This window comes from Eulemur rufifrons, chromosome 8, assembly GCF_041146395.1.
Source record: "Eulemur rufifrons isolate Redbay chromosome 8, OSU_ERuf_1, whole genome shotgun sequence".
Taxonomy (NCBI): domain Eukaryota; kingdom Metazoa; phylum Chordata; class Mammalia; order Primates; family Lemuridae; genus Eulemur; species Eulemur rufifrons.
In genome coordinates this window covers 45455328-46578292 of record NC_090990.1, presented here as the reverse complement: position 1 = coordinate 46578292, position 1122965 = coordinate 45455328, and the positions used below count along the sequence as shown (strand labels likewise).

General features: G+C 39.4%; 1 protein-coding gene, 1 non-coding gene and 3 pseudogenes across 5 annotated transcripts; 1 reads left to right on the top strand and 4 right to left on the bottom strand.

Annotated features, from left to right (window-relative positions):
• Positions 1-193494: 193494 nt before the first annotated feature.
• On the bottom strand, positions 193495-738236 carry NFIA (nuclear factor I A). Of its 3 annotated transcripts, none has more exons than XM_069480076.1 (11): positions 738141-738236; positions 536561-537092; positions 363125-363190; positions 312231-312305; positions 295085-295202; positions 288688-288815; positions 267238-267366; positions 246502-246680; positions 243931-244096; positions 226328-226419; positions 196789-196864 (listed from the first exon to the last, which is right to left on the bottom strand). In XM_069480076.1, the coding sequence occupies exons 1-11, from the start codon at positions 738234-738236 to the stop codon at positions 196847-196849; spliced, it is 1599 nt and encodes a 532-aa protein (XP_069336177.1). In that variant the 3' UTR covers positions 196789-196846. The 3 variants fall into 3 exon arrangements, with proteins under 3 accessions (XP_069336179.1, XP_069336177.1, XP_069336178.1); XM_069480077.1 differs by lacking the exon at positions 738141-738236 and adding an exon at positions 547760-547810; XM_069480078.1 differs by lacking the exons at positions 226328-226419; positions 738141-738236 and adding an exon at positions 542537-542900 and having other exon boundaries at positions 193495-196864.
• A 147688-nt stretch (positions 738237-885924) lies between these two features.
• LOC138390290 (tigger transposable element-derived protein 1-like) lies at positions 885925-887831 on the bottom strand (annotated as a pseudogene).
• A 114698-nt stretch (positions 887832-1002529) lies between these two features.
• LOC138390974 (U4 spliceosomal RNA) lies at positions 1002530-1002669 on the bottom strand. The gene has a single exon (XR_011234626.1). It is a non-coding gene; the product is annotated as a U4 spliceosomal RNA (small nuclear RNA).
• A 41525-nt stretch (positions 1002670-1044194) lies between these two features.
• LOC138390289 (60 kDa heat shock protein, mitochondrial pseudogene) lies at positions 1044195-1045166 on the bottom strand (annotated as a pseudogene).
• Positions 1045167-1045170: 4 nt separating this feature from the next.
• Positions 1045171-1046092, top strand: LOC138390288 (60 kDa heat shock protein, mitochondrial pseudogene; annotated as a pseudogene). Its single transcript, XR_011234537.1, has one exon. The product of XR_011234537.1 is annotated as a 60 kDa heat shock protein, mitochondrial pseudogene (transcript).
• Positions 1046093-1122965: the final 76873 nt, after the last annotated feature.

Below are 1122965 nucleotides of genomic sequence, written 5' to 3'. Positions count from 1 at the left end.
ACGATCCGCCCACCTCGGCCTCCCAGAGTGCTAGGATTACAGGCGTGAGCCACCGCGCCCGGCCAAGAATTATCATTCTTGAAAAGGAATCATATTGTAAAGTTTTGATACAAATGTACAGTCTTAGTTAACCAGAGTAATGGAGAAGGAATGAAGTCAAATAGCCTAAACCCAAGTTCAAACAAAACCTTGGTCAACTCCCAATTATCCTGGTGCAGATTAACTGTGGATAAGACACTGGAGGGACCTGAAACTACCCCTTGCTCTGTGATTACGTCCCTGCTTATTAGTGCTGATTGCTGCTTCTCACATCCCAGGGCCTGGGGGTGAAGAGCAAAACTTTGAGACTAGGATAGCTGCTGGAGAGAGGGTGCTGGTTATGAGTATTGGGGAAAGATAGCAAATCTCTTTGGTACACAATGTCAGATAGTTGTCTATATTATCAAATTGTCTTCCAGAAGTCTTCAAGGTAGGAAGGAGAAGCATTTTAAGAAGGTGTAAGTAGGAAGCTCATTCATAATGGTCTTTTCTCCCCAGCTGAAAGGGAAAGGGATGTGGATAAATTTGGAAAATGAGTAAAGTTACTAATTAGGAATGAATAAAAGAATTCTGAACAGCACTGAGTACCCAAATTAGGCCTGGAATAATGCATTTATAGTTGAGCTAATCAGCATAAGAGTTATTCGTTTCTATATCTTTTAGTTAATTATTAATAATTTATTTTTTGAGACAGAGTCTCACTCTGTCACCCAGGCTAGAGTGCCATGGTGTCAGCCTAGCTCACAGCAACCTCAAACTCTTGGGCTCAAGCGATCCTCCTGCCTCAGCCTCCTGGGTAGCTAGGACTACAGGCATGCACCACCATGCTTGGCTCATTTTTTCTATTTTTAGCAGAGACAGGGTCTTGCTTTTGCTCAGGCTAGTCTCGAACTCCTGACATCAAGTGATCCTCTCACCTCTGCCTCCCAGCATGCTAGGATTACAGGTGTGAGCCCTCATGCCCAGCTTCTGTATCCTTTTAAATAGAACCTAATATCTTAATGCTTAGTAAGTATAGCAATGCTCTTAAAGGTAAGTCATTGTCTGATGAAAGAAGAATGTTATTTACTTTTCTAGAAAATAGGTATTTTAAAGAAAAATATTTGTAAGAAATACTAAGGCTTACATATCTTATAATTTCAAGATTTTAACTTGTTAAAATTTGCCCTCCATGTGCAAGACATTGTGCTAAGCTCATAATATACTTTAAATGACTTAATCTTCACAACATATACAGAGCATCTTCCTGAGGAGTCATTAACCCCATTTCATAGAGTCTCACACAGGTTGAATGCCTTGCCTACGGTCATGAACTTAGTGGTGAGGCCAGGATTTAAGCCCAGATCTACTAAGTTGAAATCCTGTATTCTTGAGAGAGACCTCCATTATCCTGCCTGCAATACGATGTTTACAACCATTTAATTATATACTGCTAATGATTGTATAATAAGAGACTTCTTAATACGTTGTTTAATGTTTTCAGTAAGGATGGAATTATCTGCCTATACTGAGCACTTTTGCTTAATAGATACTTTGCTGGTTAAAGAAAAAAAACTTTTCAAACTTCTCAACTTTACATAATGTAAATGCCAAAATGTTTTATGAATATCAAGATGAGACTAAGCTAGAGCAATGATAATTGCCAAAAATCCAAAGATTTTTTTGATGCCTGCTTCCTCATCTGACATTTGCAGCAGTTTCTGGACCAAAAGTCAGGCCAAGGCTGCTTTGAGAACTGTGTTTGTTTGACAAGAGGGATGTTGTACCATCATGCTCTGCTTAGTCTTACTGAGGTCAGATAAAGCTAGAGACATCTGTAGGTGGCGGGATTACAGGTGATTTTTCTTTTGGCTTATCTGAATTTTTCTAATTTCTCCACAATCATTATTTGCATGCATTTATTTGACACAAATAACAGCATGTGTAAAGTGGAACAAGGAACCCAAGAAAATCTTTTCTTCCCTTTCCCCTTTTCTCCTCAAAATACACTTAACCTTGACTTCTGCCATGATCCTGATACATTTATAAGCAGAAGGTAGGATTAACACATGATACTTGGGGGTTTGGCATCCAAGCAGCATGATGGGAAAAGCACAGACTCTGGAATCCAACAGACCTGGGTTTGCATTTGGTTTCTTGTCACTTATTTTGTGACTGAGCACATAACCATTCTGACACCTCTGTTTTCATGTAAATAGAGTTAATGACATGAAAAAGGTAATGTTGAGAGATTAAATGACATAGATAATAGTTGCCATTTATTGCATACCTTTTTAAGGGATAGAATGATGGCATCAGGCACTGGTGAGGCCCATCTGGAATATGGAAAAGGTTACACACCTTGTGCTACAGTGTGGTTATATCCTGAGTCAAATGCCAGTGGGCTCAAAAGTCCCTTTTACATAAGTAAGATAAAGTGCTTTCTTTGGACATTGTTTACCTGTTTTTCTTATTTCCATTATTGTTATCCATATCTGCAGCTGCTTGGTGTAATATATTTCAAAAATGTTTCTTCTTAAGAATTAGTCTTATTGGTACTTTCACTCCTTTAAGACTTTCCTTGTGTAAGGGAAGGCTGGCATGTTGCAGATTTTGTTTTTGTTGCTTTTAAATCTGAAGTTCTCTGGAGATATTTATCTAATAAGTTTAGAAATTTTGCTGTGAGGTAGCTGATCAGTCTACTTTTAGCCTAAATTATGGTTAATTGCAAGCAATCACTATGCATACAACAAAGTGTTGCTTTTAACCTGTCAATGTTATCAGAGTATGCCAAGCATGTGGAGATTAAAACTTGAAAAATGATTAAGGTTAGAGCTATTTGGACTGCATATGCCAAAGAAAAACATTGTTTTACCAGAACACTTTAGAAAGTGTGGTGTTTGGAACTTTTAATCATGTGAGCTAATTTTATATTTAAGAGGGAATGATTATAAAGCCTCAAGGTTCTATTTTTAATTTTCAGAGAAACGTTAAAATTTGACTAACATAAGATTATGAAATTTCTTTATTATTGCAACATAAGAAACATTACGAAGAATGGCATGCCTTCTCTATGTGATTTGTGATTGAGGCAAACTGTTGGAGTGAATGGTCTGAGACATGGCACAAAATGATTTTAATAGGTATATCAAGGCCGGGGCAGTGGCTTATGCCTGTAATCCTAGCACTTTGGGAGGCTGAGGCAGGAGGATCGCTCGAGCTCAGGAGTTCAAGGCCAGCCTGAGAAAGAGCAAAACCCAGTCTCTACTAAAAATAGAAAAATTAGCCAGGCGTTGTGTCATGAGCCTATAGTCTCAGCTACTCGGGAGGCTGAGGCAGGAGGATCGCTCAAGCCCAGGAGTTTGAGGTTGCAGTGAGCTATGACGATGCTACTACAGTCCACCCAAGGCGACAGAGCAAGACTATGTCTCAAAAAAAAAAAAAAAAAAAAAAAAAGGTGTATCAAGACTTTAGAAAGATACTCCAAAGAAATGAATTTATTGTTTATTAATTATCAAATACGTATTGACCTACTATGTACCTCTTCTGCTCTTGCTTTCCTACAATACAATCTCCACAGCAGCCAAAGTGATAAAAATTAAATGAGAACTTGTCACTTTTCTGCCAATTCTCCAGTGGCTTCCTGTTATGTTTCAAACATGCCAAATTGTTCCTGTCTCAAGGCTTTTGTACTTGCTCTTTCTTTTGCCTGGAGTGTCCTTCCCCAGGTTTTTACGTGGCTTGCCTTCTCACTCATTCATGTCTGTGCTCATGTCTGCCCTCATCATCCTTTCTAACATACTACCCCAGTCCTCCACTCTCAGAATCCCTATACTGCTTTATTTCTCTTTATAGCATTTACTGCTACCAGAAATTGTGTGTGTTTATTTATTTTCGCTTTGTCTGCCCTACTAGAATGTAAGCTTGATGTGGACAGGGACTTTGTCTTTGGATAGTGCTGTATCTTCAGTGCTTAGAACAGTGCCTCAAACATAATTGCTGAAAAAATATTTTTTTAAATTAATGCTAATGCTAGAATGGGTTAATAGGAATATGATTAATCTGAGATTAAATAGCCTTCTTTGGATACTGTAGTTTAGGAGTTGGCATCCAAGCATGGTTCCGACCCTAGTTCTTATCTATAGGGAGTGGGTGAGGAAGTGAGCCTATGCTGATTCATTCAAGTCCTTGATGGTGTCAGTGCTCAGAACAGTGTCTAGTACAGCATAAGAATTTTATGAGCATTGAATTTTTTTTACCTGGTAATGGGTGATTGATTGCTTAGAAGTGGTTCTTTTTTTTTTTTTTTTTTTTTGGAGACAGAGTCTTGCTCTGTTGCCCTGGCTAGAGTGCCATGGCATCAGCCTAGCTCACAGCAACCTCAAACTCCTGGGCTCAAGCAATCCTCCTGCCTTGGCCTCCCAAAGTGCTGGGATTACAGGCTTGAGCAACTGCACCTGGCCTATCTGAGATATCTTTATTGCCTTTTCATTTCTGAAGCACAGTGTCGTTAGATATAGGATGCGTGATTGAAAGTTCTTTTCTTTCAACACTTGAAAAGTATGTGTAGAAACAGAGGTCAGAGTGATATGATTACTGCTTTGAAGATGGAAGGGAGCCACAAGCCAAGGAATGCACATGGCCTCTAGAAGGAAGCTGGAAAAGACCAGGAAACGGATTCTCTCCTAGAGCCTTGAGAAGGACACAGCCCTGCTAACACTATTTTTTTTTTTCTTTTACATCAGCCTCAAGAGTTAGGACTTGCTAACATTTTACTTTAGCTCAGTGAGATTTATTTTGAACTGCTAGAACAAAAGATAATAAATTTGTATTGTTTTAAGACACTAAATTCGTGGTAATCTGGTGCAGCAATAATATGAAACACATATAGGCCTTGAAACCTCATTCCACATGTGGCTACCCATATGGGCACAGGAGTCAAACTTCCTACATTCAAATTCTATCCTCTGCCACTTAATGTGCTATGTGACCTTGGACAAGATACTTCATCTCTCTAAGACTGTTTCCTTATCTATAAATCAGGGATGAAGTAATAATACTCAACTACCCATTAAAACATTTCTGCTTATATTTCTTTAGGACCTATATGTAACATTTTCTAAATTGTTATCTTTTTTCCTTAAATAATACTTTATTTTTTTAGAGCAGTTTTAGGTTCACAGAAAAATTTAATAGAAAGTACAGAGCTTTTCCCTACCCCACATATGCATAGTCTCCCCTATTATCAACATCCCCCACTAGAGCAGTACATCTTTTACAATCAATAAGCCTACACTGAGACATCATTGTCACCTAAGGTCCATAGTTTACATTAGGGTTCACTCTCGGTGTTACAACATTCTATGGATTTGGACAAATGTATAATGACATGTAGCCACCATTATGGTATCATTCAGAGTAATTTCACTACTCTAAAATCTTCTGTGCTCTGCTCATTCATCCCTCCTCACCCCCACCCTGGCAACCTCTGATCTTTTTACTGTCTCCATAATATTTGCTTTTTCCTGAATGCCACATAGTTGGAATCATATAGTATGTAGCCTTTTCAAATTGGCTCCTTTCACTTAGTAATATGCATTTAAGTTTCCTTCATGTCTTTTCATGGCTTGATACCTCAGTTCTTTTTATCACTGAATAATATTCCATTGACTGGATGTACCACAGTTTATCCATTCACCTACTGAAGGACATCTTGGTTGTTTCTAAGTTTTGGCAATTATGAATAAAGCTGCTATAAACATCCATATGTAGGCTTTTGGGTGGACATAAGTCTTTGACTCCTTTGGGTAAATACCAAGGAGTGTGATTGCTGAATCACATGGTAAGAGAATGTTTAATTTTGTAAGAAACTGTCAAGCTGTCTTCCAAAGTGTCTGTACCATTTGCATTCCCACCCATTTTGCAATCAGTGAGAGTTCCTGTTGCTCCACATGCTTGTCAGCATTTGGTGCTATCAGTATTCTGGATTTTGGCCATTCTAATAGATGCGTAATAGTATCTTGTTTTAATTTGCATTTCCCTGATGACATATGATGTGGAACGTCTTTTCATATACTTATTTGCCATCTGTGTACTTCTTTAGTAGGGTGTCTATTACAGTCTTTGGCCTATTTTTTAATTGGATCATTTGTTTTCTTATTGTTGAATTTTAAGAGTTCTTTATTTTGGATAACAGTTTTTTTATTAGATATGTCTTTTGCAAACATTTTTTCCCAGTCTGTGGTTTATGTTCTCATTCTCTTGACACTATCCTTTGCAGAGCAGAAATTTTAATTTTAATGATGTCCAGCTTGTCAATTCTTTCTTTCATGAATCATGCCTTTGGTGCTGTATCCAAAAAGTTGTTGCCAAACCCAAATCATCTAGATTTTCTCCTATGTTATCTTCTAGGAGTTTTATAGTTTTGTATTTTACATTTAGGCCTGTGATTCATTTTGAGTTAATTTTTGTGAAGAGTTTAAGGTCTGCATGTAGATTTGTTTTTTGTATGTGGATGTCCAGTTATTCCAGCACCATTTGTTGAAAACTCATCTTTATTTTTAAACTTATTCCTCCCTCATTCCTTATGGCAGGGGAAATAGCAGCATGTCTACCAAGAAAGAAACCCCAAAGTTGTCTTTCACGCCATTTTCTCCCTACATTCAATAGATCATCAAACTTTTAAATTCCACCTCATATATACTTTGAAATCATTTCTTCATCCTCACTGCAACTCTGCTATTTCAGGCCCTTGACTATCTCTCATCTAGGATCCTGTGATAAACTCCTGCCTTGGCTACCTGGCCAGAGTCCCACCTTCCTCTCATTCATCTTTCCTGCTCTTACCAAAATGATCTTTCTGGAAAGCAAATCTGATCATTTCTATCTCTTGCTTAAAACCCTCCAGAAGTTACTTATTTCATTTAAGATAAAATGAAGAGGAGTATTGCCACAGACACTCAGCACTGAGATTAAGTATGTTAGTAAATTGCCATATTTGTTTCAGATTTCTCTTATTTCTCTGAAGAAATAACAGGTTATAAACATAAGTGTTCCCTAGCAAACAGAAAAAAAAAAGGACACAAGTAAAGCTCCACTCCCTCCCAAACCTTCTTCCAGTAAACACTAACCTGAAGTTGGTGCGGAAAAGTCTTTTTATTCATTTGTCTTGCTCACTAAACAGCCAGTGCCTTAAGGTGTACTTTTGTTGTTATTTCTCTGTTTCTGGGGTGTGTAGCACAGGGCTTGCCAATAAATGCTTGCTGAACACCTGGTTGAATAAACCAGCCTCAGCTCAAGTGACTTTAACGAGCCACCGTCTAGAGCAGCTCTTTCCATTTTTCAGACAGCTCTGCCTGTCACTCGTACTTTAATGGAAATGTGGTCCTTCTCTGAGAAGGGCTGAGATTATTGTGGGGGCAGAAAAAAAACAAAGGACAGAACAAATTTTGGAATCAAACTTACTAGATATGTGCCTTTCAGCAATTACTTAATCTCCCCGGATGTTTAATTTTCTCTTTTATAAAAATGAGGCTAATAATACTCATTTAGCAGGGGTTTTCTGAGGATTAAATTAAATAACAAATGGGAACGTGCCCTTTATGGTGGAATAGGTGCTCAATAAATGTTACCATTCCCATAAAAATAATTAAGTATTTTATCTTCTTGTTTTTCTTTCTCAGACTTTTCCCCTGGCAGGCTTTGCTGATTACTCTCTTTCCCCATTTCCGTGTTCATTTGCACCAAATGTCCTCGCACTCACTGCATGTCCCCAGCCTGGAAGGGAGCTCCACCACGCACTGCCTGTCCTTAACCCAAATACCCTTCCGAGGTCTGGCTCCGTCCAGTCCTAACTATTCCAGCTTTCTCATCCTCTTTTCCTCGTTAAACATAGATCAGACATCATGTAGCATCTGTGATAGACTCGCTGTAATATGTTAGCGTTGTCTTTGCCATTCTGTTTGTTCCTTGAAGGCCAGGGCTGTCTTACGGTTCTGTTATTTTCCACACTTCTCGGCACTAGCATGGGAGACAGAGTGACATGGACATGGATTGCCTTGTTCATGTCCTTGTTCTGCCACTCGCTAACAACGTGATCTCGATCAAGTAATTTAACTTTTCTAAACCTTGGTTTCCTTAGCTGTCAAGTGGGAGTCATAATACGACCTACCTTATGGCCTAGTTCTGAGAAGTAGGAGTAACAAGGCATTTCTGTGAAGCGTCCTGTACTGCACTTTCCCCCAAGTGTTCAATAAATGCTAGCCACCATTTTGATTATTATCCATTAAGAGTGACTTGTTATGTGGCTTATTAATGTTAGTGCTACTTTTATTCTTTTCCTATTGCTGTTGTAACAAATGACCACAAACTTCCCTGGCTTAAAACAATCCAAAGTTACTATTTTATTAAAGTTTGGAGGTCAGAAATCTAAACTGGGTCCTATTGGGCTAAAATGAAAGTATTCACAGGGCTGTGCCCTTTGGAGGCACCCGGGAAGAATCTGATTTTTCCTCGTCTCTTTCGACTTCCAGAGGCTGCCCATGTTCCTTGGTTCATGGCCACACTGGGACCTCTGCTTCCATTGTCACATCTCTTTCTCTGAGTCTCACATTCCTGCCTCTGTCTTTCACTTGTAAGAACCCTTATGATTACCTTGGGCCTACCCAGGTAAAGCAGGGTAATCTTCCCACCCAAGAATCTTAATTTAATCACAGCTGCAAAGTCCCTTTTGCCATGTGCGGTACTATATTCAACAGTTCTGGGAATTAGGACGTAGACATCTCTGGGGAGCATTTATTCTACCTACCAATACTGATCAAGCCAAACTCATTCATTTATTCCACAACCGTTGACTTATCACCTACTCCGTGTCAGGCCTTGCTTTTGTCTGTGGGCTTGCAAGCACAAATAAAAATAATACCTGGGCCTCACATTGCCCTCATTCTAGTGGAGAAACTGTTGGCAGTGGATCTATCTTATAATAGGATTTCCAAAAATGTTGAGGGACAAGGAGAATATCTCATGTTTAACGGTTACCCAAGACTTAATGCTCTTTTGATCGATGGAGAAGCAGAAAATGGATGTAGCATAGTTCTTGTTAGGTTGTGCTTACCCCAGACTTGGGTGTGTGAGTACATGCCAATTAAGTCGAGGTATTCTTAAAATTTCTCTCCCAATGAGAAACCAGACATAAAATTTTAAAGTGGGAAAGGGAACATGGAAAGACAACATTGCTTTTCATTTCTGTTTAGCATGCAGGTTACACGTGTATATTGCAAAGATTAGGGAGAATGGTTTACTTTAAGCATCATCTACCCAATGGGAATCTTATCCATTTACCTTCTACCCAGTAGAACAAACACACAGATTTTTGGTCTTTATTTTTCCGACATCCATGCTTTCCATTATCTGAGGCACCATCACATGCTATTTGCAGGAATAGGAAATGAGAGAGTGAACACAGGAATGGGAAGTACTTGCAGAATTCTTAGTTAAATGGGCCTTGGTTGTGGAGGCAAAATTCAGGAAGAGAGAACAAACCAAAAACAATATTTCCAAGTGTTAAATCAATCATGTCTCTAATCATGTTCCTTTCTCAGAAATGAACAAAAATTATCCTTCTCTAGATAATTTCCTATCTAATAAGTTTATCCAACTCCTTTGAACCCAAACTTTCCCTCCAAGCTTTTTTTATCCTCCATAGTCTTCCTCCCATATGACTGCTAAGAAGTGGGCTAATAACATTAGAAGGACAAAAGCTAAAAAGGTTTTCCCTCTTTCCCAGTACTTGGCAACATGTCATATTGTTGTGGTTGTGGTTGTTGGTTGGGTCCTGGACTTGTTTATACTTTGCCTTCTTCAGTTCAGAAAGGACCATTAATGGCTGGAATGGCCTTAAAATGCAAGAGGGTCACTCTAGCTGCCCTTTTGCTTATTCATTACTTTAAAGGTTGGGATCTTTGTTGAGTCACTTTGGTTCATAGAGATTACCTGGCTCATTTTGTGAAGATTACACTGACATTCTCTCATTCAACAAATATTTATTGGGTACCTTCTTTGAGAAAGAGGCACCGTAGGGTGGGAAGTAGGGAAGGAAAGTAACATCTACTAAGTTTCAGTATGTACATGGATTGTGGCCATTTATGCTTATTTAATTTTCCTAAGAAGTATACTATATTTCCTAAGAACCTCTATTATACCTAGAGGTTTTCAGTATGGAAAACTGATTTCTTCATCCATGCCAGCTCCAACTGCCTGTCCTGTCACTGCGTTCAGAAGGATTGTAAGGCTGAGCTCAAGTGTGAGGGGAACGAGAGGTAGGAGCAATACATACTGTCTGCTATAAGTGTGAGAGAGGAAAATGGTGACACACATGGTGTGTAAACGTTCATTTCTTCATTAAACTCTTCCTGAATACTAACCATGTACTTATAGCCATGAGGACACGTGTGGATGTAAATGCAACACAGGACGATATGAGGCTAACGCCAACAGAGGACCACAAACACACTGTACAAAAGAAGTGTAGAGTAACTGCTCTGGAATAGTCAGCAAAGGCATCAAGGAACAGTTGTTACGTAAACTGAGCCTGCTGTATCAGTCAAGGTGTGATCAGGGAAGCAGAACCACATGAGAGTTATAGAACGAGGAATTTATTATAGCAATTAGAATTACATAGTTGTGGGAGGATCTGGGGAAGTAAAGTCCAGAAAGGAAAGGAGGAATATCAGAAATAAAATCGCTAACTAACCGCCATCCCCCTCCCCCGAACCACTGGCACTAGTGGATACATGGGAGGAGCTTGCAAGGGAAATCTGACAAGCCTGGGTTACCCAGCTGCTGGCTGGGACCACCAAGGGGAACTCTTGGAGAAGCTGTTGGAGGCGGTTGACTCTGCATCTGGTGGTTGGCTGGAAGAGTTGGTGGCCATCAGGACCAGCAGTTGGGAAGAAGATGTTGGGGGGAGTAAAGACGAGTTTGAACCTCTTAGCACCTCCGCTTTTGTCTCTCTCATTTTTTTTTTTTTTTTTTTTTTTTTTTTTTGTTGAGACAGAGTCTCACTTTGTTGCCCAGGCTAGAGTGAGTGCCGTGGCGTCAGCTTAGCTCACAGCAACCTCAGACTCCTCGGCTTAAGCGATCCTACTGCCTCAGCCTCCCGAGTAGCTGGGACTACAGGCATGCGCCACTATGCCCGGCTAATTTTTTCTATATAGATTTTTAGTTGTCCATATAATGTCGTTCTATTTTTAGTAGAGACGGGGTCTCGCTCAGGCTGGTCTCGAACTCCTGACCTTGAGCAATCCACCCGCCTCGGCCTCCCAGAGTGCTAGGATTACAGGCGTGAGCCACTGCGCCCGGCCTTCTCATTTTTTAATTTCAGAATATTACAGGGGTACAAACATTTTGGTTACATAAATTGCTTTTGTACCATTTGAGTCAATGTTATAAGTGTGCCCAGCACCCAGATAGTATGCATTGTACCTGTTAGGTGTGAATTTGCTTTTGTCTCTTGCCACATCTAATCAAGACGTTAACTTTCCAGAACTCTCACAAATTTCTCTTTTGGTCAACTCAAACCTGGACTCACACAGGAAAAGAGATCCTGGAAAATGTGGTTCCAGCTTAGCCAAGTTGACACTGAAACCATCACACCTTGAAAAGTGGGACAAATTTGCACAAGAGAAGAAGGAGTGAATATAGCATGTGGGGAAGTCTTGTGAGCTAAGGCTTGGGGGTAGAATGAGTACATTATTGTTTAGGAAACCATGGGCACAGTGAAGGGCTCATGCTGGAAGATAGTGGAAGATAAGGTTGGAAGCAAAGGTTGGAGTCATTACTTAATTAACTTATTCATTATTTATTAATTGAGCACATATTATCTACCAGACACTGTTGAATATGCTAGGGGTATAGTGATGAATAAAAGAGACAGATTTTGGAAGGTTTTGATAAACGCTGAACTAAAATCTTTGTTCAGTTTTTGATCTATCTATTGAGATCCGTCTAACTATAGTAGACTCTTCCATTTGGAACAACTGGTCAGTTGAATTTCTGCCCTTAATTCAATCCAACCAACATGTAAGCTCCTTCTCTGTACAAACTCCTCGCAGGCACACTAATGTTGTCCTCTCAAACTGTGAGACACGGCTGCACCAGATAATATTGGTTAGAGTAGAAATACTGAGTCATTTCCTTTCCTGCCAATTTTCTAGAATGGTTTGTGCCTACATTTTTTTATACCCTATTTTTACTATATGTGCCCACATTTTATTTTGTACCATGATGTTTTCATTCCAAAACAAAATTCCTCCATTAGGCACTCAAGTGAGCCAAACTATTATAACTATAAATTAATACATGCAGATGAGATTGCCCAAACCCCCCAATTTTGTTGAACCAATTGTTATTTCAGTATTCTATGAAAACGTTGATGCATAATTCCTATCAGTTTATCTTGAGGAATATGTGAGCTCTGTGCTAGGAAACTGTAGCACAGCTTAGCATTGTGCCTCCTGCTATGCATATGTGATCTCATTTAACCCTCACAAAAGCCCTAGAAGGTGGGTACTATTATTGGCCCCATTTTGCAGGAAAAGGAAAACGAGACTTAATGAGATTAAGTAATTTTGCCAGTATCATATAACTAGTAAGAAGCTGAACTAGGAATCAACTCTTCTTAACCACTCCACCGACAATAAAGGAGCAGCCAACTTGGCATCTAGTGCCTTAAGGACTCCTCCAGGTGATTCAGGAGGAATATTTTCTAGGCAGAGAAGGTGTCTAAAAAATATCACTCATAGTCTTAATAGATACAGTTTGAGAATAAAGCATCTGTAGAAGGAAATCTGCAAAGCAAAGGGAGAACTTGGAAGTCTTTAGGCTGCACTACAGCGGTGAAAATTGGCATCCAAGCATGTCCTCTAGACTTCAAGATGCAGACACCTGGGTGTCAACTCCTCCTTGTGACACTGGGACATCCTTGAGCATTGTGTGGTGGGTACTTTTTTCTTCAAAACTAACCCCTAAGCTTGCTGTTGGATAATGTGGATATGCTGCCATTCCTGCTAAATAAGGAATGTATTGAGGCTCTTGTGGCATGGTGTGTGTGTGTGTGTATATGAGAAAGAACAGCAAATCTTCACAGAAGAAGAACTGAACTGAAACCAAGAACAACATCTAACCTTGGAAGGGTTTGCCATGGGGTCAGTAGCATTTCCCTTGTTTCATTTCTGTTTTACCATGTCCTGCGCCCAGATCCTTACTGAGGTGTTTCTATCAGCTTGACAGACTCTGTATTCCTTGATATAGGACACAGTGTCCTCACTCTGCTGCATCTAGTAATAGATTTTTACATTAATTTTTAGGTTACCAAGCAGCATCACATTTTCCACAGCTTAGTGAGCTAGGCAATTGGTGGTGTTGCGGGGGAGAGAGGGTACAGGTCTGTGACTAAAGCGCAAGGTCTACCACCAATGGGCTGCCTTCTTTACAGCACACACTATCCAAACCAAATGTGACAAATGGGTAGAATCTCATAAGTATTCCAGCTCTTCACTTCCCTAGTTTGATTACATTGTGCTGGCTGGCATTTGGAACTTGGTTCAGGGTGCATATAGTTGAATTATGCAATTTGCTGACATGCAATTAACTGGAGTAGCAACACATTCAATCTAATGGGGGCCAGACAGAGACTGCATAATTCTTGGGAGCACAAGCTGATTATGCAGTTAAGTGATATGCACTTAAGAGAAGTGCACCACATCTATCTGATCCCATTTCTTCCAATAGATTCCACATGGCACTTTACCCCAGTCTTTCTGCTTTTATGGTCAAACATATTCTAACCTGTGTCTACTTGAAATGAGAACCTTACAATTCATATGTAGATTTGGGATTCATTTCTTTTAAAAATCAATCTTTTAAAATCATAACTCTCAGATACACAAATGGGTAGGGAAATTGGAAAGGAAAGGGGGCAATTCTGGAGTTTGAAATGTCTGGGTCTTGGGGTTAGAGAACAACACCTGAACTGTACAATTTAGGATGCTTTGTTTTAGTTTCTTTGGGGGTGGGAGGGTGATGGTTAGGAAGTTGTGTTTCAATTGCAAACGTGAAGTGCATGAAAAGATTTCTTTTTAAAAGCAAAGGCGTTTGTACTCCAGTTTTTTTAACTCGAAAGTGGATATTGTAGAAAGGGGGCCCTTTTACGAGAAACTCCAATTAAATGACATTCATTGAGTATAGCCAGTTTTAAGTTACTCTGATGATGATGGATTGTTAATTTAATTTGGCAGGTTTTACTGTTTGGCTGTATGCTTGCTGCATGCCCTGGATTGACCTGAATCCTTTGGGGAACCCCAAGAAATATAAAATAGGGCTGCCTGTCCTCAGCCTCCTTGGGAGGTCATGACCCAGGCATACACAGTAATCGAGGAACAATGAAACACAGCATATGTTTAGGTGTCAAAAGTGGCTGTTAAAGAGAGTAAGGGGTAAAAGAAATCAGAGAAGTGGATAATGAAATGGCTAGAGTTTTTCATCACTAGAGGGCGACAGAGGGAGAAGCAAGCATCAATGCTTTACACATACTAGATCAATCAAACAACTCTGGAAAGGCATTACTATCCCCAATTTACAGATGAGGAAACTGAGGTTTAAGGATGTTAAGGAACTTGCCTATTCTCCACACGTAGTAGGAAACAGTCAGGATTTAGAAGGCCTGTCTGTCTCCACGATTCCTCCTTGGTGGTGTTCAAGCAAGAGGCCATGGCAGATGGGCTGTGGAGATTCTGACATCTGCTGGGAGAATTAACTGCAGGGACCATCATGATCTCGCCCAATCCTGGGGTCCTGTGGTCTGGAAAGATTTCGAGGAGCAAGTGGCAGCTGTGGTCTCAGTTTTGGGGGGAAACTCCTTTTTACCTAGCAGAAGAGATACCAGCCTTATAGATGCAGCTTTTCCTGAGCTGAATAACTTTCTGCAAGTTCAGCAAAACCAAACGTGGTGACTGAGCAACGAACAGAGTAACTCAGCATTTAGGACTGGCATTGTGGGCCAGGAAGAAAGAATGACAAAGATTCACAGAGTCACATAATCATCAAATTCTTTTTCCCTAAAGGAGAACCCGCTTATGGCCTGCCAGGAATAGGGAGCCAGATATGATTGGGACCAGCTGAGACTGAACTGGTCCCCATCTTACATTTGTATAAAAGCACTTTAGGGCTTCCTGTTAACTCAGTAACTTACTCCCCAACTGTATTAGTTTTCTACTGTTGCACAACAAATAATCACAAACTTAGAAGCTTAAAATAACACCCATTCACCATCTCATGGTTTCTGGGGATCTGTATATGCATGGCTTAGCTGTTCCCCTGCTCAGAATCTCAGAAAACTGCACTCAGGTGCCAGCCAGGACTGCATTCTCACCTGGGGGAGACTACTTCCAAGCCCATGCAGAAGGTGAGCAGAATTCAGTTTCTTACAGCTGTAGGACTCCAGGTGTCTTCTTTCTTAGGTGTCAGTGTGCTTTTGGAGAGCATTTTATAGTTTGCATATGCTTTCCCAGTCTAAAGTTAGCCACAGACATGCTCCTCCTACTCTTAGCTAAGGATTCCACCATCAAACAGTTGCCCAGGCTGGGCGTGGTGGCTCAGGCCTATAATCCCAGCACTTTGGGAGGCCAAGGCAGGAGGTCACTTGAGGCCAGGAGTTTGAGACCAGCCTGAGCAACACAGCAAGACCTCATCTCTACAAAAAGTTAGCTGGGTGTGGTGGCACGTGCGGATAGTTCCAGCTACTCGGGAGGCTGAGGCAGGAGGATCACCTTAGCCCAGTAGTTTGAGGTTGCAGTGAGCTATAACACCACTGCATTGTAGCCCAAGTGACAGAACGAGACCCTGTCTCAAAACAAAAACAAAAACAAAATATAGTTGCCCAAACCAAAATCCTGAAAGTCACTCTTGATTCCTTTTGATTCCTCAACGAATTTGCAAATCTTATGGGCCACACCTCCAAAATAAATCCTGACTCCACTCACTAGTTTCCATTTCATAGTCTGGCCAAGCCACCATCATCTCTTACCCAGACTCCTGCAACAACCTTCTTACTGCCCTTCCCACTTTCCCTCTAGTCCTCCCCAAACCCATTCTCCACAGAGTAGCCGGGGAAGTGAAAGATCATATCACTCATTCCCTTACTCAAAATCTTCCCATGGCTTCTCATTGTATTTACGATAAAATCCAAACTCAAATGCCCACATTATCTGGTCCCTGTTACTTCTCTGATTTTGTCTCCTACCACTCTTCCCCTTGGTCATCATGTTTTGGCCACGCTGGCTTCCTTCCGTTCCTCAAATGTAACATGACCTTGTTTGCCCATAGTCTTTGCACTTACTTTTCCCTCCATCTGGAATTCACTGTCCCTAGGCTTCCGCATGCCTGGCCACTTTCATCATTCAGGTCTCAGGTTAATGTCATCACTTTACAGAGAACATCCCTGACTACTTCTTCAAAGTAACAACCACCTCTCAACCAAAAATCACCCTTCATTCCATTACTCAATTTCCTTTTTCTTGTATCACTTACTACTGTCCAAAAATATCTTCTTCCTTCCTTCCCTGTCCTTTCTTCCTTTCCTCCCTTTCCTTCTCCTCCTTCTTCCTCTCTCTCTCTTTCATTCATTCATTCATTCATTCATTCATTTTCTGTCTCTCTCCTTACTAATGTGTCTGCTTTATACATGATTATTGCCTTCTCTTCTTTCTAGAATGTAAGCTCCATGAGGGACTTTCAGCACTGTGCCTGGCATATAATAGATGTTGAATAAGAATATGTGGGATAAATAAATGAACCTTGTAAAGAGTGCATTAAAAGGATTAATAATTCCCATTTTAATTAGCAATATTAGGTCACTTTCCAAAAGTAAAAATTTTGTCCAGTGTTTACCCATGAAATCTCCATGTTTTATACATTTTTGTTGTCCCAGCAGTCACTGGTATATGGTCCCAAGGAACAGGATAGAGAAATGGTTAGTGAGTCGGAATCCTGACTCTGCTCTACAGTGTGTGACCTTGGGCAGTTATTTCACCACCTTGAGGCGCAATTTCCTCATATGTAAAATGGGGACAAAAATAATACTTGCCTTATGAGGTGATGAAAATCACATCAATCAATATAGGTAAAGACTGTAGCTCAATGGTTGACATATATCAAAGGCAATAGATTTTCTTCATTTTTCTTCTTTTACTTTGGACTCCTTTTTCTAGATATTCAATTAATACTTGAGCTAAATTATGGACCTTTCTATAGTTTTCAAACTGTTTTAACAAGTCATCTTATTTCTTTTCAGTTCCTTTGGTCCCAAGCAGGGCTTCTTTCTTGACTTCAAGCACAAATGTGAGCGGCATTCACTCCCCAGTGATGGCGACCTTGCCTCACTGAAAGGTGCTTACGTTCTCCCTTCTAGCCTTCGGTGAGCTCCCTGGTCTTGGGCTAAGTCCCTGAGGAGGGGGATGGAGCTGCCAAGCCTGGCTGAGGTTTTGTCTTCAGTGGTGAGCAGAAATGTTTCAGGTCTTAGGCCGTTTCCAGAGAGTCCTGCCCCTTGCTAGATTGTGAGAATTCTTCTTACTGTGCTTTCTTTCTGTTGGAAAGAGCGCCCCCTTTCTCCTCTTTTACCCTCTTTCTTACTTCCTTTCTCTTTCTTCTCTTTTCCCAGTCACTGCTGTCTTCCCTCTTCAGGTCCCCCTCTACCTCAGCATGCTCCCTCTAATTGAAATCCTTCTGCCTCTGACTCTCTTTGTAAACAGCAATGGAAGCAGGGCTGCTGACTGGCAAACAGGAGTCAGGCAGGCCCATGTTCACATTTTTCGTTTTGCTGTTTACTAGCTTTGGGACTTTGAGCAAATTCCTTCATTCTTGGTGCCTCTGTTTCCTCATTGGTAAAATAAGAATAATACAATATTAATAGTGTCTACCTCACAGTTTAGTGTTCCTGTGAAGATTTAAGAGACAATCTATGCATATTGATGAATATTTAAGTAGGTACCTAAAAAATACTAGTTTTATCTCCCATCTCCATGTCCCAACCAAATGGCCAGATTTGAATTTCACTTCAAAAATAAGAGTCGAACTGATGCTCATAGCAGCTCTATTCATAATAGTCGAAGACGAGAAGCAACCAACATGTCCAGCAACAGGAGAATGGATAAACTGTGGTCATAGCCTCGCCACACAGTGGAACACGACTCAGCCATAGAAAGGAATGGAATGAACTATCAAAGACTCTCAAAGACGTGCTGAGTGAAAGAGGTTACACACAAAAGAGTTCATACTGTACGATTCCATTTATATGAAACATGAGAAAAGAAAAATCTTATCTATAGTGGTAGAAAGAGAGCAGACCACTGGTTGCCTGGGTATAGGGACGGGAATTGACTGATACAGATGAATGTTTTTGAATGATGGAAATGTTCTGTACCTTGGTTATGGTGGTGGTTACATGGGTATATGACTTTGTCAAAGCTCATAGATATATACGATTAAAATGAGTGCATTTCATTGTATGTAAACTATACCTCAATGAAGTTGATTTAGAGAAATAAGAATCAAGAGAAAATGACAATTTGGGTAACCCACACTTGAGAGTGCCTGGTAATGGTGATTTTTCCTTTATTACTATCATCTAAGGAAACAGAGAAAAAAAAAAACCAACTTCTGTTGTACAGATATTCCAGTAAGAGGTATTGGCCACTCCTTGGAGTGAAGGGGAGTTTTGAGTTATACTTCCACGGTTTGGGAAGGAGAGGGTCTGTTGTGTCCCACCAGCTTTGATCTTTTGTTCCCAGAGCGTATAGGGTGTGTTATATTACTTTATAAAGCCTTCTTGAGTTCTGCCCATCTTCTTTCACTACCCCACTTTCCCCTTTCATTGTCTTCCTTCCTTTGTAATCCTCTGCCTGCCAAGTTCTGTGAGGTTCTGAATCACAGAAAAACAGATCACCTCACATTAATCTGAAAAGCCAGGTTCAAACAGGAAAAGTAAGCAGGAAAATTTCAGGCAATTGTCTTGAGATAATCCAAACTAAATTTCTGCTTTTTACCTTGTTCTCATAGTAATCTGGGTTCCTTGTCTGTGCCAGGGGAGAAACATAGTGAACTCCTGAGTGTTTGGAGTTTATAGGTCAGAAAAAAAGTTTACAAAATATATAAATACTTTGGAATCAGTTCTAATAAACAAATTTTAAAAGAAATTATAAACATTTTATAATAAAAGATTAAAACAATGTGGAACTACATAGAGTAAAATATAATATGCTTTTTTCAATTTACCAATATGCTTAAAAATCTTTTCATATTTGTACATATATTAAGGTGAATCATATGAAATTGCTATTTCTTTAGTTCAATAGCAGTAAAGAATTGGCAGTTTCATATGTTTAACCTAACATATCTACTCCAATATTAATGGCTACATAGTATTGCATTGTATAGTTATACCATAATTTTTTTAACCATTCCCCTATTGATGGACATTTAGATTGTTTTCACTTTATTTTGCTAATACAAACAGAGCTGTACTAAAATAAAAATAATATTAGTGTATAATTTATGTATATATCTTTGCATACATATGTATATATCGTTGTGTGTGTGTATATCTTTGTATCTATCTATCTTTGTATATATGTATCAGTATTTCTGTAGAATAGATTTAATAGATTCCTAGACATATAACTGGGGGTCAAGGGGTTTATATATTTTACGTTTTGATAATTAGTGCCAAAGTGTCCTCTAAAATGACTCTAACAGTTCATACCCTTACAGTGTCCTTTCCCCTCAAAACTCTCAATAATCTGATGGGTAAATTGGTTTTTGAAACATTTTGAAATTAGTTATTTTATTCAGCAAAAGACGCAAGAAAGACCTACGTATGCCCAACTCCGTGCTCAGCCTGGGAAGTAAACGTGTGTATCTAATGTGGTCACTGCCTTCACAGTGTGTATATTCTGATTGGTGAGACAAGACTAATACACACACACACACCCACACACACACCCAGTGGCAATGATTTCTGTGTCATAATTACTAATCATCTCCTGCAAGATTAACTGAAAATACACTGTCTATACTGAAGGTCCATTGGAGTCAGACAGAACTGAGTGGCCTTGCCAGTTGCTCCACTGACTGTGTGCTTGACCTCAGGTTTCTCTATATGTAAAATAGGGGTAATAATAGGAGTTTCTTAATGGGGTGGTTGTGAAGACTAAAGGTACAGTGCCTGGCACCAAGGAAGAGCTCCATGAATGTTAGCTACTGCCATTGCCTTCATTCCAAGAGCACGTGCCAGCGTCAGGTGCCTATTGTCATCCTTCTTATGATGTGGCATCAAGCACTGAATACAGAATGTTTCTCATGTGGCATGTCTAAGCCTCCTCATTTTGGACATTGCATTTCTATTAGTACAACCTGGTTGCTAGGATTTCTGCTCTAAAGTCATTTTATTCTAAGAACTTTAAACATTCTCCAATAAAAGGATTGCTCATTACTTTTTCACAAAACCCCAATTCTTGACTGAAGAAGGGCCATTTCAATTACCACCAATGTATTTTAGAAAGAAGATGGAAAGGGGAAACACTGTAGATATTTTTAGCCAAAAATAGAATGGTGCAAAGTTAAGCCAAGGAGATGTTTACCCATAACAGACAAATTTGCTGCATTTATTAGTAATGTTTCAGAAAATACTGTTTTCTTCCAGGTATGTAAATTTTGTGTTCACTGTGGTAGCATAAGCAGGTGGGTGGAAAAGTGTCTGGTCCGTTATGCATGACCATGAACGTACTGTAGTCCATAAACATACATCTTCCTACTCCAGTACATTTATTAAATCTGTTCCAATTAATTGCCCATTCGGTGCTCAGGTGGCTGTAGCAACTATTGCTCAACAGAAACTGTGAAGAAAGATCAGAGAAACGTAAACAATTGACATTCTAACAAGAGGGCATTGTCCCCACAGGAAACTCATTAAGAAGAAGGACTTTGGTGCATATAAATTGCCATTGGAAGGAGGCATCTCCACTGGCTGCTGAGGAGACCCTGACAACGTGGACAGGTCTGGATTGACAGGAAGCAGCAAGGAAATGCTAAAATGCCACTTAGAGGCAGTACTGAAACCATTGCCGCTCCCTCAGACCCAAAGTTTTCTGTGTTAGGAGTCCATTGGCATAATTATTTGTATCAGTAAGTGATTCGTAGGCTACTTGGAACAGGCTAACTTTTCTCCCCCAGAGGGTCTTAACCTATTTAGGGTCAGTGGATTCCTTTGACTATCTGATGAAAGAAAGTTCTAGTTCCTTTCTCCAGAAAAAGAGCCCTGCTCATATACACTTAGGATTTTGCATATAATCTCTAGGGCCGCATAGATGCCTCAGAAGTACTAGGTTTAAGAACGCTGCTTTGTGCTCATGTTCTGTTTTCTTCATCCTTCACTCCTAATAGTGTCACTGGTAGTTTTTCCTTCCCATGATGGATGTCTACTGAGCTTCCCTACAACCCACAGATTTGACCCTTTCTTCAAGTCTGGTTCATGTTCACACTCTTAGAGTTCTTAGTGCTCTGAACTCCTAGGGCACTTGTAGTTGGTAACACTCAACTTAGTACCCAATTATATCTAAGTCATCCTGTGCCTATCACTAGCATAGCGTGCATATATTCATTTATTCAACATATCTTTATTGAGTGCCTATGATGTGCCGGGCACTGTTCCCAGACACTATGATACTGTATTATAATCAGTATCATATAGTCAACTTCCTGACTTCCCCCATAGACTGTGTCTTCTGAGGCAGGGATCAGATCGCCCACCTTGCCATATCTCTTTCTCTTTCCTTATTGCTAAGGTCTGATACATAGCACAGAGCCTGGCAGTGGCAAAACTCAGTAAATATCTGTTGAATATCTGTTTTCTCTCACTTCCATGCCTTCAAACATGCTGTGAAATACTCTTCTTTCTTTTACTGTTTGCAAACAAATTCTTATCAATCTAAACATCACTTCCTCAATAAAGTGTTTGTTTTTTGTTTTGTTTTGTTTTGTTTTTCCTTTAGAGACAGGGTCTTGCTCTGTTGCCCAGGCTGGAGTGCAGTAGCCGATCATAGCTTATTGTGAGCTCTAACTCCTGGGCTCAAGCGATCCCCCCACCTCAGCATCATGAGTAGCCAGCACTACAGGCATGTACTACCATGTCAGGTTAATTTTTTTTTTTTTTTAAATTTAAAAACAAGGTCTTAGCTATGTTGCCCAGGCTGGTCTCCAACTCTTGGCCTCAAGCGATCCTCCCACTTCAGCCTCCCACAGTGTTAGAATTACAGGTGTGAGCCACTGCACCTGGCCAGGAAAGTTATTTTTTATCCTTAGGTGAAGTTAAGTGCCCTCACGCAATGTTTTCAAAATGACTTTGGACATCCCCTAACACCGTACTTTATCGTACAGTCGTCTCTCAGTATCCTCAGGGGATTGGTTCCAGGAACCCCTTGATATCAAAATTCTCAGATGCTCAAGTTCCTTATATAAAATGGTGTAGTATTTGCATATCACTATGCACCTATATACTTCAAATCATCTCTAGATTATTTATAATACCTAATAAAATGTCAATTCTACGTAAATAGTTGTTATACTATGTGTTTTATTTGTATCATTTTTTATTGCTGTAGTGTTATTTTTTTATTGTTTTTTTCCTCCCCCCAAATATTTTCCATCTGTGGTTGGTTGAATCCATGGCTGCAGAACCTGCAGATACAGAGGGCCAACTGTAATTCCTTATTTAATATTTGTATTCATTGTGAGAATATGAGCTTCAGTAGGACAGGGGCCAGGGCCCCTGTATTCACCTCTGTATAGCCAGGGACTAGGACACTGTATAGATCTTTACTACGCAAAGTGTGCTCATGGACCCACAGCATCGGCATCCCCTGAGAACTTGCTGGAATGTAGAATCTCAGGCTCCAACCCAGGCCTCCTGAATAAGAATCCCCAGGTGACTTACAGACACATTAAGGTTTGAGAAGCAGTGGTCTAGTCCAAATGCATTCCATAAATACATGCCACGTGAATAGTAAGTGTCAAGCTGAACAGCACAGGGCCTCGCTCACGGTACACACTCAGTAGTATTTGAGGAAGGAATATTGTCTTCCACTGCTCTGCAATCCCTGTGTTTTCTTCAACTAGCTTATAAGCCAAACTTTGGGGGTCAGGGTCATAATTTGGCTTTTGTTCTAATCTCTATGACTTGTAACTCAGCACGGAATGCACAATAGGTATTCAATAAAGACTCAAAGCCAACCTGGTACTTCCATGTTAGGTAATGTATTATCCACCATACTGCATTCAAGCAAAATAGTTTGAAGCGTGGTGTGCGTGTGAAGTGATCAGGGATATTTCCAGTTGTCTGGAGACTCTCAAGTCTTGATAGCTTTGCTTTTAGCCTCAAGCTTCATTTCCGAAAGGAATATCCCATGTAGGGCAACAAAACAGAGAGGCCAGATTGGTGAGAACTTTGATTTCTGGTTTTCACTCTTAGGACACTGTTTGGTTTGAAGAGGCCTAATTATGCCACTTACACAAGCAAAAACAGCGAAGCAGATCCTTCTGAGTCATATGTTGTAGTATAATTGCCTCTTCCATATTTTCTCAAGAAGAAAACATTTGCTTTTTGGCATTTGGTCTTAGTATTAGGACAACTTACAGACTGTGGGCAAAGGCTTTGTGAAAATAGGCATATTGATGCAAAAAGTTGGTTTTTCTTTTTTAATAGGTGAAAATAAAATTTGGATTCAAAAATTATATTAATGCATTTAGTGAATACTCTTGATATTTTGGGCAAATGATGCACTCAGTTAAACCCAGCAGACACTTCTTGAGTACCTCCTGAGCTTGGTGCCGCAGATTCAATCTTTGACCTTGAGGAACTCAAGTCTAGAGAGGGAGATTGTAGCCCGATTTTTTTTTTTAAATGTGTGTTTATTAGAATGTCAAAAATCTAAGAGGTGTGGCAAGAATCTATGGTTCTTTAAAGTTGTGAGATTTTAGAAAGAAGAATTGGAATCTTGGAATCTTGCAACCTTTGACCTTTAGATTATAGATCACAGACTTTCCAAAATAGTTTAAAGATTGTCCTTCGTTGCAAAGAGTCACATAGAATAGCAAAGATGACCATGAAACAGTGTCTCTCTGACCCTACCCAGCCTACTCTGTGAGCACGTCCACCGTCTCAATTCCTTGCTGATAGTTCTGGAAGAGCTCAAGGAGGTTCTCACCTGTACTCTACCTGCTGGTCCTTGGCTTCTCGGTGGTAGCCAACATTTTGGTCCTTTCCTTCTCGGTGGTAGCCAACATTTTGGTCCTTTCCTTCTCTTGTTCCTTGCAATGAATCTTCTTTGGAGACGAAAGCTGGTGTCCTGGGTCACCAAAGATACTCTAGTTACAGGCCCACCAAGGGCCTGTCACTGTTGCTGGTGCCAGCAGGCATGTGTGGCCATGCCTTTATCAGTGCCTTCACCAATTCCAGTGCTGCCACCCACTCTGTCCACAGATATGGTTGACACCTTTTCTTTCCTTTCCTTCCTTGCCTGTGGCCAAATATCTCTAAAACAAAAACCAGAGCACACACCTGAACCTCGTTAGCAATCTGTTCAGGAGCCAAGTAAACAAGGAATTTCTGAGTCACAGCCTTTCTTTTCTGCACTTTAGATCTTCTGCTTGCAACCCCATCAGGCAAGAAAGGCCGGACACAAGAAGCCTAATCTTTGGTTCAGGTATCCCAGACTGTGCCCTATTTTGGTCTCATTCACCACCCTCCTGGGAGGAATCGACTTAACTCAAAATAAATGTAGAAAAATGTATTGTGATAGGGTGTATGCCTATGTTCCCCTTTCCCCAAAATTAGCCCTGAGAAACACTCCTTTTATCCCTACAGTCAGCTCCAGCCTGCCAAGGAGCAGATTTCCTGAGTCTGTTTGTTCTAAACTATCTCATTCCCAGCAGGGGTCTGAGCTGTTTGGTTTTACTGCTCACCTTAGAAATGAGAACAGCCTGGTTTGGTCAAGAGGTTAAAAATCCCAGCCGTGTGCCCAGAACACAAAGCAGTTAGTAAAAAAGTCTCTGGTCCTCAGAGCTGGACTCCAAACCTGACTCTGCCACTTTCTATCTACTCTAAGACCCTGCTCCCTTATCTAAAAATGGGGACATCCTGGTGATAGTGGGGAACATTAAGTCAGATTATGTATACTGTGTTTAACTTAGGTCCCAAATCACGATAATCACTCAATTATTGTCTGCTGTTAATAATAACAAGAATAGCTAAGTGACTTTTAAAACAGCAAAATATATAGCAATAGTGTTGTAACACTTTTCTGTCTACAGCTTCTTATTTACTCTCTGCAATCCATTTTCATTCAGTTGCTACATTCATCTCCCCAGAACATTTTGATCACATTACTCCCCTATGTGAAAATGCTAGGTGGCTTTTCATTCCTTACACATAATGTCCAAAGTCCTTCCCTTTGATCTGGCCCCAGCAAAACATTACCCCTGTTTCTCCACTACTCCCCTTCACACCTCCTCCACTCCAATTAAAATAAACCAACATTCGTCATGTACACCCACATCCTGCGCATTGTTTGTTCTTTTATCCGGAGTCCAGATCTTATCTCTTCTTTGATGCCTGGCTCAAGTGCCACCTCCTCCACTGAGACTTCCCCAGCCCACATAGATACCTGCCTGATGGACCTTGGGGTACTTACCCCTGTCATCAAGCAGGTGTTTATATAAAATTTATACATACATTTCTTCCATCAGATGATTGATGATGATATCTGTCTAATTCATCTTTATATTTCTAAACCAGAGTTTTTCAACTTCAGAGCTAATGACATTTTCAACCAAATAATTCTTTCTTGGGGTAGGCTGTCATGTGCATTTTAAGACATTTGGTATCATCCCTGGTCTTTACTCATTAGATGCCAGTAGTACCCCCCACCCTCAGTTGTGGCCATCAAAAATGTCTCCAGACATCGTCAAATGTCCCCTGGATTGCAAAAATCACCCCTAGTCGAGAGCCACTGCTCTAGATTCCAAACCATGGAGGTTTGCACATGAATGGTTCTCAGCAAATGCTTATGAAAGGAAAAAAAGAGTTTGGCTTAAGCCCTTTCCAGCTTGAGACAATAGTGGAATGTACAATTAATGATATTACTTCAGTATTTGGGGATAAAAGGACAGAGTTCTCTTGAGAGCTCAGAACTAGAGGTTGAGATTTGAACGCCACCAGCATAGAATCAACTAATAGGTATTTACTGTATTAATGTTTAGAAGTCTAGAGTCAGATAGGAGTACACTGGCCCATCGCTGTAAACTGTAACCCTAGGTGAGTATTTTAACTTCTCTGTGCTTCAGTTCTCTCATGACGTAAAATGGGGAGAAGAATTGTAACTCACATGGGGTTGTTGTGAGGATAAATTAGTGCATGTAAAGTGGTTAGCAGAGAGCCTGGAATGTAGTAAGCACTTAATAATAGTTCAAAGTTATTATTAATATTGTGATTAATGATAATGATTCATTTTTAATCCATTCAGAGATCATGAAAGTGTTATTTCCATTTTATAGATGGGTTGTGGTTAGAATCTGGATCTTCTAATCCCCAACTTTTACTAGATCATATTCATCTGACATGATGCTAATGGAGTCTCATTTACCAGAAGGATCTTCACCTTTTTATTTGGAAATGGAGTGCTAACTGCCTACAGCAAAAATTCCATTTCAATCGGTAAATACCATCTTCATCTATAACTATCATTGGGTATCTCAATAACTGCTTATTAAGTGCTTTGGGTAAGTAGATGTAGTAGATATTGGATATAAGACACCTGTGTTGCTAAAACAAAGCACCTGCCTGTTTATAGCTTACTAACTCACAAGCTCAAAGATTCTGTCCCTTAGGCTTTTAAGAAAGGAATTCATAAGTTTAGCAACCAGTTGGCATCAGCTCCAGGCAGCATTTGATTTTTTGGAGAAAGAAGCATGAGCAGCTGCCTTGGCCCAGAGCAGAATCTGGGACAGAAGCTCAGGGACAGGACAACAGGTAGGTGGGGAAACCGCCTTCCTCCTTTGAGAGCCAGTCCGCTGAGAGTTTCCACGCAGGCCAATGCACAGCAAGGCAAAATGCTTCTCTTGCCTTGGAAAATAAACACGAGAGAGGTCAGGAAGATTTAGCCCCAAACCAGTTCTATCACCAACAAACTGGCTGACCTGGGAAAAAGACATTTCACGTTTTCCAGTTCTGTTTACTCATCTGCAAAACGAGGGCATGGGATGACATTGATGGTTCTCGATTAGTGCTATATGCACATTGGAGGTGGACACCGGACTAGTCTACACGGTGCAGGATTTTTGTAGCAATTACTAGCCAGCAAAAAATGCCTCACAACTCATAAGTATACCTGAAAAAAAGGGGGATGGTTTTTTTTTTTTTTTTTTTTTTATCACATTAGGTCTCTGTTGTTTGACAGGGGGATTATTCAGTGGGCTAGATTCATCTGTTCATTTATTCATTCATTCAGTAGTATTGGCCGAGCACATGCAATGTGCTGGGTCTGTACTGGGACCAGATACTGCCTTTGCCCTCCAATGGGGTTTACATTCAACCAGTTAAATCAATTCCTAGATCGGAGGAGGTGGCATGGTATCTTTTCTCCTCTAAACATGAATCACTGTGCTGAATGTGACGCCTCTCCTGACCTGGTGACGGAAATCCCTCCTTGCCAGTCCTTACCACTCTCTGCCTCCATTCCTGTTCGCTAGGAGATGGTAGGGCTAGTTGTCAAGGTGCCCCCAGCCCCCACCCGGTTTCTGCCGGCGCGGAGGTGTCTGGTCCCTTTGCCTGCGGATTCCTGTAGGTGGAGCCAAACCCCCTGGCTGCGAGGCCTGGGCCTGCTCTCCCGGGCGGCCGCCGGGCGGTAGCTTTTCTCTCTCCAGCTCTTTTCCCCTTTCTCCCTCTGCCTTGTGCGGTCTCCCTCAACATCCAAACCAACCGAGTGCGTCTGAGGTGAAATCGTGCCAGACTTGGAGACGGCTGCCAGGTTTCTCTCAAGTCTTGGCTTAACAAAAGAAAGCAAATTACAAAAATGGAAATTTTCAAACCAGCGTTTCAGTGGTATTCAAATTGACGTTTGGGTAGCACGCAGGCACAGACCGCATTCGTGCTATTTTGTGATTAAAATGATACCAAAAATACCTCCTTGCTTTGGTTTTCATCTTCTAAAACGACTTCTTTCCCTCTTCTAATTTCCCCCTTACTTTTGGGAGCGGCAAACCCCTGACCACTGTAGAATTGCTAACATTTGGACCAGCGTCTGTTGAAATCTTGCCTCTGTTGACTTTTTTTTTTTTTTTTTTTTTTTTTAAAGAGTTGAACTTTAAAAATGTGTGCACTTTGCAGCCTGGGGAAATACAGATAAAGAAGTTTCTAGGCACTTTACCAGGAAGTTCTGTGTTTTGTGTAAAGAACTACAAGTTCTATGACAGTGCATAAATCGTCCTTACGTTTCATCTTGAGACAAGGAGAAAACCTGAACGTGCGCCTTGCCAGGATGCGTGGTGTTACCTTGTTCTCCTCTGAGCTTGAATTGTGTACTCTTGTCTCATCCTTTTAAAAAATGGTTTGAAAGTGGCCATTGAGTTGGGTCTTGGATGATTTTACTTAACGTGAAGTCTGACCGTGTCCTTCCCACTTATCTTTGTGGTTGCTAGACAGGCCCTGTCCCGACGGCGGCTTGTGAGAAAGGTGCCACCATTCCCGCCCCCATCCCCACCCCCAAGACCGCACCATTTCTTTCCTTGGAAGCAGTCACTGTCTCCTTCTTGCACAGCTGTGTTTGCAGCGCCTGGAGACAGGTGGGGGAGCCTTGGAGGTCGAAACTGCCAACTCCCTCTCTAAGGACTGTCTGAGTAGCCATTAAAATTTAAAGATAACATACGTACGTACACACACACACACACACACACTTTTTTTTGTTTGCTTTTTTTGGTGGTGGTCACTCACTATGCCTTACTGTTTGTTGTACAAGGGCAGCTATACCAGTTTGCTGGACTGAGATTAAATGTCACTATTCTCCTATCGTCTGCATTCTGCAGCCCACATAAGCAGTACCTTGGGCCACTGCCACGTCTTTCCAGGCACCTGAGAAAGCTGGGTCCTATAGGCCTGGCCACGTCGTGGGACTGCTTATGAATCTTGGGAAAGAGGACCTCCCGTCTCAGTCCGCAAACCGGAAGCTCACATGAACACGGGCAATGTTCAGGCAGCAGTCACATCAAGAGGTCCTTGTTGGTTTGGACCCATACCAATTAGAATTCTCTACCTGGGACAAGTGATTGCAGATAAATCAGGCTGGTAATGTTTTTCAGATTTCATAATAGAAGGAAACATTTCTAATCTGGAATCCGACACCCTAATATTTCATTCACCCTTAGGGCTTTAGCCCGAAACACCCAGAGCTCTTTGAGACCCTTGTGACTCTGCTTGTGCTATTTCCTCCTCTTGAAATTTCTCCCCCATCCTCTTCTCTGCTTAGCAAACTCTTGTCTGTCTTTCAAAGCTTGTCTCAAATAGAACCTCTCTGAAGTCTTTCATAGCCATGTGCATGTACCCATCCTCCCTGTAGGATGAACAATCCTGTCATCTATTAAATCTGACTCTCTTGATTGATCTATGTAACACGCTACACCGTGTTATGCACATCTTTGTTACACCGCTTTCTCCCCCCATAGAATATACTCTTTGCCCAGGCAGGGAGCACATCTTATTTACCTCATACTTCTTACTAAAGATGCTCAGTAAAATCTGTTCAGTGAGCAAAGAAACATGTTATTTAAATAATGTCAAAGGGGAAATTTGTTTACTTTTGGGTTCTCCTAGCTCAATTGCCAGACATCTACAATCATGTCTGCAGAGCTGAGAGTAAAATTTTAAAGTTTATGTTCAAGTCTAATTTTCATAGCTCAGCGACGTTCTTCTGGCTTATGGTATAGGAAAATTTGATGAGCACGTTGGTGGAAAATTTCTGTGTCCCCAGCACCTGATTAATGACTTTGTTCCTGCAGAATCCAATGAGAACAGAACAGCACCGCTGGCCTGAGAGCTTGTGAGAGATAAGTGGCTCTCTTACTGCTTTGGTGTAGTCCTAAGAGTTATACTAACAAGTTGTTATTCATTAGACTTCATTCATGAAGTCATTCAAGATAGAAACCTGGAAATGTCCTTGGAACCTCCTGCGCCCTCACTTCCCACTCCGGTTATCACCAAGTGAATTCTTCTCCAAAATATCTCTCAGATTTGCCGGCTGTGCTCCATCCGGGCTCTTGCTCTGTTCCAAGCCATTATCACTTCCCACCTGGACAAGTGCCAAAGCCTTCTAGCTAGACTTTCTGCTCCTAGTCTTGCCTGCCTTCCCGCATGTCACCCCTGGCTCACCACCTTCCAATAGCTGCACTCAGCATGATCCTTTACATGGCCTGGTGTGGTCTTGTCCCCGCCTGTCTTTTTAGCTCTTTCTTGCTGAATATACTCATCTTCAGGCTCTTGAACTTGCCAGACTCTTGCCTACATCAAGGCTTATCCATGTGCTTACTTCTCCTGGGAATACTTTCTCTCAGCGTCCACTCTCTTGGGTCACTTCTCATCTTTCAGAAATCAGTTTAAATGGCTCTTATTTGGAGATGGGTCTCATACTTCTCTCCACTCCATCCCTTCTGGATAAATCACCTCTCCGTTATTGTCACTCCTGATGCCCTGTTTTTCCTTCATGTTACTTATCACAGGTTGCAATTCTACAAAATATTGATGTTTTGATATACTTTATGTCTGTTTCTCCATCCACGCTAGATCACATGAAGGCAGAGATCATGTCTATGTTCAAAAGACTTTACCTGTATACCCAGTGCCTAACATACGGTAGGTTGTCAAGAAATACTTTTTAGCTAGTGCTGTAATGAGAAATGCTAGCAGGTCGTGTGTAACAGGGCCTGTGACATGAAAATAGTTTCATACACATACATAAAATACTAATCTGAAAAGAGACTCAAAGATGTTTATGCACAAGGAGCAAGCGAGGGGAAGACTTGAGTTATGATACGATATCCCATGGCCTTTCCCCACTGCTGTTTGAAAAATAAGAAGAGAACAAGAACAAAAATATTTGTTTTACAGCTCTACCAAGATTCAGCCCTCCCCTTTCTCTCCCCCTTGCATCAAGTACATCCTGTACTTTTGGCAACATGTTGACTGGATATTTAAAAGCTGTGAACTGTTCTGAAAATTTCACATACTGGGTTATGGGCCATGTGTGTTTGATCAAAATTCAATTACTACACTGTACCATACTTGGAAACCTATCATCCCAAGTTATGAAGTATGACGAAATAGGCGAACCTAATTGGTTCAGTATGGGAACAGTATCAACCAAGCTTGTTATGATAAATAGCTTCCTGTGTTAAAGGTTCTCTAGAGCTTATAAGCATCTTGGCTCACCTCTTTCAGTGGAATAGGAATATTGCTCCCAGGGACCCCCTAGATCATTGTCCCTCCAATGCAACTGCACTTCAGCGTTTTCTTCAACTTACTACCCCTGAAAAAGAAAAATGCAGTGCAATTTTCTCGGTTCCTTTTCATTTCTTCATTTAGAATTTGAGCACCTGGTAACTTCTTTAGCTTTGTTTTTTCTTAGAAAAACGATTTTAAAAGTTCTAAAGCATTCCAAACACAGAAAAACAGAAAACGACAGACATCTTTGTACCCACCACTCAGAATTAACACATTATCATTTTTTCCTATTTCCATCAGATCTTCTTCTTTTTTTTTTTTTTAAATGGATCCTTTCTTCTGCTTCTTGGGGCTGAAGTTGGATCACAGTATTTATGATATTTATAGGTTAAGTCCTGAGATACTTTAACACACTTGAACCAAGAGGAAGTATATCTCCTTACAGAGAAGTACCTTAAGTCGTAAGTCTTTTCAGCTGTTGATGAACTCAGCAAGAATTTCTGGTCTATACAGTAGATGAGCTTACAAGAATCCATGGAGCAGGATTGAGGGGATGTAGGGAGAGAGGAAGAAATTGACTTAACTACTTGGAAAGGATAAAAAATAAATAAAACAAAATATTTCCATGCTTTGTGGTTATTATGGGCATATGTACATAATTTTTCTTTAGAAGTGACATTTTTGGGCTGGGTTAGGAGTATTTCCTTCTAGTGATCCCAGTAAAGGGCAAAACAATAGTGTGCTTGCCATTTTAACTTCTGAAAAATAATCAGTAGCCCTGGCATTTTCCTCTGAAGACAGCTTTAGGGTCAGCACAATTTGCCTATATTTACCCTTAATTCAAGTCTACCACTTGCGGTTGCTTTCCCAATTTGCTCTCATTTTATTCACCATTTGTATTAGACCATCCTGTTATGCCTGTTAACAAAAACACATAATTCTAAATTTGCATTTTTCCCCATGGAAAAATTTTGTGTTTCATAACGAGTTGTTTGTCCTTGACAATAATTCATCAATCATGAGTGCAGCAATATATTATATAACCAAGGAACAGGGAAAGATCAAGGTGAAGGTAAACATGCAGGCCCACACAAAGGAAAAGTAAATACACCATGTGGGCTAGCAATTTGATTAGATTAGAGCTGTTCTTGTTTTCTGCAGTACCATTAGGTTTACTTTCAAAATTGCAATTAGCTTAAAAGTTGTGATTTCTAAAATGGCCTTTCTTGTTTTCCTCTATCAGGTGGATGCTAGCATCGTAATCCTTCCATAATTTTTAAATAGAACTTCCAACAAGAAGTGCTCCCTGAGAGCTGTAAACTTCAAAAAATAGAATGTGACTGTAGGCACTTGTGCTAATCTCCCTTTTGGCAAATCAGCTTTTTTTGTATTGAATCTTGCCTGATTGAATAGCATGGGAACTGCCAGAATAAATGCCATTATCTATGTACAGTAATTAAGGAAATAGTCCTTGTCAGTCTAATAGGGACCAGGCTCTGCTTGCCTGTAATAAAGTTAAATGATAAAGAATTTCTGGAGTGTAGAGAAAAATAAAAGGAAGTCAGTTACTAGCATGTGGTTCCACCAGATGAATAGCAGAGAAATGGAGTGATGTATTTTACAGAGATTGATGAAGAAGTTAAATTAAAAAATATATTCACTTTTTACATTTAATGAAATAATTGTTTCAGGAGAAAGAACTCTTCAATTTCTGTCTTTGGGAAGAGTTGATGGTTCCTTCAACGTATTATTTAATAACATAGCTTCACAAATACAGATCAAGCCCTATTACAGTAAATACCAGTTTAAGACAATTCTCTCAGTAATCACAATAAACATTTTACTGTAATAAAAATCGTTGCAATTTTATAATTTTGAATTGATGCTGATAGAAGGAAAATTTCCCTTATGGATTCAGTGTGCCACAGTGTGGTGTCCTGTGTTTTCCTCTGATGTTCTCTCTCGCTCTCTTTCCTCTCTCTGTGTGCATCTCTCTATCTTTGCTACTATATATCTCATTGTTTCAAACATGGCAAAGAGGAGCCTAAGGAAACTGCAAGTTTTGGGATAAACCTCACTCTAAAGCCATCAAATATAAGAAAAAAAGTTGCTTTTCTCTAGAAGAAATTGAAGTGAAGGAATGATGTTCTGCAAAAGAAGGAAGCAGCGCTATATGAACCATCTTCTTAAAATTTCCTGTGCTCTGTACTTTGGAAGATCTGGTTCAGGGGTCAGCAAACTTTTTCTGTAAAGGAAACATGTTCTGCTTTGCAGGCCATATGATCTCTGTCACCACTACCCAACTCTGCTGTCGTAGTGCAAAAGCACCAGAGACAACATGTAAACGAGTGAGCGTGGCTTTACTCCAATAAAACTTTATTTATGGACACTGAAATTTGTTATTCACATGATTTTTATGTGTTATGAAATATTATTCTTCTTTTGATTTTTTTCAACCCTTTAAAAATGTAAAAACCATTCTTCACTCATACAAAAACAGGGATCTGGCTGGATTGGGCCCATGGGCTGCAGTTTGCTAACTCCTGATCTAGTTGATCATAATTTTTTTTCACTTAACAGGTGTTGTTAAACAACTGCATAGACCAAAATATTTTTAAGCATTATGATAAATATTAAAATATGTAAGACATTCAACAGATATGTAACACATATCTATTGAGCTCTGCTACGTCCCTGGCACAGCACTAGGCGTGCTGGGAGACACGACGGAGAACAGCGGAGACACTGTGCCTGCTCTCATGAGTCTCCGTTATCATGGTGCATGAGCAGCTCAACAGCAGGGGGATTACAGGGATTGTAGCAGCACCTGGCAGATATAACTTAACTTTGAGTAGACTTTATTTTTTTTAATGGTGTTTTGTATTTGATCTTCCTGTCTCTAATGCCTCCCCTATATGCCACTATCTGATTCTTCTTCTTAAGGTAGAGGAAGATCATGATACTTCTCTGCAGTCATGGAAGGTAAATCCATACCTAGAATGAATTACTATTCCTCTGAGGACAAAATGTTGCCCTTTTGTTATGGAAATGATCCAATTAACCTGCCACCAGGTGGCTATCTGATCCCCCCAGGGTATGGTGTCAAGGGGCTAACCTTGAGTCTCGCTGTGGGAAGAGTGACCCCCAGCAGCAGTGGTATCACATCCAACATGGTGCAGGGAGAAATCTTTCTATGTTATGGAACCCATAAATAACAGCCTTCTCTGCCACTGTGGCCACATTACTCGTGAGCACAGTGAGCAAGTTCTGATATTAGTAGGAAAGATGCTGACTGACACAGATCAGATCATCCTTTTCCTACTGTGATGGATATCCTCTGCAGTGGGTGCCCTTTGGGAAGCACCCACACAGAACACAGATATTCTCACACTCTGGGGCCATGCTGTGCAGTCCATTCTAACAAACTCTCTCCCATTCATCCTTGTTACCCACCGTCCAATCTTGTTTCTCGTCAGTCTTTAACCATCTATTAATCGCTAACACATTCAGCACTAGCCACACGTTGCTGCAGATCTGTACCTCTCTGTTTCCTTCCAGGCAAAGGGGGCAATTGTACGTACAGCTTGAGGTTCTGCCTGCTGAAAGAATTGCCTTTCCCTACTGTCCTTCAGGACCACCCTTAAGTAGGGCATAAAGCTTCTGTGGTCCATTTTCAACTGGTGCATATTGCTGCAGATTTTTTTCTTCCTCAGGTCACTTCCTAGCTTATTCCCTACAAAGCTATTAGAATGAGTTAAAGAAGTGGCAGTCCTACTGAAGTAGGCACACTGAGAGTGTGTCACCTGCCCATGCGTCTCACCATTGCCTTTACCACCTGCTTTAGTACAATCTCATATTCCACACTTCTACTTAATTTTGGGGTGTTACTATGCATGCCCAATTTTATGGCTTAATGGATAGAAAATACTAGTTAATAATGGGCAGCTCAGGTCACATAGTCTCTTAGCGTCATATAGCCAAACATTCTCTTTCTATCAGCTTGGAGTAGTTTCTCAAAAAGAGATGAGGTCTTTGTGGAAGAGTGGTTGAGTTATTGATCTAGTTAATCATACTTTTGCTTTGGCTTTGCTCCAAACCCTAGGACCTTGTATTTTGATTCTCCTGTTGAAGCTCTGTCCAGTATCCTCATCAGTCATATGCACTTTGAGTGCCATGATTTTGCTAGATGCTCTGCATCCTGGACCAGCTGGAGAATCGTCACTTGCTCTGGGACCTAAACAAAACTGACACCGGTAGGTGTTATTTGGTAAATGAGCCCAGCAGCTTATCCAACTGTGGCACGAGTTGCCTCCAAAATCCTAAGATGGCTTCTCAGCATCTCTGGACTTAGGTGGCAGAGCCCTGGACTTTTGTGAGAGTTATCTCACACCCTTTCATATACATGCATTTCATCAAGGCGTCTAGGATTGCAGCTGCTTCTTATTTACGATGTCTTAAGAATACGATATCATCAATGTACTGAACTACCATGATGTCTCGTGGGATGGCAAGGCGATCAATGTCCTGTTGATTAAATTTTGACAGAGAGCCAGAGTTGCTACAGTCCTGCCCGTGAACTTCTTTCCTGCCAGAGGAAAGCAACTCTTCCAGTATTTCCTGCTCATTGTGATAGAGAACAAAGCATTTATCAGATCAATAACTGCATTCCAAGTGCCAAGGTCTGTGTTGATTTGCTCCGGTAAAGAGATTCTATTTGAAAAAGTAATTGCAGTTGAAGTGCTCCCCCATAGCTAAATTTAAGACAATCCATTGTCGTTCTCCAAAACCTGCACATCGTTAGCAATGGCCATAGTGGTGAATTAAATGGGGCTATGACAAAAATCACACTCCAGCATCTTTGAAATCTTACTTTTTAATAGCTTAATGAATTACTTTAGGGTGAACATCTTTATAACCAACACATGAGTCAAGAAATACAAGTTGACTAGCCAGCCCAGAAGCCTCTACATATGCCTCACCCCAATCACAGCCCTCTCTTTCCCTTCAAAAGTTACAACAATCCTAACTTCTGTGACTAGATCACTTCCTTGCATTTTAAAAACAATCACCTAAGTGCATCCTTAAATCTTATAGTTTAATCATGCCTATTTTAAAGTTTATATGTTTAAGTCACTTTTAACCTAGGGCTCTCTCCCCATGCCTCTTTTTTTTTTTTTTTTTTTTCAATTTATCCCAGCCCATTTGAACTGTAGAGTTTCCCAAAATCTGGATTTTTAAATTGCATACTCAGGGAGCAATTCAATGTGTTTCTCTACCCTTAGATTTCCTGTGGATTGGCAGCTGGATCTAGAGGCTTGATTGGACTCAAGTTCAATTCTCTTGGCAATACTATATGTGGTATTGTGTTCTTTTATCAGGAGGCATAAAATATCTAATTTTTGCTCTTTTAATGATTTTAGCAGCTAGTGATGCTCAAGACCAATTTATTTGAGGTTTCAAAGTTGTGATATTCTATTATTTTGTTTTTATATTAGCTGAAATAATTTTATAAAGAGATGCTCTTCCTTACCTGGGATCCTACTTTTTCATAGGCAAAGAGCACTTTGTTCCAGCCCACAGACATGACCAAATCAATCCCCAAATTCAATCTTTGAGATCTTTGAGGTTTTGTATCCTAGGACTACTCCTGGTAAAAATTTCTGTATCAGTCATTGTCCAGTCAGGAGACAGAAATCATACGTATAGTTAGAATGGAGAGAATTTATTATAAAAGGGAGATAATAATTTTATAAATGGCATGATCATTTTAAATATCTTTTCTTAGGCACACGGTGTGCTATTTCAATATGTAATTTCAAATACTGTGGGTTTTTTTTTTAATTTCAGAAAAGATTGTAATATTTGGTCTCTTTGTCTGTTTTGAGTTTCTTCAGGTACTCCTATTATCCATATGTTGGATTTTATTTGCCCACCTTCAATATTTGTCACTTTTTCTTGACTTTTTATTTTTCCTCATTAATTTTTGATTGTAAAGTTTCCCCTTCTTTTTACCCTCCATTATTTAAGGCATTACCTGTTGTATTTATTTTGCTTTGATTTTCCTCCTACTGCAATCTTGACTTTAATAAAAAATTTTCTCCTTTTATTGGTAATTTTCCTTGAGTTCTGTCATGTCATTGCTGAATTTTTCTAATTCTGATTTATTTTATTGTTATTGTATTATTTTCTTAATATCTTTCAGCTCATTTAAAAATAGTATGCTACAGTTTTGATTTGTTTCTGGGCATGTCTTTCAGATGTGTTTTCACTGTCTATAGGGATATTATTCTGCTCCTTTTTTCCTTTCTCTTCTCTTCCTCCTCCTCTTCCATCTTCTCCTCCTTCTTTTAATAGTAACCTTGTATGGGAGGATTTGGGTATTTATTTGCTTTTTACCCATTTTAATGTAAATTTAGTTTACTTTTAAAAGGAGACTTGTTTGAGCTAGATTTTCTCACTTTACAGATATCTCTCTCTCTCTCTCTCTCTTTTCTCTGAGATTTCCTGGCTCTTTTTCCCTCCCACCTTCTTTTGATCTGGACCTTCTCTTTCATTTACCTCTGTTGCTCGTAGTCTGGTCCTGTTCTATCCTACTCCCAGTAGTTTCTCCTGCGGAGTTGTGTCCTGGAAAGGAGCCCTGATGGGTCTGTTTCAGGATTTCAGAGGGATTGGACTGCTCCAGCCCCTTGTACGCTTTACTCCTGGCCACTTACACTCACCCACTATTGGGGTTTCTGCTGCTCTTCTCAAATGGCCTGCTGCACACTTTTAGTCATTGTCTGTTGCCTCTTTGTGGTGTTCTCAGTCCATCAGTTGCATCAGCCCATCAATTGTTATAATGGAATATAAAGATATTGTATATGTTGTTGTTTTCCTCTGATTTGTCTGACACAGGTGCTGATGACATGTAAATCTTATTACTGTTGGTGTATTTTCCCACCCATCTGTATGTTGGGGTTTGTGGGATACCTTGTCACTTAGCTTTGTTGTAAATATTGGTCATGTTAGGTAGATAGTGAGGGATTCTGAGTCTCCTAGGGATGAAAGTGGGTGCCATTGTGGTTCACCCCCACCTTGGGCTTTCAGAGAAGTTCAGGGGAAATCCGCATGCACAGTAAGACTCAGGTCATATAACTCCCAACTGTCCAATCAAAGTGGTTCCACGGTGACATCTGAGCCATGAGGGAGTTCCCAATTAGTATGCTATAAAACAAGACTCAGACCATAACCAAACTCTTTTTTTCTCTCTTTCAGTATGACAATGGGTCTGATCATAATATGTGGCATATGTATCTCACTCTGTAAACCAATATCTTGCTGCTGCTCTATAATTCTATCTTTCTCTCCTCATTTTCGTGCTTGCCTTACTTTGGTGTGTCTGGTCATTCTTCCGCCAGGAACGTGCCAAGAACCGACATTTCGCACTGTGACCCGACAGGTCATATTTGGTTTTATATCAATTTACTGTATGTTTTTATGGAAAGTTTCAGCAAGACCCAAAACTATGCTGTCCCTGTTGCCACTGTCTTCTCCTTTTAAGTCTTTGATGGTGGTATTAATATGTAATCCCCCAGAGATGTGATGTTTTTGATTCACTTGTCCTTTCTCTCCATGACGAAGGAATCAATGTGGAGATTCTACCACTTGCCAAAATGGTATTCCAACTTTGTGTTCTGGAATGGGAAAATAACCACAGAATGGGTTCATGAACTTTCTTGGCCTATTGCAAGATGGAGTCTGGCCAAAACTGCATGTATCTCCTGACCCTCCTAAGTCCTTACTCTTACTAATGGATCACAGTTGCCTTTTGTGTCCCTAAGGATTAATGCTGTCTAAGAATCACTGTCTAGCAATACCCCCAAAGTCCAGCTATTTCCCTTTTCCCAGTGCACAGTTACCCTGGCAAATGGCTTCAGTTTCTTTAAGGAGACAAAAAACAAGTTTACAATTCATATTTGGAATGTTGCCATAGGGTCCTTCCTCATGGATATCTGCCTTCTTTATTCAATGGGTTCAAACTGTGAATTGGATCAGTGTCTGGGAACTGGGTAAGGAAATCTGATTTTCCGTTGAGACAACTCAGATGAGTCCTCCATTTTCTACATTTTTTTCCTTGACTTTTTGGCTGCCCATCTGTTTCAATCCTAGGAAGCCCATAATAAATAACTTCATTCTTGAGGATCAAACCTTTCTGATTACCATTGTATGCCTGCCATCTATATGGGAACCAGTTAGTGCTACCACTTGGCCTCTGCCATTTCGGAATCCTATCATCACAACTGAACTCAGGGAGCCTATTTCAATAGCAGACTCTCTTATATAAAATAGCCACTGTAGTGTTCTAAAGGATATTGGTGCTTGAACCACAGATGTATTTCTCTGTATCTTAGTGAAGGGAACATTGTTTGGGCTATTCTGGCAAACACAGTTAAATGGTGAATCATACATAGTATTTCCATTCAACATTATTAACTCCCTAAGTCTTTGGGTTTTCCCCTCTACATTATATTAAGGATTTAAAAAATTTTTTTAATTTTAATTTTTTAGAGATGAGGTCACTCTCTGTCACCCAGGCTAGAGTGTAATGGCCTGATCATAGCTCACTGTAACCTCGAATTCCTGAGCTCAAGCAATCCTCCTGCCTCAGCCTTCTGAGTAGGTGGAACTACAGGTGCATACCACCATGCCTGGCTAATTAAAAAAAATTTTTTGTAGAGATGGGATTTCACTATGTTGCCTGGGCTGGTCTCAAACTCCTGGCCTCAACTGATCTTCCTCTCTTGGCCTCCCAAATTGCTGAAATTACAGGCATGAGCCACCATGCCTGGTCTATCAGAGAATTCTTGGCATTTCAATCTCACTTGGGGTAGGACTCTTTGAAAGTAGAAATCAGTTGATCAACTGAGCAAACAGATACACTCTCTTGAATTAGATCACTGAATTCAAAAACTCTAGCAAATGCATCCAGGTTGATAATTCCTTCTCTTTGATCTAGCCCTTCTCCCACATGAATCTATTATCACACATATTCCCTAGGCTTCTATAGATATAAATAGGCAGGAAATTGCAAATATTTACAAAGGTAAACTTTCTTTACTTGTCTCCCAGAGAAATGATGGGATTTGACTTGTTTTAATAGGTCAAGAAATAATGAAAATTGTTATGGTGGAACATAAAGATACTTGGCATCCTCTTGAAAGTTAAATACCTCAAGTAAGGTCAATGTAGGGTCCCCACACAAGGCAGAGCTAGGATGGGGAAGGACTGCTTCTGCAGTAAATGAGACTCAGTGGTTGCTGAGGGCTCCAGAGACTCATATTTATCTGAATTTACCCAGATGTTCTTATCTTAGTGCTCAGAGTTCCACTCTTTTCTAACCAAAGTATAACTTGAACATAGAAGACCTGGTGTGTCTGTGAATTCAATCTAATTTTTAATTTAAAACTCACACGATCAGCCTTGGCATCTTACTTTTGGACATCATCCCATTCACTTTAAGAGATTAGAGATTGTTTGATGGCAGTACAGAAACTCTCCAATCCTCTAATTTTGCCTAGAGCTTAGATTTAAAGAAATTTAAAGGCCTGCGCTTATGGTTCCTTATTTTAAGCTCTCCAGAGCTTCAGAATTGTTTGCCTGCCCCATAGTCCCTGCTTGCCCCCTTCCTACCATACTGATCCACCAAAAGGCTTTCTTTCAACAGGCACTTCATTTAAGCCCACCAAAAATGTGATAATTTAAGTAACTATTTGCAACTGTGCCATGGACTGCCAGTTCGCCATTTTTCAGTGGGAATTGAATCATCCCTGTCTCCAAACCCAGCCAAATCAGATAACCACTCCCAAATCCCCACGTCTGTTATCCACAACCACTTCCAGTTTTACAAACTGTATTAGTCAGGGCTCAGTATAGGAGATAGAAAACACTTTAGGTATTGAAAGCAATAATATAGGAAGTGAGGTGCTTTAAAAAATGGTTGCAAATGGGCTGGGCAATGGTTGCTCACACCTGTAATCCTAGCACTCTGGGAGGCCAAGGCAGAAGAATCTCTTGAGCTCAGGAGTTTGAGACCAGCCTGAGCAAGAGTGAGACCCCGTCTCTACTAAAAATAGAAAATTAGCTGGGCATGGTGGCCCATGCCTGTAGTCCCAGCTACTCAGGAGGCTGAGGCAAGAGGATTGCTTGAGCCCAGAAGTTTCAGGTTGCAGTGAGATATGATGATGCCACTGCACTACTCTAGCCTGAGCATCAGAGGAGTGAGACTATGTCTCAAAAAAAAAAAAAAAAAAAAAAAAAAAGGTTGGAAATGTTAGAGTAGCATGAATCAGGAGACGACCAGTGGAACTATTCGGTTCAGTGCTCATCATGATAGAGGCTATTCAGAAATCAGGGAGTTGGGGTTAGAAAGCCCCTTCCTCTGTCACCATTGAAATTTCTTGACACTCATAATGTTGTTAACCAGGCACTGAGTCTGGTCATCACTGCCCCACAGCTGCTTTTTGATGCTCATATTTTCATGGGCTTGCTTGTTAGCAGAAATGGCAACAGGACAATAGCCTGTGTTTCTTAGGTCTTCCAAAACTTTTGTAAGTGCAATAATGGGCAGAACCAAATTTGTATACAGAACTCTAACTGCAAGAGAGTCTGGAGATATAGTTTTTAACTTTCTAGGCTCTCCAAGGAGGTTAGAATGGGTGCTACCCAGTATACTGAAAAACTAAATGCCTTTTTGGGGGCTTATGTTAGTGAGTTTCTATTGCTTGATGCAAAACGGGAGATAAAATGTAGTGAGATGAAGGGTTAATGGAAATGAGGCTATATAAACAGCAAAAATAGTATACTCTTTTAAAGAAGTTTATATGTGAAGAAGAGAGAGATGAGATGGTAATTAGTGAGAGACCACAGAGCAAAGGGATGGTTTCCATTTAGATGTAAGAGATTTAAACATTGTTATAGGCTGAGGGGGAGGACAGAGTTGAAAGCAGACAGTGGTTGAGGATTTAGGATAGGACACTAGGGGCAATTGATGGAACAAGGTCTAGAGGCAGTGGGAGGGCAGGAATCAAGGTTACAGGCATCAGGGCTGGCCCCAGGCAGAAAAGCAAGAGGAGAAGCTTTTCTCTAAGGAGAGCCAGGCATCTGCCAGGACCTTGAACTTGCAAGGCTTTAAGGACCCTGCTTGATGTGAGAAACCAGAGAGCATGATCATAGGTGAAAATGTGTCTGCTTCAGTCATACCAGAACAGTTTGTGTAAAATAGATGACTGGATGTGCATGTAGTTTCCATGTTTTTAAGTGAAGAACTTCTTTTGGGGCATCTCATCTTTCAAATACTTTGAATTTATTTGTGTCAGATATTTATGTAGGGCAGATAACACTCAACCTGTATTGTGTAAAATATGAACACTGTTCCACAGCCACTCTGAAAGAAGAGTTCTTCACTCTTAGAACTGTGTGAAACTGACCAACACTGAATCAGTGGTTTAGTCAAGGCTCAACACAACTCTACACAAGCTTCCTTCTTACACAGAGTCCTCCATTTCTGCCAGCCATCAGATCTGAGTAACTTAACTCTAGCCATGGGTGATGTGGCCCTTTGTATGACCCTGAGAAGTAAGTTATCTTCTGTTGGGAAAAGTAATATAACAACAAGGTTATACTCAATATAAAAAATGTCTACCCTTAGGGGTGAATATTATCAGAACAGAAGTTTTGAAACAGATTCTGCAAAAAGACTGAAAGTAGGTGACTAGGGCAGAATGCAACCTGCCTTTACATCTGTCCTCTGCTAGGGCTGCTAAGTTCACAGTGCCTGGGCAGAGGGCTTTCCATGTCAGGGAACGTGGAAAGCAGCGCGTCAGTTCTCTTGCTCTAGTTGATGAGGCTGGGTTGGGATACTGTGCATGTGAGCAGAGGGGTGAAGTCTGAGCAGACTTATTGAGGAGAGTGGTGATGTGGAAGGAGCTTTCCCACAAAAAGGAAGAGGATTTTCAGTCTTCCTCTTCCTTTTTGGTCAGGCTTGGTGTCAAGGGGTCACTTGGGTCTGCCTTACACCATCCCATATATCTCACGCTTACTCCCCATGCACATCCACCATCCTGCAATACAAATAAAAATAGTCTGTGCAAATGTAATGCAAACATACCCTCAAGACAGGTCCCTGAGAAAAATTTTCAGCCAGACAGATGCCCCAAGTCCTTCCCGTAGAGGTAAGTCTGGAGCTGTTACAGTCTTTGATCACATTACATGTTCTAATGCTTTATTCTACAAGCAAAGTGGTTCTTATTTCTTCCTGATACATCCCCCAGCAGCCCAATGCCTTTCATTGCCTCTATTTGCCAAGATCTCCTATTCTCTTACCTACCCCAAATCTAGGGTACTTCCCCCATCATTTGAGATGAATTTTACCTGTGTCCTTTTTTCTCAGGGCTCTGCAAGGTGACTGGCTAACTAATTTAATTAACTAATGCACAATAAAGTCCCATTGGCTTCATGCATCACCCTTTGAGGATAACATTTACATTTTAAATGAAGCTTCTTAGACTGTCAAGCTTGACAAGTAGCTTATAGATCATCAGGACAAATGCACTAATTTTATAGAAGAGACCATTGAGGCTCTGAGGCCTCTTAGGACTTGCTGGAGGTCTCAGGGCTGGTAAGGGGCAGAGCCAGAACTGGAACCAGTTTGGAGTCGAGTGCACCTTGCGCCGTTACACACAAGCTCTCATGACATGATTAGTTAATAGAAGAACTTGGTACTAAGGAGGTACTAAGGTACTAAGGAAAAAAAATAAATATTTTTAAATGTGCATTTATTTAATATTCAACATATATTTACGTACCAAGTTATCATCCCTCCTTACCTACCATTCCTGTTCTCACCAGTATGTATCTCTGTGGTATGCTTAATACAGTGTATTGCAATTGTTTCTTATTTATGTGCGTCCCCAGCTGGACCCTGAGCACCCAAGGACAATGACTGTGCTTTGTTTGTCATTGTATTCAGCAGGCAGGTCTAGGTAGGGCACAGTGGGTGTTCTGCATACGTCACTGAAAGAATGAATGAACAAATGAATGATCATCAGGCGGAGGGGATAGAATCGTAGGTATCACACCTTCATAGTTCTGAACAAAGTTATCGTATTGGTGAGGCATCTTCCCTAACATTCTTCAAATCATACCATATACTTACCTTCCTTCTCTATTTCCTCTCAGGGATGGTTTCTGGTTTTAAATAATTTTTTACTTTTGTGTCATTGACAGCATACAGTGATGTTATCTCGCTAGTTTCCTCTACTCCCTAAGATTTCTTTTCCTCATACAGTTATCACTTTCCTTTTGCAAGATTGGGAAATGACATACTTAAAGAATACCAGATTAATCTGTTCTGATTTTTTTTTTCTCAGCTGGGATAAAAAAAGAGCCTTTTGAAGAGCCTTCAAATCAACAGTAATTTCAAATTTTCACAACATAAAGAGGCAGAGCGCAAAGTGAATTTGACACTTTGAAAAATGCTGTAAGCCTCCCAGTAGACGGATGAACATGTTTCCACTTCATGAAAGCTTGTTTCATAAGTATTCCATAAATATCGATGTCAGGGTTGTTAAGTAATTAATATTAACCTATTGAGAAAGCGTTTCTTTTCTACGTGGTTGATTTCCAGTGGGGAGACTAATTAAATATTAAAGACCTTGTGAGATGTTTTCTATAATTACAGTTTCTAGCTGTATTTACAAATGATGTGCCTACATGCAGAGTGAAATAATAATATGGTATTACTACATTTTTATTCCTGTACAGAATATATATAGATTTTTTCCAATCTGAACCTCCTCTGTCCAAGCCTGTCTATAATTATTTATTACTCTTCACAATTTCCCTCAGACACTTTTTCCGATTTCCACCATGATTTGAAAGGCTACCATGCCACATTGCACACCAGCCTCTCTGGTGGTTTTTTTTTTTTCTGTTGTGTTTTGTTTTATTTTAATCACAAAAGGCCTCCCTGTGTGTGGTAAATTAAAATTTAGTGAGATAAATGGGAGATACAGCAACATAGACAGCTTAAAATAAAACTTAGAGTAGAATTTAAGTGTTCTCATCACAAATAAATGATGAGTATGTGAGATAAGGCATATATTAATCAGCTTGATCTAGCCATTCCACAATGTATACATATTTGAAAACATCATGTTGTACACCATAAGTATATACAATTTTTATTTGTCAATTAAAAACAATAAATAAAAACAACGTAGACCTCTTCTTACAAGTTCTTTGTCTGGTCCTCCATCTGCCTGTCCATGGTTTCTTTCTTCCCCTTCCTTCTCTTCTCTCTATTCCCTTCTTAGGAATAAAAAGTCTTCCTCAAATTCTTCCCAATGTCCACACAGCAAAATAACCCCTTCACCCTATTCCAAGCCCCTACAATCCCTGGATTTTCTTTGTAACTGCAAGAACTCTGTTAAAACTTCAAAGTCCCTGTAAGACCCCATGCCACTACTTCCTTTGACAGTCCTCCCTCTCTTTCTCTGCAGGGTCCTGCCTGGTTTTGGCTCTTTCATTACACTTAATTCTCAAACAGAAATCATCATTTACTCTTAGATGTTCTTAGCCGCTCAAGAGCACATAAACAGGCCAGTTCTAATTTTTGCTTTTATTTTGCTCTGTATTGTTATTTTTGCTGTAAAAATACACCACACTTTCAGCGATTTTTAGATTATTGGCCTTAAGAAATAACTGAAAGAAACATTTTAGAAGCATCTTTGCTGACCTTGCTAAATATTTTTATAAGTTACATGGATTCAAGTGGAATTGTTTCTGATGCAGAGAACCTGGGATTGTTTTTAGAACATAAAATGCTATGACTTTCATGTGTGTGTTGAAAGAAGATTAGATTTGCTGTGTTTAAAAAGAGAGAAATAACTTTGAATGGCACATTTACCCCATATAGAGAAAAACATTTTGAAATCAAATAAAATTTGCTCATTAAAAAAACCCTACCTTTTATTCTCCAAAAACCAAGGAAGGGGATTAACCTACCAATGGTTTGGAAGCTCTGTCTCCTTCCATTTGAGGCAGTCCTCAGTAGCTACACACTTGAGAACTTACCCAATTGATACCTGCAAGAAGGAAAATCATTGCTCACACTCTTTCACCCACAGCCACCAGGCTCAAGCACACTTAAGCCAAGGCTTGTTTTCCGAAGACTAATGTCAGATGGAGAGCTCCTTAATCTTTTTGTTCAGTGAATTGGACCAGGCGTGATGGCTTTTCTGATAAGAGCTTTCCTAACTTTAGGTTCATTTAGCACTTTAAACTAGGAAACTAAGAATACAAACCGGAGTTTTTCCAAGTGTTTACAGATTAATAGGTATTTCAGGCACTTGCGAACTAGGCAGATATTGTTTAAGGAGGAAAAAAACACATGTAGACACAGGTGGTGTGGCCTCTCTATGTCAAGATTCAAGAAGTGGGTGCATTGTTGATGAAAAGCAGACACCAAGCAGTTTTGGGGGTAGAAGGAATTCACTTTACACATAGGAAACTCCCAAACCTTTTGTTAAGTTATTCATTCATTCATTTAACATTTTATTGAGTCCTCGGTGTCAGTCACTGTGATTCAGAATATGCATTCTGCAGGTGTATTAGTCAGGATCCTTGGTTGCAAATATCACAATGGAACTCCACTGCTTTGAGCACAAAAAAGAATTTTTTGGCTTATATAACTGGGAAATACAGAAGTGCTTCCTTCTCATATGCTAGATCTAGAGGCTAAATCATGTTATTTAGGCTCTATTTTGTATATTCTAACTGTGCTTCCTTCGCTAGGGTTAGCTTAAATCCATGGACATGCTCTTTTCATGAAGATTAGAGAGATGTCTATTGGTGGTCCAAGGCCTCTATCATTATTCATTTCAAAAGGAAAACAGGGATCTTCTCTTTTCCTGATCCACAGATTAATATCATGGAAGATGCTGTCCAATCACATGCCTGTGTTTAGATCAGCCATTGTTGTCAGGTACCATGATTGGCCAGGCCTGGGTCACATGCCCAAGTCTGCTGTAAGCAGGTAGACAGGGCACTGTGATGACCATAATAAAAGACTTAGTCCCTTCCTTAAGAAACTCTCAGTATGGTGAGGGAGATGAACAATTAAATAGTTTTAGCAGCTAAATGAATACTAATGCAGGAAAGATGATTACAGGTAAGTAGAGCGTACTATGTGAACACAGAGTGGAGACTTATAACTCAGTCTTGGGGGATTAGTGATAATTTCCTGGATAATACACCCCTTAGTTGAGACTTGGTGGAGAAATAGATAGGGGTTAGCAACTGAATGGGGAAGTGCAGAATATAATTTTTGGCAGTAGAAGCAGGACAGCTAAAAGCAGGGAGATATCAGAGGGTAAGAGCTGTTTGAGAAACTCTAAATAGTTTGAAATGGATGGAATGCAGCAGTTTCCCAGGAAATGTCAGGAAAAAAGGCTGAAGAAGTACACAGGACTAAACCATGAAGGGTGTTCGTGACTCATAAGAGATCTAAAGTATTTAGAGTAGGTGAGCTATTTGATCAAGCTGTGTTGATGGCAGCATGAATTAGAAGGGACGTGGACTTGGTTGGAAGACCCACCACAGTAATTCAAGTGAGCAACGAGGAAGACCTAAACTTGAGGAATGCAACTGAGGAGATATTATTGGCAGGACTTGAAGGCTGATCGGATGTTGTTGGTGAGAGAAAGGGAGGATCCTGACATGGTTATTAGTTTTCAGTGTATGTTGCCATACTTCACCAATACAGAGAAGCAGGAGAAGTTTTTGGTGGAAAATCATGAATTTAGGTTTGAACAATCATCTTTATGATGCAAATCTGACATGTTCCCAGAAGCTGGATGGTCTCCTCAGAGATATCGCAGAAGACATTCCTGTCTGCAGTAGAGAGAGGGATGAGATGACTTCTCGTGACTTCTGCTTTATGCCTCATCCCAATAAAAAGTCCATCTCTAATTACTTTTAGCCGTATTTACCTTCCTGCCATCTGAAGCTCCTGTGATTTCTGTTATGTCTGACACAGCTTTGGTAGAGAGTGCTCCTATCTCTGGGGATCTTGTACAGAAAGAGGGCATTTCCATACTTATGCTTTATTGACTTAGTCTTCATGATTTAGAGATAGCAGCCCTGTGATATAAAAAGTGGAGTGGTGCTTAATCATTTCCTCCACAAACAGGGTAGGGACAAAGATGAAATCAAAGGCTATCTTTATTTATTTTTTAGTAGGCAATTGCTACATTCATAGTTTTCCTTCATCATAATCACCTTAGGCACTTCAAAGCATACAAGATAGAATCCAAACTCCCTTGTCTGACTTAGAAAGCCATGAGCAACCTGGTTCAATCCATCTTTCCAGGCCCATTTCCTACTGCTCCTTAGCATAGTCACTCAACTGTGATCAAGGTGGTCTGAACTTCATGTGGCAGATTGCGACACAGTGCCTGGCACATATCAACACATAATAGTCACTGAATTTTTGAAAGAAAAATTAGAGGAAATCAAGTGCTTCTCCTTCCTTCTTTTTAAAAGATTAGAGTTTTTTGTTTTTTGGGTTTTTTTTGGTTAAATAATGTTTTTATGGTAAAAATTAAAACAGATATATAAAGAATAAAGTAAAAATTACTGATAATTTCCTCACCTAGGGTTAACCATTGATAATCTTTAGGTTAATTTCTTTCTAATTTTTTATGTATGTAGAAGCTCATATGTAGGAGTCTGTGTGTGTGTATACATATATATATATGTGCACACACGAATCTCATTATATGAAATGTTGAAGTTTGCATTCTGTTTAACATTTATCCTAAATTTTCCCCATAGCATTGATTACTCACAGATAATATGTTTTTTAATTGTCTATATAAATATCTATTACTTGGGTATATAGCTTACTTAACATCTCTTATAATTAGATATTTGGAATATTTCTAGTTTTTATAAATTATAAATATCCTATAATAAATAGCCTTGTAAGCAAATATTATCAGCATTTCTGATTATTCCTTTAGACACATTTTTAAAAGTAAAATTCTAGATCAAAATATATGAACATTTAAAGCAATCCTTGATTCATATAGCCAAACTGTTTTCTAGAATAATTTTATTAATTTATATTCTTATTAGATTGTATAAAATTATTTTTTTTTGATATTTGGGCATCTATCAGGTTAACTGTGCTGGTGCGGTTTTGCTTTGTAACTTTATTAAACGTATAAATAAGTTGGGGAATAATATATATTTTTACGGTATATAACCTTCCAATAGACTGTGTCTCTCCTCTTATTCCAGGACTCTTCTTGGTCCTTTAAATTTTCAAAGTTTTCTTTATCTGTAGGTATAGGTAGGTTCTACACTTTTCTTGTTGAGTTCATTCCTAGGTATTTATAATTTCTATTGATATTGAGAATGGGATATTTTCCCATTGTATTTTCTAATTAGTTATCTCAGCTACATAAGAAAGCTATTGATTTTTAAACATTTTTTTAAATCCCCTTCCCATGTTGTAAAGGAAAGAAAAAAGGAGATGTTTTGACTATCTTCCAAACATGACTTGCAATTTATTCTCCTTTAAATTTTGTTCATATGGTCTGGATGCCCTAGAAAGCCCTTCTAATGCCTTTCTCCCTAGGAAAATCATAACAATGAGGAAGAAACTGTTGAGTCTGCCTGAACCCTCTAGGTAGAGAAAGCAGGTTCTGGAAGCGCAAAGAGGGCTAGCCAGACGTGCTCAGGACCATCGCCAATGCTGTGTTGTGTCTGCCATCAGGCTCTGTGGCATCTCTGCAGATGCCAGCATCCGTCAACAAAGAGGAAAGGGAACACCTGGTCATACCTCACACCTGCCGGGCTCTCTGTGGGGCACAAACACCTACACCTGTTGGCCCTAGAGTTGCAGTGCACCAGCCTCTTTGTTTGCAGGCAAAAATATATGCTTCTCCAGTCATCTCATTTCTGTGATACATTTGTGGTGTTTATTTACAGCCTTAGTTTATTTGGGCTGCTATAACAAAATACCATAAATTTATGGTAGCTTATAAGCAACAGAAATTTGTTTCTCATAGTTTTGGAGGCTGGGAAGTCCAAGAGCAAGGTGCTGGCAGATTTGGTGTCTGGTGAGGCCTCACTTTCTGGTTCATAGATGATGCCTTCTCACTGTGTCCTCACATGGAAAAAGGGGTGAAGGATCTCTCTGGGTCCTCTTTTATAAGGGCACTAATCCCATTCATAAGGGCTCCACCCTCATGACCTAATCACCTCCCAAATACCTCCTAATACCATCAACTTGGGGGTTCGAATTTCAAAATGTGGATTTTGAAGGGACACAAACATTCAGATCATAGCGTTTACCTCTTGTCTTTCAGTTCCCAAACCACTCCTCTATGCTCTGCTCTGCAATGCTGGGACCAAGGTCTATAAACTCTATTTCCCAAAGACTCTTGCCAATTGGCTTTCTATTGGTCAATGAGAAGAATTGGATGGAGACTGAAAGATGGAAGGAAGAGGAAGGACTTTTTCTGTTTCTAGCATTGGCATCACTGCAGTAAAAACAGCAGCAAAGTGCAGCCTTGGCTTCAGCCCCCAGCTTCATTTGGCACTCCCCAAACCAGCGTTACTCTGAAATACCAGTGCCAGCCAGCCACGCCCCTCTGAGGTCCAAGCACCAGCCTGTAGATGGGAGCCCTTCTCTGGCCTAGGGTTTAGATCTCTTCTCTTTTGTTCCCCTAACCTTTAGCTAACAGCTGATTTCTGCAGTTATGAATATTTAGCTACCCGCTTGCCCTTTTTTGCCCTCTCAGCCTTTTGTCATCTTTGTAGCCAGTTTTCTGTATAAATTCCCCTCTGTTTGTAACACTTAGTTTGGTTTCCCTTTTCTCGAATGGACTCTCTCTGATACAGCAGCCGTCCTCGTCAGGCTGAGGAAGAGTCTGTGGTTATTTTGTTTGAACACAGCCAACCCAGACCTGGCTACCCAGATACCATGAAGCCTCCTCCTACCATGAGGATGGTTCTGCTTGCTATTTCATCAAGAAAATTGAGGATATCAGGCATAAGTTCCATATATTTTCCATTCCTCCACAATTAATGTAACTGGAAGAGGAAAACATCCTCTCTCCTGCATCAGCTGCTAAGGTTTGCACATCGTATTCCAACTGCCTGGAGCTCTTTTCTTCCCTGTCCTCTCTTCTCTCCTCCCCATTGCCACATGTAATACATATTTGTTAAATGAATGACAGAATGATTTGGCTACAATTGCCATTTCTAAGGCCATTAGTGATAAACTACCCACAAAATTCAATGGACACCTTCAGACCTTGCTATATTTCTCTGCTGGTATTAATGCTTCAATCCCTTGCTTTTTGTGGCTCCACTCTCTCCTGGTTCTTTTCCTACCTCTTTTGCAGTTACTTTTTAGCTTGGTAGCCTCCTCATGGAGGTCTTATGATATCTCTTAGCCACTCCAGCCCCTGAGTACACCAGACAGATACTGGATGATGACAATAGATCATTCAACTAATTTTTGCCATCCCTCTGGGATATGATACTGTTTCTGATTTACTCTTTTGACTGGGGTGGAGGCATTTTCTACTTGGTCTTACCCACTATGGTAGCTTTTATCCTACAGGTCAAAGACCCACTATGCGAGTGGCATCAATTCCCAAATACATCAAACTAGTTATACATACAGGGACCACTGGGTGGGTTTATGGATCCAGTGAACACATTGCAAACTGGACCTTGACCAGGATTTCACCCGTTACCTATAGTAATGGATACTCCTGTAGTCTCCTACTCCAAGAGAAAGGGCATGCTGGTGGTTCCAATTGCTGAGTATTCATGCCAACTTTGTCCAATAGTCCTTGAAATGTTTGGGTATTCCTTTTCCTCAGTGTGTAGTGGCCATAGGTCCTTTCAGGGGAAGGAGTGGAGAAATGTACACTTGCTGCGGGTGTTACAGGATCCTTCCTCCTGGAGAACTGGCCTCAAGTCCAATTAGTGAGTCTGGGTCTGAAAACAGATTCAAGTCCAAAAATTGGACAAGAGAATGTGACTTTTTAAGGGTGTCATCCTTCAGCCTCCTGGTTATCCATTCTTGATTTGCTTGTAGAGACACACTGATTAGGAGCCGAGTTGGCTGCCCATCTATTTTGCCTTGAGGAACATCGTGTTCTATTAGGTATCTCAACAAATGTCCACAGGTCAGGCCCTCTTGGCTGCCACCAAAACCATGCTTTCAGTATGACAATTGTGTACTTGGCTTCTGGTACCTCCACTTGACCTCCACTGCTTTGGGAGTCCTATCATACCCATTGCTTTGTAAGTCTACTTCTGAAATGACCTCTCCTACAAATAGCCCTGGACTACTGAGCAGGGCTCTGGAACATTTCGATGATGCCTAAAAGAAGAGAGAGTCATTAAAGAGTTTTTAAGCAGGGGGTCATAGGTCAAACTTGTGTTTCAGAAAGGTTACTTTGGCAGCTTTTTGCCATTCTCACCAGCACATTCCTTCTGGTTTTGGTAAATAGTGCATCTTCTTGGCCTTCTCACAAGACATAATCATTTGTTGAGTCTTCTGATCTTACTTAATATGTCCACTCCAGCATGCTCACTTCTCTGAACCTTTTAATCACTTTCTCAGCCATCTGGCACAGCAATTACAACATTTTTATTTCATTTAATGTGGTCCATTGCTTTTTCCATACTGTTAGGAGCTATCCTAGAAGATAGTTCACGTCATCTCCTGGGAGTCTTGCCAAGGGGTTAAATCTTGTATTTTGTCAGATTTGCTCCCAAATCAATACTCATCCCATCCAAGCTTATGGTCCCACCCCCTTGATCAAGCATGCTCAGGATATAGCCTTGCACTTACTCCAGCTTCTGCTGGTACCTACTGGCTATGTCTTGCACTATTTGGGGAATAGTCCCTTCCCAGGCCCTGTACAGTATATGGATTATGTTGTGACCTAATCCCAGTTATAGGCCTACTGGTAAGGAGGGAAAGTGGACAAAGGTCCTGAGGTGGCACATGTCATCTTTCAGGGCAGAGGCTTCTGCATTGTCTTCAAGAAGGGGGAAGTTCTTGCTTTAATAAGGAGGATTGGGCCATTTCTCAGGCAGAGAGAATTCAGAGGAGTCTAGGAGTTCAGAATTTGGAGGGACGTTCAGCCAGATAATCCTAAGTGTCGGGTCCCGTTTTTTCCCAACCAGGGCCCTGACCCTGCATAACAGATATGCTTCAGTTGGTCATTTAAACTTTTCTGGAATTTATCCACTTTGACCTCAACTTTCTCTGTCCTCTCACCTGCAGAAGATGAGAGCCTCATTTAAGCTACTACGGAGCTGTTCTAGCTTTCATGTTTGGATTTTGGATTTTTTTTTTTTTTTTTTTTTTTTAGAGACAGGTTCTTGCTCTGTTACCTAGGTTAGAGGACAGTGACACAATGATAGCTCACCATAACCTCGAATTCCTAGGTTCAAGTGATCTTCCTGCCTCAGTCTCCTGAGTAACTAGGACCACAGGCATGTGCCACCACACCTGGCTAATTTTTAAATATTTTTTTGTAGAGACAGCATCTCCCTATGTTGCCTAGGCTGATCTCGAACTCCTGGCCTCAAGGGATTTCCCTGCCTTGATTTCCCAAAGTGCTGGGATATACAGGTGTGAGCCATTATGCCTGGCCTCACATTTGGTTTTTCACTTGGCTGTTGATCTCCTATTGCTTTTCATTATCTTTTTTTAGAGTATCAATGCCATATCCACAGGCATTCAATCCAATTTTCCTTATAATTAATAATTACCCCATACTTCCTAAATGCCTGATCCATTACACCATCTAGTACAATCCCTTCCCCTGATGCATCATTCCAATTCACCATCCAGGATAGTGTTATCAACTGGCTCACCACCTGCTGTCATGGGCTCCCTGTATTCTACCTGTGACCAGTGATGGAGTCCTTCTTGTCAGCCAGCCGATGAGCAATCCAGCTCCCAACTCCCAAATGATAACCTGTTCTTTTGGATCACTTTTGATACCAGCTATCGTAGGTATCAAAGAAGCAGACACTGAGACAGAATGACATGCAGGATGTTTATGAGGGACCAACACCTGTGGGAGGCAGGGGAAGAACCAGGATTGAACAGAGAGAAAGAAGTCCACCTGTGATCCAGGCCTCAGAAAGCCTCAGACACTGCACAGGGATCTCTACAGTATATATGATGTTAGGGTTGCCCCAAAGTGGGACACTGTAGCTGGGCCTTTATAACCTCATGGGATCATGCACTGAATAAGGGCTGCCCCAGGAAGGGGGATGACCCCAGGGAGGCAGCTCTCTGCAGTTGAGGCAAATCTTGAAGGGACTGATATCTAGAGACTGTCTATGGATAGTGCTCCCAGAGATGGAGCAAACAGTCCTCCCCAGAAGCAGGATCTGGACAGTGCATCTCCACAACCACCACAGCATTCAATGATGAACTCAACACCTATCCGCTTTGTTCCTCCCTCACCCTTTTTTCTTCCATGTTCTTCATCATTGGGGTGGAAATGCTACTTACCCAAGCAGCTGGAAGTCATTCTGTTTCTCATCTCTCACAATTATCTTATTGCCACATTTTAGTAATTTTATATCTTGAATATTTCTCCAATCAATCCTTTCCTCTCCATACCTATTCCCAGAGCTCAGAGCCTCAGCGTCTATTCCCTGGGATATTGCAGTTGCCTTCTAACTTGTCTCCTGACCTTCAGTCCCCACACCCAATCCATCCTTCACTAAGCTGCTCGAGTAAGGCTTCTGAAACATGAACCTGACCTCATTGCTTGCAAACTCTTTAATCACTCCTCATTCATTCATTCGTTCATTCACTCAGTCAAGATTTGCTCAGGTAAAAAACTTTGTAGTTAGAAGACTCTTCTTCTTCCCATATCCATCAAGTCTTATGGGTGCCAATGTCAAAACATATTCTGAATTCTGTCACTTCTCAACCCTTTTACTGCTGTTACCCTGGTCCAAGGCATTGTTATAGGAAATAACTGTGCTTCTAGTGTTACCGTTTTCTCTATTGTCTCTCTGCTGTCATTTCTCTACTGGGTATATACATATATACTTTAAATGTAAATCACAACATATTTCTATAGAAAATGAAATGTGCCAACAATTTGATGATCTAGAGGAAGCATATTCCAGACAGAGGGAACAGCAGATACAGAGGCTATATGTTGGGAGTAAATTTGGAGTGTCTGAGTCACAGGGGAGAGGTGGAATGGCTGTGTTATGGTGAGAAAGGGGGACAGTGGACAGGATGGGGTCTGGGAGGCTTTGCACACTTCTTCCCCCCACCCCCGGCTTGCTTTCCAGTTTCTGACTCTTACAGAGTGTGAGCAAGGGAGGGGAGGAGAGATGAATGTCAGGAAAAGCATTATTTGAATGGTTCTATCATAGGCTGGCCCCGTGCTCTCTGGGTCCGGCAGATGTTTCAAACTGTCCCTTTCTCCAGTGGAGTGCATTCCAGGGCTCTCCTGGTGGTTCCTAATTGGGCCTTCCAATTGCAATTCCAGTGTACATTTTCCCTTAGCCTGATGATTCTCCTTCCTGCAGACCCTGGCTCAAAAGGGGCTGCTTCCCATGGGCTCACAATAGTAGAGTCCCCTCCCTCAGCAGGTTCAACTGGACAGAACTTAAAAGGTCTGCAGCTCAGCTCTCTCTTCATCATTGCCTGTGTCTGGTCCATGGGAAATTCCCATCTCTTGTTGTCTTAGCCCACTTGGGCCACTATAACAAAATACCATACGCTGGGTGGCTTATAAATAGCAGAAACTTAATGCTCACAGTTCTGGAGGCTGGGAATCCAAGAGCAAGATGCTGGCAGATTCAGTGTCTGGTGGGAGCCCACTTCTGGGTTGCAGACTGCCTACTTCTTGGTATATCCTCACATGGCAGGACTGAGGGATCTCTCTGGGGTCTCTTTTATACGGACAATAATCCCACTCATGAGGGCTCCATTCTCATGACCTAATCACCTCCCAAGGCCTCATCTCCTAATACCATCAACTTGGGGGTTAGAATTTCAACATATGAATTTTGGAGGAACAAAAACATTCAATCTATTGCACTTGTTCCTTCAAACTAAAGGTGTGTAGGACTTTCCTCAACTCAGCAGCCCTCTCCTAACTCTATCATTATAATGGCTGGTTATCCCTTTGCTCAGCTTCTAGATTTCCCAGGTTGGGTGTCAGAATACAGGCCATGGTGGTATCTGCCAACATGCCACTCTCCCCATGTGGCCCAATGGAAAACCTCCTAAAGGGGATCAAGTTTAAGTAAACTTGACCTGAAATGAATTTGATAGATCCCTCCATTGTCAATTCCCCATCTTTTGCCAACTCACACACACACACCCCTTTATAGGGAGATACAGGAGCTCAAAGCACTGTCCAAAGAGTTCTAGATTTTATACATGCCAACTAGAAAAGGAAAAGGCTGTCAATTTTAGTCACTGGGTATACTTTGTACTTAGTTGTTTCAAAGTCAGAAAGACTCACTTATCCAATTAGTGGGGACATGAGACAATGATGCCTCTTTCCTAAAATAGACAGAAAGGATGATGCTGGGAAAAGAATTCTGGCCCTAATTTAAGAAAGGTGCTATTAAAATGATGAGTAAGTATTTCAAATGACACAGCTAAGGAGATCTTCTAGCCAGTCATACAGTTTTTGTTCCTAAGAGTGAGACCTTCTTAACATAGACTTTGAGGAAGAGTGAAATGCAAGAGTGAAGACTTCCCTTGCCCACCATCACCTCTCTTTTAGGACTTTTATACTCATCAGGGAAATTTCTTTGTTGGAAAGTGTTACATGGAAAAATAGTAAAGGTTACTCAGGCAGTAGGTTTTTTTTTTTTTCTGTATAAATAAAGAACATTTATTTACTCAACAAATTTTTGAGCAGCCCCATTCATGTGTTAGGAGGTGAAAAGAGAATAGTAAAGAAGATCCTAAAAGGGGGCTTACAGTCTAGTAGTAGAAAAGAGTCTCGATTTTAGTGTTGTCTGGCTATTTGAATAATCCAAAAGAAAAGGCTTAAAGAAACCTGGAGTATCATCTATAGTACTTTTTGGCGAATTTTACCTTGAGGAACAGTGATTTTGTATTTTACCTCTCAATATACAGGCTACCAGATATTCTAAATTCAAAAGTCAGTGAAAAATTACGGAAAAAAAATAGAAAGAAATAGATAGGAATCTGCAAAAAATATAAGTCTGTAGTAATAATGCCATAAATTGTAATGGTTATAATAATTTTATAGGCAATATTTATTGAGCACTTACTACATGCCAAGCACTTCTATGGATCATTTTATCTAATTTTCATAACAATACTTTTAGGTAAGTATGTATATATTTTCACTTTATAGATGTGGGATTTGCGGCACAGTCATAGGTGGCAGAGCCAGATTCGAAAACAGCCGTCTGGTTCTTAACCACTGCTCCTTGCAGTCTGGACGTGAAAATGCGCCACACACATTCCCTCAGCTGTAAATTATCCACTGGAGTCAGTTGTAAATGGAATCTGTCCTCGGGGGATGATTGCAGATAGCCCAAGTTTTCTTGGTTACAAGAGAAAGGCTCTTGGCGCTCAGCTTGATTTTGTGCTTTGTCATGTGTGTAAATGATAAGAATCTACTAGATTTCCTTCTAGAGCATATTTGTTCCATTAACATTATCACCCTTGCCTGCTTTATGTTTGAAAATCATTCACATCCTGTTGTAAGCTTTCATCTTACTTGCCTCAGATGAAATTGTCCTCAAAGAAGTAAGGCATTTGGAAGCAATGAGCTTCAGCGAATTGTCTAGGCATCCGGGAATATCAAAACTTCATGAAGTATTCTCATTGCCCGTGGGATATGAGAGCCCAAAATGCATCGCACGCTTTACAAGGGAGTCTCTCTTTTGCTAAGCAGAACCGAGATCTGCTCTAAGAACACTTCCTTGACTCAAACTATCTCCCACTGGTGCTCTATTTGTGGTTCCGAAACCTCCTCTTTCAGAAGCAGAAAGAAGCCCATGGTTCCAAGGTGAGGTGCCAAGTACCCACTGCTATGCACTTGACCACATGGAGTTGAATTTCAGAAATATCTGCTAGAAAAGAAGAATGAGACCTCATGCAGAGAGAAAAAGTCTCCCAAGTTGACTTGGCTCTCTGGAAAACAACTGGATATGGTATTGCTCTTTATTACAGTTTCCCAGACTGAAAAAATTGTTTATAAAACAAAGGCAGCATACAATTTGGTATGGTAACATTTTTTAGAACTTTGTTTTTGCAAAGCGGAAACCAGGGCCGATGCGGTCATGGTGGAAATTGAGCCAGTTCTGTTACCCCAAAGCACCTCTCCTAAAACACTCATCTGAGTAAGCCAGGCCCGACTTTGCCAGGAACAGCCAGCAAGGCTCTTTGGAGAGACTTCCGGGACGAAATGCTCCAAACAGCCACAGCAAAGCCCCACACCGTGCAGCAACTTGCACGCGGCACACCCAGGCTCTGATGGCTCACGGTTTTAGGAGTGGAAGAAATCCTACCAGTTCCTCTCCTTTCTCCCAATCCGTTGAGAGTTAATCACAGTGACTGTTTGCTGGACAATATCTTGGTAGACACGGTTCTCGCCTGTTCTCTACCACTAAGACATCTTAGGCAAATGGAGACATCTCTCTTGTTTGCAGTTCTTCAGTTCTCAATGAAGGATGCCAAGTGAAACATCCGAGTTTCCTGATCTATGCTTTAAGCCAGATCATGTGAAAACTAAGGAACACCCATGTTTGCTAGAGTTGAGAGGTAACCGACCACTTTTTAATCACAAAGGAAGTGAGGTACAAAAGGATCAGATTCATGGTGAGAAAGACAGACTATGGTAGGATGAAATCTATTGAAATTTGGGGGTTGGGAGAACTGCTCCTGGTTGTATCTTCACTTTCCATGTGACTAGAATAATTTATTTTACCTCTTCCTATATTATGAAATTAAATTCAGTACTGCAGGCAAAGAATTTTTGGAAAAGGACTTATATTTTGGAGGCTGCCATCTCTTAGAAACTATTTAGATAGTTTTTACACCTATATTTTCCTAGGAAAATGAAAAACTGATATTTCATTTGTCTGATTCATTTAGTGGCATGATGACTCAGGGCTGAGCAAGAACAGACAAGGCTCCTGCCCTCAGCAGCTTGCATATGATAAGGGGGGAAATAGAAAATAAACTTGTAAATTTAGAAATATATAATTTAATTTCTGATGGTGATAATTATTTGGGGAAAAATAAAACACTATATTAAAGTAAGGAGATAGAAAGTGAATAGGCAAGCTGGTTAGAGAAAGCCTCTTGTAGGAGAAGATATTTAAGCAAAAGGACTGTAAAAAGTGAGCCACACATTGTTCTACAGGAAGGGCATTCTAGGCAAGGCCAGTGGCTCAAGCTGAGTATGGGAGAGAAAGCCATGGTAGTTGAGATTAGAAAAGTAGATAGAAGTCAAGGCCCATAGGTTCCTGTTTACTGTGATAAGGACTTTAGCTTTTATTCGGAGTGTCATGGGAAGCCTTTGGCAGATTTTGTTTATTGTTGACTTATTCTCTACTCAGGTCCAAAAAGAGGTAGAAAGGATTTCATTTATTTATTCAACAGTTAATTATTGAGTACTAACAGCTGGGTTCAGTGCTAAAAAAGTTGTGACCTCTGTAATCAAATGAGGGAATAAGAAAATAACATGAACAATCAGAAAAAAGTAGAATGAAGAAAGCTCCTGAAGAGAGCAAAAAATACTACTACTAATAATAATGTAATAAGAACATGAATTATAAATATTAATGGGTATTTGCTGTGCATTGGTACTATTTATGTTTTATCTCACAATGACTCAGTGTCTTATGTACTATTATTCTTATTCCTTGAGGTCAGAAAAGCAAAATAATATCATAGGTCATAGAGGGAATAAGCCAAGAAGCCAGGATTCGAATCCAGGTTTGCCCATTTCCAAAACCGCAAAGTTTACCAACTCAGAGGAAGGAGCTAACAAGACAAGCAATTGTGTTCTCCACTATTTCCTAGAAATAACAGTGATCCTGAATTTAGGTAACTCAATATGGATAGCTGCTGCTTGTGGGAATAAAATATTTTATCTACTGAATGTGGACCTGATTGGTTTCAGATATATATCCTAAAACAAGTATGGCATTACAAAAATGAGTATTTAGCTATTTAAAACACAATTCCAAAACAGTGCAAGGGAAACAACCCCGAACTCTTATTTTTCCTTTATACAACATGTTATAATCTGTAATAATTTTGTCCTATTTGTTCATTCCTCAATTTTTCCTTTCTCCCACACTGCATTATAGTCACCATCAGGGCAACACCCAGGTCTCTCTGTTCACCATTGTATCTGCAGAGCCTAGCACAGTGCCTCAAACACAGGAGGGACTCAACTAATACTTGCTGAATGCATGAAAGAATCAAACCTCATTTCCTCTCTTTGCAAGATCTCCTTTACTGCCGTGGACCACTCCAGACAGCATGCAGAGATGGCAGAGAGTATAATAAACATCTGAGGTATTTTCCAATTCAGGGCTGATCCTTTATTTAATTAAATCTTTCACTTGTGAATGAATCATTTCTTCCATTAATTAAAATAGGATACACATATGTCTCTGTAAAGTATGTGTCAAAAGAAAGCATTCCACCTAAAATATACAGGAGGCACTGACCACCACGGCGAGCTATCCATCATAATCTGCTGAAAAGATGGGCTCTGGAATTAGAACTAGCACAATCATGTCTTACACCCTCAAAAATGTTAGTTGCAGCTTTTCAAGCAATCCGTCAGCTCCTGTGTTAATATAAGGAGGAACGCCTAGAACCATTTATTTTGGAGGGCAGAGCGTGTGGGACCTGCACTCCAGGAACGCCACAGTCTCTAATACTTGCTGCGGGACTGCGCTCTCCGGCGACTTGAATCTTGACGACTAGAGCTGGAAGGCAGCAGGGATCGCACAGTTGCAAGACTCACCACTTGCTCCTTCAAAGGACCTGAAGTCAAAGTGATAGCAGCAAAAACTGATGGTGCTGTTGAAGTGACAAAATCAAGTTTGTGTTCCATTCCCCTTATGGTCTTTCCCTGCAAGAAATGGGATGCCAATATCTTTGCAATCTTTAGCCCCAGGAAACAGTATGTGTATCTAGCCATCTTGCAAAATATTTTGCCTCAGTGTAAACTCTCCACTGCCCAAACTCCGAAGGCCTCAATTAGTACCTTAACATGTTTAAAATCACCATGGGGAATTCTCCAGGCAAGATGAAAAGGGAGGAGGGATAAGGGCATTGGGTGACGGAGCTTCAAGTGCCTCAGGTCCTTTAAGACAAGTTTTAAACATCCTGCAAGATTTCAAATGCAGCAATTTTTGAAAAGGTAAGAAATTGCAAAGCCTGTTTTCTCAGTGAAGTGTCAGGCTCCATAGGAGCGGGCATGAGAAACACTCCGCTTTGCATATTCAGGAGGTTGTTTCAGAGGAGGCTAAGTGATTGCTAAACCAGTTGTGGCAACTGAATGTATTTTATTACTATACTTTTATGTTGAATACTAACTGCTCTTTTATTTTTCCTTGAAATGAATCCTGCAAGACAGGCACAAGAACACTGAAGGAATGATAAGAACCTTTGAGATCACTGGGGCTATTTCCAATGTTGCAATGGAGGCTCTGAAAAGTAAAGTGACTTGTCCCAGGCCATGTGGCAGGCTAACGGCAGAGCCAGGACTGCCAAGTCTGTCTCCTGTTTCAGAGTTCTGGGCTCTTTCCCCGGGAAAGATGTATGATGTATTCCCCCAGCACAATGCTAGGTACACTGCCAGTGGATTGATTAATGCATTGATTCCAGTAGAGTAATAGATTCAAAATTACCTGATGAATCAGTATACGGAAAAAAAATCAATAGCTTTTCTTAGACTTCAAGTCCAAGTTATTTGAATTATTACAGAGGGCTCAGTCACTATTATTTTTATTTATATTTCTTGGTACTTTTCTCTTTCCTTCAATACTTATCTAATACTCATTGAGTATTCTTCTGGGTCAAGATATATACACAGATGTATATATATATATACACACACACATGTATACACACACATAAATAATATAACTGAAAAGCCAAGGTATATATATAGGAGATTTAACATATAATAGAGAGGGACAAGAACATTGGAGAATTAATTGTGCATGTGGTGTAGAATAGTGATTAAGAGCATAAACTCTTGAGTCAAGTTGCCCTGGGTCCAAATGCCATCTTTGACACTTGAAAATGTGTAGTCTAACATCACTGATCTTGGGCTTTTTAAATCACTGAGCCTCAGTTTTCTCCTCCATAAAATAGGAATGACAGTACCTACTTTACAGGATTGTTACAAGGATAAATTTAAAAATCTTGAGGTTAGTCTTGGAGGTCTCATTTGTGTGTATGATTTAATGACATGTACACATGTGCAAGCAATAATATTAGAACATGAGCAATGAAATAATTAATCTAATGAATATGCTTTGAGTCGATGGAAGGTTTTCGAGAGAACATCCTTGTGCTGTGATGATGCCATTTCCTTCTCTCTTTGCCCCACCCCAAGCCACCCCAGTTTAAGTGCTGCTGTCCCTTGTCTGTGCAGTTGCAATAGCCTCCTCTCTGCTCTCCTTCCTCTTTCTCTTTTCTCTACCTTCAATCTAGTTCTTCTTGAGTAACATTTTAAAAGCACATACTTGTCTATATGGTTTCTTGCTTAAAAGACTTCAGTAAGTCCTATAGCTTATAGGATAAAGCAGTACAATCTGATCTCAACTCACTATCATACAGCCTTGTTGCTACCAGCACCATCTCCACACCCTGTGTTCTAACCAAACAGAACTGCTCACCACTCCTGCACACACCTCTGTGCCTTTGCTCTTGACGTGCTCTCGCCTGAAATCTGCTTTCCCCACTTCATCACCTACTAAATTCCTAGTCATCCATCAAGGCCCAGCTGCAATTTCACCTCTTCAATTATGTCTTTTCCTTATTCCACTCCCCTCCTGGAAAAATTAATTAGCTCCTTTCTCTGTGCCATGATGCTACTTTGTTCTTATCTCACAAGTAGCATTTACTATGTTAAACTATATATTGTTGTATATGTGTCTGTCCCCAGCTACACCTAGTTTAGCAAACGTTCAAAGTCATTCCTTCTTTCCATGTCTATGGCTCTTTTTCCCACTGAGTTCAAATACTGCCTAGAATTATTTTTAACCAGTGTTCTGGGCAGCCACTCTGAATCCATCAGAGTTGATACTAGAGTGAGACATATTTGCCAATCAGTAGCTAACCTATGAGAGCCATGAGTGTCATGTCTCATTTTACTGTCTACTTCTAGCACCTAATGAATGCTATGCCTAGTACTTAAAAAATATTTGTTAAGTACATGAATAGCAAAGTATGACAGCACTGAACTATTAAATGTAAACTCTAAGGAACAATTTTGGATGCTGAGTGTATTGAGTCAGAGACCTAGACTGTAAATACTTGGCGCCATACTTCATATCCTAGACTCTGGGATGTGGAAATATAAATTCTGGTGGTAAGAGGAACTCAGGTTTGGGAAATTGTTGCAAAGTACTTGTCTTAGTCTGTGTGGGCTGCTCTAACAAAATACCATCAACTGTGTGGCTTATACATCTTTTTCCTCACAGTTCTGGAGGCTGGGAAATCCAAGATCAAGGCACTGGCAGATTCATTGACTGATGAGGCCCTGCTTCCTGAAGGGTCAAATTAGCTCCCTTGGTCTTTTTTATAAGGACACTAATCTCAAAGGCCCGACCTCAAAATACCACTCCTTGGGGATTAGGATTTCAACATATGAATTTTAGGGGATACATTCAGATCATAACAGTACTTAAAAGTGTTTTACACACAGTCACACACACACACACAGACTTGCTTGGTAGAAAATAAAATTCCCATACACAGGAAACTTTTGAAATTATATGGAATTTATCATACATGTAGAATTTTTATCTTCTTTGCCAAATATTTCTAAATAAGTTTTATATCTAGAGGTTTTCCCCCATTTTTTAAAATTGTGGCAAAATATATCATAAAATTTACCATCTTAATGGTTTTTTGTTTTTTGTTTTCAGGCAGAGTCTCTCTCTGTCACCCAGGCTAGAATGCAGTGGCATCATCATAGCTCACTGTAACCTCAAACTCATGGGCTCAGGCAATCCTCCTGTCTCAGCCTCCTGAATAGCCGGTACTACAGGTGTGCTCCATGATGTCCAGCTAATTTTTCTGTTTTTAGTAAAGATGGGGTCTCACTCTTGTTCAGGCTGGTCTTAGACTCCAGAGCTCAAGCAATCCTCCCCCTTTGGCTTCCCAGAGTGTTAGGATTATAGGAGTGAGCCAGTGTGCCTGGCCTAGAGTTATTTTTTTATATACAGTGTTAAGTAAGGATATAACTATTCTTTTCCATGTAAATATCTAGTCTTCCTAGCACTGTTTGTTGAAAAGACTATCCTTTTACCATTGAATGGTCTTGGCACCCTTGTCAAAACTCCTTTAACCATATATGCAAGAGTATTGCTAAACTTTCTATTTTATTCCATTGGTCTATATTTCTGTCTTTATGCCAGCACCTCACTGTTCTGATTACTATGGCTTTGTAGCAAGTTTTGAAATCAGGAAATGTGAGTCCTCCAGATTTGTTCTTCTTTTCCAAGATTGTTTTGGCTATTTGGAGTCCTATGAGATTCCATATGAATTTTTACAATTGGGTTTTTCTATTTCTGCAAAAATCATCATTGGGATTTTGATAGGGATTGCATAGAATCTGCAGATTGCTTTGGGTAGTATTGAAATCTTAACAATATTAAGTTTTATAATACATGAACATGAGATGTGTTTCCATTCATTTATGTCTTCTTTCAGCAACATTTTATAGTTTTCATTGTACAATTTCTTCACCTCCTTGGTTAAGTTAATTCCTAAGTATTTTATTCTTTGATGCTATTGTAAATAGAATTGTTCTCTTAATTTCATTTTCAGCTTGTTCATTGGTAGGATATTGAAATGCATCTGATTTTTGTGAGTTGACTTTGTATTAGCTACTTTGCCAAATCCATTCGTTAATTCTAACATTTTTTTTTTGAATCTTTAGGGTTTTCTACACATAAGACCATATCATCAACCAATAGAGATAAGGAGATAATTTTACTTCTTTCTTTCTAATTTGGATGCCTTTTTTTCCTCCTTGCCTAATTGCTGTGGTTAGAACACCCAGTATTATGTTGAATGAAGTGGTGAAAGCAGACATTCTTACAGGAAAAGCTTTCAGTCTTTCACCATTGAGTGCGATATTTGCTGTGGGTTCTTCATATATGGCTTTTATTATGTTGCAGTATTAATGGCTTCATTCTATTCCTAGTTTGTTGAGTGTTTTTTTTATCATGAATGGGTATTGAATTTTGTCAAATGTTTTTTCTGCAGCAATTGAGATACTCATGTTTTTTTTCCTTTAATTCTGTTAGTGTGGTGAATTGCATTGATTGGTTTTCATATGTTGAGCCACCCTTCTATTTCAGGAATAAATCCCACTTGCCATGGTGTTCAATCCTTTCATTATGCTGCTGAATTTGGTTTCCAAGTATTTTGTTGAGGATTTTTGCATCAATGTTCATAAGGGCTATTGGTCCTTAGTTTTCTTTTCTTATAGTGTCTTTCATTTTGGTGTTGGGTGATGCTGGCCTCACAGAATGAGTTAGGAAATAGTCCCTCCTCTTCAAATTTTTGGAAAAGTTTGTGAAGGATTGGTGTAAATTCTTCTATAAATGTTTGGTAGAATTCACCAGTGAAGCCATCAGATTGAGGGCTTTTCTTTTTTGGGAGATTTTTGAATACTGATTCAGTCTCCTTTCTAGTTATAGGTATATTCAGATTTTTGATATCTTCATGATTTAGTCCTGGTAGGTTTTGTGATCTTAGAAATTTGCCCATTTCATCTAGGTTATCTAGTTTGTTGGTGTGCATAGTATTAAAATCCTTTTTATTTCTGTAGAATCAGTAGTAATATCCTACTTTCATTTCTGATTTTAGTAATTTGAATCTTCTCTCCTTTTTTCCCTAGTCTATCTAGCTAGAGGTTTGTCAATTTTGTTGGTTTTTTTTTTCAAACAACCAACTTTTGGTTGCATTGATTTTTTCCTATAGTTTTTCTATATTTTGTTTATCTCTGCTCTAATCTTTATTATTTCCTCCCTCTGCTAGCTTTTTGTCATTTTTGTAGTTCCTTAAGTTGTAAAGTTAGGTTGTTTATTTGAAATCTTTCTTCTTGTTAGATGCGAGTATCTGTATTAGGTTATTAAGTATGAAATGTCCGATTTCCTTAAGTACTAAGTTTGACAACTGATATCTCTGACATTTCATTTTGACACTTCTTGTTTTATTTTTATTGTGAAGATACATCCTCATTATTTCAAATGCATGATTTGGCTTGTGTTTATCTTTCAAAAATTTTTAAAGCAATTTTTTGTGAAACCATACATAAATCAAAAATTCACGTCATTTTCAAATATGAGTTCCGCTGTGGAACCAATGCAGTGCAGACTGCTCAAAATGTCAATGAAGTGTTTGGGAAGGATGAGGCTAATGAATGCACAGTATGTCGATGGTTTGAGAAGTTCTATTCTGGTGATTTTAATCTTGAAAATGAGCCACGTGGGTGACCTGAGACCAAAGTGGATAATGATGAGCTGAAAGCTGTAGTGGAAGTGAATCCATCCCAACCTACGTGTGAAATAGATTCTTTTTGACAATCACAAGTGTTTGGCACAATGGTTGGATAACGATGAAGTGCCAGAACACAGCCCAAAACTGAATATTCATTAAAAAAAGCTAATGGTGTCTGTTTGGTGGTCCAGCACTGGTATTATCCACTATAGCTTCATGAAACCTGGTTAATTGATGACAGCGGATGTCTACTGCAACCAATTGGACGAAATGATGAGGATGCTTGTAATTAAGCAGCTGAGATTGGTCAATAGAGACAGGCTGATCCTCTTTCAAGGCAACACTTGACCACATGTTGCACAAACAATTCTGCTCAAACTACAGAGGCTGGACTTGGAAACTCTCTGTCATTAACTGTATTCACCAGACCTTGAACCAACTGACTAGCACTTCTTCCAGGCTTTGGACCACTTCTTACAAGGAAAAACATTCAGTTCTCAACAAGCTGTGGAAAGCTATTTCATTGCTACTTGCTCTCCAGGCTTCTTTGCTGCTGGCATAAACAAGCTACTGTTACGAAGGCAAAACTGTTTAGGTGCATACTTTCATTAATTATACTGCTTCTTGTTTGAGATACAATAAACTACATTTTTGATTCAAAATTTGACATTTCATATGTAATGACCTAAATAATTACTTCAAAACTCAGTGGCTTAAACAACAAGCATTTATTTTCATGATCAAAGATTTGCTGATCAACTGTGATTTGGCTGAGTTTGGCTGAGCTCAGCTGGGAGGTTCTCTGTTTATATTTGCCCCCTATTTGTTTATTTTGTGGTTGGCTAAAGAGATAGTAGCTACCCATGTGCATCTCAAGGCAGGTCACCAGTGCACAAGATTGAAGCTAAACCAAGCAAGCACACTTAAAACTTACGTCATGTCCACAAACATTTTATTGGTCAAAGCAAATTGCATGGTTGCACCCAGCGTCAATGGAGAAGGCCCATAGTGGGAGGAGAAAGGGAGCAATTATTTGCTGAATAATAATATGGAGTATCACATAGTCCTTTATTTGTTTACTTTAAAGTCTAGGAAACTTAATCCTTTTCATTCATGCAGGTATCATTTCATTTCTTTTCCTATGCAAAGTCATAAAATTCCAAAACTGCTACTACAGATTTCAGCCCTTCTAGCTCTGATGCAGTTCTATGCTGAGTATTAAAATACTGGCTATTGAACTCTTGAGAATGGTGCCATTGTTGGCAGATCTCAAATCTACAGTATTCTCCACTTGATTCCCTATCAAGTTCATAAAGGTGTTTATATTTTTAAAAAACCCTGCAATAAAATTTTGATTTCCTCAAGAGCAATGTATTTTCAGAAAATCAGAAGTTTTTGTGAACTTTTTATAAAGAATCATAGAATAAGGTCATACAGTTTTAGAGCAGCCTTTCGAGGGCACTTAGTTCAACCTTCTCATTTTATAGATGAGGAAACAAATAGTTTCAGTTTTACACTTTCAATTATTGCGTATAATGGGAAACGCTTTTTCTCTCATGTAAAAAAAGCAATGAGAAAAAAAATCTGGAGTGACCTTTCCATGTCTTATGACAACTGTAATCTTGCAACAGAAACCTCTGTTTAGTTTATTTTATGAGAATCCTCATATGACCTGCTAACTTCATCACTCCAACCAGTTTCCCCGATTGCCTATGAAAAACAAAAATTAAGTCTTTCCATTTTTCCTTATAATCATGGGGGTTTTATAAAAGCATCTCTGCTTTTAGAGCGAGCAGAATAAGCCGAGAGACATTTGATCGCCTCCTCCAATGTCCTGAAGACAGTCTAGGACTGTTTTCCACAGGGAAGAGAGAGAGGCACCAAGCCTCATTTTCCAGAAAAAGAATTATAAGCATCTTTCCAGGCCAAAAACTCTTAATATTTAGGTAATATTTTCCCCTATTAGAACTATAGAGTTAGAATGGAGCGTATGCTGGGAGTAAGAGTGGGAGCAAAGATTGGAATAATCTAAGGTAAAAAGTATAATTCACTAAATCAACACCTATTGAATACCTCCTATGATATGCCAGGCACTGAAGTTATGATGTGAACAAGACAAAAAAACCACTGTGCTCGTGATGCTTCCAGTCTAGCCTGGACACGTAACTAAAGTGCTCTCAAAGCAAGAGTGTGGGTGTCCTGGCAGTGTGTAATGTGGGATTTTACCTAGTGCACATGGAAGCCGAGGGAAGAGAGCTTTCAGACAGAGAACAGAGCATGTGCAAGAGCCTAACAGGGCTGAGGAAGGCCAAGAAGCCAAAGCCAAGCACAAGAGGAGGACACTAACATGAGGCCGGACGGGTGGCCAGGGCCCAGACTGTGGGAGGGGACTTACAGGACGAGAACAGAGTTTTGGACTTTACCCTTTACTCACGTAAAGTCCAAAGGGACGATGAGAAGACATTAAAGGCTCTGAAGTAGGGGAAGAACATACAATTACTGGATTTGCATTTTAAAAGGGGCACTTTGGCTGTACTGTCAAGAATAAATTGGAGAGGAGGAAAAGCAAGAATTGGGGATATCTAAGAGAATTACACGGAGAACAAAATAAGTATCCGGCTGGTGAATCCAAGTATTCAGCCCAGATTAACTATAAATTATGCAGAGAAGATGGCTGGGGTGAGTGTTGGTATTTGTGTGTGTGAACATGTGTGCATATGTTCATATAATAAACAAAGCATATTAAAAGCCTTCTCTTTGTTATTATATATATTTTAAGGTATAAAACATGATGTTTTGATATATATAGTGAAATGATTACCATAATTAAGCAAATTAATATATCCATTTCCTCATATAGCTACCTTTTTTGTGGGGAAGGGGTTGTGAGAGCACCTGAAATCTCTCTTAGCAAATTTCCAGTGCACAATATACAGTATTATTAATTGTAGCTCTCAGGCTCTATATTAGCTCCCTAGACTTATCGTACATAACTGCATGTTTGTACCCTTTGACCTGTATCTCCCCATTTCCTCCTGCTCTCCACCCCCAGTAAGCACCATTCTAGTCTCTGTTTCTATGCAAGTGACTCTTTTAGATCCCACACATAAGTGAGATTGTGCAGCATTTTTCTTTTTGTGTCTGGCTAGTTTCACTCATGTCCTCCGGGTTCAGCCATGTTGTCACAAATGGCTGTATCTCTGAAGGGCTTTCCTATCCCTAAACTCACCCACAACATCCAGATAGCCTGGGACTAGGGTGACTCCTTGGAGTTTGAGAATGTCTCCAGGACAGGTTGCTTAAAAACAAAAATGGCTTTAGAGGTAAAGCTGGAAAATTGGACGCATACGTTGAGCTCTCTTTCTTCCTAAAAGCTGCTAACACAAAAACAAGAGAATGAGAAAGGAGAAAACGGCAAAACCCTGGAAGTTGAAGCGGGCAAGACTGGCGGCTGGCCTGCCAGACCCAGTAAAGCCGCACACCGAACCTGCCGTGGGGAAACTCCAAAAGTGACCTGGTTTACATTTGGAGCAGTGAAGAAGCTCAGGGACTTGTGGCACCTGGTACCTCTAGAGGTGAGAGTGAAGGTGGGGCTGAAATAAGAGAGTTGGGGGAAAGAGTTTTAGAAGCAGTTAGATCCCTACCCCTCCCCCAGGCCATGTAGCCATGTGACTCCTTCTCCACTGCAGTAAATGATAGGAAGGATTTATCTTCCGGAGACAGTAACCAAGGGATTTCTGAACTGGAGATGCCAGGGAGAGTTGAGGTATAGGAGGTTGTTGTACTGAAAACAGAGGGATTAAAGGAACATTAATGGGCTGACCGAATATTTGGGTCCCAGTGTCTTTCTCACACTCGGCTCCCAGAACACAGCTGCCGTGCATACACTCTTCAAGTAGCCAATGGAAGAGTCTTCCCTGGGCATCTGATCAACCCAAGAGGAAACGCCTAAACTGAGGGTTCCCTAGAAGACAATCATGTCACCCTCAGTACCAGGCTAGATAGAGCAGGTCAGAGGGCTCTGGGAGGGATCTCAATGAGATGGAATCAATGGCAACTAGTGTGTTTGGATATATTGAGAGACTGACACACCTGGGGCAGAATTTGAGTTTGATTAGTACATTAAAAAACCAAGCAAGTGAAAAACAAGCCAATTATTCACTCCAGGTGGGGAAAATATCATGCAGGAAAGAAAAAGTATTCTTGGTATTCCACACGACTTAGCCATTTACAGCATTTGCATAGTCATGGTGATGTAAACATTAGATATTGATCTAACCAAATCATAATACAATATGGGGCAGATGGAATACCAGAAGTGTGTGTGTGTGTGTGTGTGTGTGTGTGTTTAGGTAGAGGTGGATTGGGACCTACAGAGAGCCCAGTCCCCATCTTCTATGTTGGGAAGCCAATAAACAATGTCTATAATTGAAAGCTCATGTAGCAACATCAAACTATTATTTGGAAATTTACAGTTACATATTAACAGAATCAGAGGAGTTGAAAGAGGTTGCATTAGAGGGCATGTAGTGGGGGCGCTACATGGCAGGTATACTATTTTCATAATATGCCTTGTAAAACTATTGACTCTTTCGTAAATGTGCATATACGGTGTTAATGAAAACAAGCATTACATTTTAAAAGAAAAAAAGTAGTTATGTTACCAAGGCCATATATCCTGTCATTGGATATTTTTTTTGTACTCCCTTCTGCGTGCTAGCACAGCACCAAGGGCACATAGCCGTTGCTTTATGTGGTGTTATGTGTTGGATTGTGTCCCTCAAACAATGTTGAAGACCTAACCCAAAGTACTTCAGAATGTGACCTTATCTGGTGACAGGGTCTTCACCGAGCTAATCAAGTTAAAATGAGGTCATTAGGGTGGGCCCTAGTCCAATAGGACTGGTGTCCTTATAAAAAGAGGACATTTGGACACAGAGACAGACACACACACAGGGAGAACACCATGGGGACATGAAGGCAGAGATCAGGGTGATGCATTTACAAATCAAGAAACATCAAAAATTGTCAGCAAACCACAGAAGCTAAGAGAGCCATGGAACAGAGTGTCCGTCATAGCCCTCAGAAGGAACTAACCCTGCCGACACTTTGGCCTTGGATTCTAGCATCTGGAGCTGTGAGACAACACACCTCTCTGGCCTAAGCCACCCACACTGTGGCACTTTATGACGGCAGCTCTAGCAAACTAACAATACACATGGTGTGTGGTGGCTCAGTTCCATGCACTCCATAAAGCTGTCTCTACATCTTCCTCTGAAGGGACAAGGCAAGGAAGGGAGGAAGGAAAAGAAGAAGGGAAGGAAAAAAAGTGGACCAAAATATGCTTATGCCTACTTGACCCCAGCTGGAAAAATCTGTCTTTGAGCAAGAGGAGTTATACTTCTGTATTTAATTCTTTTATAATCAGATTAGATTTATGTATAACATTAGCAGTTGAAAAATAAACAAACACATATACATACCAAAGAAAAACAGAAAAGAAAATTCTTCCTCAATCCTTCCAAATCTCCAAATGAAAGAGTAACTGATTGGTCATGTTGAGATTAATATAGGATTAATAAAGGCTGTTGAAGTTAATAAAAGATTACAAATATTGTATTTTCATTTGTTTGCTCTGACTTTTCTTTCCTAACGAAGTAAGATGATTGCTTTGGGGCAGGCCCGGCTCTGTCTTACTTCCCTGGAACTCACAGAGTTAGGCAGACACGGACGGAGGGCCTCCTTCCTGGATTTGCTTGGGAACATTTAGAAAATGTTCCAAAGATCGGCCCTAGATGGATGGAGGCAGTAAGGTAACAGCCAGCACTTCCACTTAGTTGTCCAGGCTCTAGTACACCATACATAAACCACACGCAGCCTCACTGTGGTTCAGAAGGTTAAAAGTTATTAACTGAAATCAATTGAAATAAAAAGAGCCACATCTGCCTCGGTACACAATTCACTTCTCCAGACGGCTTTGGCCTGCACTGCGGGGGACTCACACACACACACACACACACACACACAGGCACGCACACATTCTCACTCAGTAACCCTGGGGGAGAGCAGAGGCAGCTGCAGAAGCCAAAACCCTCCCCAGTCCTAATTAAACCCTCAAAGTTTCCAGGCAACACAGCCAAGGAAAAAATCATTTCCAAGCTGAAGACCCCCAGCCCCCAGCCCCAGCAAAGGAAACGGGTCGTTTGGTTTAATCAGCCCATGTGCACATTCCCTCTCCCCAGGTTGCCAAGACGGGTCTGTACCTAGCAGAGGTATTTGTGTAATCAAAGCTTCTGGAACTTTCCCTGCCAAGGCTACCAATGTGAATAGGCTCCTGAGGTAAAAATGTTCTCCCCGCTGGGGACGGCGCCCTTGAAGTCTACATCAAAATCAAGCCAGGGTCACAGCTGTTGCGGCACCCCACAGTGGAAAACTTGCAAGAAATCCCAGCCTGAACTACTGCTTTGCCTCAGGTCTGCAGGAAACAGGCCCTAGTTGCCTGAGAGGGGGGAAGAGAGAGAGAGAGAGAGAGACAGAATGAATATGCTTTCAAAAAAGCCAACCCTTCTAACTAGTCCTCTGGGGCAGGAAGACAAAGCCACTCCAGAACCTTGCCCCCTTCACCCAGGCACCCTACTCCCACCCCAGTCACCCTCATCTGTCTAACGTGAGCCGTGAGCCGGGGGTCCCCGTAGGTTGGCCAAGAGCCACTAGGTGGCAGCAGATTAACTCTTCAAATGCCAGAATGGGCTGGGAGCTGTTGGGAGTTGGGTCTGCAAACTTTGCATCTGGTCACTTCCTTCAAAGGAAAAAAATAAATAAATCATTTTTCCTGTACCTTAAAGATCTTATCTTTGGCTTGCAGGGTAGATGTTGGAGAAAAATCTACGAGGGGAAGATTGCTTCTGGTCACCCATTTTTATGGTGGCTTGAATCAGGGTAAAATGCAATTGTGTATGCTCCAGATTTCATGATTTTGATTTGGTTTACACTTGGTGCAAGGAGCTAAAAGATCCTTTGAGAAATTTATGCTCACATTCAAATTCACTTCAACAAATCCCCAATACAATAATAAATGAGTGCATTCCATTTTCCAGGGGCAGGGCCGATGGTCAACTGGATGGCCAGGACCCCAGCCCTCTAAGAGTTAGCGAGGAAGACAGGCGTTAGAAACAAATAGCATTCTTGTGGTTGACCACCTTGGATGCATAAAGGAATCTGAACTTAAATTTGCTATGCATAAAAGGGAAAGCCAGTCATTTACATTAAGCTTCTGTAATATGGGAAGCCTTATATTTTTAGGGTGAGCAGTGGCCAAAAGTATGGGAGCCACCAGGAAGAAACTTTGCCAGCTTCACTCTCCTTAGAGGCTAAAAGTGTTTGCTGTTCAGATGACAAAGAAAACAAATCTTTCTCCTGGGTATTTTAGCCTCTGCAAAACACCCCCTCATTCTGCCTATTAAACCTCTGCCACAAATATAAAAATAATGTGGTGTTGATTGGAGTAGGGGGCCAGAAATGTGAAATTGATTTACTTTAGAAAGGGGAGAGAGAGCTACCAGTCACAGGAGGAATAAATCCAGAAAAGGGGGGAGGGAGCTGGGGTGAAAAGACAAGTGTTCTTGTAGTTGGGCTTAAGAGAGTTTGGGAGGAATATAGAAAGAGAGAGGAAAGAAATTAGGTGGAGGGAGCGATAAATGTGTGATATATATTTATCTAGAGAGAGAGAGGGAAGGCAATTCTAAGATGTTTTGCTGTGCATTTGGGATTCCCTCTGATGTGCTTCAAGAGAGTTCAGTAAAGATTAAAATTGCCCTACAATTATTTTTATTTCTCGGACTGGAAGTCTGCCTAAGACACAAGCAAGCACCATTGGTAGAACCAACCCTCTTCCCTTTCCTGTCTATCTAGGTGGTAAGGCAGTTCCCAGATCATGATTTCTTTCAGGAAAAGCTGTCCCAGGATCTCCAGTAGGTTACACAAAATGTAATTATTATGCTAACCACAATATATAATTTCTCTTTCTAAATATGCAGCCTCAGTCTAAATTTTATTCTACAAGTTCACCAAAAAGGCAGGAAGCATCACAGTAAGACAACTCTCTGATCATCAAGAGATTTGGGATGGTGGCACCATGCTGTTTTCTTGTGTCATCCCCCATACTTCTGCTGGGCACATGGTAGGGCTAATAAGCAGCTGAGGGTATTGGGGCTCCTCATGGCCTACTAGCCCAGCTTCTTATTTGGGACAAGAACGGTTATATGACTTTAATCCTGGGGTCCTGACAATCCCAACCACCAGCCAGTTCATGCTTCCATGCTTTTATGCACACTTTTCCCTCTGGTGGACTTCCTTACCCTTAACCACCTCTTTAGCTCCCAACCACGTCTGGTCTGCTTAGAAAATTCCTACTCTCTTTAGAGAAATGTCCTGGCCTCTGTGAAACCTGCCCTGGCCACTCACCCTCACCCTCTTGTACATAACTAAACCCCTTAGTATAGCAATATTGTTTTCCTATCTATCTTCCTAACCGCAGTGAAGACAAAATTGATCTTTGTATTTTTGGTGCCTAGCATGGTGTCTGACACACAGGTGATGCTCAATCTATGATTGGACAAAGAACTGTCATATATCTTGTCATTCCATGTTGAGGAAGCCCAGCTCTTAAAAAGTCATTACTCTCCAAGCGCTTAACCTAGAATTCAAACTAAAGTAGGTGCTAGGGAATTCAATCAATTACTCATCCTTCTAGTTATAATCAGTATTTCCCATTCTTCAACTGGCAGTCTCAGACGAATGCTCACTCAAATTCACAGAACATGGAGGAAAATATCTCAATACAATGACTTTCTGATCATTAGAGCTACAGGAGTATGTTTCCCAAAGCCTCCAGTCATAGAAGTTTCTGTGTCTATACTTCTGTTTCTGCCATGAATTATTCTTTAAAAAATTTTTTTAGAATATAAAGGTATTCCATGCTCATTAAAGAAAATTTGCAAAATAGAGAAAAGCAGAAAATAACAAACTAGTTTTCAATCAGTCTCACTATGTAAATTTACACAGTGAGAATGTAACATTCTGGAGTATGAATTACTCTCTTACTTATGGAATTTAATAAAAACCAGATGACAGCTTGTGCTGTCTGCTAAAATCGGAGCCAGATTCCATAGACAATGCATAGGTGGATTTCACAGTCGGTTCCTGCAGCCACACGTAGGGAGCGCCTGTAGGCACACCTTGGCAGGCAGCCGCTGGGTGGGGGAGATGAGTTCCCGGAAAGGGTGAATTAGCACGGTTGGATGCCTCTGCATGATCCTTATGGAGCTTTGTACTGTGCCAACCCCTGAAGTCATGACAAGCCTCAGACCACAGTTTCCAGATTCCATTCATACAATTACTGGTCAATCCTCCAGGCTGCAGCGATGAACACAAGGCCCTTCCTAAAAATCAGAAGGCCTCCCCGGCAGCCTCATGAGCTTCATTGCTCGTTTCCTTGACTGAACTTGCCTTGCACTTCCATTATACTTGAACTCTATCTTTTCATAGCATCCGGCACGGCACTCTTTCTTGGACCCTTAGTAGTAACCCCAGCACTATCACTTGGTAATGTAATGGGACAAACAGCTCACCAGAATGGAAAAACTATGGCAGAAAGATGAAACCTCGTTGAGGTAAATAAACGGATCAAGGCAGCTTTTAGGCTGAGGAGAGCAGACCCCCAGGATGTCTTGCCAGGGGGCTGACACTCCCTCCTCTGCATGCAATGACCAGCCCGAGAAAAGCATACACTGACTTCTCCACACCAGAAGGGATTTGTGTGTGTGCATATATATTTTGTTTTATTCAATGTAAAAAGTATTTCAGAGCCCAGAGTCATGAATCAGCACTGTAACTAAACAGGGTTTTGCTATACCCTGTTCTGTGCGAGTTGTTGGGGACACAAGGATGCACATGACAGTCCAGCCAGAGAGACAGCCACATACCTATGTAGAGGGAAAGGAATTTAATAATTATTGAATGCTCACTCTCTGCCAGGCATTGTGCTAGGTGCTTTGTAAAACTAGCACATTTAATCTTCTCAACAAAGTGTGAATTAGATGATAGTATTTGTTCTTATTTTACAAAAGAAGAAACTGAGGCTCAGAGAGCTATTTACCTTCCTAACTCACACTGCTGGAATTTGTAACAAAAACTCAAAACCCACGTCCAGGTCAGTTTGATAGAGTGACAGTGAGAAGCGTTGTAGTGCAGATGGGCAGGGTTTGAGGTGCCTCGTTGCTGTCCGCTTTGCCTGGCATTATCATCAGCTATGGCTCAGGAGTGACACTGTCATCGGAGAGCTATTCAGGTCAACTGTGGCAGGGCCACACTGCCAGGTAGGACTATTCCTCTGCTTGTAGAACTCTAGTTTTGGAAGAAACATTTAAATTTTGTCTGTCCTTTAAGCTAAACTTCAGTCTTAACCTCCTCCTTCCCCAACAATGGAAAGGAGGGAATCTTGGAATGAATTTGATCTGTAGACTCAGATAGACTTGTGCTACCTATCAGTTGTGTGGCTGCCAGTACATGTCTTGATATTTTTGAGCTCTGATTTCTTATCTTTGCAACTGGCACAATGGCCACCTCACAGGGTTATGATTATGTATCTTTCTTTCTTTTCAGAGACAGGGTCTTGCTCTGTGACCTAGGCTGGAGTGCGGTGGTGCAATCATAGCTCACGGCAACTTTGAACCCTTGGGCTCAAGTGGACCTCCCACTTTAGCCTCCCAAGTTGCTAGGACTACAGGTGTGCACCACCATGCCTGGCTAATTTTTAAAAAAATTTTTTGTATAGACAGTCTCACTATGTTGCCCAGACTGGTCTCTTATTTTTGGCTCATCAAGTGATTCTCCCACCTTGGCCTCCCAATGTGCTAGGATTACAGGCATGAGCCACCACACCCAGCCAATGATGTTTCTTGAAATATAAGAAGTAGTGGGTCAGACAGCACCTGGAACATTTTAACACTAGGTAAACGTTAGCTCTTCTCCCTTCACTGCTTTCCAAGTTCCACTAACACAAACTTCTATACTCAGCTCTGTTCCATGTCTTAAAATATTCTATTTTTTCTATGTGTATTGATTTCTACCCCTCTCATCTCTCTCACTCCAATCAGCCTTAAGTTATTTGAGGGAAAAGACCATTTCACATATTAGACAATTAACATATTAACACCATTCAGAATGTGGGACCCATAACAAACATACGCACACACACAAAAAACCAAGCAATTGCTTGATTGATTTTGTCTTGTTGATCAAGGCACCACATTCTGACTGCTAAGTGACAAGCCAGCAGTGGTGTGCTGGAGCTGCCTCATACTGGCTTGTAGGAGCTGTGTTAAATTTTCAAGAAATTTGTGAGCTGGTTATTAAAGTGTGGGTAGCTTAAAATTTGCCATGATAGGAGTATTTACACCACAGAAATTGGCAAATATTACAAATCAGGGCTTTGCTTTCTCCCCTCCCCACCCCCCAAAACACATGCACAGAGCCAGTTGTGTGCTACATTTTGGTGCATCATAATTTGCTATTAAGCTTCCAATAATATTTAGCTTGATTTTACTACAGTAGAAGCTGGCAGTGTATCTTTAGACTTCCAATACCGATAACAAGATTTCTAGCCTTAGAATTGGAAATGTAAATATTTCACTGTATTTAACTTCCCTTCCAAAGGAGAAGTCTCTTCTGTGAAGTTTTTGGTGACTGCCTGTCTGGCCTCTACGAAACACTCAAGAGAGGGAACTCATTCATTATCTTCTAAGGCAGTCTTCTCATGGAGAGCTCCAAGATTATTAAAAAATTCTTTGTCATAATGATCTGTTTCTACCTTTCCTATAACTTCTCCCAGTTGTTCTTGGATCTGCCTGTTTTTGTAGCAAAGCAGAATGTCTACACTCTCCAAGTAATAGCACTGAACATAGCTATCAGGCTGTTCTCAGAGCCCTTCTCTGGTAGGCTGCATGGCCTGTGTTTTTGAACTGTCGAGGCCCCCTCACCACTGTGGTTATCCAAGAACTGAACAAAATATTCTAGATTTAGCCAGTACAGTGCAAAAGTGAGACAACTACCTCCTATATTTTTTCACAAGCATATCACACATTTAGTTTGTATTATACTTTAGAAAAAAAATGAATTTTTTTCATAGACATTGTTTTCAAGCTTGGCCAACTTACACAATTCATTTTATGAACTCAGCACTTTATATTTATGGTGGTTAAATGTCATATTTTTGTTATTGATGCATTATTGAGTACCAATTTTGATATCTATTATATTTAATTAATTTTCTAGTTTTGTGGCCTCTTCCATAGGCCATCCTATAAATAGATTTTCAAGACCATCTATAATATTTACATATATTCAACAAGTTATGGTTTTACCTACTTACTTTTATCCAATATAAATTTCTGAAACTTGGCCACAAGGATGCCATGAGAGGGCTTATCCAACAGTTTGCTGAAATCAGACATGTTTCTATAATTTCTTAGATTTGTCAGTCTAGTCACTTAATCAAAAATGGTAATGAATTTAATGTGGTATGCATTGTTTTTAGTGACCTCAGCCAGTTCCTTATGACCATCTACTTGTTTCCTCTTTTGCTTATAAATGTTATATTTAGTAATTGAGTCTAGAATTTTGTCCTGAAAAAAAAAAAAAACTTACCAATTAGTAGTTTCTGATGCCTTTTCCTGTGTGTTGAGATTCAGGGTGACATTTTCTTTTGATATCTCTCCTGTACACTTTAATGTCACCTGGATTCCCAGTTATAGGAATCTTATAAGTCCTAGTCATACCCAGTTAAATAATTTGTCTGGTCCTTCAGTGCACTGCTGTCCAATGAAAAGCACAAATGTGAGCTGCTCATGTCATTTTAAATTTTTAAATAGCCACATTAAAAAAGTGAGATGGGTTAAAATTAATCTTAATAATATATTTTATTTAAGCTAATATCTCCAGATTATTATCATTTCAACAATCAATATAAAAATTATTAATGAGATATTTTACATTTTTTATACTAAGTCTTTGAAATCCAGTGTATGTTTTACACTTATAGTAGATCTTAATATGGACTTGCCACATTTCAAATGCTCAAAGCCACATAAAGCTAGTGGTTAGAGTTTATTCATTTCAAGTGCCTGTACTTACTATGATGATGATGTTTTATTTTATCTTGTACTTCAATCCCATTTTCATGATATTTGTTATTTCTTTTTCAGCATGAAAGTTTTGGTTATAGTCAAGCTCTTGCTAAACATGGGTGGACAGGCCTTGCTTTTTCTTTGTCTATTAATATTAATGAGGGTACTTTTTACAGTTAAACATCATAAAGAAAGCTCGTTAAGGGCAACAACATCCCCTAGCATACAACTCTCCCTAGAACCACAAAATGGGTATGTTACAGAGGCCTGGGAGCTAATTCTCTCCAGATGTTTGCAAAGCAAGCAAGACCAAAAGGTGGAAACTGAAATTACTAAACACTTAATAAGGAGCTGATGGAACCAAGGCCCCAGGGTTGGCTCAGCAATAAGTGAAACACAGAGACCCTGTTTGTTCAGAGGAACTTCAAAGCCCCCTATAAACTCCCAGGAAAGGTGAGAGGCAAAAAGACTACAGAGAATCCAGCATTCCTGCAAAGTCAAACTGGAGACTAACTTGAGATGCTTCCCTTGGTGCTTAAGAAGAAGACTTAGGGGCAGGTCTGGTGAGCAGATGTTTGACTTTTGTTTATGCCCATTATTACATACAGTGTGTGCACGTCGGTTATAGCCATTTCTCTAGCTAGACCAAAGGGGACAAACCAATTAAACATTCAGTTTAAAAAAATAGAGAGAGAAAATGGTTTTTCTATACTAAGTATCACTCTACACCAAAACCATAAAATTGTTAATGAGACTAGCAGATCCAAATAAAATAAAAGTGGTTATATTTATCTTCATTTTTCCTTCTTTCTCTCCCTTTAACAGTGGGACAAACAGCATGGAGTTTTGGCTAAGATCACAATTAAAGAGGAAGGAAGATCAATTAATCAAGTGTGGTATCAGTTGAAAGTCTGATAAGTTATCTCTTTGGTCACAGTCACCTGGCAGGAGAAAGGCTTCCAAGATCCAACCTTGCAGTTTTTTTTTTCTTTCTTTCTTTTTTTTGTTCTCATAGCTAATCACTATGACCTGCCAGGTATGTACTGTTTGCCTTTTATATCTTTTTTTAGGGTAAACAATGAAACAATGGCAGCCATAAAGGAAGACAAGAAAAGTGAGCCAAAGTGACCCATTTTCTAAGCTGCCATAGATGAAAGTGGAAAGTAACTCTCATTACATAGTTACCAACAGAGAGAAAAGCAGACACCCCTGTGTTGTTAGAAACTGAGGAAAGATCCCATCTTTTTGGACTTAGATATACCAAGGTTGGATTCCCAGCCCAGCCACTTACGAGGTATGTAGATTTTTAGGTTGCTTAACCTCTATTGGGTTTCAGTTTCCTCATCTATAAACAGGATATGAAAATAGTACTTCTTTCCTAGGACTGTGGTGAGGATTAAATAAGGCAATGTGTGCAAAATGCTTACCTTTTTAGCCCAGTCCCTGGCACAAGGTAAGGGACAACCAATGATACCCAGGTGACAGCCTATTTATTATGCACCATCCCGGGTTTCTGTTTAGCTCTCTTCCTGCAGGAAGACACTCTGGGTAATCATAGCCTCTGGTAGGTTCTGTGATTTGCAGGCAGATCTGTTTCCTCCCTAACCTCCAAAGGGTGGGTTCATAAAACTTGCTTCCTGTGCTAGTTCTCTTCACATAGAAAAGGGACAGTCTCACTGGGTCACACATTTGGTATATGTCTTAACTCTGGGCATCAGCTGGGTGTGTGGCTTCCAGAAATGGTTTTCTGAGATGGATTATTGGCTGAGGAGCCATGTGTCGCCCTGTCCCCAGGCTTCCCTCAGCTCCCCTTCTTAGCACTTTTGTGCAAATGATCAGTCACCATAATAAAGCATTTTATAAAGTCATGATTTGACAAGAAAAAGATAAATGTAAACACTACACAGACAGCCCACTGTGAGGAGAAACATCTGGATGTCCACTGCTTGTTTCCTGTTCAGAGAGTTTGGGAACTTGGGGATTTTAACAGTTGGACAGGGCTAATTTTGGAAAGTATTTCATATTTGTACAAAAAAGCAAAGCACACATTTATTACACTTCACTCATCAGATGAGAGAGATTGGTGGTCAACTTCCCAGGCCTCTCCGGGAACAAAAGGGACTGAGTTAGAAATGGAGCCTGGGGGCTTTCTTTCCTTTCCACTCTCACTTTTAGGGTGCCCCTTCTCCCTCTTCAGGACTTTGGCTCCCTTGATTTTCTTCTTTTCCTTCTTACATTCAGTTCCCTCTTAGGCTCTAGAAATCTCAACTTTGAATTCTGGCTTGGCCACTGACTGGCTAGCTGCTCTTTGGCAAATCCCTTAATTTCTCTAAGCCTTGGTTTCCTCTTTTGAAAATAAAATTAACAATAACAATAATAAGTACACACTCCCAAATTTCACAGGATTGTATAGATTCGGTCTCCACACTCCCCTCTTCCCAGGTTCCCAGAGCATTTAATGTTCTTTCTTGCTTCTATGTCTTTCAATATGAGGTTTCCCTCTTCCTCTCCCTGGAAAACTGTGACTCACCCTTTTAGAACCAGCTTAAATATTATTGATGCTGTGAGAGATCCTTGGCCTCCCTCTCACAGCTATTAATAATAACATTTCAAAGCTCATTTAATAGCATGGGAAATTTTATGACACATCCTTAAGTTTAATTAGTGATCAACACTCACATGTACATATGGAAGTAAAACTCAACAGAAATCAAGCAGGTGGGATGGGGGAGGAGGAGATGGGTGAAATCACATCTAACGGGTGCAGTGCACACTATCTGGTGATGGGCACACTTATAAGGTTTACTCAAACTGTACAAAAGCAATTCATGTAGGCAAAACATTTGTACTCCTGTAATATTCTAAAATTTAAAAAATGAGTGAGTTATAAAATAACATGATCCAAATTTGATAACGTATGTGTATATATATATTAATTTATTTGATAAATAGGACTCGTCTTGAACTCTAGGCTACAGGTGTAAAACTGAAAGTAACTGCTGATGGTTCCTTCAAATTCTGGAGAGGAGACGGTAGGTATACACCTGCAGATGCTATTAAAATGTGGACCAGATAATCTTGCCCACAGCCCCAATCAACCTACATAAGAAAACATAAGAAACTCAAATTCCGTTTGCTAAAGTAGGAACTCCACACTAATGAGTTGTTGGTTAACTGGAGATTAATGTGTCACCTCTCCTGCCTTCCCCACAAGTTCCTCACCTCTCAGGCAGAATGGGAGTAGCTCTAAGCAAACCATTCCAAGAAGTCGAGGCTGCCTGCAAGAAGGACAGCCTGGCTTCTCTCTCTTGGCTAGATGCTGGCTGAGTTGTAGGCACTCCCAGGGTCATGCAAATGCTATTTCTCAAGCAGAGCAGAGTGAGAAAATTCTTAGGACCCTGATACGTGCCCCCTTCCCTGGAGGTGGGGGCACATGGGCACACAGAGAGCCATGGCTGCTTCCTGTGTGAAACACTCTGCAGGTGGGAGGCTGGATGAGCACTTTGCAAAAGCAGGGCAAGGAGAAAAAGCAGTTTGACTCTGCCATTCGGCGTGGAAGGGATGTCTGGGTTTTCCAAGGACCAAGGGGATATTGCAGGAGGTAATTGTGTTTAAAGCTCCTTGAAGGTCACCCCAGCAGAAAATGGCAGTAGCGAACATGCAAAAGCTGGGAATGGAAGACTGCAAGACATCAGCTGGCATGTGTGTTGCTCACACTAATGTCAGGGAGCTGCTTGGCATTTAGGTCCTTGGGGTGCCTCCAAGGAATCCACACATCTAACCATACAAAGATCTAGGGTATGGAAACCTCCAATTGGAGACAGACAGTGTCAGCCAAGGGAGACTTAAAACAGAAACAGAAGGAGCTAAAAACGATGTTTCCCTATCTTCCTCTTTCTTTCCCTTCCATCCCAAATCTAGTCAACCAGAAGAAGGAAGACAACAAACCCAGAACCTACACCCTCCACGCCCTCGTCCCCACCAAAGATTTCTGATCATGACTCAAGTTCTATATCGAAGACTGAAACTTCGATTTCGACTCAATAGAACTTGTCATTATAATTGAAGGTGACATTGTCCTCAAAGATCCATTTTGATCTCAAGATCCCATTGGAGGGAGAAAACTTCAGACTTGCTAATGAAAGGTAATCCCATCTCTTTAGGTTTAAAATGGTCTCAGATAAATATTCGGTGGATTCTGTTAAAAGACTATCAGGACTGCTTCTTCCTCCTGAAGGTGTTTCCTCTCCTCTTTCTTATTTCTGATATGATGTCTGAGTTTAGGCAGAAGCTTACATATCCTCTTCACAGTGGGAGAAGTCTCTAATCTACATACCATCGCCTTCATCTTACAGATGAGAAAACAGAGGTTATGTAGCCCATAAGGGCTCATAGTTAGTGAGTGCAGCATTACCTTTCCGTGCGTGAGCAAAGGTTGGTATACATGAATGATAGATCCCAGGTGAATGGATTAGGCGATTGAGATGTCATACTAGAAAAGTGAGGAGCATGCTGGCTGGGTTGGGTAGTTGAGGTGCCAGATCTTGACACACTTATCAGGACACTCTTAGACTCATATAAAACACACCAGTCTAAAACAATTGAGTCTCTTATATTTCTGGAAGATAGACATGGTCCTGTAAAGGACCTAGGACTTCATATGGTTCCAAGTAGGATTGGTGCTATTTGTTCCATTTGCTTAGTTTTCATTCATTTATTGCGTATCTATTTTACATACATGATAATGTCCTAGGCACTAGGGATAAAGAACGTAAATAAGACATACAGTCCCTGCACTTACAGAGCTTTCATTCTAAAAAGAAGAGAGATATTAAAAACTGCACAATTCATGTCTTAGTTACAATTTTTGATACAGTCTATGATGGAGAAATTTAGGGTCCCATGAGACCATAAAACAAGGATATGACCTATTTTGGTGGGTCAGAGAATTTTCCCTTGAGGAAATGGCATTTGAGCTAAGCTATAAAAAAAAATGAATTGATTTGCATTTCCCTGATGATTAGAGATGTTGAGCATTTTTTCATATGTTTGTTGGCTATTAGTCTATCTTCTTTTGAAAAGTTTCTGTTCATGTCTTTGTTCACTTTTTAATGGGGTTGCTTGATTTTTTGTTGCTGATTTGCTTGAGTTCTTTATAGATTCTAGTTATCAGCCCTTTATTTGTTGTATAGAATGCAGATATTTTCTCCCATTCTGTAGGTTGTCTATTCTCTCTAATGATTGTTTTCTTGGCTGTGCAGAAGTTTTTTAATTTGATCAGGTCCCATTTATTTATTTTTGTTGTTGCTGTGGTTGCTTTTGGGGTCTTTTTCATAAATCCTTTGCCTAGGCCTATGTCTATAAGAGTTTTTCCAACATTTTCTTCTAGCATTCTTATGGTTTCATGCCTTAGGTTTAAGTCTGTTATCCATATCATAAGTTGACTTTTATGAGTGGTGAGAAGTGCAGATCCTGTTTCAGTCTTCCAGATGAGACTAATTTTCCCAGCACCATTGTTGAATAGGGATTCTTTCCCCCAGTGTATGTTTTTGTCTGCTTTGTCAAAGATCAGATGGCAATATGAGGATGGTTTTATATCTGGGTTCTCTGTTCTTGGAGAGATAGGAACATTCATACACTGCTGGTGGGATGGTAAACTAGTACAAGCTCTATGGAAAGTAGTATGGAGATACCGCAAAGAACTAAAAGTAGAACTACCATTTGATCCAGCAATCCCATTACTGGGTATTTACCCAAAGGAAAAAAAGACATTTTATAAAAATGACACCTGCACTTGAATGTTTATAGCAGCACAATTCACAATTGCCAAGATGTGGCAACAACCCAAGTGCCCATCAATATATAAGTGGATTAATAAAATGTTATATATGTATACCATGGAGTACTACTTAGCTATAAAAAATGGTGAACTAATACCTCTTGTATAACCTGGATAGAACTGGAGATCATTCTTCTAAGATGATGTATCACAAGAATGGAAAAATAAACACCATGTGTACTCACCATTAAATTGAAACTAATCGGTCAACACTTATGTGCATAAATGAAAATAACATTCATTGGAAATCAAGCAGGTGGTAGGGAGGAGGAGGAGGGTAAATTCATACCTAATGGGTACAATGCACATTATCTGGGGGATGGGCACACTTATAACTTTGACTCAAACAGTACAAAAGCAATTTATGTAACCCAATGTTTGTATCCCCATAATATTCTGAAATTAAAAAAAATGAATAGAAGCTAGCCAAGGGGAAGGGAAGAGTTATAAGATTGTTCCAGACTATAGATGGTATATTCCTGTTGAGACAGAGCATGGCTCAGACACAGACATGAGAAAGAGCTGCATGGCTGGACAGCCATGATATCAGTTGTACAAGATTTTAGATTAAGTAGATACTGGATTCAGTCCTTGATCCACCATAGATCAGTATGTGGGGCAATACCCATGATCTTACTGGGGGTGTACTGGAAGAATCCAGGAATTAGAGGAAGTAGCCCAAATGTAGCTGTATCGTTTTGGCATATTTACATTAGCATAATGTTAGCCACGTTATGTAACAGAAGACCCAACTAACAGTACTGAAAACTGGGATTAGCAAACTTTATGAGGGCTGGATAGTAAATATTTTAGATTTTGAGGCCATGCTGTTTCTGCTGTAGCTACTCAACCCTGCCAGTGTAGCATGACGGGAGCCATAGACATACATAAATAAGTAAGCATGGCTGTGTTCCAATAAAACTTTATTTATTGGCCCATAGGCTCTAGTTGGTCAATCCCTGGCATAAAATATAAGGATATTTATGGTTTATTTAGCAAGAAGGCTAGCAGTGGATGGTTTAAAGGTTGATTCAACAACATCATGAAGTTAGGAAGCAGGAAAATCATCTCTGTGGTTCCCTTATGGTTACGTGAGCAAATAAAATGAAGACACCAGAGTTTTGTTGTTTTTGTTTTTAGAAAAATACAATTTATTAAATTAATAGTAGAGGGAACATGTATCAGTGAAGGAATGCACTGAGAAGTTTCTTGAAAGGAAAAAGACAGGGATTTTTCAGTGCTACATGAGAAGGAGTGGTTTATGGTGGTTAGGATAACAAAGGCTTACAAACTAGTACTCTGGATAGAGCAGAATAAGTCTATAAGCCTCCCTGAGACTGGTTAAAACCAGTCTCATTGCTCACTGCTCAGCAAAGAGTCTTCAGTTAGGTCCAGTAAGTATCTGGAGTTCAAGGCCCTTCATCAAGTACTGCTGCTTAGAACCAGTTGAATGAAACACAATAGTAAGTTTTGATATCCTCTGGGCAAGTGTTGATATAAGCGGGAATTCTATCTTTTACAGTTTTAAAGTAGCTACTGAACTCCAAGCATCCTTGTTCAAAGGACAACATCCCAGCAGGAAGGAGGGCATAGCCCAAGGAACTTCTCCTCACAACACTCCCTCTCGTATCTGGTAGAAATTCTTTCCCAGAAGCCTGCTGTCCACCACTACAGTCTTATCTCTATGTTTCACTGGCTCAAACTAGGTCACATTTCCACCTCTACACCTACCAATCAATAGTGAAGAACAATGGGATAATCACAGCTCTTCCCTGGGCTGCCTGTCTGAACAAAACTGGGAATCTGTTTGCAAAGAGAAAGGGCTTTAATGGCTACTGAGAAGACCACCAACTGTGTCCCTCAGAACTGACTTTCCTCCTTATTAAAAGAAAATGCAGAAACAATGGGAGACAGACACTGCTGTAGAAAGTGTAGCCAGAGAATTTAAAACAGCTCTGCACGAATTAGATGGATCTTCACCGTGCAGCCGCTGATAGTGGGCTGGGTGCCCTGATTGGAGCTTCAACAGTGCTGGCTACTAACGAGAATAATCAGATCTTATCTATTTGGGGATTTGGATTTTGGTTTTCATTAGTTTAAAGGGAAACACCCCTCCATGCAGTCCCTCTTCCCTAGGGGCACACGGAACTAATCTAAAGGAAAAGAAGGGCAGGAATCTTCAGTTTATCTATAAAACAAACATACTTATGGTTTAAATAATCAGCCATAGGTTATCGGATTTCTTCTATTTATACTCTAATTTTATGAGAAACTGGCAAAGTATATATACACATGCCAACGTCAGGGATTTAGTAAGAAAAGCCATTTCCAGGATGTGTTATAATTAAAGTCATACTAATTCAGCCCAATCCTTAAACACCTACTCCTCCTCAGTCTGTACTGTGGGCTAATGACATAATTACAGCCCTGGGGAACTGCAGGACATGGGAGGAAGAATGAACTCTTCTTTTCAAGTTTTATGTTAATTGCATGTTACTGTTGTCTAATTATTTGTCAGGGAAAAGCAATGAAGAATGATGAGAAAAGCATGGGTTTTTGTAGTTGGCAGACTTGGGATCAAATCCCAGCTCTGCCACTTAGTAACTGTCTGCTTCGGTTTCCTCATCTATGCTGATAAGACTTTTTTGGTACCCTCCAGGCCAGTTTAAGTGCACAGACAGATTAATTCGAGGCTTAGTTTGGTTTTTAAAATTAATATTCTTTCATAAAAGTTAGAAATTCAAAACTCGGAGTAAATTCAGCATTAAATCTTACTGATCCATTGATAAGTCCAGCATATTTTAAAAATCACTTTTAAGGGGGCCTATGACTAATGTTTGGTTTCATTTGCAAACTTGGTTAATTAAACATCTTCAAATATTTTAAAGTGCATTTATACATTTCATATATTTTATTCCTTTCTTAAGGGTTTCAGTTGTCTGACTTAATAAATAAAACGTTTGTAAGTATTAAAAAAAACATTATAAGTCTAAAAACTTAAACTTGTAAATGTGGGAAACTGTAGTTCTCATAAATGTTCTGATACAGTACATAAACTTAGTGAGCCTTCAAATTAAAACCACAAATCTAAATCAAATTATGTAATTTGATTACACAATTTAAATTAGAGTTCTAAGACTGTCACTCTATTGGCCAAATTCATGCAAATGTTAGAAATATGTAATACTTGAATAGATTCCTTAGTGTGAAATATTAATATTTAAAAATTCTATACTTGTCTATACAAATGTTATTGAAAGTCACTGAGGTTACTTTCAACTAAGAGGCCTGGCGCTACAGCCCAGGTGCTGTGGCTCATGCCTGTGATTCCAGTACTTTGGGAGGCTGAGGAGGGAGGATTGCTTGAGGCATCAGTATGGTGACCTCTTGGGAGCGGGCACCTGATTAGCATAGCGTATTATAGCTTAGAACTCTGGAACTCAAGGAACGCTCCTGCCTCAACCTCCGGAGTGGCTGAGACTACGGGCACATGCCACCATGTGGGGCCTGTTTTATTTTGTTTTGTTTCTTCTACTATCCCATTGGGAGCTCTTTCTCAGTATATATGCTGTTTCTCCTCTTCTCCCTGATCTCTTAACATTCATTTAAGAAATTCAATCCTTAGACTTTTCTCTGTATACTTTTCCCCTTGGTGCTGTCATTGAGTTTAATGATTTCAAATACTATCTATACACTAATGGCTCCCAAATTTATGTCTCCATCATGGACCTCTTGTATACTCAATGTCTCCGTCTGGAAATCTTCATGAGCATCCTAAACTTAACACTGTCCAAAACTCAGGTCCTGAGCTTCCCCTAACAAACCAGTTCCTCCCACAGTCTCCTCCATTTCAATAACTAGCAGCTCTATAGTTCCATTTACTTAAAGCAAAAACCTTGGCATCATCCTTGAGTCCAGTCTTTTTCTTCCAACCTGCTAAGGTTTAAGTTTGTGTCCCTCCCAAAGCCATGTTGAAACTTGATCCCCAATGCAACAGTATTAAGAGGTGGGGCTTTAGAAGGCTCTGCCATCATGTATGAGAGTAGTGACTTATGAAAGGGCTGAAGGGAACAAGCTGGAACCCTTTGCCCTTCCATCTCTTCTGCCCTGTGAGAACACAGTGTCCCAAGAGGAAGACATAGCAAGAAGGTGCCATCTTAGAAGCAGAGAGCAGCCCTCACCAGACACTGAACCTGCTGGCACCTTGGACTTCCAGCCTCCAGAACTGTGAGAAATAAACTTCTGTTTTTTATAAATTACTCAGCTTCAGGTATTTTGTTATAGCAGCAGGGACAGACCAAGACACAACCCATGTCTGATCTATCAGCAAATCCTATTGGCTTTACATAAAAGTATATATCCAGAATCCAACCATTTCATACCACCTCCACTGCAACTAGCCGGGTTCAAGCAACTCTCAACTCTCACCTGGATTTATAGAAATAGCCTCCTTATTGTTCTCTCTGCTCTTATCTTGCCCTTATCTCAGTTTATTCTCAACCCAACGACCAACGTATTTTTAAAAATTTAGCTCAGATCATGTTAGTCCTCTTTGAATGACTTCATATCCCACTTAGAGAAAAAGTCAAAGCCCTTATTACAATGGTACACAAGATCCTACACGATCTGGAAGTTTCATCACTTCTCAGACTGCATCTTCTACTACTGTTTTCCTCATTCATTTGACTCTAAAATGCCAAGCAGACTCTCACGTTGAGGCCTTTGCACTTACCATTACCCCTACTGGGAGTATTCCTCCCTGGATAGCCACATTTCTACTTTCCCACTTACTGCATGTCTCCAGTTAATTGTCATTGCAGTCCATTCAGACAGGATGGCCTGGGTTATGCTGCAGTAACAAGCAACTCCCAAATCTCAGTAGTTTAGAATAATTCATAATCATGTTCATTTTTTTTTCTGCTCCATGGTGTTCTCACGTCAGGTGCCAAGCTGACAGAACATTGCTGTGGCTGAGAGAAAGAAAAAGTATGATGATCATATACCAGCTCTTAAAGCTTCCATGCCAAAGCAGCAAACATCACTTCTACTCATATTTCATCAGCCAAAGCAAGTCACAGGGCATCTCTCCTTCCAATGCAGGGAGAAAATATAATCCTATCATGTATCCAGAAGAACCAGAAATATTGATGAGGGTACTATAATGTTAATGGTTACCATCTGAGACCTTCCCCAGTCATGCTATCAAAAATTACAAGTCTTCTTGACCACTTTCCAATCCTTTTATTTCCCTTACCTACTTTATTTATATTTTTAGCATCTAACATGGTCTATATATGGTACTTATGTTGGTTATTTTATATCATCCCTCATTAGAATATAAACTCCAAGGGAACAGAGGGGTTTTTTTTATTTTTTGCCTGTTTTATTCACTGCTGTGTTCCCAGTGCCTAGAACAGTAACTGCTATATGGAGGCTCCAGATAAAAATTTGTTGAATAAATGAATGAATAACAAGAAGAATACAAACTAGTGATCCATGTAAAATATACAATGATTTTCAGTTGATTAGACTTGGGATTTGGCTGAAATCAGAGTTGGTACTATTTATTCATTCAACATATTTGTATGTACCTAACTTATGCAAGGAGAACATCCCCATCCTTAAACATACTGGAAACATGGGAATTTATTCTATATTATTTCTGCCAATGAAGGAACAGGACCTACTTGGCTTTCATGGAAACAAAAGTCATGATCTTCGTTTTTCGACTAAGATCTGGCTGAAACCAAGGTTTCTTGTTCGGAAATATACTAGAAAGTCTCATGTGTGACGAGCACATTTCCTAATTTCTCTTTCCTGACCCATTTGCATTTCATCACCCATTTGCAGCCTTCCCCCCACCCCCCGATGATGAGGCTTCTCATTATGTTAGTTTGAAAAGTTTTCATCAGCTTGAAGTCAGCGTCTTTGCATTGTGGTCTTCTTTAATGAATCAAATAATGCATTTTCTCACTTGTAATTAAATAATACCTTAAAAGGCTTTGCTGCCTTCAAAAGACTCATGTGGAATTCATATTCACTCAGGGATAATTACATTCAGCACTGAGGGTAGACACTGTGGTGAGGGCTGTGGATATTCACCAGCTCCTTGAAGGCAAACCATAAAGGAACTAAGTACAGAAGCTAAACAAAAGGTCTTAGCCAGTGGAAAACAAATTAAGACATAAATATCTAATCCAAGATTAGTTGGCTTCCCCACTTACAGATACCTTTGCTGAGTCAATTATCTGTACCGAGAATTTTTTCTTAAGAATCTTAAGGACAATCAATGGATTTTTGTTTATTAAAGACCACATCTAGGTGTGTAAAATATTTGAGGGAGCAATAAGTATATTTGCATATGATATACATATAATTTGCATAGGAAACACACCATCTTTAGGAAAATTCTTGGTTAAAATGAGGGATGTTTTTTCGCATATCTGTATTATGCTTTCCTTAACTTGTGTACCTCAGTCTTCATGGCTCTCCACTGCTTACAGGAAAAAATGCATGTCCTCTGCCTGATGTTTCCCTGTCTGATCCCAATCCACCTGTTCTGCCATCATCTCTCCTCCTGTTCCTACTTTATCTCAATGCACCGGTCACACAGAATTACACACTGTTGTCTAACATACCAGAAGGAGCTGCTATTGGTTGACTGCTCATTAGCCACTTTCTCACTTTCTTTCTTCCTAACAGAACCATGATCTTTCTTCCTTTGGGCACTTGTATATCATATGCTTTGGAGTCCCCACAAAGCTGTAGTGTTTAGGTTTTGATTAGTCCTCAGCCAACCTATAGATGTATCCCCTGCAAGTGGTTCATTTAGGCATGGGTATGTGACGCAATCCTGACCAATGAGAACTAAAGGGAAGCCTGCTAGGGGACTTCTTGGAAAGTTGCCTGAGTCTTAAAAGGTGACACAAAAAATGAGAGACTCACCTATTTTCTGCTTCTGGATAGGGCTATGGAATGAGGTGATACCTAGAGCAGCATCAACATCACATATCCATGACAGCTGTTGGCACACCTGAGATGGCAGAGCAGAAAGATGGCAGGAACTAGGATATTGAGGAAGCCATTGTGCCCCTGGCTTAGCAATCATAATAATAATTATAAATTTTAACTTAAGTGTCAGGCACTATTATGAGTATTTTATACATGTTAATGCATTTAATCCTCACAACTATCTTATGAGGTGGGCGTTATTATTCTCATTTTGCAATTGAGCAAACTGAAGCAGAGAGTGTCTAATGGCCAAGGTCACTGTCCTTATCTATTTGTTTGTTTTCTCAGGTTTTTATTGTAGACAATTTAAAGGATAGTTTATTAGAAAATAATGTAGTAAATCCCCATGTACCCCTCAATTATTTGGTTTAAACAATTAGCAACTCATGGCCAGTCTTGGCTCATTTATGCCTCTGTCCACTTACTTTTCCTCTGTCACACATTGTTTCGAAGCTAATCCCAGACCTCCTATCATTTGATTCTGGAAAACTTTGCATGTGACAAAAACTACAAGCTACTTTTATGTAGCTCTGTTACAACCAAAACTGGTTGCTAAGTTTTTCTTCATAAAAATTGAAAATGTAGAAAAGCTGAAGGCAAAATATAAAAATCACCTATGATATGATCTCCTAGAAATAACAGCTGCTAGGGATTGAATTTTTGTCCCCCCTGCCCAAGTTCATACATTGAAAATCTTCAAAGTGGTGGTATTTGGAGGTGGAGGCTTTGGGAGGTGATAGGTCAAGGGTAGGGGACATTTTCATGTTGGAAGTCCACATTAATTTAGCTGTAATCAAATAAGGCTGCATTCAAGAAACTTCAATTAAGTATACTTAAAAATATACATCATTTTGTAAAAATCTAACTACTATGTACCTAATAATTTCAAAAAATGAAAACTATTTGTTAATTTTAAAGTTAACTAACCTTTGTTAAGAGTTTGTTGTGTCTGCTTTTTCTTGGAAAGCATTTGAATATTTGGTTACAGCATGGAGGTCCACAGTTTCAGTTGATCCTCTAGATGGGTATCAGTCATTTGTCACCTTAAAGGCGTCCTGATTTTGGTTAGGTAGGAGAATATAGATTCGCAGCAATAAGTGATTGAAAAGCAATAAAGCATTTTTTTCAGGCATGTTGCTAGGGTGTGGGTATTCTACTGTATTTTTCCATATTGCAATTGGATCTTTCTTAGCCTCAGACAATGAGTTTAAAATGTCATCTACTGAGAGCTCAATCAATTCCTTCTGTAGTTCTTTAGGTGATATCAACTAGTTGAGGCTGAAATGCTAATTTGAGTGTGATGTCGTGATTCTCCAAGTCAGTGAACCTTTCATTGTATTCTCTAATTAATAGGTCTATAACAGCTGCGTATTCTTCAAATGATTCACATTTATCATCCTGCTCAACAATGACCTTTGCTAACTGGGGAAAATGTTCATCCAAAATTTCCTTTTGAAGAAGAGTGTTTTGAAAATAGATAGCTTTTTTCCAAAATGCTTGAATTTTGGGCCACATATCATATATAGACTTAGTTTTACCTTGCAAAGAAATATTCAAGTCATTTTGATTTAACATGATATCACACAGAAATGCTGTATTCCTATAGAAATCTTCTTTCAATAATTCACATTGCTGATTCTGTTCTTCATAAGATCTCTGTTCTTGCAGAGATAAGTTTTCAGCTAATACTTGTCTCTCTGATAGCCAACACATTTTATTAATAGAAGGATACAGCAAATTCACACTGAATACCTCATTGTTCAACGTTAGCCTGTTACAAAACTGATGATGTTATGTTCCATTTGCACAAATATAGTTAACAATACTTATAACTTATTGTAAAGTGTCACTTCCAATAGTAGCTTTAGCACAGAGATTTTGCTGATGGGGATGGGCATGCTTGTAGCTCTGGCTTGGGTGATGCAAAGGCAATATATGTACCCAAAATGTTTGTACCGCATAATATTCTGAAATTTTAAAAAGGAAAAAAATAAATCAAAAAGCAAAACAAAACAAAACAAAGATACAATGAAAAGAAATGAGAGCAACTGGATCTGTTAATACATTTTTTTATCTGTGCAATAAACCCTTAGTGTTTTCCTGTCGTGGAAGGTGCACCATCTGTACATACACTCACTAAATTTACCAAATGTAGCACTAGCTCACACACTTATCTTGAAGGTTGTTGAAGATATCTATTCCCTGTGTTCTGTGTGCCAGAGTGCCCAAAGCAAGTAACTCTTCATAGCAAAGAAAATCTTTTGTTATGACCTAAGTGAAGTATAAAACCTGTACCAAGTCAGTAGTATCAGTTGATTCATTCAAAATGATTGAATAATATATATTTTCCTGTTGAAATATTGTATGATGTTCTGTTAAGTTGAAGGCTAATTCATGCTGCCGATCAGTTATATTAATAGTTCTTCTTGAAAGAGGCAGTTGTTTGTACTTTGAAACATTGTCAGGGTCTAAACAGCCTACAACTTCAACAATGCATTCTTTCACAATTTCTATATCACCAAATGGTTTCCCTTTTTTCCCTGAGTATACAAACTACTTTATAAGTAACTTCAGTGGCATTATTTCTGGGCCTTATTGCTGCTTGAGAGAACTGTCTTTGCTTTTGCTTTTCACCTTTTAATTTTTGCAATATAACGTTTTGCACCTCTCCCTCTAATTTAAAATATTTGTGGTCCTTATCAGTGTCATAATGACGATGAGCATTTGGATTTCTTTAATGTTAATATTGCAGTATCACAAAGCAAGCAAATCATCTTATCTTTAGCAGAAACAAGATAATATTGCAATTCCCAATCCTCATTAAAAAATGTTTTCTTTCTTCAGCATTCTCTTGGTCTTTTTTGACATGATGGGCTGTTAAGCAGATGGAATTAAAAAATACTGTTGAGCTGTTCATCTATTCACAAATTCCACTTCAAACAGAAACACAGTGCACCATAGTCAGAAGCTGATAACAGACTGGCATACTTGACTCCCATTAACTCTCCCAACCAGCCTCGTGTGGTAGTGGCACCAGTCAGGTGGAAGACGTTAGAACTAAATCATGAGCGTAGCAGCCATTAACTTAGACCTTATTGCTTACTAATTATGCCAGTCAATCTGGGAGTATTATTTCATTGAAACTTATTTTATTCTTTGGTATTTTAAATATGTTCATTTTAAAAATAAAATAAAAATATAAAAGACAAAGAAGTATTAATAAAAATAAAAGGATTTGTTCTGTAAAATTTGGATTCAGTCAAATGGCTGCCCTTAAGGACCTAGAAGGTCACATGTGGCCTTAAGGCTGCAGATTCCCCACCCCTGTGATAATTCAGGCAGATGAGATTAGCACCGTTGCCCCTTCTACCATGTGAGGTTACAATGAGAAGATGGCATCTATGAATTAGGAAGCCATCCCTCATTAGATACCAAATCTGCTGGTACCTTGATCTTGGACTTCCCAGCCTTGGAACTGTGAGAAATAAATTTCTATTGTCTATAAGCCACTCGCTATATGGTATTCTGTTATAGCAACCCAAATTGACAAAGGCAACAACTAATAATAGTAGTGTACTTCCTTTTGGCATTTTGTATAAGTTTGTTCTAAATATGAGATTGTACTTTTTTGCTTATTATGACCTGAGCATTTTCCATCCTCATTCCAGCCCCTGTGATCTTGGATGCTGGGCTCCTTCCATCCTTTCTTCTTCTAGGAATGTTGATGCACCCTTGAAGACCTGCCTCTGCATCATTGCTTTGCCCCATCTGGGCTCCTTTTGCACTTTGTACAACACCTCCATGATGGTACTTTAATAGCATGTGGCAATTATTTGTTTATCTGTGTCCCTGACTAGACCCAGGGCACAGTGAGTCCAGGAGCTGTTTTTGAGGGTTTTCTTTTTTGAGACAGAGTCTTGCTCTGTTGCCCAAGTTTGAGTGCCATGGCATCAGCCTAGCTCACAGCAACCTCAAACTCCTGGGCTCAAGCTATCCTCCTGCCTCAGCCTCCTGTGTAGCTGGGACTACAGGTACGCACCACCACGCCCAGATAATTCTTCTATTTTTAATAGAGATGGAGTCTCACTCTTGCTCAGGCTGGTCTCGAACTCCTGAGCTCAAGTGATTCTTTGGCCTCGGCCTCTCAGAATGCTAAGATTACAAGCGTGAGCCATGGCCCCCAGCCCTGAGTTTTTTTTTTGTATCTCTGGTGCCTATATTGTTTTAAGAAACAATCTGGGAAAACACTTTACTGTAGGGATAGTGCCTACATCATGCAGTGTTCCCTTTAGAAGGATCTAGTGGAGAAATCATCCTCCAGTTCCAGGAACAGGTAAAATCATCTTGCTCTTGAAAAACAGATGTGTTTTCTTTAGTAGATGCCATAAACAGTTGTAATATTTTTGGTTTGCGTGTCCATTTTTGCTTTGGTCACTAGATAGATCAGAGCTAAAGTTATAGTCTGAACTTTGGAAAATGTTTACAGTTTTCAAAGCATTAACTTTCTGGCTAGTTTTAAATTTTATGTCCTTCACCATGAATTCTTTACATTCATGGTCCTTCACCATGAATTCTTTACATATGAAAAAGATCATGATATCTGAACAAGACCATTTCTGATATGTTAATTTTTCAGTTTTTTTCAGCTTCAATGAAAATAGCTTGTAGACTCTGAGCTGTCTTGCTTCAGGGCTTATGAAATTATCGTTGACTTCCTTTTCTAGGTTTGTTTAGAAACATCTAAAACCTTTAAGGAGGTGGAGCTAATATTCTTGGATGGAGAAAAAGGACTTCTGAGAGAAACTTGAAAAGAGGGGAATTTCCCCCAGATTGACAAGGGATTCCCAGAGTCTCTTTGGATTTAGAGAGAGCAAAGGGAGGCAGAGCTCTAGCAAAGTCTCAAGAACCCAGGCAGGATGGTGGCAAGCTCATACGCTGGCTGAGGACACTGAAAAGCGAGCATGACTTGGCATCAGCAGAGCAATCAGTGCTATGGGGACTGGCACAATCTCCTTATGACCAGGTCACTGAGCATCAAAGGTCTCCTCCATGCCTTGGGGCTATGTAGAATCCTGGAGCTTTTGTATTAATGTGAAGGTGGGAACCCCCCAAATGGCTGAGGCTGAATTTCCTACCTACCCAGTAGGAGTAGGCTTGGATTAGAAATTAAGTTTGATTTATAGAAAAGGAAAGAAATATAATATTTCTTGCATACCTGAATGTTTAGACTGGGATTCATATTCACCATAGTACTTACTGAATTTGTGAAAGTCATCGCTTATCCTTTTTGGAATGAGACAATATATAAACAGTCAAACAGAGAAGAAAATGATCATTATCATGGAAAGAATATGTGGGCTTTGGAGGCAGAGCTGTCATGATTTTATTTCAGGCCCTTAATTTTTTCCTTGGATTTCTCCAATTGCCTCCCACCTGTCCCAGCAGCAGCCAGTCTTGCCTGCTTCAGTGCACCCTTCACCCAGCTGCTAGAGTTGTCTTTTGCTAATACAGGTTGATTTGGGTCATTTTCTTGCTTAAAGTTCTCCATTAAATTCCATTCAGCATCAGTATAAAGTCCAAGTCTGCAAAGGCTTCCATCATTTGCTTCTTGTCTACCTCCATAGCTTCATATTCTGAAAACATCCCCTACTCCCACCCTAACTTGACTCTCAAGCAATAACGTCCTATTTGTTGCTCTGGGAATGCATCCTCCTCCTCTTCTCTCCTAGTTCTTGCATATACTCTTCTTGTTGCTCATAATGCCTTTCCGTGGACTAACTCCTCCTCTTTCAGAACTCTTTTCAGGCATCACTGGCATGCAGGAGCCTTTCCCAACTCTGCCCTCTCCACGTGGGTTAAATGTGGTATCCCTGCTATGCACTTCCCAGGCATCTCAAGGTTACCCACATGTCACTTCTCACAGTGATTTGAACTGCATGCCTCAGAGTAGGAAAGAACATGGAAACTTGTTTCCAGATGGGGTTCAGTATCTGCAGGCATGTTTGACGGATGGTAAAATGGGAGCAGGAAGACATTGCAGGGCGGGTCATTGGGAATCTAGAGGAAATGAGGAAGAAGTCTGGCACTGTGGTCCACACTTGACAACAGGGTCTGAGGGCAACGTGGTTTGGAGTACAGTGTGAGGATGTTCTCAAATATACCTGAGGCAGAGACTGCTAAACTCTCCCTCAATATCCATTCTCCTTGTTTCCATTTTAGTAATAAAAAGACTTTCAACATTTCAGCCAGGTCACATGGCCACAGAACCAAAGATTACATTTTCTCAGCCTCCCTTGCAGCTAGGTATGGTCATGTGACTAAGTTCAGCCCAATAGGTTGTAAGTGGAAGTGACCTGTAAAAACTTCCAACTCATCTCCTTAAAGACAAACCTTCTAACTCTAACTTCCTCTTTCCCCTTCTTGTAGGCTGAAATGCAGATGTATGTAGATGAGGAAAACTGGATCCCTGAATGATCCTGTGGCTTGAGAGCTCATCTCACTCAATTCTGTTATGTGAGAATGAAGAAAACTTCTGTTACCTTTGGTTAAGGTGATCATATGAGTCTTAAACTGTTTTCCAGGTATTCCACCCAGAAAGATGCTAAGGGATCTACCACTGAGAATGTGAACTCAGGGTGGTGTGGGGGATTAAACGAAATCATGCTGCAAGGGCATGTCCCACAGCTGCTACTGTGCAGTGTAAGGACCTTGCAGGATCCCATTAAGAACTCACTTTGAGCCCATGAGAGGCTCTTCATTTAGACTTTTGCCATGCATGACCACTGACTACCAAGGAAGGAAGGCCCAAATAGCATCATTTAAATAGAAGAATTTGTTTCCCTCTTCCCCACCTGTTTTTAAGGCCCCAAAGAACTGGACAAGAAAGGGGAAACCAGGAGAGGGAGGAAGAAAAGTGAAAGAGAAAAGCACATTCCCTTCCATGATGGACAATAAGTCTCCTGAATTAGGAGGAAGAGAATTAAGTTGGATCTGAGTTTGAAGCTTTAAACTGGATCAATTGTATTATACTGGATATTTTTATATCTGAAAATGACCATGAAGTTTTACCTAAAATATCATTTAGGAAAGGGAAAGTAAGATTCACCAGAGGTTTTTTAGGGGCAGTCACTGGAAGATATAATATTTTTTACATTTTAACTCTAATGAGTTTATATCATTCAATAGACTGGCTACAAACTGAAAAAAAAAACAAACAAAAACAAAATATTTCAGCTAGAATTGTAACTCTAGCCTTCCTTATGCCCTGATTTCACTGTGGCCCTCTGCCTTACGAAAAGAAGAGTATATGAAAAGGAGAAGGAGAGAGGGGTGAACCGGTCAGAGAGAGAGGTGAGTATTGGAGATCTAGACTCAAGAAATCCCAGTGGCATAAGATGTCAAGGGCAGATCAGCAGGACCATGTTGGGGCCACTCAGAAAAGCACTGTAGGACATTGGAAGGTAAATGCTTTTCCATCACTCTTGATGTTCCTGATTTTGTGGGATGAGCTACATAAGAGTAACACTCCTGGCCTCTGCTCTTTTATTCACTCTCTGCCAAGAGAGTTGGAAAGACTTAACTGATTGGCAAATTTTGGTGGAATAAACTGGGCATAGTCAGGTCAATTTCTTCCTTATTGCCTCTGAGGAATAAGCTTCCCCAAGGGCCATAGGCTCTATTCCACTTCTCCACGCCACAAGTGGCATGGGAAGCTGATCCCACATGGGGAGATCTGCAGGGGGTGTTCGGTGCTTCCTGAGACTGGGTGGCCAAGTCGGCCTGACTCAAACAGTAGGAGGTGCACTAACTAGCCCCCGGAAGAAAGCCATGTCCTTCAACTTAGCTTTTCTCAGTAATGAGGGTGATATTTTGGCCTCCTTCCATGTTAGTCCTTTGTCTTATTTCTCAGCAGGTTCAGAACTTGCATGGAGGAAAGGGTTAACACAACTGAGCCCTCTCAACCCAACCCAGAGGGCATTAATATGGCTGAGCAGAACAATAGAACACTCTAGACAACAGAAACAACAGCCAGAAGATTGGGAAGGGAGAGATGATTGGGAAGCAGCTCAAATTATATTTGAGACATTCCAACCCCACCTTGGAACTCCTGGAGAAATGCAAATAAGAAAGTGGTCTGAATATGCCATGTGGCAAATAAGGACTAGTAACAGAATATATTTTGGGACAAACTCTCAAAGTGACTTCATCTCAGCTCCATCAGCTAAGGGAAAAGTCAGCCTGCAATAATCAAGTAATACTTGAAGACTTCCTGATAGGTAAATAATACCATCTCAGGTGTTTTATAGGACTTAAGGGAGAGGTAGTCTAACACCCAATAAGTTTATTGTCTAATACAATTTAATGACATGGCAACTTTGTGGTTTCTATGTCAACTTCTTCCTGCCATGGAAACCACAGTTTCCTCATAGATTTCCACTCAAATTCTTTTCAGTTTTACCTTTCCTTGTTTTATTGATTCTGCAGCCTGGTGGAAAAGGTATGAGATAGGTTTGTTTAAAAGAACCAACCAATGAAATCCAACTCAAATTCCATCAAAGTTCTGAAGGTTCTCAGGGATGCACGGTTTCAAAGATGCTCACAAATCAATTTAAAGAAATAGAGGGGTAGATATGTGTCACTATTACTAATTTATTTTTTTCCTCTAGGATCAGAGAAGTCTGAATTCAGCATAATTATTGTCTTAAATAAGTGTTTCATAATGATATTAGTACAAGTTCTCATTTACAACATAGCTAACAAGAGCCAGATTGGTCATGGTTGAGTTATATTTGCTATTTTGTATGCTACATCTTTGTAAATAGGCCAGATCGTGGCCTTAATTGTGGTCATTTGGTGGGTTTGGGTGGTACAGCAGGTCACTCTCCTTCATTCCTGTGGTTCTTCATTAGTCATTTTATATACCAAAGCACAGGAAGCATAAAGAGGCTAGATCACATATTTGCTTCAGGAGAATGGCAGGCTTCCAAAGCATGCAATGCTGTAGATGATTCAGGGTGTCAAAACAATTTTTCCCAAACTTGCTGCAGTTCTCTCAGAAGTAGGGAGTCATGGTAGGTTAGCATGGAGGAAAGAGAACCAGTTTTGGAATCAGGCAGCTCTATGTCTGAAGTGTGCCCCTGCCACTCTCTTGCCACAACTTTAGATAAGCTCCTTAACATTTCTGAGTCTCAGGTTTCTCATCTGCAAAATGGGATAAGAATACTTCAACCACAGGATTAATGCTAGCATTAACAAGATTGCATATGTACAAACCTAATGCGTATTACACACTCAAGAACAATAGAAAAATAACTTTCATATCAGAGACAAATAAGAGACAATCCACAGTGATTTGCTAAATAAAAGCAAGAGGAAATGAGCACTTCAGAAAAATACATAGTTTTGTATTTTGGTGGTGTTAGTCAAGCAGAGAAATTAGGAAGAAATTAATGGAACAAAAGCATAAACTATACATCCCACCTTGTCCTGAATGCTGTGGAGATTTAGGAAGACATGGCCTCTTCCATTGCAGTGCACTTGATACTGCTGGGTATGAGTGTTAGATACACATGAACCTGAAATAGTCAGTTTACAACACATATCAACAAGCAACAAAGCAGGGGCTGCCAGCACCTGCCTCCTCCCTGCCCCCAGTCCACACCCCACCCCTCACCCCGTGCTCACTCATAGCGTGGGATGCCATTCTGGTAGAAGCAGGTTCCTGTGCCTGGCTCTAGAGCAGTGGCATAGGGGTTCTGCCCAGGACAAACGCAGGTCATAAGAACTGAAGAGCTCTGCTGCTGTGCCTAAGGGGACTGACTTCATTTAGAACAGTGAGGAGAACTTCACACAGAAAGCCATTGTTGAAAACAATGGTGGCCTTGGTGGAGAGCAATCAAGTGAAGGCTGGTAGCTCCATTATACATACAAGAAAAATGAAAGAGCAGAAGTTTAATAGAGAGAACCAGAGAAAGAGACAATCAGGCAGAGCCCTCCTGGTATCACAGTCCATTCTGGGGTCAAGAAGGATGTGCCCATGTGCTAGGCTGGGCCTACTCAACAGGAGTCAGTCAGAGCAGGATGTGGGGCTGACTTGAAAGGATCTCCCAAGCTGCACACAGAGCTATTGGCACAGGGCAGGCAACTCACTAGCACAAAGGGCCAAACACTGACTGAGCAATAAGCCTCTCTGGCCCAGGGGTAGCTCCTAGGAAGCCAGGTTTAAAAATAAAATCACATTCATCTCTGGTCATGTAGAAGGATATATGAGTGCCTAAGGCTGTGCCCTCTCAGGAGTGATCATAGAAGGAAACTCCAAGCTACTAGTCCCTCTCTGTGGGGAAAAAAACCAAAAAACCAACAAAAAAAACTCCTCCCTGAATTGTGATAGAAGCCTCCAGCCACTCACACATTCATTGGTAAAGGGTACAACAATTTAACTAGTTAATGAGGTTAAGCACAACTTTGGGGCAATAAGTGGATTATTCCAACCCAGGGACAACCTTTAGGTAGTCAAACTAAAAGATGGAAACAAAGGAGAAAAAATCTGAGCAGAGGCGTCAGAGGCTGTGCACTGCAGTGGAAACAGATTTATCACTAAATAAACAAGCACACAACAATTTTTGGGAGGAAGATTAGTATTGAGAGTTGTTATAATATGTTGTCTAAAATGCCCAGTTTTCAATAAAAAATTATGAGACATGCAAAACACAAAAAAAAAAACTTCCTTTGAAGGGTTGTCTATGGTGGACTTAGCAGACAAAGACTTCAAAATAGTTATTAGAAAAAGGTTTAGAAGAAAACATAAAGGTAAATCTGTATGACTTTGAGTTAGACAATAGTTTCTTAAATTTGACATCCAAAGCACAAGCAACAAAATAATAGATACTTTGAACTACATCAAAATTAAAAACTTTTGTGCTATGATCAACACCATTACAAAAGTGAAAGACAACACACAGAATGAGAGATAATATTTACAAATCATATATCTGATAAGGGACCTGTATTCAGAATGTATAAAGAACTCTTTCAACTCAGTAATAATAAAAAGACAAATGACCCGACTTTTTACATGGGCAAAGAATTTGAATAGACATTTCTCCAAAGAAGATACACAAATGCCCCACAAGCACATGAAAAGATACTCAACATCATTAGTCATTAGGGGAATGCAAATCAAAACCACATCACACTCACTAGGATGCCTATAATACAATAAAAAAATTAAACAAGTGTTGGAGAGAATATGGAGAAAGTGCAAGACTCATGCATTGCTGGTGGGAATGTAAAATGGTGCAGCTGCTTTGGAAAGCCTTTTGGCAATTCTTTGAAATGTTAAATATAGAATTACCATATGACCCAGTGATTCTACTCCAAGGTATATACTCAAGAGAAATGAAAACATATGTCCGTACAAAAACTTGCATGTGAATGTTTATAGCAGCATTATTCATAATAACCAAAAAGTGGGGAAAATCTAAATACCCATCAACAGATGAATGGATAATTAAAATATGGAATATCCTTACAATGGAATATTACTTGGTTACAACGGTGAACAAAATACTAATACATGCTACAACGTAGATAAACCTTGAAAACACTATACTAAGTGAAAGAAGCCAGTCAAAGAAGACCACCTACTTTATGATTCCATTTATGTGAAATATTTGGAATAGGCAAATCTGCAGAGATAGAAAGAAGATTGGTGGTTGCCTAGGGCCAGGGCTTGAGAGAAAATGGATATGTGGTTTCTTTTGGGGGTAATGAAATGTTCTAAAATTGATAATGGTAATGGTTACACAACTCTGTGAACATACTAAAAAAACTTCGAACTGTACATTTTAAATGGGTAAATCATATGGTATGTTAACTGTATCTCAAAAAAGCTCTTAAAAATAATAAGATTGTGCATTACTAATACAAATTCCTCTATTGCGCAGGAAAGGAAACAATAGAAGCCGACAGTAGTGGGCAGTGTTTCAGGGAAGAAATCAAAGTTGAGTTATGCCTTGCAGGTGCATGTTTGTCTGTATTGAGGATTCAGTCTAGATAAATATGAATGTCGTGTAGGGCAATGCTCTTTCTAGAAGAAAGAGTGATCTTTGTCTGATAAGCAATAGGAAGTCACAGGATATTTGTAAACAAAAGACTTGGGTTGCCCTTGTTTTGAGGAATATCATTCTAGTGGAAAGAATGAGAGAGAAGGTGGGAGTCAGAGATCAGGCTGCTAAAGGAAATGAAGGCCTGACTTAGGCTGGTTGATCTGGGAATGGAGAGAAAAGGATTGCTAGGAGATAAGGTGCTAGAACTTTGTGAACTATAAAGTGAGCTACACAAAAACACAATATTGTTTATTACTTTTACTTTTTTCTTGGACATAAGACTATCATGGCGTTTGCTAGCTTTTGGGTTCCCTGACCTCAAAAAAACAAACAAAAAAAAGACGAAATTTCCATTTTCTGTCATATGGAAGGCCCTATTTTCTTAATGAAAACAAAATATGCTAAATAAAAAATCTTTTAAATCTTCTGGAAAGCATCTAAGAGCTGGTAGAGTAAGAAGGAATTATCCAGTCACATTCTGAGAGGAAGCCAGAAAGGAAAGGAAAGTTCAGAGAAAGCTTTTGTCCTAAGAGCATTTACTGAATTTTGTTCTCTTAAGCTTTGTTTTCCACTGCCTATGGGGTACAGGGAATAGAAGACAAAGCCCAGGTCTCTCTCGGTGAGGATTCTAATGGGAGACCCTTCCCCATGAAACTGGCTCCCTCCCAGAGCATCACAACCTCAGTATAAAGGGTGACCTATAACTGAACTCCCCTGTCCTGTTACTCCTGGCCTCTGAGCAGAAATAGTGAGGCGTTGTGACCATAAGCCAGCTCATGCTTGGATTTAGATTTATAGTCATGTTCCATGAGAATTCCAAAAACTTCAAGCTTAAAGTTATTAACTTTAAAGTTGTTCCAGATTGGTAGTTCTCCCACGTCCCTGGTAGAAGCAAACACAAATTCTCTCTGAGAAATATACCTTTGTCCTAGGTCTCAAAGAATCCACACAAATAATTTTTCAAGGAAAATTAGCAGTTCAAAGTAAAAAAATCAATGAGTACACAATGAAGGCACCAGAAGCAAGAACTAGCAGAAACAACTAACAGGAGAGACAGACCAACAAAGACCTTAGGTATTATCCTATCAGACATAGAAGAACTGCATTTATTATTATTTTTTTTTGTAATTTTTTATTTTTATTTTTATTTTATTTTATCTTGTTATGGGGGATACAGAATTGCAGGTTACATATGTTGCCCATGTACCACCTTTCCCCCCAAGTCAGAGCTCCAGGCATGTCTGTTCCCCAGGTCGTGCGCATTGCACCCATCATGAGGTATATATCCCTCCCTTCCCCACCCCCCCTTCCCGAGTCAGCACCTTCAAGTGTTACCACTCCCCAAACGGTGCGCAATGCACTCATTGTGTAGGCATACCCCCATCCCCTCCCCCACCCCCCACCTCAGTCTGATATCCAATTGGTGTCGTTCCCAGATTTGTATTTAGGTGATGATCAGGGAAACCAATTTTCTGGTGAGTACATGTGATGCTTGTTTTTCCATTCTTGGGATACTTCACTTAATAGAATGGGCTCCAACTCTCTCCAGGAGAACCATAGAGATGTCGTATCTTCATCATTCCTTATAGCTGAGTAATATTCCATGGTATACATATACCACAGTTTACTAATCCAATCATGTATTGATGGGCATTTGAGTTGTTTCCACATCTTTGCTATTGTGAATTGTGCTGCTATAAACATTCGGGTACATGTGTCTTTGTTAAAGAATGACCTTTTTTCCTTTGGGTATATGCCCAGTAATGGGATTGCTGGGTCAAATGGCAGGTCTACTTGAATCTGTTTAAGATACCTCCATAATTCTTTCCACAGGGGTTGCACTAGTTTGCAGTCCCACCAGCAGTGTATGAGTGTTCCTGTCTCTCCACACCCACGCCAACATGTGTTGTTTTGGGTTTTTTTGATAAAGGCCATTCTCATTGGAGTTAAGTGATATCTCATTGTGGTTTTGATTTGCATTTCTCTGATGATTAGGGATGTTGAGCATTTTTTCATATGTTTGTTAGCCATTCTTATATCTTCTTTTGAGAAGTTTCTGTTCATGTCATTTGCCCACTTTTTGATAGGGTTGCTTGATTTTTTCTAGCTGATTTTCTTGAGTTCTAAATAGATTCTTGTTATCAGTCCTTTATCTGATGTGTAGTATGCAAAAATTTTTTCCCATTCTGTAGGTGGTCTGTTTATTCTCTTGACTGTTTCTTTGGCTGTGCAGAAGCTTTTTAATTTAATCATGTCCCATTCATTTATTTTTGTTGCTGCTGTGATTGCCTTGGGGGTCTTCTTCATAAATTCTTTGCCTAGGCCAATGTCTGTAAGAGTCTTTCCTACATTTTCTTCTAGAATTCTGATTGTATCACGCCTAAGGTTTAAGTCTGTTATCCACCGTGATTTGATTTTTGTGAGAGGTGAAAGCTGTGGGTCCTGTTTCAGTCTTCTACAAGTGGCTAACCAGTTCTCCCAGCACCATTTATTGAATAGGGATTCTTGTCCCCAGAATATATTCTTTCCCGCTTTGTCAAAAATTAGGTGACTATATGAGGATGGTTCTATATTTGGATTTTCTGTTCTGTTCCACTGGTCTGTGTCCCTGCACTTGTGCCAATACCAGGCTGTTTTAAGAACCATGGCCTTGTAGTATAGTTTGAGGTCTGGCAAATTAATACCTCCCATTTTGTTTTTGTTGCTTAAAATTGCTTTTGCTATATGGGGTCTTCTTTGATTCCATACAAAGTGTATAATTATTTTCTCTATGTCTGTAAAGAATGATGTTGGTAATTTAATAGGGATTGCATTGAATCTGTAGATCACTTTGGGTAGTATAGACATTTTAACAATGTTGATTCTTCCGATCCACGAGCATGGTATATTTTTCCATCTATTTGCAAGTTCTGCTATTTCTTTTCTCAGTGTTTCATAGTTTTCCTTATAGAGGTCCTTTACCTCTTTAGTTAGATATATACCTAGATATTTTATTTTCTTTGTTGCTATTTTGAAGGGTATTGAGTCTTTAATTTGGTTTTCTGATTGACTGTTATTGGCATATATAAATGCCTCTGATTTGTGTACATTAATTTTGTAGCCTGAGACTTTGCTATATTCGTTAATCAATTCCAGGAGTCTCATGGTTGAATCCTGGGGGTTTTCCAGATATAACATCATATCATCAGCAAAAAGTGAGAGTTTGATCTCTTCCTTCCCTATTTGGACTCCCTTGATTCTGCTCTCTTGCCTGATAGCTCTCGCAAGGACTTCCAATACTATGTTGAAAAGTAATGGAGACAGTGGGCAGCCTTGTCTGGTTCCAGTTCTAAGTGGGAGTGCTTTCAGTTTTTCCCCATTCAGTATGATGTTGGCTGTGGGTTTGTCATATATGGCTTGTATCATTTTCAGGTAGGTTCCATCAATGCCTATTTTGTTAAGCGTTTTTATCATAAAAGGGTGTTGAATTTTGTCAAATGCTTTTTCTGCATCTAATGAGAGTATCATATGGTTTTTGTTTTTGCTTCTATTTATGTGGTGAATTACATTTATAGATTTACATATGTTGAACCACCCCTGCATCTCTGGGATGAAGCCCACTTGGTCGTGGTGGATTACTTTTTTGATAAGTACTTGGATTCGATTTGCTAGTATTTTATTGAAAATTTTTGCATCTATATTCATGAGGGAAATTGGTCTGTAATTCTCTATTTTTGTTGCGTCCTTTCCAGGTTTTTGTATCAATGTTATATTGGCTTGGTAGAACGTGTTGGGGAGAATTCCATCCTTCTCAATATTGGAGAATAGTTTATGTAGGATGGGCACCAGTTCTTCTTTGTATGTATGGTAAAATTCAGGTGTGAACCCATCTGGACCAGGGCTTTTCTTTTTGGGAAGGTTTTTTATTGCTGTTTCGATTTCAGTTCTTGATATTGGTCTGTTCAGGTACTCTATTTCTTCCTGGTTGAGCCTGGGAAGACTGTTTCTAAAAATTTGTCCATTTCCTCCACGTTCTCCAGTTCGTGTGCATAAAGATTTTTGTAGAATTCATAGATGATATCTTGTATCTCTGTAGCATCGGTTGTGATTTCTCCTTTCATGTTCCTAATGGAGGTTATTAGAGATTTTAGTTTTGTGTTCCTGGTTAGTCTAGCCAGGGGTGTGTCTATTTTGTTTATCTTTTCAAAGAACCAACTTTTTGTTTTATTAATTTCCCTTATAGTTTCTTTGTTGTCCTTTTCATTTAATTCTGATTTGATCTTAGTAATTTCTCGCCTTCTGCTGGGTTTGGGATCGTTCTGTTCTTCTTTCTCCAGCTCTTTGAGTCTATTCGTTAGGTTGTCTATTTGCATGTTTTCTGTCTTTTTGATATAGGGATTTATGGATATGAATTTTCCTCTCAGGACTGCTTTAGCTGCATCCCATAGATTTTGATAAGTTGTATCTCCATTGTCATTTAATTCAAAGAAATTTTTGATTTCCATCTTGATTTCTTCTTTTATAGAATAATTATTCAGGAGAAAGTTATTTAGCTTCCATGACTTTGAGTAAGAGTGAGGGTTTCTGTTTGTGATCATTGTTACTTTTATTCCGCTGTGATCTGAGAAGATGCATGGTATAATTTCTATTTTTTTTAATTTTTTAAGACATGCTTTATGTCCTAGGACATGGTCAATCTTAGAGAATGTCCCGTGAGCTGATGAGAAGAATGTATATTCTGTGGACTTTGGGTAGAATGTCCTATAGATGTCAGCCATGCCCATTTGTTCTAGCATTCTATTTAGGTCCATTATGTCTTTGTTTATTTTCTGTTTAGAGGATCTATCCTGTACTGTCAGTGGGGTGTTAAAGTCTCCAGCTATTATAGTATTGTTATCTATCATTTGGTTGAGATCTAGTAGGGTTTGCTTTATGAATCTAGGTGCACCTAGGTTGGGTGCATATATATTAAGTATAGTCATGGCTTCTTGATGAATTGTGCCTTTAATCAGTATGTAGTAGCCATCTTTGTCTTTTATTATTTTTGTTGGTTTGAAAGCTAAGTTATTGGAAATTAAGATTGCCACACCAGCTTTCTTTTGGTTACCATTTGCTTGAAATATCGATTTCCATCCTTTTATTTTCAGTCTAAATGCATCTTTGCAGGTTAGGTGAGTTTCTTGAAGACAGCAGATACTTGGATTGTGTTTTTTAATCCATTGGGCCAGTCTATGTCTCTTGAGCAGGGAGTTCAAGCCATTCACATTTATTGAGAAAACTGATAAGTGAGACAGTTTTTTTGTTCAGCTTGTTGGGTAGAACTTCATTGTGATGTTTTCTCTCCTGGGCCATTGTGGTATCTGGAATTTGATCTTTAGCTCTTGAGTAGTTTTACATTCGTGGATCTTTCTTGTGCTGATCCGTGTGTAATTCTCTTTGGAATACTTCTTGGAGGGCTGGTCTTGTCTTGGTGAATTCTCTCAACCTTTGTTTATCTGAGAATGTCTTGATTTCTCCTTCGTATAGAAAACTTAGCTTAGCTGGGTACAAGATTCTAGGCTGGGCATTATTCTGTTTCAGAAGTGTGAAAATGGGGCCCCAACCTCTTCTTGCTTGTAAGGTTTCAGCTGAGAAATCTGGCGTAATTCTGATGGGTTTTCCTTTGTAAGTTATTTGTTTCTTTCTCCTTACAGCTCAGAGAAGGGACTCTTTAGTGGATATTTTGGTCAGCCTGATGACTACGTGGCGTGGTGTTTTCCTATTTGCTATGAATCTCCCAGGGGTCCTTTGAGCTTCTTGAATCTGTATGTCTAGAGTATTGGCAAGGCCTGGAAAATTTTCCTCGATTATGTCTTCAAATAGCTTGTCCAACCCTTGCTTATTATCTTCTTCACCCTCAGGAATGCCAATAACTCTCAAGTTAGGTTTCTTCACATAATCCCACATTTCTTGAAGACTCAGATCATTTCTCTTACTTTTTCGATCTATCTCTGTGACTGACTTATTTAGTTGGAAGGAGTTATCTTCAATTTCTAAGATTCTTTCCTCTGTTTGATCTACCTTGCTCTTGAGACTTTCCACAGTGTTTTGTAGCTCTCTGAGTGAATTCTTCACTTCTAGGAGTTCAGTTTGGTTTTTCTCCAATATTTCAATTTCTTTAGTGAATTTTTCCTCCAAATCCTGTATTTTTTGTGTGTTTTCCTTGTGTTGTTTATCCATTGATTCTTGTATATTATTCAGCTTGTTTATAATCCATAATTGGAATTCTTCCTGTGACATGTTGGTGTTTTGAGTATGGTTTGTGTCAAATGGTTGGGAGCTGGTATTTCTCTTTGGGGATGAGCTTTCCATTTGATTCTTTGTGCTCTCCGTGTTTTTTTGCTGGGCCCTTCCCATCTAGATTTATCGTTGGATCTTTACTTATAGATTTAGTCTGGTTAACAGCACTCTTTGTGCTCTATTCTTAGGCTGTGAAGCGGTCTAGGTATGTTGCTTCTTTTGGCAAGAGGGGGAGACTGTTGTGTATTGTTTAGAGATTTTTCTGTTTCCGTTGGGGGACTGCTTCCGATGGGTCCAATCCTAGAGGATTGGAGTGATCCAAGACCGCTTTGGTGAGTTAGGACACTGTGTTGTGGTCTTTCAGAAGGCAGGCAGGGTCCACACTAATAGTAGACCAAAATTCTCTTTGTCTGTTTGTTTGTTTGTTTCCCTTTGGTTCTTCCTCTATGGGGAGGTTTCTGTCTCTATCTGCAGGCAAGATACTAGCTATGGGGAGAGGACGGTGACCTCGCTTGCTCAGCGCCCCGATTGCTGTAGCTCCCACGGGCAAAAGTCTGCCTTGGCCCAATGTCCCCAGAGATCAGGTCCACACTCTTGCTTCTGGAGAAGTATTCAGTGTTTACATATGGGCGGGGACCCTATATAAGGTCCGTGGACCAGGGGAGAGGGCCGTCCAGGGAGCCTCTTGGTACCCTATTGCTCCACAGTGACTTGGCTGTGGGCCCTAGAATGGCGATTGCATGCCCGCAGATCGCCAGCACTGGGGGTGACTGCTCAGGATCCGGTATGTACCAGAGCCAGGGACCTGGCCCATTCTGAAGCTCACCGTGGGTCCCCAGTTAGAAGGCGAAAAGAGAGAAGAAAGAAAAAAAAAAAAGAAAAAAGAAAAGAAAGAAAAGAAAGAGGAGAAAATGAAAGAGAAAAGAAAAAAAAGATGAAAAAGAAAGAAAAAAAAAGAAAAAGAAAAAAAAAGAAAAGAAACGCAAAAAGCCAAACCAAAAAACTCCAAAAACACCAACAAAGATGAACAAAAACAAACTACATAGCACCTCACCACACCGCAAGGCAGAAAGATACACAAATCTGAAGTATATAATTCAGCGACTCAATGTTTTTTTGTTTGTTTGTTTGTTTTACGCCTTAGCACAGCTCCGCCCCTTCACTTCCGCTCGGCTGGGTCCGGAGCGGCCGTTAAATGTTTTTGTTTTTACGCCTTAGCACAGCTCTGCCCCTTCACGCCCGCCCGGCTGGGTCCCGGGCGGTTTTGCAGTGGATTTCAAGATGGCGTCTGCGCGCCCGCACAGCTCCGAGGGTGGTGGGGATCCAACCTCTGCGCTCAAAAAGGCGCGGCAGCCAGAGGCCTGGAGGGCAAAGGTGCCCGCCGAGGCTTTCCGGCTCGTGAGCCGCCGGAAAAAAAGAAAAAGAAAAAGAAGAAAAAGGAAAAGAAAAAGAAAAAGAAAGAAAAAGAAAACAAAACAAAAACAAACACAAACAAACAAAACCCAGAAAAAATTTACCAAGAATAAAATATACAGTTCGGCGAGCCTATTCTTCCTGTTCGTTTTTTTTTTTTGTTTTTTTTTTTGCCTTAGCGCAGCTCTGCCCCTTCACTCCGAGCGCGGCCCCGGCATATCCCGCACTCCTGGCGTTGGTTCAGAGACCAGCAGAGGGCGCCGGGCAGAGAGAGCCGCTCGGCACTTTATGGCTCCCGAGCGGTTTCGCCCTTGCTTTCAAGATGGCGCCTGCAGAGCTCCGGGGCTGGAGACCGGCTCCCCAGCAGGCAGAGACCGCCACTGCCCGGGGGCTGGAGAGCAAGGACACGCACCGGGGGTGACCGGCTGGAGAACCCCCGAAAAAGGCAGCACGGGCAGAAAGCCGCTGGGCACTTTTTGGCTCCCTAGCGGTTTCGGTTTCGCCTTCGCTTTCAAGATGGCCCCTGCCGAGCTCCGGGGCTGGAGGGGGACCGGCTCCCCGGCAGGCAGAGACCGTCACTGCCCGGGGGCTGGCGAGCAAGGACGTGCACCGGGGGTCACCGGCTGGAGAACCCCCGAAAAAGGCAGCACGGGCAGAAAGAGCCGCTGGGCACTTTATGGCTCCCCAGCGGTTTCGCCTTCGCTTTCAAGATGGCGCCTGCAGAGCTCCGGGGTTCGAGGGGACCGGCTCCCTGGCAGGCAGAGACCGCCACTGCCCGGGGGCTGGCCAGCAAGGACACGCACCGGGGGTGATCGGCTGGAGAACTGCCGAAAAAGGCAGCACGGGGTACAACGCTATTTGCTGTCTGGGAATCTTTTGTGTTTTTCCGCCCTGGTGCAGATCCGTCCCTCCTCGCCAAGCACTGTCTCAGCTGAGATCCCCCAGGTTCTAAGGTAATTTCACAAAAAAGCCTCTTGTCTGCAATGCGCCACGTATCCCTCAGTGATTCTGTGCTGGCCTGGGTCAGGGCTCTGTTCAATTGGGAGCGGAGGGCAAGCCGCTTTCCCGAGAGGCTGCACCCACCCCGGCTGGGGGCGGGTGTATCCGACCCGCGCTCCGCTGGCTAGTGTCTGTCCCGCGTTCCTAATTTTCGTTCACCTCAGACCTCACTCGCTCTGTTTGTCCCACGCTGATTCTCCGTGGATTCACACCGCTGTTCCTGTGTGGGAGCAGTCCTCTAGCGTTGTGGCAGGTCCGGATCGATGCTTTCCTTCCCGGGAGCGCAGATCCAGGCCGTCACCACCATTCCGCCATCTTTCTCCATTTATTATTTTTAAAGAAGTAAAAGATAAGCTTACAAATGTCTGCGAGAAAGAGACAACTAAAAATAACCTATTAGATTTGGAAAACAATCAACTAGAACTAGAAATAGAAATTATAAAAATTACAATAAAAACTCTTGGGTTTTTAACAACAGATTAGAGATTGCTAAAGAGAAAATTAGTAATCTGGAAATTAGAATTTATCCAGAATGAAACACAGTCACAGAGAAGGAATGTTAGACTGGATTTACTATGTAAGACCTGAGAAACTTCCACCTGTCCCTGTTCCTCAAGAGTGCCTAAGGACATCCCTTCCCTAAGGTTAGAAGACACGCACTGGTGAAGTGGGCTCTGACACCTCTGAGAAACACTGCAGCTCAGGGTTGACACATGTAGGTGGGTGGGAATCTACCACGGAAGTGAGCTCCCAAATCTCAATGGATATAATGGAATTTACAAATGGACAAGACCAAGTCTTGGCACTTAATAGTCAGAGGCAAAGTGTAGTTAATTACCATAACAGGCAGCAAGGCAAAGTAGCAATCAGGGTCCCTAGACCCGTAGAAATCTGTGATGATGGTGGATAGATGATGCTGTTCCTAGGAGAAAGGTAGATGGACAGATGATTAAAGCATTTCTTGTTTTGTAAAATTTAAACTAACCAACAACTAAATAACCAAATGAATGAATACAATCATGCACTGTATAACCATGTTGCAGTTAAGGACGGACTGCATATACCATGGTGGTCACATAAGGTTATAATACTGTTTTGTTACTCCCTTTTCTGTGTTTATATATATTTAGATACACAAATACTTACAAATATGTTACAATTGTCTACATATTCAGTACAGTAACATGCTGTACAGGTTTGTAACCCAGGAGCAATAGATAAATCTAAGTGTGTAGCAGGCTATACCATCTAGGTTTGTGTAAGTACACTCTGATGTTTGCACAATAGAAACATCACCTAACGATGCATTTCTCAGAATGTATCCCCATCGTTAAGTGATGCATGACTATAAATAACTTGAGAGCTTATAAGCATATATAAATATTAGTTGTCACAATGCAAAATCAGATTTCCTTACCCATTTTTCAATCTCAATTCATAGGTCCAGAGCCCCCTTTCTCACCCCTTTTTGTTTTTTGAGACAGAGTCTCCTGTCATCCAGGCTGCAGAGCAGTAGTGTGATCATAGCTCACTGCAGCCTTGAACTCCTGGCCTCAAGTGATCCTCCTGCCTCAGTCTCCCAAGTAGCTGGGACTACGAGTATGCACTAGCATCCCCATATGACTTTCTTTAAGCTATGGGGTCTTGTTATGTTGCCCAGGCTGGTCGCCAACTCCTGGACTCAAGCGATCCTCCCGCCTCAGCCTCCCAACGTGCTGGGATTACAGGTGTGAGCCATCATGCCCAGCCACCAGCCTTTTGATTAAGGGGATGTTGGGTGTCCTTGAAGTGGACCTGCAATGCCCTTGTCAATATACAGAATAAATATCTCCCAATCCTTCCTCAAATTTAGGTGCTTTATTTGACAGAAACTGTGTACTAAGTGGGGGCTGAGGCTGGAGGTGGCAGAATAGACAGGCTTTCTGAGGACTGTAAGTATGAGACTGCACTGACATACCAGGTGTCTGTAGTCTGTTCTGTTCTGTTATAACAGAATACCACAGATTGGGTAATTTATAATAAACACAAATTTATTGGCTCACAGTTCTGGAGGCCAGGGAAGTCCAAGATCAAGGGGCTGGTACCTGGTGAGGGACTTCTTGATGCATCATCCTGTGGCAGAGGCAAAGAGAGGGTGAGAGAGAGACTCAAGGTGGCCGAACTCATCCTTTTATAAGGAACTCACTCCTGTGATGACTCACCCACTCTGGAGGTAATAGCATTAACCCACTCATGGGATCAGAGCCCCATGGCCTAATTACTCTTTTTTTTTTTTTTTGAGACAGAGTCTTGCTCTGTCACCCAGGCTAGAGTGTATCACCATAGCTCACTGCAACTTCAAACTCCTGGACTCAAGTGATCCTCCTGCCTCAACCTCCCAAGTAGCTGGGACTACAGGCACGTACCACCATGCCTGGCTAATTTTTTTCTATTTTTGGTAGAAACAGGGTCTCGTTCTTGCTCCGGCTGCTCTTGAACTCCTGAGCTCAAGAGATCCTCCTGCCTCGGACTCCCAGAGTGCTAGGATTACAAGCGTGAACCACCTCACCTGGCCATAATCACTTCTTAATACTGTTATGATGGCAATTAAATTCAATGAGTTTGGAAGGGAACAAACATTGAAATTATAGCACCAGTGTACCTCAGATGTCATCATAGCTCTATTTAGGTTGAAACTTATGGCAGCCAGGAGAAAAATAGAGTCCTGCCCAAGGCTGTCTCATTATGGGTCCAGTGTACTTGAGGACCCACCCTATGGTTATTTATCTAGTCCTTTCATCTGTAATTGGGATAGATTTACTTAGCAGCTGCCAGAATCCTTTCATTGGCTCCCTGACCTATGGAATGAGGCCACGGTGGCAGGAAGGACCAAGCAGATGCTCTTGTAACTTGCCTCCTCGCATTCTGGTATTATAGAGATTCATTCTATACTCAAAGGACTTCAAGGTCGCAAGGGTGGTAGTCTCCATCACAGACTCATTTAAGTTACCTGTCTGGTCTCTGGGAAAAAAAAAAAAGATAGATCATGGCAGATGATAATGAATTACTTTAACTTGAACCAGGTGTTAGCCCCAATTGCAGCTTCTTTGCTGAATTTGAATCTTCACTGGAGGAGATCATCACTGTTTCTGGCCTTTAGTGAGTGGTTATTGATCTGGCAAATGTGTCCTTCTTGATCCACTCAGTAGAAAGATTCAAAGCCAGTTGGACTTAGCATGGCAGCATACCACAGTGCCCCGGCACACATCCACATTGCACCAGGGCTATGTTAGCTTCTCATAATATTTTCTATAGGGACTTCGTTCTAAGTGGGCCTGGTAAGTGGGTGTCTTAGGTGTCCTAGCAAGGCACATGCAGGCCAGAGGGCAAGCACAGGATCTCTAATCACTCACTCTATGTAGAGGTCTGCTCCATTCTTCTCCATCGTTGCAGGTTGGCACCCTCTGTGTCTGTATGCACACACAGCCAACTAGGGCTGCTACACAGCATTAAAGCTAATGTCCTCAGTTCAGGTGACCAGCATAGACTAATTAGAATCTCTAAGATCCAATTACAAATCCTTGGGAGAGAGAGCCTGACTGGCTGGGCTGTGTGACTACACATTGCTGGATTGGGCCAGGAACTAGCAGGGTCTCTCTTCTGGAAATCTGGAACTCAGACTTAGCTCATCAGTCTCTGTTGATCTCTGCTGGTCACTTGGAACAAGGATGTGTAGCTCATGACTGTGGGAGAGAGTGAAGTCACGCAGTAGAAATGGAGCTTTCAGAAACCATCGAGAGAACAGGGAATGAATTGATGTCATAGCCAGAAAAGGGACCCTGGGGATGTGGCCATATACTTAAAATATATTGTATCAATTGTGAGGATTCAGTGAAATCACATATATAATGTAAATGCTAGAGCACTCTAACACTTAACACATTATTTCTTTCCTTTAGTTTCCTTTATTTTAATGACACACCCATAGACTTTGGAACCAGATAAAATTTGGTTCAAATCCACAGAAGCACTGTTTTGAAGTCTAAATACTAACCATAAAATGTTTGAAAACCCTACTACCTTGCCTAACACATAGTAAGCAATCATATGTGTAGCAGATATGAATCTTAATCTATAGACTAAGAAAGCAAGAAATACCACATCTTTTCAGTTTTTTAAATAAACTTAAATCAAACTCTGAGCAGCTCCCATCCCTTTCATGTTAGGAGGAATTCAGTCTCGGTCTTGGACCATTCCAGTCTGTGGACAAGTTCCTGGATGCTTTTGCAGGGCCAGAGACCTCTCTGTCACTGCTGAGATGCCCACTGGCCCCTCCCAAGGTCTCATTAGGTCCAGGTGCTCTGCCTGGGACCCTGGTGAGATGGGAGGTTCTGCTCCTTGTATCTTGTATTCCTAGGGGCTCCCCAAAACAACGTATCTCCTCTGAGCTCTTACTGCCTCTGTGGGCCATTGTTGGACAGCCTGGGACTTGTCGACCTGCTATGCCTTTTCCTGTCTCTGTACACCTCCCTCCCCTTGCCCTCAAAATTTCTTCCTTCCTCCCCAGAGATGTCTGGCATAATTTCTTCAATAAATTTATATCCTCTCCCCACTCTGCCCACCACCACCAAATAATAAGACTGAAGTGCTAAGTGCTAAAAAGAATAAATGCAACTTCTGCTTTTTGCCCTGCAAAACTCCAAATATCCACAGGAACACAACAATTAACATCTCAAGGAAGTATCCTGTCAGAAATGTTCCTTTTTCCTTCCTGCCTCCTAAATCTAGAAAGCAGAGACTTGAGTACTCCTGGTTAACTAGAATTTTTAGCTAACCAGTGCCGCATGGTGCTGTAGCATGCCAGGTGGCCCAGCTTTCACCGTGCAATGGAATTTGTTATACACAGCGTAACAGGGCCTTAGTAGCACACAACCAGTGGCACTCGGGAAAGCAGCAATATTCCAGGGCCTGCCTGTAGGCACATCTCACAGAGGTAAGGGGTGCTAGACCTGCAGGGCTGCCACCCAGTGTGTCTGAGGAGGGTGCTGGTCGAGGGGTCCAAGGTCATATGTGGATCTGCCAAACGTCAGGCCTGAGAGACAAAGCAGGTGAGGCTGCAAATAATTAGGGCAGATGCTAAGAGGACAACACGATTTATCATTTGTGCAAAAGGTTGCAAGAAGTGACTATGTGACTGAAGCCTGGCTTCGTGCTGGAAATAGTTCAGTGTGGTGGTTTTGAGTACACAGCATGGAGTCTGTCGGCTTGGATTCAAAATCCATTGCCACCATTTGTTTGCTGTATAACCTTGGAAAAGTTATTGAACTTCTCTGTATCGTAATTTTCTCATCTATAAAAACGGGGGCAAAATGACAGTGCCTATTTCATAGAGTTGAGATACTTAAATGAGAAATTGCATGCAAAGTGTTTGGCATTGTTCCTGGCCCATGTGCACAATACAGGTTGAGCACCCCTAGTCTGAAAATCCGAAATCTGAAATGCTCCAAACTCTGAAACTTTTTGACTCTTGACATGATGCCACAAGTAGAAAATTCCACACCTGACCTCATGTGATGGATCACAGTTAAAACTTTGTTTCATACACAAAAGTATTAAAAATATTGTATAAAATTGCCGGCAGTCTATGTGTATAAAGTATATATGAAACATAAATGAATTTCATGTTTAGATTTGGGTCTCATTCCGAAGATATCTTATTATGTATATGCAAATATTCCAAAACCTGAAAAAATATGAAATTCAAAACACGTCTGGTCCCAAGCATTTCAGATAAGGGATATTGAATTTGTATAATCACAGTAGCTAACATTTACCGGCATGTACAAAATTCCAGGAGCTACTCTAAGTGCATTACATACAACAAATTCATGAAGTGGGTCTATTATCAATTCCTTCATTTTACAGAAGAAGAAAACAAGGATCAGAGCAGTGGCCCAGCCAGGAATCAGACCCAGGCTGTTTGGCCGCAGGGCCAGTGCTCTGACCCTACATTTTGGGTTATTGTTGTTGCTACCGTTTGATACTGACTTCCTGGTGTGCAGGCAGGCCTGAGGGCTGATGTGGCCTCTAGAAGGCCATACACAAATAGGCACCAGATTAATCCTCCATCCAAGCTGTGGCATCAGAGAAGAGGCAGCGTGATTAAGCCTGGAACTCAGTGGGAGGCACTCAGTGGGGGCAGGTGCTAATTTCAAGTGATTCGTCTTTGACCTGAAGACCATTCTTACTGCTGAACTTCCAGTTGCTCTTAATACTACAGGTGAAGCTGCAGACACTTTCCTAAGGGGCTCACGCATTTCCATGTCAGTGCTTCAGAGCACAGAGGCCCAGGAGTGGAGCTGTCAAGGCATTGGCATTAGGCAGACCTGGGTCTGACCCTGGGTCTACCGTGGTATGTTGTAAGGATTAAATGAGACAACACAGGTAAAGACTTTAGCAGGTACTAAAAAATGAGAGCTATTACTATTATTAATGATTCTAGCTTCACTTTGTGCTTACCATTCAAACTTGGTTATTGTAGTGTCTATGATTTCTAGTCCAGTGCTTTGTACCTTGCTCCCTGTCGCTTCTCTCGGCCACCCCTTTGGATCAAGGTTTTATTGGGCCTTTGCCCTTGGCCACTGTCATTGGGCTCTCCCTGGGCTTCAGTCTCTGTAGGCAATGGGCCAGCTCCACTCTCTCCGTGAGCTTAGACATGAGGATAGGCCCCAGGCATCACCTTCCCAGTGATGGTGCCAGGCTTGGAAGGGGCCTGCATGGCTGGAAACTCCTCCTCTCCAAGTCATGCTTCCTTGTGATGAGGGAGAGGGAGCTTATCTTGGAGGTCCCTTGGGTTGGGATGGCAGTGATCATCTTAGTTTGAAGTTTTCAATCACCAGGAATGGGTGATGGGAATGGAGACAAGTCAGGAGAGAGGCCAAAGAAAAATAGGACCATCACAGTGCCCAAACCTTCTCTAGAATGCCTCTGAGGGTTAATTGCTGTCAGAGCCAAGCTACCAGGAGCAGAACATAGAGGAAACTGATGTCATAGTTGTCTCTGAAGTTGCAGGACTCTGTAAACTCAAACGTGGTGATATGCTTAGTGAGAAATGCCTCGTTTCCCTGTGGTGTGCGGCTGTGCCCAAGGAGGGGATAGGCAGGGATGGGGCAGCATTACTTGGGCTATAAGACAATTCTAATATGTATGGCTAATTTCATCTTTCAGCTAATAACAGACTAGAAGCCAAAGAAGCAAAAAAAAAAAAAAAAAGAGAGAGAGAGAGTGAGAGGTGGAGGACCATCAGAGGTAGACACACTGAAAGCAGCACAAAATGACATCTTACATCTAGACAGTGAGGAAGTTACCAGGAAAACTAAAGAGTTCATTCATTCAACAAGTTTTTTGACCACCTACTATATGCTATCCTCTATTCTGGGTATCTGGGATATATCAGTGAACAAATCAGATCTCTGCCTTTGGCCCGGCGCGGTGGCTCACGCCTGTAATCCTAGCATTCTGGGAGGCTGAGACAGGAGGCTCACTTGAGCTCAGGAGTTTGAGACCAGCCTGAGCAAGAGTGAGACTCCATCTCTACTGAAAAAATAGAAAGAAATTATCTGGACAACTAAAAATATATAGAAAAAATTAGCTGGGTGTGGTGGCACATGCCTGTAGTCCCAGCTACTCGGGAGGCTAAGGCAGGAGGATTGCTTGAGCCCAGGAGTTTGAGGTTGCTGTGAGCTAGGCTGACACCATGGCACTCACTCTAGCCTGGGCGACAGAGTGAGACTCTGTCTCAAAAAAAAAAAAAAAAAAGAAAAGAAAAGAAAAGAAGAGAAAAAGAAAAAGATCTCTGCCTTCATAAAGCTTACATTCTAGTAAGTTTCTAGTTGCTACAGAAAAATCCACGGGTGCATTTAGAATAAGAGCACATGTCTTGCAGACTTCAGTAGTTACTTTGGGCTTCATTATATCATAGCTCCTTTGCCACAATCATGATGATGATGGTGAATAGCTCTTCCGTGCATACCTATTCCATGCATACCATATGCTGGACACTGTTCACCTGCTTTCTGTACATTGGCTTCTTTAACCATCACCTAAACCCTAGAGCTATTTTTTTTCTTGAGCCAGTCAGTGTGGCCAAGTAGCATGGTGTGTTCTGATTGGTCAGGCCTGCTGTCTGGGGCCATCTGTTCTTTCCGTTCTCCCTATCTTGGGCCCCTCAGCCTTTCAGAGCCACATGGTTTGAGCAAGCTAACTGGAATGAGGGGAGGGTTGGCTCCCCAAAGGGCAGACAAGCATACATCTACCAAGTTACAAAACAGACCATTCTAGAAAGGCAATGGCTTCAGCATTCAAAGTCCAAAATGCATGCATGGTGTGACTGGACAAAGCAGAGATAGTGCTATTATTCACCCCACTTTATAAATGAGAAAGCCAAGGCACAGCGAGGGGATGTGATGTGCACAGGTTCACACACCTGATGAATGGTGGAGACAGGATTTTGTTTTATCTCCAGAGCCCAACCCTTAATCACTGCACTATTCTGATAAAGTCATAAAGATAATTTTAGTTACCATATTTCAGGGATTCTAAGAGCCTGTCTTTCCCATTTTAACATCTCTGCAATTGGGATGTGTCATATAATAGATGTGATAAGAATATGTAGTATAAGTTTAATCGGCAGCATTTTTTCTTCTTTATTGGTATATAAAATAATAGTGCACCTCGCAAAAAAGTCATGTTAGAGTTAATGAAGTACTGTATTCTTTCCACAAATATTTATCATGCTCCTGCTCTATGCCAGGCAGCTGTGCTGGGCTCACCATGCAGTGGGCTGAGAGACACACACAGGTAATCAGCCATTACCCACAATGCAACGGGAAGTGTGCAGTGCAAGAGCCACGCACAGGAGGGCACGGGACCACAGAAGAGAGAGCCAGAGGAGGAGTCAGGAAGCCTTCTCAGAGGGGTGGAGTGCAGGTGGGTGGGGAAAAGGGGAAGTATGTTGAGGACAACAGCAGCTCCACCTTGAAGGAGGATGGAATATGAGGCAGGGAGTGGTTCAAGACGAAGCTGGAGGTGTTTAGCATCGTTTGATGTAATGATGCTCAATTCATTTGGACCTTGAATGTCATGCTTTGTACACTGCAAGCAATGAGGATTCATTTAAAGGACTGAAGTGAATAGGCCATGGCCAGACTCCCTTTTGGAAAGTTCTCTCTGGGAGCTGGGTGCATGCTGGGCTAAATCAGAGGCTGGTTCAGGGACTGTGGCCGCCATACAGAAGCGCAAGGCCAAGGGCTTGAACTCCATGAGTTGCTGCCAGGATGGAGGAGGTAGACTTGATGCCACTTTTAAGGATGAAGTTGGAATGGCTTGGTGATTGGTATGAGGGTGATGGAGAGATACAAGAATCAGAGATGATTTCCAGATTCTGGGCTTAGACCACTGGCTGGGTGATGATGCTACCAATTAAGGCAGACAACAAAGAAAAAAGAACAGGGGGAGAAAGAGGGTGTGTATGATCTCGTACATGTGGAGTGTGGGAGTTCTGTAAGAGAAGGAGGTGGCATGTGTAACTAAGTGGAGTGTTCGGATTTAGTAGTTAGTAACATTGGGAGTTAGTTAAAACTGTCAGTGTCCTGAGGTCAGGGACCCTGTTTTTCTGTTTACCACCTCTTCTCAGTGCCTAATATGGTAACTGGCACATAATCAATACTCAATAAACATTTGCCATCAGGCAAGTATAATATTGGTAATAAGCCTTGTGTGTGTGTAAGAATGTACGTGACTGTGTATCTGCATATTAATGTATGTGTGTGGTTATAATGCTTATATAGTAGGCACTGTTCTAAGATCTTTGCAAGCATTAACTCTCATTTATTTCTTACAATAATATATGAGGTATGTACTATTACTGCCCCCATTTTTAAGATTAGGATTTTGAGACTCAGAGAAGTCAAATAACTTGTCTAAGTTTTCAGATCTAGGAAGTGGTATAGCAGGGATGTAGAACCAGGTAGTCTGGCTTTAGGGTTTGTTCTCTATGCCTCTGCTATCATTTTTTATTTTGTTTTGTTTTGCTTTTTATCTTAAATAAAATTTTCCTTATTTTAAGGTGCATCACACAAAAGGTTAAGTTCCAGTTGTTTGGAAATTTTATTTTATTTTTTTACTTAGCAAATGCAGATTCCTATGACAAGAGTCCACCTAAATGTCACTATCTTTGTGAAACTTTCCTTGGCCTCATGCCTTTTTTTCTAATGTTCAGCCTTATCTTCCTCTGGGTTCCCCTAGTATACTTAGAATGCTGCTATTAGAATACTTACCACTTTGTGTTGAACCTTTTTTTTTTTTTTTTGTAAACTGTGGATCCTTCTTAAGGGCAGAGACTTTGCGTTATGCCTTTCTGTATTCTCAAATAGCTAACATCATGCACAGCATACAGTAAGTTCTTAATGAATGTTTGCTAATTGAATGAATGAATGTAAAAAAAATCCTTATTTTACTAACATTTGACAGATAAGAGGTTACTGCAGATAACATGCTTCCTGCTCTCTCCAAGTCTCCACTCCAGCTGCATAGACAATCACAGAAGGTCCATCTTCCCATTGCGTGAAGAACCTTGCGCTAAGATGTGCTAACCACACAGGTCATTCCGTCATTGTGCCCTCCCCATGGCAACAGGAAAGCCTAGCTCCCCACTGCTTCTGCATCACCCCAGTTTTGAGGAACACATGCAGAGGGAGTTCTCTGGCCATACCTGCAGAGGAGCATTCCACGTGCTTCCCCCAAAGCTGGAACACAACATGAAAATCATGTTCTGGCTTTCTGAACCCATGCCAACGTTGGAAATCCCTTGGGAATTCCTTTAATATTTACTATCTCAATTTCTTCTTTTTGATGTAATGGGATCTGCTCACACCATCTCCTTCAAACCGTATTTTCTGAAGGCCTATTTATATTGGTCCTTGCTATGTATTTATTTAGAAATAACATCAACATTTGGAATCATTGCAGCATATGGTTAGTGTTTGCTGCAGGGGTGGGGTATTCATTTCTCCATCATGTGGCAAAAGTGCAGCAGCTGTAATATCTCATTACAGGGATTCACTTTATTTAATAAAAAAATAGTATTTCTCTACTTAACAAAATTATCCTCATCCTCCACCCAGCCACCCCCAAAAAAACCCTGATCTGTGGTTTCACTGCCTCTTGCCATAATAGCTTTAGATGGTTTGCATGTGATATTAGTTAGCTCCAGAATCTGCTTTCAATTCACTTGCTTCAGATTGTATTTTCACTGTGAGCCATTAGTCACCAAATGTTGACAAGCATTTGTAAGGATGCCATCTCCCCCTTTGTTTATATGCAAGTGCAGCAACTAAAATGATTTATTTATGCTTTAATTAAAATTTGTGGATAGACCAGTGATTTTTAGCAGTGACTTTTCTAATTTGTGGGCTCCAGAAAGAACAAAAATCAATAACCTGATACCATTTATGTTTTTATAGTTACCCCAGGCATTTGTAATGCAGACCTGCCACTCACCTGCAGTCTCACTACGGGGAGAGTGATCCTCGCCACATAAATCTTCCCCAGAGGCCGAGAGGGTCTATATTTCAGAGTCACTTCCCTTCTGTGTCAGCTGTGAGATGTTACATGCTTTCCATCCTCATGGTTTTCATGGCAAGGCAAAGGCTAAAATTAATATTGAAAGTAAATTGATGAACTGTAAGTTTTATAATACTTGACCCAATCCGTAACGACTGCTTAGAATTTTAATAATTTAAGCGCATTGATTTTGGTTCCTGTGTATTGCTCTCCACATTGAAAATGCACCCTATAGGGCCTTGGGAAAGAACATACCCAAAATGCCAAGCTTTTATGGGAACTTAATATATTCGATATTGCAGGTGCATAAATCTCCATGAAATTGCACCGAGTTAATGCATTTACTGGTGCACACAATTCAGTAACTACTTTGTAAAAGTCCAAATAAAGATAGATAAGACAGGTAGATATGGAGAAATAATGAGTAAATGTTCCAATGTATATTAACACGATGAGTTTATTGCCTTCGCGAGGCTAACAGCTTAACTGGAAAAGAATTAATTAATTTTCAAGGTGTTTGGGATGGTTTTAATTGCTGTTTTTCAAAGTCTTAGGAAAATGAACTGTGTTTATATTTTCTGCCAAACTCAAATTATCCTCTCTCCAACAGTCGGGGTTGGAGGCGGGGAGTGATGACGCAGAGAAATGCTCAGTTTTGCTCATCATTTTGCCCCCTCAACTACAGGCACAAGTGACAAGGAGAAGCTTGCTTTAATTCAGAAAGTCCTCTTAAGAAGACTCTGATTTGAATTTCTGCAGCTTTCCTTCTTTCAGAAAACGTATTTTCCAAGGTCCCTGAAAACACTCATACTCACGTATTTGTATTTGACTTTTCCCCTTTCTCTCTTTCCTCCTCCTTCTTTTCTTTAGTTTTTGCAATTCAGCTCTGGGAACATTCAAGTCTAGTTTTTATTACAGCATGTTGGAAACATCTGGCCATATTCTACCAAGAAGACCCCACCCTTGCTTACCTTTGAAGGATGGAGTTTGGGAGCTGTTCTGGGAGCAGATTTTTGAGTTTATGAAGATAATAGTTTATTTCTTGGGAACTATCTATCTCAAATACATACACACATACACAAATAGTAGCAGAACCCTTTCTTCAGATGAAATCTTATGCAGAAGTTTATTTTATAAATGAGGTAAGTGTGAAAATGTTCTGGTTGCAGTGGTGGTTTTAAAATAGATGATGAAAGAGATGGTCTTGCTCTGCCTCCCACCTTCCATCTTAACCACAGGCATCTCTACAGAACTCCTGGGCTACTTTTTGCAGAAGTGGAAAATCACTAAACTACTATTACTTCAATATTGGTCACAATCTCAATATCTATTAGTTTTAAGTGAGCAAGAAATGAAAAAACCACTCAAATGAATCTTAATGTGGCCTTCCTCCTCCATCGGCAGGCCTCCTCTTACTCTCTGGGCTACATCTCCTGCCTATGTCAGATATACTGGATGGTTTTCAATTCCTGGAGCACTGATAGCTCTCTCTTCTACCTCTATGCCTTTGAACATGCTCTTTATTCCGCTTGGAATATGCTATATCCCCTACCCATGTCAATGTCAACTAATGTATTCTTACTAGCCCTTTAACTAAGGTTCTCTTCCTATGTGAATCCTTCCCTGACTTTCAGACACTAGGTTAAATATCCGCAGTGTAAGTTCTCCTATAATACCTGTCCTTTTATAGTCATTCACACATAGCACTCTGAATTGAAAGTCTCATTTAGTATTTTTTCCCCATAAACATAGATGCAAAATTCTCATGTGAAATATAACAATGCCAAGTTGGGTTTATTCCAGGAAAAGTGTTAATAAAATCCTATACCCATTTATGAAAGCAAATGGAAAAAAAAAAAACTTAAGAAACTATAAGAATATCCTTAATAAGATAAAAGTTTCTTAAAAACAGAACAAAACAACTTAAAGGAGATAACATACTTAATGGTGAAATATTAAAAGGTTCCTGCTGAAAATGGGAATAAAATGCCTGCTATGAAGAATTTTATTCAACATCATGCTGGAGGTCCTAGTCATTGCAATAAAACAAGAGTATAAAAGGATAAAGTTTGTAAAACAAGAAAACTGTCATTACTCACAGACAACCTGACGTACACATAGAAAGTCCAATACAATTTGATGAACATAATTAATAAATTAATTTAGCTGGATGTGTTAGCTCACACCTGTAATCCCAGTTACTTGGGAGGCTGAGGTGGAAGAATGGCTTGAGCCCAGGAGTTCAAGGCTTTAAGGAGCTATGATCGCACCACTGAACTCTGACCTGGGTGACAGCAGAGACACCATCTCTTAAAAAAAGATAGAAAGAAAGAAAGAAACTAACTTGGATACAAAGTCAATATACAAATATCAGTAACCTTTTTTTATACCAGGAACAACAAATTGGGAGATCATATTTCTAAAAGATATTATTGATAATATTTAGGAATGAGTATAAAGAAGTGCAACACCACTATAACATAAAACTTGATTAGAGAAATTAAAGAAGATCTAAATAAATGGATATTGCATGTGCTTGAATTGAAAGAATCCATATAAAATATATATGGTATGAATAAAGATGTGTAAGATTATCCTTAATAAGAGAAAGATTTTCTTAAAAATAAAACAAAATAACTTAAAGATGAAATATGATAACTTCCTCCTGAAAATGGGAATAAAATGCCTGCTATCAAGAATTTTATATATAACACATTGTCATTTTTTAAGAATAAGAGTAAGATGACATTACATATGTATATATTATAATGTATGTCAGCTCTCCCCAAAATAATCCAGAGATTTAATGCAACCCTATTCAGAATCTCAGCTAGCTTTTTTTGGAAATTGACAAGGTGATTCTTATATTTATACAAAAATGTAAATAAACAAAATTAGCTAAAAAAATTTGAAGAAGGACAAACTTCGAGGACTTACATTATTGTACATGAAAACTCATTATAAAATTTCAAAGTGCTATTGACAAATATGTGTATTCTAAACAGACCACCTACAGAATGGGAAAAAATTTTTGCATACTGCACATCAGATAAAGGACTGATAACAAGAATCTATTTAGAACTCAGGAAAGTCAGCAAGAAAAAATCTAACAACCCTATCAAAAAGTGGGCAAATGACATGAATAGAAACTTCTCAAAAGAAGATATAAGAATGGCTAACAAACATATGAAAAAATGCTCAACATCCCTAATCATCAGAGAAATGCAAATCAAAACCACAATGAGATATCACTTAACCCCAGTGAGAATGGCCTTTATCAAAAAATCCCAAAACAACACATGTTGGCATGGATGTGGAGAGACAGGAACACTCATACACTGCTGGTGGGACTGCAAACTAGTGCAACCCCTGTGGAAAGAATTATGGAGGTATCTTAAACAGATTCAAGCAGACCTGCCATTTGACCCAGCAATCCCATTATTGGGCATATACCCAAAGGAAAAAAGGTCATTCTGTAACAAAGACACATGTACCCGAATGTTTATAGCAGCACAATTCACAAGAGCAAAGATGTGGAAACAACCCAAATGCCCATCAACACATGATTGGATTAGTAAGCTGTGGTATATGTATACCATGGAGTATTACTCAGCTATAAGGAATAATGAAGATACGACATCTCTATGGTTCTCCTGGAGAGAGTTGGAACCCATTATATTAAGTGAAGTATCCCAAGAATGGAAAAACAAGCATCACATGTACTCACCAGAAAATTGGTTTCCCTGATCATCACCTAAATACACATCTGGGAACGTCACCAATCGGATATCAGACTGAGGTGGGGGGTGGGGGAGGGGATGGGTGTATGCCTACGCAATGAGTGCATTGGGCACCCTTTGGGGAATGGTAACGCTTGAAGATGCTGACTCGGGAAGGGGGGGTGGGGAAGGGAGGGATATATACCTACATGATGGGTGCAACGCGCACTATCTGGGGAACAGATACTCCTGGAGCTCTGACTTGGGAGGAAAGGCGGTACATGGGCAACGTATGTAACCTGCAATTCTGTATCCCCCATAACAATAAGATGAAATAAGAAAAAGAAAAATATGTGTATTCTGTAATTGTTTATTATAATGCTCCATATATATTTATTAGATTAATTTTTAATCATGTAATCCATATTTTAAATATTTTTTAAATATTATTTTTGGTCTGACTATTCTATCAGTTACTGAGAAGGTATGTTAAAATCTTCCACTATGAAATAAATTTAACAAAAGAACTATAAGACTTGTATACTGAAAACTACAAAACATAATTAAAAGAAATTTAAAAAGATCTAAATAAATGAAAAGGCATCCTCTGTTCATGGATTGGAAAATAAATATTGTTAAAATAGCAATACTCCCTCAAATGATCTATAGATTCAACACAATTCCTATCAAAATCTGAGATGGATTTTCCTCCTGGAAATCAACATGCTATTCCTAAAATTCACATGAAAATGCAAGGATGTCAAATAGACAAAACAGTCTTGAAAAAGAAATACAAAGTTGGAGGACTCACATATCCTGATTTCAAAACTTACTACAAAACTACAGTAACTAAGACAGCATAGTATTGGAAAAAAGATAGGCGTGTAGATCAATGGAATAGAATTAAAAGTCCAGAAATAAACTCTTACATTTACAGTCCATTGGTTGTCAACAATGGGGCCAAGACAATTCAATTGGGAAAGATAGTCTTTCAACAAATGGTGCTTATACAACTGGATATCCACATAAATAAATGAAATTAGATTCTTCTACCTCATACCATACATAAAAACTAACTCGAAATGCTTTATTGAGCTAAATGTAGGAGCTAAAACTAAAACACTATTAGGAGAAAACAGAAGTAAAGTGCTGGACCTTGGATTAGGCAATGGTTTGTTAGATATGAGAACAAAAGTACAAGTGATAACAGTAAAAACAGTTAAATCAAAATTAAATAAATTTTACATAGATTCATCAAAATAAAAGATTTTGGACCTCAAAGGATATCATCACAAAAGTTAAACTGAAAATCATACATCTGTTAAGGAACTTGCATGCAGAATGTATAAAGAACTCGTACAACTCAATAATAAAAAGACAAAAAACTAATTTAAAAATGGGCAAAGTATTTGAATAGACATATTTCCAAAGAAGATATAATAGAAATGGCCAACAGCACATGAAAAGATTTGTAACATCATTAGTCATTAGGGAAATGCAAATGAATACCACAATGAGATGTCACTTTATACCTACTAGGATGGCTATGATTTAAAAAAAAAACCCAGAAAATATTAAGCGTTATGGAGGATGTGGAGAAATTGGAAACCTCATACATTGCTGGTGGGCATGCAAAATGGTAAAGCTGCTATGGAAAGCAGTTTGCTGGCTCTTCCAAAAGCTAAACATAGAATTGCCATATGTCCCAGCAATTCCACTCCTCAGTATATACCCAAAGGAATCAAAAACAGGGACTCCAACAGACATTTGTATGCCAGTGTTCATTGTGGAATTATTAAAAAAAAAAAAAATAGCCAAAAGGTGGAAACAATGCAAGTATCCATCAACAAACAAATGAATAAACAAAATGTTGTATATTTGTACGATGAAATATTCAGCCATAAAAGGAAATGAAGTTCTAATACATGCTACAACATGGATGAACCTTAAAAACATCATGCCAAGTGAAGTAAATCAGACACAGAAAAACAAATATTGTATAATTCCACTTGTATGAAATATCTAGAATAGGCAAATTCATAGACACAGAAAGAAGATTTGAGGTTACCAGGGGCTGGGGGATTTGAAGTTATTGCTTAATAGTTCCAGAGTTTCTACAGGGAGTGAGGAAAGTTTTGGAAATAGTGGTGGTGTTTACACAACATTGTGATTGTAATTAATGCACTAAATTGTACACTTAAAATTGGTTTAAAATGGCAAATCTTGTTATTTTACAATTTAAAAAAATTAATAATCTAATGCTATAAAAATCATTGAATTTTACACTTTAAATGATAAATTATATGGTATGAAAATTGTATCTCAATAAAGCTGTTTAAAAAATGAGCAAAGGCAGGGCCCAATAGCCCCTGCATCTCCACACCCCTGGATCCCCATTGACATTCACCACCACTGCCACCAGGGTGGCTTAGGTGGGAGCCAACAGCAACAATCCTGCCACCCTACCCCTGCCAGAGGAGCAGCCACAAATTTTCATGTGCCCCAAGGACAAATTCCACTTCCCACTTTCAGGGCAGCTGCTACCCCTGCATACAGCACCCACGGCTGCTTGCCTACAGCTGCTCACACTGAAAGCAACCGCATCCTCCCCAGTAGCAGGGCTGCAGCACAGCTGCTGCTGCTGCTCCCACCTGAGCATTCTGCCAGTGGCCTGGGAATTAGCCTGTCCTGGTGCTTCAAGGCAGGTCTTTTGAAACAATCCAGTCAGACAAAAATAAAGAAAAAAGCAGAAAAAAGAATGAGCAAAGCCTGCGTGACATATAGGACACTATAAAGCGAACAAATATTCCAATTATCAGGGTTCCAGAAGGCAGAGAGAAAACCTATTTAACAAAGAATAGATGAAAACTTTCCAAGTCTAGCAAGAGATTTAGACATCCAGATACAGAAGTCTCAGGGACTCCCAAATAGATACAATTCAAAAAGGTCTTCTCCATGGATCATTATTGTCAAACACTCAAAAGGCAAAGGCAAAGAGAGAATTCTAAAAACAGCAAGAAAAAAGCCTCCAGACACTTACTTGTAAAGGAACACCCATCAAACTAACAGAAGATTTCTCAGCAGAAACCTTACAGGCCAGGAGAGAATGGGATGATATATGCTAAGTTGTGATAGAAAAAACCTTCCAGCCAAGGATACTATACTTAGAAAATTTATTTTTCATAAATGAAGAAGAAAGTAAGTCTTTCCCATATAAGCAAAAACTGAGGAAATTCATCACCAATAAAGCTGGCCTTATAAGAAATGCTTAGAGGAGTTCTAGACCTAGAAGCAAAAGAATTATATCTAATATCATGAAAACATATGAAAATATAAAAAACACTGGTAGAGCAAACACACAAAAAAGGAATAGAAAAGACTCAAATGTTACCACTATAGAAAGCCACAATGATAAACAATAAGGAAGAAAGAAAAAAACAAAGATTATACAAACAACCAGAAATCAATTAATAAAATGATGGGAATAAACCCTCTCATATCAAGAATGACCTTGAATGTAAATTGATTAAATTTTCCACTTGAAAGATATGGACTGGCTTAGTGGATAAATAAACATGATGCAATTATATGCTACCTACAAGAAACACATCTCACCTGTAAAGACACATATAGACTGAAAGTAAAACGATGGAAAAAGATATTTCACACAAACAGAAACCAAAAGCAAGCAGGAGTAGCTATACTTATATCAGATAAAACAGAATTTAAGTCAAAAACAGTAAAAAGAGACAAAGATTACTACATAATGATAAAGGTATTGGTTCAACAAGAGAATATAACAATTCTAAACATATATGTATCCAATACCAGTGCACCCCAATATACAAAGCAAATATTATTAGATCTAAAGGGAGAGATAGACAGCAATATGATAATAATTGGGGATATCAACACTCCACTCTCAGCATTAGAAAGACAGGTCATCTAGACAGAACATAAATGAAGAAACATTGGATTTAAACTAACTTTAACCCAAATAGACCTAACAGACATTTGTAGAACATTTCATCCAACAGCTACAGAATACACATTCTTCTCTTTAGCACATGGAACATTCTCCAGGATAGACCATACATTAGGACAAAAAAAACAGTCTCAACAAATGTTAAAAGTTTGTAATCATATCAAGTATCTTCTCAGACCATGATGGAATAAAAATAGAAATCAATAACAAGAGGACTTTGGAATCTGTATAAATACATGTAAATTAAATGACATACTCCTCAATGACCATTTAGTCAAGGAAGAAATTAAGGAGCAAATTAAAAAATTTCTTTAAAAAATGAAAGTCAAACATGTTGTACTAAAAACCTATGGGATATAGCAAAAGCAGTGCTAAGAGGGAAGTTTATAGCAATAAATACCTACATCAAAAAAGTAGAAGAATTTCAAAATAAACACTCTAATTATGTACCTCCAGAACTAGAAAAGGAAGAACAAATCAAATCCAAAATTAGTAAAAAGAAAGAAATAATAAAACAATCAGAGCAGAACTAAACAAAATAGAGACTAAAAAAATACAAAAGATTAACAAAATGAAAAATTGGTTTTTTTAAAAGATAAACAAAATCAATAGGCCAATTGCTAGATTAACCAAGAAAAAAGAAAGAAGACCCAAATTAAAAAATTGGAAATGAAAAGGAAGATACTACAACTGATACCACAGATATACAAAAGATCATCAGAAACTATTATGAATAAGTATACACTAACAAACTTGAAAACCTAGAGGAAATAGGTAAGTTCCTGGACATACTCAACCTACCAAGGCTGAATCAGGAAGAAATAGAAAACCTGAAGAGACCAATAATGAGTAATGAAGTTAAATCAGTAATAAAAAGTCTCCCAAGAAAGAAAAGCCCAGGACCAGATGGCTTCACTGCCAAACTCTACCAAACTTTCAAAGAAGAACTAACACCAATTCTCCTCAAAGTATTACAAAAAATTAAAGAGGAGGGAATTCTTCCTAATTCATTCTATGAGGCTAACATTACCCTGATACCAAAACCAGATAATGACAGTGGCAGGGGAGCAGAGGGAAGAAAACTATAGGCCAATATCCCTGATGAACATAGATGTAAAAATTATCAATAAAAATACTAGCAAACTGAATCCATTAGCACATCAAAAAATAATACACCATGATCAAGTGGGATTTATCCCAGGGATGCAAGGATGGTTCAACATACGCAAACTAATAAATGTGGTACATCACATCAACAGAATGAAAGATAAAAACCATACTCTCATCTCAGTGGCTACTGAAAAGGCATTTGATAAAATTCCACACCTCTTCAAGATAAAAATTCTCAACAAACTCGGCATACCTTAAAATAATAAAAGCATATATGACAAACACACAGCCAACATCATACTGAATAGGGAAAAGTTGAAATCATTTGCCAGAAGAACTGGAACAAGACAAGGATGCCCACTTTCACTACTCCTATTTGTCATAATAATGGAAATCCTAGCCAAAGCAATCAGGCAAGAGAAAAATAAATAAATAAATAAATAAAAGGCAGCCACATTGGAAAAGAGGAAGTCAAATTATTCCTCTTTGCAGATGATATGATCTTATATCTATAAAAACCTAAAGACTGCATCAAAAAACTCTTTGATCTGATAAATAAATTCAATGAAGTTGCAGTGTAAAAAAATCACATACTAAGCTCATTTACTTGACTGCTTTCTAGCCTGGAGACTGCAGGCGGCTGGGCTCCCTCAATCCCCAGCTCCTCCGGCCCCTGCCAGACCCTGAACATACACCCCCAGTGCCAGCAATCTGCGGACGGGCAGTTGCCATTGTCGGGGTCCACAGCCTAGTCACTGCAGAGCGATTGGGTACTGGGTGACTCCCTGGGCAGCTCCCTCCCCTAGTCCGTGGACCCCCACTAGGAGCTCCGCCTTTGCGTGAACACTGAGTGCTTCCTCAGTCGCGAGAGAGTGGAGCGCAGACCTTGCGGACATTGGGGCAGGGCAGACCATCGCCTGCGGGAGCTGCAGCAGCTGGGGCACTGGGCGAGCGAGGGCACCGCCCCCTCCCCCTAGCTGCTGTCTTTCACACAGAGACAGGCAGAAACCACCTCTGGAGAGGAAGAGGCAAGAAAAAGACGCTCTCCGTCTGCAACCAGCACAGCCCAGTGACTTGACTCTCAAACCGGTTTGGGGTCAAATTAATTCTCTGGGGCTGGACCCAACAGGAGCAGCCCCCCAGGTGAGGTAGCAAAACCCTGAACAACACGTGATGGGCTCCGCCTAGTGACAGAGAGGCAGCTCACCTGGGCTGCTACATGGCCTAAGAACAGCACACACGGCATGCCTCTATCCAGATTAAAGCTGAAAGAAGGGATCTAATGATTGATCCAGATGGGAAGGGCTCAGTGAAAGAACTCTGGAAGTATAAAGAATCAAACTGAAATCTTGCCCCCAAAGAGGAATACCAGCTCTCTACCCATTGACACAAACCAGATTCAAAATAGCAACATGTCACAGGAAGAATGTCAAACATGGATCATAAATAAGCTGAATAAAATGGATAACCAACACAAAGAAACCACAAAAAACATCCAGGACTTGGAAGAAAAATTCACTAAAGAAATCGAAATATTGAAGAAAAATCAAACTGAACTCCTGGAAATGAAGAATTTATTCAGGGAGCTACAAAACACAGTGGAAAGTCTCAAAAGCAAGGTAGATCAAACAGAAGAAAGAATCTCAGAGATCAAAGATAACACTTTCCAATTAAATAAGTCAGTCACAGAGATAGAGCAAAGAAATAAGAGAAAAGACCAGAGTCTACAAGAAATGTGGGATTATGTGAAGAAGCCTAACGTGAGAGTTATTGGCATTCCTGAGGGTGAAGAAGACAATAAGCAAGGGTTGGATAAGCTATTTGAAGATAAAATTGAGGAAAATTTCCCAGGCCTTGCCAAAACTCAAGATATACAGGTTCAAGAAGTTCAAAGAACCCCTGGGAGATTCATACCAAATAGGAAGACACCACGTCATGCAGTCATCAGACCAAAATATCCACTAAAGAGGCCCTTCTTCGAGCTGTAAGGAGAAAGAAACAAGTAACATACAAAGGAAAGCCCGTCCGAATTACGCCAGATTTCTCAACTGAAACCTTACAAGCAAGAAGAGATTGAGGCCCCATTCTTACTCTTCTGAAACAGAATAATTCCCAGCCTAGAATCTTGTACCCAGCTAAGCTAAGTTTTATATATGAAGGAGAAATTAAGACATTCTCCTCAAATAAACAAAAACTCAGAGAATTCACCAAGACAAGACCAGGTCTCCAAGAAGTACTCAAAACCGAGTTACACACAGACCAGCACAAGAAAGACCCACGAATGTAAAACTACTCAAGAGATAAAGATCAAAACCCAGTTATCACAATGGCTCAAGAGAGAAAACATAACAATGAAGTTCCACCCAACAAGATAAACAAAAATCCGTCTCACTTATCAGTTCTCTCATTAAATGTGAATGGTTTGAATTTCCCACTCAAGAGACATAGACTGGCCCAATGGATAAAAAAATACAAGCCAAGTATCTGCTATCTTCAGGAAACTCATCTAACCTGTAAGGATGCATTTAGACTGAAAATAAAAGGGTGGAAATTGATATTTCAAGCAAATGGAAGCCAAAAGAAAGCTGGCATGGCAGTTTTAATCTCCAATAACTTAGTTTTTAAATCAACAAAAGTAATGAAAGACAAAGATGGTTATTATATACTGGTGAAGGGTACAATTCAATAAGAAGACATAACTATACTTAATATATATGCACCCAACTTAGGTGCACCCAGATTCATAAAGCAAATCCTTCTTGATCTGAACCAAGCGATAGATAACAATACTATAATAGCCGGAGACTTTAACATGCCACTGACAGTACAGGACAGATCCTCCAAACAGAAAATAAACAAAGAAATAATGGACTTAAATAGAATGCTAGAACAAATGGGCCTGACTGACACCTACAGGACATTCTACCCAAAATCCACTGAATATACTTTCTTCTCATCAACTCATGGGACATTCTCCAAGATTGACCATATCCTAGGACATAAAGCATGTCTCAAAAAATTTAAAAAAATAGAAATTATACCATGCATCTTCTCAGATCACAGTGGAATAAAAGTAATAATGAACCCTAATAGAAATTTTCATTCCTGCTCAAAGTCATAGAAGCTAAACAACCATCTCCTGAATGATTGTTTTATAAATGAAGAAATCAAGACAGAAATCAAAAGATTCTTTGAATTAAATGACAAAGGAGACAAAACTTATCAAAATCTGTGGGACACAGCTAAAGCAGTCCTGAGAGGAAAATTTATTTCCATAAATGCCTTTATCAAATAGACAGAAAACTTACAAATAGACAACCTAATGAATAGACTCAAAGAGCTGGAGAAAGAAGAACAGACCGATCCCAAACCCAGCAGAAGGAGAGAAATTATTAAGATTGAATCAGAACTAAATGAAAAGGACAACAAAAAAACCATAACAGAGATTAATAAAACAAAAAGTTGGTTCTTTGAAAAGATAAACAAAATGGACACACCTCTGGCTAGACTAACCAAGAGCAGAAAAGAAAAATCTCTAATAACCTCCATCAGGAACATGAAAGGAGAAATCACGACCAATGCCACAGAGATACATGATATCATCTATGAATTCTACAAAAATCTTTATGCACACAAACTGGAAAATGTGGAAGAAATGGACAAATTTTTAGAAACACACAGCCTTCCCAGGCTCAACCAGGAAGAAATAGAATTCCTGAATAGACCAATATCTAGATCTGAAATCGAAACAGCAATAAAAAACCTTCCCAAAAAGAAAAGCCCTGGACCAGATGGGTTCACACCTGAATTTTACCATACCTACAAAGAAGAACTGGTGCCCATCTTACATAAACTATTCTCCAACATCGAGAAGGATGGAATTCTCCCCAACACATTTTACCAAGCCAACATAATTTTGATACCAAAACCAGGAATGGATGCAACAAAGAAAGAAAACTACAGACCAATATCCCCCATGAATATAGATGCAAAAATTCTCAATAAAATCCTAGCAAATCAAATCCAAGTGCTTATCAAAAAAATAATCCATCACGACCAAGTGAGCTTCATCCCAGAGATGTAGGGATGGTTTAACATATGCAAATCTATAAATGTAATTCACCACATAAATTGAAGCAAAAATAAAGACCATGTGATCCTCTCGATAGATGCAGAAAAAGCATTTGACAAAATTCAACACCCTTTTATGATAAGAACGCTTAACAAAATAGGCATAGACGGGGCCTATCTAAAAATGATACAAGCCATGTATGACAAACCCACAGCCAACATCATACTGAATGGGGAAAAATTGAAAGCATTCCCACTTCGAACTAGAACCAGACAAGGCTGCCCATTGTCCCCATTACTTTTCAACATAGTATTGGAAGTCCTTGCGAGAGCTATCAGGCAAGAGAGCAGAATCAAGGGAGTCCAAATAGGGAAAGAAGAGATCAAACTCTCACTCTTTGCTGATGATATGATGTTATATCTAGAAAACCCCAAGGATTCAACCAAGAGACTCCTGGAATTGATCAATGAATTCAGTAAAGTCTCAGGATACAAAATCAATACACACAAATCAGAGGCATTCATATGTGCCAATAACAGTCAAACAGAGAACCAAGTTAAGGACTCAATACCCTTCAAAATAGCAACAAAGAAAATAAAATACCTAGGAATATATTTAACTAAGGAGGTAAAGGACCTCTATAGGGAAAACTACAAAACACTGAGGAAGGAAATCGCAGAGCATGTAAATAGGTGGAAAACCATACCATGCTCATGGATCGGTAGAATCAACATTGTTACAATGTCTATACTGCCCAAAGTGATCTACAGATTCAATGCAATCCCTATTAAATTACCAACATCATTTTTCACAGATATAGAAAAAATAATTTTACGTTTTGTATGGAACCAGAGAAGACCCCATTTAGCAAAGGCAATTTCAAGCAACAAAAACAAAATGGGAGGTATAAATTTGCCAGACTTCAAACTATACTAGAAGGCTGTGATTATTAAAACTGCTTGGTATTGGCACAAGTGCAGGGACACAGACCAGTGGAACACAACAGAAAATCCAAATATAAAACCATCCTCATATAGCCATATAATCTTTGACAAAGCAGACAAAAACATACTCTGGGGAAAAGATTCCTTATTCAATAAATGGTGTTGGGAAAACTGGATAGCCACATGTAGAAAACTAAAACAGGACCCACAGCTTTCACCTCTCACAAAAATCAAATCATGGTGGATAACAGACTTAAACCTTAGGTGTGAAACTATTAGAATTCTAGAAGAAAATGTAGGAAAGACTCTTACAGACATTGGCCTAGACAAAGAATTTATGGAGAAGACCCCTAAGACAATCACAGCAACAACAAAAATAAATAAATGGGACCTGATTAAATTAAAAAGCTTCTGCACAGCCAAAGAAACAGTCCCAAGAGTAAACAGACAACCTACAGAATGGGAAAAAAATTTTGCATATTACACATCAGATAAAGGAACAAGAATTCTACTTAGAACTCAGGAAAATCAGTAAGAAGAAATCGAACAACCCTATCAAAAAGTGGGCAAAGGGCATGAATAGAAATTTTTCAAAAGAAGATATAAGAATGGCTAACAAACATATGAAAAAATGTTCAACATCTCTAATCATCAGGGAAATGCAAATCAAAACCACAATGAGATATCACTTAACTCCAGTGAGAATGGCCTTTACCAAAAAGTCCCCAAACAATACATGTTGGTGTGGATGCGGAGAGACAGGAACACTCATACACTGCTGGTGGGACTGTAAACTAGTACAAGCCCTGTGGAAAGCAATATAGAGATACCTTAAATAGATTCAAGTAGACCTACCATTCGATCCAGCAATCCCATTATTGGGCATCTACCCAGAAGAACAAAAGTCATTCTATAAAAAAGACACCTGCACCCGAATATTTATAGCAGCACAATTCACAATTGCAAAGATGTGGAAACAACCCAAATGCCCATCAATTAATGAATGGATTAGTAAAATGTGGTATATGTATACCATGGAGTATTACTCAGCTATAAGAAATAACGGTGATATGGCATCTCTTTGGTTCTCCTGGAGAGAGTTGGAGCCCATTCTATTAAGTGAAGTATCCCAAGAATGGAAAAATAAGCACCACATGTACTCACCAGCAAATTGGTTTCCCTGATCATCACCTAAGTGCACATTTGGAAATAACACCAATTGGGTATCAGACAGAGATGGGGGTGAGGGGAGGGGATGGGTGTATACCTACATGATGAGTGCAATGTGCACTGTCTGGGGAATGGACACACTTGAAGCTTAGACTCAGGGGGTTGGGGGGGCATGGGCAATATATATAACCTGAACTTTTGTACCCCCATAATAAGCTGAAATTAAAAAAAAATCACATACTAAAATCAGTAGCATTTCTATAATCCAAAAAAGAAGTAACTGAGACAGAAATCAAGAATACAATGCCATTTACAATTGCTACAAAAAAGTAAAATACCTAGGAATAAATTTAACCAAGAAGGTGAAAGATCTCTACGAGGAAAAATACATAACACTGATGGAAGAAATTGAAGGGGACACAAACAAATGGAAAGACATCCTATGCTTGTGGCATACGATGTTAATTGGAAGAATTAATATCATTACAATGACCAGAATACCCAAAGCAATCTTCATTTTCAGTGCAATCCCAATCAACATACAAATGTCATTTTTTACAGAAATAGAAAAAAAAAATCCTAAAATTCATATGGAACCAAAAAAGAACCTAAATAGCCAAAGCAATCCTGAGCAAAGAGAACAAAATTGGAGACATCACATTACCTGACTTCAAATTATACTACAAGGCTATAGTAAGCAAAAGAGCATGGTACAGGCATGAAAATAGACATGTAGATCAATGGAATAGAATAGAGAACCCAGAAATAAAGTCACACGACTACAGCCAACTAATCTTTGACAAAGTAGACAGAAACATACACTACGGATACGACATCCTATTCAATAAATGGTGCTGAGAAACTGAACAGCTATATGCAGAAGAATAAAACTGGACCTTTCTCTCACACCATACACAAAAATTCATTCAGGATGGATTAAAGACTTAAATGTAAGACCTGAAACTATAAAAGTCCTATAAGAAAGCCTAGGAAAAACTGTTCTGGACATTGGCCTAAGCAAAGAATTTATGACTAAGACCACAAAAGCAAATGCAGCAAATGCAAAAATAGACAAATGGGACTGAATTAAACTAAAAATCTTCTGAACAGCAAAGAAATAATCAGAAGATTAAACAGACAACCTACAGAATGGGAGAGAATATTCCCAAACTATGTCTCTGACAATGAACTAATATCCAGACTCTACAACGAACTCAAACAACTCAGAAAGAATAAAACAAATAACCCCATTAAAAAGTGGGCAAATGCCATGAACAGGTATTTTTTCAAAAGAAGATATACAAATGAAAAAAATGTTCAACATCACTAATCACCAGAGAAATGCAAATTAAAACCACGATGACATACCATCGCATTCCAGTTAGAATGGTCATAATTAAAAAGTAAAAAAACTATAAATGTTGACACAGATGTGGCAAAAAACTATCAGTTATGCACTGTTGATGAGAATGTAAATTAGTATAACCTCTAAGGAGATTAGTATGGAGATTTCTCAAAGAACGAAAAGTAGATTTACCGTTCAATCCTGCAATCCCACTACTGGGTATCTACCCAAAGGAAAAATACCATTATAACAAAGAGATACCTGTACTCATATGTTTATCACAGCACAATTCATAATTGCCAAGGATATGGAATCAACCTAAGTGCCCATCAACCAATGAGTGGGTAAAGAGAATGTAGTATACATATACTCAGCCATAAGCATGAAATAATGTCTTTTGCACCAACTTGGATGGAACTGAAGGCCATTATCCTAAGTAAAATAACTCAGATCAGAAAAATAGATGCCACATGTTCTGCCTTATAAGTGGGAACTGAACTATGGCTACACAAGGGCACATAGAGTGGTATGATGGACACTGGAGACTTAAAAAAGGAGAGAGTGGGAGGGGGAGAGGGATGAAAAATTACCTCTGCTGTACAGTGTACACTATTTGGGTAATGGATACAAAAGCCCAGATTTCACCATTATGCAGTGTATACATGTAACAGAATTCAACTTGTCCCCCCTAAAGCTATTAAAAATTTTAAAAAGGAAAATGAAAAAGAAAAACACTATTGTAGAATGTGCCCCTGATCATCCAGCTATTCCAAGCCAGCCTGAGAAATCAAGTGGTTGTCATGGTGAAGAATCTCCATCAAGCTTGCCAAACACTAACCACTCCAACAGAGAAGACCTTTGGAATAGTCACTTAGTCTTCAGCTTCCCGGCCTCCATGGGCTGGGTCTGAGCCAACTTTGTGTTATAGGAAAGTTTTTACCCACTAAAGGAACCAGAAATCAGGATACTCATGCTGCTGCTCCAACCACAGGATTAAAAAGATCTACAGCAAGCCCTCTGTATCCAAGGTTTTCCCCTGTGGATCAAAAATATTGGGAAAAAATAGCAATATAACAACAAAAAATAACACAAATAAAAAACTAAAACAGTATAACTATTAATATTTACACAGCATTTATAAGTATTAGGAATTATCAGTAATCTAGAGATGATTTAAATTACACAGGAGGATGTGCATAGGTTAGATGCAAATACTACATCATTTTATATCAGGGACTTGAGCATCCACAAATTTTGGTATCTGTGTAGGTCCTGGAACCATTCCCCCATGGATACCGAGGGATGACTGTATATTAAATCTCTTTCAACTTGCAAAATCACTGAGCAACTTTAGCTCACAGAACTTGAGTAGAACCAGCTGGAGGCTGGGTGAAGCAACTATAAAATTGAGATTTACCCATACTTTAAGCATTCATTGAGTGCCTACTTCATGCCATTTGTTTCCATAACTTACAGGACTCCCATCAAAGGACCTGGCACTTCTTTGACCCTAACAGACCTCTTTCTTTCCTGTGCATCGTTAGGTGAGCACTACCAACTTTTGCTTCCACACTCTCCTATTCTTCCATTGTCCACCAGTTACCCAAGCCATGTTCTGTATGACCCCATGCATTCTCATTACTCTAATACTCTCAGTCAGGTCGGAGTCAAGTGTCTGGATTTGGGAGCCATTTTGCTTTTCAACAAATAATTGTGTGTTTATTACATGTCAGGTACAGTTCTAGGTTCTGGAGGTATAGGTCCTAACATTCTAGAACCCTGTGAAATAAGAAAGACAGATAACAAATAAATATCTAATCTTCTGTCAAGCAGTAGTAAGGCTATGAAGTAAGAACATGAACCATGCAAAAACTTGATGGGCAAACACTTTCATACAGAGAACAGCTAAAACGAAAATCCTGCAGTTGGATCATGCTTGGTCCATTCAAAGAAGAGCAGAGACCAGTGTGGCTGAAACACAGTGAGCAGCAGGGGGGCTGTTAGGAAATTGGGTCAGATGGGTAGTCAGGAGCCAGAGCTTGGTGTCGAGTGTCATTTCTATGTCTTTAATGTAATTTTAGTAAGTGGATTGCTAATTTAATGACTGTGACTAAATGTTTATCTTTCTTTTATGTAACTAATATATAGTTTTATTTCTCTAGGGTTTCTTCATCATTAGTTTAAAAGTCTGAACAGAAACAAATTTAATCCAAACCACAGCCCTAGGAATAGCATGGGTGTTAGGGTCAAATAGGCTTAACTTTTGGATCCATCTGTAAAACGAGGATAACTTGCTCTGTCCCATCTGGTTGCTATGAAGATTAAATGACACAATATGTAAAGCAAAAGCATTCAGCACGGTGCCTAGCACTCAGATGACACTCAGTGTTTAGTTTTGTATTACCAGAGCAAAAGACAGGGGAAGGCAGGAGATGAGGCTCCCCAGGGGAGACCAGATTAGCTCACATCAGGCACTGGCTAGTAAAGTAAATAGATGATAAGATTTTATACTGATGGTGAGGCCCTTTGAAGGTTTTGAGAAGGAAAGGAGGAGATGACTCAGTGAAAGATGGATTTGGGAGGGTGGTGGCAGTGGTGGGAAAGGTTATGGAAAGTGCAGGAGACACAGTACCAGAAGTCCACTGCAGTATTCTCAGTAAGAAATGATGAGAGCCTGTATGGTGTGCAAATATTTTCTCCCATTCTGTTGTCTGTCTTTTCACTCTGTAGATTGTTTCCTTGGCTGCACAGAAGCTTTTTAGTTTGATATAATTCCATTTGTCTATTTTTGCTTTTGTTGCTTGTGCTTTTGGTTCATATCCAAAAATTATTGCTCAGAACAATGTCATGGAGATTTTCCCCTATATTTTCTTCTAGTAGGTTTACAGTTTCAGGTCTTGCATTTAAATCTTTACTCCATTTTGAGTTTGTTCTTGTGTAAGGTGTGAGATAGGGGTCTAGTTTCATTTTCCTGCATGTGGATGTCCAGTTGTCCCATCATCATTTATTGAAGGGACTGCTCACTCCCTATTGTGTGTTCTTGGCACCATTGTTGAAAATCAATTGACTGTAAATGTGTGTATTTATTTCTGGGCTCTCCATTCTGTTGCATTTGTCTATGTGTCTGTTTTTATGCCAGTACAATGCTGATAAGGAGCTAATATCCAAAATATATAAGGAACTCAAACAACTCAGTAGTAAGAAAACAAATAATCCTATTTGAAAATGGACAGAGGATCCGAATAGACATTTCTCAAAAGAAGACATACAAATGGCCAATGGGTATAAGAAAAAATGCTGAAAATCACTAATCATTAGAGAAATACAAACTAAAACCACAATGAGATATCACCTCACACCTGTTAGGATGGCTATAATCAAAAAGGCAAAAGTTAACAAGCATTGGAGAAGATGTGGAGGAAAGGAAACCATTGCACACTGTTTGTGTATATCCACTATGACGGACAGTATGGAGGTTCCTCAGAAAAACCAAAAATAGAACTGCCATATGATCCAGCAATCCCACTATGGGGTATATATTCAAAGGATATGAAATCAGCACGTAAAAGAGATATCTGCCCCATGTTCATTGCAGCATTATTCACAATAGCCAAGATATGAAATCAACCTAAGTGTCCATCAACAGATAAATGGATAAAAAAATTGTATCAATAACATATATACACAATGGAATACTCTTCAGCCTTAGAATAGAAGGAAATTCTGTCATTTGCAACAACATGAATGAGCCTGGAGGACATTATGCTAAATGAAATAAGCCAGGCACAGAGAGACAAACACCGCATGATCTCACTCATATGAGGAATCTAAAAAAGTCAAACTCATAGAAGTAGAATGGTGGTTACATGGGGCAGGGGGAGGGAATTGGGAAAATGTTAAAAGAAAAAATGATGAGAGCCTGACCTTGTTCCTGGGGGGTAGGCATGGGGGAAATAGATTTAAGAGTTGCTCATAGTTTCCAAAGCTGTTCATGTGTTGGTACTGTCAAGAGAAACCTGCCCTCTGCCTAGATTCCCTTTCTCCTGCTGCACCTGCCTGTCTCCTCCTCTTCCTCCCCCTTATCTTGAGAATCTTCAGCTCAGGGAAGCCCTGGGTTGCTCTCAAGCAGGTTTTAGATGCTTTCCATATGGCTCTCTCCATTGCTTACTGGCTTTCCTGGAAAGATGCTTTTCTGTGTCTGTCCCTCACCTCCCTTCTTGGGAGGACAGCAGGGACCACAGTCATTTTTCTATGTTGCAGAGTGCTCAGCCAACCTTAGTTGTTCACATTCACTCTGGTGTTGTGATTTCCAAATGGAAGTGGGTTAAGCCCTGGGAGCTTCTGTGTTCACTAAGAGTCATTCATCCCCTGTAATTACAAAGTCCCAGGTTTTAAGACCAATCCACATTCTTTTAATGTCAGAACAGCGTGTGCCCTATAACAAGAATATGTCTCACTGCCCAAGCTTATTGTTTCAGGATTACGGTTTCTAAGAGGAAGCTGGCTTTGGTACCCAGTAACCAGGCTGCTGTTGTTTGGCCTCCCCCCTGAAAACTTGTAATTTATTGATTTTGATATACACGTTGTGCCCCATCATGAGATATGCAGTTAACAGAGGCAAGCCTGAGATTAAGAATGGCCTGGAGAATGATCCTAATAATTAAACCAGCTCCTTGGGTAGCACAACAGGCCCATTCACCCTGTGAGTCTATTGTGTATACAATATACTTGAACAAATTACATCCCTCATCAGGCCAGGACGCCCCAAACAGGAGCACCTTTCAGGTTGCTCCAAGAAGACAATTACTGCAAAACCAGTGACTCGGGGGGAAGATGGTCTATCAAACCTGAAACAAAGAAAACTGTGAAGGCAAGCAAAGAGGCACCCTGTCAGCAGAACTGGCACAGCTGTCCCTTTTCTTAGATATGCAAGGCTTTCTGCTCAAGTTCTGGCACTCTGGGAGCACGGTGGACTGAGAGAATAGCAGAAAGAGGATACGCATGTGAGGAACATAGTGGACACAGCACACACAGGCTCTGGAATCAGAAAGCTCAGTATTAATACCATTACTACTACTGCTACTCTCAGCAAGAACAATGATAATAGCAAACACTTACATAGGGCTTACTGTTTGCCAGACATTGTTCTAAATACTTTACATATATTATTAATAGCTCATTTCATTCTCACACCACCCCTATGAGATAGGCGCTATTCCCATTTTACAGAGGAGAAAACTGAGGCAAAGAGAGATTAAGTAACTTGCCCATAGGTAGTGAGTGGTGAAGGCAGCCTCCAAAGTTAATTTTCTTAACTACTCTGCTTGTCAGCTATTCTCCTTGGGCAATTCTTTTAAGGTCCTTGAGTTAAAGTTATATCAACTATAAAATGGAGATCATGGTACCAACATGGCAGGGTTATTTGGAATGGCCAAATAGTCGGCACTCAATCAATAGTAAAATGGTGTCATGAAAGAATCCGAGACAGAAATATCTCTGAACAGTCTTTGGTTGTAAGAAACAGAAACTGACTGACTCACCCAGGCAAGTTTGTACTCTTTGACCAACATCTCTCCGTTTTTCCCACCCCTAGCCCCTAGTAACCACCATTGTACTCTCTGTTTCTGAGTTCAACTTTTTAAGATTCCACATATAAGTAAGATCACACAGTATTTGTCCTTCTCCGTCTGATTTGTTTCACTTAGCATAATGCCCTCAAGCTTCATCCATGTTGTCCCAAATGGCAAGATTTCCTCCTTCTCTTACAGCTGAATTATATATATATATATATATATATATGTATATATATATATATATACACACACACACAGATTATATATTTCTTTATCCATTCATCCATCAACAGACACTTAGGCAGTTTTTATGTTTTAGCTATTGTGGAAAATGCTTCAATTAACATAGGAGTACAGATATCTCTTTGAGATACCAATTTTGTTTCCTTCAGAAAATATACCCAGAAGTGGGACTGCTGGATCATATGGTAGTTCTATTGAGGAGCCTTCAAACTGTTTTATAATGGTTGCCCCAATTTACATTCCCACCAGTAGTGTACAAGCGTTCCTTTTTCTTCACAACCTCACCAACATTTGTTATCTCTTGTCTTTTTAAAAAAAGAAAATTTTTGTCTTGAGACAGGGTCTCACTCTATTGCATCATCATAGCTCACAGCAACCTCAAATGCCTGGGCTTAAGCCATCCTCCTGCCTCAGCCTCCCTAGTAGCTGGGACTACAGGCATGTGCCACCATGCCCAGCTAATTTTTCTATTTTTGTAGAGATGGGGTCTTGCTGTGTTGCCCAGGGTGGTCTACAAACTCCTGGCCTCAAGCGATACTGCCACTTAAGCCTCTCAAAGTGCTAGGATTACAGGCATGAGCCACCACACCTGGCCTTGTCTTTTTGATAATAGCCATCCTAACAAGTGTGAGGTGACGTTTTGTTGTGGTTTTGATATGCGTTTTCCTGATGATTAGTGATGGTGAGCACCTTTTCATGTACCTGTTGGTCATTTGCATGTCTTCATTGGAAAAATGTCTATTCAGGTCTTTTCCTCATTTTAATACTGAGTTATTTGTTTGTTTGCTATTGAGTTGTATGAGTTCCTTATATATTTTGAATATTAAACCCTTAACAGATACATGGTTTACAAATATTTTCTACCATTGTATATGTTGTCTTTTCATTTTGTTGATAGTTTCCTTTGATGTGCAGAAGCTCTTTAGTTTGATATAGTCCTACTTGTTTATTTTTGCTTTTGCTCATGATTTTGCTGCTGTATCCAAAAAAATCATTGCCAAGACCAATGTCAAGGAGATTTTTCCCATGTTTTCTTCTAGGAGTTTTATAATTTCTGGTCTTACACTTAAGTTTTTGATTCATTTCTAGTTAATTTTTGTGAGTAGTGTAAGGTAGAGATCCAATTTCATTCTTTTGCACGTGGATATTCAATTTTCCCAACACCATTTATTGAAGAAATTATCCTTTCCCCATTGTGTATTCTTGTCAAATATTAGTGGACCATATATGCCTGGGTTCATTTCTGGGTTTTGTGTGTGTTTCATGTGATGAATGCATTCTTCCTGCCCAGTTTTGTCATTCAAATTGGTACCTCCTTTCCTGTCTACACATCTGCTTTTCCTTAACTGAAGCCGTGGCTACAGAGTTGGGGAGGCAGTTAATCTCAGAATCTTTCCCACATGCAAATCCAAACCAACTGTCTACTTCTCAGATGAGGCCTGTGGCCCAGGATGAGCTGGTATGTATGTGTGCGTGTTGGTTTTTAGTTTGATAATTAGTTAGCAGTCTTTCCTAGGTTTTGTAACGAATTTTTAGTTCTTGCAACATTTATTGAAAGCATGTTAAGTACAATGGGTTATATCAGCTGCTTTTATGGAAATTATCTTATGATTATCACCATTTCCACATGAGAAAAAAAGAGGCTCAGAGAAGGTGTATAACTTTCCCAAGGCCACACAGCTAGTAACTGTCAGAGCCAACATCAGCACCAAGACTTTTTAAGTTTAATTTAAATATTCTTTGTCCTACTATGGGCAACCAACCAAGCCAGGAGCCTCTGCCTGGGCTGTGTGACACTCTTAGGGAAAGATGTGGTTTTTGAGTCCACCAAGTAGAGGTACCAGATGCCTAAATTAAAAGACACCTGATCTTTAACCAAAATTTGAGATATTGACAACTGTCATAGAATAATAGAACAATATCTTGTGTTTATTAATGCATATAGTTGATTTAATGTAAAGAACAATTTTCTCATGTCCCCAAAAGTTGTAAACATTTTTTTATTTTGATGATACTACCCAGATGTCTTCAAGCCTGCTCCTGAATTCGGGGCTAATGTTTAGCTGGCATGCACCAGAATAGCTGTGTCAATTGTTAAATATTGAAACAATTCTGTAGTTGGCAGAATGCTCTTGTCCTGAATTCTCAGAATGCCTTGACTCAGCATTCCTATATTCTCATCTGGGACTCCTCACCCACCCGGGACTCCTCCCACCTCCCCATGATCCAGCAACTAAAGGGTTAACAACTGCCCCAGCAGGGCCTCCGGCACTTAGTTCCAGCACTCCCATGGGGGCACTCACTGTTGGGTCTCATCCTCTGTCTTAGTCTGTTCATGATACTATAACCAAATACCACAGCCTGGGCAATCTAGAAATAATAGAGTTTTATTTCTCATATTTCTGGAAGCTAGGAAGTCCAAGATCAAGGTATTGGCAGGTTCAGTGTCTGGTGATAGTCTGGTCTCTGCTTCCAAGACAGCACCTTCAAGGGCAAAAAAGGGCCTAGGGCGCTCCCTTCAACCTCTTTGAAAAGGTCACTAATCCCATCCATGGAAGCTCTACCCTCAGGACTTAATCATACCCCAAAGGCTCCACCTCTTAATGCTATCCCATTGTTGATTAAATTTCACCTTATGAATTTTGGGAGACACATTCAGACCATACCACCCTCCAAGTACTAATATTTCCCTACCATTATCCTTCTCTGCTCAATAAACTTGGCACTTTAAAAAGACGTCTGATGGGGCTGAGTTGAGGGTGCACTGGAGGTGGCACAGACTGGTGGAAGGGGAATTCTGTGTCCTGGATTTTCCCCGTCCTTTACCATGACCCTCGGCATCTACCTGTCCTTTGTCCTATCCACTTGGGGCTTCTGCTCTGTTTCCATGAGGGGAGGACCTGTCCCTTACAGAACACGAGTCTACTGAAATGTCCTCTGAATATAATAAAAAGGCTCCCTCACCGTGTGAGTTGGTGAATGCTGCACACCCTGTCCTCCCTTGTGCAGCTTCACAGATTTACAGGGTCCAAGCTCTGAAAAGACCTGAAATAAAGAAAACCACTTAACTTTGTTTAACCCAGCATTTCCCACTCATTCCTGGAACCCATTCCCCTCCCCCTCCCCCATTCCGCCTATTAAATTTCTACTTTCCCAGGTGACAGGCTGGGGCTGTACAAAAGCCTTAGGAGGGAGAATGAGGAAAGGAAGGAAAGTGCTGCTTACTGTGTACCTGTTGACAAGGTAGGGACAGGAAGCGAGGTGGGAAGGGGAGGTAGGGCTCATTTGCGCCTTGGTCACTGCCCCACCAAGTCCTGGGCAAGCACAGAGGGCCAGCCTGCAGCTGGGGCTCTCCCCGGAAATCTGGAAGACCTTGGGCAGATACCATCTGCTGGTTAAGAACTGTGTTCAGGCTCCAGCTCTGTAAATTTTTCTGCAGTGTAACTTTGAGTGTGTTACTGAATTCCCTGGGCCTCTCTTCCTCCAGCTCCATAGATTAAATTAGATCATTTATGTAGCTGATCTCAAACTTGAATGAGTCACCTGGAGGACTTGTTAAGACATGATTGCTGGGCCCCACCCCCAGGGTTTGATTCATTAGGTCTGGAGTGGGCTCGTAATTTGCTTCTGACTAGTTTCTGGGCAGTGCTGCTGCTGCTGCTTGTGGGGACCACACTTTGAGTAGCACTGATGTAAGTAAAGTGCAAATCTGTAATTTGTAAAGTTTGTGTCTTAATTAATTCAAATTATTTAATCTGTTCTGTGTTAAAATAACTATGTGTTTCTGGGATAAGGTTTCCCTTTTACCACCTGTGTATGCTTGGGGTGAAATGTTTTTCTTTCTGTGCCGGAGGACTGATTCCCATAGTGGACCTTTCAGGAAAGTACCTGGGGCCTGGGCAGCCTCTATCACACTGCATGGCAGACACCTGCTCCAGCTGCAGGTGTCCGTCCCCCAGACATGTCCTTGAGAGAGTAGAGGTCATCTGCCATCTGCAGTGATCACAAGAGATTGTATCCCCTTGGGTAGGTTCTGTTTCCTCTTTGAGTTTCACAATGTCTATCAACACACACGGGCTCTGAGAAGTCCTGCAGGAAAAAAGCCTATTTCATTTTCCTATGGCGTATGTAGTGGTTAGAGGTACAGGGTCTAAACCTGTGCTGCCCAATACAGTTGCCACTGGCCACATGTGGGTATTTAAATTACTTAAATTCATATAAAATTGAAAATTCAGTTCCTCAGTCCCATTGAAAGTACTCAATGACCATATGTAGCTAACGCTACAACTTAGGCAGCACAAATAGAATATATTTCTTTCACTACAGAAAGTTTCATTAACCCAGGGCTTCAAAACCCAATTCTACCAACTTACTAGCCATGTGAACTCAGACAGTTTCCTTAAACTTTTGGTGCCTCAGTTTTCTGAGCTATAAAGTGGGGCTAATAAATAGTACATACCTCAAAGGGTTAGTGTGAGAATTAAACAAGTTAATATATGTAAAACACTTAGAACTGTGTCTGGCATGTAGCAAGGGGCTGATAAATGGTGCCCATTATTATATATGTGTGTGTGTTTAAATGTAGGTTTTATTTTTATCGAGGTATGGTGAAACCAACAGATCAGGAGGTGGTTGCCATTGGAAAAATAGTTTATTACAGTCCCCAAGAGGAGAGGGCATTCCAAGCCACACAGGGCCACACGGGGAAGCACCAGGGTTGGTCACGAGTCAGGAGTGAGGAGAAGCATGAGCAGGAGTCGTTATTTTTATTTCATTAATGAAACAGAATCAAGAAACTTTTTTTAGATAAAGAAATTGGGATTCGGAGATATGAAGGAAAGTGTTCAGGTTCACAGAATGAGAAAGCGAGGGAGCTAGAACTGAAATCCAGGTCCGTCTGCCTCTGAAAATCTTGCTCTTTTAACCACCCTATAGTCAGGGACACAACCAGACCCACCCAAACCTCCGAAAGGGGCAGCCATAATTCAGAGATGGCACGTTACTTTTTCGTTTCACTTCAGGGGCTCTTATTGCACAAACCCTCTTTAAAAGGAATAATGGAGACGCGGGTTCTGAGTGCCTGCAATGAATGCTGCGGAACCTACCGTGTGAGCTATAATTAATAGAGATGCCAACTGCCAACTAACCAGAAAAACTCCGGCATCGTAAATCTGTCCCCTGGCTTCTCATGAGAACTGATGGATGAGGAATTCAGCTTAAATATTTAACAATCAATAATTCAAATATCTATCCAACCATTTGCAAGTTGACATGTTTATAAATATAAGGGCTGCACTTTCTTGCATTTCGCATGAAACTTACTTAGCGTTGAATGGAGGGGGTAGAAATACCACATATTCTATGGGGAAGAATCTGAGGGAGTAAATGGAAATATCCTCCCAGTCTTGGCTCAACTGGAGTCTGCTAAACTTCCAGCTTTGATCACGTACCATTGTTCATGCCCTCGTGTTGCTGGTGAGCAAATCAACCACAAATAATGTGTTGGAAGGCCCAGTTGTGCAGCTGGGGTAAGACGCCAGAGCCTCTTCTCCTTTGCACCAGCAGCTCCAGGGAGGAAACCTAACACACAGCCAAACAGGACAATGAATTATTCACTTTGAGCTTCCGCAATCTCTCTGTCACTAGAATGGGTCAGTGCTCAGGCTGTAATTCAACCTCCTTCCTCTGTCTTCACTTCCCAACAGGCAGCTAGAAATGAGGTCCCACTGTGGGGGACATTCTAGCCCAGTGCCTGGGGGCCATGAGCTGTGTGTGTCCAGTTGCTGGGTAGACATAGCGCTGTTTGAATCTAAGTGTTTTGAAAGAATAAAGTCTAAAGTCAGCATTGACAGCAGTGATTTATCTGCACTTCACAATTATTGAATTTAGAGGCTCCATCCACTTGCTGATTTATTAAACTGCTCTCTCCTCCGAGGGAGAATCAAAGCTCCTCCTTTGGCCCTAATGGATAGACACTTTGGAAGCACTTAAAGAAGCCATTGTTGATAAGACTTACACCTAAAAGAGAACCCTGTCTCACGTTGTCTTTGCATGGAAATAACCTCCATTATTTGTGTTTCCTTTACAGTCGGTAACTCACCCTTTCCAGAGGAAGGTGGAGTTGTTGGCATATGCCTATGATGCTTTTGGGGGTTGAAGTGTCAGGCCTGGGCAATGAGCTGCCTGCCCCATCTACCGCCCTTCGCCTACACCTTCTGGCTGAGTCTCCTCCAGCTGCAGAGCCTGAGGGTCCCCAGGTTGAAGGGAGACCCACAGCTCTAGCCATCAGCTGCCCGTACTCCCTATTCACAGGCTCTACCTCCCTGCGGCTGCCTATAGAAAAAATGCCAGCAAAGACCTTGACCATTATCCTCTTCACAAAACAATGCAGATTCTGAGCCCCTTCCCCCCCACCCCCCCATGAAGATGGAGAGGAGGAAGGGGCCATGCTGCTGAAATGAACCCAGGGCTGGTATGCCCACCACCCTCGTGGTTGGAGAAAGGTTGTGAGTTCTCTCTGCCAACAGTAATTGACGATTCCAATTGGCAGATGGCCTGTTAGTGAGAAGATTACCAGGCAGAGCATATCTAGTAAGGAATTTTGGCTCCACTCTGGGAAAACAAAACTGGCTGGTGGGGGAACAAAGGACAGAGCAATGAAAGCTAAGTCTACTTGCTGGGGCACCAGCTATATAGGTCTGTCTTGGATTTAGGTTTCAAAAGCTAAAGAGGAATAGATGAGGTGTAGGTCAGTCACAAAGGAGGAATGAAACAGATCGAAGCCAATGATAAATGAATGTCAGAAGGTGTGATACATGGAATTTCTGGAAACATGTATGAAACACAGCAATAGTAACTAATGCACACAGTTTGTGATAATTTCAAGGCATATTCACAGTCATTTTCATTGAGTCGGGTCATACAGATCAGAAGGAGAATTTGGAAAGGGACGTTTATGGGAGGAGGGAAAGACAGCATTTAGTTATTAGAAACAAAGTAAGTTATTAATACATTTAGGAGAAACCAGACTAGTGGGTAAGGTCTTATGGAGAACATCTGGGGTACTGAGGCCCTGTGGTTTCTCTCACTGACAGGAAGAAGTCAGTATAGGTCATAATGCTTGCAGCTGCAGATGCAAGTTTTCTGTCTGCTTTACCCATTGGTGTTGCTGCCCAAAGGAGCCTCAGGCTCTCTCCTCCCCTGCCTGCATTGACTTGGGCTGAGCAATTGCCATGGTCGCCCCCTTCGTGCCCAGGAAGCTTGGTTCTGATTGCAGCAGAATGACTAAGTAAAACAAGAAGCCAGAATTTTCATTTAGACTCCTAATCACTCTGGGAAGTAGATACCATGGGTTATATCTTTAAAATAAGCAGACAGAGGCACAGAGGGCTTGAGTACCCTGCTCAAAGTCACACAGACATGTTGTTTCTTGCAGAGCTGAGATTTTTAGCCTCTGGGCCCCTAGCTCTTTCCTTCTGCTCTACAAAGAAGTGGAACATGAGCCCTGGGGAACAGAAGGCCAAGTAGCTGGGACCTGGGGCTTCTGTCCCTCTCAACTGGAGAACTCTCCTCTCTTTCACATGGTATATTTTAAAGTACAATCTTTTTTTTTTCTTTTTTTTTTTTATTCATCTTATTGTTATGGGGGATACAGAATTGCAGGCTACATACGTTGCCCATGTACCACCTTTCCCCCCAAAAAGTACAATCTTCAAGTACAATGAAAAACATTTGAAGACCACTATAATAGGCAAGCCAATTTTCCTTTCAGATATGAAGATGAAATGAAAAATGTGAATGTTATTTGAAGACCTGGTTCTTATATATTAAGCCGATTCCCACATAAACAATCACTTCCCTAACCAATTCTAACATAAACTGGAACCTCAGGCTCAGACTTACCATCTTGTAAGATGGTAAGCTCTTCAGAAATATTGGTTGGATTAAATTGAGAGCCTCAAATACACTGGCAACTAACTGTAGTCTGCGTGTAAAGTCCTGATCGTCTCTCTCTGGGCCAGAAAAGGCCAGATGCTTTTTTGCAATTCAGTACGAGGCCAGACGGGGCCAGACTTACATAGTTACTTCTTGAAGGACAGAAACCTTTCAGCATTTTGGCAATTATTACTGAAAAACTACCCAGGGAGAAGGTAGTTTTAAACACAATTAGGATTCTATTTTAAGGAGAAATCATAAACTGCCCATTTAACGTGCTAATGTTTGATCTACTGTGAAGCAGAGAAGGCAGAAGCTATTACAAATTTGCTAATACCATCAAAACTTATAAAGTGATAAAATGAGGCTACAAGAAGAAAAGGCAGTCATCCCAAGCATTAGCCATGCTAATAGCTGTGAATATATACGAGAGCAGAGACCTACGCTGAGAATCAGTGAGACAGATCAGACTGTTTTATCTGCACTGTGCACAGGCACCCTCGGCTGCTCCTGATTCTCAGCCCATCAGAATGATCCCAAAGCAGGGACACACACCCCATGGAACTAGCACCATGATGAGACCTTCTATTGCATTTATTTTTATTTCTTCTATTAAAAATGCCTATGTTGTGTGATTTTTATAATGTCATAATATTTCAGTACAGGAATACACAAATATAATTTTAAATAAATATAGAGCTATCCTTGCTACCCAAACTGAAGAACTGAATCAATTCAGATGTATTTTAAGATGAATTCTTTGCTATCCAAACTCTGACTGCTTGATGTCAGGAGCTCAGGGACCAAATAGATTTGGCTAACCTGATACTCCTCCCTATCTGAAGGTACTATCCCAACACAGGAACTGATATATTCAGATAGTGAAGGATAGTTGTGTGTAATTACGGAGATGCCAGGTTTGTGGTTGTTGTTGCTTTAACTGATAAAATGACTATTAAAAAACCTGAGGAGGCCTGGCGGGGTGCAGTGGTTCACACCCATAATCCTAATACTTTGGGAGGCCAAGGCGGGACAATTGCTTGAGGCCAGGAGTTGAAGACCAGTCTGGGCAACATAGTGAGACCCCGTCTCTACAAAAATACAAAAATCAGCTGGGTGCAGTTCCATGTGCCTGTAGTCTCAGCTACTTGGGAGGCTGAGGCAGGAGGATCTCTTGAGCCCAGGAGTTGGAGGTTGCAGTGAGCTACGATGATGCCACTGCACTCCAGCCTGGGCAGCAGATAGAGACTCTTACCAAAAAAAAAAAAAGAACTGAGGAGACCACAGCTGCAGATGACCATGACAATGACTCTGAGTCACACGGGTCACAGGCAGACAGCGCTTACAAAAGCTGGGACAGAGTGAAATGCTCTTTCCGTGCTTCTGTGTAAGGTGAAATTGTATCTTCTTGGAGATTAGGTTCTGCCCTCATTGTATAAAGTGAAAATTTTATATGGGTGAAATTTCCCTTGAAAATTCCTTAGGAAAATAGGAGTTTGGAGGTTAAGCTTTTCCTTCAGTTCGAGAAAAGATCACTATTTCTTAATCAAACCCTAATGAAAATAATGAGTTGCACTTTGGAGCCATGTGGTACCAGAAATATGTATCTTTAAATATTAGAATCAAACTCAGTGCATTGATACCCTTTATAAGTGGGTGTGAAGGAGAGAGATGCCCTGCGGAAGAGCCAGGTCCAGTGTCCCCTTCTCATGCTCCCCCAGGCTGTACTTGTTGAGTGTGGTGCTGGTTGCACAACTCTGCGAATATACTGAAAACCATTGCATTTATACACTTTAAATGTGGGAATTGTATCGTATGTTAATTATATCTCAATGAAGCTGTTATTAAAAAATAAAATGGATAGCCCTAGGCACTCATTTTCTAAAGGACGTGTTTCCAAGAGATGAAATCAGTACCAGTCTTAGATCCAGGCAACTGGGGCTCCTCTCTGGGGTCTCATATTTTAAAGGGTCCTTTCTTTGACCTTCCTGTAGTTGTACCCTCCCCACAGGCTGAGATGTCCATGGGGCCACTGGGATGTGACCAGCCTTTACAGGCCATGCTACTGGTTCCAGGTATCCTGAAGTTCCTGGCCAAATTGTCCCAACTTGCTTTCATGGCTTGCAGAGTCCTTTACCTGTGTATCTCCCATGGCAATGGCAAGCTTTGCCACAGGTGTATAGACGCCTAATTGCAAGGCGTAGTCTTTGCACTGGGGGTAGAGGGAATAGACGGGCCTTGGAATACAGTTTGGGATGTCCAAGCATGTGCACAAAGCCCCTCGCAGTGCAGGACTGAGTTGGGGGTAGGAAGAGAAGGGGTTAGCCATGAGCCAACACCCCTATCTGTACTCTTGTTCCAGGTCCCTCATATATTGAAACTTACAAGCCATGATGGAGCAAGGTCTAAAACCAGAATGTACCTCAACCTAGCATGGTACTTTTCCAGTATGCATTCCTTCTTTCTCAGAAATCCAAATGTAGTGATGGCTAATGTTTTCAATGCGTTAGGTTTTCTTTTATGCGTTGAACGTATATTATCTCGTTTATTTCTTACAGTGAGGTGGGTAATGTTATCACCCCAACTTTCCTAATGAGAACACTGAAGCTTGGAGAGGTTAAGTAAATAATTGAGTCAGGATTTGGTCATAGGACAATCTGACAAAAATCCCACCAGCCATACTACTCCCTAGGAATGCCTGGCTCCTAGATAAGATTGTGTTAGCAAGAAACAGTCCTCTTTTTATCTTCTAACAGTTCTGAGAGTGATACAATATGAAAAAAAAAAAAATTGTACCCTCCAACAGAATAGTTGACTAAGTTCCTTTCATTTGAACAAGACTGGATAGCGCAGAACATGCATAAGTATTGTAATATGAATCACATTTGTAGGGGACATTTTCATTTTCTCTGCAGCCTGAGGCAATAGGTTGTCAGTTATTCCTTCCAAGATTAATCTTTCTGCATCAGAGATATGGAGATTAAGGGTTCAGGGCATGATGACTTATGCACAGATGAATTTGATTTTCTATATGTTACTAAAAATTTGGTTCACAAAGCATTCCTTCCATCTGAAATCTCAGCAGCATGGTTACTCAAAACTTATTGATGTGCCTAGGGTGGTTTTCTTAAGGTTGCAAACTAGATCTTCACATTTACCAGCTCAAACTGTTTTTTTAACAGCTGACTCAATTCTAGCATGGTTCAGCTAAAAATAATTTATAATAAATAAATATTTGTCGGCATGTTCCATTATTAGGTGACATCCCCATTTGATAGATGGGGAAACCAAGGCTCAGAGTCTGATAGGGCCAGAAATCAAATCAGTCTTCTGATGGTACTTTACGTGTCAGTGTCTGGCATTTTCCAGGTATAGGGCACTGTCATTTTCCCAATCTCATGTGACTTTTAGGTTAACCTAGTGAGTTGTGTAGGGAGATGGACCACTTGGTGGATGATTCCCCAGCTTCCATTTCTCCTTCTCTTTCTCCCAGAAAAAGCACCCAGGTCATCATTTGGAGGGGAGTCCCTTCCTAGGCTTTGCTTTCGTCTCTGGATGGGATGGCCTCTACCTTGCCTCCAGAGGAAGTTCTGGTTGGTTTCAGTTGTTCAGCTCCACCACTCCGGGCCACAAGGCCATGTGACCTAGTCTGGCTAATGAGGTGTGAGGAGACACTTGCTGCCATTTCCAGGAAAGAAGTTTCCTCTTTCATCTGTGGTAACTACTGGAAGAGACCAGTCTTCTTCCTTTGGAGGGTGCAGTGTGTGGAGGAGAGGCCTGAAAACGCTGCTGTTGTTTTTGCTAACACATGGGGAGGCAGCCAGGAGGGACTGGGCCAGGTGGAGGGGAAGGGAGCTGACCCACAGAGAAGGACCGGGTGGAGAGAATGGCAGGGAAATGGAGATGGAGCCTTGACACTGTGACTTCAGGATCAAATCATACCCGGACTCATTGTTTTTGCTTAATTTTGATTGCACCGATACAATAGGGACTATCTCTCTTTGCATATAAGAAACTGAAGCTCAGAGAGATTAAATAACTTCTCAGCTTCCCATAGCTAGAAAGAACCATGTCTAAGGCTGAAATACATGTTCCTTTACTTCAAGTCCACTGCTTCTTTAGTCTTTTTCAAGATGCTTTCTCCAAACTTGGGTAAGAGCAATGCTTTTTCCTCTTCACCCGGGAAACATAAGCAAACACCCACTCCATAGAAGATTTATAGGGCAAAGGCCAGAAGAAACTGAAAAGAACAATAAAGCCATTGTAACAGAAAGAGTTGTGCCAAAGCCAATAGAACCAACAGAATTAGAAATGGCCAATCTTGGGCATTCAGAACAAGTTCTATTAAAAATGTTGACTGATTTATTGGAAACCAGGGAGGCCATTTTAAATTTTTATAATTACTAGGGACCTCAGAATATTCCCATTACGATGCCAAAATCTGTGGAGCAAAGAAAAAATGTAATAAAAAATAAAGAATGAAATATTAACTTTAGAATAGACCTTTAAACATCATCTCATCCTACCTCCCACCAGTGGAGAAGTTCCATTTACTACATCCTTAATAGATAGCCATTCTGCCTCTGTTTGAATACCTTCATTGATGGAGATCTCACTACCTCATTAAGTAACTGCTTTTGGTTTTTTGGTTTTTACACTACACCCTAATCTGATTTAGTTACTAAAAACATTTAAAATATACACAAGCAAAAGCAGTAATGTTGCAGGATAATATTTTTATATTAACTTTTTGTTGTTTTTGCTTCTCAGTATTTCCTGTTATCCTATAATAAACCTTCCTCTGATTTGATGAATGGCTTCTGTGTTCTATGCCTTCTTCCTCAGAAGAGGGATGGCAAGAAGGATGCAGAAAACAAAGGGTCAATTGCATGGCTTCTGAGTTTCAAAAGCCTAAGCCGGGGCATGAGCAGTAGATTTGGAGATATAGATGTCAAGCCAGACTGTCCTGCCTTCAGAACAAAACAGCAGCAGCAGCAAAAAAAAAGATTCTCCAGACTGGGAAAGGTAAAATATCAGAGGGGAAGCAAGGTGCACTCAGACATAGGGGGTACCTGGAAATGTACCTGCATCTGCCCCACCTTAGGTCAAGCCTTGGGTGAGAGGGGAGAGCAGAAAGTCCAAACAGGCTAGAGGAAGTCAAGAGAGAGTCTGTGTAAAGCCAGAATAGGCCAGAGTAGAAATGGCCACATGGACTGTCTAGGAAAACAGACATGTGTTGGCCTACAGGCTTCCCAGCCCAGAGTGGTGGGTGGAGGAAGGAGAGAGGGAGGATGTGGCATGTTGCTCTTGTGGTTGGGAGGAGCTGGAGTCCATGGTGACCTGCATGGGCTCACCACACTCAAGAGGCAACATCTCAGAGAGACAAAGATGAAGACTGACCAAGGTCAGGTTCCCCCAAAGCCCCTGCCAACATTATGGTACTATGTAACACCCCAAAACAAAACGCACTCCCACAATACTGATCATTTGCCACTTTTTGGCTTCCCCAAACCTCTTTCTGGGATTGCTTAGGGAAATTCTTTTCCTCTGTCCATTGCCCCCTCCCCTGCTACAGGGAGGGCATGTGACCAATGGTCACTAATTGACTCTTGAGTGAGTGAAGTAAACACAAAGGGATGATGAGACCAGCCTGGCAGCTATGGTGACAGTGGTCTTGCCTGATGGGTATGTTTGTTACTGGCTGTGGTTACATCCTGGCCAATTTTTCCTGCTGCTTCACCTTCCTTGGTTCCTGACAATTTTCCAAACCTGTGAGCTACCCAGTACCTTCCAATGAATTCCTCTTTTACGCAAGTTAGTCAGAACCTGTTTCTGTTCCCTGCTGCTGACGGATACAGAAATTTGTGCCAAGGAGTATGCCACAGGCTCTTCCGGTCAGAGGGCTTCATGGTAGAAATCTGGAGTTGATCAAATTGCTGCAGTGGGGACTTGAGGATAGCAATTATCCTTTTAGGATTCAGAGACAGGAATCTGGAAGCCCATGGTCCATGGTAGCAGAACGTCTAAATTATCACCTGTGGTCATTTGGATGAAGTGCTCATGGAAGGCAAGGAAGGCTCAGGGCGGCACAAAACCCCCATCCCGGGACAGTATAAAAGACAGGAGTTGTTCAAAGACTGCAGAAGAATGGCTGCTTCCAATGGCCCTGGATAGCTTATTAAAAGAGAATGACAAATTTAAAACCTAAAATTCTCAATTTAAGGCAGGCATCAACACCCTGGAACTTTCTAGGGAAGCACTAAATGAGTTTTCAACCTCTAAAGGCCACATAGCTGAGAGAATAGAAAACAAATTCAAACTTGGACTCTGAGGTTTGTAAAATTACATCAGTTGAATTCTCAGCCTTGTCATGCCTCTTTGGAGAAAGCTAAGGCGCTGATAGGATAAGATTTGGAATGAGGGGGGGTACGGGAAGACTCAGCTCTCTGACCCTCCCATGCCAGCCAGGGCAACCCTCTGCATTTGACTGCTGGCTCTCTTTGCTTTTTGCTCAGAGATTCTGTGACTCTCCTACCTGAAGGAGTTACAGTGAAACAGGCGTCTGGTCTCTTTCCGCACGGCAGCATCCCTTCCTTGTCTCTGGGATCTGACCTAGAATACCTGTGGGGGAGGTGGGAGGAAAAAGTCGAACCTGGGAGCAGAGGCATATGTAACCAATGATTTGTGAGACGTTGCTAATTTACACCTTCAAAGACCTGGGGAATATGTACAGGAATGAATTCTGTAGGCTTTGACTAAGGGCAGAGGAACATAATTTTAGACCAAGTTGAAGTACTTGATACGGATGCTCTTAGTAGAGGCTCTGGATTCTGTTGCTAGCTAGCTCAGAGCAGCTGGGAGTAGACACCGTTGTTCGTTCAGTTGGTTGACAGAAATCTGGACTCAGTGGTGGCCAACATTAAACAGAGTTGAGATGTCATAAATTCCTTGATATCAAGTAAAGGAAAGAATCCAAAGACTGAGAGATAGGAATGCTGGAGTGAATTTATCATGTGCAACTTTCCCTCTCACTCCCTAACTACGTCTCCCCGGAGAGCTCAGAGGACACCCCCTTTGCCAAAGTCTTGAGAAATACCTTGATGAGGGGAACACCAGCAACTGCCCTCTGGAGGCTGGGGACACTGATGGGATGTGAGGTGGACATGGGCTCCCTGGATTCAGCGGGGAGGGAGGGTCCCAGGGCCAGCAGCAGCTCTTCAATGGCAGAGGTGGCGGCTGAAAGGGAGATCCGCCCTGTCTCCCCTCTGGGGACAAGTGGCTTTAATTCAGCCACTGAGATTTTTCAAGACAGACTTCTGAATCCTGAGCAAGTAAAACAAAGATGACAAATGATAAGATTGTGTCAGAGGACCTTGGGATAAAGACCCAACTATTCAACCCTGTTTAATTTGAGTTTTGATGTCTTACAAAGCTAAACACAATCAAACCCTCACTTAGCCCACCAATTTCATCTTGCTCCACTCTCCCCCTCATCTGCTAGGATCCAACTACCTTGCCCTTGTTTCAGTTCCTTAACCTTGCCCGGACTCTCCCTCCTCACGGCTTTTGCAGATGCTGTTTACTCTGCTTAGATTATTCTTCTCCCAGATCTGGGCTGGCTAACTCTACTCATTCTTCAGGTTTCAGAAAAAATAGCTGTTTCTTATGAGGCCTTTCCTACTATACTCTATTTATTTTCCTCTATAGATCTTATCAGAATGTTAATTGTGTTTTGATTTGTATATATTTTCTGCAATGTCTGTCTCTAGGTTCTCTGAGGTGAGAGGCCACTTGTGCTTTGTTCCTTGTGGTCTCTGCTGCTGCTGACTGACTTCTAACAGTGGGCCTCACAGAGAGATGGTGATCAAAAATGATTTGCTAGCTGGATGCTGTATATATGCTGCTTTGATTATTTTTCCTCACTTGTGTAATGAGAACAGCTTTTTGCACTGATAAATATAAATCTGTAAAGACATTTTTAACAGCACCATAGTATTCTATGATAGGGATGATGACAATATTCTAACAGTGGTCTTTATTTAAACATTATTGTCTCCAAGGCCTTGTGGTAAGTGCTGCCCATGTATAACTTATTTAATCTTCCCAAACCTTATAGGGTATAGACATTTGTATTCCCATTTTACACATGTGGCAAGTGAGACATAAAAAAAATTAAGTAACCTTTCTCAGAGTTTCTTAGACATCATCACATGCAGCCAAGATTTGCACCTGGGCATTTTGATTTCAGAACTTGTGCTTTAATCTCAATGTTACATTGTACACAAAATTCTACTTCATTTATCCAATACCTGATTGATATACATTTACGTTGTTTCTTACTTTGGGCCATTGTAAACACTGGAATTAACTCCCTTATCTTTACAAAATTATCTGATTATATTTGAAAATATTTTGCCAAATTTCCCACCAGGTTGAACATTTTCCATAAGCAATGTGAGAATGCTCTTTTCCACACCCTTTATGCTTTTAAATATTTTCACATTTAACAGGAGAAATAGGGCTGGCAGATTGGGCAAATAAAAACACAGGGTGCCCAGTTAAATTTACATTTCAGTTAAGTAACATTTTTTTTAGAATAAGTAGATCCCAGGCAATACTTGAGACACATTTCTGCTTAGTATCAGTATGTCCCATGCAACATTTGGAACATATTTATATTAAAAAATTATTTATTGGGTTTATCTGAAATTCAAATTTGAATTCAAATTCCAATTTAACTGGGTGCCCTGTGTTTATCTGGTAATCCTAAGGAGAAAAGGAGTACTTCATTTAAATTTGTCTGCCTATCTTTCCTTAACTAGTCATTGCAAAATGATTGATGAAGCAGTCACTAGGTGCTAGCAACTGTGACTATAAAAAGGAATACATAGTCCCTGACATCAACTAGAGCACTGGCTAGTGAGGAAAAGGGACACAGTCAAATCTAACAGAAGGTGGCCAAGGACAGTGATTGAGACAGGCACAGGGGTTCCAATGAGGGGCATCTAATGCCAGATGGGGAAGGCAGAGAGGGATTCCTAAAAGACTCTTAAAGGATGAATGGAATTTAGCTATGCTAAGGGATGGAGGGGTATTTTGGCAGACAGGAACCATGTAATCAAAAATCCACAAGCAACATGGACGCGTAGGCAACCAAAGCAGTTGATGTTACTGTAGCCCAAAGTGTGAGGCAGAGAGTGATGAGAATGAGCCTGGGGGTTGAAGTAGGCGCTGCATCATGAATGTGGTTCATCTTTGATGCCATCCGTGTACTGAATAGAAGAAGATTTTAAGCAGGACTGTGTCAGGGACATCCTCTCTCTAGTCCTGAGCAGCTACCACTTGTCTTAGGAGCTTCTTCTCAGGGCCATTCTGGGACCCTGAGCTTGTTTTGTCAAAACACTGACCACTTTGTGTCAGAAATGCCTGTTTACTCTCTCCTCTGCTAGTCTTCCGGAGGGCAGGGATAATTTCTTTGGCACCTCTGTATTTGCAGCTCCCAATTCCCTTCTGGTTTTCCTGAATCCCAGATATTTGCACTGGCGGGTGCTATATCGGTGATGTCCAGCCAGACCGCATTCTCTGCACTAGTAAATCGCATTCTGACTCTACAGAACACTAGACGGTCTCCAGCGCCCAGTCCTACTGTCAGTAGCTTCCCTAGTGCTCAGTTAATTCCAAGGCCTGGAAATGATCTTCCTTTCCTAGAATCTTATCTTGGCACTCCAGCAGTCTTCACCCCAGGAAACTACTTGGGGTGTCCCATGCCCAGCAACTTGGACTCTCTGTTATCCCCTATTTTCCTTCCAGAGTTTCTGACATATATTAATTGGCTAGATGTTTGGACTTGCTCAGATTTAAGCTGGGGCTGCTGCTGTATATAGTTTAGCTCCCAGGGGCCAATCTTACTTCCCTCATTTGCTTGGGGAGTACTTTTCCATCATTTCTGTATGGCAAGTATATTATCAGTTCATCTTCAAGTCTGCCTGGCTGCTGACCTTGCTATGACCTTCCCCAGCAGGGATAACTCTGCTCTGTCTTCACCCCTCTACAATCCAAGCCCTATATTGCACCCCGGTGGGTCCCACTCCTAGCTCCCTGCTTAGCTTCTCGGCAGCTCTGGATTTGGCATTCTGTCTTGGCCTGTGTCTCTCCAGGGTCATGATTTTCTAGGGTTTAGTCAAAAGTAATATGGACTCTGAAAAACCTGATTTGGAATCCCAGCTCCTTTTATTTAAGATTTCCATATTATTATTTGTTGTAACCTACCCAAGTATCATGTGATGACTGCATGATCACCTTTTGTTGACAGATTTAAAAAAAAAGACACTGTGGGCCTGGAAAGGTTAAATGATTTTTTTTTTTTTCAAAATTGCCCAATTAGTGAGAGGGGTACCTGGGATTCAAATTCTGGTTTCTGTGATTCCATAACCCACATTCTCCCTGCCGCATGGTCTCCCCGCAAACACAGTGCATGGGCCCAAGGCAAGCCACTTCAATTCTATGAGTTTTAGCTTCGTCCTCTCTAAAGCATAATAGGTTAGTAAAAGCTGCTCTCAAGATTGTTGTGGAGATTAAATGAAATTATGTAAATCAGGCACCTAGCCCCAAGCCTGACAATAACTGTGCAAGAAATACTTCCTTCCCTCTTTGCTGTGTCCATCTGGGTAGACTTTTCTATAGCTTTAGCTCAGTTGTGTCAGCTGGCCAGGGAGGAGCTACTTTTCTGAAGTGCAGGTGAACGAGGGCTCTTTCCCCAACCATCAGGATGAAATGGGCATGGTCCTGGCAGCACCCTGGAAATGTCTTCACCCAGCAGGACGGCCTGGGACCTGCCCCTGGTGCTTGGGAGGGCAGGTCTGCATGACCCTGTGGTATCCCGGAAAGAGTTGCCTGCTAATGGGCCCAGCAACTCTTTGGGAGAAAATATCTTTTGGATAAATCTCCCTTTTGGTATTCCTTAGCTCCCCACCCCATCTAAGTATGCCCATGGCCTGCCTCTGAGTTATGAGGACATAAATCTCCATCACAAATTTATTGCCATAATTTATCAGCTCCTATTGCTCAATGGCCAAGTAGTTAATTTTAAAATGAAGTGGGGCTGTTTTCATTAATACCCCTGCGCTAACTACCTATCAAAACACTCAAAGACAATTAATACTGTGTTGGTGAAGTACTGAACCAATAAATATCTCCAGTCTTGTCTTGTCTCTGGCAGATAAAAGACATTAGACTCATCCTCTGTTTTAATAATATTCTCCCATTCTCTTCCTGTGCATAGCATCAGAAACATTTACTTTTCAGGACTAGATTAAATAGCTGGACCAGCCCATAACATGAATTTCAAAGGCTGCTGTTTCATGACATCTATGTAATGCCTTCAGGATATTGTGGTAACGACAATATGCCCGAAAAGTAGATGGAACATTTCTGAAGATGATACATCATCAATCCCAAAGCTTTTTGGCTTCAAGGGCTTTCTGGAAAGCAAATGCCTTTCATCTGATGAGTGCTGGAGTTTAAGTTGATCCAGTGCAGCCTGAGCAGTGGATGGGAGTTGGAATTCACATTTCTCACAGGCTCAAATCTTTACAGAAAGAACATTCTAGATTTTGGCACCTATGGAGCCACATCAGGGATTCATGGCAAGTGGTAATTTGCTATTTTACAAAGGCAGGACTTTACACCTCATATAGAGGCTGCTGTGAGCCAGTCTTTTACTTTAAGGGAAATCTAGTAACCTCCTTGCCCACAGCACCTCATTCAATCATTTCTCCCTCAACTGTTTACTGTGGCCCTACTGTGTGCTAAATGTTGCCCTAGGCCCTGGGGGGTGGAGCGGGGCACCCCTCTGCCATCTCAGCCTAGGGAGAGCATATTCATATCTCCTTTATTATTTTCCACGTGCCAGTGTCATTTACACAACTCTTAGGAGGTCATAAAAATTGGTTTCTTTATGGAAAATAGCCTTGAAAAGAAATCCAGGTGGTACATTAAAAAAGTTTTTTTTATTGCTTTTTCCCCTCTTGCTTAAATAATACGTTCACTGAGGCCAAATTTAGAAACTATAGGTAAGCAAAAAGAAAATGATTAGCTCCCGTAATCCCACCACCCAGAGATCAGCACAGTAAACCTTTGCCTCCCACACACAGGGGCTCTCTTTCCTCTTGTACCTATAGCCACTGCCATTTTTTTTTTTTATAAAGCATGATTATTCTTTGTATAATTGTATGCCCCTGTTTCCTTATATAAGGCTGTATGGTGCCACCATTTCATCTTAATAAGCACACTTCTGCGATTAATGGCTGCATACACTCCCAGGGCCCCACCGACTCTAGTATGTGACATCGTGGGAACATGTAGTAGTTTGTTGAGCCACGCCTCCATTTTTGTACATTGAAGTTCTTTTCTACCCGTTTATATTATACAGAAAACTACGGTTTTGCTTGTCTAGCCATCATTATGACTGGATTCCAGTGCACACCCCTAATTATTTTCTTGGGATAAATTAATTGAAGTGGAATTTCTAGGTCAAATCACATATACATTTTTAAGGTTTTGACATACGAGGCCCAACTGCCCTCAAAATGGCTCCATTTTATGCTCCTGGACACCCTGTCCCTCTGTCCTATGAAGACGCGCCAGCTTCCCACCCTCAGATCACAGAGAAGTCGACTGCGCCTCCCCCACCCCAACAGCGCTGCGAAGGCATTGACTGTGCCTGTGCCCCGTCCCTGCAGCAGCCGCCTCCCCCTTCCCACCGAGGCCTCACTTTCCCCCGGGCTCTGCATTCACCTCGGCCCCAGCTTTTCCTCCATTCTTTGTCCTCTCTCTCTTCTCTTTCTCTGTGGGCTCTTTCCACTACATTTAAAAATGCTTATCTCTTGCATATGAAAAGAAAAAGAATTTCCTTGCTCTCTGTTGTGGGCTGAATTGCCCCCACCCCATTCCTGTGTTGAAGCCCTAACCCCCCAGCACCTCACAATGTGACCGTATTTGGAGATGGGGCCTTTAAAGAGGTGGTTAATTTAAAGTAAGCCTGTTAGAGTGGGCCCTAATCCAATCTGACTGCTATCCTTATAAGAAGAGGAAGTTTGGGCACACAGAGAGAAACCAGGGATGTGGGTGCACAGAGGAAGGACCATGTGAGGGGCGCTGATGAGAAGGCGGCCATCTGCAAGCCACGGAGAGTGATCTCAGAAGAAACCAAATCTGCTGACACCTTGGTCTTGGACTTCCAGCCTCTAGAACTGCAAGAAAAGCAATTTCTGTTGTTGAAGCCACCCAGTCTGTGGTATTTTGCTATGACAGCCCTAGCAAACCAATACACCCTCCTTACACAAAATCTTTGCTACAACTGCCCTCACACAAGCAAACTTCTTGAAAAACGGCTCTTGAACAAGTTTGCTCTCACACGCTTCCCTCCCTTGCTCCATTTCACTGCCACCCACTGCAATCTGGCTCCTACCCCCACTTTGGGACACAGCTCCTGCCAAGGTGACAAGCAACCTCCATAATACCAACCCATTGGTGTGGTCCCTGGCATGTAGAGGCACTGAACTCATGTCAAAGTAGTTGCTGTTGCTTTTCTAATTATTTGAGTAAAAGGTGCTGTTAGAACCGGTTCCCCTCGGCCCCAGGAACAGAGGCAGAGTCACCGAGGCTGCAAAAGGCAAAAGAGTTTATTGTCTAGCTTGAGCTAGGGTCTAAGTCCCAGAGCACCAACGCAGTGGCCTCTCCACGAACCAGGACCCTGCCCTAGGGTAAAAACTAAGCTTTTATACTTTTCAGTAGGTTACATGTACTGGGCACACCATCCCCCTCCCTCCCTTAGTTCATTTGCTCCTTCAAAAGTGGCTGATCGTGTTGGCTCCTGATTGGTTGGCTCCAAGTCCCGGGACCTTTTAGTTGTTATCAGTGGTATTTCGGGGAAGGGGAGGACCCGCGTCGGGAAACCGAAACTTAGGCCTATTCCAGGAGGTTCAGCCTGTCGTGGAGTCACTCCTGCTCTCCTTCCTGTTCTACAGTGCCAGCTCAGTCTTCCAAATTAGGGTCCAAGATAATAAAAACATTCATATTATTCTTTACAAAAATTGTATTGGTATTTTTTTAAGATATATGTAGAAGGGACATACATATTTTAGACTTATTTATACCATAGGATAGGCATACACATTATATAAGTTATTTGGAAAATACAGTATGATATTTGGTCACTTTACTCCAGGTCTTTTCTTTTTTTTTTCTGTTTGCTGAGGTTGCTGCATGCTATAGTCCGCAGCATTTTCTCTGTATGATTATTTTGCACCCATCTGTCTCCCTTTTTAGGTAACACTATGAGCATGCTTCCTCTACTACTAATATAGTCAGGCAATTCAAAAGGAGCATGTGGCTCACTGATCTTCTCGATTCTCTGTTCAGCTTCAAAAAGGACTCTATTTGGGAGCTCAGCTTCTGGTGGTGCCTTGGCCTTTATGAGGACCAAGGCCAGCAGGTCAAGAAGTGCTCCCAGGACTGTGAACCTGGTGCCCCACTATGCCCCGCTTCATTCCTCTACCCCCAAATGTCCCAGGTGTGGCCACTGAGAGCTCCTCAGGAGTTGGCAAGGATGTAAAATGCCATTCAGAAAGAAGGGTGAGTCAGGCAATGGCTCTTGCAGCAAGCACCTGGAGCAGGTAAGCACTTTGGATGAAGTGGGTTGTTCCTTTCATCAGCTGGGTGTTTTTTTCTCCTTTTGGAAGGCAGGACTTTCCATGACCTTTCACAGATCCAGGGAGAGGTGGCTCAAGGCATTTGAAATTAGATTTATGAACTCAAGATGCAGAGTCTTCCTGACTTGCTCAAACAGAGTCTACACAGCTCTGATGACAAAAGAGGAAGGAATTTGGATCCTATTTTAGGGCGTGGGTTGTTCGTATCATATCCCCATGGGCACATGGGGCCAAGGTGCAGCAGGGTGGGGGTGGTGGAGGGATTTTCCTAGCCAATCCAGAAACCAAACTGTACCTCCTGAGAGCCACATGTCAGATCCTGGAAGGAAGAGGGCAGTCTTGGACCCAAGTAGCACCAACCTCCTCTCTGAAGTCTATGTTCTCAATGTCACTCCTTCCTCCGCTGCTTCCCAGGTGCCTCCTTAGAAAACCATCTCTATCTTTTCCAACACATCCTGCCCACTTTCCCAGGCTCCCAGCATGTCTATTGTCTGAGCACATTCTTTCTTGGCTTCCTGCTGCTTAACAAAATCACCAACAGTTCAATAAGCTTGTTTTTGGTGTATCTTTTTTGTACCCTGCAAGGAGGATACAGAAATGTGCCCTGCCTCAGGGAAAGGGGAAAGACAGATATACAAGGGAAAGTCAGATATATAAGAAGAAAGTGCCAATATTAATGAAGAAAGTGCTGCAGTAGAGGAAATCACAGACTGCTAAGGGAGTTCAAGCCCCTGAAGACAGCCTTGAAACTCGACCACTATGCCAGATTCCCAATTTCTAGTTTACGTTTTTTCCCCTGAGCCTCAGACGTTTAACAATGACTTCCCTACTTGACTTCAATGTCTCCTGTGCATCTATGGCTTAAAATGCCCACAGTTCAGTCTTAATCTCCCATACACTCTAACCGGGCACAGGCGTAACACCCAGCCCCTGTCACTTGCTAGGGGCTCTGCAGGCCACCCCTGTGTGGAGTTGCTGCAGCATCCCTCTCAGGTGCTTCCCCTATGTTCTCAGTGTCTACCATCCTTCTAGAACCTGAGGGTTCTTCTTCCTTGCAAGCTCAGCTACATAACTAAGTGTTTAAAATTGTATATTGTCCAGGTCTGTGGTGATAAAAGGTATGTGAATTTCAGAGTAGCCTGCTCTGCCCTAAGTGCCTTCACTATATCATTTTGTTAAAATTGTGAAATATAACACATATATAACTAGGTACACAATGTAAAAGTCTACAGTTGATGATTTATCACATGCAAATATTCTCTTTTATCCTGTCGATATGGTGAATAACTTTAATTTTTAAATGCTAAATTAAATTAGCATTATTGGAATAAAACCAACCTGGTTGTGTTGTACGTCCATTTACTATAAAGCTGGATTTGGTGTTAACATTTTGTTAAGGATTTTTGCATCTATGTTAGTGAATGAGATTAGGCTGTAATTTTTATTTCCCGTAATGTCCTTTTCAGGTTTCGGTATCAAGGTAAAATAATTAGAGAGGTTTCCCTTTTTTTATTCTCTAAAAGAGTTATGAATTATTAGCATCACTTCTTTATCTAGTGTTTGGTAAGAGTGACTGTTGAAGATTTTAGGGCCTAGAGGTTTTCTGGGTGGGAAAGTTTTTAATTTCTTTCCTTGTGATAGGACAGTTCAGATTTTCTATTTCATCTAATGTCAGGATTTTTAAGAAATTTGTCCATTTGGCCAATATTTTCTAGTTTGTTGGATGAAATTAGTTCATAAACTTCTCTTACTATCTTATTTTTAGTGACTACAGCATCTATAGTCTGTCCCTCTTTTCATTCCAGACATTGCTTTTTTGTGCATTTAAACACCTTAATGGATCATTCCCCTTAGGGAGTATTCAATTTTATTGTTTTTTTTAAATACCAATTTATGGCTTTGTTAATCTCTATTTTCTGTTTGTTTTGTCTTTCATTTTTTTTTTTTTATCTTTTCTCTCTTTTAGTTTCCTTGGGCATAATTCAGTGGTTTTTAAATTTCTTTTTGAGTTGGATCCTTAATGCAACGATGTCATCCTTTGTTATTTGCTAACATATATGCATTCTAAGCTATAAAATGTTATCTAAGCATGGTTTAGCTAAATCTCTTAAATATTTATAATTCTATTGTAGATTTACATACAGTAAAAATGACTCTTCTTCTTTGATAAAGTGTTTCTTCCAATCTTTTGCTTATTTTTAATTGGGTGTTTATTTTTTTTATGGTTGAGATTTCAGTGTTCTGTATATATTTTAGATACAAGTTCCTTGTTGGATATATGCTTTGAAAATATTTTTTCAGTCTATGATTTAACAGTGTCTTTGACAAGCAAAAGACTTGAATTTTAATAAAAGCAAAGGGATCATTTAAAAAATATATCATGCTTTTGCTCTTGTATCTAAGAACTCTTTGATACAACAAAGAGTTCAAAGTCACAACAATTTTTTTAGGGTGTTTAATTGTAGAAATTTTGTAATTTTAGGTTTTATGTTTAGTTCTATGATCCATTTTGAGTTAAGTTTTGTGCAAAGTGTGAAGTAGAACAGAAGTTGTTCTCCTCCTCCTCCTCCTCCTCTTCCTCTTCTCTGTTTTCTTTTCACATGTAGATGTGCAGTTTTCTAGCACCATGTGTTGAAAAGACTGTATTTTCTCCATTGAATTTGTTAAGTAGATAGTGAAGGATTCAGGGTCTCCTAGGGATGAAAGTGAGTGATGTTGCCCCCATCTTGGTCCTGCCAAACCCTGATTCTCCATACCTGAGGGAGGAGGGAATACTCTACGAATCTGCCACTCAGAACTTGGTGCACAAGCTGCAAAAGAATGCAGAGCACTCTCTAGCCCACAGACCAAGCAGCATGGGTCCCATAAAGTTCAGAAAGTGACCTAGAACCCACATACGTAGTTAAGGCTCAAGTCATGTGACTCCCAACTGTCCAATCAAAGTAGTTCTATGGTGACCGCTGAGCCATGAGGGAGGTCCCTATCCAGGCACTATAAAATAAGATGCTGACCATAGCCGAGCTCTCTCTTTGCCCTTCCTTTTTCTTGCCCTGCTGTGACAGTGGGTCCGGTCATCATCTGTGGCATATGTAGCATGCTCTGTAAACCTATATCTTGCTCTTGCCCTATAATCCTATCTTTCTCTCCTCAATAAACCTCATTTTCGTGCTTGCCTAACTTTAGTATGTCTGGTCATTCTTCGGCCATGACAGTGCCAAGAACTGACATTTCAGACTGAAACCTGACAAATTGACTTTGCACCTTAGTTAAAAGTCAGCTGACTGTATTTGTGTGGATATATTTCTGGACTCTATTCTGTTCCATTGATTCATGTATCTATTCTTTTGCCAATACAACATGTCTTGATTCTTGTAGCTTTATAGTAAGTCTTGAAATCAGATAGTATGAGACCTCCAACTTTGTTCCTCTCTTTCAAAAGTCTTTTGATTATTCTAATGCTGTTCTCAAAATATAAATTTGGAAATCAGATTGTTGATATCTATAAAAAAATTGTGCTGCAATTTTTATGAAGATCGCATTGACTCAGCAGATCAATTTCTAGAGAATTGACATCTTAACAATATTGACTTTTCTATCCAAGAATATGGTGTATCTCTCCACGTATTTAGGTCTTATTTGATTTCTTTCAGCAATGTTTTGTAGTTTTCAGCATACAGATCCTGAACATATTTTATAAGATTTATACCTAAGTATTTTTGAGGGTGTGCTAGTGTAAATGGTACTTTAAAAATTAAATACTAATTGTTCATTACCATTACATAGAAATATAATTGATGTTTGTATGTAAACCATGTTGCTGTTATGGATTGAATGTTTACATCCTTCTGAATTTGTATGTTGAAATTCTAACCCCAGTGTACTAGTATTTGGAGATGGGGCCTTTAGAGGTAATTAAGGTTAAATGAAGTCATGAGCATGAGGCCCTTATGATGGAATTAGTGCCCTTATAAGAAAAGACATCAGAGAGCTTTCTCTCTCTCTGTCAATTGTGCATACAAAGAAGAGGTCGAGAGAAGAGGCCTCACAATGAAACCTACCTTGTTAGCACCTTGATCTTGAACTTCCTAGCCTTCAGAACTGCAAGAAATAAGTTTCTGTTGTTTAGGACACCCAGTCTATGGTATTTTGTTATGGTACCTGAAGCAGCTAATGTATTTGCTACTCTCACTTATAGTTCTAGGAACTTTTTTGTAGATTCTTTGGATTTTCTTCATAGACAATCATACAGCCTGTGAGGAAAGACAGCCTTGTTTCTTCTTTTCAAGATGAGCAACAGTGACATGCTGAGCCATATTGAAGCTTGAGACAAAAGTAAAAATCAGTAATACTGAGCCTGTCTTTATTTAAAATTTTGATATTTTGTTTGTTATGCATACTTTCCCATTAATTTTTATTAAAAAACATTTGCATTAAAATATTTATCTTTATTACTGAGTTTCTTGGCATCTCCCTCCCCCTTAAATTTTATATCCTAGACAAGTGCCTCACTGGCTATGCCCTAATCCTGGCCCTTGGTCCCCTCTGTTGCTACCAGGAAGCAGAGTTCAGGGGTCCTGTTTGTCAGAAGCGCAAGGTAAGGAGACGGGCAGCCCCCATGTTATAAATCTTATACCTTCGTGCAACTGACCCCATCCGTGACCTTTTCTCTTCATCTTAGCTGATATGGACTCTGAGCTACAGGGGTTACCAGGAAAGAACAATTGGATGGCACAGTCCTCCCTCACTCCACCCTAAATCATATTGAACAACCTCTCTGTTGTGATGCAGGGAATATTTTCATTGGTTTAAATAAAATAACATTTGTAAGTGATGTACCTAGCAAAATAACCGGCACATGGATCTCAATTTTGGTAGCAATTGTTCCTGTTTTATTATTTTTACATGACATTTTTTCTTCCTCCATCCCAGGAAGGGAATCAACCTTTGTGTTCCAGGTCAGGGCTCCCTTGACTCATGGTTAGTAGCAGCTGGGGAGGGTCTGTAATCTCACAGTCATCATCTGGGTGTGTAAAAAATACAACTTTCTTCACTTCTAAAACTGACTTTAATTTTTGATTCTAAGCTCCTAAGCTGTCTTTTGGCAGGTGACTCAACTAGACACTCTTGGGTAAATTCAGGCCCATTAGTGATTTTTGTCCAGTGTACAATTATCAGGTCCAAGTTCAGTTCAAGATCATTTCCAATGCTGGGGGACTGAAGGACCCACACCTGGGCAGCACTGAGGAAAGGGGATGGTGCACAGCCAGGCACCCCTGCTTCTTGTGTTGTCAGAGATGCTACTGTCCTCACAGTCTGGCCTCTTGGCATAAACAATGCCTGAGGGTCCCTCTGTCCAGGGGCACCTTCAGCTGCTGGGCAGTCCTGGGCATGAGCTCTCCCTCCCTCACTCCCATGTGCCCATTTGTGGGCATCTCTTTGTTGTGCACCCCTCTACCCCACCAGGTGGCCTTTGGTGGATGGCCGCCCACACCCAATGGCCACATCTCCACGTGGTCAGCATGGAGTTGCTGCTTTCCAATTGTGCTCACCTCTTCCCTCAGCACTTTCTTGTATTTATTTCCCTTCCTTCCCTCACCTTCCTCCCTCAACCCTCCTTCCAGGACAAAGGGAGAAAACAAGATGGGTAAATTCTCAGCACCACTTCTCTCTCTTTTAAAGTTCTTTCCATCTCTCCCTTCCCAGAGCCCATTTGTGATTTCTCCCCTAGATGAGGGAGGAAGACAGTTTGGTCTCTTCAGAAGTCTGTGCACATTGGTTAAGTTGGACAGTAGGAGCAGTGCTCTTTGAGCTTACTGTGTAAGAGACCAGATCTAGGCCTTGGTGATGGGCTCAGATCACAGCACTCAATTCACTTGTAGCTTGATTTATGGATGTTTCTTTTGGGGGGGAGGGTAGGGAGCTGGTGACAAGCAATGGGAAGCCCCAAGGGAGCACATGGGAGCACATGTCATTAATATTTCTGTGGCATCTCTGTTAGGTTGTACAGAGTATTCTATTATCTTTAATTCGAATGAGAGAATATTTGCAAAGAAAGCATTTAGCCCAGTGTGTGGCACTTGGTCTTCATGAATGCGGGGCAATTTATCGTGATAACAATTCAAGGTTTGCATTCATTATTATAATAAATCCAGAAAAAAAAAAAAGAAGTTATTTTTGATTCTCCCATTCCAAGAAGCTAGCAGAGTCTCCATGTCCTGAGTTGTCTTGCCTTAGGGAGTCATTAACATTTTTTGTGTTTCAAGGCCAAGAAATGGAGTTGCTATGCACCCAGAAAAGAAACCCTCCACCCAACTAATTTGTTGGAAATCAAAGCCTCAATAAGATGGGTTAAGGCAGGAAGTTGAAGAGGTAGAAGAGGCCAAAGTGACCCTTCGAGAGCACCTAAGAAAACAGAAGTTTATTACACTCAGACCACTTGTACAGACTCACTAAGTTGGAGAAATGCTGCCTGCAGAGCAGGGGAGGTTGACCTTTAGAAGTCACAGCTTCTAAGTCTTGGTGAAAGAGCCCCAGTCCCAGCTTGGCCTGGAGGGAATGGAGCTGCCACTTTCTGATGAGACAAGCTGGGTCTGGCCTTCTAATTACAGTAGAAGTAAGCCAGATGCACCAAAGACCAGAGCACCCTCTCATGTGTTTTCTGGACTGACAAAGTTGTGTCATTTGATTGCAGGGATAGAGAATGAGTATACCGATGACTTCTTTCCACTGGGCAGGAGTAGACGCAGGTACACCATTTCTTTTCTCCACTTTTCTCAGCCCTTACATTCCATCATCAACCTTTTCGTGGCCTTCCTTTGTTTACTAAGGACTTTTCTCACCCTGGGAGAATACTATTTTACTGAAGAGGAGTGCTCAGGTTTAGAGGTAAAATGGTCAAGATGAATCAGCCTGTGTAAGTGTCAGAAGAGAAACCTAAATCTGGGCCTGCAGACCCAGTTAGCAATGCACCTGCAGGTCCGCTTTTCGAAGTTCTGTTACTCATGGTCAACTGAGATATGAAAATATTAAATGGAAAATTCCAGAAATAAACAATTCCTAAGTTTTAAATTGTGTGCTGTCCTGAGTAGTGTGATGAAATCTCAAGCTGCCCTGCTCCATCCTGCCTGGGATGTGAATCATCCCTTTACCCTGTGTATTCACCTTGTCTACACTACCCACCCATTACTGTACAGGGAAAAACATGGAATATTTAAGGGTCAGCACTATCTTCAGTTTCAGGTATCCACTGGGGTCTTGGAATGCATCCCCCATGGATAAGGAGGGACTGCTGTGTTACCTCTGTGGTAGTTAATTTTGTTTGTCAACTTGACTGGATCACAGGATGCTCAGATATCTTGCTAAGCATGATTTCTAAGTGTGCCTGGGAGGGTGTTTCCAGAAGAGATTAGCATTTGAATTGGTGGATTGAACAAAACAGATGGCCTTCCTCAATGTGGGTGGGTCTCATCCAATCCATGGAGGGTCTGAATAGCACAAGAAGTCAGAGGAAGGTTGAATTCGCTGTCTGCCTGACTACTGGAGCTGGGACATCCAGCTGATGTCCATGCTCCTCTGGTTCTCAGACCTGCAGACTTGGACTGGAGTCTACACCCTCACCCCTCTGGCTCTCAGGCCTTTGAACTACACCACTGGTTTTCCTGGGCCTCTGCTTGCAGGGAGCAGATGGTGGGACTTCTCAGCCTCTATAATCGTATGAGCCAATACCTTATAATAAATCTCTCTCTAGATATAGATGTACCTGCACATATAGATATACATGTACATACAGCTATAGATACAGGTATAGAGATCTAGCCTCTTGGTTCTGTTTCTCTGGAGAACCCTGACTAATACAATCTCTCATCTCCAAACTGGACCATGACCAATACCACTGCTAAGTCCAGATGCTGTGTGTTTTCCATCACAGGTTATTAGGCTCAGGACACTCAAGGGGACAAGGGGCTGGAGAGTGTGAACCTCTGACTTCCTCTTGCTGTGCCACTGTCAAACACCTGCAATGGCTGAGGATTTGCCCTGACCTACCCAGCAGGGAGCTCTTGAAGGATGAGGACTCTCCCCCTCCCCACCATGTGATAGGCACGGCTCTGTGTCCTCAGCAGTCACGTTCCTTACTCAAGTCACTGAATGCCCCACAGTCCTTGTACATGGCGCTCAGGGTAACCAACAGGTCACTTGATGGTTCATGTGCTGGCCACCCACTAGCAAAGGACAAAAATTTCTTTAAAAGTTTAGCACACTCAAGGGATGTTAAAATTATTCAGAGCTTTGCTTCCTTAAAGCACTTAAGGATTGTGAAGTGCCTACAAGTCCTAATTATGAGCACTTTTGGGATGTAAATAGGGAATAGTATTAGTTGATAGTACTTCTTTTTGTCTAAATAAATTTTTCTTAGCTTTTGGGGCTCTGAGGTAAGCCTTTGTGGTTCACCTTTCTAGCTGAGTGACTTTAATCTTTCTGCATGTTATAGTTTCTTCACTTATTAAATGGGACTAATAGTATCCACCCTGATGGATTACTGGGAGGATTAAATGAGGTGACCCAATGACACAGCAAAGCACCTACTATAGTGCTGACTCTTGGCTTTCATGGCTGGGCGTCTAAGTGACGTAGGAGTGAGTAGGGGCTGAAAGATCAGACTACATTATGTTTTTCGTGGTAATGAGCCAAAATCCTTGTGCAAATATGTTCACCAATCTAGGAGTGAGAATAAAACAAAGGGTATGTGATTAGAGAACACCTTAAAGATTTACGTAGATGATTTAAGATATATAATTGGGATTGTGTGTGTGTGTGTGTGTGTGTGTGCGCACGCGTGTACCTTAGGATTTAGGGGAGAAACTTTTGAATTTCACTACAATTTATTTTAGAGTAGTGGTCTATGGGCTACAATGTTTACCAGATCCTAGATTTTATTGCTGTTTATAGCTTGTTCAATTCCATTGAAACCCCAGAGATTGCTTAACGGAAGAAGCAGAGTGTGACAGGCTGAATCATGTCCCCCCAGAATTCACATGTTGAAGCCCTAACCCCCAGCACTTCCGAGTGTATTTGTACCTCAAAGTGTATTTGGAGACAGGACACATAGAGAGGTGATTAAGTTAAAATGAGGCCGTTAAGGTGGGCTCTAATCCCACTGGTGTCCTTATAAGAAAAGGACATTTGGACACACAGAAGGACACCAGAAATACTAGGGATGTACCGGCACAGAAAAGGACCATGTGAGGACTCAGCAAGAAAGCAGCATGTGTAAGCCAAGGAGAGAGGCCACAGAAGAAACCAAATCTACCAACACCTTGCTCTTGGACTTCTAGCCTCCAGAACTGTGAAAAAATAAATTTGTGTTATTTAAGCCACCCAGTCCATGGTATTTGGTTACGACAGCCCTAGCAGACCTAGACAGAGAGGCCTGAAGGCAGAGCTGAGGTAAACTGCCGGCAGATTTCTGTCTACAGAGCAGCAGCCTTTGTCAGGGCCAGAAAATATCAGCAAACCAGACCCTTTCAGGGTCAGGATAACAGGCAGAGGATAAACGGCCAAGTAGATGAAAGTAAATCAAAGGAGAAGAATTCGCCATCACTTCTGTGAGGAACCCAGGCAGCCTTTTTTCTGTGGAGATTCGGGCTCCATCTTTCCCTCCCTCCTCTGACAAACCTTTCAAACCCACACTTGAGAATGTGCGTTGCAGTGTAGGTTCTCCTAGAATGTCCAGGCTGATTACTTGAGACTAGATGTGCAGATTATCTGCCTTCATTGATTTGCGCTTCAGAGCTAGAGAAGGGTAAGGATGATTTAATGCCTATTTTCAAAGAATGAAGGATCTTTTTTCAGCTCTTGCCAAGGAGCAGACAAAGGAAACGGGCTTCACCTGTAACACAAGGGGTTCGTATTAGACAGGGGGAGATTTATCAGGCAAGGAGACTGAAGACACTTGAGTGAGTTATGGTATCCCCTTACCTGGAGATCTTCAAAGTAAGATATACTTCCCTCTGACAGGAGCAGTCAGGGGCGGGAGTGGGGGTGGGGTTCCTAGCAGGAGGCAGAGAAATGGACTTCAGTGACCTTTGAAGGTTGAATCCAGCCTTCTGAGTCTAGGATAAACTAAGATGGGAAAATTTATGGTTTTGACATCTATCATGTGAATAAATCTAAGCCTCTTCTGGAGTTTCAGAAAGAAGATTCCGGAAGTCTGCTCTGGCTTGATCGCTCTATCAGTCAGGGTTCCAGCAGGAAACAGATGGCAGATTCAATTTAAGATGATTTGAGAGGGGTTTAATAAAGAGATTATTTACAAAGATGTGGGCAAGATGTAGGGAGATAACAAAGGTTAGAACAGAACCCCAAAGCTCTTACTACCCCATGCCTAAAGGAATAAAGGGAGGGAGCAGTTATTAGAAACTGTGAAGAGAAATTCAGGCACAGAGAGCCATCTTGAGAGGCACTGAGACCATTTGTTGAGTAGTGCCAGCAGCCAGAGGAGAACCAGGGAAAGACTCAGGGAAACACAAGGGTCTTCCAAAAGTGTGTCGAAAATGCCTATTATGAAAAAACTATACATGGATTTCAAAATTTTTTTTTGCACCAAAATAAACTCACACTAACTTGTTATGTCTGAAAGGATCTAGTTTGAGGTACTAAGAAGGATAAAGCATCAATTTGAAAAGAGCCCCTATCAGAGCAACATGATTTCTGCTAAAATTGAAACAAGAACAAACATCAAATTTATGGTGAAACTTGGAAGAATGATGAAATCATTGATGTTTTTAAGAAAAGTTTATGGGAACAATGTCCCAAAGAAATCAGCAGTTTACAGATGGATAACTCTTTTGAAAAAGGGATGAGATGATGAGGAAGATGAAACCCTCAGTGGCAAACCAGCTACATCAATTTGTGGGGGAGAAATTCATCTTGTTTGTATTTTAACTGAAGAGGACTGATGATTAACAGCACAAACAATAGCCACCATATCTCAATTGGTTCAGCTTACACAGTTCTGACCAAAAAATTAAAGTTGAGCAAACTTTACACTTGGTGGGTGCCAAAACTGTTATGCCCAGATCAACTGCAGACAAGAGCAGAGCTTTCAGTGTCAATTTTAAACAAGTGCAATTGAGATTCTGAAGCATTTCTTTGAAGAATTGTAACAGAAGATAAAGCACAGCTTTACCAGTACAGCCCTGAAGACAAAGCACAATCAAAGCAATGGCTACCGAGAGGTGGGAGTGGTCCAGTCAAAACAAAAGTGGACTTCAAGAGCAAAGGTCAAGACAACAGTTTTTTTGGGATGCTGAAGGCATTTTTCTTATTGACTTTGCGAAGGGCCAAAGAACAATAACACCTACTTATTATGAGAGTGTTTTGAGAAAGTTAGCCAAAGCTTTAGCAGAAAAACACCCAGGAAAGTATTACGAGAGTCCTCCACCACAACAAGGCTCATTCCTCTCATCAAACAAGGGCAATTTTTCAAGAGTTTCCATGGGAAATCATTAGGCACCCACCTTACAGTCCTGATTTGATTCCTTCTACTTTTCGTTTCCTATTCTTAAAAAAATCTATAAAGGGCCTCCATTTTTCTTCAGTTAATAATATTAAAAAAATTCATTGCCATTGTTAAATTCCCAGGACCCTCAGTTCTTTAGGGATAGACTAAAGGGCTAGTATCGTTGCCTACAAAAGTGCCTTGAACTTGATGGAGCTTATGTTGAGAAATAAAGTTTATATGTTTTGTTTTTATCTTTTAATTCCATTTTTCCATGAACTTTGTGAAGTGCCCTTATAAATACCCTGGCATCACTCTCCTTCCTCCCACTCATTTACTGTCAGGGCTTCCCATCCACTGATACGAACTGAAAGCTCCAGGTCAAGGAAGCCCACCGACATGGTCCACAGGTCAGTCTCTGGAGAAGAGAGCAGTTTGGAAAAGGGTAAAGAGTAGGTCTGGAGGGGCTAAAAGAATGCTTGTCCCTTCATAGTATGCAGTGCCTTTTACATGCCGAACACTGTTCTGAGCACTGGGGAGAGGGTGGAGAACCAGACCTCCATTGGAACTAATTGAAATTTACACATGTACTCCACCCCTTAAGACTTTGAGTGTTTGCACTTTAAGGTCATACACACATAGTTATTAAGACAAGTAAGGCAGGAAAGTTACTGAGGCTCTTCGCTTCAGTATTCTCATCTATAAAACAAGGCTAATATTGGTATCTTTCATAGGGTTAGATTATATGTGTGAGTGCATGGAAAGCACTTAGAACAACACGTGGCATGAAGTCAGGGCTCACTCAGTGCATGTTGGCTGTGATTACCATTATTATTATGAATATGAATATATTCTAGCCAGTCTCTTGACTTCTTCCTGATCCTTGAAGACCTAGATTGTGCAACTACTCCCCGGGGCTCGCCCTCCCTCTTCCTTCTCCCTAGGGCATAGTTGGTTCCCAGATTACCTGATGTCACATGGTGTCTTCTTGGTTCTTACAAGGCCATAGTGTGATTATTTGGTTTGTGTGTCTGTTTCCTCTGCTAGACTCTGCACTCTTCTGGGATGATCTCGGATTCATCTCTTTTACCAGCCCCAAGTTCTGGTACATGAGAGGTATTTAATAATGTTTGTTGAGCTTGTTTTGAATGACTTTACATACTGAGCTTTTGTAGTTTTATAAAAAAGTATGTGACTTAGGCCAGTATTCAGAACCCATGATGGTGGAGGTATAACTAGCAAGTGAGCTAGATGAAGTGATCTTAGGGCCTCCCAGAATCCAGCATCACTGCTTCCATAGGAGCCTGGCCAGAGTATTCCTTCTCCTCTGCCTGGCACCTGATTTCCAGTCCCCAGGAGCACACGTTCTCAAAGGAAAGAGGATGCCTGTTGAACAAGAAAGCACAAACATCTGAGTTTTCAACCAGAATTATTCATCTTGTCCCCCTTTAAGGTGGAAGCTGGCTTTTTAATTTTATTTTTGGTCAGCGGAAAGTGGCAAAGGAAGACAGAGCTCTCGGTCACTCAGTAGGCTTCCCCTTAGCCTCCAGGCTCCCTGTGAGAGAAAAAAAAAAACTATCTAGGGTAAGAGGTGACAGGGAACAGCTCTGAAGCAACTTTGTCTTTGGCCCAGTTGTTTTGCTCACATTTTCCAGAAAGTCAGGGCACAAACACAAGGTAGACTCCCTTGATCCGTCCCATGAACAATGCGTGAGTCAGCCTTGGGATCACATCGCATGGGATCAACTTCCAAGGTCAGGAGTATGCTTTGCTGGTAGAACATGTTGAACTACACCACAGGGATGCAATACACAAAATTCTATGAAAAACCCTTCAGGACAAATGACCCAGTTTCTTCTGTAGATCATTGCAAGGAAAATACAAGATACGGAGGAAAGGGGACTCGATAGATGTAAAGGCTTAAGACAACATACAAACCATTTAGTGAATGGACCTTATTTGGACAAACCATTAAACAAATTATAAGACACTTGGGAGTATTATTTGATGATATTAAAGAAGTATTGTTAATATTTTGAGGTGTAGAAAATGGTATGTTGAATGTTTTATGAAAGAGTTATTATCTTTGAGAGATATGTTCTGAAAATTTATGGATAAATGATACGATATCTGAGATTTCCTTCAAAACAATTTGGGAGTGGGCAGGAAGTGGACGGGGCCTACACAGGGGGTAGCAGTTGATTATAAGCATTGGTTGGTGGGTACATAAGAGTTCATTCATCAATTTTTTCTAATTTGTACATGCATAGTGGTTTTCCCTGATCAAAAAATTTAATGTGATAGTAGAAATATATGTGCTTTTTTTTTTTTTTTTTTGCTTTACCAGGGGTCCCTGTAATAGGACTTAAATCCATGCTGAACGTGCCAGGTGGAAAGCAAATGTACAAAGGGCTTGTGTGTTTCAGAGATGAACCAGAAGTGATTTTATTCCTCATGAGTCAGGGGAGCCCTGGTTCTCCCTAAGGCCAGTGGGACTGTCACTATTGAGCCATGTTCTTTTTTCCAAGAGCCAGAATGCAAAGGGTTAGAATGATGACTAGTACCAGTCTCTTGGCCTTGTTCCTTGCCTGATAAGAGTGGATTTTTCTGGCAGTCAACATTGTTGAGAGAAATAGAAACCAGAGCCACGTGGGGCCGTCTGGCTGAGTTCTGTTCAATCTAGTCCAGTGCCCGGTGCTGGAACTGTGCTTTCTAGCATATTCTCATCCATGTTCATTGAGCCACTGGGGCTTCTCCCTTGAGGGAGGAAGAGATTACTGGATTCATGTTGCAGGTGAGGAAATGAAGACTCAGAGAGGTTTAATAATATGCTTAATATCATATGGCCAATAAATGGTGGAAGTGAGACTCACATCCCTGGCCTCCAATTTCAAGCCCAACTTCTTTCCACTATACAACACTCCCCTCCAGGGTGTCGGGCTTCTCTCCCTGGGGATGTGCCAAATAATATTAGCTGTTATGTGGCTGATACTGTGCTGGAATTTCTATTTGAATTAACTTCACTTAACCCTTTTAATGACCTTATAATGTAGATGTATCCTGATTCCCACTTTACAGATGGGGAAATTGAGGCCCCTAATGTTGCAGAACTAATAAAATGAGAAACCAAGGTTTAAACCCAAGTTCATCTGGCCTCCAATCCTGGACTCATTTTTTTTCCTTTTATATTTCTATTGACTCTTTTTTTTTTTTTTTAAAGCTTTTCTTCCTTTTTAAAAATTTTATTTATTTATTTATTTTTTTAATCTGTCTCACTCTGTTGCCTGGGCTAGAGTGCCGTGGCATCGGCCTAGCTCACAGCAATCTCAAACTCCTGGGCTTAAGTGATCCTCCTGCCTCAGCCTCTCAAGTAGCTGGGACTACAGGCATGCACCACCATGCCTGGCTAATTTTTTCTATATATGTTTTTAGCTGTCCATACAATTTCTTTCTATTTTTAGTAGAGACGGGGGTCTCGCTCTTGCTCAGGCTGGTCTCGAACTCCTGAGCTCAAACAATCCACCTGCCTCGGCCTCCCAGAGTGCTAGGATTACAGGCATGAGCCACCACACCCGGCCTTTTTTAAAATTTTAAATTGATGCATAATAATTGTACATATTTATGGAGTGAATATGCTACTTTGATACATGTATACAATGTGTAATGATCAAATCAGGGTAAGTGGGATAACCATCACTTCAAACATTTATCATTTATTTGTGTTGGGAGCAATCAAAATCCTCTCTATTAGTTATTTTGATATAGACAATAAATTATTGTTAACTATAGCCACCCCATTGTGCTATAAGAAAACTAGAACTTATTCCTCCTATTTAATCATAATTTTGTACCCATTAACCAACCCCGCCCCCTACACCCCTATCCTTCCCAGCCTCTGGTAATCACTACTCTATCCTCTACTTCTATGAGATTAACTTTTTTAGCTCCTACATATGCATGAGAACATGCAGAATTTGCCTTTTGGGGCTTTGCTTATTTCACTTAACATAATGTCCTCCAGGGTCATCTGTGTTGCCAGGAATGACAGGATTTCATTTTTTTTTTTATGGCTGAATAATATTCCATTGTGTACATACATGTCACATTTTTTAAACCCATTCTTGGACTCATTTTTTGTGCTACTTTTTCACTTAGTTGAAGCAGGTGTTAGATGAAAGTTTTCAGACTTCACCCAAATAGAGGCCTGGAAATGACCAGGAAGAAGGCTTATGTCATTAGTGCATGGAAAGAATGCCTGATGTGTGCATTCTGGAATCATTTTAGTTAATTGCAGCATTCACATAGCATTTACAATGCACCAGGCCACTGCTAACCACTTTACAAATTTTAACTCATAGAATATCTACACCAGCACTGTGAGGTAGTTAGATGCTGTTATAATTATTCCCATCTCACCAGTGGGGAAATTGAGGCAGTTGCCAACACCGTAGAGCTCATAAAACAGAGAGCCAGGATTCAGCCCAGGCAGTCTGGTGCCTGAGTCCATGGGTTTGATCACTACATTGCCTTCCCCCGAGCCCTGTACCCACATACCATGTGTCGTAGAGTATGTCAATAAAGGGGTGGTGTTGGCTGACTTTAATTTCAATTTCTTAACCCCAAATAATAAAAACTAAAATAAGGTAGTGACTGATTTGGTCTAACTTAAACTCTAAGGCACGTATGTGCAAAATTGCTCTATTTACTTGAGTCAGCAATGTGTTTTGAGGACTGACCATACTTTTTTGAGAGCTACAATGAGAAGAGAGAACATTGTAAATTTAATGGGATAAATCACCTATAGTGCTTGGCACATGAAGGAGCTCAATACACAGTAGCTATTAATATCTTTATTAATCTCCCTAATCTGTCCACTTCTCTTCCATTCCATCACCGAACCGCAGCCCAGCATGCGTCATCTCTGCGATTACTGCAGTAGCTTTTTCTCAGGTCCTCTCTACTTAGCCCAGTCTCCACCTGGCACAAATTCTCCCCAAACTAGTCTGCAATAATGTTCTATAGCCTTCTAGGGGGAGGATTATCCTTCCTGGTCCTTTTGAACCCACGCATGGCCGTGTGCCTTGTCCTGGCCAGTGAAATGTGAGCAGAGTGGTGTGTGTCAATTCCAGTGGGATTTGTTAAAAGCCAGCATGTGCCTTTCTAACATATCCGGCAATGGTCCAGGTGGCAGCTGTTTTTTTTACCCTGGGTTCTGGAATAAAAGGTGTAGAGGGCCCAGGCAACCGTTGATAGACATGTGAAATAAGATGTAAACCTTTATTGTTGTGAGCCGCTGAGATTCTGGACTTGTTTGTCCAACAGCATCTATCTAGCCTAATCTGACTGCTACATGTTTTAGAAAGCTCTTAGGGGTAGGACAAAAGTCCCTCATATGCCTACAAGGCCCTGCAATGTCTGACCTAAATATCGAGCTTCATTTGGCATCCTATTTTCTATCCTTTTCTCCTCTTCATTCAAACAGGCCTTCTTTCAGTCGCTCATAGGTGCCGAACTCCCTTCAACTCAGGCTTTTTGTACATGTTGTTTTTTTTTCTTCCCAGAACATTCTTTCTTCCTCCTGTTACCTACTTAATTTCTACCTATCATACTAGTCTCATTTGGCTTTCACAGCAACGTATCTCCTTTACAGGTATAGCACTCACCACAACTACAACGCTTACCTTTGCTGCTGTGTTTATTTGAATAATGCATATTAGGCCCACTAGACTGTATACTTCATAAGAATAGATACCCAGTCTTTTTTTAATATAATTTTTTTTTTTTTTTTTTTTTTTACAGAGTCTCACTCTGTTGCCCGGACTACAGTGCCATGGCATCAGCCTAGCTCACAGCAACCTCAAACTCCTGGGCTCAAGCAATCCTCCTGCCTCATCCTCCTGAGTAGCTGGGACTACAGGCATGCACCACCATGCCCGGCTAATTTTTTCCTATGTATATTTTTAGCTGTCCATATAATTTCTTTCTATTTTTAGTAGAGACGGGGGGTCTCGCTCTTGCTCAGGCTGGTCTCGAACTCCTGAGCTCAAACAATCCACCCGCCTCAGCCTCCCAGAGTGCTAGGATTACAAGTGTGAGCCACCGCGCCTGGCCGATATCCAGTCTTTATTTACTTATCCGTAGCCCCTGGCATTGTCTCCGGCACACAGTAGGCACTCAGTTACTATTTACTGAATAATTAATAGACTCAATACATTATAGTGATTATAGGATGGAGATTAGAGCCAGACTTCTTGATTCAAATCCCACTCTGCCAATTATTCATTGTATGACTTTGGGTAAATTATTTCATCTCTCTGTGCCTCAGTTTCCTCATCTGAAACAGGGAGATAAAAACAGTACCTGTTGTATACGATGTCTGTGAGGTTTGAACGGTTAAGCCACGTGTGCTGCTTATTTACTTATCGTCTGGTCTCCAAGCTCACCCTCCTGTCCTCTGCTCCGTGAGGCTGGGGCTGGTATTTTTCTCATTGCATTTTCCGGACTCCCTTGCCAGATGGCTGCTGTTGGGTCCAGCCAATGAGAGACACTGGCAGGAGCCTAGGCGGAGGAGGGAGGGGGGGAATGGACTTCTTTCTGGTTTCAGTTCCTGTGCACAGGGCCACAGCAGCAGAGGACAGCTGCACCATCAGCCTCCCGCTCCTTCCGACCCCACCCTGCACCAGCCCCGCCCCGCCTCCGTGTGAGCTTCATCCCCCTCGGTCGTGCCAGCACCAGTGCCCCATGTCCTCTTAGCGGTCTGAGTATCAGCCATGTGGTGGCCCCACCCTCAAGGTGACCCCCCTCAAAAGAGATCAAATGTCAGCTGTGTGGTGTCCCTCCCCGTGCACCTAAATTCTGGTCACCCAAACTTTCCCGTTGACTTCCCCAGCTCCAGGGGTGGTGGCTGCCTCCCACAGTGAGCAGGATCTAGGCTACTTTAGAGCCCCCTGTTGGAAAACCTATCGGTTTTCCTGGTTGGGCCCCACCTGATTGGGTATAGCAGGCACTTAGAGCAGCGTCAGGCACATAGTAAGCACAACTGAGTGTTAAGTCTTAGGTTTGTTCAAGCAGGTGAAAAAAACACCACCACCCATCGGAACACTGCGAAGGACGCTCCGTGCCTGACAGCGCATGGAGCAAAAAAGACCACCATCCGGGGGACCCTCCAATCCACAGCCGTAACTGTCGCTCAACCACCTGGGCATGATGTAAAGCAAATGACGACACAGCCTCCGTAGCATTAGCAATTTTTTTATTTTTCCTTTTTTGTTGCATAGGAAATGCAGTACTTGCTTCCAGTAATTGTATTGTAATGTGAGAAGGTGGTAGCACTAATGGTTGAATACAAGAGTTAAACTAATCCACACCAGCTCAAAAAACCTGTGGAGATTTAGTTGAATAAGAATGGACGCCCACAGTGATTCTCAACCAATTACAAATTTTCACAGAACACAGTAAAACTAAAAGGGTAACTATGAGAGTCAATACAAGTATACTAGAGGCACAGGGGGCCCGGCTCATAAAAACAAATTTCAGACCAAGTTATTAACACGGGGGGTGTTTAGTCTCACAACAGATCTCTCACCCTCACTGGGAGTGTTGATTCCCCTGCCCCACAATTTGAAATGGAAAACGGAGGTATTCTGAGTGGACAGATTTCCATGTGTGGTGGGAAAAGTCCCCAGGAACTTTGTTCTGGTGAGAGGTCAGGGCGGAGGGCTGGGCGGGGGGAACACGTGTTTGCCTTTGGGAGTCTTCCTAAAGGACCTTCTAGAACCTGATAAAGCTCCTAGTCTAGGTCTAGTTAGTATCTCAGTGGTGAGGCTACTAAATGCCTTTGCAGTGCAGAGAGGATGGTCTGAGACCAGGGAGGAGGAACGGAGCCGGCAGCTCTCGCACACCCCCATCCCAGCGCAGCTAGCAGCCTTGTGACCTTAGGTTGAAGTGTCAAAAAAACAAACGAACAAAAAAAAAACAAACAAAAAAAAAACCCCAAAATCCCCCCAAAAACCAAAAACCCAAAAGGCTAATTTACAGACTATTACCAAAAAATAATAATAAAAATAAAAACAGAAACTTAAAAAATAAGAATCAAGTCAAAGGAAAAAGAAAGCTTTTGCCATTTTGAGAAGTTGAGTACAAAACAGCAGGAAAAATGGCCCAATACATTGGACGTTATTCGTCCTTGCAACCACTGGAGAGATACGAAAGTTCACATTGTACAGCCTGGTGGGTGCTTTCCACCATGAAGGTGCTCTGGTTAGATTAGAGGTAGCACTGCCACTGTATACTCTTGTGGTTCAGACACATTTTGGAAGTTTTGTTTTTTGAATCAAATTGCAGAATGAGTCCACATGTGAAACTCGGGGTGCCTGGCACACAGGTGAGTCCCACCCCGTGCTGCCTCCCTGCTCTCAGGCCCAGCTGCGGGTGGTCCCCTTATTTTTCTGAGCACCTCCAGTATCTGCTCCTCACATCCCACCCTCCGAATCTGGGTAATGTGACCCTTTCAGGAATAAAAGGCAGACAGGTGCTGACTTAGGGGGAAAAAAAAATGTGATGAAATTTATTTAATTTGGGAAGCAAGTAGTTTCAAATTTAGACCAAAAAGAGTATACTAAAAAAAATCCCGTGTTAATAGCAAACTTCTTTTTCTTATGAATCGGGCCCAAAGTTTGTACAGAGTTTTATTTTTGAAGAAAATATTGCAACTGTGCATGAAACTAAATAGCCAGGTGATTTCTTAGTTTTTTTTGTTTTTTTTCCTTTTTAATATGAGGAGGTCTGGTGTGAAGACGGATCAAGCATGGGTACCTGGCTGAACATTGTCCATTAAGAAAATGGTTCAGGATCAGCATAGCTTCAGTCGAGGGTCAAGGAAAACATCCCTCACTTAGAAATGTTCTCAGAGTATCTTCGTAACAGAGTTCTTGAAATTCAAATGGTAGTTTTGAGACAAAAAAATCTCGCCAGGTCCTGATTTCTGAAATCAAACACCCATGCTTGTCCCCTAGGAAAAAGAAAACAAAAAACAAAAACAAAAACAAAACACAAGTAATACTGAATTTAAGTAAATGTATACCTCCAAAATACTGAAAACAGCTGAAATCAAGAAAAGACAGAATTTGCGTTCTCAGTGAAATACCTTTAAACCTAGCTGACAAGAACCAAGTCAGAAAAAAAGACTAACATAACTTTGAGTAATATTCATACAGTTCACTAAGCATTATGGAATAGCATGCATTAATATTGTACGGTTATTTTACATCACCTATACCAGAAGGTCCTGACAGACAGCGAAGGCTACCGGTGTAGAAAAATCTTACTTCCGAAGAGCAATATAATACAGATTTCACAGGCACTACATTTTAATATATCAGGTATTATGCTGGTTTTCTTATAATTCTTTCTGTCCTAAAGCTGGCATTATAACAATGACCAAAAAGGCAAGGATTGAAGTAAACGGAAAGTAGATACCAAAGTTGATATAGTTTTTTTTTTCTTCAGATAGATTAGTGCATAGTTCTCATGCAGATAAACACTGCTATGCATTTACACTGTTGGAAAGCAGAGTGAATTGAGCCCAAGTTGTCACATTTGTGTAAATCATTTTGTCAGCCTGTAATAGCACCATGTAATGGATTTGCATTAAACATTAAATTGATTTCAAAATTGGTGACACAGTATTCACTACAGTTAAGTGCTATGGAATAGCTTCAATGTTACCTGCTATATATCAAAGCAATTTTCATCCCACTGCTTTTTTATTGGAAAAAATAAAAGGAAAACATACACGACACTAATTAGACGAATGCACAGCCTTGGACGTGGAGAAGGCAGAGCGGGTTTACTGTCAAACAGTAAATACATGCATTGACTTCAAGACAGACTTGGCCTTGGAAGCCTATTTGAATGAAAGCCGTGCCGGTGGGCAGTGCAGCTTTCGGAGACCGTCTCATGACAGATCTCTGAGGGTGGGTTGTGAGGTGCCACTGAAGCTCTCCTTACATTACCATGCCGGTTGTGTTTTAGATTTGTTCTATGGAGGCCTGCTACTTAAAAAAAAAAAAAAAAAGAAAGAAAAAGAATGAAAGAGAGAAAGAAAAAGCAAACAAAGAATAGCAAGAGAGCAAAAGAGAGAGAGAGAGAGAGAGAGAGAGAGAGAGACCACCACCACTATGGACAAAGATATTTCCAGAGATGGGATGCACGGTACATTAAATGACATTCTTAGAAACCATTTCCCCCCAAAAAACAAATCCCAGGGAAAAAATGTTTTTCTTAATCCAGGTTTTGTAAATAGTTTATGACACTGTAACTATAGAATTCAAAGCATATGGGGATAAGGACTTGAAAACATGAAAGACAAACTTTTTGAGATGGGCTTTGCATATTCCTGTGGGCTGACTGAATATCGTGGCTCTGGAAAGTCTGAGTTCCTTTATACTTTCGACTGTCAAAAAAACACAAGCTTCGGGAAGTGTAAGCTTGTCGGCCTGCCTAGAGCCCACACCTGATGGTGGGGAGGGGGCTGGGGAGTAAAGTGACAATAAATGACTGTCATGCCAGGGGGTGAAGAAACAAAAACATTAGTTCAAACCTCAGAGGAAAGAAAAAGGCTCTCTAGGATGGAGAGAGTGGCATTAGGGTGAGGGCCTGTGATTGTGAATGATCAGAAAAGGGGTGTTTTGGTGGCAGGGAGAAGGGTCAGTAGGAAAAGCAGATAGAAAAATGGTAAGATTTAGTGTTCGTGCCTCTGACTTCAGTTCCCAAAGAAAAAACACGTTTTGAGTTATTTGACGGATTTATCTTTGCCAATCTTGTTAATGCCATTTGATGGGCGAGAAAAAATTCAAATGTGTTTCAGAATCAAGGGCTGGGCCTTCAAATGCTGATAGCTCTGTCTGTCTGTCTACACACCCCAGGTAGCAAAGTCTTCCTCAAACATCTTTGCTAGGCTTTTAATCTAAAAAGCAAAACACTCATTGTTGGTGTTTCTTTTTTCCTGCTTGATCACAACTGAACTACAGTTTCCTGCTGCTTTCTGGACAATGAAACATGAACAAAAATGTAACTTAGTGTATTTAATACTTAACCCCTGTTCGTTATCACCCTAGACTGCCTCCCTAATGTTTTAAAGCCTTTAAAACATTTTTTTTTCCTGCAAATCTGTTCTGAGTTCCCTAATTTTTAGCTTCATCAAACTTAATACAACAAAATACCTTCAAAAATACAGCATACCTGTAACGTCCATTTACAATGGTTTTTCAGTAGACCTATACTTCTCAAGCATAGGAATATGCTATACCATTGAGAGAAAAAAATAACTGTATTTAAATACTTACAAAAAAAAAAAAGGAAACAGGAAAGTTTTAAACTTAAATCCAGTTCCCAAGGGGGGTAGGGGGAGAAAGAAAAGCAATTCTATGAACGCTGCCTTTATAATGAACAATCAGAAATTTCACTAGGCTAATTTGACAGAAATTTTTCCTCATTTAAACAACATTACAAAAGTCCTGCATTATAAAATAGGGTAGAATAAATCAGTGTAATCAATAAAACTATACAACAATACAAATTACATATCTTCTGCGTGGGCAGTTTATTCTCTCTTTGCAGTCTTGACTACAACATGCTCACTAAAAACAACTAAAACTGCCCAAACTATTGCTTAGTTTGTTTTGTTTAAAAAAGGGTGCAATTTTATTGTATATACAACCAATTTACTGGTAATACCTTGGCTTATTGCAAGGTTCTGACAAAATGTTTGTCTAGGCTTTTTTCCCTTCACTGTGAAGCACTGAAAGCTGCTATTTTTTCTTTTTTTTTTCTTTTTTTTTTATTTTAGTGCACATATGTCATAATAAAGTAATGCCCAGCTAAGTGCTATAGGGGAAGGCAAAGTATGCTGGCTGGCTATAGGAAGTGACACGTACACTGACAATCACACCATACAACAGCGCCAAACGACTATTCAACCACTTATCAGACACATATGAAAATCCAAAATGTTTTATTTTATTTTTTTTTCCTTAAATAGAGATAACCAGTAAACAATTTTCAGAACTTGGAAGTTTAAAAACGTGCATATAAAAATGGGCATTATATACTTTTTATTGAATGTGGATTGACTGCAGTCTGCTAAGAAAAATGGGGTGTGGGAGCTGAAGAAAAAGGAAGTTGTCTTTTTTTTTTTTTTAAGGCTTGCTTGTGAAAGGAACAGTTGTAAAAACAAAATTGCTTGAAGCAGGGTCAGCTTAGTGCTTCACAGTTTGACTGCTTCTCTAAGAGGAGCCCTTCCTGCGCACGTGCATTCAAAAATCACAAAAAAGTACAAAGACAAACACCTAAAACACACTGCGTCAAGTGCAGCACCGACTTTGGTCAAATAAAAAAAAAATAAAAGAAAAATTAATAATTGCTAAGCTTTTCTACATGATATAAGCAGGTATTGCATATTTTCATATATCTGGGGGGAAAATAAAGGAAGACTCCAAATAAATTGTAAAATGCAGCAACATCCAAAATACTGATATTCTAAGCATCTACAGATCTCAGAATAGCACTGCCACCGACCATACAGGACAATAAAGACTACTCCTATCTGCGGAACAACTAACTTTCTATTTAGTTCTAGATGTTGAAACTGACGATGGCTGACATAAAAGTCACATTTACAAAAAGTGTCTCCAAATGCTTGACTAGGGAAAAACCCCTTTCAATAGAGGAGCATGTGCAACAATTCCACAAATAATCGCTATCCAGGGCAAGGCACATTGATATGGAATTTTTGTTTTCGTGCAAATTAAGGAAAAAAAACAAAACAAAACAACATTGTTTCGGGGGAAAGATGAGGAGCAAAGTGTCTTCCCAAGAATTTCAGTTACTTGATTGTATAGGACAGTAGTAGAACCCTTCTGAAGGGCTGAAAAACATAGTTTAAAGGCAAGTGCCTAGAGTAGGGATTACAATATTGTGTCTTAATGCACTCTACTTTATCCTACATTAACTATATAAAAATTAGTTACTAACACTAGAACATGCAGAGACTTTCTCTGATCAGCAGGGCTTGCCAACCAGAACATATATATATGTATAGTATAGGAAACCTTCTTGAAGTTGCATGGGAAGCAAAGGGGTGCTTCGCTGTCTGGTAGAAAAATCACTTGCACTTTTTTTTTGTTTTTGTTTCTGTGTTTTTTTGTTTTTTGTTTTTTTTTTTGTTGTTGTTTTTTTACATAAGATACAGGACATTTGGGGGTGCAAACTTTTTTTTTTTTTTCCCTAACAAGTACCCTTGATCTGAATGGGCACCAGCATTTATGTCAGTATTGGTTTTATTATTGTTATTATTATTTGTTTTTTTCCCATAGCCCAGTTCAGGGACGCAAAGGTCTTTAAAACTTCTGGACAATCTCTGGTACAATGAGGTGTCTGATAACTGATAAATCCTATGTTGCCAGATACATGTGAAAATTTTCAGAATTGGCATAATCCGTTATAGTGACTTCTAGCTTATAAAATTAACAGATACCATGATTTCATTTTAGTTATGTGCTTTGATAACAGAAAATAATTAATTAGCATTTAATGTAGTTAACATATTGTGGTAAAAGCACCATTAGATTTGTTTTTTTGTTTTTTTTTTTAAATTTTCCTTCAGTTTTTAAAGGGATACAAGTTTAACAATAAAAAACATAAAAAGCAAAAATAGCTCCCCTTTTTCTTGCAAGGCTGTTTTTTTACCCCAATAATTTAGAGTCCTGGGGTGAAAGGACTTGAAAAACAAAAATAGAATTTTCAACAATCTCTATCTTACAAAGATATTTAGCTATCCAATGAAATTGCACTTTACTCAATTCAAAATTCGATTGTTTTGATTGATTCCTGTCAGTTTCTGTCAAAACAGACCATCTTCCCCATTTCCATGTGAATTTTTGTGTCATTGTTGAAATTGTTGAAAAAATGGTTGTTTTTTTTTAATGTAAGTGCAGCATTTCAAAACTTTTAAAAAACTGAATAGTAGTAGTAGTAGTTTGCCATTTTCAGAATTGTTCTGCAATGTGAGTGGATTCATTGTCCTTGCGGGCCATGTTATATACTTAACTGCTGACTGCTGAACCAAACCAAACTAAAAGAAAAAATAAAAAAGGAACATAACTGCATTTTCTTTTTCCAATATGTTACAGAAAAACATTGCCCTTTGACTGTCCCGTAAGTTATATATTGCAGATCTCAGCTACTACAAAAGATTTAGTTCTCCATGTGTCCCCTGAATGGCCAAGGAGGACCACACCTGTGTGGGTAAATTCATGAAATACTGTGAAACAGCCGGGCTCCGTAAGGAAAGTGTTACAACAGGAAGTCAGTGAGCAAGGGTAGTCTTCTGCTAGCCAAGTCACCTAATGCTCACGCTACCATGGAAAACACTTCAAATGTTACAAAGCCCAACCATTTCCAGCACCATATGAGAAATTACAACAGTCCCTAAAGTATTTAAAAAAAAAAAATCCCAAAAGGTTATGGCCTTTGCTGTTTGACCATAATGCTCGCTGTTTCCATGTACAAGTTGATTTGAATCGGTATTTCTCCCCTTCCACTGACAGTGAAGTTGTAACCGCGCTGGGTTGAGGTTGCGTCCATGTTACAGAGTTGAGAAGGGGTCAGGTGGTCTGTCTGGTGGATGGTGGGACGCTGCAACTTTTATCCCAGGTACCAGGACTGGAAAACAAAGGGAAAAGTATAATTAGAAGTCCAATTTGTAAAACAGCATATTTTAGAAGTTGCCTTTCTGATTACGACATTGGGATCTACAGTAGGGATGAGCCAGAAAAAGTAAAGGAATGACAGACAATAGCAGATCCTGAGCACTGAAACTGATCTTACTCCTCTGAAATTAAAATTCATTGTCTAGAGGGTTTGCCAGCATGCTGAGTACGTTTTACAAAATGAAGTATTTCTGTCCTCTTAAAATACAAATACAGGTTTTGTAGCCTGGTGGGGGTAGGTGTAGGAGGGTATGACATCTGGTTTATCGCTCAGTCCTCAGTGCCTGAGCCGGTGCCTGGAATACAGAATGTTCCCAAGGAGGAAGAGCTGCATGAATGGAGAATGGGTGAAGGGAGAGGTCTCACATGGCATGGAATGGTGCCACATGAGGGCCAGGCACTGCAGGCGTGATCATAACCCTCTTTTAACAGCCACAGTTGGTCAGCAGTGATACAAAAATAAGAGCCGGCAGAGTGGGAAAAGTGCTGTTCCAGGCCTTCTGGACAATTCTGGGCAAGTCACAGCATTTCCCTTGCACCCCATTTCCTTATATGTGTAAGATTTTTACAATGTAAAATGTTCCTTTTGGTTCAATATTTCTAAAATAATATTTTCAAAAATGACACGTAATACTCGAGTACTATTAAAATTTTACCCTATTGACTACCGTGTTGTTTGAAGCAAAAATGAGGCCCCTGCATATTCCTCATTCATGCTTTTGTTCATTCAACATCTATTTAAAGCCTTCTGTGTGCCTGCTGGGCCCAGTTACTGGTTACCTTCTCCTTTCGTAAATCCTTAGGTGATTAGCTTTGAGCCAGTGTCTGGTGATATCTCACTCTAGCTGCTGGCATTTCTTTTTCTGTTACTTAAACAAACTGACCAATTATGGAGTAATATCAGAGTTTCTCCAGTGAAATAAAAAAGTACCTGGCTTTTGCCAACTTTTCTCTAGAGACACCCTGAAAAATTCACTACATTTATCATTATTCACAGAAAAATCATTGATGTCTAGCAAAAGTGAGTGCTTCTGAGTTCTCTCAGTTGACAGCGTCAGAAAGGGTTACATTTGGGTTGATTCAGTCAGGTGAAGTCTCGCCCCTATCCAAGAGATTCAATTAGGTAAAGTAAGGACGCATGTGATCCTCATGGAGAAATGGCTAAATGATAGGTACATAGAGGTTGGTATAAGATTTCCTGGTCACACAAGCTACCTTTGATTTCCAGAGGAGTTAAAAAAACCCAAGCCTAAACCAAAAAGCTACTCATCTTGTATACTTTTCCATGTTATTCTTTGACCACATGCTTTGAGGAATACAATAAAGTCTCTTGTGTCCTGAAAGGAAATCATCCTGGCAAATACACACGGCCTAAATCTAACCGGACAAAAGAAAGAAGAGGGAGAAAGAAAGGAGAGAGAAGGTAACTCCAGAGCGTGTTTTTTGTAGGCCTCTCCTAATAGCTGACTCTGATCCACGTTAGAGCTGCTTCCTCTTTCACAGAACTTCGGGTGCGGGGAATAATGCTTACAATGTCTGTTTTCGCACTTTCTAAGTCAAGTGTAAAATTCCAGACTTCTTCAATTGGACGCTACGGTAGTTCTTGACGCAAAGGCCTGGGACCCAGTGAGTCAGCAGGGGGAGCAGTTCTCCACACCACAGTTTCTGGATGCGACCTCAGGGCACTACAAAAATCTGCAGTGCCTCTGCACTTCTCTTAAACAGCAAAGCAAAAAAAAAAAAAAAAAAAAAAGTTTCTTCACACATCTTACTATTCAGTATGTGCCTTGCCGACAAGGTTACCCCAGAGCAGCTCTGTAATCCTTCACTGAAATAGGCTTTATTGATTGCTCTGGTCTATTGTTCTCTTTTCAAGTCCCCCAAGTTCAAGTTCATCCTGGTGTTACATCATGTCTGGTTGCTAAGAGCAACCAGACAGACCCAGACGTGACTATCATTAGCAAGAAACCCTCTGCTCTCCTCCCACCAACCTTCCAGTGGTTCTGACGTAGCAGGCCCACTGCAAACACATTGAAGTATTTATTCTGCCTAATTTATGACCTACACAGCAAGCGAGACCCCCACTCCAAAAACCAACACTGTTGTATATTTAATTAATCTGTCTTTCTCTAGCACTTGGGAAAGTTAGACAAAGGACTAATTATTGTGTTTCACTCTCCACACTTTTGGGGGGTGAATATTTGCATGGGAAAGAAGACTACAGGCCCAGCATCAGGGGCCCCCCTCCTCTTTTTCTTTTTGCCCTATTGACATTTCATGAAATACTTTAGCTGCTTAAGGGAATTAGAAAAAAAAATGCGATGTGAATGTTACTCCTTCTGAGTTGGTATTTAGTAACACAAATCAACTCATGACATGTTTAAATTTAAATGCTAACCACACACTCTCAGAGTTACTTTAAAGGTTAGTTTTTAATCAATAGAAGTTGCTGACTCCGGGTTTTTGAGCTGCGCACTGCAACTCTTGGGCTTTTGTCTAACGTTAAAGCTTTCAAACTTTTTTTTTTCCTTGAGATGATTTTAGCAATGATTTGCAGACACAGAAGGCTATTGTGCTCTGACCAGCAACATGTCAATAGAAGAGCAGAGCTGCCCTGTGGTGGGGTGTCAATATGACTCCTGAAGGCAGAGGTTGGGGGTCTTTAATAACCCGTGAAAAAACCTTAATTAACCCTTTCAGGCCCAAACCAAAACCTATTCTTACACTTTTTCACTCCTATAATTTGACCATTAGTACTTATTTCAACATCACACTAATCTTCATGACAATTAACCCGGCTACTTGACCAAGGGTTTCCAGAATGGGAAGTTGGTTAGGGGAACCACACGGGGAATTTTTTTTTTTTTTGAATGAAGTCTCTGTGATTAAATCATTTGTTTGCTGAGATGCCAGATAAACAGTTCTGATAATAATAATTTTTTTAAAAAATCATCCATTTCACTAAATTTTCTCATGATCAGTTTGTAATTGAAGATGCTCATAATCCCATTATGATGAGTGTGATAATCACACATGTAGTAGCCAATCGATTTCTATAAACTTCCAGGAACTGCTAATAACACCAGATGGACAAGATAATATTTGGAAAAGCCCATTTTTCTCTTGTGATGTTTTCTCATAATTTCTATCATGTAAGCAAGCACAAGTTTCAAAACATTAATGGAAGAAGGATTCTGCATATTTTCTTCTTGGGCCATACAGGAAAAACATAAAAGAAATCTGAGTCTATGAAATTGTTGGGGTTGAATAGCAAATCACTGGGGAAATGTTGACACATTAAACAAAATCTATTTATGGACAGTCAAAAAACCGTCTTCAGACATTTACTGACATAAGCTTAGGTTTCATATGGTTTCTGCCTTCATACTTTATAGCCCCTTAACCTAACCTACTTACTGTATCCAAATGGACTACAAAGGAATCTCTGTCCCTTATCTGCAGTGAGTGGCACTATTACAATACAATATAGGATGATGTTATCTTGATACATTTACATTAAGGAAGTAAACACAAAGCTTTGATCTATTTTTTTGCTCAGGAACTTTCAGCTACAGTTGTTTTGGAGGTCCATAAATCCACACTCCTACAAAGGCTCCAGTTGCGTAAAATTAGTCAGTTATATTCACAATGTCCAAAGTTTGGGATGTGCTGAGGGGGAGGGGAGAGGGAACGGGGGTAATTGTCCTCTTTCATTGTTCAAGGTGAAACATCAAAAGAAATCTGCAGTCCAGGACAAGAGCTCAGCTTTCCTTTTCTCCAGTCAAATGAAGAAGTAATCTCATCAGGTTGGAAAGTGCTGACTAAGGATTTAATAAAGTGCCTGCAGATGTGGCGTCTCTAAGGTATTCAACTCATGTAATGCAAAACAGCTCCACACTGAATGTGCTTATAAAATTTCATTTAACCATTGCAACGCGACTTTTTTTTTTTCTCTCACAGTTCTCTAAGGAGTTTTATCACACTTCCCACCCCTTAATTTACAGCTCCATGAAAGTTCGAAACCCATTCTGCTGGGATTCGGGAATACTCACAGTAGTCAGGTTTTATGAACCATAAACAATATCTATCTGACTGCATCCTAAACAGGAAGCCTGAAATGGCAGGAGGTACCTTTGATGGTGCCAATCTGTTCTGTTTCTTATGCCTCATGGAAAGTACTCAGAAAACAGAGACCATCTTCCAAAATCTGGTCATGAGGCTGCCGAAGACAATGGCCGATGAAGGCAATGGACCCAAGTCCATAGCTCACAACGATCATTCTAATATGTATAACAAGTTTCTAAAGAGCCTGTTATATTCTCTTTTCACTAAGAAGGCAGGATGCACATATTAGAGACAGAAAGAAAAATGTCTGTTTGAGACAGTTATATTTTACTTTAATCAAAAAAAAAAAAAAAAGGAGGACAGGGTTCTGGGGGTGGGTGGCAGGGAGGGCAGGACAGACTGACGCAGCAGAATCTGTTTTTCAAATTAAAAAGTTAAACAAAAGGCCTCAAGGGCAAAGTTTAACACTGCGGAAGGAGGTTGTTAATGTGGAATCCAGAACTGGGTGTGACACTTGGCTTTCTTCTCCAGGCCAGGTGGGTTACTTAAGGACACTCACACACAGAAAATGGAAACATGCAAATACAGGGACACCTCCCACCCCTCACAGTCAACTCCTCAGCTGCCCCCAAAGAGGACTCGGCCAACCCAGGAACCAATACCGACCGCGTGAGCTGCTGTCACCGTTTCGCATTCTTTCTTGAGGAGATGTTGCTGGGTCACACTAATCCAGTTAGTCATTTTTGGCTTCCTGCTCTTGTTTAGATGAATTAAAGCCCACTGTTTGGCCAAAATGAATTGTCCTCGGCAAATCAGCCCGAAGCCTGGTAGCCCCTTTCCCCATTCCTATACAATGGAAGCGGGCAGGGCTCTGAGTGTACCTCTAGTTTCACACATTAGTGAAAACCATTTGGGAGCATTTATTCACTTATTCAACAAGCACTAAGGGTGCTAGGTGCTACGTATGCTAGGTTCTGGGTAGATAATGAATAAAATAAATAATGTCCCTGCCCTTACGGACTTTATTTTCTAGCAGGAAGAAGGGGCTGGATTTTAGACTTCTATACCCTTCATGGTACTGGGTACCTTACTTTTCTCAAAGTAGGATCGAGTCCTGCTTTTTCCGTTGACTAGTTGTGTGACTACAAGTAAGCCAGTCCCTGTCCTTGGGACCACAGAGGATTGTCAGGACCATTCTGCATTACATGAGAGGAAAGCAGTGATTTATACCGGTTTCTTCTTGTTAGTTACTGGTATTTCCAGCCTTGGGCTTTGATCTCTGTAATCATTTTTCTTGTCTGATTTTATTTTGTTAATTAAAGAAAGCCTGTTTTCAATAACTCTAAACCAAGACTTGTTTATTGTACAGGAAACTATTAAAACAGTAATGGGCCGTGATTGGTCCCGCTTACCTTTGTAGCCTTATCTTTTCACCACTTGTACTCAACACTTGTGCTATGTTAAACTTCTTCCAGATCCCCCAACGCCAAATGCCTTCTCCCTGCTGGGACTTGGCACAGGCTGGTCCTCTCTCCTTGGGTTTGCTAACACTTGCTAGTCTTTGGGTTCTAAGATTAGATGTCCCTTCTCCTGAGGAGCCTTTCTCGGGGCCTTTCCCCCAGGGTTCACCTCCACCACAGTCACTGAACTGTAATTACCTGCTGTCTTCCCAAGAAAACTATTTTCTCAGGTGTGGCATCCCCAATGGCTTGCCCAGTGGCCAAAAGAGTAGGTACTTTATTAAATACTGTTAAATAAAGTAAGGAAGGAAGAACAAGCTGTATGCAAGTTTCCCAAAGCTTGGAGTCAGAGCAAGGCACCTAGATGGATGACTTCTAGCACGCTCATGCCACATGTCCATGTCTCCCAAAATGACAGACACTTTCCCTCGAGGGACACAAGTCTCCACAAGTTGCTCCAGGCAGTTCCAACTCAAGAGCTGTTGCAACGGGGCCAACTGCGGCCAACTGCGTCAGTAGCATGTGCAATAGTTTTGTAACGTGGACGGCTGCCTACTTACTACAAGCACAGTGGAGTTGTCCAAACCACCGATCCCTGGAGAATGACTGTGCTGCTCCCGGCCAAGACCTCCGTTTTGGTTCAAACCTCAAGATGGGAAAACACTAATCTTTTTACCCAGTAAGCCATCCAGTACCTCCAAACCTTGAGAGTACATTCACAATCCAATTATTCTGACTATTGTTCCAAAGTCTGAATATTTCACCAGATTTCAGCTTGCCCTAGTGTCTCTCTTACCATCAAGTGAATTTTTTTTTTTTTGGTCTCCTTTTATATTTTCATCAAGTAATCTTTTACCTCATGCAATCAAAGACTTCTGGATTAAAAATTGCACTCTGGCCCACTTGCATTTGCTCTGAAGACTTCCTGGAGGGCTGCGTGCATAGTGGTAAGACCCAGGGCTCTGGAGATCGAATGACAAAAATCCTGGCACAGCTGTATACTAGTCAAATGATCTTAGGTAAGTTAACACCTCTGAGTCTCAGTTTTAGACTCCAGGAAATGGGAATAATTTTTATCAGTTTTTGTGGGGATTAAGTGCCTGGCTAGGGGCAAGTACAGAAAGAAAGCCAGGAAGGCAGGGTAGATGGATTCACTAACTAAAAAGGTGTTCGGGGCCTTATGATCCACGTGAGACCTAGAGTTCCCCAGAAAAACAACTGCTCTACAAGGCAGCTTTCTCTTATTTAATGATATAATTTCTTACTTAAAAGTAGCAGCTGTGTCAGTTCCATTTCCCCAGTTGCAAGAGAAAGTTCTTGAGAAAATAAAAATCTGTCTTTAATTGCAGTATTAAAATCAGAGCGGCGAAACCAACAACACAAAAGGAATTGGCTCAAGTTTGTGAAAGGCATTTGGGCCCTTGCCTTGCAAGGCTAAACTGCACGCCTTGGAGGTTGGGGGTGAGGGGGGAAGGGGAGGAAGGGAGGGAGTAGTCAGGCAACCAAGGGGGACAGAAACAATCCTATTTTGGTTTTTGTTAGCGAATGGCATACTACATAGATCAGAGACTTCTTATAAAATACAAACCCCCACTGTACACAAAGCACAGGAAAATGTGAGGAAAAAAGGGAAAAACTAAAAGCAGCTTAGGGTGTGTTAACGCTGCTATTCTGTCAGCTTAAAGAGTATTTTATGCTTGATCAACAGCTCTTTTTTATTGTGCTTTTCTTTCATTCATTCAAGACATCAAAGCCGGGCACCACCAGCGTACCTGCCCTTCTGGAGCCGCTTATGAGGGGGTTCTAATGAAGCACGACTCTGGGAGCCGGAGACCCCCGTGGACACGGCAGTTCAAAGGGAATATTTCAACAATGATTACATTTTGTAAATCTTTTTATGAAAGAGACAGCTTATTTCCTGCTTTTTCATGAAAAATAGATTCTATCCATTAAAGTGAGTCCGCGCCACGGAAGCTGCTTAAGATCTGAGGTGCGGTGTGGAGATTAAGGGGACAATGACCCAATGAAATTGTCCAGAGTTCCTATCTATGTGGTCATGATGGCACTGCCGGATCTTCTGGGCGGAGTCCAGACGGTGCGCTGGAAATGCAGTGACGATGGTGTTTGGCGGCTTTATTTTTCAACTCGGGCCTTGTGTGTATTATCTGTTCTTTTGTATTATTGATGCTACAAAGTCCAACAAATATCAGAAGACAGGCCACCCCTTCTACCGCACAAGAGCAAGATGAAAGATTTAAGTTACAAATTCATTAAATGCTGTATTTTAATGCCCTGAAACGGGACAAACCCTTTTCCATATGGGAAGTTAGCCATAAAAAAAGCTGGCTCTGGTCTGAAGACACAATACGGGCTTTTATTATTGGCTAATGTCTGCCCCAAAGGCAAAAAAATAAAGAAACAGCATAGCTTTTTGTAATTTTTGATTTTCATGTTAAAATAATCTTTTCCCTAGCCTTTTTTTTTTTTTTTTTTTTTTTTGTGGCTGGGGGGAATTGAGGAGAGAGGGGAAGGAAGGGAATATGATTTCCTGGGGAGCTATGAGATGAAAAAAAATGTATGTTTTCTACACATCAGATTCCAATTTTAATTAAATGCCTGTTGTCTAACAAGTACAGACAGTCACACTTGGGGTTGGCCCAATGGTGGCCCAGGGAGGTAACCTTTCTTGTTTAAAAAGAGAGGCGTGGGAGTGGAGGTCGGAGCTCAGCAGAGCGTGGCCACATTATAATAATCATTCCACCACGTGCTTCCTCCCTCTCGCTCTTCCCAAACATGACTCAGGTTCACAGCCAATCGATCAGAGAGATTTTACCATTTGGATTGTGCAGGTAGATAAAGTCCAGTAAGGGGGAAAATAACATTAAAGTAAAAAGTCTAGTTATTTCAAAAATTCTCCCAGACACAGCCTGCAATAGAATGCCAGAAGGTCTGGCCCTTTGCCAGGAACTAATTCCCAAACTAACCTTTCCAGCCAAGAAGCCCTTCAGACGCTGGATAGCATCTGCCACCTTTGGACTTCTCCCCCACAGCGGGTGCCTCCCTGCATGCCCTGAGCACAGGTCCGCTTCTTACCTCTTCAGTCCTCGTCTGTTCACTGTTCTCAGTCCTTCCTCCTTTCCTTTCTAGTCCCATTCCCCACCTCCTCCCACCCGTCAGGTCAGTGTCTCCCTCCCTCTCCATCTGTGTCCCCCCACTCAAGGAATCAGGGTAGACCCTATTCTGTCAAAGGCTGTGCAGACCAATGCTTCCTACTCCACTCGCCAGATTATGCAAGAAGTAAGGAAGGAGGCGCTGAGCTGCAAACCACAACCGCCCTGCTTAGCAGCTGGAATTGAAGGCTTCTGAAGTGAGCCAAAGAAATGAGGCGTAGAGACAGAATTTGGACAGAATGCAGAGGAAGTTGTAGCATCTGAGTTTTCAGATTCATGAGAAAAGAGAGTGAGAGTACAGGGAGATGCCACTGAGCACTGGACTGTGAGTCAGGGGCCCTGGTGTATGTCCCAGCTCAATCACTGACTGGCTATGGGACCTGGGCACCTCACAAGACCTCTCTGATGCTACTACAAGAGCCTGTTCTTATACCTTTGTGTAGCGTCCAGGAACACCTGCTTCTAGATGTTGCTGGTTCCAGGAGTCATCTTTTTCTCATTCACAGTATAGATGTGATATTGGCAGAGGTAAAATTGTTCCTATCGCTGAGTGAGGTCAGAGCGAGCTTGACCATGGAAAAAGTCAGATCATGGAGTCAGAGACCTACACCCTAGCCTGTGTGACATCAGGGGTCCACCTTAGCTTTTCTGCAAAACAGGCCTCAGTGTACCAGTTATCACAGCATTAGGGGGAGGAAATAAAGACACAAAATGATTTTGAAACACTGGCCTAAAATATAAGCAGCAACATTATGGAAGGCACTGATGTGATCTAGATGGGGGGTTTGTGTGTGCGTGTGCGTGTGTGTGTGTGTGTGTGTGTGTGTGTCAGGTTTTCATCTGAGCCAACAACCCTGGATAAAAATGGAATGGTTTCCCGAGTGCAGTCAAAGCTCTATGTGACATTCCCAAAAGCCCAAACCGGGAACCAGTGAACAATGCTTTCCTCCTCCTTCTGAGAATGTGGTAGGATTTAGGGTTTTATGACAACAAAACTTGTCTTTGTTAAGACGTGACTTGCAAAACAAACCCACATGGGGGAGTTTGCAGTTTCAAATGACAGTATTTTTTTTTTTTTATGCTGAAACAGCAAATGCTTTTTATGTTCAGATTTATTTCCTTCTAAATTTGTATATTAAATTTACAACTGAGCAATATTCATTGCTACAAACAATTAGATTCTTCCTGAATATTTCCAGGGGAGGTGAGTAGGAAGTTTCTTGATAGAGTGGGGTTGGGAACTGGTGCAAGGTGACGATCCCGCAGCACTGACGGTCTATGTGAAGGACCTTATCAATAATTTGGACGTGTACGTAACCTGTGTGATTGGCAGAGCTACTTGCCTTCCCTGTGGGGGATCTATCATTGGAGAGGTAATATCATCCTAGCACAGAAAATTTAATTTATTTTTACCTCTTTAGTAATGACTTTCGAGATAGAGGATATCTCATAAGCAAAGATTGTTGAAGACTGATTCAAGAATGTGTTTTATAAAATCAAGCATGCAAACAAAATCATTCTCATTTTGTTTTCTGAAAAATTCCATTTGGTAGTTCTCTATTGGTAATTGAGATTTAGGAACCAACTCAGAACACACACACACACACACACACACACATATGCACATAGTTTGGAACACTCATATATTAATACCTCTGCTATCAGTTGGTTATCAATTAATAAAACCAATTACAGATTGCATGACTGTTATATGTTTATTGGCTCCTTAAATATCCTTTTCTCTTGTTAAACCGCCATATGGATAGGAGATCCCATTATTTATTTTGCAAGAATGGTGGTAAGTTCAAATGATAGACATTCACTTCCATTCTCATTCTGCAATCACAAAAATCTTGCAGACATGCCAATTTGTGCCATTCTAGAAGACGGTTCAATTAAAAAATACTTTAAGATTTTTCTTTCTTTTTAAGAAGTGAATTGTCTGGGCTAAAATATGACTTCCTGTTTACTGCATCAGTCTTTCTGTATTGTTCTCCAGGAACACGTTTATGAGTTCAAGTTCAGGTTTAAACTAAATAAAACACTCCTCAGGAGTTTATAACTGAGCCTCATTTACATGTGCTCCCTCTGAACTCTGCCGGCCTCAGTATGCTAGTTTCCAAGGCTTGGTGAAGGAATGTTTTACAGTTGGAATCTGTACTGCTTTCTCAGGCATTTCAGACTCAGAGGCTGGGCAGCACCAAGCTTTAGTTAGTATTAAAAGTTTCCTTAGATCTACTGTAGAGGCAAGGAAAGAGAGAAAGAAAGGCAGAGCAGGAGCCAAGAGACCTGGATCTACTTAATTTCCCCATAGGGCGTTCAGGTTCACATTACAGTTCAAAGGTGAGGAATGGATTCTAGATGTATATTCCAGGATGTCATAGCCATGACTTCAAATTTCTCTGCAATTATTTTCAGCTTTTTGTGGAAATGGTCAACGCACATTTGCTCTTTTCAAATATAAAAAACTAGGGTTTGCTTAAATTGTTTTTCTGCCTTGAAAATGAAGTTAAAAAAGCATTATGAAGAGAAATGTCCCCAACTCAAAAGAGATCCCATATTATGTTTATCAAAAACCTAAGGTTTTTGAGGTCAAAAAGATCTCTGGAATTTTCCAGCCAATAAAACACCAGAGGGGAAGAAATGGTTATTTCTGGGTTAGAACCAGGAAGAGCTGAAGTAGGGATTCCGAGATGCTCAGAGAAAATCATTCTGGAGAGAGCTGATTTCCTGGCTCACTGAAGTTAAGACTCAGTCTTGCTGCTGAGCAAGGGTGCCAGAGTTCGGAGAAAGCAGCCATCGCCTTTACGGACAGAAATGGAAAGGGAGAGGGAGAAAGAGGTCCAGAGACTCTGCCTCTCAACTCCTCTCTGAGTTTATCAAGCAAGAAAGTGGGTATAGCAGTAATAAGTCAATGATGCTAATGGTAATTGTTACCACTGGGCAATGCCCAAGAGTTACTTTGTAACATGTTCTTATACTGGAGCAGTTCTTCCCTGATAGGTGAGCACACCCACCAAAATTGTAGGTCATGGCATTCCCAGTACCCCAGGTTCAGCAGCTCCTATCCTGCAGAGTGGTGTGTGATGAGTCAGATAAATATTAATAGTTCAAGCGTTAAGCACTGCTCTGGGGGGTTCACAGAAGCAGCTCCACGGCAGAGGGTTGATAGACTAGGAGTCTGGGGTGAATCTGGACTCAGTTTATACTTGTGTTAAGAATGGAGTATGTCCACCTTCCTAGCATCGTGGCTATGAGGATGAAATGAACTTACATGAAAGCGTTTTGTCTCCTAACTGGACTGTAATTATAGTTTCAGGAGGGCAGAGCTGATGCTCTTTTTTGGAGTTAGGGCGGGGGGATTCCTTTCTGTCTTGGGAAGACAGAAACCTCATCCTTATGTGCTAGCTCATGGTCTTTTCTTGGCCTAGTGCAGTAATGGGCAGTTACTTTTCTTGGATAAGTACAATAACAGCACTAGGACACTGCCCATAAGCTAGGCTTCTACTCTTTTCTCTCAATCCCCTGAACTCAGCCTAGTCAACGCTGAAAAACATTAAGGGCGTTCTAAAACCAAATTAAATGTGAATATGCTTCCAAATAAAACCCTTTGCTATGAAAATTAGAAGTTTCTTTTACTGGATGAGAACCTGAATAAAAGGGAAATCCACCTAGATGATTTCATGCAGAAATGGATGGTAAAATTGGTTTCTTTGGGGGTAGCAGTTACTTATGTGATTATATGGAATCGGGGATCACCACTCTTTTTTTTTTTTTTTTTTTTGAGACAGAGTCTCACTCTGTTGCCCAGGCTAGAGTGAGTGCCGTGGCGTCAGCCTAGCTCACAGCAACCTCAAACTCCTGAGCTCAAGGGATCCTCCTGTCTCAGCCTCCCGAGTAGCTGGGACTACAGGCATGCGCCACCATGCCCGGCTAATTTTTTCTATATATATTTTTAGCTGTCCATATAATTTCTTTCTATTTTTAGTAGAGATGGGGTCTCGCTCTTGCTCAGGCTGGTCTCGAACTCCTGAGCTCAAACGATCCGCCCACCTCGGCCTCCCAGAGTGCTAGGATTACAGGCGTGAGCCACCGCGCCCGGCCGGGGATCACCACTCTTAAGAGTTCCCCAGCCTTTGACCAGGACTGATTAGCCAATTCGCAGAAAGATGATAATTTGCATATGAAATAATCTCCACATTGGTCAGTCAACCCCAAATGACTGAGAATAATATGTTCTTTCCTAGTTCTTGTTTCTCTTCCTTCTTTTTCAAAAATATCGTTCAAATTTTGGTTCATTCCCCACTGCCCTTTGGCCCCCTGCCAATAAGGGTTGCTATAGGAAACCTATTAAACATAACTGCCAATTTTTTTTAAAAGCAATTCTGGCAAAATGGTGAATGGGGGGGAATCCAAAACTCAAAATTGTTTGCAGATTTTCCTGAGGATTTAATTTATCCATGTGGATCCTAATTGTTTTGAAGACAAAATAATTTGATAGCTGGTTTAGTAGTTGGTAGTTCAAAAAGTTTTACATTTGTTAATATGTGGGTAGGTAGATTCAGATCTAATATTATTTGATTTATGCTGATGCTTCTGGTAAAACAGTAGTTTCATCCTTCTGTAATTTTTTTTCAGAAACAGAGGGCACTAAATTTGGAAACATGTTCCCTTGATCAAACCGTATGGAAGGCATGGGATGAAGAGGGCAAGCTGTTTCCCAGAAGCACATCAGGCACGTGGAGGAGCAGCCTCCTCTCTCATACTCCCTTAGTGTTAGTTATTCAGTGTTTGGGATTCCTCATCTTACTTACGCACCTGAATTCTGTGCCTGGTTCCTCCTCAAGGCAAGCAGCCAGGAAGGGGTATGAGGGACAGTCCCGATTGGACAGTGTTGACCCCAGGGCTGAGAAGCATTAGTGAATTCCATAAGGAGTTTCATCTCGCAGCTCTTGGTTTACAAAGGTCACTGTGCTGCAAGGCCCAGGGGATGAACCAAGCCAACAAGCCTTCCTGGAAGACGGCGGGGGTGGGGGACCAGGGAACAATGATGCTATGAGGACGGTGGTGTGAAGAGAGTTTGGTACATCTTTAGACTTTGACAGGAAAAAATATTTGGGAAAAGGCCAACTACGAGATACTGCATGGCCCCAGCCGAATGGTAATGATGTAACCAAGAGCGACTCTCTGCACCATCCAGACACCACAGAGAATTGGCAGGTACTAAAATCATTAGAAGACGTGAAATTATACCTCTGACTGCTTCATTATCACTATATTTCATAATATTTGTCTAGAAAGGCACACAAAGCCTATCAGGTTCAATTAATCCTAATGACCAATTTTAGTTTTATTCTAATTAAACAATTTCAATTTAATTAATGCAAGCACAGAAATTAGTCAAAATTACAAATGTAAATGTTGAACTTTAAATCAAAGGTCCTCCCTACTCCCTGCCTCATGTAGGAGCACTTTAAAGTGTTTGCCTGTAAAGGTAGATGGGAATTTTGACCTTTGTCTGTACTGTGAAGGAGAGAAGATAGAAACATGTACAACAAAAGGCTACCCAGGAGCACAGACAGAAGCATGGGTTTTACACACACACACACACACACACACACACACACACACAGCCCCTGCTGCGTGGGAGTCTATGAAGGTAAATTCTGCAAGGTGAACTTTTGAATTACATGCTTTTGTTCCTCCGCATTCCAATGTATTTGGATCTTTCTAATGGATATTGGGCTTTTATAAAACACCTTTGTAAAATAGAAACCATGTACCCATTTCCTAAGCCACATACTAAACCACCTGTCCCTTCTCTCCCTGGTGTCAGATACCTACATTTCAGTCCTGCTCTGCCTCTGATTAGCTTTGTGGCCTTGCAAGCTGTTTCACCTCCCTGGGCTTTGGCCCCCTTATTTGGAGGTGCTACTTTATTAAGATGACATGCACTGTATTCCAAAATACACTTAAAGTCATATGTGAAAACAGTGGGGTCTAGAGTAGATAATCTCTAAGGAAATCACCAGCTTCAGTGTTTCATATTTCTATAACTTTCAGAAATACTGGCATCTTAAAATGGATTTGAAAATGGTACAGGGCACATGTGTCTGAGTCATCTTAGAAAGACATTTAAATAGCCTTTCTTCCCTCTTCATAAAAATCCAAAGTAGATGGAATCCAGAGCTCTAAAAATTTGAGGAAAAAAAAGAACCTGGCAAAATGGACTTTTTGTTCTTAAAAACAAGGGGGGTAGGTGCAAAACTCTGAAATAGAAAAAAAAAAAAACAACACACAATAAAGAGAAATAGGTGCTCATTTTTTTGTATTTAAAAACTTGTACTGGTGAATCATACTTAATAACAGGTCTGCAGGGCCACTGACTCTTGGTCTTAGAAGAGTGTTCCATGTTACCACTCTTATCCATAAGACAGCCTCAACTTCTTTTCCCAAAAGGAGGCCTTCATCCATTATCCTCCATCTTGACTTGTTTTCAACTATAGATGAGAATTATCTGATAGCAATCAATTCACTATGACTGTTTGGGGACATTATAGAACAGCAGAGCAATTTAATAATATAGTTGATTAGTGTAATAATCATTATTAAATTTAATAATGATAGTGGGATTCCCCTTACCTTGGTTAATGATCATGGACAATTCATTTCTTGACTGCCAGTGGTAGAAATGGTTTTTGAAATATTAACTTCTGCCCCATGGGAATGACACTTAGCCCATCACATTTAATTTTTGACCTTCACTGAACAGCACGATCCTAATCCCTTGATTTTATAATCTTAACTAGGAAACATTAAAATATGGATTGACTCCAGTTGGCAGGAATCTTTATGTTCTTTTCACTAAAAAAGCTATAAATTCAATGGTTGACCTTTTATTTCCAGGTCACAAATGACACCCACTCAGGTTTTGTCCGTTCACATAGGATTTATGTTAGGGTCTACAGGTATAAGCCATGAAAGTTGAACTTTAATGAAATGTCTTTCAAAGATGTGCACTTAACCAAAAATTTCTCACAAAAAATTAGCAGGTGGCCTTTTAAAAACAGCCATTATATCCTCAAGTTCATTGCTGGCCTCCACTAAATCTATTTTTCACTTGTAGTAAGTTTCTTCTAATATCATTTTTCAGGGGGTACAAATGATGCTTGTGTTTGGGAAGACAATAATACCATAGTTCCCAATATAGGTTTCTAAACTGAAAGATTTCTGAAATGTTCTCTTTACCATCACCACAATCCATGTGTCTCCAGTTGAAAAATGTTCCTTGTCCTTTTTCACAAAATCAATTGTATTGATGGGCAGCATTCTGTGTTGTCAATCAGGGAAATGTGATTTGATGGGACCCCAAAGCAGTGAGATAAGGAAAGGAATACCAAACCTGCTCAGGTCCACACCATCGGAGTGAGATCAATGCTTCCCATAATACTCATCCTGTCATGGAGCACCCTAACTGTCACAATTAATAATGTAGAAGGAGCTGATTAACTTAAGTAAAGTGCTCTCTGCTGTGTAAACACATAAAGATCTATGAGGCAAAAAAAGTGGAGGGGGGCGGTGCGCACCAGGAAAGAACAAAACGTCATTTTTATTTTTCACGTGTACACGTTCTCACTTTCCATTCTTCTCTTGTAACAATTACTGTACCAGCCACTCTGACAGAGTCAATGAATTGATCTGGATGTTGACGCAGCAGCAAGGCAGACTAATCTGATACACCGTTATCTGCAATGGAGAGTGTGGGGGTTTGGGGGTGCACTTAGGTAACAGAGGGCAAAGGGGAAGAAGTCAATAAAGGCAAGCAGGCATTGCTCCAGATAGGTAATTAATGCTGTATGTGCTGCTGCTGGGACAGACAGTTGCATATGTGGCAGGTGTGTGTGTGTGTGTGTGTGTGTGTACGCTGAGAAGAGACAGAGAAAACGAAGCCTTCACCTTGGCTAAAGGATGCAGCCTAAGTAATACCGTATGCACCACTTATTTAAGTCCCTGCGGTATTTCAGTCACTCACACCAATCTGCAATTCAATGAGGATCACCACCCCATTAGAACTAATCATGTCAGCTGTGTATCTGACAAAATAAACATTCAGAAACTGTGCTCCTAGGTTCAGAACTTGTTTCTGCACTGAGATTTTTCTCCCCTTCCTTCCCTCATCCAGCATAAAGTTTAATTGTTTTTTAATATGGAATTCCAAGATACGTAGAGATTCTCCATATGAATTCCTCGCTGTATTTTTCTTTACAATCAAGAAATGGCTGCTGTTAGCTGAGCTTTCATTTGCTCCTTGGGAGCATGCTAAGTATGTTCTTAATAAATAAATATCATTCTACTGGCTAATGAGAGAATTAATGGCACAACTTATGGAAAATGGACGTGGGAGGATGGGGCGAGAAGAGACTCAGTTCAGGGAGAAAATTACTGGATTATCTCTGGGGTTCTTGCCTATTAATATTTCTACATTTCTTCTTCACAATCACAGGTCCCTCGCCCTAAAGATAAATGAGATGCACTCTGCCTTAACGCCAGCGCTCACAGAGGTTCGATCCTGAGGGGTGCGGAAGCAGCGGCACACGTTGGCTTTCCAGGTGCCAGGGCAGGATGCTGGGGGCTTTTATCCTAACCAAACTGAATCTTTCTAAGTGGAAGGCAGGAATTAATTTATACTTTTGTAAATGTGACATCTGGGGGTCAAAAAGGCTAAAAATTACCCCAAGGTCACATGCTGAGATAAACTCAGGACTCTCTGGCTCCAAAGCTTGTATTTTTTCCACTCTATCATACTGTCTAGGAGAGGAGGGTACCTCATGACCATAGGTCTTAATTTTACTACTGCCCGTAAAATCCTGTACCTAATGAGTATTAAACCAGGTGAGGCTGAGGTTTCTTCACATACAGAGATCCCACTGTGGCTGTCACTCGCTTCCCATCTCCCATAGAATCAAGTCCAAGTGCCTGATTCCTGGATAAAGGCATGCATTTATTCATGACTGGACCCTAGTCTCACCTCCCAGCCTCATTCTCAACATTGTCTGCCATTTCCTTTATACTGACAGATGTACCAGGTGGAACAGAGTTGTCCAAACACACACCGCTGTTCCTTTGCATGCGCTGTTCCCCCTGCCTGGAATGGAGCCTTCTCTCCAAGTATGGCTTTCTCCTTCAAAACCAGCTCATATGCCTTCTCCTTTAGCATATCTTCCATGATCTCTGTGCTTCTCACCAGAGTTAATTACCTACTCTTCTCATAAAAGATACACATTTCAATTGTTTCACTTACCACACTTTAGTGTAATTTGTTTACTCTTCTCCCTAGAAGTCTGGGAGCAATGTATGGCAGGGTTTGGATCATATATATGTGTAGCTCCCCTTCCAGGTTAGTACGGTGCCAGGAACATAGCAAGTGTTCAATAAATTCTGGCTCTTTCCCCTCGCTAAAATCAATCCCCCTGGCAAGTGGAATCGATGAGCTAGGAATCCAGGTATTTTGACTCCTAGTCAGTGTTTCTTCGACTGTACCACAATGCACAGGTCCCTGCTAAGGTCAAGTTCCCTGATGGACCTGTCTATTGTACTGCCCTCCCGTCCCGCCAGTACCACGCCCTCCCCATAACACACAGACACATGCCCAGGACCAGCTGAAGAGAGATTATGCTTGCGAGGGGCAGAAACTGTATGCTACCAGGGCTGTCCTTAAATCTCCCTCAACTATTCAAGCCAACAGGGCGATATGCATTATATCCTACCTACCTTGGAGGGCAGCACTGGGTACTTAGACATCATTAAGGCAGCGCTGGGACAGCCTGAGGTCACAGCCTGGGCTGCATGCCCATTATCCCGACACATTCAGACTCCAGGGAAGGAGGGAAGGAGGGCGTGAGAGTGAGGAACATAGGGCCAGGACAGCCTGTCCTTCCCCAGTGTCCCTGCTCCGACACAGGGATCCAGCTTATCACAAGCTCATGTGATTCATTAGTTAATGTGTAAAGCATTTGTAAAGTAAAAAGCCAATTAGAAGTGCTAAGTTATTTCATCTCTGCTGTAAAGTAAGCAAAGTGAAGCCTTAGGAAAAATTCTCATGCAAATATTTTGGGGAGGTGTGTGCTGTGGAATGTAATTCAATGAATAGACTCCATTGAACGTCTATATCCCCCAAAAAGAAAGCACCAATAAAAGAATGTGCCTAAGTCCTCAATAAACAAACAGGAAAGTAAAAAGATGGGTGTGAGAAAAGTGGACAGGAAGATTCATTGAGGACTCACATGAGATCTTCCATGAAGCTCACCTTAGACAACAGGCTCTGGCCTTGAAACCAGAGTGTGTCAGTGGAACCTTCAAAGTCTTCGACTCATCAGAAGCCCTGGGAAAGTCTGTGTCTGAAAGGAACCCTGATACGGAATCCTTCCCTCATGTGAACAGTCATTGTTTAGAGCGCAGAAACTTTTGGTGAAGCAAATTTCTCGGGCATGGGATTGTCACGTGCAAGGGCTTTGTGGAAGGTGAGAACACCACCTGCATCGCGTTCTCGCCTCAGAGTGCAGGCAGCAGGGCCAATCAGCTCACTTTCCTGTTCTCTGAACTCTGTTGACTCAAGCTCAGCAAAACCAGGCTCTTTTCTTTTGCAAAGGAAGCATCTGGTTCCAAGTCATAAAAGAGAAACCCAGAACCTGTTGCTGACTCTCTGATAAGCCCCTGGGAGGGCACACAGGGGGCACTGTTTCACAGAGTGCCTCTGCAATCACAAAGGCACGTGTCCTCCAAATTGGCCTTTTCAGAGTCCAAGTTTACCCCGGGAAGGTTGGCCCAGTCCCAAGGGAGCTGGTCTGCACAAAACTCCAGCACTTCTGCCCAAATCCTAGACCTCAGACAGAAGGCTGAAAAGAGATGATCAATACACATTCATATGCCCACAGCCTATATGTCTCCTGGACACATGCGGAGTGTGTGGAAGAAATGCACGGTAAGAAGACAAGCACTAAGAGAGAAGGGAGTGCAACTACAGGAGTTGAAAAGTGCATGAAACCTATCGGGGGATGGGAAAAAGGAAGATGACATCTACTGTTAACAGCCTAACCACTATCTATTGCCCTTCCTTCCTTGGGGCAATTTTGTTTAGTGAGCAAATGTGACCTGTCCTGGGTATGAGTCATGATTTGAACCAATCAAGATAATCCTATGCTGGCTGGCTTTCCCAGCACCCTTTGCAGCTAAAGATTAAAACGTGACCCAGTTTTAGCCACAGTGAGACCTAAGTAGAAATTTTCTAGCAGGGTACAGGGGAGAAGTATAGCACGGCCTTTTCCCTGATATTAGAAGAATCATGGAGTATGATATGGGTATGATGTCTGGAGCTGCAGCAGCCATTTTACAATCAGAGGCACCAAGTGTGAGGATGAAAAGGCACCAGGGGAAGGATGGAAGAGCAGCATGTTAGAAAGAGCCTGGGCTCCTGCTGGCATCATGCAGCAGCTGAAACAATGCCAACAACCACTAGCTTACAGATTTCTTGTTATGTGAGAAAAATAACCCTGACTGGCTTAAACCAGATTAAGAAAACTTAATTGGGTTTTCTTCTAGGAGGTAGGTACTATTATTGCCTTCATTTCATACATGAGGAAACTAAATTTTAATGTGTAACATACCCAAAATCAGACAGACAAATGGCACACCCAGGCTGTGAAAACAGGTCTATTTTCTCTTGTTCCCCCAAAGAAGTCAGCCGATTACCAACTATATTTTCCTTAGTACCCTGGAACTTCCACTGATCAGAGGCATCACTATCAAGGCCCATGTAAGGGCTAGACATTTTGATGGCGTTTCTGCAGCTGACACTGTGGTTTTCTGACTTCCCTGCCAGGCTATCATCACACTGTGATCTGGCTCCTGTCAGTTCTCCACACCAACTCACAGCTTCTTTTTTCAACCTTCCCCCCGCTCCCTTTCCTTTTCTGTCCCCTTTTTCCCACAATCCCACGGGCTAATTTAATGGATACCAGATTTTTAGTCTTTTCCCTTCTTCCTCCATGAAATTCTAAAATATCCTGTGAACTCTCTCTCTTATCTTCCCCTTCTCCATTGCCACCTTTCTCATGTTAATACTGGGGGGAAAAAAAGGAAGCAAGACAAGCAGCAATATGTACCAAGCACCTCCCGTGTCGCAGATACCACGGCAGGCACCTTAGTTCTTACAACAATCATTGATTCACTTCAACTAAGAAGCTTCCTCAAATCTTTTTGGAGCAAGGCAAAACCCAAACAAAAAGGGCTAAAACAAAACCCAAACACATGTTTTAAAGGTGACGGAATTACTGAAGAATAAGAACTGAGAGAGAAAAAGGAGACCAGTATCTAGAACTGAGGGCTCTAACTTTGCCCAGAAGTGAAGTTTGTGGCCTAGGATGTCTAAAACGTGCTGCCAAATTAAAACTTGAAAGACAAAGACTCTGTTTATTGAAAAATTTATTTTAAGAGTGTCTCATAGCCTGTCAGTGAGTCAGCCGCCAAGTGTATGTGAAGAGAATGTGTCAAGAATTTGCAGGTTGGTGTGGGAGCTGGGGAGCTGGGCGGATTCAGTCCTCCCCGCAGCAGTGTGGAGGGAGGGGCAGCAGATTGCATGAGTAACTCGCCCCTGCGAAGTGTTGCTTACTATCCAACACCTGCTACTGGAGCTGAGAACAGAAGAGAAAAAATGACCAGGCACCACATTGATTTAGGGACCTCCTTTGCCTTTAGTTCTGAGGGGTACATTCACTTCCTGCCAGTCCACACTACTCTCAGAGATCAGTCTCTCCCCTTCGGATGTCTCTTCTTCCCAGGGGCACGGTTTAGCTTAAGGGGAGAAAGGGTGCACTCAGGCTGCTGAAGAATAGACGTGCCCAATTTATTCAGGCTTTTGGGGTACTTTTAGAGCTGATGCTCAGTGAAATCCACAGGGTTACGATTTTGGGGAGTGTGCGTCCTACTTTGCTAGATGGTCGCTTCAGATGGAGCTCTTGGCACGTAGGTTCTGCCCACAGAGTAGCACTTGCTGAAAGGCTCACACAAGTCCTTCCTTGACAGGACACATGGAATCAGAAGTGGGTGAGTGTTGTCCTGGCCCTTCCGTCTCCTAGCTGTGTGGTTCTAGGAAAGTCACTTCCCTTTTGGAACCCTTAGTTTAGCCTTTTATATGGATAATGGGGATGATGATAACAATAGCTCTGCCTACTTCAAAAGGCTACTCCTAAAATCAAATGAGAAAATACTTTGTAATCCAGAAAATAAGAGTTTAGTTTTCAACCAAATAATGACAGCTATCATTCGTTGGGTGTTTACTAGATGTTAAACACTTACTTTTTCTTTTCTTTTCTTTTTTTTTTTTTTTTAGATGGAGTCTCACTCTGTTTCCTGGACTAGAGTGCTGTGGCGTCAGCCTAGCTCACAGTAACCTCAACCTCCTGGGCTCAAGCAATCCTCCTGCCTCAGCCTCCCAAGTAGCTGGGACTACAGGCATGCGCCACCATGCCTGGCTAACTTTTCTGTATATATTTTTAGTTGTCTAGCTAGTTTCTTTCTATTTTTAGTAGAGATGGGGTCTCGCTCTTGCTCAGGCTGGTCTCGAACTCCTGCCCTCAAACGACCCACCCACCCTCGGCCTCCCAGGGTGCTAGGATTACAGGCGTGAGCCACCTGCGTTGCCCAGCCAACACTTACTTTTTCTATACTAACAGAATTTAAAACTCAAGACAATCATATGGGGACCGTGTGCGTATGTATATATCTCTCACTATTTTATGGTTAAAAAAAAAAAAATCAAGCTAGAAAAATTGAATTACCAAGAAAAAAAAGGAAGAAAGAAAAAAGAAACCAACAAAAAACAAATAAAACACACTTCTTCTATGTGATGGAATAAAGCTTCAACCAAGATCTGAAAATAAAGGCAGTGATTTTAGCTGCTCTGCTATCTGGTCTCCAGACGGAGGCTAGCTGTTCTCACAGATGCAGGCTAATATCATTAGTAAAGGACTTCTTCCCAGGCAGGATGAGAGAATGAGTTCAGTCTTACTTTTATAGACACATGAACTAATAAGAAACTGGCGCAAGTCTTCAGAAGAAACAAGTTCAGCACAGTCCCACTGGACCCAGGGAGCACTGGGCCCACTTTCAAGGCTTCTGATTCCTTGATGTACGAGTGTGGGTCAATCTGAGACCACCTTAAAGAGAAAATGGTCAGTAAACTTCCACTATAAACAATTAGGGATGTGGATGGTATTTGGGAGAAAGAGGAGTTTTGAAGATGGACTGGTTCAAGTTTACTCTTCTGAAACTTCAGTTTTCTCATCTGTGAAATGGGGACAATAGCACCAATGTTAGAGGGCTCTGGAGTATTGTATCAAGTGTAGCCACAGAACCTAGCATGTGTGGGTGCTACACAATACTAATTTGGCCAGTAAGACTTTTAACTTTTCTCAAAGTCAGGAGAAAATGGAATTTTACCTGCCATTTCTCTCCAACCATGGGAGTTTTCAGCTGTGTGGGCTTGATGCGGAAATGCTCAAATCCAATTCTAACTAGAAGTGGAGGGGATGGGCAGGAAGACACGTTTTATTTCTCTAAGGAAATCTGAGTTTCTTGCCTTTGTAACTCTCCAGCTGCTCCTTGAAATCTTGTGTGGTATCTAACCTTCTACAAGCAGGCAGCTTGTGTCAGGGTGGGCAAGAGGGAGAGAAAGTCTTCAGCTAATTGAAATGCAATCTCTTTCTTTTTTTATTATTTTTTATTAGTACAGACAGGGGTCTTGCTCTTGCTCAGGCTGGTCTCGACCTTCTGAGCTCAAGGGATCCTCCCGCCTCGGCCTTCCAGAGTGCTAGGATTACAGGCGTGAGCCACCACACCCGGCCCGAAATGCAATCTCAAGTGAGCGAGGTGTGGTGGGTAAAGACGTTACACCAGGAGGAGGCATTTCTTGGAAATGAGGGGTGAAGGGGTTACTGGCTGATCTGTCTGCAGCAGGAAAGGATTCTAATTTTATCTGCTTGGTCCAGAGAAGATAGAACTGAACATCTCTCTTATTAGGATAGGCTAAAATTTTATCTACTATCTGATTGGCAAAAAGCTATAATGTACAAGAACCGTATCATCAGACCAGAGTTAGACATGGACAGAAAAACTATCTAGCCTTTTCTGCCCTTTCTACTCTTTGAAAAACTCTTACCCCCAACTCTGTGGTCTTAAAGCCTCTTAGGCAAATCCTTATAGTACTGGTATCGCACTTCATTATTAATGCTGTTGTCATCAGTGCTATTATTTCTTTACATGTTTCCCCTTCTAGACTTTGAACAATTTGAGGAGAGTTGTCATTCCCTGCATTTTGTAGACGTTGAGGCTATATTAAGCAATTAAGCAAACATTAAATGACTGAGGAAGGGAACTTATGAAGAGTTTTGCAGATTGCCTAAGCTTTGGTTTCTTAGGCAGAGCTTCAGGAATATGACACATAGAATGGCAACAGATCAAAATGCTCTCCCACGTTCCTTGTGCACCCCCACCCAAGGCAGACAATGAGTGCCATGCCCATAATTTAGCTATGCAGGGACCTCTCCAGATCAGCTGGCTCCCAGCACAGTGAAGTGTGTGGCTTGTGCATATATTTGTAAATTTCATGAGGCAAAGGCAATCACACTGCTTCCAAGTCAGGCAGCTAAATGATTTATTAAGCAAAGGTTACAGCACCTGTGCCTTTTTGTCAACAAATCAGGCCCATGCCATACCAAGCGATTCTTCTAATAGCCCAAATGGTAATTTGGTTTTAAATAGCATTTCAGATACCACAATTCTGTTGATGCAGAACAGTGATAGATTTGGGTGGTAGGGAGGAAATGCCTGTTTTTAATATTGTTTGCCCTCATTTTTCATTTTAAAGAATTAGTCTTCATTGGAGTTCTGCAGGTTAAGCATTTTATTTGAGCCTTCTGATTAAACTACAACCTGAACCAAAATGAGTCCTTTGCTCAATCCTCCTGTGTGGGAATTGGTATTTCTATTTATTACCTGATGATGAAATATTAACATTTTTCTTTAAATGAATGCCTCCTCTTAATGGCTCTCGTTTTCAGGGCTCAGATTAAGTTATGGGATGCAATTGGAGTGGCCATGGGTGTTCTGCTATTTGAGACAATGGCGTGTTCCCTATTATTACATTATATCATTTGGTGGGCGTGCAGGGCACGTTAATAGTGTTTAAAGTGAAGTAAATACACTATGCCCCAGAGACTTTTCTATATGTTAATATCAGCTGTCATGGGATAATACTGAAAAATAAGAGATTCAGGGTGGAACGAGTGGTCATAGTTTCCCGGCATAGATGGGTGTTCTAAGGGCTACGGGAGGTGGCCACCTCTCATGTTAATGATCAGTTACAATATGGAGAAGGAGGAGGAAATTAGAGGCAAATGATAGCAGCACAGGTAGCAGAGAAGTGAGGTAGAAGAACAGGACAGAAAACTCAGCAGCAACGTCTGAACAAAGCCAAAAGCGAGGGTGAGATATACAGTGCAATTGGAAGGCAGTTTGAAAGAAAACTAGCTCCAGGCACGGCTAAAGAGAAGGCAATTCTGCCTCAGCGAAGGGAGGAATTCTCTGGAGAAAAAAAATAACTGGAAGGGAAGGAGGAGGAAAAATGGCTTTCAATTATCCATGTTATCTTTCCCTACTAATCATTACAGATGATGAATAGGTGCAATAAAAGCCAATATTCAATTTTTCCAATTTACATGGAAAGAAGGCCGTAATATATTGTTAAGGGGAAGAAACAGCAGGCTACCAAACAGTGTATGTAATATGATCTCATTTTTTGCAATATATTTATATGCATAGAAACGGTGTGGATGGATTTATACAGAAATGTTAACAGTAGGACTACAAGTGATTTTTATTATTTTTCTCATCTGTATTTCCACAATTAACATGTATCATGAATGTAGTAAGAAAAAGTCATCATTTTTAAGCTTCATTTTGCATCACTTAGATTCAATCAATGTGTACAGAGTACCCACTATGTGCTGGGCATGAGAATTAGTGCTTTTCTCAGCAGTCAGCACATAATTGCAGTGGATTTTGTCCACAAGCAGTCTACTTTTACAGGATTTTAGACTCCTAGAGGTGAAAGGACCTTTAGAGCTTATTAAGTGATTATATTTTAAAATTTTTGGTAAAATACACATAGCACAAAATTTACTATCTTAACCATTTTTAAATGTACGGTTCAGCGGTATTCAATACATCTACACTGTTGTGCAAACATCACCACAGTCCATCTCCAGAATTCTTTTCATTTAGCAAAACTGAACTCTATACCCATTAAACACCAGCTCCCCGTTCCTCCCTACCCCCCAGCCCCTGGCAACCACCATTCTACCTTCTGTTTCTATGAATTTGACTACTTTAGGTACCTCACACAAGTAGAATTATACAGTATTTATTTTGTTGTGACTGGCTTATTTCACTTAGCATAATATCTTCAAGATTCATCCACATTGTGGCATATGTCAGAATTTTCTTCCTTTTTAAGGATGAATAATATTCCATTATTGCACATTTTGTTTATCCATTCATCTGTCAATGGACACTTGAGTTGCTTCTACCTTTTGGCTATTGTGGAGAATGCTGTTACAAACATGAATATACAAATATCTCTCTGTGACTTGCTTTTAATTCTTTTGGGTATATAATAATGATTAGATTTTAATACAGTGTCAGGGATAAACACAGGGAATACACCAGTAGTGTTCCTGAGAACTGAGCGTCAGTCTCTGAATATCTCCAGAGAAAAGTGCTCACCAGCTTATGAGGCAGCACAGCATGCTGGTTAGAGAGCACTGGCCTTGGAGTCAGACAGAACTGGGTGCAAATTCTTGCTCCACTCCTTATTTTTGTATGGCCTTGGGAAAATCGACAATTTCCTTAGGTCTCAGCTTCCACTTCCACACAGTGGAGATCTATCCTATCGGGTGGCCGTAAAGATTAGCTGGATAACACACCTAACATACTTACTACATAGGAAATGCTCAGTAGAGCCTTCATACAATCGAATAACTCTTTTTCTTAAAAAAAGACTTATGATAAGCCAAAAGCTGCCTACTTATAACGTCTATGCATTAGTTCAATTTCCAATTGCTAGAAAAAATCGAGACCGTGTCTATTCTGTTTTCTGTACGATGGTGTTGAGGCATCTTAAGAGATTTCCATTGGAAATTGATCTTTGGTAGAAAGGAAGTCCATTTTATTTTGCATTTGTTTATGGATTTATGTGCAAGATAATGCTTCTGCATTTAGAAAGCTTAAATATCTGCTTGGGTGACTTTTCGACTTTTATTTCTCCAGAGGCAGAAAGCAAAATTTTGTTTTCCCAGGAAACTTTTCCTACAATTCAATTTATATAAATTTCATGCCTTATAACAAAGGTACCAATACAGAAAAATGCAAGTTTGCCTAGGAAATTACTGATCTGCAGATGAGGTGTAAATTATGTTTTTAAAAAATTCCTGTTCTGAACTAATGTCCTCTTGAAAGGTAGCTTATTTTTTAAGGTATTTTTTTTATTATTTATGTCTCTGTATATCTACGACTTTAAATGGTTCCAGAAAGTAGTTCCTTTTTTAAAGAAAGAGTTAATATATACATTTTAAAATTAAAATATTTAGAGCATATAATTTTTACATCAGGATATCTTTTTTTGGGGGGAATGACAACTCTATTAGCACAGTTTCTCATAAGACAATTGGGAATGGCTTTCCTCAAGCCAAATGTGGCAGGTGCCACTGTGGCAAGAAACATTTAAGCTGTTGTCCCCATGATGCCAAATATTTAACGGAAACCAAAAAAATTCAGTTCCAGATGCCAATATTGGGTCTACATGACATCATTCGTCCAGATGCGTGGAAAATCTGGATTTTTAAGAATTGAATTTTTGTGGTCAGCAGCATGAAGGCTCAGTTTCTGGGTTAAACAAGGCATTTGTGTGACAAAGCCATATTGGAATACAATACATTTTGATTACAGAGAAATAAATTGAATGGAACACAGGGCAAAATTTCAGTGCCGTGAACCACAGCTTCTATAAAAATACTATGTAAAATACAAACAGGACATTTCAAAGCTGCACAGTTAAGGTTCTTAAAGAAGCAACTTGAGCACATCAGTGCTTTGGGGAAAGCAATCATCCCAATATACAGGCACAGTTCCCAGCTATCCCCTCTCATTGAACTTGAACACTTAAGCCAAATGTACAAAATTAAATCATGTTCTGTTTTAATGCTTTCAAGGTAATTATGCAACTTCAAATTCACTAGGAAAGTATTTGAACATTTGAAGGTATGAGGAGATAAGCAAATATCTGGAAGAATTTTATAGGAGGTACTGAATAGGAGATTTTAATCCCAGACCCCATGTGCAAGCCAGGTTATGAAGAAACCAGCAGAGGTGGGAAATTCAAGAGTTAACCTGCTCCCTCCCCCTTCCGCTCCCCCTCTCCTCCCAGCTGCCTCCTCCACTGATGCTGTACTTTCTGTGACCCTGCTTCAGTGTAAGGAAGGCTTCAGATGCAATGCAGTTTAACCTGTGCTGTCGACATAGCAATAAACTAAAGCCCTTCACAGAGGGAGCAAATGGACCCAGGAAGGCAAATCCATCCCATTCATAAGCACCTGGCCACAGTTTTACAAACAGAGAAGAATAGTTACAAATCAGGCATCTGGAGATTACACACCTATGCACATGCACAAAATTGCTCAGAGAATTTTTTCAAACATCATGCTAAGAACCTTACAGAGAAAATACTTTCCTTATTTCAATTATGATAAAATATGTTCATGTTCTAATTAGGAAATAAGAGAGTTTCTTTCAAAACTTGAATCTAATTCTATCTCACAAACCTCTAAATACCTCTCCACATACTCCCTTTGAACTCAACAGTCTTTCATTGTTTTTCAATGTACAGTGGCCATTCCAAAACTTTTCAAAGAGGTTTCTTCCTGACTTAGACTAGCACAAAACACAACTGTCTATGGACAGACAAGCTCTAGATGTCCTGACATTGCTCTTCTCTCAATCACCTACCTCAAATATGACATTATATCCACACACACCCCTCCCACCCACTGCACCTTGCTTCCCCGGGGGCAGCAGTAACCATCAACAAACACCTCCTATTTCTGGACAAAATACTAGCAACTTAAGAGGGCACATAAACTCTTTTTTCTCTCTTGTTTTAAGAAAGCTTGCCAGGTTCCTGGGGACTCTATAACAAACACAGAGGAGTGGCTGGTCACCCCATTCCCAGCATATACTGTGATGTCACTGGCCATCAGATACTACTTTCCAGCTTCTGTAGGGGCCCACTTCTGTCTGCTCGCACTAGAAGGGGCGTGAATTCCTAGAAGAGGGAACACACTATCTAACATTGGGAAACTCTTCTTGCCATAGCAAAAGCAGTTCCAGCACAGAAGCCCTCTTTCTTCTACTCCTCAGTACAAGAAGCAAAAATTGCAGACAACGTTTTCTATGATTTCTGAGAACACATGAGAGTGTGGTTGGTGAGGTCAGGAGGAAAGGGGACTGGACAGGGGCTGGGAAATGCGGCCTTTCGTGCCAAAAGACAAGTTAAAATGCACCTGATGAATAATACAAGCTGCACCACATACAGAAAAGATGAGAGCGGCCCACCTGTGTCTGTTGAGGGATATTTACAAAGCTTGGATCCCGTGGTCCAACACTGACGAATCGGTTTGCGGGGGAGGTGCTGGGTGTCGAGTAGGCTGTGAAGGGAAGGGACACATGCGTTCAGGAAGCGGCACGAGATTGCACACACAAACAACACCAAAACACACAGTCTCCGAGCCTATGCAGCTGATTAACAGGGAAATGTGCAAACACTGTAGCTAGCAAAGGGGTCTGGCTAGCAAGGGCATTTTAGACAGTCAAGAGAAGGGCATGGGATTGGCTTCCAAAGACCGTAGGGATAAAACAATGTCAAACCAGTGCTCAGATGAGCTATTTTCTCCTTCCATCATACAAATTAGAACATGCAGGACATTTGCAAAGTATACTTTCTGAGTTAAACATGAGCTCTGGGGTCAGAAAGAGATATCCTAGTCTTTAGAGCACAGGGAGAGAGAAATTAGGTAGGAAGGGGAAGAAAGCAGATCATTTTACAACCTTGCTTTGCACATTGTTACACTCCTAAAAATCATGAAACAATCCTGAGCCTCCATACCTAGAGAGCGAAGAGTCTTTATAGAAGGAATTAATGGGTTCTCCAGGAAGAAGGTGGAAAACTGTTTAGGACAAGCTGTCTTTGCAGGCCCTGTAGAGTGTCTAGAATATTTATGATGAACAAAATATGCTTAAAATATTCACATTTGTCGTCCCCACATTCTAGAACCTTTCTGTTCAGGCACAAACTATCAAGACCCTGTGTAAACCAAGATATCACAGGTCCCACACTTAGGCTTACTATCCTTTTCACAGTACATGGAAATTTTGTTGTCGGTTTTTCTGTTTGTATTTAAGAACTTCACTCTACTTTAGTGAGAAAAAATTCAGTGGCTTTGGTGTTTCGTTGGCTCACAAATCCAAATGTACATTCTGTTTTTTTGGCATCCTGCAATTCACTTCTTTACCTCAAACTCCCAGGGTTTATTCACATTCTCTCTTTGTACTAGAATCTTCAGATTGTTGCTTAAAATAATGTCTAATTTCTTAACAATTACAAAAGGCCTAAGTTTTTTGAACTAACTCTAGACATACACCATCTAAAAGACAAAAAGGATTTCCAATTTTTAAAAACATATTAATTGAGGGAACTATACAAATCCTGCCAGATTTTTTTTTTTTTTCCTTATTGACATCATCTGTTCCTCTTCCTTTGATTTTCTGTTTTACAGAAAACTGCTCATACTTCTTGCTTCCCTTGTTAAACACATCTAGGGATAAAATTTCCACCATCTGGCCCAAGTCCTGTTGGTTGTCTTTGGTAAGAGCTAAGCCACCCAAACAGATCTGTGCCGGTCACGTGGATGTGAAACCAGCACTGAACAAAAATGCACACGAGGGTCTCTGATGTATTTTAAATAGGAAACTTTTTATTGGAATTGTATTTGTTGTAGGAAGATTTATCCGGTAATGACTTTATCTTAAAATGATCTAAAACAGCATGAGGTATGGTACCATCTAGTAACGTGAATCTACTGATTTCACCCCTGCCTTATCCTATGTCAGACTAATTTGAAGAGATTTGAGAACCACCTCTGCATTTAGCCATTCTATATGTACCTCCCACTCACTGGTATGGTGGAAACTGATTTTTTTAAAAGCTTGGTATAAAACACTCTCTATTAGTTGTTTCATTCAACCTATGCCTTGCCTTTGCTGTGCTTTAAGAAATATCAGCATAAAGTTATATAGTGAAAATGTTGGACTATAATTACCTGGAAGTGTCCAAAGAGGGTGTGGAGGGATGAGAGGAGGGTAGTAGGCGAATGAACCTATTGAACCTGTTAGCGGTGAGGGAGAAAAGTGTTCTTTCACACATAAATAGGTAGGTAGGTTGAGAAGGAACAAAAAGGAATGAAGGGTATGTTAAGGTCCTGAGGCTGAGTGACGACAGACAATGCCACGTGAGCTCATGGTTTGATGGTCCTAGTAGGACAGCGTGCACTGGCCTGCTGCTCGTCACAGACACGTAACGTAGCAGGATTTCCTACGACATTTTGACCATACCGATGACATCATAAATAGGCATGCTGACTGATCCGAGCACACGAGCCATTTCGGGGGGAACATTTTTTTTTTTTTTTGTGAAGATAGCTCTCCGTTGACTATAGCAAACTTACTACATCTGGAAAAGTATTTCTATTACACTGCGTTATCTATTTTTGCTTGACCTAAATTTTGCCATATTGAAGAAGATTTAGCAGACCAATAACTTAGCTACTCCAAATTACCATAAGGCTAATAATCGGATATTTTCTTTTTTTCAGTCATGGGATAAAATTTGCAGTCTTACTTTCAGAACATCCCCCAAAGCCTTTAATGCTCTTAAGGGCTATTAAAACTTTTCCAAGGTTTATTCTGCTTTTAAAAAAAGAGAACAATAGTGAGAGAGGTGGTAGCGTGTTTACATTTAAAAGAATATATTACAACTACAAAAGTCTGGGAATCTTTGAGTACCCAAGTCATAGAATGGGACAAATGGTGCCCAGGGAAATTTATTCTATAGAAAGTTAGCTTCTGGGAAAAGTCAAGGACACAGGAAAAACAAGGGAAGGAAGAAAAAAATTCTGACTCATATTCCATTATTATAGTAGGATAATCACCTGTAACAGGATGTATTTCCAGAAATGAAGAATGACACAAATTGAATTTGATTTTCCCAAAGAAACAGTGGAATAAGTGAGTTATACTGTTGAACAAAACCTCAATTGAAACTTTTTATTAAAACAACCACATATACCATAGTGAATCAACCATACATGCACAGTTAAGAGCTTTCAACATGAATATAAAATCAGGTAAAGGGGCAATGTGATAATTAATTATAAATAACTGTTTACTATGATATTACATCACATGCATATCTTTCTTAATTATAATTCTTGCCTTATTTACAATAGCAATAATCAAAGGCTGTAAGAAGAGCTATGGGAAATCATATAATCCAGGAAGTAGTTTTCTGGAGAGAATATTGTAGACATTTTTGAGAATTCTGGAGGGGAGATTCAGGGGTGTTTGATGACTTTTTGATAAATTCAACAGGGAAATCAATTTGGCTATATAATCTCATTGCAAAATCCTTATGGTAAACATGAGTGTTAAAAATCAAATTATTGATTATTAGTCTGCTTCTGAAATAGAAAGTGTTTGCTTTTAGCAGCCATTTTACCTACATTAGCAGTATCACTATAGACCATTTTTCTAACATTATGGAAGAACATTCCTAGAAGGAGCTTCTACCAGTTCTTATTTGCACTAATCTGACTATATTTTTCCTCTCTCTAATGTATTTCTTCACATTATCCAAGCATCTTAGTGTGGCCTTCACCATGGCAGCGAGTATCGAAATCCCAAGCCAGAATTTGATCCCATATCCAGAACATCATATTCTTCTGTGTTACCCCCACGTCATATGCATTGCTAATTCTATAATCCTTCGCTGAGGCAATGTGAATCTTGCGTCTGTAAGATCGGTTGGGGGAATGGTTCAAGAACAGTTCTCTTTTTATAAACAATAGTTTTGAAGAGCCTCTGAGGGTGCTGGAATCTATGTCTAGCGGCACTGTGGGGTGGAGAGGGAGAGCAGGGCGATCGCCCATCAGCACTGCTCTTTACAATGCTGCAGGTGTCCTTGGGAGGACGCAGTAGCCTCTGTGTCCTTGAAATGGGTGCAGGTGACTGCCTGCTAGCCAAACAGAATTCTAGTTTTTGTTGCTCCTAGAGTGGGTGTCGGTTTCTTGTTTTCTTTTTCTGAACAGGAAGGAAAGGATAAGGGATATATCGGGATAAAGGAATCATGGCATTTCCAGATGAATTAGTTTTGAGTCTGTAACAGTCTTCACTCAGCAATTACGCCCGAGCATGGTGTAAAGAATGTGGTCAAACTTTTGAATGAAGATGCTTAGTGGTTTCCTGTCTTTGGGAAAAATACGACTGAAGAAGATATTAAAATATTTGTACCAATGTCAGTTGACTGTTTCTTTAAACTATATTAATAAAATCACCGGGATCTGACATACTAGAAGATATGAGTCTATACTGTTTGTTTTGAAAGCAGGCGGATAGTTTCAAGGTTTGGTTCAAATTTAGCAACCACTGAAATACGTATAATCACAAAAAGGCAGAAAAGGAAGAAAACCAGACAGTTTTCTGTGAAGACAGCGAATGTGTAGGGAGAGCTGTTCTTTGAACGAAGACCCCTCCATGTGTCCACCTGGTGCCCGGAGGCAGGTCAAGAGGCCTGTTTCACTCGGGGCCTACCTGAGTGACGGCCACTCCTCTGGCCATGGCTAGGGGGAAAATGAGCACGGTGAGGCACCTTGGCGGAAAAGATAAGGTAAGAGACCAGGTAAGCTTTGAGGTTCTCAATTTACTTCCAGACATAAGAAGTGATGAAGTCCCCTAAACCCTGGCAGCGTGGTCTACAAACTGCTGCAAAGTATGAAGAGAAATTTGTCTTTTGTTTTATCAAAGACCCCAACTATATGAAAGTAGCAAACATTCACCCCTTTCTTTATTCCCAAACTCTCCCAAGTCAAGCCTCTGGAATGCACCAAAGAAAGATATTTTAATATATTCATATTCTTCCCCCCGCCAAAGATACTCATTTCAGCACTTGCTATATGCTGGGCTCCATACTGAACACTGTAGAGGAGAGTGGACACACTGCTATCCTCAAAATGTTGGCATCTTACAGAGAGAGATGCATATAGAAAATGAAAATATGAGTGCCTAAAAGTAATATAAATAAAAATTTGTGTAGTATTAAAGGGTAGGAAAGTGACCTTGGCAGTAGGAACAGGAAAAGCTTTACAGAGGAGGTGCAGATGGTTTTGGGGATGGGCTGTGTGGGCTGACAGGTTCCAATGGGCTGGGGTCACAGAGGAAGTGGCACAAGGGAGAACAGAGGCAGGGAATGGAGCCACCAACTGCTGAGGGAAAGGAGAAAAAGGGAACTTGCAAATTACATTTTGCTAGACAGGAAGGGAAAATAAAATTTTAAGGATCGGAGACCTGCATGGTTGAAAATGGAGGGGAAGAAGACTGTTGAATTTCTTTTAGGAGGAAGAAATAACTTATAAAATAAACAAGGATACCAAATTTCAGTTCTAAACACCATTAATACAACTAGACATCCTCACACAATAAACTTTTCCCTTCTTATCTCAAGCCTTGTTTTCATAAACTCAGACATATTTACATGTGGGGGTTTCCCTCAAAAAAATCACTAGTCAAAAATTCATTTTCATTCAAAATAGACTTATTGTGATTCTACTACCTGTTCAGAATGTGCTCGTTATTAGACAAAAGTAATCAAAACAAAACACAGACTTAAACTGAACCCTGGGTATTCAAATTGCAATGTTATTAAATGTTTATCAGTGACACCTGACAGTGAAGGAAATGTGTATTCACAGTTGCAAACTGAAACAGTGAGATGACTAAATACTTAAATCGAAATAATTTCCTGGATCTTGTAACTGCGTTATCGTGTTATTTCCAAAAAGAAAACAAAAACCAAAAAAAAAAAAAAAAAAAAATGAAAAACACCAAACAAACAAATTAAAAAAAAAAAAAAAAAAAAAACAAGAAAAAAGCCCTGGGAGAAAACTTTCACTTTTAAAAAAATACAGAAACTGTTAGAAAGCAGATTGGCTAATTTCTAAGTGAAACCATTACAACTGAACTCCTTTTGGAATTTGAACAGCACTTTTTCTTGCAAGGTCACAAAAGAAATGCTGGAGAATACTGGAGTTTTTCTCCTTCAAAGGAATCAATCGGTATCGACAAGTTTACAGGGCCCGAGTTAGTATTATTAATATCATTATACAGCTAGGGAAACACATAGCCCTTTTAAAGCCTTTTAAAAACAAACAGCCTTTGCTTACACATGATCCATTATTCAGAGATTTAGAAATCCCCACACGATGAAATGGATGTTGTAGTTTTCATCTAGAGGTTTAGAATATAACCACACTGAATTTCTATTGTTTTGATCACATCTGTACAGTTACCTCATTCTATTATCTCTGCAAATCTTTTGTCTTTACAAACAAGTTACCAACAACAACAAAAACCCACAGCCCTCAGGGCATGAAATTAAAGCCTCCTTATCGCTAGTAAATTATTACAGAACAACATACCCACAAGCTTCCTTCCTGAAAAGCTAATGAATTCTAACTTTAATATATTAGCGTTACTTAATATGCATGCTAACAATTTGCATGACATGTCTAATGTGCCAATAGTTCACAAAAAACACAAAAAGAATCAACTTGTCCAGATGGCTTTGCTCTGTTGGTATTTCTATTTGTACCTCCGGGAGGTAAGGGCTCAAGCTGTATCAGAATTTGGGGTAAAACATGTAGAAAGGACAAGACAATTCACATGCACACAGAGAGAAGGAGACTTAGACTGGAGATGCTTTGACATTATGTTACCAAAATCTGTGCAGTAAAGAGGCACTTTATAATGTGTTTCCTACACACATTGCCTAAGACATTCTTTTTTCCTAATAGTTTTTTAAAGGATAAGAACACAGCTTTGTTTCAGCTCATTTAAATTTGTTTCTGATGGCTGACCCAAATTCTATGATGGCCATTTATTTTTATGTGTATGCTGTGTTCTTCAATTGATAGAACATATTTATTGATCAGAAGCAACCACGTAGACTGGTAGGCACAGGTGAAAGTTATATTAAATAGCTAGAGGGAATAAACCCTGGATTCAGCTGGGGTTTGCTAAAAAAAGAAACTTAGATCAATATATTGGATTGCTCCCTCTTAAGGCTTCTGCAGCCTCTCAAAAGGCAGTGTAACTCTGGAAATCTGCTTCTGGGAATTTATCCTCCACAAATACTAAAAATACAGATAAAGATTTATGTTCCAAGATGTTCATTACATCATTACTTATAAGAGCAACAAATTGGAACCAATGTATAAATTAATGCTTTATCCACACACTGGAATATTCTGCAGCCATTAATAATGTTTAAAAATAATAGTTAATGATATCACATGTTTATAATATGAAATAAAATGAAGATCAGTTTACAAAACTATATATATCTACACACACATACACATATAATGATCAATTATGATTAAAATATGCACATAAAATGGAAAATATGTGTTTGCCAAAATAAGCACAAACATAACATGAAAATTCCAAATAATACTTTTTTTGAGGCAGTGCAATATAGTTAATAGAAAATGAATTTAAAAAAACAGAAAATCCTGGATTGAATCTATTTAATCTCTTACTATTACTAGAAATGTGATCTTGGAAAACCAGTTAATCTACCCGAAATTCTCTACATAAAAGAGTCCAGCTTAATAAACATTATTTGCTCCAATTCCCCTAGCCCTTCCCTAAGGCTTTACCCCTCTGTGAATGTCCACCAGGCTACGCTCACCACAGCAACAGTCCAAAGAGTGATCCCTATGGAGAAGCTTCTAGAACAAGATGGAAATCCCCAGAATTCCACAGGCTTTATATTAAAACCATCGAAGAAAAATGCTAAAATTATCTAATCAGAGACTATTGATTCTAAAATCGGATTGGGGGCATTATGCCCCCAAGACATCTGCTTTCCACCAATTAAAAGAGATAATACTCAATTCTCTCAAGGGTTAATGTTATGGTCAGACTCATAAGCCATTTTTAAGGGTGTCAATTGGCACAATCTTTCTGAAAAGCAATTTGGTAAAGTGTATCAGGAGAATGTTCACACTGTTTGTATTAGTAATTCCAATGCTAGAAATCCATCCTAAGGAAATTACTAGACTTGGGAACAGAAATAAACACCTAAGGCTATACTTGAGTATATTCCATAGATTGGGACAAAAGTGAATGCCCTCTAGTAGGGAAATAGGTAAAAATTATTCAAAATCATATTTCCTAATTTTTTAATGAATAAAGGGTATAAAATGCTAATGAAGAAAATAGCATACTAAATATTATATTCAGTATGGTCACAATCACCTTGTGTGTGTGTGTGTATATATACATACACACAAATATACACATACACTAGAAAACAAGATGGGGAAATAAGACCAAATGTTAATAGTCAATTATGGGAGAATATAATTTTCTTTTTTATACTTTTCTATATTTTCCAAATTTCCTACAATGCCATAGATTACTTTTATAAAGAAAGTCTTCAAACTCATCTGTCATCTGAAATAGTAAAAAACTGAGGCTAATACAATTCATGACTGGGTTAGGATAAACCAAATGAATTGACTCATCTAATGTTCTGTTCTCTTTTGTCACCTCTTTGCAATGCTCATCTCTTACTCTCTTTTTTCCTGCTCTGTTTTCTGTGTTTTTCATCTAATTCAATGTACCCAGGAAGGTGTTATTCTTGAAATAGTATAAATATTTTTAGGGAGTGTTTTAGAAAGGAGAGCTGTATGATATTACACCTGTAGACATAAAACACGTCCTGGTAGAGTAGAAAGCACTGGGCTTTGGAGTCCAACAGACCTGGGTTTGAACCTCGGCTCAGTTTCATCTTCCTTAAGAGAGCTAACAATTCCGATTTTGCAGATTTATAATAACAAATGCAACTAAGGTAATGCTTATGAAAATACCTATCGAAATGCCTGACTTTCAATCATTCTTTTTCTTTTCACTTTGCAGATTTAAGGAGTAAAAAATTAGACTGTACACAAATAAAAATGCTCTAAAAAGTATTTATAACAAATTATGATACAAGATAGTACATGCACATTTGTATTCAATGGGTTCCTAAAGCAGAACCTGTGACCAAATAATGGCTACTGGAAATGAAAATGCTAATCTTGCGTTGAACTCCATGTTCTCTGTCAGGGGAAAAGAATATTATTCTCTACCAGAAAGAGCACACATTTTGTCTGTGACACCAACAGTTCTGGATAGTATAGCTAAAAGCTTAGATGTATAAAAATTGCCAAGGATTTTATGAATACCCCTATGTGCATGTGGCTTTGGTCACTGTTGTGACTGAAGTGTAAACCAAGTTGTTAGACAAATGTTTTAAAAAAATAAAGAAATCATTATATTTAATATAAAAGGAGAATTTAAAATTTAATGATATCTTTCATTGTCATTAAATAAGGCACCAAAGAGTTGTTCCCCAATAATCTTGTCCTCGTCCCTGGGGTAACCACTATCAGGAGTTTCTATCCTTCACATACAGTCAAATGTGTACATGCATCCCCCCTCCCTGGGAGCATTCTATGCACGTTTCTTAGCACTCTCCTTTGCTGACTTAATATAACTTAACATAGCTCAAAGATTATTCTGTGAATTCATATAGACCTGTCTCTTTGTATTTTTAAAGGGTTCCTAATGTATTTAGATTATTGCTAATCTTTTATTATAATTAATGTTGCAATGAATACTTTATGTACAGCTTTGTTCATATGTCCAATTATATGCATGACTTACATTCAAAATTTATATATTTTACATATGTATAAAATTTAAAGATAAACATTTAATATTTATATATTGTAAAAGTTATTATATACATTTAAATTATATGCATAAAAAACTAAATTGTCCTCTGAAGAGGTTGAACTGATTTACAGTCCTCTAATAGTATAGGAGAGTGCCTGTTCCCCACATGTTTACCAATATTGTGTTAAGATACTTTTTGATCTTTGCTAATCTAAGAGATAAAAATATTCCAGTTTTAATTTGTATGAGATGTCTTTCAAATATTTTCCTTCCCCCCCTCTATTTCTATCCTTTTCTTGTCCTTTTATTGGATTTTTTTCTTACTGACTTTTAAAAACTATATATTAGATAATTTAGCTTTGTCACGTGTTGCCAATTTTTTTCCCCACTTTATCTTTTGTTTTTGACTTTGTTTACTGTTTTTTTTTTTTCCATGAATAAATTTTGGCTACTTTTAGCATAGTCTTTCCTTTCACGGATGCTGGTTTTTTTTTTTTTTTTTATTATTATTTAGAAAGGCCTCCTTTGCTCCAATATTATTAAGAAATTAGCCCTACATTTTCTTGTGGTATTTTATGGCTTAACATTTTTATGTTCTATTTTTTGTTCCAGCTGAATTTTATTGTGATGTAAGAAATTTTATGTTTCCAGACTTCTAATCTGTTGTCCCAACTTACTTTATGGACTAATCCCTTTCCTTCCTTTAATATGAAATGCCACCATTATCACAGACTGAAATGTATTTGGGTCTCTTTCATAATCCCCTAATTCAAAATTAAATACATATCAAAAATTAAAATATAATGGGTTGATGGAGGAATTAAAATCAATGTGGAACTAGAGAAAAGTAAAATAAATTCCCTGGCACTAAGTGACATCAGACATTAACTTCAGAGTAGGTAGGAATGATGAGGGAGTCCTTTGGAATTGTTCTGTATCCTGTCTGTGGCGTTGGTTGCAAGAATCTGTTATAAAACTTAAAGAACTATATACCAAAGAGTGAATTTTATTCAATGTAAAAGTTAAAAAACAGTTAAAAATTTTAAAAAGAAAATAATAGAATAGTCTAAGCATCAGTAATGAAAAAATATTTTGTGAAAGGAAGCCACTAACTCATTTTTCTTCATTCTGTAAGAATGAATAGTGGACTATAGGGAAATGCAGTCCTTATATCTTCCCCCAAATCTTCTGGTCTCTTCCCTTCCTTGCTGTTAAGACATACTCTCAGGAAAAGAAACAAATTCATACTAAAGTATAATTGACTAGTAACATCTTCATCTCTATTTCTCCCATAGGGGTTTCACTGCAAAAAAATGGAAGCTTCGGGCTAAACCAAAGATACTCATGCTACAGCCAAGCCTACGAACTCTTAGGTTCAAGGTGGCTGCGTGTGAATCATGATTATACTACACCTGGCTGAGTGACCTTGAATAAGTGACCTTCTCTCCCCAGGTCTTGTCTTTCTCAATTAGGGTAACATAAAATTTACTTCATAGGATTATAGTGAGGATGAAATGAAATAATAGATAAAAAATTTTTTTTAAATGTGCCTGTACTTTGTTATTGTTAATTTCAGACAGAGGCAGGCAGTTGCAGCTTCCCCAGAATCAGAAATCCGGTCACATTGTTTTGTAATTTGTTCAGTTACAGTATGAGGTGGTAGAAAGGGCACAGGAAGGTCTGTGTTTGAGTCCTTACCAAATTTACTCTGGAAGTATAATCTTAGGGAAAGTAACCTTCACTTTCTAATCTCAGTTTCCTTGTCTATAAAATCCTGACCTCACAGGAGTCTTGGGAAGATGGAATGAGATCATGTATATGTATAAAGAGCTGTGCTAACCAAAAAGCATTCAACATAAGTTAATTATTACACTAGAGATTTTTCATCCCAGTCATAGATTATTGTTATGTTCTTGGTTAACAAGTTCATATTCATTCATATAATGAATATATACAAGATTCATCGAAGATATAAAAATAAATAATGAAAATAAATTATGATTGCATGCTTCTATTTTAATAGAATTCTAGTTTTAAAAAATCAAAAGTCATAGTAAAGAAGGCATGGAGAAAAATGTTTATGAGTCTTTTATGCATTTGTAAATTGAGTTTTTGTGTTCCTAATTAATTAAAAAGGAAAATATGCATGTTTTATCTTCCATCATAATTCAAAAGTGTTTTTTTTTTTTGTTTCAATTATATTTCTAGGCTATGATGCCAATCTTCATTTTTTTTTTTCTGGAAAAGTCCATTTTTATAGTATGAGCTTGGTCCCAAACCACTACATAAAAAATTGGATCTTATAATACAATTAACAAAAAGAATAGTGTATTTTTAATTACCATAGTACAAATAGATCCAAACATGATGAAAGATTTCTCCTATGCTTGGGTTGCCATCCCCAGGACTCTTAGGTCTGCTCATTCATTGTATTACATGTTTGAAAAGGAGTCCCTTCCCAAGTAATGAGATGATGCCCATGGAAAACCCAGTATCCTCCAAAGAGCTCCAATAGGCAGGATGTCGTTATGATTGGTCTCAGCGGTAAGATGTCTGCTAGGCATCTCAAACATAATCTGGTCAAACCAAACTTCTGACCTCTGCCCCTCACCCAGAACTGCTCCTCCTGTGGTCTTCCCATCTCAGCTGATGGCAACTCCAACTTCTAGCTGCTCAGGTCAAAAACTCAGGAGTCATCATTGATTCCTCTCATTTTTTTCTCAACCCACATCTAATGTGTTAGCTCTACCTTTCAAATACATCTGGTACCCACCTACTTCTCACCACCCCTATTGCCCTCAGGTTGGTGCGGGTCACTAACAACTCTCGTCTAGATGGCTGCAATAGCGACCCCCAGCCCCACCCCTGACCAACCCCATTTGTTTTACTGGTCCCTAACTTGCTAATTTACTTACAATCTGATTATTGTTTGTCCCCTCCCACCAGAATGCAGAGGGCAGGGGATTTTTGTCTGTTTTGTTCACTTTTGTATCCCTTGTAGCCAGAATAGCAGCTGGCATGCAGAAGACATTCATTTTATCTATGGATAGAAACAGCTTCTTAACTGGTCTCTCTGCTTTAATTCTTTAATGCTTTAATTCTTGCTTCCAATCTATTTCCAACAAAGCCTTTAGAGTATTTCTGTTAAAATCTAGGTGGTATCGTTCTTCTGCTCCCCATCTCATTCAGAGTAAATGCCAAAGTCCTTACAATGGCCTATTGGAACCTATATGATTTGTCTCCCACCCAGCCCCCAAACACATCCTCATTTCTTCTCTGACCTCACCTCCTACTTTCATTCACTCTCTATTCTCACCATACCAGCCTGCCTTTCTACTGGCTGTCCCTTCTGCTTGGAAAGCTCTCCCCATACAGTATCCTGGCTCACCCTGCCACCTCTTTCAGGGCTTTGCTCAAACTTCTCCTTCTCAGACAGCCCTAACCTGACCATCCTGCTTAGAGTCTATCCTAACCCCTCTTTACCTCTTCTCCCTGGGTAGCAGTCACACTTCACCATCTCACATCCCACCTACCTTCCCTACTTACTATTTTATTCATTGTCCTTCTTCCCTCTCTGGAATAAAAGCTCCATAAGGCCAGGGATTTTTATCTCTTTTATTCCCTGTTGAATCCCAGCACCTACAAGCGTGCTTGTACACAGACGATGCTCAGTAAATACTGAATAGATGGAAGAAGTGGTGTTCTCTCACTGAGTATGGAAACCCACAAAGGTTAGTCCATGGGAATGGAGCACATGTGCTGTGAACGGCTCTCACAGGTCATGCCTTCCATTTGTCAGGGTACCTAAAGAGATCTGGCACAGCTTGTCAATCTTGCCCCAAACAAACCAACAGTATAAAAGTTCTCCCCGAGAGAGAGCAGAACTGCTATCCCTACCCCCACTTCCCTGTTTTTTAGGGCATTAGTAAGGATTTTTCCCATTAAAATGTATTCATTTCATAGGCAAATTTTTTTCCAGATATGCCTTCCCTCTGTTTTTCTGGCCACAGCTGCAAAGTTTAGTATTAGTGCCAGAGGCAACTGATTAGTTAAAAAATACATACTCTGCTCTAGGCAGGCATCCATTTGTATTTCATTATAAAAGCATATTAAAAATGATGGCTTGGACTTTTAACTGTCTACAGCACAGCGTATCTGTCACCCCTGTTTGTCTTGACAATCTGCCTATGAGAGTGGGTAGAGCAGTTAGTGTTATTCCCATTAACAGATAAGGGAGTTGAGGCCCAGAAAAGTTGGTAATATAGAAGACCCTTGGCACGATCGCCTATGTTTATTTTTTAAAGTCTTATTTTATTGCAAATCATTTCAAACCCCTAAATAGAAAAGGCTGCCCAAGGTAATACAATTAGCATTTTTTTTAAAGCCCCAATGTTGGACATACTGTTGGGATGCTGAGCATCTGTACTTAATACCCTGTTATGATGTTTCTTGCTGAAGTTGAGCTCTAATAAACTGACAGAGATAAACAGGATCCACCCATGCTGTGGTTTTAATTTCTAAGAAAGCACACGATTTAAGAAACTGCAGTTTTCCCTTAAATTTTTATCCACTGGCAATCCAACTTTAGACCCCCCCAGCTGGTTTCTGAAGACAAGTTCTACCTTTTCTTAAAATACCAGAAGGTTATTCCTACCAAATAGCTTAGATGTCAACCCCTCTAAAAAATCTTTACCCGAAGCCCTCTATGTCTCCTAGTAGCACCTATGCACACGTTTTCCTGGTGCTGTCCTGTGTAAACTGCCTGTCGATCAGCTGTATCCCTCAGTTAATCTCTATTTTTTTAGAGCAGGGATTAATCGTCTCTGAATTCCACGCTGCTAACACAGCCTTGGCACCTGCTGGGTGCTCAATATACGACAGCTGAATAAGCGAGTGAAGGGAGGCAGTCATCAAAGACGAATGTTAAGGGAGGGGGAAGCTACTTATTCCCTTCCAAACACCCTTGGCTTCTCTCCACCCCCTCACTTACTCTTCTCTAGGTTGTAGAGCTTCGAAGTAGAAACTGGACATGATTAGTCTTGCCCAGTCCTCGCCTGTTTCTCGTTGGGAGACAGGTGCTGGCGGGAAGCACACGGCCATCTGCACGTCTGTGCCCTCAGCTCCGCAGGGGAGGGCAGACCCTATGTGGGAAGGCCTGTGGAGGTCCAGCAATGCCAGTGACTGGGTAGATATGTCGGTGCAATTGCAGGGAGGTGGGGGTCAGTATTAGGAAGCACATTTGCCCACAGTTGTAAACTAAATACTCTAATGGCAAAGGTGGTATTCTGTCTTCCATCTGAGTTTTTCTTGCATTTTATTTATTAATTGACTTAGAAATCAGGGCATGGGAGAGAACTCTTTTTTTGATGGGGGGCCCTTAAATCCCTTCCCAATGGAGACCAGTGGGCTTTGAAGTTTTTAATTTGAAAGACTTTTCCTGTGCTATAAAATGACAGCTCTCCCAGCCTGTCACTGCCTTATTAATAAAGCAGAAAATGATAAACAATACAATGCTGTGAAATAACATATTACACCCTAGAAAAGCCCAGCAACAAGGGCTAAAAGATATGATGATAAAAACTTTCCTGTGCCAGCAGTAGAACATTTTGTTTTGTCTACATTCCTAGAATCCCATGATTCAAGAAATATCAAATTACCTATACCAAATTTTAGGATTCTCTCTCCCAAACTTTAAACACTGCTCTAATTGACTTGTGACCACGAGTTGGATCTGCCACAATTCTTTCTACCGTTCTTCCCATGGTGCTGACAAGATGCCTGAGGCCGGACACAAGAGGATGACAGATACCTTCTTACACAAGCATTTGGTTCAATCCATGGAGTGCAGTCCAGAACTGTGGACCCAAAGGCATCAACCTGATTTAGGGGGTGAATAGTGTCTCCATGTCCTGCAGACATATTTCATTATTACCTAAGCCTAGAGAATCCCACTAGGAGGGAGTTTTGGCAGGTAATAAAACGCTCCAATTATCAGAGCTGATCTCACACAACCCTGCCATGTAGGTATTATCATCCACGTTTTACAGGTGAGGAAATTGATTCAAAGAGAAACACAGCTAGTCGAAAGGTGAGCATTTAGGCCCCTGTCCTTTAGACTCAATAGCTGTACATTGCTGTTTCCACGCTTCTACGGTGCCTCTGCTGAGCCTCATCCCTGTTACTGAAAATCTCACTATGGGGCATGAAACGCCGCGAGCAGAGGTGAGGGTATGTCCCCACAGAACAGGTGGTGTATTACTACACAGCTTTTGAAGGACTGTGGCAACGTCCTGTACAGACAGAGAGAAGAGGAGCAGAGACATGGTCTGCAGAGGCCTGCACAGGGCACATTAAGCATGTGGCTGTCACTCTGTAAGCCAGCATCCTCAGAGAGTAGACATAAGCAGAGTTTGGGGACGGTTATTTCTCTGCCCCGTTCAAAGATGCTACATAAATACACAATAAGCAGGGCACTCCCATGAGCCTCTGCTTCTCAGAAGCTGTTTTTCTAAGCGGAGCTTCCAAGATCCATAGGCCAAGCCCTGCTTGCTTCCTGTGCCGTCGGACACTCGGGGTTTTCTCCTTTTGTTGACAAGTGTTGAACTACTTCTAACCAAGACAAGCAGATCTCCCCAAAATTGCTCCTGGACCCTCAATCTTTTTGCTATAGATACAGAATCCACATACAACACTGCTCACTTGTGCATGCATTATCCAAATGTATTAATACTAGATAGTCCAAAGCTCATTTCTGATACGTGCCCAGGAGGGACTCTAGCCCGTTTGGATTCAGTGTCCCCAGAACCAAATTCAATGAACATGGTATGAACAGAGGCTCACTTCTCCTCTTTGTCCCTTTCCCTCTTGTATCCATTATCATTAGATTCCAAAACTGAATGTAAGGAAGCTGACAGGCCCAGAATCTTCTCTCACTATACTCATCTAGATATTGCCCAATCCCAAAACTTATGTCTACAACCCCCTCCTCCACCCCATGCTCTCTTCTATTCAGCTCCTATTAACATTATTGTGGTTCAAATTCTTGACCTTAATGCTCCTTTCCTGGTCGGCTCTTACATCTTTTCCTCAGTAGATTCCTTGCCTCCAGTCTCAGCTCCTTTGACGACCCCCTTGAAGGCTCACTGCCACAGTTCCTATCCGTTCCTACACTTTGATGCCTCTCTGCAGCTTCAGAGAAGGAGCTCATCACACCGTCTATCAAGGCTGGGCCATCCATCCCCTGGGAATTCCAGCCATCACTCTTTTTGTCATGATTCCAGGCATTAATAAAAGCCACATTTGTGTGTTCAAGCTATTTCTATCCCCTTGCCATCTCTAAAACATCAGGAAATATCTGGAGAATTGTTCTCTCTCTAGTTCAAGTAATCATTCCCATCATCTAAAAAGGTTTTGAAATCCTATATTCTCTGATCAAATGTTCCCAGACTGTTCAGAGAAGAGCTAAGAGTTATTTTCTCTTTCGATCCAATTCCACCCTCTGTCTCCCTCCCCCACCCCCGCCCACCCACCAAGCCCAGCCACGCAATCGCCAGGGCTACTGGCTCTGATCTTCTGCCAGACTCTTACTCTTGGCGAATGTTCAATGTACACACCTTTGAATTGATACTTTGATCTAGATTTTTTAAATTTAATGTATGAGATATATAATTTTTATATCTCAACAAGTGCATTTCTCTTGGACTGCAAGTTCCTGGAAGGCAGGGCTATCCAGAAGAATGAGGAACTTTTTGCTAATCAGAATCTATGCAAGTAGATGCTGTCAGATGATCATGGAGAAAGCATTCAAAGCCACTCAAACAATATGCAAAATGGAATAGCTTGTATCTTGATTTTGGTCTTGTGCATGTAGTTACACCATGTCATCCACCCAAACGCCCAGGCATTTCCACATCTGGTGTAGCTGACAGCACTCCAGAGTAGTGTTCACTGTGATTCTGGCCTCAGCTCTGCAAACTCATGCTACAACCATCACTAGGGATCTGTGCTTCTCTCTAGAGCCTATACAATGAGGGACAAAGCTTAGGTGGAGATTCAAGTGCATACAGCTTTAGAAGTTACCGGCGTCTTGTCTCAGCCATACTTACTTGGTGAGGTTGGGGAGGCTGCACCTCCTTCTGTTGATGTGGTTGGAGGCTTTGTGTCTGGCACCGGCAGAGGCACAGGCCTGGCCATCGGTGGTGGCGGCGGTGGTGGCAACATTGGGGTGGGAAGGAATGGGTTGTGCACCTTGCCTTGGCTACTCCCATTGGGCTGTAAGGGTGGGGGAAAAAAAACACATACAGGAAAAGAAGAAAGAGACATCAACCATTAGCTACTTCTGAAAGCAAAAGATTCATCAGGTACCTTTTATGTAAATTCTTAAGTATTCTAGATGCTTGAATTCTTCCATAAGTCCATACAAACAAATAATTGTTGAGTTCTGTTCTTAAAGCATTCCACAGAAGTATATCACAGCACACATGCTCAATACATCCTAAACTTATCTGTTGAACCCCACTGTCCTTCTTTGCAACTGGTTTCATACAATCACCTGCCAATGATCCCTCTGGATTTGTCACCTGAGTAATCAAATTTTGCTTGGAATGTTTTGGTTCTATATTAACTGGTGCCTTCATCATCATGCTCATGATTATTCAATATTTATTTTTTTACTTGTATAAATTCGTGGGGTGCAAGTATAATTCTGTTACATTGCTGTATTGCATTGTGCTGAAGTCAGGGTTTTTAGTGTATTTATCACTAAATATTTCTTTAATATCAAAGTGTTTTATGGAGTATGGTATTATTCTACTATGTTTATTTACCTAGACATAATGAAGTTTCCTAAATATGCATTTGAAATAAAAAATAATATGTTATTTTCATTCTCCCAAATTGATATTATATAACGTTTAATAAATGTGTTAAGTGAACACAAAAAATTTCTTTCACATATTGTAATAACATCAGGCACAAAAACTTTAGAATTCAGCTGTCAGAATTCTGCTAGGGAAAAATATCACTTCTAATTTTGATTTAAATTATATAAGCATATGCCATAAGAGTCATATTTATTTGGCTGCCTGATATTAAAACAACCAGTAACAGCCCTTTAACAAAAAAAAGCTTTCCTCTAAAGAGAGCAATAAAATCTATTTTATTTTCAAGTTTTTCAAAACAGTTCCATGAGGAGACTTGCCTTAAGCCCTATAAAATTTTGATCAAAATGCAAAACTGGGCATTTGACAGTTATATAGGTCAATGTCAAGACTATTTTTGTAAAAAAGTTAAAAATTTAGAAGTCAGATGCTGGTGATCAGCTCAGTTTTTTCAGCGGTTCCCAAGTGGCCTTTCTGAGTTTCCAGACTCAGTGACACCATTCAACCAACAGTAACAGCTCCTATTCAGGGTGCCGTCCCCAGTCAAAATTTGGTTGAAGGAGATCCTGCTGTCCCAGGCTTTTACGTTTAAGCATAATGATTCTGCAGAGGCAGTCTCACGCCCCCATCAACATTCACTTATATATTTAGTATTATTCCTCAATGACTACCTCGTCTGACAATCAGAATGTTGTGCTTTCTTGCCAGCAAACTTGCCTGTGTGTTATTTCTGAGTGGGCTGAAAGTCCATAAGTGAATGCTTTAGAATAAGCCAAGCATATGAATGTACAAGCAAGAAGAAAAAAGGCACCATATTGATTTGTTGTCTAGACAGAAATGTATCTGCTAACACATCACCAGACATTAGTCAAAGCTGCCTGTTCTGGCACAGATATGCAGAATCAGGTATTTCTGCAAGGGAAGAAAATCAGTGACAGGACAGGGTGACATATATCCTGAATTAGGCAGTAATAATTATAGCTAATCTGTGGCTTCCTGTGCAGTTATTAGGAGAAAAGGAAAACCAAATTGGGCTTTATCCTAGTGATTACTTATTATTATTATTGGACTTGGGATACAGCTATCCACTGTAAATGTTTAGTTCTGTATTTGAAATAAAATTTCTGATTTTTAAAAATCACTTTTACATTTGGAATGTTATTCCAAGTTGTGATTATTTGGTTTAATTGAGGAAAAACAAAAACATTCATTTGGAGCTATTGCATATTGTTTAGTTTTATACAAAGATAAGTGGGAAAGATAATTACTTGCAGAAATAACAAACCATAATAAACTGTACTTCTAGCATCTTGAGTTCAAGTACTGGTCAACTTGATCTAAAGTGTTAGAAGGCTGTATTTTTTAAAAATATCAACTTAGTTGATCTGAAACATCTGTCCCCTTCATCTCCCTACCTCTTTCTACCACCCCAAATCATTATTTAAAATTATTTGGTCTTTCTACTTTGTTAACTGGAGGAGCCCTAGGGTTAGAATGCATGAGGTGGAATTATCAGCTCCCAGAACTTAGAAGGTTATACAGTTCACCCTGGAGCTGATTTATATCCATAAACTTGACAGTTGCAAACTTAACACAAACACTGTTTTTAAACCCTGACCAATCACTCTTAGAGCAAGTTAACTTTCCCACAATCTAGAATAAATATGACATTTGCCTGCAGTTAGTCAGCACAACATTAGAGCACAATGTCACATGGTCATAAGGTCTCCCCTTGTTATTTTTATATTCGGCTAACGTTTCTAAAGAAATTGGAAAAAAAAAAAGAGGTTTCCTTACATTGAGGAACCCCACCTGTCCAGCCTGCTGACCAGCATCAGGGCAGACAAGTTGGACAAACTCTTTCAGCGTCTCCTGAGGGTGATAGCGGATGGCCGGGTGTGAGAAGTAAGGCCCAGGCTGCTGGATAATGGGTGACGTCGGGAAATGAAGAGTCGATGGTGTTGCATGTGGACTTGCTGTGGGAAAAGAAAACAGCAGGGTTATGAAGAGAACGACTTGATTTGCCACAGCTGAGCTCGATTCAACTTCCCTTTTAATGTCTTCTGGCCCCATCCATAGTCTCGCTCATGCGACTGAATTTAACACTAGATTGGTCTGATAGATTTTCTTCCTTAAGGCTCTAAGACAAACATGGAGGCTAGATTAGGGTAGAGTTTCAAGCTGTCTTTCTATATTCAGTGGACATGAGTTATAAAGGCATTAATAATCTTTGGTGAAGCTGAGGATTATTCATTACCTTAAGAGCCTTTTTAATGAAGCAAGCAATAAAAAATGTATTTGGTAGATTAGACCTGATTTAACTGACATTACATATGACAAATTCTGGTTTGCACATATGGATCCGCTTTCGCGCTGAGCTATCCATAGACAATAATTCATTGTTAAAGCTCTTATACCCCTTTCAAGGAAATTTCTAGGGACTCATTCAGGATGAAATTTTTTTGAAGTATGTAGTAAATGATCACTTAATGAACCCGTGCAATTTGGGTGCCTCACTTTACATGGAAGGTTTATGTCGCCTTTAGATGCCATTTCAAAGCCAAACTCAGAAATGCACAGAGCAGGGGGGCCCGCGGGGTAAGCAGGCAATGACCCCTGCTAAAATGTTGGCCCTCTGCCCATAAAAGCTGATAAAAGACTCAGACAACTACTACTCCCTAATATTTGAACCCTGATAAATTCCATTTGTACAAGAAGATTACATTAGATTAAAAAAAACTTATGTGAAGTGCTTAATAATTTTTCTAAGAGAACTTTTGCCCTTGAATTGGAAGGATGATTGATCAAACCAGCCGGAGGATAAAAGCAACACATGGAAAAGGTTGAAGATACTCAAACCAAGTCAAGCCAAGATAGCAGCTCTTGCTTCTTATCAAGGGGCCAGAGAAACCTCTCCCAAACCAAACAGACGAGATTATTTATCTTTCCTTTACTTTTTCCAGTTTAAATCCTTAAACTCAAGGAGCCGCTGAAAACAGAAAATACAAGAATGCCCAAATTTTTGGAAAAATAAGCCTTTCTCACTACCAAGAATGACTCATAATACTGAAGAGAAGCCCAGTAAGACAGGCCACCTCTTCTGTCACTAACCCACTAGCATGGCTAAGGGCTATAAAAAAGCATATATCCCCATTAGCCGCTGGGCAGGGGTTCCTTGTTCTCTACTGGGATCTTCTGGGCATTTGCTGACTAATGATTGAGATAGCTAGTGCTGTGTGGTTCAGAGTGGCAGCTATAATTTTTAAAGAGTGGAATGGGGGTTTGGAGTGGAAGCAACAATCCAGTCCACATCTTGCAGATGACCTTATGGAACCCTTTCACCCTTGCAACTTTTAATCTATCCAATAAATGTTCATGAGTTCCTACTATGGGTTTGTGAGACAAAGTTGAGTCCAAACAGATTAAGCTTTGTTTGTACGGTTGAGGGCATGTAGAATACAACCTATTTGAAGTGGAATTTTCATCACCTTCCCTTCTCAAATTTACGCTTCTCCTAGGCTTTCCCATCTTAGTAAACAGCTTTCCCATCTCCACTGTCAAATCCCCAGACCTGAGTCTGGTACTCAACTCACATTTGTTCAGTGTAACGGAATGATTGAATGGGTGGTACGGAAATTAATAAAATAACCATACAAATAAATATAGAATAAAACTTGCAAAAAACAAAACTTGATTTTTCCACCTGGCAGAGAGCCAGGGAGCTTGCAGAAAAATTGGTAAAACTTAAAGACTTCACAAAATGAATGATAAATCTTGGGATGCACGCTCACCACCGAATTAAAACCCACAAGCTAAAAAGTTAAATGGCTTTAGTCATCTCTTACTCTGGAAATTGTGCTATTGGCTTTAAAGAGCCAAAGGATTTTTTCCTCTAATATGGTACAGTCATCCTTGCTGGTAGCAAGAAACTGACCCAGTACCCTGATAGAATAGCTTCTAGTTAAGGACAGATAGAACGTGCTATTTGCCAAGCTAGCCTGGGAATATACTGAGCCTAACAAAATGATATGCTCGACTTTTGCAGCCTGTCAAACACAAAAGTGGCAACTTCACTGTCAAGAGCCCTTGGGAGGCTGATCTTGATGACAAAGTGGCATTCCCTCAGGTGCTCAACGAAAGTGATGAGCAATTGTTAGATTATGAAATCATGCTGGCCAGAGACTGTTGCCCAGGAAAACATTCACTTGAGCAAAGATCAGGCAGATAAAAGTTAAGGAAATGTGATAAAATTCAACAGGACCGTGGCATTTCTTTATTAATTGTTAAGAAACATCCTTGCCCTTATTTTGCTATCGTTGTTAAATATGTAAAAGAAAATCATGAGCAACTTAAACTGAGACCTTAGTTTATTATATTTTACTAAAAACAATTTATTCACCTTTTCCTTGTGGCATACAGTTTATTTTAACACAAACCTAGGAACATACGGTACTCTACGGAATTAATTCTACAATGATGGATTTATAAGGATCAATTAATTCTTAATTAATACCAGGAAATCATTTAGCCTGTAGTTTTAAATTAGACAATCGCTGAGTCTGCACCCTAAAGGGTCACCCTTCACAACCCCTGTTTTCTTACGCTTAGGAATTTCTGGTTCCGTCATCAGTTCGCTGCGGAACTGGGTACAAATCATTCAAGATCCTGAGCTTTAATTTCTTCAAACAGAAAATAGTTGTGTTACAGACATCACAAAGCTCTGTTAATTATTATTAAATATATGCTATTTCTCTGGATAACCTGCTATTCCTCTTCTACTGGACAATGCTACTCACTGAAACTCAAGAGTTAACATTTCATCAATGCCTAACTGTTTTTCTTCTTTCCTCTCTATTTCTTATTTTCTCTCTTTGTCTTGGATTCGATATTTTTAATGTACCTAAGTTTTTTTTTTTTTTATTTTAGTTGTCTCAAGTTATCTTAGAAAGAGTCACTGAGGTTAAATCAATCAAACAGTAAAATTCATTAAATGTACTTTGAGATGGCCAGACCGGGCCCCACAGAAGAGAGAAACTACCATTATGAATCTGGCATGATGCTAATGGAATACACAAAGAATGGTATGAGTCTAGATTTTTGACGAAGAAAAACATGTCTTATGGATGTGTGTGTGAGTAGTTGACACAATAAAAAATTATAGCACATTATGTAAATGCATATTTAGATCCTTTAAAATGTGCATTATTTACTTGAGAGTCAATAAAGGCTTTTCTCAAGTGGTTACAGTTTATTGCAGTGCATCCATCTGTATCCATGTTGATGTTAATACAATTTTGTGTATTAAAAGACACTACAAAATTGGCTGCTTCCGGCATCTAATACTCTTAGTACCCTAGGCCAGGAGCAGCAGAGAGTGTCAGAAAACACTTCACTGTGGATGGATCTCACTCCTAGTTTACACTTTAACGAACGGCCAGACTTGTTTAGAACAACTGCTTGGGCTTTTCACAAAGAATACAAATAAGATGGGAAAGAAGGAAATTTGATCAGGTTTCTTTGGCTGGAATGGCACTGCCTACACATTCTGAACAAAGTAGCCACGATTAAAGAAACAGAAAGCCAGAATTTCCCAAAAGGTAGATAGTGCTCAGTTATTTATTCCAAAATGATCATATTACTGAATACTTTAAGAAGAAGAAAGCAGACCAGGCAGGTTGGTTTGCTTGTTCACTTCCCTCCTCACCACCCGAGTACCCACCAATGCTTTAAAATACTCTCTTGGTTTTAGTTGGAAGGAGAAAAAGTTAAAAATTCAAACAATTGAATACATATATGTTTTTTAACCTAAAAATGCATCCTTCTTTTAACACAGGATTGATAAAGACTGGGAAGGAGAAGGTCAAGCTCATTACTCTATTCTTGCGTATGCTGGGAGACCTAGATAATCCAACAGGTTATTCTCAGTCTGCGAATCCGCCATAGGGAAGAGGTCTTGTAGACACATGTCTCAGAAGAGTGCTTGCAAGGGGGACCAGAACCAGTTAGATCATCTAAGGTAGGCCACATAAAAGATGACAGTATCAGGTCTGGCCAGACAGGCTTGGAATCCTGTGTTTTTATGCTTTTACAAGTCTTAGGGAAGAAGAGGAGAGAGAAGAAAGTCCTCTCTTCTTACCATTTCCAGTGGTTTTTCTCAAGCCCAACCTCCAAGAATCCTAATAACCCTCCCACATTTTCCCTCAAACCAAAATTTCATGGGTTGAAATATGTTCTTCTGTATAACCCTGACATTGCCTTAATTGCTTTATTCCTTGTCCATGAACCGTTGCAGATTCTCACAGATTGGACAGAGACTTGGATTCACGTTAGCTTTTGCTTTCTGGCACCAGTCTTTAAATCCTAGTCTCTCTTCTGTGGGAGGATCCAAAGAAAAGCTGTCAAGAGAGCCACAAAAACAATAAAATCTATCTTCCTTCAGGTGCAGTGTGCTCTTAAGACAGCATTATACACAAGCTTTTTCCCTCATTAGAACAAATGATCACTCCCCAGCCCTGACATCTGCAAAACTTCACAGTCTTACTGTGAATACTAAGTCAGTGGCAACAGGTGAGATTCCAAACTGTTTCTCTCCGTTAGCACCGTTTTAAGAAAAAACTACTCATCTGTCTTCAGAAGTAAGATGTTCTCTAGACGAAAATAACCATTTCCATAGAGTAAAGGGTGGCATTAAGAACCCTTGACTGCTCATATTTAGAAGTAAAGATTTTTAACAGGGTAAAGCTCCAAAAGGGGAAGAAAATGGAATGAAAAAAAACCCACTTAAAAAAAAGAAAAGCCTTCCATAAGGGCAAATGGAACTTGAATGGCTTGGGTTGTCAGCTACTATGTATTTTGCTTCTTCAGAAATTCAAAACCACATTATATAACACCACTATAACCTACCTAAAGCTGAGAAATCTATCTTAATGGTCTGCAGCTTTAATTTATAAATCATGCATGAATCAGGCCTGCCATTTATGAAAGCCAAGAAGTTTGGGGTTGATTTATTTTAACAGAGACACAAGGAAAGAGGAATTGGCAATGGTTGTCAAACCTTTGGGAGGTGGAGCCTTTTCTAAATAACAAAGCCTTTGACTTAAGGTGAGGCAAGGTTTTCCAAACAGTTTAGTACATATCTTTAACATCACTGAGAAACATGTGAAAGGACCTGAATATGTCAATTGAGAGAAATACACGAGATTGCATGATGGCTTGCAAAACACGAGTGTTTTTATATTACTGCTACCAGATGAAATAACTTTCTGCTACAGGTTTCCAAGACAGCTGATATATTTTATTCCATTTGAATTAAGGGGATCTTTTGCCTGGAGATCAAATTCCAATGTCTTTTGGAAAAACATCCCTGCACCTCCACAAAAAAAGAGAGGCCAAGGTCTTTTCAAATTTTTATCTAAGTCCATTTTAGCTATTTAAAGTTCTCTGTTGCTCAAAGGCCCTGGTTAAGCCAGGGGTTCGCAAATACTTTCTGTAAAGACCAGATATTAAATAGTTGAAGATTTGATGGTCGTATGGTCTCTGTTGCGATTTCTCAACTCTGCTGCCACGGTGCAGAAGCACTCATAGGCATTACATAAACAAATGAGTGTGGCTGTGTTCCAATACAACTTTATTTTCAAAAACACATAGAAGACAGGATTTGACATGCAGGTTATAGTTTTCCAGTTCCTGCTGTAGACCCACAGAATTCCTGTTCACTCTCCAAACACCTGCAGTGTTCTGTGAATCAGGCCCCAGACAATCACCGCTCCTTCTACCTCTTCTCTACCAAACCATGCCCCGTACCGGATCAGCCTTTCTGCTGAAGCCTCAGCTTTCTGAAGCTTTCCAATCCAATCCGATTGCCTTTGATACCCCCTGTAGTCCTTTGATTGTTCCTCTTCACCATTATTTAACGTGCCTTGGTCTGTGCTAGTTGACCACATCCGTGTGTGTATATCATTCTACATTAAATCAGTCAGAAAAGTAGTGTGGTATAGTATAAGGACTGTGGGTTTTGGAGTCAGATGTGAGTTTAAACTCTAGGCTCTATCACTTACCATCTATGCTTCAAGTTTCTCAGCTTCTCCATGACTCGGTTTTGCCATCTGCATCATGGGGCTAATAATACCTCGTACATTTGTTGTGAAGACTAAATGAGACAAATGTATGTAAGGCACATGGGATAGTTTCTGACCACACAGTATAGTGATGGATAAATAGCGTCCTTTCGTGGTACCACAGTACTATTATAGGTAAGAATGGGGATGGGCAATGAGTAAATTGCAATTTGTTCCTGAATGCTAGCACCTGTCTTGATTCTAGAATACATTGGGGGAAAGGAGTGGTGGAGTAAGTGGTACCTGTTGCCTGCCTGTCCCTTGGACAAATGAGTGTATAAATTTTGATAAACAATATATGCTATCTGATATGACATGAGCATCTAGAAAATAATTCCACAAACAACAAAATGAAAAATGAAAAAGCAACAATAGCAGTAGAAATGGCCTTGACCTAATAGTCACAGACACCATAGATACCTATATTAAAGATAAAGGTTCTTTAAAGGCCTCAAATATACTTTCAATCCCTACATTTGCTTACATCTCAGACTAGAATTATGGGGCCATCTCCTTCTAAACGCTATTTTTCACTTGGACCTACAATTTTTTTATATCCATTCTGAGCGTCCACACTGATCTCCCTCTTCACCATGGACCCCCTGCCACCCAGGCACACTTCTGACCTAACCAGATTCTAAGCGTGTCCTCCCCAAACATGGACACAATGGAAATCTCTCTCATTTCCCTTCAAAGGCCCACCGTGTTAGTTATTGGGAATTTGCTTATCAGAGATCTGGCACTAACTGGCAGATTATAATTATGGGCAACTTCTCTCTCCCTTAGGTCTCTCATCTCAAAATAAGGAATTTGAGCCAAATAATCTCTGAAGCTCATCTAGCTTTAAATTCCAGTGGACATATGAAAGTCAGTCTCTGGAATTACATTTACAAATAACTCAGTACAATTAATCCATGATAATAAAATTAGAATCTAAAAATTTTAAACCAGGGAGCATGTGCCTTTTAAAAGAAATTATTTTTTAAAATGTTTATGAGACGTTAAGTTATAGGGGGTATCTAGACTCAGTCTTTAAGATACCTTGGCTTTGGGAAGACTGTAATATATAGAGTTTTAAAAACCCTGAGTATGCTATTTAGTAGTTCAGGCTCTCTGAGACAGAGCCCAAACTTTGTCCTGACAGGGCCTCTTAAAATTGACCGTGCTCATGCACTAATTGCCTAAGCTGCCATCATGGCCAATGTGAAATGCGTTCAAACACCACATAACAGCTGTGATTATTGGAAACATGACGAGTGATGATTTAATGGGCAAAGTTGACAAGAATCCAGTTCCATGAAGGGAATGTAAACTTTTACATAACATGCAAGTGATACCATGAGATGAGATGAAGAAAGAAAAATCAAAACAATTATTTGAGAATAAAAACCAACCACCATAGATTAGATGATTACAGAGGTTAACAGAAATGGAAAGGGAATCCTCTAATGATCTGTTGGAAGTGAAATGGAATTACAAACTGCAGTCCTGCAAAAGAACTTCAAAAATAAAATCCATGCAGCTGCTATTATATAGCCTCTTGGAGAATGATCAACTGCTGAGACCCATGCTGTTTGCAAGTCTTTCCCTGCATTAAAAAAAGGGCAAAAAACAAGAAAATAAACAACCAAAATCTCACAATAAACATACAGCCATGGGCTGTTTTGCAGCATTTCCCTTCACCAAATTGTCAGGTTTATATCAATGTTTTAGCCCCTATTTCTGAGCAACATGATTACTAAAGCATAGGCTGCTTTGAAAGTATCCTCCTGAATTCAAAGTATCTTCAAGGGCTGAAATCTACTACTGGTAGATTTCACACAAGGAGAAGCAGCAGCATGAGAAGAATCAGTCTGGTGTTTGAAGTCAGGGGACCAAGTTTTACTCCTAATGTGGGTATCATCCAGCTCTGTTCCTTAGTTTCCTCTCCTGGAAAATGGAAATCATACTTTTCATATGGTTTTTAGAGCTCAACTATTCTGGGTTTAAAATCATTCACTCCCTATGTTAATTTTGGCAAAGTTATTTAACATTTCTGAACCTATATTTCCTTATCTGTAAATTGGGTATAAAAGCATCAATTCAAAAGGTTTTTCTGAGGATTAGAATTAATGTACATAGGTGCCTAGTATATAGTAGGCTCATTAATTCAACAAGGGTTTTGAGAATCCACTATGTGCCAAAGAGTATGCTAGACTCTGGGTTATTTATGTTCTCAGGATTGTTTTTAGAATAAATTAAGATATATGGAAAGTAATCAGGATCACGCAATGCAATGATGCAACACCAGATAATTGAGAATCAAGAGTCAAACTGTTTTCAAGTTACCCTGGAGGTCCGTGGCACGAGCTAATAGTGATTTTCTGAGGCCTGGGTTTTACTTGTGCTCTGCAAGCACTAATGGCAGGAACCAGTCACAGCTAGTGAGTTAGCTGAGCCCGCTGCCCAGTGCTCAGGACGGCTCTGCTGCAGTCTCCTGCAGCGGATGGCTATTATTTTTGCCTGCCCAGCAGTCTTTCACCTTTTCGTCTGGAAACAGAGCTCTAATGTTTCTTTGGGGAACTCTCTTTCCGTCAGCCTCAGTGTGCGTGGTTAGGGTGGGTTTCACCCTGCCCTCTGGCTCCATGGGTGGGCATGCAACCCAGCCTGCACCAGGGAGGAACCCTATTATCTTTTAAACATGAAGATTGTTTTAAAAGTGAGCAAATGACCCAAACCAGGGCAATCACAGTCATAAGCATCCAGGAGTAGGCCCTTTGCTAGAACTATTGTAAAAAAGCTGCCTTATTTCCCCCCTTGGGATTATTAAATTGGTGGGAATTAAGCCTGGAGCTGCTCGTACCATCTGTGCCACAATCTGAGATTTAGCCTAAGAATGAGGCTCACAAAGAGGACAGCAGAACTGAGAAAGAGATAGACAGAGAAAGGGAAGGAGAGGTGGGGGAAGGTATTTCTGAAGGTCGTACCTGAACAGCTGGATCCATCTCTACCTGAAGCCATACATTGCTAGATTCTTCAGTCATATAAACTCACCCATTATTTTCTTTTGGGGGAGTGGAGGGGTGGTCAAACAATTTGGTTGGATTTTTTTCACTTATGAGAATCTTTTGCTTGAAAGAGTCCGTGTTAATCTATCTCCTGTTCATTACCCAGTTTGCAACAATTTGACGACTCTTATTATGACACTCAGGAATTTGGGGATTCAGGAAGATCTAGAGATATCCCTCAGGGATACCAAGGTTTTTAAAATTCATATTGCGTGCCAACAGAAGGATCCACACAACCTGGCCTAAGTAAATTCAAATCTCCACAAATACTTCAAATACTTGTGCTATAGTATCCCTCAGTCTTCTTTAAGTCCCCTCTCATTAATCTGGAGTAATCATTTGTTTAAAGCCTGTCTGTTCTGCTAGATTGGAAGGGCAGGACCGGCTTGTCTAGCTTGTTCATTAGGGCCTAGCATAGTGCGTGGCAGATGACAAGTGCCCAAGATTATCTGCTGAATTGACTCTTACAAATAACAGACTCTTGTAAACAACAAAGGGGCTTGTCCCTTTAGCGAGAGCCATGCCTGAACGAAGGCAGGTCAGAGTGATGCCTCCACCGTGGCCAAAGGGCTCCCCGTCACGGGAGAGGGACCACTCGCTTCACTGGGGAGGTTCCCCTGTTCTTGCAACAAGAGAGCTGGGATGGGGTAAGTGGGTTTGCTCCCTTTCCTGAGACCACATCTCTTCTAGGCATGCGTGGCTCCTCCCCGAGAGGAGAAACACATTCTTCCCTCTACACCAACACGAGCAGGTAGAAGGAGAGAACTGGGGATGCAGAGTGAGGAAAGAAAGAAGTGAGACTCATCGCAAGAGAACCACATACAAGGAAAGCAAATAACAATGTAGGGACAGGGGAGTCTGAGAGATGATGGACATTTATTGGATACTTACTGCATACCAAGCCCTTTATATATATCATCTCACTTCCTCTTCCATTAACACTTTCCAGTTTGGGACAGATGGAAAAACCAAGACCAGCAGAGGACGAGTGACTTGCACAAGCTGACACAGATCTCTGCGGCTGGTTGGGATTTGAATTCTATCCTGGCTGACTCAAAGCCCACACTCTTTCACTGAACTCTGCTGCTCCCATTTATTTTCCAGAGGGCAAATGGTTTATTTTCTTTCAGAAATTTTCATGCATAGGCTCCTTATATTATAATAGAACCCGGCAACTTTGATGATCTTCACGTGTGTTTAATGTAAGAAAAGGAAATTGTGCTGGGTGTGGTGGCTTGTGCCTGTAGTCCCAGCTACTCAGGAAGCTGAGGCAGGAGGATTGCTTGAGGCCAGGAGTTTGAGACCACCCTGGGCAACATAGCAAGACTCTGTCTTCAAAAAAAAAAAAAGGAATTGTTTGGGGAAAAAAGCAGCCACCATTTTATAGGAAGAAATGGCAAATGTAAATTTACTGCAAAAATATAAAGTTTAAAAAAGATTTCATACACATGGGTGATTAAATGTGCTCGTTTCAACAACACAAAGGATGCAGCCTGGAAGGGGTGACTCTCAGTGATATTGCAACCACATTAATAGGACCGCACATTCCCATTTTGAGTATCAGCACTCGCCCCACTTTTCCTACATGGATGATAAGCTGATACTACATAAACATTGTTAAAGCTACAGTTCCATGCTACAGTAATTCACTTAACTTTAACATGATTTATGATTCTGTCAATAGGAAGGTTGAAAACCTTGCACTGAAGCTTAAATGTGAGCTTCATATTTAAAACAGTAATTGTGTGTGTGCGTGTGTGTGTGTGTGTGTGTGTGTGATAGAAGAAACCATTCCACATAAAGAGGAGATACAAGTTCAATCTTGAATTTTTTATTCTACGCTGATAAAACGAAAATAATGAGTCTAAACATGGAATCAACATTAGATTAAGCTAAACCAGAAGGAAAGAACTACTAGCAACTTATCTGATTCTGCGAGTTACAGTCCAACTGGATGATACCCGAAGTCCTATCAATGAAGGGATTTCTAAGAAACCTTGCTCAGAACCAGCGTGTTCACTGTGGATGCACATGTTGGTCTATGATGTGTGTGTGTGTGTGTGTGTGTGTGCACACGCATCAGGGGGGCACGTGGGCCTGTGTGTGAGTGAAAGAGAGATTGCGAGAAACGGGCAACGAATTCCAAGGGAAAGCAGCTCTCTTTGTCAAGATGAGTTGAAATCTAGGTCCACTTGGTTAATCACTCTATTCTCTCCAGCACTCACCCTGGGGGCCTTTTTGCCTCTTTAAGAGATTAAGGAGCCAAGTGGTCTCACTGCTCTAACCTGTCCTCCCTGGGACAACATATTAACATGATTCCACTACGGAAGAGCTCTCTTTAGAAGTTTGCTGCAGGGATGACAAATTAACCCAGCAGGGTGTCCCACACATCTATCACAGTACAAATTATTAGTGTAATAGAGCTTTTAGTTATGCATTTATCTAGTAATTATTGAACATTACACAAAACCAAGCTGAGCAGCCATGGCCCTTTATGAGGTTGGCTCGGTGGGTGGCCTTACAGTTAATTTAGGATAGTTCTCCACTAGGCAGTTCACTTGCAGACAAATTAGCTAAACAGCCTTCTCCTTTAAATATTTTCCATGTCACAGTGAAACCCTTTACAATACAATAAAGGTACAGTTTTAATTACACGCTTCCTGACTTTTGTTTAGTTGTAGTTTTAAAACATTTGCTGGCTCTCTGTTTTCCTTTGGCTGGGCAGTAATAGCTGGTTGTAAGTATCTGGCTAATGAATTTAATAATTTCCTGAACTGGGACTTAAAGAGCCTTTGCTAAAAAGCTGTTTTTCCTCTTTACTGTCTAGCTACTTCAAATCCCTTCGACGTTTCCCATTAGGCTGGGCACTGGCACTTGAGCTAACCTTGACCGACACTCACAAGCCCTCCTGTTTCTTCTCTGTTCCATGCTCCTCAAAGGTGGTACTTGTTAGGTCTGTGATGCCTGCGTTTGAAAATCAATTGTGGCAATTCTTCCTGGAGAATGACAACGTAATGTTTGCTCAAATGACACACTCCAATAATAAATAAACACCTTGCGTCTGCTGGCAGATTATTTCAGCTCCTTGTTAGCAACAGGTACTTAATTGCTTCTCATTTTCCTGAGATGATTCAATTGCACTAAACCAGGAGAGACAAATTAGATTCAGTTGAGCACCAGCATGTTCTGCAACTAAGTTAAAAGCTTTCCTAAGAGGCAGAGAAGTTTGCGGATATGCTAGGAGAAAGCTGAACAAACCTAGCACTTGAGGGCCTATGCCAGGGGGCGGGGGGTGCTGTGGATATGCTAAGAGTGAAGCATCAGGGATGGATATTCCTTCTGGAGGACCCTTAGTTGGGACAGAAATATTTTAATGCCACAGATAATATTCTATAATTTTGAGCTCATTTCTCTTAATGCCTATCAAGGTAGAAGCTCTTAATTAAAACCAAACAAATATATCTTGAGCACTTAAACATGCTATATGCCTTCCTACATGCTGCCAGATATATGCACTTGAATATTATATTATTATTACACAAGGGAAACAGAAAAAAAAACTCCCTATTATTCCCAAACTTTGTTTGCCTTCAATCAAATCCATGCATTCATTCATTTCTTCAACAAATATTTATTGAGTGCTTTCCTTATGCCAGGCACGAGGCTGAGGGATTCAGAGATGAGTAGTAAAGACGTGATCCCTGCCCTAACGGGCCCTGCCCTACATGTAGGGGTAACTGCAGCCTTCGTACTTTGCCTCTTTTTCCCTGCTCATCTATTATTGTCTACGCACATTATGAATCCACACTCCTCCAACCTTTCCTGGTGACCCCAACTTCCCAAAAGGTGATCTTAATTCTCATATTTCTCTGCAGTATATTTTTCTTGGCTGAACTGGGAGATATTGTTGACTTCAGACCCTCAGATGTTTCATCACTAAGAGTGGGATCCCTGTTGGGCCAGGAGGATCATGGACTTAGAGAGGTTTATAGAGCATATAAACTTCTGACTGCCTCTCCAAACAGAAACTGCAATGATTCTTTGAAAGCTGCATAATAAATCTTTGGTTTATATGGCTATTGTTTTTGTGTATCTTATGCATATTTTCAGAATCAGGGCAATTTTATTCCTAAACTCCCTATGGGTTTTCTTTTTCCTTGACTTATAAAGAAGTGGGGGTTAACCTCGTGTTCGCATTTTGTATGTCAATTCCTCGCTACTTAGTTATCTAATCGCATGACGTGTTTGCTGTTGCTGTGTTTTGCATGCTTACACTGAGAAGGCAAACTGTTTGAGAATGGGGTGCAGTGCCAAACACCATGCAGTTCTCCATCAGGACGCTCTTCCCCTTGTCTCCCGCAGCACCCTGTGCTTGTCCTAGCAAAGTAACACAACTGCTGGTTTTCTCATGCACCAGGAGGTTAAGCACTCTGAGGACAGAATGCATGCTTCTCTTGTTCACTCTATTCAACAAGCTAGTAGAGCACCTTGTATAAGTGCTTGATAAATATTTGTGGAAAAAGTTAATGGGTCCCCAGATGGTAATGAGAATCTGCAAGCTAATTTCAATATTGAAAAAAGCCAAACTCACCTTGAAAAGTGTTTTCGAAGTGACTTAACTCCTAACAGAAACCCTGCATTTACCAGTAGCAAGGATTCACGGGCTAATAAAAAAAGGCTAAGTGATTTGTTTATGGGTGCTATTAAAAAAACTCAGTGTGATAACACAGGTTAGGTCATGACAATCAAAAGATCTAAACGGCTATGTTATGTCTTTGACTAATAAAAAATGTGAAAACAAACTAATTGTTTAAATAAATGCAGTTTTTTTTTTTTTTCTCCCCATGGGGAAGAAAAAGGTAGAAACTACTGGTATGGTGGAAAAGGCACTGAACTGGAGACTTGATTTCTAGTTCTGGTTCTGGCCAGCATTTATTCCATATCTGTAAAAATAACGTGGAATATGTTGCTAACTACTGGCCAGCATATTTCTCTCCTATTTACCCTCTTATGAAACCCTAATTTTATATAGGGTGGCAATATGCTCAGCCAAAACTTTAGAGTTTCCAGCCTCCCTTGCAGCTAGAGGTGATCATGTGACATAGTTCTGACCACACTGTGCAAGACTCTATAAACGGTGGCCGAATGTGGTAGCCGGTACTTTTCCTCCTCACCCTTTCCCTTCTTTCTGCTTGGCACGCAGATGCAAGGCAGGAGTGTGGTGCCCATACAGTGACTCAGCACAAAGATAAAAACAACCCACTGAAGCATGGCTAGGAGAGGAAATCTCCAACTTTGATGGCACCGTGGTAGCATCACAATAGCCTTGAATCACAAACTTGCTTTTATATGAGAAATATATGACTCCTAATTTTCTTAAGTCACTGTTCAGTCAGATTTTCTGTTCCTTTCAGCCAAACACATTCTTTGTTGACACAAGGAACACATTAGACCAGAAGATTCCCAGACCATAATTCTTTCCAGTCTGCCTCCCAATGTGTATAGTGCAGGCTCCTCCTTCTTTATAAATCTCTAAAGCAGAGTTATTTTACTTAGTGCAGAGTATTTAAATAAGTATTATTCATTATCTTCTTGTTTTTGAAAATAGCAAAGACTTTCAGCAGAAAGATAAGTTTCCAGAAGACTTAAACTTTCAAGAAACTTTAAAATATCAATGATGATTACTCCAAATAATTCTCAAAAAGAGTTAGACCCTTTAGTCCAGGCGCTATGGCTCACACCTGCAAACCTGACCCTTTGGGAGGCCAAGGCAGAAGGATCACTTAAGACCAGGAGTTTGAATAGGACTTTGAAACCAGCCTGGGTAATACAGTGAGACCCTGTCTCTATAAAAAACAATTTCCTAGGTGTGATGGTACATGCCTGTAGTCCCAGCTACTCGGGAGGCTCCTGGGAGTTTGAGATTGCAGTGAGCTGTGATCATGCCACTGCACTCTAGCCCAGAAGACAGAGCAAAACTCTGTCCAAAACCAAAACAAAATAAAACAAAAGCAAAACAACAAAACAGAGTTAGACCCTTTATCAGTGGTCCCCAACCTTTTTGGCAGCAGGGATGAGTGAGCAATGGGGAGCAGCTGTAAATACAGATGAAGCTTTGCTCGCCCACTGCTTGCCTCCTGCTGTGCAGCCTGGTTCCTAACAGGCCAAGGACCAGAACCGGTCCACAGCCCAGCGGTTGGAGACCACAGCTTTAGATTATCAGGCAAACTTACAACTCCTGAAAAGGCAAAGGGGAGAACAAAGTTTTTTTTTTTTTTTCTCCAGTTATCATGCATATGATAAATTGTCATAATTAAATACTTTATTATGGTTACAATTTTAAGTAGTGGTACAAAAAAGTCTTTGAAAGCCCAATCTCTCAGTTTAAAGTGCACAGTAACTGTAATAATGTATAATGATGTACAAATGCCTTTACTGAAATTTAATATCTTCCCCCACCTGCAGGATATTTCAAAATAGTTTAACCTCTTTACCTACTCTTAACCACATAGAGAAACAGGTGGCAAAATATTATCCCCATGGTACAGATGGCCAAACTGAGGCCACAAGGTTAAGTGATTTATCAAAGCCACAAAGAGAGCCAGTGCCAGAGAGGGGATTCATTTTCAGAAACCACATGTCTCTATCATTACAATGTAAACAGGGAAGTGGTTGGAACAGCACAAACTAAGAAAAATCATAGCTTTTAATATCGAATCTTTATTTAGATAATCTTGTACAAGTTTTCTTTGGATGAAAGGCCATCGCACTTTCTTATCTCTGCCATTCCTTATAAAGCAGTACCGTGTAAGCTATCAAACATTTCTCACCCTTGGCTCTTCCCAAGCAGTAAGAACCTACCAGGGTCAGGGAGGGGACGAATGTCTTTTGTGTGCATTTATATGCAACTTGACTACTTTTCATTCATTCAACCAATATTTGAGCATAAAACCCACTGTGTGAGGCACAATGAAGATAGCGAAATATATGTTACATATATAAGTTCCTTTTGGAGGTTTCACTCTAGGAGGGCAATGAAACATGTACATTAACTAACAAAGCCAGACACAGTTGGTGGAGTCGATGTGCAGACAGGAAAGGCTGCAGGAGTTTAAGGAGTGTGAGATGATGGCAAGCTGGGTGGAGCAGGGGAAATTTCATGTCAAAAGTGGTACTTGAGGCCGGGCGCGGTGGCTCACGCCTGTAATCCTAGCACTCTGGGAGGCCGAGGCGGGTGGATCGCTCAAGGTCAGGAGTTCGAGACCAGCCTGAGCAAGAGCGAGACCCCGTCTCTACTAAAAATAGAAAGAAATTATATGGACAACTAAAATATATATAGAAAAAATTAGCCGGGCATGGTGGCGCATGCCTGTAGTCCCAGCTACTCGGGAGGCTGAGGCAGTAGGATCGCTTAAGCCTAGGAGTTTGAGGTTGCTGTGAGCTAGGCTGACGCCACGGCACTCACTCTAGCCAGGGCAACAAAGTGACACTCTGTCTCAAAAAAAAAAAAAAAAAAAAGTGGTACTTGAGCTGGTCTTGGGGATGGGAAAAGTGTTTATAGGCGAAGGCAGTATGGACAGTAGGGGATTTTCAAAGCCTGGATGAAAATGGATTACGTTTCTAGGCACTATATGAATGACTACAAATACATGATTTCATTAGCTCCTTGTGTAATACTTACAATTCTTTCAATATAGAGATTATGATCTCCAATTTAGAGATGAGAAACCTACAGTTCAGAGAGGTACAGTAACATACCAAGTGGAGGACAATGATTTCAAACACTGGTCCATGTGACTCCCTGAGCTTTTGTGTTTTTACACTACTATAGACTAAATGTTTGTATTCTCCCTAAGTCCCTATGTTGAAATCCTAACCCCCATGTGATGGTATTAGGTAGGGAGGCCTTTACAAGGTCATGAGGGTAGACCCCTCATGAATGGGATTAGTGCCTTTATAAAAGAGATCCCAGAGAGCTCCCTGGCCCCTTCTGCCATGTGTGGACATAGCAAGAAGACAGCATTCTATGACCCTCGCCAGACATGGAATCTGCCAGAGCCTTGATCTTGGACTTCCCAGCCTCTAGAACTGTGAACAGTAAGTTTCTTCTGTTTATAAGCCACCCAGTCCATGGTATTTTGTTCCCCAACCAGACAAAGACAACAGCTATGCTATGCTGCCTCACTCTAAGGCCCTACTTTTTTGCCTTTGCTTTGCAATCTTCCAAGAGAAGATTTCTTTGTAAAATTTGGCCACTGAATTTCCAAATATAGCTTATGTTTACAGTCAAAAATAGGGCACTTTTTTTTTTTTTTTTTTACTGAGTTTACCTTGCTTTGCTATAACTCTGTTAAAATATCTCCTCTGTCCTGAGCACTGAGATGTGTTAAAGAGTTATTGCTTACTAACTGGTGCTTGGTGCTTGTGTGGTTGAGGCTTTCCCATGAGAAATGTTAGGGAAGGCAGCAGAAGGCTTGTAACCTGGTGCTAACCAGAGGTGAACACACCAGGGGATTCTGAGCAAGAGAACAGTAAATGGCCTTCCCTGAGCCCCACCCCCATCTCCTAAAGACCTAATAAAGGAAACACATTTCTTCAAAGCCCTTTTAAAGTTTGATTTTCTAATGATTTCCCATTTGGGGTTGTGACAGCTCCATGCAATAAAAGAAGCATCAGAGGTTGCATTCTCCTTAATGTGCTCATGTCACATCTATGCCATACTGACTTCCCGTTCCCCTGTCCTTCCTCAACTTTGGCCTCATTGTCCTAAAACACCAAGTCTTAGTCTCAAATGTGATATCATTCCAAGCACTAGCTTTCCAGCTAGTTCAGAGAAGAATGAAAGGGAATACAGTACCTGTAGCAAATACTTCTTAAATAATGAGAGGCTGAATTCCAACCTTTTAAAAATATCTTAGCAAAAAAAAAAAAAAAAAAAGTCTTATGTTAGCCTGTCTCAACTCTATGATTCTTACCACAAAGATGCAACTGAAGAGTTTCATCACAACTATTCCAATTCCCTTCACCAGACCACCAAGCGGGGGTGGGGTGCAATAAGAATGGGTACCTGAGCAGACTTTCCAGAAAGGAGAACCGAGGATGCTGGGAACCATCTTGAATTCTGGTGAAAACAAAGAATCTTTGGTATTCCATAATTCTCACACTAGGCATCTTTCTCTTTTCCTCATATACAGTTTTATGACTATGAACAGGAGATCAAAACTGATTGTGCTGTGGGCTAAGGAGGTCCATTCTGGTTCAAACCAGCATGGACCATTTTAGCAAATGTGCTTAGTTGTCTAGCATGAAGCAGCTCCCAATCATGTACCCATGAGTAAGTGCTGTTACGATACTTTCTAGAATTAGAGTTTTAAGGCAAGGTACATATTAGGCACTCTCACTATTTATTGACTAAATGATAATGTACACATATGATTTATGCTCTTCATAAGTCCTCACAAATTTTTTTATTGTAGTTCCTGTAGAAGAATATAAGACTGAGAGGAAAGGTTCATTCAAAAGTAGTATTGTACCCATTCTAATGAAGACATTAAAAACCCACAGGCAAAGAGGTAGTTTACCCAACTCTCCTGATTGCTAGCATACTGTCCTTCCCAGTTCTTATTACAATAACTCGCTACACCATGACTCTTCCTTTGTTTGGAATGCTCTCCATTCGTATAAGCATCTTTTAAGATTGGACTTCAACATTACGTACACATTGAATTCTCTTTATTTAATACAAAGTGATAAGTAATAGCACATTCCACATCATCTTCCAATTACTTATTTCCTTGTGTGTCTCTCTCCTGCACTAGGTGTACGCTCTGTGAGGACAGGAACCACTGGCCCCGGTGTCTACACAGGCACTCGGTAAATCCTTGTCTAATGAATGAACGAATCTCCACAGTTCCCTCTCTGTGCTCCTGCAGAAACTGTTACTTTGAACATTCATTTAGCATTTAGAATATGTTAACCTGGCCATAAAAAGATGAGAGACAACACAAGCCTTATCTCCCTGAGACCATAAATATTCCGACCAAAAGGGCTTCATATCTCTGCTTCCCCACTACAGTTTAGATGCTCAATGAACATTAACTATAAATACAATATCATATTTGTATCTAAAAAGACTTATTTTGGGACCTTATAATCCAATTCAGATGCAGGTTTTTGAATTAAAAAATCAATCTATCTATCTATATAGAGAGAAAGCCTCTCTGATTATACCACACACAAAGATGAAATAATAAGGGATCTTGCTACCAATGATCACAAGATGTTTAAGGATGAAGTAAGTAAGTTTTCATGATTGTGGATATAGAAATTGCTTCACATCATAGTCAGAATGCTTATTTTCGTCAGTGTGACTTCCATGTGTGCACTGGACAGCCCTCTTACCTGCCATATTTCCCTGAGACGCACACAGAGTATTTATAAAGGGATTCAGATTTGTGGGACTAACACTGAGATTGATGCAAGAAATATCAGTTTCCCCAGGCGTATGTCAAAGCAGACAAGAGACCATAACTTTCTAGGATGTTTTATGATACCAGCTGGTAGATCACAGACCTACCTAAACGGAAATCTGATGGAAGAAAGCAAACGTGGTTACAATTATTCATACGCCTACTGTGGGAGTTTCATAAACAAAATAATAAATATTTTCATCGTGCAATAAGATCAAGTTAAGTGATTTGCTGACATTCTCTTGAGGTTTAAAGCTTGACTTTAATGTGAAATACAAATCATATTTCTGTGGGCACATTTTAATAATAAACTTAAAAGCCTATGAGATAAAAATAATGAAAACTTTGCAATGAGAACCAAACAAACTATCTACCACTTTAAAAGGAGTGAATGAAGACTGCTCGTTAACACCCTGATGCAAACAGCCTCAACACAAAATGCTACATATTGAAATAAGGTTTCATGAAAGAGAATTAGCAGGGATTAGAGAATGAAAAAAACCTATTACTTGAAAACAGGTAACTGACCACATGGAAATAAACTCAACTAACACATGCACATGTGTGTACACACACACACGCACACACACCCTCTCACATAACTCGTAGAACAGATTTGATTTAATTCATGTTACTTCCCAACTCTTTGGAAAAATCCCCCTGGCAAAAAACGTTTTGGTTTAATGCCTTTTTGCTTTAGGAAAGGACCAAAGATTTGATGTCACACCTCTTTGGTCTCTAAAATTCCAAGGCTGTTCCTATCCTTATTAAGGATAAGAAATTGGAACACTCACTGCCCTTAGGAGCATTCTGGGGGAGTCCTCATTGTCTCTCATTTTGCTACTCTGGTTTGAAGGCCGTGATATAAGCACAACCCAGGGTCCCTGCGGAGGAGCTCACCTCTGGGTCCTGTGATGACAGGTCGGTGATGCTGTGTGAATGCCGTTCCCAGGGAGGAGGTCTGCGAAGGGGAGGGGCTGCTGAAACCAGACTTCTCCGACTTCTTCAGTGTGGTTGGAGATGGCATTCCTGGCAAGAAGGATCAGTTGATAAGTATACTTTAATGCATGGAACAGTGGCTTGTGCAACCTAAAAGATAATACTTCAAGAATTACAAAAAAAAAAAAAAAAGGAATCCACCTGTGAATAGAAAATTTGTTTTGAATTGCTTTGCATTTGTCACAGGAACAAAAAAAGGACAGTATGGTCCCCTGATAAGTTGGTCTATAATTGATTTCAATTTATTCTACTAAATCACAGACCATTTGGGGTTATTGAATCTTCTCTAATAACACAGGTTGAACTTTTCCAGTGTTGTGTGTGACTGTGACCTCTGGGACCTTAAAAAGAAGACCACCTACGCACACATGGAGACCTCACAGGCAGTCACTTCATCTTGCCAGTTACCTTACTTCAGCACCAAAGTACTTCTTCCATATTTTACATAATTTAGCTACCTTAACATAAAACACCCTCAGCAATGGCAATTCAGTTGTTTATTCAATGAATTATTTAAAATAGAAGAAAAGAAAAAATAAAAGTAAAAACATCTTAAATGCCCAACAATTGGTGACTGGTTAAATACACATGGCACAACCAATGCAAACAATACTGCAAAAGAGTAATGACATGGAAGGATATTCATAATATAATGTTAACTGAAAAAATCAATTACCAAATGGGATGTTTACTGTGACACCATTTAAAAAGGTATTTCTATGCACAGAGAAAGAACTGGAAGGAAATCGAATAAACTGTAACAGTAGTTTTCTCTCTGTGTTGGATTGGGGTGATTTGCGTTGCTTTCTTTTTGCTTATTTGTCTTTTCTACGATGAACATACATTACTTTTATGTTAAGAAAATGCAATAAAAGCTTGTTTTTAAAAATAGTATTTTTACTATATAGTCTAAGTTTTTCACAGCATTTCCAACATAGGAAATGCTTTGGGAAGAAAATAATGGGAAAACAATCCCTTGTAATTACTGGATTTGTAATGTTCTCAGCAACCATGCTGACATACACAACTGGAGGCATCTATCAGTTTGGTAGGGTGCCAATTAAAACAATGAAAATTGAGACATAAAAATAAAGGAAATGACTCCTCATCTCCACACAAGAGGACAACTTTGGGCTCTTTTAAGTTTGCAGCATAAAATCGGTCTGCAATGATGTCAGAAGAAACAAATTCCATTTTACTTATACATGTTTACCTGTGTTGTGTTCTGCGTATGACTAGAGAATTATTTGGGTGAACTGGAAAAATAAGTAACAAAAATAATAATGATATTAGCATGTAACTGTTACTGAGTAATTCCTAGGTACCATGGTATAGATATGTCCAGAAATTTAGTTAGTTTGGCCTACATCTAAGTACAGCTTTGTTATTTCTGACTGCAGATTTCCTTAATGCGATTCTACAACATGACTTTTCAAGTGTGACTACAGATCCTATGAGGACAGAGACCATGTCTGCTTTGCCTCCCTCTATGTTTAAGACATCTATCAAAAGCTCTGGAACATACCAAGGTCTGAAAAGGTATTTAAACTACTTGTACAGTTCTTAGTTTTATCTGTGGCTTTACTAACAGATGCTTGGACATAACAAAACTTGGGGTTTTGACTCCAAAGAAAGAAACAAATTGCAAATTGGTAAGCACATTTGCATAGTCAGACATGAATACAGTATGAATACAATGATATCTTATTAATTTGACAAACGTGAATCAGATCCTTTCTAGATCAATATCCATTTGTGATCTGAATTAAAAACAAAGTCACTAAGTCGAGTGACTTTAGTTGTATTTGCTTGCTTGTTGAATCAGTAACCAGTCATACCATATCAATGTTCCAACATGGGATGCATTGAGGTTTTGGATGAACGTTCACTGCAACTAACCTAAGCTGTGGTTATCATCATGTAATTACATTAGGGAAGAGATTTCAAATAAAAAAAATTAAAGAAATAAAGCTACAAAAATGTAAATAAATCTCCTAAGTCACCCAAACCTCTCTTGTGCAAACCAGTTTTTAGGTTGTCAACCAGTCTACTGATTTAAATTCAGTCAAATGCCTGGACTATGTGTCATGAAACAGAAATAGAATAGAAAATGAAAAATGTCCAAACTTGAAGATGGCAGATTTTTTTTTTTTTTTTGGACAATGGAATCACTGAGGAAATACAGTTATCTGAACTAATGTTATTAAAGATAGCAAATGTTTGGACTCAAGAAGAAGTTATTACTTCTTTGAAAAGTTCATGCTTTCCAATCCATGTCATTTTAAATACTGCAGAAATATTGACATGATTTAAATCCACTGTTTATCCTTTCAAAAGAGGAATTATAAGTAAAATCTAGGCCATAACAAGTATCAAGAATGATCAAGTTGGTATATGAATTTAAAAAACAGTAAAAGTTAAATCCTTTTTGAAAGGGTTAAAGAGGAAAGAAATACTGTCAGCATGCAAGAACAAGCCAAACCATGTATAATCTTCTAAATTTATCATAGTCGAGTAATATGAACCCTAAGGCTATCATGAATCTCAAAATTACTTTGTGTTTTCAATTTTTAAAGACTCGTATTGAGCACATTTCCTTATTATATACTTTAATATTTTCTCTACATGCATAATGTATGTTTTGGTTAATTTGCTTCGTATACTTAATTGACCAGACAAAATTTCAAAATGCTAGTAAACTGCTCTATGTTAAAAGTTAGAGAACATTAATCTTGGCTTTTATTTTTGAAATCAAACTTGGTTCTGTACATGACTTTAAAAATAAACTCCTCATTAAAATCTCTTTTGGCAATTATCTATGCACAACTGTTACACAATTACTGTACAGATTAGTGACTGGCTTTCTCCTAATGAATCAAAACTTTGATTTCAATGTATTTTCAAGGAGTATCAGATTTTTTTTTTAAAAAAGATAAAGTAATGCTACCCCTTTTCTGAAGCAAACAAAATATTACTTCAAAGTTCAATACAGAAAAATAAAGAATTTTACAGCAGGAGAAGCAAACATGTAGCATGTTTTGTTTCAATGGGACACTTCATCCTTTTGATTGGTATAAAAAACCCAGTGGTGGTAAACGGAACTGGAGATAGATTTCAAGAAACATTTTTGGCTTGTCATTGGTTTTCTAAACATCCAGACTTTCTGAATTTTTCTCCATTGTGCCATTTTTCTAAGCCACCTGAGTCATTCCCAATTGCGTTCAGTAGACAAAGGCAAACATACATGGAATTCTAGTCATTTAGTGGCTCTGATCCCTGGAGGCACTTGTAAGTGTGAAGCCCAACAAGAAAACCTTGAAAATATAGGCCAAATACAGTATTCGCAAAGATTCCTTTAGATTCATCATTGATATTTGTGGTAGTCAGAATTCTAAGATGGTTCCACGGTTTGTGGCCCCTGGTGTACATACCCTCACCTTGCATGTGGTCGGTACTTGTGAATATGATGGCTGTCACTATTGTGATAAGGTTTTGTTATACTGCAAAGGCAAAGGGACTTTTGCAGCTATATTAATAATAAGGCTCCTAATCATGTGACTTTGAGTTAAGGAAAGGAATATTATCCCCGGTGGCCCTTACCTAATCAGGTGAGCCCTGTAAAAGAGGAACTAGAAGTCAGAGAGATTCTCCTTCAGGCTTTGAAGAAGTCGGCTGCCACGTTGTGAGAGGGCCATATGGCAAGGAACTACAGTCACCTCTAGGAGCTGAATGGGGCTCCTGGCTGACAGTCAGCTTTCAGAAATTTGGGACCTTAGACCTAAAGCCACAAGGAACTGAATTCTGTCAACAATCACGAGAATTTGTAAGAGGACCTCAAGCTCCAGAAAGGAAGGCAGCCTGGACAAAATTTTAATTGCAGCCTTATGAGACCCAAGCAGAGGGCCCAGTTAAGCTGTGCCCAGATTCCTGACCCAGGGAAACTGTGAGATAATAAATAAATGTGAGTTGTTTCAAGTTGCAGAATTTATGACAATTTGTTATGCAGCAATAGAAAACTAACATATTCAAATATGACTATTGCCAATGCAACAAATGTGTATATTAAAGTGCATGCTAATTAGTCTCTAGAATTCCAGATGTTTCCATTATTTTCACCTAATCCACCCTAGATTGTGAGATTTTTTTTTTTTTCATTAGCCTACACTAACCCAGAGAAAATGGTAAGACATCTTTTTAGAAAAGGGGCTAGGAAGTTGTTATTTCTAAGGGCATAAACACTTTTGAAATTTTTATTTCTCCCTGATTCTTTCAAGCAATATCAATAATAAATCAGATTAAATGATATGAAAACTCAAAATTAATTCTCGGGGTCTCATAAGAAATCAAGGTTCATCTTAGGTAATTTTTCATTGCAACCTGGTATTATAAAAAATAAAAAGAAGAAACAGGGAAAAATCTTAATTAATTTCACCTCTCCTCCACCCCCAAATTATGAGATTTACCAAACACTTTGTCATGAATTCTATAGTGACAATGGTAAAGGACATACTATAGGACTGATTAGAAAGTACAGGTCTATTCTTTGCTTGAGAAAACTGCTTAAAGGGAGTATTTTTAGGATTCAAAGGAGCTACAATATTAAAATATTAATGGGAATTGGGGAGAAGGAAAGTATCACCATAAACTATGATCATTCCAATGACCACGGAATAATATGCTGGATTTTTTAAAAGGAAAACTGTAACAAGTCAGTGTTAGTGCTTACTTTGTTAGAGCACTTATTTAAAAATTCATTCTATCAGAATGCTGCTAAGGATAATAGGACCTTATCTAGTCTGTTGCAGGAGTTTGGGAGATGTAATTCAAGTTGTCAGAGAAGATTTAACTGGTATATGTTCCTTTCTTCAAAGTGTCAAAGTCAAGAACAAGAACAGAAAGTTTAGTTTCAATAATGTTATAGTCATGAACTATTTGAGAAAAACTCTGAAAATATGCAACCTCTGCACTTCAGTTTTTAAATAAAATACATAAGCAGGTTGGAGAAGATCCCAAAATACTGTAAGTTTGGTTGCTCATGACAGGGATATTCTCCCGTCCACTGTCATCATCTAATTCCCAATGACCCATCTTTATAACTGTTATTACCAAGACAACTATTATACCAAACCTAAAGGCTACGGGAAAACTTCACCCATCAAGTGGCCTCGAGAGCCAGGAGGCAGCTAAAGAGATAACATCTTTGCATATTGACCATTTCTAAATACTAGACTCAAAATAATAAAAGCCACAAATTATGGAGTATCTACTACGTGCCATGCACTTGCAAATATCTCAAATCCCTATGTTTTCATCTCAGATAGTTAGGGACTATTATCCTACCTACCCATACCTTAATGTTGCAGAAATTAGATACCAAGAGATGTTAAACAATTTGTCCAAGGTCATACAGCTATTCAGTGGTATTTCAGACCCAGGTTTCTCTGGTTCTAAAGCTTGTACATTTTATAAAACATCATACTACCTCATGTAGTTTCCCTAGTACACTATAAAAACAGTGTCCTATTTAAGTCAATAAAGTACATTGATAGTTGAAGTTTCTAATGTGGTTATCCAAAGGAAAAAAAATCAAAGAAAGGTTATATCAGATACAAAAGAGTATGCAAAATATAGAAGCCACTCTGAAGTATACTAAGAATCATTTATCTTATGTACTGAAGCTTTTTCTTGGTGTTAGTAGGGATCAGTTAGGATTTTATTAAACACACTGAATTTCTTATCAGTGATTCTAACTAACACAGAACCTTCACAAAATAAATATCACAGATTTAGAAGAAGGTAATGACCCAAGATGTTAAGTTGTAAAAGAGTATATATACATTTAGTATTTACAAAAGGCCTCTTGCCTATTCAACAAGTTGCTTGTCTATAAAGCCTCCTGTAAACCATATTATATCTCTATTTATGACCAGAAAGGATGAGAATTCTCTTCTTAAGACTCATTGATATTTTCCAAGCCTAAACTATATATTTTGATGCAATAATAGCTCACTTAACCAGAGGCCATAATGCTCATAGTTATTTAGAATTCAGTAGTCTTGAAAGCAAGAAAGGCCTCTGAGTGTCTAAAGTCAGCTTCAAAACAGGCAACTAAGTTGAGGCATTTAACTCATAGGAAAGTGTGATTTTACAGGAACTAAGAAAAGTGTTTCAAGGAGAACGCTGCCACTGAGTTGAATGCTATTGAGAGATCAAGTATAATGAGGATAGAAAAGGGTCCACTAGATTTGGCAACATGGATGTTTCTGATAATCTAGGAGAGTGAGGCATATGGAAGAAAGGACAGAAGGGTTTATCAAACCAACGGGAAGTGAAGAAGCAGAGAAAATGGGTATAGTCAACTTCTTCATGAAATCAGCCTGCAGAGGAGAGCAGAAATATAAGGCAGGAGCTATGGGGAGATGGAGGGAAGCAAGGGAGAGCTTCCTGAAGATGGGAGAGTCCAGCATCTTATCTGCTGATGGGAATGGCCCAGCAGACAGGCAGAACACAATGACTCTGAGGAGAGAGGATGACTAGGGAGAGAAGTCCCTAAGAAGGGGAGAGGCTACACAAATAGTAAGTAGAGAAGTCAGGATTTGAATCCAAGGAGCCTTTCAGTGTACCGCTCTACCAAGATGCCTATTTCTGGGGAAAAAATAAGTACTATTTATCTATTTTATTGGTATCAACCTATCATGAAGTGGTTTAAATTTGAGCTTATTAAAGACACTTAAACATTTTTCTTCTTGCAAACAGTCTAAGCCTAAAAATGATGCTAACTGCTATTGTGACTGTTCTTTTTACATTCAGGCATTCAGATTCCCTTGTACCTCCAGGTCTCAGTGTGGGGAACAGATAGCCTAGTCATGTCTGTCAGACTAATGGTATCAGCATAAATTTCAGTGACATTTCCCAAGCTCAGGATGAAAGTTGAGTACCAGTACCATATTTTGCATGTCACCTACTACCAGCAGATTTATGCTCAGACACATCTCTTCCAGATGCAGAGCTATACTGTGCTCTAGCAATTATCCCAAAGGCAAGAACAAAACCTTCCTAGAATGATTTCAGCTACACCTTGTGATTAGATCATCTCTAACCAGGATGTTAAATAAAGGCTGTGACTGGAGAGATTAATCTCACAGTTAAGGGACCATTCTGTTCTTGTGGGTATAAACATACGCTTGTGATGTGAGGAGGTAGTTGAAGATACTGTACTTTTCACAGATTTGTGTCCTAATGATAAAATCCATTAGGGTTCATTTTAGTGTAATTTATTATGATTAACATACTCAACAATAAAAAAGGTAAAACATTCAGACTATTCTGACTTTTAGCCTTTTTCAGTGAATAAAAATGTTTTAAAATCATTTTTATGATGGAGAGGATAAATGAAAGTTAATATAGCTTCTGAGGTTTATCCTTTTTACTCTATATGCAACCATTTAAAATGAGCTGAAAGGACCCCCCCAAAGAATTATCACATCATAAAGAAGTACAGGTAATTTAAATGGCTTGGTGACACAAGTGATTTCTTCAATTTTTAAAAAATGGGAGCATGGAGTAAAAATTATATGGATTATTCAGGAGAAAAGAAACGATGAGTTCTCTAATATATTCCAAATGTTCATTTGCGAGTGAAAATTTACAACCAGAGAGAGTAAAGAATAGACACAAAGAAAATGTCATATAAAAATCTGGTTGCTGGGCCAAAAGCAAAGTCTCTTAACTCATTAGGGGGTTTCCTCCCTTTTTAAGGTAAACACAGACACCCCAGTGACAGGACTAAAATTAAAAAAAATATTTTACATGCTCCATACATGTACAAGAGGTTGGAGATTCCCTACCTGTTCCATTTGCCCCCTAACTAACCCATCCCTTCATGTGTCAAGGGAAGGACTGATTTTGGCACAACACAGCAAACATACATATTCACAGGAGGACTAAGGATAAAAAAGAAATATCTGAAAAAACCAAATTATTTCTTTGCATAAACAGTAACTATATGATAATATAGTTACTGTTTTATTCATTCTGCTTAGATATCCAGCTGAATAGTAAAAAAACTCAATCATACATATGTTTGGTTTATATCTGCCCTGGCCAATATGGTAGCTACCAGCCACATGTAGCTACTTAAGTTTAAATTAATTCAAATTAAATGAATTTAAAAATTCAGTTGCTCAGCATAGCCACATTTCAAGTGCTCAATAGACATGTGGCTAATGGTTACAATATTATACAATACAGATACAGAACATTTCCATCATTGCAGAAAGTTTTTTTGGACAGCTCTGGTCTATATGATACCAAATAACTTGCTACTCTTTTGGTCATGCTGTACAACATTAGGTGAACCTTACTTTTATATTTTTTTTAGCACATTGTGTCCTTTTTTATGTTCCCAAAGCAAACCATATGCCCTATACAAATACAAAATTGCACAAAGGGAAAAACATGAAAGTCATTTCCTCTCTATCTCCAATGAGCTGGAGGTAACCCAGCACTCAAGGTATCTGTAAATACCCTTACAGATACTTTTCTTGGCATATAATATTAGCCTTGATGATGTGAACTTAAGTGTTTACTAAAATGTTCAGTTCTGTCAGCTAAAACATGATCGAAAGCTTGGAGCTTAAGCATCCTACTGGCAAAATTTAATTTGAAAAAGATGTGTAGCCTGTGATGTCCTGTGTTTGGGATACGCCCGCACTAGGCTCCATTAGCTCCAACGTTCCTTGGATACAAGCAGAGCACCCATCACTTTATCTAAAGTAAAAATGTGAAACTGATTGAAACATTTCATAAGGGGAAAAGAAATAAAATTTTAGGTCTCTTCAAATTGCTTGAACTGTGAAATCAAGTAATAAACACTAGAAAAGGTTCTGTCAGCTAGAATCTAGGCTTGATGTAGTCAGCATTTTCTTGCTAAACCTTATTATGGCAAAGCATTTGCTTTTTCATCTCTGTACTCTGTTCATCCCCACAAATAAACTACTTTGACCTCCACCTGTTAGTTAGTGAAATCTGCCTGCCATCCTTCAATAAACCTATTCTTTGCATGCGAAGGCCTTTGAGTCACCGAGAAAGTGGGAAGATAGAGTTGTGCAATGAATCGAGCTGATATCACTTTATAACTATTCAGTAGTTCATAGTTCAAGCTAGAAGCTACAAAGCAGAAGAAAATAGATTTTTTTTTTAAAAAGGTATTGCCTGCAGATGCTGGAAGAGGGTAATACATTTCATCACTTTAACCTCAAATTTTTCATAGAAAGAGGTTCTCTCTTGACTACTCTAATTTAATGCAGAAAACTTCTAGTCCATTCCTTATAAGAAAACCTCTCTCTAAAAGAGTTAATTTTTAGATAGATGAGCCAAAAGGTTAAAAACACTTCATTTCAAAGCTTAAAAATACTTCACGTTCAATTATGTTTATTATACTGATATTTTGCAAAACCACTAACCTCAAATGCAGCTTTATGGATGCAAAAAGACCACCTATTATTAAATACTATTTAAACAAACAAACAAAAACAACAGAAAGGGAAATAACTGTATTTATGTAACTCACATACTACATGAGTCATTTTCTGAAGCATAGTATCTGACAAAATAGTTTGCTTCTTTAACAATGACATAGCAGAAAGAAGTGCTCTGTGTAAAGTTGCACTTCTAATGATTAATGCTACATTCAACAGAAGAGATGATGTCTAATTATGTTAAATACTTATCTAAGAAGGATTAGCAGGATGTTTCTGCTCACTGTCATTCTTTGTGACAATGTAATGATAGATCCATTTACTTATGAGTGCAATTATTAAAAACCGTGCTGTTTTCTTAACTGTCTTCATATCTTGGAAATATTTTATTAAAAATTACTTATTTGACACTAAGGGTAAATGCTTGGCAGAGTTCTGCATATCAATTAAGTAAATGAGTTAGTTTCATTTAGTCAGTCTTTGTTGAGTGTCTTATTCAAGTTAGGTGAAACTTGATCATCATAATGCTTTTATATTGGAGTTAATGATTCACCCTTTTTTATCCTTGTCTTATTTGTCCAAATCCTAAAGTTTGGTTTTCACTTAAACTAAAAACTGCTCATGGCCGACATTTTCCCTGGAGTCATGATTTAACACTTCTTCTTCATATTCACACCTTTTTTTGGAACGTAACACAAGGATCCAATTTTATACAGACAACTCCCTACAGGCCAATCAGAATGGGTTGCTAGCTATATACCATATTTTGCGGCTTTTTCTACTCATGCGATGAACTTTATCCAGCACTTGTGAGCAAAAGGTCTTTATACAAGATAAAAACAAGAAAGCAAACTAAGTTGGGCACTACCACTAGGGCTGGCTAACCCCAAACCAAAAGACTGTTTCCATGTATGTCTACATAGACAGAGCTAGGTTCCTCTCTGTTTCTGTCCTTCCACTTACCAATTCTCAAATCACAATTGCCACCAACTCTGCCCTTGAACATGAAAGACAACCAAATATGGGTATTGGATGTAAGTTATTTACGGGACTGTTCCCACAAGGAAGAATTTATCTATGTTTATGGCTTTCGTCAACTGAAGGCAACTATCAAGTAGGCCAAGTGGCAGATAATGGCATTTATAATAAATTATAGCTCCGCAAAAGTCTTCAAATGTGTGGCTAGGGCAAAAACTATGTGACCTAATATAATGAGTATTTATTACAAAGATTTTTTTTCTAAACTAAAGTCATGTTAAGGCTTCAGTGCTGATGAACAAACTCATAAAAATATCAAGCACATCAAAAGGAGAAAAATTACTAGTTAAGTCTTTTGAGGATAAGATTTCTGAGAAAAAAAAAAAATCACCCACTGGAAGAAAGAACTCTTAAAATTAGAAGCAGGTGTCACCATCATGAAGTGATAAATATCAAAGAATAACTGGCCCTGTAAAGCATTCTTAAGCATCTCATGCTACTTTTAATCCTTACACGTGTATTTTGACATGAGAACAAGAAGTGCTGCTTATATAAGTCTCTGAAGAGTGTTAAAACGTGAGAGATGTTGCACAGCCATTTTGATAAACCCTCGCTTCGGCTCGGTTCATGAAATGGCTGAATGGCAGATGGCAAATTCTGACTGGCATTAAGTCGTAAGTAATCACGATATCCTAGAATTCATTAATCTTGGAAGCTAATCATAGTGAAGTGATTTCTGAGTTGGGTTAGCTAACATGGCAGAATAATCTGGTACTACAGATGACACTTCAGATTAGAAATGGATATTGGGTTGCCATTCCTTGAATGACTTGAGTACATTTCCAGCTACGCAAATGAAAACTTTATGTATACAAAGTGGAAGATCTCTGGAGATTGGAATGTTTCTTCAAAATGAAGGACAATAAAATGCTCAGACCACATTAAAACGCTGAAGTGCAGGAGTATTATCTGGATGAACACTGAACATTCACAGCTGTCTGTAAAGCCGGTTTTCCACAGTGGGCTGAACACACTGGACCAGAGGCAGAGTTCCTCACTCCAAATGGACCAGAGAATCAAGAACGAATTTAAAAATCCAAAGGTTTCGAAGGGTTTTTAATTATTAAGAAAGGGAGGTCGGTAATACTTTACTCTGAAAAGGCAAGCCATTAACTGTGTTTAATCAGCTTTCTCATTATACTCCGTTTAATTTTTCAAGTTTAAGAGATACTTTGAAATAACGTGACTTTTTTATCCCAGAAGTTTTCTCCCGTTTGAGAGACATACTTTGTGAATCAGCGCTGGACAAAGTCCTCTGCATTTTAGTACGTGGTGTGTTGTTCAGGCATCCATCAGGAAACAGTCCCTGATTTACTATGTCAACACGAGCATTTCTCGTAATCTTCTAGGATGTAATTCACCCAGCATCTCAAAATGGGTGCCATGTCTCTGATTAATTGATGAGTTTATGATGTATCTAAAATCCTTGGATGGATAGAGTTGGATAAATAGGCATTATTGTAATCCTCTGCTGAGCAGGAAAGCAATTGGGATGTGCACAGCCCCATTAGAAACTGCTACACAGCACAGGCCGAAAAGCTATTGACTCCTGGGATCTGCATCTGCCAGAGGACTTCTTTCTTCTCCCTTTCTCTCATTTCCCATGTAAAACCCTCTTATTCTGGAGTATGAAAAAAAACTACTTTATTTAAAACACTGATAGCCAAAAAAGACAGAACTTTATTTCCATATAAACTTACGGTGTTATACTTGCTTATTTAACATTAAATAGAATCATCAGTAGGTAGGAAAAATATAAAAACATATGCGAGAGGGAAATAGGTCTGCAAATAGTAGTACTGGTGATCTATATCACTTTTTTAGAAATTAAATGAATATATGTACATGCACATATACATATATTTATGTATAGCTTAGAGCAATGTATGGCCCATACTAAGTACTCAATAAACATTAGCTATTACTATTAGTTATAAAACACTTACATATTTAAAATTTCAGCAGCAGTGACAAAATACAAGCAAACATATCTTTATTGTTAATCAAATTGTGGTATCAATTGAGTCTATGGAATAGCTACATTGTGTTCATAAAATAGAACAGAGGAAGTAAGATCACTAAAGAAATGTTTTGTTCTCTTTATATCAGAGGTTAAAATTACCTTCTATTTGAGTTCTACACATATTCCAATATTTATTAGATGCAGGAAAACACCGCAGTAAACTCTTAGGTGTATGATCTATTTATCTATACATTTATCTGTCTTTTTTTATCTTTCATTTCTCTTCTTCCAACTATACTTTCTGGTTATTTTATCCTTTGGTGAATTTAATCTCTATTCAGAATAATTTTATTGCTTCTAAGCAAATATTTCCTTAAATTCTGCCCAATCTATTACCTGTAAATCAGAAAACTGTTTCAGGCAGGGGAGATTTGGGTCCATGAGTGCAGAACGATCTACTGTATCTTTTGCTGGATCAGGATGGCACTGCCTCGTGTGTGCACTTCCTGAGGACTGCTAGTAGGTCAGCTCTCTACGTGCTTCTTAGAGATACAGTGAGATTAGACTCTGATATGATGCAGGGAAGGAAACAGGGGCCAGTATTCACTGCCGCTCCTTTAATAGTGGAATGGCTGATGCATTAGTTCTTTCAAACAGATAACAGATTGTGGTCTAGGCCATTGAATAAACTCCTTACTTACATGATGCTCATCATACTCACATCTTACATTACAGCTACTGGGTACCTGTTTAACCAGCTACCCTGTCTTCCTTCACTGGGCTGTAAGCTCTTTGAAGGCAAGTTCAGTCTTTCTTATTTTTATAATTCTTCTATCATCCTGCATAGTGCTTTGCATATAATATACACAGACGTACAATATATCTTTAATTAAATTCCTTAGTATCATAAAATCATATAGCACTTTAGAGTTTTCAAGGTATTTACCCCCATAATTATATAATATTTCTTTAAAGCTTTAGGATTTATTAAGTATACTTTGATTATATTAAACAATACTCTATGTATAGTCCCATGTACAGTACTTTGCACACAGCTGGGGATTAATAAATGACTGCTCTTGTTTTTAGGATCTCATTTGATCTTCTCAAAGCTATGAGTTAGGAAGGCAGGGCTGTTTTATTGTCCTCAGTGGTTTACATATGAGGAGATGAAAATTCCGAGTAGTCTGCTAAAAATCTCAGGCTTGCTCATGGCAGAATACAAGAACTGTAGACTTTATTAATCTTAATTTGTACTTTTTCCTCTTTATAATACACTCTATTTCTTACTGTCTCCCTCCCTAGCAAGCCTATGAAGATTTTTATTGGAATAAACTTTTCTCTAAAGTTCCTCCTTACAACATGCTAAATCAAGCCACATAATGAGCCTGCACTTTGCTACCTAAGCCACTGGGGCTGTGAGGAGGATGGTGACAGGCACAGGGCAGGGAGGAAGATTTCAGATACACACCTAGTGGATAAGCTACATCTCTTTCTTCCTCGCCTTCTAGGATATTTACACAGCTTCATTTTCAAACATGAAATTAAAAATTTAGAGATTTGGGTAATTTATTTATTCAGACAAGACCAGCTGAAATACAGCATCTGCTTTCCTGGGAGCTTCTGCATTCACAAAATTGCGCATCTGGGTTCTTTGAGGCAAGTGGAGCTACACTCATTCATTCAACCAATGTACGCGGCACTCTGCCTTCTGAGCACTTCATCCTCCTAAAAGGATGAGATAAGACATGTGTGGTCTGTATCTTATGATTTATTTATTTATTCAACAAATATTGATTGAATGACTACCATGTTGCCAGGTACTATAATAGGCTTCAGGAATAAAAACAGTAATTTTTTGGATCATGCTGTATCATATATATGTGGATGACACACACACAGTACAGGTATGCGTATATGAGAAGAATATGTCTCTTCTTCTAGTAGGTAACCTTTCAGACTCCAATTGCAAGGGGTTGTTTTAGGCCCTTTTGTGACATAAAACAAACAAACAAACAAACCAAAAAACCCCAACAGCCTTGATAAAGAAGGTAAGGGCATTTTTGAAGGATGGTTTGAGTGTTCATTTTGTAAGACAGCTTTCCTGTGATAACCTCTTAATTTGGGTGAAATTTCTCTGATAAAGAAGGGTCACTAAAGGACAGACCCCCTTGTTACAGTACCAATGCCCCTCATACACCAGTCTCTAATAAGCAGGTGCCAGTACAAAAAGAGATAATGGAAGAGAATCTTGTCACAGAATGATGCCTTCCTACTGCTCCATAAATGTAGAAGAAAAGCCAAGACATTGATCCCATGGCAATGTTCTGTAACAGTGACTATTCCTACTACAGCGGGAGATTGTGGGAGATGCAATCATTTTCCCTAATGTCTGCTAGTGCAGCAGAGAGCCCATGATCAGTGTACCATTGTTACCAGTCTGCTGCCTTTTTCCTGGCACTGATAATGGGCCTCCTATGTGTCTCAGCTAGAAGCGTAAGTTGGTAGATTTCCTCTACTCTTGTGATTGATGAATGACTGTCGGCAGTCAAATTAGGGCAAGGCAGACTTGGGAATCCAAGTGAACCTAATATGTGATATTTGAAATTAACAATGAACTAACATAAGTCTGCAAAATTCAAGTAGGCTGCCAGTAGTGGTGACACTGAAACCTAGTTCTAAGTGCCCTGGGTCACTGGTTGACCAGAGGTTTACCAAAATATCTTGTTTAAAGACAGATGCTTTTAAACAAGTTTTTAAAAACGTGTTTCTTAGTAATTGTGATAGGAACAGAGGGCATGCTATTAAAGCACTTAATTTTGACCTTCAAAAATGAGAACAACTTACTCTTTGGAAGAAGTTTATCTCTGAAAGTATTTAAGAAAATAACTAAATTTACTATTTATCAAATTTGACTTCAAAACTTTCATGGAACTGCTTGGAACTTCCAACAGTTTGGCTGATGTAGTTGTGTCTGTTAATTGTTTTGTAATCCCAATATAATTGAAGGCATATTAGAATTTTGAATATTTTGCTATTGGAGAAAATTTAAATAGCCTCTTATGCCCATATTCTAACACAGTACTAAATTTCACTGAAAATACTACAATTTTATTTTTTTTTTTTACAATAAAAAATGAGCTCTACACCAGGTCTGCTGAGATTGACTGATATGTATGTGCTCAATGCAGGTGTGGTCTGAAATTTACAGTGGTTCAACCCAGTAATCTGTGAAGCCCAGTGGATCCCTGGTTGGAGTACTCAATTTTGGAGACACAAAGAACCCGAAAAAGGTTTACAGACTACCTGCAGAGCTGCCATGCAACTTAGGAAGAAAGATGTATGAAGAAGACTTAAATTTATACACACTAACCATTTAACAACTAAGAGACATAAAGTCTCACTTTCAAGTGAGACGTGAATGTTTCTCAGCTGGATTCCAATCTAAACCCAGTTTAATTGGCACCTTTTAAGGAAATCGTCCGTAATTCTCCAGTCAGATTTAACAGTTCTCTTCTTTTACTCCTACAACACTTAACCCTGTCTGCTTCCAACTACCGTCAGCTGGGTAAGGCCCGGCTCCCTCAATAATCCTAACAATTATATTTCACGTGACTAGAGAACATTAACTTTTACAAAGGACTTCGGCCTTGGTTACCTCATTTGTCATAACTTTATGACAGAGAGGGAGCAGAAGTAACAGTTCCCATCTTACAGGTAGTGACTGACACTTGAGGCAACTCAGAGGTCTGACCTTGAAGATAGGAACCTGGTGGAGCCCTCTTTGTACCTACTCTAGTACACTGCATAGAGTTAGCACCGAGTGAAGATTCAGTGACTAGGCTCAGCTTTAATTATAATGATTAGATAACCAGCCATTCTTCTTCATGCAGCAGGTCCTTAAGCTGGAGAAATATGAGAAACAGATATAAGAGAATTTTCTTTCTCGTAAAGAGGGATCTGGAGTCACTCAGAGTATAATCTTCTCTGATCCGTTTGAAAATAGGTTAGATTTCTACCTACTTAGAATAGTTTAAAGACATTGTTACTCAACATAGGGAGAAAGGTTGGGGAACACAACACAATATTTAAAGGTAAGGTGGTGGGGAACACAACATTTAAAGTTAAGGTGGCTTCCAGACGAGTATTGAGTGGTGAGAGCCCAACTAAAGGAACAAAGGGGCAACCTAAATCATCACTTTTCATACCCTCCCATGCATAGGCATCACCTGGAGAGCTTGTTAAAATTCCGTCTGTCTGGGTGGGGCCTGAGATTTTGTATTTCTAATGAGCTCCCAGGCAATGCCATGTTGCAGGTCTTCAGATCACTTTGAGTAGCAAGGGTCTGAAGCGTCTCACATGGTTGCTTCTTACCCTTGTATAAGAGAAAATTTGATACGAAAATCTGAAATTTTTCACAGGTAAATCAGGGAGGTTGTCTAAACACACAAAATGTTCTACAAAGGATTCATTGTTGGAATTCTTACTATAGAGCTCATAATAAAGAATTATCTTTAAAAGTAACAAAGAATTAATTTTTAAAAAAGGTTTCAGTCATTTAAAGGAACACCCTTTCAGGTGAGGGATACTTGCAATCAAGTTTGGTACACAACTACTTGTCAATGGGGCTCCTGGCTGAGCCTTGGCGATCGTTTTGCTTACTACTTGCTACTAATTGGATTTGACTGAAAGCCTCCAAATTGAAAATATAGTAAACGCCAAGTCTGAGAGGATTATGGGTAGCAAATTCTGCTTTCAAGTTTATTGAGAACACCCAAAACTCTCTGCTCCATGGCTTCACTCATTCAATCAATCAATACCTATTGAGTATCTATTACATGCTAGACAGTTATGGATGCTAGGGACACAGTAGTGGGAAAGATGGACTAAGTCCCGCTGTTCGTGGAGTGTATGTCCTAGAGGGAGAAAAGAGACAAAAACAGCAGAAAGAGGTATGAAGAATGGAAAGCAGGGTTATGAATTATAGGATGACAGAGAGAGAGCCAGCAGCTACTTTAGATCACTGAGGGTCTCCCTGATGAAGTATTATTTGAACAAAGATGACCTGAATGTCAATGACTATTATGATTTTATGGGTGAAAATGACAGACATTTCACTTTGTTAACAGTTAATACTCTTTGTTTCCATATTGTGTCCTATGTGTATTTAATAACCCACAGTCTTTCCCTGGACTGGGCTGTATGACAAGGGTTTAGGAGAAGGAGAATAGGGGATTTTCAGCTGTTTCTGATGAGTTATTTACTGTTCTTCATTATTATTTTTTACCGTAAGTACAAGTCTAGGACGTGAGACCCTAAAATGCAAGTATAAACATTGATAGTAAAAGAGATTATTGAGTATAGAAGACAAAATTTATGCTCTGAAGTCAGATTTGGTTTGAACCAAATTTTGCAGATCCACAGATTTACTATCTGTGTGGGTTTGGGCAACTCATTTAACCTTTTATGATTCTTTCATCTCTGTAGAGGTAGAATTATTATATATTGTATATTTTAAGGGAGGTTAATTTTTTTAAAAACTTGGTACCCCGTAGGGTACTCAGTTGTAACTAGAATTTTTACCACATATATGAAACAAACATGCAGGGTTTGACCCAATGTAGGCACCTGCCTGTTGGTTTCTTTCCTATTGATTTGCATTATCAGTTTCTCTTCAACTTTTCATTTGTAGAGATAAATAAGAGTTGATGGTATATGCATTTTTGCTTGATAGAATTTCATAGACTCATTTCATCAGTTCATGATTAGCTTCAAAGCTTAGACTCTAACCCAGTTTTTAGATAACTGGGAAATGAAACTAAGTGGAAGAAACAAATGCAGCATTGTAAGAGAAGCAAAAGTCAGCCTGAGGTTGTCTGATGTTTTTAAACTAACATCATCTTTAATCTCCTGTGCCCTTCTTTCCAGATAATAAGAGCTGTGCACTGAAAGTGCTGAGATAACTAATGGGGAACAGGATACTACAAAAGACATCTGAAAGAGCCCATGTAATTTACTGCATGTCTGGTTTGTTTTACTTTCCAAAGTCTTCCTGTTGCTCTAGGAAATTTGTCTCTTCTGGCAACCTTCAGCCCTCTTTTGGCCAGGGAGTCCTGAAAAAGCATTTGAGGGCAGGTAAACAGATGCAAAGCTCTCTGAGCGGGGAGTAAGTACAGGTCTTACTTCCTGTGTGACATCTGAGGCATAAACAAAGTATCCTTAGTACTCGTTTGAGAGAATTATCCCAAATGTAGGCAACCAAGAAGCTGCCGGTGCATTCAGATATACATAACTCCCAACATATTTCTGAAGGTAATTTACATGAGAGAACCACTAAAAGCCTCCTACTCAATTAACTGTACCCCTGGGGAAAAGCTATGCAGGCCTGGATAAGTGTGGGAACAACATAAAGGTGTTCTCTGTGCCAAAAAGGGGATTGGGCTTGATGGAAAATCCCCAAAAAGGACCATCTCGCAGCATAAATTATCCATTTAAAATGGCTGGTGTGAGTTAATGACACCAAAGTCACCATGAACATGTGCAACATCCTTCAGTTGAGTTTTAATGTCCCCTCAGGCCCTGTTTCAATTATGACTTTCTATGCTGAATATGGCCAAGTGTAAATTTATCCACTGTCCTCTCCCACCTCCCACAAACATATACCATGAAACTGCATTTTTTTTTTTTAATGAAATGGGGATACAGAATGGAGAATCAGTCGAGGAATATAATCGTGGGGGATTCTTTAAGAAGAAAATACATACATACACACACATCTCCTAAAAAGGATTCAGCCACTAAACTTTAGTTATTTAATGACTACAAAAGACATAAGCATTCAGATGTTAAAATTTATGATTATTTGCATAATGTACAGAGAGGAATAGGAATTACTCTGAATAAAATATTCACTAGGTTGAAGTACTCTATATTAAACCAAACTCCACTACCCCCAAATATACCGAAAAGAAGTCCACATAAGGACCACAGCCTCATGGAGGAGCAGCTTCTTGTACATCCACCTAATAGAGCAGCTGCAATATGCACAAAAATGCATGCATACAATAATCAAGCACAAATGTATATTTGATTCTGATTTGCACTGAAGCAGGTAAATTGGCTAGGACTCTAATTAGCCTTTCAGAAAGGGTTCAAAGAAGTTTTACATCTTATAATTTTTTAATAGCACATAAACTTTTCATCTGCACTACACTGAGGTCATGCTGACGATGCGGTTAATGGCAAGGAGTAGTCAGCGTTTTCATGCTCATTTAGGCCTGGGTTTATTTCTTAGCCACTTTAGGCAAACTCCACAAGTGTGGAGTACAGCTGATGTGTGACCTTCATTGAAGATCCACCACACCTTGAGTGCTGTGTTGGTAATAATTAGAAAAAGAAGGCACCGGAGGCTAATATCAGCATCTCTGCACTTCCTATACCACTGGATAATGATCTGTTTATGTGTTTGTTTCCCACCCTGGCTTGTGAATTCCTTGAAAGCTGGGGCCATAACCTTCGCATGCATCCCTAAGTTCCCAGAACCTGGCATAATGCCTCATACAGAGAAAGTTCCCAGTTGAGTGAGTGAATGAATGAACGAGGGAGAGGATCAGGTGTTAAATAGAAGCAAGGCAGAGAGAAATGTTTGCATTTTAATAAAGGGAGCAAGATAAAAGACCCAGCCAGTGGGGCTTGAGGTGTTTCGTTTTGTTTTGTTTCGTTTTTAATTATGATCCAGTAAAACTAACTGGGGGTGAGGGGGAAAGGTATATACTTCTGTGAATGTCAACATTTGTATAGATTACTGTGACCACCACTACAATCAGGATGAAGAACTATCACCTCCCAAATCTCCCTTGTGTCATACCTTTATAGTCAGTCACACTGTCTGAGGGTTGGCTTTTGAAAAAATAAGGAGGAGAGAAGGGAGCTGAGATTTGCAGAGGAAGGGTTGGGTTCAGAGATTTTCTTGGTGCTTGTCTGTTCTTGCAGGGAATTACTCTGAGGCAGCAGTGGGGAAGGTTGGCCAGAGAACATTTTTATCATTCTTACTCTATGCTAGGTATAATTCTTAGATGGGTTGTGAATGCTACCTTATTTAATCCTCAAGAACATTGAAATAGCTATTGCTACTGTCAGATTATAAAAATGGAGACACTGGCTCAGAGAGATTAGGTGATTTGTCCACAGTCACACAGCCAGCAGGAGTTGACGCCAGGATTACACTCTGTCTTCCCATTCCAGAGCCCACACTCTATCCTCTGTATCCACTGGGCTTGTCATATTTGGGAAGGCATTGGAGAAGATTCCCTCTTACCCACATGGATTAGATATTGATAAAAGTTCCATAAAGCTTTTGCTATCAAGACTCCAGACCCACACAACTAGACTACCCCAGGAGGTTAGAACCAGCAGTCATCATTTGCTTAGTCTAGTACAGCTGGGCATAAAGACAATTGTCCCATTTAAATAGAAAAACAATCATGATGATATCCAGTAATAGGAAAAAATATTGCAAAGTATCCTTATTATATAAAAATCTGAGTATAAACTGTAGCACAAGGAACCCATTTACCTTTTTAACGTTATCAATTCAGCTGAAAAAGTTGATAGATTTTTATTATGATTACTAAAAGATAATTCAAAAAACTAAAGCAAAAATTCTCCCGTGGTTCATCTCAGTTGAATCACTGCTTTGCAGACCACCCTTCTGTCAATGTGGCCATAGGATCACAATGCAAACGAGTGTTCATCTTGAAAAAGTCAACGACCCTAAGCTTTCTTTCTTCACTCTCATGCATCGCATGGGACCCCCCTCCCCACATTTCTGCTTTCCCAGCGTTGGCCACGTGCCACCCCTGCCTGGCTTACCTGGCTCCACTTCATGCCATCCGCTCGACTGACTGCCACTTCCCGGGGAGCGTCCTTGGCCTGTGTAAAATGGCTCTTCACCAGGACTGTCCATTTCATCCTCCACAGACTTGAGGCGCTTTGTGGAGCTGAAACAAGAAATGGGTCCATGTTGAAGAGCAATACAAACCACCTTTCGCTCGGACGCGGCACCTCTGGTTGAAAGAAAGCCAAGGGAGGAAGTAATTGGGCAACTCTGTAGTTCTAGGGCTCTTTTTAGGCTCTTGTTCAGGTTGGTGAGTCACTGGATGTAGAAAAAAGTCTTGGGTCTGCGTTGTTCCAAGTGTCTGGGTTTGATTTTTATTGTCACTCAAGTTGCTGCCGCTGCCACATCCTGTTCCTTTTTCCTTTTGAGGAACTGGTGGCTGGCTCCCACTCCTGTCTCCACCTGGAAGTGTTGGTAGTGAGCCCACGTATTTCCTGTCTCCACAGGCAGTGGCTGGGGCCTGGCCATCAGCAATGTACCTAGACGTCAAGCTAATCCCTGCTGGAACCTTAGCAAGGATAAAAAGCAGGGCTCACGACCCTTCAGGAAAAGACTGGATTGCCTCTTTTTCTCCCGCCACATTTGCCCATCTTCCATTTGGAGTATTCATTCAAAAAAATATTTACTGCACAGCTAGTCCAGGTCTTGCTCTACACACTAGTGATAAAACAGTGAACAAAACAGATAAAAATAGGAGGAAGGAGGGCATTGCCCTGTGGGAATGAGGGACATGGAAAAAGCATGGCCCAATGACTCCTATGCGTTTCCTCTATACAGAGATACCACAGTGAAGTTTTATCCCACCAGGGTAGGGATGTTTGTTTTTTGGAGAGAGTTTTGGAGAAACTTCCAGAATGTATCTCATTTCCTCCAGTTGAAGGACTGAATTTTTCTCTCAAATTGAGGCTTCAGGGGTGAAAGAGTAGTAAAATGTTACCCTGCTGCTATTCTCGTTCTAGCTGTCTTAATTGAGAAAGCCACCGACATGTTGTCAGAATGGGTGGATTCATGGCTAGTGAGAGTGCTTGTTGGGAAGTCTCTTTCTTGTGTGTCAGGTACAGCATTTTCAAAATGTTTTCACTCATCAAATATCTGCTGTGCACATCCTGTGTGCCAGGTGCTGCGCTAAGTGCTAAGTCTGAGAAGAGTCAAACATGGCCCGGGTCTCCATGGACTGAGGCAGAGAGGGAAGTAAGACTGTGCAAAAGAGAAACACAGGTATTAGGATGGAACCCTGTATAGGCACAGTGGGTCACACCATGGAGGAAGGAAACAACAATAGGCTGGCCTGGGAGTCGTGAAAGACTTCCTAGAGGAGATGGCTCCTGAGCTGTCTTTAAGACTGTCGAGGAGGCCGGGCGCGGTGGCTCACGCCTGTAATCCTAGCACTCTGGGAGGCCGAGGCGGGTGGATCGCTCAAGGTCAGGAGTTCGAGACCAGCCTGAGCAAGAGTGAGACCCCTGTCTCTACTAAAAATAGAAAGACATTATCCGGCCAACTAAAATATATATAGAAAAAATTAGCCGGGCATGGTGGTGCATGCCTGTAGTCCCAGCTACTCAGGAGGCTGAGGCAGGAGGATCGCTTGAGCCCAGGAGTTTGAGGTTGCTGTGAGCTAGGCTGACGCCAGGGCACTCTAGCCTGGGCAACAGAGTGAGACTCTGTCTCAAAAAAAAAAAAAGACTGTCGAGGAGACGGGAAAGAAAGAAGGAAAGGGCAGAGGTTGGCTGTCATTCAGCTGACGTACCGCTTGGGCAGCCATTTTGGTTTTCAAAATATTGAAACGTTTCTTTACCAATTGGTAAACTGTCGTTGTCTCGAGCCCCATACGTTTCTTCCAAACTTTTCTTCCCTTCTTTGCCCCAGGACACCCTCATCGTCCCAAACCTAAAGGGTTAATGTCTGGCACCTCAGAGCATTCCAGGACCTAGCCCCAGCCCCGCAGCAGGAAGCATCTGTCCTAACTGGTATGCTCGTGTCGCACAGGTTATCAGATATTTTGAACATCACCCCCAGGAGGGAGGTGCGTATCAGGCAGAAGCAACATCGTGCGTAAAGTGTGATACATTGAGAGGACTGCCAGCTGTTGAGGGCGGCTGAAGTGGAAGGAGGGGCGCGGCAAGAGGGGAGGGTGGAGGATACAGAAGATACTGTATGTCTGGACTTTATCCTATAAGCAGTGGAGACTCCCTGAAACCGTCTAAACAGGGAGTGACACAGGAGTTGTATTTTAGAAAAGTGACTCTGGTAATTGTACAGATGATGGATTTAGAAAGGCACAGGGAAAGGAAGGGGATGGAGCCTAGGGGCAGGGAGATAGTTAAGAAATGATAGCTGCAATCTGAATGAAAAAATGTGCAGGGCCCAATTTAAGGCAAGAAATTCTAATTATTAATGTTGGCATTCCAGTATTCTCAGCCATTAAGTTCTATTCTCATTAAAGCCAGACCACAGGAAAGTAACATAACTGTACCACACTAGCTTCATACTCAAGCCTTTGAGAGCTTATTTAATATTCTTTCCTTGGCTTTCCTTGAAGTTCAGTGAAAAATAGCCATTTGAAGCACTTTTCAATGACATCTAATAGTCCTTTATAAGAGGGTATACACAAAAAATTCCTTACAATATATAACCAGAAAAATATGGCTCCTTGAACAGATTTACTCTGTTTTCTTTTATTCAAAAATGCAAATTATATAAGCAATATATATATTGCTTCCCCTTCTTGCCTTGGCAACCAGGTAGCTCAAGACTAAACTTAAGCATAACTCTTGGTTCAGGTTCCTGATATAACAATCTCTCCTATCTTTTCACATAGTTTCTGGCCTCTATTTACATACTTAATATTATCTGCTGTGTTTTAAAATTGAAAGCCACTTAAAATCACCTTGGATATAAGAAGAATACATACTGGAAAATAATAAATATTTCCCTTAAGTACCCTGGCAAATAAAAGGTGAGGCCTGTATATGCTCATGGAGCTGTAAAATCTTCAAGGAAAATGATTTTCTTTTTCTTTTTCCTTTTTAAATCTGTAGTACGTACCATAGCATCTGGCTAATAACAGATGCTAACAAACTGCTAAATTAGGCTATTGACTTAAAAACAACCATGTGAGTGTACGTGACAAGGATTCATCCAAGCATCATGATTCAATGAAATCCAACCCAAAAGGCCAACTCCATTGTCCATCATTCTCCCATTATTAATATTTTTCTGAGTTTTTAAAGCTTTTGATATCCTCGGTTCCCTCCAATAAAATGCAGATACCCCAAGCAGGTATTAAATCTTAAAGCTGAAAGATTCTGTAGTTATTAACTAACGTCTTAGTTTGAGAGCAAGGACTTTAAGGAGCTGACATAAGATAAGTGTCTGGAGGTTGGAGGTGCAGGACGGAAAAGAGGAATGATCAGGAGTGAAAAAAGTTAGTAAGGCCGGGAAGGACAGGTAGAGGGCTTCCAGGATTACGTTTACTGACTTCACAAACTTGACAGTTGGTTTATCTTAATGACTTTTTTGGAATAAAAAAAGTATTTTATCCCAATTTTTACATCACCTTTTTTATGGTTTTGCAGATGTTTACCCTGAAGGGGTACAAAACTTATAGTTAATACTAATCAATCTTATTTATTTATTTATCTAACTGTCTTACTTTTAGAAATGAATCAGTCATTGATTTTTTTTTTCTTGCTCTTGACTTTCTAACATACCGATTCTATTCTCCCAGAAACATTTGAAGAAAACACGAAAGTACCAATAAGATCTATATATAAAAGAGAGGGTAAATATTCTCCTAAGGAGTGGTACACTGTCTCTTCTTGTGTATGGAAGTTGTTCTTGTATCCCTAGTAATTCTATCTAAAAATTAAGGTAAGAATATTACCTTAATTCCAAGTACTTGCTTAATTTCTGCTATGTGTAAGCCCTTAGGCCTTACTCAATATCCATAAGACTGCAAGATGCCGCTTTACTGAGTGTTCACAGTATCCTGAACTGAACATTTCCATTTGCTTGTCAGTACCTACCACTAGATTGTAAAGCCCCTTTTATTTGACCTTATCTGCACAGTGCTGAGGACAATAACTTTGGCATTTTATAATGTTCACTGCTGATTTGGAAAAGTTAGACACTCATTCAAGGGACTTACACTCCAGATGGGAGGCACAACCTGTACATACCTAAAAGATGGTAAGAATAATTCAAGATAGCAAATGCTAAGTGTCAGGGAAAAGTAGATGCTAGAAACTCCTTTCTTAGGGCCGCATATTCTATTATTTCCTACTAAAAGAATCAGCCCTGTTCCTAAGAGAATTCTGTGTGGAAAGAGCATGTTTTTAAGGTTCCAGCAGATCCAACTTTGAAAGGAGACTCTGCCGCTTACTAGGACTACCACTTTAGGCAAGTTACTTAACTTCTCTGAGCTTTGTGTTGCTCCACTGTTTAAATGGCAACATTGTCTATGTTGTAAAACTATTGTGAAGATTAAATCAGATCAGGTATGTAAATCACTTAATACAGTGCCTGCCACAGAGCAGGTGACCAATTAATATTGGTACAGCATGAACAAATATTGATCGATTGATGAACTTTTCTGTATGTAAATCTAGGATATTCTTCTGGGCACATTTTCTAACCTGTACACAGATAATTCTGCTGAATCTATGTATTTAAAGAATTTTTTTTTTTAAAAAAAATCCTAGGACAAGCCTAATGAGAGAAAAACAAACATATTACTGAGTTATTAACTACTGATGCTGTTTATAATTAGCTCCTTATCAGGGTTAGTTATTTGCAGAATATGAGAACGACACTAGCCTTTTAAATGAAATTAATAACCAGCTTTTCTCTCTGCGAGTCACAACAAAAGATAATAAAACACAGCTGGAGAAGTGTGTAAAGAGATAGGCAGGAAGGGACACTGCTTGGGATGTACATGGTACATGTACAGCACATATATGAAAAACAAACAGCCCATAAACTTTTAATCACTGCCCACAAGTGTTTGCAAAGCTCTTTCATGTTGACTGAATGCAGTTACACACAATGTCTTTTCCATCAGCAAACATCAGAAATCCTCAAAATGTATTAACACCCGAATGTATTCATAATCTCTTTCTTCTATTATAAATATACTTTGGATTTGATACTCCCCCCTTTCCGAGGGGCTGATACTACAGTGAACTAAGAGGGGAACTTTTAAAACAACATGAAAGATGATGGTAGGATAATGGTGGTTATATTTAGGGAATAACTGTTTCTTTAACTGTCTTCAAGGTATTAGTAATGACTAGGTTGATTTTTTTTTAAAGTAATAATGTTTCAAATATATAAAGGCAAGGTAAGAATGAGTCTCTACCAAGAAAAATTTCTATCATCTGGCCATTGTTTTATATCACAAAACTCGGGTACTTGCTTTAGGCAGAATATACCTTTGTCAAACGTTTTTCTGCAAAGTACACAAACATTAAAGATCGTTCTGCACCACTCTTTTCTTTGTTGTCACAGTCCAGTGCTAAAGCCAATTTGTAAAAGAATACTGTGGGTTTAATGCCTAATCCCTTTCCCTCTGGTACAGGTTATCTAGAGACAACAGGACCTTGCAAAATGCTTCAGTTTTTTTTTTTTTTTTGGCTTCGTGACCTTAGGGGATCAAGAACCCCAGAATCATTATTGGGTTGTGCTCGTCCAGCTTTTACATTTTTTTAGGTCTCCCAGTGCAATGGGGTCCCAACCTCTTATCAGACTGCATTCACTTGTATAATCTCACAGCAGGATATCAAATAGGTTTCATCTTTTAGGGCAACTCCAATAAACTGGATTTTGAGACCTTTGGAGGCTCAGTAGTAAAAGAGCTGGGACTAAGTTGTAAGGGCTGCTGTGAGCATGGGGACTGGACTAGTGTGACCAGTGTCTGCTTCCTGCCAAACAAGCCAGAACACATGCCTTTTTCTCTAGTCAAGCCTGTCCTCCATTTCCTGAAAACACGTAGGTTCATTATCCATCCTTCCTTCACGCCTTTGCTTATGTTCTCACCCCACCCAGAATTCCATTCCCTTTTCCTTCTCATCGCGCCAAACCTAACCAACATTTAGAGCTGAGTACAAGGTACGCTTTTTGGATAAAGCCTTCTTTAACTATTTTTAGCCCATGTCGCATAATTTAGCCACCATTTTTTATTGTCTGGTGTGTGTGTGTATTTTTTCCTGCTACATGTACATTTGCTTTATCTCCCCAGTCTTTTGAGGCTGAACCCACTATTTTGGTATCATCTATTACTACAGGCACATCACTAAATGCCTAACAGGCCCAAAGTTAAAATCAAGGTGTGCAACTATGCAGCATAATCTCTCTGAGAGCCGCCAATCAAATTACCTCGTAGAGGACGTGCTGGGTAAAGACCTCCTCATTGCTCCTGGACTCATGCTGTAGTATGAAGAACTTTCCAAATCTGAGAGAGAAAAATTTGGGCCAGTTCCTGCAGCTATTGGTGCTAGAATTAAAAAAACAAAACAAAACAAAAACAAAAACAAATCAGTTAAGTTCTGTGAATAAAAGATCAATGAGAGCATATTTCAGTGTTGCATTTAGCACATTCTTTTGCATTTAAATGGTAAGTTTACCCAAAATAATCAATAAATCAACTCTGACTTCAAAGGAATGCTGACAATAAAAACAGTCTACACCAGAAAGGCGTGGTTTTTCTAAGATACCTTTCATCTTTTCTCTTTATGTAATAGTAAACTGTCACCAAGGTTGCAAGATTCCTGGATGCTTTTAACAAAAATACCTCTCCATGTTTTGGTCTTAAACTTTTTTGAATGACTAACCAAAACATTCCCTAGGCCTTTCTAATTTTGTCTGATCCTGATAGCATCTACTCATCTGTATTTTGGAATCCTATTCCAAACTTTGGTGAAAACAAATTCATCTTTCTAGCCCACTCATTCTCAATTTCTTGCAATGTGAAATGTGTGATTTCTCTTTACTTCAAATCACCTCCACACTTTGCATACATTGTTATCTTAGTATTCATACAATCTTGTAATTTAAGGCAGGGTCCTCAAACTATAGCCCTGAGCCATAGTTTTGTAAATAAAGTTTTACTGGAACATGGGCAGACCTATTCATTTACATATTGCCTATGACTGCTGCCACACACATCATCAGAGACTAGAGGCTGCAACAGAGACTATATGCCCCACAAAGCCAAAAATATTTAATATCTGGCCCTTTATAAAAGAATTTGCTGACCTATGATGTAATTTTGATCATATGTAATTTTCAGAGATGACCCTTATGTGAGATTGATTCCCTGTACTTCAGGGGATCTAAAGGTCCTTGAGCCTTTAGATACCTTGTTTACAGTAGCTTAATAAGTATTTTTGATTAAATAAGTAACACCTACTAATCTTATAATACAACTCTGTAAAATTAGTAGTGTGACTATCTCAGTGCAAATGATCTCTTGAAAGATTATGCAAAAGCAGGAACAATAAATACTGTATTGAGGCACTGGTTTGAGAGTTAAGCCCATATAAGTGGATATATAAACACATAAATAAATTACAGGTTCGTATCCATCAGAAGAAAGCCATAGTTAAGAACACCTTGAACCAGGGACTTTCATTCATTCAACAAACGATTACTGAGAGCCTGCTACTGCCAAGAACTATGCTGGGCGAGGAAGGCACTTAGATGAAAGACATGGTGCCTACACTTATACAGAGGGGAAAGCCTGACAGATTAATTGAAAGAAGGTCTGAGAAGTCCTTTGATAGAGTTGCAGATGCTCCTCAACTTACAATGGGGTTATGTTCCCATAAACCCATCGTAAGCTGAAAATACTGCCAACTGAAAATGCATTTAATACACTTAACCTACTGGACACCATAGCATGGCCTGGCCTACCTTACACATCCTCATAACACTTACATTAGCCTAGAGTTGGGCAAAATCATCTAACACAAAGCCTATTTTATAATAAAGTGCTGAATATCTCGTGTAATTTATTGAGCACTGTACTGAAAGTGAAAAACAAAATGGCTGTATGGCTATTTGAAGCACAGCATCTACGGTTTGCAAATCGCTTTCACACCATCATAATGTTGAAGACTTACAAGTTGAACCATCTTACTTTGGACACCGTCTGCATTCCTAAATTGACATGGCCGCACAGAAGTGGATATTTAACCCAGCTTGGGGGTAAGAGGTTCAAGAGAGTAAAAGGGCCTAAGAAAATGTGATGCCTGGTCAGAATGTGAAACGGACAAGTGGGAATTATGCAACTGAGAGGGATGGAGGGTCTCTAGGTGGAAGACACAGCATATGGGTAAGAAAACATAAAGTGTTTGCTGAATTTCTGATAGCTTGGCATGATGATATCATGCAAAATACTTGGGGAAAAGAGGGACTGGTTACAGTCAGGTCCCGAAGGATCTGATAGGCTTTTTTAAGGAACGTAAGTTTGAATCCAGCAGATTCCCAAGTTTGTAAGCTATTAAAGCACTAATCACACTCCACTGTAATTGGGAATTGCTGGGGTTATATTACCAACATCTAATATAATCCCTAACACCAGGAGGCAGTCGGTAAACATTGGTCGAATGTAATTGGTTGCCGCACTGAATTTTATTCATTAGTCAAAGGAGAACCAGCAAAGTGTGGGAATGCTATCATCAAATTTGCATTTATAACCTAGAAAGATCACTCTGTTGGGAAGATAGCTTTGGGGGGCAGGAGGTGGCAGTTGCAGAATATATTTAGTAAACCAGAGAGGCCACCGAGGCCATTTACACAAGGTAAGGTGGGGATGGGGTCTATACTCAGAGGATAGAAAGGAGAAGCCGATGTAAGTTACTGAGAGGTTAGAATCAAGCAGACCTGTTCATTGCCTGACTGTGGCTATAATGGAAAAGGGGGACAGTGGGATGATTCCCAGGATTATAGCTTGGGAAATGGGTGAATTGTGGTGCTGTAATGGAACCAAGGAGTCAAGCAACGGTATGAGGGAATACAACAATTTCTAAGAATAAATGCTTAGTTGCTTGATTAATAGCAAGGAACAAACCTTAATCTCAGTCACTGCTAAGAAATGGAAAACTGAAATTCACAACTACTTTCGGAAATTCAAACCCATCTCTCAATGACAGGCTCTCCTGGAGGAAGGGCCTTTAGTTCAAGAACAAATGGTGAAGTTTGACAATAAATATAAACAGAGTTCTAATTAATAATTTTGCTAGTCGCTCCCTAATTTGCTTTTTATATTAAATTTATTTGCATAATTTCTCCTTTTATTTCATGACATTTTATGTATGAAATTGGCCATGAAGGAGGGGCAGGAGAAGATTACCCAAATATGGGCCCAGGCAGATCACTCATCACCATTTTCATCAGCCTGACATATAATAGGCACTTATGAATGCTTTGTGCCTTCCTGGAGCTTGGAGATTCACACCTCTCATTAGCTAAAGAAGAGTAATAAGGCTGATCAGTGTGAAAGCTCTGGATTTAGATGTTCCACACAAATTTTAGAACGGAGTTGAGGCCTCAGCTGGGTGGAGAAGCTGCTTCAATGCTGAGCACAGAGGAAACTGCATGGTCCTACTCCTTTGCTCTTGGAAGGAGAGAAAGACAAAGCAAAATGTGGGTGTGAGGGACGTGGCGGGACCAAGAGGAGAAGTCTGGGGCCTCCTACCTGGTGGTGAACACCCAGCTGCACTTACACATCATACTGTATCTGCTGCCTAGAAAAATGTCTTTTGCCTCGATTACTTTTTTAAAATGTCAAGGGAGCCAGACTAGGTGAAGGAAGAAAAACACATGTGTAAATATGGTTTGCCCACCTCTCAGACAGATTCAAAACATAATTAAGCCCACGTAAATGTTCCTTAACTTGCACATATATTTACTTCCTGTGAGCCACTTACTACACTGTAACTGTTACACGGCAAATGGCACCAGGTGGCTGGCAGTGGGGTGATAACTTCCCAAAGTGTCTGCTGGACTTCAAGTGAGTAACGCTAGAGCCTGGCAAACTGGTTTATGTGTGTCGTGAATTTTAAAAAATCACTGAGTTTCTGAAATGAGACTGGGTTTCACAACCTGAGTTAAATCATCCTGGTAATTCACAGACACACACCCTGCCTTCTTCTAAAGAGTCTTGTGAAGAAACATTCCCCGGCCACTGCCTGTGTGTGCGAAATCACATGGAAGTTAGCTTATTGGGATGGATTCTGACTTAGTGACACTGTCATGCCAAAGAGAAAGCCTCACACGGTAGGGTGTCCCTGCAATGGGCTGGGAGTTCTCAGTGCCTCTAATCTGAAGAACAGAAGGAGCTTTTGACAAATAATGAAGAACTCAAGAGGTGGACGTGAGCAGGCTTTTCTGAGTCCCTCTGAAGCCATATTTTGATAAGCACTTTATTTGCTGTATCTAATTTAATCCTCAAAACAACCTCCTTAGGAAAGTACATTTTCGGGATGAGGAGAACTAAGCTTTGGAATGAGATTAAATAACTTGCCCTCGATTACAGAAGAAAGAAATTTAAAGATGTCTAACCTTGAAACCTGTGCTTTTCCTATCACACCACACTGACTCTCACATGCAGTATTTGCCTTAAACTTGAGATAATAAAAAGGCATACCGTGTCTTTGTCTCCAAAAGGTTTACAACCTAAGTGGAATATTAAAATAATACTTGAATATCTAACGCAATGCCGAACGTGTTAAATCTCATAGGAGAAATGCAAAGAATGTGTTAGGAGAGTTCAAAGGAGTAATAGATCCCATTGGCTTATGAGATCAGAAAAAGGTTTGATTCCAGGAAGAGTCGGCACTTAAGCTGAGCCTTCAAGGATGGTTCAGGTTTAAAGAGGCACAGAAGGAGATAGGAGAGGCTTTCTGGGCAAATGACAAAGTATGTGCATGAGTTTGGAGATAGGAAGTAAAGTGAGTGATCTGTAGGATCCATGACAGTTTCTGAGTAGGAAAGTGATAAGATCATTGTTGTACCCGAAAAACAGTATGCAAAGTGCATCAAAGGGGCTAAGATTCTGCAGGTGGGGAAATCAGTTGGAAGCTCCAAGCAAGAGTCCTAGCACAAGGGAATGGAGGCCTAAACTATGCTGTCAAGAAAGAAGGGAGAATTTTTACAAAGGATATTTCACACGCCCTTCAGGATAGTAAACAGTTCTAAAAGAAGGGCATACATAATTAAACAATCATATTTGTCTAACAAATTTATAAAATATCAGTAAGATGTATATAACACAGTATATTTCTTAGCTAACAATGGTATTAGGTCCTTCTTTTGCAAATTAAGAAATGAATAAAAGTCGTTGAGGGTTAAATGATTTGTCCAATGTCACTTAAATTCTGACCAGCCCAGGATATCACATTGGGTTGCTGAGACTAAAGACCAACTGCCTTCTGGTGCGACAGAGGTTACGCAGCCACTGCCAATCAAACGTGGGGATGTTAAGAAAGCACTGGACCACCCAGAGCATTTCCTCCCTTCCAGGTATTATAAAATCTGATTTCGCTCCATTTGAACTTGACTGTAGGCTGTATCATTCTTTGTTTGGCTCATATGTAACATTTTCTCCTCAACTAGACTGAGTTGTATTTTGAAGGCTATAAAGAGAGATAGGTATCATGGGGTATAAAAAAGTGCTGGTCTGAGACTGGGAAAGATTGTCTAGAGTCCCTGCCCTGCCAGTTACCACCTGTGTAACTTGATTAAGTCATTGAAACTCTTTGAGCCCCAGAATTCTAATAATAATTATGATAAAAATGAAGAACCACCACCATTCACCACTGCTTCCGCCATCACCATCACAAGTTATTAAGCATCCTTTACGGGCCAGAAGTTGGGCTGAGGCCTTTAAGCGCATCATCCCATTTAATCCTCACAACACCACTAGGAAGGAATCGAGGCACAAAGAGACGAAATAACTCTCCCAGGTCATGAAGTCAGAGGTTCGACCACATGACCTTTAATCCTACAGATCCTAGACCTTCTCTTGTGTTCCTAAACAGCTCACCACGGTTTTGTGGACACAGTTGATGATCAATAAATATGATCTGAATTAAGGAGAGTAAATAATTACCCTCCCCATTTGTCCCTCTAAACTTTAAACGATACAAAATGGAACTTAGAACTCTATAAATTTACCTAAGTAGTGAGGAAGGGCTCCTCAACTTTCTTAAGCAATAACTACAATTACTCTAACCTGAAGTGTTTTGTTCTACCGAGGAATTTTTCCTCAAATGGTTAACTTTTGGAAATTGTCTCTTTAGCTATTATTTCTACGTCATTCGTCCTCCCCACCTCCTTTCCTGTCATGAGTACAATGTAGTCTTTGTGTCATTTTTTAATAAATGGCTTGCTATTAAGGAATCATTATAGTCATGTGGGCTACTGGAAGAAAGGGGTTACTTTAGTAGCCAACCCTCTTAATGACCTGCTCTTCTGTACACATTAGTCGTTGGATAAGGTTGTGGTTATTGAACTTCTGCCATCCACCAGAGACAAGCTGCTCAGGCTTGCATTGTTAGAAAGAGAGGATGATGGAAAAAAAAAAAAAATTCTAGCCAAATTTTCAAGTTACTCTGCCTGGGAGATGACAGAGCATCCAAGTTTCCAACTTGTTCAACAGGAGTCAGCAGGGAGCATTAACTAAATGAGTAATGTGTCCAGTCGATGGTTAATGGTACCTATCCTCTGAGAGGCCGCGTTCAGTGGAATTAAACAAACATTTATGGAAGGCTTTCAGTGTACCAGGTGTTGTTCCAGATGCTTGAGATACATCAGTGGACAAGATATATAAAAACCCTACCCTCGTGGGGCTTACATTTTGGAGATTAACCATCATTGTCTCTTCCTCAAATTTGCATGGCCACTAAAGAACAGGGAATAATGATAGTAAGTACTCTCCGCCGACAAAACATAATTGTCAGGGTTTACCACTTAATTTCCAACTTATAAAATAAGTATGAAAAAAATTGAGGGATATTTTTCTTCAGATTACATGATCTAAAACACTCCTTGAGACTTTGGGAACTTGTACTTTAAGACTAGGGGGGGAAAAGTCCAACAACAGCACACAGTTTTATGGACCCAGCACAATTTAGTGTTGTTTTGCATTCTAGTGGCAAAGATCTTGTAAGAAAGTCCATGTCACTAGCACAAAAGGACTGAACATGGGAAAATACTTGTTCTTCATTCTATCAAAGGCACAGTTGTAAAATGCACAATGCTATGAAAACTCAAGCAAATCTGGAATCATCGTTAGAGGGAATTAACTTGGAAAGTAATTTATGGCAAGAAAATTCAACTCCTTTGTTATCTTCCTTTTACCGTAATATGCTTCCTGAACGCTGCCTATGAGAAAGGGCTTTTAGAAAGAAAAAAAGAATAAGTATAGTAAAATTAACTCATTTTATCAATTTGTGCTCTCTGCCAGAGTTTCCTGACTGTGGCTACGAGGGGCTGTAAAACTGATGAATTTGCATGGAAAAAGAAACCAGTGTAAGTAATTTGTGTAAGAGGTAACACGGACATAGACTGCTATAATTCAGACACCCTGCAGATAGCAGACTGCTGCAGTGTGAGCAGTTATGGGTTAGAAAAATGACCACACTGCAGTCAGTCTGACTTGAATGGAAATCAATCATAAAGGTACTTTCTCTGCAGCTTCTATGCCACAGTCTTCAGCAACTCCTTTGCCAAGCAGATTTCTGCTCTGTAAACCCTGTGCTGATCTTTTTTTCTACCTTCCCTAAAAGGTCTGACCAAATGCAGGCTAGAAGTATGGTTTTCCACACAGGAACAGAAAAGAAAGGCATTGGACTAAAACGAGGATTTCCCTCTGTGTGAAGATGAACTTGCTGCTATTAAAAGATTTAAGCAATGCTCTTTATGAAATGTAGTATTAGCTGCCAAAAGCCGGTGGGATGTTTTTAACCCCATGAAAGGCATCTGTGAACACAGACAGAGCCCCATTTTCACACGTTTCCATCTTGTGGACACAAGTTAAGGGATAAGTGTGTTTGTGGTGGCAGAAGGGGTAGAGGGAGGTGAATGGAGGAATATTTGTTTCTGAAGAACATGTATCTATTTTATTAGGATAGGAACAATTCACTGATACTCTCTCCTGCCCCACTCCCAATCATGAAGAGAGCTTATCTTTGACAATTATTGTGAGTGTAATTTATAAATTAAATGTATTCAGGCACTTGTTTTATTGACATGAAACAAGCTCAGTCTTGGACCTTAGGAAACTTAGATATATACTTTGTAAAGGAAAAGAACTGTCTCCTGCTTATTTCTATATTCTTCTCAGCACACAGCATAGGGTGCTTCATATATTACATATGCAACAAGCATTTATGGAGCTAAGATTATATGAGCTTGTTAACGAAAAATAGCTAAGAGCTAATATTTATCAAGCACTTATTATGTGCCAGGTGATATGCTAGGTGTTTTACCTGAATTATCTCATTTAATCCTCACAGTATCCCTGTGGAGTATGTGTTTGTATTACTCTCATTTACAAACAAGAAAATATGCTGTGAGGGTAAGGAACATGACCCAGATCACACAGCCAAATAAGCGACAGACCAGGGATTTGAATGTAGCTATTTTCTGGATTATCTGCCCAAAGTAACAGAGGTAAAACCTGCATTTCTAGTCCCCCTGTCTTTCCCGTGTCATCAGTCACTACAGAGATGAATTCAACAAAATTCAAACAGAAAAATAATCATCACCTACCACTTACGTGGCAGAACTTCTGTTGCATCATCATCCTTCTTTCTCATCTGTCTGTTTTTACGAGTCTTCAGCATTGCCAGTGTCAGCTCGTGCTTCCCTGGATGAAGGGCCCCGACACTTGGTCTAACAGAGCAACCCACGGAGGGGTTAGCAATGCTCACTGATCTCCTGCATTAGTGGCTTCTGCCTTTGGGACTGAAATTGATTTTCTGCATTTTAGAGTATCATCGTGTCTTAGCTTTTGGTTGAGGTCAAATGTGGTACCCGTTTAGTATCTGATACAGCCTCAGCCAAGGGATTAAGCCTTCCCTGACAGGGGGTGGATTTGATGGCCTAAGAGGTCTTTTTGCCACAATGAGCTATAAACTGGGGAAGGGCTTCTAAACAAAAGCCCCACAGCCAAGAGCGTACTGGGACTATCTGACCATTAGCTATTAGGAAACCAAACTGTATCAACAGAGTCCCATCTCAACAACCTAATCCAGCCATCTATGAAAATAATAGTTTTCAGTATTTTCACCAAGAACTGTTTAATTTTTTTTCCTCCGCCATCTAATGAAAAATCCTGGTATTAACATGTACTCGTATTAAGCACAAACTGGATGAGTTCGGTTCCAGTATTTGACTGAATGTGTGGTTTTGCTGAGTGTGGCCTCCACCAGTCTCACCCTAGACATGCCTGCAGGGTCACCAGCAGCGGCCTTTCTAATCAGCAAGAGTTAGACAGCACAGTATATTCCAGCCAAAATCTCAATATATTTGTGGCCTTATTGTGGGGTAATATAGGATTTCCATCAGGCTTTTGGGAATTACAAAAATGCCTTTTAGTTCTTTAATGTTACCTACTAGATGTGAATATCTGCTGTTAAAAAAAAATTGAGGGTTGTGAGTTCATAAATAAAGTTTTACTAAAAATCACATTGTCAGTAATGACCTCCTGCATGCTGCTGTTATTTACAAGGAATTTTAGTTCATAATAGGAGGGAAAGCAAAATTTTAAAATGCTATAGAACTAAGTACTACTTTTAAAAACTCTGCTATAAGTAACCCAGGTGGGACTAGCCACTTAAAAAGTTGTTAACGTTTCAGTGTTCAATTGAGAATGTTAAAGCATCCTGTTATCCATTAGATACCCTGGGAGAGCAATTTCCAGAACAATGTAGAAACAAGTTTTGACTGAAAATGGGAGGAAATAAGAATTTTCTGGCTTCCTAAAGCAGATGACTGGGGTCTAATATTGGCATGCTCTTACTTTATCAGAATTATTAACTCTGAAGGGGTCACTGGAATGGCTTTTCTAATAAATTAGTTATCAGAACATAAATTCTAAAATTGGTTCTTCTTGATTTATACACACACACACACATGTATTTTCAGTAAATCTGCTGACAGTGGTCATCTGAAGGAATAGCCTTGAACACACAGTGAAAGATTAGGGGCTGAGGCTCTGTTCAACAATAATCACAGTAGTAACCATAATTGAGCAGCTACTACATGCCAGACACTACACATCCTCTCACTTAACCCTCATAACACTCCTGAGAAGTATTGCCATTTTCCAACGTTCTGACTTAGGATCAGCACAGAGTTGTGATTTAACAAATATCTGTTGAGTGAATAAATGATTGTAAACTACGAGGAGAACAGAGCTAAGAGGGGTTACGTATTGCCCAAAGTCATATAGCTAGTAAGTGGCGAAGCTTGACCCCCCAACTCTATACCCTGTATTATTTTATTTAATACAATGCCACGCTCGATCTTGAATATAGGTTATATATATGATACATAGGAAGCATAACCAATGAATTACCTAGAAAAGACCAGAAATAGATGAACCTACGAATAGAGACTATGACAACAAATTAGTACGTACATCGAGGTATTATATGTTGTACTTCTCCCTAGGTCAAATCTTTAGAGTGTGTTCACTGTCTGGTAAATTTAGCAGAATTATAATAAGAGCGTTCATAGTCTGGTAAATTTAGCAGAACCTTCAGCTGAGAACAGAGAACAAAAGGCCCTCAAATCCCACCATGAGAACTCTCCCCGCCAGCTCTGACCAGGACAGTTGTAGGAGTAGGAATGTAACAGAAAGGACAGGACCTTCATGCATAGCACTGACTGAAGGATCCGCTAATGCCATGAGCTCGTTCCTGCCAGAGTTCTAATTTCAGCTGGCTCAGTGGTCCATGACACAACTGCCAGGGCGCACATCAAACACAAGGTGCATGCACGTTTTCATCTGTAGGGCTGAGTCAGCTGGGGACAGAGTCAGCCTAAGGGTGGGGACACCTCTCACCTCATGTGGCTCGTTCTCCACTGGGTGAGGCGGGTAGGATAGGAAAAATCGAGTTTGGCCACCCATACCGTGAGCTGGGATTCAGAGGAAAGGGTGGTCTGATGGAACTTTCTATGACTGTCAGTCCATTCCATTTGCTGCCAGCCTTACTGTCCAAATATTCACCCCAAATATGTCAAGAAAATTAAAAGAAAAAAATTGTACCACAAAACATCCTTCTGAACTAATTCAATTTCAATATTTATTTTGAAAATTTGTTGAATTACAGTAGAGGAAACACGCTAAATTAAGCCAGCCAGACTGATATTTTTCTTCCTAAGAATATGGCACTATTTATTATTTTATCTTTCTATGAGGGATGAATTAAAACTAGAAAATGAAACATTTTGCAAAGCCATAATATAGTCAGAATAAGGTGGCTTAGGCAAAATGAAAAAATATATAGGGCCAGTTAGCATTTTCTCTTTCATAATTTAACAGATTTTAAGAACTGTATTTTGGAGATGGACATTATGATTTTTTTTAAAGGGCCACCCACTCTTTTGTCTGTTCCCCATTATACCCTCACTCTAGAAGAGGTGCCATTGACTTCTACAGATTTGAAATGTGTGATGTTCATTTTAAAATTACTAGTACAGCCTGCTATTGACCATCTAATTATGCCGAGTTCCATTTATAAACATAGCTAACCACTAAGTTTATGGAGACTTTTTGTGCTGCTTTAATAGGATATTGATCGAGAGCATCGTTTGAGTAGACTGCCATCGAATTGTGTAATGGCAAACAAAAGGCAAGGTCACAGCAACTGTTCATGCTAGGGCTGCAGTCTATTTTTTATTATAATCTTTTTGTTTCTTCCTTTATTGCTCAAGCCCAAATAGCTTCTTTTGAAAGAAGATCTTGCTTAAGAATATAACCTATTTTTAAAATTAATTTCCATGCAATGATCATAGCTATCATGTAACAGAGGAGAACCCACAGGCCACTCGTTCAGAAAAGAAGTTTCAAATCTATCCCACTTTACTAAAGATCTAAAGTATTGCAAATATTTAAATGACACCCCAAAAGACTGGATCTCTGGAATTTCTTAATCTATACTCACTTCGTCGTTAGTCCTTCTGTGCGAGAACATTTTGTATTTTCAAATTTGGGCTTGTTCCTACCAAAGAGTTTCATTTTCTTATTATACCTGCGTTCATTCTGTTTTAGTAGTTTCATCATGTCAGGTTAGAATATTGCCAATAGTTCTTACTGAATTGCTGACCTGAAAATCCAAGTGTACCGGTATGGGTACTTGAAGACACACCAAGGTCGTAGAGACTTAAAGAAGTTTAAAAATGAACTGCAGTTCGGATCTTAATGATGATTCCTCTGTGCGAATACAGAAAGAGTGCACATTTCTAAGGCAGAAAACAGCCACTAGGGTGCCACCTCATGCCAGGCTGAGGCATATGCCTGGTTCCATTCACTCCCACTCTCCATTGACAAACGACTCGTAGTCGACCCAGCACTGAGTTTTGTGGCAGAGCCAGGACAATTCAGCTCCTGGATTTTAATAGATTCTGCAGCAGTGCAACAGGAACCAAAATTCAGTCTGGGTAACTGAGAGTGGTTTTCACACCCAAAGACTCTAAGGCTGGCCACAGTGTACTGAGAATCCTGGCTTTTCAAAATTCCAGGGCCATGAAGTCATCCTTAGCCACGAAGTTTACTTAACCCTTGCAGCCGACTTGGGTGTACAAACCACTGCTGGAAAATTAGAGCCCACCAGGCCAGAGTCACAATGGACTGTGTGTATTTGCGGTTTTCCTCTTTCCCAGTGAAGTATTTAAGGTTTCGAAGTCACTCCACCAACTTCAAGTAAAACAGAGTCAGCACTTTAGAAGGAAATGGGCAGAAGTAGTGGATTTTTTTAGGATAACTTTCTGGGTTCATACCAGGAATGATATTTGACAGCCTCAGAGCACATACTTTGAGGAAAACACTGGTGCAAAATAAACAAAAGAGTGGGTGCTGACAGAGAGAGCTATCTAAGCAGCATCGTCTAGCAGCCAGTAGAGTGGGCTCTCTTTGTAGCAACTTCAAGGGAACGAGACCAATCTGAAAATGCCTCTACAAGGCTTTGTTTGAAAATGCAGCATCATGTAAGAGCCATTTCAACAGATGGTTCTTGTCTCTTTCCTCATAGTATTATGCTAAAACAACTTTAGTGATTCTGAACCACATTGTTAGCACTTGTAAAGCCCCTCCCCCAAAGCAGAGAGTACTTCTCTCTTTCTCTCTGGCGCAGTGTCTAGTGGTCTGTATTCTTCCCCTCCTCCAGAACAAGGTAATAAAACCGAGAACTACTTTCAGATGGTCCTACCACATGGGGGAAAGGGTAGCAAGAGAACAAATGGAGATTTATTTTTATGCTACAGTACTTTCAGTGCTATAGAAACAGAACTCTCCTTTCTTGCCTTTCATGGACTTGAGATGATAATGTAAAAAAATTAAAGGGTTGGGGGGCAGGAGACAAGGGAGGCGGGGAGCGCATGCAAGACGACAGCTTCAGTCAGCCAGCAGGACTGAGTCCCTGATCCCAGCAGCTCCACGTATCTGATCGGTGTAATTTCATGTCAAGCAGCCTGGTTGCCTGATCCCTCAGCCTCCGGATTTGCGAGGCTAAGCCAGCAGCTTTCTCTTGAGTTTCGCTGCCATTGGCACCTCTGTAGTAACGCTATTATAAACAACACACTTAGCACATAGTTATTCCAGTGAATCCTCATGAGGAAATACTGAAATAGCACCAACCTCCTCTATTAAATTTAAAAGGAGGAAAACTAAAAACAGAAACTAACTGGAAACCTGGGGAAAGTAAATATTTATATTAGCAAATTTTAAAAATTGAATACTAAAGATCCAGAAAGAGAGAAAAACATCACGCTAAGGCCATCATTAGTGATGACGGTGAAATTTCCAGGCCATATATAGGATCATAATTAGGTGTGATCTGGGGCAGGGGGTGCAAAACAGTGGAAGAGATTCTAAGACATTGAAGACAATAAAAAACACCTAGGGGCAAGGCATAACTATGGAGAGAGTAAAAATACCAGCTGGTGGAGGAGCAGGAGTGAATAGGTAGAGCACAGGGGATTTTTAAGGCAGTGAAACTATTCTGTATGATACTGTAATAGTGGATACATGTCATTATGCATTTGTCAAAACTCATAGAATGTACATCACCAAGAGTGAACCTGAATGTAAACTATGGACTTCAGTCAATAATTATGTGTCAATATTGGCTCATGAATTATAACAAATGCACCACACTAACAAAAGATGTTAACAGTAGGGGAAACTGGGAGCAGGGGAAGGGTATAAGGGCCTTGTGTACTTTGTGTTAGACTAAAACTGTAGACCTAAAAAACTTCTCTAAAAAAAGTTTATTAATTAAAAACAAAATTATACCTGAAAACAAATCCAGGAAAAAATTTTAATTATTTACTTGCTTTGGTTTATAAGAAAATAGTTTTAATCTTTTTTCTCAAATGCACAAATTAATAAGCTATAAGCTCATCAAATCAACAAGAATTGATTATTCAATAAAAGCACAGAATCCTTAGATCCTATTTAGATCTATAATGCAGTTGTAAGAGAGGTCATGACAAAAATGTCTGCAGTCAGCTAGCTGAGTACAGCAAAGGAAGAAGAGCAAGTTGCTTCACCTCTTGGGAGCATCGTGGTATCCTTTATCTGTAAAAAGGGACATGAACACCAAACATGGGAGGACCCAGTGAGGTATTTATAGAGTGCCTAGCACAATGCCTGGTACACAGTAGATGCTTGATAAATGCTAGCTTCTATAATTTTTCATAGCAGTATTATATCATACTCCTAACAGGGAGTATGTGTTTAATCAACCTATGTGCCAGTTAGCTTATTTCTACTTCAAGGATACAGGATGCACCCCTACCCTACTCATCTGCAAAAAGTGTCCGCTGCAGCTCTGAAATGGATGCTCAGTTCTTCCAACATGGGGACATGAGAAAGAGGGCAGAACTGCAAGGAATGGTTAAGGATGTCAGCTCCATCGTGTGGCTTGAATATCAAGTCTTACAGAAAGGTGTGTAGGTGAGGAAGCCTGAGCTCCGGGATCCTTGTCCCAGCAGCCACAGAAATCTTGTGAAATATACCCTGACACACTGAGATTAAAGATCTGCAAGAAAGAGGGGACTCTGGATCACAGTCGACCGGTTTGGCCTGCAGCCATGATTTTGCTGACACAGCCCAGACCCACTCTTGCCAAGCAGTTTCAGTCAGCACGAGGCCATGTGTGAGTGAGTCCCAGAGCGATTACACAGCAGTGTGCTGAATCAGAAAGCATTCAAGAGTTGAAGGATGTTCATGATGCCAGGCATCGGCTATACAGTCCCCTCAACGGGGACAGGAAACAAATCCAGGTCCCTCTGCAAATTCAATCCCTGTCCGGACATACCCTCTGGCAGTCTTGAAGGCAGGTTTAGAATTCACTTGGCAACCATGCTATCTTAGACTGAATGGAGGTCTAATCCAGCTTGGAACTGATAAGCCTTGGGATAGAAGACCTTACTGGAAAATACAGGAAGCAGAAGAAGGACGAGATATTGGGGACGGTTCTGAACAGCCTGGGGACACTGATGATAATGTATGCATTACAGCATCCAGGGTAAATGGGCTAGTGCTCCGCTCTTCAGAGTTAAAAGGATTTCCTTTTCACTCTCTAAGTCTATGTTTAAATCCCAGCAAGGGCTCAATGAATGTATTTCCCTGTAATGCTACTTTGACAGGAATACTCTGATGTATACTCCCTATATTACTATTATTAAAATTACAAAAACGTAGGATATTTATCATTTTCAAAAGTCTTAAAAAGTAACAGAAGATATGCATATACGTTGTTATTTGTCTATGGCAAATAACTAGCTAATCAGCTGTGCCATAACTAAGCAGCATATACCCTCCAGGTTAACAAAGCAATCCAGTCTCTACTTACCTGGTTGGTAAGCATACTTCAGCAACTTTTCCAGTCCAAGTCACAACCTGCTTCTCCTAATGCCTCACTCCTTAGGATTCCCACTCCTCTACATGGGAGCACCTCAGCATTGAGCTGGGAGTCCTTGACTCCTAGAATTCTAACACCCACAGTTCCCTTCCCACTATTTTCCCTGACTAGTCTCACATTGCAGATTTCTTCAAGTTCCCTTGGGTCAGTCTAAGAGTATGGATTCTAGCATTATAGATACAGACTTAGCTTAACCATTTACCCATGATTTGACTTTGGATAAATAAATAGATCCTCAATTTAACTCATCTGTAAAAGTGGAGGTAATTTCTTATCTGACAAGTTCATCGCCAGAATTAATTTATGTAACAGACAAAGGCCCAGCACAGTGCCTGGCAGATAGCAAATGCTCCACTAGTCATTAGACTCTCCCCTGCACCCAGGCTGTGTATCACTTGCTGGCCTCTCAAGACTCTTCCGCCTATGAATGACTGAAAGAAGAAACAGACAGAATCCGGGCTTGCGAAATCAGGATGGCTTGACTTGCTTGACCTGGCATCTTGTCATGAGACTGACTGGCTTACTCGGTCAATCCTGCAAGCCTGTAACAAAGTGAATGGGGGCTATGAACTTGAAAGGAAAATATTTATTTTTACACCACCTGATTCCACAAAGGGCCTGATGCTGCTTGAAACCAATTTCAACAATGTAAATTTTACCTACAAGTGGTATTGTGAAGTAGGTAGAGGGGTCAAAAATAAAATTTTAATATTTGGTATTTATTTTTCCTTCTTTTTATTGGTACCTAGACCATCACAGTTATTGTAGGTAGCCTTTTAAATAAAAACAGAAAGATGTTCTTTAGGGAAGGCAACTCTGTACGTGTGTGTGTGTGTGTGTGTGTGACAGAGAGAGAGAAAATCATATAACTTGTCCTTGGACTTGCTACATTATGTCATAGCAAAAATACAATCAATGTGTCTTTGATCAATGGAACAGGGTGGTGACAGGTACTCCTCATTCACTGTTGTTAGTGATTATTGACAAGCCGGTAATGATCATCCTGTACTGTGTCACTCACACTGAGGGCATTAGCATTGTTTAAAGGTCAAAAACAAATTCTTTTACAATGCAGAATTTCTTAGAAATTGGGAAAGCCTCAGACATTTTTTAAAACTAAGTTCACACTATAAACTAAAGAATATGTGAGACCCTCAGGATTTTGGTCCTTCCACCTCGCATTAAAATAATATTTTATCTTTCCTGATTTAAATTCTTGGCAGTCAGACCGTGTGTCAAAATTCTCCCAATGAGCAAATGAAAAGGGGATTCTGAAAGCTTTGTATGTCTCTAGGAGTCATCGGCAGAAAGTATGCACAAACCCAAGGCAAATCTGTACCAAATCAAAGCAAAATTATACTTACTCTGTGACACTCTTACTAGCTCAGTCACACTGAAAACACCTGATGTGACAAAACTGTCCTGGAAGCCCAAATGTCCTGGGGAAACAAAAACAAAAGAAAACAAAGTGTCACAAATAGAAGACATTTGACAACAGAACTCTAAATATTAGTTTCACTATGATTAAACAATGTGACGCCTAATCTCATTCTCTGCTTAGCTAGGGTTTATGTGGGAGGGCACAGTCATTTAGCTATGGAGTTAGTGTTTTGGTTTGAATCTGGAGGTTGTGGAAAGCTGTGACACAACACCTACTGGCTGATTTTTGAAATGGTTAAAAAAAAAAAATTCAACAGGAAATCTGAAACAAAAGACAATTCAAAATAAATGGTTACCTTGGGTGACCTCTGAGACCTTAACAATCTGGATGAAAACAGCATACCTAAGAAGCAGCCAGAGAGCCGAGTTCCATAATAGTTTTTAAACGTTATTCTCTAAAAAAACATCTGATCCGGATTAGTTATCCATTCATTTAACTCAAACAAGATTTAAAGATGTTCCCTTCATTTCTAGAGGCACCACAGGGTGAATTTTTGAAAAGCCAGACTAGAAAAAGCAAGCCCCGACTCATAAAACATGGAAATAAGTTCTCTTGAACACAAATAAAAATGTAGATTTTTTTTTGTACACACAAGAGCTTTTTGTGTTGGTTAATTTTTTTTTTTTTGAGAAAGCATAAATAAATCAATGGTTCGAAATGGTTTAATCTTTGAACTTTATGTCTGCTTCATTTCTGCTAGATATAATTAATTTTCTTGAAGATATCTGATATTATGTCTATCACCAATCACTCATGTAATTTTATGGTATATTTAGAAACATAAAACTTAACAAATGGCAAGGAATTCATAATCTATGATCTGTAGTTTCCCTCTCTGCCTCTAAACTTTTCTGATTTTAGGAGTCTCACATAGGTAGATTCTAGTTGAGAGATTTGTCTAACGTCAGGTTAATCTTTACCTGCTTTAAAATTTGGGTGAGAGGAGAAATTGTTGGCTGAAGGGATTTTTGAAATAAGAAACATACCTTTAAGAAATACAATATAAGAAAACAGGACAATGTGAATATATAACAATCTGTAAATAAAATGTATGTTATTGATGAAAGCTAGATTTTATACACTACAAGGGGAAGCAAGTTTACCTGTGGCACAGTAAATCCACCAATAAATTTATTAAATGCCATGTACATAAACACATGTAAAAAAATCACCATGTTTTGGGGGATTATAAATGGACCTACAAATTATTTGTCTTCTTTTGGTTACATTGGATTTTTGCATAAGAAAGATTTTTACTGAGATTTAAAAGAAAATTTTCAGTTAACTTTTATATCAAACACACAATCTATGGTATTTTAGATAAGAGTTCTAAGTTTTAGGATATAGAATATCCTAAATATAGACTAATATAGAATTATTGTAAACTGCTTTTTAAAGTAAAATGGAAAAATTTCACCGTAAACGTGGTTAAGAAATTTCACCTCTCCAAACTACTCACAACCAGGCATTTAGTCGGCTTTTATTTGATAAGTGCCTAAGGTGCTGTTTCTTGGATTAAGAGAACTGAAAGGTAAAAAAATGAATAAATGAAATAAAACTTCTCTAATGAGGTTTTGGCAAAACAGACCATAACATTTCTTTCTCATTGGGACACAGTTAACATCACATTTATCCCACAGATCATAACAAAGGAAATCCAACCACAACGAACATTAAGGTTGACTTAAAACACATAGAACAATAACAAGGAAATTCATAGCTGAGTAGGAAAATCTGGGTTGATCTCCAGCTCCTGCTCATCTCTGTCTTTATCGCTTGACTTGCGGGCTGATACTTGTTTCAGTTCCAATCTTTGAAATTCCTTGTTTTAGGGATGAGCTAACATGAATTCCTGTTCAGAGTGGATGTAAACACATGCACTTTAATCCTGCCACCACAAAAGCAAGCAATATATTTTAAAGACTAAGTTGAGTTTGGTGCAAAGACATGGGAAGGGGAAGGACTTCTGCATTCACCCAAACTACCACCCTCTTCAAGTTGCTGCTTTTCTTTTGTCCACCTTAAATGTTGTTCTCCAGGGTCTGTGCTCATCTCTCCCTGTATACGTGTGTGTGTGTGTGTGTGTGTGTGTGTGTATTTCCTAAGTTGTTTTATCTACTTCCATGTCATCAGCAACCAGTCTAGACAGTAATATTTACATGAAAACTAGAATAATGTTTGTTTTGTTCACCACTGTATCCTTAACGCCTGAAACAAAGCAGTTAGTAAGTGAGCATCTGTTCAACAAGTAGACGAATGAATCTACAGGCAAATGTCTCTCAAATCTTTATCTTTTGCCAAGATCTTTCTCCTGGGTTCCAAACCCATAGATCCAAGTACGTGTTGGACATTCTATCCAGATAGACCATGGGTTTTCTCAGATTCCAGATATCCAAAGCTGGTCTCATTTTCTTCTCCCCCCAAAACCTGTTCTTACTCTTTTGAGTTCCCTGTTTCAATGAACCATCCACTATGTTTTAGCGTTATCCCTGACTGCTGCCTCTTACAATCCTCCACATCCAACAAATCCCCACTGATTCTGTGACTCTTGACTCTAGGTATGTCTCCATCTCCCTCCTACAACCTTGGCTCAGGATCTTCCCACTTCTCACCAGCTGGATGGAAAAGCCTCCTAACTATGTCTCTATCATCAGTCTTGGATTCTGCTCCAATCTACTCTCCGCTCTTTAGCTGGAGCTTGTCTCACTAACAGGCAAATCTGAAGATTCATTCATTTATTCAACGAATATTTACTGAGCAACTATTGTGTGCCAGGCATTGTGCTAGGGGCTCAAGATACAGTCTCTTCCTATATTTACAGTTTAGAAGTAGAGACAGCTGAAAACATGTAAAACAAACAAATTATTTTTAAGATTATAAATGGTATAAATGATAAGAATAAAACAAATAGCAAACGCTTTATAAAGGGAAGTCAGAGAAGGTCTCTCTTAAAAGCTGACATCTGAAGAATATTAAGGAGCCAGACAGGAAAAGGAGGAAGAGCTCTTCAGCCAGAGGGATTAACACATGAAAGGCCCTGAGGTAAGAAAGAACAAGGTGTTGGAGAAACTGAGATAAATCCAATGTGTTTAGAGCTCACTGCCCTATCAGCAATCTTGAAAGACCCCCAAAGAGCATTCAGGGTGCAGTGCAAACTCTCTCCCATGGCATGTGGCCTCGATATAGCCTCTGTTTTGTTCTCCAAGCTCATGTTTTATCTCCTGTCTCTTGCTTTTGGCCCTACTCCTTGGCCTAAGAGAATTACATGCTCCTCCCCGGACCTGGTTTACCACTGTCCCCAGTACTGCTCCTCCTTCCTGTCTGTTCTTCGCTTGGCCACCTCCTATCTGTCCTTTAAGACTCAGCTTTGTTGTCACCTCTATCAAAAGTCTTCCCTTCTTGCCCCCACCACTGGGGAAGACTCCTTTTCTCTTTTCACAATATTGACAGAGTGTACTCTGTATAGCTCTAACCTAGGACTTAGCACACTGCATTTGTAATTTTGCCTTTTTCTCATCTGAGACTGTGATCCCTTTGAGGCGAGAAAGTATCTTCTGTGTCTTTGGCCCTGCAGGTTCTAACACAGTGCCTGGCAGGTGGTAAGCACTCTGAGACGCCTCTGAATGAAGAAAACTCAAGTTGGGCTCACCTATGTTTATTTTTCCTTTCCATAAAAATTTTGACAGAACTTCTGATTTCTGTCTTTTTCTCTCATTTCTAGCAATATAGTTTAAACTAAAATTGAGCCAATCTGCACTGGAACACTATTAAAATAAACTATCCAAATATTCCCTCTAAACTAAACAGTACCAGGACGGGACAGACAATGAGAAATGCCTGGGGATGGTCCTGTTGCCATCATCATGGTTCCTAGTTGGGGAGATCAAGTATAAATAACAACAGAGTTAAGGGGCAGCATTATTGCCCACCACAGACAAAAAGGGCCCACTCCAAAAAAGATTGAGTCCCAAGCTTAAACTAAGATCTTGTGTGATCCTGAGAAAGTCACTGCAAAGATAACAATTTCATCCTCCTTCCCCTGCCAGCAACCCACCTCCCAGGGCTTACCTTAGTAGAATGTGTGTAATTTATAAGGTAAAATATATGTGAATGTATAATAACCAGAAAAATAAAAATAAAGAGTATAATTATTTCACAATTTTGATGTAACCATCTCTTTGCAGTATTATCAGATAGCCTTGGCTAGTTTGTGTTTATAATGTGTCCCCAAGGAAAGGTCCGTGTAAACACTCCACGTAACTTCAAAGGGCTATGAAACTGCTTTTGTTCCTTCACCAGTTACTTGGAAACCCACTGATGAACTCTATAGGAAGACAGCAATGAGAAATGAAACCCAAGAAATGATGGAAAAAGTGATATTGCTAACGTAATTACTAAGTGAACCTGAGTGAATTAATATTTCATTCTCACTAACACAAACCAAATCATAAAAATGACTTTCAGGGAAATTACACTAATCTGGCTGTTCTACTTTATTGCAAAATGAGAGAAAAGTGGAAGAGAAAATAAAAGGTAAATTTAAGCAATTCCAAATTCAGATGTTATTAGCATTAAAAGATCCTCAGATGGTAAGCTCATTAAACATTCCTGAAAGGTCCCAAGATTTACATTTTGAATAGGGCCTCTAGGAAAAAAGTGCAAAATATACACTTCTGTTAAGTATGCCTTAGATGAAAAGCCAGATTGCTTAGTGATCTATCTCTACAATTCTGTACTACTGTTCAGAGCAATTGTATAGGAGATTGAAATGAGGAGCAGATCCTTTTACATTTTATATAAAATGGCTAAAAAAGTTCATTCACTGAAGTCTTGTTCAATGGATTCCCAATTAGAGCACAGATTTCAATACTGTGGAGTCAGTCATACTCACAGCGGGGAGAGATTAGACTATCTGGGAGAGGTAGAAATAGAAAAAGCTAAATTCTTTTATGGGTAGTTAGGAAAAGCAGCTCTCTTTACCTCGATGATATCAGCAGTTATTATGGAAAATGTCATTACATGGGAACCAAATCTCATTTCATGGAGGAACTGAACATCTATCTACCTTTTAACATGCAGGACAGTAAAAAAAGGACTTGCAGAGAATACAGGTAACCTTGCAGAAGTGTTCAGAGGTCAGGGCAAGAGATAGCTGGGAACAAACCATCCAGAGGGCTGACCACTGAACAAAGTTTTGATATCCATGAAACGGAGTTAATTTTGTACCTGAGGAAGAAAGTCTATACACAAGACGGTATTTTTGTTTTTCCTGTTGGGATATCAAGAGGCTCTCAGCCCTAAATCATCAAATCTCATATGGTTAATGGATGTTGGCAAACTGCAATACACAGTTGATTTCATCAAAAAGAACACATCTCTGTTCCATTCTTCCCCTGGTGAATAGGGTTCCATCACTAGTAAAATGACAGGCCAAGGACTGGGCTTTTCCAGACTTGCACGTCTGGGCCTATTCTCACACCTATGAGAATGTGGCTCCTTTAATCTTCCCTCTTCTCCCCAGCTCAGTGTATCTTAGGTGTGTTCAGTGAATACTGTTATGTTAGGAGAACTTCAGCTCTACTTGTCATATGTCACTTGCCTCTTTCCACCTGATTTGACAGGTATTTGTTTATATGTCTTCTCTCTGCACTCCTACAACAAACTGGGGAAGGGTAGGTTGGTGTCTCATTATCTTGCATGGCCCACAGGGCCCAGCACAATCCCTTATTTTAGATGTGTAATAAATATTTATTTAGTGACTCAGAGGAGTGACTTAAGATACCCTTATTTGGCAGCCCTCTAAAGCAGCAGTCCCCAATATTTTTGGCACCAAGGACCAGTTCCATGGAAGACAATTTTTCCATGGGGGGAGGGGGCAGTGGTGGAGCTCTGTGGCCCTAACAGGGGGTTGGGGACCACAGCTCTAAAGCACAAAGTAGATTATTATTAGCTCATATACAGTAATATGTTACCTCTGTACTCTTCATTTAGAACATCTTAAAAAACAGGTTTTTTTAACTGTTTTGTGGGGGTATGTTTCTGCAGCTCCATTAAGGCCAAATTATAAATTTGGGTCTGATTTTTGATATTTTGATTATTTAAATTATTCTGACATCCATTGGTGATATTTGAGATCTTTTATATTTTTAGAATAATATTTATTATTAGAATAGTTCCTTAAATTAAAACAAATGCAAAAAATTCAGACATTTACTAAAATAAGAATATAGGGAACAATAAAATACATATATATTCTGTTTGTGTGATTAACCTTTATGACAGTAGAGGAAAATTCATTTGGTAGTCTGCTTACAGTAAATACTAAAAGATTTACATATGGTGTTAGACTGACCATAGGACTGAAATACTTCTGGCCAGGTGCAGCAGCTCACGTCTATAATCCTAGCACTCTGGGAGGCTGAGGCAGGAGGATCGCTTGAGCTCAGGGGTTTGAGTGAGACCAGCCTGAGCAAGAGCGAGACCCCTGTCTCTACTAAAAATAGAAAAATTAGCCGGGCATGGTGGCGCATGCCTGTAGTCCCAGCTACTCGGGAGGCTGAGGCAGAAGCATTGCTTGAGCCCAGGAGTTTGAGGTTGCTGTGAGCGAGGCTGACGCCACGGCACTCTAGCCCGGGCGACAGAGTGAGACTCTGCCTCAAAAAAAAAAAAAAAAAAAAGAAAAAGAAAAAGAAAAAGAAATACTTCTATATTTAGAAAGTTGTGCCTAAGAATTTGTAAAGTAGAGAAATATTTACCAACTAATAATATGGATGAGGTGTTTTGAGATTCTCAGACGAATAAATAGATGGTTTTAAATGCTTTTGTAATATGGTTGTGATGTCACTCTGGTTTATCACTATGCATTAAGGAATTGTCATCATCATGGAAATAATATACTCTTAGCTGAAAAGAAGGATGAGGCCAAAAGAGGTTCGAGAAGAATGTGCCATGGAACTTGTATAGTGTTGGCCTTCTTCTGTGGCTCCAAATTTCCCTGTGTTGCTCATTTGCCTTTACTCAACACAGACACCTAATCTGAGCTTTTTGTTTGTTTTTGTCGTCATTGCTCATTCAACGATTTCTGCCATATCCATACAGACAAAGTCAATATTTGGCTTACTGCTTTCGTCCAACAAATGTTTATTGAATGTCCATTATGTGGCAAACACAGTCCTGGTACCTGGGGATACAACAGGAAATAACACAAGGTCCTTACTCTCCGACGCTTCCATCCCCAGTCAAGGAAGGCATTTTTACACCAACATTTTCAGCAACGTATTTATGTAAAATTGGGTCTTTTTATAAGACCTTTCTGGAAGAACATTAGAAATTAACAAAAACCATTGCAATATCCTCCTGTGTTGAGTCTCCAGGCTGTTCTCACATACCCACGGTTGACAGCTAGAAATCACACTTCCCAGCCTCCCGGACAGTCAGGAGTGGCCACAACCATAAAGTGAATGCAATGACATAGTCAGCTCCTATCTCACGTGCCTGAAAGGAAATTCCTTCCCTGGACACTCTCTCTTCCCCTTTTTATGAGCTAGAACACTTTCTACCATGAAAAGGCAATGCTATGGAACAGCAAAGCCATAGGACAGAAGGAACCGGGGACACTGTGCAGAAGCACTCTGCCAACTTAGCTCCTCATCTGGGAGTGTTACCAAAAAGAAAAATAGGTTTCAATGTGCATTAACCACTATATATATATTTGTTTGTTTCTTTGTTATAACAGCTTAGCACTTACCCTAACAGAACTACTATTATAACTTTTCCCATTTGAATCTAAAGTGTCGCAACTTAGTAGCCCTCAGGCTAATTCTAGTCAGCAAACATTTTGCTTGGCTAGCACAGTACTTATGACGATGACGATGATGATTTTGCATAGGAATGCTTTTAAACTGGAGATGAGTTTATAAATTTATCACGCTCCCTAATATTCCTTACTGTGCTTCACTTATTTAAATAACCTGTAAGGCTCCTGTAGGCACATATATTTCTGATGCTTGCTAGGTGTTTTTTCTCCACTTTGATTCACTAGCACGGTAGGGAAAGAATGGATGGATTGTTAGTGTCTTTCAGCTGAAAAAAAAAATGCCATCAATATTTCAAGATTTTCTTAAGAATTAAGTTAAGACTCTTTAGGTAGGTATTTAAAGCCCCTCAAAGTCTGGCCTCTAATAACCTTTTCAGCATTGTCTTCCAATACTACCCAAATATATACTCTCTGTGTTGCCACCATGATGTCCCATCTGCTATTCTCCAAAATCTCATGTGGTCCATCCTCCACATTGGGGTTCTTATCACTGCTTCCCAAACGGGGTTATATAGAATTCCCCAAAACACTCCACCAAAAACAAATAAAAGATACAAATACATATAAAATAAAGGTTTCCATAGTAAAATAAGTTTGGAAAACACTACCATACCCACTCTTAGAAACTGGCAAGGAAACTTTACATGGTAAAGGCTCTGAGAATTTCTGCAGTAAACTTTCTTACTATGATGTAACTCATTATTTCCCCAATAATTTGGCAAGGATAACATTTGTTTTTGGCAAATGTTCTGCAGGTACATTGGTTTATGCTACTCCTTTTTCTCTCTTCCCCACTTGGTTTAATGTGCTCAGGGGAAAGTGGAATCTGAACCTAAGGTAATAACCACTTTGAATGCATGGCTCAGGGACACTCCACATCTTAACTTGCGATCACTCTAACATATCTACATTGGGAAAATGAATCAAGCTAAATGTCAGACGTTGTAAAGTTAGGCTCCTATCTAAAAAATGTGTCCACAGAACTTCTCTAGGTGGTATTATGAATCATTTCATCAAAAGTATATCTTTTATTTATCCAGTATTTACTATGTGTTTGACACCTGCTGAGCACTTTACATTAGCCCTCATTCCTACTGCGACTCTGTGTGGTTGGTAATATTCTGATTTTACAGAAGAGGAAGCTAAAGCTCAGAGAAGTTAAGTGACTTGCTCAAGGCCACACAGTTTATGGCAGAATTAGGATTAGAACACAGGTATGTTTGACTCTCTTTATAGGATAAATTTTATTTCACTTTAATCCACCATATTGAACACCACAGACTTGATTATCCAGTCCAATCCAAAGGCTCTATCACAACTTTTCACCAATTCCTATAGGCCGTAAGGGAAGAGTAGCATTTAATTACACTAAATGTGATTACTCAATGACTTCACATAAAGAGGGTTTATGAGTTTGAATTACAAATGATTGAGCAGTTAATTAAAAGACTATGCCTATTGGATATCAAAGCATCAAAAAATAAAATGCAAAGAGATTTTTACTTATTTCTATCTTTGCAAATGAGTAAAGCTAGAATCATCATAGAATAAACAAGAAATGAAAGGGACCTTAAAGGTCATCTAGTAATGGAATCATAAGTCATTGTGTCATAACAAAGAATTTTTGACTCATAAAAAAATGAGTGTTTAAAAAATAATAATTTCTTAAATATGTCTGCAACTTCTCATTTACCTTGATTTTGTCCTCTGGTACAGGCAAAATAAATCTTATCTCTCTTCCATTCTGCTACTCTTCAAATATTTAAAGACAGCCGCTCAACCTAATTTTCTCTCCTCCAGGCTTAATATCAATATCCTTTTTTTTTGTCCTGTCAACCAATTAATCCCCCTATTTCCCCTAAACATTTAGAATCATGCATTTATTAGACTTATAATCAGAAATAGGTGTTTTGGCAAGGGGACCCTACAACAAATTAGCCTGGTACAAGAACAGAGAAACATTTACTTTTGAGATTTCCTTTTTTTTTAAAAGCATCATTTAAAAAAAAAAAAAAAAAACCCAGAAAATTTTACATTATGTTAGAAAAACTAAAAGGTCCACTATACTTAGCATAGTACAATCAGTATTTTATAAGTTTAATATTTTAAAAATAATTTTATGATTTTTAATGCACTATAAACTTAAAATTGTTTTTTAATTAGCCTGGTTTTGAACTAAAAGGGTTTTTTAAAGCAACCTTATTGTTTTTATGTTCTGAATGAAAGTTTTCTCTAAACTTCAACAGTAACAACTGGTAATTGGCAAATGGATCAAACTATCTGTAATGGCTTTAGTTTCTATTTATGAACTTTTACATATACTAGAGAAAAAATAAGGAAATTTATTCTCTGAATAAATTCAGGAAACTGATTACCTTAAGTGAAACTGACATGAAGCTGGATCACCCAAGGGCTACCCTGGTTCATGGATGTAAAACAGCAAAAAACCTTAATGGCCTATTGCCCTGTTCTTCCTTTTTAGGTTTAATTCACATGGCTGTGAAACCACTTACAGAGAGCCCTCTTGCTAAACCACCTGAGGACACGTACAATGGCAAGGAAAGAAGATGACCAGGGGCCATGTGCTAATTTTAAGACACTCAACACTGATTTTGGTTCACCAAGCATGGCAAGAAAATCATTGATGAACCGAAGCAGTATTTTTAAAAAATCCTTACAATTACTTTTCTAAGACTAAAGAATACACACACGCGCACATATATTACATATAGGTATATGTAGTTTTCCAAATATATAATAAAATTACTTAATGTTTAGAACCACAAAAGGCAAAGACCTTTCATCTCTTCTAAAGTCATTTGCTTTGTGTAGTTCTTGCTCATTTACCCAGCAGTTATTTACTGATGCCAAAATTCACAGTGTTTAGTAAATTATAGAACCTATATTATACATTTCTGCAGAAACTGTGGCATACGACAATTGTGTGGGCCACAATACTTTGAAGTTTGCTGGCCTAGCACAAAGTATTTTAGAAGTACCAGAAAATTCTTTGTGAGATGCAACAGAATGAATTAGAGTGTTCAAGGCCATGTCGTGCTAGCACAATGGAGGAACACTTTTAAGACTTTAAAGTCATGTAATGCAATTCTAGCCTGGATTTTTCTTGTTAAAAAAAAAAAAAAGTAGAATGGGAGTGATTGGAAGAGAAAAGGGCCAATATTTGACAACAGAAATCAGCATAACCTTTTAACTGCAGCAGCCATGGGTGACTGCCCTTTGACCTTGGAAGATTATGTGGGATTTCAATGACAACAGCTGGAAGTGAGCATGTGTGAATAGAGAACACAGATCTGAGGCCTGGTACAAAAGACTGCACAATCTCTGCCCAGATCAGAGTGCTGATTAGAAATTGTTTCCTGGTCCTGGCTTAATAGAGTGTGATCATGAAAGTTAGTGTTTTTTTTGTTTTTTTTTTTAATTCTTCCAGCAAGAAATCATTGGCGGATTTCTTCCATACTCATTCTCTTCCCTCAACCCCTCAAATCTTCTGGACTTTCATATAAAACAAGCTCATCTTTCTTAAGGATATGGTTATGAAAAAAACTATTTTACATGCTAGTTTTCATAGATAAAATTTCTTTAAGTTCTTGAGTTCCTTCCCTGAGTTTTAAAATAACTTCTATTGAGGCATTTCCACATAAAGTATCATTATTTTTTGTTTAAGCATCTGTCATGGACAGATAGACACATACACATGGCTTGAATGAGGACAGTGGGAACTATATCTCTCTCATCCTTCTAACTCTAATGTTTGCACAGTGTATGACATATGGGAGATTCTTAGTATATGTATGATGAACACAGAAGTGAAACATCTATTCTTATTTATTCTTTTTATTCTTCTTGAGATGTAAAGGTAGATTCTTGCTACTACACAAACATTTACATAATTTCACATTTTTCTTCAACCAATTTCATACATATATTAGCAATTTTTTAGTGAAGTCTCTAGGTGTACCTGCGAAACATAAACATACCAAAAAGTTGAGTGATTATTTCCTTTCAAAGACAAAGTAACCTAACCTGGTAGATACAGAGGTATGGCTGCCTAGAGAATGTGGTCATTTCAATCCATAAAACCCTCAATGAATTATATTCACTGGGCTGAAATGCACATACACTGACACAGATGCACTCTCAGATTCCTACCTAGGATCCCCACACTTGCTGACATTGCTCTGAAACCATCAGAATGATGCCATATGATTACTGAAAGGACATCGGGTTATGACTCATTTACGTTGTTTTGGTTTTACCATACATTCTATCTTACCTTCCACTCTATCTTACCTTCCACTGCTCTGGATTTTGCTAACTATTCTAGTTTCTATGTCAAATTAGCAACTGCTTAGCTTGTGTAGAAGGAGGCCTTTCCTTTATGCAAATAACCCGAGTAGAGCAAAAACCAACCTGGTTGAGTGGGGACAAGGAGAAGCTGGTGAAATTGTTTTCCAAATCAGACATGGATCATTTGCCTGCATCCTTCTATAGCAACTCTAGATGTTATTCCAAACAAGCCATGGGACAGATTGTTTTTTCAGAACAGACCAAATCCATTTGCTGTTTCAAATTCTATAAACAAAGTATTAAGGAATTCAATTCCCAGAGCAACTATATGGGTGTTGGCTTCGGTTTCATGGGAGCTTCTGCCAAGCTCACATATTTGCAGAACTATTGGTTTAGAGTGTCCTTTGCAGCTCAGAGCAAGAGGGACCATTGCTGTGATCTCAGTTCACTTTAAGGACTGGGTCTTGCTGGTGACAGGTATACATGATAAATGTTCCAGAAGGCTGACCTAATTTCCGCTGAAGTGAGTGTTTTGCTAAGAACATTCCCTCAAAGTGTCAGCTTGCAACTAAGGATTCAAATCTGCCAGTGTCCATTCTCCTTAGCGAGTTATTACCATTGCCTGTAAAACTTCATTTAAAATGAAGTTAATTTGGCTTTATTTGTCAGACTTCTCCAGACTTAGTTTTGAATTTAAATAAGTTATATAGCTAATTGAAAATATGGAATTATCAAACATACTAAGTTTCATAGTTTTCAGTTATTTGTGATCAGAAAACCAAACACGCTGGGCTAAATATAAATCAGGATGAGCCTGCAATGTACTTGTCTTTATTCTTGAAAAGGCATCAATATGGCAAAATGTTCATTCATTTTGTCATTCAAAAATCATATTTTCAATGTATTATTTAAAGTAGGAGGGGCAGTATAATGGAAATTAGAATTCTAATTATCCTAAGCCTCAATTTCCCCATCTGTAAAATGATATTAATTGTATTTATTTCTTAATTTTGTTGTTAGGAATAATGAGATAGTACATTTAAAATGTTTAGCAAAGAACCTGGAACATAGAATGTGTTAAAAAATGATAGCTATTATTATAAATAATAAATATATTCTTTATATCTTAGATCCTGAATTATATGAGGAATTTTTAATAGAAAAAACATTTAGAAATAACCATGTTCTTTTGACATGGAATGTTAAATATTACAAGTATTCATATAAAAGTTGTGTATATAAATCAAAATGTAGATAATATAATTTTCAGTGAATTTTTGAGTAAAAATAAAATTATTTTCTAAAGCTAGCAACACAAATTGCTATTAAAAATAAGTCCTCTGGAATTTCTTAGATTTTTCTTTAAAAAAAGGAGATATAACAGTATTTAGTCTCTAAATTATTTTAAATAAGTTGGGTGCAAATTTTAGGAATCTAATTCCTAAATATAATCTCATTTCTTTATAAATATACTTATTTGTAATATTTATAAAATAATTATTTATAATTCCTAAAATAATTTTAAATATAAATCATTATCTATTCTTTAAATACATATTGAACATCTACACGTGCCAAGTATTAGCCTACATATGGGGATACAAAATTTGGTCTTGCATTTTTGGAGTAATAACTACTGATACTCTAGAAATGGACTTAGGTCGATTTTTCTTACAGTAGATCAAGTTTTACCTACTTTTCCAATAAACAATATACAGGAGTATTCAGAGGCAGAGAATGAAAAATGGCTTCTTCCCCCCCCCCCCATTTTTTTCTTTGTTTTAGAATTTGGTTTGCTGAAAATTCCTGTGAGTAATTAAATGAATGTGTGGTGCTGCCTGCTCTAGAAAACAGGTATTTAGAAATCTAATTTTGGTTTTTAGCATTTTTCAAATAAAAACTATTTAAATTTTTTTAAATGTGAAAATACTTCAGATGGTATAAAAAGGTATATGAAATAAGCAATTAATGTTAACATCTTGAAATAAACTACCCCCAAATCCGGGGCCTCCACACTTCAGCTCCTTCCTTCAATATAAGCGGAGAGCCACCAGGAAGCATCATTAAAGAAAGGGTCTCGATTCCTTATAGCTGTAAATCAATGCTAAAAGAATTTGGCCTTTTAGGCAGGAGAATGATCGACATGTTTCACTTCGCCGACTTTGATCACTGAAGCACTTTATGATGCAGGCCGTTTCCTTGATTTTAGGGAACAGAACCTTTGTTTGAATCACAGAGCAGGGACTGAGTACATCTCAGACCCAGCCCTAAGTAAGAGCACTCATGTTCTCAGAATCACTGCAGTGTTTCTCATCGAGGTTATCAGCATTTTGAGGGGAACAACTTCCAATATTCAAAACTACCCTGGACACGTAGCATCCCTGGTTTCCACCAACGAATGCCAGCAACATCCCCTTGCTGTGACAACCAAAAATGACCTCATACATTTTTGAACACCTCTAAGGACAGCCAAATGGTCCCTGAGGGAAAACACCCTCTAGTGTATAAACACTGCCTTACAGACCACATTTGGTATTTCATACTGAATGATCTTGCCCACCATTGATCTATCTTATTGTCTCTATAACTAGAATACAAAGTCTTTATAAGGCAGGGACTGGTTATTACTCTTCTTTTGAAATGCCTCTTCTTTCAGCCATGCCCTCTCCCCTCACCCTTACTCAAATATCTAGCTCAGATTTTACAGTGAAAACTTGATTTAAAAAAATAAAAAATAAAAACATCGTATCTAAACCACTATCTTTGGTGGAGGGGAGGTCTCAGACATAGGTCTGTAAATATAAACCATACATTTTGGACTTTCTGGAAGCATCTTGATTTCAAACATTGGTTCACTGGTCTGTACGTGTACATGAGCATATTGGCTAAGCCTCTCTGATCTCCTTTTGTGTTGCTGAGAAGACAGGTTCACTACACTGACAAACTCGCAGGAATCACTCAGATGGCATCTGGTTTGTCCACGGCAGTATCATTAGACCTAAAAATCCACAGACTCTACAGAAATATGAAACAACATGTAAAAATTGAAAATAAATATGCATTTTGTTCTCTGCTATCAATGCAAGGATGTCAGTGAACTAAAAAGAGACACAGGGCCAAAATGACCCAAGTTGCTATTGCTAAAAGCAAATGAAAAACACCCTGAAAATAGACAGGAAACAAAACTAAGCAACAACAGGCTACATGATGTCAACCAAGCAGGAATTCCAATGAGTGTCTTTGTTTCAACTGCTTGTTTAGAAGTAGGGCAGTTCCTCCAGCTCGCTCTAATTTATTTTTCTCTAATCACTCTGACACTTTATCGAATACCTGTCATTTTCCCAAAATTAAGAGCCAAGTGCAGCTACCCAGTGCCAGGTTGCATGGATGTCCTTCTGCTTTGTGATGACCAAGGGGCCCCTCCCTTAGTTCAATTCCTATCCCCAACACCAGGAAATCTACCAATTCCCCCAAGGTTGTAGAATAGTCACAGACCAGTGAGAAGTCCTGTGAGTGTGCATGCATACATGAACGTGTGTGTATGTGTGTGTTTAATTTCATCTACTCGCTCAAAAACCCACACAGAGGAAAGCGCTTTCTTGTCAGATGTTAACTGTCAGGGGTACTTGAAATATTTTTCACTACCGTAGGCATTTCTGACCCTCAGTGTCACCATTAGCAACAATGCCATGAGGGACATGATTTGTGGCTAATCTGAACGTGGAGCCCTTCTGGCCACAGCTGGTGAAGCCAATAGCATTCTGCTCTATTATACAGTAAATCATTTGAAAAAGAGTCAGCAAGCTCAATGGCTAATTTCTGAGGTTCCAACTACCAACAAAAGGTTTAGAAAGAAGCTAAATGTAGTCTTTTTAAAAGGTGCCTTAATGATAAACTTAAACTTCTCTCTACAGCTGGATTTATTCATTCCGCAAATATGTATTGATGCCAACCTATGAACCAAGTACAAATGGCAAACTCAGAACAAATGTCAACATATTTTGTGTCCTCCAGGGCTCACAGATGAGTAAAAACACCTTTCAGAGAAGATCTAGCGAGGAAGACTTGATTCACTCCTGCAACACCCAGTTCAAATGTCACCACCTTTTGCTGCCATTTCTGCATCCTTAGAGCATTTCAAGCCTCTACAATGTAGGCCTCAATAAATACTGACGACTGCTTGAGAGAAGATGATGAAAGTGTAAGTCGAATTCATGGGGAGCAACAAGGATAACCCTATGGATAGGGAGTCAAGTATGTATGTTGAGGCAGAAGATGAGGTATTATTGCTAAATATAGGTTTGAAAGGGTGATAGGGCCAAAATTTGGAGAGTTGCAAGTAATTTGGACAGTACTCTGTAAATTATGGTCAGCTTTGAATCATATTTTAATGTATTATAATCATTAGGGGACTTTTATTACTATTGCTTATTATTTATAAGTCAGACATGGCTCTCATTCAATTACTAGCATTGTGACCTTAAGTAAATTAATTAAACTTTTATTAATTTATCAAGAAACATTTGTTGAATACTTGCTCTGTCCCAGGCACCATGGAAGGCATTAGGGTGCATGTTTTGACCTTCAGGTCTAGTAGGGGAGGCAGGCCCATAGAGGAACCATCCCAACACAATGTGATAAGGGCTCTGGTAGTAGAAGCAGGCTCTGAGAGCACTAAACTGGTGAGAGGGTTAGGGAAGGTTTCCTGGAAGAGCAGTGGTGGCCTACACAAGTCCCCAAAGGCCAGCAGGATTAGTTACATAAGTGGGGAAAAGTAACGCAGTCTCCTCGTGGGTGTAAGAATAACAATAAAGTGATGAGAGCTAATATTTACTGAGTGCTCACTACGTGCCAGATATTTTTCTCAGCCTTGTCATGGGTTATTTCCCGTAATTTCCAAAGTGCTATGAAGTAAATACTCTTATAACCTCATCTTACTGAGAAAGCAACCGAGGCAGGGTCTAAGCAACTAACCCAAGGACAGACACACAGACAGTAACTAGCAGAGCTGGGATTTCAACTTGAGCAATCGAATCGAAGAACCCATTCTTAACGAGGGGCACTGTTTTCTAATTGTCTGGGTAAGAATACCTACTCCAGAGGCCCAGACGCTTAGAAAGGGTTCAGAATGTGGTGATATGGTTATAATGACCATTATTGTCATCAATGTTTGTCATCAAACAAATCCCTAATCTGCAGGCCTACGGACAGATTTTTTTTACCACCCAATGATGGACCCCGTGGATTCCATCCAAACTCAAACTCCAGCTTTACAGTCCCAGGGAAGTTCATCAAACAATCCAACGGGAAGATTATTTTTTCCTTATTAATACCACTAAAACAATGATCTCTCAAGACAATTTGTGTCTGTATTGCTTTAGTGATGTATGCACTACAGTGCAATATATCAATGTACCAAATCACACTTGCATCCCATGAACATATACAAATAAAAAATAAATGGAGAAAAAACTAAAGTGCACTTCTTGTAGGTGGCAAAAAAAAAAAAAAAAAAACAATTTGTATCCTTTAACACCAAATCCCCTTTGCCCCTTCCCCCTTACATACAGTTTCAATCCATCCTCGCCTACTACTTAATTTACCGTATGCAAGCGTAATGCTGTACCAACGTAACAGAGGAAGCTTGGGAGGAATGCATGGGGGACAGCAGTACTAAAAAGTTTTGTTGTTGTTGTTGTTTAGTTTGGTTTAGGATTTTTTGTGCATCAACTGAGACTGAATAGAATAAACCGTATTGTAAATAATTCAGCAGTAAATTATAGAATGTCACCAAGAACCATGATAGAGGAGATCATCTGCTTTTGCCAATCAAGTTAGGTATCAAAGAATTCTAATAAAGAACACACCTAGAGCAATGTAGATACATGTGTTTTCACCTGGAGGGCTTCTTAAAGGATGTGGACACTACACTTACAAAGGTCTCGTGTGGACAAAAGATGAGACAGAGTAAAAATCTCTTGCTTGGCCATGGTTCACCACCATGAACTCTACTTCTCAACACCCAAAGTGCAGGCCAACTGTGCTACAACTGCGTCCCCACAAGTCTACATAGCCAGGCTTAGTGTTACCAGATATATAAGCTTGCCTGTGCTGTACAAAGTGCAGTTATTAGCACACAGAAGAAATAACATATGGTTCCCACACCTTGGTGGCAGCCAGCCTCTACACAGAAGTGGGCAACGTTTATTCCCCACTGGGTGAAAAGATTCATCTCAAAGGCAAGCAGCACAGGACAGAGCCCAGGCCTTGCTGCCAGGCAGACATACACGACTCTTCTCCACTAAATGGCTGAGGACTTTGGGCAAGTTATGGAATCACTCTGGGACTCAATTTCTTATTCTATTGCTGGAGTGAGGATGAAATAAAATAACACAGAGACTACACAGTACCTGGCAAAGGCTGCAGACATGGGCGATCAATGCAATGGGCACCATGTCCTAACATTGCTGATGCCATTTCTAGGCACCTAAGACTTCCACGGTGATTCCAAAGGGCTCTTCAACACATGTGGAAGTGCTTCAACTCTCACAGAGATGGTTGGATTATTTTAAAATACTGAAATTCTGCCAGTGGTAAGAGCTCACAGGATATTCAAGCATTAATAGTTAAGAGCATGTGGCCCGATAATTTGAAGAGAACTCTGTATGTGTTTACTAAATGGATTAATGAACTATTGATGGCACAACATATACAGATTTTGCTTATTAAATAGAATTCAATGTATGTTAGTGACATTTGGCAATGTCTGGATACATTTCTGGTCACCGCGACTGGGAGGTGCTCCTAGTATCTAGCAAGCAGAGGCCATGGGTGCTGCTATGCATCCCACAACACACAGGAGAGTGACCTGTGCACAGAACAAGGCACAAGTCAGAACAAAGAAGTATCCTGCCCAAAATGTCAATAGTGCTGTGGCTGAGAAACCCTGACCTAATTTTTACTCAACTCCAGTAGAGTAAGTACTTTTTTAATTACTTTCAGAAAATGCAATGCAACACTAACTGAGCACCTACTATTCATTAGTTCATTCCACTAAAACATACTAAGGGCCTACGATTTGCCCAGGACTGTGGTAGTGCTAGGGATATAGAGATGAAGACTGGGTATCTGCCCACCAGGAGCTTATACAGGCAGATGAGAGTAGAAATACCATGCAGTAGGACCAGCACCCAGGTGGAGTCACGTGTGTACTGAGGACAATGGTAGCGCAGAGGAAACAGCGTCCAAGAATACATGGGGGTGTTGGGAATAAGTCCTCACATGAGCTGGCTCTTAAAGGAAGTATGGGAAATTCAGAGAAAGGAAGGGAGGGAGGTGGAGAGGACTGGTGAGGAGGTGGAGAGGGCTGGGGTGAGGAGATGGGAGGGGAGGAAAGAAGAAAGGAAAAAAAAAAAGAAAGGAAGTAGGTGGCTTGTTACGGCTAGACCTAGGCCTTCTGAGAATACTGATGAGACTGAGGAGTCTGGCAGGCTGAACAGAGACACTACTGGCATTGGGGAAAGTTAATTCTTTATCAGGCAAGACGATCCAAAGCATCACAATTCAGCATCCCTCACTTCCCACTTCTTTATCACTCACACACTAAATGGCAGTCAGATGCTTCTTCCCCAGGCATATCGACAAGGGCGGGGGAGGAAAGCTCTACTTATTTCCAAATATCCCATCAGCACCAGCATTACCTCCTCATTTGAGCTGGGGTGAAGTCCTGAAGGGCTTGTGAAGAGTATTAAGCTTGCAGAAATGTGATCAGATCGAAGGTGAAAATGGCTCTTTTAACTGGAAGGAGAGTTGAGCCCCTCCATTTCCAGCGGCCTTTTCCTACTGCTGTGTCTCATCTTCGTTGTGATAGACTTGTTAAAGTCTGATATCACATATATATACCAGAAAATGTGGCCACCAGCCCAGCACACTAAAGAGATTTCCAAAACACAAAGAAACACAGAATTGATTTAGCATTTCACCTGAGATACACTTAGACTGAGCAACTCCAACTGGGTCTTACTTTGCAAAATACACTGTCACAGGGAAACTCTCTGGGTATTCTTATGTGTCCAAAGCAAATGGCTCTGAAAACAGACTTCTACCTTATTAAAAAGTAAAAAAGAAGCAGTTGCTTTTATTTCATGCAATCACTCTCTAAAATAGAACATTAAAGGGAGAAGGAAACATCTACCTAAATTTCTATACTTCTGAGTTTTGCTTTTACTCCTGGAATTAATGAGAACTTGTAACCAAGCCTTTACATACATAAACCTCTGTGTGAATCTTCCTGTTTTTCTCTTTCACTTCTGAAAGCAAGAGGAAAAAAAAAAATTAGGGGAGGAAGGGAGAGACAATATGCCCAGAAACATGTAAACATTTAAATAAGGAAAAATCATGTATAGATTTGTAGGTCAGGGGCTGTTTTTTGGCAAGGGTGAGGGCGCTCACGTTTTACCCCACATGAAAGATAATAGGTATTGATACTGAAGAAGGAGATTCACAGGAGTAACACGTAGGGAACATGCCTTAGCGGTCTCGTCATATTTAACCCTGACAAAGCCCCTCTAGAAAGACTGTTTGGCGCTGGGCTCCACGTAATTAACATGATGTGCAGAGTAGTAGAGCTCAGATGAAGGCCTTGTAAGGAAAATTACAGGAAAGAAAAGGAAGGTCAGGAAAACTCTGCAGAGTATTCACAGAGACAGAGAACAGTTGGCCTCCATCTCTAGGATGATTGTGCAAATGGAAAATGGATTGAGATTGCGGGCCCCACAGTGTAGGTTACTAAACAATGGGATGAATTTCTTATGGCTCCTGTAGGAATGCTGTGTTTGAGAAGCTTTACATAAGCATTGATTCTCAATCATTCAAAACAATTAGGTCTGCGTCCTACTTGGATTACAGCACAGAGTGTTGCCACCAGGGCTCCTGAATCGAGACAAGCACAACAATAACAATAGCAGGAGCACCAGTGATGATCATTTATTGAAGACTTACTATGTACTTGACACTGGAGCTACAAAAATATCTGAGAGTTATGTATTGGCTTTGTTGCTGCCTAACGGAGAAAACTAAGAAAGATTAAGTGATTTGCTTGAGGTCACACCAGTAGTAAAGGACAAAGCCAGGATGTGAACCTAACTGAGTCCAAGCCCATGTTCTTCCCACAGGGGCATCTTCCTCATTATACCATAGTTTGCCTTTATGCAAAACTACAACCTATGACCCCCAAGCAGCTCACTAATATAAAACAGTTCTATTTTACATATAGCTTTTACAGTATGAACCTGGACTATGCACACCTGGGAGGAAAGTCTCATCTCACCCATTTTAAAAATAAATCTTTGGTCTTCCCTATAGTGTAACACTCAATGAGACCCCAAATAATTTTTATCGTCAATGATGGCGATGGTGTCCTATGGATTTTTGCCACTCATTTAATCCTTTGACCCAAGCACTAAAATGGCAAAGCATATGAGAAACTGCATTCATTTTTTTTGTTGTTAAGAGATTGTCACGACCACCTGCCTTCTACCATTACCAGAGAGAAAATGTGACTTCCTTCATCTCTGTCCCCCTCTGTAACATTCACACAGAGATAACCTGGCTGCTACTGCATTTTTCCAGCTTAAAAATTTAAAGCCAATAAATTCCAAGTACCACCAGGTTATTCTGCTAGACTTGTCCTTCATCCGGTTCAGCTACAGAAGGGGATAATGATCTGTCATAAAGTTAAATTCATTACCATGAGGTAATACCATCAAACATCTACTGCCCATTTTCACAGCAAGGCACACTGTCTCTGTACTGCCGTATCTTAGTTCTCCAGGGAGCAGTTTACTGTCAACATGATAATAATAATAACAACAACAACTTACATTTATAGGGAAGACAAGATGGCCTATATTTCCTAACTCTTGACAAAGAATAGCTCCCAGCTCTACTTCGGATGCATCAGTTATCATCACAAAATGCTCAGGAAAATCTGGAGTCTTTAAAAGATGCCAGCAAATGGATCTGCTAAAGGTTCATAAAAGTTTAGCTCTCACAAACAGGTGACTCAATTGCCAACCTCATTGTGCTGGGGAAACACTCCCAGTGGTATTACTCCAGCGCAACTTACTAAAAACACAAAAACGGGGCCGACCACAGTGGTTCATGCTTGTAATCCTAGCACTTTTGGAGGCTGAGGTGGGAAGATTGTTTGAAGCCAGGAGTTAGAGACCAGCCTGGGCAAGAGCAAGACCCTATCGCTATAAAAAATAGAAAAATTAGCCAGGTGTGGTGGCGCATGCCTGTAATCCCAGCTACTCAGGAGGCTGAGGCAAGAGGATTCCTTGAGCCCAGGAGTTGGTTACCAGAAACGATTCTTTACGCACTACCAGCTGATCCACTTGATCACACACTTACCCAGATGACTGATTCATTATGGTTAACAAAAATTCACATTTCCTAGTGTTGAGTGATGTTGTCTTGGTCTATTCAGGCTGCGCTAAAAACACTGTAAACTGGATAGCTTATAAACAACAGAAATCTATTTCTCACACTTCTGGAGGCTGGGAAATCCAAGAAGAAGGCACAGCAGACTAGGTATCTAGTAACGGCACTCTTCATAGATGGCACCTTCCATCTATGTCCTCACGTGGCAGAAGGGGCTGGCTAACTCTCTGTGGTCTCTTTTATAAGGGCCCCTAAGCCCATTCAAAGGCCCCACTCCTAATACCATCACCATGTGGTCAGAATTTTAATGTCGAATTTTGGGGGGACACAAACATTTAGACTGTAGCAAGTGTGATTATCATAGAATACATAAATCCTTCCAGGCTCATGCCACCCCATCAGAGTTTTTTTCTAAAGACACTGCTTTAATCTAAAATGGGTACTCTATTCTCCACTCATCAACCCAGTACTTTCCGAACTTTTCCTATATGGACAGTGCTGAGTTAGATGTAATGGGGGAAGGCAAGATGTATTAGAAACAGTCTTCCAAAAGACAGAGTAGAGCAGAATGATTCCTAAACTTTAGCATAGGACAACTCTTCTTATAGCATAAGAGTTTTCTGAGGCTGGTCTCGGTGGCTCATGTCTGTAATCCTAGAACTCTGGGAGGCTGAGGCGGGAGGATCACTTGAACTCAAGAGTTCGAGATCAGCCTGAGCTAGAGTGAAACCCTGTCTCTACTAAAAATAGAAAAAAATTAGCCATGTGTGGTGGTGCATGCCTGTAGTCCAGGCTGCTCGGGAGGCTGAGGCAGGAGGATCGCTTGAGCCCAGGAGTTTGAGGTTGCTGTGAGCTAGGCCGATGCCACAGTACTCTAGCCTGGGCAACAGAGAGAGAAACAGTCTCAAAATAAATAAATAAACAAACAAAAAACAGTTTTCTGTACTCTGATATGACAGGACAGACAATGCTTGGCTGTGCATGGACTTGCTGATCCTGTAGATTAACTTCTCCAGGACTCCAAGGCCAATATGTGGGCACCATGTATTCGTGAGGTTGAATGGTACTGGTTGAATCCCCCCAGTGGATTCGGGGGCCAACCTTATTTTGCAGGTACCTAGTTATCTATGATGGTAACTGAAACGGGTGAGTGAGAAAAAGCACCACAGAAACAACAGCTGAGAGGAAAAAGTTTCTACACCCAATCCTACAGTTCCCATCCAAGAACAAAATCCAGGGTTTGACAGTGATGGGTAAAATGGCTAAAAGGTAGGCGGGCAGAGAGCCAGAGAAGTGAGAGAAGCAAAAAGGTTGAAATGAGTCCTTGACAATAATCAGGAGAATAAAGTTTCTTGCTAATAGAAAGGCAATCCTTCGGAGCCAGGCTCCGGGTTTGAATTCCAGCCATACTTTTACTAACCGAGCCTCAGAGTCTTCATCTGTTAAATGGGACCACTACTGAACATCTCAGGATTACATAAGAGGGTAGGTCCTGAAGACACGATGGTTTTCCTTTGTTTCCGTCCCACTGGAGGAGCATAGAAGGATTCCTGGTCCTCAAATACTTACAGGGGGCATATAAAAAACATCTGGGCTCTCAGCTTATCTGCCTAACAGGTCTGCATATCCATATTGAATTTCCTAAGTCCACATTTCACAGACACCACAGCTATATAGAGTTTCCAAAGTCTAACTAGCAACCTCTCTGATACTTCTCTTGTTTTCTGCTGCTCCTCAAAAACACAGAGACTTCTGCAAGTCCTGCCAACAGAGGCTCCACGAGGTGCATCTGGCCTTATGCCCATTAGGGCATGGTAATGAGGTGCCTTATGGTTACCTTGTGCTCTGCCAGCAGGTTCCAGGAACTTGTGGTTCTTTCCACCTCTCCCACACTTTCTCATCTCCTCCTTCCCCTTTTTATGTTTCCTCTCCTATCTTAATATCTGTCCTTCCTGTTCGCTACCATATCTCCATTTTTGACCTGTCTTTTTCACTTCTCTCCCCTTCAAAGGGGTTACTGCTCCTCATGTGCCCATGCCCAGCATGCATTTTAACACTCACAGCCTTTCCATTCTCGTCTCCTTTGCCCCTGACTTACTTTACAATGTACTATTTTTGTGTGCAGTAGGAATTTTTGAAAGGGACAAGTGTCAAACTTGAAAATCTAATAGAAATCTACCTAAATTTCATTGTGATGATAGTCACAACTAACATTTGGTAAGTATCCTCACTGGACCCTTGCTGTGAGACAAGCACTTCTACTATGCCCATTTTCACATGAGATTAAGAGACCTGGGCAGGGTTGCACAGTTAGTAATTGGAAATTTGTGACTCCAAGATCTTTTCCCTCACTGCTTCCCTCATTCTGCGTATCAGAAAGGAAGAAAAAGTGATGCCACATTACAGTTCTTTCTTTTCCTTATTTATTCCTCGTAGATTAGGGTGTCTCAGGGAGCATTTGTACATACTACAAACAACATATCTTGGGACCTTTCACCTCTTCAGTCCTACCAAGGATCAGATCGTAGATCAAATGGCAAGAATGTGAAGGGCAACCACGGTTTCTCTTCAACTGACCATCCTGGCATTCCCTCACCTCCCCGCTGCCACCCCAAGGATACTCCACAAAGTCCCATGTTCTCAGGCGGATCCTTATCAGCCATATTAGAAGAGAGTCTCAACTCTGAACTCCTCACATTTTTCATTCTTTTCTCAAACCTGCAGACAGGCAGCTCTTTGCAAAGGAATTCATATACTTATTCAGCTGAAGATTTAACCAAAGGAACTTTAGGTTAACATAACTAATGCTTAGCGTGCTTTTGCTTTAGAGGACAACCTCAAATAAACTCAGAATAGAGATAACATAGCTTAATGATGTCACCATGATCTCTTATCTGGATTACTGTAATAGAGCCCCAGTTAGTGTCCCTTCTTATGCCCTTGTCTCCTATGGTGTACTCTGAACAGCCCAAAGAGATCCTCATTCTCTCATCCTCAAATCCCGCAAATGCCGTCCATATTACCATTACTGAGAGTAAAAGTCAAAGTCTTACAATAGCCTCCTTGGATCTCAAAGTTTGATCCCCGGAACACTAGCATGAGCATCACCTGGAACCTTGGTAGAAATGCAAACTTCTGAGTCAAACTTCTGGAGGGGTGGTGACCACGTATCTGCATTTTAACGAGTCTTCCAAGTGCTTCTGATGCTGCTGAAGTTTGAGAACCACTGTCCTGCATGAACTACCCCTCATCCCCAGCCCTTCATCTGAGTTCTCCTCCTCCTCCTCCTCCTCCTCCTCCTCTTCCTCCTCACTTTCTTCATTCCATCCACACTAGTCTTCCCCCAGATATCTGCACGTTGCTCTCTCACCTTTCCCAGGTCTTTGTTCAAATGTCAACTTCTCAATAATGTGTCTGTGGCCATCTTCTTTAAAACTGAAACTACTCCTAACTCCCTATTCCTCTTGCTTTCTTAATTTTTTCCATAGCACTTATTACCATCTCCGCCCTATACATTTTTCTGATTTATGTTTTAGTTTTCTGTCTCCATCAATTAGAATATAAGCTCCTTCAGAGGCAGGAATTTTAGGTGTTCTATTCACTGATGTATCCTGTGCAACTCAAAAGGTGTCTGGCACAAAGTAGGTGCTCATTAAATATTTGTTGGCTGTTGAGAGAAGGAATTAGATTTTGTCACTTAGAAGCCATCTGTCCTGTGCAAGTTTTCTAATTTTTCTGAGCCTCAATTTCCTCATCAATAAAAAGAGAATTAAGATGAAAAGCAGATAGTGCATAGATCATTTATTTAGTCATTCACTTGTGTGGCAATTGTGACCAACAGAATAGAAAAAAATTCATTTCAAAATCATTAGAACCAAATGAAGAGTAATGGTTTGAACTTTTAAAAGCATTTTTAGAGTTTGGAGAACATTTTTGGGGGTGGAGGTTCCTAAAGATACATTCCCTTTTCTAAGAACAGGTTGGTAAAAAAGGGAATAATCTTCCTATGCTGAAATTGTTTTCTCCAAATGCAGCATTCTGATGAATTAAGAACAAAGGAATTATAAACATACTATTTAATTATCCTTCAAAACAAAATACATACTGAATAGGAAACACACTGAAAACTTAAGTTTGTTTGTGGATATTTTTTCCAAAATATTGCAATAAAATGTTTGGGAACATCTAATAAAACTAATATGCAGCTGGATTTTCCTGCTCCAAAACTAATTTGTGCTGATTACAAGATAGGTCACAAGGTCTGCATGCTTTATTTTTGATGCATTCATTATAATTGTTACTATGGACGAAGACTAAACACAAAAAATAAAACATCCTGTTGGGGAATGATCTACCCAACACATACCACATGTTTTCTCTTCTATCATTAGTCTAAGGGGGATTTCCAAAAAAAACACGATTCTTAGAAACTAAGCTTTTACTTGTCATTGCTGCATATTCCCACTTAGTCACTGTCCTGGGGCCTCCCAGTTGCTCTCTGATGAAATAAATCTGAGGTTGAGCATCTAAAAAATAACTGTAGCTACGATTAGGCATTTGGAGAACAAAACCCTCTTTTCATACTGTTATGCTTAACAGTATAATATGATAAACAGCTTAACAATCTCTTAACATTACTGCATCCCATATGGTTTCTACTCTGAGCAAAGACTTTTCTAGAGTACCCATTCTGAGCATTTGGGAGGAGGTGAGGATACAGGTACCAGCCTGCTCCTCTCTGCTATGAATGAACAAGGTCAAAAGAGAAACGCTGCCCACTGCATGGGGAAATGGCAGTTGTCAAAACACATACCTTCACACCTACCACTTTCTCCCTTGTGTAAATAACCCTTTTGGTCCTAAGCAACAGCAGTGTGTCCAAGTAATATTGTAAATGGGAAAGTTCTCTCTCAGAGGAGCGCTGGGGATGAGACTCAAAGAAAAGGTTACCAGGTCAGTAGTGGCTAAGTGCTGCCAACAGGCACCTTAGGAAACAGCACTGTTGTTTGCTTTTGTAGGTGACCTGGCTCAGAAAGAACCTACCCTTTCACTCCCCTTGAACAACCCAGAGTTCTTTCCACCAGAAGAAACTGCTTTCAAACAAAAATCTGACATCAATCATTTCTATTTGGAGGTGAATTAAATCCACGTGTTCACACTCTGTCTCAAAAGGCTTTGCATTGTAAACTTCATTTCTTTTTAATAAAAATAGACATTATCCATTGTTAAAGAAATCTTCAAGAAGTCTATCAAAGGAAGATACCTGAGAGGAATTTTTTTTAAGTACCTTTAAAAATAACCACAAGTGTTATTTTTTCCTGCTTTCCCTATGCCCAGGCAAGAATCTTTTTAAAGAGCTTCAGTTTCTACCTCATGAGGCCAACTTTGCTAGTTTACTCTGTAAAGTACAGTCCTTAGGAAAATATCAGTTCTTAAAACACATCAATGTGAATTGTCTGTCGCTTAGCTTTAATCAAAAGTTTGGCTGTGAGAATATTTAAAATCATTTGAAGACTATGAGATCTCCCTTCTTCTCTAGATTTTGTAAATTTCTTGATTAGATTCGAAGTTGCTTTCATGGGTCACTCAGAATTATTTTCATTGAGTTGCACATCTGTATTAGGTTCTCAGCTTCTAGTTAGCAGGCTCTAAAAGAAGCCATCTTACCAAATCCTCTGTTGGGTGTACTTCCATAGCACTAACTATCATATCCCTCAGCGTTCTCCTGTTGATGCTCTACAGGAGAAATTTATGTCAGAACTGAGTGCCAGGGAAAGTTTGCTTTCCATGAGGAACTGGTATGTATTTTCTCATGGGTAATGAGAACCACAGAATTAATCAAGTATGTTTCTCCTTTTCCATTGGCTGCCAGGAAATTCAGAACCAAGCTTATGTCTCAATGATAACTATGTAGACCCATAAGGTAGAAGCTTTGTGCAAATTTTTTCTCTGATTTTACCTTTCTACTTTAATTTATAGAATTCCCAGTCCTCATTTTTTCTCTTGTTTACATTTTCCATTTTACTGTACATATTTTTGTGAGCCACCAATCTTTATAAAAATGGAGGTTTATGAGAATACATATATTCATATATGTGTAAACTGTGTGTACATGTATGTATACTATGTGTACATATATGTATGTGTGCATTATTTGTATGTGTGTGTATATTAGTATGATTAGAAAGATTATAATTAGAAAGATTACAATTTAGAAATTAATTAGAAAGATTACAATTTTAGTATTGTAATTTCACGAGAAACAACTATTATATGGAACAGAAATAAAGTTGGTTGTACTGAATTATGCATTGTAGAGAATTATTTTAAATAAATCTCTGTGGGCTATCTATGAATATACAGAAATAGTCATGTTTAATGGCACTTTCTATAATATTTTTTCTAAAGTATTATTATAACAAAATTATATTTTTATTGTAATATAATACAACTGAGTATTTAGAGTTCTTGGACTCTAATTTCCAAATGGCCTTGTTCTTAAAAATTCCAGACAGGTGTCAATTTTGAAAAATCCCATATGCTTATTACTCATACTCTAGTGAAGTATTATAGATATAGATCTGTCTGAATATCATGTAATTATACTTAGAAGATCCTCAAGGTACCCTGTGAGATAATGCATAGGAAAGTGTTTTGTAAAACTCTAGAGTATAATATAATTGTTAGCTATTATTGCTATTTCCCATAGCACATAAAATATAATCATCAGAGATTAACTGTATTTTACTGATAAACATGATAATAACTGTGGAAATGTGGAAAATAACTGTGGAAATAAATATAAAAAAAAAACCAATTTTTTTTAGTTCCTTTGCTTGTTGAGAGGACCAGGCCAGCTCATGGATCTCAGTTTTTTGTAAGCTCCAGGGGGCCTTTACTGGAACTCTACAAAATAAAGATATACTCAAGAACCCTTTGATTTCTGAAAAGTCTTTGATCTCATGAGTATGAAACTTAGTATCTAATTTCAAAATATTCTTCATAAGAAACAGAAGTAAACACCTAAGAGATGAGAAATATTCTTAGTGTAGGTATTACCCTGGGTGTTCCTTTCTTTCTGGTTGTTAAATACAACTCAGCTATTCACTAATAATCCAGGAAGCACAGAACTAAGATATTAACCAGCTAACCAGCTTGTGTTCCAAACCTGGAGGTTAAAAACACAGCATTGCAATACAAACACAGCTTATAAGTACAGCGTGTGTACCTACTGTTTTGCCATTTAAACTTTGAGTCGCTGTAAAAACAAGTCTATCTTGAGGAAACAGACTGGGTAATTTTCCATTTGGACTGTTTGAGATTTCACCAAGAGCCCCGCACTTGCAGAAGTGTGTGTTGCCAGACATTTTCCTCAAATTTGTTATCTACAGTTCTCTCCGTTAAGATTTCCCTTTATCAAAAATGCTTTTCATAAAGACTGTACTTGAAGTGAAAGCTTTTCTTCTATAGACATAGAGATTAAATTAAAAAAGAAAAATTAAAGAGGTATTGGCCCCATTTGGGGAACGTAAATTAAAACGCTCTTCTTGATCGCTCAAGATACACCCAGATGGAAATTTCAAGCACTTGAGTCTTCAATGTTCAGAGGAGAGTTCAAAAGACAGAAAAGGGGCCGGGCGCGGTGGCTCACGCCTGTAATCCTAGCACTCTGGGAGGCCGAGGCGGGTGGATCGCTCAAGGTCAGGAGTTCGAGACCAGCCTGAGCGAGACCCCGTCTCTACTAAAAATAGAAAGACATTATATGGACAACTAAAAATCTATATAGAAAAAATTAGCCGGGCATGGTGGCTCATGCCTGTAGTCCCAGCTACTCGGGAGGCTGAGGCAGTAGGATCGCTTGAGCCCAGGAGTCTGAGGTTGCTGTGAGCTAGGCTGACGCCATGGCACTCACTCTAGCCTGGGCAACAAAGTGAGACTCTGTCTCAACAAAAAAAAAAAAAAAAAAAAAAGACAGAAAAGGAGGGTAAAATTCTAATCAATAAAAAGATCAAGATGTGAAATGGCGGTGACAGCAGTAAACACTAACAGTGATTTGAGGGATCTTGAGCCTTTTGATACAGGAGGGAAGTCTGTAAGAAAAGGAAAAACTCAGTACTTGGAGTGTAACTAGAGAGGACCATCTTTGTTTAGCTTCTGTAAGCTCGCTGGAACACTCGCAAACAAGTGTCAAGCAATGGAAAAGAGCTCTGTTATACAATTATTTTAGATATGCACGAAAGTATAGTTTCATAAGCATTGATGCTTCGAAAATTTCAGAATACCTGTTCTACAAATACATCTGAGTGCTCTTTTAGAGTGGCTTTTATTGAGGAGGAAATAAATAGGATCTGATTTCCAAATTAGTGTTGAACAGAAGAACTTTTCCCCCCAGTGTGTTGTAAATAATCAATAACTAAAATAAAGTCCAGTTCATTTAAGATGGGCAATGAGATAATAAAATATTTTTTAAAGTAGTTTCCATTTTTTTCTGCACTAGCTATATGCTGAGAACCGTGCTAAACACCTTTTATGCATTATCTCATTTAAAATTCTCAACAGTCATAAGGCAGGCACTATTATTATCATCTCCAATTTACAGAGAAGTAAACCAAGGCTCAGAGAGGAACAGTTACTTATCCAAGATCATAGCTAATTAAGGGCTAAGCCAGGACTGGAAGCCAGTTTTCCAGGTTCTTAATTCAATGCCTTTTCTACCAACATGCTGACTGGTGGAATGACAGGACTGGGTTAAGACAAACTCTGGTGACAGTCAATCCATGGCCAGGTGTAAACTGATGGTCTCTCTGATTTACGCTGCCAAGGAATATCTAACAGGGAAGACTAACACGCGAACGCCATGCTTGCAGACACTATGCCTTCCTTCCATCCCCTCATTCTTCCTTGCAGAGAGGTCCTACCACACTACTTGGCTATTTTCCAAGCTCACTATAAACTTTCAGACCACACTGTGCCTGTGGTGGTGCTAATTTATTGATTGGGAACATGCTTCTCCCTCTACCTCCCTCGCCCTTCTTCTTTGGTGGTTGAAACCTAACTTTCCATTCCCTGTCCCTAAAGTCTGAATTAAAGCATTCTCAGAGCACTTTGTCTGTTTCATCCTTAGAGCACTTAGCATATTTACCATGCATTATTATTAGGGCGCATACCTGCCTAACACCTGCAGAAAAAAGTATGGCTCTTAAAGGACTGCATCTAAAACATCTTTGTGCCACCCATGCATCTTAAACAGTGCCCTGAACACAGCAGGCACTCAATAAATGTTTCATGCAGAGTTAAAAAAGGAAACTCAGGTACTACTACTGCAACATTTATATCAAAGAAAGAACTATTCCCAAAGGAACTGGGGAGTATTTTTGCTCACTCGTCTTTTTGAAAGGATTTTTCAGACAGCCTATCACCATTCCAAGTAAGGTAATGGGGCTATTTTTCTGTTTAGGAACCAGTGGTTTAAGTAATGTAAGCTATGGATCAGTGGTTTGCAATGATGGGGCTGATCGAAAGACAATCACACTCAGCACTGCTAAGGTTAATGGCATTGCCTCTTATAGAGGAAATATAAAAGTAGAAGATAGGGAAGAAACCAATAAAAACATTTACACACACCTTTAATGGTATGCAGAGTAGAACTCACTTAAATGAATACCAACTAATGAAAACATCTAGAAAAGAGAGTGAAGAGAGTGATTTTTAGAGAAACCTTTTATCTACAGGTCCTATATTTATAGAGCAAACCTTTTAAATAAATACGGGGTAAAAAAAAAAAGAATTAAATTGGTAATTGTTGTGATTCATTGTGGTTCATATAATTTTCATTAGGCCGCCAGTGAAATAAATGAACCATTTAAGAAAAGCAGGCTCTTCCCCACCAACTTATGTCATGTACATCACATTATAAGTAAGTGCCTCCTCAGTAGGTACCACAGACCAAAAACATTGTCCTGGGAATGACTAAACTTTGCCCATTCTGCTACAGCTCTAGCTGGGCACAGTTAAAAACTTTTCTGAGAAGGGGAGGTAAAAGAATTCAGTTCAACCAAAAAAAAAAAAAAAAAAAAAAAAAACGCATGAAAAGACAAATATAGTATAGCTCTCTCAATATATATGAGGCTTTCTTTCTATGAAACTTACCATTTTTTTCTTGTTTTAAATGAGCTTTGATGTCTTGAAGACACAGGTATTTGGTGTGCATGGATTATGATAAGGAGGCAGAAATGGAGATTCGAAAGTAGAGAGAGGAGTTGAAATCAGAATAATTTCAAAAATCTTGGGAATAATTTGTCAGGGTTTTAAAATCTATGCTTGATAAGCCTTTTGGACCCATGGCTTAAGAGAGAGAACACTAATATTTCCTTTTAAGATCACCAAATATAAATAAGAATTACTGGAGACAAATGTATTCCTATAACCTTCAGCAAAACAATAAACATACATGGTTGGAGCCCATTTTTTCTCTCTGCTGATTGTCTCTGAAAAAGAAAAGTTTCAGTAAAAGCCAATTAAAAGTGATCTAACTGCCACTGGGGAGAATATACTCAATGCAAATAAGAAAAAAGTCTGGGGATTCAAGGGAGTTTAAGAAGGAATAAACCTGAGTCGATCTGAAGTCAAACACTGATACACTAACACAGTCTACAGATTTCTTAAATGTATTATAGATCAACTGGAGTATCATCGTTAGACTGAGGATTTTATTTGTTTGTTTTGGCTACTGGAGGTAATTTTGGATGCTTACGTTTTTAAATATTACCTTTCAAAGTCTTTGAATGCCAAATTAGTTCAGAATAGAGGGTGAAAGTAGTGGCACAGCAAGTCCAGAAAGAATACCTTTCAGTATCTGTAAGGCTTTGTAGGGATGGGGGCGAAGTGGTGTGCCAAACGATAAAACACGCTCCCGTAAGACAGGAGCATTTATTTCCTATGCAACAGCTTTGTCACCGTATTCAAGTGAAAACGAGCACTGCTGGGTTGAAAAGAAAATGTGAAGTATATTCATTGGCCTCCTAGCATTTTTCAGGGGACCAGAGATGGAAATGAAGCAATTCCTCTTGACCAGAAATTATTACAATAGCACATTTTATATGTGGCTTAGTTGCTTATAAAGTGCTTTCACATACATTACATCATTATATCCTTACTAACTCTTTGGGAGCAAAGAAGGGCAAGAATTATGAGAAACCATTTTAGTGATGAAGCTACGGAGGCACAGGGGAGTTAGGCACAGTTAGTGAATGATGAAGTCAGGGTCTGAATGCTCTGAAGGCTTTTCACAGCCAGGTGAGTGGCAGCGTCAAGGCTCTGGCCAGGTTTGCCATCCTCTCCCACACACCTGTCAAAGCTCAAGTTAGAAGACCACATTCTCCCTTTCAAAAAAATTTTCTCCAAATAAGAAGAGCTATCAAATTTATCATTTCTTCTAACTTTACCCATGTTCTGTGCCCTATGAGATCATGAAAAACAGGGAACAGGAGAGACATCCTGTCTTATATTTATGTTAGAAGTATGAGGTGGACACTGCTTTCTTTTCATGCAGGTACTTGCTTCAACTCCAATCCACAGCCCAGTCCTATCTTATTCTCGCCTCCCTTTGCTCTGCTCAACCTTTCCCAGTGCAAAGATCCTTTCACATCGATTGTCTCCACCGTGGAACAAGTATTTATCTCATACCTAGACTAGTTATACCAGCTCTGCCTCATACACAATCTTCCCCAGTGCTGCACTTAGGAAAGCTGATGGCTGTGAGCAGATGAGGACAGTGGTGGTGACACAGAGGCAAGACTGTAAGACGTGGAGCCCGAAATCCTGCTAGTCCCAGCCAAGGCAAACCTTCCTCCTTCACTGGCAGCAAATTTTTCATGCCCTGCTTGGAACCATCTTGCTGTGTCTGCAGCCGGGGGGCCTGCAGGTACCAGAGACACCCACCCCCGTACAGCAAACCAAACTGCAAGTGGCTTGACTGGACACCTAAGTAATGAGTATCAAACTCTAAAGAGTACATGGGCTGGGAACCACAAGTGCTATCCAGAAGCCCACTGAAATGTGGACGACATTGTAATCTCACCAGCAGCAGACTCTCCCGGGGCACTCACGCCGCATGCACACTGCACCAGGCAACAAGCACAGAGTAAAGCATAAGAGATTCGCTCAATTCTGCATTTATGACAGACAGTTATTGCACATATACTATGTGATATGCACTGTGCTAAGGAGGAAATGGGGGGTAAAAAAGAAAAACAATCCTTGCCTTCATGGAGTTTACAACCCACTTAATGCCTGCCTTTAGAGACATTATTCAGAGAATCAGACGAATGCATTAATATTAAAACTGTGATAAATTGATTCAAAACGATACACAAATGACTTTCAAATAAACTTTATAATTTGTTGGCAAATGAAGAGAATGATTTCAATAGCCTTTCAAGTTAAGTTTTCAATTCCAATTTATTTGTTTTGGAGAAGAGCAAGCCTAAGAAAAGCAGAGGAATAATGTGGTGGAAAGAATCCTGCACAAGGAATCGAACATTAAGGGTCTCAGTTCTACTGCTCTGCTCTTATTTGAGGCACACTGCTTTACTTCTCTGGGCTTCATCTGTCTTGTAACCAATGCCTGGAACATTATCTGGCATATAGCAGATGTTTAATAAATAAATATTGGTTGAATGAGTGAATGTACTACGTGAAGATTTAGTGTGAAGACTTCTGCAGTTCGCTGTGAACATCAAGAAATCGGAGATGAGAGCAATCAAGTAACAAAGATGCCTATAATATATGTGTATGCCCCAAATGAAACCTAGTAAATTGTGTCAAAGTGGCCAAATGGCCAGCAGGAAAACATGGGACTTTGACCCCTTTAATACTTTCTCATGACATCCCTCAGGCTTGAATTTTGTTATAATTTAAATCCAACAAATGGACTTTTTCTGATACCAACTCAGTAGGCTAGTATCCTGGCTAGCGAATTCACTGGTGCCATTCTAAGCCTTCTCTTCAATATTTACAGAATAAAAGGCAACTTCGGTTTGGGCTTTGAGCACATTAGATTTTGACAGCTTGGAAATGTCATTCTCAAAGCAAGGACTTTTCACATGCATAGAATTCTGGCTCTTAACTATTCTATAAATGCAAATGCAAATATCCTTGACCAGAAAACCTTGAGCATCATGTTCTAAGAATGTTAGTGAGATTACATGAAGTTCTTTTTAACTGTATTAGTTTCCATCCAACATCAACTAAATTGAATTAGAGTAAAGTGGGGAAGGCCTAGGTTCAAAAGGTGGATGCCAAAGAAGTCACATTTTAATTTCATCTCCAGCTCTCACTTATGGATGCTTTCTAGCTGTCAGCCAGTCAGTCAGCAAGCTCCACTCCAAGGGAAACACGCTGGGTGTCTGGCCATCCAAGAATTAAACATGATATGACTGGCATATTTGAAACTGTTCAGAAACACTATGCCTCAGCCAAGCCCAGTCTTACATGCTGGGTCCTCTCTGCCCTGGGCCTCTACTCATAAGGTTCTTTTTGCTTAACAGGGACCTTGCATCTTCCCTCTCACACACACACAAACTGCAAATCCCATCTATTACTCTGTCAAGAGTACCAGAATACATTGATCAGTCTTATTAAAAAAGAAGACTCCCAAGGCCATAAATTTGCAAAACTCAAGGAAAACTAAAGAAGAACAAAGAGAGGCTCAGAGAAGAGAGGCAGAGAGAGAGAAGCGAGGACAATGGTAACATGGTAGAGTGACTGAAGTGCTTTTAAGAACAGAGTTATTTAAAATCAATGAGAAGTAGTGTGTTCTGAGACATGGCCTAAGTGCTCCTTCCCTACCTCTGTGCCCCTACACCTTCACCAAAGGCAGCTACGTACTTGATTTCTACATGTGCACAGTGCAGGAATATAGAGAAGGGGCTCAATCCAACATCTGGGGCATAGGAGGTGGAAGACAGTACCGTACAGCTTGGAAGAGTAACTAGAAACTACACTAACTCAGCAGGTGCAGGAACTGACAGCCAGAAGAGAAGTTTTGCTGAAAGAACTCCCAGAGATATGCAGAAATCCTGGGGTGGGCTTCGGATTTCCTCAGGTTATGGAATGGCAGTTTTGAGCTAATTAAGAGAGACAAGAAGGCCTTAGGTAACACCTGGGAACATACATGCACTTCAGCATTTAGATCAACTAACAAGCTCTTCTCTGAACACCCACAACTTTATTATTGCTGCCCCTTGCATATCTTTTATCACTTGTACCTACCTCTGCCATAAGCCCCAAACACCTTCAGGGGATCACAATCACGTTTGATGGCAAAGCTCTGCCTAAATATCTGTCTCCCAAACACCTTCAGGGGATCACAATCACGTTTGATGGCAAAGCTCTGCCTAAATATCTGTCTCCCTTGCTAGAATATGTACTCTATGACTATTGGGTCTGCATCTCATTTATGTTTCCCATCGTAATGTAAATCCCCATTGCCTGACACAAAGATTAGCACATATATTAATAAATATTAACATATGTACAATTAAGAAAAGATGAATTGGAGGGAGAATAACCTATGACTATATATTATTTTCCCCTTGAAAGACCTTAAACTCCTGAGGACAAGAATCATTCATTTATTCACTTACTCATTTATTCACTCTAAAAATATTTTTGGAGTGCCAGATACTGTGTTTGGAATATAAGACAAACACTAGTTTCTGCCCTCATGGATTATATAGTCTAGAATAGCGGTCTCCTCAAAACACAAACTAGGGGTACCCAAAGAAAACATTGGAACTTCAAGTCTATTTCTATTTATTTTGCATCTTTTTAAAAAAATAAATCCTATAAAAATAATAATAAAGTAATACTTAATAACACCATCTCCCTCATTTGGTAACTATGGCATATGGTCACATGTCACCCACAGTATGCGCAGTATCCTGAGGAAATATGGAATTCTGCAGACCCTCTCTTATTGGTTTTGCTTTCAGCATATTATGACATACTGCTATTTTCATTTGCTGATGTTCAGTTAAAAGAACTAATAGATTATAAGGACTATATAGCATACATTATAATACATATATTATATATTACAGCTTATGCCTTATCTAATTATATCAGCATAATTATGTACCCTAACGTGCTGCTTTTATTCTCTGACCTCAAGTGTACAGTTTCCTTGGGGTGGGGGAACAGCACATGTAGAAAATATATTGAAAACCTACCAATACAAATTATTTGATGCTATTGTAGCTGCTGAGTATAAAACATTTCACAGCACTTCACTATCCACCATCTCTGTTTAGTCTCAAAGCTCTCCCCAGGAAGACAAAGCAGGCTCTTACCCTGGCACTCACTTGCTGTTGACTATGGACATGTCCCTCAGCCTCCGTGAGCCTCACTTTCCTCATCCTCTACCCCTTAGACTTACAATCCCAAATTAAGATAATATGCTCAGATGATTTAAAGTAGATAGTATTATTCAAACGTGGTCAATTTTCTTGCCTTCCTTGTGAATGCACAGAAAGAATTCACATAGAAAGAGATCTGAGCCCCAAATTCAAATATGCTACACAATTACATATTTGTACCCACCACATTTCGTTAGAATGCTGCTTTCGACATTGACCTCACTAACAGTTCTGCTCAGATAGAACTGAATTCAACCGTATCTACTGAAAGAATGATCGAAAGGGATACATTATGGCGATGGCGGGCATCCCCTGCACACAACCAGTCTCTGCTGCCGGTTACTGGCACCTGCTTTGCTCTTCCTTCTTCTTCTTCCCTGAGAGAATGTTAAAGGCTAATAACCGCTGGTCTGCAGCAGAGGCTTCTGCATCTTCTCACCATTAACGACACCTTGCAACAATTTCCTCTCATGGAGCCAATTTCTCCAAGTATTTAATTTACCATCTTTATTAAATAATGGATAATTCATCGCTCCCCCACCTTTCATTAAATGAATCTAAACTGTAACTGCCAAACAGAGTCTCTGTAAGTGTAAGAGAGCAGTAAGTTCACAACCATAGAAGCAAAAGCAAAAATCTTCAGCCCATGCTTTATCTAGGGGGGGAAATGCATAATTTCTTTTAAGATTTTTCCTTTGGTCTCCTTCAAGGACCACCAGTTGGTAACTACCAATCAAGCATGTGCTAAGGTTTACTTGTGCGCATTTCATGATATCGATTTGAAAATCCACTAAAACTGAAAGGACATATATGTTCTGTGCTGCTACTTTTAAAATTGGCTAAAGCTCAGAAAATAAGGTGCCTCATTTTCCCTCTTTCTATCGGGAAGCATCTTACTCATAGTTCAAAGCTGTAACAATGCATTAAATTGAAAAGCTCTCGGTTTGGACATCATTTGCAATTTTGAAAGAAGATAAACCTCTCTATGGAGTTAACATGATCTGTGAATGTGGGACATGCTAGGAATCAGATATCCCAATGAACTTTGTCTTGCTCACTTGAAATGGAGAATTAACCGATTCTTTTAAATAATTCAGAAATCTAAAATGAAAGGGACGAGGTGCAAATTTCTAGTGTACTGCACAAAAAAATGAAGAATGAAAATAAACATTTTATGTTTTCAATAAAACTACACTCCTACATCTTTTGCAACTGAAACACTTTCAAATTTATTGGCAATCATAATTGTTTTATGCCATCCAACAAACATAATGGCATCTGGTATAAATACCTAACAACTAACCTCATTTCATACTCTCCACCTCCAGCAGAAAAATCAAATGAAAATTTAGCCCATTGTTTAAAAATATCCATTAAAGAATCACATAATACTTGAGACTGTAGAAAAATGAATAAAGAATGTTCATAAAAAATAAGAATGTAGCTTTTCCATAAAAATGTTATTTTGCCAAAAAAATTGAAAATAAGAAAAAGTCCTCTAGCACATGGTTTATGTCCATGGGGGAATGAGACAGATGAGAGAGAAGATAGGCTGCAGTCTACTGAGTGTCTATTATGGATTATTCCAAGTGCTGGGCACTTTTTGCAAACATACATACATACAATCTGCACAGAAACAGTTCTGTTAGTTCTGAGGATGTAATGAAGTCTGTGGGTGCCAGAACAAGGCTGAAGCAGATACCTGGGAAGATGAGATAAGGAATAAAGGAAGAGATGAAAATCCTAGATGAGAGAAAAACAAGAGGAAGTGGAAAGGAACTAACATTGTTTGACCTCAAACAAAACAGCAACAAGAACACATTTCCTGGGAAGGTGATGACATACCACCTTATAAATGAGGAAATAAAAGTCCAAGAGTTTAAATTACTTGCCCAAATTGACAAAATCAACAAGTTACAGAATTAGGGTTTGAATTCCATTCTTTCCATAATATAGTGTAATGGTTAAGCAATTAGACTCTGGAGTTGGAACACTCTTTATGCCTTCTTGACTGTGGGCAAGCTATTTAAACTTTGTGTCTCAGTTTCCTCATCTGTAAAATGGGCATGCTAATAGCACCTATCATCATAGGATTGTATTAAGATTACATAAGATCATGAATATAGAACTCTTAGCACAGTGCATGGCTCTGGTGGCCATACATATGAGCCACTCATATCACCAGCTGTAGGGAACATAACTGCCTGACAGCCCCAACTGCCACTCCTCTGGATCCACCACCACACCTGTTCCAAGCTGCTTCCAGCTAAGGACTGAGGGGAGGATGCTAATGCAGACCCATTCATATGGGACACAGAACTCTTCCAACAGGTGACTTTGTCTCAAGGACACTCCATTGGCCTGTCTGAAACTTTCTTAGGAGCATATGCTGTCTGGGATTCTTCCAGTCCAGTTCCCCATTCTTTCCCCTCTCCTCTCCCACGTGTCAGAACTGCATTCCAGCCTGAAGCTTCTTCCAGTCTACTCTTGCTCGCTCCTCTATATATTTTCTAGGTGTTGCCCCAATACATCTCTTGCACATCTAATCCTATAAGGATATATCAATCTTGGAGGACCCAAACTAGCATACCAGCACATAGAAAGCCCACAATGATTGTAAGCTACTATCATGATTATTATCACTAAAATCTTTTTTTTTTTTTTTGGTCATTATCTGGCTCTAAATCCCAATAGAGTTTAACTCTATTTTCCAAAACTGTTTTCCTGAATCTGTCAACATTATTCTTTCTTACAGTAGGAAGGTTCAAAAATCATACTGTTTTTCTAATATCTTCAGACAAGTTTTGTCATACCTAGAAAAGTAGTCCCAATTTGAAACTAAAAAATACGTTTAGCTTTCCATTATAGTATATGAAAAACATGGCATCTTCACCTCCAAATGTGGAAATTTTGAGTGCTTTATTATTTGACTGATTTTCTATTTTCATCATCTTTCATGAGGCAGAGTCTGCCAATAACTGGATGTGACAAAATATACTTCCTTTGCATTTGCTTTTAAAAAGTGACTCACACACTGGCACAATGGCTTACTCAATTAACACACCACTAATTAAACTTATACACTTACTTACATAGGTTGAGTGGCTTTCAACTACTATATTGTACCCATTGACTTTGCTTTACAAGAGGTTTATTGTTCCAAGAAAACTACTGGCCTAGGTACACGCAGATGCAGGAGGAATGGAATTTAAGCAGTCAAGTCATTGGAACTTTGTAGTACTCTTCCCAGGTTTCATTTTCAGTAGGTTAAATTCCAGTGGTTTGACCCTTTGTGATCAGGGAAATCATCACAGACTAATCAAAGCTTTTCATACGCCGCTGTTACTCTTGCCTAGGTGACTTCCATGGGAGTATGTGGAGAATTACAACTGGTTGCCAGACAAAATGCAGGACTTGGTTTAGATAACCAATGAATACTTTTTTTGTATAATAAAAAATTATTCATTGTTTAACTGAAATTCAAATTTAACTTGGCGTCTTGAGTTTTTATTTGCTGAATCTGGCAACTACTAAGGAGCAAAATCAACCTTCATGGTAAATGTACTTGAGAGCTGGGGTTTTATAATCTAATGGTGTTGTGACCTAAGAGTGAAGATGAAACCCCACAGATTTAGACCTCCTATAAGGAAAAGGAATCATTCGCATGAGTGGGTACGTGAAGCCAGATATTCCATGCAAGCAACTCACCTTTTAGTAATACATGCATAAGGGAAAACCTTTGGGGATACTAAAAGATACGGCCACAGCAGATGAGAGTCTCATTCCTTAACAAAGCTATGATTTAGACCTTTGTTTACAAATGGGCACTAAACTCTGTGCTTGCTTTGCTTCCCACAGAACACCCAGTATCTAGAACAGCATCAGATCTTAGGGCTCAGGATATATCTACTGTATCAAGACGTGAGTGGATTTGGTGCGTGCGTTCCTCTGTAGAGCGTATCATGGCTTATCAAGGATTTGCCAGGGCCCCTCCCTGGCCTACAAGGTCCAATGTGGTTTGGCTTCCGACCATTCTCATCTCAACTACTCCCTCACTCTTTTGTACTCTTCAAGCCACACCAACCGCCTTACCGTTCCTCCAGCAAGCCTCAGGGCCTTTGTACTTACTGTTTTTTCTTCCTAGAACAAAAGTCCCTAATACCTGCTCAGTGCACTACTTCACCCTCTTTAGGTCTTAGCTCAAATGTCAACAAATCAGAAAGGTCCTGACTACCCTGTGTAAAACAGCACCCACCCACATCCTCTTTTCTTTATCCCCTTATCTTGCCATATTTTCCTTCATAACATTTAATGTCACTTGGCATATGAGATGTATATTAGTTTATTGTCTGTCTCCTCCCCTGAGAAGGTAAGCTCAGTTAAGAGCAGGATTTTGTCTGTTTTGCTCAGTGCAACGCCTAGAACATGCCTGGTTCTTAGAATGCACTTGATAAATATCTGCTGAATGAATGAACGGTGCCTTTTCCCGTTTGCTAGACTGTCAGGTTCTCAAGAGCAGAACGTCTGAGCCATCTCTGTATTCCCTCAATACATCCAATATATAGTGTAAACGTACACAGCAGATTCTTAATAACTATCTGTTGAATTTACTTATGAGAAAACTGAGGTACAAGTCTTCAAGTGACTTGGACAACTGATTTTTCCCTTAACAGATGCTCAGTGTCAGGCTTTTAATGGCAACTCTCTTTTGCTAATTTGACCTATTCGGAAGCTGTGATTTGGCTTCTCCTTCTTCATCTCTGAGTTTACAAGTGCTGCTTGCTGAGAAGCTCTCTGGTTGCAAAATACCTACAGAGATCTAAGAAAACACACGCTTTCCTTCACGGAGAGATAGTTGGAAGGCTATCCCTACTTTGATGGGCCTTGCCACAATATCCCTTGCTCTTCTCTTTTTGGATATTTGCCATATGATGCCTGCAGATAAAGCATCTGAGACTCCCTTGTTCCCTTTAGGTTAAAATCAACCAAGTATAGAAATTAACAACTGAGATGGGGCAGCGTAATGTGCAGAAACTACTACCCCTCCCCATCTCTATGGGAGATATCCCAGTAGATTTCCTTAATGACAAGCTCATGCCAGGGGAACAGAGTTGCCTGGAGCTGAGTAAAACCTGAAGAAGAGAAAAAGAATGAGGAAGCTGTAGGGAGAAAAGGTGCCAAAAATCCTGTGGCCACATGAATTTTTCTAGCAGACAACTAATCAATCTGGATTAGTCACTCCAAATCCCTAAATAAATTATTTATATTACATTCCGTTTACTAATATTATCCACAAATGGATAATTCCTTCCAAAATATAATGTACAGGTTTAAAAACAACAAATTCACATTCAGATTTAAAATCAGAAAGGATGCTATTATTTGTGGCAAGGAAAGTTCATCCGCTGTTCCTGACCCGAACTAGCCCCTCTGATATTTCACCACACTGATTCTTAATTGCTGGGGAGGTATGGAAAGTGGCCATTAGAAGTGGTCCTTCCAGGGATATCTCTGTCAAAGGGTCCTGTCATACTAGCTCCGGGCTTCGACTGCAGGGAAAACAGAGCAATAGCAGATGGAGCTGCAGCCACATGCCAGGTGCGCCTTCTACCGCACTGTGATTTGATGACGGCTCCTCATTTCTTTCTTTTCTGAGCCCAATTCAAATACTGCATAAATTGTATTGCCTCATATTTTCATATTTTTAGACTCTAGATCTTTGGATATATTTACACAGTCCCGCATGAATTATAAATAAATACTTTAAAAAGCTTTTCTATTTGGAATGTTGCATTCGATGGACACTCCTGGGTCTCTCCTGGGACAAGAGTCACAGGCACAAATGAATTTGAGGGCCAGAAAGAAATCCCTTTTTTCCTTCTTTCCTCTGTAACTGCTCCTGTGCGAAGGGTCCCGGGGGTGGGGGAGGGGACGATGTCTGAAATAGACCACCCCAGCCAGTCCATTTTAGAATTTGAAAATCAGGGAAATGGGGTCTAAAACGTTTCCTATTTTGGCTACTAGCCAACTAACCTAAAGTCTGTTCAGCTAGGTATCTTCTATATGTAGACAATAAAATACTCATAATGTGTGAGGATAAAACTACTCCTTTAGGCTAGGCTCAGTGGCTCATGCCTGTAATCCTAGCGCTGTGGCAGGCCCCAGGTGGGAGGATGGCTTGAGCTCAGGAGTTCCAAGCTGAACAAGACCAAACCTGAGCAAGACCAAGACCCTGTTTCTACCAAAAATAGAAAAAATTAGCCAGGAGTGCCAGTGCATGTCTGTAGTCCCAGCTACTCGGGAGGCCGAGGCAGGAGGATTGCTTTGAGGCCAGGAGTTTGAGGTCGCAGTGAGCTATGATGATGCCACTGCACTCTAGCCCAGGTGACAGAGCGAGACGCTGTCTCAAAAAAAAAAAACCAAAACAACCAAAAACCACGCTTCTTTAAAAATTGCTACAAATCTCCCTCTGACCCTCCATTTTTCAGCTGAAAAGGTGTCTTGTCCGCACTGGGTCCTGTGCAATAGGCTCAGCAGAGCCCACTGCAGGATGCATGTTGGGGCAGCCCCTAGCCCAGGCTGGTAGCTCAGCCTTCAGAAGGCAAGACCCAAGAATTTCCTTTGTCTGGAGGCATTCTTTAGGATCCACTGCAAACAATGATGGGTCACACCTGCTAACAATACTTAAGAAAGCAGAATTCACATAGTTATCAGACTGAACTTTCAGATCAAACCAAATTCTAGTTCCCTCGTCTCTTAAGGAAGAGAGACTAGCTCCACTGCATTGCTGAAAATTCATAAGTCAGAATTTAATTATACAGATCTGGAAACCAGAAAGCATTTACGGCTTTAATGTCTCCCTGAGTTGAGACCTTTACATATTTTAGAATATTGATCATTACTGTTATTGCTACTATTTTGGTGGTCACTCTACTGTGTCTGTCCCTGCGGGGTTTTTTGAAAGAACACTGCAGAGAATAACTGTTGCTAGGTAATTGTAAAAGAAAGTCATGCAAATTATGAAATATTGATAAAGTATATTTACAAGTCAATGGTGCTACAATGCTCCTTCTTTCCCAATAAAATGTAAACTATAAGCCTGCATTGCCTCTAAAATTCCTAAAATGACCCAACTAAATGACACATTAATCAAAACAGTTCCTAAAGCAGGCAGTCCATCCAGTAGTGACAATTACTGCAGTTTGGAATTACCAATTTTATTTTCCCTTCCCACTATATATTAATATTGCAACATACTATTATAATATATCTACTATATATTTGAGGAGGTAGTGAAAACAATGTAAAACATTACTCAAGAGGGCCTGTAATTTTTTAAGAGACTATTATCAGTTAAAATAATGTTTATCCAAAAGAGAAAAAGAAATGTGTAGTTTTCTTATGTCAACCCCAAATTACAAAGTAAATTGTACATGTAAATCTTGAGTCAGGGAGTCAGTAGCCTTAGAAGTTATTTTGTAAACACTGAAAATACAAAATAAGCAGAGAAATGAGTTAAACAATAACTAATGAAATACCAGCAGTTGTGGTTGGAGAGAAGTACATTCCTTATTCATCTAGCAACGTGTAACGAGATCTACTTTAACAATTCAAGATGGGAATGACATAAATGAAGATGGTGAACATGAAAGCTAGATTCAACCAATACTCCAGGGTGATTTTCAAATTGGCAGGTAGAGCTGGAAATTTTCAAAATCTGGGGCAAGCATCATGATTAATGGCCTTCCACTGATTGCAAAGACCCGTCTGAGGTTTGATGCCACCAACATATGTGCAACTACCAGACAAATGAGGAGGAACAAACGTAATTAAACCTAAAGAAACTAATCTAAATACCAACTTTGATATCTTGTTATAAATATCACATTTTAGGAACCACTAAGATAAGGGTATTATTAGCAGGTGCAGGTGATGAGAGAGGGTAAATAGAAGGAAAAAAAAAAAAAAACCATGTGAATATAGCTCTCCTTTTTCTGGCAAGGGAGCACTACATTTTCTTTTTTTAGTTAAGGGTGCTTTCACTGATAACAGCAAGACCCAGTGGGGGATTTGTTTTCCGATTGCCAGCGTTGGCCTGTGCTGTTGCCTCAGACGTTGATTCAATGTGGCCAACAGAAGCGTGTCTTGAATTAAGGAGGAAGGCTATCACATGAGCTTTTCCCTCATTAATGACTGACCGGATGCACCGCAGAATGCAAGCTTTGAAGGACTGTTCACAGGCCCTGTAAATAGCAAGCAGGCACTTCCAATGTTCTGTCCCATGAATACTTTCAACAGTAGGCAAAGTACATCACGGGAATTCACAAAGGTGGTTTAAATAGGTTGTTCTAAGTCAAAGTCCAACAAGTAAGGCTTAAAATCTTCTCAAAAAGTCAGAGAGGGGTTTTCAGCAATATGCAAAAGGATTAAATGAATGACACCAATTAGATCTGGGAACATTGAATTCCATTCCCTGCAGTAATCAAGCATCAAGCATAAATTGACATGATGGTATTTCATACATTTGACCACACCTGCACACTGGAGGAGTAGGGGTAAGAGGGGCAGAGGGACAACTTGATCTACCATCGCCATTAGCACCTAGCCCAAGCTTTGGCTTCCTAGTCACATCTGTGTACCCAGGTGCATGCGTCTGTGTATAACCTTCCCCATGCCCAAACTAGATTTTCAGCTTCTCCAGGGTATTTTGTTTGTTTTGTTTTTTTTTCTTAAAATCTCTTAGTAAATCAACAGTGAGCAGACACTCAAAAAATATCTGGGGATAATGACAATATATTCAACTACTTATTAAATTTATTCATTAAGCAAATGAGTACCAGGTACCCACTAAGTTCAAGGCACAGAGTTAGGGGCTGTGCAAGATTTTTTAAAAAGGAATTTGTCCTAAGTCCTACCCTTAATCAGCTTATAGTTTTTAATAAGCCAGATTCCATTTGGTTTGTGCCAAGGAGAAACTCAGCTAAAATTAAAGACATCTAGGAGGAGTCCCTTCTTTCCAGAATCATCTTCTTCTTGAGCACTCACTCTGAAGGTTCCAGTAATTCTGAATTATTACTTTTGGAGTTCCTTGGTTCTCAAACTTACAGGAGATGAACAGAATGTGAGGCTAGAACTAAACAGTAAAACAGACATGGCATTGTGGGGATTGTGGGGAATTAAGAAGGAAACCTATATCCGACACTTTAGAACAGAGTAGCTATCTACAAAAGATGTCTCTAAAAGTCTTGATTTATTTCTGACCCCATCCCCTTCCACTCCAAGGCTCCTGGCTTTTGACCTCTTGAATATGTGTACTCATTACAGATCTGACAAGCTTTAACTAAAGAGTAGTAATGGTTACCTTTCGTTGAGTCTTTACTGTGAACCAGGCATTATGCTATTTTGAATGCATATTCTCATTTCAACACTCATGAGCTAGGTTCTTTTAGTACTTCTGTTTTACTGATAAGAAAATTGAGATGGGGCATTAGTTTACTCGGTCACCCAGCTATTATTTAATCTGAACTCAGGTCTGTTTGACTTCAGAGGCAGAGTTTTTCACCACTATATTATACCAATTTTGAGTTTCAGAGATTCTGATATTTTATTTCTGGGCTTCAGATAATTCCTTCAAAATTCCCATCTAATGCTCTAATTGGACAAAGATTTGTTTTCTTTTACAGTTGAGTCTTAAGGGAGTATAAGAAAAGAAAGCAAAAATTCCACAGGAAAAACAGACTAGTTGGCCAGGGAAGAAACAGCTGCATCCACTTTAGGTAAAGTTACATGGCCTAGTTTACAGTGTTGGATGAAATAGCATGTTACCATTTGTCTATTCATTCTCCATGGTTTGCTAGGGAAATACCATTCGTTTCCCATTACCTTTTTCAAGAGCTTCGATAAAAAGAATATTATTCTTCCTTGCATACATATATGCTAGAAAACAAACAAACAAACAAAAACCTAAACCTTTCAGGAACTCATCTTCATAACCTGGGGTAATGAAAAAGAGGGAACACTCTCTTGATCAACGTAACACTAGAGAGTAGAAAAGTTATCTAATGCATGTAAATATCTAGATCCGAAATCTTCATTTATTGCCTTTATGGATTATATGTCTTTAAGGAAGAGATAAAATCATTTTCCCTTTAATAACTTGATCTGAGATTGACAAAAGGCACATAGAGGAAACTGAGTGGGCTAACGTTTCTTCAGTTGGGGTTGTCTAAAATAAAGCTGCTTCTACTTCTTTTTCTTTGAAATAAATAGAAATTTGAAAATTAGGAATTTATTACTTTATCTCCCTGATATTAATACATTCTTCCTTAGAACTCACATGATCTTCCCAAAATGATACCTTGAATCCTTGACATAGCACCAAGTGATTTGGGGTTAAAAGTGAATTTGGCTAGTATCTCCACGCCTTTGGCCGAAAAATCCAGGCACAATCCTGGGTGCTTTTTGGAATGGGAAATGCACAATATCTGGATTGCAGGCAGCTCCAGAAAGGCATGCCAGGCCTCTCATACTCTCAATATATATTTGCATGTGAACAGCTTGTCGGCCATTTTATGAAGACAGATGAATCGCAGGCCTGCTAGAGGGGCAGCCAGACCTAAATACGTGAACCACACATCCCTACAGCCCACAAATTTTTTAAAATGAAAATAAAATGAATATCTCTGGATATATCTTTAGGGTGATTATATACAAATATAATATATGAAAAAATGAAACATTTAAGGCTATAAGTCACCCATAAGTCAAGTGGAAAATAAAGAATGAAACAAGTCTATAAATATCACTCTTTAAAATGTCAACAAAAAATAAGATGTAGCTGTTTATGACACTAAAAACAAATCTTCGGAGATCTCTCTCTCTCTCTCTCTTTTTTTACTGGCTGCTTTAAAAAGACAACTCTGATAAAGAAAATATCACCGAAATACCAGGATGAGGAGAGGAATGGCCAGACGGTCCATAGTTACTGCTAGAGCCCAGCAATGTAGTAAAAGCAGCGGTCCTCAACCTTTTTGGCACCAGGGGCTGGTTTTATGGAAGACAATTTTTCCATGGACCATGAGTGGGAGGACGATGCTTTTGGGATGATCCAAGCAAGTTACATTTATTGTGCAGTCAAACCTCTCTGCTAATGATAATCTGAGTTTGCAGCCATTCCCCAGCACTAGCATCACTGCCTCAGCTCCAACCCAGATCATCCTAGATCCCTCGCAGGTGCAGTTTACAGTAGGGTTCGAGCTCCTATGAGAATCTCATGCTGCCGCTGATCTGACGGGAGGCAGAGCTTATGCAGTGATGTGAGCAATGGGGAGCGGCTATAAGTACAGATGAAGCTTCACTCACTTGCCTGCCACTCACCTCCTGCTGTGCAGCCCGGTTCCTGACAGGCCATGGACCTGTACCGGTCCTTGGCCCGGGGAGTTGGGAACTGTAGTAATAAAGAGTTTCCTATGCTTAGGAAATGAAACAAACTCTGAAAACTCAGTGATAGGAGGTCTAATGTGGTAAACTCAATCCTTCATCCCAGGACACCAACATAATTCAGTTTATCTATCTTTTCAAAAAGACAACATGATCGAAATGGAAAAACGTAAAAAAAAGGTACAGGACAACGAAAGGAAGAGAGACCCAAGGAATGAGGTCATTTAAAGTAAGTGAAAAAGCGTGGTGGGATTATAGTGCCAAGAAAAATAATAAGAGTAATATTGAACCACAGCCAACTTTTTTTTTAGTCTATACTCTATGAAAGATACTATAAGTACATTATACCTATTGTCTTATTTAATTCTTCAACAGGTAAGTAATATTACTACCCTATTTTAGAGGAATAAATAAATACCCTGAGAGGTTAAATAACCTATTCAATATTACAGAAGTAAAAAATAACAGAGGCAGAATTCGAATGCAGGTCTGACATCACAGCCCGAGCTTTTAACCACATTCCCCCTAACAGGCCCCTCAGAGTAAAGCATTCCCTTTATAGCCTTCAGGTCTAACACCAGGAAATACTTTGCAATTTTTTGAGATGACATCTGTGAAAGTACCTAACACAATGTTTAGTACATTACAGGTGCTGCCAATCCGCTTCTCTATTTTTATTGAAACATGGTTTTACTCAACCTAAAAGTCCCACCCATGACAATCTTTTTCATACTTGCAGTGAATACCACAAATTTACTATTTTACCAGATAATATTATATTCATGTATAATGTATGTGTTCTAGTTTAATTAAGTTTCGGCAACAGAAAATGTACGTATCGATGCAACTGAGGAATTTTATACTGTATAATTTTAGACAATTTAAAGTGAAAACATCCTCAAAGGCAGAGATTTCTTAAAGCAATTATTAGCAAAGGGCTGAGCTCCCAAAAGGCCTCAAAAATACTTGTGAATGAATGATCTTAAATCACTAATGAAAAAGAATCATGGGGCATTTGCCACTTTAAAAGGAACTAAAATGAAATGAAAAGGCCATGGTTCCTCACTTAACGCTGTAAAAGAATCTGATTTGTGAAGTCAACCCCACATCTCATAGTTTAATTGGGTAATCAACTTTCTTGGGAATTGAGGTTCTCATGAGCACCCTGATAGTGGTCATGAGTCAAGGGGAGGGGAGTGTTGAAGCTGCTAGGATGATCCAGAGAACAAAGAACTCGCCCTGTTGAAAGAAAGTGACTTGAATTTCTCCTTGAATTCTCAAAGTTGTTCCTACTATGGGCCACCCATAGGGCAGACCCCGAAATCCTGGTACTTGGTTGGCTGCTGGCTGCTGTGGCCTCTGAATGCAGCAGCGAGAGTCCCAAGCTAAACTTACCATTTTCTGGCTGGTCCTTAATGTCAGCGTCACTTGGCTGGCTGGGACTTTCAGATTGACTTGAATCTGAAAAACATAAAAAATACAGCCAAAAATTACAGGGTCTGTGAGGGAAAGTGGATCAGAGGTGCCAGACTTTCTCAAAAGGTTCAACCTATAAACTAAGAACGAGAATGTTACAGAAATGACATGATAAATGGAAAAAGAAAAGATGGAAAGAGAAAAGGCGGGGAGGGGAACGCAGCCTGTGCCTTTAGAGAGGACGCTGGGTTTTGTTTACACCTCCAGTGGCGTTTGCTTTGTGCCAGATCAAAACTTGAAGCTCTTCAGACACCATTCTCTTATAGAGAGACCATTTCCAAACTGCTCTTCTCCACTATTTATACACTACAGTCTGATAAAGACTTCATCCTTCATTACACACATCTGAAGCTTGATTCAGAACATAATAAAGTGTCAAAACATATTTTGAAGCTGGTATATAAAAGCAACCCAAACAACAGTTACAAGTTCTGTTGATATTTAAGCTCTGTATTCCAGCAACAGACTATGCAGACTAACACCATTAAATACTAGAGTCCTAATATTCTAGCACATTTTCTCGAAATAACTGGATAACTCAAAGAGGTCTTTCTGAAGGTACAAGTTTCCCCCACTTTATAAGTATTATTTTTCTCTTATATTGATGCATTTGGGAGGGGGCTTGTCAGCAAAAACAGGTTCTTGCATACCTTTATAGAATTAAACTTATTTTTATTTTAAAAAGCATAATCAAATTTTCAAACTAAAAAAACCTGAAGTCAATTAACTTAATTTCTAAGTGAAATAATTTAAAATAAAGTAACTTAATTTTATAATTAGATAAAACCAACTTAGATTAAAAGAATTTCACAGAATTAGAAGCAAACATTTATAATATATTTTGGGGGAAGAAGGGAGAAAAATCAGGCAAAATGTTTTAGGGGAAAATTTGTGATGTAAAGCATTTTCTGAGACTTGAAGTAGTTTACAAGATTATTTAAAAGCAAGCAAACAAAACAATTATTTTTTTTAAAAAAAAAAACCTCTATCTCTGTGAAAAGCTCAGATCCTAACTTTACCTTGACTTTACAGATTTAGAATTAACTGCCTGGTGGTGGCTCACACCTGTAATCCTAGCACTCTGGGAGGCCCAGGCGGGAAGATCCCTTGAGGCCAGGAGTTTGAGACCAGCCTGAGCAACAGTGAAACCCCATCTCAACAAAATTAGCCAGGGGTGGTGGCACCCGCCAGTAGTCCCAGCTACTCAGGAGGCTGGGGCAGCAGGATTGCTTGAGCTCAGGAGTTTGAGGCTGCAGTGAGGGCTGTACTCTAGGCCAGGAGACTGAGACTCTGTCTCAGAAATAAATAAATAAATAAATTAAATAAAGTAAAAAATAAAAACTAGAATTAACTGTCTGAAATTTGACCATATTTCTGCAAAAAATTCAATGCAAGGTCAAAAGGTCATGATACATAACTGTGATTAAATTGAAAATATTAATTCTATTGCAATGGAGTTATAGCATCACATTCTCTTTCTTGGAGATCTTGCAGAAAGAAGTAGCACTACTAGTGACCTTAGGTCTAGAAACGCTAATTTATTACTTTAAAAGACTGCCTGCTTTTAAGCAAATGAAGATTTTAATTATAGGAAAGTGCTATAAAGAAAATGTTTATTTTAAAATTTTCAAATAATCTTAACCTGGTGACTAGCAAACATTCTGTGTTGATTCCCAAGCTCGAATAACAAAAGATGCAAAAAGGTGAATTTTCATTTAAGTCTGGCAAAGTGACAGATTTTATTGCTTTTTTAACAATTGCCATAGAGAAGGCACAAATGAAAAGAATTATTATATGTCAAAAACCTTTAGAGAATCCTTCAGAATAAACTACAAAATTAAATACGAAGCCTGTACTAATAATTGAAAATGCAAACAAATTTATATTTGACCATATTTGAAATTTAACTATATAAATATTACATTTATAGCAAACAATTTAAAAATATAGCATAACTACCTCCTTTTTTTGTAAGGAAAGAGCCTGTAATTTTGCCATTAGAAATTACAAATTAAATATTTTGAGAAGTAATTCAACATGTTTTAGGAGAAAGATGTATCTCTATTATTTTTGTTATGAAAAATATTAAACCATTAATATCTACAACTAAAATGAAAGCAAAATATCTAATTTTGTTTTAGGGGAAGTTAAAATTCTTTTTGATCATGTCCTAAAACATATACATAAAATTTTGCCAAACATAACATTTCTTTTGCAATAATACAAACGTAAGTCTCTACATGATAGCTTAGCCGATGTTCTACTTCTAGGTGTAATACCCTGTGTTACAATTAACTACTTTCTCATGAATAAATGAAGATATTTTTATTTCAGTTAATTTAGACATATAATACGCACTTTTTATATTTATCCATTGACACTAAGATAAAAAGGGATAAGGAGAGACCCAAAAATCTATTTTTTTATAATCTGAAAGTGGACTTTTTTGTTCTTTCCACTTTTCGTTTACATTTTGTTTGTCACCCTACCTTTGCAGAAATCTAACATAATTATAGAAAACGTGAACCGCAATAAAAGATGAATATTAGGTGCCTTCAAAGAAAATTTAAAATTCCAAGCCACAGAAAAAGAAGCAAACCAACAGCAAAGGACTCAGTAGCAAGAAAATGCTCAGAGTTGGTCTGCAAGGGGCCGCGGCGTTCTTGTGAAAGCTCAGATACAAACACTGGAGGAGGCATGTAGCCAAACTGAAAGCAGAATTTACTTTCTCTAGTTTTATTCAAAAGCGGGAGACAGTGCTATCCATCCAAGGACTGCGTACTAAAATACACCATCCTGGTAAGGGACAGGCAAAACCAAAGATCTACAAGAAAATTTAAATGATCTAAAAACTTCAATAACTATTTTCTATATCGGGCTATTTAATATCTTTTCCTTTTTGAGCCAAGAAAGAGCAAAACTGCCCAGTCCTAGTGCTATTCTATGCTAAAGACGCATGGACACTTTTACCGGTACTGCAAAACGTTACCGATGCTGTTAAGTATGGAGCCAACCAGATAACCACAATTATAAATTAATTTCTACCCATCCATAATTGATACAAATGAAAGATCTCTTTCTTAAACATTTGCATTAAAACACTATAAAGAAGGCTAACAATTAATTTACTTTTCTCCTTTATATACTCGGTAAAGACCTGTCAGAAGCCAAGGTAACTTTATTTCTTACTTTTTCTTGACAATTATCACATGGTCGATTGAGTCCTACCACCTGAAATAATTAGAGGGCTCAGAAAACAAACCCAACTGCACAGAACTGGATGCCCTTCTTGTATCTGAGACCCCCATGGCAGTGAGTTTCTCCGGTTCCCTGACGGAAAGCCTGAAGATTTGCATATTATGATGAGGAGAATATTACTTCAGGTGTGTGTAAAGGATGGGGTTAGAAATGCTATTGTGAGGAAGTATCTTAGGGTTATCATTTTTTTTCCCATATAGGGATTTGCTTTTTGTTTAAGGAAGCTTAGACTTCAACCTAACCTTGAAAAGTAATGTTTCTTTTGGTTTTTAAAAAATTTATGAGCAGAAATTTAAACCTAAAACAAGGTTTGCATATAGGAGGCTGGGTTAAGACCTCTTAATTGAACTGGTAGCCATCCATCTATGCATTTTTATGGCGCCTACAGCCATATTGCTGGAGTACTCAGACAAAGATAATTCACTATCAATATAATCACTAGGGAAAGGAATAAAATAAATCTTAGTGCCTACATATTAGTCTCTGCTTCCATAAGCTTGTACAATACAAGAACAGAAACCTCGTACTGGATTTGCTACATATACACATACCCAGTTCCCCCAACCTCAATTCTGCTCCCCTTCAGAATAAAAGCTCAGAGAGCACTCCTTTGGGGAAGGCAAACAATGACAAAAACACATTAATATGGCAAAACTGATCAGACAAAAAAAAATATATATATATATATACATATATATCACTTCCACATATTCTATGTTCTTTACATAAGAAGCAAAGATGGAATAATCTTCCTTGTCCTTGACCTAGAATTAAAAACACTTTCACCTCTCCAGTCTGTCTTTCATTGCACATACACCTCTTATGGTGTGATTAATATTATGCTGCACCAAGGTGATTTTAAATTATCTCCTACGAGGATTTGAGCTCCTAAAGAAAAGAGTTCTTTTCCACTCTTCTCCTATCCCCGGTTCTTCCCACAGGGAACCTGGCCTGGCCAACGAGTTCAGTACCTGCCGAACTGAAGAGTTGAATTTTCAATTGTTGTTTGTCTTTCTATCACGGAACCACTATCAGTGACCGCACAATATACTAAGCTCACACCTAAAAAGGGAGTGGGATTTCTAAGCCAAGAAAGGGGAGCAGAAAAGTCCTTTATCTCTGCTTGATGTCCTCCGTCTTGGGGCCTGGCAAGGGAAATTGAGGCACACCCCTCCGGCTTGTGGGTGACTTGGAAATCTTCACAGTGTTTAGAAGTTGCAAACAATCACCTCCTATGACTCACTGGCCCACATACCACAGAGGCTGAGCTGAGGACCGTGTCCGACACAGGAGGCCCTCCAGAAACGTATACCGGCTAAAATGATGAATGGCAGAGGAGTCTTTCACACACTCAAAAAAATGCTAAGATTAGAGAAATCCACCATATTCTGATGTCCTCAGACTGCCTGAAAATCCTAACAACTGCTGTTGTGAATAGGTTGATAAAGAAAATGCAGACACCATGCGGTAGTGAAGAACCTTTCCCACCCTAAAACAAACCAATGTAATTCCTATTCAGTCAACGTGATATCAAACAAAAGTCCGTGGACTATAAAAGTACAAATTCTGGTCCCACTAGAAAAATAATTTAGCCTAAATTTCAACCTCCCTACGTGCATAATGATTTGCCTAAAGATGAAGTTTGAAAAGCCTTTGTTAGAATTTTGTGTCCAGCTTTAATTCTCGCAAATTAAAAGACAATATGAAGAAACCGGAAGGCATCCAGAACCAAAAATAAATGTTAGTCAAGTGAAAGAAATAAAGTGAAAGTTCCGCTCAAAAGACTTAGAGTTGTTTATAGTGTAAAAAAGAAAAGGCAAAAACAGGAATGAATATTTTCTTGCAAATAAATGAAGAGTGAGGAACATTCCTGGGGTAAAAGAAAATAAGGAATAAGGGTGATTATACTCTGAATATAATAAACAGTTACCCTCTATAATTGTAGATCTTAGAGATGTTCAAAATTAGATAAGTTTTTGTTTCTTATGGTTCGGGAAGATGAATACTTTGCAAAAGAGTCAGGCCAAAGAATTCATTTTTCTGCATTTATGAGGTTATAATAGAAAAATAATCCTATTTCTGATTAGTAGTGTAAGGTTTAGAATTATTCTATTTTGATCAACTAGCCTCATATGTTTATTACAGTAATGAAATCTAGAAAATCAAATGACTGTTATAGTCACATTTTGCTTACTAGTCTCATAGCTGCAGTTGTAAAAGAAATTATTATTATAATACTTTATAATACTTAGGAGTATTATCTATTTTTTTCCAGTATGATCATGACCTTAAAGACCAAAGTGTGAAGAAAATATTTGAAAAACCTTATTTGACAATGTAGAATGTCAGTGTACAGGTATACATACGTACATATGTACAATTTGTAGGTTAAGTGTAAACATTGATGAATACAACACCATCAGCTAAATATAATATTATTCATCACAGTCTGGTTAAGAACAAATAGAAATCTATAATACCATTACTAAATCTGGACCACTGAAAATATGCAATTATTATCAACATTTCCAGAGAATGGATAAAATCTTTTAAGCTCCGTGAATAACCAAACCAATATTTGAGGTCAATTATCGTATACAACTGTGGCCCACTTAATGAAAAATTAACATACAATAACCCAGTTTTGAAAACAGATAAGGGATGTGGTAAGTCACACCATGAAAGTTTTCTTAAGCTTTAAAAATGGAAATACTCCATGGTTCTTTAAATGGGAAGTCTTATCTTTATTGCATTTAAAATAAAAAATTTGATCTCTATAACTTACCCAGCAAGCTAGAATTGAGTGTTTGTGTGGATGTGTGTGCATAGTAACTGCAGTAATTAAAGTATGCAAAGTCCTTCTTTATCGAAGGGAGATGGGGAGACAGGCTGGAGGGAACTCCTAGCTCCAAAAGGACCAGGCTAGTTTGCACACATTGGTCCTTGTCTCCTCTAATCCTGATTCAGACTGAGAGCGAAGGCTGTGTTCCTGCAGCAGTCACTTGGAAGGGCTCCACCAGACCACCCCGGGGGCTGCCAGCTGCTCTAGAGAACCACCGCTCAGCCACTCCCGAGTACCGCATTTTCAAGGCCTACTTAAGATCGCTGTGTAATCTAGTTTGCTACCATTTTCTTTCTCAAATTTTTTCTTTTTAGAATGCCTTTCTGAACAAGAATTTGTGAAATATTAAACTTGCAGGAGTTTGATTTTTTTGGAATTAATGTTGGTATTCAAGGCCCATCTGTTTAGTTGGGACTGTACATAACGATGGTAAGACCGTTAAGGTTGAAGAGTGATTCAACTGTCTTATCACCTACTCATACATGTGTTATTTTTCTATGCGCACGAGGAGGTTGCAGAATGATACATCATTTTAACACGTTGAGGAAAAAAATGAAATGGCATAATTAGTGTTGTGTTATGACAGTGAGGGGAAATCATTTCTAAGCTTTAAGAATTACAAATTCAGTCACTCTGAAAGTAATGACAAGATGACTCAATCATTAAACCTTCAATCTTTGTAGGAGGCTGATTTCAAGTAATGATCAGCTTTTTCAGTGATGTTATAAATGAAGTCAATTGTAAGAACTTGGTGATTATAAAAAATCTGCAAACATGATACTTTGACTAAAGTTATAACATATCACATTTTTTAGACAAAGTCCTATGACTAAGATAAACTATTAATAAAATGTTTAAGTAATCATTTTTTACTTTTTTTTCCCCCTAAGAGAAGCTGTATTGACATGGGATGGTAACCTGTTGATTAATTCAGAAGTCAAGTTTTTGAATCATATATTCAAATCACCTGGTCATATATCCACTCCAGTGTAAACAAAGACCTACTTAAAAAGCCATCACTATCACATGGTCACGTAGCAGAACTGTGCTCAATTTCCTATTTAGTCACTTTTTTCACAATCAAAATTAATTGTAGCATTAGGTTCTTGGAGTTCTTAAACAAAATAATATATACTTGAAAATTATCCATATAGCCATCTCTCCAACTAAAAGTAGAAAATTTCCCTGCATACTTTCATATTATAAAAATAAATGCTTCAAGTGAAAATGAAGCATAACTGAGTTATAGTCTATATGCATTATTTTCATGTACCTGGATGTCTGTAAAAAAATTTATTAAAATAATAAAATGCCCTCTATTGAGGATAACCATGCTATTTAAATTCAGGTAGCACCTTAAGTATTAACTTTCTTGCATTCATATTTCACTGTTATTGAAAAGAGTACGAGATGGTAAAAAGACAGTATCCTAAAAATCTCAGCTATATAGTTTAACTGCTCTGGATCTCAGTTTCTTCATCTGTAAAATGGGGACACTACTGATCATTTTGCCTAACTTAAGAGGATTGTTGTATGGATCAAATTAATGCCAGAAAATCTGGTTTTGAAACTTATAAGGTATCTAAAAAATGTACATTTACCTCTGCCATACAAATCTTCATATCCAAACCAGTTTTTTGTTTCTCTGTAAAAATCAACCCCAACTCACACATGAAGTGATTCTGGTATAAAACATCAGTATCACAGACCTGGTTTTAAAGAAAAGATTCTTAATTCCCCTATACTGGGAAAGAGATTATCTCTGATAATGGAAATGTAAATCTCAGCTTGCCGTTGTTTATTCCAGACAGACATTTGTGTGTTAAGTCTGTTTATCAGGCAACACTTTGTCTAAGCCAGGAAGTAGTCACTCTTTGTAACAAGATGTATGCAAATGAATTTCCCATGAGTCTCTGCAGCAAATTGTAGCAGGGAGAAAAAAAAAATCCTTGTTACTTTACCAGCAAGAAGCTACCTCAAAAGTAGACTAGAGACAGAGAACTATGAGCTAGACTATGCTGATGAGTTTAAATGAGTCCTAAACATGTGCTCACAGTCTGTTGCTCTTTATTCTAAGCAGACTTAGTGCATTACATCTGTTTATCAGACAACACTGTCTGGAGAGTCAGGCTTTAGAACCTGTGTGAAAATGAACGGTGACCATAATCCCATGAAATAACCTGTCTATGGCAAAACTCCAAGCCTCTTGTCACTTTAAGAACCCCCACCAATAGAAGCACCCACAAAATCTTGGGAACTTTTAAAAAAAATACATCCAGGTTTAACTTTTTGTCACCTTCTAACTTAAATAACTTTTCTACATTCACTGGATTCCCTAATGGTATGACAGATTCATGTCAGAATGGTGAATTTTATCATGCAAATTGGACTGATAAAATATTTGCTAACAATACTCTAATTATCAAAAACAGTGAGCTTTTAAAAGAAAATACTTTTCTATCATAATAGAAAAGTATTTGTTCTTTAAATCTATTATTAAAGTATTTAGAATCTAGAATCTTTTTTTAAGCCTAATATAAGCGACTCTTTTTTAAAAAAATCTATACATGAGGAGTTGAACAGTGTATTTCTTTTCTTTCTGTTTTTCGTATTGGTTTTCTGCAGGGTTTGAAAATTTTATCGAAGGAATCAAATTGGTTTAGCTCCTCTTCCTAGACAAAATAAACACTTTAGGACTCTACTTGTTTGTATTCTCCTCAGTGGCGCTGTATGCATCAGCAGCTAAAAACAAAGAAACTTTTTAGCTGCTCAGACAAAATGCAGAAGCCTCCCAAATGCAAGGCAAGGGAGGGGGCATGGGTTCAGCGGAGGGTGGGGGTGGAGAAGTGTGCAGAAAGTCTGACAGTCCATTCAATATAGGGATGATGGCTATAATGCATCCAGGGTCCCCTTGCTAATTAAATATGCATTGGCACAGTTTTGATCGATGCAAGCCATGGATCAGATGACACACCTGCAAAATCTTGAGCCCAGAGCTCCCAGGAAAAGGGAAAATACAGTCTTGTCTCCTTATCTTTGTTTTCAAAGGCTCTCAATTTCTGTGCTTAGATATCTAATTTAATTCTCTCACCCCTCAGCAAACTGGATTAGGAAAGTCAATACTGCCTTTGTGCATCGACAGGAAAACACAGCTTTCCTTTTATTCAATTTAGCTATGACCTTTAGACAAAGATAATGACAACTGTCTAAAAGTAAGGTTAAGGCCTCAAGAAGAAGACCCCCAGAACTAAGGTTCCCTAGGAATTTTGGATGACAAGGTGCTAGGGTTTACTGTGACATTTTCCTTCCTGGTAAGGAAAAAAGGTAATTAAGAATTGGTGTTGGAATATGGGGGTGAGGGAATGGAGGGGCAGGAAGCAAACATGGTGGAAGAGATTTAAAACCACTGACTAAAAGACTAAGCTCTCAAAAGTCAACTGGGTCCTGTCATCCATTACCAGAAAATAATTCTGTGTAAGGGCAGGAATGAGAACAGCGTAATAACAATTTGCCTAAAAAATGTAGAAGCCTAATGAGAAGGTTGAAGATTCTGTGGTTGGGTAAATCAGGATTTTTTTTTTTTCCTTCTGAAGCATTTGAGAAAACAGGATTGTCTATCAGTGTGTTTGTGAATCCCACCACCGGTGAAAGTTACAACTAGAAATTTAGGACAAGTCTGGGATGCTGCCGTGGTAGCAGTAAATGATACTGGGTCATCCTCCTGAAGCAGCACTGGCCCCTTTTTAATTTCCTTGTCTTTGGGCCTAGTCATTCCATTTATTCTGTCTTTCATTCGTTCACTCAGCATCTACTCTGTGCCTTTCACCCTGCATACCTGGAGATACATAATGGAAAAAGGCGAGGTCCCTCTCCTCAAGGAGCTCTCAGTCAGTCAGGATATTGAAAATAAAATCAAGATTCTGTGACATCCTCTCTTGACTAAATCCTGTCTCCTGGTGAAATTAAGGTAGAACAACAAGTTATTGTGTACATTTATCATTGCTTTTATTCTTTTACTACCAGCAGCAATCAGTACCACTAAATGGACCCTTGGAACAGCACTTACAGTAGCCTGATGGTAATGGCTAGAGTTAGCTTTTCTAGCGAGATATAAAGAAGTTTAGGCAGAGTCCTTTTAAGTGAAATACTGGGCTATTCCTGAATAATTAGCATAGTTGGAAATGGTATAAAATATCAAAATAATTTTTAAAAATCAGATTTTTCCCCTTAGAAACAATTTTGTAGATACTACAGAATGTTATTCCTAGTCAGGTCTGGTGTCCTCCCTTTAACAGAAATGACAGTTCTAACAGAGGTAGCTACGGTATAGTGAAAAATAGCAAAGGACATGGTATAAGAAAACCTAGGTTTGAGTCCCTTCTTGGCCATTTATATTAGCTTTGTGGAACAGGGCGAGCCCCTTCACCTCCGTGAACCTCAATTTACTCATCTTCCAAATACCTGACTCTCAAGACTACCAGGACTGAATGGCATGATTTACAGTGCCTTGTAAATTATGAGTGGCTATAATTCTCTAACTGTTCGCTGCATGGAGCAGGTTTTCTAAAGTATATAAATTGGTTAAAGCATCACATTGACTATTTAATTTCCTGTCTCATTTTTACTGGAAGATAGCACAGTATCTGGAACATATAGATACTAATACATGTCTGCTGAAATGGAATTTCAATCAGAAGGTGAAAAAACAGCTTTTTCAGAGCCATGAAATACAGCAGGGCCTATCTTGGGAAATGTCAACTGTGTTTTGGGGTGGATTCTCTGGCTTTAGCAAGACTCCATGACCGGAAGGTGGTATGTGTCACATGGTGGGGACAGACCCTGTGGGAGTCAGAAGGCCTGCTTCCTCATCCCAATCTCCCATTTTTCCTTGGACATGTAAATTCTCACCTCTCTAGGCCAGAAAAGCTATAAAGATGAGGGGTATTAGGTGCCTTATAAAAAAGTTCTTTCAAGCCCTAGAGTTCTACATTTGAAACAAATCATTAGCAATTTCATTGTTGGCCTTTTAGCTACATTCAAGGCTGAGACCCCCATTTCATCAAAAGAGACTGGGTAGTATTTGTTTACTTGCTGTAGATCATCAGTGAAATTAGAAATAACAAGAGTGCAATAACCATTACGATTCAAAAACTGTCTCTACTTTATAAATGACTGCGAATAGCCCACTATGAGTTGCAAATGTTTACCTTCAGTGACTTGACTAACTGCTGACCACAGATGACCATAAACAATGCTTTTTCTTTATATCTTGACCCACTATGTCATCCAGAATACCAGAAAACCGAGTTTTTAGGAGCTACCCCGTATAAGGTGTCCTTAAAGAATTTAATCTAGGTCCTAGGTCCTTAAAATTTAGAACAATACTTTCAAAAACTATTTCAAATATACTTTCTCTAATATATATCATTAAAATAATGTGCTTTCAATTTCCACATTGATAGTAACTTTCCCTAATAACTTGATTTCTGAACCTATCATGAATATGCACACATGTAGGAAATTAATCATTTGGTCAACCAAAAACTGCTTCTCAGACTTCCCTTATTATCATAACAAAGCTCAGGTCATATCTGATTTTTCAGAAATTCACCCATCTTTTATAAATGGAAATAGGCATATATTTTTTGGTTCTATGTCTTTATGAGATATAAAATTATTTAAATGATTTAAGTGAATCATTTCACTTTTAAGAGTTTCTGTTTGGATTCTATCATGGCTTTCTCCCTGACATATGCAGTGCTAAGTTATTTAAAATTAATTGCAGTACAATATTTTAAAATTTCTTCACATGGTGCTAATCTCAAGTGCTTTGGATGTTTGAACTACACTTGGAAGCCATCAAGTTCTGTATATCTTTATACTATGGAGCAGTTGAACATGCTAAAAAGATTAGTCAGTGATTCTCCTGTGAACTTTAATCTATAACCAAAGCTATACTGAATTATAAAATTTCAAAAATGTGTGAGTTGATACAAATGGGAAAAATGCAAACATCCTATATAATAAGAGAAAAACAAACCTAAATAACTAAAGCACATGAATCTGCTTATGTAGCTTTAAAATCTTGAAAAGCTTTCAAACATCCATCACCAATGTTAGGGCCCCACCCACTGGAGCCCATTTCGGTACCGTTGAGCTTACGAGCTCTCGCCTTCATCCAAAGTTCATTTTATTTGTCATTTTTGTTTTCATTTTAGGACGCAATCTCCATTCTTTTCTGTGGTTATGTTGTGGGGGAGATAAAAGTATTTTCCATCTCAGTAACTCAGTATTGATGAGTAATTTGCTTAGTAATAATCCTAAAATTAAATTGTCTTCCATACAATGCCTAGTAATAGTTTGTGTAGGATTAGCCAAATGAACTATCTTCAAGAAGTTCTTTTTTTTTTTTTTAAAAAAAAAAAAAAAAAAAAAGCTTTGTCACCTGGATTTATTTTAATAAAAAATCATGTTTTCTTGGAAGGTCTCTCTTTAATATAGGTGCTAGTTCAATAGCTTCTCCTCATCAGAAAGTCTAAGTAGGTGATTAGAACTTAACAATGATTCACTTTTCAAAAACCAGCATGGATCCCTCATTCCAAAGAATGACTAATAATTTAACCTTTCTCAGGAAGAAGAAACTTGTTTTTGTCACCCCATCAAACGTTATCACCTACTCTGTGCAAAGCATCGTGAGATTTTATTCAGTCTTGCAGTAGCTCCTAACGTTCACTAAGAATTCCATTCGTTCAACTCCGTATAATTTATAAAAGTGCACGTTACTTGTTTTTGAGAGCAGCTACTTCCCCTCATCTCCACTGGTGGCAGTAACATGGAGTTTCTCTAAGTTAGAGCCCTTGCCAAAGTCTATCAGGGAGAGAAAGGGGCTCCATGGTTTTTCAAACTTTTGGGTCATGGTGGAAGCCTGTGCCCAAGCAAAAGCTGATAGGGAAGCGGGAGCACCAGTGGCAAAACAAAAGTGAGTCCTTCTACCTGCTGATCACCCTCCTTGTCACACACCCTCACACCCACCCCCAACCCCTGCTGGGTTCCTCCAGCAATGTTTAAACCCCTCTGGCACAGTCAGGCCACCAACCTGTGGCTCTGAGTCTTCTCAGTATCACCTCTGTCTTTTCAGATTTAACATCTTAAGATAAGCAAAGAATAAACAGTGACTCAATCATTTTTGGTTGAAATTCATGGACATTTCCTTTCTAGATTCTGTCCTGTTTTAATTTTGGTTACTAGAAAAGAAGGTTAAAAACCAATTATGAGTGGGAAAAACAAAGTCAAAGGAGAAGCAATAAAAAAGAAGAAAAAGGCAGTAACATTAAGAAGTGGTGTCCTTTGAACAGGTGACAGAGACAGCAACTCTTCAAACAAGATAGGAAATTTTATTTACAACAGACATGGGCTAAGTTACAAGTATTATAAAAATAAGAGTTTATTCAGGAATTCAAGGTGAAATAATACATCGTGTCCCCGGATTACCAGGTTAATATTGGGGGAGGGATGGCACAATGGCAGCAAAGCATAACATGGGAATGATGTGAAAGAAGGGATGAAAAACCTTCCATTTCCTTTGATTCTGGCTATCACTTCCCAAAACAGCACACAATTCCATACGGAGCCTTTTCCATTTGGTGACTTTGGGACAATCCTTTCTTGTTGCTTTTACCCAAATGATTTCCAAAAAAATCACTGACTTTGTTTTCATTTTCCATTTTTACTTTATACTTTAACAAGTCATCAAATGACTTAATGATTTCCTTTTCTCCTCTAAACAGATGCCCCATAGAAAGAGGAAAATTATTCTAAAGTCTTAGTCAAAAAAGCCATTCGTCTTTACCACACTCATACTCATTACAGCCTCCTGTCGACACCACCGTATTCCCATCTCCTCCCAATTGTCCTTAAAATCATCAGCCCACATTTTGTTTTAATATTACCATGTTGGTACTGTACAGACATGCTTAGACTCCACAGGAGAAACAAACATATTTGTAAGGACTTCCATTCAAAATATTAGGAAAAAAAAAAAAAAATTTAAATTAGCAGAAAGTAACATCCCACCAATAGATAACAGAAATAAATTATTCAAAACTGTGTACAAACACTGAAGTCATAATGAATAGGCGTCATGCTATAAGGAACCTTACTGTGAAAAGCTGGTATTTACACGGTAATTGGGAGCAAAACAAAACAAAATAAAAGATTTCCACATAAAGGAAATCTTATCCATTGTTTTTCATAACTCAATCAAAACTCCCCATTGTGGCACTCCCAAAGTACAAACTCTTGATTTCCATAAGGAGAAAAGGTAAAGAACAACATAAAAATGTCCCAAGATTCTTAGAGAAGAAATTCATGCAGAACATGAAATGTTACTCAACATTTTCAAGTAACCATGATATGTCAAACAGACCACATGATGCAAGTACATTTAAATATAAGTTTCTATTTCTGTTTTAAAATAAAAAGATCAGAACTCTGAATCTGGAAAAGCAAAATCTCTTGCAGGTTTAGAAAGCATATACAAAACCTGGCAAAAGAAAACACTATTCACTGCCACCATCTGCTTTCTGGCACATTGAGGAAACTTTTACTAACAGCAACATTTTCTTACATTAGAAAATCCACTAATTAGTTTTGTTGTAATAAGAAAAATAACCTTTGCATGGAAGGCAGATTGCCAGCTTGCTTTTTTGTTGTTGTTGGCTGTACCTTACACTAGGCCTGTAACATTTCCAGGTAAAGTTAACCTCTGAGTTCTCTCTACTAGAGGACATTATTATTCCCCTGTTTAGTCTAAAGTCAGTACAGATGCTCCTCAACTTACAATGGGACTACGTCCTGATAAACCTATTATAAGTTGATAATATCTTCAGTTGAAAATGCATTTAATACATCTACCCTACCAAACATCATAGCTGAGCCTAGCCTGCCTTAAATGTGCTCTGAACACTTACATTAGCCTACAGTGGGCAAAATCGTTTAATACAAAGCCTATTTTATAATAAAGTGCTGAATATCTCATGTAATTTATTGAATACTGTGCTGAAAGTGAAAAACAAAATGACTATGTAGATACTCGAAGTACAATTTCTATGGAATTTGTACTGCTTTCGCACCATCGTAAAGTGGAAAAATTGCAAGTCAAACCATCTTAAGTCACGGGCCATATGTATTCAGAAATGTGAGTGCCATAGAGAGGAAAAGCTTGAAGGTATTTGGCTTGACATCCCCCCCAAAAAGAACATCCAGTTCAGAATCAGGAAACCTGGGATCTAGAATCAATCGTTAGTTTGGTAAATCTGGGTCTGTCTTACCTTATCTTTAAGGTCATTAAACAAAGTGAGCTCTAGGTTCCCCCAAATTCCTAAATTCTTTCAGTCTAAATAATTTTTTCCTTAAGAATTGTATATCCTAAGAAACGAATGATTGCAAAAGAGTAAACGGAGCTTCCAATGTCACTGATAAATCTGAAATAATTTTGAAAATTGTGCCATGGATACACTGATTAAGATATCACAAATCATTTAACCACCAAGGTATGGAAACTACTAAAATGCCTTGGTAATATACTCCAACTAATCATTTAGTCAGCATATCATTCCATAAATAAAACCCACAAGTGTTCACTGAGCACATACTGTGTGCCGAGCACTGCTGGTGAGCACTGGAGATGGAAGTAATGCTCAAAAAGGCTCACAAAGCTCTGCCCTCACCGAGTCTAGATCACAGAAAGCTTGCAATCCAGGGTGTTTACATCCACCCTTTGATGAACCATCCACCAACTGCAAACCGCCACGCTGCGTGGAACACAACAGCAACAGTCCCTAGTGCTCACCACACTTAAAAATCTGCTTGAAAGTTCCTTGAGCAAATAAAAAAAAAAATGCGCACAAATACTATTTTCTGAAAAATTATACGGAAAATGGATGTCCTGTCCTCAGAAACAAAGCAGAGCACTGAGGCAATGGCTATGAAAGTCTGGACCATAGCCTTTCCAACAAAGATGTCTGAGACCTAAATTGCTCAACTGGGCCCTCTGCCTTCAGTGAATAAATTCATTAATTCAAAAACTCACCTTTGCATTCTCTTGATTTTTTTTCCCTTAGGCCTGAACTTAGCTAAATTCAAACACAAAACCGCAACATGGGATGAGCTATTGCAAACTCAAAAGTCCCTCTGCCTAAGGAATGAGTGATGGACTACTGCAAAGTTTAATTACCCCATTGGTATTGCAAAAACAAGCCCATTCAACTCTTCTCAACTGTATGGCAACAATATGTTAATATATTCACTTATCACTAGAACAAATGTCCACTGCATTTATTAACTCTTAATTGTCATTAACATACATTAATTAAAACTGTAACACTTTCCCCAATGCTTTCTACCAAATATTTGAAGATTTTGGTCAAATTATATAGCTCTGGCTTTGCTTTTACCCTATTTACACCAATACCCTGTTTAGGCACAGAAGGTAATTACATTCTTTCCTGGTCCCCGTTAATCACATTTGTACAATACAGATCTCTGTCCTGAATTTAGAAGCTATCCAGTGTAGAAGAAGAAAAAGTCCGAAGTTTTTCCCTTCCTCTTGGCAGAACTAATCACTCCTTCCCCTGGCTCCCTGCACCCTAGTTACTGAGAATGGGGCTCTGCTCCTGTTTCATTTCTCCATGTGTATGAATCCCCATCTGCCTTCCCAACAAGTTGTAAGCCCTCGGGGGCACATAGCCCCTTCTTGCCTAAAGGAAGTGCTTGCACATAGTGAATGCTCAACAAGTGAGCCTCGAATGGAGGTAAAGAGAAGGGAAGGACCCGTCTGGGAAAGATTTTAAAGGAAGGGCCATCTTAGAGATGGCTTATGGACTTTTCTATCTCCCAGCAGAAAAAAAGTCCCATTAGGAAAACGGCTAGATTTTTCCATTAAGGCTAAAATTGCTACGTATAGAAGGGCAACTTTCTTCTCTTTATCAGAGATGGGCAAATGTCTCAACTAGTGCTCACAATAATCCTATTAGATAATGTAATATTTAAAAGATAAACCAACAAAAATTGAAATCTAAAAGGGAAGTGGATCACTGAAATCCAGGGATGATTTTGACAATTCTTTGCAAAATTTTTAGGGACCAGAGTCTTTAAAACCATTTCCTGTCATTTGTAGTAGAAAAAGTAAGTTAAGTTTATAGTCAAGTTCTGTTTAATGTGAATTATGTTAGAGGCTTACTATAGAAAATTCCTACAGTAAGTGATACTGCGCTTCTGCATTTATGGTTTCATAATTACTGAATACTCCTGGATATTATCAGAGAGCAAGAACACGTTAGTAAACATGTGGAGGAGTGATGCAACTATGTTTGGACTAGCGGATCTATAAGGCTGTGGTGAGTCAACGCTAAGAGAACAGCAACAAAAATAAGGACATCAGAAGTCACATCTAGAGGACTAAAAAGAAGATATGAATAATTCCTTTTGTTTTTCATTCTAGCATGCATTTAAGAAGATGGATTTTGAAACTGTGTTGAAAACGTCAGCTTGGTGACCAACTCCAACATTTGGCCTGTTTGCCCCACAGTTTCACTCAACTGAACTGCTTTCGTCTTTGGCTTCATGTAGACACAATCACAGCTACCCTTAAATTCTTTTTTTTTTTTTTTTTTTTTTTAAGCCTTACCTGAAGTTGATAATGTTGGTTCTAAAATTAGTCAAAAGTTCTAGAAATGGCTTATTTTTTATATATACACATTTTATTGGATGCTGTTTATTAACAGACTACAGGTACATTTAGACTATCCATGAAGTCATGTGATTTGGTAGAGATAATAAAAGAATACAATACATACTTTCAAGGCAGGTAAGTACATATGATAAAGGATAATGAACTAAGAATAAAGATTAAGGAAATAGTATTCAGATCACATGAGAGAGGGAAAAAGCTTCACTTAGGAGCTAAGTGAAAAATAGACAATTCATAACCTGAGACAATTTTCTGCCTCTGCACTAACATGTTTATGCTGCTGCAGAAATTGATCATTAGTTAGCTAACCTGAGGCAGCACAGACAGACAAATTTCTGTCACATTCCCTCAACCTATTCTTCCCTCAATTCTCCTAAGGAGAATTCAGCTAAGGATATTGGGTTTCCCTCTGGCTGAATAAAGGAACTGACCTTGAAAAATATGAATGAAAAGAAACTAATTATTTGCAAATTTACTAAAATAGGTGGACTGTAATAAAAACAACTGGTAGTGTTTTTAATTACAACACCTGACTGCAGCCCTAAAGTTGGAAAGTTTTAATTTATTTACGACATTTATAAAAACGGTGTCTCTTCCTCTCAAACCTTGCAGTTTTCTCCCCAGGCCAGGATAAGCATACACGTACACAGTCACACACAGCACACAAATTCCAATTGTTAACCCTCCTTTTTCTGTATTTCCTTTTTGACCAAAAAATAAAGAAAACAACCAAATAAAAGTGGAACCTGGGTTCACAGAACTCTTACTTTCTGATTTGAATTGAACAACGCTTAGGGACTAAATGATACACCAGATATATAATATACACATATATGGGGCTAGAAATACTTTCTACTGAGCCTACATTTGGTCTACCTGAGGGCAGACTGGCAGCAGCCACATCAGTTGATGTGGGAAGCTTAAGCCCCAAATTAAAAATCAACTACCGCAAGATCTGTATTACCAAAGATTTGTATTATACAACAAAGTACCAAAGTTTCTATTTCTGTGATAACAGAAATTACGTGACAGAAAGAAGCCTAGGATCCCATGTGAGGTGCCAAGAAGAAAGACATATCTTTTCTACTCACTCCAGCAATTGCTAGTTGGTTCCAAGGTGACTAAAGATCAAAACCTTCCACCAAAAGCAAAAACTTAGGTCTATTTTCACCATGGAATACAATAAAAATCTACTCTCAAAAGGTCTCGAGTCTCCTAAAGTAGCATACTTTTAATATGACCACACTTCAAACGGTATACCCAGTACAATAAGATTTGAAATACATATGGCATGTCTCCTTGGTCTGTTTCCTTTATTATACATGTGGTTTCATCTTTCTAAATTCAGACTTTTGCCCCATTTTAGAAGGTCAGGAGAATGTAATGCATAATGCAAAAGTATTTCAAGCAAATCATATGATCTCTGTACTTGATAATTGTTCAGGGTTTTATACCAAAAGAATCACTGCATATTGAAGATTAAACATTTTTTAAATGCTAGAACACCGAGCCTTCCTTTCAAACAATTCAAAGCAAGGAGCGTATTGCTGACACAGCAACACTGCGGTCTCCAAGAGACTGTGGGAAATGTCAAATTTATGGTCCTGGGGGTGATTGGTGGATGGTTTTGTGGTGTGCATGGTGTTTTGTTTTGTTTTGTGTGTGCTTTTTCTTTTCTCTTTTGAGCCTGTGACAGAAACAGAGCTCTACAAACTTTCTGGCGACCTCCCAGGAAAACAGAAGGAAGCGGTATCCTGTACTTCCCCTGGGATCTAATGAAATATACAGCCTCTGGGCTTCTTTCAATTTGGACTTTCAGATTGCTAAGCCAGTGAAAAGGGGATCCTAGCTGTCACAAACGTCACATGGTCAGGGTCACCTGCTGCTCAGGGGTTCTCATGCCAGTTGTTGACATAATAAGCACCCCTTACACTTTAATTACAATTCACAGTGTGCAAACTATGCAATCTGCTTTAAGGCAGACTGTCTTTTAAATCAATACTAAAATTCTATTACTAATATGGCAACGAAATGTAGTAGAGAAAGGGTGTGTCCAGATGACTAGCTATATGCAGATATCTGCCATTTGGGGAAGAGATGAGCAGCATTTGCCAAAATATAAAATGGGGTTGCTGCCCCTAATTCTGGGAGATGATACTTTAATAACTCTGCTCTGAGACTTCTTATGAGTGGGCCACAAAAATGCAATACAATATACTTTATGTGTAGCATTTTTACACGTGTATAACTACTATGTATTTTTTTCACATAGAGTCTTAGCTATTCTGTATACTATCTTGCCTATCCAACAGGAGGACTGTTCAATTGTTAAAGGACAGGGAATTCCTACTTCCCCATCTCTTCCCCTTTAAACGTAGAGCAGTGCTAGAGATGTTTAACACATGCTTTTAGAGTTATGTTGATGCTCTATCATTTACCGGATCCTTGTATTTTGCTAACTACAGACCTATATTCTTGCAATCAAAACATGAAAGGTCATTTTAAAACAGAGCCCATTTAAAATAATGTGACAATGCAGGGAGCTGTTTAAAAAGTGCTAACACATAATTATAGTCTACAGTTTTCTCCAAAAACAACAGTGGAAATTAGTTACAATTCTATTACAGAGAACTACTGTAAACTTAGGTGGGCTCACCTTTGTATGAACCGTCCCAGCACGCTGGGAATTGCAATCTCATTTTCAGTGCCACAAATGACGTAAGAGGGAACACATGAAAGAAACCCATGCAAAGTACTTTTATGTTTTAAAGTCTTACTCAAATACCTTTGTCGAGCTTCAGGTATACCTCATTGTAAAACAACACCACCAATACCACCACCACCACCACCACCACCACCAGCAACAACAAAACAAATAGTCAAACAAAGTAGAAGAAATCCAAACTTACAAAAGTAGTAAGTATTGATAGATTTTAAAAAATTAATGGCTATACTTGCTTTAATGAAGGAGGTACCTGAATGACAAATGCCATCAAGACAGGTCAAATTAGCCAACAATTATTCACTGCTTTTTTTAATGCCAGACAATAGTAGATACCAAGCCAAACAACAACAAAAGACAAAACAGCATTTTATTTAGATATGGTTATTCTAACATGAGTAGATGCTTCTTCCCTTCAAAAATAGCAGTTTCTCTGGGCAAACTTTTAGTTCTTTAGCTATTGGGGTTTTTCTTCACAAAGAAAGACACAGAGAAATTTCATTCCCTTTCTTATTTGAACACTTTGAGTCCTCTCCTGGCTCTGTGCCACCCCAGCGAAACCACTTGACCTCCAATTGTATAACAGTTCAGCCATCCTCAGGAGACAGAAGGGGCTATGAGAAGCTCAAGTTTACAATGGGCCACAGCATTAATCCACTCCAAAGCCTAGGACTTGTGCTCCAATTTTGGTACAATAATTTGTACCGTCTTCTCCAACCCAGGTGAGCTCCACCTTAAGGGCTACTCCTGTAACTGTATTTGGTCAAGTACCCTGGCTCATGCGGAACTGGAGACACATGGTTTTCCCTGGCTCCCAAGGACAAAATTCTGGCCCTGTGACCCAGGTTAGCACCTGGAGCCCTGCGACTGACAGAATTCTCTGATGCTAACCACCTGCCTAGATTACTGTTACCTGCCTGTGTACCCTATTTCTTGGGTTCTGTCAAACTTTTGAGACATTCGCCTTCTGCCAGTCAGACTTCCATGTTGCATACCACTACACCAAGTTACTAGCCAAGGTTTATATTCAGACCACGTGGAACCTCTTCCGGCTGGACTGAACCTTTTAATGGAACTTCAAAACTAGACCAATCTCAGAATACACACCCCCACACGATAATTTCAGGTCCTGGCCCTTTATATATCTCACATCCCTAGATACAAATCCCATCTGCCAATTCCCTTTTCTTTCTCTTGGTAGGAAGGCAACAAAACATCTCTAAAACTCTGTAAAGAATATGAACAAGAAATAGAGTAGAAGCTCTCTTATTCCATAGCGTTGGAGCCAGTAGTTGATTGGTTACTTTGAAAAACTGGATAAAGAATATAATTTTTTAATGAGACATATACACCTTAAATGTTTTAATTTTAAACACATCTATGTACATTCCTTGGCCAATCTTTTTATGCAGAGACAAGAAGTTAACTTTAATAATAAGTCTGTTAATTGGAGTTCTATAGCATCTTTTTAAAATAAACCGTACCTATAATGCATCATATAAGATTTCCAGGCCGGGCACGGTGGCTCACGCCTGTAATCCTAGCACTCTGAGAGGCCGAAGTGGGTGGATCGTTTGAGCTCAGGAGTTCGAGGCCAGCCTGAGCAAGAGCGAGACCCCATCTCTACTAAAAATAGAAAGAAATTATATAGACAGCTAAAAATATATATAGAAAAAATTAGCCGGGCATGGTGGCACATGCCTGTAGTCCCAGCTACTCGGGAGGCTGAAACAGGAGGATCCTTTGAGCCCAGGAGTTTGAGGTTGCTGTGAGCTAGGCTGATGCCACAGCACTCACTCTAGCCTGGGCAACAGAGTGAGACTCTGTCTCAAAAAAAAAATAAATAAATAAAATAAAAAAGATTTCCAGTTCCATTTGTTTATACAGTGCTAGGTTGTGCTGGTAGGTAGCTATTGGCTGTGAGCATTCAACATGTTATAGGCATCAGTTAGTATACTACAAAGCAAATAAAAAGTCTTAGTTATCTTGCAAGCTGGTTAATACAGAGCTCCTACTATGATGTTCTATTAATTCAAATAGTCATTGAATGGGTATCATAAGCAGGAATTGATGTTGGATGCTACAATACAATGTTGAAAAAGACATCTTTCCCAACACTATGGCATAGTTCTAATTTCTAATAATATCAAGAAATAATTATAAGAATTTCTCATTGGAGTTACAAAATTTTAAACAGTAATTGAATTGATACTTGTAGCCATAGGAGGTTTAATATTTAAGTTGATCCAAATGTGTTCAAAGAACAAGAAAAATAATTGGACAGCTTATCTCCTAATACAGTATTTTCAAATTCTAAACATTATTTATATATGTTTTATTTTGTACTATCAGAATATCATTACTTCTGTTTTCATTTAAATATGTGATTGGTGAAGCATTTTTTAAAATTAGAGACATTGTGTTAATCAGAAAATTAATTCCCCTTTTAACATCATTTGGTTTGACAATTGAAAACAATCATACAAATATTAAATAGTAGTGATGGTGTCTCATTTTATTATTCTCAGGTTAATATAACTACTTCTTTTCATGTGATTGTACTGAAGATCAATCTTTTAGCAATAAAAAGCCTTAATCAAAAATTTCTGCTTTTTATCAGTTTCCTTATCATCTTCAAAATAAATGTATTACATAATTGTGTATATATATATGACGACAATGATGGTAATAGGAATAGCCAGCATTTACTGACTGTCTAGAAATAATAACAATGGCCAGTTCTGTGACCTAAGTGATTTACATATGAGTAACTTTCCCAGCAACTTTTGCAAAGTATAAAATATCATTATCCCCATTTCAGGTTGAGGAAACTGAGACAGTACTAAGAGAAAAAGCAGGAACTCAAAAACAGATTGACTCCAAACTTAGGTTTTCCCACTTCAACAAGTTCTCTGTGTGGGTGTGTGTCTGTCTGTGTGTGTGTGTATATACATATATATAAAGAGATCACAGACTTCCCAGTGAAATTTTTATTTGTACAGATGTGTGTACATGTAGGCATGGGCACTCATACACACAAACACACACATACACTTTAGTTAAATCAATTTCATATGCAAAAGAAAAGTGAGCCAGGGCTGAGTTATTAAAAGAAGCCTTTGAAGCAAGGAGCGATGATGTGTGAAAGACATACCACAAAAGTTTATTTAAACAAAGAACAAGCACAGAGGGATGGAACAAAAGTGAAAATAAGGGAAATAAAAGATCTCTGTCTTTTTTCTGTGAGTATGGATTTCGCATACATAGGAAAGACAGTAAAAAAGCTATGTCTGGAATTTATGGAATATCCAAAAGTAAAATCAGTTTAACTAAGCTGGAGCTCAGATGAACCAAACCCACGCTGATTTTCAATGAAGTTTTTCTGTGTTAAACACAATTATATTATCCTGTAGTAAGATCCTTAATATTAAGCATAATTCCTTACTTCTAAGAAGCAATTTCAAGCCAAGATTTTAAAAAACATTCTACAGTATCTTTTTCCATGGCATGCTATGAAAGCAAAATCTTCAACTTGGCTTCAGAAAAGAGATAGAGGGCTTTTTTACTTTTTATTCATAATGCTCTGCAGAACCTTTCAACATCCCAGTATACATTTCAACAGGCATTAAACCAGTCTATGGTTTCCTCACAATTTAAATTTTTGTCTGGTCATCTTAATTAAAAGTGAAAAATTCAGCCACTTATATAAAATTGATATATTCATGACACACATCATCCAGATTATATGGAACTGACATGGTACTTGTAGAAATAAACATTCTCTTTTTAGCAAAACCAAAAGCAATGTTTAAATTGTTCTTGGGAAGCAGAAATAAAAACAGTGGTCAAAAAGTTGCAAAGGAGAAAGGTCTTCTAGTCTGAAGTTAAAAATAATTTTGCTTGCATTTAAGCAGACATTATAAAAGTCTTATAGATACTCCATGCTTACAGAAGGCATCGTTGCCTTTGAATATAAATGAAAGCACATTTCTAGCACTTATATTATTACAAATATTGAAAATGGCCTCCAGAAGCTTTTAGAAATGTACTCTTTGTCTTGTTTCCAAAGAGGCAATCCAATTAAAATGATCATTTTCAGCATTGAGGACTAGGACAAGGAACCGTACCTTGCATCCAGCATCTTATAGATAGATACTATGGGGAAAAAAAAAAATCTATGGAAAATAGATTTGAAACTTCCATATGCTTTCTGTGTACTTGTACTAACCAATCTGCATAATTTACAGATATTTTCCTAGAAAAGGAGTTATATGGTTTTTTCCTGCCTTTTCCAGAAAGTATCCATCCATGATGAGTTCAACCTACACTGTGCTTGCTTCCTTGACTTCACTATTTCACTAGTGTATCTTGTGTGCTCAAACGGTCAGCAGGAACATGATAATGAATATTATCTTTTTTTTTTTTTTTTTTTTTGAGACAGAGTCTCACTCTGTTGCCCAGGCTAGAGTGAGTGCCGTGGCGTCAGCCTAGCTCACAGCAACCTCAAACTCCTGAGCTCAAGCGATCCTCCTGTCTCAGCCTCCCGAGTAGCTGGGACTACAGGCATGTGCCACCATGCCCGGCTAATTTTTTCTATATATATTTTTAGCTGTCTATATAATTTCTTTCTATTTTTAGTAGAGATGGGGTCTCACTCTTGCTCAGGCTGGTCTCGAACTCCTGAGCTCAAACGATCCGCCCACCTCAGCCTCCCAGAGTGCTAGGATTACAGGCGTGAGCCACCGCGCCCGGCCTCATTTTTGATACATTCCCTCCACCTCCTCCAATCACAACTCCCCAATCCAATAGCAAATACCTGTGGTTAAGCATACAGAAGACACTTAATAAATGTGTTGGCTGAATTCATTTTCTTACAGGATTATTTCACTGTTTTGTCTAACTATAATATTTGGTTAGTAAATCTTTTGGTTTATGAAAATATTTCCTTCTGCAAAAAATTTATCCGTTTATAATGTTCTTATGTTTTAAATTTTTTCCTCAATTCCACAAATTTAATTCTTGGGGCTATTTTTTATCAATAAATATTTATTAAGCATCTCTTATAAACTGGGTTTTTAAGTAGTTTATACTATAAATGATATTACTGAAATTATAAAATAAAAATATAGTTTTATATCTTTCAGGATGTATGTCATATAAAAGATGGATGCCTTCCTTTAAAGATATTTGAATGGATCACACCATGATTACTTACTTTTCTCTCACAACTTAGATAAATAATTAAAAAGAGATATATATGGATTGGTTGCATACTTAAGAGTGAGAACCAATTAAAACAAAATTGTATGTATGCTCTTCTAATAATGTATCACTTCAGGGACCATGAGATGCTACTTTATATTTGTAAAATCACTAAGGTCAGATTAGAGCCTAATGCTACTTCTCCAAGAGCATTCGGAAATGAGTGTGCACAGAGGTCTTGGGGAGAGGGGATTTAATTGGCACTTTTTAAGTTACTGATATCTTCATAATTAAGTGCTTTAAAAGTTTCTTCTAATACTCCAGAAACGGTCATTGAATGTTTATTTAGCATGCCTAAAGTGGGAGTTTCATGTTTAAGCTGGTATTTAATTAGGACTGCACTATGGGAATCTTCCACCAAAAAAACCAAACAAAAAAAATAACAAAAAAACATTTTGTGATTGGCTTTAAATAAACACTTAAATCTCTTCATTAATTGTCTCAGAGCTCTCCTGTGCAACTTTACAGTAGGCAGCTGCTGTGCTTCAACCAAAAGAACACAGAGCCTTAGGAAGATGCCACTATTAGAGAAGCAAAAGATCGTAAGGAAAGGTGCCTACTTTTAATTTAGTTCCTTAGGCTGATTCAAGTTTGGGGATTCCAGATAGCCTGAAACCTGTCCTCTCAAGGCTGTGATTTAATATTAGGGAGCTGTCTGATCTATGCATCAAGAAGTTTTGTGGATGATCTTTTCCAAAATCCATCTCACTCAAGTCATTTTTAGTTAAAAGTACCATCTTGCATTATTGTGCACACAGATCATATCATACTCGCAATGTTACACATTTTACTTCATTTTTCCCTTGACTCCATCTGCCCGGTGTTACGGTTACTTGTGCACAGGTTTGCCTTTCCAGCTGGAGGGAGAGCCAGTTGAGGTCAGGCCTTTATTTTTTCCCTGCACCCTGCTCAGTGGTTGACACTGAAGGGCTTGGTAAATGCTGGCTGAATAAGATTTTTCAGAACTTCCTCAGACAGGTATTTGCTTACCACCCCACATACATACAAGAAATATTTCAAACTCCTAAAGAGGAAATTTAGTCCTTTAAGGGTTCAGAAATAATGATGAAAGATAACATTCTCACCAAAAAACAAAAAGTTCAAAACCAGGAAACACTTAATAAAGGAGGTCAGGAGGATACTTATTCTCTCATCTAATAAACATAGGAAAGTTCTCAGGAGCATGTTGGCAGTAGACTGTTCTGGCCCTGAGATGAATACCCCTCGTCCAAGCTAAAACCATTGCCCAGCTGTGAAATAGTGATGGCTGCAAGGAATCCAATGGTGGCAGCAAAGTCAACTCAAAGGCCCTGCATGTGTAGGCACTGAACCGACACGCTAGTGAAACAGCAGCATTGACCAGATGTACACGACGGCCCGCAGGCACCCTCTCACCTCCCCTCACCCACGATGCTGCTTTCTTCCCCCACCCATTAAGGGTGGCATCGAGAGCAATTACTGCATGCCCCCAATGGGATGTGCCAGGCAGGCAGCTGTAACACCTGTCACAAAGTCTGCATGACATTAACAAGGACCCAGAAAGCAGCTTTAATGAGCAGCCCCTGCAACAGACAGAGCCTAGTATGGAGTGGTATATGTTGTGACTGCTCCGAAGATGTCGCTTGCTGTACCTAGGACTGGGCTAAACACGTACATTCTAAAAGGCCAGTTCTTCAGAGTGCCACCTCATATCTACGGATGACATGGGAAGGTCTGTAAAGTGCACACTTCACTCACTGTCAGCTCAACATTTTGTCCACCTGGAAATATTTATCGGTGTCATTTAGGTGATGAACTTAAGGTGTGTCTTGACACTTTTTGTGTTAGACCTGTAACTTCGAAAGCTGTAAGCTCCTTGAAGCCAAGGGGCATGCTCATTTAGTTCTCTCCAGCACCTGAAAGCCAAGGGCACAGCAGACGGATGGATGGATGGATGGATGGACGGACGGATGGGTGGATGGACAGATGAAGTATGAAAATTACTTAATATAGTAAAAACTTAACTATACTGAGACAAACAGTCAAAAATGTAAAATGGTTAACAGACCGAAAGAGATACCTCATTTTGGTTAACGGTCAACATGTATAGGCAAAGGGAATGATTTCAGGATTTTGAATACCTAAGACGCTGGCCAATAAAAATAGTCATGTGAAATACTTATTCAACTTTACAAAATCATTGATACACTAAGCTACTGAGGCTACTAATGCAGAACTCCAGATGAGCCAATTTATGTAAAGAGCCCAGCACACGATATCTAAGGGTAAGTACTCAGTACACTGTAACAATAATTATACTTCTAATTATGATGATTAGTAAGGGAAGTTAGGCTAGTGATTTTTAACATGTTCTTCATGGATCAATTATCCCACCTTCAAAAGCGAAATAATGGACAGTGACACAAAGACATTTACTTCAGATATTTTTAAGAGTCTGATAAGTTGTTTTGGTCTAATCCCCTCATTTTTCAGAAGAGGACACTGACACCCCCAAAAGATTAACATACTTGTATCTGAAGTCATAAAACCAGTTGAAAGCCAAGTAACTTAAGTGATTCTGTTTCTCTTTTTGCCTAGAGACAGCAATAATACCTACCTCCTATCAGCTCACACTGTCATAATAAAATAAGTATCTAGGAGCCTTATTCTAAGTATTTGGCATAAAGGTTCAGTATAAATCCAGATAACATTACTTTTTCAAAATAATATAGATGAAGATATCCACTATTAATATCACTACTAAAACAACAATCATTACTACTACTATATTTACGTCCTACTGAATTCTGAGAGATCCTGGAAATATTAATACTTGTAAAGAGGTTCCAGTTCCTCATTTTAAACAGCATTATTATTAGATCTTCACAACAGGATAATTATATTTAAATACTAAGTAGCTCATGATTCATACCTTCCAAAATAAAACAGTTCACTTCCAAATGCAAAGTCTGTCTTCACATTGTGGACACATAAAGCAGCCAGAAGAAAAACTGTAGTTTTTAATTAGATGTATCAGGTTTAGTTATTTTGATTCTTCGGAGTTCACACAGGGTTTACAGGACTTCACTCAGGTTATGGGGTTCAGATGAGGCTCCTAGTGAGCTTCACCTGGAACTTTTCACATGGTTTGAGCATTAACCAGGGATTGAATGGTTTACAGATCATCCAAAAGAATTTTTGCCTTGGAATCTTGCCGTGAACGCTAAGTATTTAAATTCCAAATGAATTTATATCACAGAGTGACTACATGTTTTCAGTAACTGTTTCTATTTTCTTATTTTTGCTATTTCAAATGGAAGCCATGAAGTAGATACATAGGAGAATTTGATAATCCAAACTTTAAGAAAACAAAAAGAAATAAAAACTTAAACATCTTGATATTTAAATATTTGACAGTTTAGAAAGGGCTTCACATACATTAACTTATTGAATGCTAACCACTGACCTTTGTAGGATATGATCAGATCAATAGTTATCCTAATATTATCTTAGACTCTTCACCTATGTAATTATATGTTTTCTAACTGAAATATTTATGAGGCATAATAATCAATTATTAATAGCATTTATATTCTAAACAAAGTGTTAAAGCTATTTTTATAGCATTTTTCCCCCCTGAAGAACAAAAGCCTGGGCTATAATATATGGAAAATATTTTGGCGCCTACAGTTAGGACTTTGAACTTTGAAAAATTTATTTTATATCTATGGAAATGTTTTCAGGGTATGTTATAATGAAGTTTTACTGTGTGTACCATGTTTAAAGTGTTAACACAACGAATGGACACTTACAAAACAAAAACTATACCCCTCAATATAATTCTGCATGTATAGTTTAATTAGATTTTAGGATGGTATCGTAACTTTAGTTAAGAAAAAGCCATCTAAATTTCTGGGTTCAAAGTCAGCAAATATCCAATGACATTCTCTTCATATTATTAATAATATGTGAAATGCCATTTCTGCTTACATTTTGAGGACTCAAATTTATCCCTGCCATCTTTCTTTACATAATGTATTTTTGAGTTGGAAGACGCTAGCAAGAGGACATTTAGTCCAATTTATTTCAACCTATTGAAAGTATTTAATGAAGAAAAAAGTGTTTAAATCTCTAATATATCTCACACAATGGACCAACAATTCATATCTTTCAGTCTACTTATGGTTGACAATTTAAATCTAGACAGACAGAAATAAAATTTTAGGATAATTTCTTGAAGTCTATTAGGTGTATATAGAAAATGCATTTATGTGAAGCAAAAATATTATGGCACTTAAAAGGAAGAAGATGGTACTCTTTTGTTTGAGGAAAAATTCAAGATTTGGGCCTATAGCCAAAACTCATGAATAATCTAGGGTTTTTAAACAATCAATTTTGAAAATCACTAAAACACTGTCACATTATTTGAATGCTACTTGAAAGTAAATAACACCTACTCTTCTGAGAATTTCTGACCCAAACCCAGGTGATTATAGTGTACTAGATTATCTAAGTCCATCATTTTATTTATAATTCATAACTGTAAAATTAAACCCACATATTCATTCAAGGAACACAACAGCTCGCCCCCCAGCCCTTCAGTTCCATTACGCACACACTGCCTCTCTCACCTATCCTGGCAGACCCAGGCCTCTGGCTGCGAAGAAAACCACAATGTGGGGAGGAAAGCCTACAAAAGAATGAAAACAGAAAGTGTCTAAGGCCTTGGCAGAAGGACACTAAATAAAATAGAGAGTGGTGACTCATTTTGGCAGTGAATCCACCTCAACCCCTTCAAAGCCTTTGGCAAGAGTCCTCAGAGGAGACCCCAGCCTTTTGCCAAGCCACAAAACACCACAATTATTATCGCAGCAGTCATCAACAAAACAGATTTTGTAAACTGACTTGTTGGCACATAGATTAAAGAAGCTATAAAAAGGAATAACAGCTGTTTGGGTTGCCCTATGCAGAAAGCTACTATATAGAAAGTAAATTTTATATTTCTATACATACTTGGGTAGACACAAGCATACACATACACCCCATGTACTAATTATACATGTATGCTATGTAGAAAAGGCTAAAATGCTAAACACACCACTACATAAATTCAAAACACAAACTACTCCTTTAAAGTAAAATACTCACTTTGGAAGGACTAATAGAAAAATTTCCTGAAGAAAAGATTCTGTAATTCACTAATCTAAAACATGGACTGTGTCTACAGTGGTAAAATGAATATAGCATCTCTTAAAATACCAAAAAATACTGTGCTTCTTATATAAGCAAGAATGCTGATGAATTCTTTGGGAAATTGCAAAAATATGTCTTACCCTTCCTATCTGAACATTGCCCGATTGGCATTTTATACTATAAAATGTAGAATGCTCTCATGATCCAGGCAATTTGGAAAAATTCTACTTGCTTACATAGTCACGGATATAATCTCTTACGAATAAAGTAAAAATTGCATATTTTTAAATTTTACCTTTGCTACAACAAAATTATTCACCTGGATAAATCATCAATGAATATGTAATAGAAGAAAAACAGAAAAAATTACCAAGTAATAATCAGTACTACATATACATTCCTAATTTGAAGATTTAAAATATACTATGATTCATTGTAGTGAGGTATGGACTCTTCATTTTTAATTTAAAAAGAAAGATTTTATTCAGGTTCCTTGTCACTAACGATATGTAAGAAGTAGCAAGACATACTTTTAATTAAACTATTTTACATTGGTAATATAACATTACAAATATACTTGGTAAATATGTATTAAGGGATTTGCTATGCAACTTGCATATCATACATTTGCCTAGCTAACCTCTAAATGCCTTCATAACTCTATGTTGAAATTTCCAGAACTGAAGCATCTTAATGAGCATTGATCTTTTATATTGAAGGATACAGAGTTCAAATTTCAGGGCAGTCAATAACATTTGGTTTCACCTATTGAAAAATTGGGCCTTGGTTGACAATTGCTTACTATGAGAGAAAAGACTAGAAACGAACATACAAGCTTAGACCGCTGCTAACACTGCTGACTAAACAGCAACAGAAAATCAGTAAGAAAGGACTGAAGAGTCACATTTCTCGGCTACCTCCTATGACAGAGTATATTACAGCATGTACATGCCACTAAGGGTTCCATGACTGAACAAATCCTAAGCTGCAGATTTCCAAAAGCTCAAACTGCATCACTCTACTATTATCAGTAGCTGATTCCATTACTAGTTGACATAAAAACAAAGCAAAACAACACCACCTCAGACCACCAGCTTTTTTGAGTATTAAATTTTAAGTATTTTAAGTATTAAAGAAAATGCTATATTGCTTAAAAGCAATCTTTGGGAATTCAGGTCTCAATCAGAATATAAAACCTAGTCCATAGCTGATATTAAACAGAAGACCTATTTAAGGAATTCATTGACTGAACTAACTGCCTGGAGAAGTTAATTCATATGTATATTTTTTAGAGTAGCACACAGAAAAATTTCAACAAGTTGTAGAAATAAATTCACTATTAGGTCATTCTTCATAACACTATGAACCCTACAGTTTTTCAACTTAGTTCAGTATTATTTATACCATTAACCAAATCATGGAGTAAAAACTTCACAAGGCTCAAATAAAATTCTTTTTTCCAGGTTTGTTTTTTTTTTAAGGTTCAAACTATTTTCCCTTATTATCATTTCCTCAGCTTGTTCTATCTACCTTGGAATCCAAGCACATTATGCAGCCAGCACAATGAACCAACATGCCAGCAGAAGTAGTATGCTCCACCTATCCAAGAATTTTAAAAGCATCCAAGCACACACACACTGTCTCCTGTGTAGCCTGGAGATCCCTATTGAGCTCATGCCAAGTGTCTGAAAAGTTGGACCCTGCATCCGGTATTTACACTAAGCTAAAATTCTAATCAGCACTAACAGCAGTATGTTTTAATTCACCCTTATGATTTTATTTCAATCTGCTAAGTACCACAACTGCCAGAAAGCAATTGCTATAAACTTAAGTAAACAAATGCAAAACTAAAATAAATCTTAAACCTGTTGTATATAAAGTTTGTGCCACTTTAGGCAAGCAGTACAAAAAGGCACAGCCCGAAGTCTTAGTTAACGCTCTTCGATCTCATTTAGAAAGCTTTTTGACAGTATTGCCTTGTCTAGTCTTTTTTTCCTCCTTTCTAAAGAATTATTTGGTGCATATTAGATAAGATAGAGAAAATGGCCATGTTATTTTACAGTGGTTTTTCACCTCATGTATTCCCCTGAATAGTCTTCTGCCAAGCATGTGAAACAAGTAGTGCGCGGTGACTACTTGAAGCTCTGGATGACACTATAGCCACTCGTGCCAAGGAGTTGGTGCCAAGTCTTGCATCTTCAGGTTTGTTTTTTTTCCCCCTTCCTTTTTGGGTGGTGGCTGTGTGGGGGTGGGGGCTTGGCAGCAGGAGAATCTGACCAACAAATTCTGAAGAAGTTGGTCACCATTTTGAACCTGTTCAGTGTGCTCAGACCTTGGCAGCCATCTTACAGCTTGGCAACCATTTTGAGAATTTGTTTGGCAAGCTCTCAGAATTCGCTGACACTGTTTAAATAGAATGCTAGTTAAAAATAGTCCACATTAAACAATACAATGTGATATCAGGTAAAATAACCCCCAATAAATCTTGCCAACAAAATAATTTACAACATCTTCACCGAGGTAATGACATCCCAATTTTCTTAACTTAAATACATTGCGTGAAAGCAGCTTAAAATCTGGTTTCTTAACCCTTTAGCAGACAAGCTCTTAAAAAAATATATCAGAGGGCACCAGTGGAAAGAAAAGTAGAAGGTAAGGAAAGAAAGAGATGGCCAAAAGCATAGCCACAACTGACATCAAAACATTCCCAAGCTCTTTCAAATTCAAGACATAAAATAGAAGGGAGCAGTGCTGTCATCACACCCCAGCAGGTATAATTCCAGAAAATGATCACAAAATTTCAGACTGTGTTCCACTTCAAGTTTTATGAGCTCATGGAAACTCTCTTAAGGAGTCATGTAGTACAAAACTCTCCTTAGGTAAGGAAATTATAAACAAAAACAAAATGTAATTCTAAGAACAAAGCTTAAGGAAAACAAAAAGGGAAAACTTGTAGATGCTGATATTTTCCCAAAACGAAGAGTTATGTTTGTTTTCTGACAATGTTGTTACATTCAAATTCACTCTTTCTCCTTAAGTTTCAATGTTTCTAACTCATAAAAAATAAGATCTGCCTTTGAAAATATTTCTGTATGTCTACAAATCTGAAATGCAAATGATAATTTTGCATTGGTGTGACTCTGGCATCATTGCCAGGCTTATATAGTTTTGTAGAAGGTTGAATTAACCAAAATGACCCTGTGTGATAGTTTTATACCATATAGAAAAAGAAAACAACAATCCAGTAATTTGAAAATCTTTTTCCATACTGAAATAAATAACACTTCAATGTACAATTCAGTATCTTCCCATCAATGTTATGAAAATTTAATATCCTATCAGTATGAGGGGGAGGCTTATGGTACCAAGACCATATTATGTATGGCTTTATGAAAAAAATTTAAATAAACTAATCTTTCTATGAATCCACTATTATAGTTAAATCATAAATATGATGATAAAGCCTAAAGAAATTTGAATCTTACAATGGTAAAAGACAAAAATTTGAAGTCATTAAGTAATGAACCTAGCCAATATTTGTTATTTAAATTTTAATGCTACTTGGGGCATGATGAATACCTGGCTTATATTCCAGTTCCAATTCTGATATAATTCATAATGGTACTGGAAAAGGCAAAAGCCATGCACTAATAACAATGTTTATACTATTGCAGTGCTTTTTACATTTGAAGACTGAATTTTAAAATTTCTATTGGAATTCAATTCAGGACATATTTTACTTCACTTAATACCACACAGAGTGAAACAATTAATTAAACCATGATCAAAATTAGAACATTACATAGGAAGACATTATGCTGAAATGGATCAGTCTAAAGTCTTTATACTATTAGATGTCTCTTTATTGAATGACAGTATCTGCAGTGGTATGACGTAAACCATGCTAGAATAGTTTGGAATGCATTGATAAATTGCTCTATCGATCCCGTTCTGCTTCACTTACCATAATTATAGCACAGTAATGGAAGACATGAATGATATATTTTCACTAGAGAGGAAAGCCCAGAGTTTGCCTGTTTCTTTATGAGATTATACCAAATCCTTTCAATTAATACAGCATGATTGATGTATCTAACACTATCTGATAATAAGGGACCTGATTCCAGTGTTCTTTCTTAAATATTATTCCTCAAATATTTGACAATTATTTCAAATAAATGTATTTAGTGTTTTAAAGACACAGCATTTGCTCCTCTATAAGATGTTGTTTCAACACAATTCTATTTATACAAAAACATTTTTATTTCACTTAGAAACCTGTATTTTGAAACCTGAAGACATATTACAAATACAATTTTATCACCTTATATTCACTGAACATGTTAGAAGTTATCTCAGATCTTCTCAAGGATAATTCTACTAAGAGTTATAATGTTGAAGAGGAATTAATGTTAGAATGGAAGAATAGATAAGCAACTAAAAATAGACAACTAAAAATATTTTTAGAAGCAAAAGTTAATGATTTTCCAATCTTTCCAATCCAGACAGCAAGAAATTTAATAGAAAAGATTCAAATGAAAATAAAAGTTTTTAATAGACAGCATTTATAATGATTACTCATTATCCATAATTATTCAATATCCATGAAAGCCACCATATACTTTCAAAGAAACCAGAATCTAAATTACAACCACACAGCTGACATCATGCCACTTTGTTCTTCCTGATATTGCCATTCTAGAGTATTACTAACAAAAGACAGCAGGTTTCCCCAAATGGATATATTTAAAATTAAAAGTGTCATTCCAAGTCATGCAAAAGGAATGTGAGAAATTCCGAACAGTACACAACCAGGTCTTAACAACCTAGAGCAAAACTTAAATTGCTCTTTATTTTAAAATATTTGTTAATGAGACGATCTCATGTTATTTGCTTTTGCTGTGTAGCAGAAAAATATACAAATACAGTTAATTTTTAAAAGAACAATTCATGGGGAAAAATTTCCCCCAACAACTAAGTGGTATAAAAATTGACCTAGACTTCCCTTCTCAAATTACAAAGGCTATCAAGGGAATAAAATGTAACCCAGGAGGGCTGTGACAGCTATCAAACCTTCCCTGACACATTATAATGTCTGAAGCCCAGACACCAAAGGTTTACATCAGAAAAACTCCAGTGTGTAGCGAACAAACTCAAAACCAACTATCGACCACACTATTGATTTTGAGGGGAGAGACCAAGAGGGGAAAAGCACCAGAAAAGATAGAATTTCTCTTTTCTTTTCTCACCCCCAACTTAGCGGGCTGCCCAGCTTAGGTCTTCTCAGGCTTCAGCCCTCTGAGTCTTGCACTGCAGCTAGCCAGGATGTCTGCCAGAGATAATTCAAGCTGAAAGCAGACGATGTGCTGTGGGAGCCGATTCTCCACTGACCTGCAACATAACCTGACTCAGACCCAAACGCAGTTTCTTGACAGAAGGGTAAAGGAGGAGACGAGGGAACAACCAGAAAAATAATACATGTGATCGTCTTTTCAGATGATATTTGAAGATGCAGTATCTGACTCCGAAAGTTCACAAATTATGCCTGACTCAACAACTGCGAGGAAGCTAAGCCAATCATATTTGAAATGAACTGTATGTATATTATGGACAAGGTGTTATAGGTTCATCTGGAAATCAAGGAGTGACCCGCGTACTCTCAAATTCCAAGCTAATTACACAGAAAAGTCCATGTTAATTTTTAAAAAGCTAACTTTTTCCCTTTCACATAAATTAACGCAAAATGGGTTATTCCAGAAGCTGAAAGGTAACAAAGCAAAGTGCTTGCTTTAGCTCCTTGGGGTCTTAATCACATAATTTTGAATTGGTTGAGGATCGTTTACTTGGATCATTATAATCATATCCTACAAGAATTCTGCCATTTAATTTATGAAATGCATGACCACAGATCATGTATGTAAAAAGAATTATTAGATGCATTCATTTTATTACTAAATTTCGAGATGGCTCTGAGCCATTTAAAAATAATAACAATAATGATTAATAACGATGCACTTCCATTCTGACTCCCGGAATCATCTCAAGGGGTTTTACAGCTGTTCACTAATTAAGTCTCATACTCCTCCCTTGCTAGGTGGATGAGTATTGTTATGCCAATTTTACATCTGGGAAAGCTGAGGCCCAGAGCAAAGCGGTAAAGGTAAATAAATTTATTTCTGAAAACAGTGATAGGAAAGGAAAAAAAAACTTGTGTAGCATAGCTAACGAAGAAACAATATGGCTTATCTCCTGTTGACTTTGTTGCTAAAAAACACCACAATGGGTTTCATTTGTTCGTTTGCTTTTACCAATTCTGCCCATGATGAGAAAAACTAGTTTTCTGAATTTCAGTTTTAATAAATATATACGTACAATATCTTGACCACAATAGAGACTTCAGTATTTACCAAACTATTAGTCAAATTAATTCTTCTATTGCCAATGTAACCCAACAAAGCTGAGATGCTTCTTTCAACTTTGGTTTAATAAAATTATTTGGAAATAATAAGTACTTATTTTTCAGAGTTGTGAGAATGTTTTTACTTGAAACATGGCAATGTAAGTTTAAGGTTCTCAATAATACAAATTAGAGATTACCATATCACTGGCTATTTTAGGTTAAGCAATGCTTTTAATTGAGGGCAAGGAGGAGAGGCACACTACTATGTACCATGAGGGGTTCTAGGTGCTAGATATGGAGCAGTGACCAAGAGACAGAAGTCCCTGCCCTCAAGGAGCTTACAGTAGACTGGAGCTGAGAATAACAATTCTAGATGCACTCATTCAGCAATTACGGAACACCTTTGCCACCGGCACAAAAACATAAAAACGTCATTGGTTATGGCTTCAAAAAGGTTATTTGTTTTATTCTCTTCTTCCAAAGTTTAATTTTCTTAAGATTTTCTCACTTGGTGACAAGCAAAAGAGTGATTCCCATAGCTCCTTGGGCTGGAAATAATTAGAGAAATGGCCCATATCTGCCTATAGACTAAAATGCACAGTCCTTGGTTAGTCCTTCACACATCAATACAACTGAGCAATTTTAAACTAGTGGACAAAACGAAAAAGTAAGAAGTCACAAAAATAAAAAGAACAATGATCAGAAATAAGAGGTCCTTTCTAGAAAAAAATCCTTCCTAGTAACTGTTAAAAATGTATCCAAGCAAAACCATTAGGCCAAGGTGTGGCTTGGAAGGTGTTTGCCAGCCCTACAACACTGGCCTTTTCCATTCCTCTATCGGTAGAGCGTTTTTGTAGGTGAAGGGTCACGATTTGGGGTTTGGATGTGATGAAGTCCATTGTGAGAACTCATATCAAAGAAACAATGTAAAAAATTATATAAAGCACCTGCCTTAAGAGAACAGAGCAGACGCTGCCGTCTGTTATTTTGTTCAAGGATATCCTGTGCCATATGTTTTGGGACCCTAACTACAAGTACCCTCAAGATACAACCTCTGCTTCACACCTATTTAGCTAAAGAACTCTCTCAGATGACTATTGTGCTTGTCAGGTCTAAACAGAATGGCTGTTCCCATGTTGACACTGACCTAGAGAAATTGGCTTCTCTCTGTCCTCTCTTCCCACCTTTTTTTTCTAAAGACAGATTTTTTTTTTTTTTTTCCTGAAATGATAAGGATACCCTCAATTGGATGCAGATTAACTGCCCATTTCAGGCTATTTTTTTAACGTGTTCTCAATCAGAAGTTCCAATGTTCCATCACAAGGTAAGGCTGAAGGGAAGGAAGGGAAGTTCAGAAACTACATTAATGATATTCCCTGCTGATCTCTAATCTAGATTGTCAGACACTAACCTAAAAAAAGCATGAGTCTCCATAATAGCAAAGCAATCTTCAATTGGGGCAGGGGGAGATCTCAGTTGTTTTTTCCTTACAAGTGAAATAATGGGCTAAATCTTTAGGTTTAAAAAAAAGGGAAAAACCATTTTTTCCCCACTTTTTAAAAATTGCTGCTGATGTAGTTCCATTCCTTTATTCACTCAACAAACACTGGTTCGCCTGTCCACCAAGCTTTTTACCACAAGTTGTAACTTCCTCTTGAGGAAATAGATTCTTTCTTAAGAATAGAGTCTCATAAGGGGTATAAAGGCTTGACAAGGGCCAAGACAGGACCTACCGGGGGAGGATGGGACTAAAACATGAAACCCGGGGAACCAAAGACAGATGTCAGCTGCTACGGCCATCACAGCTATTGTATTTCCAGGAAACAACCTAGATGTAGCCATCTTTAAAAACAAAAAAATGTGAAACAACGCAAAATGCATTTCTTCTTGCCTTTTAATAAAAATCCCATTCAGGAAGTGCTGGAAGTCAAAATAAATATTCAGTCTTCTTGAGTAACTTGTAAGTCATTGGCTCTCAGACCATTAAAGCAGCGCAGCTAGAAAGGGGGGAATATTGACAGTTTTATGGGAACACGAAAAGCACAAACTCTTTTTGACTAAAGTGGTTAAATACTACATCTCATGCTAGGGCTAGAGCCAGCTAACAGGGGCCTCTCTGAGGGATTACTTTCTTTTCCATGCCAGCGCTAATGAAGGCGTTACTAGGGGCAAGATAGAATGGTAGGTGGGTAGAGACAAAGAAGAGAAGAGACATTCTCGCTCACAGAAGAGCTGGCAATCCGAGAACAGAGGAGGCAGGTACATACCCACAAGATGGATCAGCAGGATGGATGGATCAACATCAAGTGTTCAAAAACGCAAAACTAGGCCTGTGGTCTGAGGAGTCCCTTTTCACATTAGGTCCTTGTGAAACACTGGAAAGGAAGTCAGTTTTCTCCCTTCCCCTTCTATCCAGATTGTTTAAATTGAGAAATAGTTAAGAGCTCAAAGATCATTTCACAGTTCTCTGTACATCTGCTTATGGATTCTCAGTAGAAAATAATAAATTACGCTAAGCAACCATTGAAACCAATTTAATGGAACTAGCTTTGGGCACACACTGACCCATGGCCACACACTCTCCCAAGTACAGACCACAGATACCGCCAGGAGGCTGCTGGCACAAGAGGGAAAGTGTAATTGTTAATTGAGCACCTCTGTATCAGTACTTTGCTAGGTGTTTTACCTGTATCTATTAATTTCATTCTCACAAACCCTCTTTGAAGTAGTTACTATCAATCCAATTTTATAGATAAAGAAACTTAGAGAAGTTAAGAAATTTTCTGAGTCATAAAGCCCCAGGATTTCAATCACCTCAGTCCAATTCGAAATTCAAATACTTATTCTTCTATTCCCAGCACAAGTATTAAACACCAACCATGACATTGCTCTTCTGAGTTTCCCCCGTTTCAACAGCTGTCCCTCCACTGGCTTCCTTAAACATGTGAAGCATGTTGCTACCATAGTAAACAGCACAGCATTATAATGATCAACTTAGGGAACTTTCTTCTATCCTCAAGAAACTGAGTTTTGCAAAATGTGGTCTGTGGGATCCCTGCATCTGAATCACCTGAAGTTCAGAGGTATAGATCTTTGGTTCCCTGTCCAGAATCTCTACATTTAAGGCTCGGGAATACATTTCTTTAACAACTCCTTCCCAGTGATTTTTTTGCATGCAATCATTTGAGAATCATTTCTCTAAGCTCTTTTCCAGGCTGCCTTTCATCTCCAATATCCAATGCTCAGCTTAGACAAGAACACTGTAGGTATTCAATCAATGTCTACGGAAAGCAGAGGTGAAGCAGAAAAAAGAAAGGACTTTAAAAACAAAAAAAGCAGTGTTCTAGAGTCCAAGGACAATATAAAGGCATCAAATACATGCTCTAGGAGCTTAGAATTTATTTGGGGAAGACAATATAAACTCAATTAAAAGTTTAATGATAGATTTTAACAATAAACCAGAACTAAAAGAACAGTAAAAATGCAATTTAAAAAAACTTACCAAATGAATTTATAAGCAATAAGTGAAAATAAGAGTTCAGAAAAATAAGATCAAACTTGGGTCAACTTAAGTAACTACAGAGAGTTTCTTGGAGATGGGGTTGGAGATGGGTTTCAAAAAGGGAAAAAAGATTTACATAGAAAGGGAAGAAAGAAGAAAGTGTTTATACTTAAGCCGGAAAAACTGAACTAAACTTGAAAGAAACATGTTTTAATATACTAAAAGACTCCTGTCATGAGTGTTTTTTTTTTAAAATCTCTATGCATTAATTTTTGCCACAATTAATGGAACTAATATTTACAGGCCAGCAAGCTTGAAATATAGTGCCAATAAAAACTTTTACAACTCTGGAAATTTCTAAAATTGGTTCTCTTTAAATTTGTAGCATAGGCAGAATACCGGATGATGTGGTACAGTAAAAACATTTTATTGGCATTTACTTGAGATGACCTGCATAATTCACTTGTGGCTTTACCACTTATAACATGTCATCCCAAACTCATGGCAATAAAACTTTTATGTAATAGCGCTCTCCTATGCTTTACATAAATACGTACATATATAATATATATGGCTTAATTTTCTCTTTCAGTTAAAATGGGTCTAGCCCAATCATTCAAAGGAATATTTGTAAACTTAGATTAATTAGTGGTTGTGGGATGCCTACAAAATATGAGAGCCACCAATGCCATGCTTTATTATTCATATATAACCTACTCAATATTTACTTCTATAAATGTATAAGTAAAGTAGGGGAAAACTATTAGAAAAATCATGAATCCCCGTTCTGTTTCTTGATCTTTGTGGACTTGCTTTGCATTTTCCTAATTCATTAAATTCCTTTTTAGCATATCGAACTCTGTTTTGAGCCCTCAATCTGGAGACTAAAAATTTAGATTCCAGCCTAAAATCCATCATTAATAGCTGAGTAATGCAGTAAAGTCATGGAACTTCTTTGAAACTCAGTTTCTTTATCTGTAAAATGAGGATAATGATACAAGCCTTCGCAGAATGCAATACTGTTAATTTTTTTCCTTGTTTGCTTTTGCTTTTTTAACATTGAGACAGGATCTGGCTATGTTGCCAGGCTGGAGTGCAGTGGCTATTCTCGGGTGCGATCAGGGTGCACTGCAGCCTTAAACTCTTAGGGCTCAAGCAATCGTCCCACCTCAGCCTCCCAAGGACCTTGGTCTACAGGTGCACACCACCATGCCCAGTTCATACAGTTGTTTTTATCTTGGTCTGGCTGTTATGTAAGCAGGTCTTATCTTCTATACAGCCTTCTTAAAGGCTAAGCTATTTTATACCTTTCTGAAATATAGTAGCACCAAGTTCAGTCCTAAGCATATAAAAAAAAAAAAAACTGGATTAATATTTTTGACTGGACCTGAATTTTACACATATGTGATTTTGTGTCATTTATAATTTAATTAAAACATCATGTGATTGCAAATATCAGCAAATAACTATGGGGTGTCCCAAAAGTCTCCATACAAAGGAAAAATTTTGTAAATAAAGGTACATTTAGCTACAATTTCCCATTTTTCCTACGTATGGTGACTTTTGGGACATCCTATAATGACTTTAACCTGGGCATAACATCTAATAAAGAAATGATTAGCACTGACAACATAAACACAAGTTATATCCTGATCATAAAACTTTATTTTTATTCCTAAAAAAATATTAAACATTTGTCAAACTTTATCTGTGACATCAAACATGTACGCAGTTATACTTTATATCCAGTAATTTAGTTACACATGGCAAAGAAACTAAGAAATTTTAAAGTAATTGTCTCAGAAAACAATTGTCTAACTATAAAATTATCTCAGAAACATAGAACTTCATGAATATCAAATTTATTAAAAGGATATTTTTAAAAATATGCTTTCCAACAAATAATAATGAGTACCACTATGCTCCAGCCACTGGGCTATGTGCTAGAGATTCAGTGAGCTTCATACTCCAGTGGCAGTTACTATAATAATAACTACAATATCAGGTGATAAACATCATGGTAAAAGTATATAAGGTTCCAAGGAAACAGAGAAGCTAAGTCCATAACTTTGCATGAAAGTGTCCAGAATGGTTTTCCAAATGATACAATGCTTAACCTAAGTGTTGCAAGAGGAGCTGGAGATTTCCAGGCTCTGGATCCATTCATATGGAGGGCATTCTAAGTAGAGGAGCTAGGATATGCAATGGCACCACACTGATCCTGCAGTGCTGAGGCACTGATAGAACATAATACCTTGGTAAACTGTAAGCACTTCAACAGAGCTAGATCAGAAAGCTGAAGCATGGTGTACCCAAGTGTGAAAAATGGGGTGGAGGAGAGGAGGGTGGACTTTGTATAGCAGGTGAAGGGAGCCAATAAAGGGATGTCAGCAAAGGACTGACACTCCTTTTTTTGGAAAGATCACTCTGGCAGGAGTATAATGGAGGGATAGATGATGGGGAAAGAATGGAAGCAAAGAGAAGACGCTACAGAGATAGTGTGGGCTAGACATAAGGATCTAAATCTAAAGGAAGCATTAGGTAAGGTAGGAATCGATTCACATGCTACTAAGAAAGTAGACTTGGCAGAACTTGGTGTATGGTTAGATATGAAATATGAAACTGGATTAAGAGGTAACTCCCAAGTTGTGATTTGAGAGAAAAATACAAGAGGTGATACCACTAAATGCCATTCCTTCCCATTCATATAATACTCATAATTCAGAAGACCAACTTCATAACAGGCCTTTTCATCAAATTACTGCCAAATTAAGGTTATTCCTAGGTATTCTGTGTTTTTTTATTGCTTTCCTGAATGTGATCTTTTTCCAGTTATAGCTTCTTATTGAAGATGACTGTATGACAAAAGTTTATTGCTTTGGAATACTTATCTTTTAACTATATATTCTGCTAAATTTTCTTATTAATTCCAAGTGTTTTTTGTTGGAACTCTTGGTCTAAGTGGATAATTCTATCATTTGCAAATAGTGGTAATTTTGTCTCCTTGTTTCTAATAATTGTAACTCTTATTTTTGATTCATGTATTATTACATTGTCCAAAACTTCTAGCAGAACATTAAATAATGATGATGCTGTCATCTTTGTTTTCTTACTGATTTTAGTGGGAAGACTCCAATATTTCACAATTTAGTATTATCCCTTCTGTTGATATAACATAGATAATTTTATTCTGTTAAGGATACTATTCCCCTTTGTTACTGCTTTTTCAAATAGTTTTTTAAAATTTTAGAATCAGTGCTCAATTTTATCAAATCCTTTTTGCTCCAAATAATTTTTAATAAATGTAGAAAATTCAACTTTCAAATTATTTCTCCAGAAACTGAAAATGTAATAAATAAATGTTGGAGAGGAAGGAAAGACACATGGCTCCTGATTCAGTCAGACTTTGATCTCCCACAGGGCAAGGATGGGGTTTTTAGCACCTAGCATAGTAGGCGTTCAATAAATGAATCAATGATGCTTTCTCTCATTGAGATGATGTCTGGTTTACCAATCCATTTTTGTTTGATAAGCTCATCTACTTTAGTGAAATCAAATACAGGGAAATTCAATAAAACATTTCCTGAGGATCTTGCCTAGGGCAGCAATGATGCTTTGGGAGATTGTGTATATGGGAAAATATTTAAGAGATAGGATAAAAATTTCACTACATTATAAATGTATCACAAAATTTCCAGCAGAAATCCAAAACGTATTTATTTTAAGAATATGTGGTTGAATAATTGGTTTGGGGGGGGTTATACTGGAAAAATGGCAAAGCAATTTATTTTTCTAAGAATATCTTTTAAGTGATAGGCTTTTTAGTTCACTAAAATGGTCAAGCTAATTTGTACAGAAGAATTAAGAAATTTTGGATCCAATAAAGGAAAGAATCATGTAGCTTTTTATTTTTACTCTGACTCCATTAATGATTTCAGACAATTCAGATGAAGCATATTCATTTCTTCCCCTCTATCAAAACAAGGAGAATTTTTATACTATTTTGGGAGAATATTATCATTCTTTGTTATTAATGGGTTCTTAAGAGATTCTTTTAAGTTTCAAATAATTAAGCTTTAAAGGTACAAAGATTAAGTAGCCTTTTCTTTGTCCAGAATTATTGAGCTTATTGTTGCACACAAATGTTTTCAAATGAAAAATTTATACCTCAAAACGAATGGGGTGATAATAAATGCTCAGGAGCGAGATATATAATATGGCTACCTAAGGTAGAAAGCTTAAGTCAGAAAATAAAAACATAAATCAGGAAACATACTATTAATATTATCTTCAAGATCCTTTTGGATTTAGCATTATGCTGAAAATCTTCATGTAAACATAAAAAAAAAAAAACCCTGAAAACTCAGTATTGCTTTCTAGCAGAATCCAGAAACATAAGCAATAAAATGCTGCAGAAATTTTAGAATTTTAGAAAATGCCAAAAGGCTAAATCTTACAGTGTGTAGAACATAATAGTTTTTCTTCTTCCAATATTAACCCTGTCACATTTTGGCCATTATCATTTGAGCCATACCATCCATTGCTTCTGAACATCTTTCTTCGGAGTGAGTGTTCAATACTGAAGCCCAGGCCAAGCCAAGGATGCACAGATGGGTGGTTACAGCTGCAGCTCCTCTGACAGACTGCAAAAACCCGCTGGGACACTTCCCCCAGCTCTGTCTATCCATCTTGTGAGCTGGTACAACTCCACCTTGCTCACGGCTTTGTTGAGTGTGTCACAGGACTTTGGCCAAAATGTTACAATTTGAATGGGTCTTATTAATGGAATGAAAAATGGGCTCCCAAAACACACATACACACAGATCACATGTTTTTCCTGAAATGACTGACAATTCTAATCAAAAAGAACATTATAATAGGTTTAAAAAAAAAAAAAAAACCTCAGAAATAGTGTATTCAGACTCTCTTCAGCAGGGTGAATGAGTCAAGTTACTCAATAGGATCCATTCAGACTGATTAAATTGGAACCAAGCCAAAACAGATCTTCAAGATCTGAGAGATAGTGGTCATTGAGCTGGGAAGAGGGAAATGGCATCAAGTTGAGAATGTACAGACCACAATACTGACGGGAAATAATAAATTGGCCAGTCCAAAGGCTAGCACAGAAACTTATAATAATGAAAGTTCCAGGCTTAAATCATCACAGATCTCCTTATTTAAAACATGGGATAATTAATCTGAGACACCTGCTTATTATACCAGAAAAGTCCATTTCAAGATTTTAATTAGGAATAAAGTCTCTATTCTGAAGTGTTATTTACTTATCAGTTACTTCATCTACCTTCCAAAAATGATTTGAGATGGTTCACAAACATATTAAATGCACACACATACACATATGCATGCAAATTTAAGGCCATGAAAGAAGAAGAAAAATAAGAATGAAAACTGCAGGGGTGAAAAAAGAGAAGTAGTGGGACAAAAACCTAGGCTGAAATATTTACTAAGGTTAAGAATTAAATTTATCTCTGAGTTTCTTGGGAGCCAAGGCAAAAAGGGAAACAAGACATTATATAATTCTTATGTTCTGATCAAAGAAAGAATACCACCTTTCAGGAGTAAAACTTTCTCTATTACGACCTTTGAAACGAACGAATCAATCTTCAAGATTCCGTCAGCAAATCGTGCCTGTTCTGCACGATTCCTGACCTAGATTGCCAAAGATTATGAAATCAAGCTTGATAAATAAATTATGAAACAGCTCAACCAATTTCTAAACTAAACAAAAAGGGAAAACTAAATGAACAAACGTTTCCAAACATTTAAAAGTTAGAACCACCCAAAATAAAAATTGAAACCAGCGGCAAATAAAGCCAACCCAAATCTCAGCAAACCAGAATCACAAAACCCTGTCGCTACAGGCTTGGGAAAAGAACGCTGCTTGTCAGTCAAAGTGTCTGTCTATGGCATATGGGTAAAGGTTTCAGTCTGCTATCTCCAGACTCATCTTATGGCACTGGTTCAACACCAGTGAATGGTGCTTTAAACAAAAGGAGAACTTATTCAAAATGGGCGTTTGTGAGTTACCGGTCAGTGTAGCTGTGCAGTTTGTCTGAGAGAAAACTATTGGCATGGGAGAAATGAAGTGCAGCTCCCAGGCCTTTGGAGTTTCCTTAGTGCTGAAAAGCAGCCGGGAGGTTAAAGCTGGCTGGTCGGAATGGCATACTTGGCTGAATGCACAGCCAGGTGGCTTGGGCATATTGGCAAACAACTGGCAACCTGCCCAATACATATGGCTTAGATTGCTTTGCTCTTCCCACGAAGCCTTCTTAGACTCTTGAGCAAGCATTCGTTTTAGAACAAAATGCATCTGAGTGTTAAATAATATCTTTTAATATTATCTGTCTGATGTAAAATCCTTCTACCAAAAATAAAAATAAAAAGATGGGAGGGAGTGGTTGCCAAATGCATAAAACAAAGCATTTCTTTTCTTGGGGAGACTTTGCAGATCCTTTTCAACCATTTTTGGACTCAATTATTTGGACCTTTCAGTTTCACAGGGGTTAAAATGACCTCTGCAGTCCCTGGGAAGCAGGGTTAATGTGAAGTTTAGGGAAGGTAACCAAGAGGTCAGGTGACCATGAATTCTTAATGAATACATAAAAATACAAAATAAGTAGAGTAACATAATGGAAATGAACACCAGATACATTTTATCAAAAAACATTATTAAATCTTGATTGACAGATAACACTAAAAGGTGTTAGTATGGTCTATCATGTAAATACATATCTGGAGACTTGTTAAAACACAGTCTTTAAGCGCTAACTATTGAGGCACATGTTACTTCCCAGGCTTCACCAAGTGGCTGCTTAACATCAATAGCATGAGGCAAACTTTAGGTTTAATAACCCCAGCTGGTCACCAATCTCTTGTAATGCTGCTATAGCACCACATTAAATATTACACAAATACTATTTTCCTGCCATGGTTGGATTTTCTTCTATCCAACGTTTGTTGGATGTCCAACATTTTATTTTAGTTTACTGGATATCTTAGAAATATTAACAACTGATACATTAGCTAATTAGACTGCATGAATTACTGTCAGGATCCTGTTTTACTTATAATGATTTTTAAATATATGTTTATGGTCTCTTAAAATTGCAAGCCATTTATCTAATAAACTGTGCTAAATCTTCTGAAATTACTATAGTCTACTTGGTAAAAAGATTACAGAGTTGGTGTTGTACTCTGTGTGTGTGTTTTTTAAAGATTTTTTAGCTCAGTAACAGCTCAAACACTGAAATAAATTCATCTCTCATACTAATGAGTGTATCTTCTTCATACACTCACAAATCTATAATCACTTAGGTAGCTACAAACATACATATTACAACAGAGGAAGAATCGGTGGTGCTCATTCAGCAAATGCCAAAGATGTCAATCTTAGATGAGAATAACCATCTTTTCTGGTGATAAAAAATAAAACTTCTTGCCACGGTTTCTCCATCTCTTTCCTATGCAAAAAAATACTAAGCACATAAAAACTCATGTAATGGTTTTATACTGAATATTCATTGAGTTTTAGGTTAAAAACCTTCAAATCAATTTGCTTTTCATGGACTCTTTTTTTTTTTTTTCCAAAAAAAGAAAGAACGAAAGAAGCAATAAAAACACATTTTAAGGAATGGGTCAAACTTAAGGCAGAAGTGTTCAATAGATTCCTATATCATGAATCTGGAAAATAATATATTTTTTAAGTCTGTTTCTTGGTAGAGATAGCAGAATAAAAGAGAAGTTCATTAGTAAATCTTTCCAATACTCATAATTATGAGGTGGAGGGAACGGAGACCTTTTAAAAATGGACTTTAGAGCCTTATGAAATGACCTTTGTAGCATCACATTTTCAACACCCTTATCCTCTCCTCTTGATCAGCAAGTAGTACCACTTAGAGCTTTATTAGAACATCCCTTTGCCAACTTGGAATAGCTCCAGGCAATGTGTCTTCCAAGGACACAGTTTGAAGTACTTAGAGTAAATTGCAATGGTCTGGATGGATGGATGAGTAGGGGAGGTGAGACAACTGAATCAAGTATCATTGCTTCTGGGACCAAGTTCCCCATCACTGGGCATTTGTACCCAAGTGGAGACGGGAACATATTCACTAGGGCTCCAGATGAGCAGAAGGGTCAGCAGGAAGGTGATTTTTACACCAAAGGGGCTGAAACAGAGCAAGTTTCTTTACTCAAAAGCAGAAAAAAGACTAAGGGCATAATTTCTCAAACTGTGTTTTGGGAGGTTAATAGGGGTTACAAGCAAGAAAGGATTCCACTAACAAATAAATTTGGCTACTACTAGATCAAAGTTCTCAGACACCGTAATATATTAATGTGAACTATGACTCTCCATGAGGGACAACAGTATGCATATATATCTTAAACTTTTTTCACCAATAAAGCATCCTCTTTCCCATGGAACATATTTAAGACACAAGAATTGAGAAATATATTTTGGCTAGTATTAACTTGAGCTTTTAAAAGTTAGATTTAAATAAGATTGTTTAAAATTAAATTGAAAAGCTAAGTTCAAGATGATAAAGCAATTTAAAAATCTTTTTTAAAAAACTAATTGAAACTCTTTAATAATTTCCCTATTTTATGTCTTACTGTTTTATATCTCGATAAATAAAATGCTATTCTATCAGCACTGAAAGTCTTTCCTCTTCCCCACCCCCCCCCCCAAAAAAAAAACTACTAATGCAAGCTTTTCTCTTCATATTAGGGAAGAACCATCTGGTAATTTGTAAGTGGAGAGGCCAGTTTTCAAACAGGCAGGTTTCTGAATATGGGCTTTAAATTATTTAAAACAAAATTTAAGGTTAATTTTTCTGGGAGGTTTCTGTGATGAAATTTAAGTTGATACCCTCAGAAAACCTCAGAGTATTTGTTAGTCGAGTTTAGCTGCCCTGATGATCTTGATTTTGGTCATCGAGTTGTCTTATTAGAAAATGTAAATTTGAATAAATAGAAATACAGAGAAAAGGTGGGGGATAATAACTATCATTCTAAGTAAAATTACTGTTTAATATCAAATGAGAATTCCACACTCTCAGACAAAATGTTTAGAACAAACAATTCTGGAATTATATGGAATCCATAGAAAAGTCAAAAAGTGATTATGGAAAATTTTTCCAATATAATTTGAAATGCTTCTCTTATGTTCTAAAAATAAGTTAAAATTTTTGGAGTTTCCAAGCAGTCTCATTCTCAATTTCCTTTATCAAACTTGAAAAACTGTAAGTTTGTACAAGTAGAACATCAAAATCCAAATTTTGTCTCCTTGCAGAAGTTTAAGGAAAGATTTTTCTGCTCATAGCTCCATGTGGTACCTTTTACAAAAGTTACTTTTTAAAAAAGTGATACAAGAATATGCTTGGATCAAAGCACATTTTCCTGGTAAACATTTGTTCTATTTTATTTTTGCTTCTGGTCTCTGCCTACTTCCTGCCCAAAGACTAGTCTCACCTAATGGTAATAAAGGATTTCTTGGTTCAAACTCCTGAAGAAAATGTCCTTTAAATAGTGCAATTTCATTTAACTTAACTTTAAAAGAACTGCTGTTAAAAAATTTCAGTTACAAAGAAAAATTAAACAGTTCTTAAACAATATTTGGTTAAACAAATACACAGATTTAAAGCATATGGGCAAAAATGAATGTTAGTGTAAACATACGGCAACATTTTTTCCCTTCAAAAAGTCTCAGAGCAGAAACCAAAAAAAAAGTTATTTTGGTTTAAACTGTGAAGCCATTTTTAATAAGTAATCATTTTTTACTCAAGAAAAAACATTTGTATAGCCTCAGAAATCTGTTTCATTTCAGTCTTTGTATAAAACTGCACATGAAAAGTATATTTATAAAAGAAATACCAGACTTGGAATTATTTATGTCATTGTAGCATATAGATAATAAATGAGAGCTCACTGGAGATACACATATCTTACATACATAAAGGTTGGATTCTCTCTTAAAACCTATCCTAAAAAAGTTTTCTTTTTCTAATTGAATCACACTTCAAAGTTCTAAAAAGCATTATTTTATCAATATAACCGTGTTTTACCCATACTTTGGCAAAACAGGATCCAGGTTTTTACGAGATGTGCTATTGACTCTAAAATACCTGTCATTAAAGTTAGTAAGTTTTAAAATACACCTTTCTCGGCTCTGGGTTCAATTCTCTTCTCTTCCTAAGTAATAGGAAAGCTATGAGGACTCAATCCTTAAGTTCCTGATAACATTCGCCCCCGAATGGGAAACTAGAGCTGTGTAAATCTGCATTTAACAGATGTTTCAAGAATGAAAACAAACAGGTTGAAAATATACTAATGAGGAGCAAAGACAAAGTACATAGAAACCCGGCTGCAAGGCTCTAAACGGTGTAATGGAAACCTTAGAAACAAAATGCAAATTACTTGACTTTCTTTGCAATCGGACACTCTTGGATTTATATTTAATATTTTACACCATGGCTATGAGAATGTTCTTTAAAGATATTGCTTCTGCCAACAAAATTCAAAAGACATACAAGAAACATAAAACTCTCTAACTTCTCTGTAATAAAAAAGAGCCCATACTATCAGTTTCTATAGTAAATATTAAAACAAGTAGATCATTTTAAAACTTCTTATAGTGGTGGTGTTTGATATAACTTATGAAAAAGTATCTTGTTTTAGGGAAAATCTTGAATAAAAATGTTGTACTGAGTTCAGAGTGCTTTTGAAGCCCAAAGACCAAATGTTCAGTTTTAACAAACCAACAATGTCTGTTCATTTTGCTCAAATCTTTTCAGCTTAAATATTCACAATGTGCCATTATTACTGAATCATTATCTGCCTTTAGCTCTGACAACAGCATCATACGGGCTATGAAAGGCTCCTTTCTTCTCATGATTAGTCCCTAAAACATTTCCTCATCTTACAGTGCTTTTCAACTTCCCAGAATGCATTGCTCAATTACAGTGCTGAAATTAACTGTACGCCACTCTTATTTATTGAGAAAAGAATAATCAAGTACTCCAAGCCATGTCATGGGTTGCCCACAATTTTATATCAAATTTCAAGTATTAACCCCTTCAGGATGCCAATTTTTAAAAATCTATCATTTGTTTATCTTTACTTTTGGGGATATGTCTTGCAAAAAAAAAAAAAATCAACAGTTTGGATTTCTGACGCTCTTTATAAGGTACAGCTTTTACAATAAATTCTAAGTGCCCATGGAAGATCTATTTATTCTTAGAAGGAACACCTATATAAATTTTTTAAAGTTTATATCACAGGCCTTTTTAAACTTAAATTCCTTCCTTTTCTTAGTAAAGTAGGATTTCCTTCCACTTCTACTAATGCACAGTGTGAAACTGCTGCAAATTATCTTTCTGAGAGCAGGAAATAAAAATAAATGAAGCCTTGAGATGAAAGTATAGAAATGTTCCAATTCCACAGTAATTTTGTTTATACCACTAGATAGCACCTCTTCCTCAATAATAATAGTAATCTTATTACATGGACAATGTGAGTAATTTTTTTCACATATGCTCTTCAAATAACTGTTATTTTAATAGGTATTATTTGAACACACTATAAATTAAATTTGCCACTCTTCAGGTATTATTAAGTTGATTATTTCTATGTTTTGGGAAAGCTATATTCAAAGTATTTAGATTTAAAAATGGATTACATATCAATACTACCGTTGAAATACATCTAAAGAATATGTGTTGGGTAAACAAAAATAAAAAGCTGAAAAACAATGAATTAAAGCTATGACTATACTCATGCTGCAAATACTTGTATGAAAAGGAATGGAAATATTTAACACATGGATTTATATTTATTTGTTTTATACCTTCAGCCAACAGAAGAATGTAAATAAAAACACTTTTTAAACCTCAAATATACTTACTAACCCATGCATACATTAATCATTCATACCGCATGATTATTGTTCAGTATTTTCTGCAATAACAAATTGGAGGGTGTGGGGGTTATTGTGGGTTTCAGCAAACCACATTCTATTTAGGCAAAGCCAAGTATTAAAGAAAGGCCTAACTTGCCAAACCAAGATAAATACATGCCATTATTATGATTACATAAAAGCCACTGTTCCCAGCATTACAATTTCTCTTATAATTGGCACTATTATAATTAAATGGATTCATATGTTTACAATTCTTCTTTGAATTGTAAAGTGATTTAGCAATGATAGTGTCTCTAATTTCTTTTAACTATACTGACAAACTTCACTTAATCAGTGGTCTAAATACCGCATTGCCACAATAAATTAGGTAAATACCCAGTAAGGCCTGAATTGCTATTGAGTTTAAGTATGTTATAATAAGGTAGCAAGTAACTTCTCCAAAGCCTGTTGCTGGACTAGCCCACAAACCCACAAATTGGAGGGGATGGCATAAAGAATGCCAGTGGCATTTAAGATATTCTATGATGGACAGGGAGGCAATATGGATAGGGAAAAACACACATGTACACACACTCACAGAGTTAAAACCTCATGGGTTTTGAAAACAAACAGGAAATGATAGATTATCACAAAAAATATAAACATTAACATTGTGAGTTTTATAGTCCTTTCTCCTTAAGACCCAAGGAATTCTTCCCTGAGTTCTCATCACCAGGGAGACTGTGGCCTAAAACATGCCCCCGTATCATTGGTGGGAAATGCCAAAGGAATAGTTTACCTGTCACCTCCAAATGGAAGCTATTATACATTGTTCTATTATTTAAAATAAGGTTATACAAGATAGCTATAAGACTAACAAGTAGATTACTCATACATGTCAAAACCATGTAGTTCATAAAAGTTTAAAAATAGTTTAGAAATAATTGAGGTTAGTAGTATAATTGAGGTTAACAGTTGGAAAACAATTCTTTTATAAAGTATGTGAGCAATAATAAAGGATACAAGGGTGGAGCTGACCCATTTTTTATCACTTAGTCATGTTCAAAAAATGTTTTAGAAACACAAGTTAATATTGCTTTTATGTAAAGATGATCTATAAATACATGGTTGTGATTCTGCTTATATGGGTGTGAAATGCCACATTCATTGTAATAGTAAAAACCTGCAAACAAACTCAACAGCTATCACAGAATTGATTCACAAATAATGGTCCATCAACATCATGAAATACAATATGGCCACTGAAATGATTCTGTTGAAGAATACTTAATAACAGGAAAAGATGTCTGTGATGTAGCACTATTTTTAATAGTATTTCAAAAATACATATGTTTGGAAGACCAAAACAGTAAAATTTTAATAATTACTTTCCCTACGTGATTTTACATTCTTCTTTTCACTGGGCTGTATGTCACAAATTTTACATGACGAGGATATTTTTGGTTTACGTTGGTTGAATGCACAGACATAGAACTGTGGATCTGTGGATACAGAGGGCCAACCGTAAAGGGCTTAAGCATCCGTGGATTCTGGCACCTGCGAATGGTCCCGGAACCAATCCCCCACAGACACCGAGCAACAACTGCGCTCACAAACACCTCACTTTGTGTATCAATTCAGGGGATTCTCAGACCTCTTGACGTCAGTACATGAACATCAGGTGAAGAACCCCCATTTGCATCAGACTCCCAGAGCTTCAAACATCTCTTCCAATTATAACATACTTAGAGATGCAGAGGCAAAGTGAGAAGCGGAAATGCATTACAAAAAAGGAGTGGTACCTCCATTACAAAATATGTCTCTGCCTATTTAGATATGTGTCCTTCTGTTTTAATTACTTAGCAACAATGCGGTAAATATGCTTGGCAAATGCCACTGAAGTAAGGAAATACATAAACAGGCCCTAGGAGCTTTCTGCCTTAAGCTTCTGCTGAACAAGAAGGAAACCAACATTTACTAAGTGCCAGTGATTGTGTTAAACGCTTTCAGGCATTACCTCATTTCTTCTTCATGACAATGCCACAATACAGATATTATCATTACCCTTTCTAGAGTTGGAGAAACTGAGGTTAGTGGATAATAAGCAGCCTGCTAAAAGTCCCAAAATTCTTTTTTTGAGACAGAGTGTCGCTTTGTTGCCCGGGCTAGAGTGAGTGCCGTGGCGTCAGCCCAGCTCACAGCAACCTCAAACTCCTGGGTTTAAGCAATCCTACTGTCTCAGCCTCCCGGGTAGCTGGGACTACAGGCATGCGCCACCATGCCCGGCTAATTTTTTCTATATATATTTTAGTTGGCCAGATAATTTCTTTCTATTTTTAGTAGAGACGGGGTCTCGCTCTTGCTCAGGCTGGTCTCGAACTCCTGACCTTGAGCGATCCACCCACCTCGGCCTCCCAGAGTGCTAGGATTACAGGCGTGAGCCACTGCGCCCAGCCTCCAAAATTCTTAAGTGGAAGAGCACAGACTGAATACAATGTCTAATCTTAGGCTACATTCTGTTAAATTTGAGGTTATAAACTACTGAAGTGAAGTTTATTCTCATTCTGCAGGAAGACTGTGAGAAGCCTTTCCCCTCTAAAATAAAGGTTAGTCATGTATGGGGCTGGGAGGCTAATATTTCATATCTTCCTTTGACCTGTGCCTGCCAAAGTTCCATTTCCCAATCTTGAGCTTTTCCCAACAAGATCCAGCTCAAGTCCTGTGGGATCTTGTCTTGACTTTAGCTCTGTCATGGATTATTAACCAAAATTCATACTCCTGAAGAGCTCTTGAAACACAGCTAAAGGAACACTAAAAAGGAAAAATACAGATCACCTATCCTAACCATAAATTTTATAGGTGCTTATAGTTCTCTTTAAGGCATAATTATGTATATTAATAGAGTTCATATAATAGATTAAGCTATTTAAAAGTTTAGTCAATCCCCTTTCTATTATTAGAGAATATATACACACAGTTACACAAAATCGGACACACAAAAGGTTATTGCTACCCACTGATATCAGAGATAGTACATGAATAACCACTTCATTCATCTCAAAGGCAGTTAATTTACCTGAGCAATCAGCTATGTTTTGTTGAATTGATCAGGTTTTTAAAATCTAAACTTACTATTCAGTTTAGCTGAAACAGTGAAACTTTTTTGTTTCAAGAGCAAACTGAGACAACTCCTATATTAGACCATGACACTCCATCTACCTGTTACCCAGAACAAAAAGTAGATGCCTTTCTTTGAAATTGCTATAGTCACCTGAATATTCTTCATATATGTTTTTTTTTATTTAGGGGCTTTAGGGGCTGGGAGGTAAAAACTGAACACAGTACTCAGTTGGGCATCCCAAGAAGTTCAAATCTATTGAAGCTATGCAGATGCATCTTTCAGGAAAAGACAGCACTGGATTATTATGCAAACCTTAGAGCTCTTCTAAGAGCTGCACACAATAATGGCCCAAACTCTCTGGGATATGGGAAATGGGTAAATGAACTTGTCACTGTAACAGGGTTTAATTGTGCCAAGGTATCACTATCATGGGGCATCGGCACCATCCAAAGTTCATAACCATCAATATTTCTCCTTGCATTTGGTAAAATCAGCAATTCGGGGAATTATCAAGTTCTTGGCAAGTCATCAAGTGTAGCAAGGGTTTATTTAACCAAAACAAGGTACGTAAGTGCTGACCACATGTACCTAAGTTTGGGTCCTCGTGTCTTTCTGTTCAGGTTACCTGTTTGGGTCAGAATGACCTCAGAAGAGCAGAGGGCAGAATCTGATGCTGAGTCACATGAGAAAAGAGTAAACAAGTCTTGAAATACTTCTGACCATCATATTATGGAAGTCAGTCAATAAATAATTCTTTTGTAGTTACCTGATTTGTACAGGCAGCACAAAACACAAGTCATTTATAGGTCAGATGGTATTATTCTTATTTATTTACAAAATCTATTATTTAAATAGATTTAATTGATATCTATTTAATTGACAGATACGAAATTGGTTTATCTCACCCACTTGAATAAGTTACACTTCTACAATGATGATGAGATTGAATTTAGTGATCATCATTGGAAAGGACCTTATATTAATCAGCTACAGAAGGAACTGGGTTTTTATCAGTAGAGTCAGGCTTCTAATTTTTTATCAAGTCTTTTGATTTTTTTTTACTTAGTTCTAAACATATCTAATGATGTCTTCTAATAAAGTTACAGTCTTTTGTCTTCAACAGTGGGTGATTTTAATGCTTTTGTTTTCAGAACAGGAAAACCTGGAACATGCTTATCAAAAATTTACATCACTACACAATCAGTAACTGCATGGACATGGCCTCACTAGAATTTTCCAACTGTGTTACATGTAATGGAAATACGCTTATAAGTGGTATCAAAGACTTTATACCTCTAATAACAGTATAATCATTTTTAGCACTTTGACAATGTGGAATCCATGAAATGTGTTTTTAAATCTTTTTATTAAAATACATTTTAAAGTAATGCTAAAAATTTACATACTACTTTTTTCAGTTTTAAAAGAAATGTATACACTGAGAAACACCTAAATTTTAATAAATATTTCAAAGCAGGCCACTTCTTTTTTAAAGAAGTGGTACTATGAAGACATGTTACAGTACTATCTGGTATTAGGGAAGTGGAAAAATATGTTACTTGATCTTTGTATTGCTTTGCAAAGTTGATTATTATAATATAGAAGTTAACTTTTAGGGTAACTCAGAGCCAAGGCCTGTTTCATAAATAGTGCTGATTTTAGCAAGCAATATATATAACTTCAGTGCCATTTGCTATACTGGCTACTGAGATGGTAAACAAAATACGCACTTATAAAATATCTTCAATTCTGCTATAACGTCAAATATGACATAACACAAGACAGGGAAGTTCTTAGAAAGCTGGGCTTAGCTACCATATACCATAAAAGGTGAAAACAGGAACAGAGGTCTTGTCATATATCCAGATTCAGAAGTAACAGTTCAATAATTTGGGATAATCTCTTAAATTCTCAGAGCCTCCACTTACTTGTCTGTAAAATGGAAGGTGGTGATGATGATGATAATAAATTTTTCTCAGTGAGCAAATACAAAGCTCAAGTGATATGTGAGGCACTTTGCAAGCTGTTAACTTACATGCAAATGTAATCTATTATTAGCCCAAATTTTAACTTCCATCAGCCAAACACCAATCTCTGGCTTCTAATCCCAATCCCCATCATTGAGAGTCTACATAAGACATTGGCAAAATTCTTGCTTTCCAGGATTTTCTTTTCTTCTTTTTTTTTTTAACCAGCAAGGGCTGAGGGTGGAGCTCCATTTAACTTAAGTGGTTCCATCAAAACTGAAAAAGCCACTTTCAGCAAGGAATATCCTGATAAACCCTTAGTACAACACACGAGTGGGACCTCTCCTGACCACAAGGGTGGAATACGATCCACGAATTTACGTCTTTTAATCAACTGTCCACTCAGGCATAGGCACAGTCATAAAGTGACACCCTACAGGCACGCCTAAGAAGAAATCAGCCCAACCACACCTCACTCCCTGTAGGTTTGTTTGGGTTTGACTGGGGAGCGCTTCCAAACTCACATACTTCCAGTGAAACTCAGTGGTGCTTTTTAAGTCATGCGGTCAATAGTTTGGTTCCCACTGTCCTGGTGTGCATCTTTCCCTACTAGAGTCATGAAAGGTACGACCAACTCCCTATGCACGCCTCATGCTTCAGCAGGGCTTATACTGTTTGACTAGGAGGAGTCGGAGTCATCTTCTGTGTGCAGAGTAAAAGAGCCAGAGCAGGCAGAAGTTGAGTAACATGCACGCTAGTATTTCAAGCCATCGGATTGCGAGGTTGTTGGTAAATGCTAGAGGGAAAAGTGGATTTTACGACCACTTCATGAAACCCCTGATGTCCTTTCCAAGCAATAATACATATTCCGCATATAGTATGTGGTATTAAGGGCATTTTATCCTGGGAAAACAGTAAAATAAGATCACTACAGAGCTGAGGTTCTTCTAACTCAAGTTCAATTTGGGTGGGAAACCATGTCCATGTGCCAGTGCAGATTTAAATGACATATTATCAGCTCAGTTGCAAAGAGAAGAAAAAAACACGGGCCCTGTCATGAAGAGGGTTACTTATACTAGCTCATCCTCGGAGATTTAGACTTGCAGTCTGTCCCACACGAACACATATCTTCACAACCCTCATCTCCTGTTGACATTGAAACATTCACACATAATCTATATCAGGCACACCGTGCCTCTAACTGAAATGGTATCCAAATCTGAAGCATCAAGACTGATACATTAGAGAACTCAAATATCAACTGCCCACCAGCAATTGTGAAGGGTCTGAATCAAAGTATGTGATATGGTTGGAAGAGCCACAGCATTTTCATACACTATAAATCAAACTTAGAGAGGTCATTTTAAACTTAAAATTTCATTATTATCCTCAGAGTTATACTTTCATGATTTTTGTCTTTCCTGTTCTTCTGATGCAGCCACTGCAACTGATCCAACTACCTGGTCCCAGAGAGCACAGCCAAGCCAGGGAGCACACTGGAATAGGGCATGGAACAGTCGAAGGGAAGCAATGGTGAGCCTCCTCCAACGTCCCTGCCAGACCACTAATGGTGAGCAGGCCACAGTGTGAAGACAACATTAGTGGAACCAGGGAAAACTGCACACTTTAGTAAAAAGCTAATGCAGCTGCCAAATTGAAAATAAGTATGGTCTACTTTCGATTATCCACAAGTGGTTTAACCACATGGCCTCTTCCTTCCTCCAGCTCAACCTCAGTCTGGGCTGCAACCCAGACACTGAGCAAGGTGGGGGTCTGCAAGTCTGAATGCAGTGTCTGTGCCTGAAGGTATGGCCCCAACTATACTGAATTGTGAATTTTCTTTTACGAACCAAGCCACAAAGTTCTCTTTTACCAATAACGACCACTGCAATATATATACTATGTGTGTATCTACATATATACACATACAAACATTGTTAATAAGAACCATGTTATGTACCCTCTTTTTATTGTGTTATAAAATGAGGTTCTTTAAAATTCATAAGCAGATGCTAAGTAGATAATAGAAAAACTTTACAAATTTTATTCATTCATTCATTGAAAAACCTTGATAGTGTTTTTACCATGTTATTTGCTGGACACCATTCCAGGCACTCCACCTATAAAGATGAAAATAATTCAGTGCATACCTCACATGCTTACAGTCCATACTGGATAATAAATGCTTAGAATTCAAAAATCATGCTTTCTAAACTATCCTTGTAGATTATTATTGCACTGTCCTTGAAGTAAACATAATTTATTTGGCAGCTCTATAGAACAATAAGCTTTAGTGTGTGTCTCAAAGGTGACATATAAGAAAATTTTCAATGGGGTAAGAGATGAAATTTTAGCAATAGGTAGAATCTGTCTTTGATATCCTGCCCTAGCCTTTGCCCTTGAGGACAGAAAGCCAGCTTGCTTTCTTGTTCCTCTTTTAAAAGCAGCCTCCTATGTTAACCATCACCTTTACTTTAAAGCTTTCCACTAACAAATAGCTCCTTTCTCCTGAAACTGCAAATCCAATAGCCCAGTTTGTGCATTGAAATTAACACGATCATTGTCTAAGATTCACGAAGACTAAAACCTCTAGGGGAGTTTTCTCATGTTCAAAATACAGGGCCCGTCTCCAAAAATCTCTGATGGGTGGAATATGTGGGGAAAAAAAATGTTTAGTTTTCCTGGTGTACTTATTTACTCTACTTATCTATAAACTACATTCTAAGAAGCTATTGATTTGCTCAGAAAATTGAGTTTCTTAATTTATAAAATGGAAATAATAATGTAAGACTTAAAATGTTGAGGAGAGTATATGAGATAATTCATCAAAGCATTTAGCTTGGTATCTTTAAAAAATAATCTGTTAATATTTATCATCGTCATTACTATTTAAATATTCTCATTACTAAATAATTGGCAATTTGGCAATTCATTTCTGAACTGTGACCAACTGCTGATTCAAAAAAGAGAACAACCAAGAACCAAAAATATTTTAATATTATTAATAAGCTTCATAAGGTCTATATGACTCGGAAACACAATTTATTGGTACTACTGTAATCTTCCCATTAAAAAATGGGTACTGTTTGTTTTTAAAGTTAACATATGCAGTTCATTGCAAAGCCCCTAGAATGTAGTAGCTGTGAAGGAAGCAACCATCACAGTGTATCTTTAGGCTCTTAGCATGACGCAGTTCACTCAACCAGGGAATTAGGAAGAAGGTTATACTAAGATAACCATAAGCCACAAAAGTGTACAAACTTCCTTCCTAATACAGCATACTTCTTGCAATCTATTTCCTTACTTGAAATTTATTGCTATAAATACCGAGCACGAAAAATGTGAAATGATGCCAGTTCAGCCATCACTTTGGCCCCGATCCTTAGCTAAATTTATGCATTTCTCTGGTTTGTTTAAATGCCAAAGAACTAGGCAAACTAGAAGAATATTATGCCCTTCTCTTCAGTAAAGAAGTCCACCTGAGCATTGCATGCAGATGGAGACAAGAGAGCCAAAGGAAAAGGGATAAAAATGTTCAATTTACAGATGAGAATAACAGGTTCGGATTGTCTAATCAAGAAGGATTTCAATAAAACCATTCCTCTCTACAAGTGATCTTTGGAATTCTTGCACATTTCCCAATACCATACCCATTTTTCCAGTCTTTGTCCAATAAAGAATAGATTTAACAGACCAAGGTATGACTCAGCACAAGAAATGTCAGAGATGCATGGGCCATACTAGAAAGCATCTATAAAGAAAGATATAAGTCAAAAGAAAATAGTCTTTGAGGTTTCAGGACTGTGATAGAAGCTATAAAAATTTGTATGTGCTTAACAATCCTCCTTCCTCTTATGTCTAAGTCTCCCCTTCCATATTTGAAGTTAACGATAATAATTTAACCCCTAAGGAGAAATGTTCTTGCAGAAAAAGGTACATTCAAAACTGGACTTGTTGAAACTAATGTTTTTTTTTCCTGAATATAGGAATACCACAGCACAGCAAAATTGGGTTATTTTATTGCCCTCATTACCAGAGGGGCAATTTGAAGATTTCTCTGGAGCTCACCAATCTTCCCTTTGCAATCTTATTCCACTTGAGGAAAACCACATTTCCTACTGCAGAGATGAGAGAGCCCTGGGCTAAGGAACCCCAGGGTATTAAACCCTTCCCTGTGATTTCCTCATCCCTATTTTTATATCTACACACTTTGCCTGGTTACCAGCAGTTCCTGTCCCATAACACCTGGACTCAGCATGAGAAGTTATTTAAGAAAATACATATATACACACACACACACACACATATACATATTCATAATCATAAATATCTAGCATAAAGCTCTGAACCAATAGGAAAAAAGGCTGGAAGGATACATAAGAAGATGTTAATGTTAATTATTTTTGGATGGTAGAACTGTGTATGACGTCTCTTCCCTCTATCTTTCTGTATTTTCCAAACTATAATAATCTCATATTACATTTTATAATAAAAAATTGTTAAAAATAAAGATATTTTTTCATTTATTTATTTTGAGTCCATCTACATACTGTGCTGTGTCCCTTGAGGGCTGCATGATCCTTGCCCTCAAAGAGATGTTATGGAAAAACTGCATTAAAAACAACACAAAATAAATAAATAATATTCAAAAAATTGAGGGGAAGAGAAAACTGTTTAACCCTAGATAGCTACTGATGGCTTCCAGAAGAGCAAATAACTGCTTTTACACAATGAACAGGTTTCGATTCTCTAAAGTGAAATATGTAAATCTGAGAGGCAATGCAACTCTCCTGAGTATTTCTGTTCCTCTGAAAAAATCCATTTCCACTTAATATCATTGGAATGCAAAAGACCAATTTCTGACAGGAAAAAAAAAAAAACCTCTTGGATTTTTCAGTTTCTAAATTTCCTTAATTCAGCAGTTCTTTGCAGTCCTTTGCCCAGGGCTACTCCAATACAGGAGGAAATTCAACTCCCCTCCCAGGCAGCACTGGGAATGACTCCTCTAATCTGGTCCTCTAATTAAAGGGGCTGTTACTATTAAGAGCTTCATTCAGTACTTTCTTCTAAACGTGTCATAAAACAAGTATCTTTCACTGCCCACTACTTAATCACTAAGAAACCAATCATGTCTAAGCCCTTTTTAAAGTCTTAAATCTTAGGCTCCAGACATGTTTATTAAAATTTTTAAATCATATTCAATAATAAAACTAAATATATATTTTGTGAAAATTGACAGTGGGAAGAAATGCCAGGAGAGCCTTGTTAATACAAGAATAATAGCAAGCCACTTACTATGTGGACGGCCCTGTGCTGTGGACCTCACATGCAATGTCTTATTTAACCCTTATTAACAACTCCATGATATACTACAGTTATTCCTATTGTACAGATGGCAAACTGAATCTTGCAAAAACTAAGCAGTTTGTCAAAGGTCACAATGCACAGCTTCAAAATCAGTCTTCTTGACTCCAAAGACCAGGCTTCTCATATGTCAAACTGCTTCCCTTTGAATTAAAAAAAAAAAAAAAAAAAAAAAGTGAGAATTTGGGTCGTCTCAATCTCAAGGCTGAAAATCAAAACAAACCTGAAGACAGAAAAGCCACCAGAACCATCTTTTTCCTTTTCATGCTCTTAAACCATTATATATTTCTCTTTTCTCTGCTGAGCACATTTGGCCTGGCGTGGACCATACTTTTCAAAACTAGCTGCTCTCAGAAGGAGTATGGCAGAAAAAAATGACAAATTGGGACAGACTTGCTTGCAGCAGGATTTTCAGATGCAAGGTTTTACCGGTGTACAAGAACAAGACTTTGATCATAATGCTGTGAACAGAAAAAAAGCCAAGGATGATCCGTTACAAGGAAGGGTTCAGCATAGCGAAGTAAGTGGTCTCTCTCAGCTAAATACTGAAGAAAGGAAGCACTTGACCCACTCCTGCAACACCCGCAGGTCTACTGGGAGTTCTCACTTTTTAAAAAGTGCTGCACACATTGCAGATAGTGCCTGACCTTATCCATTTGTGAATAGCTGAGTCAAAAAAGGGTTCAGTGCATTTACAAGGCATCCAGTCTACCCAGCTCAGGGAGACTTCACTCACTCCTCTATTCCTTTTCCTCAGCAAAACTCACACACAAACTCCAAAGTGAAATGCGCACATTTCCCCCAAGATGATAACTCATGGAATGCTATTAACATGGAAGTATGTTCTAATATTTTTTAAATTTTTGTCTGAATAAAGGATCTATGCCTAAATAAAAGCAAAAGGAGGCAGAAATGGCAACACCAGAGAAGGCTTTTCATTCATGAATCGCTTCGCTGTTGGTGCCACAAAAATCCCACTTCACAGAAGAGAGATTTGCAGGGACTCCATCTGGGCACATCTGAACAGTGCTTCTGTGGTCAAAGATGACTGCTCACTGCAATATATTTCCCCAGACTCCTCTCCCACTTCTGGACTGCCTCTACATGTCCTACCAGTACCCAAATTCGTTTTTAAGGACAGCTACCAGACTTGAGAATTGGCAAGGAGGCACATGTCAGTGGAGTTAGCAAATTTTCTGGGATGAAGCCATGAAGTTAAAAAAAAATAAAAAAAGAAAGAAAAAATAAACTATTTAAAGTTGTCTTGTGGTCTTATTTTTAAATTTAAAAATCACTGGGAGAGAGAAAATATGAATAGATGTGAAATGGGTCTATTGTTTATTACTCAGGAATAATATCCCAGTGAATGTCTGTATTTGAGAGAAATAAAAGGGTCAAAGAAAAATATCAATTCTTCCTCAAACCAGTAATCCACTAAATTTTGTTTCAAAATTTTATGAATTATATAAAGTGTTGAAGATCTTCTCATCCAATTTTCTAATCATCCCAGCTACAAAATCTCTGAACCCCTCAGCAAAACCACTCTCTCCCAGATGTGGGAACCCCAGCCCCTCCCAGGCCCAGCCGTTGGCCACCTTCTACACACTGACCTGACTTCTGTGTGTTCTGTAACTCCCATAGGTCCTAGATATATATCGAAAGACACAGAGAGTTTATTCACTCATTCTTTCAGATGACAGCACTTTGGAACAACAGGTATGTTGGTCCCAATGCAAACTTTTGCGGAACTACAGTACAACTGGGGGGACTTGCGTGTGTGTGTGTGTGTGTGTGTGTGTGTTGCCTGAGGTGGGCCTGGAAGGACAATGGTGAGCAGAAAAATAATCGTTCTGAAAGGAAAAAAGGAAAAGAACAGTTCTATGACTATCTTCAGTTCTTTTTCAAAGTTAGCACCCAAGGAATTTATATTTACCTAGGATACAACTTGCATCTTTAAAATGTTTTCTAGTAGCATTTAAAGTAAAAGAAATTCTACATCGTCTGGTCAGAAGATGCACAGAAAAGATGGCTGTGTGTGTCTCTGAGGTCACACACTGAAAAGAACTATCAAGTTAGTGAAAGAAAATCCTCAGACTGACTTCTAATCATACTTAGGCCTGAACGACATAAAATACCAGTCATTGGTTCCAACTGAAAGCCCATGGAAGTTCAACCAGTTTTCTGCCCTGTTCAACACAAGCAAAGTGGTCTGGTCTGAAGACCTGGTAGCAGCCGAGGCAGTATCGGCAGCTTTCCTTCCTAGCAAGGGCTGTTACCAAGCAGTGAAAGCTTCTCAGAAGGGAACTCTGCATCCAATCTGATACGACTTGGTGTGTGTGCAAAAAGATTGATTCCACATGAATGCAAAATACTGAAAAGTAAAACACTTTCACTCATAAAAGGCTCATATAAATGTATTTTGCATCTTTAAAATGCTGCAAAATGAAAAGAGTAAAACCTCATTGTAAAGCATTTGTGGAATACTGTAAAATTTGGAATCTATGTAAAATATTTGTGACCCGTGTAATCACTGAAATGCTGAAATAAACACCAGCCCATTGGAGTTCTCGTCAGCTCAATTCAACAAACCTCTTGCTCCTGCCTCTTTTGATAACCAAGTGTTTGAACTCTGCCCAGTCTCACAACTTTCTGATTTCCTACTTTCACTTTTTGGAAATGAAGACACTGGAGCCAGTGACCAGGCCATCATCAGGAGCTCTAAATTTGATTGATTCTAAAATTTACTATATTTTGATATAATCATTGCTCTCTTATCTCTGAAAGCTAACTTTTTAAGCAAGTGCTAAGACAACCATGTTTTATATGAAACGTATCTCTTGAATAAAGAAAATCTGTTAAATGGACCTTCAGAGACATTAATCATTTAGGCTAAGCCTTGCTAAAATTCTTAGGCAATGTAGTATCATACTAAGAGCACTTTGGGAGCCTGAGGTGGGAGGATTGCTTGAGGCCAGGAGTTTGAGACCAGTGTGAGCTACATATCAAGACTCCATCTCTACAGAAATTGGAAAAATTAGCTGGGCATGGTGGCACATACCTGTAGTCCTAGCTACTCCAGAGACTGAAGCAGGAGGATCACTTGAGCCCAGGAGTTTGAGGTTACAGTGAGCTATGATGATGCCCCTGCACTCTAGTCCAGGCAACAGAGCGAGACCCCATCTCAAAAAAAAAAAAAAGAGTACAGCCTCAGGGATTAAGACTACCTGAGTTCAAATACCACATATACTAGCAGTATGACTTTGCATAAATTGATCCACCTCTTTGTGCTTCAGTTTCCTCATCTGTAAAACGGGGATAATAATAGTATTACCTCATAGGATAGCCATTAAGGACCTAATTGAACGACAGTGAAATAAAGTTATAATTGGAAATGGGTTATAAATCAATGTGTCCTAGCCTTTGCCTAGCACTATGCTAAACCCTCTCAACAAAGAAAAGTATGTGTGAGCCTATATAATATGATCCCAGTGCCTAGAATGGTGGGTACCGAGTAAACAGTTGTTGAGTGAATGAATGAGCAATTTCTTAGAGAAAAAAATTCTACTTAAATGTTTTCAATATCATTGAGTATATGAAAGAAGAATGCTCACACAATAAAAGAATCACAAGCTCTAGTTGTCCTCAACTTACCAACCCTGGTAGGCAAGAACAGCTGAGTTTGCTCTACTTAAGTGAAGATCAATACCCAATCTCTGGATAGCTTCATTATCTACAGTAATGACATCAACCCAAGGGGGTCCAGATGGTAGACTAAGGCAGATATGGTACAAATACCCATAGCTAGAAATTATATCAAATTTTAGAGCATTTTTGCTGCTTTTTCTTTATAAAACATAAAGATAGATACAAATAAAAGGAAACTCAATTATCCAGGATTGCACAAAAAAGGCTTTACAAAAAAAAAAAAAAAAATAGGTCCTCCTGCTATGTCTTACATCAGGTACTACACCTTTAGGGTTATATACATGCATCCTCTAAATTCAAACAGATGCATGGATGAGACATTCTATAGAAAGTTCTATGGCCCAGGGCAACCTTCTACAAACTGGATGTGAATCAGTTTAAGGCTGAATAACTTCCATTCCACCAGCTGACTGGCTCCAGTTCACTAATCAAAACCTAAGTTTAATTCTGATCCTTTGAGCCTATTCCTAAGCAGACAACGGCCTAATCAGAGGTTCTTCTAGACTAGACGCACTTAAAGGAGGCCACAGGAAAAGTACAGGGCTCTTTGATGAGATCAATCTACATGAAAGAAGACCTCTGTTCCAGTTCATCATTTCATAAATCGCTAGACAGTTGGTGGCAAACAAACATCCTTTGGAATTTACAGAAAAGGGAGCCACGGCAACACCTGGGAAAAAACCCAGTATCTTCTTTGGTGAAAAATGAGTATTCACAGACCACAGCAGATACACACACCTAAAAATCTACCCTGAAACACAGGGTTAAACTGTCACACAGCCTAGCACATGGCCACAATTTTAAGAGATGTACAGATTTTCCTAAATGTATCCTTATTACTTTAAGGCCTGGCTCCTACTAAAGTAGATCTCTTTCATTTTTTCTTTAGTTCAGTCTAAACAACAGATATTGAGCATCCACTGTTCCAAAGAACATCACAAGCACTAAGAAAACATGGTCCCAGTGTTCAAGAAAACACAGCCTAGGCCGGGCACGGTGGCTCACGCCTGTAATCCTAGCACTCTGGGAGGCCGAGGCAGGCGGATCGTTTGAGCTCAGGAGTTCCAGACCAGCCTGAGCAAGAGCGAGACCCCGTCTCTACTAAAAAAATAGAAAGTAATTAACTGGACAACTAAAAATATATAGAAAAAAAAAAAAAATTAGCCGGGCATGGTGGCGCATGCCTTTAGTCCCGGAGGCTGAGGCAGGAGGATTGCTTGAGCCCAGGAGTTTGAGGTTGCTGTGAGCTAGGCTGATGCCATGGCACTCTGGCCTGGGCAACACAGTGAGACTCTGTCTCAAAAAAAAAAAAAAAAAAAAAAGACAAAAAAAAACCACAGCCTAGTCGGGGAGGACTATTCACACACAACTAACTACAATGTAGACCAGACTTAACTACCTATGGCAACATAAACCATGTGCGATGGGTGAAAGGAAGAGAAAGAAGGCTAATCAAGGAAGGCTGGGCAGAAGAAATATGTGTTCACTGCCTTATTCCACAAAAGATGAGGCAGCCTGAAGGATGAGCAGGGTCTCAATAGGCAGAGCAAGAGCTGGGCAACCCAGGCAGGAGAACAGGCCCAGAAAAAAGGGAGGAGGATGCATTCTGTGCAAAAGATATTTCTGTTTTATAAGTATGGGAGGGTGATGACTGTCCGGTGAAACTTTGTCCTCTAATTTGACATGTACACTCGAGCACGTGAAGTGTTAGCCTTTACGCTTTCTCCCTACTAATAATATTACTGATGGCTTCAAAGGATTCTTGAATTTACCCCAGTATAAAATTCGCCTGCCTACAATGTCTTTTCCACTGCTTAACTCCTTCATTTAGACAGGGCAGGCTTTAACATGTGGCTGGTGGAGAAAAGTGAAACCATAGACACCAACGGAACTCAGAATAAAAAGCACATTTTGAAATAAAATAAAGGTGAAGCTGTCATACCAACAGACCTTGCTTCATCAGCAAAAATGTAGGTGTTAACAGGAAATCGCTATATTGTGTAATCCCCATTTCACCCTCCACAAAACTGCACTATAATTCAAAATAAGTGAAGCAACAATTGGATGGATGACCAGTTTTTGTTGTTTACATAGTTTAATGCACAAATGTGCAGTTTCCATGACTTTCAGAATGACGTGATTTACATGAGGCTTTAACAATAAATAAACTTGAAGTGCTGTATATAGTTAGCATATGGTGAAATTTTTAAGCAAAGCTCTTTCTTCCACTCCCTGCAAGACATTTAAAATATTCTCCCCATTGGGGTCTTTCATTTTTATTTTACATCCTGCTAATTCCTCTCCTGTGAAAATATAAAATTTTTGTTTTATAAATAAAATGTTATGGGTAAAAAATAAAATAAAACAAAAAAAACATGTTCTTCACACATTAATGCCACAATAATCAGTAACAACTGCACATAGACTTACAGATATTTATAAGCTTGCCATTTTAAAAGTTAGTCATGGAAAACAAAAATACTTATATTACTGTGTAATAATTTATGGTATTTCTATAGACCTGGTATGTATCATCCTTCTTTAACCACCTGGCACATCAGAATATCTAGGAAAAGATTAGCAGAATTATTTGCAATAAATCTCAAAAACGTAACTTCTGAGGAACATACACAAATAAATCCTTAAACAATGAAGTACTCTCTTGTCAACTTTTTGAAAACCCTGCCATATGAATCTCATATACAAGACTTCCTGGAGTCTTCAGGAACATATTCCGACCAAGGTTAAGGTCCTGCCTTTATTGCATCCTCCTTCCCCAAATTTCACCACAGTGTTTTCCTTCCTTTTTACATACTTGGGTTTTATTTTTTAAAACCCTGATAAAGTTTATGACCATAATTACACCATAGAGAGATAACACCTCAATTGCCTCTTACCAAAAATAGAAAACAAGCCATAAAGTCAAAATCTCAATCTAATGTTACCATTGGTGCTTAGCCTTCTGGCATCGATGAGTTTGCAATGTTATGTAAGTTATGATCTAACATCTGCCCAAGTCGGGAGTCAAGCAAGGCTAGGCCTGCAAATTAAAGAACACATTGGAACCTGAGGGGGAAAAAAGATTATCTTACATATGATAGTTGTTCATTAAAATCATCGTTAAGAAATACCAATGTCCAGGTATCTTATTTCTGAATACTCTTAGTCCAGAAATTACTACTGGAGCAATTTGACAGTTTTTATTTTGAGCTACATTTCTATTCACGCCTGCTACAAATCTTTTACCTGAAATACTTTGTGCGGAAACTCATTAAAATGCTCTTGTGAAAGGAGAGCACAACACCATTGCCTTCTCTTTGTCTAATAGCCCAGGATCTCTCTCTCATAAATTCATTCTAATTAAATTATGCTTCTCAAGGTGCTCCCTCTCATGCACCCTTATGTAATTGTACCTAATATTTTCTCCACAATTGATGTTACATTAAACAGGCTTTTACTACCTGCTACCCCTTCTAATGGCCCCCATCCTCTCCTCCCTTCTCCTTCCCTCTCTTCCTTTTTTTTTAAGTTCAAAGGGGACAGGAATCTAACCTGACAAACACTATTTTAAGAGTTTGCCTTAAGCTCTCATCAAGTTCTTTATAATTTTCTTAATGTGATACATAAAGTACACAAAGACTCAAATAAATATAATCTCTTGGAGCACAAGAAAAAGCATTACATTTTAGAGTTCTGTGAAAAAAAACAGAGAAAAGGTCAGTTGATGTTAGTAGCCCGTTCTACCTCAAGGAGGTGATGCTATAGAGGAGGAACTCTGTTGATTAAAATTAGTAAAACAAATCTTACCAAAAACTTATCAGCAATCATTCTATTCATTATATTTTCCATAGTATTAGTAAAAGATATTGATTCTCTAAGCCATCAAGATGTATTTTCATGTGATACTTAGGGTAAAAAAATAAGCTAAATCTGAGAACGTATGCGAAATTTTACTACATATCTTGGCTTGTATTACAGATTCTCATCATAAGTTTTTATTTTTAAATGAAATGTAGAGAGAGTAGTTGTTTTCTCTTTCACACTTTGCTGTGTTTCAGCACCCCTACGGAATAAATGGAAGTTTTACGAGAAATGAATAGTTCCTACTTGAAAAGATTATAGATGATAGAATTTCATAACTTTGCTAAGTATGTAAATAACTTGTCTAGAGCCATAAGAGAAGCCACTTAAATGTGAACTACTGCCTTCTGTTACTGTTATTATCATTGTTAGAAATGTTACCATTGGCATCATATATATTATTAAAATTTCTGGAGGTTTTTTGGTTTGTTTGTTTAGCTTTTCTTCATGTTTTCTGCCATTACTTGGGGATGAGTATACATTTAATTATGTGGTTATGCTAATTCATTGGACTAAATATGTAAATAACTCTAGAGCACTTGTTGAAACATAAGTAAGTAGATATGTCTTGTCTACCCAATATGATTGATATTTTTCTAAGGTTTATGAGACTGTTTTTTTATTTTGTAGATTCCATATACCATGTCACAGCAGAAGCTCCATCAACAATTATTGATTGATAGATCAAATAAAGAGGGAGACTCATTTTCTTTAGTCAGATGCCATAAAAAGTCGATCTTTTAGTATCACAATTTTCCATAGAATGGATCAATTAATCTTCCCCAAAAATAACTTTTTTTCTGTGTGAGATGTAAAATGTGATGATTAGTTTTAGCTAATTTCTACTGGGTACTTGCAATGTTCCAGAATTAGCATTCTAAGTGTTTTACACAGATTAACTCATTATTATCCCTCTTACACAGATTGGGAAATTGAGGCACAGTGAGGTCAGGTGGTTGCACAAAATTACAACAATGCTAATGAAAGAAGAGCTAAGATCTGAAGTGGCAACCGGGCCCCACAGTCCACACTACCAGTGACCATGCTGCCTCCCACTCTAGTTGAAAATACCCCTAGTTTGTCTTCACTGCAAATGGTGACAAGGGGTCAATGTGAAATAAATTACATAATTCTAGCTCAGTTTTAAACAAATCACCAAAACTTACTAAGAGTGTGTACAAAAGTATACACTTGGGGGTATACTCCATATCTAGGAAGCCAGGGTTAGAATGAACCAGAAAAAACTTGCATGTTCTTCCCTGAGAGGAAGCAATACGCAAGGTCTCCAGTCAAACAGATCTGGGTTCAAATTTCATTTTTACTGTACACCAGCTATATTGCCTTGGAAATGCTACACAAGTAAGCCACAGGACACTCATCTCTAAAATGAGCATGCGAGCAGTTGCTATATAATAGAGGTGGCGTGAGAACTAAATGAAGGAACAGAGGTAAACCGATTTGCATTTTTCCTAAGCATTTTGTAAATGATCAATAAATGGTAGCTATTAATAGATGATATCCCCAAACCAGCAGTATGTCTGCCTTGCTTTGCACAGAGGGACCTACTTCCACAGAATTTTGTTGTTACCATTTTCCAGGAGTGTTCAATCTAATCCTTTTTTAAAATTTCAAATGTAAACACACAAAGAACTATACATGTGCACAAAGAGAGGACAGCACTGAGGAGTAATCTGTACGAGCCCCTAGTAAAACAGGCACCACATTTCTGGTTTTTAGAATTCTAGTCAAGGGCACTAGTCACATTTCTCACACCCCTCCTTCTCTCTCAAAATAGGGACTATTCTTATTTCAAAATGGGAGGTGATAGAATTAGAGTGATGGTTTTTTAGTGGGGAAAGGCCATTTTCCAACCCATTCCTAAGGATGGCAAACATAATACTTCAGAGTGATGAAGGAGGGGAGCAAGCTGGGGTGGTGAGGTCTCTGCCTTTTAAGCAAGCCAGCCAGCAAACACAAATGCATGCAATTTGAAATTTTAATTAGGGTGCCATGTGCTGGTGACATATGGCGACACACTGACAGCTGGGCGTCCAGGTTCAGGAACAGACCTGGGTTCTGAAGTCACAGTTGGCAGAAGCAAAGTTCTCCGCTTGTGCGCTAGGTGCTAGCATGCCTGGAAAGTGCTCTGCCAACATCACCCCACTACACAGCACTGCCTTGTGCCCGCTCGTACAGACGCTGCCTGCCAGAGGACCACGGCTGCAATACAGATAGAGAGGGAACAACAAATAAAAAAAAAAGAAAGAAAGAAAGAAAGAAAGTGTAAAACCCCCAGATCCTATTCTCAGTTTCAAGCCTAGAAAATATTCAAAACAGCATAACCATTAATTTTTGGTGACTTCTGAGTCAATGACCCTGGGGCTTTCACACCAAATCGTCCTTGCAGGGGGTGCTCTCTCTGTGACTGCGACAGGACACACATCAGGGCATGACGACCAAAACATCTGCACTAACTGCTCCAAAGTCCATAAGAATTAAACTGTTATATAAAACCAAATATGATTTAAAAGTGTGATTTACGTAGATTAGAGGATGAGTCATGTTAGCAAAGAACTGTATCAAGATTGAATAAAAACATTTTAAGACAACTTGTTAAGCATTAAAGGTCTTCTAACTTTTTGCTTCTCCCAGAAATTTTTTTACTGTGATAAATTAAATGTTGGTCAGTTTGACCTTTGAAGCTTAACAAGTTGCCTGAAAAATGTCTTAAAATGGGTTAATGAATTGCCTTGTGGCTTTTTCATCTGCTAGCACCACTCTGCCTATTTACTCTCTTTGAAGTGGGAAGAGTCTATCTAAGCCTGCTGTTTCTAGGCAAATCCTGGACCCACAGTAAGTAGAATAATAACAAGGTTTCTTAGCCAAACCATGTAATATTAAGAGAACCATTCTTTGAATCCTTCTCTACCTACAGACTACTTTTGAGATATCAATCTTAAGACTATAAAGAACTACAGTAGTAAATAAACATGCCAAAATGCACCTTCTACAACTCTGTGGGAAATGTGAGTTTCTAGCCATTAAGCAATGAAATTCTTCTGGGATGTTATAAATACAGGGTCCACCCAAACCCTTACCTCTTCCTTGCATTCCAAAGACTGCTATCAAATCAATCAAGTGAATTCAAAGAAGAACCATCACTGTGGTGGAAATTCAAAATTCATCAACTTGATCAAAAGCCAGCAATTTGCCATTACCCCCTGTTTAAATACACACACTCTCTCTCTCCTTTAAAGTTTTAAACAATGTGATAAATAGGAAATTTCACTTTTTTTACTACTAGTATTGTTATGAGTGCGCAGAGAAATAGATTTACATCACATTTTATCCTACTTCAAGTTAATTTTTGGATAGCAACAAAATAAGGTAAAGATTAACATCAGCCATTTCAGGCTTCAGACAACATTGCTGCAAGCTGGAAAATACAGATACTAGAATTTACACTCTCCAGTTGTAAGCTCATTAACTAGTTTGGACAGCAAATATGCATTTGCACACAGCTACCCTTAAAAAAAATTAAGCATGCTGATACAAAAAATACTGTAGTCCCCTATATATTAGCATGAGCTCTTTGAAATAAAATACCACTAGCCAGTCATATTGCCTACAAAATTTGCTCTCCACTAAGAAATGTACTAAGATGTACCCTTAGGAGCAACAGGGAAAACTAAAGGCAAATTATTCTCAATTCTAGGTATTTTTCAAATTTAACTTAAACCAGCTTTTAACTAGCTCAAATGAAGATTCCTTTAACTTGAATAAGGGCTCTACAGCCATGACCTAGGACTTTACCAAGTAATACAGAATATTTTGTGTAGACGGATGCAAAATTTTTGCCCGGCTAAAATCCTTTATAAAGTTTATACAAATTTCTTATCCAAATCAAGTTTTGGGTATTGATTCCCAACTCTAGGTTTTCAATAGCACACTACAGCTATCATTTTCTCAGAAGACACCACTAAACTCTGCTCAGAACACACCTACAGCACCTACACACAGGACAAGAACAAACATATCCACAAAACAAACTTACCTTTCTCTTTTTATAAAATTTAAAACTTATAAAAGTGTGAACTATAGAGTTTAAAATATACTTGGCAATCAATATTAGCAGAATCTGGATCCACACATAAAGAAATAAAGCAAAGCCTAACTAAGAAGATCAAGTCTCTGTTACAGAAAAATTCAGTTACTCGGTATGGAAAAAAAACTAAGCCCACTAAAAACTGTTAAATATAGTATTTTAACCTGGTTTGTTTATATATGAATTTTTTCTGATACCATAACTAGGTTAATAAAAACTGAAATTGACTTTCTAGTCTCTGGAATAATATTATAAAGAAGGAACATTTAAAAGAGATGTTTCTTGTGGTTCTAAAAACTAGCCATTGTTAATTAAATATAAATTTTCACTGAGTCTTTCACAAAATGGCAAATTTATTACAAAACATTTACCAAAAAATAAGCCTATCACCTTTGAATAGGCTAAAACTGTCAGGGGATAAAAGAATTTACAAATCTAATGCAAAGGTAAATTTTTCAAATACAATTTAAATACAGATAAAATGGATACGGTGGCAAATTATATTTAAAATGTCTTAACTTTTAGTGGCACAATATAAACAAAAAATAGAAAAAGTGTAATGTACAGAGGAGGGTATACAAGAAGGGTCAGGAGAACAATGTGGTTATGGGAGTAAATTATAAGACTAGACCTTGAATTATAAAGGATTCAAGAAAATTAAGGTTTAGGTGAAAAACTTACGGCTCCTTGGGTTGCATTTCACATGCAAGTTGAGCAAAATTAACATTCCATAAAATAGGAAAAGAAAATCTGTAAATGTATACCTAGAATCCCTGCAACTGTCCATACTCCAGAACATTTAAGAATTAAAAATATTTCAGTAGAGATGTCCCGGTTACCATTACTTAAAGCATGGCAGCCAAAGTCAGAGGAGCATATGCCATGAGTGGTGGTGAGAAAGAAGCAGAGGTCTACAGAACTGATTTCTTGGAGGGCTAGAGAAAAAGAAGCCACGATTTTAAAAAAAGAGGAAATTGATAGGAACTTGTGATGGATTCTATGCTGTACTTAGACATCTTTGAAACTGAAAGAAGCTTTATACAGTCAGAGTACCTGGATTTAATCCAAACATACTCATTAAAAAGTTTTGAGAACCCTACAACGTAAGAGCTATGAACAACCTGTGACTAAGGGGCCAGGAACAGGGCATTTTTAATTAAAAAGAAAAGTGATCAGTGTGGGACAGGGAAAAGGGCACTGAATTCAGATCTACTTTGTTATCTTTGCCAGTTCCTACAAAGGAGACCTTGAAAATGCTTTTTCACCTGCAAAATGATGGGGTGGAGTCAAGGCCGACACATTTCCTTCCAGCCCTAAAATTCTTTCACTCTGACCTCATCTCCACCTTGACTACCTTACAGGATTTTGGGGAAAATTATTTAAGATAAGCTTGTGTGAAAATTATAAGATTTTTTTTTTAAATATAGAGACAATGTGTCCTAAAGTTGATATGAATAAGGGAGGGATAAATGCCTTAACTGCAGAAAGGTAGACAGAATACAGACAACATGATGCTTGTGCTACTGATGTCTTAAGAAAAAGAAGTTTCTTCGCTCAAAAAGAAATCTGACAGCAATCTGAGACATGGTGTCTTTCAGAGTTCACATACCTTAAAAATTCTAGAACATAATAAAAGGTATAATTGTCCACCAGTGAATTTGGACCAAGAGTGTGCCAAGCACTTTCATAACTTATTTCACCAATTCTCACAACCACCTTATGGGGTAGGTGTTTTTATGACAGTATAATAAATGGTGGGGGGGGCGGGAGGAATGAGACTTAAAAGAGTTTAAGGCCAAGGTCACCTAGCTAGTAAGGATTTGAACCTAGGTCTCTGCCTGACACTAAATTATCTTGCTAATCAAATTAATTAATTATCAAATCAAATCAATCTTGTTAATCTTAACCACCACATTACACTAATGCTGTTCCTCTCTGCACAAGTACTTCCTCTATTTTAATTAAATTCATCAGGCCAATCAGTTAATTGGGTCAAAAAGTTAAGTTGACTTTGGATGTATGTAGACAAAGCCCTGAATAAAAATGTCAGTATAAGGAGGTATAGGCTCGAGAATCTACACTTTAATTATCAGTTTTATTAGAGTAGGATGTTTGCCTCTTGGCATTTCCAGTAAAGGCAATAAGGATATAATGGGGAAAACTTTAAAGGGAAAAGTGGTCATATTATAAAATAAATGCATTAACCATCAGAACTTATTTCTGGGATCTAGTGGATTTGTGGCTTGTTCAGCTAATATTTCATATTTATGTATTATCTTTAGTAGAAGCAAAATACAACTCACTATAGATAATGATCCTTCATCTCTTTTCCACTACAACTAATAGACAAAACATTTTCAAATAACATTGAAAGGCATCTACTGTACATTTTGCCAACAGAGAAAGAATTATTTTAATTTTTACTCTGTATTAGAAACCACTTATTTCTGTTTCACCTAATTCAGGAGCTATTCTATCTTTCTTTGGACGGGGAGGGAAGGGGTTCATGGACGAGACAGAACACCAGACAGAGTAAGTTCCAGTTATCACTAGTTATAACCTCACCTAAGAGACCTCCGTAAGTGGGAAAATAGGAAACAAACAAAAAATTCTTCTTATAGTACCCAGTGATCAAAAAACAAATATTGCAAGTCATAGAAAAGATGCTTTTCTTATTATGCTTTCTTCTCAATCTTATACACAACTATTTTGAACAGCAGAGATAACAATTTTCACAAGCACATGAACATTTTAAAAATTGGTCTAATCCAAACACATGACCACTTGCCAACTTTGGTTGGTTTTGGAGGCATGTTCAATGATAATAGCCATGTTTTCCCCCCATCAGAAGATTCTGGCAGTGCCTGCCAGTTTTAAACTCTATACTAGGCTAATCTGAAAAATATTTAACGGAAGATTTTAAGAACCTAAGTACAAAAGTGTTCAAGAGTGAGAAACAGAAATGTTCAAATTTTGAAATCCAGATTAAGGCCAGGTATGCAATCAAAAGCCAAGATGCAGGATGGAAATGACCCACATCTCCTTGGAATACTAAAGGAGATACATTACCATGGGTGATTTATGGAATTTCCTCTTTAGATCAGAAATACCTCCCAAGCCACCTCCCACTTGGTGCTTCAGTACGTATAGTAAATGAAGTCAAAAGTGAAAATATACACAAATGCCTCCTTATTTTGACATTTCAAACTTCAATAAAGGCTCAGTTCCACATGGTGGCCTAAAACTAGATAGTTTAGTAGACTAAAGAAAAAAAAAAAGAAGGAAGTTTTTTTTTTCTGGATTATTTTTAACATGTTTCAAAGCTTTTTTATCCCTTTTTGTAAATTTTAAGTCACAGTTTTGAGAAAGGAAACAGTTCCCTGCTGGGGCAAGCTAAACTCCAAACTCACATGTTCTGAAGAGTGTTAAAATTACTTAGCATCTAGCAGAAAATTTACGGTTTCCTAATGATTTAGCAATATTTGTAGGAAAAAAGCAGATCTCTGATCAGTGCGATCACTTCCATTTTGTGTGACGGATGGGGTGGGGGACGGGGAGGGGAGAGATTGATTGATTTGAATGCCACTGGGTCACCAGGCTGAGAAGGGATCCTAACCCGGAAAGATGCACATCACACACCGTTTTTCAAGCAGAGCTACTATCTACACACCAGAAGCTGATGGAAACAAAAACCTTCAGCACTATCTCCTGCCTAATTGAATTGGTGCCTGTAATGGGAGGAAGCTGTTTCTCAGAACCAAAATAAGTGGTGCTGGGAAAAGGAGGAGGCCAACAAACCAGGCTAGAGACAAACAGAATTGGTGGAACAGGCACCCAGATTCTCCGGAAAGCAAATCCCGTTTAGCATTTATCCACCCAGGTCACGGTGAAGCCTGTATCATAGCAACTTGCGACTTTAAATACTACTATTCATTTGGTCATTAGTTTCTCTTGGTTCCTTTCACTTACCCGTATTTTTGATAGCCAAATCCTTAAAAGAAAGCAGAGACTATGAGAATGTTGTCAAATTTCAATAATGCTCAAGAGGAAAAAAAATCGCCAATCTCTTAATGGTTTGGTCTAACATTCTTTCTGGAGTTACCCAGTAACAGATTAATGTAGCTAAGCATTGTAACATTGAGCTAAAGTACTAAGAAAACATGCCTGAAATTTACAAGTAGGCCTCCGCTTGCTTGCTTAAAAAAAAAAAAAAAAATCCCTCATTTTCACTGCCAGTTTCTTTCTTTATTTATCTTTAATTTATCGTGGTGTCAAAACCCATGTCTGGTCTTGGAAAAATTTTGGCACAAAGTTGGCTTTTTGTAGTACCAGACCATTAAAACTACAAAACCTCAATTAAAAAACCGCCAAAAGAGTTCGGTGCGCAGCACAAAAAAATGATACAAAGACTGAAATTGGGGAGGGAAGCAAAGAAGTTGGTGTTGCAAGAAATCTAAGTCATGTAACTAAAATCTTGAGTACTGGGTAACCAAATACAGTCTACATTTTAAGTATGTTATTCAACTCATATTCCTGAGCCCTGATTTCCCATATATTGGTTCTAAACTTTGTAACTCTCTAAAGGTCATTAAATGTTTTTTTGTTTCACTGAATGGTCCAAGTTGAAAAAAAAAAAAAAAACCAGTTATATCACAAGGTGTGTAAATAATAAAATTTGCAACAAACTCTGAGACAGATTAGCAACCATTTCTGCCCTACTTGAGTCTGATTAAATGTGAATCCTTCTTGTAACTGTACATGTGCGATAAAGTATATGTGTCTGTTTTACAAGCAAAAGATTGGAAGTCAAGGACCTGGAACTTTAAATCCTAATTCTGAAAGCAGCCCTGCTCAGGAAGAAGTGTACATATTCTAACCTATGCCTAGCACAACACCGGTAGCACAGAAATAATAAATAACTGGCAAAAAAAGGAATTCACCAACCCCATGGTGCTGGGGTTGGAGATGGAACCTATTCTGATGGAGACAGTGTTATGTGAAAAGTAAGACTGGAGTCAACTGCCTGGTGTCAATTTGCTGGTCAGTAAAATGGGTGGGAATTATAGTACTACCTCACTCAAGGAGTAATGTGAGGATTAAATGAGGTAACTGACATAGAGGCTTAAAACACTACCTGTGTACTACATAGCAGCATTCAATAAACGCTATTAAATATTATTATTGTTTAATCAATTTAATTTCATTAAATTGATTGATTTAATATTATTAAAATCAAATGGCATTATAGTCAGAAATAGAAATACATGACATTTTCCCTTATCCCCAAACTGTAGATGTAAACTAAAGTTCCCCACACCCAAGACGTGATCCAAATCCAATCCCTCCCCATCCATCACCAACGATTTAGTGAGTGCATAGGATTCAACATGCTTACCGCTTTGTTAGTCAGTTTCTCCTTGGATGTAAGAAGACAAGGAAGGCTTTTTAATGCAGGCAAATTGAGCCTGCATAATAAAACATTATGGTGAACTTACCGATTTAGATCTGTTTACTTGAAACCTGGGGAAGCAACCTATCGGCATATCTTTTAACAACACTTTAGAGCCTTCTCTCCATACCTGCGACTCCAGGTCCTGAAGCCATATGCTACCCTGGCAGAGAACAGACAGGAAGCAGAAGGGCAAGAGATGCTGCCTGAGGTCAGGCCCCAACCCCACACCCTAACCTTCAGGGCTCCTGGCCCTTGTCTGCTTTGGCTTCTGAATCTGTCTCCTCCGTACCGTGCCAGCACTTGACCTAAGACCACAGAAGACTATCTCCCTCCCTGACCCCTCACACCCCACGATACCTCCTAACTCGAGGAGTTTGATTTTGTCCTATGTATCTGTTTGTTCCCTTACTAGCCTGCCTGACTGCCAAACCAGCAATGACACCCCAAATTTTAAGAGGCACTGAATTGGCCATTTTTTACACATATCATATGTCATCTTCACAATGAGTGTGTTAAATGGCTATTACTGGGCCTGGCCCAGTGGCTCACACCTGTAATCCCAACACTTTGGGAGGCCAAGGAGGGAGGATTGCTTGAGGCCACAAGTTTGAGACCAGGCTGGGTACTAGCAAGACCCAGTCTCCATAAAAAAATGTTTTAAAAAATTAGCCAGCCACACTGGCATGTGCCTATAGTCCCAGCTACATGGGAGGCTGAGGCAGGAGGATCACTTGAGCCTAGAAGTTTGAGGTTACAGAAAGCTATGATGACGCCACTGCACTCTAGCCTGGGCAACAGAGTAAGACCCTGTCTCAAAAAAAAAAAAAAAAAAATAGCTGTTACTCTCCTTATTTTATAGATGAACTATTTACCAAATGTAAGTAATTTGCCCTGGATGGGATCAGACATACAGGGCTTTGAAATAACAGCTGAGGCACCAATTAGTATGACCTTAAGTAGTTCATTTAACTTAAAAAAAAATAGGAATTAAGTATGCCCTGGTAGCAACAGTTAATAGTAAAATGATGACTAAATCTGGCCCTGTTGAAGAAGGAAATTTTCAGATACACTGAGTGATTACTACCTTAGAAGAACCATAGATGCCCGTGAAGATAAATTTATAGAATTCACCTAAATGATGATGATGATGTTGACAACAACCATAACACACTTATATAATTTGCCTAAAATCCACCAGCAGCCAAGTGTCAGGGCCAGATTTGAATGCAGATTAACAAATTGTCCTGTTTTAAGATCCAAGAGTAAATGCACAACTCATATGGGGAAAACAAAATTTTCAAGCTGAAATAAAAAAGAAAGAAAAGAAGAAAAAAAAAATCCCTAGTATCTTGTTCTTAGTTCCCAGTATATATCTTGCTTTGCAGTATACCACACAATAGACGCTTTTGTTCAGCTCAGCGGGGCTATTTATATGTTGTAACTCTGTGTGCTTTTTGGGACTGTGTTCTTCCTTCACTGAAATCTAAAGATGGTCATGCACGAAAACTTCAAGAATAAGCTAACTCTGCTTCAGTTAAACAACTGGCCAAACCAGGCCGAACATCTCTGGGAACACACAGTCCACCTCCACCAGGAAGCAAAGGAAGAGAGGCTGCACGACCCCCTCCCTGCGGGGCTGACTGCCTTTTCCCAACCATACTGAGAGAGAGGGCACCATCCGCGCTCACACAGATCCACTTCAACAAAAGGAAAATGGAGATAAGGCTGCCATGAGACCTGCCCTGGTTTTTAGTAAGCACAGGACACTGGCATATTTTAAACTGAGGCATTTATACAGTTCTGAAGTCTTCAAGGCAGAGAAAATATTAAATGCTTTTTTAAAATCTTGCACCACAGGAACAAGACTTGGAGGCAAGTTTTGGACAATCAATACTTCTCTACCCCAGTAGATAAGCAAAGTTGAAGAGGATAGGCCAGTGTGGGGAACCAAGCAAGTCTGCGAGGAGAAGGAACAGATCTTTCCGAGACTGTTCTCTGACACTGCTGAGGGAGTGGGTGGCAATATCAAGACTGAAGGGAGCACATCTCCATGCCACCACCCAGCCCCTTACACTTCCCCAGGAAAACACACTGCCTCACAGATGCATTGATTTCTGAGTTGAAATATAAAATGAGAAGAGTAATTTTTAAATGACTAAGGCAGTTATGGCAGTTGGAGAGGCAGCTGACAGCCGATGCTAGCAACCTCAGTAGAATGCCATTTCACCTGCTGGGAACTTGCTCTCGGTGGAGGTGGATACCCCAGGATGCAGGCTAACATGAGAAGGGAGGCAGGCAACCAGGGATCACAGACCTCATTTCAATACAGCATAGTAATAATAATAGCAGTTACGGCAAACATTTGTTGAACACTTACCATATGCCAAGCAATATGCTAAGCACTCTATGTGAATTATCTCATTTAATTCTCATAATCACCCTATAAGGTAGGTGGACACTTTTACAATTGACATTTTACAAATAAGGCAACAAGGGCTAATAGGGTGAAACTGGCTCTTTACAGAACCCTTCCAGGACTTCCATGTATTAAGAAAGCAAAAGTGTAGCACCGGCCAGACATGGTGGCTATGTCTATAATCCCAGCACTTTGTGAGGCCAAGGAGGGAGGATCACATGAGCCCAGGAGTTCAAGGTTGTAGTGAGCTATGATCACACCGCTGTATTCCAGCCTAGGTGACAGAGCAAGACCCTGTCTCTTTAAAAAAAAAAAATATAGCACCACTGTCAAAATGCCAAAGTGTCTAAGCATGGATGACACATATGTTCTAACAGTGAAAACATATGAGATCACAGCACTGACATTTAATAGCTACATGATCTTTGGCATGTTACTTAACCTTTCTTTTTTGGCTCAGTTTCCTTCCCTGTAAAATGGGAGTGATAATGGTATTGTTTCATAGGGTTACTGTAAGGATTAAATGAGATAATACATGCAACACATATAATCTGGTGCATTAGTAAAAGAATTACATAGGTATTAGTTGCTATTATTTTATTATCTTTAAACAACATATTTTTACCTAAAAGGCAACTTAATCTGTCTCAAATCCTACTTCCCCTAAGGCATCTTTGCTGTCTGCTAAAATAGACAAGTTACTCCCTCTTCTCTGTACTTTAATATTCTGTTCACATACTGTTAGAGCTCTTGGCACAATGTATGATAGATAATTCACCTATTTACATATATGTCTCTTCCACTGACTGAACGATTTAATGGAAAGAACTGTTTCTTACCACAATTGCTTGTCCACTACCTGGTACTGTGCCTGCAGTGGTGGCAACAATAATAGTAATAGTTCACATGTGTGTGATAAGAGTTTTACAGTATGATATCACATTTAATCTTTACAATAATCCTATGCTGTAGAAACAATTTTTAAATCTCACTTTATAGATTAGGATACTGAGGTTAGAGTGGCTGAACCACCTGCTGCAGTCCACACGCTCAGTCAATGGCAGAGCCAGCATTCAAGTATAAGCAGGCTGACAGTTCCCAGCTTTGTCTTCTCTGAAGCAATGTGCTCCACAGATTCTCAATGGAGAACTAAAAACATTAGTTTAGCAAGACATTTTTATAATAAAATTCTTATCAGTATAGGTAATAAAATCTAGGATTTTTCTGTGAAATTTAAGGTAAATGAAGCATGTATTTTGAGTACTCTAACTTGCCCAACACTTCATTCTCAAAGTGATTAGGTACAGTGCAAAAAGTAGAAAACAGAGGGGTAAATATGATTTGTGTCCTTGTGGGGCTGACATCGTAGTGGAGTGTTAAATAAATAAAGGAGTAATCCAATTAACAAAAGCATTTCAGACTGTTATGAGTACTATCAAAAATATAAACAGGAAGGCTAATTTTAGATAGAATGCTTCTCTACAGAGATATCATTTGAACTGAAAGAAAGGTAAGAATAAACCAGCCACAGAAGGAGCTGGGAAAAATGCATTCTAAGCAGACAAGGAGTAATGAGCATGGCAGTTTCTGGAAACTGAAAGGAGCCACAATATGAAGTGAGGTGGCAGAAGGATATAAAGAAGTCAGATCATGTGGCGTCCTTGCAGCCCATGGCAACAACTTTGTATTTTATTCTAGATGCATGGGAAGCCGCTAAAGGTTTGTAAGCAGAAGGTTGATATAAACGAGCTTATTTCTTTGAAATACCCACCCTGGCTACTGTGTTACAGAGCAAGAATGGAAAAAGGGGGAATATTCAGGATTACTGAAGTACTCTGAGAAAGGATGATGGTGGCTTCAACTAGAGATATTCCATTTTTTTCCTTTTGATTGCCAAATTTCCATACAAAAACTAGAGATGTGTTTTATCCTTGTTCCAGTTGTTTATTCAAATTCGACCTCTAGTGTCTTTAGAGCTCAGAAGAATATTATCTTCCTTAACGTCTTTATTGCACATATGTGGAAGCTGAGCTACAGAGGGCTTACCTGATTTGCTAATGTCACATAAGTGATTAATAGCAGACTTCAACCACTTAAAGTCAGATGTCAGGAAACAAAGGCATAATAAAGCATGTAAGTTTACAAAGTTTTCTGTTACTCCAAATAAGCCTCCTAAAATTCTATATTTAGAATTTCCAGCTATCCTTAGATTTTAAAATCTTTTAAAAGTGTTTAAATCTCCATTCATTCTCATATTAATGTTAAGTAGGCTAGCGTTTTGCTCAGACACATAGTTGGAACCTGCAGGGTTAAAAGACTGTAAGTGAAGTTCAAGTCAGAGAACTGTGTGTTATGTCTGGGAAAAGTTCATAAAAGTAATTTAAACTCCTGTTTTCTTTCAGTTCCTTCCTTCGTGTTTATGTGCAAATTATACCTTACTCTCTAGGTTGCATTTTGCCATTTTCTTCTCGTTTCCCTAAGAAAGCTCCCCGAAGTGACAATGCTTTTTTAAAAAGGGCCAATATGAAGTTCCTCTGAGTTCCTGCTCTCTTGGAGCACGGCTCCTATCACACAATAATGTGTTATTTTGTTGAATTTTGGCATCCTTCTAGCTTGTTTGGTCAGAAGCCAAAAAATTAGAGTGTATCGGTCCACCAGTTTCTCAGCAGAGAAGCTCTCTTCTCACCCAGCGAGTGTGCTGTACCCTTGGCCTCTGGCCAAGAAGGGAAATCCATTTTACATAAAGAATGCACAAAGCTCAAGTGCTCAGAGACTTTTTACCTACTAAAATAACTTTGTGGACAAATGCCAGTCTGCTAGACACATTCAGCAAGAACATTTGGCATGCAAAACAAGGTAAAGTACTCTGTGGAGGTAGCAAGTTTTTTAGCAACAAGGAAATGGCTGTGCGTGCCCTCGTGGCACGTCACGTGGCTTGGCACGGCGGGCGCGATTGGCTGCGGCAGAGTAAATACAGCCGCCATGTAAGGAGCGGAACGTCGCCCTTCGCTGGCTCCTTAAAATGGCGGCCTGAGCCCGCACCAGGAAGAGCAAGCCGAGTCCCATTCTCAGTTTCCCCCCTGAAGTTTTTTGTTTTGGGTGTTTTTTTGGGTTTGGTTTTGTTTTGTTTTTTTTAATAAACCTTACGGATTTGAGTAGAAACAGATTTCTCACAATTTGCTTCTCCGGCTCGATTTCACAGTTCGGCATACACTCAGGCTCTGTCAAAAGCTTGACAATGTTCCAGGGAAAATATTAACTGTAAACTTTCCAAGAGGAATTAAAGGAGCAGCCAGGAATGTCAGGAAGTCCTCCCTTTTGAAAGTACATCCCAAGTTTGCGCATGTATACGTTTTGGAAAGAAGCACATGCAGCCGGAGCTCAAATGACATCCAGCATGGTCCCACTTCTTCACTATGTCACAGTGGAGAGGGAAAGGGGGGCTGAGGGGGAGACACATCCTCTTTGGCTAAAAGGCACGGAGGTCTCTCCCTCTCCCTCTCAGGCCTGACCAGTTGAACACTGCACTCTCTGATGTATAAATATTTGCCTCTGGCTAAAGTTCAAGCAGCCCTGTGTAGCTGCCAGACACAACAGAAAACCAACATCCAAGGGAAAGTGTTTACTGCAGTGGTGGCCAAAGGAGCAACTGCCAGCAAAAGAATCGCATCAGATTGGCCAGGCATGCCTGTGGTGTTATCATAAAGCACCTGGCCACTGGCCACTGGGGTATTCCCACCCTTTTAGTAATGGTTATGTTCTTTAAGGCACAGCCTTGCCACAGTTAATACAAGACCAAAAGACATGCTGATGGTTTTACATGTGTTCCTCCAGAGCAAGGGGCTTGGACTAGCCACAACCAAGCTACCTATCTGCTACCACTACTGCAAAACAAGCGTGTGCTCCTTGAAACTACCTGGGTAGGGCCTGTGATCTTTTTGTATGCTCCCAGCTTCTCGGGTGCATCATCTCAGGCGCACTTCCCAAGTCTCATTCCCAAATTTTCTATAATATCTATAATTCTATCTCATTTGATGAATTTAAGCATCTTTGAAATTCCTGCAAGAAAGAAGTTGAGAAACCTGATAGGTGCCTGCAACCAGATATTTTAAATAAAGTAAAATGCATCCTTCAAATTCTGTCCAAAAACCAAAATATACATTTTACCAGTACTATAGGTCTGAAACAGGTAGAAATAAGAGAAGCTGCCCATCAAAAGATTAAGGTCTCTAATTGGGATAAAGGATCTGAGGGAAAAAAGGATCTCGATGAAAATCTTTTCAGAAAAGTTATGAATTCATAGTTAATGCTAAGCATGTAGCTAGCAGGGCAAAGGCTTTTCATGGTTTTCAGTATTCAGGGAATAGTTTGAATACAATCAAGATGTCATAATATTTTTTAATCATTGTCATCCACATGACATCTTTATCTTCATAAATAATGAATGAATCAAAATTTTCCTTAATGCTGCAAATGAAATGTCTGTTTTTAGCTGAACCAAAAATGGGACAGAAAAATCAAGCAATGTAAAGATAAGAACTTTCTTAAGTTTTTTTTTTTAATAGTATGGAACAATAACTTAGGTAAAGCAAGTCAAGCTGTTATGATTTCATCTGTTTTAAGTAAATCACACATATGCTTAATTGAAAGATTTGCTGTTTGTTGAAAATAAAGACGATTTTTACATCCATACACAAATAAGAGTTCTTTGAAAATTCTTCAAGGTCCCAAATCTTGATTAATCTTAGGCTTAAGGAAGTTTGTAAATTTGAATTGTTGCAAAACTAAAATCACACAGCAGATAATTTCATTTTCAATTGTTTGTGAAACTTTTAACAACTACATTGGTCTTGTCCAATCTAAGTCTTAACCAAACATGCCACTAAGTTTGATCTGTGTTCAACCTGAGAAGCCCAGGACTTATAGTATCAAGTCCAGCTTCCAAGAGATCCCAGCGAATCATGTGCAAGGGGATCACAGAGGAATGTTCTGTTCCCAGCTGTGAACAAGACAGAATTAACTCTGAGACGCTTCCTCCTGCTGCCCTGGTGGACAGAAAGGTCAAGATGGTTAGCTCTTGTAGTCTCAGTACGAACCGTCAAAACAACATGCAAGTTAAAAATAGACTAGAGGCAACCAAAATACAAATGCAGAAAGAATTTAAAGTAAAAATAATTTTAATATATTTAACTTTTAGCTTCAAGTATTTTCAAGACTGTAACCTGAAACCAAGGAGAGAAAGGACAGAGCAATAATTTTCCCCAGTGCATTAACTTTATAAACTTTGAGCCTTAAAATTAAAAAAACAACCAATCTGACCCATGGATGACACTTTTCTTAGGAAATTCCTTGGATTCACAAGTAATTCATTGGGAATTAAAGCACAAGAGGCAAATTAACCACTTTTATTTGTTTATATTTTGATAACTGCATTTTTCTCAGCCCAATTTCTATGGAAATAAAAATACTGTTTACTATCAGAGGAATTTCTTTATCAGTCTGGAATAGAGTTGAAATATTAAGAGGTTTTTTTTTTTAATGCACTGAAATAAGGAAGACATTCCAAGGTGCTATGATACATCAATTCTATCACAACCATGTATAAAACCAGGAGTAACTGCTGTTTTATATGTAAGTAGATACTTAAGACTTATCACCAAGCAGCATGTTTAATAAAGTCTGGGGTATTTGTACAATAAAATGTTAAAATAATAATAAAACTAAAGTGGTGATGAAAGTAATTCCATCTTATAGACTTTCACATTGAACAAAAATGTACCTTCTAAATAAAAATTATGTTAGAGATGTAAATATTCCTTTTAAAGCTGCTGAATGCATCCCTTTACTAGGAAAGGCTTAGTTATGTTATTTGCAATTCCCTCATTGCACAACAATGTACATTACTGTCTGTAAGCTCTAATTTGGCATGGCGCATCATTAATGACCTGAATGGTGGCTGTTTCACACATACATATTTAATTACAACAGCTGAACAAATTACATATTTATGCTTTATAAAGGGGATTGCCAGTCTAATTCATTTGCTATGCATGCAGGTACAGGACTCCATCTGCAACAGCATCTGCACAACAAGAGCTAACAATTATCCATTGTACAGCAAGTAAGCATATCTGGGGAAACCTGTAAGGGAGGCAGTCACATTAACTATTTCACTGCCTCAGGCCTTGTATTTTTTTTCCACGGGTCAAAAATCTTTCAAAACCTTGAGTAGTAACTCACTGAATAATAAAAATTTTAGCCCTTATATGCCAGCCCAGCCATTGAAAGGAATTGACTAACCCTGTCATCCATGTTAACTTCCAACAGGTTTAAGATGACAGAGAGAGAAGTATTCTAAATCCTTTACTATAGTGAGGTTGTACTTTGTGTGGCTTCTTACAGTGAGCATTTTCTTATCAGTGAATGAGTTGAATTTGCAGCCCCAGAACTCAAGCACTGGTCCTTAACAGCTCAATAACAGACTTGGCCAAGATGTCAACTGGTCTTACCATCAGCCAAGACAGAAGTTAAATCTTTGTTACCATACCCTCACCACACCATATACTTGGGTGTTTATAAAGAAGGGGCCTGAAGAATTTTTTTAAAGAAAGCACACACACTCTGAGCCCTTTTGGAGACTCCCAAGACCTCTGCTGAGCCATTCTTATCATCAATATACTTTCTAGCTAAGCCACAACTAAAAGCTACTCTTCTCTCTTTGGGTAATAAAGTCCTATTCACCAGTGATACAACCTCATCTTAAATGGCTGTAGGACTTTCGTATGTTTAATTTAATATATCCAATGAGTAATATAAATATTCTGGACCATCACTTCTACTTCAAAACCCAAAGAGGAAGAATTAAGAGTCAGCCAATCAATAGTGAGGTTTCCCATTATCATTTAAGGCTTTTGCGAGGCAATAAAGAGGCTCCATGGTGATGGCCCCTAAAAGCTCCTTACGGCATCTTTGCCTCTTTAGGCCACAAAATCAAAGCATGAGTCAGAGGTGTGGGTTTTTTTTAATCTTCCCTCTTGAGTGATGGAATTCAAGCCAGGGGCTAACTGGAGTTGGTGGGATGAAGGAATGGCGGTCCTGGCCATGGTGTCCCCACTGGGTGGGAGCAGATACAGGCAGGAAAGGACACCTCATACCCTTCTCGCTATTCGTGCTGTTCTTGGCTACATGAGGGCCAAAGTCATATGATGGCTATAAAGAGTCTTGATTCACTTGATAAAACAGCTGCCTATGGAAGAGTCAGCCTTTGGTCAGAAAATAAACTGAGTGAGAGAGATGAAAACCCTTGTGCTTGCCAGTGCTTGATCTATGGGGTTGCAAATCCAAATCAACTTTCACCAGAAAAAACTCTGTACTCTATAGGGACCTATTGGAAATATAATCTCACTTGGTGCAAGATCAGGGTTACCAGCTCTCAGTGGGCCAGAAACCAAGTGAAAAGGAGGGGCCTAGATGAGGTTTGAATCTCTTACCCTTGACTTCCAAAGTGTCAGGATATTTGAGGATAGGCTTCCTGAGCTGTTAAGAGAGCAGTCTCCAGGTGCTTCTCGTAGAGCAAACAGCTTCCCTCAAAGTTCTCCTAGCACCTCGTACTCTACCAGATTCCTCAATCAGGAGCTCCAGTGGGAGCAACATAAAAGTGGTATATAGCTTTATCATTTACAAAGGCTTTTATGAACAGTGTTGCGTTTGAACCCTGTGAGGCAGCTACATCCATTTTAGAGATGAGAAAACTGAGACCCAAAGACATTGAGAGACTTATCCAACACACAGCTGAGATGTGGCAGAACTAGGACCAAAACCCCAAACTGATTTTAAATCCTACCTTCCTCCCCAAAAACTAATGCTAGATTCACTCCCTCCCCTGCTGCATAATTTACTCACACGACGTTGTCAACCCCCAAAGCCAGGGTCACCAGTCAGGATGCATCTTTATCAGCACCGGTGCTGGATTTAAAAGCAAATGTAGCAAGAACAATTGATGCCCTCCCCACTCTCTGCTCTCTCATTCTGGAGGTCACCTGCAGCTGGGGCAGGCATGCTTTCCAAAATCAAGTACAAACACCTGAGTCTGCTTCAGGGCTTTCTCTGTCCACAGAGTGGGGCAGGCTGGAGGTGCAGAGAGTCAACGCACTCAAGAGCAACCCTCACCCAATGCAGGACAAGAGTTGCTCCTCAGTGAAACAATCAGGAGGTATGTTCTGCCGTCTCTCAGGGGAGTACCCAGAGAAAGTGTGCCCCAAATGCGCACAGTGATAATCTGCTCACAAAGGCATCCTTTACTGGGCTTATACCCTCGCCATATTTCTTAAGATCACCTCCCAAATAAACTACTTGCACCCAAACTTTTGTTTCAGAATCTGCTTGTGAGGAAACCCAAACCATAGAAACAAGCATTAGCTCCATTAGCAATGAAAGCCTGGCTTCAGGGTCCACTGCTAACTGTAACCTCACACTATTCCCCCTCAATTAATTTGTTATCAGAATGTTATGCACACAGCTTGCCTTGTCCTTCTAAACAAGTGGACGATTTCCAATAAGCCTGCAGCTTGGCCATGGCCACAGAGGCAAATGTTGAAGACACCTGGCTTTGAATCGTGATTCGGCACCTTCAGGTTACATATTCTCAGCAGGTGATGAATCATCCTCCTATGTGAAAGGAGAATAATGGCTCCTACACCATGGTGGGATTGTAAGGGAAAAAAAAAAAGGGCATTTGGAAAAGCACCTAGCATATAGCCTAAGTACATAATAAATGTTCATCATTATCATTAATATGGAATTAACTATGAAGCCAAAAGGATGCCAATATGATCTGGACAATTATTAAGGAGAAAAAATTCTCTAGGTAACAAACTCTTCCCCTATTGTTCACCGTCTAGCCACCTTTAATTAAGCAAGCGTAATTCAAATGCTTTAGCAAACTAACTCCTTTGTTGGTGTGGGTGATATCACCCTAAAAGTTATGGGTGATACTCAGTACCGGCTCTCTGTAAGTCAATGCCACAGACACCTCAGCTGACCTTGGCAACTTTCAGAGCTCAGAGCCATACTCTACTTCATTTCTGCCTTGATCTCTGGCAATCTAGGGGAAGTGGGCAGAGGCAATAACTAGGGACCCACATAAGATAAATGAGCTCTTGTAAGGTGCCATATACCAATTCATGCGCTCGAAGGAAGAGATGAATGGTGCCTTGAAAGAGCTGATTTACTGTCTAAGAATAAAGTCTCCTATAGATCTTCATTAAGAATGCTAACTTCCCAAGGTTGATTTGCAAGAGTAGCTACTGTGTGGGACAAAAGACAAAAAATAAAGTTTGCAAATGTCAAGGTCTTACAGAACCAATAATAGAGATGGTTTATTAAAGCTCCTCTTTATTCAGGAGGGCTCACATTGGAGGAGGGGGATTATGGAAAGGGGAGTCTGACTAGCTGAAAGTCAAGAGAGACATATTCTAATGGTATTCCAAAACACACACACACATAGTATAGAAAACGTTCTTGCTATAAACACTAAGCTAAATATAACCTTCTTTTATGATTCAGAACATACCTGAGGATCTTAGCAGGCCACAGAGCTAATTTCTCCATGCTTCAACTGTCTTATTCCTAGAATAGTGACAACAATAGCTAAAACTGTAAAATTTAAATGAGATAATCTATATAACATTACTAGGTAAATGGTAAAGTGTTATACAACTATTGTTTTTCTAAAATCAGGATTATTATGACTGGTATCATGAATTCATTAAATACAGTTTAAGATGTATATAGAAAGTAGAGAAGACTGGAGTAACTTCACCATATAACATAAATTTAAAGCTATTTTTGAAGTAACTCCTGACAAGCTTCTTTTGTGTTTTTGAATAAATACAGAGACCCAAATGTGGGAAGGGGAGAAATACAGTAACTTCTACTTTCCTTTTCTGGTATTCCTAACAATGGCCAGAGTTCCCTGCAGAGGATCTGACAGTTTTGTTTTGCGAAGCAAAAACGAATATAAAGATTAGAAACATAATAAACAAGTATCTCTCGAATAAATGGATTTTTTTTAAAAAATCAGGTTTTTTGCAGCATGATTCTGCTTGTATTGAATGCACACATGTATAGAAAAAAATGAATGAAAGAAATATTTAAAGGAAGAATATATATCTATAATTTTATAGTACTTCTTTGAGTAATAGCACTAGGGTTAACTTTATGTATTTTTCTCTTTTTAAAAATATTCTACATTTGAGATAATTTTACCCATTTATAATAAGAAAGAAAATTTTTTAAATATCAACACATTTTACATGAAAAAAACTTTAAGTAGAAGTAAGCAATTGGAAGGGTGAAAATCCACTCAGCCAGATGTTTTATCTTCTGGTATTCTAAAAATCAAAATAGATTTTACTTTTATCCTATGAAATATCTACTGAGATGAAAGGGGAACCTGGTAGGACTGAATTTTATATGGCAACTTAAAAGGCCTTTACCTTTGAAACTAAGAAAGAAGGGGAGGGATATTACCTATCAGGCACAACGTACACTATTCTGATGATAGGCCCACTAAAAGCCCTGACTTCGGCATTATAGTAATACAATTCATCCATGTAACAAGAAAAGTTGTACCCTCTAATATTTTGAAATAAAAATTATCCAAAAAGGCCCTTTACCATTACTAATTCATGCCCACCTCCCTCATCCTACAAAGTTTATGGCCCAACTTGAAATGATAACATTTACAATTTTAAAAATGGCAAAATTCAAAAGGGGGGAGGGGAAGTAGCACCTAGAAAAATGTAAGTATGGCCCTTCTATTAATAGTATGCCTTTGCCAGCCACCATGTGACTTTACTATGGTGACAAAGCGGTTGGCCACAGGCCTTCCTAAGTGGGCTCTTGCCGTCCTCTTCAGCCCCATGCTGAACTAGGCACAACTGCTGGGACGTACCCTATACTCTCCCACTCTCTGCTTTTCTTGACACATGTCACCCTTCCTATCTCTTTCCTGAACCAACCCTTGGCCTCTCAATTCCCGCTTCTCCTCTTCAACTCAGCTTAGATGAGACCTTGCTCAGAAAGAGAGCCATAAACACTCTACATTTAATCCTATACAAATCAAGGATTTATTATCTTCACTTTTCTGTCTCGCCATTGGAATGTGAACTCCTTGATGCCATGCTTAATACAGTGGGTGCCACAGAGTAGGTGTCAAAAAATTGTTGAATAAACAAGTGAGGAAATGGCTAAATATATGCCTCTAACCTAAGCAGGAAACAGAGACACTTGCAGAAGGCAACCACGTGAAGATGTAGTTTACCTGTGAAATAATTGACTTACATAGACTATGACATGTGACAATAAATAAACGTAAGAATCTTCTGCGTAAATACTGGCCTGCTAGAATAAGGCTTCCTATAGTGTACCGATAGTACCTATAGTGTAGGTACGTTTTTACTACCATTTTTGGGGGGGGGAAGCGGGGGATAGGGTGTCACATAGACTTAGAAAAACCACAACTCAAGACCATTTGGTACTCTCACCTAACAATTATAATGGTAGAAAACAACAACATTCAATAAAATGTTTTTCCCATCTACAGTTATACAACATTTTCCATAACCTCAAAATCATAATAAAATCAACACAGAAAAGCTTAGGTTAAATGTCAACAATGAACAACATGTTGTTAACTGGTCTGTTAATATCCAATGAATGCCAAGGTTTGAGATAGATATTTTTAAATCCTGTACACTGGCACTGGGGAGGAGGTCACACTTTCAAGAATATCAAAATTTAAACATGTTCTAGGTACAGAGGGTGCTCCTCACTACATGCCAGGATTCTAGAATCTAAAAAGAACAAATCATGTCTTGTTGGGTCCCATCACAAGTTCATCCAAAACTCCTAGCTTTTACAATTCAAAGCCTAACCTCAGTCTCATTGACTGTGACTCAAAGCTAAGCTTCTCAAAGATGAGAAGCTATGTCTTCCCATCCTTCTACCCTAGCCACCTATCACAGTGCCTGACACTTAGTAGGTGCTCAAAGTTTATCAAATGGAGCCAAAACAATTTGCCCTTCCACATCATCACGTGGATCTGAAGGCAGGAAACACACTCCTTTCTCCTCCTTCTCAGTATTCAGTGCAAATGGCAGATACCAGCTCCTCACTAGTTTTGGACCACAGCGTAGCAGCTTCATTTACTCACTTCCTCTTTCTCACCTCCCCACTCCAAAGCCAGAAGAAACCAGTAGTAACAACCTCTTTTAACAGGTGTGGTATACCATAATCTCTGCCCCCAGCACTGGATTCATAATTGAGTGTGGAATTCCCCAACCCATTCCATTAAAAGTCCATTTCATTTTTAGACCACATGGAAAGCAAAAGAAACCATCTGCTTTGTGATGTATGTGTAGGCATGCCTACAGCTTTCGAAGCAGGTAACACTGCCTGGGAAAAGCCTCCACAACAGCTTTGCAAACTTCCCTGGCCTGCTGAGAGCGCATGTGTTTCAAAATCGAGGAAGGCTGGGAACAGACCCAGGGCAGGGCTTCCGTGAGCACATTTAGCCGTGGACCTCTCCCTCTGCGGAAGGCCCTCACCTCCCGGATTGTCTCTTCCTTTAAGACACCTCACATCTGAGGGGGAAAAGATGAGAAACAAAATGAAAGCTGAAAGATAAAATAACCACCAGTGCTTAAACTGGAGGAGACAGCCAAATCCAAAAGCCATTCTCCTCTCCCTCCACTTCTCTCATCAGCTCTGCCTTTGCCATTTATCTCTATTCACTCTCCCCTAACACAGAATCATATTTACTGAGAGCATATTGAGTACCAGTCACTATGCTGAGGCTTTACATCCATTACCTCACTCAGTCCTCTTGGGCATCACCCTCGTCCCAGATGCACAGCATAGAGGCTGGGGCTGAGAAAAGTTGTCACTTGTCCAAAAGTTACACAGCTGGAAACTGGCAGGGCTGGGCTAGCTGAGTATAAATCCAGTGTCCCTTCCATGCACCCTCTCATAGGCACATCTTTGCAGCCCTGCCCAGAGAGGTGAGAGGGAGGAAATAAAGGGGAATTGGGAAGAATAAGGGATGACTGGGGGGGGGGGGGGGGCGGGAAACACTCTTACTCTTCCCTTGAGGGTGGAACTCAGGCCCCTATACCTGGAAAATAATTGCTTTTCTACTCAAACTCAAATACTAAGAACTTAATACATAGTGATACTGCCTTTCGTATCTTCCAAAGAACTCCCTCATATAAATTACTTCTCCATCATCTTCACCACACATCTGCGAGGTGACTAAAGCAGATTATCATCCCTGGTGAACTTAAGGAAATCTACAGCATAGAGAAGCTGAGTGACTTGCCCACGATCACACAGTGAATGAAACAGGGCAGGAGGCCAAGTCCCTTGCCCGCCTTGGTCTTTTCATGTTTTACTTATTAGCCAATGCAACTCTCTCGGATCTGTCTCTCCCAGCAGACTTCCATGTCCCTCAGCAAGAGCCGCCAATTTTTCTTTCCTAGATAAGCAAGGAACTTTCCAAGGGTGTCAAAACGGAACAGTGGAATGAGAACTGGCTTTTGAGCTCGCATAAAATCTAGGTCCCAGTCGTTTAGTGGTTGTGAAATCTTGGACACAACTTATAAGCACTTACTTAGGTTTCAGGTTCCTCATCTGTAGTTTGGAGGTAACAATACCTGCCCTCTCTACCTCATGGAGTTGTCAGAAAAATCAAATGAGAAAATGGATGTGAAGAGTCCCTCATAAAACTGCAAATACTGTACAAATATAAAGGATTATTATTTTTGGATTCAATAGACTTTCTCAAATGAATGAAGCCCTGTGTGGCTGGATGGTCAAGTTATGTTATAAATAACCAAGAAAAATGTTCTGATTCTCGAAACAATTTTACCAGCCTGCTCTCTCCCATGAAAGGACACTGGTTGTAAAATGAATTAAATCAGCACTCCTTGCTATCTTCAGGACATAAATTGTTACTAGCTGAGGATAAGTAGGGGAATGGCTATTTTCAAAGGCATACAGACCTCTGACTATAAAAAGCTGACCTTCCCTATCTAGAACACAGGGCATGAGGCAAGATGGAAAAACAAAGGCATTGCGGAGTTGCCTGCTGGTTTTACAAGAATTATCCAACATGGGCTAGCTCATCTCCAACAATGGTTGGAAGAGCTTATATGCTAAAGTCAGCTTCTTGTTAAATATTTCAAGGATGCTAATGGAACCAAATGATGAACTCTGTTATGCATCAATAGGCTGGCTTTATCCTAAAACCAATTATAAATAAACTTCTAAATACAGCCTGCTTTAAATATGTATTTAAAAAAAAACTACATCTAACCTTCACGCCATCCGTCACCAGTACGTATCCAACTCATCTAAAACCCACTTTCTCTGGGGATATTGTCTTGTGCTTCTGTGACCATTTGCTTCTGGAATCATGGCTAGTATAGCATTATTTCTAATAATGTCTAAAGGTTCCTTTCTTTTTAGGAAGCAGAAATTCACTGCCAAACACACTGCTTCCATTCACAAGATTATTTATGGCACTGATAATTAAATTCCGGTCACATGACTAAGGAAGACTGGGTTGAGAGGGGAAAGAACCCAACCATAATTTCTAGAGAGATCCATAAATTACTGCTTTTCTCCCTGCAGGCTGAAGTCCTTGGAGCTCTATGGATTCTTCCCTAGCATTTATTCTAAGTTTGGAATCATCACAGAAACTCCTCTCTGCACTCGGTGACAAAGCTCCTAAGGTAAACGCTTTGAAATTACTCTTTGCATTAGACCCTGAGAATTTATAAAGGGGGCATAAGAAATCTTTCCAAGGACCAAATGTTGCTGTCTCCATTAGAACACACAGTCCCTAAGGGCGTAGAAGATTAGAATTAAGGGTATAACCCTATTCCCGTGCTCTCTTTCTCCCAACAAAAGCACACACCATCACATCCACACCCATAAAGGCATGGCATTGTAGGCATGGTAGCCACAGGGAGGTGGATTCTCTTATTCCTTCTCAAATTAGATCAGTGGGGCATTTCCACCATTCCTTTAAGAAAGACTGACCAGAAACCTTCCCTAAATAAAGGAACTTCTCCTCTTCCAAAATCCTGTATTCAATGTGTTAACAAAGATGGGGCTTTAATGATTCAGTGTAACCTGCATCACAGATAACATTTATCTGTTATTATCCCTTAGTTCAACCAGAGAAGCGATGTCACTACAGTTACTTGGTTACTTTCAAAATATTTTCTAATCATGCCTAAAATAAAAATACAATGAATAATATCAGTCTAGAAGGAACATCAAACATTTTTTTTCTCTAAGAGATGCCTTCTAAAATATACCACATTTCCATTTGCTTGGCTTCTTATCTCAAGTAGGTGGGTTAAACATCATCATTCTATTATAGTGCTTTTTAGCCTGGAATAATTTTTGCATTTTTGAATTTTTCAACAGTCCCTTTTATTTAACAGTTTCAGAGAACATAATAAACACCATTTGATAAAAGATTGGGAATAAAAGAAACTGAGAGAGTAAATACATCTTCTAAGGTTACATAGCCAATCTGGTATCCATTTTAAGGCCATATACTAAGCATTAACACAAACAGTCATATGTCATGTGTACATGCCTGCATAAACACACACACAAACACACACACACACACACACCCATAGGGCAAAGGCAAACACTGCATTAGCAAGTTAGGCATTATTTTCTATAAACTTTCTGTCCTTTTCTATTTAGGAAAGAACGTCTCTCTCCCCTTTTTTGTTGCAACTGAAACAGAGTTCAGTAACTGTTTAAAAAAACAACAACAAAGTCTGCTTCTTTAGCTTATCAAGACCAAACACCTTTGCGGGTGTACCATCACTGATGTTGGCACAGCTTTGTGATAAGTGTCCAGCCGTTAAAAAGGCAATGATACTAATTTTTGCTCAGCTCAGACCATCTTCTAAAGTTCCAAAGTAAAGAAATACTTCCCACTATACTCCATGAAGAACACAATTTTGCAGGAAGTTCAAAATGTTACTGATGGCTACCCTTGTCATTTAGATGACAAAAAAGGGTTGAGGGGTATGGAGGAGGATCATATTCCCAGGCAAGAGTTCAGGTTTGGTTACAGTCTTCAATATCTAGAAATCCTGCACTGGCTAGAGCACAGGGAAATGCCAAATACCATGAATCAGGCTGTTAGCCACCGCCCAAGACCACTGATTCGCAAGCTGGGTTTCTGGGCCTATCCTAACAATGTAGGTCTTGTCCGTAATTTGCTTCTTGAAGGTCAGCTCAAGTTTTATTCTGTACCTACATTCACAGGAACTCCTCCTCCCCCATCTAGACAAAAGGAAGTTCTGGGAAACTGCTATGGATCAGAGCAGCTATGAACCTGTCCAAATGCCACCGACATTTTAGAAATCCTTCGGGGAGACAAGTGTGAGACTCATTCACTTAACCTCTTTTAGGTCAAGGATGCCTTTGGGAACTTGATGAAAGCTACAGCTGATGGTGTCCAGAGGCTGTAGTCAGAGAGTTGTCTATGCATGAGGATCTCCAGGGTAGCTCCACAGGGCCAGGTGAGGAAGCCAACACAGTGCCTACAGGTTCTCAATAAAATTGATTGTCTGACCTATGCTAATTGTTACCATACCTTCCAGACAAATAACAAATGCCTAAAGAGCACACAGTAAGGGTAGTGGGAAAATCTTCCTTTGCGTTCTGTGTGTGCGCGCGAGCGCGCGCACACACACACACACACACACACACATCACAGTGTAATTGCAAATGCAATAAATAACATTACTTTTATTTAAACACCAAAGAATAAAGCCAATCTTTGCTGTTCACATTCCATCAGAAGAAAACTGGTTTAGTCAACTAATTTGACACAATGACCATTTCTTGAGCAGCTATGTGCAAGAAGCCAGGATTTGCAGAGTATAGCAAAGAATCCTAAGACTGTTTCTGTCAATTGGGAACACAGAGCCAAGTTGGGGAAAAGAAAGACTGAGAGGTTACTGACATCATGGGCCATGTTTTCAACCTTTTGGTTTGTCCAGTAAGCCATACACTGCCTCTCAAAAGCAGGCATTTCGTAAATGTCTGTTGACCACTGAACGCTACTGAGTACATGAATACCTAAAACACAAGGCAGAATAAGAAGAATACAGAGCCCACCCACAAAGTAGGTAAGGTAATTGCATTGGAAATCATGGACCCCTTTCACATGAGGTTGGGAGGTCCTTAAAGACTTCAGGAAGAACTGGCAGCATTTGAAACTCAGACTGAAGGATAGACAGGATTCTGTTGGACAGAGATGTGAGGATGGAAGGAAGAGGGTTCCTGGAGGGAAAAACTAAGAGAGCACAATGTGAGAAGTGTCCTGGAAACAAACAGCAAGAAATCAAGTTTGACTGGAATGCAGAATAGTGCAGAAGAAAAAGCAGTAAATATTTAGAATTTTCTATTCTGTGCTTGTTACACAGCTGGAAAAACCAGGCTTCAGACCTTCTATGTTGCTTTTTAAGCTTGCAGCAGCAGGACAAAAAAACTTGGAATATTTATCTAAAAGCTCTCAAGATCCACTAAAATTACTTTTTTTTTTTTTTTTTTTTTTTGCTTTTAGAGAGGAATTAACTAAATTTTACAAAGAAAAGATCCCCTTAAACAGAGTCAGGGCTAAGTTTAACAAGCTGCTATTTTATTCATTTAGGCTTCCCACAGAGGCTTGATATGAGTAGCAAAAGTTTCACAGGTTTGTTCTTTGTTTTATGTAGCTGCATCTTCTCACCAACAAAATTATGATAAGACAGACTTTGTTTTCCAAACAAACTTGGGGACTTCCATAAGCAAAGGAAGCAAGTCTTGCTGCAAAAAGAAAATGCTGATAAGTCCGTAAGTGAAAAATATTTAACAGCCATCCATAATTAAGCTTTCAAAAAACTGTGATCAAAGCTGTGGGCTTATAGAAAACACTAGGATTGCTACAGCCAGGGCTTAATTTTTTCCACCCGTAGAAAGAGATATGTAGAAAGAGATACATAACCTTCAGCCTAGAGGTATGAAATAGTCCTGGGATGTGATTTCTAAGAAACGTAACAGAAGAATTTTTCCTTGAACATCTTCAAGAATCAAGATCATAAGAATATGCTGGTGTCTATAATCTCCATGTATCTCCAGTTTAGGAAACTGAAGCTATTCCTTACAGGCATTTCAAACAAACAAAGGCTTACCCAGCTGTATATTTAATCTGAGTTAATGTTATAAATAATGCTGTTTTACTTTTATTTAATCTTTCCCCATCATAAAAATAAAAGGGCAATTTACTGCAGTATTTTTCATGTCAAAAACTATTACCTTTTCAACTATATCTTTCAATATATAATACCCATGCACACACAGAGATAGACCACTTAGGCAGAAGTAGATGTACCTTTCTATTTGCTTTAGAAAAATAATATAAATATAAATCAATTTTTGCACTTTCCACAAAAGCACTAGTTGTTAAAGATCTTACAATTGGTCTCTCTACTATTGATTAAGGGCTTTTCTTTCCTATATCTGTATAGGTTAATTCTACAAGCTTGTATGATTGTTAATGCCCCAACATTTAAAATAAATGTATTTGCCAAACTTGGCTTAAAAACATATACGTAAAGTAACACAAGAATCTTTTAGTAAAAAGCCCTGACAACGTTCCCACCAGCCACAATCAAAGCCCAGACCCACTAGCCCTCCGATGGTTCTTTATCTGATCCATCATGTACATGGCATGAAATCTTGATAATCTTATTAAGTGTACATCAAAATATACATGTGGAGAGTATCCAATATTGGAATTTAAATAACCTTCAGGATGGAGCTAGGGGTTTTGCCAAACACACCCAGAAATCTACTGGAGATAAAAATAAGCTGTAACGTGCTTTTTAGAGCTTGGGGGTAGAGAAAATGAAATTAAAAGAAAATGAAAAGGATCATAACACCTAAAACCTGCAAATGTTTTAATAAGAAATAACATTTTTGGTTCAAAGAAATAACAACAGGATTAATAGTTGCAGATTTGCCCCTTCTACTAAAATGCTTTTTCAAATTATTTCAAATGAATATGTGAGGAATTGATTTTTAAACCCATGTAAATTCTTATAGACAATGCAGACTGACTTAATTATAATCAATAAGATCTACAGACATTGATGCAACCCAGCAGAAACACTATTATCAAAAAGCATAGCATAAAAATCACTCTGTGGCTCCCTTTGTACACAACAGTGATATGACCTTAATAAATATTTCATTCCTTTCAGTGAATAACCAAGCATCAAGATAGCAAATTTTAATAGCTATGAAACAATATCATAATGACTCTAGAAAGAAAATGCCTCTTTTAGAAAAAAGTAACCTTATTCTAAAGTATAACTTCTAGTCTTCATTTCCAAAATACACTCCAAATCAGTACATACTTACTCACAAATGAGTATATGTATCTATCTTCCTTTCCATATACAGACTGATGTATTGCTTAAAGAGGTTTTATGGGGCACTTTTCTCACTATGGCAACATTAGAAAAGTCATATGGGAAAAGATGTAAGTTCTTCAAGCACAAGAACATTATCTTTTCATCCCCACACAAAGTAGGAGCTCAATAAATACTCTTGGACTGACTGTCTTTAGGAAGTAGCCAGCAGTCATGTTGAGGGGCAGCCTATACAGGGACTCACAGGTTTCTTTCATGAGTTCTAATTAATAGCTAAGTGTCCATAAACTACAAGTAGCATGGATTGTTTCTTCACTAAGTACATTATCATACATTTACCCACACTGAAGTCCATCTGCTATTTTTCTTCTCACTTGCCCAGTGTGGGTGGATTGTCTGATATAGGGAGAAGAAAATGAGTATGGAACACAGACGGAGCTGGGTTCAAAGCTCAACTACATATCTCTGGCAAGTCACTTGGTATCATCAAGGAAACAGGGATAACGTTACCTAACTTATAAGATTGTTATAAAGATTAAAGATAACAATTTTAATGCATCTGTCACTATACCACTCAGGTTATAGGTATATATTAAATGGAAATACACTATATTTTCTCATACAAGTAAATTTCCCTATTCTTTTTATCCTTATCTCTAATATAGTCCTCGGTCAAAACAAAGTGATAATTACAATTCCACTACAAAGTAGATTTTGATACAGCATCTGGGTGATATTTTTATTTTTAAACCTAAATAGACTATCTGCAGTAGTGGAGTGATTCACATGCTATCTACCCCTTTAAATAATTCTAAAAGGTGGTCTAAGCAAAGTTTACCTAATAAAAACAGTTTTGCCTTTTATCCTATACCTTAAATATTTAATTATCCTAATATTATTAGAGATTTCACTAACTTGCTGAGCCTGACAAAGTGATTATGAATTGGAATTACATGTTGTAAAGGTTTCCATGCTTCTGGGTACTGAGTAGACAGCCAACTCATAGGTCCTAAACTCTACAATACCCTACTATAATGGGGAGTAAACCTTCAGATTATCTGAAGTTTCTTTTTTTATTAATATTTAGATTGTGAAAACCCAAATTTATAACCCTAAAAAGAAATGATCAAGATCAAATTGGCAGAAATATTTTCTCTCAGTTTCTCTCAATTCTCTCATCTATACATGGTAGGTTCCTGAATTTGTCAAGGACATTAAAGAACAGCTAAATCAGCAGTAAAGCTGCAAAAAGGTGTAAGCAAAAATGTTACCCATGAGTCGATCTGCTGGAGTCAAATAGATATGGTTTTCCTTTAGTGCATTCTTAGCTGTGATTTAGAGTTCTTCAAATTTCCATAATTCTCAAGTTTAATTAACTAAATATATACCTGGTTTGGTAGCATTTCAACTACATACATGGATATAAAACATGCCTTTAATCAGCTTAAAATGGCTGCTTTTCTTTTATACAGCATTTTGTAAGAATTTCCCAGTGTTTGAGTTAAATATACAGACAAAAAGAAAAGATTTCATTCCAACAAAGGTTATCAAAATCAGATGACAATGATTTACAAAACATAAATTTATTTCAGAATTTAAAAATTAAAGGATAGTTTATTCCTAGCTTTAAAAATTAATGTATAGGGTAATTTTTTTAACATTTTTTAAAAATCTTTTTAGAGACAAGTTCTTGCTCTGTCGCACAGGCTGGAGTGCAGTGGTACAATCACAATTCACTGCAGCCTGAAACTCTTGGGCTCAAGCAATCCTCCCACCTCTGCCTCTCAAGTAGCTAGGACTACAGGCACATGCCACCATGCCTGGCTAATTTTTCTTATTTTTGTAGAGACAGGGTCTCACTATGGTGCCCAGGCTGGTCTCTAACTCCTAAATTCAAATTATCCTCCTGCCTCAGCCTCCCCAAGTGCTGGGATAATAGGCATGAGCCATTATGCCTGGCCTATGGGGTAATTTAGATATTATACTGTAATGCAGTAGTAAAGAAATAACATTAAATAGTATTTTCTTCTCTAACTTCTCTACTAAAACTCTAAATAAACTTTTCCAAGAAATAAATTTATATAATGTTTCCTTGACAGTTTGTTCATTATTAATAACGACCTAGAGAATACAAAACCATTTAATTAAAAAAATAAAGCACTGGCTTCCTCTCCTATCCCCTTTTCTCACCGAAATGATACTTTCACTTTATAATCCTCAATCTGGAAATTTCTGATATGCATTGGAGGTCGTGGGGCCCTCAGGCCCTGCAGCTGGGTGTCATGTCGAGGCGGTGGCTGTGGCAGGCACTGGTCACTAGTAAATGCCACTGCCAGTCACCCCTTCCTCAGCCCACCCACTCCAGAGACTGGAAGGCTTGATACTCATTTCCCCCAAATTTCCTTGCAGACAGAACAATCCAGTTTTGGCCAGTAAATCATAAGGAGATGTCTCCTGTGTAGTCTCTGGAAAAGTTTTCACTTTCCTGATAATTGGAACAAACAACTCAAACACTGGGAAAAGCAGCCATTTTAAGCTGATTAAAAGCATGTTTTATATACATGTATGTAGCTGAAATGCCATCTCCCCCATTATCCTGCCTTGAACTTACATATGGCAACCATAAAATGACAAGCATTTTTTTTTTTTTAAAGTTAACAAATAAAGCATGTCAGGACAGAAAAAAAAGGGAAAGTATCTGGATTCTTGTTGGTATTAGTAAATAAAATAATACTAACTATTACCTCTGGGCTCACTGTTATGTAAGAAAAATAAATCTTTGTTTAAACCACTGTTAAACTAAAACTTTTGTTTCTTGTACCTAACAGCATTCTCAAGCTGTAGCTGTAATTATTTAAAATGTTCTATGATTCATTTAAAAACCTGGATTTCTAGAATTTTAAAGGAAAGACCAAAAAAAAAAAAAAAAATGGGAACAGAGGGCCCATATTTTCACATAGTACCAAGTGGCTAGAGCCAAGGGGCCCCACAGTGGGACTCATGGCCTTTCAGTGGGACATGGGCTCTATGTCCACAGCCTGCTTCACTCCTTTACTTATTTCTCTAGCTGCTAAAAGCATTTGAGTTTGAGACCCTAGCATACAAAAATATATACTATGTACTATAAAAACAATAAAATATTTTATTTCTTGCTGGTTAGAATCTAGATATCCAGCAAAATAGTCCTAATCTCTCATTTGTGAAAGTATATTTCCTTTTTCTGGCAACTAACTTTTTCAACAGGCGCGCCAGTTGGGGTTTGCTTCCATAGCACACCACCATCTCACCAAAGAACACAATACTAGTTAGAGCTAAAGACAATATAACAGCCAGACACGGTGGCTCAGTCATGTAATCCTAGCCCTTTGGGAGGCCGAGGCGAGAGGATTGCTTAAGGCCAGGAGTTTGAGGTTGTAGTGAGCTATCATGATGCCACTTTACTCTAGCCTGGGCGACAGAGTGAGACCCTGCCTTAACAACAAAACAAAACAAGGCAAAAAGACAATATGATGGCGATAATAATAACAGCTACTATTTGCTAAGACTATGAAATTCTAGGCAATGTGCTTTACAAATGCCATGACACTCAATCTTTTAAAATAAAAATTAAAAAAAACCAATTAGGTGGGTCTGTTATCTTTATTTTTAGAATAAAGTGAGTCTCAGAGAAAGGAACTGATCGAAAATCACACAGCTAACAAGCAGTAGACAGAGAATTTGAATCTAGGTCTTTCTGACTCCGAGACATATAACTCTTAATCACAGGTTATACTGCTTCACAAAGAAGAAACCAAAAATATCTGATTTTTTAAAATAAACTTTCCATTAAATGTCTCAGATCCTACATCTTATTCCTATGTAACTACATTCTAACATGAATATTACATCAAATATTTGATTTTTAATGCCCATTAGTCTAAGTCTTGATTCCGGTATAGGATTTTTTTTTTTTCAAAAGGCACTTCCTTCTTAAGTGTAACTGACCTGGTACAGTAAGTTCTTGAGATTCAAAAGTGACTCATTTCCAAAGCTCTACACATTAGCAGCTGGTATTATTCAATCTGAGATTTAAATTTATAATGTACTCTTGATAATGTACTCCCAATACATTTTTCACTTCTCTATCTTTTGAATGACACAAGATAAAAGATCTTTAAGGTATAAATATTTTATATAAACTTTCACTCTGTTTTTCCTCAGCCATTTTCCATTTGCAAACACTAGACATCATGCTAAAAAAAAAAAAAAAAAGGTTGAAAGAGTTTTATGGATTATGTTGAGGGGCCTGAGAACTGCTTCTCCATTCTGCTGTGGTAGCAGACACCACAGCTACCAGCCTAACGGCCCTTGCTGGCCAATCAGAACGTTCCACCCTAAAGGGGGTCTGATTCAGGGTACTGTTTTTCCATGGGGAAGACAGTGGCCTAAAAGGGAACGAGTTCCCAACATCATCTATCCTGACAAACTAAAATTTACGCAGGATACTGGTAATGCCAATGGAACCCTGGTATCGGAATAACTCATTTAGCCCGAGGGGTAAGGACACAACCACCCCACCCAGACAGAAGATGGGAGGCTTACCAGGACTCGGCAGACCCTAACGAGGTGTGTGGCTTTTGGCAAATCATTTAATAACGGTCCGTCTTTCTTTTCACATTTGAAAAATGAATAAATTAACCCATCAAAGGTTTTCAAACTATCTGCACAGATTCCCCCAGGGCCTTGCTACTTAAAATGTGGTCAGTGCAGGTTTAACATCTCAGAAGTTCATTCAATATGCAGGGTCTCTAGCGCCACCCAGACCTACAGAGTCAGAGTCTGCACATAACAAGTTTCCCAGGTGATTCCATGCCCGGGGAGTTCATGACAGCTGGGGCTTCTTCTGGGAGAAAGATGAAGAGGGCCAAAGCTAACATGGATCCAGTACCTCCACACTTTTTCCACTTCAAAAATACATATTTATGTGTGTGTGTGTGTGTGTGTGTGTGTGCCTGTGTGTATTTTTCTCCCTGTTTCTGAAGAAAAGATTCCTATTTAAAGAATATTTGAAACCATTGGATAAAATGATCCATAAGGTCCTTCATAACTGCAGATGTCTATGACGTTATGAATTTGCAAAACTGCTTACATTCACCACTTTCAGGACTACTTGATTTCTACATTTAACTCATTTTGGACAGAAGTCTTCTATAATTTTTTACCAATATTCTTATACGGAGAAACATAATTTAGTCTTTCCCCGAAGATATTATTCTAAAATAGTGTATAACCAAAAACTATTTAGGAATAAGTATATAGGATATGTGTGTATACATATGTAAATAAATATATACAGACATACATACATATACAGATATTCCTCAGCTTATGATGGGGTTGCATCCTGATAAACCCTTCGTTAAGTTGAAAAATTGTTAGGTTGAACCACTGTAAGTCATGGGACCGTCTGTGAATGTATGTGTGTGTGTGTGTGTGTATATATATATGGGGGGGTGTCAAGCTACTATCCATCTCAGCCCCTTTAACAGTGTCTCCACGTCTTCCCTCACTGTTCAGCTGGCAGCTAACACCTCTTGTTTGCTTCCAGTTTCCAGACTCCAGCCACTGTCCACTATGACTTTATTTGCTGCTCTGGAATGAAAAATCAGACGCGTGTTTGGAATAGAAGTTGTTAGACCTCATTGAGGGTCTCTTTTTTGCATACAGATTGTGCTCTCTACTGCTTGAACTTGATAAAATCTAACTGGACAACTGGAGGCTGCTTGTGCTTTTATTCCAGTTTTCAGACGTATTCCCAAATGTAAAAACAATAAACAAACAAAAAAACCCTGCAGGCACATGATGTCTAACTGTAAATGACTTTACCAAAAAAAAACATGCATTTCACTTTCTCAGTTCTCCTCATCTCACACCAATGCAAATATGTAGATTGTGATAATCTCTGTAAAAGCACTTGAAAAGTCTGAAAAATGTGAGTTGGTGCTGTACCATGATGACAACCACCCGGGGAACGGGAGAGTAAAGAGGAGAAGGGAAGAGAACCTCCTCAGTGTGCACAGTCATCTGCATTAGTCGGCTTTCCCGTGCCTCTAAAGCAGCCCCAGAGCTGGACAAGCTAGAATGGTGTGAGTCAGTGCAGTTATAACCCACTGGGAGTTCCAGAGAGGTGAGGCTTAGACGCCCCCATGTCCATTCTCCTTACTACGTGCTCACTGCAATTCTTCTCTACCTGAGAGACAGGCGTCTCCGAACATCACACAAAGGGGCATTCCCTTGACTGAACCTACAGAGAGAAAGCTTAAATATCCCATTTCAAAGTTGGATGACACTCAAGAGTGTTTCTCAAAATGTAGCATGCATCAGAATCACCTGAAGGACTCCATAAAAAGCAGACTGCTGTCCCCCACCTCCGAGTTTCTGATTCACTAGGTCTGGGAAGGAGCTGGGAATTTGGATTTTTAGCAAGTTTCAAGTGAAGCTGATGCTGCTGGTCTCATGACCATCCATTGAGAAGCACTAACCTAGGTCAAGGCCTTATTTTAAAGATGAGAAAACAGGGGACCAGATGGTGAAATGATTTGGCCAAAGGCACAGAATGGGTGCTAAGGAGGCAGGGATTCTAGTTCTTCTCTCCTGCCTCACAGTTCACGGTGCTCCCTATCAAAGAACAGCCCACACTGATTCAAGGAAAGGTATCCAAAGAATGTCTTTATCTATAAACAAAGATCCTTGCTGCTTTATACTTATTTGACATTTTAAAATTTCATCTACCTTACCTAATTTTATTCTCACAACAACCCGATGAGGTAGGCAGAGCAAAGATTAACGTCCCTATTTTAGTGATTAAGAAACTGAGGTGCAGAGTTGTTAAATAGCATATCCAAAGCCACAGTTAGTTCAGTGATACAGCAGATCCGTGCTATGCGGGGCGTGGTCTGAGTCTCTACAGCACGGTCATCCCAGCGAGCTTGTCAGAAAGGCGGCACCTAGGGCCACACCGCAGCCATACTGATTCAGAATCTGCAGTTTAACAAGATCCCAAGTTGACTGGGATTGCATGAACAATAAAGTTTGAAAAGCAGTGGTACAGACAAGCCTAGAAAACAGGTCATCTAATTCCAAGATCAATGCTTTCTCTTCCCACTTTTTTTCTCTCATCCTCCACAACTACTGGTCAGTGTCATCTTGATTTGTTTTCCAACATGGCCTAATTAAGAAGTTAACTCTCACCAGGTAAAAAAACACTTACAGTGTTTTGCCCCTAAAAAAAATATTAAACTAGGTTAAATTACCTTTATTACCACTCTTGGTAATTCCTCTATAGCCATTTTCTTGACTGATGTATAGACCTTGTATGAAATGAATCCTCAGAGAAGAAGATGGAAAAAAACAAGACAGTGATCAATGGATTCAATTAGTTACAGTATAATTCTACCAAGATGAAAAAAAAAAGATCGAGATGCAATGCAACTACTCCAGGGTGGCTAACATACTTTACCCAGAAAGTACACCATTTCTTTCCCACATTCTTCAACTAGTAAGTTCAGGAAAGCACAAAACAGCTGCTCCTAAGACACCTGGGAAAATAACCACAATAAATGCAAGGCTCCTCACAACTGGAAGTATTTAAATACTGTTTTAACGGTCTAGGCAAGATGACAACTGCATCTCTTCACACACAGGAAGTGTTATACAGACCAATTTCTCTAATGATGGCAAATAAACCCCTCTCGCGACATACAGTCAACCAAGAATTAACTCTGTGGTTACTGTGAAGACCACAGTTTTGAAACGTGTACACAGGATTTTTCCTCCAACTTTTCAAATCAATTGAGATTGAGATTCTCTGTTAAACAGAAACCAGAATGCTGATGTAGTGCACTTGTGAAAAGCTGACTAATTCAGCATGGCAAAATGTAAATTCAAATGATTTCTTGGAAAATATATTAATCCTAGGCATTTGAATGAGTAAATATAAGTACAAACACAAAAGGGTTTTTTTTGTTGTTGTTGTTGTTTGGTAACTTCAGAGTTGCTTTGTACAAACACATGATTAATTTTTAATCTGGGTAGTATGATTCCAAACATTAAAATTAACGCTCAGGACACAGAAACAACCATTTATAATACCTGACTAGATCAGTATATTAAATAAAGCCCTCTGCAATGCAAAATAAAAATTATTTAAGAAAGATATAAATCTATTAAAAGGAAGGTTTTTTTTCTAGTTTAAAAATAATGTGGTTTATTAATAAAGCTGATCAAATGATTAATAGAATCAACCATCTTAATCCTATTATTTTCAAAGATGAAAAGGCTTTTCTGCCAAGAGCCAACTGTCTCCATTTGCTTAAGAACAATAAAATCTGATTGACTATGATCTACCTACTCTATCTGAGATAATTTGGCATAGGCATACCTTTAATTCTCTTTGTATTTCTTTAGAAGATACACAAAGCTGTTAGTGGTTTATCCCTCTGAAACCTGGGGATTCATGTAAATAACTTTAACAGTGGGATCACACATAACAATTTACAGAGCACTGTGGCATAATGCAATTCAAAGTTGTGTTTGATTTAAAATGTTTAAAGTCCAACCACAGTGTCAGTCTGCCCAGAGAAATCTCTTATAAAAGTTTTCACACTCTGTTGGGTTAAGAGACAGTGGGTATTAATCCTATGGCTTCTACGCCAAGCTTCCTTTTTGTGGTCAGCAGAGAGGCTATGTGGTTGGTCTGAAGGAGTCCAAAGTCTTTTTTCTGTGTTAAAACAAGGGAAAGTGGGCCGGTTACAGAGTAAAAGAAAAACCACAGCCAGCACACTCTGCTGTAGCTTTTCCCTTAAATGTGGCCTAGAGCTATTCTGCTTTCCAAAAAAAGGTTTAATTTAAACCATACACAGTGCTGCAGGCTGCCACGTGTCCAAACTCAACATTCCTTTCTAATCTGTGCACTTTAGAACCAGCATACTCTGTTTCCAGTGGTACTCAGACAAGCTTTAATAAATAAAATATCACTGGCCGTCCATTACTTAATTTGATAATCATACATCCCTTTTCCTCCTCCTCTACTGACATTATTCTAAGTGCTTATTCGAGTGTGTTGAACTGTCGTAAACATCACCTCGAAAAAATAAGTTCTGTTCTCTTTTGGGGAATGGAGGGAAGGGAAGAAGGAGCTACAAAGTGAGGGAACTTACGGACGTTAGCAAGTGGTCCAGAGCTCAAGAAAACTATCACTTTGTGAAAAGACTGCATGTGCCAAAAACAGCTTATTATTTTTATGTTTAAAAACAAAAAAAAAGCCCCAAAGCCTAAAAAAATTGTTTGTTTATTCCTTGGATATGACACCAGAATCTATGCTGTCATTCAAAACATCACCAGGAAAGACGACAGGCACCATAGCTCCCAGCTACAGAACAGCCACATGACCACTACGGGTCTCTCTGGCCATCAGTGTGGCTAGTGCTGATCACCACACTGGCTGGAGTGAACAGAATGAATACTCCACAGCTGGGGAGCTTTAATTTTTTGCCTCAGTGTATTCACTTGGATGTTCATTAAGAACTCCAACCCCAGCGGGCAGTCCGGCACAAGGTTTACTATGTGAGTTGCCATGCTCTATTATACATGACACTTGTCAATTAAAGAGGAAACCCTTTTAAAGCAAACTGAAGTTAAGCTGGTACTTTCTTCAACATCTGATTTACCGCTGCTGTTATCGTCCAAAAGGAAGTTTGTTTTAGAACAATGATAGCGGTAGTAATCCTCCTATTTCAGTAGTGAGGGATTTTAAACACATTCAGGGCACTGGGGACCTGTCAAAAGGTTTCTTTCAACAGAACTATGTATTTTCAGCCATAAAAGGAAGGTCTTACTGATGGGATAACTGCCAAGATCAGACAATTTTTCAGCCCTAACAGTTTAGAGAATATCATTTTAAACTACCTGGTATGATACAAATGTGGCAAAATAGATCAATGCAATGAGTTCTCTATAGTCAGTAAAATGCCCTCCCAAATAATGAAATCCATTAATAATGATTACTGCCCCGGTACCTTCGCCACAAAAGTAATGCCCAATGCTACATCTCAATGGTCTCTAATAAATACATACAAGTCCCACAATAAGAACATAATCATAACAGGGCAAATGAGTGCAGATTCCAGTGAGAGTACAAACTAAAAAGCCATTATGTAGGACAGTCCCTGTTCAAAACTTATTTTACCCTGTAAAATACACTTTCCTTATCTGTGAAATGGGGCTTAAGAGGAGATGATCTCTTAGGTCCCTTCCAGCTCTATGAGTCCATGAGGGTTTAAAATTTTCTCATGGGTTTTAATTCTTAATGAACTCACTTTAGGACTTTCACCAGCACACCAATAATAATTAATGCCAATATGGGGCCATGAAACTTTCGCAATGAAACTTTAATTTGGATTGATCTGGAGGGAAAAGAGAATGTAAGAGAGAAGATTTCAACTTTAGATTTTTTTTTTTTTTTTTTAAGTCAGACATCATTTGTTTCCTGAAAAACCGAAAGCAGCACATCTGGAACATACAATTGCAGGAACATACAATTTCTTGGAAATGTACGTGGGTGATTCAGTACGTATAAACAGTCATAAGAAAGTACACTTCACATTCTTCTTTAAAAGAAAAACTTCAAATCTCAGAAATATATTTCAATTATATTCTGGCTAATAATTATAATGAATACTCATTGTTTATTCTGTGACCAACATGATGATAAATCCTTTGCATACATTACTCTAATTTACTCTTCACAAGCTATTATTATCCCCATTTTACAAATGAGGAAATCAAGGCTTATGGAGATTTAAGTAACCTCTCCCAGGTGACAGAATTAACAAGTAACCTAGACAGAATTAAAACCAAATCAGTTTAACCCCAGAGCCGAAGCTTTTAGCAACAATGTAGACAGTGTCTCTTCTTGTTAAATTATATCCATGTGGTAATTTGGTTAAACCAAGTTGCCTTTTATTTCTGTGTGATATGACTGCTGTAAGTGTCATAGTTCAGGTCTCAATTTAAGATTGGTTTGTATGCAGATTACTTCTATATCATAGATCTTTAATCTGCTTCATTTAAGTGTATGTTTTTAAATTCTCAATTTACAATATTTACCAACACCCTGAGTTAAGCTGTAAGAAAGGATGCTCCTTAACTTGGGAGCTAAGTATCAAATTGTCTCCCAATATTTTTAACAAATCTTCCAAAATTCTCTGGACTAAAGGGAGGAAATGTAAAAAGGACCTATAAGTAAACTCATATTAGGACACTCTTTTCATCTCACTGAACTTGAAAAGCCAAGCTTCGTAGAGACTTTCCTAAGCTGACCAATACGGAGACAATTTAAAAGACATGAACTGCATGCAGACAAACAAGTTACTTGAAGCTTTAAAGACAAGGGCAGCCCACCGACTGATAAAAAATAAACTAATAAGCACTAACCTAGAATCCTTGGACCATCACATGTCTAATAAGGCAGGAAGACCTAGGGGCTATTTTAGAGTATCAAAACCTCAAACAGAAACTCTACGCTTACCCATGAAACAACTGAACAAACTAGCTAAAACATCAACCAACTCAGCATAAAAAATATTTCACAATCTGACTGCTTATGGCTCATCCGCATGTTCAGTTATACATGTTTGCTTTACAAATGTGAAAACAAATTCATTATTAAGCAATGTAGTTTGTCTGGAACATAAATGTTTTCAAAACATGGAACAAAAAATAATAGTTCAGGTGTTTTGGTGATAAAAGGATTGGAAGTTACAGAATTAAAGTTACTGTTGAAGGCATCACAACAGCTAACCTGAATGTCAGATTTAGATCCACTTACAGACCATGCAGGCAAATGTCTGAAGCAAGCTGCTGATGCACCATATTAATAGGGAACGGTGGGGATTATGGCAAACTAGAAGGCACGGATTCCACCCAAAGGCATTCAAATTGAAGTGTTTGAAAACACTGTGCCGGCAGCATTCAACCCACAGAACACTGATTTACCAGCCCTGAACTCAACACACTCATTTCATTGATCAGGAAACTTGTTTTTAGAGAAGTAAAGGGACTTGCCTAAATTCACTGCCTGAATCACTCCCCACCTTAAATGACTATATCAGGAGTAAGACGAAAGTTTCCTGACTCACCCTGGGGCTCATTTATTGAACAAACCCGGTGCTTATGTCTGGCTAGGCTCTCTGGTAAAAGCAGGGCCAGAAAGAGAATGATTGAAGTCCCTGCCCTCACTCTCCTTAGAGAAAGAGACACAGACCAGGAAACAAACATTACAATATTAACCCTATAATATTAATCATTGCAATATTAACCCTACAATGATTCTCTGTTCTCATAAACTGCAATGAGAACACAGGAGGCAAACAGAAGCCACATTAGGGGATGTAGGGCTCAAATTTTAAAGTGTCTAACCTTTGTATGTATGTACTACTATGTTATAATGTGTTTGGATGTTATTTTTTATACCTTCAAAGCAACACATTCCACCAAAAGACGAAAAAGGCCTTTCAGATCATGACACTCTTGGAAAGTCTTAGTTCGCAAAAACTTTAAAAGCCCTGTTATAAATCTTCTAAAATGAGAATTTATAATAGAAATACTGACAGACCTTTAATTATGGCAGCACTATGGGGCTTTGTATAATAAAGCCCACATATTTTCAGCTTAGATCATTATTTATAGGATGCCTTGAAAAGGATTTTATTTACAAGTGCCTGCCTGAATGAATGAGGTGAAGTTTTACACAAGGAAAGGAAGTGCAAAGTACACTGTTTGAAAAAGCAGGGATTTACCTCCTGGGGTCCAGGAGGCCCAGGGACTAGGGGCTTCAGGCAGTGAATGATGATTCTGACTCCTCCAGTTTGTATAAAAGGTTGAAGTTCAGTCTGGCGCAGTGCAGCATTCCACAAGACCTGCTGCCTCTTTGGGCAGGCGATTAATCTCATGATCGATAGACCATATGATTAGGCACTAATAGCTGATAGGAGGAGAGAATAAACAACCATAAATTTGCTTTGTACCGAGTAATCCAAGTGTAAGAAGGGTCATTTAATGGCCACATCGGGTCATGTTACCTAAGGGGCCATATGGAATAAAAATGGAAGATACATACATTTTTAAAGATCTTCAACTATTATCTCGGGGTTATGGGACCAGGGTGGGGCTATCTGTGCAGCATCTATTAGTGCAGTATTCTTGGGCGAGAGACCAAGGTTTCCACATCCTGAGTGTGAAGGGTGACTGCAGAAGGAAAAACGGAAAAGTCCCATTGTTGAAATAATTCCTCCATAAGCGCTATCACCAACCACCCTCAGTATAATATAAGTGGCCTTGGGTGGTCCAGCTCGTCATTCTGTGAACCACTGGAATCTGTGCCTAAGGGAGAAACGAAAGGGCAGCAGCAGCACCGAGGACGCAGAGAAGCACTGTGCGTGTCAAAGCAGTTGCTGGACTGTTTAATTTCGCCTTTGCATGCAGATCACTGCTCTGAGTTCCAGGGCTGTTTCTCAGGGTGTCATGAACTTCCAGTATTGGGAATGGTTACGCGACATAAAAGCTGGGATCTAGAAGGTCATAAATCTCATTCTTTCTTTTCTCCTTTTCCCTGGCTTCTTCCCTTTCTAAGACTCTGACCTCCTCCATCAGCCCCCTGAAAGAAAGAAATCAATCACTCCCAGACTAAAATGAAAACCTGAGCCTTCTCTACACATTGGATGGTTTTTCCCTTGTCTGGGACAAAATTCAAGGAAAATCTACAAAATCTCAATTCCCTCTTATGTGTGTGCCCTTCTCTCCGCCCCACCCTGAGCCCGGGGAAGCAAAAAGCCCTTAAGCTCTTGCTATCAATGACCAAGAAAAAGGAAAGGAAGACACTTTGTTAGCCTAAAAGGAATGTACTAGAGAAATTAATTGTTGGATGAAAAAGAACATCAACTGGTCTTGCACTGAGCTCTCAGCCCCACAGCATACTACCACACAAATCTCTTTTCTTTGAAAACGATCTGGGAAACAAGCCCCTCCAATCACCCTCTCCACTTCTGAATTGCTCCTCCCAGACCCGGTGTCTTCATGCCCCTCCCTCCCCAGTCCTACTAATATGGCCTTTGTTAATTTCCAAGCCTTGAGGGAACAATTGTTCACAACCCTTCCTTCCAGTCTAATTGTTCAATACTGCTGATAGCTCTTGAGCCCACAGAAGAGTATTCGATCTGCTCTTTGAGAAGAAAGCAGGTGCTTCAGACACCCTGGGGTTTGTTGGGGGAATTTCGTTGTTGTTGTTCCCAGGAAGCTGGGAAATTTATTCCCCATTCAAAGACAAGTGTTATCAATACCCCTGAAGAAGGTGCTATAGCCAACTCAGATGAGAATTTTAAAATTTTGCCCCCCAAAATCCCTTCTTGGTTTATATTTGTTCAAAGACTTTCCACTCACAGAACTTCTGAGCTGGAAGACTTTTGGGCCAGTTGTGTTGTACCATGAAAAGATGTCCTGAAATGTTAAATTGCAAAGGACACTCCAACGTCCAGCCATTTTTTCTGGTAACACTTCTTGGAACAATAAGACCAGCTCAACTGGGACCACCCATATCATACTAACTCCCACTCAGGAGGAAGGACTTGCCTTGGAAAGGAAACACACTAGAAGGCCAGGATAATCCTTTGGGCCAATATGCTCAGCTCACAGGGGAGGGATGCAGAACACGGTGACAGAAAGGGACTTGGCAGAGAACCCAGAGCTGAGTGGAGCACAGCTTACCCCTGGGAGCATGATTTGTGGGTCAGTGCTCTTTCCTCTACACCACCCTGCCTCCTAACATGTATTTTTTAGCAGTCTTCCTTAGTATCTAGTATTCATTTCTTACCATCTCTGAAACACTGAGAACACAGGGAAGTTTCCTTCTTAAACCAGTCTGAATTCTTCCCAGAAGAAAAAAGAAAGTCTCTGAAAGACACACAGAGCTTGTTTAGATCCAAATCAGCTGTCCTGCCAGGAGCCTGGTGGTTACCTGTAAGCCTGTCCTTACAGAAACGCTGAAGAGCCTAGAGTTGTCTATCATCTGGTTCATGGCAGTAATAACAGTCATAATAACTGCCATTTACTGAACATATAATATAGACTAGAACATTCACACAATCATTTCTAATTGTCAAACCATCCCCAAAGTTAATATTGTCCCATCCACCTCATTTTATAAATTAAAAAAAACAAAGATGAAGAAACTCAGAGAAGTTAAGCAACTTGCCCAAAGTCACACAGCCCATCAGCAGCAGAGTCAAGATTTGAATCACATCTATCTGATTAGTTTTCCATTAGATCATGATGTTTGCCACACTGGCTTAATAATTGAAGGGTGAGATTGCCTTAGCTCTCAGGAATTAGTTGGTACCGGTACCAATAACTGGCCCTTTTGGTTTACATTTTTCTAAGCATGAAAGCCATACAGTCTTACACCATTCCCACGGATACCAAAGTCTTATATCACCAATACAATAAGAAACAAGTTGTTTTTTTTTTTTTTTGAGACAGAGTCTCACTCTGTTGCCCGGGCTAGAGTGAGTGCCGTGGCGTCAGTCTAGCTCACAGCAACCTCAAACTCCTGGGCTTAAGCGATCCTACTGCCTCAGCCTCCCGAGTAGCTGGGACTACAGGCATGCGCCACCATGCCCGGCTAATTTTTTGTATATATATTTTAGTTGTCCATATAATTTCTTTCTATTTTTAGTAGAGACGGGGTCTCACTCTTGCTCAGGCTGGTCTCGAACTCCTGACCTCGAGCGATCCACCCGCCTCGGCCTCCCAGAGTGCTAGGATTACAGGCCTGAGCCACCGCACCCGGCCAGAAACAAGTTAAGTCAGTCTTAGCAACAGCACTAAGTATAGAACGAGGCCAGGGCTATGAGGGCAAAAAGAAGTGGAGTAGAAGAGACTGAGGATTTTAAAAAATATGTTATTATAAAACATGAAAAAGGAAAACAAAAGAATCTTTGATTCATTTATTCTTCTATCCTCAGCAAATATTAGCAGAGCTCCTACTATGCACCAAACTTTCCTAAGTTAGATTGGAAAGAGAATGGTTCAGTTTCCCAACTTCTTTTTGCCTACTTAGACACCGTAGTATCAGCCATACCAAAGGTAATTCATCAACAGTTCTCCTTTATCTTCCCATTGTACTCTGACATTGATGCTCTATAAATGGAATAGAATCTGCTGCTAACTTTATTTCTGTTCTAGGTACTGTAGAGTCATGCTTCCGCCCTTTTCTAAATGGGAAGTACCCATAAAGTAGAGTTTGGGAGATGTATATCCAAATGATGCATGGCACCTGAAATGATCCACATTCTCCTGAAAAGAAGACTCATATACACAACTTTGAACAGTTCCACTAGTCAGCAGCTTTCTGTTGTTACCCAGTGGTTTACAGAGATATGAAAAATGAACCAGGCCTTCACCCAGATACCCACAACGACACTTCCTAAAAAGTCTTCTAGAAGGCGCTAAGTCATAAAGAACCAGCAGGCGTTAACCAGATAAAGAGGATAGGGAAGGTGTTGTTAGAATCAGAGGGAATGAAATGTACAGAGGTCCTAAAGCCAGAAAGAATGTGGAATACTGAAGAAGCTACAAATAGCATATTATGGCTAGAAGATGGGAGGGGTGAGAAGGCTAGAGAGAGGTAAGCAGAGACCAGGATTTCAAGGGGACTTGCAAAAACCACCATTCATTGATTCTTCCATTCACTTCACAAATGCTAATGAGCACCTACTACATAAGAGGCAGGGCTGAGGGGATACCAAGATGGATGGGCAACGTGTCAGGATACCTGTTACCACAACTACTCAACAGTGAGCTGAACCTTAAGCAGCTGGTTAATGTTCAATGTGTAATGTAAACTGGAATACCAGAAAATACCCCTTGCTTTTCCTAATCGACCTACTAAATCAAGCTACTCACACCTGGAGGGGAAAGACTCACTTGCATTGGTATACAATGAACATTATTAGCCACCCCCCCAGGACAATGCTGGACTCCTGCCCACTCATCAATATTAATTGCAACATACACAGATGCAACCCTGTGTTCTCCCATTTCACCCATTTCAGCGCTCACACCAAGGTACTTTCTTAATCCAACTGAAGTTTCAGGGCACACACTTCAGTGCAACTGGGACTCTAAAAATTCACATGGTATCATTAAGCACCACTAGGTGAAAAAAATGAAAATTGTATGTTTTCCAACAACACAGAAAGACCAAAGTCTATTTCCAAAGGGGGGGAAAAAATCAGCCTAAGGGCTGATAAAAGAAGGCAAAATGATTTTCCAACAATGACCACAAAGGCAGCCAGATTTTTCCACCTAGGAAGATTCTACTTTAAAAATTTTAAATAAAATAAAATGTCTCACTTCCAGAGACTTGACTCTATTACAGTAACCCAAAAAAAATATTAGCCCACAGAATATCTTCTTTGGTGATTGAAACTAATTTTATGAACTTAAAATTCACTCAGGCATTCACCTTGATTTCCATCATTTCCAAAGACTCAGAACCTACCTGGCTTATGGTAGATTTACGGCAACACTGAGGAAAGAATGGTGCACAGCTTCAGGATCATACTCATTTGAAAAGAACCATCCATAAGATCCGCTGACTCAAAGCTCGGTCAGGTGTCCTTACAATGTAAAATATAACTTAAGCAAGCCTGTGATGCCCGTCCTTCCTGAACCCAGCCTCCTCACACTCCATTTTCAACCTCAAGTAAACACCTTGTTAAGTGAAGTTAAACATACATAAAACTATTTTTTTTTAATTTTATGAGAGATAAGAATCCATTCATGGATACAGAAACTTTTATCTAGTACCTTTATGCAGCCCTTTCCCATAAAGAGCATACCACTGGGGGAGAGGGAACAGTGTGCAACAAGTAAATGCACAGCTGCAATAGCAAAGGTGCAGTCATGAGTCACTTACACACAGAGTATGACAGAATGAACCCAGGGTAATCCAGGAAGGCTTCCTGGAGAAGGGGTTTTGTTTTTTGTTTGTTTGTTTGTTTTTTGTTTTTTGAGCCAAGCCTTGTGGAACAAACAGAAATTATTAAGGAAATTTTCAGGTAGTTATGCACATATAATTAGGCTCTGCCAAGTTGGCAATGTTTACATTCTAGAGTGTTTTCTGTTGGGTTTCATAGAATGGGAAAAACTGCTCAATAAAATCTGCTCCTTCGTGGCTCAACCCAGCCATGCTGGAATTTCTGAAAAGGTATGGTTGGTTGAATTAATGACCCTCCAAGATGTCCATGTCCTAATCCCCAGAACCCATAAATACGACCAAAGGAACTCTGCAGATACAATCAAGCCAAGAATCTTGAGATAGAGAGATTATCCTGGATTATGTGGGTGGGGCAATGATGTAATCACAAAGTTCCTTAAAAGGGAGGCAGAAGATCAATGACTCAGGAGAAGGAAGCAGAGATCAGAGTGATGCGGCTACCAGCCAAGGAATGCAAAACCAGCCACACATTGGAAGGGGCAAGGAACAGATTCTATCCTGGAGTCTGCAGAAGGAACCAGCGGTGAGAACACCTTGATTTTAGCCCAGTAAAACTGGTTTTTAGACTTCCCAGTTCCCAGAATTTTAAGAGAATAAATCTTTGTTATTTTAAACCACTAAATTTGTGTTAATTTGTTACAGTAGCAATAGAAAACTAAAACACAGGATTTCCAATAATACAAAGAACAGCTGAGTTAAATTGGCATTAACTTGACCCCACAAATCCAGGGCACCAGCATGTGCCTGAGAAGAGAGACAACGTGGTAGTATTCATTAATGAAGAGTTAAACTTCACACGTAAAATTTAAGGCAGACAAACTGCAAATGGTTCAACCTGCTTATGTCACTGAGAGAGAGCAATCATGCACAGTGCAGGAGATTAATATCTGAGTGCCTATGATGTGTCCAACACCATTCCAGCCTCAGCTTCTGCATATAGCTCATTACTCCAGAGATACCCAAACACATGTCCATGTGTGAAAAAGAAAGTTACTAAGCATACAGTACCAGGAGGGTAGGGATTTTTGTCCCGATTGTTCACTGCTGTATCTTCAGCCCCTACTACAACACTTGGCACATAGTAGGTGCTCAATCCTATTTAGTGACTTAATGAACATCTGGAGATCAAACTTAGAAAACCTATTTGTGAATAACAACTAATCATCCAGTGGACAATGTTTCTTCTGAAAGGTTATCTGACCAGCCAGACCCTACATATTTTGAGAAAACATCCTCCTTTACAATTACGCTTCCAGTTTTAACCACGTAGTGTGATGCGTAATAAAACTGGCAAAACAAAAATTCAGAAAGAAAAGTCAGTGAAATCAGGTTATAGGGCACTATGTTAGCTTTGTGTTCTTACCATGCTTGAGGGAAGCATTAATTTCCTCGAGAATTCTTTGCCTTGGCTTAGTGCTGAAAGGGCACAAAACAGGCAAAAGTCTGATATTCTTAGATTTACTATCAATGCCACCAGCATTTCAAGAATAAAATATCTATAAGCAGATCTGGAAACCCCTTAATTAAATGAAATTTTAGAGGCATTTGAAATATTGCAAAGTTAAGGGCTAAAGGGGAAGGTAATATCACACTTAGACCGGTGAGGATGAAGTAACAGCAGTGGCCAAACCAGGGCAGGTCACCATGCATTTCCAAGAGAACCCTGTGTGTCAGGTATGCCCTGATGCCATTATTCTTTTTTCTTCTGCTAAAGATGAACCCAGGGTAGGAATTATATAGCTTTAGGCATTGGGCTAAAGGCTAACACAAAGGAAAATAAACATCTACCCATTCTTTCTGTGCCACACTAGGTGCTAGATCCTAGAGAGAGAAAAGCAATTATCATTAGTCACTGGGCATTCTCTTTGTACCATGAAGCTGTGCTAAGTATGAGGTATGGTCCCATTACATCATCCTCATTTTTACAATGAGGAAAGGCTTAGAGAGGTTTCCTAACTCTCCCAAGTTCGAGCGGCTAGTGCTTGGCAAAGTAAGAATCTGAATTCAGGTACATATGACTCCAGGGCCCAAATCTTTATGTACAAATGTCCAAGTGCCTCTGCCCAACAAGGGCCCAGCACCTGAGCTTTGCCCATCAGTAAATGCCATCACAAGGTCAGACCTCATTATGCACACATGCACATGCATGCACATGTGCGCAGACACACACACACACACACACACACACACACCAGTCTGGGAATAAATATGGAGACAAAAGTTTTCCACAGAGCTACCTGCCACAGGAACACAAAAATGTTGTTTAAAACCTAGAACTGGCCGGGCGCGGTGGCTCACGCCTATAATCCTAGCACTCTGGGAGGCCGAGGCTGGTGGATCGCTCGAGGTCAGGAGGTCGAGACCAGCCTGAGCAAGAGCGAGACCCCGTCTCTACTAAAAATGGAAAGACATTATATGGACAACTAAAAATCTATATAGAAAAAATTAGCCGGGCATAGTGGCGCATGCCTGTAGTCCCAGCTACTCGGGAGGCTGAGGCAGTAGGATCGCTTAAGCCGAGGAGTCTGAGGTTGCTGTGAGCTAAGCTGACGCCATGGCACTCACTCTAGCCTGGGCAACAAAGTGAGACTCTGTCTCAACAAAAAAAAAAAAAAAAAAAAAAAAAACCTAGAACTGTGGTTCTCATGCTTTATCATACATCATAATCACCTGGAGGGCTTGTTTAAATTGGACCTCGCCCCCTGAATTTCTGATTTCCTAGATCTGGAGTGGGGGCCAAGGATTTGCATCTCTAACAAGTCCCCCTCTGAGCTGATGCTACTGATCCAGGTACTATACTTTGAGAACCACTGATCTATACATCTGCAGTATAATCTCTGCAAGGGCAAGGATTCTGTCTCTTTTGTTATCTAGAGGAACCTAGCTGGCACATAATAGATACTCAGAAAGTATTTAATGAATGAATTAGTCTGCTTTGTATTGGAAAAACAGATAATCAAATTTATTAGAATTGTGTGTAAACTAAGCAGAAATAGGTTCTGACTGTGGCCCAGGAAAATATCCCAGGATTAAGGACTTCAGCATCTTAATGAATACAGTGACATGTCCTTTGGCCTCTCAGAGGCATGGTGTCAATGTATGGATACTGTCATGACACCCTTTCTCAAGTACAACGATACGGCTAATGTGAAAGAACATGGAATCGCTGCTAATCCTATACTTACCGAGTACAGACTACACAGCTATTCTATGCATCTGGATGTCCTCATACAAGTTCCTAACCTAGTGAATCTTAGTATTCTCCTCTATAAAATGGGTTCATGGAAAGATCAGAAGTAGTATATGAAGTGTTCAGCTATGTGTCCGGCACAAAGAATTCTCAAATGGCAGCTATGATTAACTTAATCACAAACATATGTTTGTCAAGGTCATCATGGAAACCCTGATCTTCAGTAAATAGTCATTCACTGAGCGATATTTAGCAAATATTTACTGAGCATGCCATTGACTCTGTGGCGCGTGTTTGGTTCTCAGATGCCACATTGAGTACAGGTTAAAAAAAAAAAAGCCCCTCCCTAGATTTCTTGCCACCCCAAACGGCTTGTTATTCTAAAAACCCTGTTGAGGAAAGGCCCAAAAAATTATTCTGGAAGAGCTCATGAACAAGAATCAACAAGAGTTATGTAAACAGGTGAAGCCAGGTGTTCCTCCTCTCTGAGGAGGCATGAAGAGGGTTGAGTCAACAATCCTACTTGCTCTGGGGCCAAACGGTTGCCACACAAGAGTTCTCCGGGCCAGTGTGAATGTACCAGCAGAGAAGCTGCACTGTCCAGGAGCTACAGCAAAGAGGTTCCCTCCCAGGCTCGCTCTTAAGTTCTTGGCACACGTGCAGGCACTTTCTATGTGTGACAGGAGCCTCAGTCTGTGTCTTCCTGTCTCCGCACCTGAAAAACTAAAGACAACACATCTTGCAAAATGCCCCTCCCTCCTGAAAACATTTCAGTGGAAGTTAGCGTGTACCCTGTATATATTCGCATCCAGTTATACTGTTAAGAAAACTAAAATTACAAGTAAACGAACCAGACAGCAGAAAGTAACCTTTAGAATTTTCATATTCCTGTGTTCATTCATAATGTAAAAGACTTAGAAAGGTACCCATTTGGACTCTCGGGAATAGGAAAATCCCAAAACCATAGTTTACTATTTTCAAAGGAGTTTCAATATGGGCAGAAATCAAGAATACTGTTCTTCAGGCTAAGTTTATATCCTGAAATATGCTTCTTGTAAGAAATAATTTTAAAATGTGGAATCTAAAATTAAGCAAAAATAACATACAGTATGTTCAGCTTTGAAATTTGCCGGGACCCAGCCAAGTTTACCATAAACAGAAGGCAGAATTGTCTATTTTTAACTTTACAGCCCTTGGGTGATTAAAATTTTGAGCCATAATAAACAACTTTTTTCTTCTTTGCAACATAATTTCTCATTTGAAATTGCAGTCTTTTTAGTTGTTTAGAAGATACGGATTGAGCACTTCATGTTTTTAAATTCTTTCTTAAACGGAAATTTCTTGTAGAGACTAAATGCATGCATTAGCATGCCAAAAGCACAAATTAAAAAAAAAAAAAAAAAGGAAAGAAAAGGGGAAAAAAAAAACTCACCACAGCCCCAAACTGAATTGCCTTCTCTTTTTTCTGTTTTAACTGTTTAACAATTAGCGCTTTTGGTCAGTCGCATTTTAGGAGAACACTGTAACAGATCCCGCCACTCGGCTTATATAAGTGGAGTTGCCACAAGCACCTCACCATCACCCAGCAGATTTTTTGGCAATTTGGCATGTTTGCATACCTATCATGTCAGCAGAAAGTGTATCTTCCCATCAGGAAAGACAGTTGTATATGCAATAAACCAATAGCCTTTAACACGCCAGTTAATTACATCAGTTAGCTACTATCTCCTGTGCACGATTGCCGTGTTAATGAAACTATTTTGGTGTGGAAATTAAACAGGTCAAGACAAGTAGATCGGGAAATAGAAGGGATTTAGGGTCATATACAATGTCAATGTGCTGAGTCACACAGAACTTAACCTTGGCCTCCAGAAAGGACATAAAATTTTCCCCTCTGCTGTCAGTAATGTTAGTCTTCTTTTTCTTTGGCATCACTTAGTGCTAAATAGCTCAAAACTCTTTAGAAATTATAAAGTTTAATCGTATTGCCTCCCCTTTAAGGATTATTAGCCGTTATTGGAGATAAACCAAAGACTAGTACCACAGGTGCTGACTTTAAATTCAATTCTTTTTTCCCCCTGAGGAAAAGGAACCAAAGACAATGCCAGATTTCTGTTTCAGAGGACAGGGTGAAAAATGGTGACAGTCACTCATTTTGAAACAAGATGAGCAGATGTATTGGAAAAACAGGTCAGGCAGTGCAAGGAGATGTTAACTCCTGTTTTTTGTTTTGTTTTCATGTTGAGCAGGAGTTTGAAGATCTAGAGAAAGACTTAACTCCTCCTTCTGCCTTCTAGAGCATTAGTAAACATCCCACCCTAATTTCACCACTTAACTATTGAAGTTTGTTACAGAGGTCATTCTAAGGAATCTCTTCTCCAACTTTAAAGCCACGCATTCTTCAATTGCCCCTCACAAAATATGCTTTCCTAATCATTAGCATCCAGGTCTCCATTTTGTTGCAGTTCCTCTTACTTAGCATTTTGTGCCCAAAACTGGGCAAAAAAAAAAAAAAGTCCAGCTGTGGTCAGACCACAGCCCAACACAGCATTAGCTTTTTAAATGGCGATGTCACACTGCTGGCCCCTACTAATCTTGTGGTCAACGCACACTGTTGGGTTAGCTGTCAAATCAGGGTTCCTCCACCCTGCTTTTGTATAATGAAGTTTCTGATTCTAAAAGCAGGATGTGCCATTCCTAGCCTGCCTATGTTTAACAGAAAATGAGGATTTTCATCTTACCAATTCTCTCCCCAGCTGTGCCAGAATGCCCAGAGGTAAGAGTCTTTTGAAAGGAGCTTTCCGATGCTACAGTCCAAAAGAGTGAAACAGTCTTTTATCATTGGATTCTCCACATCCCAGACTACTTTATAAATAGCATTTTTCCCCTACAGAAAATATGTAAAGCCACTGGGGGGTGGGGGGACATTTTCTACACATAGAAAACAAGATAATTTCTCATTAGTCTTGAAACAATACAGGTCTACTGTAAATTGTTCATTTCTTATTCTGAAGTATAAAATTTGCATTTTTGCATTTTATAATGTAAAATCAGACACTGTATACTGGCCTTCTCCTACCTATCCACCCCTCAAACAAACCAACCAGATATTTACCAATATCCTGGAGGCCAGAAAACAATGTAGGTTTTTTCTGTAGGCAATAGTAAGAAATGTTGATTGCATTTACTTAGCTATCAGCAAGTAACAAGCTGTATAGCCTTCAGGGCAGGTGTGCAGAAAAGTATAAAAGGGGGAGCTATGTTTTAAAAAAATGTACACTGGCCAATTTTCAGTACTTATCTCAGCCTTGCAGCCCCACTGCCTGCCTGACTCAGGGTCATATAAGGATTTAGAGCTTAGGGAGTGAGTGGTCTCAAGGCATTTACCTCCTTGGATATTCCTATCGTCATTTACTGGGTATCATTTGAGTTTGGTGGAGCCTAACATCTGGATTTCCACCAGGTCATGGATCTGCAGGGAGAGTTATTCTTCTACTGAGTTTTCAAAACATCCTGCTAATTTGACCCATTAAGTTACCAACCTTTTTTTGGTAAAAACTCCTAAGTATAGGAAGCAATTTTATACCTCCCTGGAAGATGGAAGGAGTAGAAATATGCTTAACCTGATGCTTATCAGCATTAGAAATTAGAATGAACTTCTTAATGCTTCAGCTTATGACATAGTCTCTTAAAGAAGAATGGGAATACATCTGTTTGGAGTAATGTAGATGTACCTGTGCCTGAAGGCAAGAGGAAAGGCACGATCACTTCCCAATAACTGAATGAGTTCATTAAGAATGCCACCATGGCAGGCACCAATGACTCAGAACTAAGACAAGAGAGAATATTATGAAATCTCATAGTTAGGGAATGCTGATCTGTATCAGCTACTAATTTCTCAGACTAGCTTTCAGCGAGTTACTTTAACTTCTTTTCCCAACTTTCTGTCTGGAAAAGAGATACCCAGAAATCTCTTAGGTGAAAGAGATCTCTTAGGTGCTATTCGAATAGCACTTTTCCAGGTTAAGAGTCAACTACAAATCTACTTGCTCTGCAGCACCAACAAGCTGCACAGAACCCACTCAGAAAACACCCACCCAAACCAGAATCCTAAGATACTTGTGTCTCAGCTACCTAATAACAGGAGCTGTACAGATGGGTTCTGGGCTATACTCTACATATTTTACTTCATTTTTATTTTCAGAGTAACCAAATGTGTTAAGAATTATTTTTGTTTTACAGATTAGGAAATCAAGGCTCAGAGAGTTTAAAATGACTAGTTCTTTATACGAAAGTGAGAGAGACAGGATTGAACCACAGAGCTACTGGACTGCAAAGAAAGACTCTTCCCACTTCTAAAGGAGTGGGGGGTAAAACCACTGTATTTTGAAAATAATTTTTGTTTTACTAAAAATGAGTGGGGAAAAATGCTCTTGCTTTTTACTTCTCTGAGGTAAAAAGTTACCATAAGCACTTTTCTCTTTCCTCCATCTAATTTGGCCTCCTTCAACAGGAGGGACGGAGCGAGGGAGGGAGGGAAGGAAGGAAGGAAGGAAACGAGCTAACAGTAGAAATATAGAGTGTTTAATTTTTACATGCTAATTAATGCATAAACAACATCTATCACAACTGGAAAAGATTTCACAGCTTCTATATTTCTTCCTCCAAACAAGCAAGCGGATCATAATCAACCCTGACAAATCATCGCTGAGACTAAAGCTTAAAGCTGTGAGCAACCAAAACACCTATGCCTGAGGTAGATATATTTTAAAGCAGAGGTTTTTAGCCCTGGATGCAAACCTGGAATCACCAGGGGAGCTTTAAAAATACTAATGCGCAGATCCCACCCCAGGTGATTCTAAGTGGGCAGCCACAGAGTCTTAAAGCAATGAAATGAGGGTTAAAACAATACAGAGTAAGTTTATTTAGAATTCACCCAAGGATAAAAAGACCCAGTAGAGAGAGAGAGACTGTGTATCCCAGTAAGTCATATGACAAATGTGATTTTAAAAAGTTATAAACATATCTGCACTAGTTTGCCATCCAAATGCCCCCCAGAACCAGGTTGACCCTAAGTTCCAGCCCTGACTCTTCCATATTAAAATACAATTCACTTAGCTTTTCTGAATCCCTTTTTTTCTGTGCAAAATCAGGTCAATAATACCTACCTGGCAGAGTTCTTATCAATGTTAAATGAGATAATAAGGTATACAAGATGCTTAGCATGCAGCACTTAATAAATGAATGTTTCAACCTACTGAAACCTCTCTCCATTTGACTGCTCTAGGCTCCAAATAATCTACTTATTACCTCTGAGTCGCTATCTTTCCAAAAGCTATAAGCTTCTGTTCTCTAGCATTTTCACTTAATCTTGATTCATAAGATTATGTGTACAGTATTTACATTCATAATATAACTCTCACATATTGAAAAGATAATTTATTTGAAACCACTCTTAACTCAGTGGACATTCCTTTGCAATACAGGGTACCTATTTTTGAGCATCTATTATGTGCCAGGCATTGTGTCAAGCACTCTATACTTGTCATCTAATTTAATATCACTTAATTCTTATACAGCCTCTTTAGGAAAAGAATTATTCCTCTCATTTTGTAGATGATGAAACTGGATTTCACAGAAGTGAGGTAACATGCACCAAAGTAAACCCCCAAAAAACAAAAGTTAGTAGAACTTGCTAGAATTTGAACCCAGGTCTGTCCAAACTCCAAAGTCAGGCCCATAATTGTCTCCCATTAAGGATCCATAAAATACTTTGTGCATAGGTGTTAACATGCCAAATTTTGAAAGACTTAAGTATAGCCTGTATTTTTATACTTAGAACAGCACCATAAAATTAATTTCTATATCAATATTGAAATTCATCCAGTTTCTATGTTTAGCAATTGGTTTTAATTTACCTCTCATAAGTGTTAGAAAGGTTCTATAGCACTTCCCCCAGCCCTTTTATACTATTCAAGCTTTTTATTAGCCCTAATGTTTGTTCATTGCCTTCCCAGGGCATCTACTAGTTTGCGTATAATTTGTCTAATTAAATTTAAAGACGAGATGTTTCAGGGAGCACCATTTCATCATTTCCTCTTATACTTCATGCTGTGGACTTTAATGAGGACCTAGACCCCATCTTAACTCAGCCTTAGTTTCAGCACAGATGAGCTGTGCTTGTTAAGACAGTCTTCAGTTGTCAGGAAAAATAGCTTTATTAAGGTCATGGAATGCAGAGAGTTTGATTAAAGCTAATCAAAGAAGAAAGCCAGGCTGCAGCACGGTGAATCGTGCCTCAGTACAACATGTTTAACATAATTTAACCTAGCCTATCTGTTAAAAGCAGACATAAGATCAGGTTTCCAAAAACAATGCATGGACAATATAATGTACCTCCTGAGTTTAAGTCAAACAACTCTTTCAATAGCAACATATATATATATACACACACACTACATATATCTATAGCTATAGATATAGATAGATAGATATATATATATATTTTTTTTTTAGACAGACTCTCACTCTGTCACCCTGGATAAAGTACAGTGGTGTCATCCTAACCCACTGCAACCTTCAACTGCAGGGCTCAAGCAATCCTCTTGCCTCAGCCTCCCAAGTACCTAGGACTACAGGTGTGTGCCACCACACCTGGCTAATGTTTCCATTTTTTGTAGAGACAGGCTCTCATTCTTGCTCAGGCTGGTCTCGAACTCCTGACTGCAAGCGATGATGCTCCCACCTCGGCCTCCCACAGTGCTAAGATTACAGGCATAGCCACTGAGCTCGGACTAAACAACATACATTTTAAACCACGTGGATGCAGGTCACAGTGAGGGGTTGTGATTTTTTTTCAACAGCCCTTGTCATTTAAAAAAATAGAGGGAGGGAACATTGCTTATATTCTTTCAGATTTAAAAATATACCTTCTATGGATATATCCAGCCAAGTATGGCACATACATACAATTGTCTTATTAATCAGAAAGTTAGGTTTCTGGCTCAGAAAACCTGGGTGACTATCAAACCTTAGCAAATGTAATGCTAAGGCAGTCAACATTAGCAATATTTTGGAAAGTTCTCTTAATTGAGGTTTATAACATAGTTTTAGTTTTAAGAAAACTCAACAGCAAGGTAACAGGAAGGAATAGTAGAAATTTACACACCTGAAGACCTAAATTATAGTCCTGACTCTAAAGAACCTGGTGGCGTGACCTTCTAAAAACTCCTTGGCCTGGGTTATCTGGGCCTCTGTTCTCTCAGGAGCCAACTGAGAGTAGCTGGACTAAATGATCTCTTAAAATCTAAAAGTTCTATGATGTTATTCAAGTTGGCTTCCAAATCTAAAGTTCTACCATGCTATTAAAGTCTACTGAAGACTTCATATCATTTTCTTCGAATTTAAGGCAACATGCTAATATAAAGGACCTCCATATTTTGTTTCTTGATACTTGAATTTTAAAATCCCAAATTAAAAAATAACTATGGAAAATTAATGGATGTAAAGCCTAAGGTGTTTCAAAAGTGAAAAACAATTGTCCTGATGATGTGATCTTTTCTCTTTGTCAATACCATACTACTTACTTTTTACTTTCTATCTTTTCCTCTTCCAGATGTGCAGCCTTGGGACATATTATTATTAAAACACATGAGCGTGCACATGCATGCACACATACACACACATTTTTTACAAAAATCTTTATAGCTAATTCCATGACACTGATTCTAGCTAGATTCTATGTTAAATGTACAATTATCAATCTACCATATTAACAACTAATAAATACTTTCACTTAGTGATCAAGGAATCTTGAAACGGTCATAACTAAGAGACTCAAAATTCGTATGCTAAATCTTATATAGTTCAAACAGGTAAGAAACTTCATGAGACATGCACTCAATTCCACTGAGTAAAATGGAAATAAGAAAATAGCAGACCTCACCTTCCACTATAGCCTGACTCACCACCTTTTTCTGATTTACTGGAGGTAATGGAATACAGAGGCTTAGTAAGAACAGAGGAGAGCTGTACATAATGGGATTTAAATAATCTGATTTTCCTAAGAAAAGAAATTGAGAAGCAAAGAGATAAAGGATTTTCTGTACGCTTACGCCCACACATTCTCTCTCTCTCTCTCTCTCTCTCTCTCACACACACACAATGTCTTTAAAGCACCCTGTAGTTTCCAAAGCACTTTTGCATCCCTTAGATATCATTAACCCTTATAAAAGCCTAAAAAAGGCACGGAGGGCAGGTACTATTATTCTCAGTTTTTTTAAGAGATGGGGTCTCGATATGTTGCCCAGGCTGGAGTACAGTGGCCACTCACAGACAGGATGATAAACCACTACAGCCTCGAACTCCTTGGCTCAAGCAACCCTCCCACCTCAGCCTCCAGAGTAGCTGGGCTATTCCCACTTTTTTAAAAACAGAGGTGCAGAGAAGGTAAGTGACTTCAACAACTTCATATGCTTAGTGAATGGCAGTGCCAGAACTAGACTCCAGGGTCTTCTGAATTCTACTCTAATGCTATCATCACTATGCAATGCTGCCTATTTACATTCGTTTTTTTCATTCAACAAATATTTATTGAGTGCCAGTTATGCGTCAGGCACTCTTCTAGACACTAGAAAAACAACAGTGAACAAAAACCAGTAAGTTCCCTTCCTCATAAAACATTCTAGTGTACATATGCATGTATTTACAATAACCATAGTTTAATATATTTGGCTTTTCATACACTCTTCTATACGAGCCAGTTTACGAATCTCATTAAAAATTAAGATCACACGTAAATATTTATTATTTTTTTAAGAACTACACTCATTAGGTCAACACAGAAAAAAAATAAACCCTAGCCACACCCTCCTCCCTTCCTTCCTCATTCCTCCACACAGCTAGCCTTTTAAAACAATCTAAGTAAATAGCAAAGTAACATCTATTTGGGTTACACATTGGTTCACATGCTGAGAAGAAGGGAAAAAAAATGGCTATAAAAGTCTTTAGAAAAAGGAGAGGTTCAAAATTATGGAGGGGGCTTTTTTAAAGGATCATTTTAAGCACACACACAGGATGTTAAAGAATGCACATGGACATCTTGTTTGGGAAAAGTTTGTTCTTTTTTCTTTCTTCTTTTTAATCTACACAAAGCACAGTCTTAAAAAGCCTGGGTGGGGGGGAGGCAGTGTCTGCTCCCCATCTCTAGTTCTGTTGCTGAATGAAAGATCGACAGGAAATTAACGCAGTGGTAGGGAGTTGCTTGCCAAGAGTGAACTCTGAAACAAAAGACCCACTATTGTGTAAGAAAATCTGACATCTATACCCTCAGCCATGTTCTAAACTTTAGGAATCCTTTAGTATGATCTACGACTTGTTATACATTTTTAACATGTATATCTAAAGTGTTATATTACTCCTCATCTTCCGACTCCTCTTAAAAAAGAAACAGAGTTTAGTTTCTTTGTTCCTCCCTTCCTCCCTCCCTGTTCTCCTTGTTTAATTGTCTTTTTTAGGCAGCAATGGAGCTAGTCAATGAATTCAACCAGCTTCCTTGTTTTACTCGCCATGCCAAAAGCACACTAACTTCGTGGCTTACGGGATTTCAACTGCTACTAAGTTACCTGAAATTATGGTACTGATCTTTGTTGTTTTGAGCTGATGTTCAAAAAAATGCTCATTTCCTGATAAATTAGTGTATCCCGCTGTTGCTGATATTTCCTCATTTCTAATCCTCTTTATAGCGTTAACGTCATGGAAAGAATACTAAAACATGATGGTGGAAGTCAGTAGTAATCTAAGAATTTAAAATCAAACCAAGTCCTCTCCAGGTAGATCTATGGAGCATGATCCATTTATGAGATGAAGTTAAAAGGTGAGATTTCTTTTAGTAATGGTAGTAGATTGCCTCGTTTGACATTTAGTGCTAATCTCTCAGAGAACTTTTTAAAGGGATTTTCCTCATTCTTTCTTCACCAAAATGACATAGCCAAAGGTTGGCATATCTTCACTGCTAATCTCAAAAAGCAAAGTGGGTTTACTTCTTTTTCTATCGATTGGCTTACCTATATTTAATTGCTTCTAAGGAAGTGTATAAATTTGTGACTTACCAATGCAAAATTATGTTCCTCTGCTATTTAAATAAGTGCCAGTAAAGCCAGAAGTAGGAACAAATCACCAAAGTATCAGCTGTAGAAGTTTTCTGGGCACATTCCAAAAGTCTACATCTGCTTGGCAACAACTCAGAAAAGAGATACGGTTACTCTTTTAACAGTAACAGAGCTTTCCCAGGCTTCAATGTATGAAAAACAGCTTGCCCTGTATCAGAAGAAAATTCAACGAGATCTGCAAAAATCACATACTTAACTATTCTGCCCCATCAACTTAAAAAGTACTGCCATAAAAGGGACCAAAATCATTAATGACATGGTTCTCAGATAGTGTGTACTGCTTACATGGTTTGAGAGTCCGAGTGGGAATCTTTTTTTTTTTTCTTTTCTTTTTGCAACATAAACACTTAAGCATTTAGTGATAAAATATTAAAAGCTTGAGGCTCCAGATCCAGTGAGTACAAGTTGCTGATATAGCATCATATACCAAGGAGAGGTGTCAAGTATGCTAAAATATGGCTCTAGCTTAGACATTAGGGGCCCTATTCTTTCCCTAATATGCTTGCCTTGTTCCTACTGTCCACAGTTAAATGTGCACATCAGCACTAAAATGCATCCCCTTAAAATCTAGGGAGGAAATTCAACACATCTATGTCAATGAACAAAGTAATTGTCACATTTGTTCACTACAAACAACAGATCTAGACACTGTTTTTAATTGTAACATTAATTGATCTTTTGTCACCACTAATTAAGGTGATAACATCACATTTAGTTACTTTACTAGCCAGAGTTGACTTTAAGTTGCTGGAAAATGCAACAGTGGGGAAGAGGGTATAGTAGGGGGGAAAAAAGGAGGGTTGCCCCACAAAATGTCATAGCATTTTTTTTAAAAGAAAAGTTTTACTATATTTTGGTGCATTTTTATATTTTAATTAATCTTGCTTCTTATGGAAACTTCATTTGGTCTCTTTGCAATTAGGGTTCATACTGGTATTATATAAAATGTCCCCTCATTGTTGGGAAATTACGAACAAGGAAGAATAGGTTGATGACCGGAAAAGCTACCTTTTGTGCCTTCAGGGGAAAAAAAAGTAACATGAACCTGTCATAGCCCTAGTCTGTAAGAAATGTAAGGGACTTTAATGGGTATTTTAGTAGAACCACTTAAAATTAAGTGATGAATTGGAATGGGAAAAGTTATTCCAATAAAAGCAAACAAATTAACTAACCTGACCTTGGTCCACATAAAAGATTCATTTTCTTAATGGAAACAAACTCTTTTGAGTCTAGCTCAGGTTTAACCACTGAAGTGTATGTGGAACCTAAATTAAGCTATAGAAACGTACGCCCCCAGAAACTCAGGTGCATGTACACAAGTAGGTAAGAGTTCTTACAGCTGTAGGATTTACCACTGGCATGGTCTAGTAAGACCCACTTCTACAATGATTACCACGTGAGTCAGAAACCTGTTAAGACCCAATTAACAAAAATGTTATGCATCACTGATGCATGTTTTGTCCAGAGCTTAATTCCACCGTTTTCCTAAGCAAATTCTGTCTTTTCTATTCATTAACTTTCTCTTCCCTTGGGTACAAGTAGCAACTTCTCTCATTTTGTTAAAAAAGGTTACAGAAGATCTGAAAATTACAGGGCAATGGGTATGTCTTCTTTGTCCATTACTTGAAAATAGTAAGATGACATCTTTCTTTATCATACATTTGGTATCTCTGATTCTGTAAAATCATAACTCCTTTTTATTTCGCCCACAGTCTGAAAGATAACACCAACGTTAAGCCCAAACTGGAAATAATTTGGTCTTCTCTCTTCTTCCTACTTTAACAACAAAAATTGTTTTACTACAGAGTATAAGTGGTTACTGAATAAGTCATTCTGGGAGCATAAGAAACACTTAGGGTCTAGACTGGTAAGACCATCATGCTTGAAGCAATCAATGACATTCATTTTGGCTATGTGGAGAAAAAAAGCTAAGAGTCTTCGTACCAGTGTAAGAACCACCACACCAGGTCAATTTCCTCGTCTACGAAGCCAGGATTCTAACTCTAATGGACACCCAGCCACCCCCACCCCAGCCCCCACCAAGGGACAGCTTGTAAGACGGTATGGCTGCTCTCTGTGGGACTAGGAATGGCTCCCAACATTCCTAGCTTTATTCAACATATTCATTATTTCTTAACTCTCCCTTGGAAAATGTTCCTAATAGGAAATACAGCAACTTCAGATTAGAAAGTATGACTGTTGTCTTTCCATGCATATAATTTCACTTGCATAGAAACCATCCTTTAAAACCTTGTTGTGTGAATGTATGCTAGATTACTCTGTAAAAGAACGGTTGAGATATATATATATATATATATATATATAAAAAATAAACTAATTCTGGGACAACTGAGAAATTTCATATGGTCTGGAAACTTTCTTTAATGTTACACTTTTAACATTTAAAAGATTTCTTTGAAAAACATGAGGTAGGCACCATCTTTGGTTGGAAAGAGTACCACTGTTCAGGGTGTATAACCTCAGGAAGGACACTTGACTAAGTCTCCTTATCTTAGAGTGCAGGGGATTGTATCAACAGCTCTTCCTAAGGTCTCAAGGTCAAAAATTCTCTTCTTATGTGTGTAAAATCATTAATTGCCATCTCATGCAGGCCAGTGCCCATTCTCAGCAAAGACAGGTGAAGCATATAAGAGAGTTATGTTCATCAACACTTCACTTAGGCTACATATTTTTTTATTTTAAACATAGTAGAGCCCATCAGTTTTGACTGGGCTCTTCACTTTCTCTGTGGACTGTACCTAACTATGGTGCCTTGTTCTTCCTCATCATCGTTAATTAAATTTGTTAGGTGCTCAGAATAATTGTACTTTTAGGTCACTCAGCCAAAGTAAAGTCACATGGAATAAGGTTGACTAAAATAAACAGCCCAATCCTGAAACACTATGTAACAGGCAGTTTCAGCTAAATCATTCCTTTCAATTGAAGGCAATAAACCTTAAGAGTCTAGGATTTGCCAGATGCTTGGCTCAGCACTGGGGAGTCAAAGATTTGCAAAGGTTCCCTGCCCTTCAGGAGCTCCCAGTCTCCCGAGGAAGATAAGGCCTATTCTACAGTTGATAAGTGCTGGGTATACACTGGATATCCTTTACTATCCCACCTGTTTTCAAAGCTTCCTGCAGACTAAACGGTAAAGTTTTGGTGAACTGGTGAACAACACTTGGGCTTATAATTTAAAACAAAGAAAATGGAAAGGAAAAAAAAAGCAAACTCTTTCATTAAAATGTTAAGAACATTATTTTAAAAGGCCTACTTCCTACTTAGGAATAATGTAGTCTTTTTCCCATTTTTAAGGAGATAATTATTCTTTCTCAAGGTCCAAGGATATCAAGAAAAGACAGAAAAGACTGCAAACTTTCATTTTAGTGCAGTATCTTACAAGACCATTTACCATGTCTTCTGGATGATCTAACATGGTCTAGTGATGGCTGAGTCATATGAAGGGTTATGGTCATTTGGGAAGCCCTCCCGAAAGAGGTTAATTAGTTCAATCTGGAGGAAGTTCTCTACTCTGAGTACTTCTTAACTTTTTAACATAATGAGTTCTTTTAAGAATTTGACAATAGTTACCAAACCTCTTTCCAGAAAAATTCACAGGTAGGCTAAATTCTGCATGCAATTTCAGAAACTAATATATACACCACCAGTTAACCTACCCTGTTCACCCTGTTCACCATTTTAACAAATAACTTGAATAAGGGCATACTAATAATTGGTTGATGAATCAGGCAGGGAGGGATGAAACTAAAGTGTCTTCTATCACTCATATTCTTTGAGTCTAGATGCTTGGATTCAAAAAGAGCTCCATATGTTGAAAGACGAATTGTAGTCAACAAGAGGACATTTGTGTGTGTGTTTTTATTTTCAAAAAAATCATCTAAGTACAAGATGGCAGAAACCATAACTGGCAGCAGTGATTGCAAACATACCTGCATGAAGAAAGAGAATTCCATCAACTCTGTGATCCTCCTCAGGTAGAATCGGGACCAATGAGAGATGTTAATGGGAGGCAGATTTCAGCTAAATAAAAGAAAGCATTTTCAAACAATCTGCATTACTAAGACAGAAGAAGCTGCCTTATCAGGAAGGGAGCTCTTCAATCTGGGAGGCAGCTTAATATAGTGCAAGAAGATGGACGTGGGTTCTAATTTCGGTTTTGCCTCAAACTAGACACCTGAGCTAAGTTTCATGATGCATGTATAACTTAGTTTCCTCATCTGTAAACTGGAGATTATAAAACCCACACTCACAAGTCAAACGAGATGGCGATAAAGTGCCTACTCGAGTATCTGGCAGATATTAAGTATTCAACGTGAGTTCCTGCCAACCTTTATCCCCACACCCCCTCATTTTTCTCTGGAAGTATATAAGCAGAAGCTTTGGGGGTAACATACAAGAGGTTCCTACAGAGGAGGTGGTTAGACATAATGACATCTACTTTCAAGTCTAGGGCTTGGTTAGCAAAACTGTGCTTAGATGTTATCTCTTCTATATTATGTGTATGAAGTGGAAAGTGATCTACTTTTATCCATCTCCCTTCCTGCGGCAGCCACCTAAAAATCAGAATGAATGCTCTTATTTTTCTTCTTAGGTATAATATGCTTGCTAGCTCATTCCACTTTATTTTCAAAGAATTTTCCATAAGCTCTTAAATGTTTCCATATGACACCATATTTTGCAGGTAACCTGAGTTCATACCATTCCCCAAACTTGAGTCCCTATAAAACATTCCGGGATCTCTTTGTGTGCTCTGAATAGAATTTGTTAGGCTGCCAAATCCTTCGGTCTTCTCCAGATAGCCTTGTCGTTCCTAACCTGGTTATCAAATTCTTTTATCAGCATATTTTAATCAAAGCCTTTCAAAAGAGTCTGAGGGTTAGGAAATACCGTAAGGTCTAAATGAAAAAGGCAAGAGGGCAAAATAGAACTACCAATTGGGACAAAAGCAAAGGGCTATTTTGGCTTTGCTTTAGCATATAACACAGCGGACGCTACTGTCATCTTAGGAGGAAAAAATGCCAGCTCAAATGTCACACGCGAATAAATTATTGGCCGTTCATAAACAACAACAAAAAAGGAGACGTTCAAGTTTTATTTCTAAGCCATGGGTTTCCACAAGATCTTTAGTTAGTATAGTTTTAAAAGGAGGGAACCTCTCTTTCGTCAAGAGATCAGTGCCCAGCACTGACATATTTTAAAAATAACGTTAAAAATTTAAAAAGGAAGAAAAGTCCCAGGCTCCATGCCTCCTAAGGCAGCACAGATTCCCTTCTCTAGTAGTGAGAAGCAGAGATGGTGGGTGCGATCCAGAGTCACAGCTGCTTTGGAAGCTGCCGGGCTCTCTCATCATTTCAGAAGCCTTGCTGCACACAGACACATTTGCACATGGCCACCTGGATTCCCTCCTCCCGTGGAGGAAGGCCAGGTTACAGTGGTTCCATCCGCTGCCTCTCCCTGGGACTAACAAGGAAGGCCGCTACACAAAGTGTTTGCCACCTTACACAATTTTTCAAGTGCAATAATTAAAAGGAAAAACAATGGGCTGCCTCCTCCCATGCAGCCTCTCCATTTTATCACTAAAAGTAATCATTGTTTCTTTTGTTGTTATTTTCTTTCAGCCGTGACAATAAACACTTTTCAGCAAATAACTCATCAGTGGAGAACTATTCAAAGAATTTTACATTGGTAACACTACAAATGTGGAACTGGGAAGAACTTTGTTGATCGTTGGTTCTGAATCTCTCACTATTCAAATACCTGGAATGCCTGCTCCTCTTGCCTGTCAAAATAGAAAATCGTCAGGAAGGATTCATAAGACAAATCTTCCTGTCCACTCGAGACGGAGTTAAGTTTTCCTGCTTTTGTGCGCCCGTATCTCATACACAACACTCACTACGGTGTTCAGGGATGGTGTGTCTCCATTGCAAGACCTTGAGCATTGTGAACGTTGGACCCAGTCCTATTCACCTACGGAGCAATCATGCCTAGCTATAAATCCGTGGCCCACGGAAAATTCTCACATTTGCCTCAATAAATGGTTGCTGACTTGACTTGGATCAAAGGACACTGAAGGCCAAGAAGCCAAATGACTGGCCAATGATCACACAGCTAGAATAAGAACTAAACCCTCCAGCAATACTTTCCTCTTCCTCACTGATCGCCATACAAGAAAGGATGATCCTAATGGCCCATTATTTTATTCTTTCAAAACCCAATTGTTCTTCCTTCAACAGTGAAGCAACTCTTCCTCCAACAGGGGGAATCTTACTCAGATTCAAGAAAAAGGAATCTGTTTTGCCTAGTATTAAGTAATTTGATAACAAGCTGGTAAAACAGAAAGGTTTTTACACATGGAAATCTGCCCTTGCACCCAATTTCAATTCTCTTATTTTCCTGATCTATATTCCTGCTCTCCAGATGGACCATCGGCTTTATACCAATGCCAGCAACAGCTTGTGTATTGTTTGTTTAAAACAAAGATGATGGATTAAATATCATATGCAATGTGAGGATAGAGGTTAAGGCTAATATTCCTGTTCTGAAATATATCATTAAACCAAGTCCATGTAGCTTTTCCCCCCTGGTGGATTCGTATAAATAAAGATTTAATTTTATTTTTCAGAGTCATAAGAGGAAGCATGCATTCATCTAGAATATGGAGCCTTTCCATCGCTCCAGATTTATTCTTGTTCTAAGGCATCATTACCCTCCAAATTATACAGACTTATGTCATTTCATTGAAACACTCATTCACCCATCACATGCCCAGATCCAACAGTAACACTTTTGTTTTAGAATTATGCCAAAATGAGCAAACTTGAAATTCTTTCACCTATATTTGAGTACTCTGCAAAATGTCTTTAATCATCTCAAGTAAATTTCAACTGAAAAAATCTACAATTTCAATACAAAATATATAAACTAGAGAAATCACAGGAGAGGTCTCTTTCTGTACCCTCTGCCTTATTATATGAAGCTGTGTACGAAGCAGCTGCCAGCAGGGTGGATGTGTATCAAAACCAGCCTCTCTGAGTAGGTTTCCTGCCACCATGACTATGGGTTCTGTCCTGTGTATTTGTATGTTGTCTCCATTAGAAAAAGTATTTAAGGGGAGGAAAAAAACATGTTTAGAAGCCAGAATGGAAAAACTATGCAAAATGCAAAGATAATTCCATAAAGGGATTCTGATGATCATTTAAGTAGATTATCATCAACAGAAGAATACTGATTAGGGTTAGAAGTTCCACAGGGAGTATCTCTAGAAGAAGAAACTGAAAGTAGAACTCTCCATTTCTCCTGAATACAAGGATGTATATGCTGAGTAGAAACAAGGAGCTATCTGTAACAGTCAGAAATGCAGAGTCTAATCCTAGACACAGTCTATGCATTGGTTTCTTAACCAAAAGTTCTACTACTGCCATTTCTATCAACTAGTCAGGTTGAAACTTTATTTAAGGCTGGAATTTGGCCCTCTTCAGTTGCACCATGAAGAGAAAATATTTAAAGAAAGGTGTTTTGCAACTCCTATGTTTGGGATGAGTGATACAATCTGTAGTGCCACCAACACTTTCTAGATGACAGTTCAATGACATCCATTTTATACGTCAGGACAGCATAGCAGGTAGATTGCATGACTAATGAGACACTCAACAACCCTGCGCAAACTCTGGGATATAAGTAAGTTAGCCTAAAACTTTAAAATATAAAGTTTTGGCAACTGCCAAAAGCACAGTTAATCCAGTCTTCTTGCACTACAACTCTTTACCAGTTTGTAATACTGGACTGCCATTTTCTCTTGTGTTTGTACACGTGGGCATATTAGTAGACTCACAGGAATATACAAGCATCTAGACAAATAAAAAGAAGCTACAATACAGGATGTTCCCATTAGTAATATAAAAAAATAGCCACAAATATATGAGTAAACAAAAGAGCACATCAATAAATTTAACTTTTAAATATGAAAAAGTCCCATTCACAATCACAGAATGTATGTTTCTATCTAGGACTTTGAAGCTAAAATTTGAGCTAAAGGAAACCTTACATCCCTTATAGCTATAACATTCTATGATTCTTTGAGCCTATTTTTATTTATTTGTTCACTTAGATTTTTTTCTTGTCAGGGAAGGTAGCTCCAGCCTCCCTTTGGAAGATCTTTCCACCTACACACCTTCCTACTGCAATAACACAAGTCGAGCCGAATGCACACTGGTGTAACTTCAGGATCAAAAGAAAATGGAAAAAAGAATTCTACCCTAGTCTCACATGCTGTCACTAACAAGGTGTAGCTGGTAAACATTTCATTTTACCAAAATACTATAGGCTGCACTAAAATATTTCCTAACAGGTTAGGTTAAGAATTCTCCTTTCCGGGCCGGGCGCGGTGGCTCACGCCTGTAATCCTAGCACTCTGGGAGGCCGAGGTGGGCGGATCGTTTGAGCTCAGGAGTTCGAGACCAGCCTGAGCAAGAGCGAGACCCCATCTCTACTAAAAAATAGAAAGAAATTATATGGATAGCTAAAAATATATATACAGAAAAAATTAGCCGGGCATGGTGGTGCATGCCTATAGTCCCAGCTACTCGGGAGGCTGAGACAGGAGGATCCCTTGAGCTCAGGAGTCTGAGGTTGCTGTGAGCTAGGCTGACGCCATGGCACTCACTCTAGCCTGGGCAACAGAGTGAGACTCTGTCTCAAAAAAAAAAAAAAAAAAAAAGAATTCTCCTTTCTTTGGATTTACTGGAGGTGGGAGGGAGATAATCACAATGAGAGAAGAAAGATTCCCATAAAGCAAACTCCATTTGTACAGAATGTATATTCACCATTTCCTGCCAATGAGGTAAAAAATGATTCCAGATGAACAGAAAGAAAAATCTAAATTTTTGCTGAAAATTCCAGGGTGAAATATATAAGAAAGTTTTTAAAAAATCTGTAACTCTGCTGATCAATTTCTGGTTTCCTGCTTACATATTTCACTCCCTAGCTAGAATTTTTTTTTAAGGAGGGTCAGCTTATGAAAATACAGCAAACTTTTATACTATGAGCATAAGATTGTTAATTTCTATCTGGAATCCAAAGAAGAGCTTATATTTTTCTTTCCCAGTAGAGAACATTTTTTAAACAGTAGTAAAATAACAACATAGAATATTACCTGAAAGAAAAAAAAACAAAAGTTCAAAAAGCCCTGGGAAAAGCAGAGTTAAAGACGATCATGTAATCAACCTTAACTCACACTAGAATATTTAGCTATTGCATCATTTGCAGGACACAAGTCACAAGCTGTCCTCAGTGCACTCCATTGAGTAACAGACAATGCAATGCTTTAAATTTGATTTCCTAATGTCCTGGAGGTCAATTTCAGACTTTACAATGTTAATACAGTTATTACAAATTTATTTGAGATTTTTAAAACTGTCCCTGATATGATGGCTAATAGATATTGTTAACGAAATATATTACAAGGCACTAATGAGATACCATAAAATGCAAAGGACGGCCAAGTTTTAAATTTGATATGGGAAGTTGCAAACTTAAAAGCATCTTATGCCCTAGAAATTTCTTTGACTCTTAATTTCCGATGTTTTCATTTTTCCTTAAATTTATAACCAGCTAATGTGTTTAAAAAGTAGTTTGTGTAAGAGCCACTTTCAGCTTGAAATGGACTTAACTACAGGTTGTTAATAACTTCAAAAACCCAAACTGTAGATGGCCTACTATGTGTTACCTTGATCACTTTTAAAGACCTTTTCAATGATGTCTTTGAGATGGGACCAGAAATGATTTTATTACTTTCCTAAAGGCTTTGCTTACAAGCTTATCACTCTTTTGATGGCAGCTCTGTGTTACTGAAAACTGTCACTGTCACAGCAGACATGAAATAAGTGGACATAAGAGTCACAAAACGACCAGAGTTTGCCTGGAATGCTCAACCCTGTGTAGCAACAAACGCTGATTTTGATTCTAACAATATTTCCAAACAATCCTTAAATCTGGCAGACAGAAAGAATACTAATCACCTAGATAAATGTGTTTCTTCTACATTCTGGAGAAGTGCCATAAGAATATATCAAGTTTGGTAAGCTTATGTGAGTGGCTCACTGTCCCACTTGGCATTACTTATTGAATTTCATATTATTTTATTAGGATGTTGATACAGACACTATGTAAAACTCTACAATTAAGTTAATTCAATCTCATCATCTCACATAATTACAAATACTACAGAGCTTAAACCAGATCAATGGCCAAGTGCATACTACAAGATTTAAACCAAAGAAATCTTGTTTGACCTATATGAACCATAGAATTCAAGTAGTGGGGCAGAATCTCCTTCCCTTGGCCTTGACAATCCAGATATGCTATCTATATAGATCAGGGTCCCTTTGAGACGTGGGTATACCTACATGCAGGGGATGAACTACTAACCCTCTAAATATGCAAACTTCTTCCTTCAAATGTTTATTTTTAAAATAATATCAAAGTTGACAGGACACAGATAAGATGAGCAGAGGCGAGACTGTTAAAATTCAAGGGCATTAAACGCAAACATCTAGTTACCAGGTATAAACCTGCTACATGATTACTAATTTTTCACTGAAAAATTATATGCTCTAATATACATTTCTTCCCCAAAATGAGGCAAGCAAACATTATAATGAATATGTATTTTGACAGTAAAGATTTTTTATTAGAATAAACAGCTCAAACCTAAAGAGTTAATTTTTTTCAAAATTCAAACTTTTCAGAGTTTCTTTAGAATGAGTATATGCAAAACTCTAGCAAGAAATATCATGTTATTTCAGCCTTACAAATTATTTAATGAGCACCCATGCAATCTATGCCAAATAAAAATGAAGAACACAGCGCAATGCCAACTTTTCTGATTAATGCATCCTTAGCTTATGTTTCCATACAGTTTCTCTTAATTAAAGACAAACAGAAATTTCCTCTCACTAAACACTTTTAGGTTCAAGTTTACTTTCTAGAGCTATTTCTAAAAGTGTATATCATTTGTTTTGCTGAGTAACTAAATTACCTCATATGATAAAGCTATTAATTACATGGACCTGGTAACAAAGGAAGAACACTTGGCAGAAGAACAGAGACCAGAGAGTTTACTAGTGGTGTGGACTTTGGGACTTAGGTAAGCCAGATTTTGTAAGTGTCACTAGGGGAAAAATATCTATATAAAAGCTAAACTCACCAATTATACATGCAAATATTTAAGATTTCCCAGAAAAAGATTACCTAATAAACAAGGTTTGCATACATTATTTCTTTCAACTGGAGATCCTAATAATTTATCTGAAAATTAGCCTGAATAGTTTCCTGCTTATATCATAGGAGGAAAAGACCTGTAACATCTTCCATATTCTGTACATTTTTTTCAAAGAATACTGAGATATTTTGCTAGATCAAAGTGATTTTCCTCACATCTGGATGACTGTGGCAATTATTTCCTTTAATTCGCTTTGGCACTTGCCCTCTGGTACACAGTCTGGAGTCAGATGGACCTGGATTCAAATGTTACCTTAACCACCTGTGTGACCTTGTGGCAAGCTGCTCTCCCGTCCTCCAGCAGCATCAAGCCACTTTCCCCTAACAGTCCAGCCAGAATGGCCTTCCTTCCTTCAGTCTCTGGGAGACATGTGCACATGCACACACACATGCTCATTCCCTGACAAGCATTCTGCACTTGGTCTTCTCTCTACTTGGATGCTTAGTATAAATGTGGCCTCATCCTTCACGTCCCCATATAAAGGAAGGCCTCTCAGTTATTCTCTATGACTCTGTTTCCCTTAGAGATTTATCAGATGCAGAAATTATTTTGTTTACCTACCCCCAAACTGTCTCCCACCCCCAAAGTGCAAACTCCACGAGAACAGGGCTATATCTGCACCGCTCACTGTCACATACTCAGTATCTAGCACGATGCCTGGTATGTAGTGGTGAGCCCACCACAGTTACCTGAATAAATGAACTACCTAAAATAATACTGATTGAAAACATCAGCACTTATAGAATTATTTCCTCCAATCAGATTCCCAGAAGTGATAATGCTGATTCTGAATTTCTTTCCTTTTCTTTAATCTGGGAAAGTTTCATAGTTTATTCCCCCACTGGAAGCTGCCTTGTGGATTGCTGTCTACTTCCATCACAAGATTATAGAAAATTTGAGGATAGGGACTATGTCATATGTTCCTATCATTAAGCTCAGAGCCTTATACCCAGCAGGTGCTCAATAAAAATATTTGAAAGCTTTAATGCTTAAATGATAAACTGCAGTCTGTCAGGACAATGAATTATTAAGCAACCATTATTAGTGAAGTGTATGATAACCTCTTAAAACATTCAAGTTATGCCTATCAAATAAAAATACAAGAAAAACACAAATTATATAGGTGCTATATAGTTACATTAACATAAAAACTATGCCCACCCGTGAATCCATATGTTTTCCTGTTCTTAACATTACTGGAGACTTCACAACAAAGAATTAGAATAGGAAGAAACTATTTCCTAAATACGAGACCTTAAACTTCCAGGAGGAAAAAAAAAATGGTATTAGGGAGACCAAGTGAATCCTGTATCACGACCCAGTGATTCATTACAAACACTCTTCTCTCTGGGGCTCATTCCTCCATCACTATGGAGGGATTTATATCCATAACCTCCATTAACATTAATGGAAGGTAGCCACATAATTTCACCAGAAGTCCACGAGAGAATCGGGCCTATAAGAGAAGAAGCTTTCATTTATTAAGTTTATAAAGAATTCCTAGTATAACACAAATAGCGGTGCCTCTGTTAACTGCCCTGATGGGTGCAATCATGCTGGAGAGGGTGAAATTGAACAATTAAACTAATTCTGCTATATTCACAGAAAATATAGTTCATAAAGCTACAAGTCTCTAATACCTTCCACTCTCAACAAGAGACTATCCTTTGATTCCCTCCTGTAATTTCAAAAGCAAATAGTATTTTTAAAGTATTTCTTGTCATAAAAAAAGCATGCTTTAAAATGGAATGTTCTAACAAAATACACTCACACATGCAGGAAATACAGAATTTACAAGCCAACACAAGGTCATTATTTAATTTTTAATTAGGTTTCACCTAACAATGGAAAACTAAGTCTTCCTTCATCCGTTTAACAAAATGCTCATTTAGAATACTCCATGGCTTAGAAAGCTTCCGAACAGATGTCTAAAATGAGAATTCAAGACTCAGGAAAATATGAAACTCACTTCACTCTGTTCTCAAGTGATCTGATAAACAAACAGCCTCACCCACTACAGTCATCGCTGATAATTTATTTCTAGAGTCTGATGACTATATGGCAATTCACTTTGCTGATGAAACATTCTTTATTTGGGTGGGATGCACACAGATACCAACTTAACGAATGTCATTCCCACAAGATAATAGACCATAGAGAAGATGCATGCCAGGCAGTACTGCATCAAAAAACCACTTTTCACCTATCAGAAAGATGCCTTAACAACTGACAGTGTTTATCAAATTCATAAAACCTCACTCCCACTAGGCAAAGTTCCAGAGCCAACTGTGTTTCTTCATTAAGGTCATCTAAACTTTCTAACATCTATGTTTCCTGCATATTTGCAGTTACTAAAAATCCTTACGTTTGCAATTATTTATAGCAGCACCGGCAGTGGCAGATATGTACTGTGAAGTTATTTTTATTTAGTTAATTAACTCAGGGTCTCACTTTCACTGCATACAAGGGCTTCCTCAAATCCATAGGTCTGATATGTGAAGAAGTCTCCTTCTCCAAGATTACTGTGGGACCTCTAATTTGGGCCTTGCTTTTATACCATTGAACTTTGTTATAGCTGAGGAGTCCTAGGATGAGAAGAAATCACCATCATACTCAAACTCTCCTAGGGGAGGGAAAAAAGGACTCCCCCAAACAAGGAAAAAAACAGTAAATACAGCAAATATTCCTCAGATCATCCTTGGAGGGAAGGCAGAATCTGGCTGCAAAGTGAAGGAAGGGAAAGAACTGTGATCTTCACCACCTTTTCATAGGTTCAAAAGTTTCATACTTTAAATTTGTCAAGAGAATAGGAAATTTTAAATGTGCACTTGAGCCAAAAGTTAACTATGCCAAAGAATAATGTGTCAAAGTACCATATGTGGACCTTCTCCCTCTTTGGGACAAGGGCAACTGGACAAACCCTTTGAACTTTGCCCATGAAGAAATTGGTGAGCTCCTGGGCAGCCTTGCTCAATGGCTGGCACAGGGCAAACAGTGGTTGCTTGCTGAGTGAATGAGGACAGAAGTGACACTACATATATTTCACACTCCGTGCTCTACCTCAACCACATGCTGTTTCTAAAACACACGCCACACATGCCCGTCTCCACGCTCTGTCCCTGCGTGTCCCTTGCCAACCTTCAAGGCTCTGCTTTAATATCATCTCCTTCACAGAAGTTTTTCTCATTCTCCCCAACTCAGAATCAATACTGTTCTCTCCTGAACCTGTAGTCTACATGTAACATAGTACCAAACGTGTTTTGTCTCTTCTCCTATGAATCTTGGAGCATCTGGACGGGAAAGACAGCTTCTTTTCTCTTTTACTCTTTTACCCATAGGTACCATGTTACCTTCCATATAGTAAGTTAGCAATGTATATTTGCTAAATGTTTGAAATGAATACTTATACCTATGCCAATGCATTCTAGTTTTCTGTCTGAATACAACAATTTTCTCCTCACTCTATTAAAATACCCAAAATGTGGTGTCTGAGACCAAATCTTTTCTAGTCTCTTGAAGGCGCTCTCAGATTATATACTATGAACAAGGTAAATATAGAAAAGTGACAAGAAGAGTGATAAAAGTCACCATGCATACCATGTCCAACTTTATCAAAGATAAGGCATTAAAAGATAAGAAGAAAAGTCCAGGACTTTCTCTTGAGTAACTCTGACATGACCTCAGCTTCTAATAAAGATCAAATATTGACAATGAAACAGTCTGGCCACACTCAAAAGCAACAGAAATGTTCTCCCTTAAAGACAACTTTTTTTTTTCTTTTCTTTTCTTTTTTTTTTTTTTTTTGAGCCAGGGTCTTGCTCTGTTGCCCAGGCTAGAGTGCAGTGGTGTCATCACAGCTCACCGCAACCTCAAACTCCTGGGCTCAAGCTATCCTCCTAACTCAGCCTCCTCAATAGCTGGGAGTCTAGGTGCATGCTACCATGCCAGGCTAATTTTTTTACTTTTTGTAGAGACAGGGTCTCACTATTGCCCAGGCTGGTCTTGACCTCAAGCAATTCTCCCACCTTGGCCTGACAAATGCTAGGATTACAGGCATGAGCCACAGTGCCCAGCCAAAGCCAGATTTTTTTTTTTTTTTAAATAGAAGGCAGCATAATCTGGAAACCATTTTCTTTAGAAGGGAGAAAGGAAATAATGTTCATTTTTTTCATACAAGTCTTTCTCATATATATATATGGAATTAATTTCTATTAAAAATAACAAAGAAATGAAATCTGTCTTATCATATGATTTTTTAAAAAGTTGTAAGTACTATTCAGAATCAGAAACCATGCATATTTTTCAAAAGTGCTCTTGCCTGTGTTTTCTCTACCAAAAAAAAAAAAGAAGAATTAGCTGGTCATGGTGGCATGTGCCTGTAGTCCCAGCTACTCAGGAGGCTGATGCAAGAGGATCACTTGAACCCAGAAGTCTGAGGTTGCAGTGAGCTATGGTGGCACCACTGCACTCTAACCCGGGCAACAGAGCAATACCCTGCCTAAAAACAAATGCTCTTGCCATTTGGTATATTTTGTTCATCATATTACTTATGGCATAGGAAATAAAAACCACTATGATTTATAATTTTGTGCTGAGACAACTACAAAAGCTACTGTTCTACTGTCCCTAACTCCTCTCTACTTGTTTTCAAGGTTCCCTGCATTTGAACCTCACGATTAATCCTGCCAAAACACTTCTTGAAGCATGTCATATCCCTGTTCAAAAATTCTACGTGATTCCTTATTGCCTAAACCTTTAAACTGGCATTCAATGCCCTCCCCACCATGTGGACCCCTATTTTAACAAACCATGCATATTCCTGCTTCTGCACCTGCACTGGAGCCTTGTGCCTGCTCTCCAGCTCCTCTCCACAGATCTCCACCAGGGCCCCTCCTCACCGTCTCATTTCCAGACAGTCCTTCAACCCACAACTCAAATTCGGTTTTATCCAAGAAGCCTTCCAGACAGCCCCAATTCTTCACAAATTCTCTTCTAAATTTCTACAAAACATGTTCTCATTTGGTATTTATATATCCCAGAATGTACGGGATAGATAAATGAAGAATGTATGTTTCATAAAGCAAGGACTATACTGTATATCTAAGATGATACCCTCCACCAAACCTAGCACAACTGCTCATACCCAGCTGATATTCAATACAACCTTGTGAATTAACTAATTATTTCAATGACAACGCAGTAATTTATAAACCCTGTAAGATCAAATTAAAGAATATATTGAAAGCAAGGCTATAACAATTAAGATAAGCTATATATTACAAACAAAATGCTTTCAAAAGAAATATAATTTTAAAGAGAAATTTTCATTCCAATCTTCTTCCTGATCTTGTCACATTTTTAGGGCTAATAAAACATTGGAAATACTATTATAAATGAAGCAGGCTAATTTTAATTCCTCAATCCATAATCACTATAAAAATTCACAATAAAAAAATCCTAAATTCTGGAGGTGACATTTTATGTCCATATATGCACAACGTAATTAATACAAGTTCAGTGGTAATAATTGTTGCATATGAAATGAATGAGTGTTAGAACTTCAATAGACAGTGCAGCAGAGTTTTGTGGGTTAGAATGAAAACTTCATTAATCCACTGTATACAATATCTTCCTAATTTTAAACGAGTTTTAAAGAAGAAGATAGCTTATGAAATCATCCCCTAGGAAGCTAACTGCATTTGAGTGGCCATTAAAAAGTAAGTTTCTGGCCAGGCTCAGTGGCTCACACCTGTAATCCTAGCACTTTGAGAGGTCAAGGCAGGAGGATCACTTGAGCACAGGAGCTGGAGACCAGCCTGGGCAACATAGCAAGACTTCCCTCTATGAAAAATAAAAATAAAAACAATTAGCCAGGTGTGGTGTCATGCACCTATAGTCCTAGCTACCTGGGAGGCTGAGGCAGGAGGATCCCTTGAGCCCAGGAGTTTGAGGTTACAGTGAGCTATGATCTCACCATTGCACTCTAGCCTACCTGGAGAGAGAGAGAGAGACCCTGTCTCAAAAAAAAAAAAAAAAAAAAGTTTCTGGCTAGAGATATGAGCAATCACACATCTATAAAATCTGGGTAAAAACTACCTTTAACATATTCTTAGTCTTCAACAACAACAAAAATACAATTACAAGACACCAAAAACACAATGGACATTCTTCAGAGCCCAGGAATGCTCAAAAACTTTGACCATTGATAAACTGACACACACACGTACACATTTGTGTACACACACACACACACACACACACACCCTCCATCATACCATCTAACAAGTTACGGTTACTATGTACTACTGCATATAAATAATAATGTACCTTGATTTTAATCTCTTGTTATCACTACTTTAGGAACCAAAGAGTAGCGTGTGGAGGTTTTTTTTTTATTTTAAAAGCATACTAAAAATGGAGGATTTCAAAAATAATAGAGAAATATGTTCTTAAACAAATTGAAGCATTTATTTTTAAAAGGGCACAGCTCAACATACTAAAGACATACTCAAGCTGCCAATTTTTAGAGCATGTTTTTTTTTTTTTTAAGAAAAAAAATCTATTTTGGACAAATAGGATTAAGCTTCTTAGACAATTCTTTGTTGTTTTGACTTCAACAATTTATGCAAATGAGATGTTAATTAGTGTAATTGTAACTTAAATTATGCTTGTGTAAACCTCTCCATTGGTAGAAAAGTGTGGGAATCTACACAACTGGTATTTAAAGTAGCTGTACTAACTCACTTCTGAAAGCCCAGCATAGCAAGATCACTTTCATGTCTTTACAATTTGTTTTTATGAGGTGATAACATTTTTACAAATACCATCATTTTTGGTTTTTTATATTGTAAGTGACAGTCTGACATTTTACAACTGGCTTATTGAAAACAAGAATTGAGCACTCTAGCAGTAACGGACATTAACTGCTGAATGGAGATTCAGATGCTAATGAGGTGAGAGGGGCTCCAGAAAGTTTTGATAAATGCTACACACACTCTAACTAGCTGTGAATGTGGGTTGACAAAGAACATCTACACCAGGGTTCAATAAAATGTAACCCTTTAAATTAATCATACTGGCAGTATTTAATAGAATGCACAACAATCTCCTTTTCTGTTGGCTATAAAGCTAGAGAAATGCAAAGTCTTCACAAATGAATGTTCCCACATTCCCCACTCCACATTGCTACTTTCATTTGAACATCTACAGCTGTTTCAAAAGTACTTACTGTAAATAGCAAAGTATAAGCAGATTTCAGAGTCTGACTATTTCACAACATGAGATATAATTTTTTTTCTTCATTTTTATGCCTAGATTTAAACAAAAACTCCTAAGAAAAAACATTGAAGACTTGGGTACTGCATACAGAACCAGCACACAGTAGGTTCTCAAAAATGACAGTTATTGTTACAGGAAAGATCTGGCAACTTATAAAAGGAAAAACCATCTGCTCACACAGGAAAAAATAAGAAAATTCAGGAAGTAAAGCAAGCGTTCAGTCTTCAAATCCACAAACTTAAAGTAGGCCTTTGTTCTTCAGGGACTGCGGGGAAAACTACTTAATGGCTTTTGTGAAGAATTCTTCTGTAGAAGTAAAATAATTATGTCCTATTAAGTGAAACTATAATGAGTCTTATTCTCACAAATGTCAGAGAACCTCTACTTATTTTATTTAATTTTTGATGCTCATACTAATCAAATTCTTCTATTGATTGCAAACTTGTAGGTTTCAACAGACTACAGTTCAAGAGATCACCCTTATATTTCTTAAGCAAATGCAGAACATTAACATGTTATTTCTTCTTAAAGTGACAATCCCTAATATCCTTTTTGGTTTTTGCCAATTTTAATCTTGGCAGGAAGTGGAAATCTGTGCACTCAGCAACACTGCAAGCTTGCTGGCTGTCAAAATCATGTCTCAGCCAATGCCTGAGTGGTATTCTTGTCATTTCACCGTGGTAAGAAACTTATCAGTCTGACATATAAAGCCTCTAAAAGTAGTGATTTATGCCAAAATGTAGATACACTTACCAACCACCTACATTTCATTTATATAACTCCCACAATTATTATAACTTCCCCTAATTATATATGCAGATTGTAGGATGCTTTAAAAAATTTCAAAGAATAATTATGACTCAAATAGCTTTAGATTAAAAGACAACTGAATTTTTAAAGTATATATCTGTCTATATTGATACATTTATATATACTTTTTGTTCATGTATTTGCCTGCAGATATTGCATCTGTTTTTTAAAAAATCACTTTCTCCCAAATAATCTTCATGTGAACTATACATTTCCAAGCCAACAAACAAATTACTTCTCAAGAGGGTGCCTAAAAATGATACCTTCATCCTTCAGCAAGCACTGGTTACTCTTTGACTTTTTAAAAGTAAAAATTCGCACTTAAAAAAAAAGTGAGCAAGTAGAGAAATGTGTGCTATGGTTTAGAAATGGTCATTTAGCCAAATTGCATACCTGTGCTGTGTCAGCGTCAGGCAGAGACATCTCATTCCACTGGTCTAATGGATGGCAATTGAATTTAATTAACAAAACTCCCTTGACTTAGTTTCATACTGTGCTGAAAGTAATGGAATCCGTTCCACCCCCCTTTATCTCTCTCTCTCCCTCCCTCTCTCTCTCTTTCCTTCAACTAAAGAATGTCCTTAACTGCCATCCACTTTAAGAATATCAGAGACTATACATTGTACCTAAAAGATATAATACAGTCATCCCCTTGCCATGACTTAAATTTAGTTACTAAATTATGTAACATAAAATAATTAAAAAGATACCTTGATAGTGATACACAGTATAGATTCAATTACCACAATGTCTCCATTAAAGGTACTTTTATAGTATGAATAAAATGCAAATCCCCTTTGTGGATCAATACTAGAACATAATTCTATTCTTCCTCCTAAAAAAGGAAGTTAACTATTATAAATCATCTTCACATGAAAATGGTAAGAAGGTAATCCTTTGAAAATGTTTGTTAATCTCGATATATTAAGAATGTTACCACCTTCTGCATTTCACTCATTTAAAAACTGTATATTCCAGCAATATTTGATAAAACTGATAAACAGAAAACTTTTTTACCATTATTTTTCATATTTATTTAAATACCTGAAACTAAATTCTGAGATATTTCAATTAATTAAATAATCTCTTCTAAATAAAATCAAGAACACACCAAAAAAAAAAAAAATGCTCCTAAAGGATTTTGAGTAAATATTACTACTCTCCCTAACTTTTGCCTGGCTGGGCACTCTGAGACAAGTTCCTATGATTGATTATTGTGGTATCTCTGAATCTTTGACTTTGAACCATAACCTTTTTAGCGAACAATGACAGTTGGGACCTACCATTTGCCATCTGTAAGAGATGGAGGGGGGAAAGGACTTCTCGTACATTAATCAACCAATTAAGAACAGACTTAAACAAAACACTAAAGCATAATAAACCCCTGACTGCTTAATAGCTTTCTACTTTTAATAGTTGTCTTCCTGCAGTCTGCTCACAAGATTAGGAGTAATCTATTCAAGTCTTAACAAAAATTGCATGAGGAAAGGGAAAAAAGTAAACCCATCCAAACCAGACATTTTAAATTGTGAAAAGTGATACTTAAGGGTTCTATAGTTCAAATCAAAACTTAAGAGGCTGATCCGCACAACAGAGAATCAAAAAATCTCAAGTCAGGATAAAATATGGTACTTCACTGACATGCCTAAAATGATTAATGCATACAAATCAGCCTCTTATTTTAAAATTTTAGATGACTACATTCTTAAAAACAACACTTACCCATTAATTATTATATACTGTATCACTGTGAGGTTTTAATTATTGATAACATATACCAAACCACAACATAATAAGAAAAATGGGGAGAAAATTAACAAAACTAGGTAAGGACTTGTCGTTTCTCTGATGAAAATGTGATCACCAAAAGTAATATTTAAATATTAAGGCATTAATTCAGATTCATTCATGGATGAAAAATAAATAAGAAATCAAGCAAAAAGCCAAGGATGCCCACTATCACAGGTTAATTCAACACTGAATTGGAGGTTTTAGATAGTGCAGTGAGAAGGGTAATGAAAATAAAAGCATAAAAATTGGAATAGTAGAAATAAAAATGTCTTTGTTTGCATTTGATAGGATAGTAAAACCAAAAAACGTACAGACAAATTATTGGCTAAAAATATGTAAATATAGTTGGATATAAGATCACGATCCAAAAATTAACGGTATTCTACGCTAGAAACAAAGAGTTAGAAATATTTTTAAAAACACAATTTACAAAAGCACTTCACAAAAATGTTCAGATGAAAATAATTCATTATAATTAAATATAAGATTTAAGTACATGGAGCAACATCTCATGTTCATAGAGAGTAAGATTTGATAGCAAAAAAGATGTCAATGTCCTTTATCTATAGATTCAATATACTTTTAAATTAAGTCCCAACAGGATTTTTCACGAAATTTGACAAAGCAACCCCGTAATATATATGGAATAGTGAAAGGTCAAGAATAACTAAAAAACACTTTTTAAAAAAAGAGGTGTGAAAGATTTGCTTTATCAGATATCAAAACTCACTATAAGAGCTTAGTAAGTGAAACAATGTGGCACTGGTACAGGTTAGACAAATTGATCAATGGGACAGAACAGAGAATCCAGAAACAGACCCACACAAATATGAAAACTTAATAAATGACAAAGGTGGCAATGAAAATCACTTGGGGAACACAGAAACTATTCAATAAATGATGCAGTGGCAACTGTGCATTCATACAGAAAAAAATGAAATTGGATCCCTACCTCACACCATACACAAAATAAATTCCAGATGAAATACAAACTTAAATGTGAGACAAACATTTAAAAGATGTACCAAAATACCAAATATTAATATTTCTAAACTTGGAGTAAAGAAGGATATCTTCAACAAGACAAAACATGTACTATGAAATAAAGAATTGATATATTTTACTCCATTAAAATTAATTTTTGTTCCTCAAGGATATCTTAAATAAAATGTACAAGCCATAAACTATAAAAAGAGATTTGCAAACATATAACTGGCAAAGGTTTAGAACGCAGGATCTATAAAGAACTTCCACAAATCAATATGGAAAAGATAAGCAACAAAAGAGAAAAAAATGAGTAAGTGACAAAAACATTTATTTCGTATGTCTTTGAAGAGGAAAGAAAGTGGCTCATGCATACACAAAAAGATGTTTGATCTCATTAATAATCAGATAATATACACAAATTAAGACTGCAATGAAATGTCACTTTATAGCCTCTAGATTGGCAAAAAGTCAAAATCTGGCAGTGGTAAATGTTGGAGAGAACGTAGATCAATAGAATCTTTGTACACTACTGCTACTGAGAGTATAAACAAGTACCATTTCTTAGTAAGATAAAATATCACTATCTTTTTTTAAAAACCTAACATTTACATGTCCTATGATTCAATAATTCTACTCCAAGGCATATGCCCTAAAAAAATCTTATACACATGCTCCGGAAAATACCTTAGAGTTCACAGCACTTGCTAATAGCAAAAAACTGGAAACACCCCATAGATTCCCATGTAATAGAATATTATACAAGAAACAACAATAAATTACAGTATATGCAACATTATAAATATAATTTGAGTGAAAAAAGCAATTCTCAGAAGTGTGTGCATGCCTGTGTTACATATATCATTTTCCATAAAACTTACAACAAGCAAAACTAAACAATATATTTAGTACATATATGTAATGAAACATTTATTTTACAAGAGAGGAATTATAACCAGAAAATTCAGGATAATGGGAGGAATTTCAGGGTGATAAGGGAGGAAAAGAATCAGATAGGTAAATGAAAGGTATTGGTTATATTCCCTTTCTTGGGTGAGGTGATAAGTTCACAGGTATTCAACTCATACTATGTGTTATAACTTACACATATTTTTACATTAAAAATAAAGATAAATAAGAAATAAAAACAGTAATGAATGTTCACTAAAATAAAACAATTTTTCACAATATTCTAAAACTTTTCAGCAACAGGCTTGAAAAGATTTTAAAAATATATTTGTATGTCTATTTTGAATTATTTGAATAATACAGTCACTTTTTCCCCAAGAAAATATAATAATAGTCAAATTTGGGGAAAAAAATATTGATTCTTTTTAACTTGACTGATGAGAATAATTTGTATTTGAAATCCAATCTCAGTTCTCCATACAAACAGGGAGTATGAGTGTTAAAGGAGGTAGCTCCACCACAGACAAACCCAAACACAGCAGATATCCAAATTTCTATTTTACTTCAAATGTATCAGCTAGACTTTTAACATTCTATTTTATGTCCGGATTATGTTTGGTGCAAAATATACTTCTGTTCTTGGGAACAGGCCAACAAAGGACAATGCAGGTTTATTGTAAATAACTGGGCTGATACACACACACACACACACACACACACACACATCCCATAATAAATGAGTTCAAAGCTTCCCTCCAGTGACAGTATTCAATATCTTCTGTGAATAATCTCCAAAAAAAATCTTTTAAACTTAATGAGCATGAGTGGCATGCAGTAATCAATGATAAATTTGACTGAATTCATCATCACAAGCCCAGTCAGAATTTCATCACAGCTATTGTTGTAGGTGCACAGATACACAATTCTTTAAAAAGATCTTCTACTTCAAAATGCCTTCCCAGGTGTGCTACATCAAGAAATGAGAACGGCAATGTCTGTCCATCCATACTCTGCCAGAATGAAGGTGATCATCTTCTCTCAGACACAAAAATATAATCAGAGAATAAAGTAATAATTAAATGAGTTAGAATTTCACTGATATGCATTATAAAGTTACTCTCTACCAATCAAAATCTCTCCAATATGCACCCATCTAAACATACACCCCTCACAACTTGAGATGTGTTTGATCAGCAGCATCAAACAGAAAAAGATGAACACTAAAGAAAGACCATAAATTCATTTCTACAGAATCAACTATTATTAAGTTAAAGTATTATTAAGTTAAAAATAACCAATTTTATCTAAGATCCTACAATTTTGCTAATTAAATATCTTGCTTAGAGATCAATAATACCCTAAGGAAAAAAAATTAGAGTGCTTCCTAATTCGAATTCTAAATAGTAAACATATTTTCAGTATAATGTTGAGAAATAAAAAACACACATATTTACCTCTTCAACACCTGACTAGTTTTTTGTCATTTAAAGATAATTTTTGAGTTATTATATGAAAATCTACATCTAAACAGATATCTCTCCTTCTCAAGATTCTTATTACCTTACAAGCAAATAACTACATATTGAAACTGACCTGAGTCTTACACTTCAGAAAGGAACATGGAATTGCAAGAATTTATATAAGAAAATGCACATGGTCCCCTATTATTAAATAGCTATAAGAAGATCACCCAATCCTAAGAAACACAGTGGGAAAATCCCATACCTTCTACCACTTTGCAAAGTACAATCTGGTACACTATCCTCTCTCTGCAGCTTTGAGATCCAATTAAAATGTTAACAAAAATCCATTCTATTTTTCATTCCCCACTATAATATTTTTGGTGATTGCTCACCCAAGAAGATGACCAGAATATTGCATTCCATGGAAGAAAGAAAAAAAAAAAAAAAAAGGAAGAAGAAGAAAAGATGACCAGAATTTGGCTTCTTTTAGCACTCTATGAAAGCACAAAAAAAGACCTACTCTCTTTAAAGTAAACTAAGTTTCATATGATTTTATATGTTTTTGGTTTTTGCTATTTTTAAAGTTTTAGTTTTTTTTTTTAAAAAGAAGAAATATATATTCTGTTAAAATGCTTCCCTTATCTTTTGCTGAAACCAGTAGGAGCTTTAGATATGAAAACAGGGCCAGACAGAAACACTTTATGGGAAAGTCTGCAATGGAATGGTTTTGATAATGAACATGCCTAGAGAAATAAAATCGTGAATGCTGTATGTGTTGGGGGGAAGAAACTCTTATCTTCAGTTGGGTTCTGTTTCCCTTAGAGAGGCTTATGTTACCTACGATCAATAGGTCTCCAATTAAACAAAGAAGATTTACATATGCCGGTGCATTTTTGTCTAATGAAATTGGACTAACAGTTTTAATGAGAGTAAAGCACTGGATAGAAAGGGAAACTTATGAGTTTACCATATACAATTGGGTCCATCACCTTAATTCTGATCTTTAACTTTTCTGCTACCACTGCTTGTGGCCTCTCCCAACTTGGGATAAGTAATCATGCCAAAATACACCCTGTTAAGTGAGGACAGACATACAAAACTACAAACGCTCATGAGAGATAAAGACATGATTGACAGGCCATTTCCCTGCAGAGGAAAACAATATGTGATTCAAAACCAACCAAAAATCTGAGTGTCCACCCTGAAGGGAACGGCTTCATTTTTAATCAAAATTATGTTCTTTAAAAATGCAACAGCATGAAATTGAAATCCTTTATTTCCCCTCCCAGCAGAGTATCTAGCACATAGTAGGTACTTGATAAATGACTGCTGGTATAAAGATGATTTCTCCACATATACACAGGAGCGATGGCTATATTACTCTATCACCGTCAAATCATCTTTTCTAGGTAAAAAGTTCAGATAAAAGTCAAGACCACCATCTTAAAAGGAAAAACAAATAGCTTGAATGATTTTCTATTAATAAATCTGGCATCATCAAACCTTTATTTTTCAGAATTACAATTATTCAGATGTCAATAACTCCTTTGGGTTAATATGAACTTTAGGTTTTGGTGAAGAAATATAAATCAGTTAACATGATAGGATGAGAAGAGAAAATCACTCTGAAAAAAATTAGGCTTAAATTCAGTGCTGAGGTGAACACACAAAAACTACTTGATATGTTATCTAGTTTTTAAATTCACCTGATTAGCTTCTCAAGTTCTGGTTTCCTTCAACCCAGATTTCCCATCTAGTAACCACCAGTTCGACAGAGATATTGAATACAGAATTGAATACAGAGTGAGAGGCGGTCCTATGCATCCCTATGAGGGGTACACCAAAACAAATACAACCCAGTCTCTGATCAGAGAGAAATCACAGCCCAATTTGGAAGATACATGTGGACAGTTTTATTATAATATAGGAAGTGCTAATGGCAAGTACTAATATAGTGCTAATGGATGCTATGAGTACACTGGGAAGGAGTCCTTAGCCCAACATTAGGGTGAAAAGAAAGCTTCCTTGAGAAAATGATATTATAGCTGAGTCTTAAAGTGTAAGTAACATTAGCCAAGTAAAGGGAGGTGAGAATATCCCAAGTAAAAGGAATAATACAAGGGAAGGAACAAAAATATACATGCATATACCTATACCACATCAGAAGACGTGGGCAGAGACTTAAAGGACACAAGCAGGAAGACAGGGTGGCTCTGCATGGTCCATGCACCAAAATTCTCATTTATGTCTGTGTACAGGCTCTCTCCAGTTTCAAGGTGAGTTGTGTTCACTGGTAACTCACCACAAAAAGGTAATTTATCTACTTTAATCAGACCACATTTATCTAAATACGTGTACCCCTTATTTAAATACTGTATCTACTATCTTGATTACAAATAAGAACTTGCAATAACACCCAACATTGTTAAGGGGGCCTTGTCAGATGCACAAGTCATTTCACAATACTAAATTCCTTAAGTCTTGAAACTCCCTCTCAGACTTTAGTTCCTACCTCCAAAAGCTCAAAGAATCAAAGATACAAGGTTGATACATTAGAGTGCATTGAAACATCACTCTGGTGGGAATATCCAATTCGGAATGAATTCCAAATTTAAAGACATGCAATCCTTTTTCCAGATGTTGAAGAGAGAGAATCAAAATACTCTGGAACAATTTTCTTCTAAATCATGGATTAAAAAACAAAAAAGGATTTTAATGACAATATTGCAGATTCATAATTCTAACCTGAAAATATGTATTTAAAAATACATAGCATCAATGAAGGCTATTTATCAATAATGTGCTCAGATTTATTCATATTACACAAAGAAATGGGAGGGTAAAGAAAACAGAATAAGGCTAGAAGTGTGAAAACGCTGTTCAAGATTACAAGAAAATAAGCTGGGGGAGGGGAAAGAGGAAGGGTATGATTCTAAGCAAAAACAGCAGATTTTCAGATTTTTAAAACTTTCATTATTTGGAAATAAGATAGGTAAAATAAAGAAAACATCAGATATTGCTAAAAATCATCAGGTAAATTCTCATATGTGTATACAGATGGCTTATTGAATACGAAGACAACATGGTTTTCTCTTTCACTGGAGGGACTGAACTGCTAACATCCCAGGAACTACACCAACTTTGCTTCACTTCTCTGACTGTTAAACAAAGAAATCTGTCTTGAGTTTCATGATGTCCTACATGTCACTGTGACTAATCCCCAACCATTTTTATTTACAGTGTTCAGAATGAGTTTCTATGACAATCCCATGCCATTTTTTAAAATGTTACAGATTTTCTGCATTTTGAAAATAATTACAGAACAAATCATTTATTCTGCACTCTATCCAAAGAAAAGCACACACATTAATGGCTGGAGAAACAGATTTCACTTTCAGATTAAACAACAAGCAGATAAAACAGAGAACAAAAAAAAAAAAAAAAAAAAATCCAGTGTACACTGTGTGGACCACCAGATTTTTGTTGTTTTTTGTTATTTTGTTTATCAGACATGCAATAGTTCTCCTCTTTCCAATCATCATCATACACACTGTCCCAACAACACACTAACACACCACACTCAGACATACAGGACCCCTTACATGCTTTCCGTTTCAATATAATATGTATCTGTTTTCTTTTAACAAGAAGAAAAAAGTCAAAGCAGCTTGAGATCTCTGAGGATTTAAAATCCACTTCAATGTAAAAGTCTCAAGATTGCTAACTTTTTCCCAAGAAGGAGCAAAATAGGGAATTTAGGTGGCTACACTACTGGCACTTGGCTGTGTTGCAGGCACTACTACCAATTGCCAAATGAATTCACTACAGCCTGTTCTCTAAGGCCTTCCCTTCGTTTCTGTTTTCCACTCTCTTAATTCCCCTGCTGTTTAGTTTTCCTATAACGCTATTTGTTTTATACTTCAGCTTTACTAGAAGGATATCCTTAAAAAAGAGAAATAGAACTTCTCTGTGTACCACCAGCTTTCTTTAGAGAAAACATGCTATGGTTGTAAACTATTAAATAATAGAAAGCACCTGCACCCTCTTTCTGTGTCTGTTTGGATTTTCTTTACATTTACACAGATATTTTTGATACAAGAAAAAATTTAACACTTACTAGAAATATAGTCAAATGATAGAATTCCCTGACATACACCAATTTTACCATTTAAAAAGCAATATAAATAACTGGTTCTACAAATATTTAAAACTTCATACAGGAAGGACCCTAATTTAAAAACTACAAAAGCTTGAAAATCTTAATTTCTGAGAAAATTGTATCAAGGATAGAATCAGCTCATCTCATAGTATTTCCTTCAGTTCTGTGTATTTGGAATCTAGTGCAGTGTCTAAGAGGTAGTAAGTGCTCAAAACGTGTTTGCTGAACTGACCTGCCAAGCACATGGTAGAATCTGTCGATAAAGGTAACCAAAATAGATCTGCTATGCCAAAACCAACCAAAGAACATCCACCCTGATACAAGTGGTAACAGGCTACAACTGCTCTCCAGTTCACACAAGAATTTCTGATCTTCATAGCTCCTGGGATGTATGGACTTAGTTTCCTCAAATGCAAAAATGAAGGTTTGGGCCTCCCAGTTTCCTTCAGGGCAGCAACTCAACCTAATCTAAAGAAAAAGCTCCAGTTTCCCACTACTTTTTAAACTTCAGAGAAAACAATGGCTGTTGGCATTACTGTGTACTTCCAGAGAACACTTTTTGCCCCATGCATAAATTCAGAAGCAGAGCTTAGATTCTAATATATTGGAGAACGCCTGAGAGATAAAAACACGCCACAGGAGGGTCTGACCTAGTTACTAATCCTAACCATTTATTAACCATGTAACCTTGAATACCTCTTTCCTCACTTCCATAAAGGCAAATATAAAATCTCCCCTACGTAAAATTTAAGATTTATATGAAGAGCTAAAAAAATAATGTATAAGAAAAGATAATTTAAATATTGTAGTTTGAGAGCACAAGTCTGGAATCTGAGGGATTTGGCTTGAATGCTGGCTTTGCCACTTAACTATCGGTGCGACCTCTAGTGAGTTACTAATTCTCGAAGAACTTCTGTTTCCTGAATAACAGGAGTATCCCACAACAAAAGTCATCTACCACCACCACCCAACATAAAAAATTCTCCAAAATTTGGAGAAAGAAAAAAATATAAAAACAAAGAAATCCACATAAAACCAAATAAATCCATACCTACAAGTTAGAAAATCCAACAAAGTCAATCCTAAGAAAACTCCTTGAATTGCCCAAAGTGTTTAAAGAGTTTGTAAGAGAATGCTCTATTGCAAAGCAGAATGAACTGTTAAAACTACTCTGTCGTCACTTCTAAACTAGGTGACTTGGCAGTAAAGAGCCAGAAATGTGAATTTATGTTCCTCTCCAATCTATCTGTTTTCTTCCAATTCTGCTATCTCACCCCATGGCTCCACTTGTTCCTCATGCCCACCTCACCCAGGCACCTCCAAGATTCAATTGCAAATAAAGTGAAAAGCTATGCATAATCAGTCTTTATATAGCAAAATTGAAAATGTCTTTCTTTGAAGAATTACAAAGCTTTCTGTCTGAAACCTCTGACCTTTCTAGAGAAATCAGAGTCACTGTAGTTTAAAAATGTAGGTGGTAAAAGTACAAAGGATTACATTTATCCATTTTGCATGTCTGTCGTCTTTTCTGAGACTAGGGGCAAATATCTTTAGAACAATTACTTCTTCAATGCTCACATTTCAGACTGCAATACCCTCATTCTCCAAAGAACTAACTGTATGTATGTACATCCCGGGCCCAATGAGATGGCACTTTTTTTGTTAATTTTTATTCCCATTTCATTTTACTGAAACTCTGAAATACATGAATTCCAAAACCTTTTTTAAAAATAAGATTTTTGTACATAGTGAATAAGTTAAGAAAATAATAAAAGTTCACTGAAATCTTTTTTTAACTATTGATTGGCCATGGGGAGGGCAGAGACTTCTAAAAGTACATTTTAAAAAACGAATTCTTAATAAAAGTCTCTGTCACATATTAAGAGGCCATACAATAAAAGTATTGCAATGACCATCTTTCCCTGACAGAAACGTACAACAATAGTTACGCTGTTCAACAGCATCGCTACAAAGACTTCATTCTCAGAAGTTACTTGAAACTACTCTCCAAAAGAGAACCTCTACCATTTAAAAGAAGAGGAGGAGGAATGCCAACTAAATTAATCCATCAGAAACTTTAGTAACTTAGCCATTTTTATATGATATGCATTCATGCAAAAATCTTGTCATAGTCATGCAAAGACACAAACATTTCTTATGCAAATAAGCTTTTGCCAAATTCTTATCTCAAATCCTTGCTTCCTCTCAAATGCTAGTAACCCACTTAATGTGAACTCACAATTACTTAATGTTGAAAATATATTCTTAGGTACACAATTTGCCATCAACATTTCTCATATGTAATATTATTTATGAATTACATTCAACATAAAAGAAAATTACAAATTTTCATTATTAATCTGCTATTGTATCTGAGCCCACACAACTCTGTTTAATCGTATGCTTCAGAGGTTTAAGTGCAGATACACAGTATCTTCATTACTCATTCTATAGTAAGCTCTTTAAGCATCCCCATCCCTCATTCATTTGGAATGTTAAAAAATGCCACGAAGAAGGGCTCGATGTCATCTCAACACTGAAATCCATCTGTCTATGGCCCTCTTTGACTTTTACTCCTTCTGCAGCCAACATTTTCACAAAAGTTGATGAGAATTTGTCAACCTAAGGACTTGTCATGTCAGTTCCTTTGAAAGGCAATGGAATATTTGAAAGTGACAATGATGGGATCCGATGTGTACGATATTCATTTTATGTAGGAACTTAAAATTAAATAATCCCTTTAAGATTAAACTACACAGAATTGTAAATGCTTCCAACAGGGGAAGGGGAAAGAGGCAAGCACATATCAACACAGAAGACATGATTCTGAATTTCTGATATTAAGTAATATGTCTCCAATTTTGAAAATTAAATGAAGATTGATATTGTAACACTGCAGTTCCTATTACCCACTGACAAATACATTACCCTACTAAAAATTACCACTGAGATCAAGCTATATGACTCACCACAGATACATCTTCTCCAACAGCATGAATGCAATGCACTACCCAATCATGGGCTGGCAAAATTACCAAAGGAAATAAAATCAACCAAACCATAGCAACAAAGACAACAGCCTGACAATGGCAGATGCTACATAGATATTCATACAAATTTTTAAATAGTACACATTCATTTTTAAATGTTTTAATTTCACCTCACTTTTTAAACTCATAGAACATTTTAAAAATAGCCATTAAAAATTTTATATGAATATATATGCTCTGAAAGCTGTCTATGTCTGGAAACTCATAGGTTATTTCGGACCATCATAAACACTTATCAGAGGCATAAAAAGGTAGGCAGTATGGAACTAGATACAATGCACAATAGGATATGAGTTCTATTTTTTAATTCTAATCCTTTTTTGTTTCTAGTCTAATCACTTTTATTCTCATGCCTCAGTTTTCCCTTTCTAGCATAACTTTCTAGTTACAACCCTAACTACATCTGAGATTTATTAATATTTCTTAATATTAATAGTTATATTTCTATTTTACTCACTGTAAGTTCAGTTCAATAGCCTATTTTTAAAATAAACCTGAGAAGGATTAATATGTATATTATGAATTAGCAGAATATAAATTGTATTTGCTGGTCATCTTTTTCTATTTACAATGATAAAAATCATGCTGAGTGAGGCTTTGAGTTTTTACACTGAAGTCGTTAAGAACTAATCTTGTCTAAGTTTAAAGAGATAAAAATAAGGCTCAGTCCTTTAAGGGTATTAAGATGAAACATCCCTATTTTCAATTGTTTTTCTTTCTATTTTAAATTTTTAAAAAAATACTAAACGAGTAAAATTCCATTATTTTCTCAAACATAATTTTTGCTTTCTTTTAAATAATTATACACAAAGCCATAACCAAAAAATCTTTTTGGAGGAAAGAAAATTTTAAATTTTAAAATCCAATCATTAAGGGAAGTTAGAAATACACATTTCTTGTGTATATAAACATATGTACAAAAGTCTGCATAGTAAAATATTACATGCAAATTAGATTTTTAAAATAATGTTTACTTTAATACTCAAAAAGGCTTCCAAAAGCATCTAGAACCCATTAATCTGACTTTATCTTACCACAAAAAAATTTAAACCTATGTCATAATGCATCTATTCACTAAAATTCAACATTCTAAAACTAAGAAAGAATAAGTCATTCCAGATTTTTGACCCCAACACTGAATCTTGATCTGCACAAGTAACATGGCCACTCTGAGACTCTGTCCTCATGCGTTCAAATGAACAGTGTATAACTTATTCATAATACTGCTATGAGTGGATGTAAGGAAGGAAGGAAAGAGGGAAAGGAGGGTAGGCAAGCTACAATATATGGCAAAACTTAGTAAAGTGCCTGCTGCAGAACAGACATTCAATAAAAGTTATTTCTCTTCCTTCCTTTCTTTCTTCCTTTCTTCCTTCCTTCTCCTTTTGTCTCCTCTCCATTGATCTAGGTCCAAAATATCTACCACTAGGAAAGTATTTGAAAGACATGAAGAGAAGTAAGTTTAAAGTTCCCAAAGAACATTAAAGTGATTCCACTTCAATCTCCAGTTATTATGATCATACTAATCATTTCTGGGTTTGACATTTTAAAGAAGACTAAGATTTACCAAAATATATAACACAAATAAACTTCTTTCTCTCAGTTTTATCTTATTTAGCTTGTTTTACAAACAGAACAGCAAAAATATCTTCTGATACAGAATTGCTGCAATTTGTCATTTGTTGGACTTAATTCTTCGCCTCATAAGACATGTTTATTTAACTAGAACATTAAGGGGAGGACTAATTCCATTAGATAAAATATGCTTTTACACTCTGGCATTATCATAACAAAACATAAGATATTGCTTTCTAATATCTGAGGGAAAACTTAGAGGAAAAAGTAGTTTCTGTCTAAGCAGCAACTACAGAATTCTGTTAAGTTTAGGGACACCAAAGTTTGGATCAATAATGTGTATCTTAGAGTTGTCTTAGTGGGAGAAAGCCAAAAAGTTGCCACCTTAAAAAGCAAAATAGTAGAAATTATAAACATCTCCATAACCCCTTTTTCTGAGCTTATGTGTACCACAATGTCTCGGACTGGGCTCCTAAACCCTTAAAAAGAATTTTTGTGAAACTTTTTTTTCTAAAAACTTCAATAAAAACTCCCAAAGCCCCAAATAGTGTCTTAGTCTGAAACAAGCTATGCAAAAAAATTGTGGGAAGATAGATTATAAAATTCTCCACTTGATATCTTACTGCCCAAGATCCCTTTATAATCATTACTTAAACCAAAACACTTATAGAGCATCTCCATGTGTGATTAAGTTCACAGTTTCATGTTTCTCCTAGCAAAGCATGCCAGACTTCATTCATTCTCTTCCTCCTTCACCTGACTTCTTCCTTCCCCTACCCATCCTTTAAGGATTTACAATTTATAATATATTTAAAAAGCAAGCTCTAACCTCTAAATAACCATGGGAAAATTATTGCTGAAATGCTAATAAATCAGTGTTTAGCCCATTCACTAAACTCAATCTGTATTTTGTGTTTTTTCTTCTCATTCTAACTCTCAAAATTGTTTTTAATAATCTATATTGACATTTGTGAGCAATTAGAATTGTTGCTGCTTCTGTGCAAGATTTAAAAACCCGGCAGGCTGTTCTGTGTCCTCTGGAAGCAGCTTGAGGCCTTAACCAAGTGAAACACCCAGTCCTACTGTGTACAGCAGTGACCACAACAAAGACTGCGGTTTCTCCCACACTGGCCTTAAATACGTTTAAATTAATGCTATTCATCACTGGTTGGAAAAGAAGACAAGGCAAATCCAAGCCAGCAGCATTGGGAAATTTTCTTACCAACATAACCTCTTAGCCATAAATGAACTGACTCCCATTCAAATTTTTATTCCACAACAACTATTTCTCCCTATTCCTATATGCCTTCTGAACTTCCATCTTTTTCACTACATTCTAGAGAAAGGATTTTGTTACTACATTCTAGATAAAGGATATTGTTACTGTCCTCAAGTTACACAGAAAACACTCAATGATATAAAAGCCATATTTACCTCAAGTTTGTTGATTGATAGTGCTATCTCCTTTGAAAAGATAAAAAATTCTAAAAATGTGTGCATATACCAATAATTTACAGTAGATGGATCGCCACAAAATCTACCTTGATTTTAGTTTAAGGTTAGAGTTAGAATTTGAGATAGAGTGATACTTACTCTTTTAATTTTAACTATCATTGCATATTAGTCTTACTCCTTATTTTTCCAAACACATTTTATTATTGCAAATCACTGAACTAAGTGAATAACTTTCTACAAGGGAGCTTATTATAGTACTGAAGAAGTTTAATCACATAATGTATAGTCCTACACTTGAACATAAACACACATACACACACACCTGCTAAGAGAATATATTAAATGTATTTTAGATATGAAATATATGGTACAGGTAATGTGGCAATACTGCTGCAAACTAATGCAGTAAGGTACCTAAAAATTAAGAAATTATCATAATTAATTTGGCATAAGATTATAAACTGTAGCAATCTGACATGATTCATTTTTAAATTTTTACAATAATTATTCTATATGCAGTGATAACCTTATAGATACAGTCATACTGTATTTTAAAATACTAGCTTTTAAAAAAAGGAACCATTCCCATTGCTCAAACAGCACTCTGTGTGCAGCCTGGATGTGCACACACATGCACACGAAGTACACACGCACTCATACTCATACACACACACTCCTAATCTTACACCTGCTCTGAAGCAGTAGGAAGTGAATTCTCAATCTGTCAACATGACCATCTGGTCTATCTGCATATCACGGCTTTCTCTATTACTATATGAAGGAATGGCAATCACAAAGCCAAAATAAAACTAAAATGCACCTGAATGGGAGTAGCTCTCTTTTGGTTGAAACACAATAAAATGGAGCATATCAGAGCAAAACTAGCAGTAATCTAAATAATTTAAAATGAGCATTCACGACAGCATAATTAAGTGAACAATATGGTACAAGTAATGTGGTAATCAGTAATACTGCTGTACAGGTTTACAGGACAGGAACCAAGCTTCCAAGACACTGAAATAGCTCTTTCAGTGAGTGTCGGGAGTTTTGCTATTCCTGGTCCAAGCAAAATTAAGTAAACGTCATAGTGGGGTGTCATGAAAGCAATCAGTAACTATTGTACCAAAAGATTACTGTGCAAAAGTGCTCACTTTCTGCAAAACTAGTAAATGCTCACACTGCCATTAGGGCAATAACAGCTCGCTTTGTCACTGGCTAATTAACAATTACAGCAATTACCTGACAAATTTTGATCACTTATCAGTCTTTCAAAGTGAATTTTAAGACCACTAAAAATACTTCCAATCTCAGAAAATTCCTCATCTGCAAAAGTGAAGGTGGCTCATTGCGATTTAGCTTTTGGACCTAATATCGTTTGAAAAAGTAGTTGAATTTAACATAAATTCATTTGTTTAATTTTAGTATTTAAATGTCTTCACACAGCTGCCCCAGAGCTTTCAGTCTACTCCATGGCAGGTAGTAACTATCAAATATAAATTGTGACACTGTCATTCTATTCCCTAACTACAGCAACCTACCCCTATCCAAAAAATGAGCCCTTAAAAAGTCTAACCTCTTACAAAATTTAACTAACTTGACTGAGAATCTTTCTGGAATCTGATTACATTACCAGAAGTTATACAGAAGCAGTTTAAAAAAAAAAAAAAAAAACTCTGCAGAAAGTTCTCGGTTGAGTGCCTACTAATGAACAAAGGTTAACTTTATCTAAAAGGTCAAATGCCTGGTGGCTAAGGTTATGACCTTAACAACTTAAATTGTGACCTTGCCACGTGCCGGGTATATTGTAGATTCTGATACAGATCATCTGGTAAAGACTGGTCATAAATTAGCTTTACTGTTACACACCCACAAAGAAAAGCATTTGCCACAATACCATAATATCTCCAAGTTGTCATAGGATACATGGGAAGGGCTACTCAAATAGAGACCAAATCAAGGGCATAAAATGGTTTTGTTCTTTTATACTTTTAACAAATGAAATTCTCAGGCTTATAGAATCACTCCAATTATACTTGTTACTGTTTATCAGCCACAAAATTCACACAGTTCTAATGCCACTGGATTTAGAGGAAAAAAATTAGAATGTAGTGTATGTATTATATTTTAGCATCCCAATAAGTCTTAAAATGAATCACCTCTGCTTTTAAAAAACGATTGATTCTGCATTTGCTTCCAGTATTTACATATATATTCTAAGGTTTCAACTTCCTACCAAAGAAAAGGCCTATGCATGAAGCAAGAGTTATACACATTTTTAGAAGGAAAAGAAGATCTAATTTCTGTGGCCATCTAGGGGGAAAAAAGGCATTTTGGAAGAAAAAAAAATACAACATTTTAAAAGAAAGAGAGAGAAAAAACATATTATAGGTGAAAAGGCCACAATGGTTTTGGCAAGTATCTTGAAGCACGTTTCAGAGTCTCTGCCTCCTGCCAATACTGGCAAGTTCTCAAAACTTTTAAGGAGGTAAAAACATTGTTTAGTGTTTACAAATCTTCAGTATTATAACAGATGCTTGTCAAATCAGTTGTATGTAAGTTGACCGATCTACCTCATATTTGTATTGGCAGCTTCCCTTCCACAAATAACAGGTCTCTAAATCTCTTAAATCAAATTTGAAATATTTTCAGAAAAAAAGCCTTTAATATTTTCATTTACAATCTTCCTGTTTCGCGCACAGAAAAGTAGCCATTATTGCAGTCCTGTGAAAACCAATGGCCAAACACTTGGCTGGTATTCAGGCACAACAAAGGATTCTGGGATACATCAGGAAAACCAAACCGAAAGGTAGTCTGATCCATGTTGCTGTCCATAAATCTTTCATAAGCAATAAGGATGCTGACTCCCTAAGCAACCTTCTAAATGTCATTTTACCAACATAAACCCTTCAGGTATTGCAACAAACAACAACTGTGTTAGCTCAAGGATTGGAAGCAATAGCATAGTAACAAACCAAAAACAACGAAAGAAAATACATGTAATGGGAATAGCTACAAAGGTTGCATTTCTTTAAATCTAAGGGAAACGTTTAAATAAAAACTTAGAATGGATATATTGCTTATGCTGATAAAAACTGCACAGCTATTTCATTTTGATGTTATCTCGTAAGGAAGCACACTTCATGATCTGCATTATCTGTTGGCACCCTCAAGTTTCTATGCTGATAAATTATTCGTTATAATTTATCAATTATATTTTTTAAAATATCTAAAAGAGAAACGCAAGATTGCAAAGAGTGCTCCTTAAAAACACTTGTAACACGCATACTTTTTTTTGCACCTTGCAGAACTTACACATGCAAATAGATTAAGAAAATTTTTAACTTTGCTTTTTCAATAGACAAAACAAATTAACAATAGGGTTAAAAATAGGTTAAGGAAGGGCTAGTTGTTCCTGTTTAGAGGTCATTTGACAGGTGCTACCTTTTCATTTTTGCTACCCAAAGCTAAAGCAACAGGCAATTATTATAATTAACTATATATTTTCAAAAACCCAAATATCTGAAACATAGATTACATCCTCTAAAATACTCATCTGCCAACAGAATGCAAATGATGATGTGACATGCTTGCAAAGTTAATTTCTCCAGTTTCTTATGTAATGGCAGATAAATAACAAAAGTTCTCTTTCTAAAACATATACTGAGAAAAACAATATAAAATAGGCTACCAGCTGACTTCTTTAAATTAATTCTAAAAATGTTTTTTAAAACAGTGCAGTGTTTATTTGACAGGTAACATCCCTCTCCTTTGTGGAAAAAATACATAAACATATAAACCCCAAAACAACCTACTAGTAGGATTCCACAACCTTCTTTCTTCCATCTGGCTCAAGTAACTGCCATGAAGGTAATCTAGCAAGACCGATATGTACATATAAAAAGTCAACAAGTTACACAAGACCTGAGCTTTCACATAACACAATGAGCCTTTTGTCTAAAGCAAGACGAAAGGAACAAAGTAAAAGTGCATTATTTTATCCAGTCCTCGATAATTTTATCCTGAATGCTATTCTAAATACTGAACCATGTACAGATAAAACACACCTTGAAGAAACAATTAAAAATTTTTATAATAAAGCAACTCACTACATCAATTATCAATAGCGATTTCTCTATGTGTTCATGCACTATACAGGTCGGTTACTTTTAATATTAACCTCTCCATCAATTACTTAAAGAGTTGGTTGGTTTCCCTTAGCTATCTGAGACAACACTAAGAATTCCTAAATACAAAGCTACTAAATCTGTATATTAATGTGATTATTTTTCCTTCATAAATGATCAGCAATTTGATAGTAATCTTACCTCCAACTTCTTAATTGGGAAGGAGTTCAAGAGGCCCCAGTAGATTAAAAACACTCCCAGCAGAAAAGCAACTAAAAATATTGCCTCAATACCAAACTAAATGCTTTTTAACCAAATCACTTGCCAGTTAAAATACACTCTTTATTACAAAGGTTTTCATGAGGCTTCTCTCAGCCCTCATCAAAAAATGTGATTTAAACATATCACATATCTGATTACGAACGCCTCTGAAAATACTACTTACCAAAAGCACTGTACTTCCTGAGAATTCTCTCAAAGCTATGCTTTTCCACCTGAAAGAAGGTGGCACCTCATACACACGGGCTTCAGGCTATTCTGACTTGGGTTTATCTTTGAAACCACACTGGCCTTTATGCACGCGGCCTGCAACTTGGGGAGTTCAGGAATGATCCAGCATAGACGGAGGCCATCAGAAAGGAAAAGCACACAAGAAAGTGGAAGAAATTCTCACCATCGCACTTACCTGCTGCATGCACAAAGTATGCCAAATATAAATCGAGTTCCTTAACAGAAACCCCTATGTGATGGGGTTGGACACAGAGCCCTGGATTAGAGCATTGTGGGGACTTTACAAGGCGCTCGCCATCAGTACTTTCCAGCGGAATACCTTTAAACAAAATCACCATAACAAGGTCCAACCTCCAGACTTTATCTGCCTGGCGGAGGCAGTCAATTCTTCGCATCTTGCCTTTCTGGTCTGGGTTGGAAAGAACACAACATGGAGGTTTTTTCCCTGTAACTGTAAGAACAAAATCCTCTCGATACTCAGGTCGAATATCTTTCCGTAACTTTGCCAGAAGTCGAGATGCCCACTTCTGCTTGACCTCTGGTTTTTCACTTAGCAATTCATCCTTCACGGCTCTCTCTTCTTCTTTTGACATACGCTTTTCATGTTTTTTGAAGTATTTTCGTTTTCGGGCCTGCAGGTTGAACCATGTGTAGGCGAAGGCTCGGACGTGGGGCAGAAGTGCTTCGATGAAAGGATGAAATTCATCCTAGGGAAATGAATAAAAAATAAAACGTGAATATGATGGAAACAAAAGGAAGCAACTTTTCTTTAGATGGGTATCTTAAAAAAAAAATTCTCATTTCCCTTGAAATTTGATTCAAGCATTATGTTACTGAAATCACGCACAGGAACCCTACAGGAAGTGGTGGTGGGGTGGGGGGACAGTGGGAGAGAAAACTATAGGCATCATTTCTCATGATCTGAAAGAAAAAAAAATTTCTAAAAATTTAGAAAATGTTTTGATGTGTTCACCAAAGTGCACCAGCTTCTATTGTCAGGCCTAGTTCCTTAATCCTTTAGATAGCAAGTGAAGTTTATCTGAATGCTTATAACAATATATAATCTTAACCCTATTTCAAGGAAGGCATATCTAATTTTGTCCCAGCCTTGACCTCACCATTTGTAGTACAGCCAGGGCCCGGCCGCCAGATTGGCAAATCCTAAACATTTAGATGCCAGTCAATGTTTATGGAAGTCTAGGAGCAAAAATCGTCTCCTCAATCAATGAAAACAAAGACTTTCCCTCTAAAAATATTGCATGTAGACTCTGATCTGTTTCTTATTCATTTTGATAATATCTTTATTCTTCCTTTAAATGTTATAGATACATGTAATTTTTTTAGTCAGAAATTTAGACATATTTGGCAGATCTATATACAAAAGAAGGGATGAATTTGATATTAGACTAAAAAAAAAAAACCTATGTCCAAAACATAATTGTCGATACTATGGGAATGAAACAAAAAGGGAAAAAAAGGAAAAAAATAAAGAAAAGCATACAGGCCAGATAGTAAATAGAATGTGTCATTGTGACAACACTGTTGCAACTGAATACATTTAATTTACTGATATGATTGTGAAATGCCTTCAGTAATAATCATCCCTAAAAACAGATTATTTAACTTTTTAAAAATAATATTTCAGGGTTTTTTTGCACAGGCAAACAGAGAACCCGGTATACTCAATGTTTATGAGATATCAGGAAAGCCCTCATGATCGCCTATTAAAATTCAGGTAACGTGAAAATAAAACTGAATTCAAAATATTTAAATTTTTCTGCTTATTTTACTCAAAATATTTGATTCTTATGTGCGACATTTTCTTAGGAAATATAAAAATAAAAAATAAATTAAACAGTAACCCCTACAAGGCTTTCAGAGTACATCCAACTTTTGATTAACTAATCCACACGAGTTACATAACTTCTGCGACACAACTCCCCCTCCAAAAGATAGATTATTTACTTTCAAGTAAATAAAGATGAGAAAACCAAAGAGATATTTGATGACTTTTTGTTAAAGGCTGTAGGATAGACAAATATAATATGCATTCTGTTTTGATGTGCTATATCCATCTTAAATATATCGTTTCAAGGCACAAATAACTGTAATGTCCAAAATGTTATTACTATTAAAGCAATTATTAAATTTTTTAACGTTCAAATGTAAACTGAGCAGGTAAAATTGGTAAAATATTTTAGTAGTCAAGTCCATTAAAATTTTACAAATTATAATCAATCATTTAAATACTACATGACTGAGTTTTTAAAAGTAAATATATCATAATATAATACATAATAAATCATTTCCATAATTGACCTTTTTTTCCTCTCTGCACGAATTTCAGGCTCTGTGTTTCAAGTTTAGCTTTGAAAACTGCCCTTTTTCAATAAAATAATCCAAAAGAGAAGTAGTCAGCTTTCATAACATGTGTGCTTTCTTTAAGTGGAGGGAGAATAGAGAAAAATACAAGAATTATATTATTCCTTACCATAAACCATTAGAATTTTTTTTAATTTCTGATGTTTGATAATATTTCTTATTCCCATACTTTAGAAGAGAGAAACGGGAGGCAAGTCACAGTTAATCTGCGAAGGTATATGCCAAACCACAGAGCATTTAAACATTACTAAATTCTGAGCTCATCCTTGAAATGCTCTAAAATACATAAATTTTAGGTTTCAAACAGAACTTCATATGGACTGATTTTCTTATATATACAGCACATGCTGGGGACCAAGGCTTTGTGGTATTATGCAAAGAACTCTTGGAGTCTACCTTAAACTACAAAGTGAGCTTTCACCAAAAGGAAGATTTCATTTTAAAGTATCAGCTCCATTTTATAATATAAAGGATAACTTAGCTCCAAATAATTCACATCTATGTTTAAATATTATCTTATTTAAAAGCTTGATTAATGATAATACACATATAAAATAAACATTCTAATATGGCATTTTAAGTGTTCAAAGATACTGCCAATATGCTTCTTAAAAAACTTCGAACTGCATTCATTCATGTTCAAAATGATTTTGTTTACCTGCCAACCAAATGCCCACAGATCTCATCATAAAAATCCTTAAACAAAGCCAACTATGTCAACTAGTCAGTAAGAATAATCTAAGTCCCCAATTTTGCATCAAAAGTATTTACAACATATTACTCCCCAAAGGTTTCAAGAATGTGCCAATAAAAGTACACAATATTTTGTATAACTTTACTCACATGTACAATTAAAGTGTTAGTTAATTTTTTCTAATATGTCTTTCTCAATTCATGATTAAAAATATTCCAGAATATCAGAACTAAAGAATATGATTAGCTTATAGGAAATGTCCAGGAATAGCATAACTGATGAGTTAAAAAGAAAAAAAGATAGCAAGCCTTATAAATCATGTTGCTGAACATGTCGCCATAAGCTATGTAATATTTCAAAATATTCAAGAGAAAACAAAGAATATTTCACATATGTGCTCAGTGAGAAAGTTATAGGCCACCAATAAAAACAAACCTGAAAACCTATTTCCAAAGTGGTATTACTTTGAATCAGCATCTTAAAACATTGACCTGTTTGAAAGTAAGCCAAGTTTAAAAACCACTGAATGCTGATATTTGTAGAAATTACTTCTTTTAAAGGTTCACCTATAAATTTCTGCTGGGATATCATCATACAGCCAGTACATGATTTGGTTGATATGCCTATCCTGGATTAAAATAAGATGTCTAGCATTTTCTTCGTAAAGTTTTAAAAAATTGCATACAAGTTGAATGTAGTTTATTCTTTCATTTAGAGCACTTTTATCGCTGTTATTCCTAGATCTTTTTTTTAATGAGCAATAAACTACCTGTTTTTCTTTTTAAAACTGGCTCTAAAGCATTATAAATATTTCAGCAAGTTAAATAAATTGTAAATCAATTTTTAAAAGAAGAACTCATAAAATATATGAGCCCTCATTCACTATTTATTGTACATTTTCTTCACAAACTGTTACACTAAATAAGCATTTCTCTTAGTGGTGTTTCCAGAAGAAGGCCTAGTGAATGCATCAATCAACACTGCCAACTATGCAGGAGGGAAAAAAAAGAAAAAAAATTAACTTTCTTAATGTGATAATAGCTTTTAAATCAAGAGAAGCCAACTTTGTTAAATACCTGACTATGCCCTGGGCCTACATGGATACGCAGGTATCCTCATTTATTGTATAATCCTAAAATATAAATTTATCTTTTCAGAGCTCACTTGAGAAGACACCAATGTATCTGTTAGGGTCCTTTCCCTCTGTTGCAGCACACTGGTATGATCTACAAGTTCTATGTGTTGCAAACTTCTGCCAGCTAGAACTTCAGCCTCTGAATCTCAGCATTTTCACTGTATTCCGTAATTCATTCAAATTATCTTACACTTTGCATCTTATCCATATGCAATTGTGAATCTTGCCAGAAGTGGTTGGAAAAGTTTCATTCCATACTTCCACAAGTTACTAAAATAGGAACTTGGGAAGTTTGTTAGAGAAAAAAAAAAACTTTTACAATAACTAAAAGCAACTGCTATCCATTATTAATGTTAGGCCTAAATCCCAAACAGACCATTTCAACATAAAAGATGCATTTAAGAGTCTTCTGAGATCAAATAGCCGGTATTATTACTGTTAGATATTGCAATAAGAAGGGATGTCATGTGGGAAATAAATCCAGACTCTAGACAGGAGAGAGAAAACTACTGGTACTTTTTAGCCTTCTAGAAAGTATTCCGGTTAAACCGTTATCTTCTGCTAAATGAAGGCAAGAAGTGGTAGGCTTTTTTTAAGGGAGTGGTGAATAAACACTTTATTTGAAACATATATCTTCATGTAAGTGATTAATGGTCAGATCGCAATGTACCAAAGCAGAGTGAAGTCTCACACTTTTTGTAAAAAAAAAAAAAAAAAAAATCCTTAGCGCAAAATCACTTGGACTTGATTCCTTTTAGTCAAAGAAAATAAGTAATATATTCAAAAGGGTCCAGATTTGGGTGGCGAAGTAGCAATATTTTGCCTGGGGGTGGTGCAGACAAGGGAGGGATGGACCGGGGAGGCACAGAAAGGAGGGGCAGTGGGGCGCGAGAGCCCCACGCTCCGAGTTGTGTCTGAGGGGAAAAGTTGCCCCTGTCCTGCACGCGTAGCGGCCGGAGTCGCGCGGTGGCGGCGGCGGCAGCGGGAGGCGGCGGCGGCGGGGGGAGCCGCGTCCGGCCTGGGCCGCCGCTCGGGCTCGCGGCCGGGAGCCCAACTCCGCCCGGCGCTCCCCGGCCCGCGGCCCGCGGCCTCCGCCGCTCGCCGCCCTGCGCGGCGGGGGCTCGTCCCGGCCCTGAAACTTTCACTCGGGGAAAGCGAGCGGGCCACCAGCGAGCGGCGAGGACGCAGGCTCCACCCGGCCGGCGCAGGGGGACGCGCGTCTACGCAGCCCCGCTCCGCCGAGGGCTAGCCGCCGCCTGCCTGCGTCCAAGGGGCGCTGTCCGGGCTGGGGCTGGGACGGTGGCCCGCGTCCTTCCCGCGGCCGGACCCCGAAGGCTTGACAAACAATAAACAAAAGTAAGAGTTTGGGGAGGCGGCGAGGGGCTGCGGCGGCGCTGGCTCCGGGGAGCGGGCCGTGGGCGCAGGCACCCGAGAGCTCCCCGCACACGGGGCTGCAGCTGGCCCGAGCGTGCGGGGTGCGCGGTGGGCTCCGTCGGCGGCCCCCTCCCCGGGCGCCGCGGAACTACAGGAACCCTGCTCTCGGCAGCAGAAACGCTGAGTCCAGATTTCAGCGTGTCATGGGCTGCAACCCCGCCGAAACACGTGCGAGGCGTCCGAAAACACCGCTGTTCCGCAGTCCGTCGCCCCGATATTAATTAACGCATTAATAAGAGGGCGCCATTAGCCATGTGCCCACACAAATGGCCGTGCAAGAGGAATGCACCCGCATGGAAACAAAGTTACTTTCTTAAAGCTGTATTTCTCCCCCCCTTTACGGGCACACGCGCGCACACACACAGAAACACGCGCAGACACGGGCACACACCGAGACACATGCCCCGGGCCCAGCCGGCGCGACGGTCCTGGTGCCCCCTGCCCAGCCCCAGACCTGCCCCCGCCACCCCGGCCCCCCACCCCTCTGCATCCAAACAGCTGCTTACCTGGGTGAGACAGAGCGGAGAATACATAACTGCCGGGCGGTGGGGTGTGCGTGTGCGTCTGGGTGTGCGGTTTGGAGGTGTGCGTGAGTGTGGGTGAGAGAGGAGAAAGAGGGAGAGAGGAAGAGAGAGAGAGAGAGAGAGAGAGAGAAAGGGGAGAAAAAAAAAATCAAGCCTGCTTCTTGCGTTCACATTTCCAACTCGGCTCAACTGCAGCCAGCCAGCGCTATTGCCGCTCCATGAGCTGAACTTTAACCCCGCCTAGAGTTTCCCTACACTCCACTATACATGTCTACTGTACGCGGGCGTTAAAGGCATAGCGCACCCTTTCCCGCTCCCGCGCCGGCCCGGCCGGGTGCCCGCGAGCTGCCCGCGCGCCCGCCTCCGCCTCCGCTCTGCACCGCACCGCACAGCCGCCGCCCGCTCGCGCCGCCGCCGCCGCGGGGGGGGGGGGGGGGCGTGGGGGAGGGGGCGGCTGCGGCGCCGCGCGGCCAGCCGGGTCCCGAGCCTCCGCGGCCGCTCGCGGTCGCCGCCTCGCTCGCTCGCTCCCTCGCTGTCTCCCTCGCCCGCTCGCTCGCTCGCTCTCCCGCTCGCTCCCCGGCCCCCCCGCCCCCCTTCCCCGATCAGCGCATTACTGGGTAACGCAGTGAGGAGCAGTTACAGTCTGTACTCCGGGGCAGCTATAGGCTGCCACAGGATGTGCTTAAGCAAACAAAACTACTTTTCCTCATCCCCATCCCCCCACCCCCGCCGCAGACCTTCGCGGACCTCGGCGGAGGACTTGGGCAACTTTGCCAGGTTGCCCTGCACCCCCGGGCCACTGTGTGGGCACGTAGAGAACCGAGGAGGAGGTCGGGCGGCACATTTGCATGTATGCAAATTTCTTTGAAAAATCAGACCTCCTAGGTAACTTTTTTTCCCCCCTCTGAAATGCGGTAAGGCTCAAAGCATTGTAATCTCTCCAGCGAAGCTTTCTGTGGGAATAGATTCGTCGGCAGAGGTAATTATGCACACAATCCTGCAAACTTTGTGCAGCTTCAGTCCTATGGTATTCAGAAGCGGGGGTGGTGGGGAATAATTTCACACAGAAGATTCACCCGGATTGGGGTGGGGGGGGGAGTGTCTGGAGAAAGGAAGGCGGAGATTAATGAGCGTTCTCCCTTCCAGGACTGTGAAACTAGTGGGTTTGAACACACACACCACACAAAAAGTTCTATCACGTTCAGAAACAACAGTGGTTTAGCTGTGACATCTTTTTCTTTTTAGGAGGGAAAAAAAGTGAAAGGGATGTCCCCTTAGGGAAGGGAGATATTCTGATCCACAAACGCGTGCCCAAAACTGGACATAGGCTATCATTACCGTCCCTGTTTCTGAGACACCTCTGGAAGGGTGCCTTTTAAGAATCCCCTTTTTCCCTCCCCCAGGTAATAGTTCTTAAAATGGAAAAGAACTTCCTGCAATTATTTTAGGTTTGCTAAAGTATTGTTTTGGCAGAAAAGGGGGGTGGTTTTTAGGGTTTGGCAAGTTGCCAATAAGCCTGCTTTTCCAGTTTTTTTTAACCTCATATTTTCTCCCTAGGCTCTCTTCTCTCCTGGGGGGGGGGGGGAGTATACCTGCCTCCTCCAAACCCTATCCCGTATTTTCCTCCTCCTCTCCCTCATGGTAGTTTGCAACCTGCTGCATTTGACACCCTTCTCAAAATTCCAAAAGGAAAGAGGAGGGTATCACGTTGAAAGATACTGGCACAAAGACAAGGAAATCTGCTCCTTGATGGAGGTGACATAGCTAGAGAGTCTCTGAAGAGAGGAAATTCCTGAAGGAATGCCCACTCACATCTGAGTGATGTATTAAGGCCACTCTCATTCAGACTTTTTTTTTTTTTTAAAGCAAGGGGCAGGAAATATTCTACTGGAGAAAGAACGAAATAAAACCTCTGAAATAATTCTCCATCTATTTAAAGTTATTTTGTGCTTGTACTCTAGGTACTTTATTGCTAAAATAATTCCTGAATGCTCAAGAAACCTTTTTCTCTTCCCCTCCCCTCCCCGCCCCCGCCCTCTTGGACATACTTTGAAATCGCTTAGATTATTTATTAAGAGGTGAGGGGAAATAATAATTTCAACCTTTAATGAGAGAGTCTATTTTTCCAAACTAAACAACTGCTTTTCCTTGGTTCCTCTTGGATTGCAGCAGGGGAGAAATGTTCTAAAAGCTAACCCGAGTTACAGAGACAACATCCCTGGCCACGAGAACCTTTGCTGGGATCTATAACTTCAACGCGCTCCAAGTTTCCTCGATAGAAGTTTCTGGCTGACGGTCCCAACATGTAACTGAGGCACAGTGAGAAGTTATTGTTCGGAGTGTGTACTCTTGGGAAGCTCTCTTCCAGAGCAGATTAAAATCTTTCTTTTGGTGTATTAAAAGATACACTTCACATCTGCCTCTTTTCAAAACAGCAAAGATTCTTACTTTTGATTGAGTCTCAAGGAAAAAAAAAAAGTTTTTTTGTTTTTTTTTTTAAGGACTGGCACGTCGCCCTTTTTTAAAAAAAAGGGGGGGAAAGTAATTTAATGCTGATATTTCTACTTTAAAAACTTCTTTTGTTGCAGCAGTGGATGTGCCTGCGATTTCCAGCTTTCTGCGGTTAGCAATATTATCTTAAGTAACTTTTGGCGCCCTTCGTAAGACTTTTGGATATGGGACGATTGTTTGCGCCCTCTAGGCAAGGGCTGGATCCAAGTTCAGCACCAAAGCCCTTCACATCCGCTCCTGCTTTCTCTCCTATCTCCGCCAGCTCTCGCTCCCTCCCCCGCAGGGGTGGGGGAAAGGAGGCGGGGGAAACACTACAAAGCACAGTTCCAACTACAGCCTTTGGAAACAAGACTGAGAAAAATACAGTAGAAGAGTTACAGTTACAGAAAGGCTTCTGGTAACTTTCTCTCCAACAGGCATAAATTTAAACACACGCACAAAGAAACAGATGTTTCTCAAAGGGCAGACTGGGGGTAAAAAACATTTCCAACTCTCTCCCCTCTTCCCAAGTTGCAAAAGTAAATCCTGTCTAGAGTTGACAAAGATACTAAGACACTTGAGAGAGAACAGGGATGGAGGGAGGAAGAAGAAAGGATAGTAAAGAGAGTAGTGTAGGAAACACAGGTGAAGTACAAAAACTAGTTTACTGCAATTATATAAATGACCCATTGTTAGGAAGGATAAACCTCTTATTGGAAATAACTGCTCCAGTCATTTATTTTGCAAGTGGTAGGAGGCTGCCTTGAAATGGGATTGTCTCTGCGCAAAGGAGGCTCCTGTCATGCTCTTGCTATCCATATTCTTCCTGGCACAGAGCCCAGCCTTGCATTTACTGTGTTTTATTTGCAGAAACATTACCTTGCCAGCTTTAGTGAAATCCTCTTAGATATATAAATTACGTCAATAAGGTTTCACTTATATGTACATCTCAAATAGCTCTCATTTTGGAGGTTACTTAATAGGGAGATCTTATTAATATGATTTAGATTTTAATGCCCAGAGCAGTGAAGATAGGACTGGGATTCCTAAGTGACAACACCATAACTCTGTAGTTCTTACCAAGACTAACTTTATTAACTAGCATTTTTCAACATTTTTTTTCTCTAGTTTTTGACCTGGCGGTCACTTGTGTGCAGATTTTTCTTATGTGCATATAATCCTAAATTGAATCATGTTGCTGAAGTGAGCATCCAAGTGAATTCTTACATCAAATTTCCAAACCAGATTTGACTGGAAGGCCTAAAGCCTTGGGAAATAGCTCAATGGGAATTTAATCCAAAGAAAGGAAAGAGCCCATATTATTTTCCATTCACTTCCCAGCAGAATTAGGTGTCTACACTGCTAAGAGAGGAGGAGATGGATATATTTTAGTCAGAGGCTGCCAGTTACTGTCTCCAAGACAAGCTACTGCAGTTGGTTTCCACTGGATTAGTATCAAGGACTTGTCCAAGAGGCCAGACTCCAGCTAACAGTTAGCAAGTCAGCAATCTTCCACACTTGCACTCTCCACAGGGGTTGTTGTGGTAACAAGAAGAACTGTGAACTTGGCCGGTCTTAATATCCTATTGGCTACTGACCATATACTTAAACAGCAGAACTCAAGAAAGACCAAGAAAAACCACTCCCCCTCTTCCTTTTCAATGTATAAAACAGCTGTCAGTCCACCTGTGAAACATTCTCTCTTCCTTAAAACTGTTGTTTAGAGTTCAAGAAGACAGGCTCACCCATGCTTTCAAAGTACTTGCAATGCCAGAGCTTCTAAGATAATCAAAGTGAGAAGTTTTGTAATGCTGAGTACGCAATATATTACTTCCCAATCCTCACTGTAGACCCACAATTCAGGCAAGATGTAAGCTACACGTTTCTTAAAGAAGTTGAACCTCACCTTCCACAACAGTTACCAACTTCCCTGAGTTTAAAAATAGTAACTAATGCAAAGTTAATAACTCATGCAAAGTTATTTCTCTTGCAGAATTTTTCTGACTTTTTCCAAAGGGCAAGGAAGAGGGCATACGATTAATGCAAAAATCCTCCGATCAGCCTTTTTTTTTTTTTTTCTTAAACTCAAAAACTCTTTCCTATTGTGCTTGCTAAATCCGGAAGAGCTCGTAGCTTTGACAGCTTGAACCACACCATCCCCTTCAGAGCCGCAGAGAACTTCAGATCTCCTCTGCCCCGCCCCCTCTGGCTACTGAGAACCATTGTACACCCAAGCGTTCTCATGATTGGATAGAGCTTTTGTCAATCTCCTATGTTGTCCCATTGATTAGAGGATCAAATCGTCAATTATTCTCCTGGTCCAGACATTTCTTTTCGGGTTAGGTTGAGTGCTGAGGGCAGACGTCTTTTACAGAACAGAGCACGTACAGGATTTCCCCCCACCCCTTTCTGGAATCGAGCAAGCGCTAGGAGGAAAAAAAAAATCTGTCAAGCTCAGCAATTTTTTCAAATCCCGAGAAAAAAAAAAAAAAGGAAACCCGGTCTCTGATGCACATAGCAAAAACACCATCCACAAAGCTACATCTTTAAAACAAAACCATCACAATAGACATTTACCCAGAAATCACTTAAGTGCAAATGCGAGCTAGAGAAATGTTAAAGTCTTAGCCATTAAATAAAATCATTCTACCATTGTTGTTTATACAACGCATATCACATAAAGGCAAAATAGAAAGTTTAAGATGTACCACGTACCATTGCAATGTAAAAAGAGTACGTGAGAAACTTTAAAATGCTCGGACGAATTGCTTCATTTGTTGTCCCCTTTTTTTTGCATTTTAAAATTATCTAAATAAACTTGGAACCGTTGAAAACCCGGAAGAGATTTTTTAAAAAGCTGTTGGCCAATTGCAGGCTTCTTGGAGATTTTTTTTTTTTTACTCCAAATCAGAAGGCTTTTGCAATTGCAATTCTCATTCTCTCGCTCGCTCGCTCTCTCCCTCTCTCACTCTCGCGCTCGCGCGCGCGCGCTCGCGCGCTCTCTCGCGCTCTCTCTCTCTCTCTCTCTCGATCCAACCTGGGCTGGCTGGTTCTCAGATTCTCTCTCGTTTTGCCTTGCGTGCTTTGGATTGTACGAGACTTTGCAGAAGTTGCAATCGATTCGGCAGCCCCTCGCTCGTCTCCCTCAGTCCCGCTCTCCTTACCCTACCCCCTTGTTTATTTCCTCAATCGCTGCAATTTGCATAGTAACCACGCACTAGGCAGCCGCAGCAGCCTGCGGAGGGGGCCGGGAGGGGACAGGGAAAAGGCCTTGCCCCCTTCTCCCCTCCTCCAGTCTCTCTCCCCGCCAGTCGTCTCCTCCCCCACGGCGCGTGGCCAATAGGAGCCCCTACATTCGGCGCAAGCTCCGGTCGGGACACCGCTCTGAAGAAAAGCCCCTGTGTTACTAGGCCCAGCTCGCGGGATCGTATTTTTGGCGCATTACAAGTTCCCGTGCTTGCGGACCTCGCAGCCGGTACAGGGCAGATGTGAGGATATAGTGCCTTTGCCTGCGGTTGTGCGGGTTTTGCACGTTTTTATCAAGTCTGCATACCTGCTTTCTTGGTTTCTTTTTCCAGAGCCTCTCGTGAGTTATTAGGCTAGTTCATGATGGTTAGTGAGAGATTTAACCTTTATTTGCACTGATGTAGACCGAAAGTTAAAGATCCTCTTTGGTGCATTAAATCAAGAGAGTGCAAAATGTCACAGAGAACTTGCAGTGAAATAAAGCTTCTACCCTAGGTTCGGAAAGAAAAAGACAGTTGCTCTATTCTCTGCAGATGACTGAACATATAATTGTTAGGTGGGCTCCCTCAAGAATAAAGCTGTTCCTTTAAAACAGAAGATACAGTGAAATTCTGATTTAATTGCCAAGCATCTAATTTGTCAATATCCTTGCAAAATCTAGGTTCCCACAAAGTTTAACCCAACCCCTCCCCTTCCTGTCCATCAAGAGATGAACTCTAATAAGAGTTTTGACATTTAAAGGGGGGGGAGGGTTAAAAGATAATTATTGGAACATTAAGTCCTTCATCTCACTGACTCATCTTATTTCATTAAGCTAGACTCTTTCTTTAAGACCATGTAATCTGGATATTTCAATGTCAACGTTTTCTCTGTGTGTTTTAAACAACAAAATAGCCATTGGTGCAGAGCAGGGAAAGAACTCTAAAGGGAGAGTGTATCTCTTTAAATGGAAAGCTTCACAACCAGGCTATTGCTCTTTTTGTTGTTGTTTTTAAAAATGTCTTTGCTTTGCGTCAGGTAGCTTAGGACATTTTGCTGAATAACTGAGTTAGAGGAAAATTTGCGCTTACCTTGCTTGAAAAAAATTGTCCAATAAGAAGTCAAGAGGAATAGGAAGCAACCTGGCAGTTGTCTGATTTTCTTAACTGTCCTTGGTGTAGGTTCCTAATTAATTAATAACAGGACCTGGCACGGTTAAATTAGAGGTTAGAGAAACCTCACATTTTATTTTGAATCACATTTTTGGCTTTAGTCTTGCACCCTACAACTAGTCGACTGACGCAGCATTACTGGGAGGTACTGTACTGTGGCTGTCCTTGGCATTAGACAAGCTTTGCCGTTCTGGGCTGCCCCTCGTAGATTCAGATATGCTCTTGCTCTAGAAATCCTGTGGCATTTAATCCCAGCCTTCTCCACTGAGCATCCATCTTCACTTGGCATACTACTTCACCTAGAAATACACTTGATGGGATATAGTGGCTTAAGTGAAAAAAATAATAATAATAATTTTTTTTAAGTAACCAAAAAAAAAAAAATTCTAGGCCTTGTTCAGGCCTAGTTCAGCTGGTACTAGGCTGTGTGACCTTGAGATGGTTGCATAAACCTGTAAAATAGGACATCAACCTATTGTAAGAACTGAAGGCTGTTTTGCAAAGAGCTAAGAACCTTTGAAATGCACAAGAGGTATCAGTTTGCATTACATTGCTATGTAGATGCCATGGTCTTGTCATTAGGTGGTGAGTTTTGTGTGCATTGTCTATAGTTCATTAACTCAGTTTCATGTGGTAGATTGGCACCATTTCCAAAGTGACCTTTTATATCTCCAACTAGTCAACAACAACATAGCATTGGCTTTGGAGTTCAACTTAGGTTTTAATATTAGTTCTACCATATGACTCCAGGCAAATTATTTAACCTCTGTAAGCTTTAGATTTCTCATCTGGAAAATGAGAGATATTCAGAAAACATATATAAATTACCTAGTACATTATGTGTACTCAATATATAGTAGCTGTAGTAATAGTATTATTACTATTTAATATATACCATGTTCTAGGCACATTGAATGTGCTAATATGTACTCAATACAGAGTAGCTGTATTAATAGTACTACTACTGTTTTATATGTACCATGTTCTAGGCACATTGAATGTGCTGAGAGCTAGAGATACAGAGAAGAATGAGACATTGTTCCTGTCTCCAAGAAGCTTTTAGTCCAAAGGAAGAGACAAGACACAAACTAAACAGTAACCTAATGTGATAAGTATTATGTCCAATTTAGGTATACATAAAGGGCAGTAGTGAAAGAATGATTCATTTTGCCTGGGTGTGCAGACAGAGAGAGTCTTGAAGGCTACAAAAGAAAAAATGACATTTGTATTAGGCCAGAAGTATGCATTTGTCAGGTGAACAAGAGAGTGGCAAGGTTATTTCTCTCCAGGAAAACACAGTGATAACAATGTATGCAGTGGGTGAAAGAATTGGGATGTATTTGATTGTAGCTAGTTGCCCAGCTGGGATTAGCTTGTACAGTCATATGTCATTTAATAACAGGAATACATTCTGAGAAATGCATTTTTATGCAATTTCGTCATTGTGTGAACATCGTAGAGTGTACTTGCACAAACCTAGAGGGTATAGACTACTACACACCTAGGCTGTGTGTTATATAGCCTATTGTTCCTAGACCACAAACCTGTACAATATGTTACTATACTAAATACTGTGGGCAATTGTAACACAATGGTAAGTATTTGTGTATCTAAACGTAGAAGAGCTACAATAAAAATACAGGATTACAATCTTATGGGACAACTGTCATATACGTGGTCTGTCTGTGACTGAAATGTTGTTATGTGGCACATGAGTATATTACAGTAACTAGACATGAAGTTAGAAAGGCAGGCTGAGGCAGGATAGTGGAGAGTCTTATGAGTCGTTTGAACTTTTGCTTGAGGGATCAGGAAGACATCAAAGGTATTTAACCAAAAGATATGCAAAGTAAGATTTGCAAATTAGACAGATTATTCTAGTAATGGAGGCAAAGAGATTGGTTAGAAAGAGGTGAGGAAATATGAAGTCCTGAGATGTAGCACTGGCTGTAATGAATGAGAAAAAGAAAAGGAGGAGGGAAGAATAGAGGATAAGAGAGAGGTGAGGAAGCAAGGGAGACCCACCACTGATACTAGTTTCCAGGGATTTTGATTAACAGGGACAATTTAGGAGTGAAAACTTTCCAGACTCTCCCCAAAGACCAAATACCCAGAAGATAGATAATAAGACCTATTAGTGAAAGAGGCTCTACTTCACAAATTGTCACTTCTATATCCTTAAACCTACAAATTTTAAATAATATTAAAATAATACCAGTAACAATAGCTTATATGAATTGAGAGTTTATACTGTATCGATTATTCCCATACCTATGAATCTGCATTCCAGTAACCTCAGCTCCACCACTGAAAACCTGGAGCACATAGAGTAGGGTGACTTTGAGTTGCTAACCCCATTCAGAGCCCCATGTTTCCATGTAGGTTGGCTTTATGCCTTGAAAATAGTAGGCTCTTCCAGGAATTCTGATTTGTTGACCCAAATAAAAACTTAATCCTCTTGCGAGACATTGATATGAAAACTAGAACATCAGAATCTTACTGAATTAGAAATATAAATCAAAACTGCAATATTTTTCTAATAATCAACTTAAATTTAGATCTGTGAATTTAGTTGAATGTTGAGATATATTTCACGTTTCATATTTCACATTTTCTTGCTTTGCCTGTGTAAATCCTAGATGATCCGAAGCACTTTTTAGACACATGGGCATTCAAAGGACTAACATTGCAATATAAATGATAAACACTAGAAGCAAAATTAATCTAGGAATTGATGAGGCTCCCAAATAAGCAAGTTGTGGCAAACTAATGTCCTCCCTACCCAAATCTGTTCTCTGTACATATCCTTGGATACATAGATGAACACTTTGGAATCAATAATTCCCAGCCTTCCTTGTAGCTAGATATGGCACATGATTAAATTCTTCTCATTGGCATATGAGCAGAATTGTTGAGTGCAACTGCCATGACACTTGCTTGAAAGAAATTTGTCCTGAACTTGTGGTGCTTTCCAAAGGCTGCAGTGAGGCCATGTTTCAGACCCAACTTCAACTACAAAGACCAGGACAATACCCTCAGAGATAAGAGAACAAGATGGAAGAAACCTGGGTTCCCAAATGACCTTATGGAGCAGAGCTGCTTCTCTAGCTTAGATCATATTTAAACTACTGTGTGGGATCTCTGATATAGCAGCTTAGCCTTTACTATAATAACCAATCCTATAAAACAATCTTATGGTACATTTGGATTATTTTCTCTCCAAAATCTTATAGCCTTTCCCCAACTTGGTACATAATACATTTGACTTTATTTTTAGCCTCCTTTTCCAGACTCCTTCCTACTCAATTTCTCTCTCTGCTGTCCCCTCATCCCATCCACAATAAATATCTTGGTGTTCTCTTTTTTTTACTTCCTGAATATACCATACATGTTCATCCCTCTTTTTCCCTATTTGTATGATTCTTTCTGCCCAGAAATCTTTGAAGTTTTTTCTCTGTTCCATTCATTTTTCTTCCCAACAACCAGCTTAATACTACTTACCAACTCCCCTAGACAGAATTGGTCAATCTTTTCCCTGTGGTTTCTAACAACTTACACTCATTTAAGATAGCTCTTTTCACATTGTATATCAGTTCCTTATTTGTGTGTTTGTTTACTAAGCGATGAGCTCCTTGAATGTGCAGTTATTTTATCCATCCTTGCATGCACAGAAGCAAAGTGCCACAGTAGCTCTTCAATAAATGTTTGGTGAATTAATATGTGAATGAATACATGAACAAATAGTTACCTTTTCAAGCCTTGCACTCTGATAGAAAACAAGGTCAGGATTATAACTAATGCAAGGCAGGGCATTATCACAAGGGCGGAATTGTAAGTGTAAGTAGCAGGACATTGAATTTGCCTTACACAGGCCTTTCACAACTTATTACCTTTAACCCTTCTGCTGCATAGATCGTTCAGGCATTGTTATTCCCATCACACAAATAAAGAAACTAAGACTCAAGAAACTGTAGGGAGTTAGTTACTCAAGGTCATTCCCTTAATGCATGTGCAATACAATATATAATTCATTTTGAATTTCTTCCCAAAGCTCTGACTATGGTGTCTGGCTTAGGAAAGAGTTTGGACCTCAAACTTTTTAAAGCATAATTTTGATCATTAGCTGGTGCCAATCATGATGAAAGGTAACCATCGTCTTGTCTTGGACACACCACAATAAGCTGCAGAAGACCAAAAATGAAGTCGTGCAACTGAGCTGCTATGGTGACCAGACCACTCAAGTGAAGGTAGCAAAGTATGAGTTTATAATTCACAGAAGGAGAGAGCTGAAAGAGAACTCAGAAGTCTCCAACCACCACATTTTACAGATGATAAAACTGAAACTAGCAGAGTTAAGTAGCAGGCTCATGGCCATGCAGCTGGTAAAGAATTAATCCCCAGCCCAGTGCCAGTTTCATTACATCATGCCAAGGGTATTCTGCAGGAATGGGAAAGGAGTGGATAACTGTCTCTGGTATCAAAGTAGAAAAGAGGCCAAAGAAAGTGAAGAAATACTGTTAGTGAGAGTGGGAGATGGGAGAAATAAAATGATTAATTGTCTAAACTGAAAGGATGGCTATAAAATCCAGGTTAGTACCTAAAGATTTACCCAAACATGTGTAGACAGGTAAAGGATAATTTTCCGGAAAAATAAATTAGCAATGGGGGTGAGGGAAGCAGTCTAGAACTGTAACTTAAAAAATAGCGACTTGGTTTTTAGAGCTGTGAGTTGTTCTGGTTTCCTATTCTCTACTCTTGGTGACCTGGGGCAGTTCAATTTCTCTGACACCACTCTTCTTCCACTGTAAAATGTAAATACCATCAGTCCTGTTTACTTCATGAGGTTTGGTGAGGATGCAATGAGATCATGAATGTGAAACCATTCAAAAAATTTAAGTTCTTATTTTCTGAAGGCCTATACCACCAACAGCTGTTAATAGAGGCCTATCCAGAAGAAAGAATATGGATATTTAGTTAGTCATATTTATCCTGTCTGTATTTTGAAGGTTTTGGAGAAGACACACATAAAAATACATATACTCTATTAAGATAAAAAATAAGGTAAAATTGAGGGCAAGATCCAAAATACATGATATGAGATTCTATATACTTTGCTAGGGTTGACTTAAAATTTTTACCTTGAGTTTCTTGGTAATCAATTTAAAGAGGAAAAGGTGAAAACATGTGAAATATACAATGTCCATATGATTATAAAATTCAAGAAGGGTTGTTCAAAAGGAACACAGATGTTCTGAGGTCTGACAGAATTTAACATGTAACCTCCCACCACCAACTTCACCACTGCTGTCACATGCGTGGACGTACACACACACACACACACACACACACACCCTGAGTTGACATGAAAAAGACAGTCTTCACTGTGATGTACTGAATCATGTGCTCAATCTCTCGATAAGAGTCCAGCAGCATAAGATCAGAGGGAGTGGGAAGGATGGGAATCTTCACAAATGACTCTTTTAGGAAGTGCTCAGCTATAGCTGGAGTCCCCTGGGCTAGTGCATGAGTGCTCCCACTATGCTAAATCAGAATTCACCTAGTTGACATCAGTATCTATAGGCCCAGAAAATCAGCAACAAAGAAAGGACAGAACTATCAATAGTTGAGACTGACTCCTCTGACCCTGTGATTTTTCGTACTCACTCTAATATTCCTAAGATCACATTACACCCCCACCAAAATAGTATAGGGAGGAAGGAAATGGAAACTGGACAACCCAGTTGGTGTGGACACTATGGCTTCACTCTCTTTTCCAGTCTCTGTTCTTTAGCTCTCCAGCCTCTCCTGACTTCTCCCTCTCATGAGGTGATGCAAAAATGGGGTCAGCAAAGGGGGCTCTAAAAAAGGACATTGTAGAATTGGGGTTATTGTCGTTGTTTGACAGAATAAGCAATAATAAGTAGGTGTCTTGTCTCAAAGTTCAGTTAATAGCCTAAGAACCAGGACTGTGGGTCAACCAAAAAAGCATTACAGGCTGGGCACAGTGGCTTGCACATGTAATTGCAGCAATTCGGGAGGCTGAGGCAAGAGAATCGCTTGAGGCCAGACCAGTCTGGGCAGCAGAGCAAGACATGCACTCGAATGTTTATTGCAGCACAAATCACAATTGCAAAGACGTGGAATCAACCCAAGTGCCCATCAATTCATGAGTGAATTAATAAAATATGGTATATGTATACCATGGAGTACTACTCAGCCATAAAAAAGATGAATTAATACCTTTAACAACAATCTGGTTGGAACTGGAGACCATTCTCCTAAGTGAAGTATCTCAAAGATGGAAAAATAAACACCACATGTATTCGCTATTAAATTGGAACTAGCTGATGAGCATACGTGCTGCACAGAGGGAAGTAAAACTCAGTGGAAATCAATAAGGGGGGAAGTGGGAGGAGAGGAAAGGCAAAAACCTACTTAATGGGTACAATGAACACTCTTTGGGTGATGGGCACACCTATAGCAGGAACTCAAGCATTACAAAAGTAATCCATGTAACCTAAAACATTTGTACCCCCTTAATATTTTGAAATAAAAATAAATGAAATAAAATAAAACAATGCCTATGTGGATCAGGGTTAGGAAATGAGGCACCGTTTGACACTGTACTCGTAATCCCCTGGGAAAAATGACAATTTTTTTTTATTGTGGTAAAATATAAAATATACTTTTTTTTTTTTTTTTTTTTTAGCTTCAGAGACAAAGTCTCACTCTGTCACCCAGGCTGGAGTGCAGCGGTGCTGCGATTATCACTCACTGTAACCTCGAATTCCTGGGCTTAAGAGATCCTCCTGGCTCAGCAAGTAGCCAGGACTATGTGTGCATGCCACGGCACCCAGATAATTTTAAAAAATTTTTTGTCTTGCTATGTTTCCCACGCTGGTCTTAAACTCCTGGCCTCAAGTGATCCTCCCGCCTCAGCATCCCAAACTGCTGGGATCATAGGCATGAGCTACTGTGCCCTGCCCTTTTTTTTTTTTTTTTACCATTTTAACCATTTTTAAATGTACGGTTCAATGACATTAATTGATTCATATTGTTGTGCAACCATCACCACCATCTGTCTCCAGAACTTTTTCATCCTCTCAAACTAATACTCTGTATCTGTTAAACAATCCCCCACTACATACTCCTCCCAGCCCCTGGCAACCACCATTCTACTTTCTGTCTCTATGAATTTGGCAACTCTAGGACCTAATGTAAGTTGACTCATAAAATATTTTTGCTCTTGGGATGGGCTTATTTCACTTAGCAGTGTCTTCAAGGTTCATGCATATTTTAGCATGTGCTAGAATTTTCTTCCTTTTTAAGGCTGAATAATGTTTCATTGAATATATATTATGTATATATTCTATATACATATATAACATATATATCACAGTTTGTTTATCTATTCATCTGTTGATGGATAAACAAACACTTGGGTTGCTTCCAAACCTTTTGGTTATTGTGAACAATGCTGCTCTGAACATGAGTGTATAAAATATCTCTTTGAGATCTTGCTGTCAATGCTTTTGTGTGTATACCCAGAAGTGGAATTGCTAGATAATATAGCAATTCTATTTTTAATTTTTTGAGAAGGAAAAACAATCTTCATTTATCTTTGGAGAGAAATATTGAACAAATTCTCTAATGACTCATTTCATTTTGTGGAGCTGATTTCATGGGCATCAGGAACTTTGGATTCTAGTTCCAGTACTTCCATTAACTGTGCAACCTTTGAAAGTCACTTGAATTATCAGGACTACTCTTGGTTTCCTCATCTGAAAAAAAAATTTTTTTAAATAGAAGATTTACTGAAATGTAGTACACATATCATACCATTCACTGATTAAATTTGTATAATTCAGTGGTTTTTAGTATATTTGCAAAGTTGTATGACTGTCACCACTGTCTAACTTTACATTTTGTTCACACCAAAAAGAAATTTTACATTCATTAGCAATCACTCCCCATTTGAAAAATATCTTGGAACGAATTGATATCCAAGGTCTTTTGAAATTCTAGGTCTATAATTCTGCATAATATTAATAGAACAATATGGTACATGGGTTCATCCATGCATTTCTTCATTCTTTTCAGAAACACTTTTTGAATACTGGAGCAGGTTTTTTTCTCAAGGATAAATAAGAGTTATCCAAGGGATAAGAGAATCAGGAGGAGTAAGGCTGCAGTGATGGTTGCAAGAAGAAATAAAACAGACCACAAACTAGTAGGAAAGCAGGTATAGAGATGAGGCTGAGGGGTAGATGTGGGTCAGAACATTCTGGCCTCAGCAATCAACTTTTAGGACTATAGACTTTATCCTGACAGCAATAAGGAGTCATTGAAGGGTTTAAAGAAGGTGGCAATAAGTTATTTAGAAAAATCACTGTGATAGCAGTGTGAAGAATGGATTGCAGAATTTCAAAAACAAGCTACCTTTCCTTTCTTTCCTTCATTATCTCATTTTTTTCTCTTTTGTTTTCAAAGTGGGAAAGTTGAGATGTCTCAGAGCTGAACATGGAACAAAAGGCATTTAGATCACATTTATTTTCATCTTGGTAGATAATACTATGCTATACTTCTATATACAGTGAAAAATGTTCAGTCACCATTTTATGCAAACTGTGAAAACTACTCAGCTAAACTACTCATTATGGCTGGTAATGTATTAACATCTTCAGGTTTGCCAATTAATATTTTAGGATTATCATATTACAGCAATTAGAAAACAAGTTTTGATGGGAGATTACTATCCCTTTGTAACACTAAAAATTAAATATCACATGTTAATGTAATAAATTTTATGGAAAAACTTTAGAAAATACATATTTGATTAAGTGGAATTTTCCCTTAATTGGGATGCAAAAAGTCTAGTTCTGACTTTATATATTATTCTTTATGTAAATAATGTAGCATTATAAACTCATACAATTACACAGTGATACTGTTTTCCTTTTTAATATACCTCCTATTTTCTTTACTATGAAAGTTATGAGTTGTGCTGCATCAGCAGAATTGTATACCTATGAAAACAATGAGTGATCCCTGAAGGGTATTAATTTTAATGGGCCAAGAAAAGGAGTTGGTTTCTATCTTAGATCACATGAATGCAGAAATGACTTGTTTAGAAAAGTACTCTGGGTTTTAATATGCAAGAATAATGCCTTGGTTTACTGTAGATGTTAAGATTCATTCAATCAGTAATGCCTTTTTCAGTAAAATAATGCTGGGAAGAATGGCATTTACCTTCAGTAAATTTTGGCAGTTTGGCATAGTTTTTACTTTGTGTTTAGCAAGGAAAGAAAACCAAAATGAGAGCAAGGAGAACCAATTATAAAGAGTGCTTTAGTTTGGCGAGGATGCTGGAAACAGCCAGTTTGTTGTTAGCAGGGGCAGCTTGAGAGCTGAAAAATTAAAGTTTGTAAGGTACTTTGTACGTTTCTAGTATATTAAAAAAAAGAAATGCTTTCTCAAAAAAAAAATAATAATAATAAGCCAAAGAATGGTGAGTGTTTCTGGTTTTAACATTATTCCTATTAGTTTTCTAGTCCTCGCAAGAGCTATAAAGTTGACAATAAATCAAACATATTTTAATTTGTCATGAGATAGCAGATAGAAAAAAAAATCCCAGTTGGTCCTCTGCCAAAGTATTTCTACTAGCCCTATCTACTACCAAATTTATACTTGCTATCAAAATTTTTTAAATAGAACTATCAAATAAATTCAAGTTTGAAAAGCATTTACTAAATGTCTCTGGTGTGCCAGGTATTACACTGGGTTCTAGGCATGCAGGACAAGTAAGGGGTGATCTCGTCTTTTAAAAAGAAAGAGGTTCTAGGCAAGGCTCGGTTACTTTATTTGCCATAAGGCCATAGCATAATAGCTTTTCTTCAGGTCAGTGACAACATACGACACATGACATTGCATCAAGTAATGAGTCACATTCTACCTCACTGCTCTCCCTCCAAATCCAGTTTCTTATATTAATAGGACTATCTTTGGAAATTCTTATTGAAACACCTGATTACAGTAAATTCTATGTCCTGATGTGACAGCATTAATAGTCAAGTAAATTCTGAAAATATAATACATATGGTTACTTGCTTCAAAGTATGTTTCAAAATAGTTATTAGTGTTCAATTTAGTTTCTCAAAGTCAGAATTTGAGAACACAATAGAATTTTATGTTATACATAATTGAAACACTCATTGCAATCTCAAGTGCTATTTAAAATAGTTTGATTTTTTTTTTTTTTGGTAGCATAACCAGGAAAGAATTTTTCTTAGTAGGTAATAACATTGATACAGACACCTGTCATTCCCCAAGCTAAATTGTTTTTAATTGGAAAAGTATTGAAGTGCTTATGAAATTTATCCTCCATTTTCTTCTCTTTTCTAAATTTGAATGTAAATAATCCCATAGTTCTACAAGTGTCTACATTGTTTTAACATTGTTACTTGGTCACCCCAGTTGTTTCAATTTGCTCAAAGCCTTTGCTTTAACTTTTAAAAAATGTAACGTGGAGTAAATTTACTTACTATTGTAAGTTGTTGTCTTACTGTGTATGTTAGGTGCAATAGTAAGACTTCCATGGTCTATAGATAAAATAATTATGCCAACTTTGTAGTACCCTCCACCGCAAAAAGAAAACTTCAGTTTTTACAGTTGGTAACATGAAAGTTCAACACACATATCCTAAATTGAAAATTAAAAAGCACTTCATTGATACAGCCATGCCACTATGAGAAAAGCTGCAGTTTTTTACTATGATATTTTATATTACTTTAAAAATGAAAACATACCAATAACTAAGAATATGACATAATTAAAGTTTGCAGTATTCAGATATTTATTATTACCATCAAGAGAAATGCCCATTCACTTTAACAAAAATGGTCAAAAGCAGCAACACATTAAGAATTTTACTAAACTTTTCCTATAATAAAAAAGTTTGATTTGTGATTTTTTTCCCTTAAAAAATATCCACACTGAGAAAGCTTTAAAAATCTAATTCTGCTGCTTGACTTAGGGTCTCTATAATGGTAACTCATGGTTATACAGAAGATATCACAAAAATATTAATTCAGATGAAACTTAGGGGAGCATTTCACAAGTTTAGGGCCCTACCTGATGACCAAATAAGACTCCTTTATTTGTTAGTTTTTCTTTGTTTACATGTGAATTTATACACTTTGACATATCACTTTTATAGCTATAAATCAGATTCATGCTGAATTCTGAACTCCTAGAGTCTGGGTCTTTAAGTAAAAGGACAGGCAATGTTGCTGCCTAGCAGAGAGTATGGGTTTCCTCTGAGTTTGTAGGCTGCCTTTCTGTGAACCTAGATGTGAACCTACTTCTACTTGTCTCTTCTCTAATGACAAAATTAAAATACTCGTCTATCTCCAAGTCATGATAACATGGAAATTGTGCATTGTCTACAAACCATGGGCTGAGAAACAGTGCCCCAAACACATGACCAACTCAGTATATTTAAAATGTTGGAGCACAGGAATTCACAATGTTGGTTATGAATTAATTTGGGCTCATTTTCACTATTTTAGAGACACATTATAAAAAGCTATATTTCAACTATGTTGAAATAGCTTATTCCACTAGGTATATGTTTACATTTAACTGAGATGGGTTTTCACTACTTTGCTACATCTGGCTTTTTAATTTCCCTTCAACAAAAGTTTTCTTTCATATCATGGACAATTTAGGCCAACTTTATCAAGTACATTAAAGTCATCAGTTTGGTCTCTTTCTTCCCAATTTCTCCTCTCCTTCCAAGGAAAATGGGGCCCACTTGCTCTTGGCGCCTGCAGGTTGGGATTGCACATAAAAATGGGGACTGCAGAACCAACCCAGAGGGCTAGATCTCATTCTTTCTTCTTGGCAGTTAACTCATCTGCAATTCGCTCTGCACTTAAACCCTTTAAAGCTGCAAACAAACTTTGGGAAAGTTACATCACCATTAACAATGATATGTAGCTTAAGTTATTATTATGCAACACTGTGTCATTACTCACACATGCACACTGCAATTATCTCCCCAATTTGACAAATACTACTAGGGCTTGGCAGGAAGCTTCAGTAGAAGTAAGGATAAATATGTCAATACCACCTTCGCGAATGGAAAAGGTTTGCCACCCCCTAGAAAAACACTCAGGTTTTGTCCTGCAAACAAAGTGGGGTGGCAAAGATGTCCCCGAAGTCTTTGGATTCCCACTTTTGAAATGAAATTATCAGTCTGGTGTGATCCATATGCTCAGCTATAGAAAGTAGCAATTCAATAATAAATATGTGAAAGTAAAAACTAGCAGGCATCAATACACATCTGGTAATTAATTTGTTATTTAGCCCCCTCCCTGCCCCTCCTTAAAAGAAAGGTGTTGGTAACCACTGGGTTGTGTCTGTCCCAGGTGCTCTCTACCAGACCTGGTAACGAGATTGCCTCCTGCTACACTCAACCGCTGCATCGCTTCATGTTTAAGCAGGAGACAAATCAAACATATTCTAGACACATTTTTATTAAAAATTTGATAACCAGACAAAAAGGGTCAGTTTTAAAAGAAAAAAACCTGGTAACTACTTGTCAGAAGAAAAAAACGAGTGAGGACAAATGACGCGCACAAGTGCCTGTGACCATTTCTCTCCCGGGGCTGTCGCAGAGCTGACAAGGAGGAGGGTGGATGAGGGCGGGAGGGAGGGAAGGAGGGATAGAGGGAAGAAACAGGATTAAAAGCGTCACCTCCCGATCTGCAAAGGTCTGGCCTCCCCGAAGCTCGGGAAGCTGCGGTGGCCATTTTCATTTTTTTTAAAAGGAAAATAAAACAGAAAAGGTGTATCTGCCTTCCTGCACCAACAGCTTGGCTCCTCCCCCCAAAGAAAAAATATTTTAAAAATCGCAGGTACAAAACCCAGTCCACAAGCATCCTGTGAGGCCTCTACAGTCAACTCGATTCCATTTGGCAAGGTGCACTAAAGGAGACGCGATCTTGAAAAATCAATCCGTGCTCGCGCCCCCGCGCCACCGCCGCCGCAACCGCCGCAGTGGCCACAAAATTAGCGGCTCCGAGGACATTTTTGCCGCAGTGCACGTCCGCCGTAACCACCGAGCACTCGGGTGAATAATGGAAGTACAGTGTGGAGACAATCAAGTTGATTTATCACGCAAAATAATTCACTGCTTCAGTCCAGCTCTTGGTCCTGTCACTTTAAATCACAAACGCGCGCAAACACAGATCCATAGGCGCCCACACTTGCATGGTACACGTGTGTGTGTGTGTGTGTGTGTGTGTGCGCGCGCGCGCGCCAAAGCCAAACGGAATGATTCCAGATTGCTTCACGTATACGAAAGGGGGAAAAAAAAGAGCAAAGCCCCGACACCAAAGCCCCCTACCCCCACCTTTTGCAGTGTGGACAAGTGGCTTGTAATGCAGCTTGGAGCAAAATAAAGTCTGAACAAAACTAGACTGTGAGACTAGCACGTCCCAGAGTGGAAACTGACTGACGTTAACGCAGACTCTGTAAAGACTCGGATCATTTGCAGGCAAAACTAAAATCCCCTTTTTAAAAAAAGAAAGGCAAGAATCATTAATTGGGTTCAGATCTAAAATGCTGCTTTTAAAATGCACGCACATGTTGAAGACTCTGAGATTGCAAGTTCTTGGGCAAACATCTGGTGAAGACATTCCAGGAACACATCTGAAAGGAAGAAAGGAGTAAGACAGCCCCTGCTTTATATATCTTGGGCCAAAAAAGGGTTGGTAAAACTTTTTAAAAACCTGTGCTTTTAGTCAAAATACTTTTTATCAACTCTAAGGGATAGTCTGGTTTGGGGGAAGAGGATGGATCAGAGTGAACTGGAAGTAAGGAGTCTTGGGTTCCTTGTAAGCTTGGGCAGGTCTCTCTTTTTTCTATGGCCCTCTTTGCTCATCTGTGAATTGCAGATGGTAAATGATGTGCTTCCTAAGTTCTTTTTTTGCACTGAAACTCCATGATTCTATCTAGGAGGGAATAATGATGGGGGGTGGTTAATGTAGAGAGAAAAGAAGTCACATTCTTCAGGTGGCATCAGTTTAAACTGATGGTGATGAAAGTGATGAGTCCAGCATGCCTGTGTCCTTAACAATAAATGTTGTATCTATATTAAGAGCTGTTATTGTCCTAGCTCTGAAGTATATATAGCATATAATGAATGCTCTTTGAGAATGGCAATGTAATCTTATAATTATATTTTGGGGGGCAGGGGGGGAAAGGACTATTTTCAAGGATCAGCAAAAAGGATTTTGGCACTGGAACAATTTTCAATGTTCTTGTTTATTTATAATCTGTATACAAAATGCATTGAATCACTTGGGTAATTCATGGAAAGTAACTTTTTAGTGGGTAACAGTTCTGCTGTGCCAGGCTGGCTGTCTAGATTGACCAAATTAATGGGATTAATTACTTCCTGTCTACTTTTTTCAGAAAACAACTCCAAGCAGGGTCACATGCAGGGACCACTGTTCCATACCCTTCTTGTCTATGCAGTGAGTGGTCAAGAGCACAGGTATTGGAGCCAAACCACTAGCTAGTTTTGACATGCACTAGCTGAGTATTTGTAGACAATTATTTAGTTTAGTTATGCTTCAGTTTCCTGCATTTATTAAATGGGGTTATAACAGCAACTAATTCATAGGCTGTTGTCAGGATTAAATGAGTTGTCATATAAAAGTGCTTAGACCAGAGCATGGCACATGTAACAAACAACTCAATGGATGTTAGAGGTTATTATTACTCCAATGTAAACACAGAGAAGGCAAGGTCAGATATAATAGAGGGATCTTTGAACTGCTCCTGGATTTCAACTAAGGCCTCTAAGCAGTTTATTTTATCTGGCTTTTATGATGTCAGTGTGAAGCAAGGAGCTCAACGGTCTTTATTATTATTAAGAATAGGCCAGAACATTTCCCTACCAAAATTGTGTTCCCATACATATAATAGTTAAGAAAGAGTGGAGAATTCCCCACTTGACCAGATCAATGCAAATATGTAACATTGGCTCTATATGTTGAGTACATACTTATTAATGTGTGTCTTGACTATCCAGGTGGGAGGAAGCCAAGGTTTTCTTTGGAGAGAAGTTTCCAAGGCATCAGTTCCTGCCTGTTCCTGTTGTGATACTTTCTTTCCTATACAACTTGTTACCTCAGGCCCAGTCTCTGTCATTGAATTATGAAGTCAAAACAATCCCAGATCTCAGGCATGCTCCCTTTGTGTCATTATTAGTTTTAAATGAGAGAGCAACATCATGAATTTCTCTCCTCTCTCAAAGACCCCCAGAGTGCAGACTTGAACGAAGCTTTAGGAACGGTCACAGGAATGGAATGCTTAAGGGAGCAATTCTGCTAGTGTTTGCAATTTGGGATTGGAGGAGAGCTGCAGTTAAGCTTTATAGAGGAAGTGGAGATTAGGTGTTTCCAGAACAAGGTAGGCGCTGGCAGGCTTAGGTCACTGCTTGTTGGAAAGTAATGCCCCACTTCTTTCCTCCCGTGCACTCTGAAGCCCCAGGTGCACTAACTGTTTCACCAGGAACCGGTGGAGAGACCGCCCATTCGAAGGCTGTCAGGCCTGGGACGCCCCGGGTGGCGTGGGACACCAAGTTTGGGGGTTGCAGGCTCCAGCGTTAAGTTCTCCATTAGTCAGAAAGCGTCTTGCTGAGAGCGCAGAGAGAAAAATTCATTCATTCCGAGCGCACGAGTCCACTTGATCCATCTCAGTAACACGATTTCCGAAATAAATGAATAAAAAAATAGAAGAGGGTGTGCTGCCTTCTACTCCACCTACTTGCCTTCCCCCTTCTTGCTTGCGGAGGCCGGAATGAGACTTTAGCAGGCGGGGGTCCCCACCATCGCTATCACACGCGCACACACCCTTCTTCTAAAGAGGAACTGTCAGTGTCAGAAAGGAAAGCCAAGGTACCCATACTTTTAAAAATTTCAAGAGCTCAACGTGGGAGACCTGGCGAGTTTCATTTCTCCCTGTCCGCAGCAACTTGGCTCCCAGAAACCGCGGGCATTTGGCTTCCCAGAGCATCCCGAGACCTGCGGCGTCCGGGTGGGAACTTAGGAACTGTCCCTGGCAGCCCGCGTTTCCAGTTTCAGAGCTTCTGGGGGAATTTGGACATAAACAAATTCAATTCTGCCCTCGATCACCATCCACCCGGCCACGGGGATCTCTCACTCCAGGCCCTTTGAGCGACTGAGGTGAGGGCAGGTGGAGAAGCCGAGCCGGAGGCGCAGGAGCTGCCGGGCAAGGTCATGACCGCCAGGCTGCTGGAGGAGGCCGTAGAGCTCCGCGGCCGGGCGCCGCCCTCTGGCCCCGGAGCTGACCCCGCGCCGCGCCCCCTTCTCGATCGCCCGCCGGGCGCATCCCGAGAGGAAGGAGGGGGCGACGTGGCAGGACAGACCCTTACTTTCATGGTGGAAGCTGAAACTCGCGGGGCTCCTGGGCGAGTTGTCCTGGAAGAAAGCTCAGATGCCCACCACAACCCAACTTTAAATCAAAGGGTCTCCTTGCACGGCCCCCCTCTCCCTAGCAGCGACCGGTTAGGAACCTTTATCCCCTCCCCTCCGCGTCCTCGAGCCCCGGGAACCTAGTCGGAACGGCTTCGTTCTCCACATTAATTTGTGGTCCACCAACTCTGCAGCCTGTCCTCTCAGCCTGTTACACGGTCGACGTCTTATAATGAAGGGAACAAGTTCAATGCTTTTTTTTTTCCTGTTAGAGGGAGTATCATGTGAATTAAAAATCTCCTAGGCGTTAGAAACCAAAACCAAAACCAACCAAACGAAAACAAAAACCAAACAAACACAAAACAAAAAACAACAAAAAAAATTCTGTCTTCATTTAAAGTGGATAGTGGAGTCAATCCAAGCCTTCCTTGGGCCACTCTTGCTCAGACAGTCAAGTTCCTGAATCTGTCAGGAAAACAGAGCCCCTTTCACGTGCTTCTGGAAGGGGACTTAATAAGACTGAAATATATTACCATGTTTAAAACGTTTTGCAGAGGCAAGATTTCCTAAAAGCGACTTGCCAGCGATGCATGGAAAAGCAAATCCGCTTACAGAGAGGGCCCGATGAAGAGGAAGGAGGAAAAGGCAGGACCCAGACCCAACTAAAAACCGCAGTTTCCAATTTTTGAACCACAACACTCCAGGCTGTGGGGCTGTGGGGCTGTGGGATGGAGTGACTGCCCCTGGAACTGACAGATTGCAGACCTTCCGGGCTGTTTTTCACTGATTGCTGGAAGTCCCCAGACTTCTTTGGGAGTAACCCTTCCCTCCAACACTCAGAGTTGAGCCCCCCCTTTTGTGTTTTGTAAGTATGTGTTTGGATCCTGAATCAAGCCTTGCTCCTCACACACTTGAAGTGGATAAGCTTTTGCTCTTTGGCTGGTAGCATGTGGACCCAGAGTGGGAATGTTGGTGCCACTGCAGATGAAGGTGCGTGCTCGTGCCTGGTTTGTCATCCGGGGGAAATCACCACTCTAATTATTTTGTGCTCTAGTCTTCTGTGTTTTATATAATGATCTTAAGAGAAATGTTGCAGAGTTTATAAGTTTTGTGATTCCTCAGGGCCAGGAGAGCTTGTGAAGATCTTAACACCCCCCACCCCCATAAGTCTGGGGGAAAATCACTAGGAGTACATTGCTGAGAAAGTATAGCCTTCTAGCTTTATGATAAGACTATTTCCCATAAACCTTAAAACATTCAAACTGCAGTGCACCAAGGCTCTACCCTCACTCCCTCTTCCCAAACACAAATGCACCCCAAGCATTTCTAGTTCTCTTGCAGTTACCAGGCTATTACGTAGCACCTTCTTTAACTATCTCTTCAAATGCTGATTCTAACTTTTACAAAGTTTCTTGCTCTTTTTGCACTCTGATAAATCCCACTTGCTCAGTGTGCAATACAAGCTTGCCTTTGAGCCCTTGACATGCTTTCAACCCCGGAATAGGGAGTATTTAAAAGGTTACATTTTAGTCTTAAGGGGTAAAAATGTTGTTCATCCTGTATATCCAAGGTGCTGGATGCAAAGTGGGTAAGTTTGCAGGAAATTAGATCTCTTGGCTTTGCTAATATCAGGAGGATAATTCATTCCAACATGTCAGTCCTCATCTGCTTCAATGCCAGGGCAAGGTACCCAGGCTGCCCTGCGGTTGGGCCTTCTGTTTCTCATCCCAGGTCCCGGCTCCAGCGCTGGGAACACTGGGCACACCTGCCGATTTTAATGCAGTAAATTCAGCTCAGGCCACTGGGAGAGGGCGGACTCCTCTTTCTGTTGAGGCTACTACATGAAGCAAGTGCAAGAAATTCACAAAAGGGAAATTATTTTGCTTAAGCCTGTCCTTTCTCAGGACGTGCTTAGAGACCAGGCCCGCCAATATTCCGGTGAGAGTTAATGCTACCAGAAATGTGCAGTGTATTAGGACGCTGACTTGGGACTCGTTGAAGACCAAAACGTTACAGTTAATCGCGCTTTTCTCTTTTTTCCATCGCTCTAGTTTCCCTTCCGTCTCTTTTCTTCTCAGTGTCCCCTACATCCTAAGATAATAAAATATTAATAAAAATACCACCCTATTTTATTTTTTAAAATAAAAATCGATGTTAAATTTGAGAGCTAATGTTGCAACCAAGCTCTTCAAGTCTACCGATCTGTTCCCCACACTTTTGCTGCCTGAAATGTCAGCCCACTGTTGCTTCTTAAAATTCACTAAAATTTTCAAGGACTCTAAGATACTGCAGTAAACGCTAATTGGGGAAAAAAAAATCCCCCAACTCTCATGTATTTTACTTTCTCAGATCAAGGAAAAGGACTCCAAGCAAAATAATAAACTTTATGTAGTTTATTTTTTCACTACTCTATTTTCAGTAACTATTTCTCTTTCTTAGCCAAATTATTCAGATTTATTAAATTCCACTTTTGTCTCTCCCTATAAGTCCTCACTAACTCACTCAGCCATTCTCTTTGAGGGCGACCGCAGGTAGTGGAGAGGAGGCCCCACGCATTTGCTCCCTGGCTAAAGCGCTCAATTTCAGACGATCTGAGAAAATATCTTCTTCAGAAACTACAAACGGAGCAAATCATTTACCTAATTCACTCAAGAGCCTCAATAGGAAGGACTTTGGAGGATGATGATCCTGCTAATGCCCTGCTAATGACAATCCCCTTAGTCCGTCTCTCTCGGCCGCGCGTGGGACCATGTCCGCTCCCTGTCTGCCGCAAAGCTGCTCTGGTCGCCGGCGGCCGCGCGGCCCCTAGCCACCTGCCCCGAGGTGGCACTACCGGGGCGCACAGGGACAGCGGCGATTCCCAGCGCCGCCAGGACCACTCTGCCATCCACCACCGTGCAACCCGTGCCACCCCCTCCTCCACCCCAGCACCGGCCTCTCCTTCCGCTTTCTTTCCTTCTCACTCTCCCCAGGGTTTTTTTGTTTGTTTGTTTTTGTTTTTTTATAGGGGGCAAGGATGTGAAATGGAACACTTCTTGCATCGCCAATGCCTATTTCCTAATCGGTCTCCCACCCCGGTGGGTTGGAGTTAAAATCCAGGAATTCAGCTTTGCTGCGAAATTTCGGGTTCCTAGGGAGGGGCTGGAGGGAAGGAAGACCCTGCGGGGAATGCGCTGGCCAAAGAAGCCCCCACCCCACCCGGCTGCTGTCCCGTGGGGATGATGAAAGCAAAGGGTCCCGGGAGGGGGGCCGCCGGCTGCACCAGACCGGCGGAGAGTGCGGGGCGAGGGCTTCAGCGCTCGCGGGTAACTGGACCCCCCTTCCCAGGCAGCGCGCTCCTGGCCCTGCAGGTGCATCCCCCGCCCCCTTTTAGGCCCCTGCGTGGAAACCGCCTTCCGGCCCAAGTTCTGTCCTTTGAGGCTTTAAACGAGGCCTTTCAGAAGTTTTTAAAGCTGCTCCGCCCCGCCCAGCACTCACGGGGTCACACTCCCCCCCATCCCTCCACCCCCGCTACAGCTGCGGGCAAAGGGGTGCTGGGAGGGAGCGGAGTAGGGGAAGCGGGCAGGCCCGAGGGTCTAGGATCCAAGCACCGCCCCGGAGCGCCTGGCTCGGCCTGAAGCGCTTGGAGATCTCGCTTCCGAGCCCTATCGCGGAGGAAGCGCAGGCTACCGGCTCCCCAGCCCCGCGGCCCCGAGCGGGGAGGGAGGAGGAGTGGGGAGAGGAAGAGCGACAGGGAAGGCGGAGGTGGGAGGGCACGTCCACATCACCAAGGTTTCTGTGCTGAGTTCAAGCCAAGGGACTATTTAAATTGGCCTTTAGGGGAGGCAGCTGGTGACCCGTGTCCTCGCCCTCCGAGTTCCCCTGAGCGAAGCGGGGCGCCACCTACAGGCGACTTCCTCATAGCAGGAGGGAGAGAGGGAGACGCGCCTGCAAAGTATGGTGGCCCTGTCCAAGCGAGGCCCTGTTTTGTCCTGAGCCATCTCTCAGCTCCTGAATCTGAGTTATGGGTCTGCCGGCAGCAGCAAGAGTCCTGAGGAGCACTGAGAATGTGCTCTTGTGGAGTGGGGAACTATGGAATAATTACAGGAATTGGGGGCTTCCAGTACTCAAGAGGTAGCAGCTCTGATTGGACAGGCAGGGTTTGCATCCTGACAATTTTCGGGGGACTTTGACTCCAATAACTCCTCCTGGCTATTTTCATGGGGTGCAGCATGTTTCACTGAGATGAGTAGCTGTGTGGCCTTGGACAGGTTACTTAATCTCTCTGAGTCTCCATTTGCTCATCCTTTAACACATTAACTACCATGTGAGTTGTATTTAACTCACACTAGTTTTGAGCCCTGGGCCTCAGGAAGCAAAACCTGGGCAAAACCTTGCAGTTGGTTCATGAAAATCTTACTTGTTGATGTTCTTATTGTTACAATTAATATTGATAAATTAATTCTAAAAACATGGATTAAATGAATAGAAGTCAATACATTTCATTTTTCATTAAATTTTTCATTAAATTAGAAAGGATTGTTTTGTTTTCAAAGTTTTTGTTCTACTTTTATAATAAGACACTGTGGCCCCAAAGAAAAAAATTTTTTTCTAGTGTGGCAGTTGATGTGTTAAAAGGGAAATAGTGGTCTGACGGAGTCATCCGGGGAATTAAATGAGATAATGTAGGTGGAAAACTGTAGGCTCCTTATGGGGAACTTTCACCTATTTTTAATATGAAAACCACGTTTTTATCCTAAGAAATCTAACTTATTAGACTTTCTCAGGCTGCTTTCTGTTCCTTGATGATTAGGGCCTCAGAAGGAGGTAGAGAGAGCTAAGAGGCTCGGGTGTTTGAGTGAGATACAGAATGGGTTAGTGGAAGTTTTGATAACTAGATAATATTTTCTCATAGACAAACAGACAAATGACATATTATATTTGTAGATACTTACTATTTACTATTTAATTATCATCTAATTTTATTAAATGACCTGCTAATTATCTTTAATTGTTAATTATCATGTAATCTTCACAACCTTATATGTTGTAGTAACATACGTATATAGTTGCTATATTTTTTCCTGCTTGTTAAAAATTTTCCTACTCCAGTAGCTCCCAGGTCTATATTTCAGAATCTACCTTTTTTTTTGACATGGGGTCTTGCTGTGTTTGCTCAGGCTGGAGTACACTGGCACTCACAGGTGAGATGATATACAGTCTAGAACTCCTGGTCTCAAGGATCCTCCTGCCTCAGCCTCCTGTGTAGCTAGGACTACAGGCATGTACTGCTGCACCTGTCCAGAATCTACCTTTAATATGAATTTATTAAGCACCTACTGTGTGCTAGGTTACTCGATTAGGAATTTTACATATAAGGTCTTATATAATTCTCACAACACCTCTGTGAAACAGGACCAAATTCTATTATCACAGAAGTGGATATAGAGATTCAGAGGGATCAAGGGAGTCACTTAAAATCCCCCAGAGAAGTGGCAGAACCCATCATGGAAAGCTCAGATCTTCTGACTACACATCCAGGAGTCTTCCATTACATCACAAGTTAGGATGGTACCAGTTGTCTTTGGGCACTTTTAAAGTTATCCAGAAAGGTCAGGCAGGACAGGCAGCTACCTTGGTGGTTTTGCCATTCTGAAGATGTGGTAAAAGATGGTGTTTGCAGCCCCACTTGATGGTAGATTATTACAATTTCCTAAGGAAATATTGACAGTGGAAGAAGGGAGCATGGGTGCATTAGGAGAAGCCAAAAGATGAATTGATTTATACTTTTATAAATGTGAATAACTTATATTTATTTAATGATCAAACCAACCAAGTCTCATTATTATGAATACCATTATAATGAAAAGTTTGGTATAATGTAGTTATTGTCATGTCCCAGCATCTAAACTACAGTGATAGCACCTCTTTGATGTGGCTATGGGAATTATTTACAATAAGCATTTTTGTATATCAAGTATTTTTGCTGGCCTGTGTCCATGTAATAGTAACATTTTATGATGAAAGGACTGGACTATTCAGAGAAACAAATTATACTCCTTTCAGCACTTGTGTTCTGCCATTGTGCAATAATTACTCATTAGTTTCCCTTCTTGTTACTTGGCTAAGTACCTAACCAAGCCATCATTCCTATCCAGAACACCTTCCTTTTCACACCTGAGAACAACTAAACTCATCAAAAGGCCTGGAAGTTAAGGAATAGGAGGGTTTGAGTTGGGCATTGTATGTAAATGTGTACACCCCATCTTCCTTCTCCTACTGGGTCCAGCCATGATGCTTCTGCTTGCCAATGCATTATTGGGAGCTCGGACTTTGGCAATTCATCTCCAGGTTCTATACAGTGGGAGTGTTTCTAATAATAGACTTTCATTTTGAAACAGATGCCATAGAGGATTTGTTAGCAGGAAAACTCTACTGTGTAACTAACACTATAAAGTTATCAAATTTAAGGTCATCTTTCTGGATTGTCGGTTTTTGGAGAACAATTGGTAATTAGATAAGAGGGCTTTGTGAAGAAAAATCAGTTGAAACACATATTAGTGAAATACATTTTGTGTGTTCCACACCATTCTAGGTGTTAGCAGAAATATAATCTTGTATTTCTCCTGGAGTTTACATTCTAAGCATTAGGGTAGGAATTTCTCCCATTCTCCCACTCCCCAGGTCCATTCCTTAGTTTTGTTATAATAAAATGATGGGGATAATGTTCAAAGAACATACACCCTAGCTCAAACATTGAGCTGACATAGTTCCTTCCATTTTCATCCTAGAATTTTAATGTTATTCATTTCATCATCTTCAGGTATAACTATATAAATGAATGACTTGAGAAAAGCCTTTAGAACAGTTGGGAACTATAGCCTATGGCCTCATCTTACACACAGTCACATAGGTAAACATAAGAGATGGCATTGTACTTTGTAGACACCTGTGTTATTTTCTGATTTGTAATTGTGCTTTTATGTCATGGAAACACATAATGGTCAGTGTAAGAGTGTGGATGAGTATATTTCTGGAAACCTTAGCTACTACTTTTTGGTACCTATCCCCAATAGTGAGCAATCCAGGGCTCTTTTTAGTGAAGAAAAGGCAGAGATATGGTCCAATCTATAGGATACTTTGAAACTCAATAGTGTTCTTCATATCATCTGTGTTATATCAGAGCATTGACCTTCCCAAGTCCCAGTCTCAGAACTTCTGAATATGGGTATCTCCTTGAGTCAATCACAGGCCAGAGGTGGTTCTGTGTGGTTTCATCTCTGGAAAGCAGACACTTATGACAATGAAATGGCTTTTTGCAAAAGACAGGTATGGAGTTTGTTTGAGAAGTCAAACTGTTGCTCTTGATTGTGGGAGTTGGAGTTTACAGTCAGAGCCATTGGTGAGATCTACTAAACTGATTTTACATGACATTAAATGGACCAATCTAATGGGACAGTTGCTTATAAAGTTCATTACCAGAAACTTGTAGTAAAAACTCAGTGTTTTCAAATAGTTTAGATGCTGCAAAAGGTATCAGTATAGCATGGATTCCTGAACATCTGAGGCAGCAGAGATGACTGAACATAAACAAGATGAGCATACCCACATGTTTATTTGAAGAACTCCTAAAGATGCCCTGAAGGAGCCTAGAGATTATGGGAACAATTTTGAAATAGTTGAGAGGGAAGAAGGGGTTATATTAATACTAAATGTGTTTAGGGCCGAAGACATTGTCTCATTAACCCTGTGTAATCCTCACAACATCAAGGCATAATTATCCCCATTTCACAGAGGGAAACAGAGACACATAGTTATAATTTTGTAAGAGGCATAGATGGGGTTGCTTCTGTGCCAGTCTGGCCCCAAAGCACATGCTTTCCCTATTTTATCCAGTAGATTCCACGCCTCCTCAGCCTTCTCAATCTGGGCTTGATTTACCAGTCCAACATTCTCTTCCAACACGAATGATTGGTTCTTTTTGTTGGCATCCTCATCTCAGACTTTACTAAGTATCTGTTTCCTGGGCTGAGCCTTCATAGAATAACCTCTGAACTGCAATTGACTTACAGGGATGTCCACATACGGATGTTCTGAGACTTCAATAGCCAGTCCAAGTCTACCTATCCATTATTTCTATACCAGCCTGGCTGCACCCATTTGGATACTTAAACCAATTTGTCCCTTTTTGAATTTTGCTCTCTCTAGTTGGCTTGCAAGTTCCTATTTTCATTATCAATAACCGCCGGTGGCTGGTTCAGTGCTTCACACATTGTTATCTCTGCAGAAGTATTTGCTGGTTGCTTATAAAGCACCAAACCTGCCCTCCCTCTTTTCTCCCCCCACCCGCTCCCCCAACAAAGGCTGGTGCAGAAACATGACAAAAGGGACCATTTTCAGCGTGCTTGGTCCCCTTCTTCTGTACCCTCGCTATCGCCTCCCAGGCCCCAAATATAAAGAGGTGAGAGCCACCGCTCCAATCAGAGCCTCAAAACAAAAGGCTAAAGGGGCGACTTTCTTGATTCACTCCCAACAAACTCTAACTTCCCTGTGTCAGAACGTTCTTTCCCGCCACAACCCGATCCTCTCCAAGCTGAACTTAGACTGGCATTTGGACTGGGAAAGAGGAAACGCGTGAGGGCTCTGTGTGTGTGTGTGTGTGTGTGTGTGTGTGTGTGTGTTTGGGGGGGACGGGAGAGGGCAGCAATGGTGCCAAAGCTGGGGGCAGGAAGAGGCGCGGGGAGAACGTTTCCCAGGGAACCCGAGAGCCACAGTGCTCGAGACTGGCTACTCCCAACTCTTCCAAAGAAAGCAACGGGCCCAGCTCGTTCGTCAGTGTCACATTTCAATGGCATCGCGGGGCGGCCTCGGCTAGGTGCCCGCGCGCCTTTCCGGGACGACTCGGCCTTTCGGCGATTCAGACAGAACCAACCAACAAAGCCCCAACGGGAGGCTCGGGGCGGGGGGGAAGCTCAGCACCCTCCTCCTCATCCCCCGACGCCTCTCCCTCCCCTCGCCGGCCCCCCACTCCCCGGAGCTTCCCCGCAGCCCGCCACGGGGCAGGTGCGCGCCGAGCGTGGGCTGCTGTGGCTGGAGCCCGCAGCCGCCCCCGTACCCCGCTGCCGTCGCGATTTGGGGTTTCTTTCTTTCCTGCGCGGGACCCGGGCTCGAGACACCGCCTGGGGGCCGGGGGACCAGGGCTGATTTCTGGTCGTACCCCAGCTTTGCACGGCAGCGGGGCCGCGGACACGACATCCGCGGACTGCCAGGCACTTTTTAGAGCTGGAGATCTCTCAGTTTGTGAAGAGTAGTGACAAGTTTAACTCGGCCCCGAACGCCTCTGCTGTTACCCGGCGGCCGCGAGCGGACACCAGAGGGCGCCGTTTTAATGCGCTTCAGTCCGGGACCAGCGCTCGGGACAGCCGCGGCGGCGTCGAGGCCGCGTCGGGGTCTAGGGGAGACGCCGTGGCGCTCTCACCCTTCGGTGCAAAGGTCCAACGGACCTGCGGCGAGGCCCTCCTTTCCCTCTTGCCGATAAGAGGTCCACTGCAGTGGATCACGCCCTGGCTTTTCACCCAAGGTGGGTTCCTTGCAGCCGTCCGGGGGAGGAGAACAAGTGGCCCTTAGCTCAAGCCGTGCCCCCCTCTAACTGCTAAGGAGCATGTCTGCAGGCGTTGTTCAATTGCGAAAGACTAATTAATTTTCCAACACTTGTGCAGAATACTTTAAAATGGAAAAATGAAGGTCTTCGATGAAAATGAAGCTTGATAGTGTGCACCTGCCACTAATGTACGGTGCACCGCAACTTCCCCTCATTAGAGAGATGACTTGGGTCGAGAACAAGTCATATAGTGAAAATCACTTCAACACGTGCCTGTTCATATGCATAAACTCCTGTGTACCAGATGGCAAAATATAATGACATCTTAAACAGCTAATTGCATAAACCTTGTAATGCAGATAATTGCTGTACCAAAGTAGGAGTTAATAATTTCCCACTGTATTGCCTGGCTTCGGAGTAATCCTTAAGGAAAGTTGTGACAATTCTAACACACTAAAGTTCACCAAGCGGTAATTAAAACTAGCACTTAAATCATTTGACTTTCAAACCCTTAATTATGATTCGGAAGAACTGCTTTGTGGAAACCCAGAATTTATGGATGGTTATGTGATAACATTTAATGCCTGCATTTCATCAAGTTTTCTTTTATAGGTCTCCTGTGGCATAATATTATAGGGAATCAATGGGGATATAGTTTCTTCTCTAAAATTATTCCAATAGTAGGGCATTTGCATTTTGGGGCAAGAGTGGTTAACTCCCACCCCCAGATGAATCTGTTGATTGTTTTCAATTAACATTTATTTATAGAGCCCCCTACTATAATAACTGACACCAAGCCTTACCCTGTGCCTGGCATTGTTATAAGCACCCTACATCTATTATCTCATTTAATCCTCAGAACAGCCACCTGAAACATGTACTGTTATTGTCCCCATTCTTCAGATGAGGAAGCCCCCAGGCACAGAGATGCTAAGTAATTTGCTCAAACTTGGTTAGAAGTCACTGTCCCAAACTTGGACAGTCTGACCCCAGAGCCCATGCTATTTACCACTATGGTGTACTGTCCCATGCATTAAACAAGCACCTTAATAGTTTAATATTTCTAACTATTTTATTCTTTAAGAATATTTAGAAATAAAACTAAAATAATGTAATTGGAGTATAAAAGTCAGTTGGTAGGTAGATATCTTTGTTGAATTTATTAATTTGTACCATGATGTGTTCCAGAAGCAGATATCTGCTATTTCCGCAGAGTAAGTCTACAGCAGTAAATAAGCCAAGAAAAGTAAATCTTTGAAACTGAGTTTTCATTTCATCAATACCTAGTTTAAAAAGCATGTGTGGCATAGTATTTTTATTTCTTCATCTTCATAAAGACTAAAATTAGCCTTCAAGACCTTGAGGACGATATATGAAATTGAACATAGAACAAATTCCTCTTTACAAAATACACATAGAACCATGGTTCTTTTTTTCTCCATGTTGATACTTCAGAATTTCTCTTTCCTTGGTTTGGGTAGATGTATATGGCATAAGATGAGAGATGCCAGCTATCTCCCTAGTACGGGGGCCATGGCATCTGAAGTTCCTCCGTTAGAGATTCCTTTTAGTGAGTTAAGTGCTATCTCCTCTGGGCTGCTGCTCCTAAGAGCCTTAACTTTGTGGGAAGCACATTGGCCTAGAAATCAGAAGTTCTGCATCTCATTCTGTTTCTACTATGAACTTGCAGTATGACCTTGGATAAGTCACTCTATCTCCCTGAAATTCAGTTTCTTGCTCATAAAAGTAGAGGACTGGGCTTGTGATTACTTATATCCCTCTTTGTTTTATCATTCTAGAATGCTATGCAACTACATCCAACTATTACTTAGTGGAAACCAGATTTTTAGGTTGCATTTTTTTGGTTCCTTTTTTTTTTTTGAGACAGAGTCTCACTGTGGCCATAGGTTGCATTTTTTAAATAAAAATAAAGTCCTGGATTTGTGGAAATGAATGAAAGAATTTCTATAGGGGAAGAAAAGTCTTAATATAATAAGCATTTTCCCAGTACCTGTTATTTTCCAGGGGCAATGCTCAGTGTATAAGGAGAAATATGACATAGTCTCTGATATCCTGCGTTCTTAATGTGGTGAATGACAAGCAAAGGACAGTGTAGAGTGCCAGGTGCTGTGCTAGAGATTAACAAGAGGTGTGCTAAGACAAGTCACTCCTATGCCAGGCTGTGGGAGTCAGGGGAAATTTCCTAGCAGAGGTGACACCTGAGCTGAATTTTGAATGCTAAGTTGGAGCTGGTAGTGAGCCGTAGAAGATGAGCATTCATGTTTCCATGGTATAGGGGAGAAGAAGAAAGCATGTCTATCTGGAAATTGAAAGGAGGTCAGTATTGCTGGCTGTTAAGGTCCAAGGTGTGGGAGGAGGAAGTCTAGGGAGGAGAGGTAGGCACAGGTCAGATCTCAAAAGGCCTTGTTTAGGAATTTGACTTTGCTCTGAACGTACTATGGAATTCAAACCAAAGTTTTTCTACTTTAGAGTATTGCATAGGTATTATACTAATCTAGATCACCTGGACTGCAGAAAGAAGTTTTCTACTCATTTACTTTATCTGCTCTTTGATAGAGAGTATGTGGCTACCCCACAGAAAGAGGAGCCCGACTTTGGCCACTGGAGGGCTGGAAGTCAATCATCATCTCTGGCAACCCTGAGTAAACCAACTTTTATGCAGGCCTTCAGTAGAGGACAGGGTTGGTCTCCAATCACTAAACCCCTAAATCCCTCAGGTCTCACCCCAAGTTGGTGGTTTATTTTCCTTTTCAAGACCAAGAAAACAAAGTCACAATCATGGCACAAAGCAGGACAGAATGCTTTTGGAATGCTTTTTAAATTGTTTTAAAATGATAAATCTTATTTAAGTTGATATGGGATTAATTGCTCAGAAGTTCTAATCTGGTTTTAGGAAGTGAATAATGTCACTCTCAAACACTGCTGGTAGAAACATACATTGATAATACTCTTGTAGAGGACAATTTGGAATATTTATAATGCTTTATATCCTCTGATCAGCAATTCCACTTTTAGGAATTTATCCTAATGAAATAATTGTGAACTGTTCAAATATCTGGCAAAATAATGTTTTTGACAGTGGTTTTATTTTTATTTATTTACGTATTTATTTAGAGACAGAGTCTCACTCTGTTGCCCCAGCTAGAGTGCAGTGGTGTCATCCTCAAACTCCTGGGCTCAAGCGATCCTCCTGCCTCAGCCTCCCAAGTAGCTGGGACTAGAGGCATGCACCATCATGCCTGGTTAATGTTTTCTATTTTTTGTAGAGATAGGGTGTTGCTCTTGCTCAGGCTGGTCTTGAGCTCCTGACCTCAAGTGGTCCTCCTGCCTTGGCCTTCCAGAGTGCTAGGATTACAGATGTGAGCGACTGCGCTCTGCTGACAGTGGTTTTATAATGTTGAATAATTGGAAAATTTTTGGTATTCAATTCTAGAGAGTTTAAGTGAATTGTGGTATATACATACACTAGAATACCATGCAGTTCTACTGAATATCAAGATGTTCACTAGAATATCAAGATGTTCTACTATATTAAGTGAATAAATTCTATTATATGTGTTAAGTGTGCATGCCTTAGAAGCATGTAGACTCTCTGAGTTCAGGTCCTTGTTCTCAGTTTTAATGCTAAATTTCCATTGAATTGTCCTAGTTCAGCATTGGTTTCTCTTTCTCTTAAATGAAGTTAATGATTCTCCTACCTCATGGTATTGTTGGGAGGATTTAAAGAACTGATAATGCATGTAAATTGTTTAATAAATTTTCTAGTACACACACAAAAAAATTCTATAAAATAAGTACAGTGTGATCTCATTTTTGTTAAAAATATTTGTATATATGCATAGAAAAAACATGAGTAGGAAATACATTTCAGAATGCTGATATTATAAGTGATCTTTATTTTCTTCCTTTTCATGTTTATATTTTCTAAATTTTTAAAAGTGGAAATATATAACTTTCACAATAAGAAAGTAACCATAATCAGAAAATCTAATACAAAAATAACAAATTATCATTTACAATCACATGCCATATAATGACTGCATATATGGCATTATATCACATGTATTGATCACGGATTATAGCAAAGCTGAAAGCTTTCTATTGCCTAGTGACTGGTTAGCTGTCCTAAGGTAATGCAATCCATTACCTTTTCTATGTTTGTTTGTTTATTTATTTATTTATTTATTTTTTGAGGCAGAGTCTTGCTTTTGTTGCCCCGGGCTACAGTGAATGCCGTGGCGTCAGCCTAGCTCACAGCAACCTCAAACTCCTGGGCTTAAGCAATCCTCCTGCCTCAGCCTCCCGAGTAGCTGGAACTACAGGCATGTGCAACCATGCCCGGCTAATTTTTTTTCTATATATATTTTAGTTGGCCAGATAATTTCTTTCTATTATTTTAGTAGAGACGGGGTCTCGCTCTTGCTCAGGCTGGTCTCGAACTCCTGACCTCGAGCGATCCACCCGCCTCAGCCTCCCAGAGTGCTAGGATTACAGGCATGAGCCACCGCGCCCGGCCCCTTTTCTATGTTTAGATACACAAATACTTAGCATTGGGTTACAATTGCCTACAGTATTCAGTACTGTAACATGCTGTACAAGTTTGTAGCCTAGGAGCTGTAGGCTATAACATGTAGCCCCGGCGTGTAGTAGGCTATACCATCTAGTTTTGTGTAAATACACTCTATGATGTTCACACAATGACAAAATTGCCTATTGACACATTTCTCAGAATGTATCCCTATAGTTAAATGACACATGACTGTATATTAAGAAACTGGATAGAGCAGACTTGTACATCTGTCTAGTAACGATGGACAAGGTAATTTGGACTGATCATCTCACGAAGACAATGAAAAAATAATATCTGCTTTAAGGTATTGGAGAACTAACAAGGTTGTGAAGAATTACCTGGCCAGGATCTAGAGGAAGGTGAAGTCCAGGCCATAAGGTCAGCATTTGGGCCTACTTTTCCACTAGGGGTATTCACCAGTTCTAGAAAGGGAGGCTGAGTAGTAATGTTGGGCAGCAGAGATTAGAGATAGGGACTTTCCCAGCTTGAGAGCCCTGAGTTACGACCTTGGAAAGGTCTGAACCCTGGGAATATGAATGAACCAGAAATAGAGACGATCCACAGGGACTAACATCAGTTTTGAATCACCTTTAAATTGGATTGAAGTGCTTATGGCTGAGGGCAGAGACAAATGGGATTCCTCTCTGGGGAAGATAACATCATCCTAGACCTCAAAATTAATTCTATGAACAAATTCCCAAATACAAAGACCATTGCATAATAAGAAATAACTAGGCATATGAGGAGACAAAATGACAGGAATGAAAACTGGCAAAACCAACAGGGAATGGAAACAGTCCCATGTGACTTGACATATAGGAGTTATGAGACACAAACTTCAAAATTACTACATCTACCATGTTTACAAGAGACATACCTGAGGCATGAAAATACAGGAAAGTTGAAAGAAAGGAAAAATGTACATAATACAAGTACTAGCCAAAACATAACTGCTATGGCTACACACCTTGTAAAGCATTACTAGAGATGAAGAAAGACACTTTGCACTGAAAAAAGATTTAATTCATAGGAAATTGTATATACCTAATAACATAGTGCAAAAATATATAAACAAGAGCTGACAAAACCAACAGGTGAAATAGACTAATTCATAGTTATAATGGGAAATTTTAATAATCACTCTCAGAATCTAATAGAACCTGCAGACTATGAATCAGCAAGAATGTAGAGGATTTGAACAACATTATAATCACATTTGAATTGACAGACATGTATAGAATAAAACACCTAATAATAGCAAAATACACATTTTTTTCTCCAGGCACTTGCAGAACTTACTAGACATAAAGAAAATCTCTCAAACTTTTCAAAGGCAATTAAGCTAGAAATTAATAACAAAAAGAAAATGGAAAATCCTCAAGTATCTGGAAATTAATAAATATATTTCTATAGTCCCATAGTTCAAAGAAGAAATGAAAATGGGATTCAGAAAATAATTTAAACTAAAAATAATAAAAATATGTATCAAAAAATAATTTAAACTAACAATAATAAAAATATACATCAAAACGTGTGGTACAGTTAAAGCCATGCTTAGAGGAAAATCTGTAGCTTCAAATGCTTATGTTAGGAAAGAAGAAAGGCTGAAAATCAATGTTAATCATTCATTTCAAGAATTTGGAGACAGAGCTGCAAATTAAACTCAAATAAAATAGAAGATAGAAAATAATAAAGATAAAAGCAGGAACAAATGAAATAGAAAACAAGCATAGAGTAGAGAGGATCAACAAATACAAAAGTTTATCTGAGAAGGCTAATAAATTGATAAACTCCTCATGGAAAAAAGGAAACAGGAAAAAAGAGGGAAAAAAGAAATAAAGAAAACAGAAAACACAAATAACGTCGCAAATAAAGGGGACATAATTACAAACACTATACACATTTAAAAATTTAATGAAAGGATAGTATGAATAACTATGCAAATACATTTGAAAATTTAGATGAAGTAGACAATTCCCCTGAAAAATGTGACTTTTCAAAATGGATAATAGTAGAAAGAGAAAATATATATGGTTTGATAATTATTAGAGAAATTGAATACATAATTAAAAACCTTTTACAAAAGAAAATCTAGACCTAAATGGTTTTCTCAGCAAATTCTACCTATCATTTTAAGAACAAATAATGTCAATCTTCTGAAAAATTCTTCCAGAGAAGAGAAAAAGGGAGCATATTATTCTATTTGATTTATGAGGCCAGAATAACCTTAATACCAAAACTTGATGAAGACAATTTAAGAAAAGAAAATTATAAACCATGCTCTTTTACGAACATAGATGTAAAAACTCTAAATAGGATATTAACAAAGAAAATTCAGCAATATATAAAAGGATAATAAATCATGACCAATTTGGGTTTATTCCAGGAATTCAAGGTTAGTTTGACATTCAAAACTTACCCAACATTGAATGAAGGAGACAAATTATATAATCACCTGAATCTATGTAGAAAAACAATCTGATAAAATTTAACACTCATTTTTTGATTTAAAAAAATCCTAGCAAATCAGCAGTAGAAATAAATTTTCTTATTCAGGAAAAGAGTGGCTGAAAAAACTAATAGCAACTACCATACTTAATGGCATAATATTAAAAAGATTTGAGATTGGGAACAACACAAGGATGTCCATTATCACTACTTCTCAATATTGTACTGATCCTAGCTAGTGCATATAGCAAGGCAACAAAAAAATAGAATGTACAGTCATGCATTGCTTAATAGCAGGGATACCTTCGGAGAAATACATCATTAGACAATTTTGTCATTGTGCAAACATCATAGAGTGTATCTATGTAAACCTAGATGGTATGGTCTACTACACACCTAGGCTATAGACTATAGCTTATTGCTCCTAGGCTACAAACCTATACAGCATGTTACTATACTGAATACTGTAGGCAATTGTAACACAACGGGAAGTATTTGTGTATCTAACCATAGAAAAGGTGATGTGTTGTGCTACAACATCAGGGCAGCTATGAAGCCACTAGGCAATAGAAATTTTTCAGCTCTGTTATAATCTTAAGGGACCACCACTGTATATGTGGTCTATTGTTGATTGAAATGTTGTTATGCAGTGCATGACTGTGTAAGGATTGGAAAGGAAAAAATGGATTCTCATGATTTGTTTATGATATGATTGGGTATGTAGAAAATCCAGACTACATATGAATTATTAGAATTAATAAGTGAGTTTAGCTGATCACCAGATATAAGGCCAATATACAAAAACATTGCATTTCTATATTCCAGACTCAAACAATAATAAAATAAAACTTAAAAAGTATTCTTTTTAATAACATCAAAACTTTCAAATATCCAGAAATAAACCTCAGGAAACATGTGCAAGAACACAACACTATTATGTTAAAATGCATAAAAGAGGCATATAACATGTTCATAATTGGATAATACAATATTACAAATATTTACTTCTCTCCAAAATGACATATAGATTTAATATATTCCCAATGAAAACCTCAATGGGAATTTTGAAATAGAACTTGAAAAGATTATTCTAAATGCATATGTTAATGCAAATGGCTAAGAATAGCCAAGACACTTGATGAAGAATAATGGGAGGATTTGCTCCATTGGATAAGAAGGCTGCAGGGAGATCAGTGTAGTATTGCCACTTGAATAAAAGGATAAAATGGAAATCCCAGAAAGAGACCCATGCATATATGGACAATTGATTCAAACAAAGAGAAGTCTTTTCCCAAACTGGGTTAGTTGGTTATCCTTATGGAAAAAATGAAATGATTTACAGCCTCACACCATACCAAAAATAAACAAATTCCTTCATTCATTCATTTCAGGTCACTGTAGAGCTAAAAATGAAAAATGGTATCACTTAACTCCAGTGAGATTAGCTTTTACTAAAAAGTCCCAAAACAACAAATGTTGGCATGGACGCAGAGAGATAGGAACACCCATACACTGCTGGTGGGACTGCAAATTAGTAAAACCTCTGTGGAAAGTAATATGGAGATACCTCAAAACCAAAAGTAGAACTACCATTTTATCCAGCAATCCCACCACTGGGTATTTACCCAAAGGGAAAAAAGACATTCTATAATAAAGACATCTGCACTCCAATGTTTATAGCAGCACAATTCACAATTGCAAAGATGTGGAAATAACCCAAATATCCATCAATCCATGAGTGGATTAATAAAATGTGGTATATGTACACCATGGAGTACTACTCAGCCATAAAAAGCAATGGTGAATTAATATCTCTTGTATTATCCTGCATGGAACTGGAGTCCATTCTTTGAAGTGAAATATCATAAGAATGGAAAAACAAGCACCACATGTACTCACCACTAAATTGGTACTAATTGATCAACACTTACATGCACATATGGAAGTAATATTCATCAGATGTCGGGCAGGTGGCGGGGAGAAGGGGATGGGTAAATTCACACCTAATGGGTGTGGTGCGCACTGTCTGGGGGATGGGCACGCTTGTAGCTCTGACTCAGGTGGTGCAAAGGCAATATATGTAACCAAAGTGTTTGTATCCCTATAATATTCTGAAATTAAAAAATAAATTAAAAAAATAAAGATCACATGTAAAAAAAGAAAGATAAAATAATAAAGCTTCTAGAAGATAACATAGGATGGGGAAATTTTTGTCAAAGTGGACAAAATAAAGCACAAAATTTAAAGAAAACTATTGATATAATGGATAACATAAAATTAAGAGCTTCTATTCCTCTGAGGACACCATTAGGAAAGTGGAAAGGAAGCCACCAAACAGGAGAAGATATTTGTAAAGGTTGTAATTGACAAAGGCTTGTGTCTAGAATAGATGGAAATAATTGTTATAATTAAAAAAAAAAAAAGAAAGTGACAAATCTGGTTGATGGGTAAGAGACTTGAACAGGAACTTCACAAAAGACGATGCTCAAATGGTCAAAAATATATAAAAGATGCCCATTAATCATCAAGGAATGAAAAGTAAAACCACAAGAAAATATTACATACATACCAGAAGGGTTAAAATCAATAGACTGAAAAACCAATTGTTGGTGAGCACGTGGAGCAGCTGACATTCTCATACACTGCTGGTGGAAGTGAAATTGATGCAACGGCTGTGGAAAACAGTTTGGCACTATCTACTACTGCTGAGCCTAAGAATACCTTATGACCCAGAAATTACTCTCTAGGTATAGATCCAACAGAAATGTGTGCTTCAAGAAAAGTGTTTAAGAAAGTTCACAGCAACATTATTCAAACTAGTTAAAAATTGGTAACAATCCACATATCCATCACCAGTGGGTTGGATAAATAAAATGGTCATATATTCACACTTTGTAGTACTTCACAACAGTGAAAAATGAATGAGTACACTTACTTGCAACAGAATGGATCAATCTCACAGACATCATATTGATTAAAAGAAGCCAAACACAGAAGAATGTATAGTATATGATTCAATTTATATAAAGTAACAAAAAAATAGAAAAACCCAAGGCAAAACCAAACTATGATGCTTAGGGATACATATGTAGCTGATAAAACTATAAAGGAAAGCAAGGAAGTGACTTTCATAAAAGTCAGAATACTGGTAAGTAGTATTTGGTAAGGAACAAAAAGGAGGGGTTTCTAAGATGCGGATCATGTTCTATTTCTTGACCTGGGTGGTGGTATCATACTTGTTCACTTTGGACAAACTGTTGAACTATTAATATATATTTTTGTTTGTACATTTTTATATGATGATACATTTTAGGCATACATGTTTTATTTCATAATAAAAAGTTTAAAGAAAAGGATGAAGTCACATGCACGCAGTTTATAAGGTGAAGGATGATGTTGAACACTTAGATTGTGCCAAAAAAATCTTTCTGAAACCCACTCTAAGGGCAATAGCTATCAAGGATGGCATATTTATGGCCCTTTTGAGTTCCACTCACCATATCCTTCACTTGTGGCCAACAGATATCACCAATAGATCGTGGCATGCTTTCTACAGTAAGGCATTCTCAGTCAACCTGACTGACGTGTCATGGAAGTTCCAATCTATTTTCCATCCCTTTTCTACATATCTTGACTGGTTAAAGTAAAATAAATAATCAGACAGGTTTTTGTATGAACCCAGTTTGGCATACCCTCCAAAGCTCACTGCATCTTGACATGAATAAAGAAACTCTGCACAAAATCAATACCAGCCCACGGATGCAGGAACCTAAACAAGAACTCTAAAGGAATCATCTTGTCCTTGGAAAGTAAGATTGAGCTTACAAATGGTAACTGTCACTTGCAGTTCTTCTGAAAAGAGTAGAACACATTTTATTTGTTTATTTTATCAAAAGACAAACTAAGCATTCTTCTGGTCACGTGGGACAAAGTGGGAGCAGCACAAATACGAGCCCTGCTTTCAGGGAGTTTACGTCCCAGTGTCCTGCTCCCAGGCCCCCTTCCACTATGTGTGCCATTTTTTCTGGTTATCGCCCTCCCCTCTGATTTCCTATGCTATTGTTTGCCATCCATTGCTGTTGCCTCTATTCAATTCATCAAGAATTTGTCCATGACCATCCTGGTGCCCAGAACTGTGCAAGATGGTATGAGGGGACCTAGCGAGGAGAACGTGGGAGTGAGACACACTCCCAGTCCTGAAGCCCATCCATGAAACTGGGGGATGTAAGATATATATGCACATTAATGGGGTAAAAATATAAGATAATTATTATGGGGCAAACTGAGTGAGATGGAAAAAACCTGCCATAGGATTTTCAAGGCAGTTGAAAGGCAGACTGATAAGAACCTAAGACGTTGGAGAAGACTTCATGGGTAGAGTCCTTGCTTAAAACTTCTGATCTTTTTAATGTGAAACCTCGTCTTAGGGGCCGTTTGTGACCTGAGCTCCTGACAAACCCTCTACCAACTCTCGCCTGGCCAATTCACACTTGATTTTCAAATTTAACTCAGGCACCACCTCTGTCAGGAAGCCTTTCTTGATCTCTCATCAAGCATAGTTATGTGTCTATCTCATCATTTCTTCTCAAATAGCATTTATTGTACCATTGTGATTGGTTTGTTTTCCCCAATTCTGTAATCTCAGTGCACATGCACAGTGATTTTTACATAGTACATAATCCAATGTTTGTTGACTATTGAGGCAATGAATTATAAGAGGTAAGGAAGAGTATGAAAGTGTATTAAAAGTGGTGATGACACTGGTGCATCTTCCTGCATGTGGCATCGCAGGGAATATGTGGAGAAGGGTAGAATGACACTCTTTTCAGTATTGCATCTGGGGCCAATTCTCGTGACTAAAGTTTCATCTTCATGCTTGGTCCAGTGCCATACTTCTTTCCTTTACTCCCTCCTGTCATGCCGTCTATACTTGGCTTTGTGCAATTCAACATATCTATCAATTATATACATAAGGAGTGGATGTTTCATTTAATAAAATCTACAGATGACAGAAAGCTGGGGGAATAGCTAATACCGCAGATGATAGAATCAAGATTTAAAATAATCTTGACAAGCTAGAACATTGGTCCAAAACCACAAGATGATATCCCAAGGAATATATGCAAAGCTCTGTGTTTATATTAAAAAAAAATCAATGGCACAAGAATACAAGCCTAGCTTTATGTCACTAGACAGGAAAAATATTTAGGGGTTTTAATTGATCATTAAAGGAAGATATAGGCATTAGCAAGGACCCCTCTCCCCCAAACCCAAAGACTTAAATTACAAAACCAACACACAAAATGGATAGGATTAGATATATGCAAAAGTACCTTCAAGGGGTGAAATAAGAAATGCAAATGGAATTTTGGCACAATCAGTGGTATTATGTCTAAAAAGAGAAGGTGTTTGTTCAAAGGGAAATGGATGGTTAGCATAAAACACAGAAAATGAAGAGCCAGAGTGGACCAATTGGTATGGTGTCAGAGGATAAGAGCTTTCAGTATTGTGTAGTCAGTGAATAAGCACACAGACTTGGGGCTAGCCAGCTGCCTGACTTTAAAATCAAGTTTACAATGTACTAATGATGTGATTTTGGGGCAAGTTACTAATGCTTTGAAAATTCTCATCTATGATATGGAGAGAATCCTGATCCCTACTTATGGAGTAGTGAGTATTAAATAAGATAATGTGCGATGGTGCTTGGCCCTTAGGGTTCAATACATGTTAGTTATTATTATGGTTTTCTTTATTATAAATTGATACACTGACCTCCTTTTCAGTTTCTACATCGGTCTTTTGTGAGATTCCACAGATGATTCTTTCCACAAGAGTCTGCTTCATTTTTAGTGAGCTGAGAAAAAACCAAATTCTTGAATGTTTGGCCCTGGGACTACAATCATAGTTGTTTCTTATAATATTCATTATACATAGTTACCATGTAACGATACCATGGTAACTGTTAAACAGACCACAATGGAATAATGTTTTATTAAATTGTAAAAAATCTATACTCTAAAAATGGCATGAACAGACTGAAATATATCCAGGTTACCATGGTCTAAGAACGGCTAGAGAGCCAGAAATGCTAATGGGAGCTGGTATAGTCTGGAAGAGGGAAGAGATTTGCTCACCTCCATGAAACAAAGGTGTCGGAATGGAGGTTTCTCTTTCCTGAATGCACACATTGCAGGCCCCTGGCAGGAAGGCTATGGGGGAGTAGCTCTTTGGATCTGTATTTGCCTAAATCTGGGCATTGGCAAAGAATTTTACCACCCATTATCTTGAGTCCCCATGAAAACCTTGTGAAATTAACAGGATCTAGATCTCAGCCTGTGGCTTTTGAATCCAGTGTTTTTTTAAAAGTGTGTTCTGAGGTCATCTGCATCAGCATCATCCACCTGAGGTGTTTATTAAAAATCCAGATACCTGAGCTGATTTCTAGATTTCCAGAAATTCTGGTTCAGTGAATCTGGAGTGGGGCCCAGTAGACTGCCCTGTTTCCAGTCCAATGCTTTTCCTACTACTATTCTAAACTTTCTACTATCATACCAATTTTCAGACTCTATTTTTTTAATGAATATTTACTAATTGCATTGTTTACTAATGACACTATTTCAGAGGCTGATGGATCCAATGGTGAATAAGACTATACAGGTCCCTTCTTATTGGAACTTCTATCTAGTGGGGGGACACATTTGGAAAATAAGCAAACCAGTAATAATCAAGAGCCATATGGGACAGTGAGAGAGGCTATGCCAAGAATTAAACAGGGTGCTGTTGCCGAGAGTGACCGGGTAGCTTTTCCAGATTGGGGTACCTCTCAGACAGTGACGTTAACCTGAGAGCTGAATGATGAGAATAAAACTACCAGGCAGGAGGTCAGGGTTCCAGCCAAGCAGTTGTCTAGAGCCAACAGGAGAATGAGCCTGCTGTAGTTAAGGAACAGGAACAGGACACAATGGCTGGAGTGTGCTAAGTGAGGGGACAGTGGGGGATCAGGTCAGGCAGGACAACAGTGCCCAGACCACCCACAGCTTTGCAAGCCAGGGGAACGTTTGATTGTATTTTGAGATGGGAAGCTGTTAGAGGGTTACAAACCAAAAAGGGTATAATCTGATTATTATTTTAAAAAGGTCCCTGTTGTTGTTGTGCAGATTCTATAGTTGTGTGATGCCCAGCTATTTAAATATATCATCACAACCGCTAGGGAGGACTTGCTTTTCATGGGTGCTTCTGTTAACACTATACAGCATTTTATAGTTTACAAAGCATTTTTATATATTCTATTTTATTTGATCTTCTCAAAAATCCTATGAGACTCATGTTACTATAATCCTCATATTACAGATGAGGAAACTGAGTCTCCTAAAGGATGAGTTCTTCTTAGAGCATGTATTTCTAAAGGCAGACATTTGAAAAGGGGGAGGTTTTGCATAGCTCTGGATTTTTTGCTTTAAGAAAAATGAAGATCTGTCTCCACTGAACCCTCCTGGAGACAGCGGGGTGGAGCAGCTGAGGAGGTGCCCCTTGGGATGGGACTTGGTCCCTTCAGTCCTGTCACACCAGGCCTGCTTCTGTCCTTTTGTTACCCGCCTGCCCCTGGGTGCATCTGAGTTCCAGGATCCTGCTGTCAGGTGTGCTCAGCCTGCTGTTTGGGTAACCCATCACAAGCCATTTTCCGCTTCCCCCAGCAAACCTGTTCCCAGAAAGAGAGAAGGAGCTTGATGTAGCTTCATTACCCCTCATCAGGGGACCATGAGCTTGTTCCCCTGGGAGCTTAGCCCAATGCAACCTGTGCATTGTTGAGGTTTCTTTTTGTTTCTTTCTTTTTTAAATTGACAAATGAAAATTGTATGCATTTATGGTGTACATGATGTTTTGAAATATGTATACATTGTGAAATGGCTAAATCGAGTTAATTAACATATGTATTATCTCACCTATTTTTTTGTTGTGAGAGCACTTAAAATCTACTCTTAGTGATTTTCAAGAATACAATACATTGTTGTATCAATACCATGATGTACAATAGATCTCTTGAACTTCCTTCTGTCTAACTGAAATTTTGAGTCCTTTGACCAGCATCTTCCTGATTTCCTCACCTGCCCCCACCAAGACTCTCGTAACACTCGTTCTGCTGTCTGCGTCTATGACTTTGACCTTTTTAGATTCCTCGATGCCCATTACATCTAAATGCCTACTCGGAATGAAATGTGTCCCTCCAAAATTCATACGTCGAAGCCCAAGCCCCCAGTGTGACTGTGTTTGTAGATAGGGCCTTTAGGAGGTAATTAAGGTTAAATGAGGTCATAAGGGCAGGGTCCTAGTCTGATGGAAATGATGGTTTTGTAAGAGGAATAGTGAGATCTCTCTCTCTCTTTCTCTCCATGTGCACACATCAAGGAAAAGCCACGTGAGGACATAGCAAGGAGGAGGCTGTCTGCAAGCCAGGAAGAGCGCCTTCACTAGAAGCTGACCACACTGGTACCCTGATTTCAAACTCCAGCCTCCAGAACTGTGAGGACACAATTTTTTTTTTTTTTTTTAAGAGACAGGGTCTTGCTCTGTCACTCAGGCTGGAGTGCAGTGGCATGATCATAGCTCACTGCACCGTCAAACTCCTGGGCTCACGGGATCCTCCCACCTTGGCCTGCCAAAGTGCTGGGATTACAGGTGTGAGCCACTGCACCTGGCCAAACTTCTGTTTTTTAAGTAACCCAGTCTATGGTATTTTGTTATGGCAGCCCAAGCTGAGAAGACAGTGCCCAATTCCATCCTTTTCTGAGCCTGTCCCTTCTACAGCAGGGATAACACAGGAGTCCCTACTCCATCCCTGAAGATGTGAAATGAATGCTAGCAACTTGAGGCCTTTCTCTCTTCCTAAATACTAATAAAAAGGGGAGGACTGTTGTATCTCTGTACAAGGGCTCATATGCCAAGAGCGTTTATGTATCATCCCTGATTGGGCAGTAAGAGGGAGAATAGAATTCAGTGGTTCCCAAATACGGTGGTGAAGGATTAAATTCACTTGAGGAACTTATTCTTAATGTGGATCCTTAGATTCTACAACCAGATATTCTGTTTCTGTAGGTCTGGGATGAGGTTTGGAAAGTTGTATTTTTAATAAGTGTCCAAGGTAATTCTAATGCATCTGTTTAGTTGACTTATATTTGAGAATTACTTGGCCAGTTGATCTTTCAAAGTCTCTTTTCGCCTTTGGCATGTAAGATTCCAGAATAAATATAAGGGCTAGGTATGTAAGGAAACAACTTAGAGCAAGGTACTACTTTATCAAAGCATTTCCCAGGTTGAAACCTGGCTGGCGAAACCACAACCCCGCATGCTTATGTTAGGTTTTGTTTTAGATTTTAATCTAAATAGAGTGCTGGATAGCTCAAGTTTACAGCAACCAAAGAATTAGCAGTGACCATGTTAGAATGGAATCATGTAGTGAGTTATCATAGCTCAATTTGCAAACAATCTGAGAAGGGCTTCTGGAATGGTGGTCTCATTTAACTTACTATAAATGACCTTCTGGGAAAAATGGATAACTGACATCTATGACAATGTTTATTTGTAAGAATGAACTATCCATGGTAGCTAAGATGTTCTGTGTGCTAACTAGAATTCCCGAGTAGCTGGAACGAGAAGCATCCTTATAGGGAAGATCTAAATCTTGGAAACGACTGCTTAGGAGACAAAATGTCATCCTCGTGTATTCAGCTGAGACAGCTTGGGATTTGTGGAGAAAGGAGCTAGTGTCAAGGAGGCTGCAGGCACTGCACATTAAAAGGCATCTCCCCTTTGACGAGTGTTTAATTTGGCCTTGTAAAGTGTATGAAGTGTAGGCATTTAATTTGTTTGACAGAAGCAAGCCCAAAGCACCTTCTGTAATACCATGCCACACGGTTTCATGACTCTTACCACATGTTAGGCATAGTCTGGGAGTCTATTAAATAAGCTTTGAGTCAAAACACTAGTTTGACAAAGATCTGTTTTAATTAAAAGACACAAACTTCTCTCTTCTGAGTCTGGAGGAGGGACATAAAGGAGGTCCCCCCGCCCCCACACTCCAGCCCAAGGAACGCTTTGCTCTTTCCTGTAAGAGGACAAAGGCTTTGGGACAGGCAGGTAGGAATCTGTCAGTGGGTCCTCGAAGGTCTGGTGTTGCTGGCCTCCCGTAAGGTTCTCTTTCTGCCAACAATGCTGGCTATCCGCCACAATATCAATTATCTCCAGCTGAGACAGTAAATGATCTAAGATACCACTTTTTCAATATTATGTTTTAACAAACTAGAATTAGAAAACTCTACAAAATTCATGCACTTTGACATCCCCTGCATTAATATCCAGCTGCTCGTAAATCAACCACATCCATCAAGCTTTTCTGCCATGAGCATGTTAAGTGACTGTCTTTTAAAAATATATTAAATATTTCTCCGTTCTGAGTATTCTACTGCTTCCTGTTATCTGCTTACACTAGGCCATTTTTCCATGAGGATAAAGTAGCTATCTACTCCTCTTGCAGAGGTATGAGAGATGACAATATAGGCTGCATGTAACTTGAAATCTGAATCATGCCTCATTTTTTTGGATTGTCCACTCTGAATTTCCATTTCCTCATAAAAGGGCCTAATCTTTCCTTTTCATCTCATCTCCTCCCACTTTCCCACTTGTTCTGTTCTCTGCACTCCAGATAGACTGGTCTTGAGTTCCTTCCAAAGCTTGATGTGCTCTTCTGTCTCAGGACCTTTGGAAAGGGCACCTCTCTACTGAGAACCCCCTCTGACTGCTGGCCCCCACATCCCCAAGCCCCGTCCACCAGTTGGTTGGTTTGTTCATTGACTTAACACACATTATTGAGGGGTTATATGTGCAAACGTTTGAGTGAATGCAACTCATTAAAAAAACCCTTGTAGCATACACACTCTAATGGCGGGGGCGGGGGGACTCAGACCATAAATAAATGTGATAAGTAAGTAGATTATATGTTAGAAGATGATAATTGATATGGAAAAATAGAGATAGGTGAGGAATATAAAATGTGCTTGCAATTTTAAATAGGGTGGTAGGGAAGTCTTTACTAACACAGCAACATGTAAATTAATTCTCAACTTTCCTTAGACTTTAGCTCAAATGAACTTCCTCAGGGATATTTTCCAGGCTAGTTCTATCAGTGAGTCCTAGAATGTCTGATAAGGCCATTCCCTGTTATTTGCTGTCATACTTCCTAGTACTTTTCATTCATAGTTCTTTGCACCATGAGTAATTAAATACTCATGTGATTATTTATTTATTTTTCTTTTTATATCTTTGAGACAGAGTCTTGCTCTGTCACCCAGGCTGGAGTGCTGTGGCCTCATCATAGCTCATTGCAATCTCAAACTCCCAGGTTCAAGCCATCCTCCTGCCTCAGCCCCCCAAGTAGCTGGGACTATAAGCATGCGCCACCATGCCTGGCTAGTTTTACTGTTTTTTGTAGTGACAGGGGGCTCACTCTTGCTCAGGCTGGTTTTGAACTTCTGGCCTCAAGTGATCCTCCTGCCTCGGCCTCCCAAAGTGCTAGAATTATAGGTGTGCACCACTGCGCCTGGTCTCATGTGATTATTTATTGAAGAATGTCTTGTCTGATATAGGAAGCTCCATGAAGGCAAGGGTGAGGTGCTTTTTGATTACTTCTCTGTCTCCAAAGCTAGTTCAGGGCAAGTGCTCAATATGTATTTGTTGAATGAATGAAAGAATCTGTACAGTATAGGTAAAAATATATATCCAGGCTACTTTAAGAGAATCAGTTGAGGTGATGAATGTGTAAGTTATTTTTATAAATTGCAAAGTTCTATAAATATTTGAGGTATCATTATTTTTGTGGATAAAAGATGTTCTTGTATTAGCGAGGTTCTGTGTTCATTGATATTGTGCGATGCTGAGTCTTCTCTATAGAGGCAGTGTGGTTCAGTGGATAACCAGACTGCCTGGGATGACTCTTAGCTCTGTCACTTACCTTGTGACCTCAGTGTACCTCTAGTTCCTCATCAATAAAATGGGATGATAATAGTACCAACCTCCCAGAGATGTTATGAGAATTAAGAGTTAATATCTCTAATATGCTTAGAATAAGGCCTGGCATAGTGTAAGTACTCAATAAATAATATCATGATTAGGGTGGTGGTTGTTATTATCTGCTAAGCTTCTAATTGAAATCAGGTTTTTATTTATTGATGGAAATCTTTCTTGCCTTCTTCTTAGAGATGAATGAACTAGTAACTTTCGTTCAGTGTTGCTTTCTTTAACATAAATCAAAGAGTAAGGATGACTTTTTCAGGCCCCTTCCTGTAGCCTCAGTACCTGTTCTAGTTCATCAACGACTATTTTATTTCTGTGGGTACTTTTCCAACTGCCTTGACAGATGGAAGTTAAACTAGAGCCATTGATGGCTGAGAAAACTAGGTTCAAATCCTGGTTCTGCCTTTTACTGGTTGAAAGACCTATTAAACTCTTTGAGGTTCACACTTTCATTTATAAAATGGGAGTCTCGTAATTGCTCCCTCAGAGGGTTGCTGTGAGGATTGAGTGAGATAATGTTCATGAAGAGCCAGCTCAGAGAGCAGTTCTACAAACATTAGTTCTGCCTCCCTTACCCTTTGCTCAGGACCAAATCTAAATTTTAAAAGGAAACTTCTGAAGACATAATGACATCGTGGTCTGTGATGAAGTCTCTGACAAGTGTTTGAGTTCAGGAAACTACAGTCAACCTATTTGGAACTCACAACACAGGCCCTAAAATGATTAATATTATTGGAAGAAATCTGTGCAAGAAACATAGTGTTCATTTGTTGTCCTGTAATACGGGGAAGCAGTTATTTTTAAAATATTCTTTTTATTACCAGACATAAAGCAATCTACATAGAAGCAACTAACCAGAAATTCCAAACGAAACATATTTTGGGGATTGTAGAAAAATTTTACAAAACAACTTCTTATGGTTGATTAATAAATGTTAGTTAGAAATATTTGATGGCATAATACCATAGGAGCTAAAGGGGAATCTTCTGGAATATTCTAAGTTAGTTTGATGATTGTCATTAGGAGTTGCCCAATTATGTGTGTGTGTGTGTGATTGTGATAAAAATGAAAATAAGTCCAAAGCATTGTCTTCACATGCACAAAGATTCTAGACTCCCTTTTCTCCTCCCCTGGATGTTTTGCTAACCTTAGCTGCTGATTTCACCAACTGTTCACTTGCAAAATATGCTTTTCAATATGTTGCAGTTAAACCCTTCAAATTATGTTCCACTTCAAAAGACCTGGTTTCGGTTTCCAAATCTTCCTTTTCCCCATGTTTTGGGTTTTTGATCAACGAATGTTTATTGAGGCCCCACTGTGTAAGTGGCAGCCTCCCAGAATGGCTTTTCCAATGCCCTTGGTGTTCCAGATGTTGGATAAATTGGAAATCCATGAATCTGAAGTTAAAGCAGAATTAAAATTATGTGTGAACATGAATCGAGTGCTTAGAGGGCAACATGCTGTTCACCACTGGCAGCAACAGAATTGGGGGATTTATTTTCTACTTATTGGCTTAAAATGTGAAATCTAGATGCGAGGGGGCCTAGCCTACCTGTCCCTGGGGAATTTTCATGCCAAAGCTACTCATTTTAATTCATCTGACATTCTTTTTTGCTTGGTGAATGCTCAAGCCACTCACTCGTTCCAGTCAGTGCCTTTGATAACATTTCATGGTCTATAAAATAAAATTTGGCATTCAAGGCTCTTCACGGTATGGATTCTGTTTACTTTTCCGTCCCTATTTCCTTTTGCTCCTCTGCTGGCTCCCAATGGTCCAGCCAAAATCAATTTCTTGCTGTTCCTCCTCATTCTCTGAGTACCCAGTCTTGGCCAAGCACTGCTTCATTAACTTTAAAAAATATTTTATTCCTTCCATTTTTTTGGGGAGGTATTTATTGTTATCTACACTTTGTAGATGAAGATACTGACACTCAGAGATGTCAAATTACTTGTTCAAACTCACAGTCTAATACATGGATGAGTTGTTATTTGAGCCCAGGTCTATAACTCCAACGCCACAGTGGAAAGGACTCTTTCCGTCACACTATGATGCTTTCCTCCTCAAAATGTCCGACACTGTCTCATTCTGTGCCTTTCTTCCATGTGGTAGCAGAATAATGGCCCCCTTCCTAAAGATGTCCATGCCATAAACCCTGGAATCTGTGACTATGTTACCTTACATGGCAAAGGGGAATTAAAGTTGCAGGCGAAATTAAGGGAGATGATCCTGGTAGGTGCAGTGCAGTCACGAGCTCTTAAAAGCGAAAGAGAAGGGAGAAGAGGAGAGTCAGAGAGGGAGATGTGATGATAGAAGAATGGTCAGAGAGAAGCAACGTTGCTGACCTTGAAGATGGAGAAAGGGACCATGAGCCAAGGGATACGGATGACCTCTAGATACTGGAAAAGACAAGGAAACAGATTCTCTTCCAGAGACTGCAGAAAGGAATACAGCCCTGCCAACGCCTTGACTTTTAGCCCAGTGAGACCCCTGTTAGACTTCTAACATGCAGAACTATAAGATAATAAATTGTTGTGTTGTTTTAAGCCACCACATTTTTGGTAATTTGTTTTAGCAGCAATAGGAAATGAATACGCTTCACAAGTAGCATTCCTTCTCAGCACACTTCGACTGTTTTCATGTCATGCTCAGGGCTGAAATCTACCCTTCCCACCGACTCCCCTCACCATCAAAGCCTGCTCTTGTGGAAGATCTGAAGCCGACCTTAATTGTTCATTCTAGACCAGAGACAATAGAAACTGTCTAAACCAACCCTTTCATCTCAGAGAGGTTGAATGACATGTCCAAGGTCATACAGATAACAGTGATCGAACGAGAGTTCATATCAGAGCTCTTGACTTCCACTTCTAATGGCTTACGGGAAAAACTTTTTCAAGAGCATCAGCATTTTTCAGGGATCAGTGTCTTGAGATTTAGGTATTAATCATCCATGTCAGAAATATTAGAACCAGTAAGCAGATTGGGGGCGGTATTTTTGTGATTGGATCCTTGGAAATCATACTAAAGTCTGTGGAAATTCCTAGGACTGATTGGAATTAACCCACCTACCACCATCTTGTTCATTCAACCAGTGGTATGTGCCAGGTAGTGTGTTAAGTCCTGAGAATTAAAAATGAATAAAAAATAGCCCATGCCCATCATAAATTCATGTTTTAGTGGTACTGTGGGAATGGTCAGGGGTTGGGAGGAACAGACATACTAAACAGAAATTGCAATGCCTTGTGATAAGTGATATGATCAAGTGAGGAAGCATAGAGTCACTAGCAACTTACAGCGAGGGGATTCAGCCAAGTCTGAGGCAATACCTTGGCTGGGTTTTGAAGCAGAGTAAGAGTTAACCTATGGAGAAGCAGAGAGCATTTTGGCCTGGAATGTATTGATCAAGACAGTTAAATAAATCATGGAGGTTTGCTATCTTCTGTCCCCTCCGCCAAAGTCCTAGAGTCAGCTCAAAGAGTCGTTTGATGAGTCATTAAATTCCAGAATGGCCCAGATTTATCTGTAAATAGGGGTCCACCCTAGATGACCAGTGTGCAGCATGGGAAGTGCCAGAAACCAGTGGACACAGGTATGAATCTTGGCTGTCCTCCTCCTTTCCAGCTGTGTTGACTTTAAGCTCGTCCCTTTGTGCCTTCGTTTTTTTTTTTTTTCTCTGAAATGGGAAAACAAATTCCTTCTTTGCAGAGTTGGTGTGAAGACTCGAGTCAATGCCTGTCAAGGCAGTTGACATACAGTGCTATGCGAATGACAGCTGTCATGATGGGGCTGAGGGATGGGGCTCAGATACTCTCCCCCTCTGGCTTTGTCCTATTTTATTGTGAGCATTGTGTTGCTGCTCAGTTCTTTCCAGTCTGCAGATAATTCTAATCAGAGTCCAGGGAGTTCTTACTGGTCCATAGCAGGTTGAGAAAGGAGGTACTAGAAAATTCTGGTTTTAGCTAGAAGCATGAAGTCTACCATCCTCTAGACCATTTCCTATACAGCTTCTAGAATTATCTTTCTGAAGTGGAAAGCTGACCATGCTTAAAATCCTTGGAAGGCATTTCCTGCATGGCCCTTGGCTCCCTGTTTAGAGTGACCTTCTGTCTCTCCACTGTGGACACTCGGTGCCTTAGCTACTCCTTACTTCCTCTTGTGGATATATCTGCTCCAGTGGTTATATTACTGGGAATGCCCTAACCTCACCTTATTTGTCTGGAGAACTCTTATTCTTTTCAAAACCCAGCTCAAATGTCACTCTCTCTGTGAAGCCTTCCTTGATTTTCCCCCATGATTAGCCATACTCTCCTTTGGACTACCATGGCGTCTTGTACAGGTCTCTTTGTACACTGTGTACATTAGATTAAGTATTTACTAATCTATGTCCTCATCAGACTGGGCCCTCCTGGAGAGCAGTTTTTTGTATCATTCATTTTTGTATTTCTAGCACATAATAGCGACTCAGTAAATGTTTGCTGAGTGACTGACTGACTAACTAAATGAATGAGAGGCAGACAGGTTTTCAGAATTTCCTGGTAGCTAACTAGCTAACTCTTGTCAAAAGGTGGTTTGGGAATCCCATAAGTAATTGCGCCCTCACATTTTTAACAGATTGGTGCTAGCCGGGGAATGACGGTACGTCCAAAAGGTAATGAATTAAAACCTTACTTTGGCATATTCCGTTTCAGAAATGGGAGCAGTCTTTCAAGTTACTTAAAAAATAGACTTCGGTAAAAATGTAAGAAAATATGTGCAATTAGATGCAATCAATAAAGTTGTCCTTGACTAATGCCTACATTTAAGGGAGTTTAATTGAATTATGAAAAAAGCCTTTCTGATTTAACTGTCAGTCTGATTTCTCATGTATGTACATAAGCTCTATGTGGTATTTCCTTTCAAGATTTCTAGATCCTCAGTGAACACAAGGCTACAGAGACATATCAACTCATTGCTTAAGAGGAGAGAGTCTGGTAGGTGAGTTTGAGAAAGCAGAGAAGCTAAAGCAATCTGTTGAGATAGTCTGACAGAAATGGAAATCTTGAAAAATACCCTTTCTCTCCTCATTCATGCATTTAGAAAATATTTATTCAGCATGTACAACATGTCAGGGACTGTGCTAGGTGCTGGCAATATACTGGAGTGGAAAAGAGACACTGAACATATGTCTATGGCCACACCACCCTGCATACACCCACTCTTGTCTGATCTTGAAAGCTAAGCAGGGTGGGGTGTGGTTAGCACTTGGATGGGAGACATTGAACACAAAGATATAATATATGTATAATTATAAATTATGTTAATTGTGATTATGCTCCCCTCAAGCCCAGCATGCCCTATCTTCTTTCTTTCTTTCTTTTTCAAATTTCTATTTGTTTTTAGAGACAGAGTCTTCCTATGTTGCCCAGGCTTGCCTCAAACTCCTAGGCTCAGGGAATCCTCTCTCCTCAGCCTCCTGAGTAGCTGTGACTATAGACTATAGGCATGCACCACCATGCCCAGCTTATTTTGTTTATGTACATTCAACATTTTTTGCAATAAATAAGAGGTAAAGAATCTTATGTATTCTATTTAAAAAATATGTGTGCCAGATATTGTGCTAGGTACTGGGGGACACAAAAATACCTTCAAGGAGCTTACAGTTCTAGTGGAACATGTGAACGGTAACATAAGTGATAAACAATAAAACTAAAAATGCAGTATGAAAAGGGTAGTGACAGGTAGGCACAGTGGCTGCCGGAGGAACGCAGAACAGAAGAGCTTCCTGCAGCTCCCCTGCCCCCTCCCATCTCCTCTGAGCCCCTCCCTCGCTCCCCCTCCTTCCTTTCACCAGGCACAAAGGCTGGGCTGGGGAATAGTAGAAACTGAGTAATATCACCAACACTTTTTACTAAGGACAGCCAGCTTTGGATGCTCTCTGTACCGCTGCCCACCTCCTGTCCATAGGCAATCAGAGAAAGGGTGAGGCTGCAGGCAGGGCCGTCCATCCTGGGAAGGTGGGAGAGAAATAAACAGCTATCAGAGCAGAGGAGCTGCCCAGAGGTGGTGGTCCTGAAAGCTACAATTAGGGGCTCAATCCTATAGGACAGTTCAGAGCCCACCTGGACTGGCTGCATCACACAGAGTTGCTCCGAGGTGCCCCAGGCAGAAGGGACTGAAGTCAAAGGCAGCAGCAGAACCAGTCACGGCCAAAGGGGTATTCAGCTAAATTTTCATGTTTGAGATATATTTAATTTCACTAAATACTAAAAAAAAAAAAACGCCATTAAATAAAATAAGTGCTCAAATACCAATAGTACCATTTTGCTTTGGTGCTGGAATCAATAGCCAGGCCTCACAACTAAGAGTCACAGGATGATTTCAGATTGCAGATACATGTTGCTGTTCAAGCGCATTTAAAAATTTGAGAATAAAAATGCCTTTAGGTGGGGCAGGCTTTTTTTCTGTTCGTAGAGTTCCAAATACTCCCTGTTGGCTGCTACTGTCATATATGTTACCTGCCTGATCTCAGAGGGCTTTTGAGGTTGCAATCTCTGATCTAGGCTAATGCTTTTATTAATATTTTGCAGACAAAGCAGTTAAGGCTTGGAGGAAAAAAGCGCTGTGTAATGCAACAGAGCTAGATCTAGAGTCTCAGTGCCTCCCTTCCAGCCCTGGCTCTTCCTAGACAGGGGCTGGCTGTCAGAGAGATACTTTGTGAATTTTGTGTGCCCAGGCTGCAGAAAGCAGCCATCCAGAGCTGCCCTTTGCCAGGAAAACATCCCCTTTAGTAGCAATATATGCCGGCAGTGGGATTCAGGGGGAAGACTCCGGTGACTTATGTTAGGTTCTCTGCGAACTCTGCAAATGTTTGGCCTCATACCCTGAGATAAATGACAAACTCCTCTGCATGGGATGAGCACACACCGTGTCTCTCTGTAGGGTGCCCGTGCAGGTGAGAGATGGCTGGGTGTCCATGGAATGCGAGGCGGGGCAGGGTTTGGCTGGGGGAGAACTCATCAATTTGAAAACCCTCTGAGCCAGGGTCACTTTGGAATGCCTATTTGCAAACTCAGATGGGGATGGGTGGGGAAGATTATGCATCAGGGCTTATCTCGCCCTCTCAGCTGGCTTTCTGTCATCCTTGGGTCCTGCGGTGGGGGCTGGCAAAGGCGCTGACCTATTTGCTTGGCAGGCTGGGTCTTCACGTGCTCCACTTCCCCACTCCCTGGGGGTGGGGGTCGGGTGGGGGAGGTGGGGTGAATATGAAAGGAATCCAGGTAGGAAAGAGAAATCAAATCCCCAAATCCAAACCCAAACTGATAAAAATGGAGAATGGCTGGCTGACCCTAAGTATCCAAGGAATCCAGGCCAATCATTTTGGGAAGAATATGTGTCCGGGAGGAAAGTGAGTGGATAAACAGCCTTTCCCCCAGGGCCCAAAGCTCTTGGGAATTTTAGGTTCTATTAATACTAACACACCATTCTCTCAACTGGCCCATTCATTGCCACCAGCTACGGGTGGAGATGTGGGGGTGGGAGTTCTCTGGGTGGGCTTCACAGGGTTGTGACTGCCTGAAATGGGGCAGAGATTTCCTACCTATGGGGGCATCGTGAAAGGGGGGAGGGAATTAGCCCACCTGCCGCAGAGAAGCTGGTCACTTTTCTCAGAGAGTCCCAGGCAGAATGGTCACCTACTTTGAAGAGAACTTTTAAATCACTGCCAGTCCTCACCCTCAGCCCTGCCACCTGCATTTGGGGACAGCTGGAGGGGATCCCCACCCTCAGCCCTCAGCCTATAAAGAAGGTCTGGATGTCCGTGTTCAGCACCCTCACCCAGTGCTGACAGATGGCTGCTGAGGCAGTCTCTGTCATAGGAGCCCTGGCCCTGGAGTCCAGAGGTCTGAATTCTATTCTAGCCACATGTAGCTTTTTCTGCAGAGAGAGGTCTCAAAGCATTTACCTTAGCAGATTAACAAAGGACTTTGTGACTCCAAAAAAGGATAAAGAACTCTTGTCCTAGGCTGTGGCATTCTTAAGGGAAGATACAAGGACTCATCTATGTCTTTGTTTTATAGGACCTAGCGCTCTGCTGAGCACATGGTTAGTGCATAGCATAGGATTCCTAAATGTACAGAGTGATCATGTGCCCAGCACTGGGCTAAGGAAGAAACAGATAAGGTGAACTTTTACCCACAAGTAGCTTAAAATTTAATGGAGGAGAAGATGCAAATGAGGCATTCCCATCATAGAAAATAGGAGCAGAGCATCCTTTGTTGAATGGAAGAGCATGGGCAAGGGTATTTCCTCCTGACATTGCCTTTCTGCATGACTGACTTATGAAGAAATAGCACAAGCCTTGAACCCTGAGTTTCCTTTTTCCCAGCAGAATCATGTTGGGCCAGGTCATGGGTGACATGCCTTACATACCTGCATAGCCTAGCCTGCCACCTGTGGCCAGAGCTCATGGTAGTGGGGCTCAGGCTGACATGCTGTTTCTTACCAGTGGTCACTCAGCCACTCGACCTACTCCTGGTGATCAGATCTCTCATTGTGAAAATTTTTTTGGATGTCTTTTAGAGCTCATTTTTGAGAGATGGTCCACCTGGTGCCTTCTTCTAGGCTCTGGATGAAGGCCAGGGGATGACAGCAACATGAACTCGTGCTGGATAACAAGTCCTCTGTTATGACTGGGAGCGTTTGCAGTGCTATAAATAACTCTATCAATATTGTGATAATGGCACTTTAAAGAGGTCTATTTTACAAGTGCTGAATGTAAGAGAGACCACAGCTGCACTCATTAATTCTGAAGTATGCCTCCCTCCATGTACGACTTGCAGGTGTAACAATAAGAGTGTTGACTCAATGAAAGTCTAGATTATGTTTGAATTAAGAGTAACATTGTTAGTTTTTCCATTGTGTTTGGCATAATGAAAACAAATTATAATAGCTTAATTGGAAATGAGGAAAAAAAGGGCAAAACATAACTTTGTTACTGATTTCAGATGCTCACAAATAGCTCCTCCCTCCTCAAGTGCAAGTATCGTAATTGACAGCAGTAGATCTTTTGATAATTAATTGCAGTAAATTATCACTTGGCACAAAGAAGGCATAATTGTAATTAATTTGCAACCTTCCCAGCATAACACTGAATTAGAAATGGCACTGCCATAATTTTTCAAGTGAGGGAATGGAGGATAAAAACAGTGTACCCTTTTTTTTGGACACATATTTAGAGTTTTGAGGCAAGCCCTACTTGTGATTTTTCTGGTGTGATCATGGCATCTCTGTGACTCTCTTGGGTTAGGGGTGTTTCATTTAGATTTCGTCTGTTGGCTCTGGGCTGTGATGGTTACCTAGAGGGTCCCTGCTGCGCTCTGATCTGGCTTCCTAATACTCCAGCCTCGGGTTAGTCTCTTAACCACAGCATCTTTCTGTGTCTTCTCAGTCACCAGGGTGCTGGAAGACCTAACTACGTCAGAGAGTAGTCATCATTGCAGTAAAAAATATTACTATATTTTTATTTATTTAAAAAATATATATTTTTAGAGACAGGATCTCATTCTGTCATCCAGGCTGGAGTGCAGTGGCACATTCATAGCTCACTGCAGCCTTGAACTCCTGGGTTCAAGCAATCCTTCTGCCTCAGCCTCCTGAGTAGCTGGGACAGCAGGCATGCACCACCTTGCCTGGCTAATTTTTAAAAAAAATTTTGTAGAGATAAGGTCTCACCATGTTGCCCAGGCTGGTCTTGAATGCCTGAGCTCAAGAGATCCTCCTTTCTTGGCCTCCCAAAGTAAATTTTTATTTATTTTTAACAGCTTTATTGAGAGATCATTGACATACAAAATTTGCATATATTTAAGATGTACAACTTGATGTTTTGGTATATGTTATGAAATGATCACCACAATTAAGGTGAATATCCATTATTTCCACATAGTTACCATTTTGTGTGTGTGTGTGTGTGTGTGTGTGTGTGTGTATTGAGACGATTTAATTTAAGATCTATGTTCTCAGTGAATTATAAGTATATAATACAGTATTATTAACTATTGTCACTATGCTGTATATTAGCTCTCCAGAAATTGTTCTTCCTGCATAACTGAAACTTTGTATCCTTTGATCAATATCCCTTTCTCCCCTCTATTATATTTTTATATTATGTTTTTTAATTGAATGCATTAAGAAAGATTTTTCCTCAAAATGTTTCAGCACATCCTGTTTCTGGGGCAATGCAAATAGTTATTAAGAATCTTTTCCATGGAACAATTTTATAGTGATTGTAACAGATCAAATTTCACTATAATTGCTCAACAATTAATTAGAAATAGAAATGAGGAATAAAAACTATTTTCACTTGGTTCTAGGGAACTGTTTATAGTATTTCATCAGAGTGCCTGGGAGAACAAATCATTAAGCTATAAAAGATTACATCTGGGCTAGAATTAAAGTCAATCGGATTCATTAAGCCAAATGGTGGCCCAGAGATTACTGCCATGGCATTGCTACACTGACCAAAGGCTCAGGGGGTCACGCACCCTTCCTTTTCCTGGTACATATGTACCATTCTCCCTTGGGAGAATGAGGAGAACAGCCCTTCTGTTAATCAGGGCTAGAAACTGGGCCTCAAAGTTCTGTGCAGTGGTTGGTCATAAAAAAAAAAATAAAAAGAAATGTAAAGATCATTGTTTTATCAGGCAGACCCATATAACAAAAATAAGCTTTACTAAATTATTTTGGACACTCTTTAAAGTTCCTTTTAGCCCTATTGTTATAAACATTGAAATAAGGTGACTGTATAGCCAGACCCCTTCACCACTGTGCTTTGCCACTGAACTCGGGCTTGACCTATATGTAACACCTTCTCTGGGGGTTAATAAATCATTCAATCTTCACGCAAGGTTCCTTTCTCAAAAACCAATGCATTAAGTAACCCCTGCCATGCTGTACCCCCCCAAATAACTCTCTCCAGTTGGGTTGAATTAGTCATGATAGTTTTACTGTGTGAGCTAATATTCACCAGTGTCAGAGTTCAAACCACCCAACATATTTCAGGAGATTTCAAATTGAACTCAGACCTTAGCCCTTGTTGCCAAAGGCCCCGATGTTTGTTTTACTGCACTCCCTGTGTGAAGACCGAAGGCATATAGCAAGGACACGTAGATACCACCCACAAATGCTGTGTTTAGTGCCCATGAACCTGGGATGTTGGAATCTTCACTGACAACAGAACTCCAATTTTCTGATCTTAAACTGAAACATAATTTCCATGGTGCAAACGAAGATGAGAAATTTCTGACAGGCTCTTATTTGAAAAGGGAAGTAGATTTAATCTGTATATTTTCCAAGGGGGATATGAAAGCATTCATGAATGGATGCCTCGGTGAGGTGGATTTTGGCTTAACGAAGAATCATTTTAGTATTTGCAATTATCTGAGAGGCAAAAGATGCCCTTCACAGGAGGAGTTGAGAGTAGCGAGTAGGGATTAGCAGGCAGGGAGGGTAGAAGGGATTCAGGTTTGGGATTTGGGAGGAGGTCTGGCCCAATACCGGGGTCTCCTAAATTAGTTTCCACCTTAATGATGACACTGAAGATCATTTATTTATTCTTGCAGTCATTCATTCATGCAGCAGACACTTCTGGAGCTCCCCAATGTGCCAGGCCTTTGCTGTGCTCCTGGAATTACTCAGATATAATCCCTATCCTGGGGCTGTTGTTGGGTTGGCTAGTGCGCCTCAGTATTTTGGTGTTTTTATTTCTCATTCTGATTAGGGTCCAAAGAAAGGGATATACATTTGGCAAATAAGAAAATGAGAAGCATGGCCAGGCGCGGTGGCTCACGCCTGTAATCCTAGCACTCTGGGAGGCCGAGGCGGGTGGATCGCTCAAGGTTAGGAGTTCGAGACCAACCTGAGCAAGAGCGAGACCCCGTCTCTACTAAAAATACAAAGAAATTATCTGGCCAACTAAAATATATATAGAAAAAATTAGCCGGGCATGGTGGCGCATGCCTGTAGTCCCAGCTACTCGGGAGGCTGAGGCGGTAGGATCACTTAAGCCCAGGAGTTTGAGGTTGCTGTGAGCTAGGATGATGCCACGGCACTCACTCTAGCCCAGACAACAAAGCGAGACTCTGTCTCAAAAAAAAAAAAAAAAAAAAAGAAAGAAAGAAAAGAAAATGAGAAGCAAAACTTTCAGAATCCTATATAAGTTTTAACTTAGACCTAAAAGCTTGCTCTGGTTCCTGCCTGTCCCCCTCAGTAACCCATCTCTTGACTCTCATTGTCCTTCTTTCTCTCCAGCCACACTGGCCTTCTTTCTCTCTTCCACTTCTTTAAACACTCCATGCTTTCCCCTTCTTGGGTCACCACTCATGCTGTTCCATTGGCCTCTGCTGATTCTTTAGTCCTCGAACATAACTTCCTCAAGCGAGTCTTGCCTATTCCACCAATACAGCCCCTCCCACCATCGAATATTCTACAGGCATCTTGTTTTCTTTTACAGCACTGAACAATAGTTTGAAAATAGTTTTAAAATATTTAAATTTATCAAAGCATTGAAATATGGTTCCCTCATTTGCAGAGTTCCTTAAACATCAACAGAATCATGGTTTGACATTCAGTGGTAGAAAAACCTGGGCTAATCTATAGCACTTCTGAGAAGATACCAAATTAAAAGATAGTAATACAGGCCGGGCGCGGTGGCTCACGCCTGTAATCCTAGCACTCTGGGAGGCCGAGGCGGGTGGATCGCTCAAGGTCAGGAGTTCGAGACCAGCCTGAGCAATGAGCGAGACCTCGTCTCTACTAAAAATAGAAAGAAATTATCTGGCCAACTAAAATATATACAGAAAAAAAAATTAGCCGGGCATGGTGGCGCATGCCTGTAGTCCCAGCTACTCGGGAGGCTGAGGCAGTAGGATTGCTTAAGCCCAGGCGTTTGAGGTTGCTGTGAGCTAGGCTGACGCCATGGCACTCACTCTAGCCTGGGCAACAAAGCGACACTCTGTCTCAAAAAAAAAAAAAAAAAAAAAAAAAAGAAGATAGTAATACAATAAGGATAATATGTTATGTTATAAAACACCTTATGGTTAGTGTGTATTTTAACACACATATTTCTCTTTTGTTTTTAAAGCAGACTTGTACAGCAGAGATTCATTTCTCTCTCCTGTCACAGGTGAATTGTCTGATACTCCACAGCTGGTACAAGTCAGACCCCCTGATTCTAGTTCAAGACTCATTCTGTTCAGAATGACAGTCTCCTCGTGCAGTGTTTTACATAGAAATCAAGGTAGACATCAACTGGGCACTTATAGGACATGGCTCTCCTCTCCTCTTCCTTCTCCTCTTCTTTCATCCTAAGTTCCCCATTCTCTAGTTCCCTGGGATGCAACCAGGCTGAGATGGGGCAAAGGGGAAGAAATGGGGTTGGTCCTGTGGCTGGTCTGTTTTGAAGTAAGCATATTCCCATAATCTGCTGGAACTGGAAGGGGATTATTTTGTGCCATGATTTTTTTGAACTGTGCTCTGTGGAGCTCCGAAGTGGGGGATGAAGCTTCATCGCACAACTCCAGAGGGCGCCAATCACATGGGTTCTATGTGAAGGGATGGTGCCCCTGCAGCACTCTGTGTCTGCGGGCAACTCAGTGACTGCCACGGGCACTTTCACTTTAGTCCAACCAACTCTGCTTTGACCTCTTTTGTATATTGGGCTTCCAAATAAGAGTTGCTTGAAGAAAGGGTTCTGCTACTAAAGGGCCCAAAATGAAACAAACCTTTTGAAACCTTGTTGTTTACTAGTGTACCCACTGAAGTTTGGGTAGCTGAATGACCCAGTCGTGGTTATACAACCAGAGAAGGGCAGAGCAGAGGCTTGAACCTGTGCCTCTGGAGTCAAGGCTGGCACTCTGGCCTCTACCCTAGGCTGTCTGTCCAGGGCAGATGTGGCAAATTAGAGAGGTGATGTAGTGGAAAGTAAAGCTGGACTGGGTATTGGAAAGAACCTTGTGAAACGAAGGGGTGAAGATTGGGATGCCCCAAACTTTGAGGCCCTGCCTGCCTGGGTTAGACAGCCTCCCTCCTTTGGTCTCCCCTGAAGGTATACACACCCCTGCCCTCATCCCAGCCCCCAACCCCCTCTCCACCTCTACCCTGATGTTTTCTCCCCAGGGAAGCCTCTTCTCTCTCAACTTTGAGGGCACTGGAGATGAACACCAGGGTCCTTTCTGTTCCCCCAAATTGCTGGGTGTGTGAATTCCTCAAATTCTATACTACCTTATCTTTTGTTTTTCTCCCATTGAGTATTGACCTGTGTCTATCTCTAGAACTTTTCAACACTTCAGATGATCTTCTTTAAAAAATGGGAAGGTTTGTTATTGCTGTTATTCTTCATTGTTAGTAACAGCAAAAAGGCTAAGTATTTTGGGAGCCTCCTTTATGCTTTTTGCTTTGGAGTGAAACATTCATTCTCTCCTCGACCTTGCAAAGTCTCTGATCACATGTGGCCCTGTGAGAACTTGGGGAGTTCAGACTTAAGAAGGATTTCTGGTAGTATCTAAACCCTGGCAAGCACAATTGTACTTTAACAGAGAGAAATAAAGTTACTCTCAGTGTGTCTGGTTTGTAGTCTGAGTCAGCAAATGTTACCAGCTTGAATTAATGACTGTTACTATGTCTTAACTCACCGAGTCCTCCGGTAGTGCTGGCAAAATCTGTGTTTCTACAGTGTTAGATATGCTGGCTGGGAGATATATAAATTGAACATCAGATGGTGTCTCTCCACCCATTAATGGAAAAAAGATAGCTTCAAATTCCCATTTCAAGGGGTGTGCAAGTACTAAACCTTCCTCAAGATGATGGACCCTTACCCTCAGTCTTCTGTTCTCTGGGTCAGCTCTGGCTTTGAGCTTCAGTTTTAATTTAATCATCTCCCTTCATGGATTTTTGGCACTGCCCTGCTCATGTGTCTGGTTCCCTATCCCCAGCAACCAAAGTGTCACCCCAGCCCTTTCTCCTGATTTCCATCAGGGAGGCCACACCTAACAAGGCACCTAGGTATACAGAAGGCCTTCCTGAAAATAGAGGAAGGGGAGGGATTTTGGTTGCAGCAACACAGATAACTTGAAAATTTCATGTTAGGGATTTTTGTTTTGAAAATTCCTTTAACCAGTTTGACAAATTGGACTCCAGCTTCCTGCCATGTGGCCGAGCCGACCCCTCCCATCTCTTTCCTGTCTACTCTGTCACCTCTAGCAAGCAAAATGAAATAAAAAAACTACATTTGCCCCATTTCTTAATGCAGTGGAATTGAGCTCTCTTAAGCCTTTATTCTCTAAATTCAGACCTAAACCCATCGAAGTCTTTAGCAGGACAAAAGGCCTTCCTGTAACCAGATACTCCCCTCCTTAGAAATAGAAAGCACAGAAACAAACAAAAATTGCCCTTGGTTCCACATGGAATCAGTGTGGGTTATGGGACGTGAGAAAAGGCTTGTGGTGGGTGCTGGCTGGCACAGGGTACCCCGGTTCCCAGGGGAAAGGCCTGGGCTTCCAAGCATGAGGAGGAGGGACAAAGGGGTGGGGTCTCTGCAGGGCCTTTGCAGGCAAATTGGCTTCCCTTTTGCTGACTCTGCATTCCAGGCGGCTGTCTCCACTTGCTCTTTGGAAAGGGGACTGCAGAAAAACGTGTCCTGCTTAGAAATGACAAGCTCGCTCAGCCTTGCTGGAGGCTGAGGATAGCAGTTGAATGACAGGCGCATCCTAGGATGGGTCCCTGCCTAGGGACCGCAGCCTGGGTCAAGCACCGTTAATCGCCACTAATATGAAGGAGTGTGCTTCTGTGCTGTGCTCCTGGGCAGGGCTGTCCCTTGGCACTGCTCTGAGATGGGAATTTGAAAGATGGTTGATAAATCTATGTTAAAGTGGCAAAGCCAAGTGCAAGAAGCAGCTGAGGGTAGTGGGCCACATACAGGTTCAGTGTCAGGAGATACCGTTATAGTCCTGGCTCTGTCTTATACTTGCTGAGTGATCTTGGGTAAGTCCCTCATCCTCTGGCCTCAGTTCTCTTATGGTAAAATGAGGGGTCTTTGGTTTTCAAAGTGTGTTCCTCAGGGATTCTGTGAGGCTTTGCACGAGGGTGGAGAGGTGGGGGGAGAAAAAGTCTCCAACCCAGGCAGCTCTGGACTTGCCTGTTTTGTTGCTAGTGGTGCTAAGATTTTTCTCTACTGCATAAAGGATTTGGCCATAAAAGAAGTCTGGAAACTATTGCTCTAAAGGAAGGTTGTCTGCAGTCTTTTCTAGTACTGACATTTCGGGATTCTAGATAGAGGTACCAAAAAAAAAAAAAAAAAAAAAAAAAAAAAAAATGGATGTTGGGAAAGACGTAAGCACAAGAAAAAGAAATTCCTGCTCCAAATAAATCCATGGCCAATCTCTCTTAATCTCTGAAAGTTTAAACACTTAAAATCTACTTAAAAAAAAACAAAAACCCTGCAGTTCTCAGAAAATACAGACTACTTTAAATTATTCAGGTTTGTTACACCCACAAATCACCTATACAGTACATTCTAAATAAAAAGCTAATAACTCTCTCTGCAAGAAGTATCCCTTTCAGGGGCCATGCATAAGGCATTAACCTGCACTGGGAGAAAATAATACCAGTGATTTCCAAATTACACTCATTTTAGGAAATAACTTAAATAAATGAATTTGGCCAAATGCAGCCTGCTTATTTCTTCTGCATTGAAATGCAGGGGTAATATTTTTCTGCCAGCAAGTATTGGAAACAAAATCACTTACAGCCGTACTTAAAGTAATGTTTTGGAAACCTTCATAAAATTAGTCTAGTTACATTTCCAAAGCCTTTCACTTTTCATAGTGCTTAGGAGAGTTGGGGAGGAGCTGAGGTAGGGAGAATGGGAGGAAGAGGGACCCGAGGGCTATGGGGTCAGGGCTCCACATTCAGAGATCATAGTGGTCATCCAAGACAGCTCCTCATCAGACGCTTGTCTCTGCTCACAACACTCCTGCCAGGTGCTCATCCGACCTCTAGAACACCCTCCAGGCATGATCAAGGGTCTAATCCCTTTTCTAATAGATCTAGTTATTAGAAAATGCTTGGCATAGGGCAGACACTCCATGCTTGTGAATTAATACAAATATTCCACCCTCTATTTGTCACCCATTGGTCTTGTCAGCCCTCCGAGGGAGGGCACAGGACAACATTCCTTCAAGGGTGACCCACAAGTTCCTTTCTCGAGAGATGGTGGAGGCATGTTGATGGGAGGGGGTGAGGTGCTAGGGACACACTCTTTCTCTCTTCTCCCTTGGATGGCACTGAATGACAGGGTTAATTCAGCCTATTAGCTTAGGTTGGAAAAGCAGAAGCCAAATGAAGCATCTGAGATGGAATAAGACAGGGAGGGGAAGGGATGAGGGCGTGGGCTGTGGCACAGGAAGCCCGAGTGCCAGTCCTGGCTGGGACCTCCCTAAAAGATTGACAGGGAACAGTTCATTCAGTCTGTCCAAGCCTCCACTTCCTCATTTTATTTAAAAATTTCAAAACATTAAAGGGCTATGAATGTTTTTGCTACATGGATACCTTGTATAATGCTTAAGTCAGAGCTTTTAGTGTGCCCGTCACCAGAATTGTGCTCATTATACCCGATAGGTCAGTTTTTACCCCTCATCACCCTCCCACCCTCCCTGCTTCTTGGTTTCCAATGTCCTTTATATCTTGTGTCTGTGTGTGCCCACTGTTTAGCTCGCATCTATTAGTGAGTACATGTGGTGTTTGTTTTTCCATTCCTGAGATGCTTCACTTAGGATAATGGTCTCCGGTTCCATCCAAGTTGCCGCTAAAGACATTATTTCACTCCTTTTTATGGCTGAGTAGTACTCCATGGTATATATAGATCACATTTTATTTATCCTCTCATGAATTGTTGGGTACTTAGTCCAGCAATCCCATTGCTGGGTATCTGCCCAAAGGAAAATAAGTCATTTTATCAAAAAGACACCTGTACTCGAATGTTTATCATAGCACAATTCACAATTGCAAAGAAGTGGAATCAACCCAAGTGCTCATTTCTCATTTATAATGAGGATAACAATGTTCACTACCATTTTACACAGGACTAGGCTACATCCCTACCTTTAAGGAGCTCACAGTCTAAAGAGTAAGCATGGCAGGATAATGTAGTAGAGAAAGTGCTATAGTAAGGGTAGCGCTCTCTCTCTCTCTCTCTCTGTGTGTGTGTGTGTGTGTGCATGTATAGGAATACACAGGAGGATCAGCCTTAATCCAGACTGGGGTGGAGGGTGGGTTGGAGATGACTCTTGGAGGAAGGATGAAGCAAGTGTTGTGATCTCTGTTGGGAGGATATAAAGCCAAAGACACAGGCAGCGCCAAGAACATGGGAACCCTTGCATATTATGCTAAGAAGTTGGGTTTTATTCTTGGTGTTGGGAAGCCATGGAAAAGTTTGATTCAGAGATAAATTTCACTGATGTGTTCGAAAGCACTTGCCACACAGCAGACTCTGAGCAATGCACATTTAAAAATTTTGAGTGAAGCCAGGCACGGTGGCTCACGTCTGTAATCCTAGCACTCTGGGAGGCCAAGGCGGGTGGATCATTTGAGCTCAGGAGTTCAAGACCAGCCTGAGCAAGAGCTAGACCCCATCTCTACTAAAAACAGAAAGAAATTATCTGGACAACTAAAAATATATGTAGAAAAAATTAGCCAGGCATGGTGGTGCATGCCTGTAGTCCCAGTTACTCGGGAGGCTGAGGCAGGAGGATCCCTTGAGCCCAGGAGTTTGAGGTTGCTGTGAGCTAGGCTGATGCCACGGCACTCTAGCCAGGGCAACAAAGTGAGACTCTATCTAAAAAAAAAAAATTTTTTTTGAGTGGAGGCCATTTTTATTTTTTTCCAGGAGAGACCCTGTATTTCTTTGCTTTATGCATAGGAAGAAATTGATACTTCATACTGTAAAAAGAACACTGAACCAGGAATTAGGAGAAATGGGTTAATCTATACATCCCTACTTACTACCTGTGTGATCTTGGGAAATTCACTTAATATCTTTGATATTCAATTTCATGAACTCCCACCTGAGATTAACAGTACCCACCCTATCTACTCAGATAGGGTTGTAGAGGGTTCCTTTTTGTATCAATATTAGGGGTTCATGTGTTTTTTAGAGCTCCCCAGAGGATGCTGGGAATCTAAGGTCATAGGACAGGGAAGGAATGTGCAGGCAGGGTTATGAGAACAGAGTTTGGGAGGGGGCAAATACATCTCTTCCTTTACTTTCTCAGCCTGCACCTCCCGAGTGAGTGAACTGTATGCTATGTGCATCTTGAGACGGCTGAGCAGAGTGGCTGAGGACGGAAATAGCCCTGCTGATTTATGAGCAGGAGGCAGATTTGCTTTAATATCGCAATACAAGAAAGTCAGGTCTCTTAAATAATATGGCTTGCAGATTTACGGCTGTGCTGCGTGCTGCCTCGGTGCTGTCTCTGACCATGGACAGTGCTTTAATCTGGAAAGGCTGTAGTCAGCAACTTCTGAGACGCTGGGAAATAGATCCAGTGGCAGCAGCCAGTCTACTGGGTCAGCTGTTTTCAGTGGGGGCCCCGCTCCCTCCCACCTCTTTGTTATATGTTGTCAGGACTCTGGGGACCTTCTCAGCAGGGGGCTGGTTTGGGTCCTGTGAAGCCGGGAGGATAGCAGAGAGAAAGGGCTGGTGCTTATAGGGTGCTATTTGGGAGATACCAGGAAGCTCCAATACTACCTTTTGTATGTCCATTAGTGTTATGCCACTGGGGTAAAAATTGCTCTCTCCTCGGGCTTTTTAAAAAATGCAAATCTGGAAGGAGGGACACTATAAGTCACTGGTTCCTTAATAATAATGTATCTATTCCACAAATATTTAGATAGCACATATTATAACCCAGGAACTATTCTAAGTGCTTCACAGTTATTCTCTACTTTAATTTTCCTAACAACACTTTGGGGTAAGGCTACTATTATCTCCACCTTCCAGATGAGGAAGTTGAGGTGTAAGCAACTTCTCCAAGGTCACAGAGCCAGTGAGAAATGGAGACAGAATTTGGACCTGACAGTCTGGCTCCACTGTCTGTGTTCGCCATCACTATGCCATAATAATAATCCAACACCAATGACAATAGCAATGGACATTCACTGAGTGCTGCACACAAGGCGCTGTGGTAAGTGCTTTTATGCATCCCATTTCATCCTAACCATACTCCTGTGAGGTAGTTGCTATTCTCATCATCTCCATTTCATAGGTGAGAAAGCTGAGGCCTACAGGAGTCTATAACTTGCTGAAGATCATGTAGGTAGCAAGCGGCATAGCTGGGATTTAAGCTCAAGCCATGTGACTCGAGCTTGTTTTGCTAAATGTGAATGTGGTGATTGAATCTCTTTTCTTGTAGTTTTTGGAAAGGAAGTCATAAAAATAGAGAGAAACCTTTAAGGGTAAAGGTGGGAATAAATAAACGTGGGAATATTTTAGTGTGTGGCGAAGGATGTCCCTGTCCATCCTGCCCATGAGGCCCCATTTCAGTTTTGGTGGATGAAGGCTGACCAAGATACTGTGGAAACTGCACAGTGTAATGAGCAGGCCAGGCTCCCTGCACCCCTTCATTCCTTCAACAGGGGTGATTTGGCTTCCTGTCCGTCCCCCACCTCTCCTCCTAGCTCAATAGCTGCATCAGCTACCAGAAATCACTCCTATCTTGGAGTCTTCTGTCTTGCCCTTGAGACCCATCCCACCTCTTATCCTCCTGTTCTTGTACCTTAGTCCCTGACTTCCTCCTTGTACTTCCTCATCCACTCTGCTGACCTGTCTGTATCCTATTTCCTATAAGACCAGCCCCTGCTTTGCTTTTCCCAGCCTCCCAAATGCTGGAGGTTTGCTTCAGACCTCCAGGCCTGTAAATGTGGCTTGCTCTATAGCTGCTGTCAAGCTTGACCATGTTGATGGAACACCTGCTGTCATTCCTTCATTCATCTGGTGCACATGTATGGAGCTGAGAGCACCTGCCATGTGCCAGACGATGTGTTGGATTCTGGGGATACAGAGACACACAAGCATCAGTCCCTGCCAACAAAGAACTCATGGGCCAGTGGGGAGAACACAAATCCACAATTACACACAGTGGATGAAGTGGTGTGATAGTTGTGAGCATGCAGCATTACAGGGTGTGTATGTGTGTGTGCATGTGTGTGTATTGGGTGTGAGGAAGGCCCAGGGAGATTGAGAAAGGTTTGGCCTTGACACAAGCTGATGATTGAATGTTGAGGCAGTGAGTGAAGAAGGTGAAGGAATCAGTATTTTGTACAGAGTAAATAGCAAAAGTGAAGGTCCTCAAGTTTGGAACAGCATGGCTAGTTTGGGTAACTGTTAGCAACCTGGCATGGCTGGAGTAGGGAGACATAGGAGGGTGTGATGGCCAGAGCTGGAGGGGAAAATGGAGAGGCGGATGGGCCTTGTGCCCTGAGCTAAGGAATCAGATTTATTTTGTAGGTGATGGAAAGCTAACAGAAGATTTTAAGCAGTGGCATGCTCAAGTCACCTTTTGATATTGCTGACTCAGGCTGTCCACAACTTGCTGAGATAAGCAACTCATGCTCAAACCCTCTACTCTCCCCAAATGCCCCACGTTATTGTTCCTCATCTGCTCCAGATAAACTGCAATCCACCCAGTAGACTGGATGTCCTGGAGGTGGGTCAGACGCTCTGCCCCTTCACAGTCCTTCCCCCACCCTGGTGGCCCTGGTGGGCTCTGCTTCCGTGGCCCACACCACTACTTCTGGGCTGTCTGAGAGATAGCAAGGAAGCGCATGGGGCTGGGACAGAGAGAGCAGGGGTGGGGCTGGGGAAGAAGAGTTAAGATGGCTCAAGGTCAAGGCCTTACACTGACTCACAAAGCCCTTGTGGCCTTGTGGTGTGTGTGTCCTTCATTACCTTTGTAAGGAAGGTACACCATAGGATGCACACCCACCATAAGGACTTTGTGGTTCAGTGTAAAGATTTGACGTTGTGCTTTTATTGAGATGGAGAACCATTGGAGGGTTAAGCACAGACAGGACATGATTTGATTTACATTTTAATAGAATCATTCCAGCTGCAATGTTGAGTAAAAACTGTAGAGTGGCAAGAATGAAAGCAGAAGACTAGTTAGGAGGCAGTTGCCTAATCCAGATGAGAGAGGAGGGCAGCTTGGATGAGGGCGGAAGCAGTGGAAATGGATGGATTCTGGGTATATTTAGGAGGTAGAGATAGAATTTCCTGCTGTGTTGGATGTGGATTGTGAGAAAAGAGAAGAGCCAAGGGTGACTCCCAGGCATATGGCCTGTGCAAATGAAATGATGGGGTTGCCACTGCCTGTGATGGGCAAGACACCTGAGTTTACAACCATTCCGTGTCCCTGACAGATTTTGCATGAGTGTGACCAAGAGATCAAAGGAGAGGCCCAGGGGACTATAGGAGACTCTAGGGAGTGGTCCCCTGTCATGGCCTTGCAGCTCCCACTGCAGGGTCTACGGTTTGGAATTTCCTTTTGGGAAATGGTCATTTCTGGAAGTACAAGTAACTTAGTCACTTCAGTCTATTTTCCATATTTAGATATTTCCAGGCACCTGTGTGTGGTGTTTGTGGCCACGTTACATCTTGCGGAAGGTGCTCCCTTATTTTGCTTATTGCTAAGTGACAGGATTTATGATGGCCTCTTGTGTCAGGCCTAAATCAGGCTCTGTGATGTCGATGTTTGCTAAGCAGAAACCCTGGTGCAGGCACTCAGAAATGAATGAGTCTTCCCACAAGCCTGGTACATTTAATAACGGCCAGGTTATCCCCAAGTGATTTCCATGGGAGTGGACCAAAAATTGCCTATCAGTCCAAATGAAGTATGCCACAATTTCTTCTGCTTTCCAGTTACTTTTTAATTTCCACACCACCTGCTCCTGGCTCCACCAGGGCAGACTCTGCCAGCATTATTATTGAGGACTTTGTCTTTCTGTCATGTGTAACTCATCATATCATGGTCCCGTCCCTGCTCAGTGGTTAAAAGAAGGGTTTGCCAGTGTAGCATATCTCCGGCCTGAGAGACATAAAATGTGCTGCCTCTCTTATATCCGGACTTTGCACCCATTGGCAAAGCCATGCCCCATCATTGCTTTGTGTGCGTGTGTTATGCTTGGCATCAGGGTAAATTCTACTCAGGCGGAATATGTGGAAACAGCAGGGGCTTTGGTGTTAGAAAGAACTGGGCTCAAATCCTAGTTTTTTATTTACTAAGCTGGTGACTTTAGGTAAGTTAATTATGTCAATTATGAGCTTTGAGTTTTCCCAGCAGTAAAATGGGCATAATATATGCCTCATGGGATGGTTGTGAGAAATAAGAGGGCATATAGGAAGCAGGAAGAATGGCTGGGCACGTGGGGAGCTCACAATACCTGTCAGTTGCCTCTCCTGCCTTAGGCGTGTGGTCTCACATGTTTCCTCATCTGTGAAATGGGGACACACTGCACGTCACTAGAGCTCAGGTATTTTGGTGCCAGGGCACTTCGGTCTGAGTTCCAGTTCTGTCTCTTGGAAGTTATGTGACCTAGGGAAATAACTTAATCTCATTGTACTCAGTTCTTTATCTAAAAACCACATAATAACACTGGCTTCAAAAGATTGTTGTCGGGATTAGGTGTGCTGGTTAATTCATGGAAAGCACTGAGAACGTACTCTACAAATGTTAGCTGTCGTGATTCTCTGAGGTTCCCTTTCCACCAACGACATACTTAAGTTGTAGTTAATAAGCCCCATGTCAGCTTTGCAAAGTTAACTCAGAGACTTGATTTTATTTGATTCTCATAATCCTGAGAGGTAGGAAAAGAGGTTTTTATGTTTTTTTAGAGACAGGGTCTTGCTCTGTTGCCCAGCATGGAAGGCTGGAGTGCAGTGGTGTGATCACAGCTCACTGCAACCTTGAATGCCTGCACTCAAGTGATCCTTTAAAAAACAAAACAAAACAAAACAAAACACCCCCCAAAACCCTACTATCCAACATATGGGAAACTGAGATACAGAGCAAGGAGATAAATTGCTCAAGATCACAAACTAAGTTAGTGGAAAAGCCCAAGTTAGAACCTGCCTCCTCAGTTCCCATTCCCGAATCTTCCCCACTGCGTGATACTGTCTCCCATCACCAGCTGGGTGGGGGGTGTGGGCCAGGCCCTTGGAGCAGTGTGGAAAGCTGGTGGCCCATGTAACTCTGGAATCCATGACCCCACCCTCATTTGGGAGAGCAGCATCACTGTGCCATTATTGAACATCTGCCTTGTGTCAGGTGCTTTGCATATATTATCTCTTTAAATAGCCCCACATCTTTCCAGATTAGGCTCCAACATTCCTATTTTATAGAAGAGGAAGGCGAGATCCTAGGGGAGTTAGTTATTAGCTCAAGTTCAAGCAGTTGATGAGTAGTGGCTCTGGTATTATGCGTATTAACACACATAATCTTTATAGCAACTATATGAGATAGTTACCATTAAAATCTCCATTATGTAGATGAGGAGGTTGAAGTGCAGAGAGGTTAAGTAACTTGCCTAAGGACACACAGCAAGTAAGGGATGGAAGAGAGACTCAAACCTACAATCCATGTTCTTAATCACTTTCTACCGTGGTATTAGTTTTAATAAACTTTGTTTGAGGTCTCAGCTTATTCTGGGCTGAGACACTCTCAGATTCCAAGATCTCTGGGCAGAGTCTAGACTTGTCAAAGCCATAATAGTACTGTATGTTTGAGTAATACTATCAATGGAAACAACAAACAGAAAAAATTCCAAGGTAACGCTCTAAATCCTCTCTTCTAAGACTTCCTTGATCCCCTCATTCAGAATTATCTCTTATTCCTCATTCATACTTTGCATGACAATTCGTTCCAACAAATATTTTTATGCCAGACACAGTAATAGGTTCTGGGATGTAAAGATGATTATGACAAATTTCCCTGTAGCATTTACAGTAGTTACAGTAGTTATTGACATGCTTCTTTGTCTCTTCCCTAACATGGTAACCACACTCAAGTAGCCTCCACTCTAGTTGGGAAGCTGAGGAAGCAGGACAGACAGACATAATTCTGTCTGCAACAGAATTCTGAAGTGCAGAATTTCAGGCAGGGGACATTTGTTGTCGTTGTTCATACCAGCTAAGCTAAATGCATTTACAGCTGAAAGACCTGGCCCTGCCAAGGACTTAGTATGTAATCTGTTTCCTTGTCTATAGCATAAAGACACCAATACCACCTACCGTTTTGGAATAAGGATGAAATGAAACTGTATACAGAATAACACTATAAAGTGCTGTGACTATATAAGATATATGTTAACTTGCAGTGCTTGGTGTTGAAAGCAAAAATGCTTGTAATTTCAAACCTAGGACCATTTGATTCCTTCCCTTTCTGTTATTGGTGCTGACAGCTGGTATGTATTTGTGGCAGATTCTTGTGGGTACGAGCCAGGTTGGTTATGGAGACAGGTGTCTTTCCTTTCCCACCAAAATTCTCTTGTCCTGTAGCTTGCCCTGACATCTTGGACAGCTGGCCCAAATGTGTCCCCTGGAAGAGCCAGATGTGGAGGCCCTGCCCTAAGGCCTGACTAAACCGGGCAGAGCCAATAGAACAACAAAACTGAGACCAAATGTGGTGCAGTCTGTGCTGGAGAGCACAGAGCTGGGCACACAGACTGACAAAATCAAGCACTTCATCCAACCTTGGTGCAAGATTTTCCAGAAGGCTGGCTGTCGAAGTCAGGTGGCTTTAATAGTCAATTCAGCATCTAAATGGTCTCATCCATGAGAGCTCCAGTCAGATGGGAATCAAGTTTTCATTTCATTTCAGTTTGGCAAATACTGAGTGTACGCTTCATGCCAGGCCCTCTTCTAGCAACTGGAGCACAACAAAGAAAACAGGCTAAAATCCTTGTCCTCGTGGGGCATACATTCCAGTCGGGGGAGATGGACAACAGATTTACCAAATCAGTTAGGTGGCCATGATGCAATTTTGAGTAGAGTAGTCGGGAACGTGAGGCCTGAGCAAAGAGTAGAGGGGATGAGCGAGGCGGCCACATGTGTGACTGAGTGAAGGGCGTTCCAGGCCACGGCAGGAGTGTGCTCTGCAGGTGTGAGGAGCAGCACAGAGACTGGTGTGGCTGCAGGAGTAAGGGTAAGGGGGAGAGTATCCAGAGATGAGGTCAGGAGGGAATGGCCACCAGGTCCTGCAGGGACTTGTAGGTGATCCTGAGATTTGGGCTTTTGCCCACATGAAGTGGGGAACCAGGGGATGATTTTGATCAGGAGGGTCACATGACATAGAAAAGGATCATGACTGGATGCTGGATAGAGACTGGATTATGGAGGAGGGGGCTACTCATGGAAAGAAGGACTCATTTGAGAACTATTCCAACAATTCAGGTGAAAGATGATGCTGCATTGGACCCAGACAGGAGCAGCGGAGCCTGTGAGAAGTTCCAGATATGTTTGGAATTGAGAGCCAACAGGACTTTCTCAAAATTATTGTTGATTGATTAAATGGAATCAACATTCTTTAGAATATTGTCTCTTTGTATGACTTCTTTTTTTGAGACAGAGTCTCACTCTGTCACGCCAGGTAGAGTGCAGCGGCATCATCATAGCTCACAGCAACCTCAAACTCTTGGGTGACTCAAGCGATCCTCCTGCCTCAGCCTCCCGAGTAGCTGGGACTGCCCAGCTAATTTTTTCTATTTTTAGCAGAGACAGGGTCTCATTCTCACTCAGACCTCTTTTATGATTTTTTTAAAATTTCAGAATGTTAGGGGGGTACAAACATTTAGGTTCCATATATTGCCTTTGCACTTTTTAAATGTTTCAGCGTATGATCTCATATGATCTTTATGACAATCTTGCAGTATAGGACAGGCTGGCAGCCCCATTCCTGGCACAGAGAGGTTAAATGGTTCTCCCAGGGCCACACAGCATGGTAATTGGCTGAACTGGAACACTCAGCACCTCAGTCCCTCGACAACTTTTCTAGTCTTTCTCTTTTTTTCTACCAGCTGCTTTTGGCTTTGAGCAATTTTTTTTAGATCTTACTGTCTATTTTCTCAGCTCCCGGTGGACCATCACCATCTTTAATGACTTCACTCTTATCCATCCAAACCTCAAAATGCAGCAGTGCACCATGGACAAGTGGGAAAAATCCACAGCACTGGAAAGACTTTCTGGCTCCCAGGCCCTGAACCCCTTCTCCGACTGTCCCCTCCCCCTCCAGTTCCCTCCTCCCTCCAACACCGCGAGTCTGGACTGAATTCAATTATTCCTCGCACTCTCATTACAGTCTGACCAAGATTTATGAGTTGATAATTGTCTGAAAGTAAGACCACAAAGTATCATTTGTGTTTGGCGCTAACCTTCCTGGTGACCTTTAGGATTAAAGGCAAAATGAAAAGTGTGATTTCTGCAGAGCCAAACAGGGTAACGTGATCCAACCCGGCTAATAATCCAAAGCCTCGGATTTCCCTCGTGGAGGACATATTAAAGCCGGGCACAAAGGCGGACAGCTAATCCTGCAGGTTCATTTCACAAATTAATTTTTTTTAAGGCGTCACAACCTCCCTCTCTCGCTTTAGGGTGCATTCTGAGTGACGTTTTCTAAACAGGATGATGACAACAGCTCACACCTCTGAGGCCTTTATTGGATTACTTTTACAGGCCATTTAAAAACACTTTTTTGAGAAGTCCTAATTGAAAACAGACCTCTCCCCTCGGCTGAGTTAGTGAACAGAGCAGCACCGGGGGTGAGAGGAAAATGAATTCATGGAAACTTTCCCAGATCGGGGGGCGAGACTTGACACTCGCTTCCCCGAAGCACTGTGTGCACAATCGGGGCCCTTCCTGATGGCTCTTCCTCACGCGCACCAGCTATTCAAAGACAAAACTGCAAAGAAAACAGTTCAGATTCAATAGAAGACTTCCAGCCAGCCTGAAACATTTGTGAGGCATTTGTGGTTCCCTATTGGGAATGTGTAATACTGTGTCATTCTGAGTTAGAAGGCCACTTCCTAAGGGAAGAGGGGCTGTTGGCCTATGTCCCATGCAGTGAATCATAAAATGAGGGGGCCTAATAAATATGGAACTGTGATAATGCCTTCCCTCTGCTTAGGAAGCCTCTGTTTTCAGTTCAATACAGATCCACTGTACCAGGCATTACGCTAAGTTCTCTGAAGAAATTTTTGTAAAACCTCAAGGAGCTCACAGTCTAGAATATTCCCTCTTGGGCAAGCAAAGACCCAGGGCTCTGCTCAGGCTGGGCTACGGGGGCTGGACCTGGGGCTGTGGCTGGGCACAGGTTGAGCCAACTTGCAGTCACCGGCCTTGGAGAAAGGAGAACCAAAGCCATTGCATTTGCAGCAAGGGGACTCAGGAAGCAAGGACAGCTCTTAGTATCAATTCCAAGGGGTTAGGTGAGAGAAAAGGGGAGTAAAAACTGCAGCTTCAAGAGGGCAGGGACTATATTCACATTTGCCACCAGTGTTTTCAACAGTGCATCTCGTTCTCCAACAGGTAAGATCACCCATGGCTTAGCCATCTTCTTCCTCCCTGCACAGGCAACGTGTGGTGATATCTCCTACCGCATATATTAGTTTGCACCGACTGTTTGAGCACTATCAGGGAAATATGTATTTATTCCACTTTGAAGTGCTTCTTCATGTATTGTTTGCTTTCTGTATAGTGTTCTAAACTAGCCCAACACTCATGTGCACCTGTATCGCATAGTAGGTACAACCAAAGGCTCCCGTGGAGTTAGGCTTTCTGTTGTATCTGTAAAATGGAGCTATCAGTAGTGAGATAATTAACATGCAAAGCAATTGCAACGGTACCTAGTCTATGTTAAGTGTTCACTAAACTAGAGCAATTATCATGATTATTCACTAATAAATGTGAGCAGTGTAGGTCTCACAGATATCTGTGGCACGTTCTAGAACCCTCCTCCCTTGTTTCTGACCTATTCTCTTCCTGACCAAGACTTGGCCCCAACTCAATTCTGCTCTGCGCCTTCTTTGTGGAGTCTGTATCAGGACTTTCTTTCCTATGTGTCTGGCATTTAGCTCCCTGTAAATATTGGGCTTGGCCCAACCCTCTATCTCTTAGCACTCCAGATGGCTGCAGGTAAACCGTCAGCTCACATTTAGCCTCTAGAATCGCCACCTGGAATCCCCACTCTGGCCCTGGGGCACTGGTCAGCCCTCTGTGCTAGTGAGGTCCACCCTGCAGCACACTGGAATGGACTGCAACTGCCCCTGAGAGCCAATTGTTAAAAGTTGCAGAAATTTCATTAGCTGGTTGATAAACACAGTAACTACTAAAAATTAAATTATATCTACTTGAATTTAAATAAAGTATATCTAAAACAGAGTTAATAAATACACAAGATCATTGCTTCCAAATTATTTTACTACGTTTTACCATAATATCCTCCTGAGGTTATTTCACCCATTGCAGCTGTATGGTAGGAGTGCTATGTCAAAGTGTGCTACTGGGCATTCCTTCCCAACTCTCTGTTCTGTGAGGTCCTGTTGGCAGCTTGAAGCTGACCAGGTGGGGAGCATTTGCATCACAGAAACCAGTAAGAGCTACAAGTTAGGGCTCCCTTTCCCCTGGAGAACTGGTTGTGAAACACCGACCAGCACACCACTGGGTTCAGCTCTCCCAGTGTGGCATGTCAAGGCTTCTACAAACATGCTTGCAATTGCCAGCATATCACTGGACTGTGACCAGATGGAGAGTGGGACCAACATCTATTCATCTTTGGTCCAAATTCTTCCATTCCCCCATGTTGTCCTGCCCCAACCTTATTTATAGAAGGAAAATTTGAATGTGGGTTTATGAAAAGGTGGCCTCTGATGACATCTGTCAACCTTGCCTGGCCCTTTCTTGTGATCTCACAGGGTGACAGGTGGAGGAAGGTGAATGGCAGCAAGGGCTGTCATCCCACGCTCAACACTAACTGGAGGGGGCTGGTGTGGGGCTGGTTTGGGGCTGGTTTGGGGCTGGGGTGCAGTTGCACGGGACAGGTAGTGACGAATCTTCTACACCAACACATCTTGTGCCAAGCACTATCAGGAATAATTATCTTTTCAAAATGAGGTAGGCATTTGTGTGTGTGTGTGTGTGTCTGTGTGTGTGTGTGAAGCTGTGTACATAGAAAGAAGACTCACATTGTTGGGCTGTGGGAGGGAGAAGGTGAAGGAAGAAGAGAGTGGCTGTTTACATATTACTTAAGGATGCTAAACAGTTCTCAAAGTTAAGAGTTTTTGGTAATCAGACTACTGATACAAATGTTTTTATTCAGGGCTTTTGCCCTATGCCTGTACTGGAATGTCTAAATAGTGCACACCAGCTCCTTGTAACTGGAAATTGTGGAGGAGCTTAAATAGCTCTGGGCTTGGTACATTCATAAATTTCATAATGATAACTAGTTAACACTTTTCAAAGGGTCCAAGGAAACAGCCAGTATGACCCTTCACATTTAAAACTCAGCTTCACACATTTTATAATTAAACCGCCTTCCAAGTGACTTATGACCTGGGACTTTTCTTTTTTCCTAATAGACTGCCTTGGCACCTTTGAGGTCTTGGCTGCTAACCTGGGTGTCCTGAGTTCTAGAGAATAAAAAGCCATTGCTTGAGCTTATGCAAAAGCCCACTTTCAAATGGGAGATCCCGGCTGCCACACTCCTCAGTAACCCGAGCTGCGTCCTGAGGCACATCTTTGTTAGGAATGTCACAGGCTAAAGTTTGTGACTCTGGGCACATTAAAACACCAGCAGAGATGAAATTGCTCTTCAGTTGAAAAGTTGTCTTCTAACACGCAGTTTGGGACGACTGGGATCTGCAGGGCAATCGATCTGAATTTGTTTTAAAAATTGCCTCAAGCATGCTGGTGGCTTTATTTCTAAAATAGTCAATTTAATCATGTAGCTACAGACTGTGGGCACATGTCCTATGTCTGTAGGTTTCCTTGCTGAGGCAGAGCCAGGCACTAAAATACCTTAATGAAAACTAATGCATGTTTATTATTATTTCTAATTAAAATGATAACAATGCTAGCAAATATTTCTTAGAGTGTTGCTATGAGCCAGGTATACTCTAAGAATTAAATATGTACAATAGCCTTTGGTCCTGTATGGGCTGGATGTGATTATCATTCCCATTTTCAGCAGGGAGGAAAACTGAGGCTTAAGGAGGTTAAGTAACTGGCCTAAGATCACACAGCTACTAAGTAGCTAAGGCAGACTTTGAAACCAGGGCAAGGCAGGGTGGAGAGGGAAGAGTGCATTTGGAAGGGGAAGGAGAAGACACCCAGCACAGGGTACATTGCCTGCAAGAAGGGCAGAGACTGTTTTCAGGGAACTTCTTTCAGTTCTATGTATACACATTTGTATATGCTTGGTTACCAGGTAAAATGTATTTCTTACCTTAGGAAGTGGTTACAAAAAAAGAATTTGAAGAACATGTAAAAGCCAACAGGTACTTAACAGGGTTGAGGGTGGGGGGAGGGGTGTTTAAGCAGGAAGGTGACCAGGTGACTAGATCAGACCTGCCATTTGGGGTGATCAACTGGCTGCTTTGTGTAAGTGGGTTGAAGAGAGGTATGGGATGGAACCAAGGCCAGGGAAATGATTTAGGAGTGGCTGCCATTGTTCATGGTGGCTGATTTCTTCCTGGTCATGGAGAGATTGTCCATCATGCATTTTTAAAATCTGGCCTGTTCTGTTACTGAGAGGCATGATGGCATGAGGAGTGGGAACATGAACTCTGGCTACATAGTCCTGAGCAAAGTCTCTAACTTCTGCCTCAGTTTCCTCATCTGCACAAAGAGGATGGTAATAGTACCTGCCTGTGGGTTTGTTGTGAGGATTAATTGAGTCTGAACATTCAAGCTCCTAGACCAGGGCGCAATACATGCTACCTAAGTCTGAGATGGACAAGAATATGGCAGTGTTACAATTATGGACTCATCTGTTCATTGTCTGTTCAAAAGCTGTGGACTGAGTGCCCACGGTGTGCCTGGAGCTTTGCCAGGCCTGGAGATACGGGCCAGTGAAGGAGACAAAGGGTGACGCTACGGAAATAATAAAAATAAAATAATTATGGGGACTGCAGATACTTGTTTAGAATGACTAGACTGTTAGCTCCATGAGGACATGGATTTTTTGTTTGTTGTTTTTGTTCACTGCTGTATTTTTAGCAATTAGAGCAGTGCCTGACACATGGTAAATATTTATTGTTAGATAAATATGCTGGCCACTATTCTAAACAGATTTATATATAACAAATCACCTAATTTCACAACTGTATAGGTACAGACTGCTCGTATCCCTGTTTTGGAAATGAGATAGGTAAACTTGAAGTCACTTGTTTAGTAAAAGGTGAACCACACCAGCCCATTTTGTTCGTGCTCTTAACTACTTTGCTATGCAAAAGAGATGGTGCGCTGAAGACCCGAAAGTATTCCCATGGCATCCTGTTTAGAGCACAGGTGATGCACAGAGAGGGTCTCCACTGTGTCTCACCACGTTTGGATCTGAGCTACAGTGATGGGAGATGTTTGGTTTCCAGTCCAGGTCGCCTGTCTTCCAGACAAAGTAAACCTCTTGGGGCCATCTTTTTGTGCACATCACCTTTTCAAAGCACTCCAGTCAATCAAACAATCTTTGGGGCCTTTACCATGTACCTCCCACTGCATTAGGAGCTGTGGGGAGGATGAGAAGGTGAGATTGAGTCTATGCTTTCAGATTCCATAGAATCCATGTAAGGGGAAAGGATCCACACACCAGGGAAGGCCATGAAAGACAGCAGGGGTTTGAGATGGCTGTAGGAGCTCTGAGGTGGGGAGGACATCGCCATCTGGGTGGCAGGGGAAGGCCTGAGATGGGAACTTGAAATCACACATCTCCCAGAGGGCTGACAGATCCATGAGACCCCCTCTCTAAACAACCCCATGCAGTGGTGGCCATTGTCTCTATGTTCAAGGGTTCCCATATCATCCCTGGACAGCTTTGCTTCCTTGAAAGTTCTTTCCTACCAACTGAGGTCTGCCTTCTTTTGGCAGGTGTTGGCTAACGGAAGGTGAAGAATTGGACGAGTAGATGGGAGCCTCAAAGGAGGGAGAAGGCTCGAGGAACAGCAGCATGTGCTACGTGGCAGTGAACACTCGTTGACGGAGGAGTGGATTTCCCGGATAGCAGTAACTGTGAGCTAATGTCTGCGCTAAGCCATGTGCCTTTGAAAAAGAACTATTAAGGATGTTTTGCCTTCTTATTACACACACTAATTTCCCCACCAAAATAACAAGTCCTGAAGGCTTGCATCTGCTGGGAAACTGTATCCTCTGGGACCGTTTTCTACATGTAAGTTCACTGGGAGTTTGCCCCGGGCTGGGGAATCCTGCCTCTCCTTGATTCCGTGTGTTTCCCTGAACAAAGGAGATGGCTGTGCTGAGTCCTTTATAAGTTTGAGAAGCTCCCTCGTGGCTCTGGCCCCAGCTCCACACTACACTGGGTGGGGACTCACCTGAGATGTCTTTTCCTCTTGTGAACCCTGGGAAGCCCCGACCGTGCCGAGAACAAGCTCTGGGCGCCTTGTTTTGGGTCGTGGAGCTGACCCACCAGTCATCGGGCCGGTGACTGATGCAGGGCCTGTGTGCTGGGTTATGTGATCTTGGGGTGTTTTCAAGGGAAAATTTTGGTCATAAAGCAAAGCCCAGCCAGGTTTGAGATAAGTGTGAAAAACACATTACAAAAGGAAACAGACCCGAAATTTCCTGACAAGGGAAACACTTAACCCCATGTTTAAGGAGTGTGAGAAGCACACGGCAGAAACCACGCATCCCTGTGTGTGCACATGTCCCTGCTGGAAAGCGTGGCAGAGTGTGCATGCGACAGAAAGCGTGTGAGCGTGTGGTGTGGGTGTGCACATGGGCTGGGGAGGAGGGAGAGAGAGAGGGAGGGAGAGAGAGAGAGAGAGAGAGAACAAACGCGCCTGGGGAAGGCAGGGATATTAATCATGCTAAAAGCAATCTGGCCTCACGGGATTTATAAGGATCCAACTAAAATCAATGGGAAGTTTTATGAGACAATTTCCTTCTCGCTGGCTTTGGGGATTGTCTGAACTGTTGTGGAGCTTAGGGCGGTGCTGGCTCAGGGCTCCTCCAATTCTCACACCTGCGCATGAGACAATGTGCGTTTTCCACGTTAGCACCTCTGAGCTGACTCATCTCCAAGGGCTGCCATTGAGGGGCCTCGGTCCCCTGAGCCACTGGCTCTCTAGCTCAGCTCCAGCTCCTGGCTAGAGGTCAGGAGGTCTGCGAGGAGGGGGAGGTTGTAGGGGGTGGTCAGGGCGCTTTGTCTGCGGCCTCTGGATAAATGTGAGAGGCCTGCAAAATGCACGCAGGCCTGGGGGCCTCAAATAGCTTCAGTGGTTCCTCGTTAGTGCCACAATGCAGTCCAGAGTCCTTGGCGTGGCTGCTTCCGACTCACTGTTCCTGTTCTTTTTCCCACCCAGGCAGCCTTCACTCCAGTGACAGCAATGCTATGGGCCACTCCTAGAACAGGTTGTGTGGCCGTGATCCTGTACTGCTCGTGATGTTGTTCCCTCCGCCTGGAGGGTCTCCTCCTCCCCATTTCTCAGCCTGATGTGGGTCTTCTAATTTAAACAGGAATAATTTCGAACAACTTCAAACTTCCATCCAGAAAAGTACAGAAAACATTTGCCAGAAATCCACATAGCCATCACTCCGTTTTAGGAGATGTTGATATTTGCTAAGGCCATTTTCCCTTTCCCTTGCCCAGAGATAAGCACCACAGTGAAGTCAGTATGTAACCACCCCCAATACACTTTTACTGTATTTCAATATATCCACAACTAGTTACGTGACATTGTTTATGTGCTTTTATATTTTGCATAATGGTATTAATCTGCCCATGTCCTTTGGGGAGCTGTTGGGTAATACCTGGTAAGAAGCACACACCAGTGGTTCCACTTGGGGCTGTCCATGCTAGAGAAAGATCTCACATGTGTCTGAAGCATGTACACGGATAGTCAATCTACTGCAGCAAAAGTGGTAACAACTTAATTGTCCCTTAGTAGGCAAAGAAAAATAAGCTGTAGTTTAATACAATGAAATACTATATGGTAGTTAAAATAAATAAGCTCTACATACATTGTAAATATAATGCTATGTAAAAAAAAAGCAGCAAAATTGCTCATTTTTATGCCTAAGTTCAAAATGTAATCCTTCTCTTTAATGAAGCATTCTGTGAAAAATCCTATTCAAATGGAATTAACTGCTCTTCCTCTCCCATGAAACTTTGTAACTTTATTTGTTTAAGGATTACTTCTTGCCCTTCACTCTCTGTCACACATACATTAAGAGCTTCTTAAATGCAGAAGCTGAGTCTTAGTCATCTGTGTATCACCCATGTCCTAGCCTGAGAGCTTGCTTATAGTTGGTACTCAGTAAATAGTTGTGCAGAGAGAAAAATGCATATCTATGGGTTTTAAAATATTCCTATGTCTCATGTCATGAGATTTTTATTACATCCATGTTTCTGATGAGGACACTGACTGCAGGTTGAATTGCCCTTGGTCGCTGAGGGCAGTGAGGAATGACCTGCCTTTTGGCCACTGAGGGCAGTTGGAGGTTGAGGAACCAGATGACCTGTCGCTTGCTCCATCTCTCTTGCACTGCACTGCCTCGCATTAGATTTCAAGAAACTGGGATGGTTTGAATTTTTTGTCACTGACCTGGTATATTTAGAAGAGACAGTGGAAGACTTTCTGGGAATCAGGAGAGCAACATATGAAGAACCTTAGAGACTGAGAGAGAAAACTTAGGCCCGGAGAGGGAGAGTGCTTTCATTTCAACTCAGCATAATTGAATGAATATGTTTGAGTATGCTTCATGTGCCAGCCATTGCCCAAGCTCAACCAGGTAGAGCAAATGGAGAAATCACTGGAAAAGCGCCTAGCAGAGCACCTGGAATAGAGCAGGTTTCAATAAAAGTCGATTCCCTTTTCTTCATTAAGAGCAGAGTCAGGACTAGAACTCAGATCTCCAGATTCCAAGTCCAGCATCCTTTCAACCCTGTCATGGTCATCGAGAGGTGCAACCAGGAAAATGAATGAATAGGAAGATGATGTAATACTGTTGCTGGTTAAAAAAAGAGTATCATGAATTTTATGACAGCTCTTTTGGTGTGTCACATCAGCCCCCCTGTCTGATTTTATGCTCACATGGCCATTACTCTCTATTAGCATACTAATAAATGTTTATGAGATTATGCTGTATAAACTATAAACTTTTACATATTATTAATTAACCTCATACATTGGATTGGGAGCTCCTGAACATTTACTGACTTGTAAAACAGGATAGTGGCATACAGGGAGCCGTGTCTGCAAAACTGCTCTTATCTTCTCTATCTGGAGGAAGGGATGCAGTTTCATTTGTACGACTCCTAAGTGCATGCCACAGCCACAGACAGCATTGTACTTCAAAGCAGAGGACCCCGTCCTGCTCTTCCCAGCTGTGTGACCTTGGGTAAATTCTGTAACCTCCCAAAGGCTCAGTTTCTTTGCTTGTAAAATGGGCATAATAGGACCTATCTGTGGGGTCTTTGGCCCATGACAGCTACCTGATAAACATAAGCTGAATGAAATTGAACCAATACAGGACAATGAGTAGAAATGAGAGGGAGTCAGAGCTCAATTTGTTAATGACGAAAAGACCAATGACGGAGATTTCCAAGAGTGGACAGCCTGGTCCCAAAGTGGCAAACAACATGTTCTCACCGGAGGTGTGCAAGGAGACAGGGGATTTCTGCATGAAAGGGGAGGGTTGCCTTTATTCCTATGATCTAAGGATTCCATGACTCTGGTTTTTCAAGGCCAGAGGGGAGCGGTGCCTCAGGAGTCTTAGATTCTGGTTTGAACTGAGTTGTTGACTAGTTTCACGACTGAGTTTGGACTCTATACACTGCAATGATCTCTCTGTTCTTTTATCTATAAAATAGCTACACACATTTGGTGTGGTGATTAGAAGAGAGAATGGCTAAGAAAGTACTTTCAATAACACAAGGTTCATCTTCAGAAAAATATTAAGCTTAGCAATTAAGTCCATTTCACCATCTTTAGTGTTTATAGCAGAACGTCCCTGTATTTAGGTTCTGCAGTGCTGCGAAGACATCATGAGAAGAACCTGGGAGTCAGGGGACCTGGTCCAGGCTCTGTCACTAATAAGTTATGTGACTTTGGTTGCGTATTTCTGTCTTTGGCATCCCAAGTAACTGATCTCATGTCTGTAAAATAAAGGTAACAAATCTGCTATGCCAACATCACTGGGGTGTCCTGAGAGTCAAATAAGACAACGGATGTGATTTAAGTTAGTGCTTTGTAAACAGAAAAGTGCGACGTATATGTAAGGTACACTTAGAACATTTTGCTTTATTTCAAATCAGCTATGTTCTCATTTTCTACTCCACAGGCTGTAAGACTTTTAAGTACAAAGCTGGCAAGACCTTTAAGTACAAAGATGTCTTTTAGGTCTTTGTATTTGCCAGTTCCCAGCGAAGTGAATTCACGGATTCTGCACACATTTATGAAATGCCCAGTGTGGGCCAGGCATAGTGGTAAGGGTTGGGGTTGGGGATGAAAATGACATGGCCTCTACCCTCAGGGATCTTGCTTTCCATTAGAGGAGAAAACTATAGACATATACAAGAATAAAGTTAAAGGAAACTGATACTGAGATTTAGCCTTTAAGCAGGAATCCTGTTTATGAATGTTGCTACCTCCAGGGCAGGACAAGCTGCATCCTCTCTGCTTTCTGACAAAGAAATGAGAGGAGCCAACTTCTGTGTTGTTGACAACCACCTTTCTTGGTGGTCATGTAGTTGCTGGTTTTGTGTGTTTCCCTGCGCTTGGACACATTCTGATGGAGTACACGATGGGAACTGAATCCTGGGGTCTACTCACAAGGTGGCTGGCTGTGAAAGATTGGTGAAATGATTTAAAGCTTATAGAGATGGGTAAGTCCCCAGGGGCTGGAAGGTACTTTCCAATGAGGAAGAGGATGCCTCTGATAAATACAATTACTATCGATTACTGTCAGATTCTTTTATCTGATTCCTGCCTATTAGGCCCTCTCTTTGTTGCTAGAAGCTCTCCCTTGCCCTCTGCCCCATATTACTGCTGGAAGTGCTTTTAAAATGAGTCCTGCAGAATCCTGGTGATCCTTGAATAGCCCATAGGTGTTATGAGAGCATTTGGTAGAACACGTCAAAGCTTGAAAATAAATAACCGTTTTATGATCATGACATAAGTGGAAAGAAGGGCCGTATCTCCTTAGTGCTCATCTCAGAACAGTGGCAACAACAGCGAGGTCAGTTACTCTCTCTACAGCTGCTTAGCAACAGGAGGCTTTGAGTGGTGCCCTGACTATGGGAGTGTGTGTAAGGGACACCTATAGCATTTGCACCCAGCATATTTTCCCTTTGCTTGTGATAACACTACCCTACTTTTGCTTTGGCAGAACTGCACTTCCCTCACTTCAGTCCTGTGCTTTTAGATGTCCTGGGGGTGGTGCACTTGACACAGGCCTAAGTCAACATACGGATTCCATTTTCTGGTCATAGGAAGGGACATATGCTCCAGTTCAGGCCAATGGAGAGATGGTCCCAGGCTCATGGAAGAACCTATGGGAGGAGTGCAGAGAGTGCACTGGGTAGTGTGATGTGTGTCTGAAGCTGCTGGGGTAGGGACAGGGCCATTGCAGAAAGAGCAGTGTCAAGATTTGGATCTTGGTGACATTACCTGGGCCTGGGTCAAGCTGTGTCTGAAGCCAAATCTGCTCACAGACTTTCCAAGAGGTTCTTTTTTTCTAGCTTGAGCCAGTTTAGGTCATATTTTCTATCATTGGCATTCAAAATATTCCTAATATGATACAGTACCTCATTTATTCTAGTCTTGCAACTTGTTTGGCTAAACAATAATATATTACATTACTTTATTTAATCATTATATAAAATTTAGAGGTATGCTATATGATCTAATTTATAAATAAGGAAATTGAGTTTTAGAACAAGTGACTCACTTAAAGGAACACACCTGGTAAACAATCGGGATAGGACAGGAACATAGGGCTTCTGAACACAATGATGGCTAAAGACACATTTTCCCTAAACCAGATACTTATGGAAAGGAAATATATAAGAAATGCAAAGGAAACACAGGTAATACTGGCTGCCTTGCCACAGTATGGTATTTTCTGGGACATTTCATCCATAAGAACAAGGTTCCATCCCTGTGGCCATAGCCTTGGTGCAGCATCATCTCTTGCCAAATTTACCCCAATATTTTTGTAGGTGGTCTCTCTGCCTCCAGTCTCATTGCCCTACTATGCATCCTCTACACCATGACAGAGTCATTTTTCTAAATGCAGTCTGGATTGTGGCATTGCTTGCTTACAACCCTTCAATAGCCCATATGGCTTTTAAGATAAAATTCAAGTTCAGCTTTGCACATAGGTGTTCCCTGATCTGACTCTGGAGTATCTCTGTAGCTTCATCTCCCTCACGGCTCATCATGAATGACCCATGCTTCTTTGAGGCTGACCCGTTGCTCTACCTTTGTGTATGCCAGTCTAGCTGTGTGAAACCTGCTTTATTTTGCATAGCAAACCCCTCTTATCCTTAAAACCACCTTTATCTTGCAGATATTGTTTCCTATGGGAAGTCTTTTGTGATCCATCAGACCAATCTGGATGTTTCTTCTCTGGGCCCCCACTGGTCTCTGGATATATGTCTCACTGCACTTTGCACACTATAGTAACTGTGTGTTACATGCCAGAGTCTCCCCTAGATCGTGGGAAACTGTTGTGTCAAGGGGCCTAGTGGACTGCCTGTCACATAATGATCAGTAAATGTTTGTTGCATGGATGAAGAAGGAAAGAACAAAGGGAGGAAATATGGAGGAAGAGATCAGTGCTTTCCCTTTTGTTTGACACTTAAAAAAAATCTCACTGATGATATACATTTTCTTTTATTAAATTCAGATACTATGTTTTTCCTGGTTTTAATATTTGCATCAATTGCCTTTTGTTTTTGTTGTGTCAATCCTTTTTTTTTTTGGAGACAGGGTCTCACTCTGTTGCCCTGGCTAGAGTACAGTGATGTCATCATAGCTCACTGCAACCTCAATCTCCTGGTCCCTCCTGAGTAGCTGGGATGCCTGGCTAATGTATCAGTTTTTTAAAGAAAAAGTTTCAGCTGGGCACAGGGGCTCACATCTGTAATCCTAGCACTTTGGGAGGCTGAGGTGGGAGGATCGCTTGAGGCCAAGAGTTCAAGACCAGCCTGAGCAAGAGCAAGACCCCATATCTACAAAAGAGAAAAATTAGCCTGGTGTGGCAGTGTGTGCCTGTAGTCTCAGCTATTTGGGAAGCTGAGGCAGGAAGATCCCTTGAGCCCAGGAGTTAGAGGTTGCAGTGAGCCATATTGATGCCTCTGCACTCCAGCCCGGGTAACAGAGCAAGACCTTATCTCAAGAAAAACAAAAAAACAAAAAACAAAAAAAAAAAAAAAGAAAAAAAGAAAAAGAAAAAAAATTTCTTGGCACTCCGAATTAAATAAACAGTGTTTATTTTTCTGTGATTTCAAAACACTTAGAAAACATTATAATGATGAGGCGAGGGAGAGGCATGGTGAGGGTTTTGTGAATGGTGAGAGAAAAAGTGGACATTTGGAAGCTGAGAGCTGAGGTCTCCTGGTCCCATTGCTCGCTGAAGCCTTTGGCAGGATGAAATGATTTATGTTAGGAATCTAAGAGCAACTAACTTCAGTCTCCATGGACAGAAACATTTCTCACCCAAACATGTCAAGTTTGGGGTCTTGTGCTTACCGAGTCTGACAGTTGGTAAAGAATCTTTTCTCCAAGGACCTTGTCTTAAATTTGCCCCTGAAAACTTCCAGGGGGAATGGCTTTTGTTCTTTGGGTTTATAAGCATCTCCTTCTAATTATGTTGCTTACCTGCTGTTTCTGGTGAGTATTAAGTGTGTGTGTGCTGAGCAGGAATTTTCCATGTCAGGTCTATTATTTTATGAGACTGAGCCTTAATTGTCAGCTCCTACATATTCATAGAAAGTTTAGCTTCCATCTCTGATTTGATAAATTTATGCCTCCTAAGAGGCACTATATACTGGCCCCAAGGTGTGAATGAGCTTTTGGCAAATTGATGTCTTGATTGGGACACCTTGGTGAACCGTCTTTCTATCCTTCTATTTATCCATCCATCCATCCATTCCATAGCCATTTTCTGAAATCCTATGTGGTTCCACGTACTTCTGTAGTAGTAATGAGGAGGAACACCTAATTCCAGGCTGGGGGTGGGTGCAATTCAGGGGCAGAAAAATCTTCCGGGAGAAATAGATGCCTGAGGTGAATGGTAAGGAGGGAACGGGAATTAGCTAGGTTGTGAATGACGAGGAGGAAGGGGACTTATTCCAGGTAGATGGAGCAACAGAGGCCAGTGCACAGAGATATGAGAAGGCATGAGGAGTTCCAGGGGCTATAAACAGTTTGAACAAATACTTGCTGAGCACCTTTCTTGTGCCAGGGGCTATACTGGAATCTTCTGGAATGAGCTTTGCTGCATGACTACTATAGCGAAGGCCCAGTGCTGCAGTAATTACCAAGTATTAGGCTGAGTAGAACATTCCATAAATAACTTTGATCTAGATGGCAGAAGCGATGGAGGAGCATGAGAACAAGGAACTAAGTTTTATTTATTGTCTGCTATGTGCCAGAAGCATTGCATTCAGATCCTTTGTGATGTTCTGTGTAGAAAGAGTCCCCATTAGAGAGGAAAGGATAAAGAAATGGAATCTTTGAGAAGAAAAATAAACAAACACTGTCAGCTTTGGGGACTAAAAAAATCCACAATGTTTCCACTGTACCACTTTATCATCAAGAAAGGTCTTCCTTTTGACAAATGGCTCCAAGGATTAGGATCTCCCTCATCTTCCCCTACAACATTGGAAACAGAGCCTAACGATGCAAGCTGTGGCTACAGAAAGTCTTTTCTGAGAGAAGGGCCCCTAGAGGGGAAGCTGGATAGAAAGTGGATGTCAGGGCATCATTTCAGTTTGGTGCTTTGGACAAAATTTAACCGTCTTTCAAGACCCACCTAAAATCCTCTCTCCTTTGATGAGCCTTCCCTGACCACCCCAGACTCTACTCACCTCCCCCTACTCTGCTCTGGTTTAGGAGTTATTGTCTGTGCAATAGATTTAGCAAGTAATCACATCTGCCCTTGTGATAATAGAATGCTACTATTGCCTTAAACAGATAATTCACTCTGGCCTTTTAATTCATCTTCGGGAGTGTATGTTTTCCCCCAGTTAGATTATAAGCACTGTAAGGGCAGAGAATTTGTCATAAACATATTCTAAATCTTTCCTTCCTCCCCAATACATAGTGCTGGGAACATAGTAAAGGCTCAACAAATATCTTCTAGTTTCATATAGAAGACCCTGCAAGTATCTCTGAACCAAAAATATGATAGAAACCTATTCAGTTAGTTTGAGAACCAGGTGTTTTAGATTTATTACCTATGGAAGAATGCAAAAATTGCCACAATAAAGCAACTCTCATCAAGAGACAGAGTCTATTTCCTTCCTCCTTGAATCTGGGCTGGCCTTGTGATTTGTTTTGACCAGTTGAATATGGTGGGAATAATGTGTGAGGTTTGAGCCCAGGTTTCAAGAACCCAGCAGAAGAACTGCCCAGCTGAGATGAGCCCAAATTGCAAACCTACAGAATTGTGAGTCAAATACATGGTTGTTGTTATAAATCACTAAGTTTTGGGGTGACACGTTAGGCAGCAAAAGCTAACTGATATATAATCTCCTTCAGTTATCAGGATAAGCCCATGAGATGCATGTTTTCATCCTATTTTATGAATTAGGAAGCAAGTACTTAGGGATGATGTGATGTAAAATGATTGCAATTAGCATCTTTTGGTAAATGTTACCTGGATGGGGACCCACATTAGGAGGTGCATATCTCAGCAGGCACTGGTATGTTTGATGAGGAGGGGACAAAGGAGTGTTTGCTGGCAGAAGCAAGGAAAATTTCAGACCATGGAGGGTTGCCTGCAATGGATTGAAGGAACAGGCAAGAAAGAGCTTGGGGACTCTTGGGTCCGTGTGTTCAGGCTGAAATGATGCACCTTGGGAGTCTCTAAAGAGAGAAATGTTAATGACAATGACTACTAAATTCACGGAATACTTCTTATGTGCCCCATGGCTGTGCTAGGTCTCTAATCCTCACAAATATGAGGCTTGTAAGTGATTGAATTGCCATTGAAACTTAGATATGTCTAACTCCAAAAGGAAATAACCACTAAAAAAATGCCTGTTTTATAATATTGATTGGTCTGTAACATCCTTTTCTACCTAACTTCCAACAAACGGAATGGGCACCTACATGTCACTGCAGGCAAAATTCTTTAGATGCCTGGGAACATAGCCATATACAGCTGAAAACTCATGACTTATTCCACGTTGGGCACAGAACAGTGGTTTCTCCAGTTTGATAAGATTGGGGGTTCCCTCTGCAATGTGCTTTTATGATAACATTATCTGGCTTAGCAAGAGTCCTACAAATAGGGCCCCTTTGAAGGGAACCCCTCCCTCTGCTTTTGCAGTATGGTGAGAATGACCCTTGAGCAGAGGTCTTCAGAGACCTTCAGGCAGTGGTTTCATCAAGACTAAACTAATTACAATCCTTTTCATTTATCTAATAGTTTATGTACCATGAACACATATATCTTGTTGAATGGAGTAGCGTAACAACTTTGTGGGATTTACACGGCAACGTGTATGATTCCCATTTTATAAATTGAGAAAACTGAGACTCCCAAAACATTAATTGACTTGCTCAAGGTCACAGATTCATTTGTGGTTGTGCTGGGACTGGACCTGTTTGACTTCTAGTCCCATGTTCTTGAGCGAGTCAGTTAAATCAGCTAAGTCAACACAAAAGCATTTCCTATGTATGAGGCACAGGGAGGTCAGAGATGTTTTAGGCTGGGTTTCTGCCTGCAGGAACAGCAAATGCCTGTATAGCACTTGTGTGTGCGAGACCCTGCTCCAAATGCCTTACTTAGAGGAACTCATTAAATTCTCATAACAACCCTTGGGAGAGTACACCTATTACTCTCATTTTGTGCGTGGAGAAACAGAGGCGCAAAGCAGTTCGGTAGGGCTGGGGTTCACTGCCGTCTAGATCAGAAGACCTTTTACTTAGCCGCTGCGCCACATGCTCCTGTGCTCAGGGGGGCTAGTGGGTGGTGAAATCAGGGGAGAATAAGGAGAGCTATTACTGCCCATGACAGCAGGTCATGACTGCTTGGGTTCAAATGCTTGCATCAGCACTTGAAGCTGTTTGATCCTGGGCAAGTTATTTTATTTACTTATTTTTTTGTGCATTAGTTTTTCATCTGAAAAATGGAATTTTGATATTACCTGCTTCATACTTAGAGAGGGATTGTGAGACTTCAATGGTTATGTGTGTGTATGTATATGTGTGTGTGTGTGTATATGTGTTCATGTATGTGTATATGTATGTGTGTGTATGTGTATGTGTGCAGCTTAGACTAATCCCTGTTTCTCCAGTTAGTATAAGTTGAATGTTTGTTACCATCATCAGTACAAGGGGCCGTGATGTGGACCAATTTTCAGACCCATAGCACAGACAAGAGTTACAGATTCTCAGAAGAGGGAGAATTTATTTTCAGTGGGAATGGTCAGGACAGGCTTCAGTGAGGAGGTGAGATGATGTAAACTGGATCTCGAAGGATAGAATCACAGAACTGGGAGTTGAAGGGGCTTCAGTATTCATGCAAGCCTGTGGCTTTACCTTATAGAAGAAATCTAGGACAATAGGAGACAGGTGATCTCTGCCCATGTTTATCCAGCTAGTTAGGGGCAGGGCTTTGACTGGAACCCAGGTCTCCTCTCTTGTGCTTCTGTTCTTTTTACTGTTCTGCCTACAAACAATTTCTGTCTGAATCATTCTAGGCTGGCTGAATTAGAGGCTCCGGTTCCTCAGTCTGTACTGGTGCTCATCTTGTGGCACTCACCCCAATCTCAGTGTCCTTTACTGCCTTTTCTCTGCCATCCCTTTGAGACAGATGCAACTGAACAATGAATTTGACAGTGCTGGGAAAGTCCCTCTGCAAGAGCAGGGACTTGATAATCCATAAACAGTCTCTGTATAAAAGCAACGAATGTGTATTGAGCACCCACTGTATGTTTACAGAATTTCCTCACTAATCTCCACAGTAACCCTATGAATTCAGTTCTGTTATCAGCCTTTATACAGGTAGAAAAACCAAAGGCTTAGTTTTGTGGTGTCTTAGTTTCAGTAGCTTTCCCCAGACCTCACAGCAAGAAAAGGGTTGAGCCAGGATCTAAACAATGGTCTGTCAGATTCTTCCATCCATTCATCCATCCATCCATCCATCATTCATCCACCAACACATCCACCCATCCATCATCCATCTGTCTGTCCATTCCTGTATCCATCCAATGAACCTTTACGGAGAGTGTGTTCTGTGTAAGGCAATGTCCTTGATGGTATGGAGCTGAGGAGATGCATAAGTCCCCTGTCCCCACAGAGTTGAGTGGGGCCTCCTCCAGGGGTACTGCTGGGATAGTGTCAGGGAGGTGAGTGATACCGAGACTGGGCACTGGGGGAGACCATACAAAGAGAATCAGGTGGGTTGTGCTCCCGCTCCTGCTTCTAAGGTTGCAGATGAGTGCCCAGCTGGCCAGCTGGCCACTGGCAGTCTGCCTCTTTGTGTGAAAACCAGTGGAATCACATATGTGCTGCTCCCTGATGTAGCCTCGGCACTAGCACCTTCCAAGCAGGAGGTTCTGTCGTGGAGTTGCCTGCCAAACCTTGTCCAGAGGACTGAGGCCACTTGGCCAGTTCAGCTGGGCCCTGTGCCTGTGCAGGGAACAGTCTTGCCGCAGAGATGATCAGGCTGGGGGCAGCAGGGAAGGGCAAGAGCTCCGTGTGTGTGTGTGTGTGTGTGTGTGTGTGTGTGTGTGTGTTTAAGCTGGAATGAAGCCCTTTCTCATTGTGTTCTGTACTAGAGATATTTCACTGGGTGGGAGACAAAGAGGCTTTGTGTGCTCTTCAAAGTGCTCTCTGCTGACTGTGATACACATCCAGGAAAAACCCAGCCCAAAGCCACGAAGTCACCCCAAGTTCAAAACCAAAACGCAATTTGTAGTGGGTAGAAATGACAAAGGATGGGTGGTAGGACCCAGAGGAAAAATAATGAAACCCAACAGACCTTAAATAGATCTGAGGGCAATGATTTGATTTCGGGGGGGGGGGGGTGAGATCTTTAAGCTCATGTTAGATTCTTCGCATATTCACATACAGGAAAATTGGTAGAACCTACATTTCATTGCCTGCCTAGTAAAGGTAAGGCCCACTTCAAATTTTCTGTAAAGATTATTGTTGTTCTTATATTTAGGGTGTATGTTAGAGAGAGGAGCAGGGAGGCGGTTTTCAGATGTTGTTCTTTCCTTTTTAAGCTTCACCTGCTCTTAAGAGCAACTTGCACTTTGTCAGCCACAGAACAGCGCCTGCCGTTCAGGCTAGTGTTTTAGATATAATTGAATTGCTGGGATGCGTTAAACATTGCAGGGTTTTTAGCGGAGAAATAATTTAATGATGTGGCCTTTAGGATTGTTAATTAGCACTGTCTGTATGAACATGTAACAATAACACCACCTACCGTAAAAGCGAATGTTCTACACTTCAGAACACTCATTTCTTTAGGGCTTCCCGCAGAGAAGCAGTCATTAACTCTTTTTTTGACAAATGCTTTTAGACATGCTCTGTAGGGCCATGAATTCACCCTTCCCTCCAATCCTGAATCCTTCTCTGCATTTATCCACGAGGCAAGCTGGCAAATAGGGAGACATGGAGAACTGTGAGCTCAGCCCTCCACAGCGGCGCTGATTACAAGGAGGTGACCGTCCTTCTTTGCCAAGCTCCCGAGACTGTCATGTTAGAGTCCAAGAAGAGATTCAGGCAGGGCTGTGGAGAAATTGGAACCCTTCTACTGTTGGTAGGAATGCCAAATGGTGCAGCTGCTATGGAAAACAGTATGGAGGTTCCTCAAAAAATTAAAAATAGAACTACCATATGATCCAGCAATCCCACTGGGTATTTATCCAAAAGAATTGAAATCAGGATCTCGAAGAGATATTAGCACACTTGTGTTCACTGTAGCACTATGCACAATAGCAAAGAAGCAGAAACCCAAATATCCATCAACACGTGAATGGATAAAGAAAATGTGGTATGTAAACACAATGGAATATTACTTAGCCTTAAAAAAGAAGGAAATGCCGCACTGTGTGACAACATGGATGAACCTTGAGGACATTATGCTAAGTGAAATAAGCAAGTAACAGAGAGACAGATGCTGCATGAGTCCACTTATATGAGGAATCTAAAATAGTCAAATTCATAGACTGGAAGAGTGGAATGGTGGTTGCTAGGAGCTGAAGGGTGGGGGTACTGGGGAGTTGCTAATCAACGGGCATAAAATTTCATTTAAGCAAGATAAATGAGTTGGACAGGTCTGTGGTACAACACTGTTCCAATAGTCAATGATGCTGTATATTGCACACTTAAAAATTTTAAGAAGGTAGAGCCCATGTTTAGTGTTCTTACCACAATTTTTTAAAAAGTCATGGGATCGGATCATTGGAGAAGAGGCTGTTGGCTCACTTGCTGCCTGCCCTGCTGGAGGACATGGTCAGTGGCTGGTTTCTCCACTGCAGGTCAGACGGGGCAGTCGGAGCCCTGGGTTTGGAGGAGGCGCATGTGTGCAGCCCGACACTAGTTTCTTTGGCCTATTGAGAATGGAGGCTGAGGAATGAGGGTTTACCACTCTTTCTTCCATTAACATTATGACAATCAAGCACTTTTTCAATCATCGACTCTTCTGTTAAGTCACAAGTGTTTTCTTTTCTGAAGATACTTTTCCTCTTCAGTGAGACAAGAGCAGCAGCACGCAGGTAGCTGAACACTAGACTGTGCTTTGTCCTTCATTCAGCTAGATGTTCCCCTGGCCACGTGCTAGGCCTTGGCGTCTCCAGTGAGAATCCCGCCACGGAAACCCCACCTTCCAACATCTTGCTCTCTGACCACACCTCCTGCCCTTCTGCCTCCCTTAGTCCTTTCCTCTCATAACAGCATCTGGCCTCTAGTCCAGAGATGGCATGGCTGTGGCCACTCTTCCTGGGCCCCTGGAGAACATCACAAGCTGATCAGGCCACTCTGTCTGACTAAGCTCAGAGATTGCTTTGGAGTCCTTCTCTGCACAGGAGCCAGTCAACTGGAGTTGACACTTGAGATGAAAACTATTTGCCATTCCAGCTCCAATGCCTGACCACTTTCTCTAAACCATCAGGGCAGACATACCCTGGGGTCTCCTATTTGAACCCTCCATGGTGCCCCTTTCCCTCACACACACATGCCGCGTCCATCCAATGACGTGTTCTCTCCACTCTTGTGCCCAATCAGTGTTGTCTGAGCATTTTTGTACTATGATGGGTATTTATGCCACAATAAATTTGCAATTTCTACTTCAGAACTGTCCTTTATTTGTTCTTTATTAGTATCCTCTTGCATTTCCCGGGGCAGCCTTCCAGAGCCTATGCTGCCTTTACAGTTCCCCTGGACCATGCCACCTCCCTTCCCTGAACCTCACCCCCTCTTTTCCTGGGGAAGCTGGCAGAGTCTCCCTCTTCCTCCTCCCTGCCTGCTGCATGCACCCTGAAGGTTCCATGTCTCTCCCTGCAGAATCTTTATAATTATTCTGCCTAGAGTGCTGTGTCGTCCTTCTTTTTCCTGAGATGTTCACTTTTCTTTCATGCTCAGCTAAGGGTCATTTCCTTAACAAAACCTTCCTTTGCTAACTGTCTCTCACCACAAGCAGACTTGGCAGTTCCCTCCTCACTTTTCCCATTGCATAGCTACATGGAGCCATTTATTTCAGTGAATTATTACCTCTCTTGTTTCTCATCTGATTTTCATCCCAGACCCTAGCAACATCTGGAATAGGGCAAAAATTCCAGTTATATTTATTGAGCAAATGAATGAATGAATTGGCAAATTGAGGCAGAGAATAGAGTTTTCCCATCTCCCAGAGTTAACCGTCCCCTCGTCCTTCCTGTTAAAGTTCATTATTGGCACTTCTCTTTTTTAAAATGATATTTGTCATTTTCTATCATTGGTTTTGCTTATCTACATACAGGTCTTATCATTCCTACCACGCTGCAGCTTCCTTGAGATAGTTATCTAGATCTAAATCAACTGTGTGTCTCCCAAAACAGCATCACACATGTTATTTTATTAATATTTGTTGGATAAATAAATCTTAAGTTGTCCTTATGTTACTTTGCTCAGAATGAAAGCTCAATGCAGGTTTGCTGAATTAAATGGAATTTTAATTCTTTGTCACAGATACGGCTGAATATCTAAAAACACTTAAAAACCTACTGGATTGTAAAGTTAACTAGGGCAGGGATGGTGTGCCTATCCTGTTTGATATTGTTCCTAGCAAAATGATGAGTACTAAATTCTAAAGAAACCTTTGTTGATGAAACAATGAACATTCTTTATCTCACCTTTAGGAAGCAAGGAAAGAATAATTCTAGTACCTGAGAAAAATTCTAGTACCGCTTTTTATGAGGTTCCCCAGAGAGAACAGCATTTTTTCTCTGAGTACAATGAACCAACCAAGGGTCGGGAGGGGAATTTGTCCTAAGCCACTCCCTCCCTCCCTTGGGTTGTTGAATGAATAAAATTCCTTTTGATTTAGGGTAAACTTAGAATTTTTTTTTTTTTTTTAATCCTGAGGCTCTGACATGGTGTTTGAGTTTCCAGAATCACTAGCTCAGACTGACAGACACGTTATCTTTCCTGCGTAAACACTTTCTTTAATAGGTGGCATCTGGTGCTCCAACGCAAACGCATCCCCACACGGGAGCGTGGCCGTGTTTCAGCCGCAGTGACGGGGTGGGCAGGGCTCTGTCAGATCAATTATGTACCAGCCTCATCTTCTCCAAAGTTCCCTCGATTTTTTTTTCTCCTGACAGTTCACCTTGTGCCCAACCTTCTGTCTGCCCGAGTCGGACCTGCAGACAATTGCATGCCGCCGGCTGTCTCCCCCCTGAGAACAAGACACCAAGGAACGCTTTCCTGTCACATTCTTCATTATCCTTCTGACGATTTCCCCCAATTCAAACATGTCGGCGGTAGACAGGCCCTCCTCGTGTGTTCAGTGGCGTGCCACGAGGAAAACCAGCGTTCTCCACTTGCCTTTATACACACGAGGTGGCACCTCATAGTGACCTCGATTTGCTTCTAGCTCACCTCATTTTCTATTTCTTCTGAAGTAGCTGCCACTTTGATCACAGTGAACAGGGAAAACCACCTCGGGGGCTGGTTTAGGAGAGCACGGAGTTCTCTGCCAGTGGTTTTTCTCTTCTGGCTGGGGCACCCCGGGCAGGGGGCCGGGAGCTGTTTGGCTTCCTAGCAAGCGTTGCTGTTTGTGAGACTTCATAAAACCCTCGTGTGGGGATGCTCAGAGGAGATGACGGCATCGCATTCTGTTACTTCAGTCAAGTTTTCGTAGTCTAACTTGGCAGAAGCCAGTCACAAGATAATGGGAGCAGCTGGCAGGGGACATGGTCCGGGGGTATCAAAAGAGCAGCAGCTCTTGTCCACATACAAAGGTGCAAGGTGGCAAGTGAGGTCAGCTCTTTCCCCCCAAACACATGCTGGATGTGGGCACTTCTTTACATTGCCTGCTTCCTTCTGATGGGAGACAACAGTATTGCTCCAAATGGCCTCCCCTCTTGTCTCCCTGCATTCTCTCATTCCCTCCAAAGAGCAGCCAAAATCACGTTTTTAAAATGCAAAGTGTTTTAAATGCCTCAAACCCTTCCACGGCTTCCTCTCTTAATTAGAATGAAACACAACTCCTCATCACGCCTCCTTTCAGACCTCCTCCTGTAACCCTCCCTCCTTCCCTCAGAACATTCTCCTCACTGCGGCCTCCTCCTCTTCTGTGGAGGCACCAGGTTGGTTCCTGATGGTCTTGGAACTTGCCGTTCTCCTGCCTACAATGGGCTTCAACCAAACCTTTGTATGGTTAGAACCTTCTTCTTGAAGCTTCAGCTTACAGGCATCTTTCTTAGCTGAAACCTACCTACCCACCTGGCCCTGTTTTATTTTCTTCATTGTACTTATCTTTTTTTTTTTTTTTTTTTTTTTTGAGACAGAGTCTTGCTCTGTTGCCCGGGCTAGAGTGAGTGCCGTGGCATCACCCTAGCTCACAGCAACCTCAAACTCCTGGACTTAAGTGATCCTACTGCCTCAGCCTCCCGAGTAGCTGGGACTACAGGCATGTGCCACCATGCCTGGCTAATTTTTTTTCTATATATATATTTTAGTTGGCCAGATAATTTCTTTCTATTTTTTTAGTAGAGATGGGGTCTCTCTTGCTGAGGCTGGTCTCGAACTCCTGACCTCGAGTGACCCACCCGCCTCCGCCTCCCACAGTGCTAGGATTACAGGCGTGAGCCACCGCGCCGGGCCCATTGTATTTATCTCTTACAGGACTTTTCTTGTTTAACTTAACTTGTTCTTCATTTATCATCTGATGCTCCCCAAAGAATGTTATTCCCGTGACAGCCTTTCTTGATCATCACTGTATGCCTCGGGCTTAGAAAAATGCTTGAGATACAGTAGGAGCTTAATAAGTGCTTGCTGACTATTTGAATGAATGGATGCCTTCCCTGCATTCTTTCTATGTCTGCTTAAACTGCCCAGCTATATCTCTCATTTATCCTTTCTTCAACAGGCAGCTAAGATGTAATTGATTAGAGCTTGGGATCTGGAACCTGATAACATATATTCAAGGTCCCATTTTGCCACGTGCTAGCTGAGTAACCCCTGGGCAAGTTCCCTTTCCAAGCCTCAGTTAACTCATTTCTACAGTGGGGATATTAATAGCAGGGCCAGCTCCTAAGCTAGTTGTGAAGACCAAATGGCGGAATACTTGATTGGCACCTGACACATGGCAATTGCTCAATAGAAATAAAAATTTGGTCAGCTTTTGCAGGGTAGAGTGGATTCAACTCAAAGCCTTGAGAGGATAAATAGAAGCCCACAAAGTCTTGTTTCGAGGAGCAATTTGTAGAGCATAGGCCTTGGTGCCAGAAAGATCTGAGTTCTAATTCTAGCCCCATCATTTAAGAGTCACTTCATTAGCTTTAGTTTCTTTCCTTGTAATGTGGAGAAAATGACACACCTCTTGTGAGGTTGAGGTGGAGATTAGAGGTAATCCTAAAAGAAAGGCCAAGCCCTGGTTTTGGGCTCCGTGAGCAGCAGCCACTTTGCCGGTGTCCTAGCTTCCTGGGTGGCAGGGTTTGCAGTGTGGAGGGGAAGAGGAGGGAAGCAGACAATCTAGCAATCTGCAGAAATTCTTTTCTAATGCTTTGATAAGCTCAGGCCCAGGGGCTGTCTCATTCGACTTCCTCTTACTCAGTTTCCTGTCTGGTTGGCAGTCACCAGGCTGGAAGCCACGCCGTGGCCCCTCGCTGGTGGGTCAGCATGTTTTATTTCCCCTCAGTCCTCTCTAATGAAAAGCACTCGCATCCAGTAAATCTTTCCTTTGCTCTTATTAAACCACTTGATGTTGGTTATTGAGGTCTGTTCCGAGCTAGGTGAGAATCAATACGACGATCCACTTAATCACTTCAGCAATCAACAAGCTATTTTCCTAGTCCGGCCAGTGCCCACAGACATCCAAGGGCTTCTCAGGCCCCTGTAACCCACAGAGCTGCATGGAGACTTTCGCTTTCATTTCCCCTCTCCCTGTCAACCTCAGGGAGTCCCAAGTCCTCTGCAACAGCCCTGCTCTCTGCTTGGTCTCAGGGCTGTGTTTGGCAAGATAATGACCAGGCCTGTGCTTCTGGAAAGTGCTCGTTGACATTAAGGGCTCTGACTCTCTCAGGGTTGTGGGCAGTCAACAGCTGTTTATGGATGGTCTTGTTTCAGCCATTGTGTGTTTGTACAGTCTGCAACTGCTTGGAATGAGAGTTGCCCTGTTCCTACAGAGCCAGGCTTTTCTCCCACCTTAAGATTCAAATTTCACCTTTGCTGGGAAGTCTTTTGCATCTCCAGAGAAAGGGTCAGTCATTTGGTCCTTATAATGTTTTGAACATAGGTTTACTCTAAGGAGTGTTGCACCACATTTGGATTCTGTCCTGTTTTCCAGCCAGTCTGTGTTCTCCTTAAGGGCTGGGACTGTGTCTTAGTCATCTCCACATAGCATGACCACTCTAATGCCTGACACACAGTAAGAGCTCAGTTGTACTTATTGAAAGAAAGGAAAGAAGGAAAGAAGGAAGGCAGGCAGGCAGGAAGGAAGGAAAGAAGGCAGGCAGGGTAGGAAGGAAGAAAGCCAGGAAGGAAGGAAGGAAGGAAGGAAGGAAGGAAGGAAGGAAGGAAGGAAGGAAGGAAGGAATGAATTATTTTATATAGTCCTGGAAATCAGCACTGCCAGTAAATTCTGGGTGACTTTAGGCATGATACAATAATCTGTTCCAGCCTCAATTTCCTTATCTGTCAGTGAATTAGATAATCCCACAAATTCTTTCCAGCTCAAACATTTTGTAATCTTATGCCTGTAAGCCTATAGTTCCCAACTCTTTCATACTCAAAACCACCTTATGTAATAAATATTTTGAAATCCCCTTTTGCCAACATGAAATGAAATTCTTCGATATTATAACCCACCTTCATCTAATTAGGAAAAAATGCTCAAACTGTAATTTAAAGGGAAATAAAAGGAAAATAATTTACGATAAAATAACGTGTATTCTTTTATGTAAAAGTATGGCTAGTACCCCACTAAGAGACATAATGAAGGAAGTCAGATGCTTGCACTACTACGCTGAATCACTTTGAATGCTGTGACAGCTACAAATGTGGACTGATGCAGGGAGGGTACATGGTGCCTCATATACCATGAGAAGTACTGGCATCATTAATTTAACTGTTATACCACGAGAAGTATTGCTATCATTAATGTAACTGTTTTTAATGGTAGAGTTCTAAACAAGCAGCATGCAGTTTTTCCAGAATTGACACAGTAGTCACAATCTTGGAAATTTCAGAAGATGTAAAATAAAGGTAGATTTTAAGCTCAGATAATTATAAATAGTCTTTTCATCTATGTGAATATCTGGGGACATTTAAAAGTTCTCTGGGGCCGGCGCGGTGGCTCACGCCTGTAATCCTAGCACTCTGGGAGGCCGAGGTGGGCGGATCGTTTGAGCTCAGGAGTTCGAGACCAGCCTGAGCAAGAGCGAGACCCCATCTCTACTAAAAATAGAAAGAAATTATATGGACAGCTAAAAATATATATAGAAAAAATTAGCCGGGCATGGTGGTGCATGCCTGTAGTCCCAGCTACTCGGGAGGCTGAGACAGGAGGATCCCTTGAGCTCAGGAGTTTGAGGTTGCTGTGAGCTAGGCTGACGCCACGGCACTCACTCTAGCCTGGGCAACAGAGTGAGACTCTGTCTCAAAAAAAAAATAAAAATAAAAAAATAAAAGTTCTCTGGGAAGCAGGAAGATTCTTTAGTTCAGGACTGTCCCTAACATTGAGGATCTCTGGCATCCTTGACTCCTACCCACTCTGTACCAGCAGGGCCTCCAATCTTTGCATCAATCAAGGACTTGCCCATGCAACAAATATTCAAAGTGCTATCTATAGGATAGTATCATTCTTGGGAACCAGTGCTCTAAGTTTTAAAATGTCTTTAAGGGCAGACAATCTGTGTAGTCATAAGGGTCCCCTGCTCTTTGAAGGACCCTGTGCTTGGATACTCTGTTTTTGCTGTCTTGCTTTTTTTTAAATTATTTTTGAACAAAGGGCCTTCCATTTTAATTTTGCACCAGGCCCTACAAATAATGTCTCCAGTCCTGGCTATGTATAGTGATAAGATTCCTTCATTCCTATGCATCTTGAGAGATGTTCAGTGTCCAAATGATTATTTTGCTTTGTCTATCAGTGCTTTCTTTTAATTAGACAGGTTATACATAATTATTTTTCTTTATTGATTGATCAATTTGTTCATTTATTAAACTGATATAGATTGAGCTTCTCTTATATACCAGGTAGACTCTGGAAACAGAAGCTCTAAATTCCAATCCTGAAAGAGCTCACAGATTCTTGGATTCTTTTACTTTAACATGGTATTATCAATAATAACAATTCTTATTTATTGTACAAATAACTGTGAACTCAAAAAGATACAGTACATTTGAAAGTACATAGTACATTATGATACAAATGTCCATTGCTAATTTTATTATTGTGCTACCCTCCATTTCTGGAGTAAAGTTTTCTTCTTTTATCCAACTAGATATCATGGAACATGATGCTTTTGATGGGTTGCCAAATATTAACTTTCCTACAAAAATCAGAAAGCAGGTAGAGTAATTGGATTTAGCAAAATCTTTCAATTTGAGTTTTACTAGTTTAGACTTTATGATAACTTATAAAATAATTTTACCAAATTATTAAAATAAAAAAAGATATGTTAAATTGAAAATGGAAGTTTTGGGCTGAAATGGACTTTAAACAATTACCCCGTGTTTAAATCTGCTGTAATAACCTTATTGAGTATTTATAGAGCCAGTGTTGGATAACTCTTGTGATGTGGGTTTTGGAAGCACATGTGTCCTATGCTAGGAACACTAAAAAGGCAATTTAGCAGCCTTTGTATGCTAATTCCAAATTATTCTTATGTACTCAATAAAGCAGGGCAGGGCAGAATGCTTTCTACTTGGCAATCTTTATTTAATTTAGTTGTATTTTATAGTAACAATATTTCTCTGAAAAGGTATAATTTATAATTCACAGTTTTCACTAATTCAGCTCACCCCTAAGCAACTAATTTTGTAATAGTAAGGTATTAACATATTAGGAAGAAATAAAAATATAGAGACTGACTTTCAAAAGTATTATACTTAGAATCCACTGGGATGTAGTTAATTGGTTTAGAGATTATTAAACAGCAACAGCTTGTGCTTAGGAGGAAGATAAAAGCTGGCCTTGCCTTGATTTGTTGGAGTCAAAGGTTGAGTCGCAGTAAGGTCCGTGTATGGGGTCGTGTCAAGGTTGACCCTAACCCTGTTATCTGTAGGAAGAGAAAGGGCCATCGTACTTTGGGACTGGGGTTTTTCACTTTGAGGTGACTTTATGAAAACAGAATTGAGAAGAGTCAAATTTTTGGGTGGACTGCTAGCTATATATAGTTTATACTGAGAATTTGAAAATCAATACTCTTTGATAACATTAAGAAAATGGCAGATTCACGCAGGAGTGGGGAACCTGTGGCCTTAAGGCACTTGTGGCCTTCTAGGTCTTTAAGGGTGGCTTTTTGGCCAAATCCAAGTTTTACAGAACAAATCCTAGATTTGTTTTAAAAATAAAAAGGACGAACAAAAATGTATTAATAAAAATAAAAGGATTTTATTAAAATAGAAGGCCGCAAGTTCCCCACCCCTGCCTGGGTGGAGTGGGCTATTTGATGGTTTTGTGTTGGGTGGACTCAAGCACCTTGCAAGCAGATTGTGACTCTTCCTGTCCAAAGGAGTGTGAACCCCTCTTCCCACTGCTGAAGCTCACGAAATACAGAAACTATGCGGTTGTTTAAAAACATAGAGGGGCAGATGGTTCAGGTTAGGGAAGAGGGAGCTGCAGCAAAATACTGAAGGCACTTTCAGAGAATGTTGATGGGAATCAGAGTTTTCTCTAGGAAATAACTTATTGAACATACAGGACCTGGTATCTAAAGACTGAGCTCTAAGAAACTGGGCAAAGGATAAGCCTTATTAGTAAGGGCTCTGAAGCAAGAAATGGGCATTTCTGCATGGAGAGCTTGGGACAGGAGCTGTGGGGGTCACAGGAAAGACAGGGAGACTGTTCTGTGGCCCCCCTCGTTGCACTATTGCCCACCACCTGCATGACACTCACTGCCGGGCTCGTTAAAAATGCTAATTCCTCAGCTCCACTTCAAATTTGCTGAATCAGGAATGTGTATTTTTTAACGAGTTTCCTGGGTGATTTTTAGTCACATGGAAGGCTGAGAATCAGTTCTTTCAGGAGAAATTGAATAATTCCTGGTTTAATGCGTATCTGCCCTCTAGAATACGTATTCCATGAGGACAAGGACTTTGTCTTGTTCTGCAATGTTTCTCTGGCACCTAGTTCAGTCTATTGACCATAAAAGCCACTCAATAGATAGTTTTTGAATAAGGAGATGAATGAATGAATAAAAGGAATTATAAACTGATATCATAGCCCACAATATAGCTCTTTGCATTTTGGTAGTAGAGGCCACAGATTCTAGTTCTTATTTCAAAATGGGATTAGACATATTCGATAAAATCCATTTAATGTTTAAAAAATCCTGCCTTTAAAAACTTTAAAGTATGATTATATATAGGTACCTTGAGTAGGTGGATTATCCTGATTATTATGGGAAAGATTCTGGCACTCAGAATGGGGAACACCAGGTGTGTGCAGCATCCTTTATAGACTGCTTTGTTAATTAAGTTTGTTTCTGTCTCTGCTGTATATTACACACCTAGAGAGAGAGATTTCAGGGAAACATGCATGAACTTACAATTAAAATCTGGAGGAAAGAGTTCAAAGACAGAGCACATCATATCGTGGTGGTTTGAATGTCTTTCAACTCCTTCCCTGTTACGCAACTGAAGGATACAGTGGACCTGCAACCTAACCCCAAGCCCTTCTTCCCCAGACAGAGGTTTTTTTCATAAAATCCACTCAGGCCCTTCTTCTCAAGTTCTTCATACACTTCACACCAGAAAAAAGAAATCATTCATATCTAACAAAGGGTCTTGGATTCTTTAGATAGTTTCCATTATGAGTTTTTGGCACCATTATTACCCTCAGCTCAAGTTACCTTTCTGATCCCTCTTCTTTCATCTGTTGAAATGGATTATTTCCTTATTAGCTTGAAACCGTTACTGTTCATTGGGAGCAGGCCTACGTACGAACAATGCTACCTCTGGAATATTCCTGAAGATGCCTTGTTGCTCAGAAATGTTCCTTTAAAGCAAGAGAGTATAATAGAATGGCAGCGTGTTTTCCGGAAAGGGCTATTGTCACCAGAAAACTTTCGAGACCTCTGCCTTGAGAAAGCTGAGCATTGCCAACAAGTGTTGAAAAACTACAGCAAAGCATTTTCTGGGGAGGTGGTATCTCATGGGTTGGCTCTATTGGCAGTTCCTGGGCCTAAGAGATACAATGAAGTGACCTCGGGGGTCCTTCATACTCTGCTTCAATCAGAGGAATTCTGCTTTGAACAATATCATTGAAATTCTGCTTCTTAGTACATTTGAAAAAAAAAAAGGGTCTCATTCCTAAATATTTTAGAAATCACTCTTATAGATTATCTCAAATTTGAAATCTTTCCTGAGGTTCTTAACATGGGTCCATGATATTATTTAGGGACCTGTGAATGTGAGTGAAAAAATCATACCTTTGTGTTCACTAACCTATAACTGGAATATATCATGTCTCTTAATTATGATTAGAGAAAAGTCATAGTAGTATTAGTAAAACTCATGACTTTGTCACCAATAGAAATCACAGATATTTTCATACTACACTGCAGTTATTGAAGATATCATAAAACATTGTTTACATTTACCACTATTTTGAAATTCTGGTAGTTATTAGTCCCTCCAATACTGCTTGCTCTTTGATGCATGAATAAAGAAGCACTTGTATTACTACAGCACAGTATTTGGGATATTTTGATAACTATATTTGATTTTATGTGTATTTACCCCCTTTTTATTTTTAATTATTATGAGTATATAATAGTCATATATGATTATATATTTTTTGATAATTTTATATATCTTTGATAACAACATAATTAGTATCTTTAGTAGTTCAATGCATTTTCTTTTATGCACTTAAACAAATTATTCTGAGAAGAGGTCCATGATTCACCAGACTGTGAAATGGTTTCATAGCACAAAAAATGTTAAGAACCCCTGAAAGCAACTCAGTGTCTATATTTTGTGGCTGTAGAAAGTAAGGAGTTATGGGGAGAAGTAAAAAGAGCCCTAGACTTGAGATCAGAAGGCCTGTGTTTGAGTCTCCGCTCTGCCACTTGTCAGTTAAAGAGCAAGTCATGAGCTCGTCTGAGCCCCAGTTTGTTTACTGTTAGAGGGAAATAGAAATAATACCACCATGTAGAGTAGTGGGGAGGGTTAGGTGAATAGCACAGTATCTCCCTATCTCTGGTCTCCCCAGCTCACTTGTTTTATCATGCACATGCATGCATCTTTCTTCTAAAATAAAACACTGATATTATTGCACCCCTGCCTATAGGATTTTGTCTAGTTCCTTAGCACAGTATAAAGGGCTCGAATCTTCTCCATCAGTGCTCCCCACTAAACTCCAAGGAGCTTTTTGTCACTTCCTTATCACATCATCTTTTGCCTTCTCTTAGGAACTTTGTCCATGTAGTTGCTTGTGCTTGGAACACCTGTTCCATCTTTCCCATACAGAAAATGCCTACTCAAATCATGATCCCTCTCTCTGAGGCTTCCCCCTGGCTCTCCTGGCAGAGTCACTCCTCCTCAATGCTCCCAAGGACGCGCTCTCTTCCTCTATTGTAACGTTTGGCACCTGCTACATTAATTCATTTTTTCCATGTTTGATTCTCACATTCTCATTTTTATTATGATCCTTTTCAAACTTGGGATGGGAAATTGTATTAGGGAGAAAGCTTGCACAGCTGAAAAAAACATGTTGCTATTATAATTGCAATGATTGAATAGTGAACATGATAGTTCTTTTATTTTGAAATTCCAGATATCATTAAAAGATTTGAGGTTTTTAGGTGAACCCAAAGATGGCACTTAAAAAAGGTTGAGAAGTATTTCTCTGCTAAGGGACAAGGATTAAAAAAAGATCAAAGATAACAATACGTGTGGTACGTTCTGGGGGAGGACAAAAGAACAAACTTGACAGGGGTGGGCATTTTCCTGGAGACGTTTCGAAAAGCCTTCACCTCTTTCCTTCTTTTTCAACCCATGGAGTCCTCAAGGAAAGAGTGAGCTCAGATTCTTGACTTGTAGAGTGGAATCCTGGCCAGAGAAGTCGCTGGCTGGTGGCTGTGCCATGCTGTCCATGGGCCCAGCTGCAAGATCTGAGATCCCCACTGCTGTGGGCAGAGAGGCCGTGGGGCAGACCTGCTGGGGTGACAAGCTAGCTGTGCTCCCATCGCAGAAGGTGGGAGCAGAGAACCACATCTGGTGAGCAGTGTATTGTGCCAGGGGCTGTGCTGTGTGTCGAACACATTTCAAACCTTGTGACAAAAGTCTAAGTTAGATATTCATCACACATGACAGATGAAGGAACTGAGGCTTGAAAAAACTACCTGATTTCCTCAAATTTCAGCAGTGGCACTGGTATTGGAATCCAGGTTAGTATGACTCCACCCCCCATGTTCTTTTTACTGTACCAAACTGTATTACACCACATGTAACATCCCTACATCCTTGTTCACTCTATAGTCCTCACTGGTCGAGGTGAACTTGGTTTCCCACAAAAAGGCTAGAAAAGTATCCTTATTTATCTTTATCTTTATGATTTTAAACTAATTCTCTAAAAATCTTCTTTGGATAAATCAAAGACAATAGGAATGTATTTATAATACATTCATATCTTATTGGTTTACACAATGCTGCCACCTAGTCATCATCCTTGACACAGTGTGCCCCTCCCCCAGTTTACAAATGAGGACATTGAGGCACAAAGTGGTTAAGTGACTTGCCCAAGGGGGAGATTTGTTCAATCATAAAGATGGGCCTGAACTTTTTCTACTTTGTATTCTGACTTGAAAGGCAGGAAACATATGCTCAAGAGGGAGTTCTCACGAAATTTCATGTCAGATCGTCCTCTTGCTAATTTAATCCTGTCATTCCTAGTTATATCCCTTTGGAAAAACCACCACCAATCGTTTCTCTTTTGATATTTTTATGCTAAAAATATTCCGTGTACAAACCACCTCACTCTTTTGCAAACAACCAGCTCAGCCCTCTCCCCAGCTACCCCACCCCCAGCCTGCTCTAGCTCCCTTCAAGTCAGAATTTATTCAGAACCTCCCATTCTAGGAGGAAACCGGGAAGAGGGCAGTTATCTTTGTGGACTCAGGCTCTTCTGAACCCTTTGTCCTCATGGTCATATCCCAATCAGAGTGAAGTGCTCCCCAAAGGGGGAAGATGATTTAAGTTTTGCAAATGCTGCCCTCCAAAAACCACTCAACATAAATGTTTCATGGCTTAGCCTCTGTGAGGCCGGAGCTGGAACATTCAGCTGTGAGGGTGTTTATATTTGTGGAACTCTCTTGAACATTTGCTGCGGGTTTTAAACAGCTGCTCTGCTGAAGCTCTGGGGATAGGAAGATCATGAATATTCAGGTGAAGCCACCAGAATGAACAGCCGTTAATAGAATAAATGCCTAAACAGTTGTGTAAGGCTTATTAAGACCTATTGGGGCTGAGATAATAAATTCCCACTCTGACATGTTGCAACTACTGTCGCTTAAACACTTTGGACCACCTCTTCTGAACTGAAGGAAAAAATGATGTTAGTTCTCTGCGAAAACACAAAGAAACACCTGGAAGCCTTGGCAAGGGGATGAGATTTGGCAGAGATCTTTCCGTGTACCGACACATCCTCAGGAAAATGATGTGCTGTTCATTGTTCCTGTTGTCAAGGTTATCTCAGTCGACTCCAGGTTGGAATGGGCATTGCTCTTGCACTGAGGAAAATCTGTCCTGACTCCTTCGGACAGCCTCAACATCAACTGAGAGCCACCATGAACCTCTGGGGCGCTGGGCCTGGCCACTAGCACCTTCACCCCCAGCCCATATGGCCTGGGGCTCTGTCTTGGTAAGCCCCTTCCAACAGGGTGTCCGAGGGACCAAATACACGCCAACATTGGACTCTTTTTCCTCTGCTCCAGAAATCCATGCAGGGAACATGATGCAAATATTGCAAATGTAAAAGTGACCTTTCCAAGTGGCAACACCTGGTGTGTTAAAAAGTCCATCGCAGACTGGGTTTGCAATGCGCGTGCTGTAAATATGGGGATAGTGGGAGATGGTGGTGAGGAGCTGTTTTCTCCTTTGGATGGGTAGCTGTCACATTGTGTTAGGCTGAGTCAAACTGCTCGGTTCTGGCTTCCACAGTCACAAGGCATTAACCAAGGGTATACAGAGGAACTCACCCAGGTTCACACCTAGAGGCAGACTCAGTAATATTTGATCAGCAACCTGCTGTCAATTCAGATAAAGAGCATTTGGCTTCAAATAAAGGTGACTAACTTAATGAAGAAAGCTTATACGTATAAGGCAACATTTGCTTCTCCCAAGCTGTCAGGGAGAAGCTGTTGCCCATACTAGCAGTGGTCTCCACCTTATTTTCTCCACCTCTGAAGACACGATAGGGTCCTGCCAAAGATTCTGAGCCATCAGAATTTTGAAAGATACATACAACGAAGAAATGCACATGTCTCGTGCAGCTTGGGAGGAGTAGTGGATTTCAGGGTGATGCAGACCTGGTTTGAACTGTGCTCTGCCACTCAAGGTCTGACTTATAGCGAGTCATTTCACTACTTGGAGGTGTAGTTGTCTCACCTCTGACACAGGTATTATTCTACTTACTCACAGTCTTATTCTGAAAATGAAAACATGTATACCCTGTGGTCAAGGAGCTGGCTCATGGTCGGTACTCAATTACTGTTCATTCATTCAACAATTACTCATTAGTTTGTTTGATTTTTCCCTCCCCATTTTTTCTCCCAATGACATGAATAGGATAGGGTTTTTTTTTTTCTTTTCTTGAGACAGAGTCTCGCTCTGTTGCCCTAAGTAGAGTGCAGTGGTGTCATCAGAGCTCACAGCAACCTCAAACTCCTGGGCTCAAGCAATCCTCCTGCCTCAGCCTCCTGAGTAGTTGGGACTACAGGTGTGCGCCATGATGCCTGGCTGGTTTTTCTATTTTTATTAGAAATGGGGGTCTCACTCACCAGCTCAGGCTGGTCTCAAACTCCTGAGCTCAAGTGATCCTCCCACCTCAGCCTCCCAGAGTGCTAGGATTACAGGTGTGAGCCACCACGCCTGGCCCCAAGATAGGGTTCTAAAAATTCCCTTGCAGTGTAAAGGTTATCTTCCTTCTTATGTGGGTTCAGATGTCTCTATGCCTTTAACATACTGGATAAATCGGGAATTTTCCTGAAAGCCAGGCAAAGGAAAGGGGGGCATATCTTATCTTCCTTCAGCTTTCCTACTCTGCTCTCCATCAATTGTGGGTGACCTGGTTATCAATATAAGAACCAAATCTGTTTCAGAACCTTTTGTGTCATGGTCAAAGTTCCAGAGGAAAGAACAGATGGAATACATTAATTAGTCAAAGCATGCTTAACTGGAAGGGCATTTATGTCCAGGAGTGGCCAAAGGGTAGGGGAACATGCAAGGGACAAGGAAGCAGAAGTGCCTCAAAAGCCCGAGGGCCAGGCCTGGGCATCACTCTTTATTTTGAATAAAGATGTACGGTTTTTGTTCCCATTAGCAAAGAAGTCAGGAGGGGTCTGACAGTCATTGTTTTTCCAGAGATGTGTCAGAAAGCGACCCTGAAAATCTGTCCAAATGGTAAAACCCTTTCAGAAAGGGGGCTGGGTGGGAAAGCCTCTGGTGTGTTCTCAACAGAGTTGAGGCAGACACTTGTCCACAATGACGCCTCCTGGCAGGACCTTGCACGAGGTTAGCTGGACAGCTGCCTTTAGGACGCTGCCGGCAGAGCCTGCTGGCTTGGCCAACAACAGGGGCCTGGCTGACTTGAGGCCGGGTCACACCATTTCTCTTTCTCTCTTTTTTCCCCTCCTCCTTAAGATGGGCTAATAGTTATTTCATCACCTCCCTGCTCCCCCTACTTGGCACCCCTCCATATTGACTGTACAATCTGGGTTCTGATTTGAGAAGTTCCACTCCAGGATGGAGGTCTCTGGGAATACCATATTGTTATTTTTATCACACAGCAGGTATATACTCTGGGCAAACCCACACAGAGTAGAAGACCCCTGAAAGCCCTAGATTGTGGATTTAATATATTAAATTAATTAGTATATTAAAAATATCTGTCTTGCCACCACTCCAGATCCCTTAGTCACATGAAGCAATCCTACCATTTCTCTTTCCCTCTGAACTAGAACAAACAGCAAACAACACATGTTTTTTATTCCTATTCTGCAAAAGAAGACCTGTTTCCAATGAAAGCCCATGCCAAGCAGGGTTCCTCTTTTTCTAAGAGGTGTTGGAAATGAGTGAATTTATTTTCATTCAACAAATAGGAAAATGCAAAATGGAGGTTGCATCATGGATAATCAGTGCAGGAAGGGACATGAGAGAGATTGAACCTAACTTGCCAGTGCAGGTGAGGAAACCTGGGGTCCAGAGGTTAAATGATTGCCCTGATGTTAGGGAGGGCAGGAGAGAGCCAAGGCTGCCATTGGGAATAATAAAAAGGATAAATTGCGTTGACTGAGGCCTTCATTGCAGGTGCATGCATTATCTCAACACTGCTTAGCAAGCCTCTTTTATTCAGGTGAGGAAACACCACTGCAGGTGGACACTTAGGTAACTCACCTAGGGCCACACAGATAGTAGGTAGCAGACCTAGGATCCATGCTTGTGCCAGTTTGTGGCTTCATCACAACTCACCCTACATTGCCTCCCACTGCACCCCACTTGCAAGTAGTCAAGGAGTCCAGAAGAGAACCAAGGGCTCCATGCTTGCTCTCCAGTGGTGACAATTGGATCAAACATTGCATGTTAAGTGTTTCTGTGCAGAGCCAGTGAGAATAGGGGAAATGGAGATATAGATCTCATGTGCTGAGCTTCAGCAACTGAGCCTGTGCCACTTGCTTCATTTCGTGTGATCTTTGACTTGGAAAAACTTATTCTGCAGTTGTGGTTAGAGGTAATTTAAAATATGTCCCAGATGTGACTAGAGGCTGGTGAGCAGGTCTCCAGCATGGGAAAGCTGAGTCGTGTACACTAGCACCAGGGCTGGCTCGGGAAGTGGGTCTATCAGTTGAAAGGTAAAAAGCTTCCTTCCCCCTTTGGCCAGAAGAACCATGGGTGGGTTGAGGGAGGGGTGCTGCAGCTGGCTTGAGCTGGGTGGCTGGGAGGAGGGGCCAGCTCCCAAAGGGACAGCAGCCTGCTGTTTCTGTCTCTGTGCAGTGTGGCAGAGTATGCATGGTTTTTGGAGTCAGATAGCTTAGGTCTGCCACTTTACCAACTGTAGCTGGTTAGTTGCTTAATTCTTCTAAGCCTCAGCATTCTCATCTGTAAAATGGGGATCTTTATTTGCTTTATAGGGCTGTTTTGAGAATTAGAGAGAAAGTATGCAAACAACCTGGAATAGAACATGTTGGCTATTATGTTCTCATGTTGGGGGCAGGAGCAATAATTAAATCAACAGTATTTTAAAATTTTTCTCCAGCTCTCTCTCTTTCTCTTCAATAGTTCCAGAATTTTTAAAGAGAATGGATCCCAAGAAATATTCTTAGGTTTCCTGAGTAGGGCTGATGGCCAGGGATGCCAATTGTTCTGCCTAAAGAAGAGATACAGGGCGTGGTAGCAGTGGCTATAGGAGGGGCAGGGGTGTCAAGAAGATGCAGGAAAGAGGAGAGAGGGAGCAGCAGCAGTAGGGAACTATAGCTCTGGGGAACCCAAGAGATTTCCAAGGATGAGTTAGAGAAGATTTTGCTTTATAATATAAAATGCAAACCTCCTCCTCCTTCTCCATGAAGAAACTTTTGGCAAAAACCTGCATTATACTTCAGTGCTTATGGAGTATGCTTTGTGACACCCCTTGATAGTAGGTCCTAGGACGGGAGTGGCTCAACCTGACTCAGTTATATTCAAGATGCTTTCAAGGCTCCGTGTCTTGGGCAGGGTTACTGTGCGTTCTCTCTCTGGGTGTTGCCCAGGGTGATTAGCTGAGCTGACGCACAGGAGCTGTCATCAGCTGGCACTGTGGACGGGCCTGCTTTGGAGTTCAAAGAGCCTTTCCCCCCTAGTAACCTTCATGAATGGGATAAAATTAGTGGTGGTGGTATGTATAGGTACATACTGATGAAGTTCAGTTTGGGGCCCTCAAATCTGGAACCTTTGAAAAATTTCAAGGAAGAGTCAAGCTTTTTTTAGGGCATCTTCCTCAGTGGTACATATAAGGTTTTAGGGTGTAAAGAAGGAAGAACTCATGAGTGCTATTTCAGTCCAGTAGTATGCAACAGGTGAGAGTCCTAGCCATCTGACAGTAATGACAACCAATGGATCCTGCCCTCTGGGTGTCTTGGAAGGAAGCCTGCATAGGGTGGGGAGTGGAGAGGGGGCGCCCAGGCCTGGAGTGTCAGCTCTGCCGCTCTCCTTGTGACTGTTGCCAAGTTATTCAGCCTGTCAGGTCTCTCTGCTTTCGGGGGTGGGAGGGGGGGATCAACAGAGGCCACCAAACTGGGCCCTGGGGACGATCTCATAGGTTATCATGAAAGCGCATTGTTAACTATCAAGAGCTACACAGATATTCAGTTTACAGTGAGAAAGCTCTGGACGCAACCTTGGCTCTGATGCTTTCCAGTTGGTGAACTTCGGCACCTCCTGTGACCTTCCTGAGCCTCAGTTTCTCTGAAGGAATAGGCAGCAGTACTGACTCTACTGGGCTGTTTTGAGGATCAGAAGGGTAATATTGGCAAAAGTGTTTCATAAATGGTACAGTGCTATAAATGTAAAGGTCTACTGCAACTGCTTTTACTGCTCACGAATTTTAGTATCGATCCCACGTAGATTAAAGAAAAAGAAATGGAGCCTTTATATTAAACACTGCATAGGACACAAAGCCTTTTAGTGCCCTGTAACACCCACTTCCAGTAAGGGGGAGAATATAAGCCTTTCTGAAATGAAACACTCTTCCAAAGCATTTTATTTGAACTTAATTTTACTATGTGCCCAGTGTGGACAGAGTTCTATGGGTAATACATGACTCACCCCTCAAGCTTTTCCAACAACAGTGAAAAGTTACAGCTATTTGATTTCCCCAATAAAGAGTTATTAGCAGCAATAATCCCAGAGAATATTAGGTTAGGTGCTGTGATTCCTGTTCTCAGAGGAGGCCCAGGCTTGAGTACAGTAAATACTTTATAATAACCCACTGGCTAAACAAAACAGATGCAAGGACCTGGGGCTTGGAGTCTTGACAGTGGCTGCCTCCCTGAATAAGGCTGCTAGCCTCTGGCTTGGTCATCCCGGCTTGGGTGCTGCAGACCTGAATCTAAAGGCTGCAGGACAGAAGGCCTTGCAAGCCCCCAAACTCAGCGTGTCCCAAACCAAACGAAGCATCTATTCCTCAGACATGACACCACCATCTCCTTACTCTCTAAGAGTTGAGATTTCAGCAACACAACTGATACCACCTTCTTACCTATTGAGGCCAATCAGGACTGAACTATGTCCAGCCAGGCAAATCACCTGGTCAGCATTTTCCGTTTGTCATGTTCTCCCCACTTTTGCACCTACTGTCCCCTTTCAAGCCCTCGTGATTCTCACGTGGGCAGTGGCTGTTTGGCTTGCTTTTTAAAATCTCATCTGGATCCTTTGTGCAATCACTCTCCACTCTCGTGCCATGATGATTTTCTAAAGCACAGGATGAGCATCCCACTACCCTGCTCATAAGCTTTCCATGGCTCCCTACTGCCTATAGTATAATGGTCTGGCATTCTAGGACCTCCATAATTTGATCCCTTTTGATAATTTTCCGTACCTTGTTCTTTAGCTACCCTCAACTACTTGCTGTTTCTGTGATACACTTTGCCTTCCTTCCTCTCTTCCTTTGTTCGTACAGTTTTTTTTCACATATCAAATCTCTGTCTATCTTTCTTGAAGACCCCAAAATAGTATCTCTTCATAAAGAATCCCTTAGCTGGAGGCAAATGTCTTTTTAACCTAGATGCCCACAGAACTTTCTGCATCTTACACTAACCCTTATTATGTACACTGTAATATAAAATATAAGGGTCACAGGTAGGAGGCAGCACACATGATACTTTCTCATGAAGGTCACATCTAAATCCTCCCTTTAAAGAATATTATCCCCTATTATTTTTTTAATAGAAGCTCATCCTTTTCTATAAAACATTTAACGACATTTATAATTTTATATTTGCATACTTATTATTTCATATTTGCCTTACCTACTACACTGTAAACTCTCTTTGAGCATGAACCATGCCTGTTTGTTTACGTCTATTGCCAGGGTTTAGCACAAGTGCCTGGTTCATAGTATGTGTTAAATAAATGCTAGTTAAGTAAATAAACAAAGAATGAAGTGTCTGCAACTCTACCTAGATTGACAACTTCTTACTGATACCTTTGCACCTTGCCATTCCACCTATCACAGTCCTGCTAGCAGGTGCCCACAACAATAACTGAATTGGATTTTAATGTTAGGTCTTCATTTCTTTTTATTGAGCAAGGAAACCACTGTGGCTGTTGGCCTTTGGGTTTGTCTGTGAAAAAGTCATAGAAAAGTATGCAACAGGATTGTGTTTGCTTTCACTCTGGCAGATTTACACAGGGGAGGATGCTTCCCAGTGAAAAGCCTTTTCATGGTAAAGCAGATCTACAAAGCACATATTAGCAGCAGAAGGATAATTAACAAATTTCCGACGTGAGTTTGTTTATACTGCTACTGTCAAGGGTAATCATGTTAGTTTAAGAAAGATCTTTTGCCTTGATTCTAAGTGTTCACACATGAAAATGTTGTCAGGCATGGATTCTGGCTATGAAATTAACACCTGTAGAAATTTACATATGTCTGTGCTCATATTGTGGATGACCCATAACTTTAATGAGGGTAGAACATAAGTTATGTGTGAATTAATTGATCAAACAAATTGTTCAACCATTCATCTATTGTTACTGCTTTGTATTTTCATTTTTCATTCATTCATTCATTTGCTCCCTTGGCACACCCTGGAGTGGTAACTGTGGGCTTAGTAGAGTGAGGGCTGTAAGCAAAAATGCAAGAGGTGTCGGGACCAGCCCTCAGTGAGAGTTTAGCATGCCTAAAAGGATCCCACAAGGCTTCATGGAGAAGCCAATACTGAAAAAAAAAAAAAAAAAAAGATTCTTCTCTTTGATGAATTAAGGGAAAATGGGATCTTTGTTTTGTAATTTTACGTTGCTCTTTTTTGTTGGGCCCATTTGGTCACTAGCCATATCGTGTGTGTGTATACACTGTGTACATGTGTATATACACATTATGTATGTGTGTATGTATGTAGGAACTAGCCATGCCTAAATTCTGGTTGTGAAAGAGAAATGGAAAAAATTAAAATTTCTAGTTTTCAACATCTATTATTTATGAAGTCTCTTTTAAACTGTAGAACTCACCATCACCATTGAAATATCCTACCGTGTGGAGAATCAGTATCGTATATATAGTCAGGTAGAAATTCTGATGGGAAGTTGGGGTTGGTGGCTAGCACGGGTTACTCAACCTTCTCCTTCCAAAGAGTGTTTAGGGCTTTCAGGTACATGATATGAAAACCACTGGCTTAAATCATTACATCTATTGCCTCTCTTTCAATGATCTAATTTTCAAAGTTTTGTTTACTAGATACATGTCGTTAATATATCAAGGAGCCATTAAAATACAACTAACTATGGGCATCACTCTCCACGCACATAAGAAACTCTCGGATACACAGGAACCTACCAATACTCAGGTGAAGAAGAAAGAGCTGGCACATGTTAAAGGGTCTCCCAGAACCTTTGCCCTAGATCATAGAGGTAGTGAGCAGAGCCCTAAAGAGATCCCAGGTACGTCTGAAGCATTTCGAGCCCTTCAAACAGTGTATAAAACGGTGAAGTGCCACTACCAGCACAAGAAGAAAGCATTCTAACTACAATGGAAGGCCTCTGTTTCCCCTTCCTCCATTGCATTTCCTCTGTCCTCCCGGATTTGCAGGCCTGCACTGCCCCTCCCTTAAGGTAATCACTCTTCTGCATTTGCAGCCCTGCTGTCATTTTCTGAACGCCATAGAGTACAATTTGGTCTGTATGAAATTTAGATGCAGTTACTCAGCAAGGGGAATTTCCAATTCTTTTGGATTTTCTGCCTTGGATTATCACCAAGTTCTTTTTTTTTATTAGTTGATTTGACCCTCTGAAGATAATTTAAACTCAACTAGGGGATTTAAGTAGGAGGCTTCAACTTGAGTATGTTTCTCCACAGAGACCATGGTCAGTCATTCCATTAATTCAGCTCACATAGGGTGGCTAGCAATAAGACTGGAGGAAACAGGATGATGTAAAAATTGAAAACTGGGTTATTAATCCTAAGGGAAGGCTAATGAAGAGAAATTGGGGGGACACAATTGTCACCCAATTATTTTAGGGGCTCTCCTTCTCCTTCATACTCCTGACACTTCATTGGTCATCAAGTGTTCTCCATCCCACTTCTTAAACATCTCTCAACTCTGTCCCTGCCTCTTTATCTGCACACACACAGTGCCTTTGTGTATTCAAGTCCTTATCACTGTGGCTGGTCTATCGTAATAAGTTCTTTTAACTCGTTTTCTGACTCTACTCTGTGCCCTCTAATTCATTCCTTTTACTGAATCTAGAGAGATCTTTCTAAAACACAAATCAGAGTGCGTTACCCCATTTTGCTTAACACTTTTCAGTGATGTCCCCTGGCATTCAGGATAAAGTCAGTCTTCCGTAGTCAGGGTCCCTGCCTGCCTCTGCAGCTTCATCGATCAGTCTTCTCTGCCTCCCACTCTAGCTTCAATCATGCTGAGCTCCATGTAGTTTCCTAGTCTCATGTAGATGTGCCTGAGCCTGCTGTTAACTCCTACTTGTCCTTCAAGGCTTAGCTATACTGTCACTTCTGGGAAGTTTTCCTTGATTGCCCCTTTTTGAGTTCTCATGACACCTGTAGATTCTTCCATCTTTGCACTTGATAAACGTCTCTATAGGGTTTTACCTGCTTGTCTCCCTCTCTCAACTGCAGGTTCCTTAGAAGATAGGGACTGTGGTGTTTATTTCTGAACCATAGTGCACCTCCGCCATGCCTGGTCCAATCTATGTTTGTGCAATGGATGAATGCCACATGAACAAATGACACTAGTGGAGGACAATTGAAGATTATTCCCCACTTGCATATAAGCTCCAAGGAGGATGGAGTTTTTGACTGTTTCATTCTTTGCTGTAGCCTCTGCACCAAGAAAAGTGCACGGCACATAACTACATTCAATAAACAGTGAACCAGTGAGTGAACGCAGACTTCTTCTGTGTGTCTCCAAAGGTGGTAATTCCGGGGAGATTGTCTGAAGCACCCATTCCAGCCCTATGATTTACCACCAAGAGGCTCAGTCCTGTGAATGCCTTAAGCTAACAGAACAGGTCTGACAGTATGACTGGCACTCTCTCCCCACTGAATAAGTGGTTTTCAAAACACAGGGACTGGACCGCCTGGTAAACAAGTGCACCAGAGTCATCGAGGTGCATGTTAACATTGCAGGTTCCTGGGTCCCACAGTGAGCTTGCTGAATCAGAATTTCTGCGGTGGCTCCAGGAATCTGCATTTCACCAACTTTCTACTTATTTCCCTTGATGCTAGGAAGGTTCAACAATGGCAAGGGTTACTCTAGGAGGGTAGTGAATACCCATCACTGCAGGAGGTCTTGAAGAGATTGGGCAACCCAGGACTGATAACACTAGGCATGTGTCTGACTCTCCCACTGAAACTCCTAAATAGTAAGAAAATAATATGGTCTCTGGTGTGATAGACACTCAGTAACATTTGAATGGGTTCAGAGATGTTCATACAAAATTAGATAAATACATGTAAATGATATTAATAAGTTTTTATTCATATCTATATACTTAAGAAACCAAATGATTTATATGAACCAATAATCAGATTTGGGTTTTTTTTTGGATTTGAAATTCCCTTTATATTCTGAAATAACACCACAGATATAAGGTTATTAAGTTTCTCCTCTAATATTTTCATAACAGTCACATGGTTTTGAGTATTACAAAATCCCAATAAAGAGGAATCCCTAAAAGTTCGCTTGAAGTTGACTTGGAAAAGGGAAAATAGGGCTTGAAATTGAGTATCCACAGTTATAACTACCTTAATCAATTTGCAAAGCATTCGCCAGGAAGGAGGATGTAAAGATATGTAAATATGACACACACAACATAACCAATTTATTTCATCTGGCAGAATAAATTTGTTCCTCTCTATAGTTGGCATGTTTTACCTTCAGCATTTACAAAGCATTGGCATTTTCAAGAATACTATTCAGATCACCTTGATACTTTCCTGCATGAGATCTTCCCTCCCAATCAATAGAAATACCAGCAGCAGAAAGAATCAAGAAATCCTTGTCAAGCTGGGAATGTCGTTTCAAAAGAAAATGGGAGGATTTCCGGATTCTTTTATCTTTGGAATTTTCAGATGGTGATCATGGATTTTGATCTAGTATGTGGGCAATCATTTACCCATGTGCGTCTCATGCATTTTAATATCTGCATTTTTATTGATTTAGATGTTTAAAGGAGATGACAAAATGTTGTAACTGAGATAATGATCATTTATTCTTCAAGCGTGTAGCCAAAGGTATTGCTGAATATTACCTCCCTGCACCTGGTCTCTTTCACTTAATGGGAGGACACTACGTATAATGGATTGAGTGGTGCTCCTGTCCCCCAAATATGTGTCCACCTGGAACCTGGAAATGTGTCTACCAGGAATCTGTGAATGTGACCTTATTTGGAGAAAGAGTCTTTGCAGTTGTAATTAAGTTAAGGATCTTAAGATGAGATCATCCTTGAATATATGGGTGGGCTCTAAATCCAATGTCAAGTGTCCTTATAAGAAGAAAAGACATACATAGAGGAGAAAGTGTTATGAAGATCGAAGCAGAGATTGGTAACACTAACCAAGGAGCACCAAGGATTGCCAGCAGCTGCCAGAAGCTGGGAGAGAGGGATAGGACTCTTTCTCCCTCAGAGCCTCCAGAAAGAACCAACCCTACCCACTCTTTGATTTTAGACTTCTGGCCTCATGGGAGTAAGTTTTTGTTATTTAAGCTACCCAGTTTGTGGTCATTTGTTATGACAGCCCTGGGAAAAGAATACACTATACTTTGGACCCAATATCTTCCGCTTACTACCACGTCATCTGCTATCAGGCGAGAATTACCCAGAAGTTTGAGGCCTCCTACTGCAGCGTGAGGGTTTTACCCCACAGTCTGTGCTGGGCATCAGGGCCTTTGAAAACATCCATGGTCATCTGGTGGTGGAGACCATAGAAAATTAGCTAACATTTGTTGGTCACTTCTTATTCGTCAGGTATTATGCTAAGAGATTTACATGCATTATCTTATTCAATCTTCATGGTAGATCTATGAAGTTGGTTCCATTATTTTCTTCCATTTTCTAAACGAGGAAACAGAGCTCCCGGGGGTTTCCCTCATATGTGTGTAGGCAATCATGGTGGAGGACAGGGCTGAACTCCTAACCTGGGTTAGCCTCACACAGAAAACTTTTCTCCAAATTATCGGAATTGTGGGAAAAACAGAGAGAGCCCCTTGAGGGCCATGGCCACTCTAAGCAGATCTTTGACATTCAGAGTGCATCCCTAGGGGTCTGTGTGACTTCTAGATTCTAGAAATCTCTCTACTTGAGAAGGGGATAGTGGACCAACTCATGAAAGGACTCCCAAGATAAGTAACTCAAATCTGATTCTTATTTAATCCCCCAAACAGGATTATGAGAAAAATCATTATTAACAACATTACAAGTTACTGCAAGTCATGAGATACCGAGGTTGCTCATGAATAGAAGAGACCACCAAAATTACATTTCAGAATCTATTTAGCTTGTGAATCTTGTTACATTTCAAAATGTATCTTTACACTAGAAAAAAATGTTGGTGAATAGCCCTCTCTAATCTCTTGTGTAGGGAGGATTTTTTAGAGCATAAAGTTGATGGAAAGAATCACAAAGTAAAATTTAGATAGGTTTGACTTCATTAAAAAATTAACAACTGCATGTCAAAAAGTATTTTAAACAAAATTAAAGGGCAAATAAAGATCTGGGGAAACACTTGGAGCAAATGTAAATGAGGACTTCGTAACTTTAATATATGAAGACATATTGTTAAGGCAAACGCTACTATTCCCCAATAGATATATGAAGCAAGGGAATAAAGAGGTAAGTTATGGTACGTCCATACGATAAGACATTAACTGTCTCAGTGATTTTTAGAAAGAGTATTCAGCAGCAGAAAGAGTCTCATCATCAAATGCTACCTCTACAAAGAAAGCTACAAAATCATGTTCAGTATAATAATGAACAGTAACATTTATTCAGGGCTCATCATGCACCAAGCACTATCTTGAGTGCTTTCTGTGCCTTATCTCCTTGAGTCCCCAAAACGGTGTGATGGGGTTTGTACTAGTACCCTTTTAATTTTATGTTTGAGGAACCCGAGGCTCATAGAGGTTGAGTAACTTACTTAATGTCAAACAACAGATTCATAACACAGCTGGGATTCAAACCCAGGTCTGTCTGTCTCTTTCTATTTCTAGTGGCTCGTTATAAGTCACTTGGTGCTGGGCTCTGCCTTTTGATCTTTGTACCTCTTACAGCACCTTGCAAATAATTAATGCTTGCTGAATTGCGAGAGGCAGAGTAATTTATTGATTAAGAGAATAGTCTTAGAATCAGATAGCTCTGGGTGGCCCTGGACAATGTAACTGCTCCCATCTTTGGTTTCTCCACTACGGTAAATGGTGGAAAAGGTTAAGTGAATGTGTTCGCTTGCAAGGCTTAGCGCAGTGCCTAGCACATAGCGGGTGATTAGAAAATGGCAGGGAATACAGAAGAAATGGTGTTATGCCTCTTCATGTCATAAGGCAAAACATTTATTGCTTTAAGATTGGCACTTACATTTTTCTTTCGGAGGAAACTGTCTTTGTTTGGGAAAACCTCTTGATGATTCACTAAGGGTATATGAGATCTGAGGGTATGAGTGTTGTAAGACCAAGTTTCAGCAACCACTACTCCCCTCGCCCCCAAAAAGAGAATGATTCAGTTGCATGTAAGAAAATGAGATTTTTTGTTCCTTCGGAGAAGGGGGAGAAGAGAGCAGTACAAAGGGGCAGAGAATTATGCAGGGTGAGGCTTGGCTTGTGGGAAGGAAGTATGTGAACGATTGGAAGGCTGAGTAAAGTGCCATTTGAAATCTGCTGTTGAGATGATGCAGCGCTTTACATTGAATGCTTGACATGATATTGTCTTGCTACGTCACTCCCTTTTCTCTCCACTCTCCGGCGATATCTTTCAAAAATCTACTGAACTCACAAATGCTTTGCAGAAACTTTTATGTAAATAGAAATGACCTCTTTTATAACCAGGTGGACATAGGCAGAGATGGCACTTAGAAAAGGACCCTGGAGACCTGGTTGACCTGAGAACATGAGTGACTCCAAGAATTCTCAGAGATCTTTAAATTTCAGAGGGATAAGAAGTGGGGATTCGGACTGATTAGAAAGAGCTGGGGTGCCCCTACCAGTATTTGGCTCACCTTGGTTGCCTTCCTGTCCTTTGCACATAACAAATGCTCAGTAAGAATTTTTTTTTTTTTTTTTTTTGGTACAGAGTCTCACTCTGTTGCCCTAAGTAGAGTGCCATGGCATCAGCCTAGCTCACAGCAACCTCAAACTCCCAGGCTCAAGCGATCCTTCTGCCTCAGCCTCCCGAGTAGCTGGGACTACAGGCATGAGCCACCATGCCCGGCTAATTTTTTCTATATGTATATTTTAGTTGTCCAAATAATTTCTTTCTATTTTTAGTAGAGACGGAGTCTTGCTCTAGCTCAGGCTGGTCTCAAACTCCTGACCTTGAGTGCTCCTCCCCCCTTGGCCTCCCAGAGTGCTAGGATTATACTCGTGAGCCACCGCACCCAGCAAGAATTTGTTGAATAACTGAGGAGAACAATAAGGAGCGTATCTTTGTGACTCAGACTCTAATTACATTGGAGTTCCCAGACAGGAGAGACCTGTGTGCTAGGAGAAGCAGAAAGGCTTTGTTCGGAAGGGTCACTTCTCACACCTTGGACAGCTGACCCAACAGTGAGTTTTACTGTTGTCCCTGCATTGATAGGAGCAGGTAAATGGAGGTATTGCTGAAGCCAGCCAGCTCTGTCTCCGGTTGGAATCTAGTATTTGCAGATTTGAAGCTTTCTGGAGGATACTTGGATATAACTAGTGTGTGGTCAGAAAAGGATGGTGCTGTTGTCATCACAGAGGAAAGAGGATCAACGAGTTCCTTTTGGATGGGAGCAGAGGACTCTAGGATCCAGTGCAGGTGGTCTGGCCATAACAGAAGAGGAGGAGGATTGTCTGTGTGTACAGAAAGGATGGGATTTAGCCACCGAACGGTCACCTTGCCTGTTGCCTAGGAAAGGGCACATTGGATGCCTCTCAGTTGGAAGATATTATCTCCAGATGGAGTCCTCTGCCTGCTGGCAAAGTCAACTGCATTATTTGGTAATATTTTGATGTGCTATTTATGTGGAAAGGGGGTTTATTGACATATCTTTCATGTCATGCACAAACAGCTCTAACTTTTCCCTCTGAAAGGGACTGTAATGATGAAGACGGTAAATCTTGGAAAGCCACTGGAGGCCAAAATGGGCTGGGCATGGGTTTGTGCCCAGCACCATGTGTCCCAGCCAGAGCATCCAGGCCTAGGTTTGATTTGCATTCAGGCTGCATCCCTGGTTGGTGAAGCTGGACTCACTTGTCATTCTTACAAATCTGGCAAAAGCTCCAGACTAGTGAGGGGTTTCAATGAACGGAAAACACGTTGGAGGACAGGGACGGGAGGGGAGGACTTGGGAGAATTACCCGGGGATTTCATGTCATTCATTTGCCTGTTCATTGTCTCTATTTGGAAATAGCAACTTAAGAAAAGCAAGCAAAGAAGTTCACATTATTTTAGTGGCCCCTGAAAACCTTGCACATTTCTGCTAGGAAAGTGTGCCTTCCCTCCATGCAGCATTTGTTTTAAGCATTTAGCTTCCCCACACAGTTGCAAGTTCACTTACCCATTCTCTCTCTCTCTCTCTCTCTCTCTCTCACACACACACACACACACTATCACTTTAGTCAGCACAAATTTGGAGGCAGAACCAAACCTAGTAATAGCATATCTCATGTTGCTATCAATTTTCCGCCAGAAGAACATTTTGGGACACAAAGTCCTTTGTCTATTTCCAGAAGCTTGATTCAATGACATTACATAAATGACTACAACACTATAGCATGTTCTGCACCGTTTCAAATCGTAACCTAAAAAAAAACGAAGGACCTGGATCGCAGCCACAGCGTAATGATTTCAGTTCTTAAGAAAATCCAGCAACCATTACACTACATTCAATATTTTCTTGCTGTGGAAATTCAAGAATCAAATCTAATCAAATAGGAACCCCTATCCCCCCCGTCCTCCATTTTGCTATGGTTCCTGTTACTAACCGGCCTCCCACGTCTGTTTTGGCTTAAAAAAATAAATAAGTTTACAATATGTTTTAAAAAATTGGGCTGAATCAGACAATTGTATATTTTAGAAAACGAAGGCAAAATGTAAAACAGGCTAATCATGATTCTAAATTCAATCTTCAGGGCCCTAATTGATCCCATCCCAAAGGTAACATTCTATCTTAATTGACATGCCGAGATGGTTACAATTATGTAAAATAAAACTGGGCCGGTTGGAAACCCCGCGTCTTCTTGTAGAACAGGAGATGGCCAGCTTTCATAATAGTTGATTGCAAAAGGATGCAACCACTTTGCTCATATTTCCTATTTTGGTTTGGCCCTTGTACATGTGCAATGAGGTTCTCCCACCCACCCTTTAAATAGAGTATGGACCACAAGGAGAATTTGATGCCATTATGTGTTCCCCGGGGATGGGGGTGGGCATCTTAAGAAAGGGCCAAAATTTTCAATGTCCATTTTCTAAGTCAGTTAGAGAGAGAGAGAGAGAAAAGGAAAGGAACATTTCCATATTTGTTGGCAGAGTGATTTTTCAGTGCGATTGTGACCACACGCAGGAGCTCGTGCTCAGCCTCGATAGGAAACAGATGGCTGTGAGCGTGGCGACCACACGATGCCGGGCCCACAGGATGGACGCACAGCCCTTGCAGTACGTAGGCCCATAAGGAGCCCTCACCCTCGCTCAGACCCGTCAGGCCTTCCGCCTCTCTGCTGAGAGCACCCTGCATGGGAGGCCAGGGCTCCCCGGGGTGATGCTGGATGCGGAGGAGGCAGGAAGGCGGGAGGCCTGTCTATGCAATCAAGAGAGGCAGAGGCCTCCGTGGATGGTATGGAGCACCTGTGCCTGTTGGCATCTTGCCTCCCTGGATGGGCGAAGCAGGCGAGCCACGTGCATGGTGATTAGTACTATACACCCGCCTCCTGCTCAGCAAGCCGGCGGTAGGGGTGCCGTTCATATCGCATGTCCGCCTCGCTCGCTCCTCTGCCTCCCAAGAATGTCAGTCTGTCAACATCCCCACTGGCCCTGATTTAGTTCAGAGCCCCAACACGTCTCTCCTGGGTGGTTGCCATGGATTTCCTAACTGCCCCCAACCTCACCACCTCTAATTCACGTAGGAGCCAGAGTCGTCCGAACCTGACAATGTGGCTTCCCTGAAGGACTCAGAGTGGAACTCAATGGTTGCTACCTTCTTATTTGTGTAATTATTTGTTTAATGCCTACTTTGGCTGCTGGTTTACTCCTGTGTCCATAGCACGGAGCACAGAGCCAGGCGCTATGTGTGGGGCCTCAGTCAATATTTGTTGACTGAGTGCAAAAGTCTTGAGCACCAAGGCAGACCCCCACCTATAGGGCATCGTATGCTCCTGTGTTTTTCCCTTGGCAAAATGTCAACGCTTTAATCCATATTTATCACCTACTGTAGGCCCAGGTAGACAAATAACACAGCCACAGAAGCACCCTTTGGGCCGATAATTCAGTCTGGGCGCGCTTAGCTCCTCAGGAAGGACCTTGGACAGTAACTGTCTCTAAGTGGAAAATAGTGTATTTTGCTCTTACATTTTGTGGATGCTCAGGCCTTCAGGGCTTCATGGGTCTTAGACCACCCTTGTTCAACAAACTAATTTCACAGAAGAGGAAACTGAGCCCTAGAGAGTTTGTGACTTCCTAGACGACCAGTGCTCGGCTGCAGGCAGGCTGCGATGACAGCCAGGACCTGCTTGCACCACACCGGGCAGGAGGCCCGGGATAACTCGGGAACAAGCAGAATCTCTCCAGGGCACCTCCTTCCATTCCATTTCACGTTTACACCCCTCCTCGCTTCATATTTTTATGTTACTTGTGCTCAAGGCCTCCCTGGGGAGCCCTGTTCAGGAGAAGTAGCCTGGGACAAAGGGAAGAGAGGAGATCCCATAGTAAGAAAGATGTGGGCTCAAATCCAAGCTCTACTGCTTCTTTGCTTTGTGAACTTGAGCAATTTACTGAGCTCTCTGAGCCTCAGTTTCCTCCTGATCATAACCTCACAGAGTTATGAGGACTGGATTAGAAAACATGTGAAAGGCCCCCGCCGAGTTATAGAGGCGTATGGAATATTTGGTGCCTTTTCCTTCCCACCATTATTCCACCCCATTGAAACCCCCCACCTGAGTCCTGGTGCCATGCTCTCTGCCAAGTCACTTATGCCACTGCATTTCTTCCCTTCTGTTCTCCCTCTTTACATATATCTCAAGATAATATGTGCATTTCAGTAGGATCTTTCTGAGATAATTTATAACAATTTTGGCTTTGCAATCTATATAATTATACATCATATATAATGAATTCATATATATTAAATATTTTTAGTATCTAGACATTTTTGTCAAAAAAGTGAATAAAATCTCGTATTTAAAAGGTGAAGTGGGAAGGATGTGAATGGCCTTTGGAATCAGACATGGTTTTGAATGTCACGTCTCAAAGGTTCAATGACACGTCCTTGGGAAAGCTACTTTAACTTTTGAAAGCCTTAATTTTCTCTCCTGTAAAATGGAGTTAGTAATTTCTACCTTCCAAGCCCATGGTGAGATTTAAACGGAATGATGGCCCTGTGCCTGGTATAGAGGAGGCTCTCAGGAAATACAAGGCCTTTCTTCCACCTGGCGCAGTCTGGGGCCCATTGGACACAGTCCCAACAGCTAGTTGTTGGATTACATTGAATTTCTAGACCCAAAAAGAGTGATTTTAATGTGCGGATGGTGGAGGAGAAGAGGGGAATTCCCCAATAAGCATGTCTGAATTATATTATGTGCTAAGAAGTGGAGATACTGAAAGCTTTAGAGGATTCAGTTGCCCACCGTATACACCCAGAATCAATTATGGGGTTGATAGCCTAGGTATCAGCAGAACATATACATTTCACAGTAAACAACATGATAAGGTGGTGTAGCCTAAAAGCCACAAGAGTGCTCATGATCAACAGATTCTTGAAGTGGAGGAGAAGGAGTTTTTCTTTTAAGCGGGGCTCGTAGGACATGCTTTCCAGGAGGCACTAGCGTGTGAGGTGGGCCTTGAAGGGAAGGCAACCAATCAGAGTTTAGAGAAGACCCTGTTGGTGGAAAGGCAGAGAGAGTGGGATCTCGCAGGGCCTCCTGAAACATGCCCTGCAGTTTATCTGGAGGCAGAATTGTTAGTCGAGTCAGAAGTTGGTGTACAGCTAACTGGAAGTCGTCTGTAACTGACATTCACTGATGCGGTTATTCTTAATCCCAAATCTTTTGGATGTCACTTTTCTAATTCTGCCATATTGGACACAGCACTATAGGAGGAGGGGGGGTTGCTGAATAGCACAAAATAGAAAAGCTATTGGTGGGTGGGACAAAGAATCCCCGACACTTGCTTGGTTCATTCAACCATTCTTTCATTCATTATTTTATACTGGTTACATGCGGGGCACTGTCTTTGGCCAGTGGCACTGCAAGGGCAAATGGTATCGACGGCTAAGGTGATGTATCTGTGCTCTCTCTCCCTCCACCCGTTGGGCTCATATAGCTCTAGAATGTTTTTTTTTAATCTCTAGAGATAGGGTCTTGCTATGTTGCCCAGGCTGGTCTCAAATTCCTGGGCTCAAGCAGTCCTTCCACATCAGCCTCTCACGTAGCTGGGACTACAGGAGTGCCCTCCCATGCCCGGCTTAAGCTCTAGAATTTTAAAAAGTACATCTTTTTGGTGGCTCTATACACTGGTTCCAGAGACACATGTCCTTCCATGACTCCCACCCCAGGTGCCTATATTTGGCACTGTGAATACCATGGTGATGTACAAGACAGAGTCATGCACTCAAGTTTACTGTCTAGTGCATAAGTCAGATGAGTATAGAGAAAATGACAACAGAATCACACCAAAGCCGTGATAGATGTACGCATGATATGATCTGAGGGAACAGAAAAAGGGAATCGAAACCTGAATGGTGTTAAGAAGACTTCTTGGAGGAAGCGACATATGAGATGGGGCCTGGAGGTAAGTCTGAGAGAGGCGTTTAGGTGATGCGAGGAACTGCTGTGTGCTCGGCACTGTTCCAGATGTTAAGGGTACAGCAGCGATGAGTGGGGAGAGAATGACAGGCAGAGCAAACACCACACGCAAAGCTCTGGAGGTGTGTTTAGGGAGCAACCCGTCATTCAGTATGGCTGGATCCCAGCGTCCGAGGGCGAGGCAGCTTGGAGAGGGTGGTTTAAAGAGAGACAGGACTGAGAGGTAAATGTGTGTGTGTGTGTGTGTGTGTGTGTGTGAGAGAGAGAGAGAGAGAGAGAGAGATCATGAATGGCTTGTGCACCAGGCTAAAGAGGGTAAACTTTGCCCTGAGGACAGCAGGGAGCCATTGAAGAGTTTAAGCAAGGAAGTGACATGATGACACTTCCCTTTTAGAAAAATAACTGGCTGCAGAAATGAAAAGTCACTTTGGCTACAAAAATGAAAATGAATTGGAGGGAGGAAACCCGTGCAAACTTGGGAAAATTATTCAACCTCTCTGAGCCTCCATTCCTTCATCTGTAAAATGGGGGTGTTATCCATCTAATGGGGTTGTGGTGACATTAAATAAGGTCATCATGGCTCTGGGATTACCTGGTCCTGTGTACTCTATGTTGCCAGATGATTCCTTTTTAAGAAGCCCAAGTGCCAAGTGGGTTTCAAGAAACAAGGCTGGGCGAGGGGCCAGGGTGGGGCTGGAGCGGGCCATGGTTACAGACTGAGGTCAGGAGCACAGACACTCAGCCCCAGGCTCGGAAGAGAGTTCAGACAGCTACCGTGTGTCCAAGGACTGTTGATGGACTAGAAGTGGGTGGTGGCGGGGAGGGAGAGAAAAATGATTACTTTGAGACAAGTGGCAGAATCCCTATAAAAGAGAGAAAAGCCTTTGTCTTGGAACACACCTGCACGGGGGTGTTTGCTCATAAAGAGGCTCTGTGGCACAGCCAGGAAGAGCCGTGGGGAAGAGGGATCCAAACAGATCCTACATAAACAGGAATTTCAGGGATTGGAAACAGAGAAAAATCTAAGGGTGGGGTGGGAGGGGGAAAGAGGGAAGAGGGAGAGAGAGGGAGAGGGAGACAGAAGGCCAGGGATTCAGAGGAGAAGGTAAACAAGTGAGAAATTCCCAGTGGCAGGTCGGGCCCAGAGATTGCAAAAACATGAATGTCTAATTGCGTCATAGTGATTCAGGTTATGTGCTGTGCTCTTCTGTTTTGTAAACTCCCCCCATTGTTTTCCTATAGTCTCAGTAAGAATAGAGGAGTGATGTTTGGGGATAAATCAAAGAAAAAGTGGAATTTTGTATTAAAGTTAGCATGGAATAAAAGAAGAGGACAGACACAAGAAGGAAAAACAATAATGTTATCTAGATTTAGCAGGAACAAAAAAATCTGAGTATCCAGAGACCAAGGATGTATAAACCTTGGAATCCACAGGGTTTGAGGAACTCATGTGGTTGGCTTCTTCCTTCACAGTTTGTGATCTAGTCCCCCATTTTTGAAGCTATTGAATAACATAAACTGTATTTTAAATCCTCTCAGCTTGACCTGAATCTGTTGTATTTTTCCCCTAACTATTCAGATTGGTTTAGGTATTTGGGAGATTGTGTCTTTGGCTGCTAAAGAAAATGAACATTTCTGTTTCTTCTTGAAAAGATCCCACTCATGTTTACTATCCATTTTCATTTCATCCCAAACCATTGTGATGGATGGCCTTTATTTTATTAGTGAGTTTCTGAGGCTCCCAACGTGGGTTTGAACCTGGGGTGGTGAACAGGTCTTTGCATTACAACTCCAGGAGTCTGACCCTGGAATTTAGACCCTAGGGCACAAATGATTTTGAAAACGGGTTGAAGCCAAGTTTCCAGACTGGGGATCTGAATATGGAAATCCATAGTGTGGATTATAATAGTGAGGTTCTATAATAAAAAGGCAAAGGCAAGCCTTAGCAAGGCCACACGGAGACAAGCACCTGGAAGCTGTAATGACTGCTTGGCTTCCTGTCCCTGCAGTCCTCTAATCCCCCAGGTGCAGCCACTTAATCTGCACCTGTGGACTCAGCCTTGCCCCAGAATTTGGATTCAGTCCTCTCTCTGTTTAAGGGAAGTTTAAGGAACTCTAGTCCATTAGTTTAATCAACTAATGACTAGTACCCAATGACTGAGATTTGTGTCCTAGTTCCCCTGGTTTTTCTAGACCTTATTCCATCCTGACATCCTGATGTTGAGTCTGAAGTCTGGTTTCCTAGGAACCTGTTCTCTGCCTCCCCCCACCCCCACCCCAGACCACTTGAATGTGTGGATCTTGCCAATGCTGTTGAGAGACACTACTGAAACCAGGATGTCACTTACAGCTAAAGCTTTCAAATACATGCCAGCTGCTTCTCTGCCTACATTTTCCCTATTTTAAGTGCCTTCTTCGTTTGTTCTCTTTAACTGTGGGCTGCCTAATCTCCAGATCCTGGTCCATTTTCATCTCTTTATTTGGAAACTTCTGTGAATCACCCACTGTACTAAGTTCTATGGATACAAAGATGAAGAAGACACACAGTCTGTGTCCTCTGGGAGTTCCCAGCCTGGCAGAGGAGACACACGCGGAAACAGACAATCCCACCCAGTGGGTGAAGTACACACAAAATGCCAGGGAAGAACAAGGAGGGGTGTCCTACTCTTGGGAGGACTTGGGGATGGCTCCACAGAGGAGGAAACTTGAGCCTTAAAGGATGGGCAGGAGTTGGCTGCATAGATAAGTTAAATGAACATTTCAGTGAAAGACTAATAAAAAGCAGTCATTGTGTTTGGGGGGTATTTCAAGCAATTTGGGGAGGCTGAAGTGTGGGATGGGGAGGAGGTGAGCCTGGGGAACTGTGCAGGGTCCAGACCACTGATGACCTTGTCTGCAAGAACCATACCTTTGGCAGAGATAAGAGCAGACAAGGATGTTGTTAATAACACCAAATCCAATGTTTCTTTTTATAATGTTAATATGAATATGAATAACCTTTATAATAAGAATAACTAACATTGATTTCCTACAATGAGTTTCCTAGGATGTTCCTGAGTGCTTCTAACATCCATGGTCAGATGTTTGGGAATTGATGCGTTAAACCGAGTTAACCAGGTGTCTCAGAGCCTTTGGTGTGATGTGCTTTGGGACTGGGATGTGTCCAAAAGTGCTTCCCAAACTTATTTGACTGCCACCTTCCCATTCCCTGCAATATTGCAAGGGACTAGAGTTTTGAGCAGCACACTTTGGGGACAGAACTAGAATGTTCTTTAAAGTGTTGCCTACTTCAGAACATTTACAAATAGCCCGTCCTGGCCAATAAGAATATTCCAGCTGCAGGGGCCTTGTCAAACTGTGTTGCTGCTCACCTTCTACCCTGCTTTTTCCATTCACGTCCCCCTAAGATGTTCCTGCTAATCACTTTGGCACTGCACAAGCCTAAGGCTGCTGAGTGTTCACAATTTCTGAAAGTAAAACACTGGGAAAAGAGTCAAAGCAGAAAGGGGTGTACCACAGGGAAGCACTAATGGTGAGAAGAGTAAAATGTGGAAGAAACTTTAGAATGGGTAAAACTCCCACCAAAAATTGGATATGGAGCCCATTCCCAAATTATATTCTTGGCTTAGAGACTTTAGGCCTGGGTTTAAGACATTGGGGAAAAATGACCAGTAAATCAATGTTCCTCAAGCTCTGGAAAGGCAAGACCCTATCTTACCAATTTTTGCAACTTCTCAGCAGTCACTGGTATAAGGTAGGTATTTGATAAATGTGTTAAATTAAATTTAGGTTTTCTCTCTGGGTCTCAGTCTTCTGTTAGCAGGCTTGCTGGTTTCTGTTGATATTAAAAGTAATGTTCCTTTGAAAATGGTGGTTATCTTTGGGAGGTAGGATTGTGACTGATTCACATTTTGTGTTTTCTTTTGATGTGAAGTAAACGTTTTATTTAAACAAATGCATTACTTTTATAATCAGGAAACAATGATTTTTTTTTTTAAAGGTGCATCACCAGTTCTCCATTCAAGTAATTTCTTTAGGTGGAAAGAATGGAAGACTGAGGGGTTTTGCTTTCATGGTCACTAAAATTAACCCCACCATCCTCCCTTCATGTGGCAGGGGAGGGTGGAGGGAGAGGTCAAGGCCTTCAGACCTAACATTTCCAAATATTGAGGCCAGTATAGTACCTGGCATGCAGTAAATGCTCTATAAATATCTATTGAATGAATGAATATCAGGATGGTTGGTGAAGCTTATTATGCCATTAATCCATTTCCTTTCCTAAAGATCTTTCCAGTTACAGAATTCCTCCTATGGCCTCTACGTGAGGAACAGGTGAGGCTGAAACAGGGTCCAGACAGTTCGAGAGACCTGTCCCATGACTCCATAGGTTGGGAAGTCAGTTTAGCTTCAGGGCTAAATCCAGAGACCTGGGTTCAACCACGGGACCAGGCCCACCAGGTCCCGTAGGGGCTTCAGCCAATCAGGGCGATGCATTTGCCATGGATTGCACGTGTGTTGCTTTCTACAAATGGTGTTGTTGTTTGGAGCATACGGCTGCCTTGTAACAGCTCTCAACTCCATGGAATATGGAACAAAAGTAACTTTGAAAAAAAAAAAATCCTCACACACTAGCACCCTTCTTGCCGGCCCTGTTGTGATTTTGCACCGAGGGTGCATTTTAATTGATGAAATGTGCTACACAGCCCAACCAAATTGAAAAGGAACAACCTTCACGTACCATGTGGAGATGTGACGGAAGTGCCAGGAGTTAAACTCCGAGGACTACATGAAATAACAGAAGCTCCCTCTCCTCTCTTGAAGAAGCTCATTAGTTTCTGCTTTCTCACATTCTGTTTGCCGTGGCCTGCAGCCAAAAATGGCGAAGGCAAAGATAATAAGTGAGAGATAAAAATATGTGGAGGGTGGCTGGGCCGGTGGGACCCGGGACAGCTGGGGGAGTGGCTCAGGTGGGAGGGAAGGATGCGGGACAGACTGAGAGAGAGGAGCAGAGAGGGACTCCCACACTCAGAGACGCACACAGACATGGAGAAACAGAGGCGAGGAAACGGAGAGAGAGGAGGACGGGGACACAAGCAGTGTGAGAGACAGCGCGCGCACACACACACACACACACACACACAGAAACATCCACAGGAGACAGAGGAAGGGGGGAGGGAGAGAGACCTGGAAAAAAACATGGGAGATTGCGTGTGCTCTGAGCAAGGGTCGACAGCAGCTGGGGCAGGTTCAAAGGTCAAGGCCATGCTCTGGCGAGTGGCAGGGACAAGGCCATTCATATCCCGTGGATCCCTCCACATGCCTTCCCCAGCAGCATTTAGACACAAGGGAAATTGGACTTGATGTGAATTTTGAAGGCATCCAGAGAAGGATAAGTAGGAGAGAGGATGTCTCACGTGTGGCCAGCCAGGCAGCCAGCCCCAGCACCCTAGTCTGTGATGAAAGCTGCAAAGGGTGACCTCCCCTGCCCCAGCTTCTTCTCACCAGGTAAGCTGAGGGGCCCCTGTGGCTTACCTCGTGTTGTCACTAATTCCCTATACCCCCCAGGCCCAACACAAGACCTGGGCAGAGCAGACACCTGCTAAGTAAGCGCTAGTCAGCACGGAGCGTGGAGGCACCACCTTCTCCCTTCCTGCTGCTTCTGGATGTCACACAGTTCACTCCTGAACCTGGCACATGCTGGAGCATCTGCTACGTGCCAGGCACCAGTGAACGGGCACAGCCCCTTGCCCCAAAGAACTCCCATTTCACGGGAAAAGACAAGACTCACACATCCGCACTTCCCCTTAAGGCAAAGCACAGGGGTCCCCATCCGCTGCGACTTGGGCCAAGTTTGCAGGAGCCTTGTATGCACAAGTCTCCAACAAATGCCACAGTGTTCAGGCAGACTTGGGTCTGAAAGGAAATGTCAGGACGCAAAAAAGGAAAAGGAAAAGAAAGGAAAAAGAAGCTAGCATTTACTCTCGTGCCAGGCACTGCCACATATGTTATTTCATTGAATCCACACAGTAACCCTGGCAGGTGGCTATTTTTATCCATTTTTTTTTTTTTTGGTAGTGAAAGACATGGGAGTTGGAGAGGTTAAGGAACCAGTGCAAGGTCCCTTAGCTAGTCAGTGACAGAGTTGCTACCCTGGGTCTGTCTTTCTATTGCCCCAGATTCCTCCCAAGGCCTCCTGAAACTCGTGGCCTGCCGAGGAGGCAGGCCTAGGACACATGGCCAGGCTCCGGCTGCTCCCCTCCCCCTGTCCCCCCATAAATGTATTTTTCAACAATGAGGTTTTCTCTGCAAGTTAGTGATTTTATGGCTCTCAGCAAAAATCTGTGACACCAGATGTTAAATGCAGCAGGAGAAAGTTATTTTCATCATTGGTGAAATCTTGCACAGTGCACCGAGTCTGGTCACATATCTGACTTCAGGCAACATGTGATCTGATTTCTGTTCACAGAAAGGGCGCAGCAAGCGCTGACAGAGACGGGCCTGGCTGTTGGGCCTCTGGGTGTCGGGAAAGGGGGCAGCTCAGCCTGAGGCTTCTCTTGTGACTTGACTCGTAAACAACACCTGGCTTTTTCTTTGTGGGCCCAGACCCCTTGGCCAGAAACCCCTTGCAGGGGGCTTGACAATGGTGCTCTTGGGACTTGTCCACCTTGTGGCCATCACTCCTGTAAGTCCTAGCTGGTGTGTCAGATTGACCCTTCCTATAGTTCACACAGCTGTCTTCTCTGCTCACTCCCACCATGCGTTCAATTCTGTCTAGATCCTGGGGCAACTCTCACGGAGACAGGAACTTTGTGGGGTTGCAGTATGTGAAACTGCCATTTTTTGGGGTAGGTAAATGACAGCCAAATGTCGATGACTGCGTATCATTCATGCATTCAGATATGGACAACCTCAGTATCATATCCACGGTGGTTTCCTTATTATAAATTAGGGTGCTGCTGGTATGTGGATCCTAAGGCTGTTGAAAGCTTCAATTAGATAATGTTTATGAAGATGGTAAGAACATGGTCAGTGCTCAATCAGCGGAAGCCAGTATTAGGATACGACTGCTACTGTCCCGGGTTCTTTACCCTGACTGCTCCCCAAAGGAGCCTTGCCCCAGACTTCTGCTTAAGGCTTTACTTGTGCCACTCCACAACTTGAGCCTGCCTGGTACTCTGGCCTAGGTGCAAGCTTTCTACCACCAAACACCGTATCTCCAGCCCCCAGTGGACACCCCTGATTCAAGGCCACACCTTCATCGTCTGGCTGCCCCAGAGTCTCCAGCTTCTGGGACAGTCTGTTCCCTCAGCGCCTGTGTTCACTGAGATACGCAGGTCTTAGGTTTGTTTCCCATTGTCTCTGGAAGAATTGAGTGTCTTGCTAGGGGGAGGGACAGCGATCGCTCAAGCTGGGCCCTACCAGGCAATGTACTTTGCTGAGTCCAAAGGCCTGGTTCTCAGTTCTGTAAATTTAGAAACATGATATTTTTTCTTAAAGTCAGAATAGAGCAGGGTTTCAGGACAGATTCCTACTAGCCTGGTGCGTGAGCTGGGCCAATTTATTCACTTTCAATGAGAAACAGAGCTGCCGAAAGGATAGGAATGCTTGGGTCAGCACATGGCCTCCCTGTAGGAAAATCTGCAGGGGAAGTTTATGGGATGCTTGGTGAATCTGAGAAAAGGAGTCCAGCATCTTGAAGGATGATAAGGCCTGCTAAATGTCCCCTGCCTGCAGCAGGGCACCTTTTCCAGTGGCCAGCCAGAGTCATTAACTGATTCTCTGATTTTCACTTCAGCAGGGCTGGGCAAAAACAGCTAGTGCTTCCCCTTAGATCATTTTTTCCCCCCTATTCCATGATGACCCCTTCTGTATGGTGAACACCATCTTCCATCACACATGACAATGCTATTTGATACTATTAACTAACTATTGATTAGCTTCCTGAAATACAATTAAATCTCAGTTTTGCCTTTCCACGATTATCTAAGTCACAATTTAATTCAATTCCAAATGATAAATATTTACTGTGCAGCTACTATATGCTAGGCCTGCGTGAGATTTTCCAGGTCAGATTAAATTCATTCTCTTCAATTAAATTGAAGTTGAAAAGTATTTATTGAGCTAGGCCCTGTTCCAGACCCTGGAGATACAATGGTATACAAGGGACAGAATATATGTCATCTTCAACCTGCAGCCTAGTTAGGGGGAGTTAGGCAGGCAGATAAGCAATTACAAAACAGTGTAGAAGGGTTAAGATAAGAGAAGTACAAAGTGCCATGGAAGTCATAAGAAAAGTATCTAATCTAGGTTTAAGCTTTCTGGGAGGGCTTCCTGGAAGAAGTGACATCTGCTCTGGGGCCTGAAAGAGCAATAGGAATAGTGGAAAAACGTGTGTGCATTTGTGTGTGTGTGTGTGTGTGTGTGTGTGTGCGCATGGCACAGTGGAGACTGGAGTAGGAGAATTAGCCAAGGGTAAGCTAGGAAAGCAGGCAAACACCAGAGACTGCAACGTCTTGTAGCCTGGGTTAGGGAGTTAGGACTGCCTGACAGCAATGGGAAGCCATTGAGAAGTTTTAAGCAGGTCATGAAGTAATCCTATTTGTGGTTTAAGAAGATCACTCTGACTATAGTGAGCTTTGAGGGATTTCTAGTACCCTCGACTAATACTTTTATAGACACGTACTTATTTCTGCTACATACGATTAAATTTTCCCCATGATTTTCTCGTTCATCTCATCCATTATTTCCAAATTTTTGATGAATGTGTGTATGGGGAAGGGGAACACTCTTTGTTCACCCCATGGATGGAGTCTGTCCTTATTCCCTCTCTCGTCCTGCCTGGTGTGGCTAGAAATGCCCCATAATACCTGACACCTGAGACGAGTAATAAACTACTGCACTAATGCCCACAGAAAAAACTATTTCCATTAGTGTTAAAATGGTTTTTTGGTGGAAGCAAAATGGCTATAAAGATGACTTTAAAAATAGGAATTACTAACTCTGCATTTGGTTGTTTAGGTTACGAAATGACTTCTGGGCTATGGAGGAGTCCAGTGTGTGAATGACAGACTTCTCTAAATGAAAGGTCATTGATTACTTCATTAATGGAACAGGCTCTGGGCTGGGGCAGGGGGCAAAGATAATCCTGTTAGAGAAATCAGCATGTTCTAATTGACTTATAAGGAGCGAAAGCAGAGCGCCCCGTTCCTTCTCCTTCACTTACTGCCGGCAGAATGAGAGGAAGCAAAGCTTGGCAGCTCTTGCCTGGAACTAGGTTTTCCTTCCCCAGGAGTAAGAGGGACCTGACCCTGCCCTGTCATGCACCATTACTTGCCAATTTAGGGCTTCCACAGTGAGGCAGGTAAGGGAGCCAAATGGAACTTCTTGGTACTTACAGAGTTACTCTTCGCTGCAGTCCTGGCTTTAACCCATGGCGGAATGCGCTGCCTAAATTCCCCTTCTTTTGCCATCTCTTCAGCCATTAAAAAGTGTATGTGCGTTTGTGTGCTTGACGTGTGCGGATAACAGGGTTTGCAGCTCCCGATGGGACTAGCTCTGGACGATCCTGGGAAACAGGTGAACTTGGCCTTGTGATTTCTCAGCCTTCTGTGCTGTGTGGGTCTCCATCTGCTGACTTCTCTTTCTCTTCATGGTTTTTCTTTCTTTCTTTTCTTTTTTCATTCCTTTCTTTACTTTTCCTTTTTTTCTTTTTTCTCTCTCTAATCCTTCCTCTCCTCTCCCTCCCTCCTTCCTTCCCTCCTCCTCCTCTCTCTCTCTTCTTTCTTTCATTGTGTCTCTTTGTTTCTTTCATTTCTAAAACCTCCTTTCAGGAAAAATTAATAACTTGCAACTTAAACCCATTCCATAAGCATTTGTAGGCTGCCAGCTATGAGTTATTACCATGGAGGTTACAAAAATGAGTAAGACATAGGCCATACCTTCAAAGGCAAGACACAAGAAATAATTCCATGAGGCAGAATGTTTTGAGGGTCATAAGAGAAGGCACCAACATTTAATAAGCACCTACTATTGGTCAGCTACTTTTCACACATTGTTTCTTTTAATCTTTCTGAAAGCCATATGAGGTAGGGATTGTAATACATCTTGTATTCATGAGGGGTGAGATTCAAGGGAGTGAAATAATTTGTCCAATGTCGCAAAGCTGGAAAACGACCACAGGTCCATTTGACTCTAGAACTCATATCTACTTTACTAGAGTTTTAAAGCCCAGAGAGGATAAATACAGCTTTTGTTGGGGGAAAAGGGCTATCAGTAAAGGCTTCATAGAGGAGCGATACTGGAGATGGACATTGAGGAGGATACTAATTTAATATTTAAAAATTGGGACTTTATAGTGGGATAAGCTTTTTAATCAGACAGAAAGGGGAAATGTACAATGAAATTTTTCACATGAATAGTAAATAAGAGAAAGTACCAAATAGAGAGTTTTACTATGCAAATTGAGTTCTTAAGCTGCAGTAAGGTGTATTGGGGGTGAAGGGAAACAAGCTTTGAGGTCAGCCAGACCTGGGTTCAAGTCCCAGCTTTATCATCCATGAGCTTACTTGTGTGATTTTTGGCAAAAATTAACCTGAGGCTCAGTTTCTGCATCTGTAAAATGGAAATAGTACTCTCTGCAGTTACATCTGTGAAGATTAAATAAGTAAATGTTTGTAACATGCCTGGCACATGGTAGGCCCTCAGTTAATGTTAGCAGTTCTCAAGATAAAAAGCTACACGTTGGGGTCCAAGTCCCCAAACCCAGTCTGGAGAAAGAGGTGAGGGAACTCGCAGACTCACCAGAGCATAGATGATGGCTCATGGTGCCATCGCTCTCTCTAATGACACATTGCTTGGTCATGTCCGGGAATGTCACTGTCCTTACCTTTTACTCTACAGTCAGTAAAAGCTTCTACAGGCTTCTGTTTCCTGAAAGGCCATTTTAGAAGTGTTTATTCTCTCAGGTGTTTGCTCAGAAGCGTTTTTACTTTCTTTTGCATCCGTGGTATGACACAGAAACAAGAGGCCAGGCAGAGAGGCCCATGAGGGGGACGTTAAAATTCTCTGGTCCCTTGTGGACAATTTGGTACATGCAGCAGAAGGCCTGTGACATTCTGGGCCCAAGAAGTCTGAGGAAATGGGTCTGTGGAGCACAGAAAGATGTGGCCTCATAAAAACCCTGCGTTAGTGCACTGAATACAGGCTCTTGGGCCAAGGAGGTAACATAGTGGAAGACGGGACAGGCACTGCATGTGCTGCAGAAATGGAACATGATAGCGTGAAGGTCAATTTCTTTACTCCAAAGCCAAAACTTACAGGAGAAAAATTTTTCTCAGGGCAGCAAAGCCAGGTCATGCACCTCTCCAAACCCTCCAGCCACTTTGGCTCATACCACGGCTTAAATGCATGGCTCGCCTGTCTGACCTCAGCTCCTACGCCTCTCCCCTTCTCCCATCCTGCTCCAGCCACACTGGTCTCCCTGTTTTCCTAGAAGGTTCCAGGCCTGCTCCTGCCTTAGGGCTTTGGCCAGGCTTTCCCTCCTACCTGCAATGCTCTCTCCTGTCCACCTCGTTCCATAGCACATCCCCTTGTACCCTGGCCTCTCTCCCGCGCTCACCTGCCTCAGTTTCCCCCATTGCACTCTTACCTTCTCACTTGTTATGGTTGAATTGTGTCCTCCCCAAATTCCTATGTACCTCAACATGTGACCTTATTTGGAGATGAGGTCTTTACAGAGGTAAACAAGTTAAAACAAGGTCACTAGGACAGGCCCTAATCCAAAATGACTGGTGTCCTTATCCAAAGGGGAAATGTGACACAGACCCATACAGAGGGAAGGCAAGGTGCAGAGACACAGGGAAGAGACAGCCACTTAACAAGCCAAGGAGAGAGGACGGACACAGATGTTCCCCTCACAGCCCTCAGAAAGAGCCAACCCTTCTGACACCTTGATTTTGGACTTCAGCCTCCAGGTGAGATAAAAAAAATTTTTATCATCTAAACTAGCCAGTTTGTGGTACTTTTTTTGCAGCAGCCCTAGCAAATGAATACATATTCTCTGTAATTTATTTTGTCAAAATTAAATTTATTCTCTATCTCTCTCAGCTAGAACATAAACTCCCCCAGCTCAGAGATTTCTTTTTTCTGTTTTGTTTACTGCTATAACCTCAGTAGCAGAACGATGCCTGGCATATAGTTGCTGTTCGATAAATATTTCCAGTAAATTTATCGGAAGATAGAGTATTAATAAATCTACTCTCAGAGTGCCCGTCTTAAGAACAGGGCCAGGAAGAGTAAGTCTGCCGTTATTATTTGGTTTGTCCCTGTGAGGGCGAGGGGCCTGGGGCTGCGGTGCTGTCTGCATTTCGAGCAGGTTTGGGGAACGGCAGCCGTTCTTTAGAAGCCCTTGAAGGACGAGGAGGGTGCAGCCCTCGCCGGTGTTCAGAGAGAGCAGCTCCAGATGGAGCATTTAGCACAGGGCTCGGGATCCAGTTACACTCGACCGCGCTGCAACGAGCACTAATAAGGCCCGACGGCCTAATAGGCTGTCCTGTGGTGAGCCTGTGTTGGGAAGAGGTTACCAATAATCAGATTACTCTCTTGACGCTTAGCTTGGCAGGGCTGGGTGGTGCTGGAAGTAGCGATGGGTCGAGGTGTGCTCGGCAGGGGCCCCAGGCGGAGATGCTGGGCTCCCAAGCCTTTTTCGCAAGCGGCACCACCTTTTCCTCTTGCTGGCTGCAGCCTCAGACAGTTTTTCAGAGACACAAAGCGTCTTCTCTCTTTTCTTCGGCTCTCCTCTCACACTGGCCCACGCGAAGAACTGAAGGTATTATCACAGCAGAACGGCTTTTATTGAGCACCTATCATGTGCCAGGTGCTATCGAGATATTTAAAGCAGGAGGAGACAGAAGTCAGACACACATGTTAAAGAGGTGTCATGGGATGGAATGACACAAAATGAAATGAAATGAGATGGGATGTAAAGTGCCCAGGACAGGATCTGTCCCAGAGTGAGCCTTGAAGAATATGTGTTTCTTTTCTTTTTTCTCTTTCTTTGGCTTTCAATGGGGGAAATCGACCTGATGGGGAAGGCAGGGAATATTGAAAACAGGCGAACTGATTTTTGGGGTCTCATGGTGTCAAAAGCAATTTCGTGTGCTGGGGTTTCAGAGGGGAGATGCCAGGAGGGTTGGAGGGGTCCAGGAGACAGGATTGGGCCCTGCGGGATGGGAGGGAGTGTGGTGAGGGAGGTGGATGAAGGCATTTGGTTTGGGACTGAAGCTTGGGTGTATTGCACAGTGGATGTGCAGCTGAGGGAAGAAGCCTGTGACTTTGGGAGGCCCCGAGGTAAAGCTTGGGTCTGGATGGGTGAGAGGCAGGCTCTGTGCTAAGTGCTTTATGTATGCTATCTCTCTTAAAAATCTCTTGCTTCTATGGGGAAAGTTCAGTTATTATCTTCATTTTATAGCTGAAAAGATGGAAGCCCAGAGAGGGAAATAAGGCAATCCAGGTCACCCAGGCAGGAGGAGTCAGAGCGGGGCTCAAGCTTGGTGTCTGATTCTGAAGCTTGTACCTTCACCCGCGAACCAAACTGTTCATTCTTTCTCATTGTCGGTTGCTACCTCCTTTAAACCCAGTGTTCTCCCAGGGTGTGGAAATGCAATTCCTTTATCTGGCCGCGTAGCTCCTTCTGGGGAGTGCAAAGCACTTTTCTAAGTGTTATTTCACATCCTTGCACATGGTGTCTGTGACGGACGACCACACCTTCACCAAGACTAAGTGAGCGCCTGTGAGTGTGCATTGGTTCCCAGGGCTGCTCTAACCAGCACCACACACTGGGTGGCTTAAAACTTCAGAACTTCATTGCCTTGCAGTTCTGGAGGTTGGAAGTCCAAAATCAAGGCATTGCCAAGGCCCAGCTCCCTCTGAAACCCGTAGGAGAGAATCCTTCCTTGACTCCTGCTAGCTCTGGTGCTTGCCTGGCAATCCTTGGCATTCCTTGGCTTGCAGCTGCCTCACTCCAATCTCTGCCTCCATCCTCACAAGCTGTTCTCCCTGTTGTGTCTCCGTCTTCACACGGTGGTGTCCAAAAGGACACCAGTCATTTTGGGTTAGGGTCAACCCTAAGAAGTTCATCTTAACTTGCTTATATCTGCAAAGATGCTATTGCCAAATAGGGTCACATTCACAGGCACCGAGGATTCGGACTTCAATGTATCTTTTTGGGGGGACACAATTCAACCCATAACAAAGTACCTTAGTTAACGTCCCACTACTAGCTGGGACCCCAAATTGGACTAGATTTTGAGTTTGTAAACTTTCAGTATCTCTTAGTAGTGGCTCCTTGCTTTCCTCTAAATTCTCCGTGTTCTGTCTTACCTCCTTGTTTTTGTTCCTCTAATTCACAATTGGGATTAACCTCTTCCTTCATGATGGGGTCTTTCTCTTTCTTTAAGTCCCCCCAGCTCTGCAGATCATCCTCCTCACCCACAGCCTGCACTGGCTGCTTCTTTCTTTAAATATCATAACAATTAGGGTCATCCTGCAGTTGGGTTAACTATTTTACAGTTCACCAGTTCTGTTTGCCACTTTGGTTTTATTTACTTGACTAGGTTATAAGCTCCTGATTCTCAGAGATAGAGACTGATCTAACTTTGTTTGATGCTCCAGGGTTTAGCACAGGCTTAGCATACTATAACTCTCAATAAAGCCTTGCTGGACGAATGATATTTGTTTCAGATCCTAACTGCACATCAGGATGCCCTGGATTAATGTGACCCCCCAGTCTAGTGACACGGAGAGCTGAGCATGATCGGGTGAGGCCGATGCTCGCAGGGAGCCAAGCTGTGCACTCAGGCCCCACCTTCAGTACTCGTTCTTCCTTTTTTTAAAATGTGATTCATCTGGATAATTACCTTAACTTTCCACCTGACTTAGCCTGTCCCGATCCAGCCAAACTCGCTAGAGGTTTGGCTAATCTAAGGACGGGTAGACTAGAAACTAAACTGATTACAGAACACAACAGGCCCAAGAGGAAAATCTGAAGGCCCCTTTGTTCCAGGTGTCCTCCGAGGGGCTTTGCCTTTGGGAGATCACATGGCACCCTCCACTCCTGGGGAGCAGAAGGCTTCTCTCCCCTCCCTACAGGCTGGCAGGAACCCCAAACACTGTCATTCTGTCCTTGCCAGCTGTTTCCCTTGCTGATAGCACATCCTTTGTGGGGCCCTGGTGTTTCCTCCTCCTTCCTAAGCACTTCCCCTGAGATTTTCCAGGGACGGCAGTAGGGCAGGATTGAGCAGAGCAGATGCTCAGTCCTTCCCTTTGTTAGTGGAAGTGACTGTCCCAATGTTCAACACATCCAAGGAAGTTGGCAAGAAATTGAAATTTGGAATCTGAGTATTTTAGTTGGGTAACATCTTTGGGGTGATTTTGCCCACGTGAGTCTTGTTTTGGTGCAGGGAAACTGAAGCATGAAGCAAGGAAGCTGTGTGCTAAAGATGTGCTTTATGAGGATAAGATGGCAAATCTGAGACCAGGACACAGGTCTTTTCGACCATCCAGACCAGCACTGTCTGCTCTCCCAGGTTGCCTTGGGAATAATTGAGACAGGGATGCAGGCAGGGAAGCGGTCCCATAAAAGGAGTGTGGGGAAAGGTTTTCCCCTGCATGTTGGATTAAATCCACATGAGCGGCAGCGTCTGTTCACCTCTCCAGCCTAATCTTTCTTTCTTTCTTTTTTTTTTTTTTGAGACAGAGTCTCACTCTGTTGCCCAGGCTAGAGTGCCGTAGCATCAGCCTAGCTCACAGCAACCTCAAACTCCTGGGCTCCAGCAATCCTCCTGCCTCAGACTCCCGAGTAGCTGGGACTACAGGCATGTGCCACCATGCCTGGCTAATTTTTCTATATATATATTTTAACTATCCATATAATTTCTTTCTATTTTTAGTAGAGACGGGGTCTCGCTCTTGCTCAGGCTGGTCTCGAACTCCTGAGCTCAAACAATCCACCCACCTCGGCCTCCCAGAGTGCTAGGATTATAGGTGTGAGCCACTGCACCGAGCCTCCAGCCTAATTTTGTACCTCTCTTACCCTTGTTAACAAGACTCCCGCCATCCTAGATTTCTCTCATTGCCAAGCCCCTTCCCACCTCTGAGCCTTCATGCATGCTGTTCCCACAATCTGAAATAATCTTTTGCCCACATTTCACCTGGATTATGCCAACTCATCCTCTAAGCTTTAGCTTAAATGTCACTTCCACAGAGCAGTCTTCCCTGAGCTCTGGCATCTAAATAACACACAGCATTGGTCACTTTCACAGGACTGTGCATTTTCTTTCACAGAATTATCTGTTTATTTGAAGTCTGCTGCTCGCCTACCTCACCTAGACTGTAAGGCTCCCGAGGGCAAGGACTAGGCTGCCTCTCTAAGTACTATGTCGTCTGGGCCGGGCACACAGCAGGCACGCAATACATATTTGCTAAATAAATGAATGTATGAATGAAAAAAGATACTGGCTTTTTGGATATGGCAGGGCCAACCTGTCCATCTGTTACAGTTTTGTTATCACTACCATGTTATGGAGAACCTGTTACCTTGCTGTTCAAGCAGGTCTGTGATGTGGGTATTATTATACCCATGTTTTTATACAAGACAACTGAGGCTCAGAGAGAACAAGCATTTGCCTAAGGTTACCTACATTGTAAGTGGCCACGCCTGCACTGGAATGCAAGTTTGCCTGCCTTCAAAGATGAAATTTTTCATTATTTTAGGAGGTCTTTCATTATTTTATCAGCCACCTTCTCTGTACATCAGAAGTGTCATGACGTGTCTTTGGTGCATCAGATATTTCAGGGTCTGGTTTTCCCAAGATTGTACACCTAATTAGCGGAAAAGCCCAAGTCTTGACAAAACTTTGCTGACTTTCAAATTAGAGTTTTGCATTTCAGCTCCACCCTCAGGTATGTACCTTTTGGGGTCACAAGGCTCCCCAGGGCACACACTGGCCGAGGCCTGGGTTGTGAGTGTTTAAAAAGTAGCCATTAGAACATCCATTTACCATGAATCCTGTTTTTTTTTTTTTTTTTTTTTAATTTTACCCCAAGTAACTGAGAACAAAGCTCATTTCACCAAAATGTTTTGGTGCCAGGGGTCTCAATGAAACTCCCGTTTTCAATCACTTGCACATAGTTAAGTGGAGACAGTTAAAACACCCTAATTACCGAGCTGGTGGGGGCCGCTGACACCTGTAAGACATTTGGTGCTGTGCAGGAAGTAATGCTTCCTTTCCAGTTTACATCACCATTTAATCTAATTATTCCTTCCAGTTTGGCTTCCACATATTCCATCAAAGCAGAGATTGCTCATTTCCTTGCGAAACTGTATACGTCCACCGTAATGCTATTTTTCGCCTCTCGTAAGTAACCTGAGATTTCCTAACCTTCTCCCCCTACTGTATTCTCTGGTTAATGTATAAACTTGGAAGAAGTTTCTTGACAGAGAAGTCAAGAGGGTCTCACCTGTGGGACAAGCGTTTACATTTCAGAGAATCTGAGAGCTCAAAGGGGCCTTTCACTTCGTCGGCGTTAAGTCCCTCATTTTCTATTTGGGAAACTGAGGCCCAGACAGCAGAAGTCGATTGTTCAGCAAACCTTTCCTGAGCTCCTGCTATGTGCAGGCTCTAGGGAAAAAGGAGTGGACGAGGCCGACAAAAACCCTGCCCTCAAAGAGCTTGTGTCCTGAGGGGAGAAGAGAGAATTGGTTGTAATTGAAAATAATTGATGAATTCTACATTCGCAAATCCATGTGTAAAAGAGGTCTAGGATTTTTGTTTTTGTTTTTTTTTTTTTTATGGAAGATTCCCAGAGTAAGTGATGCTTAAAATGAGTCATAAAGGATGAAAAAGGATTTCACTAGGTGAAGAGTAGAAAAAGAACATTCCAGGTGGAGGGAACAAATGTGCGGTTGGAGTGATGGAGAGATGTCTGGAACAACTGGGGTGGGCAGAGTAAGAGAGAAGGCAGTTGAAGAGGAAGCCGATGAGGTGAGCAGGGCCCAGTCCAGGAGCTGGGGAACGATCTCTTCCTCAAGACATGGATGAATACTGGGTTTGCCCCTAAATCTACTCTCTGCCCTTCGGCACCTGTTCTGTGCTGTAGGAGGCTGACCTCAAGTGGGCACCTCAACGGGGCTCGCTTGCCCTCTGCCTTCTGGTTGGGTTTGGCCACTAGGAGGCACCAGGAGAGACTGGAGAACAGGAGGAGAGAGGTCGGGGTATTCATTCCCTGGGCTGCCTCCCTGCTGGGTTGGCGGTTGGCAGAACGGTGCGGTGCGCTAGGGAAGGCCTCGCTCCTGTTGGGTGGTCCTCTACTCCAGGTTTCCCTTTGCTGTCCCTTTAGGCCTAGGGGTGGTACAGCTCTCTACTCTGGCCAGTTTCAGGTCACTTCACCTCTCTTGTTGGTGTCGCTGTCCCATGCCCATTCTTTGTAAACAGTCCATCATTAAACCCTCTTCGATTGCTCCATCTGAGTTTTCCATCTGTCCCCACAGGGTCCTCTACGAACGGGCTCCTGCATCAAAGGGCAGCCTGCAAGGAGAAGGCCCTCAAAGCAAGGACATCAGTGATGTGCATCAATGGCTGCGGCTTCAGGAGGATCAGAGGCAGTCGACTGAAGGAGGGACATGAAATCAAGGGAGAGGCAGCAGGGGGTTGGGGGGACCTAGCAGGGGACCCTCTGAGGCCCCATGAAAGTACACTTGACAGCAAAGGCAGCTCTTAACCCCTGCTGTGCCCAGAGATCTCAAAGCCATCTAAGCAAAGTTCCTATCGGGTAAGAACTTTCCTACACCTCTTTCCAGCTCCCTCTCCCCAACTCTGTGTCCCAACCATGAAGGGGCCAGAAATCAGGATAAGCCAGCTAGGGGAAGAGATGGAGGGAGAGAGAGAGAGAGAGAGAGGGAGAGACACAATGCCAGGCACACCCAACGTATGAAGGCAAGCCACCTGTCTGCAGCAGCCAGCCCAGAAGATTGACATATTCATTGATATCCTAATCTCTTTGTTGAGTCATTGCCTAAGAGATGTCGGAAAAGTCATCCAGGTGCAGGGGAATGACTACTACCCCTACCAAACAGATTTATAGAAAGATCAGGGAAACAAATCACCCACAATTGCTTTCAGGATTGCCCTCCATGAGACACCCCCACCCTCCGCTTCTTGTTTAATTGACTAGTTTTGTAACTTTAGGAAATGCTGCAAACTAAAACTCTATTGTGTTTACAAGTTACCTATTTCACTGTTGAACTTACTTGACCATGAAACACTTTTTTTTTTTTTTTTACACTAAATTTCAATGTAACTCTTGTTCCTTGCCATGTACTTTGGAAAATGTTGCTTTTGATACAAACTGCAGAGGTAAATAAATAAATAAAACAAATAAGCATTTTCTTCCTAAGAAAGGCATTAGAATGGCCAGTTAGAGCTGGTATAATGAGGCAGTCTGCCCCAAAACGCAGTATTATTCTAACAATATAGTTGTAAATCAAATGGCATTACTCAAGACCAGGAAGTTATATAAAATCATCAGAGGATACTTTGCGTATGTGACATGCTATATAAATGGTAAAACTAATAATGTGTATACTTTGTATTCCTTTAATTATCTCTGGGGCCCCAGAGCTCATGCAGAGTCAGGGGAGGTACCTGTTGGGCATTAAAGAGAGAGTGTTACTAGAATCATGAGTATTTGCCTATCATTCAGCGGTCATCGAAATGAAAAATGGTGGACTTCTCATTTACAAAGTGATGCCATAATTTTATAACTAATTTAAGAGATTTGTTAGACTTATAGCAATGAAGCAATAAATGAAATCTGGAGAGAGAAAACACCAGGCAGAATTCACCTTTGCTGCAGTGATGGGGAAGGGTTCAAGCCTGCACGGAGTCCCTCAGATTTCCAGCCTTTACATTTTCCCCCAAGGAATCCAATACTAAGACTTGTGGGTGCTAGTGCAGCAATCATCACAGGGAAGGTGTTCACAGGTATTTACTGAATGAGTGACTGAGCCAACACCTTCATTTCATAGATGACAAGGACACAGGTTCTCCTGTGTCAGTGTCTTCCTTCCTTTCTGCTCTGGCGTATGCCAGATGCTTCATAGACTTTAAGTCTAAATATCACAAATTCTCTACTATGCAGGAGTTATGATTCTTATTTTGTGGATCAGAAGACTAAAGCCCAGAGAGCTCACATAGCTGGTGAGTGATAGATCAGATCTGTCATCCTGATGTCCAAGTAAAACTTGGTGAAATGTGTTTTTTCTTGGGTTTCTTGGACTGTTGCACTTTTAGCCTGAGACAATAACCATAAAGTGTAGAGGAGACCCTTAGTACCTTCCTAAAAGGCTTTGAATGTGAAAGTTTTGGGCCCAGTAGTTCTGCACTTTATGAAACTACATACAATGATACTTGGGCATTTCCATAGGTATGAAGTTATGATGCTGGAAAGGAGGTCTTGGAAGTGAGAGAACAGAGTTAATAGAGGATGGCACATATTCTGATACTTGACAACATTTTGAAATAGGTACAGATTGTCTTTGGTGCCCTCTCATCTCCATTTATTGCCTTCAGAACCCAAGGGGCTTCTAGGAACTTAATAGTGGGATTCCAGGAACTGCAGTAGGCAATGGAGCCATTGCTTTTGCTGTCAAATCATAAGGGATCCTCCTACTTTCTTCTTATAAGCATAATTTCTTGTTAATTTCTTGACTCTTGGAGAATACCATCACTCATTTTGTTCCTTTACCTGAGTACACAGGGAGTGTCTCATTAGATGATGTTTATTTAAATAGATCATGGTTACAATCTCTCCTACCTCCATTACCACCATGACCTCATCTCTTACTATTCTTCCCCTCTTCACTCTGTTTTGGGCACATCAGCCTCCCTGATGTTCCTTGAGCACACCAGGTGTGTGTTACCTTAGGCCTTTGCAGGTGCTGTTCCCTCTCTTCCCCCAGATACCCCATAGCTCGTCACTTATCTCCCTCCGCCTCTTACTCAAATGTCAACTTTTCAGACTTGACTCACCTGATCGACTCATCCCATTTAAAATTGAGAACCTTCCCTTACCTGGTGTTCCCTCATCTCCCTTCACTATTGCTGTACTCACAGTACCAGGAATCATGCCCGATACAGAAAAGGTACTCAATAAGTATTTTGAATTAATTAATACAAGTAAGTAGCCTCTGCTTTAACTGGATTTTCTGCAGCCACTCAAAATTCTGAAATGCCTGTGCCTAGGTGGGGCTTCTTGATCAAACACCTCTCATTTTTATTAGGCTCCTTTCTACTGGCCAGTTTAAAGTCAAACCCTCTGGCCAAAGGGAGCAAAGAAGGAAGACTGGCTTTATCAAGCATAGTGAAAATGCTAGGAATGGCTATATATTCGAAATCAGCTATATATTCGAAATCAATCCCATATCTTACTTTTAACACCCTCCATAAAGTGCTTTTCATTCCAAATAAGGCTGAGAGAATAGTCATAGCTACTCTCTGGGGTTGTGGTGAGAATTAGCTGGGCTAATACGAACAATGCACTTAAAACTGTATGGAGCAAGCATTTAGCAAGTGCTAGAAATTCCCCTTCTTACTCAGCTGGTGAGAATACTCCTATCTCTCCATTGACAATAAGTGGAATAAACGCAGCCCCCTGCTCCCCTCACCCCAGCTATCCATGTCAGCTCCAGACCCCTGCTCTTGGGGGTGTGTGTAATGATTTTCTGGGTCTTGTATTGGTGTAGCTTAATGAGACAAGCAGAGAACCGTGTCTAGTGATGCTGGTTACTTAAAAACACACCCTCTGGCCAGCCTGGCTGGGTCCTGGTGATCACCCTTGCTCCCTGGCATCCTGTGGTAGCCACTGCCTATGCCTGTTGTTTGGAGAAAAGACCACACTTGGCACTTTTGCCAAGTCATGGATGAGAGGCAGGCTGGTGCCTTGCCCAGCCCTGTGACACAGGAGCCTGTTGCCCCAACTGAGATAATTTTCTTGTCACCAGGCCTGAAATCTTCACTCGAAGTCATCTTCAAACTGGTGTTCTGAAACAGGGCCAATTCCCCAAGCTTGAGTTTGCAGGCTGGGGAGCTGGTGTTCCCTAAAATGTACCTCTCTATGAAAAAGAAAAAACTTAATACAGCTTGCCAGGGGGAATTAAGCGTCAGCGTCTTTCTTTTTGAATGGCTACTTGGATGTAGACAGGAAGCTTCAGAGTCTTTTGCATAAACGGGGAAAAAAAATGAAAAAAAGAAATCCCTTACCTCCCCAGGGAAACATTTGAGGAATAGTCAAGCCTGAGGGAAGTTTGGATGCCAAGAAAGCTGTGTTCTGAGCTAGTCAGAATGTGGACACGGTGGGCGAAATTTGGGCAGCTGCACAGCTAGCTACTGAGCAGCTTTCTATTCAAACCCACTCTGGCAGAGGGGAAATGTTCTTTCTTTCATCACTTCTTTTTTTTTTTTTTTTAAAGGAAAGTTTTTTAAAAAAGCAATTACAAAAGATCCAGAGACACACTGATGTCACTGAGAGGGAAGACCCAGGTCATCCTCAAAAGTTGGTTTCAGGGAACCCCTACCCCATAAAAAAAAAAAAACAACTTAGCTCTAAAAGGCAGCCTAGACAATGGATCAGACGCCAACCCATGTGAAGTGCCCAGAGGCAACTCCAGAACACCCGGCCCACCAGTGGGTGGAGGCTGCCAAGGAGCCAGATGCTGTAGCTTTAAAAATATCTTCCGCTGCTTGGCATCTGCAACTGCAGGCTGCTGTCTCCAAGAAGGAGCGGTGAGGGCTGGGACAGCTGGGCAGGCGGCAGCAACCGGCGTGTGTGTAACGAGAGCGCCTCTAACCACGGGGCTGCCCATTTGGCCTTGTTAAATCACCCCCAGCATATGGTGAGAGACATCTGCCCAGGATTTGGACCTCACAGACTGGAAGAGGAGGGCTCGACACAGCATTCTGAGGCCTGAGAGGCTGGAGGCAGCTGGGAAGGCATTTCTGGGGGCCAAGGGCCTCATTTGACAGAGGAGACCAAATTCTGAGAAAGAAGGGACTGGCTCAAAGTCATGCAACAGTGTGCTGTCAGTATGATAGGGAAGAACTCATTGTGTTTCTTTGAGCCTCTATTTACCCGTCTGCGAAATGGGGTAACGTATATACATTTTGGGCTGGATGTGCGGGTTATATAAAATAATTTAAGTGAATGCCCCCTACTCAATACATTTTAGATGAATATGATTCTCAATCTTCCAATGATAATGGTTGAAAGCAGCCACTGACATGTTACATTTTCAAGAGACTTTGGAAAAGATCCAACACTTTCCTTTCATCCCTGCCTAGGGCTGGATGAAATTCACCTACACAGGAATTGCACCCTTTTTTGACTGCTATTAAAATGCAGCTTCACTTCCAAGGATAAAACTTTGAACTATGAAGAGTTTGCCTTCAAGGCAGGTTTCTTTTCTTTCTTTCTTTCTTTTTTTTTTTTTCAGGGATAGGGAGCCCTAAAAAGAAAAAAAAAAATAAAGGCAAACTAGGAGGGTTTTCCAACACCTTCATTGGAAAACAGCTCTGCTTCTCAGAGTCACTTAACTTTCCTCTAACTCAAATCTCAACTTCAAATAGTAAAACTATGGTTTTATTTTTTATATTTTGGCTTCCAGATAACATTCTATTGGATTATTTTTGCACCATTACCCTTCCATTTTATAAAGCCACTAGTTTGTTCTTAAGTAGGCCAATGACGCAGCCTGGAAGGTAGTGGGAAACATACTTCCATAGTGGTATTAAACAAGGAGAAATTCATACATATGTGCTTGTGGACATTGGCCATGCATACCTGAGGTAGCTGGAAGTGCTTTTTCTCCCTTGCATATGGGTACTTCATAAACATCTCTGAAGACTATGACATATCCTTGGATGTACCCAACATCCTTTCCAGATGAAATCTAAGGACTTTCTATTACAGTGACATTACTACTCTGTCTTCACTACACTGGATATTTGTGGCTGCAGTGCCAGCCTTTTTTCTCACCTGTCTCCAATCCCAACAGCCTCCAATTGACTTTTAGAGCCTCAGTGGTTCCAGGTTCCACTACAGGTTTGTGTTAATTCAAACAGTGTCTTTCATCCTCTGGCCAGTTTTGGTTTAAGGATGGTCATAGGGCCTATGGATTCAAACAGAGTGACTCTCAAGTATTTTGCTGGCATGCTGAGATTTTTTCTTGTCATATAGGAATGGAGAAGTAACATGGGAGATTCCTGTCTTAAGACTCCAAAGAAGGTAGAATGAAGAAACTGGGTAGCTGTCAGTTGCTGGATCAAGCCATGACTGAAGGCTGTGCTATATGTGGACTTTTCAATGACAAAAGCCAGTATAGTCTTTTGTATTTTAAGCCTGTTTGTATGATGTTTCCCATATTTAGCAACTGAAAATACCCAGATATGCTCAGGAAAGCCCTAAGAAGTTGTATTTACAGATATTTGACTTTGTTTTATTGTAGATTGTCAATTAAGAGTTAATTTCTTTTTTGGTTTGTCACATATGTTACATGACAAAACCATCATAGCTTGGGGCAGAGCATGCCCATCTTGCTCTTGCAAGAAAAAGATAGCACCCCTAGATTGGGAATGAGGATAAATAGGGGCAAGTTCTCACCTACCACCAAAGAATACCTTTTTTGGTCCTCCAATTCCCCACTTGGATTGACAAGTGGATCATATTAAATTAGGGTTTACCAAACTTCGGCCATTTTTCTATTAACCTCAAATTTTTTCTATATTCACTTGTACTACTAGTTACTTGATATTTTGCTTTAACTCACATTCCTTAATTTTATAAAGCATTTAGTAGTAAAATAGAATGTATATCATGATATCAAATGGGAAAACCAATATTTAATAGACATTTAATGGAAATTTAAATAAATACATTATTATTGACATAAAAATGTTTATGTGCCACCTAAAATTACCTTGCATATGACCCACTGGGAAAGTCTAGGAGTTGATCAATGGTTTTCAGCCTGTGTTTTTACAGAATGAAATTGTTTTGTTGTGGCAGTGTTAGGTGCAAATTTCAATTTGAAACATATTTTAACTACGGTCATGTATCACTTCAGGACCAGGAGATGTTCTGAGAATTGTGTCAGTAGGCGATTTCATCATTGTGTGAACATCATACAGCATCCTTACATAAACCTAGATGGTACAGCCTACTACACACCTAGGCTCTATGGTATAGCCTATTGCTCCTAGGATACAAACCTGTAACATGTTACTGTACGGAAGACTCTAGGTAATTGTAACACAGTGATAAGCATTTGTGCATCTGAGCATATCTAAACATAGACAAGACATAGTAAAAATACAGTATTATAGTCTTATGGAACCACCGCCATGTATGTAGTCCTTCATTGACCAAAATACTGTTAAGGGGCACATGACTAGAATTTGAGATTGAAATTAAAAAATCCATATTTAGTGTTAGTGTAAATTTTGGGTTCTTATGTCTGATTTTCATATTTATGTCAAAGAATATATTAATATGTAAGTCTATGTGTATGTGTATATATTACATTATATATAGAGAATCATATTGGAAACCACCAACATAATTATTTGAGTTGCTAGGTACTTTAATTTTTGTATGAGCTCATAAGAAAACTTCAACAATCTCTGTGGATATGTTTTATTTTAATTTAAAAATAATTTTCATCAAATTTTTAATATAGATAAATACAAATAAATTAACCATAAATGACCAATAATCTCACTGCCCACAGAATCTCTTTGACATTAAAAAAATAACAATGCATGTCTGGGCCGGGCGCGGTGGCTCACGCCTGTAATCCTAGCACTCTGGGAGGCCGAGGTGGGCGGATCGCTTGAGCTCAGGAGTTCGAGACCAGCCTGAGCAAGAGCGAGACCCCATCTCTACTAAAAATAGAAAGAAATTATATGGACAGCTAAAAATATATATAGAAAAAATTAGCTGGGCATAGTGGTGCATGCCTGTAGTCCCAGCTACTCGGGAAGCTGAGACAGGAGGATCGCTTGAGCTCAGGAGTTTGAGGTTGCTGTGAGCTAGGCTGACGCCACGGCACTCACCCTAGCCTGGGCAACAGAGACTCTGTCTCAGAAAAAAAAAAAAAACAATGCATGTCTGCACATACATTCTAATTTCTTATAAATATATCACTGATTAGGAAGATTGTAGCTCTGCAGTGGTCTTTCTGGAATTCTGAGTTTTAACCTAAAATTGTGTAAGTGAGTCAGTCACAGTTACCCTAAATGCTAGGCAAATATCCCGTTGGTTGCTTGGCCAGTCAGTCCTTTTGTCAAGCTGCGACAGTCTAATTCAGTGACTTGTGAACTTGACATACTGATCACCACAAATCAAATTTTATAGACAAATTTAGTGTTCGTGTAAGTTTTGGGCTCCTCATGTCTGATTGTCACATACACACACACCAAGGAATGTAGAGAACCATCATAACTATTGTTCCTGGTTCGACTTTGAAACAGAAATGTCTCACTCTCCTGCCTTCGAGCCCAGATTAAATGGAGAGTATCTTGAGATTGTGAGTCAAGCTGTTAACAAAAAACAAACAAACAAGAAGCCCACAGATGTTACCACTTTCACTACTTATCAGTGCAGTCAGAATCTTTGTGAGGCCAGGCATTCAAATCAAAATGCCAAAATAAAGACAATACCGAGGCTGGTATGTTTGCAAATACCACCCATAATTCTGACATCCCATGCTGGGGTTCATCAGAGTAAACTCATTACTCTTTACAGTTGAACTCGAAGAAGTAACTATTATCAGTTTGAAATTATAAAATAACATTATTAATAAAATAGCAACATATGCACGTTTATCCCATAGTATCTGAAAGCCATGGGATTACATGATTTTTTAAGGTGTTCTTACAACTCTAAAAATACAAAGTCCTTATTTTCCCCTTGGGCTGACTTAACGGCAAAGTTGTGGTTGTGAAAAATAATAGGAAAATGACAGGTAACATTGTACAGTGCAGATTCACAGAGTGCTTTTACTTGAAGGAAGAGTGTGAATTTCAATCCTTAACTCCAGCCTTGAATTTTCTGTGCTGCCTCCGCCCAGCGCCCCAGGCGGTGTTACACACTTCACTGTCCAGGTCGCCAGGGCTCTGGCTTCGTGGTTTTGCACTGCCCTACCGCATCATTTCAAAATTACCTCTTTATACAATTGCCTCTGCCCCTGCATTGTGAACTCCTCAAAGGAGCAGACCAGGTCTCGCTCATCTTTGTATCTGTAGTGCCTAGTCCAGTGCAGAGAGTGTTAACTTAATCAGTGTTTGGATGCTGGAGTGAATGAATGGTTTCTTGGGAATGAATAGAAAAACAAACTGAGCCCTGAGTGATTAAGTTTTTTTTTTTTCCCCATCAGCTCAGCACATGACTTCCTCATCAGGAATACTTATTAAGTAACAGCATATGTTGTCCTCATCAAGGAATATTTATGAAGCAACAAATTTGCGCATAAAATTTGGCAAGGTACCACTGTCTCTGACATCTATTCTCTCCTCTCAGTTTTGACACCATCCAAGTTCATGTCCTCATTAACTTCTCTTGGGTCTGTTGCAAGAGCCTTGAACTCTTATCATCACACACCTGACCCATTCCTACCTGTGAGTCTCTGCTCATATGTTTCTCTCCACCTGGAACAGCTTTCCTCATCATTTCTGCACATTTGTTACCACCTGAACTTCAAGCCCTTCCTGACAGTCTCCTCTGGCCCAGTCCTAGCTGGAGTTCAGGTACTCCATCTCGTGAAATTCTCTAATGCAGCATGTAACTCTTCCACTGTGTGTCCTAGTTACTCATAAACAGGCTTTCTTTACTCTTCTAGATTAGATTATTCTTGAGGGAAGGAAGAATTTGTGTTGAATCATTTGTGTGTCTATCAGAGTATCCAAACCATATAGTAGATGCTGAAAAAATATTTGATGAAAGAACAATTTTTATAGCCCCTATGGCTCATTCTGCCTCTGTCTGAAACAACTTAAGAGGATTGGAATAGAATCCTAGAATCTTGAATCAAGTTCACCCCTCCAGCTAACAAATGAAATTATTCCCGCCCCTCACTGATGCATACGTATTGCCCGCTGTGTGTTCCTGCAGGTTACTTAGTGTCTCCAGTTCCCCAGGTTTTCCTTTGTTATCATGGTTAGTGGCATAGACCTGGAGAACGAAATGAGGTAATAGGTGAAAGGATTATTACAGCGTCTGGGACATGGCAAAGATTGAGTCTAAGATCACTGTTGTTACGGTTGTGGTTATTGTTGTTGCCCAATCACGTTGCAGAAAAATCCTATAGAAGTTGGAAATTAAAGGCACGTGAATAGAGGAAGAAAGTGAGAGCTATTTTGTAGCTGATGAGCCAGTCTCTCCCGATGGAGAACTCTCCGAGGGCAGGTTTTATGTCTTACCCATCTCTGCATCCTCGGCATTCAGTATGATACTTGGTTCTGATGTACCTGTATACAATTGTTGATTATGATAATAACAACCTTAGCATACTGAGGGCTCAGTAGTGACTGGTGGTGTCCTAGATTCTTTACAAACTGTCTCATGTAGACCCCACAACACTGTCAGAAATGAGCTACTCTCCTAGCTTGTGGCAGAGGCCAGGACGAGGAGGTAGCTGAACCATGATTAAGATGTAGATCTGTTGGATTCTAAAGCCCATGCTCTTAACCACTGCTGTGCACACTGGGATACTGCCCCGCGGTGTTGGAAGGTTAAGCAGTATTCCAGGTCCTGAACTAAGGAGGGGACAGAGGTGATGGTGGGACAGAGAAGAAAGTAGTCAATTGACTCTGGTGACCGATTCCTTGCAGAGGGAAATTAAGGTTGGGTACAGGCAGAGGAAAACTGACAATCACAAAGAGAATTCCTGACAGAGACAGGCTAGAGAGCTAGAGTGCCCAGTTTCCAGAGTGATACACTTCCCACCTCCCCAGGCCCGTGGAGGCGTCCCGCGTAGGTTTCCTAACGGGCCATGACCGCAGTTGGCACCGGTGGACTGCAAGGCAGGCCCGAGCTGTAACAGCAGTGCTAATGGGAACTTGGCCCTGCCCCAAGTGGGTATGGAAAGCGGCTGCTGGCTCTTGTAAAAATCCTTGGTCCAGGCCACTTTTCCACAAAGAGAAATTCACCGTCCCAAAGAAACGCCATCGCCTGTTCCTGGTGCCAAACTCGAGGAAAATCAAGTCGTGAGACTCTCTCTCATTTGCCTGGGTGAAATGACAGATAGCAAAAGAGCTTTCAGTTTCCTCTACCCCAAAAAAGTCTGCCAGAGATATAAATATTTAAAAACAGGAGCTAGACTGAGAGGGTTAGCTTTCACTGTGTCTTCTTTGGCAAGCTTTCGATCCACCCACCAGATATCATTTTATTCTGTGTAATGGAATGGCAGTTCTGGGCCGCACATCCTAACTTCTGACACACTGAGTGGAAAAAAATGACTGTGACCCTTGTAAACTATTTTTGTAGTTTGAAACTGATACAGACCCAGGTTGAGAATGCCAGATTGAACACAGCTATAAGAGGTTTAAGTGTTTTTTTTTTCCTGCTGTTTCCTTATTTTTATCTCCTGCTAAGAAGTCCTCTTTCTGATTCTGTCCAGTAGGATAACTGTTTTTCCTTGTTAAACAGGATTTTTTTTTTTTTAAACTACTCTCATTTCAAATTGGTTAAGCAAAGTACAGGTCCATAAAAGTATACTGTCTGTATTTCTTTGTTTCTCTCACCTAGCAGTCTCCAGAAGACAATTCAGAGTTATTAATTCTTATTTTTCATGTAGAGAAGTGGGTGCAAACCTCCATGAAATTAAATAGCTTTGAATCATCACAGATGACCTTCACAAACCAGGCCTTCATAATTTTAGGTGGATTAGAGGAAACTAATGAGGATTTTGAAACAGGCTTTGGACTAAAACTCTCATCATGCAAATCCACTGAAAACCCCCATAACTTTAAAGCACAATTAACCCAATCCCCCTGTACCCACCCTCCTATATCTGACTGGTTTTATTTCTTCTTATTCTACTTTCCTCATAAAACAACAACAACAACAATGCAGTGGATATTTTCCTCTATTTTTCATTAGATTCTGCAGTCCTTTTGCTTTCTTGTCTTCTTTTCTTTTTGTTCTAAATTGCTCTGTCCTCAGAGTCCTTTTTAATATGGTTTAGGACTCACAAGAGTTAATAGGCGAAGGGGAGGGAGGAACCCACTTGTTTTAAGCCTGGAGCCTGTCACCTTTTCTTGGCAATTACACTGCTAATGGCTGGGTCCCAAGCAAAGTGGCAAAGAATATCTCTTCTCACGTTCCCAACTCACAGTGCATTCCCAAATACCAGATGGTGTTTTTGGAATCCATTTCACTATGTTTGATATGACAATACTTTTGTATAATGTTAAATTATATATAACTATTGCAAATAGCTGAGATCAGAACAACCAAGAAGCGGAAAATTAGACACAAGAAGGAAAGATAGAAACTAAAGACTGTGGACTTTCATCTGCCCCCTTTGTGCCCTGTTTCCCTTGGATTTCCTTTTAATCTGAAGAGGATTGGCAGGAGGGGTTGGGGTGTGGGGGCGGCGGGGGGGGGGTGTAGTGCGAGAAGCATGGGGGATGGGGAAGAGGGAAAAAGTAATTCTGCTGTGTTGTTGCAGTGAAATTACAGCAAATCGTGAACCTCTCCCTGCGAGAGTTTGGTACATATCATGAAAAACTTGCCAGACATTTCGAGAGCAGCGTCATCTCATTTCAATGGCCAAAAACCTCAAAATAAGCCAAAGAAGACTGATAAAGCCCCACGACCAGCCCTTTTTGGAAACTGTGTGTGTTTTTATTCTTTGTTGAGGGACAAGCAAATGAATTACCAGACCTGAAAACCCCAGTCACTGCCTTAGGAGCCATTAGAGGGGCAGGGAGAGAGAAAACAAATACTGACTCAAAACAGTACAAAGGAATTCAACAGAAACACTTTGAGAGGCTTTTCCTTGTTTGAGGACACATGGATATATTGATTTGATTTCTAAAACAGTGGATGGAACTGGACCCTTGCAATAAAAATATCTCAAAGAATCCACCCTTGAAAAACATAACACCAATAAAGCAGTATTTCTACCCCTGATGGCCAAATGGGGTAAACACATCACTTTAATTTTAATTTTCTGGCTATTTGACAATAGGCAACCTCTGGTCCTCTTTCCCCAACCTTCAAACAGGCCTTATCTCCACATTGCAGGACTTATTGATTTCAGCCCAGAGCGAATGCATTACAGCCAAGTGATAAATTGCTTAAAATTATTCTTAAATGAAAATGCTGGAGAAAAAAATGTGGCTTTTTGAATGGAGGGTGGGCAGGGCAATTTCCAAACTGCATATATCAGAGATTCTTCCAGCCGGTTGATTCCTTCTTCATCAGTCACAGCACCAACCTTCAGAGCCGAGCGTCGGAACCAAGGGCTTACCCTATTCATGCCACTCGGGTTTGATGTGGCAGATGAGTTTTTGTCCCCTAACACCAGTGCTTGCTCCATGCTACTGCTTCTCTCAGTGATCACCCCCTCCCCTACTTCCTTCTTCTCCCAGCATATAGCCGAACCGTCTTCCCTGGAAAGCTCCTACAGCTCCAGTGACTACTACATAATTAACAATAACTTGTAGTAATGCAATTTAAGAGTCCTTTTAATGGGCAGCGATGGTAGAATGTATAGCCCATCTTTCTTTGTCATCTGAGAAAAGCGGACCCATGCAGAGCCGCTGGTTGCTGAGTGACGCTTTGTTGTCTGCACCAGACATAGTACCAGCTGCACTGGCAGGTAGCCGAAGTGCAAGGAGATAGCTGCCAAACTATGCTATACAAAGGGAGCCGTGCCAGAGAGAAAGGGACCTTTGCATGCGATGACCTTTGACCTGCAAGCCAGCATGGATCCCATATTCATCCCTTCCAGACAATTGCATCTTTCATTCCACCACAAACTATGATTAGAAAGGGGCCATTTGTGATCGGGATTGGTTAGCTTATAAGTTCCCACCAATGGCGTTATTGCATTTTTTTTCTTCTGGTTTTAACAGTGACAATATTTCCTTAATCTGGGGTAGGAAGAGATAAGCAATTAAACAAGGGAAAATTATAAAAGCAAAAGAGTAACTCAGCCAATGGTGTGGGGCAGGGATTCAGGGAAAGTGAAAGGGGTTTAGATAATGACCATATGGCATTTAAAAAGTCAAACGGAAATTGAACTCTCACCTGATCGTGGGGAAGCTTCACATAAGGAGACCAATAGAACTGTGCATTTTTAAGGGAATTGCTAACTTACTCAATACTGCTATATAATACTTCTTTCATTCCACTGGCAAAGCTTTTGTTTGGGCAACTTCGATTAATGAGAAACTAACAGCTTGTATTTGAATATGTTCTAGCAAGTTCACTTTTGTTCTTCTTTGAAAAACATCAGCGCTCTTTGGAAAATGGCTTTTATTTTGTGTTTTAAAGCCATTCTACATCAGGACCCGTGAAAAGAAGCCTAAAGCTCAAGTAAGGACCACCTCAAAGTCACAGCAGCCTTTTTGAACCTAACTCTTCACCATCTTGTCTAGTGGGCAGAGAAATCGGTTGTCGGCATCACATACCTACCACAGCTGCATACCGACGTGCACCCAGGAAACGTTCCCACAGCAGCCAGACTACAACGAACCAAAGTTTCAAATTCTACATCTTTCCAGGGGGAAAAAAAGCCTGTGGTGCACATGGGGGTGCACTCTGAGAGCTTTTGCAGCAGCAGAGGCCTTTCTGGAACAGCACTTCTTTGATGTGCCTCCCTATCAAAGGCTGTTCCTTTGAGGCAGGGGAAAAGCTGATACCTGCAGGCCAGCCTGGAGGAGCCGCACCTGACTTCAGGCTCCCATGTGAAGCCGTCTGTTCTTTATTTTCACTCTGTATGAAGCTAATGGAATTTGCAGTTGATTAACCTCAAATCTGGAGAAGTGATCCAGTCTGGGATTGCAGCTGGCAGGGCTAGGACTACTTGTACTTCTTAACTGAGTTAGACAGCAACAAGTGTTCTTTCCCCAAAGTAGAGGCCCAGAGAAATGGGTACGAGAGGCAAAGTCTCATGGATCCAAGGACAGCCAGTAGGCACGGAGGCAGATTGTGTCTAGCATCTGAACTTCAAAAATAAAGTGCTGGTGTCTAGATCGTCTTAAAAAAAAAATACCCAATACATGGAGGCTCTGCCCTGTGGAGAGGCAGCAGTGTGGTGGTTAAAGAATGGATGCTGGGGCTTTGACTCCTGGCTCCCCTACATATTGCTGTGTGACTTTGAGGAAGTCACTGAACTTCTCTGTGCCATACTCCCCTCATCTGTCAACTGGAAATAATCATAATAATAGAGGAATTGAAGTAAGAGCTAAATGAATTCATATTTGTAAAGTGCTTAAGAATAGTGCCCATTGCAAGCTTATAAGTATTTCCTTAAAACATTTTTCTTAAAAGTACTTGAATTTATTTTCAAGAAAATGTGCAAATATGTATTTTTCTGTTAAAGCCATTATTCTCACTCATATTGCATTAAGAGAAATTCATCAGCTTCTAAAAGACAACAAAAGTCCAAGTATCCTAATGTTCTGTTTGGCTAAAAAAATTTTACAAAACTAACTCTCATATTAAAAGCAGTTGAATAAGCAAGTAAAAGACGTTGCGTTGTTCCTTATTGTTCCACGTCAGACAGTAAAGGTTGCTGTTGGATTTTCTGAGGGGAAGCTTCCACATATGGTATATTTAGTGAACGAAATGTGGCAGTTGGATTCCTGTGTGGTTTTTTTTTTTTTTTAAATTGTCATATAAACAAATAATTCCAAACATATTTCTTCTTCATGGATTTGTTTCTATTTTGCAAATTGTTTCAGGCATCAATAAACAGGATTACACAAATGTGCATACAACTGCAGAACTCATTTAGTTTAGCAAGTGCTTCTCACATATTCATTTACTCAACAATGCTACTTTCAAGTCATGTCAACATTACTCCATTTCTGCCTCATGACTAATACAGTGTTACTTAAACCCATTTCGCATCTTACATCCAAGGAACACCACCAACCTTTTTGGTTTTTACCACCTGGTTTCTAATTAAAATCAAATTGAGAAAGAGGCCTTCTGCAGAAGTGTAGGTTCTTCCCTAGCACGCTCAGGGGGCCCGTGTCCCTGGCAAGGGCTTAAAATATAAGACCACTAATGTGAAAGCTCATTATAGGAGAAAAGCAAAAAGTGAAAAGCACATTAGACCAATTAAGAGGCTGTGAGCGAGAGGCATATGGGTATCCACGAGTGCCATGCTTTCATTGTCCGTTCTTTCTATCGAGGAAAGTGAAAAGAATTTTTCACTTGTAACATAATACTCTGCCATTTTCAAAGATTCCACACTAGATCCAGAATCTCCATGGATGGTAGAACAGGGGGACATGCAGACTGAAGCCCCTCACCCTCAGCGTGGTAAGAGTGAGAGGATCTACTATTTTGTGTGCCGAGTCAGAGATTTCTAAACGCGCCAACCGCTCTAACCACGGCAAACAGGGAAACAATACCCGTTATTCACTCAATTTTCTTGAGCTAAAAAAGGCGAATGATAACAACATATGCTCTAAATGTGACCCATGCAGTTTAGCTTAAAGGCAAAATAAGATAAAAGTCAGCATTGCACACAGAGTTTAAACAGAAACATACGTATCTATACACTTTCTTTCCCTCTCCATATGTTACCCTGTGGTGGGAATTACAATACTGTGCATCACACCTTTCACTCAAGGATCTCGAGCCCCTCTCAGAAATGAACACAAACCCGTACACCAGCCCTGGGAAGCAGGTGGTGAGTATTAATATTACCACTTTACAAATGGAGACACTTAGTGTTCCTGACTTCTAGTTGATTGAACTCAAGGCACTGCCGCTCTTTATTTGGGGAGGGGGAGAGTATTCTCTCTCTTTTTAATTTCAGTGACAATACAAATGAATTGTAGCACTTAAAGGTGGCCCTATTCAATGATAGCATTGTAAAAGGATTTGTTTCCCTTCCATTTACTTTTCTTCACCTCGGAAACTGCTAAATATAACTGTTGACTCTAAGAATAAGGATTCCCAACATTCTTCTATGTATCTTTTTTGGATAGAGCTTGGAACACTAAGAAATAGAAGTCACAACCCAGGGAAGTAAGTTTCTGAATTGGATGTTTTTATTACCAAGACTAAAACGTGGGCAGCTTAGAATTGAAACTGACGAGTAGCACCCTCTGTGATGCAAACTCCGTGGGCTATGCTTGGGGAAGTGGACTTGGACAGCTTTCCAAAGCAGCCCAAACTCCAAATCCAACAAAGATGGGGGTGTTTCACAGCAGTGTCACCCAGGGCAATTTCAGTTGAGGTCTCAGCTGCTAAACTTTAACCCAAGTGCAACTTCTCAGGAACCTGACGTCCAAGTGGGCACACACATAGAGAGAGGTCTGGAGAGCAGGCTTCCCTGGGAAAACAGCCTCTGAAGTCATGAGCTTGTCCTAGCTTGAGGGTTTCCTTAAGACTCACTAACTCCCTGCCAGTTTCATGTCCTCTGAAATAAGCCTTCAATTTGTTGTAACTGGTCTTGTATAAGTGAATCCCTTTCTGAATTTGACACAATGGATTCTTGGGAAAAAGTTTTTAGAAATTATAAAAATCGCTTTGCTTGTCACGCCCTTGTATCTAATTGAAATGCACTCATTGTGCTGATATCACATTTACAAAAATTTGTGTCTTTGGGACAGGCTGTTTTTATATTCCCGATGAGATTTTACTCTCCCAGTGTAGAGTGAAATACATAGAGACATTTGATAGGGGCTTAGGAAGTCCTTGATTTTTTATTTCTAGGGGGACCATATAGCCATAGGAGGAAAAAAAAAAAACCAAAAAACACACACATGAATTAGAGCTCCCTCCTTCCTTTCCTTGCTAAAAACCAAAACCAAAACTAACAACCGAAGAACCCCAGACAAATGAATGAACAAAAGGATGTATTTGTCTAATAATAATAATGATAACTAACATTTTTGAGTATTTATGATGAACCAGGCATTGTGCTAGACACCTCATAAGCTCACACCCTTTAAAAATTATGAGAAAATTGAAGCTGAGAGAGTTTAAGTAACTTCCTCATGGTCACGCAGGAAATGTTTTTGGGTACTAGGTCTGTTTTCAGAGTTCATACTCTACATCACTGCTTACATTGCCCAAGGACAGTATATTATTATATTGATGTGGATTACCATGGCCTAATTAAAATAGAAAGAAGTGAGGTAGCAAATAAAATAGCTACATGTAAAATCATTTCTTTATGAAGACATGCCTTTTCTCCTCTGGATTGATCTCATCTGATTAAACTTTTACAAGCCCTCCAAAAGGCTAAGGGATTATATTATAATTGCCTTTGTCTTCTTAGTCACTAAGCCAGTGCTGGTTACAAGTACATGCTCAACAAAAATTTATTTAATGAATGAATAAATGAAATTGCTCTTGCAGCTCTGGAAACACATTGACCCAACAATGGATTTTTGGTGACTTTTAATTACCATGGTTAGTTTTCCCAGGTGTTGGGCCAGCCTCCCCTTTCCTCTAGTTTGTGTGTGCTCATGGCAAGCAAACTCATCAGCCTGAGTAAAGTATGATCAGGTCCAGGGATAGTGGGGCATGGCGAGAGGTGACACTGGGGGAAAAGCATGCTATTAGCAGCTAGAGGAGGAATTCAGAGAGACTTGCTGCTCATTTAGAAGAGGTGGCAGTGAGTGATGGAAATTCTGGAGAAGAGGCAAAGACCCGCTTCAAACCCTATAAGCACATGAAACTATATTCAATATCACTGATCACTGGGAAAATACAAATCAAAACCACAATGAGATACCACTTCACGTCCACTGTGATAGCTATTATCCACTCCCCTCCACTACCCCCAAAATACTAGACAATAGAAAGTGTTGGCGAGAATGTGGAGAAATTGGAATCCTTGTGCATTGCTGGTGGGAATGTAAAATGCTGTAGCTGCTGTGGAAGACAGTATGGTGGTTCCTCAAAAAACTAAATATAGGATCACCATATGATTCAGCGATTCTACTTCTAGTTATATGCCCAGAAGTACTGAAAACGGGGACTTGAACAGATCTTGGCATGCTCATGTTCATAGCATTTTGCACAATAACCAAAAGGTGCAAACAACCCAAATTTCCATCAATGGATGAATGCATTAACAAAATATGATATCTATTTACAATGGAATATTATTCTCAGTAAGAAAGGAAATTCTGACATATGCTATGACATGGATGAGCCTTGACAACACTATGCTAATGAAATTAAGCAATACAGACAAATAATATGTGATAATATAGTATTCTATATTGTAAAAAAATAAGGACAAAAAATATATTATTCCACTTATATGAGGTACCTAGAGTAGCCAAATTCATAGAAACAGAAAGTAGAATGGTGATTGCCAAAGGCTGGGAAGAAGGGGGAATAAAGAGGTGCTGTTTAGTGGGAACAGAGTTTTAGGTGACAAAGTGTTGGAGATGGATAGCCGTGATGGTTGCACAAGAACGTGAATGTCCCTAAGCCACTGAATTGTACACTTGGAAAAGGTTAAGATGGTAAATTTCATGTTATGTATCTCTTAACACAATGAAAACAAAAACCCACCCTCAAAGTTGGTGGGCAGTGGGCTGGATGTGTGAAATTGATGGTAAGCTTGGGACAGGCCTAAGCCCTCTTGATACTTTAACAAACTCCCAGTGCCTGCCGTGGCAGGAGTGTGTTTGGTGAGGGTGAGATGGCCCCTTGGCAAGCTGTCGGGCCCGGGGAAGTGGATGGCAGCTGCACAACCCCAGGGGTGTGGTGTTTCCAGAGCCTGTTGGTAGGATCCACAATCTGGCACCCAGGGCTGAGAGTTCCCAATCTCTGCTTTGAACACCTTTTGAATTTGAGTGAGTCTGGGGATGCTGAGCAGAAGATCTCTGGGCTAAAGAGCTTGTTGCCTTTCATCACTGTTTTTGGCTTTTAACAGGATTTCTGTGCCAAAGCCATACCTTTTGTTCCAGGTTGACTTAAAGGACATCCCTTTTAGGAAAGTTCTCCCTCGTTACAATGAGGGCATTAATAAAGACCATCTGAATCAGAGGCCTAATGAGTTTTTGAAGATTTAGACTAGTTCCTTTCGTGGTAAGTGATATGATTGTTCTGACTCTAGAAGACTTTATGAAGATGGAGAGCAAGGGGTCAGAACTGAATTTTGGTTACTTCACACCTAAAGTGTCAGGAATGAAAACTACATGGATGATGACATCCATCTCTCCGTGTTTGTATTGTTTTCTATATTTACAGCTTTGCTTTCACATCTGCTGTTGCCACTAAGATCCTCACACTAAACCTGTGAAGGAGGCAAGGCAGAAATTTTGTTCAGTCTACACATGAGGAAATGGCTAGAAGTTCCTGAAGACTAGGGCTTGTGTCCTATTTCCCACTGCACTGGCAGTACACCTAGCCTTTCCACCCCATAATAAGTTTTCCATAAGTTCTTGTTGAGCGACTCAATGAGCGTACAGAAAACTTTCAGTTAATTGCTTAAGCTTGTGCAGGAATGAGGGCAGGGCTGGGATTCCTTCTGCTTTCTTTTTCTGTAACAACACCTTGATATCAACAGCAATTTTTCTTGCCAAATTCCTTTTGGAGAATACGCCCACCTGTAAGGTTAAATATGTCTTAGCCAATCAGCCACTAGCCTGGTGGGCTTAATGCCCCAGTGGTTTCTCCAGGAGTAAAAGATGCCCAGCTTGATTGGAAGCTGGCAAGATAATGGCTCTCCTCTCGGACCCCTCCGTGCCGCCAGGCACCTCGCCACCCCTCCTCTTGTGCTGAGCTCTCTGGTTGGCCAGCTTCTGTCACCCTTTGCTGTCGTGTCAGGTGATTCCTTGCCTGCCTTCTAGACTAGCTGCTGCTGGCCAGACTTCTTTTATCGCATGGTTTTCTATCGCTGTCTTATCAGGCAACCCCACTCCTGTTGCATCCTTCTAGGCCTCCCTGCCGGTCCGAGCCTTTGGTAGCTGGGCACCCCTCCTCCCTCCCCTGCCCCCATTCACAGCGAGCCGCTTCTCTCATTCCCTTCTCTCTATCACAGTCTGCTCTGTTTCCTATTAGGGGAGCATGCATTTTAAATGTCTCAGCAGCGTCTGTCTCCACAGTTCCCGTGCTCCCACCATCCCCCCCGGCCCCTTTCCCAAGTCAGACACTAGAGCGGGTAGCATCAATTTACAGTTTCTGGCCAGATACCAGATGTTCTGGATGGAAGCAAATTGTCAGAGAAATGTTTGTAATTTCAGATAAAGATCAATGCTAAAACTGGTAAGGATGGAAAGGAACAAAAAAGAGCTACAGTTTTTATTGTTGTTATCACAATTAATAATAGTCCCAAGCAGCCCACCGCCCCTCTTCCTCATCCTGTTGGAAATGATTATAAAGTTTCTTTCTGAAGCTTCCCCAGCAGACAGCCTTCATCCTGTCCTGACATGCCGCAGTCATGTATCTGGGGAGGGATTTTAGGTAGATAAGGGAGAAAAGTGATAGGTAATATCTCCAGGAGAAACCTTTGTTTCAGTGAAAAGTGGCCACAGCCTCTTAGGGAGGGAAGATGGAAGGTGACAAGGAAACGATCTAGACTGACCTCTTAATTTTGGAAGTGGGGAGATGGAGAATGAGCCTCATTCCAAATAAAATAACTGGTCCGAGGTCACATGGCAAGATGGAGAAGTGTTGCTAACAATAAAATTGTTCTTGAAGAATCACAAAGTACAATAGCATGTTAAAGACACTGTGAGATTCAGCAGTTGATGGGTAAGTTTAACTCTAGCTGGTCTAGCATATTCCTAATCCATTTAACCACAGACACTTTGTTTTCTCCAGGTAATTAGGAATTAGTATCCTGCAGAATATACTTTTGGAAAACCTGGCTTAATATAACAAAGACCAGCACTATCTCTAGTCATTTAGAGACCTTTAAATGGTATATTTGCACCCAAAGATGCTTAAAAATAACTGGAATTAGTCTTGAAATAATTCCAGGGGGCTTATAGAGAATACTGCACCATCTCTCTATGTCCGTGGATATGGTCGCTGGAGATAAGCAACCTTCACATTGGGTTGGGGATTACATGACTAATGTTGATTTTGTCTCCAGAGGGAGAAAACAACTCTTATTGTAGCATATCCAGTAAGTTCTGTCTTACAAAATTACAGGGGAAGCCCAGGAGGAAAAATTCAAGTGTAGACTAGGCGAAATAAGTGTCACCGGAGTTAATAATAGTATGCACCAGGTTTGAAAAATGCTCGCTGGTTACCTACACACATTTATGAGAGACTGGGGACAAGAACAAGTATTCTGTCACATTTAAAGATTTTAGAGGTAAGAGGAAAGATAATAGAACTAATGGTGGGTCTTTGAAAAGAGAAGTGGGTGATATTTGCCTTTGCGGCCGTATGCCTCTGTTTTCTAGTTGTTTCTTCCCTTTCTTTTCATCTTCTGTCTCCTTCCCTGGTGGGTGCAGGGTGGGGTGAACCAACCCAAATATTCACATTTGCTCAAGTGACCCAGGGACTCCACTGGGATTCAAGAGAAAAGGGTGAGAATCCGCTAAACTAATTCACTCACAAGGTAAGGAACATGCTGTTACCATAGGTGGCATTTCACCCACGTGATAGCTTGTTCTAGAAAGAATTTAGAGTCTGCACCGCAAATTAGAGTGTGCAAACAACTACCTACCCCACCTATGGGTCATAATTGAGAAAATAATGTGAGCAAGGTAAAATGGCAGATGCTTTATTTGATTTTTTGGGATTCTTTAGTTTTTACTATCATGGAACAACGGAAAGAGCTAGGCAAGTAATAGGTGAAATAGAGTCATTGCCCTCATTTTCAGGAGTGGGGTTTGGGGCAACTTCAACTCCTCTGATCTACAGGACAGATGTGGCACAGTTGTCAGGTTCTTGTACATGATGACAAAGGGAAAGAACAGAGAACATTGAAAAAGGAAAGGATGAGGTGGTAACCAGATCTTTAGTCCTCACTAATATCCATGCCCCTAGCAGGCACTCACACAAGGAGGAAGGAAGGAAGGAAGAAAGGAAGGAAGGAAGGAAGGAAGGAAGGAAGGAAGAAAGGAAGGAAGAAAGGAAGGAAGAAAGGAAGGAAGGAAGGAGAAAAAAGGAATATATGAAAGATAGTCCACCACAGTGTTACGGCACATAAAGTCTAGCATAGTGAGGGTTGAGGGGGCTTGATCAACAATTTGAGTAGATGAGGTGATTACAAATCTTGTAATAAGCTTGTACAGATATTGCTGTAAGCTTAAATTCATATTTGTGAATCTTATTTAATTTAGCTCATTGCAGACTTCATTTAATGCACAGGACCTGTTGCAACAAGAGAATTCATTCAAAAGCAAAAAAAACAAAACACCTTGATTATTCTGAACTAAATTAAGTGGAAATGTACATACTTCTCTTGCTGTCTAATTATTATAATAGGCAACCATAAGGATAGAAATTGAAATCAGTTTTTCTGGAAAGTGTTACTTGTTGTATCAAAATTAATGGGGAAGACATTTCGAAGCACACCTGCTTGTCTACCCTGCCCTGCCCCATCTTGGATGGCAAATCAGAATCTGGGGGCTGTGGGCATGTGTTGGGATTCCCCAACTCACGGGGACTCTGATAATGCTCCCTTCTAGAATCACTTTTAGGGTATTGTATCCAGCTTAGGCTCAAAGAAAGACTGCAAGATTTAGGACCACTTTGGAGTAATTTTATGACATAGGGAAATTTATTAACTCTTTGAGTTTCAGTCTGAAAAACAGGGATAACACTAATTAAACTTGAAAGAGTGAAGATCAATGTGTTGGAAAATGTCAAGTAAGTGCCTGGCACACAGTATAGTGTTCAATAAATGTTAATTTCCTCCCATTTCTAAATTTAAAGTCACATGTAGTCATAAACTGATCCTCAGAACAATGACTCTCAAAACTGCCAAACTTCAGGCATTAAAGATTCAGCATAATGCCTTGTTGAGGCAGAAAAATGTACTATTATATTTCACAAAGGATCTTAGCCTCCATATTAGAAACCCAAAGGGTCTTGGGTTTACTCTTAGCTAACCAGAAAGTAAAATCAAGTAGACTAGCTCTTCTCCAAAGATACTGATTGCTTAAGATATTTTTGTACATATTGACATGTGCCCAAGAGGATCAACCTAAGGGAACAATTTAGCTTAGAAAAAGCAAAATGTCTATAAATAATATTCAAGTTCCCCAGAATTAACCCTTTACAGGCACAGAGTGTGTACTTCTTTTTAGAAAAGTCAGCATTTTAACAGCTGAACTTTTAAAGTAAGTATATGTCTGGATAGGAAGGGTGGATGGGGAAGGATGCTCACTTAAAAAAAAATTCCACCTTTCATTTCTTTTCACAGCACCCTCCTTAGAGATCTGATAATTGACTGGTTGACTTCAAAACTTCGAGTAGTACAAGTGGATGGAGCTCAGAAACTTAAAATGAAACTACATACTACTAATTAAATACCAATTGAAAATGAAGAGCATTTCCTAAACACGGTCTATCCTCCGCCTATCCCATTAGCTTATCTCTTGCCAAGTCCTTGAACTCTGGCTCTAATTACACCGGATGGATCACATCGGATGCTCTTTCCACTGTTCTTTCATGTTAATGTTTCTACAGGTTCTGTTTACTTCTCTGAGATGTTCCCACTTCTTCTTAGTGAATTTCTATGTGGTCTTCAAGATTGACATTAGATCCTGCTCTTCTTAAAGAATTCTCTGATAGGTCCCAGACTGGATTTTTGGTTTCTCTTTAGCATTCTGTGCCAACTTCTATCCTGCCAGTTACCACATTGTACTGTAATTATCTGTTCCCACATCTATGTCTCCTAATAGGAGTTACCTGGCATTTCATAATAATTCAATAAATATTTACAAAATTAATTTATTCTACAAATACTTTTTAAGCATATACTATGTGCCAGGCACTATTCTATTAGTAAGTATAGGAGATACAGCAGTGAAAGAGATTATGTCCCTGTCTTCCTAAAGCTTCTTTTTCAGTAGAGATAGATAGATACTAAATAAATGGTGAAAAATAGTGGGGAGAAAAAAATTGGTAAGGAGGAAAGGAACTTTGTTAGTGTATGTGCTGAGGCTAATTTAGGTAGGGCAGACAGGAAAGGCACCTGTCACATGACATTTGAGCAGAGACCTCAAGGAATTAAGTGAAAAAAACTCTGTGGATATCTGGAGGAAAAACATTCCCGGTAGAGGGAGAAGCAAGTGCAAAGGCCCTGAGGCAAGTGTATACTTGTCCTGATGGCAGAACAACAAGGAGGCTGGTGTGGCTGGATAAGGGAGTAAGAAAAAGAGCAGTAGGAAATGAGGTCAGAGTGGATGTGGGGCACGCCCAACTGGCCTCTGTGCCCCCGGTATCAGCTCCCTCCCACCCTTCTTCCACACAGCTGCCACAGCAATTGTTTAAGATGTGGATCTTACATTACTTTCCTGTTTAACATTTTAAAAAAATCAGCTCGTACAGAATGATTTCCATGTGCCTGTGATTGGCTCTTCCGATACACAAACTTCCTTCATCTGTGATTTTGTGTGTTGTTTTTCTTCTGAGTAATGGTCTCTACTCTCAGTGCAGATTGTCATGTAACTTCATCAACCTTCAAAATTCAGCAATAATTGTCACCTGTTTAGTTTCCTGATATTGAACTTTATCTCTTTCCCCATCCTTATACTTCTTCCTAAACTTAATCCTAAACCCAAGTTGAACCCAAATTTTAGCCCTAAGTCAAATCCTAACCTTATCCAGTTCTAACGGCAGTGTTAACCCTAACCCTAACTTTAACTTAATTCTAACTCTAACTCTAAACTCACTCTACACTTTAACCCTAACCACAACCTTGATTCTACATTGGCCAGCCGAGGATACGTTTCTTGTGATACGTGTGGCTCTCAGTGAGGTAGTGTGTGAAGTGCAAAATTCTAGTACTGAGCTCACTTCCAGAGAGGAAGGGCTGCTGCACCGGCTGCGCCATGCTCCTCAACGTGGGCAACTGCTGTTGAATTGCCAGGGTCTGTAGGTTCTCCAGTTTGAGAGAAATCCGTCTACCCCTCTTATTTGTTATCTGCCTACATTGGATAAGTTACTAAATTTCTTTGTGTCTCAATAAAGTCATCTGTAAAATGAGAAAATTAAAATTTTTGTTACAGTGCTTCAATGAATATGACATAATCAAAGTATCAAAGGACATAATAGGCCTGTGGAAGGTTAGTTGAGTCTGCCTCCTTGCTGAACCTGGGTTCCCTTTGAGGCCTGGCCTTTTGTGTACCTCTTATGGGTCCCTACTCTCAGTGAACAAAATGGCGTCCACGTCAGAAACCTAATACATTTTATTTGGTGATATTGTTATCCTTGCAACTTGGTATAATAATACTTGATTCTAGTGAAGACGATAGTACTATTCATCTCTTAAAATTATGTAGAATTTTGAAGTTAAAAAGTTTATTCTCTGTTATATAAATTCCGGTAAGCGGATTTTGACATGAATGGCTTTGAAACTGTAAGTTAATTTGAGGGAAAACTGTTATCTTTGCAATGTTTAGGATATAGTGTGTTACCCCCACACTGGGAATATGTTTATTAAAATCTTCTTGGGAATGACTTATAGTTGATTTATTTAGGTTGCACATATTTCTAGTTGGGGTTGCTTCTATGGTTTTGTTTTTGTTATTGTTGGAAATGAAGTCATTTTCCTATATGTCTTTTAACTGCCATTATTTTATATAATTAGCTCGTGGCATCACTTTAGTAATCTCTTGTTAACTTCATCAAGTTTTTATTTGGTGCCTTTGGATATTCTAGGTATTTCATCAGGTCATCTGAAAATAAAAGTACTTTAGTCTTCCTTGAATAATCATACACTGTATTTCTGTTTTATATTTTTGGAGTTGGTCAGAACTTCTAGGAGAACATTAAATACTAATGGGAATTGTGGGCATCCTTACATTGTTACTGATTTTAATGGGAATGATTTTTGTTTTGCCATTAAGTATGATGTTGACTATTCTCTGTTATTATTTCCTAGCTTTATTGTATGTGGCTAGACAAGAAAGCCTGTGCAGTTTTTACTTTTGGAACTCATTATTATGTGTGTACTGTTATACACACCTGCATAACATAGTACATTTTTTGTAAAGGTTTCATGAATGCTTTAAAAGATGGCATATTCTATGTTTATAGAGGTCAACATTGTCTAGTACCCTTGATATTATTAATTATATTTACACAAATTCTCCATGTCATTATTTCTTGCCTAACTGAACTATTGAAATTGGATGAATTTGTGTTAAAATTAAACACACACGCACATACACACGTACAGACTGTGGTCTTGTCAGCCTCTCTTTGCTTTTCTAATAGTTTTTCATTTATATCACTAGATATTGGGATAATTGGTGCATAAAGAGATTAATTACTATTGTAACATCATTATACCATTCTCCAGTTTGTCAACATAAATAATATCAATAACAAATAACATAAATATAATCTATTCTTCCATATTTAATTACTTTTGCTTTGAAGCCTACTCTGCCAGGAATTATCTGTCCTACTTTTTATTTTGTTCTATTTATACCTCTTTACTCTTCCTTTTATTTTTAATGTGAACACTTTTGTTTTACGTTATGTCTCTTAGAGACAGCAGATATGTGGATTTAATTTTTTACTCCAGTCTGAGAACTTTTGTTTCCTAATAAGGGGATTTAAGCCAGTTATATTTATTGTCATATGGATTGTTTTTTTAAGTTCTGTTATTCTGTTGTTCAACATGATTTGTTTTCTTTTTGATTATTTTGCTATTTCTTTCTCTTTAGACGCTTGCATATATGGAATGTTCTGTGTGTTTTTAACTTCTTTAGTAATTGGGAAGGTGTATGTCCTCTTTTCTATTTCCCTTTAAATTTCCAGAAGCCAGTCTTTGATTTTTATTTTTCTAATTATCAGGGTCAACAATTAAATAGAATTTTAAAATCTCTTCTATGTAAGATAAGACATTTAGTGACATTTTACTCCTCTTCCCACCCAATTTTGCAGATAATTCTTTTTTCTCCTTTCTAGAGATCAGGCTGGGCCTAGGCATGGCTCTCTCAACGGTCTGGGCCTGCAATACAGTAAACTTGGCTCAGTCTATTCATGTCTTGCATGTGTTCCCTTTTTTACCCGGTTCTAGTTCAGAAAGTTTTCTTTTCTGCTATGTCTTTGATTATTGCTTCCTATCTAATCTCTTGTTTTCTTTGAAAATGCCTTTGTAATTCTTAAGTCAGATCTTCACTTTCTGAGATAGGTGTCATTATCTTTCATATGTGTTTTATTGTGTAATATGTCTGTGTCTGGGAAAGTTATTGGAAGTATGACTTTCAAATAACCGGATCGATGTTGGCAGTGTTCATTCTGTTCCATAGCAGTCTTAATACTGCCCATGCATAATTTGTTTTCTTGAATTGGTACCTTGTCAATCTCTTTTAAAATTTTATTCTCCAGTTTTAATTTCACCTTTTTTCCTTCTAATGGCTTTTGACTCTTGTTTTAGAGAACATAAATGTTTCAATCTTTTTCCGAGGGTATTTATACTTTATGACTTTCAGATATTTTCATGTCAGTCACCCTTTATTCTTTTTCAGCAGCATTTAATCCTGTTCATTTTTGCATGTTCTTTCTATTTATTCATTTTCAAATGGGGAGAGCATTGTCTGGATCTAGTATTTGCTCACATATAGGGTATGTGTTTGCTCCTGGCAATCTACTCAGTCTCCAGTTGAGTTTTGGTGAAATCCCTTTCCCAGGTCTATAGCTGTACATCAGACTGATTTCCTGGCCTGATTTTCTTTCTGCTATTCTGCTGGTCAGTAATAAGGATTTTTTTCTTAACCCAGTCAATGCCTGACTTCCTAATTTTCAGAGAAGATGGAACATACAGAATTTCAATTCTTAGTATGCAAGGACACTAGGATTTTCTTTATTTCTTCTCTGTCTTTTGGGTTTTACTAGTTGGACCACTCTTCAGACTATGCAATGTGTTACTGGTGGCTTCCCTGCTACCCCTACTTAATTGTTTTGTGGTATTTACGTTATTTGAATGAGTATGGAACTATTAGTGGCAAAATAGGAATGGCTGTCTCCGTGTGTTTTAGAATTTTTGTTTTTGTTTTTGTTTTTTTTTTGAGACAGAGTCTCACTCTGTTGCCCAGGCTAGAGTGAGTGCCGTGGCATTAGCCTAGCTCACAGCAACCTCAAACTCCTGAGCTCAAGCGATCCTCCTGTCTCAGCCTCCCGAGTAGCTGAGACTACAGGCATGCACCACCATGCCCGGCTAATTTTTTCTATATATATTTTTAGCTGTCCGTATAATTTCTTTCTATTTTTAGTAGAGATGGGGTCTCGCTCTTGCTCAGGCTGGTCTCGAACTCCTGAGCTCAAACGATCCGCCCACCTCGGCCTCCCAGAGTGCTAGGATTACAGGCGTGAGCCACCGCGCCCGGCCAGAATTTTTGTTTTTGAATTAGCAGAAAGACAGTGACAAGAGATCTTCCTACCTATTTCCATGAGCATGTGGAAATATTTATTTTATTTTATTTTTGGAGCATAGCAGTCATAGGCCACTCATTTTTAAGAATTCTTGTCTTCTTCCATGTCTTTGGTCTTGCAAGGTTCAAATGGTTCCATTTGGTACTCCTAGTTAGAAGCCCTTTTAAACCAGAAGTCTCCAATTCTTTTAATTGACTCAGCATCTAGAGAGGCTAAAGGGGCTTAATTATAACACTTTCCAGAGGGTCTTTAGTTTTGCAACCTTAAGTCCTGGATCCCAATGACAGCTTTGTGGTCCATTTAGACTCGGGCTCAAATCTCAGATCAGTCATTCACTAGCTTTTTGAGCTAACCTTAGGTAACTTACTTAACACTTCAGCATCTAATCTGTAAAATGGGAATACATCATAGGTTGATTATGGGAGCAAAATTATATAAGACAAAGTAGTCAGTAGAGGGTCTGGCCCATGGATGTGCTCAATACATGTTATCTATGATTATTATATTTAGTATTGTTATTGGAAGCACTCTTATAATTTCCTAATATAGTTTTCGTCAATGAGGGGATATTGTTATTATTGTTTTCTTACTGCTGCCTACAGTAATTAAAAATACTCAGCTGGGCATACTGGCTCATGCCTGTAATCTTCGCACTCTGGGAGGCCAAGGTGGGAGGATTGTTTGAGGTCAGGAGTTTGAGATCAGCCTGAGCAAGACCAGCCTGATACCACCATCTCTACAAAAATATAAAAGTTAGTCAGGCATGGTGGCACATGCCTGTAGTCCCAGCTACTTGGGAGGCTGAGGCAGGAGGATCACTTGAGCCCAGGAGTTTGAGGGTAATGAACTATGATGATGCCACTGCACTCTAGCCAGGGTGACAGAGCAAAACTCTGTCTCAAAAACAAAACAAAAAAACTCCAAAAGAACAACAACAAAAACAACAACAAAAAACCCCTCAAGAGTTGTACACAGTTAATGGTTCTATCTCCCAAGGGAACAAGAGATCACTGATGTTCCAAGAAAACTGTTGAGTAAAGGTTGTTGAGCTGAACTGGCTATGTGACAATTCCAAGTATAGAAAGCATGTTTGTAATTCAGCATGAATTTAAGTGACACAGAAATTCTTCCACAGGCCTCTCTCACTGAGTAACTGTCTTGGGAAATAGAATAGTATAATATCTTGAGAAGGGAGCACATTTTCGTGGATAAAGTTTTATCACAAAATGGTTTGATTTCCACAGTGTGAGATAAAGCTACTGCTCGTTGGACATTTATTGATAAATTCTCTGTTTCTGAGAAGGTATCTCAGCCGAAACTGAGTTGATAGTGCAATTTCTTTGCCTCAAAACCCAAATATACCATCTTGGAGGAATAAATTTGTTAGATATTCTTTAACTGCCTTGCTATCTTCCTAGACCCCTGAATATTGATCTCCTAACATAATGGTTTACAAAATAATGATGATGATAACAAGAATGAAAAGAATTACAAAGTTAATAATGGTTGATCTTTGTTAAGTGTATGACATGGGTTAGGCACTTTTCTCAATGATTTATAGCCATAACTTAATCCTGACAACAATCTATGAGGCAGGTACTATCATTTGTCCAACTTTACAAATGAGCAGATTAGACAATTTGCTTGAGGTCACGCTGCAGGAAAGTTGTGGAGAAGGGATTCAATACAGGCGTTTCATTCTGGAACGTGTATTCTTAAACTAAACTCTATTAATTTCTCAATCCCCTTCCACTCATGCGCATGCCTTCAGTTATCCACTACTTGAAGTTATTGTTGACTTGGTGTGTCCCCCCATGTGGTCTGTCATGAAGAGAAGATAAAGAAAAAGCCATGAAGATTTTGGTTGACTGTGTCTCTTTGGAGCCTGTGTTTTCAGGGTTAGCAATAGTGAGCTCTTATATTTGGATCTCACTTTATAAATTTCAGAGAGGCTTTTCTCCCTGCTAATTCATTTCATCTTTAAAACAGCCCCATAAACTATATAAGGAAACTGATACTATTACTTCAAAGATGATGAAAGTGATAACCAGAGAGGTTAGAGGGCTTTTTGAAGGTCATACAGATTACTGGAGGAAGATTTGGGACTATTAATAATACTGATAGTAATATTAATAATAAAGCATTTGCTAAATGTTTACCATGTGCCAAATACCATGCTAATCACATCGATGGCATTAACTCATTTAACCCTCAATAATCACAGATGTGAAAACACATGGCCAAAGTACATTCCTAGCACATGACAGAGCCAGGTCTTAAATCCAGGTTGAAGCACTAGGTTTTTAATTTTAGTCTCTAGTTTTGATTTTACTAGGGAGAAATGTATTTTCTTTAAAGATACATAAGGGAAACTTTATCCACTTTTAAACACCTTTCTGTATGTGGAAAATATTAATTATGATGACAACGATTAACAATATCTCAGTGTTCACTATAGTAGGCATTATACTATCCACGTGTTCATGGAATCAATAAATATTTACTTACCACCTACTATGTGCAGGTACTGTCCTGGACACAAGAAAACATATATGAGCAAAGCATTGTCTTTCATGGAGCTTATGTTATTTTGGGAGAAAGAGAAAGTCATCAAATAGTCACACATATTTATAAACATAAATAGTGCTCTATTTGTTTATATATGAAGGAATGTTACTGTGTTCATCAGTAGTGTTCTCTGATGAAGTCTGGGGACGGGGCAGTTTTTAGGAGAAGGCCATGTTCATATTGAGAATGGTAGATAAGAAAGTGTTAACTACAAAGAGAGAAATGTTTTCTAGGCAAATCAGAAGAATGTGCATAGGATCTGAGATTTTGGGGGTTTTGAAGAACTGATGGAAGGTTAACTGGCTAGAGTATGTTTAGGGAGAAGAATAGCTCAAGACAAGCTTGGAGAGCCAAAACCATGCAGGCCTTGTTAGGGATTTTGCTCTTTATCTAAGAGCAAACCTAATCCATTGAAATGACAGATTACTTGTGTCTGAAAAGATCCTTTAGCCTTAAGTGTAAAGAATAAATTGCATGGGGCCAAGATGAATGTAATAAGACCAGTTAGTAAGCATCTGTATAATGCGGGCTAGACCAGACAGTAGCTTGGATGGAGGAGAGTGGTGGAGACAGAGAAAGTGGATGGATTTAGGAATTATTTAAGAGGTGACTTTGGCAGATTTTATTTTGAATTACATACGTGGAGTAAACAAGAGGAAGGTGTCAGAATCCCTCCTAGATTTCTGGCCTGTGTAATATGCATATCATCCTCCCAATGCACTATGGTTATTATATTTCCAATTTTCAGATGCAGAAACAGATTCCGATTGTTTCTAGTCACTGTCCACCCCATGGTCATACAACTCACCTGTGACAGAGCCAAGATTCACCCAGGTCCACCTGATCTAAAATCTATGCTCTTGACTGCCGCTATGCTGGGCAATGGGAAGAACTACCTGAGCCATTATAGGAAGGGGAGTCTTAAAAACAGCCATCGAGTACAGAATTTAATGTAGGAAATGGGCATTATTCAACTTTGAAAATGTGCACATCCTCAAAGCCCAAGCTCTCATGACATCCATGAATATTTGCAGCTGTTGCTACTGTCATTTTTATGAGATTAATGAGAAGAGGACTAATATTTTCAGTGAGTATGATTTTGCCAAATATAATTTTTTATAAGTGAATAATACATGTTCATTGTAGAAAAATAAAAAGATAATAGGAAGGCCGAAAGAAAAAAATGAAAATCTCCCATTAAACTACAACTCAGTGAGAGAGGGGTCAGCGGTGGGGTGGGGGGAGAAAATGCTTGCTTCATTTTAATTAAATGATGCCATACACTATGACTGACCACCATGGGTATTTAGTAGAAACATCGCTAGAGACCCTAGTTCTAAACTCAGACTTTGTGATGATTTTGACTTTGGGGGAACTTTAGCCTCTCAGGCTCTAGTCTTCTCCTCTGTAAAATGGGATGAAATTTTACCCACATTTAATTATCATAGCCTTTTTTTGTTAGCCTTAGAGCATGACACTGCTGGGCATTATTAGCTCCATTACAATGTAGGAGTGAAAAGCACAGCTTCAGAGTTCCTCATATGACTTAATGGACTCTTCACCTCTATGGCCCAGTTTCCTCATTGGTGGAATGGAAATAATGATATTGATCTCACAGGGATGTTTTAAGGAATAGCTGACACGTGTGCAGAGTGTTTGCTGGGCCCAGGGCCTACACACAGCAAGCAGGCAACACATGGTAGTCACAAATCTCTAGAAATACAGGGCAGGGCAGAAGTTTGCTGAATGATCTCCTGCACCCTTGAGGCTCATGCTGGGTGGGACAGCACAGTTGTGGAGGGCCCGCTAGCCCTTCCTGCTTCCTGCCTCACTTCTCCAACTTCACCTCCTGCTGAGCTGTGCTTTTTTTTTTTTTTGGCAGGGTGCAGGGCAGAGTGTCGGGGGATACTTGCCACCTACCAGACACTGGAGATATGAAGAAATGCAAGATCTAGATTTTATTCCTAAGGAACCGCAATGTTATCAGGGCGGATCAAAAACAGAAAAACTCCAACACAATTTAATCAGTGCCCTGATACTTTGAGCAAAGTGCTGTAGGGCTGGAGGGCAAGGGAGGGGAGAATGACTCATTTTTGCCTCGGGGGACCTGGGAAGGCTTCACAGAGAAGCCTTTATTTGTGCAGGGCCTGGCAGGAGGGGAAGAGTTTGTAGGGTGGGGAAAATGGGCATGAGCACCAGCCTGTGTGCCAGAGAACCTTTTCTGGGACTCACAGCCAATGAGGCCCTGGGGATGCCAAGGCTACTTGGAAAGATCTGGGGCCAGAGTGCAGGGAACTGGGGCGGGTAGGTGAGGGTCAGCAGGTCTCTGCAATCACCAGGCTTCCTTTTCTGCATCCTCTACCCATCTCTAGTACCTCCCGACTACCCGGTCTGCTGAGGGCCTTTCCTGCTCCAGGGCGCTTTTCCTATTTTAGATACTCACATGTTCCTCTGTCTCTCTTCTCCCACCCACAAAACCTGCCAGGAGGAAAGGATCAGACGTGAGTGGTTTAACCTGCAGTGTAGTTTATGTTGCTGGGATCCCTTTCCCAGGGGTACTTGCCTTCAAGTTTCTTGTTTTTTGTGGAATAAAACACTTTGATGCTGGAATCCCATTCTATCATCTGATCCAGGCTGTACGCTCAATAGCTTTAGGCTCCAGGTAGCGGATACATTCTGTTTGGTTAGTACAATGTTGCATTCACTGTTGTTGTTTTGTGCTAAATAGATTTCATGTTTCAGTTTGTCACAGACTCCACCATTCCCCGCTATATTTATTCTAGCCTCATTGCTTCTTCCACTTAGCGGACCTGCCTGGTCTAAAGATACCTGCTTTTGTGGCCCCCTGTGTTAAGTTTTGTTATTTCTTGACTTTTCAGTTAGAAAATTATATCAATTGAATAACTCCTGCAGTTATTCCCCTGCCTCAATTATTTGCATTTTTTTCTTATGCAGTTCTACCAACAATACTGTATGGATTTGGACCTCAGTATTAGGCAACGTATTACAAGTGTTCAAGGATTCTCTGCTATTTACTAGGAGGGAGCCCAGACCATAGCACCTGTTAACAGGTTGTTTCTCATTTCTCACATGTTTGCAAAAATGAGAACTGTGGTTGCTGGTTTATTAAAAAATAAGACACAACAAAACAATTTATGATGATTTCACAGTAATCCTTCTTATTTGTGGTTTCACTTTCTGTGGTTTCAGTTGCCCATGGTGAACCCAAGTCTGAAAATAGGTACAGTCAGGTATTTTCAGAGAGTGAGCAAGTGAGCATATTCACATAACTTGTAATATAGTATATTGTTGTCATTGTTCTATTTTATTAGTTGTTGTTAATTTCTTACTATTCCTAATTTATAAGCTAAACTTTATTATAGGTATGTATAGTATAGAAAAAACGTAGTCTATATAGGGTTCAGTACTCTCCATGGTTTTAGGTACCCACTGGGGGTCTTGGAATGTATCCCCCTTGGATAAGGTGGGACTACTATAATTGATTCTTAAATGAATAGGTTAAATCAATTATTTAGCTAACAATGCTTATCTTTTCAACCTTTAAAGGGGGCTTATCAAACCCAGCTGCGAAGGCATAGCATCAGCAGGATGGAAGAGCGCCCATCTTTGAAGGAACAGGTGGTAGAGGGGCATTTGGGAGTGTGGGGGGTGGGGAGGAAGACAGGACCATCCTGGGAAGGTAAGTGTTCTCATCCCCTACATGGTTTGGACTTTGTCTACACCTAGGTCACATGGGGAGATGGGATGTATAACGTGGTATCTACCAGGTGAGGAGCACGTATTGAGTGTCTGATTCAGCTTACAAGCTCTGGGTCCCCCCTGAGAGTCCCCCCTGTATTTTCACTTCCCACCTCTGACCTGGTCATTATTTCCAATTATCATCCATTTAAAATAGTCAGCAGTGCAACAGCATGTGCACCTCAAGGATCACAAAAAGGACTTGGATTATGAGGAGTAAAAAAAATCTGTCCAACATGTGGCACTATTGAAGAGCTCTGGATTAGATATATTGTTTATAGTCAGCAATTGTCTGGAAAATAGATGTTTACTTGTAGTGAGTATATTAAGATTTTTGCCATTAGGCAGAATACATCCTATATTGGGTCTTTTCTTACAGAAAACTCTACATTGGAACAAACCTTTCATTAGCAATTCTGTGGCAACAAAAAATATTAAACACCAGTACTGTTCTATGTTGGCATTTCTGTTTATTAAAAAAAGAGAGAAAGAGATAGAGCCCAAATCAGGAATCTTTCTTTGGAAAGATAGCCTTTTTTTTTTTTTCTCTTTTTCTGCTAATGGTATGCTCCACTTGAAATTGTAAGCGAAATATTTGCTAAATAAAGATTAACTTACTTACAGAAAAAATGTCCCTAATATTTGGCAAGAACTTAAGCACATTGGGTTTCCCTGAACCATGAATCTCCTGAAGAAAAGGTGTATGTTAATATGATTAGATGCATCTTAGTGTCAAACTCATGTATCTCATTTCTTTAGTTGATGAGGAAACTAGAATTCTCTGTTTCATAACAGGAATATGGACAACTCTTCTGGAACAAGGACCAGACGTTACAAGACTCGTGTCCTATTCTTGCTTTTGACACAATATAATTTTTCTGCCTCTATTATCTTGGCAAACATACTTGTGCCCCCCAAATACCATCGTACGAATGGATAGTCTTAATGCTGTGAAGTTCTGAATAACATTACATTCTAGTGCTAAAACAATCAATTAATTTAAGACAAATTTGGTCTACAATGAAGCAAGCGGACTCTGTAGTCTGAGCAGCCGATCCTCAGTGTGTGCACAGCCTTGGGCAGTGGGCAACCTTCTCTAAGTCTTGGTTCTCGTATATGTAAAGTGGGGCAATAATGCTGATTTCATAGGTTTGTGGTGAAGATTAAATGAAAAATATATGTGTAAGGCCCGTAGCACAGATTCTAGCAGATAGTTATCAATCAGTACAGAGGGATTTCTCAGTGCCTTTAAAGCTTGAATGATGGCAGCTGACAGAGCTGCTGCTGATTCTCTGCCCTCTGGCCCTTATAGGGGTCCAACACGTATTTGGTAAACATACGAAGGGATGAAGGACTGCCAGAACAAGCCCCTAAATTTTAACTCCTGGCTCTACCAGTCTAAGCAACCAACTCATTTTGCCAGATTCTGCACTCCTCTTCTCTCCATCTTCTATTTTTCTCATTAGAACCCAATATTGCCATGAGGAGCAGGAAAAACTGTCACATGATCCTCTAGAGCTCTCTTAAGCCAAATCAACAAATACTTATTGAGGGCAAGACAGGTGAGCAGAGTGAGGCCAAGAAAAATACTTCTCATCATGGTTTCTAGAACACAGCTCTACAAAGATATATGACACAGTAAAAATCTAGAACGGTGGTTTGTTTTTATTATTTACTTTTAATTTTAAATGATCTGATGGCATAAGATGAATCCTTACTCTCTCATCCTGATCGGCTCCTTCAACCCCTGCCAAGCACCCATTTCATAATATATGCTCACCTGGGACATTCAGATCTGCTGTCACAGAAAGATTCCTTTCTCAGTTGGTGCCAAGGGCATCTCAAAATGGCTTTGGATGCCTATTAGATTAACTCCCTCACTGCTTATGGGTCCCCTTCTGTACTCACTCAATAATATGGTGTTGGGACCTTGAGCAGACCTGGGGAGCGATGGACTGCACAAGGGCTACTGCAATCTATTTTTCATTCCCCAAATAGTGCATCTAGCTTTCCCCCTTACAGTATTTCATTATTTGCTTGGCTTCACAGAACTGTTTTAATAAGAAAGTTTTGAGAATATCCTAGGATTATAGACTTTGAATGAACTTTCATGCCTATAATATAAGCCCCTTTGGTTTAAAACTATCCCACTTAAAAGCATCTACTTATAACTACCAGCTGCTGGTTCATTGCTCTTCCTACTCATGAGTGCACACACAGACACGTACGGATACATGTGCATGCTTGCGTGCGTGCACACACACCACACACACACACACACCCTCACATGCACTGTATATATGTAAACATCCAGAAGGAACAATGCATTGTAAAAATTGTCCTGTTGAGTTTGTAATCTAGAGTGAGTTACTGAGTGCTGATAAGTAAAGGAAGTGCAACCAGACGGTTTAATCCTCCAATTTCCTGTCTTCTAATCAGCCCCTGATTCTTTTGGTTTTAAATTAGAAACATTCCTGACAATATTCAGGACAGGTGAAGGAAAATCAACTAGAAAATGAGTAAGGACAAAGCATTTATTTCACTGTCTAAAGTTCACAGGAGAAATATGAGCATAACAACAGGAAATCAAGATTTTAAAAAAGATAGTAGAAGTACATAGGCTAGCTTGAGTAACCAATCACATCTCTGAATGGAGTACATTTGGATCATAATTTGATTTAAAGCAAAAAAATAGGAATATAGTTTAATGTATTTGCTTCTCCCTAAGAATAGTAAATAGTACTTTAAAAGATGTTGTACAAGGGTAACCTAAAAGAAAATGATAAGGATAACTTCTTAATGTTTGTGGGAGAAAAACAATAAAACCCTACCTAATTTGCTTGCAATCGGTTAGTGCTAATACCGTGAGAAAATAATGTTTAGAGTATACAAAAACCTTTGATAATGCATATTCTTAGAAATTAATATAGTTATGCAGTTTTATAATGGTGGATAAAAATTTAGAAATTGTGCATTTAAAAATAAGCTCAGGTAGAACCATTGCATTCTGCAAAAATATTTAAAAATAGAGTGTGCAAATGCATGAAATAGAATGCATATATTTATGTTTATCATGGACTCTTATAAATATCCTGGGTGCTAAGAATATGATATGCTTTATAATTTATTGAATCTTCTCATTTTGAGTCTTTCCATTTATAGCCATGGTAGCAATTTCCAACTTATTTTAACCATTATCATGAAACAGCTAGTGCAAATTCATAGACAAATCTTCATTAGGCAATGTCTTCAAAGGAATATAGAAAACAATCATTAACAAAAGTCAGTAAGCCGGGAATTAGCATTTTAAAAACTGAAATGCTAAATACAACTTAAGATGTGAATCCAAGCAAATAACAACAAAAAAAGGTATGAGTTCTTAATTTTGTGTCTGCAGTGATTAAGGCTGCCAATCATTTGGAAGTAGGCTGGAGTTGAGAGTTTTTTTTTTTTTGAATTGTTAAACGCAGTAATGCATGTTTCATAGAATTATCTTGTTAATTTTCATATGTATATTTAAAAAATAGGCATTTACACTACAAGGCATACTATATCCTTCCTGCCCAAATATTTTCCCGGTATACAAAGTTAGAGTTGTAAAAATTTGGATTAAGTGACAGACAATTCTTGACTGGAAAACTGTATGGCAATTTTTAAAGAGAATGCTCCCAAAGTAAGTGCTTGCGGACCTAGCAAGGGATTAGGGGGGCTGCAGGATAATTTAGTAGCCTTCATTTCATAGTCACCATGAGTTTTTAAATTGGGTGGCAGAAGCAAGACAAGTGTAACATGTAATTCACATAAAAATAGTCTCATAACACGTTATCATCACTAAATCATCACAAAGAGGAGAATGTTTATTTTGCCTTCCTTTTTAACACCTTGTGTGTAGAACGGAGGTACTTCCACCGGACAGAATTATTTTTTGATGCATATACATGCATCCAGGGTGCTGCTTCCATTTTATTTGGAGTGGAGGAAAATTTCCCGAGGGTTTTCTTTAGTTTTCTATCCAAAGGTTTCTACTAGAGATGTCACAACATAGCTAGATTAAGTTGATACGTAATATCTATTTCTTGATTTGCATGATTAAAGCATTAGAGAAGTGGCTCAGATATCAAAAGGTTTCTGATAAGTGGCAGCGCCAAAGGTAATTACTGTTAAAATGTACATACTCGAACCCTGGTCGTTTGTGAAATTCTAAGTTGTTTACAACTCTGTGGGTTTGAATAAACATTTTTATTTGACTTTTTAGTATCAGGACCTCTTTCTTGCTCCATTTTGATATAAATAAAATATTTATCCTTTCTTATATACTATGTCCTTCAGGACAACATTAGCTTCAACCAAAAAAAGTGATAGAAGACAGAGATGGCCTTTCTTAGTATTTCCCATTTTAAAAATAACTGTTTAGTAAACAAAAGTAGTATTTTTAAGACAAAGCTAAAATTTCTACTTAAAAAGATTAAAGATTAATCCAGTCAACTGATTTCCAGTTAGTTGTCAAAAAGTGTAGTTAGAACACTACTGTAAGCCGGAGTGAGTTATGAGAGGGGGTGGGTATGGAGAGGGAAAGAGAAGAGAGGTTGTTATTCTCAGTCTTTTATTAACCAGTTTCTTTCATCCTCGTGTGTCTTTATTATTTAGAAAAATAAAAACGATCCGGGGCTCTACCCATGCTCACCTAAAATCCTGGAGTAGGTAACGACTATCTACAACCTGGTCCAACATATGCCCCGAAACTAAAACAAACAAACTCATTTGCCATACAAATTGTTTACGATTCATTAAAAAGCAAAATTGCATATCCCGTCGCTGGCAGCTGAGGCGAGTCTCCACGGGCGGAGGGGGCATTCACTGAGTTGCCTTTGTATGCTGGGAGGACCAAGCCGGAGGTTCTCACTATGAGCCCGGAGTCTGTGCAGCCAGATGACGCATGAGGTAATTTTAAAGCTTTATTTGCCTTTACTGTGAAACTCCAATCTTGTACTGTCCTTTGGTTAAAGAACTGTACCAGCCAGAAGGAAGTTTAATTTTTTTTTTTCAGCTGGGGAAAATTGTTTGGGGTAACAAGGTGGGCGTATGAGGGAGAGGGAGTGAGTGCTGTTCAAAGAAAGAGATCTAAGGGAAAATGTGAAATTTGTATATTTTAATTAGTCCTCTCCCCTTTTATCAAAGTCCTCAATTTCCCATCAATAATAGGAAATTTACATTAGAGTTATTTGTAACTGGCAGATCTAAAATGCTATGGTATGTGGTCACCTTTGAGGAAAATAAACAAATCGATTTATTCCCTGTGGTAACTTCTACAACTTCTTTAAAGAGCGCTCTGATTTCTCATCCCTTTTCAAAGCAAAGATCTAGAAGCATTGAAGTTGAGAGAAACTTCCCTGTAGTATGTAGCCTAAACAGCAGCATGTGAGCTTTCAACATTGTTTATTTTTAGGCAACTGCATTGCTAAATGTTTCCACCACTTTTATATGTTATATTCCCGGCGGTAAAACATCTGTAAAATAATTTTAAATGAAAAACAACTTCCAAGTAAAGTTTACAAAAAACAAATTACAGTTTTCCACGTTAAAAAAAGAGAAACATTTGGTGATCTTTGCAAGAAAAAAAATGATACAATTTGCCATAAAAAGTAACAGTCTATAAAATCTATGAGCTCTTGAAATATAAGGAAGTAGAATGTTTCACCCAGAATATGACCTCAGCACACAGTTTTTAAAAAAACCTTACAATTTAACTTAGAAAATGATAGTTAAACCAATCAGTATATTCATTTCTAGTGTTTAACAAGCTGCACAAGGCGAAGCAATAGGCAACATCACAGCGTACAAGTAAACCTTGCTCTTGCTGGCAGACACTCTAATGGGAAAACAAGTGCCCTGAATAGAAGTTCAGGGTCGAAGTAGATAGTTTACTGCTAGTCTAATTAGCCAAAAGCTGCATGTAACATTGTCCTGAAATCACTGGAAAAGTTTCTACTGTCTAGTTAAGAAATTGCAAGTTAAAACACACATGTACACACATACCCACAACCACTTTAACTCAAGGGTCCTTAGGATGGACATACTGTATCCCAAGAAGCAGCTGAATAGAATCCTTCGGTAGCTCACTTTTAATAGTCTCTCAGTCCTCCGAATTCCTAAAACTTGCCAAAATGATACCACCATTGGTCCAGGAAGGGGAAAAGAGAACTCTTTCTGCAGATCATACAATGAAATCAACCATGCTCTGTTTTGTAATTCCATTCGCCAGTCTCCCCCTTCAACATCACTCTCTCTCTCTCTCTTTTTTTCTTAAACTGATATCTATGTGAAATGAGCTGAAGTTCACGGTCCAGTTAGGAACGGATAATACATTCATTGTCCTGGCAGCAAACTTTTTTTTCACTCCCTGGAAGAATTCACGCTTGCCGCAAGAATAATAATTACGGAAAACTAGAAATGCACTGCTAACGAATTAATCCTTAACGGACACCACCCTAACGAGGGCAGTAATGATTTGAGGACACTCTTCCTCACAGGACTTGCATCTCCTGTGACAATGAGCTATTGTGCATCCTCCCAACTCACTCCACCTCTTATAGATCCAAGATGTCAAAGGTTGTCTGGCCTGGTTGACCATGACATGTGAGTTAACTCATTCTGCGGCCGCATAGTAGAACTTTATTAAAACTTTATTTGCACCCAGAGTAACTAAAAGATAGGGTGTACGGGTCTTTTCCACTCAGAGCTAGACTTCCTTAGAGACTTAAGACCTGTTCTGACAAACAGGGAAAAGTTAGGTGAGATCTATGGGTCCCCTAATGGAAAACAGGGAGTGGGGACCCAGAATTCTCTCACAGGTGACTTCAGGCAATCCAATTAATGGGGCCAGACCGGCATTCACTCAGGGCTTGCTTCTCTTCAGTGCTCAACATGTATCCTCAGAAAATACCACAGCCAAGGAAAACCATGCAGCTCATAGTCCCTGAAAACAAAAGTAAAGGGCTGTGAAACTAAAGAGAGGGAGAAAAACCTGAGGGCCAAGACAAATGTTTCACTTTTTGCCCAAAGACTGGCTTGGCTAAAATATCCACCGCTACCTGAAAACTGATACCCTTTAAAAAATAAATTAAAAAAAAAAAAAAAAAGAAAACCCCAAATACTGTCCTATGGAAAATAAGAGCAAACGTTCCTGAGAACTCAAGTTGCAGAGTGGCAGAGAGAGGATGGCAAGAGGAAGCAGTGTGAAACTGCCTCACTGAAGAGTGTGAAAAAAATCAAATGTGAGTTTGATGAATGTGAGGTCTGGGACATTTTGTCAAAGAGGGAGGGAAAGTAGAAAAGGAAAAAAAAAAAAAAAAAAAAAAAAAAGCAGCCCCGGCTGCCAACTCACCATCCACCAAGTTCTGGCCGAGATGTCGTAGCAGAGCTGCCATTTGATGGAGCCGTCGGAAGCTTTCCCTGCCATTACGCTGTCAGCAAGCTTCATCTGATGCTAACTCACGGGAGATAAGACACCTAATTGAGAAAACATTTGCAGTGGCATGTGGGGCAACATGTAGTCCGGTCCATACCATATGGAATCATGGGTAAAAAAAAAAATCTCCTTGACAATGAACCAATCTCTCACAGACCCAGTGGCAAGGTGAAGTGGAGATGAAAAGTCTTCTGCTCCTAGTACTGTCTTCTCCTCTCTCCTTTTTAAAAAACAAGAGCCCACTGCTACACATCAAAGGGAGGTGGTTAAAATTAGGGCTTCATCACTCAGATGATTTTGGTCTGCAAGGTTTTTCCTTTCCTTCCAACAACGAATCCCCCCCTCTTTTTTTTTTTTTTTTTTAAGAAGAATAAAGAGATTTAATAGGACAAAGGCAGGTAGTGGACTGCGGAGGGAGATCGCCACAGGCTATTAGCCTAAAATTTCTGCTTGACAGATGGAACTGCTTAGAGACTATCATGCAATGTTTTGGGCTTTTTTTTTTCTCCCCCAAATCCCCCCTCCCCTTCTTTGACTTTAAGTCTGATTCAGTATCTGTTTTTCACAGCCACTTTTCTCAAGAACGTGAGCTGCGCATTTAAAAAAATGTTTAGTTCAGTTTTGCTGTCTTACACATCTCTGTTGGAAGTAAAGTGAAAACTCTAAAACTAAATCATGGAAAAACTGAACAGGTTTTCCAAGGAGTTAAAAAAAAAAAAATCCGGGGAAAATATTTCTTCTTCCTTATTTTAAAAAATTAATTCATTAGTTAATTTAGTTGTGCAGGAATATAAACATGAGATGGCAGCATTCAAGTCCCTTGATTTTTGGTTCGGCTGGCATTGTGTTTAGATGTGTGTTTTTGTGTGAGTAAATAAATCCTGATATTTTATAAGTCCTAACCTAGGCTAGGCACCACCTATATTTTTCATCTTTAACAAAATTAATTCTGGACTTTTCCATTCTTTGTAAATAAAGTGATCAATCATTATCCATTCAGTTTAACACAATTCAGGCTAAACTTGATGTGAGTATTTCCTTAATCAGAGAAAAATCACTTCTGATTTCCCTTCTGTAACCTAGCCATCTTCTTCACAGGGGTTTTTAACCACACGTACTTTCTTCAGCATTAAAAAATAAACCACAACATGGACCTACCAATAAGAATGACTGGAAAAATTGATTTTTTCTTTTTAAATGAGAAAAAGTCCAGGCAGTTGCTGAATTTCAAGTTATTTTATTCAGGACTAAGGGGGAGAAAGACGCAGAAAGAATGACTTGCGTTTGTTATATTTTATTCTTTCAAACCGTGTGAATTAGGAACTGCAGAAATACCTTTATAAGAGCAGTGTACGTCCTAATTTTTTCTGAATACAAGCGATTCTTTGATCTCCAAGAAGCTAGCAGTAAAATTCTACAGTTTCTATACTACAGTCCTTCAATGTAGGCACTCAGAACATGGGAGAATTTATCCAGCACTATTTCTCAGGGCTATTGAACGTCAATTATTTAAAAAGTTGTGCATTTACAGCCCAGCCACCCAGTGGATTTTTTCCTAATCCTATATATATATATATTTTTTTTTTTTTTTTGAGAGAGTCTCACTCTGTTGTTGCCCACTGAATAATATTTAGATACATTTATTTAGGGCATATTCTAAGTTCCTTCCAAAGAGGTTAAGTTTGGGTGCATTTGCTTTCCTATTTCTGACTTCTTCCTTAGCAAGTATTAATTTAACCATTTAGCATCAGGTATATAGCTGTTTTGACAAAAATAATTTCATTAAAGCAAATTATATCCAATTTCACCAGAAATGCTTTCTAATTTAAAGCATGGTGCACAGATTGCTTCTAGGAATGAACCAAAAATATAATAAATAAGACATTTTTTTTCTTTCTCATCCCTCATTGTAATGGGATTTCTTTTAATAAGATGAAGGTAGAAGGTGGTATCGGGAATTATTATCAAGCATAGATATTGCCGTCACTACTAGGAAGTATCTGTGTATTTTCTATTACCTTGGTGTCACCTGTCTTTTTAGAAGAAGAATGTGCAGTAGCACAGGAAATGTTAAGATTTAGTGTCCCCTGAATATCAAATGGACCTCCTACCAGAAACTTGCCCTGAACTTGTCAATGAAAACATTTACTGCTTCATGTAACTGCAGCATCATTAAAATGATCTGGTCTTTCTTCAGTTTACTATTTAGAGAAAGATAAGGAAAAGTGTTGGAAATTCTATATAATATGTAAAATAGTACCAACCAAAAAAAAAAAAAAAAGCGGAAAAAGTAAAAGAAGAAAAGAAATGAAGTCACATTCTGTCTTTGAATCAACCTCCTATTCTATTTCATCCATTCCTACTTGCCTCTGACAAGCAGACAAAACCAAAATTTCCTTGCTTTTGTGTCTCCTCAGCTTTCTCTCAGGGCAAAAAGGCACCTGGATATCTTGGGCTTGTGGGACCACAGCTTTACAATTTCTAAGTTTGTCCTGCAGCAACCTCGGAAAGTGGAGGTGTCTCTTGTCTGAGCTGCTGTGTTTCTGAGCCTCAGAACACCCTGTGCACACCCATTATTTATGAATGAATGAGGCACAAGGTAAACTGGAGTCCAGATTTCACTTTGTGAATGATAGAATACCCGGGAAGATCATGCAGGAGATGGCATGTAGTTTTGAACAAAGAAATGATAAATATTATTGGATAATAGTGTTTTAAATCTGCAACAATTAGGTGCATTTAACTTTATCATTGTTCTCTAAGAGCTGGTTGAAGCTGTCCTTCCCCATGCAGCAATCAGTCTTTTCACAGTGTGGCCCATTGTTAATAGCCTTAAAACAAGATTAAATAAAACATGTTAAATATTGCAATTATTGTGGGAAATAAAATTATTTGGTGAGGATAATGGGGAGCAATTCAAGCATTTAACATGATCCAGGAAATGCTACTCCAAACAATTGCATTTGCTTTATGCATTTTTCCCCTTTGATTGCTGACAGATGCCTTTTTGGAAACAAACATCTAAATGGTTTGCCTTCAGTTAGAAAAAAAAAATATTACAGAAAGCGGCTACATGTTTTGAATTTAACTCTTGTCATTTGAATACTTCTTCCCACTGCACGTGAATGAATCCGAGACAAAAACAGTGCTCTCATCAAGAAACAAACCCGCCAGGATTTCGACTTTCTTACTTCTTTTGAGCATATTTTATAAGAAGTGGGAATCCTCCTAGCTACAGGATCAAGTGGTGGGGAATGTGGTCTGGGGGAAGATGGGGAAGCATACAAAGGAAATTGTCTCCTTATAACATGGAGCCTAAGGCAAAGCGAAAGTCACTCTGTAGCCTCATTCAGGTCATTATGGCCGATGCTCCCCAAATAAACTACCCCCTTTTGATGAATGGGAAGAACCCCAAGAAAGCTTAGAGGATGGAGGATTCCTATCTGTGTCTTTATTGCAGAGTATTTGGATAAAACTTTCAAAGACTCTGCTGTCAACAGGTGTACAATACCAAGGAGAGGTTTTGGCTTTTGTTATATGTTGCTAAAAGGCAATGTGATATGAAATACTAATAATTTTCAGAGGCTGGATAGTAAAACGGTTGAGAACACTATTTCTGTAGTCCAATTGTCCACATCCTGGCTCCACTGGTTACCGTGTGGCCTCTCCCAGGTTACTTAACCTCTCTGATTTTCTGTGTCCTATCCTAATCAGGAAAATAAAGATAATAATAGTTCAGTGTATATATGTGTGTGTATATACACACATACACACACAGATATGGGTATACTTAGAAGCAAAAATATGAGAGTACATAGTCCCTGATACGTAATGAATGTTCAACCAAAGTTATTGTATTGTTACTGGTGTTTTGTTTTTATTATTTGGCTGTTGAGGGAAGCCCTCTTTTTTTCTCCCTCTGGGTCCTGTCCTGTGAGGCAGGGTTGGGTTCCTTCCCTTGGTTCTTTCAAAATAACCTGTGCCTTGCTCCACTGCAGCTCTCAGCACCCTCTCCTGGAATCATCTGCCTCCCAGTCTGCCTTCTTTTCTGGACCTTAAGATTCTTGAGGGCAGGACTATGTCTTGCTCATCTAAGTAACTACAAGGCCAAGCACAGTGTAGGGCAAATAGTAGGGGCTCCCTACATGGTTAGGGAAAGAGAGTAAAAAGGCACAGAGCACTAGTGCATTTGAAATTTGATTTCATTCTGCTAATAATTACAGAGCCTTTTCTTTAACTTGGCCCCACTTAGTGCACCATCTACCTTTCCAAGTTAATGCCCCTCAGGACCCCGGCCCACAGTAATCTCGGGCCCTTTGACTTCCTGTTGCCTTCCTTATCTGCATCATCCATTAGTACTTCAGGTAGACTGACTGCATTATTATCTGTCTTTGATGAACATATGTCTTTCATTCATTCATTAAGTCATTTAATAGCAACTTCTGCAACGCAGGCAAGTAAAATTTGTTTCTCCTTCTTTTCAAACTTTGTTTCCAGGACCACTGGAAATTTGAAACTCTAGGAGAACAACTTGATTTTGAATGCAGCACATAACAGCTAATGTTTATTGAATGCTTCCTCTTGGCCAGGCAGTGTTTCAAGATCTTTATGTTTCTTTTTGCCAGGTAGTTTTTTATGAGGACCCATTTTACTAACAGGAAAACAGGCTCCAAGAGGTGAAGTGACTTGTTTAAGGCTCCAGAGTTAGGGACAGAGGAGGATTCGAGCCTAGGAAGGATGACGGCAGAGCTTCACCACTCTGGTGTTGCCTTGTAAACCAAAAAAAAAAAAAAAAAAGGGAAATAATGGGATTTAGCACCTGCTATCTGCCATGCACTTTTAAAAAGTGATTTTGAGTATGATAAGTCATTTAATCTTCACAACAACGTAGGAGGTTGGTATTATTACTTCCAATTTTCAGGTCAGGGTCAAAAAGGTAAGAGTATTGCCTAAAGACTCACGCTAAGCAAGAAGAGCAAAGATTCAACCTTATGTCTGTTTGATAAGAAAGCCCATGCTTTTCCTATTCTAACCACCTAACTCTCATTAGATATTTTTATTTCTTTTGCAGAGCTGAATGTTGGGCTTAACAGATATGTATGGCCTTGAATCTCCAGGCTCTTGGAAAACATGAAATTAGAAATACACCTTGTTGCTGAAGCTTTAGAGAAGTTCAGTTTAGGGTAATGGGTATCTAAGATTAAAAAAGAAAGAAAGAAGAGAAAAGCCTGTATTAAAGAGGGATTATCTACTATTAACACCTAGGTCTTTCCTCTAACCTTAATCAGGTGGAAAATCCTAAAATGGTGCTTAGGACACCACTGTCTAAACCTTCAAATGAGTGTGTACTCACACATAGGCTCTGGGATAAAAGGAAGAATCAACACAAAAGGATGGAAAGTCTAGTTCCTTCAAAGCCCAGGAAAATGTCAAAGATCTTTGGTGGGAGATTTATCCTTTTTTGAAGAAAGCAGCTAAGTCCTCTGCACAGGTACTGTACCTTACTGGGTGTGAGTGTGGTGTCTGAAATAAACTAGCGTTCTAAGTCACCTGGCATGGTTTTTACCGTATGGCAGAAGTGAATGCCACAAAGCCAAAAAGGGCAGAACTGAAGAAAATGCCAGGGGGTCCAGACAGCCCCATTTTAATAACATGTCCGGAGATTTGCCCAGATTTCTGATCTAGTATATATACATATACATGGATGTGGATATCCATATATACATATACATACCCACCCACATATATATATATATATATATATATATTTTGCTCAAGAAAAAAATACTGATAATTTTTTTCAGCAGAAACTCACCCGCTATGCCCTGCAAAGAATTAGTTTTCTTCCTGGTGGCAGTTCTTGTGCCTCATTTCCATTTAGAAATTCTTTGACTTTTACTTTCTCTGCATTTTCTGTTAACCGGCTGCCACCCAAGATTGGACTAAACCCCCTGCCCTCTGTTAAGAAAGAAAAAAAAACACATACAACACAACCCTCTAATAAGTATATTCACAACTTCTATGCAAGGCGCTTAAGAAAACTAAAAGGTTAATATATTCTAACTAGATGTTGGGTATAGAATGTCAGATCTGTCAAATTTCATTATAACTTGCTGTTCATTGGAAAAGATTTGATTTCTTTTGCCACTGTCCTACTATGTTCAAGTCACAGACTGCCAGCAGCAGCCCACAGAAGACCACAGGCTGGCAGTCAGCGGGCTCGAGTGGGAAACCAGCCGCAAGGACCATCTGTTTCCGATTTCTAGCTGAGCCAAGATGTGCAGTGAAGTGCATTCCATTCACCAGGCCAGCTTCTCCCCTGCTCAAGTTATTAGTGTTACAAGTGAAATTATCTTTTCCAAACAGCAGGGGAGCTATAATCCTTATGGAACAGGGTTTTAAAATACACACACACACACACACACACACACACACAACATTCAGACATCTTTTGTTAAAGTTGTGCGGTAGGCTGCTTATAAATTTAATTACAGCCTTCATGGGGTTTATAAAGTATGTTTTATTAAGCATGATAACCTCTGAGGAAGCAGCGTATACATTGGCCTCATTTAGTTTAATTGAATGATCAAATATCTTTAGGATGTTTTTTGTGGGCATGGCTAAAAATGATAAGAAGGATGTATTTAAAACCATCTTAAAATGAAACGGCTTTCAAAAGCGTAATGGGTTTTTAGGAATAATCAATGTGAGCCCTTGCTCGGCTGGCCCAAGCGAGCCAGTCTCATGTAAGTAGACGGTGCGAGGCTTGCCAGCCAGCTATTCAGTCCCAAAGGGGCCAAATGACTGGTATCACCGCATAAGTCGGGAGGAGACGGTAATAAGCTACATCTTTGTTATTTGGGGTTGATCTTCTGCCTGTCTCAAGATTGATCATTTTTAGAAAAATTTGAAGGCAAAGGAGCAAGGCTGATGTGTGATAGAAATAGCAAAAGGAGAAGTGAAGAAACCGTAATTAAGTAACGTTATAAACATGTATTTCATGACAGGTGCTTGCCATGGGGCCAGGTGCTCAGGATACAAAGACGAAAGCTATGGGGCCTGCTCCCAAGAAGCTCCCTGACTCTTACTGGGGAGACAAAGGGGCAGGCACTGATGCTGCAGTGCAGTGGAACTATGGTGGGCTTCTGGCCTTGGTTCTTCCACAGGCTTGATGTGTGACTCCAGGTTGTCACACCCTCTCTGTAGACTTCACCTGTCAAATGGGGATGGCTGATTTTCAGGGACTGTTGAAAATTAAATAAATTATAACCCATGTAAGAGGGACAAGAGTCCCTGATAGGCACTTAGCAGATGCTCAATATATGTTGGTTTCTATTTCCTGCTAGTTATTCCCTGAATACTCAATAACCTTATAAATTGCAGTAGGTTTCTCCTTTGTGGATGCACGGCTCAGAGACACAGGGCAACTCCCTGCACGTGTCAGCCAGCCTTAGACCACAGGCTTCATGCCCTGTTTGAAAAGAATCTACCCATCCAGGAATATTCCTTCTCCTTCAGAAACAGCAGGGGGCAGGGAAAGGTGGATAAGGCAATGAGGACAATGGTGGGCATTTCTTGGCTTCTTCTACAGTTGGCCAGTGACAGTCACCTTTCTTGGCAAAAGGTTCAATGAATGAATGCAGGAGATATTTGCAATATGACTCTAAACACGTGCTGTCAGATCTGTCTCTGAGCCGGCAAAGAGTTTCTTGGGGGTAGTATGAGCTGACACCTCTCTGAGACATTGTACCTGTGGGGAAGAGGATTCCAGAGAGGGGTTGAGGAAGAGAAGGGCAGCAGTGGTGTGAAGAGTGGATGTTTCGTATTCCAGATGTTTTCATCTCAAGGAAGCTCTTCCATGGAGCATGTGGTCAAGAAAGGAAAAAAACAGAAACACCTAAATCTGAAGCATTAATGTTAAACTCTTTTCTTCAAAGGAGTACTTTGGAGAACAAATCCAAGCTCTCATAATCTCTTAAAAAGAGAAAATCTGTTTGATATGGAGCTAAAGGAAGGCTTTTAGAGTACCTATTCCCTCTTAACCCCCACCCCAGCTCTTTAATTTCGTTTTGCTTTGTGTCCTGGCTTGGGTTCTTTTATTTGCTACAATATTTTTAGAAGAAGCCATCTTAAATCTTGAGTCATTGCTATCCCTACATTTCACTGGCAATGAACATAAGTGACTTGGGAATCCATGGGACATGCAGAATCTCTAGTTGGTGTCTTTTCCCTGGGCTTTGATGGGACCAGTCTGAGAGACTGGTTTCTGCTTTGTTCTTCACTGTCCCAACACAATGAACAACCGCTTTTTTTTTTTTTTTTTTTTTTTGAGACAAACTCTTGCTCTGTTGCTCCAGCTAGAGTGCAGTGGAGTCATCACTGCTCACCACAACCTTAAACTCCTGGGCTCAAGTGATCCTCCTGCCTCAGCTTCTTGAGTAGCTGGGACTACAGGTGCATGCCACCACAACTGGATAATTAAATTCTGTTGTTGTTGTAGTTGAGATGGGGGTCTTGCTGTTTCCCAGGCAAGTCTTGAACTCCTAGCTTCAGCAATCCTCTTGCCTTGGCCTCCCATAGTGCTAGGATTACAGGAATGAGCCACTGTGCCTGGCCCGAACAGCCACTTTTATAGGAAATCATGGACTGCCCCTCATGAGAAGCAGAAAAAGGATTTGTATATCTACATTTGGCAATTTTCCTTCCATTTTTTTCCTAATGGCCAGGCGTAGGTTCCTCTCCTACCCTCCCCATCTGTCCCTATTCCATTCAGAGCCCGTATTTACAGTTAAAAACTTTCATTTGTCTCTTCCTCCTCTACTTCTCTTCTTCCCTCTTGGCCTTCCTCCCCACATTTACTGAACTCCTCTTATATTCCATATGCTATGCTAATTACTAAGTACGTACAATTATAATCAAGACAGAAGCCTGCCTTCATGATGCTGGACCTGGAGCAGAGAGACTGGTAGCCAAGTCGTTCTAATCCTTTCTGATAGACCCTATGAATGGTATGCATAGGGCGATGAGGGAAAACAGAAAAGGGGCACCCTGGAGGTGGTGGTAAGGGTGGGTTCACTGCATTTCCTGCAAGAAGTAACAGTGAAGTTACATTGGTGTGAAGGATGACCAGGAGTATGGCAGCCAAAGGCAGATGTTGGGGATGGTGAAAGCAGGAGTGTTGTAGGCCAAATGGATAACACAGAAAAAACTCAAGGGAGAATCTGGTAGCTTCCACCAATTCTGAAAATTGTCCGATGTGGCTGGACATTCTCACATTTCCTGGTCATTGGATTTTCCCTATAGTGGATCTATAATCTACCAAATGTTTTTCTATATGGCCCATGAGCTGAGGATGGCTTTTACTTTTAAAAGTGGTTAGGAAAAAAATGAAGAGAAGAATAATATATTGTGATACATAAAAATTATATGAAATTCAAATTTCAGTGTCCATAATAAAGTTTATCATACACAGTCATGCTCATTCACTTACATATTGTTTATAGCTGCTTTTGCACTACAATGGTAGAGTAGTTAAGATGGAGACCATTTGGCCTAAAAAGCCTAAAATATTTATTATTTGGTCCTTTACAATAAAAGGTTGGCTGACCCCTGGACTAGTGGATGGGGCTTGGATTTCAATAGGCTTCGATTCAAATCTTGGCTGTTCAATTTCTAGCAGTGTGACTGTTAGCAAATTTCTTAAACTGTCTATTTCAATTTGCTCATTTGCAGAATAGCAGTAGTTATCCTTCACAGGCTTATGAAGATCAAGGAAAATATTGTCATATAAAGCTCCTGGGAATAGTAAGTGCTGAAATATACTTATTTATTAAAAATGGTTAATGACAATCTCAACCACTTCGAGCTAGTAATAACATTTGTGATAAGTATAACATTGTGAACTGCTGCATTCATTGCTACAATGATTGCTTTGGAAATTATCAGTTAAAAAAGTATTTTCTGTTAACAGATCAATGAGAAAAAGAGAAAGTCATATTTGTGAGAGAGAAAAAAAGGCTATTGCCAGAATTCCTCAAAATAATAATTATAGCCAAAATTGAGAGTGCCTGCTACGGCACGGAGCTGTGTACGTCACATGCGTTGTCTCACACGGTCATCCCTTCAAACCTGGGAGGTAGCTGCTGTCACTGAGCTTTGCAGGCCAAGAAGATGAGGCTTAGACAGGTTAAGTAAATTAATCCAAGTCTCACAGCCAGTAGCAGGTAGAGTCATGACTTGAACCTGGTACAGTCTAAAATCAAAGTTTCTGTCTTAACCACTGTGCTTTTGGAAACATCCGATGGGAACCAGAGACTCAAGTTCCAGGGCCCACAGCTATTCCTGGTGGCTGGCATGTTGCACTATCACCCTGAGCTCTGCAGAAGTGTCACATTAGGAAAATGCTGTTGCAACTGCCTATAACCACTCGAGTCAATTTTTTTTTTTTTTTTTTTTTGAGACAGAGTCTCACTCTGTTGCCCGGGCTAGAGTGAGTGCCGTGGCGTCAGTCTAGCTCACAGCAACCTCAAACTCCTGGGCTTAAGCGATCCTACTGCCTCAGCCTCCCGAGTAGCTGGGACTACAGGCATGCGCCACCATGCCCGGCTAAATTTTTGTATATATATATTTTAGTTGTCCATATAATTTCTTTCTATTTTTAGTAGAGACGGGGTCTCACTCTTGCTCAGGCTGGTCTCGAACTCCTGACCTCGAGCGATCCACCCGCCTTGGCCTCCCAGAGTGCTAGGATTACAGGCGTGAGCCACCGCACCCGGCCTCGAGTCAATTTTTCAGAGGCAGCCCATGAGAGCTACAACCAAGATGACTACTTGAGAGTTGTCCTGTTAGGGGTGGTCCCGTATGTAATCTCTCTATTACTTGTGTGTGGGGATATGGGTGTGGCTGCGCTGGGAGTGGACAAATGCAAGTGCGTTTGGCTGTGTGACTGGAATACTATGTTGTGCTTAATAAATAAAATCTGTCTGGTCTTCAAGTATTATTTATCAACATGGGAATATGCTTACAAACTATTCTGCCAAAACTCACACTATTACACACCCACACACACTAATCTCAATTTGGTAATTACATATATGTGTATGTGTATGTCTTTTCAAAGAGATGGGGAAGGAATATAGCAGAATATTCAGTACACGTTTGCCTCTAAGTCAAGGGAATGATGGTAAATATTATTTTTTATCTATGTTTGTTTTTATTTCCAGAATTTTAAAACAATGTTTATGTAATTGTACATAAATAAAATGCATAAGTGGTTTGACACTATGTACCAAAAGACTTAAAAATCTTCAAATTCTTAAACTCCATAATTTCACGCCTGGTATGCTGCCATAAACATGGTTAAAACATTATACAGATATATGTTCATTTTAGTATTATTTGAAGTGAACAATTTTAGAAAAAATGTTCTGCATAGCATGACTACTTCAAAGAATATTATGTAGCCATGAAAGAAAATGTTGCTTACAAATGGAAAATGCTTATGCTATGATATTGTGAGAAAAGCAAGATACAAAATTGAACATACAGAATGAGCACAGTTCAGTGAAAACCCAACAATCTATTTATTAAAAGACAGAAAGAAAACACATTCAAGTGTTAATGGTTGTGTTTATAATTGGTAAGATTATAATTTTCCTCCTTTTTTTTTTTATTTCTGTGCAATTTCAAAAGTTCCTTTAATAAACAGGCATTATTTCTATGATGGAAACTAATTAGACATTAAAAAATTGTTGAAATCTGGGAGGGGGGAGGAGGGGATGGGTATATATATACACACCTAATAGGTGCAGTGCGCACCATCTAGGGGATGGACACGCTTGAAGCTCTGACTCTGGTGGGGCAAGGGCAATATACGTAACCTAAATATTTGTACCCCTGTAATATGCTGAAATAAAAAAAAAAATAAAAAAAACTGTTGAAATCTAAATCTTTGTCAAGTGGTTATTGGTCTTAAAAAAATCCCCGTCTCTCCATAGGTCATTGCCTATAACTTCATCTCTGTTGCCTCTTATGGTTAGGTGGGTATTTCCCAGGTTATGCATAAGAACCTTAAAGACAATGCAAAGAACACTAAGCTGGGAACCAAGAAATGTGGATTCTAGGCAGGGTCATACCACCGACTCACTGTGTGCTCCAGGGTTAATCCATTTTCCTCTTAGAGCCTCAATTTCTTTATCTAAAAAAATGAGGAGCTTGGATTAGATAAGGGGTTCCTGGGGATTGGACTGCTTAGAGAGCGAGGTTGCAGCAGGAGTGTGTGCTTTCCAAAATCTGGATCCCTGTCACCCAATCCAATGCAACAGAAATAATTCCTTTTCTATAGTTTCCTTATTGGATTTACCAGAAAATTTTAAATGAAAAGTGATTCCACTGTTAATAAAAGTTTTAATAACTACTGGACAGGATAATCTAGATTAGCCTAGATCACTACTTTTAGAGTGTAGCTACTGTTTAAATATTCTAAAATTTTTCATTTGTTTTTATTGTGGTAAAAACCAGATACAACCCACTTTATTAATAGCAATTTTTAAGAGTACAGTACAGTGTTGTTAACTACACACACATTTGTATAGCAAATCTCTAGAACTTTTTCATCTTTCATGACTGACACTCCATATCCACTGATCAGCAACTTTCCATTTTTCCCCTCCTCTTATCCACTGGGAACCACCCCTCTACTATCTGTATCCAAAAGTTTGACTACTTTAGATACCTTGTATTAATATAAATGACATCATGTGGTATTTCTCCTGTGACAGGCTCATTCCACTTAATGTAATATCCTCAAGGTTCATCTTTTTTAAGGCTGTATAATATTCCACTGTATGTTCATAACACATTTCTCTTATCCATTCACCTGTTGATGGACATTTAAGATTGTTTCCATCTCTTGGCTATTGCAATGAATCAGTAATCAAAAACCTCAAACAAAGGAAAGCCCAGGACCAGATGGCTTCTCTGGAGAATTCTACCAAACATTTAAAGAAGAATGAATGCCAATCTTTCTCAAACTCTTCCAAAAAATTGAAGAGAAGGGAACATTTCCAAACACATTTTATGAGTCCAGTATTACCCTGGTACCAAAGACAGACAAAGATACTACAAGAAAAGAAAACTACAAGCCAATATCCCTGATGATTATAGATGCAAAAATCCTCAAGAAAATACTAGCAAACAGAATTTGACAGTGCACTGAAAGGATCATACACCACGATGAAGTGGACTTTTTCCCTGGGATGCAAAGAGGGCTCAACATTAATCATTGGTCTCTCTTTGTCTCTCTTTCTTTGTGTTTTGTTGTTGATTTTTTTTGAAGTGATATGTTTTGATTGCTTTCTTATTTTCCTCTGTAGATCTTCCATAGGTATTTTCTTTTTGGTTATCATAGAGCTTACATAAAACATCTTATGTTTATAACAATCTACTTTAAGCTGATAACAACTTAACTGCAATCACATACAAAACCTCTACTCTTACTTCTTTTCCCCCTTTAGATTTTGTTATTGACATCACAAGTTATATCTTTATATATTGTGTATCCATTAACACATTTTTATAGTGATAGTTATTTTTACATTTTTGTCTTTTGACTCTTATACTATGATTAAAAGTGATTTATGCACCACCGTTACAGTATCACAGTATTCTGTATTTGTATATATATATTTGTATTTACCAGCAAGCTTTATACTTTCACATGTCCTTGTGTTGCTGTTGAGTATTCTTTTGTTTCAAATTGAAGAACTCTCTTTAGTATTTTTTGCAAGGCAGGTCTAATGGTGATAAATTCCTTTAGCTTTTATGTGGGAAAATATTTATTTCTCCTTTATTTTTGAATGTCCATTTTGCCATATATAGTGCTCTTGATTTTTTCTTTCACCACTTTGAACATATTATCTTACTCCCTTCTGTCCTGCAAGGTTTCTGCTGAGAAATCCATTGACATTCTTATGTAGTCTGCCTTGTATGTGATGAGTTGCTTTCCTCTTGCTGTTTTCAAAATTCTCTTTGACTTTTGACAATTTAATTATAATGTGAACTTATTTAATCTTAATTGGGATCCTTTAGGTTTCTTGTATCTGGATGTCCATTTCCTCCCTTACCCAGATTTGGGAAGTTTTCAGCCATTATTTCTTCAAATAATCTTTCTGCCCCCTTATATCTCCTATTCATAATCATTCTCATTCTCTTTCTCTCTCTCTCTTTCTCTCCCTCCCCCCTTCTACCACTGGAACAACCATAATGCATAATTAATCTTCTTGATGATGTCCCATAAATCTCTTAGGATTTTTTAATTCATTTTCATTCTTTTTTTTCTTTTTGGTCCTCTGATTGAATAATCCAAAATAACCTGTCTTTGAATTTCTTGATTCTTTTTTCGGCTTGATCAAGTCAGTTAGGAGGTTAACTGCCTGAATCCCTCTTGTGAAATTTTCAATTCAGTTACTGTGTTCTTAAGCTCCAATTTTTCTGTTTGATTATTTAAAGGATTTTCTATCTCTTTGCTGATATTCTTATTTTGTTCGTGTGTCATTTTTCTGAGATTGTCGAGCATTGTTATGATGGTTATTTTGAATTCTTTTCAGGTAATTTATATATTTCCATTTCTTTAGGTTCAGTTATGACAGATTTATTTTGTTCCTTTGATTGAGCTATATTTCCCTATTTCTTTGTGTGCCTTGTAACTTTGTTTTGGGATTTGCACATTTGCAAAACAACCACCTCTCCCAGTCTTTACATAATGCTTCATACAGAGAAAGAACTTTGCCAATCATCCCAGCTAGAGATTCTGGGGTCTCTCAAATCTTTTCTCTGGATGTGCCTTCTCTGGTCTTATTAATGTAATTTCCTAATTAGAGAGGTTTGCCAGTTGCTTTTTCAGAGCTTGTAGGCTCTTCCTCCCTCTGGTGTCTGTCTGCAGTATTACAAGTTCTCTGGTGTAGCCAACAAGCTGCTGAGCTGTTTTTTGTTCTCTGTGGCCCCAAGCAAACAAGGTAGGCTAGTTCCTCATTAGGACTCTGAGTCAGATGAGACAAAAACCAATCCCTCAGGAAGCTCCCTGAAAAACTGAAATGCTGGATGCATGTACCATGCTTCTCTTTTTTCAAAAGCAAGAAGCCACAAGCTGGGTTCTTACTCCTGATCATGACAAGTGGTGCTAGTTTCTGTCTGTGGTATTACAAGTTCTCTGGCACTGCCACAAGACTCTGAGATCTCTTTTGTTCCCTGTGACCTCCACGGAATAAAAGTAATGTCAGTTCCTGTGAATACTCTGAGTCAGGCAAGACAGAAACCAGCTCCTTGGGCAGCCCTCTGAAAAGTTGAATTTTGGGCATGCATTCCATTCTTTTCTTTAGCTCCCAAGGGAGAAGTTGTAAGTTGGGCTTTTCCTCTCAGAGATGTGATGGCTTGGGGGAGGGGTTGACATGGTCAAAATGAAATAGATTTCTTACCCATTTCAGTGCAGCTGTCTTGGCTTTGAGCTTGCCTAGGGTACTGCGACTTCCTAACTGATTTCTGGAGTTTTCACAAAGACTTTTTGTCTGTATGTGGTTGTTTAGCTGGTGTTTCTGTGGGGAAATGGGGTCTGGGATTTCCTATTCTTCCATCTTCCTGATGTCACTCTCCCATATCTCTTAAAATAATGAGAAACACAAACTTGCTCACTCCACACTCATTTGTGCAAAGACATACACACTTCCCATCCCTTATTCTTCTACCTCTAGCCTCCATCTCATTTACCCAATCCTCCCTCCAAAATGCCCTCTCCCTCAACATTGCCCAGCAAGTGTGCCCTGAGGTTCCACGAGCAATTTTACTACCATATTTAGACCTATGCCGTAGGAGGAGGGCCTTGCATGGGAGGATAATGCATATCACAAACACAAAGAGACAGATTTATTCAAGAACACATGGCCACCTCTGTCACTTAGAATCTGGTGTTGAGGGCTGACATATGCAACCCTAAGCATCTGCTGTCATGCTAACACCTTAAAGACCTCAAGGAAAAACTTTTTTTACATCTCTTACCATATGTCCTTGAAACATGCTTTAAAGGTTTATGGTTTGTGTCATTGCCAATGATGAAGACAGTCCCCACTTCAGAACGTGGGGAATACTTGAACAGCAGGGCACTTAGGGAAAACAAGAGGCAAATTAGTCAATTTGTCAAATCTTTCTTCTCAAAGAGCTTGAACGTAGTGGACTCCTGCTCAATAAAGAATCATTTTCCAATGATTTGGAGGTCCCTTTTTATTGCTTCTCTGTCTTCTAATGTGGTTCTAGAGAAATATCAATTAGTGAGGTATTTATAACAGTTACAGGTTGCAGAGGAAGAATACTTCATAATAGTTAAAATTTACATTGTTCAAATTTGTATATAAGTAGAAGAAAGATGTATAAAGTGTGATGCTGATTCTTTACATTACTATATGGATCTGACTGTTATTTAAAAAATGGTGAAAATTATGAGATAAGTGATAATTTATATAATGAAATTAAGATCGTTTTCAATGATAATAGTTTGTCATATGGAATCCCATTCCAATATTTGAATTATTATATCTAAAATTTACAGATATTTCTAAATCCAAGTATTGCTCTAATAATTTTATTGATAATTCTAGTTGCTCCTGCATCTGAAGAGTGAGTTTTCTGTACACTGAAATGAATACAAACGTACCTAAGAACTACAGTGACTCAGGAATGATTGTATAATTTAGCATTACTATTAAAGGAACTAAATAGTTATGTGACAGTATTGATTATAACAGTATAATAGGGCCAAGTGCAGTGGCTCATACCTATAATCTCAGCACTTTGGGAGGCCACAGTGGGAGGATCACTTGAAGCCAGAAGTTCGAGACCAGCCTGAGCAAGAATGAGACTCCATCTTTATTTTTTTTTATTTTTTATTTTTTTTGAGACAGAGTCTCACTCTGTTGCCCGGGCTAGAGTGAGTGCCGTGGCGTCAGCCTAGCTCACAGCAACCTCAAACTCCTGGGCTCAAGCGATCCTCCTGTCTCAGCCTCCCGAGTAGCTGGGACTACAGGCATGCACCACCATGCCCGGCTAATTTTTTCTATATATATTTTTAGCTGTCCATATAATTCTTTCTATTTTTTTTAGTAGAGATGGGGTCTCGCTCTTGCTCAGGCTGGTCTCGAACTCCTGAGCTCAAACGATCCGCCCACCTCGGCCTCCCAGAGAGCTAGGATTACAGGTGTGAGCCACCGTGCCCGGCCGAGACTCCATCTTTAGAAAAATTAGCTGGGTGTGGTGGTGCACACTGTAGTGCCAGCAGGAAGATCACTCTAACCCAGGAGTTTGAGGTTGCAGCAAGCTGTGATGATGCCACTGCACTCTAACCTGGGCAACAGAGAGAGACCCTGTTTGTTTTTTTTTTTTTTAAAGCATAACTAAAGATTTTGCCAAAATGAAGAAAAGAAAAGTAAATTTTGTGGGATTAGTATATAGTACTTTATACATTATATATGTCTTTATATTAATACTCAATAAACATCAACCATCTGTAGAACAGGCAGACATTACAATAATAATTAAATTCTGTTATCTTTGATGTTTTATTTTCAGTCATATGAAAATCATAGCTTTACATGTATTTTTAGATTGTTGTTTCTATCAAAGTATGTTTGCCCAGGTAGGGCTATAGAATACATTTTATTTAACAGGTTACTATCTTGATTGTGAATTTTAAATTTAGACATATGGTATGTGGGCCTCAAGTTGTACTCTTGTCCTGAACCCACAACATGTTTGGAACTGGCCTGGAGAGGTTTTGGCATGGTGGCCAACACTTGCTGCACTACAGTGACACTGAAAGTGTAGATGAGCAGGCATGTTGCAACGTGAAGCTGTCCTTCAGCATTCTGCTGGTCATGCCGGTGGAGCTATTTGAGGAGCGTTCTAGAAGCACAGTGGTCAGCCCAAGGAAGGTGGTAAGGAAAGGTGGATGTGGTTGAGGATCCTGGCCTGGCATCCGTTTGTTGCAGGGTTTCTATCTTCAGTTATATCTGATCCTTTTATCCCCTTGTAGCTGCTGTCCTTTGAGTGGCCTCAAGCACACTGCAGAATGACTATACCAATCCTGAAAGCCCATTTATAGCTTCTTCATCACTTTTTAAAATACTGGGTTTGAGAAAATTTGAATGGTATCCATATCAATTCACATCTTCAAAATAAATTTCAATATTACATTTGTCAATGAAAGAAAAGAGAGCTCCTGGAATCTTCCTAGGATTTTTATTTTTAATTGACAAATAATAATTGTAATCTTGAACTATGATTTTAACTGTTTCATGTCTTTAACAGTTGTAAAATTTGTTGGGATTTTTTTATCCCCTATTTGTAAAGGACAAAATTTCTTTTTTATAGCGATTAGCAAGAGATTGCTTTTTAAAAAAAATCTTGATTAAAGACTGCATGTAGTTTCAGGCATAAAAATATTTGATAATGAAGTTCTAGTCACAGATACAAACTCCAATCTTGCATTAAAATTTACAAAAATATTTTGAAAGTTTTGTATATATTCTAAATTTATGATCATTCCTGTTTTAAAATCATAATTATATAATAATTAAAATGTATTTCCTAAAACCAAGCCTCATATCCCCACACACCAAGCCCCTAAATTTCCTTTAATTTACCCTAGTGTGCCTTATAAGTACTCATTTTCTATGTCTGCCATGACATAAAGAAAGTTGGAATCCCTGCTTCATCCGATAAGCAATGTTGGCTGTACTCTGTAGTCACCAGGGGAACTTTATAGAGTACTCAGGCCTGGTACCCTAAGAAATCCTGATTTAATTGGTCTGGTCTTGGGTAGGGGTTGGAAACGCAGTGTCCTCTTTTGTCTGGGAGTGGATCTGGTCATTAGAGTAGCTAAAGAGCTTTGATAATATAGAGCCTGAGCCAGACCACTGAGTCAGAATCTCTGGTCCATGGGTTTTAGACACTATATTTTTTTCAAAGAGAACCACTGTTCAAGTTGTTATCCTGCTGTCTCTTCCCATGTGACAGTAAGCCTCCTTGCTCAGCCTTCTAGGTAGAAGGCTACAAAATGAGGAATTGAATGACATTGGTTTAAGGTTTGTAAAATATTATCTCCATTACATCCAATGACTTGAGACCTGGGTTGCAAAAAATTTAGGAGTATTGGAAGATGTCTTTTAAGTAATGCTAGTTGCATAACACTGGAAGATGCTGATGAGCTAGAGAGTGGTTTCAACCCTGGCTGTACATTAGAATTGCCTAGAGAACTTAGAAAAACAAATAAACAAAAACCAAGCATACCTGGACTTTGCCCCAGACCAACTAAATGAGAATCTTCAGGTATGGGGCCCGTGTATAATCCTTTTTTTTTTTTTTTGAGACAGAGTCTCTCTCTATTGCCTGGGCTAGAGTGCAGTGTGGCGTGATCATAGCTCATACGGTTTTTCTCAAAAGCTTCTCAGATGATTTTAATGAGTAGCCAAGATTGAGAACAATTGTCTTAATTGACTTGATTTCCAGTTGCTTCCTTGCCTCTGTTTGTCCAGTCACGCTGGCTTACTCAGGCTCTAGTGTCCATACCCGTTGTTATCTCAAATTCTGTGGTTCTCACTGATTGCACTAACATGGCCCAACCATTCCTCCCCCCTTATATAAGCCATCTCAAACCATATTGCCCAGCTAATAACTCACTTTGTCTGCAAAGCCTCCTCCTATTGCCCCAGCTTTCAGTGACCACTTCTTCTGTAATTTCCTCTAATTACAACACACATTCCCCGCTGTGAGAGAAGAAACAACACTGTATCCTTCATCACATACCATCACAAGCAATGTCTACCCACAGCGGTTTTTTAGGAAATGCTGTTGCTGTTTCTGATTGTGCTTTCTTTAGGATAGGTGATCAGATTCCGCTTGTTGGAGGTGGTGAAGACCTGAAGAAACCCAAACTCTTATTTATCTCTGTTTTTTCTCTTATCATTTGAAGCATTATTAGAGTGCAGGTGAGAGTCCAGGCTGTTGGAGAGGGATCCTACAGTGGTAGGGTTTTCCATTTTACTGTGCTTATTTCACTCTCATGCCATGTGTGAGTAGAGGCTAGATGAAGAGCAATGCTCCGGACAATGAAAAATACCTTAAGCCCTAAATCACTGTCCTGGTAGGGACCTGGAATCATCTATAGCTTGGAAATACACCTTTTGTTCCTTAGATCTCTTTTGGCACCTTCTAAATATCTCTTTATGGTCCCTTATTTGGAAGAGGAATCTTAACTGTTGCCCAAAGCTCATGTGAATCATTTTTCAGTTTCTTTTGTTCACCTATTCATAACTTATTTGTTGAGTACTTTTGTGTGCCAAGGCCTGTGTTAGGCCTCGTGCAGCCCATGCAGAGCCTAACTACAACTTTCAGAGCTGGGGTTTACTAAGTAACGGAATAGTAGTTCCTTACAAAGCTTTTCCCCCCCACTTTTTTTAAAACTCATTTAAATTTATTAATGAAACATGTTAGCTAAATTGTGCAGGCTAAGCACATTTAGAAAAAATGAAACTTTTACCTAAAATTAAAAAAAAAAAGGAAATCTTTCTGAATGTTTACCACTGTGAGGTAAATAGATCCATATTCATACAAACATAGACCTATAAATATAATGCAAATGCACATATGATATGTGTTGCTAATGCATATGCAGACCCTTGTAACATGTCCATTTCAACACTAAATATTTAAATTCTTCTTAAAGATGCCAACAAGTTGCTAATTCATGATAATTTCATTCTGCTGTAAAACCTTAAAACTGTTCCAAATATAACTGGTACATAATTTTCAGTGCTGTTATTGAAGCCTCAAGTTAGGAATTGGATAATTACTGTGTAATTGCAGGTCTTTTGGTATGTATGCACACTGAGAGTGGCTGAAAAAGGGCTTGGTTCATTTTGTACACTTATAAATTATTCACCTGTTCTGCTGGAGTTCTTGAATTTGCATTCATGTATTCAAATAATATCTCATTTTATGAGCATTTGCCTGCAGATGAAAAATAAGAGTCTAATGAAAACTAAAGTGAGTCATTGGTCTTTGTTTTACAATGTTCCTGAAAAGTGAATATCATTTTTAAATGATCATTTTTAATCTGTAGATCTTTTGGTGACCTAACCAATTCATTTGAATTTTGGAGGTTGAGCCTGTTTTTTTTTTTTTTTAAAGATTCTGAGACTATGACTTAGATCTAATAGATATAGTTCAATGAAAACTTTAAAAGGAATATACATGGGCCCATATTGGAAATATGAGCAAGGCAAAGTGACGTCCCATTTCTAATGCTATTATGTGCTTGTCTAGAGGGGATTGGTATTAATAATTTTTACCTGCTCATGACCATTTCTGCCTTTGGGGAACCATTCTTCCCGCATGGAGTATTGTCCTGGTGGAAATGTCAACAAGTTGCTTTGCTACCCCCAGCCAGGATATTAGAAGGCAGCCCACACTAATCCAATTTAAGTATCACTCTTAGGGATTTGGATCTTCAGTGGAATGACAGAATAAAAAATGAAACTGATTCATCACATAGGCAGTGCCTAAAGTGAATACCCTACTGATTAGATTCCCAAAGAGGCTCTGTTTTCTGTCATTTTCAATTTTTTTCTTAGTGTTTCCCCTTAGATTCTATGTCTTTTATATATTTTCAACATGTTCCTTTTTTGTGGGGATGGAGTGGGTGGAGTCTTACATTATACAGAGTTTGTTCATGATGTTTGCAATCTAAGAACCCTAAAAGAACTTTGAATTTCTGAGATAATCATAGATTCAGAGATTTTATATCTAGAATATATTCAAGAGATCATTTAACCCAACCTTCTCATTTTACAGATAAAGAAACAGAAATACAGAAAAGTTAGCTGACTTGTCCAAGGTCATACAGGTAAACAGTGGCAGAGCAGAATATAAAATTAGATTTGTTCAATTCTACCAGTGTGCATAGTTGGAGTTAGATCCATAGCTTCTAAAGATGCAAGAAAACTTAAAAGAGAACCTGGTCCATTTACCCAATTTAGATAAAATAATGTATTTTTACTATCTTCTGGGTGAGCTGACACTCTAAACATTTGTGACTTATATGGTTTTGTAGGTATCAGATAGTTTTTGACTTCAAAATCTATGCCTACTTAGATTTTCTTTTGGGGAGCTACCTCTTCCAGACTTCTAGTCCATGTGGTTCTAGTGAGGCTGACCCCACCCTCAGGGATGGATACATGAGTTAGGACAGCCAGTTAAAACACTACATTTCCCTGGCCACAGTTATTGGTGATCATATAACTAAAGCTATGGCATGAAAGCCAATAAGCATCAGCCCTGAGACTTTTGCTAGAACTATTGGGAAAGAGAAGTTCATCTTCCAGTGGCCTGTAAATCAGTGTCCCAACAGGAAGGAGATGACACATTCAAATTAGATGATTCAAGGAAGATCTATTTATAAAGGGACTTTTTTTTTTTTTTTTTTAACAAGGGATAATTCAGTATCCTGGAGCTAGTAAGAGTGGAGAAGAACCTGTTACCCTCTGGCAAAGGGATGAGGGGAAGGAGCAGTTATGAGCAATCAGGTGGATACAGTCATGTAGAATAAGCCACTTTTGGTCCTGGAATAGATAGTCCAAGATGATCTCTTAGGGAGGGAGCCAGATAAATGAACACCTTGACCTAACTCTCTCATTCTTTCTCCCTGCTGTGGATTACTGGCCCAATCTAGCCAAAAGCTGAAGGACACAGGGACCTCTTTATATAGTCCATAAAGGCAGCCTCTCAGGAACAGAGCAGGATGAATAAGGCTGAAGAATGAGCAGGCAAATGGAAGATATTTACAGTAACTGGAGATACTAAGCTATTAGGATAAATTTTTGTAGCCATTTTTGCCTTCGTGCAGGGAGTCTATGACTGAGACTTAAGACAACTTCAAAGACAACAGAGTAAATAGATGGGGAACATAGATACCTATGGCATCATTTGAGCACCTAGATCTAATATACCTGAGAATTCTTTCCTTAGCTCTTTTCTATCCATAGACCAATAAATCTCTTTCATGCTTAAGGGAGTGTGAACTGGTGTTAAGTCACTTGCAACTTATGTGAGTCCTCCCTAATATACATGGGGACATACAGCTACCAAGTGCACTGAAAATGGATTGAAAGCCCCACAATGCCAGCAACTCAATTGTATGATGGTATTCCTTGATCATTATACTCTGCTTGAACACCTCTACTGGTGACGAATTTGCTATTTACCAGTAGTCCCTTCCTCCTCACAGAAAAAATTGTTAAAAAGTTCTTCATTAAAGTAAGTAAAAAAATCTATAGATACTAATTTTTGAGACTTGGGAATAAGCAATTGGAATTCCTAGGAATTCTCAAAATTTTAAGTTACTCTTGAATTACTTCCAACAATCATTCATATTTTTTTCTTTCTTTTTTTTTTTTTTGAGAATGGGTCTTACTCTGTCACTTGGGCTAGAGTGCAGTGGCATCATCATAGCTCACTGCAACCTCAAACTCCTGGGCTCAAGTGATCCTCCTGCCTCAGTCCCCTGAGCAGCTGGGACTACATGTGCAGGCCGCCAGGCCTGGCTAATTTTTCTGTTTTTTTGTACAAATGGGGTCTCACTCTTGCTTAGGCTGGTCTTGAACTTCTTACCTCAAGCAATCCTCCTGCCTCAGCCTCCCAAAGTGCTAGAATTATAGGCGTGAGCCACCACGCCCAGCCCCCATATTCTTTGCTTATTATTAATATCTAAAAAGTATTAGCAATTAAGAAATAATAAGTTTAGTTTCATTTACAAAGAACAAAGAACCAAGTCTATACTGAATATCCAAACACTTAACACCAGCAAAAATTACTAAATAATTCAGATGACATAACATTCAGCTTTCCTAGCAAGGTTATCATTACTACACAAAATTATGTATTAAAATTCCCAATTTAGGGACTAATTTTGCTTTCAAAATTGTTATTTCTTGGTACACCAATCATATGATTTGTGTAAACTTATATGCTATGCATACAAAATTATTAATAGTTATTTTATATTAAAGAGTGACTCACCATTAGCAGCAGGCAGGACTTAGACAAGCACTTATAAAATGGCCTTATCCACAAGCAAGACTGACTGTTAGATCATGGAGTGTTCCTCTCTGATGTGCTCTTGCCCTGATTCCCAGAAATGTAGACATTTTCCTGATTTTGCTTTCAACCTGACATCAGTAGATTCCTTTGAGCCATAACATCTTTATTTGATTATTAAACTTTAATTTTTGCTGGAAAATTAAAACACTCTTTTCCATTTTTTTTTTCTTGGCTAGTTTTCTTGGGATTTAGAATTTGGAAAAGCATGATTTTCTCAAGAAATGCCAAGAAGGAATTCCAACATGGAAACAGTAGCGTACACACAATATCTACTAATTGGTTCTTGGTTTCCTCCTTTGGGGTATCCTCTTACAATATCTAGCTCTTCATATAATTAGAGTCAAATCTTATGTTCATGTATACCTATGTTGTTGTAACCGATTCTTCCTTTGACCTAAAATATACAAGGTTATCTGATGCTTTGCCCCACTATCTTTATTGTGGTCAAAGTTCAGCCTGCACTGAAGAACTTCTTTCAACTCCAGCAGCAATTTTAGAAAAACAATTTCAGGATGTGAAAGGACATCAGAGAGCATATAGAATAATCCATGGATTTTATAGATGAGGAAACTGTAGACTACAGTGGCACACTAACCCCAGAAAGTAGGTATTATCATTCCATTTTACAAATGAGAAAAGACAAGATAAAAAAGTTAAACAAATTGCCCCAAATCACATAGCCAGGTAGTGGTGGGGCTGTTGTGTTTACTTCAAGTGGTATTTTTTTTTTTGAGACAGAGTCTCACTTTGTTGCCTATGCTCGAGTGCCATGGCATCAATCTAGCTCACAGCAACCTCAAACTCCTGGGCTCAAGCAATCCTCCTGCCTCAGCCTCCCAAATACCTGGGACTACAAGGCATGCACCACCATGCCCGGCTAATTTTTTCTATATATATTTTTAGTTGTCCGGCTAATTTCTTTCTGTTTTTAGTAGAGACAGGGTCTCGCTCTTGCTCGGGCTGGTCTTGAACTCCTGACTTTGAGCAATTCTCCCACCTCGGCCTCCCAGAGTGCTAGGATTACAGGCGTGAGCCACTGTGCCCAGCCTTCAAGTGGTATTTTTAAGCCATTTCACTTGAATCACCGGGCCATCATTTCAACTTCTGACATGCCATAGCTATGTTTTGTGCAATGCAAAAGATGCACATGAACTCTGAACTTAAAGATAACAAGAATAAAAGTAAGCATTTTGGAAGTGCTTACTTTTCTTCCTGCTAGAGCCCTTCCTTTTCTTGGCACCTTCTGAATGGGTAACCACAATGATGGCTGATTTGAATACTATCCTGGCCACTAAATTATTACCACCTTGGATCTCTCTTGTTCTATCTATCCATCCTTTGATTATCTCTGATACCGTCCTGTATTTCTTCTTCAGTCTTTGTGCCTACATTAGAGTGAATTGTTTATTTACCGTCTTAGGCAATTGTGATGCTACAATCAGTTCAGTAATTCCCCCAGAAAACTTCTCTGGGATTCATAGTTTGAAATAACTGCCCCCTTTCTGAACATAGTACATTTCATCTTTTATTGTAATAATTCAATTAGTTTTCTGTCTATAGCTCAGACTATGAACTTCTTAATGGCGGGGATTCCATTTTCCATTTTCGCCTGTCCATGATTAAGACAATGCCTGGCCCCATGTGTGTGTTAATAAATATTTATCAATGTGAATGGACGGCCATGAAGGACATACTCAGCTGGAGTCAGTCTGGTGAATATAATAAGCATAGTATTTATACTTAGGAGATATGCAATTTTATAATTTCTTCATTCTATTAATGAAGAGCCTGAGACCAGAGTTGAAATGAATGACTCAAAGTACACAGCTATATTTTAAGAAAATTGAGAATAGAATTCTGGATGGATCCTTAGCCTACAGGATATTTCTGTAGCAACTATGTTTTTTTTTTTTTTTAACTGTAAGAGTCTTTGTTTGAATGAAATGGTATTAAGCTCACCCCATTAAACTGTTAGAAGTAGAACTGCTCTGACTGTGTGGTTGGTGTTTGTGGGGAAGAGCAAGGCGGATGGAAGGGCCTGGAACTGTGCCTGCTGCTCTCATCCACCCCATCCTTTGCCTCCGGCCTCTGGGGTTTCCAACCTTGGAAGGGTTCCATGGAATACAGTTTGAAAAACACTGTGCTACATTGGGCTCCCTTGCTTTCTCTGTTAGCTCTATAAATAGCTAAACAAATTCACAAAGGAACAAAACAAAATCACACACCCCCACTGGCTATAGTTCCTCCTCTAAGCAGGAAGTTTTGCCCACTTAGTAACCCCAGTGGGGATCAGAGAAGCAAGTGTCATTTTCAGCTCAGCAGTACAAAGTGCCCATTCTTGCACTTTTATGGGAGGCAGTGCAGCCGGGCGGGTCTCCCATGACACATCTGCAGGGTTGTATCTCACAGGAAGTAGTGCAACTCTTCAGAGATAAGTTTCACTGGGGAACAAAGAGGGATTTTGTTCACTGCTTCAAGAATGATGCATTGAACCTGGACCCGACTTTTCAATTCATGCAGCTGGAAACAAGGCAAAAATGACCCAGCATGCTCCTTTCCTCCTTCTCAAGTCAGGCAGAGTAGTTTCCAAATCCTCTGCTTGCCTTCCAAAGAGATTGAGAAAGCATTCTCTTCCCTTTTCTGTACCAGTCATTTCAGATACCCCTACCACACTTGAACATTTATAATGGTGTTTATTGCACACATTTTCCCCCTTTTGGGAAGCTGGGCAGTGCATCCTGTAAAGAATAAGATGTCCCAAATTGTGGAAGCCATTGTTTAGGGTTTTTGAACCTAATTTTTTTGGCAAAGCACCACAAAGTCACAGTGTAAGAGCTTTTTTGTTTTTGGCAAAGCATGCTGCGAGTCAAGACAGACAGACTTAGGTCTGATGTTCAGATTCCTTTTGACTACATATTTGACTTTGACCCTGAGCAATTTTTAACCTCTCTGTATCTGACTTTCCTCATTTGCAAAATGGGAATAATGATACCCCTGACTCCCATTTTGAAGCTAAAAACCTGAATCCCGGAGAGGTGGAGTGTTTTGCCCGATGTCCCATAACAAGGTAGTGCCGAGGGTACCTGGGCAAGGCTTGCTAAGTGCACTCGGGAAGCCAGACGGCTGGTGCTGCAAACATATGACTCTCAGTTCTGTGTCTCCACTCCAGCTTCGGAGGTGCAGGTCTGACCACATTTGACTTTCCAGATGCCGTACATTTCCTGTGAGATAATGAGGTGTGGTATGTAGGCAGGGAGGATTTATATGGCAGTTAAATGTAGTTTGGTATCAAAAATATGATTGCATTATTCACTGTGGCATAGCAAAGATCACCTCTGCCCCCTTGCTTTTGGTTGGATCAGCAGATGTAGACCACGATTAAGGAAACACTGTCAAATATTTCTTTATAGTTTCATTTTCCTCTTACTCTCCGTTGGCTGCAATGTCCTTGCCTAAGGGAAAAGTGGCAAAATAAACGTGGCTTTTCATATTGGCTTTGTTCTACCTGGTTTTAGGGAGTGATTTAGGAATTCAGATTGGCCCTGGATTGTGACCTTTGGTCTGTCACAGGTGGAAATGGGTTAGCTAAATGGGGACTGAGAATCTCCATTCAAAACAAACCAAAGGCCTTTGAACAGCTGAGAAAGTCCTGCATGGCGAGATCACTACCCCCCAGAAGCAGCCCATTTCATTTCCAGAATGCTTTCGCTGTCAGAAGCAAACACTTTCAAATAATCAGAGAAGTTCCATGATGCGTTGGGTCAAATATGGAGATTATGAGCTCTCAGTCCCAGGATGTGGTTAAACATAAACTGAATGTTCCCCTTTCAGGGAAGATATCAACAGGATTCCTGCATGGAGATTAAGCAGTCCTAGGTTTAAATATTAATTCTGCCACTTCTGAACTCTGTAAGTCTCAGTTTGTCATATGTAAAATGGGGCTAACAATGCTTACCGCATTGTGTTGTTCTGTGGGGTAAAGTGAGATAGTCTATATAAAATGTCTAGCATAAATGTCGTTCTCCACTTACTTCTTTACAGCCATACATATTTGATCTTTGGATAAATGCCTTTACCAGTGGAAAGAGTTTATAATGGAAGAGTTTCAGGAACTGTGGGAAATGGATGGGAAAATAATTTTGGGAATGGTGATATGAGCACATGTGTATGAGATCAAGCCTCCACACTGGAGAACGATGATCTCAGTGTTCTAGGTCACGTGATGCTCAGGAGAGCATCAGTGGTCGGGAGGGTCTAAGTCTCTGTTGAAGGATGGAGGTACTTACATTAGTGGTAATACCATGGACATGGGCTAGATTGGATGGTGACTGTGGGATGGGGCAGAGAGGCAAGGTTCCAGGTGTTTGTGAACTTAGTAGAGATTGATTCTTCCTGGTCCTTATAATCTCTATACATGGAATAATAATTAGAAAGAAGGAAAATAAATGGTCTAAAAAGGAAAAAGATATAAAAATGTGAAAAATCAGAGTTTCTGTGACTCAGAGTCAGGACACTCGGGGCAAGAAAGGGGAATTAGAGGTTAAGTTACACCTAGAAGTTGAAACCAAACTATTTGAAGGAGGGGTCCGGGTCTTAGGTAAGAGGGGCTGATATCTTATAGTTTAATCAATATAAGCCAATGATAACAACAGCAGGGACAGAGTATACTGATCTATTCCTACATAAAAAGTGAAATAAAAAAGAAAGGGGAGAAGGAGGTAACAGGAAGAAATATTTTGTTTCTATATTCCATACACTACAATTACCCAAGACTGGGGAAATATTTTGTTTCTATATTCCATACACGACAATTACCCAAGACTGGATACACATTTATAGATTTAATTAAAAAACTTGTTAGATATATGTTGCCATCCCATTTACAGATAAGGACGTTGAAGTTTAGAAGTAGTATATCATTTAATGTCGCAAAGCTAGTAAGTGGAAGAAACTGGCTTTGAAATTTGATTTGTGTAACCCCAGAACCTGTGTGCTTTCCCTGGTTCCGTGCTGCTTTTGAGCTATATAAATCCCCAGATTTCTTAAGGGGTCAAGCTGATAGTCTATGGACATATAAGTGGTCCCCTGAATGAAGGAAAATGTCACTTTGTTTCCACCCTACATTGTCACCCAGGGTTACAGATGGAGGAGAGAGGCTGAAATTCATCCTCTTCTTGGGAAGAATTTTTCTCCTAGATCTGTGCTTCTCAAAGAGTAATCCCTGGACCACATACAGTGTATAAACTGCTCCTGGTCTGTGATGAGAGAAAGACTTGAGCCAAACTAAAAATCAACTTTGCAATTAAGCACAGTGTTTAATTCTACTGATATACTTTTTGTAGCAAGAATTTTTGAATGAAGGAAGCAATGCGTGGGTTTGTGTTGTGGTTCAATCTCCTTATCTTGTTTCAGACAAATACAGACGTTTGGCAGATCGGCTACCTAGCACAGCCCTATCCTAGAACCATCCCCGGCCCCCACATGGACGTGGCCAGCATCTTAGCTCATGACCCCTCAGGCACTCTGTCCCTCTCCCTCTGTTGAACATCCTCACTCTGAGAAGAGTCCAGATCACCTGTGAACTGAGCCAGGTGCTGAGGGATTCTCCAGGGAAACACAACTCAAGACTCTGGGAAATGGGAGATCTCAAAGGACACAGATCTGTATTTTCCCTCAGAGATCTTTTCTTAGCCTCTTGAACAAGCTGCTATTATGAACAAATATAACAAACTACAACTTAACCTGTGATTTTTTTTCAATATCTTTTATTTCAGGAGAAGGAGGAATACAGGATTCATAAGAAAGCTATCTCTTTGAGGAATTTATTTTAAGCTGATTGAAACTGAGGGCTGGCTGGGTGATCCTTCAAGATTTTAAAAAATAAAAGTCCTTTTTCCGTATGATAAACAAAGCATCTTATGACTTTGGTGTTTTTTGGTCAGGATAGATGCTTAGATGATCACACAAAAGGCAAATGTATCTTATTTTCAGGGGATACAAAGATGGGAATGAAAGTAAATATATGTTAGATAGTAGGTCCAGAGTTCACGATGATTTTGTATGCAGGATTAAGAAATTGAGGCTGGGTGTGGTGGCTCATGCCTGTAATCCTAGCACTTTGGGAGGCCAAGGTGGGAGGATGGAATGAGGCCAGGAGTTCAAAACCAGTCTGGGCAACATCACGAAACCTCATCTCTACAAACAATAAGAAAAATTAACCAGGTTTGGTGGTGTGTGCCTGTAGTCCCAGCTACTCAGGAGGCTGAGGTAAGAGGATTGCTTGAGCTCAGATGTTTGAGGCTGCAGTGAGCTATGATGATGCCACTGCACTGCAGAGCCTGAGACAGAGCCAGACCCTGTATCATGAAAAAAACAAAAACAAAACCAAAAACAACACAACAAAAAATAAGAAACTGACTTCCCCAAGATAACATTATAGGAGGAAAATAGGTAAAGTCATTAACTGAGATTAGCAAAACATATTTGCATCTTATAGAATTGGTTTATGACTGGTCATGCCTTCACTGTTCTTCTCTCTTGTGTATTCTAGCAAATTCCTGCTTTTTCTTCAAGATCTGTCCTGAAGTTTACCTTTCCAGTGAAGTCTACTTTCCCAGGGAGAACATCTATCCTTGGTATTCCTGTGTTACAACACCTTCCACAGGCAAACTTTATATGACCTATGTTTTTTCTACTAATCTGTGAACTCCATGAAGCAGGGATAATGGCCTATTTATCTTTGTACTTCTGTTCCTTAGCACAATGCTTGCAGAAGGCACTCGATGAATCTTAGCTCAACTGCTCTGCAAGTTGAGAGCCAGAGTTGGAACACTGAACTGCCTGGGTTTACATTTTGGATCTGCCACTTACTATGTAACTGTGAGTGGGTTACTCATTTAATCTCTCTATGCTACAGTTTCTTCACCTATAAACAGAGGATAATATTGTACCTATAATGTTTTATTTGAGGACATAATGTGACAAACAGTATGTATACAATGCACAGGACACACTTGGAAAATACTAAGAACTTAATAAATATTAGGGACCACATTGTTGCTGATAATGATGAGATTCTAGAAGGCAGAAATGGGATCAGTGGTTAGCACTAATGTGAAGTATATTTCAACAACAAGGTAAGGAAGAATTTTCTAACAAGGGCGTGGGGATACCTAAAAGCTGAATAGGCTGCCTTAAAAGGAGTTATAGTTTTTAAAACAATATGGTAATAGTATAAGGGTAGACATGTAGATCAATGGAACAGAACTGAGAGTTCAGAAATAAATCCATACACATATGGTCAATTGAGTGTTGGCAAGGGTTCCATGAATATTTAATGGGGAAACAATAGTCTCTTCAACAAATGGTGCCAGGACAACTGTGTATCCAAATGCAAGAGAATGAAATTGGACCCTTACCTCACAATATATACAAAAATTAACTCAAAATGGATCAACAACTTAGACATAGCTAAAACTATACAACCCTTAGAAGGAAACTTAAAGGTAATCTTCATGACCTTGGCTTTGGCAGTGATTTCTTAGACATGACACCAAAAGCACCAGCCACAAAAGAAAAAACAGATAAGTTGGGCTTCATCAAAATTAAAAACTTTATTGCATCAAAGGACACTATGAAGAGAGTGAGAAAATAGATTGGGAGAAAATATATTCAAATTGTATATCTGACAAGGGTCTAGTATTCATAATATACAAAGAATTCTTATAACTTAACAAGACAAATTGCCCAGTTAAGAAACTAGGGAAAAGACTTGAATAGACATTTCTCCAGAGAATATATAGAAATGGCCAACAGCACATGAAAAGATGCTCAATGTTATTAGTCCTTAGGGAATTGCAAATCAAAACCACAATGAGATCCTCCTTCATACCCACTGGGATGTCTATGATTAAGAAAAGTATCAAGTGTTGTCAAGGATGTGGAGAAATTGGAACTTCATCCATTGTTGGTGGGAATGTACAATGGTGCAGCTATGGTGGAAAACAGTTCAGTGGTTCCCCAATAAGTTAAACAATAAGTTACCAAATGAACCAACAATTCCACTCCTAGATGTATACCCCAAATAATTGAAAACAGGTGTTCAAAAACTGTGTATAAGAATGTTCATAGCAGCAATATTCACAATAGCCAAAAAGTGGAAATAACACAAATGGCCATCAACAGACAAATGGGTAAATGCGGTATACCCATACACTGGAATATTATTCAGCCACATAGAGGAGTGAAGTACTGATACATGCTGCAACATGGATGAACCTTGAAAGCTTTGTTGAGAGAAAGAAGTCAGATACAAAGGCCACATACTGTGTGATTCTATTTATATGAAACATCCAGAACAGGCAGATCATAAAGACAGAAAGCCAATTAATGGCTGGGGGGAATGAAGAATGGGGAGTGACAATGTAACAGATATGGGGTTTCCTTTTTGGGATGATGAAGATTTTCTGCAACTAGATAGTGGTAATGGTTGTACAATCTTGTGAATGTATGAAATGCAACTGAATTATTTGCTTTAAAGTGGTAACCGTAATGTTTTGTGTACTTTACTGCAATAAAAATTAATAGGAGTGAGCTTCTTTTTGTAGCAGGTATTCAAACTGACATTGAAAAGCCACCCACTGGGGGATGCTGTTCAGGAAGCTCACACAGGGTGTCGAGGCTTGGACAAGATGACCTCAAAGGAAGTCAACAAACTGTGCGTGAACAAGGGATCTGCCGCGCTGTTAGGCAGGCTGGGAGCCAGTGTGCTACTTTCTGGCTCTGTGACCCTGGGCAAGTTACTTACCCCTCTCTGAGCCTCATCTGTAATGTGAGTACAATAATTACAGGGTTGTCGGAAGATTTATGGCGAGAGCACAATGCCTGACACATGGTAAGTGCTCCATAAAGGCCAATCCCTCCTTCCGGTTTTGAGATTCTGTAATTCCTTAAGGGAACCTTCCTCACAATCAAACTGCATTTTCAAGGTAATGAAAGGGTATTTCGGGTGCTGTGAGAGGGTCACAGAAATCAGGATGATGTGAAGAGAAATCCCTTCTTTCCCTTCTTCTCCCTAAGGAGACCCACTGCCACAAGACCTTTTTCTAGGCCTTGCATGATTTTGTTCCTCATCTCTGTTTGTCTTTGCTCTACTTTCTTCAGCATCCACCCCTGAATGGAAAGGAAAACTGAACCAAGCCAGCTTCAAGGCTGCAAGGAGAACACCTCTTTAGTTCTTTCACAATTGGTTCTGTACAATGTCTCTACATCCAGCTTACATTGTGGGTTCCTGCCATCCCCGTGTTTCGGCTTCATGGTTTCTGTGATATTTCAATTCATTATGATGCTGACTGTACATGGTCAGTCACCTTCACTCTCTCTAACAAATTACATCCACAAGGATTTCCATGTGAATTTTCAAAGAGCTCACACTCATGGATTTGCCAGAAAAATACAATGGAAATTTAAAACACAGACTTTCACTTATGAATGCCCAATTTACTAAGGTCAGTATCTATGGAAACTTGGCCCCTACCGGGCAGGGAGCTGTAGTAGACTCCCCCTTCTGTGGGTCCTGGAAAGGGAGAAAGAGATTCAACTGCCATCTCTGTTTCCCTCTTACCATGGAGTCAGTGGCTGAGGAGTTACTGAAGGGGATTGGGCGGCAGGGGAAGAGATGTGTGTTTGAGAACCCTACCTCTTCAACAGGCATTACATGATGGCCATACATAACAGAGCCTGGAATTTGGGAGTCAGAACCAGATTAGAAATCTGGCTCCACCTTTTAAAAATTATCTTTTATAACTGTGTTTCCCTGGGATAATTATATAACCTCTCTAGGCTTCAGTTTCACCTATAAGATGGAAGATAAATGTATTTATCTTGAGTGATCATGGCAAGAATTAAATGTGATGAAATATGCAGCCTGGTGCCAATAATAGCTGACTTTTACTGAGTACTTATTATGTGCCTGGAATTATTCTATGTGTTTTGAAGCAATAACTTATTTAATCACAACAACGCTGAGGGTACAACTTTCATCTCTACTGTACAGATACAGAAGCTGAAGCACAGAGTAAAAGAAAGAGCCTTGTCCAATGTTCAGAGCTAAGAAGTATTTAAGGACAGGAGTCAAGCCTAGATAATCCAGTCCTACTGCTCATGCTATAACTACTAAGCTATCCTGCCTCCTTAGATATTCTTTCTCTCACTATCGCATGGCTTTCAAAATGATCATTATCAGGAGAGAGAGGAAGATGAGATATAATTCTGATATTTCTGAGATTCCTGAGATCTTGCCTTAGTGCTAAAGCACTGTGCACCTATATCAACACCATGACTTATTTTGGCTTTTTTGGATCCTACTGGGAATCCAACTTTTGTCCACAATCTTGTTATGAGAAAATGCATTTGACATTCTAATCACAGATTGACCCAGGATATTTTTCACTAGTACTTATAGTAGCAGTAGTGATATAACAATAATTTTCCTCGCTCTTAGTGAAGGACAATGTGCTTAATATCTTCATTTTTTTTTCTTTTTAGTTTTTTAAAATGTTTAGTGTGAGAGGCAGAGGGAAATTGGAAAACTGGTTTTGGCTTTCTTTTCTGAAAGCAGTAAACAATGTAATTAGTGGGAAATTTACCCACAATCTTGATCTTCAAAATCTTCTGTCCTTTCATTCCATTAAGATTGCCTTTTTTTTTTTTTTTTTTTTTAAGGATGGAAAAAAAAAAAAAAAAAAAGAGCATAAATAGCCAGGCTACTAAATTCTCTTTAATGACTAAAGCTAATAAGAAATGGCTCTGGTATTTCATCCCGTCTCTCAAATAATGGCTCTGTTGTTTTGATCTCAGAAGTGTAAGGGAAGCTTTATATTCAGGGATGGGCGTCCCTGTCTCAGGCACCTGAGAGGCTGCATTATATATTTGAAAACCATTTTACAATGTCCCTTCCCAGAGTGTGAGGCCATTGATGCTTTGATGTGGTTAAGTAATTTAGTACAATCATGTAGTGGATTAAATTAGATTTCAGCTTCCCTGAAAAGTTTTAAAGAATATACATGAAATGAGCGTGTCCATAATCTTGTAGCACTGGAGCATTTTTCATTTTTCTATTTTTAGTTTTTTACAGACACCCTTTCCATAATCTTGAATAGAAGAAAAGGAGAAATTGAATTTTGTTCGGAAGTATCTATGCTTAAGTGGGGGAAAAGAAATGAGTATGGGGAAGAAAAGATGGAGAGATTTTTCTAAGATAGAATGGAAGAAGCTGTTTCATTTTTCATAAAATAAATGTTCTATGATGAGGGGAGGGCAAGAACGAAGACTTTGGAAGGAATTTGTAAATAGGCAGATCTGAGTTTTCATCTTGATTCTACAGTTTCTTTCTTGTGTTACTTAATCTCCCTGAGCCTGTTCCCTACTCTGTAGAATTGAAACTGCAACAATATTAAAGTTCAACTGTTGCTGTGGGAGTAAATGAGATGATGTAGATAAAATGCCTGTCAGAATGCCAGTTAGAGTCAACACTTAATAAGTGATTGTTTGCTTTCCTCCGATTCCAAAGTAGCCACTTAATGAGTATGCATCGAATGTTTATTTTGAAACATATATTATATTGAGTGCCAGATACTGCATTGAATAAGACAAATCAAACTATCCATTGACATCTCCAGTTAGAGAATTTAGAGTCATCTAAACTTAAAGTGTTCCCAAATGAACTCCCGCTCTCCACTCTTGCCATGTCCCCTACCTCAGCAAAGGGCACTTTCTTCACCTGGCTGTCCACAAAGGAAAACTAGGATTCATCCATGAAATTTCCTTCTCCTTAACCCCTTACAACCACTTCATCACCACATACTGTCAGTTTTCTTCTAGAATTTTCTCAGATCCAATAATGTCAGAGCAACATCTCCAGTTTTACTTAGTAGCCACATCCAAGCCATCTCTCTCTGTGGCATTACAGCGATAGCCCTGCACCTCTTGTTCCTGCATACATCACCTGCTTTCTCCAACCTGCTCTTCAGAGAGAGCTTTCATACATGAAGATCTTATCATGCTACTCCTCTGCTCAAAAAATTTTCATCATTTCCTATTGCTTTTATGAGAAAGACAAAATCTATTTTGTTATCACCGTGTAACAGGTTCCTGGCATTCGTGCATTGCACCTAGTATTAACTCAATAAATATTTGTTAAATAAACAATCCCTTTTCTTTCAATACTGACCTGGCTGCTGTGTGGAGAATGAAGTGGAGGGAAGTAAGAGAGCAATGGTTAGGTGCACATAAAAGACTACGGCTATCAGGAGGTGAAGAGATGAAAGTATTCCAGGAAGGGGGAACATGATGGGCAAAGGCGTGGAGTAGGTAGACAGGGCAAGTGAAATGGGAAAAAAGTTGAAGTAGAATAGGACTCTGAAAATTACATTGAGGGCTGATATATAAGGAGCTTTCCTATCATCTTTAAGGCATTGACTACCAATGTCTTAGCTGTGGGCCACTTAACCTATATATTCCCAATTTCCAAGTCTGCAAAGTTTTAACGCTAATAAATAACCTTAGAGGAATGTACAAACATATGTTATTATTTAGTTTCTAGCAAAAAATATGAGCTTGCATTATGCTTTAATATTATAGAACAATTTCTAATGACCTAAAAATAACTCGATAATTATTATTATATTAAATTTTGTTATTTGTTTTCTATTTGTACTGTCTGATGATTTGTTCCTTTGTTTCTCCTTTGCTATTTTCTTTTTGACTATTTGACTTTTTTAGAATTCAATTTTAATTTATCTCTTGATTTTTATACTAATAAATTTTTGCATTATCTTTTTCTTGTAATCCTTACCTTTTTGCTATACGGATTACCATACACATTTAAAATTTTAATATTATCTTGCCACTTCATGTAAAATGTCAAAAATTGCAATTTAGCTTTTTTTTTTTTTTTTTTTAAATCTACAAATGTCTTTATTTTACCTTCATTCTTATAGGATATTTTTGCTAGGTTAGAATTCTGGGTTGACAGTTATTTTCTTTCAGTACTTTGGAGATGTTGATACATTGTCTTCTGGCCTCTATTATTTTTGATGAGAAGTTGGCAATCATCTGAATCACTTTTCTCTTATATGCCATGTATTCTTTTTTCTCTGGCTGCTTTCAAGATTGTCTCATCTTTGGTTACCTATAGTTTAACTCTGATATGCTTTGGTGAGATTTCTTCATATTTATTCTGCTTTGTGTTCATTGAGCTTCTTGACTCTATAAAGTTATGTCTTTCATGAAATTTGGGGAAATTTCCATCATTACTTTTTCAAAATTTTTTTTCTGTTTTTGTTGTTTCCTCTTGTGACTCTAATTACATATATATTAGACAACTTAATCTTGTTTCATAGGTTCTCAAGGCTTCGTTTTTTTTCCTACCTTTTTTTCCTTCTTTGTATTGGATATTTTCTACTTATCTGTCCTCAAGTTGGCTGACTCTACTGTATTCTTTGCTCTGCGCTTCAGTCCAAACTGTGAATTTTTAAATTTAAGATATCATATTTTTGGGTCTACGATTTCCTTAATTTGATGAGATTTTCTATTTTTTTTTTGAAAGAGAGTCTTGCTTTCCTGCCCAAGCTAAAGTGCAGTGGCATCATCATAGCACACTACAACCTCAACCTTCTGGGCTCAAGTGAACCTCCTGCCTTGGCCTCCTAGAGTGCTAGGATTACAGGCATGAGCCACCGTGCCTGGCCAAGATTTTCTATTTTTAAATTTATTGTGAACGTATTTTCCCTTATATCATTGGGCACAAAGTATAATAGTGGTTTAAAATACTTGCTTGCTAATTCCAACTTATGGGTCATCTTGGGGTTGTTCTCTGTTGAGAATAGATCCCTTTTTTTCTTCTTTTGCATGTTGAGTGATATTGGATTGTATCTGGGACATTGTTTCTACTATATTGTCCATTCTGTGCATTCTTCTTAAGAGTGTTAAGTTTTCATTTTGATAGAATGTTGACTTAATTGAGCTCAAACTGAAAAATCTGTCCCTTTGGAAGCTTTGTAAATTTTAGTTCAGTTCGATTATTCTTATTTTAGCTGTTAATAATATTCCCTTTGTATACATGATTCAGAAGTTAGCCAGAGATTTGGACAGAGTTTATATATAGAATTTGGGGCTTTCCACACTTCTTCTCTTCTTTTTGAGACCTCCCTCACTAACTTTATTGCAACTACAGTTACAGGACAGAAAGACTGTAGATTTTCTTTTGGGATTTCTATTGGAGTTTTAGTTATGTAGTGATGCCAACTATGGCCTGCCCTCACAGTTAAATCTGTTTAAAAAAGTGCCTAGGCAAAATGCAAATCAAAACCACAATGAGATATCACTTAACCCCAGTGAGAATGGCCTTTATCAAAAAAACCCAAAACAACACATGTTGGCGTGGGTGTGGAGAGACAGGAACACTAATACACTGCTGGTGGGACTGCAAACTAGTGCAACCCCTGTGGAAAGCATTATGGAGGTATCTTAAACAGATTCAAGTAGACCTGCCATTTGACCCAGCAATCCCATTACTGGGCATATACCCAAAGGAAAAAAGGTCATTCTGTAACAAAGGCACATGTACCCGAATGTTTATAGCAGCACAATTCACAATAGCAAAGATGTGGAAACAACCCAAATGCCCATCAATACATGATTGGATTAGTAAACTGTGGTATATGTATACCATGGAATATTACTCAGCTATAAGGAATGATGAAGATACGACATCTCTATGGTTCTCCTGGAGAGAGTTGGAACCCATTATATTAAGTGAAGTATCCCAAGATTGGAAAAACAAGCATCACATGTACTCACCAGAAAATTGGTTTCCCTGATCATCACCTAAATACAAATCTGGGAACGACACCAATTGGACATCAGACTGAGGTGGGGGGTGGGGGAGGGGATGGGGGTATGCCTACACAATGAGTGCATTGCGCACCGTTTGGGGAGTGGTAACACTTGAAGGTGCTGACTCGGGAAAGGGGGGGGGTGGGGAAAAAATATGAAACTATTGTTTTTAAAAAAAAAAAAAAAGTTTCAGAAAAGTTTGAACTATGAAAATTAAGGTGCTGAGAAATGTTTCTAGAGGTTATGAATTACATTCTTTTTCATATGTTTATAGGAACGGAATATACAGACTAGCATTAAAGAAAAAAAAAAGTGCCTAGGCAAAGAATTTATGAAGAAGACCCCTAAGGCAATCACAGCAGCAACAAAAATAAATAAATGGGACCTGATCAAATTAAAAAGCTTCTACACAGCCAAAGAAACAGTCATGAGAGTAAACAGACCACCTACAGAATGGGAAAAAATTTTCGCATACTACACATCAGATAAAGGACTGATAACAAGAATCTATTTAGAACTCAGGAAAATCAGTAAGAAAAAATCGAACAACCCTATCAAAAAGTGGGCAAAGGACATGAATAGAAATTTTTCAAAAGAAGATATAAAAATGGCTAACAAACATATGAAAAAGTGTTCAACATCTCTAATCATCAGGAAAATGCAAATCAAAACCACAATGAGATATCACTTAACTCCAGTGAGAACGGCCTTTATCAAAAAGTCCCAAAACTATACATGTTGGCGTGGGTGTGGAGAGATAGGTACACTCATACACGGCTGGTGGGACTGTAAACTAGTGCAGCCCCTGTGGAAAGCAATGTGGAGATACCTTAAACAGATTCAAGTAGACCTACCATTCGATCCAGCAATCCCATTACTGGGCATCTACCCAGAAGAACAAAAGTCATTCTATAAAAAAGACACCTGCACCCGAATGTTTATAGCAGCACAATTCACAATCGCAAAGATGTGGAAACAACCCAAATGCCCATCGATTCATGAATGGATTAGCAAAATGTGGTATATGTATACCATGGAATATTACTCAGCTATTAGAAATGATGGCGATATGGCATCTCTTTGGTTCTCCTGGAGAGAGCTGGAACCCATTCTATTAAGTGAAGTATCCCAAGAATGGAAAAATAAGCACCACATGTACTCACCAGCAAACTGGTTTCCCTGAGTGCACATTTGGGATTAACACCAATTGGGTATTGGACAGAGGTCGGGGCTGGGTGGAAGGGATGGGTGTATACCTACTTGATGAGTGTGATGCGCACTGCCTGGGGAATGGACACGATTGAAGTTCTGACTGGGGGGGATGGGGTGGGGGGAGGGGAGGAGTGCACACCTACATGATGAGTGCGATGTGCACTGTCTAGGGAATGGACACAATTGAAGCTCAGACTCGGGGGGATGGGGAGGCATGGGCAATGTATACAGCCTGATCTTTCATACCCCCTTAATGAGCTGAAAAACAAACAAAAAATAAAAAAATAAAAAAAATAAAAAAAAATAAAAAAGTGACACTCTGCTGTTCTCTTCTCTACAGAATCTTCTTCTTTTTTCTTTAGTCTCTGGTAACTTTAGGTAGTTATTTCTTTATGTGTTGTCTAGAGTTTGCATTTATCTGCAGGATGGCTGGTTCAGTTGAAGCTTATTCAGCTATACCAGAGGAAGAACCCTATTATGTCAAAACTCCGAATGGCTCAAATTCACAGGCAATGTCAATCAAGTGTTACCATACGTTAAAAAAAGTGTGGCTGTGTATACATCTGCTTTATCAGTAAAGTATGGGTGATTCATATTTGAACCTTAATGTATGCATATCAAACTCCAGTGTTAGACCATTAGCCAACAAAATATGTACATATCCATCATTATATATTGCCTGGTAAACCAGACAACCCACAATAAATAGCTTGATGTGGCTGCTAAACTAACATTACATGATAATAACAAAGTGAGAGTGGCAGAAATAAAACCATGATCAACTCAAAGCAATGAAAGTGATACAATGATAAAAAAGTTTTCTTTGTATACCTGTAAATGGCAGGTATTCCAATGATCTGTTTGGGCTACAGGAGGAACTGTGCAACATAGGAAAACATTTTGAGGAAATCAACCTTCTCAGTAGAAAATGGAATTCATATCCTTGGGAAACTCTAGTAATATGCTAATTTTAGCTTATGAATATTAAAATTTTAAACCTTTACTATCTTAGTAGGAAACTTCTTAGTAAGTTGGAGATAGATGTAATTTTCGCCTTTAATAACTACAGAAAAGACATACATTTAAGGGCTATTTATAGGAGGTTGTCATTTGGCCACTGGCCTGTCTCTATCTTGGAAAACTTCAGGCACTTAGGTATTTGCTCCCTTTGGTATATCTTCCTAGCTCTTGGCTGAAGAGGTGAGATAGGTCAAGGAGTTACTTCCTGCACAGGCCTGAGAAAAACTGAGGTGGGTACGGTCAGGCAAATCATGTTCTAGGCAATAAGGCCAAATCTCCTTTGTTCTGGCTTTCTAACTTCTGCTTACTTCTTGTTGCACATTCTCCATAAGTCTTTCCTTGACTTTGGAAAGAACTGAGAGCTGTGTGTTAGCTTGCAGTAAAAGTAGGCAAAGTAGGGCAAAAATTGACAAAGAGGAGAAACTTCACTTTGGCTCTGGAGTCAACTGCGTATTTAAATCCAACCTTGTCCTTTAGCTTTATGAAATTAACAAATTACTTTGCTTAGCCTCATTTTCTCACCTGCAATGTGGAGATGGTACTAAGAGGAGCCATTTAAGGAGTTATTTGTAGAATTAAATAAGACAATGCATATAAAGCATGGTTCCACTAGACTCTGTGAACAGACAGAGGCCACTTTAGTCTTGCTCACTTGCGGGGATCTTCCAGGTGCTTGGCACAGTGCATGGCACATGGTAAGTGCTCAATAAGTATTTGATAGTTAAGTCAATGAACAAATATTACAGTGCCTGAAACATAAAATTCATAATAAATGGAGGTTCCTTCCTTTTCCAACTGACTGGTGATGCAGTAGGAGGGATGGGGTTTGGCCAGACACTGGTAGGACTCATTTGACAGATGTGAGAAGAACCTGGCTATCATTCAAAATTCAGGGTAGGAAGCAGCTGGCATTGGCACGAGGAGTAAAGAAGAAAGGCCTATGAGGCTGGCCCCAGGCAAATTTGTGATAAATGTTAATCATTATTATTTTTATAGCACCTTGCATGGGCATATTTTACATCTTTTCAAGCACTTTTTACAGCTATGATTTTGCCTTTTTTTTTTTTTTTTTGAGACACATCTGAAGGAAAAGCTGCTGGCTTTCCGTGAACACTAATTATATGATGGTGCTGTGTGTGTGCATAAAATTTATTTTTATTTGGCTATAAGTCCTATGAAATATGCATAGGATTGAAGTTAGAGAATCTAGAGTTGTTTTGGCCCTACTAAGTTTGAGCAACTCACTAGAAGTTGATGAGAATCAGTTTCCTTATCCTGAAAACCAGTTTTCACTGACTGTAAAATCTTGGAGAAGATACTTAACTGCTTTGTGCCTCTGATTCTTTGTCTGCAAAATGTCAACGGTAGTACAGTGTACAATAATATTTCATAAAGTTGTTCATTTACTTAACTTCTATTTATTGTTTACTGTATACCAGGCTATATTCTATTAGCTCGGGGCATATTAGTGAACAAATGAGACAAAGAAGGTTGTAAGGTTGAAAGGATTTAATACACTTAAAACACTTATGTCAGTGCTTGTCATAAAAAGAGTAATCTATAGAAGTATTACCTTAAAAATGAACAAACAGTATTTTCTATGGTCAAAGTCAGCCTGATTTTAGTATGTATAAAGGGACCTATTATAATTCAAACAAACTACTTTATTCTCACAAATACAGGCTTTTAAGACTATCTATGTAGACTTGCTAAGGACTCAAAAGTCAGCTTTGAGTTGACAAAAGATCAATTTGTCATGGTTTGTTCCCTCTTTCCTGAGTTGATCTTTCTTACTTAGGCTTAATGGTGGAAGACTGTCAAGAGAATGTGATTTCTAGGGCAAGGAATTTGTAGGAGAATGGGAAACATACTGAGTTAACTCTTATCTATTATATCAGGCACATAGTAAATTTTCAAGAATGGCTTATTGATAATTGTTTTTTAGTAATTTGTAAAAATAATATAATAAAAAATCTTAGGACAGGCAAATGAATTGCCAGTGGTAGGACCCTTTGATAATATAGCTTCTTGCAGGTGAAGATTATTGAGGGTAGTGAATATTCACAGGAAACCATAAAACACATACTATGTAAGGCCAATAGTCTAAATAAAACTGTGCTTGGTAATAGTCATCTTTCCTCAAAGGCGAATCCAATGGATTGACTAGGAGTGTGCTGGAGAGACAGAAGTTTCACAAATTTGGTGATGTCCTTCAGCAAACTGATTTATCCCATTTCTCAAGGCATTCTTGTAAAGCAGAATTGAAGTCAATGTTTTAGACTTCTGTTAAATACAAATACAAAAGTGTCTGAACAATTTAATATACAAATGCAGAAAGAAGCATTTGATTATTTTCTACAACAATGGGAATTTAAGGGTCTAATCTAGAATGCAGCAATGAGTTTCAGTGTGTTTCTGGAATATGCTGCTGATAATTTGCACAGGGGAAGCCTTTGTGATCTATGCATTTTATTGGAATGCTGTTAAATGGTCTAAGTGCCTCTCTTGTAGCTGGAAGGACTAGAGTTGGCCTGGTTGGTAGGCCTGGTGTTACAGAAAGTTTCTCACTCAAAGCTGAAAATCTTGGCAGCTTAGCACATGTAGGCTAGATTTAAGCAGGAAGTTGAGTATAGTAAGTAAAAGAAGTCTCTGTATGCTTGGAAACTGGAGAATGGCCCTAAGATTGGGGGAACTGTACAGACCAATGGAGACTGGCAGGTTGAAAATATGTAAGGGATAGTCATAGATATTTTGGTAGAACAGACATCAGAGTCTTTGTTGGCCTTCATGGATCTACTTCAGCTTGGTATCTGAGAAGGTGGTCTGCAATTACTGGTCTGGTCTAGACATGAAATGGACACAATAGCTGTTATGCTTATTTAAAGAGTGTCCATTCAGCTATTTCTCACCATTTTGAAAAACCGAGTTGGAATCTGTGAGCCCCACAGTCCCTCTCTCTTTTCACCTTCCTCCATGATGAAACGAACATGTTTGTATAAGATGTTCTTGCATAAGAACTTTGGTATCACCTATGCATTATTCGTGTGTATTTTTTTAAACAAACAAACAAACAAACAAACCAAAAGTGAAGAAGTGAAGATTGGCCTCAAATCCCAGCTGGCTGTGGAAAGCAAAGTCATTATTATGAGCACCTGTGAGTAATGCCTTATTCATGAGCATCTCTGATTAGAATGTTAGACAGCAAAATCCTTCCACTCTTGTAGAAAAATAACGTCCAGCGCAGGATGGCTTTGGGTGATTTAACACACATTAGCCATTGAAATCAGAGTGGGTGGGACCACAATCTTGCAGGATAAGGCAGTGGTTTCCAAACCTGGCTAAGCATCAGAATTGCCAGTAAACGTATTAGAATGTGTACCCCAGCTCCTACTCACTGAATTAATGTCTCTTGGGGTGAGGGATGCCTAAATCTATAGTTCAAATTTTCACCATATTTGTTTTTTTGCTTTTTTTTTTTGAACAGGGACCATTCCTTTATTCATATCTTTATTGTTAGCATCTGGTACAATTACTAATAAACAGCTGGCGTTAAAATATTTTGAATGAATAAATAAGTGAATAGGAACACTCATACACTGCTGGAGGGACTGCAAACTAGTACAACCTCTGTGGAAAGTAATATGGAGATAATTCAAAGAGCTACAAGTAGAACTACCATTTGATCCAGCAATTCCATTACTGGGCATCTACCCAAAGGGAAAAAAAAAGACATTCTATAAAAAAAGACACCTGCACTCAAATGTTTATAGCAGCACAATTCACAATTGCAAAGATGTGGAAACAACCTAAATACCCATCAATACATGAGTGGATTAAGAAAATGTGGTGTATATATATATACCATGGAGTTCTACTCAACCACAAAAAACAATGGTGATATAGCACCTCTTGTACTATCCTGGATAGAGCTGGAGCCTATTCTACTAAGTGAAGTATCAAAAGAATGGAAAAACAAGCATCACATGTACTCACCAGCAAATTGGTATTAACTAATATTAAGTGCACATATAGTAGTAACATTCATCGAGTGTCGGGCAGATGGGAGTGGGGAGGAGGGGATGGGTATATAAACATCTAATGGGTGTGGTGCACAACGTCTGGGGGATGGACATGCTAGAAGCTTTGACTCGGGCAGGGCAAAGGCAATATATGTAACCTAAACATTTGTACCCCCATAATATACTGAAATAAAAAAAAAATAAAACCAAAACAAATAATTAATTAATAATCAATCAGTTAATTGAATTAATTGTGATTGTACGTTTTAACCTGTCTGGTGGTGAGCAGGATAGGCTTGCCTTTCTTGCTCCTGACTGGAGCGGCTTCCCCAGCCTGTGTTTGTCAGAAGCACTTGAAAGCAGTTATACCAGCTGCAGCCACCTGTGGCAAGGGATAAAAGGGCACACAGAGATGGCAAATCCTGGGAAGGAGGAAGCTGGGGAAGGAGATACACGGCGGAGGAAAGGCTGGGCAAACTTCCTGTGCATACCAGGGAATTAGAAGGCCATGATGTGCCCAGGGCTGGACACATGCTCAGGGAAGACCTGAGAAGACCCTAAGCTTTCACTTCTGGCTGACCTTAGGTTCCCTGCAAGCAGGAAGTGAAGGCTAAGGCAGAAATGCCAATGGCCTGGCTAAGTGCTGAAAGAGTGCCAATATGCAAAGACTCGAGAATGGTTTCATTTTTCTTTTTTTTTTCTTGGCTCCAGGTGTTTAGGGATGTCTCTGTGAAATCACCAGCTGACCACTAAGCTAACAGAACAGACTTTGGTGACCACACATGGCAAATAATATAGTCTTTACACATACAGCACGCAGGGAACAGAATTGTATAGGAATCCATCCTGCAGCTGCCACAATGATCAGCATTTGGCCATTCTTGTTTCCTTCATCCCTCTGCCTACTGTCCACCCTCCCCTCAATTTTATTATCTTTTTACAGTTTCTTAAAAGGCAACATTTATGCATACATTTTAACTATTCAATTTTGACAAATGAATGTGCTTCTGTAACCCACATCCCTATCACGATATAGGGCTTTCTCTTCTTCCTGGAAAGTTTCCTCATGGCCTTCCCAGGTAATTCCCTAGGATTTGTTTTTATATATCCCATTCTCTAATCTCTTACCTTACTTTTCCTCCCCACTCCCCTGAGACTGGCAATCACTGCTTTAGGAAGCCCCTGTTATTGGTGAGAACGTGAGAGGCCTCTTATGTATCTGCCTGACCAACCCACTGTTCCATATAACAAGTGGAGTAAATACTCATGAAAGCTTTGGGGGAAAAGGCCAAAGGTAACTAGTGCCCTTGACAGACGTGGAGGTTTCCAAATTATGTCATCGTAGAATGTGGTTGGTCATAGTGGTGGTGGTGGCAGCAGCAGCAGCAGCAGCATGGGGCTTCTGAATGAGGAACTCTTGAAGTAATATTTGTCAGGAGATTTTAGAATGGTTTAATTCCCCCAAGCCTTTGCATATGCTGGTCCCTTGTCCTGTATCACCTTATCTTATCAGGTTGTTTCTTATACATTTTTTTAAGACTCAGCTCAGCATTCCCTCAGCCTCCTAATGATTAGCCCAGATATCCTCCTTTTTGTTCCTAATATGCTTTTCTAATAGAATGCCACATCATATTAAAACTGTGAATGTGTTAGTGCCCTGGAAGAAATGTATGCGTTTTGAAGTCAGAATCAGGGCCTTATGTATCTTTGAATTTTTAGCCTCTAGCTTGCTTGTATGTAGTAAGCACAGAATACATGTTTTAAAAATAGATTCATATTACAAACATGGCCATTCACCTTACACCTCAATCAACAGGCCATTTTGTATCTCTGGGACAGCTGTATTGCAAGAGTATACCATTTGTCATAAGGGAAACATGATGTGACTATGGATCTGAATCAGTTTTGATGAGGTTTAGGGTGTGCACACAAAGGATAGCCAGTTTTTAAGCCTGGTGCTTTCTACAAAAATGTAAGCTCCTTAAAGGCTAGAATGATTTTACTCACTTCTGTATCTTCAGCAAGGTGCCAAGCACGTCAGAAGCACCCACTAATTAAGGCTGGCACTTCCCCATCAAAGGCCGGCTGGGAAACAACTCCTCATGATGCTCCAAATTGAAGGAGACCTCATAGTTTGTCTGCCTTCTTCCCTCACATAAGCCACCATCACTGTAGAACTCAGGATATCAGTGTGCAGTGTGTGTGCGTGTGTGTGTGTAAGTTATAAGCTAGCTTTCCCAGCTTGGGACATGCATCTGCCAATCAATAATGAGCCCAGCTCCCAAGCTGATAAGAGATATTATTCCATCTATTGAAGAGTAAACCTTTTTCACCTTCCATTGTGACTTCTTTTGAAAATTTCCTTCCTGACTTCCTCCTTTACCCCGTAGTGGGGTGCTGGCACCCAGGCAAAGCCTGAAGTAGGCTTTGTATAGACTGTCTGAGCAGGATAAATAGAAGGTTGTGAGAAAGTTATTCTTGGTTATTTATGGTTGAGAAGTGTCTTAGTTTGAATTCCTTAGGAAATAGAGCCCGGAGCAAAGCATAGGAGCTCATGCTCTATAGGGGTGCAGGCATGTAATACCAGTGAAGAGAGAGGAGAGAAAGAGGGCAATGAGGCAGGGAATGAGGCAAAGCAAACACAAGGAGGTGTCTTACCAAACTGGGTACAGTTTAACCAAAATGCATACCTCCATCAGAGGGGAGGTCTCTGGAGAGGTTGTACAGAAACACTGTGTCTAGGAACAGTCTATTGGGAGGATTTCCTATCATCTCCCTATCTTCCTGCTCTGAGCAGTTGAAGTTTTCCCCCATAGGGCCTTAACTCCTAGGCTGTGTTGCCTGGACCCCTGGGCAGCTGCTGGAAAAAGCAGATCCCATAGTGCAGATGGTGGTGAGCCAGCAGCACACCCTGCCTGCCTGCAGCAGAGGACTCGTGGGCCATGCACTCTGTCTGCTGAAGAGCTTGGTAGGTCCTGAGGTCCTGTGGTGTGGGAAGTGGGATGCACAGGCATGAAGTCTGACCTGTGAGGCATGCAGTATGCTGCCACATTGTGCCTTGAGTGACATGGAGGACTGGAAGCAGCTGCAGTGGTGGGCTCAGAGGGATGTGCAGGTGAAACACTATGATGATGCAATCTCTGCCATGAAGACAATACTGTAGCTCCATGAATCATTCTCCAACAAGACCCAGGCTTCCCCTCTGTGGTCTACAAGAATGCGGTAGTGCCAGGCGATTTTTCTGGAGGATCATCAGTCACACCAAGCAGTGATTGTGGCCAGGCTCATCTCAGGACACAAACACACTGGGTTCTGTACAAGAAATATGAGCCTAGAGAACACGGTGGTGATAGAAGACAGAAAGATAGGAAGAGATGGGGCTGGGTCCCTAAGAGAGCAAAGGGTACTGCTGTGGGGTAGGCCCCGGCTGATTTCTGGGAGATTCATTGCAAACAGGAAGACACCACAACACACAGTCATCAGACTGACCAAAATAACCAACAAAGAGGCCCTCCTATGAGCTGTGAGGCAAAAGAAGCAGGTAACCTACAAAGGAAAACCCATCAGAATTAAGGCAGACTTCTCAACTGAGACCTTACAAGCAAGAAGAGACTGAGGCCACATTCTCACTCTTCTCAAACAGAATAATGCCCAGCCTAGAATCTTGTACTCTGCAAAACTAAGTTTTTTATATGAAGGAGAAATAAAGACCTAATCAGACAAGCAAACATTGAGGGAATTCATCAAGACAAGGCCTGTTATCCAGGAAATACTCAAAACAGTGTTATACGTGGATCAGCATAATAAAGACTCATCAACGTAAAATCATCTAAAAGCTAAATGTCAAAGACCAGACACCACAATGGCTCAAGAGAGAAAACAAAGCAACAAAGTTCAACTCAACAGTATGAAAAGAAATCTGCCCCACTTATCAATTCTCTCAATAAAGGTGAATGGCTTGAACTGTGCACTAAGGAGTCACAGGCTGGCCGAATGGATAAATATACACAAGCCAATTATCTGCTGTTTTCAGGAAACACATCTAACCCACAAGGATGCCTTCAGACTCAAGATGAAGGAGTGGAAAACAATATTTCAGGCAAACAGAAACCAAAAGAAAGCTGGCATGGCAGTTCTGATTTCAGATAACTTAGTCTTCAAATCAACAAAAGTAATGAAAACAAAGAGGCTCACTATTTAATGGTGAAGGGTACAATTCAACAGGAAGACATAACAATTCTAAATATTTATGCACCTAACTCAGGTGCACCCAGATTCATAAAGCAAATCCTACTTGATCTAAACAAAATGATAAACAGCAACACTGTAATAGCCAGAGACTTTAACATCCTTCTGACAGAATAGGACAGATCCTCCAAACAGAAAATAAACAAAGAAATAACGGAATTAAACAGAACTCTAGAACAAATGGGCCTGACTGACATTTATAGAACATTCTACCCCCAAACCACCGAATATACATTTTTCTCATCAGATCATGGGACATCCTCTAAGACTGACCATATCCTTGGCCACAAAGCATGTCTCAAAAAATTTAAAGAAACAGAAATTATAATATGCATCTTTTCAGACCATGGTAGAATAAAATTAGAAATAAACTCCAACAGAAACTCTCATCTCTTCACAAAGTCATGGAAACTAAACAACCTTCTGTTGAATGATTATTGCGTTACAGAGAAAATCAAAATGGAAATCAAAAGATTCTTTGAACTAAATGATAAAGGAGACACAAGTTATCAAAATCTGTGGGACATAGCTAAAGCAGTCCTGAGAGGAAAATTTATATCTATAAATGCCTACATCCACAAGACAGAAAGATTACAAATAAACAATCTAATGAATCATCTCAAAGAACTGGAAATGGATAAGCAAACCAACCCCAAACCCAGCAGAAAAAAAGAAGTAACAAAGATCAGAGCAGAACTAAATGAAATTGATAATAAAAGACTATACAGAAGATTAATAAAACAAAAAGTTTGTTCTTTGAAAAATTAAACAAAATTGACACACCTCTGGCTAGATTAATGAGAAGCAGAAAGGAAAGGACTCTAATAAGCTCCATCAGGAATGAAAAAGGAGAAATTACAACTGATGCCACAGAAATACAAAATATCATCTATGAATACTATAAGAACCTCTATGCACATAAACTTGAAAATGTGGAGGAAATGGTCAAATTCTTAGAAACACACAGCCTCCCTCGGCTCAATCAGGAAGAAATAGAATTCCTGAACAGACCAATATCAAGTACTGAAATTGAAGCAACAATAAAAAAAACTTTCCTCAAAAGAAAAGTCCCAGACCAGATGGTTTCACACTTGAATTTTACCAGACCTACAAAGAAGAACTGGTGCCTATGCTGCAGAAATTGTTCCACAACATCGAGAAGGAAGGAATCCTCCCAAACACGTTTTATGAGGCCAACATCACCCTGATACCAAAACCAGGAAAGGATGCAACAAAAAAGAAAACTACAGACCAATATCCCTTATGAATGTAGATGCAAAAATTCTCAACAAAATCTTAGCAAACTGAATTCAGGTGCTTATCAAAGAAAATAATCCATCACCACCAAGTGGGCTTCATCCCTGAGATGCAGGGATGGTTCAACATATGCAAATCCATAAATATAGTTCACCACATAAATAGAAGCAAAAAAAAAAAAAAAAAAAAGACCGTATGATCCTCTCAATAGATGCAGAAAAAGCATTCAACAAAATTCAGCACCCTTTTATGATAAGAATGATCAACAAAATAGGCATAGACAGGACTTACCTAAAAATGATACAAGGCATATATGACAAACCCACAGCCAACATCATACTGAATGGGGAAAAATTGAAAGCATTCCTGCTTAGAACTAGAACCAGACAAGGTTCTTCAACAAAGTGCTGGAAGTCCTATCCATAACAATCCGACAAGAGAAGGAAATCAAGGGCATCCAAATGGGGGTAGAAGAGGCCAAACTATTGGTCTTTGCTGAAGATATGATCTTATATCTAGAAAACCCTAAACGATTCTGCCATGAGACTACTGGAACTGATAAACAAATTCAGCAAAGTCTCAGGTTACAAAATATACAGAAATCACTAGCATTCCTATACGCCAACAATAGTCAAACTGAGAACCAAATCAAAGACTCAATACCCTTCACAATAGCAACAAAGAAAATAAAATACTTAGGAATATATTTAACTAAGGAGGTAAAGGACCTCTACAGGAAGAACTATGAAACCCTGAGGAAGGAAATAGCAGAGGACGTAAACAGGTGGAAAACCATACCATGCTCATGGGCTGGCAGAATCAAAATTGTTAAAATGTCTATACTACCCAAAGTGATCTACAGATTCAATGCAATCCCTATTAAAATGCCAACATCATTTTTCACAGATCTAGAAAAAATAATTCTACACTTCGTACGGAACCAGAGAAGACCCCGCATAGCAAAAGCAATCTTAAGCAAAAAGAACAAATTGGGAGGCATCAATTTACCAGATTTCAAGCTATACTACAAGGCAATAGTAACTGAAACAGCATGGTGTTGGCACAAGAACAGAGAGGTAGACCAATGGAACAAAACTGAGAACCCAGATATAAAATCATCCTCATATAGCCATTTAATCTTAACAAAGCAGACAAAAATATATTTGATTCTTAAGGACAAAAAAGTTTAGGAATTACTGAGATAGTGCACTGAAGTGATTTCTCTCTATTAGGGGTTTTCCAAGTGTGATCTGTAGTACAGTTGGGTCCGAGTCTTGAGATGGAAGGGTGAGAGAGGGAAGTGAGGATGGGGTGCATATTAAAATACAGATTCCTGGGCTTCACTCCAATCCTGCTGAAGCTGTATTTCTAACAAATGCCTCAGGTGATTCTTATGACAAAAGAGTTTGAGAATTACTATCATGTATCTCCTATGAACACACCATGGATAGAAGAGATCTGAACTAGTTGCATTGACCCTAATGATCAATGGGATGTGAAATGTGTCTGCCAAAGAAATGGGAAAGGAAGTTACCTATCCTGGGAACCTACTGAATCCTAGGCAAAGTGCTAGGCAGTTTATCAACATATTCTCATTTTTTTCTTGATAACTATGTTATAAAGTAGGTATAAGGATACTCATTATAGAGGGCCTTATTTGAGGTCCCAGAGTTAGAAGAAGTGGAACCAAGATAAAAATTTTGGTCTAATTGACATTAAAGCCTCATACTTATTTATACTCTACCAAATTCCCAGCAAATCTATACTGAACTATGTATAAACTACTAGAACTAAACTTTAATTCCCACTCTGATTGTATCTATTTCTGTGGTATTAGCCATGTCTCTGGGCCTCGGTTTCCTCACTCTTTACAGTTTAAATGTTATTATGTAAGGATATGGCTCTATTTCCTATAATGATCTTTCTTTTCAAATATTGAGTAAAAGACATTAGAACATAGAAAGAATACCCTTGGGAATTGAGGATGGCATTTGAGGGTCTTAATATTCTATCTTCTTCTAAGTAACTGTCTGAAGCCAATTTTTAAGTGTTTGAAAGAGAATTCCATTTTTTCTCATATGTGCAGGCAGTCTGAGACAGAAATCCAGTGTGTTGAAGATGTATTGGCATTATTTATTTATTTTTATAATTTAGAATGCTCCCAGTCACCTGCCCTCAAAGTGGGGCCATATATATTAACACCAACAGAATCTCAAGAGACTATTCAGCAAAACCAGAAAAATAAAAAACGGTCTTACATTTGCTATGGCTATTTGCCCTCTACATTCCTGGATAAATGATGTCCAACCTCTGGGAACCTCTGTGTACCAGTAAAGGCTAAGAGCCTTTTTTTTTCAGCATGCTTGTTCTATTTATAATGGAGGCTGCCTCATTCTAGACCCAAAAGCCTGTGGGAAACATTAGCAACACCATCCAGGCAGTCAGCAGTTTTTCTCATGGCCCCTCAAGTCATCCCTACCTATACTCATATGATTCTTAAAGGTCAGCAGGTGACCCAAGCCATGACCTAGGTTGCATACTTGCATGCCCTTCAATCTTGCTAGACTTTTCTGAATGATATCCTCTGGCCTCCAGTTATTGCTCAGTTATGTGGCCCCTACAGACACAGCATGTGTATCCCCCGGTTTCTTAAGGTCTTTGACTTGACTTACTTTTCCATCCTTGCATCCCACTTCCCTTAGCCTTTGCCCTACAGGACCGCTGTCCATAGCCAGTGTTCTGCATGCAACACTCAATTGGTGACTGGCCTGGTTAGTTCCCCCACCATTCCACAGCTTCCTAACTACTGGAGGATAAGACAGACAACAGCTTTAATGAAGATGAGAGTGATACATACTGGTTTGTCAGGAATAATCCTTACTTATTTACTTTTCCCAGCATAATTGTTAATAATGCTTTCACTTTCAAAATGGTCCTGGTTTGAATGATTATATTGTTACTCCATGTATAATGTTCTTTGTCTTATGCAAATGGTCCTGTAGTATCACACTACCCACAGTGTCCAAAAGACAAAGGATTTCATAATAAATAAAAAGCTTCCTCTGATTAATTTTCATGGATTATGGAGTTTTTCAAAACAGAGCTGCTTCTAGCATAGTCCCTGGTGCACTACAAGCATAAATAAATGGAAGTTAACCATATTATTACATCTGGCCACTTGTCACGTTACCGGGGTTAAAGTGGATAGTAAAACCAGGGTGAGTCAGCCCAGCACAGGATCTGTAAATGGTCACACTCGCTCCCTGTGGAACACACTGAGCTCTGTGTTAAACAGGGTTCTGGTACATACTTCTATTTTCAAACAAAGTCTGAAACTTTTCTGACCAATGTATACTTTCTACTTTCTATTGCCTGATTGCTTTACCTACCAATCCTGCGGTTCATTTTTAGATACAGAGAAGTGTTAAAAGACAGAAGATGCTGTTGCAGCAAAAAAAGAATTGAGAGATCAGCATGTAATAAATGTTTAGTAGCTGAAGCAATCTGAGGTAAAGGAGGAGAGAGAGCACCTAACAAGAATATCTACTGGAGTTTTACAAATGATGATAATTTTATTCAAAAAGGAGGGGGGTTAATGAAGAATGGGATGGGAAAGTTTGGAGGAGAGCTCTGAAATGCCTTTCTTGTTATCATTTGTTTTGAGATGTTTTCAGTTCCAGTGAAGGCACTGTTTCAGATGCCACAGGAAAAGTGCTCTCCCGTCTTGGGCCCAAAGGAAGTGTGCTCTCTCCAAGGCTGCCAGATTCCAGGTCTTGGAATGAATGGTAAGCCTTGGAGCAATCACATGTCCTCAGCTAGGAATGCATTCCTGGAGATTTGTGGTCTCCCCATCTGGGCTGCAGGTGATGGATTAGATCGGGGAGGAGGAAAAGGCCCAAGAGGGGATCTATGACCCTGGGCTCAGCAGGGGATCTAGCTGGATTAACACAAAGGCTGCAGTCAGGGCCAGGCAGAGAAATGTTCAGCTCCCAACCGCAGCATGCCTGGGTCCAGTGCTGGGAGCAGGGGTGGCAGTCTACACAATGGAGCAACACAACACCTGTGTTTGGAAAGGAGGAAGTAGATCAGAAAACTTCTTAAGCAGCAAAGGTCACAGGAGCCATGCACAAATATATACGCAAGTGCAAGGGTGAAGGACAAGGAGTTGGCATAAAGAAAGAGATGTTTTCTGGCATGAAATTGGCTGCAAATTACTTGGGGAAACGTCAGAGTCTGTGACCCCTTAAATATGTGAAGTGACTTGGAAATGAAGGTCTAAGTTTCTAAATAGAAGTACCGTACCACGTTCTATAACCTGACTCAGGAGTGGCTGATTTAGACAAGGCTGCACTTAAAAAAGATTGGGTTCAAGTCCTAGGTCTATCCTTAACTACTTAAATGTATTTGGACATGCTTCATTTTGCCTCAGTTTCTGCAGTTAAAAAAAATTGGACTCTCCATCTGTGCTGTCTAATATGGTAGCAATGTATGACTATTTAAATTTAAATTAATTAAATCTAATTAAATGAAAAGATTCAGTTTCTCAGGCACAGTAGGCTCGTATCAAGTGGTCAACACAGCTACATGTGGTTAGCAGCTAACCATACAGGACAGGGCATATGTAGGACATTTCCATCATTGAAGAAGGTTCTTTTCAACAATGCTGCCCAGATTACCTCTAAGGTATTTTTTGGCCCTGATGTTCTCTGAGTCAGTTTGGTAACTGTGAAGCAAGTTACTATGTGCTAGGAACAAAGCTAGATGTTATTTTTGTCCATCTTAGGATGCTTATATGAGAATCTTTGCAATGAAGCTCCTGCTCGAGCTGGTGAAGACTTTGCTGAGCTGAGTCGCAGTCTGAGGCTCCTCTGTCCCATCGTCTTTGTCCCCCACTTTCCTTCTGAAAGCATCAGGTCTGCATTGCAGCATAAAGGCTTTTCTAGCCAACTGCTTTTTCTCCTTCTCCCTTTCTCTTTCGCAGGCATCACCCTCAATGACTCTCTTGCACCTCTAACTCCACCTTGACATCTGCTTTTTGGAGGACCTGAACTGACACATGAAGGAATGTTCTTCATGACAGACAATTAGGATCAGCAAAGAATACGACCACAAGTCATGGTCTGAGCCAGAAGCCAGGCCTGTCTGCTTTATTGCAGAACCCCCCCTGCTTCTCTTCCCAGCCATGAGCTTCCTGGAGACACCCTAGAAATGATTTCTTACCTCTCACTTTCCTAGTCTCTGCCTTCTGGGTCCTCTAACTTCATCCTGCCTATTCCCTTGGAGCAGATTCTATAGTCCAGAGCTCATATTTGATCTCTGACCACTGTCTAGAGCTTGACATTTTTGGCCATACATTTTTTTCAGAACCTACTCTTGCTCAGATGAGAGATCCCGAATCTCCTTTCCTCTGTACTCCATGATCCTGGCCACCTGGCTCAACTCTAGCCTTGGCTTTTTGAATCTTGGGCTTGGCAAAATCAGTAGGTATCTTCTTGCCTGAAAGGGAAGGTGGACAAGACTGAAAATGAAATTCTATGTAAGAAAGTCAGGTATTCCAACAGGTGGATGGGAGTCAGATAGGCCATGCCTGAGAATCCAGCCAAGCCACAGAAGCACAGCCAGAAAGGTGTAGGCCAGTCAATAGGATTCCTTGACAGTCCTCTTAGTCTTTGGAGTAGAGACTGGGAAAAACACGAAAGGCTCCTTAAAGGGCAATGGTGAAATATATCATATCATTCATTCACCATTTTTCCCTTTTAACATCCAATCAATATTTGTGTGAGGCTAGATCCTGTGCTAGTTGGGGATGGAAATATGAATTAATATAGTCCCTGCCTCTGGGTGTTCAGACTTTAGACCTGACACAGGAGCTCAGGAACTGAATCAGAGGCAGAAACCCAGGTATGGAAGAAAACATCCTAGTCAAATGATGGGCAAGAGAGGGAAGTGAGGCTGAGCCCTAGGAGGTGGCTTCTCAAACTCTCCTGCCTCAGACAGCTTTGGGGTTTGGACTTAGGACTCAGGCAGCTCTTACTGGAGGAGAAAAGAGCCACAGAAGCTGATATTCAGGAAGGGTCCAACACTGGCCTCCCTCGATGGAGATTTTTCAGATTTCAGGCTGCTACAACAACCCCTGAGTGACATGCATGCTGTTGGCAGGCTCACGGAGTGGCTCAACCGGGCTTCTGATTATACTTCATCACTCTATAGCAGCTAGTGTCTGGAGATCTCTGCTGTGTGTAATAATATTTTTCTGTTGATTTGTGGCAATACATAGAGTTCATCCAGATAAATAACTTGCACTATAGACAGGAGTGAAGGAATACAGATATTGCCATATGTAACAGAGACCAAACATAATAGAAGTGTATTCAAGATAGAGGTTCAATTCTCTGTCATATAAATGTCCTTGCTGGTGTGGTGGCTCTGCTTTATGAAGGAAGGATCCAGGCCTCTTCTCTCTTGCTGCTCTGCCACTCCTGGGTGTTGCTCTCAGCCACGCGCTCCAAGAGTGCTCACTACTGTGCCTGGATTCTGTCTACAAAGAAGGTGGGAAGGGGAAGAGGAGAGTATGCCTCTCCCTTCAGAGATAGAGCCTAGATATTATATACACATTATCACTTATGCTCAAATCTCACTGTCCATGATTTACTCTCAGGGTCACTGGAAAAGGCCATGAAAGACAATGGATACTAGAGGATAATTTCCTTTAATCATGTGCATGTGTGCATGTTTAATTTACAGAGTGTGGCCCACTTCCAGCCCTGCCCCACGTGGAGTCTCTAAACCTTCTTTTGCCATCACCATTCCTCAGACTTACCTGTCTGTCAATGCATTTTCCACCCTGGCTTGTAACTCTGTGTTTCTTTGTATTTGTGAGCCTCTAGCCAAGCAGAACCTATTCATACCTATTCTGTGCCAAGTCTGGTACAAAGTAGATGCTCAAAGCACAGGATATCTGGCTGAGTAAACAGTTGGTGAATAAATGAAATCCTTTAGAAATGAAATTTTACAAAATCGCTGCATGAAAAGAGACATTCAGCTAACCTTCCCACCCTTACTCGTTTTTTCCTGCTAGGACAGACTGGGCTCACATATTCTAATTTGCAATTTTTTGGGATGATTTTTTAAAAAATACGTCTATATTAAGTATGATTTACAGAAGGAACAACTAAATAGGTGTGGCAGTCAGAGATTTGGTGTTCCCAGATGCTAAGGTCACTATGAATTTCATCCTCAGGCTTCTCTAAGCCAGTAGCTTCACCCCAGTCCTCTGTGGGTAGGAGCTGGGCAGCCTTTTCTGTCTTGGTTACACCAAGTGGAAGTAACACCCTTTTCCACCCCCTGCCACATCAAAGGGGTCCTGGGAGCAGGGAGGAGTGTTATTGTGGCTTTTCACTTCAGGAAGCAAGCATAATGATGCTATTCATGGCATTAACTGCAAAAAACTATCATTAAGTCTTTGAATGTCTTATAATCATGGTGAAGGGAACTAATACTTTGGAGCTCCAAATATGCCAGGCATTTTGTGACCACTGTCTCTTTTAATCTTCTCAATATTCTATGAGAAAGGTAATTTGAATCCCCATTTTACAGATGAGAAGCACATCAGAGATAAAATAATGTGCCCAAAGTGGTGATGGTGCTGAGGTTGAAACGAGGATCTGCCTGTCCCAAAGCCTGGGTACTTCCCATGGTGTCAAGTTGCTGTCCCTTGTGTTCCTAGAATACTTAGTAAGGCATAAGTGCTTTCATAACACTAACTCTCTTGGCCCTGACAATTGTTCTCTGAGGTATGGGAGGTAGGGTTTTTTGGTCTCCATTTTTTAGATGATCAGAGGTTCACAGAGATTAATTGACTTGCCACACTACCATTAAATGACAGCCAGATCCAGGGCTTCACACCCGGTGTCCTTTTGCCCTGTCCACGCCCACCTCGTGCAGAGGTTATGTGGTTGGCAGGAGCAGAGAAAGGAAGTTGATTTCTTAAAGATACCAAGCATCATCATAATTCCAGGTAAGGTGACCAACTCATTCTGATTTTCCTGGACTTTCCCGGGTTAGTATTGAAATCCCTGTGTCCTAGGGTTACCTTAGCCATGGGAAAACTGGACCATTGGTTCTCCTAACCAGGTAAATTTTTTTGACTCTCATAGAAATCAATAATTCTCTTTGACAATGTCATATCAACAAAAGAGCATCATAACAACACTAGGTGTCTGAATAACAATAGGATCATCTTATAAGCTGAGTAATACTCCATGGTATACATATACCACATTATACTAATGCACTCATGTATTGATGGGCACTTGGGTTGTTTCCAAATCTTTGCAATTGTGAATTGTGCTGTTATAAACATTTGGGTGCAGGTATCTTTGTCACAGAATGTCTTTTGTTCTTTTGGGTAGATGCCCAATAATGGGATTGCTGGATCGAATGGTAGGTCTATCTCTTTTGTTCTCCTGGAGAGAGTTGGAACCCATTCTATTAAGTGAAGTATCCCAAGAATGGAAAAATAAGCACCACATGTACTCACCAGCAAATTGGTTTCCCTGATCATTACCTAAGTGCACATTTGGGAATAATACCAATTGAGTATTGGACAAATATGGGGGGTGGGGGGAGGGGATGGGTGTATACCTACATGATGAGTGTGATGTGCACTGTCTAGGGAATGGACACTCTTGAAGCTCAGACTCGGGGGGATGGGGGGCATGGGCAATATATATAAGCTGAACTTTTGTACCCCAATAATAAGCTGAAATAAAAAAAATGATATCAAAGAAACTCAGTGGGATACAAGAGCACACAGAAAAATAATACAAAGAAATCAGAAAAACAATTCAGAATATGGATGAAAATTTACTGAAGAGATAGATGTAACAGAACAAAACAGAAATTGTGGAAGTGAAGCATCCACTGAATGAAATAAAAAATACATTTGAGAGCTTCAATAAGATTAAATCAAGAGGAGGAAAGAACTTCAGATCTTGAAGACAGATCTTTTGAAATAACCCTGTTGGACAAAAATAAAGAAAAAAGAATGAACAAAGCTTATGTGACACATGGGACACTATAAAACCAAATATTCAAATTTTCAGTGCTCAAGAAGGCAAAGAGGTAAATAAAGGGACAGAAAACCTATTTAATAAGATAGTAGATGAAAAATTCCCAAGCAAGAGATTTAGACACCTACATACAGGAAGCTCAGAGATCTGTAAACAGATACAATTTAAAAAGGTCTTCTCAATGACACATTATAATCAAACTGTCAAAAGTCAAAGACAAAGAGAGATTTCTGAAAACAGCAAGAGATAGGTGTCTAGTAACTTATAAGGGAACTCCCATCAGAACAATAGAAAATTTCTCAGCAGAAACCTTACAGAACACGATGATATATTCAAAGTGCTGAAAGTACATAACTACCAGCCAAAGATGCATTACCTAGCAAAGTTATTCTTCATAAATGAAGGAGAAAGTCTTTCCCAGATGTTGAAGCAAAAGAACAATATCTACCATCATGAAAACACATGAAAGTATAAGACCCACTGGTAAAACAAACATACAAATGAGAAAGAGAAAGAACTCAAATGTTACCACTACAGAAAACCACCAAACTACAATGATAAACAAGAGAGAAATAATGGAACAAAGGATATACAAAACAACAAAGGATATACTAAAACAACAAAAATTCAATTAATAAGATGGCAGGAATAAGTCTTCAAATAATAATAACCTTGAATTTAAATGGACTAAACTTTTCAAGTGGGATTTATCCCAGGGATGCAAGGATGGTGTGACATATGCAAATCAATAAACAGTTTACATCACGTCAAGAGAATGAAGGACAAAAACCATATGACCATCTCAATAGATGCAGAAAAAGCATTTAATAATATTAAAAACCTCTTTATGATAAAAACTCTCAACAAACTATCAATAAAAGGAACATACTTCGACATAGTAAATGTCATATATGACAAACTCTCAGCTAACATCATACTGAATGGGGAAGGGCTGAAAGTCTTTTTTCTATAAACTAGAAAAAGACAAGGATGCCCACTTTCACCATTGCTACTCAGCATAGTACTGAAAGTCCTAGCCAGAGGAATCAGGCAAGAAAAATAAGTAAAAGGCATCCAAATTGGAAAAGAGGAGGTCAAACTTTCCTTTTTGCAGATGACATGATCTTATATCTAGAAAAACCTAAAGACTCCATTAAAAAATCTTAGATAGGACAAATAAATTCGATGAAACTGCAAGATGCAAAATCAATATACAAAAATTAGTTGTGCTTCTATAACTCAGTAATGAATTTGCTGAGAAAGAAATTAAGAAGGAAATCCCATTTACAATAGCTACAAAAAATAAAATACTTAGAAATAAATTTCATCAAGGAGATGATAAACCTCTACAAGGGCAACTATAAAACAATGATACAAGAAATTGAAGAGGATACAAACAAATGGAAAGACACCCCTTGCTCATGAATCAGGTGAATTAATATTGTTAAAATGCCCATTCTACCAAAAACAGACTACAAATTCAATGCAATGCCTATCAAAATACCAATGTCATTTCACAGAAAAAGAAAAAACAATCCTAAAATTAATATAAAACCAAAAAGAGCCTGACTAGCCAAAGCAATCCTGAACAAAAAGTATAAAGCTGGAGGCATCACACTACCTGACTTCAAAATATATTACAAGACTGTAGTAACCAACACAGCATGGTATTGTTATAAAAACAGACACATAGATCAATAGGACAGAATAGAAAATCCAGAAATAAATCCACATATTTACTATCAATTGATTTGCCACAAAGGTGTCAAGAACTTACATTGGGGAAAGGACACTCTTTTCAACAAATGGTGCTTGGAAAATTAGATGTCCATAAGCAGAATAATGAAACTCAACTCCCTATCTCTCACTATATACAAAAATCAACTCAAGATGCATTCAAGATTTAAACGTAAGACCCAACACTATAAAGCTACTTGAAGAAGGGAAACACTTTAGGATATGGGTCTAGGAAAAGATCATAAGGCGAAGACCTAAAAAGCACAGGCTACAAAAACAAAAATATACAAAAAATGGGACTATATTAAACTAAAAACTTCTGCATAGCAAAGGAAACAATTAGCAGAATGAAGAGACAATCTGTTGAATGGGAGAAAATGTTTGCAACCTATTCATCCAACAAGGGACTAATATCTGGAATACACAAGAAACTCTAACAACTCAACAGTAAAAAGGCAAATAATCCCATTAAAAAGTAGGCAAGAAGAGGGGGCAGAGAAAGATGGCCAAACAGAAACCTCCAGCAATGATATCTCTGCATGAACACCAAATTAATCAACTATCCACATAAGCAAGCACCCTCAGAAGAACCAAAAATCAGGTGAGTGATTATACTACCTGGTTTTAACATTATATCAAGAAAAGAGGCACTGAGGAGGGCAGAAAAGACAATCTTGCATTGCCTATGCCACCCCTCCCCTATCCCCCAGCAGTGCTGCACCAGCATGCTGAGTGAAGAGAGAATCTGTGTGCCTAAAGAAGGGAGAATGCAGTGGTTGTGGGCTTTACATTGAAATTCAGGGCCACCCTGGCCCAGGGTAGAATTCTGCTGGTGCCCATGGTGGGAGCATTTTGACCAGCCCAGCCAGAGGGAAACTCCTGAAACCCAAGTTCTGGCTAGTCCCACCACCGGCTGATGAAAAAAGCAGCCTAGGGCCTGGACTAAATTCATAAAGCAGTCACACCACAAAGGCTGCAGTCCTTGGGCAATTACTGCAGCCGTGCTGACTTGGAGCTGGTGATTGTGAGGTGCACATGACCCCGTGAGACAATAGCAGCTGTAGCCAAACCAGTGCCTGTGTTACCCCTCCCCCAACTATAGGCAGAGCAGCTCAGGAAGAGTTTTATTCTACTTGGGGAAAGGAAAGGGAAGAGCTCAGAGGACTTTGTTTTGGAACATGAGTACCAGCTCAGTCACAGTAAAATAAATACCAAGCAGACCCCTAAGCCCCTGAGTCTAGGCCTTAGTTCCTGGATGGCATTTCTGGACCCACCACTCCGGGCCAAAAGGAAACATGCTGCCCTGAAGGGAAGGACCTGGTCCTGGAAGGATTGAACACCTCCTGACTACAGAGCCCTTGGACTTTGAATAAACATCAGAGGTAGCCAGACAATAGTAACTACTGGCTTTGGGCAAGACTGGGCTGGCTTCAGGTGTGACCTGGTGCTGGTGGCCATGAGGGAGGGCTCACATCACTCGTCCTGCAACTCCTGTACCCCAGCACAGAGAGTGAGGGAATGGAGTGAGAGATTTTGCCAGGTAATCCAGGGAATTTTCTTGTATCTTATTCAAGTCCACCAAAACAGTACCACCAGGAGTCTGCAAGAGTCACAGCATTACTGGGCTTAGGGCACCCCCAGTGCTGATATGGCTACAGTGACCAAAGACTTAGACCACAATAATCAATCCCCTTTGAATATCTGGGAAGCCTTCTCAAGAGGAATGGGTTCAAACAAGCCCAGATTGTGAAGATTAAAATAAATACCTAATTCTTCAATGCCCAGACATCAACAAATATTCACAAGCATCAAGAACATCCAGGAAGCCAAGACCTCACCAAAAGAACTAAAAAGCTACCAGTGACCAATCCTGGAATGATGGAGATCAGTGACCTTTCAGACAAAGAATTCAAAATAGCTGTCCTGAAGAAGCTCAACAAACTTCAAGACAACACAGAGAAAAATTTAGAAGGCAATGAGAGAAATTTAACAAAGAGATTGAAATAATTATTTAAAAAAAGCTGAAATTCGAGAACTTAAGAATTCCATTGACAAACTGAGAAATACATCAGAGTCTCTCAATAGCAGAATTGACCAAGCAGAAGAAAGAATTAGAGAGCTTGAATATAGGCTATTTGAAAATAGAGAAAAAAGACAAAAGAATAAATAAGAACAAAGCACATCTACAAGATCTAGAAAATAGACTCAAAAGAGCAAATCTAAGAGTTACTGACCTTAAAGAGGAGGTAGAGAGAGAGAGAGAGAGAGACACACTGGGGTAGAAAGTTTGTTCAAAGAAATATAACAAAGATCTTTCCAAATGTAAAGAAAGGTATCAATATTCAGGCACAAGAGTTTCATAGAACACCAAGCAGATTTAACCCAAACAGCTACCTCAAGGCATTTAATAATCAAGTTCCCAGAGGTCACAGATAAAGAACAGATCCTCAAGGAAGCAAGAAAAAAGAAAAATTAGCATACAGAGGAGCTCTAATATATCTGGCAATGGACTTATCAGTGGGAACCTTATAGGCCAGGAGAGAGTGGCATGACATATTCAATGTGCTGAAGGAAAAAAAATCCTTAATACCAGAGTATTATATCCCACAAAAAAAATATTCTTCAAACATCAAGTAGAAATAAATCAACTTTCCCAAACAAAAGTTGAGGGATTTCATTAACACCTGTCCTACAAGAAATGCTAAAAGGAGTTCTTCAATCTGAAAGAAAAGGACATTAACGAATGATAAGAAATCATCTGAAGGTGTACAACTCACTGGTAATACTAAGAACACAAATACAGAATAACCTATAGTTATATCAACCACTTATATCTCGAGTAGAAATACTAAAAGACAAACTTATCAAAAATAACAATTTTTTGAGAGAAAGACAGTATAAAAAGATATGAACGAAAACAATATAAAGTTAAAAAGCAGGGTAGGGGAGATGGAAGTAAAGGGTAGAATTTCTGTTAGATTTCTCTTTGCTTGTTTATTTGTAAGCAGAGTTTTGTCACATGCTTAAAATAATTGATTATAAAATGTTTTTTTTTTCAAGCCTCATGGTAACCTCAAATCAAAAAACCTACAAGAGAATCACACACACAAAAAAGCAAGAAATTAACACATACTACGAGAGAAAATCACTTTTGACAAAGGAAGACAGAGAAAAAAAAAGAAAGAAAGAGAGGACCATAAAACAACCAGAAATCAAGTAACAAAATGGCAGTAGTAAGTCCTTATCTATCAATAATAGCATTGAATATGAATGGATTAAACTCTCAAATCAAAAGACATGGAATGGCTGAATGGATTAAAAAAAAAAAAAAAGAGCCAACCATCGTTGTCTGAAAGAAACCTACTTCACCTATAAAGATACACATAGACTGAAAATTAAGGGATGGAAAAAGTATTCCATGCAAATGGAAATCAAAAAAGAGCAGGAGTAGGTATACCTCTATCAGATAAATGGATTTCAAGACAAAAACTGTAAAAAGAGAAAAAGAAGGTCATTATATTAATATAATGATAAACGGGTCAATGCAGCAAGAGGATATAACATTCTAAATATGTATATACCTAACATTAGAGCACCCAGATATATAAAGCAAATAAAAGAGAGAAATAGACCCCAACACAATAATCACTGGAGACCTCAATACTCCACTTTCAGTATTGGACGGATCATCCAGACAGAAAATCGACAATAAATATTGGACTTAATATGCACTATAGAGCAAATGGACATAATAGATATTTACAGAACATTTCATCCAACAGCTGCCTAATACCCATTCTTCTCCTCAGCTCATGGATCATTATCAAGGATAGACCATTTATTAGGCCACAAAACAAGTCTTAAAAATTCAAAAAAATTGAAATCATACCAAGTATTTTCTTTGACTACAATGGAGTAAAGCTAGACGTCAATAACAAAAGGAACACTGGAAAATATACAAACACATGGAAATTAAACAATATGTTTCTGAATGAACAGTGGGTCAATAAAGAAATTAAGAAGGAAATTAAAAAATTCCTCAAATGAAAATGACAACACAACATATCAAAACCTATGGGATACAGAAAAAGCAGTAATAAGAGGCAAGTTTATAGCAATAATTGCCTACAACAAAAAAGTAGAAAATCTTCAAATAAGCAACCTAACAATGCATCTCAAAGAACTAGAAAAACAAGAGCAAACCAAACCCAAAATTACTAGAAGAAATAATAATGATCAGAGCAAAAATCAATGAAATTGAAATAAAAATACACAAAAGATCAATGAAAAAATTTGGTATTTTTAAAAGATAAACCAAATAGACACACATTTAGCCAGACTAACTAAAAAAAGAGAGATCTAAATAAATAAAATCAGAAATGAAAATGCAGACATTACAACTGATACTGCAGGAATCCAAAAGATCATTAGAGATTACTATGATCAACTATATGCCAATAAATTAGAAAACCTAGAAGAAATGGATAAATTCATAGACACATAGAACCTACTAAGATTGAACCAGGAAGAAATCCAAAACCTGAATAAACCAATAACAAGCAATGAGATAGAGTAATAAAAAGTCTTCCATCAAGGAAAAGCCCAGGACTCAATGGCTTCACTGCTGAATTCTACCAAGCATTCAAAGAGGAACTAATACCAATTTTACTTAAACCATTCAAAAAAAACTGAGGAGAAAGGGATACTCCCAAACTCATTTTATAAGGCCTGTATGACCTTGATACCAAAACCAAACAAAGACACAACAAAAAAAGAAAACTGTAGGCAAATATCTCTGATGAACATAGATGCAAAAATAGTCAACAAAATGCTAGCAAATCAAATGTAACAAAACATTAAAAAGATTATTCATTATGATCAAGTGGGATTCATGCCAGCGATACAGGAAAGCAAGGATGATTCAACATATACAAATCAAACAATGTGATGCATCATATCAACAGAAAGAAGAACAAAAACCATATAATCATTTCAATTGATGCTGAAAAATCATTTAATAAAATTCAACCTCTCTTCAGGATAAAAGACTCTCAACAAACTGGGTATGGAAGGAACTTACCTCAACATGATAAAAAGCCATATATGACAGACCCACAGCTATATCATACTGAATGGTGAAAAACTGAAAGGCTTTCCTTTAAGATCTGGAACAAGATAAGGATGCCCACTTTCACCACTGTTATTCAACATAGTACTGGAAGTTCTAGCTAAAGCAGTTAGACAAGAGAAAGAAATAAAGGTCATCCAAATTGGAAAGGAAGAAGTCAAATTATCCTTGTTTGCAGACCATATGATGTTGTATCTACAGAAACCTAAAGACTCCACCCAAAAACTATTAGAACTGATAAACAAATTTACAAAAGTTGCAGGATACAAAATCAAGTTACAAAAATCAGTAGCATTTCTATATGCAAACGGTAAATAATCTGAAAAGGAAACCAAGAAAGTTATGCCATCTACAATAGCTACAAGTAAAATAAAATACCTCGGAATAAACTCAACCAAGGAAGGGAAAGATCTCTATAACGAAAACTATAAAACATTGATGAAAGAAATTAAAGAGGACACAAAAAATGGAAAGATATTCTATGCTCCTGGATTGGAAGAATCAATATTGTTAAAATGTCCATACTCCCCAAAGCAATCTATGGATTCAATGCAATCCACATCAAAATATGAATGGTATTCCTCAGAAAAATAGAATAAATAATCCTAAAATTTATATGGAACCACAAAAGATCCAAAATAGCCAAAGCCATCCTGAGCAAAAAGGGCAAAACTGGAGGAATCATATTACTTGACTTCAAATTATGCTACAGAGCTACAGTAACCAAAACAGCACGGTATTGGCATAGAAACAGACACATAGACCAATGGAACAGAATAGAGAATCCAGAAATAAATCCACACAGCTATAGCAAATTTATCTTCAACAAAAGTGCCAAGAACATAAAGTGGTAAAGGACAGTCTCTTCAATAAATTGTGCTGGGAAAACAGGATATCCGTATACAGAGGAATAAAACTAGACCCTTCTCTCTCTCCATATACAAAAATCAAATAAAAATGGATTAAAAACTTAAATCTAAGACCTCAAACTATGTTACTAAAGAAAACATTGGGGAAATGTTTGAGGATATTGGTCTAGGCAATGATTTCTTGAGTAATACCCACAAAGCACAGGCAACTAAAGCAAAATTGGACAAATGGGATCACATCAAGCTAAACACCTTCTGCACAGCAAAGGAAACAGTCAACAAAGTGAAAAGACAACCCACAGAGTGGGAGAAAATATTTGGAAACTACTCATCTGACAAGGGATTAATAACAAGAATATATAAGGAGCTCTAACATCTCAATAGGAAAAATCAAATAATCCAATTAAAAAAATGGCCAAAGGATCTGAATAGACATTTCTCAAAAGAAGACATACAAATGTTCAACAGGCATATGAAAAAGTGCTCAACAGACCAGGTGCGGTGGCTCATGCCTGTAATCCTAGCACTCTGGGAGGCCGAGGCAGGAGGATTGCTCAAGGTCAGGAGTTTGAGACCAGCCTGAGCAAGAGCGAGACCCTGTCTCTACTAAAAATAGAAAGAAATGATCTGGACAGCTAAAATTATATATATAGAAAAAAATTAGCCGGGCATAGTGGCGCATGCCTGTAGTCTCAGCTACTTGGGAGGCTGAGGCAGGAGGATTGCTTGAGCCCAGGAGTTTGAGGTTGCTGTGAGCTAGGCTGATGCCACGACACTCTAGCCCGGGCAACAGAGCGAGACTCTGTCTCAAAAAAAAAGAAAAAAAAAAAAAGAAAAAGAAAAAGTGCTCAACATCATTAGTCATCAGAGAACTGCAAATCAAACCTATAATGAGATATCATCCCATCACAGTTAAAATGGCTTTTTTTCAAAAAGACAGGCAATAACAAATGCTGGCAAGGATGTGGAGAAAGGGGAACCCTCATATACTGTTGGTGGGAACATAAATTAGTGCAACCACTATGGACAACCATATGGAGATTTCTCAAAAAACTAAAATAGAACTACCATACCATGCAGCAATCCTACTACTATTTATCCAAAGGAAATAAAATAAGCATATCAAAGGGATACCCGCACTTCCATGCTTTTTGCAGCCCCATTCACAACAGCAAAGGTATGGAATCATATCATTTGTAATAACATGGAAGGAAATAGAGGTAATTATGTTAAGTGAAATAAGCGAGACACAGAAAGACAAATATCACATGTTCTCACTCCTATATGGGAGCTAAAAAAAAAAAAAAGTTGATTTCATGGAGGTAGAGAGAAGAATGATAGATACCAGAGGCGGGGAATTGTGTGTGGAGGGGAGGTGGGGAAGGGAATGAAGGGAGGTCGGTTAATGCGTACAACCATACAGTTACATAGAAGGAATATTTTCTAATGTTTGCTAGCAGGGCAGGTGATTACAGTTACCAACACTGTATAGCAAGGAGCGGTGGGCGGAGACCCAAGATGGCGGCTGTGGTGCTGGCGGCGACGCGGTCGCTCGGGGCTGAGGTAAGCTGAAGGTGAGCCAGGCCTTGGCCTGGGGTTGCTCGAGTCTTTCTGGAAGCTCCGTCTTTGGTTTTTGTAGGCGACATGGGGCCTGTCGGACAGGCTTGCACTTGGGGACAGCAGCCTCGTCTCTGATGCGAACCCGGGCGCTTTCCCGCCTTGAATCTTGAGTCCGGGGCCCTAAGTCCCGTCCGTCTCTCGTCTCTTCGGCTGCTGGGTCCTGTCCCGCCCTCACCTCAGAGTCCGATGGGCCTTGTGCGAGGCCATGTGTCATCCCTGCCCTTTTCCTGCCGCGTGCTCGGCTCTGTTAGACCCACAGCACCAGGGGCTTTGTCTGACACCAGAGTCTAGGGCTCTCGGCTGCTGCGCTGTGTCCCCTCGACTGCTGATTTTGGACGTGAAGGACTCTTGCCGCGCCCACCGCTGCTCCTGCCCAGGTGGCCAGGCCTGCCTTTCCCATGCTGGCACATGCGCTCAGGCAGCAAATATGTATTACTCCTTCACTACACAACTAGCACTGTTTCAGGGTTAGGGAGGTGAACGGAAGCAGAGTTGCTGCCCTCCGGAAATGGTTACAGACAGTAGCAGAAACACTGCTCTGGACGGGAGACTTCTAAGGAGACGTAGACCTAGTGATTCAATAATTGGTCTTATAGTCCCACTGTTTCTGACTTTTTAACCCGCAAAACCTGCAGCCAAGTCTCTCTTGAAGCCTGAGTTTCCTGAGAAAATGAATTCCTGGCTACTTTCTTCTACGATGATGTATGGCTACTTTTCTTTTGTCCCTCCAGTGTTGTAGCTCTGAGGAACTACTTTTAAATTTGCTGAATGAATGCATCATATTTTCTCTCGCTTCTTGCATAGGGTTACACAGTTAAATTTGAATTTTATCTTATTTTTAGTTATTTTTTGAGACAGGGTCTCACTCTGTTGAATTTTAGATAACCAAGAAATAAATATTTTAGTATGAGTATGTGCTATGCAATATATGGGATAAACTATGTTAAAAAGTATTTGTTGTTTATCCAGAATTCAAATTTAAAGCCTAATCTGTTTGCTCTTCCCTGTGCCTAGAGCACTCCTCTCCCTGGCTATGTTCTCCTATTTTTCAAGACTCACCATCAGCTTTCAGAGGCCTTCAAAGACCTTCTGGATAAGGCTGGTCCCCTGTCTGCTATGCTCCTGCAGTTCGCACTTTATTGAAATTGTTTAATTACTTGGTAGTTTTTTCCCTGCTAGACTGAAGCTCTCTAAGGGCAGGGAGAAAATCTGTCTTATTGGTCATGGTATCCCCCGGGCCTAGAACCAATTTGTGGGCATTCAAATACTCGCTTAATAAATAAATGAATGGTCCTTTGTGAACCCTGGGATTTCTAGAACCATGAGCATATGCTGGCGGCATCCCTGATGTTGCCTGCCTCCCCCTGCTCCACTGGACCTGCTGCTGTGATCCTGACTGCCCCGTGCAGTACCCTGGTGTGGACAGCAGCAGTGTGCTGTGGCAGAGAGAGCTGACGGCAGAGGCAGGAGCAGAATACCAGCCCTGCCCTCTACCTGCTATGTGAGCTGGCTGAAATCTCAGCTGAATCTCTTTTGATCTGTAAAATGGGGGAATACCAATAATACCTTGATTGTAAAGATCCAAAGAGACAATGAATAATAATTGGATTTTGCATATTACAAAGAACTATGAAAATAGGATTTAATTTTGAATTTTGAGCTCTGAATTTCTAGCTCACAGGATTTGTTCATCCCCTTGATTCTGTTCATCATCAATCCATTTCTGCTTGCATTTTCTTCTGGTAATAATAATAGATACCATTTACTACTGTGTGTCGGGCACTTTGTTACTATGTTGCACATCTCATTTCTAAATCTCTGCCAGCCAAGTAGGCATCCCCATTTTACAGCAAAGGAAATTGAGACCCAAAGAGTTTACGTGATTTTCCTAATAAATAGCAGAGCTTGGATTAAAACCCAAGGTTGTCTGACTACAGAACCCACAGCCCTTGAATTACAGCACATTAAATCCTGATTCTGATCTCATGATTAGAAAGTTGACCTTTGCTAGTTCCTTCAGGGACTTACACTCCCTTGGGTGTCCTGTCTCCCCTGGCTCTGAGCCCTGGTTTGGACATGCTGCAAGTGGCTAGCAATATTCTGCTGGAGTCAGCTGATGCCAAAGGCACACGAGAGTCTGTAAATATCACTGCTTCACCCCAAAGCAGTCGCATTTCTGGTTCTGTCTCAAATCTCATCTGAAAGTCTAGCATTTAAAACGATGTCTTTCTATTTTCAGCACAGCTCATGCGGGCTACCTTAGGAGCCTGTCCTTTGCATCTTGGGCTTACTTCTGTTATATTCCTTAAAGTGATGAACTGTGTGCTGCAGGTGTTGTTGGTTACCCTCCCAGCAGCCATTCTCCTTCTTTTCCTTGCTGGAAGACCTTGATTTTGTTTATCTGTCTACCTCTTTGCCACATAACTCAGGAGAAGTGATGCCACCCAACTCTAGGAGTAAGCCATGATTGTTTATTCAGCAGCTCCATTCCTCTTTCTGTCATTGGTTTGGAGATGGGCACATAATGCAGTAATGGCCAATGGGCTAAGTGGGGAGAAATCTCCTGGGGACTTCTGGGAAAAGTTTCCTTATCCATAAAGAGACATAGGAGAAGATATGTCATTGTTTCCTCTGTTTCCTCTTCCTCCTCTGTTGCTCTGTGGATGGGTTCTTGAAACCAAGACAACCATGTTGTATCCATGAGAAGTGCTAGCATCCTGGAATGCCAATATGCTGGGAATGGAAAGAAGCTGAGTTTTGCATAAACCATTCTTGAAGGAGTTCTACCTTGAACTTATATAAGACAATGCAAGTTCCGTAGATATCAAATTGTGTTTGCAGGTAGGGCTTTTATTTCCATTATTTGCAGCTGACATTATAACTGATACCTTGTAACTCTCTATTTTCTTCTCTGAATTCACCCTGGACTGTGAGATCCTGGAAAGCAGGGATTTTTTTTTTTCTTATTTAAAGTTATATTCTCAGCATCTATTATTATAATTGACACACAGCAGGTACTCTTCAAACGCTTGTTGACTGAATGAATGAGAGCTCTGTTGGAGAAGGAAACTAACTGAACATGGAAATACAACTCTCTCCTGTGAGGCAGGTTGAATCAAACATGAGGGGGTGCCGTATGTAGACCAATAACTGTTTTTGCTGGATGATTGTCACAGGCAGTTGGGGTGGAATCCTTGACGATCAGAGCAGAAAGAGGTCTTGGACATAGCTATGCTAAACTACCTTACAAAAAAAGATAAGCAAAGGAATCCAAAGAAGGCAAGTAATTTGTCCAAGTTATCTTTATGTTTCTTGACTCTGTTCCTTTAAGCCAGCCCAACTCTTAACTTGCTGTGTGACTTGGGCACATCACATATACTCTCTAAGCCTTTCTTCCCCATGGATAGCAAAAGGGTAGTAATTCTTGTTTGCTCACTTCCAGGTGCATGGTAAAGAGGGACGCTGTGAAAGAAGAGGAAGTTTTGTAAGTTGCACCATTCCAGGAAAATTTATTTAACTATTCCAGTAGATACTAAATATATGTGTATTGAAGTGAAATGAGGGAAGCAGCTATAACCAGCGTGCTAACAGGCCTTGGTGGTGGGCTTGTAAGGAACGTTAAAAAAGAAGAGATTCAAATAGAAGAGGGTAAAGAAAGGATATTCAAATGCAATATTGTGAATTGTTGAGAGCTTGTTTGTACCAGGCGCTGTGATAGATGCAATGCATTCACTTTTCTGTATAATCGCTGCGTTGACCCTGAAAAACAGGTGGTTTGATTTTTACCAGTGAAGAAGCTGAAGCTCTGAGATGTTTAGCAGGTTGCTGAGGTAGTGGGAGGATTCACGACTTCATGGCCTGACTCAGCCTCCATGCTCTTTCTGCCACACCATGGGACACTCCAGAAATCCGGGGCCATCTATCTGGATGGCCCGATCTGAGGGCCTTCTGCCTCTGGCATACCAAGTCTTCCCATTCTCCACAGGTCCTGCCCTTACTGAGCACTGGGATTGTGCCAGTCAAGATGACTTGGGAATTGGAGGTTCAGGATCATCTAATTGTTTAGTCCATGAAAGTCTAGGCATGGACAATTTTTTTTTGTTTTGGTGCCTAGGTCATGTAATTTGCTTTCATTTAAGTTATGTTTGGTCTATAAATATGAGCTCTGGGACAAGGGCAACAGGAGCGAGTATGTGTGACCCCAAGTCAGACAGACCTGGATTCAGAGTCCAGGTCTACCTCTACTCATTCAGAGGCCATGTGCAAGTTTCTTCTGGGTCTCAGTTTATTCACCTCTAACAAGGAGATAATACCTTACTTGTAGGGTTATCATATGTAGTGATGCCATTTCTGCATATAGTAGATGCTCAAAAAATGATAGCTATTCTTTAAATTCATTTGTAAAAAAATAATTTAACTTCTCTTTCTCCTGATTAATATGCTAGGTCTTTCAAGTCCAGTTATTATCATTTGTTCCCTATCTCTGTGCTTTTCTCTTTTGTTCTCAAATCAGCTTGTATTTTTTTTTATTTCAGCATATTACAGGGTACAAATGTTTAAGTTACATATGTAGCCTTTTCCCCACAAGAGTCAGAGCTTCAAGCGTGTCCATCCCCCAGATGGTGCGTACTGCATCCATTAGATTTGAATAGAATATACCCAACCCTCCCACCCGCTCCCATCTGCCCCGCACCCGATGAATGTTATTACTATATGTACACATAAGTGTTGATCAGTTAATACCAATTTGATGGTGAATACATGTGGTGCTTGTTTTTCCATTCTTGTGATACTTGACTTACTAGAATGGGCTTCAGCTCTATCCATGATAATAAAAGGGGTGCTAGATCACAAAAAATTGTTTTTTGTGGCTGAGTAGAACTCCATGGTATACATATACCACATTTTATTAATCCATTCATGTATTGATGGACACTTGAGTTGTTTCCACATCTTTGCAATTGTGAATTGTGCTGCCATAAACATTCTAGTGAGGATGTCTTTTTTATAGAATGTCTTTTTTTCCTTTGGGTAGATGCCCAGTAATGGGATTGCTGGATCAAATGGTAGTTCTACTTTTAGCTCTTTGAGGTATCTCCATGTTACTTTCCACAGAGGTTGTACTAGTTTATAGTCCCACCAGCGGTGTCTGAGTGTTCCTGTCTCTCTGCATCCACGCCAACAGTTATCGTTTTGGGACTTTTTGATAAAAGCCATTCTCACTGGAGTTAGGTGATATTTCATTGTGGTTTTGATTTGCATTTTCCTGATGATTAGAGATGTTGAGCATTTTTTCATATGTTTGTTGGCCATTAGTCTGTCTTCTTTTGAAGTTTCTGTTCATGTCCTTTGCCCACTTTTTAATGGGGTTGATTTTTTTTCTTGCTGATTTTCTTGAGTTCTATACAGATTCTAGTTATCAGCCCTTTATGTTTCTAATAGGTCCGTCTCCATATTTTGTCTGCTTTCCTCTTCCAGCTCTATTTATCCCCCCAAGTGGGTTCTTTTGTTTTCAGCCTCTCCCTCTCCCTGTCTCTCTGTCCACTCTGCAACAGGGGCCTCTTTACCCCAGAACTCTTAGATGTGGTCATATAAACAATTGTGTTTGCCCTGAGTTTGTTTCCAGCTCCATTCACCATCCATTTTGCTCCAGGAATTTTTGAGGCCAAAACATTTGGCCGTGGAAGGGACTCCTATGGCATTTGTTGAGGTGCATCTGGATTCTGCAGTCAGCAGCCTTTGAAGCCCTACGGTGCATCTGGTTGCAAATGTTTTTGGCCAACAAGGAGCTCAATTATCTATGCACTTTTTTCCAATCTCTCTTTCAATCTGTTAAAAACATCCAGACTTCTTGGGTTCTATTTAGAATGGAAAACTATAACCACTTGGGAACTCTCTGATAGGAAAAGCCTTTGCTGGCTCCCCGTTGCCTATAGAATAAATGCTAAAGCCCTCTGCAGGCAATCAAGGCCCCCAGAGCCCAGCCTCAAATGGAGCCTTTAATCAGAGGCTCCGAATCTGGGGTTTGGGAATGCCTTGAAGTTTTAGGCTGAATTGTTTGTGTACACTTTTTATCTTTCTGGATAGAAAGTCCAAAGTTTTCATCATTTTCTCAAAGGGGTCCAAAAATCAAAATGATTACTAACTCATCAATCCATGAGGCTTGCCCTTGAATCAAGTGACGGGAACATCCAACTCTTGTCTTCACAGCCTTCGTTCTGAAGCTCTCGCCTGCTGTGACCCAATGGCCTTCCTGGTCCACTTCTGCCACCTTCTCTCACTTCCCTACTTGCTGGCTTCTCTCTTCTGTTTCCTCTTTATAGCATTATCTTGATCATCAAAGCTGACTATCGGCTCTATTTCCTGATAATCACTTAGTTTGTCATTAGGATATTTACCTGATAATGTCTTAGTTTGGCTTCCCCACAGAAGCAGACCCTGAGACTCTAAGTCAGGTGCAAATGATACATTTTGGGAGTGATCCTAGAAAACTTCAGAAAGGAAGTGGAGAAGTGAAACCGGGTAGAGAAGGAGGCTGATAGAGAATCATTATCAAGCAAGTTAATAACGCCTAATCCTGCTGGGCACGTGCCTCAGGGTTTCCCCTGAGGGAGCAGGAACAGGGGTATTTATTCACCATTAATTGCTGCCTAGGCGATAGGAGACAGCAATTCCCTAGCAGTCTGCCTGCCGGGCATGCAGGCGGAGTGGGCTCTAGCAGCCAGAGGAAGCCCTTAGGTAAAGAGTTATGGGTGACAGCAGTTGGAAGTTCGGCTTGCTTGTACCACAAGAGCACATGCTGAGGGGATATGGGGCGGGGGTGGGGGGGCTGGGGGGAATGTCTGCCACATTCCTAGACTCTCACGGATTTAATGTCTTTTTCTGATGACCTAGACTCTTTATAGCTCTGGATAAACACTCCTCCTGGTCCAGCTAAGCCCCTGGGCTCCCCCTCCTTACAGGAGGTACCACTCTTGGGCTTGTTGCACTGGACCTCTCACCAATTCCCAGATGTGAACAATATTATCTTGCTTCTGTTTGATTTCTCATTTTGTTCCCTTTGCCTAGGATGTCCCTGTCTCTACCTGCTGAAGACTTAGTCATAATTCAAGGCCGGGCTCAAATGCCCTCATTTCCACAAAGGCTTCATAGATCCACCTAAATTACAACCAAACCTGCTCATTTGGTCTCTTAACACATCACATTTGATTCTGTGAAATCGGCTCTACATGAAGGGTGGATGTACTCTCTCCTTCCCTAGAAAGTGAAGTCCCTGAAGTCAGGGATTAGTGTATTCCTCTTTATGTCCCAGAGATGAAGCAAATATTTGGCACACAGTAGGTATTTGAAAAAGATTTCCTGAGATAAAGTTCACGGTATCCAAGAATACAATTCTTGATTTAACTACATCATGCCATTGGAAATGGACTGTTTTTTTTGGCCTCTGAAATCTGATTCCATATGTGGTTCATTCAAGGGACAAAATCTTTTTCTCTTGCATTGATCTATTATAATCTCTTCATCTTGAGTTGCCTCTCTGGAAATCGGCGCTTTAGGATTGCCCTAATTTTATCTTTCAGAGCAAGATGCTAATTAATGCAACAAATATGTGCTGAGCACTAACTATATTCTAGGCACTGGAAATATTCACTTGAATGTGTTAGAACTGCAATGTCCAGCCTGTGCTTATGATCTTGTGATGGTCCCTCCAACTGCTCTGTGTGTATGTCTTCTCTCTATGATCAGACTGTGAACTCATTACAGAAGTGTCCAGGTCTCCATGCCCCAGAATGCATGCACTGGATAGGGTTATTATAAAATAATGAGGAACTAATGAAAATCTTTTGGGTGTTTTCAGGCACTCAATAATTTTACTCAAGACTTAGTTCAGATATGTCCTTTGGGAAACCTTTGAGCATTCAGGTTGGGTTAGGTGCCCATGCAGTGGGCTTCTAGCATGTGGTGCTTCCCATGTTATATTAAATTCATTAGCTCTGTTTCCACCTATTCAACTATCAGCTCCTTGAGATCGGGGGGTATATTTTGTTTGGCTTCTTCCCAAAGGGAATGTCTGATATATATTAATAGAAGGTTCTCAGTCGCTGTTTGTGAATGGCATTGAACTCACATGTGCGTATTTTCTTGTTTAGGAGAGAGAATCCATGGTAATTCCAGAGGTAGGTGATTTTCCCAACAGACCTTCCTCCAACATCCTTTTCTTCCCCATCCTCCATTCAGGTTTTCAGTACCTTCCTTGATTGATTTGTAGAATAGGTTACCCCAGAACTCTAGTGAAGCCAAAATAAAAAATTTACAGTACTTCTGGGGATTTCTGTGCTTACTTAGTTTCTAGAGATAATTTTTCGCTAAGGCTCTCTTTCTTTGCCTTTTGTTTTTTTATTCAGAGAAAGAAATGCTATATGCCTTCTAGAGGGTAAGAGAGGCTCCAAGTTTTTTAATTGAAAGTATGTTGGTCAACATGAAAAGTTGGTGAATATGTTGGGCATGGATAGGCCATGTCTGTTTTCTGGTGGGTATTGGTAATTTTAGAAAAACATGGGATGGATTCTTAACTCGATGTGTCTTTCGTCATTTTTATGGTTTTTTTTTTTTTACATATTTTATTTTATTTTGTTTTCCATCAAATTTTCCTGTCCCCCAAACATTTTGGTGCTATATTGTCAGAATGCAGCTTCAAGGGTTCAAGGGGGTGTCCAGGCCTTGCCTTTACCAAAGGATGAGTTTGGTAGGGGTCCTCTAGAGGAGGGTAGCAAAGAGGCCCCAGGCTGGGGAGTGAGGACTGGTGGGGACAGAGTGGCCAGAAACAAGGTGGCCAGTGTGGAGGAACAGAGTGATCCGTACTCAGAGTAGGTGGGGTTCTCGATTGCAAAATGACAGTGTATGGATGCATAGTATACGTAGAAAGAGGAGAGACCAGAGTACAAACGTGAAAAGTTAAGCCATTAACTAGAACACTAGATCAGGACAGTATGAGATGTGAGCCACAAAAAACAGAAAGTGGTTAAGGAATGAAGTTGTGATTAGAAGCTACTCACATCACCCATTTAGCTGATGCCTCACGTATGATGCAGAGACAGGTGCAGTACCTTAAGGAGGTTGCACTAGTATGGAAGAAGATATAGACAAAAGGGCCCTGTTACTAGGGTTTTGCCTTCATCTCATAACACTTTCCAGTCCTTGGAAACTGTTGTAGAGTAGGATTGTACTATCCATGGAGAAAATAAATATCTTAGGCAGTCATGCCTTTTATGATTTTCCTCTAACATCTATTTCCCATTCATTTGGATTTTACTTAAAAAAAAAAAAAAAAAGTCAACCCACAGACCCACCACGCCTGTACTTGTGTGTGGTATGTGAGCCTGTGGGATAGCTATGAAAAGTCAAATACAAAACAGGTGCCCAAGCGCTGGAAACAAGGGAGTGCAAGACCGAATTGATTCCAGGACCATGCTAGAGACATGCTCCGTCCCAGTCCATCTGAGTGCTGCTCTGCTGCCACCATTTCTCTTGTGGTTTTGACCCTCTCACACATAAGCTGCATATCATGGAGTTGCAGCATCACTAGAAAGAAAAGGCTTCCATGCAGTTTAGCTCACAGCCCGTCTCTCCTGTCACCTTAATTCTGGCATATCCACCTTAAGAATGAGTGCACTTTCCCAACCCAGATGGACCGCAAAGCCACATTACATTTTAAGATTTAAACTCCTTACTCACAGAATAGTCATCAAAAGGCAAACAACCCCTATACCTACTCACCACGAGCATGGCGAACTATCCACCAAAATCAACTCTAATTTGCTATTTAATAAAAATTGAAATATGAATACTGAAAACCATGGACTAAAATCAAAGACCCTTAATTCAGTAAGAATTTCTTAATTTTATAAAGGCAGTGAAATAAATGGAAATTCATGTCTGTCCACAGGAAACTTTGTGTCTAACGTGACTCAGTACACATCTTCTGTGGGGACAACAGGCAATGTCTAGAGAGACACTGTTCCTGGCCTCAGGGAGCTCATGTTCTAAAGGGAGAGGTATTCTAGGTCACTATTTACTAGTATAACATGATTAGTCCTACCTGTTACGGAAATACAAATTAAATATATCCAAATTCCAATTCTGTTTATTTCAATGAGGCCTTTCTTCTCCACTTGGAGTCACTCATGTAATTGGCTCAAGGATTCAAAGGAACTTGTTTATTTCAAGGAGTCAGTCTTTTCTTTTAAATTTCAGAATATTATGGGGGGACCCATCAATACAAGGAGTCAGTCTTGATTACTGTTGCCCTAAAGAAAAAAATAAGAAACTCTGAGCTGTGACCTGCATGGTCTTGCTGTCTGCTGTGGTTGTTCTTATAGAGAGTGTTGTTGCTCAAAATTTAGTGGTGTATGCAAGTGCTGCAAGGTCCCAGACACGGTGACGGAGACCAAGTGTCCGTGTCTGAGAGGCCAGGAAGTATAAGGGGCACTAAAAATACACACTGTCCCCCACCCTGCCATTGGTGGCTAATGGGCATAAAGTGGCCACTGGCTTGGAGTTCATGGAACTGAGAAGGTGGTGTGTTTGATGTGTCTTCCATATTAATGTTTAAGATCCCCAGTTGGCTGGAAATGTGGGGATGGAATTGCTGGGAACTTTTTACAAAGATAGAAACACCAGAGAAGGTGCAGAGCTGAGGGAGGCAGTCATAAATTCAGCTTTGGTCATGTTGATTTGGGGGCCCCTGTGAAACATCTGAGAGCAAATTCTGAGTAGGCATTTGGATATAAAGGCCTGGAGCTATAAGAGTGGCTGGGCCATTGATACAAATTTTTGTGTCATTTTATTAGTATTAATCCTATATTATAGATGAGGGTAAATAGAGTCATACAGTGCAGGAGTCTCTCCTGTATTTTATGTAATACCTTTCTCTCTCTCTGTCTTTCTGTCTCTATCTCTGTCTCTTTCTCTCCTATATCCCTCTGTGCCTAGAGTAGTGTCTTGTTCATAGGAGATGCTTAAGAAATATTTTCATTTATTCCAAAGACTCCCTAGGTAGACATCTCATAGCTACTTAAAAATCTGCCAGTGACTCTGGTCATTTGGAAGTGTTTTGAAAACGTGAGCTTTCTGATGGCTGTACTCTGGGAGACAGACGAGGAAACATGCAGTAAGACTGCTAATTGCATTTACTGGACCACACGCCTTGCCCTGCTCTCATAGGAATACATGTTTCCAAGAAATATGGGGTTTGTGTGAGGTCTAAGGGCACTTAGACAATGGAGAAAACAAGTCTCTTAAGTTGTGGTTAACGTCTCTGCCTGTCTGAAGACCTAACCTGCTATTGTTTTTTCTTGTATCTGAACGAGTGCTTCAGGATACTTAATGTTTAGATTTCATGTATACAAATTTGTTTGTTTTCTTATTTTGGGTAAATAACTCCTTGTTCAGGGTTTTCAATGCTCTTAATGTGAAGTGTATATGGGTTCTGGATTTGGAGACTGACAACCAAGTTTGTATGTTGCTTCTGACCCATAGAAGAACATGACCTTGGGCAAGTAACTCTAATTGTCTGAGCTCTGTTTTTTAAACTCATAACAGGGGATTAACATGACCTACCTCTTAGGGTGGTTGTGCAGATTCAGTGAAATGGCCAGTGTGAAAGCATGCACTACGTGTTCGTTTAAAAAACCTTGCAGGTTTTGGCACTCCATGGAAGCATGCTCCTGCAAGTCTGGGGGAGCTTAAGACCTTTTGCTCCTCTTCAGTTGGGGAAGGTCCTCTCATCCCACATTTTACTCTACCTATTGATAAATGGAGCTACTCTGCTTCAGAAGGTACTCCTGAAATAATATTTTTAACCACAGTAGTTGCTGCAAATGGCTTTGTCTCTCCAGAAAACCCACCACTTTTGGGGTAAATTTCTCTCACTCTAATGATGTGGTCTGGTGGAGGCTGCCTATCGTAGATCTTACTGTTGGCTAGAGGAATTGGCCACTGGCTTAGGCCATCCATAGCCTTCCAGTCCTCTAACCACAGTTATCAATCCAAGAATGTGCACAGGATCCAACTGGGCCAATGTCTTTCCTTGGAAGTTTAGATGAATACTGACTCCTGGGAGAGACAAGCTATCTTTCCTGCCAATGTGGAAAGAAGCAGAGGTAATAGGTAGAGAGAGAGTTCTGAGAACAAAAGGAGTTCATGGACTGCTGTGCTTGAGGCCAACTCAGTCCCTGCTCCTTACAGACTCATGAGCCAGTGGATTCCTTTTTTTGTTTATGCTAGTTTGGTTAGAGTTTTGTACTTGCAGCCATTAAGATTGTTTCAGCTATCTACTGTTGCATGACAAGCTACCTCCAAATTTAATAGTATAAAACAACCACTAAGGATTCTATGGGTCAGGAATTCAGACAGGGTACCATGGAAATAGCGCCTCCCAGTTCCACAATGTCTGAAGCCTCAGCCGATGAGACTTGAATAGATAGAGTGGCTCAGATAGCTCAAATGCTGGGACTAGAACAATGGGGCTAAAGTTCCCACTAGTAAAGATGGCTCCTTCAGCTACTACTCTGGCACCTGGGCTAGGATGATTCAAAGGCTGAGCTCTCTTGGGACCATTGCTTGGAGCAACTAGTGTGTGGTTCCCCTATGTGTAGCTGGGGCTTCTCACAGCCTGGTGGTTGGGTTCAAAGAAGGAGTGTCCCAAGAAAAAGTGTTGGGAGAGCAAGGGTTCCAAGACAAGAAGGTCAAGCTGCATGCCCATTTATGGTCTAGACTCTGAAGTTACACAGTATCACTGCCGACATACTCTACTGGTAGAAGCAATTAAGGAGAGGGGACATGGACCACACCATTTGATAAGAGGAATCTGGAAAAATTTGTGGCCATTAAAAGATATACAAATAGTCATAAAAATCTTAATTAATACATCTGTCTTCTCTTTTTTTGTGTCCAGGCTCACCAGTTTACGTCCTCCTCTCTGTCGACCCTTACTCTGACATCTTCCAACTTGCCTCCTCCAGGAGGTTCTCCCTTGTTTTCCTTATTTTACTCAGAACTCCTTTTTTAATCCCTTAGTAAAAGGAAAAATATTTCTTTGAACTAAAGAGAAACCAGAGTATCCTTATTAATCCTTGGCTCCTTGATGCTAGTGACGGGTATATCTAGTATAATCTTAGGTACATCTATGCATTACAGACCCATAGAGGTTAAAAGCTAAAAGTAATCTTTATACTTTTAAGTCTGCAGATTCAGTTAAAAGACCTCTATTAAACTCAGCTCTCTGCCAGCCATTATGCTAAGTACAGAGGATGCAAAGTTGAGCTAAGAGTACAGAATATCCAACAAGAAATTTATAATCCAGGGAAGCATTTCCTAAAGCATTTTTTGAAAACTTGACTTCCTCAGAATGTTAATTATTTTGTGAAGTAAAAAAGTTATGTTATCAAATAAATTTGTGAAATGCTAGATTCAGCAAAATCGAACAATCACATATGCTCTGTATTGTATGACTTTTTAGAGCCTTTACTGTGCATCTATTAGCGCTGAATGAATGTTTGTCAAATGAAGGTTATTGACTGACAGTGTCCATCTCCAAGGAAGAGGTGTGGGTAGGGTAAAGTATGCTGCATTTCTCAAACTCCTCTGACCTCATAGCTCCTTTTCTTGAAACTTACACCTGAACTATCATGGAGAATATTTTGGGAGTGAGAACAGAAGGGAGAATCAAAGCATTCCGTTTCCATTCCTCCTTTTCCCCTTCATGTTGGCCTTGTCCAAGACCTGGGCTTCTGCCTCAGTGTCTTTGTGTGCATTTCTGTTCCTTGATGAAATGCAGACACAGCTCTGAGCCCTAGTCTGCTGGTTGGGAAACTCAGGCAATCTAGCCTCACTCTTGTGAGAACCCTGTTCGGAGTTCTGTGTCCTGTCAGATATTTCATGGGTAGACATTCTGCTTCAAATGGACTGAAGTTCTAAACCACAATGCCAACTTGAGAAAATTTGAAAATTCTCTCAAATCTAACAGCTTGGACCTTATATGCTGCCCACCACAGCTTCCCTGAGTTAGCCGGCCTCTTCTTGGCAACTGAATTACCCTGGGCAAGGGATTGCCCTGGGCCAGGTTCTGGGTTAAAGTAGCCTCAGTACTTTATGTTGCATTGAACCACACAAAACTACTGTCTTTTGGGTTAAAAAACAGTTAAATATGGGCAATTGTGTGGTTATACCTAATGTCACTTAATCTTTACAATGTTTCTATGAGTTAAGCCTGAGCTGGGCCAGACTGAGGCACATGGGCATTGTGGCAGTCCAGTAACTTGTGACTTTTTAAACTGGTCATCTTTAAATCTCTAGCTCTTACACAGAGCTTGAGTGTATCGTGGGGGACATGGATAAAGGGGCCATGCCAGAGGTTCTTCTATTTTACAGAACAATTAAGCTCTGGGCCCAGGAATTCATAAAGCACTCTGCCAAACAAAAGCCCTACTGTTAACCAGACACACCTGTCCTTAGAAGGTGGTTTGGCAACTATTTATTGTTACTTAATACTGTCCTTCCCCCTCAACAATTGATTAAAATATTCTTTCTAGCCAGATATTCTCCTCTTTGTGAAAGTAGTTCTGGGAAATACTTTTTTTTCCCCTCCCATCTCATTTCATTTTCAGTGATGTTTTGATGCATCCTAAATAAATGCCTGGAAGGCTTGATAGATTGCATCTGGCTCTGGGTGTGTTATCCCCATTTTGGAGATGAGAAACTTGAAGTTCAGATGGGTTAATGAACTTATTAAAGGCCACACTGCCAGAATGTGTTGGAGCTGGAATTTGAACTCAGGTGTACGTGACTCCTAGTCTAGCTGTTTTAATCACTGCAGGGTCCAGCTCGTTAGTCCTCATGCATAGTTTCCCTAGTTAAGTTAGCTAAAAACATGGTGCTTAAGAGCTTGGTCAGCCTGGGCTTGAATCCCACTTTGTCATTACTGAAGTTAAATATCTTCGGTAAGTGATTTAACCTCTTTGTTTCAGTTTCCTTGTGTGTAAAACACAGATAATAAAGATACATCTTTAAAAATGTTATTGTGATGATTCAATGACTTAAAAATAATAGCAATTGCTACTGTTATTATTCCCTATCCCAACTCACTTATTAATATTTCTAATTTCCTTGCTTTTCCATTGGCCTGTGTTGCTGAAGACCCAGTCAGTATGTCTTGGGTTAGAATTTGCTTAATATGGAGCCAGCCTATTTGAGAGCCCAAAGAAGCTGCATTCTCCTTCCCCTCACCACTTGAACAGTTTCCCAGGAATTCTAAATGGCCAACATTAGGCGATTAGATGGTACAAATTAAATAGCCATCAATAATCCCCTAGTGTTCGACATTTAAGTTGTGCCAAACTTTTGCAATTATAAATACAAAGAGCAGGGACAATTTGTGGAAAATGAACTAGAAAATTAAAAGACTGAGAAACTGAAAACATAAACAGGGAATGGCCAAACCACATAGGACAATAGAACTCTGACCTACAACAGCTATAGCAAGCAACCTGGGAAGCCAAACCACTACCTCTGGGCTCAGGGCTGGGTCAACAATAACTGCCAACTTCCCTGTTTTTTTGCCCCCACTTCTAACTCAGGGCCATCCAGAGAAAGCCAAATATCCTTTCCAAACCAATGACATAAGATGCCCTTCTACTGGTCAGCCTGCCTCCAGCTTCTCCATGCCAAGAACCTCCAATCAGAACACCCCTGAAGCCTTCCCTTTTTTCTTGCTATAAAGATTTCCTGCTCCCCTGCCTGACTTTGAGTCTTTATCAAATGCAAGTGACCGTCGTGCGCTGCAGCGTCAGAGCTGTGGACCCCCCCAAATGGCGGCCACCCACCCGTGAAGAGCTAGCAATATGGAAGTGGACTGCACTGTACTGGGGAGGGACACACTTGTAGCCCTGGCTTGGGTGGGACAAACAGCATTACATGTTATCAAAATGTTTGTACCCCCATAGTATCCTGAATAAATAAAAAAAAAATTGCAAGTGGCAGTGACTGACTCCCTTGCTATCGCAAGCTCTGAATAAGTAAACTGCGCTTGTTCTAATTTGAGTGGTCTTTTTTCTGTGTCTGCAGTTTTTCTGGAGGTTCCACTGACACATGGGCTATACTGCTCACCACCATGGATCCCAGCCTTCACCCAGGTGCTGTGGCCACAGAAGCCCCTTGTGCCTCACTGCCCACAGCTTGTCAAGTCGATGCTCATGTGGTGAGTCAGCACTGGATCTCAACTCCACCTTCCTGTGTGGAATTCCTTGGTTATCTGTTCTCAGTTTAGTACCCAGGTTTTGTTATTGGTTTCCACTTGTTTGGCATTCATAGGGGGGAATCCCTTTTTATTTCTTTTTGCTCTCTTTTGTGTTTTTACATAGGTCTTATAGGCCCGTTTTCTGAGCCAGCCTCACAGACTGGTGAATGTGTGGTTCTCATGGGACCAGCATCCACACAGCACACTTTGCCTTGGGTCACCAATAAAACTGGATAAGGTTCTCCTTTCATCTAGATTTTTTAATTTTTGTCCTGAGAGCTTTGCGTTGATCCAGAGAGACTCTTTTGTCTGGTTTTATGCCTGCCAGGGGTGCTGCCTGCATTTGGAGGCAGTCAACTGTCGGGTTGGGGTCCTGGGACATGAAGGGCAAAAACATCACTTTTGACCGACTGTTGCCAGCTCTCAAGGGGTTGCTTAAGTAGAAATCCTCACCAACTCCTGGAAGAAACTCCTTTATCTTATATGTATTCTCATTACAATCCTAACTTTTGTGCTTATCTCCCTAAACGGTATAACTTCACCAAGGATGATTTGGGCTTGCAGTGGCCCCTCTGAATGTTTGAACTGAACAAAATTGTTCATTTAAAGAGATATTTTAGAAAATGGAAGGAATTAAAATTTTTCAGGTTCAGTGGGTAGCATTTTTAAATTTGATTGATATACAGAGGCTTAAAAACAAAATTCTGATTAAAAATTGCTTTACTAAAAGATTTTTTGGCCAAAGCAAATGAGCAATATGTCAAACTGAAGCAACAACATACTATATTTATTTTCCCTAGTAAATCCTCCTCCTCCTTGTCCTCCAGTTGGCCCCCACCCCCCATGTCCGGCCCTCCTTCTATTTTTCACACTCTCTCTTTTTGTACCTCTACTGACTCATCTCTTCTCTTCACCTTATCCAGACTCTCTTAAAGACCTCAAAATGTCAGTTGCCTCTAAAAAGCTTTCTTGCCCACAAGCCAGATATGAAAGCTAGAGCAGAATGGAAACTTTGGACCCAACCTGAATTAAGAACTATAGTAAAGGGTTTTCCTAAACCCAGACATGACCAGCAACTATTCATAGAATAATTTAGAATTGTCTTGAGTGCATATAATTCACACACACTCAATAGGGCTACCTTATATACAATGTACACCTGTAGGTTGGAACCTTAGATACTAAATTCTGCATGGCAAAAGGAGTTGGACTGACCTCAAAATGGACTTGTGGGATCCCTTTTTTCACAGTAAATCTCATGGTCAAAGAAAGGTCTGGAAAGTAGGGCAAGGTTTCCTAAAAGTCATACCTGAAACATTTAAAAAAAAAATTGATTGGGTCCTAATTAAATCATGCCAACAGAGAAAAGATGAAGCTACAGAGGATTTTGGAATAGACTAGAAAATAGCTTCTGAGAACTTTTGGAAGTTAAAGTGATGTTGCTATAATAGCAGCCCTTTTTTTTTTTTTTTGGCAGGGGGTGCAGTGGACATTATAAGAAAACAGAAATTAGAATGGGAAATAACTCTTTTATCTAAACCACAATACCTGGTAGAACATTTTGAAAAGTCTCTAGAACAAAAATAAAACAGGACCCCAAATAAACTTATGGCTCTACAGACTAAATAGCTGGGTGGCCAACTTCCTAACAGACCACCTCTCAACAAGGATGCTGCAAAAATCATAAACAGAAGGAACAATGGAAAAAAGATTGTTCTATCCTCAAAACGAAAAAGACAAAGAAAAATTCTTCAATTCAGATCAATGAGGGTGCACTAAAGAAGACAAAAAAAAAAAATGCCAAATATTCTGCCCTAGTCTTAAACACACAAGATGAATTACTATAAATGTAAATGATCAACCTCACCAATTCCTGGTGGATATGTGTGCTACTCTTTCTATGTTAAACTCTGCCACTTTTGCTTGGCTTCTTTCTTGGAGTCAACATACCACACAAATGGTAGGTATTTCAAATAATGCACAGATTCCCTATCACCTAGCCCCTTAACCATAATCCTTGAGCTCTCATTGAAAAACATTCCTTCCTGCTCTGTGATTCTACCCTTGCAAATATAGGAATTGTAATTGCAGATGGAATTGTAATTTTAAATGCCCACCAGAGGGACAATTTCTTTAGGACTTAGAGGTCTACTCTATTCATAATCAAGTTGCTTATTTTCCGGATATGCCTTTGCTTCCTTCACTGTAGTTGAAGTGTACCCAGGTAAAGATCCTGACACCCTATAAATTAAAAATTCCAATGACATAGGACAAATAATTGAAACAGAACCTATTAAAGTTTAGTTAGATCCTACCAAATTGTTACCCAAACTTCCCTAAAACCCATTGAAGCCAGAGCAGAAAAAGAACTCAAATCTATATTTAAAGGCTTTTTATCCAAAGATCATCTCATACTCTGAAGTAGGCCTTGTAATACTTCCATCCCTCCAGTAAAAATCTGAATAGATATTAATTTGTTTAAGATCTCAGAGCCATCAACAAAACTATAATTCCTTGATTTCTGGCAATACCTAACCCAAATATCGTCCTTAAGCTGCTTGCTTCACTATAGTAGACCTTTATTCTGTCTTTTTCAGTTTGCCTCTAGTCAAAGACAGACAAAATATTTTTGCCTTCACCTGGGGAGGGTGACAAAGCACTTGAACCCCAGAGGTTCACTGAAATTACCTGTCTTTCCCAGGTCCCCAGTCAAGACTTAAAAGATCTAAATTTTCCTTACGATTCGGTTCTGAAATAGCATGTAGATGATCAGATGATCTCCTACTTTATTCAGAGAACAAGGAAGCATGTAAAAAGGGTTCCATTTACTTCCTGTTAGCCTAAGTTGAATGAGACATAAAGTTCCAGAAGACAAAATTACAACTTTTCCAAAACACAGTCCATTATTTAGGACCAGACCTCTGAAGGAGAAAACATGATCTCCTCATAGACTGAAGATCATCAAACTTATCTCAGACCCCTGAAATGAAAATTGAGGGAATTTCTAAGTATAATTGGATATTGTAGAAGAGTGACATTTTTTTCTAAGATTTTGGTACTTATGAATTACTCCCTATTAAGAGACCTGCTCCTCTGGGAACCCAAACATGAACAGGCATTCTATAACATGAGGAAGGCTCTTCAACAGCCTCCTTCCTTAGGCATCTCTAACTACAAAAAGCCCTATGGTCTATTTGTGCGTGAACAATCTGGACAAGCTTTTAGATTTTTAACTCAACTTTATATGAGCCACCAAAAACCCATCACTTACTACAGCCTCAGCCTTGATCCCATTATAGAGGCTTATCCCCCTATCTAGGGGAATAGCTGCTGCAACAAAACTCATTCAAGCTTCTGAAGAACTTGTTCTAGGCTCCCTGCTTGACCCATGTTTTGTCAGCTAACACAGAATTACTAATGATTGAGAACACACACCACTTTGCAGCCATCTGATTAACGACTTATGAAATTTTGCTTCTCTCTCTCTCTGGTATTACTATTCACCACTGGAACATCCTGAATCTTGCCACTCTCTTGCCCCTACCAGAGGAAGGGAAAACCTCATCATTCTCTTACCTCAGTTAGGGAGCTTTCTTTAATTTACCTAGATTAATACGAGACTCTCATAGAGAACCTTGTCCTAATAATATTTATTGATCTATCATACTCAAAACAGACACTAGTGGTTATCAAACAGGATATGCTGTCACTAATTTAAGCTCTTATTTAGAATATAGTTCTCTGCTTAAGATAAATCAGCCTAGATGGCAGAATTTATTATGTTTACTAGAACCTGTAAACTGGCCAAAGACCAGAGTGCAAATATACGTAGAATGGCAGGTATGCTTTTGGAGTAATACTTGACTTGGAGATGCTTTGGAAACAAAGGGATTCTTACCTTCTCTGGAGTCTTCCTTAAAAATGGACAAGTTAAGAAACTTTTAGTTGCTACTTCTACTTCCTAGAAAGGTAGCTATTACAAAGATTGAGGCCCATGTAAAAAGAGCTGGATTTTATCCGTCTTCCACTCTCCATGGGGTTTGAATATGTTTTAGTTATTTTATGTCTATTTTTAGGGTATGTTGATGTTGAAGTATTTCCTTGCCAAAAAGCTACAGCCTTTAAAGTTGCTGAAAAGCTGCTTGATTTTTTGCTTCCAACCTGGGGTATTCCAAATTTTATATTGTAAAACATAATATGACTGAGACACACATTTTATAGGAACCATTATAAAAGAACTCTATAAGGCATTATCAAAAATTCAACACTGCACTTCCTTTTCTACCCAAATCTTCTGGAAAGGTAGAAAGAACCAATGGCATCCTTAAATTAAAATTAGCGTAATTATAAAAACTTTCAATAACGCTTTTGCTCCCTCGGCCAAAGGTAATTCTACTAGCTGTTATGGCCATGTGATCATCCCCCTGGGAGACAATCAGTTATAGTTATCTGTTATGAACTGGTAACTGGAAGGCCCATGAATTAAGGAATTTCTCCTTTAATAGTAGACTTTGCTCTACTGGATGAAGTCATGGCAAAATATTGCAAAGAACTCATGTACTATCTCCAGTTCTACAACTTATATTTTAAGACTACCCTTCCATACATCTACCTAAGCAAATTTTTCATGACTTTCAACCAAGAGATTTCATTTGTTGGAAGATACATAAGAGAAAAACTATACTCAAACCTCAGTGGAAGTGCATCAATGAAACTCTATGAAAACAATCCTTTGGTTCACATTTCATAACTAAAGAAGCAATACAGAATTCTACACCATTAGAAGGCTACTCCCATAGGGAACCTCAGGATTTTCAGGGATTCTGTAGAAGCAGCAGAACTTTGGAAGTAAACATCTGACCCAAGACCTTTAGAATAATTGGATGATTTCAGATAATGGACAGCTTCCACCTCAGGTGCTAGACTAAGACCCCTGCATAATTCCTCTTTTGTTTTTCATGTGCTTGCTTATAAGCACTTGACTTCTCATTTTCTATAGAGGCCTGGTTGTTGTCCACCCGTAATATCCCTTTTTTTTCTCTTTTCATTCTTGTTTATTAGGTTGGAATGTATTTATTCTAATTCTTAGCTTATCCTAAACAGTAGCTCTGCCTTCAACCTCACCAATTTTTGGATATGCCATTAATCAATGGTCGCTCATAACAAAAATCTTAGGGCAATTTCAGTCTCATTAAACAAGACCATAAGGAATTATAGCTTACTGTATTTCCATTTGCACCTAATGGACAAATTTCCCTAAAATAAACTAACCTGTAACTTTGCTAGTGTCATTCTTTCCCCCAGAAAAAGAATAAATTATTACAATCTACTGATTAGAACTTAGATATAAATTTGAATTCAACAATCTAGGGTAATTGGCCAAATACTTGTCACCAGGCAGAGACTAATCAAGATATAAATATGTAACCCAGCTAAAGTAAAGCCTTGGTTCTGATCTCATGTCATAAACAACATTTTTCCCCCCTGGATGTCCACATGCCCCTATCATATACTTTGTGGCTATGACTTCCTGGTCCTCTTTGCCTGAAACTAATATCTCATGCCCTTTAGGAATAGTATTCTGAGTCTTGTAGGTACACAGGGACCCTAATTTTATCTTGTTTCACAAGGATATGTTAAGACTAAGGTCACATTATGTGTTTTTATCAGGGCTTTGTAAAGGAAGGGCCCTGAGCATCCAAAAGTAGAGAGAAATTTCTCTCTAAAATGCATGGAAAGAAAAAAACAAAGTCTGAGAAGAGAAGGGAGTAGGTTGCAGTGTATATATGTAAGATATAAACCACTCTGGACCCCACAGCACTAGCTATAGACAGAAGAATTTCTTGACATTTGTACACAAAGAAAGCTATGTTGGGTTCATCCACAGGTGGTGTGCAACTGAAATTTGTTCCATATGGCTATCTCTGAGGTTCAATTCTTGTTTCCAGTAAATAGATGCCTATATCTTCACCTGAGACACCAATGCCAAAATTTTGCTTCTTATATCTTATTTATTTATACATTTTTAGGTAAAAAAATTATTATGCTAAAAAAAGGATTGAAAGGATATGTAATTTTTCAAGAGCCATTATGACCAGGTGTTAACACTGCAGTCACTAAGTGAGGTAACTTTGCAACTCATCTAAGGTTACATAGCTAGTAAGTGACAGATCCTGGATTTGAATGACACTTTGAGCTGTTAACCATACTGTAGAATGTCACCTCTACTGCTCAGTAGGGGACATTCATTAGTTTTCCTTTTGCTTGGTAAATACCCTTGTGACCTGAGGCAAATTATTTAATTATCTTAAATTTATGTTTTGAAAATTGTAAATATGAAGATTGGACTTGCATAGCTTATCCTGGGTCAGCAAACTTTTTCTATAAAAAACTAGATGGTACATATTTTAGGCTTTTCAGGTTATGTGATCTCTTTAACAACTAAAGCAGCCACAGATAATAGCAAACAAATGGGCATGACTGTGTGCCAATAAAACTTTACTTAAAAAAACAGGTGGCAGGCTCATTTTGCCTGCTGGCTGTAGTTGCCGACCCTTGGTTTACTTCTCTGTAAGAAAGCCTCTCCCTTCTTTGATAAACAGGGGAAAGGGACGGAAATTAGCATTGACTGAGTTTGTACTACGAACTAGGCATTAGACTCAGGGATTTTACAATTAAAACATTTAACCCTCACAATTTAATCCCTATGTAACAGATGAGACGATGGCGTTTCAGAAAGCTGAAATAGGGTGTCCACAGTCACGTGGCTGGTAGAAAGCAGAGCCTTCTAGCAGAGCAGCTTCCCTTAGCTGCTGTCCATATGTATGTATGCATGCCCTCCCCAGCACTTCTGGCCATGCTTGCGTCTGACTAATAATGTTGATAAAGAAATAACAACAATAGCAGCTAACTTATGTGGCGAAAGTACTTGAGACACACAGGGCTTTTTGGACCCACCTCCACTTCACAACCTGCCCCCTCCAGAAAATCCTCCCTGCTTCCGGCTTTCTAGTAATAGTCTCAGGGTCTGCAGTGGGGATCTTAATTACCCGGACCTTATCTACTACCCTCTCCAAGCCATTTGTACCAGAGAAATGATGTAGGCCGGAAAAACCCAAACAAACAAACAACAAACAAACAGACAAAGCAGACAGACATAAATCCTATCTCAAATTGGCTCAAGCAATTAAGAGATACGTTGTCTCACATATCCACAAGTTCAGAGGTAGGGGAGACTTCAGAGGTGTTTGCTCTACCCAGACGCATTCTCTCTCCCTTTTATGCCATATGCAGGATCTGCTTCATCCCAAGGCTGTCGCCCTCTTACCTTAGTCGCAGGAAGGCTTTCAGAGGCAATCTTCCTCCTCACACGCAAAAGCAGAGAGCAAGAAAGGGAGAGCCCTTCCCAGTCGAGAAGTAAAAGAACCTCGGTTGGGTGTGATTGGGTTAAGTTAGGTCATGTGGACTTCACTAATGAAAGTCACCTGGCGAAATACACTGATTGACTTAAATTTAGATTACTGAAAATATAAAGCACCTGGAATAGAATTACTATTACATATATATGTTATTTAGTCTCCATGAGAATATATATATTCTTGTATCTCCACAAAATCTCATGAAGCATATTTTCCCCATTCCACAGAAGGGGAATACCAAGTCACAAAATGAAATTGGCACGTCTAGGACAAGAACCCCCATTTCCTAACTCTTAATTCCCTAACCAGGACTTTATTTCCTGGTCAACATTTGTTTAATTAACACAGGAGAACATTTTCCTTTCTCTGAACCTCTCTAAATATAGCTGCCAAGGCTATTCCGACCAAAAGAAGTAGCTGAGACTGGATTAATGGTTTTGGAGGGAATATCAAATTCAATGCAGCAAAATCCTGTTAAAGCAATAAGAATTGGTGTCCAGGAAATATCAGAAACTCTTGTGCTTTGTCAACAACGTGGCTAGCGGGCCAAAGGCCACCTGGATTCCTCTTTAAGGAGTTCCCCATGTGAAAAATGGCTTCTCAGAACATCTGACCCTTAGACAGCCCAAAGTTCTGGGCAGGAAGAAGCCACTGTCTTTGGCTGACAGTTTCCAAAATATAAATACAGAGGCTCAAAGGTAGGAAATCATATATATTTTTTTAAGCTATGTATTGAAAGAAAGAGAATTTAGGACTCTTCCCAGGTGACACTATCGGATACTCTTCAGCTTTTTCCTTTCGCAGCCCCGTTGGGGGCAGTTTTCTGCTTGGACATGAGGAGAGTTTCTGAAGGAGAACAAGTGTGCCTGTCTCCCAGTTTCTCATTTATGGCCTGGGCCTCTTATGGCTCTGGCCTGTAGGCAGCAGAAACTGGCTCAGGCTGATAAAGCAGAGATTATTAGAAGGCACTGGGTAGCTCACAGAATTGCTGGGAGGCTGCAGAACAGGCATCAGGTGAAGCTTTCAGTGGAACAGGCTGGTGAGGAAACTGCTGTCGGAGTCCCCAGCATTGCTGGTTCTGACAAGGTCTGACGTTGCAACCTCAGACCTGGGGTTGGGGATGCAAAGAGAGAAGAGCAGAGGAGAGGAGAGGAGAGCAGAGGAGAGAAGAGAGGAGAGGAGAGGAGAAGAGGGGAGAGACATGTCCTAACATTCAGTTCTGTGTCTTAGATGCAAATGAGCCTGGGAAAGCAAGTAGCTAGCATTTCCGCCCCTTTAAGGAAAAGCAATTGTATCCTCCAGGATCCATACTGGGTAGCCAACATCAATGACTAATGTCCATGACAGTTGCCTGCCCCAAAGCCTTGTCCTTCACCACATCTTGGTTCTGAAGGAGTCCTCTAGCAGCAAGCCCTCTGGAGGACGCTGAGCTGTGAGCCTTTCCCTCTTGTCTTCTAACCCTCAGAGCCGTTCTCTCTCACAGTGGGGTTAATGGGTCATCCACAGAATCCTAGCATCTCTGTTGTAGAAGCACCTGAATGGTCATCTAGGACGACGTTTTCAGACATGCTCTAGGGAGCCACACAGCTTCCTCAGAAACCCCACAGGGGTAGAGTTCTTTCCTCCCTTTCCCTCCCTCGCCCTCCACACACAGCCTGTTCCACTTTGGAGCAGGTCAGCCTTGAACTGTTTTGCATATTGGACTTTTGTTCTTTTGAAGGACAATTCCAAGGATAAACTACTGTTTGATAGTCACTGGTGTAGCTGAAGCCTGTCTACATGTCTTGTTCATCTTTGTAACCCTGTGCCTACCGCAGGACCTGGCACAGCAGAGGTTCTTAACAAGTACTTATGAATGGAAATATTTTATTCACTTATCCACTGGAGAAACATTTGTTCAACTCCTACTGGGTTGTGAGGACCCTTTACCCATCACTTCCCTTGACTATCAGTCTTGAGTTAGCCAGTGTATGTGACTAGCAAGTGTCCCTTTCTCCCCTCAGTGTGCCGTCTCTGTGCAATCCATGCCTAATCCCAGGCCACATCAGCCTGAGGGTTAACAGTAGGGTCTTGTTAACAGTAACAGACATTATTATTATTATTATTAATTTTTTTTGATTGAAAAGAAGGAAGCTATCTTTATTCCTATATAACATAATAATGTATATAAAAAACTCTAAAAATGTTATTTTAATACCTATTAGAATTAATAAATAAATTTAGCAAAGCTGCAGAATGCAAAGTCAATACATGATTATTCCCTTTATTTATTTATTTTTTTTAATTTCAGCTCATTATGGGGGTACAAAAGTTCAGGTTATATATATTGCCCATGCCCCCCCACCCCCCCGAGTCTGAGCTTCAAGCGTGTCCATTCCCTAGACAGTGCACATCGCACTCATCACGTAGGTGTGCACCCAGCCCCTCACCCGCTCATCCCCCCAGTCAGAACTGCAAGCGTGTCCCTTCCCCAGACAGTGCGCATCGCACTTATCAAGTAGGTATACACCAACAATATGGAGATACCTTAAACAGATTGAAGTAGACCTACCATTCGATCCAGCAATCCCATTATTGGGCATCTACCCAGAAGAACAAAAGTCATTCTATAAAAAAGACATGTGCATCTGAATGTTTATAGCAGCACAATTCACAATTGCAAAGATGTGGAAACAACCCAAATGCCCATCAATTCATGAATGGATTAGCAAAATGTGGTATATGTATACCATGGAATATTACTCAGCTATAAGAAATAACGGTGATATGGCATCTCTTTGGTTCTCCTGGAGAGAGTTGGAACCCATTCTATTAAATGAAGTATCCCAAGAATGGAAAAATAAGCACCACATGTACTCACCAGCAAACTGGTTTCCCTGATCATCACCTAAGTGCACATTTGGGAATAACACCAATTGGGTATCGGTCAGAGGTGGGGGCTGGGGGGTGGGGATGGGTGTATACCTATTATTATTTTTTGGCTTTACTCACAATCTGCTATTGCACATTTTCTCTAGTTTGCTGACCTCATTTCTCTTAGAGACATTCTCTGCTGTAAGCCTTGTCTTCTTACTAAGATACAAGGTAGAAGTGGTGGGAAGAGCCGTTTGCTGCAAAGATTATGGAGCTTTAATAGAACATGTATCCAAAAGTGCTTTGAGCAAAGGAACCTACTCCTCAAGGGTCAGAGGTTGATATTAAGTTGGGCTGCTTGCCAACCGGCTGGGTGCTTGTGAGAAATTTAGGGTGCTAGGGAGAAGATACTCACCCAGAATAATTTATGCTGTTGTTAAGAAAGCACTTTGCAGTCAAGTCTCAGTCAAATCTTAGTCTTCCCCATGGGGAAAAGCCACAGCCTTTTGGTAACTTTATTTGGTGCTAGAATCATTATGCCAGCTACTAGAGCTAGACTGTGGTCCTTTGCTTCTTTCAGCTAACATTTAATACGTACCTTTTAATGTTTCATTCATCCATCCATTCCTTCATTCATTCATCCATTCACCCATTCATTCATTCATTGACATATTCAACAAGTACTTATTGAGTTCTCATTATGTGCTAAGGATTAGAAATAAATGAACAGTGAAGAATCCTTGCCTTTTTGGAGTTTACGTCCTAGTGGTGGTGACACACAAGTGAAAATAGAGATTAAAATGTAGAAATGTATGGCGTTGTCAGATGGTGATAAGTGCTAAGGAGAAAAATTAAAGCAGAGAAGAGAGCTAGGGAGTGTTGGGAGTGGAACTACAATTTTAGCTAACGTGGCCCAGATAGAAAAAACATCACTCACTCTGTGAGATGTCAGCAACTCTACGAGCTAGGTGTTAGCTCCATTTGATAGATGAAGCACCTTGTCATGGAGAGGTGAAGGGACTTGGTTGAGGTCACACTGCAAGTTAGTGGCTCAGTAGGTATCTGGACCCAGATATGTATGACCTTGAATAGCTAGGCTCTTTCCATAATGCTACACTTCACACATATTTCCATCTGCAAAACATGGGACTGGGTGAAGCCAAGACACGTGGAGTCCTTCCTTTCTGGCTTTAACATGCCTTGTGCCAGTGGCCTTTTCCAAGGGCTGGAGAAGAATCTTAACGGCTATCAGCAATATCAGAGATGACTGACATACTACCTCCTTTCCTGCTCACTTTGGAGTAATTGTTTCTGGCTACAGGAAAGAAGAAATGGAAGAGACTCCCTGTTGCTGCATGATGCTGCTAAAGTTTGCCAATGTTTGGACGCATCAGTGTTATTTATGGTACTACATTATTTAGATATTTAAACAATATTCATGAAGATCCCAGAAAAATAATGTTGAAGAAGTCTAAATACATGAGATGTGAGGGAGAATTCAGGTTGTGGGTGCGGTGTGGGAGTTCTTGGGGCCAGTGGATCCTGTGGGGTCGATCTAAGAGACATACTGCTGGCTTGAAGTGCCTTGAAGATAGAACTTCCAGAATCTAAGCTGGATCTGGTAGCAAAATTCCAGCCATGAAGGCAGGAATTGCCTTTCATTCTCCTGTATCTTTAATGCAGGCACAGTACTTGGCACTTACTTAGTGTTTGAATAAATGTTAGATAAACGAATGAGCGTATGATGACAATGAGGCCTGAAATAAAAAAATGCAAAGGGATAGAGGGTGGAATTGGGAATACACACTGCTTTTTCCAAATTCTCTCATCTACTTCCAAACTTTACTCTTGCTTGGTAGGATTAGCTCCTAAACAAATTACTTACAAGTCCTTCTCTCAGTTCTACTTTGCAAGGGAACATATCTAAAATAAGGCACTATATAATCTCTCTCTTTCTCCCCTCCTCTTACCTTGGTCTGTCTGTCTATCTATCTATCTGTCTATCTGCCTACCTACCTACCTAATTGGGCCGTGTGTGTGTGTGTGTGTGTGTGTGTGTGTGAAATTGCATCCAAATATACATCTTGCCATCTTTTCAAGCAATTTCTGTTAGAAAAATTACACTGGTATCTGAGAAGGAATAGATCTTTCTTTCAGGCCTGATGTTTAAGCAGCCTTAATTGTCTAGTACTTTCCACAATGCTCTGCTGATTCCCGAGTTGTCATATGCTATGTAAGCCCCATTAAAGGCTGTACAAACCCCTTTTGTGCTTTCTCACAGCTAAGTGATTATGCCTTGATTGATGGAAAAGTAAGCACACCTTGATTGCTTATGTAATTTTGAATTAATTGCATTACTTCCAGATTTGTATGTTATTTAGGAAGGTGCTTATGGGCTGATTCTAATTAATGTATAACAACTTTATGATATACATAGAAGCTTTAAATACTTAAGATATTGCAACTCCCAAGGTTCAAATCATTCATTCATTTACTTATTCATTCATTTGACAAATATTTATGGAAGTTTTAATATGCAGAAGGGGCTTTGGGAGTTGGTGTGTAATGTAGAGAATGCATAACACTTGGTGCTACATCCTAAAGTGGGAGTGAAAGGCGTACAAATTACCACGAGGTGAAATGGCAATAGAGTGGCTCCTGGTTTTCTGTTGTCATCTTCATGTGCACCAGTCCAACTGAGAAAATAACTACTTTGAGGGAAATTGGTAACACAGGTGATGGCAAAGAGGAGAAGCCAATGAAGGCTGGTGGGGTCACAGCAGGAAGTCACTACCTCCCACAGTCTAGAGGGACCAAAGGAAAAGAGTGTTTTTGGAGCCCCAGGGCAGAGGTCACCAGGGAAAATGTGACCATGGCAGGCCTGCCAGATGGGAGCTGGAGCTGTGGGAATAGTGTGGCTCTGGAGCACAGAGATGGGATGAGGGATGCTTGGAGTTTCCCCCTCCTCCTGCCCTCTAGTCTCGGCAGTACCTCTCCTGGGAGTGGCCGCCTGCGGAGGTGAGCCCCCTGTGGTACAGAGCAGAGGGAGGTTGAGGAATGGAGTTGAAGGCAAACTGGCCTGAGACTTGCACAGAACTCTAGGATTCATCACAGCCTCATACACATTACACTTAAATGTGGAAAAAGTGTGTACATCACACCGAAACGACATATAGCATCCACTGTCGCCCAAGGGAACTCTCAGTCTGTGCGCATCTGTGTGTGTGTCTGGTGTGCACACTTGGGGAGGGAGTGGAGTGAGATGGAGTAGACCACTTGCCTGGAAGAAAAGGGAAAGACAGATTCCTCCCAAGTAGTAGATCAAATGGGCTGCATAGTTACTATGAGCTGTTGGCCATCAAGATATGATATTTGGAAAGGGAGAATAAAGGGTTAAAACTCATTTCATGATTGAGCCAAAATGAGGATGCAGTGATTTAGAGGGTGTAAAAATGTAGCCTCACTGGTAGGGAAGTACTTAGCGGTTGCTTAATCCATTAACTAATAATTAATTCAGCAAACATCTATTAAAAACTATGAACTGTGGACCAGGTGCAGGATCAGGTGCTGGTAATAATACGATGAGCAAAAATAGACTTGTTTCCGGCTCCATGGATTTTATATAGCCTAGTGGGTAAGAAAGATATTTATTTTTTGAGTAATCACCAATGTGAATAAGTACAAACTGTGGTAAGTGCAATGAAGGAAGAGTGCAGGGAGCTAAAATGGTAGATTGTAGGGAGATACTCATCTAGCCTGGGGGTTGGGGAAGACTTCCCAAAGGAACAGCAAGTCATCTGTGATTTTTAAGTATCTTAGGAGTAAGACTAGAAACTTGGAAGAGGAGAGAGTGAGAAAGAGTGTTTCAGGGACAGAGAAGAGCCATGCAAAGGCCCTGAGGTGGGAGCAAACATTCCAGTGGGGCAGGCTGTGGTGGGAAGCAAAATCTTTCAGTGGAGTTTTTCAAACAGTTTAATCAAGTGTAGTTGAAGGGACTCATATCACACCTTTCAGAAACCTTCCAACCCTAAAATGATATAATTTATAGCATTTAATGACTTGCTGACATTGGGTTTAATCCAAGGAGGGATGCTTTGAGAGATAAAAGAACAGCGTGAGACAAGGTGCTTTGGGGAGTAAAACAACACGCCAGCAAGTTGAGTAACCATGTAGGACAGCATATGATTAAATACTACAATGAGAGTTCCACGTGACCGGGGAGCTTGGAGGTCAGGGAAGAAGTGGAGTAGGATGGGGCTTCCCAGTGTCTCGTCTCCGGATCAGATAGCTGTAGTTCTCTGCTCTGTGGGAGGGGGTCTGACTGCGGAGAGTTCTTGGCAGCCAGTGGGTAATCCACACATCAGCTGTCAGCTGTGCAACTGCCAGGACGGAGCAAGGACATGGGGGTCCCACGGCTGCTTTGTGCTAGGTGCGTCCCATGTACTGTCTCAGTCTTCAAACCAACTGTATGCAATGGTATTATTATTCCCATCTTACAGACAAGGAAACTAAGATTCAGTGACTTGTATAATATGCCCATGGTCACACAATTAGACAGTGATTAGAACCCAGTTCTCTCCTGCTCTAAACTCAAGGCTCCTAGCACAGCCCTAGGATTTTTTTTAATTGTAGTTTGTGTGTGTGTTTGTGTTTGTATGTGTTCTTGCTTCATCTCCTATACTACAGTGTGTGTTTCTAATGAAGGAAGGAGATCAAAGAGCAGGACAAGGAAGTAATTTTTTTTTTTAAATCTGCTATACACCAAGCAATATTTTTGCTAATTACATACACTATTTCACTTAACATTCACCACAAAATTCATGCTATATATCATTCTCTCCATTTTACAGATGAGGAAACTGAATTCAGTATCGGGTATAAGATCTTTCATCTCCCAGGGGAATAGAGCTGGGATTAGAGCCGAGGGACACTTGAGTCCAAATTCCAAGTTCTTTCTAGTCAGTCACGTTAGTTTCTTGGACCCTCTAAGTCAGTGTTGTATCCTGCACAGTACTGTGGGCCTCCTAATGTTCAGTAAATATTTATTCATTTATTACTCATTTAAAAATATTGTTTGTGCATCTGTTTTGTGCTGGACACTGTAGTAAGCACAGAGAGTGGAAAAGAATTGTTTTTATTCCTTTTTTCACTTATAGTTAGTACCAAACTGTGTGACACTTAATTGTACTCATATTGTTTCTTGGATTTTACTCCAAGGATATTGGAACTTAAAGGGATCTTAAAGATCATCTAGTCAATGTTTTCACACTAAAAAAATTATTGTAATCAAGATGCAAACATTTCAAATAAAATACTAGCTAGCAGAATCCAGCAGCATATTAAAGAATACTACATCATGGGGAAGGAGGGTTATTCCAGGAATATAAGCATGAATCAATATGAAAATATGTATTAATACAATTCTTCATATTAATAGATCTAATGACAAAATATGAACATTCTCTAGAAGCAACTAATGCAACATCACATTTATCTTATGTACATATTAACTACATGTAACATATTACATGTATAAATGCAATCACACACACATACAGTCATGCACTACCCAACAATGTTTTGGTCAATGATATACCATATATGACAGTCTACATATATGATGGTGGTCCCATAAGATCATGATACCATATTTTTACTGTACCCTTTCTATGTGTAGATATATTTAGCTGCACAAATACTTACCATTGTCTTATAATTGCCTATGGTATTCAGTACAGTAATATGCTGTACAAGTGTGTAGCCTAGAAGCAATAGGCTATACTATATAACCTAGGTGTGTAGTAGGCTAGACCATCTAATTTGTGTAAGTATACTCTGTGATGTTCTTACAGTGATGAAGTCGCCTAATGCCACATTTCTCAGAATCTATCCCTGTTGTTAAGTGACATACATGACTGTATGTCCACATGTCCATGTGTGTTTAACACATACACACACATGCACACATTCATGAAACTGCACAAAAGAAGATCTGAACAAATAGAAAGCATATACCAAGTTCTTAGATAGGAAGACTCAACCTAATAAAACTGTAATTTTTCCCTAAATTAATTTATAATTTGAATATAATTCTAATGAAAATACCAAAATCCTTTTAAACAAGTTTTGTGGAAGAAGAAGCAAATAAGAATAGCCAGAAAACACAGAAAAGGAAGAGCAAAAGGGAGTACCTATTCTAGGAAATATTGAAATATATCATAAAGTTTTAATAAAACAATGAGATATTGGTTGATAAAATCAATGGAACAGAATAAAAAAAATCTAAATATATATAGAACTCAAATATACATAGAAATTGGTATGTAACAAAATTGGAGGCTGAAATCAGTGTGTGTGCGTGTGGAGAAGGGGTGAGGGAATAGACTAGTATTATTACTATTATATTAATAGTATAGTACTATTACTATTACTATTATGTAATAGTAATAGCTGGGTATCCATTTGGGAAAAAATTGGATTCACATTCAGACTGTACACCAAGAAGAATTCCAAATGTATCAAATATTTAAAAGTGAAAAATGAAATCATAAAAGTTGTAGAAGAAAACGTGTGAGAATTATTTTATTAGCTAGGAAAGAGTAAAATTGTTTCAATATTATGCAAAATGCAGTAGCCAGAAGGGAAAAAATTTTATAAATCTTGCTTTATATATTTAAATTATCTGCATGCAAAAAGTGCTATAAGCAGAGTCAAAAGACAAATGACCTTAGGCAATACATCTGCAGTTTATCACAAAGGCTTATATCCCTAATATATAAATAGCTTCTACAAGTCAACATGGAAAAGATCATCAACCCACTAGAAAAATGGGCAAAGAATATACATAGACCGGCCAGAGAAAAGGAAAATTCAAAACTATATGCTTTTATAAAAAGAAAAAGGCACTTGACTTTTTGCCTAACTAGGGAAATTAAAATTAAAATTATACTCATATACTATTTTCACCTATCAAATTGGCAAAAAATTCAAACATTTGATGAAACCTCATGTTGCCAAGACTGTGTGGAAACATTTTTATAGGATGCTGGTGGGTGGTAAATTAATACAATTTAAACAGTATCAAACAAAATTAAAAATGCATCTATTCTTTAATCCTGCAATTCCACTTCTAGGAAATTATACTATCAATATATTTGCCTGTGTGAAAAATGACATATGCAACATTATTCTTCACAGCAAAGGATTAGCAATTACCTAAATATTCATCAACAGAGGACTGGTTAAGTGGAATTATGCAGTCGAGCTTTTTTTAGGAACTGATATAGGAAGATCTCCAAGTTGCATTTTCAAGTTGCAAATCAAGATGTAGAACAGTGTATATGGAATGGAAGGAAAATGGAACAAAAGAATAAATACTCATATTTGTTTCTATATTCATTAAAAATATTTCTGAAAGGGCAACCATGGAATTAATTATAGTGGCAACTTTTTTTTTTTTTTTTTGTTATTGTTTAGTCTTGTTTTTTCCTTCGGAAAGAAGTATACTGGGTGGTGGGAGGACTTGAATAGGAGAAAGATTTTTCATTTGATGCAGTTTTCTACTTTTTGAATTTTGAACATGTATAATATATAAATTATTTAAAAAACCGAATATTTAAAAATCTATGAATGAGCAAACCCCAAATTTTCAAGTTCTCTTTCTTTTTTTTTTTTTTTCTTCAAGTTCTCTTCCTGAGTAAAGTCTGGGGGATGGGCCCAGAGGTTTATCCAGTTAACCCTTTCCATTTCTCAATGGCCTCTACAGCACCACTGTGGAGTCCTTGGTACCACAATGACAGTTTGAAAGCCAACTCTTAAATATCAAAGAGTTTGTAGACATAGTGCATCTATAAAGGCCTGGCATATATGATAATTATGTTGGCACATGTTAGCTATTATTTTTATTTTTCTACTCTTTAAGTGGATGACTTGAGTTACACAGATAGCCAGAAATAGTCCATGAGATTTTAAGAACCTTTTTTTATGGTTCTTGTATGGTGCTTATGGTGCTTATTAATGTCTTGACACACAGCAGATAGTCAACAAGCACATGGTGACTGATGACCTCAGTGGTATTGCCAGTGACTAATAAAGGTAATATTGTTAGTGAAGACCTGCAAGCATGAGGGTAATAAATATCAAAATATGGTAACTTGTCCTGCTTTGGGCCTGAGGGTCTCTACCTCCTGAGAGAAGAGTGTTCAGCCGGCAAATTTAATTTCAAATTACAGTCTATGGAGGCAACATGGCACGGTGGAAAGCACATGGAAGTTGAAGTCAAAAGACCTAGTTTAGATTCTTAATTCAACGACGGAGTAGCCTAGTAGCGCTGGAACAGGTCTTTTCACCGGTATCAATCAATCCTCCACTTCATCCCTTATAATATCTGCGCTCCTCTCCTAGTAGACTGTTAGAAAGCTCCAAAGACCTAACTGGATTTGAAAGCATTTCAGAAGCATAAAGTACATAGACATGCGCAGCACAGAACACATGACAATTTCATGATAATGCCAGGCTTGTTGGCAGAGGATTTGTGGCCGGTGAGGACAGTGTTAAATTCACAGAGCAACCCAAGGAGAGCCTCGCTTGCCATAAGGGGAGACCCAGGACTGACGGTAGGCACTTAACAGCATGTTCCAATTACAGCATTTAAATCTAATTGCATACTCTGTTAATCTCTGTCAGTGTGGCATCATTTAATATCATTGCGGCAGCCTCTAATATCATGAGCAACGTGAGCCGAGCTAAGACTATTGAAAAAGTTCAGTCCCAGGTCTTCATATCCCCTTTAATTCTCTCTGTCAATTATGCTGCAGCCAAGAGTTCAAATAAAGGTCTTGGGATCCTGGGTTGGAGCTACCTTTTTGAAGCGAAGCCTCCTATAAATATACAGATTATATCAGGAGCCTCCAGTTCCTTGCCCTGGTTATTTTTGACGGGTTAGTTGCAGTGACTAGTCTCTGGGGTATAACTTACTAAAGGCTTATTTTAAACAAATATTGCAAACGCAATCTGTTCCATAGTTTCTAGTTCTGGAAATAATGTGATATCACTTGCACGTGTATTTCCCTCCTCCCCCTCCCCCGCAATCTCCCTGGCTCAAATAAGGTTGTTGATGAAAAAAGCAGACACCTCCTTAGCCCAGTTCTTTGCACATAGTAAGCTTTTTATCTTTGTTTGTTCTTATTATAAATGACAGTCGATTAGTGTGAAAGATCTGGTCACAGACTTAGATTTTAAAATGTAACTTTTAAATCATACAAAAACAAATTGAGGAATGCCACCAACTGTATTTAAATCCTGTACAGGATTCCATGAATTATTGGCTCATTTACTATTCATGGTAGCCCTATATTTAGGTACCATCATTACCCCCATTTTACAGTTGAGGAGATTGAAGCACAAAAAAATCAAGCATTGCCCATGGTCTCATAGCTGGCAAGTAGGGAGCAGGAATTTAAACCCAGGTAATGGGAATCCGTGGGTGTGTTCTTAAGACAGACTCCATTGCCTCAAGGACTTTTCTTCCAATCTTGCTGGGGAGATGAGTCTTACCAAAAGGAATAATTGATTAGCCAACCCAGCTATGTGTGATTAAATGCCCAAGAGAATGGTAACAGCACACAGTGTTAGAGAAGTCCATAAAAGTCAAAGTTTACTGAGAGCTGAAATTGGAGAAAAGAGATGGGACCTGAACCAAATGTGGAAGGATGGGCAGGATTTAGAATACAACAGAGAAAGAGAAAGGGCAAGTCAGGGGAGGGCATTTTATAGACAAGGAGACTGGACATGCTTCCTTGGAAGGCTGTGAGGCAGGCTGTGTTAGGGAACAGGCTGACCTATTCTGACAAAGAGACCTCGAATCACATGATGTAAATAAGATAGAAATGTGTTTCTCTTAAGAAGTTGTTCAGAGATACCTGGTCCTAGGCTCCTCAGTTTCACTTGCCATCCTCAGATGAGGGTTGGGTTCCAGGCTTGAGTTCTTCATACCTGGGTAACACAATGGGACAAGGGAGTGGTGAAGCCTCTGATACTTTCTTCCTGTGGGACCTTGGGCAGGATATTTACTCTCTCTGCTGAAGTTTTCTCATCTGAAAAATAGTTGTAATAATACGGTTAATGGTACAATTGAAAAAGTGTTTAGAATGGTGCTTGGCACAAAGTGATTACTATTATGTGTGTTATTATCATTTGCATACCAGTGGCTCTCAGTTTTTGCCCATCAGTTCTCCTTGGGATGGGTGTCCTCCTTGCAGGAGATGTCTGAGGTGAGGTTACTCACTTGAAATAAAGGAAGTTTGTAATCTCCTCCACCTGGAATTATCACAGGCATAGAGAGACTCAGATGGAGACTAGGGGATATAGAGGCAGAAAGATAAGCCAACAATGTAAAGAGCTTAGGGCAGGACTGAGTGTCTTCAGGGGAAAGGTTTGGGGTAAGGTATGGGACATCCTGCTACCCATGATAGAGGGGAAGGCTTCCCTGCTCTGCCCCTCCTTTCATCACTCCTGAAGAGGACATGAACTCAGATTTTGGTCAAGGACATGCCATGGGCCATGGAACTAGGCAGAGATGCTTTAGCATCCTGGGCAGTCTTTGTTTTGGTGACCCTATCTAAGATCATTTCAAATGTATTAAAATGCATCCACATCTCTATTTCATGTAATTGTGAATAACCATATGAATTGAATTGCAGTATTATAGTTGACAAAATGTTACATTTGTGTAGATATTTAATTCAACATTCATTCATTTTGGTTTTCAGTTTTTATTTCTTTTTTTAGAGCCTATAAATATATATTTATGCATACAAGTCTCAGGCCCTGAACTTATAGTGCCAAAGGGATTAAGTGGCCTTGGCAATGGTGGTTTGGAGCAGATGATTTGGTCAAAACAAAAATATTGGTTGAAACAATGATTTTGTTTTTCAGTGATTTCTTTTTGGTAATTTCACCCAGAACCTTTGTGGTTAGAATTTCTTATGGAGGGAAGGGTGAAAAGAGGTTACAAGCTCTTGATTTTCCACTTCTTTTGGCATTGTTTCTTTACTCTTGTATGGTGAGGTAAGATTGTCTCAGGTTTCCTCTTAATGAGGAGGTGGGACCTGACCTCTGAAGTCATTGGAGGTTCAGAATAGGGCTCAGAGAAATCTGGAAGTGGCTGACTAGGTCTGATGCAAGTGAGGAGAGTAGATTCTGGAAATATCACATATGTCTTAATCTGGACAGTTGGCAGAGGAAGAGTTGCTCTAATAATGGTGCAAATGAACTTCAGCAGGGATCAGTGAGGGTCATGGTGGGGGCAAAGTTGGAAGCTGTTGGACCAGGGATCCCAGCTGGAAATCTAACAAACTCCAGGGCCTCTCATTGATATGACTGGTAGTAGGTTTTGCAAAGGTATCTTTCTTTGTTCAGTGGTTACCCAGAACCTTCTGGGAGGTTGGTATGAGCTACTTCATTGCATTGTGGAAGCCATGACCTTTCCTGGGGCAGGGTTGGGAGGATCTCCATGAGCTGAGCACTTATCTTACCTTAAGTAGGCAAGGGCAAGCCCTACAGGAGATTGGTAAATGCCTTATCATTTTAATTTTCCTACTGTTTGCTATTTTGGTGACCCCTTGTCTGCCTCTTGGCAGTGATGAGCAATAAAAACCCTTCTAATAAAAAGTTCTAATGAGCTTGTCTTGCAGGCAGCAACATATAGTTAAAACAATCCTTAATAACATAACCCAAGTAAGAAGTACTTATGGAAAAGTGGATGTGGATCCACAGATGGGGGTAGATTTGGGGTGGCAGGTTTAAGATGGTGAAAAAGAGTAGTGGTGAAGAATCCAGGATTCTTTAAACCAACTTGTATTTGAATTTTATTTTGGACCTTATTAGCTGTGTGATGTTGAGCAAATGATTTAACCTTTATGAAAATCAATGTCCCCATTTGCAATAGAGTCTCATTATTGTTGTGGTATAATCCCTAAAAAGTGCTTGTCATAGTGCTTGGCACACACAGAAACATATATGAAGAAGTGAAATAGTGTGGAGGCAGCTCACAGCTGGAAACAAAAGCTACTGTTGCTTCACCCACTAAAGTCAAATAAACACCTGCTATAATGCTCAGCACCGGACACTACTGACCCCCATCGTCTAAACAAATAATGCTGCCGGTGTGTGTGTGGGTGAGGAAGTTACTTTGGAGAAGGAGTTTAATGGAGAATGTTGAAGTTAGTCTCCTTTCCCCTCTCTAATTGAGTTCTTCAGGTTTCTGCAAGAAGGGAAAACTGGTAGCTCATTTTCTAGATGGATGTTTGCTAGGTTTAAGACAAAGCCCTAGGATCCTGGAGTTTGGAGAGAGAAATGGTGCAGAATGTTGGAAAGGGGCAAAGACCATCCCACCTATTACCATGGGTTCTGGAGGAACAGTGGAAATTTCCACCTGCTTCCATTGGCAAGGGGATTTTACAATTTGCCAGAATCTACTGTGGATATCAAAGAATATGGGCTGGGGTCAGACTGACTCAGGCATCACCTGCATGGGGCCATGCCCATGCTGGTTAAATCAATTGGTGCCTACCTACTCTGGGTGAATATACAGACCACGAGGTGATAGGCAGTGAGAGAGAAATGACAAATGTCACCAGAACTCATAAATGTGCCCTTCACAGGCTCCTTGGAAACAGATTTCTCCCTTACCCACCCAACCACCATGCTAATATAAGACATGGAGGAGAAAGAAAAGCACAAGAACATGACCATGAATGGTCAAGGGGGAGTAGGCTATCCTCCTCGTCTCTCTTCACAGCCCTGGCAGTAAGTTTATGGAGGATACAGAGATGGAAGATGATAATCCCTGCATGGGATGGAATGTTTACCTGAAATAAATTTGAGGCTATAATATTAATAACTGGATCAGTCCATAAATTGCTGGACCAGGTTGAATTATAACTTTAAGGTATCACCAAACCATTCCCACAACTCCACCTCTCTCCTAGCATGTGATGGTGGTGGTGGTTCTTGAAAAAGAAATTGCCATTATTAGAAAAAATAAAAACAACCTCACTCCATATTTTCTTGAGAAGATACTTCTTAATTAAGGTATTTAGTAAGTACTAATTAAATTTTAGCTATATTTTATGATTACTATTCGTCCTTTCTATATTTACTGAGCACCTAGTATTTGTTAGGAACTTTGTTATATGCTAGGAAAAGAGAAAGAGATACAGAATTTCTGCCTTTAGTAGACATCTAACAAGTATGTATAGCTAGCATAGAAACAAAAGATTATAAATGAATGGGAAAATAGTGTAGTAGAGGTAAGTAGGGGATGCTATAGGTACACATGCTGAAAGTGAGGAACTAAGCCCGTGGGGTGTGTGTGTAGAGTGGCATAAGTATCTAATAATGGTTCTCTGGGAAGAAAAGCCCTGATTTGTAGCATTTGCCAATTTCTGTGGTGTAAATACTCCTACCGTATTTACACCACAGCTATCAACAGGATGTTACAAAATAAGGGGTTTAGGAGAAATGTGCTCAATCAGCTCTAGTGAGCTCCTTCCAGCCACCTCCAGTGCACGTGTGTGTGTGTGTGTGTATGCATGTATATGTGTAAGCATGTCAGAGAAAGTTTTCTGGGAGAAGGAACCCGTGACGTGAGTCTTTCAGATGCTCATCTTTCAGGATGAGCAAGAAATAACCAGGCCAAGAAAGGTAGGAAGAACATCCCAGGCAGGAAAATAGCCCGAGAAAAGGAAGGAGGTCTAAAACAGCAGGATTTATGAGGACAAGAGGAGAGCAGCATTCAGTACACTAGATGGTGGTTGCCCATGACCAACATGTGTTGAATTATGGTTTTTTATTTTTTCGTTATAAGTGACATATATGTTAAATTATTGTCACACTTAAATCTATTCATTGTATTGATTCATTATTCATTTGTCAAACACAATAAACATTTATGAGAGCCTACTTTGTGTTTATCAGGAACTATAGATTTAAAGATGAGCAGAACATGGCCTCTGTCCTGAAAACACTTGCAGCTGGGAGCAGAACATTGACAGGCAGACAGACAGACAGACAGACACACACACACACACACACACACACACACACAGAGTATGGTGAGTGTACTAGTTAAAATATGCATATGTTAGTGCTATTAGGGGTTGTGGTAGGCTAAGAGACCCCAGTGATGTCCACATCTCTGGAACCTGTGAATATGTTATCTTACATGGCAAAAGAGACTTTGCAGATGAGATTGCGTTAAGAACATTGAAAAGTGTAGGTTATCCTGGATGATCTGGCTGTGCCCTTAATGTAGTCACAGGGATCCTTATAAAAGACAACGAAGATATAAAGATGGGATTGGAGGGGAGAAGATGCTACACTGCTGGTTTTGAGGATGGAGGAAGGGGTTGGAATCCAAGGAATGTTGGCGGCCTCTAGAATCTGGAAGACACAAGAAAACAGATTCTACGCTAGAGCCTCCAAAACAAACATCTTGCTTTTAGCTCAGGGAAACTAATTTTGGACTTCTGACCTCCATACTGTAAGATGACAGATTCATGTTGTTTTCAGCCACCATATTTGTGGTAATCTGTTACGGCAGCCGTTGGAAGCTAGCACAGGGGTATTAAAGGAAGCAATGAAACATGATTAAGAATCTTGATTTGAGAGCTACACTGCCTCTCTTATAATCATGTCCTTATCTTTTTGTAGTTCTTTAACTTTGGGCAAGTTACTGCCTCAGCTTACTCATCTGCAAAATGAGATAATGATACTGACTTCAGGGGTTTAGCATGTGGATTTTGTGAAATTATATACATATTGTACTGAATATATGGCAAGCAATCTGTAAATGTTAGCTATGTTTTTCTTTTAGATTGTTATTAAGTTTCCTCTTTCTCTCTGCTGCCTGATCTAGGTGCTCATTTCTCAGGTTGATGAGTATAATTAAATACATTGAGAATTAAACTGGTTTTGTAGTCTTACCTGGACAAATGACTATCATTTCCATTGTAGTTTTTATGGGCAAATGTGATCTCAGTTGGGAAAACCCAATCCTTAACAAATGTTAGAGCTACAGAACAATTTGAATTCTGAGTACTGTCTCTTCTCTCTTGAAAATAAACTGCCCCATTGATCAAGCCAATAAAAGGGTTAAAAGTTTTATATGTGTCCCATCTCCCTGCCCCTGTTCCCCACCTCCTGACCATAAAATCCCTTTTTTGTGCACCGTCTCTTTGGCCAGAGTGTTATTCTTTGCTGTGATTTGGAGTCAGCCTGTCTGTCCCCTTACGGAGCAGGAGCAGCTGAACAGCTGCGAAAACAATGGAGAAGCCGAGGATTGCTGTGATTAGTGGGGGATGCTGGGGCAATCTGGGACCCACCAGGCCTGTTCCCATGTCAGCACACAGCCTATGGAGTCTGGGTGTCACGTGGCCAGGCTCAGCCTGGGGTGGCCCGCTCCCAGGCTGGGGCTGCTCAGCACTTACTCTGGCAGCCCCTCTCTCCAGAAACAGGTTTTTTTTTTTCTTTTTTTTCCCCCTCTTCGTTCCTCCATGTCCAGAACCGTTGCATAAACATAGTGTTGCTAGGCAGCCCTAAAGCCTCTTTTCATCCTGGATCTTAGGAAATTCGGTCCAGGCAAAATCACTGGAGGGTACTTACAGCTGGTGTTGTCCACTGAGCCAGCTCTCCTTTCTGGCCCCCAGGTTTCCCCACCAGAAATTCCCAGCATCTGCCTTGTTCATGTGATTTCCTAGATACGGATAATATAATATTTAGGTGGGTTTAGAGATCTTCCCTCCCCTCCATTAAATGTCCCTTACTCTGGGGTCTGTGAATACAAAATGTTTAACTTAATCATAGCCTTTTGCAAGTCAAATCCCAGATTACTTGAGAACAAAGAATTTTGCTTACTGCTCCACTGAAACACCCAGTGACCTTCTAACAGTGCTCTCAATTTCACCCCACTTTTTCCTTTCAGCTGCAGTGCTCACCAGTCTCATTTAAAGAAAAATCCCATGTTTTAATTTCAAGCACTTTAAGTATATTTACAGTCATGTAACCATAATCACAATCTAATTTTATCTATTTAAAAAAAATTTAAACTTACTTTCAATTGATAAATAATAACTGTGTATATTTATGGAGTACATTGTGATGTTTTGATCTATGTATACATGGTAGAAAGATTCATTCAAGCTAGTTAACATATCTGTCACTTCACCAATTTATCTCTTTTTTGTGGCCATTTTTAAAAACTCCTTCCTGCCACAGCTCTCTCCTGGTTTTCCTTTCAACTACGTAACAGTGACAGTCTTGTTAGGCCCTGTGTCCCTTCCTAGACAATGGCAGGATTGCATTTATCTCTATGCCTCTAGCAACCAGCACAGAACCTGGTCCTCATTTGCTTCAGTAAGCATTTGTAGGGTCAAAAAATGACGCAGTCACTTAAATGTACTCATTCCTTACTTGTTTTTTTTTTTTTTTCCTTTTTGAAACAATTTAAAAAGGTCTTGCTACTATCCTGATTTAGGTTTAATATTCTCTCTTCTGGATTAAGTTATCACTCTAATTATTCTTAGTTCCCATTTGATCAAAAAATCTACATACATGAAAAATGTTGACAAATATTAAACATAAAATTAGAATTTTACTGAAAAGGCGTCTTTACTGAATGGATTTTCTTTCATGTAGTTTATATAGCTACCAATGAATACTATTTATTCTTAGACTGACAGAGGCTTCTACATTAATTCTATTCTAATTTTCTGTTTTTTAAAAATATTTTATATTATGGAAATTTCAAATATACACTAAGTAGAGAGATTACTATAATATAATTATTGTTTGCTACTTTATATTGTTGCCTATAAATTGTACTGTTTAGCTGTACATGAACTATCTAGCTTATGTAAGTCTTGGTTAGTCAACTTTTATTGTGTGAATGGTATAAACATCTTTCCTTACTTGACTTCTCTAATTGCTATATACAAAATGTCACTCTTACATTTATTAGACTGTTGGACTGTTATATGACTATCTGTATGACGACTACAGGCTATACATACAGTCTGTATGGCCTTATTCCTTCTTGGGGACCATGGGGGATTTACGGATCTATCAGAGGATAGATTTCTGCTGATCCTTGATGCAGCTCAAAATTGTTTTTAACACGGTGCTCCAGGCAACCATCTCAAACAAACCAGACTAAGTATGACAGCCAAAACCAATTCTATTTTGATAAATTTGTATAAAAATCTTTTTTAAATAATGTATTTCTTTTCTGCAATATGGTACATAAGAATAAAAATCAAGCAGCAGTGAAAAGTTCATAGATAAAATCTTAACCCAAACTCTTCTTCCCAGATATTAGTGTTGTTAGGTTTTAAAGAGTATTGTTTTGTATATCTCTCTTTGAACAGGGATAAAGCTAAGTACAAATGATTTTATAAAAATGGTACCTCTTATATGCATGTCATTGTAAATAAAAATATATTTTTTTCTTGAATCTAATGGAAGGAAAAAAACAGAGGGAATTGCTGAACCTCAGATTGTTTCTTTACAACAAGAGATATGTGTTCTTAAAAGATACCTCAAAGGCTAAGAACAACATTATAAAGTACATGAAGAGGATGGGGATAATTGTTTTTACATGATGTTTCAATTTGGGCAATATCTATCAACAGTAGTATCATTTCCTAAAATATTAGAATACTAGGTCATCTATGTCTTCACATCTCCTTTTTTTTTTTTTTTTAGTAAAATTGTTTTACATTGCTGGACTTTGTGACATTTGTTTTCTATTCTGTAACCATAATTCTCACGGTTGTTTAACCTTAATTCAACATTCAAATTTATTAAGTTCTCACTACCAGCCTTTTTACCATGGCTTTTCCATTGAGTTCTTTTATTTCAAAGCATCGTTGGTTTGCTGGATTTTGTTATTAGGTATCTTGTTCTAGAAAGGCTCCTAGGTGTTGTGTTTTTAGTTTCGAATGTGCTTGAGAATGTTCTCTTCTTTACACTCAAAGGAAAGGTAATTAAATTGTCCTTATGATTTTATGATCTAGACAACAAAATGATGTGACTATTTCTCTTCCGAGTGACTTAAGAATGGCCCCCATTCCAAGCATGTAGGTGTTTCTTGGAATCCTGCCTGAGGTCTGAAGGGGGTAAACCTTTTGCTTCTAGCGAGTCTGGGCTACACCAGGAGGCCCCCTTGGTGTTCCCCGTGTCACTCCATCCCTCTCCAATCCCCTTCTGCTCTTGGCCCAAATACCTTTTCCTTCTTTACCATGTGAATCATAATTCTGGCCTTGGTCCATCCTCTGTGAGATTTAATTTCTTTAGCACCTGCTCTGGAAAGATTTTGTTTCTCACAAAATTTCCTCTTCCTCACTCGCAAGGAAAATGCATTCTGTCTTTGGCACCTCTTAACATTGAAGTAAATGATTACTCTAAGCCTTTCTGCAGGTTTTGCTACTTATTCCATCAAGATTTTACTCATCCTCTTTCTCTCTCTTTTTTTAGGCATTTCCTCAGTTTAGGATTTAGAGAAGCTCTTTGTTGTATCTAAAAATGAAATGTTTCTCAGCAACTTGTTTGCCTACAGCTCTGAGATGCTCAGTGGTTCAACTAAGTGACATAACTAATCAGTGACATCTAACTTGGTTTCTACCTTGGTCTCTTGCCCACTACTAAACAACAGAGGCCACTACAATAACCCCTTTTATTAGCATGATACAAAGTCAAAATATTTTCACCATAATCTAACTAATTTGGGGTGATGACTGCTTTGTGATTATCATGGGAAAGACAGAGACAGCAACATAAATAACTTGAGTATTACTTTGACTGGGAGAAAGGAGGGAAAGTGGGAGAAGATGACCTAAATCTGCTTAGGAGCTTCACAGAAGACTATGCAAAGTTCTGGCATTTGAAGGGAGACTTGAAGGTCAAATCTGAGTTTATCAGGAAGTCAAGCACAACAGAGAACACAGAATGCACAAAGGCACCACAGCAAGGAAAAGTACGGTGGGCTGTGGGAACAAGAAGTAGCTTAGCATGGCCTGGAAGGAGGAGAGTCGGGGTCTAGGGCTGAAGAGGTAGGCAGGGCTGTCTGTACCATGGAAAAGAGTTTCAATTTTATTGTACAGGTAAAGGAAAGACAGGGAATCATGTTGAAAGGGGAATTTGATACAATCAAATCTGCATGCCGTGGCGGTCACTCTGGCAGGAGTGGGGGCTGTTGTCAGAGGGTGAGCCTGCAAGCGGAGAGACAAAAGGCTACTGTAAGCGTGCAGGTGAAAGATGACAGCCGCGACGCGGGCCTGATTGACGGGGAAGGCAGTGGATGTGGGGGTGAAGAAGGGGCCACCGTGAGAGAGATTTCTTAGATGGTTTCAAAGACAGTGAGTCTTTAGAGGAAAGATCAACAGCTCTGGATGTATCTGATCTGTGTGCAATATTGGCTCTGTCCCTTACTGTCTATATGATCATGGGAGAGTCACTAAACCACCTTTTTCTCAATTTCTTTCATCAGCACATGGAGACGAAAATGCTCAATTCAAGATTGTTGTAATTAATACACGTAAAGCCCCTGGAAGAATGCCTTCCCAGTGACCCTTCAAAATGAGCTAGCCCCACCCAGCCCCACGCTCCTGGCCATATAAGGTCCTCTGTCTCTGGGAGCAGTTATTATGTCAGCCCTCTGAACAGTGAAATGAAAATTCTGTATTCTGGGCTACCCTAGCACCCACCTTATACAGTATTACTAAGTAGTTCAGCGAGTCAGGAGTATCAATCAATCAAACCCTGGCTGAGTAAATTTTGCATAACACATCTTATTAGTCACAGGATGAGTAGCTACTACAAACAACCTCTGTTTGCCGTTTCTCAGGGCTGGAATCCACATGGAGGGAAGAGTGGAGAGGAAGTATTGTCACTTCTATTAATACTGTCACTGTTATTACCACTATTTATTCACTACTTGAATTTCATAGGTCACTACAATTTTAGGAGAAATTTTGGAAACACAGAGTTTTCAACCTACTTTTATTTTCATTTTAAACTGCTTAATTTATTTTTGATTTTTTATTATAAAAAATGATGTCACAACATCCTTGTACTTATCTTCCTATGTACATATGTAAGACTTTTCTCTAGGATTTATACCCAGAAGTAGAATTTATAGGATATGCAATTTAGTTTTTTTTTAATATTGCTGCTTTAAGAACTGAGGATCTAATATGCACTAGGCATTATGTACCTGATATTTTAATTACAGTGTGTCACTGTTCTCACAATAAACTGATGAAGTAGGAATTGTTCATCTATTTTAAAGAGAAAGGTGTTGAAGCTGAAACACTGCAAATAATCAAGGTTTCTTGAATTACTAGAAAATATAAACTCTGGAATAAAGGGAACAGTATCAGTTAGCTTTTGCTGCTGATAAAGTGTAGTGGATTCAAATAACTACCATGTGTTATTACTCATGAGTTAAGGGCCAGTTGTGTGTTTTTCTGATGGTCTAGGTTAGGCTTGGATGATATTAACCGGGGTTCTCCTGCACGTGTAATCAGTTGGAGGCCTTGCTGAGACTGGCTGATCTTGAATGGCCTCTCTGCCTGTTGGCCAGCTAGGGACTGGAGCAGTGGGAGGGACTGGGTCTTACGAAGTAGCAGGCCAGCCTGAGCTTGTTCACATGGCAGACAGGGAGTGTTCCAAGACCAACAGCAAATTAGCACGTGAGGCCCAGGCTCAGAATGTTGCTTTTGCTACATTCTTTTACCAAGGCAACACAGTCCAATACAGACATAAGGATGTGGCAGTAGATTCCCCATTTTGGTGGAAGTAACATAAAGAATTTTTGTTATCAATCACACAAGCCTATGTGTTTTGGGCTTCTCCAAAGCCTATGATCTGGCAGTGCAGGATTTCATTTTGATCATTATATTAAGGATGAAAAAACTGGGGTTCAAAGTTTTAAGCAATTTACTCAGAGTTTCTTGGCTGGTAAGTAGCTGAACCATTGAAGCCGGGCATTTATGACTTCAACCAGTGAATTTCTGCTGAGTCTGGTTGCTGAAGCTTGGAGTTCAGTCTATGAGATGCAGAGTCATTCACTCTTGGGAGTGGAGAGAACCGCAGAGATTGCCTGGTCCATTAGCTGATGGGCTTTTGAATTTTATAGGTTGCTATAATTTTAAAAGACATTTTGGCAACCAGCACAGAGTTGTCAACCTATTATTATTATTTTTTTAACCAGGTCAAGGCACTAAAGAAACCTATCTCCTATCATTCTCATTTCATTAGAAAAAAGAAATTTAACACCAAAAAGCATAATTTTGGAATAAAGGACAATCATTTAAGTTGAATCACTGCAGTATTGTGAAAATCTTGTTACTTTGTCAATATTTTTGCTTATTTTGTTGTGGTAGATTTATATTGGTCCAAAGACCAGCATTTAGGAGCCACACGAATCTAGACTACTCTCTTCATCTGTCGGTACTCAAATCTGCTCTTCAACATTCCTAGCATGTGGTCTTTCATCCACTGCCTGCCTGATTCTAGTGGCAGAGAGCTCGCTATTATCTAAAGCAGCTCATTCCACTTTCGGACAGCTGTACAAAAGAATGTATTTTTATTGTGTTGAACCAAAATACTTCTCCCAGTGACATCTATCCATTAGCTGAAGGTCACTTTTTGGTGCTCAACTAGAAAAGTTGAATGCACTGAGGTGTTTGAAAATCGTCATCATGTCTTCGAGTTGTCATTAACCTTCTGTCTCCACTCACATGGTGTTGGCTTTGAGCACCATCTGCTCTTGTCCTGCTCTCAGGCTCAATCTAGTCAGCCTACATCTACCTTCATGTGGATGTAGAACTCAGTTTAAGTCTCTGAGCTTGGCCCGACTAACTGTAGTAGATTAAGTCATCCATTTTCTCTTTATACATATGATCCTCCTATGAATGAAGTTTAAGATCATATTAGCCTCTGCAAGAAGCCTCATCAAGCTGTTGATTCAAGGCTCAAGTTTAAGCCTCAATTTTTGTGTGAATGAAATGAGAGTACTATGGAGCTATTTTAAAGACTTAGTAGGTACTTATCAAAACCCAAGATAACTTCAATAATATTTATAGAGTATCTGTAAGGGACTAGGCATTGTGACAGGTGCTAGGAATCTATAAAAGAAAGATTCTTAAGGAAGTCAAGGTCCAGAAAGTAAAAAAATAATGCAAAAACAATAACACAACAAGATTATCACAAATTTTGGGGGTGTGTACCAAGTGAGATGGGAGAATAGGAAAAGCAGCATCAATGCCTTCCTGGAGTTCAAGGAAGACTTTGTAGAGGATGTAGTAGCTGAACCAAAAGCTGGAGATTATGTAAGATTGGCCACATGAGCCTGGGTTCTCTGCCTCTGAGGGAGGTAATACATCATAGAGATTCAGGAGCACAGGCTCCGTAACCAGACAGGATTCCAATCCTGGCCCTGGCATTTCTCGCAGGTGCAGCCCCCTGTATCTCAGCTTTCTTCCCAAGGACATTATTGCTCTCCTCTCAGTGTTATGAGGATTAAATGAGACAATATGCATGAAGTTGTTAGTATAATGCTGGTGCACAATGTGGTAGTTATTCTTACTCCAAGTGATGTAAGGTGACTCAAGTGCCAAACAGTCCTGGCCTGATTGAGGACACCTTTTAACTTCCTTTGCTGTGCCCTCTGTGTGCTGAATGAAGCTTGCACCCAGGATGCATCCCTTATCTGTCAGATCTTAAGAGAATGGCTTTAGGAGGAGCACATGGCTGGGCTAAGAGCTGCTGCAGTCAGAAGTGCTGATATTCACTGGAGCACAGTCTGAGGAATCGGGTTCACATTTCTCACCTGAAATGTAATCACTGGAAACCCAATATTAAAAATAAGCCTTTAAAAAATTGAAAATAACTTCAAACTTGAAGAAAAATCACAGAATAAGAGCAGTGTAAAAGACAGCCATGTGCCCTTTACTCAGATTGTCTTATTTTTAAAATTTTGCCCCATTTGCTTTACCATTTCCTCCCTCTTTCCCACATACGTGTGTACACATACACACACACACACACACACACACAAACAGAATTTTTTTTCTGAACCATTTGCGGGTTAGTTGCATATATTATGTCCGTGGCCCTAAATATTTCAATGTCTACTTGCTACGAATAATGCTATTTTCTTGCATAACTACAATATGGTTATTAATTTCAGCAAATGTTTATATAATACTTTGATATTATATATTATCATTCTAGTTTTGTCAGTTGACCCAGTAAAACCTTTACAGTATTTTTTAGCTCCATTATAGGATCCAGTCAAAGGTCAAGTGTTGCATTTAGTTGCTGTGTATCTTTAGTCTCCTTAAATCTGAAACATTTCCATAAGCTTCGTCTTTTATGATATTGACATTTAAAAAAAAATACAGCCTCCTTCCCCCTCAGAATAGAATGTACCTAATTTGGGGGATGGCTGATTTTATATTTCCTGATAATTAGCTTTAATTTATGCAGTCCAGGCCACATAAGTGATGTAGTGTCCTTCTCAGGGCATTGCATTTGGAAGTACATGATGTCCATCTGCCCCTCATTGGTAATGTTAACTTTGATCACCCAGTCAAGGTCATGTCTGATTTGTCTACTGTGTAGTTACTACTTCCCTCTTTTTCTTGCTAATTAGTAAAATGTGAGGGGACAATTTAAGACCATGCAAATTTGTATTTTTCTCCTTATCAAAATTTCCCCATAGCTTTAGCATCTATTGAGGATTCTTTGGCAGAACCAATCTTATGATAATTACAAAATGATGATTTTTCCAAATTCAGAACTTCTTCCATATTTACTAGTCATCACATAGCAAGTCATCACCTCTCTTTCTTTGTTGTCTCTCTCTCTATCTATCTATAGATTTATCAAAATGGACCCATGGATTCTCATTTTTAATATTCTATAATTCACTGCCCTTAATTAATTGGATGCCCAAATAACCCCATATTTGGTCAGTGGGAGCCCCTTCAAGCTGACTCCTATTTACTTGTAACAGGTTCTTGACCACTTTTTGAGTACTACCTTACTTTCTGGCACAACTAATTACATTTAGTTGCCATGTATCTTTAGTCTCCTGAAATATGAAACATTTTCTTTGTTTTTCCAGAGTCATACACATCTTGCCCCAGATCTCAAATCAGCCATTTCTCTGTGGTGTCCTGATTCAATCCAGTGAGGAATGGCATTAGAGACCAAAATTAGGGAGCTGAGTATGCTAATTGCTATTGGGGTATCTTTGCTTCTATCAGCAGACAGATCTAGGAAAGATATGCGCACACATACACATATGTATTTGAAACCCTGAACCCATGCTAATAACCTCCAATTCCAATTTGCTCCCATAGGGATTCTTTAATTCCTTCCTTCATTCCATAGTTGCACATCTCTTCTTCCACAGTGAAAACCCTGGACCGCATTAACATCAAAACTTTTAATTATTTGCTCACTGCTGTAATGTACCTAAAATAGTTTCAGAATTGCTTCACCTAAACCACTACAAAAAACAAACTTACTAAAAAGAGTTCAGAATTTATAGTTTTCCCCTCTCTACCTTTCCTAAAACTGAGCATATATATAGTTAAATGCAGTGTTCATGTTACTTAGGTTATACTTTTGTACTTTTTTTCTCCCTTCAGTAAGGTTATACAATTCATTTGAAACACACTTGAGTTGATTTTTTGGTTTACTTTCAGAATTTTTTCCCTTCCCATCTCTACTGGTTACATTTTATTTTTCAAAATATGTAGAACATTAACATGCTTCCAAAAGTACAAACTATAAGCAGCTCTACTCAGAGGAGTGTTACTCTCTCCTATATCTCTTCCTCCTTGTTCCCTTACCCCTGTAGGTAACCAACTTAATTGTTTTTTGGTTTGTCCTTTCCTTCTTATTTTTTTGTTTCTTTTCTTTCTTTTTTTTTGGGTGAAGATAAGCAGAGACTTTTATGTTTTCTTATTTCCTCTCATTTTGCACAAAAGACAGCCTTCTGTGTGTGATACTTTGCATTTTGCTTTTGACACTTAACAATATCTCCTGGAAATTACTCCATGTTAGTGTGTAGAGATCATCATTCTTTTTGACAGCAGCATAGTACTCCATTGTGTGTATACACACACACACACATACACACGCATACTGTGGTTTATTTGACTAGTCTCCTATTCTTGGATGTGCATAGGTGGTTTCCAGTATTTTGCAAATAAAAATGATACTGCACTAGATAACCTTATGTATATATAGTTTAATGTTAGTAGAGTTATATGTTCAGAGTTCTTAGAAGTAATATTGCTAGGTTGAAGGATAAATACATATGTAGTTTTTAAAATATATTGCCAGATTATCCCCCACAAGGGTTATGCCATTTTGCATTCCCACTAGTAGGAGAGTGCCTGGGAAATCTAACATTTTGACTTTTATCCTCACATGATGATAAATCAGAAGGAATTCAGGCGCCAGGACAGAATGAAGATCAAATGTTAGGTGTAGAAGTGAGTAGGGAAAATGATACTCACACAAAACTAATTCAAAAAATTAGTGAATTTCAGATGCTTGGGCACTATCTGCTTGAGGGCAGGGCAGTCTTATTTAATCTTTCTCTCTAGGGATAGGCATGTCTTAGCAAGATGCTTAGCATATAGTAGGTGATCTATAGATATAGACTGTTTAAATGAATTAAAGAATAAACTGGAAAAAAACCTGGCATTGCCCATGGGAATAAACAAACCTGGCTAGGAGATTATTTTGAAGGGACACATTGCACCTCCTTTCTCCTTTTCCCTCTTAGACAGACACTTCCTTGTTTCTGGGGACTGAGCAGTTTGAAGTTTCCAAAGATGAAAACATGTAAGTAGTCCTTGCATTAGGAGATGGGGCTGCACAGAGGCCTATTGTTTGCAGGGACACTGAGACCTCTGTGGTGAAAGGGGAGTGTCCTCAACTGCAGCCTGGTCTTTTTAGCCTGAGCATTGCCTTTTCTCTCTGGAATGTAATATTCTACTCATGCCCTCTGAGTGGCATTGTGCAGTAGCAGGGTCAGGAATGGGGGGGGGGTGCAGGTGGGGAAATGATCTCTGTACAGGCAACCCAATAAGTCAGAGGCAGAATCAGAGGGCATGGCCAGGGCTGGGTCTCTGAATGAGTGCTTTGTGCAGGTCTTGGTGGCAGTGGTTGGAGAAGCACCTTCTTCTTGCAGCTTACCTGGTGGCTGAACAAAGCTGCCTTCCAGGGCTCAGACTTCATGGCAAACATTGTGCAGGTGACTCACCTGCTTTCCTGCCCTGCAATGGCTCAAGGATTGCATTTCTGCCTGGCATTTCTTGTGGGTCACCACTAGGGCCCGTTCTCCTTCCAGGATTGTGAGGTAATGATGACAATGATCTGTGAGGAGACGGGGCACTTCTTCTGAGGCCAGATGGGTTACTGGAACTCTGAGGGCATTTTTTTCAGTCACAGAGAGCAGGCACAGCTAATTCAGAGTCCACATCACACTAGCAAGCACTCTTTGCCCAGCCCCCAGCATTTATAAAATCCCTTTTCTCATTTGCTCTCCATGGTGGCCTTGGGAGGTCCATAGGACAACTTGTACCCAAGGTAGAATGGAGCCATGAGTGTTGAAGTGGGTCCATGATGGTGGAGGCTTCTCACTCCCAATGCAGAGTTTTTTTTGGACATCATTATGCACAGTATCATGAGAATTAGTGTGACAGTGGGGACAAAAATAATATGCTGCAACATTATTTTGGGTTTGGTTCTGGCTACTCTAAGAGACTTGAAAGGACAAGAGGTGTTTTCCTCTTCCTTACCATAATGAAAGAGCTGCATCTCTCCATTCTAAGTTTGGGTTCCTTGTCCAAGGGATTGTTAATAGTTTGTATGTGTCAAAGCTAAAAATAGAAATTGTGAAGCACCTGAAGAAACACAGGCACAATTCTATTTGGGTGTATAAACTCATGGAGAGAGGCTGGTGCTGTGGTTCCAGGAAATAGAAGGGGTTCATCCAGAGGTGAAAGGATGGATTTACCTTTCCATTTTATCTGGCTGAGATAGGGTCAGGTAGTGTTTTTGGTGTTTCCATGAGTGGCAGAGACCCGTGACCCATCTGTGTGAAGCATCAAACATGGGACAATGTCTGTGAGAGGATTGTGGAGGCCTGTGGCTGACACTGAGGCTTTGGGAGCAGGCATTGGTTCTGTGCTGGGCCTTAGGTAAAAATGGAGAGGACTGCTGGAGAGTACCTCTGTGCTCACCTGGAGTATTGTTACCTGCCAGATGGTGAAGAACCAGTTTGCCCAGCAACATCATGCACAGAACAGCCAACTGTAAGGATGGTGACATCATGGAGCAATCTCTCATTTTTTTTGGACAGCACATAAAACTCCAACATTGTATTTAAAACGCTAGGAAGGGAAGAAAATGCTCTTAAAAAGTGACTGAAAGTGAATCCTCCCTACCCTTAAAGAAAGTGAAACCATTCACCCAATCATTCACTCATTCAACAATATTAATTTAGTTGTTACTATGAGTCAATATGACCTCAATGCCAGTACATCCTTCTCTAGGTACTTTAACATCACACTTTGATTAAAATGGATTCATTTGATATTTGGTCTCTATAATGATTCTGTTTTCTCTGTCATGCTTCCTCTTCATGAGTTATTGCCATGATGTTTGCATAAATCTGACTCTTCCTTTAAAATGTGGTTCACATATTTCCTTTTTTGCAGATACATTTTTCTCCTACCCAACCCATAAGTTAAGGTGTGTCCAGGTCTCCGTTAGAGCATGAGCCATGTCTGCTCACAGGTCCAGGTATGTCTGAGAATGTTGGGAAAACTTCAGGCATGGACCTGATGGAACTCTATTTTGGGGGACATTGAGGATCCTCCTGTGGAAGAAATCATGATGTTTCCACTTGTGGGATCCAGACAGACACATTTGGGCATGTCTGCAGAACTAGCAGAGTGGCCTCAGGTTTTGGGAGGAGATAGCAGACTCCTAAGAAACCTGCTCTGGCTGCCATGTGGGATTGTCTCCTAGCCTGCCCTAGGATTTTCTGAAAGATGGGTGTGAGGGGGCACAGAGCTACCATATATAAAAATGAAAATAGCTGCTTTGTTTAAATCTCTGCAAACTTTGGGATAAGAGGCATACATTTGGGTACTCCTTCCCCAATTCTTAGAGGTTTACATAAAAGGAATATTTTTCTCCATTTGGCCATAATATTGCTAAATTTTTGAGTCTTTGGTACCTTGAAGCCATTGGGTCATTGCAGGTGAGGCTTGGCAGAGCAGAGGCGAAACAGCTGTGGAACTTTGGTCTAGGGCTTGGCTGGGTGCTGCAGAGGAGCAGGAGCACCTTGATGCTGATGAGATACCGCCTGTGGAAGTCCAGGAATTATTTGGTGGAGAAATCTTGAAGATGATTGAAATTCTTGTATTAGTCCAGTGGGGACAAAATGCCACACCATTTTTGGTAGTTTGGGTTAATGTGACCCAGAAGCAGAAAGTATGGGTGAAGGGAAGATGGAAACAAGGCTGAGAAAGACAGCAGGGAAAGACCACGGGCAACTTGTAGCACGTCCAAAGAAGGAGTGTATTGTATTTTTAGAAGATAATTCTGGTGGCCGGTAGATAGGAATGGGTAAAATTGAAGGAGGAAAAGTGGATAACTTGACCTATTTCTTAATACTTGTGAGGCTGCTCTTAACCACAGGCTATGCCCAGTTCAGGAAGTTGCTGCATTTACTCCCTTGGGACCTCTACTTGGGTGGACAAACTGTCTGGAGAATAAGGTGAACACTTGGTTTTTATCCTGAATTCTCTTTTGATGGCTCTGTTTTCCAGTTATTGAAGAGTACTTTAACTTAGAGGCATTTGGGTTTTTTTTAAATTTTTTTACACAGTCTATTTACTACTTGTTCAAGCCCCAGTGTTGTCTGAGGGAGTCCCTGATTATTTTTTCTTAAAAATAGCTCAGCTCTTGGGATGCCTTTCATGGCTTCTCCCATGGCATAAAGCTTTAATCTTCAGTAACATCAGTAACTTAGAGGCATTTGTTGATAATCCTTCCTTTTATGAGTCTTCTTGATAACCAAAGAATTTGTCTCAAGAACTAATTTCTGCCTATATTATAGATTTCTAGAAGATCTGACCATTCTGGGACAGTAGTTAAAAAGAAATAATAAATGAAATATAATCCTTCCAATTGGAGTCTCAACGTGGCAATGTTTTCTCCATTTTGTGCTAATATCATAAGGATACTTCCTTGCTTAAAACTCTTGTTTGCTTTTTAGTGTATCTAGTAATATTTATCAACCTTCAGCACTCCCCTGACCCAAACACACAGACATGTGTGCACACACACTCACACACCACCCGAGGGGCTTGACCCTCTCCCATAAGAAACAGTGGCTTACTGTGGCTAAAGATCAAGGACTTTGTAGAGGTGACAAGCCATGTAGTTTAAAAAACTTCAGCTAGAAATGTTGCTGTTTCTGGAAGAGCTGAGAATCACTAGCTTTATAGGATGGAAGTCTATTGACCCTCATGTCGTTTACACCTACGTTCAATATCCAGCTTTATTGGCCTTTAAAAAAGCAAAATATTTATTTGATTATCTTGTTCGTACTACACATAGGAATTCTGCATGTGTGGCAATGGACGATAATTTACAGTGGAGTCCAAACACAGGAAGCAACCAGAAAAGGGAATTATTGTAAACGAATTTATAATTGTTGTTATATTGTCATCCACTTAAAATGCCATTGGGATCATCAGAGGATGCTCTCCTATGGTACATGGTGAAGATCCACAGGGCTATGAAGGATGTGCTGACTAATCATATGGACAGAGTGGGAGGGCAGATGGCCATGGATGATTGTAGTGACATAATGGAGCACATAATTACAGCAACTGATGGATATATTATACTCCTTAGCTGTTTACATGTTTTTATGACAACTATTTTAAGATATTAAATTGAAATCTGGCCATTATATTATAATCTTCTAAAAATAATTGAGCTTCCTAATAATTTGATTATCTAAACATTAAGAGCTAGATCATTTCCATTAAAGAAACACAATTCTTTTTTTTAATATGCTCTGTTCCAGAAAGCATTTAAGAGAAACTTAAAGTTAATTTACTATCTTAGTCCATTTGTGTTGCTATAAAGGAATACCTGAAACTAGGTGATTTATTTTTAAAAAAGAGGTTTAATTGGCTCACAGTTCTGCAGGCTATATGGGAAGAATATAGCCACATCTTCTCAGCTTCTGGTGGAGACTTCAGGCTGCCTTCACCCATGGTGGAAGGTAAAGGGAAGCCAGTGTGTACAGAGATCACATGGCAAGAGTGGAAGCAAGAGAGAGAGAGAGAGAGAGAGAGAGAGAGGAGATTCCAGGATACTTTTAACAAGCAGCTCTCATGAGAACTAATGGAGCAAGAACTCACCCACTACTGCAAGAATGGCACCAAGCCCTTCATGAGTGATCTGCTCCCAGGACCAAAACACCACTAGACCTCACCTTCCAACACTACTACGTGGGGGATTGAATTTCAACATGAGGTTGGAGGGGGCAAACATTCAAACTATAGCACTTATTTTATTAATTTGCTCAGTAAAACTGTGAAATATGCAATTTTATTCCTCATATTATAGTTTGTCAAAATGGCCAGCTTTTTCTATCTCTTTAAAAGTTACTTTAAATGGTAAAAAATGAAATAACAAAAGGAATAAACATGGAAATCCAATTAGCTGATTTGAAGTCATGTGATTTTCAGAAATATTTTCTCCAACTGGGATTGCATATATAAAGGAAATCATAAACTTTACATAGAGCTTCAAATCCTTTTCTACCCAAGTACCTTATTTCCTCAGAAATGGCTTAACGTTTCTTGGTCAAGCCATAGTCAGTCCTAGAAACGAACCCCCTCTGTCTCATTTTTGTTTGTACAAAAAATGGTTAAAATGTGACAGTGCCATTTTTTTTTTTTTACCCTGAATGGTGACTGTCAGCTATTAAAATGCTAATTTAAAAAAAATACAAAAACACCAAATACAGAAGCCAAAGACAGCCAGGAAACAAGAGGAATGAAGTCCACCAAGTGATTAATCATTTGATTAACCAGGTAAGTCTCTGGCACATTACTAATTAGCTCACTTACAAAGCCCTGGACTGAGCAGCCCTGGTTTTATTAAAGAGGTGCCGAGCCATTCAAACCCTGATTCCTGAGCTTCTTTTATAAAACAAAATGTGAATTTCATGCTAAGCTCATCTCCGTAATCCAGCTGTGACTTCTCAGGCCTCTGACACTCACACCTAGGCAAAGATAGCAAAGAGCAGAAAACAGTTCATGCGAATGTTCAGAGAATATAATTTATATTTTAAAACTCTTTATTTTAATTTAAAAAGGAGATGGTCTAATTTCTGAGGTTACAGTAACTACCTGTTGATTGTTGCAGAACTGCTGCTTTTGATGACCCATTCATTGGCTTATCTGCAGGCATCAACAGAAGGTAGAAGACTCTGCCTTATTAGGAGGGTATAAATCTGTTCCCATTCCACTTTATTCCTCTGGTAGGATTTATATACCTGAAAAAAAAATCTGGCATTAATATTAAAAATTGTCTCAACTTTACTGTGGAGTTTGCCTTTAAAATATACTTGAAGTTTATTTCTTCCTGGTTAAGTATTTCTATTCTTAGTCATTTTAATGACTTTTTTTTCCCCCCAGATGGAAACATCTATCTTTTTGGTGGTATTAATTTAGAGTGATTCTGACCGCGTACAGAATTAAGGAGGTATAGTAGACTCTTTCTGCTTCCATGATTCTACTTTGGCTCCTCATACAGAATCTTTGATCCTTTATTTTTAAGCTTGCTTAAAATCACTAAATTGTTTCTCAGGCTATGCACTGTACCAATGAGTTCAGCACCTCTGTTGTAGTTTTCTTTGTGGCTGTTGCAAGAATAAAGTAACCAATAGAAATGTTGGCTGGTTAGCTGAAGTACAGTGTTAAGATCAAAGCCAAATTCTCATCCTGTGATATTTCAGGTTGGTCACATCGTGGCTGAATATCATCTCCATTCTGGGTGCCATATTTCAAAGGGGTATTGACAAAACAGAGCTCATCTAGTGATAGTCATGTTAGGAAATCTTGTCCTAGGGAAATAGCTAAGAAACTGAAGAAGAGAGCAGAGTGGATATGGACATAGCACCATATCTTCTCTGGTCTTTAAATATCTGAAAGATGGGATGAAATGTATTCTTGACCATGAATTATATTCCCAACATGTAACATGGTGCCTGGAAAGAGCAACATTAAACAACAGTGATCGTGATTTTTTGAGCACACATTATGTACCAGTCATTGTAATGGTGTTTTGCTTACCTTATCTTAGTTAAAAATTTTTATTAGCCCCAACGTATAAGTGAGGACACTCAGGGTCAGAAAGATTAAGAAACTTTTCCAAAGTTGCACAATAAATATCTAAGCTAGTATTCAAGACAGGTCTGCCCCCAAGGCCTGGCTACCTCTTCCCATGGCAGCCTGGCTCTCATGACACCTCTCGTCATACCATAATGAGCATCATGGCCATTGGGGGTCTTGGGTGGAGCCTGTTGATCAAGTTTTATCATTTTTTTTTCTTTTCCCTTATAGATGAGGAATTGAGGTTTGGGGAACTAAGGTTATACAGCCAGTATGTCCCAGAAATAAGATTAAAACCTAAGTCGGTCTTTTTACAAAACCCAACCTCTTGATCACTATGTTCTGTCTCCTCCCTGGTACAACCAAACTCAATACATGCTTGTTTCTAATTTGACCTGGACAAAATACTGCTATTCTAAGTCTGAATCTCCTTTATATCTACCTTCTTTTGCGTAACTTCTGAAAAGTGGGAATTCCCTTGGCCTTGGTACCTAAATTCCTGCTTTGTCGTTACCTGGTGCTCAGTTCCTCCCTGGATTCTCCATCTGCCCTGCCCAAGCCAACCTCCTTCCCTATTGGTGATGAGGATAATTATCCTCTAAGCTTACCAAGTGTTTTGTGTCATGGCAAGATATCAGACCTGGTACAGTACTAAGTGCTTATCCTCCCCACACTTAGATATTCCTTGTAACAATCTCATGAATATTATTATTGTCTACATTTCACAGATTAGCAGTCAGAGTCTCAGAGAGGTTGTGTTTCCTCAAGTTCACACAGCTAGTTAATTAATGGGCAATTCAGGTTAATAATAATAAGAAGAAGTATGTTCTTTCTACTATATGCATACTACCATGTTCCTTTCATACTTTCCATCTTCACTTGCCAAACTGTTTCCTTCTTGCCTTGTGAAGAACATAAAAAACCTCTAATTCACCAGAGTATCACCAGGTAAGTATCATCATCTTCATCATCAATTTAAGTAAAAAAAATTGCAGAAAGATGCAATTAAAAATATGTCACTAGATTCTTAGAGATAGAGATGAATTACTAAACAAGGAAACTGAGGCTTACAGAAAGGAGGTGACTTTTTCACAGTCATTCAGCTGATCAGGAGAAGGCTATGCCTTGATTTCCATGCCTTAAAGGTTGGAGGGCATATATTTTTAATGAGAAACAAACGGATAATCTAGATGTTAGTGAGAAAAGAATAGACGATGATGGAAAAATGTTTACAAAATCTAAAAAAGGTGGTAGAGGTCATAAAAATGTCATGGAAGTCTTAGGCATACATTAAAACTTTTAGTGACATTAAGCCATCGATATAGCTATGTTTGGGTAGACAAAGCAGCCCTTTTTAGTTCAGAGGAGATTTAGTGTCCCTTCCTGAAATGTAAAAATTAAGGTGAATATGCATCTATGATCCTAGAAAAAGAATATAACTGGATTTGTGTGCACTGGACATATGTGTTCCACTTAGCAAAAGCTATGCTCCTTAGTCCTTTGACATGTGGCATGTTCAGCAGGGATAGACCAGTTTGCCTTCTGAGATAAAAGAGTAGATATCCAAACATTTACTTCCAATGGTGTGAAGTTACAGAACCTGGCGAGTGAACTGGACCTGACCAAAATGTACTGGCAAGAAGGGGTCCCAAAGAACCCAGTGACCCACAAAGAGTAACTCATTTGGAGGGAAGAGAAACCTAATTACTTCCAGATTTATATCTCCAGCCCGTATCTCTTTCCTAAAGTTCAGACTTGTATATCCAGCCTGATATTTCCATTAAATAGGTCCAAAAAATCATGTCCTGATTCTCTCTGCTGAAACCTTCCATGAGTTTCCCATTCTGTACAGAGTAAAAGTCTAAGTCTTTATGTGGCCTCCATGGTCCTTTGTGATCTTGGCCTTGGCTTACCTGTCATTCGTTATTGCTACTATTCCCTACTTGGTGGTGCTTGCTCCAGCCACACTGGTCTTTTTGCTATTTCTCAGCCATGGCAGGCATGTGCTGACCTCAGGGCTTTTGCATCTGCTGTCTTCTCTGCCTCAACTTCTTGTTCCCTGGGTATTCACAATGCTTGCTTCCTTGCTACATTTAGATCTGAGATAGCAACTCACCAGCAAGGCCTCCCATAAGCCACCACCTAGAATAGCCAAGACTCACCCTGAGCCCCCTCCTCTGCTTGATACTTTATCTCTGTACCCTGTCTTGTTTTTCTTTCTTGTACCTATCGCCATCTGATGTATTATGTATATATTTGTTCATTTGCTTGTCTGGTTCCCCAAGACATACTGGCTTATATTTCTAGAACACACAGTAGATACCTAATAGGCACTTGCAAATATCGTTAAGTGAATGAATAAAACAGGGTATTGAGTATCTGACCTTGGTCCACCTGAGGGTCTAAGTGACTGTGATGATGCCTGCCTGAGAAGTGGTAGAGGGCTGGAGTGGACCAGCGCCTGTCACATCTCACAGGCCCAGCCTTCAACAGTGACACCTTGTGGCGCGAGAGACAATGTTAGAAGAGGGCTGACTTGAGACCCTCTAGTTTTCTCTGGGCCTGGCATTTGAAGGTAGGACTGAGTAAGCCCCAGAGGTCTTGGACAATTCTGGGTGGTGTGTTTTTAATTCATTGTATGTTTTGATAAGGTAATATATTCACATAGTTTAAGATGCAAAAATAGCAAGTGGTATATAGTGAGTTTCCCTCTTGTCCCGGACCCTAGCCACCCAGAAGGGATGCAACCAGTGTTATCAGTCTCTGGTGGAGCCTTCTGGAGATGTTCTATGCCTGTATAAACAAATGCATGTAGAGACATATTGTCTCTCTCTCTTTTTTTTTTTTTCACAAAGTATAGACTGTTATACATGCTGTTCTGCATCTTGCTTGTATATTTGTTTTGTAAATAAGTGGCCACATACAGTAAATTGTAGAAGTTTTGTGTATGGCATGATGAATTTTTATTCAACGATATGCCCATGAATCAAGGCATGTATTTCAAGCACCCCAATGTCTCTCTTGTGCCTCTCCCTCTTCTCTCCACAGATTATCGTTATTCTCAATTTTATCACCATCTTTTAATTCCTCCTTGTCTTGAATGCCTTATAAATGAGTCCAATACTATGTGCTGTTGAGTTTCTGTTTCAATCAAAATTGTGTACTTTTTAATATACACTTACGTCTTGATGGCTGTATCTCATAAAGATAAAGGATATAAAGAACTCTGTCATCTTCTTTTATGATCACATGGTATTCCATTGGGAAAATGTATTCTACCATGCCTTATTTAACCACTGCCTCCTGATGTGGAGGGGACTTGTGAGAAAATAAGCACAAGTATATGCTCAAGTATATCTCTTGATTGAGTACAAGGATGTGGAATTACTAGGTCAAACGTTATGTACCTGTGTAATTTTGATAGGTGTTTTCAATTTGTCTTCCTGTAGCACTTGTAGCAAGATACAATCAGAAATATGCGAGAGTATTTGTTTCCCACGCCTTCATCGTCTCAGTGTATTTTCAAACTTTGGATCATTGCCAATTTTTAAGAGAGAAATGGCATCTCAGTATATTTTCTCATTATGGGTGAGATTGAACATCATTTCTTATTTTAAAGGCCCATTTGTATTTTTCTGTAAACTATGTACATATAATTTGACCAGTTTCAAATGGATTAGTGATGTTTGCTCTTATTGGTCTCTGAGCACTCTTTATGCATTAGGAAAATTTATTCCTTTCATGTGATATGAGTTGCAAATATATTTTCCAAATATATCATTTATCTCATGACTATTTTTTAGCCTTTCATAAATGGCTAAAATGGTTTTATTTTTATGTGGTCAAATATCAATATATTTAAAGTTTCAGAGTTTTGTATTATTCTTTGGAAGCCCTTCCCTACTCCTAGATTGTTTAAATAAATCACATATTTTCTTCTAGTTTTTTTATAGTTTACTTTTAAATTATTAACAATTTTGGTACTTTTAAAATTCATCTTGGTGTAAGGTATAGAGATTCATCTTTTTCCCCCCAAATTGCATATATCAGCACTAATTCTGTTTATTCACTGGTTCATTTCTTTCCCAACTTAAATGCCCTTTATCATATACTAAATTCCTCATGCATTTGGGTTTTTTTCATAATTTGACATTATTCTATTTATATGTGTACCACTTTAAATTATTATAGATTTGCTATGTTTTAATATCTGGAAGGCTTATAACTAGGGATATATTACATATTAATATGGAGCTACTATTTTTCCTTGTAATAATAGTAGTGGACTCCATAGCAAGACATAACTATATTTGGATCTCAAATTTGGGGAGCAGAACACAGTGGCTAGAGAAAAATAAAATGTAGCAATGAGAGAGATCTTAGGCTATGGTTCTAGTACATTTCTATCATGCTCCTCTGCCTTCCCCCTCCCCCAGCACACATGTGCACACATGCATCTGTGCACACACACATACGTACACACACTGTCTCAGCAGACTGACAATCAGGAGCAGATGGGACAGTTTGCCCAGTAGCTTGGTGTATGGTAACTGAAAGTGATAGGTTAGGGCTTGGTTGTGGACGGTCTCCCTCTACCCCCAGTTCTTTTAAAAGTGATAATATAAATAATGGATTTTATAACTCTACTTTCTTAATGAATTAGATTTTATTTCATTTTAATTAATGACTTTAAAAATTATTGAAAAAAATATTTATTGACTACACACCTTTTAGAATGACCAAAATCCAAAACACTGACAACACCAAATGCTGGTGAGGTTGTGGAATAACAGGAACTCTCATTAAATGCAAAATGGGACAGCCGTTTGGGAAGACAGTTTGGCAATTTCTTGTAAAACTCAACATATTCTTATCACATGATCCAGCAATTGCACTCTTTGAGCTACAAATGAGCTGAAAACTTTTGTCCATGCCAAAACCTGTACATAGATGTTTATAGCAGCTTTATTTGTAATTGTCAAAATTTTGAAGCAACCAAGATGTCCTTTGGTGGGTGAATGAATAAATAAATAATGGTACATCCTGACAATGGAATATTGTTTAACACTAAAAAGAAATTGTCTATTAAGCCCTGAAAAGACATGAAGGAACCTTAAATTTATATTACTAAGTGAAAGTAGTGAATCTGAGAAAGCTATTTACTATACGATTCCAACAATATGACATTCCAGAAAAGGCAAAGCTATGGAGACGGTAAAAGGGTCAGTAGTTGCCAGGGGTTGGGGGAGTGAGGGATGAATAGGCAGAACAGATACATGTCATTATATATTTGTCCAAACCCATAGAATGTACAACACCAAGAGTTAACCCTAATGTAAACAATGGACTTTGGATTATAATGATGTGTCAATGTAAATTCATTGATTGAAACAAATGTTCCACTCTGACGTGGGGTGTTGGTAGGGGAGGCTATGCTCATGTAGGGGAAGGGGATATATGGAAGCTTTTTGCACCTTCCACTCAATTTAGTTGTGATGAACTTAAAACTTTCCTCTAAAATATGGTATATTAAAAATTAAAAAACAATGTATTGAGCATTCATAATATTTTAAGCACTGCCAAATGTAGTTGGGATTAAATGGTAAACAAGACTGGGATAGTCCCTGCCCTTGTGGAGCTTGTGAGAGCCAACCTAAAGGTTATGTGATGTCTGATAAAGGAGTCCTAAAAATTCTCAGATGGGAAGCAAGCAAGAGTGGAAAGGGATTCAGTGGCAGTCAGGTGTGGATTCAAATTCTAACTGTGCGCTCACAAGCCTGACTTCAGGCATAGTTCTGAGACCCATTTGCTTAATTGTAGGAAAGAGAGAAAAAAATTTCCCAATATTATTTGTGAGGATTAAGTGATAAATGCAAAGTACCTGGAGCAGCATCAGATACAGTTGGTGCTTACTAGATAGTGGGTCCTCTCTGCTGCTTTTGTGTGCCACCTAGACAAACCAGAGGGCAACCTCACTCAACAGAGTGCTGACCGATGCTTTCTAAGTCTGTAACATGCCTGGTGTTGATGATCCCCCCAGATTGGACATGTTCTTTGCAGACTATCAGACACAGACTAAACATTCCTCCTCTGCTTCCATCCACCTTTCCTTGGCCTTCTGATGTTTACTCTCTCCTCTTCCCCTTGGCTGAAATTTTGGCTTTCTAAAAAATTTCCCACATGAAATGCTTTTCTTTTAAACTAAGAAAGTGGATGCTTTTGACAACTGCATGTCATTACATCTATACTACATATAGTATTCCTAACATCTGCTTCTTTGTCAGTTTCCCAAGGCCTAACTGACTGGTAATAGGACAGGCTGTACAAAATCAACTGTGTTGCTCTGATGCCCAGCTCTGCTTTCAGAGGAGGGACTGGAGGCAAGACCTGAGTGTTCGTTTTAGTGTTAGCATGAACAAAGACTGAAGTCTGTAACCTAGATGGGAAATGCATGCTGTTCTCTGATGCCTGGGATGAATTCTATTCCCTTCTTTTTTGTTCCCATAGCACCTGTGTTTGCCCCTGGCGAGGTAGTGTGGGTAGCGATTAGATCCTGTGGGCTCTGGAATCTGCTTGTTTTGGAGCCACATACTACCACAAAGATACTCTGGATCTATTATATTGCTTACCTGCTCTGTGCCCTGGTTTTCTAGTCTGTAAAATGGGGTTAATAACAGTATTTACTTTGTGTGGTTGATGTGAGGGTTGAATACATTGATTCATAAGAAGCATTTGTTATAAGGTCGATTAAATGGCAGGACACACTCATTCATTGCTTTCTTCTATTATTATATTCACTCTTATTTTCCCTTCTATTCTTCCATTCTCCTTGCCTCCCTCCTTTCATTCTTCTCTTAAAAAATATTTGACACAAAGAAAAAAGAAGAAAAGAAAAAGAACGAAGAAGAAATAGCACAAGCTCTATCTGAATAAAATCTAGTACAACAGAGTTTGGAACAAGACACTAGTGTATTCCTAAACGGTGGTTCTTCTTACATCTACTAAAGTGGTGATATTTTACTACTGTCATTTACTATTATTATTGTCTTCAGTGTTAATTATTCTTTATGCTCTGATGGTTTAGTTTATGTATTTTGGGGTCTATGTACACACACATATGCACACTTTTATAAAGGTGGTGAAATGTCAAAAATATATTCATGAAATGGTGAAACTACGATTTTGAGTGATGGTAGTGTGGGTGAAAGTATATTAATAATAAAAATATATGTTCAATGAGTATTTTTTAAAAAGAAGCACTTGTACTTGGTACTATTCTAAGTGCTTTCTGTGCATTAATTCATTCAATCCTTACGGCAATCATATGAAGTAAATGCTATTATTTAATATTAAAAACTCAAAAATGCTTAATATGTTTTAAAATATCCAAACTGTTATTACATTGAATTCTAAATGTATGTTTATTTGTCTGTCTATTCTACTAATCCATGAGGTTCCCCCCCAGCTTTATTGAGGTTTGATTAACAATTTAAAAATTGTATATATTTAAGTTATACAATGTAGTGTTTGGATATAAGTATACCTTGTCTTCTGATTTTCACAATTAAGCTAACATCCATCACCTCACATAGTGATCATTTTTTTTGCGATGTGAACACTTAAGATCTACTCTCTTAGTAAATTTTAAGTATACAAATCATTATTACTAACTATAGTTACCATACTGTACATTAGATCTCTTGAATTTCTTCATCCTACAAATGAAAGTTTGTATCCTTTGACCAACATGTCCTCATTTCCTCCATCCTCCAGTCACTGACAACTACATTCTACTTCTGTTTCTCTAAGTTTTACTTTTTTTTTTTTAGAAAACTTTCCATACGTTAGTGATACCAAGCCATATTTATCTTTCTGTGTCTGGCTTATTTCACTTCACATAATGCTGTTCAAATTCATCCATGTAGTCACAAATGTCAGGATTTCTTTCTACCTTCAGGGCTGAATAATATTCCATTATATCCCTCTCTTACAAATTCTTTTTTTTTTTTTTATTTCATATTGTTATAGGGGATACAGAATTGCAGGTTACATACGTTGCTCCTGTACCGCCTTTCCCCCCATTACAAATTCTTTGTGCATTTGTCAGTGTACACTTAGTTTGTTTCCATATCTTGGCTATTGTGGATAACCTTGCAGTGAACATGGGAGTGCAGATCTCTCTTTGAGACACTGATTTTAATTTCTTTTGATATAAACCCAGAAGTGGGATTGCTGGATATATAGTAATTCTATTTGTAATTTTTTGAGGAACATCCATGCTATTTCCATAATGGTTGCATCAATTTACAGAGTAAAAGTGTTCCCTTTTCTCCATATCCTTACCATCAATTATTGCTAATAGTGAGTGAAGTGATAGCTCATTATGGTTTAGATTTTCATTTCTCTGATGATTAGTGATGTTGAGCACCTTTTCTGTACCTATTGACAATTTGTATGTCTTCTTTGGAAAAATGTCTATTGAGGTCTTTTGCCCATTTTGAAACTGTGTTATTTGCGTATATGCTATTGAGTTGTATGAGTTCTTTATATATTTTATGTATTAACTCTTTATCAGACATATGGTTTGCAAATATTTTCTCCCATTCTATAGGTTGTCTTTTCATTTTATTGATATTTTCCTTTGCTATGCAGAAGTTTTTTAGTGTGACATAATCCCACATGTGTATTATAGAAATAGAGAAAACAATCTTAAAATTTGTGTGGAATCACAAAGCACCCCAAATAGCTAAAACAATTTTGAGAAAGCACAAAGCTAGAGGCGTCACACTTTCTGGTTTCCAACTGTATTACCAAGCTATAGTAATCAAAACAGTAGAGTACTGGCTAAAAAACAGACACATAGACCAATGGAACAGAAATAAACCTATGCAAATACAGTCAACCAATCTTTGACAAGAGTCAACCAAGACAAATACAGTCAACCAAGACTATACACTGGGGGAAAGCATAGTTTCTTTGATAAATGATGCTGGGAAAACTGAACATCCACATGCAAAAAAATGAAATTGAGCCCTTACCTTGTATCATACACAAAAATCAGCTCAAAATGGATTAAAGACTTAAACATAAGACCTAAAATTGTAAAACTCCTAAAAGAAAATATAAGGAATAAGCTCCTTAACAGTAGTCTTGGCAATGATGTTTTGGATTTGACACCAAAAGCACAAGCAAACTGGGAGGTTTTGATGGCAGAAAATGTTTGTTCATTGATGCATACCCAGAACCTGGCACTGGACTTGCACATAGTATGTGTTCAATATTTGTTTTAAAATGAATTAATGGATAATATATCACTCTGTGATTCATTGACTCAGTAATTGTGTGGGAATTGAGTTAGTATGTTGTAAAGTGTGGCAGAAAATATATGACTATAGATGCCACACAGGTTGTGCACTGAACAACCTGGGGGTACCATTTACATAAACTGTGCAAAGCTGTGGCTCTGAAAAAGACATTCTTGGAAACTATAAAGAAATAGTTTTTTTTTTCACATGAATATTTATTCTTAAGAGTTGATTTCAATAACTAAAACTATTGAAATACTTGATAATTTTTTTTAAAACAAGTTATAGTTTAGATAGAACTCAAAGATATGTGTATGGCATTGCTTTTCTTCTTTTTTTAATCATCTAGAATTTAAAATTGGACTTAAGGGACATGCTGTAATGGTGGGATGTGTCCAAGTGGGTTAACTCAACTGTAATGATGACACTCCTCCGTGCCTGATGTTTTCACTCCCTACATTCAGGGGTGAGATAAGAATTGTCCTTGTGACTTCAAATGGATGAAGTTATTAGGGAGGCTGGGTGGGTAATTTACTAGCTATCTGATTTTGGAACAGTCACTTAACTTCTTTGTGTCTTATTGTGTCCTCAAGGGCTGTTGTGAAGTTCAAGTGAAATAATGAATGTTAAAATGCTTAGGGAACTTCAGGAGCTATTTGAATGTATGGTTTTATACTTACTGTGTATGTTGTGGGGGGTGGGGGTGGTGGTGAGGTTGGGGGTATCTTGCCTCCCCTTGTCTCATGTTTCTGCTCTTTCCTGCAGGGAAAGTCATATCTTATTAGCCTGTCACCCTGTCTCCTCCAAGATTCCTCTACGTCAGTAAGGGAGGAAGATTTTCTGATCAGATAAGTCCACAATCCTAGGAGACAGGATTTACAGTTCCCTAAAGGCAAAGGACTCAGTCTCTATTTGCTGCCTTGCATTTTCTACCACCTTTGGGCATCACGCTCTCACAGGGTCTGTTCCAAACAGGCGGGCTGGTTGTCTTTTCTCTCAGTATCTTCTTGATGGACATGTCAGGCTGGTTCCACTTTGCAGTTTGACCAACTTAGATATGGTCAGAAGAAGTGGGAAGCCCATATTACATCTCCCAGCCTCACCCTAACTTACCCCAACTTACCGGAGAAACCTTGAATTGGACCATCGCTTACTTGGGTTTTTGTTTTCTGTAATTTTTCTTTATGTGATCAGCTTCCTTGGTTAAGAATCCTGAAGGAGAAGAGGATGTTAAAATCGAAGAAATGCAACCCTACGCTCAGACTGCTAGATGTCAGCATCCTTGAGGTGTTAGGAGAGGCTGAATTCAGTGAGAGTTAAAGTCTCAGGTTCCGGGATCAGAAAGACCTGCATTGAATCCTGGCTTGGAAATGTGTCTGGCCCAAATTTTTTCCCTGTGAAAAGGGAAGCACGTCTGCACCTACCACACAGGGTGCTTGTGTAGATTCTGCGTGAAAATATATTCAAAACACTTACTACAATGGGTGCCTGTAGGGAGTGGGCAATAAATGCTAAATAAAATCACTTGACTTACTTCCCTGTTTTGAAAATTATCAAGAGCATCTGCAGCCATGCAGCATATTTTTACTCAAAATGATACTTAAATTCAATTAATAATAGTTTTCTCCTATTGAAGAGCATTGAATTACATGTGGATTTTAATATCACCTCTTTCTTTTCAAATGCATTGAATTACATGTGGATTTTAATATCACCTCTTTCCTTTCAAATGCAGACCATCTCTATATGTCTAATTTTATTTCCTGCTGTTGTTCATCACATGTATTTCTGCCCTTTTCCATGAATATGTTATGCTTACTCATGGCTCTGTTGCCTTAATATTAATAAAGCATTTCTACTCTTTGGGTTCCCCTGCCCTTTTTTCTCCATTTCACTTTCCCAAAATTTTCCGGGAAGCTTCTGCACTCGACTGCCTCTTGATTCTTTCAGCACCTCTTCCCAGTGTTGCATAATTCATTATATAGTATCTGACATCGTTTGGCAATTGCAAGCATGTTTAGTTGTTTACTTAATGAGTATAGGAATCATGATTATTTCTGTTTCATTATCTGAAGGAAGGCACTGCAGTGTTTGGAAGCAGCTTGGGATTTGGAAGTAGAAAGTAGGGATTCTTTTAATGACTTATCATTGGTAATAACTAGCACATAGCCACATTTTCTTTACATTAGGGCTTAATCTCTCTGTGTGCTGCTCTGTGGTGCCCGGGAGATAAAGTAACTACCCTTTCTCTGTAGAACAGAAATCTTTAACCCAGCATGTAACCATTTTATATTCTCTAGTTCGGAAAACTTGGTAAGCCTTAACTGTGAAACTAAAGATTTTTTGTTGTTAAAAAGATATGTTCTTACTGTATAACCAGATTTTATTTTGTAGAATTACTTCTTATGGAATAAGGAAACCTAGCTAGGAGTAGATGCTGAAAGCTAAGGAAAGCAAAGGACAATGAATGACCTTTTTGTAATACGGGCACAAAAAACATTCAGTACCATTCTTTTTGGCTGAACGGTTGTGTTTCAGATAGAAATATGGACACTTATGATTTGGTCCAGTGGTAAAACCTATGCATTTAAGTGGATCCAGCAGTGAATAGTCTGAAGGGCTTTCCTAAGATGAGAAACTGCAATAGAACACTCAGGACAACAAATGTTTATGTTGCTTATTGCAGGTCAAAATCAACTTTGCACTTACCTTATTCATAGTCCTCTTTGAATGTGTGCACCCTTTCATTTCACAGTGATTGACCCTCTCCTGTTTTGTGAACTTGGGTGGGGCTCCTGAGGTTCTTTGTGGATTGACACAGCTAAAATGGTGAGATTATCTCAGACTTAACTGGTTCAAGATCAAGACCATGCCTGACCCCCCACAATTTTATCTCTAGTTGGGAGAAAATTCTAGAGTCCCAGAGATAAGCTTATAGGAAAATGCAGATCACACAGAGACTACCTTATACAGCTGAATATTATTTTATTCAAAATATGCTAGATACTATCCATAAATGTTAAAAAAAAAAAAGATCAAAGATCAGTGTGATTTCTGCCTTCATAGGATCAACACTTGAAAGCCATGAGGGTGCACCTAGGATAGCCAGCTAAATCAGACTTTCAGGGTCAGGAAAGGTTACCAGAGAAAACAGCATATAAACTGAAATGCAAAGGGCAAGTGAGAGTTAGCCAAAAGCAATTTGGGGGTGGAGGATCCTGGCCAACTTGTACACCCCTCAGATAAGAGAGACAGTTGGAGAGTTGAAGGATTTGCAAGTCTTTTGTTATGATTGGGGCTGAGGGAGAGAAAGGAGTGTCTTTAGATGATGGGGTTGAGGGAGAGAAAGTAGTGCCTTTAGATGAGTATTTAGTCATTGGCAGGGGTTAAGACTTAGAGGGTCTTGCTAGCAATTATGAGAGTGGTTTTATGTTTATTTTTATTTTTTTGAGATGGACCGTTACTCTCTTGCCCAGGCTACAGTGCCATGGTGTCATTCTAGCTCACTGCAACCTCAAACTCCTGAGCTGAAGTGATCCTTCTGCCTCTGCCTCCCAAGAAACTGGGACTACAGGCATGCACCACCACGCCTGGGGTAATTTTTTCTATTTTTAGCAGCCCAGCTATTTTTTTTCTATTTTTAGTAGATACTGGGTCTCACTCTTGCTCAGGCTGGTCTCAAACTACTGACATCAAGCGATCCTTCCACCTCGGCATCCCAGAGTGCTAGGATTACTGGCATGAGCCACCTCACCCGGCCCAAGAGAGTCGGCTTTTTGATAAGGGCAATGCAGAGTCACTGAGGAATTTTTAATAAGGGTAGCAATTTGAGAAAATGTGTTCTTTCTGACTGTGGTGTGAAGAATGGGTAATGAAAGAAAGACAAGAGGCAGTGAGACCACTTAGGAAGTTATTGGATGAAGTTGGCAAGAGATGGTGATGGCTCACATAAGCACAGTGCTATTAGGGATAGAGAAAAGTAGACGGATTCTAGATATATTTTAGAGATTTAATGTATTTCGCCTCATGTTTTATTGGATACAGGGAATGAGAAAGAGGTAGGACATCCAGGGTTACGCAATTGGGTGATGTGGGTGCCATTAATTAAGGTAAGAGGAAAGGAGCGTGTTTTGTAGGAAAGAAAATAAATTCAGTGTGAACACAGTCTATCCAAGCAAAATGGAAACCAGGAGATAATAACATAGAAGCCAAGAAAGAAGGCTTTTCTAGAAGGAGGGAATTAACAGTGTAATGTTACCAAGAAGTTAAGTAAAAAAGAAACACACTTGAAAGTCTACCAACGAGATTCAAGTTTCAGTTAGGATAAAATAAAAAAAGGTTAAAGATGTATGAGGATGAGGTTCCCATGGAAAAGGGTTCCTAGTGTGGCAGTGTTGGGGAGAGGGAAGCAGTAAAACATGAGTCTGTGGAAAGTGAAACGGCAACATGGTTCATACTTTTGGAGTGCTTACTGTGTATCTTGGACAGTGCTTTACTGATACTGCTGCTTTTGATACTCACATTACCCTAAGAAATTGGTGCTTTGTAATCCCCCTTTTTCAGGTGAGAAAACTGAGGATCTGAGAGGTTAAGTCAATTTACCAAAGATCATGCAGCCAGTATGTGGCAAATTTGAATACAGACCTCAGAATCCTGCCCGTAACGACCGGTGGTGCTTCTGGCTAGATATCACGGACTAACACTGTGAAAAGCAGAATGTAGGAAAGAGCAGAGCACAGAGACCTGTGTCTTTGAGAGCTTGATCCCATGAATTGCATCGTTTGAATCTCTTGCTGGTTGTCTGCGGATTGGGTTCGGTCAGTGGGAGATTGGCGGACAGGAGAGAGAAGTCTCCCGTGCCCTGGTGCCCCGTGTCTGGTAATAGCTGCATACCTCCTCCATCAGGGCTCCAGCCTTCACTGAGCTCTGGTAAAGCTTTTCCTCTCTTTGTCCCTACAGCCACAGGGGGCAGTAACTGCTTCCAGCTGTTGCAGGCCTCTTGATTCTTCACCATTCCTTGTTTATTTCTTAACTCTATCCATACTTCTCTAAGTAGGGGCTTCATTGAAGTCTCCCCATTTGAGCCACCTGGGAATGAATTATGTCTCCTGCTGTGATCCTGAGTAACAGAGACAGTAGCCAAGGGGCACTGGGGACACTGAGACTGACAGATTTAACTGGCAGCAAAGCCTGTACACTCCATCACTATAAATAATAATTATGAGAGTTATAACACTCACAGTTGTTGGCACTTTACGATTTATAAAGTGCTTTCACATAAGTTATATCATTTGAGTTAAGAAATAATCCCAAACAATAGGTCCTATTATTTACATTTTAGACAAGCAGACTGAGTCTCAGAAAAGTTAATTTGCCCAAGGTCTCCCAGGTGACAGGGCTGAGCTTCCAAACCCAGATCTCCTGAGACCCAGACCGGCGTTCTCCCCGCCACCTCATCTGCTTCCTGCTTGTTAGTGAGATGACAGGATGCCTTTTCTGTAAAGCCTCTTGCAGTGGGCAGGCAAAGAATGTCTAAATCACGTCAGAAATCCCCAGGGACTTGATGCGTTTCACACTGTAGGTAGATTCACATGAAACAAAACTTCCCTCAACCTCCTGGGGCCTGTCTCCCTGTGTGTAGGTTGGAGAAGACTAAGAAAGCATGCCAACTTCACGAACAATATCAGTATAAAATGTGACCTGATAAAAGGTCTCCAGAGGCTGAAAATAACTGGAAAAAGTGCTAACCAAGCCCTTCACAATGCCAAGACATCTTGCTGATGATTTCCTTGAGCTTATTCCTTGGGCCTGCAGCCCTTTCCAACATATTGAACATTTCCTATATGAATTTTGCTTATTTCTCAAGATCGATACTAGCTGAGTATAGATTGAAATTCAATAGCACCTTTTGAAGGCCTACTCTGTGCCAGATATTTTCCCATGCATCATTTCATTCTAATTCTCATAGCGGCTTTGAGAGGTAAGATGTCTTTGTTCAAGGCCACAGGGCTGGTGAGTGAGGGTAGAATGAAACTCATGTGTCCTGTTTCCTTTTGGAAGTCAAATCCCTTGATTCTGCTGCCCTGGGTTGGGAAGAATTTCTTAACCCAGAATTTCTTCCCCTTCCTTTTCCTTTTCTTTGATATACCTAGTAGAAACTTATAGAGGAATCTGTTCATGGAGTCGAATCTGTTGATTCAGTCCAGGGCTGTGTGTAGGGGGCTCTGCCTAATAAATAGGGAATAGGGCTGATGGCGTGGAGATTTCCACAGTCCAAAACCCCGGTCTTCCTCTTGTCTTTTCCTAGATGCTTAGAGGGAAAGGAGGGGGCCTGAACTTATTTGCTGGATTCTGAGGCAATAGGCCTGGCCAACCCCCTCACCAAAAGTGGCCCCTGAACAGTTGTGTTTTAATCCAGTCTTCCAGCCTGAGCAGAATATCTCTCTAGGAGTGACTGAAAGTGATGATCAATATAGATTAACTATTGTTCTTATTATTGTTTGTTGCCTAAATGATCAGAATAGCATACCAGCCTCAGGGTTTATATCCTTCTTGACAACTAATGGTCCATCCAAACAGTCATTTTTGATGGGAATCTTCAATCTCCCAGTGTGACAATAATTGAATGGAGATGCAGAGAAGAGAACCATTGAATAAACTCCTAGACATTTATCATGGAGTCCAAGACTTCTCAGTTTGACCCAGACTTACTCTCTTGCCATATAAACTGCCTCTGATTCCCCTCCCTGCACCCTGAGGTGCAGTGGCACCAAACTGCTCAAGCTCTTTGAGCACACCATAGCTTTCCACCTCTGTGGGTTATTCCTGCAGTGAACTTCCATGCTTCTTCATGTGAAGAATGTCTGCATTTATTTTAGGACCTAATTCAAAAATCATCTCTCTGGAGCCTTCCCTGATCCCCCTTGTTTTCCCTACTGCTCTAGAACTGATCACTTTTTTCTGTGCTTTGTTAAGAAATAACTTCTTCCCTTTAGTGTGGGACTTATCACTTTATAGAAAGCAAGCTATGTGCATTCCCGAAATCCTGATAAACTGTGGCTGTTCCAAAGTGGACACTCAGTGGAAGTTATTGCCTGGGTAAGGGATTGAATTCCCATCCTATGGGTTGAGGGCTCTAGAATTCAATCATCCTCTGATCTTTACAAAGCATTCCAGGCTGTGGTTACACAAAGGTAATTTATATCTTTGCTCTCAGATAGGACCAAGCTTTGGCTGAATGCCCAACCATATAGTGGACATAAATTAACAGGGAGCAATTTACAGTCTGTCATGTCTTATTGCTTAATGAATTTGTCAAAAATCATATTACTCTGAAAATTATGGCAAGGAGGGTCCATGGGGCTTATGTCTTTAAGAGTGAGATTGTTCCAGCCTCACCCAAGCAAAACTGCCGCATTGCTTTCCTTTTTTAAATGCAGACACCAGAATCTCTGAGCACTTCTGTTTGTTTGTCAGATCTCTGTTGACCTTCATTTTGCATTAGGACTACCAGGGATGACCTTGGCCAGTTTGCAAATACCCAAAAACAGTCCACCTGTCAGAGCCAAATAGGATTTAGGAGTCTATCTCAAACTGCTGATTCTGTGCTAATATGATGTCATACATTTCTGGCTATGCTCACCCCAGAATTTATTACTCACATTTCAAACAAAGCCAAAGCCTGGTCCTCTATTTTGAGGGCACCAGGCAGAACCCCCTTTTAGCTCTGTCACAATTTCTCCCTACCCTTCCTCCCATTTTCTTCTTTTCCCAACCATTTGCTCCCCAAACCTCTCCAGACCTTTATTCTCTTCTGTTTCTCAGGATACAAGTCTTCTTTGAGTGATGCTGTTTCACAAGTTAAAGAGTTATACTTGGGTTTCTCTATGCATTACTTTCCTCATTTGTAAAATGGGATTAATAACAGCTAACTCGCTGGGCTAGTGTGAGGATTACTGTGCCTGGCATTCATTCACTTATCTATCATCCATTCATCCATCTATCCATCCATGCAAAACTTATTCATCCATTTTGTCAATATTGCTGGAGTACCTGAATTGGTCAGGCCCAATGCTTGGCATTTAGGATACATAGCATTCAGGAACTGTAGACCCCGCTTTAAGAACCTTGGAGTCTATTAGGGGAATGGACAAATTAAAAGACAACCAAGAACAAATGTGGGAAGGTTAGTGATTGAGACATGCTCAGTCAGAGCAGAAGATGTGTTCAGAGAAAGCTGCTCAGGGCTCCTAGGAGTGCCTGGAGGGCTGCCAGGGCTCTGTCCTGGGGACAGGGCTGCCCTGGGGTTTGAGGCCACACTTGATACTCACAAATGATGATGGAGCTGTTAGTGGGAGCAGCAGTCCTGGCAACAGTAGTTCTGGTTATTATTATTTCTGTTAGTCTCTCTCTCTCTCTGCTTCTCTTTCAGTTTCTTTCTAAATGTCTCTCATTGTTTTATACTTTATAATTCGTTATTCTTCCTTTTACTCCTCTTTATCTTATAATTCTTTTGGGGACATGTGACTATAGATTAACTGATGGCTGATTAAAACACAATTGGATCTTTTTATTACATGTTTTTCCTAAGGAAAAATTTTGCCCCAGTGACACCTGAACATATGGAAGAGCCATGGCTGAGTTGCAGACCAGTGGGGGCTGCCCCTAAGAGGTGGCAGATGCCCCCGAGCAGCTCCCTGGCTCATCCTGTGATCTGTCTGGTTGGCCAAATGGAAGCAGGCCAGCCACCTAACAGTTAACTGTGACTCTTTTTTTTCTCTCCATTTCATTTCAATCTCTTTGTTCCATGCAACTAAAGAGCTAATGGCTGGCGAATTTATTATGACCCATTGTTTGGCTTGTGGAATAAACCGATTCTTCCCCTTTCTATGTTCCGACTCCCCCTTTTGTCTGCAATTTTATTTTACGGTTCTTTTTGTACACATCCAACACATGCTGAGGTTATTGAAAAGCCCAAATTACACAGAATTCAATTTGCATATCTATTGAGGGTCCAATCCCAGAGTCCTCAGTCAGGCAAAATGCCCACTGACTCTTACCTCCTTTACTCTGCTCCTCCTTGGCACCAAAACCGCAGGCTACCCCTCCACTGCTCCTAGCAGGCATGGCACAGGGACTTCCTGAACAGTTTGAGCAGAGTCACATTGTAGAGGACAATGTGCTGGCCTTTAGCAAAGTTCCAACAAAGTCACCCAAAGCATCTAGTGGGCAAGGTTGAGAAAGAGGCCAGATAATAGCAACACAAGGCCGATTTAGCATGGCTGTAACAGGCGTTGGCATCAGACAGGGTTAGGTGTGAATCCTTGCTCTGCCAAATGCTTGCTTTAAAAAAAAAAAAAAAATTAAACCTTTTATTTTGAGGTAGTTGTGAGTTCACACGCAGTTATAAGAAATAATACAGAGAGATCTCGTGGACCCTCCACCCAGTTTCTGTCATCATTTGCCTTTTGTCCTTGGGACCGTTACTTAATCTAGCTAGGTCTCACTTTCCTCATCTGTAAAGTAAGAGTCATAATAATACATAACATGTAAGATTGCTTTGAAGATCACCTGAAATAACATCTATGAGAAAACCTGTGAGCACATAGTTGAACCCAGCCTGCCCTCAGTAGGCAGATCTTCTTCTCAGCACTAGTTAAATGATGATAGTCAAATAGTTCCAATTTGTGGAGGAATGTTAATCTGGAGACAGTCTCTAGCAGTATATTCATAGTTTTGATCTAAATCCTATCATGAGAAATAGGATGTTTTTAAAAGTTTGTATAAAAATGATGCTTTTTGTAGAAAATTCAAAAAATAGGGAAACATAAAATATGGCATACCTTGGTGATATTGTGGGTTTGCTTCCAGACCACTGCAATAAAGCAAATATCTCAATAAAGCAAGTCACACATTTTTTTTTTGGTTTCCCAGTGCATATAAAAAGTACGTTTATACTATACTGTAGTCTATTAAGTGTACAATATAGCATTGTTTAAAAATATTGTATATACTTTAAATAAACAATACTTTATTGCTAAAAAATGCTAACGGTCACCTGACCCTTCAGTGAGTCATAATCTTTTTGCCAGTGGAGGGTCTTGCCTTGATGTTGATGGCTGCTGACTGGTCAGGTGGTGGTTGGTCTGGCAATTTCTTAAAATAAGACAACAGTGAAGTGTGCCACCTTGATTGCGTCTTCCTTTCATGAAAGATTTCTCTGTAGCATGCAAAGCTGTTTGATGGCATTTTACCCACAGTAGAACTTTTTGCACAATTGGAGTCAATCCTCGAAGCCTGCTGCTGCTTTATAAACTAAGTTTATGTAATATTCTAAATCCTTTGTTGTCTTTTTAACAATGTCTGCAGCATTTTCACCAGGCATAAATTCCATCTCAAGGAACCACTTTCTTTGCTCATCCATCCATAAGAAGCAAATCCTCATCTGTTATTAATAAAATTTTATCATGAGATTGCAGCAATTCAGCCACATATATGGGCTCCACTTCTAAATCTAGTTCTTTTGCTATTTCTACCACATTTGCAGTTACTTTCTCCAGTGAAGTCATGGACACTTCAAAATCATTCATGAGAGTAGGAATCAATGGCTTCCAAACTGCTGTTTGTATTATTTATTTATTTTTATAGAGATGGGCTCTCAATATGTTGGCCAGGCTGGTCTCGAACTCTTGGCCTCAAGCAATCCTCCTGCCTCAGCCTCCCAAAGTGTAGGAATTACAGGTGTGAGTCACTGTTCCTGGGCTAATGCTGATATTTTGACCAACTCCCATGAATCACAAATATTCTTAATGGCATCCTTAATGGTGAATACTTTCCAGAAAGTTTTCAATTTACTTTCTTCAGATCCATCAGAGGAATCACTGTGGCAGTGATAGCCTTATGAGATGTATTTCTTAAATAATAAGACTTGAAAGTTGGAATTACCACTTGATCCAGGGGCTGCAGAATGGATAGTGTGTTTGCAGGCACGGAAACAACATTAATCTCCTTGCACATCTCCATTAGATCTCTTGAATGATTAGGTACATTGTCAATGAGCAGCAAAATTTTGAAAGGAATCTTCTTTTCTGTGCAGAAGTTGTCAACATTGGTCTGAGAATATTCGGTAAGCCATGCTATGAACAAACATGCTGTCATCCAGGCTTTGTTGTTCCATTTATAGCACACAGACAGAGTAGATATAGCATAATTCTTAAGGGCCCTAGTATATTTGGATTGGTAAATGAGCATTGGCTTCAACTTAAAGTCACTAGCTGCATTAGCTCCCAACAAGAGAGTCAGCCTGTCCTTTGAAGCTTTGAAGCCAGGCATTGGCTTCTCCTCTCTAGCTATGAAAGTCCTAGATGACATCTTTTTCCAATAGAAGGTTGTTTGATCTACACTGGAAACCTATTTTTTAGTGTAGCCACCTTCATCAATGCTCTTAGCTAGATCTTCTGGATAACTGGGTGCAGCTTCTGCATCACTACGTGCTGCTTTACCTTGCACTTTTATGTTATGGGGACAGCTTCTATCCTTAAACCTCACGAACCAACCTCTGCTGGCTTCAAACTTTTCTTCTGAAGCTTCCTCACCTTTCTCAGCCTTCATAGAATTGAAAAGAGTTAGGGCCTTACTCTGGATTAGGCTTTGACTTAAGGAACTATTATGGCTGGTTTGATCTTCTATCCAGACCACTAAAACTTTCTCTAATCAGCAATAAAGATGTTTCACTTTCTTATCATTCATGTGTTCACTGGAGTAGCACTTTTAAATTCCCTCAAGAACTTTTTCTTTGCATTGACAGCTTGACTAACTGCTTGGTGCAAAGCGCCTAGCTTTCAGCCTGTCTCAGCTTTCTACTTGCCTTCCTCACTAAGATTCAACATTTCTAGCTTTTGATATAAGTGAGAGATGTGTGACTCTTCCTTTCACTTGAGCACTTAGGGGCCATTGTAGGGCTGTTAATTGTCCTAATTCAGTATTGCTGTTATTTCAGGGAATAAGGAGGAATGGCCAGTTGGTAGAGTGGTCAGAACACACACACATTTATTGATTAAGTTTGCTGTCTTATATGGGTACAGTTCATAGTGGCCCTAAATAATTATGATAGTAACGTCAAAGTTCACTGATCACAGATCACCGTAACAGATACAGTAATAATGAAAATGTTTGAAATATTGTGATTATTACCAAAATGTGACACAGACACAAAGTGGGCAGAGGCTGTTGGGAAAATGGTGCTGATATGCTTAACGTGGTGTTGCCATGAACCTTCAATTTGTGAAAGCCTGAGTATCTGGGAAGCACAATAAAGCAAAGTACAATATAACGAGGCATGCCTATAAATTAACCTGTAACTCTAACACTTAGTTCAAATTATTGCTGATGTTTTGTTGTATATCTCTCACAGTTATATTTTTAAACAGCAAGAATGTGAATCATGCCTCTTATACTCTTTTGTGACCATTATAAAAATGTAGCCATCTATTTCAGGACTGTATAATATTGTGCAGTAGGGAGTACCACATTTTGTTTTTCATTTTTACAGTGCCCACTATGTTGCTGCTGAGCAGTTTCTTTTCTTGCTTCTCCTTCTCCTTCAACGCCTTCTCCAACTCCTTCCTCTCCTCTTTTTCTACTCAGAAAGAGATATGTATTAAACATCCTTGTAAACACATCTTCACACTCATCTATGATTATTTCCTTGGGGTCCATTTCTAGGAGTGAATATTTATGGCTTCAAGGGTCTGCACATTTTATGGTTTTTGATACGTAGCAAACCACATTATTACCAACTACTTAGATCAGTGATTCTTTAATCAGGGCCTATATCAGAATCATCTGGGGAGCTCTTTAAGCCTATACTTCCCCAGCCTTGACCTCTGGAGATTTTTATTCCAAGGATCTGGCACAAGCCCTCAGCACCTGCACTTTTAAAATTCTCCCCAGGGGATTCCAGTATATACATCTAGTTGAGTACCACTGGCTGAGAGGAAGACAGAGGTAAAATGCCAACAAAAATTTTCAAAGGATAGAAGGCTGGAAAGAAAATTAATTGGATGATATTATCAGGTTCCCCAAATATGTCCATTTGCTGGGATAATGGAGGAATGAGCTGAGACTTAATATATATTGAGCACCTTCCATAAGCCAGACAGTGTGTGGTCACAGAACATACATTATCTTAATGGTCACAACAACCCCAGGCAGGAATGTGGTTTATTTTATAGATGAGGGAGTAAAACTCAGGGTGTTAACTTGTTCACTCAAGGCCAGGTTTTGAACACAAGTCTTCTTATCTCCAAAATCCATACCTTCCCCCCGCCCCACCTCCCACCACAAATGTTCTTTGGTGAATTTAAGAGGTATAATGCAATGTAATGAACTTGGACCCTCAAATTCCAGTACACAAAGAACACCACTAGGAGTTGTAGTTTATCTAAACCATCTGAGAGAAAGATGTAAAGCAGTGTTCTCAAAGTGGACTCCAAATATCATTAACCTAAAATTATTGGAAAAGGGGGGAAATGATAAAAATGCAGATTCTTGAGCCCCACTGTAAATCTACTGAATCTGGATCTCTAAGTTTGGACCCAGAAATCTGGATTTCTAACAAACACCCAGGTGCTTCTCATGCACACCAAAGTTTGAGAATCAGTGGTTAAGAGTTTTAATTACACTTGGGTTTAATGTAAATTGACAAGGTAACACATCTTAAAAGAAAAAGAAATTTTAATGTGAACCTAATTTACATTGGTTAAGGGGCAAACACATCTGCATTGTTGAGGTCACTTCTGAGCAACTCATCCTTAAGTGTCTTTAAAATCTGCTGTGTACAGAGAAGAGTAACCAGCATGGTGGGTATACTTGATGCAGCTGAAGGAATTGGAACAGAGAAGACTTGAAGGAGATAGAACAGGTGCTAAGATGGGGTGTCAGGGCTTCCTTCTTACCCTCCTTGCAGGCCCTGGCAGTGCAGCTAGAAAGCCTGGCACTGAGGGGGTGCATGTTCTGTTTAGCTGGGTATTTCATCTCTGAGCTATCTATGGAGGTCTTTCTCTAGCAGGAAGATGGGCTGCCATTGTAACATGGGATTCATGGCAGGTCCCCTCCACTGTTCACTGGAAGCTGAAGATTTCAACTGCCAGGCCGTCCTCGCACTGTGCTTTTGTTACTATAGATAACTTCATGGTGCTAGAAGGGCCCCTAATATGGATAACTCCTGGGAGATACAGCTGTGTTCATTACTTCCTTTCTCTTTAGTGGCAATGTAGGGTAACAGATGGAACCTGGGCTTCAGTAACAGGGGAGCTAGCTTTGGTCCCAGGTTTTCAATTAACGAGTCAGTCAGGGCAGAACCCCCAATCTCTCTGTAGTGTTTGTTCGTCTGCAAAACAGCTATCACTGTGGCTGTTCTGCTTCATCATGGTATTGCTGAGAGGGCCAAGAAAAAAAGGTGATGACAATGGTGTAGCCAGAAAACGCTATACAAAGTCAGATATTATTACAATTCCTACATCAGATTTTAAAAAATATATACTTAAAAATGTACCTGAACCCCTATATTGTTTGCAAACTGAGAAAAAACACTGTGCATTAACCTAAACTCAACAATAATGGAACAAATTATGCTAAAACAGGGAAGATTGGAACAAATTATCATAACTACAGTACAATAAAAAGAGCTGTTCACTTTACATCAAACTTTACTCCTACCTTACAGGAGGGAAGAAGAATGGAAGTGAAGAATAAAGGAGTGAGTGTGTTGTATGTAAGGGAGGCCCTCGAACCTGCCAAACATGGTTTAAACATGATGATCAGTACATTCCTACCACAATCCTTGAGGAGCAGCTATTGGAAGCCCCCTATTTTACAGGTGAGGAAACTGAGGACCAGAAAGCTTAAATGTACTGTTTATAGCAGTCACTGGCAGATCCACAAGCAGGGGACTGTTGACATTAGGCAGTGGTGATGGGGGAGAGGATTGTTCTTCTTTTGTGACATCATTGGTAAAAAAAAAAACGTCCTACAATGTAGGTCATATGGAGAGTCAAGGAAGGTCTCAGGAGCGGAGAAGCTGCTTGATAAATACCACGGGTCTAGGATGACCTTGTGGCAAGAGTTGCCTCATTTCATATTTCACGTGTGTTTGTGGAGATCTGTTCTGAGTACACACTCCACTAGTCACTGGAGACACAGCCGATAACACACGGCCCCTGCCATCACAATGCTCTCAGTTTTTGCATAAATAGTTTACATTTACACCTTCTTGCAGGAGCGGCTACTTCCTTCCTCCTCCCTTATGTTCTTCCCTCAATTCTCAGCCAATAAAAACACTGCCAAGGTAGAGCGTGGCTGCCCGTTCCTCTTCTCTCTCACCCTTTTCCTTCCTCTTAGGAGTGATTTTTTATATATTTATTATATGCTAGAATTTGTGCTATGCACTTTAAATAGACTATCTAATTTAGTCCTCATGACAATGCCATGGGGTAAATTTTATTATCCCATTAAAAAATAGATATGGGATGTTAAGTAATTTCTTCAAAATAGCCTGTCATGGCCAGTAAATGTCTGAGCCGCCTTTCACGCCTGGGTCTTTGGACTCCGAGTACATCATACTTAACATGATATAATAATGCTCTGTTCAGCTCTAGTCAGCAGGCATATATGTTTGCTGTTGCATCGATCATCACTTTAGTAGAAGTTAAAAATAAAAGGTTAACAGATCTGGGAACCATATTTTAAGAGAGGAAATGTGCTATGTACATGAGTATTATAAGTAAATGTTACATGATTTAGAGTTATTTATCTTACAGGCAAAAATGGGAATGGCTACTTACATCCTTTCATCACTATGAGCATGTAGAATCAGGAAAATTGAATTTGAGTCCTGCTTGTACCATTTAATTGATGTGGGACCTTGCAAGTTTTATTTAATTTTGGTTATTCTCAACTGTATAAGGGGAGCAATAATAGTGTCAAACATATGGTAATTATCAGGAGTTGAAGCACAGCATGATTTCTAGTGTAGAGTAAGTACTCAATATATTTTTGTTATAATTATGATTATAATGATTGAGTCTTTAATATTTTCTTCAGATATTCTTAGGAGTTTTGTAGAGGATGCTGTCATTCTTCGTTCATATATACTCAGTGAATGTAGAGTGGGATGAAAATTTGGTGAATTATTCAACACTGTTAGAAGGGACCACTTTTCCCCTATAGCTTGCCCTATGCACATTCTTAGTCTTTCTTATGGAATTGCTCTGTCCCAGTAGATGTGGCAAGAATTTATGAAAACATTAGGCAAGAATAACAGTACGCTCTGTTTTTTTTCTTTTTTCTCCTCTGGGGAAGGAGCAGGACCACTCTCCTGCTGCTAATTTCCCCTCTGCTCATCCATTCTGTGAGTGCTCCCCGAGCAGGCCGCTCCTGGCTGTCCCTGCTGTAACTGAGCCTAAGCTGCTGGGTTCTTGATTTTGGTGCTACTGAAAGCCATGTTGGCTCTCTTCTTAGCATACATCCTCCAGCCTATCAGCACAGGCACTAAAGTTGACCTTTTGACCTTCATCTGCTACTGTTTTGCTTATTTCCCAATTCGTTCAGAACTCAGGACAACAAGAGTCATGCTGTGTATTGTGGGCTCCACCAGAGACGTCCAACAAGCAGTTTTCATTTAATTTGGCAATATTTGCTAAACAACTTGAGTGAGACCCACATTGCAAGGGACTTGGAAGTCTAGACTAAAAAGGGTTGAGGGGAAGGCGGGACCCACACGTGGGAAGTCCACAGCCCCACAGGACAGTGTGGGTGGTGCAGCCAAATGAGGAACGGGCAAAGAAAGGAGTCTGCATGGGCTGGAATTGGTGGGGGAGATGGGAGCTGATACGTTGTCTGGAAGGATGGATAAAATTGGGTAGTAGAAGACTACTTGGCAGGCCTTCCGTAGAGTGAGAGAAACAGTGCTGGCATTGAGAAAATGGCTGGGCTCTGGAGTCTGAGATTCTTTGATTATTGCCTGAACCTAGTGTGGACTTTGTACAATGGTGGAGTTCTCAGTTTTGCCATTTATTCACTGAAAGGGCTGTGACAAGTGGATTCCCCTCTCTGGACTATGGTTTCATCATCCTTAGACTGAAGGCATTAATTTTGCCTTTGCCTTGAGTTGTGAGATCTTAATGAGCCAATGGGTAGAAGGTATACAGCCCAATGCCCAGCACATAGTAAAGATTTAATATGTTTATTTGTTAGGCCAAAGAGCAAACCGAGCTGCCTGTGAATGAGGTGCTTGCCTGCAGCCAGTGAATCTTGTCATTGCTTTCTATAATATCCTATCAGAATTATTTGAGCTCTGAAAATAAAGCGAAACAGTATAATTTTTAAATGGATATAGTCATTATTCAGTAGACCAGTTTTCAACCTTTAACTTGTAGTTGCAAAATTTGTTAAGCTCTGCTTTATCTTCAATTATTCATTTTCACTAAATTTTTAATGAAAGAAATGTAAATACAGAACCAGCATGACCAAATTACAGGTCCAATGTTTTGTACCAATTATTACATTTAAGTTCTAAAATATTAAAGAGCAGGATTACTAAGCAGGACTTTATAAAATCAAGGCTTGTTAGAGGTTTCATCTACCTCAAATTCTCATTATAGTTTCTCTATCAAAGACTTATTTCCTGTCAGCAACTGAATTGCTTATGGTTTTTGTGTATTTTGGAATACTTCAGACATGACCATTGAGTGAAAATCACCATGTTCTTTGACAAGAGTTAGTTTACAACTAGTAGAATAACAAACATTCCCTAGGAAGCAAGGAACAGTTCTCCACATGCATCAGAACCAGACGTGCAACATGAACACCATCCTGCCATTGCACTCAGGCCACACCAGTGACAGTGGCGGGCAGTCTAGGCCACGCCCCTGGCGACCACTGCCATCTGTACACAAATGACTTTCAAATCTAAATCTTCAAACTAAAACTCCCTTTGCTGCTCCGCTCCCACTTAACCAGTTCCTGCGGGGCTTTTCCACCATGATAGCACAGGTGTCTTGATTAACACACTGCCCCCAAAACTTGATTCTTTCCCCAGCATCCATTCTTCTCCCTGTAGGAAGTAAATGACATGACCATCCATCCAGCGGGCAACTAAGCCAGAGGCCTGGGAGTCACACTTAGCAACATAGTGTTAGTGGCTAAGGACTCAGACTCAAGGGGAAGGCTACCTGTTCACTAGCTACGGGACCTTGGGTGAGTGGCCTCACCTCTCTGTGTCTCACTTATCTCTTCCATAATATGGGGATTACAGAAGTCCCAACTTCGTAGGTGTGGTGTGATGATTAAATGAGTTAATATTTCTAAGTGCTTAGAACAGTGCCTGGCACGTAGTAAAAGCTATGTAAATGTTTGCTGAATAACTAAATCACACATAACGTTCCCTGAAAGGCAGTTAAATTCACACATTCTTCTTCATCTCCATGGATGCTGCCTTAGTTCAGCTTCTGTCTCCTCTGGAATAATGCAGTGCTTTTCATTTTCTCAGTGAGATCCTGCCTCCCGTCTAGTCCCCCTCCAGTCTGTAACTGTCTATGGCAACCAGACTGACGTTTAGCGAATACAGAGCTGACCACGTTGCTCCCTTGTTTACAACTTTGAGCAACTCTTCATTGTGTTCGGCCGGCTAACTTGGCTTTGTGTGGTCTGGCTCCTGCTTGCATCTCCAGCTGCCTGTCTCCCTTCTCATCTCTCCATATTCTAATCATTACAGATTCCCTCTGTTTCCCTGAGCCTGTCTCCATTTGCTCTGCTGCCTGGTGATGAATGCTTTCCTCTGCCTTACTCACCTTCAGATCCAGCTAAAAAATTAGCTCTCTCTCTGAAGATTCCCTGACTCTTCCACCAGGAATAATTTTCTCCTATATTCTCCTAAGTATAGATATACCGGGAAGAATTCTTACCCTTGTGTTCTTCTAAGTATAGATGATTTTCATTGCATGAAGATTCTTTACTGCATTCATGTGTTTGCACATCTCTCTTTGTCCAACCAAAATGTGAGCTCTGAGGGCATGGAGTGTGCTTGCATGCCTGTTCTCTCTCTCTGTCTCTTTCTCTCTCTCTCACACACACACACACACACACACAATTTTAATTAACATTTTCTGTTCTATTCCAATGACTTTCACAATGTTTGACATAGGGCAGATGCTCAATCAATGTTCATTGAGTGAATGAAGAAATAATAAACTGAAAGGCACTTTATTGATCATTTAGTTCAACCCCTAATTTTATAGATGAGAAAACAGAGGCCCAGAGAAGTTAGTTAACTTATTCTAGGTCACTCAGTTGGATAGCATTAGAATATAGATTAACAGTAACTTTTCAGCAACTCCTATGACTATCTAGTCTCAGTTATTAACTCCCATTTGGATCAATTATACAATTTAAAATTCTAGATTGAGGAAGCTAAGTTCTCCCTGACCCCATTCTCCTAATCTATCCCCATTAGAAATCCCTTTTTTGATACTCTAAGACCACATGGTCAGAAATGTTACTGAGTTCTCAAACCACTCAGGGGTTTTGGGGCAGGAGTTTGACTTGTCTAGCCTCCAGGTACTGGAAGTGACCTTTACTGTTTAGCATTTTAATTGGAGTTGAGTTTGGGGCAGTAGGCCACTTTTTGAAATTTAATTGTGGGAACTGTTTTAAGAACAAATTATTTTTTCCCTAAGAAACTATCTGTGTTTGTGTGTGTGTGTGTGTGTATGTCTGTCTGTATGTTGTGTGTGGTAAGCAAAGGAGATGATACGTTACTTGAGTGAGTGATTCCGAGGCAAAAACCTGGGGGTGCCCTGAGTTTTGCATTCCAGTTGAAAAGTCATCAGAAAAGAGTAAGGTCAACTCTGAATTCTGCCAAGTTTTGCCTTCAGTGCTGCAGAATGAAATGAGGTAATGTGTTTTATGAACTGTGAAGAGCTACAGAAATGTGAGGCGTTTTTAGAACCATTGATTTATAGAATAGGAAGGCCTTTAGAAACGATGTAGTGGCCCCCCACTTTCTCATTTCACAGAGAAGGAAAGTGACTCGCCCAAGGTCACAGCTCATAGGCGGCAGAGCTGGCCCTGCTTCCTCTCTGGCCTATGGCTTAGCCCTCGGAAGACCCCTCCACAATCTCACCAACTACTAGGCACCTGAAGGTTCTGGGATCTTCCATATGCCATTCCCTATGTCAGGATACCTTCTTTTAAAGTGGCCTAGAGGACCTCCTCCTCCTGTGAGATTGCTGCCTCATCTGACACCCCTCTAGTCTCTCAGCTCTTTACTCCCAGTGTCTGGTCACAGTAGAAAGCATAGAGAAGACACGTCCCTTCCCTTAGAGAAATTTACAGTGAGCTGTGTCTGTTTCAAAGGGGTCCGTCCTCTTGAGCACAGCATCTACCTGTAGCTGTGAATACAACTGAAGACATCACAGGTGGTAGGAAATGGGGTTGGGGCACAGAGAAGGTCCCCTCAGACACACAATCCTCCTGGTTCTCTCCAAGTCACACCTCTAGGCCATGCCCTACTGCACCAATACTTAACGTCAGGAAGTTTATATGAAACAGTTATCTTGGGGCCCTGAAACACCCTGAAGTATCTCTCAGGAGAGTGTTTGCTTCTTTTCAGAGAGAGGTCACAGGGACGCAGATTTTGAATTAGCTCAGGGAAAACCATCCTATCAGTAAAGGCTGAACAACCCCAGAGGGGCCTGCAGCCCTCAGAAGAGGGAATCTCCCATCCTTGACAGTGTCCCACAGAGCAGCCAGCAGCATGCTGAGCGGAGCCACAAAGCCTCCACGCTTCCATCTGGCACTTGAGGCCCTTGACTCAGTGGCAGTTTCCATCCATTTCCAGTATTGCAGTTTTGGGTCCTGATCCCACAAGGTGAAGAAGAGTTTTTTCCCGTGGACCCTCCAGAGGTGTGTTCTTCTAATCAAGACTGGAATGACCAAGTGAAGGTTTCTTGAAATGTTAAAAGCAAAAAGGCATAATTGTGGCATGAGTGTGTATGCATGTATGAGTATAGAGAGCAACTATAAATATATCATTTAATTTTTCTTATCTCTCTCACCTTTTCCATTATGCTGGCTTGGAAACCCACCCAACCCATTCACCAGATCCTTCATCTTTTCCACTCTGTGGAAACCCACTCAACACACATATATTGAACATAGATTCTGTATCCCAGTGTCTCAGTTGGATGTTAGGGGTACCGATTAAAAGAGGAATAAAAGTTGGGCACTGTTCTCAATGTACTCAGCTCAGTGGGACGAGAGAGACAGGAAGGAGTGCCTCCCCCTGTCCCTGGTTTATCCCTCAGCTGGTTTAGCTTCTCAGTGTCCCTAACAATGTAAATGCTAGCCTAGAGGAAATATAATCACCCCCCTTTATTAATTTCCATGCCCATATATTTATTTGGAGTCCCTTTGCAGGACTTACAGAATATGTGTCTGTCATGGCTCTAGAAGAAAATAGATGTCACACTCAAACTAAGTGATTAGAGAAGAACTGAATAAAGGATTCATTTATAAAGATATGGGTAGGTTGTAGGAAACCACAAAGACAGTGCAGTGCCCTTGGGCTAGTAACAGCTGCCTATTTTTAACCCTGTGTTTGAGAGATAAGGGGAGAGAGCAGCGGACAGAATCTAGAGACATAGAATGGTATGGAGAAGGTCCTTTGGCAGGAGTTGTGACCTGACGCCAAGGATGCAGCACCCTGAGATGACTGCAAAGGAGTGAGGTTGACTCCACGTCTCCTTCTCTCCAATCCTCTACAGTGCCCTCCATTCCTTGATTCACCTGGAAGTCAGGGAGGGAGCCTTTGATGGAGTCCAAACAGGCCAGGCTCCAAGGGCACACAGTTGGTGATGAGGGGTCAGGAATGGATCTGGGGGAACAAATGCAAAATAGACACTTGATTATAGTGTATAAAATAAGCCTTCAGTTCTACAAAGACAGGCCCAAGATTCTCCTCTCTGATCCTCTGATGCACATGCGCACACACCCATATGCATACCCCCACACCGTTTATGAGAACAGACTGGTGCTAGAGATTGCAAGAAGCATATAACCTACTTTATTTTCTCATTTCATTTGCAAAATCATGCCTCACAGTAGGTGAAGAGACAGACCAAGAATGAGAATAAAGTCTCTCTCACTCCAAAGTCCTTGTGGCTGAATTCCTGGGCTCCATTAGCATATCCACTTTGGGCAGTTCACTGGGGCAGTATCTTTAGGAGGACAAACTCCCGTCTGCTTGGACACCCTTGGAAGCCCCATCTACTTGACTAGCCATGAGTCTTGAGCTTTAACTCAGATTGGGTTTCTTTTCTGGAAAGCCTTTATAGAACCTCCCATCTGGTAGTGTGTCCCCTTCTTGCTCTTCTGTCACACTGGCTGGCCTCACTTCTAATGAAGCACCAATCACATTGAATTTAATCATCTTTGTTGTTTTTCCCATGAGATAGTTAGGTCTTTGAGATCAGGGACCAGTTCTTTTTTCATTTATATGCCTGTAAAACACAGAGTGGCTGGAATGCACTAGGGCTTAGTAAATATTTCTTAACTGAAAGATTGAAAAATAAGGATGACTTTGTCTATAACTAAAAAAGATCAGGTGGAGGGGAGGACAAAGGAAGATAAAGTACAGAATATCCTTTATTCCTCAATATTTCAGGAACGTTCAATACTCAGGAAACCCAGTATGTTCTCTAACCAGATAGGCTAAAGTGATGTCGTGAAAATCCCACTGTTATCACCCACGTGAACACCATCTCATTGCAGTTAATGGAAATAAATGTACCATTCAGTACTTTAAATCATGAAGGAACATAACTGCCTTCTATTTGCAGTGACCTTCTGGTGCCCTCATTATTTTCTCACTGCGGATGTCTGTGCCTAATCTTGTTGATTCAGCACAAGGGGGTGCAGCATCCAAAAGGCATAGGTGAGGTGCAGAGAGGTGGGGGAGGGGAACAGGAATCTGGAGGAACAGAGAAGGACCACCCATGATTCCCTCACCCTTACCTTGTGACCCTCCTTCTCGACGCTTAGCACATTGCTTTGCAGGTGCTTTACAAGTGTTCAGGATAGACCATGAGCATCCTCAGGGCTGGTATCACATTTAACTCATCTCTAGATCTTCAGTGCCAGGTATGGGATGTTGGACATAGGAAGTATTTAGTAAGTGACATAAATGACAAATGATTGAGTGAATAAATGATTAAAAGAAGGACTTGATTTTTTTTTCCAGCCTCTACCACTGATTCAGAATAATTGGCTGAAAGGGTGGATGAGGGAGTTAGAATTCGGTGAAGACGACCACGAAAACACTCCAAACAAACAGAACACCTTCTATTCTTCTCCTGGTGTTCTCCCCTTTCTCCCTGATAGTGTACATTCCCTTTGCTATTAACATCCCTCACTGTTAAATCTGACATTACAAGCACCGCAGCAATTTGGTTCAACATTATATTCTCAAATGTCTAGCACAATGCTTGGCACATAGCTGTAGCTCAAGGAGTATTTTTAAATAAAGTTGAAATCTCTTTCTCTGGGCTTTTACTCCTCCTCTCATAGTCAGGCACCTTCCTTGCTTCCACTTTTAATGCTGAATACACACTCTACGCTGCCTTGTTGTTAACCTTGGAGTCAGAAGTTTCAGGTTCAAGGCTGAGATCTGTCAATTACTAAGGGCAAAGTTATATTTTCCCCTAATTCAGCTTTGATTTCTTCAAGCTTTTAAAGAAGCTTGATAATATTGGTGGTGAGAAAATTATTTTCTTCTAATGCTAAAGCAAGAAATAAAAAGAAAATGTTTAAGTGCCAGTTATTTTAAAAAATTTGAAGTGAAAATAACTTTTTAAGTTCTATGTGGAAAATTATATTCTTATAACCTATATTGCCTCCTTTTTAAATAGAACACTTTCAACCAGATACTTGAAAGCTTTCTAAGCCTCTAAAATTGTATTTTGGCATACTTGAGAAATGGCAAGACAGAGACAAGTTTCTAATATTCCATCCTGAAATTGTGAAGGAATTTAGCATTCACGTTCCTTCACATGCATTATCTCTATTCACTAATGAAAAATCCTGCAATGTGGATGTACTTGACGGAGAGACTCAGAGAAGTAAAGTGATTTTCTCCAGGTCATCCAGCAAGTTTGCCAGAGAGCTGAAACTCCAGGGAGTTAATTCCAGTTAATGCAATGTTTACTAACTATATTAATGAAGGCAGACCCAGCAGCTGTAATAAATAAACATTTAAATCTTAATGCTTAACACTATACAAATTTTTTTTTCTTGCTAAGAGCCTGATGTGCATGCGTGTTAGTGGGTCTCTTCTGTGTGCAGTGATTCAGGGAGGCAGGGTCCTTTCATCTGTGGTTCTGCAATCTTAAACACATGGCTCTCCTAGGTGACCTGGGAGTCGTTCCATTTCATTCAGCTGGAAAGGGAGAAGTATATAGAAGGCTGCATGAGAAACATTTTCATGGAACAGGTCTGGAAATGACTCACACATGTCACTGGTTATCAGTCAGTCATATGACCATTCCTAACCACAAGCAGTCTGGGAAATATACTCTACTGGGTGCCCAGTAAGGAAAAGGGCATGGAAATCTGCCACATTGCTATTGTGAGCACCTTGAGGACTGGGGCCAGGTCTTATTCATCTTTCTGTGATGCACATGGTTTTTGCATATGAATAATGTGTGTCGTTAACCTTGTCTCCTTCCTCCATGTGTATGTATACAATGGGGGTTGCCATATTGAACATAACTTTGCTCCTCTAGACACAGCTGATTAGTGCAGGTTAGGCAACACTCCAAGCTGACCAAATGAAATCCTTCATAGATGACTTCTCTGGCATTTTTCAAGCTATAACTGAGGAAATAAACTCAGTTCTCTGGAGGTGGAATCTCCAATATGAGGCTTGGGAGCTGTTGGTGGCTCCCACTTTGTGCAGAAGGCCATCTGTAGGGATAGACAGGGAAACCGGCAGAGACGTGCAGAAAAGGGATGGGGTAAATCTTTATGGTTCATGATCCACATTCCAATTGCTCCAAGGCCCAACTACAGCCACCCCTTCCTGAAGTTTGTTCAACACTATCTTAATCTATTCAGGCTGCGGTAACAAAATATCTCAGACTACGAGGCTTATAAACCACAGAAATTTATTTCTCGCAGTTCTGGAGGCTGGGAATTCCAAGATCAAGGTACTGGCAGATTCAGTGTCTGGTGAGGCTCCACTTTCTGGTTCATAGATGGCACCTTCTTGCTGTGCCCTCATGTGCTGGACGGGGAGAGGCCTTTTGTAGGGGCACTAATCCCATTCCTAAGGGCTCTGCCCTTATGACCTAATCACCTCCCAAAGGCTATACCTCCCTTATGCCATCACCTTGGGGGTTATGATTTCAGCTGTGAATTTTAAGGAGGGACACAAACATTCCAGTCATAGCAAACACTTCCACATATGTGAAATGACCCAGTATCCTTCCAGTAAGTTCCCCCTTTGCCTGACCTGGTCAGAGTTGGGTGTATGTCTAAAGCAATCACAAGAGACCCAGCCATGCAATTCAACAGTGCAGAGCGACCAGAGCTGGACTCTGCTGCTCTCAAGAAAGGCTTTCTCACGAGACCTGTTTCTCACTCTGGTGGGCTACTCTGAGTTCATGCTCCACCCTCTAGGCCTTCCCAGGCCCAGTGGCGAAGGCCCCAGTCGCTCTCGCGGAACTCCCTTGGGAGGATATTGTGCCTGAGGATCCCTAAAAATTTGCTTGTGGTGGTGTGCTTGGCTTTTTCTGTCTGTTTCGTCTGCCTTAGCTAACCTGAATGGTTGTGTTTCAGACAAGAATGAAGGTCTTGTCTGGAGCTGAGGGGTCCATGAGGTCCCGGTTCAGGGTTCACTCACATTCACACAGGGTGATCTGTGAGGTCCTGTCCCACTCCAAGCCTTGTACTAGTGTTACACGTGGGCTGAGGGTGGAAAACTTATTTCTGAAGTGCCTCTTCTTTTACACAGCTACTCCCCCATACATTTGTCTCTAAGCCTAAAAAGGTATAAATGACTCCAACACACACAAGCCCGGTAGCCTAATGACCTTTAGAATTTCTGTTTTCTCATTTGTAAAATTAGTAATTAGTGAAGCTTACATTACATTGCTGTATGCAAAACTCCCAGCACAGTGACAGGAACCTGCTAAGGGTTAGTTTCTCCCTCATACCATTGTGCACACCTATCTCTACGTCAGGGCTCTGAGTAGCGGAGGGGGCTTAACACACAAGGGATCTAGTGGTTTTGTTCAAATATCTCAGGAACCACCACCTCATCACTCAACTTGCTCCACTTGGCCCCCTTCCTTCCTCCTCTGTTTCTTCTCTGCATTGCATTGTCCTTGTTTTCTCCCACAGGCCCCCTCCCCCCTCCCCTGTGCCTCTCTCCACCTCCTGCCGGCCTCAGCTGCTGGTGCGCCTGCCTGTTCTGATGCTATTGATTTTGCTCTATAAAAGATTGCTCAATTCATTTTCTCCACTGCAGCCCAGTGCCAGACCTCAGGGTAGGCCCCACAATGACCGAGTTGATTGTGTGTACCACTTCCCCTGAAGGACTGTAACTACATTCTCTCTCGATTCCCAGACAGGATAAGACAGTGAAGGTGAACGTGATTCATAGACTCTAAAGAGCTAAACAGAGAGCAGTGGACCCTGTCTTCTCATCTCCATATTTACAAGGCCTAGCACAAGGCCTGCACTGAGTCCGTCTTAATAATGTTTGCTAAAATTAAATGACTATCCTTTCTTAGCTTCATAGCATTCTGGGCACACAAGTAGAATCTTCACTGGTGTCTGATTCCCTCAGCAGTGGTTTGCAACCCTGGGTGCACATTAGCACCACCTGGGAAGATTTATAAAATACCCACGGCTGGGTCTTGCCCCAGACCAGTTAGACTCGGCCCCTGAGCATTGGGGCCCTGTAAGAGCCTGGCAGATGACTCTGATATGTGGCCACATTGGCCTGCAGAGTAAGACTAGTCCTCTTAGCCTGGCACACAAGGTCCTCCAGGTCTCAGCTCTTGCCCTGCTCCAGCCTCACCTCCATGCGCTTTATCACACACATTCCAGCCATTATAACATTTTTCCTCTCCCTCTGAGCACCACCACTCCTCTGCCCATGCTGTTTCCCCTTCAAGGATTGCCCTTTCCTAACTTCTCCTCCTGGCTAGCTCCTACTCATCTTTTAAGATCCAGGTCAAATGCCTCATCCTCTGAGAAGATTTTTCTAGTCTTCTTAAGTCTCTGTTGCTCCAGATTTTTACCTCTGCTTGTATTCTTTTTTCTGAATGGGTTTTGCCTGCTATCTCCAACTTCTGGATTTAGTTCCTTCCACTCTGATTGTCCCCTCTGTCTGGCAGTCCAGGTAGATTTTTTACTTGGCTTTGTACTCCAACTTTGTCCTTGGGCACAGATGTTTGGGGCCTTCTTTAACTCAAAGCTCTGATGCCCACTAGCTAACCCCGTTCTCCCATCCTTTCTGGGATTCCAAAACCCCTGCCTGGGTGCAGTGGCTGGGACTCAACATCCCCAGGGGAGGCATCTGGATACGAATTGCACTGGGTAATAGTGGCCGACATTTACTGAGTGTTCACTATGTGTCCTGTTCAAGTGCTTCACTGCATTATCTCACATAATCCTTTCCTGATGAGTCACTGGGATTTAGAGACCTTAAATAAGTTATCCAAAGCCAAACAGGTAGCAAGAGGCAAAGCTGGGATTTCCACTGAGCTAACAGTCTCCAAAGTCCACTTGTTTCATGCATGCCTGTGTGATACTTTAATGGTCCTTTTCTGTGCATTTTTTTTAACTCTGTGATTATATTCTTAGTGTTGTGTCATAACTTATTGGTTGGCGTGTCTTGTCTACCCCACTGAACTGTGACTTTCTCAAGGACGGGGAATGAGGTATTCAAGTGTATATTCCCAGCACTTAGCAAATTGCCTGGCACATAACAGAGGCTCAATAAATGCTTGTGGCCTGAATAAATAAATGGCCACTATAGCCTTGAGCAAGACTGGTAGGGGGAAAAAGGCAGAACAATCTAGACTACAGTCTGATCAAAACAGCCACTCTCCTATGGCCCTGATGAGTGAGATCTCTGCTAAGCAGGGAAGGCAGATGGGCAGGGAGTAGGGGCAGCCGGCCCGAGGGTGCCTTTCTCTGGTTCTCTCAAAATCCAGCGTCTGTCCTGTCCTATCGCCCAGCAGCAAGAGAACGTTTGTTTCCTGAAGGGCCGGCGCTGTGCCAGCAGCAGGCGGTGGCCTGTCCGTTGGGAGGGAGGCAGGCAGCAGGCAAGAGCACTGATGTGTGCCTGAGACAAGATGCTGCAAGTCTGCTCGCGGCACGGCGGTGACAGCAGCTGGGCCAGGGTTGCAAGTCACCATTCCGTAACCATTAAAAACCAGTTGCTGTCCCTTTCACAATAAGAAATTAAAATATCACTGCAAATTATACTGATTTCAGAGAGCAAAAAGAAAAAAAAAATACTCAAAAGCCAAAAACAAAACTGACCAATCAACAAACAAAAACACACAAAAAACCTACCAGTGTTGGGCCATATGCTACCAGTTGGGTTGTCTAAAGAATTGATAGGTTTCTTGGTAATTACAGAAAAGCTTCGTGGCTGCTTTTCAAGATGCAATTTTCCATTTTCTTGCAGAAAAAAAAAAAAAAATGAAACAACAACCTGCAACCAACTAACCACCTACACATTTGGGAGCAAGAAGCTGGGAAGGAGAGTAGAGGTGATGCATTTCTGACTGCTTACTTGTTTGCTGGAAGCACTTTGGTGTTATTACTAAACCAAGTCGCCAGTGTCTCCTCTTCACAACTGTCTGAAACATGCAGGCTTGATGTGAGCAGGCTCTAGGTGGGTGCCTGCCAAGGTGACTTCAATGAACCCACGTGCTTTGGCCTTTTATAGGCTGCTTTTTAATTCAATGGGCAGATGAAGTGGTTCTGAGCCTCTGTCCTACCTACAGTGGTCACGGCTGTGCCCTCGTGAAGATGTAAGAGGATTCAGAGCATAGCTATTTATGATCTCCTGTAGCTTCCTGGTACGAATTTTGGCTTCTTGATCAACCAGCTCACACTTTTGCCACTTGTGGCTCCCCTCCTGTCTCTCCCCACTCTGTCCCATTTGTTGATAAGAATTTGCTTTGTCATTCTCCAAAGCATCACTGATGGAAGGCAGCTTTGAATATGTAATAGACTTTTCCTTAAAATTTAGGCATGACTACAGGGATTACAGCACAGAACAGGAACCAACCTAAAATGCAAATTGGGTTACTAGACGTCTCAAAACCTGCCAGCCTCCCTGGCAGGGAAATCTTTACTTCCTGTGTTTACATTTAGGTCCTGCTCACAGACATGTTTTGTTAGACCATGACTGCAAAATTCCTATTATGTTATGTGCAAAACTTTTTTTTTTTTTGTAAGTTCTTACCCATCCAGAACAACATAGGAGGCCTTGCTGTATATAAACTTTTCATTTTTGTAAACAGTCTCTGAACTTTATTCTAAAATAAATAGGAATCTAGCTATTAAACTAAGAAAGGAAATCTGATTGGATAAGTTTGATACATTTTTACTATAAAATCTTACTCCTACTATTGCTATTAAATCACTATTACTATAAACATAAAATAATTGAACATTTTTGTGCCACATTACCTTAGGGGCTATGACCATGTGCTCTGATCCCTGGTCTGAGCAGTCTAGGGTGGGGAACAGGGTGGCACTGTGGCTGTCACAGAAGTGTCATATACAGTCACCTACTTGGAGTGATTACCTTAGAAGGGGGATGTGAGTACAGCATATATTCAAATTTTCAGCCCGTTCTTTAGTAGGGTAGAGCTAGTCTTTGAGTTAAGAGAATGCCACTGATATCCTGGCTGTATGCTAAGTAGTTTGCTTAATAAATGGATGGAGAAAAACTAATTAGGGGCATAAAGGCCCTCATCCACACCTGAAATCATCCCAAATGTGTGAGATTATTTGTGAGGTGGTGAGGACTTGTTCCTGATGGATCAAAATAAGTTTTCCAAGGTAGTGGTAGTAGACAACAGTGGTTTACATTCTCCATTTTGGAATCTTCCGTGGATACTGGAAGGTGGTAGGTGATATTTTGGAGAAGAGAAGATATCTCCAAGATATCACCTACCAACACCTACCTGGCACCTAGTGGGCATTTGACTTGCTAAATGAGGAAATGGAGCAAATGGCATATCATGCCAAGGGCCCAGACATATGTTGTTTCTCTCTTTCTCTCTCTCTCTCTCTCTCTCACACACACGCGCGCACACACACACACACACACACACACATACACATACATGATATGTCTGTCTCTCAACTTGGTTAATTCCTACTTATTCCTATACATCCTAGCCCTTTGTAATCTATGTCATAATACTTGTTACATTTGCCCCTTGTACTCTATGTTCTCATCACATTTGCAATTTTATTGTTTAAATTGTATTGTTTAAGTTGTACTGCTTAAATATGTATTGTTGTGCACATGTTTGTGATTATTTGTTGCACTTCTGTATTCTTCTATTTCAGGCTCCCTGAGGGAGGCCACGTCTGTGTTAACTGCTGTCTTTCTAGTACTTGGCTCAAGGCCTGAAACACAGCAGGCATTTATGGCAGAAACAGAATAGCTTTCACCAAACCCATTTCCTCTTCTTCGTGGACATGAGCCAGGCTACATTTCCTAGTCTCATTTGCTGCTAAGGATGGCCATTTGATGGAGTTCCAGCCAATGGAAGGTGAGTGGAAGTAACATGAGCCACTTCTCAGTCTTACCCTTTAAAACCTCTCATGCGGGATCTCTCATGCTATTTCTTCCTTGTGAGAAACAAGCACAGTGATTTTGGAAGCCACACATTGAAGATAGGGGAGCCACGAGATGGAAGGAACCTGGGCCCTTGGATCATCACATTGAATAAAGCCATCACCAATCAGGATTGCTTGTGGTGGACCACACTTAAAGGGGAAATGCTTATTGTATTTGAATTTTTTTTTTTTACAGTGGCTGGAATTACCCCATACAGAGTACTGCATGAGTGTGTGTGTGTACCTATTAGATATATCCAAAGAAGCAGGTATCTATGATATAGATTCTGTCATTAGAAATGTTGAGGCCTGCCATATTATGCCAATTTTCAAGATACTAAAAGACAAATGATTCCATGAGTAAGAATGAGGTGGTATTCCAGCTATCTAACATTCTCTTGCATCCTTGAAATAAATCCTTTATACAGTAGTTACCAGAAGTTTGTCCCCTTTGCGCCCACAAAAATCTTCTCTTCTCCAAGACATCAAACTTTCCCAGGGCTCTCTATTCCAAAATGGTCCTCTGTTTCTTTCTGTGCCATTGAAAAATTAACATATTACCAAGCATTAATGATCTTTTGAAACCAAGTTGTATTGAGGAGTGAACTTCTGTTTTCTGTTTTATTTTCACAAGGAGGATATGCATTTTTAGGGAGAATGGCAAACACTGATCTCTAAATGCTGAAATTTCAGGAATAGTTTAAAGTGAGGCAAAGACTATTAAGCAGTGACAGGCAGTTTACAGTCTAATCATCCTACAGCGTTTGCGATACTCAGAATGGCAGAGGAGAATAATAGAGGGAGGCTGGAATATTGATAAAGACATAGAATGGCCTTGTAATCCCCTGATATCAACTACTGAACTTCTTTATTGAAGGAAAATGATTCCTGACTGAAATAGATGCCAATGTCTTCCCATAACAATGTGCTGCCTCCAGATTCATGGGTGCTAGGAGCATAAGAAGAGAGACCAGGAATTTAGTTGTTGTGGGGCCAGAAGGACTGGAGAAATACATTGTCATGGGTTAACCCTGACATAGCTATAAGAGATAAGGTGGTCTGGCAACTGAAAACAAGTCTTCTCACTGAGAACCTGGCTTCTCAGAGGGGTGGAACCTGCTGATGATGCCTGACTTGATGGACCAGAAGAAAGTGCATCATCCTTGCCTACATCCCCTGTGCCCCAGTCTAAGAACTAAAGACTCAGCCCATCCAATGTATCAGAACATGAAGGAACCATTTCTTGTCATGAATAAAGAGGTCTGCATAAAGTGTGTGACTTCCCAACCCAAGTTTAGTTAAGTCTTAGATGAGCGTAGCACACCCTTGCTGCTCCCAGGAGTGCTGGGCTGTCGCCTCCCTGTCTCACCCTCACACCTGTGCTCTGCCTGATTTTAGTTCTCATGCATTTAGATTTAGCACCTACCCCTGCATTTCAAGATAGTTAGTTGGGAGCTGAGGCCATCAGATCCTGCAAATCCTGCCATTCTGCCTTTCTGTGGAGCTATATTCAGACAGACCTCCTTGGTCCTTAAATGAGACCCCTACCTGAAAATGATTCATGCCTTCCTGAAGCCCCCAAATCTGTTCTCCACCTCTGAGACTCTTCTCCATCACTGTTTGTTTACATGGCCCTTCATGGCACCCCTCCTCCCAGGTCTGGGTATGTCTTACTCATTTCCACATCCCCAGTGCTCAGCATGGAGCTTGGCACATAGAAGATGCTCAGTATGTATATGTTGACTACATAAATGACTTGGTAATTTGTTGAACTGGCTCCATCTGGAGAAAAAAACAACTCCTGCTGCTCTGATTAATTTTCCTACTCCTCATTGGCTCCGTCTACGGCCACATAATCAAAGCCACCCAGGACTGGGCCAAGAGATAGCTGCACATCTTCCCTACTGAGGGGATGAGAGGTTGGGAAATGTCAAACAAAACAAAATGCAGAGGGAAAGAAACAAGAACCTGCTATTATTACCAAACGTTTTAGATAATAGATGTTTCTCCTAAAGGGAAACTGAGCCAGGAGAACTCTATGTTAGGAAGGTGAGATAGGTGTTTACATCCAAAAAGATTGAAGAGAGAAAAATAGATTTCTTTAAATCTAACATTCTGACATATTGATATTGATCAAAATGTAGGCAATAAATCCTAACAATATTTCAACAGTAATTATATCTATTATGGTGACTACAACCATTATTACTACCACTACCTCCTTTCCCACCACTATCATCATCATTTTTTTGACATCTGTTATCTGATCATGAGCTTGATGATTTTACCAATGTTACCTCATTTGATCTTCACTATAAACTTGGGGGAGACAGAGGGAGAGACAGAGAGAGAGGAGAGAGAGAGAGAATGAATCACTATCTCCATTGTATGGATCCAACTGAAGGCTAGGAAGGTTAAATGTGGTGAAGATGATGCTATGTGCTCAGCATGGCATTTCCTGAGCACACAGAAAGACTATACATCCCAGCCTCCTTTACAGTCAGATTGAGTCATGAAACTGAGTTCTGGCCTGTGGAAATGTGGGCAGAAGCGTTGTAAGCCACTTCCAAGCCTGACTTTTGAAAACATCCTGCACAAGCCTCCACCTTTTTTTTTTTTTTTTTTTTTTGCCCTTCTGTGGTGACCTTGGTGGCCTCTATCTAGGATGGTGTCAGTGCAAAATGGAAGAGGACATCAACCGAGTCTGGACTGAGGCATAGGCAAAAGTCATTTTTTCTAATCTTGAGCAACTGAGATTTGGGGACTTTGCTTTTTCTGTAACTTAGCCTGGACTATGCTAACAAATCAATTTAAGAAACTTGCCTGTATCACAAAAACTGGTAGAGCTGCTGTGTGATCTTTAAAAATCATTTGGGGTTTATCAGATGTTCTGTCAGACCCAGTTTGTGAACTGCTCCATATTTTCTTGGCCATGGTTTTTCGCTCGATGCTACTGATGGGCCTCTAGGAAGATCACCTGACAACGGTTGGCATTCTTAAAGGCTGAAGAGGAGATGTTTTGTTCTTGCTTTCTGTGGCCACCTTTGTGATAGGGACCAAGAGAAATAGATTGCTGTGAGGCAGGAAAGAACACAGAGTCCTGGTATCAGTGTGACACATGCCTGCTGGCTCATGTGGCTGTTTGGCAGGGCCACAGAACACACAGGTACATGCAAGGAAAGCCACAGGCTCACCCCTGCAGTGTGACTCACACCTCAGGTGATGCCAGAGATCTTGCTTCAGGTACTCAGGAATCTGGCTTCCCTGAGGTGGCCAGGGGGCTGGGCAGTACCAGTTGATGTGTTGAAGGAGTTGATGCCCTATAGATGGGCTTTACCAGTGGGATAGTTCTCCCTTTTCCTTCATATTCAGCTTGTATAGAGAAACAGCAGTTTCACAGGCTCTCTCAGGGTGGGTCCCATGGGACTGAGCTGGGACCAGCCTGGTGACGTCTTCCTTTATATTTAATTTCCTTCCTTCCTCGCCTCACTCCTTTCTCTCCCCTCCTCCTTCCCTGGTACTATACTCCCCAATACACTTCAGCATGAAAACTTTCGCCGGGGATCTGTTTTCTAGGGAACCCAGCCTAAGATACCAAGCCTCATGTTACTCTGAGGGCTTAATTGGGATATCTGAATGGCCTGACAAAAAAAAAAATGAACGTAGTTATAAGGATAATGGGTTGAAAACTTTTTTATATTTACCTCTTTTTCTTCAAATTATGAAAGCAATGTACATGTATTATAGAAAATTCAGAACATACAGACTTTATTATTAATAAACTCTTCTCTGTCTTCTTTGCTGCCTTTCCTCACACAACTACCCAAAAATCTAAATACTTGGCTCCTTTTAACGAGGGAAAGGTTTGATAAATTCATTCCTGGTCACTAGGGAATTTCTGCATTGCCTTTACCATAGAGAAGTTTTGGAAATACTGAACCCCCAAAGCAGAACTGGAACTGATAGGAACTCGAGGCAGAAGACACCTGCTAGTGGAGGAGATGGTTTTAGTGGCGGCCTCCAAGATGCCCCTCAAGCTGTATTGTCATGCCAACGGCCCACTCTGCCTGTGTTTCTGGTGCCTTCCAGATGTAAGTGCACACGTGTGTACCTGAGTGTGTCTTGGCATTGGATGCAAGCGGTGAGGGGCAAACAGCAAGAGACAATAAGGCAGTTTTGCTGAGTGGTCATTTCTGCGTGACCCTCTCCCTTATTTCCCAGAAAGCTCCCGCTAAGACAGAATCACAAGGATTTGGAAAACAGTGAGTTGCTAGCATCAGGCCTTCTAGCCCTGGCTGGCCTCACAGCCACACTGAATCTCTTCTTTCAAAGCGTGCATGGGAACACTTTGTCAGGGGAATTGGGTCAAAATGTGCTCACATTCTTAATTTTGCTAAGTGAAGCTTTCACGACTACAGGGGTCTTTGAGGGATATGGTTTGGAAATGAATGGAGAGGTTTGGGGAAGCTGCAAGCACCCAGCGCTTCACCTTTTAAATCGCATTAGTCATAGGTGGTGTATGTGGTTACTGCACAAAATGGACTTGAAATGTCACCAGGAAGGAAAAGTAAATCAAGATCCTGTTTCTCTTGGTGGCTGGCTGTGAAAGCAGGGATAAGGAGGCCTTCTGTGGAGAGAGGGTCGAGTCTGGGTTGTACTTGTAACAGCAGTGAACAGCAACAAAAATCCATTTCCGATGTGCGGAGCTTGAATGTCTAGAAAGGTCGGATCAGATAAGTGGCAGGATTTCTAGAGGGGGGAATATTTCCCACAGCCCAGCCACCCTGGGCTCCAAAGTGATTGAAATGGACTCTGGGGAGCTGGTGGAGAGACATGAAGGAGGGGCTGGAGAGTAAATGGGGAGAGCTGGGTGTGTTGGCATCTGGGTTGGTGGGCTTAGCTCAAGGCCTCCAGACTTTGCACCTCATAATTTGACTTGTTTCCATCTTGCTCTTGGATTCAGAGACTTAAAGGTCTTTTATAGGGAAACCTCAAGACTGAGTGGCACAAGGAGATTTTTTTTTTTTTTTTTGAGTTCTGCTCTTTGGGTGGTAAGAAACAGAGTGTCACCCACATTACTTGAGGAAAAGATTTTCTTTAGGGACCCACTTGGATGGAAGCTGAAGAGTTGTTGGGAAATAAGACAGCTCTACTCCTCCCTTCTCTTTCCTGGGTCTTGATGGCTCCCTCACCTCTCTGGCATTTGCTTTCTCCCTGAGCATATCTGCTCCAGTCTTCAGAAACTCCCCTGGATCTGTTTCTGTGCCCTGCATCTTTGGCTTGCCCATGGCTCATTGTGATTATTCCGACACTGGCTCTGCTGTTCCCAGCATGAACTTATCTCATCTTTTTAACATTCCTTATTTGGACTTTCCAAGAAAAGATGTCTGATTGTCTACTTTTAGGTCCAGTCAACTGTAGTGGAAGAGCAGAGTCATGGAATATGAAGCGTGGTCATGCAGGCAGCAGAGCTGGTTTTGGATGAAGGTGTGATCAGACCATATTCATCTTTGGGTAACCAGCATGCTCTGGGTATGGGCATGGCAGAAACAGCATGAGCAGGTAGCAGGGAAGGAGCCAATATGAGCCAATAACCATCTATGAGCCAGGCACTTACAGCAATGACTTTGTAACAACTTTGTACTTAGATGGACCCACAGCATCTGCTTCTATGGGGAAGTTATTTAAACTCACCAAGATTCAGTTTTCTCTGCAGTAAAATAATAACACCTACTTCACTATGTGGCCACTGGGATTGAATAAGAGAATATGTGTGAAAATATATGGTGCGTAGTAAGCGTTCAGATGTTTCCTGGTGAAACTGCATGGTGTGGATTAAGAACACACATAGGCCCTGACATCAAGCTGAATTTAAATACTAGTCTCCCTACTCACTAGTTGGACAAACTGGAACAAGCTGGTTAAACCTTCTAGACCTCCGTTTTGTTGAGATTAATAGTGAATGGCATAAAGCACATTCTCAATAAGTGCTTATTATTATTATAGTTATAATATAATAATAATATAACTATAATAATTACAAATATTATAACTGGTTCATGTTGAAATAATTATGTGTAAGTGCCTGTCAGGTAGAGAATGGGAGTAAGGGATTTCTTGGGTCATAGGAGCATGAGGAATGGAAAATTCTGGAAAACAAAGAGGAGCCCAATGAAGTAGAGTGAGCATATTGGGCAGGTGCCAAGATTGGCAAGGGCCATGCCATAAAGGGTTAGAGTACCAGTATTGACACCAAGTGTCATGGATTGGGAAGAACTGTGGTCCAGAGTCACCCTACAGAAGTCTGTCTTCCAACTGGCCATTTTCAACCTATAAATCTCAGATCTGAGCATATAATTTCCCAAATAGAACCCTCCGTGGTTCCTAGTCTCTACAGAATAAAGTCCAGACCCCTTCACATGGCATTCAAGGCCCTCATGGTCATTCCAGAACTCTATATGTGTATGTGGCACAGCTCTACCACAAAATAAAACCAGTTTTTTCCCCTCTCATTCGTGCTTTGTTTTTCCAGCTGTAGAGTCAAAGCCTCAGGAACGTGGAAAGGACTGATGGAGACCAGGTTATGTGCTCACACCTCAGCTGCCAGGCAGCTGGGAAAGCAAATACCTTCATGTTCATCTTAGAAACACTCGCCACGTAAATCACTTTTCCCACGTTGGAATATAAATGATGGCTTACCTTTCCAGGGATGTTTATATTTGAATGAAGCAGCAAGTTTTCATCACACATTTTGACCTCACAGATATTTCGACTCCTTCTGTTTCCGATTTGCTTTCACAAATGAATAAAAATACATCAAATTCACATGGAATATTACTGACAGAAATAATCAAAATAACAGAAAATTGACAATGGCTATAACATCACATGATTCAATGTGCTAAAGGTGAAAAAAATCGATAAAGTTGAAAAATGCAAAAATCAACTAGGGAATAATTGTTTTTGGAGAAATAAGCCAATAAAACCAGTAAAGGCTAAACCTAGACATGGTAAAAAAATTTGATTGACAAAATATTGATGAGTGAATAAATTATTTTGGCAAAATTTATAAATACAAAATTGAGTCAAGAAAATTGGACTTTGTGGAAATAATGGCCCCCAAAGAAAACTTACAAAGAGAGAAGCTATTCTCATTCAATTTGATGTGGAAAAAATGATCAATGAGTGAAAGCTTTATTATAAAATGTACATGAAAAACAGTGGATATCCATGAAAATAATTTTAGTAAGATAGAAATAAAGATGGAAAAGTATTACTAAATGGAACTTTGGTCTAGGAATTAAAATGACTTAATTCTATCGGAGAAATGATTTTTTTCCCTGAGGAAATATTCACCAATATTGGTATAATACTGGGGCAATGTTTGTATTTATGAACGTTGACTTAAGACAATTTTAGGGTCACTACATTTTGACCTAATTCAGCAATTGTTGACCAGAAATTATACCACTTATTTATTGGAAATAGCACTATAGAACTACTTATTAGGAAAGCAACTCTGGCTAAAGTCTTTTTCTGAACCCAAGATAATAACAGGGATTTATCCATTTCTTCTGAGTAGATACTTAGATTCTGAGATCAAGCTGCAATGCAATGTGCTGCTGCTATGAGACTGTTCCCTTGGGGTGGACAGTAGTCTCACCTTGCACTACCTGCATACAGAAATCCTGCCTTCTTCAAAGGCACTTAGTGGTTAGCACCCAAACAGTGACCAGGCTGAGTTTCTTAGAGTGTCCTAGGGAGTCTCCAATTCTCTCACTATCTTTCTTTCGTCATTCCTTCAAATAATTTCTCCTCTCTGTTTTTGGGAACAGAAATAGGACTGAAAGATTCCTACGGTTTCCTACAGTTGACAATATAGTGCCATGCATATGATGTGGGGCCTTAAGGTTTAGAGGTAAGACAAATGGGGCCTCTCCTCAACACAGCCTCACAGATGCCGCCTGCTGAGTTCTTTTTCTGCATCATTATCGGCATCGAAAAGCATTTACTAGGATCTCTGTGTAAATGCTTCATTGTGACACTGGACACATGAAGGGAACAGATGTGGTGGGCCAACCTCCGGGGGTTTGCAATCCAAGACAGAAGGACAGACAGTGCAAACACAAATGAGCGCTCAGGCATAACCTGCGAGCCAGGACACAGGTATGACAGTCGGGACTGACACAGCACTGGCAGCGGGCTTCCTTCTACCTAAGGATGCTTCTTTCCACTGCAGGGTTCCCTCTAGGGCTCCTTTAACAGCCGGCCTTCTTCCTGCATTTTTAACAGGATCTGATTTACAAAAATGCTTTGAAAATAACTTATGCAGGAACATATTGACTGCATACGGCTTGTGGTGTCGGTATAAGGAGACATGGCCAATACTGAACAGGCCAGTAAAGGAATGTGAACTTATATTTACATTGTAAACAATCTGAAGGCTCCTTCCATTGTGCATAAATATCAAAAAACCTAGTTCATTCTGTGCCTAGAAGAACACCTGGCAGGTGGTAGTTGGTCAACTAATGTTTATTAAATGAAAGAATGAATGATTAAAAGCAAAATATCTACCCTATTCATAGATAAGATAAATAAAACTCATTTATGTTTTCTACTTTTTCTTTCTTCTCCACCTTCCTCCTCCTGCTCTTCCTACTCCTCCTTCTTTTTCCTCTTTCCCACCTTAACAGTTATCATTTTTAAGTTTGGACTTATTTTGGTATATGGTATAAGGTTAGCCTTTACATATTTTCCACAGATTATTAGTAGATTCCCTAATGCCACTTATTAAATAATTCCTCCTTTGACCACTGGTTTAAACTTCTTCAGGACAGCAACTCTAGTTTACTAATCTTTGTATCTCTAGTGCCAGTTGTAAAGCCTAGAGATGTTTTTGGGTATCTGATGATATACGATATAATTCTGGTTTTGGGGGGGATCTGATGGATTTATGTTATTGGGCATATGGCATATTTGTGTTGCCACACTGGCACCTGTTATGGGTGAATTGTGTTCCCCCACCCCCAAATTCATATGTTAAAGTCCTAAATCCCCATACTTCAGAGTGTGACTATATTTGGAGATAGGGCCTTTAAACAGGTACCTATGTTAAAATGATGTTATTAGATTGGGTCCCAAGCCAATATAATTTGTCTGCTTATGAGAAGAGGAAGTTTAGACACAGACAGAGGGAAGACTGTGAAGATACAGGGAGAAGATAGCCACCACAAGTCAAGGAGACAGGCCTTAGAAAAAACCAACTCTGCTGACACCTTGATCTTGGACTTCCAGCCCCCAGAACTGTGAGAAAATAAATTTCTGCTGTTTAAGCCACCCAGTCTGTGGTACTTTGTTATGACAGCCCTAATAAACTAATACAGCATCTATAAAAGTAACATGTTTTTATATTAGGGTCTATTTATGGCTATCTACTTTATTTGTTTGAACCGACTACACTTTCAACCAAATTATTGCATCATTTCAAATATGTAACATGCATAGAAAAAAATGAAGGAAGTATAGAAAAATGTTAATCAAGATTATTTCTGAATGTGAGATTTTATGTTATGGTATTTTTTCTTTGTATCTTTTAATGTTTTCCAAATTTTCTGTAATGAGCATGAGTTACTCTTTAAATAAGGAAAGAAGCTATATGGAAATTATATAAAGGTGCTCATGTGTTTATAAGGTGGTGGCCTAAGAAGTGAAAAGGGTGAGATTTGAGTGCAGATTTTGCAGCTTCTGAGGCTCCTTACACATTTTGGAATTGCCATAGCCTGGGCTTGTTTTGAAAAAGAAAAAAAAAAAAATGCTTGTTTCTGAAAATGATGATTTGTTTGGATAAGCCCTCTTCTCCTTTTTTTTTTTTTTTTTTTTTTTGGCTTTTTATTGCATAGTCACAATGGGAGGCATTGTTCAGATAGACCAGCGTCGTTCATACTTCTATTCTTGTCACTGACAGTATTATTTGCAACTGCTCTTTTTTTTGTAAGCCTCTTCTAATTTCCACACTACCACTTATTGTATTTCATTAAAACTGGTTTAGAAATGCAAGGCATATAATTAGATTGAGAAATATGCTATCGATTTAGTTTTCCATTATGATGTTATCACATGCACAAAAAAGTCATTTGGTACAATTGTTATGATTAAAACTACAAAAGAGACCTATTACATCAGACTTGGTTTTCAGTGCCTGATGCAGTATAAAATATGAAAGAGAGTGGTTAATCTGTTTTTATTAGAGCTGCAAGCCATGTATCCATAAATGCCTATAGGCTAATAATTTCAGTTGAATCTTTAGTAGATGAGAGTTTTTTTTCCCCTCAAATAGTCACATTAAATAAAAGTCAATCAATAGTTAAGTACTCAATTTCTAAGGTGGCTGTAGATAATAATCCTTTCCCAGCTCTGTACTGTGTAAAAAACTCATGCCTCAAATCTGCACAAGGTGTCTTTCTATTGCAGGGAGGCCAGAGAGGGCAAAGAGTCAGACAGAAGTGGGGTCAAGTGACAGTTTCTGTCTAGGAGATGGCGGGATCACTATCTAAGTATCTACTATGAACCAGGCTTGGATAGATATTTCAGTCAATTCCTACAAAGCTGTGAAGTTACTGGCCCAAGTTCATATAGCTATTAACTAATGGGATCTTAGTCCCCTTCACCCCAAAAAGTCCATGCACCTTATGCAATAACATTCTCTTTCCCTTACGTTGAGTGATTTTCGATAAGTTACCTACTGTTTCTGAGTCTACGCTTTCTCATCTGATACACAAGGATACTAATATCTCTTCCTAAGTTGGTTTTGATGATGAAATGAATTAGTATCTGTGTAAAATTGAGCATTGTGCTTGCCACATAACAAGTACCAGCAAATGCACTTATCCTTTCCCTACAATCCCTGGGGTAACCTGGGTTGGAGGATTGACACAGATTTTTCTCACCTCTGCATACGTATCTAAGGAAAATACAGGTTAAAAAAAATCAAGATTACTGATATAGAAAGATTTTGTTTATTAGAATAATATGGGAAATAGCTATAAGATTATCTTATAGCTATGTTTCTTAAGTTAGTTTTAATTATCTACAAAAGTGGATTTTAAAATATTTATTAAGCACCTAATATATTTCAGGCTTTGGGCTGGACATATGTTTATATATTATACTGTTTTATTTTTTTTTTCAACAACTTTGTGGGAGACATAGTTGAAGAAACTGAGATCCAGAGAGGGTAAGATAATTGGAGCAGTGACTTAAAGGGTGAGTATAATTTCCACAAGCAGAAATCAAGATGTGTACAGGGATCCTACATAAAGTGATATTGGATTGTCTTGGGTCTTCCTAGTTGTTTCGAGTACAACAGTCAAAATGGTCTAGTAGAAAGGAAATGGATTTTGCACCAGGCAGATCTGGAATCAAAATTCAACTCAACACTTGCATTCTGGGCAATGCTTAGCTATATACTCTGAGCCCCAGATTTATCAGTTATAAATAAGTGATATTAATACCATATTCTTACTTTACAGTTGCTCTAAGGATTTCATGAAGTAAGGTTTTAAAATGATTAATTTTAGTTATAGACTATCCTTTTTAAATAGACAAAAATAAATCATTCTTATCAAGATTTCAAAGGATTTTAGGAATGAACTATATTAATATGGGTAAACAATGAACACTTTTGGTTGCAAGTGACACAATGCTTAACTGCAATGTCTAGACGAGGAGTTGAATATGGCTGGACCCAAAGACTCAAATCAGGTTAGTGGACTCTCACTGCTGTGGCTTCACTGTTTTACTTGTTTCTCATTGTCTCCATTTTCAAACAAGTTAACTTATACCCCTATTCCCTCAGCAACATCAATGTAAGGATAGTACTTCTTTTCTAGTTAATTCAGAAAGTTTCCTGGGACATTCTCTGATAGACTTGGTTGGATCATCTACTGGTCCCAGGATCTACTGCGGAAGCTCGGGTGATGGAATATACTGATTGGTCAGGCTTGAGTCACGTGCCCCGCCTGGCTCGAAGCAGAATCTGCTTGACCACAATGCATGGCAAGAGAGTTGGGAGGAGTGGTATAGCAGATGTTGTCAGTCTTCTGCTCATATTTCCGAAGATACCAACAACTTTTGTCCATATCTTTTTGTCAGAGAGCCTTCCTCAGCTCCCAAAACCTGCGTTGCCTGTACTCATGGAAAGCCAGACAATTTCTTTCCCTAAAGGCAGCCCGTAAATGATGAATGGTGAGAGTAGAGTATAAATACTCCAGCTCTCTTCTTTTGATGGAGACATCTCTCTGAGGTACATTCGACACTGTCTCCAGAGTTCCTCTGTGGAACTGAGCCGAAGTCACCTACTTGGGACTATGATATTGCACATTTCCTACTCCCGCTTAACCATACCCTTACAGATTTGTCTGGGAATACTTCTTAATAAATCACATTCCCATGAGTCCTTGTGACACGGCCTGTCTCTGGGGAACCTAACCTGAGAGGTTTCTCCAAGGAAAGTGTGGGTACCTTAATGAGTCAGTTATTGCTGCAAGAAGAGTGCTGAATAAAAGCATCGAAATTTCAGGTGCTCACCACATCAAACATCTGATTTTCACTAACAAAGTTGGCCAGGGCAGCTCTGCTAAAGAATGTGTGTTGGGCATAAGCCTGTTCCATGTGTCTTTTGCTCTGGGACCAGGAGTTATCCAGGGCATCCTTTTCTCAAGAAAATAGCCAAGCAAGCACATGTAAAGCCTCTGCTCGCGTCACATGTACCCGCCAAACAGTCCACTAGCCAAAACAAATCGCGCGACCATGTCAGGCATCAGTAGGCTGAGGAATAGCCTCCCTCTACTCTAGACGCATGGACACAAAATTCTATTACCAGGAAAGAATGAAGAACTGGTAACAATGACCTAATCTGCCACATTTCCATTAAGACAGTAAAGGGAATACTGTGAAGGCAAAACCAACAGATGTCTACTCTAGTTTATAGTAAGCTGTGTGTGGTAGGTGGAATCATGGCTCATAAAGATGACTATGGTCTAAGTCTCTGAGTCTGTGAATATGTTATCTCATGTGGTAAAAGGGACTTTGCAGATGGGATTAAGTTAAGGATCTTGAGATGGGGAGATTATCCTGGATTATATTATTGTGCCCTACATGGGCACAACGTAATCACAAGCATCCTTATAAGACGCAGGCAGGAAGTCAGAAAGGAGAGAAGTTGCTGCTCTGATAGCTTTGACAATGTAAGAGGTGGCTATGAGCCAAGGAATGTTGGCAGCTTCTAGAAGGTAACTAAGGTAAAGAATGGATTATTTCCTGGAGCCTCCAGAAAAAAACAGTCCTGCCAACACCTTTCAGACTTCCAGAACCCTAAAAGAATAAATGTGTGTTGTTTAAGGCCACTAATTTTATGGTACTAGCAGCAATAGGAAACTAATACACTCTGACTTACATGTATTTTTTCTTTAACACGTCAACTGATCCTATAAAGTAGACATTATTTTTCCCATTTTAAAGATAAGCAACCTGATGTTACAAGACATGAAATAATTGGCCCAAGGTCATACAACTGACAAATATCAGAGTCAGCATTCAAACTCAGATCCAACTTCAATACCAATTCTCTTGCCATTGAAACACTATTTTAGCTTCTGTTTTGTGCCAATGGATAAATTAAGGAATAAACTCAGAGAACCCTAGACCATTCATAATTCAGCAAGAGGAGAAGGGAGCAAATGACGCTTCTTCAACAATTGCCTTTTGTTTTTGTGGTAGAGACTGCAGGTTCTACCTCAAGTTTACGGCACATGCAGTGATAAGCTCCTTGGGATGGAAGACATTATGCCTTTCTGGATGGTTTTATAACTGAATTATGTCTCCCCAAAATTTAGATGTTGGATCTCCAACCCCCCCATGTGACTATATTTAGAGATGGGGCCCTTAAAGAGGTATTTATGGTTAAGTGAGATCATAAGGTAGGGCCCTAACTGAATAGGAGTGGGATCCTTATGAGAAGAGGAAGACATACCAGGGACAGGTGTGCACAGAACAAAGACCATGTGAAGAGGCAGCAAGAGGGTGGCCTTCTGCAAGTCAAGGAGAGAGGCCTTCTCACTTCATTTACCAAAACTACTTTGCTAAGGGACTTTGCAGGTGGGATTAAGTTAAGTATCTTGAGATTTAGGTGATTATCCTGGGTTGTATTATTGTGCCCTATTGCAGGGTAAGTGGAATAAACTTTTATTGTGTTATTCCACAAAAATGTTGGAATATCTTTGCTATAGGGGTTAAGGTCACTCAAACAAATACACATGGCCTTATCTATAAACAAGAGAGAATGAGAAATATAATTCCTGGTTGGGCAACCACTTCTCAGTGAAAACTATTTCAATACTTTAGAAACAGGAGCACAGCTTTTAGGTGCCCAGTTAGCTGACTCTGTCCAAGCACCTTCCACAATGCCTGACTTTACTGAATGACTAAAGGGCCCATAATTAAATGGATGCCTTCCTTTGGGAAACTCTGTGCAAGTAGGTGTAGCTATTAAAGAGGGACCACAGTACTTTCTACAAACATGTTAATTTATTTATATACATTATTTTATTTATTTAACACCAATGATGATCTGATTAATAGAGTTTCAGTTTACTGCACTTAGTTGTTTTTAGAATTTTTGTCTTCCTTCTTGAACTGCGAGCTTTTTGTTATCAGGATTAGTGTCTGCCTTGTCCCTATGTCCTCAGTTGCTGGCACCATACATGGCACATAGCAAGGGCTCAGTGTCTGTTGAATGAATACATGAATGGACAATGGATGGATAGATACTGGATAGGTACAAGGTCAAATGCATGTGATACAGGGCTTAAATGCTAGACCCGAGGAGCAAAACAGAGTAGGAGGAGGAGGGCTTGGGAAATGGCCATGTTCATAGGTGGGGGTGTGTTTTAGATGGTGAACTGGTCTCAGGCATTGGGAGAAATTCCAGTCAATAAATTTAAGCACAAATAAAGAATATGTGGTTTGAGGCAATAGTCTTAAGCAAGTGGTGAGTAGGTCTCCTGAGTTAAGAGATCTGGGAGTTGTCCTTAGGTACTTCTGGCAGATACTCATGAATCTGCTGGGCTAGACATTTCCAGTCTACAAAGTTGCTGATTTAGTAAAAAGCCATGTATCTAAAATGTTTGGTTATCTAAGATTGAAGAGTAATCAGACTTTTCTGGCTAATGTCAGCACTTTTTTTTTTTTTTAAACATCAGATGCATAGATTTAAAATAATCATCCTCTTCATTCTGGCTGTTTCTCATCATCAGTCTTTATAGATACCCTTTAGGCTCTGTTGTATTTTAGAACTTTATGTCTTTGTTCTCTCTCTCTACTCTACTATCTCCTCCCCATCCCTAGGTGCCCCAACAATGATATATTTGCTATGTGCCCATCTAAACCATCTGCCACAGAAGAGGCTGTACAGCACACTATTTGAGAATTCTATAAAAAAGACATCTGCACTAGAATGTTTATAGCAGCACAATTCACAATTGCAAAGATGTGAAAACAACCCAAGTGCCCATCAATACATGAGTGGATTAATAAAATGTGGTATATGTATACCATGGAGTACTACTCAGCCACAAAAAACAATGGTGATCTAGCACCTCTTGTATTATCCTGAATAGAGCTGGAGCCCATTCTACTAAGTGAAGTATCACAAGAATGGAAAAACAAACACCGCATGTACTCACCATCAAATTGGTATTAACTGATCACCACTTTATGTGCACACATAGTAATAACATTCATCGGGTGTAGAACAGATGGGAGGGGGAGGAAGGGATGGGTATATTCACACCTAACGTGTGCGGTGCACACTGTCTGGGGGATGGACACGCTTGAAGCTCTGACTCGGGTGGGGCAAAGGCAACATATGTAACCTAAACATTTGTAGCTCCATAATATGCTGAAATTAAAAAAAAATATAAAAAAAGAATGCAGGCATAGAAGCCCAGGCCTAATTCCTTACTCTGCCAGTAAGTATTGTGTGACCTTATGCGAGCTGTTTAGCTTCTCTGTGCCTCAGTATCCTAATCTGTATATGGTTATTTGATGAATTAAATAGATTGATATGTATATAGTATAAAATTCACTAATACCTGTTGTAGAGGGCTTGTATAACCTTGAAAATTTACATATTCATTTTAAATAATTAGATTTATAAATCAGTAAATATCATTTAGTTTACTTTTTTCATTGAACACCCAATTTTCCAAATCTATGCCTTTTCCTATATATATATATATATATATATATATGAGTTCTTTATTTCTAATTGTTGCATAATATCTCATTCTATGTGAGGCCACTTTATTCATTATCTCAATATAGGACACCTAGGTTGTCTTCAACTTCTTGCTATGGCATGTAATACTGCTATAAATATTGATATCTGTGTTTTGAGATTTTTCTCCATGGTCCATTAATGTGATGAAATTATTAATAAAGTTTTCTGCTAGGTCAAGAATCATGGTGACCTTGGATGCTTGACTTTTATTATGGTTTCAGATTTGGTAACCAATATTTTATTTTAGATTTTTAAAATATATTTTTAGATAAACATTTTATTTCAGAGGAGTTTTATGTTTACAGAAATTTTGGAAGGATAGTACAGAGAATTCCTATATGTATCATACCCAGTCTTCCCCATTGTCAATATACATTAGTACGGTGCATTTGTCATAACTGATGAACCCATATTAACACATCACTATTAACTAAACTCCATGCTTTATTTGCATTTCATAAGTTTTTCCTAATATCCTTTTACTGTTCCAGGATCCCATCCATAATACCTGATTATTTTTAATTTTCATGTCTGCATAATCTCTTCTGAACTATGACATGGCTTTCCTTGTTTTGATGCCCTTGATAATTTTGAGCAATACTGGTCAGATATTTTGTGGAATGTGCCACCAATTGTCTGGTGTTTTCTTATGGTTAGACTGGGGCTATGGTTTTTTTTTTTTTTTTTGGAGGAAGACCACAGAAGTGAAGTGTCATTCTTATCACTTCGTATCAACAGTATATGCTATCCTTGATATCACTGTCAAGTGATGTCAGTGACATTGCTCAGGATATTAGTCTTGCTCACCTGGCTCGGGTAGTATTTGCCAGGCTTCTGCACTGTAAACTTACTTCCTCCTCCCTCTTTACCATACCGTACTCTTTGGAAGCAAGTCATTATGCATAGTCCACACTCAAGGGGTGAGGAGGTAAACTCCATGTCCTTGAGGGGTAGTATCTGCATAAATTATTTGGAATTGTTTTATTTGCTAGATTTGTCTCTTCTCCCCTATTTTATTTATTTAATCCTTATTTACGTTGATATGTATTCATGGATTTTTATTTTATACTTTGGGTTATCATCAAATACTACTTTATTTATTTTGTTGCTCAAATTTTTCCTACTTTGACCATTGGGAGCTCTTTTAGTTGACTCTTGTGTCCTTTTGACATACTCCTGTCATCGTATGTGTATACAGAAATAGGTGCATGTGTGTATTTTCACTTTGTTATTTTCTGGTACTACAAGATGCTTCATGTTTACCCTGTATATGCTCTGCCTCTGCCCTAGAATCAGCCATTTTTCCAAAGATCCCTACTTGCTTTTATTGGAGAATGATATTGAAAACCAAAATCTGAGTACTGGGTATGCCCATTGCTACTGGGCATTAATGCTCTGAGGCTTTTCCCACAGACACAGATAAGAAATATATGTATGTATATTAACCTATGTATACATATATATCCATAATTATTTCTATTTATATTAAGCTGAACACGAATTCATACTGATATTTCCAACTCTGATCTAGTCCCCATGATTCATCATAGCCTTCTGCCCATGCTAATCTTTAAGCTCACTCTCTAACAATGAGAAACCTGGCTCCACCACCCAGCATCCAGTTACCAATTTGTTTAATCACACTACACACGTACAACAGTTTCAGAATTGTTAACCCAAACCTCTATGAGAAGCACCTTGGCCAACTAGAGGGTAGTGCTTATCTCTTTTTTCTTTTCTTTTTGCTTTGAAGAATTGCGTGAAAAAAGCAGCTACCAACGGGTAACATTTCTAGAACAACATTCTACAGAATACACAGAAAAAGCTGCATAATTTGACATCATGTTATATACTGTTATGTACTGATAACAATAGAGCAATAGCAGAGCAACAAACAGTAGAGCAACAAATACCAAAGTGAAGATTCCTGCACGACTTTGCTTGACAATCACATTTTCACCACCTTTAATGTTCTAAATGTGCTATTGTGGGAAAAGGTTATTTCTTTAGCTACTTCCTAGTCATTTCTAAAGTTACATAGGTCAGCATTTTTCCTCCCTCCCTCCCTACCTCCCTCCCTTCCTTCCTTCCTTCTTTCCTTCGTTTCTGCCACTGTTTTCAGTGGGGATATACCATATATTTGTTGTACAGTTAGACACTTTTGTATCAGTCTGCATTCCATCCTGGTATTCCCCCAACATCTTAGTTAATTAAAAAAAATAAGGCTTACCTTTAGCCTGGGAAAGTCTATCTGTGGATTTATGTGTAGTGGTATGAATTCACCACTACTAACGTACGGAAGAATTTCACTGCCCTAAAAATTTCTGTATTTCACCTAGTCAATTCTTTACCTCCACAAATCCCTGGTATACACTGATCTGTTTCCTTTTTGCATCTTTTTGCCTTTTTTTCGAATGTCCTATAAATGGAATCATGTAGTGTGTAGCCTTATAGACTGGCTCCTTTCACTTAGCAATGTGCATGTAAGAATCATAGATGTTGTGTGGATTAATAACTTGTTCCTTTCTATCACTGACTGGCATTCCATAGTAGGGATGTGTTATAGCTGTTTATCCATTTACCTATTGAAGGGCATCATGGTTGCTTCCAGTTTTCACAATTATGAATAAAGTTGCTATAAACATTTTTGTGCAGATTTTTGTGTGGACACTGCATCTATTTTTAAAAGTGAAATCAGCTTATTTTCACACATTGTCATCTGATTTTGATATCAACTATAGACTAATAAAATGAATAGCGTATTTTTACCTTTTTTATTTTTTTAACAAGCAACTTGTTTAAGATTGGAATATTTATTTCTTAAAAAATTTAGTAGCATTCATCTGAAAAACTGTCTATGCTTATGAATTTTTGGGTAGAAGAATTTGGTTACCATTTCATTTTTAAAAATAATTATTGATCTATTCAAATTTTCTAATTTTTCATGTGCTAGTTTTGGCACTTCATACTTTTCTAGAAACATGCAAACTTTATGTGGATTCCAGAAGTATGGTCGTTTCACAAAAATTTGTTATAGCTATATTTATTCCTCCTTTTCTTTCATGTGTGTGTATGTATGTATGTGTGTATTTGATTCTTCTAAGTTTGTGTTCTTGCTAGAGATTTATCTATATTATTAATTCTTTTTAAAAAGGTTATGGTTTGCTATTTATCTGTTTTTTTTCTTTTTCACTTATTTATGCTCTTATTTTTCTTTCTTTATTTTTATTTGTGTTTACTTTGGTATTCCTTTTCTAGCTTTTTAAAATCAAATGCTTAGTTCATTTGTTTTCAGTCTTTCTTATTTTAAAATGTATTCATAGCTAAAACTTTCCTTTTACATACAGCTATAGTTGTATCTCACAAATTTTGTTATGTGGCTCTTTTATCATCTTTCAGATCTAAATTTTACTAATTTCTCTTCTGACTTAATTTTTACCTGTGTATTATTTAATAACATAATTTTAATTATTAAACTTATGGGATTTTAAAGTTATTCTTTTGTAATTGTTTATGATATTATAGTATAGCAAGTAGAGAACATAGTCTGTATAATGTAGCATCTCTATTTTTGTTGATAATCCAATATTTGGCTGAATTCTATAAACTTTTTAAGCATGCTTGAAAAAAAATCATCTTTATTTAATCAATGTAAAGATTTTTTATATATTATTTTAATCATGTGGTTCAAATGGTAATGTTTACATTTTTGTATGCTTGATTTCAGTGTCTGTGATAAAAACATTAAAATTTACTCCTGAAATTTTATTTTTCTCTGGTGTGTCATTATGTAAGTTGTTGCTTTTTATAGTCTGAGAGTATGTTATTAGCTGCATATCTGATCATGATTGATTATATATCCCTGTTCTATCAGTTACATTATATATCCTATTTATTTTATTTTTAAGTTCTATTTTGTCTCATATAAAATTTGATGTTCTAGCATTCTGTTCTTCGGTGTTAGCTTAGTATAAATTTTCCATTTATTTTAATCATTTTTTTATTTTCAATTTAAATCTCTTATGTTTAACATTGTTGCATTTTTATAAAACTCTCTGAAAACATCTATCATAGTGTTAAGACTTATTTCTACAATATTATTATATTTATTGATTGACATATTTTCTTTTATTTCCTTCTCTTTCTTTTCTCCTTATATTCCTCCTCCTCCTTTATTATAATTCCCTTTACTAAGATGATATTTTTTTTACTGATTCAAAAGTTGCATAATTTTCACCTTTATATATAAATGATAATTCAAGTGGATATTCAAGTTGTTTTAAGGTCTTTTTCTTCAAAACAAAAATTTTATATTTTTTTCTTCTTATGTTCAATATGGCTACTAATATTTGATATTAATTTGATTCCTCTCCTATTTCAGGTGAATTCTTTTAACTCTATGGAATTATTATTTTGAAGAAGTTTTCTCTTTGAGAATTGGGTATTTTAAAAATTCTTTTTAATAAGGCATTAAAAAATCTATGCTGAACTTTATGTCTTTTTTCATCTGTCATTTATCTTTTTATTTTTGGAAATTATTAGTCACCACTCTTCAAATACATTTTTTCTACTTTTATTTATCTCCTTTGGACTAATATGAATACTGACACTTCTACATATCTCTTCTGTATTTTTATTTATCGTTCTTACTTGAACTTTCTTAACACCTTTAATCTTAATACCTTTGATCTTTGGCTTACTAAATCACTTTGGCTCCATATTCTATTATTCAGCCTATCTATTGGTTTTTTATTATAGCAATAATGTTTTTATACTCAATAAATCCAAGTAACTATGTTTCATACTTTCTTATTGCTGATTTGTTCTTCTGTTATGCTCTCTGTACTATTTCTTCTTTTATCTGCATAAATATTTAATTATACTTTAAACTTATTACTCTATTTGCTTCATTTATTCTGCTGCTATTGCTATACATTGATCAGTTTTTAGAATTTCTTTCCTTTTAACTATCTTTCTCAGTTATCTCATCATTTCCCCATATGATCTAATATTTTTGGGGACTCTTGTTACTTTGGTCACCCATGTATACTAAAAGAAGAAGGTTGACATCTGAGTCCCTGCTAATAATTTCCAAATTATGGGGGTAGTGGTGGGGAAAGCGTCTGGGGTGTTGTGATCCAAACTTCACTATTTCCTGTTAGCTGCTCTCTCTTTCTTGCCTAGGAACCCTTACCCTTAGGGAACCTCCTAAGCATTACTCTTTTCTGAATGTTGTCACATTCTGCTGTGTCTCCTCCCTCAAGGGTGGGTTATGGAAGGGAGAGGAAGAAGTAATGAGAGGATCCTGGATCTGAGAAAGTGAAACAGAGACAGGGAACATTCATAGGTCAGATTGATCACTGCTCCAGTAGCAATGGCAGCTGCACCACACTAGACCTGTGGTTTGCTTTTGGCCACAGCTCTAGCCCAGCCTGATCTTCCAGGCTCTTTTGGGCGTCTGTGAACATTGTTTTATCTATCTGTCTATCTCTCTCTCTCTCTATCTATCCATCTAAGCATTTATCTAGCTAATTTGTTAATTTGTTCCTTTAAGAGACCTAGAGTATTTATCTTTTGCTAACTCCGGTAAATGCCGGCTAAAATACTATGTGCTTTAACCTTTTAAAATGTAATAGCTTTAGAAATTAACCATAACATTCACTTCATGGGCTTGTCAGCTCAAAGAAATTTTTTTTGCAATAAAATATTACAATGTAATACTTTTTATGTTGTAAGAGAACACAAACAACTGGCTTTATGAGCTATTGTTGGCAAATGAGTATTTGGAGTAAGATAGGAAAAATAAACTGGAAATGAGGTTTTAGGGATAAATGTTACTCTGAAAGCAGGTGCCATATGCCACCCCCTCCTCCTAGTGAGTACGATTACTTGGTTTCCAGAGGAGCCTCTGCTTCCAAAGTGAAAGGAGAAACGTGGAAGACATTTCAAAAAGTTTAGCTGTTTATTTTATTTATTTATCTCTTGGTTGTCTTTCCTAATCACGGAGAAACCCCTGTCTGATTAATGAACAATTTCTGGCTCAGTTTCAGAATCTAGCTGCAGCGCATTTGCTATTTGATATTTGAGATATGTACAACATGTTCACAGTGAATTCTCCAACTGAAAACAGTAGAGTTCAAATAAAGTCAATTAATTCACAGAGTGAATGGATTGAAGCCCAGAATCGCATGTCTTGTGGAGGCCTTTTTGATTCACTTGCCAAAAGATATCTGTTTATAAATGCAGTAAACATAACTATTTGGTACTTGTGGCAGTTACAACCTGATGTGATTTTTTTCCCCCTGTATTATGGCTGATCTCGAGTGATATTTCAAACATTATTCCTTGTATCCTCTCCCCCAATAATTTAATCATGATCTTCTTGCTTTAACATATAGATCTTCTTCCCTTTCTCATTTTCTCTCTCATTCTCTACCTTACTTCCACCTCACCTCTTTTCCCCTCCCTGTTTCCTTTATTTCCTCCCATATTCTTCTTCCAGTTCTCTTACTCTCCAAGCTTCCTTCATTATCCTACCCTTTTCCACTTCCCTTCCTTCTTTTCCTCCCTTCCCTCTCTCCACATCTGCTCAGGTGGGAGCCCTGAACCTGCTCACCTGCAGGCTCATGTAACCAGTCTCTCTGAGCACAGAGGAGCCTCATTCTCTTGGCACTTCTGCTCCCACAATCCCCTCACATGGGGTGACTCTGGGCAATGAGTGCTTACTGAGGCCCTGGCTCCTACCTAACTTGTCTTTATGCCTTAGCCTTGTACCTATAGCTGTTTTTTGTCTGCATGTTTGATTGTTTTTTGTGTTGATTCCCTCTTTTTTGCTCCAGGTCCATGCTGTGTGTGAGCCCTGGTTTTGACTTTCAGCCTGCTTGGTTAATGACTGGACATCTCTTTTTAGGTCTCATTTTTGAGTTTGGATGTTGTTCTTGACACAAAAAAATAATGGACCAGGATCATATTCTTAAAAGTGTAGTAACTAGGATTACTTTGACTTAAGTATAACAATCCCCCTGGGGATTCCCGTAGCTAGGTCCCACCCGTGATGTTGCATGATATTGATGCTTTCTTATCTACCATGGCCTGGTTTCACCTGACTTTGTTACACCTCTTGGGCACTTTATATTTAAATGTGGGGTACTCTCCTTAGGAACCACCAAACACAAGTGTCAGTTGCCTCCTTTGTCAGCACAGCCCATTTTCCTTCTTTACCCAATCATCTGATTCATGTTCCTCATAGCCATGCATATTTCTTCTTCCTTTAGTACAAAAACGGGCAAGAATTTCAAGCTGGAGAATAATTGACAATTTCTTTCTGGAAATATGGTTTTCTTTTGGATTTTTGGCCAATCTCTTATTTTTTCCTAACTTTTTTTTATCCTTTTCTTTTTAGTGTTCCTTAACAACAGCTCATCTCTACTAACATTAGAGTTGCTGAGAACTTGGTACTCTCCTCTCACTCACACTCTTTCTTTCACTGGTTTTGTTGATTCCTACTGTTTCATCAGCCATCTTAATGGTAATTTTGCCTAGGGATTTTCTCAATACTTCTAATTTTATTCATATTGTATGCTTAATGTTAATGAACCTGGGTTCCTAGATTGGTAAAATTAATATTTTCCTCTGAGTTGTTGTGAGCCTCCAATGACATAGTGTTTGTAAAATTTCCTTGTAAATCTCAAAACATTAAATAATAATGGCTAACATTTACTAAGAAAAAGCTGTATTTCAGGGTCTCCTTTAACCACTTTATATGCCTGTCTCAGTGAATCATCATAGCTTCCTACTGGCAGAAATTACTATTGTCTATTTTATAGATGAGATAACTTATGCTGAAGAGCAATGTAATCGCAGCACTAATTTGCAGGATAAAGAAACTGACTTTGTCTGGTTCAGAAAAAAGGAATTTATTAAAAGAATTGTCAAGTTGATTAGAGAATCAGGTTCAGAGGCTACTCAATAAGAATACTACTCAAATCAACCCCATAAAGCTGGTTCAGAGAAAAACTTTGCTACGGCCAGGACAAACGTTAAATTTGGAATGCTATCTTGCAATGCTAACCTCTAAGGGAGAGGATTCTCTATGGCACTCCTTCTTTGGGTTATGAGCTTTCAATTCAAAGCCCCTGGTGAATGCTGCTAATTAGCAGATTCAAGTGACCAAGCCCAGTCTGCTGTAGCAGGGGCAGAAGCAGTATCTGGCTTCTTCGGTGTCTATGCTGAGAACTAGGCCGGGCCCCAATCAGTATTCATAAGATGGAGAACACTCCAAACATAGGAAGAGGGATAGATAATAAGTAGTTAAAAAGAGCATCAAATGCCCATTACGAGTAACTTGGCCAAAGTCATAGTGGTACGTAGTGTCCAGGGAGGGCTTGATAAGACCCAGGAGTTAACTGCTGAATCACACTGCCTCCCAGGCTAGAAATAGGAGCTAGTAGAAAAAAATATTTAAGCAAAACTGTAGAATACTAAAAATCCATATGTTGGAAGGCTCTGTAGAGGTGACTTTGATTGGAATTCCTTGTAGAATCCCTACCCCATCTGCTTCAGACACACTGTATTTCTTAATCTCCAATTTAGCTAATTCTGTTCCTGCACACTCTTATGGTGCTACCTGACTTTTACCCCTGCTTCCTAATCTTGGCATCTGAGCTTCTGCCTTGGCATCTCTCTCCTAGATTTCTGAGTTTTGGCTCTGTGTTGCCTTTGGCTCATGTTACTGTTTCCTGGTAGATAACATTCTTTTTTGTTAGTATATGTGCTATTTATTTATTTATTTTACTTGTTGCAGTGCAGTATTCACGGGTGTGGCTAGCGGGTGAGATCCCTCTCCTGGTCCCCCGCTACTCCTGTCCACTCTCTACTGTCAGTGATGGCTGGATACAGGCCCACCTATATGTGCTTTTTTTAAAAAAAAAAAAAAAAAAAACAACTATTTTCTATTTTTTAGAGACAAGGTCTCACTTTGATGCCCAGGCTGGAGTGCAGTGGTGCGATCATAGCTCACTGCAGCCTCAAACTCCTGGGCTCAAGCGAGCCACCTCACTCAGCCTCCTTAATAGCTGGAACTACAGGCACGAGGCACCATACCAGGCTTCACATGTGCTTTTTAAACAAACATATAGTCTCCTCTTACTTCCAGCCTCTTTCACATATATTATCTCATTTAGTCTTTCTAACAAATCTGTAAGAGAGGTATTATAATTGCCATGTTGCAGAGAAAGATACTAAAGTTTAGAGAGATTAAGGAATTTTCCCGAATTGCCAAATCTTATAAATAGAAGATCTTGGATTTAAATTCAGTATCGTCTTAGTCAAACATATCATCTCTCCGTATCTTCTAGGGGCCTGATTTCACTGAGCATTGTTTACAGCTCATGAAGGTACATTAGGCTCGGAGTACTCCCCTTGGCCCTATTCCCTGCACCCATTCTCCGAAGTCCTGTTGTCTTCATCCCCTGTGTTCTAACACACTCTCATATCTGAATGTGAACATCTATTCATCATCTTCACTCTGGATAGTAACTGGTTAAATAGGCTCTTTTATAGAAGCTGAGTTTTAAGTGTAAGGTATAACTTTTGCATGTGCTAATAAAAACTTCAATTCATCTATTCTCATGCTATTAATAAGTTAAATCAGAAAAATATACATTCAATACTTACTATGTCACAGATACAAGTGCTTATTTAAACAATGTTTAATCTCTTTAGTTTTATTATTTCCACTTTACATTTAAAAAAAACCCCTGAGGTTCAGAAACATGATGACTTTGCCTAAGGTCACAAAGCTAGAAAGTATAGTAATATTGTTCGTTTTCTCTCAAAAAGATTTTTGGTAGCATATGGATTAAAATACAAAGAGTGAAGAAGCAGGCATATGTGCTAAGCTCAAAATTATGGAAAAGGTCACACCCAGGAATATAATACTTGCCTGAGAATGAGGCTTAACCAGAACAGAAGCAAATAACTACCACCATGCACTGCTAGGCTAAAAAGCACTGAGTAGCAAGTGATGTGTAAGAGACAGACCCTATATGAGGTGCAGTGTGAAGAGAAAATAAAAATATGAGAGTGAAGTAAACATTGAAAAACAAACCTTCTGTTAGACCAACTGGTACTTTAAAGCGAGCAGGATAAACAATACAAAACAATTCCCCACCCCAAAAGAAAACACCTTGGCATATCATATTCAAACTGATGAAAATCAAAGGAAAATGAGAAAATCTTGAGGCTACAGAAAAATAATTATATTATGTATGGAGAAACAAAAAAAAAAAAATAAGAATTACAGACTTTTCAGAAACCATGGAAGATAATGGAATGACATCTTTAAGTGCTGGGAGAAAACACAAGGATAAATTTCAACACTATCCATGACGGAATAACTGAGAATAGATTTACCCTTCCACTGAAAACAATTAGGGAATCAGACAAAATACATAAAGTAATTTCCACACATTGGACAATGGACAACAGGTAATATAGAATAGCGATCTCTCAGAGAAGATGGAAGAATGAGGTAAGTTCTGTCATTGTCCTGGAGGAACTTTCTGTTCCAGTGCAGGGAGGGGGATCCCATGCAGAAGCATAGCATTCTCACTGAGTTGGGGATATGAGACTCAGAGTTGGGGAAGGTAGAATTAGCAGGAATTTGTTAGTCAAATTATAGGATAGTAGAGAACTATGAACAGAAAAGCTCCACAAATGTGTATACAGGTACTCAAATCCTTGGCTGGATTCTAATTTATCCAGGCATAAATTGATATTCCACAAGGTTGGACAAAACCAAGTGGTATTAAGATGCAATTTAAACAATTCTGAGAGCTCACACCAGATTGGGAGATGTGTGAATGACGGTTGGCCAGAGTAGAAAGACCTTGCCTAATACACAGAATGATCCCTAGTGACTGAGACCTCAGAAGGTTAATAGAGCAATGTAACAGTAGAGGATACATTCATCCTAATAATGTTTAAAAATGAGACTTGAAAGAATCAAGGTGATCTTCAATAACTTTATGATTGGCCAAAACAAACTTCAAACCTATAAAAAGATAATGCCAAAATCCAAACATATAATAATCCAGAATATAATCAAAATAATCTAGATGTGAAGAAACAGAAAGTTTTGACTCACAAGAAAAATTAGTCAATAGAAACAGAACCAGAAATTACAGACAATATCCCTAGTACAGTTCTTATTTTAAAATTATTAAATATTAAAAATATGCTCAAGGACTTAAAAAAACATAAACATCGTCAGGAAATGGATGATACCCATAAGAAGAATAAAATGAAACTTCAAGAGGTGAAGAATATAAAATATAAAAAAGAAATTTGTTGGTTGGAATTAAAGAGCAGATTGAAAATGCAGAAGAAAAGGTCAGTGAACTTGAAAAAGCCAAAACTACAGAGAGGAAAGGGGCTTAAAAAAGGAATAGAGTTAGACCTCTGCTGCTTATCAAGATGTAACCATGGGAACTAGATTTACTCTCCCACCTGAAACAACCAAGAAAGAAAGAAACAGACAATAAAACCTCAAAACAAAACAAAATGATATTTAAGAAAGATGAGAAACAAATGAAATGAGGCCTGTTGTTGTTCCATCTTACTGCTTTGAGAGTTTCCAGGCCATTGCACAGAAAGCAGGAATCCATATAGAGTCTATTGGACCTCTTTAGTTGAGCAGATGGAGCTGAGAGTCCAGGGATATCAAGGCATGTAGAGTTTGTAGGCTGTAGTATTGGAGAGGAGAAAGCTGCACAGAGTGAACTCCAGAGATCTGTAGAAGATTCTTCTTGAGTATTCAACGGAGTAATCAGCTAATGCTGATAAGGAATCAACCTGAGAACAGGGAAAAGAATACCTGGAAGGATAGAGGGAACAGTGCCTTGCACTCACCCAGGGCTGGAGAAAGTGACTATTTCTACCAGTCACTCTGGAAAATCTCATGATTCACTGGGATTTGGGGAGGAGGAACAGAGGAAATATAATTATATTTGATCATATTTAAATATATAATCACCAAAACTGTTCCAATTTGATGAATATTATAAGCATACAGAGTCAAGATCAATGGACCTCAAATGCAAAAAACATGAAGAAATTACATCAAGAAATATTGTAATCAGATTATTCAAAACCAGTGATAAAGAGACAAAGTTTATAAAAGCAGCACAATTCACAATTGCAAAGATGTGGAAATAAGCCAAGTGCCCATCAGTACATGAGTGGATTAATAAAATGTGGTATATGTATACCATGGAATACTACTGAGCCTTAAAAAATGGTGAACTACCTAACTACCTATTGTATCACCCTGGATGGAGCTGGAGCCCATTATTCTAGGTGAAGTATCACAAGAAAGGAAAAACAAACACCATATGTACTCACCATCAAATTGGTACTAATCAATCAACTCTAATGTGCACATATGGGAAGTAACATTCATAGGGTGTTGGGTAGGTGGGAAGGTGGAGGAGAAGATGGGTAAACTCACACCTAAGGGATGCAGTGTGTGCTGTCTGGAGGATGGGCACTCTTGTAGCTTTGACTTGGGTGGTGCAAAGGCAATTTATGTAACCAAAGCATTTGTACCCCCATGATACTCTGAAATAAAAAATAAATAAATTAATAAAAGACATGTGTAGAGGAACAAAGTTAAAGGTGACAGTATATTGCTCATCAAAAACATTTTAAGTGAGAAAATAGTGGAACACTATCTTTAAAGTTTTGAAAAAAGCCATTTCTCCAAAAAACTAAAGATTCAACTTAATCATAACCAAAATATCAACAGCTTTTTAAAATAGAGAAATTGATAATATGTGTCTAACGTTTATATGAAAATTCACAGAGTCCTAGAACAGCCAAAACAATTTTGAAATAGAACAAAATTGGAGGATTTACACTGTTTCAAGACTTATAATAAAAGTACAGTGGTCTAGACAGTGTGATATTGGTATAAGGAGAGCAAATACATTCATCAATGAAACAGAATGGAGATTCCAGAAATCAACCTACACTTTATGTCAATCAATTTTTAACAAAAGTTCTAAACCAAACCATTGGAGAAATGATAGCCATTTTCACAAAATATGGTGGGGACACTAGATGTCCACACTGATGGAAAAATCTCCAACTTTGACTTTTACCTCATACTATGCACAAAAATTAACTGAAGGTAGATCATAGACCTGAATGTAATGGTTAAAAATTTAGTACTTCCAGAAGAAAACATCAGAGAATTTTTTTTTTTTTTTTGCAAATTTGAGGTAGGAAAAGATTTCTTAACTAGGGACTCAAAAAGTTAAAAATCATAAAGGAAAAAAAGGTAAATTAGACTTTATCAAAATGAAAAGCTACTTGTATTTCTTGGGACATGTCAAAAGTAAACAAAAAACAAACACAAAAAGAATTAAAAAACTGCTCTTTGAAGACACTTAAAAAGGAAAGCTAAAAAACCGGGAAATATTAATCATACATATATCTGATAAAGGACTGGTATACAAAATATTAATATATAATGAATGCCTACAACTGAATAGTAGGAAGACAGACAACCCAACTAAAAATACACAAAAGATTTAAACATACACTTTATTAAGCAAGATATATGAATGGCCAATAAGAACATGAAAAAATTCTCAACATTGTTAGTCACCAGGAAAATACAATTTAAAGCCAAAACATGATTCTACCATACCTCCATAAGAATGGCTGAAATTAAAAAGACTGCAAAACCAAGTATTGGTAAGAATTTGGAGCTAAATACCTTACACATTGCAAGTGTGAATGTAAAAAGTCAGAATCACTTTTGAAAACAGTTTGATGGTTTCTTATAAAATTTAACATGGACTAACCATACAACCCAGTATTTCTACTCCTAGTTATTTACTCAAAAGAAATAAAAAATGAAAACACATATCTCCACACAGCTGTGTTGATTGCAGCTATTTTGGTAATTGTCTTCAGCTAGAAACAACCCAAATACCCATCAATGGGAGATTGAATAAACAATTTTATAATATATTCACACAATGGAACACTACTCAACAATTAAAAAGGATGAAATATTTTTAAATGCATGATATGAATGAATCTCAAAAACATTATTCTGAATGAAAGCAACCAGATACAAAAGAGCATACACTGTATAATTTTATTTATACAAAATTCTAGAAAAGTCAAATTAATCTATAGTGGTAAAAAGCAGATCAGTGGTTGCCTAAGACAAAGGGTGGGTGGGATTGACCACAAGGAGGCATGACAATATGGACACATTATATTCTATTTCTTCATTATTGTGATGGTTATCTCGGTATATACATTTGTCAAAACTCATCAAATTGTATACTTAACTAGAGGCATATTATTATATATAAATTATAACTCAATGAAGTTGATTAGTAAAGACATGGTCAAGGTAAGGATATTTAAAAATAATTCAGAACAGAATACATTTGAGTGAAGTAATAGGAATTGATGCTTCTGGGTATCTGACTTTAACAGATATAATACTTGTGCAGTATATTTGGATTTTTTTGTAGCTTAGTAAAAAAAATTAAAGCATATTAGAGTGCTATCTATAAAAGCAAATATATTTAGAAACTAAATTAAGAAAAAACTTTTATAATTTGAGTTGTTAAAGAAGATTTAAAAATATAAATGCCAAACCTATCTATCAACCTAAGTTTTGCAACCAGTATAAAATATAGGCCAATTTTTAGATGATCTTGAATGACAGGAGAGGGAATTTTGGACTTTAATTACTGTCATGAGGTTCTATAAAATATTTTTTGGGGAGCAAGGAATATTAAATAATATTACATAAGTGAAAATACACTGCATGGTTTTCTGTAGAAGTGGTACCCATTGATGATCAAGAAAATGACCAATCTTGCGTAAGGTGAATGGGAGAAACCAGTATAGATGCCTTCGTGATGTTTCTCATGAGAGGCATTAAACACTGGAACTGGGACACAGGTGGTGGGATTGAAGTGGACTGGACATATTCTGAACCTACTGTTGAGATAGAATCTTCTAGAATAAAATTTCTTGTTGGCTGTTAATACACCACAGAATCTTTTATTTGGCAGGCAAGAACCTAAATTTCTAACTTCCCTTTCTTGCAAGATTCTCTCTCCCATTCTGTGTAGACGACCAAAGCAGGAATAAGGAATTACCCTTGGAGAAAAATTCCTGGGATTACTTTGACTTTCTGAATGAGCACAGAGGTTTTTGCCCAACCATTGAGATTTGGCTTGGCAAAGTTTAATAATCACCCGAAGGATGCTTGGTGGGTATTTGGATAGTTGCTGGGATACAGGGTGTCTCAGTCACAAGTCTGATGTTAAAGAACACACAGTTTAGTAGGGACAACAGACTCTAGCTAAAGATGCACTGTCACATGTGCTAACCTCAGGAGCTCTGAGAGTACAGGTGAAGCCCCCTAACTGGCACTGGTGGGAAAAATTAAAATTTAAGAAGGTTTTCAAGAGTTTTTGCCTGAATGCTGAGCTGGAGTCTGCCTGGTGACGAAAACGGGAAGGGTGCCTCATGGAAGTCATCTTTGCATAGGGAAGGATTAGTCAGGACCCTGGAAGACAACTGTAGAAATAGTTGATTGACACTATTATTTTTTTAGCCTTTGCAGTTCTCAACTTGAATTTACGAGAACACCGGTATTTTGAGAAGGTGTTCATAGGTGTTGTGTTTTAAAAAGAAAACAAAATAAAACAGCACCCAAACACAGATGTTGAACAAAATTGAACACAAAATTGAACAAATTAAATATTTTTTTATTACAGGCTTTCTCAGAGCATTTGATTTATTAATGGGAATTGTTACTAGTCAAGACTTAACTGACCACAGAACACTCTTGTTTATTCTTTCTTTTCTTCTTTTTTTTTTTTTTTTTTAGAACCCCTACAAAAATCTCAGCTGTGTGTTCTGGGAAAAGTTTAGGAAACATTGTATCCTATTCATTTCTTAACTTTTCTGTTGGCGTCTGCCAAGGTTATTGAAAAGATATGTTCATGTTCAACTTCTCCTGGTTCTCATTCAGACTCTTTCTCAAATGACCAAAATCTCACGCTGAATTGATTTCAGATTTCCGACAGGAGGAGACCTGTCGTTTCCGCACAGTATTGCAGCAATCACACCACAGCCTGGATCTGATTAGTCTGCCCAGTGCCACTGCCCAGTGCCACTGCCCGCTTCTGGCCTGGCCAGGGCCTTGGGGCATTCCAAGCAGACCATCAGTCCAAGGTCGAGTTCATCTCAGAGCTCAGCCAACTCCTGTGCTCAAAATCTCAAGAGTCTACCTGTAGAACAGCCCTTCCCTTTCTCTGAAGAACCACAGGGCTCCATCGGAAAGGAACCTCAGGAAGGGCCCTGGTGCTTGTCCTCTTCCAGTTCAAAGTTTTCCTCAAGAGGTGGAACAAACCTGAATGCTCACATTAGCTTCCATTTGTTGCCTAATAACTGAGGCTCTGCACTGCTTGATTCCGAAGTCCGAGATCAGTACTAATAGTAGTAAAGGATTCTCTTCAGCAAAGAAACGAAAGCTTAGAGAGGTTAGATGATTTGTCCAAGGTCGAGAGGGGCAAATGAGCAGCAGATCAGATCAGGATGACCCCAAAGCCTGTGCTCTTAGTCCCCACCCTCTCTTGTCTGTAGGTGACAAGTCTGCATGGCCAGCTGACTTCCAAGGGCTGGTTTTGAGAGAAACTTCCTCCCTGTTCCCATTTGAATGCCTCACAGTGTGATCCAGAATGTCTTTTTTTTACTTGTATTTTTCCCCTTTTTACAAAGGATAATCTCCAAGAAATTCCCTTGAGGATACCTCATAGCATCCTCCATCCAAATTCTTCTAAGCGAAGTAAGATGTGCCCTCTAAATTTAATGTATGAGATTGATGTCCCCAAGTGTATATTCTGAACATCATTAGAGCACTGCCAGGCATACATCCTGCAGACATTCCCCTACAGTATCCTCTTACAATCCCTACATACTACTTCTTGGATAGTCCAAAATGTAACCAAAATAATTACTTTATTGGATAGATATTGGCAATACCCACTTGATAAAAACCATGTCTTCCCAGCACCTTAGCATGTTGTCATAACTTAGTTTATTATTATTGCTGATAATGGTAATAATCTTCTCTGATGGTATGGATAAACACATTCGTTATGTTCTTTTAGGTCAGAAGACTCTGCTATTAATCACAGCCCTCTGAGGAATTCACATCTATTTTTGATCCCGATGCCCTATCCTTAAGAAAAAAAATGTACTTTTAATTTGATCATGAAGGTTACTGTTTGAATAGATGTTTTAGACTTCAGGCATTCTGGTTGTTTAAATTGACTCAGACAGTATAAACCAGACTCCCTGACATTCCAGAGTCTTTAAGAGTTAATGGCTTCTGGCAAGCAGCCACTCAGGTCTCCACTTGGCCTTAACTGAGTCAGCGCCAGCACACCAGTTCCTTAGCATTGTGTGCACAGTCACAGGATTTCAATGAAGAGCATTTTAACATAAGGCCAGAATACCTATGGTTGTAACCTCCTCTTGAATAAACTTTCTATCATTTTTTTCCTGAAATACCGTAGTCTTTTTATAGATCTTAGTCTTTTGCAATCATACAGGCTTCTATTTATTGAGTACATCCTTTGTAATGGATAATTTGAATTTCTTTTTATTCTCATAGCATACCTAAAAGGCAAGTATCATCAACTATGTTTTACAGATGCGGAAACTATGGTTAGAACAGCAAGTAACTTACTTATTAACTGCTACTAGATGATATAGCTAAAATTTAAATTAGTATTTATCATGTAGACACAATAAAGATTTATTCTTAACATAAATTGAGCATTTATTATATTCTAATCACTGTTCTATTAGATTGAACCACGTAAAATGGCTGACCTTTCACCTATAAAATGGTGATTTATTATGGTTTATCCTAATGTTTGTCTCATTTGATTTTAACAATAGCCTTGGATGCAACTGTTGTTAATGTCATTTTGCAGAAGAGGAAATTGGAGCTCAGCAAGGTTAAATGATATGCACAGGGTTTTATAGTCAGTTAGTGGTGCTTTTTCTCCTTCCACCTCGAACCAGGCAATGCTTCTTCACCATGAAGTGGTGACTATGATGAAGTGATGTGACACTTTTATTGTCCCCAGTGGCGGCAATTCTGAGTTTGTTACTTCACTCACTTCATTCAATATATTGAGCACATACTGTGTATGAGAATCATATGCATTCAACCTTTGAAGGAATAGTAAGATGGGAAATCAAGCTAGTTAGTCTAGATTTGGGTTTTAAAAAAACAAGACAAAGCCATCTGAAATAGTTTTTTTCAGTGTCTATGTAGGTAGATCCTGAAGACTGTTTCTAAAGTATTCAGAGTTTGGTTATTACTAGAACAATGTGTAGCCTTTCAAAGTGTTAATTTCTAAAGAAACTATATTCTTTGGATAGTGTAGGCTCTGGTGAGTTTGTTAAATAGTCACTTTTATTGTACTCTTTGCCTGGAATACCCAGGTCCAAATCACAAGATCTTCTAAGTCTTACCTCAAAGGTCACTTTCTCCATAAGGACACTCCATTTTTTTCCCAATTGTACACAAACTAGTCCTCATTTTGGCTGTCATTGCAACGCGTTCTCACTTTTCATGGATCACCAGTCACCTCTTCTCCTCAATTATATTTATTTGCTTATCCATCCATCCATTCATCCATCCATCTCTCCTACTATTCATCTATAAAGTTCTAGTCAGTGTTAGGGGCCCTGAAGATACAAAGATGAAAAGACACAGTCCTCACCCTCAAAAGCTTAGTAGGGGAAACAGATAGGCAAACAGAATAATTCGAAACCACTGTAGTTCTCTTTATTCCAGCTCTCAACATGTTTGAAAAACTCACCCTCTTCAGTGATGGTTGCTCATGAGGGCTGTGATTCTGCTGGACAGTAAAGCCTGGTGGGGAGGGAAAAGGGAGAAAGGAAGAGATATGTTCCCTCCACCCCAGAATGGGGATGGGAAACACACGATGCAAGTCTCTCCAGCCCAGTCCAGCCTCCTGAGCAGAGGATCAGCATGACAGATTATGCAGCATGCTGTGGTCATAGAGAGGAGGTTCGTTCATCCCACACTCGAAGCACCCAAGGGAGTGGGGCAGGGAATATTTCTGGGAAATGGTGTTTGAATTAAATCATGAAAATGAGTAGGAGTCCGCTACATGAGTAAGGGAAGGAAGAAAAGTAAGTAGAGGGGGCCGGTAGCACTTGCATATGTAAGAGACATAATGCTGTGTGTGCTTGTGTGTGTGTGTGTGTGTGTGTCCATAAGAAGTCTGCCATGGCTACTTTAGAGGGCAAAATGGGAGGGTGGCAAGAATTCAGTGGTCAAAAGCAAGCAGTGAGATAATGGAATTTTTTTTTTTTTTAAAGACACACTTAGTGGTTTGGAGAATGAGAAATACATATCTTACATCCATCATTAGACTGTGATCCGCCTGAGGGCAGAGATTCTTAACCCTGTCCATATCCCGATATGCCAGGCTCCCACATCACTCCAGATGTGTTGAAATTGCACTGCATTGTAGCTACAGCCTGGATAGCCCCTCTCCTCCTTCATTTGGGGCCAGCCAGCGTGAGGGGAGTGGATCTCAGGAGAATATTGCCAGTTCTTGGGCGAGACAGGGGAGAGAGAGACACCGGGCTCTAAGTGAGAGGGATCTGTTTGAGAGAATAAAGGAGGCTTAAATCCATTATCACAACGGCACTAAAATACAGCATTCCTTCTCTGAATGGTATTCGTTCCTGTTTACTTTCTTCCTTGTGGCACCGAGCTGGGCTGCATTTGCTATTTAGGCATAATTACTATTTTATTATTATTTTTTTCACAGTTAAGTGGAGCATTTGAGCACAGCTGAATTGCTGGGAGCCTCAGTGGAAGAAATCTATTAGTGGTATGGCTTGAAACAATACACAAAAGGCCGCCGCGTGTGGTCTGCCCTCCACGCTTTCAACTTCCTTATGTGGAACAATAAATCTCCAAGTCAGCTAGAACACAGAGACTCCCATCCAACGAGAGCCACATTTTTATCTTTTATTCATTGGCAGGAACATTAGCTGTAGGAGGTATTCAAATCACACTTTTATTTAAACAAACACAGCTGGATCGCAGCCTCTTAATATAGCAATTCTCTAATGAAAAATAACAACATAGTATTTATCTCTTTTCTTTTGTGTGACTCTCAATTTGCTAAAATTAGGCAGACTTCAATCCTATACAAAATTGGCATGTTTTCATGACCAGAGCTCATCGCAACTAACTACAAAATTATAATGGGGATGTAATTATAGGAGGGCATGTGAAATACACATCCTTTTGCTGCTGTAAGCTATATGGGGTTATACAATTATGTTGTAATAACATCATTTATCTTAAAGGAGTCAGACAGCTGACTTCATTTATTTAACTTGAGCACTCCAATTATGTGCTGTGTCAGTTTAACATAAATGTCTTGCCCAAAGAACATGGTGTAATAATAATGGTAATACCAATAATAGTAATAGCACACATTTGTATAGGGCTGTGCAGAGCACAAAGCGTTTTTACAATTGCGATCTTGCTGGATTCTCATAACTGTTCTTTAAGGCAGGCATCTTTGCCTGCAATTACATGTACCCCATTTTACTGATGAGAAAACTGAGATTTAGAGAAGTGAAGTGATGTTGTCAAGACTGCACACTTAGTAGGTGGTGAGGTAAGAACTTTCAACTCAGGTTTCCCGACTTGTCATTCAGAGAACATTCTGCTGCCCTCATCAGTGGTACCAGATTTTGGACAGTGTGACATGTTTGTTCTCATCTCTTATCCTATTTTATCTTACATAGGTCTTCTAAGGCAGGTGCACTAGTCTGAGGTGGTGGGAGTCACAGGTACTAATTCTGTAATCCTGGGCGAATTAAATTACTAGAACCTAGATTTCTTATAAAAAATAGAGATCATAGTACACACTGAGCAGGATTGTGATAAGAATTAAGTGAAGTAATGTTTGTGAAGTGCCTCAACGTAGGTGCTTAGAAAATGAGTCTGTTCTCTTTCTCTGTAGGGCAAGAAAAAAAATTCCCTTTGACACAGGACAAAATTGCTGTGCTTTTTGCTTAACTGACTTGCCCAGCTCTCCAAGCTGGTAAGTGTCAGGGCAGTGACTGAAATTCATGTCTTCCTATTTCAAATACTCTTGTCAATATTTTTACTCACCTTGGGATGTCTTCAAATGCTCACTGTCATTTTCAGTTCTTTTGCAATTCTTTACAAATTTATTTGCTTAAATACCCAAAGGCGGAATAACACACTTGAACTAGAAATCTTAGTGCTCTTTGCCTGAGAAGGAGAGACTACAGTGTAATGAAAAGAGCAGGATTTGGAGAGTCAGGAAGCCCATGTGGAGCTCTGGTGGTAGTAGTTACTAAGGTGTGTGAATTTAGGCCAATGCTCTGACTTCTCTCAGCTCCAGTGAGCTCATCTATAAATGTCATTTCAATCTGAACTTCCTGAGAGGAAGCCTGAAGTATATAATGTTTCTGGGAGAGAAGAAAAAGCTTGTAAAATAATAGATTTAGTTTACCCCACGTTAGGTACTGTTAGTACATTGTTCAAAAGACACTGTCTCATCTAATCTTTACGAGAACTCTGTAGGATATTTTCCCTGTTTTACAGATGAGGAAATGGAGGTTAAAATATTTTTCTTTTTTTTTTTTTTTTTTTTTTTTAGAGACAGAGTGTCACTTTGTTGCCCTGGCTAGAGTGAGTGCCGTGGCGTCAGCCTAGCTCACAGCAACCTCAAACTCCTGGGCTTAAGCGATCCTACTGCCTCAGCCTCCCGAGTAGCTGGGACTACAGGCATGCGTCACCATGCCCGGCTAATTTTTTCTGTATATATTTTAGTTGGCCAGATAATTTCTTTCTATTTTTAGTAGAGACGGGGTCTCGCTCTTGCTCAGGCTGGTCTCGAACTCCTGACCTTGAGCGATCCACCCGCCTCGGCCTCCCAGAGTGCTAGGATTACAGGCGTGAGCCACCGCGCCCGGCCTAAAATATTTTTCAAAGAGTTATAAAATTTATATTTGAGTGAGTCCCACTTCATGGTTTGGGGGAATTAATGTTCAAGTTTCTTAAATAATTAAGTAGTTAAATGGGGAAAGTGGGTGGGGTCTATTTGGATGCTTCCAATTCACAAAGTTTTGTATATAAAATACAAAGTTTTATAAACATTATAATTAGCACAGATCCTAGAGGAACCATTAAAGGTATAGTTTCCATAACATCAGTATTTCTAAATGAGCCAGCAATGATAAAGTTTCATAGCTCAGGAAAATTTTACTTAGTGAAGGCATTTAGAGTGTCTCACCTAATTCAGTTTCAGCCCGGGGCCTGGGTATTTTATAAGTGGGTTGGTGGAAGTTCCAAAAGCTGAAGTGACTTAGCCAAGAAGGAATAAAATGAGATGTGTCAATGTGCTCTTTTTATTCCTTTTCCCTCTCTCTTTTTCCCTACTTGTCCATTCATACATTTAATTTGTTAAGATCTGAGTTAAAAAAAAAAAAAATCCTATACTTCCACTGCTTTCCGGCGGCTTGGCATGTATTAGGGAGGAACATCCAAGGGAGAAACCATTACGGCGCAGTGAGATACAGTAAGGCTGATGCTGTGATGGAGATGAGGGCTAGGTTTAATGTTGGCGGAAAGGTGGGGGCTATCAATTTTGCTTAGAGGTTGGAGTCAGGGAAGCTTTAAAGAGGAAGAGTCCCTTGAGCAGAATATTTTTTTTTCAGACGCTTTTAATTTTAAGTCATAGAAAACTTATATAAACAATTTCATCTCAGAGGGACTTTTATTGTAGAGATACTGGGGTGTTTCAAAGATAGTAACACGGCTGGACCTAACAAAAAAATGGATCCATTCCTTTGAACAGTAACATTAGATTTTTCTCTACCTCTTATCTCTGCTTCGTTCTTGCCGCAGACTGGCTGCCTCTGTCTCTTGGTCACTTTGGCAGTAAGTACTGTTACTGACACTTCTAAAGGTTTACATTTTCCAGCTTCAAACACTGAAAAGAGGCTGCTTCAATGAACTGTCCACTTTCCGAAGTTCTCAGGTCAAAATTTCTGGGGAAGGAATTCATTGATTCACTCCAGACCAAACAGAGGTAGCTTAGAAATGGGCAGTGTCCACAGGAGCCTTATCAAACGACTTAAAAAGTGGTAGTTCTTCAAAGAGGGGAGGAAAGCGCAGACCCCTCTATAGAGGAGTGGTTCTTAAAGTCTTGTCCATGGGCCCCTGAGGATCTCAAGGCCCTTTTGGGGGGTTCATGAGGTCGAAACTCTTAATAACCCTAAGGTGCAATTTTCATTTTTATTACTGTGTTAGCATTTGTATTGATGGTCCAAAAGCAATGGTAAGTAAAGCTATTGGTGTTGTAGCATTAATCAAAGCAGTGGTGCCGTACTGCACAGGGAGTCATTGTATCCTTTAGCACCTTGCACTCACAGCTAAAAATGCCAGTTTTCTTTAAGAATGTTCTTGATTAAGCAGTAAAAGATATTAATTTTATTACATATCAACCCTATGGAGCACCTTTTTAATATCTGTGGGCCCCAATAGTTGTACGATAGAGGTATTTTGCTCATACTAAAGTACAGAGGCTGCCTTGAAGAAAAGTAGTTGTGCACTTGTACAAACTGAACTAGCTGCCTCTTTTTCATGGAACAGCATTTCAGTTTTGAAGAATAACATAGTAAATAAATAAATAACATAGAAAAACTATGGATTTTTTTTTTTTTTTTTTTGAGACAGAGTCTCACTCTGTTGCCCAGGCTAGAGTGAGTGCCGTGGCGTCAGCCTAGCTCACAGCAACCTCAAACTCCTGAGCTCAAGGGATCCTCCTGTCTCAGCCTCCCGAGTAGCTGGGACTACAGGCATGCACCACCATGCCCGGCTAATTTTTTCTATATATATTTTTAGCTGTCCATATAATTTCTTTCTATTTTTAGTAGAGATGGGGTCTCGCTCTTGCTCAGGCTGGTCTCGAACTCCTGAGCTCAAACGATCCGCCCACCTCGGCCTCCCAGAGTGCTAGGATTACAGGCGTGAGCCACCGCGCCCGGCCTATGGATTTTTATAACTGGGTGTTAAGCAGACATATTCATGAATGAAGTAAGCCTGCTAATTCAAGGGAAACAACTAACAGTGTTTGTTGTCAGTGATAAAATTTGAGCCTTCAATTAAAAACCAGAACTTTGGAAATCTTGTATCCAACACTCTGAACTTGATGGTTTCCTAATACTTAAAGACAATTTTTAAAAAAATTTTTTAATTATTATGGAGACATAATATTTGTACACATTTATAGGGCACGTGTTATATTTTGATACATACATACAATGTGTAATGATCAAATCAGGGTAATTAGGGTATCCATCACCTCAAGCATTTATCATTTCATTGTGTTAGGAACTTTCTAATTCTACTCTTTTTGTTATTTTGAAATATATCATAAATTACTGTTACTATAGGTGCCCTACTCTGCTACCAAACACTAGATCTTATTCCTTCTGTCTAAATATATTTTTGTATCCCACTAACTTAAAGACTTTTCTATCTAAATTTTTTTTAAATTTTTAATTTCTTTTTTTTAGAGACAAGGTCTCACTCTGTTGCCCAGGCTGGAGTGCAGTGGTACGATCATAGCTCACTGTAACCTTGAGCCCCTGAGTGTAAGTGGTTCTCCTGCTTCGACCTCCTTAGTAGCTGAAACTATAGGGATGTACCACCACACCTGGCTAAGTTTTTTTTTTTTGGTAGAGACCAGATCTCACTATGTTGCCCATGCTGGTCTTGAACTTGTGGCCTCAAGTGATTTTCCTGCCTTGAGGCCTCCCAAATTGCTGGGATTACAAGAGTGAGCCATGACATCTAGTCTTAAAGACTTTTCTGGTGAGCTTTGTGGTGATAGTAAAAAGTGTGGTTTTTTGATATTATATAGTCAATTTATAAATATTTGGAAGATCTACATGGTTCATCAAACTCATCTTTTTCAAATGACATATGCGTGATGCTATAGAGATTATACACGGATAAAAGATCCATTCAAGGTTGACCAATGGGTTTTAATGTAACAGAGAATGAAAGGTTCATTGATATGGTTTCAGATTCCATATTGTAGCTAACATTTGAGAGGTTAGTTACCACTTGAGTTTTTGTGCAGATTCAAAGAATAACAGTCGTAAAATCCTCCAAATTCTCTTCATATACTTCAACCGAACCAACATATAATATCAATACAGATTAAATGTAGATGCAGATATCAAAATCTGTCTTCTGTTAAGCAAGACACTAGAGTCATTGGAAAAAAATGAAAACGATGCCACTTTTCTCATTAATTTTTTTGAAAATATTTGTTCATAAAATATTTTATATATATTAGCATATATTATTGTCATTTGCAAATCAATTAATATGTAAATATTACAACTGTTACCATTTTAAATTTCTAAATGATAAATGTTAATAAATATAACTGACAGAAGCAAATGGTTTTGTGGTTGGCAAGAATATTTAAGAGTAGACCTTGATTCTGAGACTAAAACATTTGAGAACTGCTGCCCTACATATCTACCACAGTCTTTAAATATGTACAAGGGCGAGCCAGTAGGTGAGAGATGGAAGAGTATTAGTGTAAAGACAGGAGGCATGAAGCAATGTGGCACATTCAAAAATTTAAGAAGAGATGCCACTGGAAAATGGAATATGAGGAGTGGATTATGGAGAGATAAGGTTGAAAAAGAAAAATTCCCTGCCAGCTAATCTGGATTCTTAGAAAGGTTTTAAGTCAGGGACTGATGTGAATGGATTTGAGTCTGGACAAGGTACTTTGTTGGCACTGTGGAAGATGGGTAGGCAATGGGGGTAGGGTAAGAAGTATAAAGCTAGAGACAGGGAAACACATTAGGAAGCTGTGGATTGACTAGCATAGAAAATAGGAGAAAATGAATTAAGACAATGGTGGTAGGGATGGGAAAAAAAGGTGTATGTTGTAGAGAATTTTAGGAAATAGAATAGAAAAAAAATGCCCTCTTGATGGAGGGTACACAGAGTAGATTTCATAGTTGGAGACCTATAGGAGGTAAGAGGTTATGCTAGATAATATCTCTAGGATTCTTTAATGTGACTGGTCCCCTAAAAATTATGGGGTCTCACTAGGGATTAGTTTTGAGAAATGTAGCTAAATTAAGATGGAAGGTTTGCAAATGACTAGCTTGAGGGCTCTATTACAGAGGTATGTATACTTCCCAAACATTTGCTGAGACTACCCTCTGCCCTGGTGTGTGCTACATACTGGGGTTACAAAGATGAATGAGCTATGGCTCCTGTTATTAATGGAGTACATGAGTCAGTATACAGAACACTGCTTGGCACAGAATAGGGCCCAATAAATGTAAGTTTTGGTTTTATAATAATTTTGTTATGGTTGTTCTTGTTATATCGGCCTTATTCATGGTTCCCAAGAAAACAGCATCTGAGACAAGATTAAGTGCTGATGCTTTACCTGGGAGGTGTAAAGCAGCCTCAAGAGAATCTGAAGCTGACCTGAGATGTCTCATCTCTTCACCTCTGGGGCCATTCAATCCACTCCTATCCTTTTATTTTTGGCTCCAATACTACAGTATGGGGTCTCCCTCCAATTTTTTTTTTTTTTTGAGAATGTGGATCCTTATTTCTTCCCAAAGAGAGAAGAACAGGTGTAATCACTGATAGACTCCTCTTCCAGGTGGTTGTTCACTCATGATCTCCTGGACGACTTAAGACATGAAAGTTAGAGAAACACATCTCTGCTGCTGCTGAGGCCATAAATGATATTCATTGTCTCCATCCTCTATTACTCTAGATTTTCCTCACTGCTGGCCAGTGTTTCAGCTAGTCCAGCTAGTTGCATGATTGGGTAGTACAAACCTTCATTCCTCATGGGAATGAGCCCTTAATTGCCCAACTCTAGTTTGGTGGTAGTTATTGTCATTGCTCATCATTGATTATTACTTGGCCTGGAAATACTAAAAGACCCTCCAATGAATCTTCCAAGTTCCACAGATAGTCTTCCCTGCTTCCCTTATCATATAGTAAATTCTTCCTTTGCCTATAGGTCCTCTGGAATGATGTACCTAGTTACAGTATTTCCTGTTGAGTGGAACCATTATTGAGTTCCCTGGTGGATGTGTTTCCTGTTCCCAAGAACAAAATTATGGGGGCAGGAAGCACAATTCTTCAAGTGGGTCCCTGAATGTCAGAGTAGCCATACCTACTTCCACCTCTTGCTACAAGATAAAAGATGGCTTCGCTTTACTGGTAATGTAACCAGTTACACAAGATGATTCCTATTTCCCCCACACTTCTTTGGGTTCTTGTAAAATTCTGGACTAATTGTACCTGGAAGAGCAAGCAGAAGACTGTGTATTCAGGGCTTCCTTATATGGTTGTGCAGCTTGTATCCTGGACAGCTACAGGGGGAGTGGTCCCTATCCTATGCCATATGAATCTTGCTTCCCAGAGTTGTGCATTACATCACCCTCACGTGTCTGTGTTTGTCCTGCAAAGATCTCATAGCCAAGCCCTCTTCTCTGATAAGCCAGGGTTGCAGCCCAAGACTTAGCTGGGAAAAGGGGGAAGAGATGACTTTTAAATACATTTTGAGATTAAAATTTTAAACTGTACACTTACATCATGAAAAATGACTAGAAATGATAAAATCTGCCCAAGACATTGCAAAGAAATTGGAAAGGGTGATTTGTCAGAATGTGGTTGAAGGTGTTAATGATCAAAAAGGTAAAGATAAGTTTATGCTCTTACCACACCATATTGAGAATCCTCAATAATATGGTTATATAAAATTGAAAAGAAAGTGTATCTCTTGACCCACAGGAATCTCCATTCCGCCTAAGAGAGACAGACAAGTAATGGTTAGATAAGTGTGCTATTGCAGACGAAGCTTCTAGCAGGTGAAAGAGGAGATAGGGATTAGATCTGACAGGGCAGTAGAGGAGACTTCTTTGAAAAGATGACATTTTAAACGAGCCTAAAATGTTATAATTGGAACCTAAAGTAATGTCTGATTTCTGTTAATGGTAAAGAAAATACTTGTGAAGAGGAATCCTTTTGGCATCCACCCTCCCCCCTGCCATGTGACTGTATTTGGAGATAGGGCCTGTGGGGAGGTGACAGAGTTTAAATAAGGTCATAAAGGTAGGGCCCTAATATGATAGGGCTGGGACACTTATAAGAAGAGGCAGAGATACTAGAACTCTTGTTTCTCTGTGCATACCCAGAAGAAAGGCCATGTGAGGTCAAAGAGGCTATCTGCACACCAGGAAGGGAGCCCTTACCGAAAACTGAACCCTGCTGTACTTTGATCTGGGATTTCTAGCTTCCAGAATGTTAAAAAAAAATAAATTTTTGTTATTTAAACCACTCAGTCTGCGGATGTTTGGTTATGGCAGGCTACCTTGGTACACTAAGGCAGTAGATGGACTTGTCTATTCTGTTCTCTGGCTGTATTCAACCAATGCTAGCCCATAATGATAATATTAATCCATAATTCCCCAACAATACAGAATAGCTTAGCTTTTGCCTTGCATTTTATCTATTGAATCTCATTAGATTCTCACAACAGTCCAGTGGAAATAAGTTATTTTGTATTTATAAATGAAAAATATTGAGGCTGAAAGAGCTTTAGCCAGAAGTTGGAGAGTTCATCGCTATTCCTGCTCAAATACAAACACAGTTTTAAAGGCAGAGCAAGGGCCAGGAGCTCAGCAACCTTCAATCAGAACAGCTGCATCTCCCCTCCCCGGCGATATGTTGTGATTTTACAGGAAAAAAATATGGAATAAGATTTTTTTTTTTTTAGAAGAGCAATGCTTCCAGAGTTTTAACAACTCTTTGAAGCCTTAATACCATAAAGTTGTTGACTGTTTTGGGAGGGAAGGAGTAGAAAGAAGCACTTATCATAGTGAACATGAAGAATAATCCTGGAATGTATTTGATTCATTTTCTGTTCAAACTATTCTTTCCAAGAATGTGTTTTCCAAGTAATTATACTAGAACACCAATTAAGAGCCTTATCAGGTATGGTAATGCCTCAGGTGCAATTTGGAAAGTGCAATTACTAGAGTGTAAAGGCGGCTTCAAAACCGTCAAGCAATCACACTCAGTCAGTTGTGCTGAAGTGAAAATAGCAGCAATTGGCATTTGGAACTACTGCCTGGAAACTCTTGTTTGTGACGATGCCAGGGTCCAATTTCTACCCCAGAAACAAGAACTCTATTTCTGGAGGGGCTTCACACCCTCCAGGTTACAGATCCTCTGAACCAACCCACAATCCATCTTCTTAGTCCTCATGTCTCTCACCCACTGAATCCCAGCAGGGACCCCGAACGTTCCATCAGACGACAATTCTGGGAAGACTCTCTGCTAATCCGCTCCTACTATGTTTCTTCAAACTGTATTTAACATTAATTTGTCATTGGGATTGGGTATTGATCGCACAGGAGCACACGGAGGAGCTGGCTAAGAGGCTCCACTCTTTAAAAAAGGTGACTTGCTTGAATTTACAGAGGATATTGGTGGGTCTGGACTGGTTGTCCAGGAAAAACAAGCTTGATGTGAGAGTAGCAAGGCGAGCATATTAGTATATTCCAGAAGAAAGTGAATAGAGCTCCAGACAGTAATGAGACCATGTGCAATTTACAAAACACCTTCTCAGACATTATCTTGTTTTTTTTTTCCCCTCCCTCTCTCCTCCCTCTTTTTCTTCCCTCTTTTCCTTCCTTATCTCACTCTCTCCCTGCTTCCTTTCTATTCTCCTTCCCTTCTTTCCTTTCCTATTTTTCCTTTCCCTTCCCATTCCTTTCTTTTGCAAACATTTAAGGACTCCTGGGCATGATGCCAAGAACAATGTGGATTCAGAGCCAACATATTGTTGGTTCCAAAGAGCTCAGTGTTTGTGGGATTGACAAGTAAATAGGTGACTCTAATATAGGCTGAGAAGGGCTATGATGGAAACATAAAATGTATCCTAAACGAGAAGCCCCTAACCCCAAGTGACCTGGGTGACAGGGTAAGGGTGGGGTTAAGAAAGGTTTTCTGTAAAAAGGAGCCCCTGAGCTACTTCTGAAGAAGGAATTCAATTTAGATTAGTGACAAAGGGTTGAAAGAGCTTTCTAGGAAAAGGTACCAACAATGGCCACAGATAATGATCACCAGTGATTGCCAATAATGGCAGATACCTGTGTTTTCTTTTAGTGAAATACAAATAGTTAGGGATGGCTAGAGTTGAGGGTGAGAGAGGTGGACAAAGGGGTCAAGTTGAAGGGGCAAGGAATGGAGGGTGGTGAGGTTCTGGTCAGATAGGCAGTGGTCAGATTACGATGGCTCCTGTATGCCACATAAAGGAGTCTGTATCTAATCCTAAAGATAATGGAATGTTCTAGGAAGGGAAGAGATACAGTCTGGTTAAACTCTAATTATATTTTTAAGTGCCTTGTCTGCCTTCAGGATTCAACCAAATGTTCAGAGTGTTGTTGCATTCTTAGATTTCGTCTGACCTATATGCTGCTGTTACTTTGCAGAAAGTAGGAGAGCAGTTGCTGAGTCAGCACCAGAGGGAGGCCAGTGTGTAGGAACATGGATTATTCATGGGGCCTGTGCACTGTTCCAGGTGCAGCCGTGATGGCCGTGGACGGGGCCCATTTGTAATGCAAAGGCATGGCAAGGAAATCCATTTTCTCATTTCCAGAGCCGATTTTATCTCCACGCTCTTGCCCATGTTATGAATTTAGGCTGATAAAATGAGCAGGAGAGTAAAGTGGAATTTCTGATGACTGTTTGCAAAAGGAATTTTTAGATGCCAATTTGTGAACTACTTTATTTGGAAGGAAATGGTTCAGAGAGAATATATCTTGAGACCTTGTGTTATGAAACAATGAAGCATGAGTTTTAGAGTCGGACGAATCTGAATTTGAGTTCTGTGACCTTGAGCAAGCCAGTTAGCGTCTTCATACCACAATTTCTTTATCAGTAAAATGTGAGTAATAACACTGTGGGAGATGGAATTATTGGCCTCAAATCTTCACCTCGGCCTATATCCTTGTGACTTTGCAGTTGCTTCAACTAAAGGCAGAAAATACTTTCCTGTCCTTTTACTTTGGGTTCAGGTATGGGACTTGCTTTGGCCAATGAGATATCTCAGGGGACAGAAGAGGGGAGAAGTCACAGTGTAACAGGCTCAACCCTGGCCTTGAAAGTTATCACATGGTTCTCCTTTCTTCTTCCACATCTGCTATTGCCACTAGAAACTTCCCCAGGATTTTGCAGTGACCTCAGCCTGAAGCCCAATGAGGCAAACTTGCACCCACTTTCACAGCAAGGAGCCAAGCACAGAGGAACCTGGAGCTTGAATCAGAGGTGCTCAGCTATGCCTCAGTTGACCCATGGACATGTGAACAAGAGTGAATAATTTTCGCTTCCAGCCACCAAGTTTTGTGGTGACTTGTCATGTGGCAATGGCTAAGTGATACAAATACTGTGGTAGGCTGCATCTAAAATGGCTCCCAGTGGTCCTTCCCTCACAACAGTCATGTCCTTGGTTATTTTCCTCTCTTTGTAGGTGGGCTGGCCCTGCTGACCTAGCGACTTGCTTTTAACTAGTAGAATACGGCAAAAGTGAGGGGATGGCATTTTTGAGACTAGATTATAAAAGACCATGACGTCCATCTTGCAGACACTTTCTTGCCCTCTCTGCTTAATCACTCTGAAAAAGAAAGTTGCCATATGGAGAGACCTGTATGGAAAGGAACTGAGGGTGTCCTCCAGCTAACAGCTAGAAGGAACTGAGGCTCTCAGTAAACAGCATATGAGATGCAGAATCTGGCCAATAACGATGCCATGAGCTTGAAAGCAGATCTAGCCTCAGTTGAACCTTCGGATGAGACTGCAGCCTGAGCAGACACCTTGTTTGTTGCTATGTGAGACACCCTGAGACAGAGGGCACAGCTAAGCCTCAGCCAGACTCCTGAGCCTGCGAGGAAACTATGAGAAAACAAATGTCATTGTGAGCTACTTCATTTTGGGGTAGATTTTTTTTTTTACACAACATATAACTAATACACCTACCTTGGGGATTTCCTGGGAAAAATAAATGTAATAGCATATATAGATTGCCATATGCAGAATAATGGCACTGCAAAGATTTCATCCCTAATTTTGGACACCTGTGAATACGTTATCTTGTTATGGCAAAAAGGACCTTGCAGATATGATTAATACTACAAGCTTTAAGATGGGGAGGTTTTCCCGGGTTATCCAGTGGATCTAATCTAATCACACAAGTCCTTAAAAAGGGAGAGCATTTTCTGGCTGTGATCAGAGAGAGAGATGGGACAGTAGAATAAGTGTCAGAGAGATGCAGTGTGAGGAGACTAAACCTGCTGTTGCTGACTTTGAAAACGGGGAAAGGAAACCCTGCACCAAGGGTGCAGAGGGCCTCTAGAAGCTGGAAAAGGCAAGGAAACAGTTTCTCTCCTAGAGCCTCCAGAATGAAATGCAGCCCTGTTGACACCTTGATTTTAGCCCGGTAAGACTCCTACTGGAGTCTGATCTCCAGAACTGTAAGATAATAAATTTGTGTTGTTTTAAGCACTAAGTTCATGTTGATTTGTTATAACATCAATAGAAAATGAATACACGGGGTGACCTATCAAGGCTTAGTGAATATAGGTTTCATTCATTCTTTTTTTTAATATGGATTACATATTTTTTTATTTCAGCATATTACAGGGGTACACATGTTTAGGTTACATATATTGCCGTTGCCCCGCCCGAGTCAGAGCTTCAAGCATGTCCATCCCCCAGACGGTGCGGACCACACCCATTAGGTGTGTATTCACTTTTTCTTTCTCCCTTTCTTCATTTTTGAAACAGTGGATTTAACTTTGTACCAGAGGAGTGTATATACAAACTTCATGGCATTGTTTGAGGATTACTGAGAGAATATCTACAAGCCCTCGGAAAAATGCCTGCCACACAGTAAACAGTGCAATGTTAGATACCATCTTGATGATCGTTATTGCTAACTGTTGTTATTGTCTAAAGGGTCCGGTTTCATTTCTCTGTTCCAGTAGGGAACAGTGTTCTCTATTCCACTGAGGAATTATGATATAGCCAGCAGTGAAAAGTGTTGAACAGAAGACTTTTTTTCTAGAGTCCCAATGCTCAAACCTAAAATTTTACTACAAGAAGTTTAGGGCCATTTGTTATAAAGTTGGATGTTTCTGAAAAAATAGCCATGGTTTGAGGCATTTCCTCTGATGGCTAAAAAGAACCCTGAGGACATGAGAACTCTCCTCAGATTTCTCATGGGCTGTCAAAAAGGGAGTAGGGGAAGATGTTTTTTTCTTTTTGTGTTGTCTAATTGGGTGAAATTTAGGGAACTGAAGAAGAATCACTGGAGCTGCATAGAACCCCAGGGCCTCTATGAGGAGACTTAATATATGAAATTTGAAATCAGCAAAGACAAAATTAGAGTATGTAATTCTATCAAAGATGTGGTGGAATGCACCCTCTCAATTCCCGAGGAGATACATCCATTCTACAATCCAGCAGCCTAATGAAATAATCATAGAGTAGGTAAAGATATATGCAATGATTTTTTAAAATTAATCTTTGAAAATGACAAAAATTGTATATGACAAGTACAAATTTCATTGTTGCAGTACTGTTCCTGTCTTCCAGGTTTAGCTCAGTAGACGGAACTCACCCCAGAGATCTGATCCCAATCAGTGCTATTGTGCTTCCCTTGTAAGAGTGTCTTATAAAGTCAGGTGGATGCAAAGTAGTTCTCTAATTTGATACACCAAATGTTAGATGCTTCTATTGGTCCTCCTCTGAGTCACTGACCTGAGACAACATATCTCATGAGCTGAACATCTATATCTTCTTGCCTTTCTCTATGTTTTTATCTCAGTTTCTCATGGTTTCTCACTGTTGAAAGCATAAAGCCTTAAACATTTAGCAGGGCATTCAAGGCCCCTCAAAAACTATTTCTTATTTACCTTTCCAGTTTTATTTTCTACCATACCTTACCAGGCATTCCAAACTCCATATGATTAATCATTCATTCATCTCTTTCATGTCATTTAGCAATAATTTATATATTACAATGTGGACATGGTAGTGACTTTCATGGTATTACAGTTCAATTGTAGAAATACACATTTAACAAATGATATAAACTAGAAGTAAAATTATGATAAATACCCTGAAATTAAATTATAATAAGAGACTAAATAACAGGATACTGTATGTTGGGGGCGGGTAATGAAAGTTAAGAGAGCTTTAGGAAGCCCTGTGGAATTTTGTTGAATCCAGGCATTATTCTGTGTCATTTCTGTATCAACAAGGCCCAGTACCAGACCCAGTACAGAGCAGACATGCAATAAATGTGAATCGAATAAAGGAATGAATGAAAAAAATTGACATTGACAAAGGATAAATTAATCTGCACACTATCTCATAGCAAACTTGCATTTCTCATTCTTGGGTAGCAGTTGACAAAAGCACGCACATGCACACATAAGCACGCTTGTTTAGGAACACATATTGATGTAATTCTATATTAAGTAGTAGTTTATAGTTTACAATGCTTTTCTGTACAGCATCTCAGTGAATTGTACATAAACCAATGAACTCAGGGAGATAAAATTCTTATATTTATTTTATGGGAAACTGAGATGATGAGAGAGTTGCCCAAAGTAACACATCTAGTAAGTGACAAAGACAGACATAATAATTTGGTCTGCTGGCCTCAAGTCTGGGGCCTTATTCTTCGTTATTTACAAAGAAATAAGGGTGGGATTTCAATAATAACAGGAAGAAGTGATGCAAATCAACACTCTACTGGATAAAATATTAAACAATCACATCTGCTTGAAGAAATAGGAACTCTCACAATGCAGTGAAGAATCACAGGGTTCAATTTGGGAGATGGAAACCCAGAGAGGTGAGCCTGGCAGGTAGAGCACCTTGTCCCCCAGAAACATCTGCCAATTCAGGCAGAGGCAACTGAGAGGCTGAGATAGTGAGTCCAAGGCCCACCGCAAATTGGGAGCCCCAGTAAATCATTCGTGCTTTGAATTGCGAACCTAAAGGCCTCCACTCAAGATGACACAGTGAACAAGAAACAGTCTGGCTTTCTTAGGGACTCAATCACTATACATGGCCTAATGTGAGGCTTCACTGCTAGTGACCCTAGCTACTGCCAAAGGCAAATCTGAATTCTCCTTGGAGCAAGAAACATCAACCTAGGCCTCAATTATTTCCATAATTAATTTTTTCCTATAAAATATTCAGAACACGTCAAAAATAACCTGAAGGGAAGTGTTCCTGGAGAAGTTAAATTTCATATTTCAAATATCATTCCATCCATGGAGCATGGCTTTATCTTGGGGCCATTAAAAGGCTTTAAGGAGGGGTGGGGAATATTAGGGTGACTTTTCTAGAGAGAACTCTGGGAGCTATATGGTTTGGTTAGTTTTAGAACTATTTAACCAACTTTCGCTTAACCAATTGACTGGATTAATCAACTTCCAAGATTAAATGCTGCTCTTCGTTCCCTCTCTAAAACATTCTGATTGATAATGACAACTAGTACTTTCATGTACTTGTGCTTTAATCAGTTAAGTTGTATGTTTGCAGAGTCAATTGTGTTAGTTATCAAATCATTTATGCCAATTATAGAGCTCTTCCTGGAGTTGTACAATTTGAGTAAATATTATGCAAACTAATAAAATATTAGTAGGCAAGGGCAGTTTTTGTTCCAGTGACAGAGGCTGAATACTTTAGAACAACTCAAAGTGGTGCATACAAAAGAATTACCATCAAATAAGGTGTAAGTAAGAGAACTTTAATGATTAAAGAAAATTGCAAAATTTTTAGAAAAATTCTGTATTAGATTATGTCTCAAATATTTTTAAGTTCTTATTTAACTAGAAATCATAAATGGAGGTCATGGATCCTTGCTGTCATCAAAATTACATTCTAGTTGTCATTGAAATTCTGATATATAAAAGATAGTCACATAAAAAAGGACTTGTTATGCATATAACATCATTACTATTAATTAATAATGGTATAAAATGAAATACTCTTATATTAATAATATGGCATGTAATAATATATTATTAAATAACAATATATTGCATTTATTATTAATTAATTATTATATTATTTTTATATCATATTAATAATATATTATTAATATTATTAACAATAATGCCAGAACATTCCATCATAATATCAGTTAATAATAACAATATAATAAGCAATACAGTCAGTTTTATCATCCATTTCGTATTTGAACACCTTGTATCTTTAATGACTAGTCTAAGACTTATCACGGAGTAGGCACTCAAGATTGCTTAATTAATGAATAAATCAATATGCAATATTTCAGTTTTGCAATCATTCTTCTCAGGTATCTCTCAAATTTGTCAATATCAGTTGAAAAATGTGAAGCTAACAAATGGACATATGAGTTGTAGGTGTACTCTCAACAGCAATGGTCCCATTTTCTCACAGAACTGACTCACAAGGGACTTGGCATCCAATAAACCTATAAATCTGCTTTCACACAAATTGCTCTTATTCTGGGTTATCACTCATCCTGGACATGTGTAATCAACTTTTATACCCTCAGTATAAGAGCCTGCATTAATTAACTTATTCATTTAAGAATCACACAAACTTTTATAGAGTGCCTACTGTGTATCAGACAATGGCCTAATTATCCCTATAGATAGCCACTTTATTCATTTTGACCTGCCCGTTAAATTGCATGAGTTATTTTGGACTCTTGAATCTATCATCTAAAATATTAGTTATTTCTGCCAACTGTTTGACAACTGAAAACTTGATAAACATTTTATCTGTATAATTATTCAAGTCATTGAGGGCAGATTTTGAAAAGGATTGGGGCAAATAAAAAGACAGCAGAAGCCACTGGAATATTCCTTCTAGGTTGTCAGATTCCTATTTTCATCTAGCTGAAGCTGGATGTGGAGCAATTATGACAAGGCTGAATTTCAGGCATTTGGTATAATTTAGGGACAGTGTGGTACCTCTGGGTAATATTTAAGAGGCTATGCAAGAGCATAGATAAGGAAGTTCTATTCCAAAAGGGACAAGGCCAATGCCCAGGAGAAGCAGCTAGGAACATTATTAATGTGGGGAGAAGAAACCGGGTAAGGTGATGTGTTAGGCTCCTAGAGATGGAAAGTAGCCTTTAGAAGCTCCTAGAGAAACTGTAGGTGGCCGTGACAGATTTCTGAGGCCAATTTAAGCCATCTTGTTTGAATGTGCCAAGTACTTTTCGTGGGAGTAAAGATGAATGGAAATACGTTGACATCAATCTACAAATCAACCATCTTTTTTACTGTCAAATCTGGTTGGGTCCTTACTTCATCTCCGTTACTGGCAAACAGTATTAATTAATTGCAAGAGTAGGGTTTCTTGACCTCCAAACTAAGGAAGAAACAATCAGGCATTGTATCACTATCCTTCCAGTCACACCTCAGAGATCCAGAAAGAGAACTGGCATTTCCAGGCCAAAGGGTTAAAGGGTTTTCTGATGTTCTCAGCTGGCGACTAGTCTAGAACTGCCTTGTTCTCAGGTCCTGGTCTCCTTTGCTTGGATTTCTTCAAAATCAGGAGTTTCTCTGTCTTAGTAGCTGATCTCTCATTGCCTTAATCCTAGGATGCTGGGACAAGATGCAAGTGGAAAAGTTCTAAAATCCATCAATTCAACAAACATTATTGACCACTGACTATGTGCCAGGCATTCTTCTAGATGTTTGTAGTACATCAACGGGAAAACAGAAAAAGAGCCCTGCCCTCATGGAACTATTGTTCCAGCAGAGGAAGGTAGATAATAAGCACTAAAAGCAATCAACAAGTAAAAAATGTAGTTTCCTAGAAGGTCTTAATTACTGTGGAAAAAGGCAAAGTAGAAATGTAAGAGAGAGGAGATGGTCATGGGCTGTATGGACAGACTGTCGATCAAGGAGGCCTCAGTGAGAAGGTGAGATTTGAACAGTCTTGAAGGAAATGAAGGAGAGAATCATGTGGTAGAATTCCAGGTGGGAGGAATGGAATAACGTTTCTGAGGTGGGAGTGAGACCAGCACCTCTGAGGGACAGCAACGGGCCGAGTCAGTGATGGGGGCTGGAGAGTTAATGAGGGACTGGGCCATGTGGGCTTATAGGCTTTGCAGAACTTTGGCTTTTACTCTGAGTGAAATGGAGAGGTACTGGAGGGTTTTGAACGGTGGAATGAAATGATCTGACTGAAATGTTAAAAAGATTGCTTTGGCTCTGGCACTGAGAACACATTGTAGGCAAGTAAGACTGGATGTAGGAAGACCCATTAGGAAGTTGTTGTAAGACTCCAGGGAAAAGTTTTTGGTGCTCTGGCTGGGGATGGTAGCAGTAATGAGAACTAGCCAGATTCTAAATGTATTTAAATGTATTTTGGAAGTAGATCTAACAGGATTTCCTGGCAGATTGGGTGTGGCGTGAGAGAAAGAGGGGTGTCATGCATGACTCCAAGCAAGGTTTTTGGCTTCGGCAACTGGAAGGATTAGGTTTCTAGAAGTTGAGATGAGAAGGACTGTGGGTGGAGAGGTCTCAGAGGCAAACAAAGAGTTCAGTTTTGGACACAGGAATTTTGAGATGTGACGTTTGAGTAAACAGTTGGATATATGAGTACAAGGTCTGGGCTGTAGATAATAATTTGAGATGTGAAACTATAAATGGAATTTAAAACCATAAGCCTGGATGAATTCCCCAAGGCACTGAGTGCAGACAAAGAAGACGACTAAGTACTGCTTCCTGGGCCACTCCAATATTAAGACAAAAAAACTAAGGAGACTGACAAAGAGTGAGCAGAAGGATATCTGTCCTGGCCGCCAACAAGGACTGGTAGTCCATATGGAGGTCGACTGTCAGGTCAGGAAAGATGAAGACGGAGAACAGAACCGTTAGCAATGTGAAGGCCATTGGCAAACTTGCTGAGCTCAGTGTTTTCTTTATTATGGAGAGCTGACTTTTCTGGTTCATCCTGTAGCGATTTTCAAGGTGGACGATGGGGGGAAGGGAAGAGGATATAACATGGCTTATTCCTTCTTGTGCTTTGTGTCTGGGTAGGATTCCTGGAAAAGTTCATGTCTGTATTGAAAGCTTCTACCTTTTCCACTTTATGCTGAACCTGCAGCCCTGCCAGTCCTCAAAGATAATATTTCACTTGTTAATGACATTTGATCTAGAAATGCACTGAATTGATGTCTCTCTGTTTGGATGTAGTCCCTGCTGCAGCTAGTTTTATTCCACAGTTTTGCTATTTTCTTGCAAACTTCTTCCGTTCTTCATTGCTTCTCTTTATTCCCAGGAAAATGAGGTCCACTGACCAAGCGGTTATAGCAATGAGCAGTTAACACCAATAGTAATATTTGTTCCACCAACTATTATTAAACATTATAGCTAGTTCTAACTACCTCATATTGTCCATAAGGGTATTATGAGAAACTTCGTTATGTGGCATTCGAGTTAGTTACATAACAGATTTTGTGACACTTTGTTACCTGTCAGAGATCATGTTGCATGTCATATTAACTTTCTCTATGGTATTGTCCTAAGGTTTGTTTGGTAGAATCTATTCCAAGTGAACCCACGATGGCTCGATGTGATCAACTTGCTTTTCCCACATACTAATAAAAAAATCTGTTTATGACCATTTCTCTTGCCAGGGATAAAGTCATACTTACATTTCTCAGTTTATTATGATTTGCTTATTTCTCCTCCTTTGACATGATAGCAGGTTTAGTCTGCCTTTGGTGTTTTGGCATATCTCCAACTCTCCATGATTTTCTCATGTAAATATGAATTTAAAATTTTTATATGCACAGATTTTCATTAACACTATCTCAAATTCAGAGTTGGCAAAAGATGTCATTTTAGAGAAAAAATAAGGACTTTTCTAGTAGAAAAGAAGTCTGGGATGGTTTTCTGACATATGTTACTTTATTTACAAAATAAACTGTTTTTAGAGATCAGTTTATAAAATTGACAGAAGGTTTAGTATTTCTATTCTATTCCATTAAACTTTTAGTTTTCTTATGCAAATGACACAGGAACCCACTTGATTTTTAGTCATTGTCTAGCTGTGAAAATATACGATAAAGTCTTTTCTATATGTTGTGTGGTTTAGAGGAAAAATTGTAGCTTTGGGTCAAAAATCTAGGATTGAATCCTGGTTCTGCTATTGACAAATTCTGTAATCTTGGGAGTCACTCAATTCTTGTAAACTTCTTTTCATCATCTGCCAAATAGGGGTAATCATAAATGTCCCAGGGGTTGTTACATTTTATTCATCCAAAACAATTACTGAGTACATGCTATATGTCAGACACCATGATAGACATTGAGAAGGAAAGATGGAAGATATGACCCATGCCCTCAGAAAATTTTTGTCTCAGAAATAGGTGTATAAACAGGCTAATAAAATTGAGCGTGATCATTTCTGTAATGAAAGGATTACATTAGAAATGTGTCATTTTATTATACATGACAGTTTTGGGGCTTATGCCTATGAAACAACTCTGGATTCTCCTCATATTTAAAGGTCTTCAAATATATTAAGAATTAAAAACTGCAAAGTCTCACAAAATACCTTAGCTACCAAGCAGGAATCTAAAATAATAACTTAAGGCTGGGTGTGGTGGCTCATGGCTATAATCATAGCACCTTGGGAGGCCAAGGTGGGAGAATCACTTGAGGCCAAGAGTTCAAGATCAGCCTGAGAACATAGTGAGATCCTGTCTCTATAAAAAATAGAAAAATTAGATGGGTGTGGTGGCATGCACCTGTAATCCCAGCTACTTGGGAGGCTGAAGCAGGAGGATCTCTCAGGCCCAGGAGTTTGAGGTTGCAGTGAGCTATGATGATGCCATTGCACTCTACCCTGGGAGACAGAACAAGACCCTTTCTCAACAAGAAAAAAAAAAATATATATATATGTAGTGTATGTGTATATATACACACACACATACATACATATAGTGTGTGTGTGTGTGTGTGTGTGTGTATAAAACTTAAATGTAAACTCTGGCTACATTAGAACCTCTTTTGAATTGTAAAGTCACTGGTAAAAGAACCTCTAGTCTTTACAGATCTTGAAGCAACCTGCCAAGTTAACCCCAAATTACATGAGAAGATAATATGAAAGATTGGGTGGTATGATATAATATTTGGCCTAATAGATTAGACTTAACATCTGGGAATTTTAGAGTAAAGTGAAGAAATCTAGTAGAGATCAAGATCAAAAATATATATATTTGAAACCAAAATGCCAATATGCAATTCATTATCTGTCTTTATTAGCTGTATAACCTTGGTTAAGTTATGTAAATTCTCTGTACCACCTCAGTTTCCTAATGTGTAAAATGAAAAGTGTTAAAGGGCTGTTATGAAGAGAAAGAATAGTGCCTGGAACACAGTAATTATAACAGAGGTATTTGCTATTATAACAGTATTAATATTAATAGCATTGCAAATCAATAGTGAACTTAATATTTTTAGGTTAAGGAATTTGTATTCAAATTGCAGGCAGTACAACAAATAAAGGGAAATTCAATAAGAGCACAAAGATAGGAAATTAGGATGTAAAACTATCATAATTTATAAATGATATGTTCTATCTATACTGAAAATTCAAAAGCATTTTACAGGTAAAATATTTGAAATAATAAAATATTTTAGTACAACAGCTAAATCAGTATTAAAAACTTCATTGCATTTCCATATATTAAAATAAATACTTGCTCAATAGATGTGAGACCTTGGGCAAGTAATTCTCCCTCTCTGGCCTCAGCATTTTATCCATCTGTAAACTGAGGTTGTTTTATTCAGTGTCTTCTCTGCTCCTTTCCAGTTCTAATGTATGATGGATCTCCAGACTTTTCTTCTTTTCCCCACTTTGCCAGTGGTGCCTTTCAATTGAAAAATATGCTCTGACATTTAGTAAATAAAAAGTGTTATTTTACATGATTATTTTTATATACTCCTGGCCTCCACTGAGTTTATAACCTAGTAACAACTGAAATATTAATGATACATAGCATTTCCTTAGCTCATCAAAATTAAAAAGAGCTTTCATCTATATGCTGAAAGATTTCATTAGTATATAACAAGCACATAAATAATGTGCATACCATACAGAATGCATTAAGCTCAATAAAAGAGGTAGAAACTGAGTAGTATTTGGGGAACTTCCAGTTAACATTGACTGATTGGTCACTCATGTTCATTCCCTTTTCTTCCTTGACTTTTATAAAATTATAGTAAAGAATTAAATTTAAAACACCAACAAACTATGAGCCCATGAAGATAATGATTTCTTTTGCATTGTTTACTTATGTATTCCCAAAACCTATAATAGACAGTGCCTGTCACCTTGTGGGCACTTAATAAATGTTTGTTGCATGAATAAATGAACAGCACAAAGAATAGAGATAAGGCCATTGGAAAATGGGATATTTCAACAAATTTAGGAAAAGCAATGCAGCGGGGGAAGTCTACTTTCAGTTATGTGGCAGATTAGATAACCAAATTGACTCTTTGCTAAAAACAACTAGGAGTTCTAGATTTTATGTGAGTCTTTTAAAATAAACTAATTAGCTAGCAAGAAAGGAAGGAGGCCAAGACAAACACGAAAATAGGAACTCAGAAAGATAAACATAGCACTACATACTGCTTTTGCTCTAAAGGTATTTGGTGAACACTGTTAACCTTGCACTGATTTGAGAGCACCATGGACAAGCAATCAAGCCTAATACAAGGACTTCCCTCTTCTTATAACTGAAGATGCTTCCTAGTGGATTCTTTGGTTGGTTAAGTCTGAACTTCCTAACCCTGAGGAGACAACAAGGAAAAATTCCTTAAACTTAGTGAGCAATTTTTTTTTTTTTTAGAGGTGGGCTCTTGGGCTCAAGAGATCCTCGCACCTCAGCCTTCCAAGTAGCTGGGACTACAGGCATACACCACTGTACCAGGCCAGGAAAAGCAATTTATCCTAAGAATTTTAACTACAAAATAGCCATCATTAAAATGCATAGCCAAAATCAATGTGACCCAAGTTGCTAAAAGACAAACAAACCTTAATTTGATAACTTAGTTAAAAGCATTTTAGATTTGTAGTGTCCAAAATGCCTGGCAGAAGCAAATGTAACTACTCTGCAGAAATTCTTGAGCTAGAATTGATAAAGTTTCAAGGAATATAAATTAACAGTTAAAAATTACCAAACACAGAAGCAAATGCACAGCATGAGAGCTAGCAGAAACTACAGATAAAAGAATCAGACTAATTCTCCCAAAATTTCAGATATTGGAATTATTAGACAGAATATAAAATAAATACTTAAATCCTTTTTTCATAAGTGTTTAATAAACGCCTTTAAAATTCAATTACTTACAAAAACAACAATTAATTTATTGCTAAGGATTTGTAGATGAGTTATGGCTCTGCTTGGTTTTTATGAGATCTGATGGGTTTGTCTGAGCTCGACTTTAAGCTGAAGGTTGGCTTCAGGTCTGTTCCATGTGCTTCCAATTTGGAGACTCAGGCAAAAGGTGCAACAGTTACCTGGACATACTTTTATTATGCTGTATTGCATTAGTGCAAGAAACCAAGCCTAGTAATGCCAGCACATTTAAAGCCTTGCTCAAACACAGTGTATGTCATGACTGTTGACATTTCATTACACAAAGCCAAGTCCAACATTACTGGTGCAAAGAAGAAAACTCCCACAGTTTTGAGGGAGAGGACAATGAATATTTGATGAACAATAATCCAACTTAAATAAGTACAATCAATAGGCTTTAATAAAAGAAGACACTGAAAATATTAATTATGAGCAGACTATAAAAATGACCAAGCAAATTTGAAAAATAACCCAATAAATGTACAGAAATGTAAAGTATAATATTTGTAATAAAGACTCAATGGAAATTTTATAGCACGTTAGATATAGCTGAGGAGAGAATTAACAAACTAGACTACAAATCTGAAGCATAGGAAAACAAAGGGGAAAAATGTGAATAGGAGGGAAAAAGACATGGATAGAGTGAGATCTAACAATTATTTGGTCAGAGAAGAAGGGAAAGAATGAGGTGAGAAAATGTTTTTTTTTTTTTTTAATTCTTATTTCAGCATATTGTGGGGGTAAAAAAGTTTAGGTTACGTATATTGCCCTTGCCCCCCACCCCCTGAGTTGGAGCTTGAAACCTGTCCATCCCCTAGACAGTGCGCCTCGCACTCATTATGTATGTATACACCCATCCCCCGCCCCCCACATCTGCCTGACACCCTATCAATGTTATTCCTAAATGTGCTCTTAGGTGATGATCAATAGTGAAACCAATTTGATGGTGAGTACTTGTAGTGGTTATTTTTCCATTCTTGGGATACTTAGTAGAATGGGTTCCAACTCTTGCAATCCCATTATTGGGCATCTACCCAAAAGAACAAAAGACATTCTATAACAAAGATATCTGCACCCGAATGTTTATAGCAGCACAATTCACAATTGCGAAGAGGTGAGAAAATGTTTAAAGAAATTTTGGCTGGGAATTTTTTAGAACTTAAGACAAAAATCCTCAAATTCAGGAAGCCTGTATTCCAAACAGGATAAATAAAAATAAATCTACACCTAGACACATAATGCTGAAACTGGAGTAAAATTTACATCATAGTGAAATTGCAGAGCATTAAAGACTGAGACGGTACTTTTATTGGGGTACAAAAGTTTAGGTTATGTATATTGCCCTTGCCCTCCCCCCAGTCAGAGCTTCAAGTATGTCCATCCCCCAGACAGTGCACATCGCACTCATTATGTATATATACACCCATCCCCTCCCCCCACCCACATCTGCCTGACATCTGATTAATGTTATTCCTAAATGTGCTCTTAGGTGATGATCAGTGAAACCAATTTGATGGTGAGTACATGTGGTGCTTATTTTTCCATTCTTAGGATACTTCACTTGTAACATGGGTTCCAGCTCTATCCAGGAAAATACAAGAGATGCTATATCACCATTGTTTCTTATAGCTGAGTAGTACTCCATGGTATACATATACCACATTTTATTAATCCACTCATGTATTGATGGGCACTTGAGTTGTTTCACATCTTTGCAATTGTGAATTGTGCTGCTTGTAAACATTCCAGTGCAGATGTGAGATGGTACTTTTAAAACAGCCATAGAAAAAAAGGTTATCTACAAAGGAATACTAGTTAGTCTCTCATCTGACTTCCACATAGCAACGATAGAAGCCACAGAAGACAGTGGGATATCTTCCATATGCAGAGGGAAAATACTTGTCATTTTAGATTTATATAACTAATAAAACTATCTTTCAACAATAAAGGCTAGGTAAATTTATTTTGAAACAAAATTTGAGTTAACCAACAGATCCTTTTTACAGAAAATTCTGAACTTTGAACTTCAAGGTGACAGAAGTTATCTCAGATCAAAGGTTTGAGGTATAAGATGGAATGATAAACAACAACAAAAATTGATAACCAAAGGAATAAATATTGACTTTGTAAAATAAAAATGTTTTAGTAGGGTTAAGCTAAAACAATACAAAACTGAAATGCATAGCAACAATACCATATATAAACTGGGTGAGCAGGGATAAGAAGAAGCATAAAGTATTAATAAAATTAGGACTTTGGTAAATTAGGTATGCATGTTACATTTCTAGGGTAAAAACTAAAGAAACAGAAATGTGATAGAGTGTAGAGAGAAAAATCTGAATGAAAGAAATGATTGATATAAAACTAGGCAAGAAAAAAATTAAAAGAAACAGAAAAGCCAAGTCAAAGAGAAAGTACACAATAACATCATAGTAATAAGTTGAAATAAGTAATTATTATGGTAAATGTAAATGAACTAAATTCTCCTTTTGAAAGACAAAGATTATGAGGGTGACTATACAAATAAATTTTAAGATAAGTACTCTTTATAAGAGCTATATCCAAAATACAATGGCATGAAAGATTGAGTGTAAGTATGGAAAAAGATAAATCAACAGATATAGACATGAGTCTCCAATCTTCTTGCTTCATTTATGATTTTGACAAAAATCACTTTCTCTAAGTTACACTGGGAACTAGATTCAAATGTGTTCCCCATCTTTAAATGTGTATCTGGCCATTTCTTGATGTGACTATTGACCCCCTTCCCAATTAGTTGGGGTTACCTTCCCTGACATAGTGCCACAGGCTATCTTGAGCTAAAATATTGCCTAGGTGCAGCCCTGGCCTATCAGTGTCATTTATAAATAGTATCCCACATGGATTATAGGAATGGAATGGAATGGAATTTGTATTTTCACAGGGGCCTTACTTCAAGGTGTTTAATGTGGCATCTTCATGCAGGCTGTTAGGAAAAAGATTTTTAGAATGGGGCATTTTGGAGCTTCTTGAATCATACAGTGGCAGTAGTCAATTCTTTTGCCTTTATGTGAAGCTGTCTATGACCGGGGGATATTCATTTTGTCCATTATCAGCCCCTAACATCCCTAGCCCAGCTGAGTAGGAGTCACTGTGCTTTTGCTTTGCATGTACCCTGAGTCAAGATTTGCCTACTAACTCCTGCTGCCTCTGTGCATGGCAGGAAGCAGAGTACCTCATGTTGAGACGTGGTCACTGGGCACTTAGCTGGGCTCACTTAGTAGACTGAGGGACTGCTTTCTATACATCTGGCTTACACATACACGATTCAGGTCCATGCCTCAACAAAGTAACAACTTGCTTTGTACTAGGGACCTTGCAGTTTTTTTTAATTTCAGCTCATTATGGGGGTACAAAAGCTCAGGTTATATATATTGCCCATGCCCTCCCATCCCCCCGAGTCTGAGCTTCAAGCATGTCCATTCTCTTAATGAATAGGTAGAAAATGTTAATCTTTGATCTTGGAAACAGACATTTTACCAAGACTGAGCATCTTTTCTCTGTGATGTCTTATTTTAGCAGATGGTACTAAAGGTAAGTGAAGATATATATTTTTTCCAGCCAGTAAAGAATTTTACATAAACCTCTAGAAAGGAAGGCAAAATAAACTCTTGTTTGTACCTTTTTCTATGCACACAGGGTATTTTTTGGCTATTGTAGACAGTGTGGAAAAGCTCAACATCACAGAGTCTACAAAGCTCTGAGGACCTGGTCAGTCTGGCCAAGTCCAGTGAAAATGTCTTTGGAAGTAGGTATATTTTAAGTGAATAAAATCCTATGGATCTGATCTCATTTGTCTAAACCTCTCCGTCTTCATTTCTGACTTAACCCCAGTAAGAAGAAAGAAATAAAAACCAATGAGAAACACTGGTAATTCCATTGTGAGATTTAATGTGATTTGGGAAAGTTATTACTAATGCTGTGGACCAGCGATTTTCAAATATGTTTCCCTGTAGATTCTTAGGATTTCTGAAAAATGCCTTACAGACCATATGAGAGGTAAGGATGAGCCTGCTATGGACTGAATTGTGTCCCCTCCAAATTCATATGTTGAGGCTCTAACTTCCAGTGTGACTATATTTGGAGATAGGGCCTCTAAGGAGTAATTAAGGTTAAATGCAGGGACAAGGCTGGAGCCCTAATTCAATAGGACTGGTGTCCTTATAAGAAGAGGGAGAGACACTATGCATGTGCGCATTTAGGGGAAAGGCCACGTGAACACACAGCAAGAGGGTGGCCAAATGCAAGCCGCAAAGAGAGGAGGCCTCACCAGAAACCAACCCTGCCAGCACCTTGATCCTGAACTTCTGGCCTCCAGAACTGTGAGAAAGTAGATTTCTAGTGTTTAAGCAAGCCATCCAGGCTGTGGAAATCTGTTATGGCAGCCCCACCAGACTCATACAGAGGTCAAGTAGACAAGTCTGATCTCTGCATCCCCATTTAAACTGGATTTTCTCTGCTCTTGTCAGTTTCATATATTGAAGTTTGATATAAAATTTATTCTTTCTTTTTTTAAAATAAATGTTCTGCTGTTAAAAATTTAAGCAGATAAAATTATATAATATTGCATAGCAATTTATCCATGTGCTGCAATGGAAACATTTCTTCCTGGTGCTCGTCTGTACTGTGATATTATATCTCTAATTAGAAAGTTTCTCCTCCTCTAGTTCCATTGAGTTCCTTCCCTTATCTTTCTAAATACTCTACATGACCACACCATTGGAATATGAGTTATTTTGATGGCAGAGAGAAGATGTCACTTACCTTTGTGACTTTACCTTACCCAGTCTCTTCCACCTCTTTCTGCTAGTACTGTACTTAGGGATATGTACATAGTGCTGTTAAATATGTGAGTAAGTTTGATTCCAACCCATTGAAGAATGGCTTCTTTAGCCTCTTAGACAATATAGACACCTACACCAGAAATCCTCTAGTAACAGAAAGCAGACTAGAATGCAGATTTTAAAAATTCTTAAAGATTTCTTTGAAGAGTTTGCTTTTTCATAAATACTTTTAATCATTTTTTGTCTCAGAAATTTGAGGACACACAAATTTCTGTATCCTCTTATGTTGCTTAGAATAGTCTCTATTCAGAGACATCACAAAGAAAATTTCCCTGATATTGGCACAAGCAGTATATTAGAATTAACTAGCTATTACTGGATATCATTGCTGTGTATTTTCCACAAAGTATAACAACCACTCTGGTAGATTTCAGTTTATACATCTCAATTAATCCTCACACTACCCTGTGAGGTTAGTAACAGTGTTCTCATTTTTCATATGAGGAAACTGGGGCACAGGAAGTAAACGTATCTAAAATTATACTGATAATAAGAAGGGCATTTAAGTTTTGAATTATACATTTCATTCCATATTGTTTCCCTTGCTTTTTATGTGCTTAAATATGTAAAAAAAATAAAAGCCAAAGAAACATATATTTATAGGATGAATAGTCAAATATGAATCCGTATGGTCAATTATAATCAGGTCCAGATGGTTAGTGCTCTGAGCTACTAGAGACCCCATTTGATGCCCCAGTTACCTACCATCATACAATTAGGATCAGCCGACACTTAGTAAACGAAATGGCATAATTTGGTGGAAAGAACATGGGCTTTAAAATCTGTCTGGAATGAGTTTTCAGCTCTGCCACTTGCCAGCGGTGAGATGCTCAACAATGAAGAGTTAACTCCTCTGAACCTCTGTCTCCATACATCTAAATGTGAATAATAGCTATCTTAGTTAGGAGCAGTACATGAGATAGCAAGTGAACACAGTGCCTACCTACGATTGTCCTTGACAGAGAAAAGGCACATAGTAGGCATTCAATAAATGCTAGTTGAATCTGAATCTTAGTGTTATGCATTCATATAAATTAGTGCAAAATGAAATCTCTCCCTGCTGTGGTCTACATGTGTCACCCAACATTCCTGTGTTGGAAACGTAATCTTCGAGGCAACAGTGTTCGGAAGCAGGGCCTTTGGAGGTGTTTAGGCCGAGCCCTCATGAATGGATGGAGGCTGCCATGCAAAGGGCACATGGGAGTGGGCTCACTCTCTCTAGCCCTTCTGCCTTCTGGTATGTAAGGATGTAGCAAGAGGACCTCCTATGATGCTTGCACCTTGATCTTGGACTTCCCAGACTCCAGAACTGTGAGGAAATAAATTTCTGTTCTTTATAGATTACCCAGTCTTGCGTATTCCGTTGTATTAATAGCAGCACAAAAGGGACTGAGTCCCTCAGATGAGTTTACAAGCTAATTGGTGAAATACTAAAGATTGATGACATAAAGATAGCCAAGGCCAAGTGCCAAATGAAAGAAATTGTGAAGTGTAAGTGAAGGAAGAGATGCTTGAGGGCTAGGACAGTTAGGACAACAGGCTTCTTTTAGGAGGTCAGGCTTGAGCTGAGCCCTGAAGAAAGGCAGACTCTTATTTATATAGGTGGGGAGAGGGAGTATGTGTGTTGCAGAAAGGGAGAAATGCCTTGTAAGAGAGATGTGTATGTTTTTTATGGGAAGAAGAGTAGGTAATTATGGTTGGTGCAGCGATACCGCAAGGTCATTTATGTATTGCACTTCACAATTTACAAAATCTTTTGTCTCATTACAGCCGCTCTTTAGATCTAGGAGGCGGAGAGAACAAATTCTACTATCTCCTTTTAAAGATCAGATAAAGATGGAACGGAAGCTGAGAGATGAAGTGACTTGGCTAAGAAAATACTTCTAATATGTAGCAGAGTGGGGTACCAAACTCCACGTGCTGCTTCTGAGGGCTTAGGGAAGTGGCAAGGAGAGGGAGGGAGCAAGACTAAAAAAGTCAAAGAAAATTTTGTGACTTAGAATGACAACCTTAGAGGTTTGGGATTTTTATCCTGTAAGCATAGAAAACCACAAAGGCTTATGACCAAAGTACATGTACAAAGTGATATTTTTGAAGATTAGTCTGGCTGCAGAATCTGTTGCTCAGACACAAGGCAGTGTTCTTCTAGAATCTGTCTCTTCCAAGACCATTGTCAAAATGAGTTTTAGGCCAAAGAGGGCTCTGTCCTTTTTGCCATCTTGGAGAAAGCCCTCTTAATCAGAGAAATGGTGCTATTAGCACACTGGCAGCCTTTTCTGCTCTGCATTTTAAATTGTTAATTCAATTTATTTCTGGATAAAATATCCATATAAATCAAGCCAGTTTCCAAAACTGACAGCCCCATGAAAAAAATGTTAGGGGAAAAAAGATCAGATGCATGACTAAGCTATATTTTAATTTAAGCAAGTGTTCTGATTAAATCATAAAGGGAATAAAAATGGCATACCGGGAACATCATAACTCACTGAACTGGGGTCAGGTTCCTCTCCCTATACAGCACCAGTGCAATGAAGCAGAGGGTTTGGTAGAAAGATTGAGTTTTTGGAGTAGGTCAGATCTAGGTTCAAATCTTGAGCAAAAGGTCGGGGGATTTTTGTTCACTATTGTAACCCCAGCAGCTAGGACAGTATCTGAACTCAGACTGGTTACTGCAGAAATCTTTCTTGAAATTAAAAGAAATGAGAACTGAGACCTGCCGGTTTTCAACTGGAAAACCTTGGGAAAATGAGTTCACTTTGGTGCACCTTAGTTTTCTCATCTGCAAATAGAGATAATAATGTTTACTTTATAGAATTATTCTAAATGTTAGCAATAATGAAAATAGGCAAGATATGCACTTGTGGGCTGGGATATTTGGATACCTACTCCATGAACTGAGTCATAACCTAGAGTTTCCCCTTGATGGGTTACCCAGCATGTTTTGCTGGGCTGCAGCAATGCCTGGAAGGGCCCGAACTGGGTCAGACGTTATTCAGGTTTTTGTCCTTCGCAGGGATTAGCAGGGTCATTTTACTAACAGGTGCTCAGTTTTCAAAATTATACTTTCTAGGGGGTGTAACTTTGAACCAAATTATTTCTAATTAGAAATTAGTTCATTTAGGAAGATGGATACCCACATGATGGGCACACTTTAAAAATTATTATTATTCTGTGATCTCCTCCACTGAGAGATCCTATATTCTTTTCATCTTTTAAGCCCCTACAACCAAGTCTCTTTTAAAGTATTCCCATTTTGGAGATGAGGAAACAGACTTGGAGACGTCAAGTGACAAGTTCACAGTCACAAATTACATAAAAAAGCAGAGCTGACATTTGAGCAGCACTTTTGAATTCCAAGCCACTGTGACTTTATAGGTGTATTCCATACACGTTTGTTGATTGAATTAATGGGGAAAGGCCAATTTCATTTGGCTTTAACTTTCCTTCATCACAAGATGTTCTTTTATCTCTCAGCATAAAGATATTAAAAACAAGAATGTGTCTTTCGTTCAGTTGCTAAAAGCATGTGTAGTCTGGAACTGTTAGCTTTTTGTTAACTGTTCAGAAGTATATATCAGTCTTACAAGAGCAAGGGCGTTCTCTTGATTTAATGTGTACCCTCTCTTCCACCAAAAGAAAATGAAATGAGGTAAAATGAAGTGAAAAGGCCAAGGTAAAGAGGCTATGAATTTAATGTTTGTAAAGGCAGCAGCTAACATTTATTATGTACTAATTATGTAACAGAACTTATGCTATGTGCTTTATATACATTATTTCACAATGGCCCTGTGAGGAAATACTGTTGTCCACAAGTTGTAAAATGAGAAAGTGCCCAGAACTCTCCATTGGCTTCTTTTCTCACTCAGGGTCTTGCCAGATTTCTCACTATGGCTTATAAGGCCTTCCACGACCAATTCAATAATCATAAATTGAGTGTACGAAACACGATATTGGAAGTGAGATTAACACACGTTCCTGCTGCACTACTGCAGATACTGGGATGCTCGATGGAATTGCACAGGAATATTGGCCCGTGGCAGGAAAGCTACTGCAGTTCAGGCTTCACCCACAAGACAGAACAACCAGGGGTCAAATCTTTCCATCTTCTTGGCAATGTTTAAAACAATGCAAACAAAGAAGGGCAGAACATTGCCCTCACATCACACAGAGGACAGAGTAGACAAAGGAGCTGCAGTGTGACAAAGAACTTTCTCAGTGAACAAATACTAAGGGGCAGTCACTGTGTGGGGCATAGGTGAGGAATCAAATGCCCTTAAGGATACTTTTAATTAAAAAACAAAACGAACAAGGAGAAATTAGTTAATGGGTACAATGTATGTTATTTAGGTGATGGACACTCTAAAAGCCCTGATTTGACCACTGTACAATCTATGCATGTAACAAAATTGCACATGTACCCCATGCATTTGTACCAAAAAAACACAAATAAAGTCTCTAATTAAAACAGAGAGTGAGTAGTTGTAGAGACAAAGGCTTTTCTGTAGATACAAGAGACAAGAAGGAGGCACTGCTGTTGTGAAATGTTGAGATTTCTTGAGGATGTCAGAGTAGCCTTCAAAAGGGTCCATTTATCTCTTTTTTTGTGCCTTGACAGGTTATTTGCTAATTTGGGAATTGGCATTCGGGGTGAAGCTTGCTTTGAACTCAGTTTATTCTTACTTTCTTGGATGGCCAAGGAGAAGGGAATATGTAAGATGGAAAAGTAGAGGTTCCAGACTCCTTGCAGAAGTGCACTCACCTCACCCCGCACCTGGATGAGTGAGAGCAGCAGATCCGAGGGCTTCGGGCCACAGGACCTCTGTGCAGTGAGTAGGGACTGTGCCAGGCAGTCGTCTAGCCTGGGTATGTCCTTTCCACCAGCTCCCTAACCCTGTACTTTATCCACTCCTGACAGGTAGAAAGTAAATTTGCATAACAAACTGTTTAAATATTCAGTTTTTATCCAGCTTCAAGGCACTCTTTGTCCTCAGCAGTTCTAATGGTTAGTGACCCCTTCAAAATCAACATCATTTGTCAAATCAAATTAGCCTCGTTACTAACTGCAAGGCAGTGACATTCATCTTTTTGATGCTTTCAAACCAGTCTGAGGTAAAGTTCTCGTATGGAATGGGGCTTGGTATGCCGTATGAGTCACTTCCTCAATGAGGCAATTGTCAGAAAAATAGGAGATGTAGCTCTAAGGTAAATATTGTTGGGTCATTTGAAATGTATGCAGATTTGACATTTCCCTTCTGATTAGCATGTCTACACATTAAAGTTTTCTGTATGTCACATCCGATAGTTCAGATGCGAGGGTAATGTCAGTGAATGCTTGATAGAAACTTTATCTTGCTCTTCATGAAGAAAATAGGAGGATTAAGAGAAAAACTGAAGGCAGGGACCTCATTTGGGCTAACACATGGACTGTAAAGGGGGTATTTGGAATAAAAATAAAATGTTGAGAAGGAAAGTGACCATATCTACTATGTGCCAGTTGTTATATTACCTAATTTCATTCTTTTAGGGATTGTGATCCCCTTTGAATAATTGAGAGAGATGAAGCAACAGGCTTACTGCCAACAGGTAGTTAAATAGCAGAGCTGAAAGTCCAAATTCATGCCCGTTTGATGCCAGCGTCCATGCTTCTCCCTGTAGCGTGTCACCTCCCTGAGATGCAAAATCGTCAACCTAGTCATGATCGGAAAATGTTAATTGAAAGCATCAAGTAGTGCCTAAGCATTATAATCTGTCTTTAGTTTGCAAATATAAAATCAGAAACTCAGAGCATCTCCTGGAATAATAAATAATGATTATTCAGTCTCCACTTGAACACTCCTTGTGACCAGAAGTTCACTGTATTTCACTAGTCATCCATGTCTATTATTTACTCCTATGTTTATTTGTACATCAATAGCTCTAGTTATGAGCTTACATACTTAAATGGACAACTGTGTCTAGGTCTAATTATGACTTTAGAGCATTTGTTCTGTGAGAGACTGTGCGAGTCTTTCATTTATTATCTCATTTGTTCATCACAATTCACCAATAGGACATATCCTATTGTTATGTAGACTATATAGAATAAGAACCTGGACTTAAAAAAGCTATTATTTGTCCGACTCACATAACTAAGTAGTAGTATGTCTAAGTAGTACATCGCCTCTCAGTTTCAAACGTTCCCCTAACACAACCGCAATCCACAGCCTACAATACACAACAAGAGCACTATCAGGAGAGATAATGCATCTTTCACCCTCAGTTTGAAGTTGCCTATCTAATTTACCTTCTTATTTTGTGTTGTCAAAATCTTACAAAATATAGCACTTGTCCAAGAACATTGATAAAGTGCTCCAGATAAATCCAGGCTTTAGAGACCATCGTACATAAAGGCTACCATTAATCTCCTTTCTCATACTCAGTCCCATATATTAGATCAGGGTTGGAAAACTATGGCATACAGGCCTAATCTTGTTCCGTGTCTGATTTTTTAATTAAAGTTTTATTGGCACATGGTCATGCTCATTCATTTATGTATTGACTTTGGCTGTTTTTTTTTTTTTTTTCTTACACAGGCAGAGTTGAGTATTGTGACAGAGACCATACACAAAACCTAAAATATTTACTGTCTGACCCTTTAGAAAAAGTTTGCTAACTCTGCAGTAGGACCCTTGCCTAAATCTATCATGTTACCAATAGAAAAGGTGTACAAGAGAAATTACATGGTATGATGGTGTGGCCATGTATGCTATTTGAGAAATTGCAGAGTAATAGCCAAAACAGTGTTTTAAACTAGAGAACCAAGGCAAAGAAATGTTATCCAAAAGTATATACGGGTATACTGCTATTAACAAAGGGATTCTCAAATAGCTACTCCAATCCTCAGTGAAGCGCCAGAGGACATTAACTTTATTCACTTGTCTGGAATCTGCCCTGTAAAACAGGGATTTTCAACCTCAGAATCACCTGCAAAGATTAACACTGCCCCCCCATGCCGCCAAACACCCAGCTTATTGAGCCGTAGGTAGAAATCCCAAACCTACCAAGTCAAAAATGCTTGGAATGAAAACATGACATCTACATTTTCAAAATGTTTTATCAAGCAGCCAATGTCTGGATATAATTGCCACAAACAACTACAAATATATCTCCTTTCTCTTCCTGCAAGCATTTGAAGATAGTTATCATTCCTATGGCTCTACATACCTGTATATGTCAATAAATTGACCTCGACTTTTTTCTGAGCTGCAGATAGATTTATTTCACTGTCTACTTGATATTTCTACTTGGCATCTCAAACTTCACATGCTCCAACACAGATTTTTGATTTCCCCACCAAAGTTACCTCCATCACAGTTAGTGGCACCTCTACCTTATTCTGTTGTTTAAGCTTGAATTCTAAAATATTTCCATGATTTGTTTTTCCTCCATTGCTCAGATCCTAGCCATTGGTAAATCTAAATTATATCCCAATTATGTCTACACCTCCCTGTCTTCTCCATCACCATAGTAGATCAAGACACAATTATGTCTCATCTGGACTATTATAAGAAATCCAGATATTGTCCTTGCTTGGATTGTTGAATTCCCAAATCCACAATCTATTCTCTCCATGGTAGTCATAGTGATCTTCCTAAAATTATGGTAAGCTATTTTCTTGCTTAAAGCCCTACAATGATATTCCATTACATTAAAAAAAATAAAGCAAACTTCTTACTGTGTCCTACAGACTACATGTGCTGGCTATTGCCTACCTCTGTGAATCCATCTTTATCATTTTTCTACTTGGTATTACAATTCACCCTAGTTGCATGAGTCTTCTTTCTCTTCCTCGAAAACTAAGCTCATTTACTTGCTGGGAGCTTTGCACTTGCTATTGAGCCTGGAAACTTCATCATGGCTAGTTCCTCCATATCATGCAGGATACAGCTCAGCGACTCTATCCTTGACTAGCTATCTAAAGAAACTACAGTAAGTCCTGATTTAACATTGTTGATAGGTTCTTGGAAACTGTGACTTTAAGGGGAATGACGTATTGCCTAACAAAACAAAATTTACCATACTTTATATGCTTCATAATAACAGAAACTAGTCTTCACCTTCCCTTGAAAGCTTCTTATGTATTTGGTACAATATTGTGTACATGGTGGGTATTGAATAAATGTTGATGAATGGACTATTTAATGGGCTTGTGGCTCCATACATCAAGATTTTCTTGAAGGGCTGATAATTACTTCTACCTTATATCTGACATTTTAATATAACTGGTTGTGGTCATTATCCTCTGGAATTGCAGCCTAGTCAATTCTTTCAAAAAAGAGAAGAAAATAAGGCAAAATTACTTTGTGAGCAATCCACAATTGGATTTGCATTTAAAAATTGCTGAGTAAGCACTCCTGCCTGATGGCCAAATGAAATTAATCTCTCCTAACTCAAGGTCTCATCTATTTGGAGAGAGAGGGAAGCTGGACTCAGGGAGTGCTGCCAGCTTTCATCCCCATTATTTACACTTACAGGGTGCCTACAATGTTCTCTCACTATGCTAGCCAATGGGGATGCAGAGATAGTTAAGACAATGTCTCTGCTCTCAAGCTCTACATCTCCAGTTTATATGATCAGGGTTCCTGTTCAGCCTATACACTAATTCATGGAAGTGTCCCACATTCCTGATGAAAGGATGAGTCAAGTGTCCAAGTTAGTAATAATCTCTTCCTTCTTCTGGACACAGCTCTTGGTCTATGGGTAGACACCTGACCCAGTGCAGTCAGTTCCTCTTTCTAAAAAGTTTGAATTAAAGGAACAAAGACTAATGGAGTTGGCCCCTGCGTTGTATAAATGGTAGAATATAGATGCCAATGAATTTCTGTTGCTCTGATGTCTGGAAAGGCCTTATTCCTGACCTTCATGAGACCTGATTGTTCATCTTTTTGGTTGTTTGTTTTTAGATTTTAATGAGGCTTTAAGAGAATTTAAATAAGCTTCTGTCTCTTGAAATGGAATTCCCATAAGAAACAGTTATGCAGATGAGGAGACATATAAACCAAAACCTATACTTCTGAGTGATCTACTGTGGCAGAGGTCTGGGCAGGTTGTTATGTAAACAAAGAGGGTGTTCCTTAAACTTGGCCTAAGAAGGTCAGAGAAAGCTTGCTGGAGGCATCAGCTAAATTGAATCTTGATAGAAGAGGAATAATTGGTGAAAATGGTGGGAAAGAGAAAGGCAGGATTAGGCAACAAGAAGTGCAAACCAACAGGTGTATTCTGGGAAGTACAAGTTTAGTATGATTGAAGCTCAAAGTACAAGGCAATGAAGTGGCAAGGAAAGCATGTGAGGAAGCAGGCAGAAGCCAGACCATGGGCATCTTTCAGAAGATGCTAAGGAGGTGGTCTTTACCTTGGAGGTTTCTCATCTGCAGAATGACCAGTGTTGATCCTTTCTGTGAAGAGATCCAAACCATAGCCTCAGGCACCTTTTATTAATAGTATTTCATGATTCTTTTTTATGAGTGACCCAAGGCAAACTTATGAAGAGTAACATGTGGCATGTGGAAAGAAGACAGGATTTAAAATCAGTAGTCAGGATTTGGGCTTCTGCTCTTCTGCTTTCTGAGTAATGAGTAATATTGAGCAAGGAAATTAACTTCTCTGATCCTCTGTTACCTCCTCTATAAAATGGAAGTAATAAAATGTCTACTCCTTAGAGTTGTAGTTCAGATCCAACGCATGTATTTTTAGTGCCATCATATGTTAATTTATGATCTTGATCTTTCACAGACAGCATCTCACTGAATTGCAACTGTCTTTGGAGGTGGACATTATTATCTTCTCATTCAAAATGGGGAAACTGAGGCTCATGGACATATAGCTCCTTGTTTAGTTTTATACACCTAGAAGCAGAAGAGCTGGTATTCAAAATCATATCTGTAGGATGTTATATCCAGTGCTATTTCCCCAAATTATAGCTGCTTTATAAGTAAGCAAATGAGAACTTTAAAAACAAAAGTGTTTTAACTGAAAAATGTTGCACACATACTAGTTGATGCCCTTCAAGTGGTGAAGTCCATGTCTGCTGAACTCTCACCTCTTCTTTTCAGAGGGCTTCTGTCTCTCTGTGTCTCCTGTCTTCTGTGTCTTTTGGGGCTTGTTTCTTGTTACAGACAAATGTTTCCACATACTAGGGGCTCCACCTGAGCTGCTCACCAAGGCATCACCTGGGTCCAAAGCTCCTAACTGACTACTTAGCCAAATTGATCTTTTTCTGGTATTCTTTTGCATTAGGGTCTTGCTAATAATGTAAGATAAATTGATTTACTCTAAAGTACAAAAGTCTTTTATTAGCTTATTTTATTGCCCTATGTTATATATTTACTTTTAAACAGAGGTTCCTTGGAGACTCAGTTCCTTAATCCAGCATTTCTTAAAATTGTTCTTGGGAATGTTAATTCAAGAAGATGCTCCATTAAAAAAGAATTCTTGAGAATCATTATATGAGTTAACATATTAAAGGAGCTAAGGAGTCCTATAGATTAAAAAAAAAAAAAAACCTTTCTAACTTACTGATTCACCTTTGTTTGACTGCCAATTTCTTTATGTGCTCACCTGCTAGTAACTAATAAAATTAGCATTTTGCAGAACACACGTTGGGAAAGAATGCCTTAATAAAAAAAAAAAAAAAAAAAACCCATCTTTGTGGAAATTCTGGCATTGTACTGCCAGGAAGGAGTTATTTTTGTGAAAGTAGACCCATGTGAGCACACTTCTAAAAACACAACATATTGGCATTATTCTCAGGGGTAGATCCAGGTTTTGTGGGACTTGAAGATTATACAGTTGGCAGGGACTATCTAAGAAAAAGAAAATAAAATTATGAATCAAAATTATGTTTTGAAAGGGGCCCATATAAGTGAAGAGCCCTACTGCTTAAGCTTTATTACTTTTATTGTCAATCTACAAAAGAGTGACCTTTTTCAAATGAGTATAAACTCAGCCTGGTTTATGTTCATGCAGTAAATGAAAGAACAGTGGACCAGGAAGCAGAAGGCTTATGTTCTTGTCCAGAATTGCCCATTTTACTTCCATTCTGTAGACTTTGTGACTTTGGATTAGTCACTTTATTTCCCGTCCTCTGTGGCTTTATTTATTAAATAGGCAATAATTGTCCTATGGATGATGAAGAATTATTTTGAAAAGATAATGGGGAAGCATTTAGCACTATACAAATAGAGGTTATGATTCTTGTGAAATTGCTTATTAAGTCTAAGGATTACACATATGTTAGCAATCATTAATATTATTATTAATATGTCAAATAAAGAAAATATTGGGACTTCAGTAAGGAGAAATTTTATTTGAAAAAATATTGAAATAAAGAAAGGGAGACTATTGCAACAGAGAGAATGCTTCGATCTTAAGATGTGCAAGCATCTCAAATGTCAGACAGGGAAGGGCCTTTCTTTTATAGGAAGGAATAAACAAAGCTAGAAAGATCTGGTGTGGAACGGTTGGGTCAGTGGGTGGTGTCATGGGAAGGCTGAGGTCTCTTTCTCTCCCTCCCCCAGGTCAGCCGATTCTCAGGAGGGGGCAAAAGGGGAGTTTGCTGCAAGTTCCAGTGCTCAGTTGGTGGGTGGGCCAAAATTCAGAGGCCTGGGGGAAGGTGAGAACCCTGAGTAAAGTTTGATCAAGTCAAGGTAGTGGGCATTTTGTCCAGGTTGGTCAGTGGAATGAAACAGTTCAGCTAATCATTTATGAGAGAAAGGACAGGAATTGAGGAATTGGAGGGTCTGTATTTGGCCTTGTCATAGGCAGACAAGGGCATCATCCATACGCTTATCTAAGTCACATGCAGAGGGTGATTCTTTGCAGTGAGCTATTCTCAGGAACATACCAGGTTGGGGAAATTTCTTGACTTTGGCAGTTGTGCAGGAGCACAGGGCTCAGGTGAAGTTCAACATCGTCAAACACCATCATCATTTTTGATTTTCTTGTATCACTTAAAATGCTTTATCTTTGGACAAGTTACTTTGCCTTTCAGACCTTCAGTTTTCTCATGGGCAAAATGGGAATAATTATACTAATAACAACAATGAACTCACTAGCATGCTGTGAAGCTTAAAAGACCCAGTGACTATGTAAGTGTGTCATAAGCTGTAAATATTGCAGAAATGTTAATTATTATTTTCTTGTTATCATTATAAGTGGCTTTGTGGGTTCTGACTTCTCACGTGATACAGCAAAAAGGGGAAGGGATCAACATCTATAAAATGAATATTAGGTGCCAGATACAGGGCTACTCGATACTCAGTAAAATCCTGAGATGTATATTAAGTATTCCCATTTGACAAATGAGAAAACAGGGTCAGCAAGGTTTATTTGCTAAACTCACACAGTTCACAAGCCATAGAAGGAGCTGATAGCAATCTAGAGATGTTTGACTTGACTCTGTCTCTCCCCCAGGTGCCCAGAAAGGGGTTTGTCGCGTGCATGCAACAGCCCACTTTCGTCCCAGGAATATGGAAAAGAGATGGGGAAAGAGACACCTCAGTTACACATGCATGTAATTAATTTTTTTTTCTGGAAGCAATGAACTTGTTCTCCTATTTTCTTTGAAAAAGGCAAAGAAAAAGATAAAGAGAAAAAAAAATCCCATCAAGCCCATATTGCACATTGGCTGCCAACGATGTTTCTTTTAAAAATAAAATAAAAATGTTCTGTTGTAGATTTTTTTTTTCCCTTTTGGAGAGATACAGGAATTGCAAAGAGAGTGCCAGACAGCACTAGCATATGCTTATTTTTCTAACTCAATGTGGGCAGCCTTTCTTAAACACTTTGTATAAATATATTTATTCTCCCACTGAGACCTTGCCTGCCAGGTTCAGGAACAACTGAGTAAGCAGATGAGTTATAAACCAAGGAAAGAAAAGGAGGGATTGCCATGGAAATGCTGATGGCCCCTTTATTCCAGTTGAGTACATTGCCCCGCTGTAATAAATTAGTGGTTGATGCGTTCATGATAAATCTATGGTGGTTTTCATAGTCAAAGATATTTCACTCTGTCTTTGCTGTAGAAATAGAAAGCAAGGAAATGTTGACATCCGGTGGGCAAGATTGAAAAAAAACACACACACACACAAACCCTTTGGTGCACAACCCACATTTGCAAGCTGTCTGCATTTCTTGTATTGGCCTCAGCTTTGACAAATGTAAAAAAGTCACTAATATTTTGACACTCTCCCTGCCCAAGTCTGATACCAGCTGGCTGCGAAGCCACATACTCATTGTTCTGCTGGATTTTAAAGACTGGGTCCCAGCCAAAGGACTGGACTGGATCCATTCATTCATTTTCAAGATTGAAGTTGCAGCTTAACTGTAATGACCATTTCTCAACTCAATCTGGAAACCTCTTCCAAATCCAACAGATGCCTGAGAGGCAAATGTGCATTTGGATTGGAAACCACTCTCTCTGAGAAAGAAACAAAAGGTGATCTTTGAATCTGAAAACAATTCCTTGTATTAAGAGCAATTATTGTTCCCTATATTCACTGTGACTTAAAAAAAATGCTTGTGATATTAGCACCTTTGTTAAAAAATGCTTATTTTCATTCTAAGTGAAAATGAAATTTAAATTACAGATACAGCATGACACCAATTATCAAAAAATCTGCCCAGAAAAAAAAAATTGGAGGAAAATACAACAAGTGTTGAAATGTTAACAGAAAAGACCCCCAAGGTTATGGTGATTTTTCTTTCTATTTTTGCATACTTTTCTTCTATATCAGATTTTACATTTATAATTGGGGAAAAAAACTGATTGTTTCTTTAAAATGTGCTCTGTTTCTTTTACTCTTCCTGTATTTTTAGCTCTGGTGACCATATTGTTCTAGTAATCATAAGAAACTATTGCTCAAGTGTGCTGCAGCCGTGGAAAATAAAACCACTCTATAATCTACGAAAAAATCTTTGCTCTCTACATTTAAAAAAATGCTCCCCTGCTGTGTGTTCCTGCTGTCCCATTTTTCCAGTCACTTAATAATTGGAGACATTAACCCTGATCACTTGCAAATTTTCCGTTTAAATTTATTTTCAGGTAAACAGATGCTTGAGAGAACGGCCACCATAGGGCTACAAGGGAAAGGGAGTTATAACTCGATCCTGAAATCATTTGCGGAGATTATTCTCAAGGCATGAAGAGATGCTTATATTTTTGAGTTTCAGAGTAATCTGGGGGAAAGGATTTCTACTAATGTTTTAATGTAAATATAATTTAGTATGTCCTTACTATGTGCAGATACTGTGAGTAGGCTTTTTATGGACGGTTTCATGTAACCCTCATAAAGCTTTATAAAATATATAACTCCATTGTATCCACTGTTTAGTTGAGGAAACTGATACTTCGATGGATTAAAAATTTGAACCTCTATCAGTTTGATTCCAGCCCATGCAGGGCTTTTTACCCTTAAGCTATGTGCTCTCGCTATCAGAAACACTTGCCTTCTGATCTCAGTACCTCAATAGAAGCTGGTGACTCCAGTTTCCTCGTAAGTAAAATGGGGATAATAAAATCAAAGATAATCAAATCCTTGGAGTTGCAAGAATTAAAGTAGGCGATGCCATCAGCATCTGTGGGAGGCCACCCCTCTGATTCCAGGGCATCCCTTCCCAATAAAAACTCCTGAAATGAGCTCAGAGATAGGCATCTCTGGAAATGTTTCCTTCTGCCTGTAAAAATTTGACAGTATTTCTCCACAGCCTGTAGCCATATCCAACCCTCTGGCTCGCACAGCACTGATTAAAAACCGGATTGCCAGCAGTCATCTGTGATTGTCTACCATGGAAGTGCCGCTCTTCTCTTCCTCCACCCAATCGTCCCATGCACTATTCATGAGTTCTACAATATTCCAAACTTTAATTTCCACAGATTAATTCTCACTAATTATTCACCATATGAACCTTCGCAGGAGAATTCCACAGGATGCTCTTCCATCCTGAGGCAGGGAAGGCGATGTCGAATCGTTTTTTGATTTCAAGTGGAAAACAAACTAATTATGTGGAAATATGATAATAGATTGCGCTGCAGGGACCAGTCCTCTGCAGGCTTCAAAATGTTTGCTTATGATCGGCTCTTCGTGTTATTTCTTCCAGGAGGAGCTGCCCTTTCATAATGCATCAACATTATTGACTGGCCTGTGATTCCTTACTTGGAGTTAAGGTAATTTGCATAATTGTATATTACTTCCGTCTGGTAGAAACAAACAAGATGTTCGGGTGCTAATGATCAAGCAGGCAGCAGGGAATGCTGGGAAAAAATAGCATTAGTAAAGTCAAAAAAAAAAAAAAAAAAAAGACAGTGAAGAACAGCTTCTCTCTTTGGCATCTTTCATCACTTTGCTTTGACCTAACTCTCTATTCCATTTGGCCACAGGCATGGTTTTTATTCTGTCTGTCCAAATGTAGGAGGTAACCTGGCTAGGCATATATTCCAAATCTGCAAAAATATAAAGCATCGTTCATTAGGCTGTGAACTTTCATACTTGTTTGTATTTGTGTGGGTCATTTTTTCTGCCTGGAATGTCTTTCTTCTTTTCTCAGGCAGAAAGTGTCTTATCCTTCAAGATCCAGCATTTCTGCTGATCTCTCCTTTTGATGTCCCCCAACTTTCCTACTTAGTATGCATCATTTTTGAAATAAAAAAAAATCAAATGAACTGAGTGGATGCTACTATGTGGGCACGAAGTAGGTCCTCAGCAAATTCATTCTCACTCATTTGACTAACAGTTTTTGAACTTTATAATTTACTAGCTCTGTTTTCACCACTCTGGATAGAGGAGTGAGCAAATAGGACAAAAACAAATCCTCCTTCCTTTCATTCTATAACCTTCCTTTTCTCTGTTGTAATTCCTATGTCTATTTAGCAGTCATTCATTCATCCTTGTAGTACACCTGATAGACAGGATCGTAGCTTGTGTGTCTCTATATCTCCATGACCAGGCACATGGTAAGTGCTAAATAAATGTCTGTTAAATAGACTGGAAGTTTTAGGAGAGTGAGTGGATCATGCAAACTGTCTGATGTATTAAATCAGGTATACAAATAAGGGTACTTGACCTGCCAGCTCCAAATGATTTGTAGTGGCTGCATCAAGTGCTGAGAGAAGGATTTTGAAGCTGCATGTGCTTAGTGGAAAAGTTTTCTGTGATTGATTAGTCATGTCTGCAATGAAAACATTAATGAGGAATAGCAAACCACATATGTATTAATACTTGCATTCTTGTAATAGAGATTTAACTTTGGGCATCTTTAAGAGACTCAGTGGCTATACATATGTGTTTGATGGGTGGAGTTGATGAGTTTATCAGGTTGTCTACAGGTCAATCTACCAAAAAGATTGCTGGTGGTTTTGAACATTAAATCTTTGAAATAAAATCTTTTGATTTCCTTTTTTTGTTATTGTTGTTTTACTTTTTAACTTATCTGTATTTGTTACAAGTTTTAAGTGGATTGTGACTTGGGCACTACATTTCCATTCACAAGCCTCACTTTTCAAACTAGCTTTACAACACGCATGGGTAGGGCTTATAATTTTTCTCCTCTAAACAATAGTTTTTCTTTGGAAAACAAGCCCTGTATAGAGTTTCATCAAGTTGCTTCACTTTAAACATACTTATTTCTAGAGGACTAGTACATGCAGAAACTACAAGGGGATGAAAAGTTTAAAAAGTAGATTCTAGAGGATGAACTCAAGTCATTTCAACAAATACTTTTCCTCTAAATATCAAGGTTGATTTACTCTTTATGGAAGTAATGAGATCTACCATTATTGGACTAGGTACCTTCCATGTATTATTCTATTTAATTTATCCCAGCAACACGGCACATTAGATAATTTTAATCACATTTTGCTGATGTAGAAACCGAAGCTCAGAAACCCCTAGGATAAAAAGACTGTGAATAATAAATCCAAAATTCAAGTCCAGTTTTTCCTAACTCCAAAGTTTATGCTTTTATCCTTATCCCCAATACAAGCTGTTATTTAGTTCTTCTAGTCTAAAACATGCTGTTTTACATTTCAGAGAAAGGGACCCTTTGACCTAGTGGGTAGTAAGATAAAGAAATGTGAGGCATTCCAATGACTGTGGTCCTGTGGGTATTAGAGGAGCAGGGACCTTGTGTGAGTGTATGTGTGCACACAGATTGAAGTGGGAAAATGGCTTCAAATAGAAAAAGGTTGAAAATGGAGAAGAACTCATTTTATTGAGCATATTTTGCATACCAGGAGTTAGGTTACTTGCTGAATGGTGAAGCCTTTTTGGGATGAGCATTACTAGCTTCATTTCTGAGAATGAAAAAATATGGGCCCAGATAAGTTGAGTAACTAGATTAATGAGAGGAGAGATGTTGTTTATTCTAACTTTTTTACTATCATATCCCTAATTCAGCATTGTATCTTCTCCCTGGCATAAATTAGACACTAAGCAAATAAATAAATATATAGAAATACATGTTTGCAAAGGTTAATAAGAGGTAAGCCAGGTTTTAAATTTGGGTCTGTTCAACTCCAAAGCCTGTGCTATTTCTATCATGCCAGGCTGCCCTTGGAAAGTTTAAAACGTGCTTGAGACTTTGAAACAAGTTCCATTTTTCAAGGATAACTTCTTACACAGCTGCCTCAATGCAGCTGGTTTTTTGGAAAAAAATGTTTATAAGAAGGCTTGGCAGGTTTCTTGGACGTTAAATATCTCTTACAAAATAATATTTTGATGGATTACATGTAAATGAATCAGAAACATATGGCCTCCATTTCCTGCAGAATGCACACACGGATCATTTTTATGTGTTTGGCAAAATGGATTTTCCTGAATGCCACCTCCACATGCTCCTCCCCTTTCATCCCCCAGTGTATTATATCCAAGGAGACAGGAAGATCTTCTAAGAATCCCCAGAAACTTGGAACCTTTCATCTCTGCTTCTGACACCACAACATAGGTCATTTTCCCTTTTATTTCCAATAGCAGAGGCAGCTGCTAGATGTACAGTCAGGAAAGCCAGGAACCTGACTAGGGCTTCTCTAGAACGTGAGCCTCTCATCACAATAGAAGCACTTTTACCAACCATGGGAAGGCTGAACACTCAGTCACTGCAAGCAGAGATTTCCTCTTCATGTACACAATGTTAAGTGATGTAAACTTTATAAATGTGAACATATTTTGAGCCATTTTGAGAAAGAGAATATGCCATGGGATATTACATCTGTGAAGTCCACTGGATTGGACATAATCAGATATTTATTTAGAAAAGATAAAAGATATGAGGCAGTCTGTATAAAATGCACCCCTAGTGACTTCATAGCAAGGAGAATAACCTCAACATTTACACCACTTCACTAGGGCTGCAGAATGGAACGATGACCAACTGGACCACAAGGAAAATTAGTAGTACCCGATCCGACTTTTGAAATGCTTTTTATATTCACTCTCAAAAGCCAGCTTCTAGATTTAATGGTTATCCTTAATATTGAACTTAGATCAATTAAAAAGGTGAGGTGTCTCTGATTAGTGATTTATAACAAAAAAGTATTATTGTATTCAAATATCTACACATTGGAAAGAACAGAGCCAAGGCAGAAAATATGATCCTATTCAAATTGCAAAAGAGGTAACTTCAAAAGAAAGTGAAGTGTACAGGTTTCACCAAAGCCCATAAACATCACAAACTCACATGCCTCAAGATCAAGGTAAATGGGTGATATGGTTTGGATGTTTGGCCTCTCCTAATTTCATGGTGAAATTTGACTCACAGTGTTGAAGGTGGGGCCAAGTGGGAGGTGTTTGTGTCATGGGGGAGATCCCTGAATGGCTTGGTGCCCTCCCAACTGTAATGAGTGAGTTCTCCCCTCATTAGTTCACGCGAGAGCTGGTGGTTTAGAAAAGAGCATGGCATCACCTCCTCCCTCTCTTACCATGTGATATTTCTGCTCCCCCTTTGCCTTCTGCCTTGATTGGAAACCCTCTGAAGCCCTCACCAGAAGCAGATGCTGGGGCCATGCTTCTCGTACAGCCTGCAGAACTGTGAGCCAAATAAACTTCTTTTCTTTATAAATTATCCAGTCTCAGGTATTTCCTTTATAGCAACACAAAAATGGACTAACATAGAAAATTGAAAATAATACAATGGGTGAATGCAGTTTTGATGAAAGTCAACCGGGTTTATTGGGAGATGTGAGAAGCAGAAGTGGGCACCACCTGCCTGTAACATATTCAAATCCACAGGTTTTAAGTCACTAGGTGCAGATAATATCTTTAAATCACAGAAATAGATATATCTTTGGATACCTGTTGTTTAACCCTGTTACCAGTCACCTCTGGACCAATCTATTCTCTTATATCTGTAAACATTTCCTCTGCTTTCCAGTCTCATCTATTTCCTTCAGTGTGTCTTGATCTACAAATGAGATGACTTGGTTGGCAATAGCAAGTTGGTACTTTTATTCTTAAGAGAATTTGAGAGTAGTGACATTCTGCCATGTTCTTTTCTGCCATTTTCTTTCTCCTACTTCCTTCTGTCTTCTCATATGTCTATTTTCAGGAAAGGACCTGATGCTGTTCAAAGTAATGCAACTTATACCCAGGAAAGGGAGTTCAGGTTGGAAGAAAGAATGCATCAGATGTTTTCAGATGGGATAGACAAGCCTAGAATATAAAAGAGAGCAAGAAGAAAGGTCAATAATGAAGTGGAGAGAAAGAGCAAGGAACTATTGAATGAAGTAAATTTAATATGAAGAATATATGTTTATTTCTTTGCTTAGGTTATTTTCAATTTATCATAGGTCAATATGAGGTTAATTGTCACATATTTCTGTAGCATTCTTTTGGAAAAGTATCACATCCTATCTCATAGAATTGCTTCTGTGAGAGGTGATATGACATAATACTGACTGAGATCATAGGCTTTGAAGTAAGAGATCTGCCTGTGAATTCTGGATCCTCAAATTTCTCTAAGGTTATATCACCTGTTACACCAGAGCATATTACCTGGAATTTATTCAAAATATTTATTGAATAGTTATTTTGTTTACTTTAGATTTTACAAGGCATTTTTGCATCCTTTGTCTCATGTACCCTAAAAAATATTCTTGTTAGGAAGCGAAAAAATAAGTAATACCTTTGTTTCCGTTTTTCAAATATGAACATAGAGGTTCACAGAATTTATTTGACATGCTGAGGGCTGCAAAACTAGTATGTGGTAGGTTGGTACCAGGAATCTATATTTCCTGATTCTTAGAATATTTTTTTTCCAAACTATACTTCAACAACAGACTAGCTAAAAAGTGTGGGTGGGTCTGTTTATCCACCCAATAAAATGAAGATGACTCAAAGGATTTGAGTATATGTGAAATAGTGAAAATAATTTTTGTATACAAAATGGTTTATAATTTTTTAGAGGAAAAAAATGTTAAAGAAAAAACTTCCCAGCATTGTGGAATCAACAACCAGAAAACAAGCTTAGTTTTACATATCCTGATTCACTTTCACTTGGAACAAGTTAAATGTATAGCAAAGAAACAAGCCTCTGACCATAGTGAAAATACATGCAAATGGCATTGTCAAGGACTGAATGTCTTTGTCTCCCCAGATTTATATGGTGAAGCCCTAATTCCCAATGTGACGGTATTAGGAGATGTGTTCTTTGGGGAGGTGATTAGGCTTAGAAGAGGTTATGTGAGCAGAGGCCCATGATGAGGGTAGTGTTCATATTAAGATAAGGAAGAGACATCAGAGCTTCTTCTTATGACCACGTGAGGATACAGGGAGAAGGTGGCCATCTGCAAGCCAGGAAGGTGGCCCTCACCGGCAACTACATCTGCCAGCACCTTGGTCTTGGACTTCCCAACTTCCAGAACCGTGAATGGTAAATATCTGCTGCTAACGTCACTTGATTTATTCTCTTTTCTTACAGGCATCTTGTAGATTATAAAATCCCTCCATACTTTTAAGATGGAAAATTTACTCACAGGGACAAACCTATAAAAAGAATCTAATAGAAAGTCTACAGTGAAAAATATAGTTTGTGAAATTAAAAAGTTAATAGGTTAGGTTTAAAAGCAGATTGCACATAGAGGAGGGAAGGTTAAAAGAACTGAAAGATAAGTCAGTAGAAAATATCAGAAATGCCAAGAGACAAAAGGACGGGCAATGTAGAAAAGAGCACATGGGAGTATGGAACATACTCACACATGTGTAATCAAAGGCCCAGTAGGAGAGGGGGAGAAGATAGGGGCCAAGAAGAATTTGAGGAACTAATGGCTGAGAATTTCCCAAAACTTAAAAAAAGACATCAAGCCACAGAAATTGAAGAAATCTATAAACCTCAAGAAGAATTAATAAAAAGAATTTTGGTATATGTTTCATGCATACTTCATAGCAAATTATTGACCATCCAAAGATGAAGAGAATTTTGAAAGCAGTCAGAGGGAAAAATGACATATTACCCTTGAATGAACAATAAGATGGATGACTAACTTTAAAAAAAATTGCAGTCTAATTGAAGTATATAATACATTGTATATATTTGATCATTTTTGACATAGGTATATACCAGTAAAACCATGACCACAATAAAGATTACAAACATTTCTGTCGCTCCTAAAATTCCTTATGCCACTCAGTAATCCACCCTCCCTTTACCCTATCCTCAACAACAACTAATTTGCTTTCTGCTGCTATAGATTAGTTTGGATATTCTGTAATTTTCATATGGATGGAAATATAGTATGTATTCTTTTTTTTTTTTTTTGGTTTGGTTTCTTTTACTCAGCGTAGCAATTTTGAGATTCATTCATGCTGCTGCATGCTTCAATAGCTCATTTCTCTTTATTGCTAAGCAGTGTTGCATTGCGTGATTATGCCACAGTTGTTTATCCACTCCACTGTTTACAACAGTTGGGCTGTCTCAGTTTCTGCTTATTACAAAAAAAACTACTATGAACATTTGTGTAAAAGTCTTTGTGTGGATATATACTTTCAATTCTTTTGGGTAAATACCTAGCATTAGAATGGTTAGAATCTATGGTAGGTGTATGAATAAATTTTTATGAAACTGTTAAACTTTTCTAAAGTGGTTGTACCATTTTGTATTCCTAACAACAGTGAAACAGAGTTCCACTTGGTCTATATTGTCAGCAACACTTGATATGGTTAATTTTTTAAAACTTTAGATTTTCTAATGGGTTAGTGGTGTATCTCATGGTTTTAATTGAATATTCTTTATGCTTAATGATGTTGAGCATATTTTCAAATGCTTATTGACAATATATCTTTATTTATGAAGTGCCTTTTTAAATTGTTGATCATTTCCTTAATGGATTGTTTATCTTATTATTGACTTATAAAAATTTGCTACATAGTTTTGATAGAAGTCTTTTGACATACATCTTTAAAATATTTTATCACAGTCTATGACTTGCCTTTTGGCTTTCTAATGATGTGTTTTGAAGAGCAAAACTTAAAAAATTTTCTTTTTTTTATTTATGGCTCATGTTGTTTGTGTTCTATATAAGAAAACTGCCAACTCCTATGATTGAAAAACATTTTCTCCTATGCATTATTTTAGAGGTGTTATCACTTTAGGTTTTAAATTTAGTTATATGATCCATTTAGAGCACATTTGGCTTATTGAGTAAGGTTTGCTGTTTACTTCTTTACTGGTATCTAGTTGATCCAACATCATTTGTTGAGATGACTTTCCTTTCAGCTTTGAATCGCCTTGGTATCTTTGTCAGAAATCAATTGACTATATTTGTGTAGATCTGTATCTGCATCCACTATTGTGTTACCTTGATCTATATGTCAATCTTTTAGCCAATGCCAAACTGCATGGGATGCTGACACTCTGAAGTAACTCTTGAAATCAGATAGGTTAAGTGCTGCAACTTTTTTTTTTTCAAAGTTGTTTTAGCTACTGTAGGTCCTTTGCATTTCCATATAAATTTTAGAGTCAGCTTTCTTATTTCTACAAAAGAAGCTTGCTGGAATTTTGATTACAATTTTGTGGAATATGCTGATCAATTTGGTGAGAATTAATTAATAGGAACTAGAAGATCTTGAGGTGACAACTTTATAGTGCTAAAATAAAATAATTGCCAATGTGGAATTAAAATCACAATGTGGATTATAATCACAAACAGAATATGCTCCTAAAGTATAGGTGAAATTAAGGCATTTTTAAACAGTTATTCTGTTTATTTGTTGCCAGTAGATCTAGGAAATACCAAAGGATATACTAAAAGGAAATACCAAAGTGAATCATTTAGGTAAGAGGAAAATGATCCCAGATGGAGGCATCCAAATAAAAAATAGAATAAAAAGTAATGGAAAGGGTAAATATGTATGGTGAATTAAATTTTAGAGGACTCTGATAAGTAAGGATATATGTTGTAATCTGTAGGATAACCATAAACAGAAAAATAAAATAATTTGAATTAGAATGGCAAGCATTCTAATAGAGAAGAAAAGGTTATAAAAGAATATACCATAAGTCAAAGAAAGCAATAGAAAGAGAAAAAGAACAAAAAATACAAAAGACAAAAAATACAAAAGACAAAGAGAAAATAAATGGAAGAATAAAAGATTTTAACCCAAATATACCAGTAAGCATAATATCACATTAAATAGAATGAGAACAAATATTCTGATGAAAAGTCAAAGTATGTCAAGCTAGGCATTTAACTACAGGCTGTTTATAAAAGACTAATCTTAAATATAAGGACTCAGAAAGTTTGGAGTTAAAAGTATGAGAGAAAATGTACCATGCAAACATACTATATGCTACAATAATTTTCAAGTGCACAGGAGCATTTACCAAAATTAATCATATGCTGTGCTGAAAAGAAAATCTTAACAAATTTCAAATGCTTGAAACTATATAAAGCCTATTCTCTAGCCAAAGTAGAATTTAGCTAGAAACCAATAGTAAAAAAAATTAAAACTAAAATTAAAAAAAAATTTACTAAATATTTGGATATTTTGCTTTTGAGTGATACATCGGTTAAAGAAGAAATCACAACCAAAATTAGAAAATATTTTTAACTGATTGATAATAAAATCACAATCTATCAAGCTTGTAGTATGCAGATAAAACTATTAGGGAAATGTATACCCTTAAAATGCATGTGGCAAAATAAAAAAGGCTGAAACCAATGATCTATGTATCTATCTCAAGAAGTCAGAAAAATAATATGATATTAAATCTCAAAAAATGAGAAGGACATAATTAATACAAATAAGGAGCAAAACGTATTGAAATAGGAAATAAAAATCTGTAACACAGAACATTAAACAAATCAAAAAGATTTTTTGATAAAACTAGTGAAATTGATTAACTTTCAACAAGTTTGATAAAAAAAAGTAAAAGAATGGAAGATACACGTCACCAATAAAAATGAAAAAAGGACACTTTACATATAAATTTATTAGAGAAATCATAAGTAGATATTATAAACAACTTTATGCCAAAAACTTTGAAAATTTTGACAAAATAGATACATTGCTTGAAATATACAACTTAACAAAACTAATAATAGCACAAATCAAATATCAAAGATTTCTTATAGTTATTAAATAAATTGAACCCATAATTATAAATCTTTTTTTTTTTTTTTTGAGACAGAGTCTCACTTTGTTGTCTGGGTTAAAGTGAGTGCTGTGGCGTCAGCCTAGCTCACAGCAACCTCAAATTCCTGGACTCAAGCAATCCTCCTGCGTCAGCCTCCTGAATAGCTGGGACTACAGGCATGAGCCACCATAGTCGGCTAATTTTTTGTTTCTATTTTTAGTTGACTGGCTAATTTTTTCTATCTTTAGTAGAGATGGGGTCTCTCTCTTGCTCGGGTGGTCTCGAACTCCTGACCTCAAGCAATCCTCCTGCCTCGGCCTCCCAGAGCGCTAGAATTACAGGCGTGAGCCACTGCACCCGGTCTGTAATTATAAATCTTAGAAAGAAAACTCTATGTCTACATAGGTTTACCAGTGAACTCTTTCAAATATTTAAAGAAGAATTAACACTATCTCTGCACAAATCCTTTCAGAGGCTAGAGAAAGGGGAAATAATTTTAACTCATTTTGAGTGGCCAGTCTAACCTTGAGACCAAAACATAATAAAGCATATTGTAAGAAAGAAAAATTATAGGGCAATTTCCCTTATGAACATAGATTAAAAATTGTAGAGAAAATATTAGAAAAAGATTTCCAAATCATATTTTAAAAAGGTAATATAGAATCAAGTTGGGTTTATGTAGGAGTAGGAGGTTTGTTTGACATTTGAAAATCAATTTTGCATTAGCAAAATAAAGGAGAAAAACATCATAATGGTTTCAAAAGGTTCAAAAAATGTCAACACTGATGATAAAAAGAGGGTTCTTAACAAAGTAGGAATTGAAGATTTATAAATATGAATAGAAGGTATATTATTTAAACTTATTATCTATGAGAAACATACCTTTTAGTGAACCGTTTAAAGTTTTTCCCTTGAAATTGGGAGCAAGATGATTGCTATTTCAACCTTTTTTCAAAATTTTATGAAGTTTTCCTACCTGGTGAAATAAGGTGAGACAAAAGTCAATACAATCTCACTGCATCCATGCCAACATTTATTGTTTTGGGACTTTTTGGTAAAAGCCATTGTCACTGGAGTTAAGTGATATCTCATCGTGGTTTTGATTTGCATTTCCCTGATGATTAGGGATGTTGAGTATTTTTTCATGTTTGTTGGCCATTAGTCTGTATTCTTTTGAGAAGTTTATATTCATGTCCTTTGCCCACTTTTTAATAAGGTTGTTTGATTTTTTTCTTGCTGATTTTCCTGAGTTTCATATAGATTCTAGTTATCAGCCCTTTTTCAGATGTGTAGCATGCGAATATTTTCTACCATTCTGTAGGTTGTCTTTTTGCTCTCATGATAGTTTCCTTGGCTGTGTAGAAGCTTTTTAATTTAATCAGGTCCCATTTATTTATTTTTGTTGTTGTCGTGATTACCTTTGGGGTCTTCCTCATAAATTCTTTCCCTAGGCCAATGTCTATAAGAGTTTTTCCAACATTTTCTTCTAGAATTCTTATAGTTTCATGCCTTAGGTTTAAGTCTGTTAAACACTGTGAGAAGGTTTTTCTGAGAGGTGAGAGGTGCAGATCCTGTTTCAGTCTTCTACATGTGGCTATACAATTTTCCTAGCACCATTTATTGAATAAAGAACATTCATACACTGCTGGTGGGACTGCAAACTAGTACAACCTCTGTGGAAAGCAATATAAAGATATCTCAAAGAACTAAAAGTAGAACTACCAACTGATCCAGCAATCCCATTACTGGGCATCTACCCAAAAAACAAAAGACATTCTATAAAAAAGACATCTGCACGAGAATGTTTATGGCAACACAATTCACAATTGCAAAGATGTGGGAATAACCCAAGTGCCCACCAATACATGAGTGGATTAATAAAATGTGGTATATGTATACCATGGAGTACTACTCAGCTATAAGAGACAACGGTGATATATCGCCTCTTGTATTTTCCTGGATAGTGCTGGAGAGTGTATTCTACTTAGTGAAGTATCACAAGAATGGAAAAACAAGCATCGCATGTATTCACCATCAAGTTGGTATTAACTGATCAACATTTAAGTGCAGATATAGTAGTAACAATCATCAGCTGTCCGGCAGATGGGAAGGGGGAGGAGGGGCTGGGTATATTCACATCTAATGGGTGTGGTGTGCACTGTCTGGGGGATGGACATCCTTGTAGCTCTGACTCGGATGGGGCAAAGACAATATATGTAACCTAAACATTTGTTCCCCCATAATATGCTGAAATAAAAAATAAATAAAATAAAATAAAAAGTCAATACAAGGCTTAAGGGTTGAAAAGGAAGAAATAAAACTTTTAGAAAAAACAAAATTTTTTCACAGAGAAAAACAAAAGAATTCACAAACTATTTTAGTTTAGTGGATTTAACAATGTTAGGAGATTCACAGTCTGTAAATAAAAATCAATTGTTTTCCTAGTATGAAACAATTTTTAAAAAGTAAATAGAGATAAATCTAGTGAGTTCTTTAATAACTTTACAAAGAAAAGCACAAAACATTACTGAGAGAAATTAAAGAAGCCCTAAATTAGTGGAAAGACATGTCGTGGCCTTAGATTAGACACTCAATATTACAAAGATTTCCCATTTTCCCCAAGTTGATTCCTAGTTTCAATGCAATTCCAATAATAATTCCAGTAAGTAGGGGTAGGGAGGGGTGGGGGATGTGGCCCCTGGGGCAGAGGTCAATAAAGAAGTGTGTATAGTTGTTAATAAGGAGTTTAGATTTTATGTTCTAGGCTCATACTTCCATGAAGACTTCTTATTAATCCCATTACTAAGACTTTGGCCAATTTCTTGAAAAATAACAACTCTGGTCACATATTGATGAGAATTTCTTTGTCCCTTCTATACCCTGGGTTGTATTACAAAGAAAGCCACCCCATATGGACCCAATCACAAATGGCTTCTCTGTAATCTCCACATTTTCTCCCTCGACCTAGATGGGGAAGGTTTTCAGGTTGAAGGGAAGATATGTGCAGTTCATCATGGTGTAGAACGCTCTCCTGGACTTCAGAGTGGGCGGGGGATGTGCAGAGCAAGAGCGGGAGTGGGAAGGGCAGTGAGGAGGACGGCTCAGTTGTCCAGAGAGATGGTGGTGGACCCAAAGGCAACACAGGTTCCTAAGGAGCTCACAAAATATATGTCTAGTTCAGATGGAAGTGAAATTCACACAACAGTGTAAAGAGAACTGTTGCTCCATATTCCAAATTCATGGACTGTAATAATGATGTGCCCCAAGCAAGTAGCATTCCTAATGGCCCCAGACAAGAAGCCCCCACTACAGTCAATCAGCCAGTGTAGACAAGGGAAGGTTATCTGATGGTTGCATGTCTTCTGTCACTGACATCTCTCCTAGGGGGTGACTGGGGGTAATACTGTGCTATCTGTGTTCCATGCAGAGTCAAGACACAGTCCCATAAGCCTTAATGAGAGTTTAGGGGTGAAGACAAATGAACTCTGTAAAATCACATAATGGTAACGGGTAATAGTATTATTGCCACGTCTCAGGTTTCAGTTGGGACAAAAGTGTTAACTAAGGGCCGGATAATGCAAAAACATGGGCTTGGGAGAAGGACACACTCAGTTCAAGCCCCAGCACCACCATGGCCTAACTGCAAGGTCAAGTCAACTACCTCACCTTGCTAAGGCTCAGTTTCTTCACTATGAAATACAGATCATACAATAGCTATAATAATTACATGCAGAAGGGCCAGGTGATGAGAAAGGGCTGAGCCCTAGAATGCACAAGATGAGCCTAGCAAAGATGCTTAGTGAGATTGAAATAAACACAATACTTTTGCCAGTCTCAAAGACTCAATGCCCTGAGATCAGCAATCTGACAGTTTCAGCCAATTCATTCCAAATGTAGCAGAAGCAGTAAATTAGAATATATTTGTGTAGTTACTTAAAACTTTCCAGGGCATGGAAAGAAATGAAGAGGGAAATTCCAGGCCACTTACTGAAGTTCTCATTAAAGATGAATTCTCTGGAGGTCTGTTGATGACAACAATAAGATGAAGTCTAAATGTTACAGCTAGGAAAATCTGGACATTCGATTTCCATTAACAAGCAATGATCTCCTGTACCTCTGTGATATTTTTGCCTTCTATACTTGATTAATTCCTACTTGTTCTTTAAAAATAACTGTGTACATAGCTTCAGGTGGTTAGTGGTATGGTGTAAAGTGAATTACAATACTTCCCTAAGTGTGTTAAGACTTGCGTGCAAGTGACAGAAACCCAACCAAGCTGGCATAAAGAAAACAGAACTTTTAGTGGCTCATGATGCAGGCATGGTTCTTGCCAGGGATCTGTTCCTTATGGTCTCATGGCTCTGCCTCCTTCTTTGTTGGCTTCAGTCTCAAGCTGGCCCTGCCACAAGCAGCTCCTATATACTCCCACTTCAGCAACCCTACTGAGAAGAGATCTCCTTTCCCGTTCACTCTAGCAAAAATTCTAGGGCCAGTTTGGGTCCTGTGCAGATTGCTGGACCAATCTCTATTGGATGTAGTACTCTAATTGGACAGCCCTGGGTCCTGGGCCAGCCCTGGAGCCCAGGACAAGATTTCACAGTTATGGTTATTATTTGCTTGTGTTTCTCCACTATGCTGACAGCTCCACAAGGGCTCACTGCACTCCAGGGCTCACAAGACTGTGTGGAGGTGGCAGAGTGCTGTGGTTAGGTTAGTGGAGGCAGGTGATGTGTGGTTAAGGAAGTAACTCCAGAGATAGACTGTCTGGGTCAGAATTCAGGCTCTGGCAGCTTGGGCTAATCCCTTATTCTTCCTGTGCCTGCTTCTTCAGATGAAGAAAAATGGGAATAACAATAAAATGGGAATAATCATAGCTCCCACCTCATAGGGTTGTAGGGAGTATTAAATAAATTAATATACACAAAATGCTTAGAATTGTGTCAGGGACTTTTTGAGATATTATATATATATATATTCAATATTACTTACCGTCATGTATTGCTAATAACAGAAATGTGTCCTTAGGTGATTTCATTGTTGTGCAAACATCATAGATGTATTCACACAAACCTAGATGGTATAGCTTACTACACACGTGAGCTACATGGCATGGCCTATTGCTCCTAGGCTACAAACCTGCACAGCATGTTACTGTACTGAATGCTATAGGCAACTGTAACACAGTGGTAAGTATTTGTGTAGCCAAACATATCTAAACTTAGAAAAAGTACAGTAAAAATACAGTATCATAATCTTATGGGGCCACTGCTGTCTATGTATATGCAATTCGTCATTGACCAGAATGTTGTTACGTAGCACATTACTATATATAATTATATATGTGTATAATTTTTTTTCTTATTATACTATTCTTGGAATCTAGCATAGTTCCTGGAACATGGCATGCACTTTATAATTAATAAATATTAATTAATTAATACATATCATTTGCTTTTCCTAACAATCCTATGAATTTAGTATTGTGATTCTCATTTTACAGATGAAGAAAAGGGAGGCATAGAAAGGTTAAGTAACTTGTTCAAGGTCATACAGCTAGTGATTATTGAAGGTAGCATTGATCTTAGATCTGTCTTGACTGTAGAGTCTGGGCTTTTAAACATCCCACGAGTCAGCTTTCAATACTTAGCTTCCTTGTTAACACTTCTGGGAGAATTTCCTTAAGGCTCGCACCTGCCCTGGTGAGGGAGGTTCCCTTCTCTGTGTCTTCCCTATTTGTCTGTTTGTGTATCTGATGGTGGGGTCTGTGCTTTGCTCATCCTTGAATCTCTAGTTTCTATTACAGAGTCACAGAGCTTGACTTGTTAGGTGTCAGTAATTTTTAGTTAAAGAGCATGGAATGATGATATGGAAGGAGTTTAGGAGTATGAAGAAAAAGTAATTCCTCCTCTTACCTTCAAAAGACAGCCTGTGGGAGATTTTTCCTTTTGGGACGAGAATTATGAAAGAGGTAGTGTCTCAAAGGGCATTTACTCGCAACAAATGAGGTTTTGCAGATTGCCCTGTAGTGAAACTGGCAGAAGAATCAGTTGGCAAGAACCTTAGAGACTCTCAAGCCCAAATCTTTATTTAACAAACAAGAACACTAAAGCTCAGAGAGTAGAAGGGACTTGCCCATAGTCACATTAGTCTGAGGAGGGCAAGAGTAAGAATCTAGTCTTCTGAGCCCCCATTATAGATTCTTTTCTTTCCTTTTTTTTTTTTTTTTTAAATTCAATCCCCATAGGAACTGTCAAAAATTGCCAATGCTGACTATATTGCAAGTCGTCATGGGAGGTATTGGGAAAACTTTTCAATTAGCAATAATCGTGCTTCGGATAAACCTCATTGGCTATGATACTGCCACTGTGCAAAGTTTAGATTCTTCCTTCTATCACATATGATGAACAATTTGGGGAAACAGAGCAGCCCAGGGGAAATAAAGAGCCACTAGCCTTATGGGAAAAGGGTTGAAAATGAAAAAAAAAAAAAACATTAAACATTTAGCAAATGGAGAAAAATGTGCTAACAACTATAGCAGGAAAGGGGACAGGGAAAAATTTATTAACTCAATATATATCAGGCTGAGGCTACCCTGGTGCCAGGTCTGGCTTCAGAGTAGGAAAGAAATTCTCAGCTGCTTTTGAGTAGAATGGATTACTTGGCTGCTCTGAAACAGATGCAGGCAGGTGACCATTCAATATGAACTGCCCAACACCACTGCAAATGCCAAGATTCCCTTCACTCTTTCCCTTGGAGTAGTGGTTCATGTTTGCTAAGGGCAGACTCACTCTGGCCCTTAGCATGCCTGGTACCAGGGAAAGAACACAAGCACCAGATCCGATATCCTGACTTTAATATTGTATAGTCTGTAGCATCAAGCAACCTACTTAGCTTCTCTAAACTTGTTTTTCTTCACTTATAAAATGAGGCCGTTGCTGTTAATCTTTAAATAAGAGGCTTGTGAGAGTTAAATGAGATAGATTATATAAAATTCCTATGACAGAGTAGACACTCAGCAAATGACAATTATTGTTATTACAGTCACATGTCACTTAAAGATAGGGGTACATTCTGAGAAATGCATAATTAGGTGATTGTGCAAACATCATAAGCAAACCTAGATGATATAGCCTACTGCACACCTAGGCCATATGGGACAGCCTATTGCTCCTAGGCTACAAACCTCTACAGCATGCTACTCTACGGAATACCGTAGGAGATTATAACACAATGGTACATATTTGTGTATCAAGACATATCTAAACATAGAAAAGGTATGGTGAAAAAACAGCATTATAATGTTATGGGACCACTGTCATATATGTAGTCCGTCATTGACCAAACGTTGTTATGTAGCCCATGACTGTACTTCCAAGCTGATGGTGCCCATAGACAGAAAGGGAAGCCATTTACCACATAAACAAACCAACACATGAGACAAAAGAAAATTGACCTTACTGAGTACTTTATATAATTTATTTATTTATTTATTCATTTATTTTGTAAGAGGAGGAGGAGGAGGAGGCATCATACCAGAAGATGATTTTATGCTGGCTCTATTTGGGACATTTTGTTTTCTGTGTCTGATGCAAGAAGGACTCCCTTGAGGTCAGAGTGAGATCAGAGTTTCTAGAGGGAATTTAAATCTCTATGGTTATAAGCTAAAAAATGAAGTGTTAATTAGTGTATGCTAATTTATTTACCCTTTGATTTTCTAAAATGTTGAATGGCATATTAGAAGCAGCAGGTATACTCAAAGCTATAGATTAAAAAAAAGAAAAAAAAGAAAACCATGAAAAGCAGCAGCAGAATAATGAAAGCACAGCATTCTGGCCCAATTTGTGCATGGTAAAATAGCCAAATATATTTAATTAGCCCCTAAGGGCATAGTATAATCATCGATGTTCATACAGATTTTCTTAAATCACCAATTAAAGTGTCTACCTGTCTACATGCTGAAAAGATAAGAGATACATGTTTTATGAAAAAGCAAAGCAAAGAAGAACCAGTTTTATATCCCTGAGAGAGCCTGGTCCACCATGTAGAGATTGGCACACTGAGACCAGGATTCCCACTTTCAGAGGTCCTGTGGCTTCAAAGATAGCATCATCATCTCTGCTTCAGTCTCCTTATCTTGGAGAATATGGGAAAGTAATGATCAGGAGTTCAGAGACCTAGGCTTTTGGTTGGAATTCTTTGGGATGCAAATGGTAGAAATTCAACTCAAACAAGTTTAAGCAAATAATAATAATAATAAAATTAAAAAGGATATATTAATAAGGACACTGACATCTATAAGAGATAGAACCAAATGACAATAATCTTACTAAGCCGCAAGAAAACTAGAGCTAGTGGCTTGAAAACCACCAGGTCTCTCTCTCTCTTTCATGTCTTACGTCCCCGGAGTCCCCAGCCCCCTCTGCCACTAGGGTATCCTCTAATCCTCTGGCATCAGGAGGACAAGGGTGAGGCAAGAGAGACACTTTGGGCCCAAAATTTAATGAGGCTCTCACTTTCAGAGCCTTGCAAGTGTCAAGCCCTAGGAGTGTCACTTGCCTCACTCACTTCACCCTAGTCCCAGCCCTTCTGGGAAATACAGCTGCCAAGAGCAACCACACTTGAAAAAATTCTGTTTCTGTGCATTTTCTCTCTTTGCCCCAAGCCAAAACTTCTTAGGATGGGTACATCTTGGACCAGTTTGAATCAGCATGTGCCATGTGGCAACTACCCATGACCAAGGGTTGGGCATATTTTTACCTAGTGGGAACCAGGGTACCCGTGTGGATGAGACTGGGGACAAGGTTCTAGAAAAGAAGTGCAGGACAGAGAATGTATTGCCATTACCCCATATCCTGGGTCATAGCTTGCTATTGGTGCTGTAGTGGCTGAATGTTTACCCCCCACCCCTTCCCGCTCAAAATATGTCCACATACTACCCTCAGAAATTTTGAATGGGATGTTATTGGAGAGAAAATCTTTGCAGATGTTATTAAGTTAAGGATCATGAGATGAAATCATTCTGGGTTATCTAGGTGGGCCCTAAATCCAATGCCAAGTTATTCCTGCAAGGGTCACACAGAGGAGAGACAGAGACAGGATAAGGCCACGTAAGGATGGTGGGAGAGACTGCAGTCATGAAGCCACAACTAAGGAATGCCTGGATCCACCAGAGGCTGAAGAGGCAAGCCATGGAGTCTCCCTGTGGGCCTTGGGAAGGGGTGGGGCTCTGCCAACACCTTGATTTTGGACATCTGGCTTCTGGCACTTTGAGACAATAAATCTGTTGTTTTTAAACCACCAAGTTTGTGATAACTTGTTATGGCAGCCCTAGAAAAATAATACATTTGCAAAATAAGAAATCTTAGGCAAGTCATAGGACTTCATGGCCACTGGCAGAGGGTACCTACTCTAATGTTTAAAATTGTGGGTTCAGGCTGAATACTGGTTCTGCCATCTAATAAATGTCATCTTGGGTGATTATTTAACCTCCCTGTGATTCAATTTCCTTATTACTAAAATGCAAAAAAATAATAGTTAATTTACACAGAGCTTAGAACAAGTGCCTGGCATATGCTATATACTTACTGTGAGTCATTGACTATTTCACGTGTAAATTTGGGGTGATAATAATAGCTCCCCTGCTCAGCTCTCCATGTTGTTGAGATGATTCACTGAGGGAGTAAATGTAAGTTTTATTCAAGTCAAATGACCTACTGTGTACCATGAAATGGATTAGTTAGGAAATGCAGGGGAAAAATAAAATAAGCTCAACAAGGTATCTGACCTTGAGGAACTTAAAGTCCCATTATGGACTGAATTGTGTACCATTCCAAATTCACGTGTTAAATTTTAATGCCCAGTGTGATTGTATTTGGGGATAGGGCATTCAAGGGGTAATTAAGGTTAAATTAGGTTCTTATATGGGTGTCCCTATAAGAAGAAGAGCCATCAGGGATCCCTCTCTCTCCAGGCACACACAGAGGAAAGGCAGCCAGCTGCAAGCCAGGAAGAGAGGCCACACTAGACACCAACCCTGCTGGCCCCTTGACTTTGGACTTCCAGCCTCCAGAGCTGTCAGAAATAAATTTCTATTGTCTAAGCCAACCAGTCTGTGGTATTTTGTTATTCCAGCCCAAGCAGAATAATACAGATCCATTAGTGGAAATTATAAAGCAATAATATTATAATTATTATATTTATAATATAATATTATTTTATTAATATAATTACTATTATTAATGCTAATAGCTAATATTATAATATTAATATAGCTCTTATTAATGCTAATAGCTAATTCTTCTAACCAATATACTATCTGTGAAATGTAAAGGGTGTTTCTGTGGTACAAACTTTCTTTGTTTTACACTCCAATTCTAAGAAGTTTGCTCAAACACCCAGTGGAATTCAGGAAATTCAACAGCTCTAAATGAAATGTTCCCTTGAGGCATGTAAGCAGGAAAGAAATTAGGATTAAAAAATGCATTCTACTCAGGGAGACATTTTGCCTTGGTAAAACTGTGTTTATTTCAGCTACCCTCTCCTCTATATTTCTACCTTCATTTCGGAAGCCAATTAACATTAAAAATAGTTTTCCTCCATTATGGCTGGAAATGATTCTGAGGTGGAATATTATTCCTTCACTGGAAGGGAAATTATTTTTTCCCTTCACATAGTAGACAAATGATTGATATTCTTCAAATGGACCTGCGAGCCACATTCCTGCTCATCCTTTAAGGTCCATTTAAATGTCCCTTCTTCCATAAAGCCTCCTCTGACACCCCTTCTCTCAAATTAGAGTTAATTAATCCATCCTCTTCCTGTGCCTGGCATATGTCACAGTCTGATTTGGAGTAGAGCCATCTTGATAGATTATGAGATCTCCAAAGTCAAGGGCAGTATCTTTAGTCCTAGTCTCATCTCCTCTCCCACTTCTCCCATAGCCAATGGGGTGCCTGTACATAGAAGAACATCAATAAATGAGTTGGAAGGAGTCTCATCTATGCCTATGAAAACACACAGACACACACACGAAGACTGAACATTTCTCTTTGGAAACCCTGACTTTTGGTATAATCTGAGTTTACCATGTGACAAAGGAGTGGAGCAGTAAGAGGGAAGCATTTAAAAGTAAAAAGAAATAAAAAAAATAAAAAAATTCCATGCTTATGGGTTGGAAGAATCCATATTGTCAAAATGTTCATACACTCAAAGAAATCAACAGATTCAATGCAATTTCCATCAAAATATCAATGTCATTTTTCATAGGATTAGGAAAAAGAAAACCAAATTCATACGGGACCAAAAAAGAGCAAAAATAGCCAAAGCAATTTTAAACAAAAAGAACAAATCTGGAGGCAAAACATTACCTGATTTTAAATTATACTATAAGGATATGTAACCAAAACAGCATGATACTGGTATAAAAGTAGACACATGGACTAATGGAACAGAGTAGAGATCCCAGAAATAAAGCCAAATATCTACAACCAACTTATCTTTGACAAAACACAGAAAAGCATACACTAGGTAAAGGAGCCCCTATTCGATAAATAGGGCTGGGAAATGGATAGCCTCATGCAGAAGAGTGAAACTGGATCCCTATTTCTCACCATATACAATAATTAAGTCAAGATGGATTAAAGACTTAAACAAAAGGCCTGAAACCATAAAAATTCTAGAAGAATATCTAGGAAAAACTATCTTCCACGTTGGCCTAGGTAAAGAATTTATGACTAAAATTCCAAAAGCAAATACAACAAAAACAAAAATAAGTAAATAGGACTTAATTAAACTAAAAAGCTTCTGCACAGCAAAAGATATAATCAACAGAGTAAATAGACAACCTATGGAATAGGAGAAAATATTCTCAAGCTATACATCTGACAAAGTCCTAATGTCTGGAATCTAAAAGGAACTCAACTGAATCAGCAAGATAAATACAAATAATCCCATTAAAAAGTGGGTAAAAGACATGAACAGACATTTTTCAAAAGAAGAGAAACAATAAACAACATATGAGAAATATACTTAACATCGCTAATCATCAGGGAAATGCAAATTAAAACCACAATGAGATACCACCTCAGAATGGTCATTATTAAAAAGTCAAAAAACAATAGATGCTGGTGTGGATGCTGTGAAAATGGAACACTTACATGCTGTTGATGGGAATGTAAATTAATACAACCTCTATTGAAAACAGTACAGGGATTTCTCAAAGAACTAAAAGTAGATCTAGCATTTAATTCAGCAATCCCACTACTGGGGATCCACCCAAAGGAAAAGAAGTCATTTTATAGAAAAGATATCTGCACCCATATGTTTACTGCAGCACAATTCACAGCTGCAAAGATATAGCATCAACCTAAGCATCCACTTACTTATGACTGGATAAAGAAAATTATTAAAAAAGAATGTAATACTGTCTTTTGCATCAACTTGGATGGAATTGGAGGCCATTATCCTAAGTGAAATATCTCAGGAGCAGAAAAACAAATACCGTATGTTCTCACTTATAAGCGGGAGCAAAGCAATGGACTGCAGGGTCATATAAAGTGACTTAATGGACATTGGAGACTCAGAGTGTGAGGGTGGGAGAGGGCTGCAGGATGAAAATTACTTATTGGATACAATGGACACTATTCAGGTGACAGGTATATTAAAAACCAAGACTTTTCCACTATGCAAGTCAGCCATATAACAACAAACCACTTGTACCCCCTAAATCTATTTGAATTAAAAAACATCCAAAAAACAAAATAAAACACAAAAATACCAAAAAAGAATAGTATTTCCAATAACAAAGGACAGTGTCAATGAAAAAATAAAAAAAAAATAGAACTAAAAAGGCATTATCTTGTCCTTACCACCCCGATGAGCCACCGCAATGCCCACCTCTGCAGCCATTTAAAGCCAGTGGCGGTGGAGTCTGGGTGGGCCTGTGGCTTGCCTGGCCTGTGCCCTCTGACTCGGCTGCCCACTCACAGCACTACTCCGGCCTCGTAGACATGGTATCCAATTTTCTGCCCTATCTTTCTTCCTGAGCTTGGTGACTAATTTGGCTTTCCTGGTTTTGACTAACAGCATTTTGTAGAGTCCTGATTTCTGACATTCCTAACTTCAGTCTACCAGGGCTTTAGACCTCAACAATGTGCACCAAATGCAAGGAAAGTGGCTTTCCAGGTGTGGCTCCTGGACCAGCAGCATCAGCATCACTTGGGAATGTGTTGGAGATGCAGGTTATACTGTCCCACCCTGGAACTGCTGAATCAGAAACTCTAGGGGGTGAGGGGGTGTCATATCTAGTAGTCTGTATTTTTAATTTAATTTTTATTAATATGCAATGGTTGTACATATCTTTGGAGAGCATACAATATTTTAATATCTATATATAATGTGTAATGATCAAATCAGGGTAATTGGAATACCTGTCACTACTTCAAACATACCTCTTTTCTTTGTGTTGGAAACATTACAAATCTTCTCTTCTAGCTCTTTTGAAATATACATTGAATTATTGTTGACTACAATTTTCCTACTATACTAGCAAACACCAGAATTTATTCCTTCTATTCAATCTGTTTTAATTTCCCCCCAAGCAATTCTTAGGATGCTAAAATATGAAAACCACCACTACAGAAGGTTCACCTAATTTCTTCGCATCTTTACCTCTCAACAGTGTGGCTATAATTTTTATTCTGCAAGGTGATTTTTAGGGCTTAATAAGTCCTAAAGTCTTCTGAGTTCACATGGAAGGTGCTAAATAAACAGAGTCAAATCTGAACCTAATAGTCCTGTGTTAGAGCTGCGAGTCTGCATAACCACAATTTTACTCACAGGGCCTTCTATTCACTTGGGCTTCCACGCACCTGCTTCAGGAGACAGCAACACTCCCACCTGCATGGTGGCAAGCTCTCCGTCACCTGGTGCATATGCCGCTATGAGTCTCATCACACCTTGTGAAGGAACACATGGACCCATATGTCAGCCGATGTGTTTATATCCTTTTCTACAGAAAGGGGAAATATGTTTCATAATAAATGTTTGCATACTTTGGAGCAGATTTTTTCTGAGAGAGAAAGAGACAAAAAGAGAGGCAGAAACTTTGGCTGGAACAGTTGAATCTTTATTCCTTTGCAATGTTTTCATTACTTAACCTTGAAAATAGCCTGTGTGTCAGCTTGAAGGATCTGTGCTGAGGCCTGGTCCCTGAGGACAGAACAAGGATGGAGTGTGCTAGTTGAAAAAGGAGGGGGAGCATGAATGGTTTAGAGGGAAGTATTCTCAGGACCCAGGCAGGGAAACTGAACACTCAGAGATACCAAAGCCCACAACCTAAGGGGCAGGACCTGGGAGCAGGAAGGATACAGAAGGGATGTCGTAAATAATGTAGGAGCTTGTAGATGGTAGCCAGGGATTCACAGCATGCTTTACTTGGCTTTTACATATACAATGATGATAGACTGCTTTTAGGAACGATAAAGTTTATTTATTAAACTAATTATGGTTCAATAATATTAATAATAACAGTGATGACAGTGATAGTATGTGATTTAATAAACCGGTGTGCTTTTATTTCTCCCTTTTCCTGTGCACAGCTATTTTACCCTGTGACACTCTCCCATTGAGGCTCAGAAATAAGAAACCAGTATTGCTGCAAAGTCAGGCTGTCACTGGAGGAAATGAAGAGGAAAAAAAAATCCAATGATGGTTTTTATATTTTAGAAAACAAAAGTTTAGGTGTAACAGAGAAATATTTGGGAGAGAATTGAGGATGAAACCAGGAATAATTTGCTCCAAATTTCCTTCCCCATCAGCACCCTTAGTAAAAAAATATACTAGATAAATATGATTTTCCAGGCTAGGAAAGAAAAGAACAGTTGGAGAATATAATGTACAAAAGCTAATCACCAAGTAAGGCCTGTCCTCCAGTCATGATAAGGAACATGAACCATAGAACCCTCAGGTAAATATGGGATCTAAAAGTAGAAGAAACCCATTCTTACCTCTTGCCCATAACTCTGAGAGAGAGTAGGTTCACAGATGGTCTCTACACCCCAAAGTCATGGGAATTATAGAGTGAAGAATTTTGCCACAAGTTCTATGCTGGTTCTTTAAATATATTTTCTGAAATAATCATGTATTACTAGACTTTTAAAGTGCAAGAAATGAGAAATTAGTAATAAGTCCAAAATCTCACAGCAAGTACATAGGAGAGGTGGTGAAAATTCAGGCAAAGGAAAGGGAGTAGATGGGGAAAGAAGCCCTAAGTAACATTCAATGTTAAACAATCTCTCCTCTGCTATAAAAATATGGACATTTACTTTGCTTACTTGACAGGATCTGTGATAGGGTAAGCCAAATGGGGTATTTCATATGTATCCTGCTTGGGGTCCTCTGAGGTTCTTAGATCTATGGTTTGATGTCTTTTGTTATATTTTGCAATCATTCTTGGCTGTTATTCTTTCAATTTTTTTTTTTTTTTTTTTGTATCATCTCTCTCCATTCCCCCACCCCTCATCTTTCTTGGGCTCCAATTACATGTATGTTTGACCATCTAAAATTGTCACATAGCTCTTGTATGATCTGCAATGTTTTTCTGTTTATTTGCTCTGTTTGTTTGTCTTCACTTTTTGTTTTCTTCTTTGTTTCATTTTTCTTTATTTTTGCTCTTTTTTGTTTCAATTTGATTTCTAACTGACTTATGTTCAAATTCACTGATTCTTTTCTTGACCATGTCAAATACGATGATGAGCCTGACAAAGGAATTCTTCATCTCTAATACATTTTTTAATCTTTCCCATTGCTATTTGTCTTCTCTCTGCTGAAATTTCCAACTAATGTTCATATGTTTCCCTCTTTTTCCACTAAATCCTTTAATGTATTAACCATAGTTATTTTATTTTTTTAATTTATTTTTTATTTCAGCTTATTATGGGGGTACAAAAGTTCAGGTTATATGTATATATTGCCCATGTCCCGCCCATCCCCCTGAGTCAGAACTTCAAGCGTGTCCAAAGTCCAACATTTGGGTCATTTCTAATTTTGGAAATGTTAAATTGTTTTTCTTGACAATGGGCCATTTTCACTGGCATTATGTGTCTTTGTATTTTTATATAAAATTCCAGACATCTCATGCAGAATAATAGAGACTTGAGTAAATGTTATTTACTCCTGGAAATGGATGTGCATTTTATCCTTCAGGACAATAACATGGAGGTTTGAGAAACTCTAGTTAACTAGGAGTGGAGTGGGGCTTGGCTTTTGTCCTTGCTATGATTACCTTTAAAAAGCCACAGCCTTTGGTCTAAAAAGGCCTTGTGCTTAGTGTGGGTGTTGTATTATTGGAGGTTTTTTTCTCAATGTACTTGCTTCATCCTCATTTTTCAACTTTCCTTGTGATGTGTGCCATAGAGAGGAGGTTCTTTCTCTATTCTTTTTCACCTTCCTTAGTGGCATGCTGCTGTTGTTTGTTATTTGGTACATGTTAGGCTGGTGGTGGGGAGGGGTTTCATTTTTGCCATTCTATCCTCATCTTAGATGGATGCTGTATGCCTGGACCTCCCTTTCCTTTCTTCTGAGAAAACTTCATGCCTCAAAAAGGGGTCACTGTTTAGTACAACTTCTGTGGAAAGTAATATGGAAATATCTCAAATAGCTGCAAGTAGAACTACCATTTGATCCAGCAATCCCATTACTGGGCATCTACCCAAAGGAACAAAAGACATTCTATAAAAAAGACATCTGCACTGGAATATTTATAGCAGCACAATTCACAATTGCAAAGATGTGGAAACAACCCAAGTTCCCATCAATACATGAGTGAATTAATAAAATGTGGTATATGTATACCATGGAGTTCTACTCAGCCACAAAAAACAACGGTGATCTAGCACCTCTTGTATTATCCTGGATAGAGCTGGAGCTCATTCTACTAAGTGAAGTATCACAAGAATGGAAGAATAAGCACCACATGTACTCAAATCAAATTAGTATTAACTGAGCAACAGTTAAATGTAGTAGTAACATTCATTGGATGTCAGACAAGTGGGAGCAGGGAGGAGGGGATGGGTAGATACACACCTAATGGGTGTAGTATGCACCATCTGGGGGATGGACATGCTTGAAGCCCTGATTTGGGCAGGGCAAAGGCAATATATGTAACCTAAGCATTTGTATGCCTGTAATATGCTGAAATAAAAATAAATTAATAAATAAAATAAAAAACTCTCTACCTGTTTAAAAAAAAAAAAAAGAAAAGATTGCTTTTACAAAAAAAAAAAAAAGAAAAAGAGAGAAAAAAAAAGAAAGGGGTTGTTTCTTAGTCTGGGTAATAGACTAAAGATAAAATAGAACAGAGACAGAGCTGGCCCATGACAAGCGCATGGTTTGAGAGGGGATTATATCTTTGTTGTTGCAAGCCAAAAAGATTTTGATGTCTTATATTACTGCATAATAACATAGCCTGCGGTGACTAATATAACTCCACAGCACTATTTTTCCATTTAGGTGATTACAAATACTTGAATCCAATCAAAGACTTTTACAGTTCAGGGAAACGGTATATTTGGTTACCTGAGTATTCTAATTACTTGAAGAACAGACCTCTAATGGAATCTCTTCTGTTTAAATAGTATAGGCATGGAAGTGGAGTAGGATCATATAATACAATTGGACTAAATTTTAAGTCAAAAGATATGGGTTTGACTTTTGGCTATGCATACTATGGAGTTCTACTCAGCCACAAAAAACAATGGTGATATAGCACCTCTTGTATTATCCTGGATAGAGCTGGAACCCATTCTACTAAGTGAAGTGTCCCAAGAATGGAAAAACAAGCACCACATGTACTCACCATCAAATTGGTTTTAACTGATCAATACTTAAGTGCATGTATAGTAATAACAGTCATCGGGTGTCAGGCAGATGGGAGAGGAGAGGAGGGGATGGGTATATTCACATCTCATGGGTGCTGTGTGCACCGTCTGGGGGATGGACATGCTTGAAGCTCTGATTTGGGTGGGGCAAGGGCAATACATGTAACTTAAACATTTGTACTCCCATAATATGGTGACATAAAAAAGAAAAAAATAATAAAATGAAGGAGGTTGGATAAAATTTAGTAATTTTCAACTTGTGGGACTTGGAATGCTGAGTGTCCTTGCAAGGGGAACCACCAGTTCAAATAGGCCCAGGCATTATTTGTAGCCTAAATAACTAATGTCTTTCACGTAGGGTTATGGATTGAACTGTGTCCCCCCCCCAATTTATATGTTGAAATCCTAACCCCCACCACCTCACAATGTGACCTTATTTGGAAATAGGGTCTTTACAGAGGTGATTAAGTTAAAATGAGGTATTAGAATGGGTCCTAATGCAATATGATAAGTGTTCTTAGAATCCTACCATATTGGAATATGATTAGTGTCCCTATAAAAAAGGGAAAACTTAGACACAGAGACAGTCACATGGAGGGAAGAGGATGTGAAGACACACACGTAGGAGATGACCATGTGCCTGGAACAATGCACCCACAAGCCAAGGAACACCAAGGATTTCACGCAAACACTAGAAACTAGAAACGAGGAATGATTCTCTTTTAGACCCATCAGAGAGAGCATGGTCCTGCTGACTACTTGATTTTGCACTTCTAGCCTCCAGAACTGTGAGACAACACATTTCTGTTGTTTAAACCACCCATTTTTTTTTTTTTTAATAGTTTGTGGCAGCAACCCTAGGAAACCAATACCGATTTTTGTACTGGAAAGTGAGGGGCCGCTGTAACAAATACCTAAGAATGTGGAATTGGCTTTGCAATTGGACAATGAATAGAGACTGAAAGAATTTTGAGGCACTTGATAGAAAAAGCATATATTTCCTTGAAGAGATTATTCATGTAAATATGAATGTTAAAGGTGGTTCTGGTAAGATCTCAGATGGAAATGAGGAACATGTTATCGGAAACTGGAGGAAAGGGGGTTTTTGTTATAAAATAGCAGAGGACTTGCTAAATATTGTTCTCTTAGGTGGAAAGTAGAACTTGTAAATGATGAACTCAGATATTTAGCTGGGAAGATTTTTAAGCAAAGTACTAAAGGTGATGCCTGGTTTCTCCTTTCTGCTTGAGAAAAATCGAAGAAGCAGTTCTACTTCACAACTGTAACATAGAAATTCTGACTGAATTTTCAATCTGCTCTTTGGATTTCAAACTCAAAACATCAGTCCTTACCTGAATTTCCAGCCTGCCTATACACATAGGTACGGGACTCCTTTCGAACCTGTGTAAATGCTGTGGGGATTAATATTAAAAATTTGACCTAAAATTGTTATAGTTGCTTTTTATTCCTAAACAACCAGTGAATCCCATGGTCACGGGCTCACTCCTGTACCTCATACACTGTGAGGTGGGTCCCTTGTCAGATTCTGTGCCATGTTTGTGAACCAGGCATTCCGTAAGTCCCTGGATCACAGCGCTGTCTAAAGCAGCTCTGCAAGCAGGAAATTCAACTCATAGAATAGGTATCTATCTCTGTGAAGCTGAATTGCTGGTCCACCTAGGATGAATTGGACCCAGTGTAGCCAACTTGCCACGAAATGGCTGGTTGGGTTGGTCATTAAGAGTGAACAGGAGCTAGAGCAGCCCTAGAAAGGCGAATCCATGCTCTTTGGCCTATGCATAGCCTACATTTCTGCTCTTAAGGCTTCTCCATTCATGGGTCCATCACAGAGCTCTGGGGTGGCTGATGATGAAGGCTGGATTACATCAACTGGCTGAGACATTTTGCCTTCCATGGTAGATGCATTCTGGTGTACATTAATGTGTGATACAACACTTTTCACACTTTGTATTCTGCCAAATCCTCTATGCCTCTATGCTCATCACTGTTCCTCTAGGTCAGACTTCCATCTCTCTAGTCTTCCAGGATTTTCCATCCAGGTCCCTGTGAGCCGGCCAGGTCATCAACTATCTAATAACTATACATTCCTACTTTGGATCACCCTTCCTTCCACATATAGTGGATGAACAGGTTCACTGCTTAAAGTTCAGAGTAATGATTTTCCCTTTCTTGTATCTTTCAATTCAGTCCCCTCCCCCCACCAAATTTGGCAGTAATGTAGCTGAGCATTTCTCCCAATAAATTTTTTTGCATATAATCCCATTTTGGTGTCTGCTTCTCTGACGATCTAAACTGAAAACCAGGTGGTACCAAGAGTGATCTGAGAGAACAGAGGTTTGTGGACAGGCTTACTCATTAATTGGCTGCCAAGGAGGACCCCCCATCTCAAGTGGAATGTGGGGGACAGATAGTTCCTGACACCAAACCTCCCTCTGCATTAGGGAATTATATGCCATAAGTGCTGATGCTTTCACCAGAGTGGACCTGGGAAGGCATCCTTGTCAAAAGGAATGCCCAAGTCATAGCAGGTGTGGCTTCTGGTGTTTAAGTACTGTCACCTGAAGTAATAGGCACTCCATCATGCCCATGGCTATTAAGGAATCGAGCTCTGAGACCAATCTCCTACCGCTGGTCTGGCCTGAAGATGAGGCCACCACTACATTTCTTAATGATGCAATGATTCTGGTGCCCTTCTCACCAGTGCATTCTTGGTGGCTTTGGAGAATGGCAGCAAGTTCAGCCAAAGTGCAAGGAACCTGATGCTTGTGCCGACCCTATGCTATTGTGTCAGTGGTGGGAAAATATGTCATGTGGAGTTTATGGTAAGCTCTGTTTAGAGAATCACAGCACAAGCTCCTGAAGTTCTGGAGTAAGGCTATACCATCTGCAATGGGGATGTATAATCCTTTTGAGAAAGAGTTCCTTGCATGTTACTGGGACCTAATAGAAACAGAAGGATTGAGCATGAGGCACAAAAGAGCATGTATCTATAACTGCCCATTATGGGTTGAATTATGACAGAGCCACCAATTTTTAGTAAGTCAGATTGGGCCAGAAGTAGTTTGCTATAAAATGAAAATTGTACATACAGATTTGATCCAAAGTTTATATATGATAAAGGGGAAGTGAACAGAAGTAGGCAGAGTGAGACCTCAGATCACTATACAGATGTGAAAGCTTGTAAGAGGAAAAAGGGAAGGAAGGAGCATAAATAGGAAGAGCTTCACATTAGAAAACGTTGACCAGACTGATGGGAAACCCCAACAAAGATTGCCTGTAAGAGGCATGTCTTGTTTCAGGTTGGAAGGATCTGGCTCCAGTACCTCAACTACACCTAGTCATTTGCTGGGAGCATCTTGGAAAAAGCTTGACCTCAGTATGAACACTTTGCTGGATCCAGAGTGTGTTGACCGGAAGCTGACAATTAGCCATACTTCTCAGAGGAAGTCTTTTTGAACGAACGTCTGAGTGGTGCACCTCTATTGCTGCTACATCTACTAAGTTGTAGAACCAAATTTTCTGTTTTTTCTCTTTGTCTAAGTTACCCTGCACCCTCCCTCAGCAGTGTCATAATATACACTGTTCCCCTGCCTGGAAAACTCTTTCCCTCCTGCCTTTCACACAATTGAATCCTCAGATTGCAACTTAAATATCATTTCTCTAGGGAAGCTTTCTTTGAACCCCAAAAGGGATCAGATTCCTGACTGCATGATTTTATAACTCTCTCTACATTTTATCTATGGCATTTACCAAGTTAATTACACATTAGTAACATGATTTTTTTCATATCCCTACTAGGCTGTAAGCTCTGTAAGGGCATAGTATTTTTTGTTCTTTATTCTCAATAACTGTCATAGTACCTGGCATATAGAATGTATTCAATGTGTGTTTGTTGAATGAATGAATGAATGAATGATTCACTTGCCCTCATTAATTTTAACCAATGTTTTTAATAACTGAGAAATTCTTAGAGCCTTAGGCTCATAAATCTGCACATAAATTACTATTATTTTATGTTTAAGTCAAAGTACAAAACATTCAATGAATTGATGCCAGGAAATTATAGTTTATGCAATATAAATTTTTTTGGCTCTTTTTTCTGAACATGAAGTTGAACAATAAGAAAAATATTGATCTTTGGAGAATTTTGCATATTTGGCTTCCTGATCTTCAAGACTTTATAAACAGACATTTATTAAAATAAAATTCTAAAAGTAAAAATAATAATGATATCATTATAATTTAATCAGTATTTACTATGTGCCATATATTGTTGTAAGTCTTCTATACGCATTATTTGATTAAATATTCTCAACATGATGTGCTGGGTATTATTATTCTCATTGCGCAGATGAGGGCATATATTTTCTCAAGGTCTCAAATACAGCATATTATGGATTAGGTTTAGATACATCATGTCTGTCTGAACCCAATGACCTTGGCTTTGTCCCTAATCCTATAACTGTTTGAATTTCTTACCCAAATATTGGGTGTTTCATTTCTCTCTAGGAGATTATCTAAAGAAAAAAACTTTGGAATCTTACTTAACTTGAGCCTTGCCTCAGATTGTCCTCATCAGGTCAAAAATCTTCCTTATGAACACTAGACAGCCCCCTTTGCCACCCTTCCCCTCACCAATTTCTAAATATTGGGTTTCTCCATCTGGATATCTAAACTTAGCACTTTAATTCCCATATCACTCCTTTTCCTTGGTTCTCTTTTTCAATGAATGGCATCACCATATTTCCAGGCATTCAGGTTTGAAATCTCAGAGCTACTCACTCCTTCCTCAAAAAAAATATTTATTGTGAGGTCTCGAGGATATGTTACATTCTCTCTGTTCCATAGCATCCTACACAACATCTGGCCTGGAACAGTTGCTCAAGAAGTAATTGTAGACTGTCTCCTTCTCCCTGGCCCCAGGCATCCATTGGAGATAAAACACAGTGTCAAATACAGCAGTTCTCCCAAGAGGACTAAATTCTGTTAACTACAGTGCTTTTTAACTGGGTCAATGGATGTGTCAGTGAATCCTTTGAAAATGTTATGAAAAGTTTTTGTGTCTGGGTATATAGGTCACTTTTTGTGGGAAAAGGTACAGGCTTCCAGATTTCAGGAATTGCCCAAGAACCACTGGTCCTTGGATTTTTGCCATGTGAAGATCATCAGTTAATGGTCTCTTCAAGAGCAGTTTCAGTGAATGGTAGAGGCAGATTCAGATTTCAGAATGTTAAGTAAATGGGAAATAAAGAAGGGGGACAGAGAGGAGCTAGGCTCTAAGGTAAAGGAAAATAATAAAGGTGAATATAGGTTAAAAGGAGATTATGTTTTAGAATGGGGGATATTTTACCTGGAGAGGGGATATAAGAGCTATCATTGCAGACTTGCTATATTCTGACTACTGAATCACGTACTTTACACAAATTTGAGGTTATTGCTTATTGATTGAGTCACATCCTGAAGATGATGGAGTTGGGGAGAAAGATAAGGAAACATATGGAGGGGTTGGCCTTGTGTACCATGAGGTTCACCTCATCCTCTCAGACTTGAAAGGACGAGGGAAATGTGGGTACAAATGTGAATGAGGGATGCAGAGGCTACAGCTGGTTCATACTGGTGGCCTCCATTTTCTTTATCAAGTCTATGGCAAAGGCTTTAACAAAAGCAAGGAGGTGAAGTCAGAGAGGAAACTTGACAAAAGGGAAGATTTTGAAAAATCACTGAGAGGCTTTTCTTATTCATTTAATAAGTAATTATTAAATATCTGCCATGTAGGCACTAAGAATACATGGACTCTATTCTCTAAAAATTTGCCACATTTAATAAATTATAAGTTCTATGTTATAACTATTTGCATATTTCCTGATAGTTCATAACCTAACCCTTTGAGCATAGTAGGTAAACATGAAGGCTTTAGGTTAACTGAACTAAATCCACAAGAACTCTTTATTTTTAAGTAGAACCCAGGGATCCTGGGGCCATGGATAGTCTTAAAGGCAGTCCTCTACAACCAAACAGCAGAGGTCCATCAGTTAAGAATACATCTTGTAATGCTTAGTAACTGAAAATGCTTTTAGAGCCGTGATTCCAAACCTCAGCACTATTGGCATTTGGGACTAGATAATTCTTTGGGGAGCTGTCCTGTGCACTGTGGGTTGTTTAGCAGTATCCTTGGCTGACTAGATTCCAGTAGGACCTCCCCTAACCCTCACCCATGTGTGAAAAAAATATCTTCAGACATTGACAAATGTCCCCCAGGGCACAAAATCCCCCCAGCTTGAGAAAACTTGATCTAGAGTTTTGATGATTAATTTATAGAAAAATAATTCTGCATAATAAACATCTAAATTCAGAAAATGTAATTATTAGGTGGTGATTACCAAAGACTTGACTGCTCCTTTTTTAGCTACTGACTGGTGTTTTACAATTCCCACTTCTCCGGCTGGGGAAAGGAAGAGGACCTTAAGTGATGGTTGTTCTCTGTCCTTAGAGTTCTAAGTGGGACGTTGTCCATATTTTTCTAATCTTTTGTCTTTTTTCCTTGAGGACTAGATAAAGTGGGCTGTCCTCCTTACTGCTGATACTTTCTAGTAATTGTACATGTTGTCACATGTAAATGCGCAATGTGGTGTAGTAATATATTAATAAATGTTGTACCCAGAACCCAAGGTCTTAGGCATAAAATCAGTTTAGTTATATAACCTTGGGAAAAACACTTAATTATTTCATCCTCTCATTCTTATAGGTATGTTTTGATAACAATATATGAAAGACAGAGTTTCATAAACTGTAAAGAACGGTGAAAATTTGAGGATTAATACTTCTTTCTCCTGTGCTTATTTGGAGATAATGGATCAAGGAAACAAATTGAAGAGAGAACTGTAAGTATCTGACAATGTTTTCATGTGTTAGTCAAAATGTTGCCAAATTTTCAAGTATTAGTGAACACAGTAATGATGGAGTGGTGGTGTCATACATTGAAATCATAGGAAAAGTACTTATTAAAAAATTGAGTTGTAATTTACACACCCTAAAACTCACCTTTTGAAACTATACAATTCAGTGTTTTGTTAGTATAGCAAAAGAATTATACAACCATTACCAATATATATTTTAGAATATTTTCATCACCCAAAAAATAAGTTCTGGAAGAACTTATTTTATATTTATATATGTATATATATATTCATATATATATACATATATATGAAACACTGAGAAAGGAAATTGCAGAACATGTAAATAGGTGGAAAACCATACCATGCTTGTGGATTGGAAGAATCAACATTGTTAAAATGTCTATACTAACCCAAAGTGATCTACAGATTCAATGCAATCCCTATTAAATTACCAACATCATTTTTCACAGATATAGAAAAAATAATTATACACTTTGTATGGAATCAGAGAAGACCCCGTATAGCAAAAGCAATTTTAAGCAATAAAAACAAAATGGGAGGTATTAATTTGCCAGACTTCAAACTATACTACAAGGCTGTGGTTCTTAAAACTTCTTGGTATTAGCACAAGTGCAGGGACACAGACCAGTGGAACAGAACAGAAAATCCAAATATAAAACCATCCTTATATAGACATCTAATCTTTGACAAAGCAGACAGAAACATACTCTGGGGACAAGAATCCCTATTCAATAAATGGTGCTGGGAAAATTGGATAGCCACATGTAGAAGACGGAAACAGGACCCACAGCTTTCACCTCTCACAAAAGTCAAATCACGGTGGATAACAGACTTAAACCTTAGGTGTGAAACGATTAGAATTCTCGAAGAAAATGTAGGAAAGACTCTTACAGACATTGGCCTAGGCAAAGAATTTTTGAGGAAGACCCCTAAGGCAATCACAGCAACAACAAAAATAAATGAATGAGACCTGATTAAATTAAAAAGCTTCTGCACAGCCAAAGAAACAGTCACGAGAATAAACAGACCACCTACAGAATGGGAAAAAATTTTTGCATACTACACATCAGATAAAGGACTGATAACAAGAATCTATTTAGAACTCAGGAAAATCAGCAAGAAAAAATCAAACAACCCTATCAAAAAGTGGGCAAAGGACATGAATAGAAATTTTTCAAAAGAAGATATAAGAATGGCTAACAAACATATGAAAAAATGCTCAACATCCCTAATCTTCAGGGAAATGCAAATCAAAACCACAATGAGATATCACTTAACCCCAATCACAAACCCCTTTATCAAAAAGTCCCAAAACAACACATGTTGGTGTGGATGTGGAGAGACAGGAACACTCATACACTGCTGGTGGGACTGCAAACTAGTGCAACCCCTGTGGAAAGCATTATGGAGATACTTTAAACAGATTCAAGTAGATCTACCATTGGATCCAGCAATCCCATTATTGGGCATCTACCCAAAGGAACAAATGTCATTCTATGACAAAGACACTTGTACCCGAATGTTTATAGCAGCACAATTCACAATTGCAAAGATGTGGAAACAACCCAAATGCCCATCAATTCATGAATGGATTAGTAAATTGTGGTATACGTATATCTTGGAGTATTACTCAGCTATAAGAAATAATGGTGATATGACATCTCTTTGGTTCTCCTGGGGAGAGTTGGAACCCATTATATTAAGTGAAGTATCCCAAGAATGGAAAAACAAGCATCACATGTACTCAGCAGCAAATTGGTTTCTCTGATCATCACCTAAATGTACATTTGGGAATGACAACAATTGGGTATCAGATTAAGGTGGGGGGTGGGGGGAGGGGATGGGCGTATAACTACATGATGAGTGCGATGTGCACTGTCTGGGGAATGGGCACGCTTGAAGCTCTGACTCGGGGGGATGGGTGGTACATGAGCAATGTATGTAATCTGAACTTTTGTACCCCCATAATAAGCTGAAATAAAAAAAAAAAAAGAAACAAAAATAAGTTCTTACCCGATAGAAGTCATTTCTTATTCCCTCCTGCCTCCATCCCCCTGGCAATCAATAATCTATTTCTGTCTCTATGAATTAGCATATTCTGGAAATTTAATATAAATGAAATTATGTAATTTGTGTCTGGCTTCTTTCACTTAACATGATGCTTTCAAGACACCATATATCATTCCTTTCATGGCTGAGTAGTATTTTACTGTATAGATATAGCACATTTTGTTTATCCATTCACTAGTTTGTGAACATTTGGCATGTTTTCAATTTTTGGCTAGTCTGAATAGTGCTGCTATGAATAAATTTTTGTGTGGACATACACTTTCATTTCTTCTAGATATATACCCAGAAATATAAATGCCAGGTCAGATGGTAACTCTATGTTTAACAGTTTTAGGGACTGTTAAGCTATTTTCCAAAGTGTCACAAAGGGGAAGATAGAAAAAAATTAGTTGAGAGGTAACTTGAATGTGTATGTGTTGAATTTGCAGTGTTTGCAAGACAAACAGAAGGCTGTTTTCAGAAGATTGGTAGCTATATGGGTTTTAGGCTTACGGGGATAGTATGAGTTTGAGACACAGGTTTTGTCATCATCAACATGTAGAACTAAAGATACAAGAAAGTAAGAGCTCATTCAAGGAAATTATTTAGAGGGAAGATAGCTCGGCAATGAGGATACAGTTTACCTGAATTGATCTGAAGGTCCCCTGTGTGATGGAGCACAGGAACAGGGGAGATTAATTAGGACTTAGTAGGCAATTGATCAGGCTTTTTTTTCTGATAGTGAAAAGATCTGTTTCATGGAAGGATGTCACTGGGCAGAAATGGAAGTACATTTTGATATAGGATCCTAAATCTTGAAGGGTGAGGAAGAGCCTACTAAGCAGGAAAGCATGGGAAAGGCTTTCAAGCATAGGAAACAGCACACATAAAGGCACAGTTGTTCAAAGTATCTGAGGAGTTCAGGATAATTAAATAATTAACATGCACTGGTTGTCACTCTGTGCCAGCATTGTACTAGGTGCTGTGCACAGACTACCTCATTTAAACCTTACAACGACCTTCATTTTAGAGTTGAGGAAATAGACTCAGGAATGTCAACTAACTGGCCAAGATTGCGTAGCTAGAAAGTGGTAGAGTCCAGGTATGAACCCAGGTAGTTTGATTCCAGAGCCTGTACCCTAACATGGAAGTGATTCATCTAAGTATTCGTAAGTATTAACTACCAGTATTCAGCATCAGTGGTGTGTTCTTGGCAGCTGATAATGTGCTTCCAGTCCTCTTCCCACTTTGTGATTTGGTGTCTCATTTGCTGTGCTCTCCATTGTTCTGCATTCTCCTAGAACAGGGATTCTGAAACATCAAATTCATCTGTTAAGTGCTTAAAAGTACAGACATCTGAGTTTTTCTATAGGTTCACTCATTTATAATCTTCAATGTGAGGCTCAAGATTTATGACTCTGAGTACCCCTTGGGTGATGATGACACACCCAGCCTTGCTGCTGGACTTGGACTGGGTCGTCATAAAGGAACCACTGTCCAGAGTCCTCAGATGCTCAAACTGGAAGGGAGTTCTTCTAGACTTTCCAAGTTAAGGTACAAGTTTAGTTTAGAAAAAAATCCTAAAGATGGCTGTTCTGGCCATCCTGGACCTTATTTATCCTAATTTTTTTTATCCCTTTAACTAATGAACACATATTAGGCATCCTTTATATGCTAGACACTTTCATTAAACTGACTTGTTTACTTCTCACAACGTCTCTATGAGATGTATCATGTTATTCCAGTTTGATATAAAAAGAAATTGAAACTCACTTGATCCAGTTCATGGGATTAGTAAGAACTAAAATTTAAGCTCAGATATTCAAAATTCAACTCCAGGGCTCTTTCCACTACCCCAGGCAATCTATCCTTTGGGAAATGATTAATACTGAGATTAATCCACTTGTTAGGTTTCTATTAATATACTCTTCATTTGACAATGTGCAAAGACATGTGCAAGGCTACCTATAATAAACTTCCAAGCTATGCTGGTCACACTTCATGATGTAACTCATATATTTTAGAAAGAAATTTGAAGTGCTTGAATTCCTCTTTCTCTAAAATGCAAATCAGAACCATCTTGTGGTCTGAGGCCATAGTCAGTTGAAGGATCACTGACCTTGCTGGCAGAGGAAAATAAACCCCAACAGTTGGAGCTGCAAGCCATCTGTCTTTAGCTGTTTTACATTTTGTCAGAACTCATCAGCATAGTTGGAAAGTAGCTGTGACCAACTAATATTATTAAAATGTAAAGTATGATTAAATGGAACATTCCAACTGTTTATTCAGAGATAAATTATTTTATATCCTTTGAAATTTTGGAAGAACACTAAGAGTTATGAAAGATATTCACACTGCAAAGATAAAACAGAATACTTGACAGGTTGTTGGAAAAAATGGATTTATGTAAAAATATTTTGTAGGTGTAAAATCTTAGTTTTTTACATTAGAACTGTAATTAAATTTAGAGTACATGTATCCCAACTCCTTTGTTTTATAGGTGAGAAAAATGAGGCCAAGAGAGGATAAATGGGTTGTCCAAGATTGTAAAGTACTGAAAACTGATGGCCCTGAACTCTTCATACGATATTAGAAGAGTCAGGTAAGTATTATTATTATTATCCTACTACTACTGATACAAATAGCTCCAATTTATTTGATGCTCATGATTTTGAGAACTTTACATACATTAACTTATTTCGTCTACACAGCAGACCTAGATGGTAAATATTATCATTGCCATTTTACAGAGGAAGAAGTGAGGCCCATGAAGTTTAAGAAACTTGTAACATGGACTTCATAGAGATATACAGAATGACATAAATAAATAAATACATAAATTCACAAGAAGCAAAAGCTCTTCCTGGGAGTCAAAGGCCATATAATAAATGAGGAAGGAATGATAGAATTAGAAAAAAATTACTATTTGGCAATCATTATTGTATTAATTGGTTAAAGGAAGAATTATAAGTAGATGATAGAACTAATGGGTAAAACATTGATAGAAATAAGATAGTTATATAGGCCCCAATGTTTTGCCCCATGAAATATTGATTTACCACAAATGAAAAAACAATATGTTTACAGTGGAGAAACCTAGTAGCACCATCTTAATCAATAATCAAAGTTAACATCTACCTGAATAGAAAAAATAATGGTTCCTTCTGACCTCAAACATGTCATGACACAACATAACTTCTTGGTTATTCCTGTCAAAAATATATAAATTGAAACTCATCATTATAAAACACCAGATAATTGAGAAGTATACTAAAAAATAAGACTTGTTCTCTTCAGAAATGTCAGTGTGTGAAAGACAAAGACTGAATGCAACATATGATCCAAGATTTTCTTTTGATATAGAGAGCAATATAGGAACAAGTAGAGAAGTATCCAGGCAATCTGAAGGTTAGATAATAGAATTTAGATCAATGTTAATTTCCTGATTTTGTAATTATACCATGGTCATGTAGCAGACTGTCCTTGCATTTAGAAAATTACTCACTGAATAATCAAGGTCATCTTGTCTATAACTTATTTTCAAATGGTTCAGAAAAAAAAAATGTGTGTGGGTATGGGTCTGTAAATGATAAAACAAATGTGGAAATATGTTAACATTTTAAAACTCTGAGAGAAGATATACAGGAATTCTTTGTATTATTCTTATAAGTTTTCTTTATATCTAAAATCATGTCAAAAAGAAAGTAAAAGAAAAATCTACAAGTCATTACCTCTGCTCTTCCTATGTTCTTCTTTCTTCAGAAAGTAAGCTCTGTGGCGGTTAGCAGAGGAGGGGACATAACAAGGCATGTCTGACCTCCCACGGCCAGGAACTCAGTTTTAAGGTTTCTCTAGAGTCCCTTTGGCCAAGACGGGGCTCCATTCAGTTGGTTGTGGGTGTGCTTAGGATTTTATTTTTATTTCTCAAAACATTTACTAGAAGCCTATACTGAACACCATGGTAGGCAGAACAATGATTCTCCAAAGATGTTCATGCCTGATCCATGAAAACTTACATGGCAAAATGAACCTTGTAGATGTGATTAAGGACCTTGAGATGGGGGAGATTATCATGGATTATGAGGTGGTTCCAACATAGTTATAATGGTCCTTATAAAAGAGAGATAATGTCAGGGTTGGAGAAAGAGGTGTGACAACAGAAGAGAGATCCGGAGTGATGCCATTGCTGGAAGGGAGCCATGAACCAAGGAATGCGGACTGCCTCTAGAAACTGGCGAAAGCAAGATTTTCCTCTAGAGCCATCAGAAGAAATGTAGTCCTGCTCACACCTTGGCTTTAGCCATTTTTGAACTTCTGACCTCCAGTGCTGTTAAGATAATACATTTATGTTGTATTAAGCCACTAAGTTTGTGGCAATTTGTTATACTAGCAGTAATAGGAAACTAATACAGATACCCGCTGTGTGAGTCTGAAAATCCTCATAGGTACTAATTTGGCCCCATCTGCTGCTTCAGTGACCTGTCCTGACTAGCTTTGTGCAGGTGCAACCAGATTCACCTTGCCCCTCATCTGTCTTCCAACAGGCTTCTCTGCATTAACTCCCCGACAAACACACACAGCCTAGAAGTGCGGGGGAAGTAGGGCCCTCGGACTATTCCTAAACGATGGGAGGCGGTTGCTGATGAATAAATACTTTCCCCTCTTTTCCCTTAGGCAAAGAATTGTAAGACACATTTCATAACACTCACTGGAAGGAAGGTTCACCAACAGTTATCTGTACCAGTGACCAACTCAGTAGCATCCTTGCATTAGTTTTCTCTTCCTTCCTGCTCTCCTCCCCAGATCTTCACTCCTGCTCTTGGCAATGACTTTCAGACTAAGCCACATGCATGCCTCAGGTTCTGATCTCAGGAGGTCCCAGACTAAGGCAGACATATACACTATGCTGATGGCTTTATCTGCATTTTCTCATTTAATTAAAATGTATATCTGGTAAGATATTTATTGATATCCCCAAGATTTTATGGAAAAGCTATCTTTAGCTCACAAAAATTAGTACTTTTCGGAAGGTAATTCAAATAACACAGCAAGGAATTGACAAAACCTGGATTCACCCTCCATGTTAGGCTGGTTGCAAAACCTGTATGTTTTCTAATATGCCACCCAAATTCTCAAATGCTACCGGAATAGGTTAAATGAGATCACATATGTGAAACTCCTCGTAGAGTTAGTTCACACAAAAAATAAATAAATAAATAAATAAAGGTCTTTGGTGCGTAGAATATGTTTGTAGATCTGTCTTCAGGAAGGGAAAATACTCCACACTACACTGCTCCCCTCCAAAGAAACATGGAAAAATTAAACTGAGGCTTCAAACACTGAGTTTCCTAGAATATTTTGTTCCTATGGAAAAGAAACTTCGGGGAGTGTGTATCAGTCAAAACGCATTGTAGAGGGAGCGCAGAAATCTGCTCATCACATTATACCCCAAATGCTGAAGTGCTGCTGAATCTGACTGCCCTGTATTTTTAAGTGCAGCAAAATTCTGAGACTTGGGGTCATCTGTCACTATGGACTTGTCATATTCTGCTGAAATAAAACATACAGTCTAATTTGCAAAATTTTCTTTTGGCAAGAGTCTTAACATTTTGCGATTTGCGGTGGGAAACTTCCCTGACCTTTCAGAACTGAACCCAATAACCCAATACTAAGGCTGACATCTCTCCTACAGAAATTGAAAGGGAGGGGGAAGGAAACAGGTGGGAGAGGGGGGTGGGAGGCCCCACGGCCTCAGCCCAGCTCCTCAGGAAGAACACACCTGCCTTCCCAGAGTGCTCCAGGGGTTAGGGCCCAGCGGAGTGCAAACAGAAAGGGCTCTAGCCTTGTTGGGAATTTTTATTGTCATCATTATAATGTTATTTATTTAAATGTAGTTATTTTGGTATTGAATTTTTTTTTAAGAGAGGAAAAAACACCTGTATTTTTCTGGTGGAATGAAACGGCTCAGAATGGTATATTTAGACAATTTTAAATCATTTATTATTTGCATAAAGACAAAATATGATAAATCTGTTCTAAGTATTGTGTGTCAATACACAGTATGGAGCTGTTACAATGTCACTGCAGATGATGCATATTAAAAAGTATGGAATTACTGGAAAAAAATGTATATAACCTCTGTTCTCTGTCCCAGTAATTCCATTAGGAATCTGTCCAAACCAAAATCTAAAATGCAGAAAGAGATCTACATATTGAATGGTGATGGCATCATTCTTTAAAATGATAAAAATTGAAAGCAACCCAAATCTCCAAAAACAAATGGTTAAGAAATATGATATAACCATACTATGAAGTGTGACAATTAAATATTCAAAATATATTTTATATGGAAAATTAAGCATGGTATAACATTTGGTTATAAAATGGAATGAATTCATTTGTTTTGTAAAGCATCACCTCCACATTTTTATGAAGCTGAAGGATAAGAAAGTAAATCTTTAACTGTATTTTTCTTTAATCATTGGGGCTATAAATGATTTTAATTTTCTTAATAATCTTTAATCTTCTCTGAAATATTCATAATAATCTATACTTATGATTTGCAACAAACAAAATACATGTTTTAAAAAAGGTATTCTTTTTTGTATTTTTATCAAGAATAAAGTTATGTTTCAACAGCATTTCTTTGAGGATTATAAAAAGTGTTATTAAGCCATTTGATGCAGTTACTCCAGTCTGCGTACTTAAGGGAGAGAGGAGGGGAAGGGAGACAATATAAGCAGGCCAAGTGCTTGCCATGATCAGACAAATACAGACTCTGCTCTTTATCAGCTTCTTTCTCCATTTATTTTTATTATTATATCCACTTGATTTTCTTGACCCTCTGTAATCCACCCTTAACCCTGCAGCCACAGGAAGCTTTCCATAAAGAAAATTTAACCATGTTGCTCTCCTGAAAAACAAATCCCTTTGATAGCTCTTTTTTGTCATCTCAGTGCCTGTTTTTAGTTACTTTTTTCTCAGTTGAATAAATCAGACCCAATGTCAGTAGGTTTAATCAAGAAAAGGAGAATTGATGGTTTACATTCCTGAGAGAAACCTGGGTAGCTCCTATAATTGAAGAAAGATCTGTAGGGGACAAGTCCTCAATTAACGAATGGAACTGGGACCTCAATGCTACTCTCCTTTTCTTTGTGTGGGTTTTGCATTTCTACTGTTTCTTATCTTTTTCTTTGTGAATTTAGGTTTTATACTTTACTACTGCATTCAGGTCTTCTCCACGTGCTGGGGAACATGATTGTCCTCAGCCCCATAGAAGCAACTTGAACAAAAAGGGCCTCTTTCTATCAACTTCTATATATTAATCTCATAGGAGGATTCTGATCAGATCTGTTTGCCCCACATGCCCACACTCTTAGATGGGATTAGTCTGTTTCCTGTTGCTTATAACAGAAAATACGAAACTAGGTAATTTATAAAGAACATAAAATTCTTTCTTACAGTTATGGAGGTTAGGAAGTCCGAGGTTGAGGAGGTGCATCTGGTGAGAGCCTTCTTGCTGGTGAGAACTCCGAGGTATCCAGAGGCACGCAGGACACCGCGTGGTGAGAGGGCTGGGCTGAGTGTGCTAATGTGCAAGCTCAGGGCTCTCTTTTTCTTTTTATAAAGCCACCAGCCCCCTGCCCATGTTTACACATTAATCTATTAACACATCAATTCATTAATCCATGAATTAATCCATTTGTGAGGCTAGAGCCCTCAAGATGCAATCACCCCTTGAAGCTCCACCCACCCCAAATACTGCCACATTGGGGATTAAGTTTCAATGTGAGTTTCAGAGGGGACATTCAAAACATGGATGGCATAGACCAGTCCTTGTGTCCAAAGGACTAGGGTCTTACAACCATCTCTGGGTTTCATTACTCCCTCCAACCGCACAGCAAGACTGGAGGAGACCTGTTAGGAGAAGGTGGCTGAGCTGGGAGATATGAGGTTGTAGTCAAGGTACCACTACCAAAAAGCCCTTTGTAAATAGACTCCTGCCTACTTCTCAATTCGTTTCTGCTGCCACAACTTTGGTGCCATATAGAACTATAGGCATTCTAAAATAGTATATGCTGTTTTACAATCAGTGCTTTTGTAAAGTTTTTCTTCAACTTGGAAACTTGGAATTATCCACCTTTCTAAACTAGAAAATTTCTGTTCTTTCATGTCACTTTCTCTTAGAAGTTTTCCCTGACTCTTGCTGATAGATACCTACTTATGCCGTATATTCTTCCACTGTAGATTTATTCTGCTTTCCTACTATATTGTAAGCCCCTGACCACGGAGGGCTGAGGGGTGGAATCATTTTGTGTTTATATTTCCAACCCCATGAAGACCCTTAACATATAAAAAGCATCAAAATATGTTGATTAAATTACCAGTTTTCTAAAAAGAAAAAGAAGACATTTTCAATAAATTAACCTGGACAAAATGATTATTCACATATAAAGACATTGGATCCCTACCTCATACTATATCCAAACTTCAACTCCAGAATAATTGAAGACTTAAATGTCAAAGCAAAACTTTAAAATTTTTAGAGGAAATAACAGATGATAATATCTTTCTGATTATGGAGTAAGGAAGGATTTCTAAATAGTTTTTTCTTTTTTTAAAGACGATCCATAAAATAAAAAAAATCAATACATTTCACTATATTAAATTAAGAACTGTTCATCAAAAGATACCCCAATGTAAGTGTCTTATGTTGGATTTCCTAGAAGCAGGAGCTGAGTAGAGATTTTTGTACAAATGCTTTATTGAAGGCATGCTTTCAGGAGGAATCTGGAGGGAAACGAAGGAAGCAGGACAGGAGGGCCGGGGAAGGAATGGAAAACGGAGCAAGGATGTGGTTTCAGCTGGAGTCTAATGTCAGCCTAATCCCGTGGAAAGCTGGGGGCATGAACTGTACCACAAAGTCTTTCTTTGAGGGAAGGGGGGGTCAGCCTATTGTGTCTGTGTATTAGTCAGATAACTGCTGCAGACTGATCCCAGGGGCTGGGGCATACACTTCTGGGCAAAGTAGACCCACTGACCAGGCACAGTTCTTTTGAGAAGGATATAGTTGTGACCTGTTAGCAGTTAATAGTTCATTCACAAACAGCATCTACTAGGGAAGTCAAAAGATAAGATTCGAACCAGGAGAAGACACTGTCAATGAATATAACTGATAAGGGATTTGTATCAAAAATATATAAAGAAGTTCTACAAATAAATGAAAAGAAATACATAGGGCCAACATATGAACATATTCTCAACCTCAGCAATGAAAGAAATGCAAATCAACACCAAAATGAGATACAATTTTACATGATTGACAAAATATTAAAAGTCTGACAATAATAATTATTGTAGATAATGTGAATCATCAAGATTTCTATACCTTTTTGGTAGATTTATAAATTGCTATAACTACTTTGTAAAAGCAACTTGTCATTTTCCTGTAAACATTCATATAACTTACAACCCAGCCATTCTACTCCTAGATATATGTTAAAGCCAAGTAAGTCTACTCCTCAAAAATTTTGAACTATTCATGACAGCATTATTCATAATAGCAAAAAGAAAAAAAAACTAAAAATGACTTAATTTTTATGAATAAAACAATGGTTAAATAATTTGTGGTATGTTGATACAACACAGTATTACCCAGCAGTGAAAATTAAGGAACTGTGACTGTATGAAACAGCATGGATATATACATATTAGTAATATAATGTTGAATTAAGAAAATCTGTGGAATTGGAATGTTCCTCCACAAAGAAACAAGGGCTTAGGGTGATTGAAAGCCCACTTACCCTGATTTTATTGTTGCACAGTGTATGCCTGTATCAGAATATCACATGTACTCTATAAATAGATACAACCAATAATAATTAAACATAAAAAATTAAGCAAACAAAAAAAAACTACGGTTCTCGTAATGAATACACTTTTATCTGATTGAGAAGTTCCTTAAGAAAATGAAAGGAAAATCTAGTTCCAGAAAACTATATGCAACATGAATTTTAAAATAAAGTTCAAGACAAGCAAAAATGAACAAAATTAATCTAATTGTAAAAAACAAAAAGAAATGATACACATAAAATTAAAAATAAAGATATCTTAGGGTTGGGCACTAAATCAGGGGCTGGTGAGATGGGGAAGGAAGAGTACATAGATACAGATGGTTAAAAATGATATTTTAGGTATAGGGCTGAGTGATGGATTCATGTGTAGTAGTCATATTATTAAAAAATGGATACGTATATACACCACAAAAATCAGGGACATACATGAACTAGTGATGCCTGGGATGAACCTAGGATGTATCAATTCCATACACCTGAAGTCTACTCAAATACAGGATAGCTCCAAGGAATAAATTTATGAACACATGGCTCTAGAAATTTCACTTAATTGAATATAGTGCATTAGATTTGAAGTCAAAAGAGGGAAGTTGATATCCTATTTCCCATTATTTTTTATTTATGGAATATGGGCCAAGACTTTCTAAGTCTCAGTCTTCTCTCATTCCCTATTTTAAAATGAGATTAAAGGTAGCTGTCTTTCACCTGCACCCAAATGTTTATAGCAGCACAATTCACAATTGCAAAGATGTGGAAACAACCCAAATGCCCATCAATTCATGCGTGGATTAGTAAAATGTGGTATATGTATACCATGGAGTATTACTCATCTATAAGAAATAACGGTGATATAGAATCCCTTTTGTTCTCCTGGAGAGAGTTGGAACCCATTATATTAAGTGAAGTATCCGAAGAATGGAAAAATAAGCACCACATGTACTCACCAGCAAATTGGTTTCCCTGATCATCACCTAAGTGCACATTTGGGAATAACACCAATTGGGTATCAGACTGAGGTGGGGGGGTGGGGGGAGGCAATGCGTGTATACCTACATGATGAGTGCATTGTGCACTGTCTAGAGAATGGACATGCTTGAAGCTCTGACTCGGAGGGATGGGCGGGACATGGGCAATATATATAACCTGAACTTTTGTACCCCCATGATAAGCTGAAATAAATAATATAAAAAAAGGTAGCTGTCTTTACAAACTTGTGTGGTTATCTTGAGGTTCAAAAGGAGACCATATATGTAAGTTCACAGTGTAAATTATAGATAGATATACACATATATACAGATATGAGGAAGGTTGATGATGATAATGATTTATGATTGAAGAGGTAAGAATCATGTCATCAAAACAAAAATTATTTCCTGAATATGTCTTGTGTGCCAGGCATGTCTAGCTGTGGAGATAGGCTGGTAACTGTAATGAAAACTGATAAATGCTCATATAGGGATATAATTAAAGTGTTGCTATCCACAGAAGAAGGAACAATAGGGTAAATTGGAGAAGACTTCACAGGAGATAAAATTGAGATGGTTGCTGAGATATGAGCAGTTTGCCAAGAAAGAAGAAAAGAAGGCATCCCCAGGTAGCTCAAACAGCACGTGACCTGGGTTGGTTTAGGAAATGATGCATTTTTGGAGTGGCAGAGGGCTGCAACCAAAGTGAAATTCAGCTGACAACAGAGACCAGACCTCAAATTCCTGAAAGTGAAGAAATCTATTATGCCTGTCATGACTTTTTTTTTTTTTTTTTTTTTTAAAGAACCCATTACATCCAATTTATCCTGAACCAAATCTTTCCCCAAATATTCATATAGTCCCTTAGTGGAAAATAAGTAAGTTCCTGGGATGTATTATGCTTTCTGAATTTAAGGGGCTATGAAGTTCATTCATAATTAACTTTTGTAAAAAGAAAAATATTTCATGAATACCATTTGTATTATCACTGTGAGATCATTTCCTTGGTACAAAGGAAAATAAACTTCAGGGCTCTATCAGCTCCACCCAATTCATTGTAACTTGTCTTTGATCCATAAGAAACATCCTAAAGTTTTTCCTCACTCCAAATTCCCTACCAAATTTATTCTTTAAATTAGCCCCAGGTTTCATATTTATTAAACTGAAACCATAATGCCCACATCATTTGGAGACCTTTCATTTGTGGCCTTAAAAATTCCTCCAACCAACAGTCACCAAGAGATGCTCGGATTACTCATTACTACTCTATGCATAGGGCTTTAATGTCTCATTTAATTGTCATTGTGACAATTTTTTTTTTGTATAATAGAATCCTGTGTTTTGGATGCTTACTTTACTTTAAAGGGAGAGTGAAGTGTCCCATTTTCCCTTAATGTGTAAGACAAAAGGTGGGCATATCATTCAAAACAATGGTCATCAAATTTTTAATTCTTCTATTAAAATTAGAATTAGTGTTTTTCTCTAGGGGCTCAAGATTGCTATTTCTTCTAGATTCAGATAGATTTACCTTGGCAGAGAAATTAAACAGTTTCTGGAAGAGCAGCATACAGCACAGGGCTAGTTCAGTATCTTTCAGCCAATCTAGGGCTTCATTTGGTGTCTTGAAAGACTATTCTTCTACATGTGGCTATCCAATTTTCCCAGCACCATTTATTGAATAGGGCATCCTTTCCACAGTGTATGTTTTTGTCTGCTTTTTTGAAAATCACTTGTTAACTAGCTGTGTAACTTTATTTCTCAGTTCTCCATTCTGTTCCATTGATCTATGTATCTACCTTTATACCAGTACCATGCTGTTTTGGTTCCTATAGTCTCATAGAATAATTTGAAGTCAGGTAATATGATGCCTCCAGATTTGTTCTTTCTGGTTAGAATAGCTTTGGCTACGTGGGCTATTTTTCAATTCCATATGAAATTTAGGATCATTTTTTCTAGTTCTGTGAAAAATAATGATATTTTGATAGAAACTACATTGAATCTGTAAATCACTTTGGCCAGAATGGACATTTTAACAATATTGATTCTTCCAATCTATGAGCATGGGATGTTTTTCCATTTGTTTCTGTCATCTGTGATTTCTTTCATCAGTGTTTTGTAGTTCTCGTTGCAGAGATCATTCACCTCCTTGGTTAAGTATATTCCTACATATTTTATTTACTTTGAAGCTATTGTAAGTGGTATTGAGATCTTACTTTGACTCTCAGCTTGACTGTTATTTGTGTATAGGGATGCTACTGATATGTGTACATTAATTTTATAACTGAGACTGGTGAATTTATATATCAGTTCTAGGATTTTCTAGGTATAAAATCATATCATCAGCAAACAGGGATAGTTTTACCTCCTCTTTTTTGATTTGGATGCCCTTTATTTCTTTCTCTTGCCTGGTTGCTCTGGTTAGGACTTCCAGTACTATGTTGAATAGAAGTGGCAGCAGTGGGCATACTTGTCTTGTTCCAGTTCTTAGGGGGAATGCTTTCAATTTTTCCCCATTCAGTATGATGTTGGATGTGGGTTTGTCATATATGGCTTTTGTTATTTTGAGGTATGTTCATTCTATGCATAGTTTTTTGAGGGTTTTCATCATGAATTATGTTGAATTCTTTTTCAGCATCTATTGAGATGATCATATGGTCTTTGTTTTTAATTCTATATATGTGGTGAATCACATTTATTGATTTGCATATGTTGAACCATCCTGGCATCCCTGGGATGGAGTCCACTTGATCGTGGTGAATTATATTTTTGATGTGCTGTTGGATTTGGTTTGCTACTATTTTGTGGAGGATATTTGCTTGTATGTTCATAAGGGGTATTGGCCTAGTTTTCTTTTTTTATTGTGTCATTTCCTGGCTTTAGTATCAGGGTGATACTGGCTTCATAGAATCAGTTAGGGAGGATCCCCTTCTTATCAGTGTTATGGAATAGTTTCAAGAGGGTAGGTGTCAATTCTTCTTTGTAGGTCTGGTAGAATTCAGCTATGAATCCATCTGGTCCTGGAATTTTTTTGTTGTTGGGAGATTTTTTAATACTGTTTCAATCTCACTATGTATTATTAGTCTGTAAAGAATTTCTATCTCTTCCTGGTTCAAGTGTGGGAGGTTGTGTGCTTTCAAAAATTTATCCATTTCCTCTAGATTTTCCAGTTTGTGTCCCCTCCTAGGTAATTCCCTGCCTCTTCTTTTTTACACTTCACATGCCTACAAGAATGCACTAGCTGAAATGAAGATATAAATAAGTCTTTTACCTGCTTAAAACCTTTCCATGGTTTCACATTACCTCTATGAAGAAGAAATCATACAGTTTAGCATGACATAGGCCATCATGGTTTGGGTAATTACCTCCTCAGGCCTATTTCCTGTTACTCTCTCTTCACATCTAAGATCCAGGCACACTGCATCACTGGGAATTTGCTATACTCTTATTACCTCAATGAGTTTGAATGTTCCTTTGCCTGAAACACCCTTCTCTTTCCTTCCATTTATTACACTCCCCCCCCCTTTTTTTTAAGAGAGAGCTCAAGCTTCATCTCATTTTAGATGCTTGCTTTTATCCCTGGAGAGAATTTACAATTTCCTCTTTCTCCATGTCCACACTGTTTTTAGCACTCAACCATAGTATCCATCAACCTAATGGATTTTATTTCTTTACATGTTTATGTCCCCCATTTAATTATGAGCATTTTCAGAACAGAGGCCATGTCTTATACATCCTGTTCCTAGCACCCCAATTAGTGTCTGATCTAGGAGACTAGTAAATATTACACAGTTAAATGGATTTCTTGAAGAAGCAGAATGAGAACCATAGAATAAATACATAATTTCATATCTCCTCCTCATTTCAGTCCAAGGGTTAAATTCTTCCTAGGAAGATTGTGCAAATGTACACATTTTTTATGGAAAACACTACCTTTTACTAGCAGAGGTACTGTCTGGTTTTGTGGCCACAACAAGGCAATGACACAAGAAGGCAACAGTCCAATATCAATACTGTTTGAAAGGCTCAGGCATTTACCTCTGAATTCATCACTTGCCTAAGGTCACATTGCTAGGAGGGGATGGAGTGAAGAGTCAAATCGAGTCCAGCCTGAGTTTTGCCCAACCCATTCAGCCCTTTCACCCAATTTCTCTGCCAGCTTGAGTTAAATGCTGGGCCTTCATTTCTTTTCCTGCAATCATGGAGTCTCTGCTACTAATCTCTTTTGATCATGCATCTTGGTGGAAACAAGCAACAATTTACAGCCTAAATTCCTTAATAAAGAAATCTTTCTCTCAAAGAAGCAACAAAGTATGCAAAGAAATAGCTTTGCTAAAGCGTACATCAATTTGCATTGCTAAATAGCACGTTTATTCATTTAGTCAAAAACATATGCATTCAGGTTATATTACTTTTTTCTCTAAGAAGGAGGATGGCGGTGAGGTGGGGTGGGATGGAGAGTAGTTATGTTACATTTGCATAGCTAAGTATGTATATTCAGATGATTCTTCTCAAAACAAAGGAAGGATATGCCTCGAAATTTAATTAAAATATCTAGCATTTGCAAAATAGAAATGCTACAAGCTCTGATACTACTTTTTAAAAATTTCCTCTCATTGAGGTTTTAAACAAAGAAAAATCTTAAAGTCAAAGTAATCCAGAATAAATGAATGAAAAATAACAATAACACAATAACAAAAAGTCATAACAATAACAACAAAGCCATAATAACAATAACAATAGTAATAATATAAAATAGAGCTTTTTATTTGCCAAGTTTAGTTTTAGGCACTTTCATATATGTTAATCTATTTAATCCTCTCAACCTTTGTGATGGGTACAAGTATCTCCATTTTACAGAGAAGTTCATTGAGATGTAGAGATTGCCTGTAGTTAAATAGCAATAAGTGATAAAGTTGAAATTCAAATTCAGTTCTGATTTCATAGTCTTTGCTCTTAACCACTACAATATATGCCTATATGAATGATAAATATGGGTGCCATATTATAAAACACATGCATATGTATATGCGTGCACTCAATTCTCAAATCATAATGAACATAAATTTGTATATACATAGATGCACATTTAAATGCATATACTATACATAGACACATATGCTCACATGTCTTATATGCATATACATAGAAAATGGAGACATACATATTTATATACACAAATATGAAAATATACAATATGTAATAAATATAAAATATAAATATAGCAACAGTTTTGCTAACTTTTCCTACAAAAATCCAGTTGGGACCCCCAAATTCAACTATATGAAAATGAGAAAAAACTTTCCCTTACAATTATATTTAACAAATGTTTTCCAAGAAATATTGTTTAATCACTTCAGGGAAGCAGAACTTTCTAAGGCTGTAGCCAAGTAAAACTTTTGAAAATTGTTTTTGTGATGTTTACTCAGTGAGATCATATTTTCATTGCCCTGATGAAATACAGGTGCCAAATCTAAATACATTAGCCCCCATAGTGCAGTTTCCAGCCGAGTTCCTTTCTTATTGTGTCTGAAATCCTTCCACCTCTTTTTCTTCTACCTTTGTCCTTTACCCTGGAATTTACTGAATGCATGTGATTCTAATATTATTACAGAAGAACAAAATGGGCTCAGAGAGGTTGAGCAACATACTCAAAAAAACAAAGCCATTAAGTGCTGGAGCCAGAAACTCATGGTGTTCCCATGTTGTCATAGAAGAAAGAATAGAATTATAGAATACTGTTGTTGGAAAGAATCATATTTATTGAATTATAATTATCTGTTTACCACGTACTCCTGGAGAGAAATGAGTAATTTTTTATTCACATTTGAATCTCCAGCCATGTGCAAAGTGCTGGCACAGAGTAAGCACTGGATAGCTGTTTACTTTTAATTGATTAAAAAATATAACATCCAAGGGCTCACATGTGCCAGACATTTTGCTATCCTTGTTATATACCATCTCTCCTTTAATAGACTCGAGCACAAACTCCTAACACTACATTTGAAGAAACTGAGGCCCAGGAAAGTAAAGCAATTTGTCCAAAGATACTCAACGAGTTTGAAAGTGACAACGTGAAATTAATACTTTTCTTACACACCACAGGAAATAACTCTTCATTAATGATAACGTTTTTGTTTAGATGATTTGAACTAAATGGATTTGAACCAAACATAAAACTATAGATTCCTTACCCATATAAACTACCAGTGCCAGTTCACAGACCAGATGGAAAGAATGTTTATGCCTAATAGTGCTAGGAGGTTAAGGCATCGTTTTTTTTGTTTTCATAAGCAGGGCAGCAGCACCCTCTAGCCTGGAGCCCAAGCTGCCACGCCGTGGGCCAGAGCTGCCAACCATGAATCGGAAGGGTAACAGCTTCTGCTGGGGATTCAGACCCACATATCCCTGCATGGAAGCTAAAATCTTTTTTTGCTTCTTAATTCAATCACATACCCAACTGGCAATCTTGCATATCAAAATGGGAATCCTGGGAGGCTGTTGGAATATGCAGATCAACAGAAGCTAATTAGCATTAACTTGCAGCCATCCTGAACTGATTGGCAGCACAGCTGTGGGGACCCAACAAAACATGCTGAGTCGCATGTTTGTCAGGCCACCTGCCACTTGGCGGAATCCAAAATAGTGCAAACCACCAGGCCATAATAACTCGGTGACCTTAGTTTAGGAGGAGTAGGGAGCAGACATATTTGGATCACGCAGTAATTAGTACTGCCTTCACCTGACATGCATTCAACAATAGGCTCCACGGCAGTACCTTCCTCATCTGATACGTTGACATCTTAATTCAGATTGACAGCTTCTTCCTGAGGCTATCAGTTCTCCATGAAGTTTGTAATCTTACTCATGATCACTGCAGCCTGCCCGAGCTGCAGGCACTGAGACTCTTAATGTATTTGAGATGCAGAATTTCATCTCTCCCTTGTTTTTTAAATCTAGGGTACATTTTAGTAATAAACACAGAAGACATTAGGAAGAGTACAGGGAGCGTGGGAGCCTGAGATATTCTGAGATATTGTGGGTTTTGTTTTTGTTGGACTTTCAGGTGTTTTGGAAAATCTGAATTCCCTCTGATTATCCATGGTGGACATTTTGCGATCGCCTGCTAGGTAAGTTCACAGTGGCAAGATCCTCTTCGTCACTTTTACTGTCTTCCTCACCACCACTGCTGTAACCCCTCCTACCTTTACCTATGGCTTGTGAAATGTCTTAAAAATATATTATGCTTGGGATGGGGGGGCTGGAAACTCCAACTCTGAGATGGCCTGATAGGTTTCAGCTTGTATCTTGGCTGTGGTCAATTGATAATGACAGCTGGAACACTGGATGGAGATGGCTTTGAAGCCTTATTCGTGCTCATGAGGAAAGGATGATGTGATGGGTGAGGATGGGCTCAATGGACCATGAACCAAGTAAATGTCATCTCTACTCTAAATTGCTCTTAAACCATTTTCTGCTTTCCTTTTCATTTATTTATTTTTATTTTTTACATTTAATTTTATTTTTAATTGAGAAATAATAATTGTATTTACTTATGGGCTACAATGTGATGTTTCAATACATGTATATGTTGTGGAATGATCAAGTCAGGCTAATTAACATATTCATCACTTCAAATATTTATCAATGTGGTGACATTTAAAATTCTCTCTTGTAGGTGTTTTGAAATAGATAATACATTATTATTAGCTATAGTCACTGTGCTGTGCAATAGAACATCAGAACTTATTCTTCTTATCTAGCTGAAATGTTGTACCTATTGACCAACATCTCTCCTTCCCCTTTGTACCCCTACCCTCAACCCCTGGTAATGACCACCATTCTACTCTCTACTTCTATGCGTTTGACATTTGAGATACCACATATAAATGAGATCATACAGTATTTGTCTCTCTGTACCTGGCTGACTTCACTTACTTAACACAATGTCTTCTGGGTTCACCCATGTGTTGGAATGAAATAATTTCCTCCATTATTAAAGTCTGAATAGTATCCCATTATTTATATATATATATATATGCGCCACATTTTCTTTTTTTTTTTCTTATTTCAGAAGATTACGGGGGTACAAATGCTTTGGTTATACATATTGCCTTTGCACTATCCAAGTCAGAGCTACAAGAGTGCTCAACCCCCAGATAGCATGCACAGCAGCCATCAGGGGTAAATTTACTCATTCCCTACTCCTCTCTCCCACCTGCCTGACACCCAATGAATGTTATTTCCATATGTGCACATAAGTGTTGGTCTATTAGTGCCAATTTAATGGTGAGTACATGTGGTGCTTGTTTTTCCAGTCTTGTGATATTTCACTTTGAAGAATGGGCTCCAGCTCCATCTGGGATATTAATACAGGAGGTATTTTTTTATGGCTGAGTAGTACTCCATGTTATACACATAGCAAATTTTATTAATCTATTCATGTATTGACGGGCACTTGGGTTGTTTCCACATCTTTGCGATTGTGAATGTGTTGGTATGAACATTTGAGTGCAGGTGTATTTATTATAGAATGTCTTTTTTTTTCTTTGGGTAAATAGCCAGTAATGGAATTGCTGGATCAAATGGTAGTTCTACTTTTAGCTCTTTGCTGAATCTCCATATTACTTTCCACAGAAGTTGTACTAATTTGCAGCCCCATCAGCAGTGTATGAGTGTTCCTATCTCTCTGCATCTACACCAACACTTTTTGTTTTGGGACTTTTTGGAAAAAGCCATTATCACTGGAGTTACCACATTTTCTTTATCCATTCACCTGTTGATGGACACATTCACCTGTTGATGGTTATTTCTATGTCTGAGATATTGTGAATAATGCTGCAATGAACATGGGAGTGTAAACATCTGTTATACATATTTATTTCAATTCCTTTGGGTATATACCCAATAGTGGGATGGTTAGATCATATGATAATTCTATTTTAATTTTTTTTTTTGAGGTAATGGATGTTTATTATATGGATTGTGGTAATCATTTCACAATGTATATGTATATCAAAACATTGCATTGTATAGCCTAAATCTATACATTTTCATTTATTATACCTCAATAAAATTGAAAAAAATATCCAGGAAGAAGCTAACAAGAGAAACACCTAAAACATAACTTAGAAAAATAGAAAATGAAAGGATGTAAAAGGAACTTACATAACTATTTTAATATCAACAGAAAATATGCTTAAAAACAAAAAGCATCAGTAGAAATAGAAAAGGTGATTACATAATGTTTCAAAGTTCAATTCACCAGGAAGATATAATTTCTAAAACTATATGCACCTAATGAAATCATCTCAATATATATGTAAGAAATTTATAGAGGAATAAATTCATAAACACATCACCATTATGAAGAGCTTCAATACTCCTGTCAAAGGTCAAACAGACAAAGATAGTAAATTATAAAAGAGTTGAACAACATAATTAATAAGCTTAAATAAATAGATATGTATGGAATCATCTAGCCGTTATTTGAGAACATATGTTTTTCTCAAGCACACAAAAAACATTTAAAAATTGATTATGTATGTATTGTTAATCCATAAAGCAAGACTCAAACTTCCAGAAACTGATGTCATGAAAACCACATCACACTGATACCACACAGTCTACCTCAAGGAAATTAGGTTAGAAGTAAATTGCAACAAAATAAATTAACATATCAGAAATCTGAAATTAAAAATCATACTTTGAAATAATTGATAGGTCAAAAACAAGAAATGATAAAAATACTATACTATGGAGAACTGGATGATGATTAAGTTACCATATATCAAGACTTAGTATGCAGAGGAAGCAGCATTTTGGGAGTAATGTATAATGTGAATATGTTAATATTTGAAAAGAAGGCAAAATTGAATGAGTTAGATATCTAAATTAATAAATAAAAAATAATAGAATAACCCCCAAAAGAATAATGGATGTAATAAAGAAAAATGCATAAATTAGCAAATGCAAAAGTGATTTCTTTAAAAGGCAATTTGAACAAAACTCTATTTTAATTTTTTTGAGGAACTTTCATACTGTTTTCCAAAATGGTTAAACTAATTTACAATATTACCATCATTGTATAAGGGTTTCCTTTTCTCCACATCTTCATCAAGACTTATTTTTCATCTTTTTGATGACAGCCAGTCTATCAAGTATGAGGTGATATCTCATTGTAGTTTTAATTTGCATTATTCTGATGATTAGAGGTGTTTAAAATTTTTTCATGTATCTGTTAGCCATTTGTATGTCTTCTTTGAGGAAAGAAGGACTTGTCCCACCAACCTTCAGAACTGCTACTCCATCTGACAGTTTTGCCAGACGTTCATTCAGTTTTTCCTTTTCATATTCACTAGTTGTAACATCTAACTGCTCAATGATTTCTTGAATACGTTTTTCAATTTGAGCCTTGTCACCTTTTCCTTACAAGAGCATGGCATCATCTTTGGTCACAATGACCTCTCCAACTTTTCCTAAGTCATGAGGCTGAACATCTTCAAGATTTCGGGTCAACCCCTCTTCTCCAAACACTGCACCACCAGTAGCAATAGCCATGTCTTTAAGTTGGTTCTTTCTATAATCACCAAAACCTGGAGCTTTGACTGCTACGACTTGAAGACCGACTTTTAACCTATTCAAAACGAGTGTACTTAGAGCTTCTCCATCAACATCTTCAACAATTATGACCAAGGGCTTACGGTGAGCGTTAGCAATTTCAAGAGCAGGTACAATTGACTAGACACTAGAAATTTTCTTTTCACTCAATAGAACATAGGCATCCTGGAATTCACATTTCTGACCTTTTGACGTGTTAATAAAGTAAGGAGAAATATAGCCTCAATCAAATTTCATGCCTTCAATAATTTCATTCATCATTCAGTGTTTTTCCATCCTTTACTGTGATGACGCCCTTTCTTCCAACCTTTTTCATTGCATCAGAAATGATGTTGCCAATTTCTTTGTCTCCATTTGCAGAAATTGTAGCAACCTGAGCTATTTCTTCAGGGGTTGTCACAGGTTTAGACTGCTTCTTTAGTTCAGCAATTATGGCATCAACAGCTAACATCACACCTCTCCTGATTTCCACTGGATTAGCACCTTTGCTAATCTTCTCAAAGCCTTCCTTGGCAATAGACCATGCCAGTACAGTAGCAGTGGTGGTATCATCCCCAGCCTCTTCATTTGTGTTATTGATGTTCTAAAGGTTGGTGGGACAAGCGATGTTGAAGTAAATGAAAAGAAAGACAGAGTTACAGATGCCCTTAATGCTACAAGAGCTGCTGTTGAAAAAGGCATTGTTCTGGGAGGGGGTTGTGTCCTGCTTCGGTGCATTCCAGCCTTGGACTCATTAACTCCAGCTAATGAAGATCAAAAAATTGGTATAGAAATTATTAAAAGAACACTCAAAATTCCTGCAATGACCATTGCTAAGAATGCAGGTGTTGAAGGATCTTTGATAGTTGAGAAAATTATGCAAAGTTCCTCAGAAGTTGGTTATGATGCTATGATTGGAGATTTTGTGAACATGATAGAAAAAGGAATCATTGATCCCACAAAGGTTGTAAGAACTGCTTTATTGGATGCTGCTGGGGTGGCCTTTCTGTTAACTACAGCAGAAGTTGTAGTCACAGAAATTCCTAAAGAAGAGAAGGACCCTGGAATGGGTGCAATGGTGGCATGGGAGGTGGCATGTTCTAATTCCTAGAATAGTGCTTTACCATTATTAATGAACTGTGACAGGAAGCTGAAGGCAGTGTTCCTCACCAATAACTTCAGAGAAGTCAGTTGGAGAAAATGAAGAAAAGGCTGGCTGATGTTTAAGAATATCACTATAACCATCAGTTATTGGTTTCAGTTGACAATATATAATGGTTTACTGCTGTCATTGTCCATGCCTACAGATAATTTATTTTGTATTTTTGAATAAAAAGACATTTGTACATTCCTGATACTGGGTGCAAGAGCCATGTACCAATGTACTGCTTTCAACTTAAATCACTGAGGCATTTTTACTACTATTCTGTTCAAATAAGGATTTTAGTGCTTGCCATCACTAGATGAGAAGTTAAGAAGCAGCCTTTCTGTGGAGAGTAAGAATAATTGTGTACAAAGTAGAGAAATATCCAGTTATGTGACAACCTTTGTGTAATAAAAATTTGTTTAAAGTTAAAAAAAAAAGAAAGTCCTTTGCCCCCCCCCTTTTTAATAGGGTTATTTTTTTTTCTTGTTGTTGAGTAGTTTGAATTGCTTGTATATTTCACATATAAGCCCCTTATCCAATGTACAATTTGCAAATATTCTCTCTCAATCTTTGGGTTGTCTCTTCACTCTTTTAATTGTGTACTGTGCAGATGCATTTTATTTTGATGGAATCCCATTTGTCTATTTTTGTTTTCGTTGCCTGTGCTTTTGGGGTTATATCCAAGAAATCAGTGCCTAGACCAATGTTGTGGAGCTTTTCTCTGTTTTCTTCTAGCAGTTTTATAGTTTCAGACCTTATGTTCAAATCTTTAATCCATTTGGGGTTGATTATTCTATAAGGGGTGAGATAAGCATCCATTTTCATTCTCTCTGTGTGGATATTCAGTTTTCCTATCATCATTTATTGAAGAGACTATACTTTCTCACATTCCATGTTCTTGACATCCTTGTTGAAAGTCAATTGACCATAGATGTGTGGCTTTATTTCTGGGCTCTCTAACCTATTCCATTGGTCAATGTGTCTGTTTTTATGGGAGTATCATGTTGTATTGATTACTATAGCTTTGTAATATATTTTGAAATATGATAGCATGTTACCTCCCACTTTGTTATTTTTGGTCAAGATTGCTTTGGCTATTTGGGATCTTTTTAAAAAAAAATTTGAAGAATGACACTGGAATTTTGATAGAGATTGCATCGAATCTGTAGATCACTTTGGGTAGTATGGACCTTTTAACAATATTAATTCTTCAAATCCATGATCATGAAATATCCTTCCATTTAGTTGTGTCATCTTTAATTTATTTCACCAATGTTTTATAGTTTTCAGTATACAGATCTTTCACTGCCATGATTAAATTTACTCATAAGTATTTTTTTGATGCTATTGTAAGTGGGATTTTCTTAATTTGTTTTTTAGATAGTTATTATTGTGTAGTAATGCTACTGATTTTTGTAAGTTGGTTTTGTATCCTGCAACTTTGCTCAATTTTTTTTTTATCAGTTCTAACAGTTTTTTGGTGGATTCTTCAGGATTCTCTATATACAAGATCATGTTGTCAGCAAACATACAATTTCATTTCATCTTTTTGTATTTGGGTGCCTTTAATTTCCTTCTTTTGCTTAATTTCTCTGACTGGGACTTTCAGTAATATGGTAAACATGAGTGGTGAGAGTGGGTATTCTTGTTTTGCTCTTGATCTTAGGGGGAAAGTTTTCAACTTTTCACCATTGAGTATGATGTTAGCTATGGGTGTGTCATTTATGGACTTTATTATGTTGAGGGACATTCTTTCTACACTTAATTTGTTGACAGCTTTTTGTTTGTTTGTTTGTTTGTTTTTACCATGAAAGGATGTTGAATTTTGTCAAATGCTTTCCTCTGCATCTATTGAGATGATCAGATGTGTTTTTTCCTTCATTCTTCATTTATTTATTTGCATATATTGAACAAACCCTGTGTCACAGGGATAAATCCCACTTGATCATGGTGAATTATCTTTTTAATGTACTTTTAAATACGGTTTTCTGGCATTTTGTTGAGGATTTTTGCATCTATGTTTATCAGTGATATTGGCCTGTAGTTTTCTTTTCTTATAGTATCTCTATCTGGCTTTGATATCAGTTTAATGCCAGCCTTGTAAAATGAGTTTGGAAATGTTCCCTCCTCTTCAGTCTTTTGGAAGAGTTTGAGAAGGATTGGTAGTAGTTCCTTAAATGTTTGGTAGAATTCAGCCATGAAGCCATCTGGTCCTGGGCTTTTCTTTGATGGGAGAATTTTAATTATAGATGCAATCTTCTTACTTGTTATTTGTCTGTTCAGATTTCCAGTTTCTTCATAATTCAGTCTTGATAGGTTATGTTTTTAGGAATTTATCCATTTTTTAGGTTGTTCAATTTATTGCCATATAGTTGTTCATAGTAGTCTCTTATCCTTTGTATTTCTGTGTTATAAATTGTAATGTCTTCTCTTTCATTTCTGGCTTTATTACATTCTTCACTCTTTTATTCTTAGTCTAGCTAAGATTTTGTCAATTTTGTTTAGCTTCTAAAAAAATCAACTGTTAGTTTGTTGATCTTTTCTATTGATTTTTAGTCTTTCACTTATTTCTGCTGACATTTTTGTTATTTCCTTCCTTGTGCTAACTTTGGGTTTAGCCTGTCCTTTTTTTAGTTCCTTGAAGTATAGCATTAAGTTGTTTATTTGAGATCTTCTTTTTTATGTAGGTATTTACTGTCATAAACCTACCATTTCAAACTGCTTTTACTGCATCCCATAAGTTTTGGTATATTAGATTTCATTTTCATTTGTCTCAAGATATTTTCAAATTTCTCCTGTAATTTCTTCTTTGACCCAATAGTTGTTCTGGATCATTTTGTTTGATTTCCATATTTATTTTCTATGATTCCTCCTGCTATTTATTTCTACCTTCATGCCATTATGGTTGGAAAAAGGCACTTAATAAGATTTTTATATTCTTAAATTTGTTAAGGCTTGTTTTGTTGCCTAACATTATCTATCCCAGAGAATGTTTTGTGTACACTTGAGGAGACTATGTATTATGTTGCTGTTGAGTAGAATGTTCTGTATATGTCTGTTAGGTCCATTTGGTCTAAAGTGTAGTTTAATCCAGTATTTCCTTATTGATTTTTCTGTCCAATGTTGAAAGTGGCATATTGAAATCCCCTACCATTATTGTGTTGCATTTTATGTCTCCCTTCAGATCTCTTAATGTTTGCTTTATATATGTAGGTTCTCTGATGTTGGGTGCTTATACATACTAATATTTATAATTGTTATGTCATCTTGATGAATTGACCACTTAATCACTATATAATGACCTTTTTGTTTCTTTACCTAAAATCTAGTTTGCCTGAAATAAGTGTAGAAACCTGTGCTCTCTATTTGTTTTAATTTGCATAAAATATCTTTTCTATCCCTTCACTTTCAGTCTCAGTGTCATTTAAGGTGAAACAATTCTCTTGCAAGCAGCATATATATTTGGGTCTTTCTTTTAAAAATCTATTCAGCCACCCTATGGTTTTTGATTGGAGAAATTAATCAATTTATATTCAAAGTTATTATTCATTTGTAAGGACTTACTAGTGCTATTTTGTTAATTGCTGTGTGGTTTTTTGTAGATTATTTGTTCCTTTCTTCCTCCATTGCTTCATTCCTTTATAGTTTGATGGATTTCTGTGGTGGTATGCTTTGCATTTTTTCCTTCTATCTTCTGTGTATCTATTATAGGCTTTTGTTTTGTGGTTACTCTGACACTTATCTAAAACATCTTATAACTGCCTATTTTAAGCAATAACAACTAGCTTTGATTACATACAGAAACTCTGTGTTTTTACTCCTCTTCCCATGTTTTGTGTTTTTGATGTCACAATTTACATTTTTTAATAATTTGTATCCTTAACAATTATTGTCAGTTTAGTTGTTTTTGATAGGTTTGCTTTTTTTACTAGAGATATACTTAATTTATCCACTGCCATTACAGTATTAGACTGTTTTGAATTTGACAATGTATTTTATTTTATCAGTGATTTTATACTTGTGTATATTTTCATGCTACAAATTAGCATCCTCTTTCTTCAGCTTGAAGAACTCCCTATAGCATTTCTTATAAGATAAGTTTAGTGATGATAAACTCTCAGTTTTGTGGGTTTGCAAAAGTATTTATCATCCCTTCATTCCTTCATTTTTAAAAGACAAGGCAACTGGATATGGTATTCTTGGCTGAAAATTTTTTTCTTTCCATTTTTGCCTGAAAAGTTTTTGCTTAAAAGTGTGCTGATAATATTATGGGAGTTCTTTTCTATGTCACAATTTTCTTTTCCCTTGCCCTTTTAAAACTTTGTCTTTAATTTTTGGCAATTTGATTATGATGTATTTCAGTGTAGGTCTCTTTGGATTCATCTTATTTGGTGCCCTTTAGGCTTACTAGATCTGGATTTCTATTTCTTTCCTCAGGCATATGAAGTTTTCTGCCATTATTTCTTTGAATATATTTTCTGTCCTTTATCTCTTCTCTTTCTAGTACTCTGATATGAGAATGTTGTTATGCTTGGTAGTGTCCCATAAATCTCTTAATCTAACCCCACTCTTTTTCATTCCTTTTCTTTTTGTTCCTTAGATAGTATGATTTCCAGTGCCTGGTCTTCAAGTTCTCCTGCTTTGTCTAGTGTATTGTTGAACCTCTCTATTGAATTTTTCAGTTCAGTTGTAATATTCTTCAGCTCTATGATTTCTGGGTGGTACTTTTTTAATACTTTCTATCTCTCTGTTGAGATTCTCAGTTTGTTCTTGAATTTATCTCCTGGCATATATATCCCCCTGTTTATTCATTTTCCTTGACTCTCTCTGTTGGTTTGTGTGTATTAGATAAGACAGCTACCATTCCCAGTCTTGTCAGGCTGTCTTTGTGTAGGAGAAGGATCTCACCAATCTGTCTGGCCAGAGATTTTAAAGGTCACTCTCAAATCTTTACATTTTTTCAGATTGCATTCTGTTTTTTTGTACCTTCCTGGAGCTTAGAATCTGCCTTGTCCTGTCATTATCTCAAGACTGGTAAGGTAGATATATTAGACTCTCTAGATGTAGCTAGAAAGGTTGAGATCTTGAATGTATTCCAATTTCTTCTATCTTCCTGGTGAAGCTGAACATAGGTATTTACCTTTTGTTTTCTCTGTACTCAGCTGGGGAGAGGATCTTTGGCAAATTCCTGTATTCAAGGTCATGCTGCACTCTCTGACCCTGGGGAGGTAGCTGCTAGAATTGGGCATGTCCACATCTTTGTTTCTGTGGTCTAGGACCACTCAGGAATGCAAAGTTCTGTCAACTCCAGGGATAGTTTTTTAAGGAGACAATTTCTTGGCTAGGAGCTATAGAAATTGTGACAGTGTGTGGCCAAATTCCTTCCAGGAAGAATGGGTAGACCTGGATTTATCACTGAGTGAGAGTTGGAGGAAAGCTCATGAAGTGCCAACCTCTGACTCTGGCTGCTGGAGCGCTATTTTTTGTTTGTCTTGTTAGCTCCTGATGCAAATTTGTTAGAAGCTAGGCTGTCAAGTAGTAACTGAGAATGTGTGGCATAATCCCCTTCCAAAGAGAAAATGGGGCATATTTATGCCCCTTTTCTGCACTGCTCCAGAGGGGTATAGCCTCTGGACATGTTTACATGCCTGTCTAATACCACGTTTTGATTTTCTGATCTAGGGAGACTCACATATGCCTAGTTCCTTTTGCTTCTAGAACTAAGAGGTTTAGGATGGAGTCTTTCATGAGGTAGCTATAAAAATTGGGACACTTGATGCATGGTACAAACCCCTTCCAGGGAGAAACAGAAAGCTTCATCTTTAAAACTCCTTCTCTGCAATACTCTTGGGGGATGAAGCCCCTGGAAGAGCTTATCCACCCATATAAAACTCGCTTTTTTCTGTGGTCTAGATAGATTCATATTATCCCTCTCTGCTTCCAGAGATAGGAGATTTAGGATGCAGTCTCTTGGTAGAAGCTATAGAAGCTCTATGTGTGGACCAACTCCTTCCTGGAGGAATTAGTAGACCTGGAATTATCTCTGGGGTGAGCCAGTGAAGAAGACTCCAGAAGTGCCAATCTGCTCCTCAGGATGTCAGCAGGTTAATACTCATTTGCCCTTTTAATTCCCTAATGCCAGTTAGTTAGAAGCCAGGTCACAAAGTAGCCACTGAAAGAGTGTGTCCCTTCCAGGGAGAGATAGGGGGCTTCATTTTTTATCTCCCTCTCTGCACTGCTCCCAGGAAATAAAGCCTCTGGAAGTACTTGCACACCTCTATAAAGTTATTTTTTCCCCTATGGCCTAGAGAGACTCACTTGTGTATAATCCCCTGTGCTCCCAGAGGTGGTGACTTAAGAGCCAAATCATCGGGAACCCTTAGCATTATGGCAGTCTATGTGAGGTCCAAACCCTCCTCTTCATGGGGAGAAGCTGGTTATTGAGGATTCCTTTCCTGATTTTATGGCAGAGTACTCTGGGGGAAGTACATTCCTGAAAGTGCCTCAGCTTTTACTGTTTGATGTGAATGTTTCTCAGTTGCCCCATGAGTAAGATTCTCTCAACTGCTCTCTGACTTTCCTTTAGAGGGAATTGATCCATGAACAGTTTTTATTTGATGTGCCCATGGATGGAAGGAGAATCAGGAGTTTCCTATTCTACCATGTTGCTGATGTAGACTATTTTTAAAAAGGAGGTTTGAATTAGAGAGTGGCAAGCAGAGAGTATAAGGGCACTGTATACCAGAAAGGGAAAGATAGGGTCGTATAGGTAAGTAGAGTAATTGGGGTTGAGATGTCCATTATTGGCATTATAAAGAAGGAAGTAAAAAATAAGCAACTAACATTTATAAATCATTTACAATGTTTTAGTACAACTCTATCACATATAATCGGTCATTAATTTGATAGACAAAAAATTCTGAAGACTGAGAGTGCCGGACAGGGTGACAGAGATAGCAAATAATGGTTACAAGACTAGAGCCTAGTCTTCACTTATGTTTATTTTTATGGTCTTCTTGCTAAACAATCCTTCCTTTCTCTTAGCCTAGAATTCAAGGCATGCCAGCTAAAGAAAGGAGGTGTAGCATGAAGGAGTACAATATGATACAGAGAGTTCTAATTCCCTCTTTGTTATCAGAGAACCTGGACAAGTCACTTATCCTAATAGTATTAAAAGCTCTATTTTATTGGGCCAGAAAATGTAGTAATCACTCAACATAATTGCTTGTTTAATTCTTACAATGGTCTTTGAAGGAAATGCAATTAACTCTATTTTATAGATTAGGTTTTGAGAGGTTAAAAAAATTTGTCCAAGAAACATCTGGTGAGTACCTAAGATATAAGTCCAGGTCTCTCAGGCTCTGAACCTTCAGCTCTTAATCAATATGTCATGAAAGAGCAATTATAAAATAATAGTTTACATAGCAAATGAATACACAGGTGAAATCACTGTTATGAGAGATGAATTAAATAATCAGAGGTAGAGATTTGGGGGACTGATAAGGATATTGTATCGATAAATAAGAATGGATATCAGTAGGAAGGGAGATAAATACTGTAATGTATCTAAAGTGTCTCTACATAGTGTATAATAAATAATAACTCTGGGTTCTCTCTTCATCTTCATCTTCATCTCCATCTTCATCTTCATCTTTATCATCATCTTCACACCCAGGAGATTTTAACTAATATGGCAGAGGAGTGCCAGCTCTCAAATCCAATCTTGGTCCTTTGATGAAGTCTTTTCTGTAGGACTGTGCGTGAATTGTCTGGATAAGCTAGGCACTGCCACCTATGAGTGTGCATGAGGAAACATCAGGAGGAAGAATTACAGGTTAAAATAACCAGGATCTTCAGGTCTAACATGAAGCCGCTGTTGAGTTCACTGAAAGAAGACTGACAAGTGGCTGCAAGCAGAGTAAGAAAGCAAGCAACTATGAATGCTGGGAGACCACCTGCTCTATATGGGGAAAACACCATTCAGGATGAATTCTGGGAATTCTCAGGTCTTATTAGGAATGAATAGGATTTTCTGGGCCATATTTTGTGGTTTTGAAATGTTTTCCCAGTAGAAAAAAAATAAAAGAGAAGAAAAATTAGAGAAAGAAAAAAAAACTGACAATGAAGAGGTCATGGAGTAAAAGACAGGAACCTATTCAAGGGGCCTTCTATTTGACACCAAGTACTCTAGCGCTCTGCCCATTTTCTCTGTGGTTAACTGGGACTTCCCTGATGCTATGCTGTAGCGGCCACTTTTCGCTCTGGAGCTTGGTAGCAAAGGAATAATTACTCAAAACACATAGTGTTTAGAGAGAAGGAGAGAGGCCAAAGTCTGAAGGAGAAAATGGCCTCCTCAGCTAAGTTCCTCCCCATATTTATTTCCATGGACACATGCAAAAGTTCAGGGCCATTTGATAATTTTTTTAACAACTTCCATACAGGTCAGCTGTTTTCAGCTGACCTTTGCACACAGCAAACAGACAGCTTCAGGCAGGCATTTTCCCCTGAACCTTGATTCACCCTGCTCACGTTCTTTCCATCCATCCATCCTTTCTTCTAGGCCCAGCCCCACTAGGCCTATGCACTGAATCATGTCTCCCCAAAATTCAACTTGACATTTTTTTCAACATTTTTCTTGACATTTTCTATAAATGTAATCAAGAAATATGTGGCCTTTTTGTCTAGCTTCTTTCACTCAGCATAATGGTTTTGTGGTTTATTCATGTTGTAGAACATGTCATCAGTAATTTGCACCTTTTTATTGCCAAATAGTATTCCACTGAATGGATATGCCACACTGTTTATCCATTGCCCAGTTGATGGGCATTTGGGTTATTTTCACTTTTTGACTATTATGAGTACTGCTGCTACAAACATTAATGTGCGAATCTTTGGGTGGGCTTATGTTTTCATTTCTCTTGCATAGATGCCAAAGAGTGGAATTGGTTGTTCATATGGTAAGTCTATGTTCAAGATTTAAAGAAACTGCCAAACTGTTTTCCAAAGTGACTGCTCTAGTTTGCACTTCAATTTCCAGCTTCTCTACTTTTACATCAGCCCTTGTTTTTGTCTATTTCTGACTACAGCCATTCTTGGGTGTGAAGTGATATCTCATTGTGGTTTTAAATTGTATTTCCCTAATGTCCAACGATGTTGAGCATCTTTTCATGGGTGTAATGGCCACTTATGTAGCTTCTTTGATGAAATGTCTATTCAATTTTTTTTAACATTTTAAAATTGGTTTATTTGTTTTTTTATTATTGAGTTGTAAGACTTCTTTTATTCTAGATAGAAGTCCCTTACCGGATATACAATTTACAAATATTTTCTCATGATCTGCCTTTTTTCACTTTCTTGGTGGTGTCTTTTGAAGTGCAAAAGTTTCTAATTTTGATGAAATGTAATTTATTATCTTTATCTTGTATTCATTAAATTTTTTATGCTATATCTAAGAAATATCTGCACACAGGGTCACAAAAATTTACCCCTATGTTTTCTTTTAAGAGTTTTATAGTTTTAGCTCTTCTACGTAGGTCTAGGATCCATTTTGAATTAATTTTTTGTTTATGGTCTGATGTAAGGGAACAAATTCATCCTTTAGCATGTGGACATACAATCGTCCCAGAACCATTTGTTCAAAGGACTATCCTTTCCACCTTGAATTGTCTTGATAACTTTGTCAAAAATCAATTGACCATAAACATGAAGGTTTACTTTGGGACATTCAATTCTATTCCTTTGACCTGAATGATATCCTTATGCAGCTACCACACTGTCTTGATTGTTGTAGCTTTGTAGTGAGCTTTGGAATCAGATCAAGAAGTATAAAACCTTGAACTTAGTTCTGTTTCAAGATTGTTTTGGTTGTTCTGAATCCTTCGCATTTCCATATGAATTTTAGGATTAGCTTTTCAATTTCTGCAAAAATACCAGCTGGAATTTGACAGGGAGTTTTCTGAATCTTTGAAGCATGGAATTTTAAATGCTTGAAACTTGAAATGAAATGCTTTTAGGAGAAAGAGTTGCTTTCCAATTTGCATACATTTTATTGCTTTATTACAGATCTTTTTCACACACTTTTATGACTCACCTGGTCCCTGAAGCATATGAATTTTCTACTGTAGGTCTCCACTTCTGGCTAGCATAATGTGAAGTGTGATAAAAATGATAGAGACTGGCACACTCTAAGCTTATTATTGATAGTTACCATCAGCAAGCACGTGTTCCTAGGGATAGAAAATAGACTAATATTTCTAAATATTTTTAGTAATTAGATACTAACAAAAATTGGCAGTGATTCCTCAGACATTTGAGAGTGTTTTAGCTCATATACTGAACATCAATTATATGCTTGATGATATTTGAGACTTCTTGCACATGTACTCCTATCCATACAATAATGTCTGCAAAGTGGGCATTATTCCTACTCTACTACCAAGCTCTTTCTTTTTCAGAGTAATCATTAAACAGAACATTTATTTTCCTCCCAATGGTGATGCATTTTTGCCTTTACCTGGATATAATGTTTCTAACCCTTGAAGTCCCATGGCTTTTTCTCTGGACCTCTCTTAGAATCTGTAGAAATATTTCACCTCTTACTTTACCAATTTATGTATGCATGTTATACATGTGTATAAAATAAATTTATGTAAACGTCTTACTCAACTGGAGATTTCTGAGGGTCAGACGCTACCAGAATCATCAGTATCCCACACTGCAAAGATTGAGCATTGCAGTTTAATCATATTTACCACGGGAGTGAATATCCCAAGTGATAATTAAGTGAGGTTTTAATGTGAAGTGTTGTTTCTGAAAAGGAAGTACTCTGGGTCTCATTTTATATTTATTTTCAATAAAAATTCTAGAAAATTTAGAGTAAAACATTTCAGCGTTTGGACTACTGGAAAATTTCCTTTGATAGGCTCACACAAAGTCACATAAAATAAGTTTAAATACATAGAGTTTCAAAATCATCTAGAGACTGTAATGATGTTGGTAAATGTCCTCCTTCATTGGCCCATATATAAGTTTCTTTTTCCAGAATTGTTTCAGAGCTTCCTAAACCCTCTCTCAACCCACAGCCCTGTGCATGGCCCTCCTTTCCTTGGTACCTTTCTCTCATTATGAGATCATGAGAATATTCCATGTCTCCTTATCAATCACCTTGTCATCAGATAGCTATGACTCAGCTTTGATCCCATTTTGATCCCATTGTCAGCACCCCAGTGCAGGACATGTTCTGTGGGCTGCCAAAGCTCTTCCTTCTTGTGTCTTGTGTTTGAATGGGGAGGGCGGAACATTTTATCTCTGATACTTCTGAGTTCTTATTTTGATTCTGAAGAGCAGTTTGGGAGTGAAACAATGACTATGACATTTTGTTTTATTGACTTCTTTGTTCTATTGGTAAATCAAGAGCACATTTTATGGGATTTTAAAGCTAAATGAACACCAAAATTGAGCACCAAATTGCTATAGTCTCAATGATGAATTTCTTTCTTTCTTTTTTTTTTTTCTGCTCTGGAATCATTTTGAGATTGTAGCAAGAGGCAATTTAGGATTCCACAGACCCCAAAAATGTGTGAGCTAAGCCATGGAGCACATCTTATTTCAACATTGAATCCTGAGCACCTAGCATAGTACCTGGCATATGTTTGTGCTTAAATAGAAAACAATTTTTCTTTCCACTTCTAGCCTTCTGTTTGTTCTTACCTTTTTTTTTTTTTAATTGGATCTCCAAACATCTCTGAGATTATCAAGTTTCACATGAAAAATACAACTACTGCTAAATATCACTAGAGATGAGAGGGCTGCCTTCTGGGTGATCGGATTGTTCCTAGGATACCGAGAATAATTTAAGGCTCCTTTCTGGTTGTGATGTTGCCCCCACAGGGTTGGGAGCTAACTCTTAACAAAGACCTTTTGTTAACTCCTTACTTTGGAGATGTCTTTAAGATTAGATGCCAGATAACTGCGTTGACTAGACATTTAGAATGTATTCAAATATAAATATTACAAGATGTTCTTTTATTCATTTAATCACTCAAGAAATAAGTACGGAGCACCTACCATGTGCAGGTCCCTGTGATAGGAACTGGGAATAAAAAGATGAAGACACAGTTTATGTCCTCAAGAAGCTTACAATACAATTGGGCGGAGGAAACATAACAGGCTCCAACATGCTGCACTGAATACTATATTAGAGAAATGAATAATGTGCTCTGGGAACCCGAGAAGGGACTGAATAGTGTTGCCTGGGGGTTGGAGAAGCATGTTTATTTTGTTGGTGTGCATACTCTTTCATCACTGGAAGCCCTGAGGACAATTTTTACACATACTCATTTGGCAAGATAATATTTGTAAAATATTTTACTGTCCTCAGATCATAAGGGAAACGATTCATATGGCATAGCAGGACATGAAGCACCAGTCTAACACCGGATTAATACTCTCAAAGTATTTACAGTCATCAGTGTGAAAGGACCTAGAAGGAGTCTAATTACTTTGTGACAATGGCTGCAAATTGAAGCTTGCTGGACAATTGTTTCATCCAACCCAGAATATAATCCCTTTAATTTGCTAGTGTTAAAAAAGTCCTTTTTTCCCTTCCTTTCCTATTTTTCTTCTCCCCCTGCCCCACGTCCTCTCTCCCTCACTTACAAGCATTTTTGGAGCACTTGCCGTATTTTAGACCCCGTACTAGATGCTGAGAATACAAAGATGGCTAAAACGGTTTAGTCAGGGAGACAGAAATAAATAAATCATCCCTATTCACTAGGACACATGCTCTAATAGAAGGTGTACCGTGTTCTGGGGATGCTTTGAGAAACATTATTTCTGCCTCGTTGGAATCCAGCAAAGCTTCAGAGAGGAGGTGATACTTGAACAGGGCCTTGACAGACACACATTATCTGTTTCATGAGTAAGATTTCACTCATTAGTTTCTGGACAGCTGTAGCAATGTACGCAATTATGAGCAGAATTGGTATAGGAATAATATTAATATAAATTGAAATTCTATTCCTCAAATCCTGTACCATAAAATATGCAACTGGCCATGAAAATAAGTGAAAAACAAGCAAATTTACAGACCTTGGAACTAACCAATCAGCACTCATGTGCACAGGTAGAAGTAAAACTCAAGGGAAATCATGCAGGTAGGAGGGCAGAGGAGGGGATGGGCAAAATCATACCTAATAGGTACAACGTACACTATCTGGGTGATGGCCACACTTAGAACTTACACTTAAGCAGTGCAAAAGCAATCCAAGTAACCAAAGCATTTGTACCCCATAATATTCTGAAATTTAAAAAAATAGTATTTGAAATACAATTCTAACAGAAGGGGAGTTTCCACAGCAATCACATCAGGACATATAATCTTGTTCAGGTCTAACTCCAAGGGGTGCTATTCAGAAAGAAAGATTATGATACTAACTGTGCTGGTGTGAGTTAGATGAGCAGTGTGAGCCCTGCTATTTTCTAAGATATTCTCTTATTTGTATCCTCTTTGTCTTTTGCACATATATATGTGTATATATATATACACACACACACACATTTATTTATACATATATACATATGCTTATGTAAACATAGAAAAGTCTAAATATCTTAATTGTACAACTCACTTGTTATCACAAAGTGCAGACAGCCATGTAATAAACATGCAGACAAAAAGCAGAACGTTACCAAAACATCACAATCAAGTTTCCCTTGCGCCTCCTTTCAGCTACTACTCCCACAAAGGTATCAGCTATTCTGATGTTGAAAAACATTGGTTTGTTTTGCTTGTGTTTGTGTGTGTGTTTTAATTAGCTCTACATCTTTGATGAATTCTTTAATGCGTGCTCTAAGGTTTATAATTTGCATCTTTAATTTTACCATAGTCTACATTTAAATAATATTATACCATTCCACTATAATGTTAAAACCTTAACCTTAACGACTTCTTTTCCTTCCGTCCTTTGTGCTATTATTGTTGCAATTTTTATGTATACATATGTTTTAACCCCCCAAATAAATTTTTATTATTTTTGCTTTAAATAATTACCTTTTAAGTCTTTAGAATTTACCTTAACTTTATTCTTTCTAGCTATCTTCATTCCCTTGTACAGATTCATATTTTCATTTTGTATCATTTTCCTTCAGCTTGAAGATTAAAAAAAATTTTTTTTGTGGTCTAGGTGTACCGGTGATTAATCCTTTCAGCTTTTGATTGTCCTCAATTGTACTTATTTTGCCTTCATTTTTGGAAGATAATTTTTCTGAGTATGGAATTCTAAGTTAATTGTTTTTATTTTTAATTTATTATAGCACTTTAAAATAGTATTCCATTGACTGTGGTTGCCATTATTTCTGATGTGAATTGAATATTGTTTCTTATCTTAATTCTCTGTAGGTAATGTGGTGTTTTTCTCAAGTATAAGATTTTCTTCTTACTGTTGGTATTGAGCAATATTATTATGTGCCTTGCTGTGGTTTTCCTTGTATTTATCTTTTTTGGTGTTTGTTGAACCTCTTGGATCTGTGGGTTTATATATACATATGTGGGTTTTATAATGCATATATACGTTTAGAAATATTTTGGCCATTATCTCCCAAACATTTTTTTCTGCCTTGCCTATGCTAAACATCAATTATCTGTATGTTAGACCACTGACATTCTCCCACAGGTTGCAGCAGCTTTGTTCATTTCTTTTATCTTTGTGTGTGTGTGTCTGTGAGTATGAGGTTTATTTTGGATGGTTTCCATTGCTCTGACTTCAAATTTACTTATCTATTCTTCCCCTGTACCTGATTTGCTGTCACAAGATCATCAGTGATTTTTCATTTTAGGTATTGTCATTTTCACCTCAGAATTTTTCCTTGTTTTTTTTTTTTTTCCTAGTTTTTACTTCTCTCGGCATTATGTTAGTGCTTTCCTTAAAACCTTGAACATGTTTATAAAAGCTGTTTTAAAACCTTATCTACTGCTATCATCTCTATCATTTCTCTGTCTATTTCTATAGACTATTTTTATTCTGGCTATAAGTCCCACTTCTTTGCTTCTTGGCACATCTATTAATTTTTGGTTGGATATTTGACATTGTGTTTTTATGTTGTTGAGTGTTTGTGCCAATTTGTGCCAAGACAGGCAAATTATTTGCAGATTATCTCAATCTTTTTGTAGTTTGTTTTTAAACTTTCTTAGTAGCCTTTACTTTAGGGCTGGATTAGTCATATTCCTAAAAAGTAAACTTCGTGGATTTCTACTGAATGCTCCAGATTGTCAATACAGTCTTTTCATACAAATTGGCAAGGATTGGAATATCTACCCAACTCTATGTGAGCTCTGGTAGTTGTTCAATTTATAGCTTTCTGGTAGCTGTTCTTGTCCTGATAGTTGTTACTTGCTCTCACACGTGGGGTTTTACCTGTGCATTAAAAGCTTAAAATTCAGCCAGTGACTCAAGGAGATTTCTATGCAGATTTCTTGAGGCTTTTCTCTATGTAGCTTCCTCTTCTCATTCACTCTGTTTCACAAATTCCAGCTGCCTCTGCCTTCCTGAACTTTAGTTTCTGTGTACTCAGGTTAGTGATTCTGCCACATTCTTCTTGGGTCTCCCTCCTCTAAACCAGGGTCTGGAAAGTGGCTAGAGGTAAAAATATGGGCTTACCTTCTTTGAGGGAATAAAGTCCATGCTTAAAATGTTTTATATTTTTTTCCAGGTGTTTATTGTTTTTGGTGGCAGGTCTGGTCCAGTACCAGTTACACCATCATGCCCAGAAGCAGAAATTTTATTTCACCTATTACTTTATGTTACTGCAATTGTGTTTCAAGCCGCTCCTTGGTGGATGACTTCTTTCACTCAGTATGGTTGTGAGATTCATCCAAAGTTTTACATGTAGTGGGAGATTGTTCACTCATTACTTTTAGTATACATTGTTTGGATATATAACAATTAATTTATTTATGCTACTTTTGATAGACTGCTTATGGGCTTTAAGTCAGAATCAGAAAATGAAAAATAAGACTAACATTTATTGAACTATGTGCCAAGTGATTTCTTCACTATATGGTCAACACTCATGTAGTCTGCTAAATACCATCATCACAACTAACTTATAAAATAAGCAATGCTATTACCATAATGCCAATTGTCAGATCACAAATACTGAGCAAATTCCTGGGCCAAAGACACACATAGAAATTGCATGAACTGGATTTGAATGCAGGCAGTCTGGCTTTAGAGGATCTTAGTTATAATGGCATGTTGCCTCTTCATCAACAAGCCATTACACTTAATCTCATTTAATTGTTACTACTACTAGATGCTATCTCCATTTTACAGTTTAACAAACATTCAGAAGACAGAGATTTGTCCAGTGGAGGAGTCAGGTTTGTCACTCAAGTGTTTGTTTCCTACTTTTATATATTCTATTTTCAGACCTTTTTTAATGTTCACTTTTTATTTAAAAAACTTGTAGATTCACAGAGAGTTTCAATGTTTTAAAGACAAAACGGAGAGGTCTCCCCTCTTTGCCTAATCTTTCCCATGGTAACATCTTATATAACCAAAGATCACTCTCAAAACCAGGAAATTCACATTGGTGCAATCCACAAACCTGATTTTATAATGGCTTGTAAATACTCTAAAAGTTATGATACACAAAAGTGAGACAATGAGTTCCCTTTTCTTTAGACAAAGGGAATATTGGTTTAAAAGTACAAAACTGAGACTTAAAAAATGGCCAGGTAAGGGTAAAATATGCATTAATGGTAAAACTTGCCAGCAAAATGTTCTAATAGAGTATAACCCTGTTACATATTCAAATCCCAATTCCAAAGGAGAAGAGTTAAATCGTGAATCTGTAAGAATACAGACTTAAGTCATATTGAATGCATGAAAGCAATATCTATGTGAGATATTACAAATGGAATGCCAGGTTATAAAACATATTGCAAGAGTAATGCTTGCCCAGTATCCCTGAGAAAATTGATCCCTGGCCTCTTTCTAAGTTTTCCATTCAGCCCATGTTGCAAATTTTTGCTTTGCAGCATTACAACTCTAAAAATCTTTTCGCAGAATTCACTAGCAAACTGAGATTCATTGCTCAGAAATGAATGTGAAACCACTTAGCCTGTAAGACGAGAGAGACGTGTATCTGCTCTCGTTAGGCCATAAAGCAATCTCACCTCGGGTATTCCAATAGCTACAAAGGCATGAGAACGGGAATTGTGATAGGTTCACAAAAATAAATCTTCCTAGCTTTTCCCAAGGTGGAATACTGATACTAGTCCCATATTCCTTTCAAATTTAAAAATCAAAAATTTTTTTCTATTTAATCCAGAGCCTCTCCTGTTCTGCCTAGTCCAGGCATTTATTTATTTATTAAATTTTTAGAGCACCTTTTCTCCAAAGCAACATCTTTGTCAGAGCTGGCTCCCAGAGGGATAATTGATCACAAGGATGTTGTGGAGCCCACCGGGTAAGCAGAATATCAAACACTTTTTCATACTAGAAACGGAAATTGCTCCCCATCTTCTTTATGGTGGAGAGATTGTTTCATTTTTTAAAACATATATACAAATTACTAAAATCTTGGAAGAGGTGAAATTCTTTAAGTTCTTTAATATATTTATAGCCTTAAACCATGGTGTATTCACTACTAACTTGTCACAAACATATAACAAATTAAAGTGGGAAATGTTTCTTATTTGCTAATTTAAACATGTTAGGAGGAGAAGATAGAAACTTCTCTGGTCTTTGGAATTGGGCTTTGGCAGATTGACAGGCATTTTGATTTGTAGAGATATCTCTCAGTCTTATAAGCCATATTATATCTTCTTTTCCAGATCCAGAACACTTTGAAAAACATCAGGCACAGTTCACAACTTTGAAAACACATTCCAGATTTGTTTATATTTGAGAGCTCAGGCCCCCTGACCCGTGGGAGGAGAGGCGGGTGGTATTAGCATAGAGGGCAGACATTTCCATCTTCCCACTCTTGCCTTAACAGCTCTCACCACATTTCTTCATAGTGAATAACTGCAGAAGTGCTTTAAAACTTTGCCACAAGAGGTTGAAGGGACAAGTGAAGAAATAACGTAGATAAAAGTGCATTAGGCCAAGAGATAGGAAACCTGAATTCTAGAGCAGGTCTATGATTACTGGATTTGTGACTTTGGACAATTTATTTGCTATCTCTGGCCCTTAGTTTCCTGATTTGTAAAATAAAGTGGAATTATTAGATAATATCTTAGGTCATTTCCCCTTTCAGCCTTTTGGGAAACTCAAATCAGATTTTTGGATGTTTTGGTGGAGATAAGATATGGGGTAGAATGAATACTTGTGATCAAGTTTTTGTGTTTCATTCATCAGTGAGGTGAAATTCAATTCAGTTTTTAAAAAATTTATTACATATATCTATTGTGTATCTGTTATATGCCAGGTGCTGTGCTAGGTGCAAACATAGAGTTAAAAAAAAAAAAGACTTACAAAACCCTCAGTAACAGAAAGCTTATAATCTAGGAAGACAGATACAAATGAGATAAAAGGAAACAAATGCTTAATTAGTTACAATTGTCACTAAAGCTATGAGGAAAAACCATAAGATGTTATTGAAAGCTTATAATAGAATTTGGCTGCCTAGGTCAGGTGCATGCTTTGTTGGCTTTTGTTAAAAATTCTCTTACGTATTCCAACACATATTTGTTTTAGGAAGAGTCAGAGAGAACACACAACTACAATTTATAAAGCATCCTTCATAGCATTATTTTATCCTAACACATTGCATGCATGCAGTAAATTATCTCATAATAAGAGCCACCTGAAACCATGCTGGGCCTCTCTGTGGCAAAACATGGTGCATCACCCCAGTTTTCTGGCTTAATTTGGTGCCTTTTGTCCTGGACTATCTTTTTTCAAGGATGTTTGTTAAGAGTGAATTCTTAGAAGATAGAGATAGTGTTTCCTTCTAGAGCAAAGAGTAGTTTTGCTCACAGCCTTGGAAGATAGAGATAGTATCTCCCTCTGGAGTAAAGGGTAAACATGTTTACTACCAGTATAATAAAGATAATTCTCCCCTTTCCCCTGGAGAAAGGTATATTTAATGCCCATTTAAAAAGATTTGGATTCTCTCAGCTCAATTTTTCTCTCCTATGACACAATCCACTGCATGTACAGGTGACATTTGGCCCTCTTTTTGTCACGTTGTCGGGACTGAGGGTTGATGGAAAAATCACTGATACTCTTGCTATTGCTACTGCTGTGAGTAATAAAGTGTCTTTTGTCTCATGTCTTCTACCAGCATCCATGAATTTGTGGCAGGCTAACTTCATAGTTTGCAAGGAAAGTAGAATCTCATACCCTTTAAGGTTCTTAATAGTAGCTAATAGATAAGTGGGAACAAGAGTTTTTGTTGCTCTTTTTGTTTTAGGAGGGCAAATACTAAAGCGTATACAGATCTATTATTTGAGTCTTGCTTGAGACAATTGTGACTTGGAAGAGTTCGTGATTATTGTTTTAAAAAGAAGTTCCTTTTGCAGGAGAGCTTTCCTGTTTATCTCAGTAATGTTAATATTCATAACAACTAAAATGACATCCATTAAACATATGTTGTATCCCTTGCATCATGGAGAGCATTTACATATATCATTTCTTTTAATCCTCAGAACAACTAATGAAGCAGGATACTTGAAGCCTCTGCTTTTGACAACCACACCTATGGTCCCCTTTTCTTCTTTCTGTAGGCTCCTTGGTCATTCCATTCCTTGTCTACATGGTCACTCACAGATCTGGAGTAGCTGTGGCTCTCGAAATCTCAGAGTCACTTAGGATTCAAAATAATACTCCAGGGTACCATTTTTCCTCCACTGACTGTGGCATTCTGTGGAGGAACACTTCCTCCTTTTGTCACCTACAAGACTAGAAAGTCAATTCCTGACCAGGATGTAGTTAAATAGTTTTAACTATGACTCTGTCCTTAATGACCTCAGGCCAAAACATAAGTCTGTGCAATCTCAGATAAACCACAGTCCCTCTTTCCCAAGACTTATAACGATGGTTGTAGTAGAGTAGAAGTATTGTTCTGAAGCCAAGTATATTTTTAAGTCAGTTTTCTCGATTTTAAGTATAAATATTATTATTAATAAATTTAAATAATTCTATGTGTCTACCTATTACCACAGACAGGGTTAGGTGCAATACATCATCTCAATTAATCTTCACAAGAACTGAAAAGAAATTAATATTCATAAGGATTCAGCAAATTGCAGTATAGGAGAGGCCATAGAATGTAGTCATTAAAAGCTTTGTTTTGGAATCAGGCTAGATATGTATTCAAATTCCGGCCCTGCCTTCTACTAGCTTTGGTGACCCAATTCCTCAGCCCTGGTTTCCTTATATTTATAAGGAAACTAACAATAGTGCCTGCTTTATAAGAATATTGTGAGGATTTAATAAGATTATGCTCCCATATGCTTTGGATAATGTATGGTAAAGAGTAAGTGCCCAATAAATATTTTATGTTATTTTTATTAATCTCTAATTTAAAGTAAAAAGACAGTTAGTAATAGTCCATAACTTGAACCCAGGATAGGGTTACCAGATAAAATATAGAACACTAAGTTAAATTGCATTCTAGTTTAAAAAAATGGATATTTTTTAGCATGCATAAATCCAAATTATTGCATGGGACACACTTATACTAAAAAGTGTTCACTTTTTCTGACATGTACATTTAACTGGACATGTTAATGGTTTTATTTCCCAAATCTAACAATCCTAACTCAGGGTTAATTGGTCCCAGAGCCCATCCTCTTTGCACTGTGCGGCATTGAAGAAAAATTGGTTATTTCCATACTGTCAGCATCATCTCCATTTCTCTTTTCTTTTCTTTCTCTTCTTCTTCTTTTTTTTTTTAAACTAAATCCCTGTGTTTTGTGTTTCTAATTATTCTTAAAAGCCATTAGAGAATAGTTAAGAGGAGGAAGTTGTGAAGAAATTCAAATCACACAGTATTATTAGCAACCCTGAGGGAGTTTGAGGGAATAAAAGAAACTGAATTAAATGATAAAAATTGTCAGGCGCTAAGCTTCCCTAGGAAGCCTGCCTTGAGTTCTCCATGATGGGTTAATTAGCCCCTTCTGTGCTCCATACAGTGCTCTGAAATGCCCTTCCACCAGAACATTTCTCACACTTTACCATAAAGGTTCTTAAATATGACCATCACCACAATCACCTGGAGGACCTTGTTAAACCAGAGATTGATGTACCCTGTTCCCAAGGTTCCTGATTCAATAGATCTGGGGTAGGCCTTGAGAATGCACACTCTATCCAGTTCCTGAGTATGCTAATAATAGCAGATGCAGAAACACATTTTTAAATTAAAAAATTTTAAATCATTTTTATTTTTTCCAACTTTAATGAGGTGTGATTGATAAATAAAATTGTATATATTTAAAGTGTACAAAGTGATGCTTTGATATAAGTATACATTGTAAAATGATTACCACAATCAAGCTAAATAACATCACCTTGCAGTTTGTGTGTGTGTATGTGTGTGTGTGTGTGGTGAGAACACTTATAATCTACTCTCTTAGCAAATTTCAAGTATACAACATAATATTCTTGATTAGGTCTCCGGGATTTATTTACCTTATAACTGAAAGTTTGTATCCTTCTACCAATATCTCCCTCTCTCTCTATTTCCTCCACCCGGTGACCTCTGGTAATCTCGCTTCTACTCTCTCTTTCTATGAGTTCAAACTTTTTAGATTCCATGTATCAGTGAGACCATGCTGTATTTATATTTCTATGTTTGGCTTATTTCACTTAGCATAATGTCCTCCAAGTTCATCTATATTGTTGCAAAAATGTCAGGGATTTACTTATTTTTAAGGCTGAATAATATTCCAGTGTGTGTGTGTGTGTGTGTGTGTGTGTCACATTTTCTTTATCCATTCATCCATGCACAGATATGGACACTTAGTTTCTGTATCTTGGCTATTGTGAGTAATGACACAAGGATGACACTGTGAGGAACATGCTTCTATCGTATTTGTTGGTTTACTTCTCTGTTTTTTTTGATGGTGAGATCCTTGATAGTCACTATAATGTTGACTTCCTAAAATTCAATTTTCTAAAAGTAATAAAAAATTAGCACACCAGATTATCGCAGATTTGTTCTCAGTGTGTTTAGTTTGCCCCTGCCTTAGCATTTGCATTAGAGAAAAAACGGCTGAGGTGAGCTCTCCTAGACCCTGTTTAAAGTATTTATCAGACAATCTCTGTGGCTGGCCCAGAGGTGAAGGTATAGGGTAGGGCAAAAATTTAAAAAAAGTGATTAGGGCATGTATCCACCACTACATAGGGGGTAAAATAATACAGATGCACAGACACATACTAAAGGGAAAGTACATCCAATCACCTAAATCAGCAAGGGCAGAAGTAAAATAAAAATACATGCTTTTTTTAAATTTGGTGACATAATCTTTCATTGATTTAGTCTCATAGTGGATTAATATAAGGCACTTTTTTGTTATGTTTTCTGAATTGCCATTCAACAAATTGACTTTGATCTCTTCTTGGGCAAGAATTGTGTCTTTTTTATATATTCTCATAACATCAAACAATACGTAGCATTGCTAAGTACTTAATAAGTTTTGTATAATTATTGAATAAATACATTTATAGAGCTTACTTATCCACGATATTCTTAAACCTTATGACTAGTGAAGAATTATTCAAATATCAAATTGGAAGGAAATTTGCAATTTTTCCTGTAAAGGTGGGCCAAAACGTGATCATTATAGATTTAATGCTGTATCCCCAAATGAAAAATGTATCTCTTGGAAGTAGCTTCTGTTCTTTGAGACTATGATTCCATAAATTTTATTTTTCCTTCTGGAGAAAGCTCTTTTACTGCTTTGAAGAGTATAGACTTTACAGAAATTGCAGAGTAGTACAGAGAAGAAAAAGTTAAATCAAGTTGTCTACTTAAACTTGCCTCCTGAAGCTATAGTAAATGTGGGTCTTCGTGCTGAGCTGAAAAACTTTTGGTTGTAGTGGAAGACAGGTCAAAGAGATGATTATGATTCAGTTTATTTCATGAAAGTTTAAATAGCACATAGTTAAAAATGTGAAAGATAAACTGCCATCTCTCTATGTGCCACAAATCTGGAATTTCCTTTAGTCCTTCTTGTATAGTTTAGGAGGAAATTATATATGGTATGGAAATCTTTCAAAGATGAACATGCTTCCAAAATTTATCTTATATCATAGAATCTGCTAATTAGAAGGGATGTAAAAGATTATTTAGTTAAAATATATACTCAAAATAAATCTTCTTTTTTTATTATCCGTGCCTATTTTTCTCTCCAGTAGCAGGGAGCTCACTACTGCACAGGGAACACAAGAGGTTTAATTGCAATAAAATTCTATCTTGTGTTGGACTAAAATCCAAGTTTACTAATACTATCAAATATTGATGTTCATCTATTCAATTTATTAATTTATCTATTAATATGTATAGTCATAACCCTTTTTGGGGCTGGGAATAGGCACTAGGGAATCAAAGTTGCAAAGCTATGGTTTGCTATCAAAGATCTTAAGTATTAGTGGGAAAAGAAACATGAAAACTAACAACAACAAAGAAAGATTGCTTTGATGGTGGTACTTACAAAGTGCAGTGGAGAAGCAGTTTCTAAATCATCCCTGGAGGTCAGAGAAGGCATCATGAAGTAGATGATATTTAAATTGATATGTAAAGGATGAGTTGCATTATATGCAGGTAAATAGCATGTAGCAAAGGCCAAGATATTAGGAAAGATCACTCTTTGTTCTGAAACAGTTACTGGGTGTATGTGTGTGTGCGTGCATGTGTGTTGTGTGCATGTGTACTGGGGGTGGGGGAAGGAGAAGTTGAAAGTGGAGTGTTGCAGGAGTGGCCGGACATGACGTTGGACACAGAAGTAGGGCAGAGTATTCAGACGAGTTTATCTTTTACCCTGTAGGATGCAGGGAAAAATGTTAAGCAAGAACAAGTAGTAGCATGATCATATTTTCATGTCAGACAGATAGTTCTGACAACATAGGATACACTAGTGTGAGATGAGACCAGATAGATAAGTGAGATGTTCATTGCAATTGTCCAGATCTGACTAGAAAAAAGAAAGTGGAGAAGACAGGAGGGAATAGATTTGAGAGGCACTTAAAAGAAATAATTGACAAGATTTGGTGACTGGTAGTTTGGGAAGGAAAAGGTAAATGAAACAGTATTTCATATGAATTCTAACTTTGTGACTTTGACCTTTACTCCTCACAGACCAGCAGCGCTGGCAATGTCTGGGAACTCATTAAGGTGTAGATTGTCAGACCTCACTCCAGACCTACAACATCAGAATTTGCTGTTTAACTGAATCCCCAGGTGATCCATTTGCACACTGAAGTTTGAGAAGCACTAACTCAGACAAAAGGGTAGACAGAGGCATCATGCATAGAGGCACAAAACCCAGGAGGAAAACATAATAGGTTCTTTCAGGATTGGGTTATTCAGTGTGGAAGAGGAGGAAGATAACTTCAGTTTAGGCATATTGAAGAGTTTGATCTGTCTGGGGAAGATCCAGTTCAAAATGCCATTGTATTTAAGAATCTAGAGCTCAGGAGAGATACTGTTTCAACAACCGCCAGAGCATAGGAAATAGTGGAAATACAGGATCAGAGATGATTGCCCAAGAATGGAAGCAAAGTAGCATCTGATTATGTTTTAGTATTGACTTTGGATTCCTAATTCATTAGAAAGGTAAAATATTTTCAAGCCAGTTTCCTCAATTTGAGTCATTTGAGAACTGATCTCAGGTATATAGTCCCCAACGATGGTCCCAAACAGTCATCTCTTCCTTAAGTGTGAGTTCTGCTCTTCGCATCAGGAGGTGATGCTCGTTTAACTTCTCCTTGAATATGGACTGTCCCTGAGACTGGCTTTGCCAAAGCAAAGGCATCTGAAGTGATAACCAAGGCCTTCCAAGCCCAGGCCTTAAGATGGCTAGCATCTCCACTTCCTTTTTCATGGAAGCCCAAACAACATGAGAGCTCACACTGAGGAGAACTGAGGTATGGCCTTCAGCATCTCCAGCTGAGCTCCCAGCTGACGGCCAGCACTCGTGCCAGATGTGAGTGACCCAGCTTGGATGTTGCAGCCCAGTCACGGTCCAGATGACTACAGCTCAAGCTGACATCATGTGATTAGAATCGCCTTGCTGAACTGAGTTCAGTCAACCCACAGACTCATGAGATACAATAAAAAGGTTGTAGTTTTAGGTAATTAAGTATCGGAGCTCGTTTGTTTCACAGAAATAATCTTATCTTTTGGTGGTGGATTAACATAGAACATGTTTTTAGTGAAAAATAAATGATAAATGAAGAGAAAAATAATGTAACATAATTGGCAACATATTATTTTTAATTAAATACCCAGACACAAATTTGGGAGAATTTCTTGACACAGTTAGTTACTTTTGCCCCCAGTTGTCTTGTCTTCCATCCACCCCTCTCCTGTTGCTGGTGCATTAGTTCAGTCTCTCATTGTCTATTACCTGGAGTACCATGAGGATCTTCATACCTTCAACTTTGCTTGTCAGGTTAGCCATCCTCTCTTAATGCCACCAGAGTAATCTTGCTAAGAATTTATTTGAGCAAAGATTTTAGTATTATGTCATTAACGACAAAATGAATGAATTAATTCAGCCATTCAATTATGCTCATTATCAAGGCATGAAGGCTATTTATGATTTCAGTTGACCCTAACTGTCCAGTCTCACCTCCCTCCAGGAACTCTCAATTCCCCATGCAGTGATTTTTTTTGGCTCTGTTTACTGGCTTATCTTCTGTTCTCCACATGTGTGGCTGGTACTTCCACCTCGTAAGCATTTTCCTAGGCCTCATTGCCCTCAGTCCTTCTCATCCTGTTCTTCTCTGCTAACTGTCCTCATCTTTCAGGTTCAAGTAAAATACTACCTCCTTGGTTAAGATTCTCTATACCACTACTAAAACTAATGGCCTACTCCCCTTGAACCTCCTGTCTTTTTTAGCCATTTTAACTAACTAGAAGCATCTTACTAAGCACACAGGATGTTAAATACTTCACATGCAGTGTGTCTTTTAATACACAGAACAAATAAAACCAAAACACAAAACCTAGTGGTAGTATTTCTATTTCCATTTTATAGATGAGAAAACTAAAATCTGGAAAGATTATGTAACTTGCCCAAGGTCATGGAGTTATCAAGTTGCAGAGCCAGAATTCTAGACCAGGCATATCTAACAAGGCTGAAATCTTAAATTGCAAATTATGTTGTCTTTTTTTACAAAGTACATTTTAGTCTCGTTTATACTCATTAGTTATGAAAGTTCTGTCTCACACTAGACTTTAAAGCTCTCTGAGAGAGGGAGCTCTTACTATCCTTAACTTAACAGGTCCTCATTACTTCTTTGCTAAGTAATTTGTTAAATTGATCTAGTATAATTCAGGTTAGTGAGGTATACCATTTAAAAAACTTTCTATATGCCCTGCATGGTTTGATATGCCAAGGTGGAAAGAGAAAAAATTACACCCCAATGTCCCCTGCCTTAAAGCTTATAATAACACTGGAAAGGGAAGAGAGATGTTTAAAAAAAAATCTGTTTTTTTTTAAAACAACATGGACAGAGTTTAAAAAATTTTGCATTCTAAAAAAGCTCCTTTTTCAGCTAATCACTCTCTATGCAAACATTTCTCTCACACATTTTCTATTCCTTCTGTGTTAGTGGGGACCAATGTCTCCAAAGTTGATATGCATTGTGGACAGCAGGTGTTACCCTAGAAAGGAAGGTACAAAAGTACTTACCTGATGGTGAAGTCTAACAATAGACGATGGTTTCACCCAGCACTCACCGCCTTAACATTTGGGATGAGCTCATTGTTTTGGCAATCAGCAGGCTGCCACTCCTAGGAAAAAAAGAAACAAATCTCCTTCCATTTCAAACTCCTCCTACCCTTCCTCCTGTCTCATGGACTCTTTCCCTCCCCCCACCCAGTGTCAATACTACTAATGACAGTTTTGCTAATGTAGGGTTACATTGTAAATTACCAATGGAAAGAGTACATTTTGGGTAGGCTTCAGAAATGTTGAAAGCAAGAGTATTTCAAGGGTTCTCCATTGTCTTTACACTACCCCACCCCTAAATTCTACCCACCACAATGAAAAGATAATATTAAATATAAGCAATAGATTGTCTCTTTAAGAAGTGACAGATTGTCTCCACCAGCAATATTTTTTATATAGTTTCAGTGTGATGTCTCATGAACCTGCAGAGGATCCAAGAGCTTCCTATTTGTCTTAGGGGGCTAAAAAAATATTTCTTTACATGGCATAGGAGGCCTTTCCCCATTTCCCATCCATGCCCTCCCTAACCTCCTGAGTCCTTTCTGGCCATGTCTCTTCTGTCATTTCATGTGCTAGCAATTTCTGAGATATTTGGTAGTTCATAGAGCATTGTGGCCTCTCTTGTCTCAATAGTCGTAGTCAACATGTTTTTGCATAGCCTAAGCTCTCTGGTGTTTGCCTGCAAGGCGTACTTATTACCAACCTTCAAGACCTGGCTCAAGCACTATGACTTCTGAGAATTCTTTCTCACATTCCAGGCCAAGTTAGAATTTTCTTTCTTTATATTCCCCCAAAATATAATAGAAATGATCATCAAATTGCACTGTAATTGCTAGTATATGTCCCCTCTTAAGGAAAGAACCTGGTTTATAGATTAATATATATATTTTTAAATACCTATGACCTAATATGTAAAGAAATTCACAAAATTTTCTGTTATTGAACAGAAATTTATTTATTGAAATGGCCAAAATTTAGCTCTTTACTTCAATAGCTTTGTGAGTTCTGATTTCATATCACTTGGGTTGATACTCAGCTCTACCACTTAACAAGTTGTGTGATACAGGCAGGTCATATGTCTCTGCAGTGTCTATGACTATATCTCCTACCACCTCCATATCTCTGCATCTCTGCTGAAGAAATAAACCAAACTCCCCGTAGAGAGCACTGATTTGGCTGCACTTCAGTCACCTGGCACCTTCTGACTAATCTGGACAAGGATAGGAAGATTTGTAGTGGAAGACAGTCATTTCCTCAAGGACCACACAACTTGGAGGGTTCCCCCAAAAGGAGATAAGGTTGCAAGTAAGGATGGTCCCCAAGGACTGGGGAAAGAGGGAATGGGGAGTAATTGTTTAGTGGCTACAGAGTTTCAGTTTTGTAAGATGGAAAGAGTTCTGGAGACCAACAGTGACTATGGTTGCACAATAATGTGAAGGTACTTAATGCCACTGTACTGTACACTAAAAATAGTTAAGATAGTAAATTTTATGTTATGTGTATTTCACTGTAATTTAGAAAATTTTTAAAAGACAATCAGGTTAAAAAAAAAAGGGAATGCAAATAGGAAAGAGGATATTGAAAGTCAAAAAATGGTAATTGTCCATTACAGAGCCCCCAAATAGAAATGCTTAGAAATTACCTTTGACAGTGGTGGCTTCGGGACTTCTTTGCTGCTGTGTGGTGCTGGGCAAGTCAATTTACCTGTCTGAGACACAGAGTAAGATTTGACTGTTTCTGGTCAACCATTGTTCTGTTTCTACTGCCTGGCCCTTTGTAGCTCTCCTGGTTCCTCTTTGTTTTCCAGGTCTGCTCTTCCAAACTCTGTCAACGGGATAGGCCCCTAATAACTTTCCAGTAAATTCCTTTTCTACTTAAGATACTTTTGCATGTAAATAAGAACCCTGAGTAATAAAGACTTGTACTTAACTAAGATTCCAAGGAGACCGTGTAGAAGAGATCCTGAGGGGAAAACACCCAAAATAAGATTTGGAACCCTGGTGAAGTTAGTTGTCTTATCTCACCTAGAGATTTTTGCTAACATAAACATCTTTAATTATTCCTTGGCAGATCTGAGGTTTTATTTAAATAAATTTTGTTTAAATTATCCTTTGGGATCCATCTTTCAAACTTCTCATCCTCTCTCATGCTTCCCTTGACATCTCCCACCCCTACAAATGGTTTTTCTGACATTTCCTGCCACCTTCTTGGGACCAAGTACATGTATCTATTTTGAAGGAAACAAATTTGTCTTCAGTGCTTTGTTTACACGTCTGTGTCCCTGACTCAATCATGATTTCTGTGAGAAAACAGATCATGTATTAAACATCTGTATACACCTAGCACCTAGGAAGCTCCTGAAGACTAGTAGGTCAATAATAAAAGAATTAATGAATGAGGAGGAAAGGGAGTGGATGGAATGCTGAATGTAGTCAGTTTGGTCTAGAGAACCCTATTGGGTTCTGTTCACCTCCCCAATGGTTTCTCCTTCCCCCTCAAGCTTTCTGGACTGCAGACATGCTTTTTGAAGTCCCTTTACTATAGTCAACATTTGCACCATGGCTAATAAATTAGCATCACTTTGAAAACAAAAATGATTCCATTTTGCACTTGGAATGTGGTCTGAGAATTAGAAAGGGCAGGGCCATTACTCTCCCTGAGGCCTGGAAATTCTCTTGGTGTTTTATTAGGAAATGATTTCTGTTTTTATTGGATTTACTGGTCACTAACTTGCCCCTGGGAGCCTGAACGAATGCCAAGAATATAAAGGAAAACAGCATGCTCCCTGCTACCTAGAGACAAAATAACCTCCTAACCAAGATGTATCTACTACTGAAATTAGAGGCATCTATGATTGTGATTCTGAGCATGGACTTCTTAAAGTGAAAATACAAACAGAATTAGGTCAGTGTGCATGCTTGGTACCAAGTTCCCTTCCTGCTGGTGTCTGATTGTGGTAAAGTCCTAGAAATGAGGGAAATAGAAAAGTTTGTTTTTAATCATAATTCTTTCTTTAAAAAAGTTTTTATTGATACATAATGTTAGTACAATTTATGGGATACATGTGATATTTTGTAACATTCATAGAATGTGTAATGATTGAGTAGGACATTTAGAGTATCCATAACTTTGAATATTTGTCATTTCTATGTGTTGGGAACATTTTAAGTCCTCACTTGTAGTAACTTTGAAATATACAGTGCATTGTTGCTAACTATGGTCACCTCCCTCTTCTATCAAACATTAGAGCTTATTCCATCTATATGACTATATGTTTGTAGCCATTACCAATCTCTTTTCATTCCATTTCCCTCCCATACACCGTCTCAGCCTCTGGTAACTGCCATTTGACTCTCTACCTCCGTGAGACCAACTTTTTTAGCTCCCATATGTAAGAACTTGTGGTATCTGTCTTTCTGTTCTGGCTTATTTTATTTAACACAGTGATCTCCAGTTCTATCCATGTTGCTGCAAGTAACAGGATTTCATTCTTTTTTATGACCAATAGTATTCCATTGTGTATATATGTCACATTTTCTTTATCTACTTATCCACTGGTGGACACTTTGATTGATTCCATATCTTCACCATGGTGAATAGTGCTACAATAAACATCGGGTTGCCGGTATCCCTTTGATATTCTGATTTCCTTTCCTTCGAATGTATACCCAATAGATTTGCTGGATCATCGGGTAGCTGTATTTTTAGTTTTTTGAGAAATCTCCGTACTGTTTTACAAAATTGCTATACTATTTTACATTCCTACCAACAGTGTATAAGAGTTATCTTTCCCCAAATCCTCATATCATGTGTCAATTTTTGTCTTTTTATTAATAGCCATTCTAACTCGAATAAGATGTATCTCATGTTTTTTGACTTGCATTTCCTTAATGATTAGTAATGTTAAGGATTTTTTTCATATACCTGTGAACCATTTGTATGTCTTTTTTTGAGAAATGTCTATTCATGTCCTTTGCCCTCTTTTTAATGGGATTATTTGGGGGCTTTTTTGCTGTTGAGATGTTTGAGTTCCTTGTATATTCTAGATATTAGTCCTTTGCTGGATGAATAGTTTGCGGATATTTTCTCCCATTCAACAGGTTGTCTTGTCACTCTCTTGATTGTTTCCTTTGATGTGCAGAAGGTTTTTACTTTAATATAATCCTATTTGTCCCTTTTTGTTTTCATTGATTATGCTTTTGAGGTGTTGGCCGTAAAATCTTTGCATAGACCAATGTTCTGGAGTGTTTCTCCAATGTTTTCTTCCAGTAGTTTTATAGTTTCAGGTCTTACATTTAAATATTTAATCCATTTTGAGTTGACTTAATTCATTTTGTATATGGTGAGAGATATGGTCTATTTTTATTATTCTGAACATGGATGTCCAGTTTTACTTGAACCACTTATTGAAGAGGGTGTCCTTTCCTTAATATGTGTTCTTGACATCAGTTGAAAGTCAGTCGGCTGTAAATAACTGTATTTATTTCTGGATTCTCTATGCTGTTCCATTGATCTGTGTTTATTTTTTTTTTTTAATACACAATACCTGCCGTTGTGATTGCTATAGCCTTGTAATATATTTTTAAGTTGGTAGTGTGATGCCTCCAGCTTTGCTCTTTTTGCTTTGGCTCTTTGGCTTTTGTTTTTCAGTTCCATATAAATTTTAGTATTGTTTTTAATATTTCTGTGAAAAATGTCATTAGTATTTTAATGGAGACTGCATATAATCTGTAGACTGCTTTTGGTAATATGGGCATTTTAATGATATTAATTCTTCCAATTCATGAGGGATGTCTTTCTATTTGTTTGTGTCCTCTTCAATTTCTTTCATGAATTTCTTTTTACAGCTATTGGAAATGGGATTGCCTTCTAGACTTCTTTTTCAGTTAGTTCTTTATTAATGTACAGAAATGTTACTGATTTTTGTGTGTTAATTTTGTATCCTGCAACTTTACTTAATTTTTTAAATCAGATCTAAGAGTTTGTTGGTGGAGTCTTTAGGATTTATAAAATATGAGATCACATCATCTGCAAAGTGGGACAATTTGACTTCCTCTTTCCAAATTTGGATGCTTTCTATTTATTTCTCTTGCCTGATTTCTTTGGCTAGGATTTCTAGTAATCTGTTCAATAGGAGTGGTAAAAGTGGGCATCCTTGTCTTGTTCCAGTTCTTAGAGGAAATGCTTTCAACTTTTCCCCATTCAGTATGATGTTAGCAGTGGGTTTGTCTTATATGGCCTTTTTTATGTTGAGGTATGTTCTTTCTATGCCTAGTTTGTTCAGACTTTTTATACTGAAGGAATGTTAAGTTTTATCAAACTTTTTCTATGTTTATTTAGATGATCATATGATTTATGTAGACATCACAGGAGTCTAGACAAATAACATCTCCCAGAAAAACATATTGATAAAGAGGAAAGAGAGGTAGCCACTAGGCTATATTCTGAGGCCATGCTGAATAAAATATACTGTCAAATTCTTGCACTCTGGTGGAAAATAACTCTAGATCTCCATAATACTAGCTTTCATCATGTGATCAGAGTAAGGATATCAAAATGATAGTGGGTACTTAAACAATGAATAAAGATCTCAAAGGAGGCCATCTGTGTTCCTCTCCATGTTTGGAATTTCTACCACAATAAATATTAATATAACTTTCATTAGAGTGAAACTTGAGAAATGGAGCTTCTGAGAACACCCCTTAGACTGCAAGGCTAGAATGGTGCTTAAAAATTTTGGTGTCATGGACTCATTACTAATTTTATACCATTATAAAACTTCTCCCCCTAAAATTAAAAAAGAGATTTATACCCATAAAAGTTTCAATAAAATGTCAGGGACTTCACTGAAACCTGAAGACTACTGGCCCAAGGCAAAAACGATATAAAACACAACAAATAATCAAACCAAAAAAAGAAAAAAAAAAAAAAAAAGATCAACACTGGAACACCCATCCCTGCATGAATGAGCTTGTCTATCTCTGATGGGATATGAGTGACTGTCAGACATTTGGCTGCCTCAGAATAGAAGGTGATTGATTGTCTTAGTGCAATTTGAAGTTCAAACAACTTCATGAATTATAGAACATATCCTTGGTGATTATTGAAATAGTTAGCCTCAAGTCTCTGAGCTGATGTGAGTTAGGGTCTAGTCATTGAAATTCCTAGCCAGACACTTTTTAAGTGATTTATTAATGTAAGTATTTCTTAAAAAACTGATTCTTGGAAATGCATGAGTCCTCTTACCAAAGAGAAATATATTCCATGATATAGTTAGTTTATTACATTTCAGCTTTACTTTTTTCCTATGGTTCAAAGAAAATGGAGATGCTCTAGACATATGTATTGGACTTGGTTTTGTCCCAGAGTTTCTCAACCTTCTCCCATGGGGGTTAACTTTTGTGTGGGTTTTTCATTCAACACATATTCATTGAGGGCCTTTTCAGTGCCAGGCACTGTGCTAGATCCTTGGAGTAGAGAAATAAAACAATCCGAAATAGGGTACAGTGTAAAACTAAATACATAAAAATTCAAATCCAACTTGTAGGACTTATTACTTTTTACCTTAGCCAAGTTATTAATAGCATATATCTTTGAGTGTAAGTTTCATCATCTGATATAAAAAAAAGTAACAATGACTATCCAGTGAGGTGATTATGAGGATTGTATTGCAGAATCTGGATTGAGTTTTGGAGGTTTCCTTTTCCCAAGGTAATTTTTTTCTGATTTTTGTCCCCATAGGTTTGAGGTACCTCAATGTAGCTGCAGTGAAAGTTTATTTTTATATATCAATTGTTGCTATTGAGAAACCCCTTCCTCCGTTATTGTAGACCTTTCCTATCTCCTCCCAGTGCACACATTTCATGACAGAATAAGATTTGTTTTCTACTATTACAAGTAGAAAAAAAAAAAATCTTTTGCCAAGAATTTAGCTCTGATGTGCTTGGCACAGCAAAGCAACACAGAAAGAAATGAATGATCACTGCAATTATAAATGGGTTAACATTCCACTGTACTCCAGAAGAATAGATTTCAGGCAAGGCTGCAATGAGAGATTGGGGGAAGGGGGAAGTGCACAACTGACTCCATTCAAACATGGGAACAAACCCTTCTAAGAATGACTACAGAATGAAACACCTGCCACCCAATTCTTCACATAAAAGTCTGGCAGAAATACAGTGGGCAATTTGGAACAACTTTTATATTCCAAGTTAAAGAAACTGAACAAGAGAACTATACAAATGAATGCCTGAGAATGGACTTTTATAAATCCAACTGCTATTTAAAGCCAATAGAGCAGAAGTCAGGGGTCAGAGCTCATCTTTTCCATCTTGCATCTCCAAAATATACTTTCCTTTTGTATCGCGATTTAGTTTGGCCACTTGAAGAATTATAAAATTCTGACTAGGACTGTGACCCTTCAGAGCTCTGCTCTCTTCTTTTCTTAGCTATTGGCAACATTAATCCCAAGCTGTTGGCTCAGATCCTCCCCAGTTCCTGGGACCATTATTTTCTCTCCCTCCCCTCTCTTTTTTCCTCTCTATTTTTCTTTTCTTTTGATTGGAGTTAATTTTCATATAATAAAATGCAGAGACATCAAATATACAATTCAACCAACTTTGATAAATGTAACTACCTTTGTAACCCACACCCCTATCAAAATAGAGAACACTCCCAACATCCTAGATAGTTCTTTTGAGTACACTTAAAATCTATTAGAATCATTCCAAAATAACCAATGATAACCAATGTTCTGGTTTCTTTCATCACAGATTAGCTTTGCTGATACTGGAAATTAAGATGAATTGAATCATATAGTATATACACTTTGTATCTGGCTTATATTATTTTTCAAATTCCTCCATGCTGTTGCATGAATGTATATTAGTAATTTGCTCTATTTTATTGCTGAGCAGTTTTATATTATATAAATATAGCACAACATAGTTATCCTTTTGCCAGTTGATGAATATGTGGGGAGTTTTCAGTTTTGTGATATTATGAATAAGCTGTGAACATTCCCTAAATTTATTTGTTTATTGGTGAAATCATAAATTTTATTAATTATAATTATATTTTAAAATGCTTGTTGCTGGTGTATATAAAGGTACATTTTGTATCCTGATATTTACTGTATACACCTAGTAATTTTTTATAATCCACATCACTGCACACTGATGTACTTAGTAATTTTTATAGGTACTTTATAGATTTCTAAGAATTTTATTGTAAATAATTATGTTGCCTGAAAATATAGACAGTTTTACTTCGTGCATTTCAACATCTGTGCCTTTTATTTCTTTTTCTTGCCTTACTTCATTGGTTATGAACCTCCAATACAATACTGACTAGAAATAGTAAGAGATGACACCCTGGTCTTGTCCCTAGTCTCAGGGGACATGATTCACACTTTCTCCATTAAGTATGATAGTAGTTGTTCCTTTTTTGTAGGTGCCTTTTATCAAACTTAGGAAATTTCTATCTATTCTTAGCTTTTTAAGAGTTTTTGTTATGAATTAGAATTGAATTTATTTAAATACTAGATCCGTATCTATTGAGAAAATCATAAAAAGTTTCTCCGTTGCTCTATATTCTGACTTAAAATGATTGGTTTTTAAATGTTAAACTAACCTTGCATTCTGGAATGAACATCTCTTCTTTGTTATGATGTATTAAAATTTATCTAATGGAATATTTTGATTTTTAGTGTCTTCTTGCATAGGTCACAGTAATTTGTTTCTTTCCGGGAATTTGTACATATTTCTAATTTGTCAAATTTCTTGGTATAAATATGTTTCTAATACTCCCATATTACCCTTTTTCTATCTGTAGGGATGGGAGTACTGGAATAACAGACATTCTTTCATTCATGATACAGATTATTTATGTTCTCTTTTTTTCCACTTCCCTCTCTAATTTGACCATTCTAGATAGGATCAAATGTATTGACATTTTCAAAGAGCTAAACTTTGGTTTTGCTGATTTGTTCTAATGTCTGTTTCTTAATTTCATTAAAATTTGCACGCATCTTTTATTTCTACCTTACTACTTAGTTTGTGTTTACTTTATTTTTTTCCTTCCTTCCTCCCTCCCTCCCTCCCTCCTTTCTTTCTTCCTTTCTTTCTTTCTTCCCCCCCTTTCTTTCTTTCTTCTTTCTTTCTTTCCCTTTCTTCCTTCCTCCCTCCCTCCCTCCTTTCCTTCTTTTCCTTCTTGCTTGCTTGCTTTCTCTCTTTTCCTTCCTTCCTTCCTTCCTTCCTTCCTTTCTCTCTCTCTCTCTCTCTCTTTCCCTCTCTCCCTCCCTTCCTTCCCCCATCTTCCTTCCTTCCTTTATTCCTTCCTTTCTTGTCTCACTGTGTCACCCAGCCTGGAGTGCAGTGGTGCAATCATAGCTCACTATAGCCTTGAACTGTTAGGCTCAAGTGATCCTCCTGCCTCAGCCTCCCAAGTAGCTGGGACTAATTTGATATTTTGTGATTTCCTTATCAGTGAGTTAAAAATATTTGCCAAATTTCTTTGGGATTTCTCATTTGACTCACGGATAACTTAGAAGTATGTTGTTTAATTTTAAAATATTTCAGAAATTTGCAGACTGGTGGTAAAGCAAATGCATTTTAAAATTTTAAATAATATGCAGGATAATATTTTGTGTAAATCAAAAAATAACTATCAAAAGGTGTGCTTTTTTGCCTCCTAGCTCATCAAGTACTGAGAAATGAGTTTTGAAATCTCCAACTATAATTGTGGATTCACTTCTTTTTTCTTTTTGTTTTCTTCAGTTTTTTTTCATGAGTTTTGAAGCACTATTACTAGGTGCACGATTAAGATTAAGTCCTTTGGATGAGTTGACACTTTTATCATGATAAAATATCTCTGTTTACCCACGGAAGTCTCCTTTTTCTGTGTTATGAATATAGTCAATTAGCTTTCTTTTAATTAGTCCTTGCATAATATATGTTTTTTTCATCCTTTATTTGTGGTACTACATTCTTGCTTTTTGTATAGTCTGATATTATCCTTTAAATTAGAGTATTTAGTTCATTTATATTTAATGTTAATTATTGATATGATTGGACTCAAATATACCATTCCATGATATTTTTTCTATAGTCCTATTTCTTTTTGTCCCCCCCCTTCTTTCCTGCTTTTCTGTCCTGCCTTCTTTAAGAGTAATTAAGTATATTTTAGTATTCCATTTTATTGTCATTATTGGCTTTTTAGCTACACCTCTTTAATTTTAGTTGTTTTCTTAGGATTTCCAATATGTCACTTCACATAAAATGTAAGTCTTACACTTGATACTTTGTGCTATTCTTGTTATATATTTTATTTCTATAACTATTATAAGCCTCATAATACAGTGCCATAACTTTTGCTTTAGATGATCACTAATCTTTTAAAACATTAAAAATAAGAATAATATTTTTATATTTACTCACATATTTACAATTTCTAGTGCTCATGTAGATATGAGTTTCCAACTACTATTTTCTCTCAGCCTGAAGAACTTCCTTTAACAGTTCTTGTGCTAGTCTACTGGTGATAGATTTTCCAAGCTACTGTTAATCTGAGAAAGTTTTATTTTCACCCTTATTTTTGAAGGACAAAAACTTAATCTTAGGTCTGGGACCTTGAGACCAGTTTCCTGCTGTCCAGCCTTTGTCCAGTTCTTTTAAGGAAACCCTCCTAGCTCAATAGAGCCAGAGCATGGCATGCATAAGACGAGCTCCCACCTTCTCAATAGGTTAAGGCCCCCAAGCTTTTCTTTATTACAACTGTTATTTGATTTGTATTTGTAGCTTTATTAAAATTACAGGAAAGCTATTAGCTTGCTGTTTCTAGTCCAGCTTATGGTTCAGTATACATTCATGCCATGATCAGTAAAAACTTTGAGTTCTTACTATATGCAAGACCCTGAACAAATTTCCTAAAGCATTGTTAGAAAGAGTCAGCATGATAAAAACAAACAAACAAACAAGCACTCAGGATTGGGTGCTAGTCCAAAAATCTATCAATAATTAACTTTAGGTTAGTTTCTGAGCATGTTTGAGCCTTGGTTTATTCATTGTTTGCCCATCTGTGAAATGGAGATAGCATGCATTTTACAAAGTTGCTGTGGAAATAACTAATGACATAGGAAAGTGCCAAACAAACACATTACCTGAACTTAATCAATCCTTGCTACATCTGAATAATTCACATAAACATAACGTGAGTATGCCAAAAGAGTTACTTACATAGAAGGTGTCAAGATGAATTATAACATATTGACTGGACTTCTACTCAGGCACAACTACCTTCTTGGAATTTGCAATAGATTTAGGGAAAGCAAAAATTATTTGAAAATGCTAGTTTTAAGTAAGATCTTAGTAAGGCAGGAATGTGAGTGATGATGCTGGGAAAAGTTTAAGTAACAACTCATCCAATTTATTTTAATGCCTTTCAATTTCATTTTATTTGTTTCTTCTAAGTACTAAATTTTAATATTAAATGATGAAAAATAAAATCTCTCTATCAAGGAACTTGTAGTTTCATAAGAATCAAGGTAAATGATATTTAGTGAGACACTATAGCGTTTTGTCTAGATGTGCAGACTCTGGCACTACATTGCCTGATTTAGAATCCTTACTCCACCACTTACTAGTTATATGTCACTTGACAAACTACTTTATCTCACTATGGGTATTTCTTCAGGTAATGCTAGATGTCATTAAGGACAAAATCTCCATGGTTGGATGTTATACAAGTTTACTTCTTCCTCACATAAAACCCAAATGATGATGTAGATGGAGTGAGGTGGAGAAGCTCTGCTCCACGATGTCATTCAGGGGCCCAAGATAAACAATGATTTCCTAGGGCTTTGGTATCCAGCTAACAGAAGGGAGAAGGCTCACACCAGACATTTGTATGGGCAGGCCTGGGAGTGGAGAACATCACACTTACCTACATTCTGTTGGCAAGAGCTATAAGGGAGACAGAAAAAGGTAGTCCAGATGTGTGCCTAGGCACAAAGGAAAGTAAATTCAATAAACAGCTAGCCAGTCTCTGCTATACAGTGTCTCAGTTTCCCATGCGTAAGATCAAGATAAATAATAGGATCCATCTCAAAAAGTTATTGTAGAAGTTCAGTAAAATAATGTACATAAAGTGTTTATCCCAGTGTCTGACTCATGATAAATGCTTGGGAAGTTAGCTTTCTATCATGAGTGCAATGACAAAGATAAATGGTGCATTCTGAAAGCATAGAAAGAAAGGTGTGATGAATAGAAACTGGGAAATCAGGTAAAACAAAACAGGGTTTGATGGAGCTGTGACTGTCAGCTGTGTTGGTGTCCTCAATCACCACAAAGGCTGTACAAAACTTCATGTTCCAACATGTTCTCTTTGGGGTCAGCTGCGTCCCAGTAGCCATTCCTTCTTCCGCAGAAACTTCCTCCTGAGTCTTGGCTCTATTTTTACCCCAGAATGAGGTGGGGTGGGGAGAATCTTATACTGAGAAGACCTTTTCAGATAGGAAGCAAATTTTAATCATTGTAGATTACCTGCTTATGATATGCTGAATTTATTTTTGTTGAGATCTAACCTATAGTATTTGCATAGCAGGTGCAATATTTTCAAGCCACTTAGGAATGCTAAACTTGTGCTTTATTTTTCTATAATTCAACTTAATCATAATTTTAAGGCCCCATTCTATTTTATGTAAATTCAGTCATCTCGGGTTTAAGTCAATCTAGGATTTCTTTCTCTCTCCTGTTCGCTAGAGTAGTATCTAAATTCTGAGGTCGCTCACAGAGCATCTAGCACTGGGAGGAGCATCAAAGCCCTTGTGGTAACCAAGTGCCACATGTGGCAAGTATAAGATTCTACCTAAGTATAAGATTACACTCGCCCACATTGGTGTTAGCTGGAATAGGGGGAGCTGTGTGTACTCCTTTGCCTGGGATAGTCCCAGTTACACCTATCATCCTGGCATCCTGTCCATTTACTGTCCTTTTCACTCTCAAAATTGCCCTAATGTGGAAAGTAATTTATACAGTCACCCTAGCTTAGCATTTGAATTGCCACCTGGCTTCTGGTAAACAGTCTATGGCTACTTTCTGTTCCAAGCCTACTTGCTCCCCAAACTTAACACCCTTCTTAGGGACGTAGGAAGATTTGGCTATTTTTCCCACTCCATTCCACTCTGTTCCAGGAACAGGAGCCACTAGATCTCAAGGACCGGGGCTCTCTTGGCTCCTAAAACCTCATGCAGTCATCTTCACTTCCTCAAGTCATTTTATCTCTAAGCTTGTATGTCACAATATTGCAGGTTAAAGTGACTCAAAGTTTCGTTCTCTCTTGGATTTGAAATGCCTTGAAGCATATGGGAGTGAAGAAAAGATGAAGTACTTCTAAATGCAGGCCCCTAGTCAGTGATATCCTCAGCATATAACTCTTACTTCCTTTCCGAAGGAAGTCTCCTTTCACCTCCCTTAGCCCAGGGAAGGGGCAGGGACTGCTTTCAAAGAGAATATTGAAGTATAAGAAATGGAAATCAAATAGAAGGGTTTTGGTTATAGTAAAAGCAGATATAAAAACCACAAAGCAAATAAACCAAATGCAATTTGTATTTAGAGGAAGGAGATTCCACATTTGATTTAAAGTAAGGAAAAAGGAATTAGAAACATTTTCATGGAGAAACCAGTGCTTAAAATGGGCCCTGATGTAAATTTGGTTTAGGTTTTGGTGGCTGTGAGTAAAGGCATTCTTGGTCATTTGTGTGGGAAAACATAAAATGTGTTCAGATAACAGGACATAGCAGGTGGAAACAAGAGGTTAGGAACACAGGCTTCAAACTGAGACAGATCTCGGTGTTGGTGACACCTGCATTGGGTATCAACTCTGTGACTTGGATAACTTATTTCACCTCTATGAACTTCAGTCTCTTCATTTTTAAGTGGAGGTTGTAATCTTTATCTTGAAGGTTAAAAATTAAACAGATAATGAATGTAAAGCACATAGAACATGCTCAGTAGGTAATAACTATTGCCTTTTCTTTTTGTTAACAGTAAAATATAGTTTGGCAAGGATAGATGCTAGTGGTAGGGTAGAAAAAAATAGATTTATTTAAGTTTTATTTAGTCTCTGATTCCTGATGTTACTTTTGCCCAAGAATCTGAACACTTTTTTTTTCTGCTAGGGCACTGTGATTCAGAGCTCTGTGGGAATTGGTTTTGCTTAACATGAAGCCAGAACACATTTTGCCCCTCACTGGTCTCTCATCATTATCTTTTCCAGCAGGAGAGATGAGATGCTTGTTAGGTGAATCTAGGTCACATTCCAGATAAACTACAAATGATATTTTTTCCCCAAGTGTGTCTTAATTGACCAACGAATTCCTGCAATCAGATCCAAGTGTGTTTTGGAAATGGGATTTAAAGAGTCTCGCTTGTGAGTGTGAAAGACAAGATCATTGGTCTGTGTAACAGGGCACTGGTTTCCGGACCAGCTTTTGGAGTTGAGTAGCCTAGCGCTCATGGTTAGTGCACCGTCTTTGCAGGTACAAAGCCTGGTTGAGATCACAGCCGTACTTTGGAACTTTAGGACTTGGAAATCCACATAAGAAAAATATCTATCGTATAGATTTGCTGAGAGGATTAAGTAATATAATATATATAAATCATTTTTCTCAGTGCTTGGCTAACAGCAGGTATTCAAGGAATGGTGTTTGTTGTAATAATAATAATTATTATTAGCTGACAAGCAGTGGAATCTACACTATCATTGGAGTGAAGTGACCTGACTTAAAATTCTTGTAAGATACCTCACTTCTTTAATTCAAATTTGTTGTATCTATAACATAAAAATGAGAAATATTACTCCATAAGGTACTGAGTGTGTAGTGAGAATGATTTTTTGAGCCCCTACTTTGGGCCAAACTCTCTGCTAGGATGTCTCCGTCTTGTTTCACCTTGACAATAAAGCTAAGAAGTGAAGCTCATCATTCACCACTAGAGACTAGATAGAAAATGGTAGAACCCTGATTTGAACTCAGGAGATAATGTATAAGAATAAATAAGGTACATAAAGTTCTTCACACAGGCCTGACACATAGTAGGCACTCAGAATCATGCTAGCCCAAAGCAGTTTATACTGCTTCTTCTTCTATTGACTAGAGGTGACAGGGTAGTGAAGGAAGACTGGGGGCTTTGTCCTTCTCTGGTGGCATGCAGGAAGGCTCTTCCCTTTCCTGGCCACCTGAAAGTATGTGGCTCACACCCCAGGCTGGGGTTCCAGTTGTGACTTCCCAAAAGAAGGTCATGGACCAAGGCTTCTAACCAGCCTCATTTTCTCTTCTGATCCAGAGATATTTGGTTGTCTCTTGGTCCCCTGGCCACAGTTCCTATTCTCATTTCCAGTTAGTGACCTCTGGCCACACTCCATCGTTTTCCGCTAAGGTTGGCTGGGTGCTGCTTTCTCTCAGCAGTGGCCCTGGTTGGACATCAGGCTCTCTGCTGCTTCTGCGTACTTAATGCCAGGCTCTGCTTCTCTATCTGTCTCCCTACAGCTGCCAGGGTTATTGGATCTGGCAGCAAGTCCTGTCTCTATCCCTCACTGACACTGTATCCTTGTCCAAGTCACTTAACTTTGTTGAGCTCTGAAATACCATTGTGCTTCACCAGTAAACATCGTTTCTATTTTATTCAAAATTACTTCCAGACAAAATTGAAGGTAAAGTTTATCTCAGCCACTCTTCTTTCCCATCGCAATGAAGGTCTGGTGTCAGTATTCTCTAGGGTGCTGTGCGTTCTGTGGATTTTTGGCATGCCGTGTCCCCAGACATGGCTTACCTGATGATGAAACCCTGAGCTTTTACTGCACTTTCTTCTACTCCTTTGTCCCTTCAACATTTGCATGTGCTGCTAGTGCTCTATCATCTCCAAGACTTGCTGGTTTTGAAAAGCTTTGCTGGTATACTGGAGTGGCTTTCACTGTAATGCCACATGCCATGGATGTGGGCATTTTAGGTCCCCAAATTGAACTCACCTTGACTTCCTCACCACCAGCATTCAGCCAATAATCTGTTAGGAATGCATGCAGTGGAATTAAACAGAGGCCCATCCACACTGGATTAGCTAAACTGGGTTTCATTTTTCTCAGTAACAGGAAGTTTAGGGGTGAGCGGTTGGAAGCAAGTCACGATGTCGGCATGAATCACCAAGGACCTAAGTTCCTTCCAGCTTCCTGCTCTTGTATCATTAGCATGCAACTCTCTTTCTTACAATCACAGTATGGGAACAAATGGGGAGGGCCATTAATCAAAGGCGTGGATCACCTGAGTCTGTCCTTTTTTTATCAGGAAAACAGCAGCTTTCTCGGAAGATGCCTCCACTGGTAGCCTGCACATTTGCATTTATCTCACTGGCCAGGATTGTATCACAGTGTCCAACTTCAAAGAAGCATGAAAAAGGGGTTATTTTAACTCCTTACTGTCACCCCTAAAATTGAGGTTGTATTCATAAAGAAGAAGAGGCAAACCATTGTAAAGTAGGGAACTTGAAGTGTTTATCACACCCCATTATACCAAGTTTATTCTCTAAATATCTCTTTGATTCATGACTTTCCCTCCACTCTTATTGTTCTTACTGCTTGACTGGATGGTAACAATTGCATACCAAGTGGTGACTCTCTGTTTTACCTTTACCCTTTCAAAATTCATTTTCTGCCCATAGTGATTTTCCTAAAATGAAAGTCTCATCTGTCATTCCCTGTATAATCTCTCCAGTACCTCCTTATCACTGACGAGATGAAATTCATGCTCCTGAGGATGGCATCCAAAGGCTGTCATCTTCTGGCTCCGTCTACTTTTCCATTCTGTCCTCCTATGCATCCTATTTCCCATCTTCTACTTCACATTTATTTACCCAGAAATAGTGGGAGTTCTTGCCTCATCATGCTTGTTCACATCTCTATGCAAAGATAAAACTAATGATCTCTCCCATTTTCTTCCTGTGTTTTATCCTACAAGGGGCATTGCACTCCCTGAGCCCTTTCTATTACCATCTGTTTGAGCAAGGAGCATATCTCCTATGCAGAAGCAGTTACATGATTTGTAGGGCCCAATGCAAAATTAAAATATGGGGCACCTTGTCCAAAAAATATTAAGAATTTCAAGACAATATTGGCATAGTGTAGACCAAATTCGGGCCCTACTAAGTACAGAGTCCTGTGCGACTTCAAAGATTATGCACCAGTGAAGTCAGCCTGCTTGAGTGCACCTCAGGCTTCCTGTGGTGGAACTGCCAGTTGACCTGTCTGCCTCTCTCACTAGACTGTGAGCCTTAGAGGATGGTGACTGGGTTATAGTTATCCCTGTATTACAGACAATGGCACATACATATAGGAAACAAAGTAAACTGAATTTTGTTTTGCTTAGTTCTTATGAAACAAGCAATAGAACATTTTCAAAGGACTGGTCCAGTGGGCTTCCTTCTCATCACTCCCTAAATTTAGTGGTTGTGGCTGAATCAGGTCCTTGCATGGCAACTCCTGCCTGTGGGAGTTGTTCTGTTAGCTTTACTTCCATTGGGCCCACTGAACTCAGGTTCAGCAACACGTAGGGGAACTTCTGCACATTTTCAGGCCTGATTTCATGGCAAACAGTGTAGCTACTGAGCAAGCACTTCTAGGAAATGATAACAGATTGTGAGAAACAGTGCAAATTGCAGGAATTAAATCAGCTGGTAACAGTGGGATTGTAACAGGCGAGAAAGGAGGAAAATGACAGGAATACAAGTCCTGCAGAGAGATGTACTGGGCTCCATGCAGCTGCAGGCTGGGCACTTGTTTGGGATTTTCTTTGTGTGACTTTGTGGAACGAGCATTGGCCCAGCATGTGTAGGCCTATGTTTATGTCCCACTTTGATTGCTCACCAGCTAGCTGATCCTGGGGGAATTGCTAAACATTATCAGTTTCCTACATTCCTCATGAAATAAAATCAAGACAACAATACTATAAATGAAATAATTATATTAGTAAAAGAAGCCAAACTGCATAGCCTTAACCAGAACATAGAAAGTACGTAAGTGCTCTCCATTCTATATATTTTGGTTACACACACAAATGACAAGTTACCAGAGCCCAAACAACATTCTTCCACTTACATTCTTAATCCCACATACTAGAAGTTCTAATTATGAATGCTCATTCAGCGTGACTTGTGGCTGTCTGTTTGTCCCTGTCCTAACTGCAGCCTCCATGTTTATATCAGTGAGAAGGGTCAGTAAGAGATTTAAAGACAGATAGACTTGGTTTTATAATGCTATGTAAAGGCTGTATGATTTGGAGTAAGCAGTTTAGGAAGCTTCAGTTTTCTCATACGTTTTAATAAGGGTTGTTTTTTAGAACTGTTGTGAAGGTTTTATGAAATAATGCTTTTAAAGCCCAAATACAAAAGAGTGCCAATAGCAAGTGCTAATGATAGCTAGTTTTATTCTTTGACCCCTGCCTAATTGATCCTGTACTACAACAGCTGCCGAGAGCAGTGAATTCTAGTCCCTACAGCTCACCTGACCTATATCTGTGTGACATCACGCAAAGCTGTGCTGCATCTCCAGGCTTGTGGAAGGAACTAGATTCTCCATAAATGCTTTTTCCATATTTGTCCTAATACTCTATCTAACATTTAATTATCAAAATAGCTATATAACATGGGTACTATTATGATCCCCATTTTACAGATAAGGAAAATAAACTTAAGGAGATAGAATGAGATCCACAGAATGTGAAAATGATGAAGCTGGGTTTGCACCTGAGCCATCTGCCTCCATAGCCCTTGTGCATATTGAAACCCACTGGACTCATCCTAGGAAAGGAACTCTGGGTCTGTAACCCATCACATCCCTTTCTCAGTTTTTGGTCATCTTTCTATGAGCCAGAGCTTCTGAAACCTCCAAATGGTTCCTGGGACCCTCACCAAACATTGCTATTACTCTTCCTTCTATCAGGTTATTAAGTATGGAATGTCTAATTTCCTTGAGTACTAAGTTTAACAGTTGATATCTCTGACATTTCACTTTGACACTTCTTATTTTGTTTTGTTTTTATTGTGAAGGTACATCCTCATTTTTCAAACACACATTTGGCTTGAGATTATCTATCAAATTTTTTTTAGAGCAATTTTTGTGAAACCGTGGGTAAGTCAAAAATTCATGTTATTTTCAAAGATGATTCTGTCGTGGAACCAATGCAGCACAGACAGATTGAAATATCAACAAAGTGTTTGGGAAGGATGTGGCTAATGAACACACAGTACATCGATGGTTTAAGGAATCCCATTCTGGTAATTTTAATCTTGAAAATGAGCCATGTGGGAGACCTGAGACCAAGGTGGATAATAATGAGCTGAAAGCTGTAGTGGAAGTGAATCCATCTTAATCTACACATGAATTAGGAGCAAGATTTGACATTATTATTCCAAAAATATTGGAGCATTTGAAACAAATGGGCAAGGTAAAGAAGCTGGATAGATGGGCACTGCTTGAATTTAATGAGCATCAGAAGAGAAATCCTCTCGAAGCTTGCCTTTCTTTGCTGTCACGACATAAAGGTGAACCATTTCTACACTGTATTGTTACATGAGATAGAAACAAATTCTTTTTGGCAATCACAAGCATTCAGCACAATAGTTGATAATGATGACATTCTGAAATACAGTCCAAAACTGAATATTCATCAAAATAAAGGTAATGGTGTCTGTTTGGTGTCCAGCACTGATATTATCCACTACAGCTTCATGAAACCTGGTCAGTCAGTTACAGCGGATGTCTACTGCAACCAGTTGGATGAAATGATGAAAATTCTTGTGATTAAGCAGCTGAGATTGGTCAATAGAGACAGTCCAATCCTCTTACAAAACCACATGTCGCAAAAAACGATGCTGCTCAAACTACAGAAGCTGGACTTGGAAACACTTTGTTATCCACTGTATTCACCAGACCTTGCGCCAACTGACTACCACGTATTCCAGGCTTTGGACCACTTCTTGCAAGGAAAAATATTCAATTCTCAACAAGCTATGGAAAACACCTTCCGCAATTTCATTGCCATTCACTCTTCAGGCTTATATGCTACTGGCATAAACAAGCTACCATTAAGATGACAAAGGTGTGTCGATAGTTTAGGCACACACTTTAATTAATGGTACTGCTTCTTGTTTGAGATATAATAAACTACACTTTTGATTCAAAATTGGACATGTCATATTTAATGAACTAATGCAAAAATAAAAAGGCATAGCTGCAAAAGAGCAGGTTGGTCCTTGTGCCTGGGAATGAAATCTACCCATATTCTCTCATTAAATGATGTTGCAGTTAGGCTGTGTGTAGCAGTTTATCACTGCCAGGAGCTTTTGCCCACCATGACACTGAAGCTGAAGGCATAAGCATCTGAGTGCGGCCACCTAAGAGCTAATTTTTTTTTTTTTGGGAGGGAGTTGGGAAGAGCATCTGTGGTTTTTACCTTCCCACCATCCACTCTCGCCTTCCCTGGTCACAGTGCCCTGATTTATTTTGGAGAAACATTCCTCTCCACTCTCAGTCCATATGATTTGATTAGCACTGACCTCTATGTTAACTCAGAGCATGAGCACATGACCTGGCTTAGGGCAATCAAAGCCAGTAAGTCCTAGGAATTCTGCTACGATTATTGGGAAGTAAGACTCTTTTCCGTGGGGTCCTTAGCTGTTAGAATGTATGTACCTGAGACTTCTGATGGCCATCTTCCTGTCTGTCTGCCCAAGAATGAAGAAAACCCAGAGGAAGGTAGAGTCAAGGGATTAAAAAAATGGCTGTATTCCTGATGTTGTTTCAGTGCATGGACCCAACTGTGCTTGAAGGCAGCACTTCTATGAGCCAACTCATCCGGTTTTGTATTTAAGCCACTTTGTATGGGGTTTCTGTAATTTACAACTCAATGATCTCTGGCTAATACAAAAGGAAAGGAATGAGTATAAAACTTGAGCTGAGAGAGGAAGGATGTCTCTTCATGTTTTCAAAATGCTCTCCTAACCATATGGTACCATCAAATCCAACTGTTACTCTCTCCCAACTTACAGTAAACAGGCACCTGTGACTGTGATATCTTACATGGCGTGCAGGACTTTGCAGATGTGAGTACATTAAGGATCGGAATGGGGAGAGTATCCTGGATTATTGTGGTGGGTGCACTGTAATCAGAAATGTCCTTGTGAGAGGGAAGCAGGGGAGTCAGAGCCAGAGAAGGAGATGTGATGATGGAAGCAGAGGTTGGAATGATGAGACTGCTGGCTTTGAATGCAGAGGAAAGAATGTGGGTAGCCTTTAGAATCCAGAAAGGGGGAGGAAATGGAGGATCCTGTAGCACTGCCAGACAGACATCAGCCCTGCCGACACCTTGATTTTAGTCCAGTGAAACCCACTTTGGACTTCAGGACTACAGAACTGTAAGATAACAAATTTGTATTGTTTTAAGCCACTAAGCTTGTGATAATTATTTACAGCAGCACTAGGAATCAGATATACAGCTCATATACCTAATGTATATCTTTCAAATAATATGAGTAATACCGATCAATTATGGAGGACTGAATATGTACCCTGTTTGTTTATTTGTTTGTTTTGCATAGTTTTTCTTGTATCCTCATAACAACTCTTAGAGGGATAAGGACAGGCCATTACCAGCATCTGTTACAACTTGGTCTGCCTCTGACACACTGTTGGACAGGGGCACACAACTGAGTGTACCCACTGCATTGCTTTGGGCTGCAAGTAATCGGAAGAAAACGGAATTGTCTTAATAAAAGAATTTATCTTATGTGATAAGAACATTTGTACTCCCATAATATGCTGAAATAAAAAAGAAAAAAAAAAGAATTTTGAATATAAGGAGTTTCCAAGGTTTAGGAAATCAGTCGCTAAATGATATCATGAAAGATTCATGCTGGCTTTGTCCTTAGCTATCTCTTCAGGATTGCAAAATGTCCATAACAGCTCCCAGCACTACAGTTTCCTTAGACACAGCCAGAGAGACAGAAAAGGGGAACATCTCATCGGCCATGTTTTTAAATTCAAATAATCTTTCCTCTAAGTTCTTCCAGCTAAACTTCATTTTTTTAATGATTTTACTATACATTGATTTTTCCGTGAAATGCAATTACTTTTTACATTGAACTAATAGTATAATTTAGTTTTACAGACCTTTATCGAGATTTCATCACCAACTCTGAAAAACACTGTCATTGATGGTAACACAATTCATGGAATTTGCCAATATAACACAGCTGTTTCAGTTTGCATTTATAACTATTACATTCACAGTGAAAATATGCATCGATGTCAGCAAATGGCTATTATATATTCAAAGGTAGTTATGCCTAAGAAGCAATTGTATATTCAAATGCAGAATATTTTATTATGACTTACTTTTATTCATCCCTTACATTATGGTTATGACATATACATACATATATGTGGGTATAGATTATAATACACATATCTTTTATTTCAGAGTATTAAAGGACACAATACAAAATATTTGCTATAAAAAGAGAGGTTTTAATAGGAGTAAGAATGACTGGCATAACTCTTCATAAAGTTTGCCATTATACAAGAATATACTGTATTTTTTAAAGTCTCTGGGATGTTAAAACTGTTCCTTTTGTCCAGAATGCCTTTTTCTGCTTGTCTGCCTGATAAACTCCTGCTTTTTCCTCTATCAAGAAGGATGTGAATCCTTTCTTGACTGTTCTCTGTTTTCTAACATCACTGTGTGCCTACTTACATTATAGGACATGTCACATGGCATTGTAATAATGCCTGAATGTCTGTCTCTGTATTTAGTTTCTTATGGCTGCTGTCCTAAATTACCAAAAACTTAGTGGCTTTCAAACAGCACAAATTTATCTTACAGTTCTGTAGTTCAGAGGTCTGAAAAGGGTCTCACTGAGCTAAAATTAAAGTGTCAACAGGGCTGCACTCCAGGGGAGGACTCATTTCCTTACATTCTCCAGCTTCTAGAGATTGCCCACATTTCTTGGTGGATGGCCCCATTCTGCCATCTCCAAAGCCAACAATGTTGCACCTCTTTGTGCCTTTTTTCCACAGTCATATCTTCCTCTCACCTCTGAATCTGCTTCCTCCCTCTTTCACTTAAGGACACTTGTAATTACATTGGTCCCAGCTGGATAATCCAGCAAACTCTTAATTTCATCTGCAACCTTCATTCCCTTTTGCAATGTAGCCTAGCACATTCACGAGTTCCAGAGATTAGGATGTAGGACACCTTTTGGGGCCACTATTCTGTCTACCACAATCTCCTACACTCGACTGGGAAGTTTTTCATAGGAGAGATTGTTTTAATTAATCTTTGCATTCTCAGTGACTGTCAAAGTTTCTGACATATAGTAGAAGATGCCCAGTAATGTATCTGAACAGATGAATGACTTAACAAATGCATGGAGATTGAAATAACTGTTGTGGCATGAAAGCAGAGACTTTAAAAGTTAACCTAGATTAAAATGGATTGATGAGCATCTTGATTTTGAGTGATGGTAGTATGTGATAAAGTGAGTATAGCAAAACATTCATTAGAGAATTTAAGTGGCAGGAATATGGGTATTCATGGTAAAATATTTCTAAACTTCCTATATATTTAAAACTTTTAATAAGATGTTGAGGAAAGTTCTTAATCCAGGCCATAGAACACCAAACTACCTCCATAAATAGTTGTTGAGAGACGGATAAAATTAGTGGAAATGTGCTTGCTGATCAGCTCTGAGGTTAAGAGGCAGATCAGGACAATCTGTCCTTTTAATGTTTCTGATGCGCTGATCCTTTTCTGGAAAGCATTATGCAATATGATCAACACTCCATTCAGAAGTGCTTATATGTTAGAGGAGAAGTTGCTGCAACAAGTTTGTTGATGAGAAGCCCAAGCAGCTTGTCCCAGCAAGCTGGGATATTGTTGAATGTGGCTATAAAGCAGCAGGTGTCTTCTTGTCTGAAGTCTTCTGGGAGCTCTATGGTTACTGTGCATTACAGAGGGTGGATTTTATCCAGTTATGTATATGATATTAAATGGAAAGAGAATGAGTGGGAAGTTAGTTCAGTGATATTCAAGTACAATGACAGACATTAAACTATATGGTTTGTTTATGATCATGTCTAAGAGAAGTAAATTAAACTCTTTGGCAGGGAATAAGCCAGTAATTACTCCAGTTAGTCATTTTAACAAGCACTGTCTGAGCACCTACTATGGACTAGGCCCTGGGCTAGTTATTGTGATATATGTAGAAATAAATTAGTGACAGGCCTTGGTGTGGGCCACCCACCCTAATCTGTATAGAGATCTCAAGGCCTACAGCTCTCCTCTACTTCCCACCCCCTAAAAAGGTGAGCTCTATTCAGGTTCAAGGACAATATATATATATATATATATTTTAGTTTTATTTATTTATTTTTTTATTTCATCTTATTGTTAAGGAGGATACAGAATTGCAGGTTACATACGTTGCCCAAGTACCACCTTTCCCCCCAAGTCAGAGCTCCAGGCATGTCTGTTCCCCAGGTAGTGCGCATTGCACCCATCATGTAGGTATATGTCCCTCCCCCCCCAACCCCCCCTTCCCGAGTCAGCACCTTCAAGTGTGACCATTCCCCAAACGGTGTGCAATGCACTCATTGTGTAGGCATACCCCCATCCCCTTCCCCACCCCCCACCTCAGTCTGATATCCGATTGGTGTCGTTCCTAGATGTGTATTTAGGTGATGTTCAGGGAAACCAATTTTCTGGTGAGTACATGTGATGCTTGTTTTTCCATTCTTGGGATACTTCACTTAATAGAATGGGTTCCAACTCTCTCCAGGAGAACCATAGAGATGTCGTATCTTCATTATTCCTTATAGCTGAGTAATATTCCATGGTATACATATACCACAGCTTACTAATCCAATCATGTATTGATGGGCATTTGGGTTGTTTCCACATCTTTGCAATTGTGAATTGTGCTGCTATAAACATTCGGGTACATGTGTCTTTGTTACAGAATGACCTTTTTTCCTTTGGGTATATGCCCAGTAATGGGATTGCTGGGTCAAATGGCAGGTCTACTTGAATCTGTTTAAGATACCTCCATAATGCTTTCCACAGGGGTTGCACTAGTTTGCAGTCCCACCAGCAGTGTATTAGTGTTCCTGTCTCTCCACACCCACGCCAACATGTGTTGTTTTGGGTTTTTTTGATAAAGGGGTTTGTGATTGGGGTTAAGTGATATCTCATTGTGGTTTTGATTTGCATTTCTCTGATGATTAGGGATGTTGAGCATTTTTTCATATGTTTGTTAACCATTCTTATATCTTCTTTCGAGAAGTTTCTATTCATGTCATTTGCCCACTTTTTGATAGGGTTGCTTGATTTTTTCTTGCTGATTTTCCTGAGTTCTAAATAGATTCTTGTTATCAATCCTTTATCTGATGTGTAGTATGCAAAATTTTTTTCCCATTCTGTAGGTGGTCTGTTTATTCTCTTGACTGTTTCTTTGGCTGTGCAGAAGCTTTTTAATTTAATCATGTCCCATTCATTTATTTTTGTTGCTGCTGTGATGGCCTTAGGGGTCTTCTTCATAAATTCTTTGCCTAGGCCAATATTTGTAAGAGTCTTTCCTACATTTTCTTCTAGAATTCTGATTGTATCACGCCTAAGGTTTAAGTCTGTTATCCACCGTGATTTGATTTTTGTGAGAGGTGAAAGCTGTGGGTCCTGTTTCAGTCTTCTACAAGTGGCTAACCAATTCTCCCAGCACCATTTATTGAATAGGGATTCTTGCAAATAGATGGAAAAATATACCATGCTCATGGATCGGAAGAATCAACATTGTTAAAATGTCTATACTACCCAAAGTGATCTACAGATTCAATGCAATCCCTATTAAATTACCAACATCATTCTTTACAGATGTAGAGAAAATAATTATACACTTTGTATGGAATCAGAGAAGACCCCGTATAGCAAAAGCAATTTTAAGCAACAAAAACAAAATGGGAGGTATTAATTTGCCAGACCTCAAACTATACTACAAGGCCGTGGTTCTTAAAACAGCCTGGTATTGGCACAAGTTCAGGGACACAGACCAGTGGAACACAACAGAAAATCCAAATATAGAACCATCCTCATATAGTCACCTAATTTTTGACAAAGCGGGAAAGAAAATATATTTTTAAGGGTGCACAATACAGCTACCATAGGGAGTGATACACTTTCAGACAGATGTACAGTTAAACTTGGCTCTGCCTCACACCTCACCTTCTACTCTGTCAGACTAAGGTCATGCTAAGATGAAGTCTAGATGTGGCATCTTGGGAAATGACTTTCCCTTGGAAGGCCAAATGTAACAAGGAGAGTTCCGGTCAGACGAAGGCCTGCAATGGCTGGTTCAGACAGTTCTGCTCTAGATATAAGATAGAGGTGAGTGAGATGTGATATAAAAGGGAAAAAATGCAGTAGTCCTATCAAAGTGCAGAAGAACATAGAGGGTATGAGCAAGATGACCAACTAGAAGCCCCCAGGGCTCACCCTCTCCAACAAAGGCAACCAAAACAACAAATAAGCAACTCTCTTTTGATAGAAATAACTAAAGGAGAACACCAGAGTACATCAAAGGAGTAGCAGAAATCATATAAAGCACAGAAACCCAGGATGGCTACATAGAGAAGGAAAGGAAACACCTCACCTCCACCCCCCTACCCCCCAGTCAGGACCAGCTTGGAACCCAGAAGAACTTCTCCCTGTGGGGAAAAGGTAAACAAGAGGACCTCAGCAGCCCCCATCACCACCTTAGACACATACAGTTCTAACCACTAGGGACTCCTACAGTCCTCACAGGCACTAAGCCCAGCTAAGAGTGTTTCCTGGAGTCCACACAGCTGTGCTCCTCCCAGATAAGGAGCCAACACTATGTCCTCTTTTTGTGGCCCATGCAGCTACTATGCTATGACATCTTGGCACTGGAACCACTGCTGGAGTATCCTGCTAGAGAATAGCCATGACATCCTTCCATCCCTGAGTCTTTGCCACCACTGAACTGCCCCCACCTGGTCACTCACCATCTTCAAGTATAGCTGCTGCTACATTCTACACCATGAGACCAACCTGCTGCAGGGCTGCTCCATCTACCCCAACCAGTCACTGCTTTACCCTGCCCCTTGGGGCTTAAGCTAAAGCAGCACCCTGCCTCCTAGGAAACTGTGATTTGGCTTCCCAGAGCAATCATGGCCCCCTGTGCCTGAGCTGAAGTGGCACCATGCCTTCTAGGGAATTGATGCTTTAGCTGCCCAAAGATTTCACATCCCACAGTGCCTGAGCTGATGTGGTACATTGTGTCCCAGGGAAACAGGGCATTGGCTAACCTGAGACACCTTGCTCTATAGGTAAAACAACTGTAGTACCCTGCTTCCCTGGAACTGGATAAGCCTTCTACAGTTTGAGCTACTGAGACACTCCTCTCCCCAGGGAGTGAAGTCATCACTGAGCTGTTCCCTTCCCCCTAGGGCCAAAGTGACAGCTATGTGCCACCATTCTAGACTTCTTGCTGACACTTCACCTGGCCTCACAGAGTCTGGAATACTGCCACGTCCCATCATCCCAGGGGACAGTAGTGCCTCATCCCAGGGGACAGTAGTTCCTCATCCCACAGGGCTTGAGTTGCCACTGTGCCCTATTGGCTCTGGTTTCTGAATTGCAGCTGTACCCTGCTCTCAAGACCCAAATCTCCAGAGCATTTCTTCTTTCTCAGAAACTTGCCAGTGCTATCACCTGCCCACCAGGGTCAGAATCATCTACAATACAGCCTTCTAGGCCCAAGCTTCTGGGTGGTGCCTCAGAGTCACAGACCCTGGCTCTGGGGGCAATTTGCGTCTAATCCTACTTTGGACAGTGAACCTGCACCATAAGACCCAGGTGACATAATAGTTTCACAAGACCTTGAACCCAAGACTCTGGCTCCACAACTGCTACAAACATCTGTGTCCTGGAACCTAGTGCTACTGTAGCTGCTTGTGGGCCATGTCAGACCTGACCCCAAGCAGAATCCCTTCAGCTAAGACTCCACATTGTGAAGAAAATAAAAACAGGTGCATCCCAAAAGCCCTTGCTACTGAAGACCCTAATAACCTATGTTGCTACTTCTGCTGCCACAAATTTCTGCAGCCTAGGCCACTAAAGCAACCACAGTCATTGCTACATTGATTGCAGCTAAAGAAGCTGCACAGAGGCCATACCACTGCAACAACTCAGAACCAGAGCCACCACACTCTTTCCACCAACCACACTAAGACTTATCTTCAGGTGAAAGTCTCTCTCTACAAAGGCCACTCTGTAAAGTGTGAAAGAGATGATTCTTCCGCCAGAAGCACAGACATCAACACAAGGACACAAGGAACATGAAAAATCAAAGAACCATGACACCACCAAAGAAGCACAGTAATTCTCCAGTAACTGACCACAAAGAAAAGGAAATTTAGTAATTATCTGAAACGGAATTCAAAATAATGATTTTTAAAAAACTCAGCAAGAAACAAGAGAATACAGATAGACAATTCCATGAAATCAGAAAAATAATTCACGATCTGAATGAGAAAAATTCAACAAAGAGATAGATATAAAAAAAAATGAAACAGAAAATTTTAGAGCTGAGGAATTCAGTAAATTAAATAGAAAATACAGTAGAGAGCTTCAATAGCAGAATAGATCAAGTAGAAGAAAGATCTCTGAATTTGAAGATAGATCTTTTGAAATTATCCAGTTAGAGGGGAAAAAATAAAATAGAATAAAAAGGAGTGAAGACAGCCTATAGGACTTACAGAACACAATTAAGTGAATAAATAATTGCATTATGGGAATGCCAGAAGGAGAAGAGATAAAGATAGGAACAGAATGCATATTAAATGAAAATTCCTGAAAATTTTCCAAGTCCTGTAATCCAGATCCATGAAGCTTAAAAGTTCCTAAACAGACTCAACCCAAAGATGTCCTTGCAAAGGCACATTATAATTAAACTGCCAATAGTCAAAGACAAAGAGAATGTTAAAAGCAGTAAGAGAAAAATGTCAAGTTACATATAAGGGAATCCTCATTAAGCCATAGGTTGAGTATCCCTTACCCAAAATGCTTGGGACCAGAAGTGTTTCAGGTTTTAGATTTTTTTTTTTTTTTTGCATTTTGGAACATTTCATATACATAATGAGATATATTGGAGATGAGACCCAAGTGTAAACACAAATTTATTTATGTTTCATGTACACCTTATATACATAGCAAGGTAATTTTATGCAATATCATAAATTAATTTTTGCATGAAGCAAAATTTTAACTGCATTTTGACTGTGACCCATCACATGAGGGCAGGTGTGTAATTTTCCACTGTGACATTATGTTGGGACTCAGCTTTGGATTTTGGAGCATTTAAGATTTTGGAGTTTTGGATTTTGGAGCATTTAAGATTTTGAATTTTTATGTTAGGGATGTTCAACCTCTATCAGTGGATTTCTCAGCATAAACCTTGCAGGTCAGGAGAGAGTAGGAACATATTCAAAGTGTTGACATAAAAAAATACAGCCAAAAATACTATACCCAGAAAAATCTGTCTCTTGGAAATGAAGGAGAAATAAAATGTTTCCCAGATAAGTAAAAGTTGAGGGAATTCATCACCATTAGATCTGCCTTATCGGAAATGCATAAAGGAGGTCTTCAAATGGAAACAAAGGACATAAAAATTAACAACATGCAAACATATGAAAGTACAAAATTCATTGGTAAATGTAAATAAATATATAGCCAAATCCAGAATACTGTAATACTGTTATGGTACTTTGTAAATCATATACATTTCTAGTATGAAGATTAAAAGCCAAATCAGTCAAAAATAATTATAACTATAATAAATTGTTAAGAAATATGTAATATCAAAATATGTAAATTTTGACATCAAAATTATAAATTGTGAGTGAGGAGGGTAAAAGTATAGAGGTTTTGTATGTGATTGAAGTTAAGTTGTTACCAGTAAAATAGTCTATTATAACTATAAGATGTTTTATGTAAGCCTCATGGTAGACCTAAAGGAAAAACACTATAGCATATACACACACAATAAAGAGAAAAGAATCAAAACTTAGCACTGCAGAAAATCACCAAATCACAAAGATAAACAGAGAGGAAGAAAAGATCAAAGGATCTATAAGAAAAACACAAAACAATTAACAGTATGGCAGTAGTAAGTCCTTACCTACCAATAATTACTTTGAATGGAAATGGATTAAATTCTCCAATAAAAAAGACATGGAGTAGCTGAATGTATAAAAAGAATAACAAAATACAACTATATGCTACCTATAAGAGACCCACTTTATCCTTAAGGACACACAGGCTGCAAGCGATGGGGTGGAAGAAGATAGTCCATGCAAATGGCAACACTAATAAAATAGGGATGACTATACTTAGAAAAAAGAGAGTTGAATTTGAAAACTGTCACAAGAGACAAAGAAGGTCATTATTAAATGATAAAGGACTCAATTTACCAAGAGCATATAAAAATTATATACACACCGAATTTTGAACCACCTAAATATATAAAGCAAATATTAATGAACATGAAGGGATAAATAGACAGCAATACAATAATAGTATAGGACTTACTTCAATACTTCGATTCATCTTTAATAGTGGATAGACCAACTAGACAGAAAATTAGTACAGAAACATTGAAATTGACCTGCACTTTAGGCAAAAGGGACTTACAAAATATATATAAAACTTTCCATCCAATAGCAGCAGGATACCCATTCTTCTCTAGTGCACATGGAATATTCTCCAAGATAGACCATATGGTAGATCACAAAACAAGTTTTTAACAAATTTAAGAAGATCAAAAGCATCAAGTATTGTTTTTAACCACAATGGTATGAAACTAGAAATCAATAACAGGAAGAATTTTGGATATTTCACAAATATTTGGAAATTAAACAACATGCTGTGAACAACCAATGGGTCAAAGGAGAAATCAAAAGAGAAACTAAAAAGTATCTTGAGGCGAACAATGGAAACACAACATAATAAAACCTATGGGATACAGAAAAGGCAATTCTAAGAGAGAAGTTTATAGCAATAAATGACTATATTAAAAAAGAAGAAATATCTCAAATAACTAAACACTATGCCTCAAGAAACTGGAAAAAATGAATAAACTAAACCCAAATTTAGCAGAAGGAAAGATATAATAAAGATTAGAACAGAAATAAATCAAAAAAGAATAGAAAAGCTATAGGAAAAATCAGTAAAACTCAGTTGGTTTTTTGAAAAAATATAAGTAAAATCAACAAATGCTTAGTTTTATTAACTAAAAAACAAAAAGACAGAAGACTCAGATATATAAAATCAGAAATAAAAGTGGAGACATTACACCAGATGCCTCACAAATAAAAAAGGATCATAAGTGACTATTTTGAACAATTATGTCAACAAATTTGATAACCTAAAGTAAATGGATGAATTCCTAGAAAACATAACCAACCAAGGTTTAATTAGGAGGAAACAGGAAAGCCTGAACATATCAATAGCAACTAGACATTGAAATAGTAATTAAAAACATCTCAACAAGTAAAAGTCCAGGACCAGATGGCTTTACAGCTGAATTCTACCAAACTTTCAAAGAATTAATATCAATACTTCTTAAACACTTCCAAAAAATAGAGCTGTAGGAAATACTTCCTAACACATCTTATGAGGGCAATATCACCTGATACCTAAGCCAGAAAAAGATGCTCCAAGAAAATTATAGGCCATTATCTCTGATGGACATTGCTGCAAAAATCCTCAATAAAATAATAGCAAATAGAATAAAAAGCACATCAAAAAGATCATCAACTCATGATCAAATGGGATTTATTCCTGGCACGCAGGGCTGATTTAGCATATGCAAATCAATGTGATACATCACATTAAGAGAGTAAAAGACAAAAATTGCATTATCATATCAATTGACACAGAAAAAGCATTTGACAAAGCTCAACACCCTTTTGGATAAAAACTCTTAACAGTTTAGGTATAGATGGAAAATATTTTAACATAACAAAGGCCATTAATGTAAAGCAGCTAACATTGTAAGCAATAGGGAGAAACTGAAAGCTTTTCCTTTAAGATCTGATACAAGGCAAGAATGCCCACTCTTACACTTCTATTCAACATGGTATTAGAAGTGTTATCAAGAGCAATTAGACAAGAAAAAGACATGAGCTATCCAAATTAGACAGGAAAAAGTAAAATTATCTCTATTTGCAGATGTTATGATCCTATATATAAAAGTTCCCCAAAGACTCACCAAAAAAAAACCAGTTAGATCAAATAAATGATTTCAGCAAAGTTGCAGGATATAAAATCACCATACAAAGATCTGTGGCATTTCTACACACAAATAATGAGCTAGCTGTAAAATAAATAAGGAAAACAATCACATTTATAATAGCATCAAAAAATACTTAGGAGTAAATTTAACCAGGGAGATGAAAGACTTGTACACTGAAAACTATAAAACATTGATGAAAGCAATTGAAGAGGACACAAATAAAAGGAAAGATATTTCAAGATCATGGATTGAAAGAATTAATGTTGTTAAAATGTCCATACTACCTACAGCAATATACAGATTCAATGCAATTCCTATCAAAATCCCAATGGCATTCTTCACCGAAGTTGAAAAAAAAAATTCTAAAATTTGTATAGAACCACAAAAAACCCCAAATAGCCAAAGCAATTCTGAGAAAAAAAAAGTTGGAGGCATCATACTTCCTGATTCAAAATTATATAACAAAACTTTAGTAATCAAAATGGTATGGTACTGGCATAAAAACAGACACATACACCAGTGGGACAAAGTAGAGAGTCCAGAAATACCAAACATATATGGTCAACTAATTTTCAACAAGGGTACCAGAAAGACACAATGAGAAAAGGATAGTCTCTTCACTAATGGTGTTGGGAAGACTGGATTTCCACATGCAAAAGAATGAAATTGGACACTTTTATTACACCACACAAAAAATTAATTCAAAATGGTTAAAATACCTAAATGTAAGACCTGAAACCATAAACTCCTTGGGGAAAACATAGGGAAAAACTCCTTGACATTGGCATTGGCAATGATTTCTTGGATATCTTACCAAAAGCTCAGGCTACAAGAGCAAACATAAATAAATGAGACTACATCAAACCAAAAAGCTTCTGCACAGTGAAAGAAACAATCAACAAAATAAAAAGGCAACCTATAGATTGGGGAAACTATTTGCAAGCCATATATCAGATAGAGGGTTAATAGCCAAGATTTATAAAGAACTCATACAACTTAATAGCAAATAAAAACAACCCAATTAAAAATGTGTAAAAGACTTGAATAGGCATTTCTCCAAAGAGGATATAAAAATAGCCAATAGGTACATGAAAAGGTGCTCAACATCGCTAATAGTGAGGGAAACACAGATAAAAATCACTTTGATATACCACCTTACACCTGTTAGGATAGCTATTATCAAAAAGACAAGCGATAACAAGTGTTGGTGAGGATATGGAGAAAAGGGAACCATTGTACACCGTTGGTGGGAATGTAGATTGATGCAGTCATAATGGATGGAAAACAACATGGACATTCCAAAAGAAATTAATATTAGAACTACCATATGACCCAGCAATCCCTTTCCAGGATATATTCCCCAAATAAATGACATCACCACCTTGTAAAGCTATCTGCACTCCCATGTTCCTTGCAGCATTATTCACCATAGCCAAGATAAGGAAACAACCTAGGGTCCATCAGTGGACAAATGGACGAAGAAACTCTGGTACATATATACAATAGAGTGTTAGCCTTTAAAAAGGAGGTGCTCCTTCCATTTGCTACTACACAGATGAGCCTGCAGGCCATTATGCTAAGTAAAATAAGTCAGACATAGAAAAAAATTTGCTGCCTAATTTCATTTATATATGGAGTAAAAAAAAAAATAAGTCAAATATATAGAGTAAGACAGTGGTTACCAGAGTTGGGATTGGGGATGGAGGGAAAGAAGGAAATGGGGAGATTTGGGTCAAAGGAAGCAAGCAAATATATAGGATGAACAAATTACAAGATCTACTGTACAACATGAAGACTATAGTTAATTATAGTGTATTATATATTTAGAATTTTTGCTAAGTGAGTAGATTATATCTGATCTTGTCATGGGGGGAATATGGGTAACTATGTGAGATAATGGATGTGCTAATTTGTCACCTATATAACCGTTTTACTCTGTGTGTGTGTGTGTATGTGTGTATCTTATAATGTGTTGTCTAACTTAAATATACACAATAATTTTTTTAAAAACACACACACAAAATGCCAGAGCATTTAACAGTATAAAGACATCACTTGTAGCTGAGGGCAGGAGGATCATGCCAATGAGGGAGCAGCATTGGAGAGCCTTGAAACATAAAGGACAGTGCTGGGGAAACGAGGTGAGCAATGGCAGGGGGAAGGGACGGACAAGTAGTCAGATCACAAAAAGGCAATGACATGCCTGAATATGAGGTTTGAGAATTTAAATGTTGGGAATAATGTAATGTCCAGCTAAGGTCTTTTAACTTATTTTCATAGGCATCAGATGACTATGGCAGTTTGAGCAGTGATGCCAAAGGTGGTCAGGGTGATGCTCTGAGAGGAACAGTTTCTGGGTTCAGGCTTCTTGTCTGAGGGTGAGTGACATCAGGTATGACCTCACTGTTGACAGTCACAACAGGATAATCCTATCTTGTATATAATAAATCATACCACAAATTCATATGTGATATTCCCATAGTTACAGGAGTAGTTCCTTATATCACTGCTAGTATAAAGGTTACTTTGGGGCCAGCTCTTATCCAAGCAGTTTATCAACCCAGGGTCGTAAGGAATCCATTGCAGGAGAAAACAGTAGCTCAGGAACTTCCTTAAATTTACCACTGGATTTATTTCCAATTCCTTTGTATCTCTTCCTTAGAGCAGTAAATTCTGAGCTCACAGGGCTTTGCATTTAATTCCAGTATTTGGGTTGCGAGAGCTTTTAATACCTATGGGCTTGGCTATTGCAGGGAGTAAAATGCATCCCCATTAATCAGAACTGGACTGAGTCATGTTACACAAACCACAGATTTCTACAAGAAAATTAAAAGGCAATATCATTTCACTTCTGCTAAATGTTTTCTTATGATTCAGGGGGAGAATTGGGACACTCTATATTGTGTCCAGTGATGCTGCCAAAAATATATCACCCAGAGACACGACAAATGAATGTATAAATAGGAATTGCTCAGAAGGGGTTAGTCATAAATCACTGAGTGAGCCGGAACCCAGGCTTATTTTTGTGTGTGTTGCTTAAAATGTGAGACATTATTGGTGACTTCTAGAAAAACAATTTGATTTTTGTACAGTTGCATTAAAAGGCTATGGGAAATAGGGAAGTATAATTTCCCTAGTGAAACCAAAGGCAAGATATAAAATTTTCTGGTGACTCTAAGATCATATAAACTACTTTGAAAAATGGAATACAAGTCTGTTAAAGAACTGCAGTGGTGTGGTTTCTGGAATCCTGGATTTTCATCTTGAACATTTAGAAATCTGGGGTATGGTGATGGGCTGGCTTTGGGTCAAACATGCACTATAATAAATTGGATTGAGACAGCAGCAACAATTATGGGACTTTTCTGATGGGGTCCTGAAATTTTTCCATAGTACTTACTCCTAGAAAACCTTTCTCCATGCTTTAAAAGAAACTGCTTTTTGATGTCCTGAGTTATATCTGAACAATTTTTTTGAGATACATGTACATTTTACTTAAAAATTTTATCTACTTTGTATATAGAATCAATATTCATGTCTATATTTTTAATACTCTCTTTGGTTGCTAGCACAGTCTCAGCCAAAACATTGTTTTAAATTAAATACTATCCAATCAATGAACATATTGGTTAAAATAAGGGGGAGTACAAAGAAATATTTAGTAACTACTGCATGGTAGGAACTTTGCTAAGAGCTAATATATATTATACTTTGCTTCTTATGTCAATCTATGAAGGAGGTATTGTTGGTCTCATTTTCTTTCTTTCTTTCTTTCTTAGAAAAAAAGAGAGTTTCTGTTTGTTTTAAAGATATTAATTAGAAAATGAAGAACTATGGCAAAAAGACACAAAGATCTTCACCAATAGAAGTGCTAAGCATTTTAATAAAACTTTAGGTGTTGTTAATGCTAAATAGGATATTTAAAATTTTTCTGACATATAATATTACTATTATACCAGTTATAATTTTAAAGTAGCACATTCCCTTTTGCTTAAGAGTACAGTGGTTGAAACTGCTGCTTTTATTTTCAGAAAAACCTATGAAGAGGTTTGGAGGGGATTGAATTAGTTCAATGATCAACCTCAACATTATTTCCTTAGAAGCCAGTTAGGAGTTAGCTAAGAAAGCTTGGGACATTGAAAATGATTTCCAAAGTGCTATAACATCTAGATGGCCCATTTTTTTTAGTTAGTTATTTTGCTATGTAACAAACTACCCTGAAACTTAGTGGCTTAAAATACTCATCATTTATTGTTCATGATTTTGTGGCATTGGCAATTTGGCCTCATCTCAGCTGGGTGGTCCTTTTGCAGGTCCTATCTGGGCTCACGTATGTGGTATAGTCAGCTGAAGGGCTGACTGGGGTTTGTTGATCCCAGATGGCCCCATTCACATGTCTGGACTTCGGAGAGAGTAACGGGCAACTGGACCACATATTTCTAACATTTGGTGGGTCAGCCCTGACTTTTTCCCATAGTGACTGGGTTCCAAAAAGCAGCAAGAGAGGGCACACTCCAATGCACAAGCACTTTTTCAAGCTTCTGTTTTCATCATCTTTGCTGATTTCCTATTGGCCAAAGTAAGTCACATGGACAAGCCCAGATTCAAGGGATGGAAAAATAGTCCCCAAACAATGTGAGGTTGGCTTTTCTTTTACACTTTTGCTGAAAATAATAGTAGAAGTATCAACTCATGGGCTTTTCAAGGAATGAGTTGCAAAATATTAATATTGTGTGTATGTGTGTGTGTGTTGGCTAATCTATTATATCAAATTCTTTCTTTAATGATATCATCCCAGTAGTGGATACATATTGTAGCACTATTACTTACTGGCTATGTGAGATTTTTTAGGGAAAATTTCTTAGCCTCTATGTACCCATTTCCTCATTGCATCATGGGACTAAGAATAGTGCATACCTCATAGATTGACTTTGAGAATTAAATGAGTTAATAATTGTAAGGCTTGGAACAATGCTCGGAACCCAGTATACACTCCATCAATATTAGCTATTACCCGTTTTGTTCCTGTACCTCTGTGTTAGTTTCATGTTACTGCTGTAATGAATTACCACAGACTTAGTGACTTGAAATAGTACAAATTTGTTACCTTACTGTTCTGAAGGTCACTGGATGACCTCTGGATTTTCCTGTGCTACCATCAATGTGTCAGCAGAACTGTGGTAGTATGTTACCTTGCCTTTTTAAACTCCAAAGGTTGCATGCGTTCTTTGGCTCATGGGGCCTTCGTTCATCTTCAGCGTCACTAGTGGCCAGTGGAGTCTTTCTCCTATCACACCACTCTGACCTCTGCTTTTGCCATTATATCTCCTTCTCTGATTCTAACTTTCTTGCCTCCCTCTTTCACTTATAAGGCACCTCGTGATTATATTTGGCCCATCTGAATAATACAGGATAATCTTGCCACCTCAAGATTATTATTTTTGATTTTTTAATTTCAGCATATTTTTGGGGTACATGTACAAATGTTTAAGTTACATATATTGCCTTTGCCCCACCTGAGTCAGAGCTTCAAGCATGTCCATCCCCCAGACGGTGTGCACCGCACCCATTAGGTGTGAATATACTCATCTCTTGCTCCCCCTCCCACCTGCCCGACACCCAATGAATGTGATTACTGTATATGCACTTAAGCGTTGATCATTTAAGATTCTTAATTTAATCACATCTGCAAAGTCCCCTTTTCCACGTAAAGTAACGTTCACAGGTTCTGGAGATTAAAACATGGGAATCTTTGGAGAGCCATTATTTTGTCTGTCCTGAAGATTCTTCATCCTAGGACTTGGATCCTTTATTATGAAAAGAAACACGCTAGGAAGGCTTTGCTTAGCCATGGCTCTTTAAGGAAAGGTCTAGTACCAATGAAGAAATTCTTTCCTCCACAATGTTGAGAGCATCTCTTCCATCTCGAAACTGCCAGAAAGGAGACCAGATATTCCGAGTAAAAATGAGACAAAAATGGTTATCCACCACCTCCCAGTTAGAGTGTGATAGAGAAAATACCATGTAATCACCATATCCTATTTATTTTTCCTCTGGCATTCAGCTATATAATACTTCCATCACTCTTGCTTCTAACTATAGTCTTGAGAAAAATTCTCACCAATGGCATGAGAGTGGCAGTGATCTGTGGTATTAATACATCAGGGGTGAGGGGTTAAGAGCAGGTATGCCTTCTACATGACAACTTCTCTGTCGGGTGGCTGCATGCAGGGCATTTGCCAGAGGACTCTGAGACCCTAGGGATGGCCAGGACATAGATAGGAGGATCCTGGGTCCCTGAGTGACTATGTGGTGCAGAGCCCCACCTTCCTGGTGTTAAGGCACTGAGACCTGTGATTGCTCCGTTCACCAGTTGGCCTACTGTGACTAAAGACTGATCTGCAAAAAGACCCTCCATCCTCAGCGCTGCACCTTTAGTGAAAGGGGGTAGGGTTTGTGCTCCATCTTAATCACATTCACTTCTTCCTCACTCTTGGACTGCAAGCAGAGACCTTAGATATTTTGCTAGACTATAATATAGTTTGGATTAGGGAATACTGAAAAAGGGTGGAGGCTAGTGACCTTATCATGCTTCTGGCCAAAGTAATTTACACAGTGTTACAGAACTTAAAGAGCCACATGTCTGCTAATTAGCATCTCATCCTATCTCCTTACTGAACAGATGAGGAAACTTAGATCCATAGAGTTTCAGGGATTTTATAAATTTTCTTGTGAAACTCAGTGGTGGTTTTGAGACTTGAATCAAATGCATCACTGAACTCAGTACTCAGCATAGTGCCTGATGTACCAGGGTATCTGTGAATCATCAAACGAATGAATGAATGAATGATGCATTCATCCTTCAATGTACAGCTCAATGCCACATTCTTCATGGAGTCTTTCCAAAGAGCCCCCATTTCAAATTAATCTCTTTTTTCCTCTCTCTTCCTGAAAGATGATATTGATTCTCTATGCAGCATTTAATACAATCTGTCTGAAATGTTAATTTGTATGTATCTATCTAGCCCTCAGGGACAAATAGGTTTTACTTCATGTGCCAAATTAGATTGATTGGTGGTAATGCCTGGATCACAATATGAAAACAGAGTGTGAGATTTTGTCCAGTTCAGTGGAAAATAATGCCATAAATGATTAGCAATGTCTGCCATGGGGAAAGAATTAGAAAATATGGAACATGTGACATGTGTTTACTAATCCCAGTCTATTGTTTATTAGAATAAAAACTTCTTTAGAAGAGATAAACAGTGGTTTTTTCTTCCTTATATCCTGCATGGTACTAAGAAGAGTATCTTGAATAAGATAAATAGATACTTAAAAATATTTGTTGAATTAGACTTAAATGAAATACACATAAATCTGAATCAGTAAGCCTTTTAAAAATGGAATGTCCATCTACTTATTATTCATTTATTTTTCTTCTTTCTATATAGTCATGTGTTGCTTAGTGATGGGGATACATTCTGAGAAATGCATCGTTAGACAATTTCATCATTGTGTGAACATTGCAGAGTGTGTTTACACAACCCTAGATGGTATATCTTACTACACAGCTAGGTTATATGGTAAGCTTATCGCTCCAAAGCTACAAACCTGTACAGCATATTACTGTACTGAATACTGTAGGCAATTGTAACACGATGGTAAGTATTTGTGTATTGAAACATATCTAAACATGCAAAGGGTACAATAAAAATACAGTATGAAGGATAAAAAACTGATATACCTGTATAGAGTGTCCGCCGAGAATGCAGCTTGCAGGACTTGGTGTTGCTCTGGGTGAGTCAGTGAGTGGGTGGTGAGTGCATGTGAAGCCTAGGACATTATTGTACACTACTGTAGACTTTATAAACACTGTGCACTTAGGCTACATTAAATTTATAAAAAATAGTTTTCTTTCCTTTATAATAAATTAACCCTGGCTTACTGTAAATTTTTTACTTTATAAACTTAAATTTTTTTTTTTAACTTTTTGGCTCTTTTGTAATAACACTTAGCTTAAAACACACACCTTGCATATCTGTACAAAAATATATCTTTATTCTGTAAGCTTTATTTCTATTTAAAATTTTTTTTTTTTTTTTGCTTTTTAGATTTTTTTAATTAAAAACTAAGACACAAACACACCATTAGCCTTGGCCTACCCAGGGTCAGGATCATCAATATCACTGTCTTCCCCCTCCACATCCAGTCATACTGGAAAGTCTTCAGGGGAAACAACACGCATAGGTATGTCATCCAATGATAAACAATGCTGCCTTCTGGAATACTTCCTGAAGGACCTGCCTCAGGCTGTTTTACTGTTAACTTTTTTTTTTTTTACAAGTAGAAGGAGTACATTCTTAAAAATAATTATAAATAGTATAGTAAATACATAAACCAGTAACATAGGCATTTATTATCATTATCAAGTATTATGCACTGTACATAATTGTATGTGCTTTGCTTTATATGCCTTGCAGAGCAGCCAGTTTGTTTATACCAGCATCACCACAAAGACTTGAGTAATGTGTTTTGTTTTGGCTATGATGTAACTAGGCAATAGAAATTTTTCAGCCTCATTATAATCTTACGGGACCCTTGTCCTATGTGTGGTCTGTCATTGACTGAAACATCATTATATGGTTCATGACTGTATATTTGAAGATTTTTTTTTTTTTTTGAGAAGTGCTTTGAGTCTCTGCGGTTAATTTACATGTAACAATGAATCTCGTAGAAATATTTACTTCAAAATATTTATTTACTCTCCCTTTTCTAGTTGTTATATCACATAAAGGTTTTCAAATTAGTATATCCCCTTTACAAGAGCATATAGAATTAGTAACTGGAAGGATTATCATAGTGTGTCAACCAGGAACTTTATCTGCAAAATGATAGCAAATCTACTCACCAACACACTGAATTAAAATTGTGTCTTAAAAAAAAGAAAGAAGAAAGAAAGAAAAGGAAAGAAAAGAAAAGAAAAGGAAAGGAAAGCAAAGAAAGTGGTAGATATGAGAGAGAAGGTGAAAATATCAAGTAATGTTTCTTTAAACAGGAATGGGGAAAAAAACCTTTCAAGCTCCATTGCTACCAACAACAAAATTTGGGGAACTAGCAAGATATACTGTCTGATACATTGTTTAAAAATCAGAATAGATGGGCTTCTACCCTAGTATCAAATTTACATGCTTTCCAGAGGAAATGCAAATTATTGCTAAATAATTATTTTGCAAAGGAAGGAACTGACTTGTAGTGTAGGCCCAGGGCTATGGAGGAAATACACTATAATAATACAAAATATATACTGACTCTTCCCTTAGAAATAAAAGTAGAAGCTGGACTGTATTATCTAGGGTCTTCAGGAATTTTAAACCATGCCAAGCATTGAGATTTAATTCTTGTATCTGCCTTTGAAGGTTGGATCCATATGCCCATTTTTGTAATCCAAATTTGGTCCTCAAGGCATCTGAGAAATAACGCTATGTCTTATTCCCCAGTAGCCTATTGTAGATGTCTCATGGGCATCTCAAACTTACCACACACAGCACTGAACTCATCCCCACCAGGAAATGTGTTCTTTCCTCTCCTGAGCCCCTACTTCTACTAAGGGTACCACCAAGCTCTCAGTCATCCTGGCACAAAGCTTTGGGCTTACCTTTGGTCTTACTTCCTTCTCCTTCATGTTCCACACACTTTTAGAAGCTCAGTGAGTCTTATTCCTCCTACCTTCTAAATAGAAGGGCAGGATCTCTGAAGACCATCAGACTGAAATTCACAATCCAGTTCTGCCACTTCAGAAATGCGTGACCGTGTGTCACTTACCTCTCTAGGCCTCAGTTTTGGAATCCAAAATGGAGAGGATACTTCATTGATTGGTTGTCCAGGTTTGTAGTGATTTATGATGTAAACCATTTGGCCCTGTGTCTTTTATAAGTCTCAATAAAACCCAAGGACAACTGATGATTGCTCCCAGTACACATACTTCTATTATGAATATGCCCACCACCTTTCTGCCTGCTCCCTCCTTCCCCATCACCACTGCTCTCACTCAGGACCTCAGGACCTCTTACCAAGGTTCTTGCAAGCATCATCCTTTCTGGCCTCCCTCCCCGGCCTCAAGCCTCTTGCTCCAATGCATTTTTTGTGTGGCTTTCACTGTTATCTTGCCAGGGCTTAGCTCTGACCACATCATCTGCTGTTTAAAAAGCTTCTGTGTCTCTCCTTTCTCATGTCCAATGTTCCTCAGCTTATGAGAGTCCCCAGAAAGTAGGAAAGGACATTCTACAGAAGACTATTGTTTGTACTTAGTACTGCCATGACAACTACCACTAAGAGAAACCTCACAATTTTGGAAAAATAAAAATCAGAGTTATATTCAAGGTCAAATCTCAGTCTCTTGAAAAGGAATAGAGACATGGGGCAAAGTCTAAGGAAAAAAATCATGCCCTTCTACTGAGGGTGGAAGAGTGTGTGTGTGTGTGTGTGTGTGTGTGTGTTAAGGAGTGGTAATAATAAACTTCCCAATAAAAATCAATCTCTTATTTTTTGCTGCATTTTCTATTTGCTCCCATGAGATCCCAAGGGTCAAGACAGGAGAAATAGGTAAAATCTTGGGCTAGAGCCAAAAATGTCTTCAAATCTTGCATATTGGGCCTAAGTGACAAGGGCAGGTTTGGTAGGCCAAAGTCCTATGGTAATAAACAAGTTGAATTTCACTGGGACATTCAGGACCCTATTACATTTCTTTCAAGTATTTTCAGTGCTAGCAGTAACTATTTGAGAATTCGTGGTTTTGAAGCCCTAGTTAGGTAGATTAGGACTTCCAGGTGGCTTTCTTATTCATCATGAGCAACAAAAGCATTTTCTTAATTCATTTCAGAGAATAGTCCTAGAGCACTTCCTGTTTGGCAGGCATACAGCACAGGGCCTGGGATGTAAAGATAAGCAAGGATCAATCTTTGTCCTTGAAGCATTAAAACTTACAGGAGAAAGGGAGACACATAAATAACAAAGATGGAGCATGAAGAGTGCTATAAGAGATGAATATATAAATTTCTCTGGAAATGTAGATGAGAAAGCAATGAATTGTCTAGGAAGAAGGTTATAATTTCTATGAAAATGAATTAGAATGAATGAAGACAGACAGGGGAGTGAATGTAGATGACCTAAGGCCATGGGGGAGGCCCACATGTGGGGATAGCATACTTCGGCCAGGATGCAGGGGGAGAGAGATTGGTTGAAAATTTCATAGGAATAATTAGTTAACTGAGCCAGGTTGGCATGCATTGTATGCGAGTTTTTATTTTAAATTCTGCAACATTGGCTAGGCTGTCTGCCCCAAAGAACTTGGGTATTAACTATGAGGGTTTTGGACTATTTTTACATAGGAAATGCTATGACCGATTCCACTTTTTTGAAAGATAATAGTAGTGGCATAGTGGACATGTACTGAAAGTCCACTTAAAAGGTTCTTATACTATATGAAATGGTATGATGAAGACCTGGATATGGGAAATATTAATAATAAGATAGCAAGACAGGGGATGATGTGACAGAAATTTCAGTGGCATCATTGGAAAGCATTGATAATTGATTAGCTGTGAGGAAGATATCAAGAACAACTTTGAGATTTTCAATGTGGGCAGTTGGGTGGATGAAGATAATATAAACAACATTGTAAAGGCATACAAATAATCAAAGTTTAGAAAAGAAAATGATGGTTTTCTATATATTAAATTTGATGAGCTTTTACATACCTTCTACCAGAAATATTACATGAACAGCAGGAAATGAGAAATATGGAAATAAGTTCAGACTTGGAATGTAGATTTTACATAAAGGTGGTCAGCAAAGAGGAAACATTCAAAAGGACCAGGGTGATGGACTTCAGCAGAGGGAGTATATAGAGTGAGAAGAGAGTTTGAAGCAGAACTCTGAGAAACTTGGAGTGGACATTCTTTCTCTGTACCTTTTATAATCTCTTCCCTCAGCCTAGAACCCCAACCCTGGCTTCTTGCATCTCTTCATTGATCTGACATGCATCTTGAATTTCATGAAATATTTAATTTCAAGAAATGTCATAGCTATTTTTTTAATGCTGTAAAAAATCTATTTCCCTGCCTCCCATGGAAAGGCTGGTGGTCTCTTTTGCAGTAGGTTTGGAAGAGGACGTACATTGAGCCATGATTCCCACATGGGTACAGTTTAAATGGGCCATATCCGTGGGCAAAACTGTTAAAATATGCAAATGGTGCCAGGTACAAGAAGTGCATAGTGTGAACATACAGTGATTCATTGGTTTGCTGAAGGTGAAATACAGCCATCAAGCAGCACTGTCACCTGTTCAGAGATGACTTTTCTGCAAACCCATCCCCAACACTGGAGAACATTGGAAATGGAGGAAGTTGCTGGGCTGTTTTTTTCTAGACAAAAGGCTGATTCTTCTTACTGCCAAAGGAAGAGGCTACCCTCCAGCAAATGGCTGAGGCTTCAAGTGCCCCCTTTGCCCAGTTCTCAGGAAACACCATGGGCCTGTGGGGAACTAGAAGGGATAGAAGTCTCCACAGTTGAGAAGAGGAGGCCTCTTCAGAAGGGAAGGTGTCTTCTGAGAATCCCAAGTCAATAAAGGAGAAGCACAGATAACACCCATTAGAGCTTAAGATCTTATTATAAACATCTCCCAAGAAGCCAGAATAACCCATATCACTGTGACACTGGGCCTTAACCCTGAACTTACGATTTGAGGGTCTGAAAGAAGCTGATACTTATTTGGAAATGAATGGGATATTTTGAAGAACAGCCAAATACTGAATCCAAACCAAGCAAACTTCCACCCCTTCCTAATGATGCTGGATGGGGCACAGAGGCTGGAGAGCCGCGCAATGGTATTTCATGTGCCTCTTGCCAAAAGCCACAGGCCTTTTTTCCTCATTTATTTTAAATCATCCTCTCCAAACTCACCTCATAGTTCAGATTGCCAAAGCCCTTAAGTTCTAGTGGTTTGCTTTCCTTTTCTCTCACCCTTCTAAAACATATTGTGGTGTTTGATCTAATGCCAAAGACTGACCACTGGGGAAATTTGGAAATGGAACCACTCAGTATTTTCTAACCAGAGGGAAGGGATGTATATAATTCTAACAGTGGTGCCTACCCAGACTACTTCATCTGGTTATTTGGAATCTCTGTACTTCCAGAGAAGTGCATAAAAGTATAAAGGAAGAAGAATAAAAAAGCATGCAGAAATCCCACCCATAATCCTACCATCCGGAAGCAAACATTGTTGCTATTTAGTCCTGTTTTCTTGCAGTCATTTTAATTTCTAATGGAGTTCAGATATGCTAGTTATTTCCTTTATTTGTATACACTTTCCCAAATATTTAAAACCACAGCACTAATTATTTACATTTATTCTCACAACTGTTAGATATCCCCATTTTATAGGTGATTTTATAAATCCAGAGAGGTTAGATGATACACTTAATGTCACACAGCTAATAAATAATCAGGCTGGAATATGAATATAGGTTCTTTTGCTTCATGTCTACATGTCTACAACTCTTCTCACTACACACATAATTGGAAAATTTTGTTACTGGACTTGTTCACAGGGTTAAACAGCCTAAATTTCAAGTGGCACGTTAATCGACAATGCAGGCCCGAACAGATTAGTATCCACAGGTGTTGAGATTCAGTAATAAAGCTCTGGCTTCCTTGACTCCTGCAAACTTTGTTCTATAATAGAATACTATTCCAGCTTTTTTAAAAGAGTTAATCCAGCTTGTTCAGATCACCAATTTCCTACCAGTGAGTTGCTGAATTTCTTTCCCTGGTGGATTCTGATGCAAACTGAATGCAACACTCACACTTCATCTTGAAAATAGGTAGAAAATAGTGGGCTTTATGAAGAGAAGTGTATTGCCTTTGTTTATGACCTGTAATTTGTACATACAGCCTTTATTTTAGATCTTGTTGATTTTTTTTCAATCAGGTGGTATGGGTGACCTGTGTTAGATAGTTTGATCTTTGTTGTTTGTTTGCTGAACTCTTGCTTTCTTGCAATTAATGCAAAATTAAATATGAATTTTAAAACCATAAGTAGAATTTACTTATTTGTTTTTCAAAAGTTAAAGTGCTTCCAGACCAAGACTGGACACTCTGTTCCAAGTTCCAGTCAAGTCTACATTTTTCTAATTGAGTTATGACTCTGAAAATGCTGAATTTTATGATGGGAAATTCAGAAACCACCCTCCCATATCATATATTATGCATATATTTTTTTCAGAAAAAAAGTTAATTACCTATTTCCTCCCTAGAATGTCATTGGAGTACTCATCATTCCTCATTAGAATTGTGGAAAACCACTGATGAAACCATAAGTACTTCCAAAACCTTTTCCTCTTCTGGCTCAGAGTTTCTCCACTGAAGTTCTCAATTGTAGCTGAAAATGTGCATTTCATCATTCATCACCTAATTTGTGTTTACGTGAAAAGGTTGTATCTCTTGACAACAAATTTTCTTTTGGACAAGATCCACCAAAAAAGGGATATCAGGGCACTTTTCCCCTTTGTTTTCCTTTAATTATAAATCAATGACCTAAGTTAGGTATTGTCCCAGAAATTAGTTCATTCAATTTCTGTTCCAGGTAAAATAATCAAATTTGTATCTATGCTTTATAACCATTTTGTTTCACTTCTTAAACTTTCTCAATTTATGGCCAAGATAGTGCACATAAATTCATACACAAATTACATATATGAATTAATAATAAAGCTTAATTAATATTTCTAATTATAAAAATAATGAATTTTCATGTAGAATATTTGACAATATAGAAAAGTAAAAGTAAAATTATCAATAATCCTAGCATCTATTAAAAATCTGCCAATATTTTGGTGCATTTACTTTTAGTTTTATATGTGTTTGTATGTGGGTACATATGTTCAAAACATAATACTGCGTATAAATTTTTATATACTGCTTTTTTCACTTAGCAGTATCATATAAGCATTTTTATATCTTTAAAATGTATAAATATAATTGTTGATGATTTAATCAAGTGCATAATTTACTTAGTTATTTTCTCCTATTATTGGCTACTGAAGTTGTTTTTGGACATTTAACTATAAATGAGATTTTGTTAATTTAGAACTAAATACAGAAACTTGTGGCTATTTATGATCAGATTTGGTTATGTCAATGAAAATGTCAGAATATGCATTGGTTTAGCAAAATGGAAGAAAACAGCCACTAAATTGACAGAATCCTTTCATTTTATGTTGTTTTAGTTATTATTCCGATCAGGAGAAAATGGTTAAATAATGGATTTGAAGTTAAAACTGTCTTGGATTCAGATCTTGATTTAGATATTGGTTCTCAATATATTAGTTATGAGATCTTAGAAAGGTTATCAAGGTTCTTTATGCTTCTGACATCTCTTCTATAACACAGAGTTCATGATAAAACCTATCTTATAGGGAGGTTGTGATGATTAATGAGAGAATGCATGTAATGGGGCTTATAGATGGGAGTGGTGAACAAGACGCAAATGAACAATATGGAACAGCATCACCAGGGCTAAAGTAGGACAAGTACCAGGTCTCATGGGACTAGCCAAGGGAAGCACCTAACTCAGACAGGAAAGGCAGGGTTGGGCATCAGAGTAGGAAAAGCTACTTGATGGATACGTAGGAGGTAGTCAGGAGTAATAAGGGAGTTAAGTGTTTTCCAAAGGACCAAAGAGGAGCAAGAAACAATTACTAATATCTTATATAGAGAGGTCTTAGGAGAGGAAGCATGAGATGAGAGTGCAATAAATAGTTGCCCCAACCATTCTAAGGAGAGAATAAGGTTCTTAAGGCATAGGATGAGTGGGGGGCACCATGAATTTAGTAATCCATGGGGATCGAGACTTCAGAAGAGAGGATTAATAGACATGTACCATCTAGTTGATGGAACCACTTTGATTTCTTCTCATAGTTCTTGTAGAAAAGTAGAGGAAAATTTTTACCTATAGTCCTAAGACCCAATAAAACTACTTTTATATTATGGTGTTTGGGGGATACTTTCCTATATACATAATTTTCATATGGGGTGAGCATTCTGTACATATAATTTTGTATCATTTTTCCCCAACGTCATGTTATACTAGAAACATTTTTCCATATTCTTATCAACCCTTCAGAAACATCAGTTAAAATAATTACATACTACTCAAATATAGACATCTATCATAATACATTTAACCCTTCTCCTGTTTAACTTCTAAATCTGTTATAATTTTTTTCTAATGCTAGAGTCATGGTAAACATCTTTTTCATTTTTATTCACATTTTACTTTAAATCTTTAGGTTAAGTACTAAGGACCATATTACTATGTTAATGGGAAATATTATACTCAATGCTTCTGGGGTCCTGCATAACATTCCCTCTGCTGGGTCTTTCATTCTATTTGTGGCTGAAATGGTGCATTCTATGGATGTTTCAATTCATTTTACATTGACACTACCTCACCTTAACTGTAATGCACCCATTGCTTTTCTTTCCCCAATACCAGGAAGATGGCAGGTGCTTTGTTGGCCCATGTACACGTGAATTCAGTAGGAAGGGGGATCAAACACCCCTGAGGGCAACTCATGACTGAATATTTGATGTAGGCGGATGTCATGATAGATATGCCCATGACTTTTGGATAGATAATTTAAGGTAGCATTTTGTATGCTTCTCAGGAAGTTCTAGCAGAATTAATTTCCCATTTCCCATAGAAAAAACTTTGATAATCCTCCTATAGTCTGGATTTTATTTTTTTCTTGTCTCACTCTTCCTAGTCCCGTATTCTTATTCCATGGAATGACTTTCCTGCATGGCAATTCTTATCAAGCATGGGAAACCCACACAAAGGGACAAATTTTTAAGGATCATAATACTCATGTTGCAAAATTTGCTTTTTAAGTGTTAATCATTCCTTATAGATTTATCCTATTAAAATCTTATTTGTTAACTTCTCCTGAGCGTGAAGCTCCTAAATTAAGACTATACCTTGGGTAATATCTGAACAATGAACACCAATCTTGTTTCATCCAAGTACCAACAATAATGATTTGCCTTTTTTAAATTGAAATGCACCTTGACTCTTAAGACAATGAGAGTCAGGGCAAGTAGTACATTAGGAGCTCCCCTCTACCAGTAGACAAGGCCTGCAAAGTCTGTTGCCATATGCCTGGGGTCCAATGCCTGGAGGAAACAAAATATAGTGCCTTTGCAAGCATGGGGTCCCAGCAACCTGACCTGCCATCTGCTTTGAATTGTTTAATCTAATATTCCACTCCTGGCATTGTATTAGTCCTGAGGCCAGAACCCCACAGAAGTCTGAGCAGTTACTTGGGCCTTGCTCTTTTTCCACATGGCCTAGTTGTTTCCTGGTGGTACCTTTGAGCAGTATTCTGCTCGTGGGTTCCCTAGCATTATTTCATCCACACTTTCCTAATCCAGGATTTACTCCTAATTTCAGGACTCCTTCTGTTATTGACATCACTTTGGTTGCAACTGTATTTTCCTATAAGAAATACATTAACTAAACACAAAGCTAGAAGATTATTAAAAAGAAGTTTGGAGATAAATAAGACCTAGAGATCTGCTGCACAGAATAGGGCTGATAGCCAACAGTACCATATTGTATACTTAAAAATTTGCTAAGAGGGTAAATATTAAGTGTTTGTATAAAAAAGTAATAAATAAGAAGGCAGGAGGAAACTTTTGGAGGTGATGGATAGGTTTATGGCATAGACTGTAGTGATGGCTTCATGGTTGTGCACTTATTTCCAAACTCATCAAGTTGTATACTTTAAATATATACAAATTTTTGTATGTCAATCTTACCTCAAAAAAGTGATTTTAAAAAAGACTTAAAACTCAAGTTTACAGACTGCAGAACAGAT

Bases quoted from the DNA above. Each gene is read 5' to 3' on its own strand.
- NFIA (XM_069480076.1), bottom strand. From the start codon at position 738,236: ATGAAGCTTGCTGACAGCGTAATGGCAGGGAAAGCTTCCGACGGCTCC. The intron at 295,203-312,230 runs GTAAGTATAATT...TTTTAATTCTAG, and splicing joins GCTAGTAAGAGTGTCACAGA to CACCAATAGCTGCAGGAACT. The intron at 244,097-246,501 runs GTAAGGAAACCT...CCACCCTTACAG, and splicing joins GACAGGTGGGGTTCCTCAAT to CCCAATGGGAGTAGCCAAGG.